At 38.0% G+C, this 1,121,218-nt stretch overlaps 8 protein-coding genes, 1 long non-coding RNA gene, 1 other non-coding gene and 5 pseudogenes across 19 annotated transcripts; 6 read left to right on the forward strand and 9 right to left on the reverse strand.

Moving 5' to 3' along the window:
• The first annotated feature begins 72,404 nt into the window (after positions 1 to 72,404).
• PPP2R3A (protein phosphatase 2 regulatory subunit B''alpha) lies at positions 72,405 to 290,306 on the forward strand. 3 transcript variants are annotated; one of them, XM_030330466.1, is made up of 15 exons: positions 72,405 to 72,490; positions 102,998 to 103,151; positions 117,466 to 119,889; positions 155,551 to 155,817; positions 162,565 to 162,668; positions 169,751 to 169,853; positions 212,466 to 212,540; positions 220,968 to 221,054; positions 225,070 to 225,226; positions 227,930 to 227,978; positions 228,451 to 228,540; positions 263,390 to 263,565; positions 263,957 to 264,075; positions 266,627 to 266,733; positions 290,174 to 290,306. In XM_030330466.1, exons 3-15 carry the CDS (start codon positions 117,904 to 117,906, stop codon positions 290,304 to 290,306), a joined length of 3,453 nt encoding a protein of 1,150 aa, XP_030186326.1. In that variant the 5' UTR covers positions 72,405 to 72,490; positions 102,998 to 103,151; positions 117,466 to 117,903. The 3 variants fall into 3 exon arrangements, with proteins under 3 accessions (XP_030186326.1, XP_030186328.1, XP_030186330.1); XM_030330468.1 differs by lacking the exon at positions 72,405 to 72,490 and having other exon boundaries at positions 102,992 to 103,151; XM_030330470.1 differs by lacking the exons at positions 72,405 to 72,490; positions 102,998 to 103,151; positions 117,466 to 119,889 and adding an exon at positions 151,727 to 151,969.
• A 4,163-nt stretch (positions 290,307 to 294,469) lies between these two features.
• On the reverse strand, positions 294,470 to 329,802 carry MSL2 (MSL complex subunit 2). 3 transcript variants are annotated; one of them, XM_030330472.1, is made up of 3 exons: positions 328,409 to 328,491; positions 297,664 to 297,837; positions 294,470 to 297,552 (listed from the first exon to the last, which is right to left on the reverse strand). In XM_030330472.1, the coding sequence occupies exon 3, from the start codon at positions 297,470 to 297,472 to the stop codon at positions 295,961 to 295,963; it is 1,512 nt and encodes a 503-aa protein (XP_030186332.1). In that variant the 5' UTR covers positions 297,473 to 297,552; positions 297,664 to 297,837; positions 328,409 to 328,491; the 3' UTR covers positions 294,470 to 295,960. The 3 variants fall into 3 exon arrangements, with proteins under 3 accessions (XP_030186332.1, XP_030186333.1, XP_030186331.1); XM_030330473.1 differs by lacking the exons at positions 297,664 to 297,837; positions 328,409 to 328,491 and adding an exon at positions 329,643 to 329,802; XM_030330471.1 differs by lacking the exon at positions 297,664 to 297,837 and having other exon boundaries at positions 328,409 to 329,224.
• A 25,956-nt stretch (positions 329,803 to 355,758) lies between these two features.
• PCCB (propionyl-CoA carboxylase subunit beta) lies at positions 355,759 to 451,882 on the forward strand. 3 transcript variants are annotated; one of them, XM_030330453.1, is made up of 15 exons: positions 355,759 to 355,974; positions 358,361 to 358,480; positions 359,480 to 359,548; positions 362,678 to 362,734; positions 365,483 to 365,596; positions 390,379 to 390,489; positions 409,809 to 409,917; positions 412,983 to 413,103; positions 415,387 to 415,468; positions 434,762 to 434,885; positions 448,567 to 448,674; positions 448,927 to 449,027; positions 449,458 to 449,556; positions 450,338 to 450,437; positions 451,565 to 451,882. In XM_030330453.1, the coding sequence occupies exons 1-15, from the start codon at positions 355,792 to 355,794 to the stop codon at positions 451,684 to 451,686; spliced, it is 1,620 nt and encodes a 539-aa protein (XP_030186313.1). In that variant the 5' UTR covers positions 355,759 to 355,791; the 3' UTR covers positions 451,687 to 451,882. The 3 variants fall into 3 exon arrangements, with proteins under 3 accessions (XP_030186313.1, XP_030186314.1, XP_030186315.1); XM_030330455.1 differs by lacking the exon at positions 355,759 to 355,974 and adding an exon at positions 356,379 to 356,411; XM_030330454.1 differs by lacking the exon at positions 365,483 to 365,596.
• On the reverse strand, positions 367,566 to 367,668 carry LOC115524402 (annotated as a pseudogene).
• LOC115524108 lies at positions 381,973 to 382,433 on the reverse strand (annotated as a pseudogene).
• LOC115524107 lies at positions 439,400 to 439,911 on the reverse strand (annotated as a pseudogene).
• A 4,758-nt stretch (positions 451,883 to 456,640) lies between the features above and the next one.
• Positions 456,641 to 858,956, reverse strand: STAG1 (stromal antigen 1). The gene is made up of 34 exons (XM_030330452.2): positions 858,738 to 858,956; positions 742,074 to 742,184; positions 732,387 to 732,489; positions 719,089 to 719,253; positions 682,727 to 682,823; positions 639,305 to 639,381; positions 622,231 to 622,435; positions 601,929 to 602,080; positions 599,885 to 599,958; positions 581,631 to 581,754; positions 566,078 to 566,176; positions 565,482 to 565,561; positions 553,223 to 553,330; positions 550,163 to 550,277; positions 542,154 to 542,271; positions 534,281 to 534,384; positions 526,544 to 526,636; positions 526,349 to 526,438; positions 526,002 to 526,205; positions 524,738 to 524,808; positions 522,890 to 522,977; positions 504,973 to 505,053; positions 490,726 to 490,818; positions 488,242 to 488,416; positions 486,203 to 486,342; positions 483,435 to 483,536; positions 479,575 to 479,723; positions 478,693 to 478,821; positions 467,140 to 467,345; positions 463,586 to 463,760; positions 461,363 to 461,473; positions 460,685 to 460,799; positions 458,761 to 458,841; positions 456,641 to 458,678 (listed from the first exon to the last, which is right to left on the reverse strand). Exons 2-34 carry the CDS (start codon positions 742,100 to 742,102, stop codon positions 458,655 to 458,657), a joined length of 3,777 nt encoding a protein of 1,258 aa, XP_030186312.1. The 5' UTR covers positions 742,103 to 742,184; positions 858,738 to 858,956; the 3' UTR covers positions 456,641 to 458,654.
• Positions 527,607 to 533,612, reverse strand: LOC115523775 (annotated as a pseudogene).
• On the forward strand, positions 687,783 to 687,889 carry LOC115524304. The gene has a single exon (XR_003972017.1). It is a non-coding gene; the product is annotated as a U6 spliceosomal RNA (small nuclear RNA).
• Positions 858,957 to 923,125: 64,169 nt separating the features above from the next.
• On the forward strand, positions 923,126 to 969,759 carry SLC35G2 (solute carrier family 35 member G2). Its single transcript, XM_030329634.1, has 2 exons — positions 923,126 to 923,215; positions 968,311 to 969,759. Exon 2 carries the CDS (start codon positions 968,329 to 968,331, stop codon positions 969,565 to 969,567), a length of 1,239 nt encoding a protein of 412 aa, XP_030185494.1. The 5' UTR covers positions 923,126 to 923,215; positions 968,311 to 968,328; the 3' UTR covers positions 969,568 to 969,759.
• Positions 969,760 to 975,210: 5,451 nt separating this feature from the next.
• Positions 975,211 to 1,062,418, forward strand: NCK1 (NCK adaptor protein 1). Of its 2 annotated transcripts, none has more exons than XM_030328849.2 (4): positions 975,211 to 975,311; positions 1,041,286 to 1,041,529; positions 1,058,165 to 1,058,877; positions 1,060,861 to 1,062,418. In XM_030328849.2, the coding sequence occupies exons 2-4, from the start codon at positions 1,041,304 to 1,041,306 to the stop codon at positions 1,061,053 to 1,061,055; spliced, it is 1,134 nt and encodes a 377-aa protein (XP_030184709.1). In that variant the 5' UTR covers positions 975,211 to 975,311; positions 1,041,286 to 1,041,303; the 3' UTR covers positions 1,061,056 to 1,062,418. The 2 variants fall into 2 exon arrangements, with proteins under 2 accessions (XP_030184709.1, XP_030184707.1); XM_030328847.1 differs by having other exon boundaries at positions 975,224 to 975,346.
• LOC115523143 (tripartite motif-containing protein 77-like) lies at positions 1,010,412 to 1,011,762 on the reverse strand. Its single transcript, XM_030328846.1, is given in 3 exon segments — positions 1,010,412 to 1,010,995; positions 1,010,998 to 1,011,189; positions 1,011,192 to 1,011,762. Coding segments are annotated over 3 exon segments (1,347 nt in total).
• Positions 1,019,667 to 1,020,161, reverse strand: LOC115523146 (annotated as a pseudogene).
• A 2,137-nt stretch (positions 1,062,419 to 1,064,555) lies between the features above and the next one.
• Positions 1,064,556 to 1,076,349, reverse strand: LOC115523147. Its single transcript, XR_003971655.1, has 3 exons — positions 1,076,143 to 1,076,349; positions 1,070,516 to 1,070,520; positions 1,064,556 to 1,064,580 (listed from the first exon to the last, which is right to left on the reverse strand). It is a non-coding gene; the product is annotated as an uncharacterized LOC115523147 (long non-coding RNA).
• On the forward strand, positions 1,071,714 to 1,106,067 carry IL20RB (interleukin 20 receptor subunit beta). Of its 3 annotated transcripts, none has more exons than XM_030328850.1 (7): positions 1,071,714 to 1,072,438; positions 1,085,780 to 1,085,906; positions 1,087,384 to 1,087,574; positions 1,091,610 to 1,091,734; positions 1,093,493 to 1,093,643; positions 1,097,633 to 1,097,775; positions 1,104,333 to 1,106,067. In XM_030328850.1, exons 1-7 carry the CDS (start codon positions 1,072,399 to 1,072,401, stop codon positions 1,104,438 to 1,104,440), a joined length of 885 nt encoding a protein of 294 aa, XP_030184710.1. In that variant the 5' UTR covers positions 1,071,714 to 1,072,398; the 3' UTR covers positions 1,104,441 to 1,106,067. The 3 variants fall into 3 exon arrangements, with proteins under 3 accessions (XP_030184710.1, XP_030184712.1, XP_030184711.1); XM_030328852.1 differs by lacking the exon at positions 1,104,333 to 1,106,067 and adding an exon at positions 1,097,235 to 1,097,332 and having other exon boundaries at positions 1,097,633 to 1,097,767; XM_030328851.1 differs by lacking the exons at positions 1,097,633 to 1,097,775; positions 1,104,333 to 1,106,067 and adding an exon at positions 1,097,235 to 1,097,618.
• The last annotated feature ends 15,151 nt before the right edge of the window (positions 1,106,068 to 1,121,218 follow it).

The raw sequence follows: 1,121,218 nt of genomic DNA on the forward strand, positions 1-1,121,218 counted from the left end.
TTTCAGAAGTTGTTTGAGCAATGAGTATTACGTTGAATGCCCCATAACTATGAACGTTCTAAAAGCCTGATTTCTGACTACAGATCTCAAATAAGAACTCAAACCTTAGCATTCCCCTCAGAGGACTTGCATTCTGCAAGTTCACATGTAGGGGAAATCCTTTAAGGGACAAAACTGAGAAATCTCTGAAAATCAGGCTTTCTTTGTCAAATTTCAAGCAGCCACTGTAATTAGGGAAAAACAAATTTTACATCTAAAAATTTAAGTAATAAATATGTCTAGCAGGTAAAAATATAGGAAATTAACTAAAACTTTCACTTCATCGAGATCAATCACATCATAGACACATTGGCTTGGCTCAGCTAACTGTAGTAGGAGGGGGACCTCCGGTTCCTATTTTGGGTTTAGTTTCCAGAGCCTCTGCTCTGCTCAACCTGCTAGGGCTATTGATGAAAATGTAAGGCAGTGATTCCCAAAGTATGGTCCCTGGACCAGCAGCATCAGCATTGTTTGGGAACCTGAGATACAGATCTTCAGGCTCCAGCCCAGACCTACTGAATCAAAAACTCTGGGAGTGGAGCTCAATAGCTTCTGTTCAACAAGCCCTCCAGGAAATTTTGATGCGTCTTCAAGTTTTAGAACCACTGATTCTTAACCTTGGCTGCACATTAGTATCACCTGGGAAATTTTTCTTAAAAAACTGATGGCAAGGTTCTGTCACCCAGAGATTCTCATCAAATAGGTTTGTGGTGAAACCAGTGCACTGATATGTTTTAAAAGTTACCCCAGATGATGGGGCGCCTGGATGGCTCAGTTGGTTGAGCATCTGATTTCGGCTCAGGTCATGATCTCGCAGTCCATCAGTTGGAGCTCCGCCTCAAGCTCTGTGCTAACACCTTGGAGCCTGGAGCCTACTTCAGATTCTGTGTCTCCCTCTCTCTCTCTCTGACCCTTGCCCATTCATGCTGTCTCTCTCTGTCTCAAAAATAAACAAATATTAAAAAAAATTTTTTTAATAAAATAAGAGTTACCCCAGATGATTCTAAAGTGCAGCCCAGGTTGAGGATTTGATTTCAGGCTCTGATTTCTTACTCTGGTGATGGCAACAACCTCAGAAAAGAGCTTTAGGCTCCCTCCTTCCATCCCTCCCACACCCCTACCCAGAAATGTATCTCAAATCCAACAGTTCTCAAACTTTACTATGCATCAGAACCACTCAGGGGGATTGTTAGAAACAGTTTTCTGGGCCCCAACTTTAGAGTTTCTGATTCGGTAGGTCTGAAGGCCTAAGAATTTGCCTTTCTAGAAAGTTCCCAGGTAATACTGAAACTGCTGGTTGGGCTTCTAACCCATGTATTCTCCAGTCACTCTGGCCTTGGTGATGAGGGAAAAGTTCTTACCAGAATGAACTTACCCTGTAGAACCTCCAGCCTCTTGCAGATCCCCCAGCCTGTTCCATGGAGTTTCCTACTCCTTACCAGAAGGCAGTGCAGGGTCATAGTCCAGAGTGCAACCTCAGGGTCCAGACTGCAGTATTTAATCCCATAAACTCTCCGTGCCTCAATACCCTATAATAAAAAGGGGGATAATATAGGACCTACCTGAAGGGGTGGCTGTGAGGATTACATGCATTAATACATGCTGTATGCATAAAAAGTGCCTATATTTTAAGTGCTCAAAAATATTGTCATTAGTTACAAACATAAAGTTATAATTAGTTATAACTTCTAAGTAGTCATAATTAAAGGTAAAGATAGCTCTTTCTAATTATTGTATAGCCCCTCCCTCTCTAGAGTATAGAGACTAATGCCTGGGTGGTTCATGTACACCAATGAATCAAAAGGACACATATCTTGCCATCCATACTCAGAATCATTTGTACCACTCCACAAAAAAAATGGAAGGGCTGTTAATGGACTGCTAGGAGCCTGAAAAGGGTTCTCTCTAGAGAGGCTCCACCCATCAGTCATGCCAAGCACTGCAGCATCTCTTGGAAGCAAGTGAACAGAGCCCCTAAACAAGTTGAAGAACCTTTACTACAGTTCAAAAGGTGAATATGCCCAAAACTATTCCATGATTTCCCACTGTCTTAGGAATAAAGGTCAAGTTTTTTACCATTACTTAATGGGTCCTGGCCCCTTCCCAGCTTCTCATCCTATAACAAACCACTTGGACTTTTCTAAAAACACCCTGCCCCATGAAGTCACTGTGCCTTTGCTCTTGCTATTTCCTCAGCTGCATGCCCTTCTCCCTCCTTGCATTCCTTACATATAAATTTGCTGCTTTATATTTCTTTTTCATGTTCCCTCAAAGTCACCTCTGCCCTAAAACCTCCCTGACCCACTATGCCCCACTTCCCCGTAGGAAGAGATGATCATCTCCTTTCCAGGATCACCTCCCTGTCCTATACAATCCCCTATGAGTGCCTGGGCTGCCACTAGTTATTTACAGCCTCTCTCCACTGCTAGACTGTGAGCCAAACCAAAGAAGCAGCCATGTTCTTCTGGTCATCCTTGACCCCCCCACCAAGCGTAATCACTAGCCTGTATTAGGTGCTTCATTATTGAGTGAGTGTATGAAATATCCAATCAATTCTATATAAACTAAAGTCAATTCCTGGATAGTTAAAGGACATCAAGAGAGAAGAGATCAGAAGGGGTACAGAAAGAGGAAAGTGTGGTGACGACCCGAGGTGACACCAAAAATCATAGGTGCGTGGGACATAGAGCTGCTCATCAAGAGGAAGGTTCAAATGACCTTTAGTTAGGGCAATGGTTCTCCAACATCTTTTACTCCTTTATACCCTTAAAAGTTATTGACAACACCAAAGTGTTTTTGTGTAAATGGTTACATCCTCCCATTTTTAACATTAGAAATTAAAATGGAGAAATTATTTTAATGTTTCTTCATTAGCTTGTTTAAAAATAATAAGCATGTAAACATAAATATTTTTTTAAAAAGCTATATTTTCAAAAAAAAAAACTTTTATTGACAAGAGTGGCATTGTTTTCTTACCCTTGAAAACCTCTTTAATATCTGGCTTATGTTAGTATATCCAGCTTCTGCATTCAACCTGGTATGATATTGCTCATCATGTAGCCTCTGGAAAACTCAGCTATATGTTTGTGAAAGAACGAGTGAAAAAGGCAAATAAAGTTTCAGTACTGTTATGAAAATAGCTCTAACCTTGTGAGCCTCATGAAAGAGTCTCAGAGATCACCCCCATGGGTTCCGGGACTACACTTTGAGAACCACTGAATTAAGATGTAGGTCATCTGTGGTTGCAGAGAATGAAATAATAGTGACTTGGAAAAGATCAACATATATTTCTATCTTGCCTAAACTTCCAGATGTAAGCAGTCTCTATCAATCATGGCACTCTTTCTGGTTGCCGTGCCATCTCTGGTCTAAAATGGCTCCCCAGGACCCCCTCTACAATCCAGCCGGCAAGGAGGGAAGAGCATGCCCTCTTCCTCTGAGTACATGTTCCAGAAGTTGCATATATCACTCCCCCTCATATTCCATCAGCCCGACCTTGGACAAAGAGTCTATTACTGAGCTTCACAGAAGACTGAGAAATGTCTCTAATCTCACTGGCCATATATTCTATCACTATAGATAAAGGTGAGAACAGATATGGGGATAAGTCTCAGTCTTTGCTACTTTGACCTTTCTCCCTAGGGTCAGTTGGGCACAGTCCCAGAAAGGAGCTTAGACAAGCCAGGACTTACTTCACCCCTGCCCAGAAGGTCAAGGAAGCTGGTCCTGACAATGAGCAGAACTCACACAGCAAGATCTCTTTGCCTGTGCATCTGTCGCACAAAAACAAGGAAGTCTCAAAGCAGTTGGGCCTTCAGATAGGAAGCAGGAGCTCACATAAACAGCAGCAGACGGGAGCTAGAGATCAGTCACAATGGAAACTTACTAGTTAAGAGGAAAACCCCGTGCATCCACCATAAAAGAGACTCTGGTTAGGATAAAGGCCAAAATCATCAACATAGCTCACAAGGCCCTGCATGATCTCAACCACTTTACCCCAAACCTTATCCCCAGCTACAGTTCATGCCAGTCTCTCCCTCACCTTCCACATTTTGGTCATGTTCAATTCTCCAGTTTAAAGAGTATACCTTAATCTTTCCTGTCTGAGGGACTTTGCAAGTGCTGTTCCTCTCCTGGAATACTCTTTTCCCCATGACTGCCTGGCCCACACATGTTCATTCTTCATTGAGGTTTGTGGAATAAACAAAGACCCACCAAATGAGAACCAGCAAAGGCTATTTATTCAGAGCTTGCTATATCAAGGGAGTCAACCACTATCACTTGGGTGATACCCAAGTGATATCACTTGGGAGATATAACTTGGGTGATATCACTTTGGCAGACTCAAAAGCAGGCAGAGGAGTGGGACAGTCTTTTTTTTTTTTTTTAATGTTTATTTATTTTTGAGAGAGAAAGAGACAGAGTGCTAGCAGGGGAGGGTCAGAGAGAGAGGGAGACATAGAATCTGAAGCTGGCTCCAGGCTCTGAGCTGTCAGCACAGAGCTCGATGTGGGGCTCGAACCCAGGAACTGAGAGATCATGACCTGAGCCCAAGTCAGATGCTTAACTGACTGAGCCACCCAGACACCCCAGGAAAGTCTTATAATGCAAAAAGAGAAGGCTTCAGGTGTGCCCTGACTGGAAGCTATTGGTATGAGAAACCAATAGTAGGCAGGATAACTAGAGTGGAACATCCTATGTGATTGGTTAAGTGTACATATTTGGCTTTCTCTGGTTGATCCTAAGTTGGAAGTCAGGACAGAAATTAGGGAAACTGTTTGTTATTAATCAAGTCCCAGCCATTTGTTACAGGGATTATTGTGTGGCTTTCTGGAGCTGGTTGCTAGAGATGGTGGTCTTTCTATAGCCTGACTTACAGATAGCAGGCTGGTTGCCTAAGTTGGTTGCTGTAGATGATGGGTTGGCTTGCTGGGCTAGTTGCTACAGATTATGGGTCAGAGTTCTATTTTATATTTGGTCTGACCATTGTCCATTGGGATATTCAGTCTCTCAGGTCTCAGCTGATAGCATATGCTCCTGGAAACCCTCCCCAGCCCCAGAAAAGAGTAGGCCCACCTGTAATATGCTCCTGAAGCTCCCTGAACCCCTCTTTGTGAACTTCCAGTAAACTTGTAATTACTTGACCAATAGGCTATAAGTTCCACAAGTGTAGGAACTCTATTTTTATTATCCATTCCTCTATGCTCAGCACCAGATGAAGTGCTTAGCCTGTAGTAAGTGTTCAATAAAAAATTATTATATGGATGGACAAGTGAATGGTCAGGTGTATGTCAAACCTTTGCAGAGCTAAAGGCAGTGTCCTGCTGCTTTTCAACTGACAAATTTCCAGGACCCTCTGGAAACAGTAGCTGAAGACATGAGTTCCGTATTAGTTTTGCACCATGAGCCATTATGGCATTTCAACAGAGTCACCTACCAGACAGCATAAGGTCTCATTCCATATTGAACCACGAAAAGTGTGAGCTGTTTCAAATTTAACCAATTCTCCAACCATGGGTCCAATCTGTCTGAGATCTAACATCTACCTTGGGGTCTCCATCCTAGACTATGTTTCTTCCTAAGCATGGATCACTGACAATACCCTACAAAACATTATCTTGGGTCTTGGTGTTGCCCATCTCATGAGAAGATTACTTGTCCTGAAGTTCTAGCATAAACCTGCCAGCTGTAACATATCTTGCTGGTCTGACCCGATGGTGACCCACGGTGCTCTGTGTATGGGCTGTTTTCTTTTATTTTCCATCCTCTGAAGATTGTCAGAATTCTGCCTGTCTAAGCAATAAATCCATCTTTTCAGGGATCAATTGCCGTGGCTGGCTGCAATGCCTGGAAATCCAATTAACTGAAAAATAAATAAAAAATGAAAAATACACTGAAGCTGTGGCATAAATCAGCTAGAAAATGTTCTGCACATTAAAATAAACAAGGAGAAATTTCAACTTCATTTGTCTTCTTTTCCTTTTTTTAAACCCTGTTATTGATAAATTTAGCCTTGGTTCCAATTTTGTCTTAGCCACGATTTGCTCAAGTATAGATCTGTTGGGATGGCTATCTCCGTTCTAATTATACCCTGCAGGCACTCTCCTTAGAGAAGCCAACTCGGCTAGGATTACCTTGTGCCATATGTAAAACTTTAGGCCCTCTCTCCCTTCATCTTTTTACACCACATGTGTTCTTAAAGGGGCATAAATCTGCTCTAACATTGTGTGGGAAATAGGAGTTATTTTGGCTTTCTGGGACATTTTGAAAAGGACAGAGTTTTCATCAGTTGGCTGAGTGAAAGGCCTTATGCCTCACTGCTACTGGGTCTACTGGGCTGGAGCCATGACACGCAGAGCCCATGGGCACTGGACTACCTTCCTGGCATGCCTCACGGCAGTGAACCTCACTCCCAGCTGCATCGCCGGGCTTCCTGTCAATGCCCTGGAAAAGGCCCCACTGGGGCCCAAGGAACCAGGCAACCTGCAAAGCCCACTTGGGAGAGAACTGACCAACAAAGACATAGAGGGATATGGCTGCTTGAGCTCCCCATCTGTAACTGGAACAATATTTGTTTCCTGTGGGTGTCACTGTAGAGGACAGATCCTTATTCACAATCATGGCTAGGGTCCAGAGTGGGAGGACTCTGCCACTCACTCGCCATATGACTTCAGACAGTCATGAGCTGCTCTGGATGTTTCCTTGCATGTAAAATGAGCAGATTGAAAAAGATTCCCAAGGTCCCTCCAGGTCCCACTGGCCATGATTCCAGGTCTGGTGAATAAAAGCACATTTTTTATTTAAGAAACATTTGATGAACTATAAACTAGTTCTTACATCCTTCCTTTTTTTCCTGATACCCTACCACTGTTGTCACTGAATTTGTCACCTCTGGGTTATGAGCATTACACAGACTACAAGAGTTGGTCAGTTGATGTCACCACAGAAAACAAGAAAACAAGAAATCGACTCTTTCTCAACATTTCTCATCAGGAAAGCAAAATGACACAACATTGTTCCCTCAAAAAGCATACTTTCACTTCATCCTACCTCCAAACACTCCCTGGATTAAACAAATGATATCAACAAATGTGAGAAGAAACCTCTCTCTGGCTTCAAAATGTGCCCATGTGGCAATTTTCAATTCAAACCACAAATTTTCTGTTATCTTTAGGTGGTTATTGATTTGGTTTTACTAAAAAATATTGCTTTATCTTCTAAACTTATTTCAAAATCCTACTTACCCAAAAACAAAACCAAAAGGAGACAAATTGGATGACAAAAAGTCATAATCATTGGAGACATAGTCATGACTACCTAGAGGTAGTTCCATGATCATAAAACTACATTTGCTGCCACAAAGAATAAAAAACACATAGGGATTAAGGTCTATCCTTAAGTCAAGCTGAAGAGATCAGACTTATGCAAGGAAATTACTGGAAAACAGTCCCAATATAACAGAGGGATAAATTTACCCTCTTAGTGCCAAGCCTGATCGCTATAGTATTTATTCAATCATTTATTCTACAAATGTTTCCTGGACACTAACTCTATGCCAGGCACTGTGCTTAGCAGTGAACACAACAGTCAGAGCCTGCCTTCTTGGAAGTTTACAGGGGGTGCTGTATATATCCAGGGGTCATGGAAACAATGGGTCAATTTTAGGGGAAACAACCAGTTATTTAGCATGGTGGAGACACAGTATTGTTTTGTTAACTTATGGCTGCATTTTTCTAGTGGTGTTGGCATCAAAAAGGCAGCAGGAGCCTGAGGCTCTTATCTTTCCAATCCCTCTTTCTTCTCCAAGGCAGGTAGTTACAAGTACCAAATAAGTTTCTATTCTCACTGTGGGGTTTTTTGGTTTAAAACTGTTTATTGATCAATAAAAAAGTAGAAAATCACAAAGTCATTGCCTGGGGAAACTGTACTAGTAATTTTACAGCAGGCTAGATAGTAAGGAAAGATTACAAATGTTAGTAGGCAGGAGACCCAGCTCCTGCTGAAAACAAGTCAATTCTTAGAAATATCCAACCACCTTAGCGACCTTGGAGAGCCTGCACAAGGTCAATAGCAGAGTGAATATGATCATCCTGGTCCTGTTCCCAGTATGTTTACTAGCTCTAGAAAAAAGTGGACAGGCATCATATGTACTCCCATATGCTTAAAAGTAATAAACATTGTAAATAACAGACTCAAGTCCTCAAAGGAATGCAAAAGAGAACATACATAGAATTTAGAACAACATTTTAAAATAGATTTTAAAGCTAATCTTTAAAATAGGACTGTCACTGGGACATATTGTTGCCACTGTAACTATTTATATTAATAACTCTGACTCACCCAATGAGTCTTTGTAAGCTCTGAGTATACTGGCAGTATTCATTCATTCTTTCAGTCATCTCTTCTTCCATCTGCTCAACGAGGACTGCTATGGGTGTGAGCATCCAGAGCTTCCACAGGAATACCATTGCCCTTGTTCTTATTTCTAACAGTGGTCTTAAACTTGGCTCCTTTATGGAGAACATTCATTCCAACCCACTCAGTACCTTTCCCTCGACCCACTTGCCTTACTTCTTAAGCTTCTCTGTGCCCATAACCCAGATATTCCTAAAATAACTGGGGTCAAATATTTCCAATGCTCTCCTATGTCTGTTTGTATCCTCACCTACTTCTCCTTCCTCCATGGCTTCCATAGGTCACCATGTTAAGTATCTTATATGTATTTTCAACTCCTCTGTTGCCTACTTAATGAATCCCCAGACTTAATTTCTTCTCTCAGCCTTCCTTACTCTAACAGATAGACAATGGTGCCTTTTCAGAGAGATAGCATGTTCTGGGTCTAAACAGTCATCCAACCATAAGTTTTGTTTATTAAGATCCCTGGAGGATGGTGAAGAGGTAAGTGAAGGATTGTCTGTTGATTGTCTCAACAGGCAGGGGCCCCATCCATTCCCAGGTGAGCCATCATTTTCATATTCATGGTAAGGCTTCAGTCCTGAAACCCAAATGTGAGTATCACCTGCCAGTTCTGACCATATTCCATCAGGAACAGCCAACTGAAGAGATAGGACAAAGTTACTATCATTATTGAACATCTCAGCCAAAAGTGGTTCATCTTTTCCAGAAAAGGCCAGATCTTGATGGAATGGAACCCTGAACAGGTAAAATTTGGTGAGGAACAAAGAAAGAGGATAGGCTCACAACACAGGGCTGTCCATGGCTCATACCAGGTCAGGCAGCACCATCAAGAGTCTTGGAAGACAGGTGGAGCTTAGGGATACAACACCCCTCCAGTAACAGGCATTGAAGGATTGTAGAAGCAGGAAAAAAAATGACAGCCTCATAATAAAAGGCAAGTTCTCCACTTTTCACTTTGGTCAAAGGGAGCCTATCTTGTTTTATGGGAGAGCAGCAAGGCCACAGAACTGGGGACCTCCTTCCTCCTCTTCCATAATAGGATATCTTACACTGTGAGGTACAGTGAGGTAACTTAGGGTTCTCCCTTCTGATGTGGACCACATATCAGGAGCTTGTACTTCAGCTTTGACTCCATATCTAGAATTCATGGGGGTGAAGACTTCAGCTTGAGCCTTAAGACTCAAACCTAACTGATATAGTCATGTGGAGAACTAAGGACCCTCTAGAATAATCTCTATGCTGAGAAAAGAGACAAAGGAGGTGCAGAAGTGTGATTCAAGAGTAATGGATTGCAATCAGATGTGACACATTCAATGGTCCTCAATTCCAGGCTTAGGGACCTACAGCAAGACCTAGAGCAGCAGTGACAAGAGTCGGCATCCTATTAGAGCTAGAGAGAGACTGCAGGAAAAGCACCAAATGCCTATGTACTGATAAGATCTGAGGTTCCCCCAGGAACCCCCCAGAGCCATTTTGGGGGTCACGGCATAGAGTCAGAGTGAGAATGCTGGCTTGTTGTCATCACAGGTATGGAAGAAACATGGAGGGGGACTGCCAGGCAAAGAGCCCCAGGTTTTCAGCTCAGTGCATCTTTTCACACAGACACTAGAGAGAGCCCTGGTTGGGATTGTGGATAATGAGTGTCAAGAAGTCCTCCCAGAAAGGAAATGTGTGACAAGTGAGTTCTCCCCACAAATGCAGGCCCTCACCTTACACCCCCCACTCCATAGATGCAGCAAAAGATGGCACCACCTGTTTCAAAGGGGCACATGCACCCCCATGTTTATAGCAGCACTATCAACAATAGCCAAAGTATGGAAAGAGCCCAAATGTCCATCAATGGATGAATGAATAAAGAAGATGTGGTATATATATATATATATATATATATATATATATATACACAATGGAATATTACTCGGCAATCAAAAAGAATGAAAGCTTGCCATTTGCAACTACGTGGATGGAACTAGAGGTTATTATGATAAACAAAATTAGTCAGATAAATACAAATATCATATGACTTCACTCACATGAGGACTTTAAGATACAAAACAGAAGAACACAAGGGAAGGGAAGCAAAAATAATATAAAAACAGGGAGGAAGACAAAACAGAAGAGACTCATAAATATGGAGAACAAACTGAGGGTTACAGGAGGTGTTGTGGGAGGGGGAATGGGCTAAATGGGCAAGGGGCATTAAGAAATCTCCTGAAATCATTGTTGCACTATAAGCTAACTAACTTGGATGTAAATTTAAAAAATTTTGGGGGCGCCTGGGTGGCTCAGTTGGTTAAGCGGCCGACTTCGTCTCAGGTCATGATCTCACGGTCCATGAGTTTGAGCCCCGCGTCGGGCTCTGTGCTGACAGCTCAGAGCCTGGAGCCTGTTTCGGATTCTGTGTCTCCCTCTCTCTGACCCTCCCCCATTCATGCTCTGTCTCTCTCTGTCTCAAAAATAAACGTTAAAAAAAATTTTTTTTAATAAATAAATAAATAAATAAATAATTTTTAAGTCAAAAAATAAAAAAAGATGGCATCACTCCCATAATGGCTTCTTTGGCTAAAATTACTGTTGATGAACTCTGGTCAAAAAAACAAAAAGGCCAAGGGGCCTGGTGAGAAACCAGAAAGACCCATATGACTGAGTTGATTTGATGTAGTTAATTAAGGAAAAGAGCAAACATCAAACTCCATCAGACTCTCATTTTCCATACAATTCTGGCCCGAATGGCTTAAGCTTGGGACTGAAGTCAGGACCACAGTTCTCCATTCTCCTCTGAAAAGTGACAAGGTCACCTGTGCCTGCCACTTAACCTCACTGACTCTCCATAACTTCAACTACAATAAGAAGAAACTGATACCTGTGAATTTCAGAAGGGGTTTCGAGGACTGATGGCATTCTCCAAATTAACTGGGGGTTAGAGGAGTAGGTATTTTCTGAGTCCCAGGTATTATTACAGCAGGATTTAGCCTTCTTAGACCTAGAAATGTTCCTTTCTCTTTACAGATCCTAGGAAACGGACACTTAGAGCAGGAAAGTGACTTCTGTGAGGTCACATAGCCAGTCAGTGGCAGTCTCAGAACAAGCAGCCAGATTGCCTGATGCATTTCTTCTACTATTCAGCTGGGGCAACCAGATTGACCTGGTGGATTTGGGGGCAAAGAACAAACACACAAACAGCAAACACAACCTGATCCATTCATTGTGCCTGAAGAATGCAGCTTTCCAGAAAAAAAGCACCTTCTCAGAGCCCTCTCAACTTTGGCTTTCCTAGCCTTACTGCTACTAAAACTTCTTCAGATAGGCCCATGCCATTTCTTTGGTCTTTTTTCCCAAAGGAATAACCACTCCTCTCTTCTAATTTCTACTTAATAATGTTGCAATAGTGAACTTTTCCTTCCATACTTCCTCATTAAAGTAATGCTGGGTTGGTTCAGAGGAAAGATGATTTGAGGTCCTCACCTTTGTAACCAAGCCCTGGTCTCTAATGGGATCTCCTTGGCAGTATCCCTGTCGCCTGCGGCAGGAAGACTTCTTCAGCTGGGTTATGAATTCTGATGTTTTTATCTTAAGTCTCAAGGACTTCCTACAAATAAAATTTTAATATAATTGGTTTTGGTGCATCTAGGAGCCTTTTAATTACCCTCTGAAAGATGCTTAGGCAACAGCTTGCTATTAGATTAAACAGTGTCAGCATCTGTATTGTAAACACGAACAGGTTTGTTACATTTTGCAAATCAACATTTGCCTTCTATTTTTTTTATCTCTAAGAGACTCCTTTGGGGGTACAGCTCCAATCCAATGGACAAAGTGGACACCATGTCAATTGGAACACCATCTTTTCTCTTTACTACCCTCAACGTTGGAACCTGGATATTTCAGACACCTTCATAAAACCGTGGGGCACCTTGTAATAATTCAGGAGCCGATTACCCAGCAGGGCAGCTCCACAGGCAGGCCCTCCTCTGCTCTGGCGTTGTGCGCCTGGCTATTTCACTGCTCATTAGCCCCTTTTCCAGAGAGTGAGCAGAGAAAACAAGAAGAGATGAAATTCAAACCCATCCGTTTACCTCCTATTAGCTGCTCTGGTTAAAAGTTTAGTGGAGAAGCAGGCTGGAGTGATTAATTTATATATTAAGTTTGAGGAGTATCTCTAAAGCTCATTTTTTTAAGATCTTCTTCTTCCTGAACCATCTATGTAGTGCACAATGTACTGGCCACAGGACCAGGCTGAGGCAGTGACTGTGACCTTGTTGGCCAGAGGGAAGATGATCACGGCCAAGCGGCTGAAGAAAGAAAACCGACATCTGACTTTCTTTCTAACAAATCCAAAACTTTGTTATTGCATACAACCTTTTTGAGTTTTTTAATTAAATCCTAGAATAGACTATCCTGTGGCTAGTAAAAACCAAAATAATTGCTTCTTTCTTTGTCTATTCCATCTTTAGAAATCTTACTACAGAGAAATTCATACTTTCAGAAATAATAAATCTTAATAATGCCATCAGGAAACTGACATTTAGTGATAAAGAATTTACACAAGATACTAAGCAAACATTGCAGCAAGTTAATCTAGGCTTAAATAAACAATTAATAGTGATCATGCAAGATAAGCCCTTCAAAAAGTAGAAATAAAGGTTTGTGCTTTTCAAAAGGAATATTTACATGTGGATAGAGAGAAATACATATTAAATTTAAAGAAATAGACAAGCTATATCTTCCATTAAACAAAAAAGATTGTTGTCTCACACTTTAATATTTGTTGGTTTATTCTGAACAGTATTTTAATATTTCATCAGAAAATTCTTTTCCCTCTAAGCATGTGTTTTTTTCTATTATATCCAAAAGTATACCCAAACCTGAAAGGTTTTACAAAAGGAATACATCTCTAATCTTTGAAAGACATGATAAAATATATGACTTTGTGAAATTCACTTTATTATCAAATTTGCAAGAATATATCCAAGGCATGCAATGAGGTTTTCCTGCACATGTGATATAGGCTCTAGTTCCCAAGTTATCTTATCTGAAACTCAAGGACAAATCACCCATAGAGCATAGAGAAATTGAGAGACTGAACTGGAATAGAAGTCAGCTGGGGTCTAGCCCTGCTTTGTCTCCCACTGGCTGTGGAAACTTGGACCAACCTCTTCTCTCCCTGAGTCTTGACGTGTCCTATAACTCAAAAATTTTGTGTTCTCTGAGAGGATCACATCAGAAGAAAGCCCAGCTGAATCACAGAAGTGCAAATTCAAGGTTCAGCTAAGGATATAAATGATACTACATGACAGGTTCAGAGCTGGAAACCTCTAATTAACTGGAAATGATAAGGGTGGGGTAGGGACAGCATTCTCAGTCCAGAGTCCGAAGCTCAGCACTGGAGTTTTATGAATTTTATTAACTCACTTAGATATAATCAGACTCTCAAAACTCTTTTGCAAGGGGTAGGGAGTATTTATAAGCCATAATGCCAATCTATTAACCTACCAATGGGGATAGATATTTATAGTGACTGAAATACTCCTCATAGCTATTTAGAGTGACTGTTCCTGTTATTAAGGTAACTAGAGCCCTGAACCAGTCATCAAAACATTACCCAACAAGTACAGAATTAGTTAGAGCTGAGCTGGTGCTGAGAGAGGAAGGAACAGCATATGGAACTTCTAAGGTCAGATTAAAGAAAGTGTTCATAACCAAGGGTCTCAGACCTAGGTCTGGGCTTTGAGAGATCTGTGACCCTGCAGAAACAGTATGCAAAACTGCTTATGAACGGGGCCATGTGCATTTTTCTAAGTGTCCATAGCATTCATCAGCTTTTCAAAGTGGCCTGTGATCTCTTAAAGTTCATGAACTATTGGGAAACACAGAAGAATACACTCAAGATAGACAGAGAGGAGTCTGAAGCAGCTCTAAGGAGTCTGAAACTAGGAGCCAGAGAGGAGTGACAGGGTGAGGATTCTCAGAGAAAGGTCAGGTCAGGAAGGTGGGGTCAAGCAGAGGCCTGGTCCAGGCCAGATGGGATGCTCCAGCACCAACTATAGGGAACCCACAAGAAACCTCACTTATAGGTAAAGCTGCAAGGCCCAGATCACCAAAGCAGGACTTCTGTACATCCTGCTGAACAGTGCAGCCAATTCTACAGGATTACTCATAAAGAGATAGGAGGCATCAGACTGGTTCCCATTTACCCCCACTTCAGTCTAACTCACACCAACCCCCTCTAACCAAGCACTGCCCCTCTAGCCCATGTCTTTCTTCTTCCCCTAAGTCCATCCTTTGATTTCTCTATGGGCAAAGGGGACACCTTAGGAAGAAAAGATAGGTCTAACCCCATGGACGCCAGTGCAACACACAAGTATTACTTCTCACGAGAGCTTTTGTCAGAGTAGATGGTTGACTCATTGGACCAAGGTAGCCATTCAAATGTAAAGTTTAATTAAAATTAAATACAATTAAAAATTAACTTCTTCAATCACACTAGCCACATTTCAAATGGTCAATAGCTACATATACTCAGTGGCTACTGTTATTGGACAACACATCTATAGGACATTTCCATCATCAGAGAAATTTCTTTTCTATATAATCCAGCACTAAACTCTATGACACAAACAGTAATTCCAATAATGATTCAAAGAAAGGTAGAGCCTGAAATGAGCAGAAATAGCTAAAATGCTTCAAGGAGGAAATTAGACTTTCATTGAGCCTCTGAGGATGAAATGAAAGCAAGGGAAGGGACATTCGTTCAGAAACATGCTGAGAACAAAGGTGAGAAGAAGAAGAAATGGGTATAGGCCTGGCTAGAGTCTGGAGCATGTTCATGATGAATATATACTATAGGGATGAAGGAATGAGTGAGTGGCAGGAAACAAGATAAGTAGGCAGGGCGGAGGCAGACTGAATAGGAATTTCAATATCAGGCACTGTAATTTAGGCCTGACCTTAATAGTTACCAACACGGCTACCACTTACTTAATGCTTACTGTGTTTCAAGCTTCATTCCAAGAGATATAGATAAATTATTGGTAAATTATTAAAATTTATTATAATTTTATATTATTTATTATAGATAATATTTAATATATGTTAAATTAATGTATTAGTATATAACAATTATACATAAATTTATTAAAATATTAGTAAATTATTAAGTTTACTCCTCACAACACCAAGAAGTAAGTACTTTGAACTCCTATGACGGGAATGACAAAACTGATGTTCAAGGAGTCTAGGTCACTAATACCAAGAACAAGCAACTTGGAAATGGGGGTTGTGATTCACACCCTATGCTCTTGTTGCCAGTGCATTTACCCTATACTTTCATGCCCCTGCCTGTCCTCCAAACATTTCTCTTTTTAATTAGGAAGAAGTTTTGCCTTCACCGTTTGCAGTGTATATCAAGTTTCCAAGGCATCTCTTCTGGAAATCACTTTCTCATTTTCTGACACTAACGAGAAAACTCTCTTTACAGGGCCCCTGTCCTTAATTGTTTAGACCATGTGACATCACCAAAAGCAGGAACATGACAGAAGGAGTTTGGAACTGGAAGAGTTTAGTCCTGCCATGTGGATAAGAAATATCTAGACAAAGAGGCTGGGATATTTGAGGCCTCAACAACTTTTCCATTGATGTCTAGGCCAAAAGTCACCTCCCTGACTCCAGAACTCCATCTGCCTATCAGGGATGCAGGACAGGATTCCTGGCTCTGCGGGATCCTGGCACCTTTGTGGCCCCTTTCATTATCTCTCATTCCTCAGAAAAACCTGCTTGCTACCTTCTTTTGCAGGTTTGGGTTTTGGAGTTTGCACATATCGACTCTTCCCCCTCATAATTATAACTACCAGTTTTGCTGGCTGTTCCTGGAGCATACCTGGCCTTGGATTGTGACTGTAGGTTGGAACAAAAGGTTTCCCACAGGAGAAAGAGAAGTTAACATGTTTTTCCATGCCTCCGTGCTTTTTCTATAGAAATAGAATACTTCGTTAAGTTAACAAAGCATAACAATTCATCTCAAATTATTATAGATAAAAATTGATTACAGCATTTAGAGCAAGATTTACACAAATACATACACCTCGTTGCTACCTTCAGCAGTCTTCATTCACTGCGTGATCTAATCTTGGCACTTGCTCAAAGCTTAAACTAGAACTCACCCTGTATCGTTCCTTGGGGTTTAAATCCTGTTTGGGATTGACACTTGGCTCTTTTTCATTTGGGGTATTAGAGATTTTGGTACCAAAAATATTCCACATGGTTTCTCTCCAGCTTTACACAATTTTAGCTACCTTCACACAGCTTATCAGTAAGAAGGTGCCCTGCTACAGAATAGCATTCTAATTAACAGTCTTGCTGTCTAATCGCTCTGTTCTCCTCATGACAGGCTGACCTTCTACTCCACACCATTTGCCAACAGCCAAGAAGAGAAATTAGAGTCAAGCCACATAGTATATATGGTGTGGAACACACACACACACACACACACACACACAGTGGCTTTTCTCCTTTTCACGTAAGAAGGAGGTGATTTGACACAAAGAGGAAGACCTTCTTCAACCAGCCTTTCTGTCCACAGTAGTCAACTGTTTATTATTTTCTTACTTGGCTGCTAATTAATAAGGGCTAAAGACCTCCAACTCATTCACAACCCTCGTTCTACCTACATAATATTTCAACAAAGTATAATATTTTTGAGCCAAGATTAAGAAAATTTTTTCTGCAATCTTATTTTAGTAGGTTGTCAGATATAAGGGTAAAACATCCCTATTCCTGTGCACAAAAATAGAATTCAAATTTGTACATAATGGGAATCAGTTCTTTCTGAGTTCTATGAGGAAAGTTGCTCTTATAACAGAATCAAAATTACAGGGAACACCAAATGCCAACTGGTAAATGTGGGGATTTACAGGAGTTGAGAAATCACTTTGTAACCAGCAGGGCAAAGATTGGTTCAAGCAAGAATCATCAAAGGTTGCTAAATCTGGAGAGGAATCCTGATGAGGAGCACAATATCTGCATGGTTTTAAAGGGTCTCCTTAAAGGTGGGTGAACAAAATTAGCATCACCAAAGAGAGGCAGTCAGACTATACATGCCTCTGGACGTGGCACCATCTGAAAGTTATGCCTGGAATGCATAACCTGAACCTAACTATTGGAAAACATCAGACAAACCCAAAATGAAAAATATTCTTTTTTAAAAAAATACTGAATTCTTCAAAAATACCAATGTCTTCAGAGAAAAATAATGGCTATAGTCATGTTCCAAATTAAAAGTGACTAAAGGGACATCTGGGTGGCTCAGGCAGTTAAACATCCAACTCCTGATTTCGGGTCAGGTCATGATCTCACAAGTTCATGAGATGGAGCCCGACTTGTCAGGCTCTGCAGTAACAACGTGGGCCCTGCTTGGGATTCTCTCTCTCTCAAAATAAATCAATAAACATTTTTGTAAAGTGACTAAAACAGCGTAACAATTAAATGCAATGCCTGATCCTAGACTGGACCCATTACTAGAAGAGGGGAAACGCTATAAAGAACACTACTGGGTCAACTGAAAAAAAAAGGAATATAGAAGCTAGATTAGATCAAAGTATTGCATTAATGTTGAATTAATTGTGTCGCGCATTGTATTGTAATGCAAATCAATTGTATTATGGTCAAGAGGCTATTTTAGTCTGAGAAAATACACACTGAGGTAGTTAAAGGTAAAGGCAGTGATGTCTACAACCTTCATTCAAATGGTTCAGAAAAAATTATGCATGTGTATGTATGTGTTAGTGCACAAGCACACACAAATGATAAAGCAAATCCAGCAAAATGTTAACAATAGGTGAATACAGGGAAAGAGTACATGGGCATTCCATGTTCTATTCTTATTCTTGGAACTGTACTATAGGTTTAAAATTATTTCCAAATCAAAAGTTAACAACCACACACACACACACACACACACACACACACACACAAACACACACACCCCAAGCACACACAGAAATTTGTGAAGGAAAATTCCAGGAGAACCAACCGTCTCCATCCTTAATGCTCCCCCAGGAAGGACACCTGTCTTCACTTATCTCAGCACCTCACTTCTCTAAGAGAGATGATCTCTGCCAGCATCACAATTGCTTTCGTTGGCATTTATTCTTCCTACCTATCTTGGCTTAAATTATAATAAGCATCTTTTTTCTCTTGGTCCAACTGAGATAAAGTGAAAATTTTTTTCCAGTTTTTGTCTTTAAAAATTCTTCTGGAAGGGGTGTCTGGGTGGCTCAGTCAGTTAAGCTGACTCTTGATTTCGGCTCAGGTCATGATCTCACTGTTAATGAGTTTGAGCCACACAGAGAGTTCCATGCTAATAGTGCAGAGTCTGCTTGGGATTCTCTCTCCCTCTCTCTCTCTGTCCCTCTCCTCGTGTGCTCTCTCTCTCTCTCTCTCTCTCAAAAAATAAACTTTAAAATAAACTTTAAAAATAAAAATAAAAATTTTTTAGGGGAAAAGAAATAAAAGGAATAGAAAACACAAGTACAAATACAGGTGAGGTTACAGGCAGATTTCTCATCTTTAAATTGCCAAATCATTTGACAAAATTTGGCCAGCACCATTTATTGCACTCACCTAAATTCACCACATCTCTTACTTATTTAACTTACCCAAAGTTAGTGCCTTCATCTACTTTTCTCAGCAAAGTTTGGGCCAGATTCACTAGTGACCATGGGACTTTATGGCCAGTGCCATCATTCCAGAATTCTCTTTGCCTCATACAAATGACCTCTCCTTCCATTAACAGTTAGAGTGCTCACTAGTGATCAGAAATGAGGTGTAGCTCTTCATTCCGTGTCCTCAGAGCTCTGTAGGCATCTCAATGTCTCAATGTAATATAGTGTAAGTTGATGGGAGTTTTGCCCTAACCCATGAATTGGTGAGAATGAACCATTAAGTTTGATTGATTGTGGCTAGATTTTGATGAGGTGAATTTGAAGATTGAATGCCATTTACAGTGCCTAATAAAGATTTTCATTCTTTTAGTTAAAAAAAAAGAAGTCAGTGTTCTATTGAACCAATAAGTTCCTGTTTATGGTCTGTGGAGAGGTCTGCAGCTCATGGGCAGAAGAGAGATGATAGAAATGCGCAGAGCCCAGTGGCCCTACCTGGATCAGGCACCATCTCTGCCCACTTGTCCTTGTGCTCCTGAAGACACATTCAGGAGTCATTCCATGCCCCATTACCGCTACCATACTTTACTTCACCACCACCCCCACACCACTCCTTCACCTCCACTGCCAAGGGCACAGCAAAGATGAAAGCCTCTTTTCCCATACAATATCAATGCATATAACCAGAGAGGGAAAGCCATTTGATATAAACCTCCCCAGTCCAGATGCCTCTTTCTTAGATCCCCATCTAACCTTGTTCTCTACTTTTGTTTGTTTTTTTTTAAAGGAGACTCCACCCTCAGCACAGAGCCCAGTGTAGAGCCTGAACTCACAACCATGAGATGAGCTGAGCTGAGATCAAGAGTCAGAAGCTTAACTGACTGAGCCACCAAGGCAACCCCTTACCTTGTTCTCCATCCTAGTTTCCTTTGGTCTGGTGTTCCAAGTAGTTTATTTTTTGTCTTTCTGTCCAAGTTGAATTTATATTAGTTACAGTAGGCTAAATTGCTGTAACAAACTTATTCACAAATAGAATAGCTCAAACACAAAAAGAAATATTAATTTTCCCACATAATTATATGAGGCAAGCATTTCTGAATTAGCAGAAAGCTCTTTTTTTAAAGGTGACTTATTCACTATCCTTTTTTTTTATGTTCCTTTGTTTTGTTTTTTTTTTGAGGTAGAAAGAGCAAGCAGGGGAGGGGCAAAGAGAGAGGGAAACAGAGGATATGAAGCAGGCTCTGCCCTGACAGCAGAGAGACCGACATGAGGCTCAAACTCATGAACCATGAGATCATGACCAGAGCTGAAGTCAGACGCTTAACTGACTGAGCCACCCAAGTGCCCCAGGAAGCTCTTCATCACATACTGATTCAAGGACCCTGTCTCCTTCCAATTTGTGGCTACACTGTCCTCTAGAGCCCCATCATCCTCTGCAGTCTCTGCAGGAAAAGAGTTGGAAAAGGTCCACCTGCCTCTTAAAAGCCACAGCTTAAAAGTGGTACACATCACCTCTTCATATTCCATTGGTTAAAACTGGTCACATGGACCCAGCTACTGCAACAGAATTTGAGAAAATGTAGTCTGAGTCTGAGCAGTTCTTCCTATTACTAAATTGGAAAAGAGAGGAGATTTTTGGTGGGCAGCCAGCAGACCTGGCCACAGACCTTAAACAAAGAAAGGGGGAAGGTTTGGTTAATGGAAATCACATAGAAAAACAAAAGAAGGACTCTGATTACTTTGATTTCTGCTTATTTATTTTTAAGGAAATCTATTCCTTAAAATTATGTTCATATAATTATTTGTATTCTTTATTCTTAATTTGTTTACTAAAAGTTTTGAGGCAAGTGCTAGATTCAAAGAAGGAGAATAAATGGTATTGACTTTTGAAAATTTTTTTTAATGTTTACTTATTTTTGACAGAGAGAGCGTGAGTGGAGGAGGGGCAGAGAGAGAGGGAGACACAGAATCTGAAGCAGGCTCCAGGTTCCGACCTGTCAGCCCAGAGCCCGATGTGGGGCTCAAACTCACGAACCACAGGATCATGACCTGAGCGGGAGTCGGACACCCAACTGAGCCCCCCAGACACCCCTGGTATTGACTTTTGTTTAAGGCCAATGCAAATATTGTAGGTCAAAATGCTTTCCCAGGCAAAAGATGAGAAAACTCTTGGGCAGTTTGGTTTTGCCAGCGGTCTAGTCCCTGACTACCTCTCCAACATTATTTTCCACCCAACTTCCCCTCGTGCATCAAACTCTAGCTTCACTGCCTTGTTTACTCTTCTGAGAAGAATCCAAGCACACTCTTGCTCCATGAAATTTACATTTTCCCTTCCTTCTGCCTGGAACATGTCCTCCAGATATTTCCATGGCTTGCCCCCTTACTTAATTCAAGTCACCAAACAGAGGTGGCCACTTTCAAGAGGCATTCCCTGACTTCCCTACACAATATAAAATAGTATTCTCTCCCCAAATCCCACATAACTTCTACCCTCTTACTCTGCTTTATCTTCAAAATACCTATCACTACTACTGTATATTAAATATTTATTCATTTATTTGCTTACATTCATCTTCCTCATTTGCTCATAAGCTACATATAAGCAAAGAATTTGCTTTTATTTATTGCCATATCACCAGCAACTTAGACATGCTTGGCACAAAGGAGATGCTCTGTAAGTATGTATAGGATGAATGAGTGTATTTGATAGTTATGAGCAAAGCCACAGAAAGAAACAGTATCCAAACCACATTAATATTCAAAAAACTCCCAGAAAAGGAAGTTTTGGTGGCTCTAATTTTCTTTTTCTTTATTTACCATTTTTAAAAGTAAATGGGTGATGACTGGATATCCACATGCCAAAGAATGAAGTTAGACCCCTTCCTTACACCATACACAAAAATTAACTTCAAATGGATCATAGGCATAAACATAAGAGCTAAAACTATAAAACTCTTAGAAGAAAACACAGAAGTCAATCTTTGTGACACTGGATTAAGCATTGGTTTCTTAGATGTGACACCAAAAGCAAATTGATAAAATTAAAAATGGGTAAATCAAATTTACTTCATCAAAATTTAAAAACCTTCATTCTTCAAAAGACACCAACAAGAAAGTGAAAAGACAACCCACACATAATGAAAGAAATGTTTTCAAGTCATATCTGTGATAAAGAACTTATATCTAGGATATAAAGAAATCCTACAAGTCAATAATAAAAAAGCTAATAACCCAATTTTAAAATGGTCTAAGGATAAGAATATACATCTCTCCAAAGAATATATACAAATATCTAATAAGCACATGAAAAGATTCTCAACATTATTAGCCATCAGAGAAATACAAATCAAAACAACATGAGATATCACTTAAGGCCCACTAGAATAGCTATAATCAAAAGATAAGGGTTGGCAAGGATATGGAAAAACTGGACCCTCACTGCTGATGGACATGTAAAGTGTAAAATTTTAGCCACTTTGGAAAATAATTTGGAAATCCCTCAAAATGCTAAATACAGAGTTATCATATAACCCAGCAAATCCATTTCTAGCTATATACCTAAGAAAGATGAAATTACATGTCCACACAAAAACTTGTACATGAATGTTCATAGCAGCATTATTCATAATAGCCAAAAGATAGAAACAATCCAAATATCAATCAACTAATGAATGAATAAATAAAATATGGTTTATATACATACAGTGAAATATTACTAGGCAATATAAAGGAATGAAATATTGGTGCATGCTACTACATGGATGAACTTTGAAAACAGTATACTAGGTGAAAGGAGCCAGTAGCAGAAGACCACATATTGTGTGATTCCATTCACATGAAATGTCCAGAATAGACAAATCTATAAAGACAGAAAATGTTCAGTGGTTTCCTGTGGCTGAAAAAGGTGGGGAAGAATGAGGTATGGTTGCTAATAAGTACAGGGTTCCGTTTGGGGTGATGAAAGTTAACTAACAGAGGTACGCACACTGTGAACATACTAAAAACCATTGAATTATGTACTTTAAATGGGGGAATTGTATAATAAGTGAATCATAAATTTTTCTAAGTAATAAACCCTTTGTTAGATTTCTGATTCAAGGACAGAATTAAATCCATATCACACTCACATTGTTGGTACTTTACCTAAACCACTTACCATGCTCTAGAGCCATGGTTTCCAAAGCACAGTCCCTGAACCAGAGACATCAGTATCCCCAGTAATTTGTTAGCAAATTCTTTGGCCCCACTCCATCCCTACCAAATGAGAAACTGTGGGGTGGTACCCAGCAACTTGTGTTTCCATAAGCCCTCTAGGTAATTGTGATGCTCACTAAAGTACTAAATCCACTTCTTAGGAGGAACCTAAGATCTCTTTGCCTAGGACAAGTTTTGACTGTACAAAATTCCTACACCACCCTCACCCTCAAGACATTGAATGGACCACTGTTGTTGTTGTTGTTGTTGTTGTTTTAATAATTAGGTGGGGCTACTCTGTTCTTTTCCTTTCTACTTTCTCCACATGCTCTCCACTACAGCATGCTACATTGTGTCATATTGGGTATTTGATACCCACCTTATTATTGTTCCCAACTAATATTGTATACAGCTCCCCTGAAACTCTGTTGGGAGAAGAGGTGTTTATCAAGCCAAGGCTCCTAGCTGAATGACCTTATAATAATACAAAAATTTCACTTTTAGTCCCAAGTACACACCACCATGACATTTACCATATCTCTAGGACATGTACTACATTCACCCTGCTTACTAACACCTAACCCTCTTATATCAGCCTACTTTGTTTACCCACACTTCCACCTACATGATGAGCATAGTCAGTGAACAGCCATGTATAATTACCTTTACATGCTCACTGAGGCTTGGTGGGAAACTTACGGGCAAGTGTAGTTGGTATAGGGTCTCTGAGAGTCAGTGGCAGAACCCAGTGGTCTTAGGCAACCTAGCTCCAGGCCTACCCACTACAAAAAAGTTAACCCAGGGGCGCCTGGGTGGCTCAGTTGGTTAAGCATCCGACTTCAGCTCAGATCATGATCTCAGGATCTGTGGGTTCAAGCCCCACGTCAGGATCTGTGCTGACAGCTCAGAACCTGGAGTCTGCTTGGGATTCTGTGTATCCCTGTCTCTCTGCCCCTCCCCTGCTCATGCTCTGTCCCTCTCTGTCTCTCAAAAATAAATAAAAACGTTAAAAATTAAAAAAAAAAAGTAAACCCTTGTCTAAGCGATAAATATAGGTCACTTGCCCTCTCATGGGCCATACCACGGGTAAGGGTGACTTCTATCAACCATGCTAAATGTACACACATAGGTGTGTATATAATATCCAGAGATATGGAAATAAACCCCTCACCAGTTCTTTCTGCAACAGAAAACAGAAACAGAGAAAAATTTAACAACTGTAAATCCAGAGCTAAGTTATCAGAAACCAAATTAAAGCTGTTGGTATTTTTATCGAAACATCTCTACCTCTGAAATCTAATTTCTTGCAACTTTCCATATAGGATCCTGTGTTGTATTATTTATAAGAAAATTATAAGAACCATTTCACAATATATGTAAATGAAGCCATCATGCTGTATGCTTTAAACTTATATGTCAATTATTTCTCAATAAAACTGGAGGGAAAAAAAAGAAAATAATATTCTGTTCTCCCTTGACAGCATTTTCTGGCTGCAGAAACCACTGCAGCCATGAAGTAACAGAATGATTTCAGTAATGTTTCCATAGCTACCTTGCTTCGAAGTGAGGTTTATTCTGTTTTAAAGTCTATTGACCTATTCACTTTCTTATTTGAAGTAGTTTCAATCTAATTTCTTGTCTGCCTATTATTGTCTTGTGATTCCTATATTTAAGGAGGTCCTGAATGCATAAATATATAGTAAGCAGGCTTTCCAGTTAGACATAAAGCGTGATGGATTTTTTTTTTTTTTCTTTTTCTCTGTTCCTTTCCGATCTGGTGAGTGTTCTTGGTGTCCTGCCCTTGCAACGCAAAGAAACGTTCCCGAGGTTTTTGAAGGTAAAGTCTGTTTAAGGTGCGCTGGTGCCCTCTTGTGGTCACTCTGACCCTGTGGGTCGTTCCCAGAAGCCTCTTCTACACATAGACAACTGTCTTGAAAGAAGCTAATGAGAAAGGATCACTCAAAATGCCACTGCTAATTGTCCTTCTGTCCATGTTTTTTGCCCCCTGAAGGCATAAGGTCTGTCTAGAAGGATAGGCAGCCTTTCCTGGGTGGTAGTATAACCCTAAGGGTTACAGGACTCTGTTCTTTCCTCCAAGGCCTAGGCCTCATTATTAATGAATGCTGTTCAAGGGTTAAGCCGTGGAAAGTGACCCACACCCCATCTCAGAGGAAGATGGTACACCAAACAACTCAGAAAGGCTCTGGAATGGAGGCAACCCACAGAAAGGGGAGACAGGATTTTGTTTCAACAGAACATAGCCCATCCTCAGAGGAAAAAGCAAACCTTTTTAAAAGCTGAAAATATAAAGCTCCAGTGCTGGGTGGAAAATCAGTACAAAATAACCAATAAAATTCCAATTGATTCAATGCAACTAATTTTTTTTTTTAATGAACATGAGAGTGAGTCAATGATATATGGTCCCATCACTGTCCAATAGAGCTTCCTGTGATGGTGGAAGGTCCTCTAACTGTGCTGTCCAATACAGTAATCCCTAGCTACATGGGCTACTGAGTACTAGTGAAACTGAGGAACTGAATTTTGTATTTCATTTCATTTTAATTAATTTAAATACCACATGTGGCTAGTGGCCATGATTTTAGATGACACAGGTTGAGGGGAACATGGACAACTACAATATAAGCAGAGTTTATGGTATAAGAAAGTACAAAGAAAGATCCATGGTGAGAAGGATGAGTTGAGATGGTCAGAGAAGATTCCTAAAATATGAGGCATTTGAGCTACACCTTGAAAAATGGGTTTATCTCATTAGGCAGAGATGGTAAGGAAAGCATTCCAGCTAGCAGGAATGGCATGTGCAAGGTCACATAGGTGAGAAACTGTAAGTAAATGTCCAAGGAAAAGAGGTGTAGAATGTGAGGTACATGTGGCTAGAAAGAATACTGGAAACATCCATAGAAACAAGGAAATATGAAGCCTAGACTGCCTTGAATGGTATTTCAGTTAAAATCAATAGTCAGTGGAAATTGTAATAATCTCCACAGAGGGTAGGAGGGGAAATGAGAGCCTGTTCTAACACTAGGGCTCTGTGGCAGAAGTCACTGAAGGTTAGCTATTGTTACCAGAGGTCTAGTTTAGGCTAATTAGCCTAGTGGCTGTGTGTGAAGGGATAACAGCACCAGGGCCTCAAGACAACGTATCAGCAGGGAACCATTGCAACAGTTGGCCCAGGGACAAACAGGAAGGGTTGGGCTCTGGGTCCCCCAGTTTCCAGCATATGATATATCAGAACTACCATGCTACTGGAAAACCCAAAAGATTCCACCTAAAAACTGCTGGAACTGATACATGAATTCAGCGAAGTCACAGGATATAAAATCAATATGCAGAAATCGGCTGCATTTCTATATACTAATAATGAAGAAGCAGAAAGAGAAATCAAGGAATTGATTCCATTTACACTTGCACCAAGAGCCATTAGATACCTAGGAATAAACCTAACCAAACAGGTAAAAGATCTGTATGCTGAAAACTATAGAAAGCTTATGAAAGAAATTGAGGAAGAAACAAAGAAATGGAAAAACATCCCATGCTCATGGATTAGAAGAACAAATATTGTTAAAATATCTATATTACCCAAAGCAATCAACACATTTAATGCAATCCCTATCAAAATAATATCAGCATCGTTCACAGAGGTAGAACAAACAATTTAAAATTTGTATGGAACCAGAAAAGACCCCAAACAGCCAAAGTAATGTTAAAAAAGAAAAGCAAAGCTGGAGGCATCACAATCCCGGACTTCAAGCTGTATAACAAAGCTGTAATCATCAAGATAGTATGGTACTGGCACAAAAACAGACACACGGATGAATGGAACAGAATAAAAACCCAGAAATAGACCCACAAATGTATGGCAATTAACTTTTGACAAAGCAGGAAAGAATAGCCAATGGAAAAAGAAGACAGTCTCTTCAACAAATTGTGTTGGGAAACTGTATAGCAACATGCAGAAAAATGAAACTGAACCATTTTCTTATGCCATACACAAAAATAAATTCAAAATGGATTAAATACCTAAACGTAAGAAAGGAAACCATCAAAATCCTAGAGGAGAAAATGCAGCAAGTTCAGCCACAGCAACTTCTTACTAGAAATATTTCCAGAAGTAAGGGAAACAGAAGCAAAAAATGAACTATTGGGACCTCATCAAGATAAAAGGCTTCTGCACAGTAAAGGAAATAAGCAACAAAACTAAAAGGCAACTGACAGAATGGGAGAAGATATTTGCAAATGACATATCTGATAAAGGGTTAGTATCCAAAATATATAAAGAACTTATCAAACTTAACACCTCCCACAAAAAAAAAAACAAATAATTCAGCAAAGAAATGTGCAAAAGACATGAATAGATACTTTTCCAAAGAAGACATCCAGATGGCAAACAGACACATGAAAAGATGCTCAACATCACTCATCATCAGGAAAATACAAAATCAAAACCACAATGAGATACTACTTCACACCTGTTAGAATGGCTAAAATGAACAACCGAGGCAACAACAGATGTTGGTAAGGATGCAGAGAAAGAGGAACTCTTTTGCACTGCTGGTGGGAATGCAAACTGGTACACCCACTGTGGAAAACAGTATGGAGGTTCCTCAAAAAATTAAAAATAGAACTACCCTATGACCCAGCAATTGCACTACTAGGTATTTATCCAAAGGATACAAAAATGCTGATTCGAAGGGGCACATGCATCCCAATGTTTATAGCAGCATAATCGACAATAGCCAAAGTATGGAAAGAGCCCAAATGTCCATCAACTGATGAATGGATAAAGAAGCTATGGTATGTATGTATATATACATGCATATACATATATGTATGTGTATACACACACACACATAATGGAATATTAGCGCTGAAAAAGAATGAAATCTTGCCATTTGCAACAACATGGATGGAACTAGAGTATATTATGCTAAGTGAAATAAGTCAGTCAAAAAAGACAAATATCCTATGATTTCACTCATATGTGGAATTTAAGAAACAAAGCAGATGAACATAGGGGAGGGGAAGGAAAAAAAAGATAAAAACAGAGAGAGAGAGAGAGACAAACCATATGAGACTCTTAAATACAGAAATAAGCTGAGGGTTGCTGGTAGGGTGTTAGGTGGGGGGATGGGCTAAATGGGTGAAGGGCATTAAGGATGGCACATGTTGGGATGTGCATTGGGAGTTATATGTAAGTGATGAGTCATTAAATTCTATTCCTGAAATCATTATTACACTCTATTCTAACTTGGATTTAAATTTTTTAAAAAGATGAAATTAATACACACACAAAAAAATGCTGGTTCGAAGGGGCACATGCACCCCGATGTTTATGACAGCACTATCAACAATAGCCAAATTATAGAAAGAGCCCAAATGTCTATGGACTGACAAGTGGATAAAGAAAATGTGGTATGTATATACAATGGGAATACTATCGGCGATGAAAAAGAATAACATCTTGCCATATGCAATAATGTGGATGGAACCAAAGGGTGTTATGCTAAGTGAAATAAGTCAGTCAGAGAAAGACAAATATCCTATGATTTCATTCATATGTGAAAATTAGAAAACAAAACAGATGAACATAGGGAAAGGGAAGGAAAAATAAAATAAGATAAAAAGAGAGGGAGGCAAACCATAAGAGACTCTTAAATATGGAGAACAAACTGAGGGTTGCTGGAGGGGAGGTTGTTGAGGGGATGGACTAAATGGGTGATGGGCATTAAGGAGAGCACTTACTGGGATGAGCACTGGGTGTTACATGTAAGTGATGAATCACTGGATTCTACTTCCGGAAACCAATACTACACTGTATGTTAACTAACCTGAATTTAAATTAAAAAACAAAACTACCATGCTACTATAACCATAGTGAACCCAAAGCTCAGAACAGCTTCACACCCTAAGATAATGCCATCTAGCAATCAAAAATTAATTTCAAAATAACTTGAGTTCTGGGGGTGCCTGGGTGACTCAGTCAGTTGAGTGTGTGCTTCTTGATTTTGGCTCAGGTCATGATCCCAGGGTTGTGGGATTGAGCCCCACATCTGGCTCCATGCTGAGCATGGACGCTGTTTAAGATTCTCTCTCTCTCCCCCCCCCCTCTGCCCCTCTCCCCCACTCGTTCTCTCTCTCTCTCTCTCTCTCAAAAAATGTTTTTTAATTAAAAAACATTACTTGAGTTCTTTCTCACATTTCTCAGACACCTTTGCACTGCCTCTGTTCATACCCTGGCTCCCTGATAGCCACGGCACGCAAATAAATTCTCTCTCTACTCCCATCTACTTCCCTCATTCCCCACAGCTGCCCTGACACTTCCCCCAAAAACTATCTGGAAAACTCTTCCATCACTAGGCCCTGAGCCTCCTGTGCTTCCTTCCTCTACTTTTCCTCTGAGCTCTCCAGCTCTCTCTCTATCCCCTAGTCTCCATTTTCTGCCCCTGTAAACTTTAAGGAACTAGTTTCCTCATTGTGTAGGGGAGAGCAAAAAGCAGACTGTGCAAAGCCCAAACAATACACACACACACACACACACACACTCACTCACTCACACACAAACACAAGGCTATCCCAGACACAAATGAACATCCTAGAGATTCTGGTAGTTCACTGTCTCCACGCCCCATCTCCCTGCTTTTTTTCATCTTTTTCTGGAGTAACTTCAAAGTGGAGCCTCAGACCAGCAGCACTGCATCAGCTGGGAGTTCATCAAAAATGTAAATTCGTGTGCCCTAGTCCAAACTACCTAATTACAATCTCTGGGGAAAGGGCCCAGGAAACTGTTTTAATGTGCCTGCAAGGAGATCTTATCACATTAAATTTTAAGAATCACTGGCCTAACAGATTTGAAAGTCATGACTCTCTTGTACCTGCAGAGATGCTGCCGAGTGAACTTGACTAGATCTATCTGCCCCCTCTAATAAATCTTGGGTCTAGGTAATGAGAAGTTTCCCAGACAGAGACATGTCCATATTCACACTTAATCCTTCCTCCCTACAAAAGTCTTGGCTAGGGCAGTGTTTCATGACATCTTGTACATCATGGCTAATGAGGAAAATGAGAGGATTTGGAGGCACACAAGTAAATACAATATCCACCAGAGGTGTGTAGCTCTGGACTATGAGGAAGACTATGTACCTGAGAGTAAGCTGTCACAAGATTTCCCTGTCTGCCTTAAAGGAGGCAAATGTGAGACCATCTCCTAACACTCAAATGCTGGGTTCTATCTCACCCATACTGGGGTCTTGAAACACCATGAGTGGAAGCCTAAATAGCTGCCACAGTCCTGTTGATGGCCCATTCTGCCACATAAGAAGCACATTAGAGGGATGCAGTTTCTAGTTCAGACCCTAAGCTGCCTCTGAGGTGGGAGAGGAGTCCTTGACTATGGATACTATAATCTACTTCTTTCCCTCAAATGTGAGCTCATTTGAAGATTTCCTTTGGGTTGTGGATGAGCCATACCCTTATCACTTTCTGCTTCCAAATCCAGCCCTAGGATCTCAGGTCTGTACTTGGTTACTTAATCCTGTTCCATGTTAGCTACTAGGCTAGCCTCCCTTTCTCTTAAAAGAGAAACCAACAAGAAGAACTGGGATGAGTTTTCAAGGTGGTGATGAAGTCCTGTATTGTTATCCTGACTAAACCCTGGCCCTTGGTTCTCCTTCCTCTTAGCAGACTACCTGCTGCAGTACTTATTCTAGTAATAACACAGGCAGGACACACTTCTTAATTACTGGCGCATGTGTATGAATCCAGCATGGAAATTATAGTTTTGGTCCACCTTACCACACATCCACTCCTGGGTGTCAGGCAGTCCTGCTCCATCTTTAGTGAGTAAAGTCCATCTTTAGTGAGTCTATATTTATCCTCGCTTCCTCATTAAGTTGTCAATTTCAAACCACTGCTCTTCATCTCTATGATTTCTTCCTCCCCTCTCTTTTTTCCCTCAGTGATTCTCCCCTTCCATTTTTCCTCTGCTTTCATATTTTTCCCAGGAGGGAAAAAAAAGGTCCACTACATTAGCTGATGTGTACTGGAAAGAGCACTGAACTTGGAATACAGTTCCCTAGATTGAAATGTCAACTCTTTAATGATATAAGATGTAGATAATGCTTTTTCTCAGAGTTCATAAAGAGTTACTAAATAGCTACAATGCACCGAGCACTGTGCTAGGTATTGGGGGGTGTATTAGTGATCACTAACAATTGTATGCCAACAATTGTGAGAGGTGCTCTGGGAGATGATACAGAGTACCATCACAACATCTAGCATGAAGGTCTGCCCTTTTCAGAAGGAAGCCACAAATGTATGAAAGAACATTGTAAGCTGTAAAATCAGATGGAAATGCAAATTATAATAATTTATATTCTGATCTATTTCTCCTCTTTCTCTCTTTTCCTCATTCCTTTTCCTTCTCTTCTTTCTTTTTTTGGTTCCCTCAAATCAACTCTAGATTCTCAAGCAAGATTAAGAACTGCCAAGTACCCAAACTCATCTATAGATTCAATGCAATCCCTGTCAAAATTCAAACTGCATTTTTTTTAAGAAATAGAAAAAATGACTCTAAAAGTTTGTATGGAATCACACACACACACACACACACACACACAAAAAAACCTAAATAGCAAAAGCAATCTTCAGAAGAACAAAGCTGGAAGTATCACACTTCCTGATTTCAAACTATACTACAAAGCTATAGTCAGCCATTAAAATAGTGTGGCTCTAGCACAAAATTAGACACATAGACCAATACAACAGAATTGAGATCCCAGAGATAAACCCATGCGTGTTCAATGAACTAATATTTGACAAGGGAGCCAAGAATACTCAATGGGAAAAATATAGCCTCTCCAATAAATTGCTCTAGGAAAACTGGACAATCACATTCAAAAGAAAGAAACTAGACCCCTATCTTACTCTGCTGGCAAAAATTAATTCAAAATGGATTAGAGACTTAAATGTAAGACATGAGACCATATAACTCCTAGAAGAAAACAAAAGGAAAAATTCCCTGACATTGGTTTCAGCAATAATTTTTTGCATATGATGTGTAAAACACAAGCAATAAAAGTAGAAATAAACAAGAGGAAATAAACAAGTAGAAATAAACTACATCAAACTAAAAATCTTCTGCAGGGGTGTCTGAGTGGCTCAGTCAGTTGAGCGTCTGACTTCAGCTCAGGCCATGATCTCATGGCTTGTGAGTTCGAGCCCTGCATCAGGCTCTGTGTTGACAGCTCAGAGCCTGGAGCCTGCTTCGGATTCTGTGTCTCGCTCTCTCTGCTCATCCCCTGCTCACTCTCTGTCTCTCTTTCCTTCAAAAATAAATAAACATTAAAAAAAATTTTAAGCTTCTTCAGAGAGAAAGAAATGGTTGATCAACATAATGAAAAGGCAACCCACAGAATGGGAGAAAATAATTGCATATCATGTATCTGATAAAGGATTAATATCTAAGATATATAAGGAACTCCTACAACTCAATGGCAAAATAATAATAATAAAATAATGATAATAATACAATTTTAAAATGGGCAAAGGACCCAAATAGACAGTTTTCCAAACAAGACATACAGATGGCCAGCAGGTACCTGAAAATGTGCTCAACATCACTAATCATCAGAGAAATGCAAATTAAACCCACAATAAGATGTCATCTCACACCTATTAGAAGGGCTATCATCAAAAAGACAAGGAATAACAAGTGTTGGCAGAAATGTGGAGAAAAGATAACCTTGTGCATTGTTGGTGGAATATAAACTTGTATAGCCACTATGGAAAACAGTATAGAGGTTGCTCAAAAACTGTGAATAGAACTACCATATGATCCAGCAATCCAACTTCTGGGTATATATCTGAAGGAAATTAAATCACTATCTCAAAGAGATATCTGCACTCTCATGTTCATTGCATTATTTACAATACCCAAGAAATGGAAACAACCTAAAGGTCCACTGATAGATGAATAAAGAAAATGTAGTATGTATATACAATGGAATATTATTCGACCATAAAAAAGAAATCCCCGTCTTTTGCAACAACATGGATGAAACTTCAGGGCTTTGTACTAAGTGAAATAAGTCAGACAGAGAAAGACAAATATGGCATGATCTCACTTATATGTGAAATCCAGAAAAGCTGAACTCATAGAAACAGAGAATAGAATAGTGGTTGTCAGTGCTGCAGGGGTTAGAGGAAATAGAGAGGTGATGGTCAAAGGGTAAAAGCTTCCAGTTATATGATGAATAAGTCCTGGGCACCTGGGTGGCTCAGTCAGTTAAGTGTCCAACTCTTAATTTCTGCTCAGGTCGTGCTAACAGCATGGAGCCTGCTTTGGATTCTCTCCCTCCCCCTCTCTCTCTCTGCCCTTAACCCACTTGCACTCATGCTCACTCGCTTGCTTTCTCTCTAAGGCACTTGTTGGGATGAGCACTGGGTGTTATATGTAAGTGATGAATCACTGGGTTCTTCCTGAAACCAATACTACACTGTATGTTAACTAACTTGAATTTAAATAAATAAATAAATTTTTAATTAATTAATTTTAAAACTTTAAAAAAATAAGACCAATAAGCCCTGAGGATCTAATGTATAGCTTAGCAACTATAATTAAAAATGTACCATATACTTGAAAGTTGGTAAGAAAGTAGATCTTAAAAGTTCTCACCACACACACATGTAAAAGGTATCTATGTGAAGTGATAGATGTGTTAACTAACCTTATTGTGGTAACCATTTCACAATATATGTGTATCAAATCATCATGCTGTACACCTTAAACTTACACAATGTTATATGTCAATTATATCTCAAAGCTGCAAAAATAAGGTAAAATAAAATAAATAGAACTGCTAGATCTTTCTATAATCAGAAAAATATATATTTATAGGGAGAATGGGATGGAGAACAGGGTATAGAAATACAAGATGAGGGGCGCCTGGGTGACTCAATTCCTTGAGCATCCAACTTCGGCTCAGTCATGATCTTATGGGTTGTGAGTTTGAGCCCCATACTGAGCTCTGTGCTGGCAACTCAGAGCTTGGAGCCTGCTTCAGGTTATGTGTCTCCCTCCCTCCCTCTCTCTCTCTCTCTCTCTCTCTCTCTCTCCCCTCCCCTGCTCTCTCACTCTCTCTCTCTCTCTCTCAAAAATAAATAAGCATTTAAAAAATTAGAAATAAAGATGAATCTTCAAGGATTTTTTAAATAAGGTAAGCATTTATTCAGCATCTATTGAATATCCATGTCTGCCAGCTGCAGTGTCAGACACTGAAGACAGAGTTAAAAAAAAAGACATGTGCCTACCCTCAGAGAGCTCACATCTGGAGAGGAGACAGTCGAGCACACAGCACAATGTGACAAATGCTTTGACATGGGAAGGACTTCAGGGGAGTACAGAGGTGAGGCTCCTTAACCTGCCTGGAATGTCAAAGGAAGCTTTGCAGAGGATACAAGGTCCGAACCGGGTCTAGAAGAGTAAGTAGGAGTTAGCCAGCTGCTCAGACCAAGGGAAATACATATCACCTCAAAGCAAACATAAAAATAGCCACAGGGCAGTAAAAGTCTTTAGAGGAATATTTAGAGAGAGCATTTCAAATATTCCAAGGACCAGAAAGTCCTCTCTCCCTAGAAAAGCCACCGAGGGAGAACACAAGATGGCAGTGGCGCGATGGGATTGCACAAAGCAGGGAGGCCTTGAAGCATCAGACAGAAAATGCAAATCTAATAGAAGTTGACAAGACATGGGCACTCACTTGCCCCTTGGGGTGGGGGGTGGGGGGAGGGAGGTAACACAACCTTCCTGGAGGACAAGGCATTATGTATTGAAAGCCTCAAAAATGTCCATGGTCTTTGACCTAGTTATTCAACCTTTAGAAAACAATCCTAAGTGAAGATTTTCACACAAGGATGTTTATAATGGCATTATTTTCAATTATTTTCCTCGGCATTTATTTACAATGCCGAGGAACTGGAAACAAGCCAAGTAATGGTTAGATGAACTGTGGCACAGTAAAATAACAGATGGCAATTATAATCGTGCTCTTAAACAGCACTTAATGATAAGGGAAATGCTCAGGATATGATTTCAAGTGCAAAAAGTAGGATACAAAACTGCATTACAGCATGGTTCATAGTTTACTAAAAATTTATCTATGTATGTATGTGTGTGTATGCAAAGAAAAAAGACTGGAAGGAAAACATGAAAATATCAGCAGTGGTGGAATCACAAGTTGTTTTTATTTTATTCAAGCTTTTCTTTTTATTCCAAACTTTTATCCTATATATGCCCTGCTATTATCAGAGAAAAATAATAAACATTATAAAAGAAAATGTTAACAGAGGCTATCTCTAGAAAACGGGGTTAAAGTTAATTTTTTAAATTCTTCGTGCTATCCAAAATATTTTCCCAGCGTTTCATACTAGGACAGTTATGACTCTTTAAAAGAAACCATTGAAGAGCCTTTTTTACTAGGAACCCAGAATGCTTAGGGAACAAGCTGCTATTTTAAGAGATTAGTGATTAACTCACCTGCTGAGAACAGGTGTCAGCTTAGCAGAGAATGACATGGTCGTTCCCTCCCCTACCCCCAGCACCAGAGGACCTCCTATTGCCCTTCTACCTTTTCTGCCCCATGCACCTACCTTTGAGAATGAGAAGCCAGCAGGGCTTTTGGCCTTGTTCTGTAATATGCTGGTTTAACTCTCTCAGGCCTTTTCTCTGTAACCTGGCATTAAGACGATTTGCAGGTGGCGGGGCAAGGCCAGCCTGTTAAGCGTGGCAGATACTCTCCCATGAGTGCTGGGGAAGGATAGCCCACATAAAGGGGATCCTCTAAAATAAGTACTCAAATCCCTTTGTGTAAATATCTCTTGTCTCCTGGCCATACTTCATTTTTTCACCCAATTAACTAACAAAAATTTTTTAGCAAGCACATCCCTGACGAGCAAGTATTAGGAGGCTGGACCACTTCCCCTACCTTTCCTTCTCCTCTGTATATTAGTTGGGCTCTATGGAGCTTGAAAAGCACTCTCTTGTTGGAGGGCACAGAAACAACACTCGGTGTCATTCTCCCTCGGTCTTTATCATCTGCAAACATTGCACTAAATTCCCAAACAGCAGGCCTACACCTACCATGCTCTACTTCCCCAAACATAGTTTTTTAAAACTCTTTTTCTTGTCTTTACCTTTTTTTTTTTTTAACTACAAGTTTTGGCTTGTTCTGAGCTTTAGTCTTGCTGACACTCTTCTCACAGGTATGACAGGCCTGGGCCAGCCATTGGTTCCCATTGCACCTCGTCTCCATGGGATTATGTTCACCTCACTGTGTAAAAATGTTGAATTCATTTTGTTTCTCAGGTTCTGTACCTGATCTATAGTGCACAGATCTCAAAGCCCAAGGACACTGCTTCTAACCCATTTACTGGATGCTTCCACCTGAAATATCTCTGTTTTCATATTCCTTTTGTGCTATAGTGGTTATCTTCCCTGAAACCTGGCTTCATGGTTTTATTTCTCCCCACTCGTTCCAATTTGGGGTGGAATCTCTCAATTAGGTAGGTGTTTCCTGTCAGACAAGTCTTCCCAGATTTAGTGCAGAGCACTCAGTAATCTCTGCCAGAAGGGCTGGTATCAAAAGCCACCATCTAAAACCCAAAGCCTGCTAGTTAACAGTGGGAGTAGCCAATATGTCAATTTTCATTCCTCATTGCTCTTCACAAGCGGCAACCTTTAAAATTGACGGTGACACGTTTATGGCTTCTGCCCACCTCTACCCTTAGCCTTCCATAGAGTTTATAAGGGCCTTCAAAGCCAATAAACATATATATATATACATATATATACATACATACATATATATGCATACATACATATACATACACACACATATATATACATACATATATATATATATGTGGCAGGGCTCTTCTACCACCAGTGCTCCCTCCTTCATATATAAAGCTGTAGGTGTGACTGTCGATCAATAGGGTTGATATATACTGGTGGGCATCAGCTACATCCTGCTTGCCTGTGTGCTCCAGCCTGACAATTCACCCCTGCTCTCTGTGTCAGCCCACGGGGTTCCCCCGAAGGGAGTTGGTCACCAACCGCCATGACTCACCTCTTCCTCACTGGGCAGGAACAGCCTTGCTGGCTCCAGCTCCTGCCAGCACCCGTCACTGCCATGCTCTCTGGCTGTTGATGAGAGTGGGGCTGCTGAGCAGAGCACAAAGCTGCCCTCTTGGCACTAGATCTCCTCTGCAGGGCTGGGGGAGACCCCAACCAAGGCTTTCACTGTTTCTGCAGCCAGGGAGAACCCAAGGTGCCTGCAGGATGTACTGCTTGCTTATGCGGGAAGCTAAACATGGCATACCCCGCAACAATTCTCTTGGCTTTCAGACTTTCTTCGTCCTTTGTGGCTCTCCCTGTTTAAATGTGCTTGTTCACCAGTTCATCCTCTAGAAAATCCTTTCATAGTTCTCTTAAGAAAACAGCTCTTGGGGTGCCTGGGTGGCTGAGTCAGTTAAGTATCCAACACTTGATTTTGGCTCAGGTCATGATCTCATGGTTCAAGAGTTCAAGTCCTGCGTCAGACTCCACACTGACAGCATGGGGCCTGCTTGGGATTCTCTCTCTCTCTCCCTCTCTCTCTCTCTCTCTGTCCTCTCCACCACTTGCTCTCTCTCTCTCTCAAAATTAAATAAAATTTTAAAAAAAGAGCTCTTATTGTATGTCAACTATACTACAACAATTTTTTTTAAAAAACAGCTCTTAAATCAGCTTAATCAGAGAAAATCAATTGCCTCTCACTGTTAATAATTACTCTAGCAAGTTCTCAACTTGATTTTTTTTAATTTTTTTTTAACGTTTATTCATTTTTGAGAGACAGAGACAGAGCATGAGCGGAAGGGTCAGAGAGGGAGACACAGAATCTGAAGCAGGCTCCAGGCTCTGAGCTGTCAGCACAGAGCCCGATGTGGGGCTTGAACTCACAAACTGCGAGATCATGACCTGAGCCGAAGTCAGGTGTTCAACCGACTGAGCCACCCAGATGCCACGCAAGTTCTCAACTTTAAATGTTTAAGAAGCAACAAACTGAAAACACAGGGACAGCTTAAACACACAATGGTTTCCTCACACCTCTTCCCACTCATGCTCATTTCCTGGGTCTCCTGTAACCAGACATTCAATAGGGGTTTCTTAAATGCCCCCACTCCCACCTAGTCCATGTATTCCTTTTCCTTCAAGAGCCTCAAGCCTCATCCCTACAGCTACAGATTTGTTCATATAGAAGAGACCTCCGAGATAATCTCATCAGTCCCATCTTTTTCTGTAGCAGGTACAAATTTTCACTCACAGACTCAGATGTGAAAAATATGACTTTCTTACACTATAACTGAACTAAGTGCTTAAGTCTTCATTTTTGCTTAATCTTGCCAATGCAGAGTAATTCAGTCACCTTCAGGTTTTTTCTCTTGGGTCCTTTTGGGTTAATACTCAACCAGTTCAGGATTCTCTCTCTGCTCTCATCCCCCAACACCCACACACAATCTAAGGTCAAGTGGGGTGTGAGGTACAGTTAATGTTCCATCCTGGCAACTGGAATGAGGAAATGCAGTGTCATAATCCTCTCTCCATGCTAGTCTCTGCCAAGATAACCAGCTTCTCCTTTGATCCTTATTGCCAGGCACTGGTATCCACTGCTGCTGTTAGGGTTCCTCCAAATTCAATGGGCTGCATTCTCCTTAACTAGGCATACCAAATTTAGCAAATAAAAATATAGGGGGCAGAAAAAAATTTATACATATATATATGTATATATATATATATATATATATGCACTCTGTGTGTGTGTGTGTGTGTGTGTGTGTGTGTGTGAGTGAGGTGGGTTAAATTTGAATTTCAGATAAACAACAAACAATTATTTTTTTGTCTAACCTACCACCAGCCCTCTCTTTCAGTACTTTCTTATAAAAAAGAAGTGGAGGGACCAAGACTTCCAGGCCTCCCCGACAGAGCCAGGCCTTGACCCAAGTCATTCCTCCTGCTACTATGTGGGTGGAAAGAAAAGCCAGAGAGAAAGCCACCCTATGTGTCTGACATTCAAACACCCTGTGACCTCCTATAGGAAGCAAGAGCCCATACTCTAGACAGCCCAATTAAAAATCCCTCTTTGGGGCACCTGGGTGGCTCAGTTTGAAGTGGCAACTCTGGGTTTCGGTTCAGGTCATGATCTCATGGCTTTGTGGATTCGAGCCCTGCTTGGGTTCTGCGCTGACAGTGAGGAGCCTGTTGGGATTCTCCCTCTCTCTTTCTCTCTCTGACCCTCCCCACTTGCACTGTCTCTATCTCTCTCAAAATAAATAAATAAGCTTTTTTTTTTTAAAAAGTCCCTCTTCATGTTTAGTAGATACGGAGTTTCACTCTGGGATGATGAAAAACTTCTAGAGATGAATAGTGGTAATGGTTGCACAACGATGCAAATGTACTTAATGCTACTGAACTGTACACGTAAAACAGTTAAAATAAAACAGGTGAATTTTTATGTTGTGTATATTTTACAATTATTCTTAGAAGTAACTCTTCATGGAGACAAGGGTAGTAGGGAAAGGACAAACACTAACGTCCCAAATTATGGATTAAAAAGCAGGGATGCATTCCCCTCCTCTGTCCTCCAACAATGCCCTCCTCTATGTTTTGGTTTACTCCTCAGCTGGAGGCAAGTTTGCTGCTACCAGCCTGGCCCTGCAACCATATGAAACAATAGCTGTCAGAGGACAGCACCAGCGGCTGCCAGGAGCTCTCCTAGAAATTGAAGAAGTCCCTCCCCCAAGTCTCAGCAAACCTCTCCTCACATCTCATTGGCTCAAACTGGGTCACGTGCCCATTCCTTTCCCAGTCTCTGACAAAGGGGTTGAAAGTCCATTGGACCAATCAGGCCCAGACTTGGAGCCAAAGCAGGAATCAACTTCCCTTCTGCAGTAGATTGTGGGAGAGTAGGCGAGGAAAGGTGGCCTGTTGGGAAGGGGGAAAGGGGAAATGGGTAGACAACCCACTACGGGGGGACTAGGTACAGTGGAATTTCACTGTCTGGTACTTATTAGGGTATTCTGAAAGCTTCGAGAGGCAAGAAGCTGAGAGGCAGAAGCCAATTATTCTATTCTGTGACACCTCTCATGCCCACCCTCCCTACCCCCACCAAAGATAAAAATCTTGAGTAAATTCTGTTCAAGTAATTGTTGTGAGCTCTGCATGGCTGAATCTTCAGGTGCTCTAGCCCTGCTCATTGTACCCCATCCCTACCCCAGCCACCATGGAGCCTGTTTTGCTCAGGGATCCCCATTATTCCCTGATGATATGCCCTGAAGGACTGATGCCTTCTGTGTCTTCAAACCAGAACAGGTGTGAAACCAGTAGGCTAGTAAAGAAAGCTCTTTTTAACTCTAATAATGTAAACATGCAATTAGATTGATTCGATAGTGACTAAACTTTTGGAATGAGACATGAGATAAAATTAACATGGGTTTGGGAGACCTGAAATGAATGTAGGAAACCCAAATGTTATGACCCACTAATAGCAGTAGAATCACCTGAAAATGAAAGTAGAATTCAGTATAGTATTATTTCAGGTCTGGGGACCCAGAAGAAAGAACTTTTGTAAGAAGTTTTGAAAAACCAGAGAAAATTGTAGAAGCTCATCTAATCCAACAGAGATTCTTTCTAAAATAAGAAGTGAAAAGGGTGGCTTCCCTAGGGGAAGGATGGAACCTTTCTAATAATATTTGAGTTTAAGTTCACAGGTGCAGAAATGGAGGGGGGGGTCTGAAAAAGGTAGTTAAAATTGACATTCTGTGCAACAAACAAAACAGATATGAAGGAACATTCGCCTGAGGACTTTGTGCCCTACCCCCTCCAGTAAATATGCCACACATCATTTGAATACTTTTTAATGTTTAAAAATCTATAATTTTTAGAAAGTGCCTCTTTGGCATGGTAATGCAGACTTATTTGTTTGAGAAAGTGCATTAAGGACTTATTCCACAAATATTTCCTAAGCACCTACTGTGTACTAGGGACTGCCTTGATGTGTGTGTCTTGCATATAAATATGGTATTATAAATGTTTAAGAACCATCTGCAGTGAAAATGTTTTTTCCACATTCTTTAAATATGTTTATACCAAGACATTTTGATTAGCTTTACCTGCTTGTTTCTCTATTTGTGCATTGAAAAATTGGACATCAACTTGTTTCTAAATTAATTTCAAGGTTTGTAGCAAAATTATAGCTTTTAAAGACATCAAAGCAATAGCTCAGAGCTATTGTAAAATAAAAATCAATACACTAAACTAGGAAAAGAATGCCATTTTTAATTGAGTTTTCCTGTTCATTATTAAATATCAGAAAAGGATAAATAATATAAATTCTTACATCACACATTTTTACTTATGAAAATAATTATTGTGATCATCTTCAGGTCTGTCATTGATCAGTTTGATAATCTGGTGCTTTATTATCTTATTACTTGTACTAAGAATTTCTGCGTGAACTTAATAGGTATTCCTTGAAAGAAGATCTACAAAAAGTCAACAGGTACATGAAAAGATGTTCAATTAGGGGCACTTGTACCCCAATGTTTATAGCAGCACTCTCAACAATAGCCAAATTATGGAAAGAGCCTAAATGTCCATCAACTGATGAATGGATAAAGAAATTGTGGTTTATATACACAATGGAGTACTACGTGGCAATGAGAAAGAATGAAATATGGCCCTTTGTAGCAATGTGGATGGAACTGGAGAGTGTTATGCTAAGTGAAATAAGCCATACAGAGAAAGACAGATACCATATGTTTTCACTCTTATGTGGATCCTGAGAAACTTAACAGAAACCCATGGGGGAGGGGAAGAAAAAAGAAAAAAAGAGGTTAGAGTGGGAAAGAGCCAAAGCATAAGAGACTCTTAAAAACTGAGAACAAACTGAGGGTTGATGGGGGGGGGAGGGAGGGGAGGGTGGGTGATGGGTATTGAGGAGGGCACCTTTTGGGATGAGCACTGGGTGTTGTATGGAAACCAATTTGACAATAAATTTCATATATTGGAAAAAAATATAAATAAATAAATAAATAAATAAATAAAACATGGGGAAAAAAAAGATGCTCAATATCACTAGTCATTTCAGAAATACAAATTAAAACCACAGTGAGATATTTTACCTCACACCTGTTAGAATGGCCATCATCAGTAAGGGGCATTAAGGAATCTACTCCTGAAATCATTGTTGCACTATATGCTAACTAACTTGGATGTAAGTTTAAAAATAAACTATTTAAAAAATAAAAGATAAAAGATAAAAAAAAATGGCCATCATCAAAAAGACAAGAGATAACAAACGTTGGTGTGGATGTGGAGAAAAGGGAACCCTTGTGGACTGCTGGTGGGAAAGTAAATTGATATAGTCACTATGAAAACAGTATGGAGGATTCTCGAAGGATGAAAAATAAAACTGCCATATGATCCAGTAATTTCATTTCAGAGAGTATATCCAAATCAAATGAAAAAACTGATTCAAAAATATACACCCCATATACACTGCAGCTTATTCACAATAGCCAAGCCATGGAAACAACCTAACTGTACATTGCTGAATGAATGGATAAAGAAGTGGTGATATATATACATACAAAGGAATATTATTCAGCCACAAAAAAAGAAAAACCAGGAAATCCTACCATTTGTAACAACATGGATGAAACTTCAGGGCATTGTGCTAAGTAAAATAAGTCAGACAGAGAAAGGCAAACACTGTATGAGTTTATTTACATGTGGAATCTAAAACAAAACAAAACAAAATAAACTCATAGAAAAAGAGATCAGACTTGTGGTTACCAGAGGCAGAGGATGGGTGGAGGGGAAAATGGAGGAAGGTGATCAAAAGATACAAACTTCCAGTTGTAAAATAAATAATTACTAGGGATGTAAAATGTATATCATGATTATAGCTAATGCTGCTGTAGGATGTATAGGAAAGTTAAGAGTAAATCCAAAGAGTTCTCATCACAAGGAGAATTTTTTTTCTTTTTTCTTTTCTTCCTATTGTATCTATATGAGAAGATGGATATTAACTCTACTTATTGCAGTAATCATTTCACAATATATGTAAATCAAGCCATCACATTGTATGCCTTAAACTTATACAGTGATATATGTCAATTATTTTTCAATAAAACCAGAAAAAAGTAATTTCTTTACAAACAATGTAAGCCAATTTTCATGTGCTATCTGATATATACTTATAAATAGAAATTTGCTACATTTTACTGTGCTTGGTAACCTTTCATAAATTGGATTTTTCATTTTCAAATTTAATCAATTCAAATTATTTATGGCTATAATTGTGTTGAGTAAGAAAGTAATTGAAGTTAAGATTTTGAAAAGCTGGCCATAAATTGAGCAACATTAGTTTTAAATGGAACTATTCCATTGTGGATTTTATTATTCAGCCATATGAATGTAATGATAGAAATTATCCATGGTGAGCATAATCGTTTTTATTTAATTGAGTTTTACCTTTGTCAATACACACTCCTGTTAAATATAATACACCTATAAAAAAAATACTATTCTTTGAATGGCTGTGGTGCAATCGTGCAATCTTTATGCAATGTCAAGGCAGGAAAAACAGTGTGGAGTATTTAATGCATAGAATTTGGGTTGGTACTTTGCAACCCAAATAAAATTGTGCTTACTGGGGTCTTGTGGGAAACAAATTTCACTGCTACACCTACATCTTTAAATGTAGTTCTGAGACTATATCACTGGGTCTGGAAATGTGGTCTAGCAGAAAGCCAAAGACAGAACAAGAGCCCCAACCTCAGTATCCTTGGAGAAGAAAACATCGCAATCTTATGGAGCCTGTGGTTGGATTACTTAAGGATTCAGTTTTCATCCTCATTTTGACATGTGATTAGTAAGTGATGAAAGGAGATCAACAAAGATCTGTCTAATGTAAAAGGTCTGTGCACTTCCACCATTCGCTGCCTTGGCTTTGTGTGACCAGGAATTCAGTACAGGTCACAGGCAATACGGATTTGGGGTTCACCCTTCCTACTGGCCAGTGATCTTAGACCCAATTTTGGACATTGTGTGTAGATAAGTGTCATTTCCATCTTATATACATAAGATGGAACATATACATATATGTATACACACACATTAATATATATCCCTCCTACTCTCCATATCTTTCAAATCACCCTCACCTGCCTCACTCCTCTAATTATGTCTAATTCATTTGGAAAGTTAACCCTTCTCAGTTAACATTTCATCAGCAGTGGGGTATGATAGAAAGAGTACCAAATTTGGCTTTTTATCATCAGATATCTGAATTTGGACTTCAGTGCATCCCACTTGATTTTGGGCAACTCTAACTCCCTAATTTACTCATTGACAAAATGGAGATGATGATGATGATGGTGATGATGATGACTATGATGATAAATGGGAATAATAATATCACCAGCCTGTAGTATAAAGGAGACCCCATATTCCAGTAACATTGACTTTTGCCCCTACTCTATGATACTGAGTTCCTGTGTCACCAGATGAAACAGGGAGACTTCTTCGGTTTATTGCTCACCTCATAAGTTTGTATATGGTGATATATGATACATAGTTTTTTTAATATAAAAAATGAAACCAGAAAAATACAAATATTTAATGGATTTCAGAATTAGGAAGCCTTTTCAAAGTTTAAAAGCATCGGAAGGAACAAAAAGGAAATTGCTTTTATATAATCCCTGCCTTAGTAAAGCTAATATTCTAGCTATTCTCATCTCTGTATTCTTCGAAGTAAACTCTAGAATAATTTTGTTATCATCCTCCCTAATAATCCCATCAATACTTTGACCAGGATCATGTTAAACATAAGTAGCACTGAGATCCAAGCTGAAGCCAACACCTCTTATCAAGAAAGCAAAGGTTTTCTAAGAACCCCTAGCAATTTCTGCTCACATAGCAGAACCCAAAACTGTCACAGAAATGACTACCTTTTTTGGTAAAGGAGGTTACAAAAAGGTGGTTAGCCTCCAGCTTCTAGAATGGAGGTGGGAGAAAAGAGATGAGAATGAATGTTGAGTGACTCGCCCGCAGGTGTGTCTGCCACAAAGTCACCATGGAAGAGAAGCTGCAGGAGCTATTTCCATGAGCACCTGTACAAGATCAGACACAAGGACTGTTGCTGTGGGATGCAGGCAACATGGCGCACATTGCTGAGAAGGCCACTCTGCCCCTTTTTGCTGTGGGCAGCCAAATAGCTTTGATACTCTGAGGGCTAGGAACAGCCACTCAGGAGAGTATCTGTGACTTACAAACCAAAAAAAGTCCGGAGCAGCCAGCAGAGTGGTGGTCTTGTAAGAGGCGTCTCTCAAATACCTGTGGTATTGCATCTTTGGGCAAATTTTGCTGGCTGCCTACCCAACACCCTTTTCCCCTTCTTCATTGCTAATGGAACCACAGTTTTGTTCTGGCAGCCATGTTCCCAGCCATGGATGAATCATGTTTGATCAAAACCCATCATGCAATTGCAGTCCACCTTGGCCTGATTGGTCTAGAGGTGGGCAATATAACACAGCTTTGGACAAGAAGATATAAAGAGAAGTCTGCTGGGAGTGGTTCTAGAAAGATTTGTCTTGCCTGATTAAAAAAAAAAAAATACACCATCTTGTGCGAAGAAATCCTTTTCGTCCCTGTTCCCTTCTTCCTGCCTTGAATGTGGTTATATGTAAACATTATGCTTGGAGCTATGGTTCTTCTGACTTACATCCACAAGGCAACAGTCTGAGAACAAGAGAAATTTTCCCAGGTTGGCAAAAGTGGAAACACAGAGCCTAGGTCCTTAGTGATTTTGAGAAAGCCAGTGTGCATCACTCCTAGAACTACCTACCACTGCAAAGATGATGGGGAACAATTAAGTGTCTTTATTACTTAAATCACTGATGGTGGAGTTGTTCTATTACTTGAAACTGACAGGATTTCTGTTCCAGCCCTACAAAAAGGAGAGCAGAGTAGAGCATAGTGAGTTGGCTTGTTCTTGAATAAAGACCTGAGAGGCAGATGTCAAAAGAAGCAAATGAGCTAGCAAAATCTAGGTATTAATATGAACATGACTTCTGCCTGATACCCACAGGCAGTGAGTCAGCTTATACCCAAAAAGTAATTTGAGAAGAAATGACATTTTTATACAATACAGACTTCCATTTTAGGAAGATTAATGTATTTCTCAATTATGTGAATCTTTCTTTCTCTAAGTTACACATTTTTGCCATGTGTTCCCCACCTATGTCTTGCTAGGTTTATCCCTAGATATTTTATGTTTGGGGATGTTGTCTCTCTCGAGATGATGGGGTTCCCTAGGGATCTGTCTTCTGCCCTCTTTCCACCCCACAATTACCTTGGATGATACCTCCTCTCCTGGCTCTCCCCTAACTACTACTTCAAGCTGTTCCTTCTCCCTTCTGGGTAAGTATCCTTAACCCCCTAGGTACACAGACTTTTGACTGGGTTGCTTTTTGGAGGTCATCCAACCCTGATTGACAGGAAAAGGTAACATTTGGAATCCAGTGAGCTTGAGGTTAAAACGTGTCATGTCAGCAATTGCTAAACAACAGTACATCAGATTAGGTCAAGAATTTGTGAAATGTTTGTGCCAAGTGAAATGTCAAAGCACAAAGTGTGTGAAAGAAAAAAATCTCTGTGCCAGTCAAATGTCATTCTGTCTTCCAACAAGTAATTTATTCCTTTCTGTCTTTATCGCTGTTCTTGTTTCACATGAATTAATGTTGCCTGTAAGTAATTGAAATTAATAGTGGCATTATCAGTGGGTAAGGGCAAAAACTAAAGAGCTAATTTAGAATCACTCAGTCAATTTGGGTTCATTTTGAAAATGAAATTTGTTAACCCAACCTTAAAAAGGAGCCCTTACCTGATTGTCCAGAGCATTCACACTGCAGCCATTATTTGTTCTGTTAATTTTGGTAACGTGTAAAAACAAGGCACAGAAAATAGTAAAGAATAAGCATTTTTTAAATGCTGTATCTGAAAACTTGCAAACACAGTAGAAATGCTATAAATATGATCACTAGATCAGGTAGCCCCCAACAAATGGAATGCCAGTAGCTTGTTGAGTTGATCATGAAGCAAAGCTCTATAATGTTCGTCACCATTTTCCTACCAGTTTTAATTCTAAATTGGCAGAGCTTCCCAGAAAATGGCTTCTCTCCATCCCATTTGCTTTCTCTGAGAGCAGCTTTCTGTTGCACAGTCCTGGCCAAACAGTGGGAAACAGGTCCTGCTCTTAATGCTACAGCTGCCTGGTTAATAAATTTTTTTAAACATTTATTTATTATTGAGAGACACAGAGAGACAGAGCATGAGCATGGGAGGGGCAGAGAGAGAGGAGGAGACACAGAATCTAAAGCAGGCTCCAGGCTCTGAGCTGTCAGCACAGAGCCAGAGGCAGGGCTGGAACTCACAAACCATGAGATCATGACCTGAGCTGAAGTCAGACGCTTAACTGACTGAGCCACTCAGGCTCAGCCCCATACAGCTGCCTGGTTAATGAACCGAACTGCTTCTCTGTAGGCATCAGGGGCAGACGAGGGCAAGACGATCGAGGTGCTCAGAGCACAGCACTTCAGGAGGCCCTCATCCTCAGGTGCCACCCTGCACTTCTATGGCACTGAGGTGAATGCTTCCTTAAATGTGTGCCTTGGGCACCGCACTTGCCTCACCCCTGTCCTGGCCCTGGTAGGCATTATTGTTGCCTTTGGGATTGAAGAAAAGGACCTGGGAGTAAAGAAGAACCCTGTAAGTCTTCTGACAATGATAACTGAGTTCCTACCCAATTATATTAATTCCACATATTAGAAATTTAACAATGATGAATTTGAAGAGTCATAAGAAGCCCATATTGCTAAGATGAGAGAAATTTCTCAAAAAAAAGTCCAACTAATGGCTCAGAATGGGTCCAAGAGAGTGAAAGGACTGTGTGGGACCACCATGTTCCAGAGTTTGGGCCTCAAGTTTTCAGATTTGGAGCTCAACTTTATCAGCACAAAGATAGATGGGCAGATTGAGGAAAACTAACAAGAGAATTACAAATATTCCAGAACTTCAGTTCACTAAGTTAGAGCTGTAGCTATTTTCCAGTGGCAATATCCTAGTGTTCAATGTTCAGGACACCCCTCCCTAGAGTCAGGGGATGTGGAACAAAGTGTTAATCATCAGGAAACTGCAAATGAGCATGGAAAGAGAACAGAGCAGGGGAGGGGGGCTGTCAATGACAGGAATAATTCATCCAGTCCAAGAAAAAGTCCTGCCTCAATCCAGAGTACTCTGTGTATCCATTCACTCAACAAATACATATTGTGCACCTACCATGTGCTCAGCAAACCCTGTCACCTCTACCTTCAAAATGAATTCTAAATCCAGTACGTCCTGCCATCTCCACAGTAACCATTGAAATTGGTTTTTTGTGGGGAGTGCAATTGTTGAAATGACTGGGTTGGGGGTATGGCCCTAGGAACGCTGAGTGAGGTAGGAATGGAGACAAGACCACACCTGTGACTGGCCAGGGTATCAGACAGATGATCTTTCTTGATATACCCTGGGGCTGACACATGTGTGAGTGACAACATTAGCTACTATTCCCTGAGAAATTCGAGTGTGCCAGATGATCTGTGCTTTCCTCTCCTTTAATCCTCACAACAACCCTACAACAAGCCCAAGAATCAGAGATTGTTATCCTCCAGTTGTTTTCACAAATGAAAAAAAAAAAAAAATGAGGCTCATAAAGGTTCATTAACTAGCTCAGGGTAACACAACAATATGGATGCAGCATTCAAACTTGGGTCTTCTAACCCCCAGAGCCACACTCTTTCCTGTGTCCGTGCCATACCTCTTCAACCTGCAAGCTTTAGTCCGCAACCACAAGTTATAAGTGAGTTTGATCAGGAAGTCTTATGGCTCAAGTTTTGTTGTTTAAGCCTGAGGCAGAAGTCTGATCTGAAAGCTAGATGCTTCAGTCTCCTGAGAGAATAAGCCTCTTTTCTCCCTTATAGGTTAGTGTCACTTTGGAGCCTTGAAAAACAACATAAAGAGGCAAGTCTAGGGGTGCCTGGGTGGCTCAGTCAGTTGAGCTTCTGACTTCAGCTCATGTCATGAACTCACGGTTTGTGAGTTCGAGTCCCACATGAGGCTCTGTGCTGACAGCACAGAGCATGGAACCTACTTCGAGTTCTGCGTCTCCCACTCTCTCTGTCCCTCCCCTGCCAGCACTCTGTCCCTCTCTCTCTGTCTCTCAAAAATAAATAAACACTTTTAAAAATAAAATAAAGGAGGCAAGTCTAACAGCTATAGCCTGTTAGGGTTTGTTTGCTTCATGGGTAACCTTAGTGGCCTGCCCCAGCAGCTACCTTTGTCTCAGTGTAGCAGGATACCCTTGGAGAATCCTGTAGCAAGAGCCAGGGTACTTCTTGGCCATTTATCACATTGTAACCCCTCCTTCATCTGGAAGAATGTGAGGCCTGATACCCTGTCCCTGGTATTCCCAGAGCATTCAACTGCAAGTCCAGGGTTTTCTATCCCCAGGAAGTAATTTCTGCAAGTGATAAAGAAAGAAAGTAGAGACATGAAAGTTTTCACAAAATTCATTTCTTGCTTCAGACAGGAGAAATTTGCATGCATTCTGCTTTGTAATAGTTCTACTAGAGAGCAGAGAAATCCTACCTCTCAGTGTTCCAAATGCGAAAATTGCAGTCGAATGTCATCACTGTGACTCATCTAGACCAGAACCATCCAATAGAAGTTTCTGCAATAAAGGAAATATTCTGTCTGTGCTTTCCAATTCGGTAGCCATTAGTCACATATGAATATTAAATACTTAAAATGTAGCTAATACAATTGAGGAACAGAGTTTTAAATTTTATTTCATTTCAATTCATTTAAATTTCAATTTAAGCCATCTGTGGCTAGTGACTACTATATTGAACTGCGCAGATCTAGATTATAAAACAAGAGGCCAAGCCACTTTACCCCTTGCACACAGTGACCGAGTTCGCCCACAGAACCTTGCCATGAAGACCCTTGCTTAGTTAGTTCTTCTCAACAAGGGAAGGTCTTCACTGCTCACCCCTTCTGAACAAAAGACAGAAAGCCCACGTAACCATATTCTATTACTGCCATAAATTACCATAAGCTTTGAAAATTGGATCAATCCATATTTACTGTCTCACAGTTTATGTAGGTCAAAAGTCCAGGTACACGTGGGTTGACTGGATTCTCTGTTTAGGGTCTCACAAGGCCCAAGTCTAAGTGTTGGCAAGGCTGCATTCCTTTCTGTAGGCTCTGGGGAAGAATCTACTTCCAAGTTCATTCAGATTATTGGCAAAATTCAGTTCCTTGCTGTTATAGGACTGCTTGCTTGCTGATTGTCCTCTGGGGGCTGTCCTTAGCTCCAAGAGGCCTCTCCCTGGTTCTTGCATGTGCCCCCCCATCTCAGATCCAGCAATAGTACATCAAATTCTTCTCCTATGCAGAATCTCTCTGCTTCTTCCTCTGCTCTCAGCTTTGAAGAGCTCACGTAATTACATTGGATTCACTCACATAATCTCCCTATTTTATGGTCAATTGGTTAGTAACCTCAATTACATCTACAAAGCCTCTTTTTCCAATTAATACAGCATAAGCACAGGAGTATTATCAGGGAGCAAAAATCTTGGGACCCAAATTCTGCCTATCACAATCAGATAGCAGAGAAAACAGCAAGGCAATAGCTAGCAATTATTCAGTGTTTTCTTGCATAGACAATAAAAAGGACTTGCTGGAAAAAAATAATTTAAAAAATACTCTTTTGACTATTTTCTCTCAGAATCCTGAGTCATTTGTCTCACTTCATCATTACAAAAAATAGGCAAAGTGGTAGCTATCCCTGATCTCTGTCGAGGATCCCCAAACATCTCAGGTTATACTCCTTGGAGGGTCCAGATCTTCAGAATGGCTTCCAGCAGAGAAAACAGAGCTGCTACACCACATTGGAGGTCATGTCCCATCACAGCAGAACCTACCAGCAATTTTGAGCCCTCTTTCTGGTTTAGCCAGTGTTCAGTTAGATATTAAGTCTTGATAAGAACTGGATGCTGTTAATTAATGAACAAACCTTACATACAAACTAAGCTACTCAGCTCCAGTTAGCAAATTCCAGTAAGAAAGTGAAGTGAATGGAAAAATACTTCCTTCCAATTAGCTGAAAAGAGACACTGAGTTTTCAAGTCCTAAACAAAGAGCTGCTTTGTGTTTGCCCTCTCCTGCAGAGAAGGGAGAAAGATATCTTTGAGCTAGGAGTTCAGAAAGAGAGAGAGAGCTGCCAGGGAGGACCAGTCTGCCACCTGAAAGAGAGCAAATGAAGGACGAGCTGCTGCGTTTTCCAAGAGTAAGCCACTGGGTCTGGGGAGTTCCCATGAGAATTTGTTCAGGGGGCCACAATGTTGAGAACATGTAAGAACCGAGGCCTGGGCAGAGAGGTCACCAGGACAGTTCCAAGCTGTCTACTTGGTACTCACCCCAAGTCTACCAATTCTACCTTCCTTACATGAGGCTGGCCCATGCTAAAGCACAAAATAACCTTACAGCCATGTTCTATCCCTTTGGAGCTTCAGAAAAAGGCATCTGGTTGATGACTAGACCCTGACAGTGGGCAGCACCTAGCCTTGGACACCACCTGACACCCTCTCTGCAGGGGCTTAGAAATCCCTTATGCTGGAAGCCCACACAGACTCTCCAGTCTAGTTAATGCTGTCTTACTCTCCACCACCGGCACAGTTTACCTCCACCCTAAATGCCAGCCCCTCTGATGGCCTGTCTTCCTGGTACTGTCACCTCCATCTTCCCCCTTGGCTCGGCCTCTTACATTTCCCTTCCCATAAACCAACCCTTTCTGCTGGCCTTCTGGAGCCCTCATCCGTTGGTAAGCTCCCTTGCTTACAATGTTAAATGTTCCTGCTGGGCTCCTTTCTCCTCCTGCCTTAACTGAAACATGACCCATGTTGAAGGACCCTGCCTTTCGCCTGGGACTGAGGATGCTTATTCTTCCATCCCTCACACACCCCAGGTGTATGATTTGGGAAAGGGTGTAGGTACTCTTCTGGCTCCACATTACCACGTGCAAACCCTTATTCTTCATTCAGTTGTAAAAACTCTCCACCCTTCATTGTGACCATGGTTTTCATCTGTCCTTCTCTCGGTCCCTTGCTCCACATTCACTGGACCTCAGTGAAACTCTCCTTACACGTGTAGGTTGCATGTGACCTCTGCCTCCTCTCCCCTTTACCAGCCACTCCTGTGGCTTCACCCTGAATGCGATCATTACCCACAACTGTTTCAACTCTGCCCACTTAAACTCTCATACCCCATAGAAAACCATTATCACACCATTTTCCAGTTCTCTCTTTTAAGGAAAACAAACAAAACCAACTACTGTTTGGCCTCATTTAAAGTGTTATCCCATGAGTTCCTCAATTCTATTCTAATCTATCTCCCATCTGCTCTCACCATCTCACCTACTTATTCACCTACTTATAAAATAAATATTAATAAAATAATACTTCTACTAGTGTTCACATTATCCAGATAATCTTAAGATTTGCACAGGTGCTAGCTAATATTTAATGACTACCAAGTCTGAACAAAAGCACATCAGATGCCTATAGTTAAACTCTACTTGGATTTTGATAGAGTCATAGATGTCACCATCACCTCCCAATTAGATTTTGAGCAGTGTTGGAGCAGTAGAACTTAGAAGATCCTAGCCAGGAATAATTTAAAACTTTATTATCCAACAAATATATTTTCTGTCAGCCCTATCCTGATGCCTTCTCTTCTTAAAGAATGGTCATAATGTCTTCAGGGAATTATCTCCATCTCAACCTAACTCTCCATCCATCTTATATCACTTTTTTCTTTTACCATAACATAGAAATATATCTTAACATCAAATTATAAAGTCATTTATAGCCAATATTCTTGCCAAAATGTATTAATGCTAACCTTCAAATAAAATCTCTGGCCATAACAGGCAGGCCTTGCTGTTCAGATGTCAAGCACCATTTTCCTCTTCCTTCTTCCCTTTGAGCCATGGCTCTCTAAAGCTGATAACAAGAACTGTATAACCATGACTGTCAAAGTTTGTATCCAGTAAAGAGTTAGGCAAATGGTTGCTAGGAGATTGTAAAAAAGAATAGGAATGGAGGGCAATAAATCTAGAGATGAGGGAAAAGGGGATCGACAACAAAAGACAAAAATCTGGGCCAAATGTAACAGACCAGGGGTTGTGATGGGGGCGGGGGCATGGGAATCATAGGAAAAGCCCACTCAAAAAACTGGATCAACAGAGTGAGGGGCTCTGGGTCAAAGAGATTCATTGAGGCCTTTCGTTCACTGAGGCACAAGGGCCCAGTCTCAGGAAACAGATTGGCAGGATCAAGGTACGAAGCAGTCCCCATCCACCTGGCTGACACACAAGGACAAGGCTTTCTACCACCACATACCACTTGGGATGCCAATGATCTGGGCACCCAGGCACAAGAGAACTTGGAAGGAATTACCACCTCACTGATGGAAGATGACTGCAGAGAGCCTGACACCTCTGCCTGCAGGTTTAAAAGAGCCAAAATGTGGTGAGACAAAAACTATTGGTCTGCCAGTCTCTTTTTGAAAGGGATGGCACTCAAACAGTTCTGATGATTCATTTGGGTAAAGGCTAATAATTCTTCATTTATGGATTATTTACTGAAAACCCAATACATACTAAATGCAGAGCTAGGTGCTAAGGAAACAAATATGACAAAGACAAAAATATAAATGTATAGATATTCACAGCCTCCTCCTCTCCTTATAGCCACACCCTTAGCCCCTGTAAGGAGCCCACATACTAAACTTCTGGAGCCTTGTTGTGCTGATCAAGAGAATGGGTAGAAGAGATAATTAGAAGAAGTCAAAGGAGACTGTATAATAAAGACTTGAGCCACAGATGACTGGAGGAGTGGAGAGCAAAGATCGGAGGAGAGGGGAATGGAGGGAGAACACATGAGTGAGGCTGGAGTTGAGGTGGTGAGAAAATTGGGAGCATGTGGGTCAATGAATGGACTTGTGAAGACGGATCATTGAAGGCCAGAATAGCGAGGAGAGTGTGTGGGGTGTGTGTGTGTGTGTGTGTCTGTTTGTAATTTCTGCCCACAGTCTCTTGGAGAGTTTATGAACTTCTTTGTGATTGGAACTGTGTTTTACTCTTGGATGCCACACAATGATAAAGCTGCTAACAAGGTGACCTAACTTTTGAGAGATTATAAAATAAGACATGGCCTCTTCCCTCCAAGTGCTCAAACATTTAACAGGGGAGAACAGCCATTTAACAGGGGTACCTGAGGGGCTCAGCCAGTGAAGCATCCTACTCTTGACTTTGGCTCAGGTCATGATCTCACGGTTTGTGATTTCGAGCCCCGCATCAGGCTTTGTACAGCCTGCTTGAGAATCTCTCTCCCTCCCTCTGTCTCTGTTCCTTCCCCACTTGTGTTCTCTCTCTCTCAAAATAAATAAATAAACTTAAAAAAATGCAGGAGAACAGACATTTAACATAAAATAACACAAAACCTTGCAAGTGGTATGTCACACATCTATATAGGGCATGGGGTGGCAAATGAGGGAGAGGCCACCTAATTTACCTCTAGCTCAAGGAGAGCCAGATGTTCTCTCCACCGGAGCTTAGGAGGGGATTTTTTTTAGCTCCCAAATCAATTACCAAGAGCAACCTATGCCTCGGTGCTAGACAAGAAGAAACAGAAAATCCAAACTGCCTCCTTGAACTGATCAGAATTCTATCACCTCTAAGGCTCACCTGGCTATCAGGCAGCAGCCCACTATGGCTAATTGATGGCTTCCTTTCCTTTTTGACTAAGAGCTCCTTGGGCTGGACATATCTTCTTTTCCACTCCAGCATTACCTAAACAAAGAAAAACATGTGTAGACGGAGGTGTTAGCATGAGAGAACTCAGTACCAAACCTTGTAAGCATGGAAGGGGAAAAGGGGTGAATGCTAAATGAAGCCTGAAATTCTATAAGTGAAACACAAAGTCAGCCCCAGAGCTGCCACAGTATTATAGCTGAGGTTTGCATTGAGTCTGCTACCCCCAGGCAAAGGGAGGATTTAGAGTTTCCAAGCAGAGCTGAAGCAATCACTTTGCTGGTTTGTGCCAGCCAAGTGACTCACTCTCAAACCTGTTTAATATGAAACAGCATTAGGAGACTGGATATAGCCTCAGGGAGATCAGCTGCTAACCAGCTCAGATTATAGCTGCAATCCCTCAAACACGGCCACTTAAAGTGTCTCCACATGTCTTCAGTGGCACACAACACCGTGCAGGAAAGAGACTGTCCTTGAAGTAGAAAGATCAACGTTCTGGTTTCTATTCTGTAGAAAATTTGTCATGTGACTTGGGCCAGCCTCGTATGAAAAAATGAAGCTAATGCCTAATACATAAAATGCGGCAATACCTTCGCTGCCCACTCCCTGTGGTAGTTTTGAGAACTGAATGAGAAATATGAAAATTAAGTGAGATGATAAAAATGGTAGAGCGCTATATACCAGGTATTATTATCACACACAAGTATCATAAATCTCCTTTTACACTTTCATTGGTACTAGAGGGAATTTCCTTAAATGGCAGGAATGAGGAAATAAACACAACAAGAATTTTGCTTCGTGCTTTAATATCAACAGCACTGAAAGCACCAATTTAGCCAGTTATTGTGGACTTTTGTCATCCAGGCAATAAATTGGGAGTCTTCACAAGATTAGAGCTCCCCTCTTCAGTGTTATCTGAAGCTATCAATTAGACCATATCTGATATTTTCCAGCAAGAACTTTAAAGAGATCCCTTTTAGGGAAATTTGTCAAACTATTTCTCCCATTTACGATTACAAGGACAAGAAAATAAACAAAAGGATCTTTCTTTGTTTTCTTTCTTTTCTTCTTCTTCTCCTCCTCCTTCTCCTTCTTGTTCTTTTTTTTTTTTTTCCACTAACCCCCCCATCCCTATCTCCCCAAGGATAGAAGTGATGTGGGTGAAGTGAGTGAGGCACTTGCCTCAGATGAAAATTTTAATTGAGCAACAAAAAAATTCAAAAAACAAGATAAATATATTTTAATGAATATTTTTAAAACAAAATTAATGCCAAAAAGCCATGATGAGCAAAATATCAAAATTAAAAAAAAATAATCAGTGGCAATGCCATGCCAAGACATATGGAAGCCCCAGGCAAAAGGAAAAATCAGTGATACTGATCCAGTTTTTATTTAAAATTTGCTTTTTTCTTCATCATGGATTTTTGCCTTAATTTTGATGTGTCACAGATAGCAATTTTTTTCTTTCCTGATAGCATCTAAAATTATAATTTGCCTTAGTCTGGATGGCATCTTAAGTTTGGTTAAATGCTTTCCACATGGTATGTAGAACAAGCAAGACTCCTGGCAGTCAAACTCCACTTGGCTTTGTCTCCCGCCATTTCTAAACATGAATTCAGTAGAAGTCACCTTCCCTGCTCCTAAATGAAAACTCTGTGTGTCCCATGGCTCTTCCACTCACCCTTAAATAACAGACAAGTCCCACACTCATTTTAAATCACAAACACAGTCTCAGTTTAGTAATTCATAATCCCTGAGATCATCAAAACTTACAACTTTACTTAGTGGTAGATCTCCCCCTCCCCCAGCCTGGGCCTGGCAGCCCTCGGCAGGAAAAGGAAGTAGGGCTTTGTGCTCTCTGCTCTCTCTACCTGTCTTCCCGTCCCACTTGATACCTCCCCTTTTACTCTCCCCCCACCAAGTAGGGACTTGTCAGTGAAGAAAGGAAGGAGATACACCAGTTCTGACTTGACTGGTGGCTTCACATTCTCTGCACCAGGAGGATGGTTCAATGGGGACTCTCTCCTTGGGCCTTCTTCACTGGCTCATCAGCACTTCCTTCTACCTTCAGGTATCTGGAGTGTGTGTGTCATTTGGATGGTGGGTACTTGGATGTTTATTACATCATTAACTCTACTTTTTCTTTTTAATTTTTTTTAATGTTTTTTTATTTATTTTTGGGACAGAGAGAGACAGAGCACGAATGGGGGAGGGGCAGAGAGAGAGGGAGACACAGAATCGGAAGCAGGCTCCAGGCTCTGAGCCATCAGCCCAGAGCCTGACGCGGGGCTCGAACTCACGAACCGTGAGATCGTGACCTGAGCTGAAGTCGGACGCTCAACCAACTGAGCCACCCAGGCTCCCCTATTAACTCTATTTTTATGTATGCTTATATAGTCTAAAATTTCTTGAATTTTTTTTAAAGAACTGTGAGAGAAAATAAAAGGGGGAGAATCCTAACTCTACATGAAAACCATCTTTGCTAGATAGAAACTTCTCTCTCTGTCTCTCACTCTCTCTCTGTCTCTCTCTCTCTCTCTCTCTCATTTTACTACCAGCCATTCTTGCTCTCCTGGCCTTCATTTTTATCACCTCTATAGACCTATAAAATAAAAGTTTGTCTAGATGAAGATAAACTTCCATGCCCTGTCACATGCTAGTTTATTTCTCACTCCTTCTGAATAAGCAGAGCAATCCCCCACTGGTTTCTAATTTCTTCAAGAATAAATGGTGCTGGCCAGAATCCAGGCCACTCCTAGTCCCCTGGGAACTCATCAAGAGAACTAGAACGTCTCTGCCCTCAACCTCTAAGGCAGAAATCAACAAGAGTCCCACAGCAAGAAAGGCACTGTAAAAACAGTAGTGTCACCAAAGGCAGAAAACACTTCTTGTACTTGTGCACCACTGACAGTCCCACTGTACTGCCTGTCTCCAGGCACTGGAACTGAAGACAGAAGAATGTTGCAGAGGCTACACCCTTGTCCCCACTGTAGGAAAATAATTGCCTTCATTGTTTAACTTCACAGTGCTGGTGATATATTGTTTATATCCTTGAGCACTCATTTTCCATACCAAGTCTTCAATATTTTGCTTTATTGGTAATATTTAAATATGTGGTTCTACTTTGCCTTCAAGGAACTATGGAGATTGGAACTGGAAAACAATGTGAATTCTCACACATTCCAAAAGGCCTGCCCAGATTCAGGATGTCTGAAGCAAAACCCTTTTCCAGCATGACAAGTTTCAGGATCATAAGGAAGAAAAAACAGCTAGCTGTGGGCACATCTTACAGATAAATCCACAAAACCAATTCAGAGTCCCAGAGGGGCTATGGCTGTTTTTCACAGTTGGGGAGATGCTTGCAAACAGCTGGCTGGGCCAAGGAGGCAGAACACTGAGTGTGGGAGTAACAGAAAGGTTGGGAGGGGTGGGGGAGAATGACAGACATCCATTCCAGGAACCAAGTCTGCACTCACCTATCTCCTTCACTCCTTCAATCTCCTTCTAATACTCATTCCAGAGGAATTAATAAAAATTAACAGAAAATAGTAATAGGAGAGACAAATTTGAAAATGTGGAAAATGTGGAAGAATTTCAGAGAACAGAAACAGAATTCCATTATGCCATAAACTCAAATGGAGAAAAAAAAAATCACATCTTTATTTTCACTAACCTGTGATTGAAAATGTAGCATTCCCTTTGATTATGAATAGAGGCAGTGGGCCAGCCACAGCTGTGTTAGTACTGATGGCTTTGTCGCTGATAGAATTTATAGATATTTTCAATTAATAATCTGTATTATTATATTTCAATATAATAATCTGTATGTACTGCAAATATCTTGAAACATCATTTTTATTCATCATTACTGTGAAATTATGATAGTAATTAAGTTTGTCATGAGATCTTGATATTTAATAGACAGAAACAAGCATATATAAATGTACCACACATTTGTTTTAATATTTTGCTAACTATATTTCAGTAATTGGTTTCCTTTGTGATCCTATGTGTTTTATGGAATAGATTTTAGAACATTAGTATAAGAAGAGATCCATAGGTTTCACCAGACTGCCAAAGTGGTCTGTAGGGGCAAAACTGTTAAGAACTCTTTCATTAGGCAGTTGCAGACTAGCAGCATTTGGGGAAGGGGGTGCAGAATCCTATCAACCCAAATCCAAAAATGTTTGAAAAAAGGTTTTGGGGGTGGGGGGGGAAAGTGTTCAAAATATAATTTTAGGTATGTCTAGGGAACTGTGCAATTCACTAGGTTATGCTGAAAGGCATGTACTTAGGGATTCTCTTGGTTAAAAAGTCCAGCTATATAAGAAGGGATCTGACTTGTCAAGGTGTGGTTCAGGAGGAATAATTCTGGATGGCGAACCTAGATCCAGGGCCCGGGGCCCTAACCTTTGACAAGTAACTCAAATCTATAGGTAGATAATAGTCTCACATCTTCTCCAAGTAAATAATGTTATCTCAATCGGGTACACATCCTTTCCACTCTGGGATGGAATCTAGAAATAAAAATAATAGCAGCCTTTATAACCAATTTTCACGTAAATTATTAAGTTAACTAACATTCTCCATTCCTTCTATAAAAACTACCAACTGGTCCTAAGGCATAATGGGCACTCACAGCCAGTGGGCTTCTCTCTAGTATGTTGGCACATTCTCAAAGCTCAATAATAAGAAAATACTCAATTAAAAATGGGCAAAACCCACCCAATTCTTAAGGCCTACTAGATAGCTATCCCTCTGACAATACCACACAGTAATCAACACAGTGTGTTATTGGCAAACAAATAGCCAAATGGATCAATGGAACAGAGTAGAGAACCCAGAACCAGAACCACACAAATATGCCAAAATGATTTTTAAAAATACGTTATTTTTAAATGCAGTTTTTGATTTACAGAGAAATTAAGCAGATAGCACAAAAAGTTCCCATATAGTGCACCCAGTATCCCTCATTGTTAACATCTTATACTAGTATAGTACATCAGTTACAATTAAGCAACAAATATTGATACATTATTATTAACTAATAGTCACTGTGTATTCAGATTCCCTCTATTTTTAGTTGTCATGTCTCCATAGGTTCCTCTTGTCTGTGACAATTTCTCAGATTTCCCTGTTTTTCATGACGTTGACAGCTTTGAAGAATATTTGTCATATATTTTGTAGGATGCTCCACTATTGGAATGTCTCTGATGTTTTTCTCATGGTAAGACTAGAGTGATGGGTTGTGGGAAGAAAGATTACAGAAGCAAAGTGCCATTTTTATCACATCATATTAAGAGTAAGTGTTTATCAACATGATTTATGATTTTGATATTGAGTTGGGCTGAGGTAATGTTTATCAGATTTTTCTACTTTGAAGTTACTTTTCCCCTATTTTCAGACTATAGTCTTTGGAAGAAGTCACTATGCATAGCCCATACCTAAGGAGTGGGGATTTATGTTCCTCTCCTTGAGGACAAAGTATCAGCATCAATCATTTGGAATTCTGAGTGACATATTTGTCTATTCTCTCCCATATATTTATTATTCAATCATTTGTTTCAGTATGGATTCATGGGTATTTGGGCTCTAATCCAATTCTACTTTGTTTTTTGCTCAAATTGTTCTAACCTGGGTCATTAGGAGCTCTTCTAGTCATGTTCTGTCCACCTTTGACATACCCCATGCATGTGTTTCTGGTTCCTTACTTTCTAATACTACAAAATGCAACTGTATTATCTTATATATATTCTTCCCTAGTTCTAGAATAAACCATTTCTCTAAGGAGCCATATTCCTTTTACTAGAAAATGGAATTAGAAACCACAATGTGGGCTCTTGGGATGCCCAATTGATTTTTTAATGTTTGTTTATTCTGAGAGAGAGAGAGAGTATGACCAGGGGAAGGGCAGAGAGAGAGGGAGAGACAGAATCCTAAGCAGTCTCCACTCCATCAGTGCAGAGCCCGATGTGGGGCTCGAACCTGCAAAACTGCAAGATCATGACCTGAGTCAAAATCAAGTCGGACACTCAACTGAGTCACCCAGGTGCCCCTTAACTGATTTTTGACAAACATTCAAAAGCTAGTCAATGAAGAAAGGATAGCCACTTCAACAAATGGTACTGTAGTAAGTGGACATTCAAAGGCAAAGAAAGAAAAGGAAAAAAGGAAGGAAGGAAGGAAGGAAGGAAGGAAGGAAGGAAGGAAGGAAGGAAGGAAGGGAGGGAGGGAAACCTCACGTATTTGTGTAAAAAAGTAACTCACATGAATCATGGATGTAGTATAAAATGTAAAACTAAAACATTTATTTAAAAAATAGTAGAAAATCTTTAGGATCTAAGGCTAGGCAAATAGTTCTTTGACTTAACATGAAAACATGATCCATAAAAAGAAAAATTGAGGGGCGCCTGGGTGGCGCAGTCGGTTAAGCGTCCGACTTCAGCCAGGTCACGATCTCGCAGTCCGGGAGTTCGAGCCCCGCGTCAGGCTCTGGGCTGATGGCTCAGAGCCTGGAGCCTGTTTCCGATTCTGTGTCTCCCTTTCTCTCTGCCCCTCCCCCGTTCATGCTCTGTCTCTCTCTGTCCCAAAAATAAATAAACGTTGAAAAAAAAAAAAAAAGAATTGGCTAAGACTATGTTTAAAAAAAAAAAAGAAAAAGAAAAATTGATAAATTGGACCTCATCAAAATTAGAAACTTGCTTTGCAAAAACTCTATTAAAAGAATGAAAAGACAAACTACTACAGACTGGGAGAAAATACTTGCAAACCACATATCTGATAAAAGACTAGTATCTAGAATAAAGAAACCTCAAACTCAGCAGTGAAAAAACAGAGAATCTAATTAGAAAATGGGCCAAAGATAAACAGACATTTCACCAAACATAATATACAGGTGATAAATAAGTACATAAAAGAATGTTATTAACCATTAGAGAAATGAAAATTTAAACAACAATGGCATATCACTTTCAGATAAATGAAAACTATGCTCATACAAAAAAACCTGTATGCAAATGCTTCTAGTAGCTTTTTTCCATAATAGCCTCAAACTGGATGGAAACAATCTAGATGTCTTTCAATAGGTGAATATTCAGATAAACTGTGGTACATCCATAACATGGGATAGTACTCAGTAATAAAAAGGAATAGATTAATGATACACACAACTTGGAAGAATCTCCAGAGAATTATACCAAGATCAGTGGCTACCAGGAGCTGGGTCTAGGGGGCAGGGGAAGGGAAGATGTGGAGAGATTGAATACAAAGGAGTGGCACAAAGGAATTTTGGGGGCTGACAGAAATATTGTCTATTTTGATCATGGTAGTGATCTATGTTCTATTTTTGCAAGTGTTTGTCAAAACTCATAGGATTGTTCACTCAAAAGGATACATTTTATTGTACGTAAATTGTAACTTTTAAAATTATGAAAAACAAAGATTTTTAAGCCAACTTTCACTCAGCTCAATCACTAGATTAACCAGCATTCTCCATTCCTTCTGTAAATATATCAGTTGGTGCCCAGGAACCTCATAGCTAAGCACTTACAGCTAGTCCTTTTCTTTCTTTTTTTTTTTTTTTTTTTTTTTTTTAGATCGTGACCTGGCTGAAGTCGGACGCTTAACCGACTGCGCCACCCAGGCGCCCCAGTCCTTTTCTAGTATACTGATGTTTTCTGCTCCCATTACTTGAGCACAACACATACCAAGAATCAGGGGCATTTGTTTCCAGATCTACAGATGTTAATTGTGCTTACTACTATAAATATCTAATTTAATGAAATATGACAAAGGACCATAAAATCTAAGTATGGAAAAAGGGTTGTTGTTTCTATGAAAATTAGGATGAATGCTTTGGAAAGACTAACTAATGGCAACTTACTAAAAAAATTCTTAAATCAAAAGTGGACAAGACAGTTAAAGAAAGATTGCAAGGAAATTTAAAAATTGAAAAATCAATCCACATTTATATTGCTTTGCAAGTAACTTAAACTTTTTGCTCTGTTTTAACATAATCCCAAAATTTTGGAAATCCCGAGATAACGGAGGATACTACATGAGAGTGGTTTATGCAGCAAAGATGTCTTGGAACTCCAGTTAACAGACTACTCAAAGAAAGGGTATGGAAAATGAAGTGAATTTACATGTTCTACACTAAACATTTATATGTTCTAAGGATTTAATTTAAAATGTCAAACTATGTATGAACTATTATATATGATTCCTCACTTTTGCTGAATTTTTTCTAGCCAACCTTACGGTCTCCAAATAAGAGTGAAAAAGTGACTCAAACCTAAGATTTAACACCTTTTGTGTTGAATTCAAGAATAGCTTATTCTTTAATCCCCTTGGAAATATGAATGTATTTTATATTACAGGTGGGGTACTTGAAATGTTGAGTTTAGACTTGTGATTTTAATTTTAAATGTTTAAAGGGAATTAATTTATAGTAGATTGGGGATTTTAACTTGAGATATGTAAAAGTTGAATTGATTATGATTGGATTTTTCAGAGAATCTGAGGTACTAAATCTATAACTTCAGAGTTATTAGGTTTGTAGATAGAGTTTAAGTGCTTAGGAATATTGGTTTATTAGAATTGTAAGCTTGCTTAGTGAATGTTTGAAGTGCTTTAAATAATCAAATATATTACATTTGTAGTTATAGTTTGAAAAATCTAAGAATCTAATTGAGTTGATAATAAATGTTTAGGTAACTTAATCTACCATATTTATAAACTAATTTTAAATTATAAGAGAATACATTTATAAATAAAATTATAAAATTTTAAGTTACACTAAAGGTCTAAGAAAAACTAGATTTCAAAACTGGATACCTTTGATAAATTTGACATTTATTAAACAAAAGTAGCTATACATGTTTTCAGGTTTTTTTCCTTTCTGTATACAAAAGTTTGCCATGTACATTAAAAAATTCAAATGATGGGGTTCCTGGGTGGCTCAGTCGGTTGAGGGTCCGACTTCAGCTCAGGTCATGTTCTCACGGTTCGTGGTTCAAGCCCCGCGTCGGGCTCTGTGCTGACAGCTCATAGCCTGGAGCCTGCTTCGGATTCTGTGTCTCCCTCTCTCTGGCCCTCCCCCGTGCATGCTCTGTCTCACTCTCTCTCAAAAATAAACATTAAAAAATTAAAAAAAAAAAAACTCAAATGATGAAATAAAAAATCAACTTCTCCCACATTCTGGTTCTCACAAAAACCATTCCATTAACATTCAAGCAAAGAAAATCAAACACTTTAAACACAGAGTTACCATATGACCCACAAAACCCACTGCTAGATATATAACCAAGAGAGATAAAGGCATGTGTCCATACAAAGGCTAATACATGGATGTTCATAGTAGCCTTATTTGAGAGAGCTAAAAACTGGAAGCAATGTAGATGGCCATTTACAGGTGAATGAATAAATGAACTATAGTATGGCTATACAATAGAATATTATTCAGCAATAAAAAGGAATAAATTACTGATACATGGTTCAGTAAAACATGGATGAACCCTGAAAATATTATGCCACATATATGAGAGAAGCCAGAAACAAAAGTCACATGTCATATGATTCTATTTATGTGAAATGTCCAGAATACTTATCAATATAAAAAGTACATGAGTGGTTGCCTATGGCTAGGAGGGAGGATGAGTGAAAATGAGAGTGGCTTAACAGTATGGAGTTTCTTTGGGGTTAGTGAAATGTTCTAAAATCAATTTTGATGATGATTGTACGTACATCTCTGTGAATATACCAAAAACCATTGAATTTTATATTTTAAATGGGTGAATTATACGCTATGTGACTTAGGTCTTTAAAAAGCTGTTATAAGAAGAAAGGAAGGAAGGAAGGAAGGAGAAAACGAAAAGAAAGAAAATCAAACACAAACTTCAGACTTTTTGGATTTCCCAGAGTAACCACATTACCACATAAGGAAACAACATCTCTGGATTCTCTTGCAAATATATCCAATGACTTTATTGTGTTGTGTGGATGGCCTGCTTCTTCACATTGTGACTTTTTTTTTAAGTTCATTTATTTATTTTGAGAGAGAAAGCATGTGTGTGTTTATGGGGGAGGAGTAGAGAGGTTGGGAGAAAAAATCCCAAACGGGCCCCTCACCCAGTGTGGAGCCTGATGTAGGGCTTGATCTGATGACCATGAGACCGTGGCCTGAGATGAAATCAAGAGTTGGAAGCTTAACTGAGTCACCCAGGTGCCCCTCACATTGTGCTCTTCTTAATTATAATCTTATGTGGTACATTTGAGTAAGCCCTTGATCACCATCCTCTAGCTGCAAAGGATGTGGGGAAAGTGAGTTCTGGATCCCACCTTAAGAGTCAGGGCTCCTAACAGTAGAGATTCCCCAAATAAAGGAAAGCTATATGACAGGTGCTGGGAAGCTATAAGAATGTGAGACTGTGCACTGTTCAGCCACATGTGGAGAGTGAGTTAAAAGAGGGCAAGATGGAGGGCAGAGAGACCAGTTAGGTGGCTAGTACATGCCCACAAAGAGACATGGCGATGACCTGATCCACTGATCACAGAGGAAGCAGTAATAGAGGCAGAGAGGAGCAAACAGATTTGAGAAACGATTTGAAAGAAAAGTCAAAATTTAGATATTTGTCCTATAAGAAAGATGAGGGAGCAAGAGGAGTTAAGAATTTCTTCTAAGTGACTGAGTGGACAGTGAGATCTTGACCTAAGACAGGAAAGGAACACGTAAGAAGGAACAGGTTGGGGAATTAGGGGAAGGAGAAGGAAATACACTGAATTCTAGACATGTTATTGGTTTCTAATATAATTCCATTGTGGTCAGAGACCACACTTTGTATGACTTGAATTCTTTTAAATTTATTTAAATTTGTTTTATGGCACAAAATCTGGTCTATCTTGGTAAATATTTTGTGTGCAATGGGAAAGTATGTGAATTCTTTTATTGGATGGAGTGTCCTACAAATATAAATTAGGAAAGCTGCTTGATAGTGTTATTCAAGTCTTCTATATCCTTGCTGATTTTCTGTCAATTTGCCCTATCAATTACTGGGAAGAAGGTATTGAAATCTACAAAGATTGATTGTGGATTTGTCTATTTCTCCTTGCTCCTATCTATATTTGCTTCATGAATTTTGACTATCTATTATTAAATGCATAAACATGTACAATTTTTATGTCCTCTTGATGAATTGATCCCTTCATAATTTGAAATGAAATTATTTACTCCTAGCGATATTCTTTATGTGAAATATTTTCTTTTGGCTAGTATTCTTATGTTTGCATGGTAAATCTCTTTCTATTCTTTTACTTTTAACCTGTTTGTGTCTATGCATTTAAAGTGTATTCCTTGTAAACAGCATCTTGTTGTATTTCCTTTTAAACCAAATTTCTGCCTTTTAATTGGGAGTATTTAGTCCATTTACATTTACTGTGATTATTGGTATGATCCGGTTTAAGTCTATCATCTTAACTATTTTTTATATTTCCAATCTCTTCTCTGTTGCTTTTTCCTCTTTTTTAGATCTTCTTTTGGATTAGTTGAATTTTTTTATGTTCATATTTTAACTCCTTTGTTGTTTTATTATTGCCTTCTTATTTCAGTAGTTGCTTTAGGGTTGATAGTATAATTCTTTAACTTATCAAAATCTACCTTCAAGTGAAATTATACCACTTCAGGTATAAGTATAGTGTAAGAAACTTATACTATTATGCTTTTATTTCTGGCCTTTTTGCTGTTTTTTGTCATATATTTTAGTTATTTATGTTATAAACTTCAAAATTAGGGCTGCCAGATCTAGCAAATAAAAATACAGGACACCCAGTGAAGTCTACATTTCACATAAATAATGAATAACTTTAAAAAATAAGTGTGTTTCATGTAATATTTAGAGATAATTATACTAAAAAAGTAACATCTATCTGAAATTCAAATTTAACTTGGTATCCTATCCTTTATCTGGCAATCATATTCATAATACATTGTTGTTATTTTTGTTTAAGTAGTCATTTTGTTTTAATGAGATTTTAATGTCTTTAAAATAATTTTATTTTTTTATGTTTTTATTCATGGCAGTTACTATTTTTGTATTCACCCTTCTTTTTTGTAGATCCATAATTCCATCTAGTTTCATTTTCCTCGGGCATGGAGGACTTTCTTTAGCATTTATTGTAGTGCAGGTTTGCTGTGATGAATTAGTTTAGTTTTTGTTTGTCTGAAAAAGTCTTTATTTTGTCTTCACTTTTAAGAGATATTCTAGATGACACCAGAATTCTAAATTGATAGTTTCTTTTCCAGTACTCTAAAGATGTTGCTCTACTATCTTCTTGCTTGTATTGTGTCTGACAAGAGATCTGCTGTCATCCTTTCTTTGTTCCTTTGTGCATAATACTTACTTTTTTCTCTTTGCTACTGATGTTGAGCAATTTGATTATGATATGCCTTCATGTGGTTTTCTTTATGTTTCTTGTGTTTAGGGTATGTTGAAATTCTTAGATCTGTGAGTATGTAGTTTTTAAAAATTTTGAAAATTTGGGGGAGGGCAGGATGGGTGAAGTAGGTGATGGGTATTTAGGAGTGCATTTGTTATAATGTGAAGCAGGTAATGAAAATAAAAAAAAAAACATTTTTAGAAAATTTTGACCATTATTTATCCAAATATTTTTTGTCCCATCTCTCTCCTTTGGAGATTCCATTTACATATATATTAGGCCACTTGAAATTGTCCCACAGCTCACTAATGCTCTTTTCATTTTTTAAAAAATCTTTTCCCCCCTACATATGTTTAATTTTGGATAATTTATATTGGTATGACTTCGAGTTCACTAATCTTTTCTCTGGCAATGTCTAACTCACCATCAATCCTATCCAGTGCATTTTTATTCAGACATTATAGTCTTCATCTCTAGAATTACAATTTGGCTCTTTTTAAAGATCTTTCATGTCTCTGTTTAACTTTTTAAACGTTTGGAATACAGTTACAGTAACTGTTTTCATGTACTTGTCTGCCAATTCTAATACCCATGACAGTTCTGGGTCTGATTTTGAACAATTGACTTTTCTAACTTAATCATGGATTGTATTTTATTAAATATGATCAAGTCTTTAGTTCTATTATCAGTTTATGAGAAGAAAAGAGGTAGAGAAACATGTTAACACCACAGAGGTGAAATCAGCAGAGTACAGAATGTGGGGAACTCCACAGGATAAGCAATCAATTTCTCCAACATATAAAGTGCAAGGAAAGAAAAGGGTTTAAGAGATTTTAACCAAATGCAATGTGAAGAACTTGTTTAGATCCTGACTTGAAGCAATAAACTAAATAAAACATTTTATAAGAAAACTGGACAACTATATGGCCAACTAATCCTCAACAAAGCAGGAAAGAATACCCAATGGAAAAACAGACAGTATCTTCAACAAATGGTGTTGGGAACATTGGACAGCAACATGCAGAAGAATGAAACCAGACCACTTTCTTATACCACACACTAAAATAAATTCAAAATGGATGAAAAACCTAAATGTGAGACAGAAAACCATCAAAATCCTAGAGGAGAACACAGGCAGCAACCTCTTTGACCTTGGCAATAGCAACTTCTTCCTAGAAACATCACTGAAGGCAAAAGAAACAAAAGCAAAAGTTAAATATTGGGATCTCATCAAGATAAAAAGCTTCTGCCTGGTGAAGGAAACAATCAACAAATCTAAAAGGTAGCCTATGGAATTGGAGAAGATATTTGTAAATGACAAGTCTGATAAAGGGTTAGTATCCAAAATCTATAAAGAACTTATCAAACTCAACACCCCAGAAACAAATAACCCAGTTAAAAAATGGGCAGAAGACATTTGGCAGAAGAAATGGGCAGAATACACAATTTTCCAAAGAAGACATCCAGATGGCAAACACATGAAAAGATGCTCAACATCACTCATCATCAGGGAAATACAAATCAAAACCACAGTGAGATACCACCTCACACCTGTCAGAATGGCTAAAATTAACAACACAAGAAACAACAGGTGTTGGCAAGGGGTGTAGAAAGGAGAACCCTCTTGCACCTGTTGGTGGGAATGAAAATTGGTGTAGCCACTCTGGAGAACAGTACAGAGGTTCCTCAAATAAGTTATAAATAGAACTACCCTATAATCCAGCAATGGCATTACTAGGTATTTACCCAAAGTATATAAAAATACAGATCGAAAGGGTACATGCACCTCAGTATTTACAACAGCATTATCAACAATAGCCAAACTATGGAGAAAGCTCAAATGTCCATCAACTGATGAATGGGTAAAGAAAGATGTGGGGTGTGTGCATATATATATATATATATATATACACATATATATACATATACATATATATGTATATGTATATATATATAATGTGTGTGTGTATATATATAGTGGAATATTACTTAGCCATCAAAAAGAATGAAATCTTGTCATTTGCAATGATGTTGATGAAGCTAGAATGTATTATGATAATCCAAATAAGTAAGTCAGGGAAAGACAAATATATGATCACACTCATATGTGGAATTTAAGAAACAAAACAGATGAATATATTGGAAAAGGGGGAAAAAGAAGAGAGGAAAGCAAATCACAAGACACTCTTAATGATAGAGAACAAACTGAAGGTTGATAGTGGGATGGGTGATGAGTATTGAGGGCATGTGTTGTGATGAGCACTGGGTGTTGAATGTAAGTGATGAATCACTGAATTCTACTCCTGAAACCAACATTGCACTGTAAGTTAACTAAAATTTAAATTAAAAAAAAAAAAAGAAAACCGGGGACACCTGGGTGGCTCAGTCGGTTAAGCGCCTGACTTCTGTTCAGGTCATCATCTCACAGTTGGTGGATTTGAGCCCCGCGTTGGTTCTGTGCTGACAGCTCAGAGCCTGGAGCTTGCTTTGGATTCTGTGTCTCCTTCTCTGCTCTTCCCCGACTTGTGTTCTGTCTCTCTCTCTCTCTCAAGAATGAATAAACACAGAAAAAAAAATTAAAAAAAAAAACTGGGAAATTTTGAACACTGACTAGATGTTAAGAAATTTTTAATTTTTAAAGACATTGTAATGGTTTTGTGGTTGTTATCAAAAATATACTGTATTGTTTAGGGATGCATAGTAAAGTATTTATGAGTAAAATAATCCGCTGCTTATGATTTGCTTCAAAATAATCCAAGGAGAGAAAGAAAAGGTGAGGTTCAGAAAGAACAAATTGGCCAAGGGCTGATAATTGTTGAAACTGAGTAATGAATATGTAATAGTTCATTATATTATTCTCTTTACTTTTGCAATATTTGACATTTTCTCACAATTTAAACAAATCTGATGTTCTCTTGTCTGAGAAGTCTTGCCCTACCGTCCTAATAGAATAGGACACCTAATAGAATTAATTGTGCTCAGGACTGTTCCCATCCAAATAAATTAAACCCTCACTTATCTCCAAATCTTTCTCCCTCATTGGCTATAATCCCTGGAGAGCAAATATTGTGTCTTATTTATTTTATATTCTTTGTATTCCCACCACCAATCACAGAGCCAGGGTGCTCAATTAATGGTAGCAAACTGATAGCTCTCTAGCCCATTTACCAAGGTGCCCATGACAGAAAGACTGACTCCATCCTATTAAATCAAATTTCCAGTTAGGTATTCTGTCCTTTATAAATTCAAGTCATATTGCATATAAATGTATGGCAAAGGAACCAAAAGAGTCCTTATGTAAAAACTCAGGCACTAAAACTGTCAAGGCAAATCAGGAATCCAGTAGGGATTGGCAGGGTCAGCAATACTGAAACTGTTTTATAGTTTGCTATGTACTTCTTCTTCTTACAGGTATGCATTGCACTGTGACCTTTGCAAAACCCTTCTGTCCTGCCCTGCCTTTCTCACAGGACTGCTCTAAATCTAAAATATGATACCATAATTTAAAGGGGCTTCTTTAAAACTGGAAAGCAGTATAAAGTTTAAATCATTATGGCTTCTTCCCAAGGCATCAAGATATCTCACAGAGGACATCATTTTAGCAATTCGAAAAACTGACCTTAGGTGAAATTTTCAATAGGCAAATCTTTGCGAAATAAGTACACAGCACCTATTTCATGCCTGGTGTTGTATTAAGCGCCAGTAACACAGAGTGAGGACAGCCTAGGTGCCCAGAACCTAATCTTTGGCTCCTAGATGTTTCTTACTCATGCTTTTTTGATTGATATTTGTAACTGAGAATTTTACAAATACATCCTAATTGGAGGTTTCTAATTCTGGGGAAATTTCCATTTGTTCTTGGAGAGGTTATGATTATGGGCAGATGGCCTTTGATTTCCTGTGGTAGTTACCAGGAGGAGAATCTTGGGAGGCCCTTCCAAGGCTATGTCTTCCCTGATATGGATGAACTTTTGTTTTTACCCATTTCACATAGCGTTAAATCTGGGGTGTGATTATAAGGGTGTGTATCGCATAATTATTTCATTAAGGTGTGCTTTAGGTTTACATGGCTTTCTGCATTTGTGTAAAATTTCACAATAGTTAAAAATAAATCTTCCTTCAAAATTCACACAGGTTGTACTCCTCACAAGGAAATATGGCACAGGTGCGGGCCACAGGGAGTATCAGAGCGACCAGGGGCGTCGGTCGGTAGCAAGGACTGCATGTCCGCCATCTCTGGCCTCCCTGGAACCATCCCGTCGCCTCCAGGAGGGTAAAAGAACCAATGAAGATAACAATAACAACGACTATAAAATGATAATCGCAATAAAATCACAGTAGTAACAAATCTGAGAGAGATATTCGCATCTGACAGATAGTAGTAAGAACGACAAATCGCGTCCCCGCGGAGCCGCCGTACCAAAAGACCACTGGCTGCGGATACCGCGGCTCTCGCGGCGCCCCTGGCGGGCCCCTTCCCCGCTCCGGTCGGCGGGGTGGGCGGAGCGTGGTGGGCGGGCGGGGAGGGGCGGGGCGTCAAGCCCGCGGCGGAGGGTGGGCACAAGGGGGAGGAGGGAACGGGCGGGCGGCTGGGCGGGGCGCGATCGGGCCTCTGCTCCTCACACGCCGCACTCGCAGCCGAGATCCCGCGCCGCCGAGAGTCCTGGCGGCAAGCGCCGTCTTCGAGCCGAGGCAGCAGCCGGAGGAGGAGCCGCGGGCGCTGAGGTAAGCGCGGGGACGTCCGCCGCGTGGCCTGGAGCCTCGGCGCCCCCGGCCCTGCCCGAGGGTTGTGGTGAGGCCGAGGGGCGGTGCGCGGAGGCCTGAGCGGGCGGGGCCGGGGCCTGGGGGCGGGGACGGCCTGGCTGGCGGGGCCGGAGGGGCCGCGCGGCGCTGGGCCGGCGGGCAGAGCCTTGGGAGTCGGGGTTTGAGGCGGCACGGGCGCCTGTGCACACCCAGCTCTGTCCCGGGCCGTGGCAGACCGGGAGGTGTGGAAACCGCCTGCCTCGGGGGCGCCCACAGAGGAGGGAAGGCGGGGGACGGCCTTGTCCCTCCCACTTTCGGGGCTCCCAGGCCAGTTCGCCCGCACAGCCCTCGGGAACTTGTTAACAGGAAAGCTTGGCAGGAAAACAAATGCCAACGTTTTGGAAGAACTGAGAGTCACGTCGTTAGGCGCTGAGGCTTTATTTTCCTTCCCCGCCCCCTCCCAACCTCAACCCGACTTGGCCAAAGAAGGATGTGTCACCAGCTCGGGGCCTCGGGCGGGATCCCCGGCCCGGCTGGAAGCAGGAGTACCTGAGACAAAGGTAAACGGAGGCCCGGCATACCCCGACCCTGCCCTGCGGCCGCCCTCGAACCGCCCCAGTGGGTCTCTCCCGCGCCGACCCTGGCCGCCGCCTCAGAGGGGCTTTCTCCCGGGGGACCTCTCGATGGAAACCAGCTGGCGGGGCTCGGAGTTGATGTTGCATCTGAACTCTCTTGTGCTCACATTATTCCCAATCCCCCAACTCTGGTAAAGCTTAAGGAAATTTTACCCGGTTTTAGTGGTCAGTAAATGTAAGGGAGGATAAATTGCTGTTTGTAAATTATAAGGTATTTTCTTGTTAGCAAATGGTCTGAAACATGAAATAAAAAATCTTAACACGTAAGCAAAAAAGAGCGATTTCTAGTGCTTTCCAAAATCTGAAGAAATGTTCCTCCTCAAATCACTCATGTAGAAAACATCCCCCCAAACCTTTGGTGCCAGGCATTTTTCTTTGTTCTTTATTAGTCTCAGGCCTCAGTTTCTTGTAAACAGAGCACCCAGAGCTGAGACCCTAAGAATTGCCATACTAGGTCAGAGCATGTGCATCCTGCTCAGTAGGCAGCAGGCTTGTGTTGTAAAACACGGTTTGCTTTCTTAGTGATACCGTTAAAATTATCGTAGTTTCATTCCTTTCAGAAATATTCATGACTTTTACTGAAAGCCTTTTAAAAATCTGTAGACCACTCCTAATTTATCCATAAAATGTATTCACATTTATTGCATCCAAATGGCTCTCCTATCGTTTCTGACAGAACTTGAGATACTGTGGAGGAAACTCGGATCTTTTATAAAACTGGGAGCTCAGAGATTGAGGACAGGGGGAACAAAGTAGTTTTTTAAAATAGAAAGCTTTGAAGAAGTCTTTACCAGAATCAACCTGGCTGATGAGTTCAAAAATAGTTTTATCCAGGAACAGCCTGAACATTAATCAGTTGAAGGTTTATTTGTATTCATAAGTATTTGCATATTTTTAAATGCAGCTAACATTCTGGAGAGTGAAGGGGCTATCTGACTATATCTTAGTCTGAATTAATTTGAGCTTAATGTTTTAGCTGAAACCAGCTGCCCTAAGAGAATGAAAGTTTTGTTTCAGCAAGAAGGGAATAAAAGAGATGAGTAATTTTGGAGTATGGATTACTTGAGGGGGGCTCCCGTTCAAACCATAACTTTACTTTTAAACTCTTCATAGACCCCTCATTACCTCTAGCAAACATAGTCTCCACTGTTATAGCCACAGTCACTTTTCAACACACAACCAAAACTTTTCTTAACATTTACCCGCCACTGCTCATCCCCCAAAAAACCTTACCACCTGGAGTAGTTAATTGCCCTTTTGTGCACTACCATTGTCTAAATTAGAGGTTTTAATTCATGATACTGTTGATAATTTGGACTAGATAATGCTTTTTTAAATATTTTAAATTTTTATTCTCAAGCTGGTTAACATACAGTGTAGTTTTGGCTTCATAAGTAGAACCCATTGATTCATCACTTACATATAACATCCAGTGCTCATCCCAACAAGTGCCCTTCTTAATGCCCATCACCCATTTACCCCTTCCCCATCAACCCTCAGTTCTCTGTATTTAAGAGTCTCATGGTTTGCCTCCTTCTGTTTTTATCTTATTTTACCTTCCTTTCCTCTATGATCGATCATCTGTTAAGTTTCTCAAATTCCACATATGAGTGAAATCATATAATATCTGTCTTTCTCTAACTTATTTCACTTAGCATAATACCCTCCAGTTCCATCCACGTTGCTGCAAATGGCAAGATTTCATGCTTTTTTCATCACTGAGTAGTATTCCAGTGTATGTGTGTATATATACATATATATTGTTGATAGCACTGCTATAAACATTGGTGTGCATGTGCCCCTTTGGATCAACATTTTTGTATCCTTTGGATAAATTCCTAGTAGTGCAATTGCTGGGTCGTAGTGTAGTTCTATTTTTAATTTTTGGAGGAACCTCCACACTGTTTTCCAGAGTAGCTGCACCAGTTTGCATTCCCACCAACAGAGCAAGAGGATTCCCCTTTCTCCACATACTTGCCAACACCTGTTGTTTCCTGAGTTGTTAATTTAGCCATACTGACAGGTGTGAGGTGGTATCTCATTGTGGTTTTGATTTGTATTTCCCTGATGATGAGTGATGTTGAACATCTTTTCATGTGTCTGTTGGCCGTCTGGATGTCTTCTTTGGAAAAGTGTCTATTCATGTCTTTTGCCCATTTCTTGACTGGATTATTTGTTTTGGGGGTGTTGAGTTTGGTAAGTTCTTTATATATTTTGGATACTAACCCCTTATCCAATATGTCATTTGCAAATATCTTCTCCCATTCTAACGGGTGCCTTTTGGTTTTGTTGATTGTTTCTTTGCAGTGCAGAAGCTTTTTGTTTTGATGAGGTCCCAGTAGTTCACTTTTGCTTTTATTTCTCTTGCCTTTGGTGACATGTCAAGTGAGAAGTTGCTGCGGCCGAGGTCAAAGAAGCTCCTGCCTGTTTTTTTTCTGTTGGATTTTGATGGTTTTCTGTCCCACATTTAGGTCTCATCAGTTTTGAATTTTTTTTTGTATATGGTGTAAGAAAGTTTGGACCAGATGATTCATTGTTGTGAAGGGCCATCCTTTGCATTTTAGGGCTGCATTTAGCAGCGTTCCTGATCTCTACTAAATAGATACCAGTAGTACCTCCCCCCCCACACAATTATAACAGTCACACAACCCACACAGTTATGACAATCAAAAATGCCTCCAGATATTGCCACACGTCCTCTGAGAGAACCCCAAATCACCCCCAGTTGAGAACCACTATTCTAAACAGACTGTTGCCTTAACACTAGTGACCCTGTATTGTTTTCATTTGCTTGTGTGTTGATTTTCTACTGTCCTAAACTTGAGGGCAGAGCAGTCATTCATTTATTTACCAAATATCTGAGGAAAGGCCTACTTTGCCAGCCAGATGCTAGTTTAGGTCTGGCAGTATAGTGGTAAAAGCGACTGCTGTAGTCTTTGTACTCCTGGACATTACAGATGCACCCATGTGTAATGATACAAATACCTCATAAAATTGTGATAAGTTCTGGGAGAAGTACAGGGTGCTCTGAGTACATAAAATAAGGGTCCTGACCTAGTTTGGAAACTAGGGGAAGTTTCCTGGGGAAATGACCTTTAAGTTGAGGTAGACATTAAAGGAAGAATAGAAGTTATAGGGGCACCTGGGTGGCTCAGTCAGTTAAGCATCCAACTCTTGGTTTTAGCTCAGGTCATGATTTCATGGTTTTGGGAGTTCGAGCCCCACATCAGTCTCTGTGCTGGCAGCACAAAGCCTGCTTAGGATTCTCTCTCTCCCTCTCTTTCTTCCCCTCCCCAGCTCACACTGTCTCTGTCTCTCTCAAAACTAAATACTTAAAAAAAAAAAAAAGTTATAAAGTGAATTTTAGGGGGACAGTATTCCAGGCAGAAAGAATAGGGCCTTTCCTGGGACCTCAGAGGCCACTGTGGCTGGAGCAAGGAGAATGATAAGGGCAGGATGATACAAAATGAGTCTGGGAAAGTAGGTAAAGGACTTTTTTGAGCAGAAGTTCTCAGTCCAGCCTGTTCATCAGAATCAAAAGAGGCACTTAATACAGTAGTAGCGCCTGGGCCATGCTCCAGGCCCAGTAAATCAGAATGTCTGCAGTGGGTCCTACTTCCTTCCCCAGCTGCCGTTTTCCCTACACCTTCCAAAGGGATGACCACTGGTACTAGTTTTGTGTATTGTTCTAGACATTTTTTGTGGGCATTCAAGCAAATGCATATTATTCATTCCTCCTGTTATTTACACATATGGTAGCATACTGTACATACTATTATGCTTGTTTTCAACAATGTCTTGGAAGTCTTTCGATTTTAATATATAGTTTCCTTACTCTTTAATGACTGTATAGTATTCCATTGTTTGGCTATACCACAGATTATTTAACCATTCTTTTATTGATGGACAGTTAAATTGTTTCTAGTAATTTACTATAAATAATAATACATGCATATACCAGTTCACATGTCACTGGGATAAATTTATTTTTAGGATAAATTTATTTATAGGATATTTATAGGATAAATTCCTAGAAGTGGAATTGTTGGGTCAAATATGTACATACACACGTGTAAATATTTGTGTGTAAAAGATCAGTCTGATCATATTGGAGAGAATGGTTTGGAACGAAATAAGTGCTTATGGGAGATAACTGAGCCTAATTAAGGTTATTTTGTGCTATAGAATGAATTTTGTCTCCCTAAAATTAAATTTTGAAGTCCTAGCCACTATGTGACTATATTTGGAGATAGAATCTTTGGGAGGTAATTAGGGTTAAACAGGGTCAAAGGGGTGGGGCCCTAATTCAGTAAAATTAGTGGCCTTATAAGAAAAGGAGGTAGGAAAAGCCATGTGAGCACACAGTGAGAAGGTGGTTGTCTGCAAGCAAGAAAAAGAAAACTGACTTTGCCAGACCTTGATCAGGACTTCTGCCCTCCAGAACTATGAGAAATTCATTTCTTTTGTTTAAGTAATCCAGGCTATGGTATTTTATTATGGCAGCCTGAGCTAAGACACTGTGGAGAGGTGGGAAAGAAAAGATGGTAACTGGGACCATGGTAGTCACACAGAAAATGGAAAGCGGTAGATGGATACAGGAGATATATTTAATAAGCATAACTGATAGGACTTAATAATATGCTATAAACAGTAAGAGGGAGAAATAGGTGGGTAGGATGACTCCCAGGGTTTTGGCTTGCCCAACCAGGTAAATGATGGGGCTGTTACCTGAGGTAGAGAACACTAGAAGAATGAATAGTTTTGAAGTGGGTTTATTTTTATTTTTTATTTTTTTTTCAACGTTTATTTATTTTTGGGACAGAGAGAGACAGAGCATGAACGGGGGAGGAGCAGAGAGAGAGGGAGACACAGAATCGGAAACAGGCTCCAGGCTCTGAGCCATCAGCCCAGAGCCTGACACGGGGCTCGAACTCACGGACCGCGAGATCGTGACCTGGCTGAAGTCGGACGCTTAACCGACTGCGCCACCCAGGCGCCCCTTGAAGTGGGTTTAAATCACAGTTCACTTTGGGACTGGTGAGACCTCTAAATGGAGATTGCACATAAACTTTAGATAATTCAAGTCCAGAGCTTGGAGGAGTGGGCTGAACTGGGGACACAGATATTTAGGTGTAAATTGAAGGGTGTGGATGGAATTGCCAAGAGCAGAAGTTGTGAATCCAAAGCCCACAGCTGAATTTGGCTTACAGATGTATTTTGTTTTTCGCATAGAGTAGTTTTTGTTGTTTAATTTTGAGTTAGTTGCCAATAATTTAAAATCTAAAGATTTCCCATGAAAATCTAGATTTGGGGCTTTTCTTTAAAAGTAGGAAGATGTAGCACTACTGAGCTGGCTTTTCCACATGGGAACAATTGATTGGAGCTAAGTCACCACTGATCCCAGCTGCTTTCTGTTTACCAGCGAGCCCTCAGCTCCTTAAAATTTATGCCTGGCCTACTTTGTTTATTTACTTGTCAGACCCTGTAGGCACTTAAGTGTGTAATCCCTGCTTTAGGAAGACAGTATAGAATAGTGATTCTTATCTTGGCTGCACATTGGAAATATGGGATAATTTTAAAACACTGATGCTGATAACCCACACCAGAAATTTCTGTTTTTGTTTACTTGGTCAGAATTGCAGCCTTGTGGGCTCCTGGGTGGCTCAGTGGGTGAAGTGACCAACTCTTGGTTTTGGCTCAGGTCATGATCTCACAGTGCATGAGTTCGAGCCCCACACTGAGCTCCTCGTTGACAGCATGGAGCCTGCTTGTGATTCTCTCTACTTTGCCCCTCTGCCCCTCTGCCCCTCTCCACTTGCTTTCACTGTCTCTCCTGAAAAAAAAATTAAAATTAAAAAAAAATTGCTGCCTGGGATTTTTAAAAGCTCTTCAGGTGATTCCACTGAGCAGTAGAAGCTGAGAACCATTGACAGAGGTTAAGAAGAGAGCTCACGCCCAGTGTTTCACAGTTGGGTAAAGGAGGGTAGCTCCAGGAAAGGTATGAGAAGTGGCCAGAGAGATAAGTGGAATGGGATCTTGCAGGTAAGGTATGCAAACTTAATCCAATACACTTGAAGATGTTTTTAATTAGATGAGAGAGAATGAAGTTTATTTTGCATGTATACTTAACTGTTTGTCTTGTATGTCCTGTATTATATATGCTGTTCATTACTGCGTAGAGTTTATGTACACACAAAAAAATAGCTATACTTTATCTAATGGGCCATTTAGAGGATTTCAAGAGTAATTTAAACTATGCTTGATTTTTGTCTTAGGGATTTACTTTAGAATCTAATTCCAGTTTAAGATGTATCATAAAAGGCAAGGGAAGAGTGTATTTAAAAAAGAGAGAAGTTATCAGGTAAAGATGTAGATTGAAAATGACCTATTGAGTATAGCCAGATGGAGTCTTTGACCTCAGTGAAACCATTTTAGATTGGAAGAGGCAGAAACCAGATTGAAGTAGGTAGAAAGTAAAGAAATGGAAAGAATGAATGTTGGGGAAATCTTTTGAGTTGACCCGAGAAGGGAGGTGATGAGGGAAGGTCAGGTGTCTTATATGTCTGTATGGCAGGTGTTCAGTCTGTGTTGGTTACCTAAATGCATCTAACTCTTGAGGGAGGTAACTCATTGGTACCTGATTACCCTTCTCCCCATTTTAGAGGTGTCTTGCTTGTATTTGTTTTGGAGACATTGTGCTTTACGCTGAGGAGATAATTTTGCCAGGACATTAGAGACTCAGATGTTAGTGATTAGGCCCTTAGTCTCTTTCTTATCTGAAAAGCCACAGGGCTCCTAAAGGCCAGCAGGGCTCCAGTGACTCTGACATCATCCTCCCATTGAACTGATGAACAAATATCAGATTGTTGGCTTGTTGAAAATGGAATACTCGGCTATGTCAGGGAATATGTATTTAGCTTTCATATTCCCAGGAGCAATGTGCAGCTGTACTTTATCCATTTAACGTGATATTATAGCTGGTTTTCCAGTTGCATATATGTAAAATTTCTCATACTTTGAAATAAGTTGGAAGAGGCCCTCATTGAGCTCAAAGAGAAGAGAGCACTGAATAAACTGGTTTCCAAAAGGTTGTGTGAATGCTGGAATGCAGTTACCTTGAAGACCTTGGGTTAAAGTGGCTGTCTAGAGTGGGTTGTCATGCACATGGCCACTACTGATCTGTCTCTTAAACATCTCTGCCTCATTGGCAACTTTAACCTGGCATAGGAGGTTTAAAGAGTTTTGATCTACCAGCAGAACAGAAACCAGAACAGAACAGAACAGAACCAGCAGAACAGAAACCAGAGCGGTTGGGAAATGCCAGGGATTATTAGTGAAGAATGATGTTGATTAGTTGAAGACATAAGCCCCATTGCTATACTCTTTTTGCAAAGAGTGTCATTCTGTGAGGGATTAGTCTTCACAGCTACTATTATTTGATGTGTTAGGTGGATGTGATGGTTGACTTCTGAATAAAGGATGTCTTTATGACATGAATAGCAGACCTCAGTCTACAAAAGTTTATATTGGGCATCTATGATAAGAAAATATTTTGTTTAGAAACTTGTATGTGCTTGGGCAATTGTAGGAATTCTACTGTCATAAATATAGTTAGGTACTGTGCCTGGATGGTGGTAAAGGGGAAAGGTCATTGCCAACGTGGTCCAGAGCTTCTTTGGTTTGCAGAGGAAATAGGATGGTTGAGTGGATAGAGGGTTTGGAGTCTGTTCTTGCATGTGAAGCCATGATCTGTCAGGTGTCAGCTGTGTGATTTTTGTGTGTGTGATTTTTTTTTTTTTGAGTTAAAGTTCACATAAAACTAACCAAGTTAACCATTTTAAAGTATACAATGCAGTGACCCTCAGTACATGCACAATATTATGGAACCATCACCATTAATTTCAGAACATTTTTAACACCTCAGAGGGAAACCCTTTACCCATTAAGCATTCACTCCCCATTCCTGTCTCTCAGTATTCCCTGGAAACCACTGATCTGCTTCTTTCTCTATGGAGTTGCCTATTCTGGACATTTCATATAAATGAAATCATACAAATGTGAATTATTGTGATTGGCTTCTTTCATTTAGCATAATTTTTTAAAGGTTTATTCATATTGTAGCATGTATTCCTTTCCTTTAATAATCATTGCTTCCTTTGAATAATTCAGTTATATAGATGTACTATATTTTATTTATCCATTTATCAGTTGATGGATATTTGGTTTGTTTATACCTTTTGACTATTGTAAATAGTGCTAGGAACATTTATGTACAAGTTTTTGCTTGAATACCTGCTTCAGTTCTTTTGTGTACACACAAAGGAGCAGAATTGCTGGGTCATATGGTAATTCGATGTTTAACTTTTTGAGGCAGCATCAAAATGTTTTCCATGACAGCTGTACCATTTTACATTTCTACTAGCAATGTTCTGAAGTTCCAGTTTCCCCATATCCTTGTCAATACTTTTTATTTTTAAAGTTTTTAATTCCAGTTAATAAACAGCGTAATAATAGTTTCAGATGTGCAGTATAGGAATTCGACGAGTCTATACATCAGTGCACTCCTTAATTCCCATCACCTATTTAACCCAACCCCCCACCCTCTGTTTTTTTGTTTGTTTGTTTTGTTTTGTTGGTTATAGCTATCCTGGTGGGTGTGAAGTTGTATCTCGTTATTTTGATTTGTGTTCTCTTAATGACTAATGATGCTGAACACCTTTCATGTGCTTGTTGGCCACCTGTATATCTTTGGAAAGATGTGTATTGAAGTTCTTTGTCCATTTTTTCATTGGATTGTTTGTCTCGTTGGTGTTGAGTAGTTGTTAAGAGTTCTTTATATATTCTGGATACTAGACCCTTGTCAGATGTATTATTTGCAAATATTTTTTCCTGTATTGTAGGCTGCTTTTTCATTTTCTTGATAGTAGTTTGCATATAAGCATTTAATTCTGATGAAGTCAAATTTATGTCCTTTTTCCTTTTGTTGCTTATACTTTTTTTTAACGTTTATTTATTTTTGAGAAAGAGCAAGCACATAGGCACGTGCAAGAGAAGGGGGGAGGGGGAGAGGGAGGGGTGGAGTGAGGGGGGGAAGAACAGAGAGAGGGAGACAGAAGATCCAAAGTGGGCTCAGCGCTGAGAGCACAGAGCCTGATGTGGGGCTCAAACTCACGTGAAATCATAACCTGAGCCACCCAGGTGCCGCTGTTTCTTATACTTTTGGTATCACATCTAAGAATCCATTGCCAAATCCAGGGTCATGTCAGTTTACCTCTATTTTTCTTAAGAGTCTGTAGTTTTAGTTCTTACATTTAGGTCTTTGATCTATTTTGAGTTAAATTTTATATATGAGGTAGGGTCCAACTCCATTCCTCTGCATGGATATCCAGTTGTCCCAGCACCATTTGTTGAAGGGGCGTGTGTTCTCAACCCTGCATTTTTCATTTGTGAAATGAAAGTGATAAAAAACACTTGTGTCACAAAGTTGTTGTAACATTAAAAAGAGAGGGTGTATATTGAACAGTAAAAAAGTCACTAAAATACTTGTGACTGTTATTGTTCTTCCACATACATATCTCACTTGCACAAGGCCTCTATAAGTTAGTGTCCTTCATCAACCACCAGAAGTCGTCCATGTAGTGCATAGTGAGTCATGACATAGAGGACTGGGGATCATGTTGTACCCGGAATGCAAAGTCACAGGGTCGCTGATGCAGGAGGTAGTTGGAGAGATTGAACCTATCCAAAATTGAAAATCTCTTTCCTTGTAGAGTATTTGTCAAATTCTGTTGCTGTTCCTCTCAAATTTAGGTGTCCTGGGTGTGTAAGCATAGTTTTTAAAACTAAAGAGTTTTTAGGCATCGTAGAAGAATAAAGGCAGTTATTTTTACTGGACCAGGAATCCTCACATTTCACTGTATCAGCTCTTAAATGGCTAGAACTGAGACTTTCCTGATTCAGTGGCTAGTAATCTCGGTTCAGTCAACAAATATTTCTTGAGTTACCATTATGTGCTAGGCACTGTACTAAATAATAGAGATATAATGCCTTATCATACAAGACCAGACTCTCTTGACCCTGCATCCCTCTTTAAATCTGTTCCTTTCTACAGTTGTCTAACTTGCTGAGTCTAATTGCTTTCTTTCTCCTAGTCCCTCTTGAGTACCTGCTAATCACATCTTTACCTCCCCTCCCCAACCAAGCCTTCCACATTGTAACTCTATCCAGTGAGTCAGTTCTCAGTCTTTTACTTGATCTTTCAGCAGCATTTTACACAGTTAAGATTGTTCTTCTTTCATTTAGCTTCCAGAACAGTGCTTTCTCTGGATTTCCTCCCACCTTACTAGAGGGTTTTTTCTCAGTCTTTTTGCTAGTTCCTAATCATCTTCCTGATTACTAAAAGTTGGGAGTGCTGTTTACTCCTCAAACCTCTGTTCTTCGTTATCAACCCGATTTCCTTGCATTTCACTTGGCCTCATGACTTTAAATACCATCTATACGTCATCAGCCACATTCCAATGACTATGAGATTTTATCTCCAAGTTAGACCTCTCCTCTGAATCTTATAGTCTGATATTAAAGTGCCTGCTTGATATGTCCATTTGGATATCTAATAGACCTCTCAAAACTGAACTGATTTTCCCCTCCAAAGCCCACTCTTCCTGTAGTCTGTCCCATCTCGTAAATAGCAGCTCCCTTCTAGTAGCCCAGACCAAAACCCTTGAGTCATCCTTGGTTGTTGTCTTTCTCTTTCTTCCCACATTCAGTCTGTCAGCAAACTCTGTTGGCTCTACTTTCAGAATGTATCTAGAATTGGTCATATATCACTATCTCTCCTGCTTCCACCTTTTCCAAGCCATCGTATCTCACCTGAATAATTGCCATAGCCTAATTCTTTTTTCCCTGCTTTTGTCTTTGCTCTCCTACAGCCTGTTCTCAACACAGCAGCTTGAGGGACCCTATTAAAAGTAAGTTCTTCACTCAGAGGCTTTATGCTTACCTACAAGACCCTACAGAATCTAAACCCCCACTTACCTCTCTGGCTTCATCTCCTGTTCTCCACTGTGCTTACTTTGTCCGAGTCACAAATGGCACCTTGCTCTTCTTCCAACAAACCAGTTATGTTCCTGCCTCAGGGACTTTGCTTTCCCCTCATATCTACAAAGCTTTCTCCCTCACTTCCCTCAGGTCTTTGCTAAAGTTCACTTTCTCCAGTACTCCCTATCTCCTTCCCTTTCAAACTCTGCTTCCCAGAGCTCTCCTTAGTCTGGGTGCTCCTCTTACCCCACCCCCTGAGACTGAGCACTAAAGCTATTCCTCTCCCTCCTGTTTGTCTTTAAGTTTATAGTTGAAGAGTCTCTTCAGTTAAAAAAGCAATTTGAAAACTGCTCGTCTGTGAGGTTAGAAATAAAAAGCAGAGATGAGCGGCCATGAATGGAGAGGGACTTAGCAAGGGCACACTTATCCTTTCCATTTTGTGGATCAAAGGCATGGTCCCTATTTTACAGTCTTGGAGATGGATACTGTAATACTGTTCTGATGAACACAATGCTCCTATTGTATCAAGCCTTCCCCGCAAGTACTGTGGCTCAGGTGTCAGTATTTTGTCTTCCTTCCACATAGTACGTCTTGGTATTCTGGCAGTTCTGTTGGGACCTCTTCCCCATGGTAGGCCCTGCTCAGTGAGTGGAAGAGGCTCAACTGGTACTGGTAGCAGTATTGGGATCTATGTATTAAAGGCAGTTAAGAGTTACATATAATGGAGAGGGAGTGTTGATTCTACTGTGAGATGTCCAGACCCTAAAGAAAAGGGCAAACAGATCACATCTAGTGCCAGTCTCCCTTGATAGCAAGTTCAGAGGCTTCATCAGTTTTTCACCCTGTCTGCATTATCATGGGTTATTGTTAGTATAGCCTGGAAGTATAGCTTGTTTTGATATGCCGTTTTTAAAACACAGTGCATTATTTCTAATGAATTTTTAACCAGCAGGTATTATATAAGTATATTCTTCTTGCCTTGGCTCTTTTCCTAGATAAGCTGATTTTCTTTTTTTTAAATTTTTTTAAATGTTTGTTTATTTTTGAGAGAGAGACAGAATGCGAGTGGGTTGGGGCAGAGAGAGAGGGAGGCACAGAATCTGCAGCAGGCTCCAGGCTCCAAGCTGTCAGCACAGAGCCTGACACAGAGCTTGAACTCACGAGCTGTGAGATCATGACCTGAGCCAAAGTCGGACACTCAACCGACTGAGCCACCCAGGTGCCCCTAGATGAGCTGATTTTTCTAAATGACAAATGAATAGATAAATTATACAATTTCAGGTAGTGGCAATAGTGCTATGAAGAATATTAATGTCCCGTAATAACAAACACTTGGATCATTTCCGATTTTTCTCTCTTAAACAATACTGCGATGAACAAACAGCTTTGTACTTATGCAGATGTGTGATGTTTGTATTGCATAGATCTGAAAGATGGAGTTGCTGGATCATCTAATCATATAATCAAAATTTTAAAAAATACTGCCAAATTGGTCCCCAAAGTGTCCATACTAATATTATAAACATAATTAAAAACAGTAATGTGTTTCAGTTTTTCAGTAATATTTCCTTTATTTTTCAGTCACAGTAGCAGTATTGAGTACATTTCTTTATTTAAAAAAATTAACATAAATCTAAAAATCCTCATGCCTTCACTAATTAACAAATTTTTGCCTCTCTTAAAAGTTTTAAAACCTCATGCCCCCTTGTTTTCACTTTTATTTCCCTGTGGTTGAATATCTTTTCTCGAGGTTTTGACCATTTATATTTCTTTTTCTGTTTTTTTTTTTTTGGATAGCACAACAAAGACTGTTAGTTACCTTTTATGATCCGTTCTTCCTTCATCTTCAGTAGTGGGAACCCCAGCTTTTAGCCAAGCCCATTGATGCCCATCTAGAAGACTACATTCCTTGGTCTCCTAAGAGCTAAGTACAACCATGTGAGTTTTAGCTGATGGTACACAAGCAGAAGTGTTTGGTGTGATTTTCTGAAATCTCCTTAAAGGGAGAAGGCACTCTCTTCCTCATTCCTCATACATCCTGTATTGGAACACAGATACAGTGATGGAGCTCTACCGGCCGGCTGTCCTAGGAAAGCAGAACTATCTTTGTAGCTCAGTGAGCCAGAAAACCTGGGCCTCTGACCATTTGTTGGAGTCACTGTACCAACTTTTAACTTCTTTTGCATGAGAGAGAAGTTTAACTTCTATCTTGTTTAATCACTCTTATTTTTGGTTTTTCTGTTATATGTGGCGTAACAAATACTTGTCTTATTTATTTGTAGGAGTTCGTTGTGTTGCAGATACTCATCTTTCATATAAAAATGGCACACATTTTTCTCCAGTCTGTTCAAGTTCTCTCCCTTTGTTTGTAATAGTTTTTAATTTTGATCTCAAATTTACCTGTCTTTGCTTTTGTGACTTTTGATTTTGCTTTTTTTTTTTTTTTACTATTTAATGGACATTTTTCCTGCCCTGAAGATCTAAACATAGAATCTTATATTTTCTTATACTCTTATAGAAAATTTTAAGTCTTTAATTATATTGAATTTATTTTTATGCATAGTGGAAGGAGGAATCTTGTTCAGTTGGCCATTCATAACAAGTAGCATGTCAAATTATTAATAAATTCTCATATGCATAGATTGATTTTAGAACTCTGTTTAGTTTCATTGATCTTTGGTTCTTTGCCAATAATATACCTTTAGTTACTGTAGCTTTATAATGTGATTTTTGGTGAGGCAAGGTCTTCTTTCTTTGTTCTTTTTTAGAAATTAAAGGTTAAATGGCTGTAGCACAATATTTGGAAAACATGTATAAGGTGAAGAGTATAACAATACAAATGAACATTTGCTCAGTACCCATTGCTCAGTTTAAGGGACATATATTGCTATTACTTTGTCTTTGTCCCCCTACCCTAAAATTGTCTTGACTCTTGCACATTTTCTCTTCCATGCAAAATTTTAGAGTTAGATTATAAGTTGATCTTAGAATTAATTCATACCAGTGAAGGCAGTAATAGTGTCTTTATTAATAACTGCTTTCTGAAAAACAATAAACTAATTATTTAAATGCTTTTACTATTTAAAAACAATTTGATGTGATGTGAACAGTGGTTACGAGATACTAGTTGAATGTGATTATGAGCTCTAGTAGTTGTCAATTGAGCATTTGTTTTGGTGGCTTTTGACCATTACACTGTTTTTATTGTTTTATTGAGATATAATTGACATATAACACCATATTAGTTTCAGGTGTACAACAGAATGACTCAATGTACATATATATTGTGAAATGATCGCCACAATGTCTAGTTAGCATCCGTTGCCACACAGTTACAATTTTTTTCTTGTGATAAGAACTTTTAAGATTTAGTCTCATCAACTTTCAAATATACAATAGAATATTATTAACTGTAGTCACTGTACTGTACATTATATCCCCAAGACTTACTTATTTTATGGCTAGAAGTCTGTACCTTTTGACTACCTTCACCCATTTTGTTCACCCCCTACTCTCCACCTCTGTCAACCACCAGTCTGTTCTTTGTATCTGTGAGTTTGGGTTTTGTTTTCTTGGGAGGTTTTTTAGATCTCACATAAGTGAGATGACACAGTATTTGTCTTTCTAACTTATTTCATTTAGCATAATGCCCTTAAGGACCATCCATATTGTCACAAATGGCAGGATTTCTTCTTTTTATGACCGAATAATATTCTCGTGTGTGTGTGTATGTGTGTGTGTGTGTGTGTCTGTGTACCACATTTTCTGTATCCATTTATCCGTTAATTGACACGTAGGTTGTTTCCATGTCTTCGTTTTTGTAAATAATGCTGCAGTGAACATGAGGGTGTAGATACCTTTTGGAGTTAGTGTTTTTGTTTCCTTCAGGTGAATACCCAGAAGTGGTCTTGTGGGGTCGTAAGTAGTTATGTTTGTAAATTTTTGAAGAACCTCTGTACTGTTTTTCATAGCGGCTATACCAATTTACTTTCCCACCAACAGTGCACAAGTGTTCCCTTTTCTCCAGTCCTCACCAGAAGTTGTTATTAGTTGTGTTTTGATAATAGCTACCCTAACAGGTGTGAAGTGATAACTCATTGTGATTTTGATTTGCATTCTCCTGATAATTAGTGATGTTTAGCACCTTTTCATGTACCTGTTATCAAAGAACTTGTTGCCTGTGTTTTCTTCTAGGAGTTTTATGGTTTCAGGTCTTACATTCAATCTTTAAAACATTTTGAGTTGATTTTTGCATATGGTGTAAGATATTGATCCAGTTTCACTCTTTGTGTATGGTTATTGACTTTTCCCATCACCATTTATTGAAGAGATCATTGTTTCCCCCATTGTTTATTCTTGACTCTTTTGTCTAAATTAATTGACCATATGTGGGTTTGTTTCTGGACTCTATTCTGTTCCATTAATTTATGTGTCTGTTTTTATTCTAATTCCACACTATTTTGATTACTGTAGCTTTGTAATATAATTTGAAATCAGGGAGTAATGCCTCCTGATTTTTCTTGTTGCTCAAGGTTGTTTTGGCTGTTCATGGTCTTTTGTGGTTCCATGCAAATTTTGGAATTGAAAAATGCCATTGGAATTTTGATAGGGATTGCATTGAGTCTGTAGGTTGCGTAGTTATGGACATTTTGACAATGTTAAGTCTTCCAATATATGAGCATAGAATATATATACATTTATTTATTTGTGTCTTCAATTTCTTTCATCAGTATCTTTCAGTTTACAGTGTACAGGTCTTTCACCTCCTTGGTTAAATTAATTCCTAGGTATTTTATTCTTTTTTTTTTTTTTTAAGAGAAAGTAGCTGTAAATGGTTCTTTTTTTTTTTTTAAGTTTATTTGAGAGAGTGCACGCACACGCGGGAGGGGCAGAGAGAGAGGGAATCTCAGGCAGGCTCCACATGGAGCCCGATGTGGGGCTTGAACTCACAAACTGTGAGATCATGATCTGAGCTGAGACCAAGAGTCAGTCGTTTAATCGACTGAGCCACCCAGGCACCCCGGGATTCTTTTCTTAATTTCTAATAGTTTATTATTAGTGTATAGAAACACAACTGAGTTTTCTCAGTTGATTTTTGTATCGTGCAACTTTACAGAGTTCATTTATTATATGAGTTTTTTGGTGGCGTTTTAGAGTTTTTTTTATATATGTAGTATGTCATTTGCAAACAGAGACAGTTTCACTTCTTTCTTATTTGGAAGCCTTTTATAAAATTTCTTTTTCTTACCTAATTGCTCTGGCCAGGATTTCCAATACTGTGAGAAATGAATGTGGCAAGAGTGGGCATCCTTGTCTTGTTTCTGTTTTTAAAGGAAAAACTTTCAACTTTTTAACCACTTAGTATGTTGCTAGCCATGGGCTTGTCATACATGGGCTTTCTTTGTTGAGGTACATTCCCCTCTATACCCACTTTGTTGAGAGTTTTTATTGTGAATGGATGTTGTATTTTGTCAAATACTTTTTCTGCATCTTGAGATGCATTATAAGATGCAGATGATTTTAAGTTTTTATCCTTTATTTTGTTAATACGGTATTTCACAGTGGTTGATTTGTGGATGTTGAACCATCCTTGCATCCTTGGAAAAGATCCCACTTAATCATGGTAGATGATCCTTTCGTTGTATTGTTGAGTTTGGTTTGCTAATATTTTGTTGAGGAATTTTTGCATCTATATTTATCAGGGATATTGGCCTATAATTTTCTTTTCTTGTAAGGTCCTTGTCTGGTTTTGGTGTCCAGGTAATGCTTGCCTTGTAAAATGAATTTAGAAGCCTTTCTTCCTCTTGTTGTTTTTTTGGAAGATTTTCAGAAGGACCATTAGGCTGTTTTTAATTGTTGTTTCTTAGTCATAAGTATAGTTTAATTTGTACTCATAACTGGCTATTGCTTAAAAGTGGAACATGTGTGAAACAGATGTCAAAACGTCATAAATTAATGAGCATAAAAAATGATAATTCTGAAAAACTATTTCAAGATGTCCTTTATGGAATACATAAGCTGCATTCATCTGATGAAAATTTTTATGAAACATCAAGATGTCTCTAATACTAAACAAGCTACATGATTACAGGAAGCTGGATAAAGGATATAAGGGAATTCTCTGTTCTATCTTTTCAGTTCTTGAAATCTGTATTTCAAAATAAATGGGTTTTTTTAAATCATTATAATGTAGAAACATTAGCTAGGCATGCCTTATGTTTACAGTTATACATGTATTCATACATGTGTATAACTGGCATTTGCTATTGCCTATTCTTAAAGTCACTCTAGAGAAAATAATTTTGGATCGGTTCACTAAATATAAATAGCAAAGTAAAGACATGCTATTGAATCTCATGAAATATAGAAGGGGCCTAATCAAATTAAGATGGATTGTCAATTGAAAGACTCCATGTTGTATTAAATAAGGAAGAGGTTTGCTTTAAAATTTATCAACTTAACTATACAGTGGTATTGTAGACAGCTGGATGTTTATTTTATTGTAATTGATCTTCCTCTGCTTAGGTATTTAAAATTCTAAAAAGAAAAACTTAAGCAATTGAAAATGTGAAAAAGGAAAAAATATGGGGTTATTCAATCCAATTTGGCTTTTCATTTATTGGTAAGAAAAATCTACAATGTACTGTTTGCTGAGAATTTCTCTCAAAGTGTAGCATAAAGCCATCTCTCCTATGTTGACATTTTAAAACAACTAGGAGAGCCTTGGTAGCTCAGTTGGTTGAGCATGACTCTTGATTTCAGCTCAGGTCATGATTCCAGGGTCATGGGATTGAGCATGGAACCTGCTTGAGATTCTCTGCCTCTCCCTCTGCCCCTTTCACCTGCTTGTACTCTCTGTCTCTCTCTAAAATTAATTAATTAACTAATTAATTAATTTAAAAACTAACCTTCGACTTACAGTAGAATCTCAAGTATCAGTTTTAAAAATCAGTTTGTTGGGGCGCCTGGGTGGCTCAGTCGGTTAAGTGCCAGACTTCAGCTCAGGTCATGATCTCACGGTTTGTGTGTTTGAGCCCCACATCGGGCTTTGTGCTCACAGCTCAGAGCCTGGAGCCTGCTTCAGATTCTGTGCCTCCCTCTCTCTCTGCCCCTCCCTGGCTTGCGTTCTGTCTCTCTCTCAAATAAACATTAAAAAAAAAAAATCAGTTTGTTTATTTTGGATGCTATAATACAAATGAAATTTCAGCCTACATTTCAGTATACTTTTGGTGCTAAGTCCCCATCTTTTAATTTAATACATTTGGTTAAAAATCCATCTTTCAGTTTCTTGATAATTTCACTGGACAACATATGATTTTCTTTACATGATAAAACAGTTCATCGGTGAGTAGAAGTCAAAACTTGTCCTTAGATATTATCAGCATAAAGACTTTACCATGTGAACCTTGTAACAAATCTTTAATAATATGTTGACCTAAAATAGAAAATTTTACTTAAATTTGTTTTATCATGTGTCATACAAAACTTTTTAAATTCCTAAGGAGATTTCCAATATTACTTTAAAAAAAAAGGGTTTTTTTAATGTTTATTTTTAAGAGAGAGACAGAGTGCAAGGGGTGGGGGCAGAGAGAGAGAGAGGGAGACAGAGTCCCAAGCAGGCTCCAGGCCCTGAGCTGTCAGCACAGAGCCCGATGCGGGGCTCAAACTCACAAACCATGAGATCAGGACCTGTGCCTAAGTTGGATGCTTAACCGACTGAGCTACCCGGATGCCCCTGCAATATTACTTTTTAAAGCTCATTGGTCAAAAAAGGTTGAGAAACTCTGATCTGCACTGAAATTGTGCTATTTGATGTCAGCTTGGGCCTGCCTGGATCCAGAATGGCCAGACTGGAAAAGACATGTACTATCATCACAATGTAGGGATATGAAGTATCCTATGATGAGGCCCTTTAACTGAAGAGTACAACATTGCTACTCACTTTCAAGAGGGTAATAATTTCCCCCTTTCAATCCATTTTCAAGAGTGGACAGATAGATGGGCATGTGTATTGCTCAGCTCCCTTCATTATAATCAAAGATTAGAATGTTCAAAAGACTCTTGGCAGCTAAAAACCATGGTAAGTATTCACTTACATATGATGGGTTTTTTGGTTACAGATTTAATGAAGAGAAAGACCAAGTGAAGGAAGGAAGTAGAGTATTATGAAAGCAAGAGCTTAAAGAAAAATAGAGGATGAAATTGTATGAGTAGAATCAAGGAAGAATCATGTATGTTTGCATGTCAGAGAAATTGGTTTTAAAGAATAAATACCCAGTTAAAGATATGATATCCAGTTAAGATATCCAGTTAAAGATATGATATCCATATAAAGATATGATAAATATCCAGTTAAAAAGCCTGTTTATAATAAAAATACATAGGACATATGTCAGTTTGCTCTAATTTTATTAAGTACAGCCAGCTATTATGGAAATGAAACGTGCTTCTTTCTCTCTGTATTATGTCTGCTCTACTTAATACCAGCTTCTCCTGCCATGTTGCTTATAATGGATGCCCCCAAACAGTGGCCTTAGTCATCAAATCTGAAGGACCTTTAAGATCTAGAACTCTCAGCTTATTACAGTGTTTCAGTGCTTCAGTTCCAAGTAGCCAGGAGAGAAAATGTAATTGGCCTGCCTTAAGTCATAGGCTCAATGGGGCAGTTCTGTGCATCACATACTTTCCAGTTCCTGGTTACTTTCCTGCTACCACTTCTTGTATGCTTGGCCTAGACTAGGAAAAAAGTCCTCTTTTATAACCAGTTGTGCTCTCTGTCTCTGATTGGTTATAAAGTTGCCTCTCAGTACTAGGGCATTTGTAATGGGGGCCAGGGGTGCTGGTCTTAGGTTCAAAGCATATACTAAACCTTTTCATCAGGTAAGACACAAGATTAAGCTGAGCAGTTATCAGAAATGTCCAAGAGGACCCCTTCATCCTAGATAGCATCAATCAATTCCTCCTTAAATTGATGATAAAAGATGACTTTTTAACTAGTCTAGGTCTTGGCCAAGGAAACAGAATAAATAGCATATTAGCAAATTGCCTACCTCCTTCTTCCTTCTCTTTCTCATTAAGTGCTTCCTCTGTGCCAGGCACTGAGAGACAGTGGTGAACAGGCAACAAGTTCCTTGCTTTTGTGGAGTGGACATTGTGTTGTAGGGATAATACAGTATGTGTAAACAATAAATAAAACAGTTCCAGGTAATGATAAGTGCTATATACAGACAGTAAACTGGATAGTGGAGTACAGAGTAATGAGATGAACTTGGTCAGGAGAGAGGAACAGGCTGTTGGAGGAACTGAAAAAAGGCCAAGGAGAAAGCAGTGCAAGGTGAAGTGGGAGAAATGGTAGGCAGATTCTGGAGCTATATTAGGTTGTGGTAGAAGAGTTTAGATTTGTTCAAAATGGAGCATTTGAAACAGGAGAGCAATTCACCGTGTTATCACTTTTGTGCTGTGTGGAGAATAACTGGAGTATGGAAAGGCAAGAGTGGAAGCAGAGGCCAGGTAGAAGGCTGTGACAGTAGTGCAGGTGAGAGATGATCATTTGGGCCAGCTTCTAGCAATGAGAAAGTCAAAACTGAGAGATTTTGGAGGTAGGGTTGACCTTACTGAGTAAGTTTATATTCCAGAGATGGCCTATATTTATGGCAGATAGCCATTCCACTTTTATGGACTTCTGAACACCTACCAAGGTACCGGTAAAATGCCCTCAATAACATATTCTGATTGTGTATGTACTGGACTATGAGGTGGTCTGTCTATCCAATAAGTAATTAATAGTAAACCCTTGCTAGGCCTCATCTGCAGAATAAGGAATCCCTCAGTCCCACATGTAGAATGTCAGCTGAATAAAGAACTTTAGGAATGTCTCAGGGGTCTCAGGGTACCTGAAACGAAATGACAAGTCAATGAGGTAGGTTTGGTGGCTTCTCTGACCCTAGACTTGGACTTGTCATTTCAGTCTGACATGTCACATGTATGATCAGCCAATAAAGTCATGAATAAACTTACTTGCTCTATTACAGCAGTTAGCTCTTTATTCTCAACACTCCTGCTGTCAAATTTCTGACTCTGTGCTCAGCCTCCATACCTGCTTTTGGGCTTTTGGTTTGGACTTCTATCATGTCTCTTTTGGGCTTCTTGCAGTTGAGCCTTGCTCTCAGTTCTGCCTTCCTGTCTGATCTCAGTATCCACTTCCCCAGCTCCCCCACTGCCACCCCAACAACACTCCTTTCATATATATTGAATGAAAAAAATTTTGTGCTGAAATCATAACTACAGAACCCCACCAGAGGTAGTGATTCAGACTTGTGCCTCACGGGTGTTTTATTTAGGGACTCCTCTTGAGCCCACAGGACTACAGCCTTTTTCTTTTGCCTGAAGCTGTTTTGTAGGCAGACAGTGCTTCAGGAGCTCTTCAGTGGGCAAGCTCAGAGACTTACTGGATCAATGCAAAAATAAATTATCTTATTTGTGATAAGACTTAAGATATGTCAGGATTGATTATTTAGAGGGGATCAGTGGAGCTACAAAATAAAATCCTGAGCTGTATCCAGGGCAAAACATGAGAAGTGGGGAAGCAGTGGGTTCTGTTGAAGGACACATGTGAGACCTAAAGGGACACATCTAAAAATTGTGAAAGTTGTCAGCTCAAAAGAATCTGTATATCCTTTTTACCTGGAGATATTTCCTTTGGGCTTTTGCCCTGTTCCCCTGCCCCATTTGACGTTTGGGGTACTCCACAGCATCTGACAGTTCATACATGAAGAAAATATTGTTGGGGTGCCAGTGGCTCAGTTGGTTAAGCATCCATCTCTTGATTTCAGCTCAGGTCATGATCTCAGGGTCATGAAATTCTGGTTCCATGCTGGGCTTGGAGCCTGTGTAAGATTCTCTCTCTCCCTCTCCCTCAGCCACTGTCCCACTTGCGCTTGTGGTGTTCTCTCTCTCTCTCTCTCTCTCTCTCTCGTTCTCTCTTAAAAAAAAAAAACAAAAAACCAAAAAAGCAAAAAAGAAAATATTGTTGCATCCTCTTTTATGCTGTGTGCTGGCTACATGTTGGGGAGATGAAGATGTATAAATTGCAGTGGCTTTCTAACCCATCTCTGCTTCATCCCTGATTTATCACACTGCCACCTGAATCCTTTCATCTTCCTGAGAAATGATAGCAGTGCTATAAATGCCTAATAAATACTTTGTGAATAAATGGAAATTACTTCCAAGTTTTTTCTTCTGTCCAGAGAATCTTTGCACTGTGCCTTTGTATTTATGTGTCTTCTCCAAACCAAATCTCTTATTTCACTGTTGTGTTACATTTTTTTTCTTGCCCTGATAATTGCAGTTCTTCCACATTTAAAGTCTTCTGCATTTTCCATTTCTCTCCTGTTGATTTAATCTCACGGGTCACTTGTTCTGAAAAATTATGCTTTATTTGTGGCATTATGGCATGTCTTATATATAATTCTATTTCTGGATATGATCCCTTTTGTGAATATGCTTTTAATTGTGTCTGAGTCAATTTTATTGTTGAACAAGCTCATTTTCTTAATTATGATTATAAAGTTTGGTAATAATAGGAATATACTTATAGTCTGGTAATACAGTCTGAAGTTCAGATAGGTAGCATTAATATTATTCATTGGTTTTATGAATCTGACTTTAAATTTTACTCCATTAACTATATCTGTTATGGTTTTCTTTTATATGTCTATTTCATGTGTCACAATTTTATCACTCACTAATAAATTTATTAGGTTTTCGAGCTTTCTAAAAAATAAAATTGGGGCTAAAAAAACCTTGTTTTTGTAATTCAGGTTACTACAATAACTTCAGTGTTCTATATATTTATCTCCTTCCTTCCATTCTTCCTGTCTTCTTTTTTTTTAATTTTTTTTAAAATGTTTTTATTTATTTTTGAGACAGAGAGAGACAGAGCATGAGCAGGGGAGGGGCAGAGAGAGAGAGGGAGACACAGAATATGAAGCAGGCTCCTCCAGGCTCTGAGCTGTCAGCACAGAGCCCGATGGCGGTACTCGAACTCACAGAGTGTTAGATCATGACCTGAGCTGAAGTCAGATGCTCAACTGACTGAGCCACCCAGGTGCCCCCTTCCTGTCTTCTTAATGTCTACCAAGATTTCAAGACCATTCTTTTCCTAGAAATTGGGAAATCTGGGAGTATGGCAGGGACCACGTACTGACTACCCCAGCTCCACTAGTCTTAATATGGATATGCTATAGGACAGAGGGGGCTTTGATGTTCGAGAAACCTGGGCCTAGATCAGTATTTCCATTTCAATTTCTCTTAGCCTCTGTTTCTTCATCTGTGGAATGGAGATAATGTTAATCTCAACTTTGGCATAAGAACATTAGATAATACCTTTAACTGCTCAGCACAATACTTGGCGTTATGCATACTTTAAAATGATGATGTAATAATGGTAATCTTCCCTTTGAGAGCCCAGTATAAGAAGGGTCAGTAGGCATAGCAGCATGCCTCTGCCTCTACCCCAACCCTTCACATATACCTCTTCCTCTCATCTAAGGAATACAAGCCCAAGATGAAAGGCCAAAAAGAGGAAGCATACCTAGTTCTTCCTTTCTTGCACTCCTTGTTCTCTGTTGTTAATGGCAGCAGAATTGCTGTAGAGGTGGTCTTATGTCTGATGTATATCCATTCCTTTGATTCCTCCAGTGGGGGCCTACAGAGGGATGGTCTTACTCTGAACTCACCAGTAAATTTTTCTTCAGGTATATGGGTATTAAAAGATACTTTTAGATGTTCTAAAAGCTTAAGGTATGACCATGAGAAAAAGTGGCTGAGACATGGTAGAAAACAATATCAACAAAATTATCATTGTGGAGATAAGGTCAAGAAACTAAGAGGCCAGGATATCAGATGGATTATCTATTTGGTGTTGAAATCAATTAGAGTGTAACAAATAGTGTTGGAGTGACAGTGAACCGAAAGCTAAACTCATCAAGGAATGAAAGGGAAACTTAAATACCATAATAAGGAAGGCTAGTGGGTGGTAGAATCTAGTGATACGTAACTCTGAGCAGGGGATTTGGGGAGAGGGATTTGGACTGGAAGTTGCAATGAGGAACAAGAAAGGCATTTACCAGGCCTTGTGTTTGAATGGCATGGAAGAGAAAAAGAGTCATCATCTAAGAGGGCTACAAGGAAAGCAGTGTCCTCAGGGGGAAAGCCCAGAGCCCAGTTTCAGTTTAAATAAGAAGGCAAAGGAAGCTGAAGAAAGCTTCTGAGAAGAGGTCCAGGATATGGGGATTTTGCTGGTATGTCCCTATGAGTCCCACAGGGGTCAGTGGAAGGATTTCAGGAGATAGGAAAGAGGCTTAGATTCCATCATCAGTATTATCATCTGTTCCTTTCAAACATCCTTAATCCCTTTGCACTTCTCTCACTTCAGCAGTCTTGCTTGGCTAAACTACAGTGCTGATTAAATCTAATTCTTTGCCTGTTCCTTGCCTGTAAAACCATGCTGCTGAGCTTGCATTAAATTAATGATCATAACTTCAAGTGGACCCATGACGTTTGCTGGAAGTCATACTAGATTTCCAGTCATTTTCTGTTTCATCTCCTCCTAAATGACTATTGCATATCTTCAATCTCATCATGTCTTCACTATCTCCTCACCACTCTTCAGTTTCAACTGATGACCATGCTTCCTATTTCAGAAAAGAAACAGGAAAAAAAGAGCTTTTACAAGCTTTTACCACCACAGATACCTAGTACCTGCAGCGGTATTCATATACCCTACTTTCTCTCCCATTGCTGTGAAAGAACCAGCCTAGCTAAGGTCTTCATAATTCTTTCATATCAATTTACCCCCTTCTTAATCATTGTCTTACACATGAAAAAATAGGCTTTTATTGCTCGCATCTTCAAAATAATCCTTCTTGACACCTCTTTCTCCTCTATTGTCTTATTTCACTTGAACTTCACAGTAAAAGTTGAAAAAGAAATGTCTACATTTTGTTGCTAGTTTTTCTTCTCCCATTTCTTTTTTTTTTTTTACCCAAGCCAAACAGATTTCTGCCCCACAATTCCATCAAAACTGCTCTTATCAATATTGCACTGTATGTTAACTAACCAAAATTCAAATTAAAAAAAAAAGTTCTTATCAGTTACTAGTGATGTCCATATCTGTCATTTCTCAATAATTATCTGACTTAACATTCAGGAGCAGAGTTATCACTCCCCTCCTTGAAACACCTTCTACACTTGGCTTCTAATATCATATCATATCGCTGTTAAGAGCATGCCTTGCTTGTAATGTATGCAGAAACATGAGAGACCTGTGGAGAATTGTCTCACAAGCCCTATCTCTCTGGCCACTTCTTTTCAGACTTCTCCCCTGACTCCTTGTCACTTCTTCAAACTAGAGCTGCACTTTCCAGTACTGTAGCCACTAGATACATGTAGCTATTTAAAATAAATTTTCAGTTATTCAGTTGCCTAGCCATATTTCAAGTGCTCAATAGCCACATGTGGATGGTGGCTACCTATTGAATGGAACATATATATAAATATGTCATCATCACAGAAAGTTCCTTTGGATAGTACTGCTCTGTGTATTTGAGTACCAGAGGCCCAGCCTTTGGATGTTTCTTCTAACAGAAATTTATAGAATCTTGTAGAATATGATATATTATAGGATAAACATTTCTATATATTTCTTTCTCTTTTCTTTCTATATTCCCTCCCTTTATCATCTCCTCTAGTCTCAAGGCTTTAAATGTGACTCAAATTTGGATCAGCCCAAATCTCTCCCCTAAAATCTACACTTGATTCTCCAGCAGCATTCTGCATATCTGTACCTGAGTGTCCACAGGTATCTCAAAAGTAACATCCCAAACTGAACTAGTAACCTTCCTTGCCACCACTACCTCTCCTACTGACAGTTCTGTTCTTCCTGCGGTCTTTTTAGTCTCAAAATGCCCGTTCTCTTCTTGCAGTTGTTCAAGCAAAACAAAAAAGTAACAGTTTTTAAAAATCAACCCGTAAATTCATCTTGACCTCCCTCTTTTCCACAAAGCTCACACATCTGTTCCGTTGACTCTTGTTTCAGATTCTATTTAGAATCTGACTACTACTCATGCTTCCCCTGCTACCAACTGGTCCGAACTAGCATCATGTTTTGCCTGGATTATTCCAGGCGTATTTGGCGCCTTTTTGGAGTCCCTGCTTTCTCTCTTGTCTCCTGTAGTCAACTCTTTTTTTTTAATTTTTTTTCAACGTTTATTTATTTTTGGGACAGAGAGAGACAGAGCATGAATGGGGGAGGCGCAGAGAGAGAGGGAGACACAGAATTGGAAGCAGGCTCCAGGCTCTGAGCCACCAGCCCAGAGCCTGACGCGGGGCTCGAACTCACGGACCGCGAGATCGTGACCTGGCTGAAGTCGGACGCTTAACCGACTGCACCACCCAGGCGCCCCTGTAGTCAACTCTTATCACAGCAACTAGAATGGTCTTGTTAAAAAGTAATTCAGATCGTGTCATTTTTCTGCTCAGAGTTCTTCAGTAGCTCTGCATCTCACCCAGCAAGAGTCCGAGTCTAGTCACAGTGGCATTCTCATTCTTGTTGAAACAGTTAAGATGTGCTCCCACCTCAGAACACAGAGCCGTTGTAGTTGGTTTTCCTCGACCTCCTTTCCCCCCAGCTCATCTCCACACATGTACTTCTTCCCTCATGGTACTGGACTATTGAACAGACCAGGCCAACTGTCTTATAAAATGATCCATACCTTGAATTTCTCTTGTTTCCTTATGGTAGTAACATATTTTGCTACTGCCCACATTTCCTATAACTGGACATTAGATCTCCAAAGTTGGCTAAAGCTAAATATTTTTGGCAAGAGAACTTTGTAAGTAATACTTTGATTTTCACATTGCATCATATTGAGAGAGGTACATACTATCTGATTGTCCCACAGCTAGTGATGCTGTGTTTAACTAGGGTGTTAGACGGTAACTTTCACATCCCTCCGTTATTAATTTACGTTTTTATATTTATTAACACAATCTGAAGGGTGAACGTTATGTTTCTTTAATCCTGTGTGATTTTAAGTGTATAGTTTAGCTGTGGAACTTTTTTTTTTCAAATGAAATATTTTTTGGAGATCCAATATATAAAACAGATGAAAGCAGAGCTATTCTGGTTGCAGTGGGAAATGCCTAGTATTGGCAGCTTCCAAGGGAACTCTGACCAGCATACTTTGCAACTCACAGAGCCTGCCTAAACACGAGGAAACGGAGGTGGTCTTAAGTCTACCTAGCATCTCACCAGAAAGGCTTAATATACTGTCAGAGCACAATTTGGGGGGCTCTGTCACTTCCTTGGAAAGCTGTGGTTGTGGATGACCGCTAGAATGGCACTTGGATTTTCCCTGGCAGTCCACCCACTGTTTTTAGTTGTCTGAGTGCTTGCTTTGACATTCTATCTGTTCTGCAGATGTGAAGATTTGAAATTACTTCATTTTTAGTGTGTGCTGGGTTGCAGTCTCTTTTTTTGTTGTTGTTGTTTCCCTTTTGGAAAGTTTTTATCCACAAAGAATTTCAGATTCAGACATTATTCATCTTATGTCTGGAACACTAAAATCTCATGAGCTCCCATATGTCTTATCTCTTTCCACCTTTAGAATATTCAGAATGCTGCCACAGCTAAAGTCAGTTTTATCATTTTCTTGGTGCTTGCTTCATTTCTATGCCTTACTTATTGTACAGGATAATGTGCCTTAGTAGAGAATTCAGTAAGTAAATTTGGTATATAAGATGTATGATGTACATTTTTATTTTCATGGAAAGATGTTTCCCTATATTAAGTGGAAAAAGCAAGTAATAAACTATAATTCTTATTTTTGTTTTTAAAAAAATCATATTCATGGGGCGCCTGGGTAGCTCAGTCAGTTGAGCATCCAGTTTTGACTCAGGTCATGATCTCAAGGGTTTGTGGGTTCAAGCCCCATGTCAGGCCTTGTGCTGAAAGCTTGGAGCCTGCTTCGGATTCTCTGTCTCCCTCTCTTTCTGCCTCTCTCCCACTTGCGTGCATGTGCTCTCTCTCTCAAAAATAACCATTAAAACAAAAAACACATTCATAAAAATCCTCATATCTGTTTATGTTGTGTATATATGCATAAAGCCAAAAAATGACATTTACAAAAATGTTCACATTGATACTCTCTCTAGGTGTGTGTTGTTTTTTTTTTTTTTTACTCTTTGTGTTAATCGCATGTGTGTACTCTCTTTTTTTGCGGGAGGTAAGTTTTATTTCTATAGTTATTACTTTTATGAAGATTAAAACTGTTATTTAAAAAGTAGGCAACAGAGGTACCTGGGTGGCTCAGTCAGTTAAGCACCTGACTCTTGTTTTTGGCTCAGGTCATGATCTCACAGTTTGTGGGATCAAGCCCACATCAGGCCCTGCACTGACAGTGCAGAGTCTGCTTGGGATTTTCTCTCTCTGCCCCCCTTTCTCTTTCTCGCTTGCTCTCTCTAAGTAAGCTTAAAAAAAAAAAAAAAGTAAGCAACAATTTTGATCTGTCAAATCCAAATTGCATTGAAGTCAATTCTAAGCCCCCTCCCTGGCTTTCTTACAGCCATGCCATACTTTGGGATTTTCCCCTATTCTCTTACCATCCTATTAAAGCAGTTGTTTCTATTTATTTTACTCCAGGTTCCTGGTCATCTTCTAGAATTGCCCACTTGGCTCTGACAAGCATCTCTGCTCACTTGTACCAAATTTAACTTGGCAGGAAGGGAAAGGATGATGTAAAAATTATGTTCTAACAGGAACTATCCCTAGAATGTGATCTTCATCAGGGACCAGGAGACCCTCAATAAATACCTATTGAATAAGTTGATGTATTCTTTTTGTTTCATTTCTTTTATCCCATAAGTTCCTACAAGACAAGAGCTTTGTTTTCTGTAGTGTCCTGAACATTTTGGGTACTTAATATGCATTAGTGAATAAAATCTCTTAAGATTCATAATTTACTTAATAAAAATGAAATTAAAATCTGTTGTCAACTTTGACCAGAACTTGCCTCGAAGCCTGTCTTCATATTTGATCCTGGAATAATACCAAACTCCTGGTAGCTCCTCACACATCTCATGCCACTTCCTGCCTTGCTTTCTTTGTCCACAAGGCATTTTTCCCTTTCTTCCTGTAGCCAGCTACTTCTACTCTACCCTAGGACTAGACTTTGCAGTCCTCCTTTCTGGGATGCCTTCCTTCATATGAAGGTTAGTTGTCTTCTTTCTCTGCCTACTCGTGTTGTAAGCTGTTTGAGGCAAAAATCACTGAATTCGTGTTTTCCTCATCTTGAAGAGTACCTGGCCCTCAAGTGTTTTTTACATTGTGTTGAATATGTTATTCCAAAGTGTCAAATTATTTTTATCAATAGAATATGATTTTATTTTTATATGATCGCCTCCAAAATAAGAAAAAGACTTAGAAAAGGAAAATATTTAAATAAAAGTAACGTGAAATACTACTGGCAGAAAGAACTATTGTTGAGTTTTTGAATATATAATAATTTTTAAAAATTATAGAATAGTAGAACTTTAACCTGTAAATTTTCCTTTCAGAGCCACTAAAGGATATCAGTAGCTTCTCAATTTACATGCGTTAAAAATTAATAGCCAGTTCATTATACATTTTTCTACATCAAATAATAAAAAAAGTTTTTTAGCAAAATACAGCTATTTCCTAATTCAAAACAGGAAAAAAAAATTTGTCTTTCCTCATGTTCCCTAGACCCCAGAGCCATCTTCTGTCTTGTTTTCCCAGAAGAGAACATCAAATGCCATTGAAGGAAACGACTTGACCAACTTACTGAGATGGTCAGTACAGAAGCTAAGCTGGGATGAGAAGCTCCTGATCACTGACCTGGCACTTTTCCCCTCAGCCATATTTCCTTTTCTCCACTGGAGTAAAAATAAAGGTAAATTTTTAAACACTTTCTAATTCCCATATGCTCAAAGTAGGCCTGCTGCTGAGATACTCTTATTTTACCTTTAGTCTTATTATTAAGACATTAGCCCTAAACCTAAAGCTTTAATTGTCTTTCATATTCATGTATTCAGTTTCTTGGAGCATCAGAAAAATCTTGCCTTCTAAGAGATTTCCTAATTTACTTTCTCACCTATTTTTGAAGTGAACATAACAAATAAAATACTCAGGTCTCCTTTTTTTATCTTCCAAGTAGTTCAATGGTATATGTTTTTGTATTCCTCTAAATTGTTCTCTTGGGATCAGTTTCCATACTGAGTCATCCACCAAATAGTGCCTGTGTTTTCTAGGCAGACTGATAGTTTTATTATTTCTAAATGACTCATTACTTCTGAATCATCGCACCTTGTGTATTCTGTTAAATAAAAAATTTTTAGGTATTTTTCTATAATTTTTTTTCCCTTTTGCATCTTCACGTGTCCCATCTAAATGACGTGGCTATATTAGCCAATTTTCTTTTGTGTCTGTAATTTCTGTTGATCATTTTCTTCCTGAACCCTTTCAGCAGTTGGGATAAGCAGTGGAAGTTCTGTACCTCATACTCTCAGCTGCAGATGTTTCCTGAAATAGAACACATAAATAGCAACATAAAAAATATGTGTAACACCAATCTCTGTTTTCCATCATTACATTTATTTTGTTTAAGGTTTTAATGTCCTAGATTTTTCCATGAAATTAGGGAGAAACACCTATAAAAGAGAAGCTTTGTTTGCACGCAAAATCTTTGTAATTCAGCATGTTGAAAGAATGAAATACTTTTCTCCCTTGACTTCTGTGTTTTCTAGGCTGGTTTTCTTCCTGCCCTCTAAAAATTCATTCTCTGTCTCCTTCCTTGCATCTTTTTCGTCCCCCTGTACGTGGCAGCCTCCCTCAGATTTTTGCCTTTGACCCTTTTCTCCATGGGTGCCTGGTCAGTGTTGTCCATGTTGTGGCTTTAAAACCACAAAGTCTGGTGCTTATCCCAAATCTTTATTTCAACTCCTGTCTCTTCACTGCCAAGTATATCCTTCTGCATGAGAAATGTCTTCTGGATACTCCACCCAAACCACCATGCCTGAAGCTGCATTCATCTCCCCTGTACCCTTACACACACCCACCTCACCCACCTCATGTTCACATCTCTCTAAAACTCATTTGTAATTATAAAAATTTATTATCAAATATTATATATTATTTCTCATATTAAAGTATCAGCACTTAAAAGACTTAAATATCAGTTTCTACTCCCAAGTTGGCCCACTCCTCAGAGATAACCACTGTGGATTTGTTCTCAACTATTTCTTTTATTATTTGCCTCCATATTTATAAATGCATATATTGCAAATTTGTCATTCATTTATTTTAAACATCAGGTCTTGCCTTCCTAATATAAATTTCAGTTCTCTTTCCCCTTTTTCATCACATTAACAAAATAAAAGGTAAAAATTATGATCATCTCAATAAATGCAGAATAATGAGTATTTGCCAAAATTAAATAACCATGTGAGATTTTTTAAAAACTCAACAAATTAAAACTAGAAGAGAACTTTCTCAATCTGATAGAATACCTATCAAAAAATCTGCAGCTATCATACTTAATAGGTGAAAGATAGTATACTTTTCCCTAAGATCAGGTATAAGGCAAGGATTTCTGAACCAACCACTTCTATTCAATATTGTTCTAGAGATCCTAGCCAGTATAGTAGGCAGTAAGACAGTATGTATTGTAAAGGAAAAAATAAAACAATCTCTATTGTCAGACAGCATGATTGTCTACATAGAGCATCCCAGGGTATTTACCCAAGAAATACTGTAATAAATGGATTTAATGAAGTGGCAAGTGACAAGATCAATATACATAAATCAACTATGTTTCTACCTACCAGCAATAAACAAATGGAAAATGAAATTAAAATAATAGTATCATTTGCATTAGCATCAAAAAATATGAACTACTTGGGAATAAATTTAATAAAAGGCCCATAAACATTGCTGAAGGAAATTAAAGAGCATCTAAAATCAATGGAGAGCTATGTTGTGTTCATGGATTATATAGATTGGAGACTTGATATTAAGATCTCTGTTGTCAACACATGGAGATTTAGAGTCAATGAAATTTCAATCAGAATCCTAGCAGGTTTTCTTTGTGAAGATTGGCTAGTTGATTCCAAGATTGATATGAAAGTACAAAGGACCTAGAATAGCCAAAACAATTTTGAAAAAAAAAAAATGAGGATTTACATTACTACGGTTGACCCTAGAAACCACATGGGAGTTAGGGGCACCAACCCTCCATGCAGTTGAAAATCTGAGTGTAACTTTTGATTCTCCAAAAACTTAACTACTAATAGCAGTCACTTTTTACTACGGTATGCAATTTACTGGAGAGAAGAACTACTTTCATGGAGATGATTAGTGTCATATGGCCTTTCAAGTAAATGCTTCTAACACTTGAGCTCATGGCAATAGCAACAGGAGATGGCTACAAAATTATTACAGTAATACAGTATGTACTGTAGTTAATTTTATGCAATTATGATTTAATATTGCATCTTTTGTTTGTTTTTCTTGACTGGGAATGGTGCCATGTATGGTTTGTGTTTGTGTATGTTTTGATAAATTTTAACTTTTCTTAATTGATTTGCATATATTTTATGGTAGTAAATGATAAAGTAGACTATCTACATATATTTTATGCATTCGTGACATACCTAGCTTTTTCTTAGTTTTTTCAATATTTCTAGGATATGGGGTTCATCTGTGAGGTTTTTCAAAGTATAATAATTAAGACAAAATGGAATTGGAGTATATAAAGACAAGAGAGTTAAAGAATCCAGAAATAAACCTATGTGTATGACTATTTTTCAACAAAGACTCCAACATGGGGATAGGCTTTGGTGGGGACAGGATAGTCTTTTGAACAAATGGCTACTGGGTGATCTTCAAACACAACCTATTAACTACAAAAGAGAAATTGATTCATCGGATTATTAGAAATTAGTAGGATTAAGACCTCCTTTTCAAAAGCTTCTGCTAAGAAACTGAAAGCCAAAGATCAGAAGATAATACTCATAGCTAAAATATACAAATGTACTTCTAGAACTCAATAATCAAAGACAACCTAAAAGAGTTGAATAAACACTTCATGAAAGAATATATATCTAAATTGTTAATAAGCATATGAAAAAATGCTTAGTATCATTAGTCACCAGAGAAATGCAAATTAAATCCATAGTGAGATACCACTTCATATCCACTAAAATGGATAAAAGTAAAGTAACCGATAAGTATCCAAAAGGATATAGAGACACTACAGCTCCCAAATGTTGCTGATGAAAATGTGAAATGGTAGAACCACTTTGGGAAACAGTTCTACATGCTTATATAAAATTAAATGTACACATGTCATGACTCAGTAATTCCACTGTTAATTACCCAGAAAAAATGAATGTATATCCACAAAGACTTTTACTTGAATGTTCATAGCAGCTTTAATTCATGCTAACCCAAACCAGAAATGACTCAAAGGTCCATCAACTGGTGAGTAGAGAAGACAAATTTTGATACATTCATATAGTAAAATATCTACTAAGCAGTAAAAAGGAATATACAACTGATGCATGCGGTAACATGCCTGAATCTCAAAACCATTGTGTTAAGTGAGAGAAACCAAACTAAAAAGTATGTGTATTGCATGATTACATTTGTATGAAGACCTAGAATCAGATCAGTGATTGTCAGATACTGCAGATCAGGGGAAATGATTGGCACAGGGATATTTTTAGGATGGCGTAAATGTTTTGTCTTTTTTTACAGCAGTGGTTACATGGTCCTTGTTAAATCTTATTGTACACTTAATATGTACATTTTTATTGTATGTAAATTATACATCAGTAAAGTTGATTTAAAATGAGAGTGAGGCTCCAGAAAGCTGAGAGGAGGCTCTCTGTGGGTAACATTTGTCAATTAATAGACTTCACTGTAACGTGATGTGGTTAGATGGGATTTCTAATCTCTAGTAAAGGATTCTTTAATCCACATTGGTGGATAGGAGGTAGAGGTAATCAGCCTGGTTTCTAGGGACCTAGACTTGGGCAGGGGAAAGTGGGCTTATTCAGAATGTAGACTTACTCAAATTCCAGTCCTTTACCATCCTCTCTGTCTGCCCCTGAGGTTGGTGCTTTCCTGGTTCAAGTTTTTTTTCACCAGCAAATAAACGTTCTCTCTTCAAAAGGGTGAAGGGGTGATTTTATGAGTTTGTGGAGTGAGACTGGGAAGGTCTATTCCTTTGTGGACTTTCAAACAGTCCCCCTATGTGCAGCCCTCTATCCTAGCCCATTTCTTTTTTCTTTTTTTTTAATTTTTTTTTAATGTTTGTTTATTTTTGAGAGACAGAGACAGAGTGCAAGCGGGGGAGGGGTAGATAGGGAAACAATCCGTAGCAGGCTTCAGGCTCCGAGCTGCCAGTACAGAGCCCGACCCGGGGCTCAGACTCGCGAACCGTGAGGTCATGACCTGAGCCAAAGTTGGATGTTTAACCAAGGGAGCCACCCAGGCGCCCCTATTCTAGCCCATTTCTAAACCTAGACCTTTTTTGTGCTGTTCAGGGTGAATTGGTTTGCTTGACATTAGTATGCCTTCCTCCCCTACTCTGCTAAGTCATTTACTAATCATTCCTGCTTCTGTTTTCTATCTTCAAATGTAGTGATTTGGGGTTACAGGAGTCAGGGTCTTTGAATATGGAATTTACATTCCTGTTTTTATTCTTACTGGTTAGAGGATACCTTAAAACTGAAAATCTATGCTGTACATTTTTAATTTCAGCAATGTCAAACTCATTATAATTCTCCAAACACACAAGGCCTTTTGATATCTCTGTGCCTTTATAGAATTCCTTTTTGAATATAAGGTCTAGTTTAATCCCTTCTTCATTGTAAGCTCTTATCTTTCAAAATCCAGTTCTCTCCCTTCTAACTTTTGTCTGCAGCTTCTGTACCTTTGTTTCACAACAAATCCACTTCATCAGAAATAGCCATATAGCAGTTTTCTATGGAAGAATACATGGAGCCACTGGAAGGTACTTGTGAGACTAATTGTAAACAACTTAAAGTGGAAGAACTAATAAGTGCTGAATGAACTCTGAAGTTGGATATGAACCACTTAGGCAGTTTGTTGGTACTAAAGAACCAGGAGAGACAAAAGGCTTGGGAGGTGGGTGAGCAACACACAGACACAGCAAGACCTGAGGTGGAATCAATGTAAATATGCAGAATAATTAACTAAGTTCCTGAGACATCTGTATTCTGTTCTCTACTTTCGATACAACACATGTTCAGACTGAAAAATTGTGCTGTATATTTCGAGTCAAAGATTGTTTGAAACACTAATTTCATGTGCTATTAAGACAAAAAATTCATGGGTGCCTGGGTGACTCAGTTGGTTAAGCATCCAACCCTTGATTTGATTTTGGCTCAGGTCATGATCTCATGGTTCATGAAATCAAGCCCTATGTCTGGCTCTGTGCTGACAGTGCAGAGCTTTCTTGGAATCTCTCCCTCTCTCTCTGCACCGCCCCCCCAAAATAAATAAACATTTTTTTAAAGAAAAAATTCAAAACTATGATACAATGCTTTCTTATCATTTAGAACTTTTTACTTATTGAAAGAGTTTTTTGGACTTATGTTGACAGGTGTTTGTATTTATCACTCTTGTGCATACATTGTCTTTGGGACTATCCCATAGTCTGGAATTTCTTTGAAATCCCACTTGCTAAGGTTACCAGTGACCTTCACATTGGCAAATCCAGTGGGTAATTTTTGTTTTGCTTTCACGTCTCAGCAGCATCCAATACGAGTGACCTCCATTTTGAGTCTCTCCTTCAGCCTCCGTGAGACTGCTTTCACCTGGTTTCTGTGTTACTTATTGGCTCTTCCTTCTTATGTTTCCTCTAAAAATTCTGTTCCTCTGTTTAACCCAGAAATGCCAGTGATCCCAGTTCTGTCCTTAGCCCAGAACTCTTCTCACTGTATGCACTCACCCTGAGTAACCTCTCAGGACTGCATTGCCAACCCAGTTCTTTCTGCTGTCCTCCAGATTTTTTTTTTTTCAACATTTTTTTATTTATTTTTGGGACAGAGAGAGACAGAGCATGAACGGGGGAGGGGCAGAGAGAGAGGGAGACACAGAATCGGAAGCAGGCTCCAGGCTCTGAGCCATCAGCCCAGAGCCTGACGCGGGGCTCGAACTCCCGGACTGCGAGATCGTGACCTGGCTGAAGTCGGACTCTTAACCGACTGCGCCACCCAGGCGCCCCTATCCTCCAGATTTTTTTATTCACATGTCAGCACATTCGCCACTTACATATGCCACGGGTACCTCTTCACGCAACACATTCAGAAAAACACTCTATTTTTCTATGGTCACCCTCCCTTAAAACAAAAGCAAAAAGTCTGTGTTGGGAGTAGCAACACTAGTCCCCTAAAACCCAAGCCTTAAACACAAGATTCCTCCCTCTCATTTTCTCCTCCTCTTCTGTGAATTCTTCTTCTTTGACTATCTAATCACTGCCCTCCTCTTTGTTAACTACTGCCACCTACTTGGTTTTGATTCTCACCACTTCTTGCATGGATTATTACAATAGTTTCCTAATTGATTTCCGTGTCTCCATTCAGCTGCTAGAATGATCTTTCTAAAATATAAATTTGATCCTGTTACTCCCCAGCCTAAAAGGTCTTTTACTTATGATTTTCAGAATTAAGTTCAGGCTCTTCATTTATCACACAAACCAGTCTATGGTCTAGTTCCTGCTGCTCTCCTGGTTTCCTCCCCTCTTGCTTGTCTGCACACTCCCCCGCAGTGAAATCAGCTGGAACTACTTGTAGTTCCAAACTCAACTGTGCCCTGTTAGGCCTCTGAGCTTTCACAAATATGTTTTCCTTTGTCTAGAGTATTCTTCTTTCCTTTTTGTCTAATTTTCGTTGATCCTTCAAAACTAGGTACATCCTTCCCTTACTTTGGGAAGTCTTGCCTGACTCTTCAGTCTAATTTGGATGCTCTCTTTCAAAATAGACAAGAAGACATAAAGAAAGGCTTCACAAATGAACACAAAATACAGAATGTGAGTTAAAGGGTGTTCAGGCACAATTTAAAACAATGCGCTTCCATTTTTTCATCTGTCAAGTTAGCAAAGATTTAAAGAGTGATGTCTCTCAAGGAAAACATGGGGAAATGGGTCCAATCCTACCCTGATATTGGAAGTATTAATTTGTCATTTTTCTGGAGGAAAAATTGACCTTGTATATCTAAGAATCTTTAAGATGTGTACACATACATACACAACACTGCTTTTGACTCGGCATTCTACTTAGAATATATCTTAAGAAAATAGGGGTGCCTGGATGGTTCAGTTGGTCAAGCATCCGACTTTGGCTCAGGTCATGATCTCACAATTTGTGGGTTCAAGCCCCTCATCAGGCTCTGTGCTGACAGGTCAGGGCCTGGAGCCTGCTTCAGATTCTCTCTCTCTCTCTCTCTCTCTCTCTCTCTCTCTCTCTGCCCCGCTCATGCTCTGTCTCTCTCTCTCTCTCAAAAACAAATAAACATTAAAAAAAAAGGGGGGGCACCTGGGTGGCTCAATCAGTTAAGCATCTGACTTCAGTGCAGGTCATGATCTCACAGCTCATGAGTTCAAGCCCTGGGTTGGGTTCTGTGCTGAAAGCTCAGAGCCTGGAGCCTGCTTTGGATTTTGTGTCTCCCTTGCTCTCTGCCCCTCCCCCACTTGCACTCTCTCTGTGTCTCTCAAAAACAAATAAGTGTTTTAAAAAATTTTTTTAAAAGAATAGACAACTATGTAAAGTGTATGTATAGAATGTCGTTATTTATTTAAAACAAAAAATAGTAAATAACCCAAAAGTATAGCAGTGGTAGATAGCTAAATTATTGTATCCATATGGTAGAATATTATATATCCATTAAAATGATCTAGATCTGTTTTCACATGGAAGTATATTCATGAGATATTGCTAACTTGAAGTAAGTTTTAAAGTACATAGTATTGTCAAATTTTTGTACAAAATACACATTTATAAATTTTCATAAGAAAATGTCAGTATATCTATCCATAAAAATATTAACTGGTTATTTCTGAATGGTGTTATGGGTAATTATGTTTTTTGCTTATGAACATTTTCTATCTTTTCTGACAAGAAAAGGTATTAATTGTGAGAGCAAATGGGGGAAAACAGAAGCCCAACCCTATTGCTCCTGATTCCCACTGTGCTTGATTCTCTCATTGCCCTCAAACAGTAAGTACACTCAGGGCCACTGTAATGAATTATCCTGGGCCTGACTCAGAGTAGGAAATGTTTGATGAGTGAACTAACTATACCAACAACAGCTAACAGTGATGGAGCATTTCTTTTGTCTTAGGCATTGTTCTAAGCGTTTGACATGTTCACTTAGGCCTCATGTTATGGGTACTGTTATTATCTCTGTTTTGAGGGTGAAACAGCTGACAAAAATTAACCAGCTTATGTAAGGCCGTTAGTGGCAGGGTGGGGATTCAAACCCATGTAGCCTGACTTTCACTTAGAGACATAAGATAGCATGGGGGTTCTGAATTAGAAAGATTATGATCTCTCTGATTGAGACTGGTTGGATTAGATTCCATGTCTAGGATTCCAGCTGAACAATTGGGCATCAGTTAATCATGGTCTGAATACAAGGGCAGAATTTGACACCCACAGATCTGAACTAAATACCAGGGAAGTAATCTTGGTTTCTTTAGCATTTTATATAAAAAAAAAAAACACTCAAATTATTTTAGACTGTAAACTTCTCATTCAAATTGGTGCCACCCCTTGGGGTTTGGCTTTGTTACATGCTTCCTCCCTCTTCCAATTATGTCCCTTCCAAACTTTAACTTAGAGAACTAAATTTGCAATTAGTTCTTTAACTCTTCTTCCCACTTTTTTTCTCAGTGAAATTACCTATGGCAACTTCATCAAATTGCATTTTTAAAACCTATCAATCTTCTTTTTGCCGTATATTTTTTTTCTTCATGCTTTTCTTTTATTTTTTTAATATGAAATTTATTGTCAAATTGGTTTCATACAATACCCAGTGCTCATCCCAACAGGTGCCCTCCTCAATGCCCATCACCCACTTTCCCGTCTCCCCCACCTTCATCAACCCTCAGTTTATTCTCAGTTTTTAAGAGTCTGTTATGATTTGGCTCCCTCTGTCCCCCTTCTTTTTTTCCTTCCCCTCCCCCATGGTCTTCTGTAAAGTTTCTCAGGATCCACATAAGAGTGAAAACATATGGTATCTGTCTTTCTCTGTATGACTTATTTCACTTAGCATAACACTGTCCAATTCCATCCTTTTGTTGCTACAAAAGGCCATATTTCATTCTTTCTCATTGCCAAGTAGTATTCCATTGTGTATATAAACCACAATTTCTTTATCCATTCATCAGTTGATGGACATTTAGGCTCTTTCCATAATTTGGCTATTGTTGAGAGTGCTGCTATAAACATTGGGGTATAAGTGCCCCTATGTATCAGTACTCCTGTATCCCTTGGATAAATTCCTAGCAGTGCTATTGCTGGGTCATAGGGTAGATCTATTTTTAATTTTTTGAGGAACTTCCACACTGATTTCCAGAGCGGCTGCACCAGTTTGCATTCCCACCAACAGTGCAAGAGGGTTCCCGTTTCTCCACATCCTCTCCAGCATCTATAGTCTCCTGATTTGTTCATTTTAGCCACTCTGACTGGTGTGAGGTGGTATCTCAGTGTGGTTTTGATTTGTATTTCCCTGATGAGGAGTGACGTTGAGCATCTTTTCACATGCCTGTTGGCCATCTGGATATCTTCTTTAGAGAAGTGTCTATTCATGTTTTCTGCCCATTTCTTCACTGGATTATTTGTGTTTTGAGTGTGGAGTTTGGTGAGTTCTTTATAGATTTTGGATACTATTTGGATACTATAGATTTTTGGATACTAGCCCTATGTCATTTGCAAGTATCTTTTCCCATTCCGTTGGTTGCCTTTTAGTTTTGTTGGCTGTTTCCTTTGCAGTGCAGAAGCTTTTTATCTTCATGAGGTCCCAGTAGTTCATTTTTGCTTTTAATTCCCTTGCCTTTGGAGATGTGTCAAGTAAGAAATTGCCGCAGCTGAGGTCAGAGAGGTTTTTAATGGTTTCTCCTCTAGGGTTTTGATGGTTTCCTGTCTCACATTCAGGTCCTGTATCCATTTTGAGTTCATTTTTGTGAGTGGTGTAGGAAAGTGATCTAGTTTCATTTCTTCTGCATGTTGCTGTCCAGTTCTCCCAGCACCATTTGTTAAAGAGACTGTCTTTTTTCCATTGGATATTCTTTCCTGCTTTGTCAAAGATGAGTTGACCATACTTTTGTGGGTCCAATTCTGGAGTCTCTATTCTATTCCATTGGTCTTTGTGTCTGTTTTTGTCATGCTTTTCTTTTAAAGTCTTAGAATCTCTGAAAGCTACATTCCTATTCTGTATAATATGGTGGCTACTTCTTTGTGAGTCTAAAATAATTTCAAAATTAAAAATTTTTTAATAAAATTAAAATTCAGCTCTTCAGTTACACTAGCCACATTTAAAGTGCCCAATAACTCCTCCATGTGGCTAATGGGATTTACATCAGAACAGATAAAGAATATTTCCATCAGCACAGAATGTCTTATTGGGCAATGCTGGTCTAAAAGCACATGTCTGTCTTAAGCCAGTGTTCTCTCTTCCTTAACTATTTCAAATTCTAATACCACATGAATACTTGTGTTTTCTGTCATGTTACCTTATCAACTGGTTGGTTATATCAAAGGTTAGAGAAATACTTTTTTAATTTCTCAAATTTCAGAGAAATAGTCTTTATGTTAATTTAGGAATTTATCACATATTCATAGGTTTCTGGATATTTAAATTTTCTAACACTCATGTATTTTGCCTCTGAACCAGTTTTATCACCTATATTATCAACTGTATTAGGATATAGTCCTAATATCTCTTACAAAATTATCCAAATATACTTTCTTAGTAATATCCCTTGTTTTCCTTTCCTTTCATCCCTTATCATTACCCAAAAGCTCTTGAAAAATTTTGGATTTCTAAAAGATGCATAGGTTTTCACGTTTGGTGTTATTTCTTCCCCTCTTTTGTGCATCTCTCGGAAAGGTAATTCCTTCTATTGCCATGTTCTAGTATTTTGTCCCCAAACACCTCTTGGCTTCTTTGCATTTTCAGTTAAGAATTACTGGCCACTTCCTTTACTATGGAACTTCTTTCTGCTTCAGCTTCATCCTTCATGAGATCTAGTTCTATAGTTTTATATAAGCCACCATTCTCAGATTGGAAGGCAAGGAAGTAGAGGAAAACGCAGTAACTCAAGATCTATTCACATAGCAACAAAGTTAAGACACTGAAGGATAAGAATGGGATGGGTGTGGGGGGGTGACACACCTGAGGAAAACCACAAAGACAGAACTAAAGGAATATTGGAATTAAGATTTAGATCTTCCTGGGTAGAAAATCTGAATATTAATAGTGATGTCAGTGTTTCTTCAAAATAATTCATAAGTTTATTGCAATTGTAATGAAATTGCAATAGCATTTTTTCTTAAAACTTGACAACTCAAGGGGCGCCCGGGTGGCTCAGTCGGTTAAGCGTCCGACTTCAGCTCAGGTCACGATCTCGCGGTCCATGAGTTTGAGCCCCGCGTCGGGCTCTGGGCTGATGGCTCAGAGCCTGGGGCCTGCTTCAGATTCTGTGTCTCCCTCTCTCTCTGCCCCTCCCCCGTTCATGCTCTGTCTCTCTCTCTGTCTCAAAAATAAATAAAAAAAAACGTTAAAAAAAAACAAAAAACTTGACAACTCAAAAAATACATCTGGAAGACCATCAAAGAATATTTGGAGTATAAAAAAGACAGTGGGGCACCTAAGTGGCTCAGTTGCTTAAGCATCTGAGTCTTGATTTTGACTCTTGATTTCATGAACTCATGGTTTGTGAGTTTGAGCCCTGCATTGGGTTCCATGCTGACAGTGTGGAGCCTACTTCTCTCCCTCTCCCTCTCTCTCTGCCCCTCACCCCCTTCAATAAATAAATAAATAAACTTTAAAAAATCATAATTAGGGATATGGGAAGCAAAAACAGTAAAACTTAAAACAACCGCAATTACAATAGGGTAGGACTGGCGTAAAAACAGAGTAATCATTGAATCCAGAGAGCCAGGAAATGTACTCTAGCATAAGAATTCAACAAAATAAAAGGTTCTTCATAAGTTAATTGTATGTGTATTCACTAAGTCTCTAATACCTAAATGACCAAAAGATATGAAGAGACAATTTACCAAAGAAGAAATGTAATAAGCAAAAAAGAGTTTTCTAGGATTGAAGAAATAAAAATGAAATTAAACTTCTTTTTCTCATTAAGTGGATAAAGATTGTCATTGTTAAAATGCCACTGCTTTTGATAGTGTAGTGAAATTGATGCTGTCCTTCATTTCCATCATCATCTCTTGGTTTAGTAATACTGCACATCCATCCTTTGCAAATCCTATTTGGCTCTACCTTTGATATAGATACAGCATCTAAACTTCTCTACTATTACTCTCCTGCTCCAAGCCCCCAAGCCTTCTTGTCCATTTTATTGCAGTAGCCTCTAATTTGTTTCTCTGCTGTTTGTCTTGCTCCTTCACAGTTTCTTCTGAATATAGCAGCCAGAATTACCAATTTAAAATGTAAGTCTGATCATGTAATTCCTCTGCTCAGTAGCCATCAGTTGTTTCCCAGCTTGCTCAGGATAAAGCCAAATTCATCATAAGAATCTACATATTCTGCATGATTTAGACTCCCACCTTTCCTTTCTGACCTTACCTTCCACACTACCTCACTTGCATTCTCCGTCCAAGTCACTTTAACCTCCTTGTCATTCTTTTAGTAAATCAAGCATACTCTCACCTCAGGGCCTTTGCACCTATAGTTAACTCTGTCTGAGATGATTTAGCCCAAAATACCTCTTCAGTGTGTTCTCTCTTTTCTTTCAGGTCTTGGTTCAGATGTCCGTGACGTCTTCCCTGACTGCGCATTATAACCCTTCTCATTCTTTCTGAACCCCTGCCCTTCTTCATTTTTCTCCATAGCACATGTCACCATGTTTAAGTTACATGTTTACATACATGTTGTTTTTCTTTTTCCAACTAGATTATTAACTCCATAAGAATAGGGACTTTATTTTATTCACTGCTGTATCCCTAATACTTAACAAGTGCCTGGCACATAGTAGGCACTCAGTATGTATGTATATATTTATTTTTATGTTTATTTTTGAGAGAGAAAATGAGCAGGGAAGCGGCAGGGAGAGAGAGAGAGAGAGAGAGAGAGAGAGAGAGAGAATCTGAAGCAGGCTCCATGCTGTCAACGCACAGCCCAACACGGGGCTTGAACTCACCAACCGTGAGATCGTGACCTGAGCTGAAGTCAGCCCCTCAACCCACTGAGCCACCCAGGCACCCCAGGCACTCAGTATTTATTGAGCAAGTAAATTGAACCTTTTTAGAAAGTATCCACAGCATGGTTTAAAAGCCTTTTTTTTTTTTTTTTAGTCAGGATGATTAAGTAAACTCTGTCCATTTGGTAATAAGAGATCTGCATGTGGCAGGGTCTGAGAGGATAGGATCAAGAGCAGTGATGAAGGCTCTTTCTTAGGTGGTAAGAAAAGAGAAGATGATGAAAGAATAATTTCCAAGTATAGAGGAAGTTATAGAATCAAGGACAAGCACTGTGTGTTGGCAGTCTTTGAGAAGATTAGGTTGATGGAAGCAAAAGGTTGGTTCAGGGCCATAGCAGAAAATAAAGTTATAGGTGGATGGGAACAGATGTTGAAAGTCTTGAAAATAAGTCAAATCGAAGTAGGATGCATGATGGAGATGAGGAGTGTGAATTCTTGAACGGTGAGAGATAAAAAAGCCATCTAAATCTAAGCTTATTGGTGTTGTGTAAGGTGGCAAGGAGGGTAGGGTAAGAAATATCAACTGGAAGGCAGTTGTAACAAGGCAGAGTTGAGGTAGTAATACTCTCATAGTAAGGAGTACAGGGTGTGATGAAACAAAGACATGAATCAAAGATAAGCAGTGATATGGCAAAGAATAAGGCTTGGTGATTAACTGCAGTGGGGGGGCAAAAGAGGAAATAAAAGAACTCTCAGTATTAAGAAATCGTATTTTTAAAATTCTTTTCTTTTTTTTTAGGTTTGTCACTCAAAAAAAAATGGATCATTTAAATCTTTGGAGGACTGAGTTATCACAATACTTCTGTACTTCCAACTAAGATTTATGACAGTAAATTTATGACAATAAGTTTCTGCATCATAGAACTGCTGAAGAACTAAAAGACGATTTTATAAACTTACAGTATTATGAGATTACTAAATCAAACTAAAGAACACAATTATTAAATTATTAGACTTGCTAATAATACAAGCACATATGTGCAGTAGCTACTGTATCCTGACAGTTACCAAACCTCAAATTTAGATGTTTTTTTCTTTGTGGGAAAGGTCATTTTATTTGCAAGAAACCACTGAACATTGTCATCAAGTATATTTTCACCTGAGTGTAAGTTAAGAGGATTTACTTGAAATAAGTTCTAGAAAATTCCAACTCGCATCACTGAGTGGATTCGATATTATGGCAGCAACTTACAGACTTGTAGTCAGTACTGTGAACCACTACAGCAGTGTGGTGATAGACCGACGTTTCGAGCAAGCTATACATTATTGCACTGGAACCTGCCACACCTTTACACATGGAGTTGATTGCATTGTGGTACATCATAGTGTTTGTGCAGACCTCTTGCACATCCCTGTGTCTCAGTTCAAAGATGCAGATCTGAACTCTATGTTTCTACCCCACGAAAATGGGTTTTCCTCAGCTGAGGGTGACTATCACCAGCAGGCCCTAACAGGCATACCCAGGGTCAAGAAAGGATCTACATTTCAGAACACCTGTAACTTAAAAGACATTGCAGGAGAAGCAATCAGTTTTGCTAGCGGGAAAATAAAAGAATTTTCCTTTGAAAAGCTCAAAAACTCTAACCATGCAGCTTACAAAAAGGGAAGAAAAGTTAAGTCTGACTCATTTAATAGGAGGTCAGTTGATTTTGACTTGCTCTGTGGCCATTATAACAATGATGGGAACTCCCCATCCTTTGGTTTACTCCGGAGTTCCTCAGTTGAGGAAAAATCTTTGTCCCATAGAAACTCACTTGATGCAAACTTGACATCAGTGCTTCTTCACAACTTCTCTGAAGAAGACCTGGTTACTCAGATTTTGGAAAAACATAAAATAGATAATTTTTCTTCTGGAACAGACATAAAGATGTGCTTGGACATCTTGCTGAAATGCTCTGAGGATTTGAAAAAATGCACAGATATCATAAAACAATGCATAAAGAAAAAGTCAGGGAGTAGCATCAATGAAGGAAATGGTAATGATGCAATTTCTAGCTCTGAAACTGTCTATATGAATGTAATGACCAGGTTAGCATCCTATCTGAAAAAGCTACCATTTGAATTCATGCAGCCTGGGAATAATGATGCTATAGATTTAACAGAACTCGTCAGTAATATGCCCAGTTTACAACTGACTCCCTTTTCCCCAGTATTTGGCACTGAACAACCCCCTAAATATGAAGATGTTGTCCAGCTCTCAGCCCCTGACTCTGGACAGTTTCAAACTATAGAACTGCAAGATGACAAACACAGTTCTAGGAAAACAGACACTGTAAGTTCCATTCCAAATAACTCTACAAATCCCTTATATAACTCTGAAGTAAATGATCCCAGAACCCTAAAAGATACCCAGCTTCAATCACAGTCGTTAACCATGAACCCTTTAGAAAATGTTTCTTCTAATGACCTAATGGAAACCCTTTATATTGAAGAAGAGTCTGATGGAAAGAAAGCATCAGATAAAGGACAAAGGGCAGAGAATGGACCTGGTCAGTTGTTAAATGAAGATAAAGCAGCATTTTCAAACCGTGTTACTCATCTTAAAAAATGTCCTGCCTCTGTGCAAAATGAAAGTGGTAAGATATTTGAGAAACCAGTTGTTAATCTACCTGAGGAGGATTTTAAATCAAAAGTTCCTAAAGTTGAAGAGGGAGGCCACAGAGATTTTATGAATCTTAACAGCCAGGAGGAGATAGATAAATTGTTAATGGATTTGGAATCATTTTCACAGAAAATGGAGACCTCTCTAAGAGAGCCACTTGCCAAAGGTAAAAGCTCTAACTCTCTAAGTAGTCCTAGTCCATTAACTAGTCAGCTTCCTATAGATCTTGAACCTAAATCTAAAGTCTCTGCAGCCACCGAGAAAGTCTCGCCTTCCTGTCTAACAAGGATTATTGAAACCAATGGACACAAAATAGAGGAGGAGGATCGAGTCCTCTTACTACGAATTCTAGAAAGCATTGAAGACTTTGCTCAAGAACTAGTTGAATGCAAATCGGGCAGAGGCAGCCTATCACAAGAAAAGGAAATGATGCAGATTCTACAGGAAACCTTGACCACTTCCTCCCAGGCCAATTTATCAGTCTGTAGAAGTCCTGTTGGTGATAAAGCTAAAGAAAGTACTTCAGTGGTTTTGATTCAGCAGACCCCAGAGGTGATCAAGGTAAGATCCAACAATCTGGAGTCCTGACAAGTATCCACAGAAATGTTTTAATGTGTGCAGAACTTGTGAATAAATACTATTTGTGTTAGCCATTTCATATTCTACTAAAGTTCCTGCCTTACAGTAGGCATGGTCTCATTCAGTTCGTTAAAAAAAGAACTAAAAAGCAAGGGCTTTAGAGTTAGGCAGACATTTCAATTGCCCTGCTCACACCTTCCATCTCTCTAGCTCTGTGACCAAAGGAAAGTTACTTAGCCTTAATATCCTCATCTGTGTAATGGAAATAATAAGGATCAAGATAACTTAGGTGAAATACAAGCAAGGTGCCTTACACAAATTAGGCATTTAATATTAATCCTTATACTTCCAGTCAGCCATGCATCAATATATGCATGTGTAGACTATAAAGTGCAGTGTGGGGTACCAAAAAAGAGAGGACATGATTCCTTAAAGACTTTAACATCTAGTTGAGAAAATGAAACTGACATACCGGAAACAGTTCATGAACATGTAGGCCCTTGTCTGAAAAGGTTGTTAGTAAAATAGGCTCTTCAAAGAAGGTAAAGACTAGAGTGTATGAGATTTGCTTCTTCATGCAAGTGGGAATAAATACCATTCTAGGGTCACAGGATAGTAGTGTTTTCAAAAGGCTTTGAATCTACCCTGCTACTGGTAGTATAGCTTTAATAATTCCTGAAAGGCAGTTATCTTCCCCCTTGGGTGTATGTGTGTATGTCTTAGCACAACAGTTATTTCTTTTTTGTTTTCTATGTCTAACATGGGTTGGCAGTAGGTTCTGCTCCACCTCACTCAGGGACCCAGGGTGATAGATGCTCTGTGTTCCTATAGCTGCCCCATTGTCCCATCTGGAATACATGACTTATAAGTTCACAGAGGATGGGGAAGAAAGAGATGTTGCTTTTTACTGCCTTATTCCCACATGTGACACACTTCCCATCCACTCACAGTCCAGTGATTTCAGCCCAAAAGCTAAGAAACACAGGGAAGCACATAGAATATACCTAGTGAGCATTGTCTCTACCACGTGAATGTATGACATATGGCACATATATCCAAATTAACAAAATAAATTGTAAAATAATGATGTGAATTATTTAGAGGTTATGTCATTGTACAAAAACTATGAAGAAATACTTGGACACACCAAATACAGTGTTCAGAACAATGATTAATCTCTGGGGAAAGAAGAGAGATGGAACTGAGGAAGGATGTCCAGGGGACCTCAGTAGTGTTAGTAATTTCATAATCTGGTGGTGAATCATTAGTACTTTTTTATATTATTTTTATGCCATTTTGTGTGTCTTTATAGTAAATTTAAAAAAGAATAATTGGATATTAGAGGTGGCATATATATGACCAAGTTAAAAAGTTAATGTTAATTTTAACATTCTCATTAATATTTTCATTTAAGTAGGAAAAAATATTGTGATCAGGTGAATAATTTTTACATTGTATTTATTTTGTGGCTGTGCTATGCACATTTGTAGTTATCAGCGACACTAAAATTTAAAGCTATACGTACATACTTAAGGTTATGAAATGATTTGGGTCTAGATATTCTCAAACATTCACTGAGCATTTCTGTGAAATCTGTGAGTCTCCTCATTCATTGATTTACAACTGGTAATATCTTTAGTGAAGTTGGTCTATGCTGGGAGGAGAAAATGGAAATTAGTTACAAAAATAAGAGGAAAATGCTTTCAATGTACATAGGCAATAGTGATTTGCTTAAAATATTTTATAAAGAAAAGAAAATACCTATATAGAAATCTCAGAATGGTAATAACATAAGAGCTAACAGTTCTTGTAAGCTAAGGCATGCTAAGATATTTAGATATATTATCTCACTATTTCCCCCTCAGTAACCTGTCTGCTCATTAAAAAAAAAAAAAAAAAAAAAATTCACCTTCTCCACTGACCTATTCCAACATCTCACAACCATTATAACCAGAAACTTACCTTAATACAGTGTTTTGAATTTTATTTAACCCTTCTCCCCCATTATCTTCTGTGAGAAAAGAAAAAATTATCTGAAAAGAAAGTAGAAAATGTGAACCTGAGGCCAAGAATAAGTCCCATGTAATACCTCTCCTATGTTCCTGGCTGACGGCTCATGAGCAGGTCCCCTCTGACCCTCCCAATCTAAGCACACCTAACTAAAAATCCCACACTGGGCTGTAAATGAGCTTTCCAATTTTTGAACAAGAATGGACTAAGATCAAATCTTATTAAAAGAGTCTCCCATCACTCTTTTAAATAAGTCCCATTACCATAAGACAGAATAAAATTTGATGAAATTTCTTGATAAAAGTTGAAAAAGTAATTCATAAAAAGCTAATTTAAAGAGAAAGGTGATATAAAATGTTTAACTCCTGAAGATACTTAACACAAGAAAATAAAACCATTCTTCCTTGACTCAGTTGCCTTCCTACTTGTTCTCTTTTTTTTAAATCTTTCTTTGCTTCCTATGAATAATAATAATAATTTGCACATTTCAATTAAAATGAAATGACTAGTATTTTAATTATAATAATAATTATTATTACTATTGTTGTTGTTGTTGTTATTATTTTAGAGAGAATCCTAAGCAGGCTCCATGCTCAGCACAGAGCCTGATGCAGGGTTCAAACTCAGGATCATGATCCCAGCTGAAATCAAGAGTTGGATGCTCAACCAACTGAGCCACCCAGGTGGCTCTTATGAATTATTTTAAACCAGGGTTGGTAAATATTTTCTACAAAGGGTCAGATATAAATATCTAAGGCTTTGTAGGTCACAAGGCTTCTGTCACTTAGACTTCTTTGTTTTTTTTTTTTTTATTTATTTTTGGGACAGAGAGAGACAGAGCATGAACGGGGGAGGGGCAGAGAGAGAGGGAGACACAGAATCGGAAACAGGCTCCAGGCTCTGAGCCATCAGCCCAGAGCCCGACGCGGGGCTCGAACTCACGGACCGCGAGATCGTGACCTGGCTGAAGTCGGACGCTTAACCGACTGCGCCACCCAGGCGCCCCAGACTTCTTTGTTTTTTTTAAACAACCCTTTAATAATGTAAAACTGTTCTTAGCTCTAAGCCTTAAAAGACAGGCAGTGGGCCAGATTTGGCCCACAAGAGTGTATGTTGTCAATGCCTATTTTATTTTATTTTATTTCATTTTATTTAATTTAATGTTTATTTTTGAGAGGGAGAGAGAGAAAGCGAGAGCAGGGGAGGGGCAGAGAGAGAGGGAGGCACAGAATCCAAAGCAGGTTCCAGGCTTTGAGCTGTCAGCACAGAGCCTGATGCAGGGCTCGAACCCAGGAGCCGCTAGATCACACTGAGCCGAAGTCGGACGCTCAGCCGAGCCACCCAGGTGCCCCTGTCAATGCCTATTTTAAACAAATAGAAAAGTATAGTGAATGATAGAAAAAACACTCCTTATTATCACTTATTTTGTCAAATCTTAACATTTTATCATATTTGCTTCAGATCTTTGTTTATTAATATTTGTATTATCATCATCATTGTTTAAAACAAAAATCATTTCAGATATAGTTGAAATCCTAGAGGTCCCCTCCCTAGTTTCCACATCCCGTTCCAGAAATAACCACTACCCTGAAGTTAGTGTTTTATCTCCTGTAAGTTTTTACAGAGTTATTTGTCATGTTTTTTATTCTTGAAGAGCATGAGCAAACAGTAATAGGAAATAAAATCAGAGAGGTAGGTTGGGGCCAATTTATGAATGACCTGTGTGCTATGCTAAACTCTTAAGAGTGGGGAGCTAAAGAAGGCTTTTGTTTTTGTTATGTTTTTTTTTTAATGTTTTTTTTTAATTTATTTTTTTTTATTTTTTTTTTTTATGAAATTTATTGACAAATTGGTTTCCATACAACACCCAGTGCTCATCCCAAAAGGTGCCCTCCTCAATACCCATCACCCACCCTCCCCTCCCTCCCACCCCCCATCAACCCTCAGTTTGTTCTCAGTTTTTAACAGTCTCTTATGCTTTGGCTCTCTCCCACTCTAACCTCTTTTTTTTTTTTTTCCTTCCCCTCCCCCATGGGTTCCTGTTAAGTTTCTCAGGATCCACATAAGAGTGAAACCATATGGTATCTGTCTTTCTCTGTATGGCTTATTTCACTTAGCATTACACTCTCCAGTTCCATCCACGTTGCTACAAAGAGCCATATTTCATTTTTTCTCATTGCCACATAGTACTCCATTGTGTATATATACCACAATTTCTTTATCCATTCATCAGTTGATGGACATTTAGGCTCTTTCCATAATTTGGCTATTGTTGAGAGTGCTGCTATGAACATTGGGGTACAAGTGCCCCTATGCATCAGTACTCCTGTATCCCTTGGATAAATTCCTAGCAGTGCTATTGCTGGGTCATAGGGTAGGTCTATTTTTAATTTTCTGAGGAACCTCCACACTGCTTTCCAGAGCGGCTGCACCAATTTGCATTCCCACCAACAGTGCAAGAGGGTTCCCGTTTCTCCACATCCTCTCCAGCATCTATAGTCTCCTGATTTGCTCATTTTGGCCACTCTGACTGGCGTGAGGTGATACCTGAGTGTGGTTTTGATTTGTATTTCCCTGATAAGGAGCGACGCTGAACATCTTTTCATGTGCCTGTTGGCCATCTGGATGTCTTCTTTAGAGAAGTGTCTATTCATGTTTTCTGCCCATTTCTTCACTGGGTTATTTGTTTTTCGGGTGTGGAGTTTGGTGAGCTCTTTATAGATTTTAGATACTAGCCCTTTGTCCGATATGTCATTTGCAAATATCTTTTCCCATTCCGTTGGTTGCCTTTTAGTTTTGTTGGTTGTTTCCTTTGCTGTGCAGAAGCTTTTTATCTTCATAAGGTCCCAGTAATTCACTTTTGCTTTTAATTCCCTTGCCTTTGGGGATGTGTCGAGTAAGAGATTGCTACGGCTGAGGTCAGAGAGGTCTTTTCCTGCTTTCTCCTCTAAGGTTCTGATGGTTTCCTGTCTCACATTTAGGTCCTTTATCCATTTTGAGTTTATTTTTGTAAATGGTGTGAGAAAGTGGTCTAGTTTCAACCTTCTGCATGTTGCTGTCCAGTTCTCCCAGCACCATTTGTTAAAGAGGCTGTCTTTTTTCCATTGGATGTTCTTTCCTGCTTTGTCAAAGATGAGTTGGCCATACGTTTGTGGGTCTAGTTCTGGGGTTTCTATTCTATTCCATTGGTCTGTGTGTCTGTTTTTGTGCCAATACCATGCTGTCTTGATGATGACAGCTTTGTAGTAGAGGCTAAAGTCTGGGATTGTGATGCCTCCTGCTTTGGTCTTCTTCTTCAAAATTCCTTTGGCTATTCGGGGCCTTTTGTGGTTCCATATGAATTTTAGGATTGCTTGTTCTAATTTCGAGAAGAATGCTGGTGCAATTTTGATTGGGATTGCATTGAATGTGTAGATAGCTTTGGGTAGTATTGACATTTTGACAATATTTATTTTTCCAATCCATGAGCAGGGAATGTCTTTCCATTTCTTTAAGTCTTCTTCAATTACCTTCATAAGCTTTCTATAGTTTTCAGCATACAGATCCTTTACATCTTTGGTTAGATTTATTCCTAGGTATTTTATGCTTCTTGGTGCAATTGTGAATGGGATCATTTTCTTTATTTGTCTTTCTGTTGCTTCATTGTTAGTGTATAAGAATGCAACTGATTTCTGGACATTGATTTTGTATCCTGCAACTTTGCTGAATTCATGTATCAGTTCTAGCAGACTTTTGGTGGAGTCTATCGGATTTTCCATGTATAATATCATGTCATCTGCAAAAAGCGAAAGCTTGACTTCATCTTTGCCAATTTTGATGCCTTTGATTTCCTTTTGTTGTCTGATTGCTGATGCTAGAACTTCCAGCACTATGTTAAACAACAGCGGTGAGAGTGGGCATCCCTGTCGTGTTCCTGATCTCAGGGAAAAAGCTCTCAGTTTTTCCCCGTTGAGGATGATGTTAGCTGTGGGCTTTTCATAAATGGCTTTTATGATCTTTAAGTATGTTCCTTCTATCCCGACTTTCTCAAGGGTTTTTATTAAGAAAGGGTGCTGGATTTTGTCAAAGGCCTTTTCTGCATCGATTGACAGGATCATATGGTTCTTCTCTTTTTTTTTGTTAATGTGATGTATCACGTTGATTGATTTGCGAATGTTGAACCAGCCCTGCATCCCAGGAATGAATCCCACTTGATCATGGTGAATAATTCTTTTTATATGCTGTTGAATTCGATTTGCTAGTATCTTATTGAGAATTTTTGCATCCATATTCATCAGGGATATTGGCCTGTAGTTCTCTTTTTTTACTGGGTCTCTGTCTGGTTTAGGAATCAAAGTAATACTGGCTTCATAGAATGAGTCTGGAAGTTTTCCTTCCCTTTCTATTTCTTGGAATAGCTTGAGAAGGATAGGTATTATCTCTGCTTTAAATGTCTGGTAGAACTCCCCTGGGAAGCCATCTGGTCCTGGACTCTTATTTGTTGGGAGATTTTTGATAACCGATTCAATTTCTTCTCTGGTTATGGGTCTGTTCAAGTTTTCTATTTCCTCCTGATTGAGTTTTGGAAGAGTGTGGGTGTTCAGGAATGTGTCCATTTCTTCCAGGTTGTCCAATTTGTTGGCATATAATTTTTCATAGTATTCCCTGATAATTGTTTGTATCTCTGAGGGATTGGTTGTCATAATTCCATTTTCATTCATGATTTTATCTATTTGGGTCATCTCCCTTTTCTTTTTGAGAAGCCTGGCTAGAGGTTTGTCAATTTTGTTTATTTTTTCAAAAAACCAACTCTTGGTTTCGTTGATCTGCTCGACAGTTTTTTTAGATTCTATATTGTTTATTTCTGCTCTGATCTTTATTATTTCTCTTCTTCTGCTGGGTTTAGGCTGCCTTTGCTGTTCTGCTTCTATTTCCTTTAGGTGTGCTGTTAGATTTTGTATTTGGGATTTTTCTTGTTTCTTGAGATAGGCCTGGATGGCAATGTATTTTCCTCTCAGGACTGCCTTCGCTGCGTCCCAAAGCGTTTGGATTGTTGTATTTTCATTTTCGTTTGTTTCCATATATTTTTTGATTTCTTCTCTAATTGCCTGGTTGACCCACTCATTCGTTAGTAGGGTGTTCTTTAACCTCCACGCTTTTGGAGGTTTTCCAGACTTTTTCCTGTGGTTGATTTCAAGCTTCATAGCATTGTGGTCTGAAAGTATGCATGGTATAATTTCAATTCTTGTAAACTTATGAAGGGCTGTTTTGTGACCCAGTATATGATCTATCTTGGAGAATGTTCCATGTGCACTCGAGAAGAAAGTATATTCTGTTGCTTTGGGATGCAGAGTTCTAAATATATCTGTCAAGTCCATCTGATCCAATGTCTCATTCAGGGCCCTTGTTTCTTTATTGACTGTGTGTCTAGATGATCTATCCATTTCTGTAAGTGGGGTGTTAAAGTCCCCTGCAATTACCACATTCTTATCAATAAGGTTGCTTCTGTTTATGAGTAATTGTTTTATATACTTGGGGGCTCCGGTATTCGGCGCATAGACATTTATAATTGTTAGCTCTTCCTGATGGATAGACCCTGTAACTATTATATAATGTCCTTCTTCATCTCTTGTTACAGCCTTTAATTTAAAGTCTAGTTTGTCTGATATAAGTATGGCTACTCCAGCTTTCTTTTGGCTTCCAGTAGCATGATAAATAGTTCTCCATCCCCTCACTCTGAATCTAAAGGTGTCCTCAGGTCTAAAATGAGTCTCTTGTAGACAGCAAATAGATGGGTCTTGTTTTTTTATCCATTCTGATACCCTATGTCTTTTTGTTGGCGCATTTAATCCGTTTACATTCAGTGTTATTATAGAAAGATATGGGTTTAGAGTCATTGTGATGTCTGTATGTTTTATGCTTGTAGTGATGTCTCTGGTACTTTGTCTCACAGGGTCCCCCTTAGGATCTCTTGTAGGGCTGGTTTAGTGGTGACAAATTCCTTCAGTTTTTGTTTGTTTGGGAAGACCTTTATCTCTCCTTCTATTCTAAATGACAGACTTGCTGGATAAAGGATTCTCGGCTGCATATTTTTGCTGTCTAGCACCCTGAAAATCTCGTGCCAATTCTTTCTGGCCTGCCAAGTTTCAAAAGAGAGATCAGTCACGAGTCTTATAGGTCTCCCTTTATATGTGAGGGCACGTTTACCCCTTGCTGCTTTCAGAATTTTCTCTTTATCCTTGTATTTTGCCAGTTTCACTATGATATGTCGTGCAGAAGATCGATTCAAGTTACGTCTGAAGGGAGTTCTCTGTGCCTCTTGGATTTCAATGCCTTTTTCCTTCCCCAGTTCAGGGAAGTTCTCAGCTATTATTTCTTCAAGTACCCCTTCAGCACCTTTCCCTCTCTCTTCCTCCTCTGGAATACCAATTATGCGTATATTATTTCTTTTTAGTGTATCACTTAGTTCTCTAATTTTCCCCTCATACTCCTGGATTTTTTTCTCTCTCTTTTTCTCAGCTTCCTCTTTTTCCATAACTTTATCTTCTAGTTCACCTATTCTCTCCTCTGCCTCTTCCATCCGAGCCGTGGTGGTTTGCATTTTGTTTTGCATTTCCTTTAAAGCGTTTTTCAGCTCCTCGTGACTGTTCCTTAGTCCCTTGATCTCTGTAGCAAGAGATTCTCTGCTGTCCTGTATACTGTTTTCCAGCCCAGCGATTAATTTTATGACTATTATTCTAAATTCACTTTCTGTTATATTATTTAAATCCTTTTTGATCAGCTCATTAGCTGTTGTTATTTCCTGGAGATTCTTCTGAGGGGAATTCTTCCGCTTGGTCATTTTGGATAGTCCCTGGTGTGGTGAGGACCTGCAGGGCACTTCCCCTGTGCTGTGGTGTATAACTGGAGTTGGTGGGCGGGGCCGCAGTCAGACCTGATGTCTGCCCCCAGCCCACCGCTGGGGCCACAGTCAGACTGGTGTGTGCCTTCTCTTCCCCTCTCCTAGGGGTGGGATTCACTGTGGGGTGGCGTGGCCCGTCCGGGCTACTTGCACACTGCCAGGCTTGTGATGCTGGGGATCTGGGGTATTAGCTGGGGTGGGAAGGCAAGGTGCACGGCGGGAGGGGGGGCAGGCTTAGCTCGCTTCTCCTTAGGTGATCCACTTCAGGAGGGGCCCTGTGGCAGCCGGAGGGAGTCAGATCCGCTGCCGGAGGTTTGGCTCCGCAGAAGCACAGAGTTGGGTGTTTGCGCGGAGCGAGCAATTTCCCTGGCCGGAACCGGTTCCCTTTGGGATTTTGGCTGGGGGATGGGCGGGGGAGATGGCGCTGGCGAGCGCCTTTGTTCCCCGCCAAACTGAGCTCTGTCGTCCGGGGGCTCCGCAGCTCACCCTCCCTTTGTCCTCCAGCCTTCCCGCTTTCCGAGCAGAGCTGTTAACTTATGACCTCCCAGATGCTAAGTCGCGCTTGCTGTCGGAACACAGTCCGTCAGGCCCCTCCGCTTTTGCAAGCCGGACTCGAGGGCTCTGCTTGGCTGGCGAGCCGCCCCTCCGCCCCGGCTCCCTCCCGCCAGTCCGTGGAGCGCGCACCGCCTCGCCGCCCTTCCTACCCTCTTCCGTGGGCCTCTCGTCTGCACTTGGGTCCGGTGACTCCGTTCTGCTAATCCTCTGGCGGTTTTCTGGGTTATTTAGGCAGGTGTAGGTGGAATCTAAGTGATCAGCAGGACGCGCGGTGAGCCCAGCGTCCTCCTACGCCGCCATCTTCCTGCGCCTCTCTTTTAATTTATTTTTGAGACAGAGACAGAGCATGAGCAGGGGAGGGACAGAGAGAGGGGGAAGACACAGAATCTGAAGCAGGCTCCGGCTCTGAGCTGTCAGCGCAGAGCCCGACGTGGGGCTTGAACTCACGGAGTGTGAGATCATGACCCGAGGTGAATTCGGATGCTCAACTGAGTGAGCCACCCAGAGCCACTCCAAGAAAGCTTTTGTTTTTAATGTTTATTTATTTGTTTTGTGAGAGAGCACAAGCAGGGGAGGGGCAGAGAGAGGGCGAGAGAGAATTCCAAGCAGGCTCCCCGCTGAGAGTGCAGTGGATATTTAGACATGGGTCTCAAGCTCACGAACCATGATCATGACCTGGGCCAAAATCCAGAGTTAGCTGCTTAACTGATTGAGCCACCCAATGTCCCAAGAAGGCTTTTAAGTAGAGGAGTCCCACAGTATTTTTTTAAAGAATAAAACTTTTTTTTTAAGAGTAAAAAATGTTAAATTAGGCTCTTATTTTTTTTTTAACTTTTGACAGCAAAAATTTACCAATTGTTCAAAACATTTCAATTAAAAGCTTTATGTAATGGGGCATATAGGAGGTGTGTTGGTGACTATCCCTGAGAAGAAAGATTGACTTGATGATATTATATATAGGTCATTAGTATTTTAACATGTGTTTCAAAATAATTTCTCAAGAGGAAGCAGTATTTATTGTCCAAGTATTTTTTTGTCTAGAAATCTAATTCAAACCTGTATTGGGAGAGATAATCAAATAGAAAATACTAATACGATACTGAGGGATTGATAAAGAGGTATCTAGATACTGGTCTAGATCAGGAGTCAGCAATCTGTGGTCCAAGGGCTAAATCTGACCTACGGCCTATGTTTGTAAATAGTTTTATTGGAACACAGCCACACCCATTTGTTTACAGATGATCTGACTGCTTTTCTCCTCCACCTACTAAGTTAAGTAGTTAGAGACCTTAAAGCTTGAAATGTCTACTATCTGGACATTCATAGAAAAAGTTTGCTGACTCCTCATCTAGATATATTTGATCAAAAGATTTCTTTTTTAGTGAATCAATATGTATTTTAACAAGATCCCCAGATATTCACATTTAATATATACATGAAAATTTAAGACATACTATTTCCACCATATCAGACCATTCTTGATGTGATATTTTGTTAAAGGCATTGGAAGTCTTGAAAACATCATTAAATATCAATAACAAAAACTAGTTATCGATGATAGTCAGATAGTATACCAGTAGAAATAGCAAAATAAGCCCAGAGTTTCAAAATTCTTCATCATGTGTTCTCATCGTGTGTTTTGGTCTACATAGCGTTTCTCCCCTTTCCTCCCTAGTCATGATCTGTCTCTGACTTTCCCACTTAAAACAGTTTCCTTTTCATCTCTTTCTCACTGTTAAATTATTGATATCATTGATATATTGATACAATTGATACATTGATATTATTGATATATTGAATGAAGGTTTAATACATGCTTTCTTCACAAAGCCTTTAACTGACAGGAAACAACCCTGTAGGTTCTAGAATAGCTGAGGTGTGAAGATGGGCCTAAAATGAGTTGAACAAGAATAACAGAACACCCTATAGAGGAAGGAAAGGGGGATGTGCCTGAGCTCTCAGAGGGTTTCATTATTTTGGATTAGTGAATTACTGAGGACATGTTTTGACATAAAGGTAATATAATTTTTTAAAAAACACTTAGAAACTGTACTGCTTTGGTAATTCACATAATAAATGATACCTTAATTCTGTGTTTTATTACCACCAGCAGATGTTATTACAGTCATCTTGGGTCTGTTTTTAGCTGTATGGAGCAATAGCCTGTTAGCGGTTATTCACAAGTTAAAATAATAAAACCTAGTCTCCCTTGAAAATTATCTTTACTTAATTTTAGTAAAAAAAAAAAAAAAAATCCAGGAAAAAATTTCTATTATTGTTTGCCTCAATTAAAAGAATGGAGGGAATGAGGCAGGATTCATCAGTGAAAGAGGAAGAATTTTTTTTAAAACTCCACTATAATATTTAAGTCTAGTGAAACCTTACAAATTTCAACTAATTGTGGGGAAAACTGTCTGAATTACTAAAAAAGTACAAATTAAAAATTTCAGTGTTTTTAAGAAATAACTTTATTAATTTCAAGAGTAAAGAGTAAAACTACCATCAAAGAATTGCAAGCGTGAACGTTAGCTGGACCTATTTCAATAATGAAGATCAGGGTGCCTGGGTGGCTCAGTAGGTTAAGCGTCTTTGGCTCAGGTCATGATCTCGTGGTCTGTGAGTTTGAGCCCCGCATCGGGCTCTATGCTGACACCTCAGAGCCTGGAGCCTGCTTCTGATTCTGTGCCTCCCTCTCTCTCTGCCCCACCCCTGCTCATGCTCTGTCTCTCAAAAATAAACATTCAAAAAAAATTTTTTTAATTAAAAAAAAAAAAGAGGATGTTATAGGGGAATAAAGAACAAGAGCCAAATGGAAAACATCTGATTGGCGAGGGCCACACAATCAACCTTGTCTAGGTTGAGAAGGCCCACAGTTGGCTTGGCGTTGAAGACTTGACTGTGTGCGTATACTACATTTCTGGTCAGGTAGAGCTTTTACAGGGACACGAGTTATCTAAGTTTTGCTTTGCCAGGTGGCATTCCTGGCAGGAACAGCTCCATCTTGGGCTTAAAAATTTATTTCCAAAGTTCTCCATTTGATCATCCTCTTGACCATTCTAGAGGCTTCATCAAAAATATCAGTCTTGGGGCACCTGGGTGGCGCAGTCGGTTAAGCGTCCGACTTCAGCCAGGTCACGATCTCGCGGTCCGTGAGTTCGAGCCCCGCGTCAGGCTCTGGGCTGATGGCTCAGAGCCTGGAGCCTGTTTCCGATTCTGTGTCTCCCTCTCTCTCTGCCCCTCCCCTGTTCATGCTCTGTCTCTCTCTGTCCCAAAAATAAATAAACGTTGAAAAAAAAATTAAAAAAAAAAAATACAAGTCTTAGCATGACTCTGAGTTACCATCGCCTCTTGAGGTCTCCATGTAGTTTTCACAAGAGATGATGTCAGGCTTTTATTCTAGGAGCTGGTTATGTTCTTCTGTTCTCTTTTGTCATTCCAGTCTGAGAGAGACCATCTGTCAGCTGGTCAGTGGCTCTCCACATGTATTTAAACTTTGGAGAATATGCAGTATATTAGGGAGATAATTATTATAATATATGAATGTAATATAGTAATAATAATAATTAGCAACAAAACAATCCCATGGTTTGGACAGCACAAATGAGCCAGGGTACCCACAATGCAAACCAGCTAATATCAAATGAGTCAAGAAATGATCCCCAAAGTGGAGATACTTCTTTAAGCCAGTTAACCTGTTTATGTATTTTGTGTAACTGTGTCTCCACTTCCCCAGAGATGTTTATCCAGTGAGCTTGTTTCAGAAAAACTGAGGCACTGGAAATCAGGGAGCAAACTGTAATGGACAGAGAGAACTACAGGATCACCAGCATCTTTGCAAATTCAACAGGTGGGTGGAGGTTGGATTACCACTTAGCAGTGGCCTGAAATACGTGAACATGGCATTATCTTTTCAGGTTTAGACAAGGACAAGGTTGGGCAAAGAATCACCCTTGTGAGATTTAGGCAAAAGATGATCAAAGAGAGAAGGAAGAAACATTCTTGATCTGATGTCTTGGGAGGAAGCAGTCTAACTCCATGTCAGCTATTTCCTAGTCAGTTGGATTTTGAGGTCTCTGGCATTTGCATAGGACCAGATGTTGGGTAGATTTTTCTCAGTTGTGAAGTAGTCACCCAAGGTTTGATACCTTGTAATTTGGCGGTGGTGTTGGTGGTTGAGAGTACTTGGTAAGGCCCTTTCCATGAATCTCACCTTTGCAAAAGCATCAGAGTAAAACAATAACTATCCGTAAATTACAAAAGACTTAAAAAATGCCCATGATTAAAGATCTGATGAGAATCCTTTATACTAGAATTGACCAGGAAATTTGATTATTTCTGTGACATACAACATTCTAAGGTAACTGGAATTATGACTGGTAATATTATACCAGGACATATCAGATTTTTAGGAATTTAATAAAATCTAGAACACTTACATTAATAGCATGCAACCATACAAATACAACCTAAGAAGGTTTATTATTACCACATTTGAAAATGTTTCCTGTGTGATTTAACATACCAAATAAACCCAATTAATTTAACATCTCTTTTTTACAAGGTAAGAGACAAGTCCCTTTAGATTTTCCAGGGCCTTTGGCAAATCTTACAGTCATTTTGAGGTTAAAACAAAACAAAACAAAAAAAACTCCATTTAGAATTTGATTTTGGAAAGTTTTCAAAATGTCATAAGGTTTGAACATTAAAATAAGTAAGATCACAGTTCATTATGAAATAATACTTGTCTGTTTAAGCAAAGTGACAATAGAAAAATTTAAAGATAAATACATAAGGTTACACAGTTGTGAACAAAACTTGGCCCTTTTAATATTGAGAAGATTGGGTTTTCTTAAGTAATCAAAGACCTGATAAAGACAGTGTGAAACATAGTAAATTATTTTGGTAAGACAAAAAATCTTTGCTGACAAGGTAGATTACTTAAAAAGGAAAGAAAAACCCTTGTTTACAATTTTTTTTTTATTAAGAGCAGACTGTTAATCTAAGAAAACACTTTGTTCTTTTAACAGAGAGAAAACCAAAATCTAATTTGCATCAGTGCATCAAAGATATTAAGACTCTTTTTTTTTTTAAACTCACTTTTTTAACTTAAATCCATTCCAATCTTAGCCAGCTTAACCACATGTAAAGTTCTTTTCTCAGGATTCCTTTCCACACACTTTCCATGACTTTTTTTTTATATCCATTCAGATTTTGTCCTATTTTTTTTTTCTTATTCTGGAACAGTTATTTTACTTTTGAACAAAATTACTTTTTTTCTCTTGCCAAAAAAGCAAAAAACAAAAATTCATGTCCTTCATACCCTATCTAAACACTTTCTACTTTCCTTACCAGTTTTTAATATACAATTGTTTTTCTTTTACCCTTATATTTCAGTAGTTCTCATTGTGTTTATTAATTAAAATTCTTAACCTTTAGAACCCTTAATTGCTAGTGAAAACTAAGAAGCAAGCAGTAATGGACTATGGACTAGCAAATTTATAAAAACATTTCAAAATTTCTAGAAGTATATGCTTCCTCCTAGTAAAATTTCAGTGTGGCACAAAATGTGTTTACTAACAAACCCAATTATTTTAGTTACTGTGTAAAAGGAAGCTAAAAGTAGATAAACTTGTGTTCAGTAATTGATGTTTCATTAATTTATCTTACTTGGAAATGATCTCCATATTCAATGAATAGCCATAATTTAACTTAATTCAGTATAATTTTAAAGTTTCAAGTTACCAAAAATATTTTGGACACTGTTTTTAAGTAGGCATACTATAGAGCATAATTATTGCTGTAAAGTCCATTTATAAACTTTTGCTTACATCTGTTTAACTTGTTCTTAACAATTATGTTAAGATTACATGACCCTTTAATGAGGCATTAAACATTTAACCATCATCTTAAGTTGTCTTTCTTGCTGACAGATTCTGCAACAGAGATAACATGAGCTCTTTTGACTTTTAGTAAACTTAGGAAGAATAAAAGTTGTATGACTGCATTATATTTAATATTAATAGTCCTAAAGACAAGCCTGTTTCAGTTAAACCAACAAACTTAAATTAGTTTTTCTTCCCAGAGATTATCCTGGATTACGTGAACTTGAAAAACATTTGGGTTAGTTTCTGTATTTCTGAGAATATATACTTGATTCATATAAACACTTAAAAAATTTTAAGCCAGTAGAGCTTCTTTACAAATTAATTTTGGCAGTACTATCTGGAGGTAGAAAAATATCAACCATCTATAACATATAACCATAGACATACGTAAACATATAAATAGACACAAATAGAGATCTTACAGGTTTTGCTTTAAAATTTTAGCCATGAAGGGGCGCCTGGGTGGCGCAGTCGGTTAAGCGTCCGACTTCAGCCAGGTCACGATCTCGCGGTCCGGGAGTTCGAGCCCCGCGTCAGGCTCTGGGCTGATGGCTCAGAGCCTGGAGCCTGTTTCCGATTCTGTGTCTCCCTCTCTCTCTGCCCCTCCCCCGTTCATGCTCTGTCTCTCTCTGTCTTAAAAATAAATAAACGTTGGAAAAAAAAATTTAAAAAAAAAATAAAATTTTAGCCATGAGACAGGGATGATAATGCAAAACTCACTAGTTTATAAAAGAACAATTGGATCCAATTGTGTTTCTGGCAGAAGGGATAAGTTTTAAGGTTTTCTGCACAGATAGCTTACTAATATTTATGGAGAAGACTTGTAAGATTTTTCATCCACCTAGTTTCTAAATAGCCCTTCCTCTTTTTTTCTTTCCTTCTGTTAAGAATTACCTTGGCTCCTAGAGAAGACCAGGTAGAACATATATTTTTCAAAGGCACAGAAAAAGAATGCAAGTTCCTACAAGAAGGACTTCTGGTTCCTAAGGCCAGAATTTTTACAGTACACTCAAGCCTTTTGAGATGAATATGGGAGGTTTGAAGATTGGTTTAAAAAAAAAAAAAAAGAGGGGCACCTGGGTGGCTCAGTTGGTTGAGCATCCCACTTCAGCTCAGGCCATGATCTCATGGTTCATGGGGTAGAGCCCCACATTGGGCTCTGTGCTGACAGCTCTGAGCCTGGAGCCTGCTTCAGATTCTGTGTCTCCCTTTCTCTCTGCCCCTTCCCCACTTGCTCACTTGCTTGCTTGCTCTCAAAATTAAATAAAAACATTTAAAATTAAAAAAAAAAAAAGATAGGTGGACTTTTTCTGTTGTTAAAAAGATTTCATTTGTAGGACAGTTGCCTTCTTCAATCTTTAAAGGAAGCAGGTTGTAACCCAGATGATGTTAATGTGTTGACCTACCCATCCAACTATGTTATCGTCATTTTGCTACTTTGTATTAGGGACATCTTCAACTAAGCTACAAATCAAAAGATTTCTGTGTTCTAGATTTAGAGCTGTTTTCCTCTTTGGAATGTTTTCCTTCCCTTCCGGATACATAGTTTCATTTAGCCTAGGGGAGAAGATCTAAAGAAAAAGTTCTATCTGGCTCTAAATATCAGCTTCCAATTTGGCCAGCCTCTTTTTTTTTTTTTTTTTTTTTTTTTTTTTGTTCATTTTTGAGAGAGAGAGAGAGAGAAACAGAGTGTGAGCAGGGGAGGGGCAGGGGTAGAGAGAGAGGGAGACACAGAATCTGAAGCGTGATCCAGGCTCTGTGCTGACAGAGCCCAATGTGGGAGTCAAACTCCCACACCACGAGAACATGACCTGAGCTGAAGTCAGACACTTGACCAAGCCACCCAGGTGCCCCTCAATTTGGCCCACTTCTGACCATAGAACTACTTAAAAAATCTTTTCAAATATCTTATCAGGTTTCATCTGGGACAAACAGTAAATATTTCTGGTTGTACTAAACAACCCCTTGGATGCGAGACACATCCCCGAGAGGGTGCAAAAGATAGTACCCTCCCAAGATCCAGAGCCACTTCCAAAGATAACCAAAAGAAAGACAGTTCCCCCTAAGAGCTGGCAGCAGTTGGTAGGACCCTAGCCGCAAATGGCGTGCAACCCATATTTTTTACAGCCATTCATTGGGCTTCCAATCTGACGATTGACCTGCCTGCATACACAATAACAGATAACCTCTGTGTGCAAGGCAGGCAGAAAGCTAAGCCAAGTTCTGAAGACAACAAGACAAGAAGGAAATAGCTGTCCCTGGGAGAGAAGGGATCAATAACCAACGGATACCCCAAAACCAAATTCACAAGAGTATGCATTTAGAAAGGAGGGGACAGAGTAAAATTTGACCTTCTTTTCTTGACTGAGCACTACAGAGATCCAGAACTGACTATGGTAAGAATTCTCACCGTTTGCTGGCTTCTGCCAGTTTTCCTAAGATCTTTCTTATCTGCAGGCTCAAGAGCAAATGGGGTTTAAAGTTGAGTGTAGTCCTGGTATCTACTAGAATTTGGCAAGTTTTTTCTTTAATTTTAGTTTCCCCTTAGAGGCTTAAGGGAATAATTGGTGGCAGTTTACCAGAGGATCCCTCAGAGTCCCATTAACTCTGGGAGGGGCCTATATGGGAATTCTCTTTCAGCAGCAGATATGGAGGCATTTGAATTGGTGTGGAAAATTTGACAAGACCTCTGAAAACTGTCTTTTTTCCCATTCCCATTGATTGCAAATGAGACATCAATTTCTGGGCCACTGTTTTCATGATGGATCCCTATAAGGATATAATGGGAGAGGCCCAAACTTTTAGGTTTCTGGCCTTGGATCCATTGCAGTTTTAAGGCCACTAATTTGGGGAACTTTTGTTTACCCTCTTATATTCTCTCCAGAGTGCAAAGACCATCCAGACACAGGAATACCAGAAAGTTTTCAAATAAAGGATAGAGGGGAGCAGTAGGAGTTACTTCAGTCTTCTAGCGTTTAGGTACTTCTCGTGTCTTTGATTTTCATTAGCCTTTTGCAGTGAACCTTTTGGTGGAGCTGTTTTGGAATTTTGAAGTCTTTTGGAGGCTCTCACTTGAAATAGGTATCCCCTTCTGTTTGTTTGATTTGAGAACCCTTGTTTTTAAGTGAACTTCTTAAATGAATGATTGTCTAATTGGAATGCCTCCCATAATGGCCAGTGTAATTCTAGGTTGTCTTTGTAAGATGTTGCCAGTTTTGTAAATACCTGCAGCTTCTATGATCACAGTTCTTAGACATAAAATAAGCAGGTGTGTTGAAAGGTTGCATGCTTAATTCTTTGAAACTTGAGGATCCCATTTATTTCGCTAATCTTGGGTCTCTTGGTGCCAAATTAGTACCTAAGAGGGATGTGCTGCTGGATTGGGTACTTTTTGGTGTTTTACAGTATACCTTGTTGCACAGTTTTCTTGAGGTTGGCAGGTGACCTAATGTCAATCTAACCTTTGCCATGACCAACTTCTCCTAGCACAAGAGTCTTAGAGTTAAGTGATGCGTGCTCTGACAGGTTTTAAGTGCTTGCCCTGTGCCCACCAGTTTTGTGGGTTTAGTTTCTGAGATTCACATTGGCAGTAGATTGAGTGTTCCTTTCACCAGAAGATTTCTTCATATTGGTGGACACCCTGATGACTCTTAATGGTCTGACTTGTGTCTACTTAGATTTTTATTTTGATGATCAAAACAGAATTTCTTCTCTTATTTTCCCAAGTCCCCCAGCAGCTTATGCTGTGAACTTGCCTCAAAGCTTTGTGAGTCCCCTAACAGCTGCCACCCATTGTGGACTCCTAATATAACTACCCCAAAACCTTTTCCAGAAACAATATAAACATATATACTTTTTAAATAAAGTTTGTTTGGACCAGAGAGATGGACACAAGGGAGTGGAGCTCAAATCTGAGTGACTTACCCCAGCTCACAGTAATGATGAGAGGAACAGTAAACTCAAAGCATTCAGCAGGTGCCTTGCCAGTATGACTTGTGCCATAGACAGATAGCAGTCAACTTCAGATCTCATTCCTTGTCACCAAAAACTGTTAAAAAATTATTAAAGAAGATGATTTAGGTAATACAAACAAACTTACACACTTTGTGAAGTGGACAGTCTCCTTTTGGAGAACTGCAAAATGGGACATAAGGCAAAAAGCTTTTTATAGAATAAAGAACAAGGAAGAGGCAAGTAGAAAACATCTGATTGACTGGGGCCACATAGTCAATTTGTCTGGGGTGAGGAGGCCCAGAGGTGGCTTAGCTTTGGAGGAATGGCAGTGTGAATATACTGTGTTTCTGGTCAAACAGAGCATTTACAGGGATATGTTATCTAAGTTTTAGTTTGCTTACATGGCACCCAGGCAGGAGTGGCTCTGTCTTGGGCCAGAAATTTATTTCAACATAGTTAATACAGAATTGATATGCAAAATGGAGGTTGCTAAAATACTTTAAAATGCTAAAAATAGCATAAGTATGTACAGCACACAGTAGGAGATAAAAATGAATCAGACAGGACAAGCCTTTGTGGAGCCCACAATCTAATAGGGGAGGTGAGCTATTTACTGTGAGGCAAAGTAGAAAGAATAGATTACATAAGAGACAAATGAAGTACTATAGGAACTCCCAGGAGGGAGAGATAGATCCCACTTGTGGAATTCAAGGAAGTTTCCCTGGAAGAGATTGGATTTGGATATGAATACCTTACTCTTATTCAACTAATTTACTTAAGGTCCTAGTTCTTGGTGTATTACAGTGTCCATGATACTAAGATTAGAGGTCTATTTCTCATAGTGACTTAGACCAGTTCCATTCTATTCCATTCCATTCTAAGATATCAAAACGTACCTTAATCCTTTCCATCTGTCTTACATATGTAAGCATTTGGTCTCAAGGAAGACTAGATGGGTAAATCATGAAGCCATTATTTCTGTCAAACCTAAGCTCTGTAGTAGCCTAATCTTGATCAAGGGTGACCAAAATTGGTTTATCAAAACTTCCTTCTGAGAGAGTATGAAGGGAAATATCAGGTTGGTCTGCTTATATTATTTTGAATTCCCAGTTAGTAGAATCCACACTAATAAGATAAAGGGTAAGAGGGTGGGACCTGTTTCCTATCAGGTTTCCAGTTTTAGAGGCAGAATTTAAGCAAGTAATCTATCTGACAATTCATACATTGCCTTCTCTTTTTCCACTTCAGCCTCCAAAAATGTGATCTCCAGCTCCCAAATGTACACCTAATAAAAATTGAATATTAAAATAGGAATTTTCAGAGAGATTTGAGATTTGTGATTCCCCCTCAGGTTTTTGTGTTTGAGCCACTAGCTTCTGTTTGCCTTTATTTAACAAATAGTAGCATTACATAACTATTTGTTGAATGAATAAATAAGTGAATGAATAATCAAATTGAATTATTGCTTGCCTGCTTTGCCTCCTGCTCAAAAGGACACTGCCCTCTTGCCTGAATGCCAGCTCTTTCTCTGTCCTTTGATTCCCAAGGAGGGATGCAAGAGGACCTGAGGTCAGGTCCTAGTATCATCCTAGGACATGAGGACAGTACCTCAGCAAGGCTCAATATCTCATTCAGCCTCTGGCCTCTTTAATTTCTCTAGCTTTTAACACCTAAAAATCTGTAGTGTTTTGGGGAAGGTCCCATCACCTTTCCTGGCAATAGGGGAAAATCCCATAAGAGTATAGGCCATTTCCCTTTACTGCAGGTTGGAAATCTCTTGATTATAGACTGTAGGCATATTGAGGAGAGAGTGCTTTCTTGTTCACCATTGCACCGCCAGGCTCTATTTTAGAACCTCCATACTAGCTGTTTAAATTCCAAAAGTTTATCCTTGCTCTTTAAGCAATACTTACACGTCTCATTGTCCTTTTCCCATTCTTATTTCCCATTCCCATCTTCTTCTCCCTGAATTTAGGTTGGGAAATAATTTTTCAGGCCATTTCGTTTATCAGTACGAGTGGGTTTTTTTGTTGTTGGTTTGTTTTGTTTTTGATGGGATGCCCAAGAAGGTCAGAGAAAGTTGGGCAGGATTTGTGCTGTTACTAGAACTCTGCTCTCTTCTGACCCTGATCAGGAATTTGTTTCTGAGATATTGTTCCGGAAGAATTAAAGGGCCTTCCTAGGGTAATGATCTAACATTTTGGTTTTCTCAAAGTTTAGATATTGTGTAATTTTGTATATATATTTAAATGCATAATAATTATGAAAATAAACTTAAAAATATAGCAAAGCTTACTTTGGGAACCTTACTAAAAGTTTATTCTGGAGCATTTAGAATAAATGCTTCCCTCTCTTTACTTTCCAGGTTGATATCCATGCCTCCATTGAGATTAACCAGTCGTATCATTGAGGGAAAATGTGTCTTCTCCCCTAGCTTTATAGGTACTAATGGTTTCTTTGGTTCAGCGTTTGGATAGAAGTAAAAACACTCAGGGGTGCCTGGGTGGCTCAGTCGGTTGAGCGTCCGACTCAGCTCAGGTCATGATCTCACAGTTGGTGAGTTCGAGCCCTACATCAGTCTCTGTGCTGACAGCTCAGAGCCTGGAGCCTGCTTCAGATTCTGTGTCTCCCTCTCTCTGCCCCTTCCCCACTCATGCTCTGTCTCTCAAAAATGAATAAACGTTAAAAAAAAAAAAATTTTTTTAAGAAGAAATAAAAACACTCAGCAATACAGTTGGAAACCATCTTCCCTCCTATTTCATTTAATTACAGTATAGATTAATAAAAGTAATGGGATCTGGCCAGTGGCAAATACAAATTTGCAGAATGAGTTCAACCTGTATTTCCCACTCCACCTTTAGTGGCTTTTGAGGTCAGGTCGTCTTGAATCTCCATTTTTTCTAACTAATCAACATCAGCTGTCTTGGATATGTCCCCACCTGTATCCAAAAAAAAAAAAAAAATGGTAGATACATATATACTGATGTAGAAAAATGGTCAAGATAAAATAGATGATTAAAAATGTGTAAATTGTAGGGGCACCTGGGTGGCTTAGTCAGTTAAGTATCCCAACCCTTGATCTCAGCTCAGGTCTTGATCTCAGGGTCATGAGTTCAAGCCCTGCTGGAACTTAAAAAAAAAGGTAAATTGCAAGACAGATGTATCAGTGTGAGCCCTTTTTATTAATATGTTTGTGTGCACACAAAAAAGTTGGGAGTAAACGTGCTTCAAATTATGCATGTTCCCCTAGAATTCTAGTAAAATTTGAGAGTCAGATATCCAGGTGCTCCTGATGAGTGTAGTCCCTCCACAACCTCCACACCACCCTTGGCAGGAGTGAACAGGAGCTTCCAGGACTCAGCTTGCTCCTGTTAAGCCCTCATGCCTCCCTCACAGGTCTGCCCAACACTCAACAGCTTCACTCCTCTCTAAGACCATCAGGGCTAATCTGATAGGTTCTTCATCCCTGTTTACACCAGTTACCAGAAGAAGTCGAGGAATCCAGATTGTCACTCTCCTCCTCACTCTCTTCTTGTACACCCTCTTTTCTCAGTCCATGTCCAACCCTCCCAGCTCATGAAATCTTTTCCCCATTCCCTCTTGAACTCATTCACTGGCAGAATCTCTTATGCCATCAAACTCTTTCTAAACATTCCCTTTACCTCCTTGTTTTAACTGACATCCATCTCTCCCCAAGGATAGCCATGTGAAATGTTGGTATTTTTTCTTTCCCAGTTCACCACCCCTCCATTGGGTCTGGAGGGGCAGTGAATGTTCTTGCCTTTTATTGCTGCTTCTGGACTATTCTTTTTTCTAACTCCCTGAAACTGTCCCCTCCAACTTTGAACTAATGTCATCAGACTCACCCCCCACTACCCCTCCTGATTGCAGTCATCTTCTACTCCTAGGACATTTCCCTTATTTCTTGAAGATTTTCTGTCTTGGCTCTATGACACTTTGCAATACTATTTTTGCTGCAATCGTTGTGAGTTTTCAGTAGATAAAGCATCCAATACATACAAACTTTTCAGTTCCTTGATCTCTCCAGTGAGCTTGTCCTGTCCTTCACCTACTCATTCTCTGCTTCTGTGTTTATGTCAGTGGTTTAAAAAGAATGACTCCCATCAAAGAGCATCAGCATCACATCAAATCTGATGGAAATGCAGATTTTCAGGCCCCAGCCCTAAATTGAAACTCTGAGGATGGGGCCCAACAATCGTGGTTTAACAAGCCCTTCAGGTAATTCTGGTGCATGATCTTGTTTGAGAGCTACTGCCATAGTTCATCATTAAAATCACTCTGCTGAATATACTGTCTACTTCTTTGCCTTACCCTCATTTCATGGTACTCACCTGGGAAACTACAGCTTGGGTTAAGTTGTGTTCTCTATTTTGAGCTTTTATTTGTGCAGCTAACCTTGGCTTGAGAAAAGTCACACAATAAAACCGAGTGGTCTTTGCATTAAATTCATGGCCACAAACCTCCAACAGGCCTTTAGTACTGTCTAGCAGTCCTACTACAGCTCCCTAATCCCTCACTTTACCACTCTGTAAATGACTCATACCTTCTCTCTTTTTGAACATCTCTTCTTCCATTCTTGCCCTTAGTTAATGACCTTATTTTCTATTTTACTAAGAAAACTGGAGCAATCAGAGGGGAGAACTTTAGCCAGCTACCTAGCCATATCAGTACCCATATACTCTCTCCCTTTCTTTCTGTTACTATACGTGAATGATCTGAGCACCTATGTAAGACCAACCTCTGTACTTGTGCTATAGGTCCATCCTCTCCTATTAACTGAGGGACTCTCCTCCTTGATTGGTCCTTTTTTTCCCTCCTGCATTCATCAATTTTTCCCCTTTACTAGGTCTTCGCATAAGCAGATAAACATGCTGCAATTCTCCCATCTTTAAAACAAGACATCTAAAAGGCACTGTGGCATCCAAGAAGCAACAGCTCCATCAGCTGTTATATTTGCAATATAATACTCAACACTAGAGTTTTGACCATCAGTGATAGCCTTCTCATTTGACATGTGCGAATTCAGCCTTCACCCAAAATTACTGAGAAGTCTCCCCCTACCCCACCCCACTCTCTCTCACACACACACCCACCCCAAAGACACTGGGGCAAGGTATTTTATAGTTCTGTCACTCTGTGTTCATTGACAGGTAACATGGTAGTGTCAGTGGATTGCAGACCTTCTATTCCTTCTAACTTCAGTTTTCTAATATAGGCTAAAATGAATTCTTGTGCTTTATAATAAGCAATCTAATTGAAGTAATTCCTGAAAGAGGGAAAGAAGAAAAGCAGACGAAGGAGGACAGAGAACTCTAGGAACTAGAAATTCTAGTGATCCAAGAATTATTATGCCTAATAATTTTAGACTCTTAATTATCTCTCCTTGCCCCAGATCCTAGAAGAACATCTGCCCCCAAGTATTAGGAATACCAAGAGGCAGAATATTAGATTTGTAGGTTCTTTCTGTTATTAGTCATGAAATATGTTCCTGTCATTTGGAGTCAACTGAAAGAAGACACAAAATGCTTACTAGATCTCCTAGTTTGCTGCATCCTATAAAGGCTCAAGGATCAGGCCAGTAGCAAAGATGCCATAGATACTGCCACCAACCTTCTTTCCCCACTTTAGTGTCCATTCTTTAAGAGTAAAATAACATTACTAACACGAAACAAGCTATTAAACGATGAGAAATCACCAAGTTAGAGCCTAAAGGAGAAGGACATAAAAATTTAAGATTAAGAGTAATTAACTAATTAGCTTATAATCAATTTCTTCTTTTAAAGCTTATTTGCAATGGTATTTTAAACAAAGTCTATGATTCCAAGTTATTACCTCTTTTAACTAGTCTGCCAATTAGAGCCAAGTTGAGGAACTCTTTTTTCAAGATATAATTCACATAGTATAAAATTCACCCTTTTAAAGTGCATAATTCAGTAGGTTTTAATATATTCAACAAGACTGTGCAACCATCAGCACTAATTCCAGAACATTTTCATCACCTCCCAAAAACCTGTATTCATTAGTAGTTAGTCCTCATTCCCTCCTCCCCTCAGCCTCTGACAGCCACTAATCTACTTTGTGTCTCTCTTGATTTGTCTATTCTGGACATTTCACGTAAATGGAATCTTACGCTATATGCATGGTCTTTTGTATCTGGCTTTTTCACTTAGCATTATGTTTTCAAGGTTCATCATGTAGCATGTGTCAATGCTTCATTCCTTTTAATGGTTAAATAATATTCCACGGTATGAGTATACCACATTTTGTTTATCCCTTCATCAGCTAATGGACATTTAGGTTGTTTTCCACTTTTTTGGCTATTATGAATAACTCTGCTGTGAACATTTATGTACAAGTTTTTGTGTGGACAGAGAAAAAAAGTCTTTTGACTTAGTATTTTAAAATTTTTCAAAAACAGTCAGCTAGCTTCCTTTTTTGAATCAGAAGTACCCTCCTGATGAAGCAAAACTTTCTGTTTAATATGTAACTTTTTTTTTCCTATAGTATCTTCTGAGCAGAATCTTTGGTGTCACTTCAAAGTGACTCTGCTGTATTTCTCAACCTTATTCTATTACTCAGCACAACTGAGCTTACTTCCCAGGCTTGCTGTGCTATGTATTTCTGTCACTCAGATTTTCCCAGCTTTGCTGCCTGGTTTACCCCACAGGCCTTCTTCACTCTTGGTTGATGGTATCATCTCAGTCTTCATAGCCATGTTCAGCTGAGGCTGGTGAATGACTTTACAACTTTGTTTATAAAATAGAGACTAGACTTATTTTGGCACAATACACTGTATTAACTGTTTAGCAGTTTTATACAAGTCAAAATAAGTGATTTGCTTCTTCAGGAAATTGTTCAAATTTGTCACTGTCCTGTTTAATCCACCCATTTTTTTTAAACATCCCTTAGAGCTGATTCTTTCCAGAGAGAGAATTAATATTATATACCACTATTGTCTTCACTAAAAAGGGAAGGGCAGGAATTAGAATTCAGAAAGCTCTAGAAAACCAATCCTGAGTTTCAGATTAAGCGTCAAAGAATGAATTCTACAAAAATGTAATGTGTTGGGTGTCACACACAGCTTTATTCTTCTCTGTCCTTCCCAGTCTCCCCTTCCTTGAGGGCACAGGCTCTTTCAAGACTGACTTCTCAATTCTGTAGGTCCTTTCAGAACATCGTAAGGGAGTACCTTTTCTTGATTTTCTTAGAAGGCTATTCTTTAAAACAAAACAAAACAAAACAAAAAAACCCTTCGCTTTTTAGGGTGTTAGCAGAGGCCAGCCTCTTCCATCTAACCCTGCCAGGGAACTTGTAAAACCCTGTAGCCAGGAACCCACCCCAGCTGGTTCTCCTTGAGAAAGATTTTCATCCTTGCTCAATCACGTTTGCTCTGGGGGAACAAATATAAAGGCAAGAAAGGAACCCCAGCCTAGATGCTGGATTTTGAGGTATCAAGTGATGGATCCCAGTCATCCCCACAAGAGAGTATGAGTCTTTTTCATGCTCTGGTCAAGCTTTCTTAACATAGTGGCCTTGAAGACCCAGCTTGAGCACATTGTCCAGTCAGGACAAACCTTTATCTTCAGACAGGGTATGTTCATGAATAGTCTACAGGTCAAGAAGAGATTCAGGTAACTGTTTAGGAAACACCTACTGTTAGCTAGGTATCTTGTTCGGATGGACTTCATATATGCTGCAGAAGGCAGGAGAAAAGATCTCCTGATTTATTCCAGAAGGACATTGGGAAGACCATTACAGTTGACTCTTTCCATTATAATTGCCCACAGTTCCAACCTTGCTGTGGTTTCAAACTGGATTTGTAAACTACATATTAATAGTTTTCTATTCTTCTTCATTCTGGTTAGTCCCTCCAAGGGAAACCTCTCACCCAGAAACACCCAGCCCCATGGATTGTACTTTTCCTATGATCAAGGTAGAGAAGATAGAGTAGATCATAAGCCTTGTTTTGTAGTGAAATTCCTGATACTTGATCATTTCCCAGTAAAGAAGAGGTCACTCTAAAAACCATGTTCTTCGCAACTGTTTTCCGATTATATACTTGTCAAAACTAAGAAGTTTTAAGACTAACACATTCTGAGATCCTTTCTAGAATCAAGCACGTATACTTCCATACAAACACAAATACTTCATGGTAGTCTTTTTCCATCAATAACTCCTTGATACAGACCAGTTCTTTCCTAAGCCCTTTGAAGGGCCTGGTCTTTTCTCCCTCTGATTTCTTTGTAAAGCAGTTGAGTAAATAAAAACAGGAGAGCTCATTTCATCAAAAGATATGGAGAAATGTTTTCTTACTTAAGAGTGTAGCAGAGGGGCACCTGGGTGGCTCAGTTGGTTGAGCATCCAACTTCGCCTTAGGTCATGATCTCACAGTTCATGGGCTCGAGCCCCACATTGGGCTCTGTGCTGACAGTTCAGTGCCTGGAGCCTGCTTTGTATTCTATGTCTCCCTCTCTCTCTGCCCCTCCCTTGCTCATTCTGTGTCTCTCTCTCTCAAAAGTAAAGAAACATTAAAAAAAATTTAAAACAAGAGGTACCTGGGTGGCTCAGTTGGTTAAGCATCCAACTCTTGGTTTCAGCTCAGGTCGTGATCTCATGGTTCATGAGTTCAAGCCCCACATCGGGCTCTGCGCTGACAGCATGGAACCTGCCTGGGATTCTTTCTCTCCCTCTCTCTCTGCCCCTCCTCTGCTCTCTCTGTTAAAATAAATAAACTTAAAAAAATTTTTTTTAATTAAAAAAAATTTTTAGAAAATGTCACAGAGCAGGCTTTTAACCACTGTTCTGACTTTGAAACTTCAGAGATTTATGGGAAGTGAATGAAATGAAAATATTTGTTGTCCTTTGCTCCAAACCAGCATTGTACTAGGTATGGTAAGGAAAAGAAGAGACCATTTATTTATTATCTCCATACTCTCAGTACCCAGCAAAGTGTCTGCGTATAATAAATGGCTAGAAAAATATTTGTTGAGTGACTATAAAATTGACCTTACCCTCAAGAGTTTACATTCTTTGGAAAATAATTCTCAGATTATAAAATACTGCAATAGAAGCACTTTTTACCTGAACATTATTGGGATTGATAGTTACTCAGTAGAGTATCACACATTCTATGTGTATGTACTATAAAGCATGTATATATTAAACATTTTTTTAACTCAAAACAATTTATTCACATCTTTTGATAGAGGGCCAAAGCCTTTTCTTTGAGTGTTATGATTGGAAGTTGAAGTTCCATGACCTCTTTCTTTAATAAATCACACTCAGTACATTTATTGATTGATTTTCAGCTTCAGCTTCTTTAAAGTGACGAAGGAACTTAAGTTAGTAGTGAAGCAATTCCAATATGGACTCCTTCTCAATTTTAATGATTTTGTTCTTTATCTCACCTCCACCTAATTTTACAGCAAAAAAATTTTACTGATAGTTTGCCTTTACTGAATCTATAAAACAGTTCAACTTAGAGGTTTTATTTTCAATTTTAGAAATTTTAGAAACAACTTTTTTTTACACAGTCACATTTCATTAATTTATGTAACATGTAATTGAATTGAATAATTACTGTAAAAATTACAACCAGTATAAACAAATGGGTACAAGCACAACCAACTCTTAATAAGCATACAACTCAACTACTGCGATAAGATATATGAGAGCATAACAGAAACTGTTAGCCATGAATCAGTGTGTTCCAGGTGTTGGGTTCTCCCTTTTAAAGGAGAAATGGGGGCGCCTGGGTGGCTCAGTAGATTAAGTGTCTGACTTCAGCTCAGGTCATGATCTCATGGTTCCTGAATTTGAGCCCTGCGTTGGGCTCTGTGCTGACAGTTTAGAGCCTGGAGCCTGCTTTGGATTCTCTGTCTCTGTCTCTCTCTCTCTCTTTCTGCCCCTCCCCCACTCTTGCTCTGTTTCTCTCTCTCAAAAATAAACATTAAAAATAATAATAATAAAGGAGAAATGGAGATCATTGACTAACCCAGAGAATAGGTTAAGTGGAGGTCATTTAAGGGTAACGCTATTTCATTAAGAGAATTGTAGTAAGAGGGCTTACATAGTCAGGGAAGCTTTCATGAAATAGGTAAAATTTGAATTGGATTTTGAAGGGTGGTTAGAGTATATATCATTTGAGGAGGAGCATTCTCAGGAAAGGGATGAAAAGCCACCCCTCTAAGGCCACACATTGCTGCTGGGAAGAACAGAGGGAATGTAATTTAAGATATGGTTATTTGAAAAAGTGTTAAATCATAAGTCCAAGACCTAGTGCCATTCACAACACACTTTTTTTGATGTTTTAATTTAGAGGTAAATAATGAAGGAAAAGATCATTCTAGGCAAGAGTATAGGAAAAAAAATCACAGAACACTGGAGAGCTCAGAGTTAACATGTAAGCCCAGTGATAGGAAACGGGGGGGGGGGGGGGGGGGGGGGGAGAAGGAAGGGCCCAAGTTAAAGCATTAGACTAATGATTTCAGTTGTAATCTTCTGTCAGCCATACTATATATTGAAAGCTTTCATGTATGGTTTTGTATGAGTGGAGGATTCCCACAGCTTGAAAGAAAAAAATTTGAAAACCACAGGTTTAGACTTTTAAGCCCAATGTACACATTATCGAGTATTGTCAGAATGTCTTGGAAGGAAATCAAGAAAAAAGATAAGTTGTAGGAAACAGTGGAAATCCAAAGAATTTAATTCCCACTAAATTAGACAAAAGTTTAGGAGAAGACAGTTGTGAGCTCTGTGAGCTATTTTTGGTTTAGGGGGTTATTTGGTGATATTTGGTTTATATTTTCTAGAAATAGAAAATAAATATTGATTGAACAATGTGAATGAAAATAAATATTGAAGAGGATATTTGAAGATTTATTTGTAAATGACTAAGGCAGATATTTAGTATATAATAAAATAATAGAATATTTTAAAAATTTGCGATTTCTTTAAAGGTCCTTGAAAAAGAATGTCTCACAAATTCAAGACATATGTCATTGCCATTTGATCATTTTTTGTACCTTTATCATAGCTAGGTTTCACTCACATGTATCTAAAGCTGCTTTCTTATGGCATGCAATTGTTCTATTTTTTAAAAAAATTTTTTTAATGTTTATGAGAGAGAGGAAGAGACAGAGTGTGAGTGTGGGAGGGGCAGAGGGAGAGGGAGACACAGATTCCGAAGCAGGCTCCAGGCTCCAAGCTGTCAGCACAAAGCCCCGTGTGGGGCTTGAACCCCTGAACAGCAAGATCATGACCTGAGCTGAAGTCGGATGCTTAACCGACTGAGCCACTCAGGCGCTCCCACTTTTTTTTTTAATGTTTATTTCTTTATTTTGAGAGAGAGAGAAGGAGCCGGGGTTGGGGGGGGGGGGTCGGGTGGGGAGGAGAGAGAGAGAATGAGAATCCCAAACAGGCTCCTCGCTTTCAGCGCAAAGCCCAATGGAGGTCTCAAGTCATGAACCCATGAGATCATGACCTGGGTCAAAATCAAGAGTCAGATGCTTAACTGACTAAGCCAGCCAGGAGCCCTTCAGTTGTTCCACTTTCTTAACCAATACTTTTTTTTTTTTTTTTAATTTTTTTTTCAACGTTTTTATTTATTTTTGGGACAGAGAGAGACAGAGCATGAACGGGGGAGGGGCAGAGAGAGAGGGAGACACAGAATCGGAAACAGGCTCCAGGCTCCGAGCCATCAGCCCAGAGCCCGACGCGGGGCTCGAACTCACGGACCGCGAGATCGTGACCTGGCTGAAGTCGGACGCTTAACCGACTGCGCCACCCAGGCGCCCCTCTTAACCAATACTTTGACAATAAATTTCAAATGTGCCCAGATCCAGAATCACTTCCAAAAAAGTATATTAGATAACTAAGATAGTTTTCTACACACAAGCCAGGAAAAAATGATTTAATTTTAAAATACAAGACCAACAGATCTTTCTGTATTAACATTTCAGGATGGAAGTTTGTTTTTCTCCATATTTTAACTGGATATACCTAAGAGGGTTTGGGATATTTGCTTCCCTTCAAATAAGAAATAAAAAACTATTCTTAAAATTATAGATTCAAATTTGAAGTGCAGCTTGTTCTTTTTTCAAAAAATGCCAAATAGCAAAACCAAAAAAGCTTTACATGTTCTTTTTCTAATAGTTTGAAGAGAAACTGATTTACATGGATTGACACCTCATATACTCTGAGTTTAAGAAGTTAGCATTATCTGAGAAGTCGCTATTTTTAGGTCCAACTGTAATGTTTCTAACTTTGGTGCTAGAGTAGTGGGTGCTTGCTTCCTTTCCCAGAAGGCTCTGTATTCTCAACATGTGCAGGTCAGTTTGACACAAAGCTATCCACAAGGAGCAACAAGCCCATTGCAGGCGTGTTTCTAACTTGAAAATTATGAGCAGGTATTGGGAGCCACTGGCTATATTTGGGAACCAGCTGCATGTCAGTACAAGCATGGATTGTGGTCCCTGGAGACTGGGAGAGCACAATGCTTGAACTTAATTTCTTTTGGAGATAAGAAGAAAATACCTTTCTACCTGACGAGATTGACAACTTACTAAATCTGACTATCTTCAGAAGTGTGCTGGACAGTTGCTAAGTAAACATCCACTTTTCAAAGATGATGATCAAGGAAACATCTCTACGAAGGGACCCGGATTTAAGGGGAGAGTTAGCTTTCCTGGCAAGGGGCTGTGATTTTGTTCTCCCATCAAGGTTTAAGAAGCGGCTGAAGTCATTTCAGCAGACACAGGTTTGGAACTTAGGTGTTTCTTTTAAAATATTTTTATTACTAATAAAACCACCCAGTGAACTAACTTACAAATAATTTTACAGCTCACTTGATATTAGAGCAAGGAATTAATCTGTGTCCTCTATTCAGCTATTTGCAGAAAGCTATTTGTAGAGAGATTCCAACAGGTTTAAAAATAGACCTTCTGGACCTGAAGTACAGTACTCACATTTTTCTCTTGTAGAGAGGGAATCTAGTTTTAGAGACAATAAATACACCTTAACAAATATTTTACAGTTTACAAATTTTAATAGAAATCTCTGAGAAATTAGAATTTCTTGTTGGCACTTAGAATCGATAAACTATGTTTGTATTAACATACTTATATCTGTAATGAATTGTTTTTAAAGTATCAGTCCTGGTTATCTCTTTTTTTTTTTTTTTTGAAGGAAGAACTAGTTATATATATAGACAGTTGTGTGGGTGTGATATAATATATGTGGGTAGCAAAGGATGGCAATTAATTTCTGGGTTGTCCTCCCTTAGCACGCTGTGATAGTAAGTCATTTCTGCCTGTGATGACAACTTTGTGGAACCCATGCTTACTTGCTTATACCCATAAGGCCGGTGTTTTACCAAACAACTTGCCTCACCTTGAATACAATACAAATCAAGGGTCATATAAGTGATAGTCACCCAGAATCCAACAAGAAACCATAGTTTTATAGTTATTCTGATCCAGGGTACTTTTAAATTGAGTGAACCATATGAAGTTGCTTTAAAAAAAAGTCAAAAATGGTCAAATATTGGAAATGCTACAATGACATAATAGTGTAAGGATATCTAAATGATACTATGTTTATAGGCTAAAACTGAAATGTAGAATTGAGATATTTTACCTAGCTAGTTCTATATTAATGCTGTTTCTAAATTTGAATGATACAGTTTAATTCAAAATGAGCAGATGCTAAACTTGCCAGTAAATCTGACAAATTTCGCATTATTGTCTTTTAATCTATAATATTTATAAAGGTCAGTTTTATTAAACTAAATTATGTGTCTTTCATTGAATTCAGTGGAAAGGAAATTGATAACACATAAAAGTACAAAATAAATGCATTCTTTTTCTTTTCCCTTTTAAATATTAACATCAATTTTATTAAATATGGATTAACCTATGAATTGATAAATACTTGCCAATCAGTGAATTGCTTCATGTTAAGAAATACAGTAAGGAGAAGAAGGTACCTTATATAATTGAATATTTCCCCTTTAAATAAAAACCGTGACAGGTAGCCAGGGTTTGTTCTCAATTGTTACTTATTTCTGTCAAAGTAAAAGTGTAGAGTTAATATAGAAGGTCTTGTTCTAAACCTTCTCCACTAGCATGTGCTCACAAAACAATTGGGCTTCATCCACACTGGCACCAGTGGTCTTAATCCTATGGCTATAACTGCCCAGGATGTCACATCATGGGAAACATTTTGGGGAAAGAAAAAAAGAATTTTCATGATTGTATACTTGTAGTCTCATAAACCTCTTTCAGCATAGAATAATAGAAAGGGAATGACAGTGATATAAATGACCTATTTATATATAAATGTAAAGCGCCCTGAAGAATTATATGCCTTCTTGTAGAAGTTTAGGAACAGTGTCTACTGTTCTTGACTCCTGGGACTGTGTAATAATATTTACAGATTTAGCATTAAAGCAGAGAGAAATGTTTACTTAGAATAGATTATCAATTTGTTAAATCAGAAGTGGCTTGTAAACTTTGAAGTGTTTTACAAATGTAAATGATTATTTTGTTTATTATTGAATCTGAAGGATCATGCTAAATTATGTTTAATCTTTTGAGAATCTCATGCTTTGGCCTTATGACTCATTTTCTTAAATAATGACATATCTATGCCTAGCACTGTTCTGGACCTTTTACCTATGTTACTTCCTGTAATTTCCTGTAATCTTCACAACAACTTCTAAGAAGTAGGGGTTATAATCTGCTTTATTACTAAAATTCTAAAAGGTAAAGTAACTTTCCTGAGGTCACAGAAGCTAAGCATCACTGTTTTCTGTTAAGCTTTTCATATTTCATGAGCCTCACTTCTCTCTGTGCCATTTCTTCCTTGACTTTGCTTTATAGGGGTGACATTCTGATACTGCAGTAAAGTCTTGGTGTGACCAACTGGACTTTAATGTCCCCAGTAGTAGTAATGTATGAGCAGACTCCATTCTATGTATTAGTGTCAGATATTAACCTGAGACGGGCCATGTATGACAAAAGCAGATTAAATCACATATTTGTGTGAATGAAGTTTATCTTCCTCTAATACTCATGCTTTTCAAGGGTAGCCAAGATTTTTATCCTGAATGTAAAGATCATGTTATGAGCCCATATGTCAAAAGGAAATATGATATTCAGATCTACTACTTCAGATAAATCATTATTCAAATTTTAGGAATGGCATTAGCACAATTTAAAGAAAATGAATATTTGAGTAATATTTTGTGTTCATGATAGTTAACAGTCATGTCCATCTCTCATACTTCATGTAGTATATAACACAATGCCATGCTCATGCGCCTTGATAGATAATTTGGTCAAAATTAAGAGAAGAAATTAAAACTCTGAAAATCTTCATGGAATCTCTTTTGCTTTTTCTGTTAGGAAGCTCAGAACTAAATTTAGTCCTCATTGGTAAAGTAGTCCTCTACCTGAATGTTAGTGTACCTCCCCTCCCCTAAATCATGGATAATCTTAATCTCCTCATTGCCCTCCTCCCTCCCCTACCTCACTTTTATGCTCTCTCCTTTCTCATGTCTCCATATGGCATAACACATCAAATCCTTTTGGGAAAAAGGAATGATATAAACTATAAGTGAGGTAATAAGCTATGAATGGGGTTTGGCCGTGATGAAATTAATGACCATGATCCTTGCCTCTTGGAGGTTACCAAAAATGAGAGTAATGTGTATCATGGAAAAAAAATGGCATGCCCCAAGGGGCAAGTAAATCAGTCTGGTGGAAGATATCCCGAAACTAAAATGCTTTAATTTTCTTCACAAGACTTTTCTCTGCGTCATGGACTGGCAGTGATTTTACCTAGACAAAGTCAAACTAGAGAGAAAAAGGTAAAAGGATACCCCCGACCAATACATTTTAGATTTATGTATTTTGAAAGAACTTATTCTGTCTGCCTGTTGAAGGAGAGGTAGAAATATGCAGAAAGGTGAAGAATAGTCTTCAAAAAGGATTTATTATTTCCTTTTCCAACAGACTAAGAATACAGCTTGAGATTCTTAATGTGTCAACTAACATTACTCTTAAATATCTGGCACATAATTGATGGGAAATGTACTGTAGGATTTTTAAAGCATAAATCTGTGTAAACTCAGGTATTGACAGATAATTAATGTATTTATTTAGTATGGATAGGCATTCCCTAGAAGCACACTTATCATCCTCTACAGTAGAGTGAGCTCTTATTGTCTCTAATTGTGGCTGCTTGTATTTATGCCCAACTTCTTGTTACTGGTGAGGACTTTCAAGAAGTATATGCTGTTTAGAATTTCTGTGTTTCATAATCACATTCTCCTTCCAGATTCAAAATAAACCAGAAAAGAAACCTGGAACACCACTTCCACCTACAGCCACCTTTCCAAGTAGTCCCCGACCTCTCTCCCCTGTTCCTCATGTGAATAATGTTGTGAATGCACCATTGTCCATAAACATTCCACGGTTCTACTTTCCTGAAGGACTCCCAGATGCCTGCAGTAACCATGAACAGACTCTAAGCAAAATTGAAACTGCTTTCATGGATATTGAAGATCAGAAAGCAGACATCTATGAAATGGGAAAAATTGCAAAGGTAATATAACTACTAAATAATGTATAATCTCTCTTTCTCTAGCAATCCCAGTCTTCCTCTCTTCACTGCCTCTTTGCTCTCCTTTTAAGCATGGCTAGGTTTTTTCCTATGTTGAAAAAATGTATTTGATCCTGATATATCATCTGTGGTCCTATTTCATGGAACTCATAAGTTTGAAAAAAATCTTAGTGGTCTTCTAGTCCATCTTCCCATTTAAGATAGGAATTCCACCCATGACATCATTAACACATAAATTCATTCTCTGCTTGAATGCTTTCAGTGACCAGAAGCTCACTATCTTGCCAAACAACCTGTTTCATTATTAAATATCCTTACTTGTTAGAAAATTGTTCCTCGTATTGAATATGAATCTTTTTTCGTTCTTACCCATTAATCATAACTCTTCCCTGAGCCAGGCAAGGAATGATTGGGCCAGCTCAACACTAATTCTACTCAGAAATAAATGGATTTTCCACCAGGAACCAAGTCTTTAATATTTTCCAGTATACCCACCTGCTTCTAATTAAGATCTTAGCCTCTCATGCTAGGACAACTGAATATCTTCAGTAAGTGGATCCTCCATCTCCAGTCTCCTAGAACAATTAATACTGGGCAGAGAATCAGATTTTATTTGATCATGCCATTCCCTAGCTCAGCAGTATTCAGGGATTCCTCCCATCTATAGCAGTACTTTGTTTTGTTTGGGTTTTATTTTTATCATGCATGTAAATTGAAGAGTCAGATCATATCTCAGGATTTAGCAGTGGTTTCAGGTGGTGCTGCAAGAGGCAGAAGGATTTAGTAGACTAAGGTTTGCATGTGGGCAAGTAGGAGACCAAGTTGAAGGTCCCAAGACCCCATGCACACTTTCACAGTTCCCCTACTTTCAGGAATAATATTTTAAGGTTTGGAAACTACTGATCTTGAAGATAAAGCCCAAACTACTATTACCTGCATGAGCCTGACCTACTTGCCCTCCCACAGGCATGCCTCTGCGTTTGGGCTCTCATACTTCTCCCTTCCAAAATGGGCTTCCACTCCTGACAACCCCCACATAACCCATCTTTTAAGACCTAACTTCTATCATGTCTTTGGAGAAGTCCCCAAATCCCTACTCCAGTCATGCCCTGTCCTTTTCTCTACCTGCTGTCAGAACATTTGCTACTACTATTAAATAATTTGTAAATAGAGTGGTTTTAGGGGAAGTGAAAAGGAATTCTTTTATTCCCCCTTTGTTCACCCCCCCATCTTAGAACTTGCTTGTTGATCCCTCAGATGTTTCTAATGAAAAGTAAACTGACATTGCAAAAATAAGAGCTCACCTATCTCTACTTATTTTAGACATGAGGAAACTAAAGTCCCATGAGTACCTGAAGTCACAGAACTAGCACATGTCAGGAGACAAGTCCTCCAACTCCTGGCGTTGTGCTGTTTATACCATATGTTATCTCCCCTGAACATATGCTCACATACCATTAGCAAACTTCCAGTCATTATCCACCCAAATAAATCACAGGTTCTTTCAGGGCACTGGCATTTTCTTACCCAAAGCTTTGAGAGATGGCAACTCTATGAGCCAAGATGGTAAATTATCTGAATGGGCTGGAACCATGAATCTAAATCCAAAAGACAGAATTCAGCAAGGCTGAATGAAATCTACATTTAGAGATAACATGTTAACTGCATAAATGCCAAACAGGGTTATTTCTAACCTGGAGACTGTGAGAGAGAAACAGGCAGTTACATGGACTGTTTCAGGCAGGCAGACAAGGAGAAACTGTCCAGATTAAGGGACATAGTAGTTCTCTGGTGCTGTGCTGGGCTCACCACATCTGGAAAGCCAATCCAGATGGCATTTAGTGCCTCACTGACAGAGACCTATAGCCTGTTCTGTTTGGAATACAAGTCCTGTAGGACTTCAGCCTTCCTCTGAATATTCCCAACCCCTGACTGAGGATCCTATTCTCCTCTGCCTTTCTGTTGCCTTGTCTCCCCACTCCTACTCTGGTCCTCCCACCCCTGTATTGTGGTAGCCCTTGCCCTGCTCCATGGTTCAGTGAGAAGAGAGCAGAAAAGCTAAGGACTCCACAGATGGTCAAGAGAGGTGTAGGAAAGAATGTAGTCCAGTCAGGGTAGGGGTCTGTGCATGCTGGGGAGTCAGAGGAAGGACTTTGTTCTTTCTAGGTAATGAGGATCAATCCGTATATGATATCAGGAAAAACTGCCAGTGTTGAAGCTGACAACATAGAGAAATTTAAAAATTGTGTTTAGCCCTGGTAATAGTAACATATAACAATGTACTGCTTACACCAAATTGTCATGTGGCACAATAACCAGTATACATGTACTGTCTGAATAACTTGTCTGAATCATACTTGATTGTAGCCCTCCATTCCCTTCATGAGTACCAGGCATTTGTGTTCATTGCTCTTAGACCTTAATTGTCAGCTCACGCAGCAGGGTAAACTGGTCATACTTCAAAAAGTTAAAACTAACATTGCATATAAAAATGAAGATGGGGGGGCGCCTGGGTGGCGCAGTCGGTTAAGCGTCCGACTTCAGCCAGGTCACGATCTCGCGGTCCGTGAGTTCGAGCCCCACGTCGGGCTCTGGGCTGATGGCTCAGAGCCTGGAGCCTGTTTCCGATTCTGTGTCTCCCTCTCTCTCTGCCCCTCGCCCGTTCATGCTCTGTCTCTCTCTGTCCCAAAAATAAATAAACGTTGAAAAAAAAAAATTAAAAAAAAAAAAAATTGAAGATGGGTACATAGTAACCTCAGTAGGTATCACAAGTGTATTGGTTTGTCTTGTTTTGTTTTGCCTTACTCTATTAGTTCATTTTATTGGATTTTGCCTCTTCATTTTTTAGATCATTTATTTTTTTATTTTTGTTATTGTTGAGGTATAGCTGCAACATAGTGTTAGATATTAGTTTCAGGTGTACAACATAGTGACTTGACAAGCCTATACATTATGCTATGCTCACCACAAGTATAGCTAAAAATCATTTATTTAAAAAGTTTAGTTAATCATTTCTTCCATTTAGCTAATCCACATTTCATCCAGCATTTAGTTGGCTGTGGCTCTTAACATGCACGAAGCAGTCCTATTTTCAGTTATTTTTTACTATGCAGATTGGTCTTCTCTGACACTAGGCAGTGGACTCTATGCCTGTAGCACCTGTGCTGCACGTGCTTGGATTCTCATGACAAGCTGGTTGTAGGTAAAGGAGAAGAAAGACAGCCTTTAAGGGACAATGAAGCAAGAGGGGGTTGGAGCAATCAGTGAACACTTCTCTGAATTCTTGTAGTCTATAAAGCTCTTTGGAAGGCCAGCTTGAGTTTGAAATCCACTCTTAGTGCCACTTAAGTGTAGCTGTAGGGACTGGGGTCTTTTTTTTTTTTTTTTTGAAGTGCAAAGAAAACGCTGTTTATGAAAGCTGCATCTGTTGGTGAAGTTTAGCTCATTCATCTTTGACCTCAAACAGCCCTAGAGAAGTTAATCGCAATTTCTGATTAAATTCTCAGTGTGTAGTTTGTACTTTTTTCCACAGCTCTAACTGATGACAGAGAAGAAATTAATCTAGAGAATGAATCTAAGAGAAAAGCAGTGTAGGAACATACATTGAAGAACAGTAAGAAACGTGCTTGTTAGAGACTGGGCCAGAAGACTTGCCATTGAGTTTTGGCCTCTAGCAGGAGGTTGAGGAAGAAGAGTGAGGCTGTCTTCTGAACCATACACTGTCAGCTCCTTTTTTCTGGCTGAGGGAGCACTGCCTTGACCTGTCATGCCTGTGTCCTGTAAGCCAACTTCTCTGTACCATTATTTCTCAGTATGGGCTGAAAATACCTGCCCTCTTCTTCGTGGGGATCATGTGATGATCGAATGAAATAACATTTTAAAATGTTAAAGAACATTGCACATGTTAGGTAATCATCTCTTCCTGTGTGACTCATTAAACAACTGCTTTCAATTCTTTATGTTGTTGGGCCATTCTTCGATCAAATTATAGATGTTCAGTTTTCCTTGCTCCAGCAACTTTGATTACCATAGACTGACTCTTGGTACCTCCCCTAAATCTGAGTTTCCTAACCCCATTTTCTGTATCTCTCCATATCCCCACTTGTCATCCATTCTTTTCCTTTGCAAAAAGTCTTGACACTGACTTGTTCTCTCCTCTGTTAAAGTCTCTGTTCTGCTGCCCTCGGATTAATATCATTTACTTTTTTGGGCTTCTTATTGATCTCCTGGCTCCCTTTATCTTAATTCTTTGATTTTTGAGCAGGTGCAGCCGGCCATACATTTTTTTAAGTAACCAAAGTGTAACATCTGCATTGCATTTTTTTCCTTTGTCATTTTCTCCAAGGACTAATACTCTCCTGCTGCCTAATACATGGCTACTTAGGGTACCCCACTATGAGAAAAATAGGCCAGCCCTTACCAGTCTATTTTAAAACATATCCATTCTATACATTATCTCTTAGAATTTTGCCTTTGATTTTGCCTTTGACATAGAAATTTATGTGTCGGTCTCTCTGTCACTTACTATTCCTTAGGAGCTGACATGTATGCATTTTAACAGAAGTCTTCTAGAGAAAAGAGTATAATTCAAGCGAAAGAAAGTTGTTTAATAGTGAAAGTAGCCCCACAGGATGTAGTCAGCACACAGCCCCAGGTAGTGTTTCAGCTAAGAATGGTAACCACTTCCTGAAGTTGAGCTAGAAGATTCCTGACCCCTTCCAATTCTAAAAAATCCATGAGTGACTATAATGGTGGGAGTTTCAAGCACTTTGGCAAGCCAGTTCCAATCTCTCCCTCTACGTACTTTCTCTGTTTGGGGCTCTACACTCTTGCCTCTATAATACAGACTATTCTTTTAAGCTTTCCTAGCAGTTGCCAGTAGCTTGTCATATCTAAGAACATTTTCTTGGCAAACTACCATTCTGCATGAAAGGGAGAATTGGAAAGTGGATTTGACAGTTTACCACCCAAAGGATATTAATTGTGAGCTTTGTACTTTGGCAATCATAATTTACACAATAAACAAAATCCATTTGGTTGCTAAGCAACACCTTTCCCTCATTCTCGACCTCATTGGTGGTATTTGACCTTTGGACTTAAGAAATCTTAAGGTCTACCCTGTTTGCAGAACATGCTTGCTTTAGTGGCCCAGGCAGGAGCAGCCTCTTAATTCTGCCCTGTACTTACCTCCTATGGCTTGAATTTCACCTTCCATATCCTCATCTCCGACATGAATCCAGCAACCTTGGGTGTTCTGTCATCATAACTCAGAGTCATTATCTCAGATGAGATACTCTTCCAGCTTCTGTGGTGATTCCACATGTACTGAGACCTCACACCAGGAACAGCTTCTCTAGAATCCAGTATGGATTCACATCTAGTGAGCCTCCAAAGGAAAAGCTTCCATTTTTAGAATGATGAAAGCTCAACAGATTCTGTGTCTAATATGAATAATAAGACTGTCTTTAATTACAAGATACACCTCTTTGAAGGGTTCCAAATTTGGGAGTATGTTTTATGTGCATATACAAAATTGAGAACATTCAGAGACTATTTCTCTGCTATTATTTAGATATTATTACTTGAAAGAATTTTCCCTCTAGGAAAAAAGTAGGTAAATTTGGTAAGAAGTCTTTCTTGTAAGAGTATAATTAATTGAAAGAAATAGCTTTTTATTGAAGAAACAAAATCAACACCTTTTAGAGTATTATAGTTTCATATTCATTCCCAGCACCTCCTAAGGCTTTTATTATATGTAGTCATTTGTGGTTGCTTCTAATATATAAATAAATGATAGCGTTTGGTTTTTATCTTTAATCTTTTACCTGAATTATAACCATTTAAAATAGATGCCTGTCTGCTTTGGATTTTCTCTCTCTCTCTCTCTCTCTTTCTCTTTCTCTCTCTACCCCTCCCCTGCTCATGTTCTGTCTCTCTCTCAAAAATAAATAAACACTAAAAAAAAAAATTGGGTGGTGGCGCGGAGTGGGGGGGAGTTGGTGCGTATGTGGCTCAGTTGGTTAAGCCTCCGACTTAGGCTCAGGTCATGATCTTGTGGTTGATGAGTTCGAGCCCCACATCAGGCTCTGTGCTGACAGTTCGGACCCTGGAGCCTCCTTCAGATAATGTATCTCCCTCTCTCTCTGCCCCTCGCCCCCTCATGCTGTCTCTCTCTCTATCTGTATCTCAAAAATAAGTAAATATTAAAAAAAAATTTTTTTTTAATTAGATGGCTATTTTCTTGAGCAATCTAGACTTTTCCAGTTCTTCCTGACCCTGGGGCTTAATAACATAATAGGCAAAGGAGAGAGGGAGATGTGTGGGAGAGTATATTAATACCAGTGACCAAGTATTAAATGTGGCTGGCTGTAGGACATATACAACCATGACATTCAGTCATTTTTCTTTTTCGAAGGTAGAAAATATATGATGTGAGAGTGGTAGGAAGGGAGACTGGTTACTTTATCAGGAAAGGGAAAGACGTATCACTGTAGATGAACTTGGAGAAAAGGTCAGATGGATTTCCATTTCCTTCATTAAACCTGGAATCTTCTTGTTTCTCCTCTGTCTCTTTCTGAATCTACCATAGCTGATGTATTTGCTTCTACCCCAGTTTGGCTCCCTCAAGGACCTGTGACACAAAGGCTAAAAGCCACAAAGGCCCATTGTTTGGCTGTGTCATCATTTCAACACCCCTTGGCTTACACTGTATTTGTGTTTTATTTGCAGCTCTGTGGCTGTCCTCTTTATTGGAAAGCCCCCATGTTCCGGGCTGCAGGGGGAGAGAGGACAGGATTTGTGTCCGCACAGTCATTCGTTGCCATGTGGAGAAAGTAAGTATACGACCAGTCACTCCAGGGCTAGGCAAAGAATTGTCTGGTTCTCACAAGGTGCTTTATAAAGGTCACTTATTTTACACATTCATTAATTTTTCTTTACCCTTTATTTCAACAAGTAAAATTCAGTGATTCACACTTATTTATAACCACACAAATTTTTTCCATAATCTTTATCTACATGTCTCTAATCAGTGAAAGAGATCTTCAAAGATACCTTTTTAGTAACTCTTTGATAGTTTCTTAGTTTTACTTGTTAAATTTGGGTCTTAGAATTTGACTCTGGTAGCAGTGGCATAAAAGTAGAGTCTCCTCAGGGCACCTGGGTGACTCAGTAGGTTAAGTGCTTGACTTGATTGCAGCTCAGGTCATGATCTCACAGTTCATGAGTTCAAGCCCCATGTCAGGCTCTATGCTGACAGTGCAGTTCCCGCTTGGAACTCACTCTGTCTTTCTCTCTCTCTGCCCCTACCCCACTCCCGTGTGTGCGCTCGCTCGCGCGCTCTCTCTCTCAAAATTAAGCTTTAAAAAAAAAGTAGACTCTCCTTTAAGGGGAGCAGACCATATGTGTCATGTGAAAAATACAGCTTCCGGGGGCGCCTGGTTGGCTCAATCAGTTAAGTGTCCCAACTCCTGATTTCAGCTCAGGTCTATGATGTCACGGATCGTCATAAGTGTACTCTTAATCCCCATCACCTGTTTCACCTCTGACAAGTTTTCTTTCATTTTAACCTTCTTTTTTTTTTTCTTCCTTCTTCTTTATAAGTTATTTCTTGATATATTTACACATTTTAAGAGAATGTCACAGCTTGCCCCTTCTACCTCTTAACTGACCGGACTTCTTTACATATGTTTATAGCCTTGTTTACATGTGTTCTGCTCACATTTTTGGGGCTAGATACCCTTCCTGGTAAACTATTGGGAAATGCCATTCACCTGTTATCCTCATTGTCGTCATCATTATTATTACTTAAAATCAACATATAATAGCAGAATTCAGCACACAGTTTCCTTCTGTTCACTTCATGCCACCTAAAAAGCCCTTAGCAGTATAATGCTTGAGAATAGTAGGTGATTGATAAGTGTATTCTTATTTTTAAAAATCTAGCAGCAAGTTGAGTTCACCAAGTTCTTTCTGCATTACATTAGAACAACAGCTATAAGAGTATATAGAACTCCTATCAGTTAATGAACTTTTTGTTAAAGAACCATACCAATGCTAAATGTTAAAATGCTTCATGTTGTCCAGGTGAATTTTAGTCATTTTGTTACAGGGAATAGTTCTAAGTTGTCTGAATACCAAGAACTAAAAGGGCCCTAGGAGAATCATTCCTCATACACTATCTACTTGACACTTCAAAGTCAGTGTCATGATCACCATTCCACGTCTCCTATAGCAAATAGAAAACTGCTGGATAAAATCTAAGAAATACCTTTTTTTTTTTTTTTCAACGTTTATTTATTTTTGGGACAGAGAGAGACAGAGCATGAACGGGGGAGGGGCAGAGAGAGAAGGAGACACAGAATCGGAAACAGGCTCCAGGCTCCGAGCCATCAGCCCAGAGCCTGATGCGGGGCTCGAACCCACGGACCGCGAGATCGTGACCTGGCTGAAGTCGGACGCTTAACCGACTGCGCCACCCAGGCGCCCCCCCTTTTTTTTTTTTTAATGTGTTGATAAGTAGTCATAAAAGTCAGGGAATTCATTAGAGGCTAGAAATAGCATAAAAGCACTAATTAACAGGAGTGAACCAGCAAAAGAATTGGCATTTCCCCTTAGGGTATTTATCATCAGTATTTCTGGCAGCCTAGAACCTACAGGAAGGAAATAGAGCCTTGGGCCTGAACAGTAGAGAAGTCAGCTTGGATTCCCTCTCATTTTCCCACCAGTAAAGCCAAGACTTTAGCTGGGTGGTCCAATTATGTGTTAATTATTATTGTTATTTTAAATTAGCATGTAACAGTAGCCGAATTAAAGAACTTGAAATGTATACATGTTCTAACTTTTGTTCAGCTAACTTCTTTCACCCTGGTAAATATCAGGCCCTGAAAAAGCCTTAGCTGGATGCAGTATGAACAAAGGGTAGAAAGAATATAGATGCTGCACAACTCTTGTCAGAGGTACCTTTAGCCATTGAGATCAGCATTGTTGGTCATCTAACAATCTGTGAAAGCGGCAAGAAGTGAGTTATAATTGTTTCAGAAAAAAACTTTGAATAAGCTGAGAGATTGAAAAAAAAAGAAGTAGTCTATTCCAGAAGAGATTAGAGCCAGAAAGAAGTAATTATTTTAGGTCATTCTGAATATTCTAGAACCCTACATTTGTGAGCCAAAGGGTGACTATAGCAAAGGAAAACTGTTAACCAACTTGAGTTACCTGTAGTTAACCACATAATCTTAATAACAGCCAGGTTTTTTGTCTTAAGACTGTGTCACTGAAAAGGTGGACATTTATGTTGGTAGGTAGAGCAGCAGCAGCAGCAGCCACAACAGCTGTGTCCTTTTTTTTTTTTTTTTAATATTTATTCATTTTTGAGAGATTGTGAGTGGGGGAGGAGCAGAGAGACAGGGAGACACAGAATCTGAAGCAGGCTCCAGGCTCTGAGCTGTCAGTGCAGAGCCCGATGCAGGGCTCGAACTCACAAACCGTGAGGTCATGACCTGAGCTGAAGTCATACGCTTACCGACTGAGCCACCCAGACGCCCCTAGCTGTGTTCTTTTATTGAGATGGATCATTTTAATTTTATCTCTAGGGAAAGGATATTTTTACAAAAGGCAAAGGGGAAAAAAGACACAAAGCACAACTCTTCATTTTAGGTAACTACAGGAGACTGTTTATGAAGTCATACAGCATGACTAACTGTCCCTGTCTTTTTTCATTTGAAAAAACATTTCTGTGACTAGATTAAGTGTATGTCTGTATATATAGTCTTATTTTATGACCCACTAAAATGGTTGCAGCGCCCTCTAGTGGGAGCTCCTTTCGGCGTTCTTAAAATGCCTTTTATTTACTTTTATTTTATTTTATTTTATTTTATTTTATTTTATTTTATTTTATTTTATGTTTTTATGTTTTTATGTTTTTATTTAAATTCCAGTTCGTTAACATACAGTGTGATAGTAGTTTCAGGTGTACAACACTACCATTCAGCATGGGCTTATCACAAAAAGTGCCCTCTTTAAACCCCCATCACCTATTTCACCCATCCCTCTACCACTGTCACCCCTGGTAACCATCAGTTTGTTCTCTGTTGTTAAGAGTCTGTATCTTGGCTTTTAAAATGCCTTTTAAGGGATGCCTTGGTGGCTCTGTTGGTTGAGTATCCAACTCTTGATTTTTGCTCAGGTCATGACCCCAGGGTTGTGGGATCCAGACCTGGGTTACCCTCTGTGCTGACCTTGGAGCCTGCTTAAGATTCTCTCTCTCCCTCTGCCCTTTTCCCCTGCTCATGCGCTCTCTCAAAATAGAATAGAATAAAATAAAATAATTAAAAATAGTAATAAAATGCCTTTTAAAAGCAGAGGTGCTTTAAGGGAGACCCAGATATGGCTATTTGGGGAGACTAAGCAGCTGAGCATGATGGTTTGAGTTATCATACTGATCTTGAAGAAGATGTGTGTTTATTTTTGCAATTTTTTTTTTTTTTTTTTTTTTTTTTTTTTTTTTTTTTTTTTTTTACCAATTTTGCCCTTTGCATAAGGTGACTTGGGCTTAAGTATAGTACATTAAAGCTTTCAACTACAAAAAAATTACTGGCAAATAATGACATAGAATTTAAACATATTGGCATATGCATACACAAGCTGACTTGCTCCCATAATAGGCTCTTTATATTCTTGAAAAGTGAAGTCACATGTAAAAGTCACAGAATAACAAGAAATAATTTCCCTGCTATCCCAGTACTCATGGGATGGAGGCTTCCTAGCCCTCCTCCTAATGTTTTGAGGATGAACACCTTAATGGGCTCTTGTTCCCCTGCCTCTGCCCTCCCTCCTTTCCCTGCCTTATTGCCCATTTCATATCTATACTCTGATATCTATTTTCTTACAGTCAGGACATTTTTACATTTTTAGGGGAAAGACATTGCTCCATGGCTTTTTTGAGTTCCTGGATTACCCGCTTTGTGGCAGAGATCCTCTCAGTCAGTCAAGTAATATTGATCCAGCTTCGTTATGCCTTATTTTCACTTACCTTTGAATGTCAGTGTATGATTTGTCTCTTAACAGTATTTTGTTTTAAGAGCTCTGGAAGATACCAGTTTAAAATAGCTATGTTTACCTTCTTTCTCCAGCTTTCACAACTTTTATTTATCTCCTTTTCTCTTCCATATAGAGTTTACCGGCCACTGTCATCAGCTGGAAATCATAATTCACCTTTTCTTTCTATTTCATGCTTCTGGTCAGAAAAAGCCATTCTTGATTTGCCTTTTTCCTCTCAGAGTATCTCTCCTCTGTGCTATCCTTTCTTTATAAAAGTGCTCCTTTACAAAGATCTCACCACCTTTTTATTGTGATCATCCCAACCATTTTCTAATCCTAGGAGGTGGTTCCCATCAGCATTTATTACATACTAATCTTTTTCTGAAATGTATACATGTTTAACTGTAGAGGCCTTGAGAATGCTAGAGAATGATAAGGAGAATTAATATACAAATTATACTATAACTTTAATAATCACAAATGAAGTCAGTTTTTAAGTATACATCCATTAGATCACAAACATTTTTTGAGAATCTTCTGTGTGAAAGTCACTGTGCTGGCTGCTAAGGAAGAAAAAAGACCTGTCTATTACTGTGTCTGCCCTTTAAGTGCCAGTGAAATAAAAACAAACTAATAGTACAATGGTAAATATAATACAATAAATTAAACAGTACAAAGATCAGTAAAGAATTTAGTTATGAGAGAAGGCTTTTTGAAAGACTTGCATTATTAGCTGAACCTTAAAGAATAGCCAGCATTCCAATAGCAAAGTCAAGGGGGATGGTATTCTAGGAGAGTAGAATCATATGAGAAATGGCAAAGAGGCAAGAATGCACATGGCACATTTAGAGAATAATGGACCAGGCCAGCTGTCTGGAGTGGAAGTTTCATTTAGCAAAGCAGTAAGGTAGATAGGTAGGCAGGCTCCCATCTAGTTACAGAGAGCCTTAAATGCTGAACTGAGGCAGTTAGACTATTCGTATAAGTGGTAGAGAGCTACTGAACATTTTTGAAAAAGAGGATTATATAATCAAAGAATGTTTCGGAATGAATTGCCTGTGTTTTAAGGTTGGATGAACACTGGAATCTGTTTTGACCCTTTTCCTTCTGTTGGTCTCAGCATGAAGTAATAAGACCCTTACTGAACTCAAAAGTACACTGGCATTAGAAAAGAGGGAATGGTTGTATAAAACATTTTGAGGAAATATTCCTAAGGACTCCTGTATTCCCATCCTGTATTCCAAACACTTAGGGATCCAAGCTGGAAACCTAGGAGTTGTTATGGACTTCCCCTTACTTTCATCCCTCTACACCAATCAACTACCCTGTCCTTCTCATTACAACCAGATTTTCCCCTTTGTCTTCATCTCCCACTGCTACTATCCATGCTCAGGCCCATAGTTGGATTTTTGCTTGATATTTTTGAAAAGCACATTTGATCTTGTCACTGTCCAAGTTAAAATTCTTCCATGGAGTAGGCCAAAGCCAAGTCTTCCTGATCTAACATAAAAAGGCCAATCTTATATGCTCATGTCCACTTTTCTTACCACCCCAGTGTTTGTAGCTGCCAAAATATTCCACACACTCTCACACCAGGCATTTGTACTTGCAGCCCTCCTGACCCACAGCATCCTTCTTTCCTACTTACCAGTTCTAGGGAATCTCACTGGCCCTCTTGTGTCCTCCCATGACACCCATGCTTATTACTTCTGTCGCATGACAGAGTATAACCTGAGTATGTAAGTATAATCTTAATGGTGTAGCACTCTCACTAGACTATAAACTGTTTACAGAGCACAGAACTGTGTCTTATTTTCTCTGAATCCCAAGTATCTTCAAGGCTAGACACAAGTGGCACACAGTTAGCATTCACTAAATGTAATGAAGAAAAACAAGAAAATGTGGAGACTAATGGGATGTGCATAAAATAAGGAAAAGAAATAAGTTTAAAATGACTTCAAATTTCAAGCCCAGATAATTTGGATATTTCCACCTTTAACAAAAATAGATGTCCAGGAAAAGGACTGGCTTTGACGGGAAGATATAAAATTTGTTTTTTGATACTTTAACTTTGTTGTCAGAGTATAGTTACTAAGTGGAAATGTCCAGTATTAGTTGGGCATGAGGAATTCATAGAGCTTAAAGACTTAAAAGGGCATTCATTCATTTTTTTTTTCTTTTTTTATTGGCCCTTCAAAGTCTAATTTCAGAAACCCCCTATCAGGTGGGCCCTGAATATGTCTGCCAAACTGGGCAAACTGTCTTACGTGGTGCATAGTAGTCCAACTGATATATTCTCTCCTGGCTGGCAGGTAGCTCTAGAGTTCTGGGTCTGGATGTCCTGTGCCAAACCTGAATGGACATTTTCCCTCCCCTGCAATTAGTTTAGTTGATCCTGTGGTCTTAGCCCCAGAAACATTTTACAAAAATAATATGCCATTTTGTTATTGAGCTTTTCTTGAGGTGTCCCTTTGACAAAATCAAGAGCATGGAGGGGCTCCTGGGTGGCTTAGTTGGTTAAGCGTCTGACTTTTTGATTTTGGCTCAGATCATGATCTCACAGTTCATGAGTTCAAGCCCAGCATTGGGCTCTGTGCTAACAGTACAGAGCCTGCTTGGGATTCTCTCTCTCCCTCTCTCTCTCTGGCCCTCCCTTCTGCTTGCTCTCTCTCATTCTCTCTCAAATAAGTAAGTAAATAAATAAATAAACTTTAAAAACTTAAAAGAACGTAGAAAAATTCCCTTTCTTAATCTTTGAAAAGAGAGAACTTGATTCTAGATCTAAATGGCCTTCAGTTGAGGCTGAAATTAGCAACTGTTGATATTGTAGACATTGTTCACAGTAGCCAGACTTCCTAAGCAGTTGTCTCTTTTGTAGGTTGCTGAATAACCATCATGATGATGCCTCTAAGTTTATCTGTCTCCTGGCAAAGCCCAGCTGCAACTCTCTAGAACAGGAGGATTTTATCCCTTTACTTCAGGTAATTTTCATTTCCTTCTAAAAATGGGTTTTATTTTTAGAGTTTCAGAGGTTTTAAATATTTTTCAGCTGTAAGATATGTCAATTGAGATATACAAATCTAGAAGTCAGATTTGTAGAAGAGTGGCTTTCAAGCTCATTTTAGCAATAAAATCCTCTTGTTAAATGAAAATTAACACAGAACCATAGTTTTAATAAAACAGATAAAACAGGGCAACTCCCACTGAAGCAGAGAAAGGGGTGCCACTCACCCTCCCCCTTGTCTAACCACAGGAAACATTGAAACATCTTCTGAAACCAGACATTTGGCCTACTTGGCCTAATTGACCTATGCCCAACAGAAAGGGCCCACTTGAGGGGTATTTACATCTAGGCCTTCCAATAAGAATCAGTTACATGCCAATATTGAATCTTTTTTTACTATAGCATTCTTCATAGCCTGATACGTTGCTTATTAATATTCTTAATTTCATGTCTAAATATTTGGCTTTCCTAAGCAGACTGCAAATTCCTTGAAGCTAAGGTCTGTCTTTTCATGTCTGTTGAATGCTTATCATTGTTTTAGTTGTTCCAGTAAATCTTTGTTGACCTGTTCATGAGGATGCCTAAAGAAGGACAGAAAAATATATTAACATAGTTCGTTTTGTTTTGTTTTGTTTTTTCAGTTGTATTCATGGCTGCCATCATTTTTTGGTAAATTTTTTGTTGAAATATAATATATACACAAAAAACATATAGATCAAAAGTGCACCCAACAATCATGTTTCACATATGAGTGAAATCGTATAATGTTTGTCTTTCTGTGATTGACTTATTTCACTTAGCATTATACCCTCTAGGTCCATTCATGTTGCAAATGGCAAGGTTTCAATTCTTTTTTATGGCTGCATAATATTTCATCGTGTGTGTGTGTGTGTGTGTGTGTGTGTGTGTGTGTGTGTACACACATACATATAAATATATACCACCTGTTCTTTATCCATTCATCAGTCAGTGGTCACTTGAGTTGCTTCCATAGTTTGGCTGTTATAAATAATGCAGCAATAAGCATAGGGATGCATGTATCTTTTCATATTAGTGTTTTCATATTCTTTGGGTAAATACCCAATAGTAGAATTACTAGGTCATATGGTAATTCTATTTTTAATTTTTTGAAGAACCTCCATACTGTTTTCCATAGTGGCTGTACAAAGTTGCGTTCCCACCAACCGTACACATGAGGCTTCCCTTTTCTCTACATCCTTACCAACACTTCTTATTTATTTTTTTTATTTTAACTGTTCTTACAGGTGTGAGGTAATACCTCACTGTGGTTTTCATTTGTATTTCCCTGATGATTGATGATGTTGAACATCTTTTCATGTGTCTGTTAGCCATCTATATGTCTCTTTAGATAAATGTCTGTTCAAAAACATTAATTTTTTTTTAATTTTTTAAATTTACATCCAAATTAGTTAGCATATGTGCAACATTGATTTCAAGAGTAGATTCCTTAATGCCCCTTACCCATTTACCCCATCCCCCCTCCCACAACCCCTCTGTAACCCTCAGTTTGCTCTCCATATTTAAGAGTCTCTTATGTTTTGTCCCCCTCCCTGTTTTAATATTATTTTTGCTTCCCTTCCCTTATGTTCATCTGTTCTATGTCTTAAAGTCCTCATACGAGTGAAATCATATCTTTGTCTTTCTCTGATGGACTAATTTTGCTTAGCATAGTACCCTCGAGTTCCATCCACGTAGTTGCACATGGCAAGATTTTATTCTTTTTGATTTCCAAGTAATCCTCCATTGTATATATATGCCACATCTTCTTTATTCATTCATCCATCGATGGACATTTGGGCTCTCTCCATACTTTGTTGTTGATAGTGCTGCTATAAACATTGGGGTGCTTGTGCCCCTTCAAAACAGCATACCTGTATCCCTTGGATAAATGCCTAGTAGTGCAATTGCTGGCTAGTAGGGTAGTTCTATTTTTAATTTTTTGAGGAACCTCCATACTGTTTTCCAGAGTGGCTGCACCAGCTTGCATTCCCACCAACAATGCAAAAGAGATCCTCTTTCTCCGCATCCTCGCCAACATCTGTTGTTGCCTGAGTTGTTAATGTTAGCCATTCTGACAGGTGTGAGGTGGTATCTCATTGTGGTTTTGATTTGTATTTCCCTGATGATGAGTGATGTGGAGCATTTTTTCATGTGTCGGTTGGCCATCTGGATGTCTTCCTTGGAGAAGTGTCTATTCATGTCTTTTCCCCATTTCTTCACTGGATTATTTGTTTTTTTGGGTGTTGACACTGATGAGTTCTTTATAGATTTTGGATACTAAACCTTTATCTGATATGTCGTTTGCAAATATCTTCTCCCATTCTGTCGGTTGCCTTTTAGTTTTGCTGATTGTTTCCTTTGCTATGCAGAAGGTTTTTATTTTGATGGGGTCCCAGTAGTTCATTTTTGCTTTTGTTTCCCTTGCCTCTGGAGACTTGTTGAGTAAGAAGTTGCTGCAGCCAAGATCAAAGAAGTTTTTGCCTGCTTTCTCCTCTAGGATTTTGATGGCTTCCTGTCTTAGCATTTAGGTCTTTCATCCATTTTGAGTTTGTTTTTGTGTCTGGTGTAAGAAAGTGGTCCAGGTTCTTTTGCATGTTGCTACCCAGTTTTCCCAGCACCACTTGCTGAAGAGACTGTCTTTATTCCATTGGATATTCTTTCCTGCTTTGTCAAAGATTAGTTGGCCATACGTTTGTGGGTCCGTTTTTGGGTTCTCTATTCTGTTCCATTAATCTGAGTGTCTGTTTTTGTGCCAGTAAAAAACATTAGGTTTTAATAACAGTTCTCTATCCACCCCTTGATCCATTCTTGACCCTGCTCTGACTCCTACAAACTACATATTTTGTGTCCTCTTCCCTGACTAGCTTATGGTTGGGTCTGCTCAGTGGATCATACTGCCAGGAATGGGCATTTCTTCCCCACTTTGTTTCAGCACAGCAACCATATCTATATGCTGCAGCTTTTGCTGAGTGGCCTCTTCTCCACAGTTCTATTGCCTACCTCACTCCTATAACTCTTTTCCTTGCCTTGTCCCTCTGGCTGTAGGGATTGTAAGGGTATCTTTCTGTTGCTTGTTCCTGGTGCCTCACCGTTCCCTTGTGTGTTCCCTTAACCTGCCCATGACTTTACACGTAGTCCCACATGGGTAAAGTCTCTTTCCTGTGGGGACCCTATCCTGACTGAGTTTTACCAGAAGTTTTAATAAGACCTCTGACAGGAGTTTAAATTAAATCCATATCAAGAGAATTACAAATAATAATAAAACTGTAATTATGCATTAGTGGACATTTATACTTCCTTTGCTTATTAGGAGAGATTTTATTTTTCTTTAACAAATGGACTTGTGGAATTTTCAGGTAAAGATGACAGACTGAATAGATACATTCTCCTTCCATCTGTCCCAAACTTCTCTGAAGTTAAAGTCTAGGAGTTTAAAAGAATAAACATATGAAAATAAATGGAATAGTAAAGAAGAATGCAGGAGAAAAAAATTACTGTCAAGAGGTTACCATATTTCTTAAGGTAGAAGGCAGAAGGGGCACCAGTCGGTTAAGTGTCTGACTTTGGCTCAGGTCATGATCTCACAGTTCATGAGTTTGAGCCCCATGTCAGGCTCTGTGCTGACAGCTTGAGCCTGGAGCCTGTTTCAGATTCTGTGTCTCCCTCTCTCTTTGCCTCTCCCCTGCTTGTGTTGTGTGTGTGTCTCTCTCAAATATAAATAAAAACATTAAAAAAAAAAAAAAGAAGGCAGAAGCAAGCTACGGAAACCACAGCCCAGAATGAGGGGCTATGTATGGGCTATAGTGGAGAAGTGAGCTGCTCTCCTTTATTCTCTCAGCAGGATCCCAAGGTAGCTATAAACTCAGGGTTGGCAGATCTGACGGGAACTATTAGAAATGGGGATTCATTGAAGGGTGGTATATAGAACAATGGACCAGTTGATTCTATATGGTTCCCAAAAGTAAAGTGCAGCCTGGCATTTTATTCACAAGCATAAACAAAATAACAAACAAGAAAGCATGCTAAGACAAATTCCAATAGACAAGTATTCTAGATAGTACCTGGCCAGCACTCCTCAGAACTGTCAAGGTCATCAAAAACAAGGAAAATTTGTAAAATTGTCACAGCCAAAGGAGCCTAAGGAGATATGACAACTAAGTGTAATAGGAGATCCTGGGTAGGATCCTGGGACAGAAAAAACATATTAGACAAAAACTAAATGTGAATAAAGTAGGGTCTCTCATAATAGTAATATAATATCAATATTATTATAATAATTGCTTATTATAATAAGTGCTAATGTAATGCAACATATATGGGAACTCTCATACTGTCTTCCAGATTTTTCTTTAAAACTGTTCTAAAAAATAAAGTCTTTTTAAACAATTACTATATTCAGAGAGATTGTCTAAAATAAGAATAGAATATTATGAAAACAGAATGCTAACCACTGGAAAGAGCTGTTAGAATTTTAAAATGTACCAAAATTTAAAATTTCATCATAAGGCCTAGAAACTAAAGTTTAGGATATCTCGCAAGGCGGGGCGGGGGGCAGGGGAGATGGAGGGAGGCGACATAAAGACAAGAATTTCAACAACTAACTGGAGTCTGGAGAAGAAAAAAGGACAAAATGTAGAGAAGGAACTCATCACAGAAATAATATAGAATGGAGGGGCGCCTGGATGGCTCAGCCGTTTGGGCATCCGACTTCGGCTCAGGTCATGATCTCGCCGTTCCTGAGTTTGAACCCCGTGTTGGGCTCTGTGCTAACAGCTCAGAGCCTGGAGCCTATTTCAGATTCTCTGTCTCCCTCTCTCTCTCTCTGCCTCTCCTCCACTCGTGTTCCTTCTCTCTCAAAAATAAATAAACATTAAAAAAAATTAAAAGAAATAATACAGAATGGAGAGAATTGGAGAGACTGGGGTGATGAGTCCAAAGAGCTGGAACCCAGTAGGATTCCTTGGGATCCCTGTTTCCCTCTTTGGGAGAAACACAACATGCTTGTGTAACTAGCATCTAATGAAAAATAGAAATTGACACTCCCACCCCAGTTTCTCTTGCTCCCTCCATTCTTGCCCACAGAATTAAAGAAATTATATAGAATACAAGTCTTTTGCTTGAAAAAAGCCAAGTACAATGAATAAAAAAAAAGAAACAGACATAAACATATCATCTTGAAATTTTAGAAAAACTGATGAAAACAAGATACTAAAAGTTTTCAGAGAGAAGAACGAGGTTCCTTTAACAGGAACAAAAATTGAGGTGCTGTTAGATTCTCCTTGGCAACTCTAGGGAAATGGATTTGAAATCAGATTTCTAATATCTGCCAAGCTATCAGTCAGATATGAGGTTTAGGATAAAGACATTTAAAATTTAAGAAAGTGGGGCACTTGGGTGGCTTAGTTGGTTAAGTGGTTAAGTGTCTGACTTCGGCTCAGGTCATGGTCTCAAGTTTCATGAGTTTGAGCCCCACATCAGGCTCTGCATTGACAGCGCAGATCTCTCTCTCAAAAATAAACAAACATGGAAAAAAAACAGCGGAAAGTTTGTCTGCCGTCTTCTTAGAGTTACTTGAATATATATACTATGTCAAATTAAGTAAACCAAGAAAGAGGAATATGTGATCCACAAAACAGTGGATTCAATCCAAAGAAGCAGTGAAGGGAAGACCTTAGATGGCAACTGAAGAGCAGCCAGTCCAGAATAGAAAAGGTGATGGGGTTTCTCTGGGAAGTTCTTAATAAAGGGGAATAGGGAGGGGAGGAGCTACTCCATGCAGTACTATTATATTTGAGAACAGAAACTAGAGGGTATGCTGACAGCACAGCATTCTGTATGAACAAGTTAAAGAAAAGCAATTCAAAACTCCCAAGAAAACTGAAAAAAACTATATAAGACAGTCATGTTTTAAGCTTGAAACAAACTGAAATATGGCATGATTATAAACAACTGATGGAGAGTAAGAAAAGAAAGTCCATTTAACTTCAGTTCTCCTTTGCCCAAGAGACATGATGTTGGACCACTAAGAAAGTAGGAAATTTCTCCTGGAATGGAAGCAGTGGCAGGCTACATTTTTCTTGCCCTCCTGCCTAGCTGGCCCAAATGTGGGTGGGTGCCAGTTCTGACACTCTGCATGTTCCTTGTTAGCACCATTTGCCCCATTCTAGCATTCCCTTGCAGACTTTCCCCAGCAGGCCCCCTCCAGAGTAGCTCCCACCCTGCCACATCCAGTAGGCACCCTAGTCTAGGAATGGCACTGCCTCCAAAGCCGTTCCCATCCCATCGTACATAGTGGGCAGCCTCAGCCAGGACCTGCACCCTCAAAAACTACTCCTACCCGGGGGAGTTGGGGACAGCCCTCCTCACAGAAGTTGTGGCCTAGCCACAAAGGGAGGGAACATGCAGGCCACACAGAGTCACCCCTGGAGATCTGGTTCTGGTGAGCAGGGAAGACTGTTTCTGGGCCCCACAGGATGCCTTCTACATAAGGCCACTCCTTCATGACCAGGAGATGTAGCTGATTTACCTAAAACATAGAAACAAGGAGAGTCAGACAATACATAGAAACAAGAAGAGTCAGACAAAATGAGGAGACAGGAATGTGTTTCAAATAAAAGAACAAGACAGAAAACAACCTCAGAAAAAGAACTTTACAAAATGGAGATAAGCAGTCTAGCTAATAGGGAGTTCAAATAATGGTCATAAAGATGCTCACTAGAACTATAGAGAAGAATGAATGAACACAGTGAAAACTTCAACAAAGAGAAAATGTTAAAGGGAACCAGTCAGGACTGAAGAACAATAATTGAAATGAAAAAATACACTAGAGGGAATCAACGGCAGTTAGAGGATGCAAAAGAATGGATCAATGATCTAGAAAGCAGAGTAGTGGAAATTATCCAAGCTGAACAGCAGAGTGAAAATTTTTAATATGAGAATAGTTTAAGGGACCTCTTAGACAACATCAGGCTTAGCAACATTTGCGTTAGAGGGATCCTAGAAGGAGAAGAGAGAAAAAGCAGAAAACATATTTGAAGAAATAATAACTGAAAAATTTTTTAACTGAGGAAGAAAACAGACATCTGGGTCCAGGAACCTCAGAGAGCCCCAAACAAGATGAACCCAAAGAGGTCCACATAAGTCACGTAATAATTGAAATGTGAAAAGTTAGAAAGAATCTTAAAAAGCAGCAAGAGAAAAGCAGCTAGCTACCCACAAGGGAACACCCATAAACGTATGAGCTAACGTTATGGCAAAATTTTTTCAGGCCAGAAGGGTGTGGAATGATATATTTAAAATGCTAAAAGGAAAAGGAAAAATGAAAAACCCCACAACCACGAGTACTCTACCTAACAAGGTTATATTTCAGAATTGAAAGAGAGAAAGTTTCTCAGACAAAAATTAAAGAAGTTTAACTTCTTTAAGTTTTTTTAAACTTTTTTGAAGTGAACCAGCCTTACAAGAATTGCTAAAAGAACTTCTTTAAGCAGAAAAAAAGGCCATAACTAGAAGTAAGAAAATTATGAAAAAAAACCCCAAAACCCTCACCAGTAAAAGCAAACATACAGTAAAGGTAGTGGCTGAACCACTTATAAAGCTAGTATGAAAGTTAAAAGACAAATAGTAAAATCGACTATATGTACAATAGTTAAGGGATGCACAAAATAAAAAGTTGTAAAATATGACATCAAATACATAAAACATCAGGGGATGTGCAGAGGATTAAAAATATGGTGCTAAAAAGAATATATTAGGACTTAAGCGACCGTTAATGTAGAATAGAAAGTCATCCAACCACCAAAAAACTACCAGAAAACAATGAACAAAATGCCAGTAAGTACATACCTGTCAATAATTTTTTTTTTAATTTTTAATGTTTATTTATTTTTGAGAGAAAGAGGGACAGAACGTGAGTGGGGGAAGCACAGAGAGAGAGGGAGACACAGAATCAGAAGCAGGCTCCAGGCTCCGAGCTGTCAGCACAGAGCCCAACACAGCCCTCAAACTCACAAACCGTGAGATCATGACCTGAGTCGAAGTCAGACACAACCAACTGAGCCACCCAGGCGCCCCCATAATTACTTTAAATGTAGATAGACTAAATGTTCCAATAAAAAAACACGGAGTGACTGAATGGATTAAAAAACAAGACCTACCGGACACAGACTGGAATATGGCAGCTTAGGAGGATGCTGGGCTCACTGCGCATCCTGCTGATCACTTAGATTCCACCTACACCTGCCTAACTAACCCAGAAAACCACCAGAAGACTAGCAGAATGGAGTCTCCGGAGCCAAGCGCAGAGGAGAGGCCCACGGAAGAGGGTAGGAAGGGGGGAGAGGCGGTGCGCACTCCACGGACTGGCGGGAGGGAGCCAGGGCGGAGGGGTGGCCCGCTGGCCAGAGACCCGGAGTCTGGCTCGCAAAAGCGGAGGGGCCGGACGAAGTGTGTTCCAAAAGCAAGCGGGACTTGCTTAGCATCTGGGAGGTCATAAGTTAACAGCTCTGCTCGGAAAGCGGGAAGCCTGGAGGACAAAGGGAGGGAGAGTTGCTGAGCCCCGGGACGACAGAGCTCAGTTTGGCGGGGAACAAAGGCACTCGCAAGCGCCATCTCCCTCGCCCATCCCCCAGCCAAAATCCCAAAGGGAACCAGTCCCTGCCAGGGAACTTGCTTGCTCCGTGCAAACACCCAACGCGGTGCTTCTGCGGAGCCACCCCTCCAGCAGCAGGTCTGACTCCCTCCAGCTGCCACAGGGCCCCTCCTGAAGTGGATCACCTAAGGAGAAGCGAGCTAAGCCTGCCCCTCCTGCCCCCCGTGCACCTTGCCTACCCACCCCAGCTAATACGCCAGATCCCCAGCTCCACAAGCCTGGCAGTGTGCAAATAGCCCAGACGGGCCACGCCACCCCACAGTGAATCCCGCCCCTAGGAGAGGGGAAGAGAAGGCACACACCAGTCTGACTGCGACTCCGCCCACCAGCTCCAGTTATACACCACAGCACAGGGGAAGTGCCCTGCAGGTCCTCACCACTCCAGGGACTATCCAAAATGACCAAACGGAAGAATTCCCCTCAGAAGAATCTCCAGGAAATAACAGCTAATGAACTGATCAAAAAGGATTTAAATAATTTAACAGAAAGTGAATTTAGAATAATAGTCATAAAATTAATCCCTGGGCTTGAAAACAGTATAGAGGACAGCAGAGAATCTCTTGCTACAGAGATCAAGGGACTAAGGAACAGTCAGGAGGAGCTGAAAAACGCTTTAAACGAAGTGCAAAACAAAATGGAAACAACGACGGCTCGGATTGAAGAGGCAGAGGAGAGAATAGGTGAACTAGAAGATAAAGTTATGGAAAAAGAGGAAGCTGAGAAAAAGATAAAAAAATCCAGGAGTATGAGGGGAAAATTAGAGAACTAAGTGACACACTAAAAAGAAATAATATACACATAATTGGTATCCCAGAGGAGGAAGAGAGAGGGAAAGGTGCTGAAGGGGTACTTGAAGAAATAATAGCTGAGAACTTCCCTGAAATGGGGAAGGAAAAAGGCATTGAAATCCAAGAGGCACAGAGAACTCCCTTCAGACGTAACTAGAATCGATCTTCTGCACAACATATCATAGTCAAACTGGCAAAATACAAGGATAAAGAGAAAATTCTGAAAGCAGCAAGGGATAAACGTGCCCTAACTTATAAAGGGAGACCTATAAGACTCGTGACTGATCTCTCTTTTGAAACGTGGCAGGCCAGAAAGGATTGGCACGAGATCTTCAATGTATTGAACAGAAAAAATATGCAGCCAAGAATCCTTTATCCAGCAAGTCTGTCATTTAGAATAGAAGGAGAGATAAAGGTCTTCCCAAACAAACAAAAACTGAAGGAATTTGTCACCACTAAACCAGCCCTACAAGAGATCCTAAGGGGGATCCTGTGAGACAGAGTACCAGAGACATCGCTACAAGCATAAAACATACATCACAATGACTCTAAGCCCGTATCTTTCTATAATAACACTGAATGTAAATGGATTAAATGCGCCAACCAAAAGACATAGGGTATCAGAATGGATAAAAACACAAGACCCATCTATTTGCTGTCTACAAGAGACTCATTTTAGATCTGAGGACACCTTTAGATTGAGAGTGAGGGGATGGAGAACTATTTATCATGCTACTGGAAGCCAAAAGAAAGCTGGAGTAGCCATACTTATATCAGACAAACTAGACTTTAAATTAAAGGCTGTAACAAGAGATGAAGAAGGGCATTATATAATAATTACAGGGTCTATCCATCAGGAAGAGCTAACAATTATAAATGTCTATGCGCCGAATACCGGAGCCCCCAAATATATAAAACAATTACTCACAAGCATAAGCAACCTTATTGATAAGAATGTGGTAATTGCAGGGGACTTTAACACTCCACTTACAGAAATGGATAGATCATCTAGACACACGGTCAATAAAGAAACAAGGGCCCTGAATGACACATTGGATCAGATGGACTTGACAGATATATTTAGAACTCTGCATCTCAAAGCAACAGAATATACTTTCTTCTCAAGTGCACATGGAACATTCTCCAAGATAGATCATATACTGGGTCACAAAACAGCCCTTCATAAGTATACAAGAATTGAAATTATACCATGCATACTTTTAGACCACAATGCCATGAAGCTTGAAATCAACCACAGGAAAAAGTCTGGAAAACCTCCAAAAGCATGGAAGTTAAAGAACACCCTACTAAAGAATGAGTGGGTCAACCAGGCAATTAGAGAAGAAATTAAAAAATATATGGAAACAAACGAAAATGAAAATACAACAATCCAAACGCTTTGGGACGCAGCGAAGGCAGTCCTGAGAGGAAAATACATTGCAATCCAGGCCTATCTCAAGAAACAAGAAAAATCACAAATACAGAATCTTAACAGCACACCTAAAGGAAATAGAAGCAGAACAGCAAAGACACCCCAAATCCAGCAGAAGAAGAGAAATAATAAAGATCAGAGCAGAAATAAACAATATAGAATCTAAAAAAACTGTAGAGCAGATCAATGAAACCAAGAGTTGGTTTTTTGAAAAAATAAACAAAATTGACAAACCTCTAGCCAGGCTTCTCAAAAAGAAAAGGGAGATGACCCAAATAGATAAAATCATGAATGAAAATGGAATTATTACAACCAGTCCCTCAGAAACACAAGCAATTATCAGGGTATACTATGAAAAATTATATGCCAACCAATTGGACAACCTGGAAGAAATGGACAAATTCCTAAGCACCCACACTCTTCCAAAACTCAATCAGGAGGAAATAGAAAGTTTGAACAGACCCATAACCAGCGAAGAAATTGAATCGGTTATCAAAAATCTCCCAACAAATAAGAGTCCAGGACCAGATGGCTTCCCAGGGGAGTTCTACCAGACGTTTAAAGCAGAGGTAATACCTATCCTTCTCAAGCTATTCCAAGAAATAGAAAGGGAAGGAAAACTTCCAGACTCATTCTATGAAGCCAGTATTACTTTGATTCCTAAACCAGACAGAGACCCAGTAAAAAAAGAGAACTACAGGCCAATATCCCTGATGAATATGGATGCAAAAATTCTCAATAAGATACTAGCAAATCGAATTCAACAGCATATAAAAAGAATTATTCACCATGATCAAGTGGGATTCATTCCTGGGCTGCAGGGCTGGTTCAACATTCGCAAATCAATCAACGTGATACATCACATTAATAAAAGAAAAGAACCATATGATCCTGTCAATCGATGCAGAAAAGGCCTTTGACAAAATCCAGCACCGTTTCTTAATAAAAACCCTTGAGAAAGTCGGGATAGAAGGAACATACTTAAACATCATAAAAGCCATTTATGAAAAGCCCACAGCTAACATCATCCTCAATGGGGAAAAACTGAGAGCTTTTTCCCTGAGATCAGGAACACGACAGGGATGCCCACTCTCACCGCTGTTGTTTAACATAGTGTTGGAAGTTCTAGCATCAGCAATCAGACAACAAAAGGAAATCAAAGGCATCCAAATTGGCAAAGATGAAGTCAAGCTTTCGCTTTTTGCAGATGACATGATATTATACATGGAAAATCCGATAGACTCCACCAAAAGTCTGCTAGAACTGATACATGAATTCAGCAAAGTTGCAGGATACAAAATCAATGTACAGAAATCAGTTGCATTCTTATACACTAACAATGAAGCAACAGAAAGACAAATAAAGAAACTGATCCCATTCACAATTGCACCAAGAAGCATAAAATACCTAGGAATAAATCTAACCAAAGATGTAAAAGATCTGTATGCTGCAAACTATAGAAAGCTTATGAAGGTAATTGAAGAAGATATAAAGAAATGGAAAGACATTCCCTGCTCATGGATTGGCAGAATAAATATTGTCAAAATGTCAATACTACCCAAAGTTATCTACACATTCAATGCAATCCCGATAAAAATTGCACCAGCATTCTTCTTGAAGCTAGAACAAGCAATTCTAAAATTCATATGGAAACACAAAAGGCCCCGAATAGCCAAAGTAATTTTGAAGAAGACGACCAAAGCAGGAGGCATCACAATCCCAGACTTTAGCCTCTACTACAAAGCTGTAATCATCAAGACAGCACGGTATTGGCACAAAAACAGACACATACACCAATGGAATAGAATAGAAACCCCAGAACTAGACCCACAAACGTATGGCCAACTCATCTTTGACAAAGCAGGAAAGAACATCCAGTGGAAAAAAGACAGTCTCTTTAACAAATGGTGCTGGGAGAACTGGACAGCAACATGCAGAAGTTTGAAACTAGACCGCTTTCTGACACCATTCACAAAAATAAACTCAAAATGGGTAAAGGACCTGAATGTGAGAGAGGAAACCATCAAAACCCTAGAGGAGAAAGCAGGAAAAGACCTCTCTGACCTCAGCCGTAGCAATCTCTTACTCGACACATCCCCAAAGCAAGAGAATTAAAAGCAAAATGAATTACTGGGACCTTATGAAGATAAAAAGCTTCTGCACAGCAAAGGAAACAACCAACAAAACTAAAAGGCAACCAACGGAATGGGAAAAGATATTTGCAAATGACATATCGGACAAAGGGCTAGTATCCAAAATCTATAAAGAGCTCACCAAACTCCACACCCGAAAAACAAATAACCCAGTGAAGAAATGGGCAGAAAACATGAATAGACACTTCTCTAAAGAAGACATCCGGATGGCCAACAGGCACATGAAAAGATGCTCAACGTCGCTCCTCATCAGGGAAATACAAATCAAAACCACACTCAGATATCACCTCACGCCAGTCAGAGTGGCCAAAATGAACAAATCAGGAGACTATAGATGCTGGCGAGGATGTGGAGAAACGGGAACCCTCTTGCACTGTTGGTGGGAATGCAAACTGGTGCAGCCACTCTGGAAGACAGTGTGGAGGTTCCTCAGAAAATTAAAAATAGACCTACCCTATGACCCAGCAATAGCACTGCTAGGAATTTAACCAAGGGATACAGGAGTGCTGATGCATAGGGGCACTTGTACCCCAATGTTTATAGCAGCACTCTCAACAATAGCCAAATTATGGAAAGAGCCTAAATGTCCATCAACTGATGAATGGATAAAGAAATGGTGGTTTATATACACAATGGAGTACTACATGGCAATGAGAAAGAACGAAATATAGCCCTTTGTAGCAACGTGGATGGAACTGGAGAGTGTGATGCTAAGTGAAATAAGCCATACAGAGAAAGACAGATACCATATGTTTTCAGTCTTATGTGGATCCTGAGAAACTTAACAGAAACCCATGGGGGAGGGGAAGAAAAAAAAAAAAGAAGTTAGAGTGGGAGAGAGCCAAAGCATAAGAGACTCTTACAAACTGAGAACAGGGGCGCCTGGGTGGCTCGGTCGGTTGGGCGTCCGACTTCGGCTCAGGTCATGATCTCGCGGTCCGTGGGTTCAAGCCCCACGTCGGGCTCTGTGCTGACAGCTCAGAGCCTGGAGCCTATTTCAGATTCTGTGTCTCCCTCCCTCTGTGACCCTCCCCCATTCATGCTCTGTCTCTCTCTGTCTCAAAAATAAATAAACGTTAAAAAAAATTTAAAAAAACTGAGAACAAACTGAGGGTTGATGGGGGGTGGGAGGGAGGGGAGGGTGGGTGATGGGTATTGAGGAGGGCACCTTTTGGGATGAGCACTGGGTGTTGTATGGAAACCAATTTGACAATAAATTTCATATATTGAAAAAAAAAAAAAAACAGACCTACCTGCACACTGCCTATATGAGATTGACTTATAAGTGAAGAGATGGAAACAGATATCCCAAGCAAATGGAAACAAAAAGCTGGAATAGCCATACTTATCATCAGACAAAATTGACTTTAAAACAAAGACTGTAACAAGAGACAAAGAAGGGCATTACATAATGATCAATCCAATAAGAATATAACAACTATAAATATCCAATTAGTCTAGTATTTAAATAAATGGAACAAATATTTACAGGCAATAAGGGAAGAATTGACAGTAATATAAAAATAGTGGGAGGGGGGTATTTTTCTTTTTAAGTTTTCATTTAAATTCCAGTTAGTTAACATACAAGATAATATTAGTTTCAGGTATACAATATAGTGATTCAGCACTTCCATACAACACCACCTGGTGCTCATCACACAACAAGTGCATGCCTTAATCCCCATCACCTATTTAACCCATCCCCTCACCCAGCTCCCTTCTGGTAACCATCAGCTTGTTCTCTACCTTTAAAAGTCTGTTTCCTGGTTTGCCACTCTCTTTATTTCCCCCTTTCCTTATTTCCCCGTTTCCTTATTTCATTGCTTAAATTCCACATATGAATGAAATCATATGGTATTTGTCTTTCTCTAACTTATATCACTTAGCATAATACTCTCTAGCTTCATCCATGTCATTGCAAATGGCAAGATGTCATTCTTTTTGATGGCTGAGTAATATTCCTCTGTGTGTGTGTGTGTGTGTGTGTGTGTGTGTGTGTGTGTATACATATAGTATATACTATACCCATCTTCTTTATCCATTCATCAGTTGATCGACAGGCTGTTTCCATAATTTGGCTATTGTAGGTAGTGCTGCTATAAAGATAGAGGTGCATATATCCCTTTGAATTAGTGTTTTTGTATTCTGTGGGTAAATACACAGTAGTGCAGTTGCTGGACTATAGGGTAGTTCTGTTTTTAACTTTCTGAGGAACCTCCATACTGTTTTCCAGAGTGGCTGCACCAGTTTGCATTCCCACCAGCAGTGCAAGAGGGCTCCCCTTTCTCCACATTCTTGCCAACATCTGTTATTTCTTGTGTTGTTGATCTTAGCCATCCTGACAGGTGTGAGGTGTTACCTCATTGTAGTTTTGATTTGCATTTCCCTGATGATGAGTGATGTTGAACATCTTTTCATGTGTCTGTTTCCCCTTTGTATATCTTCTTTGGAAAAATGTCTATTCATGTCTCCTGCCCATTTTTTAATTGGATTACTCATTTTTTGGATGTTGAGTTTTGTAGGTTCTTTTTTTTTTTTTTTAATGTTCATTTATTTTTGAGAGACAGACATAGCATGAGCGGGGGAGGAGCAGAGAGAGAGGGGAGACACAGAATCTGAAGCAGGCTCCAGGCTCTGAGCCATCAGCACAGAGCTGGATGCGGGGCTTGAACTCATGAACTTTGAGATCGTGACCTGAGCCGAAGTCGGATGCTTAACTGACTGAGCCACTCAGGCACCCCAAGTTTTTTAAGTTCTTTATGTTTTGGATACTAACCCTTTATCACATATGTTATTTGCAGATACCTTCTCCTATTCTGTAGGGTGCCTTTTTTCATTTTGTTGATTGTTTCCTTCACTGTGCAGAAGATTTTTATTTTGATGAAGTCCCAATAGTTTATTTTAGCTTTTGTTTCCCTTGCCTCCAGCGATGTTGTCTAGTAAGAAGTTGCTCCAGCCAAGGTCAAAGAGATTGCTGCCTGGTTTCTCCCCTAGGATTTTGATGGTTTTCTGTCTCATATTTAGGTTTTTCATCCGTTTTGAATTTATTCTTGTGTATGGTGTAAGAAAGTGGTCCAATTTCATTCTTCTGCATGTTGCTGTCCAGTTTTCCCAGCATTATTTGTTGGAAGAAACTGTCTTTTTTCCCATTGCATTTTCTTTCCAGCTTTGTCGAAGATTGATTGACCATATAGTTGTGGGTTCATTTCTGGATTTCTGTTCTGTTCCATTGATCTATGTGTCTGTTTTTGTACCTTTACCATACTGCTTTGGTCACTACAGCTTTTTAATATGACTTAAGGCCAGAATTGTAATGCTTCCAGCTTTGCTTTTTCAATGTTGCATTGGCTATTTGGGATCTTTTGTGGTTCCATACAAATTTTAGGATTGCTAGTTCTAGCTCTATGAAAAACGCTTGGTATTTTGATAGTGATTGCATTACATATATAGATTGCTTTCAGTAGTATAGACATTTTTATAATATTTGTTCCAACAATCAATGAGCATGGAATGTCTTTCTATTTCTTTCTGTCATCTTCAGTTGCTTTCATCAGTGTTTTATGGTTTTCAGAGTACAGATCTTTTACCAGTTTGGTATCTTATGATTTTTAGTGCAGTTATAAATGGGATCGATTCCTGATTTCTGTTCCTGCTGCTTCATTATTGGTGTATAGAAATGCAGCAGATTTTTTGTGCATTAATTTTGTATCCTGGAACTTTTGTGCATTAATTTTGTATAGTGTATATACTATATGTATATACACACACACACAAATGGTATATCATTTCTAGCAATTTTTTGGTGGAGTCTTTCTGGTTTTCTACAGAAGAGTATCATGACATCAGCAAATAGTGAAAGTTTGACTTCTTCATTGCCACTTTGGATGCCTTTTATTTATTTCTGTTGTCTGATTGCTGAAGCTAGGACTTCTAGTACTATATTAAATAACAGTGGTAAGAGTGGACATCTGTGTCTTGTTCTTGACCATAGAGGAAAAGCTCAGTTTTTCCCAGCTGAGGATATTGGCTGTGGCTTTTTTGTATATGGCCTTTATGATGTTGAGGTATGCTCCCTCTATCCCTACTTTGTTGAGGGTTTTTATCAAGAACGGATGCTGTACTTTGTCAAATGCTTTTTCTGCATCTATTGAGAGGATCATATGGTTTTTACCCTTTCTTTTAGTAATGTGTATCACGTTAATTGATTTGCAAATAATGAACCACCCCTGAAACCCAAGAATAAATCCCAGTTGGTCATGGTGAATGATTCTTTTAATGTACTATGGGATTCAATTTGCTAGTATTTTGTTGAGAATTTTTGCATCCATGTTCATCAGGGATATTGTTCTGTAGTTCTCTTTTTTAGTGAGGTCTTTGGTTTTGGAATGCTGGCATCAGAGAATGAGTTTGAAAGTTTCCCTTCCATTTCTATTTTTTGGAATAGTTTGAGAAGAATAGATATTAACTTACTTAAATTTTTGGTGGAATTTGCCTATGGGACCATCTGGCCCTGGACTTTTGTGTGTTGGGAGATTTTTTTTTTCTGATTCAATTTCTTTGCTGATTATTGGTTTGCTCAAGTTTTCCATTTCTTACTGTTTCAATTTTGGTAGTTTATATATTTCTAAGAATGTATCCATTTCTTTCAGATTGCCCAATTTGTTGGCATATAATTTTTCATAATATTTTCTTATAATTGTTTGTATTTCTGTGGTGTTGGTTGTGATTTTTTTCTCTCTCATTGGTAATTTTATTAATTTGGGTCCTTTTTCTTTTCTTTTTGATAAGTCTGCCTAGGGGTTTATTAATTTTTTCAAAAAAACCCAGCTCCTTGATGGTTTCATTGATCTGTTTTACTGGGATTTTTTGTTTCTATATTAGTTATTTCTGCTCTAATTTCTTTTATTTCACTACTTCTGCTGGCTTCATTTGTTTTTTTTCCAGCTCCTTTAGGTGTAAGGTTAGGTTGCATATTTGAGATTTTTCTTGCTTCTTGAGATAGGCCTGTGTTGCTATATACTTCCTCTTATGACTACTTTTGCTGCATCCCAAAGGTTTTGGACCATCGTGTTTTCATTTTCATTTGTTTACATGTTTTTTTTTAAATTTCTTCTTTGATTTCCTGATTGACCCATCCATTGTGTAGTAGCATGTTATTTAACCTTCGTGTATTTGTGGTCTTTCCAAAATTTTTTCCTTTATTTTTTTTTTTTATGGTTGACTTCTAGTTTCATAGTGCTGTGGTCAGAAAAGGTACATGGTATGATAACAGTCTTTTTGTATTTGTTGAGGCCTGATTTGTGACCTAATGTGTGATCTGTTCTAGAGAATGTTCCATGTGCAGTTGAAAAGAATGTGTATTCTGCTGTTTTAGGATTTGAATGTTCTGAATATATCTGTTAAATCCATTGGTCCAGTGTGTCATTCAAAGCCATTGTTTCCTTGTTTATTTTCTGTTTAGATGAGCTGTCAGTTGATGTTAGTGGGGTGTTAAAGTCCCCTACTATTCTTATGTTGTTCTAAGTTCTTTTATGTTTTTTAGTAATTGTTTTATGTATTTGAGTGCTCCCATGTTGAGTGAACAAGTACTTACAGTTGTTATATCTTCTTGTTGGGGCATCCCTTTATGATTATATAACGCCCTTCTTTGCCTCTTTTTACATCTTTGTTGTAACGTCTAATTTGTCTGATATAAATGTTGCTCCTCCAGCTTTCATTTGCATGATAAATGTTTCTCCATGCCCTCACTTTCAATCTATAGGTGTCTTTAGGTCTAACATGAGTCTTTTGTAGGCAGTGTATTATACATGGATCTTGTTTTTTTATCCATTCTGTTACCTATGTCTTGTGATTGGAGCATTTGGTCCATTAACAGTCAAAGTAATTATTGATAGATATGTATTTGTTGCCATTTTTTTACTTGTTTTGTCATTTTTCCTGGAGATTTTCTGGGACCTTTTCTTATCTTTGTCACCTTTGATCTTCTTTTAAGTCAGAGTCCCCTTTAATATTTATTACAGGGCTGGTTTAGTGGTCACAAACTCCTTTAGTGTGTGTCTAAACTCTTTATATCTCCTTCAGTTCTGAATGGTAGCCTTACTGGATAGAGTATTCTTGGCTGCGGATTTTTCCCATTTACCACTTTGAATATATCATGCTACTCCCTTCTGACTTGCTAAGTTTTTGATGAGAAACCTCCAGCTAGTCTTATGGATTTTCCCTTGTAAGTTAAGGACTTCTTATGTCTAAGTGCTTTTAAGGTTTTTTTCTTTATCTCTATATTTTGCAAATTTAATTACATTATGTCTTCGTGTTGGCCTGATTTTGATGGGAGTTCTCTGTGCCTCATGGATCTGGATGTCTGTTTCCTTCTCCAGCTTGGGGAAATTTTCTGCTATTATTTCTTGAAATAAATTTTCTGCCCCCTTTTCTCTCTCTTCTTCTAAAACTCCTATAATACAAAAGTTATTAAAACAAAAGTTTGATGGAGTCACTGAGTTCCCTAAGTCTATTCTTGTGTTGCATAATTCTTTTTCTCTTTTATTCAGCTTCATTATTTTCCATTAGTTTGTCTGCTAGGTCACTAATTCATTCCTCTGCATCTTCTAGCCTGCTGCTCATTGCATCAAGCGTGTTTCCAATCTTATTTATTGCATTCTTCATCTCTAATTATTTCTTAACTCTTTTATCTGTGTGGTAAGGATCTCACTGATGTCTTGTATTCTTTTCTCACGCCCTTATTATTGTTGCTTTAAATTCTTCATCAGTCATGTTACTTATATCTGTTTTGCTTAGATCTCTGGCCATGGCCTTATCTTGTTCTTTCATTTGGAGTAAATTCCTCCATCTTGGCATTTTGTCTAAGTCTCTGCCTTCTTCTGTGTGTTAGAAAAACCATGTATGTCTCCTGCTTCTGAAAGTAATGGCCTTATGAAGAAGAGGTCACTTAGTGCCTAGTAGATACTTCAGGGAGTATCTCCAGTGTGTGCTGCATTACTCTGCTATTGTGTGTTGTGTGTCTACTATTGGCTGCTCTGTCCTTCAGGCCAGTTACCTGCAGAGGCTCTCCTTGCCTACTGTGGGCAGTGTTTGGTGCCTGGCATGAATGTGGCAAGTTTTAACTAGGTTGCTGTGGTCTGCTTTTGCAACGAGGCCTGACACCCAACTCCATCAGAACTGAGGCTCCACAGAACTCTCTGGTTGGGAGACATGGTGTGGGCAGGGGTTTGTACTGGTCTTTTGGAGGAGGGGCCCACTGCACTGGGACTGAAGCAGCTTGACTGAGAAAGGCAGTCCTACCAGTCAAGAGCACAGGGGAGTGGAGCTTGGTGTAATCAACTTAGGAAGCCAGTGTCAGCTCTATGCTTCTTCCCACAGGTGGCTCTATGTTTATGCTGAGGGGAAGGGGAGGAAAATAGTGCCAGCTAGCTCCTTTGTTCCTGAAGAGGCATCTCCATGAACACTACCTGTCAGGTTCGCACTCTAAGAAGAGCAAATAATCTCCCCACTGTGTGCTCCAGGTGTTCTTCAAATTGCTGTTTCAATACTCTTTACCTTCAGGTTGTTTGCCTGCCTTCTCTCCAGGAGCAGCACAGTCTCTGTTGGCCTCTATCCCAAACCCTTTGGCCTCTAAAACTGCAGGCTTTAAGTCCTGCTGGTTGCAAGGACTCACAGAATTCAGCCCTCTCGTTTTCCAAGCCAATGGCTTTGGGGAAACCTTCCCCTTATACATCACCCTGTATGCTCTTCTCTCTCTCATCCTTCTCTGCAACCATGGCTCCCTCCCTTCTGCAGCACCTGCAGTCTGTTTCTCCCGTAAAGCAGGTGTGGCCTACCTTCTTCATTGTGGCCTCTCCTCTCCTTTTAGTTATGGACTTTGTTCTGTCAGTCTTCAGGTTGGCTTCTGGAGCATTTAGGATGATTTGGCAGTTGTGTTCATGTGATGAGATGAGCCTAGGGTCTTCCTACTCTGCCGCCATCTTCCTATCTTACTCCAATTTCTCTTAAAAATAGTAGGAAATTTTAACACCACACTTACATCAATGGGTAAATCATCTGCACAGAAAATCAGTAAGCAAACAAGTGAGCTTAAACAACACATTAAACCAGATGGACTTAACAGATATATATATATAGAATATTCCATCAAAAAAACAGAAGAATACACATTATTTTTCAAGTGCACACGGAACTTTCTTCAGGATAGATTGTGTTAAACCACATAACAAGTGTCAGGAAATTTAAGAAGACTGAAATCATATCAAGCATTTTTTCCAACCACAATGGTACGAAAGTAGAAATCAATTACAAGAAAAAATTACAAGACCCATCTATATGCTGCCTACAAGAGATTCACTTCAGACCTAAAGACACATTCAGACTAAAAAAAAAAAAAACAAAACAAAAAACAAACACAAACACACAAAAAAAACCCACAAAAGCTAAATAACATAATACTAAATAACCAGTGGGTCAGTGAGGAAGTCAAAGAGGCAATCAGAAAATACTTTGAGACAAATAAAAATGGAAACACAACATTCAGAAATCTATAGGACATAGCAAAAGCAGTTCTAAAATGGAAGTTTATGATGCAAGCCTGCCCTAAGAAACAAGAAAATTTTCAAATGAACATTCTAATCTTACACCTAAAGAAATTAGAAAAAGAAGAACAAAGACCCAAGTTAGGAGAAAGAAGGAAATAATAAAGATCAGAGTGGAAATAAATAAAATAGAGACCAAAAAATAGAATAAAATCAACAAAATTAAGAGTTTTTACTACATGCAATATAATGAAACTGGACTACTATCTTATACCATATACAGAAATAAACTCAAAGTGGATCAAAACCTTAATATAAGTCCTGAAGCTATAAAATTCCCAAAAGAAAACATAAGCAGTAAACTCTTAGACATAAGTTTTAGAAATACTTGTTTGGATTTGTCTCCTCAAGCAAGGGCAACAAATGCAAAAACACTTGGGGCTGCAGCAAACTAAAAAGCTTTACACTGCAAAGGAAACCATCAACAAAATGAAAAGGCAACTGTACTAAATTGGAGAAGATGTTTGCAAATGATATATCCAATAGAGGGTTAATATTTAAAATATATAAAGAACTCCTATAACTCAACACCAAAACAAACAATCCTCAACTTAAAAAATGAGCATAGGACCTGAATAGACATTTTTCCATGGCAGATGGCCAGTAGACACATGAAAAGATGCTCACCGTCATTAATCAGGAAAATGCAAATCAAAGCCATAATGAAATATCACCTCTTGCCTGGCAGAATAGCTGGTCTTCAAAAAGACCAGAAATAGCAAGTGTTGACCAGGATACGGAGAAAACAGAACTTTGTGCACTATTGGTAAATGTAAATGGTGTAACCCCTATGGAAAACACTATGGAGTTTCCTCAAGAAATTAAAAATAGAAAAATCATACAATCCAGCAATTCCACTTTTGTGTATTTTTCCAAAGAAAATGAAAACTCTTATCCAAAAAGTTATATGCACTCCTATGTTCACTGCAGCATTATATACAATAGCCAACATATGGAATGAACCTAGTGTCCATTAATAGATGAATGAGTAAAGAAGATGTGGTTTGTACACACAATTGAATATTACTCAGCCTTAAAAAGTAATGAAATCTTGCCATTTACAGCAACATGGATGGACCTAGAGGGTGAATGCCAGAGAAAAACAAATACTGTATGATTTCACTTATATGTGGAATCTAAAGCACAAAACAGAAACATACTCATAAAGACAGTGAACAGATTGGTGGTTGCCAGAGGGGAGGTGGTTGGGGAGATTGGCAAAATAGGTGAAGGGGATTAAGAGGTACAAACTTCCAGGTATAAAATAAGCAAGTCACAGGGATGTAAAGTACAGCATAGGGAATATAGTCAGTAATATATTAATCACTTTATATAGTGACAGATGGTTGCTAGATTTATCATGATCATTTATAATGTATATAAATGTTGAATCACTGTTATACACCTGAAACCAATATAATAGTGTATGTCAATTCAATTTTTAAAAAATCAGGCAAGAAATACAAAATAATGGTTTTCAAGATGCTGGATATCTAGCAACAGACGATAGTGATTGCTGAGAGACAGAAAACTGTAAACAAGGTCAGCTTTAGGATTGTCCCAGCTTACTGCCTTGAAAGAGTTTTCAGGGCACAGTGTGGGAATGGGGACTCCAGGCAGAGTCCATGGGTTTAGGAGACAGACTCCCTGGTTTTAGGAGGCAGAGGTGAGAGCTAGGAGGACCAGGGTGGTGAGAATACTTGGGACAGAGCACCAGGGAGAAAGCTCCATACATCTTTAGAAATACTCCATGAGTATTCAGCAGAGTACTGGTCAGCAGATGTATGTGTGGAAAGTAACCAAAGCTAAAGAAAGAGCTATTCACGGGCGCCTGGGTGGCTCAGTCGGTTGAGCGGCCGACTTCAGCTCAGGTCATGATCTCGCAGTCCGTGAATTCGAGCCCCACGTTGGGCTCTGTGCTGACAGCTCAGAGCCTGGAGCCTATTTCAGATTCTGTGTCTCCCTCTCTCTGACCCTCCCCCATTCATGCTCTGTCTCTCTCTGTCTCAAAAATAAATAAACGTTAAAAAAAATTTTTTTTAAAAACAGCTATTCACAATTAGAGGGAGCAGTACCATACCTTTGGGTCACACACAGAGCCAGGAATAGTATTTGTCCCTACCAGCCAGACTGGAAAACCTCATAATACACAGGACTGGGTAGAATAGTCATGGGAGTCTTGCTCCAGTAATGGAGAATAATTAGCCCTAAATTAAGCATTGCTAGGTACTGCCCAACCAATTTAGAAAGTAAGATCCACAAGAATGAAAGGATTTCAGAGTAACTTAACAGCATCCAAGAGCATAACTTGAGGGGGTGCCTGGGTGGCTCAGTCGGTTGAGCGACCGACTTCGGCTCAGGTCATGATCTCACGGTCCGTGATTTCGAGCCCTGCGTCAGGCTCTGTGCTGACAGCTCAGAGCCTGGAGCCTGCTTCTGATTCTGTGTCTCCCTCTCTCTCTGCCTCTCCCCCACTCATGCTCTGTCTCTCTCTGTCTCAGAAATAAATAAACATTTAAAAAAAATTTTTAAAAAAGAGCATAACTTGAAAATATTTATAAAAATATGTAAACATCTATCATTCAAAAAGGTAAAATTCATAATGGCTGATGTTATCAGCCATGCAAAAAAGCAGAAAAATACAATAGATAATAAGGGAAAAAAAATCATTTGAAACTGACCCAGAACTGACACAGATGTTAGAATCAGATAAGTACATTAAAACAGCTGTCATAACTGAATTCACTATATCCAGAAAGTTAGACATGGAAGATTTATATTTTAAGAGACCCAAGTTGAACTTGCAGAGATGAAAACTAAGATGTCTGGGGTGCAGAATCCACCAGATTGGTTTAATAGCAGATTAAGCATTGCAAATGATATGATTAGTAAATTTGACACAACCACTGAAAATAACAGTTACAGCTAAAAAGCAAAAACTTTTAAATAAAATGTGTTATAAAGAGTAGTCAGTAAACTCAAAAGGAGGAAGGAAAGGAAGAAAAAGGGGAACAAAGAATGAATGGGACAAAAAACAAGATGATAAACTTAAACCTAACCATATCAATATCAATAACACATTAAATATTAGTGATGTGAATACTCTCAAAAAGCAAAGATTAGACAAAAAAGCAAGACCCAAATATATGTTGCTTGAAATAAATGTACTTTAATTATAAACACAAATGGATTAAAAGTAAAAGGAGAAAAAGATATGGCATGCTAACACTAATCAAAAGGAAGCTCTTACAAATAAATGGAAAGACATACTGTGTTCATGGATTGCAAGATTTAATATTGTTAAATGCTCATTCTACTGAGAGCAGTGTATCCAGATCAGTTCAAGCTCTGTCAAAATTCCATATGTCCCCTTCCCCCACCCTCTGGCAACCACCGTTCTGTTCTCTGCTTCTATGAGTCTATTTTAGATACCTCATATAAGTAGAATCATAAAGATGTTCACTGATACAGTTTTAGTTATGCAAGACAAATTAGGTTCTAGACATCTGTACAACATAGTACGTATAGTTAACAATACTGTATTGTGCAATTTAAATTGTTAAAAGGATAGATGTTAAGTATTCTTACCAAAACAAACAGACCAAAGAGAAAAAAGCAACAGAAACTTTTGGAGGTGATGAATATGTTACTACATTACCTTAATTGTGGTGATGGTTTCCTATGATGGTTACATATGTCCAAACTCATCAAATTGTATATATTAAATATGTGCAATTTTTTGTATATCAGTTATTCCCCAGTAAAGTTTAAAAATACCAATGGCATTTTTTGCAGAAATATAAAAAACAATTCTAAAATTCGTATGAAATTTCAAAGGACCTGGAATAGCCTAAACAATCCTGAGAAAGGAGAACAAAGCTGGAAGCTTCACACTTCCAAATTTCAAAACATATTACAAAGCTATAATTCTTGCACATATAGTCAAATGATCTTCAGCATAGGTGCCAAGACTACAGTGGGGAAGGATGGTCTCTTCAACAAACAGTGTTGGGAAAACTGGATATCCACATGCAAAAGAGAGAAGTTACATTGTTATACCACGTACAAAAATTAACTCAAAATAGATTAAAGACCTAAACGTAAGACCTGAAACTATAAATCTCCTAGAAGAAAATATAGGGGGAAAACTTCATGACACTGGATTTGGCAGTGATTTAGTTGATATGACCAAAAAAGCAGAAGCAGCAAAAGCAAAACCAGACAAATGGGACTACATCAAACTAAAATTTCTGCACAGCAAAGGAAAGAATCAGCATAGTAAAAGGCAACCTATAGAGTGAAAAGAAAAAAAAAAAAAAACTTGCAAACATATCTGATAAAAGGTTAATATCCAGAATATAAAGAACTCCTACAACTCAATAGCAGCAACAATAAAAATAACTTGATTTTAAAAGAGCAAGGACTTGAATAGACATTTCTCCAAAGAAGATGAAATGTCTAACAAGCATATGAAGAGACGTTCAATAGCAGTAAATAAGCAGGGGAATGCAAATCAAAACCACGGTGAAATAACCCCTCATACCTGTTAGAATGGATACTATCCTTTTAAAAAAAACTGTTGGTAAGGATGTGGAGAAATTGGAATACTTACACACTGATGGTTAGAATGTAAAATGGTACAGTCTCTATGGAAAATAGTATCGAGGTTCCTCAAAAAATTTAAAATACAACTACTGTGTGGCTCAGCAATACCACTTTTGGGTATATATCCAAAAGAATTGGAAACAATCTCAAAGAGATCTTTGCATTCCTGTGTTCATTGTGCCTTATTCACAACAGCTAAGAGGTAGAAGCAATCTAAATGTCCATCAGATGATGAACGGACAAAGAAAATGTAGTATATACTTATAATGAAGTATTACTCAGCCTTTATTTTTTTTCTTTTTTTATTTTTTCAATTTACATCCAAGTTAGTTAGCATATAGTACAACAGTGATTTTGGGAGTAGATTCCTTAATGCTCCTTACCCATTTAGCCCATCCCCCCTCCCACAACCCCTCCAGTAACCTTCTGTTTGTTCTCCATATTTAAGAGTCTCATGTTTTGTCCCCCTCCCTGTTTTTATATTATTTTTGCTTCCCTTCCCTTGTGTTCATCTGTTCTATGTCTTAAAGTCCTCATATGAGTGAAGTCATATCATACTTGTCTTTCTCTGACTAATTTCGCTTAGCATAATATCTTCTAGTTCCATCCACGTAGTTGCAAATGGCAAGATTTCATTCTTTTTGATTGCTGTTACTCAGCCTTTAAAATGAAAATAAATTCCATCACATGCAACAACATGGATAAACTTTGAGGGCATTATGCTAAGTGAGATAAGACAGGTACAAAAAGACAGATACGGCACTACTCTGCATATTTGAGGTATCTAAAGTAGTCAGACTCCTAGGAAGAATTTCTTTCCAGAGCTTAGGGTAGGGAGGGTGTGTAGGGAGTTGTTTGGTGGGTGTAGAGTTTCATTTATGCACAATTGGAGTGGGAGGGACCTGTCGCACAACAATGGGTAAGTGGTTGACAGTATTGTACTATACAGTCAGAAATTGTTGGGAGGATGAATTTTATGTTATGTTGGGTTTTTTGCCACAAAAAGAAAAGAAGGCCGGGCAGCTGTATTAGTATCAGACAAAGTTTTAAAGTAAATACTGTTGCTAGGGAAAGATAAAGGGATCAGTTGATTCATCAGGAACGTAACAATTCATGAAGACTAAAACAAGAATGATACAGGGATCAATTCATCAAGAATATAACAATTCATATATTCAAGAATATGACAATTCAGTACAACAGCATGGTGAATCTAAATGTTTATGGACCCACCCCACTCACAGCAATGGACAGATCATCTAATCAAAAAATCAACAATAAAACAATGGCTTTGAATGACACACTGGACCAGATAGACTTAACATATATATTCAGAACATTTCATCCTAAAGCAGCAGAATATACATTCTTCTCCAGTGCACATGGCATATTCTCCAGAATAGACCACATACTGGGACACAAATCAGCCCTCAGCACATACAAAAAGATCGAGATCGTACTGTGCGTATTTTCAGACCACAACGCTATGAAACTCAATATCAATCACAAGAAAAAATTTGGAAAGGTAACAAATACTTGGAGACTGAAGATCATCGTACTAAAGCATGAATGGGCTAACCAAGAAGTTAAAGAGGAAATTAAAAAGTATATGGAAGCCCATAAAAATAATAACACCACAACCCAAAACCTCTGGGACGCAGCAAAGGTGGTCATAAGAAGAAAATGTATAGCAATCCAGGCCTTCCTAAAGAAGGAAGAAACATCTCAGATCTTACACCTTACACCTTAAAAGAGCTGGAAAAAGAACAGCAAATAAAACCCAAAACCAGCAGAAGACAGGAAATAATAAAGATTAGAACAGAAATTAATGCTATCGAAACCAAAAAAACAGTAGAACAGATCAATGAAACCAGAAGCTGGTTCCTTGAAAGAATTAACAAAATTGACAAACCACTAGCCAGTTTGATCAAAAGGAAAAAAGAAAGGACCGAAATAAATAAAACCAAGAATGAAAGATTCAAGAGCTGAAGATGCTGGCATAGGAGGACACTGGGCTCACCTCATCTTGCTGATTACTTAGATTCCACCTACATCTGCCTAAATAACCCAGAAAGCCGCCAGAAGACCAGCAGAATGGACTCTCCAGAGCCAAGCATAGACAAGAGGCCTATGGAAGAGGGTAGGAAGGGCAGAGAGGCGGTGCATGCTACACAGACTGATGGGAGGGAGCCAGGGTGTTGGAGGGGCAGCCCACCCAGCAAGGCAGAGCCCCTGAAGTCTGGCTTGCAGAAGCAGAGGGGCCAGACTCCGTGAGTTCTGACAGCCAGCGGGACTTAGCATCTGGAATGTTAAAAGTCAACAGCTCTGCTCTCAGAGAGTGGGGAGGGTGAGAGGACACCAGGAGGGAGTGTTGTTGAGCCCCGGAAGACAGAGCTCAGCTCGGTGGGGGAACAAAGGCGCTGGTAAGTGCCATTTCCCTCTCCCATCCCCCAAATGAAATTCCAGAGGGAACCAGTTCCCATCACCAAACTTGGTTGCACCATGCAAATGCCCAACACTGTGCTTCTGTGGATCCATCCCTATACCTCCTTCCGGTGCTGCAGGGCCCTTCCCACAGGGGACCACCTACAGCAAAGCGAACTAAGCCTGCTCTTCCCGCCCCTGTGCACCATGCAGATCCACGCTGGCTAATAACTCAGATCCCATCGAAGCTGCACCACAAGCCTGGCAGTGTGCAAGTAGCCCAGACAGGGGCCACACCACTCCACAGTGAGTCCTGCCCCTGGGAGAGGGGAAGATAAAGTACACACCAGTCTGACTGTGGCCCCAGCGGTGGGCTGGGGGCAGACATCAGGTCTGACTGAGGCCCTGCCACTAACACAAGTTACTCCGGACAGCACAGGGGAAGTGCCCTGTGGTTTGGAGCCACTGCAGGGACTACCCAAAATGACGAAATGGAAGAATTCTCCTCAAAAGAAACTCCAGGAAGTAGCAACCGCTAACGAATTGATCAAAAACAATTTAAGCAATATAATGGAACAAGAATTTAGAATAATAGTCATAAAATTAATCACTGGGCTTGAAGAAAGCATAGAGGACAGCAGAGAATCTATTGCTACAGAGATCAAGGGATTAAGAAATAGTCATGAGGAGCTAAAAAATGCTATAAATGAGGTGCAAAATAAAATGGAGTCGACCACAGCTCAGATTGAAGAGGCAGAGGAGAGAATAGGTGAACTAGAAGATAAAATTATGGAAAAAGAGGAAGCTGAGAAAAAGAGAGATAAAAAAAAATCCAGCAGGGGCGCCTGGGTGGCGCAGTCGGTTAAGCGTCCAACTTCAGCCAGGTCACGATCTCGCGGTCCGTGAGTTCGAGCCCCGCGTCAGGCTCTGGGCTGATGGCTCAGAGCCTGGAGCCTGTTTCCGATTCTGTGTCTCCCTCTCTCTCTGCCCCTCCCCCGTTCATGCTCTGTCTCTCTCTGTCCCAAAAATAAATAAACGTTGAAAAAAAAAAATCCAGCAGTATGAGGGGAGAATTAGAGAACTAAGTGATGCAATTAAACGGAAAAATATCCATATCATAGGAATTCCAGAAGAAGAAGACAAGAGAGAGAAAGGGGCTGAAGGTGTACTTGAACAAATCATAGCTGAGAACTTCCCTGATCTGGGGAAGGAAAAAGGCATTGAAATCCAAGAGGCACAGAGAACTCCCTTCAGACGTAACTTGAATCAATCTTCTGCATGACATATCATAGTGAAACTGGCAAAATACAAGGATAAAAAGAAAATTCTGAAAGCAGCTAGGGATAAACAGGCTCTAACTTACAAAGGTAGACATATAAGAGTAGTGGCAGACCTATCTATTGAAACTTGGCAGGCCAGAAAGGACTAGCAGGAAATCTTCAATGTGGTGAACAGAAAAAATATGCAGCCGAGAATCCTTTATCCAGCAAGTCTGTTATTCAGAATAGAAGGAGAGATAAAGGTCTTCCCAAACAAAAACTGAAGGAATTCATCACCACTAAACCAGCCCTGCAAGAGATCCTAAGTGGGATTCTGTGAGTGAAATGTTGCAAGGACCACAAAGTACCAGAGACATCACTACAAGCATGAAACCTACAGACATCACAATGACTCTAAACCCATATCTTTCAATAATAACACTGAATATAAATGGACTAAATGCTCCAACCAAAAGACATAGGGTATCAGAATGGAATAAAAAAAAAAAAAAAAAACCATCTATTTACTGTCTACAAGAGATTCACTTTAGACCTGAGGACACCTTCAGATTGAAAGTGAGGAGATGGAGAACTCTCTATCGTGCTACTGGAAGTCAAAAGAAAGCTGGAGTAGCCATACTTATATCAGACCAACTAGACTTTAAATTAAAGGCTGTAACAAGAGATGAAGAAGGGGATTATATAATAATTACAGGGTCTATCCATCAGGAAGAGCTAACAATTATAAATGCCTATGTGCCGAATACGGGAGCCCCCAAATATATAAAACAATCACAAACATAAGCAACCTTATTGATAAGAATGTGGTACTTGCAGGGGACTTTAATACCCCACCTACAACAATGGATAGGTCATCTAGACACAGGATCAATAAAGAAACAAGGGCCCTGAATGATAACATTGGATCAGATGGACTTGACATATATATTTAGAACTCTGCATCCCAAAGCAACAGAATATACTTTCTTCTCAAGTGCACATGGAACATTCTCCAAGATAGATCATATACTGGGTCACAAAACAGCCCTTCATAAGTATACAAGAATTGAAATTATACCATGCATACTTTTAGACCACAATGCCATGAAGCTTGAAATCAACCACAGGAAAAAGTCTGGAAAACCTCCAAAAGCATGGAAGTTAAAGAACACCCTACTAAAGAATGAGTGGGTCAACCAGGCAATTAGAGAAGAAATTAAAAAATATATGGAAACAAACGAAAATGAAAATACAACAATCCAAACGCTTTGGGACACAGTGAAGGCAGTCCTGAGAGGAAAATACATTGCAATCCAGGCCTATCTCAAGAAACAAGAAAAATCACAAATACAGAATCTTAACAGCACACCTAAAGGAAATAGAAGCAGAACAGCAAAGACACCCCAAATCCAGCAGAAGAAGAGAAATAATAAAGATCAGAGCAGAAATAAACAATATAGAATCTAAAAAAACTGTAGAGCAGATCAATGAAACCAAGAGTTGGTTTTTTTGAAAAAATAAAATTGATAAACCTCTAGCCAGGCTTCTCAAAAAGAAAAGGGAGATGACCCAAATAGATAAAATCATGAATGAAAATGGAATTATTACAACCAGTCCCTCAGAAACACAAGCAATTATCAGGGAATACTATGAAAAATTATATGCCAACAAACTGGACAACCTGGAAGAAATGGACAAATTCCTAAGCACCCACACACTTCCAAAACTCAAACAGGAAGAAATAGAAAACTTGAACAGACCCATAACCAGCAAAGAAATTGAATTGGTTATCAAAAATCTCCCAACAAATAAGAGTCCAGGACCAGATGGCTTCCCTGGGGAATTCTACCAGACATTTAAAGCAGAGATAATACCTATCCTTCTCAAGCTGTTCCAAAAAATAGAAAGGGAAGGAAAACTTCCAGACTCATTCTATGAAGTCAGCATTACTTTGATTCCTAAACCAGACAGAGACCTAGCAAAAAAAAGAGAACTACAGGCCAATATCCCTGATGAATATGGATGCAAAAATTCTCAATAAGATACTAGCAAATCGAATTCAACAGCATATAAAAAGAATTATTCACCATGATCAAGTGGGATTCATTCCTGGGCTGCAGGGCTGGTTCAACATTCACAAATCAATGTGATACATCACATTAAGAAAAGAAAAGAACCATATGATCCTGTCAATCGATGCAGAAAAGGCATTTGACAAAATTCAGCATTCTTTCTTAATGAAAACCCTCAAAAAAAGGCAGAGTAGAAGGAATATACTTAAACACCATTAAAGCCACTTATGAAAAGTGCACACCTAATATCATCCTCAATGGGGAAAAACTGAGAGCTTTCTCCCTGAGATCAGGAACACGACAGGGATGTCCACTCTCACCACTGTTGTTTAACATAGTGTTGGAAGTTCTAACATCAGCAATCAGACAACAAAAAGAAATCAAAGGCATCAAAATCGGCAAAGATGAAGTCAAGCTTTCACTTTTTGCAGATGAAATGATATTATACATGGAAAACCCAATAGACTCGACCAAAAGTCTGCTAGAACTGATAACATGATTCCAGCAAAGTTGCAGCATACAAAATTAACGTACAGAAATCAGTTACATTCTTATACACTAACAATGAAGCAACAAAAAGACAAATAAAGAAACTGATCCCATTCACAATTGCACCAAGAAGCATAAAATACCGAGGAATAAACCTAACCAAAGATGTAAAAGATCTGTGTGCTGAAAACTATAGAAAGCTTATGAAGGAAATTAAAGAAGATATAAAGAAATGGAAAAACATTTCGTGCTCATGGATTGGAAGAATAAATATTGTTAAAATGTCAATACTACCCAAAGCTATCTACACATTCAATGCAATCCCAATCAAAATGGCACCAGCATTCTTCTCGAAGCTAGAACAAGCAATCCTAAAATTTGTATGGAACCACAAGAGACCCCAAATAGCCAAAGTAATATTGAAGAAGAAGACCAAAACAGGAGGCATCACAATCCCAGACTTTAACCTCTCCTATAGAGCTGTAATCATCAAGACAGCACGGTATTGGCACAAAAACAGACACATAGACCAATGGAATAGAATAGAGACTCCAGAACTGGAGAGCATGGCCAAAAGTATGGCAAACTCATCTTCGACAAAGCAGGAAAGAATATCCAATGGAAAAAAGACAGTCTCTTTAAAAAATGGTGCTGGGAGAACTGGACAGCAACATGCAGAAGAATGAAACTAGACCACTTTCTTACACCACTCACAAAAATAAACTAAAAATGGGTAAAGGGCCTGAATGTGAGACTGGAAACCATCAAAACCCTAGAGGAGAAAGCAGGAAGAAACCTCTCTGACCTCAGCCGCAGCAGTTTCTTACTTGACCCATCTCCAAAAGCAAGGGAATTAAAAGCAAAAATGAACTATTGGGACCTCTTGAAGATAAAAAGCTTCTGCACTGCAAAGGAAACAATCAACAAAACTAAAAGGCAACCAACAGAATGGGAAAAGATATTTGCAAATGACATATCATATAAAGGGTTAGTATCCAAAATCTATAAAGAACTCACCAAACTCCACACCCGAAAAAACAAATAATCCAATGATGAAATGGGCAGAAAACATGAATAGACACTTCTCTAAAGAAGACATCCAGATGGCCAACAGGCACATGAAAAGATGCTCAACATCGCTCCTCATCAGGGAAATACAAATCAAAACCACACTGAGATACCACCTCATGCCAGTCAGAGTGGCTAAAATGAGCAAATCAGGGGCGCCTGGGTGGCGCAGTCGGTTAAGCGTCCGACTTCAGCCAGGTCACGATCTCGCGGTCCGTGAGTTTGAGCCCCGCGTCAGGCTCTGGGCTGATGGCTCAGAGCCTGGAGCCTGTTTCCGATTCTGTGTCTCCCTCTCTCTCTGCCCCTCCCCCGTTCATGCTCTGTCTCTCTCTGTCCCAAAAATAAATAAACGTTGGGGAAAAAAAAAATTAAAAAAAAAAAAATAAAAAAAAATAAAAAATAAAAAAAATAAAATGAACAAATCAGGAGACTATAGATGCTGGCGAGGATGTGGAGAAACGGGAACCCTCTTGCACTGTTAGTGGGAATGCAAACTGGTGCAGCCACTCTGGAAAACAGTGTGGAGGTTCCTCAGAAAATTAAAAATAGATCTACCCTATGACCCAGCAATAGCACTGCTAGGAATTTACCCATGGGATACAGGAGTGCTGATGCATAGGGGCACTTGTACCCCAATGTTTATAGCAGCACTTTCAACAATATCCAAATTATGGAAAGAGTGTAAATATCCATCAACTGATGAATGGATAAAGAAATTGTGGTTTACATACACAATGGAATACTAATTGTCAATGAGAATGAAATGTGGCCCTTTGTAGCAACGTGGATAGAAGTAGAGAGTGTTGTGCTAAGTGAAATAAGCCATACAGAGAAAGACAGATACCATATGTTTTCAGTCTTATGTGGATCCTGAGAAACTTTACAGAAGACCGTGGGGGAGGGGAAGGAAAAAAAGAAGGGGGACAGAGGGAGCCAAATCATAAGAGACTCTTAAAAACTGAGAATAAACTGAGAGTTGATGGGGGGGAGGGTGGGAGGGAGGGGAAAGTGGGTGATGGGTATTGAGGAGGGCACCTGTTGGGATGAGCACTGGGTGTTGTATGGAAACCAATTTGACAATAAATTTCATAAAAATAAATAAATAATAAAAGCTAAAAAAAAAAAAAAGAATGAAAGAGGTCCCTGATGAACATGGATGCAAAAGCCCTCAAGAAGATATTAGCCAACCAGATCCAACAATACATTAAAAAAATTATTCACCGGGGTGCCTGGGTGGCGCAGTCGGTTAAGCGTCCGACTTCAGCCAGGTCACGATCTCGCGGTCCGTGAGTTTGAGCCCCGCGTCAGGCTCTGGGCTGATGGCTCAGAGCCTGGAGCCTGTTTCCGATTCTGTGTCTCCCTCTCTCTCTGCCCCTCCCCCGTTCATGCTCTGTCTCTCTCTGTCCCAAAAATAAATAAACGTTGGGGAAAAAAAAAATTAAAAAAAAAAAATAAAAAAAAATAAAAAATAAAAAAAATAAAATGAACAAATCAGGAGACTATAGATGCTGGCGAGGATGTGGAGAAACGGGAACCCTCTTGCACTGTTAGTGGGAATGCAAACTGGTGCAGCCACTCTGGAAAACAGTGTGGAGGTTCCTCAGAAAATTAAAAATAGATCTACCCTATGACCCAGCAATAGCACTGCTAGGAATTTACCCATGGGATACAGGAGTGCTGATGCATAGGGGCACTTGTACCCCAATGTTTATAGCAGCACTTTCAACAATATCCAAATTATGGAAAGAGTGTAAATATCCATCAACTGATGAATGGATAAAGAAATTGTGGTTTACATACACAATGGAATACTAATTGTCAATGAGAATGAAATGTGGCCCTTTGTAGCAACGTGGATAGAAGTAGAGAGTGTTGTGCTAAGTGAAATAAGCCATACAGAGAAAGACAGATACCATATGTTTTCAGTCTTATGTGGATCCTGAGAAACTTTACAGAAGACCGTGGGGGAGGGGAAGGAAAAAAAGAAGGGGGACAGAGGGAGCCAAATCATAAGAGACTCTTAAAAACTGAGAATAAACTGAGAGTTGATGGGGGGGAGGGTGGGAGGGAGGGGAAAGTGGGTGATGGGTATTGAGGAGGGCACCTGTTGGGATGAGCACTGGGTGTTGTATGGAAACCAATTTGACAATAAATTTCATAAAAATAAATAAATAATAAAAGCTAAAAAAAAAAAAAAGAATGAAAGAGGTCCCTGATGAACATGGATGCAAAAGCCCTCAAGAAGATATTAGCCAACCAGATCCAACAATACATTAAAAAAATTATTCACCGGGGTGCCTGGGTGGCGCAGTCGGTTAAGCGTCCGACTTCAGCCAGGTCACGATCTCGCGGTCCATGAGTTCGAGCCCCGCGTCGGGCTCTGGGCTGATGGCTCAGAGCCTGGAGCCTGTTTCCGATTCTGTGTCTCCCTCTCTCTCTGCCCCTCCCCCGTTCATGCTCTGTCTCTCTCTGTCCCAAAAATAAATAAACGTTGAAAAAAAAATTAAAAAAAAAAAATTATTCACCATGACCAAGTGGGAATTATACCTGGGCTGCAGGGCTGGTTCAATATCCACAAAACAATTAACGTGATTCATCACATCAATAAAAGAAAGAACAAGAACCATATGATCCTCTCATTAGATGCAGAGAAAGCATTTGACAAAATACAGCATCCTTTCTTGATAAAAACCCTCAAGAAAGTAGGGATAGAAGGATCATACCTCAAGATCGTAAAAGCCATATATCAATGACCCAACGCTAATATCATCTTCAATGGGGAAAAACTGAGACCTAAAACCCTAAGGTCAGGAACAAGACAGGGATGTCCACTCTTGCCAGTGTTATTCAACATAGTGTTGGAAGTCTTAGCATCTGCAGTCAGACAACATAAAGAAATAAAAAGCATCCAAAACAGCGAGGAGGAGGTCAAACTTGCACTCTTCGCAGATGACGTGATACTCTGTAGGAAAACCCTAAAGATTCCACCAAACAGCTGCTAGAACTGATGCATGAATTCAGCAAAGTCGCAGGATATAAAATCAACGCACAGAAATAGGTTGCATTCCTATGCACCAACAATGCAGCAACAGAAAGAGAAATCAAGGAATTGATCCCATTTACAATTGCACCAAAAACCATAAAATACCTAGGAATAAATCTAACCAAAGAGGTGAAAAATCTATACACTGGAAACTATAAGAAGCTTGAAGACACAAAAAAATGGAAAAAGATTCCATGCTCCTGGATAGGAAGAACAAATATTGTTAAAATGTCAATATTACCCAAAGCAATCTACACATTCAATTGCAATCCCTATCAAAATAACACCAACATTCTTCACAGAGCTAGAACAAATAATCGTAAAATTTGTATGGAACCAGAAAAGATGACGAATAGCCAAAGCAATCTTGAAAAAGAAAACCAAAGCAGGAGGCATCACAATCCCAGACTTCAAGATAGACTACAAAGCTGTAATCATCTGGACAGTATGGTACTGGCACAAGAACAGACATTCAGATCAATGGAACAGAATAGAGAACCCAAAAATGGACCCACAAACGTATGAGTAACTAAACTTTGACAAAGCAGGAAAGAATATCCAATGGAATAAAGACAGTCTCTTCAGCAAGTGGTGCTGGGAAAACTGGACAGCGACATGCAGAAGAATGAACCTGGACCACTTTCTTACACCAGACACAAAACTAAACTCAAAATGAATGAAAGACCTAAGTGTAAGATGGGAAGCCATCAAAATCCTTGAGGAGAAAGCAGGCAGAAACCTCTTTGACCTTGGCCACAGCAACTTCTTACTCAACACGTCTCCAGAGGCAAGGGAAACAAAACAAAAATGAATGACTGGGACCTCATCAAAATAAAAACCTGCACAGCGAAGGAAATAATCAACAAAACTAAAAGGCAACCGACAGAATGGGAGAAGATATTTGCAAACGACGTATCAGATAAAGGGTTAGTATCCAAAATCTGTAAAGAACTCATCAGTGTCAACACCCAAAAAAACAAATAATTCAGTGAAGAAATGGGCAAAAGACATGAATAGATACTTATCTAAAGAAGACATCCAGATGGCCAACAAGCACATGAAAAGATGCTCCACATCACTCATCATCAGGGAAATACAAATCAAAACCACAATGAGATACCACCTCACACCTGTCAGAATGGCTAACATTAACAATTCAGGCAACAACAGATGTTGGCGAGGATGTGGAGAAAGAGGATCTCTTTTGCATTGTCGGTGGGAATGCAAGCTGGTGCAGCCACTCTGGAAAACAGTGTGGAGGTTCCTCAAAAATTAAAAATGGAACTACCCTACTAGCCAGCAATTGCACTACTAGGCATTTACCCAAAGGATATAGGTATGCTGTTTCGAAGGGGCACAAGCACCCCAATGTTTATAAGCAGTACTATTAGCAACAGCCAAAGCATGGGAAGAGCCCAAATGTCCATCGATGGATGAATGGATAAAGAAGATGTGGTAGATATATACAATGGAGTATTATTTAGCAATCAAAAAGAATGAAATCTTGTCATTTGCAACTACGTGGATGGAACTCAAGGGCATGATATTAAGTGAAATTAGTCAGAAAAAGACAAATATCATATGACTTGTATGAGGACTTTAAGAGACAAAACAGATGAACATAAGGGAAACAAAAATAATATAAAAACAGGGAGGGGGACAAAACATAAGAGACTCTTAAATATGGAAAACAGACAGGGTTACTGGAGGTGTTGTGGGAGGGGGGGATTAAGAACTCTACTCCTGAAATCATTACTGCACTATATACTAACTAATTTGGATGTAAATTAAAAAATAATAAAGTTAATAAAAACTAAAAAAATTAAAAAATATTAGGTAACAAAATTTTTAAAAATAAGATAAAAATAAATGTTTGTGGACCTTGCAACAGACCTTCAAAATGCATGAAGCAAAATCTGATAGAACTGCAAAGATACATTCACAATTATAATTGCAGATTTCCATGTGCTGCTCTCAATAATGAACAAGTTGAGAGAAATCAATAAGGATATAGAACATTTGAACAATACTATGAACCAACTTGACCTAATTGACATTTATATTACTCTTTACCAATCAGCAGTAGAATACACGTTCCTTTAACATGTACACAGAATATTTACCAAGATAGACCATATTCTGGGCCATAGAAGAAATCTCAATAAATTTTCAAAATTTAGTTCATAAACTGAATCATCACAGAATAAAGGATTTCTTTGACTTTAATGGGATTAAATTAGAAATCATGAAAGATCTTTGAAAATTCTCCAAATATTTGATAACTAGCACTTTTAAATAACCCATGAGTCGGGGCGCCTGGGTGGCGCAGTCGGTTAAGCGTCCGACTTCAGCCAGGTCATGATCTCACGGTCCGTGAGTTCGAGCCCCGCGTCAGGCTCTGGGCTGATGGCTCAGAGCCTGGAGCCTGTTTCCGATTCTGTGTCTCCCTCTCTCTCTCTGCCCCTCCCCCGTTCATGCTCTGTCTCTCTCTGTCCCCCCAAAAAATAAATAAATAAATAAATAAATAAATAACCCATGAGTCAGAGAAGAAATCAAAAGGAAAATTAAGAATTATCTTGAACTGAATGAGAACATGTCAAAGTTTGTGGGATGCTGCTAAAACTGTATTTAATAAGAGAGTTTGGAAAGTTTACAGATGACATGATCAGAATACAAAAATCAATTCTCCTTCCATATACCAGCAACAGAAATTGGAAATTGAATGCCATTTGTAATACCACCCAAAAATATTAAATACTTAGAGATGAATCTGACAAAGGTGTGCAAGACCTATACACTAAAAACAGCAAAACGTTGCTGAGAGACATGAAATAAGATTTATATAAATGGAGAGAGAGGTCTTTATGAGTGGGAGAACTTGAAATTGTTACAATGTCAATTCTATGTTAGCTTTGACTTGTAGAACCATAGCAATGTTCAAATACTCTCCCCTAAGAAATAATGAATTAAAATCAACCTGTAACTGTGGGAAGGAAACTCAGAATAAAATAATAAACAGTAGCAAATGAACTAAACTGTATTATAACCACATCAAAGAGGATGAAGGAAGAACAGGAGAGAGCTAACCTAAGTAACCCTGGAAAACAGTATTTTAATTGGATACCATATGACTAACGACAAAAAGAACTATGCACAAATACTGTACTCTCTTTAGTAAATTTGTTTCTCAGTGCAATATAGGTTGGCCGTTCTGTTAAAGTTACAAAGGAAAGAGGGAAGGTTAGAATGAACCTTGTGGTTAGAACCCATTATCTATATGATTACATAGTTTTTAGCATAAATAGATAAATATAGAAAGAAATAGAAGTGTGTATGCGTGGATTAGTATACAGGAGTTCCCCCTTTATATGCAGTTTCATTTATTCAGTTATTGAGGTAACTGCAGTCTAGAAGCAGATGATCCTCCTGACATAATGTCAGTTGGTGAGTAGTGGCCCAAGGCTACGTCACAATGCCTAAGTTAATCACTTCATTTCATCTCACCGTGAGGCATTTTATCATCTCATATCACAAGTAAAAAGGTGAGTACAGTAGTACAATGAGATATTTTGAGAGAGAAATCATATTCACATAACTTTTATTGCAGTATATTGTTATAATTATTCTATTTCATTATTGTTGTTAACCTCTTACTGGGCCTAATTTATAAATTAAACTTTATCATATGTATAGGAAAAAACATAGTATATATAGGGTTCACTACTGTTTGTAATTTCAGGCAGCCCCTGGGAGTCTTGGAACATCTCCCCAGCAGATAAGGGTAGGACTGCTGTACATACATATATTCCTAGTTCTTCCTGCTAAGAGGGTCCAGGAGCAGTGATACCCTAGAAGTAATGAGCACATCTAGCACCCAGATTTCTACATGGTTTTTAAATACCATTTCCCAGTAAAGGACCCAGGGCTATTTGGGGAAAAGAGTTGATTCCAGGATTGTAACAAGGAAAATATAATATAAGCCTGGACCATATTGTGATACCAGAAAGTATAAAAGTGCTTGCAAAAGGATGGGGCATGTCCTGATTGAGTTCCCAGTGGCCACAGCAATATCAATTTGAGCAACAAAATAAATGATAGTGTTGGATTGTAACCCATAGAATAAAGTAAATACCCATGAATCTATACTGATATGAACTGAACAAATAAATATGTGGGAGAGGAGGGATAGCTCTTCCTTACAAAAGAATTCTAGTTAATAAATGTAGAAAGAATGAGGAAAATACAAAATAAACACCACAGTATAAATGTCATAGGTTCTACAAATGACTGCTAATATCACTGGGCAAAAATTTGCAGAGAAACAGGATATTAGCAGAGTCTCCAAGTATCTCCCCCTACAAGATTTATTAACTATTGAGGGAAAATAAGATAGCAAACCCAGCAGTCACCATTTCAGCCAAATGTGATCAACATTAACTCTACAAGATATAAGACATATCTACATCATACTCTCATATGACTGAAAAGGACACAATACCACTTCTGTCATATACCTGCTGAAAATGTGTAATCTTAATCTAATCATGAGAAAACATCAGACAAAACCATGTTGAGGGACATTCTACAGAATAATTGACCAGGACTCATTAAGAATGTCAAAATCATAAAATACAAGACTGAGGAACTGTCAGAGTTCCATGAGACAATGAGACACAAGAACTAAACTAGGATCCTGGAACAGAAAAAAACACTAAGGGAAAAGCTGGTAAAATTTGAATAATGTCTGTAGTGTAGTATTGTATCGATGTTCATTTCCTAGTTTTGATCATTATACTATGGTTTGTAAGTTGTTGCCATTATGGAAAGCTGGGAGAAGGGCATAGAAATCACTAATATTTTTGTAACTTTTCCTTTGGTCTAAAATTATTTCCAAATAAAAAGTTAAATAGTAAGGTCCATTGCTTTGAGACTGTGTTGGTAGGTATGTATAGCTAACCATTCTGAAGAATCAAAGAAAAGAGATAATAATTGATGTCTGTCCATTTATAACCAATTAATAGATTATATCTATGTTGGCATTGCTGTTGCCTCTGGTTATTAAATTAACAGTAATCATCTCCAATAGGTTTTCCAGGTTTATTCAAAGTGCTTTAAAATCTAATTAGAAAATAAAAATGGTTGGGTCGCCTGGGTGGCTCAGTCGGTTAAGTGTCCAACTTCAACTCAGGTCATGATCTCGCAGTTCATGAGTCCGGGCCCTACATCAAACTCTGTGCTGACAGCCCAGAGCCTGGTGCCTCCTTCAGATTCTGTGTCTCCCTCTCTCTCTCTGCCCCTCCCCCGCTCATGCTCTGTCTCTCACTCAAAAATAAACAAACATTAAAAAGAAAAAAGAAAAGAAAAATGGTATTTCAGGGTTTTAAAATTCTAATAGTCTTCCATAAGAAAAAGCAGATTTTAAAATAAAACTAAAATCCTAAATTAAAAATAGATTTGTCCACACAGTTATTCTGATGGACATTAGCTGACCCATACAATTTAACATAGATTTCAAACTACTTGGCTACATGGCTATTTTTTTTTCCTCAGATATTTCCCATGTCTCTAGGTTAAGAACGAATCATTATAATTGGCTTGTGTCTTGTCACTTGTGTGTGTAAATTTCTCTTAACCACCCCTACCCCAGAATCTGTGTGGTGAATTTCCCTGACATGCCTTGACATGTTAGAATTACATATCTCTAAGATATTTGATTCACAAACCACCAAATATAGTTAAATTACAATTTTAATGTTTTATTGAAGTATACTAGCATATCAAAAAGCACACATAAGTATGCTTGTAATAAAATTTGTATTTAATAAAGTGTTAAATTTTAAGTGCATTGTTCAGTATTCCAAAAATAGCAGGTTTGCTCAACTGGCTACTTACTCTACAGGAAGGAAAAATTCTGTTGGCGTTTAGTTTTTTTATTTTGTTTTTTGGTGTGTTTGTTAATTTGGTTTTGGTTTTAATCTTCTTTAGGATGTGGTAGATACACACCCTGGCCTCACGTTCCTGAAAGATGCTCCAGAATTCCACTCTCGCTACATCACCACGGTAGGCTGGGTCCACTTTTGTCTCAATATAACTCTCCAAGTTTCCTTTTTATCACTGTCTACTATTCAGGCTTTCAGATCTTTATGCAAAAAGTAACATGGACTATAATGATTATTTTAAGTGGAAGAAAGGTACAGTAAAATTGGATTCATGATTTATGTCTATTTTCCTTCCTATAAGTACTAAGTGCTTAAGAGGTCTCTTGTCTACAAAATTAGAGTAATATATTCATCCTGTCTGGTCTTGTGAGGTACCTTTTTGCTTTGTTATTGTTATTGACATTTAGCATTTGCAAATAATACTGAAAAGAAATTTCATAACCCTTTCCCAGAAAAAGATATGTCTTTCCCAGAAAAAGATGTGTCTCAAAGTTAGAACCGGAAATGATAATGAGAAATAGCTACATGTAATTAGAAAACAAATCGTATAAGAATTTAACAGAACATGCTGACTAGTCATAGGCAAGGCATGAATTATGAGTCAGAGCACACAGGCCTGGAGTGCACATTGCAACCACATCGGCATCTTTGCCCAAGCTCCCAGATTATCTTTAGAGGAATTCCAAAGATGAGCCCCAGGACAAACCCCTCTGTCATAGCCACACTCAAGCGAGATAGCCCTTGTATCTGGCTTACATCCTCAAATAATATTACAAGGCAGTCACCTCTGAGGAGAACCTTCTCAGGGTACTTTTTGTTGACCATGAATATCTTGGGTTCTGTCAAGCTACAGAATACTACCATTTTTCTCCTTTAGGAACTTCATTCTTGGCTTTTACATTGGCTCTCTTCTGTTGTGAAACTTTGTAAGTCTTTCTTTGAGCCAGAAGGTGTCACTGTCTTCTAAGACTATCTCAAGATATTTTTGACTGTTAACCACACCACTGTACTAAATTCCTGCCACCACAGTCGCCCTGGTACAGTCACCCTTGTTTCTCACTTGGATTACTTCTAATTGGCCTTCCTGCTTATACCTTCGTTGCCCTAAAGTGTAGTCCCACAAAGCAGAGTAATCCTTTGAAAATGTAAAATCATGTCACTCCTCTGTTCAAACCCTCCAGTGGTTTCCATCTCAGAGTAAAAGCCAACGTTCTTCCTTGCCAACTCTCCCTAATACCCCCCCCAACCCCTGCCCCCCCCCACACACACACACCCTTACACACCCTTACAACATATGTAATCTCATCTCTCCTATTACCCTGCCCCTCCTTTACTGTGCTTTGGCCATAGTGGTGTCCTGGAACAAACCAACTCCACTGCCTCAGGTGCTTTTTTCTTACTCTTTCCTCTGCCTGAAATAGTCTTCCTACAGATTTCTGCATGACTTTGCTCCTTTACTTCATGCAGCTATATGCTCAGATATTCCCTTATTAGTGAGGCCTTTTCTTCTTCACCCTTCTTCTCCCTCTGCCCCCGCCCCTATACTCTCTCTCTATTCATTTGTTCTGCTTTATTTTTCTTCTTAGCTCATGTATCATCTGATATTTAAATTTTAAATTCTCCTTCTCTGTCGTAGAAACTCCATTAGAGCAGGGAATTTGTCTATATCTTTCACTGCAGAATCTCCAATACCTAGAATAAGGACTAGCACATATTAGATACACAGTATTTATTGAGTGAATAAATGAAATTATATATGCTTAAGAATTCTACACATTAACTCTGGCTTCAATCCCGTAGGGAATTATTGGTTCTGATTGTTGATTGTTCTATAAATCAAGGGCATATTAATAGCATAATTTAAAATCTTAAGTGCTGGAAAAGATCTTAGAGATAACCCAGCTCAACCTTCTACCAATTCAGAAAATTCTGTCTACAGAAGAACTCTTTATTGGAATTTATTCTTAGAAAAGATGTTTAAATAATAGAATTGTAAAATAGAGATAAATTTTCTTTCCCTACACCTTCTATTTGTTGAAGTATGATCCTTGGACCCATGATGGTCTGTCGTCATCTAGCAAGTGGTCTCCAGGAAGTTTTATAGTTTCAGAATAAAAAGCCATGAAACAGTTTTGTTCACATATAATTCATATTTTCCTAGAAATTCTGTCATGTTAATCATTGAACAAAGAGAACTAAATTGGTCACTTAACAGAATACAATTAATTATCTCTGCTCACACATTTTCATGGCATTTGCATATTATTTATATCTTTAAAATTTATACTCTGTTATTATTATGCTTCTTTATCCCCAATTCACAAAACTAAATCCATCATTACTCAGAAATACTGGGGCGCCTGGATGGCTCAGTCGATTCGGCTGTGCTGACAGCTCAGAGCCTGGAGCCTGCTTCAGATTCTTTGTTTCTGTCTCTCTCTCTCTCTCTCTCTCTGCCCCTCCCCTGCTCACGCTCTGTCTCTCTCTGACAAAAAATAAATTTAAAAAATAAAGAATTAAAAAAAAAAAAGAATTACAAAAGTATAAAACAATTGTGATGAAATAATAACAGGGTGATTCAAAACAGCATATCATAAATAGTAAACAAGATCCAACTGAGACTGTAGAATATGAATCTCTGTGTACTAAGATAAGTGCATCTATTGTGATAACTTCATAGTGCCATCTAAAAAAGGAAAATGCAGGGGCGCCTGGGTAGTTTAGAGCCCTGCTACAGGCTCTGCACTGACAGTGTGGAGCCTGCTTGGGATTCCCTCCCTCCCTCCCTCCCTCCCTCCCTCTCTCTCTCTCTCTCTCTCTCTCTCTCTCTCTCTCTCTCTCTCTCTCTCTGCCTCTCTGCTCTTCCCCACTCATGCTCACTCACTCACTCTCTCTCAAAATAAATAAACATTTTTAAAAATTAAATAAATAAAGAAAATGCATATAAAATGTATCACATGAATATCTGGAAACAGAATTTTATTAAAGGACTGGTTATCTATTCTCCCCAGTGCCTTTTCTATTGGGAAATCTGGTCAAATAAGGGCATGAAGTCATTGGAACTTATGCATTACTTCAGAGTACAGTGAGTTTTTCTAGAAGAAATGCAAAATAGGTTTTCTAGTATGAAATTAATGAAATGTTGTTAACGGCATAAAAGTGAATGAGAGAGGCATCATTCTCCATCCTGCTCGTAGCAAAAACTGATCAGATCATGCTATTCTAAGATACTTAGGAAGATCAAGCTTGAAATGTAAGACAGATATCTCAGAAAAATCTAAATTAATTTATTGAATGTTATATAATCTCAGTGCCATATGATGTAGAACAATTAGTATATTCTTTTGTTTGCGTGTCAGAATTATTCAGTTATTTTACTTTGTTTAGTTGGAAGAAACTGACACAAAGTATGACTCAAATATTAGCTTATGTGTGGCACTCATATGATGAGGAAAAGTTGGTCAACTTTTTATTTCTATTTATCACTAAAAACCTGTGCTGTAGGAAAAGACTTTTCATTTGTTTAGTTAATTATTTTGCCAGCTGTTTTTAGATGGAAGGAGAGAGCACCAACTATGCATACAGCAAAAAGAACATCACTACTCAAGAGAATGCACCCAAAATTACTCCGTATTCTTCTTTATTTCCAGAGACAAGTTAGCATTTGAAAAATAAGTCTCTTGAAAGTGAATGGAAATGAAAATTGGAAATACTAGCAACTTACAGTCTTGAGTTTGCAGTTTCACATGCCATGCAAAGAAATTGCCAGTGAATAAAAGATACTGCTTATCCTAACTGGCATATGCTGACTTCTGACGGAAGAGGTGCTCATAGGAGTTTTTAAAATAAGCAATGAGATTGAAAATACTTCTTTGTGATACTGGTGCTGGCAGCAAAGACATTCTCTGGCTTCCTCTGATGATGTCTTAGCGATGTATTCAATGTCTTGATTGGCCTGAAGCCATCACTTCAGACCAAAATGCCAGGATTTTAATTGCTGAGGACAATGTACTGATATTTCCTAAGATGACTAAATTGTGGTGGAGACTGCTGATTACTAACAGCTTGCCTCTTTCCCCTTGAGAACTTCTCCTCTTGACAGAGAAAGGAAGAAATGTGCATTAGATTTTTTTTAAGTACACATTCTGCAGAAGACCATGAAGAAATACTTTTCAGAGCCGTATTAACCAGAGTGGATTAAGAATCTTTTCACCACTTCCTTTCGGGTAGAAGAACCATGCTTCCAGCATTTGAGTCTGTTCATCTGCATTTAGGTTACCTACAATGAGCAATCTCTAATTTCTTTGTCTTCATCCAATCCACTTGTCAAAACCTGTCTGATAGAGCCACCACACACTTACTTGCATTCCTGGTGACCTATACTTGTAAATTAGAGGTTTCCAGCTCAATAGATACAAAGCAAAAGAAAGGAAACTGATTTAAGAGTCAAACTATCAAGTTAACTGGAGATCCCTTGGTAAAAAAAAAATTTGTCGAATTTCATTCCGCTCACTGCTAATAAACAGTTATTCTTACTATTATTAATTTTTAAATTTTGTTTACTATTTTTAAAATTGGGATTCATTTCTTTTTTATTTACCTAAGAGTTGTAGAACAAAATTAGGGGGAAAAACAAGGGTAATTGATGTAGAACCAAGCAGCTACATGTTCTCACCACTAGATGGTATCCTTACCTAAATAAGCTAAAATGCTGAATCAGTAATGTGGAAACCAATAAACGTGCTGATGAAGTGGGGCAACTGAATAAAGAGATTTAGACTATGGAAAAGGAATACATTTTTTAATATTATTAGGTAAGTAAGTTAGGGGCTAAAAATAGGAAATGCTTAACAGTCAAAACATTAATTTTAAAAATTCTTTAAAAAATGAATAATAAGCAAAAATAAATACAGGTCAAAACTTTATGATTTTAAGTGTAACACAGTACATCCCAAAATAATATATTTGAAGAGTATATAAATACGAAATACTGGTAGGAAACTCAAATGTTAAGAAAATTTATAATCAAAATCAAATAATAAGGATAAAAATATAATCAACACACAAAACTTTGGTGTAATAATATGTATTGAAATTGACTTTTACTTGAGAGAGGAGTCATGGAACTATGATAAATGGTATTCTTAATGTTTATTTTCATATATATAATTTCTGTGCTAAAAAGCCTCCATCTTTTTTATATGAACTTTTGCCAAGCTAGTGTTAGGAATGCATTGTTGAGTAAGCCACATTTTCTGCCCTGAAGCACCTCAAGTCAGATTCTGAATGATTGGAGCCAATAGAGAAATTACATACCAGCTAGTCCTAGCTTGAATCTAATGCAGGAATCCTGTTTTAAATAATTGTGGTGAGAAGAAACCTTACTACTTTATACAACCCATTGCTTCATAGGGCTAATTTTAGGAAATTCTTACTTATTTTAAAGCATTTTAGTATAAGGAGTATCCAGTAGTTTTAGTTGTGCTTCTGGTGCAACACAGAGACAAATCTCCCACCTGATAGCCATTCAGATCATGGTCACAGGTACACTCTAGTCTTACTTTTTCCTCCAGAGTAAAAATTACTAAATTAATAGTATCCTTTACAATAATTTTGAATATAGTTACCCTTCTCTGTTTTATGTTTTCTGTACACTTTATATGCCATCTATCTATCTGTAAGTCACAAACAACAGTACGGATTTATATGAAATACTAATTAGAGACCTTTCTTGGGTTGGCATCCATCTGCTACTTACAATGCTGACTAGAGTTATTCAGCTAGCTACAAATCCAACCCATATGTCTTTATCACAGGTACAATATGAAAGTCTTTGTTACACAACTCTCAAACCTCATTAATTTATCAAGCAGTTTTCTAAGGAAGACATACAGATGGCCAACAGGTACATGAAAAGGTGCTCAACAGCACTAATCATCAGGGAAATGCAAATCAAAACCACAATGAGATGTCACCTCACACCTGTTAGAATGACTAATAACAAAAAGACAGGAAAATAACAAGTGTTGGCAAGGATGTAGAAAAAAAGGAACCCTTGTGCACTGTTGGTGTGGATGTAAATTTGTTCACCCACTATGGAAGACTGTATGAGATTCTTCAAAAAATTAAAAATACAACCACTGTATGATCCAGCAATTTTACTGCAGGGTATTTATCTGAAGAAAAAAAGATACCAACTCAAAAAGATAAATGCACCCCATGTTCATTGCAACATTATTTACAGTAGCCACAATATGGAAACAACCTAAGTGTTCCTCAGTGGATGGATAAAGAAGATGAGGTATATACATACAGTTGACCCTTGAACAACATGGGTTTGAACGGCATGGGTCCATTTATATGCAGATTTTCTTTATAGCACTGTAAATATATTTTCTCTTTCTTATGATTTTCTTAATATTTTCTCTAGCTTTATTGTAAGAATACAGTTATACGGTACATATACCATGTACAGAATATATGTTAATCAGCTGTTTTTGTTATTTGTAAGGCTTCTAGTCAACAGTAAGCTATTAGTAGTTAAGTTTTGGGGGAGTCAAAAGGTATATGTGGAATTTCAACTGCACACATGGCCAGGGTTGGCACCCTTAACTCATGAAATCTTGCCATCTGCAACAACACAGATCAACTCTGAAAATATTACGCTAAGTGAAATAAGTCAGTCAGAGACAGATACTGTATGATCTCTCTTATATGTGGAATCCAAAAAAACACACAAAAAAAACAAAGTTAAGCTCATAGATATAGAAAACAGATTGGTGGTTTCCAAAGGCAGGGGGTAGGTGGGGCAAAATGGGTGAAGAGGGAGTTAAAAGGTACAAACTTCCAGTTATAGAGTAAATAAGTCATGGGAATATAAAGTACAGCATGATGACTATAGTTAATACTGTATATACTATATATAGTTAATAATATGCAGCACAAAAGTACAAATATATTGCATATTTGAAAGTTGCTAAGAGAGTAAAGAGTTCTTACCACAAGAAAAAAATTCTGTAACTATATATGGTGATCATTTTGCAGTATATAAATATATGTAATCATGTATACCTGAAACTAATGTATGTCAATTATTCCTCAAATAAAAAATGTATCAAGCAATTATTAGCTATCTGATATATGCAAAGCACCATTATCAGGCACTGGGATGCAAGTCAAGAAAGACCTGGTACTTTGGAGTTTGGAGGTGATGATAGGTGTCTGACCACACCAGTGTGTTTAGAATATAACCACAGGAAGAATGGAAGGAGACTCGCATAACAATTGGAGCACGGAAGACAGAGCTCTCTCTACCCTAGTCCCTGTTTTAGGGCTTCCTGTGGAGTTGGCAAGTTGAGCTAGATTTTGAAGGGTCAGGAGTTAGCACTGATAGCAGGAGTAGGATAAGGAAAGCTGGGCAACAGAAATTTGGGCCTTCATTCTGAGGCTGGTATTTCCCTGCTCTGTTCGAGAATCACTGTCTTTGCTAAAGAATCCAGAAGGGGAATGGTGGTGTAGTCCCCCATTATGCCTATTTGGGTAGATGTCCAAATGTCTTCCCTTTTTTGTTCTTCTTGCACCAAATAACTTTTAAAAAGGATCTAATCTTTTCCATGATAAAACCACCAATGATACAGGATTTCTGTTTTATTTGACAATCAAAATCAAAGGCAAAGTGTCAAAAACTATTCAAGTTGCTCTTGCTGCCTTTTTTTTTTTTTTTGAGAAAACAAAAAAAAAAAAGTAAAAAAAAAAAAAAAAGGTCAAAGGGAAATTAAATGGGTGGGCATAACCCCAGGTAAAATTGTTAGGAATACACTGTGGCCTCCTCCCTCCAGGATGGCAGCTTTGTCTTCCTTCTCCAGTACTCTCCTGTACCACAACACACACGTTGTCAATCTCAAACACATTTGCAATCCATTCCCTCCTCTCTCGTCCTGTCCACGGTCTTCTCCAGAGTTTCCCATCTGTTGTTAAGCTCTTTTAAAACCCTAGCTAATAACAGAATTGTTCATGGCCAAGCATGGACTTGGTAGGAGATATCCCAGATGTATTTGAGTTTCCAGAGAGAGGCTGGAAGACTGGAAGTCTTTAAGATTCTAGTGAATAAGGCTAAAATAACCAGAATAATGCCCTCTTGAATCAGACTATGTTGGGAGCCATTCTTCTGACCCACCAATTGTTAAGCCAACCCAGTGTGTATTTCCTACCTCATTTACCTTCCCAAAACATCCAGCCCAGTAAGCACTGCTTGAATCAGGCATCAATGTATAAGATGAGAGTTAAATAAAGTGACATATAGGCAGCTGGAATGCAGACTTATGAACAAAGAATATCTTTTTATTCTTCTTGGAATTATAGGGGCAGATGTAAATTACATGGTTCTAGTTTTTAAAATACAGTGTTAATTTTTATTAGAAATTACGCTTGACATAATCAGAAAACCAAAACATAGCTTTTTGTTCAAGGTACATTCATAAGACGGCTTTTGGTAAAGTAATAGTTATCTTCAATTTTTTTATTTGGTTTGTTTTCCTTTTGGAACCAGGTTATTCAGAGAATATTCTACACAGTCAACAGATCTTGGAGTGGAAAAATAACTTCGACAGAAATAAGAAAAAGCAACTTTTTGCAAGTAGGTCTCTTATTGGAATTCATGTATAAAAGCAATTAAGGGGAGCCTGGGTGACTCAGTTAAGTGTCCAAGACTGGCTCAGGTCATGATCTCACGGTCGTGGGACTGAGCCCCATGTTGAGCTCTGTGCTGAGCATGGGGCCTGCTTGGGTTTCTCTCTCTCTCGCTCTCGCTCTTGCTCTCTGTCCCCCTCTCTCCCCCACCCCGCCCTTTCCCTGCTTGCTCGCACATGCATGCTCTCTCTCTCTCAAAATAAATAAACCTAAAAAAAGAGCAGTTTAAATAATACTATTAGTTCATTTAACAAGTATTTGAGCGCTTACTGCATGCAAAGCACTTTCACTACTTTCAGTCATTAAGCATTTATCAGATAACCTGAGATGTGTTGGGGGTAACAAAGGTGAATAACCAGAGATTTTTGTATCGAGGCATGTGGAGTAAAAGAAAAGCACACAGTCACACCTGAGGAAAATTTTCACAGAAATGGATAACAAATATGCATAGAAGGCCTCACAGGACTGACATGTGATCTTGACCTTGGAGGATATTGGGAGTTTATCAAAATAAAAAATTAGAAGGGGATTCCAGATAGAGGGAGCAGTATAAGCAAAGGCCCATAAGCATGAAAGTGTCTCAAGTCTCAAACGGAACAGTCTACTGGCTGGTGGCTCTGCAGAGACTGACCAGTGATGCAGCCTGGCAGGCTGGGTTAGGAAAGACCTTGCAAAAGGAATAGAGGGATTTTAACGTGATCCTTTTGACAATGACTCTTTATCCAGCTCCTACTGGAGTGGAGAAAAATATTAAAAATTCTTTTAAGAAAGACACATTTCATTCAATTTTTTTATTTATTTTACCTACTGTGAAAGTGTTGACCACTAGTGGGAGCCTTTTACTGAGGTAATCTTCGTGCCTGACTGTGGAAGCTTCTGTTAATCTAAAGAATGGTTCATGGTTGAAAGGATATATTTTATTTTCAATGAATCATACTAAATGAAGCTTAGGGTAATAATACCACCTTATGTACTCTTTTATTTTTCCATGTCTTCATCTGAGACAAAGTAATGAAGACTTGGCAAAATGAGCAGCCCATAATACATATACACACCTTTTTTATTCTAAAATGAGTAGTAATCATCACAGTGATTGTTAATATTTATTGAACACCTGGTGCCTGCCTCTCTCAGCAGGTAATATGGGATGGGTCAAAATGGCAGTAATTCCATAAAAAAGGCTTCATACCTTGAGAATGATGATAATCCCTCACATTCCTGAAGCACATTAGAGTTTATAGTTTCTAACATTATTATAATATATTTTTTTTTTAACTGATGATAAAATTTGAGGCTCAGATACGGTTGAATGACAGGTAAGATCACACAGCAAGTAAGTGATTGAATTGGAAACGGAACTCAAATGTTCTTCCTAGAACATGGTTTAATTTTTCCCCTTCTCCCCTACCCCTCTCCTTATTCTTCCTATTAGTGCATTATTCATGAATGTATGCTCGTAATGTATATGCTCATGAAGCATTCAGGTACGTGACATATCTAGAATAACCAGCAGAAGTCACTATTTATCTCTTTACGCTGCCATTTCATTCCTTTTCCCAGACAGAACCCACATTATCTGTGGTTTTATTCCCTTGTATGTTTACATGAAGTATACAGTTTTATTTTGTATGGCTACTGTTACGAGGTTTTGTAATATATGAGATCATTATTCTGTTAATTTGTTTTTTTCCACTAACGGTATATCTTGACATTCTTTTCATTTCCATTCATATAAATCTACCTCATTTTTATGATTCTTCTGCATAATCTGTGGTATGGTTCTACCGTAACTAAATTACATACTCCCCTTTAGAAGATGTTGAAGTCATTTTCATATTTTTTCTTTGGAAAGATGCATTGAATATCCCTGTACTTTCCTCCTGTTAAGAATCTTTCTAGAATAGGGGTGCCTGAGTGGCTCAGTCGGTTAAGCATCCGACTTTGTCTCAGGTCATGATCTCATGGTTTGAGCCCCACGTTGGGCTCTGTGCTGACAGCTCAGAGCCTAGAGCCTGTTTTGGATTGTGTCTCCCTCTCTGTCTCTGCCCCTCCCCCGCTGACCCTCTGTCTCTCTCAAAAATAAACATTAAAAAATTAAATTAAAAACAAATTTTTTCTAGAATAGACTACTGGAGGGAAAATCCTGGATCAAATGGTATGTACATTTTCAGTCTGATAGATCCTGCCAAAAACCTGTACTAGTTCACACACATTCACCAACAGCAGAAGTCATCTTTTTCATTTTATGATAATCCAGTAGGTTAAAATGAGAGCTGCTTCTCAAGATTTGTTTTAATGTACATATTCTGCTTTATACATGTTAAAGAACATTTTGTAAAACAAAACATTACAAGCCTTGTTTGGAAAACAAAAAAAAATTCCTGTTTTATCACCCTAATACAACTAATAACATTTTTGTATGTGTTTTTCTTGTCTCATATATATGTGCAGATTAAATGGATTTTACATATTCTTAGTGTGTATAATTTTATATACCATATTTTGCTTTTACCATGTCATGGTTTTCCTTTGTTTCTGTGTAGACTTTATAATTTTTACTGGCAGCAGAATCTTCCATTAAGTAGTTTTAGTCTCATAATTTATGTTCTCAGCTTGTCAGGGCATATTGGTTTCCCAGTATTTACATTTTGGAACATAATTTTTTATTGAAGTAATCTATTTGCACTATGAAATATTTATCTTTGTTCCTTATAATGTTTTTCACCTTTAATTCCACTGTATTTTCTAATCATATTGACATGTTTTTTTGTTGTTGTTGCTGTTAAGATTTAGCTAGTAAATATTTGTCTTTTTTTTTTTAACTTTCCTTTTAAATTTTATTTATCTCTTATGGATAGCATATATCTAGATCTGTTTTTTTGGGGGGGGGTTGGTTTTTATACTCAATCTGAAAATGCTTTAATATGGAGACTCTATTCATTTATATTTATTGTGATTGTTGATATATCTGATCTGACTTCTGCCATCTCATTTTGTTTTTTCTATTTCCTGAGTTTCCTTATGGTTTCTTATATCTTTCTGAATTTTTCATTTCTTTTTTTTTTTTTTAACGTTTATTTATTTTTGGGACAGAGAGAAACAGAGCATGAACGGGGGAGGGGCAGAGAGAGAGAGGGAGACACAGAATCGGAAACAGGCTCCAGGCTCTGAGCCATCATCCCAGAGCCCGACGCGGGGCTCGAACTCACGGACCGCGAGATCGTGACCTGGCTGAAGTCGGATGCTTAACCGACTGCGCCACCCAGGCGCCCCTGAATTTTTCATTTCTGAAAACATCTCTATTTATCTGCCCACTTGCATGATAATTGTAAGAATTGTTAAGAAGCCTGGGTTTAGCATTATTGTTTCTGGTGTTTTCCATCAGGGTACACAGTGAATCAGGGGAGACCCCGGTTTACTTCCAGCTTAGGGCCCCACAGCTCCATCCCCCATATTTTCCACGCCAGGCCACAGCACATCAGCACAGTACCATACATAAGTCTCCTTTATAATAAACTTGATCTCATTACAAAGCCAAACCCTGTATGTAGACTTCCACTCTACATAATAGAGGAGATGCCCAGTCTTCATAATTTTGGAAAGTTAAAAGCAATGTCAGTTCATGACCATCTATTTCAGCCTCTTGTGTGTTCTGGTTTGCTAGTTTGGGGACCTCTGACAGGATATAGTCTCCTTGGTAACAGTCCTTCCCTTTCCCTGCTTTTAAATCCTCCACAGCATCTATCCCTTTGGAAAGCATAATATAGAGTTTGTAAATGTTTATAGATTGGTCAGTTTATTAAAGGTAGGATGAGGTTGCCTGTTACAGTTCCTGGTTTAGTACCAAAACCAAAAATTTTAATTAAATTTAAAATAAAACTTCATTAGACTCTATATAATGGCCAAAGCTGGTTTTCATAATTTTAAAATAAATTAATCCTTCTCTTCATACTTTATTTCAGACTCTAGCCCTTTTGGAAGAAGAGGAAGATATAAACCAAATCACAGATTACTTCTCCTATGAACATTTCTATGTTATTTATTGTAAATTCTGGGAGCTAGATAGTGATCATGACCTCTACATCAGCCAGGCTGATTTATCTCGATATAATGACCAGGGTGAGTGTTTTATAGTTGTTAAGACTTAACTATTTTGAAGAAGGCAAGAGTTGTCTGAATTGTTACATGAATGAGAAATTCCCATTTCTTAAATTCTTTATCTAATCAAGTCCTCTTTTAAAAAAAAATTTTTTTTAATTTATTTTTGAGAGCGAGTGGGGGAGGTACAAAGAGGGAGGGGATAGAGGATCCAAAGCCGGCTCCACACTGACAGCAGAGATCCCGATGTGGGGTTCGAACTCACACTCTGAGCCGAAGTCAGACACTCAACCAACTGAGCCACCTAGGTGCCCCATCAAGTCCTCTTTAAAGAGCCAAGAATTTTTAAGTGGGAATGAGTGAAGGTATTGATTTTTCATTTAGAAGGCAAGTGTAGGAGAAGGGACTTAAGGTAAATAAGCAATTAGAGTCTTTGTTTTGATTGTCTTTGATTAATTTAATTAATTAGTATGTTTATTTTAGTTTTTGGGAGAGAGAGGAGAAAAAGAGAGAACACGTGCAGGGGAGAGACAGAGGGGAGAGAGAGAATTCCAAGCAGGTTCTGCACTGTCAGTGCAGAGCCCCATGTGGGGCCCAAACTCAGGAGATTGAGATTATGACCTGAGCCTAGAGTTGGATGCTTAACCAGCTGCACCACCCAGGCACTCTGTGATGTTTATTTTCTAGTGATGAGTTGAATTAGATCCATTCCTATGTAGTTTATTTGAAAGAGAGTGTATGTATACCCTGTAAGTTTCCCATTTTACAGTATTTATAAACAGACAAGGATGAAATAATATGCCAGTGTTTTCAAGGACTAATAACAACTTACCTTTTGGGATTTAGATCCAGAATAGATATTTTCTCCGCAGATGAATTTTGTGTGTTTTCTTTTATCAGAAAACAAAAATATTAAACATCACATGATACTACTCCTTTTGCTTCATTTTTACCAGTTAGTAAACTTATAACCTATTACCTGCAAATATTCTTCCTCAAGCACCAAGATACATTGACTCATTCTTTTCTCATAAGATTGTCTCATAAGATTCTCATAAGATTGTTCTATTCTTAAATGTCTTCTCAGGCACTGCTATTTATTTTAAATCAGCCTTTAGCCCTTTAGGTGTAGCAGAGTACAAATCTTAAATACATTGAATTTCATTTCTGTTATTTGGTATCTCTGTGATTAACTGTTTGCATCTTAAGAAGAGTTTCATTCTATATGATCTTAAGTATCATAGAACTTTCCATATATAAAAAAAAGAGTCCTTCCTCTCTATTCTCAGGTGCCAACCAGGTATCAAGAGAAAATACTCAGATGTACTTATTGATGAACAAGCAGTTTAGTACTATACCTCCCTTTTTCAAGTAGTCATAATCTTGCTGTCACCAGAATAGCATAAAGATGGAGATATTCACAGGCATATCGGGTCAGCTTTATTAGCCGTGCACCTTCTAATCACCGGTGGCCAGATCATCTGTGTAACATGAGGTCATACAAACCTTATGGGCTCTAAAGCACTCTCTCCAGCTGATACAATCATAATTCTCATTAGGTTCCAAAATGTATATATACACATAACAATCCAATAAGAGGGTATATTAAAGTGATGATGTCCAAATAAGTAGGCATCTAAGCCTGCATGATGAAGAGCCCATCAAAACTACATAATTGGCAATCCATCAGCCTGTCCTAAATGGGACAACATGATCTTCAATTTTAGGGTAAACCTTCCAAATGTAAAAAAGACTTTAGCTTTGGGATTAAATGTCCATGCCTTTCCTATACAGCCCTCTGTTTGTATAGTACAAATTATTATAAACCAATGTTCACCAAAGTCTAGAGGGTCCTTATATAAGCTTTGTGGCCAGGCATGGCTCTACTGACACCCATATTCCCAACATTCTTCAGCCAAATTAATTTTACCTTTAGGTTGGCTATACCTAACTGTGTGCAGAAGAATTAGATGCTGATAGCTACTGTCTAATAACTTCATCACTTATTTGGAAATTTTAGTGTACATGCTATTGCCTGGGGCACTTCTTAAAACAACAGATTCTGTCCTCACCAAATCCCTAGGTCTGAGATCTATTGACATAGCCTTTTGGTAAAACTAAAGGCTTTGGTTATTTTGAACCAACAATGAGTACACTGCTATAGATTCTCTAGGATCTACCATCAAAAGCAACATGCTATCTTAAGATAAAATTGTATGTTATGTCCTGGACTTTTATGGAATAAGAATATATGAAAAGTATGTTTGTGGTATGTTTAGGTATCTTCTATAAAATTCTACTTGAAAGCATTCTCCATTGTTGTACTCAGAGTCCCTTATCTTAGGAGTTGCTGATCAGTTCCCCTTGAATTTAATACAAGGATAAAATTTGTCTTGTTTTAGAGGAAAATTGTCTTAGATACAAGATCAATATAAATCCTATACGTTTTTGTCTTAGTTGTTAGGATGCTCAACTATATTAATACATCACAGCTGTCAGGCATAATCATTTGCCTATTCTTTTTTTTTAATGATTGATTATGCCACTTCAAATTCTTACTTTCAAAAATATAAATTATACATAAGTAAAAATTTAAATATTCATATTCTTGTTATAGAAGATTATTATGTTTTAGCTCATAGCTACTGAAAATAAATTTGCCCAAAGTATTGCCTTTATGGAACATGTTCCTAACTAGCTTTGTACTTTCTTATTTACATTTAGCTTCATCAAACAGAATTATTGAAAGGATATTTTCTGGGGCAGTAACAAGGTAAGAAAAAGCATCTGAGTTTAAAAATGAATTACAGGTAATACTTTAACAATCTCATTTTAGCACAGCTTCATACATGTCATGTATGACATGTATGTCATGGCTTCATACAAGACAGCAGTAATTCTTTATATACAGACATTAATCCTTTACCTAAGTACAGGTAAAGGTATTTGATCCTGGTGATTATTTGCATTCAAATTAGAAACCAGACTTCTTTTTTTATACCAGCAAATGTCTTCTGGTTTCACCCTTCTAGGCCTTTGAAAACAGGATAGGTTTTGTAACCTTTGTAAGATTTCCAGCCTTCTAATTTTTTTTTTTTTACTTTTTATTTAAATTTTAGTTATAGCCTTCTAATTTTTTTAACTTAATTTCCAAAGTAGGTGTTGCTTTATTTCTTAGTCTGTCATCCTACTAAATTCATCCGAGTAATTGCTCAGGAAACTTGATAATGATATGTTTTCTTCAGGGGAAAAACAGTACAGAAAGAGGGAAGAATGAGCTATGCAGATTTTGTTTGGTTTTTGATCTCTGAGGAAGACAAAAGGAACCCAACCAGGTACGACTTCTTAAGATTCCTTTGCCAGTAACATTTAACACTTAAACAAAGCTTAAAAAATTGATGATGCATATCCATTGGATGCCATCTTGACGTAGGGGTACCAAGATGGATTAGACTTATTCTCTGCCCTCTTAGACTGAATCCATAGTCATAAAATATCAAGAGAAGTATTTTTACCCCCAGAAACAAAGGTGAAGTAACATGTGAGCTGGCTCTGAAGAATAAGTAGGACTTACTTTATACAGAATGTAGGAATATATATTGTGAATTTTGTTGTTTTATGATCTTGATGGTTCAGTAATAAATCAGAGAGAGAAAGAAGAGCAAATTGTGGATGACTGGTATAGATAAATTAGAATCATCTTTCCCTTTCCTTGGCACTCTCAAATATACCTTGATTTGTAGTTTTGAGTTTACACATGTGTTTCTTGCCACTAGTCTCATGTTTAAGCCAAAAATCTAGGCCCCTCTCTTCTTTTTATTCCCAGTTTATATAATAACACAATACCCAATACATAGTTTGTGCTTAGTACCAAGGGAGGGAGAGGCTACAGTTTTTGGTGCTCCTTGCTAGTATAACTGACTCAACTGTGTACATGTTGGTTGAAGTATTTATCTAAATATTGGATATATGGTTTAGAGCTCAGTGAAGGTAGTGGGGCACCTGGGTGGCTCAGTGGGTTAAGCATCTGACTTCTGCTCAGGTCATGATCTCTTGGTTCATGAGTTCAAGCCCCACTTCGGGCTCTCTATATTGACAGCTCAGAGTCTGGAGCCTGCTTTGGATTCTATGTTTCCCTCTCTGTCCCTCCCCCACTTGTGCTGTCTCTTTCTTTCAGAAATAAATAAACATCAAAATTTTTTTAAAAAAGAATTCAGTGAAGTAGAAATCTAAGCTATTTATTGGGCAGCCTATTAGATTATTTTTAAATAACTTTGTTTTCCATTTCAAACAATAATTTATTGTCCATTAGAGACAATTTAGAAAACATGGGTAAGCAGAAGAAAATAAATTTTAATTCTAACACTCAGAATAAGACACTATTAAAAAAGTTGGTATATATTGTATGGTCTATTTGATATATTGTTACATACATGTTAGACATTAAGATTAGCTCCATTGGATTAAGTCTTAATTACCATACACTCCAAAATTTTGATGGATTGCTTTCCAAAACAATAGTTGCAGCTAAACAGTTGTAACACTCACTACTTTTTTCATTAAAATAAATTTTCCAAGGGGTACCTGGGTGGCTCATTCACTTGAGCATCCGACTTTTGATTTCACCACAGGTCATGATCCCAGTGTTGTGGGAATGAGACCCTCATTGGGCTCCATACTGATTATGGAACCTGCTTGAGATTCATTCTCTCTCTCTCTCTCTCTCCCTCTCTCTCTCTCTCTCCCTCTCCCCCCCTCGTTCTCTCTCTCCCCCTCCCCCTCTCTCTCTCTCTCTCTCTCCCCCTCCTTCCCTCCCTCCCCCCCACCCCTCTCCCACACTCCTGCTTTCTCTCTCTAAAATAAAATTTAAAAGTTTTTTAAAAATAAGTAAATAAGTAAGTATTCCTAAATGGAAGTGTTAGGTTAAAAGGGTATAGATATTTTGGGGGGAATTTATAAAAATTATTAAGTTGGTCTTTAGAAAAGTTTTGTCACTTTATACCTTTATCAACAAGATACAGCATATTACTAACACTAGGTATTTTCCTCTTAAAAATATTTTCCAACTTGATAAGTTAAAAATTCAGTATTATGTATATTGCATTTCTTTGATTACTAATGAGGCTGAATTTTTTCATACCATTCAGCCTTTTTTATTTCATTTTAGCCAACTTGCCTTTTCATGTCTTTTGCTCATTTCTGTTTTTATTTTATAACAAATACAAAAAATATTAAAGTTTTTTATATTTAATAATGAAGCTATTAAAAAATATATAAAATAAAAATATCTAAACTACATACATTCAAAAACCTTAATATGAAATTCACTCATAATTCCATGACCCATATTTAATATTGGTACATATCCATTCACTCCTCTTTCTCCCTTTCCTTCTCTCCTGACTCTTTCTCCTCCTATTCCTCCCTGCACCAAAAGATATATTATGCTAAATGGTATCATATTATATAGATTTGTGATACACTTTTTCACCTAACAATATATTTCCATGCCAGTAAGTATGCATGGTTTTTTTCCTCTTTTTTTTAATTTAATTTTTTTAATTTACATCCAAGATAGTTAGCATATAGTGCAACAATGATTTCAGGAGTAGATTCCTTAATGCCCCTTACCCATTTAGCCCATCCCCCCTCCCACAACCCCTCCAGTAACCCTCTGTTTGTTCTTCATATTTAAGAGTCTCTTATGTTTTGTCCCCCTCCCTGTTTTTATATTATTTTTGCTTCCCTTCCATTGTGTTCATCTGTTCTGTGTCTTAAAGTCCTCATATGATATTTGTCTTTCTCTGGTGGACTAATTTCGCTTAGCATAATATCCTCGAGTTCCATCCATGTAGTTGCCAATGGCAAGATTTCATTCTTTTTGATTGCTGAGTAATACTCCTGTGTGTGTGTGTGTGTGTGTGTGTGTGTGTATACGTATATATATATATATGTATATACACACACACACACCACATCTTCTTTATCCATTCATTCATTGATGGACATTTGGGCTCTTTCCATACTTTGGCTATTGTTGATAGTGCTGCTATAAACATTGGGGTATTTCAAACAGCACACCTGTATCCCTTGGATAAATACCTAGTAGTGCAATTGCTGGGTCATAGGGTAGTTCTATTTTTAATTTTTTGAGGGACCTCCATACTGTTTTCCACAGTGGCTGCACCAGTTTGCATTCCCACCAGGAGTGCAAAAGAGATCCTCTTTCTCTGCATCCTCGCCAACATCTCTTGTTGCCTGAGTTGTTAATGTTAGCCATTCTGACAGGTGTGAGGTGGTATCTCATTGTGGTTTTGATTTGTATTTCATCATTCCCCTGATGATGAGTGATGTTGAGCATTTTTTTCGTATGTAGTATGCATGTTTATAATTTATCATTAATTTACTATTTTGAAAGCTTAGGTTGTTTCAGTTAGATCACCTAAATTTCCAAAGATTTGAAGGCTATTCTTTTTTCTAATTCTTGCCTTCTCAGTGTTCTGTTAACTCTCTCAACAACCTTTTATCTTTCATATTTCCTCAGTTATGAAAAAGCTTTTCTCAAATAATTCTCATCTATATTTTCCCATTTCTGGAAACTTATTATCCCATAAGGACAAATGAAGAGAGCTAGAAATGGTAATGAAGATTAATATAACAAACGACGAATATATAGTTCTTCAGTCTTCTCTCAGCTTCTTTAAAAAACATAAGTTACATAAAGTAATAATTAGACCAGTGTAGTTTTGGTAATATATATATAGTAATGTGTGTGTGTGTATATTAATTAATAATATATGTATTATATATTATATATATAACAATAGAAAAGTATAATTAAAAGTAATAATTAGACCAGTATAGTTTCGGTAGTATATATACTAATTAGTATATATTATATATTATAATATATAATTAATATATATCATATATTAATATAAATATAGTAATATATATAGATGTAATATGAATAACAATAGTAGCATAAAAAGAAGAAGGAAGAAGGAAGAGAGTTATATAGGAGTAACATTTCAGTATCTCACTGGAATTAAGAGTAAATCTGGGGGCGCCTGGGTGGCTCAGTCAGTTAAGCGGCTGACTTCGGCTCAGGTCATGATTTCGTGGTCCATGAGTTCGAGCCCCGCGTTGGGCTCTGTGCTGACAGCTCAGAGCCTGGAGCCTGTTTCGGATTCTGTGTCTCCCTCTCTCTGACCCTCCCCCGTTCATGCTCTGTCTGGCTCTGTCTCAAAAATAAATAAACGTTAAAAAAAAAAAAAGAAGAAATCTGAAGTAGATTATAAGATAAAAATGTATATGGCAAGCCCTTAGAGAAACCACTAGAAAATTAATTCAAAAATGTATAGTGAACAAAATCATTAAATGAATTAGAATATTACACTTAGAATCACTTAATGTAATCACCTAATCACTTAATGTAAAAGAAAGCAGTAAAGGAGAAATAGGAAAAATGCCACACAGATAGAAAACAAAAAGTAAAATGGCAGACATTATTCCAACTATATCAATAATAACAATTTATAAATGTGAATGGATTAAATATTCCATCAAAAGACAGAGGTTTTCCAGACTGGATTTAAAAACCAATATATAATTGGGGCACCTGGGTGGCTCAGTTGGTTAAACCTCTGACTTCGGCTCCAACTTTGGCTCAGGTCATGATCTCGCAGTTTGTGAGTTTGAGCCCCGCATCAGGCTCTGTGCTGACAGCTCAGAGCCTGGAGCCTGCTTGGGATTCTTTGGCTCCCTCTCTCTCTGCCCCTCCCCCACTTGTGCGTGCACGCTCTCTCCCTCTCTCTCTCTCTCTCTCAAAAATAAATGTAAAAAAAAAAAAAAACCATTATATGCTGTCTATATGAGACACAGATTTAAAGATCCAAAAGGGAGAAAAAGGAAAAGGAAATATAAAGATATGTCATGCAAGCAACAACCATAGGAAACTTAAAGTGGTTTTAGAAATATCAGAGAATGTAGACTTTAATACAAAAAGAGTTACCCGAAACAAAGAAGGACGTTTTATATGATAAAAGGGTCAGTCCAACAGAAAGACTCTACAATTAGAAACATATGCACCTTACAACATCAAACCCTAAAATACATGAAACAAAACTGACAGAATTGAAATAAACAATTCAACAATAATAGCTGAAGACCTCAATACCCCACTTTCAGTGGTGGATGAACGACCAGGAGGAAGATAAACAAGGAAATGGAAGTCATGAACAATAGTAGAAACAAAACTATAGACCAAATAGACCTAACAGATATCTATAGAATACTCCACCTAAGAACAATAGAATATATATTCTTGTCAAGTACACATGGAATATTCCCCAGGATAGAACATATGACAGGCCATAAAACAGCCTCAAATAAATATAAAAAGAAGTAAAATCATACAAAGCATAGTCTCTGACCATAATGAGATAAAATTAACAATAACTTATAGGAACTTGGGAGTTTACAAACATGTAGAAACAACACACTGCTTAAATAAATAGTGGGAAAAAAAACTAATACATCAAAAGAAATAATTTGAATCTCTTGGTAGATTTTTTTTTAATTTTTTTTTCAACGTTTATTTATTTTTGAGACACAGAGAGACAGAGCATGAACGGGGGAGGGGCAGAAAGAGAGGGAGACACAGAATTGGAAGCAGGCATCCAGGCTCTGAGCCATCAGCCCAGAGCCCGACGCGGGGCTCGAACCCACAGACCGCGAGATCGTGACCTGAGCTGAAGTCGGCCGCTTAACCGACTAAGCCACCCAGGCGCCCCATAATTTTTAATGTTTATTTTTTAGAGAGAGAGAGAGACAGATTGTGAGTGGGGGAGGGGCAGAGAGAAAGGGAGACACAGAACTCAAAGTGGGCTCCAGGCTCTTCACTGTCAGAACAGAGCCTGACACAGCGCTCGAACTCCCAAACTATGAGATCATCTCCTGAACTGAAGTTGGACGCTAAACCAACTGAGCTACCCAGGTGCCCCAAAAGGAAATAATTTGAAAGGAAGGAAAATGAAGGAAAAAGTAAAAAGCTTTGTTTAAGATGAATGAAAATGGAAACACAGTATGCCAAAACTTATGGGATGTAGCAAATGCATTACTAAGAAAAATGTGTAGCTTTAAACACGTATACTAAAATACAAGAAATGTCACAAATCAATAACCTAACTTTCTACTTCAAAGACACTGGGAAAAAAGGAGGAAATTAAGCATAGCAAACACAAGGAAAGAAGAAAGATTGAAGTGGATAAGTAGAGAATAGAAAAATAATAAAGAAAATCAATGGAACCAAAAATCAAGATTTTTTTAAAGAATTAATAAGGCCTTAGCTACAGGACACCTGAGTGGCTCAGTCGGTTAGGTGTCTGACTCTTGATCTCAGATCAGGTCTTGATCTGAGGTTTGTGGATTCAAGCCCAACATTGGACTCCAGGATGGGCGTGAAACCTACTTTATGAATGAATGAATGAATGAATGAATGAATGAATGAATGAAGCAAGCCTTAGCTACACTGATCAAGAAGAAAAGAGAACATTCAGATTATTAAGGTCAGAATAAAAGATGTAACATGAATGCTGACCTTACAGGAGTAAAAAGGATTGTCATACACACATATATAACAACTTTATACTAATAAATTAGATAACTTAGACAAAATGGGCAAATTATTGGAGGGACATAAACTGCTATACTGGTTCTAGATGAAATAACTCTGGCTAGGAAAAATAATCCCAGGCTGAGATGGCTTCACTGGAAAATGAAAGGAATTTCTTTGACCTGATTAAGAAAAACGCAAAGCTAACAACTAGTGAAAGGTGAAAGACTGAAATCTATTTCCTGTGATCAGAGAAAAGATAAGGATGTCTATTCTTTCAACATTGTACTGAAGGTTCTAGCCAGGACTATCAGACAAGCTAATGAAGTAAAAAGCATCCAAATTGGAAAGGAACAAGGAAAACTATCTATTTGAGTATAGTTTATACAGGAAATCCCAAGAAATCGACTAAAAAACTACTAGAGGGGCACCTGGGTTAAGTGTCTGACTTTGGCTCAGGTTATGATATCACAGCTCATGAGTTCAAGCCCCGCATTGGGTTCTGTGCTGACAATGCAGAGCCTAGAACTTGCTTCAGATTCTGTGTCTTCCTCTCTCTGCCCCTTTCCTGCTTGCACTGTCTTCTCTCAAAAATAAATAAACGTGAAAAAAAAAAAAAAACTGTTAGAGCTCAGTAAAGGTTAAATAAGGTTGCAGGATATAGTATCAATTTATAAAAAATCTATTTCTATTCACAAGCAATAAAAAAATTAAGGAAATAATTCCACTTATAATAGCAAAGAGAATAAAATACCTAGAAATAAACTTAATAAAAGAAGTATAAAACTTATACTGTGAAAACTATAAAACGTTGTTGAAAGAAATTAAGGAAGATCTAAATGAAATGAAGGCATCCCATGTTCATGGATCAAAAAGCTTAAAATTGTTAGAATGGCAGTACTCTGCAAATAGATTGGTAGATTCAAAGCAATTCCTAACATAATCCCAGCTACTTTTTGTTATTTGTTGTAGAAATGAAAAAGCTGATTCTTGAATTCCTATGGAACTACAAAGGGATCAGAATAACCAAAACAATCTTGAGAAAGAACAAAATCTTAGGATTCATACTTACTGATTGCAAAATATACAAAGCTGAACTAAAGAATACAGTGTGATACTGGGATACAGATTGACATGTAGATAAAGAGAATTAAGAGTCTGGGAATAAATCCTCACATTTATGACCACTTGATTTTTAACAGGGATGCCAAGATAATTCTAATGGGGAAGAAATGGTCTCCTAAGAAATGGTGTTGGGAGCTGGATACCCACATAGGAAAGAATGAATGTGAACCCTACCTCACATCATACACGAAAATTAGCTCAAGTAGATCACAAATTGAATGTGAGAACTAAAGCTATAAAACTTTTAGAAGAAAATATAAGAGTAAATTTTTGTGGCCATGGTTTCTTAGATACGACTTCAAAAGCACAAACAAAAGAAGAAATGGATGAATTGGACTTCAAAAAAATTAAAATCTTTCATGCTTCGAAAGACAACATCAAGAAAGCAAGAAGACAACCACAGCATGGGAGAAAATATTTGTAGATGATATATCTGACAAATGACTTGTATCTAGAATACATAAAAAGTACAACTCAATAATAAAAAGACATTAATTTAAAAATGAGCAAAAGATCTAAATATTTCTCCAGTGAAGGTATATATATGGCCAATAAGCCTGTAACAAGATTCTTGATATCATTAATCAGGGAAATACAAATAAAAACCATAATAAGATACCACATCATATCCACTAGGATAGCTATAATCAGTAAGTGTTGACAAGGATGTAGAAAAATCAGAACCTTCAAATGCTATTGGTAATGTAAAATGCTGCAGCCACTGTGGAAGACATTGTGACAGTTCCTCAAAGAGTTAAACATAGAGTTAACATATGACCCAGCAGTTCTACTCCTAGGAAGATACCCAAGAGAAATGAAAATATTCACACAGAAATTTATACACCCATGTTCAGAGCAGCACTATTAATAGCCAAAAGAGGGGACCTGGGTTGGCTCAGTCAGTTAAGCAAGCAGCCACCTCTTGGTTTCAGCTCAGGTCATGATCTTGTGGTTAGTGAGTTCGAGCCCTGCTTTGGGCTCTCTGCTAAGGGTGCAGAGCCTTCTTGAGATTTTCTCTCTTCCTCTCTGTCTGCCCCTACCCCACTCACTCTCTCATTCAAAAATAAATAAATGAACATTAAAAAATAATAATAATAGCCAAAAGATAGGAACAGCCCAAGTATCCATCAGCTAATGAATGGATAAACAATTGTGATATATCCATATAATGAAATATTATCCGGCAGTTGAAAAAATGTACTGATGCATACTAAAACATGGTTGAATCTTGAAAACGTTATGCAAATTAAAAGACAACAGTCACAAAATACAACATATTATATAAATACATTTACATGAGTTGTCCAAAATAGGCAAATCTACAGATATAGAAAGTAGGTTAATGGTTGCCTAGGCCATGCTATTATATAATGTGCTTATTTTAATAAAACTGTTTTAAATTCTAAAAAAAAAAAAAATGAGGGACCTAGGGGAAAATGAGGAATGAGTGCTAATGGGTATGGAGTTTCTCTTTGGAGGTGATGAACATCAATTGTAGTGATGGTTATGCAACTCTGTGGATAAACTAACAACCACTAAATTATACATTTAGTATAAATAAAGCCGTTAAAAAGAGTTGGAATAGTACAAAATATGTTACCTAACCATAATGGAATTGATATATAGATAAGAAAATAACAATAAAAATAAGAAAACGATGACTGGAAAATCTCTACCCACTTGGAAATTAACCAACACACTTTTTTTTTTTAATGTTTATATATCTTTGAGAGAGAGAGAGAGAGAGAGAATGTGAGCAGGGGAGGGGCAGAGAAAGAGGGAGACACAGAATCCAAATCAGGCTCCTGGCTCTGAGCTATCAGCACAGAGCCCGACACGGGGCTCAAACTAAAGGACCACAAGATCATGACATGAGCTAAAGTCAGGTGCCCAACCAACTGAGCCACCCAGGCGCCCCTAAACAACACACTTCTAAATAACCTGTGGCTCTAAAAATATGTCTCGAGAAATTACATAAAAGTAATGACTTAAGTGGACCAATTCCTTTAAAGTCACAAATTAGTAAAACTTATGCAGGAAAAAAAACATAACCTGAATAATCGTTAGGGATTCCACATCCTAGCTGTTAAGGAGATAAACATGCAAACATGCTATCTCATATAACAGACCATACATGATAAAGAGCCCAGGATTTGGAGTCATACAGAAAATTCATAAGTCATAATTGAATTCATAATTAACAACGTTCTGAAAAATAAATGTTGGCTTAGATAATTTCACTATTACAGTCTTCTAAACATTTGAAAATGAAATACCAAATTCTATACCACTTCTTCCAGAAAATAGAAAAAGAGGGAATAATTCCCAACTCATCTTAAGATGCCACTGTTATTTTTATACCAAAACCAAACACATGCAAAAAAATAATAAAACTACAGCCCAACATCCCTCATGAAGACAGACTCAAAATTCATTAACAAAATAATAGCAAATCAAAGCTCAGCTTCTCTAGCTCTGCAAAAAATGCTGGTGGTATTTTGATAGGGATTGCATTAAATGTGTAGATTGCTTTGGGTAGTATAGACATTTTAAGTGTTTGTTCTTCCAAGCTATGAGTATGGAATGCTTTTCCATTTCTTTGTTTTCTCTTTAATTTCTTTCATAAGTGCTCTATAGTTTTCAGAGTACCGATCTTTTACTTCTTTGGTTAGGTTTATCCCTAGGTATCTTACTGGTTTGGGTACAACCGCAAATGGGATCAATTCCTTGATTTCTTTTTCTGCTGCTTCATTATTGGTGTATAGAAATGTGAAAGGGTCACATGCAACCCAGTGTTTACAGCAGCATTATCAACAATAGCCAAAATATGAGAAGATCCCAAATGTCCATCGATGGATGAATGGATAAAGATGTGGTGTGTATGTGTGTGTGTGTATCTGTACACACACACACACACACACACACACACACACACACACACAATGGAAGATTACTCAGCCATCAAAAAGAATGAAATCTTGCCATTTGCAACTATGTGGATGGAGCTAGAATGTATAATGCTAAGCAAAATAAGTCAGGGAAAGACAAATACCATATGATTTCACTCATGTGGAATTTAAGAAACAAAACAGATGAACATATGGGAAAGTGGTGGGGGGAAGGAGTAGGGAGGGAAGGAAACCACAAGAGACTTCTTAATGATAGAAAACAAACTGAAGAATTGATGGAGGGAGGTGGGTAGGAGATGGGCTAGATGGGTGATGAGTATTAAGGAGAGCACTTGTTGCCTTGAGCACTGGCTATTGTGTGCAAGTGATGAATCACTGAATACTGCTCCTGAAACCAGTATTGCACTGTATGTTAACTAACTAGAATATAAATTAAAAAAACAAAAAAACAAAACAAAAAAAACCCTCAGCTTCTCAACCTCTCAGGCTCCCCTTCCAGAATCAGCAGATACCCCAAAGGAAAGATGGTCCCAAATACTAGGCTACTCCTCTCAGGATTTCCTTCTAGACCTGGATGCCATAATTATTCACTGCCCTGTTAATTTAGTCCACTGCCTTCAGACAGTATTTTTCCTCCAAATTTCATCAATGGGAGGGTTAATCCACAATACTTAGTTTATCATTGCTAGAAGCAGTACTCTTTTTTTTTTTAATTTTTTTTTCAATGTTTTTTTTATTTATTTTTGGGACAGAGAGAGACAGAGCATGAACGGGGGAGGGGCAGAGAGAGAGGGAGACACAGAATCGGAAACAGGCTCCAGGCTCCGAGCCATCAGCCCAGAGCCTGACACGGGGCTCGAACTCACGGACCGCGAGATTGTGACCTGGCTGAAGTCGGACGCTCAACCGACTGTGCCACCCAGGCTCCCCTAGAAGCAGTACTCTTAAGGTCATCTTGTCATATCTTGATCCATAACTGGATCTCTACTTAAAGGAATTTCACCAAAGGAAGTTTTTAGGATCAGAAACTTTTTTGTGTGCCCCTTTTCTGCCATGCCTCTTGCCTTTCTCCTGTTTAATAAGCTAACATATTGTTGAGGCTTTATTTGTTGCTAGATGACAGGTGTTTTATATGCAATGGATTATTTAATCCTCATATTGATGAGGTTTTGGGGTGATGGTGGGGTGGTCTAGAGCTAACAGCCAAGAAAGAATTGAAGATGTCTTTGGTGCAAAAAGGTGATTTCATGAAAGCATGATGACAGGACCCATGGGCAGAAAGAGCTGAGCTGGGATTGTGAAGAGTGGCTAGTTATAGACTATGAAGTTGGGGAGGTAAAGTCAAATGGGTGGCCTCCAGAGGGACTTGGATATGCTAAAGAGGACTCCTAAGATACCTGAGCATGGCTTTTGTCAAGCTAAGGTTGTTTTTCCCTCTAGCAAAGCATTAACATTAGGACAGCAAGGGGTTCCTGGAGAACCCTGGAGGGGTTACACTCTGTATTTGCCTCAAGTATTTGTCCATAGGCTGCAAGCTATAAGGAAATTTAATTTTATCTATATTTCCTTCTTGCCTTTGTTCCCCATATCACTATGGGGTGATGTTGGAGCTCCGGGGAAACTGAGTCTATAGGTTTCTGGAGACTAGGCTATTGATAAGATTGCCTTTTTCTTGTAATTTACTAAGATATTTGATAGAGACTCATGTCATGCAGGACTGTGATCTCTATCAGCTGGCCTTTGGTTTTCTTTCCTTTGCTTTGTCCTTGGGCAGCTGAGAGTGCCTGAGGAATATCACACACATCCAACCTGGTGTGGGTGAGGGAGGCTAGCTTGTGCTTTGTCCTCAGCCCGCCCCACGCTCCCTCATCAATATCACTATAAATTTAGTGATCCCATGTTACCATTGAGGAAACAAGCTCTGAAACCTTGCACAGATAATATGTGACCTAGCTTGGATTCAAATCCAGGTCTTTATGACTCCAGATCCTGGGCTCTTTATCACTATGATGTATGGTCTGTTATGAGACAGCATGTTTGCAATGTTTATCTTAACAACTAGGCTGTGGAATCCCTAATAGAGAGTTCTCTTGGTGTCCTGAAATGCTTAAGAGACTAAAAATTTGGCCAATCGTGAAGAACTCCTCTAATTTTGACTTGTTGATATGTTTCCTTGGCTTCTATTGGCACTTACTAGGCACCCAGTATGTGTATTGTTAATGCTCATGTTGCCTTACTAAAGCAGAATGTAAGCAGAAGACAATTAAGTCTCACTATTAAAAGTAACAAGGGAAATGTCTGTATCAAAACCAAACTCTTATGTAACAAAACATAATAAGCAACACTTTGCAGAAATCAAGTTTGTTCCTTATGAAAGATATGGGTGGAAAATTTAGTTTCTTGAAAAAAGTAATGCTATAAACTGTGATGAGTGCTGTGTAAAATACTACTTATAAAATTCAGATCTTGAGTCTTTCCTATGTCTGGTTCTGTCAGGGTTAGATAAGGAAATTATCTTTGGATAGATTGTTTTTTGTGAACAGGCTCTTACAACCCTTCTTTTGATGTAAACTTTAACCATCCTTCTATACTGTTTTTCATTTTTGTTTTTTTATCACATTCTGCTTATACCTTGGTTTTTTAACTAGGTGTCCTCATCAGCAACTATCTCCTTCACCTTTATGTCTGAGAGGACTAGGCCAGTGCCTTTGAAGTTATAGGCACTAAAATATTTATACTGAATATTCAAAGGAATGTATATTTAGCTAATCCCTAAGCAATAATGGAGCTTCCTATAACTTTCCTCTTCAGTGGCTTACAGGAATTATCAGGGGTAAGAAATGTTTGGTCCAGAATTTTATTTCATTCAGCCTGAGGACAGGGGCAGAAAGTAATCTTGTTTATATCTACAGTTATATAATTTGTCATATAATTATGCTTTAAAACCAAAAATCAGTGGCAAATATAGTAAAAATTTAACACTAGTTCTCTCTGGGTAGTTATTCCTTCTGTGTGCTTTTCTGTTTGCCCATTTTCCTACAATGGCTAGTCATTACTTCTAGACTCTGAGAAAATACTACCTTTAGTAGAGAGAAAAAAAAAATCTGCATTGGAAGAGAAAAAGCTTTAAAGAGTACCTGGTATTTCCGATAAGAAAATCCCCTCAGAACATGTCCTATATGGCTGGTTTAGCCAGCCAGCAGCCTCTGCTGCTAAACTTTCAGGGACAAATAACTAAGGTATGTTGTTCATTTTTCTATCTCTAAGCCTAAAAACATCTCTCTTTTGTACACTGATCCTTTTTATGCTAATATATATTTTTTAACATTTATTTTTGAGAGAGTGAGAGCATGAACCGGGGAGGGGCAAAGAGAGAGGGGTGACAGAATCCAATGCAGACTCCAAGCTCTGAGCTGTCAGCACAGAGCCTGATGAGGTGCTCAAACACATGGACCATGAGATCATGACCTGAGCCAAAGTCAGACACCCAACCAACTGAACCACCCAGGCACCCCTCTTTTTATGCTAATATTCACTGAATTATATCTTATTCATCTATCCATGATACTCTCAAACATTTAAAGGCAGCTGTCCTGTCACTTTGGTAAATATCAAGGCAATAATATATGTCTCTTTGCCTCCCAGCTTTCTTTATCTCTTACGTGTTACAAAGATTTGCTGAAGTGTCAGTTTAAGCTTTATCATGTAGACTCTTTTATCTTTGTTCTTAAAGTGCAACTGACTATAGTAGTTTATATTTCTCAGTAAAATAAGTTGCCTTTCACTGCAGTCCTATTAGGTACTTGTCAAAACTAAGAGTCTTCCTTCTGTCCTAGTTTTATTATCTTAAGATAAGTAATAAGTAATTTGAAGACTAAGAGACCTTAGAGACTGGTCAAACCCCTTTTCATACAACACAAAACATTATTTCTAAAAAAATAATGACACATGGTATAGCAACCACATATTGCCACATTTATTGTAACCCTCTGCTCATGAGATCTATCTCCTCAAGGTTTTTCTGACAATCTGGAAATATTTTAAAGTGGGGTAGTATTCTTTTGAAACTTCTAAAACTCTTAGAGTAGATGTGATATGACTGGATCTCACCACAGCCAAACTATTGCCTCATGTTCATTGTATCCAATGAATGTCCCCTCTGTTCTTTAATGGTATCATTAAACAGTCAGCTGATACAATTTTTAAAAATAGGTTTCCCAAAAGAAATTTGCAAGTATTACTTATTGCAATAGTAGAAAATTCATCTCTCTCAATAAAGGTACACATAGATTTTAGTGTGACTTACTTGAAAGTAATAGTCACAACTTAATTAATTTCACCTTACTCTCCTCAAAAGATATTTTTTAAAACCATTAAATATATCGAGGACTACAAATGAGAATTTAACCAAGAGTTTCCTAAAACCTTATCTTGAAAAGTTTTACTTTGTACCAGGAATCAGTGGTCTTTTAGAAATATTTTTCCCTGTCACCAATTAATGCTGTTGGCTTCATATTTTGTAATTAATTGATGACATGACTAAACTTGCTATTCCAAGTGATAATGCTAAATGATAGTGGCCATAATATAGCATGAATAACTTACCAAGTGAAGATAGCAGTTTAGTTATATGTAGTGCTTTTGGTTCCTCTTGAAATTCCATTAAAATGACAGTGAAGAGAATTTTTGTAAGTAATAAATTCATGGGGTGCCTGGCTGGCTAGTTGATAGAACATACAACTCTTGATGTCAGGATCATGAGTTTAAGCCCCACATTGGGTGTAGAGATTTTTTTTTTAATTTTAAGAAAAAAAGAATAAATTCATAATAACAAAGGAAAAAAGAGAAAACAAGTATTTGGAAACTGAAAGCAAATAAAGTTAGCAGACTACCTAAATCCTAAGTTAACAGAGCTAAAGACCAGGAAGCAACTGTATATACCTAGCAAAAACCTCCAAACATTCAGGACTTGGGGGACCTTGGAAGTGGATGGGTGGAATAAAGGTAAAGCCAAAAATCAGGAGAATTTAGGAAGGTTTGTTTGAACAGTTGATCTCCAGATCATCTCTGCCCAGGCAGAAGACTGGTACTTTATTCCCTGGAAAATATAAAATAGAGGGCCTCTAAACTGGGGGACACAATTGAAGGTATGAGTAACATATTGAAAACAGAATAAGTGAGTATATACATACTGAATGCTGGGATGCCCAGTCTTCATTCCTCACTCAATGTACAGAATCCAAGCAACCTGTTCTGAACCTCCATGCAGGTGACTAAAAGATGCTTTTCTGGAGAATCCAGAAACTAAGAATAAAGACCTGAAGATTTGACATTGGATCATTTCCAAGGAAAGAACCTAACCAGATTACTTTATAGTAAAGCTCAGAGTCAAGAAACCCATAGATCAGAACTTCCAATCACCTTTTTAGCATCCACCCTTTTTTAAAATTTATTTATTTTTTTATTTTTTTATTTTTATTTTTTTTATTTAAAAAATTTTTAGAGCTAGAGAGCACGAGCAGGGGAGAGGAGCAGAGAGAGAGAGAATCTTAAGCAGGCTCTATGCTCAGTGCAAAGCCTGGCATGGGGTTTGATCCCATGACCTTAGGATCATGACCTGAGCCGAAATCCAGAGTTGGACACTCAACTCAGTCAGTTGCCCCAGTGTCTATTCTTAAATATGAGCAGAGTACAAAGGTCTCTGAATATCTGAGTGAAACCTCTTACATAAAAGGTAGAGAGACTAGGGGCTCCTGGGTGACTCAGTTGGATAAGCATCTGATTTTGGCTCAGGTCATGATATCGCAGTCCATAAATTCGAGCCCCACATCAGGCTCTGTGCTGACAGCTCAGAGCCTGCCGCCTGCTTTGGATTCTGTGTCTCCCTCTCTTTCTGCCCCTCCCCCACCCACCCTCTTCTCTGTCTAAAACATAAACATTAACAAAAATAAAAGGTAGAGACCAAACAGAAGGGGTGAAAAGCGACATGGATGAAACAGACAACTTCAGGGAAAAGAAACCTACAGCAGCAATAACAAGACACTGTAATAGAAGAAATTATATTCACAGAACATGAACAGAATGATACTTTTTATAAAAGGAATATTCAAGGAACCAAAAACCGTGGAAAATCAGAACTATGATAGCAGAAATTTAAAAAAAAAAACAGAATGTTCAGTAGATAAAGCTAAATAAACCTCTCAGAACAACAACAAAGATGAAACAATAGAAAATAGAGACAAAATACAAAAATTAGAGAACCAGCCCAAAAAGTTCAAACACAACTGGAAACTGAAATATGCAAGCCATGCATGTAATTTTGAAATTTAGCTGCAAAAGATTGATGACAGCAAGATGGCCGAATAGAAGTTTCCGTTGCTTGTCTTCTCACAGAAGTATCAGTTTGAACAACTATCCATGCACAAAAATACCTTCAGAAGAGCTAAGGATTGCAGGTAAGAGATTGCAGCACCTGGATGGAACACAGAAATAACAAAAGATGAAGAGGGCAGAAAGGAAAAACCTCACATTACTTGTGTCACCCCATCTCCAAAGCCTAGGCAGCCCAGTATGAAGAGAGACATGGGGGAAGGAGTGAAGTGAGCACCCAATTTGACTGTGGACCCCAGCACTAGAACCTCCCAAATAAACAGCAACACCAGGCTAGCACCAGTGGACCCAGCCCCTATGCCCACCCCAGTGTCAGGCCAGCCCCCATGGACCCAGGCTCCAGACCCACACCTGTAGTCCCAGGCTCCAGGCTCACTCTAGCGCCAAGCCAGCCCTCACAATTCCAGGCTCCAAACAGACTACTGCAGAACCATCCACCATATTCATTCAGCACCAGGTTGGCCCTTATAGCCATAAGCTTGCCCTAGTGCCAGACCAGCCACTGGCAACCCATCCCCAAGCTCCAGCAAAATGCAGTAGACCTCAACAATGGCCAGTCCCCACAGACCCAAGCTCCAGGTCCATCACTGCAGACCTATATTTCTGACATCACAGACCCATTCCAGCAACAGGCCACTCCTTGCAGACCTAGGCTCCAGACCCACTTAACTACCAGGTCAGCCCCCATGGACCCAGGCACAGGCCTGCTCACCAGCTGGCCTGGGCCTCCTGAGGACTCCAGCCACAAACTCGCCCACAGACCCCATCAGACAGCGTGCCCAGAATTTCTGAACAAACTGCCAAAGGGCTTTCCTGCCAAAGTCAGTCTTTAAAGACTGAAAGAAGGACGCCTGGGTGGCTCAGTTGGTTAAGCATCTGACTTCAGCTCAGGTCATGATCTCATGATTCACAGGTTTGAGCCCTGTGTTGGGCTCTATGCTGACAGCTCAGAGACTGGAACCTGCTTCAGATTCTGTGTTTCCCTTTCTCTCTCTCTCCCTCCTCTGCTCTTGTGTGTGTGCACACACACTCTCTCTCATAAATAACTAAATTAAGTAAATAAATAAGATGAAGACTGGAAGAGATACCTACTTCTTCAGATACAGAGACAACAATACAGTGTCACAAGGATCATGAATAACCAAGGGAATGTGACACCACCAAAGGAACAAAATAAAGCACCAGTAACTGACCTTAAAGAAATTGAGATCTGCAAACTGCCTGACAAAGAATTGAAAATAATATCTTTTTTTTTCTTTGAGATTTATGTTGAGAGAGCAAGCAAGAGGGGAGGGGCAGAGAATGAGAGAATCCCAAGTAGGCTCCAGCATGGAGCCTGATGCTGGGATTGAACTCACAAACTGTGAGATTATAACCTGAACTGAAACCAAAAGTGGGACCTTAACTGACTGAGCAACCCAGGCGCCCCTTAAAACAGTCATCTTAAAGATTCTCAATGAACTATAAGACAAAACAGAGAACTAAGCAAAATCGGGAAAACAAAACATGATGAAAATGAGAAATCCAACAGAGAAACCATAAAATCCAGCCAAACAAATTCTGGAGCCGAAGAACACAATAACTGCACTGAAAAATTCCACAGAGTTTCAACAGCAAACTCAAGCAGAAGAAGGAATCTGTGAGCATGAAGACAAGTCAACTGAAATTACCCAAAGGAAAGAAAAGGGAAAAAAAATAATGAAAAAGAGGGCAAAAAGCTTACAAGACTTATGGGACACCATTAAAAGAAACAATAAATACATTATAGGAGTCCCAGAAGAAACAGATAAAGAAAAGAGAGAAAACATATTTAAATAAATAATGACAGAAAGCTTTACTAATCTGGAGAGGGAAATGAATATCCAGGTTCATGAAGTCCAAGGAACCCCAAACAGATAAAATATAAAGAGATCTTCACTAAGACACATTATAAGCAAATTCTGAAAAGTCAAAGACAGAATTTTGCGTGCTCTCTCTCTCTGCTCCTCCCCCCCCCAAAAAAATAAACAATTTTTAAACTTTTTTTAAAGGAGTGGAGTACACCTGGGTGGCTCAGTCAGTTAAGCATCAGACTTTGGCTCAGGTCATGATCTCAGGGTTCTTGGGTTCAAGCCCTGCATCAGGCTCTGTGCTGACACTTCAGACCTTGGAGCCTGCTTCAGATTCTGTCTGTCTGTCTGTCTCCCCCTCCCTCCCGTGCCCCTCTGTCACTCACCTGTCTCTCTCAAAAAGAAAACATTTAAAAAAATTTTAAGTCAAAAACATAATTTGAAACAGCAAGAGAAAACCAACTCATCACATACAAGGGAATCCCTAGTAGTAGATTTCTTACTTGACTACCTTGCCGACCAGGAGAATGGGATGATACATTCAAAGTGCCAAAAGAAAACACTGCCAACCAAGAACACTATAGTTGGCAAGGCTGTCCTTCGGAAATAAAGAGATAAAGGCTTTCTCAGTCAACCAAGATCTGTGGGAGTTCATCATAGTAGAGCTGCTTTACAAGAAATGCTGAAGAGAGTTCTTCAAGCTGAAAGGAAGAATGCTAACTAACATCAAAGTATGAAACTCATTGTAAGGGCAAAAATAAAGTCAAATTTACAATAATAGCATGAAAGTGCTTAAATCATTTTTAACTCTGGTTTTAAAAGACAAAAGTATCGGGGCGCCTGGGTGGCGCAGTCGGTTAAGCGTCCGACTTCAGCCAGGTCACGATCTCGCGGTCCATGAGTTCGAGCCCCGCGTCGGGCTCTGGGCTGATGGCTCAGAGCCTGGAGCCTGTTTACGATTCTGTGTTTCCCTCTCTCTCTGCCCCTCCCCCGTTTATGCTCTGTCTCTCTCTGTCCCAAAAATAAATAAACGTTGAAAAAAAAAATTTTTTTAAAAGACAAAAGTATCAAAAAAACTACAATAATTAGATACCAGATATACAATACAGAAGAAAAATAAGTTGTGACATCAATAACAAAACGTTGGAGAAGTTAAAGCATACAGATTTCATACGCAATTGAACTTGTTATTGTCAACTTAAAATAGATTGTTACAACTAGGTTTTAGGTAATCTTCATGTTAACTAAAAATAAAGTAGATACACAAACAATAAATTAGATACACAAAAGATAAAGGAACCAAAGTATACCACTACAAAAAAAATCAGTGAATGACAAAGGATCACAGCAAGAAAGGAATAAGAGAAATACACAAGAGTTGAAACCAATTAACAAAATGGCAATAGTAAGTCCTTACATAAAAATAATTACTTTAAATGTAAATGGATCAAATAGCCAATCAAAAGACACAGAGTGGCTAGATGGATTAAAGACAAGATCCCACAATAGGCTGCCTACTAAAGACTCTTATAGCTCTAAGGACACATATAGGCTAAAAGTGAAGGGATAGGAAAAAATCTTCCATGCAAATGATAACCAAAAGAGAGCAGGATGGCATTACTTAATATCAGACAAAATAGACTCCAAGTCCACAAGAGACAAAGAAAGTCAGTATATAATGATAAAGGAGTCGATTCATCAAGAGGATATGACAATTATGAATATATATGTACCCAACAACGGAGCACCTAAGTGTATAAAGTAAGTATTAACAGATTTGATGGGGAAAATAGCAATACAATAATAGGGGACCTCAGCAGCCCACTTGCAACAATGGATAGATCATCTAGACATAAAATCAGAAAACAGCAGACTTGAACAGCACTGTAGACCAAATGGACCTAACACGCATATGAAGAACATTCCATCCAACAGCAACAAGATACACATTCACAAAGAGAATTCCCCAGGACAGATCATATTTTAGTCCACAAAACAAGTCAATAAATTTAAGTATATTGAATTATAACAAGTATCTTTTCCAACCACAATGGTATGAAACTAGAAATCAGGAGCAGGAGAAAAACTGCAAATATGTGGAAAGTAAAAACACTCATGATCAATTAATCAAGAAATCAGAAGAGAAATCAAAATATCTTGAGACAAATGAAAATGGAAATAAAATATATCAAAACTAATGGAATGCATCAAAAGCAGTTCTAAGAGGGACCTTCAATAAATGCCTATAGTAAGAAAAAGATTAAACAACCTAGCTTTATACCTCAAGAAACTAGAAAAAGAACACACTAAACCCAAAATTAGCAGAAGGAAGAAAATAAGATCAGAGAAGAAATAAATAAAATAGAGACTAGGAAAAGCAGCAGAAAAAGATCAGTGAAACTAAGAGTTTTTTGAAAAGATAAAATTGACAGATTTTTAAGTAGACTAAGAGAAGACTCAAATTATAAGTGAAAGAGGAGACATTACAATCAATACCACAGAAATAAGATCACAAGCTACTATGAAGATTTATATGCCAATAAATCAAATAATGTACCAAGAATGGATAAATTCCTAGAAACCTACAATCTGCCAAGACTGAATCGCGAAGAAATGGAAAATCTGAACAGACCAGTAATGAGTAAGGAGATAGAGTCAGTAATCAAAAACCTTCCAAAACAGAAAAGCCAAAGACCTGATGGCTTCATAGGTAAATTCTACCAATTAAAGAAAAATAAAATGCAGTGCTTCCCAAAGTCTTCCCAAAAATTGAAGAGGAGGGAACACTCCCAGACTCATTTTACGAGGCCAGCAATATCCTTATACCAAAACCAGATAAGGACACTACAAAAAAAGAAAATTATAGATCAATTGCCCTGATGAACATAGATGCAGAAGTCCTCAACAAAATGTTAGCAAACCGAATTCACATTAAGAGGATCAACACCATGAGTAATTGGGGTTTATCCCTAGAATGTAAGGATGGTTCAACTACACAAATCAGTAAGTGTCATATACCACATTAACAGATATGTAAATATTGTATGATCCACTCCAAAGATGCAAAAAAGCATTTGACAAAATTCACACTATTTTCATGATTTAAACACACACACACACACACACACACACACACACACACACACACACACACTGGGTAGAGAAAGAATGTATCTCAACAAAATAAAGGTTGTGTATATGTTCACAACTACCATCATACTCAGTGGTGAAAGCTGAAAGCTTTTCCTCTAAGATCAGAAACAAGGCAAGGATGCCCACTCTTGCCACTTTGATTCAACTGGGAATTCTAACTAGAATTTTTAGGCAAGACCAAGAAAAGGCATCCAAATCAGAAAGGAAGAAGTAAAGTTTTTTCTTTTTGCAGAGGACATAATATTACACAGTTGACTCTTGAACAACATAGGGGTTAGGGGTACTGACCTCCCACAAAGTCAAAAGTCCACATTTAACTTCTGACTCCCCCAAAATTTAATTACTAATATCCTATGATTGACTAGAAGTCTTACTGATAACATAAACCATTGATTAACACATATTTTTTATGTTACATGTATATATACTACATTCTTAGAATGAGGTAAGCTAGAGGGAAAAAACTTAAGAAAATTATAAGGAAGAGAAAATACATTTACAATACTGTACTGACCAAGAAAAATCCATGTATAAGTGGACCCATGCAGTTCAACCTGATGTTGTTCAAGGGTCAATTTTATATATAAAACCCTAAAGACCACCAAAAAACTATTAGAACCAATGAACTAATTTAGTGAAGCTGTAGGATACAAAATCAACCTACAAAAATCAGTTGCATTTCTACACACTAATGATATCTGGAAAAATAAACCCATGTACAACAGCATCACATAATTTTTTTTTAATGTAGTAAGACATTTAACCAAGGAAATCAGAGATCTGTACACTGAACTCTATAAAATCTTGATGTAATAATTTGAATAGGACACAAAAAAATGGAAAGCTATCCCATCTTCATGGATTAGAAGAATTATTATAATTAACAATTGATATTATATATATAATATTATATCATTAAAATACTACCTAAAGCTATCTACAGATTCAATGCAATTTTTGTCACAATTCTAATGACATTTTTCACAAAAGTGAACAAAACAATCCTAAAGTTCATTTGGGACCACAAAAGACTGAGAAATGCAAAACCAGTCTTGAGCAACAAGAACAAAGCTAGAGGCATCACACTACCTAATTTCAAAATATACTACAAAGCTATACTATTCAAAAAAGCATGGTACTAACATAAAAATATAGACTATTGGACCAGGGTAGAGGGCCCAGAAATAGATGATAGTGGTGCCATGAACACACATGGGGATAGGGCAGTCTCTTCAATAAATTATGCTGGGAAAACTGGTTATCCACATGCAGAATGAAGCTGGACACTTGTCTCAATTTTAAAAATATCTACTCAAAATGGATTAAAGACTTAAATGTAAAGCCTGTAACTATAAAACTACTAGAAGAAAACAGAGAACAAGTTTCTTGACATTGGTGTGTGCAATTTGATTTTTTTATATGACCCAAAAGCACAGGCCAATTAATAATAATAATAATAATAATAATAATAATAATGGGATCGTATCAAACTAAAAAACTTTTAGTAGGAAACAATCAAGAGTGAAAACAACCTACAAAATGGAAGAAAATATTTGCAAGCCATATAGCTGATAAGTTAACATCCAAAATATATAAGGAATGTAAATAATTCAGCAACAAAAAAACTCAATTTAAAAATGGCCAAAGGTAAAATCAATGTACAGAAATACGTTGCATTTCTGTACAAGTATGAAGCAGCAGAAAGAGAAATCAAGGAATCAATTCCATTTACAATTCTACCCAAAACCATGAGATACTAGAATAAAACTAACCAGAGGTAAAGGATCTGTACTCTGAAAACTATTGAACACTTATGAAAGAAATTAAAGAGGACACAAAGAAATGCAAAAACATACCATGCTCATGGATTAGAAGAACAAATATTGTTAAAATGCCTATATTACCCAAAGTGATAGACACATTTAATGCCATCCCTATCAAAATACCACCAGCATTTTTCACAGAGCTAGAAACAAACAGTACTAAAATTTGTATAGAACCACAAAGACCTCAAATAGACAAAGCAATCTTGAAAAAGAAAAAGCTGGAAGCATCAGAATTCTGGACTTCAAGCTATATTACAAAGCTGTAGTGATCAAGAAAGTATGGTACTGGCACAAAAACAGACACATAGATCAGTGAAACAGAATAGAAAACCCAGAAATGAACCAACAAATGGTGTTGGGAAAACTGGACAGCAACATGCAAAAGAAAGAAGCTAGGACCACTTTCTTTTTTAAAAAAAATTTTTTTAATGTTTATTTTTGAAGGAGAAGAGAGAGCATAAGCGGGGGTAGGGGCAGAGAGATGGAGACACAGAATCTGTAGCAGGCTGCAGGCTCGGAGCTGTCAGCACAGAGCCTGACGCGGGGCTTGAACCCACGAACTGTGGGATCATGACCTGAGTCAAAGTTGGACGCTTAACTGACTGAGCCACCCAGGCGCCACACTGAGACCACTTTCTTTCACCATAAGAAGTAAACTCAAATGGATTAAAGACCCAAATGTGAAACCTGAAACCATAAAAATCCTAGAAGAGAGCACAGGCAGTAATTTCACTGACATCAGCCATAGCAACATTTTTCTAGATAGGTCTCCTAAGGCAAAGGGAAAGAAAAGCAAATATAAACTTTTGAGACTACATCAAAATAAAAAGCTGCACAGTGAAGGAAAGAATCAACAAAACTAAAAAGCAACACACAGAATGGGAGAAGATATTTAAAAATGACTTATCTGATAATGGGTGAATATCCAAAATATATAAAGAACTTCTAAAACTCAATACTGAAAAAGTAATCCAGTTTTAAAATGGGCAAAAGACAGGAATAGACATTTTTCCAAAGACCAAACAGTTGGCTAACAGACACATGAAAAGATGCTCAACATCACTCATCACTCATCATCAGAGAAATACAAATCAGACCTACAGTGATATATACCACTTCATGCCAGTCAGAATGGCTAAAATTACCAATACCAGAAACAACAGGTGTAGTTGAGGATGTGGAGAAAGGGGAACCCTCTTACACTGTTGGTGGGAATGCAAACTGAGGCAGCCACTCTGGAAAATAGTGTGGAGGTTTCTCAAAAAGTTAAAAATAGAACTACCCTAAACAACAATTTTTGTGCACTACTAGGTATTTACCCAAAGGATACAGAAATACTAATTCAAAGGGGTATATACACAACAATGTTTAGAAGAGTATTACCAACAATAGCCAAATTATGGAGAGAGCCCAAATGTCCATCGATTGATGGATAAAATGGATGTAGTATGTATATACAATGGAATAATACTTAGCTATCAAAAAGAATGAAATCTTACCATTTACAACAATGTGGATGGAGCTGGAGAGTATTATGCTGAGCAAAATAGGTCAGAGAAAGACACATACCATATGATTTCACTCATTGAATTTAAGAAACAAAATAAGTGAACAGGGAAAAAAGAGACAAAACAATAAACAGACTCTTAACGATAGAAAACTGATGGTTACTGAAGGAGAGGTGATGTGGGGGGGGGTAGATGAGTTAAATAGGTAATGGGTATCAAGGAAAGCACTTGTGATGAGCACTAGGTGTTGTAAGTAAGTGATGAATCACAAGTTCTATGCCTGAAACTAATATTTCACTGTATGTTAACTAGCTAGAATTTAAAAACTGGAGGAGGCGGGGAGGAAGAGATATATAAAAGTAAAAATGGGCAAAGGCTCTGAATAGACATTTCCCAAAAGACCTATAAATGGCCAACAGGTAAATGAAAAGATGCTCAACATCACTAAGAATTGGCAAGAATGTGGAGAAAAGGGAACCATGGTAGACTGTTGATGGGAATATAAATTGGTACACCCATTATAATAAACAGTATGGAGGTTCTTCAGAAAATTAAAAATAGAACTAAACCATATGATCCAGTAATCTCACTTCTGTATATGTATCCAAAGATGATGAAATCAGTATCTTTCTTTTCATTTACCGTCACTGTGCCAAAATGGAAAATATGCTGGTAGCAAATGGGACAATTTCTGAGGTTCAAAAAAATCTATCTTTTCTCAAATTATGACTGATTTGTAAGCAAATGTAATGGTGCTTTTAACCACAGTAAATAAGTAAAACAAATTTTTTTCTAACTTGAGGCTCTTAAAAGTACAGGCTGCAAAGACTGACCTCAGATTACTTCACTACAATTCCAACTTCTTTTCTTAAAAAATTATTTTTATATTGAGGTATAATTGACATGATAGTTTTAGATGTACAACATAATGATTGGATATTCATATATATTGCAAAATGATCACTAACGTAAGTCCACTTAACATTCACCACTATATACAGATACAAAATTTTTTTTTCTTGTGATAAAAACTTTTAAGATCTCTTAGCAACCTTCAAATATGCAGTAAAGTCACCATGCTGTACATTACATCCTCAGGACTTACCTTATAAATGTAAATTTGTACCTTTTCACCACCTTCACTCTGTTTGCCCATCCCACCCTCCACACTGGTAACCACCAATCTTTTCATTGTATATGTGACCTCAGTTTTTTTTTTATTTTTTCTTAGTTTTCAAATATAAGTGAGATCATAAGAGTATTTGTGTTTGACTTATTTCACCCAGCACAATGTCTTCAAGGTCCATCCATGTGGTCATAAATGGTAGAATTTCATTCCTTGTTTTTGTTTTTTTTTTATATTAACATATGGTGTTATATTTGTTTCAGGTATACAATATAACTATTTCACAATTCTATACATTTCTCAGTGCTCATCAAGATAAGTGTACTCTTAATTCCCTTAATTTATTTCACCTATCCTGCCAGACCCACTTCCCCTCTGGCAACCACCAGTTTGTTCTCTTTATTTATGAATCTGGGATTTTTGTTTGACTCTTTTCTCTCTGCTTGCTTGCTTTGTTTCTTAAATTTCACATGTGAGTGAAAACATACAAATTTGTCTTTCTCTGACCAACTTATTTAACATTATACTCTCTACTCCATCCATGCTGTTTACAAATGACAAGATTTCATTCTTTTTTTATAGCTGAGTAATATTTCATTGTATGTATAAACCACTTCTTCATCTATTCATCTGTCAGGGGACATGTGAGTTTCTTCCATGTCTTGGGTGTTGTAAATAACGCTGAAGTATACATGGGATACATATATCTTTTTGAATTAGTGTTGTTTTAGGTAAATACCAGTAGTGAAATTATTGGATCATATGGTAATTCTATTTTTAATTCTTTGAGGAACCTCCATACTGTTTTCCACAGTGACTGCACTAGTTTGCAGTCCCACTAACAGTGCATAAGGGTTCCTTTTTCTCCACATCCTCGCCAACACTCGTTTTTTCTTGTGTTTTAGTTTAGCTGTTCTCACAGGTGTGAGGTGATATCTCATTGTGTTTTTAGTTTGCATTTCCCTGATGATTAGTGATACAAAGCACATTTTCAGGTGTCTGTTGGCCATCTATATGTCTTCTTTAGAAAAATGTCTATTCATGGGGCGCCCGGATGGCTCAGTCAGTTAAGCATCAGACTCTTGATTTTGGCTCAGATCATGATCTCATGGTTTGTGGGATTGAGCCCTGTGTCAGGCTCTGCAGAGCCTGCTTGTGATTCTCTCCCTTTCTCTGCCCCTCACCTGCTTGTGCTTACTCTCTCAAAACAAATAAACATTTTTTTAAAAAAGTCTATTCAAGTCTTCCACCCATTTTTTAATCAGATAATTTCTTTTTTATGGCTGAATAATATTTCATTGTGTATATATACTGCATTTTCCTTCTTTATCCATCAATGGACACATAGGTTGTTTCCATATCTTAGCTGCATGGGGTTGAAAATGGGGGGTAGATATATCTTTTCAAGTTAATGTTTTCATTTTCTTCAGATAAATAACCAAAGGTAAAATTGCTGGATCATATGGAAATTCTGTTTATAATTTTTTGAGGAACCTCAATATTGTGTTCCATAGTAGCTGCATTAATTTACTTTCTCACCATGGTATACATAGGTTCCCTTTTCTCCACATTCTCCTCACCAACACTTGTTATTTCTAGTCTTTTTGTTTTTTGTTTTTTTTTTTTTTGCTCTCTGATTCATCTACTTTTTTATTCCAAACTGACCATTTCCCCCCCTCATCAGGTTTATTTTTTTATTTTTTTTTATATATATGAAATTTATTGACAAATTGGTTTCCATACAACACCCAGTGCTCATCCCAAAAGGTCCCCTCCTCAATACCCATCACCCACCCTCCCCTCCCTCCCAGTCTTTTTGATAATAGTCATGCTAACAGGTGTGAGGTAATACTTCATTATATTTTTGAATTGCATTTCCCTTATAGTCATGTAGAGCATCTCCTCATGTACCTACTAGCCATCTGGGTGTCTTTGGAAAAATGTTTATTTAGACCCTCTGCCCATTTTTTAATCAGTTTTTTTGTTTGTTTGGTTTGGTTTGGTTTTTGCTATTGAGTTGTATGACTTCTCTATATATATTTGGATATACACCCCTTACCGGATATATACTTTGCAAATATTTTCTCCCATTCAGGATTGCATTTTTATTTTGTTGATGATTTCCTTTGCTTTGGTGTTATAGCCAAAAAGTTATTGCCAACGCTGATATCAAGGAGTTTGCTGCTTATATTTTCTTCTGGAAGTTTTATACTTTTGTTATGTTTTTAATAAATTTTGAGTTGATTTTTGTGTATTGTATATGATAGTGGTCCAATTTCATTCTTTTGCATGTGGCAGTTTTTTCCAACACCATTTGTTGAAATGACCGTCCTTTCTCCATTTTATTTTTTTTAAAGTTTATTTATTTTGAGAGAGAAAAAATATGAGCGAGGGAGGTGCAGAGAGAGAGAGAACCACAAGCAGGCTGCATGCTGTCAGCTCAGAGCCTGATGCAAGGCTTGAACCCACAAAACTATGAGATCACAACCTGAGCCAAAACCAAGAGTGAGACGCTTAACCACTGAGCCACCCAGGTGCCCCTCCTTTCTGCATTTTATATCCTTGGCTCCTTTGTCATACATCAATTGACCATATATATGTGGGTTTATTTCTGGGCTCTCTATTCTGTTACATTGACCTATGTGTCTGTTATTATGCAAATAACATACTGTTTTCATTACTATAGCTTTGTAGTAGATTTTGAAATCAAGTAGTGTGAAATCTCCAGCTTTTTTCTTGTTGCTCAATACTGCTTTGGGTATTCATGGTCTTCTGTCATTCCATACAAATTTTAGGATTGTTTGTTCACTTTCTGTTTAAAAAAAAATGCCATTGGAATTTCTATAGGGATTGCACTGAATCTGTAGAATGCCTTGAGTAATATTAACAATATTCTTCCAATCCATGAACATGAACTGTCTTTGCATTTATGCAGGTCTTCAGTTTTATCAGTGTCTTAATAGTTTTCGGTGTACAAGTCTTTCACTTCCTTGGTTAAATGAATTCCCAGGTATTGTATTCTTTTGGATGCAGCTGTAAACAGGATTGTTAATTTCTTCTGCTACTTTGTATTGATTTTTGCATCCTGCAGTTTTATAGAGTTTATTACTTCTACACTTTTTTTGGTGGAGTCTTCAGGGTTTTCTGTATATGTCATCTGCAGAGTTAACAGTTTTACCTCTTCCTTGTCCAATTTGGGGAAAAAAGGGAAATCCTTCCCTTTTATTTATTTTTCTTGTTTAATTGCTCTGTCTAGGTCTTCCAGTACTATGTTGAATAAAAATGGTGAGAGTGGGTATTTTTGTCTTGTTCTAGATCTTGCAGGAAAAGCCTTCAGCTTTCTACCACTGAATATGATGTTAGCTATGGGCTTCTCATACATGACCTATTATGTGGAGATATATTCCCTCTGTCCCCACTTTGTTAAGAGCTTTTATCAGACATGGATGTTGAATTTTATCAAATGCTTTTTCTACATCTACTGACATGACCATGTAATTTTTATCCTTCATTTCATTAATTTCATCTCATTGATTGATTTGCAGATGTCGAGCCATCCTTGCAACCCCGGAATACCCACTTTGTCATGGTTTATGATCCTTTTAATGTACCGTTGAATTTCAGTTGCTAATACAAGTAAAACCTTGGTTTAAGAGCATAATTCATTCTGGAAACATGCTTGTAATCCAAGGCACTTATAGATCAAAGCAAATTTCCCCATAAGAAATAATGGAAACTTGGGGCGCCTGGGTGGCCCAGTCAGTTAGGCATCCAACTTCAGCTCAGGTCATGATCTCACAGCTTGTGGGTTTGAGCCCCATGTTGGGCTCTGTGCTGACAGCTCAGCCTGGGGCCTGCTTCTGATTCTGTCTCTCTCTCTCTCTCTCTCTGCCACCCCCGCTTTGTGCTCTGTTTCTCTCTCAAAATTAAAAAAAAAAATTTAATTTTAATAAAAAAATTGAAAACAGAAATAATTGAAATTCAGATTATTTATTCCACAACCCAAAGATACTCATATAAAAATGATTACAATACTATAATCTGATATAAAATAATAAATGTAAAGAAAAATAAGTTAACTGGCACTTACCTTTGAAAACCTTCATGGCTGGTGTTAGGAAGACAAGAGAAAGGAGGCTTATTGTATAGGATGAATTTCACTATCACTAACAGAATCACTGCTGTCTTGGCTCAGTGGAACCTTTTTCTGCATGGGAGCCATTGTATATGCTCACATGGATGCTGACTAGAGTACAGTATTAATAAATTCTTGTCATATACTATATTTAATGTAACTGGCAATAAGGCAGCAAAGGAAAGGGTCTATATCTGCAGGCAGCCTGACCTGGAATGAAGTAAAGCATTCCTAAGCTTAGTCTTGCATGGAAAAGCAAAGGACTGTCCATAGGTGCTTTGTAGTGACAAAAAATACACTAGTACCAATTGTGGGCACCTTCCAACATTCTGAAAAATCACTGATTCCTGCCAAACACCACAACCTGAGACCGAACATCCAAAAACAGGATACAATCCCACCGAGAGAGAGAGGGAGGGAGGAAAGGAGAGAGAGAGAGAGGGAGGGAGGAAAGAACCATTGGCTCAGTTGTGATCATGTGACATTCGGCATCACGTACTACTCATATTTCAAGACATTGCTCGTTTATCAAGTTAAAATTTATTAGAAATTTTGCTTGTCTTACAGAACACTCACAGAACAAGGTACTCACAATCCAAGGTTTTACTGTGTTTTGTTGAGGATTTTTGAATCTGTATTCATCAGTAATATTGGCCTGTAATTTTCTCATAGTGTCCTTGTTCTGTTATCAGGGTACTGCTGGCCTTGTAAAAGGAGTTTGGAAGTATTCCCTAATCTTCTATTTTTTTCACATTTTTCATTCTTTTTTCTTTTTGCTGCTCTGATTGAGTTCCACTGCCCTGTATTCAAGTTTACTGATCCTTTCTTCTGCTTTATCTAGTCTGGTTTCAAACTCTTCTGATGTATTTTTCAGTTAAGTTATTATATTCTTCAGCTTTATGACTTCTGTTTAGTACATTCTTATATTTTTCATCTCTGAGTTCTGTCTTCATCCATTCATCTCCCAAGTTCAGTGAGCATCTTTGTGACCATTATTTTGAACTCTTTATCAGGTAAATCACTTAACTTAGTTTTATTAAGGAATTTTTTCTGACATTTTCTCATTTTTTAATTCAGAACATATTTTTTTGTTTCCTCATTCTGCTTGACTGTGTTGATTTCTGTGCATTAGATAAAATAACCACCTCTCCAAGTCTTGAATAGTAGCCTTGTGTAGTAGGTAAACTTTATTGTTCAACCCTGTCCTAGCCCTTGTATCTTAAACCTTTTAATTGTCCAAGCATCCTCTTTTATTTTTAATGGCTCCTAATAGTCGAGGTTGTGCCAAGACCTGTCATTATCCCAGAGGGGAAGATTTCAGCACCTAGATGGAGGCTGGTTGTCATCTTTTAAAAGTATGCACATATATACAGTCCTGTGGGACCACAAACATAAGCCTCACTGGCCACCAGAGCTAGGCAATCTTAAGTATCCCCTGGGCATCAGTCTCCAAAATTGGGGTACCATACAAGTGCATAAGCTCCTTTCTAAAAGATACCAGCAGCTGGAGTGAGACAAAGGGAGAACACAAGATGGCATCCACTTGCCTCCATACCCTGAAAGCAACTCCATAAGCTCCTAGATGTGTGCTAAACCTGAAACCTACCTTTTGGGCTGAAACTCCAACACAAGCAAATAGCCCTCTTTCACAGAAAGCCTGGGAGTATGTTTCAACCTCTTGTCTGTGCAGTACCCCGGATATAGTAGCCTGCTAAGAACTAGGTCTCCTATTGTTACAGTCTCATGGGGCCCAGGAACACAAGCCCCCCTGGCCACCAGAGCCAGGCTATCGGTGAGCATCCCTGGGTGGCAGCTGCAAATACCAGGCAGGGCTCCAGACATAAAAACAGGGCACCAGATGCATGTAAAAGCTCCCCTCCAGGAGATAGTGGCACTGTGTAGTGCAGCAGAGGAGAAGAGTGAACATGGTATCCTCTAGCCTCTGTCCCCAGAGAGTACCCCAGCAGGCCCCTAGACGTGTGTTTTAAGTTAGATGCCTGCCCTTAGGCCAAGGCTTTAAGATAAGGAAATGAGTGTCTTTCACAGAAAGTCTGGGTGTCTATTGGCTGCTTCTGCACTGGTCGCTAGCATGGGTGAGTCCAAGCACATAAGCCCCTTACAAGCCATTTCTCACTTAACTGTACCCTTTTGGGTCTCATGGACACAAGCTCTGTAGAGATTTGCAAAGCTAGATGTTTTAGGGAGTCATCTTTTAGTTTCAGGTCTTAAGAGTTATGGTGCCCAGTATGAGATTCAAACCCTTCACTCCTCGGAAGAAGTTCCAGGTTTTAAGTTTCCTCTTGATTGTAGGTCACCATGACAGAGGTGGGGATTATAGTGAGATTGTGTGTCAGCCTGTCCTACCCACTTAGATGTGGGGTTTTCTTGTCTGCACAGTGTGTAGGAGTTACTCAGTTCTAAGGAGTCTTTTCAGAAGAACTTGTTCCATATATAGCTGTAGATTTGGTGTGTCTGTGGGAGAAAGTTCAGGATCTTCTTACATTACCATCTTGAATCAGAACTCTGAAATAAGTATCATTAAGAAGTACCTGCACTCCTATGTTCATTGCAGCATTATTCACAGTAGCCAAGATATGAAATCACCCTAAATGTCCCTCAGTGGATAAATGGATAAAGAAAGTGTGGGATACACACACACACACACACACACACACACTGGAATATTATTCACCCTTTAAAAATAAGGAAATTCTGTCATTTGCGACAACATGGATGATCTCAGAGTACACCATGCTAAGTGAAATAAGGCATGCACAGAGACACAAATACCACATGATCTCACTTACATGTGAAATCTAAAAACTGTCAAACACAAAGAGTCATAGAGTAGAATTTTAGTTAGCAGGAGTTGAGGGAAGAAGGAAATGGGGAAGTACTAGTCAAAGGGTACAAAGTTGCAGTTAGAATGAAACATACAACATGGTGAGTATGGTTAATAATACTGTATTAAATATTAGAAATTTGCCAAGAGTAGATTTCAGGTCTTCTCATCCCCCTCCCCCCCAAATATAACTAAGTGAGGAGATGATATATGAAATAATTTTACTGTAGTAATTATTTCACAATGTATATATTATCTCATTGTACCCCTTAAATACAGTTTTTACTAAAAATGTTTTAAAAAACTATAAAGGAAATTTAGCCACAGTAAAAATGTAGAAAAACATAAAATTAATTGTAATTAAATAGCTTATTTAATCCACTATATCTAAAATGTTATTGCAACATCTCATCAATATAAGAATATTGATGTTTTACTTTTTTTTCATATTAAGTCTTCAAAATCTGTTGTGTATTTATACTTAAAGATATCTCAAATTGGACTAGGAACATGTGGATAAGTGGCTACCATATTTGACCATGCAGATGTGAATAACAAGAGTTCCAGAAAAAAAGAATGGATAAGGGTGAAAAGAGGCAGGGAAGAAATAAAATAATTTAGAAAATTTCCGAGAACTAAAGAATACTAGCTTCCAAATTGTGTAAGCTCTCAGAAAGCCCAAGAAAGTAGATGAATTAGACCCAGACCAGGATACTTCATCATGAGATTTCAAAATACCAAGGACCCAGAGAAACCTCTATAGGCTTCAAAGGAAAAAAAAAAAGTTATTATAGTCAAAGGATCAGACATCAGCATGGCTTTAGACTTCTCAACAATAGTGGATAGATAGAAGATAGTGTAGTGAATCATTGCCTTTAAACTTCTGAAGGAAAAACACCACCAAGGTATAATTCTGTAACCAAAATATCAACCAAGTTAGGAGGTAGATAAACAGTATTTTCAACTATCTAAGATCTCAGAAAACGTATGTGCCTCACTCCCTTTTTTTAGGAAGCTGCCGAAGAATATGTTACACTAAACAAGGAAGTCAACCAAGAATGAGGAAAGTGTGAGATACAAGAAATAAGAGAAAGGTGAAAGGACTCCCTGGGATGAAACCATGAATCCAGTCTAGAGAGCAACCAGTGCAGTTAAAGTAGGTCAGAAGGAAGCAAGAAAGACTTCATCAAGAAAACCCAGTTCATAGAACCCTGATGAGAATGATTATGGATGTAGAAAACTGGCACATATGGGCACTGAATAGTAACATGTACACAGAAATCTAAGCAAATAAGAGATAAAAGAAAAAGTTGAGTAATTTATATTACGAGGTTCAGAAGGGCATGTAGGTAAAGTAGAAAGAGAGGTAGAAGAGCTAAAACCTCATTTTTCATTGTATGAAATTAATACACAGTTCTTAAAACAGAAATGTAAGGAAGGAGCAATATAGGCATCTTATGTGAAAATATAAAAACCAAAATAATCAGGTATTGAAAGTGGTTGATTCTGGGGAAGGGAAATAAAGGGAAGAAGGGGTCTGGCCAGTTTTTCTAACAAATTTTATAAAACTGTGTTCCTCTAAGTCTCAAGTATACACATATTAACTTATTTTAAAAGAAAATATACACATATTAACTTATTTTAAAAAGAAACATGGGCAGTAATAAATCTGGGTGAATAAAGGACCTTACCAGGCCATTGCTAACGAGTGTCCTTATCTTCTAGCATTGAGTATTGGTTCCGCTGCATGGATATGGATGGAGATGGTGTACTCTCCATGTATGAGCTGGAGTACTTCTATGAGGAGCAATGTGAACGGATGGAAGCCATGGGCATTGAGCCCTTGCCATTCCATGATTTGCTGTGCCAGATGCTTGACCTGGTGAAGCCAGCCAGTGATGGTAAGATTGAGTAAAAAACCATCTGCACTACTCACCTATGTAACAGAGGGGGGCCTTTAATCCTGGATTGTCCCAAATTACTGAACTTCCAGAGTCTTCCATACTGGCTGGGTGAGGAGATGGGGAAGGTCTGCTTGATGAGTACAGAGTTTCCTTTTGGAGTGAGGAAATGTTGTGGAACTCAGTAGTGGTAATGGTTGTACAACACTGTGAATGTACTAAAAGCTGCTGAATTGCACACTTTAAAATGGTAAATTTTATGTCCATTTTACCTAAAAAAATGGGATTTTATATAATAAAATTGGCATATTCATATACTCTTAAACTTCAGTAAAAGTTTTTTTCACTTGCCAAAAAGTTCTTGAAATTTACTGGATTTGTTTTTACATAGGCAAAATAACACTACGAGATCTGAAGAGATGCAGAATGGCACACATTTTTTATGATACTTTCTTTAATCTGGAGAAATACTTGGACCATGAACAGAGAGATCCTTTTGCGGTCCAGAAGGTACTGGTTTTAACTTCCCTTTGAAGGCTGCAGTATCAGGGGTTGTATGCTACAGATAAAAACGGTCTTTCCCTGTGAGAATCTTGTATTTAAAGAGGTAACATTTAAAACATTTTCTCACCTACTGAAAAGAGAGAAAAAAGGACCTAGAGCACATGTCTCTCCATAGCTAATCTTCAAGTTTAGGTAACCTGCATCTGCCTATCACTGAGTGAATTTTGTGGTCTATATACTTATATATTAGACACTAGTTACAAAAAAGTTTTGAAAAAAATTTGTCCTAACTTTTAAAAAAAATGTATCAGTAGAACCATCTGTATTAGAAAGTATATTGGGGTTAACTGTACCATTCATTTCCAGGATTACATTGTAAATAGCTCTCCCTAATGAAAACTAGACATTCTCCATAATAGACAGCCCTCAGATAACAAAACACTTTTTCAAGTGTTAATGACTATTGTGCATGACTATCAGTTTGAAGTCATTCTACACCTGAATAGAGATGAGCACCCTTACGCGTACACAAAAACCTGTGGACCCTCAAAAAGCCCTGAACGTATGGTCTATGTCAAAATAATAATAATAATAATAATAATAATAATAATAATAATATCACCACTTCCCCTTCTCTTGTTTAAAAAGTAAAAATTATGTGGGGGTTCCTAATGGCTCAGTCGAGTTGGTTAAGCATCCAGCTCTTGGTTTTGACCCAGGTCATGATCTCATGGTCCTTGAGTTCAAGCCCTGTGTGGAGCCCCACATTTGCACTGACAGTGCAGAGCCCACTTGGGATTCTCTCTCCCCTACTCCTGCCCCCTTCCTTGTGTTCTCTCTCCCTCAAAACTTTAAAAAAAAATTGTTTTTAATTCTGTTAGTAGAAAAGGACTGTTTGAGTTGAGTCCTACAGGAATACCAGAAACTTTCAGTCTTTTTCTTCTACATGTTGACCTAAATAGTAGTAAGACTACAAAGATCACCTTATTATTTTTTAAGTTTATTTGTTTTTGAGAGAGACAGAGACAGTCACAAGTGGGGTAGGGGCAGAGAGTAAGACGGAGAATCCCAAGCAGGCCCCACGCTGTCAGTGCAGAGCCGATGCAGGGCTTGAACCCACAAAACTGTGTGATCATGACCTGAGCCAACACCAACATTTAGACATTTAACCAACTGAGCCACCCAGGCACCACATACGTTATTTTTTATTTTTATTTATTTTTTTAATTTTAGAGAGCGCAAGCAGGGGAGGGGGGCAGAGGGAGACAGAATTTCAAGCAGGCTCCACACTCAGTGCGGAGCCAATGCAAAGGTCAATCCCATGACCCTGGGATCATGATCTGAGCTGAAATCAAGAATTGGACACTCAACTGACTGAGCCACCCAGACACCCCCAAAGATCACCTTCTAAAAACAAATATTCTATGCCTGATCTTGGGGCATATCAAGGCACATTATCACTAGCTTTAAAAAAAAATTTTTTTCCCAGGCACCTGGGTGGCTCAGTTGGTTAAGTGTCCACCTTCAGCTCAGGTCATATCTTGTGGTTCGTGAGTTTGAGCCCCATGTCGGGCTCTGTGCTGACAGCTCAGAGCCTGGAACCTGCTTCGAATTCTGTGTCCCCCTCTCTCTCTGCCCCTCCCCCACTCATGCTATCTCTCAAAAATAAACAAACATTAAAAAAAAATGCCAGTTATAAATCTAAGATGTAAGTTTCAAAGATGTCAAAAGGATGGAGTAGGGGTTCTTAAAATGAGTTAAGTATCATAATCATATTGTATGGTCAGTATTTAGGTATTTACATTCTTCTGGGCATGACTAACCTTACATCTGAGGGCAGTGCTAATAACTCATTTTAATCATGGAAAAGCATTTTAACCTGGAATATATAATCCAAGATACTGCCCAGATTGGAGAAGGAAAAGAAAATGTATATAGCCTTTTCCCCCTTTATAAAATTTGTAAGAGATGGCAGTATATCAAGATTTATTCTGATCTGCAGAGAACATTTTTAGTCAAAAAGTGCTCAGTAAATTCCAGTGACTGTGTTGAAGAGACATATGGTCATATAGAGATAAAAAGAAGAGCAAAAAGTAGCAATCGAGCATGTACAGTATAGCAAAGGAAATTATTTGGGGGAGAAGGGCTCTTTCTAGGAAAATAGCACAGATGACATGGTATCTGAGCTGGCTTTTACAGAAGCAATAAAAATATGCCAGGGAGGGGAGGAAGTGATGGTCTGTTTCAGGTGGGCATATGTAAACCACAAGTCACTCCAGATAGCTGGTGTGCAAAGTGCCAGGGAGAAGAGCCCAGACAAAGGTCTCTGATTATAAGGCTAAAGAATCTAGACCTAAAGAATTCACTGCTGAGGAGTTCACTATAATTTTATGATTGGAGGCATACAAATCACTTTAAGAGTGTTACTTTAGCACCTCTCTTAACATGTTAAAATGAAATATTTTTCAGGCAGGTCATCACAAATGTTCACTGAAGAAAACCAATCTCCAATTCTTTGTCTTTGATTATTTTTGTTTCCTTTCCTCTTTGCAATCAGGATGTTGAGAATGAGGGGCCTGAGCCCTCTGACTGGGACAGGTTTGCAGCTGAGGAGTATGAGACTCTTGTTGCAGAGGAATCTGCCCAAGCACAGTTCCAGGAAGGGTGAGTGAGGTCCCTGGGTCTTATAGAACTTTTTTAACAGGGGTAATCATATCAGGAATGGTAAAACCATCTTTAAAAAATCAAACTAGTAATCCTTTCTTATTTTGGGATATCCTGAGTGATTATAACCAACTTTAGTTGAAAGAATATTTTTCCAGCAATCTTCCCTTCTTCACTAATTTCCTAAAACTCTTCTCATGTCCCATTTCCTTTAATGGAGTTGTACTTTTCACTGGAAGCTAAGATCATCGTGCAGTCATTCTACTTTGTTAGTGATATCACATGCTGTAAAAACATTTAGCATTTACTAAAATGCTGTAAATACAGGATGAGACTAAAAGAACTGAAGCTCTTTTAAATAATCAAGGTGACCATGTTTAAAACAAATCTTTACCATACATGTTTTTTTGTATTCAACACTGAACAAGAATTTACTTCTACAACAAATTTGTAATAGGGTATATATAATTCCATAAAGGGATCATGGTAAGAAACTATTCAAGACTTTCATTGCTTAGATCATTTCAGCAACTTTATAATTTGTTGGCTCTTTCCACCATCTTCTAGTGATTTCTTTTGTAGTTCCTCTAAGGCTCTTAATGCTTATTAATGTAATATTTTTTGAACAGGTAATATATTCATATATTTTAATATTCAAAGAAACAAGGATAGTTTCCTACTGCCCAGTTTTCCTCCCTAGAAGCAATCACTGTGACCTTTTTTTTTTTTTTAATATTTATTTATTTGGGGGAGGGTGCAAGCAGGGGAGGAGCAGAGAGAGGGGGACAGAGGATCAGAAGCAGGCTCTGCACTGACAGCACCAAGCCCAATATGGGGCTCAAATTCACGAACCATGAGACCATGATCTGAGCCGAAGTCAGACACTCAAACCTACTGAGCCACCTAGGTTCTCCCACATTTTCTTATTACATGTCCTTCCAAAGACACCCTCCACTTTATTTCCTATAGATATATATATATACACATACATATATTCATATACGTGTGTATATATAAAAAAGCACATATACATTCTTTTATTTCTTTTTTCTGTACACATATGGTAGCATATTATATTCATTGTTTGGTACTTTGCTTTTTCCACACTTATGTAAAGTTTCTGTTATAGAAGATGAGTAAGTTCTAGAGATCTGCTATACAACTTAGTGCCCATAGTTAAAAATGTGGGTATTCTGCATTTTAAAATGTTGAGAACAAATCTCATGTCTTCCTACAAAACACACACAACAAAATACCATGAAATTTTTGGAAGTGAACAGATTTTTGGAGTACCTTGATTGTGGTATCACAGATGTATGCGTATATCCACACTGATCAAGGTGTAATTGTTAAATGCATATAATTTTTGTGTATCAAACCTAAATAAAGACAAAAACAATAACAAAGATTGGGAAGACAACTTGATGAACCAAAAACACTTGTATTTTACAATTACTGAGGTATAAATAAGGCTTCACAAATATTTTGGGGGCCTTGAGTACATGAAAAAATTTTTAAAAGCCCAACAAATGGGAGATTATTTCATGCATGTTATCTGATGAATGTTCTAAGTTTTTCTACAGCTGCACAATATTCTACTGTACAGCTATGCCAATATGACAAATAAAATGTTCTAATGAATAATCTTACATACATGTAATTTTATACATATGTAAGACAAATTTCTATAAGTATAGCAAACAGAGGAGGGTTTCAGAGAAACCAACAAGAAATAATGCAGACACCCAGAACTAGCAACAGTGGGGAGCCACTTCCATCCTTAGGTCTAAAAGGACAAGGAGATAAAACCATCATCAGAACCCAAAGAGAGTAAGTATATGGAGAGAGCTGACAGGAGTTGTGACCTTCAGTAATGGAATTTAGTCAAACTATGGCAATCTAGGTGAGAGCTGCTAGAATAAATACCCAATTTCACTTTGCTCATATCCCTTAGTATCCTGCTGGCACTTCTCATTGGTTTCCAACCAGAAACAAGAAGATAAGAGAACTGATGTAGTCTGTTTGGATCAGGCTCCTTATCCACCTAGCTAAGGGGAGAGTAGATATAGAAGGATAAACATCAAATATCCAGCTGAGTACAAATGCCAACAGAGATTCTACATTTCACACCCTTACCATTAAGTCTTCAATATCTTTTTTGAGAGTACTGAAGAAGCCATCACCAAACTACTTTCTTTAATCTTGAGATATCCTTAATATGCTTACTCACAAAACTGGGGTCTTATTTTTATGTCATGGACCCAGAAACCCAGAAAAATCATTCATCATTATTTTAAGCCTGACTGAATAAGAAGGGAAGATAGACAAGTGTATTCATAAGCATAATCTAAAATTTTTTTGGCACTGAGCTTCCTTAGTAGGAATTAGAGTAAGGTTACTTATGAAGCAGCATCACTACTGTTAAGAGCATCTGTGGTTGTTTATAATAGTGAAAAATTGGAAGGTCTGATAGGAAGATTAATAAAATTATCCTGCATATACATAGTATAATTCCATGTAAACATTACAAGTCATTTTGTGGACGTATATTTCTTGACTATTATAAAGAAAAAATTAAAATGTGGAGGAAGGCTTTGAAAGATCAAGTAAGGGGGAGCCTAGGTGGCTCTGTTGGCAAAGCATCCAAGTCTTGATTTTGGCTCAGGTCATGATTTCACAGTTCATGAGATTGAGCCCCATGTCAGGCTCTGCACTTACAATGCTGAGCCTTCTTAAGATTCTCTCTCTCCTTTTCTCTCTGCCCTTCCCCCATTCATACATGCATGTGGGCACTCTCTCTCTCTCTCTCTCAAAATAAGCAAACATTTAAAAAAGATCAAGAAGGAATAGTAAAGTGTAAGAAAGAAAATTAGGTATACATAAGGAAAACAACAGGGTTCTTAGTATGTATTAGACAACAAAGCAAATGGAACACAAAAAATTCAAAGATAATAGAAAAGCTTTTTTTTTTTTTAAATAAAGTTCCTGAAATCCAAAAGGTCAGAAGTCATACCATATCCAGGAAATACTGATAATGATTGATTCCCAATATATGTCATGAATTTGCCAGAGTTCAAAGATAATATTGGATAAAGGGTTAGCATCCAAAATCCATAAAGAATTCACCAAACTCAACATCCATAAAACAAAATCCAGTGAAGAAATGGGCAGAAGACATATAGATGGCTAACAGACACATGAAAAATCATCAGGAAAATAAAAATCAAAACCGCAATGAGATACCACCACACACCTGTCAGAATGGCTACAATCAACTTGGGGAACAACAGATGTTGGTGAGGATGTCAAGAAAGGGGGACCCTTTTGCACTGTTGGTGGGAGTGCAAACTGTTGCAGCCACTCTGGAAAACAATATGGATATTCCTCAAAAAATTAAAAATAGAACTACCCTACAACCCAGCAATTGCACTACCAGGCATTTATCCAAAGGATACAAAAATGCTGATTTGAAGGGCACTGTGCACCCCAATGTTTATAGCAGCACTATCAACAACAGCCAAAGTATGGAAAGAGCCCAAATATCCATCCACTGGAAAAAGGATAAAGAAGATGTGGGGGGTGTGTGTGTATATACATATAAACACACACACACACAGTGGAATACTAGTCGGCAATGAAAATGAAATCTTGCCATTTACAACTATGTGGATGGAACTAGAGAGTATTATGCTGAGTGAAATCAGTCAGTCAGAGAAAGATACCATACGATTTCACTCATGTGGAATTTGAGGAACTCAGCAGATAAACACAGGGGAAGGGAAGGAAAAATAAGAAAAACAGAGGGAGGCAAACCATAAGAGACTCTTCTATACAGAGAACAAACTGAGGGTTGCTGGAGGAGAGGTGGGTGAGGGGATGGGTTAAATGGGTAATGGGCATTAAGGAGGGTACTTTTTGGGATGAGCACTGAGTATCATATGTAAGAGATGAATCCCTGGGTTCTACTCCTCAAGCCAAGACTACACTATATGTTAACTAACTTGATTTTAACTTTAAGAAAGAAACTTTAATTGGGTTTCTTTTCCACTTAAAAAATTCAAGTCCTCAGACAAGGGAAAAATAAAATCACCCTCGCCTCAGATACCTCCATGGTAAAAATGAATATTAGAAGATCATAAAACAACACATACAACTTTTTCAGAGAAAAAATTTCTATAATCTCAAATTTTATACTAACCCCAGATGACATTCAAGCATGAAAACACAAGTGGGTATTTTCAACATGTAAGAACTGAAGGGAATATAGCACCCATGAGCTCTTCTATAAAAAAGACAATCACAAAACCAAGAAACAAACCAAAATAAAGAGCCTGGAAATGTAGCAACCATTGGGGAAAAGAAATAAATAGCATTCAATCCATTCAAATGTCGAAAGAATAGAGATCTGGAAAAAAGAAATGTAAAACTAGGATGTAGAGAGGAAGAGTAAATATATGTATAACATCCTAGAAATAACAATTTAAATGAAAATGGGAGGTAGAGAGGAGGAAGAAAGTATGTGTAAATTTCATTGGCAAAACCTCAGTAGATACCCTTTAAAGCTATAAGTCAAATTGAGGGTTTAGGAATACTAATTTAACACTTGAAAAACCAAAGCTAGACTATTCCAATTCAATCAGAAAATGTGTATACAGAAAAGAAAAACACAGACCACAAAGCCTGAAGATGACAGAACTAAGGCAATGAATGTAAATGGAATAAACTCACTTATTAAAAGAAAAGGATTCAATTTTGTAATAACAACAAAGGTTGCATTAAAAACGAATGAATGCTTTGGAGCAGCCACTCTGGAAAACCACATGGAGGTTCTTCAAAAATAGAACTACCCTACGACCTAGCAATGGCTCTACTATGTATTTAGTCAAAGGATACAAAAATACAGATTCGAAGGGGCACATATACCCCAATGTGTACAGCAGCGCTATCAACAATAGCCAAATTATGGAAAGAGCCCAGATGTCCGTCAACTGCAACGACGTGGATAGAACTAGAGTGTGTTAGGTGAAGCAAAACCAGTCAGAGAAAGGCAGATATCCTATGATCCCACTCATATGTGGCATGTAAGAACAGAACACATGAACATAGGGGAAGGGAAGGAAATATAAGATGAAAACAAGGAGGAAAACCATAAGACTTAACTATAGAGAACTGAGAGTTTGTGGAGGGTTGCTGGGTGGGGGGAATGGATTAAATGGGTGTTGGGCATTAAGGAGGGTACTTGTTGGGATGAGCACTGGATGTATATGTAAGTGATGAATCACTAAATTCTCCTGAAGCCAATACTACACTATATGTTAACTAACTTGAATTTAAATAAAATCTTGGAAGAAAAAAAATAGTCAAAAAAAGCTGTGCATCTGACAGCATCAGATTTTTGAAACAAAAACTCCAAAAAGAAAATAAAAGGAGAAATTGGAGCCTATTATTGCAGCCATAGTAAACTATACCCTGAAAATGGGTAAAATACCTTTGTAGGTTTTGTCCATAGACCATCTACAAAATATATATTAGGCTACAAACAAAACTTCAGTGGACCTCTAAAGAGTAACTGTAATTCAGACCGGCTTCTCATTTTAAGGAGGTAGTCTGAAAGCACACTGTAGTTTTCAGTCTCTTCACACCATTTGAAAATACAGAGCACCACTTAAGAGGAGAAACTTTCAGTGGACTAAAAGACGAAAAGGAGATGGGATCCGATTGAAGAGGCAGTCTATGCAGCAGCATGCAGAAGATAATTGCTACAAATAAAGGAAGCAGCACTTAAGGATGATCCATACCTGAATTTGGCTGAAACTCCACACAAGAAGGAGATGAGAAGCAGCAGTGTCCAGGTAGGTCAAACCTTGTATATCTCATCCTATTCCTAAAGGAAAGACAAGAGTGTGGGATCTTGGAGCAGAGAAAGCACAACCACTGAAATATCCACACCAGCAGCATGGTCCATCTAGCCCCTCATTCTCATTGAAAACACTAGCAACCTCTCATTGCCCCCTCCTAATAAGAAGCCAGTGCAAACAGAGGGAGTGGTCTGTTCCCAGCTACATAGAAAAATGGACAAATATCAAACAGTTGGAAGTAATAAAATACTCAACAAATGGAAGAACTTTCACTCTTGGAAGGCGATTTACTACAGCAGTCAGAACAAGACCTCAAGTTGAGTATTATTTACCATTTTTGGAGTGGTAAGAGAATACTGCCCTCTTGAAACAAGACTGACCAGTTTCTTGGAAATTGAAAAATTTTTAAATGAAAAACACAGTCATTGAGCTGAATAATAGAATGGACACAGATGAAAAGTTTTTGATTTGGGATATTGATTATGATACTACGGTAAGAAATCTTTATAGAAACCAGTAGAAATAACAGCCAGATAATTCCCAGAATTCTGTTTAAACAAATAAAAATATACCCAGGGGCCAGCAAATTTTTTCTGTCCAGGTAGTGAATATTTTAGGCTTCACAGTTCTGTTACAACTACTTACCTCTGACATATATATGGCTATAACAGTAGCCATAGAAAATATGTAAGCAAATGAATGTGGCTGTTTTCCAATGAAATTTTACTAATATGCCCTGAGATATAAACTTTATTTTTTCACATGTCATGAAATATTCTTGTGATTTTTTTTTTTTTTTTCAAATTTGAAAAGGTAAAAACCATTCTTAGGTCACTGGGCTATACCAAAACAAGTGGAGAGATTTGGCCCACAGACTGTAGTTTGCCAGTCCCGTACTAGAGTGAAATTTCAGAACATAAAAGATAAAGAAGAACTGAAAATCTACCAGACAGAAAAAAAACAGATTACCTACAAAGTGAATGCAAAAAGAAATGGACCAATATCATTCAATTACTGCAAAGAAAATAACTTTAAATCTAGAATTCCACTCCTATTTAAATATGAGGGCCCAATAAATACATTTTCAGACATCCAAAGATGCAAAAAGTTACCAACCACAGACTATCTCTGAAAGAAGTATTAAGGGATACTCTTCAGCAAGAAGGTAAACAGATCCTCGAGGAAACAGTGGGATGCAAGAAACAAGCATGAGCAACAAAATTAGTAAAATCTATTCTTAGAACTAAAAAATATTGATCACATACTATTAAGAGTAAAAAGAGGTCATGGAAATACACTATGAATCTTTATTAGAGAGTATTAACGCTGATGAATTTATATTTCTCTAACAATGACTAGAGAGTTAAAATATGTGTATTAAAAATTTAAGGCCAACCACTAAGAATAAAAACAAAATGGAAAACTCTAATCATTTTTTTAGAAAAAGACAATAGATTATTAAGCTGAGAAAAATTGGGTAAAGAAAACTCAATCTGCTAAACTCAAATCTACTAGAAGACAAGCGTGTTATCAGCATTGTTTTGGTGGCAAGTATCCTAACCATAAGCCAAAACAAAAAACAAAACAAAAAAAAAAAACCAGAAATACTGGCTTACAGAACTGAAAAGTCCAGGGGGTAGTACTAACTTTAGAGACTCGGATTTCATCTCTTTCATCTCTTAGATAATATTCTTCTTTCATCTTTTCACTCTTAGCAAGTTTTTCATATGTGGCAGCAAGATGATCACTTAATAGCTTCAAGTTCAAATATATGACAAAATCCCTTTCCCCTAAGTTCCAACCAAAGCCTAGGATTTGTATCCCTTTGGCTCTAATTGGCTTAGTTTAGGTCCAATTCCTCTACCAGTTCCTGAAGGAGGCCTAGAACCAAGCTTCTACAGGGGTCAGGTCTATCCAAACCATGTTTTCCAAAGGGATATCAGAAAACATGGCCATAGGGGCACCTGGGTGGCTTGGTCGGTTAAGCGTCCAACTTTGGATCAGATCATGATCTCACAGCTCATGAGCTGGAGTCCCGAGTTAGGCTCTGTGCTGACAGCTCGGAGCCTGGAGCCTGCTTCAGATTTTGTCTCTCCCTCTCTCTGCCCCTCCCCCACTCGTGCTGTATCTGTCTCTCAAAAATTAATAAAAACATTTAAAAATTTTTTAAAAAAAAATAATGGCCATAAAAAAGGAGAATACTATTCCAATAAAGGAACAATGGATGTCCACCATAGTAAGAAAGAAGAGACAAAAAGATATAGACAGTACAAAATAAATGGCCAGAATAAGTCCAAATATAGTGTCAATAACAAAATTCACATTGAATTAAAAATCAAACTGTATCCTGTTCTTTAGATCCATCCCTAACACAGAGTTAAAAGTCAAATGAATAGTAACAAGAATAAATCAGGTATGGTAACATTAATGAGACAAGTAGAATTCAAAGCTTTAAAAGAGACTTCCCCGTATTTCAACAGTTGGCATGAAAATAAATTCATGAACTTTATGCAACATAAAATATATCTGATAGAAATACAAGGAAAAATTGACATCGCAGTCTTGTAAAAACCAACAAATCAAATGGACAAGAAAGAAAGAAAGAAAGAAAGAAAGAAAGAAAGAAAGAAAGAAAGAAAGAAAGAAAATAGAAATTAGAAAGTTTTCAAAGAGGTACTCAACAGTATACCTGGTACCCAAGAAATACACATGGAGCCATCACAAAAGTGCCTATTTATTAAGGCATGAAGGAAATTGCAACAACTTAAAATGTAACCTGAAATTAACAACAAAAAGTTAAAATACACATACTAGAAAGTTAAAAATAAAGTTGAAAAATACTCTAAATATATTTCAAAATAACTGTTAAAGTGGAAGTCAAAATTCAAATTCTAGTCTTTTTAGAACTATGCATTATATATTTATTAAAACATGGGATTTGGACAAGGGGAAATTTGTAACCTGTGGACTAAAATAAATTGATTAGGTTTTACTCTCAAAATGCATGAGAAAGGATGACAGTATAGACCTAAGTACATAGAAGAAGTTAAATAATTTTATTCAAACAAAAATAAATCTATTAATTTATAAACACAAACACACACACACACACACACACACACACACACACACAGCACACTATGTACCAAGCACTAGTTTAATACTGTAATTCATTGGGTGCTCACAAACCCTTTTTTTGTAGATGCTGATATCCCATGTACATATGTGAAAACTGAACCACACAAGGTTAAATAAGTTGTCAAATCCACCAGTATATAAAAGAATACATCATAAGTGGGGTTTATGCCAAGACTGCTACAGTGGTTCAACTTTGTAAAATCTGTCATTAACAAATTAAAGAAAACAAACACAAAATATAAACTGATTCTCTGAAGGCATATGATAAAATTTAATACATTTTGTGGTTTGGAAAAAAATCTTTAAGCAGACTGGAGATGAGTACCTTGTTAATGATAAAGATGGTTAATCCCACACCCCAGAAATAACCAGTTAAAAATACAATAGGGAAAAATCCCATTCATTAGTATCAAGAAGAAAGTGACTTGGAAAATATATATGAAAAAAATATAAAATTTTACCAAAAGGTGTAAGACAATTCACCATGTTAAAATTAATTCGTTAATTTGATATATTCCCCAAAATATGTTGTGGAACTTGATAAGCTAATTCTAAATAGAACAATAAATATACAAGAATAGTAATGAGTTTAGAAAAGAAAGGTGTGGTGGACTACAGGGTGTGTGTGTATGATAAAGACAGTGTCTTAAATGTGTCATGAAAAGACTAGTCAGTAAAATGTTGCTCTCTGTGATGGGTGAAAAAAAGTGCATATGAAACTAATGTCTGCGTGTTAGGTAAATAGACTTTCAGAGCTTAAAAGTAATGGGAGAAATTTATAAGGAAATACTTTCTAGATGTGACATTTAGGAAGTGACAAATTCTGTATCACAACCAAAAGACAAACAAATTGGACTGCATCATATGATCAATAGTATTCTTTTATAAATCAGATTCTTCAAGGGGTGCCTGGGTGGCTCAGCCAGTTAAGGGTTCTACTTCGGCTCAGGTCAGGATCTAGTTTGTGGGTTCAAGTCCCATGTCGGGCTCTTTGCTGACAGCTCAGAGCCTGGAGCCTACTTTGGATTCTGTGTCTCCCTCTCTGTCTCTGCCCTTCCCCCATTCACACTCTCTCTCTCAAAAATAAATGAACATTAAAAATTATTTTAAAAATCACATTCTTCAAAATCAACAGTAAGAACATGAATATTGACCACTTCTAAAAAAGTCAGAAGACAGAAATTTCACCCAGGAAAGAAACAGGAAAATTCCTACTTCACCAACAGTTAAAATACAGTAGCCAAATTATAATAATTTTAAATGTATTTAAATATTGAACAGAATCCCCAAATTATATGAGACAAAAATTGCCAGACAAGTCAGTATAGTTGGAGATTTCAACAACTTCTCTTTCAGTAACTGACAGAACTAGATAGACAGTAAGGATACAGAAGAATTGAACAACACAATGTACTTTAATCAATATATAGAGAACCCTCCACAAAATAGCAAAATGGGCATTTTTTTCAAGTGCACATGAAACTTCTCCAGGACATACCATATGATAAGTGAGTAAAATAAGATCCAATAAATCCAAATGGATTACAGTTACATAAATTATGTTGTCTGACCATAATAGAATTAAAGTAGAAATCAATAACAGGAATCGGGGAATCCCAAAATATTTGGAAATTAAATAACACTTTTAAGGACACATGGGTCAAAGAAGAAACCAAAGGGAATCTGCAAATTACTGTGAAATGAATGAAAATAAAAGAACATATGAAAACGTATGAGGTGCAGTCGAAGCAATGCTTAGAGGAATATGTATGCCTCAAGTCTGACATCAGTAATACAAGTTTCCACCTTAAGAAACTAGAAAAAAACCAAACCAGAGCTTAAATAGAAAGAAGGAAATAATAAAAGACAAGAGTAGAAATCCATGAAATAGAAAATAGGAAAACAATATGAAAGAGTTCATGAAACCTAAAGTTGGTTCTTTGTAAAGATTTTAAGATAAATCTTTAGCTGGATTAAGGGGGAAAAAAAAGGCATACATTAACAAAATTAGGAATAGAGGAGGCATCACTACAGACACTACAGAACTTAAAAAATTACAAAGAAATATCATGAACAATTTCATCCCAATAAATTTCACACCTTAGATGAAATGGAACAAAATCCTAGAAAAAGTCAAATTACCAAGACTGATTTAAGAAGAAATGGAAAATCCGAATAGACTATATATCAACTAAAGATAATGAACTAGTTATTAAAGGTCTTCACCAAAGGTCCAGGTCCAGATGGTTTCACTGTTAAATTCTGTCAAATAGTTAAGGAGAAAAAAATATCAGTGTTTCACAAATACTTTCAGAAAATAACAGTAAAGGGGAACACTTCCAAACTTGCTTTATAAAGCCAGTACTACCCGATACCAAAGCCAAAGATACTACAAGAAATGAAAATTACAAACCAATATCCCTTAAGAGCTTCAATACAAAAATTATTTTTAAAAAAATTAGCACATCAAATCCAGCAATATATAAAAAAGATTATAGGGGCGCCTGGGTGGCGCAGTCGGTTAAGCGTCCGACTTCAGCCAGGTCACGATCTCGCGGTCCGTGGGTTCGAGCCCCGCGTCAGGCTCTGGGCTGATGGCTCAGAGCCTGGAGCCTGTTTCGGATTCTGTGTCTCCCTCTCTCTCTGCCCCTCCCCCGTTCATGCTCTGTCTCTCTGTCCCAAAAATAAATAAAAACGTTGAAAAAAAAATTTTTTTTAAAAAGATTATATACTTTAAGTGGTGTTCATCCCAGGAGCAGAAGGCTGGCTTAACACCCAAAAGTCTATTGATTTAATATACCATATTAATAAATGATAAGGATGCCTGGGTGGCTCAGTCAGTTAAGCGTCCGACTTCGGCTCAGGTCATGATCTCACCATTTGTTAGTCTGAGCCTCGAGTCAGGCTCTGCGCTGACAGCTTGGAGCCTAGAGCCTGCTTCAGATTCTGTCTCCCTCTCTCTCTGCCCCTCCCCTGCTCATGCTCACTCACTCTCTCTCTTCTCTCAAAAATAAACATTAAAAAAATTTTTTTAAATAAATAAATGACAAAAGTAATTTCCATAGACACACAAAAAAGCATTTGACAAATCAAACATCCAGTCACAATAATTCTCACTCAAGTAAGGATAGAAGGGTAGAAGTAAGGATAGAAGTAAAGATAGAAGTAAGGATAGAAGGATCCTTAACAGGATAAAAGGAATCTACAGTTAAATCATACGGTAAAAAACTGAATGCCTTCCCCCCCTAAGATCAAGAACAAAGCAGGGATGTTTCTATTCATAATTTCTACTCAGCACTGTAACTTAGGTCCTCCTATCTTCTGCAGTAAGACAAGAAAAAGACACTGAACGTGTTCAGATTGAAAAGGAAAAAGTGTAACTATTCATAGATTATGTAACCTGACAACAGTAAATACTAAGAAGTCTACCTGAAAGCTGTCAGAACTAATGAATTAGCAGTTATCAAGATCTCAGAATACAAGTTCAATATGCAAAACTTAGTCGTATTTCCATATACTAGCAGTGAATAATCCAGTAGGGAAATCCAAATAAAAATAATTCTACTCACATTTAACATCAAAAAGAACAAAATACTTAAAAATTAACATAACCAAAGAACTATAATACTTGCACACTGAAAACTGCAAAACAGTGCTGACCTAAATGGGATTAGGAAGTTAAGTATTGTTAAAATGTTGGTTCTCCCCAAATTTACAGATTTACCAAAATTCCCTATCAAAATCCCTGCAGGCTTTTGTTGTAGAAATTGGCAAACTGATCCTAAATTTTATGTAGAAGTGTAAAGTACCTAAAATAGCCAAACTCTTTTTTAAAGGAACCAACTTGAGGCACCTGGGTGGCTCAAACATCCAACTCTTGATTTCGTCTCCAGTCACAATCTCATGATCAAGCCCTGCGTTGGGCTCCATCCTGAGAGTAGGGCCTGCTTGGGATTCTCTCTCTGCCCCTCCTCTCCTGCTCACACTCTTTCTCTCTCTCAAAATAAATAAACATATTTTTAAAAATAAAAATAAATAATAAAAGAACAAAATTGAAGGACATAGTCTGATTTCAAAATTTACTATAAAGCAAACAATTGAGACACCTTAGCATATTAGCATGTATATACATAGATCAATTAAACACTCTAGAAATAAACCCTATTATGGATGGCAAATTTTTAATCAGTGGAGAAAGAATAGTCTTTCCAAAAATGATGTTGAAATAACTTGATATCCATAAAAAGAACCAAAATCCATACCTCACAGCATATGCAAAAATAACTACACGTGGATAAAAGACCTAAATGTGAGAGCAGAAACTCTAACACTTCTAGAATAAAACAGAGGAGAAAATCATTGTGACCTTGGATCAGGCAAAGAGCAATAAAAAATTACTTTTAGATTAAATGGACTTCCTTTAAAATTAGAAACTATTGCTCTTCCAAAGGCACCATTAAGAAAAGGAAAAAATTGGGAGAAAATATTCCCAAAACATCCTGATAAAGGAAGGATTCATATCCAAAATATATAAAAAGATTTCTTACAGCTCAGTAATAAAAAGACTAATAACCTAATTTTTAAACAGACAAAAGATTTGAATAAATACAATTAGAGATACAAACAGCAACTAGCTATATGAAAAGATGCTCCACATTGTTAGACATTAGAAAAATACAAATTAAACCCACAGTGAGATATACCACAGTGTAGATACACCAGCTAAAATCACTAGTTGGCAACAATGTGGAGAAGCTGGAACTTCATACATTGAACTGATGGTGATGTAAAATTATATATTCTCTTTAGAAAATTTTGGCAATTTCTTAATAAGTTAAACATACACTTATCATATGAATCAGCAGTTGCACTCCTAGGAATCTACCCAAGAAAAATGTTTACCCAAAGACTTGTCCGTGAATGTTTATAGCAGCATTATTCATAGTTGCCCAAAACTGGAAATAATCCAAATATCCATCAAACTGGTAAACTGATAAAATATATCCATAAAATGGAATGCTACTTAGCAAAAAAAAAAAAAAAAAAAAAAGGAATGAACCATTGATAAACACAGTTTGAGTGGATCTCAAAATAAGCTAAGTGAAAGAAGCTAGACAAAAAAGTATAATCCATTTGATTGCATTTATTTAAAATTCTAGAAAATGCAAATTAATCTATCATGACAACAAACTAGTGGTTAACTTGGGGGAGAGGAGCAGTGATTATATAGGGGCATGAACTTTGGTTGGGAGACAAGGGAATGGATAGTTTTGTGATCTTGAATGTTGTAATGCTTTTACAGGTATATACACAAAGTCAAAATTTATAAATATAAGTAACCCATTGTATGTCATTTATATGTCAATATAGAAGACCTAATACATGCAGTAACATGGTTGAGTCTCTCAAAAGTAACACTGTGTGAAAGAAGCCAAACACTAAAGACTACATATTATATGATTCCATTTATATGAAATTTCTAGAAAAGTCAAATTATATAGCCAGAAAGCAGATCAGTGGTTGCCTAGTTCCAGGAATGAGAGTGGAGAGTGAATCCAACAGGCACAAAGGAGAAGAGAGGCAGATGGAAGAATGAAAATTAGATTGTGGTATTGTTTGCACAATTGTAGAAATTTACTAAAACACACTGAACATTTAAGATCAGTGAATTACATATGCCATGTACGTTATATTTCAGTAAAATATTTAAAAAGCACAAGTCAAAAAGTTCTTGGCTTATTGGCAACAATCTTTTAAAAGATAATTTGTTAAAGGATAATATTAATTCAGTAAATGACTGCTGTCCTACTATATACTAAGCATTATCGGATATTGGAGAACAGACAGGATTCCTGCCTAAGCAGGGAAAACAAACAGATGCAATTAAAGTATTTTAACTGCTTCTCATAGAAGTATTTTTTTCCAGTTGTGGTTCTCAGAGTGCTTCTCATAGAAGAAGCACACCTACACTAACACCTCACTCTAGGCTCACTGTCCAGTAAGATAAGCACTTTCAGATATTGTTGGTAGAAAAATTGGCCCAACCTCCCTGGAAAGTGATTTGACAATATGTAGCAACAGCCTAAATTTATACCCTTTCACTCAGGATTCCAGTTTGGGGTATCTATTGTAAATAATCAGAAATTTGGATAGAATTGTTCTATCCAAACAACTGGCATTGGCCACTGGTCATTCTAAAACTTAAAAATCAAACTAACACAAATGTACAATAATAGAGTAGTTCAATAAATCATGGTGTCTATGTGTCATATTATGCAAACATTTAAATTTTGTGCTTACACAAAAACTAACATGGGGGGGTTAGAAAATTATAATTTCATTATTACAAATCTGTACATCTATATATACAATCTAAAAGATAAGGCTACAAAATATTAACTCTGGGCTGTGGGATTGCAAGTATTTTTTTTATACTGGTCTATAATTTATAAGTTCTTTTAACAAATATACATTACTTGAATAAATAGGAAAAAGAAGTGTTATCTGTTTACATAGGTAATATGTTTAAATATGTGATACACAGGTGATATGTATACACAGCAGAAGAGGTAGAAAATACAGATAAACAAAAAAACTTCATCTAAAATCCACCATCCAGGGATGCCTGGGTGGCTCAGTTGGTTGCGGGTCTGACTTTGGCATAAGTCATCACCTCACGGTTCATGAGTTTGAGCCCATTGGGCTTGCTGTTCTCAGCACCAAGCCCTCTTCAGATCTTCTGTCCCCCTTTCTCTTGGTCCCTCCCCTGCTCATGCTCTCTCTCAAAAATAAGTAAGACATTTAAAAAAAAATTTTTTTTAGTGATAAAATAAAACCCACCATCCAGAGATAGCATAGCCTGTCCTCCCTTCTAGACATTTCAATGCAAACAGATAATTTTACAAAAAATGTAATTTATACTACATACTGTTTTGTAACCTGCCACAAAAGGAGAAAATAGAGATAGCAGGCATCACTACTTAGAAGTTTGTTAGTCTAAAAAGAGAAACTGATGGCAGCTAGAGAGTAAATAACTGGCTCAAGCAGATGTTTTTTCCAGTTGTGGTGCTCAGAGAAGTGTGTCTGGAGGGAAGAGAGGGGAGGCATAGGGATGCAGACAGAAGTACAGGTGAGGGGTCACAAAAGGAGATGCAGGGACCAGGTGTAATGAAATTCGACCAGTGTATATGAGAGGCTTCTGCTGGACACTCCTCATGTTGTAGCAGATAAGATAAGGCCTCCATACAGCACACGTGGGTGATGAGGTCCTGCGGGCAGAGAAGGCTTACAATAGCCATACCCTGTAGAGTGAGAACTGGAATGTCAGAGGAATAGACCGGTTTACAGTTGTTAATAGCTGACTGATGTGGTTTTCAAAAGTAAGGCCAGACTCAGAATCCCAAGGTTACACCACCTTGAGATGAAGCCCTCAAGAGGAATTACGAATACATCAGGGTGAGTCTGTAAACAAAAATTACCAGACTCAAATATTAGAAATGGAGGAAGAATGGCAGTACTATGGAAAGAGCAGAGGCTTAGGAAGGAGCCAGATAGATCTGGTTCTCCCTACCACTCACCAGCTGGGCAGGTTATCTGACTCCTGAAGCTCAGTTTCCAAAGACACCAGCAACTACCTTACAAAGTGGTTGTGAGAATCTAAGATAATATATCTAAACACCTGGCACATAGTAGATACCTGATAAATAGTAGCTATTACTACTGTTACTACTCCCTGTATGGGAAGAGAGGAGATATAACATCATGGTTAAGGGCATGGAATTTGGAGTTAGACAAACCTAATAATTTCAAACCCTTGCTCTAGCACTTACTAGCTGTGTAATCCCAGGCATCCAAGCCTCAGCATCATCTATACAACGAGGATACCACCTGCCACACTGAGCTGTTTAAATTGAAGGATTAAATAAATAAGACCATGTGTAAATATCTTTATACTTTGCACTTAGGGATAGTACCTATGTAATCAATAATAAACAATGGATATTATTACTACCACCTCTGTGATCTTGGCCACATTACATAACCTCTCTGAACTAAAATTTAATCAGCTATAACATCACCATTCCACTACCCACCTTATTCCCGTCATTCCCAGGGCACACAGTTGGCACACAGTAAATATCTGTTACATAAACAATGGGACTATACTGAGGATTGGAGATAATGCATATAATGTATCCAACAATGGCATATAAATGCTGGAAAAAATGGAGTTGTTTCCCACTAGAATCTGGGCTCCTCCAGGGCAAAGAACACTGTTTCATTCATCTGTTAATAACAGCACCTAGTAAAATGTTAGGGACGTAGGAGATCCTTAGCAAATGTTTACTGAGTGACACAGAAGGCAACAATCATCCAGCAGTCACCCTCACCTCACTATAAGGATAACTGCAGGAGTCCAGACATTTTGACCCTCTAAGTACAACTTGAAATTCTCCATCTACTTTTATCATCTAACAAACACCATAAGTAGCCTTTGTGCCAGGAACCTGTACCACCTGATTCAAGGTTTGTACTTAGGTGATGCTTTCAAGAATAACCTAGTAATGACTCCAGATTTCAATGAGGTGAAAGACTGCAAACACAGAAGCTGCAAAAATTGTGAATTATCAGTTCTAACATACAACGTGATCACAGCATACAACACCATTTGTATAAATCCAAGGTAATGAATGGTCATAATAGAGGAAACCAGATAGGGTACCAGTTACATAAACCAGTTCAACTGTATGTGCCACCTATATGAAGATAATAGGTTAGGATGCCAAATTCCTTATAATTAACATTTTTATGATTTCTGCAATAAAGAAATTGCAGAAAAAACTTCAGCAATAAAACAATTATGTAAAGCAGGCAAAAGGGTCCTCCATGTTGTTATATTAGGAAACTGACACCTGTTTTGTGTTTTTATTGATTAGTAGAGAAATATAAGCTTGCTGCACAAAAATTGTAAAATATAAAGAGATTTAAATCACCCTTGGTTCAGTCATCCAGAGATAACCATTATTTACACTTTAGTATACTTCTTTTTGATGCTTAATTCTACTAGGGTGTTCAAAAATATGACTTTTAATGATTCAGAAGTGTTCTCAAGCAGTAACTCACATCCATTTCCCTATTATTGGACATTTAGAGAATTCAGAACTGTGCACTACTGAATATTTTTAAAGGTAGCTTTTCCCCTTATATTAAATATAAATATATGAATTATTCCTTTAAAGAGTTGTTACTTCCACCAGCTTTGGAAAAGAAGGTGCTGTAGGTAAAAAAGGCCAGTCCCAAACCCACCAAATCATCTTCCAGGACTGCAGCTAATAAGAGTCAAGTGTGGAGTAAGGAGTTGTGTGGAGCCTGACTGTCCTCAGCAAAGTGGGAAAATTTAAGAGGAGCAGGCATAATGGGGCAGGAGGGGGAAGGGGAGGTGACATGTATGTATATTGGGGCATGAGAAGAGAAAAAGGAATGACAGGAATTAATATTCTAAAGCATGAGTTACAGCCTTAAAAGAATAGTCTAAGTTACGTTTTATAGTGCTGATTAAACAGCACCTTTATATAGACCTGAATTTAATAATATAGTTTTAATTTTTTTCTGCATTGAACAAATCAGAGCCCAATTTTATTTCAATAGATATTCACTGGCACTTAATCAATGCCAGGCACTGTGGTTAGTAATAAAAATGAATGAACCCTATTCCTCCCTTCAAGTTCATAATTAGAATATATTTAAACCCAAATTTTTATGCTATCTACACACGAACTAAGTAAGAATAAACAACAGATGGCTTACGACCCTAGGGAACTGCAAGAGACCAAAAAGGAAGTGCGATCAACTTCTGAGGCAAGAAGAGTGGGTAGTAGTACATATTAAGAAACTTTAGCAAGAGTTGGAACAAAATTTCTAGTTACTGAATGGGTCAATAGGGAAATTCATTGATCCAAATGTCCAACTTCCCAAGTATTTCAGTTAATCCATTTTACGTAAGTGCTTTAGGATTTAAAGGTGTAAAGGTAAGATTGATCCATTCCTATTTCTAAAGCATTAGAGACTCCAAATTAAAGAACTACTTAACATTTTATTCTATGCTTATAGCCAACATGTGTCTTAAATTTCCTCAAACCCTGAATCAGATATTCTTGCCCTTTACCCCTGAAAATAGAATCCCAAAAATAGAATCAGACCACAATTCCCAAATAAACCCTGAAACCGCACAAATCCTTTTTCTGACCATATATGTGCCAATCATTATTTCTACTAATTCCAGGAATCAGCAGAACCAGCCTTAATACTTTTGTCCAGAAATTGCTCATCTGAGAGGGAAAAACTTAGGGGAACAGGTTTTTAAAGGCAACATATTGCTAGGAAAAATATATGACCATTATTTTTCCTTATACTAACAACACTGTTAATACTAGGTTAAATTTCTTCAGTTTGATACGTAGGCTTTCTAATGAACTATTTGTGAACCCAAGGAGTTCTACTTCAATCCTCTGACCCTGCTACTCATTCAAAAATAGCCAGTTAACAGAGAATATTTCATAAAATCTTCATTTGTGCCCAGAGGAATCCCAGTTACCTACAAGTAAACCTGGAAGTGGTCATTTAGAAAGAATCAGCTCGCTCTCTCAGGAATTTTTCTAGAGAACAGGATAAAGTTTAGACTCTCACAGTTCTAACTTAAGTGACTTCAAGATGACTTTTGCACTCTCACCATTTTACTGACTTCAGCCTTCCCTGACAACTCAATGTATCATTTCACAAGAGCCTTACTTAGGACATCATTTTTTAGTAATCATTTTGAGCATCTAGTGCCAGGCACTATTCTATAGCCCAAGGAAATTAGTGAGTTGGCAAATGGATATTTTATAATCAAGTGGAGAAGACAGACATTTAATTATGTAATTGTGAAGGAAACAGAGTGAGCCAATAATGGAAAGAGACTTACAATTTAGGGTGCTGAGAAAAATTCCTGAGATGATGAGAACCTACAGGTTAAGAAGGAAATCGCTCTGAAAAAAGCAGGGAGCAAAAATGTTCTAGGGAGAGGGAAAAATATATTCAGTGGCTCTGAGTCAGGAAACAAACAGTGTGTTGAGGACATTTTAAAAGGCCAGTATGACTGGAATATAATGACCAATAGGGAAATACAGCTGGAAAGATACACAGGAGCCAGATCATGCAGGGCCTCGGGAAGCTATTGAAAAAGAATTAAGAAAGTAATATAATCCCATTTCCAGTTTTTGAAGATAGTAATCTTCAAATTGCTAGTGGTACAAGAATAGAAGCAGGGAGACTAATAAGGAAGCCATTGCAAACATCTGAATAAGAGATGGTCATGGGGATTAAAGAGGGTGCTTGTGATGAGCACCAGCATTGTATGAAGTATTTAATCACTATATTGAACACCTGAAACTAATAGTACACTCTACGTTTACTGGAATTTAAACAAAAATTTAACAAAAGAGATGGTAGTTACTCAGGCACTGGGAGCCAAGAAACTTTTAAATGACCTTTCAGATTAAAAGATGAGAACAAGTTAACCAAAAGGTAAGGTCACTGCAGGCCACAGAAGAACATGTACAAGGGCATTAGGTCCCAAGACCAGAACCCATTTTGACAAGCTAAAAAGCCTGGTATGGCAATAGCAAAGGGTATGTGGCAAGAGTGAAGGCAGAAGACCAATTGTTAGAAAACTATTGCAATCCAAGCAATGAAATACAGTGCCCTGAACTAAATCAGTGGCAATGGGGAGAGAGGGGCAGGACTGTGTCCATGTATTATTCTAAGTGGTATAAGAAACTGGCTGGATTTGAAAAGGGGAAGGCAAAGGAGGGAAGAGAAACTTGGGAATCACTGGATTTCTGGCTTTAAAGGGGTAGATTATGGTGGAGCCAGGGTGTGGGAAGGAGGAGTTCAGCTTTGTATATACTGCCATAATGGAAGGGCCGTAAGAGTAGGTAGTTGGATACATGGCAGTCTCCAGCTTAGAGGCTGAGGCTGGATTTGTACATTTAGAAACTGCAGGTAAACAAGTGGTGGATAAAGCCATAAGAAAGAATGACCGTCCAGAGAAGTACAAAATAAGAAGAGCTTAGTCCAGAATTCGGGGATGCATTAACACTGAAGGGGCAAGAGTTAGAGCAGTGTTTCTCAGTGCCACTGATGTTCTAAGCTGAATAATTCACTTGTGAGGTGTTGTCTGGCACATTATAGGATGTTTAGCAGCATCTCTGAACTCTACCAACTAGATGTCAGTAGAGAACCCACCCGGTTGTGACCATCAAACATGCATCCAGACATGGCCGAATGTCCCAGAGTGGGGGGAATCGCCTCCATTTGAGAAACACTGAGGTAGAGTACGAAAAGTCTCCAGGACACTGATAAAAAAAATTCTAGGGGTGCCTGGGTGGCTCAGTCCATTAAGCATCTGATTTTGGCTCAAGTCATGATCTCACAGTTCATGAGTTCAAGCCCCTCATCGGGCTCAGTGCTGACAGTTCAGATCCTGGAGCCTGCTTTGGATTCTGTCTCTCTCTCTGCCCCTTCCCTGCTCATGTTCTAAAATAAACATCACAAAAAAAAAAGACAAAGATTCTAAATGAGCTCCCTCAATCCAGACTTGGTGCCTTGAAAGTGCAAAAGAAATGCAGGTGGCTTTCCTCTGTATGCAACCCACAGGGCATTAGGATATCTTTAGGTACTAGATTGGATCAAATCCATTGCTAGAAATCCCATTTCTGGTATGAGGCTACAATGGGAAAAAATACTTTTGTAAAAATTTGTATTCACAAATAACATACACAATGTGACCCTGACCCCTTAATAGGATTAGGTGTCACCATCCTGCTCCAGTAGTAAGCCCGAACACTTCTCTATCATGAAAATAGTAGGTCCTCTCACCCAATCTCCACTTGACCCTTATGAGGGGGTAGGAACTGCTATTACCTCATTAGTTGAGGAAACTGATGAAGAGGTGTTAACATACCCAAAATAACATTAAGTGATCAAACTGAGATTGGAACCTGACTTTTCCAAAGCCCATGCTCTAAGGCTGTAAACCACTTAACCATTATTCCAGATGGCCTCCATTATAGTACAAGCTCGGTAGGAAGGGGCTAGATATTTATTGAACGAGTCTCAGTTCAGACCTCTTGAACTTACTCCCAGATCTGCACTGAGAAGAAAATGTCTTTCACTCTTGACAGGAAATAAGCACAACATCTGACACTGCATTGCCAGAATTAGCTTTTGAGAATTTTGGTCCAGTAATGGAGGCTCAACCATCAACCCTTAAAGCGAAGTTACCCTCCCTTCTGCCGCCTTATCCAACAGATGCCAGTTACACTGAGGCCTCAAGGAGATGGGGAGAAGAGTAAAAACAAAGTATAGAATGGGGTATTTCTGCAAAATGATGTTGTAAATAATATTTGATAGGATCATGAATTGGTACTCAAGAAGTTTTCTAAACATCAGCTAGGCTTTTTGTTTGTTGGTTTAGTATTCTCTACCCTCTATTCAAAAATGTTTTAGAGTTGAATAGGTACCACCTCTACTATTGGGTATACCTGTCTCACCACAGGTTACATTAGCCAGCCTTGGTACCTTTTTGATGAAAGAACTATTATGTTCAGGAATTTCTGCACAGATACTGTGTAAAAAGTCCTTGCAAATGGTAAGGTTTTAATAAGCTTGGTGATGCCAAATACTGTAACAAACATTGGTAATAACTATCATGTATATTTCTCTGGGCCTAGATGTAGCCTCAGCATATTATTTATCAATACTTCAAGCAGCCATCATTCCCACTAGATATAATATTGTCATCCCTGCTTAAGGCCACCCTCAAGAATAGCCTGGAAAATAATGGAACTCAGGGGATTCCAAGAACTTCTAAGGGGAGTAGGCAGAGGGAATATGCTGGGGAGTTCTGTAAAGAATGGAAGGAAATCCATGAATAGGCTTTAACCTACTCTATGTACGCACTTGCACATCTAAATGTACTTCTTGGAAACCAAAGAAGCTATAAAGCAATTTGAGCTGAACATTCCCCACTCTGCATGAAAGCCACTTCAATGAAGGCAGTCATATAAAGTTGTACTTTATGGACCTCACACCCTCCCTAACCTAGTTGCCTCCATAATGCTCTCATTCATACCAGCGCTCCTAGGGAAAGCTAGATACAGCACATTTTCAACAAATCCTAACATGAACTTGGGCTTTAAGGAACACAGAAAGTATGTTTTCTATTCTAGATGAAACCATGGTCTCCTCCAGCATGGTTCAGTTGTTCACAACTGTCATTTAGCAACTGAGGGTACTTTTGCAAGCTGGTGGTTTCCAGTCTCTAGTTTGCCATATTGACTTCTACCCAAACAACGAAGTTTTTTTTTGAACAATCGGTAACTCACTTTTGTTTGTTCTTTCAGCTCCTTTGAAGATTATGAAACGGAAGAACCTGTCTCTCCCTCTGAAATTGGAAACAAAGGCAATAAAAGTCAAATAGTAACCTCAAGCCTTTCAGAGAAATGTGGAAAGCTTCAGTCAGTGGATGAAGAATAGCTGCCAAGATCTACATGAAAGAGATATGTATTTTAAATCTTTTTCTTGTGGAGATGCTCCAGTTTGCATACTGCTTTTTAAAGGCTTTGATTTCTGCAAGTGTGTATCTGCACTAGGAACTTTAAGACATTAAGCAATAGATCTGGATACACATGCTCAATTTGGGGGACTCCTCCAGTTTGCCTCGAACCCCTTACAAACCTTTTTCTCCAAACAAATACAGTGATATACATCACCTTCCAAAGTCTGTGAATCTGCACTCTTCACCCCTGAATGTACCAGCGATCTCTTGGGGACAGTGCCAAGCACAATTCTCTGCACAAAAGCAGGAGTTGCCTCTGTTGTCCAGCATCCCTGAGGTCCCTCAGGGCTCCTATGGAGCCCAGAAGAAGCCTTCACTTGCAGAAAACTTGAGTCAGAAAAACTCTGGAACTTGAGAAAGCAGTTAAAGGGCCTCCAGAAGTGACTTACCCCTGGTAATAAAAGCACTGCCAGAACATCTCAGACTTTTTAATATGTGTACTGGAGTTCAAAGATCTTGAACTTATTACTTGGTTTAACGTAATTTCACAATGACCTGCCAAACTGCTAGTCACTTTACATCCTCAGGTATTGTAACCACTGGGCCTTCCAACCTTGCTGGCAAGCTCTGCATAATCTCTCCCCATCCTGACTGTGGATCTTATATAAAATAGGATGAAAAACACTTCTAACTACAGAATTTGACTCATACTTGAAAAAATTTCCTTTTAACTTATCTAACATTTGTGGAGAATTACTGAATGACTTATTAATCCTCAAATTAGTTGATGCCCCCCCCATCTACACTTCCTATCAGAAGGCCTACTTGAAGACTTAGTGATACATGAAAATTTTTACTAGATGTATTCATCACTGAATATTACACTAAGCCAACAGTAAAGGCCTCAATCTAAACATTATCCATTCGTGTTGAAAACAAACTATTTCAAATATTCCATCACCTCAACATTTAGCACAAAAATGGAAGAAAACCATGATGCCACCCATAAAGGAAACCAGTTTCATCTTTACTATATAGTAGATGTGTTCATTACAGAATTCTACCTTTTTTTTAGCAAGCCACAATGCAGCCAAATCCTGCAATATCCTTAAAAACTGAAAATAAATTATTTAAAAGGATGGAAATTTCTAATAGCGTAAGTGAAAGAAACCCCCAAGAAACTTTTTAACAACTATCTCTGTCAAAGTCATCACCTTTTCCCTGGGTTTTCTGCTTTAACCACAGTCCTGAATGTCAGAATAGCTTCCCTTGCCACCCTGCTTTGGTTCCCCCTTACTGGTATGAAAAGTCAAACAATGAAAAAATCAAACCTTGGGCTATGGTAGGCAAAAAGTGGAGATAAGGGCAATTTAGGAAATGCACCATCAACCGAAAGTTATTTTACTGATACAGTTTGCTGTTATTTTACCTTTTATGATCAGAACTAATCTTCCATCTAACTGTTACACAAAGCATAAATATTAAAATTTGGTATCTAACAGTTCACAAAGAACTAAAAGCTTAAAAATGACTAAATTTTTAGGAAAAATTATATGCAGTAACTTAAATAGACTAGTAAATTAGGATTAAAAGTTTATGTATTTGTGATACATGAACTTTACCATCTATCTCATCCACCCTTTTACCAGGGAGAGAAAGCAATTTTATTTCACATAAAATATTAAAAATAATTTTTAATTAGCCAAGATAGGATTTAAAGGTTTTATTATCCATAATGGTCTAAAATATTTCTAAGCCTCAACAAAAAGTAAAAAAATTCAATATACATTTGATTTTTTTTTTTTTAATACTATTTGGCTTTTTACCTCTGTACCTTGTGTCTCCTTACTGAAATCCTCTTGCTTTTACTTTGGTCTGTACTTTGTTTCAAAAGTCTGTAATTATAAAAAGTAGCAGCTAACAGTATCATTCCATTTAAGATAAAGCTATTTTAATTTAGGTTACCCAAAGTATCATATTTTCAGACAGAAGCGTTTTACTGTACTCCTAAGAGCTGAATGCAAGAAATGTGAATTCTGAGAACTAGGACAGTATATATATGACTTTCTGGTAAAGATTTCACTAAATATAATCATTACTGCCCAACTGGAAATTTCAAGTTTTTACAGTATCTCTGACTCCTTGATAAAAACTGAAGGTTATCATGGTCTTAATGCTAGTCAATGAAAAATTTCATAACATTAATTGCCGAGGTAATCAAACTAATGAAATTCCGTGTATTTTCTCTGCATCTTATCTATGTCACCGTGTCAAAGTATTTATAAAATTCTAGAATCTAATGAGGTAAGGCATTTGCTCAGTTTTTGGAAATGTTAAAGTGTGTTTGGGTGGAGAAACCTGCATGACTTGTTTTTGTTTTTCCCTTTTTGCAAAACTAAATAAAGACAAGTTGTCAAATATGAACCATGTTCACGAAGATAATCACTACACACTTTTGGTTTTATTCACCCTTGCAACTCATTTTTATGTTTGAGAGAGTAACACTGTAAATTTGAGTTTCAAAGAATAACTCTTTGAACCCCTGGGGAAAACTATAAAGAAAGATTTAGAAGGATAACACCTCATAACTGAGAAGGGATTTCCTCTGGAGAGGAATAAGGAAGAGGACTAGATATTGGGAATAAGAGGTTTACAAGGATCAAAAACTTTAGCCTTGTATATAATGTATTCTTTTTAAAAAACTGTACCTAAACTTTTTTAGAAAGGAGGGAGAAAAGTTAAAATATCATCCAAGTATTAGATTCCAACACTATACTTTGAACTCAGTATTCTCTAAAGCATTTTTGTATTTGTCACCTATGATACGGGAAAGAAAATTTTATTTTTCATCTAAGACTTTTCTTCAAGGTCACCACAGAATTGTTTCAAGAATACTAAGAACAAAAAGAAATTCTTTATCCTAGATCCATATTATAGCTCTGCACAGAAATGTAGACTTAATGAAGCTAACCAAAAAGATAAATCACCAGCTATAAAAATTCTCTATCAACTAAGGTGAAAGATCATTTGATTACGTACATTAATAACAAAGACTCAAAGAACAAATGTAGATGTGTCATATTAAAAGCTGTTATTGTTTTGGTGGTTTCAAATCCTGATAAAGTAAATCCAGTTACTTCAGTAATAATTTCTTAATCATCCCTAGTTAGCCATTGGTCAGCATTCCTAAATAACTCATGGTATAAAGAAAAACAATATAAAAATCAAGGCACTGTAATTAATTATTCTTCCCCAGATGTATATAATATAGGCCATTCAGAGCATGCTATCCCAAACTCCTCAGTATTCTACAACATAGAATTAGAAAACTAACATTTATTGATAGAATTAAGGTGTAATACAGGTTTCCAAAAATGTGGCAGTGAGAATACCAGCATAAAAAAGAGAAACTTGTGCTAAAAACAACCTGAATTCATCATTGGCAATATTACATAACAATCAAGGCCCTCACATACTAATGATTTCCACTTTGTCTATATTGCCAACCTCCCATGCATCAAAAAACACAAAACTAAAATTATCAAACTTGGGAAGCAATAAAGTATTCTATGAATTTTAAGATCATAATATTAGGAAAGTTTGGGAGATTTGCAAAATATATCCTAATCATCCATGTGTACAATCTCAGTTCTAGTCATTTTTGCAGTGATCATTAGTGAATAAAGAACAGATTTACAAGTTTATATAGCAGGGCATCTGAGTTCAACACAAAACTGTTACAAACTTTAGGCAAATACATGTTGCATAAGACACTGCTAACACTTAGAGGAATTAAATAAAATTCCAAAACTTGGAAAGCAAATAAAGACAAGACAACTAAGAAGCATTTTCCACCATTTACTCTTGTTATCAAAAATAGTTCAACTCTTCTTGCAAAACAAAAACAAAATAGTACATACTGGACACATACATCACATTTTCTTCCTATGGCTTTAGCCCACCCCCACCCCCACAACAGAAACAAAAAAAAAAAAAAAAAAAAAAAAAAGGCCCAACAACAACAAAAACAACTCTACCTGACCACATTCACAGAAAATGACACCAGGATACACTACAAAACAGAAGGAGGTGTCATCTGCTCTGTGTCCAAAGGTTTCTTCTCCATGTCTTGTACTAGGTGAGTAACCATCATTGAACATGCTGTGTGCCAAATCAAAACATAACTTCAACATGTCAGATCTCATCAGAGATGGTGAACGTAGTAGAAATTTGAAATTTTCCAGCAGTATTTTTCTTTAAATAAGCACTGTCAAAGCAGCAATTCTTCTTTTAAATCATAAGGTCATTTCTTTACAACCTAGTCAGTCCTTGTTTTGTTTGGGCTGTGCTCTTTTCAAGCAACTGACTAGATTTCCCTTCAACAGAATGTTTGTACTTGTCTCCCCCATAAAAATTAAAGGGAAGACATGCATTTAAACTGAAACACAGTTTGTGCTTTACATGCAAAAGAGCATTCTAAAAAAAACAACAACCTCCTAGCTTCAAACCTACCTAAATGCACAGGCTTCATAAAAAGGCATTTTTATTTGGCCTCTATAAAGAAGCCTTCATAACAAATAGCACCGAAAGAGAGAGAAAGAAAAGAGAAGGGGCATATTCAAAATAGAGGATGAAACTATCAGAGGAACAAAAAAAAAAAAAAAAAAAAAAAAAAGAATCAAAGAAGTGGCCAATAGCAATAAATACAATGCATAAATCTGGTTAAGTTTTGGGGCATTATTCCAAAATTATTTTAAATAAATCCCAACTTCTAAATAAAAATTTTTATAATTTTTTTTAAAATTCTGTCACATTTTATAATCTAAATTACCTTCAGAATAAAACTGCTCTTCTCCACTTCATTTATCTAATCATAACATTGCTAAAAGTGAAGGAAGGATTTCAAATTTTTTCCTAGAAATGAGTCAGACGTGAACTATAAAAGGGACTCAACTCAGAAGAGTTCTATAGCATAAACAGCTAAACATCTGCAGTCTGACAGAATTTCAGTTTGTTCACTTTTTAAAAGACAGATTTCAACATTCTAATGAGGGGCAAATTTTCTTTCATAATACTGCTGATTTAACAACTGCTACATACACCAGTAGCCAATTTTCATGATCAGAAATGGTATTACATCAGCACAAAGGTTGAGCTGGACACATCAGCTTTTCAACAGGAGAAACATCAATAGCATCTGAAGGCAGCACTGAGTCTCCTGAACAAACTAATGGCTACTTTTTCACAAAATATTAGCACAATCTTTATGGACTGACTAGATACCACTTCCTTACACTTTAATCATAAACTTTGATTATGCACAAAGCATGACCATAAACAATGAGGTTAATGTTATTTTCCTTGCCAAAGTTCATTTTGTATAAATCAGTTGCATCAGCATTTGTTCTCAAACTATGAGGTTCTGTAAGAACTAAGGACATATAGTTGTAGGGTTACTCCTCCATTATCTGCAAACTATTTCCCCGACACTAACACATATAACTTAGCAATGAAAACACTTGATACAAGTGATCTATATGCAGGAGCTCCGGCAAGTTAAACCAACAAAACCATAGCTGCCGTAAAACTGTAGCTATTTCCCTACCAGAGGTAGGTTTAAAGACCCACTGATTTAACAGTCGAATCTCATGTCTATAGCTTCATCCAAACTTTTATCATCATGTGTACTGGCAGCTAAAAACGTTGTTACTGGGGACCCTGTGACATTAATTACACTGGTGCTGGTACTAGCATTGCGTACAGCAATGCTAGTCACATTAATGCCCAAAGTGAGCCTGGTCTGCTCCAAGGCCTTTTCTGGCACAGCAAATGCCTCCAGCTTCTTCTCCCCATTGGCCATATAGGAGTTTTGGCAGCCACGACATATACAATCTAAGCAGGCTTTGCGGTTAGAGTAGCAAGGGCAGCGTTGGCCGCGGCATGTAAGAACACTTGGATTTTGAGTAGCACGCCCACATTTACACCCTTTCTTTTCCTGGGGTTTTTTATACACAGTCTTGGTAGGACTTCCTGGCATAAAATGGTGACTAGGAATCTTTTCCTTTACTGTTTTGTCTTTTTTAAGAATACCTGGCTTGGTTTTAGAGTGAGATTTCTTGGATCCATGTTCATGACTCTTTTTCATGCTTTTAGTAGATAAAAGTACAGTTTTGCTGATTTTGGGTGTTGTGCCTCCATTGGGAACAGTTGCTATAGGTTGAAGAGAAATTTTGCTCTCTCGTTTCACTGTCACAGGAGCAGATGCCCCCAACGTTGGGCCTCGGATAATAGTAGAAATTGGAAGTGGCTGAACCTTCTCACTGTCACTTTCTGATCTGGATCGTTTTCTATTCAATTTTGCTACTTTCGGAGTTGCTGCCGTACATGATAACCCATGAAGTGCAGGGCTGGTGGACATAAAAACATTATGGCTAAGAGACTGGGAAGAAAGCTGCAGAAAAGGTCCATTGGATACAGTGGCTTCCAAGTTGGGCTGCAAATTAGGGCAACAAACCTCTGTATTTGAAACAGTTTCTAAGCTGCGAAGCACTTCCTCAACACTCAGTAATAAAGAATCACCAGGTTTTATATCTTCACTGAAACTGCAGATATCAATGCCTGTGGAGCATAAGTCAGTGGCTACTGTGTCACAGACAGGTGGCAAGCTGTCGGACAGATCCTCAGTTTTTATGTCAACAGTGTTACATACATCAATTGTGTTTGAATGTTCAGGTGAAGGAATATTTATACCAAATCTATCTATCGAAAGCCCATTATAAGTAGGCAAACCATTGATAACAGAACTGCCAATAGCAATGCTGAGGGTGCTTTCAGATATTGGAGATAAACTAGCTTGAGGATCAGCTGTGGGTTCTGAGGTCGAAGGTAAAGGGGAATGTGTTAAACACAAAGTAAAGGATGAATCTGAGGGTTTTTCTGTCTCCTCACAAAACAATGATCCATCATTAAGCAAAGCCAAAATATCAGAAGAACAGTCGACCGCTTCTATTATATCCCGTGCCAATGTAGTCTGTGTTATATATTCACATAGTTTTTTGTAGCAGTTCACTAGGATGCTTAACTGCTTGTTTTCCTCAAATTGCTCATAGTCTTTGCACCAGCTACATGAAGGTTTCATCATCATTTTCTTGCCTTTACAAGGTTTGCAGACATAATGTTGGCAGGTGGAGTTGGTGGGTGCAATAGGATCTTGTAGCAAATGTCCTAAGAGGGAAAAAGGAGGAAAGCAAAGATTTTAGTAAAACAAACTTATGACTTCATATACTGAAGTTAAGATGAGATTTTAAGTAATCTATTGAGATGGGTTAAACTCACCAGACCAGGTAACAAAAAACAGATCTTACAGGAAATGGAAAAATACTCAATAGTGTACTTCACTTCCATGCCATATTCCCCATTCCTTTATCTCAAACCAGAATCTTCCTTGATTCTATGTTTCTCTCCCAAACAGTATGTTCTGGTCCACTTTCTTATGCTCTTCTCCAAAGGCTATAAAGAGGTGAAGATCAGTCACCAAAAGCACAAACTAAGCTTAAAACCCTTGGAACTTCAACCTAACGCAACACAATAATGCTACAACGTACTTAACAAAATCATACTGTTTATTTTGTATTAAACATTGGGAAAGAGAGACACTTAGTCCCCACCCTCATTAAACTCTGTTGAAGGGTATTAGTCAGTACCAAGGCATCTTCACCCAAAAAAGTATAATTTCAAACCATTTTACATTATATACACTAATCATAAACTAAGAAAAGATTAAAATATAGTTAAGATGAAAAAGAACTATGTTCATGTATCAAAAGAAAAAAGGAAGTACTACACTAAACTCAAATTGTTCTCCTACAGAAAATCAAAATACAATGGACAAAAAAAAATTATGTTTAAATGTTTCAAGAGGAAAAAGGGGGCATATTACCTGACTCAAATTCTTCTGACAAAATACAAAACGATCCTAGTCATAAACCACAAATATCTGAAGTAAAGCAGTATCGTATAAAAGTGAAAGTAGTCTTCCAACCAGATATAACTCCCAAATTAAAAATGACCTGTGTAGGTTGTGTGTCAGGAAGGGGAAAGCAACTAGATTCAGTCCCTATTTCCATCCTACTCCTCAAAGAAGCAATGTGCTTGGTCCTCAATTCAGGACAAATAGTTAGCTAAAATCAAAGCAGCACCTATTTTCTCATACAAACTATGTAATTTAAGACTCAGGCATGGGAAAGAAGGTACTTTGAATTATAGGCAAGTGGAATCAGCAAACCTTCTCCCTTAAAAGCAATTATAAACCTGAAATTTTTTTTACAAAATGAGTCATTTTCATTTCCAAAGACATAAAATTATTTGAGAAGCATTTATGTTTGAAAAATGCTTGATTTTTATGCTAATATGGATGTAAATTTTAAAAAATAAAATTTAAAAAAAGTAAAAATATTAAAAAATTTTTAAAAATAAAAAATAAAATAAATAAAGTAAAATAAAATAAAAAAATAAAATAAAATAAGCTTGATTTCAACTAACAACATTGAGAATCTGTGGTGTTCTGGTCTGGGGCTGCCCAGTTCTCCCTGACCACCACCCAGTTCCATCAGTGTTACCCTATGAGGACCAGAAGCTGCTGTGATGGCAGGGGACTCACTCCATTTTTAGTGCAGAGGATAAAGCCAAGACCCAGAGACATGATCACTCAAAGTGACTTCTCGGAAGCTACTCAGCTGGAGAAGGCAAACAGCACAGTTCTTAGCAGCCTGAGGCTGCATAAGCCCAGGTTAAACACAAGATGAAAATTCACCCCGGGGCGCCTGGGTGGCTCAGATGGTTAAGCGTCTGACTTTGGCTCAGGTCATGATCTTGCCGTTTGTGGGTTTGAACCCCACGTTGGGCTCTGTGCTGACACCTCGGAGCCTGGAGCCTGCTTCAGATTCTGTGTCTCCCTCTCTCTGCCCCTCCCCTGCTCATGCTCTGTCTAGGTCTCTCAAAAATGAATAAATGTTTAAAAAAAGGTTTAAAAAAAAAAGTTAAAAAAAAAAAAAAGAAAATTCATCCCAAGTTGATCTATAAATTCAATGTAATCCTTATGAGAATCTCAGATGAGTTGTTTTGTTTTTTTTTTAATTGATAGTTTCTAAAATTCTTAGGGAATCAGAGGACCTGGGATAACCAGAACAATTTTTTAAAAGAGCAAAGTCAGAAGACTTATTCTATCAAATTCCAAAATCATCTTTAAAGCTACAGTAATCAAAACAATGTGGTAGTGCCAAAAGGATCAGCATATAAATCAATGGAAAAGAGTCCAGAATGAAAATTCTTACATTTATAGTCAAATGATTTGTGCAACGAGTGCCCAGATAATTCAAAAGGGAGAGTATTTTCCACACATCACGTGGGACAATTCAATACTCAAATGCCAAAAACAAAAACCAACAACTGTTCAGATCCTTACCTTACAACACACACAAATATTAACTCAAAATGGATCACAAACACCTAAGCGTAAGACCTAAAATTCTAGAAGAAAAACACAGGAGAAAATCATAACTTTGGGTTGGGCAAAGTGTTAGATGTGACATCAATACACAATCTTCAAAAGGGAAAAAAATATAAAATGGATTTCCACAAAATTAAAAATGTGTGCTTCAAAAGACACTATTAAGAAAATGAAAAGATAATCCACAGACTGTGAAAAAGTATTTGTAAATGTATTTGTAAATACATTTGTATTTGTATATACAAAAAAGTATTTGTAAATGTAAATTTGAAAAAGTAAATGATAAGGGGCTTATAACATATTAAAACATTTCATACAAATGAGTAAAAAGACAACTCTATTTTAAACATGGGCAAAAGATTTAAAGAAACATTTCACCAAAAAAAAATGAATGTCTAATAAGCACATGAACACATTCTCAATATCATTAAAAGTAAAACCTTACCACACTGCTACACACCTATTAGAAAGGATAAATTCAAAATGACAGAAAGTACACCAACAGTTGGCAGAGATGTGGAGACACTAGAACCCTTCTGTATTGCTGGTAAGAATGTAAAGTATAAATCACATTGAAAAACAGTCTGGCAGTTTCTTTAAAAAGTTAAACATACATTTTACCATATAAACCAGGAATTCTGCTCCTAGGAACCTTCTCAAAGAGAAAGGAAAATATACATCCATATAAATGTGAATATGCAAAGCTGCATTACTCACAATAGACAAAAACTGGAAACAATCCAAATGTCCATCAACTGGTAAGATAAACAAAATGTATATATTCATACAAGAGAATACTGTTCAGCAATTAAAAGAACCACTGGTATACATGCTACAACATGATTAACTTTAAAAACATGCTAAGTGAAAGAAGCCAGATGTAAAATAGTACATTACTGTATTATTTCATTTATATAAAATATCTAGAAATAACAGAAAAGTGGACAGTGGCTGCCTAGGGCTGGGACCAGGAACCAGGATTAACTGTAAATGGGCACAATGGAACTTTTTGGCCGTGATGAAAATGTTCTAATATCCTAGCAGGGTGATGGTTGCACAACTCTAAAATTAAAAAAACAAAAACAAAAAAAACAAAGCACCAGTAGTTATGAAATCCAACCTTCCACTCAATATAAGACTTCTTAGAATAAATACCCTTGAATTTATTTAAGGTAGGATGGGGAAGATATGAACATAGAGATATATATGTATATGCTTAAAAGAATAAGCTGTAAGGTTAAAAGAATACCCTACCTATTGGAGAGAATGAACAAAGCAAACAGGGAAAGAACTACACTATTCTGGGTTTAACCTGTTTTGTAGCTTTTAACTTACAAACCATGTAAATGTTTTACATAATTATATAACAAACTTTTTTTTGTTTATTTTTTTAATGTTTATTTATTTTCGAGAGAGAGCGGGAGACAGACTTCTTCAATGCAGGTTCTGCAATATCAGTGCAAAACCCAACATGGGTAAGAACCAATGTGGGTAAGAACCCACGAACCATGAGATCATGACCTGAGCCAAAGTCAGACACTCAACCAAGGCCACCCAGGTACCCCACAAACTAAAATTTTAAAAGAAATCCCTAAAAATGAAAAACAAGTAATTATAATTTTATACCAAATTGATGGTATAACCATTCAAAGATTAACTATTTTAAATGACTTTATAACACAGAAAACTGACTAATCCTAGCATCCTTGTTTTGTTTTTTCAGTAATCGCAATGTTGGTAAGCGTCAGTAGTTACTGTGAAAGTGTTGATGTGTAAATGTGGATGTCCTTGAAAGTCTGTTTTTTTGTGGTTTTTGTAGTAGGAAGAAGTCAGAAGATAGAAAAAGTTAAGCAGAAAATCCTGTAGTTCTGAATTTCAATTGATTTATCAGTATAAATTCATGTTTTCTTCTTAAATATGGAGATTTCCTAGCACTACACACTGAAAAGGCCTGGAAGCAAGGGACTAACCCCAGTAGCAATAAACTCAGATAATGGTACTGAAAAACAATTTCCTCTTCAAAGGAATCAGGGCTTCTTGGACAAATAACTGTTTCCAGAACTGTGACATAAATTAGACAAGATGAATTTTGATTACCTTGTTACTAGAAAGCAAGGAAATTATCAAAGATCATAACTGTGTTAAAGGGACTCAGGAGCAAACCTGAAGAGGTTCCTGCTGACCAAACATGAACAAATCTGAACATGCATAAATAAAATGGAATGAAGCATATCTAAAAAGTTCAAATCTCTGAGTTCATGGATGGATTTAAGGGAGGGAGGGAAGAAGAAAAGAAGGAAGGAAGGAAAACTCAGTTTCAGGATGCTAGTGAATCAGCTCATTACTTTCAAAAGTGGTAAATAAAGAGCAAGCATTCTTCAAGTATTCTGACTTAACTATATATCAACTACACTACCAAGTAACCCAATCATAGATGAAAAGTTTCTCTTTACAGGAATAATGCAGCTAATAAATGAAGAACACATGATATAATTTGAATGTCATCATTTTGTAACCCCTAATAATATGCAAATTGTACAAGCTAAGTGGTAAGTACTGCCTTCATTCTATCACTGATCTTTACAACAGTCACTTCAATCAAAACTCCCCCTGAAATACCAAACACCTTAAAGGATTTATACTTACACATCTTTGTATCCCTTTCTGAGGTATTAGGAGAGTATGTCTAATACTGAGAACTGAAAATAGACTAGAAAACATCCAAAAACTCTGATTCAGTATTCCACCACCACTGAGTTCTTAAGAATCTCCATTACCTGGTTTCATATTACCTACTGGATATCCAATCATTCCCCAACACAAATACTTTGATCTGTAATGTACCATTAAAGATGCCTTTAGGCAATCTTGTTTTATGCACTCAGCTAATCATCCTAACTCCCAAAAGCTTCCCAGAGGGTTCTTTACACTTCACAACAAAGGCAGCTCCAGCAATAGGAGGAAGAATTGAAAAAGATTCAGGGGGTTCTTAGAGTTAGGTAAGTGTTAGCCATATACCTATTATATGCCCCCAAGGAAACTCCTCCCCACCATCCAAAAAAAGAAATGTTAGATAACACTTCTACAACTGTAAAAATACATCTTATCATAGAAAATAAAATGGATGGGCATTATGAATCAAGGGGAAATGTTATCACTCACTGCAGACTCTACTATAAAAACTGAGGAGGAGGGACACCTGAGTGGCTCAGTTGGTTAAGGATCTGACTCTTGATGCTCAGGTCATGATCTCACGGTTCGTAGGTTTGAGCCCCACAGCGGGCTCTGCACTGACAGCACAGGGGAGCCTGCTTGGGATTCTCTCACTCTCTCTGTGCACCTCCCTGGCTCGTGCACACTTGTGCTCTTTCTCTCTCAAAATAAATAAACTTGGAGTGCCTGGGTGGCTCAGTCGGTTAAGCGTTCAACTTCGGCTCAGGTCATGATCTCATGGTTCGTGGGTTCAAGCCCTGTGTCAGGCTCTGTGCTGACAGCCCAGAACCTGGAGTCTGCTTCAGAGAGCCTCTCTCTCTTCCCCTCCCCCACTCACACTGCCTCTCTCTCAAAAATAAACAATTTTTCTTAATAAACAAAGTTAAGGGGCGCCTGGGTGGCGCAGTCGGTTAAGCGTCCGACTTCAGCCAGGTCACGATCTCGCAGTCTGTGAGTTCGAGCCCCGCGTCAGGCTCTGGGCTGATGGCTCAGAGCCTGGAGCCTGTTTCCGATTCTGTGTCTCCTTCTCTCTCTGCCCCTCCCCCGTTCATGCTCTGTCTCTCTCTGTCCCAAAAATAAATAAACGTTGAAAAAAAAAATTAAAAAAAAATAATAATAATAAACAAAGTTAAAAAATTTTTCTAAGTTAAAAAAAAACTGGGGAGAATTTGCAAAGTTTAATTTTAGCTTTGATCATATTCCACATAGTTTCACATTCAAGTGCAAAAAATAACTTGCTCAAAAAAACACATCTGATTTCAAAAAATGTATTGTTCGTGATAGAAAAATTTCTCACTGCATTGCCTTGAATCCTGAACCTGCAATATATCACAGGAAATATTTCCTTTACATAATACAAGTTGTCTAGTAACTAAATGAATTTGATAATATGTGCTCTGTTTTAAACATTAAATGATGCTATACTGACCCCAAAAGACTAACGACTCAATACTCATATTTTTACTTCTCAACTAAAAAAAGTTACTAATTGTTTATCTGTTCTCCCTCTTATTAACTGTTCCCATCCCCAAATCAGCCAATTATAATTTGAAACTAAGTCTTAGTTTTAGATCACCACAATGGCAATTCTAGGAATTTCTGGGAATACAGAACTACATGTAATTAATTTACTAGTATACGTTAATACCAGATTTTTTAATGTTCTTAATTTTGTGAAACTTTTTATTACAATAAAATTTTCAGACAAAATCAGAAAATAGTACAATTACCCCTCATATATTACCACCCAAATTTAATAATTATCCAGATTATGCTACATTTGCTTCATATACCCTTTTGTTAAGTATTTCAAACAAGTCCCAGATCGTTAATTCACTTCTCTATATATATACATCAGTATTAATCACTACAAAATACTTTTTCTTCTAAGCTGCAATAACATTATCACACCTAAATCAACAATCTAAGTAATTTTTAAGCCATACTTAGCTTTGAGAAAAAACTTTTAAAGCACTAGAAAAGGGCTTTAATTAAGCCATCAAAAACATATTTCATAGGGGCACCTGGGTGGCTCAGTCGGTTAAGCATCTGACTTCGGCTCAGGTCATAATCTCGCGGTCTTTGAGTTCAAGCCCCCCATCAGGCTCTGTGCTGACAGCTCGGAGCCTGGAGCCTGTTTCGGATTCTGTGTCTCCCTCTCTCTGACCCTCCCCCGTTCATGCTCTGTCTCTCTCTGTCTCAAAAATAAACGCTAAAAAAAATTTTTTTAACAGATTTTATAAATTATACTTTTCTCAATAAACATGCTTTTTAGCCATAAAACTTTCCCACAGATTTAACATACATCATTCAAATCATTACTTTTCAGTATTAGTATATCAAAGCTAGCATTTGGATTGGTTGCCATGCATTTTATCCCTACCACTGAAGAGAATAAATGCATCAAGATTTACAGAGCAGCCTAAGTTTGAAAGACCACCACCACCAAAATAAATAAACATTTTAACTAGGTCCCACATCAGCTTGCCCCTTCTCCATTCAAGGAAAAGGTACTCCTCCCTGGCATAAGCAAACAAGAATATCATTAATCTCTGAGCAAACTCTTCTAAACACATAAATGATCCCAATTTTTAAAAAAGCAACTAACTGGCAATTCATTCACTTCAAAATACCACTGGTAAAAGTAGCCATACTATACATTTTATGTTGACATGCAGACTACCAAGTAAATTAGGTCTTACTCAGGTACAAAAGCAAGATCTGCTTCTCCACTTTAACTGTGACAGCACTTAATTCCACTAATATTTTCACCAGATTACTGGGGAAAATTAAGTTTAGGGAGTGCAGAGAGGGGACACAAGAAAAAGAAAAACTGGTTATTGCTCAAATGTTTAGCAAAAGTTGTTAATGACTAAAAAATGATCCAGTGAACACTGGAACTGGCAATAACAATAAAATAAAACCTACAATGGCAAAAGCTACTACAGGTTAAAATGTAATATAAACAAATTAGACATGAACAGAGGGACTAAAGAATCACTGGTTCTCATTTTAGAGTTTATATGGGAAAAAAAGATCCCAATGTAAGTAATTTCTGTAAAACGAAAACTGATTTAAAAAAATGGAAAATGGTGGGGCGCCTAGGTAGCTCAGTCAGTTAAGCATCTGACTCGATTTTGGCTCAGGTCATGATCTCAACTGTTTGTGGGATTGAGCCCTGCAATGGACTCTGAGCTGTCAGTGTGGAGAGCCTGCTGGGATTTACTCTCTCTCTCTCTCTCCTCCTCCTCTCCCTCCCTCCCTCCAGCATGCACTCACTCTCTCAAAATAAATAAATAAACTTAAAAAAAACAGAAAATGGTTTAAGGAATTAATCTATCTCAATGGCTTAATTTTGGCATTTGACAAAAATGGATCATATAATTCTAAGTAAAATGGCATATGCACAAAAAGAGCATTTATCAGAACCAAAACATTCTGTATTTATCACCAACCCCTCTCCAGAACTCCTCCCAGAAATGCTTCTATGATAGCAACAAGGATTGCCTAATCAATAACCTCAAATATAATGCAAGTAATTTTATATAAATCTTACTTGTATCTGAGATGATACTTGAGGATCAGGAAAAATTAGCCAAAGACTCACATGAACAACATCCTGAAATGCCACTATCAGAAAGTGAAAAATGCACACAGGCAGGTCATGGTTAATGATTAAAACCATAATACCACTTCTCAAGAAGCATTCTTGGAAACTAGAATATTAAATACTCAAGGAATCCACAAGAAGACACAAATCTTACAATACTTATATATATGGGAAAATATCTGGGAAGAGGGGAGAAAAAGATCAATCTTTTTAAATAATACCTCAACCAGTTTTACCAAAATAATGAAAGAGAAAAATTAAAATAGTACAGAACCCATCAATTGTAAAACATGTGGCATCCTACAAAAGACAGGAAGCAGTTTTTTGTTTTTGCTGATAACGCAAGCAACATAAAACAGAAGAGATACCACAAAAGATACATTCCTATATATTAACTCAGTAAAATGTTTCCCTAACAATCTAAATTTGCTTCCCAACAAATGGACCCATATCAAAACTAATTAGAAAATAAAAAGCAACCATTGGGGCGCCTGGGTGGCGCAGTCGGTTAAGCGTCCGACTTCAGCCAGGTCACGATCTCGTGGTCCGTGAGTTCGAGCCCCGCGTCGGGCTCTGGGCTGATGGCTCGGAGCCTGGAGCCTGTTTCCGATTCTGTGTCTCCCTCTCTCTCTGCCCCTCCCCTGTTCATGCTCTGTCTCTCTCTGTCCCAAAAATAAATAAACATTGAAAAAAAAAAATTAAAAAAAAAAAGCAACCATTAACTCTTACTAAAGTTATAAAGCAAAGGGAAGAAAAGAATAAATGACAAAACTTTACTTGCTAAAATGAAATCATTATATTCCACAAGATTTTCTTAAAATCATTCCTGAAGAAACTTAAGAAAAAAATAGTACTAACTGGTTATCTTAAAATACTCAAAAAAAGTAGAGTTCTTAAATAGAAAGTTTTCCAGTTTCACGCATATTACTGAATCAAGTAATTACTTTTGAATAAGTTAAGGTACATTTCATCAGCCATTCCTTTCCAAATGGCACAGATAACTTCACTGACCACCTTGAGTATGTCTACAGTCACATAAACAAAAAGAAATACTGACAAAGAGAGGGGAGCTTTATTAAAAGGAAGAAGAATGTTGTTGCCAGCCAAATGACATTGCTCTGAAGCTTTTGGATCCAAGACAGGATGGTAACTTATAGCAATGACAAAACATTTGACTGAATGATGACAGGTGGCACACTTGATCTTGGAAAGGCACTCTCAAAATGCTGCAGGCAGAAAATCAAGTATTTTGTTTAGGAATGTAGTCTTGGATTCTGCTAGGCACATCTTTCCTCAACCATGAGGGAAAAACTTTTGTATGGACTCAATCTAACCGTATTTGTTTCAAATATACTTCATAGACTTCCATTCTCTACAGTATGACCACAAAAGAAAAATTGGCCATATTTTTAAAATTCTCAAGAAAAATCAATGAAAACATGAGTCTGATCTCAAATGGGGTGAAGGTCAACTTTCAATTTACATAGGCAATAAAAACAAGACAGCAGAAATACAAACAATGAATGATGGGAGAAGGAGGGAAAAAGCTAACTAAATGCCAAGATCTTTGTTCAACATGTTTAAGAAAGTATTCCTCTTTTTATCCCATCCTAAAACAAGTCCTAATGATTTTTTTCTGTATGTTTGGCACTATAAAATTAAATTTTTTATTACATTACTACACAATTTTATCTTTCAACATTTGCCTGGATATTTCCCAGAAACATGGAAAACTGGTAGATGTTAATCCTTTAAAGTCTGGCAAATCTGTTATAAATCAAAAGAAATTTTAAAGTTCATCAGTGTTGGAAGTCAGGTCCCTAGCCACTCAAACTCTTAAGTGTGCCAGAAGTTTCCCTGGGGCACTCAGGATTACCACTTGCAGAGAAAGGAAGGAAAAGGAAGGAGCTGACAAAGATCAAGTTAGGCTGGGATAGAATCACAACAAAGGCCTCAGATGACCCCACTGGAAGCTCTGAAACTCAGAACTAAATGGGGCTTAAGGATGCCCTACGTTGAGGCAAGGGACCCAGGTCTTTAATAGACTGGTCTTCAGACACAGGCTACTCCCAGGAAGGGGTGTGAGCTTGACTGAGAGGTTCTCTCCGTCCAAGGGCAATTTCCAGGAAGGTCTGACAGCCCCAGCAACACTCTCAGTGATTAAGAGAATGAAGTCTTTCAATCTTGAGTGGGGATTTGGGTAGTGCATATATGACATTCATTATAATTAGTTAATTCTGTTAACTGTCCAAATCTGATCAATTTTGAGTAAATATATGTAATGAATAATAATGATGTGCTTTTAAAAGAGACTTGGCCTGAGGTGCCTGGGTGGCTCAGTCAGTTGAGCATCTGACTTTGGCTCAGGTCTTGATCTCATAGTTAGTGGGTTTGAGCCCCGCTGTCAGGCTCTGTGCTGAGAGCTCAGAACCTGAAGCCTGCTTCAGATTCTGTGTCTCCCTCTCTCTCTGACCCTCCCCCGCTCCCAATTGCTCTCTCAAAAAAAAAAAAAAAAAAAATTAAGAGACTTGGTCCTCCATTTATTAAAGCTATAAAGGGACTATCTAGGTTCTTTCCAGTCCTAAAATTTCATGATTATAAGATTTTATGGCAAGATTCATAGAGTGTATCAAAAGTCTTACCGTTGGCTATCATTAATTATTGAGGTCACAGAAAGTTCTATTTGGTATGTTGAAATTTTCTATAAAAGTTTCAAAATAAAATCCAATAAATGTGCAAATTACCAGAGGCTTTACATATTTAAATATTCTCCCTCTTTCCCCACTTCCCACTGTCCTCACACCCACTCCTGTCCAACATACACACACACAAACACCCTTTTCTTCTTTCCTCCAAGATAAGTCTTCCATCCTCTACTGCTCTGGCTCCAATCCTCCCTTCATCAGTTACCCACCTAACTATTCATACCTTTTCACATTTCTACTTTCAACGTTCCTTCCCTATAGCAATTTCCCTTCCAGTTGTTCATATACTAAAGTATTTCCCTAGACTCAATCTTCTAAAGGAAGGTAAAAATTGCTGCTCTCAAACCAATGGGCATTTCTTGTTGATCATTCTTCCTTAAAAGGAAGGGTTGCTCTCCTCTGTTCTCTCCTAACACTGTCTCCTCAACGTCTTACATCTTCTTCTTCTGTTGTCTCCTTAATTTCAGTATCCCCCATGTTTCTGTATTAAGATCCATCCTTCTTACTCCATTCCAGGGTTCCACAGTAATCTTGGTTCACAGACCCCTTTGAGAATCTCATTATACACACAGGCAAAAAAACAAATTGCTGTATGGAATCTCATAGGGATCATGAATCTTTCTGAAGGAGAGATACGATACCCCAAGTTAAAAACTGCTCCACACATTCCTTCCAGAGTGATTTGCCCATAAAGCTGGTTCAATTACCATTTATAAACTGAATCTTTACCTCTGGCTCTAATCTTCTCTCCTAAGACCAGACCCATTTATCTAACTGCCTACCAGGAATCTCATCTCTCCTTTGATCACTCAAACTTAACAAGGGGAAATATAAACATACTTCCCCTAACCCCCCACCTAAAAACCTGCTCCTCCTCCTGCATCCCTTATTCTCTTGGATGCTGACATTATTCACCCAGAAATCAAACCAGATAAACTTGATACACCATCTAGTCTCTTCACCAGAATTCCACAGCTGGGCTCCAGAGTCTCACTGCATGTTTCTAAGTCTGCCAGGTCCACCCTTCAGGTTTTATCCCCATGACTACTCCTGCCTTAACTGAACCCTCATCATTTCTCACCCTGAATACTGCAAGTTTTCTAGCTTCTCTTCCTGCCTTGACTTCACCTGCTCCAGGCCACCTTCCACACTACCACCAAGTAATCTTTCTAGAACACAAGTCTGATTTTGTCTCTCTTTTCAAAACCCCTCATAAAGACATAAAAAATGTAAAACAAAAAACCTTTAACCAGCCTTTAAAACCTTTAAGCAGCCTTTAAAAATCCAAGGACCTTTCAGAATCTGGCCCCTACCAAACCTCCCCACCCAAAACTTCATACCATTAAGCTTTTTCCATCTCCATTCCATTCCATACAAACTCCATATTCCATCCTCAGCTACCACTGGACACTCCAAAACATGCCATGCTTACTCATTCCTCTGTGAACTGCTTTTCCTAGAATGTCCTTCCTTCCTTGTGAAGTAAACTATTCTTAAAAATCAACTCAAATATGACCTCCAAGAGGAAGCGTTCCTTAATTCCTACCCCGCAGCTTATTTAAAAAGCACTCTGCACAGTCGCCTATCACTTCTCACAATATACTGTCACCATTCACTTGGTTTCATTCAAGGCTAGAAACTTATTTAGCTCTCTATTTTTAAGCCCATGTTGGCACATAAGCCAGCACCTAATAAAGTACAATGAATGGATTACAAAAAGCACATTAGAGCTGGGAGCGACCTTGGAAATCAACTTGTGCCATTTTAACCCAGATGGATTTTCATAAGATTACATAGCTTGTTACTGACAATAAGAAATAGAAGCAGAATCTACTGATTCCCAACCTAGGGTTTTTTCTACTTACCCAGCATCATCCCTACTTCTGCTATTAAGTCCATGACATCCACTGAGACATTTCAGTTTCCTTCATCAAAAAGAATGATCACTGAAACTGGGCCATAGAAGAATCAATAATTAACCATAAGATGTGAAACCTTTTGAAGGGAAAGAAGAAACAGGCATGGGTACTGGCAATAATGGATAGTGGGGGGTGGGGTAGGACAGAAAAAGTGACAGTAAGGGGAGGATGGATGCTCAACAATAGTTTTGTGAGGGTCAGGAAATCCTTACTGCACAGAAACTGAGGCTACAAGGGTCCTGCCTGGATTCTCTATACACCAACTTCAATTTCTAACGAAGTTCAATTTCTTTTTTTTTTTTTTTCAACGTTTATTTATTTTTGGGACAGAGAGAGACAGAGCATGAACGGGGGAGGGGCAGAGAGAGAGGGAGACACAGAATCGGAAACAGGCTCCAGGCTCTGAGCCATCAGCCCAGAGCCCGACGCGGGGCTCGAACTCCTGGACCGCGAGATCGTGACCTGGCTGAAGTCGGACGCTCAACCGACTGCGCCACCCAGGCGCCCCTGAAGTTCAATTTCTAAAGTTAAGCTTAAATGTTCCAAGTGAACACATATGCTATATAAAGCATTGCACTATGTTCCTACAAAGAGATTCCAACAAAAAAGCTTAGTCTACGTACCAGTCTAAGAAGTTACAACATTAGAAACCTTAAATGAAGACTCTGTGTATACATTAAATGTGTACATATAACCTATCATACAAAATAAGTAAATAAGTAAATACATACGTATTTACATACATAAGTAAATACATACTATGATTAAAATGAGATAGTCCAGCCTACATTCAGTCTCCAAAAGCAGTATTAATGTACACGTAAGGAGTGGGAAAATACACTTCTAACCAGTGTCAAAAGTCTGACATAAGGTCTCAATAATCCTTCCATAATCCAACCCACTGACCTAAATATCCCCATTCTTCACCTTTGCCAAAGAGTTAACTTTTTAGGCTACCTTCATTTAAGAAAGCATTTCTCTTTCCTCAATCCATTAAACAATTTCTGAGGCCCAGCTACATGACACTTACTGTGATAGATAGAGCCTACCACTCCCCTTTAAAAAAGGATTCTATGACCTTTTTTACATCTCTGAATTACAGCACCAAAATTACACTCCAAAACTAAAGATGTAAAGAATGTTTTCAAAACAATAACTAGTAGGATATCTCCTAGAAACATACAAGGAAATAATCTCTGGATTCAGTTAAGAACAAAAATGACAACACCATAAGAAGATCATACATATCACTTAACAAATGAACACAAACGAATTAACTGTTTTGGACAATTAAAACTGTTCTTAAAGCCAGTTTTTAGTCTTGCAAAAAAAAAAAAAAAAAAAACCTGTGCCAAATATAGTTTTGCAGGCATATGTTGAAGCCTAAACCTCTTAAAAATCTTTTCATTAGGCAAAATTCATAAGCATGACTGCTACTATAAAGAATAATGAGCTCAAGTCAAAGAGAAATGAATTTCAGATCACAGAACAACTCTCCTAAGAAGACAGCACTATTTTCCTCTTGGTAGAGACTCCTGATCCAGGTCTGTTTTTCTTAAGTCTTTGACTGAAGACTGAACAGCACTTAAAAAATAGGTTCTCTTACACTTCGACACGTTTATTTTAGTAGTAAACCAAAAAGCAAATATATGCCTCAAAATATCAACAGGTTAATAAAATAACAAACTACGGTTTCAAAAAAAATATTAGTTCTCTTATTCAAGCAGCCACACCCATTAGCTCCCTAGTATGACAAAAAAATATGCATTTTAACTAAAGATAGGAAGGAAAGAATATGACACATATGCATAAATCACTAAAAATGGTGATACAGAGTAGAGTATCTTGGCCAATAATTATAAACTTGACCAATTATTATAAAGTTTATTACAACAATTATATCATTTTAAGTAAGTACTACTACAATGACACCAATGACAGCTAAACATGTATGCCAAGAAAGCAGTGGGGTGAAAAAGAAAAATCTATTTCCGGTTTGGAGAAAGGAATAAAACTAGTTTGCTGTGAAATGAAAACAGTCAAATTTTAAAAGAATGAACATTACTCAAGCCAAGCTCTTCACCAAATATCTGAGTGGTCAAACTTCAGAATTCCTTTAACTTTTATGTCTTTGGTTAACCTAAAACTATGAAAAAATACTTTCTGATACTCTTGGTGATGTCAATAGTTTTTATACAAGGTAAGCTTCACCAGCCAACTACTATCATAAACTAAAAAAAACCCAAACACACCACAGATTATTAAATGAATGATGTATAACCACTCAGACCCACAACATATTCATAAACTCAAGTTATACCTCATTTCATATTCTATTAAGATAAGTGATGTCTGACATTCTCTTTTAATTTTTAATAATTACACGAGAGATTTTTATAGTGTTTTGCAGTTACAGAGCACTCTGGTAATATTCCACTATTTTCGTATTTTAGCAAAGCAATGATGGTCTTTTATTAAATTATACCAATAAGAACACAGGCTGGTCAATTAGTCACAATTAAGTTGATCAAACATTAACCAAATTAGTCAATATAAATCTAGATCCAAATTCCTCAAACTAGTGTTCCAATGAACCAGAAGACATACAGAGGTTTATCTTAATAACCCTTGGAGAGTATTCCCAAAATATGTTAGTGTCTTAAAACTGAATACTATCAAGAAACTGGCCTAATACAGCATTATTACTTTTTTTTAAAATGCACCTATTAACTGGACATGAAGAGTATTCCAATACACACTACTGTCATCCAGGGGCTAATACTAGAATCACCTATGTGGCCTACTCCAGAATTTCTGGAGAAGCTGCCCCGGAATATACATTTTTTAAAAAAAAACGTTTATTTATTTATTTTAAGAGAGACCAAGAACACGAGCAAGAGAGGAGCAGAGAGAAGAATTCCAAACAGGCTCCACACTGTCAGCACAGAGCCCCAAGTGGGGATCGATCTCACTAACCCTGAGATCATGACCTGAGCCAAAATTGAGTCAGATGCTTAACTGACTGAGCCACCCAGGCACCCCAGGAATGTACATTTTTAAAATCTTCTCAAGTAATTTCCTGTACACAAACAGAATTGGGAACTACTAAATACTTTCACCTTTTTTGCCTTAATGCCATCTTTCACAGTAACGAGAATTTGGGAGGATTTGTTCTAATCATTTAAGTGGGAAATCTGATGAAGTAATTTGGGGGCAAAAAAGTTTTAATCAGGATTTTAGTAAAGACTATACTATGAAGTTCATTTTAAGAAAACCTACAAATTCTTAACTTCTAACAAAGGCTACATCCTGTTTTATTTAAATTGTGTTACAAAATGCATTTGGGTGGCATTTCTACTCTAAAATGATTTATCTTGTCTATAAACTCATGAATGTTGAAAACATATGTTAAAATTGAATACATTATACAAGGATAAAACTAAGAATGTGACTCAGTGTTTGGAATTCTTGTATTTTTTACTAAAAATATTTTTTAACCGTTTCTGTGTTTTGTCACTAAGTGATGAATTAAGAGTGACTTCAGATTGGTATTTGCTAACACTTCAAATAACACACTTCAAGTGTAAGTAATTCTTATTCTCTAAAAATAAAAGGCCACACTGCATATCACTACATTTTCTTTTAACATTGCTTTTTGAGTAATTACCAATACACTGTCTATATTATATGCAGGATATTAGAACACAGACAATTAAAAGAGCATGAATAATAATCATGAAGCAAATATTTAGAATCAATATTTTTATGCTCCTTACCCAGTATTTCAATACCAACTTAATTTTCTTAATGTTTCTGGTCCCTAACCAGTGGCCCATTGAACGGATATAGGAAGAATTAAAAGAACTAAAATAGTATGACTAAGAGATAACAAAATAATATGACTAACAATTTAAAATACGCATAGCAGATGAGATGGAAGGATTCCAGAGAATCGTTAACTGGTTATGGCACCACTATTTGGTCCAGTATTCACCTGGCATCTCCTCAACTGCCTTATTTTAAAGGAATAAAAACAGTTAAACCACTTCTTTTTTATTTTTTTTTTTAAGCTTTCCATTTGGAGGCAGTGATGGGTAAACCATGTAAGCACACCTTTTTTTTTTTTTTTTAAACATTTATTTATTATTGAGAGACACAGAGAGACAGAGCATGAGCAGGGGATGGGCAGAGAGGGAGAGGGAGACACAGAATCCGAAGCACGCTCCAGGCTCCAAGCTGTCAGCACAGAGCCCAATGCGGGGCTTGAGCCCACAAACAGCAAGATCATGACCTGAGCCAAAGTCGGATGCTTAACTGACTGAGCCACCCAGGCGCCCCGAAACACTTCTTTTTTAAATATCAGAAACCTTTTAATACACGAACATTGTGGAACACTTTGTTGAATCCAATTCACTAACACAGATTTGGGGAAATTGTCTATAAGCATACAGTGGTGAGCTCCAGTGATCTGTTCATAACCCCATCCAGCTAAATGTCTTAAAACCAAAACCTGAGGGGCGCCTGGGTGGCTCAGTCAGTTAAGTGTCCAACTTTGGCTCAGGTCATGACAGGTCAGAGCCTGGAGCCTGCTTCAGATTCTGTGTCTCCCTCTCTGCCCCTCCCCTGTTCAAGTTGTCTCTCTCTCAAAAATGAATAAACATTAAAAAATAAAAATAAGAAAGTAAATAAAATCTTGAAATGAAACGAGTGAAGGCACCTTTCAATGCTCATGAACAAATCCAAGTTCTCTTATTGTAATAGCACTGTCCAGTAGAACTTTTATGCAATGATAGGAAATGTTTTATATCTGCAACATTCAGTGAGGTAACCATTACCTACATGTAGCTACTGAGCACTTTAGATGTAAGCTAACTATAACTAAGAACTGCATCAACTAAATTTAATTAAAATATACACCATCACAACAGCTGGTGGCTGCTATATGGGACAGCATTAAGTTTAGAATATAATCTCTTTTCAGACAAAATGGAATATTTAGATTTATTCTTCTACCTGAAGTAACAAAAAACTGAACACAACAATGGTTTTCAGATACTGGGCAACAGAACAGTTATGATGAGAGGGTGAACAAACAAGCTGAGCCATACAACTGCCCCAGCTTGCTGCCTGGAGCACTTTCAAGCCACAGAGCAAGGAGGAAAAACCCAGACAAGTCTCATGGTCTCCCTGAAGTGAGAGAACAGAGCTGGAAGGACAAGACACCTTGACTCCTGCAGGCAGAGTACTAGAGATGAGAGATGCACAGTGAAAGAGCACTAGAGATTTATAGAAGGTCTTTCTTTTTTAAATTCCAGTTAGTTAAAATGCAGTGTAGTATTAGTTTCAGCTGTACAATACAGTGATTCAGCATTTCCATACATCACCAGGTGCTCATCACAAATCACTCCTAAATCACCATCCTTCCACTTGCCCCCCTTCTGGTAACCATCAGGTTGTTCTCTATAGATAAGAGTTATACAAGATCTCTTTCAAGTCTTCAGCTGAGTACTAATGAGCACATTTGTATGAGGAAACTACCTCAGGCTGAAGAACCCCCAGAAAGGAGCAAAGAGGACAGTGCCTATAACTCATAGGCAGCACCTATTCGCATCACCCAGAGTGAGAAAACTCATAATTCACAAGGGATCAGAGAGAGTACAGACGGTTCTTGTCTCAGTAGTATGAAAAAAAATTAACCCCCGAAGGCTGCTTAAAAACAAATCTCAAAAGGATCAAACTCTTTCCAAGTAATTTAACCTTATCCCAAGAACAAAGCTCATCCCAAGAATAAAGAACAGTTACAATAGAAAAATATCCATCAGTAAGGTAAAATTTTAACAAGGTAAAATTTGTAGTATCTGGCTTTGAATCAAAATTAACTGGGCACGCAAAAAAGTAGGAAAATATGACCCATAATGAGCAGAAAAATCAATAAACAGTAAACCTAGAAGTAACAGGTGACAGAATTAATAAAAACAGAATATTAAAAATTATATAACCATGTTCCACATATTCAAAATTGTTTTATGTACCTAAAAACAAAGTTTCAAAATACATGAAGCAAAAACTTATGAAACTCCAAACTGACAAATCCATAATTAGAGAGATTTCCAACACCTCTCAAAAACGGACAAAATACAAATCAGTAAGGATAGAGAAGATATGGACAGCACTATAACCAACTTGTGAAAATGTCTTAATTGTTCTGAAATACTATGAACCAACAAATGTCCTCTGACTGCATAAGATAAAGCAGTCTTGATTCTGATCCAGGTAAGGTTTCACAAAATAATTCAAGATCACAACATCAGAATTCAATGGCTCAAGATAGTATCTAGGGCACAATAGACCTTACAAAATCCTCCATTCCTGAGGATTAAGAATCCTAATGCCTATAGCGACAAGCATGCAAAATTTAAAAAAAAATAAATGCAACAAAGGTTAGGTGAGACCAAGGGTAAACTGGAGAGGGCAAACCTCCAACCCCCAAGACAAACCCCCTCTCAACTACAGCCAGTGATGCCATGCCACAAGGTATCCACTGCTGCCAGACTTCACAATTTTCCAGGAGATACCTAAAATTTGGGGTTTTAAGTGAACTCTAGATTTTAAAACGTTGGCCACCAACTCTATAAATTTTTAGCCAAGCTAAAAAATGTCTGGCAGCCAAGTTCACAACCAAATCTCTGCTCTACTCCAACAACTTCATCTTACAAATGAAAAAGAGAAATTAAATAATTCACCCAACAACTTCATCTTACAAATGAGAAAGAAATTAAATAATTTGTCCAAATTGTCAAAGTAGATAATGCCATCTAACCACCTCCAAAATACTATGGGCATGGACACCAAAATCCACACTTTCAGAGGAAACAGAAACCAGGATGCTTCCAGGACAGGTAATTTAGTGATGCTTTAACTTCTCAGGAAAAACATGAAAACTGTCTTCAGTCAGTTAAGCATCTGACTCTTGATTTCCGCTCAGGTCATGATCTCACGGTGAGTTTGAGCCCCACGTTAGTATGGAGTCTGCTTGGGATTCTCTCTCTCCTACTCCTCCCCCAATTGCACTCTTCTCAAAAACAAAACAAAACAAAACAAAACAAAACAAAACAAAACAAAACAAAACCATCTTCCAAACAGTTGAAGGTCAAAATTTTATCAAAGACTTCCTGAATTGTTCCAGAGAACAAAAAAAATCAGTAAGAAACAATTAAAAAAGGAGGCTTGGGAAAATGGAAGGAAGAACTTTCTAAAAAGAAAGTTCTTTTTAAAAGTTGTCAATGAGGGGCGCCTGGGTGGTGCAGTCGGTTAAGCGTCCGACTTCAGCCAGGTCACGATCTTGCCCTCTGTGAGTTCCAGCCCCGCGTCAGGCTCTGGGCTGATGGCTCAGAGCCTGGAGCCTGTTTCTGATTCTGTGTCTCCCTCTCTCTCTGCCCCTCCCCCGTTCATGCTCTGTCTCTCTCTGTCCCAAAAATAAATAAACGTTGAAAAAAAAAATTTTTTTTTAAATAAATAAATACAAGTTGTCAATGATATAGTTATTTCGTAGAACAGAATTTAATTCAGCTCCCTACCCTAGAGGTATTCAAGAAAAGCCTTGGATGAACTTTCAAGAATATTACAGAAAAGATTATTTTTTGTGAAAAAATGGCTGTATGATTTGTGGTCCTTTCTGCCTAAAGCTTTGTAAATTGTCATCATGAAAAACAACCTAGTAATATCTTCCTTGTGTGACCCATGTAAAAATTGAGCTGGTAAGCTCAATGACACCATAAAGGGATCCCTCAGACAGCCCACAGCTTCTGATGAGTAGGACATCATATGTCATACCCTGAATATGTTCAGTCACAGGCCAGACAACCAAGTGATTAACTGTAAAGGGTATTCAGAAATCACAAGGATGCCTGAATTGGAATGCTCCCTTTTAATCCTAGATTTCTATATTATATCTGGCCAGAGTCCCAAATTTCACATCAAGTAGACATTTACATTTCAAAGGAACAGCATTTAGCAAGATTGACTAGGTTATACACTAGACCACCCACCCATACTTTAGGTATGCCTTTAATGGTTATACAAAAAATTTCAAAACCACTAAGCTTTGCCAGAAAATATTATTTCCAAATTTGAGACCAGACATCATTTTAAGTGCACATTTTCTGTGTGTTTTAATAAAGAAAACGGACAAAGGCTGACAGCTAAAGTCAGCAACACAAAACACAAAAGCTAGAAAATTATATTAAAACAACTGAGGGGCGCCTGGGTGGCTCAGTTGGTTAAGCATCTGACTTTGGCTCAGGTCATGATCTCATGAGCCCTGCATCAGGCTCTGTGAGGACAGCTCAGAGCCTGAATCTTGCTTCAGATTCTGTGTCTCCCTCTCTCCCTGCCACTTGCACTCTGTCTCTCAAAAACGAATAAGCGGTAAAAAATAAAATAAAAATAAAAGACAAAAACTTGAGAAAACCAGATATTCTAACTTCAAAAATTCAAAGTATCTGGAGTAGAAAGGCAATGAATGAAAATAATTCTGCTGAAATATTATGGACTGAGAGCAAATGAAAGATAAGGTATATAGGAATTAATGTAAAATTTTATCTAAATTAATTTCCTTATATGGGAACAAAATATTAATCTTTAAAAGAGAAAAGTCAAAGGTGACAGGTGGACACGGGAAAATGAGAAACTAGAATAAAATTTTGAAATATTACTTTTTAAAATAAAAGATAAAATTAAGAAAGTACATCAAAACTCACAAAACCTCCAATTAATCATATATAAAAGTAGCCGAGTGGACTCTGAGAGAAGCCAGTATAATAAGGCATTAGCCAATTATTAAAGTCATGCTATGCAAGCACAAAGAAAACAAGGAATGCAAAAAAAAGGAGGACAGGATGTTATAATTAATCTGAGAATGACAACCAAAACCTCAAATCTCAGAAGGTATGTTGACTGTTTTACTATATCAAACATATAAAACTATTTTCAAAATCAACGTTTCCAACAAAAATAACAAAAACAGGGAGGGGGACAAAACATAAGAGACTCTTAAATATGGAGAACAGAGGGTTACTGGAGGGGTTGTGGGAGGGGGGATGGGCTAAATGGGTAAGGGGCATTAAGGAATCTACTCCTGAAATCATTATTGCGCTATATGCTAATTTGGATGTAAATTTACAAAAAAAAATTAAATTAAAAATTCTGAACAGACAAAAATCAACAAAAAAGGGCACAAAATAAAAAGATTATAAAACAAATACATTGTATTTCTATCCTTTCCTAATTTCCAATACTTCTTTATAACCCCAATCCCCAGGGACCATCATATTATTCAACAATGTCTCATCCTTCTCAGGCCCACACCTAATCCACTCTAATTCCTATCCTACCTGCAACCTCTCCCAAACACCTGACCAAAATCCTGTATCAAACTGCTAAATCCCTGAAGAATATTTTATTAGGTTGTCTTTATATTATTCCAAACCAGCCTATCTAAATACTTCATGTCCTTCCAAAATCAATGTCCTTCCTGACTTCACTTCTGGTATCTAAGCTACCTTTGCCTCCTTTAATCTTTCCCAAGCCATCTGTATTAAACTGCCAGATTTTGTCAGTTCTTCAATACAATTCAGGGCATTTTATCAGGTGTTATGTGAAAGCACTGTGCTAAACATTGTAAATTTGAGGGTGGAAAATGTACTCATTTCATCTATTCACAGTAAAATATGCCTAACCATAGCAAAGTATATAATACATACAGAACAAAGAATTCAAATGTTATGATAACCATAGCCATAATTATCTGATGTTGTTCCTTTTCCACTCCCACCACTATTCAGGCTTCTATCTAATACAAATACATCTGTTATCCTTCGTAATTGAAAGTTTCACCATACTCTAATAATCAATACCGTATTCTACCCCCAAATTAATCTTTCCTAAAACAATTTTTTTTATTGTTTGTTGATTTTTGAGGGAGACAGAGTGCAAGTGGGGCAGGGGCAGAGAGAGAGGGAGACACAGGATCTGAAGCAGGATCCAGGCTCTGAGCTGTCAGCACAGAGCCCCACGCAGGGCTCAAACCTGTGACCCTCCAAATCATGACCTGAGCTGAGGTCTGACGCTTTACGGACTGAGCCACCCAGGCACCCATCCCAAAACAGAATTTCAAACACAACACTCTCTTTTTAAAATGCCATCTCACAGGCACTTGGGTGGCTCAGTCAGTTAAGTGTCTGACTTAGCTCAGGTCATCATCTCACGGTCTGTGGGTTCGAGCCCCACGTCGGGCTCTGTCCTGACAGCTCAGAGCCTGGAGCCTGCTTCAGATCCCGTGTCTCTCTCTTCCCCTCCCCTGCTCACACCCTGTCTCTCTCTCTCAAAAATAAACATTAAAAAAACATTTTTTTTTAAATGCTGTTTCTCAAATGCTTACAATAGTGATCTGCAAAACCCCCTCCCCATATCAAGATGGTAAAGGTAAAACACAGATTACAAGAACCTGCTCACAGAGTTCCAATTCAATTAGTCTGATATGATAACTTGGAATCTGGATTTTATGGAGCCCTTTAGGTGATTTGATTTAGGTGGCACACAGAGCATATTTTGGGGGGTATCAGGGCTCATCAAACAAAGACCCCTGAGTCTCAACAAACAGGGCAAGGTCTCTCCTACAAGAATTCCAACTACAGATAAACTTGACTTTCTGCAGTCAACTGTTCTCTCCCTCTAACTTTGCTGAAAATGTCCACCAATTTCAACATTCTTCTTGGCCCATCTCAAGCTCCATGCTTTCTAGATCTCACCAAACTGAAACAATTTCTACTGCCTAATTCTACAGTACCGTACTGCTTGTCTTGAACCATTATTTAAACTAGTATTTATTAACACTTCAGGTGGTTATGTCATACGACAATGAACTGTGGATCAAACCTCTTTTCATCTCTTTCAGCATCTGGAACACACTTAGAAGGACTCAGAAGTCCTTTCCCCAAGGCAATTTCATTTTGCATAAACATACCTAAGTAGGAATGAATAAATGAACTAGTTTTTAAAATACCAAAAGGGAAAACTATAGAAAGGAGATTTTTATTAGAAAAAGAAAACAGTTAAATAAATATATCTGGAATAAAAGTATATCTATCTGCCAAGACAAATTAGTAAATATTGTTCTTCCTTATCAACCTACCAAATAAAGCTCCATAAAGAACTTAAGTCCCAAGAAAAAAAACCTGGTAAACCACATTCTGCTTAACACCTATCAGGTATGTTTAAACTCTGACCCAAACAGGTATTCAAAAAACAAGCTACATGGAGGGAAAAATTCACTTGTGATTAATTTCTGAAACTTTGACACATGCAACAAAAGCTAACTTACAAATGTTCTATTATGATGCTTGACATTTTGGCATAAGTGACTCTAGCACAACACTTCGGCAGTAATTGTTGGTCTACTCATCTGTCTTCTCCATAACAATGAGTAACATGGGTAATAACGATGTGTCTTATTCATCTTACTATTCCAGCACTTTGAACAGGTAATTAATAAAGATGTAATGAGTTATCTTTTCAAGATAAAAAATGATAGTGATTTTCCAAAAATAACACTAATGGCCCACAAGCATATCAAAGGATAATCAACATCACTAGAAAAATGGAAATCAAAACCACCACGATATCACCTCATGCCCATTAGAATGGCTACTATTAAAAAAAAAAAAAAAGTGGGGGTGCCTGGGTGGCTCAGTCAGTGTCTCATGCTCTCTCTCTCTGCCCCTCCCCCCACCTGTGTTGTCTGTCTCTCTCTCTCTCTGTAATAAATTTAAATTTTTTTTTTTTTACAAAGTGCTGGCAAGGATATGGAGAAATTGGAACCCCTGTACTATTGGTGGGATTGTAAAATGATGCAACAACTATGGAAAACAGGAGGTTCCTCAAAAATATTAAAATGGAAATACTATATACACAATCCAACCATCCCATGTCTGGGTATATACCCAAAAGAACTGAAAGCAGGGTCTTGAGAGTTGTTTGCACACCCATGTTCACAGCAACATATTCACAAGAGCCAAAAGGTGGAAACAACCCAAAAGTCCATTGACTGATGAATGGATAAACAATTGTGGTATACACATACAATGGAACATTAGTCAGCCTTAAAAAAAGGAAAATCCTTCGGGCGCCTGGATGGCTCAGTCAGTTAAGCATCAGACTTCAGCTCAGGTCTGATCTCATTCTGATCTCTGAACCATTCATGAGTTCAAGCCCAGTATCCAGCTCTGTGCTGACAGCTCACAGCCTGGAGTCTGCTTCAGATTCTGTGTCTCCCTTTCTCTCCAACCCTCCCCCATTCGCACTCTCGTGTGTGTCTCTCTCTCAAAAATAAATAAACAGGGGCGCATGGATGGCTCAGTCGGTTGAGCGTCCGACTTCAGCTCAGGTCATGATCTCGCAGTCTGTGAGTTTGAGCCCCAAGTCAGGCTCTGTGCTGACAGCTCAGAGCCTGGAGCCTGCTTCGGATTCTGTGTCTCCCTCTCTCTCTGCCCCACCCCCGTTCATTCTCTCTCTCTCTCTCTCTCTCTCTCTCAAAAACAAACAAACATTAAATAAATAAACAAACAAACATAAAAAAATCAGGGGCGCTTGGGTGGCTCAGTCGGTTAGGCGTCTAACTTCGGCTCAGGTCAGGATCTCATGGTTTGTGGGTTCGAGCCCCACATCAGGCTCTATGCTGACAGCTCAGAGACTGGAGCCTGCTTCAGATTCTGTGTCTTCCTCTCTCTCTGCCCCTCTCCCATTCATGATCTGCCTCTCAAAAATAAATAAACGTAAAAAAAAAATTTTTTTTAATTAAAAAAAGGAAAATCCTTACACATGCTGTATGATGGATTAAACTTCAGGACATTATATTAGTCAATCACAAAAAGACAAATACCTTATGATTCCATTAATATAAAGTACCTAGAGTAGCCAAATTCAGAGAGACAAAAAGTAGAACGGTGGTTACCAGGGGCTGCAGAGGAGGGTCGTTAGTTGATGAATACAGAGTTTCAGATTTGCAAGATGAAAAAGTTCTGGAATTCTGTTTCACAACAACATAAATTTACTTAGTGTTATAGAACTGTACATTTTAAAATGGTTAAGATGATAAACTTTACACATTCATTACAATCAAAAATTTTAATTACACTGACTTTAAGTACAATAAAAATAAATTCTTACGTATCAAAGAACTAATGCTTGAAAATATGTAAATATAAAACAGCATAAGATCTATGTATAATTATTCAAATGGCCTTTTAATTTAGCTTCCACCTAAGAGATAAGCAGCTTAAAAATAAAATATAAATAGCTTAAAATAAGTCACTCTGGAGGCACCCGAGTGACTCAGTCAGTTAAGCATCCAATTCTTAATTTCAGTTTAGGTCATTATCTCACAGTTCATGGGATCAAGTCCCTCGTGGGGCTCCACATTGACAGCACGGAGGCTGCTTGGGATGCTCTCTCCCCCTTTCTCTCCCCCCCTCCCCTGCTCCACTCAAAATAAATCTCTCTCCCCCAAGATAAATAAGTAAACATTAAAAAAAAAAAAAAAATCACTCCAAGCTGTATGTTCAAATTTCACTGTAGAAGATTCTTGCTAATTATAAATTGTATGCTCAGCCAAAATGTATTTCTGGTAAAAGAAGACAGTTCTGTAACTGAAAAATATTCTTGGGATCATCTACTACACTAATTATAATGTGGGTCCACAAACAATGGCAAAGGAGAATAGTAAGGAAAATTAAAAGTAGTTTTTCATAAAACTAATCTACTTAATTTTAAGGCATATACTTTATTCTGAGACCACATCTCCCCTACTCTGAAACTTTCTTTTGAATGCTAATTTCATCCATTCAACAAAAACGTGTTGAGCCAGTAACTCTCAGGTGCAATGCTGTTAAACTGAACAATAGAAGCAAGGTGCTCACCCTCAGGGAACTATCTCCTTTCTAGTGGAAAATAAGAATAGCAATTGTAAAAGATGATAGGGTTTTAAGTCTTTAACACTCAAAACAAAAACCTGGTCAGCATAAGTAACCCTATGTCAGTGGAAAACACTAATCTATAGCCCCCTTCCATTTTATAAATGAGAACCTGGATGCCCAAAAGGTTTCACAATTTCAATAAATCCAAAGCCAAAACCACCTTGTTTCTAGACTCTAAAACACCAAACTATCCATGTGAGTAGAGATTCAAACATGATTATTTACAGGACTCCAAATATCTCGGACTAATATTTTTCTACTTACTGTGTCCTTCCAATTCTAAGAGGATTTGATTCTATATACCAACCTTGTATCATTTGTGGACTTACAAGTTTAATGAAAAACTTAAAATCCCTAGGGCAGAATTTATCAAATCTCATGCCAGCAAAAGAAATTCTACTTTCTGATAAATGATAAAGCCAAGTCCAACAATGTAGAACAAGGGGAAAGAAGAGACACAAAAATAGCATCCAGAGTAATACTGTCTTGGTCACTGTTTCTTTGGCCTAGAAAGTACAGTAATTCTCTGGAGCACTGCTATCCCATTCACTAGAAGCTTCAGACAGTTTAAATACACAAAGGAACTGAAAAACAAATAGTGATAATCAGCTAATTAACATTTCAAAGTACCACAATAACAAAACTTGTAGTTTCAGTGAATAATCTAGGTTTGACGATAACTGACCTGACAATACAGTCTCTTCCCTCACCTCCTCCTACCTTTCTCTAGTTCTGTACAAGGGTGAAATACTAAGCTTATAATACGTGCCAGACAACAAGTCCATAGGTTTGTTCTCATGGGTTCAAAAAGTTTTTCTCCACTTAAAAATAAACCCATGTATAATACAAATTTGGGGGAAAAACTTGAAGGTGTAACTATCCCCTTACATAAAGGAAACTGAGCCACAAAGTTAGAGACTTCCCCACACAGTAAGTAGAAGAGCCAAGATATGAACCTAACTGCAAAGTTTGTAGGACTCTCATTTCGTTCCCGAATCTGTCATAAACACAAGTGCCTGGATAGGAGAGAGTGGATGAGGCAGGTGAAACACAAAAACGTACAAAAATAATATTTTTCCCTGAGATATCAGAAGAATTAGATACAAAAACTGCACTGGAAGAGTTCTAAGTGCTTATGACTGGAACAAAGGGTTACAGAGGTTCAAAGGACAAACGACTTTTTGCTTGCAGTGAGCAAGGAAGAATTCAGTGAAGAGGGAGGAAATTGAGGAGTTAGACCACAGAGGAAAAAAAAAAGTGTATTTTAGGCAGAAGCAACTTCAGAGAACAAAAGCGGGGTAAAGAGGAGGAAGACATAGGGCATTTATGTTTAGAAAAAGCAAAACAGCCTGGCTGAAGCACAGAAATTATGTAAGAGAGCAGTTAAATGTAAGGCTGAAAGGTAGGTCTAGGTCAGACTTCAGACAACTTGGTGAAACTCCCTATTTACAGCACCAGGATATAATTAAACTTTTACGTATTTGTTATCTTCATGAAATAATACACATGGCCTATTAACTTGAATGAATTTATGCTTTTCAGCTAAGAAAAGGAATCGAGGACAGCACCTGATACAAGATGATTAAATGCTGGATCTGAATTCAAATAACCAATTTTTTTCTTCCTATCTCCTGACAACTAGAGACTTATGGGGGGGGGGGGGGGGGCTAGAGAAGGCAGGCTGAACCTACACCCAGATTGCTGAAATTTATGGCAGCTACTCAATATAATTGGCGAAAAAATAGAACCCACAAATCTTTTCCATAGGAAAGCTTGAACAGAAAGAAATAATGACCAAAAAATCCCCCTCGTATTGACAAGACTAGCTTAAAAGAAAAATAAAGCTGCAACTGTTTTTTTTTTAAAGTAGCTTTATCTTTAATTTCATGTTTTAAAATCCAAGCTAGAATTTGGAAAAATGTTCATTTAGACCACAACTATCCTGAAGCAACTGATAAGAAATTAAAATTCCAAACACCTACTCGATTCAAAACTACCACTTCCCCCTTAAATTAGAGGGTTAAGTCCCATCCCCCTAATAAAAAGGAGACCTACTAGATCTTTAAGTGTTACCTGGATAATGATATCACTCTCTATTGCTGTTTTAACAGGCCAGGGTGGGCTACCCTTTGCCCTCTCTTTCCCATACAAGAGTAGTGAACCCCGCAAAAGAAAAGAAAGTTATAGCAGCTCTATCTCCTCAGTTCAAAAACTATCAAAAGCTGTTAAGACATAAAAAGAAGCACTCCATAGAAAGTGGAAGTGGAGTAGGGGAGTACACTGAAACCAAGCAAATTCTTATTTATAAAATTTAAGTTGAAAGGAAACTTGGAATCTAGCCCAAAGCTCTTATTTTACACGTTAAGAAACTGAGGCCCAAGGCAGTGGTGATTTGCCCAGGGCAAACGCTTCCCTATAAAGGTGTTAAGTGTCTGTTACCAGTCACAGTAGCACTTAATCACATTCTAACAGTTACTTAAATGTTTATGAGATTAAGTACCTGGGGTGCAAAAAACACAATCTTCATCTCCTCTGCACCCCCTTCAGTGCCTTGCCCCACGCCCCAGAGCTATTCAGAAAATCCTGAAGAATTCTCAAATGAATACCATGTCCTCTTTCTGATACCATAGCTACAAAATTTATTTTATCTAATATAAAGTGAAAGGCTGAAATGCTTAATCAAGTTCTGACTAAATGAGTGGATCAGCAAAACCTCAAAATTTGGGGCAGAATATGAAATGGAATATAGTACTGCTTCTTTTTTTTTCCTCTTTGATAATTGCCATTTCCCTTGTATTAATGTTTTTAGTCCAGGTTTTATGAAAAACAACTATCATAGGTGCAAAATTAATCCAAATTATCAGCGCTTTTGAGACATTTCGATTTATTAAACAACTTAGCGTATCTTCATCTCTCAAAAATAACTTGAAAATATCCTACCCAGCACAAAATAATATTTTCGGGGGGGGGGGGGACCTAAAATAACGGTCTACCAGTCCACAACGTATTAAAACCACAAAACAGAAACACTCCTGTAAAAATCCCACCAACTAAAGAGTACTATCAGTCTTCCTTGGCTCACTGCTTACCGTCAAACTGTCAAAGCATTTGTTGAAGAACACGGGGGAAAGTTCTGCACCGAGTTCACAGGCTGTGGGTGCATCAGATTATACCACCACCCACACATAACACCAGTTTGGGGAAATGCAAACACGCCACATGTACATGTTTTAACCAGGCTTAACCACGTTTAACCAAGGTAGGTATTGTCAGCTCTTGTATCAAAGGTTTAAAAAGGCAGCAATATGCAAACATACTTCAACTCATTTATATCATCACCAGAAATGGCAAGGAATTGACCCGAGACGAATTAAACAGTTCTGAACCTTAAGGCCGCCGTACAAAACAGTTTAGAAGGGCTGTCTTTCTGAAAAGTCGGGCAAAAATCCTTTGACGAGTTTGAAACTAATGACCATACGCTAATGCACAAATAACAAAAGCTTAATACAAACCACCATGCCACCAAACCGTTCTTGCTACCACTGCCCAGGTTTTCTAAAACAAGCACTGAAAGGGAACAATAAAAAGCGTCTCACCGCAAACACAGCAAGAGAGGGACTGTCGGAAGTAAGGCAAGAGCCTGTTAATCTCTGTAAACGCCTTGGGGTCTCCGGGGTCGTAGTTGAGCACTAGGCGGCTCGCGGAAATGTAGAGAGCAGTAGCATTCACGGGGTTCATTGCAGACACTTCGACACCGATGGCTCCCGGTTGAAAAAAAATTCCGGATCCAACTTTGTAAGCAGCCAGGGAACAATGGCGAATTTGCAACAATTCGGAGGAAATCAGAGAAGAACCACTGGCCAAAGTAGTAACCAAAATCCGCGCAAGTTTGTGGAGCTGAAGCAGTACTCCCACACATGGGGCCTTGGCGCCCCTCCTCCGTCCCTGAGACTTGCAGACGAAAAAAAAAAAAAGGAGAGAGAGAGAGAGAGAGAGAGAGAGAAAGCAAGGGAAACCAGCGTTCGAGTTTGTTCCAGTCAGCCTCGGGGCGAGAGAAGAATGCAGCAGCTTCGGCGCTCGGGTCAGGACTCGGCGCTCAGTCTAGCCCCGCGGCTCGGCGGGCGGCCTTCGCTGCATCTCCGGACACGGAGGCACCTCCTCAGGGCGAGCTGAGCGGGCGCGGGAGCAGGCCCCGGCCCGGTCCGAGGAGCGGGCACGCTTCTCACGCGCTGCAGGGTCCTTACTCCATCACAGCGCACGACGCAGAGGTAGGGGCGACCGCAAAGAGGACGGCTCGGGCGTCGGCTTCCTCAATCTAGTGCACCAAGCCGCGGCGGCGGCGAACGTTGCAGTTGCGGCTGGCGGAGGCCGCCGCCGCTCTCTCCATATCGGACGCGGGGCCGGACTGCGCCTGGCTCTCCGCCCCGGCGGTTACAGCCCCGCGGTTCCCTGAGGTGGCGAAGCGGGCAGGAGAGTCCCCCACCCGCTAGGGGAGGGCCGGAGAGGAAGTGCGCGGGCCGGAGAGGCCGGCGGCGGCGGCAGCGGGAGGGGGCGGGGAGCAGGCCCGGCCGGGCCGCGGCGGCGCCCCTTGCTCCTCAGTCGCTCACTCCGAGGTCACCAGGCGCAAGCGCCGCCCCCTCACTGCCCAGCCATCTTCTCCGCGCCGCGCAGACGGAGACCTCCGCCGCCAAGCACGACGGCCGCCGCCGCCCACGGCTCCCGCCCGGCCGCAACTAAGGCGAGCGCTCACACCGCCAGGCCCCGCCGCCGCCCAGAGCACACGGCAAGGCCCCGCCGCAGGCCCCTCCCCCCGTGCCTCGCCGCCCTCACCCTGACTCCACGCGCCACTCTAACTCGGTAGGGCCCAGGCTGCTGCGGCCTTAATGAATCCCGCGGGCTGTGCGGCGCCTCAGGCCCTGCCGGCGACGACGACCGTTACCCCAACGGGCAAAGCCACTGTCATCCCCGAGACTCCCCCGCCGCCGTCGTCGCTAGCGCCCGCACGCATGCGCAGAACACACTCTCACCCCTCCCCCCGCCCTTCCCTTTCCCTTCGCTTCCCTTTTCCCCTGCTTCTCCTCTAAGAGCCCCCTCCACACCCTCCCAGAGCTACCGGCTCGCTCCGCGCATGCGCATTCCACTACCCAGCTCCGCTGCCTTTCGCCCTTACGCGTGCGCTTTGACCGCCCACCCAGAAAACCGGATAAACACAGCAGCCCGCTCACGCCAGCCCCTCCTGGCTGCCAATCCACCCTCGCCTCACTGCGCATGCCTGGCTCTCCACTTACGGCTCTTAGAACTGAGCATGCCCTCTGCAAGCCGCCTGTTCTCTCCGCCCCTCCCCCAAGCGCTCTCAAATTCCCTCTTAGGCGTGTGGGCTGGGGTGAAACATTCGTTGGTTGACCCATCTTTCCACGGCGTGGACTGTAGGCTTCTCGCACTACATTGCTTCCTCGGTGCCCGCCAACGATGAGGCCGGCCTTGGTCGCGCCATGTGGCGCTCCGCCCTGACAGCCTCTCCTCGCCCTGACTGACCACTGTGTGAGGAAATAGTTCCACACTGCCCCAAGCCCCGCCCTCGCGGCCTTTCTCCTAGAACCGCGCCTGCCCTAGCACGGAAAGGGCGCTGCCCGCGTCTGTTTGCGCTCCTGGAGTAGCGTAGGCCAGCAGCAATCTGCGTGGCTGCGCGCCCAGCCGGCGTGCAAGCGACATTTGCTAGGTTAGGGTCTCGTCCTGCGTCGATGGCAGCCTGAGGTCACTAAGACCCCGACAGGCGGTCTGTAAGCGTTGGGGCTCGGACCCACCTCCCCTCTCCTGTCCATCAGAGCAGGGCTCTTCCCGCGGCCTATGGTCTTTGGAGTCGGACGGACGCTAGCGGCCCGATCTTCCGGGGACGCTGATCAGTACCTCACCGAGCTCCTACGGAAACACTGTCCGGTTCCAAAGCAAAACGAACCCCTCTTTTGGCTCCTTTAGCCGACCTAACCCTTCTTTGTGAATAGATCTCTTGAGGAAGCCACGGTCCTGCTTCAGAACAGACCCAAGTCCTTGAAAGTATTGGGTTTGTTTTAAAACAAGCTTTTGCCTGTTGTTTCTGCAGGAGACCAGGACACATATAAATAAACAAAAGCTTAACTTAACGTCGGATTCCCCTCCCCTCAAAAAGTACAAAACCGCACAGGAACCATTTTTTATCTCTGGATAACACCAAAGCTCTTCAGCATAGTTTTTTGCACAAAATAAATGTGGGTGCACACACGCTTGCAAAGCGAAATTTATGACATATCTTTTGGGGCACAAATAGTTTTAGGGACTTGCTACTTAAAGTAGAAATTGAGAAGCCATATAACTTCCGATAATTTCTAGTGCCACTTGAAGACAGTTTTATTTTAGTATATTATCTGCACTTACATATTAATAAGAATCTAACTTCCTAATTTTGTTAGGTAGCAAGCAGAAATTAAAGCTGTGCAAAGTATATTTGGTCATCTTGTATCTGGAAACCGACAAGTGTTCTCAAATTCATTCTCTTGTTTAAAAGCCCCATCTTCCTTGGGTTGGTTGGTTGATAAGTGATGTTTTCTAAGCTCACCTTCAAGTAAAACTGTTACATTATACATTTCTATTTTTATTTCAGACTCTAACTTCTTCCACAAACCACAGGTTGTTTTCCTCCAGAGGAGCAACATGGAGAGTAAAATAATCAGTACTGTTTTCCATTCAGACAACATAAATTATCAAGTGATTACTTGCAGGCCCTTAATCTTGCTGATTTTCTCATAACTGGATTTTTTTTAATCACTTGAGATGTGCACAACCCAAATTAAAATTAATTTTATTGATGGTTTGTGTGGGGGGGGACTTAAACCAGTTTTTTTTAGGGTCTGAAATTGCTTACAACTGGTGATAGTTTATGGCACTGAGAGGCAAAGCATCTCATTGAAATAGAGTACCTGGTTTAACTATTTGGTTGCTGGAGGCTTGCCTAAAAATAAAATAAATGAACTATTTATAGAAAATGAAGTGTTTGGATCAAATATTTAGGAGAAATCATATATAATGTAACTCAAATCTCAAGTTATCAATTGAATATAATTTTTTCATATTTTATGTTTAATTATTATTTGGCAGTAACAATGTTAGGGTTGCTAGATCTAAGGAATACAAGATACCAGTTTAAAAAAATTTAATAAGCTTTTTACTTGAGAACAGTTTTTAATTTTCAGAATTATTGTACAGATAGTACAGACAGTTCTCATATATTCCATTTCCCCTATTATTAACATCTTACATTAGTATGGTATATTTGTCACAATCAATTAACCAATAGTAATACATTATTATTAAACAAAATCCATATTTTATTCACGTTTCTTCAGTTTTTTCCTAAATGTCCTTTTTCTGATCCAGGATCCCTCCAGGATATCACATTACCTGTAGTAATGTCTCCTCAGGCTCCTCTTGGCACCCAGCTAAATATTCATTTCAGACAAACAACAAATACTTGTTTCCTTCTTATTGTCTGTATTTCCTACCTATTTTAAGTTAAAGCTCACCTTTTCCATCCTCCAATGTTGCCTACTCCTTGCTGCTTTTATTGCACTTCTCAAACTACATGGCAGTTGTTGGCTTCACCTTGCCTTCTCCCTATCATACTATAACTACTAGAAAGTCAAAGTTTCTCCCTCTTTGCCTTTTATCATCATTGCCTAGCATAGGGCTTGACATATAATGAGTACTCGGTAATTGTTAAAACAATGATAAATTACTAGAAATGCAGTAATGTAAGTAAACTCCCCAGTACAGTGTAAGATGCAAAATAGGCATGGACAAGTGTTTGCCTTTCCTTAGGGAGATACACAAAATGTCTTATAAATTTAGAGACAGTTCTTATCTCAGCTTGATCAATGTCGATTCTAAGATCCTTAATAAAACCAGAAGTGTGGATTGATTTGAAATACTCAGAATAATCAATCAACAAGTATTTATTGATTGTACTTAAGCACTTTGAGGACAATGAAGGAAATGCATAAGTAGTTGTAGCTATACTTTCAAAGAACAAAGATCAGGTTGGCAGTAAGTCAGAGGGACTTAATGAGTGGTTAGTCTCTTTATAAAATTATGAAATAGTTGTTTGCCTCCCTTCCCCCCCCCCACCCTCCTTTCTCTGCCCCCACCCTTTTTCTTTCTCCACCAAAAGTATCCAGAAGTTATGTTCCCTCTCTCACCTTCCCAGGTTGCATTCTCCCTGACCTCCTAGTATCTCCACTCCACTGCCTTCAGTATTATCTTCATCTCTTATGGACTGAATGTTTTTGCCCTCACCTGCTCCCCAAATTCACGTACTGAAATCCCAGCCCCTACATGATGGTATCAGAAAGTAAGGCCTTTGAGGGGCAATTAGGTCATGAGAATAGAGCCCTCATGAATGGGATTAGTGCCCTTACAAAAGACCCCAGAGAGCTCCCTCAGTCTCTCTGCTATGTGAGGATAAAATGGGAAATCAGCCTCATCTTCAACCCAGAAGAGAACACGCACCAAGTGACCATGCTGGCACCCTGATCTCACACTTCCAGCGTCCACAACTGTGAGCAGTGTTGTTGCTGTTAAAGCCACCCAGTTTATAATATTGTATTACAGCCACCCAGGTAAAACACCATCCCTACCAAATTTTAAGAAGCACTTACTGTCATTGTGGAAAGAAATCAATCTGATCAACCTCAATCTATGGGAAAGTGATAATACTTTAATCTAAACTAACAACAAATCTTCAGAGACTGGCCAGAGCAAATACCTCTTTACAGAGAGCAATAAACCAGGGGAAAGTAAATCAGGGCCTAATCCAAACCAGTCCTTTCATTTTTCCCTGACCACTGTTCTCTGTTACCAAATCTTATCTTCTCCTTAGCTGTGGTCATACATCTCCCCTCCTTGGTCTTAGAGCCCCTGAAAAGAACTGCTTCCCTTTGCATATCAACTCCTGTTGATATTTTTTCTGTGACTTTTTTCAAATCTGTACATCTATCCACTTGCTTCATCCAAAAACATTTTTTAAGCAAGTCTAGCACCCACTTTATACCTTAAATATTAAATTGCCTCCAGCATCTTCCCTACCTCTAGCCCAAACAAAGCAGTTTGCTTTACTGGTCATCTGCCTAATACAGTGCCAGACACTTATTAAGGTACCCACTAAATGTTACTGTTTTTATTCCCTAGCACACTTTCAACTCTATTCAAATGCCTATTAAATTTGTTCATTCATTTATGCAACCAACATTTATTGTCAGTTATATGCCAGGCATTCAGAACACAAAATGAATAATTCAACAGTTTCCAGCCCTCAAAGAGTTCACAGTCTAGTTGAAGTGGCAGCTACGTACATAGCTAATTTATAATTCAGAGTGGTAAGGATTTAGGGATGCACTCAATGTAAATCCAAAATGTCTTAGCAGATATTTCTGCAACATTATGGGTTAAACAAGCTTGTGTGGACTTCCCTGGGAAAATAACTGCAATTATTCATAGCATTGTTTCTAAGGGAAAATGTGTTCTGCATTCCAAACAGTCAATTTAAAATTGAATTTTTGGAACACGGCCTGTTTGTCCCTGGAGGCTATTTCTCCATTATCTAAGGTCTCTATCTGTCTTAGGACAATGTATATCTTTTTACAACTCCCACCTGTTTCCATATGGCCGGGGGGTGCTAGCTGAGGGTTGCTGGTCAACTTACTTTCCAGGGCTCAACACTGCACAACTGAGACTGCTCTGGTCAAGCAGGTTGAGTCAAGCAGGGGATCAAAGGAGGCTCAGTCTTAAATTTGTTCAACATTTTGCTCTTTTACTATTAGGGAAAGTAGGAAAAAAAGTACATTGAGTGAGTGCTGAAAGTTTGAAATTGCTGCAATATGAAATGAGAAAGGGAGCTGCTTAGGGACAGGAAAGGACCTTATCTCTATTTTAAGGAGAGAATCAAGACCTTCTCTACATCAAATGTTCCATAATTCCCCATCACTCATTCTTCCCTTTTGTTTCTGGATTCCAGAGTTTTCTTCAATGGTTTTCCCAAGGCTTACTTCTTCAGCCTGCCACCCCTCTTGCTATATATATATATATATATATATCCCCCCTTCTGCCTTGCTATGCCATATGCTTCAAAAACCATCTTTCACATATTCTCTCTTTCTCTCTAATCTGTCAAACTTTTGATAGAGCTCAACCTCATTTCCTTTCTTTCATTAACCATTAATTTCTTGACCTCTTTTAAAAAAACTTTTTTTTAGGGGCGCCTGGGTGGCTCAGTCAGTTGAGCGGCCGACTTCAGCTCAGGTCATGATCTCAAGATCCATGAGTTCAAGCCCCGCGTCGGGCTCTGTGCTGACAGCTCGGAGCCTAGAGCCTGCTTCTATTTCTGTTGTCTCCCTCGCTCTCTGCCCCTCCCCCATTCGCGCTCTGTCTCTCTCTGCCTTTCAAAAATGAATTAATGTTAAAAAAATTTTTTTAAAAACCTTTTTAAAATATTTATTTACTTTTGAGAGAAGGAGAAACAGAGACAGAGAGACAGAGTGTGAGTGGTGAGCAGGTGAGGGGCAGAGAGAGAGGGAGACACAGAATCTGAAGCAGACTCCAGGCTCTGAGCTGTCAGTACAGAACCCGACACAGGGCTCAAACCCACAAGCTGTGAGGTCATGACCTGAGCCAAAGTCAGACGTTCAACCAACCAAGCCACTGGGGGACCCCTTCTTGAACTCTTGAAGTAAGATATCTTTCTCTACCACTTTGCTGAAACTATATTCTTCAAAACCGCAGAGTGTCCCACTGTTTGACTTATTTATTGTTCAATCACTGCTTTCAAAAATGTTATATTAAAATGTCCTTTCCGGGGTTGCCTGGGTGGATCGGCCTGTTAAGTGCCTGACTCTTGATCTGGCTCAGGTCATGAACTCATGGTCCATGAGATGCAGCCCAATGTTGGGCTCTGTGTAGTCAGCCAGAGCCTGCTTGGGATTCTCTGTCTCTGTCTCTCTCTCTATCTCTCTATCTATCTCTATCTCTGTCTCTATCTCAAAATAAATAAACTTTAAAAAAAAAAAAAAAAAGAGGAAAAGGGACAAGTGCAGTAGCATTCTTAGGCCCAGACTAGAAAGGGCAGTTGTGGCAATGCCTTTCTTCCTGTCAAGTTGAGGCATCCACAGAGGAAAAGAGATTTGCCCAAGACCTGAGAAGTGGTCAAAAGACAGCAGTTGGTAATAGAGATTGGATGTTTGGGTTGAGGTGAGGCCAGTTAGTATCCTTGAAGAATGAGAAGGAGTCAAGGTAGGAAGAGAAGGGAGGTGATCCAGGATTTATGGTTGGCAGACAAATTCTGCCACATTCTGGAGTGAGACTCCGAGGATTTCAAAAATTCTAAATTCAAACCTGGCCTTTCATGTTGTTTTGAAAATATACTTGTCAGAGTAGGAGGATGAAACATACTTTATTTAAAATTTTGTTAGTTTGATTTATAACTTGTAAATTTGTACACATATGGTATGTGGGCTGCCAGTGGTACTCTTGCCCTGGGCCCTGCAAATGATCAGGTGGACCTGTACAATTGTCTGCTCAACTGAGAAGGACTGCATCTCTCACTAATGGTTGCCACTGCTTGTCTGGCTAATGTTAACTACCAACTGAAGTTCTGAGTGGCAGGCATCCAAGTTCAGAGTCTCTCTTAGGGGATGCATCTGCTTTTTTCTAGGACTACTTCTGAATGTTCACTCCCATGTACCCTCATGTGGGAGAATTATCTCTGGCTTGGCCACTTCCAGAGCCTCTTTGGTTCCCATTCCCAACACTCTATCCCATAGCCTCTTGCAGCTAGGACCGTTTTGTGGTGATAGATCCCTTAAGTGGGGTATTGCCAAAATGGTTCAATCCAAGTTACTTTCGTTAAGGCCCATCAAATAGGAAATACTCATCTTTGCTATGACAAAATGGTGGGACCTTAGACTAGACTATTCCATAGCACACCTCCAATCCCTGCTTGACATCTCTCTTCAGTTTCTTTGCCTTTGCTCAGATCGAGTCACCTGCCCAAGAATATGTTCAATCAGGAAGCAGCTTCCCCTTCCCACCCACCTCCACTCCAGCCTCACTTGATGTTGGGAATAGAGAAAAAGCATGGCTTCCCTGTGAGAGGAACCAAAAGCCTCTTGCCATAAACCCACAACCGTAAGGCTGGACTCTGACTCTCTATTTCCTCTCTCCTTTTCTGTGAAATGGGAAGAGAGAAAGGGTTGGGGTGGTGGCTGCTGGTGGCAGGGCTAGTTTTATTGTCTCTTGGTCCTGAGGAAGATGGTTGCAACGTTTGAGGTCCTCAGCTTCATTGTCCCTAGCTGCGGGCCCTAAGTTCCAATCCTGGAATAAAGGATTGGCAGCATTCAACAATATCAGCCTAATTTACCAAATCTTAACCCTTACTTTCCTTCACTGCTCTGTCTGAAAAAAAAAAATTATCATATTACATCTCCCTTCTGAAAACATTCTCCATTATTCTGTGATTTTGCACTGTTTTCCTATTTCTGTGTATTCTCTTTCTCTTTCTCATTTGCAGATTATTTCCTCCCATTTCAGTTTGATGTTTAAGATACCCCTAAATTGAAATCAGCTATTTACATCTCTGTCTCACTTATTAGACTGTATTTTGAAAGCTTGAAATATTAGTTCATTTATTTTTGAATGAATGAATGACTAGTTGAAAGAATGAATTCAGGCCACAGTCATTAGCCCTTCTTATTTCATACTCTCACTCTGGCAACTCATCCACTTAAATGGTGTAAGCTATTTCTTCTTCTTAAATAACTATTATATCAATATCTCTACTTTGATATCTCTTCTGAGCTTTAAATTCATGTCTCTAACTTCTTGCTTCCATTTTCACCTAGATATTCTGCAGTCACCTTAAAATGCATATATCCAAACCCAAATCATGATCATTTTCCCAATATCCAGAACTTACTTTACTCTTTTCTATGTCTTTTTCACTCTTTCTCTAAAGCATATAACCTTGGAGTTCCCACTTTGACCACTCCCCACAAGTCTTATCAATTCCTTTTCTTAAAAGCAACAGCAAATCACTTTATTACAATTATTATGATTCCACTTATATGAGGTATTTAAAAGACTGAAAGTATAATAGTGGTTGTCAGGAGATGAGGAGAGGGGATAATAGAGAGTTATTATCTAATAGGTATAGAGTGTCAGTTTTACAAGATGAAAAGAGTCCTGGGGATGGATGGTGGTGGTGATTGCACAACAATGTGAATGTACTTAATACCACTGAACTGGACACTTAAAAATGGTTAAGATGGTAACTATTATGTTATGTGTGTTTTACCACAATAAAAAAAAGTGAAAACAACAAACTACTTTATTATAAATGTTAACTACAAACAATTTACAAACACAAAAGAGACCTATAAACAAACCTGTTAGCAATTTGTTTGTCTTAAGAGACTTCTATTGATGTGTACATAAATACATATATTTTTCTACCAAAATGAGATCATGACTATAATTTTATTTTGGAATCTTTTTTTCAATTGACAATATGCTATAAGCATTTTTTCCATGTCGTTAAATTTTCTTCTTCAACAGTGGTTCTCAAATTGTGGTCCTTGGCAAAATCAGCATCATCTAAGTACTTGTAAATACAAATTCGTTTTTTAATATTTCTTTATTTTAAGAGAGAGGGCTTGTGAACACAAGTGGGGGAGGGGCAGGGAGAGAGAGAGAGAAATCCAAGCAAAGAGAGGACAAGTGGGGGTGGGCAGAGAGAGAGAATTCTTTGCTGTCATTGCAGATCCCGACATGGGGCTCCATCCCACAAACCATGAGATCATGACCTGAGCCGAAATCAAGAGTTGTATGCTTAACAACTGAGCCACCCAGGTACTCCAATGCAAATTCTTGCTCACTGCCCCAGACCTACTGAATCAGAAACTGCAGTAGCTCAGTAGGCTGTGTTTAAACAGATCCTTCAGTGGGGCGCCTGGGTGGCGCAGTCGGTTAAGCGTCCGACTTCAGCCATGTCACGATCTCGCGGTCCGTGAGTTCGAGCCCCGCGTCGGGCTCTGGGCTGATGGCTCAGAGCCTGGAGCCTGTTTCCGATTCTGTGTCTCCCTCTCTCTCTGCCCCTCCCCCGTTCATGCTCTGTCTCTCTCTGTCCCAAAAATAAATAAACGTTGAAAAAAAAAATTAAAAAAAAAAATAAATAAACAGATCCTTCAGGTAATTCTGATGCACTCAGAAGTGTGAAAGCCTCTGTTTTACAAATATAACTTTTTTTTAAGTTGATTTATTTATTTGAGAGAGAGAGAGAGAGAGAGAGAGAGACAAAGTGCAAGTGGGGGAGGGGCAGAGAGAGAGGGAGACACAGAATACAAAGCAGACTCCAGGCTCTAATCTGTCAGCACAGAGCCCAACATGGGGCTGGAACCCACCAACTGGGAGACCATGACCTGAGTTGAAGTCAGACTCTTAACTGACTGAGCCACCCAGGTACTCCTACAAATGTGCCTTTTTAAGAGGTGATGGCTATTCCATTGAATAACAATGCCACAATCTACTTAAATATACTGCTATTGTTGGATATTGAGGTTATTAATTTATCACTATTTAAATAATACTCTAGTGAATATTGTTTCAGGTAATTTGTTTCATCTCTACACCTAACGTGGGGCTTGAACTCACAACCCTGAGGTTAAGAGTCACTCCCTCTTCTGACTGAGCCAGCTGGGTGTCCCTGTTGCAGGTAAATTTTGAAGACATCCATGAGAGAGAAATACACTTTTATTTCATTAAAGCCATTGTATTTAGGGGTTCTTTTATACAGCAACTTAGCTTATACCTTAATACACTGTCTTTACCTCTGCCTTATAATTGACTTCTAACCAGACTCTGTCATCTAAATCTCTCTAACCTATAATTCGTTTTAACCAGTATTTACTTATTAAGTTATCTGAAACTCTATTTTGCACAAACATCACCACCCTCCTCTGCTCAAGAACTACTGATCATTCATTCATGAATTCATTATCTATGGTACTATGCTAAATATGTTTTAGTTGTTGTCCTCAGTGATAAAAAAAGAATAAAAGTATAGACACAGTGCTTGCCCTCATGTGTCTTTACAGCATAGTTAGACTAACACCACTGACATTAATCAGATATTCACACAAATAAATATAAAATGATAACTTTGATAATTACAAATAAAAAGAGCACAGTACTGAGGCATATACAGAAGATCTGATTTCGGTAAAGAAGTAGGGAAGGCTTCTGTAACAAGTGTCACACTGAAATATGAGGTGAGCCTTCCACCTAGTGAAGGCAAAGACCCTGCAGAAGGAGAAAGATGGTGATTTTGAGGAGTTGACAGAAGACCAGTGTGACTGGAACAGATATTGGGAGATGGTACTTGATGAGTCAGAGCGATCAGTAGGGTCTAGGTTGTGCAGGGTCTTACAGGCCATATTAAGAATGTTTGTCTTGGGGCGCCTGGGTGGCTCAGTCGGTTGAGCGTCCGACTTCAGCTCAGGTCATGATCTCGCGGTCCGTGAGTTTGAGCCCCGCGTCAGGCTCTGGGCTGATGGCTCAGAGCCTGGAGCCTGCTTCCGATTCTGTGTCTCCCTCTCTCTCTGTCACTCCCCTATTCATGCTCTGTCTCTCTCTGTCTCAAAAATAAATAAACGTTAAAAAAAATTAAGAAAAAAAAAAGAATGTCTTATCATATGAACATTGAGAAGCCATTAAAGAGTTCAGGTTTGAGAGTAGCATTATCATGAAATATGTGCCTGGATAGATTGATTAATGAAATAACTAATTAATTCTACCTGTAGACCTCTGCTCTACTCCATTTATATTCTCACTTGGGGAAACCACCCACTTTCAAGTCATGGGAGACTGCACAAAGGAGACTGAGAATGAGTGGCAAATGATACAGGAGGAAAGCTAGAAGTATGTTACACCAAGGAAGCCAGAGGATTTTTTTGGAAGGAGGAAGTAAAACAGGACAGAAGGATCATTAGTTTTTAGTTCTACTGAGAGGTTAGGTTAAATGTAGATCTACTGTCCATGGCTTCCCAATGCCTATAGGATGCAGTCTAAATTTCTTACCCTGGTAATCAAGGTATTCTATATTTACCTACCTCTCCAACATTTTTTCCTAAGACACTGCTAAAATGAGGCTTTTAGATAAGGTGTCCTTCAGATAAGGTGCCCTATTTATTTTATCTAGAACACAATAGTACACTCTGCCTACCTATCTATGGTCAGTGAATGTATCTTCTGCCCATCACCGCTTCACTAAATCCTACCTATTTCCTAGGCCCTGATCCTATTTTGCCTCCTCCGTGAAGATTAATGTGGTGGCCATGAGGATACACTTCTCAGATCTCTGAATGCAGTGAGCATAATTGCCTGAAGGCCTCAGCTACTACCCTCTGAAATTTGTCACTGTATTTGTGCCATGGTTCTTCTTCCTTGGGCTGCTCCCAGCCAATGACTGAGCATGGCAGATATAGTAAAACAGGCCCATTCCTGGGAGATACCAGAGTCCTCTGACGAGTGACTGAGAAATCCCAAACGATCCTGTTAACTTGCTTTAGAACTGCACTGGGATGTAAGATGCTTCCATCCAAACTTCCTTCCTTCCCTCCTCCCTTTCTTCCTGCCTTCCTTCTTTCACTCAGGAGCAGACTTGCATTGTAGTCTCTTGGCTTTCGAAGCCTCCTTTATTTGCCTCCCCATTTTCTCTTATAGGCATTTTCTCTAATGAATTTCTTGCACTGTTAATCTTTTAAAAAATTTTTGTTTATTTAAATTCAAGTTAGTTAACATAGGATGTAGCATTGGTTTCAGGAGTAGAACCCAGTGATTCATCACTTACATATAACACTTGGTGCTCAGTGCCCAGTGCATTGTTAATCTTATCTGGCATCCATTTCTTAGGGACCCAGACAAACACAAGTGGTACCGAGAGTGGTCCAAGAAAAAAGGGGTAAGATAGGAATTTGGACTCACTCACCTACTGCCCATCAGGCAAAGAGGTTGCCACCCTGGTTAGTAAATGAGACATAGGTACTTCCTGGCACAAATGGTAGCTCAACTGCTGAAGTTTTCACCAGTGTTGACCTGGGAGAATGTCCCAGTGGAGAGGAATGTTGTGGCAGATGTGATGATGCAGGCATTTGAAAAACATGGGGCAGGGGGAGGGACAATGCCTACAAAGATAGTAAAATTGGGTGATCACTGTAAGTTGTATTGACGTCTTGCAGAGAAATCATGAGGGACTGAGGGCCATTAATAAGCAGTTTTTGGTTAAGTGAAAGAGCCATAGGGCCTTTGGGAGAGCTTACAAAGAGACCTTTATCTCTGTCAGGGGAAGGGAATGCACAGCTGAGTGGCAGGATGAAGACCTAATTGTTAGAGCAGCAGAGCTCCAGAGACATTAAAATGCTCAGCCAAAGCAGGTCTAAAATGACCTAACAGCACTGAAGTACAGTACAGAGGCAGCGGTCTGGATTGAGGAGTGGGACCCTATAAGACGCAGTATATGTTTTTTTTCCAATGTTCATTTTTGACAGAGAGAGAGCGCGCGCGCGCGCGCGCGCGCGCGCGCGCATGAGTGGGGGAGGGGCAGAGAGAGGGGGAGACACAGAATTTGAAACAGGCTCCAGGCTCCGAGCTGTCAGCACAGAGCCCAACGCAGGGCTTGAACTCACGGATAGCGAGATCATGACCTGAACCAAAGTCGGACGCTCAACCGACTGAGCCACCCAGGTGCCCTGGACACAGTGTATGTTTTAAATCACAGACCTCTATATAGTGCTGTCTTCAATAGTGAGAATATGTGGGTCTAGGAACCAAGAGATAGAAGCAGGAGTGACTCTACTTACTATCACACCAAATGCCCCATGGAGGGATTTTTTTGTGCTTCCTGTCCCCACAACTCTTAACTCTGCAGGATTAGAGGTCCTAGTCCCCAAAGACAGCATACTTTTGCCAGGGGATATAGCAAAGATCCCATTGAATTACAAACCACAGCTGCTGCTGAGACACTTTGAACACCATGTGTCCAGGAACCAACAGGAGAGAAGAATTATCATCCAGCAAGGGTAATTGACCCTGATCAGCAGCGGGGGTTGGGGGAGTGCTTTTATACAATGGGGACAAGGAGGAACACATATGGAAGTCAGGTACTCCACTTTGGTGCCTCCTGGTATTCTCTTGCTTTGTTGTAACTATCAATGGACATAGGAAGCAACTCTGCCTTAAGAAAGGTGTGATTACCAACACCTCAAAAACCTTACAGAATGAAATTTTGGGTCACACTACCAGGTAAGTCACCAATACCTGCCAAGGTGTGGGGATTTGAGAATGGATAGTGAAGGACCAAGAGGATGAGTACCAGTTATGACCCTGAAGTCAACTGCAGCAACAGAATTCAACTAAGTACCTTCAGGAAGAAAGGACCACAGGAAGCATGGAGGAACTGATTCCCAAACCTGTGGGAAAGAGGTAGATCTGTGTGAAGCATAGAGTAGGCTATGATGGCCATGAGAATGTATCTCTCAGAACTCCAATTGCAAGGAGAGTAATTGACCAAGGGCCCCAGCTTCAGCCCTCTGAATTTTCATGGCTGGTTCACTCTGAGGCTACATATCTTGCAGGCTGCACCCAGGCAATGCTTGACTGTAGCAGGGAAACTGAAGCAGGCCCTTCCTGAGAGATGTGGGACTCATCTGACAGGTGATTTTGCTCAAGGATTCCCTTGATAGTCTTTTTTTTTTTTTTCAAGTTTATTTATTTTGAGAGAGAGCACATGTGCACAAGTGGGGAAGGGGCAGGAGGGAGAACCCCAAGCAGGCTCCACACTGTCAGGGCAGAGCCAGATGCAGGGCTGGAACTCACAAACCGTGAAATCATGACCTGAGCTGAAGTTGGACACTTAACGACTGAGCCACCTCCCTGCCCCTCCCTGATGGTCTCTTTCCATTTTCCTTAACCTGCTCTACAGTGTAAAATGCTTCCACCCAGCCTGACTTCTCTTCATTCCTCTCTCCTTCATTCAGGGTCAGATTTGCCTTATGTTTGCAGTCTGAAAGCTCTCCCAGACTCCCATGGCTCCCTCCCCATTTTCTCTCACAAGCACTTATCCTAATAAATTTCTTACACATTCAATCCTATCTTGGCATCAGCTTCTTGGAGGACCTGGACTAAACACATGCCCTAAGCTTCCAGCTGTCAGTGATAACTTCCCACTTTGAACCCTTAAAGTGTAGTACTTCCCACTACTTCCCAAATGCTACCCAGAAAACAAAACTTATCTTTCTATGTACGTATCTTCCCAATTAATTTAGAAGCATTCTGGAGATGGTTACCATTATGTCACCTTTGCTAATCTCTGTGCTTCACCAAGTGCCCTGTACATAGAAGGATTTCAATTCAACTGTCATGGGAAAGAAGTTGTTAAGGGTGCTGAGTTGTTCAGACAATCCTATACCCTAGAATTAATGTTCCCCACCTACTTCAACTTCTCAGCGTGTTATCCCATTTCCCACTCCCCAAATCACCTACTCAAATGGTTCCTCGTCTTCTCAGGGTCCTTTAATCCTCAATTCCCTGCCCTACTCCCTATATATTTTACCATATGCATTGACCCAGCAGAGGCTGTGGCATAGACAGCTATTCACCAACCAAAGGTTAGTGGATCCCCACCTCCCCCCACCCCCCGCCAGCCACAAACTTTCTATAGTGTGGAGTTGTTGCTGGAAAGTGGCTGGCCAGCAAGGGACTACATTCCCAAGCTTGACCCTATATCAAGTGGTAGCTAGGGTGTTTAAGAAGCAGACCTCTTCCTGGGTGCTGGGTGGCTCAGTTGACTAAGCATTTCACTCCTGATTTGGGCTTAGGTCATGATCTTGTGGTTCGTGAGTTCAAGCCCTGCACTGGGCTCTGTGCTGACAGTGCAGAGCCTTCCTGGGATTCTCTGTCCCTCCCCTTCTTGCTCTCTTTCTCTCTAAATAAACAAACAAACAAACATTTTAAATAAACATTTAAAAAAAAAAGAAGCAGTACTCTTCCTCTACCTATATCCTTCATGGTCTCCAGTTGAATACAGAGGACTCTAGGGATGGTGAGGCCACAAGATGAGAAAAGCCTGTGTCCCTGAACTCCCACATGGAGGAAAGCTGCCCACTGGAATGTTACATGAGTGAACAGTACTGCCCTACACTGGAATGTTACATGAGTGAACAGTAAGCTTCTCTTATTTACGTTAGGTCACTGAAATTTGGGGTTTTGTTGTAGTCGTTAGCATTATACTAAAGAATACAGATATCGTTGTCCTTCTTTTGGCTATTCCCATCTTTAAATTTTTCTTTAACATTTATTTATTTTTGAGAGAGACAGAGCATGAGCAGGGGAGGGGAAGAGAAAGAGGGAGACACAGAATTCAAAGCAGGCTCCAGGCTCTGAGCTGTCAGTGCAGAGCCCAATGCAGGACTTGAACCCATAGACCTCGAGATGGTGACCTGAGCCGAAGTCAGATGCTTAACCGACTGAGCCACCCAGGTGCCCCTTGGCTACTTCCATCTTAACTCCCTTTTATTTAGAAGGAGTCTCCCATTATGGGATTCTTTTTTTTTTTTTTTAATTTTTTTTTCAACGTTTTTATTTTATTATTTTTGGGACAGAGAGAGACAGAGCATGAACGGGGGAGGGGCAGAGAGAGAGGGAGACACAGAATCGGAAACAGGCTCCAGGCTCCGAGCCATCAGCCCAGAGCCTGACGCGGGGCTCGAACTCACGGACCGCGAGATTGTGACCTGGCTGAAGTCGGACGCTTAACCGACTGCGCCACCCAGGCGCCCCCCATTATGGGATTCTTGATGCCAAACGGGTTAGATCCTTCTCAGGCTGGGGTGTAGGCATGTTACTTAGTCTCTGACAATCTGATGCATTCCCAGTTAAAACTATGAATGTGGGAGTGATGCAAAAATACATGATAATATAGAAACTATTCACAGTGGTGGTATGGCCTTGAGAATCCAGGGTCAGTGGCAGCAAGGCCTGGCAACAGTGGTTTTAGGTCAGTATCCTAACCAGACTGTTCTTGTGGCATGAGCTTCTCTGTGTTTTCCTGCTTCTCAATTCACTTGATTTTTTACTTTTTTTTCCAGCTTTCTTTGACAATTTCCTCCTTCCAATAATTAATTTTCTTCTTCATATATCCAGAACCAATTTCCATCTACACTATCCGTCCCATCTATACTGTACTCTCCTCCCAAACTAGAGTCACTAGGATTACCATTTATTAAGCACCTAATACATACTTGCCACTGTGATAGGCACTTTACATATGCTATCAAACTTAATTTAATTCTTCCAAGTATTCTATAGTGTCAGTGTTATTATTGCCATTTATAAATATGACAATTATAGCTCAGAGATTGATTTTCCTGGTTACACTGCTTGTGAGTGTCACTTGGCATTCAGTTTTGATGGCATCAAGCACGTTCTTACATTGCACCAGAAATGCTTCACCAAGTTTTAAATTACTGCAGTACTTCTTTCTAGGGCTTCTTACAGCCTGTGACCATTTGATTCTGTAAGTGAAGACTACATCAGCATTTACTTAATCCCTTCCCTTTCCTCCTTCCTTGCTTTCTTTCTCTCTTACCCTCCCTCCTGTTCTCTGTCCTTCCTTCTCGACAAAATAACAAACCATGTGTGATGGCAGAGAGTACACAGTGGCAATCAGTTCTCTTGCTGACCTTCCTTAGACTGCATTGCAATCTAAGATGTTTCCTCCCAAGCTTCCTTCCTTCTTCCTCTCATTCATTCAGGGCACACTTGCATTAATTATAAGGTTGAAATCTGGGGGGAATTTGATAGTATGAACTATACCTTGATGATACTCATTACTTTTGATGTTCCCCAGTAAGCGTGCCTCAAATGTCAACAACACCTTCAGAAAACAAGGTTCCCCAAGCCCCATGAGAAAGAAGCTGCCTCTAGTGATGGAGGTGAGGGTCAGATCATTTCATTTTTCAAGAGAAACTGGAGTAGGGAGAAACACAATTCATTCAGTGATCGAATATCTTTCATATATCAGGACCCATTGGGCAGTGGAAACATAGAAATACAAATTATAAAATCCTTCCTCTAAATTTTTTTTTAACGTTTATTTATTTTTGATTTTTTTTTTCAAAGTTTATTTATTTTTGGGACAGAGAGAGACAGAGCATGAACGGGGGAGGGGCAGAGAGAGAGGGAGACACAGAATCGGAAGCAGGCTCCAGGCTCTGAGCCATCAGCCCAGAGCCCGATGCGGGGCTCGAACTCACGGACGGCAAGATCGTGACCTGAGCTGAAGTTGGACGCTTAACAGACCGAGCCACCCAGGCGCCCCTAAAATCCTTCCTCTAAAGAAGCTCATAATCCAGTAGAGCCATATCTAGTTAATTTTTCCAGTTCTAGATGTTAATTGTAATTGCTTTAGAACAGCATAATTCATACCAAGTGTTTAAAATAATCTATTGTAATAGAAATGATTGTGAAATTAGTATAATTCATAGAGACTTTTAGAATTGTAGCAGGAATTATGAAAGAAAAAGAAGTTAGGAGGCAAAGGCACTCATTAAAAGAAACATTTATTAATCTAGTATCATGACTCTTAGACTTTTTAAGTAGTTGGAAGAGGGCTAGGAAGGAGGAGGGTGAGAGAAAAAGGAAGAGTCCTTGTTGTATCATGGCTTCATTTTAGCTTAAATGCAATATACAATATCTAGAATAAAAAATCCAGTATCCAGAAATGTAGAGAATCACTAAGACTCTTTTGGTTGAGAAGAGAAAGGGCATCCTCAAGGGTGGTAGAATCACTATATTCGAAAGGCAATAATGGAACTGTCCTTGTGAGCTCAAAGACTCTTTGAATCTCCATCCCTTTTCATACCTTTAACCATTGCAGCTAGTGTACCCAGTGTTTCACTGTTCTGAACACATAAATCCAAACCTCAGGTATAGCTATAAACTATAACATGAGTGGGAAGGGTGAGGTCAGCAAAACGTGAACAATGCAACATATTAAGCAAGTACTCATAGAAGTAGGGACAAACTGTGGGAAAAAGAGAAGAGTGCACAACTTTTGTGGGATTAAAAGCTGTTGGGTATCAGAAGGAAGTGAACTAATACCTCAAGAAAAGCCAGGAAGATGAAGAGTATTCTTGGAGAAAGTGAAGGATATCTAGTGGGTCAGGTACAGAGGTTGGAGAAGACCTCCAAGGAAGTACTGAACTGGTGGAGGAGAGAATAAGGAAGCAACTGGTGGCCTAAGGGGCAGAACTATGCTTCACAGGTCTGAAAAAGGTGGGAGACTGAGAGGGGGAAGTAGAGAAGGGGCAGGTTGCTGAGCAGAGGACAGGGGAAAAGGAGAAGCTAAGAGGCAGGAATGCAAGGAACTGCTTAGGGAAGAGGAATCACTAAAGTTCTGTTGGTTGAGAAAGACAGGGACCTTTAGATAGAGGGACCAGGGCAGCATCTTCAGTGATGGCAGGAGCAACACAAATGATTCTAGCCAGACCAAAGTTTCCAAAGTGAAATTTGCCGATGGGACAGTAGGGAAGCATTTTCTGCAATCCAGGTAGCCAGAGAAAGTGTAAAGCTCTCTCATATAGATAGCACCCATACAAGGTAGAAATTGATGAGAGCCATAAATGAGCAGGGGGTGGGGTGGGGAGCAGATGTGAGTTTAGAGAAAAGAGAAGTTACTTATAATGGGAAATAGTGGAAGAGGTGATGTTTAGAATTGGATACATTAGATTTGGATACACAGAGATGGGGTTGAAGAGAACAGCAAGGAATAGCAAGAATCATCCGTGATTTAGTATAGTGTAGTGAATTGTGTCCCCCGCCCCCAGAAGACATATTTAAATCCCTAATCCCTGGTGCCTGTGAATGTGACTTAATAGGATAGAGTTTTGCACATGTCATCAAGTTAATGATCTGAAAATAAAGTCATCCTGGATTTGGGGTGGGCCCTAAATCCAATGAATGGTGTCCTAACCAGAAAAAAAAAAAAAGGAGAGGGAGATCACAGACATGGAGACAAACGTTAGAAGGGTGTGTGAAGATGGACGAGAGATTGGAGTTCCTCAGCCCCATGTTAAGGAACACCAGGAACCTCTGGAAGCTGGAAAAGGCAAGAAAGTATTCTCCTCTAGAGACTTTGAAGGGAGAGTGGCCCTGCCAACCTTTGATGTTGGATTCATGGCCTCTTTCTAGAACTGTGAGAATAAACTTCGGTTGTTTTAAGGCACCAATTTTGTGGTTATTTGTTGCAGCAGTTCTAGGAAATTAATATAACTGGTATGATTTCTGTGACTTCTGCCAGCAACCGAGGGTGTCTCTGACTAAAGTCAGAGTTATCTAAAAGAAGGGTTGGGCCTTCACATGGTGATCATGATGGAAATTCAAGGGTTTGAGAGACAGGAGTGTTAGAGTAGGCAGAGTTTAAATACTTACACAGAGGGAACCAAAGTGTTATATTGAGGGCATGGACCAGGTGCAGTGTGAAGAAAGGGTTTGGGAACAGTAGGAGGTGAGTTGAGAAAAGTGCCTGGTTCCAGCTCTTAGAAGTGGAGCAATTTTTAGGGATTACAAGGTCCAGTGTGTTGGTGGCTGAAGTGGTTGAGAAAAGTGCCTGGTTCCAGCTCTTTGAAGTGGAGCAATTTTTAGGGATTATAAGGTCCAGTGTGTTGGTGGCTGAAGTGGAACAGAGTTGAAGGCCTTTCATGTTGAGAAAGCTGAAGAATTCTGAGGCCAGGGAGCCAGGGCATATCAGCATGATGGCTGAATGGACTCTTTAAGAATGGTGGTGGACATGCATCTTTTCCTGCCCTAGGACGTCCATCCTCTAGTTCTAATACTTTCAGACTCAGATGCAGGCTTACGCCATTAACCCTCCTGCTCTCCCTTTCTCAGACCTTTGGACTCTGACTAAATTGCAACGCAGGCTTTCATAGTTCTCCATCTTTTTAAAAAAATAAAACCATCTGATCTTTAATATTCATTGATATATATGAAAAACATGCAATAAACTATAAATATTACAGAGCACTTTTTATTGAGGTATAACTGACATACTATGTTAATTTCAGGGGTACAACATAATAATTTGATATTTGTATATATTGCAAAATGATCACTATAACAAGTCTGGTCACCATACATAGTTACATTTTTTTCTTGTGATGAGATTTTTAAGCTTTACTCTCCTAGCAAGTTTCAGTAATGCAATGTGGTATTATTAACCACAGTCACCATGCTGTACATTTCATCCCCATGAGTTACTTATTTTATAACTGGAAATTTTTACCTTTTGACCCTCTTTGCCAATTTCACTGACTCCCCACCCCCCACCTCTGGCAACCACCAATCCATTCTCTGTATCTATGAGCTTGGTTTTATTCTTTCCTTTTTCTTTCTTTCTTTCTTTCTTTCTTTCTTTCTTTCTTTCTTTCTTTTCTTTCTTTCTGGATTTCACATATAAGTTAAATCACACTGTATTTGTCTTTCTCTGCTTAATTTATTTCACTTTATGCCCTAAAGATCCATCCATGTTGTCACAAATGGCAAGATTTCATTCTTTCTCATGGCTGAATAATATTTTGATATTATATCTCATAACTTCTTTAGCTATTCATCTGTCAGTGGACACTTAGGTTGTTTCCATGTCTTGGCTATTATAAATAATGCTTCAATGAACATGGGGGTGCATATGACTTCTTGAGTTAGTATTTTTATTTTCTTTGGATAAATACCCAGACATGGAATTGCTGGATCATATGGTAGATCATTTTTTAATTTTTTTTGAGGATTATCCATACTGTTTTCCATAGTGGCTGCACCAAATTACCCTCCCACCATCAGTACACAAGGGTATTTCCCATCCTTACCAACACTTGTTACCTCTTATATTTTTGAAATTAACCATTTTAACAGGTGTGAGATGATACCTCATTATGATTTTGATTTGCATTTCCCTGATAATTAGTGATGTTGAGCATCTTTTCTTATACCTTTTAGTTATCTGTTTGTCTTCTTTGGAAAAATGTCTATTCAAATCTTCTGCCCATTTTTATTTTATGTTTTTGGCAATTTTTAAATTATTTATTTGAGAGAGAGAGGGAGGGAGAGAGAAAAAGGGGTAGATGAAATCCCAGCATGGAGCTGGACATGGGACCCCATCCCATGACCCTGGGACCATCATCTGAGCTGAAATCAAGAGTTGGATGCTCAACTGACTGAGCCACCAAGGTGACCTGGTTCTGCCCATTTTTAAATAAAATTGATTTTTTTTATTGAATTGTATGAATTCTTGATATATTTTGAATATTAGCCTTTTATTAGCTATATGATTTGCAAATATTTTCTCCCACTTAGTGGGTTGCTTTTTCATTTTGTTGATGTCCTTTGCCACACAGCAGACTTTTAGTTTGATGTAGTTCCACTTACTTTTGCTTTAGTTGCCTTTACATTTGGCATCAAATCAAAAAATCATCGCCAAGGCCTATGCCAAAAGCTTACTGCTTATGTTTTTTTTCCTAGGAGTTTTATGATTTTTGGGTCTTATATTCAAGTATTTAATCCATTTTTAGTAAATTTTTGTGTATGCTATTTGGTAGTCGTCCCAGTTTCATTCTTTTGCATGTGGCTGTATAATTTTCCCAACACCATTTATTGAAGACATTGTCCTTTTACCATTGTATATTCTTGGATCCTTTGTCATAAATTAATTGATCATATGTGTGTGGGTTTACTTCTAGGCACCCTGTGTTTCTTCCAATACCATACTGTTTTGATTACTATAACTTTGTAATATAGTTTGAAATCAAGGAGTGTGATGCCTCCAGCTTTTTTCTTCTTTTCAAGAGTGCTTTGGCTACTTGGGTTTTTTCGTGGTTCTATACAAATTTCATATTTTTAAATTGTATTTCTATGAAAAATGCCATTGGAATTTTGATACAGATTGCATTGAATCTACATACTGCTTTGAGTAGTATGGACACGTTAACAGTATTAATTCTTCCAACCCATGAGCTTGGAATCTCTGTCCACTTATTATGTCTTCTCCAACCTTACATTAACCTCTTACAGTTTGAAGTACACAGGTCCTTTATCTTGGTATAAATTATTTTCAGATATTTTATTGTTTTGATGCAATTGTAAATGGGATTGTTTTCTTAGTTTCTGATAGCTCATTGTTAGTGTATAGAAACACAGTGGATGTTTGCATATTGATTTTATCCTGCAACTTTGCTGAGTTTATTAGTTCTAATGTTTTTCATTAGAGTCTTTAGGGGTTTCTCTATATAATTTCATGTCATCTGCAAATAGTGACAGTTTTATTTCTTTCTTTCCAATTTCGGTGCCTCTTGCATATTTATTTTTTTCTTGCCTACTTGCTCTGGTCCATCTTTCAGATAGAAGAATGCATGACTTCTTAGCCTCAATAACAACATGAGCCAATTCTTACAATAAATCTATTCATATATGTATCTACATATATCCTAATGGTTCTCTTTCTCTGGAGACCCCTGAATAATACAGCAGGAGAGAGGAGGAAAGTGAGCCTTATGTGGAAATCACAGGAGAAGGGAGAGGGGTGTGTGTTATGGAGGTCAGAAAATGCTGAAAGGTGGCACCAACAGATGGCAAAAACTTCAAAGAAAGAACAGCTCAACAATGGTGGAAGAATGGTCTGGAAGTGCCTCTGGGAAAAGGTACAGAAGAGCTCTGCTCATTTCCCACAGAGCTCAGGGAGTCAGAAAAGATGAGGATTTTGGTGTGTGGTGTGGGAAAACCAGTTTCCAGTTCTTAATAATTACAGTTTCTTTAAAAAAAAAAATTTAAATGTTTATTTATTTTTGAAGGAGAGAGAGACAGAGCATGAGAGGGAGAGGGGCAGAGAGAGAGGGAGCCACAGAATCCGAAGCAGGCTCCAGGCTCTGAGCTGTCAACACAGAGCCTGACGTGGGGCTTGAACCCAGAGCCGTGAGATCATGACCTGAGCCAAAGTCGGATGCCCAAACAACTGAGCCACCCAAACGCCCAATAATACAATTTTAACTGAAATTTAAAGACAGGGTTCTTATGACCCAATCTTAGCAGTCCAAGGCACACAGTCTAGAAAAAAAAAAGTAACTAAAGCATTTCATTTTTTTTCCATTAAAAAATAAAACACTAAGGAGAGAAGTACATTCATAAGGCATAAGAAACATCTTAAAAATCCTCTCTTCTCATAGGGATGGCAGCTCCTCTCCAAAATTTCCTCTCACACCCTTTTACTTTCAACCACCTCAAACTTGCTAAAGTGACAAGACACCTGGATTGCATTAAGAGTAATTGACTGATCTGAAATTAATTGCTGCATTTGTACTGAGGCCACACCTCTCATGGGCTGCTACCAGCCAAGCACGGGCAGGAATATTTTGGCTCTAGGACTCCTTGACAGCCTTGCTGAACTTTCCTTAAACGTGCACAGTAGTCTAAGGAGCTCCTAATCACCTTTTTTCCTTCCCTTTCTCCTTGGCTGGGGTTCAGACTTGTACTGCAATCTGATAGTTCTCCCAGCCTCTCCCAGCTGCTGCCCCATTTTCTCTCACAGGTCGTTCCCCTAATTGATTTCTTGCACATTTAATTCCTTTCTTGGCAGCTGCTTCTCAGAAGATCTGGGTAACACGCTCACCCAAATATGTGTGACCTTTTCCAAATTTACTCCTTCCTTCCATTTCACCCATCTTCACTGACAGTGATCACTGACTAGGATAGAACAGCTAGGTCAGGGTGACTTCTGTTTCAAAATGGAGAAATAATGCAAGCAAGGAGGACTAGGGGCAGGAAAACAGCCCGGAGTATGCTAGGATTCCAGAGGGTAATTACCAGGTAGTTCAATCCTCCTTCTACCCCACCTTCACCCATCCTAGGCTGGGAATTCCATCTGAGGTAAAGAATAACAGTATAGATCTATAGGACTGTATATATAATACCCATGGTAGGGCACTAAAACAGTGAGGAGGAAGAATGAGAGGAGGGGAAAGGGAAAGTGGAGAGAGAGGGAAAAATTGGATTCAGTCTAACAGTTATTTATGGATCCCTCCTGGGCTTTCTGTTAAGCACTGGTTATTGAAAGTTAAATAAGAAAAACTTCCTTGCTTTCCTGAGGGACTGATACTTTCCCTAATCTAGGCAGAAGGGGGATCAGAGTACTGCCTTGAGGAGATGATACATGAGCAGAGCTTGGAAGGATGCATAGGTGTAGGAGAAAACCTCTTGAGCCACATGCAATTGCCTATCTGCTAGCTCAATTCAATTCTGCAAATACATTCTGAAGGCTTCCTATGTACAGGGCCTTGTTCTAGGTGCAGGGGCTACAGTGGTGAGCAAGCCAGCCACAGTTTATGCCCTCTGACTTGGGAATCTAGCTGAGAAATGAGCTAACCAATCTTACCACAGTGTGAGATGTGCCACTGGAGAGGGATCTGCAAAGCACGTTAGAACAAGAGTCTCATGGCCCCCAGCCCAAATGAACTCCCAATTTCTGAACATGGCAAAATTCTTCATACTTTAACTCTGTTATTGCTTTGCAGTCTCATTTACCACTATTCCCAAAAAGTGGATGGTAGAACCATATGGGAATCTGAATATGCTACATGCAGTTACATTTCAGAGCTACTCTTCTTGACACATCCAACCTTGCCCAAATTCTCCCCTGTGCTACCAGGCAGATCCTTTGTCTCTCTCTCCAGGTTGATGAGGTTCTTAAAGCAGGGACCCAGATGCCGGGCCAACAACATCTACTATGGGGTCAGGCACATGCGGGTAGGCTTTGTCCAGTCACACAACCTCAGACTTTGGACCCTCAGCTTCCTTGCATGCTAGGTGAACAATTCCTACTCTAGGAAATATGAAAAACACTGGTGGTTCTTGGCACATAGTAGGTGCTCAAAAAGATTTGCTGAATTGAATTAACATCAAAGTCCCAACCCAGAATTTGGACTTTATGAAGGCTCTAGCTGTGAGCTGGAGCTTGGAGGGTTTAATGATCAATTTTAGTAGTTTTCTGTAGCTAAGAATGCAAAATAGACACCTTGCACTTTGCCTTAAAGAGCTGCTTGTTAGCTGGGGAAACAGATGGACAAGCTCCTAAGAGTTCAGTTCTAAATTCCTAGAGGAGTAGTTCTCAAAATCTAGCAAGCGTCAAAATCACCTAGAGGTCGTCTGGTGAAACAGATTGCTGGCTGCTCCCTCAGAATTTAATTCAGTTGGTCTGGGGCGGAGTATGAGAATTTGAAAGTCTGCATTTCCCACTTTTTCCCACTGCTGGGCTCACATTTTGAAAACTACCCACTAGAGGTTAAGTGACCTGTGCTCAATATGCGGCACATAGTTGGTCTGTGTGTCTGAATCCTGGTTCCACCACATCTTTAGTGTTGGCTCTTGATCAAATCACTCTACCTCTCTGTGCTTCACTTGCCTCATTTGTGAAATAAGGATAATAAGCTAATGCACGTGAGTGCTTTAAGCCACACCTGGCAGTGTTTAATACATGTTGGTTAGCTCCTATTACCTACTCATTTTCTGGAGGTGGTGGGACGACCAAATTCGAGGTCAAGGTAGCCAGAGAAGAGCAAGGATTAAGTCCATCTTCTGTGCAGCAAGGAAGGCACCAGATCTGAGGACAGTACTATCCTTCTCAGGATGATGTCCCAGAGCGGTATGGAGTCTCCAACTCTCAGGCTTTTCTTCTAAGCGCGCTGCGACGTCCAGCCCATAGGCTCTCTACGTCCCACCCATGCTGCGCAGGCGCAGAACCCGATACCCACGCTTGACGCAGAAGCGTACTCAGGCGCACCGGCTGGGAGCTCGCCGCGGAGCAAAGATGGCGGCGGCAATGCGCGTGGTGGCGGCTGGAGCAAGACTCAGCGTTGTGGTGGGCGGTCTCCGCGGTGCGGTCCGCAGCCTGTGTAGCCAGCCCGTCTCGGTTAACGAGCGCATCGAAAACAAGCGCAGCGCCGCGTTGCTGGGAGGAGGCCAGCGTCGCATCGACGCGCAGCATAAACGAGTGAGTGCTAGGGAGACCCGACCATCCCCCTGGCGTTCGCAACCTATTACAGAGTTTCCGGCTCGCGGCGCCCCAGTCCTTTCAGCCAATCCGCGCGATGCCGAGGAGGGGCGGGGACGAGAAGGTTCACCCTGAGAACCTGTAGCCTTTCACCAAATAGCAGGTAAAACGAGAATAAGTACCTTTGTGCCTCATTGCCCTGTGCTTTACTTCTGGATTTTTAGTCGCAGCTGCTCGGCCCCAGACAACTCACCATTTAACTTCTATAAACTTTTGGAGCAGTTAATCACTAGGAGTCAGTTTATTGAAAGGAGAAAATAGTATTTTCCCCCTCACAATCTTATTGGTAGAGCTACAGAAGCGATGACGGGCACTTAATAAAAAAACGAAACAAAACAAAAATTCTGCGTGTTTTTCTCATGCCCGGAGGAAGAGTGGTAGGTAGTATACGGTTCTTGCTCCATCATGGTAGCAGGAAAATCGAAGCATATGGTGGGGGAAGTAACTTGGGCAAACTCTCACATTAATCTGGGGTGGGTTGAGCTCCCGGATCTTGTGGGAACTTCTGCCTCCTCAATGCTGGCTGAACGCCTTTAGGATCTCAGCATGCATAGACATGCTGGGTAGGAAAGGCACGATGCGCGACGGAGGCAGGGAGATTTTTGAGGTGAGAATTACAGCTGGCCTTCAGAGATAAGCTGGGTGGCCATTTATCAGCAGGAGAAACTGAGGCCCAGATGGGTGACCAGGGACTTGGAAGTAGGCTCACGCGGTGCGTCACTGACATGTGTGTGAAACTGGACCTTTGTGCTGGGTGAGTTAAATAACCGGGAAGATGCAGAAGTGAAATTCTTAGCGGTGAAGGGCACCGAGGCACATGTCAAGCCTGGGGGTGGTGACTGGGGTGGAAGGCTGGGGGTCTTCAGTGAGGAAATTCGAACTAGTTCTTGATTGAATTCTAGGTGTTGATTTAGATGGAAATCCCCATTTGACAAGAGCATGAAGGTGACCTTTCCTTTTTGACAAGTTACTTAATCCTGAGGAGTCAGTTTATTCTAAACAGAAGATAGTAATAATTCTTAACTCTTGGGAGCAATATGTAAATTTGGTTGTGTGTGGTGCCAGGAGTGCTTTCCCTTCCTCCCCTGGGGTGGCTCTGTCTGGGTTGAAGGAATTTTTACATCATACTTTGGAAAGGCCTGGCAGTGCTCCTGTGCACGCTTTGTATTGGGGCCCGTTGCTGAATTCTCCCTGGAACATCACCCCACCTCTTTGCTAGGTGGACCCTACTGGGTTTTGATGCACGCTCCAGAAGCTATTTTTCTTTTGCCAGAGCTGACTTAGGAGGCTGACTTGATTTAAATCCCCCACTCCACCCCCTTTTCAACAATTTTTGGATGACTTCCATAGGATAGATTTCCAGAAATGGAATCACTGGGTCAAAAGATAGGAATATTTTGAACACTCTAATATATGTTGCTAAATTGCTTTCTGGAAAACTTACTCCACACAACAGTGTATATGTTTGTCTGTTTTAAAACAACCTCACTGGCTTTGGCTGCTTTATTATGGGGGAAAAAAAGAGCCAAACTTGAGGTTTTTCCCTGGGGTGGAGAGAGGGCAGAGGACAGTAGGCCTGGGTGTTTGGCTTAGTCTAAGGGCTTGAGAGTCCAAGCAACAGAGGCTCTTGATAAGTTGAAGGTTCCAACCTCATCTCCAAGAAGCATTTTTTCACTCCTCTCACATGAGCTCTTTACCACCCTGTTTAACTCCTTTTCATCTCAGGCACTACCTGCTGTGGGGTTGTTGCCATATTATAGTATCACTGTCAGGTGTGGGGTTTCTAAGCCGAGCCCCAATGTAGGATAGTAGGAGAAGCCATGGAAGAGGCAGAAGAACCAGGAAGTAGTCCTGAAAGTGTCTTTGGGGTTGGACACTAGTGAGGTGAGTTTGTGTGGGGTTCCCTAGAAGAAACTTGTGAATGTGGGGGTGTAGCCTTAGGCCCTTCAGTAAGCCTGATTTAGTTTTCCACCTCCTACTTTTCCATTCTTCTTTTTATTACTCCTTAGGTCTCCAGTAAATGTTTGTGGAACTAGTTATCTTGTTCCAGGGTCAGGCTCTCCTTACCCCCACTTCTCTCCATCTTTTCCTCTTCCTACTTCCTTATTTACCCTCCACAGTTGGTAGCTCCTGGAGTAGCCTGTCTGCCCTGATTTACTTACTGGCTGATATCTACTGATAACACCAGTGTTTTGGGTGGGTTGATGGAATAGAGGCTTTCATGTGAGGTGAAGGGGCAAAACCTGTCTACGTGGCCCACTCACAAGCACTCCTTGCTTACTGACCTCTATGATGACATGACTGAATGGTTTTTGTTGTATTTTAGGGAAAGCTGACTGCCAGAGAGCGGATCAGCCTCTTGCTGGACCCTGGCAGTTTTGTTGAGAGCGACATGTTTGTGGAACACAGATGTGCAGATTTTGGAATGGCTGCTGATAAGAATAAGGTATCTTTTTACAATGGTGGTGTGAGCCTTTAAGTTGCACTGTCTAGCCGTGGCCCTGCTGACTACTCATTAGCCTAATAATGAAGGCCATCTGGAACTCAAGGTACATTTAATAGTTTTCAAGTTAGAGGCCTGAAACTGTAAGAGTGCCTCTGAAGAAGTACTATTGGGCCTCCAGATTCCCCCAGTTACCTTTGCAGATGAAGGAATGGAATGGGACTGTTCATACCTTGTGCAATGTGACTATGGCCCAGTTTCCAGGTCTCTGGTTGTGGGTTTAGAGTTCTTGCAGGTATGGAGTGACAAACTTAGAAGGAAAGGCGAAAATGTCTTGGTTGTGTTCTGGTCCATCTAGGCACCAGAGACCCCTAAAGCAGGACCACTTGCCTCTTTTGACACTTTGACTTTATGGAGTTTTTAAAGTCAGAGTCACCGACACATTTTTTAATTGGATGTTCTCCATGGGTATGCAGAGTTCTCTGTATTCACTTTTGATCAGTTTTCCTCAGGTCTGTATATATGCTGTTATTCACCAAAGATTTGTGAACTTGGCATCGCATCAGCTGGCTCCGTTTGAGTCATTATGGGCTACACAGTATTCCAGGATTCCAAGCAAAATGATGGGTTTTCCCTAAGGCTTGGAGGTGGGGTGTGTGGCTTTCTAGAGTTGCGATGTGTCATTATATGCCCTTCTCCTTCCTGTGGCATTTGGTAGCAGTGGCCCTAGGGGGAGTCTTGATTATTTTACTGTTAAGAAGGAAGATGAAGCCTAACTATAGTGCCCGTTACTTCTGTTGATGAACCAGTAGCCTAGTGCTTGCTATTGCAGAGCTGAGAAGGGGAAGGGGAGATTCCTTCATGTTCTTGATTCATATTGAATTTTAAGAAATTTAGGGTGGGTTATTTTATTTTTTTGGTCTTTCATTCGGGCATAATTGTCAAATTCATTAAAAGATGTATTTGGTTTTTTTAACTTTTATTTTTCTGTTTTTCTGGTAGTTTCCTGGAGACAGTGTGGTCACTGGACGGGGCCGAATCAATGGAAGATTGGTTTATGTCTTCAGTCAGGTATTTAATAACTTGAATAGGCTGAGCTTTCCTGGAGGGCAGAGCCAGGACCAAATATGTGAGAAGAAAGTCTTGAGGAATGAAAACTTGCCTGTAGTGGGGGCAGAAGAGGGGTATACTTTGTTTTTCAGTGCATGTGTCCAGAATATTCTACCATAGTATGTGTTTTTCTCAGAATCCTGAGTCTGTTTTAGGGATAATCACAGGGCAGTAATCATGTAAAAAGTCCCAAGAACCAGGAGTTTATTCTAAGTGAATGAGATGTTTCTTGGTGGGTTGGGTGTGTGCCTGGAGGACATCCATGTCCTGGGCAATGTGTGGGCCTAAGAGAGTGCTGTGAATGCAGCCTGGGTGGAAGGGACTTGAGTCTCAGGAACATAGGCCCCTCAGTTTTGGGCTTCATGAAACTATTCAAACAAGTTTTGTTAGGCTTCATAAGGACGGATACAGTTTCTTCACACTGAAACCATAGGAAAATATAGTAGGCAGAATAGCTCCCAAAGATGTCCAACTCCTAATTCTCAAAACCTGTGACTATATTACCTTACATGGCAAAGGGGAATTAAGTTGCAGATGGAATTAGTGTCACTGATTAGCTGGCCTTAAAATAAAGTAGGCTGGGTTACCCAGGTGGACACATATAATCACAAGGGTCTTTAAAAGAAGGAGAGGCAGAAGAGGAGGTCGGAAGAATGTGCTGAGAAGGGCTTCACCTGCCATTGGTGTTTAAGAAGATGGAGGAAGGAGGTCATGAGCAAAGGAATGCATTTGGTCGCCAGAACAGGGAAAAGGCAAGAAAACAGATTCTCCCTTGGAGCCTCCAGAAAGACATCTAATCATGCTAACCTTGAGAGTAGCTCAGTGAGGCCCATGTAAGACTTCTAAATTACAGAACTGTGAAGAGAATAAATTTGTGTTGTTTTAAACCACTGAATTTGTGGTAATTGTTACAGCAGCTAATAGTAAACTAACACTATATTATTTTGGGTTTGATTACCACCCCTCTCCACCTCAAGACGTGGAAGAATTTGTATAATTCTAAATACTTAGTTCCTTTTACAGATCTAAAATTATAAAGCTTGTTAAATATTAAAATTATGGGTTCAGTATTAAATAACTGGTTAACTTTAAATGTACTTAGACAGTACTCATTCACTTAATGAATTACCTTTGACATGTTTTAAAACTGTTATAAATGGGTCTACCAACTACTTAACTAGAAGAAATTATGAGAGCTAGGCAAAAACTTGTACAGAAAGAAAGATGCAAAAACGTGTACAGAAGGAATTATTAATAAGATAGCTAGAACAAAGTAAGTTATTGTACTTTCTGGACTCAACCTTCTAACTTTTGAGCAAATACAAAATTCATTGAATTGATACTTTTGATTACTTCTTATGCCCATGGGGTAGGGTAGGATGAGGATTGGGGGCGAGGAGAGGGAGATGACTGAGCCACAGTTCCTGCCCCGAAGAACCTAATCTCATTTTGTAGATAAATTGGGGCAGAACAGGAGTTCTGTACAGATGAGGGCAAGAGTGATTCTGGGTAAGTGCTGTGGGCCCGGGACAGTGGACGATCACATTCAGCCTTGAGGAATGCTTTAGGGAAAATGGGGCATTTGAAATAAACCCTGAAGGATACTTAGGGTAGGGAGTGATGAGCCAGTTTTTTGTACTGATCCCCAAAATGTTAATATCTGCAGTTGTTTTTTCTGGGGATCTTCTGCTTTTCTGTAGAAGCAGCCTTAGTCTGTTGACTGATAATTGTTCATAGGTATGTTCTGGGGGAGGACAATCTATTCTTGTATAGGTTCCTAATCTCAGATGTTTTTAGCCTCACCTTTGCTTTCTTTTGCCACTGGTGATTGTGAATCCAGAGTCCTTCTGGTGAAATTGCTTTAGAGAATAAATGTTTCCTCTTCTCAAGGTGAAGGAGAGGCCCTGTGGGGTCCAACTGCTCCTAACCCAGAGTTTTTATCAGTCTGTTCCCCTGCCCCCCCCCCCCCCCACTTCCTATAGTTCCTGGGTTGTTCCATCCTTGTGGTTACTCCCCCTGCAGTATATAGGCTTCCATTTGCTCCAAGTCAGATATTCTTTTTGTGCTTTCAGTTCCCCTGAGTTTGTTGTTCACTCTCTCCTCTGCCATTGTTTCCTCTTCCTTTTTTGCCCTCCTGGGCTGACTGTTTTTAATTACTCGCTTTTTGAGGTGGTTTTAGAAAGGAGGTCCTTCCCACAAGAAGCCCTTTATATCAGAAGGTAATGAAATTCCATAAGCAAGAGGAAGCCGTGAGGCCTCTGATTGTCTTTTTTTTTTTTAACCTCTCGTCAAAATGACAAATATTTCTTTTTCTTTTTTTTTTTAAATTTTTTTTCAACGTTTTTTATTTATTTTTTGGGACAGAGAGAGACAGAGCATGAACGGGGGAGGGGCAGAGAGAGAGGGAGACACAGAATCGGAAACAGGCTCCAGGCTCCGAGCCATCAGCCCAGAGCCTGACGCGGGGCTCGAACTCACGGACCGCGAGATCGTGACCTGGCTGAAGTCGGACGCTTAACCGACTGCGCCATCCAGGCGCCCCTCTTTTTTTTTTTTTTTTTAACGTTTATTTTTGAGACAGAGGGAGACAGAGCATGAACGGGGGAGGGGCAGAGAGAGGGAGACACAGAATCTGAAACAGGCTTCAGGCTCTGAGCTGTCAGCACAGAGCCCAACGTGGGGCTCGAACTCAGGGACCATGAGATCATGACCTGAGCCGAAGTCGGACGCCCAACTGACTGAGCTACCCAGGCGCCCCAGAATGGCAAATATTTCTAGTAATAGAAGTGCCTGCCTGACATCTATAGAATCTGATTTTTCAGGTTAATTCTGCATGAAAAGTTTTCCTTAGAGAGCTAGGATTCATTTTTGTAGAGCAAAGACTAAGTCTTTTGCTGTTGACAATACATGAATTCCCTCTAAGGTACAAATTACTCCATAGAATAGTGAATAAAAGACCATTCCTAATTTTTTGAACTCCTGAAAATCCTTCAAAAACTTTTGACTAAGAGTTTTTCATTTCGTCTTCCTCCTGGCTTTTCATTCCTGGCTAGTGACTATATTTTATTTGTTGATTTGTTTTCTTTTTAGGATTTTACAGTTTTTGGAGGTAGTCTGTCTGGGGCACATGCCCAAAAGATCTGCAAAGTAAGTATTTAATCTTGAAAACCCAGTACTTTAATCAGTCACATAGTTCATATTAAATATTGGGGTGCAAGACAATGAGCTGTGTATGTGGGGTGGGTGCAGACCCAAACATCCCTTTAATTTTTTTTTTTTTTTTCAACGTTTATTTATTTTTGGGACAGAGAGAGACAGAGCATGAACGGGCGAGGGGCAGAGAGAGAGGGAGACACAGAATCGGAAACAGGCTCCAGGCTCTGAGCCATCAGCCCAGAGCCCGACGCGGGGCTCGAACTCACGGACCGCGAGATCGTGACCTGGCTGAAGTCGGACGCTTAACCGACTGCGCCACCCAGGCGCCCCCCAAACATCCCTTTAGTCCAAGGCAGGAATTCTTCACATTTTTTGTATCATGGATCCCTTTGGCAATCTGGTAATGATTTACATGCATAAGATATGTAGGATTACAAAGAATTAAAAAATATTAAAAAAAATTACAATTGTAATATTCATGCTTTTTATGTTTGTTTATTTTGAGAGGGAGGGAGGGAGAGAGAGAGAGAGAGAGAGAGAGAGAGAAAGAAAGAAAAAAAATCCCAAGCAGGCTCTGCACTGTCTGCACAGAGCCTGACATGGGGCTTGATCTCCCCAACTGTGAGATCATGACCTGAGCTGAAATCAAGGCTTGGATGCTTAATCAACTGAGCCACCCAGGCACTCCTATTTGTAATCTGTTTAATTTGATAAATCAAATTTATCAAATAACAAGATTTAGCTGTGCATTTAAACCTCTATAGTTTCAAAGTAGGCATGAGTGAAAATGCTACTTCAAGGGGTGCCTGGGTGGCTCAGTCGGTTGAGCGTCCGACTTCGGCTTGGGTCATGATCTCGCAGTCTGTGGGTTCGAGCCCTGCATCGGGCTCTGTGCTGACAGCTCAGAGCCTGGGGCCTGTTTCAGATTCTGTGTCTCCCTCTCTCTCTGACCCTCCCCCGTTCATGCTCTCTCTCTCTCTGTGTCAAAAATAAACGTTAAAATTAAAAAAAAAAAAAAAAAAGAAAATGCTACTTCAAGATACCTGCAACTTTAGTGTGACATAAAAATATCCATGGCTTCTTTTAATATAAAGTCACAGGTATTTCTCATAAAATAATGATTTTGTTTCCTGTGTTCATAATTAAAAGGTATGGTAAAGATCAGCTAGAGTTAATAAAGGTAAAGATTAAATTTTTTCCCATCCAAGCAATGCATGGATGAAATCTATTACAGACCCCTTGGGATTCTGAAGACTCCAGGTAAAGAGCCCATGATCTAGGTGGAGAGTCCAGGTACTAAAGGATAAAGAACAGTGCAAGGATTACATGATGGTATTTTAAAAAACACTGCTGGGGCACCTGGGTGGCTCAGTCTGTTGAGTGTCCAACTTCGGCTCAGGTCATGATCTCACAGTTTGTGGGTTCGGGCCCTGCATCAGCCTCTGTGCTGACCACTTGCTCAGAGCCTGGAGCCTGCTTCAGATTCTGTGTCTCCTTCTCTCTCTGCCCCTCCCCTGCTCATGCTTTGTCTCACTCTTTCTCAAAAATAAATAAATGTAAAAAAAATAAAAAAAATAAAAACCTAAAAAACCTCCACTGCTAGTGATGAGATGCTCTGGAGATGAGTAAAAGTATAGATCATACTTGGAGAAATGTGGAATTAAAGGTACGGTTGACTGTTAATAGTCAAGCAGTGCTTCCCTGTGTAATGGAAAACCTGGATTCTAGATGTGATCTTGTCATGTATTATTTCTGAAACCTTGGGCCAATCACTTAACTTTTAATCCTCTCTAATTTTTCTTTTCACTGCCTCTGTTATCAGGTTGAATGAGATAATGGAAGTGGAAGTACTTTGTGAACTGAAAAGGGTTCTTAGGAATGTTGCTTATTAAGCCCTCAACTACTGACCCATGAGGAAAATATGCCTTATTACAAGTGAAATCAGGCTTGGGCCTGGCTCTGGTTAACAGATGGATCTACATGTACTTTCATAAAAATACTATTTTGTTATTGTGTTTAGTGTCAGTTCTTTCAAAAGAGTAAGGGGTGCGGGGGTAGGTGGTGACGCCTGACTGGCTCAGCCAGTAGAACATGTGACTCTTGATCTCAAGGTTATGAGATCTCAAGGTCATGAGTTCTCAAGGCCATGCCCAATCCCTACATTGGGCATGCAACCTGCTTGAAAAAAAAAAGTTGGGAACAAAACTGGATACTGGAAAATATTATAGCCTGGGCCTGTGGCTCAGAAATGGTTGCTATGAGCAGTCTTATCCCCTGCTGGCGTGGAGTGCTTTGGCTCTTGGATGCCTGAAGGGCTTTAATCAGCCCTTAAAATTTTGGTTCTGTTTTCCATGGAGGTACCTAATCATCATGGGGAATGAAGCCAGTGTTAATGATTCCTGTTTTGAGAAGTGTAATTAGGGGCGCCCAAATGGCTCACTTGGTTAAACATCCAACTCTTGATTGCAGCTCAGGTCATGATCTCATGGCTCATGAGATTGAGTCCTGCATCGTGCTCTGTGCTGACAGTGTGGAGCCTACTTGGGATTCTCTCGCTTCTCTCTCTCTGCCCCTCTCCCTATTCACATGCGTGTGCTCTCCTCTCTCTCTCTCTCTCAGAATGAGCATTTAAAAAGAAAAGTGCACTTGGAACATTTTCCAGAAAACACCATGGTACTTTATAAATTGTTTTTGATAAAAGGATCAGTTGTCTCATAAAAGATTGCTTTGCTGTCTCAGATCATGGACCAGGCCATGACAGTGGGGGCTCCAGTGATTGGACTGAATGACTCTGGGGGAGCACGGATCCAAGAGGGAGTAGAGTCTTTGGCTGGCTATGCAGACATTTTTCTGGTAAGAAACCTGTTAATAGCATTTACAGAATAAAATAATACAAGGCTTAATTTCTAAGCTGTGCCCTGGTTAGAGCTTTCCCATCCCTATTCCTTGTTATCTACCTTGTGTCTGTTCTGTGGCTTCTTCCTGTGTCACTGGGGAAGGCATGGAAGGTGTACAAAAAGCAAGAGAGTAGGTGGAGAGGGTTTACTTTTTTTTTTTTTTATCACAGAGGGCAACTCTTAGGGGAAAACAAAATTAAAGACCACTTATAGGGGAAATCACCTAATTATTTTTCTCAAAAGCAAGGGACATGGAATGTTATGAAAGTTTAAAATGAATTGATTTGCTAGAATTAGGAATTAAAAAAAATATGTAGTATTTTATTTTGTTTAAAACACAATATCACCATATGAAGTTCAAGTTGTAGTACAAAGAAGAAAAATCAGCCAAATCCCACTATTCGGAAACATTTGATGAACAGTATATCAGATCTTTCTGCTTACTTACAAACTAAAATTACAAAGAAAGAAATGAAAAACACAAAAGTAGATTAGATGTATTACTTGAAGTAGGAAGTATGTTATAAGAAGGTAAAGGAGGTTGGGGTAAGGGAGAGAGATACTGCCAGATGGAAACTTGAGGAAAGGGAGAGGTCTGTATTTCTGGGGAGGGGAGGAAATAGGGAGAAGGCAGGAAAGAGACAGGCAGACATTGTTTCTAATCAGGCCAGCTGTTCTTGTCATCTCCCTGGCCTGCAGGCTTATGAATGTTTTATCCCTGGCTACTGCCCTTTGTGATCCATCAGAAAAATGTGTATTTGTGTAAGCTGCTCTGCTAGTTGTGGGAATACACATGTTCGTTGAGAAGCCACTTTGTGAACCTACTTTTTAATCTTTAATCTTGAGCTCTAGGAATAACCTACTGGGGAGAATTAGCACTTTGGGTGGCATAGTCAGAACAGTTTAGGCCTGGAAAATCTCCTTTGCCCCCTAACCTGGTAGTCATGCCTGTGTTGGAAATGAAGGAAAGAAAGCATGGCCATAAGAGAAGTGGCAGTAAATCCCCACATTTTAGAGGTTATCAGCGTTTTAGAATATCTCCTAGTCTAACCCATCTTTGTGAGTATAGGCTGCAGGTTGTGTTGTGTTTTCTTTTCAGGAGATAGGCTTCAGTGACTTTAATAAATTATTTACTAATGCTGCTTGTCATTTCTACACCTCCAGCCACTTCCTGCTACTGTACTGTTTAAATTTTTTTTTGTAATTTTGATAAAATTTCAAATTTTACATAAAAATTGCAAAAACAGTTCAAGGAACTCCCTGTATGCCCTTTACCCAGATTCACCACTTGTTTACATTTTGCCCATTTGCTCTATCATTTGTCTCCATAAGTATATATTTGCAGGTTATATTTCTCTGAAACATTTGAGAATAAACTGGAGATTGTACCTCCTTTAGCCCTTAAATCCTTCATTGTGTGTTTCCTGAGAACAAGGACATTCTGTGATAAAACGAGTACAGTAATAGAAATCAGGAAATTTAATACGAATTCATCAATATTTTTTATCTATGGCAATTCAGATTTCATCAAGTGATCCTAATAAAGCCTTTGGTAGCTGTTCTCCTGTACCCCTATGCCCCATCCAGTCCAGGATTAAGTACTGTCTTTAGTTGTCTTACCTATTTAATTTCCTTTAATTTGGGACAGTTTTAGGGGCGCCTGGGTGGCTCAGTCGGTTAAGCGTCCGACTTCAGCTCAGGTCATGATCTCATGGTCATGAGTTTGAGCCCCGCGTTGGGCTCTGTGCTGACTGCTCAGAGCCTGGAGCCTGTTTCGGATTCTGTGTCTCCCTCTTTCTCTCTGACCCTCCCCCGTTCATGCTCTGTCTCTGTCTCAAAAATAAATAAACGTTAAAAAAAAAAATTTAATTTGGGACAGTTTTTCTTTTTCCTCTATGACCTTAACATTTTTTTGGAAGTTTTATAAGAGGTATAATTTACAAACCCTAAAATCCATCCATTGTAAGAATGTAACTCTGAAAAGAACAGATACTACACTTGATCTTAGCCAAAAGGCTGAGAAGAATGTAAGCATGTAATTCAGTGACTTTTTGAATTCCAGTAAAATTAACAACAGTATTAGTTTCAGGTGTATAATGTAGTGATTTAACAGTGCCATACATTACTCAGTGCTCCTTATTGATAAGTGAACTTTTTTTTTAAGTTTATTCTGAGAGAGAGTAAAAGTGCAAGTGGGGGGGTGGAGACAGGGGGGCAGAGGATCTGAAGTGGGCTCTGCCTTGACAGCAGAAAGCCTGATGTGGGGCTCGAACTCATGAACCATGAGATCATGACCTGAGCCAAAGTCAGACACTTAACTGAGTTGAACCACCCAGCTACCCCACAACAAGTGAACTCTTAATCCCTTTCACCTATTTCACCCATCTGCCTCCCCCAGCTCCTTTCTGGTAACCATCAGTTCTGCATACTTAAGAGTCTTTTTCTTTTGTTCATTTTTATTTATCTATTTATTTATTTATTTATTTATTAAAAAAAAATTTTTTTTTAACGTGTATTTATTTTTGAGACCGAGAGAGACAGAGCATGAATGGGGGAGGGCCAGAGAGAGAGGGAGACACAGAATCTGAAGCAGGCTCCAGGCTCTGAGCTGTCAGCACAGAGCCTGATGTGGGGCTGGAACTCACAGAGCATGAAATCATGACCTGAGTCGAAGTCGGACACTTAACCGACTGAGCCACCCATGCGCCCCCATTTTTTTTTTTTTTTTAAGTTTATTTTTGAGAGAGAGAGAGAGAGACAGAGCTGAGTGGAGGAGGGACAGAGAGACAGGGAGACACAGGATCTGAAGCAGGCTACAGGCTCTGAGCTCTCAGCACAGAACCCAACACGGGGCTTGAACTCATGACCCGCAAGATCATGACCTGAGCTGAAGTCAGACACTTAACTGACTGAGTCACCCAGGCACCCTGCGTTTGTTTTGTTTCTTAAGCTCCACATATGAGTGAAATCACATGGTAGTTGTCTTTCTCTGACTTCTTTCACTTAGCATTATACTCTAGTTCCATCCATGTTGTTGCAAATGGCAAGATTTTATTCTTTTTTTATGGCTGAGTAATATTCCTGTGTGTGTGTGTGTGTGTGTGTGTGTGTGTGTGTATCACTTTTATCCGTTCATCTATTGATGGACACTTGGGTTGCTTCTCTAATATGGCTATTGTAAATAATGCTCCAGTAAACATAGAGGTGCATATATCCCTTGGAATTAGAATTAGTGTTTTGTATTCTTTGGGTAAATACCCAGCAGAGCGATTACTGGATCATAGGGTAATTTTGTTTTTAATTTTTTTTGAGGAACCTCCATACTGTCTTCCACAGCGGCTGCACAAGTTTGCATTTCCACCAGTGGTGCATGAAGGTTCTTTTCTCTTCGTGTCCTTGCCAACACTTATTGTTGTGTTTTTGATTTTTGCCACCTCACAGGTGTGAGGTGGTATATCATTATGGTTTTGATTTGCAGTTCCATGATGATAAGTGATGTTGAGCATCTTTTCATGTGCCTGTTGGCTAAGGATGTCTTCTTTAGAGAAATATCTGTTCATGTCTTCTGCCCAGTTTTTGATTGGATTATTTGTTTTTGGAATGTTGAGCTATATCAGTTCTTTATATATTTTGGGCACTAACCCTTTATCAGATACGTTATTTGCAAATATTTTCTCTCATTCAGTAGGTTGTTTATAGTTTGATTTGTTTCTTTCACTCTGCAGAAACTTTTTTATTTTGATGAAGTCCCAATAGTTTATTTTTGCTTTTGTTTCCCTTAGGAGACCTATCTAGAAGAATGTTGCTATGGTCATTATCAGAGAAATTACTGCCTGTGCTCTCTTCTAGGACTTTATCATTATTTTTTATATATTTCTTAATGTTTATTCATTATTTATTGGTGAGCAGGGAGGGGCAGAGAGAGAGGGAGACACAGAACCCTCCAGACTCTGGCTGTAAGCACAGGGCCTGACATGGGGCTCGAAATCACAAACTGTGAAATCATGACCTGAGCCAAAGTTGGACAGTTAACTGACTGAGCCACCCAGGTGCCCCCTCTTCTAGGACTTAAATGGTTTTAGGTCTTTTTTTTTTTTAATGTTTTATTTATTTTGAGAGAGCATAATCAGGGTGGGCCAGAGAGAGAGAGAGAGAGTGAGAGAGAATCCTAAGCAGACTCTGCCCTGTGAGGGTAGAGCCAGATGTGGGGCTTGATCCCATGAACCTGTGAGATCATGATCTGAGTCAAAATCAAGACTCAGACACTTAACTGACTGAGCCACCCAGGCACCCCTAATGGTATCAGGTCTTACATTTAGGTCTTTAATCCATTTTGAGTTCATTTTTTGTGTGTGGTGGAAGTGGTCCAGTTTCATTTTTTGGCATATAGCTGTCCAGTTTCCCAATACCATTTGTTGAAGAGACTTTTTCCCATTGCATATTCTTGCCCCTTTGTTGAAGATTAATTGACTATATAATTGTGGGTTGATTTCTGGAGTTTCTAATGTGTTCATTGATCTAAGTATTTTTGTGCCAGTATCCTATTGTTTTGTGTACTACAGCTTTGTAATAAAACTTGAAATCTGGGATTGTTATACCTCCAGTTTTGTTTTTCTTTTTTATTGCTTTGGTTACTCAGGATTTGAGTGGTTCCATACAATTTAGGATTATTCTAATTCTGAATTACTGTTGGTATTTTGATAGGGATTACATTAAATCTATAGACTGCTTTGGGTAGTATGGACATTTTAACAATTTTTCTCAGTCCATGAACATAGTATATATTTCCATTTGTATTGTTTTCAGTTTTTTTTTCTTTTACCAGCATTTTATAGTTTTCACAGTACAAGTGTTCCACCTCATTGCTATTTTATTCTTTTTGGTGCAATTGTAAATGTGATTATTTTCTTAATTTCTCTTTCTGTTACTTCCATTATAAGTGTATAGAAAAATGCAGTGGGTTTCTGATGCTGATTTTGTATCCTGTGACCTTATTGAGATCATTTATCAGTTCTAGTAGTTTTTTGGTGGAGTCTTTATAGGGTTTTCTGTATATAGTATCCTGTCATATGCAAGTAGTGATTTTTTCTTCTTCCTTACCAATTTGGATGCCTCATTTTTGTTGTCTGATTGCTGTGGCTGTTTTGTGTGCTGTATTGAATAAGAGGGGTGAGAGTGGACATCCTTGTCTTGTTCCTGACCTTAGGGAAAAAGCTCTCGATTTTTCATCATTGAGTATAATGTTAGTCCTGGGTTTTCATATATGTCCTTTATTATGTTGAGGTATGTTCTCTCCGACCCTATTTGTAGAGGTGTTTTTTTTTTTTAATTTTTTTTTTAATGTTTATTTTTGAGAGAGAGAGTGTGAATGGGGGAGGAGCAGAGAGAGAGGGAGGCACAGAATCCGAAGCAGGCTCCAGGCTCTGAGCTGTCAGCACAGAGCCTGATGTGGGGCTTGAACTCAAACTGCGAGATCATGACCTGAGCTGAAGTTGGACACTTACCGACTGAGCCACCCAGCCAACAAGGTGCCCCTTGTTGTTTTTAATCATGGATGGATGTTGTACTTTGTCAAATGTTTACTTCTGCATCTTTTGAAATCATGTGGTTTTTATTCTTTCTCTTACTGACCTTATGTGTATCATGTTGATTTTGCAAATACTGAATCACCCTTGCAATCCAGGAGTAAATCCCATCGATGGTGGTGAATGATTTTTTTTAAATGTATTGTTAGACTTGGTTTGCCACTATTTTGTTGAGGATTTTTGCATCTGTATTCATCAGAAATATTAGTCTGTAGTTCTTTTTGTTGTATCATCTTGGTTTTGGTATCAGGTTAACGCCTCATAGACTGATTTTTGGAAGCTTTTCTTCTATTTTTTGCAATAGTTTGAGAAGAATGGTTATTAACTCTTCTTTGAATGTTTGGCAGAATTCACCCATGAAGCAGTCTGGTGCTGGACTTTTGTTTCTTGGGAGTTTTTTGATTACTAATTTAATTGCATTGCTGGTGATTGGTCTGTGCAAATCTTCTATTTTTTCCTTGTTCAGTTTGAGAGGTTAAATTTCTAGGAATTTTCCACTTCTAGGTTGTCCAGTTGGTTGGCATATAATTTTTCATAATATTCTGTTACAATTATTTGTATATCTGTGGTGTTATTTCTCCTTTTTCATTTTTTTTATTAAAAAAATTTTTTTAATATTTATTTTTGAGAGACAGAGATAGCATGAGAGGGAGAGGGGCAGAGAGAGAGGGAGACAGAATCTGGAGCAGTCTCTAGGCTCTAGCTGTCAGCACAGAGCCTGACACGGGGCTCGAACTCACAAACTGCAAGATCATGACCTGAGCCCAAGCAAGTCACTTAAACTGACTGAGCCACCCAACCACCCCTCTCCTTTTCATCTCTGATTTTTGAGTCCTCTCTTTTTTTGATGAGTCTGGCTAAAGGTTATTAATTTTGTTGATCTTTTCAAAGAACTAGTTCCTGGTTTCATCGATCTGTTCTATTGGTTTTTTAGTTTCTATTTCACTTATTTCTGCACTACTCTTTAATTCCTTCTGCCGGTTTTGGGTTTGGTTCTTTTTATAGCTCCTTTAGGTGTAAGGTTAGGTTGCATATTGGAGATTTTTATTTTGCGGTAGGCCTCTATTGCTATAAATTTCACTATTAGAACAGCTTTTGCTGCATCCCCAAGATTTTGGACTGTTTTCATTTGCCTCCATGTTTTGTTTTTTTTTTTTATTTTGATTTCTTTGTTGACTCATTCATTGTTTAGTAGCATATTATTTAACCTCCATGCTTTGTGTTATTGACAGATTTTTTTTCTTGTGGTTGACTTCATAGTGTTGTGGTTGGAAAAGATGTATATGACTTCAGTTGTTCTGAATTTGTTGAGACTTGTTTATGGCCCAATATGTGATCTATTCATAGAATGTTAAATGTGTGCTTAAAAAGAATGTGTATTGCACTGTCTTAGGATGGAATGTTCTGGCTGTGTATTAGATCCATCTGGTTCAGTGTTTCATTCAAAACTATGGTTTCCTTGTTGATTTTCTGTTTGGATGATGTATCCATTGATGTGAGTTGGGGGTTAAAGTCCCCTGCTATTACGGTTTTACTATAGAGTATATTTGTTATTAGCTGCTTTATGTATTTAGGTGCTTTCATGTTAGATGCATAAATATTTACGATTGTTACATCGTCTTGTTGGATTGTTCTATTGATGATTGTATAGTGATGATTATATAGTGTTCAAACTTATGAACCATGAGATCATGACCTGAGCTGAAGTTGGATGCTTAACTGATTGAGCCACCCAGGCACCCTGGTCTGCATGTGTCTTTGTCTGATATGAAGGTAGCATATTGATTGGTCTTGATTTTTTATCCATCTGTCATACTATGTCTTTTAATTGGAGTGTTTAGTCCATTTACATTTAAAATAATTATTGATAGGTATATATTGCTATTTTGTTACTTGTTTTATGGTTGTTTTTGTAGTTCTTTGTTTCTTCCTTTGCTCTTTCATAGTTTGCTGGCTTTCTTTAGTGATATACTTGGATTCCTTTCTCTTTATTCTTTGCATATCTATTACTGGTTTTTGGTTTGTGGTTACCACTGGGTATATAACATCTGCATATAACAGTTTATATTAAGTTGATGATACCTTAAATTTGAACCCATTCTTTACTCCTCTGCCCCCCACGTTTTAGGTATATGGTGTCACACTTTACATCCTTTTACTTTGTGTATATCTTGACTGATTTTTTTTTATAATACACTTAATTTACTGCTTTTGTGCCCCCTACTGACTCTTATGATCTGTCCTTTCTATTCAAAGAGTCCCCTTTAATGTTCCTTGTAGGGCTAATTTAGTGGTGATGAACTCCTTTGGTTTTTGTTTGAGAAACTGTATATCTCCTATTTTGAATGATAGCTTGCTGGATAGAGTATCTTGGTTGCAGATGTTCTTTTTTTTTTTTAATTTTTTTTTTAAATGTTTGTTTATTTTTGAGAGAGAGAGAGGGACAGAGTGTGAGCAGGGGAGGGGGAGAGAGAGAGGGAGACACAGAATCCGAAGCAGGCTGCAGACTCTGAGCTGTCAGCACAGAGGCTGATGCGGGGCTCGAACTCAGAAACCATGAGATGATGACCTGAGCCCAAGCCGGATGCTCAACTGACTGAGCCACCCAGGCGTCCCACAGATGTTCTTCTTTTAGCACTTTTTATTAAAAAAAATTTTTTTTTCATGTTTGTTTAATTTTGAGAGGAGAAAAAGAGAGAGCAAGGAAGGGTCAGAGAGAGAGAGGGAGACACAGAATCTGAAGTAGGCTCCAGGCTCTGAGCTGTCAGCACAGAGCTGACATGGGGCTAAGACTCACGAACTGTGAGATCTTGACCTCAGCCGAAGTCAGACGCCCAACAGACTGAGCCACCAGATGCCCCTCTTTTAGCACTTTGAATGTATCATGCCATTACTGTCTGTCCTGTGAAGTTCCTGGTGAAAATCAGCTGATAGCCTTAAGGGGTTTCCTTTGTATCTAACTGTTCTTTTTAAATGCTTTTATTTATTTATTTTTTTTATATATATTTGAAATTTATTGACAAATTGGTTTCCATATCGACACCCAGTGCTCATCCCAAAAGGTGCCCTCCTCAATACCCTCACCCACCCTCCCCTCCCTCCCACCCCCCATCAACCCTCAGTTTGTTCTCAGTTTTTAACAGTCTCTTATGCTTTGGCTCTCTCCCACTCTAACCTCTTTTTTTTTTTTTCTTCCTTCCCCTCCCCATGGGTTCCTGTTAAGTTTCTCAGGATCCACATAAGAGTGAAACCATATGGTATCTGTCCTTCTCTGTATGGCTTATTTCACTTAGCATTACACTCTCCAGTTCCATCCACGTTGCTACAAAAGGCCATATTTCATTTTTCTCATTGCCACGTAGTATTCCATTGTGTATATATACCACAATTTCTTTATCCATTCATCAGTTGATGGACATTTAGGCTCTTTCCACAATTTGGCTATTGTTGAGAGTGCTGCTATGAACATTGGGGTACAAGTGCCCATATGCATCAGTACTCCTGTATCCCTTGGATAAATTCCTAGCAGTGCTATTGCTGGGTCATAGGGTAGGTCTATTTTTAATTTTCTGAGGAACCTCCACACTGCTTTCCAGAGCGGCTGCACCAATTTGCATTCCCACCAACAGTGCAAGAGGGTTCCCGTTTCTCCACATCCTCTCCAGCATCTATAGTCTCCTGATTTGTTCATTTTGGCCACCCTGACTGGTGTGAGGTGATACCTGAGTGTGGTTTTGATTTGTATTTCCCTGATAAGGAGCGATGCTGAACATCTTTCATGTGCCTGTTGGCCATCCGGATGTCTTCTTTAGAGAAGTGTCTATTCATGTTTTCTGCCCATTTCTTCACTGGGTTATTTGTTTTTCGGGTGTGGAGTTTGGTGAGCTCTTTATAGATTTTGGATACTAGCCCTTTGTCCGATATGTCATTTGCAAATATCTTTTCCCATTCTGTTGGTTGCCTTTTAGTTTTGTTGGTTGTTTCCTTTGTTGTGCAGAAGCTTTTTATCTTCATAAGGTCCCAGTAATTCACTTTTGCTTTTAATTCCCTTGCCTTTGGGGATGTGTCGAGTAAGAGATTGCTACGGCTGAGGTCAGAGAGGTCTTTTCCTGCTTTCTCCTCTAGGGTTTTGATGGTTTCCTGTCTCACATTCAGGTCCTTATCCATTTTGAGTTTATTTTTGTGAATGGTGTGAGAAAGTGGTCTAGTTTCAACCTTCTGCATGTTGCTGTCCAGTTCTCCCAGCACCATTTGTTAAAGAGACTGTCTTTTTTCCATTGGATGTTCTTTCCTTCTTTGTCAAAGATGAGTTGGCCATATGTTGTGGGTCTAGTTCTGGGGTTTCTATTCTATTCCATTGGTCTATGTGTCTGTTTTTGTGCCATGGTTTTCTTTTTAATGTTACTTTGGCTTTCAGGGTCTTTTGTGGTTCCACACAAATTTTAGAATTGTTCGTTATAGCTCTGTGAAGAATGCTGGTGTTTTGATAGGGATCGCATTGAATGTGTACATTGCTTTGGGTAGTATTGACATTTTAACAGTGTTTGTTTTTCCAATCTGTGAGCGTGGGATGTTTTTCCATTTCTTTGTGTCTTTAATTTCTTTCATAAGCTTTCTATAGTTTTCACCATACAGATCTTTTACCTTTTTGGTTAGGTTTATTCCTAGGTGCAATTGTAAATGGGATTGATTCCTTGATTTCTCTTTCTGCTTCATTATTGATGTATAGAAGTGCATCTGGTTTCTGTATGGTGATTTTATAGCCTGTGACTTTGCTGAATTTATGTATCTGTTTTAGCAGTTTTTTCTTGAAGTCTTTCAGGCTTTCCATGTAGAGTATCGTGTTGTCTGTGAAGGGTGGGAGTTTGACTTCTTTGACAATTAGGATGCCTTTTATTTCGTTTTGTTGTCTGATTGCTGAGGCTAGGACTTACAACACTGTGCTCAACAGTAGTGGTGAGAATGGACAACCCTTTTGTGTTCCTGACCTTAGAGGGAAAGCTCTCCATTTTTCCCCATTGAGTAGGATAGTAGCTGTGGACCTTACATATATGGCCTTTATGATCTTGAGGTATGTTCCTTCTGTCCCTACTTTCTTGAGTTTTTTTATCAAGAAAAGCTGTTGTATTTTGTTGAATGTTTTTTCTGCATCTATTAGAGGGTCATGTGGTTCTTATATTTTATTTTATTAATGTGATATACCATGTTGATTGATTTGTGGATATTGAATCACCCCTGCAGCCCAGGAATAAATCTAACTTGATCGTGGCAAATAATTCTTTAATGTATTGTTTGATTCGGTTTGCTTTCCTTGGGAGTTTTTGCATCCATTTTCATCAGTGAGATTGGTGGTAATTCTCCTTTTTAGTGGGGTCTTTGTCTGGTTTTGGAAACAAGTAGTGCTGGCCTCATAGAATGACTTTGGAAGTTTTCCTTTTATATTTTTTGGAACAAATTCTAAATAATAGGTATTAACTCTTCCTCAAATGTTTGGTAGAATTCCCAGGGAAGCCATCTGGCCCTGGACTTTTTGTTAGGAGAATTTTATTTACTAGTTGAATTTCTTTGCTGATTATGGGTCTGTTCAAATTTACTTCTTCCTATTTCAGTTTTGGTAGTTGATAGTTTCTCTTTCTCTGTCAGAGGGAGTGCTTTTCATGCATGATTTTGATGCACTGCACTCCCCCCGACCTTCTCTTTTCTCTCTGACCTTTCTCTGCAAAAAAAATGGCTCCCTACCCTCTGTCGCTCTGTGGCTTTTCTCTCACCTCTCTACAACCATGTACCTGCCAAGTTCTCGGTTCCAATTATGCATATTGTTCCATTAATCCTCAGATCAATTTCTCAGGTGTTCAAAATGGTTTGATGCAAATAAAGCTGTGTTTCAGGGATGAGACAAGCTTAGGGTCCCCGTGATGTTCTGGCATTTTTAACTCCTCTCCACTCACTGAATGTTTTTTTAGTTCTGTGTCCTCATCTCTAAAGTGAGTTTCCTGTGGAAAAATATGGAGATATTTAATTTAATTTAATTTTTAATTTTTATTCAATTTATTTAAACTTGAAAGCATCTTCCAATCGTTTCCCTGTCTTCCCCACCCCCATCTGTTCTCTGTTTCTGTAAGCTTCTAAATATATATATACATTATTTAGTTTCCACATATATCTTATTCAGTATTTGTCTGTCTTGTCTGACATTTCACTTAGCATAATGCCCTCGAGGTTCATCCATGTTGTTGCAAATGGCAAGATTTCCTATTTTATGGCAGAATAATATTCCATTGTACCTATGTACCACAATTTATCCATTTATCCATTGATGGACACTTAGGTTGTTTCCATATCTTGGCTATTGTAAACAATGCTGCAGTGAACTTAGGGGTGCAGATATCTTTTCAAATTAGTGTTTGGTTTTCTTCAGATAGATACCCAGTAGTTGAATTACTGGATCTTAGGGTAGCTCTAGTCTTAATATTGAGGAACCTCCATAGTGTTTTCCATTGTGGTTGCACCATTTACATTTCCGCCAACAGTACACAAGAGTTCCTTTCTTACACACCCTCACCAACCACTTGTTAATTCTTGTCTTTTGATAATACCCATTCTAGTAGGAGTAAAGTGACCTCTCATTGTGGTTTTGTTTCGTGTTTCTATGATGATTGGTGAAGCTGAGCATCTTGTTTTGTACCTGTTGGCCATCTGTATGTCTTTTTTGAAAATGTCTTATCAGATCTTCCCATATATAATATTATTTTTATTTTATTTATTATTTATTATATTTATTATTATTTATTTATTTATTTATTTATTTATTTTTTGAGAGAGCGAGAGCAAGTGGGGCAGGAGGCAGAGAGAGGGAGACAGAGGATCCAAGCAGGCTCTACACTGACAACAGCGAGCCTGATGCGGGCTCAAACTCATACACCGTGAGATCATGACCTGAGCTGAAGTTGGACGCTCACTGACTGAGCCACCTACTTGCCCCAGAGCTTCCCATATTTTAATTGATTTCCCATGTGTAATTTAATTCCCACGTTCTGTTGAGTTGGGTGAGTTCTTTATATATTTTGGATATTAGCCCCTTACCAGATATGATTTGCAGATCTCTTCTCCCATTCAGTAGATTGCCTTTTCATTTTGTTGAAGGTTTCCTTTGCTATGCAGAAGCCGTTTAGTTTGATTTAGTCCCACTTGTTTATTTTTGCTTTGTTATTTTACTTTTGGTGTCAGAGTAAAAAAACTATTGCTAAGACCTAGTCAAGGAGCTTATTACCTATGGTTTCTTCTGTGAGTTTTGGTTTCTGGTTTATGTTCAAGTCTTCAATTCATTTTGAGTTGATCTTTGTGCATAGTGTAAGACAGTGTCTAGTTTGAGTCTTTTGCATGTGGGTTTCCAATTTTCGCAACACTAATTACTTAGAGGCTGTCCTTTCCCCATTATATATTCTTGGCTCCTCTCTCATAGATTAATTGACCATATATGTGTGGTTTATTTCTGGGTGCTCTCTTCTGTTGGTTTGTGTCTTATCTTTAATTCAGTCCTATACTGTTTAGATTATGATTGCTTTGTAATATAGCTTGAAATACCTCCAGGTTACGTCTTTCTCCAGATTGCTTTGCCTATTTTGGATCTTTTTTTTTTTTTTTTAAGGGTTTTTTTTTTTTATGATTTTATTTATTTATTTGAGAGAAGAGAGAGCGAGCATTAGTGGGGGGACAGGCAGAGAGAGAATCCCAAGCGGGCTCCACTTTGTCAGCATGGAGTCTGATGTGGGGCTCAAACTCAGGAACCATGAGATCATGACCTGAGCCAAAGTCCAGACACTTAACTGAGGCCACCCAAGTGCCCCTGTTTTGGATCTTTTATTCATTTTTTAAATTTAATTTTTATTTATTAAAATTTACATCCAATTAGCAAATAGTGCAACAATGATTTCAGGAGTAGATTCCTTGGTGCCCCTTACCATTTAGCCCATCCCCCCTCCCACAACCCCTCCAGTAACCCTCTATTTGTTCTCCATATTTATGAGTCTTTTCTGTTTTTTACCCCTCCCTGTTTTTATATTATTTTTGTTTCCCTTCCCTTATGTTTTATGTTTTGGGTCTCCTAACCCTCATATGAGTGAAGTCATATGATATTTATCTTTCTCTGACTGACTAAATTCACTTAGCATAATACCCTCGAGTTCATCCACGTAGTTGGAAATGGCAAGATTTCATTCTTTTTGATTGCCGAGTAATACTCCATTGTGTGTGTGTGTGTGTGTGTGTGTGTGTGTGTGTGTGTGTATACTGAGCCACCTACTTGCCCCAGAGCTTCCCATATTTTAATTGATTTCCCATGTGTAATTTAATTCCCACGTTCTGTTGAGTTGGGTGAGTTCTTTATATATTTGTATATATACATATACATATATATATACATACACACACACACACACATATATATATACTTCATTGTGTGTGTGTGTGTATATACACACACACACATATATCTATCTATATATCTCACATCTTCTTTATCCATTCATCCATCGATGGACATTTGGGCTCTTTCCATGCTTTGGCTGTTGATAGTGCTGCTATAAACATTGGGGTGCATGTGTCCCTTTGAAACAGCACACATGTATCCCTTGGGTAAATACCTAGCAGTGCAATTGCTGGGTTGTAGGGTAGTTCTATTTTTAGTTTTTTGAGGAACCTCCATAGTGTTTTCCAGAGTGGCTGCACTAGCTTGCATTCCTACCAACAATGCAAAAGAGATCATCTTTCTCCACATCCTAGCCAACAACTGTTGTTGCCTGAGTTGTTAATGTTAGCCATTCAGACAGGTGTGAGGTGGTATCTCATTGTGGTTTTGATTTGTATTTCCCTGATGAGTGATGTTGAGCATTTTTTCATGTGTCGGTTGGCCATCTGGATGTCTTCCTTGGAGAAGTGTCTATTCATGTCTTTTGCCCATTTCTTCACTGGATTATCTGTTTTTTGGGTGTTGAGTTTGATAAGTTCTTTATAGATTTTGGGTACTAACCCTTTATCTGATATGTCATTTGCAAATATCTTCTCCCATTCTGTCGATTACCTTTTAGTTTTGCTGGTTGCTTTCTTGGCTGTGCAGAAGCTTTTTATTTTGATGAGGTCCCAGTCATTCATTTTTGCTTTTGTTTCCCTTGCCTCCGGAGACGTGTTGAGTAAGAAGTTGCTGCAGCCAAGGTCAAAGAGGTTTTTGCCTGCTTTCTCCTCTAGGATTTTGATGGCTTCCTGTCTTACATTTAGGTCTTTCATCCATTTTGAGTTTAGTTTTGTGTATGGTGTAAGAAAGTGGTCCGGGTTCATTCTTCTGCATGTCGCTGTCCAGTTTTCCCAGCACCACTTGCTGAAGAGACTGTCTTTATTCCATTGGATATTCTTTCCTGCCTTGTCAAAGATTAGTTGGCCATACGTTTGTGGGTCCATTTCTGGGTTCTCTATTCTGTTCCATTGATCTGAGTGTCTGTTCTTGTGTCAGTACCATACTGTCTTGATAGTTACAGCTTTGTAGTATAGCTTGAAGTCCGGGATTGTGATGCCTCCTGCTTTGGTTTTCTTTTTCAAGATTGCTTTGGCTATTCGGGGTCTTTTCTGGTTCCATACAAATTTTAGGATTATTTGTTCTAGTTCTGTGGAGAATGCTGGTTTAATTTTGATAGGGATTGCATTGAATGTGTAGATTGCTTTGGGTAGTATCGACATTTTAACAATATTTGTTCTTCCTATCCAGGAGCATGGAATATTTTTCCATTTTTTGGTGTCGTCTTCAATTTTTTCATAAGCTTCCTATAGTTTTCAGTGTGTAGATTTTTCACCTCTTTGGTTAGATTTATTCCTAGGTATTTTATGGGTTTTGGTGCCCTATTTTGGATCTTTTAAAGTTTCATAGAAATTTTAGGATTCTTTGTTTTTGTTTCTAAAGAAAGTGCCATTGGAATTTTGATAAGGGATTGCACTGAATGTACATATTGCTTTTGGGTAGTATGGACAATTTGTTCTTTCCATCTATAACTATAGAATATCTTTCCATTTGTGTTTTCATCAGTTTCTTCTGTTAATGTTCGGGGCTTCAGTATATAGGTCCTTGGTTAAATTTATTCTTGGGTATTTTATTATTTTTTTAATGTTTACTTTTGAGAGAGAGAGAGAGAGAGAGAGCATGCACACATGAGTAAGAGAGGGGCAGAGAGAAAGGGAGACACAGAATACAAAGCAGGCTCAGGCTCTGAGCTTTTAGCACAGAGTCCAACATGGGGCTTGAACTCAGGAGTCACGAGATCATGACCTGAACTGAAGTCAGGTGTTCAACCGACTGAGCCACTCAGGTGCCCAGGTATTTTATTTTTTATTGATGTAATTGTAAATGGGATTATTGTTATTTTTTCTAATACTTATTAATGTGTAGAGATGCAGCATATTTTTGTGTGCTGCAACTTTACTGAATGTATTCTAATAGTGTTTTTTGGTAGAACCTTTCAGTTTTAGGATTTATTTATTGTTTTTTTTGAAGGCCACTGATTTTATTGATTTAAAAAACTTTATAAGGACAGTGACTGTTCTGCTAAGAAAGGAGCCAAAGAACATAAAACAGACCAGAGGTGGAGGTGGGAGTGGGAGGTCTGGGAGGGGCCATGAATCCACTGGAAGAGGCTGAGAATTGTTGACATGAAACTGGCAGGGGAAGGAAAAGGGAGACTCATGCAAGAGGGAGAATTTCCGGAGGGGGAGAGAACTTCCAAAAGATTTTGAAGTACAGAAGAGGTTGAGTACAACAGAAATCTCTTCCTTTGTAGAGGACAGGGGAGGAGTCCCTACATGGCTGCAAACTCTGAGACTCAATGCTGGGCCTTGGGGCTGGGGGCTCCCCAGAGAGCCTCACAATAAGGCGTCACACCACTCTTGAAGGCACCTAAGCAGTCCTGGGACTGTCTGGCCTTGGCACTGCATGTGTCCTTTAGCCATTCCTGGAAGAGATCTTCATCTTTCTTTAGCACGAGAAACTGGCCAAGGACCACATAGGCCTTGTCAAAGCCCCTTTTCTCCAGCTTCTTGCCCAAGACTTCACCAGTCTCTGCTGGCTCCCCACTGGCTTTTCCCCCATGGGCTCTGTCACAAAGTCTCCGTGCTTTTGGGAGGTTGTCATCTTGATCAGCTTAATAGGCAACTTCAGCTTCTGTAATGGCTCCTTCTACCACTTGGCTGCTCCCACTGATACCTTGACCCACTAGAGGGTTCAATGTTTATATCTATATCTATATATCTATATCTATATAAAATATGTCATCTGCAAATAGTTTTATTTCCAATTAGGATGGTGTGTGTGTGTGTGTGTGTGTGTGTGTGTGTGTGTGTGTGTATGTGTGTATAACTACTTGCTCTGGTTAGGACTTTAGTACTATGTTGCATAAAAATGGTGAGAATGGGCATCTTTCTTGTTGCTGATCTAAGAGGAATTGATTTTAGCTTTTCATCATTCAGTATGATGTTAGCTGTTGGCTTGTTAAACGTGGCCTTTATTATGTTGAGGTATGTTCTCTGTATACCTGTTTTGTTGAGAGATTTTATCTTAAATGGATGTTGAATTTTATCAAATGTCAAAATTTTTCTGCCTCTGTTCCGATGATCATGATTTTTATTCTTCATTTTGTTAATGTGGTATATGCTGGTGACTGACTGTAGATGTTAAACCAAGCTTGCATCCCTTGAATAAATCCCACTTGATCATGGTATATATTTTTAATGTATTGTTGAATCAGGTTTGTTAATATTTTGAGTGTTTTTGCATCTGTGTTTATCAAGAGTATTGGTATGTAATTCTTTTTTTCTGTCATCTTTGGTTTTGCTATCAGGGTAATTCTGATCTTGTAAAATGAGTCTGGAAGAATTCCCCTCTCTTCTGTTTTTTTTGGAGGAGTTTGAGAAGGATTAGTAAACGTGTAAAAGCTCTCCTCCAGGGGACAGTGGTAAACTGGAGCCTGTTAGAGGTTGAGTGCAAAGATACTGCCTGCCCTTTGAGGTCTCTGGAAAGGATTACAGTTGGCCCCAAGATACATCCCTAATTAAAAAAAAGTCTGCCCTCAGACTGCAATCATGATGATGAACTAACAGTCCTTCACAGACAGTTCCTGGGCCTGTTGCTCCTTGTAGTGCATTGTAGGTTATGGCTGCTTAAGAGCTTTTTCTCCTTGGTTACAGTCCTGCAGATCCTAGGAGTCTAAGTCCTACTTGCCATCAGAGTCAGGTGATGTAGAGGTGTCCCTTAGAAACAGTCGCAGAAATTAGGGTCCTCAATGGTGTGAGCTCCTTTCTGGGTCACACCAATTATTACAGTCCCATGAGACCAGGAATGTAAGGTCCTCTGGCCTCCAGAACCAAGTAAGCAAGAGCGGTCCCCTAGATGGCCCCTGCAAAAATTGGGGCACCAGGTGTATTCAAGAGCTGCCTTCTGGGAGACGCCGGTGTTCTGGAGCATGGCAAAGAGACCACAAGGATGGTGTCCCCTCAGCCTCCATTCCTGTTGAGTGTTCAGGCAGGCTCCTAGATGTATGTGTGTGTGTGTGTGTGTGTGTGTGTGTGTGTGTGTGTACGTTTGCCTCTCAGGCTGATGCTTTTATATAAGCATGTGAGCCACCTTCACTGTAAGTCTGGGTGCAATTTGCTGCCTTTGAGTTGTGCTTTGGGGTGAGTTTGAGGGTGTGAGCCGCCCTTTAAAAATGGTTTTCCAGATAGCTTCAGTCTTGTGGGTTTCAGGACATGAGCCCTGGTAAGTTAAAAGTTAGGTGTTTTGGGGGCTTATCTCTCAGGTGTTTATCCTAAAAGTTTGGGATTCTCAATTTGAGGTTCTAACTCTTTGCTCCTGAGGGAGAAGGTCCAGGTTTTGAGTTCCTTCCTAGGTTGTGGGACACTGTGCCAGAGGTGGGGTGGAGTTTATGGTGATAGTGTGCCTCAGTCTCTCATATCTGCCTATGTGTAGTTTTCTTCTGTGTAGTTGTCACTCATTTAGCCTTTATGTTGTTTTTTTTTTTCCTTAGAGGAAATTGTTCCATATGTAGCTGTAGACTCACTGTGGTGTTGGGAGGGGGTGAGTTGAGGATTTTCCTATATTACCATCAAAAACTAGATTTTTATTTTACTTGCATTTATTTATTTTTTAAAAACTAGATTTAAATCTAATCTATATTAATAGAGGAACTTAATCCATTTACATTTAATATGATTACCAATAAAGGGTTTATTTCTGCTATTTACCTATTCTCTGTGTTACGTTCTTTTGTTCCTCAGTTCCTCTATTAATCTTTAGTGTCATTTTTTTAAGTGTGCCGTTTGGATTCACTTCTTTCATTTTCATCATTCTTCCCCTAGTAATTACCTAGGGAATTACAATTACCACCTTAAATTTACAGCAATTTTGTTTGAATAATACTAGTTTAGCTTCAATAGTGTGTGAAAGTTCTGCTTTTATACATCTCTATTCCTTCTCCATGTTGTTACCATAAGTTATATTTTTATATGTTGTGTACCCAAACAGATTTATATTTGTTTTGTGCATTTGCTTTTTAAATACCTTAGGAAGAAGGAAGATGTTACAAATCAAACCAAAGTACCAAAATAACACTGCCTTTTATGTTTACTTAGGAAATTACATTTACTAGTGTTTATTTTTTCTCATGATGTCAGGGTATTTACTGTGGTCCTTTCATTTCAGGCTGAAGGACCTGTAGCATTTCTTGTATGTCTACTGTAAACAACCTTCAGTTTTGTCTGGAAATGTCTTAATTTTTCCTTTATTCTTAAAGGATAGTTTTGCTGGATATATTTGACAGTTTTCTTTTTCCTTTTGAGACTATAATATCCCACTGGACTCTATGATTTCTTTTTTTTTTTTTAAGTTTATTTATTTTTGAGAGAGAGTGACTGAGCACAAGTAGGGAAGGGGCAGAGAGAGAGAAGGGAGAGAGAGAATCCCAAGCAGGCTCTGCACTGTCAGCATAGAGCCCAATGCGGGGCTTGAACTCATGAACTGTGAGATCATGACCTGAGCCTAAATCAAAGTTGTATGCTTAGTGACTGAGCCACTGAGGCACCCCTGGACTCTATGATTTCTGGTGAGAAGTCAACTGTTAATTTTATTGAGGATTTCTTGTATGTGACAAGTTGCTTCCTCTAGTTGCCCTCAAATTCCTCTCCTTGTGTTTAGGTTTCAGCAGTTTGAATGTAATGTGAATTTGGTGTGGATCTGAGTTCATCCTATCTGCTTGGAAATTCAGAGATTTTTGGATGTGTATATTCACATCTTTCATCAAATCTGGGAAGTTTTCAGCCATTATTTCTTGAAATCTTTTGCTTCTTCCTCTGAGATAACTGTAATGTGTATGTTGGTACATGTCATGCATCCTTACAGATTCCTTAGGCTGTTCATTATTCTTCATTGTTTGCCTAGCTGCTCCTTAGACTGAATAGTTTCAGTGTCTTCAAGTTCTCTGAATTTTTCTTTTGCTTGTTGAAGTCTGCTTTTGAACCCTTCTAGTAAGCTTTTAATTTCAGGTCTTGTCCTTTTCAGCTTCAGAATTACTGTTTGGTTTCTTTTTATTTCTGTCTCTTTACTGGCATACTCATTTTGTCATTGTTTTGCTGATTTCCCTTCCCCCCCCCCCATGATTTCCTTTAGCGCGTTGACCATTTAAGACCATTGCTGTAACATCTTTGACAGTTCCAATGTTTTAGCTTCCTCAGCAATGTTTTTTTTTTTTTTTTTTTTTTCCCCTGTGAATGGCCCATAGTAGCCTGTTTATGTGTTTGGTAATTTCTTTGTTGAGTACTGGAAATTATGTGTATTTCTGGTAATGTTGGAAATCTAATTCACTCATTAGAGACTACAGAGTTTTGCTTCTTGGGGGCTGAATCTATCCATTTGTGACTTCCTGAGCTGTTTTTGCAAAATATGTTACATGTTTAGTGTGGTCACTGAAGATTCTGGCAGCCCGTCAGTGAGCTGACAAAGATTTCCTGAAAAGTCTGGCTCCCAGAAGAGAAACTGTCTCTTTAAATCCCATCTCAGCCAGAGAGCTACTTGAATCTGTCAGGGTTCAAACAGTTGCCAGCCTCTCTGTTGGTCCCATATTGATCAAAAACCATGATCAGTAATCAGTATACATAACTCTGAGTTTTGGAGGACAGAGTTCTTATTGCTTACTCTGACACCAGCTAGCTGCAGTAGGAACATAGGAGGCTGCCAATCCCCTGGCAAGGGGTTGCAGGGATGGGGGAGGGATGGTTCCACTACACTCTAGGGTTCCAAAATAGTTGATTCAGACAGTTCCTGCTAGCTCAGTAGTGGGTTAGGGGCATAGATTCTTAGAACTTCTTGTTCTAGCATCTTCTATGATGTCACTCCAGTTCTTCCATGTTACGCACATATTTTTAGTATACCTAATTCCTCTGACTTAAAAAAAAAAACAAAACAAAATTATGTTGAGTTAATGGGTGTTTGCTCTAAGGGTTACAATATGTATCTTAATTGATCACAGTTTACTTCAAATGAAAACTGACATGGGGCGCCTGGGTGGCGCAGTCGGTTAAGCGGCTGACTTCAGCTAGGTCACGATCTCGCGGTCCGTGAGTTCGAGCCCCGCGTCAGGCTCTGGGCTGATGGCTCGGAGCCTGGAGCCTGATTCCAATTCTGTGTCTCCCTCTCTCTCTGCCCCTCCCCCGTTCATGCTCTGTCTCTCTCTGTCCCAAAAATAAATAAAACGTTGAAAAAAAAAATTAGAAAACTGACTTAATTCTGGTAAAATCTAGGATCTTTGATCTGATATAGCTCCATTTTACTCTCCTTTGTTTTCTTATTAACACTTTGCTGCTAGGTTTATAAGTTATTTAAAATTATGGCTTTATATAATCTTTTATTTATTTATTTTTTTTAATTTTTTTTTCAACATTTATTTATTTTTTGGGACAGAGAGAGACAGAGCATGAACGGGGGAGGGGCAGAGAGAGAGGGAAACACAGAATCGGAAGCAGGCTCCAGGCTCTGAGCCATCAGCCCAGAGCCCGATGCGGGGCTCGAATTCATGGACCGCGAGATCGTGACCTGGCTGAAGTCGGACGCTTAACCGACTGCGCCACCCAGGCGCCCCTAATCTTTTAAAGTATCAAGACAGAACTATATTTACAGTATTATTATTTAATCACATGATGTTACTTCTTGTGGATTTTAATTACCATCTGGTATTATTTTCTTTTACCCTGAAGGACATTGAGCTGGTTTGGGCAGTGGTAGCAGCCTGAGTTAAGAATGCTACTGCTCTTAGCTCAAGTTTAGCAGGTTTTTTTTACTTTAAATCAATAAACACTTCTCAAGTTGTTAATATTTGGTTGGGTTCCTAAGCCTTCAAATGTTTGTTTTTGATAATTCTTACCAGTTTTATAGTTGTTGTTTTGGAGGAGAGTTTTCTAAACTATTCACTCTGCCATAGCTGGAAGTTCACCTGTGTACCTTGATATTTTTTGCATAGTATAGACAACTTTTTCAACTTTTTTTATTGTTGTAAAATACACTTGAAATTTACCAATTTAACCATTATTAAGTGTACATTCAGTGGTAGTAAATACATCCATAATGTTGTGCAACTATCACCAGTATTCATCTGGGTAACTCTTTTCATCTTGCAAAACTGGAACTCTAGGAGTGCCTGGCTGGCTCAGTTGGAAGAACGTGTGATTCTTGATCCTTGGGGTTGTGAGTTCAAGCCCCACATTGGGTATAGAGATTACAAAAACAAACAAACAAAACCAAACTGGAACTCTATACCCTTTAAGCAGTTTCCCCTATTATTCCCTCCCCCAGGTCCCTGGTAATCAGTCTTCCACTTTGTCAGTATGATTTTGACTAAGTACCTTATATAAGTGAAATAATATTGTATTTATTGTGTCTTTGTGAATGGCTTATTTCATTTAGTATAATGTCCTCAATGTTTATCCATGTTGTAGCAAGTTTTTTCTTTTTAAGGCTAAATAATACTCCGTTGTATGTACATATCACATTTTGTTTATTCATTCATCCATTGATGGGCAGTGGGTTGCTTCTGTGTTTCAGTTATTGTGAGTAATACTGCTATGAATATAGGTGTACAAATATCTCTTTGAGGGGCACCTGGGTGACTCAGTCAGTTAAGCATCTCTCTTCCTTCTGGTGATGATCTCCATGCTGGGTGTGGAGCTTGTTTGAGATTCTCTCTCTCCGCTCCCTCGCTCTCCTCCCCTGCTCATGCACGTATCTCTCTCAAAAATAAAATTTGCTTCTTACATGGTTCAGTGACGGAATAAGTCTAAAAAACAAAACAAAAAAAACAGAACACAAATATGCCTTTGAGACCCTCGTTTCCATTCTTTTTGGTATATTGCTATAAGGTGGAATTTCTGGATCACATGGTAATTTTTTAAATTTTGAGGAAACCTCTGTGCTGTTTTCCACGGTGGCTGTACCATTTTACATTCCCACCACAGTTTTGCAAGGTTCCAATTCTCCAAATCCTTGCCAACATTACTTTGTTTTCTGTTTGATAGTAGCTATCCCGTGTTTCTGTTGTGGTACCTACAACACAACCTCTAAAAAAATTTTCTTTTTAATGTTTATTTTTGAGAGAGTGCATGTGAGTGAGTGGTGGGGCAGGGCAAAGAGAGGGAGAGACACAGAATCTGAAGCAGGCTCCAGGCTCCAAACTACAGCACAGAGCTCGATGCGGGGCTCGAACCCACGAACCGTGAGATCATGACCTGAGCCAAAGTTGGACACTTAACTGCCTGAACCACCCAGGTGCCCCTGTGATATGCTCATTCTAGTTATGATTTGTATTTCCCTAATGATTAGGGATGTTGAGCTAGAATGACAGGGGCTTGCAGCAATGAGGTAGGGAGGTAGAACCACAATGGCCACCGTCCTTTCTAACTACATTTGGTGTATCAGAATCTCAGCAGGGGGCAATCTGTGATATTTTGGAGGACAGAGTGCTTTTTGTCTACCTGGGCTCTTTTGAAAGCTCTGTATAAGCTGCTCCAGGAATATGTTTACCGCTGCCGGTCTTGTGGCTAAGGGGGCAGAGGATGAGTAGCTGTTGTTGTGCTAAGAGCTAAAATTGACCGAAATTAACTGCAGTTTATTCCCCAAAGTTTCCTCTGGGAGTTGGAAGCCTTCTATAGACTCTAGAGTTTCAAAAAGTTTTTTCATATAGATTATGTCAGTCCAGGTGTTGTCTAGGTGAAGACAGATTCCTGGTGCTTTCTGCTCTGCCATCTTCCCATAATCCTCTCTATTAGATGGCTTTTTGTGCTATTCTCAGCTATGTCCTCTGATTTGTAAAAATTGGGTTCAGAGCCTAGACATGGCTAAAAGTGGACATGCTTCTCTTATGCTGATGGAGCCGAGGGGAAGGAAAACAGTTGGGAGTTGGGCAAGGAGTCATTGGAGTATCATCTTGCTTGGGTCTTTCAGTCCCATTCCTTTCTTTCCCAGAGGTGGCCTGAGGCTTGGCCCTTTACATACTTTTTCCCCCATTGAAACATTCTGGCTTCAGCTGCCTCCCTTTCCCCATATACCCTGTCTAGAGGTGGGCAGACATTGAAGACAGAGAGTAAAGTTGCACCTGCTTCTTAACCTTGCCTTGTAACTGCTGGGTACCCTTTGTGGTTGGTTTGAAGGGACTCCAACTAGAGGTCATGGCTCCAGGCTAAGTGTTGGCTCTGTACATCCTGCCTAAGGCTTTCATTCATTTTTTCAGCCAGCTTTGTGAAGGTAGGGGTGCTGGGCTTGAGGTGTGTTTGGGGCTGGGGTGAAATTGATGGGAGTCACTCCGAGCTCATGTCCTGATGGAGCTGTTGGGAAACTACTGTCAGGGAGGGGAGAGAGGGTATTTGCTCCAGAAATTAATATGCCAATAATCCCACCTGTTATGTGGAGAAATTGCACGTATATAATTCTGGAAGAAACTGTACTGATTAGGTCTCTTGCCTCCAGGATAGAATTTCTGTGACTAAAGGCCAAATGTAATTTTATTATTGCCTTTATTTTTCTGCAGTTAGTGCAATGAACACCTCTGTAACAAGATGCCTTGTCTTTCTCTTTTGGCAGAGGAACGTCATGGCATCTGGAGTCGTCCCTCAGATTTCTCTCATCATGGGCCCATGTGCTGGTGGGGCCGTGTATTCCCCAGCTCTAACAGACTTTACGTTCATGGTAAAGGTAAGAAGGAAGGGCCTGTTTCTCCTGCCCTTTGAGAGTTGTTCAGTAACTCACCTGCAGTAAAAAGAATCCCTGACCTAGATCTGGGTTATCTGCATTGTCATTGGCTTTCAGCATAGTAATGATAAGATGCTAGTGGAGAGAAGGTTTTGGCATAAAATCTGTAGTTTATGGGGCTTCTGTGGCAGAATGTGTTTGTGTACTTCATTGGTGGGTGATTTTACTTGTTGATTTGAAATGCAAATGATTTCCAAGGAATCAAAGGATCCTATCTGCCCAGACAGATGATTGTTTACTGAATCCTTTTAAGAAGTTTCTCACGGTAGGCTTTCCTGTAATCTATTGGGAAGTTGTTTCTCATGTCCTACCTTTATTTTTTCAGCTTTTTACCATTTCATTACATACTGTTTATAATGATAATGGTGAATCTGATTTCTAACTTCATTTTGAGAGGTGCATATCTTTAGTACATAATTTTTATGGAATGATATTTTTAATTTTATTTTACTTATTTTTTTGAAAAAAATTTTTTAATTTTATTTTCTTAAAATTACATCCAAATTAGTTAGCATATAGTGCAACAATGATTTAGGAGTAGATTCCTTAATGCCCCTTACCCATTTAGCCCATCCCCCCTCCCACATCTCCTCCGGTAACCCTCTGTTTGTTCTCCATATTTATAAGTCGCTTCTGTTTTGTCCCCCTCCCTGTTTTTATATTACTTTTGTTTCCCTTCCATTATATTCATCTGTTTTGTCTCTTAAAGCCCTCATATGAGTAAAGTCATATGATATTTGTCTTTCTCTGATGGACTAATTTCGCTTAGCATAATGCCCTCGAGTTCCATCCACATAGTTGCAAATGGCAAGATTTCATTCTTTTTGATTGCCGAGTAATAATCCATTGTGTGTGTGTGTGTATGTGTGTGTATACATGTATATAAATATGTGGTGTGTGTGTGTATGTATATATATCACACACACACACACACACGCACCACATCTTCTTTATCCATTCATCCATCAGTGGACATCTGAGCTCTTTCCATGCTTTGGCTATTGTTGATACTGTTGCTATAAACATGGGGGTGCATGTGTCCCTTTGAAACAGCACACCTGTATCCCTTGGAAAATACCTAGTAGTGCAATTGCTGGGTCGTAAGGTAGTTCTATTTTTAGTTTTTTGAGGATCTCCATACCATTTTCCAGAGTGGCTGCACTAGCTTGCATTCCTACCAACAATGCAAAAGGGATCTCTTTCTCCACATCCTCATCAACATCTGTTGTTGCCTGAGTTGTTAATGTTAGCCATTATGTCAGGTGTGAGGTGGTATCTCATTGTGATTTTGATTTGCATTTCCCTGATGATGAGTGATGTTGAACATTTTTTCATATGTCGGCCATCTGAATGTCTTCCTTGGAGAAGTGTCTATTCATGTCTTTTGCCCATTTCTTCACTGGATTATCTGTTTTTTGGGTGTTGAGTTTGATAAGTTCTTTATAGATTTTGGGTACTAACCCTTTATCTGATATGTCATTTGCAAATATCTTCTCCCATTCTGTCGATTACCTTTTAGTTTTGCTGGTTGCTTTCTTGGCTGTGCAGAAGCTTTTTATTTTGATGAGGTCCCAGTCATTCATTTTTGCTTTTGTTTCCCTTGCCTCCGGAGACGTGTTGAGTAAGAAGTTGCTGCAGCCAAGGTCAAAGAGGTTTTTGCCTGCTTTCTCCTCTAGGATTTTGATGGCTTCCTGTCTTACATTTAGGTCTTTCATCCATTTTGAGTTTAGTTTTGTGTATGGTGTAAGAAAGTGGTCCGGGTTCATTCTTCTGCATGTCGCTGTCCAGTTTTCCCAGCACCACTTGCTGAAGAGACTGTCTTTATTCCATTGGATATTCTTTCCTGCCTTGTCAAAGATTAGTTGGCCATACGTTTGTGGGTCCATTTCTGGGTTCTCTATTCTGTTCCATTGATCTGAGTGTCTGTTCTTGTGTCAGTACCATACTGTCTTGATAGTTACAGCTTTGTAGTATAGCTTGAAGTCCGGGATTGTGATGCCTCCTGCTTTGGTTTTCTTTTCAAGATTGGTTTGGCTATTCGGGGTCTTTTCTGGTTCCATACAAATTTTAGGATTATTTGTTCTAGTTCTGTGGAGAATGCTGGTTTAATTTTGATAGGGATTGCATTGAATGTGTAGATTGCTTTGGGTAGTATCGACATTTTAACAATATTTGTTCTTCCTATCCAGGAGCATGGAATATTTTTCCATTTTTTGGTGTCGTCTTCAATTTTTTCATAAGCTTCCTATAGTTTTCAGTGTGTAGATTTTTCACCTCTTTGGTTAGATTTATTCCTAGGTATTTTATGGGTTTTGGTGCAATTGTAAATGGGATTGATTCCTTGATTTCTCTTTCTGTTGTTTCATTGTTGGTGAATAGGAATGAAACCGATTTCTGTGCATTGATTTTATATCCTGCAACTTTGCTGAATTCATGAATCAGTTCTAGCAGTTGTTTGGTGGAATCTTTAGGGTTTTCCATATACGGTATTGTGTCAAATGGGAAGAGTGAAAGTTTGACCTCCTCCTGGCTGATTTGGATGCCTTTTATTTCTTTGTGTTGTCTGATTGCAGAGGCTAAGACTTCCAATACTATGTTGAATAACAGTGGCGAGAGTAGACATCCCTGTCTTGTTCCTGACCTTAGGGGGAAAGCTCTCAGTTTTTCCTCATTGAGGATGATTTAATGTTGGGTCGTTCATATATAGCTTTTATGATCTCGAGGTATGATCCTTCTATCCCTACTTTCTTGTGGGTTTTATCAAGAAAGGATGCTGTATTTTGTCAAATGCTTTCTCTGCATCTATTGAGAGGGTCATATAGTTCTTGTCCTTTTTAATTGATGTGATGAATCATGTTAATTGTTTTGCAGATATTGAACCAGCCCTTCATTCCAGGTATAAATCCCACTTGGTCCTGGTGAATAATTTTTTTAATGTATTGTTGGAGCCATTTGGCTAATATCTTGTTGAGGATTTTTACATCCGTGTTCATCAGGGAAATTGGTCTATAGTTCTTTTTAGTGGGGTCTCTGTCTGGTTTTGGAATTAAGGTAATGCTGGCTTCATAGAAAGAATTTGGAAGTTTTCCTTCCATTTCTATTTTTTGGAACAGCTTCAAAAGAATAGATTTTAACTCTTCTTTAAATGTTTCGTAGAATTCCCCTGGAAAGCCATCGGGCCCTGGACTCTTGTTTTTTGGGACATTTTTGATTTCTAATTCAATTTCTTTACTGGTTATGGGTCTGTTCAAGTTTTCTATTTCTTCCTGTTTCACTTTTGGTAGTGTATATGTTTCTAGGAATTTGTCCATTTCTTCCAGATTGCCCATTTATTGGCATATAGTTGCTCATAGTATTCACAATAGTATTGTTTGCATATCTGCTGTGTTGGTTGTGATCTCTCCTCTTTCACTCTTGATTTTATTTATTTGGGTCCTTTCCTTTTTCTTTTTGACCAAACTGGCTAGTGGTTTATCAAGATATTTCTAATTTTAAATCAGGCCTACTTGCATTTATACAAGAACTTGCATTATACTTGAACTTGATAACATTTAAAAAAATTAGTTTTTCTTTATAAAATACATTTAACAGTAATGAGCAAAGAAATTCCAAGACTGATTGGGAGTAGGATGGGGAGAAAAGCTAGTCTTCTAGTATGAGGAGAACAATGTAAATGAGGGAATGTAAATAAGGAGCACTTTTTTTCTCAAGGGTAGTTTGGCAGTAGGAATTGACAAGTTTTGAAACTTTGATCCAGATATTCTGTTTTTCGTGATGGATTGAAAGCTATCTGTATGTTCAACAGAGGTGGTTTTAACAATGAAGATGACCACTTCTCTTCCTGAACAAAGCAGAATTCCCTATACTTTGCCCACTCAGTCAATACATACATTACCTATCTGAGCTAACCCAGCCTTCTTCTCCCTGCCAGGAACAGAGGTGTCAATTCTTTTGGCTAAGGACATTCTCTCCCGCTCTCCCTACATTCATGCACATTGTGTAATAAGACTCCTCACACTTTTTCAGTAGCCAGACTTCTGTTTGTTCTCTTTCATCTACTGTTTTCAGCCTCTCCCTTTGTACTGGATCCTCCCATCAGAACTAACCCATGTTCAGGTATTTCTTATCTCAAAAACTAACACAAAAGTCCTCCCCTAGTCTGTATCTCCCTGTGGCTATTGCCCTATTCCTATCTTCCCACTCTCCTTAACACATTCCAATTTGGCTCTGTCCCCTCACTCCACCAGACCTGTTTTTTTAAAGGTCATCAGTGATTTCTGTGTCACTGTAAGTGATCTTTAGCATGCATTTCCCTCCATGTGTTAGCAACATTCTTTCCCTTTGCTTCTACTCTGTTGTCTCTGGCCTCTCCCCTCTCTGGCTGTCTTGGTGTCCCTTGTCATCTCATGCTATTCCATTCACTGTATATGCTGGGTTTCATTCTACATGGCTTTCTCCCTCTTTCTTTGTGGTTATTTTCCAGCTTTATTGAGAGATGATTAACATATAACATTGTATAAGTTTAAGGTGTATGATGTGTTGATTTGATAAACTTATATTTTGCAAAAATAATTACCATTGTAGTGTTACTTAGCTAACACCTCCATCACCTCAAATAATTACCATTTCTTTTCTATGGTGAGAACATTTAAGATCTACTCTCCTAGCAATTATCAAGTGTATAATACAGTATTAACAGTAAGAGTCACTCTGCGTGTATGTGACATCTCCAGAACGTACTCATCTTATAACTGCAAGTTTATACCTTTCACCAGCACCTCCCTCCCCATTCCCCCAGTCACTAGCTGCTGGTAACTACCATTCTACTCTGTTTCTAAGAATCCAGATTTTTTGCTTCTTTTTAAAGAATATTTGTTTGTTTATTTATTTATTTAGAGATAGGGCACTCAGGTGAGCGAGCAGGGGAGGGGCAGAGAGAGGAAAAAGAGACAGATTCCCAAGCAGGCTCTTTGCTGTCAATGCTGAGTCCAGTGTGGGATCTCACAAACCGTGAGATCATGACCCGAGCCAAAATCAAGAGTCAGACATTTAACCAACTGAGTCACCCAGGCACCCCTAGGAGTTCAGCTTTTTAGATTCCACACATAGGTGAGATCATACATTGTCTGTCTCTTTCTGGTTTTATTTCATTTAGCATATGCATTTATACATGGCTAATAATAATAAGCCATGAGTGAAATGCTCTCAAGGTCCATCCATGTCACAGATTGGCAGGATTTCCTTTTTTCTCATGGCTGAATAATGTGCGTTTCTTATTTTCTTCATTTATCTGTTTTTGGACACTTAGGTTGTTTCTGTATCTTAGCTATTGTAGTAATGCTACAGTGAACATTGGAGTGCAAATAATATCTCTTTGAGGTGCTTATTTCATTTCCTTTTTAAAAAAAATTTTAATTCCGGGGGTACCTGGGTGGGTCAGTTGGTTAAGCATCCAACTCTTGATTTCTGTTCAGCTCATTGTCTCATCATCGTGGGATTGAGTTCCATGTTGGGCTCTGCACTGGGTGTGGAGCCTGCTTGGGATTCTCCTACACACCCCTTCCCCCCACCCATGACCCTACCCCAGGCACACACGCTCTCTCTTTCAAAATAATAAAATAAAATTTTAATTCCATTGTAGTCAACATACAGTGTTATCTTAGTTTTGAGTATACAATACAGTGATTCAGTAATTCCTTATATTACTCATTGTTCATCATGATGAGTGTACTATTAATTCCCTTCACCTATTTCACCTATCCCCCCCCCCCCCACCTTCCCCTGGTAACCATCCGTTCTTTATAGTTAAGAGGCTGTGTTTTGGTTTGTCTTTTTTTTTCTTTGTTCGTTTTGTTTCTTAAATTCCACCTGTGAGTAAAATCATATGGTGTTTGTCTTTCTCTGACTGATTTATTTCTCTTAGCATTGTACTTTCTAGCTCTTGCAAATAGTAAGATTTCATTCTTTTGATGGCTGAATAATATTTCATAGTATATATACATATACATATATATACATATACACATACATATATACACACACTACACACCATGAACGCACGCATGCACACACACACACTGCATCTTCTTATCCATTCATCAATCAGTGGACATTTGGGTTGCTTCAACAATTTGGCTATTGTAAATTATACTGCAATAAACACGGGGGTTATGTATCCCTTTGAATTAGTGTTTTCATATTCTTTCGTAGTATGATTACTGGATCATGGGGTAGTTTTTTGAAAAAATTTTTGAGTAACCTCTATACTGTTTTCCACAGTGGCTGCACCAGTTTGCATTCCCACCAACAATGCACAAGGGTTTCTTTTTCTCTACATCCTTTAATGTAAGGTCTCATTGTAGTAATTTTGATTTGCATTCCCCTGATGATGAGTGATGTTGAGCATCTTTTCATGTGTCTGTTGGTCCTCTGGATGTAGTCTTTGGAAACTATCTGTTCATGTCTCCTGCCCATCTTTTGATTGTATTGTTCTTAGGGTGTTCAGTTGTATCAGTTCTTTAGTAACCCTTTATCAGATATGTTGTTTGCAAATATCTTTTTCCATTTAGTAGGTTGTCTTGTAGTTTTGCTGATGGTTTCCTTTGGATATATACCCAAAAGTGGAAATGTTGGATCATATAATAATTGTATTTTTAATTTTTTGAGGGACCTCCCTGCTGTTTTTCCATAGTGGCTGTATCCATTTACATTCCCGCCAGCAGTGCACAAGTGTTCCCTATTCTCCACATTTTTGCCAACAGTTATTTCTTGTCTTTTCCATAATAGCCATTTTAGAACGGCTAACAGGTTGAGGCAATACCTCTTTTTGGTTTTGATTTACATTTCCCTGATGATTAGTGATGTTGGGTATCTTTTCATATGCTTGTGACCTTTTGTATGTCTTCTTTGGAAAAATGTTGAGATCTTCTGTTCATTAAAATTTTTTTCTAGCTTTATTGATACAGTTGTTATATAACACTGTAAGTTTAAAGTGTACAATGTGATAGCTTGATACATGCATATATTGTGAAGTGTTATCACAGTAAGGTTAGTTAACACATTCTTCACCTCACATAGTTTTCATTTTTCATTTTTGTTGTTTTTATTGAGTTATAGGTATTCTTTAACTGTTTTTGATATTAACCCCTTTTCACATACATGGTTTGCAAATATTTTCTCCCATTCAGTAGGTGGCCTTTTCATTTTGTTGATTTTCTTTTGCTGTGCAGAAACTTTTTAGTTTGATGTTCTGCTTGTTAATTTTTGCTTTTGTTGTTTCTGCTTTTGGTGTACTATCCATAAAATTGTTTCCAAGATCAGTATCCAGGAGCATTTTCCCTATGTTTCTTCTAAGAGTTTTATGATTTCAGGTCTTTAAGTCTTTAATCCATTTTGAGTTTTTTTGTGAGCAGTCGAATATATGGGTCTGATTGCATTCTTCTGCCTGTACTTACCCAGTATTCCCAAAATCATTTATTGAAGAAATGTCTTTTCCTCATTGAGTATTCTTGGCTCCCTTGTCAATATTAGTTGGCATTATATATGAGGATTTACTTCTGGGCTCTTGATTCTGTTCTGTTGGTCTGTATGTCTGTTTTTATGCTATTACCATATGTTTTTATTATTGTAACTTTGCATTATAGTTTGGAATCAGAAAGTATGGTGCCTCCAGGGGCGTCTGGGTGGCTCAGTCAGTTAAGTGTCCAACTTCAGCTCAAGTCAGGATCTTGTGGTTTGTGGGTTCCAGCCCCACGTCGGGCTCTGTGCTCACAGCTCAGAGCCTAGAGCCTGCTTCAGATTCTGTGTCTCCCTCTCTGTCTGTTCCTCCCCTACTTGCATCTGTCTCTCTCTCTCTCTCTAGAGCTCTTTCAAAAATAAAGATTAAAAAACAAAAAGTGTGGTGTCTCCAGCTTTATTCTTCTTTGTCAGGATTGCTTTGGCTGTTCTGGGTCTTTGGTTCCATGCAAACTTTAGATGTTTTTTTTCTATTTGTCAAAAATGTCCCTGGAATTTTCAAAGGAATTGCATTGAATCTATAGAGGGCTTTGGGTAGAATGGACATTTTAACAGTATTCTTATCCATGAACCTGAGATCTCTTCCATTTATTTGTGTTCTCTTCTGTGTCTTTCACCAAAGTCTTAGAGTTTTCAGTGTTTAGATCTTTCACTTCTGTGGTTAAATTTTCTTTCTTTTTTTTTTTTAAACATTTATTCATTTTTTGAGAGAGAGAGAGAGATGGAGTGTGAGTGGGGGAGGGGCAGAGGGAGACACATAACCTGAAGCAGGCTCCAGGCTCTGAGCTGTGAGACAGAGTCCAACGACAGGCTTGAACCCATGAACTGCGAGATCATGACCTGAGCCGGAGTCGGATGCTTAACCAGCTGAGCCACCCAAGCATCCTGGTTAAATTTATTTCCAATATTTTTTTATGTTTGATGCTATTGTGGATGTGCTAGCTTTCTTTTTCAGATATTTTATTAGTGTATAGAAATGATACTGATTTCTGGATTTTTTTGTATGCTTTCTCAGTTATGTGTTGTTATCATAAGCACTCCCATCCTCTACTTGCAGAACTTTCTTTAACGTCTGCATATTGGTGCCATCAGCCTTCTTTTGTCTTCGATAACTGATCATCTGGTCTTAACTATTCTATATGTTAAGTATGTCATGTATTTAATGCGATACAGTAAAAATGCTAACAGATTGTTTTTTTTTTTTGTTTTTTCTTTAAGGACTAGACAGTCCATGAAAGAAGTGTAATGAAAGGCTAGCCCTGCCAGGTAATAAAATATAGAGTGAAAATAACTGTTTAATCAACTTGTAAGTAAGTAGACCAGAGGAACAGATTTGAGAAATAGATCTGAGTATACTTGGATAGCTAGTTTATGATGAAATGGATATTACTCTATTCAGGGTCACCCATGATGTCAATTTTTTTGTATCAGAGACCCCAGAGATTGCTCCATTACTAAATCCATTTGACATTTCTCAGTCATCATCTTACTTGACTTTTTAGCGTTTGACCTAGCTAATCACTCCTTCCTCTGAAACATCAAAGTACCATTGTCTTTTGGTTTTCTTCCTCTGTCTCTTCTCTCATTCTCTTGGTGATCTTATCCCATCTTAAGACTTTATTTTATTTATTTTTTTCAACGTTTATTTATTTTTTTTGGGACAGAGAGAGACAGAGCATGAACGGGGGAGGGGCACAGAATCGGAAACAGGCTCCAGGCTCTGAGCCATCAGCCCAGAGCCTGACGCGGGGCTCGAACTCACGGACCGCGAGATCGTGACCTGGCTGAAGTCGGACGCTTAACCGACTGCGCCACCCAGGCGCCCCCCATCTTAAGACTTTAAATATCCATCTCTATGCTGACAACTCTCCTATCTCTGTCTTCAGGAATGAAACACTCCTGAACTCTAGAATTACATACTCAGTTGCTTACCAGTGTTTCTTTTTGGATGTTAGTGGTGTCTCAAACTTGATGGGTTTTGGTCTCTAACAAGCCTCCTCCAAAGTGTTCTCTGACAGCCTTCCTCATCTCAGTAAATGGCCTTCCACGGGCTCAGGTAAAAAAAAAAAAAACATTGCAGTATTTTAACTCCGCCTTTTCTGTCGCAAGCTAAGTTCAGTTCGAAATCATAGTCTCTCTACTTTAGGATGTAATTTAAAATCAGATTGTTGTGTACTTCTTACTATTTACACTGCTGCTGTTTAGATTCAAGCATCCCATCTGGATTATTGCAGAATCCTTCTAACTGGTCTCCCTGATTCTTCTTTGCCTCCTCACCTGTTTAATTTAAAAAATTTTGAGCATTGTTAATTGTCTCATACTTAGCGAGGTATGTGAAATATGTACAGTTCAGCAATTTCAAAGTATAAATCCACATAAATAACACTGAGATCAAGAAATGGTCGCCAGAGTCCTGCTCCCATTACCTTTACTAATCACTATTGCCTCCATTCATCCTGTCCAGAGTTATTACCTCAACTTTTATGGTAATTTTTTTATTTGCTTTGATTTACAGTTAAAAATCATGGTTTAGTGTTGCTTATTTTGACCTTCATGTAAGGTGAAAGGATATTCATTCTTTCGTTCATTCTTTTGTATATGGCTGTGACTCGTTGGCTTTAAGATTTATCCATATTCTTCGTAAATGTAGTTCATTACATTTTAATAGCTCCGTAGTATATTAACTTATTCATTCTACTACCATTTGTGTTTAAAGACTTCTGTAGTTGCCATTGATGCTGATATAAGCATTCTTATAGTTGTATCTCAATTTTAGGTTCTCAAGGGCACAGTTATGTCATAGGATGTACATACCTTCAGCTTTTTTAGGTAATGCCTGACTCTTCTGTAAAGAGGTTGCAGCAGTTTACACTTCTGTTTGTAATGTTTGAGAATTTCACTTGTTCCACATCCTTGCCAGCACCTTTATTAATATAATTATGCCAGTTTGCATGTGGTGTGATTTCCCATTGCATTTCCGTGACTAATGAGGTTTAGCACCTTCTCATGTTTTTCTTTTGTGGCATGCCTGTTCATCTATTTTGCCCATTTAAATTTTTTTAATGTTTATTTTTGAGAGAGAGAGGGAGCACACAAGCAGTTAAGGGCAGAGAGAGAGGGAGACAAGAATCTGAAGCAGGCTTCAGGCTCTGAGCCGTCAGTGGAGAGTCTGATGCGGGTCTCGAACTCACGAACTGTGAGATCATGACCTGAGCCGAAGTTGGATGCTTAACTGACTGAGCCACCCAGGCACCCCTATCTTGCCTGTTTTAAAAATTGTGGGTTTTTTTTTTTTCTTATTTTTAGGAGTACTATGTATGTTCTGGATATAAGTTCTTTATCAGTTGTGTTGTACCTGTCTTCTCCCATGCTGTGATTTTGCAATTTTCCTCCTCTTAATGTTAGCTTTTGAACAGATTTTTTGAAAAGTCTTTATTTTAAAATTCATACTTGCAGAATTCTTAACCATTTGTGTGTGTGTGTGTGTGTGTGTGTGTTTTAGAGTGTGAGTGGGGGAAGGGCAGAGGAAGAGGGTAAGAGAGAATCTTAATTAAGCAGGCTCCATGCCTAGCACGAAACCCGATGAGGGACTTGATCTCAAGACTGTGAGATTATGACCTGAGCCAAAATTCAAGAGTCAGATGCTTAACTGACTGAGCCACTCAGGTACCCTAGAATTCTTAACCATTTGTGAATGGGTGGTACATACCATGTCTCTTTACTGCTTAATGCTTTGGTATATAATTCTTAAGAATTAGGATATTTTCTTACACAACCAGTTATTCAAGGTGTTTAACACTGACACAGTACTTCAAAAGAATTGTGGTAAAATACACAAAAAAGTTTACAGTGGTAAATTTCAGTTACATTTCTGTTGCATTAGGTGCAATCACATTTTTGTTTTGTACTTACTAAACACTAGCTTACCATTACCTGCTACTCCTAGTACCATTCTGTCTCTGTGAATTTGTGGAATCATATGTCATTTGTCTGTTTGTGACTGGCTTATTTCAGTTAGCATAATGTCTTCAGAGTTCATCCATGTTGTAACATTTATCAGCCTTCCTTTTTAAAAAAATTTTTTTTTTTAATTTACATCCAAATTAGTTAGCATATAGTGCAACAATGATTTCAGGAGTAGATTCCTTAATGTTCCTTACCCATTTAGCCCATCCCCCCCCCCAATCCCTCCAGTAGCCCTCTGTTCTCCATATTTAAGAGTCTCTTATGTTTTTGTTTTTGTTTTTTTTTAATTTTTTTTTTTCAACGTTTATTTATTTTTGGGACAGAGAGAGACAGAGCATGTACGGGGGAGGGGCAGAGAGAGAGGGAGACGCAGAATCGGAAACAGGCTCCAGGCTCTGAGCCATCAGCCCAGAGCCTGACGCGGGGCTCGAACTCACGGACCGCGAGATCGTGACCTGGCTGAAGTCGGACGCTTAACCGACTGTGCCACCCAGGCGCCCCTAAGAGTCTCTTATGTTTTGTCCCCCTCCTTGTTTTTATATTATTTTTGTTTCCCTTCCCTTACGTTCATCTGTTTTGTCTCTTAAAGTCCTCATATGAGTGAAGTCATATGATTTTTGTCTTTCTCTGATTAATTTTGTTTAACATAATACCTTCTAGTTCCATCCACATAGTTGCACATGGCAAGATTTCATTCTTTTGATTGCCAAGTAATACTTCATTGTATATATATACCACATCTTCTTTATCCATTCATCCGTCAATGGACATTTGGGCTCTTTCCATACTTTGGCTATTGTTGATAGTGCTGCTATAAACATTGGAGTGCATGTGTCCCTTTGAAACAGCACACCTGTATCCCTTGGATAAATACCTAGTAGTGCAATTGCTGTGTTGTAGGGTAATTATGTTTTTAATTTTTTGAGGAACCTCCATACTGTTTTCCAGAGTGGCTACACCAGTTTGCATTTCCACCAGCAGTGCAAAAGAGATCCTCTTTCTCCACATCCTCTCCAACATCTGTTGTTGCCTGAGTTGTTAATGTTTACCATCTGACAGGTGTAAGGTGGTATCTCATTGTGGTTTTGATTTGTATTTCCCTGATGATGAGTGATGTTGAGCATTCTTTCATATGTCTGTTGGCCGTCTGTATGTCTTCTTTAGAGAAGTGTCTATTCGTGTCTTTTGCCCATTTCTTCACTGGATTATTTGTTTTTTGGGTGTTGAGTTTGCTAAGTTCTTTATAGATTTTGGATACTAACCCTTTATCTGATATGTCGCTTGGAAATATCCTCTCCCATTCTGTCGGTTGCCTTTTAGTTTTTATCAGCCTTCCTTTTTAAGGCTTATTAGTGTTCTTTTGTATGATACACCACATTTGTATATTCATTCATTGGTCAGTGAACACTTGAGCTGTTTCCGTCTTTTGACTATTGCACATAATACTGCAACAAATATTGGTGTACAAACATTTCTTTGAATCCCTGTGTTTGTTTTTTGGGGCATACACCTAGGAGTGGAATTACTGGATCAAATGTTATTTCTCTTTAATATTTTTAGGAAAAATCATGCTGTTTTACGCAGTGGCATGTCAGGAAAAAATTCTGGTCTTGTAAAATTCTTTTAAAATGTCGAGTTAGGTTTGTCATTATTTTGAGTAGTTTTGCATCAATATTTCTTTTTTTTTTTTTTTTTTTTAAATTTTTTTTCAACGTTTATTTATTTTTGGGACAGAGAGAGACAGAGCATGAACGGGGAGGGGCGGAGAGAGAGGGAGACACAGAATCGGAAACAGGCTCCAGGCTCTGAGCCATCAGCCCAGAGCCCGACGCGGGGCTCGAACTCACGGACCGCGAGATCGTGATGAAGTCCACGCTTAACCGACTGTGCCACCCAGGCGCCCCTTTGCATCAATATTTCTATGGGATGTTGATTTGTAGTTTGTTTTGTGGTGTCTTTGGCTTTGGTATTAAGGTAATGCTGGGCCTTAAGAAGTGTTCCATTTACTTTAATTATTTTGGAAGTATTTGAGAGGGATTGGTTTTAATCCTTCTTGAAATGTTTGGTAGAATTCACTAGTGAAGCCATTTGTTATTGATTTAGTCTTGGTAAGTTGTTTCCAGGAATTGTCCATTTCATCTAGGTTATCCAATGTGGTGTAGAATTGTTCATAGGGCTCTTATGTATGTATGTGTATGTATGTGTTTATTTTTATTTCTTGTAAAATTGGTAGTAACGTCCCCATTTTCATTTCACTTGATTTTTCTCTTTGACACTCTTTTTTTTAAGTTTATTTTCTTTTATTATTTTTTAATTTACATACAAGTTAGTTAGCATAAAGTGCAATAATGATTTCAGGAGTAGAATCCAGTGATTTATCACTTACATATAACACCCAGTGCTCATCCCAACAAGTGCCCTCCTCAATGCCCCCTGTCCATTTAGCCACATCCCCCCAACAAAAACCCCTCCAACAACCCTCAGTTTGTTCTGTGTATTGGAGTCTCTTAATGTTTTGTCTGCCTCCCTGTGTTTATGTTATTTTTGCTTCCCTTCCCTTATTTTCATCTGTTTAGTATCTTAAATTCCACATATGAGTGAAGTAATATAGTATTTGTCTTTCTCTGACTAATTTCACTTAGCAAAGTACACTGTAGTTCCATCCACATTGTTGCAAATGGCAAGATTTCGTTCTTTTTGATTGCTGAGTAATATTCCATTGTATGTATGTATATGTGTGTATGTATACACACACACACACATCCCACATCTTCTTCATCCATTGATCAGTTGATGGACATTTGGGCACTTTACATACTTTGGCTATTGTCAATAGTGCTGCTATAAACATTGAGGTGCATGTGCCCCTTGAAAACAGCACTCCTATATCCTTTGGATAAATACCTAGTAGTGCAATTGTTGGGTCATAGGTTAGTTCTATATCTCATTTTTGAGGAACCTCCATACTGTTTTCCAGAGTGGCTGCACCAGTTTGCGTTCCTACCAACAGTGCAATGGGTTCCTCTTTCTCTGCATCCTTGCCAACATCTGTTGTTGCCTGACTTGTTCAATTTAGCCAGGTGTGAGGTGGTATCTCATTGTGGTTTTGATTTCTGTTTCCCTAATGATGAGTGATGTTGAGCGTCTTTTCATGTGTCAGCCATCTGGTGTCTTTGGAGAAGTGTCCATTCATGTGTTTTGCCCATTTTTTCACTGGGTTTTTTTTTTGGGGGGGGGGGGGTTGAATTTGGTAAGTTCTTTATAGATTTGGGATACTCACCCTTTATTTGATATGTCATTTGCAAATATCTTCTCCCATTCCATCACCTTTTAGTTTTGCTGATTGTTTCCTTTGCCATGCAGAAAGAAGCTTTTTATCTTGATGATGTCCCAATAGTTAATTGCTTTTGTTTCCCTTGCCTCTGGAGTCATGTTGAGTGGGAAGTTGCTGCCTCTTAGGTCAAAGAGGTATTTGCTAGGATTTTGATGGTTTCCTGTCTTTCGTTTAGGTCTTTCTCTATTTTGAGTTTATTTTTGTGTATTGTGTAAGAAAGTGATCCAGGTTCATTTTTCTGCATGTCGCTGTCCAGTTTTCCCAGCACCATTTTGCTGAAGAGACTGTCTTTATTGCATTGGATCTTCTTTCCTGCTTTGTGTAGGATTAGTTGGCCATATGTTTGTGCGCACATTTCTGGGTTCTCTATTCTTTTCCATTGATCTCTGTGTCTGGTTTTGTGCCACTACCCTACTGTCTTGATTACAACTTAGTAATAGATCTTTAAGTTTGGAATTGTGATGCCTCCAGCTTTTGTTTTCTTTTTCAGGATTGCTTTGGCTGTTTGGGGTCTTCTCTGGTTCCATACAAATTTTAGGATTCTTTGTTCTAGCTCTGTGAAGAATGCTGGTGTTATTTTGATAGGGAGACACAGTGGTTTTTAAAAAGTGTGATGTTTAATTTTCACATACTTGAATTTTCCAGCTCTTCTTCTTTTTCTAATTTCATTCATTGTGATTTCAATACTAAAAACTGTTTATCATCTTAAAAACATTTTTTTTTAATGTTTGTTTATTTGGAGAGGGGGTAGGGGGAGAGAGAGAGGAAGAGATAGAATCCCAAGCAGGCTTTACGCTGTCTGTGCTGAGCCCAATGGAGGGCCTGATGTCATGTACTGTAAGATCATGACCTGAGCTGAAATCAAGAGTTAGAAGCTTAACCAAATGAGTCACCCAGACGCCCCATCTTTTTAAATTTATTAAGACTTGTTTTATCTGTGCCCAATATGTAATCTACCTTTGTAATACTTTTTGTCTACCATTCAGATTCTGGTTTGGTCAGTTGTCCCAATGATGTCCTTTATATCATTTTCTTTTTCCAGTGCAGGATCCATTTGGAGATCACATATTGCATTTAGTTGTCCTATCCTATTAATGTCCCTTAATCTGGAACATTTCTTCAGATTTTGTCATGGTGCTGACATTTTTGAAGGCTACAAAAACAAATTATTAGGTTGTTCCTCAGTTGTGTTTATCTGATGTTTCCTTATGATTAGATTCAGGTTGGGTAACCCAGTCTGTCTGCTACATAAGCAATGTATCTTGGTCAGTTGATCACATCTAGAGACAAATGATGTCTATCTTCCCCTCACTGGCAATATTAATTTGATCACTATTCATTGAAGGTGTTATTTGGTTTCTTTGGTATAGTTACTGTTTGTTTTTGGGTTTTTTTTGGTAACTAATTAATAGTCATTGGGAGATACTTTGACATCATCCAAGCATGCTATTCCACATTATACTTTCCTCCTTGATTTAGCATCTATTGAAGATACTTGTCCAAACCAATTTTCACAAAATTGATATTTATCAACTGTACCATTTGTCATCCATCTCTAAGGAAGAGCCCTATATTTTTGGGCATTTGTTTATTTCATGGATTTATTATTATTTTTTTCTTAGTGTGTGAATAAGTAGGGAAGGGACAGAGGGAGAGAGAATCTTAAGCAGGCTCCATACCCAATGCAGAGCCTGATGCAGGGCTCAAATCTTATGATCATGAGATCATGACCTGACTGGAAATCAGGAGTCGGACTCTTAACTGAGCCATCCAAGTTCCCCTCATGGATTTATTATTAATGTGGGTTCATGGATTTCCTGTTTTACTCAGTGGTTTCTAATTCATTGTTAGCATTATTTGTTTTCATGCTCAAATTGCCTTTCTCTTAGTGGGAGTCCATTTAGGTTTGCTTCTGTGTCCTTTTGATATGAGAACCAAAGTGAAATTTATACTTTATGGGTAATGTGTTTTAGTTCTTGAAGAACTTTTTTCAACCTCAAAGTCATGAAGATTGCTTATGTTTTCTAAAAGCTTATTTTGCCTTTTACATTTATGTTTAATTCTAGTTGGAATTAAAATTACGCATAGTATGAAATAGAGGCTAGTTTCATTTTATTCAGCATGGTTATCTAGAGCCTTTTATTGAAAAAAAAAAAAGTCCTTTCCTACTCCGCAGCACCACGTGTATCACGAACCAAGTGTCTGTATACAAGAGTGTTTCAGTGAGCTCTTTTGCTCTGTTTGCTTGTCCGTGTGCCAGTACCACACTGTCTTCATTACACTGGCTGCATAACAAATGCTGGCACAGCAAGTTGTCCCTCCTTATTCTTCTTCAAGTGGCATGGGATATTCTTGGCTCTTTGCATTCCCACATTTTTTGCAACTTGGAGGCATAATTTTTTTTTTAATTTTTTTTTTCAACGTTTATTTATTTTTGGGACAGAGAGAGACAGAGCATGAACGGGGGAGGGGCAGAGAGAGAGGGAGACACAGAATCGGAAACAGGCTCCAGGCTCTGAGCCATCAGCCCAGAGCCCGACGCGGGGCTCGAACTCACGCACCGCGAGATCGTGACCTGGCTGAAGTCGGACGCTTAACCGACTGCGCCACCCAGGCGCCCCTGGAGGCATAATTTTATCATGAACTGCACATATTTAAGTTGTGCAGTTTGAGTTTTGACACATGTATACAGTTGTGAAGCCATGACCACGGTCAAGATAATAAACATAGCCACCAACCCCCTAAAGTTTCCTCCTGTATTTTTGTAATCCATTTCTCCTACCTCTCAGCCCTGTCTTTAGGTAAGCATTCATTTGTTTTCTATCACAATAAACCAATTTGCATTTTCTAGAATGTTGCATAAACAGAATCATACAAAATGACATTTTCCATGTATAAAACATACAAAAACTGTATACCTTTTTTGGGGGGGGGTGGAATGGGTGGATGCTGGCTCTTTTCACTTGGGATAATTATTTTGAAATTCACCTGTTGATGGACGTTGGGTTGTTTTCCAGTTTGTGACTGTTAAAAATAATGCTTCTGTGAACATTTATTTATAAGTCTGTGTGGAATAGGGAAGAAAGACCTTTCTAGTAGCATTCCAAACCAAGGATCCATAAAATAGACTGATAAAACACACATAATAGTCTAAGGACTAATTCTTCAGTACACAAAAACAAATTTCCAATAGAAAAATGGGCAAAGAAAATGAACAGTGAGCTGAGAGAGATGACTCTAGTAAGATATTTACTGTAGAAATGCTTGTTATAGCGAAATACTGGACATATTCTAAATGACTTTTGGTAGGTGACAAATTATTATATGTATCCTACTATACTGATAGGGAATGGTTTTCAAGAAGATTCAAAACTGTGTAGAACACTGGAAAGAAAATAAAAGGACAGATTATCTATCTATCTATCTATCTATCTATCTATTATTCTTCACATATGTATGGATGTTTTGTAAGGAGAGAAACTGATAGTAGTTGCCTTTGGGGAGGGAAATTAGAGGCCTGGAAATAAGGGCTTGGATATAGACTTACATTCTACTGTTCTTCTATTCTTTTTAAGTTTTTTACACTATACCTTTATCTTAAAAGTTTTTTATTGATTATTTTTGAGAAAGACTGAGTGCGAGTAGGGGAGGAGCAGACAAAGAGGGAGAGTCTCAAGCAGGCTCTGCGCTGTCAGTGCAGAGTTGTTGTGGGGCTTGAACTCCTGAAGCTATGAGATCATGACCTGAGCTGAAATCAAGAGTCAGATGCTTAACCAACTGAGCCACTCAGGCGCCCCTCCCTTCATCTTTAAATTAGAAACTAAAAAGTCTGTCACCCTCTTGAAACACCAAAGCATTGATTATCATGGTCTTCAAATGGCTTCACTTATGATGGTTGGTTAATTTTAGGTAAACTGTATACTGTCACAGTGACTCAGTTTCCTCATTTATAAATGGGGGTGATAATAGTACCTAGACTTTAAGGACAGAATCCCATGAAGTGCTTTAGAAAAATGGTGGTGCCCAGTGATCTCTGAATAAGGCCGCCCGTTAAGGTGTTTACAGATGAATGACCCTGAAATGTTAGCCACATGGCTGATAATTTTGCTGAGACAAAACCGCGCAGTGAAGATTTTGTTAGTTGTGGTACCTGGCTGACTTAGTTGGTAGAGCATACGACTCTTGATCTCCAGGTTCTGAGTTCAAGCCCCATGTTGGATGTAGAAATTACTGAAAAATAAAATATTTGGGGGAAAAAACAATTTTGTTGGTAGTGAGACAAGGAAACTTTGAGTCTTTAGTTTGGATAGGTATCTTTGAGTGACCTCCTAATCTGGTTCTGTCCCCACATCACTAACTTCTCTGCATTTGTCTTGGCTGTGTAAATTCTAAGGCTCCATGTAGCTCTGGTGTTCTGAGACTGATTCTTTTGGAATTCTGATTTTAGGACACCTCCTACCTATTCATCACTGGCCCGGATGTTGTGAAGTCTGTCACCAATGAGGATGTTACTCAGGAGGAGCTCGGTGGTGCCAGGACCCATACCACCATGTCAGGTTAGAGGCCTTGAGGCTCACCTTACTGTTTTTAAACACTGAGAAGTGGGCACTGCCCAAGAAATAGTTATAATGTTTTATAAATATCACTTAATTGAGAATTTGAGAGGGCTGTGGTATGGTATATTTACTATAGATATAATAATAAAGATCGATTTAGTAGCTTAAATTTGTTAAAAACAGTTACTACTAAAGCTTTGATATTATTTAAAATTTTAAAAGTAACTGGAATGGTGGTTATAACATTTGATCTTTAAAAAAAATTGTGACTTTAAAAAAAAATTTTTTTTTAATGTTTATTTATTTTTGACACAGATAGAGAGAGAGAGCACGAGCAGGGGAGGGCAAGAGAGAGGGAGACACAGAATCCGAAGCAGGGTCCAGGCTCTGAGCTGTCAGCACAGAGCCTGACACGAGGCTCGAACTCAGACCATGAGATCATGACCTGAGCCGAAGTCGGACGATCAACCAACTGAGCCACCCAGGCGCCCCTAGTGTGACTTTTTTTAATCCAAAGTTGGGTATGTCTGAGATGGCAGTGTTACCAATTGCTTTTGGTCAGGTACAGTCATAATGTGATGGTCATGGCCCACATTTTCACCTCTTTGGGGTTATGTGTTACACATGCTGAATTCAAAATGTGTAAAGATTATTCTGTACGTGGGCATTGAAACAAAGGGTATTATTTATGTAGAGTGGCATAGAATTGGGTGCAGGGAATGAACCTGACATTAATGAAGACATTTGTTGTTAGAGTGATATTTGGAATTTCATATTTTCTTGGAAGAAGACACCAAATTGTGTAAGGATTGTCTATGACACCAGAAGCAGTATAACTGAAGGCAGGAGAAATTGCCTCTTGGAAAGATTTCAAAGCAGTGAGAAGCCGGTGTGACCAATTTATACATTTCCTCTCCCACCTCAGGTTGGCATCAACTTTGACTCATTCCTTTCCCTCAGCCGTCAGCTCTGTTTAGCAGTCTCCAGCACACAGCTAGAATCAGAACCTTCTCATTGCTGATTCTCCCACAGCTGGTCCTCTCACTCTTGTCTCAGGGCTTAAATGGCAGCAGTATTTTTTATTTATTTTTAGAGCGTGTGAGCGGGGGAGAGGGGCAGAGAGAGAGAAAATCTTAAGCAGGCTCCATGCTCAGTGCAGAGTCTGATGCAGGGCTTGATCTCGCGACTGTGAGATCATGACCTGAGCTGAAATCAAGAGTCGGACTCTGAACTGACTGAGCCACCCAGGCACCCCAGATGTTTTTCTTTTTCACTGGGATCTAAAATAATGTTAAGTATTGGTGACATCTGAGGTATTCACCTGTATATCTCCAGAGCAAGACCTATACATATTTTTTTTCTTTTTAAAACAGCTTGATTGAGATACAGTTTACATTTTATATTTGTGACATACTCATTTAAAGTATATAATTCAATGATTTTATATGCTTAGTGTTTTTCAGTTATCACCACAACTTTAGAACCTTTTATTGCCCCTCAAAGCCCTGCATCCATTAGCATATGCTCCCCATATTCCCCCAAATAGTCTACCTCTAGGCAGTCACTGATCTACCTTCTATTCCTTTGTCTAGGAGTCATGTGATAATGGTCTTTTGTGAGCTGTTTCTTATATTTAGCATAACATTTTTAAGGTTAATCCATGTTGCAGCATGGATCAGTACCTCATTTTTATTGCTGGATAATATTTCAGAGTAGGAATATACCACATTTTATTCATTCATCACTTAAACACTTGGATTGCTTCCACATTTTGGCTGTCGTGAACATGCTGCTGTAAACATTCATGTACAAGTTTTGTGTGACATGTTTTTGTTTCCCTTGGAGTGGAGTTTCTAGGTCAAATGGTAACTCTCCCTTTTTGAGGAACTACCATGCTGTCCTTCAAAGTGGCTGCACCAATTTATAAGTATTTCTTGAATAAAAGAATTCTGTGTTGAACACGAAACATTCATTCAGCATATATTCATTGAGTGCCTGTGTGTCAAGCATTATTCTATGTGCTAGGAATACCTTTGTGAAAGAAACAAAGATCCCTGCCCATATGGGGTTATATTCTAGTACAGGATGTAGACCATAAATAAACTTAAAATAAGGACATTGTATAGTATGGTAGAAGATAATCTGTGCTCTGGAAAAGTAGAACAGGGCCTGGGGTTGCTGTAGTTTGAAATAGGGTGGTAAGAGCAGGCCGCACTGTGAGGGTAACAGTTGAGCAGATCTGAAGGAGTTAACTGCATGAACACCAAAGGGAGAAAAGCTGCAGGCAGAGGGGATAGGCAATGCAGAGGCCCTGAGGAAGGGAAGTGGCTGGCATGTTGAGTGAACAGCAAGAGGGTGTTTGGAGACATGACATAATCTGGCTTAAAAAACCCAGTTTGGCTGCTGTGAGAAGAGATGGTAGGGGAAATGGTGGAAGCAGGGATTCTGGAGAGAGTTTCTGGCCCTACTTTGTCATGTCTGTGGCGTTATTTGGCTGTTCTGTGATTTCAGAGTATTCTTGAGGAATGATGGCTTCATTCCTCACTAGGGCAGATGGTTCCCCACCTTCCCCTCCACCGTTGCTGAGTACCATGACATTATGTGCCAGCCATTATTCTTTTATTTTTTTGTTTTTCAGCTGTATTGAAAGCTAAGTGACCTGTAGTGAGGTGTAATTCTTGATGTGGGACTATAGTGGTTTAAGATGGGCCTGTTCTCTACCCTGTTAGAGCTGATATTCTAGAGGAGATGTCATGCAGGAAACAAGGAAATGGACAGACCAGTGCTGCAGGGAAGGGTATGAAGAGAGCTCCCACAAGGATGGGGAGGCACATGAGGGCTGCAGGGAATAAAGAAAGGAGTGACCCTGCAGAGGTGTGGGTACAGAGCAGAGGGAACAGATTGCATAAATTGGAGGTCAGCCTGAAGATGTGTGGTATCCCATCCTCATAGAGGTGTTACTACGGTCTCCTGCCAACATGCCCTAGGAGTGGCAGGTGGACACGAAACAGCATCTGTGGGCTGACAGGTGTCTGGGCCTATTATAGCCCCTCTGTTTTTTTCAGGTGTTGCCCACAGAGCTTTTGAAAATGATGTTGATGCCTTGTGTAATCTCCGGGAGTTCTTCAACTATCTGCCCCTCAGCAACCAGGACCCAGCTCCCATCCGTGAATGCCATGATCCCAGGTGAGTTACAGGCCAGGGCACCAGCTCTCGTTGTGCAGGTTGGCTTACCCTTTTCTGGCTCCTCTGCCCTGGCAGCCCCTCCAGGCTCTGCCCTATTGGGCAGCTTGGAGTGGATTGTGGAGTGGAGCCAGCGAGGCTCCTAGGTGTTGGCATGGTGGTGGCATGTCTGGGTACAGGAGCAAAGAAAAGAAAAATTTTATTTGTATTCATTTTTTTTCCTCTCTGTAATATCTGAAAAATAACTTGGGAGTAAAAAGTGCCCCCACCCCCAGTTCTATAAGTCTTGATTTGTCCAGAATTGGAAATATTTTTTGTTCTGCCATGAAATGTGAAATGATGTAGACAGCATGCCCTTTTGAAAATGTGCTTATACCCATCTGCTTGTGGCCAGAGGCCCGGGCAGTCCAGGGGAAGGTGTATTGTTGGCCACCTAGTAAACACTTTCTCCTTATTATTGGGGCCACTGCCTCATGGGGTTACATCATCAAGTGAGCCAGAGGCTCATTTGGGGAACTATTGTTCCAGATCTCTGGCTGTTTTCTTCTCCATTCTGTTTCCATTCTGAGATTCAAACTTCAGACTCCAGCTACTTCAAACTCACTTGGCCTGGACTTTGTTTTGCAGAAAAAATTTAGAATTCTGTCTCCTAGTAAGAAGCCATTTTTAGACACTGTTCTGTGGAATGGACCTGAGCTTCCACATGCCTCAGCCCCACTCTTCAGGGGACCTAACCAGTGGTATATTATGTGTAGGCTTGAAAAGGAAGGTGGTTATAGGCCCAGAACGATGGACACAGCGTCCTTTTCTGAGCAACTGTACTATTTGGGATTCTTGAAAAATTTACGACATCATTTGAAGGTATTAGGGCCCAGGGGCTTAGGAATGACTGAATAGCCTGCTTAGCTCCAGTCATATCTCCTCTCCATTGATCCAAGAGTAGCTGTATGTATAAGTAGCAAATGAAAAATAAGGGAGGACTTTATCTGGTAGGGCTGTACCCAGTATCCCCCTATGTGGAGTTCTCTGGGAAGTTGGGCTTGAGGCATGTGGCTTTTACCAAAGTCAAACCTCAGCCCAGCTGTACATGTCAGGGCCAGAACAGTCCCTGCCTGCCTGCATGAGCAGGAGGGGATGAGAGCATGTGGGAGAGTGACACATTGCTGCTGAGCCCTCCTGTGGTGTGGGTGTGGGCCCTGTCAGGCTCTCTGCTCAGCCACAAAGGTGCATGAGGAAGCAGAACGCCATGAGCCTGGGTGACTAGTTAGTCCTCAGTGATTCTCCCCACCAGGGGGGCTACAGTTTTACTTTTTAATATTTAGTTTTTAAAAATTAAATGTACTGTATCTCATTTTTTTTATTGAGAGAAAGAAATATGAGCACAAGAGAAGAAGGGCAGAAAGAGAGGGAGGGAGAGAACCTTAAGCAGGCTCTGTGCTCAGAGCAGAGCCTGACATGGGACTTGGATCTCATGAGTTCATGACCTTAGCTGAAATTAAGAGTCAGATGCTTAAACGACTGAGCCACTCAGGCACCCCAGTTTTGCTTTTTTATTTTATTTTATTTTTTATTTTATTTTTTATTAAAAAAAATTTTTTTTTCAACGTTTATTTATTTTTGGGACAGAGAGAGACAGAGCATGAACGGGGGAGGGGCAGAGAGAGAGGGAGACACAGAATCCGAAACAGGCTCCAGGCTCTGAGCCATCAGCCCAGAGCCTGATGCGGGGCTCGAACTCACAGACTGCGAGATCGTGACCTGGCTGAAGTCGGACGCTTAACCGACTGCGCCACCCAGGCGCCCCCCAGTTTTGCTTTTTTAAAAAGGAGCTTTCGCAGGTTTATTTTCCAACAGGGAATATGAACCCACAATGTTGAGTAACAGAACTCTGCCTTTGCATTTCCAAGTCCTTGTTCTTTTATTTTCAGTGTCTCAGAAAGTGAGAGTAGGACTTGCTAGAACAGTGTCTTGTTCACTACAGTGTCCTGTAGTGCCCCATACTGTACCTGGAATGTAGGAGGTATTCAGAGGGGATAAATGAAGGAACCACATTGAGGAGAATAAGCTCGTTTCTTCCCTCTGAATGAAAACAAAGATCTTTTGGGTTAATATCAAACTCCTTTCAGTTTGATATGGTGGTAAGAAAGGAATGCATCTTTTGGGACTACTTTGCAAGCCCAGCAGGGACAGAATCAGCTCTGCTCCCACGTTTCTCCCATCCCCCAGCCACAGAAGGCAAATGGCTCTTCCTGTCTTGATTGTATCTGCTTCTTTTTCTGTCCAAAGTGACCGTATGGTTCCTGAGCTTGACACAATTGTCCCCTCGGAATCGACCAAAGCCTACAACATGGTGGACATCATACACTCTGTAAGTGCCACATCTGCTGGTTTTGTCTGTGCTAGCTCAGCCACATCCATGGTCCTGTGCTTTGGCATATGGAGGAAATGCCAAATCCACAGGCTTTAACATTGGGCAACAGAGGCAGAGCATGGGTTGGGCACAGAACAGGGGCCACTCGTTAGTGTGTTCTAGGAAGAAATAGTGGCGGTAGCCTTTCTACTGCTTCTCCTGGACCTGAGGGCTGGGGGTAGGAGCCACTTGGGTCAGGAGGTTTCAGGGGTCTTTAGACAGCACTGTGAGGTGCAGGGAGAAGAGTTGATGACCCCAAAGTCTGGAGTCGAAACCAGGGAGTCTTTTTGTTAGGTATCTTTGGAATCTTATGCCTAGAGGGCATTTGTTTCTCTAGAGATACACAAGGTATCCTTTGACAAGTTAGAGGGGGAATGTGTGGTTCTGAGGATGATAAGAGTCATTTGTACCACCTTTTTCTCGGTGTGGCAGATTCCCGGATCATTAAGTGAAACAGTGTTGGGGCAAGCTGGGACATGGCCATTGTCTCCTGCACATTCTTAGGTGCATGCTGTGCTCTCAGCAGTCCTTGCTTGATGTGCCCAAGAGGACATCGGTGTTCCAACCTTTCCCAGACTTAGAGTACCCTTCTCCTGTATTTTGGGGAACCAGCATGAGCCAGCAGCAGTGGCCAGATTCAACTCCTCCTCATTGCTCAGTTCTTCAGCCTGTTGAGCAACCATTTGGAGCTGTGAAAAATATACCTCGCTAGGAGCATGCCCTTCTCTGACCTCAGCCTTCAGGACTCTCCATATTCTGCATACTTGCCCCTGTCTCCCTCCCACTGCCTCTGCTCCCTGACTCTCCAGTTCCACTCTTCCCATTTCCTCTGGAGCCCCTAGTCCTCCTGGCCTCTGCCTTTTTGGTCCAGCTTGGATTCTGCCATTCTGCTGGATACTAATGACCAGGCACTGTTCTCAGTGCTGTAACTATAGGACACCATGAAGGGTAAAATCCCTGCCCTCAGGAATCCACTGTGTGATTGAGAGAGATGGAGAGCAAAAGTATACATGGCATTGGTAGTTTTAAGTCCAAGAAAGTTTTAAGTTTAAAGAAGGTAAAATAGGGGTCTCTGTCATCAGGTCCCCTGATTCTCCTTTGCTGCATCCCACTGTCCTGCCATGTCTCCCAGACTTACAGAATGAGGTTCCTCTACCTGAACTTCTGACACCATCCTTCCCCATCTGGGGTCTTGCTTGCTTGATTGATTTGTATAAATCTCTTAACTGTCTTCTCCCTTTAACTTGTCCCGCTAGCAAAACCCCCTCTTAACCCATATCTGTGTTTAATGCTGTCCAAGTCTTTTCTTCCTTTTCATTTAAACCTCTTTTGTCTCTTTTTCCTCCTCACTGGAATTTGGGCCTTTGGTTGTCTCCCTCTCTAGCTACATGCATTCAATGTGCAAATGGCAAGGTTTCATTCTTTTTCATGACTGAATAATATTCCAGTGTGTGGTGTGTGTGTGTGTGTGTGTGTGTTGGCGCGCGCGCGCCGCGCGCAATGCATGTGTGTTGTACACACACACATTTCTTTATTCATCTATCGATGGGCTGCTTCCATATCTTGGCTAATGTAAATACTGCTGTTATAAACAATAAGGGTACATGTATTCCTTTGAATAGCGTTTTATGTTTTTGGGTAAATACCCAATAGTGCGATTGCTGGATTGTAGGGTATTCTATTTTTAAACTTTTTGAGGAACCTCCATACCGTTTCCATAGTGGCCGCACTACTTTGTATTCCCACCGAGTGCACACGAGGGTTCCTTTTCTTTTTAAAAAAAAAATTTTTTTTGTAACCTTATTTATTTTTGAAGACAGAGGGAGACAGAGCATGAACGGGGGGAGGGTCAGAGAGAGGGGAGACACGGAATCTGAAACAGGCTCCAGCCTCTGAGCTGTCAGCCCAGAGCCCGACGCGGGGCTCGAACTCACGGACCGTGAGATCATGACCTGAGCCGAAGTCGGATGCTTAACCGACTGAGCCACCCAGGCGCCCCGAGGGTTCCTTTTTCTTTACATCCTCACCAACACTTGTTTCATTCTGATATCTCATTATAGTTTTGATTTGCATTTCCCTGATGATGTATGATGTTGAGCATCTTTTCTTCTGTCTGTTGGTTATCTGGATGTCTTCTTTGTGAAATGTCTATTCATGTGTTCTGCCTACTTTTTAATTGGATTATTTGTTCGGGTGTGTTGAGTTGTATAAATTCTTTACATAGTTTGGATACTTTGTTCACATGCATATGCTGATCAGCAGTCAGATTAAGATTCAAGGGGTACAACCTTAAACTTACACAGTATTATATGTCAATTATATCTCAGTACAGCTGGGAAAAGATTCAAGAGGAATCCTCTGAAGCTCTCAGGAACTCTGTTGCTCTTGCCTGTTTGGTATGCTGGGCTGCAAACTTTAGCTTTATCAGATATGTCATTTGCAAATATCTTCTATTCAGTAGGTTGCCTTTTGGTTTTGTTGATTGTTTCCTTCACTGTGAAGAAGCTTTTCATTTGAATAGTCCCAATAGTTTATTTTTGCTTTGTTTTCCCTTGCCTCAGGAGATCTATCTAGGAAAAATGTTAGTTGGTATGGCCAATGTCAGAGACACTACTGCCTGTGTTCTCTCTTAGGATTTTTAAGGTTTCTGGTCTCCTATTTAGGTTTTAATCCATTTTGAGTTTATTTTTGCGTATGGTGTAGGAAGTGGTCCACTTTCATTCTTTTGCATATAGCTGTCCTGGTTTTCCCAGTACCATTGGTTGAAGAGACTGTCTTTTTCCCATTGCATATTCATTCCTCCTTTATCGAAGATTAATTGACTATATTGTGGGTTTATTTTGGGGTTTTCTATTCTGTTCCATTGACCTATATGTCTGTTTCTATATACATATGACAACTGGTGTTACTACAACTTTGTAATTTAATGACAAGTCTGGAATGGTATCATCTCCAGTTTTTTCTTTTTCAAGATTGTTTGGCTATTTGGATATCCATACAAATTTTAGTATTGTTCTAGTGTTGGTGAAAATGCTGTTGGTATTTTGATAGGGATTGCATTAAATCTGTAGACTGCTTTGAGTAGTATAGACATTTTAGCAATATTCTTATAATCTATGAGCATGGAATGTCTTTCCATTTCTTTGTGTCCTCTTGAAATTCCTTCGGAGTACAGGTCTTTTATCTCTTTGGTTAAGTTTATTCCTAGATATTTTATTGGTTTTGGTGCAATTGTAAATGGGATTAATTTCTTAATTTCACTTTCTGCTGTGTCATTATCAGTGTATAGAAATGCATCAGATTTCTGTATGTTGGTTTTGAATCCTGTGACTTTACTGAAATTGTTTATCATTGTGGTAGATTTTGGTGGAGTCTTCAGAGTTTTCTATGTATAGTATCATGTCATCTGCAAATAGTTGAAAGTTACTTCCTTCCCAATTGGATTTTATTTATTTATTTATTTACTTACTTATTTAGATGTCTAATTGCTGTGGCTAGCACTTCCAGTACTATGTTGAATAAAAATGGTGAGAGTGGACATCCCTGTTTGTTCCTGACCTTAAGGGAAAAGCTCTCCATGTTTTCCCATTGGTATGATGTTAGCTGTGGGTTTTTATATGAGGCCTTTATTATGTTGAGGTATGTTCCCTCTGAAACTACTTTGTCAAGGGCTTTTATCATGCATGTACTTTGTCAAATGTTTTTCTGCATCTATGGATATGCTCATATGGTTTTTATCCTTTCTTTTATTGATTGTTTTACAAATGTTAAACCACTGTTGTAACCCAGGAATAATCCCACTTCATCATGGTGTTTGATTTTTTTTTTTTTTTTAATGTAATGTTGGATTCAGATTGCTAGTATTTCACTTTTTATACTTTCGAGACCTATGGTCTCTTTCCCACATCAAAGAGTCCTCTTATATTTCTTGCAGGGCTGCTTTAGTAGTCATGAACTCCTTTCGTATTTGTTTGTCTGGGAAACTCTTTATCTCTCCTTCTATTCTGATGATGGCCTTGCTGGATAGCATATTCTTGCTGCAGATTTTTCTCTTTCAGACACTTTGAATATGTCATGCCACTAGTCATTCTGGTCTGCAGTTTTTCCTATAAAAATCCACTGATGTTACGGGGTTCCCCTTAACCGTAACTATTTTTTTTTTCCTCTTGGTGCTTTTTAAAAGTTTTTTCTTTGCACTGCTTTTGCCATTTTAATTACTGTTTGTCTTGGTGTGGACTGCCTTGTGTTGATTTTGGGGGCAGGGGGTGCTTTCTGTACCTTGTTGCATCTGGATATCTGTTTCTTTCCCAAGATTAGTGATGTTTTTAGCTATTACTGTCTTCAATACAAATGTTCTTGCCTTGCTTGTCTCTTCTTGTGGATCTATAATGCAATATATAGATTATGCTTGATTGAGTCACCGAGATCTCAGACTGGTTTGCAATTTGCATAATTTTTTTCCTTCAGTTATTCAGCATGGTTACTTTCCATTACTCTGATCTTCCCATCATTAATTCGTTCCTTTATCCGTCTAGTTATTCCATCAAGTTTATTTATTTATTTTTTTATTTATTTATTTTTTAATTTTATTTCAACGTTTATGTTATTTTGGGACAGAGAGAGACAGAGCATGAGACGGGGGAGGGGGCAGAGAGAGAGGGAGATACAGAATCGGAAACAGGCTCCAGCTCTGAGCCATCAGCCCTGAGCCTGACGTGGGGGCTCGAACTCACGGACCTCGGAGATCGTGCCTGCTGGAAGTCGGACGCTTACCGACTGCGCCACCCAGGGCGCCCCAGTTTATTTTTATTTCACTTATTGTGTTCATATCTCTGATTCAGTCTTTATATCTTGTGTTTGTAAAGTTTTTAAAAATTATGTTGAGAGAGCACAAGCTGAGTGGGGGAGGGGCAGAGAGCAATGGGGAGAGAGATAAAATCCCAAGCGGCTCTGTACTGTCAGCTTAGAACCCAACGAGGGGCTCAGACTCCCAAACCATGAGTTAATAACCTGACCAAAATCAAGAGTCAGACACTTAACTGACTAAGCCACCCAGATGCCCCTAGTCCTTATCTCTTGTTAAGGGTCTGACTAATGTCCTCTACTCTTTTCTCAAGCTCAGTGAGTATCTTTATCATGACTTTATATTCTCTATCAGGCATATTAGTTATATCCATTTCACTTACGTCTCTTGGTATGGTTTTGGCCTATTCTGTCATTTGGGACATATTCCTCTGTCTCTTCATTTTATCTAACTCTGTGTCTTTTTTCTTTGTGTTAGGAGAATCAGCTACGTCTCATGTTCTTAAAGGTAATAGCCCTATGAAGAAGAGATCCTGTAGTGCCCTGCAGTGTAGTGTCCCTGTTCGCCAGAGCCTGGTGTTTTAGGGGTGTCTCCTGTTTTGTGTTGCGTATGCTCTTCTATTGAGTCTTGGTCTCTTTTTCCTTCAGTCTAGTTGTCTGCAGAGACTGACTTTGCCTATTGTGGGCACTGTTTCATCCCCAGCAGGGATGGGATGTATTTTAACCAGGTGTGTGCTGGTCTGCTTATAAAATGAGACCTGCCACTGCTGCCAGAACTGAGGTCCTGCAAAATGTACCATTTGGGAGACAAGTTGGTGTGGTTTGTGCCAGTCTTCTGGGGGACCTGAAGCAAGACTGACTGGGATGGGCAGATCCACTGAAGCACAGAGAGGGTGGGGCTTGGTGTAAGTAAGTTTGTGTCCTCACTGCAGTGATCCCCGTAGGTTGCCCTGTGTTTGTGCTGGGGAGTGTGGGGGAGAGAAATGGCACATAATAGCTCCTTTGTTCTTGGAGGGGTCTCCCTTTGATCCCTCTGTCTCTGGCCTTGCTCTGAGATGAGTAAATCACTCTCCCTCCTGTCTGCCCCAGCAGTTTTCAAACTGCTTTTTCCAGGCTGTATATCTGAGGGCTGTTGTGCTGTATTGTTAAGGGTGGGGAAATCTAATTCCTAAGCCCTCCTGGCTCTCCCAGAGCCCAGCCCTCCAATTTAAAAAATTCCAGGCTTTGGAGCACCTGGGTGGCTCAGTCAGTTAAGTGTCTGACTTAGGCTCAGGTCATGATCTCATGGTTCATGAGTTGGAGCCCCGCATGGGGCTCTCTGCTGTTAGCATGGAGCCTACTTCAGATCCTGTCTCTCCCTCTCTCTCTGCCCCTCCCTGCTTGCTTGTGTGTCCTCTCTCTCTCTCTGTGTGTCTCAAAAATAGATAAGTATTAAAAAATAATAAATAAGAATTCCATGCTTCAAGTCTTACTGGTTTTAAGAACTCACAAAATTCAGCCCTTTTCATTTAAAAAATTTTGTTTTAGTTTAGAGAGAAAGCAGGAGTACGGGAGAGGGGAAGAGGAGTAGAGAGAAAGAGAATCTTAAGCATGCTTTATACTCAGTGTAGAGCCTGACATGGGGCTCAGTCCCATGACCCTGAGATGATGACCTGAGCCAAAATCAAGAGTTGGGTGTTCACCTGTGGACTCCAGCCCTTCTCACTTACAAAGCCAACTATTATGGGGATTCATCTTCCCTGTGTGGGGCTCCTCAGTGTGAACTAGTGTTTTTTCACCCTTGTTCCAGGCCACTGGCTTCTCACCACCATGGATGGCCACAGTCCGTTTCCTTCTGACAGTGTCTTTACCCTTCCTACCTTCTTTGATGTGTCTTCTTTTTCTACCTTTAGTGTGGAGTTTTGGCCAGTCTTCAGGTGTTTTCTGGATTATTTATGCTAGTATGAATGTTACTGTGTTGTATATGTATGGGACGAGGTGAGCTTAGGGTCCTTCTACTTTGCCATCTTCTCAAATGGTAATTACATGAAATAGTTCTATCTTTCCTGGCAATTATTTTTGCCCTTTAGTTTTTATTAAGAAATTTTTTTCTTAACATTTTTATTATTTTTCGAGACAGAGCATAAGTGAGGGAGGGGCAGGGGGAGAGATGGAGACACAGAATCTGAAGCAGGCTCCAGGCTGTGAGCTGTCAGCCCCAGAGCCTGACACAAGGGCTTGAACCACCAACTGTGAGATCATGACCTGAGCTGATGTCAGATGCTCAACCAACTGAGCCACCCAGGCACCCCAATTTTGATTATTTTTTAATGTAGGCTCCATGCCCATCTTAGGGCTTGAACTCACGAACCCAAGACCAAGAGCACAAGTCACATTCTAGTGAATAGGCCAGATGTGCACCCCCATGCCCTTTCTTTGTCTTGTCCAGCTTGAGTTGTCTATAGCTCCAAAATTTTTTTTCATGTTTATTTATTCTGAGAGAGAGATTAGAGCATGAGCAGGGGAGGGGCAGAGCGGGGGAGAGAATCCCAAGCAGGCTCCACGCTGTCCGTACAGAGCCCATCAATGGTTTCAAACTCATGAATCATGAGATCATGACCTGAACTGAAATCAAGAGTCAGACGCTTAACTGACTGAGCCACCTAGTGCCCTGTAGCTCCAGATTTTATCACAGTGACGAGTAATGGTTGTGGATAGTGGGCATATTGTCTTGTTCCTAACTTCAGAGAGACTGCCATTAGTGTTTCTGATTTTATCTTTTTTTCATGTTAACAAAAGCTATGACTGGTTTCTATTTTAATTTTGTTCTTGTTTACCTGTTTTTTTCTTTTTTTTTTATAATTTTTTTTTTTCAACGTTTATTTATTTTTGGGACAGAGAGAGACAGAGGCATGAACGGGGGAGGGGCAGAGAGAGAGGGAGGACACAGAATCAGAACAGGCTCCAGGCTCTGAGCCATCAGCCCAGAGCCTGACGCGGGGCTCGAACTCCCGGGACCGCGAGATCGTGACCTGGCTGAAGTCGGACGCTTAACCGACTGCGCCACCCAGGCGCCCCTACCTGTTTTTTCTTAATCAAGGAAGTATTGATTATCTTTTAAATGCTTTCAGCATTTATGGAAATGATCTTTTTTCCCCCTAGATCTATTTATAAATTTATCTTAATAGATTTACTAATATCTAACTCTTCTACATTCCTGAGTAAAAGGAATTTGATATTTTGTTAATATCTTATTTTGGATATTTGCATCAATGTCATGTGACTATGAGCTGGATTTGCTGATTTTTTTTTTGAGGTATTTAAAAAATTTTTTTATGTTATTCATTTTTGAAAGAGAGAGACAGAGCACAAGCAGGGGTGGGGTGGAGAGAAAGGGGGATGCAGAATCTGAAGCAGGCTCCAGGCCCTGAGCTGTCAGCACCAGAGCCCGACGTGGGGCCTCAAACTCACAAACCGCGAGCTCATGACCTGAGCCAAAGTGGATGCTCAACTGACTGAGCCACCCAGGCGCCCCATTTTTTGATGTATATTAAAACTTAGGTTTTTTGGTATCCATGTGTGCTATTTCATGTATTAGTCGTTAGCGCTGCCATAACAAAATACCAGAGACTGGATTGCTTAAACAACAGAAATTAATTTTCTCATATTTCTGGACGCTAGAAATCCAAGACCAAATTAACAACAGGCTTAATTTCTGCGAGGCTTGTCTTCCTGGGGGTGTAGATGGCTTTTCTTGCTGTTTCCTGTTGTAGCCTTTCTTTTGTGTGTGCGAGGGGAAAGAACTCTCTGTGTCTCTTCTCTATAAAGACACCAGTTCTGTCATATTAGGGCACCACCCCTTATGACCTCATTTAAATAACTTTATCTCCTTAAAGGCTCTCTTACCAAATACAGTCACATTGGGGGTTAGGCTTCAACCTATGAATTTGGAATGGTGAGAACACAATTAAGTTCATTAAGTGTCCTAAAAGAATTTGCAGATTTTCTATGTTCTAATAATTTAAATGGCATTGGGATTATCTGCTCTTAAAAGATACGGTAGAGGTTCTCTTGTGAAATTGCAGGACCTAGTGTCTTTTGGTAAGGGAGGAGTGGCTTTTGATAACTTCCTCTAGTCTTTAATGTGATGGCCTCTTTAAACTTTATCTTTGGGATCAGATGAGGGTAAATTTGTAAAAAAAAAAAAATATATATTTCTTCTAGGTATTCCATTTTATCTGCATAGGGTTTTGCATTGTAGTCTCACAAGTTTAATGAAATCTATTACCAGTGGTTTTCTCTGATATTTCTTGTTTTAGCCTTTTTTTTTTTTTTAAGTGGGGTATGGTTAACACAACGTTACATTAATTTCAGGTGTAGAACATAATGAGTTGACAACTCTGCTACACTATGCTGTGCTAATAACCACATGTGTAGCTGCCATCTGTCACTATAGAATGCTGTTCCAATACCTTTGACTGTATTTCCTGTGCTGTACCTTTCATCCTCATGAATTATTCATTCCACAACTGGAAACCTATACCTCCCATTTGCCTTCACCCATTTGGCCCATTACTTACACCCCTCCCCTCTGGCAACTACCAGTTCTTTGTATTTATAGGTCTGTTTCTGATTTTGTTTGTTTTTGCTTTTTAGATTCCACATATAAATGAATCCTATGGTATTGACTTTGTCTGACTTAAGTCACTTTCTAGGTCCACCTATATTATCACAAATAGCAAGATCTCTCATTCTTTTTTTTAATATTTTGAGAGAGAGATAGAGAGATGAGGGTGGGGAGAAGAGAGGCAGAAAGAGAGAGAGAGAGAGGAGAGAGAGAGAGAGAATCTTAAGCAGGCTTTATGCTGTCAGTGAAGAGTCTGATGTGGGGCTCAGTCTCATGAACCATGAGATCACGACCTGAGCTGAAATCAAGAGTCAGATGCTTAATGACTGAGTCACCCAGGTGTCCCTGGGAACATATGGTATTTCTATTTTTAATTTTTTGAGGAACCTCTATACAGTTTTCCACAGTGGCTGCACCAGTTTACTTTTTCATCAACAGTGCAAAAGTGTTCCTTTTTCTCTGTATCCTTGCCAACACTTGTTATTTCTTGTCTTCTTGCTACTATCCATTCTAACAGATGTGAAGTGATATCTCATTGTGGAAATGATTTACATTTCCCCTGATGAGTGAAGTTGAGCATCTTTTCATGTGTCTGTTAAGTCTGTATGTCTTCCTGGAAAAATGTCTATTCAGATCTCTTTTTTAATTGGATTGATAGGTTTCTTGGTGTGGAGTCAAAGAAGTTCTTTCTACAGTTTGGATATTAACCCCTTGTTGGATATATCATTTGCAAATGTCTTTTCCCATTCAGTAGGTTGCCTTTTATTTTTGTTGATGGTTTCTCTTGCTGTGCAAAAGCTTTTTTATTTTGGTATAGTCCCAATAGTTTTATTTTTGTTTTCCTTACCTGAGGAGACATATCTAGACAAATGTTGCTAAGGCTGATGTCAAAGAAATTACTGGCTATGTTTTCTTCTAGTAGTTCCTTATTTTCAGGTCTCATATTTAGTTCTTTATTTAAGTTTATTTTTGTCTATGATGTAAAAAAGTGGTTGAGTTTCATTCTTTTGGGTGTAACCGTTCAGTTTTCCCAGTGCCATTTATTGAAGAGGACTGTCTTTTCCCCATTTATTGCATAAGTGAGAGTTATTTCTGGACTTTCTATTCTTCCATTGATCTGTTTTTGTGCCAGTACCATCCTGCTTTGCTTATTATAGTTATGTGATACAGTTTGAAATCTGGGATTGTGTTACTCCCAACTTTGTTCTTTTTTTCTCAAGATTGTTTTGGCTATGTTTAATATGAATTTCAGGATAATTTATTCTAGTATTGTGAAACATACAATTGGTATCTTTGATAGGGATTGAATTGAAACTGTAGATTGCTTTGGGTAATGTGGGTATTGTAACGATAGTAATTTTTCCAGTCCATGAGCATAGAATACATTTCTATTTGTTTGTGTCATCTTTAGTTTCTTTCATCGTGGTTTATTTATTTTGTTTATTTTTAATGTTTGTTTATTTTTGGGGAACAGAGCACAGGTGGGGGAGGGACAGAGAGAGTGAGAGAAGGCGACACAGAATCCAAAGCAGGCTCCAGACTCTGAGTTGTTAGCACAGAGCTGGACGCGGGGGTCAAACCTACAAGCCATGAGAACATTACCAGAACCTAGTTGGATGCTTAACTGACTGAGCCACCCAGGTGCCCCATCATCTTTTATCAGTGTTTTAGTTTGCAGGGTACTGGTCTTTCACCTCCTTGCTAAGTTCGTTCTTGTGTATTTTATTCTTTTTGGTGCAGTTATAATGGAATTTTTTTAATTTCTCTGCTACCTTGTTACTAGTATATGGAGATACAAGAGATTTCTTTGTATTTTGCATCCTGTGACTGCTGAATTCATTTATTCTAATAGTTTTTCAATGGAGTCTTTAGGATATTCTATGTGTAATATCATTTCAGCTGCAAATAATGACATTTCACTTCTTCCTTATAATTTTGATGCCTTTTATTTCTTGTCTGATTGCTGTGGCTAGTACTTTCAATACTATGTTGAATAAAAATGAGAGTGTAGATTTCCAACTTGTACCTAATCTTAAAAAACTCTCAGTTTTTCACCAGTGAGTATGATGTTAGCTGTGGGTTTTTCTTGTATGGGTTTTATTATGTTGAGGTATGTTCCCTCTAAACTCATTTTCTTGGGTGCCTGGGTGGCTCAGTTGGTTGGGAGGCTGACTCTTGATTTTGGCTCAGGTCATGATAGCACAGGCGTGAGTTCAAGCCCTTCAGTGGGCTTTGTGCTCACAGTGTGAAGCCCGCTTTGGATTCTCTGTCCCCCCTCTTTCTGCCCCTGCCTGGCTCATGCTCGCTTGCCCTCCCTCCCTCCTTTGCCCCCTCTCTCAAAAATAAATAAACGTTAAAATTTTTTTAAACTAATTTTCTGGAGTTAAAAATTTTTTTTTCTAATGTTTAATTTCTAGTTAGTTGACATACAGTGCAATATGGTTTCATGGGTAGAATTCAGTGATCCATCAAATATATACAACATCCAGTGCTCATCATAACAAGTACCCTCCTTAATACCCATCACCCATCTAGCCCATCCCCCATTCACCTCCCTCCATCAACCCTCGGTTTGTCTGTATTGTTAAGAGTCTTTTTTGGTTTGTTTCCCCTCTCTCTTTTCTCCCCACTCCCATGTGTTCATCTCTTTGGTTTCTTAAATTCCACATATGAGTGAAATCATATGGTATTTATCTTTCTCTGACTTATTTTGCTTAGCATAATATACTCTAGCTCCATCCATGTTGTTGCAGATGGCAAGATTTCACCCTTTGTGATGGCTGAGTAATATTCTATTGTGTATGTATACCTTATCTTCTTTATCCTTCATCAGTCTGTGGACATTTGGGCTCTCTCCATAGTTTGGCAGTTGATAATGCAGCTATAAACATTGGGGTGCATGTTATTACTCCTTTGAATCCATATTTTTATACCTTTTGGGTAAATACCTAGCAGTACAACTGCTGGATCTTAGGGTAGGTCTATTTTTAACTTTCTGAGGAACTTCCATACTGTTTTCCACAGTGGCTGCACCAGTTTGCATTCCCACTAACAGTGCAAGAGGGTTCTTGTTTCTCCACATCGTTGCCAACACCTGTTTCTTGTGTTAATTTTAACCATTCTGACAGGTGTGAGATTGATCTCATTATGGTTTTGATTTGTATTTCCTGGATTATGAATGATGTTGAGTATCTTTTCATGTGTCCATTAGCCATCTGGATGTCTTCTTTGGAGAAGTGTCTATTCATGTCTTTTGCCCATTTCTTAAGTGGGTTATTTGTTTTCTTGGGTGTTGAGTTTGATAAGTTCTTTATAGATTTTGGATACTAACGCTTTATCAGATATGTTGTTTGCAAATATCTTCTCCCATTCCATAGGCTGCCTTTTAGTTTTTGAGTTTTCATCATGAACAGATGTCTAATTTTGTCAAATAGTTTTTCTGCATCTATTGAGATGATCATATAATTTTGTCCTTCATTTTGTTAATATGATGTATCATGTTATTGATTTTGTGAATATTGAACCATTCTTGTTTCCCCAGAATAAATCTCACTTGATCGTGGTGAGTGATCTAGTTAAAATAATGTATTGTTTAATGAAGTTTCCTATTATTTTGTTGAGGATTTTTGCATTGATGTTGATCAGGGGTATTGGCCTGTGGTTTTCTTTTTTTGTGAAGTGTTTGTCTGGCTTTGGTATGACAGTATGGTATGGTATGGATCAGTATGGTAATACTGGCTGCATAAAATGTCATTTGGAAGCTTTCCTCTTTTTTTTTTTTTTTTGTACTTTGTGGAAAATAGGTATTAATTAAAACAAATTTTTTTTAATCTTTATTTTGGAGAGAGAGAGAGAGAGCGAGCGAGCACATGGGGAAGGGGCAGAGAGAAAAGGGGGACAGAAGATTCAAAGCAGGCTCCATGCTGATAGCAGCGAGCCTGATGCAGGGCTTGAACTCATGAACTGCAAGATCATGAACTGAGCTAAAGTCAGATGCTTAACTGACTGAGCCACCCAGGTGCCCCAGTATTAATTCTTTAAATGTTTGGTAGAATTCACTTGTCAATCCATTTGGTACTGGGCTTGTGTTAGGGGTTTTTTGATTATGAATTGTTTTGATACTAGTAATTGATCTGTTCAGATTCTCAATTTCTTCCTGATCCAGTTTTGAAAGGTTGTATATTTCTAGGAATTTACCCATGTTTTCTACGTTATCCAATTTGTTGGTGTATAATTTTTCCTAGTAGTCTCTTAAAATACTTTGTATTTCCATGGCATGGGTTGTTACTTATTTTTGATTTTATTTCTTTGGGTCCTCTTTTTTTCTTTTTCCTTCATGACTCTGGCTAAGGTTAACCTCTTTTATTTATTTATTTATTTATTTTTTTAAATTTTTTTTTTTTCAACGTTTTTATTTATTTTTGGGACAGACAGAGACAGAGCATGAACGGGGGGAGGGGCAGAGAGAAAGGGAGACACAGAATCGGAAAACAGGCTCCAGGCTCCGAGCCATCAGCCCAGAGCCTGACGCGGGGCTTGAACTCACAGACTGTGAGATCGTGACCTGGCTGAAGTTGGACGCTCAACCGACTGCGCCACCCAGGCGCCCCAATTAACCTCTTTTATATTTTCAAAGAACCAGTTTTTGTTTCAGTGATCTTTTCTATTTTTTTTTTAAGTCTCCATTTCTTTCTGTCCGATCTTTTATAATTTTTTTCTTTCACTTACACCACTGGAATAGATCAGACAGAAAATCAATAAGGGAACAGTAGCCTTAAATGATACATAATAATACACATATATAGTATATTTCACCCAAATACAGAATACACATGCTTTTCACGTGCACATGAAACATTCTTACCTTAAATTCTTTTTTTTTTTTTTTTTTTTTTACGTTTGTTTATTTTGAGAGAGAGCGCAAGTGAGGGAGGGGAGAGAGAGTCCCAAGCAGGCTCTGCATTGTCAGCATGGAGCCTGATGTGGGGTTCGATCTCACAAACTGTGAGATCATGACCTGAGCCAAAGTCGGATGCTTTACTGACTGAGCCACCCAGGTGCCCCCCCAAGTGCCCATGAAACATTCTTAAGGAGAGATCATATGTTAGGTCACCAAATAAATCTCAATAAATTTAACAAGACTGAAATGTCATTCATCTTTTCCAACCACCACAGTATGAAACCAGAAATCAATTACTGGGGTGAGGTGGGAGGAACAAAAACTATAAACAAATGGAGGCTAAACAACATGCTATTAAAAAAATCAGTAAGTCAACAAGAAAACCAAAGATAAAATAAAAAAATACCTTAAGAAAACTGAAAATACAATGGTCCAAAGTCTTTGTGACATAGCAAAAGCAGTTCTAAGAGGGAAATTTATAGGGATATAGTCCTACCTCAGGAATCAGAAAATGTCAAATAAACACTATAACCCTAGGCATAAAGGAGCTAAAAAAAAAAAAAAAAAATGAACAAAGCCCAAAGTTAGTAGAAGGAAAAAATGATAAAGATCAGATAGAAATAATTGGAGACTTAAAACAGAAAAGATGACTGAAAACAATAGCTGATTCTTTGAATAGATCGACAAAATAGGTAAACCTTAGCCAGAGTCATGAAAGAAAAAGAAAAGAGACAAAAAGGCCCTTACATAATGTTAAAGAGACCAATCCAACAAGAAAATGTAACAATTTTAAATATCTATGCACCCAACCCTGGAGCACCTAAATACATAAAAGCAAATGTTAACAGACATAAAGAAATTGACAGTTATGGTAATAGCAAGGAAATTTAATACCCCACTTACACCAGTGGAATACATCATCTAGGCAGAAAATCAGTAAGCAAATGTGAATATTGCCTTAAATGATATAAAAATAGACATATATAGAACATTTCATCCAAAACCAGAATACACATTTTTTTCAAGTGCACATACTGCTCCCTTCTGTCTACAAAGTTGGAATCCTACTATTTCCACTATTAACGTTTTACTAGAGATATTAGCCAATGCAATGAGACAAGAAGTGGATCACCTAAAGGCAAAAGCCTTGGAAAAGAAGCTAAGCTACATTTGTAGTTGATCTGGTATACTAAAAAATGCTATGGAATGTATGATGAAACGGAAACAATAACCAGGGAAAAAGATATAAAATTGACATATACGTATTGTCATCAACACAATAACCAATCATGGTAGCATACAAAGAAAGAAGTTTAAGTATTTAGTAGTAACCCTATGGGAGAAATTTTTAAAATTCTGAAAGATACAAAAGTAGACGAACAAATGAAGAGACATTCCTTGTTCTGGTTGTTGAGTTAACATCATAAAAACAGTTCTTCCTGAGGTAGTTTGTAAATTTAAAGCAATCTTTAAAAAGTTTTCTTAATGTTTATTTTTGAGAGAGAGAGAGTGAGCACGCATGTGAGTGCAATTGGAAGGGCTAGAGACAGAGACCCAGAATCTGAAGGGGCTTCAGGCTCCCAGCTGTCAGCACAGAGCCGGATGCAGGCCTTGAAACTCATGAACTGTGAAATCATGACCCGAGCTGAAGTCAGGTGCTTCATCAGACTGAGCCACCCAGGTGCCCCTGAAACAAAAATTTTAAAATACATCTAGACAAGTTCATAGAAAAGTTCATAGGGATTCACTTCAACTTGTTTTTAAATTAGACTGATTTAAAAAGAAGACTAAAAGGGTGCCTGGGTGGCTCAGTTGGTTGAGCATCTGACTTAGGCTCAAGTCATGATCTTGCAGTTTATGGGTTTGAGCCCCTTGTCAGGCTCTGTGCAGATAGCTCAGAGCCTGGATCCTGCTTCAGATTCTGTTTCCCTCTCTTTCTTCCCTCACCTGCTCGTGCTTGCGTGCATGCTCTCTCTCAAAAATAAATAAACATTAAAAAATTTTTTTTTAATTAACAAAAAAAAACCCTAAAGTTTCCCTTAGTTTAAGAAAAAGATGTTCATATGAATAACAATAACTAGGAATATACTACAAAAGAAAGACTATGGCCATATCCCATATTAAAGCATACTGTAATTAAAACAGTGTGGTGCTGTTCCATAAACCAGTGGGACAGAATAGAAAATCTAGAAGTACATCCAAGTACATATAGAATATAGGTAATACGGTAAGATTATCTCAAATTCTAGGAGCAAAGATTAGCTTTTTAAACTTTTTTTTTTTTTTTTTTAAGTTAGAGGAAGAGAGGAAAAAAAAAAAAAAAGAGCCAGGGAGGGGCAGAGGAGGAGAGACAGAATCCCAGGCAGGCTCCATGCCATCAGAGCAGAGCCCAATGCGGGGCTCAAAGTCACAAACCAGGAGATGATGACCTGAGAAGAGATCAAGAGTAGGACACTCAACCAACTGAGCCACCCAGGAACCCCAAAGATTAGTTTTTTAATAAATGGTGGTGAACAACTAGGTAGCTAGCTGGTTAGAAAAATATAAAATTAGATTTGTACTTTATATCATACACAAAAATGAACTACAGATAGATCAGAGAACTAAATATAATAAGTGAAATTCATGTAAGCATTAAAAGAATGTGTAGATGGATTTCCTTAACTTCAGGGGAAGGTAACGAAAGGATTTTGAATATGACTCAAAATCCAGTTTCAGTTTTGTTTAAAAAAAAAGTGGTAAGTGTGACTGTGTAAAGAATTTAAAATCTATAAAGAAAGTTAAAAGACAACCAAGTAGGAGGAAATATTTGCAGTGTACATCACAAATAAAAGATAATATCCCTAATATGTTTTTAAAAACCTCTTAAAAATTGAGGAAATAAAGACCAAAATTGATAGAAAAAAAGGCAAGAAACATGGATAGCTCACAAAAATGTATATAAAATAGACCTTAAACATATGGAAAGATTTTCAACTTGACTCATTATGTTTGAAATGAAAGCTAAAATTACATTGAGTCATCATTTCTCTCATCTGTCAGATTGGCAAAAAATAAAAAACTTAAAAACGTTTTCCATTGGTAAGTCTGGCAAAGCACCCTGTCATAAATTACTGGGAAGGGAATGTAATTGCTAAGACTAAATGGGCATATTTACATGTGAACCCCGCAGTTCCCCTTTCAGGTGTTTACACTGAACATATACTGATTCTCATCATCCAAAATTATAGATGTACAAGGTTACTACTGTTGTGTTATTTGCAATTGCAAAATATTCTAGGCATCCTGGATTTAACTTTTAAGTTGCTGTGAACAACACAAAGGAGATTGGTTGAGTAAACTTGGTACATCCACACAGTCGAGTAGTAGGCAGGAAAAAGTGAGCAAGATCTCTGTGAACTGATAGGGAGTGATTCTCGGGATATATTGTTAAGTGAGGAAACCTGAAGTGCTAAACAGTATCTGTGTGTAGTAGGTCACTTTCCATTTATGATAGAATTGGAAATTAAAATGATTTGTTTTCCAAAACAAACACAAAACGAAACAAATACATGTATTTGCTCATTTCTATATTGCACACATGAGAGATAAATCAGAAAATAATGGCAGGATGGATGGAATTAGGGTAGAAAGGATGGGGAGTGACATTAAATTATATTAATGTTTACATGTTAAAATCAAGACCGAGGGAAAACCTTTAAGATAAAAACAAATTAACCCATATTTCAAATGAATAACTTTTGAACATGGTATTTTGACTATATATCTTTAGTTCAGTAACAAATAGTTGTAAAGTACTGAATTTTAGTGTGTTTTTTTTGGCAGTCATATGGGGTAGCAGTTCTGACACCAGTTTCTCAATATTTGAGGAATCAATAAGTCCATTTGGAAGATAATGGGAGTCTGATGTCTACTGTAAGGGGGAATCTAGAATTGCGGTCATTAGTATGAACTGAGCATTTTCTTACTACTTTTAGAAATGTGTGTGTGTGTGTGTGTGTGTGTGTGTGTGTATGTATTTGTGGATTTCCTAGCTCTGTCCTCTGGGACAGCTTCTTGTTTTTGTTTTGAGAGAGAGAGGGAAGGGGAAGGGAGGGAGGAAGGGAGTGGGGAAGAGGGACAGAGGGAGAAAGAGAATCCCAAGCAGCCTTCTGGCTCAGCATGGAGCCCCACTTGGGGCTTGATCCCACGGCCCTGGGATCATGATGCTGGCCGAAGACAGAGACAGACCATTGCAAGCACATCGTGCTCTCAGGTTAGGCTCTAGAACCAGACTGTTGTTGCTGTAAAGGGTATTATTGCAATAACTGGCAAAATTTGAATAAGGTTTTGTAATAGATAGTAGTGGTGTTACTAGTTTCCTGATTTTGGCAATCTGATTGTAGTTATGAGAATGTTCTTGTTCTTGGGAGATGCATACTGAGGTATCTAGAGGTAAAGAGGCATCATGTCTATAACTTATTGTCAAATAGTTGAGAAAATTCATATATATGTACATATGTAGAGAGAGGTGTGTATATATAAATACATAGAGAAAGGGGAGGTAGGTGGGAGGGATAGGGAATGACAAAGCATATGTGGTAAAATGTTAAGAAATGGAGAATCTGGATATATACTTTTTATTTTATTTTTTTACTATTCTGGAAATTTTTATGTTAAGTTTGAAATGATTTCTAAATAAGGTGAAAGAGTAAAATAATGCCAAATTCAAATAGAACCCTTAAAAAAGGCTGTGCTGGTATATCTTCCCCAGCAGTGTGCAAGAGGGTTTCCCCTCCAGCAGGGAATGGGTGCTGCCACTGCCCCCAGTCCTTTGTACTTGGAGAAACTGTGGTGGGGTCGGGGCTATCCAGCTCGGTCGTTCTGTACTGTGTCTGTCATTCTGTAATGTTGTATCTGGCTCCTTATCATTTTGAGCTCAGGTGTAAATTTATCCCTGCAGGTTGTCGACGAGCGAGAATTTTTTGAGATCATGCCCAATTATGCCAAGAACATCATTGTTGGTTTTGCAAGAATGAACGGGAGGACTGTTGGAATTGTTGGCAACCAACCTAAGGTGGCTTCAGGTAGGTACAAGAGGCTCTCACAAACCTCAGGTGGCAGTTGGGGGCCATGGCTGCGGGGTGTGGTGTCTGCCTTCTGCCTTTTCCTCAGATGAGTCTCCATGGCCAGAGAAAAAACTCAGGGAAATGTTGTTGTAAAAGCTCTCTTCTTGGGGCGCCTGGATGGCTCAGTTGATTAAGCATCTGACTCTTAATTTCTGCTCAGGTCATGATCTCAACTGTTTGTGGGATTGAGCCCTGCTTTGAGCTCCTCTCTCTTCCTCTCTCTCTGCCCCTACCCATGCACTCTTGTGAGCACTTCTCTCTCTCTCAAAAAAAAAAAAAAAAAAAAAAAAGCTCTTTTTTATTGTTCATAACTCACAATGCTTCTCTCATAATTTTATTTTTTAAGGGTTTATAGACAACTTTCTTCAGCTTAAGATGGTTTTTACATTTTCAGAGGTCTGCTTTCTGTCTCCCCTAGTTAGATTCATGTCTCGCCCCTAAACTATGAGTTCAGTGAGGGTGGGGGTGTTGGTGTCTTATTCGTAGTTTTTAAAAATTTTTTTTTTTCAACATTTATTTATTTTTGGGACAGAGAGAGACAGAGCATGAACGGGGGAGGGGCAGAGAGAGAGGGAGACACAGAATCGGAAACAGGCTCCAGGCTCTGAGCCATCAGCCCAGAGCCTGACGCGGGGCTCGAACTCACAGACCGCGAGATCGTGACCTGGCTGAAGTCGGACGCTTAACCGACTGCGCCACCCAGGCGCCCCTTATTCGTAGTTTTAAATCCATTGTCTTCAGTGGTATCAGGTACAGCATCTTCCTGTGTCTTCCAGTGACATGGCCAGAGCTGAGCTACAGCCAGGTCAGGGGCACTCTTCTGTGGTTGTGCCCTGGGTGTGGCTGGAGGTGTGGGATGGGGACTATAGACACTGCTTTCCTCCTATTTCCTGTGTAGGTTTGTTTTGAATACTGTATAGGAGAAATATGCACTCCCTTACTGACCCAGACTTATCTTTTATGTCTGTCATGGCAATTTTTCCTTTTCTTTAGAAAAAAAGTTGTTTTTTTTTTAATTTTTTTTTATCATGGTAAAACGTGTATAACAAAGTTTGTCATTTTAACTATTTTTAAGTGTATAATGTAGTGGCCTTAATTACATTCATACCGTGTGCTGCCATTACCACTATCTTCCAAAAATTTTTCAAGTAGAAATGACTCCCTTTCCACCCTACCCCTGAGTCCTTGGTAATCTAAGTCTCCTCTCTATGAATTTACCTATTATAGATATTCCATCTAAGTGGAATAATATAGTAATTGTCCTTTAGTGTCTGGTTCTTTTTACTTAGCATATGTTTTCAAGGTTCATCTATGTTGTAGCATGTATCAGAACTTTATTTTAGGGGCGCCTGGGTGGCGCAGTCGGTTAAGCGTCCGACTTCAGCCAGGTCACGATCTCGCGGTCCGTGGGTTCGAGCCCCGCATCAGGCTCTGGGCTGATGGCTCAGAGCTTGGAGCCTGTTTCTGATTCTGTGTCTCCCTCTCTCTCTGTCCCTCCCCCGTTCATGCTCTGTCTCTCTCTGTCCCAAAAATAAATAAACGTTGAAAAAAATAAATAAAAATAAATAAATTAAAAAAAAGAACTTTATTTTAACTTTCATGGCTAAGTAATATTCCATTGTATGTATATACCACATTTTGTTTACTCATTCATCTCTGATGGACACTTGGGTTGTTTCCACCTTTTGGCTATTGTGAATAATACTGCAGTAAACATTGGTATACAAGTATCTGTTTGAATCCCCGTTTAGTTCTTTTGGGTATACACCTAGCAGTGGAATTGTTGAGTCATATGGTAATTTTATGTTTTTGTTTTTGTTTGTTTGTTTTAAGAAACATCATACTGTTTTTCACAGTGGCTGCACTGTTTTCTCAGTAGCAATGCATGAGGGTTCCACTTACTTTACACTGTCGCTTGAACTTGTTATTTTCAGGTATGTTTTGATAATAGCTATCGTAATGGGGTGTGGAATATTTTCTCATTATGGTTTTCATTTAAATTTCCCTAATAATTAGTGATGTTGAGCATCTTTTCATGTGCTTATTGGCTGTTTGTATATCTTCTTTGGAGAAATATCTATTTAAATCCTTTGTGCATTTTTAATTGTTTTTTGTTGAGTTGTATGAGTGCTTTATATTCTGGATATTTATTAGGCCTTTATCATCTATGTGATTTGCATGTATTTTTTCCCATTCTGTAGGTTGTCTTTTCACTTTCTTGATAATGTCATTTGATGCACAGAAGTTTTAAAATTTGATGAAGTCCAATATACAATTTGTTTGTGTTTGGCGGAGTACCTGTTGACAAATCCAACATCATGAAGCCCCTCCCTGTGTTTTCTTTTAGGAATTTTATGCTTTTAGTTTTTACATTTAGGTTTGACCAATTTTGAGTAAATTTTTATATATGGTGTGCATTAAGGGCTCAACTTTTGATTCTTTTGCGTGTAGAAATCTAGTTATCCCAACACCATTTGTTGAATAGATTGTTCTTTCCCTATTGAATAGACTTGGCGTCCTTCTCAAAAATCAAGGGGCTGTAGATGTATGGGTTTTTTTCTGGACTCTTAATACTATTTAAGTGGTTTGTTTATGTTTATTCACATGCTGGTTTTGATTACTGCAGCTTTGTGTAGTAAGTTATAATATCGGTAAATGTGTGTCCTCTCATGTTCCTTGTAAAGATTCTTTCGACTTTTGGGGCTCCTTGCAATTCCAAATGAATTTGAGGATTGGTGTTTCCATTTCTGCAAAAAAGGATGTTGAGGTTTTGATAGAGATTGCATAGAATCTGCAGATCACTTTAGGTATCTTTCCATTTATTTTGGTCTTTTAATTCTTTTGGCAGTGTTTTATAGTTTTTAGTGTGTAAGTCTTTCACCTCTTGGTTAAATTTACTTTTATGTATTTTATTCTTTTAGATATTATTGCAAATGGAATTGCTTTCTCAATTTTCTTTTTGGAATGTTCATTATTAGTATATGGAAAGATGACAACACAACTGATTTTTGTTTGTTGATCATGCAACCTGCAACTTTGCTGAGCTTATTAGCTTTATGAGCTTTCTTGTGGATCATGTTTTTTGCAAATAGTTTTTACTTCTTCGTCTCCAATTTGGATACTTTTTATTATTTTTTTCTTGTCTAGTTGCTTTGGCTAGAACATCTAGCACATTATTGAATAGCATTGGTGAAAGCAGGCATCCTTATTTTGTTCCTGATCTTAGGGGAAGAACTTTGTCTTTGACCACTGAATATGATGTTAGCTGTGGGTTTTTCGTAAATGCCTTCATCATGGTGAGAAAATTTCCTTCCATTCCTAGTTTTCTGAGTACTTTTTTTTATTTTTATGAAAGGTTGATAGATTTGTATACCTTTTCTGCAACATTTGAAATGATCATGTAGTTTTTGTCCTTCATTCTATTAATGTGGTGTATTGTTTGATTTTTTTCTACATTGAACCACTTTTGCTTTATTGGAGTATATCTGAGTTGGTCATGGTATATAATCCCTTTGGTAAAATAAATTTTATTTTTTGGAGCTCTTTAAGTTTCAGAGCAAAATTAAGTGAAAACTGCAGAGTTCCCATAATACTCTATCACACATACACAGCTTACTTCACTGTCAATATCCTGAACCAGAGTAGTATATTTGTTACAATTGATGAATGTACATGGACACACCATAATTACCTTAGGTCTGTATTCACGTTAGGGTTCACTCTTGGTGTTATATATTCTCTGGGTATGATAAGTGTATAGTATGTAACCCACCATTGCAGCATCATAAAAAATGGTTTCACTGCCTTAAAAGTCCTAAGCGTTCCACTTGTTCATCATTCCTTTCTCCCAACCCTGATAACCTAGTAACCCCTGGCAACTACTGATCCTTGTACCCCTCCCATAGTTTTACTTTTTCTAGAATATCATATAGTTGGAGTTAGAGTATGTAGCCCTTCCAGATCAGCTTCTTGCACTTAGTAATATGCATTTAAGCTTCCTACATGTTTTCTCATGGCTTGATAGCTCATTTCTTTTTAGTGTTGAGTAATATTCCATTGCCTGGGTATACCACACAGTTCACTTATCTGTTCACCTCCTGAAGGACATTGTGGTCGCTTCTAAGTTTTGGCAATTATGAGTAAAGCTGCTATAAATGTCTGTGTGCAGGTTTTTGTGTGGACATAAGTTTTCAGCTCATTTGGGTAAATGCCATGGAGTATGCTTGCTGGCTTGCAAAGTATGAATATGTGTAGTTTGTAAGAAACTGCCAAACTGTCTTCCAGAGTTGCTGTACCATTTTGCATTCCTGCCAGCAAGGAGTTACAGTTCCTGCTGCTCCACATCCTTGTCTGGATTTGGTGTTGTCAGTGTTCTGGATTTTGGCCATTCTAATAGGTGTGTAGTGGGATCTTTTTTTGTTTTGTTTTTCACTTCGCTTGTAAGTATTTAACGAATCTCCCTCCATGTGGCTTCAAGCTACCAGGACACAGGTGCCCTCCCCCCCCCCCCCCCCCACACACACACCCTTAACCTTCTCCTCAGCAATTCTACTGAAGAATTTGGCCCTCACGATGACAGGCTGTTTGGGGAGCTTTCCCTTTCCCAAAACTTTGTAGTAGCATGAACGCACCACATCAATGACAGGAACAAGTCCAGTCTTGTTTTTGGCAGCATTACCCGTGTCTACTGACTGACCAGGGTCCACAGTTTAATCAAGGTTGACAGTTGGGTAGAATATCTGGTTCCTTTTTAAGTAGTAATGCCTCATACCCACTTTTCCAAAGTAACCTGGATGATATTTGTCAAAGTTGATCCTGTGATGATGCATGCCACCAGCATTACCCCAGCCTCCTGGGTGCTTCCGGTGCTTGCTGATGCTGCTGTGGCCGTGGCTTACATGACCCCCAAGTTTCCAGGTCTTCCTCAGTCTGGATGGCATGTCAGCAGTCCAGACAAAAGACCTGGTACCTTCTTTTAATTTGCATTTCCCTGATGCCATATGACATGTGGTATCTTTCCATGTGTTTATTTGCCATCTGTATGTTTTCTTTGGTGAGGTGTCTGCTCAGATCTTTAGTGCCCCCCCCCTTTTAGTCTATTTTTTAATCAGATTTTTTTTCTTATAATGTTTATTGTTAGAGAGAGAGAGAGAGAGAGAGAGAGAGAGAATGTGAGTGGGGGAGGTGCAGAGAGACTGGGGGACAGAGGATCCGAAATGGGCTCCGTGCTGACAGCAGACAGCCTGACATGGGGCTTGAGCTCACAAACTGTGAGATCATGACCTGAGCTGAAGTTGGACACTCAGCCAGCTGAGCCACCCAGGTGCTCCTGTTTGTTTTCTTATTGTTGAGTTTTAAGAGTTCTTTGTATATGTTAGATAGCAGTTCCTTTATCAGATGTGTATTTTGCAAATGTTTTCTCCCAGTCTATGGTTGTCTTCTCTTTCTCTAGATAGTGCCTTTTGCAGAACAGAAGTTTTTAATTATGAGGTCAGCTTATCAATTATTTCTTTTTCATAGATCATACCTTTGGTAGTGTATCTAAAAAGTTACCACCAAATCCAAGGTTATTTGTTTTCTCCTGTGTTATCTTCTAGAAGTTTATCACTTTTGTGGTTTACATTTAGGTCTCTGGATCCATTTTGAGTTAGTTTTATGAAATGTGTAAGGTCTGTGTCTAAATTTTTTTTGCTTGTGGATGTCCAGTTGTTCCAGCACTACTTGTTGAAAAGACAATCTCTCTTCCATTGTATTGCCTTTGTTTTTTTGTCAAAGATCAGTTGGTATTTCTTGGGGTCTATTTCTGGGTTCGCTGTTCTGTTCCATTGGTCTATTTGTTTTTTTTCATCAGTACCACATGTCTTGATTACTGTAGCTTTATAGCAAGTCTCGTGGCTAGGTGTTGTCAGTCCTTCAACTTTATTTTGTCCTTCAATACTGTGTTGGCTGTTCTAGGTTTGTTTTTGTTTTTTTGTTTTTTGGGGTTTTTTTTGCATCTCCATATACACTTTAGAATCAGTTTGTCAACATCCACAAAATAACTTGTTGGGATTTTGATTGGAATTGTGTTAAATTAAGAAATCAAGTTGGAAATACCTGCCCTCTTGACAGTATTGAGTCTGCCTATCCATAAACGTGGAATATGTCCCCATTTATTTAATTCTTCCATTTTGTTCATCAGAGTTGTGTAGCATTCCTCATATAGATTTTATAATGCGTTTTGTTATTTTATGCCTGTGTATTTCTTTTTTTGAATGGCGGGTGCTAATGTAAATGGTATTGTGTTCTTTGTTTCAAATTCACTGCTGGTATATAGGAAAGTTATTAACTTTTGTGTATTAACTTTGTATTCTGCAACCTTGCTATAATTGCGTATTAGTTTCAGCAGTGTTTTTGTCAATTCTTTAGGATTTTCTACATAGATTATTATGTCATCTGTGAACAAAGACAGTTTGATTTCTTCCTTCCCAGTCTGTGTACCTTTTGTATATTTTCTTGCTTTATTGGATTAGGTATGACTCCCAGTACAGTTTTGAAAAGTGGTGAGAGGGGACATTTTTGTCCTATGCCTGATCTTAGTGGGAAAGCTTCTAGTTTTTCATCATTATGTGTGATGTTAGCTGTAGATTTTTTGTTAGATGTTCTTTATCAAGTTGAGAAAGCAGCCCTGTATTCCTAGTTTGCAGAGGGTTTTTAATCATGACTGAGTGTTGGATTTTGTGAATCCCTTTTCTGTATCTACTGATGTGTTCATGTAACTTTTCTTCTTTAGCCTGTTGATACAGTAACGTTGCTGGGTTTGATTTGCTTTTATTTTGTTAGGGATTCTTGCATCTGTGTTCATGAGAGTCATTGGTCTGTAGTTTTCTAGTAATGTGTTTGTCTGGTGTTGGTAATAGCATAATGCTGGCCTCATAGAATGAGTTAGGAAGTATTCCCTCTGGTTTTTCTGAAAGAGATGGTAGAGAATTGCTGTAATTTGTAGAATTCATCAGTGAAACTTTCTGGACTGCATTTGTTTTTTTAATCACATAAGAAATAAAAAATGGTTTTACAAATCAAAAATATCCTGTGTTTTACGTTTCCTTGTGTAGTTACCTTTACGAGAAATCTTTATTTCTTCATAATTTGTGTGGTACTGTCTAGTATTTTTTTTTTTTTTTTTCATTTCAACCTGAAGGATTCTCTTTAATATTTCTCGTAGGGTAAGCCTAGTGGTAATGAACTCTGCAGCTTTTGTTTATCTGGGAATGTCTTAATTTGTCCCTCATTTTTCAAGGACAGGTTGCCAAACAGAGTCCTTGGTTGACAGTTTTATTCTTTCAGTGGTTTACATCATTCCATTGTCTTCTGCCTCCGTGGTTTTTCTACTCAGAAATCAACTGATAATCTTATTGAGGATCTCTTGTATATGGTGAGTCACTTCTCTCTTGCTGCTTTCAAGATTCTGTCTTTACCTTTTTTTTTTTTTTTTAAGTTTATTTATTTTGAGCGAGAAAGAGCATGAGTGCAAGAGGGGCAGAGGGAGAGAATCTCCAACAGGCTTCCCACTGACAGTATGGAGGCCCACGTGGAGCTCAAACCTGAACCGTGAGATCATGACCTGAGCTGAAATCAAGAGTTGGACACTTAACTGACTGGGCCACCCAGGTGCCCCCAGATTCTGTCTTTATCTTTTAATAATTCGATGATAATCTGTTTCAGTGGGGTCTGTTTGTGTTTATTCTACTTAGTTTCTTTGATTTGTTGCTTCATGTCTTAAATTTGGGAAGTTTTTGGATGTATTCAGATAATCTCTGTCCCTTTTTCTCCTCCCTGTGGTATTGCCTTGCTGCAAATATTGGTTCAAGTGATGGTATTTCGTAGATCTGTAGTTTCTGTTCACTTCATTTTTTCTTTTCTTTTTGTTAAGACTGGGTAATAATATAAATTATCTTCAAGTTTCCCAATCGTGTCTTCTATTTTCTCAAATCTACTCTTGAACCCCTGTAGTGAATTTTTTATTTCATTTATGGTAGTTTTCAGCCACAGAATTTGTTTGGTTCCTTTTTATAATTTCTTTCTCTTTATTGGTATTCTCATTTTGTTCATACATTGTTTTCATGATTTTTAAAGTTCTTTGTTCATGTTTTTCTTTTTTCTATGACCATCTTTAAGATAGTTATTTAAAATTTTTTTTAAATAAACTTTTTGTTTTAGAGTTGTTTTAGATTTATAACAAAATTTCTAGATAGCACAGAGTTTCCATGCACTCCACACCTAGTTTTCTCTGATTCTTAACATTTTACTTTAGAGAGCACTGTTATCAGATATTTCACTCTAAAGAAAGAGACAGTGGGTGACTAACCTAGAGGGAAAACTGAGGTTAAATGGTTTTGCTGTTGGACTCAATCACTGGTTCCTTTCATTGGTTTTGTTTATCTGTCTGTTGGTTTAAGATGGAACAGACCTGATGTATAAACGATTAGAATAATTCTGAAGACAGAGGATGACGATGGCTTTGAGATGTGACTTCTTAGCTTATAACTGACATTATTGATGCTTTTAGACAAAACTGTTAAGCTATTTGATTTAAATTTTTTTTTTTTAATCTTTATTTCTTTTTGAGAGAGAGAGACAGCATGTGAGCAGGGGAGGAGCAGAGAGAGAGGGAGACATGGGATCTGAAGCAGGCTCCAGGCTCTGAGCTGTCAGCACAGAGCCCGACGTGGGGCTCGAACTCATGGACCGTGAGATCATGACCTGAGCCGAAGTCAGATGCTCAACCAAATGAGCCACCCAGGCGCCCCAAAGCTATTTGATTTAATGCACACTACACTGTCAGGAATAGTTCAGGGAAGCTCTAGTGTGACTCTCCTATTCTAAAAAAATGGACATTGGCCTTAAATCTGAAGTTATTATTACCAGCTCATGTGCACTTTGACTCTGATGGTATTTCTGTGTACCAGGCTGTACATAGAAGTTCATTTCAAATCTTTGGGTATTTTTTCATTTGTTTACTTATAAATTTAAAAAAACTTTTTTAATGTTCATTTTTGAGAGAGAGAGAGCACAAATGGGGTAGAGGCAGAGACGGAGACACAGAATCCGAAGCAGGCTCCAGGCGCTGAGCTGTCAGCACAGAGCCTGACGTGGGGCTTGAACTCACAAACCATAAGATCATGACCTGAGCCGAGATCAAGAGTTGGATGTTTAATCAACTGATTCATCCAGGCACCCCTATAAAAATCTTTATAATGTTTATCTTTGAGGGGGGAGGCAGAGAGAGAGGGAGACACAGAGTCCAAAGCAGGCTCCAGGCTCTGAGCTGTCAGCACACAGCCCGATTCAGGGCTCGAACCCACAGACTATGAGATCATGACCTGAGCCAAAGTTGGCGCTTAACCAACTGAAGCACCAAGTTGCCCCCAAGACCATTATTTTAAAGTCTTTGTCTAATAAGTTCAGTGTCTGGGCTTCCTTAGGGACAGATTCTGTCAGTTAATTTTCTTCACTTGAGTGGCTTTTTTCCTGTTTCTTTGTAAGCCTTGTTATTTTTTTGTTGAAAACTGGACATTTGAATATTATGAGGTGTTGATCCTGGAAATCATATTCTCTCCCTTTTCTAGGTTTTGTTGTTGATCACTGAATGCTGTAATAGCCATTGTCTAGTGCCATTTTCCAATTATTTTTGCAGACTATATTCCTTGCTGTAGGTGGTCATGGAAGTTTCTTTGCCTTAGCTTGTGTCCAGCTAGTGTTTTGACAGAGATATCCTTGAATACCAGCTACTAAAACAGGCAAACAAGAAAGTACCTCATCTAGTCTTTGAGAATTGGCCCTGTGCTGGGGCTCCTCTTCAACACTTGGCCAGACTTAAACTGAACTTAGGGGTCAGCCCACTGTTAAAACTTAAGGTCTTCTTAGGTTATTTGTTTTGTAAAGTATTTTCATTTTCATTCCTCTCAAGATATTTTCTAATTCCCTTTTCCTGGGTCTTTTCTGAGCATGCATCTGGTCCTAGGCATATCTGTGTCTTTCTGAAATGCCCTGTGTACACAGGTGTTCTTGAATGCCCTAATTTTCTAAAGAATCTCTCTCCCTGGTTCTTTCCTCCTAGGCCTTAGGCAGTCTCAAGCATCTGCAGGTTGTTCTTTGTTTTTGAGCAGTGTCTGCCACTTTCTGGCCTGGTGAGCTCCATGTTAGGTAAAGCAGGGATGAAAATCCCTGCAATATGTGTATCTGACAAGATAGACAAATTAGAACACACCTATGTGATAATTTGTGACTGACTCTTTATTCCCTCTAGAACTAGGGAGAGAGTGGGGCAGGTGTAATTAAGAATGTCACAAAGCTTTCCTACTATTTTTAAGTTGCCTGTTTCTTGATTTGACTTTCTCTTGGTGGTTGGTAAACCTTCACTTGTTCCAGGGTTTCTGATTCTTTTGTGATGTTTTTGTTGGAGGGTAGGAGTTTGGAGCTGACTTCCCCCCCATTTTGTTGTTGAGAAAAAGTGTTTAAAAGTCAGGAATTCACACACACTGAAAATGCATTTTGTTCCTCCAGTAAATTCTTAACTGTTGATACATCCTTTTAGTTTCTCCTTTGAGCTGTGTCAGTCACTGGCATGGACTTCACATGATTTCTTGTGTCTGCTTCAAGATCTTTCTCATCCCATGACTACCTCTGTGGGTCCTGATGGCCTGCAGCACAGGTTGACTTTGACAAGCCCACTTTTTAAGAAACTGCTTGGCTTGTCCTGGAAAGTGTATCTATAGATATCTAGGATGTCCGTCCCACTGCCCAACCTGGCTGGAGCCTGAACGCTTGATTCCATGGTGGTTCCTTGACTTCCCCTTTTCTTAGAAATTCTTTGTTATGTTTATGGAGTGGCAAGTTGTGGAAGTTCAGTAGATTACTGCTTTTTTGAAAAAAAGCTTCATGCATTTTATGGACTTAATCATTCCCTGTTAGTAAAAGACAGCTTCAGAGGCTTACATAGGGGGCTTCTGTTCTAGGTCTCATTTTTTCTTACAGGAATTAGCCAGTGCTCACTGGGCTCTCTCTGGGTACCAGGCGCTCAGTCTAGTTCTGGGACGAGGCCTCAGATGCTAAGACCTGGCCTCTGGTCCTGGAGCCCGTCCCATGGCCACTCGGGCTGCAGGTTTTCCATTCCTGTGTTGATTTCCCCAGTGATTCCATCATGTTCTGGTTGTCGGTGCCCATCTTGCTTTTCAGTTTAAGTATAGCTTCTGGATACTTTTTGCAGTTTCTTAATTTAGAATTGTTTTTATTCTGGGACTTATCACTCAGATTTTTTATTTCAGGTCATTAACATAGATTTTGAGGAGAGAGGAAAGAGGGGAGATTTAAAACATTTTTATTGAGTTACAATTTACACACAATAAAATGCACAGGTTTCAAATGCTCATTTTAATAGGTTTTGATAATTTGACAGTAGTATACAACCTTGTTATCACCATCCAAAACAAGATACGGAACATTTCTGTCCTCTCAAAAAATGCATTTAGTAAGAGGGAAGTTTTGCCAATTTTTCTTTTTGAGTTCTTTTTGTTTCTAGCATTCTTTATATATTTTGGATGGGAGTCTTGTCAGATACGCATATTGCAAATATATTTTTTTCCTGATTTGTGACTTCTTCAATAAATTGTGTCTTTTGACTCACATATTTTTAAACATGTGATGAAGTCCCATTTATCAGTGTTTTTTATTTATGATTAGAACTTTTTGTGTCCTTTCCAAACAATCTTTGCCTGTTACAATGTTGCAAACAAAGATAGTCCGATATCATTGGCTAGCTTTGTAGTTCTGGGTTTTATGTTAAGACCTATGATCTATTTTGAATTAATTTTTGTATATAGTTTATAGAGTGAAATAATCTACTTTCATGTTCCCCCTCCCCCCCATATAGACAGTTAAGTGTTCCATCACCATTTGTTAAAAAGACTTTCTTTCCACAGCGAATTGGTTTGATACCTGGTCTGAAATCAGTTGTGTGGGTCCATTTCTTCACAATGTATCCATTACCATTTTGTCTACCTTGATGCCTGTGCCATACTGTCTTGATTACTGTAGCTTTATAGTTATCAGCTTGGGGCAGTTTCAGGATCCTGGGGACACTTGACAATGTTGGAAACCGTTTTGTTTGTCACAGGTGTGGGTTGTAGGGGAGTGAGTGCTACTGGCATCTAGTGGGTGGAGGCCAGAGATGATGCTAAACATCTTCTGCACACAAGACAACCCCCCACAACAAAGAATTACCCAGCCCAAAATACAGATGGCCCTGAGGTTCAGAAATCCTGCTTTGTAAGAAAGTCTTGAAGTCAACTAGTATAAGTTTTCCAATTAAAAAAAACAAAACAAAACTGTTTATTCTGTTTCCTTTGTATTACCATATGAATTTTAGAATCTGCCTATCAGTTTCTGTAAGAGAATGCCTACGATTTTGGTAGTAATTGCTTGAAAATCTAGATCTGTTCAGTATGATAGCTTAGTAAACTTCAAGATAATTAAATAGTATAGACAATTAAAATTGAATGCAATTAGAGACTTAGTTTCTCATTTGTGCTAGCTGTTTTTCAAGTGCTTAATAGCTTTAAGTGGCTACCATGTCAAATAGCACAACCAGAGAACATTTCCATAATTATAGAAAATTCTTTTGGCCAGCACTGGTATAGATCATTTAGGAATTTATTTATTCTTATCAATGAGTGTATAAGCTTTTTTGTAGATACTCTGTCAGATTATGAAAGTTCCATTGTATTCCTAGTTTACTGCTTGTTTTGAATTATGATTGAGTATTGAATTGTCAGATGTGTTTTTTCTGTTGAGAAAGAAAAGCCTATAGGGTTTTTCTCCTCTGTTTAGTAATTTTGTTGGTTTTTTCACATATTAGATCAGCCTTGACTTCTTGGGATAAACCCCACTTAGAATGCATCAGTGTTTGATTTCATAATATCTTGGGGATTTTTGCATCTGTGTTCGTGAGGTATCTTGTTTGGTCTGCATTCTTCTTTTACGATGTCCTAATCTTGTTGTGGTATTAGGGGAATGTTGGCCTCATACAGTATGTTGGGAACTATTCTAGGAGAGGAGACATATTAGTAACTGAACTCTTACTCTGCACACATTACAGATACCACCTCCTTAAATCCTTGAAACCATGGTAGGAGGTAGTAACACCCCAACTTTGCAGGTGATGAACCTCAGGCTCAGAAAGGTAAAGTCATTTCCCAAGGGCACATAGCTAAACTGGTGAATCTGATTCCAGGCTATCGGGAGTCTCTAACAGCAGCTCTTGAATGATACCTCTCACTACTGGTTCCATGGGGGACAAGTCAGGCTGTACCCCAGGTGGGTACATAAACCTCAGTTAATGAGGCAGAGTCTAGCTGCCTGCAATAGACTGTGCTCCCGGCAAGAGAGCCTGAGGGTCCACTCTTGGACCCTCTTTGGCCACTGCCCGGTGGGTTCTCCTGTCTTTCCTGGAGTGTAAGGATTTCCCTTTACATTCCCTGGTGAGGAGACTTTGGTGCCTCCATAGAAATCAGCTCTGAATGGTTGCTGAGGGCACATTCCCGTTGGGGGTAGAGCTGGGAATTGCCCAGAAGCTCAGCATGGATAATCTCTCTCATTCTAGGATGTTTGGATATTAATTCATCTGTGAAAGGGGCTCGTTTTGTCCGATTCTGTGATGCATTCAATATTCCACTCATCACTTTTGTTGATGTTCCTGGCTTTCTGCCTGGTAAGTCATTGATAGGAGGGGGGCGAGGAGAGGTAGTTTTGCCCAGTAAGGCACCCACTTAATTTGGAGGTTTTGTAAAATTCTCTAAGGATTTGTGACTTCTCCATATTCTAGGTGTCTGGAAGATGGGGCTGTGGGGGGTGAGCGGCTCTCTCCTGGCCCTCTGGGGAGCAGGGGAAGACCTCATAGCTGAGAGTGACAGGCATACCTTGTAAGGACTTCTGTATCTCGTAACTCTTCCTCATGACATAGGCACAGCACAGGAATACGGGGGCATCATCCGGCATGGAGCCAAGCTTCTCTACGCATTTGCTGAAGCAACTGTGCCCAAAGTCACAGTCATCACCAGGAAGGTGAGAAGAGCTGGTATCAGAGGCTGTGAGCCCACGCACTTCTAGCAGCATGGCCATGGTTGGAGGTCTGGCCAAGAGTTTCAGGGGGGCTGGGAAGAGGAGTACACCTTGCTGACCCTTAAAAAGATCTTTGGAGCTCAGGCAACATTTATAGCCCTGTGGACACACCCTGCAGATATGTTGGTGGTCACATCTGGGAAATGAGAGGATCAGTGGGAAAGAGCCAGGAATGACAGTGAACATTAGTTGTGAAAGGCCTCTGGACTGTGCCTGTGTTTTCTCTGCGCTGGCTTCCCAGCCTCAGAGACACTGGGCCTTCAGTAGCTCAGGAGGGCTTTTCCTTTTGTCCTCATTTCACTTGGCTTCCTAGAGTCTTTCAGGGATATGATCTGATTCAGGCTCTAACATTCAGCATTTGGGTTTGTTCTAGGCCTATGGTGGTGCCTATGATGTCATGAGCTCCAAGCACCTTTGTGGTGACACCAACTATGCCTGGCCTACAGCGGAGATTGCAGTCATGGGAGCAAAGGTGAGGACCTCTAGCTTTCCCTTTTCCTGGATCCAGGTACTGGTCGTTTCCCAGCAGGAGCTTGTAGTTACGAAATGTGGAGAGACGCCCGGACCCCTTGGATGGGCCAGGATTCCAGGGAGTTGGGACCTAGACCTTGCCGAGTCCCCACCTTGACCCCTGGGTCAGCTCTGGCTCCTGTCCTGCACTGTCACTTTAGGCACATGCTGGTGTCTTCATGCTCAGGGGGTGGGGGTGGGGGTGGGGAGGGGGGGATGCTGAGTGGGTTTTGAGATTGTCAGTAAAGCAGAAAGGGTTGAGTCAACTGAACTAGCCTTTGGGAGGATTGGACATTCCCTGTGATCCCATTCCCATCTCCTCTCCCAGGGAGGGCCCCGGAGCCACTGAATTGTGTACTGAGGATAAGGAAGAAGGAAAACAGCATTTTACTTCACCTGATTCAGGGGACCATGGATCTAACTATGGAAAATGGGCAAAACATCTTGGCCTGAAAGAAGGATAGATGCAATTGGATGGAATAGGATGGAATTTGGGGAGACAAGTGACTGGCTTTGCCTGGGCTGCCTGTTGTTGGGGCAACACTGAACATTGGATCACAGCCCGTGGGATCGTGCTGGTTGACTCCAGCAGTGCTCACCTCTGTGCCCTGGTGCCTGGAGCCGGCATTTCTCGCCAGGGCACTGTGGCCTCGAAGTTCACAGCCACACACTGTGATAGTGGTTTGAGGGAGGTCGCCTGGGTTGGGACTGCCAGTTAAATTCATTAACTTCTCCTATGACAGGGGGCCGTGGAGATCATCTTCAAAGGGCATGAGAATGTGGAAGCAGCTCAGGCAGAGTATATTGAGAAGTTTGCCAACCCCTTTCCTGCCGCAGTGAGAGGTAGGGACTGTGGTGGGGAAGGCGGTGTTGGGCATTTGTTGGGTCACTTGCTCATCCTTTTGCTCCAGAAAGTCTCACATCACTGCCCTTTGCCCTCATTGTGGAATCTGGAGACTGGTGAGGGTTGGGGGTTGTCTCTGGACATTGTATACACTGCTTTGGTCACCAAGGACTGAAACAATATTGCTGAAATGGCTAGTGGTGTTCAGTTACCTAATATTGTGTAAAAGTCCACTCCTAAACAAAGTGGCTGACACAGCCAACTTTTTTTTTTTTTTTTTTTTTTTTTCTCATGTTTCTGAGGGTCGGCAGTCATTCACAGATAGTCAGTTGGTAATTCGGGGCCGGATAGTCCAAGATGGCTTCACTTACATGGTTGGTAATGGCAGTAGGCATTTTCTGCACAGGTTGCTTATTTTTATTTTTATTTTTATTTTTATTTTTATTTTTATTTTTATTTTTATTTTTTTTATTTTGAGACAGAGGGTACAAGTGAGCAAGGGACAGAGACAGAGAAGCAGTGCTCACCTGAGGTGGGGCTCAAACTCTCAAACTATGAGGTCATGACCTGAGCCGAAGTGAGATGCTTAACTGACTGAGCCACCCAGGTGCTCCATGGTTTCTCTTTCTGAACCTGGCCACACCATGCTTGCTGGTGTCCTGAGCACCTTGAGACCTAGATTTGGAAATTGCATAGTGTCATTTTTGCCACATTCTGTTGGCCAAAGTAAATCACAAGGACAAGTAAAATTGAATCCAGTTCTTGGTATGAGGGGTGATGAAATCACATTACAAAGGGACTTGTGTTACAGGGGTAGGAGGAAGGTGTACTGATTGTTGAAAATACAGACATATTTTCTTAATTTTATTTCCTGTTGACTTCATCTTGGCAGCAAGGGGGTCAGATTGCATTTTTTTGCCAAGTAGTCCTAGGCCAGAAGTTGAGGCCCTGCCAGAGGAACGGGGATGCTCCTGGGATGTGGGGGAGGGTTCACAGGGCCCGTGCCCTCTCATATCAAGTTGGGTCCTGCTCACACCCCAGAGATGGTGCCCAGGCTGAGCACAGATTGGGGGGTGGCCTTATTTGGGGATGCAGATGATCTACTTCCTTTTCTATGCTTCACCAGGATTTGTGGATGATATCATCCAGCCTTCCTCCACACGAGCCCGAATCTGCTCTGACCTGGATGTCTTAGCCAGCAAGAAGGTACAGCGCCCTTGGAGGAAACATGCAAATATTCCATTGTAAACCAATCAAAGGAAAATAAACCAAGAGCCAGTTACCGCCTGGCCATTTGCACCCATCTCTGCCTTTTGCAATCATGAAACCTGGAAATCTAAATATCAGTAATAACTTGAAATGGCTGTTTATTAAATCCTAGGAAGATTTCATTTGTGCCTTACTGTAAAATTAATTGCTTTATTAAAAATTTGTTTAACTGGTATTTTTTGAGCACAAATTTCATTTTTTACGGTATAAATCTGAAAAATCTAGAAAACAGTGTATTGTCACTTAGAGCTGACCCTTATTTGACACCTCTGTGTATTTTCCTTTTCCCCCAAGATGTTTTTCTCTGTAGGTGAGATAATAAGCTTTTAGGGCAACATATTTACCTGGTTAGCCTTCATTCCGCACCCCCCCCCCCTTTTTTTAAATGCTTATTTGAGAGAGAGCGAGAGAGAGAGAGAGAGTGAGTGTACAGGCAGGGGGAGGGGCAGAGAGAGAATCCCAAGCAGGCTCCTTGCTATCAGTGCAGAGCCTGACGTGGGGCTCAATCCCATGAACCGTGGGATCATGACCAGAGCTGAAATCAAGAGTTGGATTCTTAACCGACTGAGCCACCCAGGCGCCCCTATTTCCTTATTTTTTATTTTATTTTATTTTAATTTTATTTTTTTAATGTTTGCTTATTTTTGAGAGAGAGAGAGAGAGAGTGAGTGAGAGTGAGAGCAGGGGAGGGGCAGAGAGAGAGAGAGAGAGGGAGACACAGAATCCCAAAGCAGGCTCCAGGCTCTGAGCTGTCAGCACGGGGCCCGATGTGGGGCTCAAACTCACGGACCGCGAGATCATGACCTGAGCCAAAGTTGGACACATAACTGACTGAGCCACCCAGGCAGCCCATAAATAATATTTAATAACATGCCCTCAATTCCTCTAGGAATCGTTGAGGATGTTTGTAGTTGTATCTGGCAGAATAGATGCTCAGTCATATGGGATATAGTACCCTATATTAAATGCTTTTCAGAAATGTGTTGTCACATTTTAGAAAACTTAGTTTGGAAAATTTCAGACCTGTAGAAATGTTGCAGGAGTGGTATTTGTATATCTTTCACTGAGGGTATCCACTTAATTTTCTACGTTTACTATATGTATAATAGCATATGCTATTATGTATGGTATATAGAATGTAGTATATAGAATACTATGTATTCTCTTCCATAAATACATAATTATTATTTTTATTGACCCATTTAAGTAAGTTGTAGAACCATGACCCTTTGTCCCCCACCCTGCCAAATGTATTTATTTCCTAGGAAACAAGGCTCATTGCCTTACAGTCTTTCATTACATTGACAATTTGGAAGAATGGTTGCCAGTTATTTTGTAGAATGTCCCTCAATTTGGGTTTGTCTGATTGTTTCCAGATGTTCAGACCAGGTAAGAATGTTCTTTCTATGTATCACATAAGAAGCACATGATGCTAGTTTTTTCCATTATTGATGAAATTGACTCATCACTTGGTTAAGGTGGTGGCTGCAAAGGTTACCATTTTTTCTTTGTAATTAATAGCTGATCTGGGCGCATTCTTTAAGCCCGTCAACAAATTTTCATCCTGTACTTTTAGTACCTATTGATGGTTCTTGCCTCTCAATCAGCCATACTGTAGAATCTGTTGATTCTAAAATGTTGGCATTTGTTCGTTTGTTACTGTGCCAGAAGAGGTTTCTTTTCTGTTTTTAAGTATTTGTTAGACTCATGGATTCTTTTTTTTTTTTTTAAACATTTTTTCCTGAAATAATTTTTTTTCTTACCATGCTATCACCCTGTCAAATTTTCAAACACTAAGTACTTTTGCAGGTGTCCTTACTGGTGTTTCTCTGTGGCCTACCCTTCAAGTTAGAAATCTTGTTCCAAGTTAATACACTAATTTCAGGTCTGGATTTTGTTGCATTCTTCTGCTCTAGCACTTCCAGTGCATAGGGCCTTTCACTCTGGTCATTAGCCCACAGCCCTGTCACCTCCCCCTTGGGACATCCTTTTGCTAAATAGCTCCAGTTTGCTCATGCTCAAGGACCTTAGTTCCTCTCAACCTGTGAGCTAGAACTGATTTTGCTTATTGCAGGTTTTTGTTTTTTTTTTTAAAGCATCTGAGTGTGCATTTTTTTTTCTCTGTATATTTTTATCTTTCTAAGTAGATGGTGAGTTCCAAGGGGGCAGAGACTGGACACAAGTTCTTTATGTTCCTCTTTGGCACCAGCAGAAAGGTTATAAACTGTGGGAAAGGAGTTGGCTGATTCTTGGGCTTTTAGAGGTCTCCTAAGAAGCCATGCAGGTTGGTTAGCATGTGGCTCAATTGCTTAAAATTGATTAGCGAATCCAATTTCTGGGGTCAGCTAACCTAGGATTTGGACTGCTTGGAGGATGACTGTGCTATCATCTATATGAAAATAATACATACAAGTTTGTGGGGTTTTTTTTGTTTTTCCTTTTTGAGGAAGGGGTGCAAGATGTGTTTTACTAGGTTGTGAAATCTGGATGCTGAGAAGGGCTTGTTCCTGGGCCTAAGAGATAGAGGAACCAGCCTAATAAAACACTTGGGCAAGAGACTTCTGGGAAGCCTTGGAATGGAGATGGTTAATAACCAATAAACAAAGCTGGTGGCCAAGGAAACAAAAAGCTGCAAGACCTTGCAAGTAGACCAGCCTCTGTGGATGACAGAATGCCATGAGAATGGTGGCAGAGTATTTTCAGTGGCTGTTGTTTAGGAATGCCTTTCCCAGGTGGTATTCGGTCTTTAAGGGGAAAAAGAAAACTGTGGGCTTTAACCAGAGGACTTGGGTTTACTGAGCAGAGCAGTGGCAAGTGTCTCTCTTTAGACTGAGAGCAGGTAATATGGTGAGAATGGAGATGGAGTTTAAGAGGTACGGAGGGTCCTGTTGCACCTGCCCCAGCTCCTCTTGCCTTAAGTAAACCAGTTTATCCTGAGCCACGAAGCTAGGGTGGTGAAGCTGCGATTTGAACCCAGCCAGATTTGTCTCAACTCCACATGTCTCTATAACCAGTCAGAACACTGCTTTCCAACTGATGTAGTAGGTGGGATGAACTCCTAAGAGGGGAGTGAGAAAGGTGGTGGCTCGCTCCACTGGAATTGTCTCACCCTGAAGAGCTATTAAATTTAGAAAGCTTTCCTACCTTATGCATGATGGCCTGTCAGTCCTTACTTGATTTGCTCGAATAGGGAGTAAATTCACAATGCAGACTTCCAGTTGCTTGTGTTTGCAGAAAGTTCTCCTAGCTTCTCTTCTGATGTTTTGTCTCCTTACTGAGTCCTCTGCCTGTGGGTTCACTGATGCTTTTGGCTGCTTCGGGGTGTTTTAGATACGGTCTACCTAGAGAAGACCGTGAAGGACACTCATCCATATATTAACACTTTAGAGCAAGCAAGTACGGGGAGAGAGTCAGGGAGAGCGGGAGAGAATCTTAAGCAGGGCTTAAGCAGGGCTCCATGCCTAGTGTGGAGCCCAAAGTGGGTCTGGATCCCACAACTCTTGGGATCACCTGAGCTGGCATCAAGAGTCGGACATTCAACGGAGTCACCCAGGCGCCCGAGTTAACACTTCTGATGTAGTTGAAGCAACCTAGACTTAACCTGTTTGACAGATATGAATATTTTATGTCTTTCTTGTTCTAAAGGATTTCTAGACAGCTGTGGCTAGAAACTACTGGTTCTCATGCTGTTGCACCTCTGTGGGTGTGGGATCTCCACCACAGGACCTATGGCCACTTTAATGGGCAGAGCCTCAGTTTGGGGCTCCTATGGAGTCTAGCCAGAACATTTGGGTAGATGTAGCAGTCTTAGTAGGGAAGTTCTGACCATGTCCACACTCTCCTAGGTGGTGAGTAAAAAACCTCCTTTACATGTCCTTGGGAGCAGAAAGCCGTCCTTCAAAAACTGATGTGTAATAAAGACCCCGATAGAGCAAGGCACTTAGGAGGGCAGGGCTGGAACCTTACTGGAGCTTGGTCTGCTATGAAAAACCTAAGGGGGAGGCACTAAGCCTTTATTTTACATGAAGACACCGTTCGTTTGATGGATTCTTTTCTGGAAGCAGGGCCAAAAGAGTGAGTTAAGTCACATCTGGGAGGTTTCCAAGTTTGTCCCAAGGTAGAGCTGCACTGAGTAAAGCCCTGGTCTAGTCTCATAAGCTTGTAAAGATGAGAGCTGCCGGAGACCCATCCTTATTATTTTCCTCCTGTGCCCAGAGAGCTCACCTGCTGATTTAGCCCTTATATCCCTGCTTTTCCTGCAGACATTTTAGGCCATCTAACAAACACAGCCCGAAGAACATGGCCAGGCCCATGAAGTGTAGGGCATGACTTTTTTTTTTTAGTTTATTTTTGAGAGATCAAGAGAATGGCAACTGGGGGAGGGGCAGAGAGAGAGAGGGAGAGGATTCTAAGCAGGCTCCATACTATTAGTGCAGAGCCTGACACAGGGGCTCAGTCTCACAAATGGGGAGATTAGGACCTGACCTGAAATTAAGAGTCCAATGCTTAACTAAGTCACCCAGGTGCCCCAGGGCATGACCTTTGTAAGAGTGATGTCTGGCACCAGTATCAAGAAACTCTCACATGGCCCTATAGAATCCAAGTAATCTTTAAAAGGCCACTGTTTGTTAGGGGGAACCATGCATAAGCCTCGGTGCTGGATATGTGGCCAGGGCAGGATCCAGGCTACAAACTCTGAATGCCTCCTTCAGAATTCAGCCTGCAAGAGACCTCCTCTTGAATCATAGACAACTCGGCCTACCCACTTTCTCCAGGGAAATCCAATTAAAGATAATGAACTAGTCCTAAATTTCTTTCCTTTAAAAACAAAACTGATACAGTTAAATGATTAGAGTGAGCAAACTCTCAAGAGCATTGGGACATAAAATCATCTCTGAAGCTTTACATAGTAAGAACAATAGGATGACAAGCCTGATTTTGGATAGTTTATTAAAGGAAAGGTGAAGCATCAGTTTCAAATTGTACAAAAGGAAAAAAACCTCATATTGCAAATGTACAATTTACAGAATTACTAGCAAAACCAATCAAGGAGACACTGAAAATACAAAAATTCGATTGACTTCAAACTGAACTGCAAACCCATTTGAGTAGATATTAAGCCTTTTTTTTTTCTTTTTTTTCTTTTTTTTGTTGCATGTAGTCTACAATTCTAAGTCAGCATCTGATTTCCACATGAAACTGTCAAGCAAAGGATCAATCTGTGCATGTGCCAAGGCACCTCCCAGCTTCCTCCCTGGCCAGAACCACAGGCAGGGGGGACGCTGGTGGACGGTCCAGTTATTCCTGCCCCTTCATGTCCAGTGAGGTCCACATTTCTGGAAGAAAGTGAGACCCCAACCCCTCAAACTGGAGCCCAGGAATTACTAAATTAGCAGATAAAATATTTTTGGTGACCAGGTTTTTTTCAGAACTGTACAAATATTGAGAAAAATCTGTTTTGTGTTTACTAAAAGAATGAATAGAATAATCCATTTCCTTTCCCAACAAAAGATAATCAATTATTGGGTGCACAGATTAGTAAAAAAAAAAAAAAAATCTTTTCATTTTTGGTAAGAAGGGAAAGCCTCATGATTCCATTGCAGCTACTTTAAAAACCAGCCCAGAAACAGCTGTGGATGGATTGGTTTGGAATTGAGGCTTACTTTTAAAAATCAGAAAGAAACTAAGTGGGCTTTTTAAAACAATAGCAGCAAGTCATAAAAGTCTAAGCAGAATGTAACTCTAAACCATTGAAGGCTGTCCTGAAGATTCATAATTTCTTTCCCCAAAATAATTAATATGCACATTTAACACTGAAATGTAGCTGTATTTCAAGGTAAGCTTAGGAACTTCACCCTCTAAGCACAGACTTCTATGCAGCACATACTTCTATAATTGGTAAACTTAATTCACAAAATTAGCGCATAAGGTATTAAGTGCATGGGAAGTAGACACAGTTATGTTACACTTAAAATTACTTTTGAATGGCAAAGAAGTTCTTCATGATTATCTTTTTAAGAAAACGGAAGTTTATGTAACTTGAATTTGGCAGGGCATGAAATAAGTAGTAAAAACAGCAAACTGATAACTTGAGAACCATTTTTGTTTTTCTGAGAATACTTTATTTGCTGGTAGAAGTTGCTAAAAATGCACAGAACAAATACCAATAGAAAATGTACTGTATTTGAATCTCCCTATTCTATATAAAATGAATGGTGCACAGCATCTGTTGGAAAATGGCTGCGTGGACATTTCTTATTTTATGCCCCCTTATAAATAAAAATAAACCTTTTTATTCAAGAGTATATAAAATCTGGGAATCCATATCCACAGAGGGTGTGTGGTTTTTGGCAGAGATGCACTGTCAGAATTTCATCTTAGCTTGTCGATATTCTGCTCCTCCGCATTTCTGTATTCCACAAGGTCAACCAAATCCAGTGAGCTCCAAACACTCTTCGGCAATTAGGATGAGCTGCTTACTCATAGGTTTAATAAAAATGGTTAGCTTTTAAAACATAAAAAGGCAAAATGTTAAAACGGTTTTTAAATTGTACAACAGGAAAATAAAGTTAAAAATATTTTTTTTTACTCAATGCTGAGTTTCATAAAACAGGTGTATAACAGTGTTTATCTTGACAGTTGTTTTAAAAATTTAAAATTTTTTCCTCCCTCCAGAAAAACACACACATCTGTATTGGGATAAGTCCAATATTAGGACACAAATGATTTTTCAGGTCAGTCTTTCTGAGGTGACATTCACCAACATTCCCTTGGGTAATTTACATGCTCCTCTTCTGTCACTGCAAAAAGGGATTGACCTCAATCATTTGATTAAAAAACAAATCAGATCACATCAAAAGTGTTTTTTCCCCCATACAAGCTATCACAGTATATAGGCCTCTAGCTCTAAATAATAGAGTTCCAGATTTGTAAATTTTCTTCAGACTTCAGAACATAGGCATTCCAAATCCCTAGAAAAATGAAAAACACAATTAATTTCATGCATACGCAAGACCTAGAAACCATAAATAAAAGTAATAATTTAACATTTACTGAATCGTCTTCTATGATAGCTGCAGAATCAAAGAAATCTGGCCTCAGCTCAGCTCTCTCTCGCCGATTTCTTGATGGGGGCTAGAAAAAGAAGCCAAAATGTTTTCCTGAGATATAGTAAGACAATGAACTGTGATAATAAGCAGCTAATATTTCTGATGGTATCACAGAATAGAGCTACTAAAGATATAATTTTGAAATGAAAAGAATGTGGCTTTTACATGGAGCCCACCTTAAAAAAACAGGATTTCAAATTACAATGAATAAGCTGAACATGTAAATGCATGTAATTTGGGGGCCTACAAACATACAACATGCCTTTGAATCGTAGAATGATTATAAAAATTGATCCCTAAATTCCCCAAAGCAGGTAGATGGAAAGCTACTGATGGGAGGGGAGAGACTGGAGGCATATGATCTCCTTTACATTTCTTAGAAAAATTTTTCATTATGGAACATTCAAAACCTGTAAAGAATGTTACAGGCTAAATTATGTCCCCCCCCCCCCCCCGCCCCTGGCAAATTCATATATTGAAGAGGTACCCCCAGTACCTCAGAATGTGACTGTTATTTGGACAGAGGACCTATAGAGAGGCTATTAAGGTAAAATGAGGTCATATGGGTGGATTCTAATTTTTAACAAAATTTATGGGCACCTGGGTGGTTCACTCAGTTAAGCATCTGATTTTGGTTCAGGTCCTGAGTTCACAGTTCGTGGATTCGAGCCCCGCTTTGGGCTCTCTGCTGACCACTCAGAGTCTGGAGCCTGCTTCGGATTCTGTGTCTCTCTCTGCCCCTCCCCTGCTCACACTCTGTCCTCTCTTTCTCAAAAATGAATAAAACAAAAAATTTTTAACTTTTAAGTTTATTTTACTTATTTTGAGAGAGATCATGGGTAGGGAGTCAGAGAGAGGGAGAGAGAATCCTACTCAGGCTCTGCATTGTCAGCATGGAGCCCGATGTGGGGGCTCACACACACAAACTGTGACATCATGACCTGAGCTGAAATCAAAAGTCGGTTGCTCAACCAACTGAACCCCCCAGGCGCCCCAATTCTAATCTGATTCACATCCTTATAAGGAGACAGAGGAAAGATCACATGAAGATAAAGGGAGAAGATGGCCATTTACAAATCAAGGGAAAGAAGCCTGAGAATGAAATAAATCTTGCTGACACCATGATCTCAGACTTGTGGCCTTCAGAGCTGTGAGAAAATTTCTATTGTTTAAGCCACCTAGTCAATGGCATTTGTTATAGCAGCCCTAAATACATAAAGTGGTATGATAAACTACCATGTACTCATCACCTAGCTTCATCAACTGTCAAATCTTTGACCAATCTGTTTCATTGAGTCTCCTCACGGTTTTTTTTTTCTTTTCTATGTCATTTCATCTATAACTACCTTCAATATGAATCTCTGATGGAAATTAAAAAAAAAAAAAACATAACCACCATGCATTACTATTCCTGACAAAGTCAATAATTTCTTAATATCACCTACACCTAGTCCATATTCAGGTTTCCTTGCTTCAAAGATGTTTTTTCCACACTGAACAAATATGGTCCATATTCTGTGTTTGGTTGCTGTGCTGGAACACACTCTATATATCATCAGACTCCAAGTTAGTTTAAGAGACCAGATGTACACTATACTGAAAGGCAGATCTAGTGAGAGCCCCTTCTCAAGAAGGTAAGGAACCAGTTTCCATTACTGCCAGAAATTTACAATCTGACTGCTTAGAAAGTAAGCTTGAGAAACACAGCTCATCCAAATGCCCTAATAAGTGTGACATTGGTCCTGCCTGCTGCTATTCTATGTTACCACCTCCACACCTCTCTCCTCGGGCTTCTGCAAACAAGAGCATCATCTTACACCGATGCCTTCACATATTTTAAAAGAAGAAAATGTACTGAGTTTCTTTACCAGATCAATAACCATGGTGTCTTCAAATTCTTCATTCATATCTTCTAACTGGCTCCGGGATGACATCATCACATCTTCAAAGATGGGCTCAGCATCTTCCTCCATTAGGCCCCGACTGATAAGGAAAAACCATTGTCAGAAGATTGTTCAGACTCATAGAATGTGGAGTCCTGGCTCTTATATTAGGTCTTATAATCAATGAAAAGCACATCTTCCAGTTAAAATCCATGGGCTGCACAAACTATGATCCTGAACTATTAAGATAATTAAGGATCATTCATTTGTTTCATTCAAGATTTCATCTCAACTCCTCAAAAGGAAGTATAATTTAAATGCAATAACAACAAAAGAAGTTAACATTTATTTAGCTATGTGTCAATTCCCACAAAACTATGTGATTGGTAGTATTATCCCATGTTTACAAATGGAGAATCTGAGGCACAGAGGTTTCAGACTTTGCCCAATGCCACATAGCTGGCAAGTGGCAGCACTAGGATTTAAATGCTGAAAGCTTCAGAAGCCCACACCCTCCATTCCTATTCTACACTGCATAGGAGATCCTGAATTATGATCTTAACTCCTTTTCTAAGACCAAATGTCAAAGGAAACCAGTCATTCCACAAAATGACCAGCATCACATAGTCATTATGTTTTTGCAATACTTGATGTAACACTTACACGGCATGCCTTACTCCAGTTCTCACTTTCATGTAGTTCATTCCTGTTCTGTCCTTCCGATTTAAGTCTTCTAATTTCGGCTGGCCTAACCAAGAGATCTGCATCTGAGGACTAAGGGAATAGGAATACATTATTCATTTATGGCAGAAGATGAATTTCGCTCATCAGTCCCATGCTAAGAAAGCCACCGTTGGCTTGACTAATCCCCGAGTATGGGGAGTTAGCTGGATTTACTTGAGTCAAGGGTGAGACAGACCATTACTGAAGGATCTACCTTTGCAGAAATGGCATTTAGTTGCTCAGAGATGCCTAAGTCTCTAAGAGAAGCTGGCTGTGGCCAGTTGTTAGCTGTAAAGGAAACCAAAGTATGTCACCCCAAAATACTACTTCTGAGATAAAAGTTATTTTGAGCTGAAGGCAATTAAGAAGTGGTAAACACAGAAAAAGCTCCTTTTCTGCTTAAAGGCAGAATTCTTGTTTTATGGGAGACAGACTCTTATCAACTCAGAGATGGTACCAGAGCAATCTGCAAACAAACCTTCCTACTAGTTAAACTAACCCTTACCTTCCTAGTTGAGGAAAATGTAGACTACATAGTCTCAGTTAAACTATTCCTAGTACAAAACCCTTTGTCTTGTCAATTCTTCAGGCCTTCATTCTCTGCTGAAAGCTCCCCTGGACATGTAAAACACTCAATAAAATGTGTATCCTTTTCTGTTGATCTGTCCATTTAATTTTCAGACCCAGTTAGGGGTCCTAAGAGGATTGGATAAAACCTTTCCCTCCCCTACAGGTGCTTAATTTATCAGCTTTGTTCCCCAAATCTCTGCCAAACAAGAGACTGCTTCTGAGACCTCTGTATCCAGCTACTGCCCTGGAACAAGTGTTCCTGCTTGGACAGCCAGTCCCCTAAGGGACAGAAAGGATGCTGGCCTTGTGGGAGGAGCTCTTCAGAGTTGAACAAGGAAAGGTATTAACACATTTTTTTCTCAGTCCTTCTGAAAAAATTTGGAGTCAGGTGCATGCTGGGTCAGATTTTCACCTGTCCTCTATACTTACTGGTACATGGACACTTGTATAAAACATGCCTCCTGGGAATTTTACAGGATGTAAACCTTAATGATTTTTAGTAGATAACATCTGTCACATGAGCAGCTGTCTTTATATCATATAGTGTTACCACCTTGATTAAACCTATAAACAAACCTACAGCAGGGAAAGGAAAGTAGACCACAGAGGGGAGGAATTGACAAGTGGTAAAGTCAGGGAAGTAAGACAGGCTGCTCAAATAAGGAAGAATCCACCCTCTGAGAAGCAGGGTGAGAATGCTGGTCATAAGGCAAACTACCCTCTAAGAATGCTGTTACGCAGTGGCTGTCTGACAATGATTATCCTTTTAGCTTTGAAGAAAGGCAGATCCTCTGAGCAAAGAGGCTTTCTGAAAACCCAGGATCTGAAAAATTCTAACATTTCCTCTTTCCATTTCCAACCTGCTAAATTTGTTGATTTTAACTGAGAATTCTCTTTTCCATCAGAGTAAATCACAGTATTTTACCCCAATGAGTAGAAACACAAGAAACTAGAAGAATTACAGAGTTGGATAGAAAACAACAAAGAAAAAGTTCTTTTATAGCAAAAGTCGTACCATTATCTTGCCTTTTCCAAAATTTTTGGGGCCATGGTACTAGAAAACATACTAATTACTACTAGCATGGAAAAAGATAAGACTTTGATTCTCTCTTAGAGAAAAGGCAACTGTTCTCAGAATTTATCAAATATCTTGACAAATACCTTAATCCCTAACAGTTTAAGTTTAAAATATAAACTTGACCAAGACAAAATGCTATTAATGAATGAAAAAGGAATAGTCTATTTGTTCAGACTAGTACAACCTTAGCAGAGACTCTTATAGGCTTTCTTTCCAAGGAAGTAACTTGCATGTCTTCTTTGCAAGTCCCTGAGAAAAAACAGACCTGCCCAATGATAATCTGTAAACTCCAACTGAAATCAGCACTTAGTGATGCACCATGCTTTAAAGGTCTTTGGGCTTTGAGTAACTGATATCCACAACTGTTGGCAGACTTATGTATCTTCTAATACAAATTATTTAGCCTCTGCTTGTGGTTTTTCCTCATGAACTGACCGATAACATGCTTTAAGAAGGTTTTTCTTTTTTTAACAATTAAAGGTTTTATACCAAGAAAATAAATTTTTACTACTTACTTGTGTAAAAAGTCAGGTTCAGAACCATGTTCAGACTCAGGTTCCTGAATCTGTTCTCCCACGGGCCTACTATTCTCCCGCAGTACAGTGGAAGTGAGCTGTGGTGCTGGCAGGGGCCCAGGAGTCTGAATCATGGTGTCAGTCCTGTTTAGCCATGTATTATCCAGACTTTCATCTGTAAAATTCCAGTTAGAGTCACAACATATCATTAGTGGAATGAACTCTGGTAGAAGTTCTAGAACAGACTAGAAGAGCGTGGCTTCTGGGTTAAACTGTCTAGTTTGAATTCCAGTTATACCACTCGCCTGTGTAACTTTCTGTAAGTTACTAAACTTCCAAAACTCCGTTTTCTTATATATTCTTACATTATCCTCTCTTCTGAATCCCTCCATCTATAAGGATTAATTCAACCACAGGAAGGGAAGAATGGGGCCAGCCAGAGATCCCTCTAACCTTGCTTTACTCAAGCAATAAAGGGCCTATTTGCTGGGTCTTAGAGGGGCCCCAGGTAGCAGCACTTAAAGTCTGGTGGGCCTTTACTGACAAATCAGCAAACCCCACTGCACAACTGGGATATTGGAGAAATAACTTTTTTCCAGGCAATTCAATATGGGGATGGGTTAAGAGGCTCACTGTTTTCATGCTTCTAAGTTCTACCTCTTTAGGGAAGCCCTCCTCATTCATCCTACCCAGCCTCCACTTCCCATTCTCCTTTAACTTCTAGAGGAAATAGAATCATTCCTACTTACTAAGGATTTAATTATACACTGGCCTGTGTTGGCAGGTCATCTGTCAACTGTATAGGTTATCTCTTTAATTAAAATTAAATTTTGTCAAGGGACCAGGAAGTGTTTCTTCCTTTTTCTGAAGATCATTCATGAAGATCTGAACAGATTAAAGCATTATTTGCATATGTAAACTATAGCCTGATATAATGTTACATAATTATAAAGTTTCTACTACAAACATTCTAAGTTATTTTCCTAATATGGGAAGACTTAAAAGTATTACTGCTATGCTTTCCCTTCTGAAGAATTAAAAAAAAATTTCAATCACAAAGTACACAGTATGAATCTTACTGTTTTTCTTCCTCCATTAAGTCTCAGAGATGTGTGCATGTTAGGTTCTGTATTTGCTATCAAGCATCCCACCTCTCAGTGTTTCAACAATTGTCAGACATATGTATATGTTCTGGATCAGCTTCTCAGTTCCTGAAAATACTTACCTATTGTCTTGTTAATGTCATTCCAGTGATCTGAAACTCACTATTGAATCTTTAATCAGCAAAAAGAGGTTTCATCTTCTTTTATTCATACCACTTTTGTTTCAGCATTTAATTCCTAACTTTTATCTTCTGCTGCACTTAGAATTTTGTAAAAATGGTACCATTTAGGTTCTTAACCTGGTAAACCCATGTTTCAGCTCTACTACATACCGTATTTTACAGAAAATCTTTCCTGATTCATTAAGAGTTCGATCACTACCTGTATGTACCCAGAAAATCTTTTTGACCCATCAGAGCACTTCCCTTGCTGAATTAAAATTGCCTGCTTCTGTCTTCCCATCTGTACTATGAGCCTTTTTTAAAGTAAGTTTCATGCCTAGCACAGAGCCCAAAATGGGGCTTGAACTCATGACCCTGAGATCAACAGTTAGATGTTTGACTGAGGTGCCCATGCACCCCTGAGCATTTTTATTAATACTTAATCTCCAGCATTTTGCAGGTCTTTGAAAGGTGCTTGGTAAAGACTTGATGAATGAATGACTAACTTCAGGAAGAACTCACTCTTCTTGAGGAGATCCTGCTAACCCCTAAGGGTTCCTCAATGAAAACATTTCTTACAAGGCTTTCTCATCTTTATTCCAAACAGATGAAACTGCTGCCTAAGGATTCTGGGCACATGACCTATGTTAGTCACTTGGTAAATTTCAAACTGACATACAGCAAGTTTTCTTTTTTTCAGTCATTATTTAGAGAGAAGTTTAGGATTCTACACTACAGAGAGGGTTTAGTATTTTCATTCTCTGAACCAAAAGATTTTAAATCCCAAAGACAAAACTTGACACAAAATCTTTAACATTAATTCTGTAAATATTTTTTTCTTTTTTAATTTATATCCAAGTTAGTTAGCATATAGTGCAATAATGATTTCAGGAGTAGAATCCAGTGATTCATCCCCTATGTATAACACCCAGTGCTCATCATAACAAGCGTCCTCCTTAATGCCCATCACCCATTTAGGCGATCCCCCACCCACCACCCCTCCAGCAACCCTTAGTTTGTTCCCTGTATTTAAGACTCTCTTATGTTTCCCCCCTCCCTGTTTTTGTATTATTTTTGCTTCCCTTTCCCTATGTTCATCTGTTTGTATCTTAAATTCCACATGTGAGTGAAGTCATATGATATTTGTCTTCCTCTAATTTTGCTTAGCATAATACCCTCTTGTTCTATCCATGTTGTTGCAAATGGCAAGATTTCATTCTTTTTGATTGCCAAGTAATAGTCCATTGTGTGTGTGTGTGTATGTGTGTGTATGTATATGTATATATATATACACACATACCACATCATCTTTATCCATTCATCAGTCGATGGACATTTGGACTCTTTCTATACTTGGTCTATTGTCGACAGCGCTGCTATAAACATTGGGGTGCATATGCCCCTTTGAAATAGCACACCTATATCCTTTGTATAAATACTTAGTAGTGTAATTGCTGGGCTGTAGGGCAGTTCTATTTTTTTTAATGTTTATTTATTTTTGATAGACAGAGTGTGGGCAGGGGCAGAAGCAGAGAGAGAAGGGGGCAGAGAGAGAGAGGGAGACACAGAATCCGAAGCAGGCTCCAGGCTCTGAGCTGTCAGCACAGAGCCCAACACGGGGCTTGAACTCATGAACCATGAGATCATGACTGGAGTCAAAGTCAAATGTTTAAGTGACTGAGCCACCAGGTGCTCTGAGTTTTCTTAGTTTAAGAGTAATGCTCTAATAAAGCAATTTTTAGTCTTTTTGAATATATGAATAATTACGCATTTTCACATTTTCATGACAATTCAACTCCTTGTTTCCCACAGTCCATGAGGTATGTTATAAAACCAGAGTCAGCTATCATTATTTTAATGCACAAGAATAAATTATATTCCTGGGGTAGAAATCGAAAGTTGTTTTGGTCATGTTCAATTTGCTGCACAGGTCTACCCTTAGCTTATCAGAATCTCTTCTATATTAGGATGAATTTTGATAATTAATAACTACACCTTATTTTAAATTTTAATGTATTAGAGGGTCTATGATATGGAGATCAATTTTATAAACCTTTGTAACTGTTTTCTCTTTTTCTCTGTACCTATCTTTCTCTGTGTTTCATGCTCTTCTAACTTCTTTCTCCTTGACCCTTTTCTGTTCCACTTTGTTCTAACCTTTGAGTATGTGTCAAATATACAAGGAAATAATATGCTTAACAGTATTACCTTGCTTCAACAGATCTGTCACTTTATTTACCTTTGCAATAGTAAACAAACTACTTGTCTCATAGGTTAAAGGCAGACTTACCTTCTACTCGTTTTTTGTGAAGTGGGGGTCGTCCTTTCTTATTCCTTACTGAGGAGGTTTTGCTGCTGCTACTTCCACTGTTAACAGACATCCTATCATCTTCACCTCCAGTGACTAATGAATTTCTATAGGAGATAAGTGGAAGCCACACATCTTCTCTCCTTTCCATCATCTGCTCCGTAAGGAATTTTTCTAGGTATGAATGACTAGAAACACAACAAAGGAAACAGTGATTTTCATAGAAGCACTTCATGTATCACTTATTTAATTTTTTCATAGACTGAGGCTGTCTCTCTGCAAGTTCTGAAGAATCCCTAAGGGTACATATTACATTGTTAACAGTGGTTACCTTTGGAAAAGAGGGATGAGAATGTAAGGTTTTGCTGCACATATTCCTGGAATGCTTTTATTGTTCCAATTTTAGTACATGTGCTGAAGTGAGCACTGGAATGCTTTTAAATAGGTGAATGTATTACTAAGGCTGTGTGTGTGTGTGGGTGTGTGTGTGTGTGTGTGTGTGTGTAGTCCTTCCTAGGCCAATGTTCAAAAAAATCAGAAGTTTAGCTCAATAGGCTATTGAATTTTTTCTTAAACTGTTTAAACCAGGGCAGGATTTCTATAATGGTGGAGAGAGGAACTAGGCATATCCTCTTCCCAGCAAAACAATTTTTTAACTGGTGAAAATGATAAAAGACAATCATTTAAAGTCTTTAGAAACTGTCCTAAGGGCACATAGCAAATGGAGAAACATTTATTCAAGAAAATTCCTAAATCTCAGTAAAAACAGAGTTTGTTGCATTTGCATCATAACCTGTTCCCCTCCTTTGTCCCCTCTTCTCCACCACTGTCCTGTGCTATGAAGGCATTACTCCAGGAGCTCTACTCTGGGTAGACATGGATAAGAAGACAGGGTTTCCCTCTTTCTTTCACTTCTCATCCGGAGCTGCCCTGGAAGAAACACTATTCTGGACAGCAGCTGGGAGGAAGGAGGCTTCCTTCTTCCCCATCCTCTACTTGTCAAGTAGTGACTCTCTCTTAGGCACAGCAGGCAGAGACCACCTGGAGGGACAAGCTGACAATGAGGGGTTACCCCTGGTCCCCTGCTCACAGAATAGAGGTGTTATTCTGGGAGAAGAGGGATGCTGTCCCACCCCCAGTTCCTGTTCAATGGCATAAAAGTTCTGCCCAGCAACCAAAGAGAGTAGATAAGCCAGAAATTTAAGAGAGAAAACGAGAGAAAAGCTAGCCAAGAAGAGCCCTCCTGGAATCACAGACAATCTTGGAAGTTGGGACGGCTCTGCACATATGCTTGAGCTGCACCTACTCATGGGCAAAAAGAACAGGGAATGAGGGCAGTGTTGAAATCATTCCCCAGGCCCCACACTGACCTATCAACACAGGGAAGAAGCCTCACTGGTACCAGGGGCTTAAGCACAACTGCTAACCAAATACTAGTTGAACAATAAGCTGCTCTGACCCAAGAGCAACTCTTAGAAAGCCAGACTTAAAGATAAAATCATAGTAGACTATTTTCCAGTTCTGCATATAAGGAGTTTCAAAGTTGTCACTGCATCCTAACAAGTAAAAAGCTCAACAGACTAAAAAATCAGCAACTTCCTGGATCCATAAGAGAGGAAAATAGCTGTCCCCAAGATTGGGAGATATATGTGAATACAGGAGGCAACAGCTTATTGGAACAAACTCACTAGTGGAAACTAACTTGAGAACCAGTGCTGGAGTAGGAAAACCTGAGCTGTAATTCACAAACTGGGGGTGCCTGGGTGGCTCAGTCCGTTAAGCATCTAACTTCGGCTCAGGTCATGATATCACTGCTCTGAGTTTGAGTGCCCCATCAGGCTCTGTGCTTGATAGCTCAGGGCCTGGAGCCTGCTTCAGATTCTGTGTCTCCCTCTCTCTCTGCCCCTCCCCCATTCATGTTCTGTCTCTTCTTCAAAAATAAACAAACATTAAAAAATTTTTAATTCACAAATTGTTGGAGGTTCACTGTGGACAAGTCTGAGAGTTCAAAATTCCAGGAGGACCCAGTCCAGGGGGACCTCCCCATAATATGAGATTTACCTCCAGAAGTTCAACCAGGTTTCCACAGTAAACATTAGAGCAAACTCCTCTGTGCTTCCAGCAAGGGGAGAGGAAAAGGATATCATTTTGAAATCTGCCAGAGTATATTGTTTTTAACAAAGCCTCTCCTCAGGGGAAACTGGTAAAGCAGAGCACAACTTACTGGGATATTAGTGGATGTTAACCAATCTGGGGGAAGGGAAATACCAACTCCAGCCCACTCCACCCATTATGTCCCAACTATGGGTTAAGAAAAAAGTGAGAAATACTTGAGGAGTTCACAGTCCAGAGGCACAGGCTCACTAAGACACAAACCTATAATCTGAGATTATAGATTGCTTCCCCTCCTCCCATACCTCATTACCATATTACTAAAGGTATATTTATAGCAGTTCCTTCTACCCAGTACATCACGTCTGCTAATCAAGAAAAATTATAAGGCATACCAAAAGGCAAAATTACGATTCAAAGGACAGAGCAAACATCAGAATCAGACATGGTAGAAATATGAGAATTATCAGACTGGCAATTTAAAACAACTATGATCAATATGCTAAGGGCTCTAATGGGAAAAGTAGACAGCATGCAAGAACAGATGAGCAACAAAAGCAGACAGATGGAAATCCTAAGAACCAAAAGAAATGCTAGAGATAAAAACTGTAAAAGAAACAAAGAATGCCTCTGATCGGTTTATCAGTAGACTGGACACAGCTGAGGGAAAAGCCTCTGCTCTAGGGGACACAACAACATAATCTTTGAAAACTGAAAGCAAAGAGAATGATGATGGAGGAAAATAGAATATCCAACTATAATACAACTACAAAAGGTGTTAACATATTGAGAATGTCAAGGGAAAGCAAGAAAAGAACAACAGCAACAATAATTGAAAACAGAAATGGCAGGGGTGCCTGGGTGGCTCAGTCTGTTAAGTCATCCAGCTTCGGCTCAGGTCATGATTTCATAGTTTATGAGTTCGAGCCCTGCGTTGGGCTCCTTACTGACAGCTCAGAACCTGGAGTCTGCTTTGGATTCTATGTCTCCTTCTCTCTCTGCCTCTCCCCCGTTCATGCTCTCTCCTTCAAAAATAAACATTAGACAAAAATTAAAAAAACAAACAAACCCCGAAATGGCAGAGAATTTTCCCAAATTAATGTCAGATACCAAGCCACAGATCCAGGAAACTCAAGAGAATACCAAGCAGGATAAAATGACAGAAGAACTATATCTAAGCATACTGTTTTCAAACTATAGAAAATCCAAGGCAAAGGAAAAATCCTGACAGAAGCCAGAGGAAAAAAAATGCTTCATACACAGGGGAATAATGATATGAATTATACCTAACTTCTCAGAAACCATGCAAGCAAGAAAAGAGTGGAGTAAAGTGTTAAGAGAAAAACCCCACCAAACTAAAATTCTGTGCCCTACAAAACTCTCCTTCAAAGTGAAGGAAAAATTAAGACTTTCTCAGGCAAATAAAAATTGAGAGAATTTGTTGCCAGTAGACCTGCTTTCCAAAATTTGTTAAAATAAGTGCGTTAGAGTGAAGGAAAGTAATATAGGTCACATACATGAATCTATATAAAGTAAGGAAGAACAATGAAGAAGGAATAAGTGAAGGTAAAATAAAAACTTAAAATTTTAAAAAATATTTATTTATTTTTGTGACAGAGAGACAGAGAGAGAGGGAGTGAGCATGCAGGGAGGGACAGAGAGAGAGGGAGACACAGAATCTGAAAAAAGGCTCCAGGCTTTGAGCTGTCAGCACATAGCCCGGCGTGGGGGTTAAATTCATGACCCATGAGATTGTGACCTGACCTGAGCCGAAGTCTGAGGCTTAACTGAGCCACCCAGGTACCCCTAAAATAAAAACTTTTATTTTTCTTAACTGATCTAACAAAGGAAATTTTTGTTCAAAATAACACCAACAATGTATTTGATTATGTATGCTTATGTATATATCACGTATATGCATAGATATATATGATTACATATGCTTATATATTAAATGAAAAGAATGACAGCAATGATACAAGGGAGAGGAGGGAGAAATTAGGATTATTTTGTTATTATAAGGTACTCATACTACTCATGAAGTGATAGAGTACTATTTAAAAGTGGATTTGGATTAATTGTAAATGCACATTGCAAATTTTAGGGCAACCACTTAAAAAAAAGTATCAATATGCTAAGAAAGTAGAACAAATGGTATCATAAAATGCTTAATTAAAACTTTTTACAAACAGCAGAAAAAGAGTGGAAGACAAAAAATAAGAGCAACAAACAGAAATAGTAAGGAATATGGTAGGTATTAATCCAACTGTATTAATAATCAATCTGAACATCAATGGTATAAAAGTGCACCAAGTAAAAGATTGCCAGAGTGGATCAAAAAACATGACCTAAGTATAGGCTGTCTACAAGAAATCCACTTTAAATGTAAAGACATATAAAATAAAAGTAAGTAAATGGATGGAAAAAGTTATACCATGCAAACACTAATCAAAAGAAACCAAGAGTAGTTATATTAATTTCAGAGCAGACTTCAAAGTACAGAAAGTTATCAGGGATAAAGAAGGGTATTACATAATGATAAAGGAGTCAGTTCTTCAAAAAAGGTAATAATTCTTACCATGTATGTGCCTTAAAACAGAGCATCAAACTATGTGAGGCAAAACTAATTGTAAAGAGAAACTGCAATTAGAAATACATGAATCCACTATCACAGTTGGAGACTTAATCCTCTATCAGAAATGGACAGATTCAGTAGCCAGAAAAATCAGTAAGGACATAGTAGAAATCAAATACACCATCAGTCAAGTGGATATAATTAACATCTACAGACTAATCCCATCCAAAAGCAGAATACGTATTTTTTTCAAATTCACCTGTAACATTCACCAAGAGATCACATTTTAGGTCATGAAACACATCTTTTTTTTTTTTTTTTAATGTTTTTATTTATTTATTTTGCAAGCGAGGGAAGGAGGGAGAGAAAGCGAGCCCATGCACTCAAGCAGGGGAGGGGCAGAGAGAGAATCCCGAGAAGGCTCTGAGGTGTCAGTGCAGAACCCAATGCAGGGTTTTGATCTCAGGAACTGTTATATCATGACTTGAGCCGAAATCAAGAGTTGGACGCTCAACAAACTGAGCCACCAAGGCACCCCAGTCACAAAACACATCTTAACAAATTTAAAAGAACAGAAATCATACAATGTCTGCTCTTAGATCACAATGGAATTAAACTAGAAATCAGTATCAGAAAGATACATGGAGATTAAAGAATATACTTTAACACATGATACAAAGAAGAAATCCCAAGGGAAATTTTAAATGAAAATGAAATGAAATGAAAATAATAGCACTTCAAAATTTGTGTAATGCAGTGAAAGCAATGGTTAGAGGGAAATTACAGCACTGAACGCACATATCAGAAAAGAAAAATCCAAAATCAATAATCTAGAAGCTTCTACCATAGAAAACTAGAAAAAGATGGCCAAATTGAATCCAAAGTGAAAGAAAAGAAACACTAAAAATCAGAGTAGAAATCAATGAAATTAAAAACATAAAGCAATACATAATATCAGCGAAATCAAAAGCTGGTTCTTTGAAAAGATCAATAAAATTGATTAGTCAGCCAAAAAGAGTTGGGGGGAAGAGAAGCTACAAATTATTAATACCAGAAATTAAAGAGAAAACATCATTACAGATCCTATGGACATTAACAGGAGAATAAAGGAATACTATAAACAAATCTGTGCCTGCATATTTGATAATCCAGATGAAACAGACCAATTCCTTGAAACACACAACTTGCCAATTTCACACAAGAAGAAATGGACAATCTGAAAAGGCCTATATCTATTAAATAAATTGATTCAATAACTAATAACTTTCCAAAGCAGGAAGCACCAAGCTCAAATGAGTTAACTGGTGATTCTACCAAATGTTTAAGGAATAAACCTACCAATTCTCTACAGTCTCTTTCGGATGACAAAAGCAGAAGCAGTACTTTCTACCTCATTCTACGAGGCCAGCATTATCCTAATACCAAAATCAGACAAAGATATTACAAGAAAACTACAGACTAGTATCTTCATGAATATAAAGCAAAAATCCTCATCAAAATATGAGTAAACTGAATCCAACACTGTACTGAAAAATAAATATATACACTATGATCAAGTGGGATGTAACCCAGGTATGCAAAGCTGGTTCAACACTTGAAAATCAATTAATATATTCCATCACATCAACAGGCTAAAGAAGAAAAATCAGTATCTTATCAATAAATATAGAAAAAGAATTTGACAAAACCCAACAGCAATCCTTGATAAAAACTCTCACTAAATCAGGAATAAAAGGGGATTTTCTCAATTTGATAAATACAATCTACAAAAAACCGTATAGCTAACATGCTTAATGGTGAAAAACTTGAAGATTTCCCAGTAAATCAGGTATAAGACAAGAATGTCCCTGCTCACCAACCCTTTTCAACACTGTACTGGAAATTCTAGTTAATTCAATAAGACAAAAAAGGAAATATAAAGTATACAGAGTAGAAAGGAAGAAATCAGTTATTATTTGCAGATGACACGACTGTCTATGTACAAAATCCTAAAGAACTGACAGAAAATCCGTCCTGGAACTAATATGCAATTGCAGCAAGGTTGCAGGATACAAAGTTACAAGTGGAATTTGAAATTAAAAACATAATGCCATTTACATCTGCACCCCTGAAAATGAATTAAGATATAAATCTAACAAAAAATATACAATACCTATATGAGGAAAACTACAAAACTGATGAAATGAAAGAATTAAATATATGGAGACACGTTCCATGTTCATGCCTACAAAGACAAAGTACTAAGTTCTTTGTAACTTGATCTATATAGTCCATGCAGTTCCAACCAAAATCTCAGCAAGTTATTTTGTGGATATTGACAAGTGGATTCTAAGTTTTATATCGAGAGGCAAAAGACCCAGGATAGCCAGTACTGATGGAGAACAACTAAGTTCGAAGACTGACACGATACAATTGTAAAACTTACTATAAAGCTACAGTAAAATCATTTTGCAAAATATAAGTATACCATCATCACACTGTATACCTTAAACTTATACAAGGCTATATGTCAAATTTATCTCAATAAGGCTGGAAAAATGAGAAAAAATATCTATAGTAACTAAGAGAGTGTGGTACTGGCCAATGAATAGACATATAGATCAAAGGAACAGAAAAGAGAACCCAGAAACAGGCCCACATAAATATAATCAACTGATCTTTGTGACAAAGGAGCAAAGGTAATAAAATGGAGTAAAAGCAGTCTCTTCAATAAATGAACTGGATGTGCAAAGCAAATAAATGAGTTGAGACACAGAGCTTACGTTGTTCACAAAAACCAATTCAAAATGGATTATAAACCATTTTGTAAATGTAAAATTTATAAATGTAAAATGTAAGACTATAAAACTCCTACAAAATAATATAGGAGAAAACCTAGATAACCCAGGGTATGGCAATGACTTTTTACAACACCAAAGGCAGGGTCTCTGGAATAATAATTGATAAGGCAGAGTTAATTAAAATTAAAAACTTCTGTTCTGCAAAAGACACTGTCTAGAGAAAGAGAAGACAACCACAGACTGGGAGAAAATATTTGCAAAATACATATCTGATAAAGGAATTGCTATCTAACATATAGAAACAACTCTTAAAACTCAACAATAAGAAAACAAACAACCTAATTTAAAAATGGGCTACACATCTGAACAGATACCTCACCAAAGAAAATATACAGATGGCAAATTAAGCACATTAAAAGTTGCTCCACATCATATGTCATCAAGGAAATGCAAAATTAAAATAAGACACAACTAGGGGCACCTGGGTGGTTCAGTGGGTCAAGCGTCTGACTTCAGCTTAGGTCATGATCTCAGTTTGTGAGGTCAAGCCCCGTGTCGGGCTCTGTGCTGACTGCTTGGGGCCTGGAGCCAGCTTCTGATTCTGCGTCTCCCTCTCTCTCTGCCCCTCCACCACTCACGCTCTGTCTCTCTCAAAAATAAACATTAAAAAAATTTTTTTTAAAAATAAGACACCTATTAGAATGGCCAAAATCTGAAACAATGACAACACCGAATCCTGGTGAGGATGTGGAACAAAAGAAACTCTCATACATTGCTGATAGGAATAGAAAATGGTACAGCAACTTTGGAAGATAGTTTTGCAGTTTCTTATAAAACTAAACACACTCTAACCATGTGATCCAGCAATCACAAGCCTTAGTATTTACCCAAAAGACTTAAAAATTTAAGTCCTTACAATTACCTACACAGGGATGTTTATATCAGTTTCATTCATAATTGCAAAAATTTGGAAGCAACCAAGATGTCCTTCAGTAGGTAAATGGCTAAATCAATTGTGGTATTTCTAGACAATGGTATAATTCTCAACATGAAAAAGAAATGACCTTATCAAGCCATGAAAGGACATGGAGGAACTTTACATGCATATTACACTAAGTGAAAGAAGCTTATGTGAAAAGGCTACATACTTTGTGATTCCAACCATATAACATTCTGGAAAAGGCAAAACTATGGAAACAGTAAAATCATCAGTGGTTGCTAGGGTTTGGGGGATGAGAGGAAAGATGAACAAGCACAGCACAGAGGATTTTTAGGGAAGTGAATAAAATACTCTGTATGATTCCATAATGATGGATGCATGTCATTATACATTTGTCTAAACCCACAGAATGTACATCAAGAATGAACTATAATGTAACCAATCATGAACTTTGGTGATTATGATATGTCAAGGTAGGTTTATCAATTATAACAAGTGTATCATCTTGGTGGTAGATGCTGATAATGGGGAGACTATGCATGTGTAAGGGCAGAGTGATACATGGGAATTCTCCTTCCCTTCCCCTCAATTTTGCTGTGAACCTAAAACTTCTCTAAAAATTAAGCTAAATCAAATCAAATCAAATCAAATCAAATAGTTCTCTGTTAGTTTGGAAGACTGCACATACCCAAGGCTGCTCCTTCTCAGGAGCAATGAGAGAGGGAACTTCCAAGCTGCTAGTCTGCTGGCTGACTGTGGAGCAAAGTAACACCCCTGAATTGTGACAGCAGTCTCAAGCGACACACACAACAAAGAGTAAAAAGTAAAAATCTAAATGGCCAAGGAGGTTTAAGCACAACCTTTGATTAATGAGTCTAATGCTGACATAGGCTTGACTCCTAGGAATTCAAGCCAAATGATAAAAAACAAACAAACAAACAAACAAAAAAAAAAAAAAACAAGGGGAAAAATCTGAGTAGGGATAGCAGAGGCTGCACACTGTAAGAGAAATAGACTTCATAGTTTGTTCATCCAAATCTCTTAACAAATGACCAAGCAAACAACATCAATCTCTAGGGGTGCAGTGAATTGGTATGAAGTGTACCTAAATTATTTCACAACGTATCATGTATGCAACATATTATCTAAATTGTTCAGTTTTAAACAAAAAATTATGAGACATGCAAAGTAATAGGGAAATATGACCTACATGTAGCAGTAAAAAAGTGAGCAATAAAAACAGTGGCCCATAAAGATTGCAAAGCAATATTTTAAATATGTTCAAAGAACTAAAAAAATATATACATAAGGAATGAAAAATATGTCACTATCTCATTAAATAGAGAATAAGAAGAATAAAAAGAAATGATAAAAAGAGAACAAATGGAAATTTTGCAGTTGCAAATTACAATAACAAATTAAGAATTCTAGGGGCGCCTGGGTGGCGCAGTCGGTTAAGCGTCCGACTTCAGCCAGGTCACGATCTCGCGGTCCGTGAGTTCGAGCCCCGCATCAGGCTCTGGGCTGATGGCTCAGAGCCTGGAGCCTGTTTCCGATTCTGTGTCTCCCTCTCACTCTGCCCCTCCCCCGTTCATGCTCTGTCTCTCTCTGTCCCAAAAATAAATAAACGTTAAAAAAAAAAAATTTTTTTTTAAAAAAAAGAATACATCACAAAGAAAATGAGAAAGTCACGGAGATGAATGAAAATATAAATGCAACATATCAGAATCTGTAAGATGCAACTAAAGTAATGCTCAGAAGAAAATGTATACCTGTAAATGCCTAGAATAAATAAGTTTTCAAACTAACCACCCCCCTGTCCCCCCCCCCCCCACAAATACCCAACATCACTCATTCTCTATCATATTATTCTATTTCAGTGCCTGAGACTCTTGTTCCTATGTTATGTTGTGTCCCCCTTACATTAGAAACTTTGTATTGTTCGCTGTCTGGCCATACTAGAATAACAGTTATACAACAGTACCTGACCATATTGTTTAATAAATCTTTTTTGACCAAATGAAGTCGGCATCTCTCCTTAGAATTATCACTCATATTCATATGATTTTTAACTGTCTCTCCAAATTTCTGTTCATTTAACATTATTACAACTGATATACCTTTCTACCAAATTCATAAAATTCAGTATCCCATCAATATTTTTTATGAAAACTGCACATACTACTTCTTTAAACTATTATCAGTTATCAAAAATAAAAAATAGAAAAAGAAATCAATCTTCTTGGACCAAATCAAATAAAAAATTCAGTTTACCTTTGAACATGGATTTGAATTGTGCACGTCCACTTAAATGTGGATTTTTTTTCAATAAATACACTACATACCATAAATATATTTTCTCTTATGACTTTAACATTTTCTTTTCCCTAGCTTACTTTATTATAAGAAAGCATAAAATATATATAACATATGAAAGATGTTAACTATTATCGGTAAGGCTTCTAGTCATTAATAGGCTACAAATAGTTAAGTTTTTGGGAAGTCAAAAGTTACACAGTACAGCATAGAGGGTATAGTCAATAATACTGTAATAATGTTGTATGATGACAGTTACTAAATTTACCATGGTGAGCACTGTTATGTATAGAATTCCTGAGTCACTATATTATATACCTGAAACTAACATAATATCATATGTCGACTATACTTAAGTAATAAAAAATAACATTAAAAAAGTGTGAAATTTAAAATTTAATAAATACCCTTTTATTTTAAATTAAAAAAAAGTTAAAACACGATTTTTGATTGTGAGGAGGTCTGCACCCCTAACCCATGTTGTTCAAGAGTCAACTGTAAAACTAAAATATAATTAATGTAAGAGGGAAAAAAGAAAGGGTTACACAATGGGTAAGCCAATGTTCCTACTTCTTTGAATTGTGGAATAAGAAAAGAAATCATTGCCCACTTACTCAATTTAATCTTGCAAATTCTAGAGTACTAAAGGTGAACAGTGAAAGAACAATTATATAGATGCTTGAAAGAAAACTATGGTTCCTTAAAACAATCAGAGCATATGTTATCAACAGTAATTATATCTAGATGACTAACATTTTTCCAAAAAATAAAACATTTAAAATTACAAGGGTATCATGATGAAAGTAACTTACACAGTCTTTTTGTCCTGTCGAAGAAGTTTAGAAGAAAATTCACTTAATACTTCCAGGAAAGCCAGATTAGGAGGGGGATATTCTTGTCCTTTCTGATTTTGGTATTTAAAGGCAAACTCTATGCCATCCCTGAAGTAAAAGAAAATAACTTCTTATTTTTCCAGATAAGTAGGGTTAGAATTTCAAAGTAGTTGAAAAGGCAGGAAAATTCTCAATGGGTTAGAATTTCAAAGTAGTTGAAAAGGCAGGAAAATCATCACTGAAGGAAGTAAAATCCGATAAATTTGAAGGGCAAAACAATGTTAACTTGTATGACATATATACCTATTAGTATTCTATTATTTACAGTAGAAAAGTATGAGTTGTAGCAAATAATATAAAAAATAGCTGAATAACCACAAAGCTAAATTCCTGTATGTATCTTATAGGGGTAACACAATACCCTGGAAAGGGCATTAGACTGTCAGAAACTTTGGTTCTCAGAGTTGGGTCACGGGACCAAGCAGCTATATGAGGTATTTAAACGTAAGGTATTTAACATTTTCTGTCATTCAGTTTTTAGTTATGAAATAAGGTTGACCAAATTAGTACAGTGTTTTTAAACCCATGTCTCCTATAACATTTTCTCACTGACTGACCAGATATTTTGTTAAATTTTACTTTCTATTCTTTATAAATGAAAAAATAGACAGTTGAAGTATTTTTCAAATTCAAAAGGCCCTCCTAGTTGAGAATAACTAGATGACACAACCTCTGAAGTTATTGTAACTTAAAAATTCTATCATTTGTCACTTTAAAAATGGGTCAAATAACATTTATTTCAGTTAAATTCCAGTAAAACTAAAATCTTTGTAACGTAAAGGGTTTATTCAGCTCACTCACTTGTGAAGTGTGGCAACTGCTTCTCGTGTCTTGATCTGATCCAGTCCGAACGTAAGGGCAAAACGACGTGCCAGTTCTTTAATGCCACTGACATGGGCAGATGTCCTATCTAGATTGGGACCTTGCTCTTGGACAAGTTCATTAAACAACTGGTTGAAAGAAAAAAAGAGGAAAAAATCTACAGCTAAGAAATATTTATTTCATTTATTATTAGAATAGGTAATATAATTTAAAAATATTTAAAAGGCGCATGGTAAAATTTCCCTCCTTATATTTAACCGTAGTCACACTGTTCCCCTTCTCCAAGTCATCTACCATTACTAATTTCTTGAGCTCATTTTCATGCTACTTGTGTGATTAAATGTGAACAGGAATTTCTTTTTTTTTTTTTAAGTTTATTTATTTATTTTGCAAGAGACAGAGACAGCACGTGTGGGGAAGGGGCAGAGACAGAGAAACCCACACAGGCTCATACAGCCCATGCTGCCAGAGCAGAGCTTGACGTGAGGCTTGAACTCATGAAACTGGGAGGTCATGACCTGAGCCAAAAGCAAGAGTTGACACTTAACCGACTGAGCCACCCAGGTGCCCTAGGAATTTATTTCTTTTTAACAAAAAAATAATATATTTTAGTCTGGGGGAAAATAAATATGTTTATAGAAATATACTTTATATTCATAAACATTTACGTGTTCTTTTTGTTGTTTCATAAGGATGGCAATATACGATATATAGGGTTCAGAACATTGGTTTTTTTCACTGATTGTATCTTTAGACAAGAACACTATGTAAAAAAAAGACATTTGGATATATGGGGTGATTTTTCCTACCCACCAACAAAATATACAAAAAGGTTCTTAAGCTGGGTGGAGGGATTTTATAAATTACACATAGATTGCACATATTGTATCAAAATAACAACAACGAAATAAATCTGGAGTACTAAAGAATATAAAAGCTATCATTGTTCTACCACCAAGGTCAGACACTTAAATTTATCTATACATATCTGTCTTCCCTACAAGATATGAATAGTCCAGGCTTTCATCTAAAGCCACTCCCTACTTATTTACTAGATCTCACTCCATTTTACCTATTTAGCAATTTTGCTCTCATGCTTACTGCTCTGTCCTGCATCCTTAACTATTCCCTCTCTACTACCTGCATGCATCTTAAAAAGAAACCAACATAAAAAAACAAACAAACAAAAAAACCCCATAACTTAACTCTATCTCCTATGTCAGCTAGTAACACATCGTTTTGATTCTCTTTATGGCAAAGATCCTAAAAAGGATTGTTTACACTGTTTTTCTTCACTTCCTCACTCCCAATCTCTCAGTTCACTCTAATCATACCATTCCATTGAAATGGCTCTTCTAGTAATTATGTTGTCCACCTTCTCATTTTCTTCACCAACAGAGTGCCATGACTAGAAACAGCAGGTCTTCAAAAGATTTTCAAATTTATTTACAGATAATTACTTATAAATTTTTAAACTTCAAAATGTTTTCAGAAATGGTTGTACACGATAGCCTTAAATTTTAAAATGTATACTTAAAATGAATACAAAAAATATATCTCTTTGTGCAAAATTCAAGTAATATAAAAATAAAAGTTCTCCTTCCTCTGTCCCATTAAATATCATTCTTCTCTCCAAAGGTAATTTATGTGAAAGTTTCAAGGTTTTCTAGACTAGTTTAGACACACCAATATATCACATACACAAAACTTCTAATATAAATGGTACTATTCTATATATTTTGTCCTGAAACTTGCTCCGTTTTTTCCTGCTTTTTCAAGTTTTTATTTAAATTCCAGTTAGCTAACAGAGGGTGTAATATTAATTTTAGGTGTAGAATTTAGGGATTCATCACTTACATACAACACCCAGTGCCCATCACAACGAGTGCCCTCCTTACTACCCATCACCCATTTAAGCCATCCCCCCACCTACCTCCCCTCCATCAACCCTCAGTTTGTTCTCTGTTAAGAATCTGTTTTGTTTCTTAAATTCCACATGAGAGAAATCATATGGGGTGTCTCTCTGACTTGTTTCGCTTAGCATGATGGTCTCTAGCTCCAACCACACTGCTGCAAATGACAAGATTTCACTCTTTTTTATGGCTAAGGAATATTCCATTGTATATTTTTGTGTGTGTGTGTACCTCTTTGAATGTGCATGTCTCTTTCAATTAGTATTTTTGTATTCTTTGGGTAAATACCTAGTAGTGCAATTGCTGGGTATTGGACAGTTTTATTTTTAACTTTTTGAGGAACCTCCATACTGTTTTCCAGAGTGGCTGTACCAGTTTGGATTTCCACCAACAGTGCATGAAGCTTCCCCTTTCTCCAAAACTTGCTATTTTTCACTTAATATTTTGTCTTAAAACTTTTAGCTACTTCAGAGTTTCACACTTTAACCATTCTTCTGCTGAATCTCCAATCTTTCAATATTATAGACTGCTACAATAAAACATATTTTACATACATACCTTTGTGTGCACCTGCATGTACCTCTATAGATACCTAGCAGCAAAAAGTGACTTTTAAAAGGAGTATTTATCTTCAAGTTTGATATATTCTGCAAAATTGTATTTCAAGAAGGCAATAGAATTTTCTTAAAAAAAAATTTTTTTTTTTTAAGTTTACTTCATTTATTTTTAGAGAGAGACAGAGAGAGAGCACGGGAGGGGCAGAGAGAGAGAATCCCAAGCGGGCTCTATGCTGACAGTCATGTGGGGCTCAAACTCACGAATTGTGAAATCATGACCTGGACTGAAATCAAGAGTCGGACACTTAACTGACAACTGAGCCACCCAGGTGTCCTGGCAATAGCAATTTCTTTCACAAAAGACCCTTTTTCTCTACATCTTTATCAACTGTTGGTATTAACAATGATTTAAATTCATGCTAATCTGTTCATCAGTGATAAATATCTCTTTGTTTCAATTCGTATTTCATCAATTATTTAAAAATTTTTTTTTAATGTTTTATTTATTTTTGAGAGACAGAGACAAAGCGTGAATGTGGGGGAGACACAGAATCTGAAGCAGGCTCCAGGCCCTGGGCTGTCAGCACAGAGCCCATCACGGGGCTCAAACCCACAGAACACGAGATCATGACCTGAGCCAAAGTCAGACACTTAACCAACTGAGCCACCCAGGCATCCCTTTATTAATTATTAATGAAGTTATGCCTCTTTTCTTAGGGTTATTGTTTTATAAGATTTCTCTTCTGAAAAGTAACTTTTCATATCCCTTGCTCACTTTTCTAAGGAATGTGTTTTTGTTATTGATTTGTAGGATTTATTATGTATGATTGAAAATATTTCCCCCAACCTGTCATTTGTTTTTTAACTTTGTTCATAGGGCTGGTTGACATATAAATGTATTTAAGTTTACATACACAAACCTAAGGCCCCACCTACCCCCTGAAATCTCTGTATTAATTCATGAGGCATTTATTAGGGACTCTGATTTATATATGTGACCTATTTCATTATTTGAATACTATTCTTGCCCTTTCTTCATTAAATATGTTAAAAAAATATTTATGTATTTTTCTTTTTAGATGAGTACTTTTTAAAATATCCATTTGCATTTCATCTGGTCCAAGAGTAGATCACTTTAGGATTTCATTATTTGAAATGTGTACTATAAGACTATCTTCCAAAAGAAAAGACAGATAACACATGTTTTTGTACCAGAAAGTATCCATAGTAATGTATTGATTACTACTTATTATTACTTAAACAATGACCTAGTTTAAGTGAGGTAAAATATACCTAGTACATACTAAGCACATAAAAGTGCTCAGTAACATTAATTCTAACCTTTAGCTCTTTCCTTTAGATTTCTTACCTGCTGTAAACTGAGAATGAGGGTCTTGGCACACTGAATTTTATCAATCTGTCTGGTTTTACTCAGTGTTTCCTTAATAATATCACCATAGTCATTGTAATACTATGAGAAAAAGAAAGAAAATACAGTTTTAAAATTATTGAAATTTCATGAGACAAAGTAGATTGGTGAAAAAAATGGAAGGGGGAGTTCAGAGGTGTTTAATTTCTTCATCTTAAACATAATGAGAGACAAAAGATATTGTCTAAAGTTAAAGGAATACACATTTGATATTTAAGATTAAGAAACAGTGAAAGTTAACGATAAAACTGAAAACCGGGAATTGTAGAAGAGGAAGATAGGTAAACAAAATTCCTTATTCTCTGTAATACAGATTCAATAGACATCACTTAAAAGGTAACAAATCAACAAACAGAACTTTGGTAGAAACTTAGCAAAGAACTAAACCAGAACAATTAAAACTGCTTACCTCTGGGGAGTGAGCCTAAATAAGTGGGAAGGGCAGATTAGGGTCACAGACTTAACTTTAAATACTTTTGTGTTGTATCTCATTCCCTGTCACCACCACATGTGTGTATGTTACTATTATAAAAAATAAAAACAATGACTTGTTCGGTAGTGACTGAGAAAAATCTAACTAATTTCTTTATAATTCAGTTTTTTGATATAGGATTTAAAAAATTTTCCTTGTGAGTAAATAATTTAAAAAACCCTTATTTAAAGCCATTAAATCTGGATGTTATTTCCAAGTGAAAGCTTAAAAACCTACAACTTATGTGAAAAAGTAATATATTAGCTTAGTAATTGGATTTTTATAATTTACAAAAAAGATGGCTATGCGTCCATGATATAAGGTGCAAAAAAAGAGAAAGATACAATAATACACTAAAGTGGTTAAACAGGGAGATCTCTAATAAATTCAGATTTGTAATGGTCATACAGAGAACTGGGGCAAAAAGCTATATATACATACCTAAGGGTATATAACAAAGACTAGCAAATAACTATCAGAATACTCTCAAAAAGATTACAGCTTTTAATGAGAAGCACAACAATTGCTAAGGATGATAATAAATTTTGGATAAGGCTCATTTCTTGAAATCAATACAGTATTATAAAGGGATGAAAAGGAAAAACCATGGTATACTCATATTTATCCATCCAAACATAATGTTTAGATATTATGCTAGGAAGCCATCTCAGACTCCTTTCACTTAGGTCTCTCTCTATATCCTGTGTTTGCTTTGTAATTTGTACATCTACCACTACAATAATTGTGCTGAGGTTTTATGGTCTAGTGGGAAGAGCTAAGCTTGGAAGCTAGACAAACCTAGAATCAAATTCCAGTTTTTGCTATTTATAATAGTTATGTGACCATGTAAAGTTACTTAACCTCTTTGAGCCTTAATTTCCTTATCTATAAATGACAGGATTACTGTAAACAACAAACATTATGAAAGAGCCTCAGAACAGTATCTCATATATAAATTGCACAGAACAAAGGCAGCCACTCATTATTACCATGTTACATTATATTATGCTTGTATTTCAGTTTCCCTATTAACCTGTAAGCTCCTTAGTGCAGAAATCATGTTTTATTTAAATCTCTGGCTATCAACACAGTGTTGGTCACACGGCAGTTGTTCAGCAAAATATGATGAATTAATTACTATTTATCCTACCTAGAAATGGACCATACATAACCAAACATGGATAAAGATGCAAGTGGATCAATGGCACACACAATATTCTGAACATGCGCAAAACAAAACACTATCTGTGTCAGGAGAACAAGGTAAAAACACATAAACTGAGAAGTCTGCCTGTCATAAAGATTTCTGAGCAATGCTTTTTTAGAGGGTCGGGAACAAAATGGAGCTTAAGGAAAGCAAATAGCCAGGAAGGTGAGTACCTACCAAAATCCTATCATATGAAGAATGGTTTAAAACCCTTCAGCATTTCCTTACCACCCTGAGGAAAAAAATTCAAGCTTCTCACACAGCATATAGTCACTAATGACACCTTCTTTAAATCTTATCTTTTGCTCCACTTTCATAAGCAATCTATGTTGTCACATCAAATTACTTGCACTTCCCACAAAGAATTCACATTCCTTTGTCTGTACATGAAGTTCAATCTGCCCACAAGTCCTCCCACTACTTCTTTGCTTACTAATTTATGCTTAGTGTCTTAGACTTAGTTCCGAAGTCACCTCTAAGCAATTTCCATTAACCCTTATATTTCTTTAGAATATATAAAGAAACATATATTGTCTGTTTTATATATTTCCAGGAACCCCTATACATACCTTGGTTATACTATATAATGCAACTGTCTAATTGTTGAGTCTTTTTGCCTTTAGACTACTTTAGAATGGAATTAAAGAAAATCTTTATAACTTCAGTGCCTGGCAGGCAGCATGGTATATAGTAGGCATACTTATAAAAATGTCTTGAAGAGATGTCATAAGGAAGAGAGATTAGGTTTCTTCCATGTTATCAAGAGAGTCTATAAAGCTTCATGGAAACAAAAAGGTGTTCTTCCAATAAATGTGAAGATGTCCCACATTATGGGGTTGATATAATGGAACAGATTGACAAAAAGCTTATACTTCTATAAAAGAGAGAAACTTTAAATATATCAGAAAATCATCAACAATACATAGGTAAAAGCTGTGAATTTTAGCTTCTGTTCTCATCTTTTCATTTTAATTGCAAATTTCTCTGCCACTGAGATGGAAGGAGAAAAATAAGGATATGAAACTATACCTTCATGTAGTGTTTAAAGATGTCTGCAGCTGCATGCATGTCAACAATATCATAAATGATAAGTTTGCTGAAGGCAGCAAGTAGATTCCTTCTTTTATGTAAGGCCTCAATTTTATTAGCTTCATCTTCTTCATCACCCTCTAACCACAGAAAATAAATTCGTTATGAACTTTGGCCCTTTATACAAGGTAAAACAAAATAGACAATCTGTATAATGAAACACTGGCTTATAACTTTACAAGTAGTACCATTCAGTTTTAGATAAGATAAAAATTGTGATTATTTTAGGGTGGTATATTTAGTTGCACTGATTATACATTTAGTAGGTACCAAGGTTCCTACTTCCAAGAGACTGTCACAGCAAAGACTGCGTAAGATAAGCAAATCATATATAAATTCTTTTTCTGATATTTTTATCCTAATAATACTGTTGTCTGTCAATCTTGAAGATGCTATCTTTTCTAATTTCAATTACATGCTATTAGCTATATTTTAACAGAGAAGAAATTTCTGGAAATGTTTAAGACATAGAGAAAAAGTTTTCTTTTAGAAAGAAATATGCGGGGAGTAATGGAAATATATGGAGGTGTTAGTTTTCAGTGCTTGTCCTAAACATGGTTACATTATACATTTTGCATAACATTTATGCATATATACATTTTTTAAAACAAAGCTTACTATCAAATACTTTCCAAATGAGAAGTGTTTCTTCCTCAGTTTTTTAATTCTCAGGTCCCACTGGCTTGTCTATCTTTGATCCCTGAAAAAATTTCTTTATAAGGCTCCAGATGTTCACATGTTAATGTTTGTTTTAGGCTCTGTACTGACGCTCCCATGTCTTGGCCTGCCCATACTTGGAGAGTGTTCTTTCTTTCCTTCTTCACATGTATATATTCAGAAAAGAACTTACTCAACTTTTCTCTTCCCTTTCCATTAATTACTCCTGCTGTGAAGCACCAAGGCTTCGAGAAGTTGGAAATCTTTTTGCTTAAAACAAGTAGTAGGTAAATTTTATCTCCTGTGATTAAAATGGACTCTAGAGATTTTGTTTCACAATTTAGTATTTTCTAAAATGTTCTGTTAAGTAAAGAACACTCTAATAGCACCAGACAGATCTGCAGATTAGATATACAGATCTTAAACAGCTGAAATAATCTATTTCACAAATATCCTATATAACATTTATTTATAGTCAGCCTAATTATGCTATGTTATCATTATGCAGGTTTAGCATAATTTTGACTGGTAAGGTTTGATAACAGTCTTTTAGCACTTAATACCTTTACAGTTACATTTTGTTAAGAAATATATGGTGATTCTCAGGAATAGAAAGGAACTTGGATGCTTTCCTTTAGAGAAATTGTGAACCTGGACATAGTTCAATTAGGAACATATCTATCCTATATATACATTTTGCACATGTGGGAAATGACAAATGTACACATTTACTGTAGTATAATTTATAATAAGCAGAAGATTGAAAACTAGGGGTGCCTGGGTGGCTCAGTCTGTTAAGTGTCCAACTTTAGCTCAAGTCATGATCTCGCAGTTAGTGACTTTGAGCCCCATGTTGGGCTCTGTGCTGACAGTTCAGAGCCTGGAGCCTGCTTCAGATTCTGTCTCCCTCTCTCTGCCCCTCCTCCGCTCACACGCTCATGCACACTCTCTCCCTCTCAAAAAATGAATAAACATTAGAAAAAAAAGATTGGAAAGTAGCCTAACATCAATCAATAGGAGACAGATGACATAAATTATGCTATAACGAATAATTATGCTATAGCTGTTGGAAAAAGAATAAAGAAGCTCTGTATGTAGTGACAGGGAAAGACCTCTGGGGTACTATTCTAAAGAAGGGAGACTTTCACTGTGTACATTTTTATTCTTGTTGGTTCCTGAACCACATGAATGTATTAACTCTTTTTTAAAAGAGAGAAATGCTAGTACTTTTTAGGACTGAATTTGAATTTTTTCCTAGTATCTTTTGTGATCGGTTAAAAAAAAAATCAATATTATATTGATGAGATAATAACTACAAATACCCATGCTCTGGTTCTCTTCGTCTTGGTCAATGAAAACATGATCCATCACAAAACTGAGGAGTTCAGACTGGAGTCCAGTATCTGGATTAAACACCAAAGGCTGGAGGCCTTCCCTGCCACCTGTCATTAACTGGTGGCTAAATATCATCAGAAGATCACAGAGTAACATGAATGCCTAGAATGCAAAGGGAATTAATTCATCAGTAATGTAATATATAAATATAACTATAACTAGAGATCAATGTTAATGAAAACATACTAAATTAAATGCACTTCATTAACAATACCATGACAGAAACTGAGTAGTTTTAATTTCCAAACTTATTCAATATACTTTTTCTCATTAAATACTAGTCCCATTTAAGACTTTTCCTCCCTAAACATAATCTATTTCTTTTACATGGCTCTATTAACTCAAAACAGTTAAGAGATTTTGACCTGAAGTTAAGAAAAATGACTTAAAGCTAATTGTGGAAATATAAAATGAACAGAATAAATTATGACAGAGGACAGAAATCAATCATACACTTCTTAATCAAATAATAAGCATAAATCTTAAGACAAACTGTATTATTCAACAAATTACAATGCAGTACTCTAAATCTTAAAGCTACTATTTAAGGATTCTGCTTTAAAAAAATCTAACGTGGGGGTGCCTGGGTGGCTCAGTTGGTTAAGTGTCTGACTTCAGCTCAGGTCATGATCTCATGGTTCATGGGTCTGAGCCCTGCATCAGGCTCTGCTGACAGCTCAGAGCCTGGAGCCTGCTTCACATTCTGTGTCTCCCTCTCTCTCTGCCCCTCCTCAGCTTGTGCTCTTTCTCTCTCTCTCAAAAATAAACTTAAAAAAAAAAATCTTTCAGTAGGTTTAAAATTGAATTTAAGACCATTCACATAAAAATCACTATATGAAAGCTTGCCACAAGTTTAATCACACAAGGGAATTTTCAATACATTTCCTAAAGAAACAGTATGATAATGTTGTCAAATTTGCCCTATTTAATGGATGGTATGAAATGAGTCTGTGTTATCAGTTTACTGTAACTGAATGATTTTGTTGTAGGATAATTGAGGGCTCTGGTAACTCAAAACAATTCACTTACCCTGTTCTAAATATTGATTTCTATGGGAAAACACAATTTTGGTATGTATTTGGAGATGAGTGCACACTTGGCTGTCTACCTCCAGCAAGAATCATGGCAGTTCATGCTCTGACTACACCACCATGAACTACTAAATGTCTAAAGATATTCAGAAAGAGCCACTTGAAAAGGGGAGCATGAAGAGAATCCAGGGGGATGGATATATATATAGAGAGAAAGAGAGAGGGAGAGGGAGAGGGAGAATCCAGGGGGAGGGAGGGGGGAGGGAGAGGGTGAGGGCAAGGCAGAGGGCAGAGGGCAGGGGCAGAGGCAGAGGGAGAGGCAGAGGGAGAGGCAGGCCACAGTTTTGGACATCACCAGTGATGATGCACAAACAATGAATTTTTGGTTTAAATGTCCTAAGCTAGGTAGTTTTAGACAGCACTCACTGATGGGGTTCAGCAGGTTTAGAGAGTAAGGTTTAGAGTAGACCATCTCTGTTCCCATTTAAGTTAGATGCTGATAACTTAATAGATAACTAATAGATGTGATAACCTACTTAGAACGGATAGCAAAATGTGAGTACTACAGTATTCTAATTAACTAGACATTTTCTAGTCCAACAATACGATGAAAAGAACAATATGGAAAAAAGTATTCTTTTATATAAAACAGTATATAGAAGTTTTTATATAAAACAGTATATAAAAGTACTTACCAGAAGAATAGTATAATTAAACAGTTTTTAAAAATCGCTTCATGGAAACAGTACTGCCTCAGGCTCTGCTTTGACCCTCTTTGGGCTGTGCTGCCCTTCCCAAGGATTGAGGAGTCTGCTAAACCAGTGGGATATATCCACCTGCACTCCTACTATCCAAGTACAGGGACTCAGGGATTCCTTGCCCTAAGAGACCTGATTCTGCTATCAAAGCCTGCACAGCCCTCTTCTCTGGGGAGACTATATCATTTGTGTGTGTACTCCAGGTCTCAGGGTGGCTGTTTGAGGGGATAATGTTGACAGTTTGGATTTATGGGCTGAAGTGTTTACATGCATGTGTGAGAAGTTCTTCCTGGTGTGATGAGAAGAGGGTAAGGTCAGAGGAGGGTGGACCACAGGCCAGCTTCAACCCTCCCAGTTTTGGGATAGAAGTCCCAGGAATCAGGAATTATGGAACCAGGTCATTATGATAGTGTATTTGTCTAGATAAAAAGACATAAAACAAATCTGTTAGCTTGCTTTGTTAAGTTAAATATTCAGACATCCATATTTTTGTCCCAGGTTCCATAAATGTTAGGGATAGATCTGTATGTTAAGAACTGTCATAAAAAATTTACATTCTTCTTACTGTTCTTCAATGAATTTAGTTATTTTTATTGAGAGCTCTTAACTGATAATTTCTTACCTGTTCCTTCACTGGAGTATTAACATTAGATAGGCACTGTTGGCAAACAGCCAAAAAGGATTTCACTGTTTTCCTCAATACCAACAAATCCTCCTGTAAGACATTCAAATTTGCAAACATGAATTACAATATCCTATAAACCTGATCCGTAAGAAATAATAAATGGAAATAGCCAATTGACTTACTGTTAAGGAAATTCATAAAACCAAATTTATTGTTGGGAACCAAATCATATAGTTATTTCCTAGTTATCCTAATGGAAGGGGCATAATCCCAAACACTCAATTCTATTTAGCTATGGAATGCTCAGTATGATTTCCTCCAACATGTTTTCCTTTATAAATATGGTTTACTTGGGTTAATATTAAAATTGTTAGACATTCCAAAATACATACTAGTTGGTAGTAAGGTGAGGGGGCAGAGCAGCACACTGAAAAAAAATCATTAAGCAACAAATGTGCACTTAATTTCCCCCATATTCTCAGCACTCTGCAAAATGTCAAGGGAAGAAAACTAAATGTTTTTTGAGAAAAAATAATTTTAAAACAGTGTCCTTGCCCTCAAGGGGTTAACATCCTAGCAGGGAATTAGGCTAATCACAGAGTAATTAAATGTTCAATTTTTTTTTTTTTTTTTTTGTACTACCTCTAACTGTAGCAGAGAGAGCTGAGCTGGAGGGACTTTTATAAAAGGATGGGCTTTAATTTAAAATTGAATGAGTGAACAGGATTTAATTAGATGGCCATATAATATTCAATGTGAAACATTTAAAAAGTATAAAAGGAAATTTAAATTTATCAAGCACCTAAATGTGTCAGGCACTGGTTTGAGGGCTTAGTGTTACATAATCTAACATTTATATTGATTAGTAGTAGTCATTATTAGCAAGAGTTTGAAGCCAGGATTGTCTGATATCAGAGCTCATATTCTCACTAATGAGGAAGACACATGAGATAATTCAGTATTACATCGATATTTAAAATAGTAATGAAGAGTAATTAAATTAGGCTGATGTAGAAATCACTTCTAAAAAGTATTCTGTTACTAAAGTTCTTAAAGCTACTCTTTGTGCAGATGACAGTACTAATTCCTTTTGGGGATCTTCACATCCCAAATAAAGATACTTAAAAAATTATACACATTTCCTTTTGCTATCATGAGTATAGTATTTGGAAGAAGGAATAAGCTCATTTTGTGCAGAATAGTAAAAAAAAAAAAAAAAAAAAAAAATGCTGTCTTAAAAACTTTTCATGTTCCTGCAGATGAACACCCAATAACCAAAACTCAACATTCTTTGACCTTCTCTAATTTCAAAGATTCATTATACATTAGGGGAAACAGACAAGAGAACAGTCAGCTGCAACAGAATGTAAGAAATACTATGTTGGAAAGCCTAATCCAGAGTCAAAAGTAGTCACAGAAGGGCTCCCAAAGAAGGTAACATGTAAGCTGAGCTCTGAACAACTAAAAATTATCCAGCTATATAGAAAAAGGTATCCCAGAGGGCACAAAATGTTCAAAAGCCTGAACATGCTTGTGAGAGGCTGTTAATTTATTGTGGCTGGGACACAAATACGGAGGTGAGTGGCAAGAGAGAAAGCTGAAGAGGAAAACAGGATTTATTTCCATTTAAACAGGAGATCACTTAAAATTCCGTGTTAAATCATCTGGTTATTATCCTACTAGCAATAACGAACTACTGTAGAAGAATCTTTATTATGAGAGTGCTACAATTTTGTTTTAAAGAATAATATTATAAGCAGAATGGAGAATGATATGGAATAGGGAGGCTAGTTAATAAGAAATACAATCTTCTGCTGAGTGCTAATTAGGTACTAAGTACTGTGTTCTACGGGCCATAAATTTAAATCTCACAATCACCATATGAAGTAAGTGTTAATATTCCTTTTATACCCATGAGGAAACAACTTCAGAACACCCATGGATTCTAAGTGATAGGGTAAGGATCCAAATGTAGGATTATCTTATTCTTGTGACTCTAAAGTAGTCCATGCTCTTAATCATTATTCTTTGGTTCCCTTACATATTAACAAAGGCCATAGGAATAATTTAGAATGAGGGTCTGAAAATAAAATGTTGGCAGTGAAGATGTGAATAGACTGAAAAGAAATTATAAAGCAGCAGCATAGAATTTAGGAACTAATCAGAATGGGGCTGTTGATGAGTCCTAAATTTCCAGGTAGTCACCTATTAGGTGGATTATGGTGTTTATCACTGAAATAGTTAATGTAATAGTTCACAAAAATGCTAACATAATAGTTCAATTTTAGAGATGATGATCTGAGATTCCTGAAAAATATCCTACTAATGTTTAGTAGGCCATTGAATATAAGAGTTCAAAGGCCATGGGAAAGAATTTAAGCAAGAATAAAGATTTGGCAGTCCTCGGCATTTAAATGGCAACAGACATGATGGAAGAAGATGAGATCACTCAATGAGAATATGTAGAGAAGGTGGACAAAAGTATCTTGGGGAACACCAACATTTAACAGATGGATAAGAAAGAAGAGCATATGAAGAAATCTAAGAAACGGTATGAGTAGGAATAAAAACCAGAAGAATATGGTATATTCTGGAAAGAAAACATTAAAAAATGGTTTTCTAAAATATGTTTATTTACTTATTAAAGTTTACTTATTAAGAGAGAAACCAAGAGCAGGGGAGGAGCAGAGAGAGAGAATCTCAACTTGACTCCAAGGATCGAATTCACAAACCATGAGATCATGACCTGAACCAAAATCAACAGAGGCTTAACCAACTGAGCCCCTCAGCTGCACCTAGATGTTTATTTTGAGAGAAAGGGTATGCACACATGTGAGTGGATGGGAGAGGCGGAGAGAGAGAGGTAGAGAGATAATCCAAGCAGGCTCCATGCTGTCAGCACAGAGCTAGATGTGGGGCTCAATCTCACAAACCATCAGCTCATGTCCTGAGCTGAAATCAACAGTTGGATGCTTAACCAACTGAGCCATCCAGGTGCCCCAGAAAATGTTTTTAAGGAAAAAAAAAAAAAACATTAAAAAATGGAGATAGTAATTTAATAGTGACAAATGCCATAACAGAAAAGACAAGCTAAGGATTAGAAAGTATCCCATAAAACAATGATGAGGTTGTGAGTGATCTTGGGGAGAAAACTTTTAATGGAATTAAAAGGGCTGAAGTCAGACTGCAGTGGAAATCTTCCATTTTCTTGAATGGAAGAAAAAGAAGGCAACTCTTTGCTGAATAAGTAACTGAAAGAAAAAAAGCAAGCCATGCTACTGACTAGCTCTATGATCTTAGTCAATTATTTTATGTCTCAGAATTACAGAGTTTAAAAATCTATAAACAAGACAGCTGAACTATGAGATTCTATGGTACCCTGTGATTCTGCTGAATTCACTCATAGGCACTCAAACGACAACAAGACAGGTGCTAAGTGATAATAAACCTCCCACTATTCAAAGAATGAATGTTCACTGTTCCATTGTTAGTACCTAGAATAGTGCTTGGCACACGGCAGGTGTTTAATAAATACTTACTGAATGAAATGCAAGTATACGTAATACAGATAATATCACAATCCTAGGGTCAATGTGTAATATCTTCATTTTATCAAACTCTAAACAGAGTTTGAAAAAATGGTGCTAGGAGGTATTAATGCTCCTTTATTTCCTTAAATTTCTCAGCGTGCAAAGAAGCAGTCTAGGGAATCAGCTATCTTTGGAGTTGAAACCAAATATTCCTTTAAAGGTCGATCATAAAGCAGATGTGTCTTATGTAAAATGGTAACTTGCCAATTCTTTTGAAGAATTATAAATTTAACATCGCAACTAAGTAAGCAGCCTACCAATGACTAATCAGTAGAAGTATTTTAAGAAGAAACTGGAAATGGGAAGCAACCAAGAAAATAGAAGCTAAAGGCCTTTAGCAGTAAAGTTTGCACTAGATTTGGATGCAACTTAAATAGTATCTGAGTGCTCAAGAAAATTAATTTAATTATAGTCAGTTCGATTCCATTAAGAGAAATATAAAACTAATAGTTTTAGGTAAATGGGCAGAGATACTATATATTTTAACTAAATCTTATATGGTAAAGCCCTTTAAACAGCTGGGAAGAGACAGGTTCTTGTAGATTTCAGAATACAGTGCTTTTATTCACTTTACAATATTTCATTTGATTAAAATAGTTGGAATGATGACTCCCAAGGCTGTGATTGTGCTAAGTTAAGGCAGGCAACCACTTCTGGGATATGTGGTAATAAATATCTTGAGAAATTTTCAGGATGTTCAATCAAAACTTTAAAAGAGGTTCAGGGTTTGCCAGCTTAAAGCTCAAGTAGTAAGGTAAGTTTCACAGAATGGGCTTTATTCTTAATGTCTCTTAAAAAACAAGAATAAGGATAAGAAAAAATAAAAACATAAAAAGATTCTAAATAGGGCCAATAATAAGAGCTTAGTTTTAAAAGCACAAAAATTAGTAATTTACTTGAACTCCTTTAAAATATAAACCACTGAGGGGCACCTGGGTGGCTCAGTTGGTTTCAGTATCCGACTCTTGGTTTCTGCTCAGGCCATGATCTTACAGTTCGTGAATTCAAGCCCCATGCTGGGCTCTTGCTGACAGTGCAGAAGCTGCTTGGGATTCTCTTACCCACAAGCCCTCCCTCCCCCACTTTCTGCCCCTCTCTGGCGCACTCTCTCTCTCTCAAAATAAAGAAATAAACTTAAAAAATTTAAATATAAGCCACTGGCTATTTTAAAATTTGAGAAAAGTTATTACATTCCACATATTCTGGAATGAAATACTTTCTCTCCTGTTGTAATAGTTGCAAAGTCATTGTGAAAAAAATTAAATATGTTCAACTTACACTGAATAAACAAGAGCATTTTGTATGCGGTATTTTTCTGGGCTAGAATTCAATAGTAATAAAGTTAACATTTACTGGCACTTACTGTGTACCAGGCACTAATCTTAGCTTTTCATGAATTAAATTCAACTAATCCTCATAACTGTGATGGGTACTGATATTATTATCACTCCCATTTTATATATGAAGAAACAGGCACAAAGATGTTAAATGCAGGCCCAAAGACCAAAGCAGTGTGCCTCTAGTCTGTGCTCTTAACCATTTTGCTATAATGACTTTTTTCTATAAATTGAGAAAATTACTATGTTGAGGAAACAGGCATTATGGAGGTAAGATATTTGAAACTCAAATTACTCAAGTATATTTACATATAAACAAAACAGCCAGTCAACCTGATGGACTCTGAAAAACAATACCCAAGAACAGGATATGCTGATTATCCAGACTGCAATTTTAAGAAACTAGAATATTTAGGGAGTACCTCTACAACTTTTAATAGGATGGTACTTTACTTATAAATTCCCTTACAAGCCAGAGTACCTGAATTACAGAGGTGAGAACTAAACACAGCGAACAGAAGAGTAATCTGCCACTTAGTCCAGGATAAGCTATATATAAACTAAGTATACGGTACTTCTTTTCAAACACTTTTTCCTAAATGAAACAGTATTGTCTCTTATTTTCAGAAAGCAGCTTGGCATCATGAACACTTTTCCCTAAAGTAGCTATGGAAAGGAATTCAAATGGGTCAGGTGATAAGACTATACTGAGACTTAAGTTATATCTTGGGGCTAGATTCTTTCATATCCATTTTGCAAGCTGCTTAACTAGCCTGGCTGAAGTTTTTCATTTTTTGGTTTTTTCTTCCTGGTAGTACTGAAACCAAAATTTCAAGGAATTAAGATGTTTTACACCCTGGTCGGCAAAATCTCAACAATGAAAAATTTTCAACAAGGCTGGCATAATTAAGATGGTGAATTTATCATATAAGCCATATTAGAAAGAAGTTTTCTCAAAGGCACAAAGGCTCAAAGTTGACTTACTCTAACATCTTGAGAAGAAAAACAGATCTTAAATGTAGACTGTGCCTTAAGAACCAAGTATCTCAACATGATTATAGTCAGTGGAGAAAGGTCAGAGTTTAGTTCCTACACACACGAATATGTAGCTACTGTAGATCTGACATGCAGCATGGTAGATTTTGTCCTTCATCTGCATTTTGGAATAATGTTGGAAGTTAAATTTGTCCCTTTGGTCCTAACAGTCACTATTTTGCCCCTATAACTCTGACTTCTCCTTTAGCTTTCTTCATTTTTGTGATTCCTTTTTATTATGTATCACAACTTTACATGTCGAGAGAAAGACTAAATTTAGTTGTCCTTTTATCTACAGCTATGAAATACCCTTAAGATAACCACAGCCAGAAACTGAAGCCACAGAAAAACTAGTAGTACATCCATAAAACTCATTCAGTATTACCTGCCAAATACACATTTTTAGAATGGGCATAAATAGAAAAGTTGTAAAATAAGGACCAAGACCAGGTCAAAGATGTCAGGATATGAAAATAAAGCCTGTAAAGAATTTGGTGATCAGTGTTCATGACAAAAAAGGGGCACAAGACTAGTTACCCAGAAAAGACAAATAGGGTTATTGACAAACAAGACCATGGGGTTACCTTACGAAGCCAGGGATTGGCAAACTTTTTGTGTAAAGGGTCAGATAGTAATATTTTAGGCTCCATCAGCCATGCAGTGTCTGTCCCAACCACTTAACTCTGACACTTAATATAAAAGCAGCCCTATATAGCACATAAATTATTGAGCATGGCTGTGTTCCATTAAAACTTTATTATAAAAACAGGGGACAGGCCACATTTGGCCCATGGCCTGTAGTATGTCCTGTCTGTACTGGGCTATAAAGCTCTTTGAAGTATAAACTGTGTTATGTTTACCTGTATTTAGCACCCTTACTAACACATAGTGAGGCTCATTATTTTTCAGCCCAGTAAGTGATTATTCACATTAAATATGATAAAAACAAATGAAACTATATTCATTCACTTGGGATACATCAGTGAGCAAGAGACATAGTAAAAAGTGTCACCACTGTAGTGGGGTACACACTATGTTTAAAACTGCTTTCGTATGTTTCAACCCCATGTTTAAAAACCCTTTAAAACTGCTTTCTTGCATGAATAGCTGCTACTAGCTTCTCTTTTGGGGGATGGGGACAGGGTGCGCCCCTTCTGTGAATACACAGTAAATTAACTACTGAATATTTAACCCCCAAATGTAATACCTAGTTTTCAGTGTTGTTGCTGTTCTTGGTAATTTGAATCCCCACTTGCTGACTCTTGCCATTGCCTCAGATTAATCCATTTATGATCCAGGTACCCTTAAACTGCCTACTGTAGTTCCAAAACATCTTCTGACTTCCTTCCTATAGTGTACCAAGATGAAGGAAGCTAAAGGAGGAATCAGAGGGGCAGGGGAAAAGTAGCGACTGTTAGGACCAAAGTGAGAGACCTGAATCCCCAAATCATTCCAAGATACAGATGGAGAACAAACAACTACCATGTTTTCTCTACACTAGCTACTGGGCATGTTTACCCACTTACACAGCCTAAGATAATAGTTCATTTAGCACCCATTCTTGGTCGTGAAAGGGGAGACTAGGAAAGCATAGACAAGGACTCAGTTTAATGCCATCAAAACAAAGTTATTGTTTGCTGAAACACTTTTTTCAATTCAATCTTCCCAACAACCATATCCAACAGTGATTGATCACATACCCATTAGGAAACTCAGGTTCAAAGGTGAAGTAACTTGCTTATCTTTGCCACAGGAGGTAAAAAATGGCACCAAAATTCAAACTTACATTTAACTCCAAAGATAATGCTCCGACACAAAAAATTCTGGAAATATACCTTATTTACAAAGTAGGAGCTTCTTATATATATATGAATTGGGTATGTGACAAGAAATCATATAACAAATACCTAGAAATTTTAGAATGGCTGCTGGAAAAAACATTTTAAAAACAAAAAACCTATTGTAGGAAGGAAAAGGCATTATGATATCAGAGGATATTAAGTAGAATATAAAACACACATTTCCTTTCTATTCTAAATGGACAGAGGAAAACAAACTTCTTTTATCACTTATTCTGGTGAGGCAAATCTCCAATCTCTGTACAAGAAAGTGGGAAATGTTATGTTTTATTTAAACATTCTTAAAACTGCTTTAGACCTCAGATAAGCTCTGTTAAAACATACTTTTACATTATAATAACTGTTACTTAGAACAGATCTTCTCAGTCCTGGCTTACTACTTATATGAAAGGCATTACATATGTGAAGGAGTTTCAGTGTTTATAAATTAGGTGCTTTAAAGACCACTGTTCCCGTGTAAGTAGAAACAGCACCTGACTGGACAAGCTAGTAAAGCTTGAGGAAGACTTACATGGTCTTTCCCCACCAGACAGCAATCTTCAAAACTGGAGGCCCAGGAGGAATAGGGTTGCAAACAGCATGTAATTCTTAATGGAATGTTAGAATCATGGCTTGTAAGTTCTTTTCTAAGTTGAACATATTTACTTCTGATTTCAGAGATTTTTAGAATGTTATATAAAATTTTGGAGAAGTTTGGAATCTGGTATAAACAGTCATCTACTTCAGTATTCCAGACTTTTTATTTTTCCTTCAAAGAACATTCTGAGAGCTGAACAAGAAAAGGGTATTAAACAAGATCTGGATCCTTTTCCCCTAACTTTCCTAGACCAGCCATAAGGCACCTGAGATAGGACTTAATATTAATAGAAACATAACTATCAAAGAATGACTATGAAGTCTTGGAACAATCAAAAGGAAAGGCTTTAAATTAACTAGATACTTACTGAGGATGGAATTCTCATGAAATAAAAGGTAAGGGTTAAAGATTTAAGAAGAAAAGAATGAAGTAAAATGGTTATATGCTACTAAAAATTTGTTCCTAGAGAGACAACTATTACTTCCCGTTCTTGGACCCATTCCTTCCCCATACAAAGCAGTTAACTCTGCAGATGGAGAGGTATTTTATGATTCTAGGAATCTGGAGCAAGGTCCCAGGTGAGCTCTCTTATTTTTGTTATTTTAAAGGACTAGGAAGGGAAAAGAAAGAGGTGTAGAAAGCCGCCTGTAGATTTTTACACATTTTAAGACTATTTCTAGTACATTTCTAAAAATGTATGTTTGTATAAAAATAGCAAGGTTAAACATGTCTCCTCACTGAGGTTGGCCATCTTCAGGTCCCACCTTCACCCTAACTCTTCCCTTCCTCAGTCTGTTTGGAGGTAAACAAGTTGGACTCTGCAGAGGAGACTCTTCAGTGAAGAAGGTAATGGAGGAATAAATTTTGCAGCTAAATACCTCAATAATAATGTGACTTACAGTTACCTGAGGGATGCTGATTTTCTTTAACTTAAAAGATTAGGGAATAGGGCCAGGGTCCAAAAGGCAGGGATGTCTGCCCCAGGCCCTGTCTACCACTGTCTTAGGAACATGCAGGGTAAGGGAGAGAGCTACAAATTTAAGATTAGAGAGACTAGGACAGCTCCTCCCAGGAGGGAAAAAAATACTTAGGGTAAATTCTAGATCCCCAGGCCAAAAAAGGCAATAGGGACATTATATTAGCCCTAACTCTTATTTACCTGGCTCTTTAAATGTCTTTGTATATGTCCAGAAGGAGCTGAAGGAAGAAGGATGTTTTCTGTTAGAGAAGAGAAACTGAAGGCTGCTTCTACAGGACCAGCACTAGGGGGCACCGGAGCAAAGTATACTGAGCATGACCTGTGTGACTGCCAAAGAGCTTCAACTCTGGAAATTAGGGGAACAGAGGAAATACCCATTGGTGAAACCCAATGCACTTCCAGTTCAAATAAAGATCTAATCCTGTTCTTGATATAGTCTTCTCACATACTTAATTTTATAAAAGTGTTCACTGTCGTGTTGAATTTAAACTTCAAATATAACTACCATTCATAAATTTCTGAATGACCATGTTCATGACAACAGAAAAGAAAAATAAATTTTAGAAAGTACTCTCTGAAAGGCAATTTGGCAATATAAATCAAGCCTTAAAAGTATGTACCATCTTTGACCCAGCAGTTCCATTTCTAAGAATATAATACAGGAGGAAACAATGTAAAACACAGAACAAACTTTTGTACCAGAATGTCCATCATGGCATTAATTTTATTTCTTAACACGCTTAAACAACCTAAATATCCAAGAGATAAGAGTGGTAAAATAAATTATGGTAGAGCTATACAATGGACTATCATGCATACATTAAATATATTATCTATAAACACTTAATAACTGAAGGAAATGTTGATTGTAGAGGAGACACAAAATTTTGGAAACTGCAAACACATTATGATTTCAATAAGACTGAAATATGTTAGAAAAAGTATTGAAGGAAAATACACCAAAATATCAACAGTGGTTATCCATAGGTGGTAAGATTCAGAAATTTTATTTATATATTTTTTACAATGAACAAGTACTCCAATAATAGAGGCCAAATTTATGAAAACCTTTCTGCTTTATATTATACACCAAACACTAATAAACAATTTATTAATCAAAAACATAAGTTGACCTCATAACTGTATACTTAAACTGTAACCCACTGGGCATTACAAACTGAGGCATTTAAAATCACAGTCACTTCTCATTTAAATGTATCCTCTTCAGGGATACAGAATGATGAAAAGTGGCTATATAACATAACTTCAGTATCCAACTGATTAACACACATTGTTAGCTTGTGTTCAGCAAGTAGTCAACCAATGTGTCCTTAGAAAATTTGTTTAACAACAACAACGACAACAACAAAACTCTCTAGAGCTAGTTGTATTAAAATCTCAATAACGGAAGAATTTAAAAAGTGCTAACAGAAGAACCACTCGATTGAGATTCAAAAGAATTGTGCTCTAAGTTTCCGATCTTAGTCAAGTCCCAATGTTTCTAAGTATCAGGTTCCTTATCAGTACAATGGGGTTATCATAACATCCACTTTAGAATTATTAGGAAGACTTAATTAAAGCATTTAATTCAAGTGATTTACAAAATCACTTGATGTAAAACATCAACAAATATTAACAGCAATGTCCTCTTCTAGGCCTTATCTACAACAGGTTCCATCAAATCACTTCCAAACTTCCTTATAGCTTTAATATCACATTTATAAACAATAGAATAATGTTGCTACAACAAATAAGATACAGGACACATTAGGCATTTTTCTAGTATTCATCCAAGTTTAACAACTCTGTGAGTTATATATGATAAGTCAAAACGTAAGATTCGGATGGAGAATCAAGATGTTTTTGTACTAGTAGTTTTTGAAAGTTGTTGTGATAAAATTATCACTGTTAGATATCATCAATAAAAACAATCCCTCAAACAGTATCAAAAGGTATAAAGCAAAAAGTAAATTTATCTCCTTATGCCTGCCCCCAAAGAATTTCTATTTCCTAGAGCCAATCACTGTTGAGATTCTTATATATCTACCAGACATCTGCAGTTAAGGAAGTTATTAACCTTAGCAGATTGAAGAATTTTAGAGCTAGAAAAAATTGGCCCAATGTAACTTTCAATTTTATAAATAAGTAACCTGACACACGTGATTATTTTAGTTGTTATTAATATCTGGAACGCAATTCACAATAGATAAAATGCTATGACATAAATTACTGGTTTTAAAATTATCCAAGTGATTTGCCTCAAGGTTATTTACACAACAAGCTAATGATGTGGCTGGAACTACAGTTAGGAAGCTGATAACAAATGGGATAGTAATAATATATATTAAATGCATACAAAGCTTACGTTTTTAAAGTTTCAAAGATCTTAAAGTTTCAAAGATATTCTACATCATACAGCGGATTAGAAAGTTTGGCAATTCATGAACTAGTTATTACTATGCATAAAAATCAATACAACTGTTTTATAAGGAGAAATCTTAGCAATGAGAGACTTTTAAAGTTTGCCTGTGTTTTGAATATTCACGCTTTTCAACATTATCACTTAGAGAATTACTTTTAAATTATAGATATAAACAACACACAATGATTAATCACTGAATACACTTTGGTTAAAAAAAAAACCCAACAACTTCAAAATGAGAAGAAATAATGTGAGAGAGACACTTAAAGTAAGGAGAATTTCATATATGATATGAATGCACACAAGACTATAAACAGAAATCAACTGAATAATAAAGCACCTAAAAGATCCTTCAGCATTCTTTCTAACATAAAGAAAATCAGTGTTGACCACAAAAGCTGCATTGCCACTGTGGCAATGACAACTACAAAATCTGTATTATGACTAATGACAAAAAAGGAAGATATCTTTTATTAGAAGAATGTGTGAGAAATTAAACAGAAAGGTAAGGAATCTCAAAATAATTCTACCGTAACAGGATTTAAAAAAACAGAAAACAGGGTGTTGTATGGAAACCAATTTGTCAATAAATTTCATATATATATATAAAAAAAAAAAAAAACAGAAAACATTCAGAGAAGTGGGTTCAAGAATAAGTCTCACTCCAATTATGGAATATAGTTATAAAAGAACAAAACTGAAATTAAACTTAATAGAGGAATTAACCATTAATTATGCTAAATTTTTAACAAGTATATATTCCAATTAACTTAAATACAAGTATCAATATCCAGCCAAATTATAAAGAGCTCAGATAACCTAAATAATCTAAGTGGAAAAAAAACGAATGCCAAAATCAGATGGAAAAATCAAAGTAAAAATTAAGTAATTGTGTGTAATATACACACTCTTGCTATCAAATTTTAACTTACATATATTCAAGCTCCTTTAATTTTGCCATATTAAAGAACATTTCAAAGACATGAAAATGTAATACACCTTTAAATGACTTTTGTTACTAACAAAAGGTTAACTCTGATTTTTGCTTTTTAAGACTAACATTGTCAATAAAATAGAAAAATGAGGCGGCTAACCAATATATTACTGTTGTTCTAACTGAAAATAAATAAAACCCCAAGTATTTTCTAAAGGCAGAAAAATCCTCAAATTATTAACAGGAAAGAAAAGAATGCTCCATATCAAGTTGTTGGTTCTATGATGTATTATTAGCCTTCTTTACTGGTTGAATAGCACCTGTTTTATTAAGAGGAGGATATGTAAACATAATATTTTTATTTGGTTCTTTATCAAGTATTTGTTTTTACTCCTATGTTCAAGCCTTTCTCATTTCATGAGACAACTGAAATATATTTATATTTGTATCAGACAGTTCTAATATATAAATAGTATTTTTTTGGTCTGATTCTCTTCATGGTTCTGTTCATGGTTTCTCATTTTCTTTTTAGTTGAGTAGTCTTTACTATAAGCTCATTTTTCTTTAAATTTTCTTTGCCTCTTAGAGGCAAATTCCTTCAAAAAGGAATTACATTTGATTCTATTAGGTGCTTGAAGATATCACTACCACAAATATTTTAAATCAAAATCTTAATTTGCTTTGAAAATTTTTTTTTAATGGAGCACTGAAGTAGTATGAATTTAGGGTGGGAACCTATATGAAAACTTGCTCATGGCTATCAACTTTCATGAAAGACGTATTTTCTCCCATTTAATCAATGACAAATTTTAAGACAGGCTATTTTCCTTACATCCCCCCATGAATGGAGCTGGTGTGGGCTTATTTCTAATTTACCCTTGTGTGGGAAGTACTCTTTAGGATCCCAAGTTTATCAGGGAGATGTGCTACCCATTAGATATTCCACCTTGGAAGGGCCTTGGGATTTGTCTAGATTAGACAATATCCTCAAGGTTAACTAGGCTTTAGGCTCTGATTTGATTCTCTTAGATCCTAGTTTCATTTTAATCTCTGATTTGTATTTCCTTTATTTCGAATGGCTATGCATAGATTAAAATTTTAAAAAATTTATCTAACAATTTGTTTTTAACAAGAATGTTGTTTAGTTTGGGCCCCAAGGGGCCATAATTCAATAACTAAGAGCTACACAGTATTACCTTCAATATTTTTCTTTTAAATAGCATGCCATTTATCAGAGCTCTTGTGGTTTCCACTACAATTATTCCTTATAAGACTTTTAACTTGGTGTATCTATACAACTCTGCATCTGTTGAAGAACTGGTTATCTTCCAAAGAGGTAAAATATACTTACTCATAGGATAAAGCAAAATTGATAACAATAATTATTATATATTTTATTAAAAATTATAATTTATTATAATAACTGGTAACAATAAATTATTAAATAATGATTTAAACAAGGTTATTTTGTTTTAGTAATAACCCTTCTGCCTTCAGAAACTCTTACTTACTTTGGAAGGAGAACCATCAGTAATTTTCACCAACTGCCAAAGAATCGAGTAATGGGAACACTGCAGTGCCTGTACGACTATCTGTATCAAATAAAAAAATTCAAACAAATGAGACATAATTTATGTTTGTACAGTATTAACAATGTTTATCATAGTTTTTTTCTTATAATAAGGTTTCAAGTCCAAATTTTTGTAGAATTAATGGAATGTGTAAAATAATATTTGGTTAAAAAAAAGACAAACCAACATATCAATCTAGAGAATAAAGATATAACATGCCTTGATAAATATGGACCCAAATAACACTATGTTTTAAACAAAAATCTACTGTTATGAATAGTTTGCACAGATTTTTAAAGGGAGACTGAAGAAATAAGTTTTATCCAAATTTTATAATGATTACTTTTGTTTTAAAGCATTTTTACTATGAAATAGAACACTTATACAGAAATATACATAAAACATTTAATAACTTAATATAAAGAAAGTTATCTATGTAACCACCACCCAGATCAAGAAACAGAACATTGCCAGCAATTTCTCCCAATATTTTTCTTCCCTCTAAGGAAGGGTAATAGTCATTTTGACTTATCAGGCAGTCAGTACATTTTATCTACCTAAGTCTCCATCTCTAAATACTGAGTGTATTATGTCTAGTTGTGAATATTATATAAATGGAATCATGTAATATGTATTACTTTGATTCTGATTTCTTTCATTTTAACATTTATAGTTAGGATTCATACACATTGCTGCATATAGCTATAGTTCATTATTTCTTTATACTATATTTAGAATATCCTCCTATTTATTCATTCATTCCATTGTTGCTGAGCTTTTACAGTGCTTATAGTTTGAGGCCATCATGAATAATGCTGCTATGAACATTCTTATTCTATGTCTCCTGGTACCCATACATGCATTTGTCTAGCTAAGAGGTTCTTGAAGTTTTTAGTTCTCAGGACCTTTCTACACTCTTAAAAATTACTAAAAAATTCCTTTCAAAGAAACCTAAATTGCTTTTGTTTATGTGAATTATATAACACATTTATCATATTAGAAATTATAAGTAATGTTTCAAATACACATTAATTCATTTAAAAATTAATAGAGGTGCCTGGGTGTCCCAGTTTGTTATGTCTGACTCTTGTTACCGGCTCAGGTCATGATCTCACAGTCTGTGAGTTCAAGTCCATGTTGGGCTCTGCACTGATGGCATGCAGTCTGCTTGGCATTTGGTCTCTCCTTCCCTCTGCCCCTCCCCCACTTATGTGCTCTCTGTCTCTCTTGCTCTCACAATAAATAAGTAAACTTAAAAAAATTAAAATGAACAAATTATATAATAAAGAATACATATTTCTGAAAAAGCACTAAATTTTCTAAAATGAAAATCATTTAGTGGGAAGAATGGCACTGTTTCACAGTTTTGCAAATCTCTTTAATGTCCAGCTTAATAGAAAACAGGGTTTCAAATCTGCTTCTGCATTTTATTAAAATATGCTGTTTTGATTGAAGTATGTGAAGAAATTCCAGTGTCACAGATTGCTGGAAAAAGAATTACATTTTAGTAGTCTTTATAGATAAATGTGGATATTCTTTGACATGACACCAATACTTCAATGTACATTTGTGAGATAATAAAAGCAAATAATATCTTCCTCTTATCATAAAAATAGTTTGATCTCAAAGACCTGTCCTGGAAACTAACAGGGCTCTCCAAACTACACTTTGAGGGCCACTGTTGTACGAATAGGATTGCTGGATTATATAGTGTGTGCATGTTTAACTTTATGGTAGATAGTACCAAGAGTACTATCTTAATGTAGTATTAACTTACATTTCTCTAAATACTAATGGACATAGGCACATTTTCATTTTCTATTGGCACTGAATTCTTGTTCTATGAAATATCTGCCCCTATTTTCAGAGACAAAAATAACAGAATTCAGGAAGATAAAACTGGTTAAGAATCATAACTATAGAATAATTTCATTTTGGATAGGGCTTTTACTACATTTTTGTTTGAGTACATGATATATTTTTATTGCAATAAAGCATTATCTAATAATATATTCCATCATTATAGTATCTCTATTATCTTTCCCACTTGATAAACTAAAAATTATAAGAAGAGATATATGTAGATAATAAATCAAAATAGAAATCAGTAAGTAGAATGTGAAGAAAGTGGTTAAAATTTTAGCTGGTTGAACTTCAAAAATTTTAGGATCCAGATCACATAAGCAAAACATATCTCCAATACACCTATTCACCACTGAAAATAACTCATCAGAATTAGAGGGATAAGTAGTGCTGCCTTTGATGTAACATCAGTAAGATGATGTCAGGATCTTATCAAACATAGTAATAATTAAATGACTGACTCATGTCAGAAACAAGACTACTGAAACACTGTCAAGTTATGAACATTAATGCTAAAGAAATCACCTCATTATACTCAGGAAATGCTCAATATGCGTACATATACTGGTTGAGACATACTGTGATAACCTCTAATTTAGAATACAGGTACACTGGTAATGTGATTTGTGTGGAAGGAAAAGAGAATATTAAAAAAATTCTTATTTGAAACAACCTGAATTGTTAAACTACTGGAAAAGTAATATACAAATAACATTATCAGTAGGAAATTAAGATATAGAAAAAAGTAATGTTGAAGAATAGCTTAATTTTACCATTTCTCCTAATCATCACAAATATAATTTCCTTTCCTTCTACATTTCTATTGACCTATATACTAGGAAATTATGCAAACTGTTCCAAAGTTTTGCAGAAGTATCTTAGAAATGGTTATGAGGGAAGCAGACACTTGTCCACTCCAATATCTATTTCAAATACAGCATCCCCATTTTATTTTTTCATAGGTCAGTATTCATCATGAGTTTACTTCAAAAAGGCTCTATTGCGTTATTTTAAAATAAAAAGCTCACTTTCACTGACTAGGAAGCATTCTGTCTTCTCACAGGTATAATTATATAACAATATACCTGATCCCATTTCAAAAGAAAATTTAGAATGCTTTCTTCCTGGCTTTACATCATTATCCTCCATACTAGTGATGTTATACTAACTTGTCCAGACATCATTTATTCAGCAACTTAATTTTTCTGTAGTAGAGACAGATAGATGAAACAAGAAGGACAAACAACAAAAAACAGAAAAAGCCAAAAGAGATTGTTTTAACTGGTGAGGACCACAGTCCTTCTCCCTTTCCTTGACTCCCTGGAGAGGGTCTTCCAATAATATATCAAGTATAAGGCTGATGACAAAGAATTTCTTCCAAACCTACCCCTCTGTCCTCCTGTTTCCAAGAGCTAACACTGTTCCTGGGAGAACACAGTAATGTATACTGCACACTTCTGGGCAAAAGTAGTTAAGAAGCAGGAGTGCCTATTCTATCTTCTACTCTCCTATCTGCCAGCAGGATACCAATGACCCAGGAGACCTTGGGACACCCCACTTCCCTTAATTGCACTTTATAAGAGTGAGAATAAATTTCTATTGTGTTAAGCCACTGAGATATTGAGATTAATCTATTATAGCAGTTAGCATTACCATAATCAACATAAAATTATTTATTAGCCCTTTTCCTTAATAATTACTTTTACCTATTTAAAGGAACCACAGCTCAGATTGAATTAATGAGAGTCAATCAACTTCTGGCTAATGATATCACATATCCTAAAGATGAACTGTAGGATTATATGTAAATAAAGAAAGATGGTGGGGAGGTGCCTGAGTGACTCAGCTAGTTAAGTGTCCAACTCTTGGTTTTTGCTCAGGTCATGATCTCATGGTTTGTGAGTTTGAGCCCCATGTCAGATTCTGTGCTGAGTGCAGAGCCTGCTTGGGATTCCCTCTTTCCTTCTCTGCCCCTTCCCTGCTTTCTCTAAGTAAATTATTTTAAAAAATAATTAAAAAATGAAGACTAAATGACAAGCTCCTAGAATGTTTATGTTTTGAAAAACTGAATTTTTATGGAAAATACAATATGACTATAGAATAATAAGAAAAATGATTATGCATACGTAATATATACATGTGTAGATATATATTAACTACATGCATAGGGCATGTTTAAAATACTGAAAATCCACATAATGACTGTGGGATAAATTGGGGTTGTTTCACTTTTCTGTTTGCAAGAGACTTTAAGGGTTGGAGGATCGATTTTTTTTAGTGGCTACATGCATGACAAGAGAGTAAATTCAACCTCATACTAGTCTGCTTTTCATATCCAATACTGGTTTTTCTATCATATTCAGAGTAGGTTAATGTGCGTGACAATATCCCCTTAAAAAAAAGTCTTTAGATGCAAATTGATAATCAACATGGCTTTACCAAGAAGAATGTAAGGCTGGCAAATAAGCACATGAAAAGATGTTTAACATCATTAGCATTAAGGAAATGTACATTAATTAAAAGCACAATGAGATACCACTACATACCTACAAGGAGGGCTAAAGTAAAAACTAATCAAGCGCTGCTAAGGATGCGGAACAAATGGGACTTTCGTGTTGCTGGAAGGAATGCAGAATGGTGCAGACACTCTGGAAAATGGTGTGGCAGTTTCTAATAAAGTCAAACACACACTCATACCCTAATACCTGCAACTATGCTCTTGGGCATTTACTTTAGAGAAGTGAAAACTTATGTTCATATAAAAAGCTGTACACATATGTTCACTTTAGTTGTGACAGCGAAAAGATGGAAACAACCCAAATGCCTTTCAACAGGTGAATGAATAAAACAAACGGCTACACAATGGAGTAGAATTGAACCAACGATTAATTAAAAAATGAACCAACTACTGATTCAAACAATTTGGATTAATCTCAAAGGCATTATGGTCAGTGAAGACATTATGCTCACTGAAAGATTTTATGTTCTAAAGGGTTACAACACTTTATGATTTCATTTATTTGGAAACCTTAAGAAGACAAATCCATAGTGATGGAAAACAGAGCAGTGGTTTGCAGGAGTTGTAGGTAGGGCAAGCATCTAATTATAAAGGGATTGAATGAAGAAAAAAGTAGATATGTGATATCCCTTGTGATGGTGATTATATAAATCTATGCACATGTTAAAATTCATAACTTTACATAAAAGAAAAAAAGGTCAGTTTTACCATATAATAATTAAAAATAATAGTCAATATGGCGAAGAGTTTGCAGTAATAATTTTCTTGAGAAAATGCTAACAAAAGCAAAAACATTAAGGCAAGTCATAGTGATAAGTAACAAATAATTCTTTAATAGAGAAGAAAGATTCCTAAGTTCTACATGTGCTTTGAGAATGAAGAATCATCCCATGCATTGTATTACCAGTGGCCGTAGTATACTATACATTAAAAAAAAAAATCATCGTAAGGGTAAAAAACAGAGTTAAAAATACAAATAGTAAAAGATTAACTTCTGCAACTAAGAAATTAAAAGACTTCTCAAGGAATGGATTACACAGCAGGCTAATGCATATTAATCCTTGACAGTTTTGGACCCTGGAATTATGCTGTCAAGCTTTCTCATAAGTTCCAAGTAGTATTTAAAACAAGGAAGAGTGGGGCGCCTGCGTGGCTCGGTCGGTTAAGTGTCTGACTTCGGCTCAGGTCATGATCTCGCAGTCCGTGAGTTCGAGCCCCACGTCGGGCTCTGTGCTCACAGCTCAGAGCCTGGAGCCTGTTTCAGATTCTGTGTCTCTCTCTCTCTGACCCTCCCCCGTTCGTGCTCTGTCTCTCTCTGTCTCAAAAATAAATAAACGTTAAAAAAAATTTTTTTAAAACAAGGAAGAGTATGAAGAAAAATGTGATATGTCAATGATAAGGTCCAGTGTGGAATATTATAATCTCTTTTAGTGAGATTTCTTCATAGTGATCTCCAAAAGAGGGTTTGGCATATAGTGAAAAGGACACTGCCCAGGCATTCACATCATACAACCTTAGGCCTACTCTTAAACAGTTTGTGTGTACTAGCCTTTTCTTCCCAAACAATGTAGGCTTTAACATCAAAAAAGATCTTGCCACTTTTCATGTCATTGATCAGCTTGAAAGATCCAATGAGCAATTTCTGCTGCTGACCTTGAAATTCTCTAGTAATACAAGCAAACAATTGTCCAAACAACATATACAACATCTCAACCATTCCTAAACCATTAAGAAACCATAACATAATACTTAGTGGAGACAGGATTTTGGTCCACATAAAATGGTGAAAGTAGGGAACATTCATAATTCCAAGAGAAGAATAGTCACTTAAAGACATATTCAAAGTAAAATGAATAATTTATGCAAATAGATTCCAAACATTTTTTTTTTAAAGTTTATTTATATTGAGAGAAAGAGAAAATGCAAGTGGGGCGGGGGCAGAGAGAAAGAGAGACAGAATCTCTCTTTTCGTGGGATTTGATCTCACAAACCGTGAGATCATGACCTGAGCTGAAACCAAGAGTCAGATGCTTAACCGAATGAGCCACACAGGTGCCCCCACTAAACATTATAAAAAATAACACTATTAAAACACAAGAAAAAAAAGAAGTGAATATTTAAATGACTTAGAAATGTGTGGGAAGGCTTTCCAAGTAAGACATCAAACAAAAAACTGATAATTCTGATTATATAAAGAATATTTATATACCAGACAAGATATAATAAAATTAAAAATTCCCATTGGTAAATTACTGCAACAAATGACATAAGCTTAAGAACATTAATATAAAGAACTTAAAAAGTAAAATGAAACTGGAGATCTGCCATACAACATTGTACCTATAGTTAACAATACTGTACTAGAGACTTAAAAATTTGTTGAGAGTAGACTTCATGTTATGTGTTTTTTACTATAAAAACAAAAAAAAATTAACACAACAAAAAGATGGGGAAACATAAAGAAAGGTTATTTTAGAGAGGCATATAAAAACTAATCAGAGATATAATTGTACGGCAATTTAAAAATGTAATCTGAAAAAAAAGAGCTCTGTTTTTCTAACAGATGTTTTACTCAGTATCCAAGTCTTCTGCTAGACTAGGAGCTTAAAACAAATATATTACCTGATCTTAGAGAATAATCTAGATGGAAAATAAGTTTCAACTGTAACAATTTAGTAACTGGTGTGACTAAGTGTACACATGCAGGGTCAGGTGTTAAGGGGCAAGAAGAAGGACTCCTGTCTTAGCCAGGAAGAGTAATATGGTTAGGAAAAACTTTCTATAGAAGCAAAAGTGTATACTAAATCTTTAAAGAAAGATGTAAGATTTAACCTGGCAACAAAGGGGCAATGTAAGTTGAAGAAAAAGCAATTTCAAAAAAAAGCCTCACCAATAAACTGTGAACAGTCTGATACAGAGTAAGTATAAGCATATACTGAGGCTAGATCAGCAAAAACCAAATCACAGAGGGCCTTATAAAAGAGTGACTATATATCCTGGTTTATACCTATGTCTTGGAATAATTATTAACAGTACTCCTTTTCACTTTCAAAAGTACACTTGTTTGGACAACAACATGGTCACCTCAGTATGACAAAAAAATCTGGGTGTTATCCTAAGAATGCTAGGTAATGCACAGATAGTAACATGTTCATATCTGAACAGAAGAGTAACATGATCAGGTGTTTCAAAAATATCCCACTAGCAAGAACAAAGAAAAGTGCTTCCATTTGTTCTTTGTTAAGATATTTTAATGTAATATTTGATACTTCAAAATAGTTGTATTATAAAGCATAATAATAAAATTAACCTATGAACAGACTACCAAATTTAAGAACTACTATGATATCAATAATTTGGTATCCATCTATGATCTCTTCCCCTATTCCTTAAGATTGGCAAACCATTCTACTAAATTTCATATATATCATGTCCTGGCTCTTAAAAAAATAGTTTTATCACATATACATATCATTGGAAAATACACTGTTTGATTTTTCTAGTTTTTCAACTTTTAAAACATGGTATAACACTATATGTTGTCTTCTAAGAGAGCAGATGTACCTCACTCTAGCCATGCTTCTGAAGGATCTATGAAGATTAAAAAATAGAAATTTTCATGTTACACCCCTGAGGATTTAGAGTCAACAAAAACAGTCCAATAATCGCTTTAAACAACTAATTTTAATTTAAATAATAGCGGCAGCCATTATATATAACTTTGCTAGAGAGCTGAAAAATAAGAATGAAGGTTATATCAAACTTTTCTACCTAAGGCTCTTGGTTCTGAAATTTCCACCATGTGATAAATGTTTTCTTTTGTTCTTATGGTTGCGTTTTGGTCCGGGGCTTTCTAAACTTCAAAACATACATTGGTCAGGCTTTGAAATGGACTTCATTAAGTATGAGCAATAATTACTCTTATTTTTGTCCTTGTGCATTAAAAAATTTAAGATATAATTTATATACAAAGAAAAATTTACTGTTTTCAACATACAGTTCTGCAGTTTTGACAAATGTATCATCAGGTAGTCATCAAAACAATCAAGAAATAGAACAGTTCATCATCCTTCAAATTCCCCCATACCCTTCTGTAGTCAGCTCCCTGCACCATTCTGGATTTCTGTTTTCTGACTCTAAGTTTTGCTTCTTCCAAAATGTATAATAAAATTGTACAGCACATAGCTTTGTGCATCTGGTTTCTTTGACTCTGTATGTTACTGAGACTCATCCATGTTGTTGCATGACAGTGGTTCAGTGGTACCTTCCATTTTATTGCTGAGAAGTATTCTACTGTATGGATGATAATATAATTTGTTTTTATACCTTCACCACTTGATGGACATTTGAGTTGTTGGCAGTTTGGGGCAATTATGAATACAGCTGCTATACACATTCCAGTATAGGTTTTTATGTGAAAAAAAAGTTTTTATGTGAAAACTTAAGTTTTCATTTCTCTTGGATAAATACTCAGGAGATGGACTGCTGGGCCAGATGGTAAGTGTGTATTTAACTTTATAAGAAATTGCCAAATTGCTTTCTGAAGTGAATGTACCATTGTGCATTCCTTCCAGCAACATACAAGTTCCACTGCTTTCTAAATCTCATCATGCTTTTAATCTGCATTTCTCTAATGACTAATGAGATAAGCTGCTTTTCATGTGTTTTTCATCTATCTTCTATGGTGAATTATCTGTTGTTTTTACCACTGAATTTTGAGAGATCTTTATCATTTTGAGTACAAGTCTGTTATCAGATATGTGATTTGTAAATATCTTTTGGTCTTATATGCTTGTATTTTCAATTCTCTTAACACGATCTTTCAAGAGCAGAAGTGCTTAATTTTGCTGAATGTGTATTTTTGAAATTTTTAAATTATGGATCATGCTTCTGATGTTGTATGTAAGAAATCTTTGATTAACTTAAAGGTCACAAAGATTTTCTCCTGTGTGTACTTTCAGATGTTTTATACTTGCAGGTGGTGCATTTAGTTTTATGGTCTAAAGGTCTATTTTGAGTTAATTTTGTAGATGGTATGAAGTGTGAACTGAGATTCTTTTTTCTCCCCATATATATATATTCATTTTAGAACCATTTGTTAAAAAGGTTATCCCTTCTCCAAAGAAATGCCCTAGCACCTCTGTCAAAAATCAACTTACCACATATATGTGAATGTATTTCTGGATTCTCTATACTGCTCCTTTGATCTATGTCTAGCCTTTCTTGAGTACCACACTGTCAAAGTTACTGTTTAGTCTTTAAGATAGTGTGAATATTCTACCTTTGTTCTTTTTAAAAATTATTTTGCCCTTCAATATAATTTTTTTTTTTTACATTTATTTATTAATGAGAGACAGAGAGACACAGAGTGTGAGCAGGGGACAGGTAAAGAGAGGGGAGACATAGAATCCAAAGTAGGCTCCGGGCTCTGAGCCGTCAGCACAGAGCCCAACGCGGGGCTCCAACTCACAAACTGTGAGATCATGACCTGAGCCGAAGTTGGTTGCTTAACCAACTGAGCCACCCAGGCACCCCTGCCCTTCAATATAAATTGTATGAATCAAGTTGTCAGTTTCTACAAAAAATCCTGCAGAGATTTTAAATGGAATTGTGTTAGTCAACCTAAGATCAGTTTGGGGAAAAGTGACATCTTAACAATATTAAGTCTTCTAATTCATGAACATGATATAATCTTCATTTATTAAAATCTTTGATTTCTTTCATTAGTGTTTTGTAGTTTTCAGCATACAGATCTTGCACACATTTTGTTGATTTATGCCAAAGTTATTTCATGTTTTTTGGTGCTATTATAAACCATACATAGTTTTTAATTTTTTTAATGTTTATTTATTTTTGACAGAGAGAGACAGAGCATGAGCGGGGGAGGGGCAGAGAGAGGGAGACAGAATCTGAAGCAGGCTCCAGACTCTGAGCTGTTAGCACAGAGCCCGACACAGGGCTCAAACTCACAGACTGCGAGATCATGACCTGAGCCTAAGTTGGGACGCTCAGCCAACTGAGCCACCCAGGCGCCCCTAAACCGTACACAGTTTTCAAATGTCAATTTTGAGTTATTCGTTATTCAACAACAGATTTTTAAATTTAAAAAGCAATTGATGTACATAGGGAAATATCCAACAGTATAATGGTGTACAATTCAAACTAAGTTTCTTGAACACTACAGATCTCTAGTTTTCCATTAAGAAAGCCATTGTTCGGGGCGCCTGGGTGGCGCAGTCGGTTAAGCGTCCGACTTCAGCCAGGTCACGATCTCGTGGTCCGTGAGTTCGAGCCCCGCGTCAGGCTCTGGGCTGATGGCTCGGAGCCTGGAGCCTGTTTCCGATTCTGTGTCTCCCTCTCTCTCTGCCCCTCCCCCGTTCATGCTCTGTCTCTCTCTGTCCCAAAAATAAAAGAAAAAAAAAAGAAAAAAAAAAGAAAAAAAAAAAAAAGAAAGCCATTGTTCAACAGTTCCTTATGTATCATCCCAGATACAATCTGTCAATTAACAGGTGTCTGTATATTGAAATCTTTAAATTTATATAACCTCTTTAAATTTATATAACCATTCTACTCCTTGCCTTTTGCATTAAATTTTCTCACATAGAATACTTAACATAAATAATATTAACACTTTAAAATTTACAGTGACCTAGCACTGCATAGAATCAAAACTATCCTACCAAAGCTAACTGGTTCTCTCCTGATCAAAATTTAGATTATTTCAAGTTGTAATTTTTTATAAATAATGCTACGATGAATGTCTTTGTACCTACGTCTTTTTACACATCTCCAAGTATATATCTGTAGTCTAAATTCCTAAAATATAAATGTCAATCAAGGTATATCTGCTTTTAATTTTGATAAGAATTTGACAAGTAACTTTCTAAAGTGATTACACCAATTTAGTCTACAATGGTATTTGAAAGTATGTGAGTATTTAAAAACAAAAAATAAAACATCCAACAACTCCATAAGGTTTTCTGATACATACATACAGTTGAGAATTACTAGAACAGAGCCTAGATTAGAAAAAGGTTAAAACTAAGGTTACTAAGACAAAATAGGTAACTACTACTGTGATTCACAAGAGAAAATATGAAGGATTAAACTAAGAAAATGATAGTAGGGCTAAAAGAATGGTGGCAAAAGAGATATTGAGGAGGTAGAATTTTTTAAAAGATAAAAATCTCTTGAGATTAAGGATGCTTCTAATATTCCCTCCCTTAGGATCTGACACTCAAACACATTTTTGATCAATAATAAAAAGGTAGGTGGTAATCTGGATATATGTGGGGGTGGTAGCCAAATTTTGATATAACATGCCCAAGGAATAGTCAGAAGTAACTGAAATAATTTCTAAGTTCAGTCAAGGAAAAAAGTGTGTAGTCTTCTAAGGAACATATCAGCATTCTTCTAAAGACAGTATGACTGCATTATTTACACAGAAAGTCATAATCTATCCAACATCAATAATGTTACTGAAGTTAAACTCAACCTATGTTCATTCTAAAGAAATGTGTTGATTACGAGTTCATGATGGTAAAGTACAAGCATTTAATCTCTCCCCACAATTCCCACTGAAAAAATACAAAAGATGTTTAGACAAAATAAAAAGATTAAAAAAAAAAAAGAGTTTGACACGGGGCAAACATCAGAAGGGATGCGATAGCAAACAGCAGCAGCAAATTAGTAGCAAGAAATGTGAAGAGACACTGAAAAGAATTTAAAAGCTTGGTTTGAGTGGATATGCAACAGCTATGTAACATTAGGCAAGTTATTTAATATCTCGATGTTTCAGTTTCATCATCAATAAAAATAGTATAAGCATACATATCCCATAGGGTTGTCATAAGGCTTAAACAAATGTATACATGTAAAGACTTAAAATATTACTATATGTGAAAAGTACAAAAAAAATTTTCTATTATTGATGCCTTGAGAAGCCCAGAGTTAGTGACCTGTGATTATATTCCCTTCCTCTTTATGGGTTTACTCTCACTATCTTGTTATATAGCAAATATTTACCAAAACAATTCACAAATGTTCTTTATTGGCTTTCAATTTGTAGGATCAATTCAGACAATTCTGGCAACTATATATTAAAGCAGAAGTTTAATATTTTATTTTTGATAGATGTTATCTAAAAACAAGGTATAAACTTACAAGGACACCAACAGGCAATAGGCATAAAATCACAAAACAAAATAGGGAGAATTTAAATATTTCTTGCCTTTATTTTACAAAAAATTATATGAAGAAATACTACAAATTGGGGCACCTGGGTAGCTCAGTCAGTTAAGTGTCCAACTACTGACTTCGACTCAGGTCATGATCTCACTCCTCGTGGGATTGAGCCCTGCGTCAGGTTCTGCGCGGTCAGTAGAGCCTGCTTGGGATTCTCTTTCCCTCTCTTCTCTCTGCCCTTTCCCTGCTGGTGTTCTCTCTCTCAAAATAAATAAACTTAAAAAAAAAAAAAAGAAAAGAAAAACTACAATAAATTCTGAAATGTGGATTGTTTACTGTGTTATAGAACTGTAATAATTTTTAATACTTTTTGTAGGTTAAAAACTCATTAGAATAGGGGAGGACACAAACAGATGCCAGATGCCATATTCTTGCTCCGAAGTGTTCAAAAAAATATTTAAAAGCACACAGGAGGAGGAGGTATCAAAGCAACTCCCTCTAATTCTACAACAATTTGAACACCAAAATAAATTAACAATAGAACTCAATTTTAACCAGCTGGACAGAATAGGAATAAAGTAGTAATCCACGAGTCTATATGAATTTTAAAAAATGAACAAATGAATGAAGAAGGGCAAGTTCTTCTTTATAGCAGAGGGTCAACAAATAAATGACATAAATAAATGACATAAATAAATGATGGAAAGTCACTATTTACTTCATTTGTGACCATGAGAGAAATAAATGACTGAGGCAAGAATCATAAATGGATGCTAACATTATATCAAAGTTTGACAAGAAACAGGAATATTCTTAAGGAATCTTTCCACATTAAAAAAGAAAATGGAAACTCTACACAGGATAGACTTGGCAGAGCCTACCTTATTAAAGTGATCAAAGTTAATATCACAATAGGAAACAAAATGACATCATGTGCCTCCTGATGTGATGCACTGAGGGCAGAATATCATTTATTGTAGCATTCTACCGAGAATGCATTATATGAATGAATCTAAACATGTCGATTAGACAAAACTAAGTTGAGGAGATTCTTTTATTATTTTTTTAAATATTTACTAATTTGAGACAGGGAGAGTGTGTGTAAGCCAGGGAGAAGGAAAGAGGAAGAGAGAGACTCTTAAGCCCCAAAGTGGGGTTTGATCTCACGACCCTGAGATCACAACCTGAGCCAAAAACCAAGAGTCAGACGCTCAACCAACTGAGCCACCCAGGCACCCCAGTTGAGTACATTCTATAAAATAATTAGCCTGTATCTTCAAAGTGTCAATGTCATGAAACACAAAGAACAAGAAAGCATTCCAGATTAAAAGACCAAAAAAAAAAAAAAAAAAAAAAAGACATTAAAAACTGGATGCAATGTATTATTATTGCTTGGATTCTGGGCTGGGGGAAAACTGCTATGAAGAATATCATTAGGGGTGTCTGGAGGCTCATCAGTTGGGCTTCTGAGTTTGGCTTAGGTCATGGTCTCACAGCTTGTGAGTTCAAGCTCCGCGTTGGGCTCTGTGCTGATTAACTCAGAGCCTGGAGCCTACTTCAGATTCTATGTCTCCCTCTCTCTCTCCCCCTACCCTGCTTGTGCACTGTCTCTCTCTCTCTCTCAAAAATAAAATAAAACATTAAAAAAGAATATTACTGTTTTACATATGCATATTTATATGAAAATAAAATATATATATAGAGAGAGAAAGTGAGAAAGCTTGCGAGTATGCAACTGTGGAAAACTTGTGACAATAGATGAATCAGATGAAGGAAATAAGAGTTTATTTTTCTATATAACTCTTCTATAATTTGAGTTAAAAGATTATTATACACAGGTAAATTCTTCTAAACTTCAGTCTCACATATTCTAAACCTGTAATAGTTAAAACAGTATTGGCATGAGAAAAGAGATCACTGGAAGAGGAAAGAAAAAAAAAATAACTCAGAAGACTAGGAAACTTCTAGTTAAAACGGTTACCATGGAAAACAAACAGTCAAGCATATGGACAATACAATTGCCCAAAACTGCTAGACGATTAATTTTAAATTATCTTCAGAATATTAAGCATAACTAAAGGCAAGCAATCACAAACATTCTGGTAGTTATTTGTTATCTTTACTCAAAAAGGGTATTTTCTCCGAATTTTAAAGTACAGAGTGGCAATCTACAAAAGTAAGCCTGTATGGTCTTTTGAAGGACTGGTTGAATTCTGTATACTTTTCAGATTTTCAATTGTAGGTATCTAAAGACATGTTTCTAAGAGCTGCTGACTGCTAAATAGTTTCTATTGCTAAAACAAACAAGAGCACAATCTAGTAGTGATGCACTAAAACTTCATATACATGATTAAAGTTTTAAGGACATGTCTAACGACACAAATAGAAATATATTCCATGATTGTGGATTGGAAGAACCAATATTGTTAAAATGTCCATACTACCCAAAGCAAACTACAGATTCAATGCAATCCTTATCAAAATACCGACAGCATTTTTCACAGATCTAGAAAAAACAATCCTAAAATTGTGACAGAAGATCCTGAACAGCCAAAACAATCTTGAAAAAAAAAAAGAACAAAACTGAAGGGATCACAATCCCAGATTTTGACATAAACTACAAAGTTGTAGTAATCAAAGCAGTAGGGTCCTGGCACAAAAACAGACATATAGATTAGTGGAACAGAAGGGAGAGCACCAAAATAAACCCATGATTATATGGTCAATTAATCTTTACAAAGGAGGCAAGAATATGCAATGGGAAAAAGTCTCTTCAACAAATGGTGCTGGGGAAACTGGACAACATGCAAAAGAAAGAGGCTGGGACCATTTTCTTTCACCATACCCAAAAATAAACTCAAATGGATTAAAGATCCAAATGTGAGACCTGAAACCATAAAAATCCTAGAAGAGAGACCAGGCAGTAATTTCGCTGATGTCAGCCACAGCAACATTTTTTTAGACAGGTTTCCTGAGGCAAGGGAAAGAAAAGCAAAAATAAACTATTGAGACTGTATCAAAATAAAAAGCTTCTACACAGCGAAGGAAACAATCAAGAAAACTAAAAGACAACCTACGGAATGGGAGAAGATATTTGCAAATGACATATCTGATAAAGAAAGGGTTAGTATCCAAAATGTATGAAGAACTTACACAACTCAACACCACAAAAACAAATAATACAATTAAAAAATGGGAAGAAGACAGAAACAGACATTTCTCCAAAGGAAACACACAGATGACCAACAGACACATGAAAAGATTTTCATCATCACTTATCACTAGGGAAACGCAAATCAAAACTTCAATGAAATATCACCTCACACTTGTTAGAATGGTTAAAATCAAACAGGAAACAACAAGTGCAAACATGGATGTAGAGAAAAAGAAACATCTGTGCACTGCTGGTGGGAATGCAAACTGGTGCAGCATTCCTCAAAAAAATAAAAATGATCCAGTAATTCTCCTACTGGGTATTTACCCAAAGAATACAAAAATACTAACTTGAAACATTTGCACCCCTATGTTTACTGCAGCATTATTTACAATAGTCAAATTATGGAAGCAGCCCAAGCATCCATCAACTAAATAAATGGATAAAGAAGATGTGGTATGTATGTATGCATGTATATGCATGTGTGTTTACACACACACACACACACACACACACACCAGTGGAATATTATGGTTCATAAAAAAGAATGAAATCTTGACATTTGCAACAGCATGGATGGAGCGAGAGGATGTAATACTAAGAGAAATAAGTCAGTCAGAAAAAGACAAATACTATATGATTTCACTCATAAGTGGAATTTAAGAAACAAAACACAGAAACACAAAACAAAAAAAGAGGCAAATAAAAAAACAGACTCTTCACCTTAGAGAACAAACTGATGGTTCCCAGAGGGGAGGTGAGTGGGGGATGGGTGAAGGAGGTGAAGGGGATTAAGAGTACACTTTTGATGAGCATTGAGTAATGTACAGAACTATCAAATCACTATATTGTACACCTGAAACTAATATAACACTCTGTTAACTATACTTGAATTAAAAAAAAGAAAGTATGTGTTAAGATTAACAAAGTATAAGCAAATGTCACATGTATGTGTTCTCTTACTCTAAGAAATTAAAAATGGAAGAAATAAGAAAATAAGTAAGAGAAAACCAAGATAATCAAAGACGACAACCAAAGAAGTCACAAGTCAGTTCTACAACAATAAATGATGGTATAGTGAATTAAAAATAAATTTTGACATAATTATAATACCCAGATGAAACAGAGTTGTGCTATTCTCATTATCTTCTTGAGGAAAATGAGGAAACCAAAACAAGGAATACCTCAACTCTATCCCTTTCAACTTTAAAGAACAGCTTGAGAATATAAACAGAGCAATGAGAAAGTATACTTCTGTGATTAACTTTTAATATGAAATCATAATTGTTACACCTGCTGAAATTCTTACTGCTTTAGTATTTAAGCATTCATTACCAAATGGAAATACATGAGACCACCCCTAAACACCACCTATACTTCACTATTGGTTGATATTTTGGTCTAATGAATGAGTATATACAGTATACAAAACAACTCTTAATTCTTACAACAGATTGTTATTGCTAAGTAACAATAACTATATGTAATTGTCAATTAAAATTAACTACATTACATGTAACCATTAACAACTGTAATAACTGTAACTGTTAATTAACAATTAACAACTTAATTCTCATATAGAATTGACTATTTTAAGTGTCTTCCAGACTAGAGAAATTTGGTGAATTCCTGCCCTTTCCATTCCAACTTACATATGAAGGCAAAAAGGTCTAAAATCTAAATAGAGGCTCCAAGTTTACTTAGCTATGGTTCTACTATAAAAAGTAAGCCGTACCTCAGGCTTACCATTATCAATATCTAGAACAGTATCTACAATATAGCCATAATGAGGAATTTTCATCAAACTGAATCAAGTTTTGAAGTTACTACTATGGAAATTAATGGGATTTTTCCTAAAAGAACAATAATGTTTACTTTAGTATTAAATTTTTAAAATACATTATGAAAAAGTTTCTCTACTTTTTTCTGTTCAAACCTGAAGATATATTACACCTACCAGTAACATCCAATCATGAACACCTACCAGTAATATTCAATTACTATAGCAATAATTCTCAAAAGAGGCATCTGCATTTAAGGATTATACTTTCTATGTAAGGCTTTTAATAATCCTGTGTGATCTCAGAGAAGCTTCGTCTTCTAAAATGGACAAAGAAGGAATATCAACAAACTCCTACCTGTTCTGGCATAGCTCCATGTTCAATTCCAGTCTTCAATAATCTGTAGCAATTACCAAATAGATCCCATTTTGTGAGATCATGAGCACTAAAATAAACAAAAATGCATTAACTTTATTCTAGAGTAGAAGAAAATTGAAATTTGAACTCAGTTTGAGTAGGTAGAAGTATAAACTTCATTTTCTTATAGAATCAAAAAAGATGGATAAAAAATGTTCAAGTACTCAGAAAGAAAGGAAGAAGTAAAGAGGATGGAAGTAGAGAAAAAAGGAAGGAAGGAAAGAAAAAGGAAGAAAAAGGGAAAAGGGAAAGAGGGACAAGGACGATGAAGGGGGAGAGGAGACAAAATATATAAGCTGATATTAGGAATTAATTAAAAGAAACTAACAATAAAAATTCGCACCTTTCAATGAAGGTTACTACTACATAGTCAACCTAAGCTTGTATTCCATTTCATTCTTCCTAGTATATTTTAAAACACATTTTAACAAATCCATTCATAATTTCAAAATATAAAAATACATATGTATTTTTTTTAATTTTTTTTTTAACGTTTATTTATTTTTGAGACAGAGACAGAGCATGAACGGGGGATGGTCAGAGAGAGGGAGACACAGAATCTGAAACAGGCTCCAGGCTCTGAGCTGTCAGCACAGAGCCCGACGCGGGGCTTGAACTCACTGACCGCGAGATCATGACCTGAGCCGAAGTGGGCCGCTTAACCGACTGAGCCACCCAGGCGCCCCCATATGTATTTTTAAAAGAAATTTGTATTCATAAAATAGAGATAAAGAAAGACAGAAATAGGGGAAAGGAAATATGGCAAAGCTCAAAATTTAGTGTGGCTATAGGCTTCTTAATTGAAATAATGCTGACATTTTATTTTCTCATGAGTTCTACTACTAAAAATAGATCAGTGAATGTTAACTTTCATTTTGAAATGTCAAAATATTTTTTAAAATAGGAGTTTTGACATTAGTTGTCAATTATTATTTTGAAATGTCAAAATATTTTTAAAACCAAGAGTTTATTTCTCCATAGAAGTCTAAAAAATGTACTTGTGTAAGAAGAAAATCTAAAAGTCTTAGATTTTAGACACTGCTTTTGAAATCTGAAGTGTTCATTAATGTAAGGGCTACACTTAAACATTCTTTAGACAACAAAGATCTTTATTTTCCTTTCTTTATGGAGCAAACACACTTCATTAACAAGGGACATGTAAATTACAATTTGAAAATGACACTTAGATGAACTTTCATGGCTTCCTCCCAAATTTTTTTCTTATTAAGATTTCTAAAAGCTATCAATTGAAAATTATACCTATAAAACTCTATCTAGCTTATGGGGCGCCTGGGTGGCTCAGCTGGTTAAGTGTCCGACTTCGGCTCAGGTCATAATCTCAAGGTTTATGAGTTTGAGCTCCATATTGGGCTCTGGGCTGACACTCAAGCCTGGAGCCTGCTTCAGATTCTGTGTCTCTGTCTCTCTGCCCCTCCCTCACTCATACTCTGTCTCTGTCTTTCAAAAATGAATATTAAAAAATTAAAAAAAACAACAACTCTAGCTTATAGAGTAAGCCCATCTAATGTGTTAATAATATTGATTAACAAACTTTTACAGTGTACAGTGTACATTTGTTACACTTGAATGATAAATCTTACTCCTTAAATAATCAAATAATAAAAACCAATAATTTATAGAGAGAAAATCTGAATAGTAAAAAAATCATAACATCTCTATATTTGTCTAAAATTTTCCATTGTTATACAGACGTCAAATATTATCAAAACAGTCTATTTTACGTTGGCTAATATATGTTATTAACCAAATCTAAATAAAATGACGTACTTATGAAAAGAGGTTAACCGCTTTAATGTAGAAAGAACATTGTAAATATCATCATCATCAGCTTCTTCTCCCTATAAATAAAAAAAAGACATCACTTCATTACCATAACTTTACTTACCCTCAAATTCACACGAAAGTCTGTTAATGCTTACTGCCTAAAAGAATTCTTTTTTATTATATAAAGAGTACATATTCACTGTTGGTAAGAAACAAGGTACAAATAAGCAAAAAAATAAAAAATAACAGCCATAATTGTAATACCCAGAGATAACCATTTTTGCATTTTAAACAATGTCATAAATGTTAACTTTGTACATTTTTTTTGATTAATACTTTAGCATAAATTCACTGAAACTGCTGAGTGAAAAGGTACGTGCTTTAAAGATTTTAATGGTTACTTCAAAGATTTTACTGTCAGTTCCTTTGGTAGCTCAAAATCACAATGAAAAATAAAAAATGGTTGATAAAACTCAGAAGTTAAAATTAAAAATTAGAAGTTGGAAAAATTGGTTATATAGATTAAAAAGAAAATCCTATCAGTCTGGCCATCAGAGCACAGAAATCTGTGGGGGTTCCAAATTGCCTTACAATGATTGGAGGAAGAGGGCAAGAAATGGGAATCACAAAAGTAATTATAAAAATAACCAGCTGGAGAAGTGCCTGGGTGGCTCAGTTGAATAAGTGTGTGACTCCTGATTTTAACACAGGTCATGATCTCACAGTTTGTGGGTTCGAGCCCCATGTTGGGGCTTCAGATCCCCTGTCTCCCTCTTTCTCTCTGCCCCTCCTCTGGTCATGCTCACTCTCTCTCCTTCAAAAATAAAATAAACATTAAACAAACAAACAAACCAGTTGGGAGAGGTCTGCTGCTATCCTGGGCACACCACTGGTGAGTGGCTGTTCCTTATAAGTACACTTAATTTTTATGTTGTATTCATTAGCACATTATAGGAGTTGAATAATATTAAAATATAATTTAGGTTCCAGGAATAAAAAATGAAAAAATGAATTAAGAAAAGCCAGACCTTAAAAAGGTATTTCTTAAAAGAGAAAAGATTTAGCTTTTATGAAATAGGTGTTTAAAATAAAGTATAACCAAGGCTAATCTTTACAGGATGAACAGTTGCAATAATGCTAAGATCTGAAAGAGGTAGGGAATTCTACTAGATTTTACTTTAAAATGGAAACAATTTACACATTGAACAACTCTGAATAACTATTAGCCAAAATTATCACATATATACACATTAACTTTAAAACAGACCTCTTGCAGTAGATCTTCCACAGAATGATTGAATCGATCTACAAACTCGTCAATTAGCTGACTTCGAGCTATGTCAACTCTGTTCTGGATGGTATACTCTTCACTGCATAATATGCTATAGGTTTTACTGCAGGCTTCTAGAACATCTGATTCTACATGTTTCTCCACAACAAATTTAATCTGTTTTAATAAAGCATCCAGATGCTGAGGAGGAAAAAAAAAAACTATGATATTTAGATTAATAAAAATAAGCATCTGTCAAGTTATAAGCCTATAGATTACATGAAATGAAATAATCTAGTTAATTAAACTGACTATAATAGAATTTCAATTTCACAGTGTCTTACCTTTTCCATTCTACCTGTGCTATAAATTTCTAGATCAAAATACTGTGGGATTTGTAGCAAGTTTGCTACCTTCTCTGCATCTGCAGAATACTAGAAGGAAGAGAAGCAAAGAAAAAAGAAGTGACTACTTTAATAGTTCAGTGTAATAAGCAAACTCAGTGGCATATTAGCACAGAAATGTAAATGAAACTATACCTTTGATAGCAACATAGGAAGTGTGATAATAAAATGCTCAGTCAATTTGTTTCTATCATCAATTTGAGTTTTTCTCTCTTTGGCAGTTAGCACCTAGAAATAAATTTAAATGGGCAAAGAACATAATGTCACATACTAATTTATAAATCTAGAATGTTACACAGAACAATGAAGCACTGGCAGATAACGTACCCGAGAATTTTCAGAGGAGCTTAACAAACTAATTACTAAAACAAATATCTCTAGTTTTATGCTTATTTCTAGTTAACATGCAGTATTACTTTATGAAATAACTACTTATTTAAGAATCACCCAAATTTAGATAAATTACTACTTTTTTAGGTTAAATAAAACAAAAACAAACACTTCTATAAAACCAATTATCAACATAAAAATATTAGAACTAATGGTGAAACAATTTTTCCAGGGTTTTAACCTCAATATGTTAACAGTAATCTCCCCTATGTTAAATACACTTTTCTGAAAATACTTTAGAAAGTAATGCTTTTATATTATCAGCAGCTAATAAATTTTCACTTATTTTTTGACGCATATACTAACAATATCTCTGCACTCAAGATAATCATTTCCCCAAAATATTCTGCATTTTGTATTTATCTTGAAGGAACTTAGGATCATAATGTTGAATGGTATTACAAAACAGAAACATTCCAATATAAATTACCACTTTATAAATGTAAACCCTCATTTAAAAAAAAATCAATACAGCTTTTATTGTATCTTTAAAACACCACAAATAAGTCTGAGAAATCATTTGGCACCTTGCTGTTTCTGTAGCTGGGACATCTTTTCTATTGTCTGAGAGTGAGAGAGTGCGGGGAGGTGCAGAGGGAGAAGGAGACAGAGAATCTTAAGCATTAAGTTAGATGCCTGGAATGCCTAGGTGGATCAGTAAATTAACTGTACTTAAGCATTCAGGCTCAAGTCATGATCTCATGGTTCTTGAGATCAAGCCCTGCGTCAGGCTCTACACTGACACTGGGATTATCTCTTTCCCTCTCTCTGCCCCTCCTCTGCTCACACTGGTGTGCGCACGCTCTCTCTCTCAAAACAAACTAGAAAAAAAAAAAGAGCTGACTTTTAACCGACTGAATCACCCAGGCACCCCTGGAAAACTTAGATCTTATTCATCAGGCTGCTGAACTGTTTTTTTTTTTTTTTTTTTTTTTTTTTTTTTTTTTTTCACAGATACCATCCCAACATTTTCTGATATTCTTGTTTTTAACTGTTGTGGCTTTCTGAATCAAAGCAGCTGAATCTGACACAAGTTCACTGTCATTTCCTTAACGAATTAACTCATCTTTCTGGGCCTGAGATACTCAACAAGCAACACCTTGGCCTCATCCGAAGCTTGCAGATGTATTTTTCACTCAAGAAATTTCAGACTTCAACAAGAGAACCACTGTCCCGAATAACAATGTTGTTGGGGAAGCGAGCATACAAAGACCCTCCCTTGTAATGGAAGCCCAGTGTAACGCCCTTGATCATGTTCTGTACATGACTACAGATAATGCGAACCAGAGCCATTTCTTTTCTATTTGCCCACCATTTGTCAACTTGGAGCCTCTTCTTTTTCTTTCCAAGGAGACTGAGTCTCTTTGCAGGGTTTGTCTGGCATCCTTCACAATAGTAGTGCATCCCTTCAGAGCGATGTCAACATTTTTTGGAATGTTGATAGTTTGCTGAGAATGGTCTTCATTCTCACAGATGTTTGAGAATGTGAAAGAATAGGGCCTCCTATCTGATTCTTCTTCCAGGAACTTAATATTGTTTTTCTACCTCTTAAAATACAAAATAATCACTCTGGAATGATTTACCAAGTATTGTATTCAGTTCTGCACAAAGTAATAAAAAGGACTACATATAAAGTGGAATATACATCTAGGAATGTATTCAGGGTATTGAGAAGTCTTGAAATTCATTTGATAATGTATGAAAGGTCTAAGAATATTGATTTTAGGGAAAAAGCTGTCTTTGATTGAGTGATCATGTTAGGCAGTCTACATGCACGAACTCAGTTAATCCTCACAGTATCTCTGATGGGATGGTAAAAATGGAATACCATGTATGAAGGGAGACTTTGCCAGTATCTAACAAAACTGTATACATATCTTTGCTCTGATCTAATGATCTCACTTTGAAGCAATCTACCCCACCAACACACATGGTACAAGTATGAAATGACACAAGATTATTCACTACACATTATTTCTAATAGTAAAAGACTGGCAACAACCCAAAAGACTCTCAGTAGTGTACCCACATAATGGATATTATGCAGCCATAAAAAAATAAAGATCTCCAAATACAGTTATGGAGTGATATCTAGGATATACTGTTAAATAAAAAATTTAAGGTACAGACACTGTACAAAATATACTATCTTTTGAGGGTGAGAGAAAGGAGGATGGAGTACATGCATTTACCTATACTTGTAAAATGAAACACTGAAAGGATAATCTGAAAACAAATAAAAATGGTTACTGGTAGGAGGGAGAAACGTGTATCAAAGACTTCTCTGAATGTTTTTTTATTTAAAAAATTTTTAAATTTATATCCAAGTTAGTTAGCATATAGTGCAATAAAGTTTTCAGGAGTAGATTCCAGTGATTCATCCCCTATGTATAACACCCAGTGCTCATCCCAACAAGTGTCTTCCTTAATGCTTCTTACCCATTTAGCCAGCCCATTCCCCCACCCACAAGCCCACCAGCAACCCTCAGTTTGTTCTCTATAGTTAAGAGTCTCTTATGTTTTGTCCCCTCTCTGTTTTTATATTATTTTTGCTTCCCTTCCCTTACGTTCATCTGTTTTGTATCTTAAATTCCATGTATGAGTGAAGTCATATGATATTTGTCTTTCTCTAATTTCACTTAGCATAATACCCTATAGTTCCATCCATGTTGTTGCAAATGGCAAGATTTCATTCTTTCTGATTGCCGAGTAATACTCCTCCGAATGTATATTTTTACATGTTTTTCACCTTTTAACTACATAAATGTTTTACGTATTTCCAAAAAATAAAAGAAAAAACATACAAAATCAAAGAGGGAAAAACCTTGTTATGCTAAATTTAAGTCATAAATATCAACATAAATGTGTAATTTAGTATATATGGATATATACAGAGAAATATATACATATATATTTTTAGCTCTGTATACTCAAAATGCCTATCAGAAATAATAATCAATTGACAGTGAGTACTCTTAGGTACAAGATTTTAACTTTAAATACTACTCTATTAAAAGGAACCAGGGTTTCTTGGAGATTCCTATGCTAGGGTAATGTAAGAATCAGCCGTCAAGTGACACCCAGTAACTCCTTCCTGGTATTCATGCCCTTGTAGTCTCTTCCCACAGTGACTAAGGCTGACATGTGTAATCAATAGGAGATTGTGGAAATGATGTTGTGTGACTTTTGAGAACTAGATCATAAAAGACACAGAAGTCTACCTTACTTTCCTTTGGTTCATTCATTCTGCTTTATTCTCACTTTGATCATTCACTCTGGGAGCAGGGGGAGGGGGTAGCAACCATGTCCTGAAAGCACTCAAACAGTCCTACTGAGATGTCCACATGGTGAGGATCTAAAGCCTCCCACTAACAATCAACACTAACTCGCCAGTCATGTAAGTTAAGCCATTTATAGAAGCAGTAAAATAACAATAAAATCTTCAGAGGCTAAAGCCCTGACTAACATCTTAAATGCAAACCTATAAGAAACCTTAAGCCAAAAGAACAGCTAAGGCACTCCCAAGTTTCTGACCCACAGAAACTGTATGAGACTATAAAGCCTTATTGTTTTAAGTCTCTAAGTTTTAAAGTAATTTTTTTACATAGCAATAGAAAACTAATATAAACAGTAAAGGTAGAAAGTGAACTTGTTGAGAAAGCAAGAAGGTGCTTAAAAAATGATTAACACAAGTCAAAAGGGTAAGAAATGTTTAGCCTGAAAGGGCTCAGTTAAAGTTGGAACAACACATAAAGTTTTTAAAACTTTTATTTTGGAAAAATTTAAAAAGTACTCATTCTGTCACTATTACTTCATTAATTTCCTAAAGACTTTAATTTCCTGTAGCATTTTAAGGCAAATTCTTGGTATATCATTTCACTTCACCCATAAATATTTCACTGTATGTTTTTAACAGATGAAGACTTAAGAATAAAACTTGCCATCTCCAACAAAATTAAACAATAACTCCTTACTATCTTTCCATAGCCAGTCCATAGTTTTTTCTATTTTTATTTTTTGGATTTCTGTACATTCATATTTAATGTAAGCTTTGATATGGTTGCATTTATGTCAGCCATTTTGTTATCTATACATCTCATCTTTTTTTTGTGCATTCCTTCTTTACTATGTTTTTTGGAGTTAAACATTTTTTAGTATACTATTATAATTTATTTGTTGATTTTGCTTTCATTTTCTTTAGGTATCAGTAGTTGCTCTAGGGATTATAATATACTTCTTTAGTTTACTATAATCAACTTTAGATTAATATTGAGTTACAGCAAAATACAACAATTTTGCTCCGATATAATTCCATTTCCTTTACCCTTATTTTATTATGTGTGTTATTATATATGTGTTATTGCTGTAACATATATCTGCATATCTTATAATCTTAATGCTTTAGTGCTATAATTATTGCTTTTATTAATCTTATGTCCCTTTAAAGAAGAGGAAAAAGAGATATATTAATATACATGGCCTTTTATAGCCACCCACATAGTTACTATTTCTGGTGCTCTTCATTCTTTCCTATGAATTAGAATTAACATCCAGTATTACTCTTCATAGCTTAAAGGACTTCTTTCAGTATTTCTTCTGAGGCAGGTCTTCCAGCAACATATCTCTAAATTCTCGTTTATCTGGGGATGTTTTTAATTCACCTTCATATTTGAAAGGTAATTTTACTGGATTTAGAATTCTTGGTTGGCAATTTTCTTTTCTTTCCGTGAATATTTCATTCTGTCAGTCTTCTGGCCTCTACTGTTTTATAAAAAATTAATTAGTAATCTTATTACAATTGTCCTCTACATGACATGTTTTTCTTCTTGCTGCTTTCAAGATGTTTTCGTCTTTGGCTTTCAACAGTGACTATCCTGTCCAGAGATGAATCTTTTGTGTTTACACTACTTGAGTTTTGTGAAGCTTCTTTATCTGTGGATTATGTTTTTCACCAAATTTGGGAAGTTTCTGGCAATTATTTCTTCAAGTGTTTTTCTTTCCTCTTTCTCTCCTTTCCTTCTGGCACTCTCATTATACAAATTTGATGCACTTAATATTGTTTCACATATTTCTCAGGCTCTGTTCATTTTTTTTCAGTCTTCTTTACTCTCTGTTCTTCAGAATGATTTTTATTAATCTAGGTTCATGTAGGATGTTTCTTGTCATCTCAAATGTGCTGTTAAACCCAAATAATGAATTTGAAATGTCATTGTACTTTTCAACTCTAGAATTTCCATTAAGTTTTTTCATTATTAAGATTCCTTATTTCTGTTATATTTTCCTGTAATTCTTTGAACATATTTTCCTTTAATTCTTTCAACATATTTTCTGAAGTATTTGCTAAATCCAATAATTAGGCCTATTGAAAAGCCATTTCTATCGTCTGCTTTTTTCACCCAGAGTATGGTCACATTTTACTGTTTCTTTGCATGGCTGTAATTTTTCTGGAAGAGTCAACATTTTTAGGTAATACGGTGAAGCAATTATGGATTTTTAACTGATTTTTCTGAGTTTCATTACTTAAAAAAGTAATCTTAAACCTGAAATGTATATATAATCTGTCTCTCTCATGATGTATGTGGCCTCTGCTTAGAATTTTCATTATTTTTGTTTTAAAGCCTGTTTCCTAAGAGTTTTCAGTATTTCAATAGATTCCTGGTCAATCAATGATTTGGGCAGAGTTGGTGCTTAAATACTTCCAACATATAAGGCTTCTCCCCTCTGAGACCTGGGTTAGAAAGTATATTCAAAGATCAGCCACTTCTTCAAGAAACAACAAGTGTTGGCGAGGATGTGGAGAAAAAGGAACACTCATGCACTGTTGGTAGGAATGCAAACTGGTGCAGCCACTGTGGCAAACAGTATGGACATTCCTCAAAAAGTTAAAAATAGAACTGTTCCACAATCTACTAATTGCAATACTGGGTAAAATGCAAAAAACACAAAAACACAAACTGAAAGGGATACATGCAACTCTATGTTTATTGGAGCATTATTAAAATAGTCAAATTATGGAAGCAGCCCAATGTCCACTGGTAGATGAATTGATAAAGAAGATACTGTATACATACACAATGGAATATTATGCAGCCATAAAAAGGAATGAAATCTTGCCATTTGCAATGACATGCATGGAGCCAGAGAGTATAATTAATGCTAAGTGAAATAAGTCAAGACAAAGATAAATAGCATATGATCCTACTCATAGGTAGTATTTAAGAAACAAAACAAACGAGCAAAGGAAAATAAAAAGAGACACACACAAACCAAGAAACAAACTCTTAACTATAGAGAAGGAACTGATGGTTACCGGAGGGGAGGTGGGTGGGGCATCCGGGGATTAAAGAGTACACTTATCATCATGAGCACTGAGTAATGTACAGAATTCCTGAATCACTATATTGTACATATGAAACTAATATAACACTGTATTTTAACTGTACTGGAATTAAAATAAAAAACAATAAAAAAAAAAAGTCCAGCTAATACCTAAGTTTGCTTTGACTTTTATTTTCCATTGGGTTTTCTCAGGTTTCTCAGTCAGCCAGTGATGTATGGAGAGCTCATCTCATCCTTTTATGGCTTTTTCATTTCCAGGATTTTTTAGATTCTTGGCTGGTCCACTGTTCTTCCCATCTGGGACCACAACCTCTGAATATCACAGCTGTGGGTTTTCCTTGTTTGTTTCTACCATGTTTGCCATTTTTAGTTCACAAAGCTCTGGACTTTTGCCATTTGTGCCATATTGAGTCTGCCCCCTCTGCGAGCAAAGCTGCTGTTTTTTGCAGACAGTACCACTCTGGTAACACGACATCAACTTTGTGGATGGGTGTGTGTGCATCATAATCCCAGGCAGAAGGCAGCAGACTCCTGTTGCTTTTACCTGAAGCTTTAGCAGCTTTTCAAAAACAAATCCTTCAATTTGTTTTTTTATCTCTGGTGAACTTCCAGAGCTCTTTGATAAGTTTTTTTTAACAAATTTTGCAGTTTCATTTTTCTTTTTTTGTAGAGAGAAATTACCTACCTCTGCACACCACCAGAGCTGGTCTTTCCATCAATGACTATCTCAATTCATCTTTATAACCAATAAAACTTGCATTATTAGCCCCATATTACAAATAAGAGAATTAACACACAAAGAAAATAATCAACTATCTGAAGATTAAATAGTTGCTAAATGGAAGAGTAAAGTTAGGCAGTTTGCTTTCAGAGCCTTTCTGCATTTTTAACAGATATGAATGTGAAAATTATTAAAGTACTAGAACAGAAGCAGGTACAGGTGCTTTGGGAACATGGAAGAAAAGAATCTATTTTTGAAACCTAAGTGCAGTAGACAGTATATAATGACAAAGCACCACAGCATGTATCCTTTACAGAAATTCCATGTTTTTATGCATACATATACCATCAAAATTTTCAAATATTTAAGACAGTTAATTACATTAAAAGTCTTTTGGTAGATTTCTCACTAATTTAACTTACTCTCTTGCCAGTACCCCTTCCCACTGGAGGATGTGCCTCAGCAGCTTGACGAATTGTACAAACCATTAGCTCTATAAGAGCACTCTCTTGACGGTCAGACATTGCTAAAGTGAAACAAAACGCATTAGTATGAGTAGACAGTTTTATAATAACCATGTATTAAAGAGAACACACAGTTATAAAAAACTGCAAACATATTCTATTACTGGTTATTTTAAAGACCGAAGTTAAGCTCGCTTATCCTAAGTCAAACATGAAAGAGAATTAGAAAGTAAAGAAAAAGAGGACACTGGTTTCTTCTAATATCCAGCCTAAGACCATATTTCTGAATTAGGCAATACCAAAATTTTACCATATTTCCTTCTCATCATTTAAAGCTCATACAATAAGATATCTTTTTCTAAATAAAAAGTGAGCTCTACATATTTTTAAAAAATAACAATAGATTTTGAATATCTTTCAAGTCACTATGTACACATTATGAATAATTTCTTAAATAATTATAAGTTATTACATAAGTGTTCCACAATTCAGTCAATCTTCTTCTACCTTTTACTCAAATTGTTTCCAAATTTTTGTCACTATAAACAATGCAGTAACAAATATCATTAACACACATATATTTATGTAACTGATACTTATGTTTCTGTAGAATAACTTCTGAGACAGGGTAATGGGTCAAAGGTTAAAATAAATATAAGGTTATTTATGGAAATTCAAACCTCCAACTGCAATGATGTTTGGTTCCTCATATCCCTAGCCAGCACTAAATGTCACAAATCCCTTTAATTTCTGCCAATTTGAAAAATGGTTATTTCGTTATTTTGCTTCTTCCTTTGTACTAATCAGTGAAATGTATTTACTTGTTTTATTGGCTTAGAACTTTTTTCTGAGATTTTTATATTTATTCTTTGCCCATTTTTCTACTGCTATTCACCTTTCTTGAATTCCTGCGTATAAGGAGTAGTTAACTTTGTCTTTTGAATGAGGCAAATATTTTCTCCTAGTTTGTCCTTTTGATGCCAGAATCTTCAGGGTATCTTTTGTTAGACTTTTTTTTTTACAGAAATTGTTAATTTTTACAAAGTTACATCTGTACTGTTTCATGGCTTCTGGCTTTTTTTTTTTAATCTTTCTAGTTTTAATGAGATATAATTGACATATAACACTGTACAAGTTGTACAGCATAATGATCTGACTTACATATATTGTGAAATTATCACAAAGTTAACGAACATCTATTATCTCATACAGATACAAAAAGGCTCCTGGGTTTCTTGCATTGCTTTCAAAGATCTCCTTGTCCTAGAGATTATAGGAATATATTTTCTTTAATTAAAAAAAAGTTTATTTTTGAGGGAAAGAGAGAGCAAGCAAGGCGGGGGGTGGGGAGGAGGGACGGACAGAGAGGGGGACACAGAATCCAAAGCAGGCTCCAGGCTCCGAGAGATTAGCACAGAACCTGAAGTGGGGCTTGAATGCGTGACCTGCAAGATCGTGACCTGAGTTGAGGTCAGATGCTCAACCGAGTTGAGCCATCCAGGGGTCCCTAAAAATATATTTTCTAATTCATTTTCTTCTCTCTCTCTAGCTTTTATAAATTTATTCTGTCTGAAATTTATTTCTGCTGGTTGCATGAATATGGCCTATTTATTCCTACACCAGATGAACAGCCAATTATGCCTCCACCATTGTTAAGTAAACCAGCTTTCCCTGCATTTAAATGTCCCACTTAAACATTTAAAAAATGTTTTAGGCTCTCATATATGGTTAGATGATTTCTGGATTCTTTAGGTTCACTAATCTATTTGTCTATTTCTATTACAACGCCATCCTATTTTGATGATAGCTGCTTTATAATGTGTTACACCTTAATATATAACTTAATTCAACTAATCTGAACATTTAGTTGAACAAGATTCCCTTACCCAGGCCTTTTTCTAAATATTTTCTAATTTCTATAATGTTAATAGCAAACAATTAATTAAGCACTGAAAAAAAAAATTTTAATGTTTATTTTTTAGAGAGAAAGACAAGAGCATGAGTGGGGGAGGGGCAAAGAGAGGGAGGGAGACACAGAATCCGAAGCAGGCTCCAGGCTCTGAGCTATGAGCAGAGAGCCTGAAGCAGTGCTCTGTGAACTGCGAGATCATGACCTGAGCTGAAGTTGGACACTTAACTGACTGAGCCACCCACACACTCCTAATTAAGCACTTATTATGAGTAAGGCACTGTTGTAAGTGATTTGTATGTTAACTTGTTTTATCTTCAACACAATTCCAAGAGATAGAACTAATATCTTCACACTTTACAGATGGGGAAAATGAGCCACAGAGTTAAGTAACTTTCAAAGTACTCAGGTAGTAGTGGAGTCAAGACATGGACTCAGGTAGTCTGATTCCTGGGTCTGTGCTCTTAAGCACTATCCTTTTAAACAAAAGAAAACATTTTATATGAAATCATTTTGCTTAGTTCCTCCTCTCATCTCATCTTGAAGAACTTGCAGAAACCCACTGGAATTCAAACTGGTATTTTATTTTATTTTCTTATTTGAGAGACAGAGAGAGAGAGAGAGAGAGAGAGCGAGAGAGCATGAGTGGGGCAGAGGGAGAGAGAATCCCAAGTATGCTCCATGCTCAGTGTGGAGCCTGACGCGTGGTTTGGCCCCAAGACCCCAGGGTCATGACCAGAGGCAGAATCCAGAGTTGAGTGCTCAACTGACTGAGCCACTTAGGCACTTCTTGCATTGGTATTGAAAAAAAAAAATTATATACTACACGGAAAGAATGGACATTTTTGTAATATTTTCAGTCAGGTACATAGCATAGCTCTATTTTTGAGATCTTATCTGATGTCAAATTAACAAAATGCTATGGTTTTCTTCACACTGATTTGGTACTTTTCTTATCGAATTCATTCCTATATATTTTTAAAGATAGAAATTTGACACTGATTTGAATAGCTTAATTCTATCTGTCTGCCTCTCTCCCCCTTTCTCTGTATACTTATTTATGTTAAAGGCTAAAAGATACGGGGATTATAGAGACAGACTTAGGTATAAATTAAAAGAGATTAAGCTTTAGAAGTTATATTGATTATTAAAAAAATGGGCAATATCAATGAGAAGGAAAAGACATAATAAAATCCTGTCCTTTTTATTCTGTACTAAAATCATCCTGTATAATATGATGTATGGATATCTTAATGCAATCATTTTTTGGTTTTAACATTTTAATTGTCTTAGGAAAAACACATGAAGTTCAGCCTGTTTTAGGAAAGCCACATGAAATAGCTTCAGCTCTTCCATTTATACTCCTTGATCCAAATAAAAGGAAAAAAGCTTCCCACTCAATAAAACAACTAAGTTTCTATTTTTATGATTCTAGAATTTTATAGTTTTTCACATTTGATAAAAGGAATGACAAGTTTGTCTATGAACTAAATGTATTTTCTTTTACTTATGAAGAAAATTTAGTTGTGTAGAAAATGAGGAGAGAGAACTTATCAAGTACAGAAACATTCCCCTACTCTGTATAAAAATCCTTAGTGTTGAAGAATAACCCAACCTTACAGTGTCCAATGACATTAATTTTGTTAGTTTATAATTTTGGATCATCTATTTAGACATGGTAAACTCAAAACAGTTAAAATTTAATTGAAATTCCCTTTGAGATATGACAGCCAAGCCAAATAATAAAATTTGAAAGCATAACAAGCCAGAAGTCACAGACAAGAGCCAAACAGCCACAGTGAGGGTAAGAAATGGGTAGCTGTTTGCACTATGAATTAGCAGGTAACTATACAACTTTCTAAAGCTTCGGAAACCTCTTTGTACATTATCTCCATTTCCTCACTAATGTTTTATTCACATCACCTTGAACTGTGGCTTCTTTCCCTGACTACGATTGAAAAGAAATGCTTAAAAGTCACCAACAACCTAAATCACCACTAAAACTAATAATCTTTGTAGTTTTTCTTCTTCTCTGTAATATATGTTATTAACCCCAGGTCTCTTGAACATCCTCTTTACTGAGCTTCTATAGGGTATAATAATTTCTTACTACCTTTTTTATATAGCTTGCTAGATGCTCTTAGTCTCTCTTGCCCTTCCTGCTTTTGTCCCCTAGCCACAATCTTTAAAACTCAGCCATGGGCTCTTTTTTTTTTTCTTTATAATTCATCTTCCTCTTCTATATTTTTATTATCATTTCCCATACAGACCATCACGGCAGTTTCCGAACTGGTCTTCTGTCTATTCCAAATGATGTTTGCAAATATCACTTTTCTTAAAATATGAATTGGACCATATCACTCCCATGTTTAAAATCTTTGTATGCCTATTACTTAGAATGAACTAAATAAATCTCCTTACAAGCTAAAATGTTCTACATTATCTGGCTTCTGCCTGTATCTCATCTTGTGCCATTGGTTCACTACACTCTAGCTACTGCAGCTCCTGCAACATAATATCATTCACGCTTCAGATCCTCTATAATTGCTATCTACCCTACCTAGGAGGCTCTCTTTTGACACTTCCCATGGCTAGCCTCCTCATCCTTCAGATTTTTTTTTTTTTAATGTTTATTTGTGTGTGTGTGTGTGTGTGTGTGTGTGTGTGTGAGAGAGAGAGAGAGAGAGAGAGAGAGAGAGAGAGAGAGAGAGAGAAAATGAGCAGGGGAGGGGCAGAGAGAAAGGGAGACACAGAATCAATTCAAAGCAAGCTCCAGGCTCCGAGCTGTCAGCACAGAGCCCGATGTGGGGCTTAAACCCATGAACTGCGAGATCATGACCTAAGCGAAAGTCAGGTGCCTGACTGACTGAGCCACCCAGGTGCCCCCTCATCCTTCAGTTTCTTGACTCACAGGTGGCCTCCTCAGCGAATTCTTCCTTTAGGGATTCAGTCTAAAGATAGACCCCTCATAATATTATCATCCATCACACTTATTAATTCCTAAATTATTCTTTTACTTGGTTTTGATCTGCCTTCGTTAAGAGAATGTAAACTTCTTATTGGCAGTGAGCTGACCTCGCTCAGGAATTCACCCTGAGTGCTTAGTGTTACAGTTAGAATACAGAAGGTGGTTAATAAATATTTTAAAATTGTAAATAAATTAATGATTCCTGCTTTGAAGAATTCCATTTGCCCATATATACTTTATCCAGTACCTAGATACTAGAATTCTACTAGCAGAAATGACCACAGAAGATTATCTACACTAGATTTTTTGGGATTTTCTTTTTAACAGATGAAGAAGCAGAAAACCACATAAGTCAAATGACTTAGTTATGGTTTTGTTACCTGGCTACCTGTTACCCAGGCCCTCATATTATACTAAAAATTTATCCAGTAATTTGATTCTGCTAAGGCGCGCGCGCGCGCGCGCGCACACACACACACACACACACACACACACACATCAACAAAACACCACCACCACCATCACCACCACAACTTGACCCTTAAAAACACCATGAGGCATTCTTTAGGATATGATGATTTAAACTGCTATTGTAAATCTTTAACAATGTGTCTGTTTCCCCAAATTTCAGTCCTCTGTCTCCAACTGTTAACTGAACTTTCATCCACTGTCATACTCCACCTACCTAAAACATAACTTAATTTCTAATCACTCTCAAAAATAAAGGTTACTAGTGGTATTTTGTTACCAGAAAATACAGCTAAATACTAGCAAAGAAGATTGCTTTGGATGCCATTCCATGCCTGAGCTAGTATGTGGTACAGCATTAATGTGAACAAATGTGTGAAAGAAGTGGGGTCATGATATAGATACAGTTTTGTGCTTGTTATTCATAATCTCTTCAGCCTTGCCTTCATATCCTAAAACTTTGGTTCACTTAAAAACTTTTTTCCCATTTTATAACTCACTTTTCTAGCTAAAATCAAAGTAAACAAACCTATGTCACGCCAAACCAAACTAACTTCTTGACTGAAGTTAAACCCAATGTCTTAACTAAACTTAAATCACAAAACATCTAAGAGTACGTAGTTATTTCAACAAGATAAATCCATGCAAAACACCTTGACAACTGACATAGTAATTACTATTTACTGACTGACATATCTTATTTAAATGAGTAAAAGGTTAAAAGTACCAAAGCATAGCACTTTGTCTATTCTTTCCGTAATTTATATTCCCCTGCCTCCCTTCTTCTCCTTGGAAATAACCTTATAGAGCATGGGATGACAAAAAGAAAAAACAACAAGTTCTAACCCACTCTGATAATATGCTGATTCTATGGAAACAGTCAAGGGTAAAAAAATGAATGGAACATACTACTATATACTATGGCAGGCACTTTGCTCAAGTGTTGACTGGACTGTATTTATTAGAGAAAATGGTAAGATTCACTAGAAACAGAATGCATAAAGTCAGTGAATGTAGCAGGAACCCGTGTAAGTAAAATAAAGAGAAAATTTTGGAGTAATGTTGAGAGTTTGACCTAGTGAAACTAGTTGGACCATCAATTTTGAAATAGGGCCATCTTCTTAACAAGGATATCCAGGGAGAAAAACACATGAGAATAAAGTAAATTATAAAGTAGGGTCAAATATACTATAATTACCTGCACCTTAAAAGAAGGTCTGGGAAAATTTGGGGAAGGATTTTTGTTACAGATTAAGAATGAGGTTGTGAGGCAAATATTTGTTTAAACGAGGCAATGTGAGCCACTTTACTGGAGTGTATTTGTATATGATGCATACCTGTTGTTTCTCTCACTGAATTTGTTAAAGTCAGAGTAGATAATGCCAATTAGCATCACTGCTTAGAAAGAACACTAGGGGATGATCACTTTCCTAGTGACCTGTTCAGGTAGTCTATTGCAGGAGATGGCTCATTTTATTCTTATATCCCAGAGGGCTGAACCACACAGAAAAAAAAAAAATAGGGAAACAGAAGAGGAAATCAAAAGTATACTATCTTATTTAATCCTCACAAAACCCACATAAGATATGTAAAGAAAATAACCTCTGTATTATGAAGAAAAAGAAGCTAACAATCAGAAAAAAATGAGAATTCTAGTGACAAAAGATAAGAGTTAAAAATCTGAATGTATTTCTTTTGATTCTGAAGTCCATGTTTGGTTCACCCCAAGTGTCACTTATATCAAAGTGTCCACATTTCAGGTCTGTTGTATGGATTAAGTAAAACAGCAGTTCTTTAAAGTATTATCATGGGTTAGTTTGAAAAACAAACCATTTGCAGGAAAAAGCATTTCTAGTTTTAAGGAGCTCATATTCATATAAGCTTTTAGAATTAGAATATAAATACTTTATTAAATATACATATCCATTTTGCTGTTCATATTAATTATGTAACGTAGTAAGATACATACTTCAGAAATTTTCATATAACAATTATTTCTATTTCTTGGAACTAGGTAAATGACTTTTTATTTCCTGGTTTTAATATTTAAGAAAATATAACAAAAGGGGATGGCTCTGGTCTAATTAAATCCTTATGTGTCAAAGCCTTTTCCAAATTCACACATAAATACAGTAAAATTCTAGGGGCACATTTTTTTTTTTTTTAAATGAAGTACATCAGTATTTTGTGTCTTAAATCAGCATAAAGAAAACTTTTTTGAGTATTACACAACACATGGATTTTTAAAAACTGTGCAGCATGGTAGCAGTCTTAATCTAGAACGATGTTATAAACTCTAAAAACTATACAGATGTTATAAACTATAGAGACATTCTTACTTGTTACAGGAAACAAATTGTTCTCTTTGCAAAAAGACACAGAGTGTGCTTACATATATTTAATTTTAAGAAGTGACCTATATAGGATGGTATGATTATTCACGAAAACCCAAACACCATGTAAATCAACTTGTCAAAATACTATACCTTCCTCTCCTTGAACAGGTTCTTCTAATAGCAACTCTGTCATACATTCCCAGTCTTTCAATAGTTCTTGAGAGCTCTCCCACAAACTGTCCACCAAGTAGGCTGCATGTTCATGTAACTAAAAATAACAAATCAACTGTGACTGAAGAACATTTAATGAAGAAACTACTAATAATATTTCAATTTGATAAACCATTTTCTTCATAATTGAAATGGCTTGGTCACAATATTTCCAAGAGCCATTTAGAAAACAATAAACATATTTGTATGTCATTGTAAATAATGGGGATGCAGTATGAAGACTTGATAATTTTTTGTTTTTTCCAGTAGTAAGGTTAAGGATCTATCTCCTAGTCCAACGGCATCATTTATAGATGAGGAAACTGAAAGTATAACTAGTTAACAGAATTCCTGAAATTATAAATTAGATCAAGGTCACTTTTCATTATTCTTGATTTGTTTCTAGAACTAGCTTTTTTTAAAAAAGGACATATATTCCTTTCTCCCAGAATTCCATTTGAAAATTTGGTGTCAGAATTACTTACTTTACATCTCTCATCTTGGTCAAGGTCAAAATGTTATGTTAAGCTACTGTATTTCTTTCCTTTCATATTGTAATTTCCATTTAACTCAATGCATTCCCATCTCACCCCAAACCAATTTTTTGCTGCTCGTTACTCTTGACAATCTTCTTTGGAATCTATGTTTCCACAGTAACAAACACTCTCATGTTCCTCATCAAACACTTCACAGTATACTCTCTACCACTTGTTAGTTATTACACCATGAAGAATATTACTCAAAAAGCTCCTCAGAGAAGGTAAGTAGAGATGTTGGTGTTGTTCTGATTTCTGCTACTACAACTAACTTCTCCACCCTTATTGTAAAAAAGTTCTTCCACCCTTGAGGCTCATGACACCCAGCGAAGCCCAAACTAGTTTCTTGTTAAAACTAATTTAATACATTGAGACCAATATTAAAAAAAAAAAATAGAAAAGAGTATATATATAGCACATATAAAGTTTAAGTACTATTTCATACAATTCTTACTTCAGTTTTATGTGCTTGTACTAGTGAGAGACAATAGTTTTCACATCACGAATACTGGTCCCAAAATGTATGAAAGTGTCCTTTCTAGACGTACTGGTTGTTTGCTGATATACTGGCATAACTGAGAAGTGAGCTGGTTTTCATCCTCACTCCTAATTCTATCATTAATTCTTCTATGTGCATTTTGATGATATATTTAAAGTTCTGCTTCATTTGCACTCCTTAATTCTATACTTCATTTCCATCGTATTTCAAATCTTCCATTCCTCAAATGCCTCAGGAAAGCCACACATACATATGCACATGCATATGCACACACAGTTTTCCAATGATTTTCTCCAGAGTAGATAATACTTATTACCATCTCTGCTTAGAAAGAACACAGGCAAAAGTTTACAGCAAGATACATTCAAACTTTCCAAATTTACATATCTTAGAAAACTATTCCTAGGCCATCAGTAATATCATTCCAACAATGACAGGTACAAGTGGTGTACAACCTGGTTTCAAAAATGAAAATTAGCAGCAGAAAACAGAAAAATCAATCATTTTCAAGTTGTAGCTATTAAAACCTATGCTGGAATGGAGTTATTATTTAAGGGTACAGAGTTTCAGTTCAGGAAGATTTTTAAAAAGTTCTAGAGATGGACGGCATTGATAGTTGCACAGTCATGTAACTGTACTTAATGCCAATGAACTATACACTTCAAAATAGTTAAAAAAATAGATTTTATTGTCTACTTCATCACAATTAACTCCTCCCCCATGTTCAATAAACTTGCTTTTATGCCTATGTGCATGTTACATATGTCTGTAAAACAGGTGTAAAAAAGATTCACAATTATATTTTTGGTGGATTAGACCTTCAATACATATAAAACCTCCTTTATCTTAATATATTTGGTTCTCAATTCTGGCTTATCTTATATGATACTGTCTCCCCAGCCTTCTTTAAGCATTTGTTAATTATATCTAGCCTTTATTCAGCTTGTTTACTTCCTGTGTTAATGTTTTAAAAACAATACTTTTCATTTTATTTCACCCTAAATGACAATCTGCCTTTTATAAAGCATGTTAATCCAATTATACATTTACTGAGATAACTGATATTGGAAATTCTCCTGGCAACTGATTCCCTGTGCTCTACTGATGACATTTTCTTGTCTTATCTGTGCTTTTTTCAGTTTATTTTCTAACATCTATTTTCCATCACTAAGGTCGCTAACACATTTATTTACTTCTCTTCATTTAAGTTTACATTACACTCCCACATTTTAAGAATAATTTTCGGTATTTGCCTTAAGTTTCACTACCATATATTTAGGTTTAGTTTTAGTTTTTTTCAGATTTATTTGCTCACCAATGTTACTGACATGTCTTATTTTCCTTTTAGTGTATTTGTTTTTTATTTTTCTAGAAAACATCCTCAAGTAATACTCTGTATATAGGGTACATGGGTAGTAAACATTTTAACTGCCTGTCCTTAGATTAGTTCCTCTTCTCTATTCTCTCCACAGAACTCCTAACTAGATGATAAAACTTAATCTGTACTACCTGTCTTTTAATTTCCTTCTCACAATTCTTTTGTTCCATCTTCTGGAAAAACCCCATGGTTTAATCTATAGTCAATCTTTGACTAGGTTCATGTGGGCCATTTAATGAGCTGCTTCACCTCTAAATTTTGGAAATCATGTTTTTAAGTTCTATGAACTCCCCTCCTCTTTCATAATAACCTCTTACATTCAGGGGAATTAATCAAAAATTTTCATCAATATGTTGGGTTTTATGCTTGCTCAAGTTTCAGTGATTCTTGGTTGCTAGTTCATGTAATGTTAATACTCCAGATTCAAGAATACTGGTAGCTAGAATCCCTTTCTTAAGTCTGATTGCAAGGTCCTGGGTTCCTTGGTTGTACAGGGGAAGTGAAAAGAGAGAATCTAGAATCTATAATCGGGCAGCCTTTTCCCTCTAACCTGTAGGTATGCAATGTCTTTTGAATGCCAAAGTTCCCTGTTCCTCCTGGTGGCTATAAATTATCTGGGGCATACATCAGCTCCTTTGTTCTCAGACCAAGGTCCACATCCCAAATATACTTGTAAAGTGAAGAATAAGCTCAACTAAAGGCAGCCACTTAATTACTACCTATAGCTTAATCCTTTTACTAGCCTGTTCTGCTCTGACCTTTGCTTTATTTCAGATATCTACCAGGAAATCTCTAAAAATTTCCCTCTATTTTTGTGCCTTGTATGGGACTCCGGGTTATTTAACTCTAATAGAATTCATAATAACGTACTTTATAGCTTCCACAAATTCCTCACAGTTCTTTCATCTTGAGATATTCAGCATGAAGTTTTCAGGTGAATGAGTTGTTGGCACAATTCAAGGCTTTTAATAGTATAATTCTATTACCATTGGCATTTTAAAAAATGATTTCTCTATGCCTTGAACCACAGCATATTAAAACTTAGCTCAGGTATGTATGTTGTCATTGTTCCAGAAATTTTTTTGTATGTGATAGCCAATACTCTCAATGTAGTTGCTAACTTCTTTGACAACTTCCTTATCTTTTTGATTAGTTAAGATGGTGGCTTAGTAGAACCCTTCTGTTAACACCAGTAACCACTTCTTGCAAACTGAATGTGTATACTAGAAGGACATGACAATGTGTTGGCCCATTTTCTGATTATGAGTTTCAAATTCACCAATATTAGCAACAATAATTAGCATAACATGATCAGTCAGGAATTAGTTTGACATAATGTTCATGATACAGTCTCTCTATCTTGGGGCATCTGTGAAGACCACATAACTTGCTAGTTTCAAATCTCCTCAAGAATACCACGTAAGTCCATGTCTGATAAAAAAAAATTCTAACATGGCCAGTAAAAGCTTGTAATCATCTTTCAGACACTTTATACCAAGGATCTATTGGTAGTGAAAGATAAAGCTATCGAAAGGAAGGCCTTGAAGCGTTCTCAGTGGCTATAAAAAATCCTGGGAATAAAAAGCATGTGGAGCACTAACAATGAAACAAAAATAAATTTTCTAAAAATAGTTTCTGGTATCATAATTTTATAAAAACAGCATGAAAATCAAGTATCTGGAAGCATACTTCAGGAAGCATTCTTCAGGAATTAGATTTAAAAAACAGTAACTCTATAAAGAGTCATTGTGTATCAAAATAATTAAAATTACATTTAAATTTATTTATAAATTATATGTAACATATAAATTAAGATTATATATAAAATTATATCTATATCAAGGTGGATTTTACTCTTCTATATCTGAGTGTAATTTATTTCATAGGTTCTCCTTTAAACCTATATGTAAGACAAATTAATCTCATTTCCCTGGTGAGTAATTACAATTTTCTGGGTACATTCTGATTCATCTTTAATTGGCTTCAAAATTACTCATAATATTTTAACTGAAATTTTCTCTGCCTGCTGACTTTTCTGCCAAGTAGTTAAATACAATAAGGAGTTCACTGTATAATGGAACCTTATTTTGATTCTTTTTATGAAAAATCATTCACAGTGCAAATAATTATCCCAAGTTACTAAGCTTAAAATTCTAAATACTCTTATATGGGGTTTTATTCTCTGCTGAAATAGAGCCAGTTATTGTTGTATCTTGAATACATAAAAAAAAAAGTTATCATTCATATACTATCATTCATGATCACTCTGTAGAGATTTCTTGGATGTCAATAAATCTGTTAATTTTCTGTCTTAAATGACTGATATAATTAACTTCATCATTTCATATGCTTAGAAGGAGGGTGACCATACTTCTGTATATTATCTAGCAATGTCTTAGGCTATGCTAGTTGCTGTGGGATAATTATTAATAACATTTTTGTCACTCTGAAAAGCCTCAGTTTCTATAGTAAGTTCTATGGTCACATTAGGAACCTGGACTTACCACATTCAAGTACTGATTGTCATACATCTAAAATATACAAGGTATTTTATCGTTGAAATCACTGAATGCTATAAAGGTTGTATTGGCTTTAAAATGTTACTTTCTGATACAAAAAGAAAAGAAAATTAACAACTAGTTTAGACCTATCTCTTAATCTCCATTATTTCACCTGTAATTCATGGAAGCTACTCCATGGACTATAAACTTCTTTTAATTCAGTATTTTAGAATTCTATTACTAAAATGTCACTCTTGTCATCCAGTAAAAAAAAAAGGAAAGCAGTAGGATAATCCTTCCAGTTAATCCTAGTTAATTGACTAGTTAACTCATTTATAAGTTAGACTCATTCTTTTTTAAAATTTTTTAAATGTTTATTTATTTTTAAGTGGGGGTCGAAGGGCAGAGAGAGAGGGGGACAAAGGATCTGAAGCAGGCTCTGCACTGACAGCAGAGTGCCCAATGCGGGGCTTGAACTCATGAACTGAACTGTGAGATCATGACCTGAAACAAAGTTGGACGCTAACTGACTGAGCCACCCAGGTGCCCCTAAGTTGGATTCATTCTATGTTATGACTTCTAGGGTCTCTTGCAACTCCACTTTATATAAGTCTATTACTAAAATATTACTAATTAATGTGTTGTAGTAAAACAAAGAATAATTCAGAGTAGGACACCATCAGAATCCCACCCTAAGAGTATGGCTTTAACAAGCATCCGGCTCCAGGTGTACACTAGTTTTATAGGGCAAGAAGGAAGATTTTAACAAACAATGTTTCTTATGAAACAGAGGAGGGCATAAAGAGCATATTATGATTATGAACCAACTAAAAAATAAATATGATTTGCAGTCGTTCTGCAACTGAAAAGAATGCCATAGAGGAGTGGGAAATATATTTTAATCTTCTTATAACATTTCAGTAAACAGCGGCAAACATAGGAATACAGTAATGCCACCTGAAAATAGAACAGTAATATACATTATAAATTACTGCTTTAATTAAAAAAATGAAACTATAGGGGCGCCTGGGTGGCGCAGTCGGTTAAGCGTCCGACTTCAGCCAGGTCACGATCTCGCGGTCCGTGAGTTCGAGCCCCGCGTCGGGCTCTGGGCTGATGGCTCGGAGCCTGGAGCCTGTTTCCGATTCTGTGTCTCCCTCTCTCTCTGCCCCTCCCCCGTTCATGCTCTGTCTCTCTCTGTCCCAAAAATAAATAAACATTGAAAAAAAAAATTTAATAAAAAAAAAAAAAATGAAACTATAAAACTAAGTACTTATACCTTTTAAAATATCAAAAAGTCCTTGAGCTTTCAGAGATTTGAAAATTTTTCCTTCAATTAATAATCAAGATCAGTTAGTCCAAATTATCATATATTCCTTAAACTTTTCAACAAATAGTTTAAATAGTATTTGCATAGGGGTGCCTGTGTGGCTCAGTTGGTTAAGTGTTCAACTCCTGACTTTGGCTCAGGTCATGATCTCATGGTTCCTGAGACTGAGCCCTGAGTCGGGCTCTGCATTGACAATGCAGAGCCTGCTTGAGATTCTCTCTCTCCCCCAACCTATAAATAAATAAACATTAAAAAAATATCATTTGCATATCTCATCCCTATCAATTTTTGAAACTATTGTTGTTATTAAAGTCAAATTTTCATACAGAACCTGATTTTCTGTAATACTTTTAATCATGCTCCTTTAAAACCTATATGGCTAAAGGTATAACTTGAAATGGCCTATCACAAGGGTGATATTTACTGAATATTTAGTGTTTTATCTTAAACCTTACAAGTATTTTGTATTTTACACCATTCTATATCTACACTTGCTTTGTTAAGAAAATGTTTTAAACCCTTACAACATAAAGTGAAGTCAGTCTCTGGACCAGAGGCATAAACAACATAAATATGCATCTAAAAATATTTAGAATATGCTACACCACATCCCAAAGCTACTGAACAGAACTGGTATGCTATTTAACAAGATCCCCATGTAATTTCTATATGTATTTAAAACACTATTCCAAAAACATCCTTTACTCGAATGTAACTCTCCAGACGTTTTGTTTCTTTATTCATTTTCTGTTCATTCCAATTTGCTTAAAAAATATCAGTAACTCTTCTGCCCTGTTTTGCCCTAACTCCACTCATTCCATTGACACAGTTCCTAATTCTCTCTGATCTCAATTTTCATATAAGCTGCCTGTTTGTCTATTTCTCATTCCTACAGTTTCTTCAGTACTTTCAAATTTGAATAAGAATCTTTGAAGTATCTTACCTTCCTGGACATTCGACACAAACCAAAAATATTTTTCCAAGTAAAATTCAGGGTCCAAGATTTCTAGATTTTCTCCATTTTAATTCTGTTCCCACTCATTTCTAAGACAAGTAGTTTATTCATTCAGGGACTCTCTTTAGGTTTAGTTTACCATTCCCTCAGTGTCATACTAGCAGTAGGAAATATAGTTCTAATACCAAAGAGCATTTTAGTGGGCAAACCAAAGTTCACTTGTGGAAGCAGATTCTGATTGACACTACATTATGAATGTTAATTACAAAATTATTTAAGGATAACTGACATCAAAATGTCACATGGAAATACTGCTAATGGAGATTATAATCTTTCAATTAAAACATTTAAATTCATATTTTTATTTGTCTTTAAAAAATGTAATTTTCAAACAAATTAGAACTAATTTACAACCTGACAATTTTCACAGGCTCTTTATATAATTTAAAAGCTACAGGCAGAAATTCAAGAAAAACAAAGAGGAACAACAAACAGGTATGCAGTACTATATTATAAAAGTTTAAAAACTGTTAGCCTCTATTCAGTGTTGACCCACACCTACATATGTACTCCTACAAAAGGCAGAATAGAGATTCTATAATCAGGAAATCCATGCAGGCAATTCTGGAAGAAACAGGCTTATTTTCATAGGATTGAAAAATAGCAATTAATTGCAATGAATTAAATGACAATTTTATTTAAAATTTAATCTAATACAAAAATAAAACAAAGAGCTATGTTAAAATTTACCTCACTTTCAAGAAAGAAAAGAACCAGCATTCTAATGAGGTTCCCATTTGGACTATTCCTTCCCCTCCTCTTTGCTAATGCTTCTTCTGCTTGTGGATCATGTCTGCTAAACAGCCTAGAAATAAGTAACAAAACAAAGAGTGTTACAAACCTGCATAGATATGCATTTTAGTCTTTTCCTTCACTGTGCAAATTATTTCAGTGTTAAAAAAACAAACTATCAGAGATCAGGTTACTGATTTATTTCAAACCATGTAACTGATATTTTTATAGGCTAAAAAATGGTTAGATCTAAAGAATTTTGTACAATTCAATCATATATACACTGTAAAAGGAAGCTTTTTAACTTACCGGTATTCAAGTATTTATGAAAAATATAAACTGTTTTATCCTATATGATACTAGAATATATAATTTTAAATAGTCCTATTTTCTTAAATATTAATTTCAGAGTCAAGTTATTAAAGAATTTAACCAAATGTTCTATCAACAATTATAAAAATTCACACTTGTAACAACTGTTTCTAGCATTCTTTTCAGCTCATTACCTAAAAACAGTACTAACTACAGAATAAAATGACATAAACTGGAAATTTTAAAAAATATCACTTAGTGACAAAACTTCTAAAATATGATGAAGATATGACTTGAAATTTTTCATTGGCTAATAAGATTTATTCTAAAAAAAACCTTAAGGACTGCTATAGGTGCCTTATTCCCAGGCATTGCTCCAGCTAAATGGGATATAACAGTGAACAAAGACAAACTTCCTATTCTCACTGAGCTCTCACTCTAATGGATAGAAATAAATAGTAGGTAAATATATGCTATCTCAGGTGTTATAAGGAAAAACAAAACAGTAGAAATAGTGATATAGTATATGATGGTTTAATTATGGAAATTACAGTGGGCCTTTCAGATGAGAGGCTAAATAATTGAATAAAGAGAATAATTTCATATAACATAAAAATAAACCAATCTCAAGCAGAAAATGAGTACAGAGAAATTGAGTTTTGGGGGAGAAGGGAAGGGGAAGCTATATGGCAGGGGGAAAAGATTAGAGCATTACTTTGAAGCTACATCAGCATAGCTATCAGACTGGTTTAAGAGAAAGTTCTGTTTGCTTGGGTGGCTTTCAGAGGAAAGAATAAATGGGAAAAAAATGAGGGTCCTTTATAACTAAAATGTACAAAATTAGATAATTATATCAGGTACTGAGGAATTAACCTAATTTTTCTAAAACTAAATTATAGACTTTTGATGACATTAAAGTACTCATTTCAGATATGTTTTACTAATTTATGGATGTATGGTTAACCTTGTGTATAAGCTTATAAACTAAGCTGCTAAACAGACTAAATGTGTATGTGCATGCATGCATATTTTCTTCTAAACTTAATCATAGAACTCCTGGGGCTATTCTACAGCTTACTTGTTAAGATTTTAAAGATCACAATATTAAATGATGGGAGAATGCTCAAAGACATCATTAAGAATCAAAAGTTCTCAAACTGTATCTCAAGGGCAAGGGCATAGAACAAGCTTATTGAGTGAACCTTCCATTTGAATAGGAATTGGCTTCATTTTCACAAAGAAATAAGAAACAACAAAGGCTTATTACACTTGTGGCTTTTAATGTAGAACATTCCAATTTTAAACTTTTTAGCAAGTATTTCAAACTTAGCAAAATACAATGTAGATAAAATAAGATATATCAAAGGGTCTTTCTGACACAAGTGCTGCCAGTTTATGGCCTCTATTCTGTAGAGAACCAACCAACCTCTATAATCTATTTTTTCACAGAAACTATAATAGCAATAAATTCTAAAAACACAAAGCTTTTTGAAAAGTAAAGTAGAGAACAGACGCTAATGAGAATATAACAATCCTGGAAAAGGAAGAAAAGTTAAGACTATAGTACACCCTTGATATTTGTGACAGACAACACCTCAAGATAAATATGGAAAGAGAACGGTTCTATTAGCCATAGATGTCACAGTCAGTGGCAAATTCAATATATTACTTTAAAAAAAGTCATGCTTGAAAAATCTGGACATTCTTCCTTACTTTCATTACCAGCATGTACTAGTAGCCAACTTCTGTCTTAAAGAAAGATTTTTCACATAGAAATAACTTTTCCCACTTTGAGAGGTACCAGTGAGTACACAACAGTTTGTTGCTGCAGCACTGAGATGCAGATGCTGAATGGAGGGCTAGGCCTGCTCATTATGAAAGTTAATCACGCATGCACAACAGATGCCTGGTGCATGATTTATATCTGTGCTTAGCATAGTCACAAATTACTACATGTAGTAGACTTTTGGGGTTCACCTGCCAATGATCAAAGTCACTAAGTTAAATCTATAAACGAAAAAACAAAAACAAAGTAAAACACACCCCCCTCCCAAATACGTTTATACTTTAAGAATGATTTACTAATAAATTATAGAACATACAGTAGGCCACCATCAAAATGTACTGCATAAGAACAATTATACTCATAAAATCTCATTAGCTCAAGCCTTTTCAGTAACAAGATAAAAGTTTTGCTTTTTAATTAAACCGCAACTGTATAGCTTTCAGAATCACTATAAATTACTGGTCAAAATAATCTTCACCCCCATAGAAAGAGTGAAAAAAAAACATGAAAAGTTGGAAGGCATTTTGAAGGTGATTTTAGATTACAAATGTTGAGAAGGTGATGAGAACTAAGAATTTTAAGAGAGGGGAAAAAAACCCTGGTGAAATGAAATATAAATTATAAACTTCATGTGGAGCTTTTATAAACTTCATGCACTTCCCCAATCTCCACTCACACCTCTAGCTGAGAACCATCCTTTTAGATTTCAGGGAAAAGGAGTATGTCACAAGGGACATCATTCTTATGCGGATCTGATTCGTGATATGCACATAAGGTTGTAAGAAAATTATAGTCCCCAGAATTTGAAGTGGCCACTTGTAGCACTGTTTTTAGTCACTATTACTTTCTTCCACTAACTCTAAAACAACAACAAAACAAAATGCAAAATTAGAAACTGTTTTCAAAGATCATTAACTCACTTTTTGTGAAGGAATTCTCCAGCTGCCACAGCAACAGGGCGATGTGCTGAGTACACCAAGTGGTAAACATTTTCACAGTCTTCATTGGAAAGAGCTTCTTCACTTCCACTGAAAAATTCAGAAAGCAACATCTGAGCCAAAATAAATGTTTACTTTCAGTTCTATCTCTATTTAAATTTTGTAAAGTTCATAAAAGCTCAAGGCATACTGACTTTATTTTTGTCTCTTTTAATCTTACTTTGAAAGTATATTTCTCTTTCATTATAAAATATACCTAATCATCATTATGTAAAATTCAGAAAATACAGATAAAATAAGAAAATAAAATGTCCACGTTTCTTTCCACACATAGACACCCATGGTACGTACACCTTGGGATATAGCACCCCAAATTAGCTAAATTTCTTTAAATGTGCCTAACATTTTTGTTGACAGGCACTAGGAATATATCTGTACATTTCACAGTTAAATTATTATTATAGTAGGTAACTCTTCTTTCCAGAACTGTCTTTCTTTTTTTTCTTACTTCCTTGCTCCCTCTCTCTTTCTTTTTAAGTAATAAGCTCTACGTTCAATATGGGGCCTGAACTAACGAACTCAAGATCAAGAGTTACATGATCCACTGACTGAACCAGCCAGGTGTCCCAGAAAAATGTCCATTTTAAATTATATTTTATCACTATATTTACAATACCACTTTGTCTTCTTTCTATATAAAGTGGATTCAGTAGTCAAAACCATTCCTTCACTTACACAAATTCCTCATCTTTCTATTCATGTATTCTTAAAGTAGGAGCCATTTCAGCAATGTGTTTTTAATTTTTTTTCCAAAAAAGGAACATCCATTTCCTGACTATTAACATGTTTAAAAAGGTCTGATACAATTAAAGATGAACAATGAATAAAGTACAGAATTCTCAGGCTGTACAGGTACTTGACAAGATGTAGGGGTATAAGTTCATTCCTCAGAATTCAATCCTAGATATGCCTCAGAAGAGGAAGTTGAAGGAACTGTCAAAAAACCAGAAAATCAGAGTAACCTTTGCAGCAAAAGGTAGTTGCATCACAGTATAAGAGGCTGTAGTTCTGAATGAAAAAGGGCTGCGTATCAAGGATGGCAAACAGGTTAGAGCATTTTTTTTTTTAAAGTATATTTTTCCCCCTCTCATCAATGCCTGTTCTAATTCCACTGTGAAGCAAAAACAGTAGCCAAATATAGCATGAGAGGGTTACAATAGGGTTATGTTGGAACCAAGAGGCACTGAAAAATTAACAGTATGTTTAGGCAGACTGGCTAGCCCATGACCTAAACGTCCCTGTATTTCCCTTCCATACTCTGAGAGTCATGAGATTACCACTGAAGGAGACAGTTTTAACACTGTCAAGGAGAAGTTACAAATTATAACCAGAGGTTTTCTGTCTTGAAGCAGAAATGTTTTGCCCATGTCCAACTCATACCCCTAAATTATGAGGAGAGGTACAAGGCTAAGGCCTAAGTTTTATTCCTTCCCCCAATTATATGATGACATCAGCTAAATTAGCTAATACCTTTACGAGAAAGTTAAACTCACAGGAAACAAAATTTAATGAGATAACTCAGGAACCCAAATTTATAAGTGAAAAGAAAATAATCTATACCCAAAGAAGGAAAATTAACAGATAGAAAAAGAATTTAAAGGAGATATAACAGGATTACATGTGACTTTACATGTTATTTTGATAGAGATCCCATAAGCCAAGAGAAATAAGGCCAGATCATTTCATACAAACGCTGTCAAAGACTAGAAAGCTGGTTTTGTGATCCTCAGCTCATTACTCACAAAAATAATATACAAATAGAAATCAGGGGATTGAGCAATACAATGGATAGAGAGTATTTCTTTCAAGAGAAAATGTCAGAGTATTGTGTAATTCCAAAACCTCCCCCAGAGAAATTAGAGCCAAAGTTTCAGAGAACCACTATAAAAATTTTATAAACATCCCTTACAATTGTGAGGAGGTTTAAGGAAATGGTACCAGGTGTAGAACTTAAAAAAGTGTAAATGTGAAAAGCTGACTGGAGCAACACATGGTAGTAAATTAAGATGAGAAGGGGTAAAAGGGGACCATTCATAAATGGCTGTGTTACCTGTAGGCTGGATACGGAATACTTAAAGGGAGCCAGTCTGAATAGTTTTAAAAGACTTTGCACAACAAGACTACCTATAGGGCAAGCAACTCCAACAGAGGAAATATGAAAGTCAGGGGCTGAGACTCAAAAGTAAATAGCCAGAGGAGGTACCATCTACTCGGGAAATTGAAGTCACAAATACCTAGAGTGGGGAGAGATCTCTGAGGAATCCCTAAAAGGACCAATGTACCTAATGAATCAGGATATCTGATAGAGCTGGAGGGCCATAACTGTACCTTTTAAAGAAGGTTGTACCCAAATCTCCTCCAATGAAAATGGAGAAAAGAACCTTAAAACTAGACTTTTGAAACCAGCCAAACCATTTTCTGAAGTGTGAAGAAAGTAGGATTTTTTAGCCAACAAGGTCTCAGATGATTTGAAACATTCTTCAAGAAATAAACCAGCAGGAGAAATAATCTTGGAGAAGTCTACGAAATAATTACTCTTCCACAGAAACAAAGGAGGAAGAAATATCAAAGAGAAGTTTACTCTTGTCTAAATGAGCAAGTATTGAAATTAGATAAAGGACACACAAGGATGGATGGACACACACACACACACACACACACACACACCCTTAACAATACATATCTTAAACTCCAGATAATTCCAACAAAACAGACAGGTGAATGTCAAGTATTTTTTTATTTGAGGGAAAGATACTGGTAAGTTTGTGAAATTTACAAGGAAACAATAACTAGGGTGTCAAATATTTTAAAATAGACTTGAAAAGGAAAAAAGTTCAAAGATATAGGTAATTTAAATAAATTCAAAGTAATGAATATAAATACATAACTGTACACGCAGTTAGTTGTTTTTAAAACATATTTAGAAAATACAGAAAAATGACCAAACCACTCAGAACACATTCTCAGATAATAGAATAAAATAAAAAAGGACAACTTAAGACAATCTGATTTGGAAGGAACAGAAACCTACCACTGAATAATCCATAATTAAATCAGTAATCATAAAAATAATCAAAATATTTTTCACTAAATGTATATACAAACACTTTATGTCCAATTTTTTTGAAAAGTAGTAAAAGAGTACTTAAAAGCGTATTTATTACTTTAAGTATAATTACTAGAAAACATGAAACAAATGACTTAAAGAAGCTAGTTCATTAAGAAGAAGGTAAGATAGGGGTGCCTGGGAACTCAGGCAGTTAAGCATCTGACTCTTGATTTTGGCTAAGGTCATGATCCAATGGTCATGATATTGAGCTCTGTGTTAGGCTCTGTACTGAGCATGGAACCTGCTTAAGATTCTCTCTCCTTCTGGCCCCTCCCCTGCTCAAGTTCTCGGTCTCTCAAAAACAAAAATAGTAAGACAGACATGACTGATCAACAAAAAGAGGATACAAATAAAATAGATGAAAAAAAGAAATAGCACAGTTTTATGAAGTAATAAAAATATCAACTGTAATATTTAAAAACTGTGATGAAACTGATATATAAAAAATGTTTCTAAAAGCCAAAATTAGAACAATAAGAAATAAAAGTTAATTTAGACAGATAACCAATGAAGAAGTAAAAATGGGAATCAAAGACTTTTTTTCCTCAAATTCAAAAGTAACATGGCCTTGATAAGAGTATACTCTCAAAATTGCAAGGAAGTATTAATCTGTCACAGAACATTTGTTTCAGAAAGGGAAGGCAAGAAATTACTGAAGATAATGTTACAAAGAGGATAAAACCTAGATTTCAAAATTGGATAAAGGACAAAAAAATTCTGTCAAATTTAGACATAAACACAGATGTGAAAATCCCAAGATATTAAATATGACACTGTATTCAAGCAAAGCACAATAAAACCAAATATATTCTGTTCAAATATGATTTATTCTAGAAATGCCAAGGTGATTTACCACCAAATTATTAATTTCATTCAGTCTCATCAATACATGAAAGGAACCGAGGAGTAAGCTGGGAAGATGGCGGTGTAGGAGGACGCTGGGCTTACCGCGCGTCCTGCTGATCACTTAGATTCCACCTACACCTGCCTAAATAACCCAGAAAACCGCCAGAGGATTAGCAGAACGGAGTCACCAGACCCAAGCGCAGACGAGAGGCCCACGGAAGAGGGTAGGAAGGGCGGCGAGGCGGTGCGCGCTCCACGGACTGGCGGGAGGGAGCCGGGGCGGAGGGGCGGCTCGCCAGCCAAGCAGAGCCCCCGAGTCCGGCTTGCAAAAGCGGAGGGGCCTGATGGACTGTGTTCCGACAGCAAGCACGACTTAGCGTCTGGGAGGTCATAAGTTAACAGCTCTGCTCGGAAAGCGGGAAGGCTGGAGGACAAAGGGAGGGTGAGCTGCGGAGCCCCCGGACGACAGAGCTCAGTTTGGCGGGGAACAAAGGCGCTCGCCAGCGCCATCTCCCCCGCCCATCCCCCAGCCAAAATCCCAAAGGGAACCGGTTCCGGCCAGGGAAATTGCTCGCTCCGCGCAAACACCCAACTCTGTGCTTCTGCGGAGCCAAACCTCCGGCAGCGGATCTGACTCCCTCCAGCTGCCACAGGGCCCCTCCTGAAGTGGATCACCTAAGGAGAAGCGAGCTAAGCCTGCCCCCCCTCCCGCCGTGCACCTTGCCTTCCCACCCCAGCTAATACCCCAGATCCCCAGCATCACAAGCCTGGCAGTGTGCAAGTAGCCCAGACGGGCCACACCACCCCACAGTGAATCCCGCCCCTAGGAGAGGGGCAGAGAAGGCACACACCAGTCTGACTGTGGCCCCAGCGGTGGGCTGGGGGCAGACATCAGGACGGACTCCGGCCCCGCCCACCATCTCCAGTTATACACCACAGCACAGGGGAAGTGCCCTGCAGGTCCTCACCACACCAGGGACTATCCAAAATGACCAAGCGGAAGAATTCCCCTCAGAAGAATCTCCAGGAAATAACAACAGCTAATGAGCTGATCAAAAAGGATTTAAATAATATAACAGAAAGTGAATTTAGAATAATAGTCATAAAATTAATCGCTGGGCTGGAAAACAGTATACAGGACAGCAGAGAATCTCTTGCTACAGAGATCAAGGGACTAAGGAACAGTCACGAGGAGCTGAAAAACGCTTTAAAGGAAATGCAAAACAAAATTCAAACCACCACGTCTCGGATGGAAGAGGCAGAGGAGAGAATACGTGAACTAGAAGATAAAGTTATGGAAAAAGAGGAAGCTGAGAAAAAGAGAGATAAAAAAATCCAGGAGTATGAGGGGAAAATTAGAGAACTAAGTGATACACTAAAAAGAAATAATATACGCATAATTGGTATCCCAGAGGAGGAAGAGAGAGGGAAAGGTGCTGAAGGGGTACTTGAAGAAATTATAGCTGAGAACTTCCCTGAACTGGGGAAGGAAAAAGGCATTGAAATCCAAGAGGCACAGAGAACTCCCTTCAGACGTAACTTGAATCGATCTTCTGCACGACATATCATAGTGAAACTGGCAAAATACAAGGATAAAGAGAAAATTCTGAAAGCAGCAAGGGGTAAACGTGCCCTCACATATAAAGGGAGACCTATAAGACTCGTGACTGATCTCTCTTTTGAAACTTGGCAGGCCAGAAAGAATTGGCACGAGATTTTCAGGGTGCTAGACAGCAAAAATATGCAGCCGAGAATCCTTTATCCAGCAAGTCTGTCATTTAGAATAGAAGGAGAGATAAAGGTCTTCCCAAACAAACAAAAACTGAAGGAATTTGTCACCACTAAACCAGCCCTACAAGAGATCCTAAGGGGGACCCTGTGAGACAAAGTACCAGAGACATCACTACAAGCATAAAACATACAGACATCACAATGACTCTAAACCCGTATCTTTCTATAATAACACTGAATGTAAACGGATTAAATGCGCCAACCAAAAGACATAGGGTATCAGAATGGATAAAAAAACAAGACCCATCTATTTGCTGTCTACAAGAGACTCATTTTAGACCTGAGGACACCTTTAGATTCAGAGTGAGGGGATGGAGAACTATTTATCATGCTACTGGAAGCCAAAAGAAAGCTGGAGTAGCCATACTTATATCAGACAAACTAGACTTTAAATTAAAGGCTGTAACAAGAGATGAAGAAGGACATTATATAATAGTTACAGGGTCTATCCATCAGGAAGAGCTAACAATTATAAATGTCTATGCGCCGAATACCGGAGCCCCCAAATATATAAAACAATTACTCATAAACAGAAGCAACCTTATTGATAAGAATGTGGTAATTGCTGGGGACTTTAACACCCCACTTACAGAAATGGACAGATCATCTAGACACACGGTCAACAAAGAAACAAGGGCCCTGAATGAGACATTGGATCAGATGGACTTGACAGATATATTTAGAACTCTGCATCCCAAAGCAACAGAATATACTTTCTTCTCGAGTGCACATGGAACATTCTCCAAGATAGATCATATACTGGGTCACAAAACAGCCCTTCATAAGTTTACAAGAATTGAAATTATACCATGCATACTTTCAGACCACAATGCCATGAAGCTTGAAATCAACCACAGGAAAAAGTCTGGAAAACCTCCAAAAGCATGGAGGTTAAAGAACACCCTACTAACGAATGAGTGGGTCAACCAGGCAATTAGAGAAGAAATTAAAAAATATATGGAAACAAACGAAAATGAAAATACAACAATCCAAACGCTTTGGGACGCAGCGAAGGCAGTCCTGAGAGGAAAAGACATTGCAGTCCAGGCCTATCTCAAGAAACAAGAAAAATCCCAAATACAAAATCTAACAGCACACCTAAAGGAAATAGAAGCAGAACAGCAAAGGCAGCCTAAACCCAGCAGAAGAGAAATAATAAAGATCAGAGCAGAAATAAACAATATAGAATCTAAAAAAACTGTAGAGCAGATCAACGAAACCAAGAGTTGGTTTTTTGAAAAAATAAACAAAATTGACAAACCTCTAGCCAGGCTTCTCAAAAAGAAAAGGGAGATGACCCAAATAGATAAAATCATGAATGAAAATGGAATTATGACAACCAATCCCTCAGAGATACAAACAATTATCAGGGAATACTATGAAAAATTATATGCCAACAAATTGGACAACCTGGAAGAAATGGACAAATTCCTGAACACCCACACTCTTCCAAAACTCAATCAGGAGGAAATAGAAAGCTTGAACAGACCCATAACCAGCGAAGAAATTGAATCGGTTATCAAAAATCTCCCAACAAATAAGAGTCCAGGACCAGATGGCTTCCCAGGGGAGTTCTACCAGACGTTTAAAGCAGAGATAATACCTATCCTTCTCAAGCTATTCCAAGAAATAGAAAGGGAAGGAAAACTTCCAGACTCATTCTATGAAGCCAGTATTACTTTGATTCCTAAACCAGACAGAGACCCAGTAAAAAAAGAGAACTACAGGCCAATATCCCTGATGAATATGGATGCAAAAATTCTCAATAAGATACTAGCAAATCGAATTCAACAGCATATAAAAAGAATTATTCACCATGATCAAGTGGGATTCATTCCTGGGATGCAGGGCTGGTTCAACATTCGCAAATCAATCAACGTGATACATCACATTAACAAAAAAAAAGAGAAGAACCATATGATCCTGTCAATCGATGCAGAAAAGGCCTTTGACAAAATCCAGCACCCTTTCTTAATAAAAACCCTTGAGAAAGTCGGGATAGAAGGAACATACTTAAAGATCATAAAAGCCATTTATGAAAAGCCCACAGCTAACATCATCCTCAACGGGGAAAAACTGAGAGCTTTTTCCCTGAGATCAGGAACACGACAGGGATGCCCACTCTCACCGCTGTTGTTTAACATAGTGCTGGAAGTTCTAGCATCAGCAATCAGACAACAAAAGGAAATCAAAGGCATCAAAATTGGCAAAGATGAAGTCAAGCTTTCGCTTTTTGCAGACGACATGATATTATACATGGAAAATCCGATAGACTCCACCAAAAGTCTGCTAGAACTGATACATGAATTCAGCAAAGTTGCAGGATACAAAATCAATGTACAGAAATCAGTTGCATTCTTATACACTAACAATGAAGCAACAGAAAGACAAATAAAGAAAATGATCCCATTCACAATTGCACCAAGAAGCATAAAATACCTAGGAATAAATGTAACCAAAGATGTAAAGGATCTGTATGCTGAAAACTATAGAAAGCTTATGAAGGTAATTGAAGAAGATTTAAAGAAATGGAAAGACATTCCCTGCTCATGGATTGGAAAAATAAATATTGTCAAAATGTCAATACTACCCAAAGCTATCTACACATTCAATGCAATCCCAATCAAAATTGCACCAGCATTCTTCTCGAAATTAGAACAAGCAATCCTAAAATTCATATGGAACCACAAAAGGCCCCGAATAGCCAAAGGAATTTTGAAGAAGAAGACCAAAGCAGGAGGCATCACAATCCCAGACTTTAGCCTCTACTACAAAGCTGTCATCATCAAGACAGCATGGTATTGGCACAAAAACAGACACACAGACCAATGGAATAGAATAGAAACCCCAGAACTAGACCCACAAATGTACGGCCAACTCATCTTTGACAAAGCAGGAAAGAACATCCAATGGAAAAAAGACAGCCTCTTTAACAAATGGTGCTGGGAGAACTGGACAGCAACATGCAGAAGGTTGAAACTAGACCACTTTCTCACACCATTTACAAAAATAAACTCAAAATGGATAAAGGACCTAAATGTGAGACAGGAAACCATCAGAACCTTAGAGGAGAAAGCAGGAAAAGACCTCTCTGACCTCAGCCGTAGCAATCTCTTACTCGACACATCCCCAAAGGCAAGGGAATTAAAAGCAAAAGTGAATTACTGGGACCTTATGAAGATAAAAAGCTTCTGCACAGCAAAGGAAACAACCAACAAAACTAAAAGGCAACCAACGGAATGGGAAAAGATATTTGCAAATGACATATCGGACAAAGGGCTAGTATCCAAAATCTATAAAGAGCTCACCAAACTCCATACCCGAAAAACAAATAACCCAGTGAAGAAATGGGCAGAAAACATGAATAGACACTTCTCTAAAGAAGACATCCAGATGGCCAATAGGCACATGAAAAGATGTTCAGCGTCGCTCCTTATCAGGGAAATACAAATCAAAACCACACTCAGGTATCACCTCACGCCAGTCAGAGTGGCCAAAATGAACCAATCAGGAGACTATAGATGCTGGAGAGGATGTGGAGAAACGGGAACCCTCTTGCACTGTTGGTGGGAATGCAAATTGGTGCAGCCGCTCTGGAAAGCAGTGTGGAGGTTCCTCAGAAAATTAAAAATAGACCTACCCTATGACCCAGCAATAGCACTGCTAGGAATTTATCCAAGGGATACAGGAGTACTGATGCATAGGGGCACTTGTACCCCAATGTTCATAGCAGCACTCTCAACAATAGCCAAATTATGGAAAGAGCCTAAATGTCCATCAACTGATGAATGGATAAAGAAATTGTGGTATATATACACAATGGAGTACTATGTGGCAATGAGAAAAAATGAAATATGGCCCTTTGTAGCAACGTGGATGGAACTGGAGAGTGTAATGCTAAGTGAAATAAGCCATACAGAGAAAGACAGATACCATATGGTTTCACTCTTATGTGGATCCTAAGAAACTTAACAGGAACCCATGGGGGAGGGTAGGGAAAAAAAAAAAAAAAAGAGGTTAGAGTGGGAGAGAGCCAAAGCATAAGAGACTGTTAAAAACTGAGAACAAACTGAGGGTTGATGGGGGGTGGGAGGGAGGGGAGGGTGGGTGATGGGTATTGAGGAGGGCACCTTTTGGGATGAGCACTGGGTGTTGTATGGAAACCAATTTGTCATAAATTTCATATAAAAAAAATACATGAAAGGAACCTCCCAGAAAACTTATAATACAAAGGGATTTCTATCATATATCAAAAACCTATCTTAGAAATCACAGCAACAAGAACTTTAGATGCCATCCTAGAACAAGAACAAAAAGATTCACTCTCAGTGATACATTACAGTGCTCAAAGTCCTGCCTAATGCAATTAGCACGAGAATGAAGCCAAAGTTTTAAGGGGAGGAAATGAGACAAAACTGAAATTGTTTGCAGGTGATATATAATCATCTACATAGTAACTCTAAAGAATCGACAATTCATCAGAATACATGAGAGTTCTAACAGGTTGCACGTATAAGACTAACATAAAAATTAAACATTTCTGTGTCTCAGCAATAATCAGGTAGAAAATATCATTAACACTAAATACTAATCATATAACAACAAAACCATAAAATATTTCAGAATTGACCTAAGAAATACTTTTATGAAAAAATTAAACCTTATGTAGAATATCTAATGAGATTTGAATAGAGAAATGCATCATTTTAATGCATAAATGACACAAAATTGTAAAAAACTGAATTCTCTCCTAAATCTATCATAAAATTCAATGTGTTAGCCAGCCCTTTTCCTCAACCACAGACCTCAATAGTTAAAACCAAAAACAGACAAAACAGCTTAACTCTCACCAAACATGTTCTAACCAAACCCATTGTGATGATTTCCTATCACAGCTTCTTGAGGCACCACTGCTAAAGGTGTTTTGCAATGAATGGAACATCCTTACTGCCAGACCAGAAAAGCCCTGATAGTAACAGAATGCCTGGGAAGACCACACCCCACACATCCCTTCCCTGTCCATGATGGTGGGCTGAACACATACTGATCCTCGTCCACGATGATGCGCTATTTGCCTGCTCTCTTGTACGTACCCCCCCAGAGCCTCTCCCTATAAAACTCTAGGTGTCCATCTTGATGATGGAGAAGTCAGTTGGTAAGACCTGAGCTTGCCATGTCCCTCGGCTGCCAGCACCCCGAATAAACTTCTCCCTTTCTCTTTTCCAAGCCCTCATCTCTTGAGTACTGGCTTCTCTTACAATGAGTTTCTCTGAGTTCGTTTGGCAACAGTGTTGGCAAATCTAGACAGGAGCTATGCTTTCGATTTGTCCAGTTGCTTCATTATTCCTCGGGAAGAAGTATGACTGCAGCAGAACACTAAGGTTTACTCATTTGGCTTCCCGAGTGAGCAGTTAGGAATGAAAGATTGTTCGGTAACAAATGCAGTTCTAATATTTAAAAAAAAAATTTTTTTTAACATTTATTCATTTTTGAGACAGAGTGTGAGTGGGGCAGGGGCAGAGAGAGGGAGACACAAAACCTGAAGCAGGTTCCAGGCTCTGAGCTATCAGCACAGAGCCTAACGTGGGGCTTGAACCCATGGACCGCAAGATTGTCATGACCTGAGCCGAAGTCAGATACTTAACCAACCGAGCCACCCAGGCACCCCAAATGCAATTCTAATATTTAAAATGCCGAAGTTTTTGAGGAATTACACAAATGTACTTAAAAAAATCATACAGAAGAAAAATAATCCACAGGTAGCTAGTGGTTTTAAAAAGAAAGGCAAAGAAAAAGGAATCAACCAAAAAGGGGAGGTCTTGCTTATAACATATATCATAAAGCTACAATGATAAAGAATATGGTACTAGAGCATAAAGGGGTAAAAAAGATCAAAACAGTAGACATGGTACAGATGGTACATGGTGTATGATAGAAACAATGTAACAAACTGGGAGAAGGATTTGTAATGATTTTGCTAAGACATGCATTCTCTCACATGCATTCTTCCCAGTTTTTAGTCAAAGCTCTATAGATTAAAAACTACTGCTATTAAAAAAATCTCTATCATACGAATGACACAATTTAAATAGCTTATTTCCCTTCCCCTACTTCTATACCATTCCAAAGAAGCCTATTTGAAAAACCTATCCCTTTGGATACCTTCTCTTTCTTGCTCTCTTTTTAAAAATAGAAAGGTATTTACTTTGCTGATATTTCCTCTGGACTGCAAAAGAAAACTTTTACATTGAAGAAACAAACAAAGTCAAAATAAAAAACAAAAAGAGAGAAAAACAGAAAACATTTCCTTAAAATGTAAAAGTAGAATCTAATGTGATAACAATATATATTAGGGTTATGTATGTGAAGTACATCAATAAAGCTGGGAAAAAGACATTAAAATATCAAGATTAAATTATTAACAAATATACTTACTGAAGTATCAGAGTAACCAATCGAATAGCTTCCACAGCAACATCATATTCCTTATCAAGTGTCATTGATACAATGCGATCCTGAAAAAAAAGTTAAAAATCAAATGAAACATGAGCAGAAAATAAATTGGGACTGACCCAAGAGAATATCTTTGGGAAGTATATGCAAGATTAATGGCAGATTAAATAGAAAGCTTTACTCTTAAAACCATATTATCATAGTCTTACACATATAAAGGAGGTGGTTAGTATAAATGTTCATAATCTAAAATCTGTCTCATCAACTGGCATTCCCTAACACCGAGACTAGTAACACTTCATGTACAAAATTAATATAATTATAAAAAGTTGTATATAAAGAAAATATTATTTTAAAGCAGGAGAGCCTTCTGCTGAAGGCAATACATAAGAACTCATGTTGGTAATATCTTTTGTAAAGCAGAGATTCATTAATCTATTTAATACAGGCTTATTTAAAAAATATGTAGAAAAGAATATGAGCTAAACACTTGTTATGGTAAGGTTATTTGCTAAACTAGCTAGAACTAGCATGTTAAAAGTAAAAAACAAAATAAGCTAAGCATTTTTGATGCTTACCTTGAATCGGTTAGTGAATAACTCCAATTTGGGGAATAATTCTCTATTGGTATATAGACTTTGTAGAGCTTTCAAACATTTCAGTCTGACTTCTCCTTGCTTCAGAAATACAAATAAAAACACAACAGAAGAAGTCAATTCCACACCACAAAAGTTGAAAAGATTTAAGTCTATGTGAAGACTAAAGTAATTTTCAGCTTAACTATTCAATTTACATAATAATGTAACTCAACATAGGGTAGAACTGAACAATTGTATAGTCTGTGTTGCACTTCTATTTAATTAAAAATGCACTGAAAATCCCTTAGTTGCTTGAGAGTAAGCTACACCTTTTTCAAACATTTATCAACTCTGATTCAACATAGAGTATTTCTCACACAGTACTGTGGCATTTTGGGAAAATGTTTAACCTATGATTTTAATTAGAGCAGGGTATGCTAATTTGCCCTTTATGTAACTATTAAATAATCCCGTAGAAAAAACTAATTTCATATTATAGGGTCATCATTTTTTCATTTAACAAATATTTTCTGGGTGCATTTTACATTCCACAAAGAGGAGTTAGGAAAGAAAACAGGTAAAGAGAAGAATGCTTAAAACAGAAACAAACTGATAAAGTGAAATGTCCTGAGGCTGCTATTTACTAGAGGAGTATCTTCAATAAAGCCATTAACTTGGAATAGAAAATGTTTGTGATCAAAGTATATTGACGATCACCTAGAAATTTAGCCAACTCTCTCAAAGGATTCAAAAAAGAAAGCAATGTGCTATAACAGAAGTCCACATTCTAGAATCAAACAAAACTAGATTTAATTTCGAATTCTATAGCTTATTAGCAACATGAGAGAAGGCAAGTATATTAATCACTCTGATCCTCAGTTTTCTCATTTATTAAATGGTGAAACCAACTTCATACGGTTGTAGCAAGGATTAAATACAGGTGTATGCTGGTCAAAGTTTGAACAACCAGTTCTGGGGGATGGGGCCCTGAACTGTTGCATTTGCAGATTTCTGTGATGTAAATACTCCATCTACAGCCAGTTTCAAGCTACCAACAACAGATGTTATGGAACTCGTATTTGCAAGGGGATGTGCATAATATCTTGTAACCTGATTCAAGTTATCTCTAGCATATCACTGAATGAGATGATGTTTGTTGGTAAAGTCTCGACCACATGGGAGGAACTTGAGACACCTGTAGTAGATGCTGTTGATGCCCCACCCAGATCCCCATATCCTAATATACAAGGCTAATCTTCCTACTTGCTCCTGTGTTGACTGCTAATGGTTCATAGCTGCACCTCTCTCTGGAGAAATGACCATGCTTGAAAGGAATCACCTGGCACAAAGATTCCTGGGAGGTTATGCTCCACAGTGCCCTCCTGTCTAAACCCTTTCCCTCCTCCATGATAAGGCCTACAGCCAGTGGAGAATGATACAGGATAAAACAGCCCAATCTCCTTGCTCCAGGGCAGGACGACCTCCAAGATGACCCTTTAATATGAAATTAGTAACTCAATATATGCTACAGAGTGCTATAGGAAGGGGGCAACTTGAACCAGCAAGAACCAGGAGAATATGTCGGTGGTTGCTGAGGGTGTGGGAACAGAAAACAGAATGTGGGAGAGTTTTTGGATAAAGGGCAGTCTCCTTTGAAAGAGGATGTAAGGCCCTGTAAGGGCCTTTGGAAATGGCCTAACACATTGCTGGATAGCTCTAGGAAAAAGCAATGGTGAATATTAAATGAAACAGAGATGCCAGAATCACTGTGGCACAATGAGAAAGGAAGAAATTTAAAGACAAAGAAAAGCATGCCGGATAGGATCTATTATATAAGCTCAGAAGACCTACCAGTTGAATATGTTCCTCCTAAGGGCCCAGAGAATACTCTGTTTACCAAGGCAATAAGGAAAATACTGGTGATGGGTGCACAGACATTACTGAGAAGATCCAGAGTGATAGTGTTCTGTAGACTAGGGCTGACAGGAGACACTCAAAATTTAGCTTCTGGTAGCGATGCAGGTAAGAGCACAGAATAGCAGAGACAAGGTAGAATTACGTAACCATTAGACGCAAGGGAGGCATAAATATGTTAATGAGCAGCAAAGTCAAAGGGCAGTCCAGAGATTCATGGAGATGGCTCAAAGGAGATGGTCTTCCTGGAGGCAAGATAGGGAGAAACCCAAAAAGAGTATTATGTGATATATTTACTCCCAAGAAATCAACAATGGATGAGCCAAAGACTAAGGAGAGCTGTCCCAGAATAAAATCACAACCCCAGATCTAAGATAGCATATAGGTAGTTTCCTCACTTCTTTCCAATTATAGATTTGAAAATAGGCCATCAGGGCGTCTGCGTGGCTCAGCAGGTTAAGCATTTGACTTAGGCTGAGGTCATGATCTTGTGGCTCATGGATTCAAGCCTTGCATCAGGTTCTGTGCTGTCAGCTTGGAGCCTGGAACCTGCTTCAGATTCTATATCTCCCTCTCTGCCCTATCCCAGCTCGCGCTCTGTCTCTCTCAAAAATAAACATTAAAAAAATAAAAGAAAAAAAAAAAGAAGAAAGCCATCAAAGATGAAATGACTATCCAAGTTCCACAGCCAAATATAGGTAGAGCAAAGACACTAACTGAATCGTACTTCACTTTATCCAGTCATGCCTCTCAACTGACTGCCTCTCTTCCTAAGTCTTGGTTCTTTACCTATAACATGCCCTGCCCACAATGCAGGAACTTAATTAAATAAGATGGTACCCATGACAGCACTTTAGAAACTATAAAATAACTTAGATGAAAACTCCAGTTGCCTTTTTGGTAATGGATCTATTTTGGGTTTCTACTATACTCTGAAGCTTATTTCTATTATACTATCTAAAAGCATTGTTGTCTTCCATTACACAAAATTCTATTCAAATGTGAATACTGTTTAACACAGTGCCTAATACATAGTTGCTTCTCAATAAATAATTTTGAATGAATAAATATACAAATATATGAAAACAGAAAAGAAACACAGATGAAATGATTTGCTGAACGAAGAGGCTGGGCATATTTGTCAGACGCTCTAACTAATCAACATTTTTGCAAAATTCCTTTTGAAAGAAAATGTTAAGAGCTGTAAAAATTATTGTGTAGCATGATATCATAATGAGTTGTGTTTTTAAGGGATAATAATTCATGCTTCTAGAAGAAATGCTAATTTTTACTAAAATGCATTTGTGTTATATGAATACTCCCAATAGGAATACAGTGAAAGAGTTAAAATGAACCAAATGCAGGTGGCCTGTCAAGAAGAGGATGTGTTTGCAGCAGAAATACAAACAATAATAAGACATTATTATGAGCAATTATATGCCAATAAAATGGGCAATCTGGAAGGAATGGGTCAATTGCTAGAAACATATACACTACCAAAACTGAAACAGGAAGAAATAGAAAATTTGAACAGACCCATAACCAGTAAAAAAATCAAATAATAAAAAAATCTTCCAAAAAACAAGAGTCCAGGGCCAGATGGCTTTCCAGGGGAATTCTACCAAACATATAAGTAGGAGTTGACACCTGTTGTCTTGAAACTGTTCCAAAAAATAGGAATGAAAGGAAAACTTCCAAACTCTATGAAGCCAGCATTACCTTGATCCAAAACCACACAAAGACCCCACTAAAAAGGAGAACTATAGACCAATTTCCCTGATGAACATGGATGCAAAAATCCTCAACAAGATATTAGCCAACTGGATCCAACAATACATTAAAAAAATTATTCACCATCACCAAGTAGGATTTATACCTGGGATGCAGGGCTGGTTCAATATCCACAAAACAATAAATGTCATTCATCACATCAATAGAAGAAAGGACAAGAGCCACATGATCTTCTCAAAAGATGCAGAGAAAGCATTTGACAAAATACAGCATTCTTTCTTGATAAAAACCCTCAAGAAAGTAGGGATAGAAGGATCATAGCCTGAGATAATAAAGCCACATATGAAAGATCCAACATTAATATCATCCTCAATGGGGAAAAACTGAGAGCTTTCCCCGCTAAGATCAGGAACAAGACAGGGATGTCCACTCTCGCCACTGTTTTTTAACCTAGTATTGGAAGTCTTAGCTTCAGCAATCAGACAACACAAAGAAGTAAAAAGCATCCAAATCAGGCAGGAGGAGTTCAAACTTTCACTCTTCACAGATGACATGATACTCTACATGGAAAACCCCAAAGATTCCATCAAAAAACTGCTAGAACTGATCAATGAATTCAGCAGTCACAGGATATAAAATCAATGCATAGAAATCAGTTGCATTCCTATACACCAAGAATGAAGCAACAGAAAGAGAAATCAAGGAATTGGTCCCATTTACAATTACACCAAAACCCATAAAATACCTAGGAATAAATCTAACCAAAGAGGTGAAAAATCTATATATACTGAAAACTATAGAAAGCTTATGAAAGAAATTGAAGAAGACACAAAAAACTGGGAAAAGATTCCATGCTCCTAGATAGGAAGAATATTGTTAAAATGTCAATATTACCCAAAGCAATCTACATACTCAATGCAATACCTACCAAATAACACCATCATTCTTCACAGAGCTAGAACAAACAATCCTAAGATTTGTATGGAACCAGAAAAGATCCCGAATAGCCAAAGCAACCTTGAAAAAGAAAACCAAAGCAGGAGGCATCACAATCCCGGACTTCAACCTATATTACAAAGCTGTAATCATCTGAACAGTATGGTACTGGCACAAGAACAGACACTCAGATCAATGGAACGGAATAGAGAACCCAGAAATGAACCCACAAACATATGGTCAACTAATCTTTGACAAAGCAGAAAACAATATCCAATGGAATAAAGACAGTCTCTTCAGCAAATGGTGCTGGGAAAACTGGACAGCGACATGCAGAAGAATGAACCCGGACCACTTTCTTACACCATACACAAAAATAAACTCAAAATGGATGAAAGACCTAAACATAGGACAGGAAGCCATCAAAATCCTCGAGGAGAAAGCAGGCAAAAACCTCTTTGACCTTGGCTGCAGCAACTTCTTACTCAACACGTCTCTGGAGGCAAGGGAAACAAAAGCAAAACAATTGCTGGGACCTCATCAAAATAAAAAGCTTCTGCACAGGGAAGGAAACAATCAGCAAAACTAGAAGGCAACTGGCAGAATGGAAGAAGATATTTGCAAATGACATACCAGATAAAGGGCTGGTATCCAAAATCTATAGAGAACTTATCAAACTCAACAGCCAAAAAACAAATAATCCTGTAAAGAAATGGGCAAACGACAGGAATAGACACTTCTCCAAAGAAGACATCCAGATGGCCAACCGACATGTGAAAAAATGCTCAACATCACTCATCATCAGGGAAATACAAATCAAAACCACACTGAGATACTACCACACACCGTCAGAATGGCTAACATTAACAACTCAGGCAACAACAGATGTTGAGGATGTGGAGAAAAAGGGTCTCTTTTGGGGGTGCCTGGGTGGCTCAGTCGGTTAAGCGGCCGACTTCGGCTCAGGTCATAATCTCATGGTCCGTGAGTTCGAGCCCCACATCAGGCTCTGTGCTGACAGCTCAGAACCTGGAGCCTGCTTCAGGTTCTGTGTCTCCCTCTCTCTCTCTAGCCCTCCCCCCTTTGTGCTCTCTCTTTCAAAAATGAATAAGTGTTTAAAAAAAAAAGAGGATCTCTTTTGCACTGCTGGTGGGAATCCAAACTGGTGCAGCCACTCTGGAAAACAGTATGGAGATTCCTCAAAAAATTAAAAATAGAACTACCCTACAACCCAGCTATTGAACTACTAGGTATTTATTCAAGGGATACAGGTACGCTGTTTCTAACGGACACATGCACCCGAATGTTTATAGCAGCACTATCAACAGCAGTCAAAGAGTTGAAATGTCCACTGATGGATGAATGAATGGATCAAAAAGATGTGGTGTATTTATATACAATGGAGTATTATGCGGCAATCAAAAAGAATAAAATCTTGCCACTTGCAACTACGTGGATGGAATAAGAGGGTATTATGCTAAGCGAAATTAGTCAGAGAAAGACAAAAATCATACGACTTCACTCATATGAGGACTTTAAGATACAAAACATGAACATAGGGAAGGGAAGCAAAAATAATATAAAAATACGAAGGGGGACAAAACATAAGAGACTCAAATATAGAGAACAAACAGAGGGTTGCTGAAGGGGTTGTGGAGGGGGATGGGCTAAACGGGAAAGGGGCTTAAGGAATCTACTTATGAAATTGTTCCACCATGTGCTAACTTGGATGTAAATTATAAAAAATACGTAAATTGTATAAAAAAAGAAGATGTGTTTGTATGCAGCAAGTGGAAGAGAGTAGAGAGAAGGAAGTCTTTTTTATTTTTAAGAATTTTAGTAAGACATAACAGATACACAAGGAAAAAATTCATGTTTGTTTGATGAATCTGGACATATGTGTACATGCATGATATTACAATCAAGGCAATAACATATATCCATCACTTCCAAAAGTTTCCTTGTATGCATTTTTTTCCTTTTTCTTTTTTTTAATTTGGTAAGAAGAGAGGAAGTAATATTGAAAGGGACTTGTTATGTACCCTTGGGTAAGGCAGTCTTATGCATGCCGTCTTTAGATCCTCAACTTGGTAAAGACCCCCAACTTAGCTGCATAAGAATGGGCCTTGGGCCTGGAACACTTCCTTACCAAGAGATCCAGAGCTGCTAATAAAACACCATGAAATGGTGGACACAAAAGGGCTAGCCCCACTGAAAAGACTTGCCAGTTCTGTAGATGGGGTAGTAGTGATGGGCTGACTGAACTACTGGTCTCTCCCTCTGGACATATGATGACAAATGGGATGTGGATTATCTAACAACAAGGATGAGCTGGTGCAATGGATGAGGGTGGAAATGTGAGGTGGGTTCTCAAAAGAGTATGGAAACTATATTCTGGCTTTTGACTGCCATCCTGCTCTCATGCCAACTCCCAACTCACATGGTGTCTTAGGGGTCACAAGTGATCTCTGAGAGAAGTAAAGGGGTCCCATGTAGGAAATGTCTCCTGATCCTGGCTTCCTACACACATCAAATAAGATGAGTTTTCACTTAGTGTGAAACCACTGATGGCATTGCTGAAAACAAAACTGTTGAAATGAAGTCCTTCTCTGTAAGTGGAGGACAGATGTGGATGGACCCAGGGGAGCCTCATGCACCCTGGCTGGTGCACGTTTGATGATGGGGCATAGTAGACACAAATGTCTACAGCACAGTTAGGGATGGGGCCAAGGTCTCTGAGTCCCTACCTGAAACTAGAGGCCCTATGCCCCTGTCAGGACAGAATGAAAGGTGGAGGTGGAATTCAGACTTTTATGGGAGCCCTTGGGTACTGGTACTCCAATGGCAATAATTTTAGGTCCTCGTAGGAGTAGCTTTTGGTGGTTGAGGATGGTGTAGTTACCCACGATGGATAAGTCCACGTGTGTTTGTGGATAGGGTCCTCTGGACCATTTTGTGTGCTGATGATTATAGTCCCCACCACTAAGTATATAATTAGGTTATTAACATTCTGACTATGTGTAGTATTGAATGCCATCGCCACCTCAAGGGGTATGCACCACAACAAGGACAGACTCAAGCATAATGGGCCAGGTACATTCCTTGCAAACTACAGAGTTGCCCAAACCACTGCATACTGTTCAACAAAAATACTGAATCCATGATGGGGAAAAGGACACTATTCTGTTAATTCAAGACAAGATAAGCAGAGGAGCTGATAGCCATCCTGCCATAATATAATAGCCCTGTCTGGCTAGTTAGGAAAGCCTCAGAGCATGGAGGTTGATAGATTTTCACAGGTTAAATGGAGAAGTTCCAGCTTTGGCCCCTGATATTGTCATCAGTACACAATGGTGGCAACCCATAGGGAAAACTTGTACACTGTTACTGATCTGGCTAATGACTTTTACTCAGTCTCTTTGCATGAAGAGGATTAGGACCAATTAGCATTCACACAAAACACCCTGCATACACTTTTACTCTATTTCTTGTAATATGTCATTATTGACTAGGGCTTGATCTTCAATAAGCCCAAGTCCTCATTGACATTTTAGTCATCCATTACATTAATAACATTCTGACAGTAGGGCTAACTGAAAAACATGTGGCTGCAGTGCTATACTTAAGTCACTGATGAAATGATTACTGCCAATGTGACTATAAAACTAGATGAAGTCCAGGGCCTGGCGTATCAGGTGCAATTATTAGGGGGCACTTAGGTGGGAAACTAAAGAAGTATCCCAGAGACAATCAAACAAAAATATAGGCCTCGGCAGCACCCATTAATAAAAAGGAATCCCAACAGCAGTGGGCCTCTTTGAGTAATTAAAGAGCATGTGTCCCACCAGGGTGCTTTCTTGGCTCCTTTAATTGAGATGAACCACAAAGCAGCCAATTTTATTTATTTTGAGAGAAAAACAGAGCGCGCGCGCGCGCACACACACACATACACACACACACACACACACACACACACACACACACACACACACACACACGAATGGGGGAGGGGCAAAAGGGAGAGAGAGAATCTCAAGCAGGCTCCACCATCCAGTACAGAGTCTGATACAGGGCTCAATGTCTTGACTGTGAGATCATGACCTGACCTGAAATCAAGAGTCAGACGCAACCCACTGAGTCACCCAGGTACCCCTTAAAGCACCAATTTTAAATGAAGTCTTTTGCTGCAGCAGGCCTTGGAAGCTATTCAACAAGCCATGGCCCAGACACAGCTTTGGGGACCTTTGAAACTTGCTAAGCTGATGGAACTGCAGGTTTCCACACACCCCTAACATACTGATTGGTCTGTGGCAGCAGGAAATTGCCACTGTGGTGCCCTGGCTTCTTGGACTCTGGATCTGCAAAATTCCAGAAGCTACCATCCAATACACCCCTTTTGAATGACATTTCCTTGCTTGCTATTGGGCACTAATAGAGATGGAGCATCTTACATCCAGAGTGCTATACACAAACACTACAACTTGAACTATTTTCACTTGGGTAATTACAAAGCCTACCAATAAAATTAGAAAGGTTCATACCAAAGTTCAATCATAAAATGGAAATGGTACACCCAATATAAGGCCTGGACAGAATCCCAAGGGACTAGCAGGCTCCATAAGCAAATAGCCAGCTTACCAGAAAGGCACAAAGAACCTATAGGGGATGCTCTGGCCTCTCCTAAGGCTACCTAGGGCACAAGATTTTAAAATGTGCCTGGTGACTGTAAGCCATGGTTTACTGACTGCCCTGTGGAACTTAAAGCAGATAGGGTCTGCTGGGTTGCAGTTGCCACCTGGCCAAGAGATGGCCATCTTTCGACTGAGACAAGATGTGGATGTTCTATCCAATGGGCCAAGCTCTGTGTTTTGGTGATAGCTGTACAGGCCACCCCTACCACCATGCCATGATACATTTTTACCAACTCACAGGCTCTCGTCAATGGTCAGGAGAATGGCAACTAAAAAGACTAGACTGTTAAGGGATGTCCCATATGGGAAAAAGAACCAAGGCAGCAGCTTACTGTCTATAAAGAAAAAAATATGTCACTCATGTGGATAGTCAAAAGACTTTTTAAAATAAAAGCATAAGTAGCACTCTTATGCCAATCCACCCTGTGCCTTGCAGGCTGCAACAATCTCTCACTGGGTGTATCTATGAACTGGACATGGGAGTCCACTGCATATGTGAAAAATGCGGCAAAGCCCAAGGGATAACCCTGGAAGACACCAAGACTAAGGATGCAGTGCAATCTTATGATTCTTCTCAATATACTCAAATCATCTAGAGAGAACTGGGACACATTAACCAAGGACTGGGACCCACCTGGGTCTAGTAGATTGATCACACTGTATCCCCAACCCATAGCCATGAGCACAGATGCTGCCTCACTGCCATTAACACCTACTCAGACTATGGTATTCCTATTTCAGTCTGACATTTGGACGCTGACTGAAACTATCATAGCTGTCCTTGAACAAACCTTATGTCATATTTTTGGATGCCCTAAAAGATTTCACTCTGACCAAGGAATATCCTTCATTGCCCAAGCAAGACAACAATGGGTATATATTCTCATGGAATATGAACTTTTTATGCATATTATCACTTTCATGCCAATGGAGCCACTAAATGAATGAATGGGTGACTTACACAGCAACTAAAGAAAGAATACCAAGACAGCCTGCTAATGAATTGGTACCCCCATCTGACTAGGGCTGTATGGCTACTAAACAGTACACGGCAGTACAAGGGGAAAATGGCACTATGATGCATGCTGGGAAATACTGAGGTTAGACGCAGTGGAGGGCAGGGAGTAGGCAGCCATGTGTTTAGGCTATGCCTGCAAAATACCAATCTCAGTATAGCAGTCATTCTTTTTTCCCCTTGGTGTACTGGTTTGCAGTTCTGGCTGCCACAGCACACCGGACGTGGCCCCCTGACCCTACTCTGGATGTGATGCTTCCGTTGGGCACCTCCCTTCTATGAGAAACCATAAGGGTAGGAGACAAAACCAAGAAGTACCACAGTGCTAGTGTCCTTCAGATCGGGTGGGTGATGTTACTGGAATGTCAAGTATGTGCAGCACATGACCTCCCTTTCTGGATTGGCCAATTAAGGCCAAAAAGTATGGATCAAGCAACAATGACACTGGGTGCTCAAAAAGATAGTAGCATCAGGATTGGGGCAGATAGCCTGGGTTGCAACACCTAAGTAATTAGCACCACAAGTAGTAGACCGGAGCATCTTTGGCCTTAGGAGGTTCATGGAGTAGAAGACAGGGAGGAACATTACTCTTTCTTCTCATTCCTACAGAATCCTCTGCTACAGAATGCCTGGTAAAACAACAACTTGATAAAAATCTGTACAGCCACAGTAAGAGAAGGGAAACTTAACCAATGCTGGATTTGTCATTCTGGAATAAAGTCCCTCTTGCCCTGCATTCCCACTATAATGTCCTGGGCAATTACAACTATTCAGACCTTCCTTAGTTATCAATGGGTCAAATCACTGGGTGAGTCCTTCAATACAGTCCAGATGCAAGCATACTCTGGAGTCTCCTGCTTTACTTTTTTTATTTTTGTTGTTAATTTTTTTTAACGTTTATTTATTTTTGAGACAGAGAGAGACAGAGCATGAACGGGGGAGGGGCAGAGAGAGAGGGAAACACAGAAATGGAAGCAGGCTCCAGGCTCTGAGCCATCAGCCCAGACGCAGGGCTCGAACTCACGGACCGCAAGATAGTGACCTGGGCTGAAGTCGGACGTTTAACAGACTGAGCCACCCAGGCGCCCCTGGAGTCTCCTGCTTTAATATCATCTATGATGTGACAGAAAAAAGACCCCTGTACTAGAATGGTTATTACTAATCTTTATTGAAATTCTGGATGTGGACACCCAATATGTAACTTTTCTTTCTTGGTAACCACATGGCAAAAGCAGGCTGAGACGAGTCAGCATTTTGAGAACAAATCCCTGGTGGATGTCACCCACACTCTTGTATTACGTATTTCTCTGTGGACTCCAATGGACAACAGAATGTATGCCTCCAAGGGAAAGATTTTATTGCCTCACTGTCCATGTCAGGAACTGCAGAGAGGGCTGGAAAGGACATGCTTTGCTGACACACCACAGAGTGGTGCACAGTTCCCTCCTGGGAAGACAAATTAACCACCGGTTTCATTCAATTATCCAAATTCTAATACTGGGTATAGGTATGTAGCCCTAGAAAAAATGGTATACAACCTGTCCTTAACCATGGCAGAAATAGTTAATGCTACTGTGTAAGCCATTCAAGATCAACAAGACTCAATGAACTCACTAGCCAGTGTGGTGACAGCCCTCGATCATCTGGTGTAGAAAAGTGTGGCATGTGTGTACATATGTCAATAATTCAAGTTAAAAACTGAGCTGGTGAATATCCACATTCAGATGGGATGGTTATTAGCTGTATATTCACAGGCCCTCAGACTTAGTTTTTAACCTCTTTAGTTGGCTTAATCTAGGCACTTGGGGTTTCTAGTTGAGCACCATCCTCCAGGGAAGCCTGATCATTCTCCTGGGTCTGGCTCTCTTAAGCACCCTGGTAAGTGCCATCTCCAAATGACAGGGAAGCTGTATGAGCAATCCACATCCATATAGGTCAAGGACCCTATCAGACCTAATTCTGTCTTCGGGTTTGGAGCGGGCAATGGTCCTACAGGATATGATTTGCTTTATCTGCCACTTTGATGACCAAGCAGGGGTGAGGTGTGGACTGCTGGGAAAGGTAGTCTTCTGCATGCATTCTTTTGACCCTTACTTGGCTGCATAAGAATGGGCCGGGGGTCTGGAACATTTCCTTATCAAGGGATGAGTCTTTGCAACCTGTGCTGGGATAACTGCCTTTTGTGGAAATATCGTTCCTATTTCAGACTCATTGTAGGTCCCCATGGTCTTCTTAACCATGTGAGTCACAAGGCACCTGGCCAAACTCACTACTAAAACTATCTCTTCAGGGGAGAGGACAGGGTCCTTAGTTTTGTGGCATAAGAGAGGTACATGCAGGGCAACTGCCCCATGCTGATTGCTGGTTGGAACCTGCTGGCCATGGAGGACCAAGGCCCACTAGTGAAGTCGATATTGTTCTGTCCCCTCTTATGTGAGTAAAACATTGCTCCATCCAGTGCTTGACTGTGTTGTCTTTTCCTTGGCAAACCTGATTTCAAGATGCAGTGGGCATAAGTGTTTGAACTTCTACCCTGGTGATAGGCGTCAAGTATCATTCTGCTTGACATATAAAGAGCTAAAAAGGCTTTAGATGAACTTAAAGAGGATATGGGATGAGTCAACACAGAGAAGAAGAAATGGGGTGGAACAAGAGAAAATAGGTTCCACCCAGGCACTACAGAGATTCTGATATGAGGTATCAAGCATAGGCAAGAAAGAAGAATTTTACAGAGCGCCAGAAGCAAAAACAATAAAGAGCAATACAGACAAACCGTAAAGGAAAGTGAAAGGTAATCTAGTGTCATGAGCATAAATGTAAAGAGACTAGGATATTTAGTCTAGAACACAGAGATTACCACAGCTGAATTTAAATTAGACCTATTTTGTGTCACCATCAATGAGAGAACTAAAAAAACCAACGAGTAGAGAAATTAGAAATAAGTTTTGGTCAATAGAAAGACGAACTGAATCTCTAATAAATAACTCCTTTAGTTAGAGACTGCTTGTCTTTCTATTGACCAAAACTTATACAACAAAATTTAAATGAACTTGCAGTATTAAGAAAAAAGTTTGTCTTATTGAGGAATGTGGACTGATATTCTGAAATCAAGACATAGGAATATCAAATCTTTATGTTGTACACCTTAAACTAATACAATGTTATGTCAATTATATCTCAATAAAACAAAAAATGCAATTTATAATTAAAATGTAATCTTAAAAAAAGACAGGAATTTTATCAGCTCATTTGAAAAGGCACAGGACAGGTTGGAAGGCAGAGGCCACAGCCTATAGAATAAGCACTTTCAAACAGATGATTAAAAGGAGATAAAGAAGGGCGCCTGGGTGACTCAGTTGGCTAAGTGTTGGACTCTTGATTTCGGTTCAGGTCATGATCTTGCAGTTCGTGAGTGACAGCCCTGTGTCAGACTCTGCTGACAGTGTGAAGCCTACTTGGGGTTTTCGCTCTCTTCCTCTCTCTCTGCCCCTCCCCTGCTTGTGCACATGAGCTCTCTCAAAACAAATAAACACATTAAAACAAATTGTTTTAAAAAGGAGAGAAAGCAAATGACTACAGTCCTCATATGGAAAAAAGTGCAACATTTCAGTGATATTAGAGTGACAAAAAGGAAAGCTTAGAAGGGATTACTTACTACTGACACTCTTTTCTAAATAAAGTAATTGTAAAAGAGGTTTATAAAAATGTTCTACTGAAAATAGTATTCTCATATCCTTTTATCAACAATGTACAAAACCTCCCTCCCTCTTCCTTTATCTGGACAGAAAACTTCTATAAACATGGTTTTGGGATTTATTTTAAAGTAATGGTGGTTTGTATTTGGTAAGTCCCAACAAATATGTCTTCCCCAGAATTTGCAGCCCTACATAAATTCTGTTAAAACTGGCAATTTTACTGTTACTTAAATTTAGTAGGATACTCTATTAGGGAGATAGGAGGAGGGAGGAGAAGAAGGAAAACTGGTATGGTAGTGGTGAGGAATAAAAATACAAGACTTTAAATTTATTCCTACTAAAAAGTTTGTCTTGTTGGATTTAGCCATGCGTGTATGCTTGTGAGGACACACTGTATAATTCTTTCTCTCAAAATGCATAAAATTTAATTGGATAAACCTGAGATGAGGCTTAGCTGTGAAAGTCCTGAATTCCACATGAGGATTAGAAGAAAGAAAACATAGGATGAAGTTTGGGATTTATTAGTGTAGACAAAAGGATTCTGAATTGCAGCAAAGATAAATATTCAGGAAAAAATTCACTGTGTACTAACCGGATATTCCTTCAAATAAGGTAGGGGATAAGAACCCCTTATAATCATCAATTAAACATTAGTAATTGTGGGGTTGAACAACCAACGGGTGATGATCTCCCTATACTCTGAACTATTACTTATAGCAAAAGTGGTCTGTAAAATCCCCTGGGCTGTTTTATTATAATATATGAAATTTTATGGTTTTCAAATTATCTTTGGTAATATTTAGCATGCTTTTATTTAAAAAGTAAATGCCCTACAGGCTGATAATGGTAAATACATAAAAAATAAATCTTAGAGTATTACCAAAATTGTCTTAAAAGTCTAATAATATAATTGCATTTAAAAATTTAAGATAAATTGTAAGGTTTCTCTATTCGTGAATATCTGGCAATTTAAGTTATAGAATATCAGGTCATTCAATATAAAAATTCCAATAATTTGTCACTCCTCCCCTTGGTTATTTTGAGGATTACTTATTCAGCATTTGATAATGTGGGATTCCTTTCAAAATGAGCGCCTTTTCTAGGGGCACAGAAATAAAAATGGATTTTTAGATCAAATATTCTAAAATCCAACAAATCTACTCAACTCTTATAAAATACTCTACTGTCATATGGCTTTAACAAATTCAAAACAAGAAGGTTTTGTTGTTGTTGTTGTATATTAAGAGAAACAAGGAATCTCTTTTGATTCCAAGCTAGAAAAAGATAATTAGCTTCTTGGGATGGTATATTCTCTTAAAACCTTAGATGTACTAGGTTGTCAACTTGGTTTAAGATGGTATTACAGTAAATTAAGACAGAATTTCCACACAGGCCAATGTCTCAAGTTTTGTCATGGCTATCAAATGAACAATTTATTTAGGTGTATCATCTTAAATTTTCATATTATTACAACTCTTAAAAACAAAAACTCAACTAATGCCATCATAATTCCTAGCATTCTAGTATTGAGACAAGCATATCTTCTATCAAAGTCTGAAACAGTAACTTACCCTATCATGAAGAGTCCAGCCAACATATTTTAGGTAACTGTCATTTAGGAAGGCATCACTATACATTTTCATCCATACTCCAATTTCTTCAATACAAATGGCTCTAATCTCAGCAATAGCATCACTAGAGAAGAAAACCAGACAAACCTCAGATTAACATCCAAAGCTAGAATGTACTTCATACTCATTTGCAGCAAGTAAATATTAACATTTTTCCTAATACTGTATTTATATCTGCACTCTAAAAAATCCTCCAGTTTTAGTATATTCTGTTTTTTAGATGTCTTCTATAAAATAAAAATTACCAGTACCAAACTGAAAAAAAATATGCTTCTGGAAATCATCTAATTTTGATTTTACTTTCATTGGACTAGGAAACCTGGGAGCTTTCTGAAAGCCTCACAACTATTATGGAGTCAAGAAACATGTTAAGTCTGAGGAAACCAGCATACCATCATCTAAACACAGAATAATATGGAACTCAAAAATTGTTTCTCTAAATAATTATGAATCTTTTAAGCTAGCACACATCTACTGAATTAAGAGAAAATAAACATGACCAAAACACAAACTAGTATCTTTAAGGGAAAATGATGGAAGCATATATTATTTGAAAATGTACAATAGTTTAAAAACCAAAACCTTGAAGTAACTGCTCTAATAATTCACAGTCAAAATGGGAACAATCCTGGTGACTACACTGTGAAGTGTACCAAAAGTCAGGTTTCTGGCACCGTGCCCAGATGGCTTTTCATCTCACTTTAAGCATCTAATATAACACTCCTGGGATGATTTTCATACTGTAAGATTTGTGAACCACGAACAAATACAATTTTAATATTTTTACTTTATCTTTTAACAGGTTATTAGTTATAGCTTTAAAAAATCATATTAAAGATCATAAGATAAATCTTAACTTTGTTTTGTAGCTCAATCTTCGAGGTTTCTGATTTACCATATATAGGTAAGTTAAAATTTTAGGTAATTTTAATTCTCCAATTTAAAAAAGACAATCAATCGTCTGTTAATTAATTGCTAATCTGGCAATAATTCAGCTAGAATTTTACTGTTAATTCGGAAGCTTTTCTTAGTTTCTCTTTTATGACAAAAGAGAATTCAGAATACAGAATTCTGGTATTTGATTCTCTGTTTTAATAAATCTCAATTCCTTCTAAGTCCCCTTGTTCAAGAATAAAAATGTGAGAAATTTTCTTTCTTTTTAAAAATTTTTTAACGTTTATTTATTATTGAGAGACAGAGCATGAGCATGTGAGGGACAGAGAGAGGAGGAGACGCAGAATCTGAAGCAGGCTCCAGGCTCTGAGCTGTTAGCACAGAGCCTGATGCAGGGCTCGAATTCCCAAACTGCAAGATCATGACCTCAGCCAAAGTCGGACACTCAACCGACTAAGGCACCCAGGAGCCCTGATATTTTCTCTTTCAAAGCCATTCTACTAAATTACAATCTTTAGTTTTCCTACATATTTTCAATGCCTTTTTCTTATGGAAAGATCCTATTGCATAGGCTAATGGTACAGACTCTGGAGCATGACATACTAAGTTCAAATCCTAACTCCACTATTTACTAGCTATGTAGCTTTAGGCAAGTTACTTCCCTCTTAGATTTTCTCAATTGTAAAATAGTTATAATAACTGTACCTAGCTTAGGGCTCAGAGTTACTGTGAGAATGAACACACCTGGCACCTACTAAACCTTCCATAAATGCTCCCTTCTGTATCTTTATGCTTTAAGTTCATATATATAGCTTTACAGATTTTAAAGCTTTACACAAATAGTATCTTGTAGGTATCCTCTCCAAAAATGATGTTCAGTTCTCCTTTCTGCATATAGAGAAATTATTATAAATTATTTATACATTTTCTCATTGGCAGACATTTAGGCTGTTTCCAAGTTTTTGCTTTTATTAACAATGAATGCCATAAACATTCTTGTATATGCCTTCTTGTGCACACATCTGAAAGTTTACGTAGGGTAGTGTTTTCAAACAGTATATGACTACCTATCAGCACATTATGAAATACATTTATTTAGTGAAAAACAAAGGATTTAGGATAGAAAATATGAAAAAGTGTCACATGAGGTAAGCCAAGTGAATATTTTTTTTGAACTACTGTGTATCTGATGTTAGGATATGGTCAACTGAGTCTGTAACACACTTTTTATACCTAGAAGTGAAATTTCTGGAAAAGGAGTAATATACATCTTCTGCATTATTAGATATTAACAATCTTTTCCATAAATTAGCGTTTCATATCCTTACCCAACTTGGTATTATTCTACTATTTAATATATATTTCCATCTCTGTGAACTACAATTTCATGTATTTTGTCTTCCACTGGGTTGACCAAATGAAAACAATAACAGCATAATTAAAACACCCAAATCTTATCACTTTACTCTCCCAAAGGTATGTTACACTTATTCTCTACTGTATTACCCTTGTAAAAATCAATCCTAAAAAACAAACAAAAAAAACCAAAAAACCACCCAAAATCCAGAAAGTTAAAAAACAGGCTAAGTTTTTGTTTGTTTGTTTATTACACAATACTATGAAAGCAGCCTGAAGACAAAATGAATGGGTATAGTACGTTGATGAAAAATTACAAAGACTGTGGGCTCCTGGGTAGCTCAGTTGGTTGAGCATCAGACTTTTGATAGTCCAACTCTTCTTTTTTTCTTAAAATTTTTTTTAACATTTATTCATTTTTGAGAGACAGCGAGCGAGCAAGCAGGCAGAGAGAGGGAAACAGAATCTGAAGCAGGCTCCAGGCTCTGAGCTGTCATCACAGAGCACAATGAAGGGCCCAAACTCGTGAACTGGGAGATCGTGACCTGAGCGGAAGTCTGATGTTCAACTGACCAAGCCACCCAGGCGCCCCTTAATAGTCCAACTCTAGATATCATTCCAGGTCATGGTCTCATTGTCAGTGCTTGACACTCCCTTAGTATGGCTCTGCACAGAGCTATGTGGAGCCTGCCTGGTATTCTCTCTCTCTGGCTCTATGCCCCTCCCTCTCCCTCTCAAAATAAATAAACTAAAAAGAAAAAACAAAACCTACAAAGACTACTAAGTATGGTAACTGCACATATACACAGTTCAAACATTCTTCCATTCATTGCCACTGGTATTACCAATACGAATACCATTACTATTGGTATTAACATCATGAGTGTATTGGTATTAAGATCTAGAAATGACAAAGGCTTATAGCTTTCAGGAGAGAAATCTTGTTCAAAATATTTTTATAACCATCTTTATGTCTAAGTCTAATTTCTAATGATTATTAGTCTTACCATTCTCCTAAAAGCTTATGTTCTTGGAAATAGATCTTCTCTGCATGCACTGTCAACATTTTGATACAACTCGTCTTCTTGGAATCCCAATCCTTGTCTATTTCAGATGCCAGTCTGACCCCTTCCCCCCTTAACTAAAGAATTTTTAATATCCAGAGCTCCTGGGTGGCTCAGTTGGTTGAGCATCTGACTTCAGCTCAGGTCATGATCTCATGGTTTACGAGTCTGAGCGCGTGTCGGGCTCTGCGCTGATAGCTCAGAGCCAGGAGCCTGCTTCAGATTCCGTGTGCTCTCTCTCTCTGCTCCTCCCCTGCTCGTGCGCTGTCTCTGTCTCTCAAAAATGAATAAACATTAAAAAAAATTTTCTTAATATCCTTTCTAGACTTACAATTTGACTATGTGTGGTCAGAAAGCACATTCTGCTACTATTAAAAGTCCCGAGGCAATTTGTTTCCTGTCCAGGTTTTGAAATTCCAATCCACTTTGCCTGCTGATACCATCCTGTTAGACTAATCATTCTCTATAGGTAATTATATTATGTAATCACAGATTATACATAAAATTAGAACTCCTTTGTGGTAGTTTTTAAATATGTCCACAAATTCCTTGTTAATTGTTTTTTGTAGAGATACATTCTTATTTTTTTAAATGTGGGTATACTTAGTAATTTGTTTCTAACAAATACAGTGTGGTAGAAATGATGGATTTTGACTCGAGGTTAGGTCATAAAAGAGATCGTGACTTCTGCTTTGTGACTTCACTTTCCTGGATCACTCTCTCTGAGTCATGTCCTGAGGTCATTCTAGCTGCCCTACAGAGAACTCCACATGGTGAGTAACTGGGCTCTTTCTGCCACCAGCCACCTAAGTAAGCCATATTAGAATCAACCACATGGAGTGGTTTGTTACATGACAAAATATATCATTACTTTCTACTATTATCGAAGACCCATACCAATAACCAATCTTCTAGTCTGGTCCATGAGTGAGTGCTTCCTTAGTCCAAATAGCTTAAGTGCATCAGTATCTACATGTCTGTGGTCATCTCTATGCTTACAATGCCTTCATTTTACTCTAAATAACAACACTGATTGTTCTTTCAAGCTCCTGTGATGTTAGTTCTGTCATATCCTCTTATTACCAGATATAGCTTTCTTGCCCTCTATGAACATTTTGAGCAAAGTATACAATAAAAATGCAGTATGTTTTTGAAATATTCCACTAACCCTTGATTTTCATATTAAATTTCTTTTTAACACCTTAATATCTATTTCCAACACCCTCAGTCCATTTGGAAAAGTAATGTTTAGCGGTGCCCAGGTGCTTTAGTTGGTCAGGCATCTGACTTCAGCTCAGGTCATGATCTCACGGCTCATGAGCTCCAGGCCCACACTGGGCTTTGTGCTGACAGCTCAGAGCCTGGAGCCTGCTTCAGATTCTGTGTCTCCCTTTTCCCCATTTGTGCTCTGTCTCCCTCTCAAAAATAAACATTAAGAAAATTAAAAAAAAATAGTAATGTTTACGTGATATTTGGGAATTTCCAAAGCAAAGATTAAAGGGGGTAAAAAAGTTAGTACAACAGGGGAAGGTGTAAAGGCAATCATAAGATTAACTAATTTTCATACTTGTGGTATTGCAGCCTTGAAATGAACAACTAAAACTGAAGTCAGGGGCTCCTGGGTGGCGCAGTCGGTTAAGCGTCCGACTTCAGCCAGGTCACGATCTCGCGGTCCGGGAGTTCGAGCCCCGCGTCGGGCTCTGGGCTGATGGCTCAGAGCCTGGAGCCTGTTTCCGATTCTGTGTCTCCCTCTCTCTCTGCCCCTCCCCCGTTCATGCTCTGTCTCTCTCTGTCCCAAAAATAAATAAACGTTGAAAAAAAAAAATTAAAAAAAAAAAAAATAAAACTGAAGTCAGGTTCACTTTACTTTTGAACTCAAAAAGAAAAAAAAAACCTAGAAAATAATAATTCTGTGGTGATCAATCCTTTGTTGTAACTCTATGTCACAGCACAAAAAAATTATGTTCATTTCTATGAAAAACTTATCTAATTGACTGACCTTCACAGTTAGTGTGCGTTTATGGGAGATGTGGCTCTTTATTTATTATTTATTTTTTCCAACGTTTATTTATTTTATTTTTGGGACAGAGAGAGACAGAGCATGAACGGGGGAGGGGCAGAGAGAGAGGGAGACACAGAATCGGAAACAGGCTCCAGGCTCTGAGCCATCAGCCCAGAGCCTGACGCGGGGCTCGAACTCACGGACCGCGAGATCGTGACCTGGCTGAAGTCGGACGCTTAACCGACTGCGCCACCCAGGCGCCCCAAGATGTGGCTCTTTAATATACAGACTTTAAAGTTTTCATTTTGAATTGCTTTCTTGGCAGATGGAATTCAAATTATTTTCTGCTTACAACAAAATAAATTTTAACTCCAGTGTATTTTAATGAAATGTTTCTTGTACTACTCTTACAGATGCTTTCCCAGTAAGGAAGTAGACTAAATTAAAATGACGGCAATACAAATTTTGGAGAATAACTCTTGGCTAATATGGGCATTTTGACACTTACAATTATCTCTCATGTACAAGGAATCTCATGAGAGCTCTAGAGTGAGAAATAATTACAAGTGCCAAGAAGGCTGCTATCTAAATTGTAGCACAAAATGAATTCATGTCTCAACCAATTTTGTCACTAATATTTGGCTAAAAAAATTACATTTTCTAAACTAGAACTTAAAGAATTAAAAAAAAAAAATAGCCCAAAAGCGAAAGGAACAGCTAAAGAATTACTGAAAAGTCATATTGTATCCTTTATTAGACTGAGAACAAGAACTTAATAAAGACCTTAACTTACAGAAAGATGCAGAAAAATAATAAAATAAATTGTCTAAGCAAATGATAAATGTTAGTAAAGGGCAGTACAGGGAACACAGAGGCATAGAAAAATGTTAGAGGGGTGAAGATGGGGTCAAGGAAGGATTCTGTGAAGCAGTAATGTTTAAAAGCAGACCTGAAGAGCTGCAACTCTCCTTTCTGTTAGTTAAATCCAGATTTTTCATTTAATTATTTCAGGATAATCAAATAACGATCAACCTGGATTATCCAGGATGATTAAAATGCATTAGAAATACAATAGTTTAATAAATTACAAATATTTTTCACCTCATTTTTATTCCATTATCCTTTAGTGAAAATAGTGACAAAATGAAAGGCACTACATCACTGAGAGTTTCATACAGAGCAGGTGACATGGCTATCTGCTATCCTGCATTACTATTTTACTATTAACAAAAGTTTAAGGCATAAGATTAAAAGTTGAATGTGAAGAATACATTAACTTTTAAAGAACATTATCTTTAATTTATATTCACATTTGAACTATCAACCTGACACACAGGTTAAGTAAAAAATGAAAAATATTAGGGGTCATGGGTGGCTCAGTTGGTTAAGCATCGGACTTCAGCTCAGGTCATGATCTTGCGGTTCATGGGTCTGAGTCCTGCATGGGGCCCTGTGCTGACAGCTTAAAGCCTGGAGCCAGCTTTCAATGTGCATCTCCCCTCTCTCTGCCTCTCCCCCATTCGTGCTCTGTCTCTCTCCCTCTCAAAAATAAATGTTAGAAAGAAATTTAAAAAAAATATTAGGAAGATGACTAAAATTTTAAAAAGATGGCAATTTGCTCAGAATAAATCATAACACAGTATTGTATAAGAATAACTCTGAAAACATTATTACAAAATGTTTCACTATAGTATAAAAAACTAAAAGAGAACAAAAGACATCCATTTTTTGTCCTCTCAAATTATTGCAATCTTTCCTCTGTTACCTCCTCTTCCATTGTTTGTTCTTACGGTGTGTTCCACCACTGAAATAACAGTCTTTTTTTTGGTTGCTTTTAAGATTTTCTCATAATGTTTCATGTTACGCACTTTTACTATGGCATGATTAAAAGTGAAATATTTTCTTAACCTACTCAATACTCAAGTCTTTCCAATCTGACAATTCTATTTTAACCGATTTTATAAAATTTCAGCTTTCTCATTAATAGTACTTCTTTCCAATACCTTTCTCTTCTTTTGGAATCCTATGTAAAGGACTTATGAAGCCTCTCAAACAATCCCGCATGCATTAGAAATGTTATTCCATATCTACTTTGCTGGGGTTAAATCCTCAGTATTATATTCTAATTCACTAATTGTCCCTTCAACAGTCTAGAGTGTATTTTGTTCACTAAATATCTATCTATATCATAAATATATTTTTCATATCCAATATTTTATATTGTGTTTTTATACCTACTTGTTCTTATTATATGCCATTTATTTGTTGAAGGAAATGGGTCAATTTGGTCTGTATAATTCATTACATTCTGGGCTAAAATGATACCATGAAGACGGAGTCATACAAAAGCCTCTTCTATTTTCCATTATCTCCTATAAATTGGTAGTTAGATCTACCAGCATATAGATTAATATTCAATATTTTTATTTTATAATTTTTTTAACATTTATTTATTTTTGAGAGACAGAGACAGAGCGTGTGAGCAGGGGAGGGGCAGAGAGAGAGAGGGAGACACAGATCTGAAGCAGGCCCCAGGCTCTGAGCTGTCAGCACAGAGCCTGATGCGAGACTCGAACTCACAGACTGCGAGATCATGACCTGAGCCAAAGTCAGACATTTAACCGACTGAACCACTCCAATATTCAATATTTGTCTGACATTAAAGTAGCATGTGAGACTCAAGGCATTAAAGTGCCATCACTGCACAGCACCTTCTATTTCTAGTACGTACATGCAGTAACATCACCCCTTTACAGAGTAAGTAATACTTCTGGAAAAATCAATGATTGGTACCTCTAACTGATAACTTTGGAAGGCAGGTCACATTCTCAACTGTTTGTAATTCTGGTTCACACAGCTAAAATTTTAATGTATCAAAAGTAAGCTGTGACAGATGAATACTAGTTTATTTAAGGCCTCATTAAATAAAAATCAATAAGGTAACAGAAAATTAAAGAATTGTTGTTTTTATGAGAATGATTGGTTGAAGCTTTGGCAAGATTCAATAAGGGTGAAACTCTAAAATAAAAATTACGTAATGTTAGCATTGAAGACTAAGGTAAAATAATGAAAAATAATATGGATTCTGTACTTAAGATTGCATGGCTGAGTCACGATGGACAGGATTTATATACCCACTTGAAAAAACTAAAAACCTGAGTAAGATATATAAAATAATGACTTTTAGATGTTGGCTATTAGGCAGAGCAGGACAGTAATCTTTGAGAGAGGGTAACAAATAAGGTAATTCAGAATGCACCAGATTGGTGCCTGCCAGGTAGCAGTATTGGCAGAGGAACCAAGACAGAGCCTGGGTATATCCCTGAGTTGAGGAGAAAGAGTTGGGACTCTAGAGTACAAAGTGGCTAGATTTTTACAAGGCATAGTATCAGAGGGGAGAGATGTACATAGACAGTAACCTCTGAAGATCTGCACAAAGACTGTATCACCTCATCAGCTGAATACTAAAAAGCACACACACACACGAATGAACCACCTAAAGCTGGGGAAAGAATGGGGAGAGGAGATAGCACATGCAGAGCTGGGAGTATTTTGTGTCCCAATGAGCCAGAGCAGAAAAACCTTGTAATTCACAGGGCTAGAGTTCAGAGTAGAGTTCAGTTCAGAAAATGCTATTATCTTAGTATTGGGAGGAAATTAGTCTTAGACAAAATACTGCTCTGGTCCATATAACAAACCTTAAAAATAAGGATTACACATAATCATGTCTAAGAAAAAAGTAGATGAATATTTATAAAAACATTCAAACAGTTGTTATAACAAGTATGTATGTTTGAGGAGAGCATGGAAGAGATGAAAGAAACATTAAGAAAATGGCAGCAAAGAACAGTGTAACAGAATAGGTTAACAGCATTGGTTATCTCTACTAGCTGTAGCGATAAAACTTTTAAACGCTATCACAGCAAAAAAATAAACTATAAAATATGTAAGAAAAGAATGACAGATTTCTTTCTAGTTGGAAACAAGGGAAACCAAAGAGAGTGGATCAATTCCTTTCAAGTGCTAAAAAAATCCCAAAATGTCAACCTAGAATTCCATAACAAGAGAGAATATCTTTTAAAAATGAATGTGAGGCAATAGGAGAGTGAAGTGGTTGGGAAATGTTTTCTCCCAAAAAAGAACTATGAAGACAAAAACAATCATTTCAGCTTCCTGGAAATCAACCAAAAGAACTGAGAAGCATTTATTCAAAAAAGTTGTCAACCTTTGGGTTAAAACAGCAGAAACCTATGGCATTTTGGCATGGAACTATTTTTTTTTTTCAATAATTCAAAAGGACAGGGAAAAAACAAGTCCCATTAAATGTAAAATGATTGAAATCCCTTAAAGTATGTTTAATAACCACAACAAAGTTAAATTAGAAATTAATAATAGAAATTAATGGAAGATCTCCAAATATTTAAAAATTAAACAAAAGACTTAATAACCCATGAGTCAAAGAAGAAATCTCAATACAGAAATAAGGAAATGATTTGTATGGAATAAAAATTAAAATATATCATTATCAAAAATCCTGCTATGTCACTAAAGCAGTGCTTTGTGGGAAATTTATAGCTTAAAAGGCTAGATAAGAAAGGAAGAGGGATATAAGATCAGTAACCTCAGTTTCTACCTTAAGAAACTAGAAAGAGATGAATAAATTAAAATGAAAGCAATCAGACAGAAAGGAAATAAGGAATAAAGCAAAAATCAGTGAAATAAAAAATACATAAATAATGTCAATGAAACCAAAAGTTCAATCTTTGAAAAGATCAGTAAAATGGATAAACCTTTAGCTAGACTAAGACAAAAAGGAAAGAAGATACAAAAACAAACAAAAATCAAATAGGCATCACTGCCAATCCTACAGAAATAAAAAGGATTCCAAGGAAATATCTATCAAAAGCCACACTATGCCATCAAATCTGCAATATACATGAAATGGACATACTGTCTGAAAGACAAAAATTACTATAATGAATCAATAAACAGAAAAACCAGAGGCACCTGGGTGGTTCAGTCGGCTGAGCCTCTGACTTTGGCTTAGGTCATGATCTCATAGTTTGTAAGTTTGAGCCCCGCATCGGGCTCTGTGATGACAGCTTAGAGCCTGGAGCCTGCTTTGGATTCTGTGTCTCCCTCTTTCTCTGCCCTCCCCCACTCGCACTCTCTCAAAAATGAATGAATGTTAAAAAAAAAACAAACAGGAAAAATGTGTAACAAGATATTTAATCAGTAAATGAAAATCATCATCCAAAAATACCAGCTAGGCTTAAAGGGCTTCACTGGTGAAATCTATCAAATTAATAAAAAAGAAATAATACTAATCTTTCATAAACTCTTTCAGAAAACAGAGCAGAAGGGAAGACTTCCCAGATATTCTATGAGGCCAGTTAGCAGATTAATGCCCCGCTATGAGAGGAGACACAAAAATCCTTAACAAAATATTAGCAAACTGAATCCAGCAGCATGTAAAAGGATTATGTATCAGGATGATGTAGAATTTTTACCAGAATGCAAAATTGGTCTAATACCTGGAAATCAATTAATATAATTAATATAATGCACTATCTTAGCAGAATAAAGGAAAAAGTCTGTATTTTCATCTTAACTGAAACAGAAAAAAAAAATCAATCATGATAAAAACAACATATGAAATAAAGTTACAAGGGAATTTCCTCATCTGACTAAAGGGTATCAATATAAAACTTAATAGCTACTGACATTAAAGGCTGTTTTTCCCTTAAGATTAGGAAAAAAGGAAAGCTATCCTCTCTTACCACTTTTACCCAGTTTTGTAGTGAAGTTATATAGCCAGTGCAATAAAGTTAAAAAAAAAAATTAAAGACACAGAAATAGAAAATGTTTAGACTTAGATAGAAAGTAGGAATTAAAACGGTCTTTATTCACATATGACATGACATGTTATGTAGAAAATCCTAAATAATCTACAAAAACAAACAAAATCTCAAGACTATAGAACAATGAAAGTATCTTGTAATTCTGAAGGAATAAAAAAAAAATCACCTGTATTTTTTATACATTAGTAAGGAAGACTCTAGAATAGAAATTAAGAGAACAATTTCATTTACAATAGAATAAAAAATGAAAACACTTAAACTAAATTTAATGAAAGTAGTAGTGTAAGATTTGTACTTGAAAAATCATGAAAAACAGCCAAGAGAAATTAAAGAATATCTAAACAAGTGGAGATAACAATCTATATTCATAGATTGGAAGATTCAAAATGTGAAAAATGCAATTCTCTCTGCATTGGTCTATAGAGTCATATTCTCCATCAGAATTCCAGCAGGCTTTTATGTAAAAATTGACAAGCTGGGGGCACCTAGCTGGCTCAGTTGGTTAAGCATCCGACTCTTGGTTTTGGCTCAGGTCATGATCTCACAGTTCATGAGATCAAGCCCCGTGTTGGGATCTGTGCTGACAGCGTAGAGGCTGCTTGGATTCTCTCTCTTGCTCTCCTTTTGTCACACCCCTGCTTGCACTGTCTCTTTCTCTCTCTCTCTCAAAATTAAGAAATACAAATTTTTTAAAAATTGACATGTTGACTCTAAAATTTACACAGAAATACAAAAATCTATAATTGTCACAACAATTTTGAAAAAGAACAAAGTAGGAGGATTTAACACAACCTAATTTTTTAAAGGTACTCTAAAAAAAGACAAGTAAGCATGGAATCTTATACATGGAATCTAAATAAGCCAAACTCAAAGAAATAGAGTAGAATGGTGGTTGCTGGAGGCCGGGGAATGACAGAAATGGAGATATGTTGGTCAAAGAGTACAAACTTCCAGTTATAAGATGAGTAAGTTCTAGAGATCTAATGTACAGCATTGTGACTATAGTTAACAAAGCTGTATTTATTACATACTTGGAAGTTGCTAAGAGAGTAAATCTTAAATGTAATCACCACCACACAAAGAAGGTGCTTACATGAGACAAGTGAGGTGTTAAGTAACCTTACTGTGGTAATCACTTCACATCATATATGTGAATCAAATCATCACATTGTACAACTTAAACTTACAGGTCCTACATCAATTATGTCTCAAAGCTTTAATCAATACAGATGGTATGGGTGTAAGGACAGATTAGAAAAATCCATAAATTAATCTTTGCATTCATGTTCATTTAGTTTTCAAGAAAAGCTCCAAGGAGGGGTACCTGGCTGGTTTAGTCAGTAGAGTATGGGACTCTTAACCTAATCTGGGGGGTCATGAGTTGGAGCCCCACATTGGTTGTACAGATTACTTAAAAAAAGAAAAAAAGCTCCAAGGCAATTCAATTGGAGGAGGGTAGTATTTCACCAAATGGTGCTTGGACAAATGAATATCTATACGTAAAAAGTGGACTTATACCCTTATATCCAAAAAATACACTAATAGTTAACTGTATATATATTTTAACTTATAAGATTAAGTTATTGAATTTCTAGAATAAAACACAGAAAAAAATTTGGGGTTAGGAAAAATGTTCACAGATATCAAAAGCATGTACACAGAAGAAAAGTGAGTAAATTACTTCATTCAAATGGAATACTTTTGCTCTTCAAAAGGTAAGGTATCATTAAGAAAATGAAAACAAAGCCACAGGCAAGAAAAAAAATTGCAAACCATTTATGTGATAAGGGACTTGAATCAAGAATACAAAAGTACTTCTACAAAAACCCTCTCAATATTGGTTAGAATAAACAGACAGAAAATCAGTAAGGATAGAAATTACTTGAACAACACTAACAGATTTTGACCTAAAAACAAAAGCACAGTATGTAATTTTTCCTGAGTAAATAGAACGTTTCTTAAGATAGACCATATTGTGGGTCATAAAACACAACTCAATAAATTTGAAAGCATTCAAATTACACAAAGTATGTTCTCTGACTACAATGGAATTAAATTAGAAATCAATAACAGAAAGTTCTCAGATGTTTGTAAACTAAATACTTTCTTCTTGTCAAGGAAACAAGTCAAAAAGGAAATTAGAAAGTATTTGAGCTGAATGAAAATGGAAACACAACATATCCAAATTTAGGGGATACAGCTAAAGCAATACTAAGAGAGATTTATAGCAGTAAACTCTACTGTTAGAAAACAGGCCTCAAATCAATTACCCCACTTTCCACCTTGTGAAGCTAAAAAGCAGAGTAAATGAAACCCAAAGTAAGCAGAAAAAGGAAATAAATAAAATTGCAGAAATCAATGTGATAGAAAATAGAAAAATAATAGAGTTCAATGTAACCAAAATCTTATTTTTTAAGAAAAATAAATACAATCGGTATGAGAGATGTGAAACCAATGATATTTTATGAACAACTTTATGCTGATAATTGTTGAATATAATTCAACAACGCAGATCAACGTATCATTTTCTTGATACTGAAAAGACTTATATCTATTAAAGAAATTTAATTTGCAATTAAAGACATCCCTACAAAGAAAACACTCAGTCCCAATGGTATAATGCCTATGTGAAAAAAAAATATATTATTAAACTCTTCCAGATGATTAAAAAGGAGATAACACATTGCAACTCATTCAACAAAGCCAGCATTTCCACAGTACCAAAAGCAGTCAGAGACATTCAATAAAATTAAAAGTTAAGAGATACACATCTCTCTTGGGGAGCCTGGGTGGCTTAGTTGGTTGAGTGTCTGACTTTTGATTTTGGCTCAGATCATGATCCCAGGGTTGTGGGATCAAGCGCTGTGTCAGGCTCTGTGCTGAGCGTGGAGCCTACTTGGTATTCTCTCTCTCCTTCTGCCCCTATGCCCCTCCCCCTTGTTGATGCACATGCTCTCTTCTCTCTCTCAAATTTAAAAAGAAAAAAAATTTAAAAAAAGATCTATATAGATCTCTCTTGAACACAGAACTATAATTCTTAGGAAAATTTTAGCAAATTTATTTAGAAAGAAAAATTTATCATGACTGTGGGTTTTAGCCAAAGAATTTAAGGCTAAGATTATAAAATCAACCAATTTAGTTCACATTAACAGTCTTAAAAAAGAAAAACCATATATACCAACCTCCACAGATGTAGAAAAGTATTTGACAAAATCCAAGATTCATTTCTAATAAAAAGTCTCAGAAAACTAGGAACAGAAGGGATATTTCCTCAATCTGATAAAAGGCATATGTGAAAAACTTATTAAAACTCATGAAACTTATGAACACTAACTAGGCTTAGTGAAAAAAGTCAGATGAAAACAACAACAAAAATCAGGAATACATACTGTATAATTCCATTCCTATGAAATCCTAAAAAAGGTAAACAGTTAGCAAACTGATAATTGATTGATTCTGGGGAGCAGGGGAAGACTGGAAGAAAGGGAGGTAGGGAGGAATTACAAAGTGGCAAGAGAAAATTTTTGAGGATGATGGATATATTCCATTATCTTGCTTGTGGTAGTTGTACAGGTGTATATATGTCAAAACTTAGGCACTTAACTGTGTCTGACACCAACTCTTTTTGGGTTCCTGGACCCAATTTGAATTTGGGGCATGGGTTTTTGCCTGCACGCACTCACACACCAACAATACCTACTGGTTTCTGAGAATTCGGCTCAATTCTGACACTATCTACCTGGACACAGCATCAGACTCTACAGGTTAAGAGCTCAGTCCTTCAAGATTGTCCTCTATCCTCCACTTCAAATGCCAATCATAAGCCCTAGGCTTTTTGTTACCTGTGCTTGTGACCCATGGGCTATTAGACTGGAGGTTCCAACCACATCCTCTTTATATTCTTTTAATATGCAAGAGCAGCTCATAAAACTCAGGGGAACAATTACGTTAACCAATTAACTAAAGGATATGATAAAGGATTTGAATCAAGAGCCAGATGAAGATATACACGGGGCAAGGTATGGAGAAAGGGCACATAGCTTTCATGCCCATTCTAGGTGTGTTACTTTGTTTGTGTTCACCAAGCTCTCTGAACCAGTCCTTTGGATTTTTATGGAGGTTTCACTGAATATTCATGACTGACTAAGCCACTGCCATCAGCTGATTCAACCTTCAGTCCCCCAGCCCTCCAGTGGTTGGCAGGTATGACTAAAAGTTCCAAAGGACCAAATATATAGGTCTTATAAAAAATTATATAACATGTAATTTGTTTTACATTAATTATACCTTTATAAAGTTATAATAGAAAAAGACTACATGGCAAATATATGGAAATTCTTGTTTTTTAAAAATTTTTTAATGTTTATTTTTGAGAGAAAGAGTGACAGAGCATGAGTGGAAGAGGGGCAGAGAAAGAGGGAGACAGAATTTGAAGCAGGCTCCAGGCTCTAAGCTGTCAGTTCAGAGCTCAATGCGGGGCTTGAACCTACGAATTGTGAGATCATGACCTGAGCCTAAGTCAGACACATAACGGACTGAGCCACCCAGGCGCCCCTGGAAATTCTGGCTTTTTAAAAAATTAACTTTTCCATAACTTACTACATGTGTAGTTTATGAACAAAAGAGAATATGAAATTATAATCAAATATTCCATACTGAAATTAAAGGCCTTGGTCCTATTTTTTTTTTTTTTTTGGTGAAATAAAGAGTTTTTCATATAAAAAAATAAAACAGGCAGAAGTAAAGCAATAACAGAGAAACTCAGGAATGAGGAGAGCTGGAAATGGTAAATTTGTGAGTAAATATAAATAATTTTGTTTTCTTATTCTTAAGTTTATTTAAAAGACAGGTGGCTTTTTTCCTTTTCTTTTTTTTTTTTTAATCGATTGGTTTAGTTCCCCAAATCCCAAACATCTCCAACTTCAGGATGTGTGTCCCTATCAGGCTATACAGTCTCTCTCAGTATCTTTTTTTAATCAGCTATTAAACACATTTTCCCAGTGCGTTAAAGAAAAAAAAAAAAAAAAGGTTTATTTATTTTGAGACAGCATGAGCAGAGAAGAGGCAGAGAGAGAGGGAGAGAGAGAATCCCAAGCAGGCTCTGTGCTATCAGCACAGAGCCTGACACAAGGCTCGATCTCATGAATCATGAGATCATGACTTGAGCAGAAATCAAGTCAGACACTTAACTGACTGAGCACCCCAGATACCCCTTCCCAGTGCATTGTAATCTTCCAGGTTTCTTCTAAAAGTTCTATTATTCATTCAAGAAGTTAGGTGCGAATTTATTAAACTTGCCTAAATTTCCTAATACTACAGCAGATAGTCACAAATTACTAGATAACAGCAAGCTAACTTCTGGTGCTGTTCAGTAGTTCATCTTTTTTTATCCTTTTTACTTTTTGACCCCCTTCACCCATTTTCCCCATCCACCCATTGGCAACCACCAATCTGTTTTCTGTATCTATGAGTTTGTCGTTGTTTTTAGATTCCACATATAATCCACAGTATTTGTCCTTCTCTGCTTGAGTTATTTCACTCAGCATAATGTTCTTGAGGTCCATCCATGTTGTTGCAAATTACAAGATTTCATTATTTTTTAATGGCTGAAAATATTCCATTGTATATATAAAATTTCTTTATCCATTCATCAACCTATAGGTTATTTTCATATCTTGGTTATTATAAATAATGCTGTAATTAACATGGGAGTGCATATCTTTTCAAGTTAGTGTTTTCTTTTTCTTTGTATAAATATCAAGAAGATTTAAAAAAAAGGTAGGGGGTGTGTGGGTGGCTCAGTCCGTTGAGTGACCAACCCTGGATTTCAGCTTAGGTCATGATCTCATGGTTTGTGGGATTAAGCCTCACATCAGGCTCCATGCTATGCATGGGTTTCTCTCTTTCCCTCTCTCTGCCCCTCTCCCACTCACGTGGCGTGTTCTCTCTCAAAATAAATAAGCATTAAAAAAATTACCAAGAAGATCAAACGTCTTTTTCATACTCTGAATTAAAACAAGACGTTTAAGTTAAAATATCAAACTACATTTCTTTTTTTTTAATGGATTTCCCTGTTTTAACTAACTTTTTAAATTAACTGGCCAATTAAAAGTCTCAAATCTATCTAAAAACAGTGCTTCTATTATCTGTGTCTATCTACCTAAACATACATCATGCCTAACTAAAAGAACGTAGCAAGTTAATGTAGATGATTCATTAATTCTCTGTGAAATATGCTACTTAATAATGTAGTCAACAATTAAAAACTTCACAGAAAGACTAAACTGGCTTGCAATGGAGCATGACAAAAATACTTTGGTTCTATTTTCATGTGTATAGATGAAGGTAAAGAAGAGTTGTTGATTATTTACAGAGGTGCCCTTTTTTTGTCAACTTTTCTCCCATCTTCAAAGATGTATTTTTAAAACACTCCTGGTTAATTTGACCGTGAAACAAGATGAGTATCACAGGACAGGAAGCAGGGCATTGAATTTTTTCAAATATCAAGACAATCACATCTTATTAAGGCCACATTAATTTAATGATATCCTATTAATAAATACTCCATCAGTATAAATCCAAATATACTGAATGCTTCTAACAATATATGATCTGAATTTAAAAGAGTATGGCAGTGTTACAATTTCTTCCACAACAGGGGTGCCTGGGTGGCTCAGTTGGTGCAGCATCTGACTCTTGGTTACGACTCAAGTCATGATCTCATGGTTTGTGGGTTTGAGCCGCACATTAGGCTCCATGCTGACAGTGCAGAGCCTGCTTTAGATTCACTCTCTCCCTGCCCCTTCCCCACTTGTGCTCTTTTTCTAATAAACTTAAAAACAAAAAACAATTTCTTCCACAACAGTAGTATGACATTTATTTAGCTTTTAGAGCCAAAGCTGTTTCCCAAAGAACAAAACAAATAGAGAGTTTCCTATTTTTATAATTACCTAGGACTACAAAAAAAGCAATAAATTATTTAAGTTAAAAATCTAAGTGATTTTTAAAATTCCTTACCGGTATCTATGAACAAATATACCCTTAAAAATAGAATTCATCATATTTTCAATTTCATCCTGGTTTTCCTGTAGCTGAAATGAAAAAACAAAAAAAGTTAAATCCTGATCATCTTATTTGAAATGAACAGTTCCAGTTATTTTTAATTCCCAGTTATTCCCATTCTGAATAATAATCAATCCTGTTTTTCACTTATTGTGCATCACTTGTTTGAAATTACCAGTACTACTGCATTACTTCAAGAGCTTTACTAAACTGACTTCAGAACTCTTTGTCTCTCTTTACACATACATACACACAGTAACTAACAAAAGTGTGATGTGGCTAAATGTGGCCAGATTCCAATATCCAAAATACTACCTGCTTTGAGAAGAAGCCTCAATTTCTGTCTTTCTGTCTTTCTTTCTTTCTTCCTTTCTTTCTTTCTTTCTTTTTAAGAAGTCTCAATTTCTATACCTCTTCCAACACAGTCAGGCCCCTGGCTTGTTTTGCCTCTCTTGGTAACAGGCCATCCTTGATCATATTTGCCACTGTAAAAGAAACTTACTATTTGACCTAAAGTATCCAAATATTACTCTGCATCTGTTTAGCCCATAACTGAGGCTAGGCCAAGTTCCCAATACAGAAGGCATAATTGAAGATAGAAGCAATCCTCGCCATTAGTCATAGAATGCAGCAACAAAATAAAATAGTCTAGTAATGATATAAAATTCAGGAAATACTACTGATCATAGTTAAAGTTTGAGCTTATTTACTGCTCAAGAGGAACAAAAGCACTTATACAAAATTACATTCCAAGTGATATTTCTTATTATAATCTCTTGTGTAGTAATACTCAGTGAAATAATTTGCTTTTATTACATATAAGAGTGTGAGAATAAAATTCCTTCAGACTTACTCTTTTGCTGTATGCTTTATTTCAGTTTTACTGAAATAATTTTTTTATTTTATGTTTTATTATATAAAAATATAATTTATAAGAGGCATACAGTTTGGTTAATAGTACTTACTGACGCACAGTTCCAAAATTTACTTTCACAAAATTTCAAATATTATATATGATTGTAACTGTGTTCCTCAGAAATTCATATGCTGAAGTCCTAATGCCCCAGTACCTCAAACCTTATTTGGAAATAGGATTGTGTCAGATGTAATTAGTTAAGATGGGGTCATTCTAGAGTAAGGTGGGCCCTGAATCCATTATTATTGGTGTCTTTATAGAAAGCAGAAATTTAGAGACAAACACACACACGGAAGTCATGGAGAAACTAGAGTCATCTTCAACTTGAAGCCACTTAGTCTGTGTTGGTATCTGTTATAGCAGCCCCAGCTAGCACCCTAATACAGCATGGGTAATAATTTAAAATTAGTTTGCGTTTCGTGTTGCCTGTTATAACCCATTATTCATCAGTAATTTATTTGTAGCAATGTGATATTATTCTGTTTTCAAGTTAAAATACTGTATATTTAAAATTTGATTTCCTATTGGGCAAATAAAAATATTACCTACTAAAAACCCAGTTTAAAACACTTTCAAGATATATATATATATATATATATATATATATATATATATACACACATACATGAAAATTGCAGTGTAAAACTGAGACCAATCTTATTTATAGGAATGCCTTATTCATCAGCTAATAAGTAGTCTTTGGCTTCCTTCTAGAAGGGCAGCTTTGCTAGCACCCAGCTGTGACCATACTATTTATTATGCTTTCTGAATTCACAGCCTGATGATAATCTTTCTGAGTTACCTGACCCCTAGATTACCTTCTTTCAAACATAGGATTGTTTTATGATTCTCTTCAGCCATCAGACAGCACTCAGATAATCAATGGCTAAACATTCCAGTTTAATTTGAAACCTTGAGATCACACATCTGACTTAAATAAATAATTTAAAAAACATACAACACACTTGCTCCCTCCCTCTGTCCCTCTGTCTCTCTCTCACACACATAGCCACACGCAGCCCCATCAAAAACAAACAAACAAAAAACAAAATCACACATACCTTAAGATAGTATGAAACTTACCTCTTTGCGTTTCTGAAGAAGTAACTCCAACCTTTCATTGGCTCTCTTCCCAATCATTTTATTTCTCTCAGCTTCATATTGTCTTTGTGTGTTATCCTGATGAATACTGAGGTTTAAGGCAACATTCACCAACGCAGTCATGAGCTTCATGGCTATGAAATAAAGGAAGATTACGGTTTTCACCTATTAATCAGATTTTCATCCGTAAGATAACAAATGTATAATGGAAATGGGTGAAGGAAACAAACTAGTCAGTTTCTATGTTTTTACAACTCCGGCATAACAAATTAAAAAAAGAAAACTTAACTTTATAGAAATAAAGTCACGGTCTTAGGCTGCAACATAATTTGCTGTGCCTTAGTGTCTCTATAGCTTAGTTCACAACATTTTCCTCCTTAAAATCAGCTCCATCCTAATTAGCAGCAGGAAGAATTTAACACCCCCTCTTCCCAACCTTCAAACATGCATGTTAGGTTTTTCTCCTGCCCATGAGTTCTGTGTATACAATTGCATCTTTAATACCTTTAGACACTTCAAAGATGGCTTAGATATTTACAATCAATTCACGGCCCTTACCCACAAAGATGGTTTGTTCTCAGTGAATAGCCTAGCTCCCAAACCCTGAAATACAGATCCTACCAAACTCATTAATCAAAAATGTACCCCATGAACTTCTGATTGACCTATTTTCCTCACAGTGTTAATGTACTTTTAAATGTTCACTTGGATTTGCAAATCTTTAAATATTTTCAAACTTGTGTTTCAAGTCATCTGAAAAACAGGTATAACACAAACCTTAAACTTTTCTCTACTCATATTTATTTTCATTATTGATAGTGTAGAAAAATACTGACAAAGGACTAAGAATTTGTGCTGGTAAAAAAAAACTTCCTTTTTTTTCTTTCTAGGTTATTTATTCATCTGCAAGTATGAACGAATGTGCAGTTTTAAAAAATGAACTGATCAATGTTTTGGAATACTGATCCACTTATCGGCAAACATCCATAACTATATAGGAGCATGCATGTCTCTTAAAACTTATGATTTCCCTTTAAACACATCTATTATCTATATGCACGCGTGCGCGCGCGCGCGCGCACACACACACACACACACACACTATATATATAATGTTAACCTGAAACTCTGTCTGCTTTTTGGCAACTCCATGTTAATAGTGATTGCTGCCTTTAAGCTAAAATATAAGACAAGATGTAAACAAATATATTTAAGTTAGTGACTACTTAGAAATACATTTAATTAAAATACTTTTTCCTAAGATACAGTGTCTCACAATCGTAAGTTGAGAAATATTCTCATGTTTCAAAATACAGGCTAGTGATTTTACAATATTTTACACACTGTCAGGGTATCTGATGATACTGTGAAAGTTAAAAGTACTTTTTTTTTTTAAGTTTATTTATTTTTGAAAGAGAGAAAGAGAGACAGAGCACAAGCGGGGAGAGGAAGAGAGAGAGGGAGACAGAATCCAAAGCAGGCTGCAGGCTCCTAGCTGTCAGCACAGAGCCAGAGGTGGGGCTCTAACTCATGAAGTGCAAGATTATGACCTGAGCCGAAGTTGGATGCTTAACCGACTAAGCCACCCAGGCACCCCTAAAAGTACTTTTTAAATTAATCTGTATAAAAAAGGAGAATAGCTCAAAGAAAAGGGGGATCTGGGGCATTCACACTGCCCAAAGTCATGGAAAATAGTGTAATAAGAGTTTGTCCTGAGCATACAAAATCATACCCTTTGGAGTTTTAATTCAGGATATACCTCCAGGTCCCCAAAACAAAATGACTTATATGTCAAGGAGTTAAAAAGCTTTAAAATTAACACCAACCCTGGATGGAATTCCTTAGTGGAAGCTGAGACATAAATTTTCTTCAATTTAATGATTTTTGCTTTTAGCTACATATCTCCTTATGAACCCAGATCCCACACGCCAACTGCCACTGTGTAATGACCCTCTTCCCATCCTAGACATATAAACATAATGCAAAATGGTCACTATGTTTTCACAAAAAGACAGGATATAACAGTATTTACTGAGATAAAATGCTTATTCATCTGTAAAACAAATTTCAACTGAAATTTTCATTTCATTTACCAACAATTAGCAAATAAATGGCTACTGAGAGACTGCTAATTTAATGACACATACATAACATGGGGACTGTGATGTCTGAGTCCAGGGAAAAACACTCATTCCTACATAGAGTGAGCACTAATTAAATTTCACTGGTATTACTAAAGGAATTATTTTATAAATTAATAATCCTACAGGAATTCAGCCTGGTTCTGTGACACTGGCTATGAAGTAGTTTCTCCTTGTTTACCGAAGAGAAGAATACTTCATTTAGCCTTCAAATTTTAACTACTGGGTATAGAAGGGCAAACCTGTTTTAATGCTGTGCTACTCATAGTATGGTCTGCAAATAGGTGCTGACCACAAATGGTTTATTCACAGTTGATTATCAGTACAATTCGAAAGTAAGTTTTTAGAAATTTTCTTAACAATCTGACAATGATTGTATGTCTACTGACTAATAATATGACACTAAGAAACATATAATTCATTTGCTTGCATTTTACAGAAGTATTAGCTTGTGAAAGACTGGTAATTAAAAAACTAGCCTTAATACCACAGAGTTTAATAAAAACTTATTTAGTGCTTCCTCATTCACCTATCAATCCAGTATGTACGTAACCACTATTCTACTACAAACTAGAAGTACAGAAGTGAATTAGAGTATCTATCTTCATGGTTATTACATTCTTTTTTTTTTTTTAATTTTTTTTCAACGTTTATTTATTTTTGGGACAGAGAGAGACAGAGCATGAATGGGGGAGGCGCAGAGAGAGAGGGAGACACAGAATCGGAAGCAGGCTCCAGGCTCTGAGCCATCAGCCCAGAGCCTGACGCGGGGCTCGAACTCACGGACCGCGAGATCGTGACCTGGCTGAAGTCGGACGCTTAACCGACTGCGCCACCCAGGCGCCCCTATTACATTCTAAGTTAGTGAACATAATAAACTAATACAGAATATACAAACGAAAAAAGTATGCCAGTTAATAAAAAATCTATAATGAAAAATACAGAATTTTTTTAAAAAGTATGGTAAAAAGGGTAGTCACAGGCAAGAAGGCCTCTCTGCAGAGTTCACATTTGACCATTAAGTGAAGGGATGAGTATATGATTATATGACAGAACATTGTTCCAGGGAAAAGGAGTCCAAAGGTTATAAGATAAATTGTTATGAAGAGGGCACTCATAAAAGAGCAAGGTATTTAATGTGGCTGAAGCACAGAAACAGAGGCAAGAGATGAGAGTAAGAAAGAAATCAAGAGACCAGTTTACAAGAGTTCTACTAGAATCTAGTCAGAACTCAGGAATTAAATCTAAAGCAGATAAGACCCACCAGAAAATATGGTATGGGTGAGAAATAGTTTGATTTGCATTTAAAACCGCTGTGCCAACAGATTATAGAAGAGTAAAAGTGGAAGAAGGAAGACTAAATAGGAGAACACTAGGAGCTGAAAATATTTTGCCAAAAGTTTGGAATAATGATTCTCAAGTTGTTGGCTTTCAGCAACTCAGTACAACAATGGTGGCGTGAAGTAAAGTGTTAACCAATAGGTAGAGAGGTTCTGAAGATTTAGCTAAAAAAAAAATTATAGATTATAATGTAGGAAAATAAGATCAAAAGAAAAGACAAGGGTAATTAGAAAGCTTTGATTTTATTAGGTATCTAAGTGGAAATATCCAGTAGATATATATTTGAAGTCATCATCAAAGACATTATTTAGAGCAAATAAAACAACACATCATCCAATGAAAAATGAGGCATGATTTATGTGCTGAAAAAAAAAGCTTATCAAGACATTTGTTGATGGGGGAAAAAAAAGCAAGAAGCTTGTGAGTATGTATACAATGCTATCATTTATGAAAAAAAGGAATGTTATTTATTTTTATGTGCCACTCTTGTAAGCACTTTACACATACTTAGTCATTTATACCTCATAACTCAAACAAGTAAGTATATTAAAACTATTCTTTTTGTACATAGGAGAAAATTGAGACCAAGATCAGCTAAGAGACTTGAAAGTTACACAGCCAGCAACGGGGCAGAGACAGAATTTGATTACAGGGAGTTATGCTCCACAGTCCAAGTTCTTAAGCACTATATCACATACTGCCTCTCAATCAATATGTATGTGCTATTATATTCATAATCTTTGGAAAAAAATTTATGAGACTGCCAAATTTGGTTGCCTTCAAGAAGATAATTTGATAGCTCAGAGCCATGGGTGAATGACATTTTACCATATATATAAATCATATGACTATATTACCTCTTCCACCATCATTATTTTCTAACAAAAATAATAAAATTATGGAATTGGTTTTCACTTTATTCACCAAAGAGTGAATAAAGACAGGAAAGACAAAAAGGTCTGAAGACTGAGTTCTGAGATAATTCAGTATTTACAGTTTAGCTTTTTAAGATCCATTATGACAGTGTGTATTCCAGAGAACAAGTTCAGACAGTGACTTAAGAAGGAAGAAGTAGCTATGTCTACTGAGAGAGAAACATAATACCTGGGAGCTTCCCTGTGATTTGGACAATAAAGAGGTAACTGCTGACTAAGAACAGAAACACTGAAGTGGCAGAAACAGATATCTGACTGGAGTGTGTTTAAAGAGAATTAAGAAGACAAGACAAAAAGGAGTGAACATAAATAATTGAGATTTGCCGCGAAGAAAAGGAGAGTATTAGGACTGTAGGAAGAAAGGCATGAGGAAACAAGGGAGAATGTAATGGTCAGTCTTATGTATCAACCTGGCTAGGCTACAGTATCTAGTTATTGAATCAAATACTAATCCAGGTGTTACTGTGAAGGTATTTCATAGATATAGTTAACAGTGACATCAGCCAGTTTTAAGTAGAGGAGATACCCTCAATAAGGTGGTGGGTTTCATGTAGTCAGTTGAATACCTTAAGAAGAAAAAACTAAGGTTTCCTGGAGAAGGAAATTCTGCATCAGGGCTGTACAACTCCAACCTCCCTCTAGCTTGCTGTCCTACACAGATTTCAAATTTGCCAGTTCCCACAATTGTGTCAGCCAACTTACTGAAATACATCTCCCTGGCACAGACCCCTCGCACGCACCAAGTCTACTGATCATAGAGTGTTGGAAAGCTTCAGTTTGAGGGGAAACAGGATCTATCTTCATTCTTTTTTCACCCTTGGATCTAGCTTCTTTGAACAAACAAACCAAAACACACCTAGAATCTAGCTTCCTTTTCTGGGGGCTGGTGGGGGGGGAACCTCGTCTTAATATAGCCATTACTTGGAAGAGTACAACGGTCTTTCCTAACAATCAAATGCAGAAAGTAACCCAGACAAAATGAGAAGACAGGGGAATTAACCCCAAAAGAAAGAACAGAGAAGTCACAAGGATTTAATCAATGCAGATAAAAGTAAGATGTCTGAACCAGAATTTAAAACAGTAATCATGAGGAAACTAGCTGGGTTTGAGATAAGCACAGAAGACACTATAGAATCCTTTACTGTAGAGATTAAACAACTAAAAACTAGTCAGGCAGAAATAAAAAAATGCTATAACCAAGATGCAAAGCCAAATGAATGCAATGCTAATGAAGATGGATGAAGCAGAATAGCAAATCAGCGATACAAAAGATAAAAACTATGGAAAATAATGAAGATGAAAAAGAAGGAAAGAAAGGTATTGGATCACAAATGTAGACTCAGGGAACTCAGTGACTCCTTAAAGCATTATAATGTTTGTATCACAGGAGTCCCAGAAAATGAAGAGAAAAAAAAAGGACCAGAAGGTTTATTTAAGCAAACTATAGCTGAAAATCTCACTAATCTGGGGAAGGAAACAGACATCAAAAAACAAGAAGCATAGAGACCTCCCATTAAATTCAACAAAAGCTGCCATCACTAAGACATATCACAGTGAAGTTCAAAAATACACAGTCAAGGAAAGAATCCTGAATGAGGAAAGGGAAAAAAAAAGTTGTTAACATACAAGGGAAGACAGATCAGGTTCGCAGCAGATCTGTCCACAGAAAACTGACAGGCCAGAAGGGAGTAGTATGATATAGTCAACATGCTAAATGGGAAAAGTACGCAGCCAAGAATACTTTATCCAGCAAGGCAATCAGAGTAAAAGGAGAGTTTCCCAGACAAAAAATGAAGGAATTCATGACCAGTAAACAGACCTTCAAGAAATATTAAAGGGAACTCCCTTGAGTTGGGGGAAAAAAAAGACCAAAAAAGCAACAAAGACTAGAAAGGAACAGAGAACATCATCAGAAACACCAACCTTATAGGTAGCATAATGGCACTAAATTCATACCTTTCAATGATTACTCTGAATGTAAATGGACAAAATACTCCAATCAAAACACAGAGTATTAAAATGGATAAAAAAAAGAAGACCCTTCTATATGCTGCCTATAAGAGACTCATTTTAGACCTAAAGACATCTGCAGATTGAAAGTGATGAGATGAAAAACCATATATAATGCTAATGAATGCCAAAAGAAAGCCTGAGCAGCCATACCTATATGAGACAAACAAGATTTTAAACCAAAGAATATAGCAGATGAAGAAGAGTATTATACCATAATTAAGGAGTCTATCCAACAAGGAGATTTAACAATTATAAATATTTATGACCTCAACATGGAAGCACTCAAATACATAAATCAATTATTAACAAATACAAAGTAACTCAATGGTAATAATACAATAATATTAGGGGACTTTAACACACCACCTACAACAATGGACAGATCATCAAAACATAAATCAACAAGGAAACAACAGCTCTGAATGACACTGATGGACTTAACAGATATATTCAGAACATTTCATCCTACAGCAGCAAATGCACATTCTTTTCGAGTGCACATGGAACATTCTACAGAGCAGATCACATACTGGGTCACAAATCAGCCCTCAACAAGTAAAAAGACTGAGATCAAACCATGCATATCTTCAGAACATAAAGCTTTGAAACTTGAAGTCAATCACAAAAAACATTTGGGAAGACCACAAATACATGTAGATTAAAGACCATCCTACTAAAGAATAAATGAGTTAACCATGAAATTGAAGAAGAAATTAAAAAATACATGGAAGCAAATGAAAATGAAAACACAAAAGTGCAAAACCTTTGGGCTGCAGCAAAGTCAGTCTTAAAGGGAAGTATATTGTAATATAGGCCTATCTGAAGAAGCAAGAAAAGTCTCAAATACACAACCTAACCTTATACCTTAAAGGATCTAGAAAAGGAAAAGCAAGGGGTACCTGGGTGGCTCAGTTGGTTAAGCATCTGACTTTGGCTCAGGTCATAATCTCACAGTTTTGTGAGTATGAGCCCTGCCTTGGGCTCTGCACTGGCAGTGTGGAGCCTGGTTAGGATTGATTCTCTTTCTCTCTCTGTGTCTGCCCCTCCTCCTCTTGCACGTGTACATGCACGCTCTCTCGCTCTCTGTCTCTCAGACTAAATAACCTTAAAAAAAAGGGAACAGCAAATGAAGCCTAAAGCCAGCAGAAGAAGGGAAGTGATAAAATCAGAGCATAAATAAATATAGAAATGAAAAAATCATATCAATGAAAATAAGAACTGTTTCCTTGAAGTGATAAACCAGTAGACTAGACTTACCATAAAGAAAAAAAAAGAACCCATATAAATGAAATCACAAATGAAAGGGGAAAGATCATAACCAATATCATAGAAATACAAACATTTATAAGAGAACGTTATTAATAATTATATGCAAAAAAAACTAGGCAATCTGGAAGATATGAGCAAATTCCTAGAAACATACAAATTACCAAAACTGAAACAGGAAGAAATAGAAAATTTGAACAGACCCATAACCAGCAAAAAAATTGAGTCTGTAATCAAAAAACTCTCAACAAATAAGAGTCCAGGGCCAGATGACTTCCTAGGGGAATTCTACCAGTGTTTTAAAGAGTTAATACCTATTCTTCTCAAAATGTTCCAAAAAATAGAAAAATAAGGAAAAACTGCAAACTCATTCTACAAGGCTAGCATTACCTTGATTTCAAAACCAGACAAAGATCCCACTAAAACAGAGAATTACAGGCCAGTATCCTTGATGAACATGGATGCAGAAATTGTGAACAAAATTCTCACAAATGAAATCTACAGTACGTTAAAAGAATTATTCACTATGATCAAGTGGGATTTATTCTTGAGCTGCAGGGGTGGTACACTATTCACAAATCAATCATCATGATACACCACATTACAAAAAGGATAAGAACCATATGATCCTCTCAATAGATGCAGAAAAAACATTTGACAAAGTATAGCATCCATTCCTGATAAAAACCTTCAATCAAGCGGGGATAGAGAGAACATACTTTAACATCATAAAGACCATATATAAAAGACCCACAGCTAATATCATCCTCAATTAAAAACTGAGAGCTTTTCTTCTATGGTCAGGAACAAGTCGGGGATGTCCATTCTCACCATTGCTATTTAACACAGTACTGGAAGTATGAGCCACAGCAATCAGACAATAGAAAGAAATAAAAAGCATACAAATTGGCAAGGAAGAAGTCAAACTTTCACTATTTCACAGATGAGATGGTACTCTATGTAGAAAGCCCAAAAGATTCAACCAAGAAATTGCTGGAAGCGATACATGAATTCAGTAAAGTTGCAGGATATAAAATCAACATACATAAATAATTTGCATTTCTAAAGACCAATAATGAAGAAGCAGAAAGAGAAATCAAGGAATCTATCCCATCTGCAACTACACCAAAACCTGTAGGATACCCAGGAGTAAACCTAACCAAAGAGGTAAGAAGTAAAGGTCAAAAATCTATACTGTGAAAACTATAAGCACTTATGAAAGAAACTGAAGAAGACACAACTAAATGGAATAACATTCCATGCTCATGGATTGGAAGAACAAACATTGTTAAAATGTCTATATTAATCAAAGCAACCTTCACATTTAATGCAATCCCCATCAAAATACCATGAGCATTTTTCACAGAGCTAAAACAAACAATCCTAAAATTTGTGTGGAACCACAAAAGACCCTGATTAGCCAATGCAATCCTGAAAAAGAAAAGCAAAGCTGGAAGCATCATGATTCTAGACTCCAAGTGTATTACAAAGCTGTAGTCATCAAGACAATAAAGTACTGTCACAAAAACAGACACATATAGATCAATGGAACAGAATACAGAACCCAGAAGTGGACCCATAACTACATAGTCAACTAATTTTCGACAAAGCAAGAAAGAATATCCAATGGAAAAAAAAAGACAGTCTCTCCAACAAATGATGTTGGGAAAACTGGACAGCAACATGCAGAAGAATGAACCAGGACCGCTTTCGTACACCAAACACAAAAATAACTTCAAGATGGATAGAAGACCTAAATGTGAGATAGGAAACCATCAAAATCCCAGAGGAGACCACAGGCAGCAACCTCTCTGACTTCATTGGAGCAACTTCTTAATAGACACATCTCTGGAAGGGAAACATAAGCAAACATGAACTATTGGGACTTCATCAAGATAAAAAGCTTCTGCACAGCAAAGGAAATAATAAAACTAAAAGGTGGCCTATTGAATGGGAAAAGATATCTACAAATGACGTATCTGATAAAGGGTTAGTATCCAAAATCTATGAAGAACTTATCAAACTCAACGCCCCAAAAATAAATAATCCAGTGAAGAAATGGGCAGAAGACATGAATAAACATTTCTCCAAAGAAGACATCCAGCCAGACAGCTAACAAACACATAAAAAGATGCTCAGTATCACTCACCAACAGGGAAATACAAATCAAAACCACAATGAGATACCACCTCACACCTGTCAGAATGGATAAAATTAACAACACAGGAAACAACAGATGTTGGTGAGGATGTGGAGAAAGGGGAACCCCCTTCTATTGTTGGTGGGAATGCAAACTGGTGCAGCCTCTAAGGAGAACCATATGGAGGTTCCTCAAAAAATTAAAAAAAAGAACTACCCTATGATCCAGCCATTGCACTAACCAGGTATTTATCTAAAGGATACAAAAATACAGATCTGAAAGGATACATGCACCCCGATGTTTACAGCAGCAATATCAACAACAGTCAAACTATGGAAACAGCCCAAGTGTCCATTGACTGATGAATGTGTACACGTACACGCACACACACATCCATCCATATCCAATGGAATAGTAGCCATTAAAAAGAATGAAATCTTGCCATTTGCAATGATGTGGATGGAGCTATACTGTATAAGAGAAATAGTGCCAAGAGAAATAAATCAGTCAAAGAAAGGCAAATAACACATGATTTCACTCATATGTGGAATTTAGGGAACCAAACAGACAAACATATGGGAAGGGAAAGAAAAAAAAAAGAGAGGGAAGCAAATCATAAAAGACTCTTAACAACAGAGAACAAACTGAGGGTTGAAGGAAAGATGTTGGTGGTAGATGGGCTAAAACCCAGTGATGGGTATTAAGGAGGTATGATGAGCACTGGGAGTCATATGTAAGTGATGAAATCACTAAATTCTATTCTTGAAACCAATACTACACCATAAAATTTTGGAAAAAAAGAATTTCATTATTAAAACATTTGTCTTCTGAGAAAAAAAATAATTAAAAATAAACTTAAAAAACCCCTCCCCCTCCTCAATATATATGTGTGTGTGGGTATGTATGTATGTATGTATGTATCAGTAAGTACATCTTCTCTTGGTTCTGTGTCTCTAGAGAGCCTTAACTGAGAATGTTTCTAAGAGATAAGAGCAACTACGGCATATTAGTATAATGATAAGAATTATCTAATAAAAGGGGGGAACTGAAGCCAGTAGAGAGAAAAGAGCAAAGTTCTTGAGGGAGAGAACAGGGCTCAGATCTACTGAACAAAGGCAAGGACTGACCTTAGAAGTAACTGTAGTAAGAGAAAAAGTAGAGAATATGGGTATAGCTGCACCTAGATTAGTAGGTTTAATCCTTGAAGAATTCTCTGTTGACTCTATTAAGCAATTAAACTAATCAGCTAAGTGTGAAAAAAAGATAATAGGAGATATTACAGGTCTGAGGAGAAGGTATGAAATAATCCTGTAAGAAAGTAGGAATAATATGGAGTAGAATGCTGTAATGGGATTTCTAGGCAACATTAAAGGTCCACTTGTGAGAAAAATCTAAAGCCTAGCCATTACAAGTGTATGTTTTTCTTCAGCCACTTTCAAGCGCTCTGGTACAGGTACGGAGCAGGTGGTAATATAGGGTTTTCAAAGGAGGCATGATGGAAACAGAGGCAAGGATGTTGAGGATATGAAGACAGACAGGATTATAATAAATCTAGTTGAAAATGATCTATGCTAGGAAAACTGAGGAAATGAGGAAATGGTGTGAAGAACACTAAAAATATGGCATCAAAGGATCTGAAGTCCCAATGAAAGAAAAACAATACTGGAATTGGGAACACAGAGGAAAAACACTGAAACAAAAAGAAGTGGTTATTGGCAAATGGGATGGTTGAAATTAAGACTGTAGACATCGACTCTTTCAATCAATATCCAACAATTTATATTTATGTGTTCCTAAACATAAAAACAAAATCTAAAAACTGCATTTATATTTAATGATCTATTTCTGAAATACACTTTTTAAAAATTTTTTTTTAATGTTTAATATTTTTGAGACAGAGCATGAACAGGGGAGGGTCAGAGAGAGGGAGACACAGAATCTGAAACAGGCTCCAGGCTCTGAGCTGTCAGGACAGAGCCTGACGCAGGGCTCGAACTCACGGACCGCAAGATTATGACCTGAGCCAAAGTCGGCCGCTTAACCAACTGAGCCACCCAGACGCCCCTGAAATACACTTTTGAAAACTAATACTGTATACCAAAGAAATATGTTTGATAATGGGACAAACTATATTTTTAAAAGAGGGATGATTATATTCCTTTAGTTTTAAAAAGCTTATTTTAACAAACAAAAAAGCTTACAAAAAGCTTCCACTCTACAAATAAGTTTGTTTTTAATTTTTCATTTAATTTTATTTTTAAGCAAACTCTATGCCAAACATAGGCCTCGAACTCATGACCCTGAGATTAAGAGTTGCATGCTCTACTGACTAAACCAGCCAGGCACCCCCATAAGATAGAGATTTAACCATTCCCTTTATCTCTTAAAACCCAACCAAAATAATGAGAAAACAAATTTCACCTTCAATAAATTAAGAAAAATACTGGTAAACCCAAACCATAATATATGTATGTATGTGTACATGGAAAGCAGGAAAGTAAGCAGAGAGCATACAAATCACACCAAGTGGTCAAAAAAGGAAATACAACTAGGTATATCTAAAAGAAGATAAAAAAGAAAAAAACACACAAACAAACATTTCATTCTGCAGAACCCAGAAGCATTCAGGAATTAGAAATACCAGGTTCCATAGAAGAAGGAGGGAAGTAAGGTCTAAAGTCAAAGTTTATAAAATAAGTAATTAAATCCCTAAGGCTCTACTCCAACAACCTAGAGCAGTCAAGCAATTTTTCCCCCACACACCCATCTTGAAAGTCCAGAAAGTTTATTCTCTCAACAAAATTAGCGAGAGATTTGGAATCATCAAACAAATCAGAGGGATATAAGTGAAATCCAGATTGCCCTGGATGCTGCTTCACCCTGCCAAACTCCCAAATGGTAGACAGCAACTAAACTTAAGTAGATTGAAAGATCCTCCTGCAAAGAAGCTGAACTTTCCCAGGGAAAATAATGATCAACAGTTTAGGGTCTACAATGAAAATGCCAGGTGACCACATAACCATCCTACAGTGATGCTCACCAAAGAAGACAAAGCCACTGCCTTACCCTGTCAAATACAACACATTCACAGAGACACACACAGCCCCTCTGTTAACTGCCTTTGTAATGCCATATTCTAAGCAACAGAATACCAAGAAATAGCTATTTGAGGAAAGGTTCCAACATGAAAGAGAGTGATTGGAGCAGAGAATCAGAAGAAAAGAGTAGGGAGCAGAAAAAACTTCAGAGTAATAATAATGAACAGTATCAAAGATATAAGAGAAGATATTACATCCATGAACTAATACTTAAAAAAAAAAAAACCTGGAGAAAGAACTCTTAGGAAACTTATATGATGGTCAAAATTAAGTTCAATAAATTTGAGGAAGTATAAGAAAAATGTAAAAAAGCACTAAGAAATGGAAAATGGAAGAGAAATAATAAGACACTGAGGATTGATTAAAGAGATTAATATCTAAGCAATAGGTATTCAAAAAAGAGTACCAAGAATAATGAAAGGGAAAAAATAAATACACATCAGAGTGTATCACCATGCTATCTCAGAACACGAGGAATAAAGAGAAAAATCTAAAAGCTTCCAAAGAAACAGGATCAGAATCAGAAGCTGAAACAGCACTGGACTTCTGACTTGTTAAGAAATGATAATCAGCAACAATGGAAGCTAGAGGAAAAATTCTGAAGATAATTTTCAATGATGAATTCTATATTGGGTCAGAGAATTAAACATGAGTATATGATATACTTTTCAGGCATGTAAAATCTCAAATATATACTTCCCCAATACCTCTTTTCAAAGCTATCAAAAAATAAGCTAACCAAAAAGAAGAGAATAAATTAAGAAAGAAAGCAAAAGATGATAGGGAAAGATGGAAAAGTGGTCTCAGTATGCTGGGTAGCCAGTCTTGACCGCTGGTTAACAGGTCACTCTCTTTTCCAAAAATAGGTCACCATCTTTTCCAAAAAAAAAGATGAAGGACTCAAATAATAGCAGAAAAGTTAAGAAACTTAAAGGACACCAAGATTTTAGAAAATGAGCCTGCCTTATCATACATGATTATAAAAATTAAAAGCACAGAAAATACATGCTATAAAATTGATACTATTATTTGCTTAAAAATGAAACAAAAAACCCTCAAAACTATGCTTATGAGGAAAAAAACTAAAGGAAATACAAACATTCTGGGCACAATGATAAGTAGAACTATGGGTAATTTTTATTTTTGTACTTTTTTCCTTTTCTGAATATATCACTATAGTAATTTTATATGCACAGAAAACATTTAAATGTACAATATGGAAATGTTAATTAAATATATACAAAAAATTTTCTCAATTTCTCTGCCCTCTTTAGAACTAAGCCAAGTAAGCTCTGTCATTCTGTTGTAGTTATAGTATCAATTTTACTGGGTGACTTTTATATGTTAAACATTTAACACGAATTCATTTAAGCCTTTCATTCCTACAAGATGGGACTATTAGTATTAACAGTATACAGATGAGGAAAGTGAGGCACAGAAGTGATTTGTCTAAGGTCACCAAGCTAATAGATAATGATAAGCAATGTTTGTAAAGTGACTTTAAAACCATGATTTCTTTATAAAAGCTGGCCCCCAAAAGAAAGCTAATTTTCATATCTGATGAAAAAGATAAACCTAAGAAAATGATAGTTAACTAGAAAACTTAACACATTACTATAGATACCTATATTTACATATTTGAAGTAAATATTTATATCACTGCATTTTTAAAGTTTACTGTATTTTACAGATACAGCTAGAGATATAGTGGCATTCACAAATTTGGTCAATTATTGAGAACACTTAAGGTCTATTCACAAACTCTGGAAAACTGGGAACTGTTATCTTTAGGGGAGAGGTTAATAAAAACAAACAAAGGTTATGAAGTAAAAAAACAAAACAAAAAATACAACGGTAAAAGTACAAAGCAATGAGAAAGTAGGACTTTAGAAGAATAAAAAAATGAACATAAGAAAAAATGAAGAGATTATTTATACTCTATAGTCTGCTTTTTGATGATGTCAGACCTAAAATTTTCAAGCCCTAACCATAGAAACAAAAAATATTCTGTCTAGTTAAGAATTCCAAAACACTTAACTGAATGTAATAAAGAGAATTTGTGACAAAATTAAAATAAAAGATAAAATAAAATAAAAGACGAGACAAAAAATAAAAATGCATGCTATTAGTTTTGTTTTTATTTTTTTTTAATTATTTTTTTCTTAACAGGAGTTTTTGAAAGATCTAATTTGTTTCTGATTTCCTCATTGGCAATGTCTTTTATTACTAAGAGTAGGTGTTCAATATATTCTGAATAAAAACATGAATGAAGTGAAACACTGCCAACACTATTAGCTCTTCTTGTCATTACAGAATAATAGGAACAGCTTATTAAATGTCAGGCACTGGTCTGTGCTCTCCTAATTTCTTTCTTTTAATCTTTTTTATTTATTTTGAGAGAGAGCAAGTGTGCCTGAGCAGGAGAGGGGCAGAGAGAATCCCAAACGGCTCGATGCTCAGCATAGAGCATGACAGGGGCTCAATTCCACAAACCGTGAGATCATGACCTGAGCTGAAAAGAGTCAGATGCTTAACCAACTAAGTCACCTAGGCCCCCGACTCTCCTAATTTCTCTTAATGAGATCACTATTATGATATTCCTCACTTTGCACGTGAAGAAAGTGAGGCCAGGAAAGTTAAAGATTTGTCCAAGTTACCAAACCAGTAAAAGGCAGTGAGGGATGTGGATCCAGACAGTCTGGTGTGAACCACTATATTATATGGTTTCAGCAACTGAAAGTGAAAGAAAAGATGCCAATTTACTGATGCAAAGTGATTTTCAGTCTATGACTGGAGAGCAAAGCAATTTCATATATTGTATATTTCTTCAGAGTAGAAGTCCAGAGACTGTGACTTCGTAAGAAATGATAATCAGCAATGAATCATACGTCAATATAAAATTAACTATATGTAAACATAATAATGTTAAACAATAAGGTATAAAGAAATGTTTATTCCCCCAAGGGTCTGAGAGTGACCGATTAACTTCACCAGTGGTCAAGTCTGGCTACCCAGCATACTGAGACCACTTGACTCTCATATGATGATCTTAACCACATTTTCTAATTTTCCCAGAATTCATCTCAGAAAAAAGTAGAATAAATCACCATGCTATTATTAATATAATTTTGTGTTCTTAATCCTCTTTGTCCAAATTAGCATTTTCACCTTAGTAGTGAGTGGTAGCCAATATTAATCTATTTGTAATATAATAGAAAATCATATAGGTGAGAAAACAGAAAAAAAAATAACATTACATCAACATTACTTATCCTACAAATTACCACCTAACAAAAATTAGAGATAAACACTTTATGAAGTATTGGCATACATTTTTAAAGCAAATGTCTAAAAATAATGTAACTATAGATCTGAAAAAGATTCTTTGAGAGTAGAATTATCTTCATAACACCAAACAACAAAGCTATTTTTTTTTGACCTTCGAGGAAAAAAGACAGATTATTACCTCATGAAAAGTTCATCAAATTGAGGAATAAATAAATGTGCCCAGTCTCAGATTCTAAATCCACCAAAATAAGGACAAAATGTTATTTAAATTACATCCACAAACTATGTTCCAATATGTGCAACTGAGGAAGCTATTTAGAACAGAAATAAGGGCACTTAATTCTAAAGACTAATAGTTAATGAAAACTGTACTGCAACCTGAAGTACTACCTCAAACAAATTGGAGAGCATGTTTTAAAATTCCAATTAAGAGAACAGAAAAAATAATAAGGAAAATAGAAAATGTAATAGCTAACAGTGTGTTCAAATTTAACAGCAAAAAGAATTTCAATAAAGAGGAAACATAGTTTACCTCCAATGGAAAAACGAGACTACTGTAACTGTAGAATAAACAGACCTAAAGAACTACAGAATGATGAAAATTTTCAATAAAAATATGGTAAAAAGTATACAATTAAATGCAATGCATAAACACTGACAATACGGGACACATTATTTAACTGAATAAGAAAATGAGTTATCTGGAAAATCAATTAAAAGTGCTACTGATAAGATCACTCTGATGACTTATCAAGCTCTGCAACTCATCACATCTGTACCCTACAGAACAACTAACCTGATTGTCTCTCTTCTCAGCTAAGATATAAGCAATGTCAAGGAGCATTTTATTCCAAAGCCGATAATCATATCTGGCCATAACTGCCTTGTAACTGTCCATGCACATAGTCTTTGAAGCAGAGGATTAAATGTTCCTGCCCATTTTATCTAGTCCCCAAGACTCGTCCTGCAAAGTGAATAAAAATGATTATCTTTTAATCTGCCCCTTGCATACACACCATAAAAAAAAAAAAGAGAGAGAGAGAGAGAGAGAGAGAGAGAGGAGGGCAAAGATGAGAAAAAAAAATTCTTGAAAATATGGATAATTATTATCTAGTCTGGAATTAAGTCCTCAGTAAGATCTCTGTGCTTTGTTGAAGGGTGGGTGATTGATATGTCCCACATTTTATGAAACTGGGCCTTGGGAGATACAATCATTAATTAGTCATATAGTAATATTTTGAAGTAAATTTGAAAATGACTTGAAAATTAAGTTTCTACTTTTGAAAAATCAGTAGAAATATAATGTTGATCTCCTTCCATTTTTCTTATCATATTTTTAAAAATAATTTCAAATTGAAATAGGCTAGATCATGATATACAAAGAGCTTAGGTAAAAACAAAATGGCATTTATCAAGCAGTTTCAAAAGCTATCATGATCACGGGTAAACTGTGGGAAAAGAAAGACAGAAAGGCACTGGAAGGAGGAGGAAGCTACTCAACTCAAAAGGAAGAGAAGAGCCATAATTAAAATATATTTAAGAATATTTAAAATTAACACATATATAGGTCATGAAAAGGATAAAAATAGGGAAAACAATAATAAAAGTCACTAAAAACAGGCCAATGGAAAGGAGGTGGAATGGACCATTATAAAGTCAGTAAAAGAATGTAATACTTTGTTTACACTGTAGTGGAGAACAAATGCAAATGAAAATTAAGTGCATTTTTCAGGAAACTGAGACATTTTAAAAGTCAAAATATTCTATATTATTCTCTTATGTTCTTAAATACAGTATGTGGCATATATTTAATCTTTTATACAGAATACACACAGGTTTCTGGATTAAAGAGAAGTACCTTGCCCCTACAGAAAAGCTCCAGGTTATTCTCTCTCTCAATATCTGTAAGCAAAATCTTTTGTTTTCTTTTTAGTATAAATTATTACTTCATAGTTCTATCAGCAGGACAGCATTTAACATTTGCCCTCCATTGAGCATTCCTTCATTCCTCCATTGTTGGTTCTCCTTTCTCTCCTGGTCTTATGAGATGAAAATATAAACTTTTTATGAGAGCAACTTGGACTATTTAGAAGCAATTTCTATTTTATGTTTAGTTCCATTTATTTCAAACTGCTGCATTTACCATGCATCTGACAACCAGCTAAATGGGCATTACTGCATAGGAGGAAGTAAGATGAAAACTAAATAGAACATATAAAGAAAAAAAGAGCAAACTAAAATGCAGAAGATAGCAAAAATCATGAAATTAGAAAGGAAAGTGTATAACATCAGATAATTTAAAAATAATAGTGTATTTACAGTATCTTTAAAGGATCTTGGGTATAAGATCTCCTTTTCTTCCTAATAATGAGGAAGAAAATACTCTTAAAACACAGAATTTAAGGTATCTGATGTGTGTCCTGTACAGAAATTATTTTCAGCAATATAACTGTATTTTTATTTTACCTTTTTAAAAAAAATTGGGTAGATATTCCTCTTTTCCTAATAATAAGAAAAATATTACTCTCAAAAGCAAATATAGTAAAACCTTGGTTTGCAAGCATAATTCATTCCAGAAACATGCTTGTAGTCCAAAGCGCTTGTATATCAAAGCAAATTTCAAGAACCACTGGCTCGGTCGTGATCATGTGACATTCGGGGTCACATACTGATGCCGTATTGCAAGACACTATATTGCAAGACACCGTTCATTTATCAAGTTAAAATGTATTAGAAATGTTTGCTTGTCTCAGGGAACACTCACAAACAAGTTACTTGCAATCCAAGGTTTTACTAAACTGTTTCATGTTTCATGTAACTAAAAGAATAATGGATACTAATATGGATTAATCACATTAAAATAAGAAAAAAAAGAGAAATGAAAAAAGAGAAATGGACAAAAACATGGATGACCCAAGGTAATATACAGCTTTAGGCAACTGATTACGCCAGAATATGACAAAATTTTAAACCAGGTGTTTGCAATGTGTATTCCCCAAAGTATTAGCATCAGTATAACCTAAAGTTAAACTCTGGGGGTAAGTCCATGCAATCTGTTTTAATAAGCTCCACAGATGATTCTGATGCATGCAAAAGTTTGAGAACCAATGTTTCAAACATATTTGATAAATGAGAAATACAATGTAAATGCAAGATGAAATGTAATTAACAAAATTAAATTTGGCGTTTTTTATGATAATGTGTAAGATGAATATAAAGTCACTGCTACTAAAAAGGATGTAATCTGGGAGTATTTACACATAGGTGCAAGTACACACACACGTGTGTATACTCGACATCACAGATCAAAAAGAACAGTCATTTTAGGTAAGCAGTGTTAAAGTAGTTGAGGGAAAATAGAACAATTGCTAAATTAATAAAATTGCCTTGTTATGGAAAGAAACAAGGAAAAAATGAATATACTTAGCTGAGAACTCTCTAGATATTCTAAAATGAAAATAAAAGTGAAAACTAATCTGTCAATTCCTCAGATTATCTATAGCTGACCTAAATGAACTGACTGCAGAGACATTACAGTTAGATACAATCAAGTTATTACAGCAGGAGAAGAATGCTGGCTGTGCAGTGATTGCAATTAGATGGAATTGTTTCAAATATAAAAACAAATAAAAATTTATACACTTAGGTATAATAATGAGCAATAAAGCAATGTAATTAAGTAAAACAAAAAGACTGAATCTCAAACTTCAACTACTAATTTTGGGGATTATCAAAGAATATGGCCTAATGAACTCCTAAAATATCCTGAATTATGAAATAATGATATATGAAAGTAATTAAATGTTGAGAGACAAATTTGCTGAAATTTGCCAGAAATTTTCCATTTTCATTCTCAAGGCAATCAAATGCCAGTTATCAAAATCAGCATATATCTTACCTAAACAGATAACATAAGCCATTCAGATGAATTTGGGGGAGGGGAGAGATGGTATTTTTCAGGAGCACAGCAATTAATTTAAATACTTAATCTAAATAAATTTTAACTGGAATAGAATATTTAACAAATCTAATTGAAGAAGAAATAAAATGTTGGTTACTTACCAGCAAGGGTACTTGTATGCCTAAAAGCTCTGACCTGGGAGTCTGACAAACCAGTCAAAAGGGAAATTACTGTGTCCATCATATACTCATCATAAATTATGCTATACTGACATTGTCGAATCAGGACTCCAATAAATTCACAAAAGTTTGAACGAAATTTTTTCCATTGAGGTCCAGGCATGGTAAGGGGATAATCACCACTGTCCTAAAAAGGATAAAAAGGACATTATTAAATTTGACATATGATATCAATTTGATCAAAGTTTTTTTCCTATGTATAAACCAACATTTTTTTCTCAAAAGTAGATGTGGACAGAAATTGCAGGTACACTGAAGACTTTGTATTTATTGTTTGTTTTGATCTCCCACAACTAAATAATTCATAAAGTATCCAAAATTGTTACTGAGAACCAGAATTTAATTCATTATTCTAAGCCAACATTAAAAAAAAAAAGTGATTCCAATTTGTATCCTAGTTGAGATAATTTGAAGTAGGAAACAAAAAATATTAAAGAAGTTTAGACTAGAAAGGATATCTGCTACTGAATTCAGGTCAAACTAATCATGATTCCTGTAGCATATAGCATCTTTCAGTTATTTTAAATAGAATTTTTAAGAATTGAGAGATTCAAAAGTATAAGCATTTCATTAAGAAGTCCAAACCTAATTTTTCACATCCGAAACTGCAACCTTATCTCTTCCAGTTTTACAATATACGGGTTCTATAACTCTATTTTACAGAGCAGATTTATCAACTTTTCAAAGAATAAAAATCTAATATGGGCTCTTGATATTACCAGATTGTGTCATCTTGTTTAAAACACGAACTTGACAATGAACCCAATTAGAGGTTTCCTACTCTAGCCTAAAACATTTTGGTAGAGAAATGTAAATTCACAAGGCAAAGAATGAGAAATTCTGTGAACATGGTGCCTGAATATTCTCATTTTACAGCTATTTGGTTTTTTCTAGGCCAAACTCTGCTAGAAAATTAGTTATGAGTGAAGTTATTAGCTGCATATATTTAATATTTTCTTTTTTTAATTTAAATATTTCTTTAGAAAGTTTTTTTCATGTTTATTTTGAGAGAGAGAGACAGAGCATGAGCAGGAGAGGGGCAGAGAGGGGAGAGAGAATCCCAAGCAGGCTCCATACTGTCAGCAAGCACAGAGCCCAACACAGGGCTCAAACCTATGAATTGTGAGATCATGACCTGAGTTAAAATCAAGAGTCACTCAACTGACTGAACCATCCAGGTACTCCAAATACTTTTTTTAAGTTTATTTACTTATTTTGAGAGGGACAGAGATAGCGTGAATGAGGAAGGGGTAGAGAGAGGGAGGGAGGGAGGGAGAATCCCAAGCAGGCTCCCTGCTGCTAGCACAGAGCCTGACATAGGGCTCAAACTCACCAACCATGAGATCATGACCTGAGCTGAAATCAAGAGTCAGATGCTCAATGGACTGAGCCACCCAGAGACCTCTAATATTTTCTACCTTAATTAAACAATTCAGGGGCGCCTGGGTGGCTCAGTCGGTTAAGCGTCTGACTTCAGCTCAGGTCACGATCTCGCAGTCCGTGGGTTCGAGCCCCGCGTCGGGCTCTGTGCTGACGGCTCAGAGTCTGGAGCCTGCTTCCGATTCTGTGTCTCCCTCTCTCTCTGCCCCTCCCCGTTCATGCTCTGTCTCTCTCTGTCTCAAAAATAAATAAAAACGTTAAAAAAAAATTAAAAAAAAAAAAACAATTCAGCTAATGAATCGAAGGAAAGAATAGTCCTACTAATGATAGGAGATTCGTTAGTGGTCTGGAAAATAATGTGCAAGAAATATCTGAGGAAAAAACATGTATTTGGTTAGGTGGGGCTTCTGGAAAAGCCTTTAACATGACCAGACTAGGTAAGTATGACATCTTCAGTCCTTTGTCCCTTCCCCTCTCAGTGATCTAAAACTCATATGTAATGCTGGATGTTCAACAGTGATTTTCCAACCATCAAGGGGACAAGTATGGAGATAAAAATGACAGAAGGAGACGGAAAAACTCTAGGTCTCTGCACTGCTGAGATGCAGTACAATAATGTTTTACCTACTCCCAGATTTATTTTGCATAAGACAAATATACTCCTGTGAATTCAAGCCATTGTTGGTCAAATTTTCTACTACTTACAGGCATCAATCCTACTGTTATGGTAGAATTATAAATAGTGGGGAAAGATGAATTTTTCAGTGAGTGATTTTGGTGCATTTGGCTTTTCATTACAAAGAAAATTAGACAGATATTGCACCTTACACCAAAATTAATTCCTAAATGAATCAAAACACCTAAAACCAGTAAAAAAGAAAAAAAAGGAAAAAAGAAAAGAAAAATAAATGGCAGACAACATGGGAGAATATTCTCAGGGTGAGGAAGTCTTTTACTAAACACAATACAAAAATTATAAGTCATAAAAGACCAATAGGTTCAACCACATAACATTAATTTTTGTATTTAAAAAAAACCATTAAAAGCAAATCCAAAAGCATAACAATAGGGTTTGGCTTTCACTTAGAATGTGGAAATCTACCAACAATGAGAATAAGCTGAATCAACAACAACAACAAAAGTTTTCTTGAGCCCATCTTGAACTGAAGTAATTATCATTCCAAAGAATAAGCCCCTCCAAGAAGAGATCAAACAAACAAGCTCTATCATGTATGGCACAGCCTAAGAAGAAAAGGTGGTCTCCACAAAAATGAGTAAGAAGATATGAGCCTAAAATTTTAAGGAACTATCAAAGATGAAGTGTGAGCTAGTTTGTCACAGTGGTACAACAAGGAGTTTACACTCACTCAAAAGCTCTTTTCCATAGGTCTCAAGTGGGTACTTAAAAACAAATTCTGAGACAGAGCAGAACAGAGAGCACCTCTCTTGGTGCAGACTTGCAGGTGATGATCTTCAATTGCTGGGGGAAAGGTAAGAAGCCTAGCTCACATCTCCAGGCTTTTCGTCCCCTGCAAACTAAAAGACAATCTGATGGAGGTGAGTCCGCAAACTGAATCACCACCATAGCCAGGCAAAGAATCACTGCAGCTAGGAGAAGGTAAAAGAAGAAATCTTCCATCTGGGGGAGAGAATAAGACAAAACACTGGCCTGGACCCTGAATCCTAATACCAATATCAAACCAGAGGTTTGATAGCATTGGGAAGGGGACAGGAAACCACCTGAGGCCTGTCACAGAAATAATGGCCAGGAAAGCTGAGAGGGTCCCTCAAGGGCTCCAGGCACAAAAGGCATGATTAAGACTCAGCACTAGGGGTACCTGGGTGACTCAGTCAGTTAAGCGTCCAACTTTGGTTCAGGTCATGATCTCATGGTTTGTGAGTTCGAGCCCTCCCTGCATCAGGCTGTGTGCTGACAGCTTGGAGCCTGGAGCCTGCTTCAGATTCTGTATCTCCCTCTCTCTCTGCTCCTCCCCCACTCATGCTCTATCTCTCTCAAAAATAAATAAACATTAAAAAAAAAAAAAAAGACTTAGCACTAGGACAATAAAGAGTCCCCATGCCCTCATTATAATAGAAGGCAATAAAGCAACACCAGTCTACCACTAGATGGAGGGGCAAGAGTGTGGGGTAGGAGTGCTCTGTGCCACAAGAGAACAAGAGAGCTGAAAGCTGAGGGTAGAGCATGAATACTGAGAAAACCCCCTTTGGGTATCCTATGAACAAGGCAACAGCAGTTACTGTTAAAATCTGAAAAACAGAGAAATATGAAGATTATGGCACACTAAAGACGGTATCAACAGCAGAACACAAAACTAGCTCAATTCCTAACTAAACTGACAATGTATACTATTATATCCTTTTTAAATTTTTGTATCGTGCAAAAAGTTATTAAAATGAAAAACATTTTTAAAAGAGAAAGAAAAATCTGTATCTACTTCAAAAGACAGTTTCTTGCTTTACTCTAATACCAGTTATAAATTTCTCTTTGTTAGACACATTTATACATGCCATGTAAAAATAACTGTCTAGGGGCACCACGGTGGCTCACTCAGTTGTGCATCAGACACAACTTGATTTCGCCTCAGATCGTGGTCTCATGGTTTGTGGGGTCAAGCCCTGCACTGGGCTCCACGTTGTCAGCACAGAGCCTACTTGGGATTCTCTCTCTCCCCCTCTCTGCCCCTCCCCAACAAACGCACACCCATGCACACACAAATGCTGTCTCTCAAAATAAATAAATAAACTTAAAAAAAAAAAAAAAGAACTGTCTAGAATTGAAGGGCAGAGGTATACTGAAAACTAACTTCCTTCACAAGGCAATAATTTCTTTTTTTAGCAAAGCTAAGAAAACAAAATAATAATAGCAAAATAAAGATAATAATCAAGTAGCCTAAATACCTTATCCACAAGTAGTATTTAAATTCTTTGAGTGCAGTTTTACTATGATGCTCTGCACAAGGAAATTATTGAATAAACTAATGAAAAGTAAGCAATATCAAATACGAGACAAGTATAGAAAGGAAGAAAGATGCTCATGGTGCAAGAGTATCAGGCAGAAATCTGCAAGAAGGGTAATACAGAGCAAACCAAAAAGGTCCAGTAAGAAAGCAGTTTCTCCAAATACATTTAGATGACTATAAGGGGAGAAATTTCCATGTACAAAACCTAACATAGCTAGGATTTATATTGTATGCACTTTTCACATCTGTAATTTTGTATTATCAGTATACTGTGGTAAACACTAGTATATATAAAGATAAGAGAAATAAGATCTTAAGTTGTCCTAGGTAACAGACATACAGGGTTCTAGTTCTGGGACTGTGAAGTCCACGTATTCTTAACTCTACAATGGAGCTTCATCTAGTTTACTATAGGAACCTTGGAGGACATAAGGATTATCTAGTAATTGCTCTTCCAAGGAAGAACATTAGAGTTCTGCTAACAAATGGACACACAAGCAACTAATGGAAAAGTTTATTTTGGAAGTTTTGGGGACAATGATGGGGGAAAGAAGTAAAAGGATACCAACCCTCAGAGATAAGAGCCAGCAACAAAAAGTACAAAATTTAGAGCCCCTGAGATGAGAGCAACAATCTTAAGAGAGGTCCACTGCAAGGTAGAGCTCATTCAGCTGACAGAGTTGGAAGGTTAACTACCTAATCCCTAAGCATTTGATATTTGGGAACCCAATCTGGTCACAAACTATAGATAGCTGAAGAGATAAAATACTCTTTTAAGAGTAAATCCAAGAGAAGAGCAGCTGGGTGGCTCAGTGAGCTAAACATCTGACACTGGATCATACCATGATCTCATGGTTCAGGAGTTTGAGCCCCCACACTGGGCTCTCTGTCAGCATAGAGCCTACTTCGGATCTCTGCCCCTCCCCTGCTCAATCTCTCTCTCAGAAATAAACATTAAAAAAATAAAAATAAGCCAAACAAAAACAAAAAGAATTGTTTAACTCAGCTGATGGACAATCTCTCTCTCTCTCTCTCTCTCTCTCTCTCTCTCTCACACACACACACACACACACACACACACACACACACACACACAAAATCACCGGTTTTTGGTGAAACTGGCTTTTGGTTACCTAATTTCAACATACTTACCCAAAGACATATTACTATGACTGCTTAAAATGGTGATGTGTAAACACTTACTTGGAGAAAGTATCCATCCACCCAACTGTCCATCTACTCAGGTATTTACTAAGCAATAAATATGCTCCAGGCCCTATGCCAAGTTCTTAACATACAAAGATGAACGCAACTAGGATCTTCTCCTAAGAACTTCTACTTTATTTTTTTCCAGCCTTACTGAGATTTAATTGATATATAACACTGTTAAGTTTAAGGTATAAAAGAAGCTGATTTGATACATTTATACACTGCAAAATGATTAACACCATAGCAATAGCACAACACATCCTATCACATTACATTACTCACTTCTTATTTTTTGGTGAGATCATTTAAGATTTCTTAACAACTTTCATGTATATAACATAGTACTATTAACTATAATCACCATGCTGTATATTAGATCCTCAGAACTTATTCAACTTATACACCTGGAAGATTATACTCTTGGCTAACTTCTTCCCATTTCCCCCCATACTCCAAAGAACTTCTACTTTAGTTGAAAAGAAGGACACATAAAAAATAAACAAGTAAATTAAGTACAATGATAGGAACGTTATAAGGGTACACAGTACTACTTAGGAAGGAATGTCAATTCTCTGCAGAGGCAACTGGGCAGGGGAAACAGGGTCAACAGCATTCTAAGCAATAACATTAGCAAGTGCCTATAAAACAAAGCTAAGCTATGACAATGAGATTACAGAACTACTTTAAGTTTGGCAACCTAAGCCAGATTTTGTGGTGGTAACCAAGAGAAAAGATGGGGCCAAGTCACAGGGAGCCCCTTCCTCCTATAAAGTCTTCATTAAAATAAAGCCAAGCTTTATTCTGGAGATAATGGGTGGCCACTGAAAAATTTTGGGCAAATAAGTATCATGAACAGATGTGAGCTTTAAAAAATATTTCTGGTTCCACTGTGGAGAGTAACTGGAAGTAAAGGTGAAGGAAATGGAGCAAGGAGACTGCTGCCAAGAGATCCAAAAACGAAGGAGGCGGGACAGAGAGCGCCTAACTAAGGTAGTAATGATGATGATGGACCAAATAGGAGAGATGTGATATATACTCAAATACTAATAAAATAAAATCTACTGAAGTAAATGACTATTGGACAAAAATGACTTATTTCTGGTTTGATTAACTGTTGGGTTTATTCACAACTGGAAACAAAAATGAATTGTTTGCTCCTGACTCCCTGCAGGAAGAATAACTCTTTTGTTTAGGGATGCCTAATTACTAAGTCCCATAAGAGACCAATACCCTTTAATAAACAACTGATACAGAATATCCTATTCCCAGACTTTAGGACACACTGGTTTCTACATTCAAAATAAATAAAAAATTTCAGAAACAGATCGATGGATATTAAAACCACTGAGTGGCAAGTTGAGTGGCATAAGCGTAACAGAGTACTAATATTTGATAGTTGCAAATGTAAAGCATTTTTACAAAAAGATTCAATGGTGATCACAGTAAACAAGTGACCAATTGTAGCACCTACCTGAACAACCCGATATTGCATATACTATCTACAGTGACCTAACATGCAGTACACAGCATCATCTATGAAATTTCCTTGCAAAAAAATCTAATGAAGTCATTAGACCTAACTTTCAATTATAAAATACAAGAGATTTAGGAACAAGTTAAATGAAACCATGAGGAAAAAATTAGAGGAACAAAAATGTGGGATACTTTACAAAACTACATTGTGGTCAATTAAAAGTTAATGCCATTCAAAGAAAAAAAATGTGAAGGAACTGTTTTATATCTTGGAAAAGTACTGACAACAAAGCAATCAAATGCAACATATAAAACAGTGCACTCTAGCCGCACTGGCTTCTTTGTTGTCTCTAATACCCTAGGTATATATATATTTCTGCCTCAGGGCCATTTGTGCATTTGAAATTTTCTCTTCCCCTAGACATACCCATGGTTGCTCGATTATCTCCTTCAAGTCTTTACTTAAGGTCACATTCTTAGGTTTTCCTGACTATCCTATTTAAATTCATTCTTCCACTCCCAATCTCTTCGCCCTTCTCTGCTTTATTTTTCTGCATAGCATTTTCTATCATTTGTCATACTATAATATTTTGCCGATGTATTTTATTCACTGGCTGATTCTCTACTCATCCATAGATCTTCACAAACATTTTGTTAAAGGTAATAAATGATCTATCAAAAAGAAAAATAAAACTTTATAAAATTCAAGATTTTGATTACCTCCAGAAGCACTGGAATGGGAGAATGGAGGAGCACAAAGATATTTGGGTAGTATTAGCAGTATTTCAGTTAGGTTGGGGGTGGCAGATTTATATACATATATATATATATATATATATATATATATATATATATATATATTACATATATTCTTTTGGGTATATCAAATGACACATGATTTCTTTTTTTTTTTTAATTTTTTTTTTCAACGTTTATTTATTTTTGGGACAGAGAGAGACAGAGCATGAACGGGCGAGGGGCAGAGAGAGAGGGAGACACAGAATCAGAAACAGGCTCCAGGCTCTGAGCCATCAGCCCAGAGCCCGACGCGGGGCTCGAACTCACGGGCCGCAAGATCGTGACCTGGCTGAAGTCGGACGCTCAACCGACTGCGCCACCCAGGCGCCCCACATGATTTCTTTAAATGAGTACATTAAAACGTGTTTGAAACTATCCACATTAACATCCATGAGAATACCATTTCCTGAAATTACTAGGAGAAATTCCAAATTCTGGAGTACCATTATCTAAATTATCACAATGTTACAGTCAGTATTTAAGATGCAAAATCACCTGTGAATTTACATATCACAGAGACTGGATGAGTTTTTCACTTTTGCTTTCCCTCAAAAAGTTAGAATGCATAAAAACTGTGTGTCAAGGGAACAAAAAAAAAGACATATTACTTACCCTTGGAAAGATCCAGTGTATTTTTTTTTTTTTAATTTTTTTTTCAACGTTGATTTTATTTTTGGGACAGAGAGAGACAGAGCATGAACGGGGGAGGGGCAGAGAGAGAGGGAGACACAGAATCGGAAACAGGCTCCAGGCTCTGAGCCATCAGCCCAGAGCCCGACGCGGGGCTCGAACTCACGGACCGCGAGATCGTGACCTGGCTGAAGTCGGACGCTTAACCGACTGCGCCACCCAGGCGCCCCGATCCAGTGTATTTTTATAAAACAAAATTCTGAGTGGCCTAAATAAAATTGGTTATTAAATATATTGTTTGAGCTTTTGTTTTTAAGTTAAATAGCCATAAAGATTAATTATTTAGACAGATTATTTTGGCTGACTGCCATAATGCAATTAAAGAGAAAATGTTCTTTACTATCAGACCTCTGCTAATTAAACCTAAGATAACTCTTCCAATTCTGGCAAACCTCAGCCTTAAAGTATCAAGAAATTCAACTGGTATATATACACCAATTAAAGAAATAATGCAAAAATACATTTGGAAAGAAAAATTCTACAAGTCAATGCTATAAAAATTTTGTTGTAATTTTCAAACCTCTATCTTATCTCTGTAAGTCCAGCATTTATCTAAGACATTGTCTAGTGTGCTCAGGAGCACAAAAATGTTTTGGGGATGGCTTATTTGTAAGTATTAAATACAATAGGGGCACCTGGCTGGCTCACTCGATGGAATGTGAGACTCTGAATCTTGCGGTTGTAGGTTCAAGCCCAACGATGGTCATGAGATTACTTTAAAAAATCAAGTAAAATCTTAAAAAAATATTACAGTTACCATAATCTATATTTTCCAGTTTCATATCTGTTTCCTCCTACACATCCAAACTATGTCTTTCTGATAAGCTCCTTCCTGGTTTTTCTGGTGAACTTCTATTGATCTTTCAAACCTAGTTTTAGGGCTAAGTAACTTGTGATGCTCCCACATCTCAGAAAATTTAATTCACCCTATGGGTTCTCACGGGGTGTTATATTTCTCAACTACTGAATGTGTCAAGGTATTACTGCTATTAGTTTACAATGCTTTCCCCCCATTTAAACATGAACTCATTTTCTAGAGCTATAACCTTGTTAATCTCTAAATATACAGTTCCTAAGACAAATGTTATGTTCAATGGATGTTTACTGAAGTGAATAAAGTGAATATTAAAAAATAAACCCTGTATAAATAAGTCTGAAAGACTAAATAGTTCATTTAGCAGCTGTTAAAATAAAAAGTTATACAAAATCAATAAAAGATATAGAGCTTTTACAAAATGTTTATTTATTTTGAGAGAGTGCACTTGAGAGGGGGAGGGGCAGAGAAAGAGGGAGATAAAATCCCAAGCAGGTTCCATGCTCAGCACGGAGCCCAACTTGGGGCTTGATCTCACAACCATGAGATCATGACCTGAGTCTAAATCAAGAGTCGGATGCTTAACCAACTGCACCACCCAGGTGCCCCAAGAAATAGAATTTTTAATACCTAGCTTTAGCTAGATAATTTAAAAGGTGTCCATAATGATTAGCAAATATAAATGTGGTTCCTTTATATCGCTGTAAAATCATGTTTTATAGACATATTTTATTTATTTATTTTTTTTTTAATTATTTTTTTTTTTTATTTTTTTTTTTTAAGAGAAACAGTGAGCAGGGGAGAGAGCCAGAGGGAGAGAAAGTGTTAATCCTAAGAAGGCTTCATGCTCAGCACAGAGTCAGACGCAGGGTTGGATCCCACGGCCCTGGGATCATGACCTGAGGCAAAATCAAGAGTCAGATGCTCAACCAACTGAGCCATCCAGGCACCCCTCTAGAGATATTTTAAAACTGAAAAATAAAAATCTTGAAATGTCCAGGGTGTAATTACAATCTCAATACATAGTTCATCATGACTAATCACAATCAGATGTGGATTTAAGCCAGTACCCACTGACACAAATGTTATTGTTGGCTTATGATTACTTCATTTAAGCATTTCTCATAATGAGAGTTGATGTTTCAAACAATATAATGGAATGGCATAACTCCAAAAAGATTTAACATATATCAATAGAATATAACTGGTCCTTTCAAAAAGATACTAATTTAATTCCATAACTTATTTGGTCAGTCATAAGACATCTGGTAATAAAAACAGCTGGAAATTTATTATATGACTGAAGGTGTCTAAGTGGAGAGAGCAAAATTTGTTGTTACTTGAGTGACCCTTTCTCCAGCTACTTCAGGTTACATACTTGCAGTTGTATACTAGGCAGAATAGGGTAGTGGTTATAAGTATGAATTCAGGAGCTAGATGGTTTGAGTTTAATTCATTTACTAAGTGGTGGGACCTCAGGCCAAGTTTCTTAACCCCTTTTGCCTCAGTTTTCTCATCTGTAAAATGGAGATAGTAATGATATACAAGACCTATCTCATAAAATGTATATTATTAGATATATGTAAAGAATATACAACAGTGCCTGGCACAGAGTAAGCATAAGTATTTACTATTACTTTCATTCAACATGTTTCCTCTGGTCTCCAACCTATTTTGTACCTTTTCACCGTACAAAAGATTACAATTTCTTGGATCTTCATGAGTTTTTCTATGTGATTATTCCTTTTCTGGGCACTTCTCACCTCCAACTTTGCTTCCTTTCTTTAATATTCTGTTTACCTTCCTCAATGTGAAACAGACTCCAAAGTGATATGTACAACACAAACTGAGTGGTGTACTGCAAGAAAATATTAAAACTGCTCTTTAGTTTTAATTAAATTAAGATATCAATTATTACTAATATTTAATATATAGAATAAGCTTTGTATGCCCTCACTAGGTCCATATTTTTTTTTTTAAAAAAATTTTTTTTTTTTTTTCAACGTTTATTTATTTTTGGGACAGAGAGAGACAGAGCATGAACGGGGGAGGGGCAGAGAGAGAGGGAGACACAGAATCGGAAACAGGCTCCAGGCTCTGAGCCATCAGCCCAGAGCCCGACGCGGGGCTCGAACTCACGGAGCGCGAGATCGTGACCTGGCTGAAGTCGGACGCTTAACCGACTGCGCCACCCAGGCGCCCCAGTAGGTCCATATTTTAAACTGGTTAGTGTCACAAAGGTATCTGAGGTAGCCCAAGAGAAAAGAATAAGAAGAGTTCAATGCTCAAGGGGGTTAGTATTATAACACTTACGTTAGTATTATGACGCTCTTTCCTGGTTTATTCATTTTGTAAGTTGCATATGACCAATGCAATGGATATAAATATATTTTAAAATATTTATTTTAACTCTTCAGAAAATGGAAACAGATTTCGGGAAAAAAAACAGAAACAAAAAGAAAAATCTGAGTACGTAGTAACAAGTGAATTACAAAAAATATGAAGGCACTAACATTGTTTTTTATAAGCTCATCTTACACCACTATTAAAGTTAAAGCCACGATGATCTGATAACGTCTGATAAGAAACTGACCTAGCAATGTATGCATTTAATTCTATAAACAAACATATGCTGCAAACCACACTGTAATATAAGAAATGAGGTCTATATACTCAGGCTTCTGATTACCAAAGATAGAAGGAAAAAAACCTTTTGTCTATTTTTATCAGATATTTAGAAAATAAGGTTTAGTTCAGAACTAAGGTAGTTACCAAGTAGTTACGTCTGTTTTATAAAGCTAGACTGAGACTTTTAATTTGCAACAGAAACACTTAAGAATAACAGACAATATCCATTTTAAGGTGAGTTAACCAACATAATTTTATTAGATATTCAATTTCATCTTTTAAAAATTTTTTACTGATCCATTTCCTCTTTCTATCATGATTTGGATTTCCTTATAGATATGAGTTAGGATTGACCATTTATACTCTTTACAACTATTTTCATTGTAATCTATCTTTCTAAATTACTAAACTAGCATTCTATTTCTGTATTGACTTTCTGAATGGGTTGAACACAGGAGATATGCTGACTATGAAATCACATACTCATACATTCTGGTATATAAGAGCTATTTTAGAAAGTTACTTCTAATTAATACATTGGAATGCTGTTGATATAAATAACTCCTACAAGCAAGATTTAGGTTTATATCAGGTAGTTACTTCTTAAGTACTCTCCCTACAAAATAAGAACTCTACCCTTTTGAGAAGAAGCATGGAGTAGAGGGAGAAGAGGGGAGACTAATAATTTAGTTTTATCATAGGTATTCACTATTTTAAAAAAAAATTTTTTTTTTAACGTTTATTTATTTTTGAGACAGAGAGAGACAGAGCATGAACGGGGGAGGGTCAGAGAGAGAGGGAGACACAGAATCTGAAACAGGCTCCAGGCTCTGAGCAGTCAGCACAGAGCCCGACGCGGGGCTCGAACTCACATACCGCGAGATCGTGACCTGAGCCGAAGTTGGACGCTTAACCGACTGAGCCACCCAGGCGCCCCAGGTATTCACTATTAAGACAACAGACTAAAAAATATTTTATTGATGGAGTATAAAATAAAAAATTAGACTTTAATTTGGGACTGGAGATAATATCTTTGGCATTTCCTTTTTATTTTCTCAGTTTGTATAATATTTAACCATTTTTACATTTCTTAAAATTTTTAATCCTTTGATTAGTAAATGCTCAAATGGATAAACAAATGAAGAGTTCTATACTTAAGTTTAAATAAACAAATCCATAGAAGCACACAAGATTAGAAACAAGAGGAGAAAAAACAAGACTCTGGATAAGTTGGACTCATTACACAAGGGCACAATATATAAAACTCTGTGAGCAATATAACACAAAATAACACAGACAAGAATTTAAGGCACTAAGTAAGTAATATATTGTGTTGCAAAGTTTCCCTACACATAGATGCCACACTTCCATATATGAAAACTATGCAAATTGGCCTTTGGAACACATAACTTAAGTGTTTACATTTGCAGATGTGACTCTAATAATCTAATAATAATAGCAGTAATACTATTACATTTTGCTTTATGTGTTGGGCTCCAACAGGAACTAAATGTATCTACCAACTCTAAAGAGCTACAGACTGCTCCAGCAATTAATATATTTCTAAATTAGGTTGCCATTACAATTACAAAGCATTTTGGCTATGTGCAGGTTTGTAAGCCTTAAAAAAAAGTAATAAACATTAGAATAGAATCAGTTTGTAATAAGGAATAGTAGCTACACTATACTTTCTCAGGCAGTAACATACTCTTGGACCACCTTACCCAAATATAAACACCTTCAACTGAAACTATTTCTAATTTATCTAATCTTTATTTTGCTATAATATAATATATAGATTTATGCAACAAAATTTCAATGGCTACTCCCTATGAAGCAGACATTGCTCTAAGCTCTCAGGATCCAGTGGATCTTATTATCAGATCTTTCTGAATTTTACTAAAAAATACAAATTACCAGGGTACCTGGTGGCTCAGTCAGTTGAGTGTCCCACTGAATTCAGCTCAGGTTATGATCTCACAGTTCATGAGTTTGAGCGCCCTATCTTGGACTCTCTGCTGTCAGTACGGAGCCTGCTTCAGATCCTCTGTCTCCCTCTCTCTCTGCCCCTCCCCACACACTCACTCTCACTCTCTATCTCTCAAAAATAAACACTGGGCCGCCTGGGTGGCTCAGGAGGTTAAGTGTCCGACGTCACTTTGGCTCAGGTCATGATCTCACAGTTTGTGAGTTCAAATCCCGCACTGGGCTCAACTCAGAGCCTAGAGCCTGCTTTGGATTCTGTGTCCCATTCTCTCTCTGCCCATCCCCCACTTGTGCTCTGTCTCTGTCTCTCAAAAATAAATAAATGTAAAAAAAAAAATTAAAAAATAAAATAACCATTAAAAAAAAAATACACTTCACCAAAACTAACCTCCTTCCACTCCCAAGGGACTAAATGACCTATACAGTATTCTGAAGAAACAAAAACAATAAAATACTGTATATTTAACAATATGTAAGCATTTAAACGCAGTTTCTTGCTAAAATGCTTAGTGATAAAATGAATAGCCTTAGAAAATAATTAATATATAATTCTTCTTTAAATGAATATATTCTAATAAAACTGTGTTAACTGTACTGTCAAACAGGACACAAAATAATTTTTTTAAAGAATCTTTCCTATTTTCATTCATTGATTTATATATTTTTATTGAAGTATAGTTGACAATGTTACCTTAGTTTCAGGTGTACAATATAGTGATAAAACAACTTCATATGTTATGCTATGCTCACCACACGTGTAGCTACCACTGTCACCATACAACCCTATTACAGTATCATTCACTATATTCCCTATGCTGTCTGTATCCCTTTAACCTCATGAATTATTCATAAAATGGTGGTTTTTAAAAAATTCTTTTTTGATTTAGTCACTATTCTCAAATATTGGGAGAAAAATATTTAACCATATGAACACTTTTTGAGTAATTTCATTTGCTGCATTTAACTATCAGTTTTGATAACAGTTTACTATTCTTCCAATACCTGAGTATTTGACACTATTCACAGGAATATTTTCTTGGGTACATCATGATCTTCATTTTGCTGAATTCCTCATCTTCCCCTACTTATCTCAATATCTTAATACAAAGCAATGATAATCTTGTTTTGAATTTTCAGTGTATTTTCTCTCATACTATTTTCCTATATGAAGTGTTTTATAACTTAAATCTCAGTTTTTTCTCAAAATCTCTCCCGAACTTTGCTGTGCATTGGAGTCAGCTGGTGACCTTTTAAAAATCCCTATGCCCTGGATGCATGCCTTAAAATTTAAATAAGAAGGTCTGGGGATAAGGGAGAGAGTCAGGCATCAGTTTCCAAATATACCCAGGTGTTATTAATCTGCAGCAAACTTTGGGAACTACTGTCTTAAACTCTTATATAGTGCCTGAAGGTCCAATATGCATACTATTTAATCTGTGACCTCAATCACTTGTGTTGCAAGCCTGGCATGGTAGTTAGTACAGTAGTTGGTGAGTAAACCTACTACTTGCACCTTAATCTGGCTTGGTTATCTTCTATTTGCCACATATAAACTCACAAAGTTACAATAAAAACCTTAGTTTTAAATGAAAAGTAATTTCAAGAATTATTTCAGAATCCAGAAATTTTTGAATTTGAGAAGTTAACATAATGCATCTATTTTAATTCCATCACAACCCAAGAGAATTTGGGGCAGCCCCCTGTAATCGAGAACCTTAATATTTCACCAGGAATAAATATAAATATTCACGCTGACTGAGGTAATAAAAATTGTAATGAATAGCCTCAGGTAAGTTGGGGCTAGGTTTTGCCACCATTAAATTGCGGAAGAAAGTCCTTTGGAATTTCAGAACGTTTTGGATTGCAGAAATGAAGACAAGTGATTATGGACATACAGACATAGGTCACAAAGTAAGGTCTCCCCTCCCTCCCAGAGAATGTGACTAAACAGCATGAAAGTCACTGACAGAATGTTTCTGTAAAGATGCACACGACAATGTTTTGGTGTGTATCACTAGAATAAAGGTGAACACCTGATGAGAAAGATATGTATTGTGTGACATGTGTTTGTTTTACCATGCATGTGTAACACTTTTGTCAATTAAATATAAATATTCCTACTAAAAAAAAAAAAAAAAAAAGCCTGAGCCCACCTCACTGACAGAGTGGATCTGGAAAAAAAAAAAATCTTTGTTATTAGTTTTAAAGTTAAGAAAAGGGAACACCTACAAAAAATAGAAATCTTATTTAAATCAAAAGGCAGAATGTTAAAACTAGAATTAATGGTGGCATAGAGCATGACATGAAATGAGTTCACCATAAACAAACAAAATCGTGAAAGTGTTTACACATTTCATTAGTGTAAAGCTGATTAATCTGTGAAGACTAGCAAAGAAAACACATACATTTTTTTCTTTTAAGAAAATACGTATTCTAAGTGGAAATCAGAATATTTTAAAGTAGACTGCCCCAAACAGAAACTTAAGTTTTACAGGAACACAGAAAAAGGGAGTGAGGGGTGGGGAAGTAAGGAGAGATGCACATCATTTTAGGAATTCTGGATTACATGAAGTTAAGCAGGCTATTTTTCCATCAGGATTTCTAAGAACCTTAAATAATGTGCTTTGACAATCTCTAAACAGGTATAACATGCAGGCTATTAACACTTATTTGACCTCTAAATCCTTTTTTCTTTAAAGCATTTAATATGACTAATTCCACAGAACATAAAACTATTGGAGATGTATTTATAAATTTAGGAATTTTAGATGGTCTTCAAGAATGAATGTCCAGAACCAACTTCTACTTCACACCACTAATTTTATTATCCTTATCAGTTACCAGTCATTAAGTGATACCTCCATACAATGCAATGAAATCCCCAAAGATCGTTAACTATGGAATTAGTACCACGGATTATTACATAAATGAGAACAGAGTATCTTCTCTTAAACACCGAATCAAAATAAAACTTAAAATATATTCACCATTTTAAAAGTGTAAGTTGGCAATTTGTATAAATATTGAAATGCTATACCTCATCAAATTCTTCAGTCATTTTTCTGATGATTTCTGCATTCTGCATATTTCGAAACATCTCTATTCTCACAGTACCTGTGGAACAACAGATTTTACAGTTAATCCTTTTCTATCCCATGCTAAACATTAAATTTAATCTGACCAATGTTTGAAAAATTTTATTTGAAAGTTTTTGGGGTTTTCTCCTCCCCCAAACTCCTACCTAAAGGAATCCCTTCTTTAAGAGCTTCAAAGTTCTTTAGACATTTTTAAAAATCCCTGAATATTCTGCGAATTAAGTATGAGGGGGGAAAAACTGACAGGAGTGTTGGGGCAGGAAAAGACAAAAAAACAATATATTTATATAAGGATTGACTGGTGCTATCCAGACATATAGCTGATATTCTTTATCATCAGAATATTCTTCTATAAATTAAAACTAAGTGTTCCTTAATCTAATTAATACATGTCAGCTAAATCTGTTTTCTGTTAACATGAAAAATAGCTCAGTAACTTCAACCTAAGTATCAAACCAACAAAAAACAAAGTTAACCCCTTTCTCTCTCATTCTTTAGTATTACCTTTACGTTAGCTATATAATTTTTATCTCAAGTATGGCTATATAAATATTACCACTCTTAAAATAGTAAGAGTGGTTTATATCAAAGACTTGTGTTAAAAATTAACATAATTTAAATAAAATAAAATAAGGTTCAAAATCTACCTTGAGTACAGAGAATATTGAACTAATAATTACATAAGGTTCAGTTTCAACTCTATACATGTCAATATTCAAGATAAAAATCACAGGAATAAGACTCAATGAATCAATAAGAAAATACTTTATACCCTCTGACAGATTCCTTGCCAATGATTAGCAGCTCCAATTCAAATCACATTTAAGAATGTAAGAAGGAAAAGTCTCTAAAGTGTACTGTACTTTTACAAGAAAGAGCATGGAACAACTGACAGCCACTAAAAGTCATCAAAGTGTGCTCTTCATTTAGAGTCCCAATAAAAGACTACAGTGGCACATTTCGCATATCAAACTTAATTTGACTTTTTATTAATCTGTAAAATGAAAAAAACGAGATCTTTCTCATCATTTTAATTACAACCATTTCTAACCATGTTTTAGTTACTTGATATATAGCTCTTTTGTTCATTTTCAGTATAATGAATTAAGTACTACCAACAGGTATCCCTACACCAAGCTGTAGAGATGACAAGTAAATCTACTCTCATAAAGTACTAAGCAAGCAAAAGAAATAAAATGAGATTTTTAAGTTATTAAACATGAGAAGAATTAGTTGTTCTTGGAGAGATGGAAATATTTTATGTTTTGGAGTGTCATTAAATAGCTATATGCATTTCTCAAAGTCATCTATCTGTACACTTAAAATGTGCAACTTTTAATGTATGGAAATTATAACTTGGTAACACTGATTTTTTTTAGTTTTTTAATTTTTTTTAAATTTACATCCAAGTTAGTTAGCATATAGTGCAACAATGATTTCAGGAGTAGATTCCTTAATGCCCCTTACCCATTTAGCCCATCCCCCCTCCCACAACCCCTCCAGTAACCCTCCATTCGTTTTCCATATTTAAGAGTCTCTTATGTTTTGTCCCCCTCCTTGTTTTTATATTATTTTTGCTTCCCTTCCCTTATGTTCATCTGTTCTGTGTCTTAAAGTCCTCATATGAGTGAAGTCATATGATACTTATCTTTCTCCGACTATTTTCGTTTAGCATAACACCCTCTAGTTCCATCCACATAGTTGCAAATGGCAAGATTTCATTCTTTTTGATTGCCAAGTAATACTCCATTGTATATATACACCACATCTTCTTTATCCATTCATCCGTTGATGGACATTTGGGTTCTTTCCATACTTTGGCTATTGTTGATAGTGCTGCTATTTAACATTGGGGTGCATGTGTCTGTTCGAAACAGCATACCTGTATCCCTTGGATAAATACCTAGTAGTGCAATTGCTGGGTTGTAGGGTAGCTCTATTTTTAATTTTTTCAGGAACCTCCATACTGTTTTTCAGAGTGGTTGTACCAGTTTGCATTCCCAGGTAATACTGATTTTTTAAAGAACTCAAGAAAAAGGACAACACTAATCATACCAGTTCACTAAAAAGTGACACGTTATTGTTAATTATTAAACAATGTTCTATTTTATTTCCATGACTGATATGGCAGTTTTCATATACAGTGGAGTCTTAACTATAATTACAATGGACTACCAAGTTAGTTCATAAAGGGAGGAATATTTTGCTGCATTAATTTAATACTGTAAAGTGAAAGGCAACAAAACAACAACTAGCATTAGAAACAACATAAAAACCAGTCTCATGCTTAGCATCTTTAAAAATGACTACCATATTTAGGGGCACCTGGTGGCTCTGTCGGTTAAGCATGTAACTCTTGATTTCAACTCAGGTCATGATCTCATGGGTCATGGGCTCAATCACTGCTTGGGATTTTCTCTTTCTTTCTCCCTCTGCCCCTTCTCTACTCCCTCTCTCTCTCTCAAAATAAATAAATAAACTTCTAAAAAAATTGACTACCATATATAAGTAACAATTACTAATAAAGTAAAATCAGATGTTTAAAGCTGTAATTTTGAAAATGAACAGAGCCTGTCACTGAAAATTTTTTAAAGAAGAAAATCCTGCTGCTGTCACAATGACTTTTGATACATAGGCCTATTTACTTACTACGTTCTACCTGTTCATTCTTCTTCCATTAGGTCCAACAACTCTACTGAAACTGCTTCCTCACACCTATTATCTGCTAATTGTTACATCAAGCAGTCTTTCTTTAGTAACACCCTACATATTCTATTGAAAACATTTGCCCATTATATTGGTTTCTATTAACACTATATCCTTGTACTGTATTCTCTAATGGCTTACTTTCATTTCTTTCACTTTTACTTACCTGAATACAGGTTATTTCCAAAGTTCTGTCCTACACATTTTTTTTGTCCTTTTCTACATTTTCTAACCTGGAAATGGCCCACATCTAGCTTACCCACCAGAGAAAAGTATGGCAGAATACTACTTATTAATCTTTGTATTCTCTATAGTTCCTTGAAATATGCCTAACATCTTAAGTCTTCTCTCTACTATTTTAAGCTTTGACAATGGATAGCTATTAAAAGTAAATTAAAGGGGCGCCTGGGTGGCTCAGTCAGTTAAGCGGCCGACTTCGGCTCAGGTCATGATCTCACAGTCCGTGAGTTCGAGCCCCGCGTCGGGCTCTGTGCTGACAGCTCAGAGCCTGGAGCCTGTTTCAGATTCTGTGTCTCCCTCTCTCTGACCCTCCCCCGTTCATGCTCTGTCTCTCTCTGTCTCAAAAATAAATAAACATTAAAAAAAAAAATTAAAAAAAAGTAAATTAAAGATCTGAAATAATTCAGATTCAGAGAAACAAATATTTGAAAATAAGGAATGAAAAAAAAAATAGATTATCTTCCACTCTCTAAAACACTATCTGCAAGAATCTTCAAATAATCTACCAACATACGTATCTTACATTAAAAAATAAAAGATCGTTTGATCAAGCCCTACTGACAGGATTATACCTCTAATGAAGATAAAGGAAGAACTTTCAAAAGTGTCATTTTTTTTTTAATTTTTTTTTCAACGTTTATTTATTTTTGGGACAGAGAGAGACAGAGCATGAACGGGGGAGGGGCAGAGAGAGAGGGAGACACAGAATCTGAAACAGGATCCAGGCTCTGAGCCATCAGCCCAGAGCCTGACGTGGGGCTCGAACTCCCGGACCGCGAGATCGTGACCTGGCTGAAGTCGGACGCTTAACCGACTGCGCCACCCAGGCGCCCCAAAAGTGTCATTTTTAACTATCAATAATTCCAGAAATAGAATAACATCAAAAAACTACCATCAAGTTACTGATCACTTAAATTTTATCAAACTGCTGGAGAGAACATAACTTGATACAATCCCTATGGTATGCAATTTGGCAAATATTACCGAAATTACAAATTTACATACTCCTTGGCCTGGATATTGTACTTGTTGCGAAAAATCCATAAACTCACACACATATGAAATAACGAAGGTACAAGGTTATTCCCTGAAACACTGTTTGTGATAGCAAAAGGAAAAATGCATATACCCATAATAACTGCAAGTGTTGATGATAATGACGATGGTGGTGGCAGCTAACACTTGGGTGCTCACTATCTGCCAGGCGTTGTTCTAATAAATATGCCCTATTAAATAAGTTAAAACATTTACTTTTCACAACAATAGAAGAATGTACTACTTTTCTCTCATTTTATAGAAGAGAAAATTGAGGCACCTAGAGATTTAGCAACTTGCAAATAGGGTTTCCCAGTAGCAGATTCGTGGTCTATACGCAGACAGTCTGGCTACAGGGTCCATGACTAACCACTACTTTTAACTGACTAAAATCAATGGAATCCATGCAGCTGTCAAAAACAATAAAGTGGTCTATGCTTGATATGGAAAGATCTGTAGGATATATTCATAAATGAAAAAGGAATATTTATGCATTTGATAATATATGATTTAAAATATTTCTATAAAGATACACAAATATCTGGCACAAGTGGTTGCCTCAGGGAAAGAGAAATATGTGGTTGAGGTTTAGGGATATAATGGAGGTATTATATTGCATACCCTTTGCATTTCCTGAAATTTGAACTATATAAATGTATTACTCAAAATAAGGAATGAATACATTTCAAATAAAAAATAAAATGTTAAAAAACTAAACCGAAGGACAGACTGCTATTAATCTTTTCCTGTCAAGCATTTGTGTAGTCACTACCAATATGCACTCATTAGAGGGTAGGCTAAGAATGCTCCATTTAAGTTTGCCAGAAATGTGAAATTTTATGTTTTACTTACCAGGCTATTATAGAACACAAAAAATGAAATTGAAAAGCAATATGAAAATGAGGCTGGAGAACATATCCTTGGCAAAATTAGTGACATGGACAACAATGAAAAGAAACTTTAACTGTGGTTATAGCAACCACAACATTTAGCAGAACCCTCAAGAAGTCATCGTAGGGTCATTTGAAATCTTTGGCATTAGACACAGTAGGGTTTAAGTCTCAGCTCCCCCAGTTACTAAGCTATAGGAGACTGAAAAAATCAATTGTTTTCTATAAAACTCAGATTTCTAATCTTTAAAGTGGTGAGAATACCAATGCAGGGATTTTTTTTGTTCAATGCTGTAATTCCTAGTACATAAGCAGCACTGAAAAAAAATGTGGAACAAATGACTAAGGATGATATGAGAACAAAATAAGAAAACAAGTATAAAGAATTTAGTATTGTGCTTATAGCACGTTAAGATGCAAGATGCATGTAAGATGCTCACCTACTTTGAGCATTCCTTTTTTGAAAGATTATCCTGCCCATTTAGAGGAAAGCTAAAAGCTCGAGTTTTTGGGCTCTACTGAAAGCCAGATCCCTAATAGTGCATGTTGTCAGATTATTGCCACTTGAAGAATGAGACCAGTCATCTCTTTTATTCCAGAACTAAGCAAAGTCAGCAGTTTTCTAAGCACCCAGACCAAAGCTTTTACTTCCAGACACTAACCATCTCTTTCCAAAATGTCTAGAATCCACCATAACAATGAGTTAAGGTGATAAAGAAGTCAATGCCGAAGAAGCAGGAACCCACAAATTCTTATCCCCATTTACACGAACCCCATGGTTTAGAACACGGTCTCATCTCATCCTCTTCATTTTGAATTTTACCCTTACTCTATTCTTTGATGAGATCCAAAGCCAGAACTCTAGCCTTGTTTGTATCCTTCCAACTAGGTACAGAAGCAGACAGAAGAGAAGACTGAAAGCAGAGAGAACTTTCTTTAAAAAAAATAAAAAAATAAAAAAAAAATAAAAATATTTTTTAATGTTTATTTATTTTTGACAGAGAGAGAGAGGCAGAGAGACAGAGTATGAGCGGGGGAGGGGCAGAGAGAGAGGGAGACACAGAATCTGAAGCAGCTCCAGGCTCTGAGCTGTCAGCACAGAGACTGATACCGGGCTCAAACTCACAGACTGCGAGATCGTAACCTGAGCCAAAGTTGGACGCTCAACCGACTGAGCCACCCAGGCACCCCACATACAGAACTTTTTGAGCAGCAAATCAACTTACCCAAACACAACAAAAGGCCCTTCTGGGTTTATACCTTTTATGACACTAACATTCTGGTTCCCTCAAATTACTGAACCTGGCTCCCTTAAATTACTAAACCAAACCAATTACTGGTGTTATATACTAACACTGCCTAAGAGTGTTTAACAGAGAGCCTTCCTAAGAGCTTTCTTACTAATTGTACCATGTATGAAACAGCTTTCTATTTTAAAGCTTTTATTGTAAAGACTGGATTATAAAGTATTAATTTAAAAACCTAATCTGGTGATGGACCAGAGATAATTCATACATATAACAGGAAAATTTTTGGTAGTCTCATCTTCTGCTTCATTTTTACTGTAAGTAACAGTACATTATACATCAAAATAAAGTGGAGAAAGACTGAAAAAAGTATGGATAAATTACAAGACAAAATCTAAGTCAAAAAGGAGAAGAAATGCTGAGGCTACTAAAACTGAGAAGTATTTACTAAAGAAACACTGCATACCAGAATATAGAATTTAACAGTTACCTAAGATTGCAGTGACTGTTGAGGAAAGGGAATGGGGAAAGATAAAGAGACAGATACTTTGGTTGCTTTTTAATGATCATTTCAAGCTTAATACTGGAGCTTGGTTTAGCCATGTTAGTATAGCCCAGGAACAAAAGCAAGCATTGTCTTATAACGGTGATGTTTCAAACTACTTTCACCAAATCTTCCAACAACTATTAAAATATCCTCAAGGGACGCCTGGATGGTTAAGCGCCTGACTTCGGCTTGGGTCATGACCTCATGGTCTGTGCCCACATCGGGCTCTGTGCTGACGGCTCAGAGCCTGGAGCCTGCTTCAGATTCTCTGCCTCCTTTCTCTCTTTACCCCTCCCCTGCTTGTGTTCTGTCTGTCTCTCTCTCTCAAAAATAAAATAAATAAACATTAAAGAGAATTTTTTTTTACTATCTTCATCTTCAGTCCACATAAGAATTAAAGGAAACGGCAATGAAAAAAATAAACATACTTTTTAAAATGTCCATCTGCTACCTCAGGCATTACTACTAATATTAACATGATTCAAGAGAAGCAGGACTTCTTAATCTATGGCACATGGATTCCTAAATATCTATGGACCTTTTGTATGAAAATTTAGGTCTATGCAACTTTTGTGGAGAAAGACCCAAATTTTCAGGTTATTATTAAAGGAATTGGAGAACTCAAAAAGGTAACAATAGCACATTAGAAGAAAAATATCAGCCAAAGATTTTTAGTCTTAGGGAACTGAAGACAAAAATTAAATTGTGGCAGTAAAGAATAGCTCTAAAGAAGAATTCCTCTTCATAGCATGGTATGGAAAAGCAAAAACTAGGGACTGAGAGATGCAGGGGGAAAAATGCTGAATTATGTTTCTTTCTCATAAATTAGACCATGAGTGCAATGGTTATCATCTAAGTAGAACCAGGTTTCATCTCCAAGTAGCAAAGGAAAAAGAGCACAAGAGAACTTCCCCATAACGTTGTAAGAATCCATAAATTAAAGAGTGAACATTTTTATTTATAAGTACCTTGTTTAGAGCCAACACTACATATCTGACTTCAGTTACATAATATATATAAGGTAAGTTAGGATTTAAATGTGTGAGATAATTTAGGATTACTTTGTATTTTCCTATCAAAGTGCATATAAATGATCAAGTCATACTCTTTAAGCTGTACTTCAAAGGTGTGTCACTACAAGGTCCCATGATTAAAAAGGGGAAAAAAAAAAACTAGGTGGTTGGGCTTAATAAGAGTCTCAAAGAATTTTCCTTAAACTGAATTCCACAATGTTTTAAAAAATACATACTTTTTATTTTAGAATAGTTTTAGACTAACATAAAAATTACACAGTGCAAAATGTTTCCATAAACACCAAAACCAGTTTCTCTTATTGTTAGTATCTCATATTAATATTGTATATTTGTCACAGCTAATGAGCAGATATTAATAACATTTTTGTTCTTCCCCTAGCTTCACTGAGAAATAATTGACATACATCACTACAAGTTTAAGGTGCACCGCATCATGGTTTGATTTACATATATTGGAAATGATTATCACAACAGGTTTAGTTAATATCCATCATTTCTTATAGATAAAATTAGAAAAGTAATTTTTCCTTGTGTAGAGAATTCTGAGGATCGACTCTCTTAACAACTTTCCTATGTATCATACAGCAGTATTAACAGTAGTCATTCACTTACACTACATCCCTAGTACTTATTTATCTAGTAACTAGGAAGTTTGTACCTTTTGATCGTCTTTCTCAAATTCTTTCTCCCCTCAACCTGATAATATTAACTAAAAGTCATATTCAGATGTTCTTACTTTTAACCTAATATCCTTTTTCTGTTCCAGGATCTCATCCAGAATACCACAAAAGGTGGTAGTTGTCGTGTCTCCTTAGGGTACTCTACACTGTGACAGTTTCTAACTTATTTTTGATCATCATAATGGTGTTACGGAGCAGTCAGGCAGTTTACAGAATGTCAATTTGGGTTTGTGTGATGGTTTTCTTATGGTTAAATACGGTTTTTGGTTTTTGAGAGAAAGATCAAAGAAAAAGTGCCATTGTAATTGTATCAAAACAAAAGTATTTTTTAATCATGTGCTTATTAATCATGATCGTCTAACTGAGGTAGAATTTGTCAAGTTTCTCCAAGGTACGTTATATTTTTCCCCTTTTTCCATACTATATTCTTTGGAAAGAAGTCACTATGTACAGCCCACACCTAAGCGTGTAAGAAATTATGCTTCTTTAAGTTTATATATGTATCTATATAAATTACATTGAATTCTTCTACATGAAAGATTTGTCTATTACCCATTTGTTCCATTTTCAATCATTTATTTATAACATGGACTCATGAATATTTTATAGTTTACATTATAAGCCAATTCTACAGTATTTTGTTGCTCAAATTGTTCCACTTTTGGCTACTGAGTAGGGTTCTTTTCAGTTGGTTCCTATGTCCTTTTGACAAACCCTCACTGTTGTTTTGTTTTCACTGAGCACTTATTTACTTTCAGAAACTATGAAATGCTTCAGGTTCACCTTGTATATTCCCTGTCCCAGTCTTAGAATCTAATATTGCTGTAAGGATCCCTGACTTCCTCAACTGGAGAATGGAATAAGAAGCCAAGATTTATATGCTAAGTGTGTTCCTTGCTACCGGCTCATTGTTAGTGCAATGTCATTTCTTTTAGGCCCTCTCGGCTTAAAGAGCAAGGAAATATATATGTATGTAATTACTTCTGTATGTAGCCATATGTATGTATATTAAGCTATATATGAGTTATACTAATATCTTCAACTCCATGACCACACACACCACACGGAATATTCCAGAGTTCTCCCCTTGCTTTTATCTGATTTCCTACAGTGAAATCTCAAACAGTGAAAACTCTGGTTCCCACCATCAACTATCTACTTACTTAATTTTTTTAATTCCAGTTATACATATGTATGGTGATTTCAAAATGGTATACACATGTATAGTGACTTCCATACCACAATGGAAAATAACTGCCAACCAGAGTACCATCCTTACATACAGTTCCTTTTGCCTTTAGTCTTATAATCTCTACTCTTAAGTATTTAGGACAGTACTTTTATCCCAAACCCCTGCAGTGAGGTTATTTCATGTGTTTGTAATACAGTTTGATTCTTTTGTTAGTCTGACTTCAACTGGGATGACCTCGTTAAGTGGTTTTTTTTTTTTAATTTGTATACATCAATGTTTACTTTTTGTTCTAGCAGTTCTATGGGTTTTGAGAAATGCACTGATCATGTATCTACCGTTACAGCATGATACAGAATAGTTTCACCACCCTAACCCCTTATGATTCACCTATTCAACCCTTCTTCCTCCCCAAAGCCCTGGCAAACATGGATCTATTTACCATCTCTATAGTTTTCCCTTTTCCAGAATGTAACAGAAACTGGAATCATAGTATGTAGCCTTTTTAGACTGGCTTCTTTCACTCCACAATACCTACTGAAGACTCATCTATGCTTTTTGCATGGTTTGAGAACTAATTCCTTCCTATAACCGAATAATATTCCATTTCATGGATGTACCACTGTTTATCCCTTTCATCTACTAAAGGACACCTTGATTGCTTCCGATTTTTGGTAATTAATGAATATAATTACATTAAACACATGCAGGTTTTTGGGTGGGCATGTTTCAGATGAGTTGGGTAAATACCTAAGAGCACAATTACTAGATTTTACAGTAAGGTTATGTTTAGTTTTGTAAGAAACTGTTACACTGTCTTCCAATACGGCTACACCATTTTGCATTCCCATCAACAATGATTTCCTGTGCCTTCACATCTTGACAGTGATCAATACTGCCAGTTTTTTGGACTTTAGCCATTCCAATAGCTGTGTAGTGATATCTTTTTGTTGTTTCAATTCACATTGCCCTTATGACAAATGATGTTGAGCATCTTTTTGCATGTTTAATTGCCATCTGTGAAATGTCTTATTCAGTGAAATGTCTATTCGGGTGTTTGCCCACTTTTTATTGGGCTGTTTATTTTCTTATCACTGAATTTTTAGAGCTCCTTGTATATTTTAATTACAAGTCCTTTACCATATATGTGTCTTGCAAATATGTTCTCTCAGTCTGTGATTTAATTTTCTCAATAATGTCTTTTGCAGAGCAGAAAAATTTTAATAAGGTCCAACTTGTCAATTGTTTCTTCCATGGGCTTCCATGTACTCTTGGTTGTTACAGCTAAAAACCTCAAAACCTCATCACTAAACCTAAGGTCATGTAGTCTTTCTCTTACGTTTTATTTTAGAAATTTTGAGTTTTACATTTCACTTAAGAAAGGGGTAAGATCTTTAAGTTCATTTTCTCCCCATGGATATCCAATAGTTCATGTACCATTTGTTGAAAAGATGATTATTTCTCCATTTTAATTGCCTTTATATCTTCAAATAAAAAAATCAGTTGACTATATTTGTGTGATTCTTATAATATTTTTAAAGAATAATTTAAGGCACAAAAATTTGATATGTATACAACCCTTTAGAAACCCATGGGGCCTAGAAAAATGAGGCTAAAATATACCAAAATATTTCTCGTTCCATTCTCCTATTTTAATAATTCTTATTCTGTACTCTGTATAACCAACAGCTTTTCCTAAATAATAAACTCATCAGGATTATCTGTGGTTTTCATTGCACAATTCCTAAAACAATATCTGAATATGTCTACATTTGGAAGTTCTTCCAAAAACATAAGAATGAGAAATTAAGACTTTAAATAGTGCCAAGAGACTAGAGTCCATGAAAGTAGAAATTGCAACAATATAAAAGATAAATATATGAAATATGTCCAAAGCGTGGAAAGTTCAAAATTATGGCCTACATTTACACATACACAATTATCCAAGGGAACAAATATGTTAAGTTGGTATATAAAAGTTTTGATTATGGTAGTACTATACACAATATTATTTATATAAACAGTTTTCCTGAAATGCTAATAAAAACATGAAAAACATTTTGAAAAACATCTAAAACCTTGAGGATAAAGACAAACTAAAAGCAGAAAGCAAGATACAGAAAGAGTGCTAAAATCACTTTTTCTCTGATAATATTTATTGAGCCTATAATGCACAAGCTGGGACTTCTCAGGTGAAGGGTCTAAAAGAAACAACTTTTTTATGAAGTGGGGCTCAAAGGATTTCATTTGTAAGATAAAGTTAAACCAGCAGTAAATCTAATACCTCATACTTTGGGATCCATAAAGAAAGCTTTAAAAAAAAAAAGTTTATGTATTTATTTTGAGAGAGAGAGAGAGAGAGAGAGAGCACACAAGAGCAGAAGAGGGGCAGAGAGAGAGGGAGAAAGGAGAGAGAATTCCAAGCAGGCTCCGCATTGTCAGTACAAGCCTGACACATGGCTCAATCCCACAAACCATGAGATCATGACCTGCCCTGAAATTAACAGACTTACCCAAATGACCCACCCAGGTGCCCCAAGAAACCTTTTTATAATACAGATACCTGGGAGATAGAAGTCAAACACTGGTGCTCTCACAAATATCCTAAATTCACTTAATCTAATCCAGAAAACTGCAAACTTGACTTAGGTGTAAATAGTCGTCGATTTGTAGTACCCTTGGACACCTGTCAAGCAAATGCTAAATCTTCTCTAGAGGAATGTGCCTTACTTAGGTTTCTAATAAGTTGGAGAGAAAATGTGGAGCTTGGAATAAAAAGTAACTAAACATTCCAAGAAAAAAGGAATGCAAAGGATATGCAAAGGAATAAGCAAAAATGACTGTATAAACAGACTCACAAAGACTTCAAGTATTAGAATTATCAGATATAGACTGTAAAAAATTCACCATATTAAAAAAGGAAAATACAAGACCAAATGAATAGCCACAGGGAACAATTCCATGGACTTCTTTTCCTATAAAAGAGAGTCACATAACTCTAACTTCTAGAAATGACCAATACAGTAACTGAAACAGACTGGCATGGATGAAAAAAAAGTAAGTGAACTGGAAGACAGGGGAAATATTACACAGAAAGGAATATAAGAATTCAAAAATGCAAAAAGGTACAAAGAAAACAATAGGCAAAGTTTAAACAAAGTTACTGAGGGAGAAGAGAAATAAAATGAGAAGCAGCAATATTTTAAAAGATAACTGAGGAAAGACACCAATCTAAAGAAATATGTTCTATACCTAGAACATAATAGTCAGACTGCAGAATACCAGAATACAAAGAGAAACGTTAAGCTTTGGGAAAAACAAGTATTGAAAGAAAGGAAAATTATTATTCCTAGTTCTCAACAACAATCTAAGCCAGAAAACAGTAAAATGTCTTCAATATGAAGACGGCCAATGTTATATGATCTATCTATCAAAATATACTTTCATAAATAAAGACAAGTTAAATAAATCTTTAAAAAAAAGTCCAACAGAGCCTATACAATCCCTGATAGAAGATCAATGGAAGTTCTAAACGATGCATTTTAGGCAGAAGTGATCTCAGATATAAATGACATTAAAAAAAGAACAAATACAATGGTACGTATAACAGTAAAACTAAAAAAAAAAAATTACCTTATTTCTTTAAATAATAATGACTAAAGGGAAAACTAAATAGATTTAAATTACAACACAAGGAAGGAAGTAAATAGAATTATTACTTTAGGTCCTTGTACTTTCTAGGAAAAGGGTAAAAGTGGTAATTACATTTTAGATTTTGTTACATTAATTATGATTTTTATAATCTCTAGGGTAACCATTAAATGCATGCAAAGAGTACAAAGTGTCCAAAAAAGTAGGGGGGGGGGGATGAATTCTTTTGAATTCAAAGAATCTAAAGGCAAGAAAGAAAAAGCAAAATAAAAAAATACATAGAGCAGTCAGGACAGAGAACAAACACTGGTTTGATATAAATCCAAACATCCACTGTTTACATTAAATGTAAAAAGGATTAAGTGATACAGTTAAAAGAAAAATAGTTTTCTGACTGAATAAAAAAATACCATCCGTCTATTTGCTGTTTACAAAATGCATCTAAGTAGTAAGGATAGAAGAACAATGAAAGGAAAAAACCAGAAAAAGTTGGGCCAGAAAAAAGCCATAAAAGGAGGTATGCTTTATTAATATTCAAATAAATGAAATACGAGAAAAAAGCACTACCAGAGATAAAGAGGATCATTAAATAAATGTAAAACATTTGAGTTATAGAAAATATTAGAGTATTTCTAGGCACCTAATAACAAAGCAGGTGATGGGAGAGGACATGAAAAAGAGAATGATGGAAGGGGAAGGCCTTCAAGGAGAAATCAAGAAGAAATACATAAACCTACAATCATGATTCTAAAATACGTCCCTGAGTAACTGCTAGAAAAGTAAATAGGTTAAAAGGATATGAAATATGTCAACACAATTATTGAACAATCTTAACCTAATGGACACAACTGCACTTAAAATATGCATAAGGGATGCCTGGATGGCTCAGTCAGTTGAGCATCAACTTCAGCTCAGGTCGTGATTTCAAGGTTCGTGGGTTTGAGCCCCACATAGGGCTCTGTGCTGACAGCTCAGAGCCTGGAGCCTGCTTCGGATTCTGTGTCTCCTTCTCTCTCAGTCCCTCCCCCGTTTGTGTGCACTGTCTCTCAAAAGTAAATAAAAGTTAAAAAAAAATTTTTTTTTAATGCATAATACAGACAGATTTCAAACACATGTGAAACATTTGCAAAAACTGACCAGAGGACCTTAAAACAAGTCTACACAAACTAAAAAGGATGAAAACCACACAGATCATTTTCTCTGGCCTCAAATTCAATTAAGCTAGGAAGAAATCAGTAACAAAAGTTAACTAGAAAATTCCGTGTTTGGAAGTTAAGGAATATGCTTTTAAAATAATCCATGAATCAAAGAAAAAAACAATTAGAAAACATTTTGCATTGAACTAATGAAAAGGAATATCACAAGAAGATATACACACTATAAAAAGAGAAGGGGCTATTACACCTATTACAAATAACAATATTAAATAAGTTTGCAAATTCAAAAAGAATGGATAATTTCCTAGAAAATATAGCTTGTCAAAAACAAACAAATCTGAATATTGCTAAATCAGTTTAAAAAATTGAATCAGTAATTTAAAATCTTCCAACAAAAACAAAAAAATTCAGACCCATATGGTTTCAATAGCAAATTCTACCAAATGTTCTGGAAACAATTCCAATCTCAAATACTCTTCCAGAAAACAAACAAAAAAAAGATGATATTCTCCACAACTCACTTCATAAAGTTAGCAAAGCCTTGATAATAAAATCTGAGATGGAAAGAATGAAAAATGAAAACTGCAGGCCAATCTCATCAATGAATACAAATATAAAAATCCCTAAACAAGACATTAGCAAACCAAACCAAGCAATAATTTAAAAGATATAACACATCATGATTAAGGTGAATTCATTTTAGAAAGGCAGTTAGACTTAGCATTATGAAATAATGTGGTACTCATCGCTCAGTCAGTTAAGCATCTCTTGGCTTCAGCTCAGGTCATGATCTCCCTGTTTGTGAGTTCAAGCCCTGTGTCGGGCTCTGTGCTCTTGATGCAGAGCCTGCTTTGGATCCTCTGTCTACCTCTCTCTCTGCCCTCCCTCACTTGCACTCTCAAAAATCACTAAACATTAAGAAAAAGAAAAGGTGGGGGGGGGGGGTTACTCAGGAATGAGGGGCGGGGAACTGTGAGTGGAAAGAGATATCCAGAAGAAAACAGTGGAGCTTTTTAGAGCAATTGAAACTATTGACTTTGATACTAGAATAATGGATATATAACATTATACATTTGTACAAATCCACAGAACTTTGAAGCACAAAGAGAGAACCCTAATGTAAACTATGAACTGTAGTTAATAATGTACCACTGGTTTATCAATTGTAACAAATGTACCAAACTAATGCAAACATGTTAATAATAGGAGAAACTTGAAGGTTAGAGAGGAAAGGAGAGGAAGTGGGAATTTTCCATAATTTGGGGTTATTTTTTTTTGTAAATCTAAAACTCATCTAAAAAATAAAGTCTACTTTAAAAAAAGACACTATTGGGACGCCTGGGTGGCGCAGTCGGTTGGGCGTCCAACTTCAGCCAGGTCACGATCTCGCGGTCCGTGAGTTCGAGCCCCGCGTCCCGCTCTGTGCTGATGGCTCAGAGCCTGGAGCCTGTTTCCGATTCTGTGTCTCCCTCTCTCTCTCTCTGCCCCTCCCCCGTTCATGCTCTGTCTCTCTCTGTCCCAAAATAAATAAAAACGTTGGAAAAAAAATTAAAAAAAAAATAAAAAAATAAAAAAAATAAAAAAAGACACTATTTATAATAATTTTTTAAATGTTTAAATCCAAAAATACAGATTTTAGTAACAGATGTATGAAACCTTTTCACTCATACGCAAAAATACCCTCTAAAAGACTGAAAACATAAAGATGTAAATGGAGAAATATACGCAAAGATCATGAATTTGAAAACTTCATTTTATAAAGGTGTAAATTCACCCCTCCTTATTTATACAGCAGTAGTTCTCAACCTTTGCTTCTCACTCCCCACAGATAGGAACAACTGAAGGTTGGGGTAGGGTGCTACTGACATTTAGAAGTAGAGGTCAGAGATGCTGCTAAATATTCTACAATGCAGGAAAGCTCCCCATAACAAATAATTAGGCAGCCCCAAATGTCAACAATTATGGAGAATGAGAAGTTTGTTATACTGTACAAATTAAATATAATTTTATTCAAAACTCAACAGTTTTTTTTATGGAATTTGACAATCTAATTCTAAAATTAATACATGTGAAGATACAAAAAGACAAGGTATTTCTACAATCACTTCAGAGAACAGTCTGGCATTACCTGGAAAAGCCACATCTCTTATATCCCAGTAATTTCACTTCTCAGTATACAAACTATAGCATCTTATATATATGGACACTGCATTAATATGTACCAAAGACAGCTAGCTTATAGTAGCACTGTAGATCCTATCCAAAAGCTGGGAACAACCCAATTACCTTCAAGCATGGGAAATTAAATAAAGCAGTATATTCATATACTAAATACTTTAGGGCAGTTCTCACATTATGGCAATTTTGCCCCTCAGGGGACTTTTAACATTGTCTGCAGACATTTTTGATTGTCAAGAGGAGAAAGGGCTGTGGAAGGAGAGACAGGAATGTGTAACTGGCATCTAATGGGTAGAGGCCAGAGATGCTCCTAAACATTCTACAATACAGAGAAAAGCCCACCAGACCAAAGAATTGTTTGCTTTATATCAATGAAAATAAGTGAAATATGGTACAGGAAACATAAATGAATCTCATAAATAGAACAAATATATGAGTGGGAAAAGACAAAGAGTAGGTACAGTTAATTATGTACAAAAGAGAACATACAGTTAATTATCTAAAGAAGAAAGAAAGGCAAAACTAAACTGTTTTAAGGATAAATCCACTCATGGTAAAACTATAAAGAAAAGCAAGGAAATAATTATCACAAAATAAAAGTAGTATTTATCTCTGTGGAAAATGGAGGTGGTTTGATAGAGGAGGAGCACACAAGACGTAAGAGAAGGAGTCTTCTGAAGGAAGTCCTGACAATGTTATTTTCCTTGAGCGGAGTACTGATTACACTGGGATTCAGAAAATAAATACTCTGTAAGAAGTATATCTATAGTTTATTTAGTCTTCTGTGTAAATAAGATGACACAATTAAAAAGGATTTAAGAAAAATAATATTGATCTATATATACTGTGCATGCAAAGAATTCATTAAAGTAGACTTTGAAACAGCATATGTATTGATATGTAATAAACCATAACAAACACCTGCGTCTATCTCCCAAAGAGACTGAGACTATTAAGATACCAGTAAAAGTAATTTATTTGGGGGAAGATCCCATATAGTACTGGTAATGGATTCGGGAAATGAAACAAGTTGAGAAAGGCAGACAATAACAAGTGCATTATCTAGCCAATCACTGCCATGGATAACTGGAGCCTAATTAAACTCCTTGGGAAACTGAAAATCTGAGTAGGTCATGGACTTCACAGTTATCTTACCTGAAGGGCAGAGGAATTGGGGTATTGTCAATCACTGGTTAAACTGTGAACTGAGATGACCTTGGCTACCGGAGCAAACTCATACGGCAATTGTGAGGTATTTTAAATTTTCAAAGAGAAACACAGGAAAATCAAACATTTGTCAAGCACAACAGGAGCTATTAGCATGAGGTAATTTCCAGTTTCAAAATCAGATCATACCTTATTCGTTTTGATTATATTCTATCATTGAGTTCTCATAAATACTGCTGGAAAACCAATACAGAACAGGAAAGGAGAGTGTTTCTAAAGTTTAATAAGTTGTACAGTACCCAATGGGTACATATATCCATTAGTAACTAATTATGGTTATTTAAGAATAGCATACAATTTTTATTTTCATTTCAATTGTGTTTATTTTCCCAAAAAACTCCTAAGTTGTTAGGGCACAAATAAATACGCTGGAACTAACTACCTCAAAAAGGAAGTGGCTACAAACACACCATGAAAATATTACTGAAACGCTAACTGGCCTACAAAATGGGAAAGTTCAGGACACGTTAGGAGTTAAGTAAGTGTTCCTTAGAAGGAGATCCCTAATAATTCTCTAGCAAACCTGCACTTCTAGAAGACCCTCATGAATCTAGAAGTCCAATGTTAGGCACAAACACTGCATAACGGAGCCATTACTTGTTATAACCAATTAAGAAACAAGTTACTTATAACCTACAAATCACAAGTTTCATAAACACACCCTTTATTAAGTAAAAACCAGCACATTTGTCAATGAAAACTCTTTATCAATACTCCTAATATATATTTCTGAAATGTATTATATACTGGTATTAGCATATACCCAAATACATATGCCTATATCATGGGTGTATTAAGCAATAATAATATTTAAATACAGGTAAAACCTATCTTTATTTTGGTATGCATAGTATCATAAATATATCCCATCAATCTATGTTGTCTTCGTTGCTTCCTAAAAATTTGTTCCTATGAACTTCTATAAAGGTCTATAGCCTTAAAGTGCAATTATAAGTCAAATCAACATTTCCTTTCCCATCCTTCCTACTCCACTGATATTAGATACATTCTATTATTACACACTTAATCAGTCACTATACTCTAAGAATTCCTAGCAATAAATGCAATTCACTCCAAATGATTCAAATGAAGAGGTTTTAATGAGGACACTACAGATGTGTGGGCAGACTTAAGGAAACAAACAGGGGTGATGATGCAACTTAAGATAGCTAAAGTAGGAAACCAATAATATCCACTAGACTCCAGAGTAAAGATGAGAAAGTGGTGAAACTAGAGCCACAAAGAAGAAGGGCTGCCCAGAGTGGAGAGAAATGGAGAGAGAGAATCCCATGCAGGCTCTGCGCTGTCGCCATGAAGCCAGGCATAGGGCTCCATCTCACAAACTGTGAGATCATGACCTGAGCCAAAAATCAAGAGTCAGATGCTTAACTAACTGAGCCACTCAGGTGCCCCTTCCTTATTTTTATCTTAAAAAGGGAGTCTTTTACCTATATGCTGAAAAAATTAAACACTGATGAAACAAAACTCAAGATGACATAAACAAATGTAAAGACATTCCAAGCTCATGGAATAAAAGTAAAAATATTATTTAAAATGTCTATACTACCAGGGGTGCCTGGGTGGCTCAGTTGGTTAAGCGTCTGACTTCGGCTCAGGTCATGATCTCACGGTTCATGAGTTCGAGCCCCGCATCTGGCTCTGTGCTGACAGCTCAGAGCCTGGAACCTGCTTCAGATTCTGTGTCTCCCTGCCTCTCTGCCCTGCCCCTGCTGGCATTCTGTCTCTCTCAAAAATAAATAAACATTTAAAAAAGTATGTTTAAAAATGTCTATACAACCCAAAGCAATCTACACATTTAATGCAATCTCTATCAAAATATCATCAGCATTTTTCACAGAACTAAAACAGACAAACCTACAATCTGTATGGAGCCACAAAAGACCACAAATATCCAAAGGAACCTATTTTTTTTTTAAGTTTATTTTTATTTACCTTGAGAGAAAGAGAGAGAGCGATGGGGGAGGGAGAGAGAATCCCAAGGAGGCTCCACACTATCAGCACAAAGCCAAATGTGGGGCTCCAACTCATGAACCAGAGTTCATAACCTGAGCCAAAATCAAAAGTTGGACGCTCAACAGACTGAGCCACCCAGGCGTCCCCAGCCAAAGCAATCTTGAAACAGAAAAACAAAGCTGGAGGCATCACAATTCCAGACTTTAACCTATATCACAAACCTGGAGTTATCGAGACAGTAGAGTGCTGGCACTAAAACAGATGCACAGATCAACAGAAGAGAAAACCCAGAAATGAGCCCACAATAGTACAGTCAATTAATCTTCGACAAAGCAGGAAAGAATATGCAATGGAAAAAAAAACAGTCTCTTAAAAAAAATGCTGTTGGGGAAACCAGACAGCCACATGCAAAAGAATGAAACTGACCATTTTCTTACAATATGCATAAAAACAAATTCAAAATGATGAAAGATCTAAATGTGAGACAGGAAACCATCAAATCCTAGGGGAGAACACAGGCAATAACCTCTTTGACATCTGCTAGAGCAACTTCTTTCTAGATAGTTTCCTGAGGTTAATAAAACAAAAGCAAAAATAACCTTCATCAAAATAACAAGATGCACAGTGAAGGGAACAATTAATAAAGCTAATCTGGCAACCTACAGAATGGGAGAAAATATTTGCTAATGACATATCTGATAAAGGGTTAGTATCCAAAATCTATCTAGAACATTTAAACTCAACACCCCCCCAAACAAATAATCCAATTAAAAATGGGCAGAACATATGAATAGACATTTTCCCAAATAAGACATACAGATGGCCAAGAGACACATAAAAATATGCTCAACATCACTCAAAATCAGAGAAATACACATCAAAACTACAATGAGATTATCACTTCACACCATCAGAATGGTTAAAATCAACAACACAAGAAACAATAGGTGTTGGTGAGGATGTGGAGAAAGAACACTCTTGCACTGCTGATGGGAATACAAACTGGTGCAGCTACTCTGGAAAACAGTATGGAGGTTCTTCAAAAAGTTAAAAATAGAACTACTGTATGATCCAGTAATTGCATTACTAGGTATTTATTCAAAGAATATAAGGGGCACCTGTGTGGCTCAGTTGGTTGGGCATCTGACTTTGGCTCAGGTCATGATCTCACAGTCCCTGGGTTTGAGCCCCACGTTGGGCTCTGAGTTGATAGCTCTGAGCTTGGAGCCTGCTTCTATTTCTGTCTCCCTCTCTCTGTCCCTGCTCCACTTGCACTCTGTCACCATCTCTCTCTCAAAAATAAACATTAAAGTTAAAAAAAATACAAAAATATGAATTCAAAGGTATACATGCACTCCTATGTTTATAGCACCATTATCTATAATGGCCAAAATATGGAAACAGCCTAAGTGTCCATCAAATGATGAATAGATAAAGAAGATGTGGTACATATATATATAATGGAATATTATTCAGCAATAAAAAAGAATGAAATCTTGCCATATGCAACAACATGGATGGAGTTAGAGAGTAATAAGCAAAATAAGTCAGACAAAGACAAATACCATATAATTTCACTCATGTGCACTTTAAGAAACAAAACAAGTGAGCAGAGAGAAAGAAAGAGAGAGAGAGAGACAAACCAAGAAACAGACACTTTAGAGAACAAAGTGATGGTTACCAGAGAGGTGGTGGGTAGTGGAGATGGGTGAAATACGTTATGGGGATTAAGGAGTGCACTTGTGATAAGCACCAGGTGTTATATCAAAGTGCTGAATCACTATACTGTACACTAAAAACTAACATTACACTGTATGTTAACTAACTGGAATTTTAATAAAAACCTAAAAAGGGAGGGGGAGGGATTTCTATTTAATTCCATTATCTCTTCTAACTGGCTATTCTTATATAAACAAAACATTTTAATTGATCTATATTGACTCTACAAGCCCAATAATTTACTGAATTATTTTACTCATTGTATTAATACTGCAAATTCTGTTAAACTTTCTAAATATTCAACAGTATTTTGAATTAGGTATCATACTTACTTCATTTTATTGAAATGTGTTGACTTGTATCACCAATGTAATGCTAAAGAGTTGTGAGAGTGGGTGTCCTTGCTTGTCTGACTGTGAAAATGACTCTACTAGTTTCCCTTGAGCATGATGTTAGCTTTACGATTTAAAATTTTTTTCCTTTCTTCTTTTTAACTTTGACTTTCAGACATTACAAAAAAAGTTGTAAGAAAGGTCCAAAGAATTTCTCAATACTCATCACCAAATACCCAGAAGTAAATACTTTACATTTGTTTTATCCCTCTTTCACTCTTCACATATCACTTTATTCTTTAATACTTCAGTAGTATATTTACCCCAACCAAAACAATCTATTTTACAACCACAGCATAATCACCTGAACCATGAAATTGATGACACAGTACGTATTATGTTCTAATGCACAGAACTAATTCAAATTGCAGTATAGGTATTTGTCTCAATAATGTCCTTTATGTCAAAAGAAAAAATCTAAAATTATACACTGCACTGATTTGTCATGTTTCTTTAGTCTTTAACCTGGAATAGTTCAGAGTAATTAAGTTGTATTTCACAACATGACTTTTTGAGGAGTATAGAGTATTCATTTTTAACAATACCTCAATTTGAGCTTGCCTGATGTTTCCTCATGAGTAGATTCAGGCTTTGCACTTTGGGCAAGAAAACTACAGGAGCAAGGTTGAGTTCATTTTAAAAAAAAAAATTTTTTTTGTTTTGGCATTTGTTTTTTGAGAGACAGAGCGTGAGTGGGGGAGAGACGGAGTGAGAGGGAGTGAGATTCCTAAGTAGGCTCTAGGCTCTGAGCTGTCAGCACAGACCCAGACTGAGGGCTCAAACTCATGAACCAGGAGATGATGGCCTGAGCTGAAGTCAGATGCTTAACTGACTAAGCCACCTGGCTGCCCCAAAGTTGAGTTCTCCTAATGCATTCTAGGAAGCACATGCTATCGACTAGTTAAATAACTGGAAATATCTGCTTTCATCATTTGGTTATGGTGGTATCTATTGCTTATACACTGTAAGATTATTATTTTACCCATTGTAAATAATAGGTATCTTGCAAGAAGACATTTTGAGACTAGGCAAACTAGTCTGTTTTCCTTAAACATTATCCTACTAGTTTGAAAGCCTAAAAACCGAATTCTAAAGTTACTTTACCTTAGTACTTTTTACACTATAAAGTGTGGCTGTTATTTATGGTATGGCCAGGTATATGGTTTCTCTTTTCATTTGCATACAACTTAGGACTTTCCTTACATCTTTGGTTGGTTTGTTTGTTTTTTGTTTGTTTGTTTTGAATATGTGAAACATTAAGATCAAACCAACCAAAGATGATGATGATACTCCCAACTCACTCTGAAAATGACCTGAAGCCTGAACAGCTCTTCCACAGCTAACAATATAAAGAAAAAGCCACCTGGAGAAGGGTAGGAAGGGCAGGGCCCAATCAGAAACAAATGATAGCAACCACCAAAACAAATCCACAAAAAAGCAAAAAACAGTGCAACAGCCCAACAAGCAAAAGGGTTATCACACACACAGAGAAATAAGAGGGTCAAATCCCACATCAGTCAATACCGACACCCTGTCGATCTGTATCACGAAGATGAGCCCCATAAAGTCTGTCTTTGAAAATCAGTAGAGCTTAACTTTGGAAGAGCAAGACGACTATAGGAAACTGAGAATATTCTTAATGGGCTAGTACACACTATCATTCATTCTGAGATCCAGCATTGAGATAGCAGTGTGCAAAGCACCTGCACTGCAAAGATTTATTGACTAATTTTAGAGCAGGTGCCAGAACAGCAGGGATCTGTAGGAACTTCCTCCAGGAGCGGAAGTGCTGGCAGGCACCATTTTTCCTGCTCTCCTTCAGCGTAGGTGGACCAATGAGATGACAAGTGCCAGTTCTAACACTCTCCATCTTGTTGGCACCCCTTGTCATGCCCTGGTGATTCCATGGGGACAAGCACCATCTGGCACACACCGAAGCGGCTCTTGCTCAGTCATACCCAGAAGGTAACCTGAGTTGAAGCCAGTGTCCCCACAAAGTGACTACTGCCCTGTCACACCGGCAAGTAGCCCTGGTCAGGACTGGGATCCTTGCAAAGCAACTCCTGCCCTGGTAAGGGGGAAAAACCCTCACCACCAGCATTAAGATAGCTGCAGCTAGGCCTCTCAGCCAGCTGTGGCTGGGGGCTAATCACATCCAAAAGAACAACGGCAGAAGCTGCAGACAGAACAGTGAGCCAGTTCAGGAGATGTTCCTCTCCACTAGTGTGCTTACAGTAGATAAAAAAACTAATTGCAGCTGGCTGGGCTAGAGGCCAGCCACACCACAAAGCACAACCACAGCAGATACAGCACAGTCACAAGAGAAGGCACATGCAGCCCACACAGGGGAAACCCCTGAAGTGCCTAGTTTTGGTGACCTCGGGAGATTGAGTTAAGGGGCCCCACAGAATGCTTTCTACATAAGGCCACTACTTTCAAGACCAGGAGATGTACTTGACTACCTGATATATAGAAATATACACAGAGACTAACACATAATGAAGAGACAGAAAAATGAAAAAACAAGACATCTTAGAAAAAGAACTAAATGAAATAGTGATAAACAATCTACCTGATAAAGAATTCAAAATAATGGTCATGAAGAGGCTCACCAGAAATAAGACAGGAGTGGATAAACTAAGTGAGAACAAAGGATAGAAAATATAAAAAAGAACTAATCAAAGCTGAAGAATAACTGATATGCAACAGACAACAGAGGGAATCAGCAGCAGATTAGAAGATGCAGAATGGATCAGTGATCTGGAAGACATCCAGGCTGAAACGAAAAAAGAAAAAAAGAATTTAAAAAATGAGAAGAAGTTAAGGGAACTCTGCTTAAACATCAAGAGTATCAGTATTTACATTGTAAAGATCCCAAAAAAGAAGACAGAAAAGGATAAAAAACTAATTTGAAAAAAATAGCTGAAAATTTCTCAAAGCTAGGCAAGGAAACCAACATCCAGGTACAGACAGAAGAGTCCCAAACAAGATGCACCCCAAGGAGACCCACAGGAAGACAAATAACTAAAATGCAAAATTTAAAGATAAAAAGAGGAGTTTTAGGCGGTAAACAGGGTGAAGAAGTAGGGGGACCCAGAGTTCCTTCGGTCCTCAAACACAGTAGTGTTGAGGCCAGAGGACTTGGAATTCCAAGTCTGGGCGGCAGAGTGACAGAGACATCTCCAGGAGCCCACAGGAAACTTGGCAGGCCATAGGTGCATAATTGTTAACTGGGAGAGATAAAACGGGCAGCATAAGAATGGAGGGGAGAGATCACCTTCTGCAGAGAGGCAAAAGGAAGAGAAAGACAGTCTGTGGAAGTAGAGGATTGTATTTGGACAAGAGAAAAAAACACGGATGGGGAACAGAAAAATGGGAGAAAGAACCAATTTCTAAGTGGTGCTTTCTCCAGACTGGGGCTGGCTGCCCTGTTGGAGAGCCTGGGGAGGAGGGGAGCTAGCCACAGGCTGGGTAACTAGCTCAAAAATGCAGTCTGCAGTCAGAGAAAGCAATCCCCTCCAGTGAGTGCTGTGGGAAGAAGGCAAAGAGCTGTTCCAAGGACAAAAGACCCTGCTTGTGCCTGCCAGCCAGAGGTCTTTTGTTGGCTGGCTGGGCACAGTGGCACTACCCCAGAACTGTGCGGGGCAGTATCCTTTAAGATATGGGGGTCTGAAACCCAGTCGAGTGTCTGGGAGGCACTGAAGATGGTGGAGCGGAAGAAACCAGCCTGCTGGCGCCTGGCACAGCACTGTGAAAACAACTTGAACAGAGTGGTTAGGGACACCTGGTCTGGGGAAGAGAGACTGGGGTGTCGCCATTCTTCTCCCCATCACCGACAAGGTGGGGCTTCAGACAATGCACAAGGGATCCACAGTGCAGGTGCACCAGCCTACACCAAACCATGACTCTCGGCGCCTGTTAACTGTGTATCTACTGGAGCAAGATTGACACTGACCACACCAGACAGCCCCTCCTCCAGACCAGTGCAACCACTGGTTCGAAGGCACCAGTGGTTCTGCATTTTCTGATTTAATTCTTGGTGAATTCTTATTTTATATATATATTTTTTATGTATTTATTACTTTATATTTTTTTATTATTATATACTTTATATATTTATATTTATTTTATATATATATACACACACACACACACACACACACACACACACACACACACATACATATATGTTGTTTTTTTCTCCTTCCTTTTCTTCCTCTTATTTCTTCCCTTCTCTAGTCTGGTTATTCTGGTTGTTGGTTTGTTTAAGCAGACATACTTAATCTATTCTTTTTATACTTGTACTGTATCTCCTTTTTATTTTCCTCTCTCTCTCTCTCTGGATTAAGCCATATAGTTTCTCTGCCTCGTTAATCTTTTCTTTTTCTCTGCCTCTGTCACTTCTCTTCTTGTATGGAACAAGACTTCTTCCACCATCCCCTCCCTTTGTAAAAAAATTTTTTTCCAGGGTTACTTCAATGAACATATCAAAGCACACCTGGTGGAAGGTCCAAACCATGCCTATAAGTAGGGAGATAAAGCAACCAGAGTTGCAACAATACAGAGCACATAATACATTCCAAAAACACCTCCTGAACAGCCAGTCCCGGGATAGTTTATGACCACTTTTTAATACACTAGTGCTCGCAGGTGCAGGACACATAACAAGCTATTACAACACCTAAGGAACAGAAAACTAGCCAAAATAACAAAACGGAAGAACTCTCCTCAAAAGAAATTTCAGGAAGAAATGACAGACAATTGCTAAAAAAAGATATAAACAATGTATATGATCAAGAATTTAGAATACTAGTCACAATATTAATCACTGGGCTTGAAAAAGCATAGAAGACAAAAGATAATCATCTATTGTTGCAGAGATCAAGGAACTAAAAAATAGTCACAACGAATTAAGAAATGTAAATGAGGTGCAAAATAAACTAGGTGCAGTGACAGCAAGGATGGAAGAAAGAGACAGGAACATAAGTGAAAAAGAAGATAAAATTATGGAAAATGATGAAAGAGAGAAAAAGATATATAAGAAAATACTAGGGGCACCTGGGTGGCTCAGTCGGTTGGGCGGCCGACTGCGGCTCAGGTCTTTGAGTTCGAGCCCCGCATCAGGCTCTGTGCTGAGCGCTCAGAGCCTGAAGGCTGCTTCTGATTCTGTGTCTCCCTCTCTCTGCCCCTTCCCTGTGTGCATGTGCGCGCTCTCTCTCTCTCTCTCTCTCAAAAATAATAAACATTAAAAAAAAAATTTAAAAAAAAAAAGAAAAAGAAAATACTAGACCATGAGGGGAGAATTAGAGAACTAAGTGATTCAATGAAATGTAATAATATCCGTATCATAAGAGTTCCAGAAGAAGAGAGAGACAAAGGGGCAGAAGGTTTACTTGAACAAATTGAGCTATAATCTGGGGAAGGAAGCAGACATCCAAATCCAGGAGACACAGAGAAATCCCTTCAGATTTACCAAGAACAGGTCTTCTCAACAACATATCATTATGAAACTGGCAAAATACAAAGATAAAGAGAGAATTCTGAAAGCAGCAAGGGACAAATGGGACTTAACCTACAAGGGAAGACACGTAAGGGTAGCAGCAGACCTGTCCACTGAAACTTGGCAGGCCAGAAGAGAGTGACAGGAAATATTCAATGTGCTGAATAGGAAAAATATGTAGCCAAGAATCCTTTATCCAGCAAGGCTGTTATTAAGAACAGAAGCAGAGATCAAGGCTTTCCCAGACAAAAACTGAAGGAATTCACGACCATGAAACCAGCCCTGCAAGAGATCCGAAAGGGGACTTTGTGAGTGGAATGTTGCAAGGACTACAGAGGACCAGACATAACCACAAGCATGAAACCTACAAATAACACAATGACACTAAATCCGTATCTTTCAATAATAATGCTGAATGTATAGGGACTTAATGCTCCAATCAAAACACACAGGATATCAGAGTGGATAAAAAAACAAGATCCACCTATATGCTATCTACAAGAGATCCATTTTAGACCTGAGGACACCTTCAGATTCAAAGCGAGGGGATGGAGAACTATCTATCATGCTACTGGAAGTAAAAAGAAAGCTCGAGTAACCATACTTCTATCAGACAAACTAGATTTTAAACTAAAGGCTGTAACAAGAGATGAAGAAGGACATTATATCATAAGTACAGGGTCCAACCATCAAGAAGAGCTAACAATTATAAATGTTTATGCTCCCAACTTGACAGCACCCAAATATATAAATCAATTAATCACAAACATAAGCAATCTTATTAATAAGAATACAGTAACTACAGATGACATTATACCCCACTTACAACAATGGACAGATTATCTAGGCAGAAAATCAATAAAGAAACAATAGCCCTCAATGATACACTGGACCAGATGGACTTGACAGATATATTCAGAACTTTCTATCCAGAAGCAGCAGAATACACATTCTTCTCCAGTGCACATGGAATAGTCTCCAAAATAGATCACATACTGGGTCACAGAATAGCCCTCAAAAATACAAAAGAGTTGAGAACATGCCATGCATATTTTTAGATCACAATGCTATGAATCTTGAAATCAACAAGAAAAAATCTGGAAAGCCTCCAAATGCATGGAGGTTAAAGAATATCCTACTAAAGAATGAATGGGTCAACCAGGCAATTAAAGAAGAAATTGAAAAATATATGGAAGCAAATGCAAATGAAAACACAACAGTCCAAACCCTTTGGGATTCAGCAAAGGCAGTCCTAAGAAAATACATTGCAATCCAGTTTCAAACATTGCAAACCAATTTCTTGTTTCTCAAGAAACAAGAAAAATCCCAATACAAAATCTAACAGCACACTTAAAGGAACTAGAAGCAGAAAAGAGCAAAGAAACTCTAAGGCTATCAGAAGAAGAGAAAATAAAGATTACAGCAGAAATAAACAATATGGAATCCAAAAAAAACAAAACAAAACAAGATCGGTAGAAAAAAAATCAATGAATCTAAGAGTTGGTTACTGGAAAAAAATAAAATTGATAAGCCCCTAGCCAGACTTCTCAAAAAGAAAAGAGAGAGGACACAAATAGATAAAATCATGAATTAAAAAGGACAGATCATAACCAACACCAGAGAAATAAAAAAAATTATCAGAGAATACTATGAAAAATTATATGTCAGCAAACTGGACAACCTGGAAGAAATGGAAAAACTCCTAGATTCCCACACATTACCAAAACTCAAACAAGAAGAAATAGAAAATCTGAACAGACCTATAACCACTGAATAAATTGAATCAGTTATCAAAAATCTCCCAACAAATAAGAGTCCTTGGCCAGATGGCTTCCCAGGGGAATTCTACCATACATTTAAAGCACAGTTAATACCTATCCTTCTCAAGCCATTCTAAGAAAACAGTAACAGAAGGAAAGCTTCGGACTCATTCTATGAATCAAGTATTACCTTGACTCCCAAAATAGAGGCCCCACAAAAAAAAGAGAATTATAGGCCCATATCCCTCATGAACACAGATGGAAAATTCTCAACAAGATACTAGCAGCAAATCAAATTCAATAGTATATTAAAAGAATTATTCATCATGATCAGGTGGAATTCATTCCTGGACTGCAGAATTGGTTCAATATTGACAAATCAATCAATGTGACACATCACATTAATAGAAGAAGGGATAAGAACTGTATGATCCTGTCAATGGATGTAGAAAAAGCATTTAACAAAATACAGCATCCTTTCTTCATAAAAACCCTCAAGAAAGACAGGATAAAAGGAACATACCTTAACATCATAAAAGCCATATATGAAAATCCCACAACTAATATCATCCTCAATGGAGAAAAACTGAGTGCTTTCTCCCTGAGATCAGGAACAAGACAAGGGTGTCCACTTTCACCACTGTTGTTTAACATAGTATTGGAAGTTCTAGCCTCAGCATTGAGACAACAAAACGAAATAAATGACAAATTGGCAAAGTTCTTAAGTCAAACTTTCACTTTTTGCAGATGACATGATATTCTACATGGAAAACCCAAAAGACCAGCAAAAAGCTGCTAGAACTAATACATGAATTCAGCAAAGTTGCAGGATACAAAATCAATGTACAGAAATCAGTTACATTTCTATACACCAATAATGAAGTAACAGAAAGAGAAATCAAGAAATCGTTCCCATTTACAATCACACCAAGAACCATAAAATACCTAGGAATAAACCTAACCAAAATGTTAAAGATCTGTATGCTGAAAACTATAGAAAGCTTATGAAGGAAACTGAAGAAGACATGAAGAAATGGAAAAACATCCCATGCTCGTGGATTAGAAGAACAAATATTGTTAAAATGTTGATACTACCCAAAGCAATCTACACTTTCATGCAATCCCAATCAAAATTGCACCGGCATTCTTCTCAAAGATAGAACAAAAAATCCTAAAATTTGTATGGAACCATAAAAGACCCTGAATAGCCAAAGTAATGGTGCAAAAGAAAATCAAAGCAGAGGGATCACAATCCCGGACTTTAGCCTCTACTACAAAGCTGTAATCATCAAGACAGCATGGTATTAGCACAAAAACCGACACACAGGACCTATGGAATAGAATAGAGAACCCAGAATTGGACCCACAAATGTATGGCAACTAATGTTTGACAAAGCAGGAAAGACGATTCAATGGAAAAAAGACAGTCTCTTTAGCAAATGGTGCTGGAAAACTGGACAGCAACATGCAGAAGAATGAAACAATACCACTTTTTTACACCATACAGAATAATAACCTCAAAATGGATAAAAGACCTAAATGTAAGACAGGAAACCATCAAAACCCTAGAGGAGAAAAGAGGCATCAACCTCTTTGACTTCAGCTGCAATTTCTTGCTTGACACCTCTCCAAAAGCAAGGGCAATAAAAGCAAAAGGACTAATTGGGACCTCATCAAGATAAAAAAGCTTCTGCACTGCAAAGGAAACAATCAACAAAACTAAAAGGTAACTGACAGAATGGGACAAGATATTTGCAAATGACGTATTGGATAAAGGGTTAGTATCCAAAATCTATAAAGAACTTACCAAACTCCACATCCGAGAAACAAATAATCCAGTGAAGAAATAGGCAGAAGACATGAATAGATACTTTTCCAAAAAAGACATCCAGATGGCCAACAGACACATGAGAAGATGCTCAATGTCACTCATCATCAGGGAAATACAAATCAAAACCACTGAGATACCACCTCACACTGGTCAGAGTGGCTAAAATGAACAATTCAGGAAACAACAAATGTAGGCGAGGATGTAGAGAAACAGGAACCCTCTTGCACTGTTGGTGGGAATGCAAACTGGTGCAGCCACTCTGGAAAACAATGTGGAGGTTCCTCAAAAAATTGAAAATACAACTACCCTACGACCCAGCAACAGCGCTACTAAAAATTTACCCAAAGGATACAGGAGTACTGATTCACAGGGGCACATGTACCCCAATGTTTACAGCAGCACTTTCAACAATAGCCAAATTATAGAAAGAGCCCAACTGTCCATCAACTGATGAATGGATAAAAAAGATATGGTTTATATATATATACAATGGAATACTACTTGGTAATGAGAAAGAATGAAATCTTGCCATGTGCAACAACATGGATGGAACTAGAGGGTATTATGCTAAGTGAAATAAGTCTGTCAGAGAAAAGACAGATATCATGTTTTCACTTATACGTGGAACCTGAGAAACTTAACAGAAGACCATGTGGGAAGACAAGGGGGGAAAAAGTTTCAACCAGTGAGGGAGACAAACCATAAGAGACTCTTAATACAGAGACAAACTGAGGGATGATGGGGGAGGAGTGGAGGAAAGGGGGAGAAAACAGGGGATGGGCATTGAGGAGGGCACTTGTTGGGATGAGCCCTGGGTGTTGTATGTAAGTGATGAATCATGGGAATCAACCTCCAAAACCAAGAGCACATTGTATACACTGTATGTTAGCTAAATTGACAATAAATTATATTTTAAAAATATTTTATATTTTTAAAAAATCATATTTTAAAAAATAAATTTAAAAAAATATATAAAGACAAAAAGAAAACTCCTAAAAGGAATAAGAGAAAAGCAATTAGCTACATACAAGAACACCAGCATAAGACCATAAACTGAGTTTTCAAGAAAAACTTTTCAAGCCAAAAGAAGTTGCATGATACATTCAAAGCGCTGAAAGGAAAAAACCTACATCCAAGAATACTCTACCTGGCAAGGATATCATTCAGAATTAAAGGAAAGATAAAAAGTTCCCCAGGCAAAAGTTAAAGGAGTTCATCATCACTTAAAATTCTAAAGGGACTTCATTAAATGAAAAGAATCATTACTAGAAGCACAAAAATTATGAAAATAAAAGATCTCACTGGTAAAAGTAAACATACAGTAAATGAAGTAGATCACTTATAAAGCTAGTATAAAGGTTAAAAGACAAAAACACTAAAATCCATTTTACCTACAATAATTCATTAAGGAATACACAAAATACAAAGATGTAAAATATGATATCATTTACATAAAAACATGGAAGGGGAAATAAAAGGTAATCTTTTACAATGTGTTTATACTTAAGCAACCATCACCTTAAAATAGTTACACATAAAATGTTATATATGAACTTCATGATAACCACAAACCAAACCTACAACAGACATAAAAAATTAAAGAGAAAGAAAAAAGCATATACTAAAAGTCATCAAATCAAAGGGAAGAGAGTAAAGATAGGAACAGGGTAGAACTACAAAAATTACCAAAAATAGTTAACAAAACAGCATTAACTACATACCTATAATTAACCCCTTCAAATGTAAATGGAATAAAATGATGTAATCAAGAGACAGGGCAACTGTGTATATAAAAAAGACCCATCTGGGGATGCCGGGGTGACTCAGTCCATTAAACATCTGACTCTTGATTATGGCTCAGGTCATGATCTCACAGTTTGTGGGAATGAGCCCTGTGTCAGGCTCTGTGCTGATAGCATATAGCTTGCTTGGGATTCTCTCTCTACCTCCCCCCCCAAAATAAATAAACTTAAAAAAATAAAAAAAATAAAAAGATCCATCTATATGTTGACTACAAGAGATTCACTTCAGATTTCAGAACACCTACAGACTGAAAGTAAATAGACAAAGATATTCTATGCAAATAGAAACAAAAAAAAATCTTAAAAAGCTGTGGCAGCAATTATTTAGATCAAACAAAATAGACTTCAAAACGAAGACTGAAACAACACAGAAAGGCAATACCTAATGATAAAGCAACGTATCTAGCAAGAAAATGTAACTATTTTAATTATCTATGTACCAAACATAGGAACACCTACATATATTAAATATTTAGAGACATAAAGGAGAACTGACATTAGTACAGTTACAGCAGAAGTCTTTACCAGCTCACTTACACCCTGGATGAACCATTCAGCCAGAAACTCAGCAGCTAGTAGAAACACTGGCTTTGAACAACACAATAGATGAGACAGGCTTAACAGATATATACAGAACATTCCATCAAAACTCATGAGAATACAGTTTTCAAGGGTATTTAGAACACTGTCCAGGATAGATCACTTGTTAGGTCACAAAAAAAACCCTCAGTAAATATAAGCAGACTGAGATCATATCAAGCATCTTTTCCAACCACAACACTATGAAACTAATGATCAATTATAAACCAAAAACTTGAAAAAACCCACAAATACATGGAGGCTAAAGAACATTGTACTAAACAACCAATGCATCAATAAAGATCAAACAATACATCAGAAAATACCCGAGTCAAATGAAAATGGAAACACAGCAGTTCAAAATATTTGGGACACAACAAAGTCAGTTGTAAAAGGAAGTTTATAGTGATACAAACCTACCTCAAGAAACAAAATAAAAGCTCAAATAAACAAATGTAACTTCACACCTAAAGGAAACACAAAAAGAAAAACAAAGCATAAAGTCAGTAAAAAGAAGGAAATAATGACAAGAGAGTGGAAAAAATTACTGAGTAAAGAAAAGATCAAACTAAGATCTGATTCTTTTCAAAGAATCAAGTAAATTGATAAATTTTAAGTCACACTATAAAAGAAAGAGAAAGGACTTAAAAAAAAATCAGAGATGGAAGACAAATTACAACCAACACCATAGAAATACAAAGGATAAGAGACTCCCACAAAAAATTAAACACCAACAAACTGGACAACCTAGAAGCAATGGATAAATTCCTAGAAACAATCTTTCAAGAATGACTCAGGAAGAAAAAAGAAAATCTGGACAGATTACCTGTAATGAAACCAAATGAGTAGCCAAAAACTCCTAACAAACCAAAATCCAGAATCAGACGGCTTCAGAGGTGAACTCCACTAAACCTCTTAAAAAGAGTTAATATCTGAGGCACCTGGGTGGCTCAGTTGGTTAAAGTCCCTGATTTCAGCTCAGGTCATGATATCTCACAGTTGATGGGTTGATTCCCACATTGGGCTCTGGGCTGACATCTCAGAGCCTGGAGCTTGCTTCAGATTCTGTGTCTCCCTCTCTCTCTGCCCCCTCCCCTGCTCCTTCTCTCTCTCCCCTCTCTCTCACAAATAAATAAACATTAAAAAAAATTTAAACACTTAATACCTATCCTTCAGAAACTATTCCAAAATATTCAAATGGAAAAAATGTTTCTAAATTCATTCTCCAAGACCAGGATTACAAATATACCAAAAGCAGACAAAGACACTAAAGAAAATGGCAGGCCAATATCCTTGATGGAAATATATGCAAAAATCCTAAACAAAACATTAGCGAACTGAATAAAACAATATATTAAAGGCCCATTAACTATAATCAAGTGGAATTTATTTCATGGATGCAAGCATGGCTCAATATCTGCAATCTGCAATCAATCAACCCATGTAATAGACCACATTAACAAAATAAAACATAAACATAAAACAGTGTGCCTAGGTGGCTTAGTTGGTTGAGCGTCCAACTCTTGATTTCAACGCAGGTCATGATCCCAGGGTCATGGGATCAAGCACAGAGCCTGCTTAATTAAGATTCTCTTTCTCTCCCTCTTCTCCTCTCCCTGGCTCACCCTCTCTAAAAAAAATAAATAAAAATAAAAAATAAAGGATAAAAATCCTATGATCATCTCAAGAGATGCAGAAATAGCATTTGGCAAAATTCAACATGCATTCATGATAAAAACTCTGAACAGGATATAGAAGAAACACATTTCAACATACTAAAGGCGATATACAACAAATTGGTTAACATCACAATGGTCAAACAGCTAAAAGCTTTTTCTTCAAGATCAGGAAATAAACAAAGATGTCCATGCTCACCATCTTTATTCATTATAGACTAGAAGTCCAAGTCACAGCAATCAGGCAAGAAAAAGAAAGAAAATTCATCCAAATTGGTAAGGATGGAGTTAAACTGTCAGTATCTGCAGATGACATGACACTATATATAAAAGATCCTAAAGACTCCACCAAGAAACTATTAGACCTAATAAACAAATTCAGTAAAATAGCAGGATAAAAAATTAATATGAAGAAATCTGTTATGTTTGTATATACTAATAAGTAACTAGCAAAAAGAAAAATTTGTAACTGCATCAAAAAGGACAAAATACCTAGGAATAAATTTAACTAAAGAGGTGAAAGACCTATACTCTGAAACTATTAAGATATTGATAAAGGAAACTGAAGACAACACAAATAAATGAAAAGTTATGCCATGCTCAATGACTGAAAGAAGTAATACTGTTAAAATGTCTATACTACCCAAAGCAATACACAGATCCTACACAATCCCTACCAAAATACAAACAGCATTTTTTTACAGAACTAGAAGAAATAATCTCAAATTCAAATGGAACCACAAATGACCCCAAATAGTCAAAGAAACTTAAGAAAGAGGAACAAAGCTGGAGGTAACACACTTTCGGATTTCAAACTATATTACAAAGCTATAATAATCAAAACAGTATTGTAATGGCACAAAAACAGACACATAGATCAATATAATAGAGTCCATTATAAACCCATATATATATGGTCAATTAATCTCTGACAAAGGAAGGAAGAATATACAACAGTGAAAAGACAGTCTTCAATAAATGATGCAGGGAAAACTGGGCAGCTACACATAAAAGAATAGAACTGGACCACTTTCTTATACCATATACAAAAATAAACTCAAAATGGAGTAAGGAACTAAATGTAATACCTGAAAACATAAAACTCCTAAAAGAAAACATAGGCAGTAAACCTCTGAACAGTCTTATCAGTATTTTTTGGGTTCTACCTCCTCAAGAAAGGGCAACAAGGGGCATAATAAACAACTGGGACTATATCAAACTAAAATTCATTTGCCCAGTGAAGCAAACCATCAATAAAACAAAAAGGTAACCCACCAAATAGGAGAAAATATTTGCAATCATGGTCCTTTGGATTAATGTCCAAAATACATAAAGAACTCATAAAATTCAACTCCCAAGGAACAAATAATCAGATTTTAAAATGGGGAGACAGGGGGCCAGGTGGCTCAGTTGGTTGAGTGTCCAACTCTTGGTTGAGTGTCCAATTCTTGATTTCAGCTCAGGTCGTGATCCCAGGGTCGTGGGAATGAGCCAAACATCAGCTCCATGCTGAATGGGGAGCCTGCCTGAGATTCTCTCTCTTCTCCTCTGCACCTCTCCCCTGCTTGCACTCTCTCTCTCAAAATAATCAATCAATCAATATTTTAAAAATGGGCAGAGAACCTAAATAGAATTTTTCCTAATAATACATAAAGATGACCAAAAGACACATAAAAAGAGGATCAACATCACAAATCACCAGGGAAATGCAAATCAGAACCACAATGAGATATTACATCACACCAGTCAGAAGGGCGAGTATTAAAAAGACCAGAAATAAAAACTGCTGGCAAAAATGTGGAGAAAAGGGAACCCCTTTGCGTTGTTAGTGAAAATACAAATTGGTGAGCCACTAAGGAAAACAATGTGGAGGTTCCTCAAAAGATTAATGATAGAAATATCTTATTATCCAATAATTCTACTTCCGGGTATTTACCTGAAGAAAATGAAAATACTAATTTGAAAAGATATGTGCTTGCCTATGTTTACTGCAGCATTATTTACAATAGCCAAGACACAGAAGCAACCTAAATGTCCATCGACAGATGAATGGATAAAGAAAAAAATGTGTGTATGTACACACGTGCAATAGAATATTACTCAGCCATAAAAAAGAATGAAATTTTGCCATCAGCATGGTAAATGGATGGAAATCCATTATGACAGGGATAGACCTAGAGGGTATAATGTTATATGAAACAAGTCAGACAAGGAGAGATACCACATTTTCACATATACATGGACCCTAAAAAACTAATCAAATGAACAAAGAAAATAGAAATAGCCTCACAAATACAGAGAACTGATGGTTGCCAGAGGGGTGGAGGAAGGAAGTGGGGGAATGCGTGAAATAGGTGAAGGGGATTAACAGATAAAAATTTCCAGTTATAAAATAAGCCACAGGAATGTAAAGTACAGCATAGAAAATACAGTCAATAATATTGTAATAACTTTGTATAGGTGAGAGATGGGAACTATACTTATTGAGGTGAACAGTGCATAATGTATGTAAATGTGAAGCCATTATGTTGTTATACCTGAAACTAGTACAATATTATATGTCAACTATACTTCAATTTAAAAGAAGGGATTTCAAATTTAAGTATCATCCTTTCACCCCAGTTCCCTCTAGGCTTTCCACTTCATCTATATATATACACACACCCTGCAGGTAGCCAGTCAATATTCTTTTTTGCCTTTCCTCTGTTTCTTTTTGCTCAAAAGAAAAGATACACGTTTATATTCCATTTTTCCCTTCCCAAGAAAGTTGCATTCTTTAGACACTCTTTGGCACTTTGTATTTCATCCTTAAAAATGTATCCTGAGAGTCTCCCTGCATCAGTCCAGAGATCTTCGTCATTCTTTTTGACAATTTACTTAGTCACTCTCCTATATATGAGCATTTAGGTTGTTTCCAATATTTTGAAAGGACAAATAATAATGTATTGAGTAACCCTGTGCATTTATTTTCTTAATTCTAGAGTTATATCTTCATGGCAAATTTACATTAGTAGGGTGGCTGGATAAAAAACAAATGTAGTTTTGATAGATATTGCCAAATCTCTTTCTATCAGAGATGTATCAATTTTTATTCCAGGAAGCAGTATAACAGTGACTATTTTCTAACAGCCTAACCAAAATGTCATTGTAATTTTTAAAGTTACCAACCTGAGAGGTGAAAAATAACATCTCAGTGTAGATGTAATTTGCCATTCTCTTCTTTCATATGTTTTCAGATATACTTACTAAAATTTCATTAGTACTTGGGTATATTTCTGGATTTTTATTATATTCCACTGATGCGAAAACAGTGTGCTGTCTTTGTTAATCACAACAAGAAAAGATCTTCCTAGGAGCACCTGGGTGGCCCAGTCAGTTACGTATCTGACTCGATTTAGGTTTAGGTCATATCTCACAGTTTGAGGGATTGAGCCCCACACTAGGCTCTGCACTGACAGAGCAGAGCCTGCTTGAGATTCTCTCTTTCCCCTGTCTCTGCCTCTCCCTTGCTCGTGCAAGTGTACACACACATGCTCTCACTCTCTCTCAAAAATAAACATTTAAGGAAGCACCTGGGTGGCTTAGTCGGTTAAGCATCTGACTCTTAGTTTAGGCTCAGGTCAAGATCTCACATTTTGTGAGTTCAAGCCCTGTGTCAGGCTCCATGCTGACACTGCAGAGCCTGCTTGGGATTCTCTCTCCCTCTCTCTCTGTCCATTTCCTGCTCACATGCGTGCAAGCTCTCTCTCTCTCAAAATAAACTAAAAAAGGTTAAAAAATAAACATTTAGAAATGAGAAAAGATTGTTCTGTGACTCATACCAAAATATTTTAAAATCCATTTTTTAAGATGCCTCTTCAGAAACTAAGAGGACACCAGAAAAGAAAATTGGCAAAGGACAGAAACAGAAAATTCAAAGAAAAAGTAATAGAAATAGCTCTCAAGCCTCACTCAGATGAGAAATACAAGTTAAAACCATCCATATAAAAAATTACCCAAGATCAACAACCTAATTAAAAGGCTGAAATTATAAAACCACAGATCTTCCTTCACTTATTATGGGGTTACATCCTGATAAACTCATCGAATGTAAGTTGAAACTATTGTTAAGTCAATAATGTACTTACTATATCCAAACCACCAAATATCACAGCCTACCTTAAATGTGCTCAGAACACTTCATTAGCCTACAGATGGGCAAAATCACCTAAGACAAAGCCTATTTTATAATATAGTGTTGAATTTCCCATGTAATTTATTGAATACTGTACAGAAAGTGAAAAGCAGAATGATTGTAGAGGTAAAGAATGGCTGTAAGTGTATTGGTTGTTTACCCTCATTATTGTGGGGCTAACTGGGAGGTGTGGGTCACTGTTTCTGCCCAGGATCAGGAGAGAGTATCCTATCATGTATCTCTAAGGCAAGAAAAAGGTCAAAATTAAAAATTAAAAGTACAGTTTCTATTAAATACATATTATTTTACACCATCATAAAGTTAAAAAATCATAAGTTGAACTATAATAAGTTGGGGACTGTCTGTATCTGAAAAATATATAGGGATAAATCTTCATGCCCTTTTATTTAGCAATGGACTCTTAGATTTGACATTACAAGCATGAGTAAAAATAAATAATAGATAAAATGAACTAAATTAAAATTTAAATGTTTTAAGTATGAAAGGACAGCCTTCAGAAAGTGAAAAGACAAGCTACAGAATGGGAAGGAAATTGTTCCAAGTTATATATCCGATAAGGGTTTAGTATTCAGAATATATACAGAACTCTTACAATGCACAACAAAAAAGAAACCATCTAAGTTAGAAATGAACACAGGGCTTGAAAACACATTTCTTTAAAGACATATAATGGCCAAAAAGCACATGAAAATATGTTCAAGATCATTGATGAGATACCAATGAGATACCACGTCACACCCACTAGGACAGTTAAAATTTAAAAATTAGAAAATACCAAGAGTTGGCAAGGAAGTAGAGAAAAGGGAATCCTAGTACACTCCTGGTGGGAATGTAAACTAGCGCAGCCACTAAGGAAAACAGTATGGAGAGGATCTGAAGAAATAAGAGTTTTCATACATGTTTTTGAGGAATATAAAATGTTGTAGATGCTGTAGAAAATAATTTGATGGTTCCCTAAAAAGAAAAAGCAGAATCACCATATGATCTGGCAACCCCCAAGTACTCAAACAGAATTTGTTCATAAATCTTTATAGGAGTAGTATTCATAATAGCCAAATGGTAGAAATAACCCAAATGCCCACTAACAGATAAATTAAAAAATTGTGATCTACACTACCAAGTTATTCAGCCATAAAAAGGAATGAATTATAGATACATGCGACTACCTCAATAAACCTCGAAGGCATTATGGCTAAGTGAAAGAAATCAGACACAAAAGGTCATATATTGGACAACTACTTTAATATAAAATGACCCAAACAGTCAAATCTACAGGAACAGAAAGCAGATTAGTATTTGCCAAGCATTAAAGGAGGGAGGACAGACGAATGCGGAATGATTACTTAATGAATATGAAGTATCCTCCTGCAATACTAGAGAGTGATGAAAAAGTTGCAATACTAGAGAGAAGTGATGAAAAAGTTGCAATACTAGAGAGAAGTAGTTCAACACTGTAAACATGCTAAAAGCTACTGAACTGTACAATTTAAGATGGTTAATTGTGGTGCCCCCAGGTGTCTCAGTTGGTTAAGCGTCTGACTCTTGGTTTTGGCTCAGGTCATGATCCCACAGTTGAGGAGTTTTACCCCTGCATCAGGCTCTGTGCTGATTGCAGAGCCTGCTTGGGATTCTCTATCTCTCCTTCTTTCTCTGCCTCTCTCTCTCAAAATAAGTAAATAAGCTTAAATTTTTTTTTCATTAAATGGTTAATTATAAGAATAAAAATAAAACTAGATAGATCAACAAAATGGTTGATTGTATATTAAGTGAATTTCAACTCAATTAAAAAAAATCACACTGGTACATCATTTTTCAATCATTTATAAGACCAACTCCAAAATCTGATAAGAACACTTTGTTGAAAAAACTGAAAAGAAACAAACATTCTCATGTATTACTAATGGGAATAAAAATAGGTACAATCCTAGAGCAGGAGTTTGGCAAGATCAAACAAAATTTACAAATATATTTTCCCACAGACATCCTTCCACAAAGAGCAAATAAGGTATACACAACATAACTCATTACAGTACTGTTTGTAATAGAAGAAGACTACAAATAATGAAAGGGCCTGTTAATAGAAGACCAGTTAAACTAAATTATCATACATAAAAGGAGTGCTATGATCCTGGATTGAAAAAGCTCCCAATATACCACTATCCTTTGTGTAAGAGTAGTGGGGAAGGAAAGAATATATATTCCTACTTACATGTATGGAAATTAGATAAATAATGCAGACAGACAGGCAGACAGATGATATACAACAAAACAGTTAAAAGCAGTTAACTCTGGAGTAGATGGGAAGGCAGGAAATGGTAAAGACTTTTTGCTTCATATCTTTTAAAGCTTTTTGGTTTTTTGATTCCTGGGAATTACAAAAGGAAAAAATTCAGAAACTACCAACTGTTTTAAAACCGAAACCGAAACCAGCGTGCCTGGGTGGCTCAGTCAGTTAATCGACCACTTCTTCATTTCAGCTCAGGTCATGATCTTGCATGGTGGGACTCAGCCCCACATCTGGCTCTGTGCTCAGCATGGAGCCTGCTTGGGATTCTCTCTCTTCCTCTCTCTCTGCCCCTCCCCCACCCATGCTCTCTTGATCTCTCAAAATAAATAAATTTTTAAATCAAAACACAATCCAACAGAACACTTACATAGATTAGATAGTTCACTTAAAGTATGTCACTCGTGCTTTGACGTACCAATTTTAAGACTGCAAAATTAACAGTCTTTTCCCTCCCAACAGCATGATCTCCTGCCACTCTTCATCAACTTCAATGCTCTAAGATTCAGGTTCAAACTCTATGTCCAAGAGAGTACCCCCTGCTTTCTTGTCTTGAGGCATTTATACCCAATCTGTTAACTTTGGCCTTTCTTGGCCCTCTTAACTTTCTTTTACACAGTCTCAGTCTCACCACAGAGATTTTGCTCTAAGATGCTTTTCTTACAAATACTCCCACATTCACACATACATAAAGATACAAAGCCTAGGCTAGATCAGAAGCCCTTCCTTGGTATTCCCACAGTATCCTGTCCTCAGGGACACAGACTCCAGATTGAGACAAGCCTGACTCCGAAACTTGAGTTTGGCACTTAAACTAACTGTATGATGTCCAAAAATTTCTATAAAATCATATCTGCCTGATAGAACTGTTAACCAATATGTTAAATGAGTTAACGTATGTAAAGCACAAAGCATGACACATTAAATTGTCATTAAATAGTAACCAGTGTTATTACTCTTTAGGTGGCACTGAGCACTTTATACTAACTACTGGAATAATTTCCCTCTTTGCTCCTTATAATAAAGCCTCCTTTGAAAACTATACATACTCTAATACTGACTGGGGCAGAGACTATCTTCATAACATTAGGTATATTCTGGAACAGTGCTTAGTACAAGATAGAGGTGTTCTGTAAACATTTGATAAACAACTTGTGTCAATACTGTGAGTGACAAACAAAAATAAGAAAGTCTTCAAGAAATCAACTGAATCAGTGATCTCAATAAAAGATCACTGTACTTTCTGCACTGGAAAGCAAAGAATGCTGATTCCCAATCCCCCCTCTCATGTAACACAGAATAATCTGTTTGGATTTATCTATTCTTGAGAAGAAAAATATCAGTTATCTATTAATACGATAAAAATAAAATTACATTTTATTTTAAAAAACTATAGATATCAAACAGATGATAAACTTAAGAAACCAGATTCTGGTGCTTATATTACCTTAAGCAAATTATTTAAGGTCCACGTACTTAATCTATGCAATGAGGACCAATATACATACTGACAAGAAAAAAAATAATGAATACTAGGAACTACCAAAATTCCTAATACGAAGCACAAACAGAAATACTATCAATCAGTAAATATTAATTATAAAAATTTATGATATAAAAAGTCAATTCAAATTCTTCAAATGAATTTTAGATTTCCTTGAAAATGTCATAAAATTTTATAGATCTGTTCTTTCGTAGCAAAACTGAACCAAAAAAAATGAAACAGCTTTAAATAACAATAATTTTCTTTATGAGAAAAAGATCAGCACATTGTACTAGGATGGATTATATATAATGAATGAAAGGTGAAATAATTTGACACTGCTGGACTGACAGACTCAATGTACATTATTTATTCCATCATTATGTACCTCGACATCCTGAACACTGGATAAAAAAGTTGATCAAATCCAGAAGTGCGATGTCCCTGTCTTGTTTATATGATTCAATCCAGTCATCCACCACAGACTGTAGGGAAAAAATACATAAAAATGAAAACAAAAAAATTTGTATTACAACCAATAAATTTTTTAAAGTTTGTGATTTTATCTGTGTGTGGTCTATTTAAAATACTTACCCGAAATCATTTCTCTGTAGCCAAATAAAAGTAAAGATTCCTTTATTTTTCAAGAAAATTAAAAGATGAGTTACTAGGTTTCAAAAACTTGTTTAAACTGGAACACAATACAAAACTGACTAGTTCAATAATTATTAAGCAACTATAGATACCAATATTCAAACCACATTGTGAAAATACAAAAGCTAAACTAAATACACTTACACATAGAAACTGTTCATATATCAAAAAACCTATTTCATTAGTAGTGCATAAAAAGAATACACACCTTATATAAAATGCATTTTTGTCAGGAATGAAAAAATGAGTTAATATTAGGAAATCAAATAATTCAATTATAAAGGAGAAAAAATTAAATGAAATTACTAGATCTCAAAATGGTATCTGACAAATAAGTACAGCCAAGCTTAATAAACAACTTCCAGAAAAAGTAAAGTTAGATGAAATATATACAAACAAGATACAAAGACTAAAATGTATTTATTGTTGAAATGCTCAAGACATTTCAACTCAAAATGGAACAAGGCAAGGATGTATCCTTAATTATTTGACACAGGTTTTAAGTTTTTAGTAAAACCAAAAATTAGTTAAATGATAAAGAGAATTCTCCCTTTCCAAAAGTTGAAAAAAATACCTAATAGTCTCTAGTAAAGGGACTCAAAAGATTCCTACTGGAAAAAAATTGATTAAGACAGATGACAAAAGATAAATGTGCAAAATAACTTTTAGATATTGCAAACGTATAAGAAACATAAATGGATGAACAATCTGTTCACACCTAATTATAAGTTCAAGAAAGGTATGTTGATGAGGAAAATTATAAAAACTAGAGGATATAGAAAATCACCTAAATAAGTTTTATGTATTGAGTTAAAATTAAAAAAACGCTTCGAGTTCTATCAATAAAGTCTTTCCAGATTGTTAGCCAATTTAATGTGATTCCATGCAGCCTACTTGTAGGCTACATTGTTTGAGGTTTGTTTGGGTGGAGGAAGGATATTACAGAAAACGTATGAAAATAATTTTAAATACTTTTAAAATCAATTTTTACTTTTGTATGTAAGTACAGTTATACACAGTAAGAATATAGGAAACTTAAGTTACATCTTGATGAAATTTTACAAATATATACACATCTGTGTAATCATAACCAGTATGAAAATATAAAACCTTTCCAAAACTGAAATGGCTCCCTAATGCTCTCTTCTAATCAGTAACCATTCCAAGCCCAGAGGGTTTAACCACTATTCCTTAACAGTGGACATGTTTTTGAAACTCATATAAATAGTATTATCTTTTATGTCTGACTTCTTTTTTTTTTTTTTCAACATTTTAATTTATTTTTGGGACAGAGAGACAGAGCATGAACGGGGGAGGGGCAGAGAGAGAGGGAGACACAGAATCGGAAACAGGCTCCAGGCTCTGAGCCATCAGCCCAGAGCCCGACGCGGGGCTCGAACTCACGGACCGCGAGATCTTGACCTGGCTGAAGTCGGACGCTTAACCGACTGCGCCACCCAGGCGCCCCATATGTCTGACTTCTTTCAATCAAAGTTGTATCAGCTGTTATGTGTACCACTACTTCCTTTTTTTGAATTTCCAGATAGCATCTGATTATTTAACATACCACAATTTATTACCCATTGAACTGGTAAAGGACATGACTGCTCTTTCCATTTTAAAGCTATCATGAATAAAATTGCTGTAAATATGACTGTACACATATTTTGATGGACATCAACCCTTGTTTCTGTTGTATATATACCCAGTAGCCAAACTATTAACACATGAACACATGTATGTAGATAGTTAATAGACAATGCCAATGTTCTAAAACAGGTGTATTAAATTATACATCCACCAACAATCTATGAGATCTACCAATGTATGAGACTGGGTGTTCCACATCCTCATCAATACTATGTATTATCAGTCCTATTAATTTAACCATTCTGATTGAGCACATACCTTCTTTAACAACCTCTTCTAGTGAAGAGCAACCACATTCCCTTCTTCCATGTGAAAAGAGAGAACTTTTTAAAACTGCTCATGAACACTATGTATCTCTATTTCTTCACATTGATGTCTGGGAGGATTTACTTTAAAAGTAAACAGAAAATTAGAAAGAATACATGGTTGTAGAAGAGGGTTAAAAAAAAAAAAAAGAAAGGATATCATAGTATCTGTTGAAAGTTAAGCTCGGCAGAATAATGTGTCAAGGATGTGATTGACTAAGAATGGTGGTGAAGACAAAGAATGGATAAAGCAGGTCAAGTGATTTTTAAATTGATGACCCAAGCAGAAATGCTTTCTGAACAAAGTAAGGAAGTATGGCACAAAGCTAAAGAGGAACCATTTCTCCACTTCTACATGGGGCCCAGCATTGTGAAAACACTCTGAAGATGGTGAGTACATTTTCTTCAATTCCCAAAGTGAAAGTGTCAATTTATAATCCCACCAGTTATATGTGAGGAGCCCAGAAACATTCTGAATAAAACTAGTGAACAGGGAATTGCATAAATATCAAAATTTAACACAAAGACACTGAAAACAATATAGACTGAAAATAACACAGAACTAGAAAAGTAATGTAAGAAAATAGAGTGCAGAAATAAATCCAGGTATATTATATATAGAACTTAAGCTGTGACAAAGGGGATACTTAAGTTTTTGAGGGAAAGGGTGGTAAATTTAATAAATGATTCTTGTGTAATTGGTTATTCATCTTAAAGGACAAAAATTATACCTTTTAAAAGAGTGGGGTGGAGGCAAAAGAATCTAAAGAACTGAATTCCAGAGAGATAAATCCTTCTTGGATTGGCAGACACTGGTGATTGTTAGAGGCACTGCCAAGTATGGGCATAGGTGAGTGGATTATACAGTATTTCATAATATATAAGGCCTTGGGTTGTGAGACAGGATAAAACAGAAAACTTACATAAGGCACATCAAAATTAAATTACGGGAATCTTCAATAGAGAAAAATTTTTAAGTAGCCATAGGGTAAGGATAAGGGGACCAAAGGATAAGAATATGGTACACATCTCATCAAAAAGAATGAAAGCCAGGGGATTAAGGAAAGACATATTTAAAGTGCTGAAAGAAAAAAAACTGCCCATCAGTTGGCAAAAAAACCTAGCTTCCTTCCCTATGATCCCACAAAGATCAACAACTGGACAGCAATACACAAACAGTCCCAGGAGACCACTAGAGTCCACACAGAATGTTTTAACAATAAGTTAAAATAATCACAGAAGAGAAGGAAGGCAACTTCATCTTGCCTGCACAATCCCATCCCCCAACCTAACACAGTTCACAATGCTCAGAAGAAATCTCCCAGCCACCTGAGTGGCTCAGTCGGTTAAGCGTCCAACTTCAGCTTAGATCATGATCTCATGGCTCATGAGTTCAAGCCTCACATCAGATTCTGTGCTGACAGCTCAGAGCCTGGAGCCTGCTTCAGATTCTTGCCTCACTCTCTCATAGATGTACTGAGCCAGCTAGGAACAATGAATAAAAGCAGAAGCAATTAATAGCAGACAAGCACCAGGAGCCATCAAGGTTCACAGAGACCTGCTCTGCAGACAAACTCAGTATATTTCACAAGTGACAAAGCCAAAGGCTAGCACAGCCACTGTGGACTCCCACAGATATTGCCAGCTTCCCACCCTTGGGTAGTTTTGTTAGCTGAAACCAGCTGCATGAGTCCTTTTCTAAAACCTTCCCCTGCCACAACCAGATCTGTACCACAGCCATGCAGGATTTCTATGGCTGCATAAGTATAAGAAGCCAGTCACCTAAGTCCTTCCTCAGCCACACAGGAGCCAAGGGGCTGCACATGCAGCCAACTTGAGCTTCTACAGCTAGATGAGTATAAGACACCAGCCTAGTGCACCCCCCATCTCTGAACACTGTTGCTCATGCTCAGAGCTAGCCCCTCTAGCTGTGCACCACTGTCCTAACACCCATCACTGTCCTGCACTGCAGCATGCACGCACAAGGTGGGGGAAACATACAGCCACTGGTGAATATACAGAAAGCCATGAAACCCTGCAGCTCATATCAGGTCCTGCCTTCTGTCACTGTCCAGTACCACCTTGCCCACCTGTACCTAGCTCCTCCAGGCTGCATATCTATACTCCCTCACTCAAGCTCCCTTCCATGGTCTCCACTGCAGAGTGCATGCCTGGAGGGAGAGTGTGCAACCACAGGAGGGGCATTGTCAACCAGGGCCTCCACAGTTGCCAGGGAGCCCATAACTGGCTTTAGGCCTTGCTACCTGCACTGATACTCACCACTAAAACTGTGTCTGAGACAGGTCTCCTCCACCATACAGATACCTGAAGCTGCCCACCACAGCTCAGTGTGTGCACACCACTGGCTCTGGCTACCACCACTGCTTGCTTTGGTCCCTAGCTACCAAACCTGGAAGTGTTGCTTAGGACCCCAACAGCTCTCACAGGCACTGCAGATCTTTCACAGTGCTCACCAAAGATCAATCGGTTCAATGCAGAGGAACCTGGTGGCCTGAGCATGAAAGACATCATGCCTTCCTGAACCCAGTGCCACCATACGCCACATTTCTCACCCTACAACACTAGACCCAGGGTCAGTGCATGATTAAGTGTGCCTTCACACAAAGGTGAAAGGTTCCCCATATGGAAATTCCTCTTTTGTCTGGAAGAGGTAACTGCTCCTTCAAATACATAGACATGAAAACATGATTCTTCATGATTATGAAGAATCAGGGAAATATGTCTCCACCAAAGGAATACCGTATACCTCTAGTAACTGGCCCAAAAAAATGCATATCCAGAAAATGCTGAATAAAGAACTCAAAACAGTTTCTCATGCTCACTGCTGCAGCACATACACTAAAACTGGAACGATACAGAAAAGATTAGCATGGCCCTTGTGCAAGGATGACATGCAAACTCATAACACGTTCCATATTAAAAAAAAATTCTATAGCTAGTCAGAAAGCTACAAGAGAACACAGATAAGCAATTAATAATATCAGAAAAAAATATATAATAACAAAATGAGAAGTTCAACAAAGAAAGAAAACATAAGAAAGCACAGAACAGAAATTCTAGACCTGAAGAATACAAAGACTATAATGAAGAATTCAATAGACAGTTTCAACAGTGAGCTTGAAGAAGCTAAAGGGAAAATCAGTAAGCTACAACACAGATCAAGTAGAATTATCTAAATGCAGGAGCAAAGAGAACAGTGAAAAGGAATGAAGGAAGCTTATGGGAATTATGGCATACTGACAAAAGAAATAACATATGCATCACTGGAGTCCCAAAGAGAAATGAGAGAAGGAAAATGTAGAAAGCTAGTTTTAAAAAATAATGGGTCAAATTATTTTTTAAGTTCTCTTTTGATTTTTTGACACATCTGATTGTTCAATAGCATGTTGTTTAATCTCCACATATTTATGAATTTTCCAGTTTTCTTTGTGTAACTAATTTCTAGTAATTCACACTACTGTGGACATAAAATATATAACTTGGTATAATTTTGATTCTTATTAAGACTTGTTTTCTGGACTAACATATGATCTTGGAAAATAGTTCTATGTGACTTGAGAAGAATGTGTATTCTGTTCTTTCAGACATAATGTCCTGCAAATCTGTTAGGACCATTTGGTCTAACCTGTCATTTAAGGTTTCCTTATTGATTTTCTGCATAAATGATTTGTGAATTGATATAAGTGGAGTATTAAAGCCCCCACTAATACTGTATTGCTGAACATTTCTCCCTGTAGGTTTCTTAATATTTTCTTTACATCTTTAGGTGTTTCTATGTTGGGGGCACAAATATTTACAAATGCTATATCTTCTTACTGGATTAACTCCTTCATCATTATGTAACATGACTCAATGTCTCTTATTATAATCTTTATTATAAAATCCATTTTGACAGGTATAGTTATAGCTAATCCACCTTTCTTTTAGTTTCCATTAGCATGGGATATCTTTATCCATCCCTTTGATTTGTGGCCCTGTGTGTCCTTGTATCTAAGGTAAGTCTCTTACAGCAACAAGTAGATGGGTCTTTTTTTTTTTTTTTTTTAAATCCATTCAGCCACTCCTTGTCTTTTGATTGGCAAATTTATCATTTACATTTAAAGTAATTATTGGGGCGCCTGGGTGGCGCAGTCGGTTAAGCGTCCGACTTCAGCCGGGTCACGATCTCGCGGTCCGTGAGTTCGAGCCCCACGTCAGACTCTGGGCTGATGGCTCAGAGCCTGGAGCCTGCTTCCGATTCTGTGTCTCCCTCTCTCTCTGCCCCTCCCCCGTTCATGCTCTGTCTCTCTCTGTCCCAAAAATAAATAAACGTTGAAAAAAAAAAATTTAAAGTAATTACTGATAAGTATGGGCTAATTGCATTTTGTTAGTGGTTTTCTAGCTATCTTTGTAGTTCTTCTCTATTCCTTTCTTCTTCCCTTGAGACACAGGAAAATGGAAAGGTAACACCAAAATGTATGGGATGCAACAAAAGCAGTTCTAAGAGTGAAGTTTTCAGTGATAAATACTTACACCAAGAAACAAGAAAAACCTCAAATAAGCAAACTAACTTTACACCTAAAGGAACTAGAAAAAAAAAAAAAAAAGAACAAATAAAGCCCAAAGTTAGAAGAAAGGAAATAACAAAGATTAGAGCTGAAATAAAGACTAAAAAGATAACACAAAAGATCAATGAAACTAAGAGCTGCTTCTCTGAAAAGATAAACAAAATTGACAAACCTTTAGTTATTCATCTAGAAGAAAAGAAAGATGACTCAAAATCAGAAATAAAAGGAGATGTTATAACTGATACCATAGAAATAAAAGGATTATAAGATATTACTATGAACAATTATATGCTAACAAATTGAACAACCTGGAAGAAATGGATAAATTCTTAGGAAAGAAACCTCCCAGATAGAACCATGATCTAACAGATAATCTGAACAGACCACTTACTAGTAAAGGAGACTGAATAAGTAATCAAAAGCATCCTAAAAAACTGGTCCAGGACCAGTCAGCTTCACTGGTGAATTCTAGCAAACATTCAAAGAAGAATTAATATATAATCCTTTCTAATAGAAGAGGAGGGAACTTTTCCAAACTTACTTATAAGGTGAACATTACCCTGATACCAAAACATGACAATAATGCCAAAAGAAAATAAAATTACAGGCCAATATCCCTCAATCCCTCATGAACATAGATGCAAACTGACTAAGAAAATATGAGCAAACTGAATTTAACAATATATCAAAAATACCATACACAATGATTAAGTCGAGTTTATTTCAGGGATGCGAAGATGGTTGAACATTCACAAATTGTCAATGTGGTATACCATATGAACAAAATGAAGAATGGAAATCCTATGATTTTCTCAACAGATGCAGAAAAAGCATTTGAAAAAATTCAATATCCATTTATAATAAAAACTATCAACAAAGCAGGACAAAGAAAATGTACCTCAACATAATAAAAGCCATATATGACAAGCCCACAGCTAATAACATACTAAATGGTAAAAAGATGAAAGCTTTTCCTCTAAGATCATGAACAAGACAAGGATGCCCACTATCATCACTTTTATTCAATACAGTAGGGGAGGTCCTAGCCAGACCAATTAGGCAAGAAAAAGAAGTAAAAGGCATACAAATCAGTAAGGAAGAAAGAAGTAAAACTTTCACTATTTGCAGATAATATATACAGAAAACCTTAAAGACTGCATCAGAAAATTGTTAAAACTAATAAACTCAGTAAGGTTGTAGTATATAAAATCAATATGCAAAAATCTGTTGGTTTTATACACTAATAATGAACAATCAGAAAAAGAAATTAAGAAAATAATCCCATTTATAATTACATCAAAAATAAAATATGTATAAAAAAATAATGGCAAAGAACTTCTCAAACATGGTAGAGATCTGGACATCCAAGTTCATGAAGCTAAAAATTCATCTCAAAATTTCAACTGAAAAGTCTTCTCCAAGTCACATAATAATAAAAGTGTCTAAAACTGTAGAGAGAGAAGTTTAAAATAGCAAGAGAAAAAAGTAATTCTCTCATAAAACAAAACCCCAATAAGATTTCTCAGCAGATATCTTACAGGCCAGGAGAAACTATAATGATATATTCAAAGTGCTAACAAGAAACTGTCAACCAAGAATACTTTACCTAACAAAACTGTCCTTCAAAACTGAAGGTGAAATAAAGCCCTTTCCTAAACAAAAGTTGAAAGAATTCATCACCACTAAACCTATATTACAAGAAATGCTGAAAAGAGATCTCCGAGCTGAAACAAAAGGACACTAATTAGTAACATGAAAACGTGTGGCAATATACAACACACTATAAAGGTAAGGAGATAGTTAGATTCAAACCCCCTAATATTGTAATAGGATAGAGTGTTGACTATTTTAGTATAAAGATTAAAGGACAAAAATATTATAAATAGCTATAGTTTTAAATTTAATGAATACACATAAAAATGCAAATGTGACATCAAAAACAAACATAAAACAGAGGGATCTTGTAGAGATATCTGCACTCTAATGTACACCGCACCATTTTTCACAGTGGCCAAAATATGTAAACAACCTAAGTGCCCATCAACAGATGAATGAATAAGGAAAATGTGGTATCTAAACAACAATAAACAAAAACAAACAAAAAACAAAAATGGAAAATGTGGTTATCTATACACTGGAATACTTTTCAGCCAAGACAAAGAAGGAAATCCTGTCACTTGTGACAACCCAGATGAACCTTCAAGTCATAATGCTAAGTGAAATAAGTCACAGAGAGAAAAATATACACTGTCTGATATCACTTATTCCATAGGAATCTAAAAAGAAGCCAAACAGAAAAACAGACATAGAGTGGTGGTTACAAAGGACTGGGAAATAGAGAAAATGGGAAGGAATCAGTCAAAGGGTACAAACTTCCAATTAGAAGATTAACAAGTTCGGAGGCAACATAGAGAATGGTGATTATAGCTAGTAATACTGTATTCTATAATCTTAAATGTTCTCACCACAAAAAAATGACTGGAAATAATACAAGGGAATGGGGGTGTTAGCTAAACTATAGTAGTAATCTTTTGTAATATACAAATATATCAAGTCACAATGTTGTACGTCAATTGTATCTCAATAAAGTAAGGAAAAAAGGAAAAAAATGCAGAATTTTTACCTAGCAAAAAATATCTTTCAAATAAAAGCAAAATAAAACCTTCTCAGACTAACAAAACTAAAAACCAAGCAAATGGACTGAACATTCCCTCTAAAAAACAGACACCACCCAGACTGTATAAAATGACCTAATCACATATATCTACAAGACACACTTTAAATATAGAAACACAGACAGGTTATACTGAAAGAATGAAAAAATATATATCCTGCAAACTTTAACTATAAAAAAGCTGTTACAACCATTTTTATATCACAGTAGAAACCAAGACAAGGAGTAGTGTAAGTATTAAAAGACAGATTTTATAATAATAAAGTGGTAAATTCATCATGATGATATAACAGCTCTGAAGTTTTATACACCAAATAAAAAGATTCTTAAAATACATAAAACAAAAACTGAACTTAAATATGCAAATTCATAATCATGTTTCATATTTTAAATCTATCTCTCAGTAACTGTTAGAATGAACATAAAAATAGTAAATATATAGAAGATTTGAAAAGAACTAATAATATATCTATAAAACACAACACGAACAATTGTAGAATACATATTGTCTTTAAATACATTTTTGAACACTTACCAAAAGACCAAAGAGCAAGTCTCTATGAGTTTTTAAGGACTAAAAAAAATACAGAGCACATACTTTGACCATAATGGATTTAAGTAAGACATCAGTCTTACTGATGTCACAGTAAGAACACATCTAAAATATCCTCAAATGTTTGGTAATTAAAAAATGTTTTGAGCTGAATGATAATGAAACACATTATCAAAATTTGTAGAATGCAGCTAAAACAATGCTTAGTGGGAAATATACAGCTTCAAATACTTACAAAAGAGAGGTCTAATTCAATGATTTAAGCTTCCACCTTAAGAAACTATTACATTTTCTTATATAAGTTGTCCTCATTTAGGGAGTAGGGAAAGATAAGCAGTATAATTTCAAGATTCTCAGGAAGAATACTTCATTTTCTTTTTTTCTAAATAATCTCTATGTAGACCCAACATGGAGCTGGATCTTACAACCCTGAGATCAAGAGTCCCATGCTCCCCATTCCCCATGTCCCTCCTCTGAAAAAAAATTTTTTAAAAAGGAGTCACATGCTCTACCAGCTGAGTCAGCCAGACACCCCACAATGATAATATACCTACAGTCTCTCAAAGAGAAGGTCTAGACAGAATATCTATATTACTAGTTATAGCTACACAATCATTCCAGCACCCAAGCTGACAGATGCTCTGTTATTCTCTATAAGAGGCTTCCAAGGTTGACCCTGAGAAATCAGTATCTAGCTGATGGAAAACAAAAACACAGAAAAGCATGGCAAATGTTTATAATTCAGGCTTAGCAGTCATACATATCACATTGGGTAATACTTCATTGGCAAGAACTTGTTAACTAGCCACATTGCAAAGGAAGGGGAGTGGAGACACTGAGTCTCCATTTGCCAATACCCTCCTTGAACTTATTCCACTATGAAAAGGGAAAAATAAAACTTTGGTAAGTGGACAGTAACGTCTGCCAAAAGCTGCCCCTCTGGCTACAAATATTCATATGCAGGCTTCTTCCCTCACAGAAAAAATACTTGCATGAATACTGTAGTACTATTTACTGGAGCAAAACAGCTTAGCAATCTATCTAGAAAGGAATGTTTCACTAAATTATGATATATACATACAGCAAAATGAAATATAACTATTAATACAAATGAGCTATACCTATGGTAGCACTAATTCCATAAAAGGTTGTTTATGACATACTAAGTGAAAAAAGAAATATATATGATTCTACATTTAAAATAACATCACATACACATACATATAAAGTAACATGGAAAAAGGTATGAAAAAATTCAAACTGTGACACTGATAGGCTTGCCCTCACTTCATTCCAAAACGTTCAAGTCTGAGACTTTACTATAAAGAAAATCTCTAAGAACTTAGCCACATATTCTCATGAAAACCATAAGCAGCATTTGAATCACAGATTACAGTAAAATGAGAAAAATAATTACATTTGCTGTAACAGTTTTCTCATATTCTATTAGAGGAGAGTATAATAAATAATTTTAGGCAGTTAGAAAAATAACATTCTAAAAACTGGGAAAGAACTAAAGAGAAAACAACAAAAACAAATCAGGGTTTCAAAGAGAAAATACAAATATGTGGCACAGAATAAGTCAATGTTGTAGTTAAAAATGAGTTTTAAATTTTCTTCTAAGGTTTTAATAAGCTAAACTTAAAGGAAGGCTCAATCAATTCAATCTGGATCTCTACACAGTACAGTGAGTGCATATTCTTCAAACTCTAGTAGATAAATGTAGTTCTTTCAACAGGCTATTTGATAAGACCTTGGTTAAGCAGACAAGGACACAAAGAATTAGTATTCTATACTCTTGCTTAAGAGTAAATTCATTTGCTTTGGAGAAACAAAAGCAGATGGCACAGATAACATGCTACATTGTAAACTAAAGGCCCTAACTAGAAATCTTAAATAAATAACTGTATAATAATTACTATTTCAATGATTTTTTTCCATGTAGCTTTTAGCAATATGGAGTACATGCTTTCCATAAATGTAAATGTAAATACTGCACAGGCAGACTACAGTTATTACTCCAGGAGACTAGACTGTTATTTTACCCTCAGGTATAAGCTAAAATGTTCTGGTTTTCAGAGCTCTCCAAGGACTGTTTTTTTCCTGTTGTTGACTCTTTTTTGTTTTGGTTTTTTGTTGTTGTTTTGGTTTTTTAAGTTAACACTTCAAGGGAAAAACGGATTGATCCTCCACATGTAACGCTATTTCTTTCATTCCCACTCCTTTTCCTCCCATATTAACTGCAGTTTCTGGCCAATGTGATCCCATCACTGCCTTTCTACTTAACTATATTACTGCATAAATTAAGAAAAATTTGATTTTAAGCTCAGGTAAATGCTGTGACCCTTGAAGTGGCAGGACAGATTTTATTCCATAGTTAGGAAGGGAATCACAGGTTACAACAGCATTTCAATACCATTTTTCAGACAAATAAACATAATGTCCCATACACAGCAAATTTCATACTTCCACTTGATACTAGTTTTGTCTTTTGTTTTATATTATCTGATTTGAAACAGAAAGACATTATCAACAAGTATACTTTTCACTTTAATTTGGTAACCTACCTAGGTTTAAGCCTGAGTACTGTAATAGTGTATCTAAATAAAATGGTACAGGAATGGTACATAAAAATTAAAATAACACATTAAGTATCATTGCTCTTAATGTCAAGATTTTATAATATCTCTCCAGTTCATAACATGTCTTTACATTTGTGATATTTATCTTGCAGAAGCTCTCATCTGAGAAATTTTGGCAAATAAGGGCCTGAATGTAAGTTGATGCACTCTCCCTCTCCATCACACTTCCATTCAGGACAGAACTGCTAGGGCAAGCAAGGTAGCAAAGCCTTCAGGGTGCAAGCAAGTCTATGGATTCTTTTAGGGGTTGTCAGAGAAAAGTAACAGCACAAAATTAAGTTACTTTTTGAGCTAAACATGAGATCAGTAGATACCAGCCCAAAGGGTTTCAGGAAAAAAAAACCTAGAAAGATTGCAACTTCTTGTTCCTTCAAAAACTGGAGGCTTTAGAGATTACTTAATCTTCCTTGGGACAGTAGAAACCCTGTGGTATATGGTCCTAGGAGGGCCTCCTATAAACTCTTGGCCTCAGGAGCATCTAGATGACTCAGTCCACTGAGTCCACTGAAACCACTCTTGGCTTCGGCTCAGGTCATGATCTCACAGTTTGTGGGATCAAGCCCTGTGTCAGGCTCTGCACTGTCAGCGCAGAGCCTGTTTGGGATTCTCTCCTCTCTCTCTGCCCCTCTCCCTGCTCACTCTCTCTCTTAAAATAAATAAATAAACATTAAAAAAAATAAATTATTGGCCTCAGAAGAACCGCAAGGGATCACTTTAATAAGATGAGTTACCTCCTAGTCTTAAGGCTGGGAAAGTACTATCCAATTAGCAGAACTGTTGTTTAATGTGATACTCATAGGAATGAAGACTACGACAGTATTTATATGTGAATTTGTGCCAAAGGAGGGATCCTAATAATTTGACGTAACCACCCAAACTGAAAAAGCCTTAAGAAGTCAAAGCAAAGGGCACCTGGGTGGATCAGTCAGTTGACTGCCAGACTCTTGATAGCAGCTGAGGTTATGGGGCTGAGCCCCCTGTGGGACTGGCTTCATGCTGAGCTTGGAGCCTGCTTGGGATTCTCTCTGTGAAATATTCTCTCTCTACTGGCGCTCTCTGTGTGTGTGTCTCTCTCTCTCCCGAAATAAATATTTAAAAAAAATAGAAGTCAAAGCAAGGGGCGCCTGGGTGGCGCAGTCGGTTGAGCGTCCGACTTCAGCCAGGTCACGATCTCGCGGTCCGGGAGTTCGAGCCCCGCGTCAGGCTCTGGGCTGATGGGCTCAGAGCCTGGAGCCTGTTTCCAATTCTGTGTCTCCCTCTCTCTCTCTGCCCCTCCCCCGTTCGTGCTCTGTCTCTCTCTGTCCCAAAAATAAATAAATGTTGAAAAAAACAAACAAAAAAAAAAAAAACAAAAAACAAAAAACAAAAAAAAAAAAAAGAAGTCAAAGCAAAATAATATGCCTAAAAGACTTACCAAACACGAAGGAGAAAAAAACATTATACTAGGTATGTTTGAAACAGATGGAAACTTTAAAGAGCAGAAACAACGTTCTAAAAGTTAAAAAAAAAAAAAAAATCAAATTTAAATACTCATCAGCTGAATGAAAGAATAATCACTGGAGGAACCTGGCTGGCTCAAATCAGTAGAGCATGTGACTCTTAGTCTGAGGGTTGTGAGTTTCAAGCCCCACATTGGGCATGGAGCCTACTTAAAAAAGAAAAAAAGGAAAAATGAATTTAATGGAAAATGAATTTAGTGTCCTAGAAGTTCAGTGGGGGGAAAAGTCTCAACATAAAAGAAAAATACACAAAAGGAATTCACAAGGAAAGGAGTAAAATACTTGGCAAACGTATATAGGAGATCTAACATATATAAGTGTTTAAGAAGGAAAGACAAGGAAGAAACACAATTAAGCTGATCATTTTAAGAGGAAAATCTACCTTATCAATAAAAGATTTAAATCTGAACATTAACATGGCTTATCTAGTTTCTGTCAGAATTAATGGGAAAATGACACATATAAGCATAGGTAAAATTTATGAATTCCAAGGAAAAAGATAAAATCTTACAAATATCAGCACCAATAATTAAACACAACATATACAAATTCTACCTCCACATAGAGCATCCATCTACATTCAATGCCTCTCTTTTAAGATATGCAAATAGGGGCGCCTGGGTGGCTCAGTCGGTTGGGCTTCCGACTTCGGCTCAGGTCATGATCTTGCGGTTTGTGGGTTCAGGCCCCATGTCAGGCTCTGTGCTGACAGCTCAGAGCCTGGAGCCTGTTTCGGATTCTGTGTTTCCCTCTCTCTCTCTGACCCTCCCCCATTCATGTTCTGTCTCTGTCTCAAAAATAAATAAACATTAAAAAAAAAAAAAGATATGCAAATAGCTGCTACCACCAGACACTTGAGGAAAACCAATTTATTGTGCCTCAGCACCAAAATTACCCCAGCAGTATCTGCTCTGTAATAATGGACTAGACTTTACAAGCACTTCTGCTTCACAGTAAGCACTATGTTAAGCTTTAGTAGCACAGAGCTCTGGAAGGACAGTCCAGGAGGAAGGGGGACTTCTTTTCCTGGTTTCAAAATGTTAAGAGTTTTGTGTTTTTATTCTTGCTGCAAAGTCCAACGGTGGTGGTCTGTCTCTTCTTCATGCTAAGAGTGTGCAGTTCTTTGGAATTTTTGTGCCCCAGATTAGGATTGGGTGATTATCCTCTTGATGCAGCCCTCCTAACACTGACAATGGCCTGCTCAAAGTTTCATCTGACAGCAGTACCTCAACTTCCATTGTAGTACTGTCCACCACAACCAACACAACTGTATCTCAGAATGTTGTTTCCTGCTGCCTAGCAAATGTAAACCAGCTCTGGCTAAGGCATAAGGCAATCCAGTGAACTCTGTCAGTCAATAGGCTGCAAACCCACCTTCTCCAACAAGGTCCAAACCCAAGCCTGAGGAAGGGGACCCCCACGAATCCAAGTTTTTCTCTCCTTGAGAAATTTCTTTAAGCCCTAGGGTCTCATTCAGATTATCCTTACATCTTTAGGGGCGCCTGGGTGGCTCAGTTGGTTGAGCGTCCAACTTCAGCTCAGGTCATGATCTCGCGGTTTGTGGGTTCCAGCCCCGCGTCGGGCTCTGTGCTGACAGCTCAAAGCCTGGGGCCTGCTTTGAATTCTGTCTCCCCCTCTCTCTCTGCCCCTGCCCTGCTCACACTCTGTGAATCTCTCTCTCAAAAATAAATAAAACATTTTTAAAAAATTAGAGTTATCCTTACATCTTTATAGTTATTCCTTTATCATAGTTTACTAATTATATATAATTATACCAATTCAAGAAACTGTGTGGTTTCTGACTTCTGATTCAATCCAGAAAGGTTCAGAACCAGGAGTGGTTCTAGAATATAAGCCAGTAAAGATTAGATTTGGGGACTGGTTTGGTCATGTGTTTAGGATTAAGCATAGGGCTGAGCTCTTTGCCAAGGAAATGGGATGATCGTAATCTATGGCATGCAGTAGTTTCAGAAAACCAATCAAGCTATCACCTATGGTACACTGTGATGAAGCACCAACTCAAGCACATTCTTTGAAAGCTTAAGTGGCCACTATATTTGCCATTATGGCAGTAATGATGACTATGGACAGGAGTACAAGTTGTTGAAGTTAAAATTGTTTCACAATTGTTAAACAAGTTGTTACAAGTTAAAATTGTTTCATTATATTACTCTTTATATTTAATTCTTTACTACATCTAGACTTTGGTGTATGGTATGAGGTAACAAATCTATCCTTCTGTGTATACCTGAGAACTTAGAAAATGACAGGTTCAAGTCCACTAACTCTCACGCTTAAGTGACAATGAAAGAGCCAGAGAGCTTCTAAGATTCCCCTGAAAGAATTATCTTCTTTCTTGTAGGTATGGGACTGATAATGCTGAAAATCAAGGCAAAAATTTGTGTAGGTTGCTGAGTTACAACAACAGTTGAATTTCAGTCTCATCAAGTTTCTCATTTGAAAATTAGGACCTGGATCAGGAATAAATGAGATTCTGAAACTGAGAACAGAGATATCTGGTTTGTCCTAGATGAAACTTAATTTTGAATCTGTCCTCATTCCCAATTCCTGTAAACTGCACTCATAATTGGAAGACTCCAATACCAGTAAAAGTAGTTTGCTTTCCCAGTGTCTGAGAACACTAGCTTTCCTTGGCTTGAAAAATCTGATTATTTCACATAAGCAGATGCCTTGAAGGGGGATGCTCATTCTTTAAGACCCACAACCAGCCCCATTACCACTATATCCATAACTAGGGTCAAATCTCAGTATGCTCCAGGAATACATGTACACACAACGACACAGCAGGAAATAGCTTACATACTCAACAGAAACTCAAGGGCCACATGTGGGAGTGGATTCTAGAAGCATTTGACCAAGGAGGATGGAATATAATGCTACATCAGGCCAAACTAATGGATATGGGTGCACTTACTGGAGACTCCAAATTTAATGTGTTAGTTCACGTAGCTAGAAATGACTGGTTGGTGAGCTAAAAGTAGCCTTTAAAGGTTGAGGGACAGAGCTTCCCCGGCACTGATATGGAAGGAGTAAAGAATCCAATGATTTAGGGATTTAGGAATATGGGACTGGAATTATGTAAGAATTTCATACCCCTACTCTTCCTCAACTGTGCTCCACAAGAGAGCCTAGATGGCAGTGAGAACCACATTAGTAAAAGGTGGATCTATACCCTTTTAAAGGTCTGTGGTTAGTCTCCTATGTAAGCCAGGTATAAGTATAGGGGATGCAGCCATTAAGAAAACCTCTCAGGTTTCAGTGGAGATGATGGGATCCAAGGTAACACAGCCCAAGTGGCCACACTTAATCATTAAAGATAAGGTAGGAATGTAATGCTGTTAAGAGCAGCAGGAACATAGTGGTAATCAGAATGTCCTGATCTACAGAGATCTTTGGCAACAGATGATGACTGGAGTACACCTAGGAACAAAACTATGAACAAAACAGGCCAAAGGCCTCCATAATACTATTTGATACATACAACAGAAAAAATTCTAGATCCAGTAGCCAGAAGTCCAATTTGTATTAACCAACACAGTGGAGAATTATAACTTTCTCACCACTTGTCAATTATGGGTTAGCTCACAGATCCAGAATACACTAAATGAGATGGAGACCAGGTCCCTTGAAGAAAAATCTTGCATAACTATTACATGCACACACCACACATCCTCTAATCCTTCCCCAGAGACTTGCAACCATTAATTAAAGGTACTGAGCATTGTTAAAAGGAAACATCTACACATTTCATGTATAAATAAACAAAGTCTCTCAAATGACCTTAAATTCCTGGGGATTCAAAATGCAACCGTGGTCTACTAGTTAAATTAGGGGCTTATGGTGGTCAGGTGATACATGGGGATGTAAATCAAGTCTGGATGCTAGCATAAATTGTCCAATGACCCATCCTATGGTTATTTCCTTGGTTTCTAAATATTTACTTGGAACAGACATACTTGGCAACTGGAAGAACCCCAACATGGACTTTACCCATTAGGTAAGGGGTATAATGGTAGGAATGTCTGAAGTTGACAGAACTTCCCTCTATTACCAAAACAATAAAACAGAAGCAATACTATATCCCTGGAGTGAGTGCAAGGTTTCATCGAAGACTTCAGAGAAACAAAGGTGGTGAAAACTATCACATCCCTGTTAAACTCACCAGTTAGGCATACATAAGAGTCAGACAGATCATAGAGAACAACTGTGGATTATCATAAACTTAATCAGGTGGTGACTTTCACTGTAACTGCAATCCCTAGCATTTGATATGCACCTACTATAACCAAGCTAATGCCTTTTTCTCCAATTAAAAAGGACCAAAGTAAGTCATTACGTAATGCCTAGAATAGATGAAAGGATACCTTCTCAGTGTTGCTTCTGTGCTATGTTAATTTTCCTGCTCTCTGTGTAGTTGTCTTGGCCATCTATTGTCTCACAATTTCTGTGATTCAGAGTCTAGACCCAACTCACCCAAATCTTCTGGTTAGGGTCTCACATTGCTGCAATCAAGGTGTTTACTATTCTACATTCTTATTTGGAGGCTCAAATGGGGAAGAATCCATTTCTAAGCTTGTTTACATTGTTGAAAAAATTTATTTCCTTGTACCTGACCTTCTGCTGGTGACTGGACACAACTCTCCAAGCCAAGAAGATACCCATAGTTCCTTGTACATGGGCTTCCCCAACATATCAGTTTGTCAAACCAAGAAGGAAAATCCCTAGAGCAAGTGTGCTGGCAAGACAGCATCTTATATAACATAACGTAATCAGAGTCGTCCTCCTCTTATCTTTGCTAGAATTGATGGTTAGAAGCAAGCCACAGGTCTCAATGCAAAGGAAGGGGTAAAGAGCATGAATAATACCAAGAGAAAGGAGTCATGAGGGTCACAGTTGAGTCTGTCCACCACAACAGTCTACAGATACCTTCATCATCTTTACATTACACAAAATTATCATGCTACTTCACTACTTTTATGACATATCCCCAACCATGGAATGGCAAGATACTTCACTGAGATAGCCACTGGCCTCTACGTTATTTAGGGGGTTATCTCCCAACCTCTATTTTACATATGTCTTACTAAGGCTTTAAATGTATTTGCTACTTCCTGATCATCCTATTCACTTAATACAAGGTTGTCAAAATTAAAATTATGTGGAATAAATACCAGAAAAAAAATGAAAAGAAATGAAAACTTTAAGGAGCATGACTGGGGGTGGGCAGGAAAAGAGAGAGGATTGCTATGTGGGTCACTGTGCCATTTGACTTTTCTTTTAAATCATGTACATGTATTGCTTAATAATAAAGTTCGGTTTATAAAAAGAAAATAAAGATGTAGATAAAAAATAAATAGAAACAGAAAGACTGAAATGGCAAAATTAACACCAAACTGACATTAAAGATTAGAAGCACTAAACAAAAATAAGTATTATATAATGGTAAGAAGCTAAGTATTGAAGGTATTTAAATAAGTAAAATATTTACTTCGTTTGCTTTTGTAGCCTTATAAGCCTTAAATCCAGTTTTTCATCTAAATTTTTTTCTAAATTTTTTAAAATTTTTTGCTCTGAAGTATGTTATTGGAATCCTTTTGACAAAACCAAGTATTCGTTTATGATAAAGAAGTCAAAGTGTTCTAAATGATATGTAACAGTCTCAAAATTTCTAGGCAGTTTTTCCCCTCCAGTAAGGTGACAGCTGCTCACAGGCTAATGCAGTAAAGCTAGATGAAGTTCCTAGAATTTGCCAAACACCAGATAGGAGACATCCTCTGTGTTAGCAAAATGCAGAGTAGCCACAGAGAAAGGATATGGCTCTTCACTTCTCATCACAGCCTGTAGATTAAAGTGGCAGGAGCCATTATGTAGGCATCCCAGACATCTCAACAGCACTTCTCCAAGAGGGTAAATCCCCAATTTCAGCCCTTCAGTCACCAGATTACTGCCTAACCTGTGAAAAGGTACTGCCCCACCTAGGCTTCAGAATAACCATACTTTATTCAGAGGTAACATGATGGACATCTTAAAACACCTGAGTTCATCATCACCCCCATGTTCTGTCAGGGCCACCATCTGCCACTCCATCTCACACAATCCACTCACCACCGTGGCACTGTGGACCAGCCTGCAAAGACCAGGGACATGCAGGAAGCAGTGCAAAGACAGAGCAGAAGGCCAAGGCTGCTGCCTCCAGGAGTTGTAGGGGAGGGAGCCATTGCACCCCCCCAGGCACAATGCAGCATGTACACATCCTCCAGCAAGGCATTCATCGCAGAGAGAGCGTTTAAAATTGCCTCATTATATTACTCTTTATATTTCTTTACTACATCTAGGCTTTGGTGTATGGTATGATGTAACAAATCTATTTTTTTCAAGTTGTTAATCAGTTATCAACTACAAAGAGAAAGGAACAGATGGAACACAATTTTTAATTATTATATATACTTAGGTCTGCTTGTGTTCAACTGATTCATCTGCCAGTTGTTGAACCAATGACTTAATACTAATATTTTTTGTAGTTTTATGATACAGTCTACTAATTAGCAGAGTGAGCTCATTAGTCATTTTCAGAATTTTTTGGCTAATTAACTTTAACTTATAAGTCTCAATCCAAAAATAATCCCTAAAGTTTTTATTGGTTCTGCATTATATAAATTTTTTAAAACTTTTAAAGGAAACATAATTGGACAATAAATATTTCAGAAAATATTTCTTTTAATCCAAGAAACAAATTTCTGATAATCTGAACTGCCACCATTTTTCTCTCAAAATGACAAATACTATGTTAAAATGATGAGTCTTAGTGTTACCAAGGTTTTGGAAAATGAATTTTTAATTCAAGTACAATTAATATTCAGTGTCATATTTGCTTGAGGTGTACAACGATTCAACAATTCTATACATTTTTCAATGTTCATCAAAATAAGTGTACACTTAATCCCTTTTATCTATTTCACACCCTTGACCCAAACCGACTCCCCTCTGGAAACCACCAATTTGTTCCCTGTGTTTAAGAGTCTGTTTTATTTTACTTTTTAGCCATTCTTTGTTTACTTGTTTTGTTTCTTAAATACTTTATGAGATCATACAGTATTTGTTTTTCCCTGTATTTCATGTAGCGTTATACCCTAGGTCCATCCATGTTGTTGCAAATGGCAAGATCTCACTCTTTTTAAATGCCTGTGTAAAATTGTGTGTATGTGTATGTGTGTACCACATCTTCTTCATCCATTCATCTATCTATGGACACTTGGGTTATTTCCATAACTTGGCTATTATAAACAATGCTGCAATAAACATAGGGACATACGTACCTTTTCAAATTAGTGTTTTCATTTCCTTTGGGCAAATGCTCACAAGTGGAATTACTAGATCATATGGTAGTTCTATTTTTAATACTGTTTTCCATAGTGGTTACACCAATTTACATTCCTACCAATAGTGGATAGGGGTTCCTTTTTCTCCACATCCTTGTCAACACTTGTTATTTCTTGTATTTTTAATTTTAGTCATCCTGACAAGTATAAATGTTGGTATTTTGATAGGAACTGCATTACATCTGTAGATTGCTTTGGGTAGTACAGATATTTTAACAATATTGGTTCTTCCAATCCATGAGCATAGACTATCTTTCCATGGGTTTGTGTCACGTTCAATTTCTTTCATCAATATTAAGTAGATTTCAGGTCAGGATACAGGTCTTTCACCTCCTGGTTATAGTTATTCTTAAGTATTTTATTCTTTTTGTTGCAATTGTAAATGGGATTGTTTTCTTAATTTCTATTTCTGCTACTCCATTATTAGTGTATAGATTTGCAACAGATTCCTGTATGTAAATTTTTTATTCTATGACTTTACTGAATTCACTTATCACTTCTGGTAGTTTTTGGTTGGAATCTTTATAAAGTTCTCTCTATATATAGTATCAGGTCACCTGCAAATACTCAGTTTTACTTCTTTACCAGTTTGGATGACTTTTATTTCTTTTTCTCCATTGACTGCTTTGGGTAGGACTTCCAATGCTATGTTGAATAAATATGGTAAGAGTGGACATTCTTATCTCTGATCTTAAAAGCAAGGGGCTCAGTTTTCACCATTGAGTATAATGTTTGCTGTGGGTTTTTCATATATAGGCTTTATTATGTTCAGGTATGTTCCCTCTAAACCTACTTTGCTGAGGGTTTTTATCATGAAGGGATGTTGTACTTTCTCAAATGCTTTTTTCTGCATCTGAGATATGTTTTTTATCCTCCTCTTATTATAAATGTAATGTATCACTCACTGATTTGTGAATACTGACCCACTCTTTGCATCCCTGGAATAAATCCCACTTGTTGATGGTGAATGATTTTTATAATGTATTGTTGGATTCAGCTTGTTAATTATTTTGTTAAGGATTTTTACATCTATGTCCATCAGAGATACCGGGATGTAGTTTTCCTCTTTGGTAGTATCTTTACCTGATTTGGGAATCAGAGTAAAGCTAGCCTCATTGAATGAATTTGGAAGCCTTCCTTCCTCGTATTTTTTGGAATAGTTTGAGAAGTATAGTTATTAACTCTTTAAATGTTTGGTAGAATTCACCTGAGAAACCATCTGGTTCAGGACTTTTTGTTGTTGTTGGGAGTTGTTTTTCTTTTTTTTAATTACTGATTCAGTTTTATTGCTAGTAATCAGTCTGTTCACATTTTATTTCTTCCTGAGTCAGTTTTCAGGTTTTTATGTTTCTAGAAATTTCTTCTTTTTTTCTAGGTTGTCCAATTTGTTGGCATTGCAAATTATGTATTTTTTTTTCTAAATGTTTATTTGAGAGAGAGAGAGTACGTGAGAGCAAGGGAGGGGCAGAGAGAGAGAGGGAAGAGAGAATCTCAAGCAGACTCCACACTGTCAGCAGCAGAGCCCAATGCAGGACTCAGTCCCACAAACCATGAGATAATGACCTGAGCCAGAATCAAAGGTCAGATCCTAACCTACTGGCCACCCAGGTGCCCCCAAGATAGATATTTTCAATGCTGATAGGATTAAGGGGCTATTTGGAAATATTTCTGCAAAACCTTTAAAATAATGTATTTTGATCCAGTAGTACTAGTTATATGAATCACTTATAAAGAAAATGATATGGGCATCAAGATTTCTAAATGTCTAATTTTATTTAAAATGAAAGTTACAGGGGCGCCTGGGTGGCTCAGTCGGTTAGGCGGCCGACTTCGGCCCAGGTCATGATCTCGCGGTCCGTGAGTTTGAGCCCCGCGTCAGGCTCTGTGCTGACAGCTCAGAGCCTGGAGCCTGTTTCAGACTCTGTGTCTCCCTCTCTCTGACCCTCCCCCGTTCATGCTTTGTCTCTCTCTGTCTCAAAAATAAATAAACGCTAAAAAAAAAAAAAAAAAAAAAAAAAAAATTTAAATGAAAGTTACAAAACAATCAAAATAGAAACACAAATTATGAAACACTGTGTGGTGAAAAGCCCTGTATTCAAAAAATACCAAAATAAAATAAAATACCAATAGGGAAAGAATCATTCTACTTTGATACAACAAGTATAATTTTAATATAAGTCTAGAACAAACACATAGAAATACACCAAAATATTATTTTTTAAAATTTTATTTATTTATTTTTAGAAAGCAAGCGTGAGCAGGGGAAAGGGGCAAAGGGAGACAAGGAGAATCTTAAGCAGGTTCCATGCTCAGCACAGAGTCCGACACAGGGCTCAATCCCACGACACCAGGATCATGACCCGGGGATCATAACCCATGTGAAATCAGGAGTCAGAGGCTTACTGACTGAGCCACCCAGGTGCCCCTAAAGATTTTATTTTTAAGTAATCTCTACATCCAACGTGGAGCTTGAACTCACAACCCTAAGATCAATAGTCATGTGTTCTTCTGACTGAACCAGTCAGAAGCACCTATACCAAAATATCAAAAATTAGGATTATGGGTAGTACTTTTCTTCCTCTAAAATTTTTTCCTCGCTTTTTGATAAGAGTTTAATGCACGATAAATAAAAAAAGTAGTAATATTTTAAAATTACACATCAAAAAAACTCTGTCAACAATTTACTAGGTGCTGACTATATACATTTTACTATGGAAGGTGATATGATGAATACAAAAAGTGCTTACAATATTTCCTGATAATCAAAAACAATCTAGGGGGAGTAAGGAGGCATCCAAAGTATGTACCTAGTGTCTGGTATAAGAGAAGTTCATGCATTAAACTAGACTGGAGAAGGCCCCCCACGCTTTGAGCAAAGCTAAGGGAGTTTGCCTCATATTGAATAAGAGGCTTCTCAAATAATAGTTAACTTTTACCCCCTATTTCTCAGTATGCCATCAGCAGGAGCTGTTAATGAAAAATAAAAGCAAATGTTCTCTGCTACTTGCTAATGGTATGATATTAGACTTTAAGTTTGGATTCTATAATTTAATAATTCAAGATGTTAATATTTCATGAACGAGCAAATCTCAAAATATAATTTGAGAGATCAGAATGGGATGCCAACAATTTAATAGTAAGAAAAAAGGGGAAAAAGGAGGAAGAGACACTCATTATTACATGCCTATATTTTTCTCTTTTGTTTGAATTAGTATCAAAGAATTTGTGGAACCATTCTCAATTTGCTATGCTTCTTTATACAGTCACATCCCTTCTTTAATATAAAAGATAATGGTATCAAAAGAAATCAACTAAAAATGTCCAAATGAGTTATTTTTATTAAACTAAGCATCTTATTCTAAGCAGCACTTTCTTAGGTAAGTTTTCTAATACATGTATTAAAAGAACATGATTAATTTGGGGTAAGGGACATTACATATGTTTGGCAAGGCCTTTCCTGGATCAAAGCATGACTTCTCAGACTCCTTCTCCTTGTATCTCTTCCCCAGCCTTAACCTAAATTTTAACATAACATATTCTAGAACTCAATAAAATATCTATTTTTATTTATAAAATATCTTCAATATAAAATACCTTCAGAATCAGAACCACATTAAGCCACTGAAAAGCAAGCTCTAAATTTCATAATATAATTTGTCACACAAACAGGACGCTTACTAAAAGATGAAGGATGGTGCTATTAATAATTATGCTACAAAAAGCCTATCCTAAATCCTACAATATGTCTTTTCAATCTCTTAAATTACTTCCAACTGCTGTGTGTTCAGGCTAGCTTCAACCACCAATAGAACGTTATCCTGGAACTTCTGCTCAAGTAGCCGAAAACCTGGAGTTTAAGTTAACCTAGCTATATTTTTTCTCTTCCATCTTAATCTGGGATTCCTTCTGGAATCCTTCTGGAATTTATGAAGAGACTAAATACCAGAAAAACAAACAGATTTAAAAGGATTTTTAAAATAACATCTTAAAAAAAGATATCCTGCCAGTGTTTAATAACTGAAGAATAATCGGCTGTTGTATATAGTATGGGGTGAAGGTGTGAAATGCCTAGTTCTGAATGATAAGGAAGTGATATAGCAGATAAATCTAAGAAATATGGATGGATATGATGGAATGCAAAGCCTAGCAAATATATAGTAAGGAATTACCTCAACATATATATAATATATAATTTTCTTCAGTTTAAAAAGAATTTGTAAAGTGTTTTGGTGGGTAGGGGAAAGAGATCTGCACTATATATGATTAAAGTTAGTACACAGCATAATAAATGGTACAAGCACACTCAATTATTACTGAAAGTATAAGTATAAGTATTTTAGCCAGAAGCATTAAAATAAGTTAAGTCCCCCTCTTTGATAACAAAACTAGTAGAAATTACCACATTTCATGTATTATTTCTTATATTAACATATTTCTTATATTAATAATAATACAAATACTTGTAAGAATGTACATAAAGGCATTTTTCCTAAAAATGACTTCATAAAATAAAACCATTATATTGATATAAATATATATAGATACAGATAGTAACAGTCATATCTTTACTTACTTGTCCAGCCTTTGAACATCTGCATAAAAGATGACATAAATGTGGATGATGCCTTTGGAAGATTAGGGGATATCATGAAGAGAATTAATAATACCTGGAACACCCAGGTTTAAGGCACAGCTTGACATAAGTACTGGAACAATACAGCAATGTACTTACCAAAGCTAAACATGTGAAAACTGGTAGGTACCTTTGGATGTAACTGAATAGAGGCTATGAAAATTCTTAGAGTTCCTAGCTTTTAGGACTTAAGTTCTAAATAACTCATACACAATTAATGCTCTTATCCTAGCACTAACCAGCTTTTACAATGTACTCTCTTCTGAAAAAAATAAAATATTTACTGCATATCTTTCACTCTAATTATCTAAAAGTAACTGTGGCATGCAGATTTGTGTTCTCCTTTCCAGATTGTGTACAAAAATGGGAAAGCAAGTACCTAGCCATGAATTACATTACCCAGATCACCATCACCTTCATAGCCAAAAGCTTCTAAGAAGTAGGTACTACTCCATTCTCTCTATCCTTCCACCCACTGAATGCAAACAACATTGCGGCTCTAGAGGAAAGAGGGACCAAAAAATGGAAGGAGCATGATCCCTGAATCACTATATGAAAGAAAGATGTCTACCACTAATTCTGGTACAGAATGGTTAGAGAATGAGAAATTATGTGTATCATGCATTTGAATTTTAACTTTTATAGCATGTAAAATTACTCTTATATAGCTGCTAAATTGTTAAGAACAGGTTAAAATACCACAAAGTTAATTTCAGAGAGACATTCTAATTATGTGTAAAAAAACCAAACAAACCCAAAACCCTACTTTTAAGTAAAAACCCTACTTTTAAGTGAATATCAACCTATCATTTGAGGATTTTCAAATGGTTATGAAATAAAATAAGCAGTTTACATTTACTGCCCTAAAACATTCTGTATATATTACTTTTCATTCTAAGAAAGTAGGGGAAATCAAGACTAAAGTGCTTTGAAAAAACAACTAATTAAAATACTATGTAACAAAACACACACAAAAACTGGAGACAAAGTTTATGTTTAGAACTTCCTTACTCTTCTTCTCAAACAACCTAAGAGTTTTAAGGCTCTAAATTGTGAAATATCCTGACCAGTTCTTATCCTTGTAGAAATTACGAGCAGGGGACATCCATGGAAGTGTATATTGAGACTGCTTTCTATTGGGAGAGTAATTCATCCCTGGCCCTCTTCTCAAAATAGGCAGAGCTAGCAATGTCCATCTCATCAAGGATCTTAACACTTACTGAAACTTTCAAGCTTTGCAATGAACATTTAGAAACTCAAACGTTATTATATTAACACTTTTATCCATTTTAGTAATTACTCAGTGGTGCATGCAATTTCCATGAAATCATTACATAACTTAGCAATTCAAACACAAGTTAACAGGTAAGATTTAATAAATAAACTCAAAGGTGCTTTTTCGCATTCTTTGGTGTAGTCACAGAGCAAAATGCACTCAGCCAAATCTTGGGGAAGAATTCCTCTGCATTTTATATGTTGAGATTTGGCAACAACTCCATTTGTAAATTAGAGACTAGGAAAAAATCAATGTCCTTTAAAAGTCCAAGTTTTCTTTACATCAGAACAAAGCTCCCTCTTTGACAGACTATTCTCTAAGACACCCATATCTCTTTCCAATTATATTTCTTTTTAAGTTATTTATTTATTTATTTATTTATTTATTTATTTATTTATTTTAAGAGAGGAAGTGAGTGGTGGAGGGGCAAAAAGAATCCCAAGCAGGCTCCGTGCTCATCACACAGGGCTCAATCCCACAAACCATGAGATCATGACCTAAGCCAAAATCAAGAGTCGGCTATTCAACCAAGTGAGCCACCCAGACACATGGCAGTCATATTTAAATGGATAAAACCAGTATTCCTTTCAGAGTCAGAGAAAGATACCATACGTTTTCACTCATATGTGGATCTTGAGAAACTTAACAGAAGACCATGGGGGAGGAGAAAGGGGAAAAAAGTTACAGAGAGAAAGAGGTAAACAATAAGAGACTCTTGAATAATGAGAACAAACTGAGGGTTGATGGGGGGGGGGGGGGGAGTGGGTGATGGGCATTAAGGAGGGCACTTGTTGGGATGAGCACTGAGTGTTGTATGGAAACCAATTTGACAATAAATCATATTTTTAAAAAAAGCAAAGAGAAGACTAAACTGTGTCATTATGTACATTTGATTTACAGTCTGACTCCAATTTCTTATTTATAGAAGTTATTATTAGTACACTAAGATGATTACTATTAATCTATAGTTTCTCATGACATATTACCAGATCATTTGATTAGTAGAATGGATTTCCTTTCCCTTGTATGATTAGAAAATCTATGAAGGCAAGGATCGGGCAAGTTTAGTTCATTTATATCTCTAGCACCTAACCCAATGCCTGAAAATAATCGGCTTTTGGTGAATTTTTGTTGAATGAATAAAATGTAAATCCAACGTTTTTAGTTGACATCTGAAGGTACAAAATTCAAATGCCAATGGATTATAGACACTCATTTAAATGCTAAGCTCATAACTACTACAATGACAAATATCCATTACATTAAGTAGCATGAATGCTCCAAAATTCAACATGTGTTTCAAAGTCAAAATGCCCAAACCAAATTATTCCCATACCTATCCTCCAACACCTCTCCTCATGCAAATTTTCTTTCAGTGAACACCACCAAGTCAAACAACTAGAAATTATCTTAGATTCCTTCCTTTTTCTCATCTTTCAGAATCATTCCAAAGCCTTAATATTTATAGAATCTGTCAGTTCCTCTTCATCCTCACTGATACTCTATATAAATTTGAACTTGCATTTCTTTCTAATCGGATCAGTAAAAAAACTAGATTAGTAAGAAAAAAAGTCTGATTCAAGCCCTACACCCTCCAAATCATTATCTAATCTGCATCCAGAAAAGTATTTCTAAAAATGCTAATACGATGAAGTCTTTTTCGTTGTAAAATGCCATCAATTTCATAAAAAGTCAAAACACTCAATGTTCATAATCTAACCTCTCTCAGCTCTATTTTTACTAGAATATCTTATGCCATCTGTGGTAAGAGGTATAGATCTCATCTTGTCCTGTTTCTACTGTAAGAAATACTCTCTGCCACTGCATAGCTAATTCCTACTCCTGTGTCAAGTCTCAGTTCAAGTTTTATCTATTCAGGCAAGGCCTTCCATGACCCTGTTTCTAGACAGGCCTAAGTGAACTTTTAGTGTTTTCAACCCACCCTGTATATCCCTTTCACTAAAGCATTCTATTACATCTTTTCCCTATGAGAATATATTCCATGAGGATGAAAGTGTGGTTTTAGTTCTGAATATAAAGCCTTGGATTATAGGAGGTACACAAGTCTCTATTTAGCTAGTGAAATGGATTCTTTACAATTCTGATCGGGAGAAAAGATAAGACGACAGTAAAGTCATAAATAGTTGTAGGAATCAAGGATGCTGAATAAACAAAAGAAATCAGGTCCTTTAATACAAATTTTACCAAAGCCTTCACATTTTGTACCTCTCCAAAGGGGAAGGGATATGGTCCTTTTCCAAACACACTGAATACAGAAGTCCTCCTTTGGGGAAGCATTTCAAAAACACCTATTTTTATTTCAGATAATAAACAAGAAAGGAAGGTAAAGAGCACTCAGATTCAAAAACACTTAACATTTTACAACCACACTTGTTTCTTTTTGTTTCTCTTTCAGTTTCAGTTGTAGCACCCCACATACAACTCTCTAATCCCATTCTCTTTATCCTATCTTCTCCATAAGTAACCAGTATCAACAACTTGATTTTAAATAATCACATTTTACGTAAGTGGAACAATGTATTATGTATCATTCTGTAGCTTGCTTTCTCCTTTAAAAACACACTTCAAAGGTAAGAGAATTAAAAGCAAAAATGAAGTATTGGGACCTCATCAAGATAAAAAGCTTCTACACTGCAAAGGAAACAATCAACAAAACTAAAAGGCAACTGACGGAATGGGAAAAGATATCTGTAAATGACATACCGGATAAAGGGCTAGTATCCAAAATCTATAAAGAACTCACCGAACTCCACACTCGAAAAACAAATAATCCAGTGAAGAAATGGGCAGAACACATGAATAGACACTTCTCTAAAGAAGACATCCGGATGGCCAACAGGCACATGAAAAGATGCTCAACGTCACTCCTTATCAGGGAAATACAAATCAAAACCACACTGAGATACCACCTCATCCAGTCAGAGTGGCTAAAATGAACAAATCAGGAGGCTATAGATGCTGGAGAGAATGTGGAGAAATGGGAACCCTCTTGCACTGTTGGTGGGAATGCAAACTGGTGCAGCCACTCTGGAAATCGGTGTGGAGGTTCCTCAAAAAATTCAAAATAGACCCACCCTATGACCCAGCAATAACACTGCTAGGAATTTACCTAAGGGATACAGGAGTGCTGATACATAGAGGCACTTGTACCCCAATGTTTATAGCAGCACTTTCAACAATAGCCAAATTATGGAAAGAGCCTAAATGTCCATCAACTGATGAATGGATAAAGAAGTTGTGGTTTATATATACAAGGGAATATTACTTGGCAATGAGAAAGAATGGAATATGGCCTTTTGTAGCAACATGGATGCAACTGGAGAGTGTCATGCTAAGTCATACAGAGAAAGAGAGATACCATATGTTTTCACTCTTATGTGCATCCTGAGAAACTTAACAGAAGACCATGGGGGAGGGGATGGGGGGAAAAAAGTTACAGAGAGGGAAGGAGGCAAACCATTAAGATAAACTGAGGGTTGATGGGGGGTGGGAGGGAGGGAGGAGAAAGTGGGTGATGGGCATTGAGGAAGGCACCTGTTGGGATGAGCACTGAGTGTTGTATGGAAACCAATTTGATAATAAATTTCGTATTAAAAAAATAAAATAAAAAAAAAGAAAATGCATTTCTGAAATATATCCATAATGGTGCCTAGAGCTCTAGTTCAATCACTATAGAGAATTTATGTGTTCCAATATACCACATTTTATTTATCAATTGTCCTTTTCATAAACATTTAGGGTTTTTTAAAATTTTTTGCTGTTACAAACAAAACAGCAATAAAATTCTGCATTTGCCTCCTTTATATATACCAAATTTCTCTAGAGGTTACATCTAGGAATTGAATTGCTTTTCTTCAAAGTAATTTTTTTCTTCAAAAAAAAAAAATAAAGAAAAAAAAGTGGCTTCCACAGTGTAGGTACTCCTTATATATTTACCAAATGAATGCAAAATGAATAGGTCATTCAACTTTTCTTAATACTGTCAAATTTTTCTCCAAAGGGGTTATTTCATATTTATACTCAGAACAGTTGGCACTCTAGTGCCTTACTGACTCTTAGCATCTTCCATCCTTTTAATGTTACTCAATCTGATGAGTGTGACACAGTGTTTTACACTGTTACAGCCAAAATTTTATTCTCTCATCCTCAGTACTTTATTTGAATGGGCTCTTATTTCCTATCACATGTTCTAATTGATTATTACTGCTATACAGAAGGCTGATTTTTTTTTTTAATGTTTATTTTCTCTCTAGGAATTGTGCCCAATGAACACTTTCATTAGTTCTAATGGTCTACAAAGACCATTTATCCCAAAATTTCTACAAAGACAATTATGTATTCTGTGAATATAAATAATATTATATCTCCCTTACCTACATAAGGAACTTCTCTCTTGTTCCTAATTCACCAAGAGTTATTGTTCATCACAAGCATCACCTAAATTTTATCAAATGCTTTTTCTAAACATTTCGCATCAGTTCAGATAAGGCTCAGTTCCCGCTTCCATTTGGTATATTATAGTAAAAGATTTGCTAATACTAAACTATCCTTGCATTTGTAAGATAAAACGTCTAGGTCTTAAAAATGTATTGACCTCAAATTGTTAATATTTTTATTTAATTTTCTACTACTTTTTCTATTTAATTTCCATTTCGACTTTAATTATCTTTCTTCCTAAGTACTTTTAGATTTGCTGTTTCTTCTAGTTTCTACTGCTTTTGCTAATATTAATACATTTAAGACAGTATATTTATTTAAGTAGTACTTTAGCTGGTCCCACTATTTTTACTAGCAGTACTTTCACTAACATTCACTCAACTCTGTATATTTCCTCTTTATCACATGAATTACTTAAAAGTACCTTTTTACATTTGTAAGTATAATTTAGAAGGGGAATTTATTTTTTGTATTTCAATATTACATGTACTGGAGTCAGACAAAAGGATCAAGTATTCCTTGATGAAGTAGTTCAAGATTTTCTTTTAATCCTCCCTGTTCTGCGGTTTTACTATACTATTAAGAGCTATGTAATTATTTTCACTTACCTTGCTCACTTCTGAGAACAAACTCTAGATCTGAGGAAATATGTCAAAGAAATTTTTCCAAAATTATCTCTTCAAAAAACAATGTCTTTTCTATTCCCTTTGACTTCCTCCTCTGGCATATTCTGGAACCCTTCACAGCTGCTGTTTCCTATTTACTTCTCTGGGCTACATTATAAATGAATGCCTAATGAAGGTCAATTCCTGAATTCTACATTTGATGGCATCCATTTCCTTCAGCAAAACTAATTTACTAAATTTACCCCCTTTTTGTGTTACATACAATTTCTTCTTTCATCTCTCCAGTATCTTAAATATACTTATTTATTTCTTTTACTACTCATCCCTCTCCATCTAAAGTTTTTGTGATCATCTCTGCTCATTGTGGTCACTCCACTGCAGAACTAGATCATATAATGTGGGCTTAGAACTTCCTGCTCTAGGGTAATATTGTGAATTTTTAAAGACCCAGTCACCGTAAGTGAAGCAGACATTTCAATCCAGGTCCTGGTTTTAAGAACTGTCTGCCTTCTCCCTTTCTTTAGCCCTTGATTTCCCATTAATGAGGTTTTAGAGCAAGTTATTATCCAAATGAAGACCCTCCTGAGTATTAAAAAGGTCTCTACTATAAATAACTACATAGACAATAAGCATAAACTAGGGGTTTGAAAGGTATCCTGAGATATATGATCACCCTAAACAGAAGCTTTAGCTTATGTGGCAGTTATCAGTGGCTTTCTTTAGACTCCTTTGCAAGTGTAGACACTCATGTTAGGCCCTGGCTTCACGTAATTAGCCTGACTCTATTCCTCTATGTTTCATGAAACATTTTTATTCCTTTTAACACACAAGAACCAAACTCTTGGCTACAAGTACCTGCTTCTCTACACTAAACCCAATATTATTTATCATTATATGTTATCTTCTACGTTAAGCTCAGAAACATTTAGTTTCTAAACTCATTAATGTCTGCATTCTTTTTTTAAAATTTTATCTATCATTACTTTCTGTTTGAAATGAGGTAATAAACAGCAAGATTAGTGTGCTACTTTCAACAAAAGAATCTTATCAATTTTTTAAACATGTATTCCCTTTATTCAGCAACTACTTTCAGTAATTTGTTACAAAAACACTCCCACATATAGATTTCAGGAGGATATAGGAGGATTCAAAGAAGTACTATTTTTAATAGAATAAAACTATTCTAGTTTATATGGATAGTAAATTAGTTTTAGTAGTGTAGTTTGTATGTTACTTCTTTTTTAAGAATAAAGCAACCCAAATAAAAACTGTTTAAATAAATCATGGCCAAGCCATGTTAAGAAACAGTATACAAACATTAAAAATTACAAAGTAAATTCACAGAGGAAAAAAAATCCCACAATAGAATGCTGAATGAAAAATAAAAATCACAGAAGTTTGTAGATTAATTTGAACATAGCTAGGCAACAAAAATATAATATGAATAATAAAAAATTATACCAAAGTAAAAAATGTTTGAGGCAGAGGTCAAGGAAGAATAGAGACAAAAAGTTGAAAAGGTGGGTTAAAACCAAATTATGGAAAGCATTAGTGTCTGAACTACTTATCTTTACCTTTCACAAAATGTGGGTTCAAAAGAATTTAAGCAAAGATTGTTAGTATGAAGTAGCATTAGGGAAGAGTAATAAGAATAAAAAATATAGAACTCTGGACAAAAATGAAAAATTTGTTTTAGTTCCTGTTTTGTTTCAAATACTAGGCCAGATTTTATTGACATTAAATTTCAAGGATTTTGGGGGCGCATGGTTGGCTCAGTCGGTTAAGCATCCAACTTCGGCTCAGGTCATAATCTCACGGTCTGTGGGTTCCAGTACTGCACTGCACTCTGTGCTGACAGCTCAGAGCCTGGAACCTGCTTCAGATTTTGTGTCTCCTTCTCTCTGTCTGCCCCTCCCCCTGCTTGTGCTCATTGTCTCTCAAAAATAAACATTTAAATATTAAAGATGTTTTCATATTTTTAAAAAGCTGGTATTGACCTTTAATACTATATACATTAAAAGTATCTTTATATATACAAATATCTTGCAAAATAAAGTTTTACGTGAAAAAAATGAAAGCAAAGTACAGAAATGCAATGTTTAAATTTACACATAAAAATAAACTTCCTTCATTTTTCTACTTGTGTTTCCACCTAAAGGTGGAAAGCCCTAAGGCAGATCTCAAAAATAAAACATCTATTATTTTTAAATCTTATTTATGTAACTTATAGTTTGTTCATTCCTTCAGATAACTGGAAGTTCAGTGTTTCTTTTACCATTAGCATCATCACACTATTCCACCTCCCTCCCTTCCCACACAAATTCCAAGACTCCTGATCATATCAATCTGGTAACATACATAAAAAGCAGTAAAGACTAAACTCCCTTAACGCAAAAGGATATACAGGGAGAAAATAAAAAGTATACTAAATAAAAAGTTGTAAGAGTAAATCTGTTTCATAAATTACCTAATTTAAAAAGAAATTTTAATGTTTATTTTTGAGAGAGAGTGTGAGCTAGGGAGGAACAGAGAGAGAGGGAGACACAGAATCTGAAGCAGGCTCCAGGCTCTGAGCTGTGAGCACAGAGCCCAACACAGGGCTCGAACTCATGAACCGTGAGATTATGACCTGAGCCAAAGTCAGACACTAAACCGACTGAGTCACTCGGGCACCCCCATAAATTACCTAATTTTAAAGAAATTAAAAATGAAGTATCAAAAATGAGCAAATAGTGAATAAAAATATATAACTTTTATCAATCACTGGTGATCAAAGAAATGCAAATTATTCTGGATTACAATTTTCACGTATGTTATCAAATAATGCCTAAATTTAAGTGTTGCTAGGCACACTTCTGGTGAAAGATACACCAGTAAAATTTTGAGGGGAGTAATATGATATTTATCACACAGTTAAGAAATACCCTTTCACCAAATTACTTTACCTCTAGTGTTTTAAAATGAAAAAAAGAGGGGCTCCTGGGTGGCTCAGTTGGGTAAGCGTCTGACTTCGGCTCAGGTCATGATGTCTCAGTTTATGAGTTCGAGTCCCACATTGGGCTTTGTGCTCACAGCTCAGAGCCTGGAGCCTGCTTCAGATTCTGTGTCTCCCTCTCTCTCTGCCCCTCCCCTGGCTTGCACTCTGTGTCTCTCTCTCTCTCTCTCTCTCTCAAAAATAAACCTTAAAAATATTTTTTTAAGTAAATAAATAAAATGAAAAAAGATCTGAAGACATAAATACGAACAATGAATAAATTCTGTAACAGTAAAAAAAAATGTAAGGACGTACTAAAAGAATAGTAAAATAAGGTTTATCCTTATAATGAATTAGTTAGAAGTCAATAAATAAGGGCTTTTGCAGAATATTTAATATTTGTTAATGAGAGAGGAGAGAGTAAGAAGGTTATAAAATCACATACACACATAAAATAATCATGAACTATTAATTGTGGTTATTCCTAGTTCACTACATAGGAATTCTATTTTATAGCCTTTTTTCTTTTAAATATTGTTCAATACACATATGTTACTTATATTAAGTGAAATTCTAAAAAATAGACTACAGCAATAAATCTTCTCTTAGGCAGCTATCACATGCAAGTCATTTTACTCAGTACACTGTAATCGAAAGTGCGTCTTACCATTAAACAAAATGCCTTTCTGACAGTGTTTACAAAACAAGTAAAACAAAGACAAACTTAAACTTCTTAATTATACCATCAGCAGGAATATATAAAACATCACTTAACAGGTTCCACATAGATTACTGACTATATTGCTTTGTAAATAAAACAAAAATACTTAAAATTTACCTGCATTGCACTTTTCCCCAATTTCACCACTTCAAATAGTGTGACAGGCTCCCCTTCACCATTCTGTTGAGGGTGCCCATTAGCTCTTCCACGGCCTGTTCCTCTAACAGTAGCTTCAATTCTACTCTTCTCTCCTGGAGATTTTCGAGGTTTCTTGTTTGTAGACTGAATAAAAGATGAGGAAAAAATTCAATTAAATACAGGTACACTTTGCTTTTATGCAAAGTACCAGTGAAAGGTACTAAGAACTACTACACATAAGAGACTTAATTCCTGACCAAAGGAAGCTTTACAATTTGTTTTCCGTAAATTAAAGTGCAAATGGTAGTTTAAGCTATATAAGACAGGAAAATTTATAAAAAGATTTAGTGTTTTACAGAACAATAATGCCAATGCTGAAGATTTTAATCACGCCCTCTTTTGACATCTCCCTCTTTATACTTTCAATTCTTTCCTATTTCTTCAGAAACTTTATTCAATAAAACATTGCTTGGAAATACTGTATATTCAACTTCTCTCTCTACAGAGGTCCTCAAATATTTCTTATCTAGTCATGTAACAAATATATAGTGAACATACTTATAACTATTCTAGGTACTAGAAATTCAACAATAAATTAAACAAATATTCCTGCCTGACAGAATTTACTCTTCAATAAACATCACATCCCATCCCATGTTCCCATGCCCCAATTTTTCAAAAAAAAGTCAACATCAGCTATACCCACCTTATCTATGTCACACCTTTCAGCCAAGGGTAATTTGAGATAACTGGCCACAGTCACTAGTATCATTCCCATAAATTTCATTCATATATAAACTCATCACAGTTGCTGCTTCACCAAACTTACCAATGAAAATAGTGTTGCTAAATGTAACAGACATGTCTTGAAACTCTTTCAACAAGCCACATGATTTCATCCTCTCCTTTCAGATATCTTTTCCCTCCCTATCTCTCTTACCTGTTAGGGTTACCTTGGGTCTCTATTTAACACCTTTTTTCTCAATCTTTATACTCATTTTTGAGGGACTTAATTCATTCTCACAATAGCCGGTTTCAGTTATCAAATTATCAATTTATCCCTCATCTCCAAATCTACCCTTATTTGTCCCACATTGTGATCCTGGAGCTGGACCCTGTAAACATTTTTCTTATCTGCTGCAGTGTTTGGCTTTGTAACTAGAGGGCATTGGAGGAACACTACAAAGTACGGCATGTAGAGACTTCCCTCCCTACTTAAAGTATGTGCTCCCTTCACTTTCTATTCTTGTATTCTTCATAGTACTCTTTTAACTTCTCTTAGTTAACAGTCTTACAGCCATTTTTGTGTGTGGATTAATACACAATAAATTTACTATTTATTTTTAAGTATATCATTTTAGAACAGTTTTAGATTTACAAAAAAAACTGAAGACAGTACAGAACATTTCCAAATACATCATATCCACTTACCCTTATTATTACCTCCTTACCACTTGTATGGTACATCTGATACAGATAGTGAATAAATACTGATAGATTAACAAAAGTCCATACTTAGTTCAGATTTTCTTAGGTTTTTGCCTTATGACCTTTTTATGTTCCAGAATTGCATCCAGGATACCGTATTACATTTATGTCATGTCTCCCTAAGCTCCTGTTGGCTTTGACAGGCTCTCCCTGGTTTTATGGTGACTTTGACAGTTTTGAGGATTACTGGTCAGGTGTTTAAACAACGTTCCTCAACTAGGTTTTGTCTGATGTTTTTCTCATCACTACATTGGGCTTAAGGGTTTTAAGAGGAAGATGTAAGAGATAAAGTGTTATTTTTATGACCTCGTATCAAAGGTATATACTACCATAATGATTTCTTACTGTAAATGTTGACCTTAATCATTTGACTGAGGCGATATTTGTTAGATTTCCCCACTGTAAAGTTACTTTCCCTCCTTTTTCCAGTGTACCTTTGGAAGAAAGACAGTATGTGCATCCCACATTTAAGGGGCAGGGAGTTATACTCCACCTTCTTGGGTGGGGGGGAGGGTAGTATTTACACAAATTACTTAGGAATTTTTAGTATGGGATTTTTGTTCTCACTCATTTATTCAATTATTTAAAGTAATGGACTCATCAAAATTTATTTTATACTTTGGGGTATACTTCAACACTTTTATTCTGTTGCTCAGCCTGTTTCAGCTCTGACCACTGGGAAATCTTTCATGGATCCTGCATTCATTTCACATATTCTCATCTATGTGTGTCTTACTGTTTACCTTCTGGCAGCACAATATTCTGCAGGCTCATCTTGTATATCCCCTTCCTCAATTTTAGAACCAACCAATATTCCAAGGAGCTCTGGTTCCTTTTACTGGAGAATGACATTAGAGATGAAGATCTGGGCTAGGTTTTGCTCCTTGATACTGTGTCCTTCTTCTAGGCTCTTAAGCAGACAAAGAAATACATGTTCCACAGACATACACATAACTATAAATATCTCTGTATGTAATGATATATTATCTATGTTAAGCTAAATATAAATTCATATTGGTATGTCCACCTCTAATCCATTACCATATGTACGCATCTTCTGCATTACTAATCAATATGGTCCCGCCTGAACAGTGAGAAACCTGGTGCCCACTGGTATACAAATGTAATAGTATTAGAGCTGTTAAATCATACCCCAACAGAAACAATTTTATTAACTAGATTACATTGCTTATATATACAATATAGTTTCTTTGATTTTAGTCTTACAGATTCATTTCAAAAGTTACTTAAGTCAGCAACTTCCTGCCCAACTTCCCTCAGTGACATTGTTTCAAATACTTCAAACAGCATTAGAATGCTTTATCATATTCTACATTCCATCCTAGTATCCACTTAAACTCCTAAGTGACTTTTTAAAATCTGTATTCATAAAATTCACTTTTTCTGTAAAGTTTAATGAGTTTTAACAAATGCATAGTGCCATGTATGTACAATATGGTATCGCAGGGAAGCGTTTCACCACCTTAAAAAATCCCTGTGCTTCTCCCATTCAATCCTCCCACTTCTCTTTGGCAAACAATGAATTCTTTTACCTAACTATAGGTTTGGCTTTTATAGAAAGTCATATAATTAAATCATATATTATGTAGCCTCTTCAGACTGGTATCTTTCCCTTTAACAATATGTATTTAAGGTTTATGAATGTTTTTTAGTGGCTAAATAGCTAAATTTTTAATTCCTAAATAATATTCCATTGTCTGAATGTACACATTCTGTCACCCATTTACTCAATGATGGACATCCTGGTCACCATTTCTTGACAATTAGGAATAAAGCTGCTATATGTATTCACGTGCAGGATTTTGTGCAGACATAATTTTCAAATGAGTTATGTAAGCATCTAGAAGCATGATTATTGAATCATATGATAAAACCACGTTTAGCTTTGTAAAAAACTGCCAAACTGTTTTCCAAAGTAGCTGTAACATTTTGCATTGCCACCAGCAATGAATGAGAGTTCTTGATGCTTTGTAACCTTGACAGCTTTGTACCTTTGTCAGGTTTTTGGATTTCAGCCATTATAATAGGTATAAAGTTGTTGTCTCATTGTTGTCTTAATTTGCAACTCCAGAATGACAAATGATTAAGGACTTTTTAATAATTAATCATTCTTGACATTAAATTTTTCTGTTCCAATTACTGGAACAGATACTGTCTTCTAACTACACTCTGATTCTGTATACTTGTACTCTCTAACATGGTAACCACTACTCTCATGTAGCAAATTGAGCACTTGAAATATAACTAGTCAAAAACGAAATGTGCAGTTAAGTATAAAATATCCTCAAGATTGTAAAGATTTATGAAAAATCACATGAAATCTCATTTATAATGCTATATTGATTACATGATGAAATAACATATTATACTGATCAAATTAATTGCATTACCCATTTTTTTGTAACTCACTAGAAAATATTAAGTTGCAGATGCAGCTCATATTCTATTTCTGCTGAATAATTCCACACTATTCTAATACTATAAACACATTAATTCTTGTAATACAAACCTAATCCCATCACTTCCCTGTTTATTTCTCTGCTCTTTAGTCACCCTCATAACCAGCAATCAATAAAAAATCCAAACTCCTCAGCATGGCAAATAAAGTTATCATTTACTACCTGTTCAGTCATCTACCATATCAGCTCCCTCTTTACAGGATGATAAATTTTAAGTTGCCTAAATCCAGCATTATTTCACACATTCATTCTTTTTAGCTGGACTCTAGATTTTGGCTCCTCCTAATAAGTCTTGTTTCTGTGCTCACTCTTTAGAGTGATAGGATTTTCCCAGTATTGTGTATGCACACAAGTGTGTGTGTGCACGTATGTGTAGGCACATGTGTGTGTGTGTGATGAGAGCAAGGGGGAAATGTTATTTTTCCTCATTAAATAATACATTCACATGGCCCAAAATTTAAAAGGTGATTAAACTTTTACAATGAAAACATGCCCACTCCTGCCCTCAAGCCACCATCTACTTTCCTAAGAGGCAAACAATACTATTCATTTCTTAGACATCATCTGAACAAACTGCATGTGAAACTAAAGAATAAATAAATGGAGGGGCGCCTGGGTGGCGCAGTCGGTTAAGCGTCCGACTTCAGCCAGGTCACGATCTCGCGGTCCGTGAGTTCGAGCCCCGCGTCGGGTTCTGGGCTGATGGCTCAGAGCCTGGAGCCTGTTTCCAATTCTGTGTCTCCCTCTCTCTCTGCCCCTCCCCCGTTCATGCTCTGTCTCTCTCTGTCCCAAAAATAAATAAACGTTGGAAAAAAAAAAAAAAAGAATAAATAAATGGAAACCCATTCTATGTTCAGGTACTTGAAGAGTTAATATTAAGATGTCAATACTCCCTAAAGCAACCAACATACAGATTTAATGCAATCTCTACCAAAATCCTAATGACCTTTTTTGCAGAAACAGAAAAAACCCATTCTATAATTCAAAGAGAATCTCAAAGGATCTCAAATGACCAATTCTGAAAAAGAAACCAACACTGGAAGATACATACTTCCTGATTTCAAAATTTACTACAAAGCTACACTATCAAAACAGTGTGGTGCTGGCATAAAAGCAAACATACAAACCAGTGGAATAGAATAGCCTATATATGTGAAACAAACCCTCACATATATGTTTTAATAATTTTCGACAAGGGTGCCAAAACCATCCAGTGGGTAAAGAGCAGAAGGCAACCCACAGAATGAGAGAAAATATTTGCAAATCATATATCTGATAATGGATTAATATCCAGAATATATAAAGAACTACTAAAACTCAACAAGACAAGGAACCTGATTTGAAAATTGGCAAAGAATTTGAATAGACATTTCTCCAAAGAGGATATCCAAAGCCCATTAAACACAAGAAAAAATGCTCAATATCACTAATCATTAGAGAAATGCAAATCAAAACTACAATGAAATGGAACCTCACACCTAGTGATAAAAAGAGAAAAAACTTCTTAGAGGGGATGTGGAGAAATTAGAACTCTTGCACTGTTAATGGGAATGTAAAATGGTATGGCCATTGTGGGAAACAGTACATCAATTCCTCAAAAAATTAAAAATAGAATCACCATATAATCGACCAATAACTCAAATAAATATATACCAAAAAGAACTGAAGGCAGGGACTCAAAAAGTTATTAGTACACTCATTGTCACAGCAACATCATTCACAGTAGTTCAAGCTTGGAAACAACCCAAGTGTCCATTTGATGCCATGAATGGATAAGCAAATGTGGTATATACACACAATGAAATATTTTTCAGCCTTAAAAAAGAAGGGAATTCTGGCATAATCTATAACATGGATAAACCCGAAGGACATGATGCTAAACGAAAGAAGCGAGTCATAAAAGCCAAATATTTGTATGATTCTACTTATATGATGTACTTAGTAAAACAATCACAGTAACAAAAAGTAAAATGGTGACTGCTGGGGGATAAGGAAAGCAGGAATAGGGAGTTACTGTTTAATGGGTATAGAGATTTACATTTTTGTTTTCACTGAAGTGTAGCAATATTATATTAGTTTCAGGTGTACTACAAAGTGAGTCAATATTTATATATAATACAAAGTGATCTGGGCGCCTGGGTGGCTTAGTTGGTTGAATGTCCAACTTCAGCTGAGGTCATGAGCTCATCAATCCTGGGTTCAAGCCTGACATCAGGCTCTGTGCTGACAGCTCAGAACCTGGAACCTGCTTTGGATTTTGTGTCTCCCTCCCTCTCTGCCTCTCCCCAGCTGACTCTGTCTCTTTCTCAAAAATAAATAAACCTTTAAAAAAAAAAAAAAAAAGTAAGGGGCATCTGGGTGGCTCAGTTAAGCATCCGACTTTGGCTCAGGTCATGATCTAGCAGTTCATGAGTTCGAGCCCCATGTCAGGCTCTGTGCTGACAGATCAGAGCCTGGAGCCTGCTTAAGATTCTGTGTCTCCCTCTCTCTCTGCCCCTCCCCTGCTCACGTGCTGTCTCTCCCTCTCTCAAAAATAAACATTTAACAAAAATTTTTTTAAAGTAATCATTACAATAAATCTAGCTAGCAAAGTTCTTACAATACTACTATTTCCTATGCTATACATTGCATCCCTATGTCTTATTTATTTTATTAGAGTTACAGTTTTAAAAAATGAAGAAAGTTCTGGAGGTGGTGGTGATGACTGTACAATATTATGAATATATTTAATACAACTGAGGGTACATGTTAAAATGGTTAAATTGGCATTTCTGGTGTATTTCACCAGAAAAAAAAATTGGAAAAAACCCAAATGCATATATGTATTTCCAAAGACCTATTATATTTTAAGTTATTTATGCACAGCTCTGCATCATTCTATTTTCACAATTTTTAATCTACAGTATGTCCTAGAAAATATTTTTTTCATAAGTTTTTCATTTTGGGGGAGGGGATGAAGGGCAGAGAGAGAGAGAGAGGGAGGGAGGGAGGGAGGGAGGGAGGGAAGGAGGGAGGGAAGGAATCCCAAGCAGGCTCCATGCTGTCAGTACAGAGCCTCTTGTGGGGCTTAATCCCACAAACCATGAGATCATGACCTGAGCTGAAATCAAGAGTCAGACACTTAATCGACTGAGCCACCTAGGTGCTCCTGTCCTAGAGAATATCTTAATTCCTTTTCAAAAGCTGCAGTGTTCCATTGCACAGATGTACATAAATTTTTTTTAGCCATTAACCCACTGACAATCAACATTTCTTTCTTCTGGATCTTTTACAATTACAAATAACATTCTATTACAAGTAAGCTTGTATATGTGTAGAAATGTTTGTGTGAGTTACACACATGTACATTATTATACATATATAAGTAGTATGAACTAAGCTCCATAAATACGGGAAATAAACCACAATTCTCACACCAGGAAACCTTTACCATTGGTTATAAAGGAGGTAGGGAGTAAGAACATAAAAAATCCATTTGATCTTATCTAAGGTCTATCTATTTTATCCTCATTATCCCCAGAGTGATTTTCCCATGACAAACCCAGATAATAATTTAAAGAAGTTCAGAAAGATTGCCCCTAATAAAAATAAGAGGGAAGATAATGACATATAATTAAAAGAAAACCAGAAACACAAATAACTGTAAAATAATATAGTAAAATATAGTATGTAAAAAAATATTTTTCACAAAAATGTGGTTTAAGTGATAGAAGGGTTCTATTAAGAGACAGATAATTTCTAGTAACAGATAAATAACCAGAGGAAGTTTCACAGAAGAGATGAGCCCCATTAAATATCTAAATGAAGATGATCAACAAACATGTGGATAACTTTGGAGTCTAAGTCCAGCCTGGAGACATAAATCTGAGAGACATAAACTTAGACATGGTACTTAAAGTCATGAGATTGGATGTGATCACCAAGGGAGTAGTGTGTGTAGACCAAATAATGTCTAGCATTTGTTAATACAATCACAGGGTTAGTATAAACATGACACAATGTTTGCTAGAGATTGTTAATCATTTGGGTAGAGAGCTACAATAACAAACATCAATCAGGACAACTACAAAATAAGAGTAGTTGTTTAATAATAAACATAAGTCTCTGAAATAATTGTATACCAAAAAGAAATACCAATAATGAGATGCCCCCTAAGAATATGGAAATGAAAACAATACTACCTATAACAGAAAGTCCTTATACTATTTGTTTTCATATGGCTGAGTAAACAAAACCAGAGATCATGAAGTCTTCTCAAATATAAACAGTATTAAAACGGCTAAACAAAGCATGTATCAATTGAAACTCTGAATTGTCAAATGTGGAGCCAGCTGACTGAAAATGTTTAAGCAATCTTCGTAACAGGTACTGGAGCAAATGTGTCAAATCTGATCATACTAACAATCAGATCTCTCAATATAAATTAACAGCTTGGTAGTTCAGCATTCTTTTTTAAAAAATGTTTATTGGAGGGGGGAGAGAGAAAGAGGGAGGGAGGGAGAGAGAGGGAGAGGGAGAGGGAGGGAAAGCGCGCACACAAACAAGCTGGCGGCTGGGGGGGGGAAGGAGGGGGAGGGTAATCCCAAGCAGGCTCCATGCTGTCAGCATAGAGCCCAACACTGGGCTTGATCTCACAAACTGTGATTAAGACCTAAGCTGAAATCAAGAGTTCAACACTCAACTAAGTCACCCAGGTGCCCCTGGCCTTCTTGAGATAAGGACTTTCAGAAGTTTAAGATGTGAGTTCAAAACTTAGCTTTGCCATTTGTATGCTATGTGTGACCTTGGGCAAACTACCACTTCCTATTTTTGTTTTCTACATTGTAGATCACTTATAACACAGTTTCATAGTATTGATGTTACAGTTAAATGACATAAACAGCATCAGCTTAGTGCAAAGCCAGAGTAGAAATTCAGCAAGCTGCGTTGTTTCAAACATTAAGAAATGGGGTTGAGGTAGGTGGGAGTATAGATGTCCATGTGAATTAATAAGTGTGAAAATATGGACGAAAGTCTAACTAACACAAGTCTCTAGAATGTACCATCCTATCCTGGTAAAATCCTTTTCAATTTTATAAATATGGGATGAACGTATACTATTTACCTATTAGATTATGGGGTAGTAATTTTAGTAAAAAATCATACTTCTACCCATAAAACAGCTAAATTAGGATATGCATACTCCTTTTCAACAAGGAAAGCAAAAATATTACAGGAATGCAGTTACTGACATATCAAAATTAGAGAGGTTCTAAAGAATAACACAATAGCCTGCTGAAGGGGTGAGAAATTCTTTTAGAAAAAAAAAAAAAAGGTTTTCTTGAAGAAGGCAGCACTAAAGCACAATCTTATGAAGTAAAGAATTTCAATTGGAGGAGAACAAATTCAAGTAAGCAACCATATAGACAGTTTATTCTCCTACCTTCAATCACATTTAGTCTTATTTCCCATTGGCACCTATAAACCCACAAATCCTAGTGAAAACAATGTAACTTGCCACAGCCTCAGAAAAATCATATAGTGGTAGTAAGGGGAACTAGAATAGTCTCCAGCTTCTAAGTGTAAAACTTTCATTTTTCCCAAAATGCTTTTGTAAGGAATATTCTACCAAATATTCTAACAGAATTAAGAGGTATTATAAAGAGTGATTTTAATGTATGTCTTTTCCTCCACAATTTTTTCCCTCTAAATAAAGGTGGAGGACAAAAGCAAGTATAGAGAAAAATGGTAGAAGTTATCTTTTCATCCTTTCTTTTAATTTAAGACTTTGCTCAAAAATTAAAGGTTATGGAGTTTCACTGAAGCAAATTAAAAACTAAGGCAAACAGGGGCGCCTGGGTGGCGCAGTCGGTTAAGCGTCCGACTTCAGCCAGGTCACGATCTCGCGGTCCGGGAGTTCGAGCCCCGCGTCAGGCTCTGGGCTGATGGCTCAGAGCCTGGAGCCTGTTTCCGATTCTGTGTCTCCCTCTCTCTCTGCCCCTCCCCCGTTCATGCTCTGTCTCTCTCTGTCCCAAAAATAAATAAACGTTGAAAAAAAAAAAAATTTAAAAAAACTAAGGCAAACACGGACAGAACAGCAATAACATAAAAAAAAAAGTCTTAAGTCACAAGGACATATATACAATAATTGGTTGACATAATCATCAATTGCAACAAGTGGATCTTATCTGCATCATGATTCAAACCAACAAACTGTACTTTAAAAATTGGGGTGCCGGGGTGGCTCAGTCAGCTAAGCATCTGACTCTTGGTTTTGACTCAGGTCAAGACCTCACATTCTGTGAGTTTGAGTCCTGCATGGGGCTCTGTGCTGACTGTGAAGCCTGCTTGAGATACTCTCTCTCTTCTTCTCTCTGCCTGTCTCCTGTTCTCTCTTTCAAAAATAAATAAACATTAAAAAAGAAAAAAATAAGTAAAAATGATAATATTTATGAAATGATTATAAACTTTAAACTGATTATTTGGTGCTGCTAATATTGTTATCTTGAGATATGATAATGATACTTATCATTTAATAAAAAAAATTAATCATGCCCCGGGCAGAGACCTAAATAAACATTTTTCCTAAGAAGACATACAGATGACCAACAGACACACGAAAAGATGCTAAACATAGGCGCGCCTGGGTGGGTCAGTCGGTTAAGCATCCAATTTCACTCTGGTCATGATCTCCTGGGTCCATGGGTTTGAGCCCCGTGTCAGGCTCTGTACTGACAGTTCAGAGCCTGGAGCCTGTTTCGGTTTCTGAGTTTCCCTCTCTCTCTGCTCCTCCCCAACTCGCATTCTGTCTCTCTCTCAAATATAAATAAACACTTAAAAAAAAAAAGATGCTGAACATTAATAATTGTTAAGACAATGCAAATCAAAACCACAATAAGGTATCACATCACACCAGTCAGTATATCTAATATTAAAAACAAACAAACAGAACAAAACAAAACAAAAAGAAAAACCAAGAAATAATAAGTGCTAGTAAGGATGTGGAAAAAGGGAATTTTCATGCACTGTTAGTGGGAATGTTTTTGGTACAGCCACTATGAAAACCAGTATGGAAGTTCCTCAAAAAAATTAAAAATAGGGGCACTTGGGTGGCTCAGTTGGTTAAGTGTCCGACTTCAGCTCAGGTCATGATCTCACAGTTTGAGTTCAAGCCCTGCATCAGGCTCTATGCTGACAGCTCAGAGCCTGGAGGCTGCTTTAGATTCTGTGTCTCCCTCTCTCTCTACCCTTCCCCTGCTTGCACTCTTTCTCTCTCTCTCAAAAATAAATACACATTAAAACAAATTTATTAAAAAAAAAAATTAAGAATAGCAATGCCGGGGCACCTGGGTGGCTTAGTCAGTTGAGCTTCCGACTTCGGCTCAGGTCATGATCTCGCAGTTTATGAGTTCGAGCCCTGCATTGGGCTCTGTGCTGACAGCTCAAAGCCTGGAGCTTGCTTCAGATTCTGTGTCCCCCCTCTCTCTCCGCCCCCCACCCCTCACTTGTGCTCTGTCTCCCTCTGTCTTTCAAAAATGAATAAACATAAAAAAAATTAAACAAAAATAGAAATGCGAAATGACATTCCACTACTGGTAATTCCACTACTGGGTAGTTACCCAAAGAAAATGAAAACACTAATTCAAAAAGATATATGCATCCCAATGTTTATTGCAGCATTATTTATAATAGCTAAGATTTAGGGGCGCCTGGGTGGCTCAGTTGGTTAAGCGTCCGACTTCGGCTCAGGTCATGATCTCGCGGTCTGTGAGTTCAAGCCCCGCATCGGGCTCTGTGCTGACAGCTCAGAGCCTGGAGCCTGTTTCAGATTCTGTGTCTCCCTCTCTCTCTGACCTTCCCCCATTCATGCTCTGTCTCTGTCTCGAAAATAAATAAACATTAAAAAAAAATTTTTTTTAATAGCTAAGATTTAGAAAAAAAAACTCAATTGCCCATTGAAAGATGAATAAAGGTGAGACACACACACACAGGAATATTACTCAGCCATAACAAAAACTGAAATCTTTCTATCTGTATAGCAAATGAATAAACATCCATCCCACATGGATTGATCTACAGGGTAGTATGCTAACTAAATCAGATGGAGAAAGACAAATACCCTATGATTTCACATACATGTGGAATCTAAAAAACAAAACAAAGAAGACAGAAAGAGACTCATAAATACAGAGAATAAAAGTAATGGTTGCCAGAGGGGAAAGATTGGCAGGGTGGGGAAGGGGTGTGTGTGAGCAAAATAGGTAAAGGGATTAAGAGGTACAAACTTCCAGTTATAAACTAATCACAATAATAGAAAATATAGCATAGGGAATACAGTCAATAATGCTGTAGGTACACTGTATAGTGATAGGTAGTAATTACATTTATTGTAGTAAGCACTGAATCACGTATAGAACTGTCAAATCACTATGTGATACACCAGAAACCCAAAAACATTCTATGTCAACTATACTTCAATAAAAAAATTTTTAAAGAAAAAGGAAGCTCCTATCTTTTAGAGATACATTCTGAAATATTCACAGATGCAATGAGGTCTGCATGACCTTGAAAATAACATGGGAAGGAAATAAGGGATGGAGAGATAAAACATGATTAGCCATGACTTGATAGCTGTGGTAGCTGGGTAATAGTTATATGGAGAGTTCATTGTAGTATGCCTCTCACAAAAGGAGAGTGAAATTTTCCATAACAAAAACTTTCATGAATAGAAAAAAAATTGTGAAGACCAAATCAGATTGTAAAATTGAGTGCGAAATAGTACAAACCTTAACCCCTGACACAGTGAATGATACTACGATCTCTGAGACCTTATGCTACCTTAAATTAAATAATAACCAGTGTACTCACAATACATAAAGATACCCCCACAAAGTAAGGACACCCAGAGTTCTTCTAAACTTCTCAGTCATGTATCAGTAAGAATATATTCTGAGACTGGGTCCAAATCTCAAACTAATACTACCAAAATGCACACTTAGGAGCTCACAACAAATCAGAGTTCCATCTAAAAAGCAGGAAAGTCATAACTAACTACATCTCATTTCATGTTAATCTAATCATCTTCTCCACATCTTCACATGGATCACAATTTATTTACAAGGGAAGCATGGAGAGCAGAAATGATACTAAAATCAAATTCCTTTTTCAGATCATTGTCAATCCAAGTCATGAAGCAAAGTTTTCAAGAATCTCTAATATGCTGCTGAAATTTTAAAAGATGTATTAACAGAACTAGAATTAACAGAAAGCTTATATCAAGCTCCTTTACTCAGTAACCATTACAAGAACAAAGGCAAGCATAATACATACTGGAGGCCGACCAGGACGACCCCTTTTTCTTTTTCCTTTGATCTCAGTTTCTTCAAGTTCGCTGCCAGCATCAGAATGGGCAGTAGTTTCATTAGTTGAATCCCTAGAAAATGTGATATATTATTTTAGTGAACAAAATTAATTCATATATACAATACAGTTCTATTCCACTACTTTCCTTACTTCCTGGTATACAGCTGATAAGAAGGGTTTTTCTTCCGTTTGCAGAAAAAATCTTTAGGAAAAGGAAAATATTACCCTTCCTGCCAATATCACATAATATTGAGTGACATGAATCCCCATATCGATACGGAAACAAAGAGGAGGAAATCATTGTGGAAATGGCAGCTGCTATACAAAATATAAATGAAAATTCAGTTATGAAAGATGAATTATTCAATAGAAAAAACAAGTCTTGGGAGGAATTTTATTTTATAAAATCATGAATAGTTAGTAGCGTGCTAGTAAAAGTTTAACAAATGGCTCCTCAAAAAAATTATGCACGTTAACGATTAGAAATTTTACTGAAATAATGGTTCTATAAAACGAATTTACTGACAATAAAATACACAATATTCTTTTGGTTTTTTTTAAGTTTATTTATTTATTTTGAGAGAGAGGGAGAGAGAGCTCCAATGGGGTAGGGGCAGAGAGAGGAGACAGAATTCTAAGCAAGCTCCGCACTGTCAGCACAAAGCTCAACATGTGGCTCGAACTCACAAACTGTGACATCATGATCTGAGCAAGATCAAGAATCGGATGCCCAACCAACTGAGCCACCCAAGCACCCCACATAATATTATAAATCCCATACAACTAATTGATTCACATAAAACAATAATTTTGTCACAGATGTATCTATAGCTAACCTTTGATTGTAACTGATGAACAAACAGGATCCCGATATGAACAATCACGGATATCTTTGTTCACTTAATGAATAGGATACAGGTGATATGACAAAGACATTTGTTAGAACTTCACTCACTGGTCAATGTTGTGGACAATGTCTTTACTGAATCAGGTTAACAGTTCTCAAATAGTGGAAGGATACTTCCTCAATTATTTTTTCTATCATATTGTAATGGATATAAACTGATACACCTTTCCATTTAATCTGCATTATTAACAGTATCTCCATAACTTAATAAAGTTTATAGACAAATGAAAGAACAATAAATTGAGCCCTGATGTGTAGTGTTTGCTGATTTTCATAATGTAAATATTACCACAGCCAATTTCAAACTGACAAAGTGATATCAACAGAGTTGAGAATAAACAGCAGTAGTACACACTAAATAAAATAGGTGTATACAAATACACACATACATACAATAGGTGTAAATAAAAACTTCCAGAGCGTAGAAAACAGTAACATAAAATAACCAGGAAGTGATGAGTTTTGAGGATTTATTACTTTTACTTTTATTTTTAATATGATTTATTTAGTTTTAAGGTTATATAATTTAACTTTTTATAAAGACATTGTTATTTTAGTAGGGTCACAAAATTCCTGGAAATTTACTTTTCAGCTCTCCAGGACAATACAAGATGGCTCCAGCATACCACTGCAATAGTATTAACAACTTCTTTGATAGAATTTATACTACTAACAGTATAAAAGATCTATAAAACTGCAAACACAATGAAGGGAACACAGCAAATAGTGAGTCCAACACACAACCTATTATTTCTTCATCTGCTTCAACAAATGCTCTCAGTTCCATTTCCTTTTTGTATTGATTCGTTAAAGCTCAAGTCTGTAATGTCTACCACTCCTCCCTTCATACCACGTTCTCTGGAAGATCTCATCCACTTGATGTATAGCTTCTATTCAAATAACTTCAATATATTATCAATGGGCCTGATCATCTATAATTGAAGATTTTTAACTTCACATGTTAATAGCTTCTTTGAATGCCTATCAAATTCACCAAATACCACATACAAAATTAAGTCCAACACTAACTTATCTCTAGCTCTCTGCTCATGGCAATACAATTAACAAACTGATTTAATTAATGCAGGAGTGTACTTTAACTTGTATGCAAATTTATTATGGTCACTGCTATCCTGTCTTATATTCTTAGAATCGTATCAATCTTCCTCTTGTGCCATCAGCTAACAAGGGCAATCATGTTACCTTCCATATAATAATTCTCCAAATTCTTTCCATGATTATTACCATAATCACCACTCCCTGTATTAATCTCAACTCATCTATTTCTATCTCCCTCGTCCAGGACATTCTACACATAATGCCAGTAACATTCTTGTATCGTGATACCTCCCTACTTGCAAATCTTCAAAGATGACCTGGTATTTAAAACTGTGCACAGAAAAAAGAACTGAGACTTCTGGGAAAGATGGAGGAGTAGGAAGAGCTCACCTCAACCTCTAGATACATGCAAATAATACCCACATCAGCATATATAACCCAGAAAACTACCTGAAGACTGTCAAAACAGACTCTCTATAGGTAAATATAGAGAAGAGGCCATATCCAAAAAGGTAAGAAGGGCAAAGAACTAACTGGGAGCCAAATGGACCCACAGGAATGTCCATGGAAGGAAGGGATGCTATAGGCACAGAGAGGATATTGGACACCACACTAGGAACACCAGGCACCCAGAACAGGGGACCTGCATTAGCAAGACTAATCAACATAACGTTTGGCTTTGAAAATCCGAGAGGCTCAACTTTGTAAGTTCTTACAATCACCAGGGATTAATACCAGGAACTTTAAAAATCATCAGGCTGGCACTGGGAAGGCTAGAGGGCAATAAGATACTAGGTCCCCACCCTTTAAAAAAAAAAAAAAGCATCAAACAGCCGTGTGGAGATATAACACAGAAACAGTAGGTTCAAAAATGACTTGGGTGTATGAGAGGGAGATTTGTTTACTAATCTCAAAGCATTTGCTGGAGAGGTATGGATCTCTGGGAGATTTCTCCAAGAACAAAACTGCTGGCAGACACCATTTCCCTCACCATCACTCAGCCTAGATACATAGACACTTGCATAACCAGTGCAAACACACTCTCCTTCTAGCTTACTAACAGCACCTTCAAGTCTAAGATCTCTTGTGGACCCACCCCCTCCAACCCAGCCTCCACAGGAGTCTATCCAAAGCAGTATCACAAGCATAGCAGTGTGCAAGCAACCCCAATAGGGACAGAAACACCTCAAAGTGACTCCTGCCCTGGGCAAAGGGGGAAGAAAATGACCCACACCAGTATGACTCAGGCCCTGGCAGTGAGCAGGGGGTAGACAGCTGGTCTGACTGCAGGCCTTGCCCACTGATGAAAGCTTCTCAGGGAACAGCAAAGGTAGAGTGCCCTGCAGTTCGCTGTCACTACAGCTCTGGCAAATGCCCAGTCTGACCCAACTCAATCCCAAGGCCACCCCAGACAGGCCCACTAATGACAGAGAAACCAAAACCTGCACATAAAAAGACAAGGAGAGCCACTACAGATGACCAAACTGCAGGCAAATACAGCTCAGCCACAAAAGTAAGGCAATACAATACACAAACGAGACACCACTGAATGAAAGGTTCAGGTGAACAGGGAACACGGCACTGTACGGCACTACAGGACCTCTTCTTCATAAGGCCACTACTTTCAACAGGATATGTAGCTGCCTTTCCTAAAACACAGAAACAGACATGAACCATTAGAAAAGGTGAGAGAAAAGAGGAATGTGTCTCAAAAAAAAAAAAAAAAAAGACAAAATCACAGCAAGAGATCTAAACAAACAGAAAAAATATGCCTGAGAAAGAATTTAAAGTACTAGTCATAAAGATACTCACTGGACTTTAGAAAAGACTAGCAGACCTCAGAGAGAGCTTTAACAAGGAGATAGAAAATATGAAAAAGAACCAATCAGAAACGAAGAACTCAATAACTGGAATTAAGAATATACTAAGGGAATAAATAGACTAGAAGAAGGAGAAGAATGGATCAGCGACCTGGAGGACAGAGTAATGAAAAGGAATGAAGCTGAACAGGACAAAAAATAATAATAGTAATAATACATGAAAAGAGACTTGAACTTAATGACACCATTGAGCATAATAACATTTGCATTAGGGATCTCAGAAAAAGAAGAGAGAAAAAAGGGGGCATAACATTTATTTGAAGAAATAATACCTGAAAATTTCCTGAATCTGGGGAAGGAAACAGAAATCCACATCCAAGAGGCACAGAGAGCCTCCAACAAAACAAACCCAAAGAGGTGCATACCAAGACACCTAGTAATTAAAATGGTAAAAACTAGTGATGAAGAGAAAATTATAAAAGCAGCAAAGAAAACAGTTACATAAAAGGAAAACCCCATAAGGTTATCTGCTGATTTTTCAGTAGAAACTTTGCAAGACCGAAGGGAGTGGCAAAATATATTAAGAACACCGAAAGAAAAAAACCTGCAACCAAGAATTATTCTATCCAGGAAGGCCATCATTCAAAATAAAAGGAGAACTAAAGAGTTTTCCAGAAACTCTCTGAATGGAAAGGAAATACCCTAAAGCAAGAGTAAGCAAGAGTAAGAAATGTAGGAAGCAGTAAAAATAAGGTCTATAAAAATCAAAGGATTCACAAAAGCAGTGAATATTATATTTTACACCTGAAACTAATATAACAATGTATGTTAATTATACTGGAATGGAAGTTTTTGAAAAACTTTTTAAAAATAAACATAAAATTATAAATAGGGGCACCTGGGTGACTCAGTCAGTTAAGCATCCGACTCTTGATTTCAGCTCAGGTCATGATCCCAGGGTTGTGAGATTGAGTCCCACATCAGGCTCTGTGCTGAGAATGCAACCTACTTAAGATACATTCTGTTTATCATTCTCTTTCTCTTTCTCTCTCTCTCTCTCTCTCTCTCTCTCTCTCTCTCTCTCTCTCTCCCCACCCCCACCACCCCTCTCCCCTGCTCACGCTCTCTCTCTTTCTGAAAATAAAATCTTTAGTATTCATAAAGGCAGGTGTCTGCACAATTAGCAGTAGTTGATTCCTGATCTAGCTGATCTTACTCATCTCTACTAAAGAGTAATAAATCAGGATAGTTGGGTGGTTCAATGAGTTGAGCATCCAACTCTTGCTTTAGGCTCAGGTCAAAATGTCCTGATTCATGGGATCGAGCCCCATATTGGTCTGCGATGACAGCATAGATCCTGCTTGAGATTCTGTCTCTGTCCCTTTATCTCTGTCCCTCCCCCAGTCACATGTGCACAGGTTCTGGCTCTCTCTCTCTCTCTCAAAATAAATAAATTAAAAAAAAAAAAACAATAAGTCATACTGCTTTTTCCTCAATATGCACCAAATAGTTTATGTTTACATATATGTACTGTGTGCTTGTTTCTATACATGATCTAGAATAAACATGCACAAAAACCTTGTAAGAAAACACAACTGTATCAATTACAAAAATAAATGAAAGATCTGAAAACATGATAATCTTGTCCATAGTCATACACCTAGTAAGCACCACAGTCCACTTAGATCTCAAGGTAAACCTGAATTCTCTATCTCCATGTCAGGACACTAGAATGCAAATATTATGTTTTCTATTTATCTTGTGTGGATAGAATCTACTAGTGCTTTTGATGCTTGCAATCACTAAGCAACTACAGGAACAGGTTTGTTCCACCACAGAATATGTGACTCATTAGTGAAAATAATTTATCCTTGAGCACTACACGTTACTCATAGAAGAGTAAGGTACAACTTATTTTCTAATTCTGACAACTGCAGTGAGTTTAAAAGGTGATGACTATTACCAACAAATAACTACTACATTCCAATTAGTATACACATGTGTATGCATGTTTATTAGAATATATGATACATATTTTTTAATTTCAAGCAATAGAGAGAATATAAGAGTTTCACATCACCACACCCTAACTCTGATTCTCAATGTGCAGACTAACATTACTGATGGTTTAGATCAAGACCTAATTTTTTTTTTTTTATATTTGAGAGAGAACATGCATGCATAGTGGAGAAGAGGGCACAGGGAGAAAGAGAGAGAGAGAGAGAGAGAGAGAGAGAGAGAGAGAGAGAGAGAGAGAATCTTAAGCAGGCTCTATGTTTGTGGAGTCTGACACGGGGCTCAATCCCAAGACTCCGGGATCATGACCTGAGCCGTAATCAGCAATCCAACACTCAACTGACTGAGCCACCCAGGTGCCCCTTAAATTTTTTAATTAACAGGAATCTTCATACAAATACACAGAATTTCTGAATAGTATCCCATAATATATGTGAAATTTATTTAATTACTTCCCTGCCAATGAGCACTTAGATTGTCTCTAGCTTTACAGTATTACAGAACTAAAACAACTGTCTTTGTACACTACCTCTAATTACACAGCAACAAATTACTCTCTAGGATAGACAAAGAATACTTGATCAAGGGTAGGCAAACTCAAACTTTGACTAACTGCTATAAAAGCCTACAAAAACCCTGCCAATCTCTAATGTTCGCATTTATAGACATAAATTAAAAGAAAGAAAAAATCAGATGAAATCTTCTAAGAATGAATTTTTATCCCCTAAAACTCTCTAAATTCTGTCTATCTCTATTTGCACTGTAATCACTTCAGTTCAAGTTATCAACATATCTGGCCTGCATACTACAATATCCTCCTAATAGGTGTCCTTGCTTCTATTCTTGCCCCTCCCAAATAATCACTATACTGCATGAAGGGTGATTTTCTGAATCTCTCCCATGCATCTCTTCCATGCTTAAAATCCGACAGTGACTTCCTACTGCTCCTAAGAAGAAAAACTCAAAATTCTTGCCATCATTTAAGCAAGTCCCTGTACGATACAGCCCCACTCTGCTCCTAAGCCTTAATCTCATGCCACTCTCTATCACCAACCCTGAAAAAAGAAAAAGTACAGTTTTATTTCACTTTATCAAATATACCATGATTCCTCCTAACTCAAGGTCTCTGTACATACCATATTCCTTCAGTCTGGAATTAACACCATTATTCCTTCTTCTTCCCCCACAGTGTTCCTTCAGTTCAGAGTTAAGCTCAATTGTCTTTTCCAGAGAAAAGAACACTAAATGAAGGCATGTGGTAAAATTCTCACAAAATTCTCTAATTTAACTTCCTAGCACCCATAATAGCAGCTCTATATATCTGCGATTATTTCATTAACATATACTTATTATACAAGCTTCACGACAGTATGGACTGAATCTCTACTATATGCTTTCTCCTCCAGAACTTAACATACTTCCAAGAACTGTATTATGTAGTAGAATATAAAAATATATGGTAACTGATAATATTTGACAATGCTTAATAGTAAATAGCACTAAGGTCACAAATTTATCAGTGATAATAATATCTAAGTGAAACAAGAAATAACAAGGTCATTCACTGGAATTACCTTTCTCATGTCTACATTAAAAATCATTCTAAATGTTATTTATTCTGAAAGAAAGAGAGCATGAGCAGGGGAGGGGCAGAGAGAGAGAGGGAGAGAGAGGATGTCAAGTAGGCTCCATGCTGTGAGTATGGAGCCCAATATGGGGGCTCAATCTCACAAACTGTGAGATCATGACCCAAGCTGAAGTCAAGAGTCAGACGCTTAACTGCCCCAGAAAAATCATTCTTGAAATAAACATTAAGAATTGCCGGATCAAAATATTTTTGTTTGTTTTTGAGGAGACTGTAGAGATCAGTTTCTAATAAACTGTCTTCACTTTACAAATGATAGAAACTCAAGTTTACAAATACTAAGAGACATATTTCCTTTCACTTACAAAGCAAACATGACACTGCTGGCTGGATGGATTAAACAAGATTATATATGTTGCTAAAATATGTCAAAATCCTCAGAAAACTTTATGGCCTCAATAAATGTCTCTCAGATCTCAACTCGACCAAGAGTACTATCTCCCACTGACGGACTGAAAGCAAAGTTCATTCACCCACCTCACAGATTACCACTATCCACTACCCATAATCATAATACAGGTTTTCATTTCTATGAAAAAAAATCAGTTATACACAAAAAACAATGTGAAATACCACTGTGTCAATACAATTTCTCTTTAAATACAACAGTTATTGAAATACAATCTCTGTGCCATATTTAATCAGAGATACTTACTAAGGGCCTGCCTAATATACAATAGTATGAGATAAAAAAGTGGGGGCACCTGGGTGGCTCAGTCATTTAAGTGTTTGACTCTTGATTCTGGCTCAGGTCATGATCTCATGGTCTTGAGATTAAGCTCCACACTGGGCTCTGTGCTAGGCATGAAACCTGCCTAGGATTCTCTTTCTCCCTCTCACTCTGCCCCTTCCCCACCCACCCTCACCCTCCCTCTCTCTCTCTCTCTCTCTCTCTCAAAAAAAAAAAAAAATTAACAAGATGAAAAGGTGCAGTTCAGGCAGAAACAACAAGAGTTATAAAACATTAGGTTAAGTATGGTGCTGGAGGAAAAAGCAAAGAACATTACAGGAGCACAAAAGGAAACCTACCCCAACTTTGAGAGGGAAAAAAAGCTTTTCTGGTGGCATAATACATCAGCTAAGACTTACAGGATTAGTGGGTTGGCCAGGTAAGAGCACAGGTGAGTACGCACTGCAGGCAGGACAAAGATTTTAAAGAAGAAAGAAAATACTATGTGAGGACCTCCAAACTTGGTAATACATTTAAGTTAGGGAGTAATAAAGACACAGGAGTTAAGTAATTAGAAAGGGCTTAAATTTAATCTCCTATATTTGGGAGAAAGAAGGAGGATAGGTATTGATGGCTTTCCAAGCAGTAAAGAAATCTAGACAGCCTTTTTTGTCTTAGATACCTGGAGGAAAAACACAAGGCCAGGAAACCAATTAAAAGGTGCCTACAATCTCTTGGGGAAAGAGGTATATAAATGAACAGGGGCATTAAAAATTATAAATAAACAAACTGTTGATCACTTTCATTGTATCTAAACCACTGTTCTCATACAGGATCACAGTATGCAGACTCCTAATTTGTATCTTGATGAAACCTCTAAAAGGAAAAGTATCTGCTACTACATTGATCATATTTCCCAAAGAAAACAAAATAAGACCCAATTCTAGATCTGTCCTACAACTCCAACAAATCTAATGAGATGCCATCAGAAATGCCAACTTGGTATATCCTTAATATTACTTCTGGCAGCCAGAATGGTCCAATGATCTGAATCTCAGGGAAAATAAGGTGGGGAGAGGTGGGAGGGTATGTGTTGGAGAAACCGTAGGATATAGGATAGGAGTTTATAAACTATTGTAAATGGTCCAACAAAATATTTACACTTTGCAGGCAATTCATTCTCTATCACAACTTGTAGCACTAAAGCTGTCAAACAATGTGTAAAGGAATGAGCATGGTTCTGTACCAGTAACACTTTATTTATAAAAATAGGCAGCATGCCAGATTTGGTCCAGGGATCATAGTGTGCTGACCCCTGAGAAGAAGAGTAACCTCTTCTTTGCTCAATACCACAAAAATACTCCTATAACAATAGTAAGAGCCCTGGATGGATATGGTAATTGTACAGTCTAACTGCTGTTTGACTTCAGACATATTGCTCAACTATGAGAGAACCTATTTGATGTGATGACAGAAGTATTTCATGCACAAAAGTGTCATGTATTTTTTTTAAATAGAGGAAAAGTATAATACTTACTGTAATACTGGTAACTCTGAAGTAATCATTGCTGAAGAGGTCTTTCCACAATGTAGCAAAAGAATCAAGTGCTGTACAACTCAAACTTTTTAAATAACTTCAAAGTCAATCCTGTTAATTAAAAAAAAATAAGATAATTATTTTATTTCCAATTTTACTGAGGTATAATTGACAAATAAAATTGTATGATATTTAAACCACATGTGATGATTTGATATACGTACACATTGTGAAGGTCTTCTACCCCCCCCCCAAGTTAATCAACATATCTATCACCTCACATACTGACCTTTTATGTGTAAAAACATTTAAATTCTACTCTCTTAGCAAATTTTGATTATACACTTCAGTGTTATCAACTATATATTACCATATTACACAAGGTAATGTTACACATTAGACTTCAGACCATATTCATCTATAACTGAAAGCTGTACCCTTTCACCAACCTCTTACTACCTCCCCCACCCCCTAACCCCTGGCAATGACATTTCTACTCTGTTTCTATGAAATCAACTTGTATATGTGATGCCATGTGACATTTGTCTTTCTCTCACTTCTTTCACTTAGCATAATGCCTCTAAGTCCATCCATGTTGTCACAAATGACAGGATTTCCTTTAAGACTGAATACTGTTCCTATACACAAATAATGTACCAGGTTTTCTTTATTCATTCATCAACAAACAGGTTTTCAATACAGTGGCTACTGTAATGTTGCTATGAACATTTGAGTACAGATACGTCAGGATAATAATTCCATTTCCTTTAGAAATACACTCAGAAGTAAGACTGTTAGATCATATGGTAGTTTTAATTATTCACAGAACCTCCACACTGTTTCCCATAGAAACTGTGTTAGTTTACATTCTCATTAGCAGTATAAAAGGTTCCCTTTCCACCACCTCACCACTATTAACCTCCTGTCTTTTTGATAAGAGATATCCTAACAGCTGTGAGGTGATATTTCATTGTAGTTTTGATTTGCATTACTCTGATGATTAGTGATATTCAGCACCTTTTCATGTACCCACTGGTTATCCGTATTTCCTCTTAGGGAAAAAATATATTTAAATCCTTTGAAAAAGAAAATTATTTTAAAGTGAAATGAATATGCTAGAATATTTAGACTATATCAATCAGTACTATCAAACACAGTCATTGATATTTATCAAATAAATTAAAAACTTATGTCCACACAAAAGCTTACACAAGGATATTTATAGCAGCTTTATTTAAAGTTGTCCAAACATGGAAGCAACCAAGATGTTCATCAGGAGGTGAATGGATAAACAAACTGTGGTACAGTTAGAAAATGGAATATTATTTGGCACTAAAAAGAAATGAGCTAGCAAGCCTTGAAAAGACATGGAGAACGTTCAAATGCTTATTACTAAGTGAAAGAAGCCAATATGAAAGATTTACATACTGCATAATTCCAACAACATGGCATTCTGGAAAAGACAAAACTGTGGAAATGATAAAATGATGAGTGGTTGCCAGAAGTAAAAAGTACATAGGGAATAAATAGGCAGATACAAAGGACTTCTAGGGCAGTGAAACTATTTTGTATGACACCATTAAGGTGGCTGCATGTAATTTTTATACGTTTATCAAAACCCATAGAATATATAACACCCAAAGTGCACCTAATGTAAGCTATGAACTTTGGATGATAATGACACGTCAATGTAGGTTCATTGATTGTAACAGATGTACCAGGCTGGTGTGAAAACCTGAAAGTCAGAGAGGCTTGATCCATGTGAGAACTAGGGTATAAGAGAAATCTCTCTACCATCTGTTCAATTCTGCTGTTAACATAAAACTTCTCTAAAAAATAAAATCTATTAAGGGGAAAAAAAAAAAGGGCAGGGAAAGTGGGAGAAAACAGAGCATTCAAGACAGACCATGACACAGTATCAAGGGAATCACATAAGTATATAAAACTGGAACTCCATATTTCTCAAAATAATGTAAGATACTAAAACACAAATAGAGGATCAGGGAATTCCCAATTAGAATAAATACTATAAAATATATATACTGCTAAAAACCAAAGGTTAAGGAAACAAAAAGGAAGTTAAAGGGACACCTGGGTGATTTACTCAGTTAAGCGTCTGACTCGACTTCAGCTCAGGTCATGATCTCACGATTTGTGAGTTCAAGCCTCATGTCAGGCTCTGCACTTACAGAGCAGAGCCTGCTTGAGATTCTTTCTCCCTCTCTCTCTGCCCCTCCCCTGCATACTCCCTATCTCTCTCTCTCTAATAAAAATAAACTTTAGGAAAAAAGGAAGCAAAGAAATAGGTTTTCTCACACACTGAAACACAAAGATAAGAATTTTATCAGACTTTTTGTTGAAAACTATATAAGCTGAAAGTCAGTGGAAGGACATCTTTGAAGTGCTGAGAGAAAAAAATAAACATTTGATTTATATACTCAGTGACAGTCTTTGCAAATCAAAAGGACAGACTGATCTCATGGAAAATGAAGGAGTAGAAAGCTCCATGAACCAGCCCTTCCAGTAAAGCAAGTCTTAGGTTTGTGAAACTGACAAAATCAAATTTTACAGACATCTGAAATTTAAAACAAAGTATAACAGAGAAAAGAGGACCTAACAAAGAGCCTGCTAAAATGTGGTAAGGAAAAGCACTATGCGGGCATCTGAGTGGCTCAGTCAGCTAAGCGTCTGACTCTTGATATCAGCTCAGATCATATCTCATGGTTCGTTAGACCAAGCCCTGCATCGGGATCTGTGCTAACAGCAGAAAGCCTACTTGGAATTCTCTCTCTCTCCCTCTTTCTATGCCCCTCCCCTGCTTGAGCATTCATGCATGTGTGCTTTCTCTCTCAAACTCGTTTTTGTTTTTTTTAAAGAAAGCACTGTAGAATTTTGTTTTTCTACCAACTCCCCTCCCCCACAATCAACAATCAACAGTATCCATAGGGATGACAGACCAATTTCCTGGTGCATCTTTCTGGTAGCAAAAATAAGAACATGGATCTTGTTCTCAAAAACTGTGGTTGTGTGTTTTGAAGGGATTCTGGACTACCATCTTTCCAAGGAAGCTGAAATCATACACTACAAACAGGTGAGGCAAGACACAGTGGATGTGACAAAGAGCAGACAATCTGAAAAGCTTCAGAATAAGGAGGCTAAGGAAGAAGATATTCTGGGGATCAAGGGCTTTAAAGAGTTAATCACATATACCAAGAAACCCAAAGTGCTACATACATGCCCAGGGCCAGAAGCATATTTGCAGAAGACATGAGAGGACACAGGCTTGCAACTCTAGCTAATCTTTGGGTTCTGTGCAAGCACAAAGTGAAGACTAAGGCAGAGCAGTAAGCAACCTGGCTAACCTTTGAAGGAATACCTCAGCTACAGATAAATAGCCAAGACCAAAAGACTGCTTTTCTTCCTTTTGATTCCCATTGGCTCAAAATATCTGTAAGTTAACTGCTGCCTACGGATATTATAAAATTTCATTAACCATACATGACAATGAGTACAGTAATTGAAAACAATACTTTAGAAAAGTCACTACACACATGGCTGTAGCCCTGAAGAGGCAATAAACCTCAGGAAAAAGGAATCTAGTGTCTAGAGTTATCATATTACGATACTGAAAAAAAAATTTTTTTTTGAGAGAGAGAAAGACCATGCACAAGCAGGGAAGGGGCAAAGAGAAGGAGACACAGAATCCCAAGCAGGCTCCTCACCATCAGTGCACAGCCTGACACGGGGCTCAAACTCATGAACACACGAGATCATGGCCTGAGCTGAGGTCAAGAGTCAGATACTTAACCAACTGCGCCACCCAGGCACCCTGAAAATGTCCAGTTTTTAACATGAACAATCACAAGGCATACAAAGAAAAAAAAATACGGCCCATTAATAGGAAAAGAGGTTGACAGAAATCATCTTTGACTAAAACAAAACTTAGGCTTAGACTTTCAGAGGACAAACTATCAGAAGAATATAGACTATCTGAAAACGTGCTGATGAAAAACTTTCCAATTTTTATACAAACAGAAATCTACAAATTCAACAAGGTCAAACAACTCTAGATAGGACAAACTCAAAAGAGATTCACAGATACAAATTACAATCAAATAATGAAAGCCAAAGACAATGAGAAAACACTGAAAAGAAGTAAAACAGAAATGACCCATAACATACAACTAACTAATCCTCCTTAAGAATAACAGCCAACTTCTCATCAAAAACTATGCAAGGTAGAAGGCAGTAGGATGGCATATCTAAATTGTCGGGAAAAAACTGCCATACAAAAAAAAATTTGTTTTAATGTTTATTTATTTTTGAGGGAGTAGCAGCTGATGAGGGGCAGAGAGAGGGGGACAGAGGATCCAAAGCAGGCTCTTCACTGACAGCAGCAAGCCCGATGTGGAGCTCGAACTTACAAACCACGAGATTGTGACGTGAGCCAAAGTCAGATGCTCAACCAACTGCACCACCCAGATGCCCCGCAAACAAAAATTCTATATCCAACAAACTATCACACAAAAATGGAAAAACTTAAGACATTCCTAGGAAAAAAAAATGGAGGAGACTTGTTACTAGAACTCACCTACCATACAAGAAATGGTAAAGAAGTCCTTAACAGACAATAAACCCACAATAACTTGAAGCCATACAAAGATTAAAGAATACTAATGGGGCGCCTGGGTGGCTCAGTCGGTTGAGCATCCGACTTCGGCTCAGGTCACAATCTCGCGGTTCGTGAGTTCGAGCCCCGCGTCAGGCTCTGGACTGATGGCTCAGAGCCTGGAGCCTGCTTCCGATTCTGTGTCTCCCTCTCTCTCTGCCCCTCCCCCGTTCATGCTCTGTCTCTCTCTGTCCCAAAAATAAATAAACGTTAAAAAAAAAAAAAAAAAGAATACTGGCAAAAGTAACTACAGAAGAAAATGCAGAAAAAAATATTTATAGAAGAAAATATTTTTTGCCTGTAACTTATATTTTTGTTTCCTGTAGGATTTAAAAGACAAACTTTTAAGACAATAACTATATAACTACTATGTTGTTGGACACACATGTATAAAGATATCGTTTATACTTTTGGGAAAACTGGACAGCTACATGCAAAAGAATGAAACTTGACCACTTTCTTATACCATACACAAAAATAAACTCAAAGATTAAGGACCCAAATGTGAGGCCTGAAATTTAAAAATATCCTAGAAGAGAAAGATAGGCAGTAATTTCTCTGATACCAGCTGTAACAACATTTTCCTAGATATGTCACCTGAGGCAAGGGAAATAAAAGCAAAAATAAACTTATTGGGACTATATTGAAATAAAAAGCTTCTGCACAGTGACAGACTAAAAGACCTCTTATTGAATGTGAGAGGATATTTTCAAGTGACATATCTGTTAAAGGGTTAGCACCCAAGATATATAAAGAACTTAGACAACTCAACACCCCAAGTCCCAAATAATCCAATTAAAAATGGACAGAATAGATGAACAAACATTTCTCCAAAGAAGACATGAGGAGGGCCAAAAGACACATGAAATGATGGCTCAACATCACTCATTGTCAGAGAAATGCATTTCAAAACCACAATGAGATACCACTTCACACCTCCTAAAATGGTTAAACTCAAAAACACAAAGAAACAAGTGTTGATGAAGATGTGGAGAAAAAGAAACCCTCATACACTGTTGGTGGGAATGCAAACTGGTGCAGCTACTATAGAAAACAGTATGGAGGTTCCACAAAAAATAAAAAATGAAACTACCACATGATCCAGAAATTCCACTAATGCATATGTATCCAAAGAATATGGGAACGCTATTTCAAAAGGATATGTGCACTTCTACATTTATTGTGGCATTATTTACAAAAGCTGAATTATGGAAGTAGCCCAAGTATCCACCAGTAAATAAATGCATGAAGTATAGGTGATATGCATAATCAAGTATTGAGCCATAAAAAGGAATGAAATCTTGCCATTTGCTACAACATGAATAGACCTAGAGAGTATAATGCTAAGTGACATAAGTCACTCAGAGAAAGACAAATACCGTATGATTCCACTCATATGTGGAAATTTAAGAAACAAAACAAACAAGCAAAGAAAAAAAAGCAACAAACCAAAAATGTACACTCTAAACTAAAGAAGTAATGGTTACCAAAGGGAAGGTGAGTTGGGGTGGATAAAATAGGTGAAGGGGATTAAATGTATCCTTATCACGATGAGCACTAAAAATGTAGGGAATACTGAATTACTATATCGTACACTTGAAACTAATATACACAGTATGTTAATGATATGTGAATTCAAAAAAATTTTAAGATATAATTTATAACAATAACATAAGGAAAAGGGATAGAGATAGTATCAGAAATTTACAAGCTATTAAAGCTAAGCTACTTTCAATTCAAACTACTGGTGTATAAATTTGGAATGTTAATTATGATTACCAGGATAATTACTAAAAAAATACTTTTAAAATATAGAGAAAATGAAAATGGTATACTAGGAAAAGATCTAACACAAAAGACAGCAGTTTTGGATAAACTGAGCAACAAAGAAGATGTAAGACATAGAATACAAACAGTAAAACAGCAAAAATCCTTTCTTACCAGTGATCACTTTAAATATATTTGTGAAATTAATAAAAGGAAACAACACTGGAGGGGCACCTGGGTGGGTCAGTCGGTTAATGGTCCAACTTCCGCTCAGGTGATTATCTCACAGTTCCTGAGTTCAAGTCCTAAATAGAGGTCTCTGCTGTCCGCATAGAGTTGGCTTCAGATCCTTTGTCCCCCTAGCGCTCTGCCCGCCCCTCCCCAACTTGTGCTCTTTGTCAAAAATAAACATTTAAAAAGTTTTTAAAAAGGAAATATCATTTAGAATGGTTTTGGGAGCCCAGCAAAAAAGAACACTCTCACAACCAGTACCCAACATTAATTGCAGATCCAGCAAGAAGAGATGGACATCGCATTACTACTTTACTATCTTAGCAGAATGGAAAGTTTCTTCCTCCACCTGCAACAGACTAGCCAATCAGAGACACTCACAACTCAGCCAATAAGAAGCCATTATACTTAGAACTCTGAGTTTACACCAATGGAGTTTTTAACAGCCCTCCCACTATCTCCAACTCCTTTCCTTTGTTTTCTCAACTTCCGTATAGTTTTGCCATAACTTCTTGTCTCAGATTGCAATTCTCTGTTATTCCCAAATAAACCTCTAACTTTTGCTGGTAAAATAACTGACAGTTTTACTTTTAAGGTTAACATATCAAACTCATCAGCATTAAGAGACAGAACAGAATATGGATTTTTAAAAATTGATCCAATTACATGCTGTCTACAACAGATTCATTTTAGACTTGGATACACAAAGAAATTGAAAATAAGAACATGCAAAAAATATATATTCTAGGGGCGCCTGGGTGGCTCAGTTGGTTAAGCATCTGATTTGGGCTCAGGTCATGATCTCATAGTTTGTGGGTTAGAGCCCCGCCTCGGGCCCTGTGCTGACAGCTCAGAGCCTGGAGCCTGCTTCAGATTCTGTGTCTCCCTCTCTCTCTCTGCCCCTTCCCAGCTGGTGCTCTGTCTCAGGCTCTTAAAAATAAATATTAAAACAAAGTTTTTTTTTAATGTTCTATTCAAAGACTAAACAAAAGAAAAGCTGGAGTGGTTGTGCCAATATGAGACAAAATAAATTTTAAGTCCAAACTTTTTATGAGAGACAAAGAACAACATAAATGGGCAGAATTCATCAGAAAGATATTACAATCATAAACATACATTTACACCAAACAGCACAGTTCCAAAATATAAGAAACACAGAACTGGAGGGAGAAATAGTACTATAATAATGGTGATTTCAATACACTACTTTTAATAAAACACAGAATTAGATCAATGAGGAAACAGAGAACTTGAACAGCACCATTAACCCACCGGACCTAACAAATATATATATAACACTCAACCCCAAAAGAGAATACATACTCTTCTCAAGTACAAATAAACATTCTCCAGGATAGCTAATTAGGCCACAGAAAGTCTCAATGTCAAAATAGGAGATGCAAAAGCAGTGCTCTGAGGGAAATATTAGGTGTAAACATGTGCATTTTTTAAAAAAATTTCAACTCAGTAACCTAACTCAGTTGAAGAAATGAGGAAAAGAAGAGCAAGCTAAACCTAAAGGCTAGAAAAAGAAATAATAAAAATTAAAACAAATAAACAAAATGGAGACTAGAAAAATAGATAATTAATGAGATAAAACTGGTTCTTTGAAATGATCAACAAATCTGAAAGACTTTAAATACCAAAGACAAGATGTAAATAACTATAATCACAAATGAAGGTAGGAATATTGCTATCAACCTTACAGAAATAAAAAAAAATTACTAGAATGGACAGTTTTATACCAACAAATTACACAACCTATTATTAAATGGACAAATTCCTAGAAACACACAAACTGCCAAAACTGGCTCAACAAAAAATAGAAAATCTGAACAGATTATACTGATGTAAAAATTCTGGGGCAGGGTGGGGGTGGGGAGACAAGCAAACAGAATACAACTACAAATTAAATGTAAAATATATCATGGGCAAGTGTGATTTATTCCAGGAATGCAAGAGTGGTTCAACTTAGAAAAATCGGTGGATTTAACACATCAATAGAAAGAAAGAAAAGTGAACTATATGATCATCTCAAATTATGACAGAAAGTATCTGGCAAAATCCCAAGGGAAACCAAAAAGCCAAAACACTCTTCCATGATAAAAGTATTTTAAAAACTAAAAAGGGAACTTTCTTAATATGATAAAGGGCACTTATGAAAAATATATAGGGGGGTGCCTGGGTGGCTGAGTCGGTTGAGCGTCTGACTTCCGCTCAGGTCATGATCTCAGAGTTTGTGAGTCCGAGCCCCGCATCGAGCTCTGTGCTGGCAGCTCAGAACCTGGAGCCTGCTTTGGATTCCGTGTCTCCCTCTCTCTCTGCTCCTCCCCCACTCATGCTCTCTCTCTCTTTCCAAAATAAATAAAAACATTAAAAAAAATTTTTTTAAAAAGAAAAATATATAGGTGGCTTCATATTCAAAGGTGAAAGACTAAAATAAAAGCTTTCCCCCTAAAATCAGGAAGAAAACAGTAATGTCCATTTTCACCAAAGCTTTAAAAATGTACCACTATATGTCCTAGCAAAAAAGAGACTAGAGACAATTAGGCAAGAAAGAGACATAACTGAATCCAAACAGAAACAGAATTAAATTACCTCCATTCAAAGATGCCATAATATTTTATATACAGAAAATCTCAAAGAACCAAAAACAAAATACCAGTAAATTAAAACTGCAGAGTGCAAATAACACAAAAATTGTTTATTAACTAACAAATTTATCACTGTTACATGATACAAATATTAACATGCAAAAATTGGTTTTGTTTTTGTACACTAACAACGAACAAGTCAAGAAGGAAATATAGGAAAAAATTCCATTTACTACAGCATCAGAAAGAATAAAATAATTAAAAATAAACAACCAAGGTGAAAGACGTGTACACTGAAAACTACAAAACACTGCTGAAAGAAATGAAAGAATATACCAATAAATGAAAAGATACTCTGTTCATGAATGGAAAAACTTAATATTGTTAAGAGGTCCACACTGCCCAAACAATCTACAGATTTGATGCACCTGATATCCATATACCAATTACTTTTCTGCAGAAATAGAAAATTCCATCCAAAATTCGAGTGGAATCTCAAAGGAGAGACTCTTAAAAACCAAAACAATATTGAAAAAGAGGACCAAAGTTGGAGGTCTCACACTTCGTGATTTCAAAACCTACTACAAAGTGACAATATTCAAGACTGTGTTTCTGGGATAAAGACAAACAACAATGGAATAGAGAGCCCAGAAATAAACCCTCACATAAACCGTCAAATGAATTTTTATAAGGGGGTCAAGATCATGCAATACGCAAAGGACAATCTTTTCAATAAATGGCACCTTCGATACTCCCATACAAAAGAATGAAGGTGTACCCTGACCATACACCATATACAAAAATTAACTCAAAATGGATCAAAATCTAAATGTAAGAGCTAAAACTATAAAACTCTTTTTTCAGAAAACATAGGGCAAAAGTTTCATGACACTGTATTTGGCATTAATTTCTTACGTATGACACCAAAAGCACAGGCAGCAAGACAAAAAGTGGACGAGCTGGACTTCATCAAAATCAGAAATTTCTGTGCATCAAAGGACACTATCAACAGACTGAAAAGGAGAGCCAAGGAATGGGGGAAAAATATGTGCAAATCATGTATCTGATAAGAATCTAGTATCCAAAATACATATTCTTACAACCTACCAAGGAAAAAAATCCAATAAAAAATGATCAAAGGATGTAAGTAGACACTTCTCCAAAGAAAATATATAACTGGCCAACAAGCACATTAAAAGAGGCTCAACATCCTTAGTCCCTAGAGAAATACACATCAAAACCACAATGTAATACCATTTTGCACCTATCGGAGTGGCTATAATCACAAAACTGGAAGATAAAAAAGTATGAGAATAGCTTTGTCATCTTGGGTTAGGTAAAGAGTTCTTATATATGACACCGAAAACCATCCATCAAAAAATATATACATATGACTTGGACTTCATCTTTTCTCTCTGCAAAAGACACTGTTAAGAGAATGCAAAGACAAGTCATAGACTGGGAGAACACACCTGCAAATCATGTATCTGACAAACAGCTTATAAAAATATATAAAGACCTCTCAAAGTCAAAAATTAAAAAAAAATTCCCAACATATTTTAATGAGTATAAGATTTAAAAAAATTTTTTTTCAACGTTTATTTATTTTTGGGACAGAGAGAGACAGAGCATGAACGGGGGAGGGGCAGAGAGAGAGGGAGACACAGAATCGGAAACAGGCTCCAGGCTCTGAGCCATCAGCCCAGAGCCCGACGCGGGGCTCGAACTCACGGAACGCAAGATCGTGACCTGGCTGAAGTCGGACACTTAACCGACTGCGCCACCCAGGCGCCCCAAATGAGTATAAGATTTAAACAGACATTTCACCAAAGAAGATAAATGGATGACAAATATTAAGATGGATGCTATTTACTTACCATTAGGGAAATGGATATCCAAACTACGATGAAATAATACTACAAACATTTATTACGATGACTAAAATTAAAAAGATAGAACATTTCAAACATTCGTAAGGAGACAGAACAATGGAAACTTTCACATATGGCTAAAGATAATAAAAAATAGTATAAACCCTTTGAAAAGAAGGTTGGCAGCTCCTTAAAAAACTATATACACATTAACCATATGACTAAAGAATGCCTCTGCTAGGTATTTATCCAAGTGAAAAAAAAAGCCTACATTCATACACAAACATATATTCATATGTTTATAGCAGCTTTATTCCTAATTACCAAAAACTGAAAACATCCCCCAAGATGTCCTGAAACAAATGATTGGATATATGATAAGGTACATTCATAAGGTGAAATATTATTCAACAATTAAAAGGAAAAGACTACTGATTAATACATGCCACAATATTAATGAATCACAAGTGCAGAGACTATATACATACTATTTACTTCCATTTATAAGATAATGTGGGAAACTACAGAAACAAAGAACAGATCAGTGGTTGTTAGAGGCTGGGAGACAAGAGGACGGACTAAAAAGAGACCGCATAATAGAAACAGAGGGTAAATGTTGCATGCAAATTAACTTTTCTTTTCAATCCAACTAGGATTTTTTGTAGAAATTATTGAGATTATTCCCAAATAAATAGGAAAAGAAAAAGGAACTACAAGAACCAAAACAATCTGGAAAAAGAACAAAGTCAGAAGATTCCTATTACCTGATTCCTATAAACATACAAGCTTACACAACTTTATATAAAATTGAATGCTTTACATATTTCTATGCAATTTGCATTTTACACTCAGAAAAGTATTGTGGACATTCTACCTCATTTGTTTTCTTTGTTAATACTTATACACTTTAAAATGGTCTCTTAAAAAATTGAAAACATTCCTTAGTGAAAATTTAGCATGACTCTAATTTTTTACTACTGTAAACAATGCTGTCATCTATCCTTCCTCAATTGCACAAACATATTCATAGGACATATTCCTTGTGTTGAACATGTATAAAAATTCATACAATTTTTTACTGCCAAATTTCTCTCTAAAAATACCGTACCAATATACACTCATTTTACCAGTATACGTTGAATTAGTTAAATAAAAAAGTATACTCCCTATATATTTAAGCTTACTTAAACTAGTATGGTTTCAGTTTTACACCAATATACCTTTAGAAGGTAGCACACATCAGTTCACCTTTCCTGCTCTAGCCTGTAATCACCTTGCTTTGAAAATAAAGTGCACACCAGGCTTTTAGATCATACATCAACCAGGCTTTTAGATCATACAACAAGATGTCTAATGATGATTTCAGGACATTTGCAAGATTTCAAAAATCTCAATTAATGGATATTTTACTTAAGAAAAATAATCTGGTGCATTCTTATTCCCTACTCACTCTTTTCATTGAGTGTCTTATGTTATTGAGCACACCCAACATTATCTTAGAAATCTATATATTTTGACTCATGTACTTTGCACGGCTTTAAAAATATTTCCTTAGTGGAGAAGATGTAAATACATGATAAATTCCAGTCTTTCACTTTACATTATGCCAACACTTACCTAATTATTTTGTTCTAATCATAGCTTTAAAAGCCTTGTTTGTATTGAATATATTTTTCATAAGTCATCCTAACATTACTGCTATAGTTCTATCAATTTTATAAATCATCCTTAATCACATACAAATCCATTCCATTTTATAAGTTGTCTTCCTTAAACTGGTATTGCTCTGTAACCATTTGGATTTCCTTTTATTCCTTAATATTGCGAACACTCAATATTCATTAAATAAGTATCTACTGAGTACTGCCCACATGCTAGGCACTGTGTTAATTTTGATTTTCAAGAATGAAAATTCCCCATTTTTTTTCACAGTTAGCTTGGTTTTGAAGATACTCTACATAAAAAAAAAAGTCTCTTCCTCCCTCTCCTCACTCCCATCTCTCTCTGGAAGTTTTTCTAATATCTAAAGTACATTTCTCATCATCAGGAATGTTGTCCTCCATCCAGATGGCCAACCGACACATGAAAAAATGCTCAATGTCACTCATCATCTGGGAAATACAAATCAAATACACAATGAGATAACCATCTCACACCTGTCAGAATGGCTAACATTAACAACTCAGGCAACAATAGATGTTGGCGAGGATGTGGAGAAAGAGGATCACACACACACACACACACACACACACACACACACACACACACTGGAGTATTACTTGGCAATCAAAAAGAATGGAATCTTGCCATTCCCAACTACATGGATGGAACTAGAGAGTATTACGCTACGCAAAATTAGTAAGAGAAAGACAAATATCATATGATTTCACTCATATGAGGACTTTAAGACACAGAACAGATGAACACAAGGGAAGGGAAGCCAAAATAATATAAAAACAGGGAGGGGGACAAAACATAAGAGACTCTTTTTTTTTTTTTTTTTTCTTTTCAACGTTTTTATTTTATTTTTGGGACAGAGAGAGACAGAGCATGAACGGGGGAGGGGCAGAGAGAGAGGGAGACACAGAATCGGAAACAGGCTCCAGGCTCTGGGCCATCAGCTCAGAGCCTGACGCGGGGCTCGAACTCCCGGACCGCGAGATCGTGACCTGGCTGAAGTCGGACGCTTAACCGACTGCACCACCCAGGCGCCCCAAGAGACTCTTAAATATGGAGAACAAACAGAGGGTTCCTGGGGGGGGGGGTGCTGAAGAGGTAAGGGGCATTAAGAAATCTACTCCTGAAATCATTGTGGCACTACATGCTAACTAACTTGGATATAAATTTTTAAAAAAAGAGGAATGTTGTCCGCTAGGCTGACCTGATTACCACTTCAAAAGGTTCATCATGACCCTTCTGTTTCTCCAGTCAGTTCTCACCCTCAAAATAAGTGCAAAAGAGTTGTTTCCCTCATTCTGTCAAATTTCTAAGAAATGTCAACAATAGGAAACAGCAGGTAGAAAATCACTAAGGACACAGGTAAACACAGTAACTTCACCAATCAACTGGATATAACTAACGTCTATGGACTACTTCATCCATTAATTCACATTCTTCTCAACCTCACTTAGAACAGTCATCAGACGGACCACATTATAAGCCATTAAATACACATTAAGAAACTTGAAAGAATAAAAACCATACAGTGTACACTTCACACTATAATGAAATTAAATTAGAAATCACTACCAGAAAGATAGCTGAAAAATCACAACACACTTGGAGATTAAACAACACACTTAACACTAGTCAAAGAAATCTCAATGGAAATTTTAAAATACTTTGAGCTAGGGGCATTTGGGTGGCTCAGTCAGTTAAGTGTCTGACTCTTGATTTGGGCTCAGGTCATGATATCTCATGGTTCGGGATATCTAGACCTGCTTTTTGTTCTGGGATTTTCTCTCTCTCTCTCTCTCTCTCTCTGCGCCCCTCCCCCACATGCATGCATGCACACACACACTCTTTCTCAAAATAAATTTAAAAACTTAAAAAAAAATAAAATATTTTGACCTAAATGAGTATGAAAATACAACTCGAAAAATTTATAGATGCAGCCAAACGCAGTGCTTAAGAGAAATTTATAGCACTAAATACATACATTACAAAAAAATCATCTAGAATCAATCATTTAAGCTTTCATCTTAGGAAACTAGAAGGAGAGCAAAAGCAAGCAGAGGAAAAATAATAAAAATTAGGGCAGAAAAATCAAAGAAGTTGAAAACAGTGAATGAACAATGAAAATAACTAAAACCAAAGCTGTTTCTGAGATCGATAAAATCAATAACCTCTAACCAGGCTAGTTAAGAAAAAAAGAGATAAAGACACAAATTACTAAAATCCAAAATGAAAGAGGAAATATCAGTACAAAATCCCATGACAGTAAAAGGATAATAAAGGAAAACCGTGAACTATTCCCACAAATTTGATAACTTAGATGAAATAAACCAATTCCTTGAAAGACACTACCTGCAAAAAATATGAATAGGCCTATTCTATTAAAAAAACTGAATCAATGATTAATAACCTTGCAACACAAAAAATACCACATTCACTAGGTTCACCAGGTTCATCAGTAAATTCTACCAAACATTTATGGAAGAAATTACCCCAATTCTATACAATGTCTTTTAGAGATATAGAGGAAATACTTTCTAAGTCATTCTATGAGAACATTACCCTAATACCAAAACCAGACAAAGTCATTACAAAAAAAACTATAGAGCAGTATCTCTCCTGAACACAGATGTAAAAATCCTCAACAAAATATTAGCAAATTAAGAATTTTAAATGTATTAAAAGAATTATTCACTACAACTAAGTGGGATTTACCCTAGGTATACAAGACTAGTTAACTTTGAAAATCAAATAACGTAACCTACCACACATCAATAATAAAAGAAAAAAAAATCACACGGTGATATCAATAGGTGAATGAAAAGCATTCTGACAAAATCCAATAGCTATCCGTGATTTTAAAAACAAACAAAACCTCTCAGCAAGTAAAATAGAAATCTTCCTCAACTTTATAAAGAACATCTACAAAAATCCTACAGCTGACAACCTACATAATAGTGAAAAACTAGAAACTTTCCCGCTGAGAATAGGAACAAAACAAGGATAACTCCTCTTACCATTCCTTTTTACCAAAGGTCTAACCAGATGCATTTAAACAAGAAAAGGAAATAAAAGGTATACAGAGTGGGAAGGAAGAAATCAAACTTTCTTCTCTATGGGAGTCTGTGTAGAAAATCTGAAAGAATAAATAAATAAAAAACCCTCCTGGAACTAATAGCAATTACAGTAGGGCTGCAGGACATAAGGCTTATGTATAAAAGTCAATAACTTTCATATAAGCAAACAATGAATAATTGAAATTTGAAATTAAAAACACAATACCATTTATGTTAGCACCAAAAAACAAGAGAAAACAGGTATAAATCCAACAAAGTATGGATAAGACCTATATAAGGAAAACTATAAAACTCTGATGAACAAAATCCAAGTACTAAGTAAATGGAGAGCTATTTCATCCCAGATAGGAAGACTCAATATTGTCAAGACATCAATCCTTCCCAACTTGATCTATAGATTCAACACAATTCCAATCAAAATCCCAGCATATTATTTTGTGTATACCACAAACTGATACAGGCAAAAAGACCCAGAATAGTCAACACAATATAAAGGGAGAAGAACAAAGTTAGAAGAGTAACACTACCCAACTTACTATAAAACTATAGTAAACACAACTGTGTGACATTACCAAAAAACCAAACAAGCAGATCAACAGAAGAAAGGACCCAGAAATAGATTCACACAAACACAGTAAGCTGATCTTTGACAAAGGAGCAAAGGTGATAAAATGGATAAAAGACAGTCTTTTCAACATATGGAACTAGGTATCAACATACAAACAAAAACAAAAACCTTAAACACAGATCATACATTCTGCACAAAGTTAACTCAAAATGGGTCAAAGACCTAAATGCAAATTCAAGAGTATAAAACCCTTAGAAGATAACATAGGAGAAAATCTAGATCCCTTGAGTATGATGATGACTTTTTAGATACAACACCAAAGGCAAAGCTATGAAAAAATTTTCTGATAAAGTGGACTTCAACAGAATTTAAAATTTTTGCTCTGCAGAAGACACTGTCATGAACATGAGAAGACAACTCCCAAACTGGTAAATAGTATTGCAAAAACATTTTTGTTCTTTAAATTTCTTAAGTGTCATTCAAAATATACAAAGAGTTCTTAAACCTCCACAAGAAAACAACCTATTTAAAATACAGGCATAATATATGAACCAAGACCTCAATGAAGAAGATACACAGATGGCAGTTAAACATATGAAAAGATACTCAAATATGTCACTAAGGAACTGCAAATTAAAAAAAAAAAAAAAAAACAAAACAGTGAGATACCCCTAAACACCTACTAGAATGACAAAAATCCAGAATTACGACAAAATCAAAGGCTGACTGACAAAGATGAGAAGCAAAAGAAATGTAAAGTGATACAGCAAGTTTGGAAGAGAGCTTGGCAGTTTCTTTCAAATTACACTCTTGGAGCACCTGGGTGGCTCAGTCAATTAAGCATCCAACTCTTGATTTCAGCTCAGGCCAGCCAGGATCCCAGGGTCCCGGGTTTGAGCCCTGCATAGGAGCCTGCATAGGATTCTCTCTCTCCCTCACTCTCTATCCCTTCCCCACTCACCTGTTTTCTCCCTTTCTCTCTCTCAAAATAAATAAACTTAAAAAAAAAAACAAACAAACTGGGGCACCTGCATGTCTCAGTCAGTTGTGCGTCCAACTTTTGATCAGGTCATAATCAGGTCAGTTTGTGAGTTTGTGCCCCGCATCAGGCTCTCTGCTGTCAGTGTGGGGCCCACTTCAGATCCTCTGTCCTCCTCTCTCTATGCCTCTCCCCTACTCACTTTCTTTCTCTCTCTCTCAAAAATAAAAACATTAAAAAAATAAAAATTAAATATACTCTTAAAATATGATCCAGTAATCATACTCCTAAGGTAGTTTATTCATCCAAAGGAAGTGAAAACATCTCCATACAAAAACCTGCACACAGATGCTTTCAGCAGCTTTATTAATAACTGCCAAAGCATGGAAGCAACCAAGCTGTCCTTCAGGAGGTGAATAAATAAACTGTGGTAGATGTACACAATGGAATATTACTCAGTCCTAAAACGAAATGGGCTATCAAGTCGTGAAAAGCCATGGAGGAATAGCCAATGTATGTCAGTAACTGAAAGAACCCAATCTGAAACTGCTACATACTATACGATTTCAACTACACAGCATTCTGGAAAAGGCAAGACTAAAAAAACAGTAAAAAGATTAGTGTTTGCCAGCAGTTAGGGGGCAGGAGGAATGAACAGGCAGGGCACAGAGGAATTTTAGGTCAATGAAATTTCTCTATATCGTATTATAAAGATGGAAGTGTCGTTATACATTCACCAAAACCCAAAGAATATATAACACCAGCAGTGAACCCTAATTTAAACTATGAACTTAGGGGGATAATGATGTGCCAATATAGGTACACTGACTGAACAGTTGTACCATTCTGCTGTAAGATATTGAGAGTGGGGAAGGCTGTATTTATGTGGGGGCAAGTGGTATATAGGAAGCCCCTGAATCTTCTGCTCAATTTTGCTGTGATCCTATAAATGCTCTTAAAAATAAAGTCTCTTTTAAAAAGAATTAATTAATTAACTTATTAGTAGCTTAATGTTTTCAACAGATGCTAATTTGTTTTTATACCTTAACATTACTTTTCCCTGGACAATCTCATATTTTATGTGGACTTAAAAAAGTACACATCCATAGGGCACCTGAGTGGCTGAGTTAAGCATCCAACTTCAGCTCAGATTGTGTGATCTCGTGGTTCATGGGTTCAAGCCCTCCATCAAGCGCTGTGTGGACAGCTCAGATCCTGGAGCCTGCTTCGTATTCTTTCTCCCTGCCCCTCCCCCACTCATGCTGTGTGTCTCTCACTCTCTCAAAAAATGAATAAACATTAAAACAATTTTCTTAAATAAATAAAGCACATGTATGCAAGAGTACATGTGTATTCAGATACAGAGGCACAATGCCCTTTCTACTTAAACATTCAGTATCTCCGTTTGTCATGAACTCACTGCCACAAATGAGGAGAGAAGAAAGATGCAGAATATAATTCCTAGTCTGTTCATTTCCGAGTATAAAACTGTTTTATAAATTCTTATTACCTGAATTAAGAACAAAGTTTAAAGAGCAATATCAGCAATATCTGAAGTATAGTTTATTTCTAATTAGATGCATTTTCACCTGTACAAGATCCTATTCATTAATCAGAGGAATTCACTCTGTAGGCAAAGACACAGAATACAATCTAATTCAGACCCCTCTTTTATCATTCCTAATTTTTTAACCTAAGTTGTCTTAAAGAATGTATTAGCAGCAAATCTGTATGTACATGCATACACAGATAGACGCACACACAGACACACACACACACACACACACACACACACACACACACACCCAGGTAGTGGTGGTGTACCACATGATTTATAAGGCAATGATTAAACTGGTATTATTATTTCTAAAACTGCTTTTCAACAATTTGAGTAAGTACTACACTGTGCCAACAAAGAAGGAATATGTTCACTTACTACTTTTACTAGAATTAGGATTCTGTTACCTGTTTATGATATCAAATTAAAGATGTTAACAAAAATTTTTGTCCAGTACAACACCCTTGAATATATACTTCATATTATAAAGAACTTAACTACAATTTAATCAAGAAAATAAAATCTGAATCTCTCTTCCCAGTAAAATTTAGCCCATACAGTTGACCCTTGAACACAGGTATGAATTGCACAGGTCCACTTACACATGGATTTTTTTTCAATAAACACAGCACAGTACTATAAATGTATCTTCTCTTCCTTATGATTTTCCTAATAACATTTTCTTTTCTCTAGCTTACTTTACTGTAAGAACACAGTACAGAAAACATGTAACATACAAAATATGTGTTAACAGACTGCCTATGTTACCAGTAAGGCTTATGATAAACAGTAGGCTATTAGTAGTTATGTTTCAGGGCAGTCAAAACTTATACGGAGAATTTCAACTACAAGAGGGATTGCTAACTCCCTAACTCCCATGTTGTTCAAAGGTCAATTATAAATGAGAAAATTTTCTAGCTCTTTTACTGAATAAAAAGAATGCCAAAATAGAACGGATCCTCCAAGGTACTTAGCAATTCATATTACAAGATGGCCCAAATAGGAAATAGTCAACATTAAGATACAAGAAACGGGGGGGGTAGTAAACTTTTGAAAATATTAATCTAAAAAATCTCAAATATTAGACAGAAGGATAATTTACAACAAAACTGAATTATGTGCTCAACAGGACAGAGATAAAAGGTTCATCAGTAATACCAAGTTGATTTGTTAGAGTGCTTTCTCTTCTAATTACGTATTACAAAAAGGTATCCTTCTTAGCATTTCTGAGTAACATAACCTTAAATATCAAAAGAAATATAGCAGAGTGGTTTCAGCGTTTATCCAGGCTCTTAAAACAGATATGCTTTCTAACTGAACTTACTATGCCTCAGTATTCTCATCTCTCAAAGAGGAATAATAAAAGAAGCAAACTTCAAATGGTTATTGAGAGTATTTCTAAGAGTGCCCATAAATAAGTATTAACTCCTAGCTATAGGAGGAAGGAGCAGACAAAAATGTAAAGGAATGTCAGCTCTAGGAGGGCAACTATTTTTTTTTCTTTTTCATTCACTGCCATATTCTTAAACCCTGAAGCTTAGTAAATTTTTGTCAAATAAACAAGATTTGCATGCATGCATATACATATGAATATATTTTTTTAAAGCAGAGAATGAAAAATTGAACATGAGGAGAGCCCCCAGAGTTAACAAACTAACCAAAGATAGGAGCTTTTTCTTTAAATAAAAAAAAACAAAAAGAGGTAAGATTTGAATTCTCAGTTAACTCATTTAGCAGTGACACCTAAAGCTGGTGAAGTGGGAAGATGGAAGCCAAGCAGGGGCTAGAGGATGAGACCAAAGAGTAGGGTACATCAGAATGGAAGACAATTAAGTGTGATAAAGTCCCCACAAATAACCTTATACACATACAATATACACAACTCAGATGAACTAATGGAAAATGCCAAGCTTTTAATTTTTTCTGTATTAACCAGTCTCTCCCAAAAGCTTTCCACATTAAGCTCTGAAAATTCCATGATAAACATATTAAATTTCATTCCCAAAATCCTGCCTCCACATCTTCTCTTTATCTACTCATATGTTTTTCTTTTACTTTGAATATTCCCCCAACATTATCTTCTTACATTCCAACACCATGTAATTGCACCAAGAACCTTAACACTCTCCTACAATCTCAACTTCAGTGCTCCTCTCCCATTACTCTAGTCTTAATTCCAAAGTGCTTATTATTTCTCTTACAAAACCACTTCTTTTGCTTCTGCGTATGTGCACATACTACCTCATGCTACATAACCTATTCTTCCTGAAGCAAACTGGGAAGCTCTAATATTGAAACCTAGGCAGAGTTAGGTCTCACAATTAAAAGCTTTCACGCCACATTGTACATATGACTGAGGCACTTTTTGCCACACATTCTGTCTGTGTGTAAATGTATTATTTTGTAATTAGGAGTGTTACAAATTTCATTCAGTTCCTTACTTTTATTACTCCATGTTAGTCTTTTTTTAATTAACAAACTTTATATTTTTTGGAGTAGTTTAAGTTCACAGCAATTTGCCACATATTTAATTGGCATTTCTAGCTCTTCAGGAGATTTATGATCTTTTAGAAAGAACTGTCCTCTCTTTCTGCTTCTAAAGAATTGTATAGTACCTGGCACCCAGAAAAGGGGCTTATTAATTAGCAACTGCAAAACATAAAGATGTACCATGCCATTAGGATGTAATAATAAAGTGGTAAATAAACAACTAATTAAGTAAGCTTGTTCTTAATTCTATTATGCATCAGGTCTTTTTTCATTATGATTTCTAACTGCTTACATAGCTATTATATAATTTACCTTTTAATTTAACTGCATTTCTGATTTCTGGACATCTATTGAACACTGGGGCCACAAAAGGAAGTCAGATCATGGCAAGCTCCACATCTGGTTCCTCTCTATGGAATAACGCATCCAGGCCAAAGTAATGCGTTGGGTTTCAGGAATACAACTAAGGCAAGTATAATAAGTGAAAAGGCAGAAAAACCTAAGAGCACCAATTGGATAGATCCAAACTCGAGTTTTGATGAAGGATAAGAAGTTACAAAATAACAAACCTAACAAACAGGAGTCAAATTATAAAAACAAAGAGGAAGCAAGAGAAAAGAATCAAATATAAAATACTGTACCAAACACCAGAGCACGTTGGAAACAAAGTTCAAAGATTACAGGAGCTTAAAAGATAGATATGTGGCAGACATTCACTCATATCTCTAGTATTAATACAACTCAATCAAAATTTAAGAAACCACTGTAAATACATGATCATTAGCATCTTTAAAAGAAAATTTTTAACTTAAATGTATGTAAATACTAAGGTTTCCAAAGTTACCTACGTCATGTAAAGGATACAAATAATTGATCACAAATAGACATGTTATTGATTGGTTGCTCTAAATTTAAAAGAACATTAAAAATGCCATCAGCCTTTTTCTTTAAAGAGAAGGGAGGATGATGGCAGAGTAAGAGAACTCTACGGTCACTAGTCCAACGAATACAATTAAATAACTATCAAATCATCCTAAATAACCCAGGAATCAATCTGAAGAATGGCAGAAGAAACACCACAACTAAAGGTAGAGAAGAGGCTACACCAAAGAAGGTAGGAAGTGAAGACACACAGCTTGGGAGAGAAATGGACTATGGCTGCTGCAGGGAGCCACGGTTGTGAAGAAGGAAGAGAGACAAACTAGCACACAGGGGAGCACATGGGGGAAAACGAATCCCCATAGCAACTGGCTTGGAAGGTGAGAGGGCCCAAAAATCGTGAGTTTCTACAGCCAGTGGGGCTTAAGGACTGGAGTAGTAAAGGTCACTAGGTTTGGCTCTCAAAGACTTCCAAGGGCAGTGCACGACACCTGGAGAAAAGGCAGGGGTAAACAGTCTGTGGACTTACAGCATAGAAACAGCATTATGAAGAGTGCCTCAGGCACACAGTGAGGAGGCTAGCTGTTCATCTCAAAGTGTGTCCCTGAGAAGCGTTTACAGGGAGAATCCTCCAGGAAAAAAAGAACTGGCAAGGGCCATTTCCCTCCCCCTGCCCCTCAGCATAAATACAGAGCCATGAGCAGGAACCAAAGCAACATGAACACGTGATACCTAACTGGCTTACAACAAGCCCCACCCCACAGCACTCCAGGAGAATTGCTATTCCCAGGCACACCTGCCTCAGTCCCAAAGTGGTGGGCCCCCTCCACAGGAAGACTGGTCAAAACCCCTGCCACCACCAGGTCTCCCCATCCATTTCTGTCAAGTCACCATTTTGGTGGCAGCAAAAGGTCTCATTTCACAAACAGACCAGAGTACACCTACTTAAAACAAACCACATTTAGGCCAAGAACCAAACACTGCCAACAACAGGCAAAGAGAACCTCTGCAGACGACTAGCCTCAAGGATAAAATGGCCAGAACACAAGAGTAGAGTGCACAAAGCACACAATGGAGATACTCCTGGAAGCGCCAGGTCCTGGAGAACAGCAGACACTATACTGCAGGGCACTACAGGACTGCTTTTTCATAAGGCCATTATGCTCAAGAAGAGCAGACACAGGAGACCTTCCTAACACACAGAAACAGGAACAGAGACTTAGACAAAATGAGAAGACAGAGGAACTTCTCCCAAATGAAAGAACAAGACAAGGCCATGTCCAGAGATCTAAGCAAAACAGATCTAAGTAACATACCTAATGGAGAATTTAAAGCAATAACCATAATACTCACTGGGCTTGAGAATAGAGTAGAAGACATCAGTGAAACCATTAACACAGAGATAAGAAATAACATAGCAGAGATAAAGGGCTCAAAAACAAAATGAGAAACACACTTGATATAATGAACAACAAGCCAGAAGAAGCAGAGGAATGAATTAATAACCTAGAAGACAGAGTAATGGAAAGTAATCAAGCTGAACAAAAAAGAGAAAAAAAGAATTATGCAACAGGAGAATAAACTTAGGGAACTCAGTGACTCCATCAAACCTAATAACATTTGTATTACAGGAGTCTCAGAAGAGAGAGAGGAAAGGGGACAGAAATTTTATTCGAAAAAATAATAGCTGAAAAAATCCTTAATCTGGGGAAGGAAGAAGATATCCAGACCAAGTAGGCACAGAGATCTGCCAACAAAATCAACAAAAGCAAATCTACACCAAGACATATTGCAAATTACTAAGAAGAATATATTGGGGAGCCTGGGTGGCTCAGTTGGTTAAACATCCAACTCTTGATCTCAAGAGTCATGAGTTCAAGCCTCACATTAGGCTCTATGCTGCATATGAAGCCTACCTGAAAAAAAGGGGGTGGGTGGAAATATACAAAGAAAAAATATTAAAAGCATTAAAAAAAAGAGTAAAAAAAAAAAAAAAAGACAGTTACCTATAAAGGAAACCAGCAGAAGGAAATCAGCAGATTTTTTTAGCATGATCTTTCTAAGTCGGAAAACAGTAGCATGAAAAATTCAAAGTGCAGAATGGGAAAAACCAACAAGAATACTCTATCCAACAAGCTATGATTCAGAATAGAAGGAGTAATAAAGAGTTTCCCAGATAGGTAATAACTAAAGGGGGTTCATGAACATTAAACCAGCCCTGAAAGAAATATTACAAGGGACTCTTTGAATTTTTTTTTTCAACGTTTATTTTTTTTTTTTATTTTTGGGACAGAGAGAGACAGAGCATGAACGGGGGAGGGGCAGAGAGAGAGGGAGACACAGAATCGGAAACAGGCTCCAGGCTCTGAGCCATCAGCCCAGAGCCTGACGCGGGGCTCGAACTCCCGGACCGCGAGATCGTGACCTGGCTGAAGTCGGACGCGTAACCGACGGCGCCACCCAGGCGCCCCTACAAGGGACTCTTTCAGTTGAAAGGAAAGACCAAAAATGACAGTATGGAGGTAGGAAACAAAAAAAGCAATAAAATTAATTATTTCTGTAAAACAAACAAACAAAACTCAACATGGATGAAAGACCTAAACATGAGACAGGAAGCCATCAAAATCCTAGAGGAGAAAACAGGCAAAAACATCTCTGATTTTAGCCATAGCAACTTCTTACTCAACATATCTCCAGAGGCAAGGGAAACAAAAGCAAAAATGAACTATTGGGACCTCATCAAGATAAATAACTTATGCACTGCAAAGGAAACAATCAATAAAACTAAAAGGCAACCAACAGAATGGAAAAAGATATTTGTAAATGACATACCGGATAAAGGGCTAGTATCCAAAATCTATAAAGAACTCACTGAACTCCACACTTGAAAAACAAATAATCCAGTGAAGAAATGGGCAGAACACATGAATAGACACTTCTCTAAAGAAGATATCCAGATGGCCAACAGGCACGTGAAAAGATGCTCAATGTCACTCCTCATCAGGGAAATACAAATCAAAACCACACTGAGATACCACCTCACACCAGTCAGAGTGGCTAAAATGAACAAATCAGGAGACTATAGATGCTGGAGAGGATGTGGAGAAACGGAAACTGTCTTGCACTGTTGGTGGGAATGCAAACTGGTACAGCCACTCTGGAAATCAGTGTGGAGGTTCTTCAAAAAATTCAAAATAGATCTACCCTATGACCCAGCAGTAGCACTGCTAGGAATTTACCCAAGGGATATAGGAATGCTGATGCATAGAGGCACGTGTACCCCAATGTTTATAGCAGCACTTTCAACAATAGCCAAATTATGGAAAGAGCCTAAATGTCCATCAACTGATGAATGGATAAAGATATGGTTTATATATACAAGGGAATACTACTTGGCAATGAGAAAGAATGAAATTTGGCCATTTGTAGCAATGTGGATGGAACTGGAGGGTATTATGCTAAGTGAAATAAGCCAGGCAGAGAAAGACTGATACCATATGTTTTCACTCTTATGTGGATCCTGAGAAACTTAACAGAAGACTGGGGGGGGGGGGGGGGGGGGGGGGTAGTTACAGAAAGGGAAAGAAGCAAACCATAAGAGACTCTTAAATACTGAGAACAAAACTGAGGGTTGATGCTGGGGGAGGGGAGAGGAAAAAGTGGGTGATGGGCATTGAGGAGGCACCTGCTGGGATGAGCACTGGGCGTTGTATGGAAACCAATTTGACAGTAAATTATATTTAATAAGAAAAAAAGAAAAAAGAAAAAAATTCACAGCTAACATTAGTAGGGAAAAACAGAGTCTTTCCCCTAAGGTCAGGTATAAGACCAGGATGTCCACTCTCACCATTTTCATTCAACATAAAGTCCCAGCCACAGCAGTTAGACAACAAAAATAAAAAGAGTAAAAGGCATCTAAATCAGTAGGTAAGTAAAACTTTCACTACTTGCAGATGACATGATACTAAAATAAAAAATCTGAAAGACTCCACCAAAAAACTGCTAGAATTCATAAACAAATTCAGTAAAGCCACAGGATATAAAATCAATCTATAGAAATGTTTCATTTATATACAACAATAATGAAGCAGCAGAAAGAGTAACTAAGAAAACAATTTCATTTACTACTGCACCAAATATAGTAAGAAAGCTAGGAATAAACCTAACCAAAGAAAGATCTGTACTCTGAAAACTATAAAACACTAGTGAAAATAACTGAAGATGACACAAAGAAATTGAAAGACATTCCATTCTCATGAATTGGAAGAACAAATATTATTAAAATGTCTTTACTACTCAAAGCAATCTACATATTCAATGCAATCCCTATCAAAATACCATCTGCACTTCTCACAGAACTAGAACAATCCTAAAATTTGTATGGAACCACAAAAGAAGCTGAATAGCCAAAGCAATCTTGAAAAAGAAAATCAGAGCTGGAGGCTTCACAATTCCAGACATCAAATTATATTACAAAGCTGTAGTGATCAAAACAGGATGGTACTGGCACAAAAACAGACACATGTTTCAATAGAACAGAACAGAAAATCTAGAAATAAACCCACAATTATATGGTCAATTAATCTTTGACAAAACAGGAATGAATATCCAGTAAGAAAAAGAGTCTCTTCAACAAATGGTGTTGGGAAAACTGTACAGCAACATGTAGAAGAATGAAACGGGACCACTTTCTTATACCATATACAAAAAAAAAATCTAAAATGGATTAAAGGCTTAAATGTGAGACCTGAAAGCATAAAACTCCTAGAAGAGAGCACAAGCAGTAATTTTTCTGACATCAGCTGTAGCAACTTCTTTCTAGAGGTCCGCTCAGGCAAGAGAAACATAAGGAAAAATAAACTATTGGGACTACATCAAAATAAAAACCTTCTGCACAGAGAAGTGAACAATCAACAAAACTAAAACCTACAAAATGGGACAGGATATTTGCAAATAACATAACCGACAAAGGATCAGTATCCAAAATCTATAAAGAATTATACAACTCAACACCCAAAAACGAATAATCCAATTAAAAATGGGCAGAAGCCCATTGAACAGACATTTCTCCAAAGATGACATCCAGATGGCCAACTGACACAAGAAAAAATGCTCAACATCACTCATCATCAGAGAAATGCCAATCAAAACTATGAGATATCATCTCATACCTGTCAGAACAGCTAAAGTCAAAAACACAAGAAACAACAGGTGTTGGCAAGGATATGGAGACAAAGAACCCTCATGCACTATTGGGAATTCAAACTGGTACAGTCATTGTGGAAAACTGTATGAAAGTTCCTTAAAAAGTTAAAAATAGAACCCTAAAATCCACTGATGGTATTACTGGGTATTTACCCAAAGAATACAAGGACACTAATTCAAAGGGATACATAGCAGTTTATAGCAGCATTATTTACAACAGCCAAGATATGGAAGCAGCCCAAATATCCATGAATTAATAAATGAATAAAGAGTATGCATTATATATACACAATATTGACTGAATATTATTCAGTCATAAAAAAGAATGAAATCTTGCCATGTGCAAGATGGAGCTATAAAGTATAATGCTAAGTAAAATATATCAGTCAGACTAAGATAAATACTATATGATTTCACTCATATGGAATTTAAGAAACAAAACTAATGAGCCAAAAAAAACCAAAAAAAAAAAAACCAAAATACAAAAAACAGAAAGTGAGAGAAAGAGACAAACCAAGAAACAGACTCTTAACTACAGGGAACAAACTAATGGTTACCAAAGGGGAGGTAGGCAGGGAGGGGGTTAAATAGACAATGGGGATTAAAAAGTGCACCTGTAGTGATAAGCACCGTGTGATTAAAACAAAAACTTAAAAAAAAAATAATAATCCATCAGCTAGCAAGAAAAAGGAACCCCAAGAAAAAAAAAGTTGCCTTACATGAAATCACACTGTACTACAATATGTAAGAAAAAAATGCGTGCAAACAGAAAACTGACAGACGTTTGTCAAAACTGGAACTCATGTTTATATTTCCGTGTGCTTTATATGAAAACTGCATTATGATCCTTTAAAATTACAGTTTGACCAAAATTAAAATACCACCACCATTTAAATTTTCCTCACCTAAAATTTACATTCATAAATATTTTCCTAATGGAAATACTGACTCATACAAATAAGAGTTGTCTGACAACTAACAACTTCATTATGAAAAACAGTATATATCACCAATTTAGTGACTACAGATGGGGAACAATAAAAATATTCCAAATATGTTCTCTGTCTAAAACAAATATCTACTGTTAAAAGAATTTCTGCAAAAATAAAAATACTTATGGGAAAATGACTTTGTAAAAAAAAAACATCAAAATAAGCTGTATAGCCCCATGATTTTCATATAAAAATTATTTCAAGTGTGGAAACAACCATCACCTGACTAAGGAAAAAAGTATAAAATTTTTAAATAAACACAAATGGTAATTATTTTTAATCTGGTGAAGAAAACATCACTAAAGGCAAACCTTTTTTTTTTCCACTTACCCTCAAAATATGTGTGAGTATATTAATCCAGTAAATAAAACTTTGCATAAACAAAAGCTAAAAATTAAAATTTGAATGGGGCGCCTGGGTGGCTCAGGCCATTAAGCATTCGACCTCGGCTCAGTTCATGATCTCATGGTTCATAAATTCAAGCCCCGTGTAGGGCTCTGTGCTGACAGCTCAGAGCCAGGAGCCTGCTTCAGATTCTGTGTCTCCCTCTCTCTCTGCCCCTCCCCCACTTGTACTCTGTGTCTCTTCTCAAAAACAAACATTTAAAAAATTTTTTAATTAAAATTTGAACCATAATTTATAGATCAAGTCAATACCTTATATAATCCACTCTGTTTCCATATAATCACTATCTCCATCTTTTATTAACTCAGTTTGTACAGCATTAATTTGCAAAACTGGCTCTATGTCACTAATTCTAATTTTGAAACAAAAACAACATAATAAACCTTTCCCACTGCAACGAGCACATTTCTGTTTTCTGGGCTAAATATGAACATGTAGTCTTCAGGAGACATTCTCCAATAGTTTTCTATATGCTTAGTTTCAATGGGAAAAAACACCCACAAACTTAAAAATGTCTAAATTATGGCACCTGCTCTTAAGAACTTAAAATTCAGAAAGACAGAAAAAATACAAAGAGACCATGATAGGTAGATTCTAAATTTCTTGGAGAAAGAATATATGCTTATTAAGTTTGATGAAGCAGCAGAAAAACAAATTCTGTGGGAACATGATTAGGAAGAAATAGGTTCTTAATTAATTATTAAACTAAACGAACTTTAAAGAGTGAGGTCCAAACCATATAAAAAATATAAAATTTTAGTGGTTCATTACTTTGTGGCTTGGTTTGGAAACCTCTTTTACAATTGGAAATACAGTAACCAAATGCTGGTGATTGAATTAAAGTATATAATTGTGTGTTGTTACTTTAAATCTAGGGAGAGCTATGTGTAAGTTCTCTTCACATCTATTGATCCAGGGCGCCTGGGTGGCTCAGTCAGTTGGACTTCTGACTTCGGCTCAGGTCATGATCTCACAGTTCTTCAGTTTGAGCCCCTTGTCGGGCTCTGTGATGACAGCTTGGAGCCTGGAACCTGCTTTGGATTCTGTGTCTCCTCTCTTTCTGACCCTCCCCCACTTGCACTCTGTCTCTCTAAAATAAAAATAAAATGTTAAAAAAAAAATCTATTGATCCACCATCAGGTAACATTTTATCTTAAATTCTGAAACATCTTTGTACACGGGTATTAGAAAAACCTGACCAATAATGGAATAGAACCAGAGAGGGGCGCCTGGGTGGCGCAGTCGGTTAAGCGTCCGACTTCAGCCAGGTCACGATCTCGCGGTCCGTGAGTTCGAGCCCCGCGTCGGGTTCTGGGCTGATGGCTCAGAGCCTGGAGCCTGTTTCCAATTCTGTGTCTCCCTCTCTCTCTGCCCCTCCCCCGTTCATGCTCTGTCTCTCTCTGTCCCAAAAATAAATAAACGTTGGAATAGAACCAGAGAATAGGACCATTATCTAAGATTCCATAATGATGTAAATAAGAAATTATATGAAAAATTACACGGGGGGGGGGAAAGAGAAAGTTTTTTTTTTACGGTAGCAAAAGTAAATGTAGAAGGCATGATAGAAATAGAAAAATCATCATTTGATAAACATAATTTCTTTCAGACAACAATCATTAGATACTAAAACTGGTAGGCAAAAGTGTAGTAAGAAACTTACACACTATCCCAAAGTATCTCCCTACAAGAGATTAATTATTAGAAAGAAGAAAATAGTAATATTACAGTGGAAAAACCTGGCAACCCCCTCCTTAACCAAGGGATCATAGTTAACACCACGAACATTGAGATATATCAGCAGGGGCCTCCCACCAATACAATGAACAAAGAAGGGAACCTTCAGTTCCACGGTCTTCTTGCCAAAAAGAAAAAACTTGAATGTAATCACAGGATAACCCAACCTGAGGGAGATACTACAAAATAATGAGCCAGTACTCTCCTCAAGTGTCAAGGTCATGAAAGACTTAGAACCGTGCTATGTTAGAGAAGAAACATGACAACTAAATGCAATTTGTGACCCCAGTTTGGATTCTGAATCAGAAAATGTACATCAATTGGACAACTGATAAAATATGAATAAGGTCTGCATGTTAGTTAATAGTATGGTATCAGTTAACTTTCTGGTTTTGATGATTATGTTGTGGTTATGGAAGACAGTGGCAGATGGAGAAGCCATGTGAAGGGTACAGAAGAGAAACTTTTTTTTGCAACTTAAAGACTAAATTATTTCTGGAGGGAAGGAGAAGAATCCAAACTGCCCAACTGTACACTAACGTACAATACAACACGTGAAAACATCCCAGAACATGAAGAAAACCAGGTAACATATTGTACCAAATTGATATTCCCACTTTCTCCCCAGGTTCAAAACATGTGTTTATACTTAGTAATTTTACTAAGTATTCTTAGTAAAAGCTGGGCATCTGTGCTATGCAGGTTCCCCTTCCCCTCCCTTACTCAATATGGTCTCTATCTCCTGAAGATTGAGACTATGATAACTATTTTAACTAAGTATAATCAAATTGCACATAAACAAAACTATTTTCCTATCCCATAGAGTTCTATGAGACTGTTAACGTGGAACAAATAAAATTTCAATAAATCCTTGCAGAGGTTTAAAAAAAAAACTATCTATTAAAACCAATGATATTTTTACATGCCTCAAAATATCAAAAATGTTCAAACTCAGGGGCGCCTGGGTGGCTCAGTCAGTTAAGCATCCAACTTCAGCTCAGGTCTCATGGCTTGTGGGTTCAAGCCCCGCATCAGGCTCTGTGCTTTCAGTACAGAGCCTGTTTTGGATCCTCTGTCTCCCTTTCTCTCTGCCCCTATACCCTGCTCACGTGATTTTTCAAAACAGTAACATTAAAAAAAAAAAAAGATGGTATTTCTAGTTCATAGAATCAGACAATAAATAAAAGGATAAACATGACAATTTCAGATTGTGAGAAGTACTTTAAAAGGAGAGTCTTAGACTTTCTAAAGCAATCCCTAACAAAATAACACCCATTTTTTCACAGAGCTAGAACAAACAATTCTAAAATTTGTATGGAACCACAAAAGGCCCGAATAGCCAAAGTAATGCTGAAAAAGAAAAGCAGGGGTGCCTGGATGGCTCAGTCAGTTAAGCATCCAACTCTTGATTTCAGCTCAAGTCGTGATGTCACATTTCATGAGACAGAGCAGAGGAGAGCTGCTTAGGACTCATTCTCTCTCTCTCTCTCTCTCTCTCTCTCTCTCTCTCTCTGCCCCTCCCCTGCTCATGCGCACACTCTCTCAAAAAAAGAAACAAACGTTAAAAAAAAAAGAAAAGAAAAACAGTGCGGGAGGCATCACAATTCTGGACTTCAAACTATGTTACAAAGTTGTAATCAAGACAGTATGGTACTGGCACAAAAACAGACACACAGATGAATGGAACAGAATAGAGAACCCAGAAATGGACCCACAACTATATAGTCAACTAATCTTGACAAAGCAGGAAAGAATATCCAATGGAAAAAAGTCTCTTCAACAAATGGTGTAGGGAAAACTGGACAGCAACATGCAGAAGGATGAAACTGGACCACTTTCTTACACGATACACAAAAATAAATTCAAAATGGATTAAAGACCTAAATATGAGATAAGAAACCATCAAAATCCTAGAGGAGAAAATAGGCAGCAATCTCTTCGACCTCGGCTGCAGCAAGTTCTTACTAGACATGTCACTGAAGGCAAGGGAAACAAAAGTAACAATGAACTATTAGGATTTTATCAAGATAAAATGCTTCTGCACAGTGAAATCAACAAAACTAAAAGGCAACCAACAGAACAGGAGAAGATATCTGCAAATGACATATCTGATTAAGGGCTGGTATCCAAAATCTATAAAGAACTTATCAAACTCAACACCCAAAAAATAAATAATCCAATCAAAAAAACAGGCAGAAGACATGAACACACATTTCTTAAAAGAAAACATACAAATGGCTAACAGATACATGAATAACTGTTCAACCTATAATCAATGAAATACAAATGAAAACCACAGTGAGATACAACCTCAAACATGTCAGAATGGTTAAAAATTAACAACTCAGGAAACAACAAATGTTGGGGAGGATGTGGAGAAAGAGAAACACTTTTGCCCTGTTACTAGGAATGCAAAGTGGTGCAGCCACTCTGGAAAACAGTATGGAGGTTCCTCAAAAAATTAAAAATAGAACTACCCTCCAACCCAGCAATTGCCCTACTAGGTACTTATCCAAAGGATACAAAAATGCTGATTAGAAGGGGCACATGCACCCCAATATTTATAGCAGCACTATCAACAATAGCCAAAGTATGGAAAGAGCCCAAATGTCCATCAAATGATGAATGGATAAAGAAGTCGTATATATACACAATGGAATATTACTCCACCATCAAAAAGAATGAATTCTTCCATTTGTAACAACGTGGATGGAACTAGAGTGTATTATGCTAAATGAAGTAAGTCGGTCAGGAAAGACAAATGCTGTATGATTTCACTCATATGTAAAATTTATGAAACAAAACAGATGAACGTAGGGGAAGGGAAGGAAAAACAAAAGTAAAATAAAAACAGAGGGGGAGGCAAACCATAAGAGACTCTTAACTGTAGAGAACAAACTGAGGGCTGCTGGAGGGAGGTGGGTGTAGAGATGGGCTAAATGGGTGATGGACATAAAGAAAGGGCACTTGTGGGGCACCCGGGTGGCTCAGTTGGTTGAGCGTCCAACTTTGGCTCAGGTCATGATCTCATAGTTTGTGGGTTAGAGCCTGGAGCCTGCTTTGGATTCTGTGTTTCCCTCTTTCTCTGCCCCTCCCCCTCTCACTCACGCACGCACGCGCACGCACGCACTCTCTCTCTCTCAAAAATAAGTAAATGTAAAAAAAAAAATTTTTTTTTGAAAAGAGCACTTGTAACAGGCGCTAAGTGTTATATGTAAGTGATGAATCACTAAATTCTACACCTGAAACTAGTATTACACTATATGTAAACTAACTTGAATTTAAATAAAATCTTGGAAGGGGGCACCTGGGTGGCTCAGTAGGTTAAGCATCCGCCTCTAGCTCAGTCAAGATCTCAAGGCTTCTGAGTTCAAGCCCCTCATTCCAGCCTGCTTCAGATTCTGTCTCAGTCTCCCTCTGCCTCTCTCCCTCCCGTGCATTGTCTCTCGCTCTCTCTCTCAAACAAACATTTAAAAAACATAAAAATAAATAAAATCTTGGAAAAAAAGACTTCCTAAGGGAGTAATATTGGAGCTACAACTTAAAGAATGTACAAGTGTAATGGCCAAGGTAAAAGGCTGGAGCATTTTTCTTGACAATGGAGGTATTTGTTTACTTAAATAATATGGCCATGTGGCAATGGTAGAGACAGCGGACAATTTAACAGGCCTAACTTTGAACTACGTGATTCTTTTTTTTATTTAAACTTTTTATGTTTTATTTATTTTTGAGAGAGAGCACGCACAGGAGGGACAGAGAGAGAGAGAGGGAGACACAGAATCCGAAGCAGGCTCCAGGCTCCGAGCTGTCAGCCAGAGCCCGACGTGGGGCTCAAACTCACAAGCTGTGAGATCATGACCTGAGCTGAAGTTGGACGCTCTACCGACTGGGCCACCCAGGCGCCCGTAAACTACGTGATTCTTAACTCTTTTTTACTTTAAGAGAATCTTCTCAGATTTTGCACACCAAAATGTTAGACACTTAATTTTTATATTATGCTATTTCATTATGGATAATTAACATTTTTATAGCCCATGATCACACCATGAGATTTGGCTGATCACAAACCATGAGTTCCAAAGGACACTAATTTAGTCACTGCAAGCTAAGTCAAAATAATGTATTGTTATGATATTAAACTGTAGATTATAAATTGTAATATTTACTGATAAGTAAATAGTATGCTCACAACTAGGAGAAAATTAATTTGAGGAGAAAAAAAAACTTTTAAGAAGAGGTATTCCAATAGAAAGCTTCTCAGAATCCCAGGGACTATAAAATTGAGGGTGCAGAAGAAAGTTAGGTGAAGTGTATGTAGCAAAATCTCAGAACAATCATAACCATACGCTTTGATCACTACTCACAGGAGCACCGTGCCTGCCAGCTGCCCCAGGCAATCATCTTGATTAAATATACTCCAGGGACGACTCTGGTCAGATTCCTTTATTTCTCTAGCATTCCCCACTGCCAAGCTTACTACCATCAATGATAGTGATTCAGGGAGTTAGTGAAGATACAAAAACTATTGTACTAAGTACAAAATTCTAGGATACTGTCATTGTTGTAGCTTAATATAGTTTAACACGATGATCAAGTTAATGCAGCCTGATACATTTAATTACCAGTCTACTACAATCATCTGTATCAGTTCCTACACACATGAAATATTTCAGTCATGTGCTTATATTAACCATTAGGTATTCCAGAGACTACAGCAAAACCTCCACTAACCAGAATCTGTAGATTGTAAATGATTCCATGTTATAAATGTCTAGGAAAACTGATGTTTTACATTAAGTCCCAAAACACTTACGCATATTGAATGGCAAACCAAATTATATACTAAAGTCTCCCTTCATTTCACTTCTTAGAGCTACAATGCTGTATCTCCCCATCACCAAAAGGGTTTATAAGGGATATTCTTTTATGGGAAAAGCAAGGTTTTACTTAGGAAAATGTAGCGAAAAGGCTAAACATAAGGTAAGTTTTTTTGGTGCTAAAACTTACTACCTTTCTTCTCCAACGACCCCCTACCCACATGCTCAATAATATGTAAAATGTTAAGTTTTGTGGTCTTCCGCCCCAATTGCCTGTGCTCATGCCATTCCCCGCCTCCATATCAACTATACCACCACCACATTTCCCTCTTCTTCCATATTTCTGTATCTCTTGAACATTTCAAATGTTACATTAGCAGAATCAAGTGATAAATCGCCAAGATTCCTAGAATTTTACAGACCATGGCATTCAGGGGACCTATTTACAAAATTGCCCTGTTTTATACTTATACATGACTATGTTCAGCTTTATGGGAACAAACAAGGTCTCAGACGTTTTCATGTAGAAACATCTTAGTTATCTGGAACACAGATGAAAACTAGAACAAATATTATCCCACACTCTGAATTCTCTTGGTTACCCACTGTCTCTCCTAAATCATTATCATTCCCACCCTCCACAGGGATACCACCTTCTAATCTTATTCACCACTATCATCTACTCACTTCCTGACCACCTAGCACCGCTCTTCATGTTTGTTGAAGATGTTCGCATGTGGGTCAGATTTCTGTCCTACCGTATGTCCTACCACCATGGGCAACATTTATCTAGAGCTCAAGTCTTGAGATTCCTGAACCTTATCAATTCCAAAGACCTTCACACAGCCTTTGGACTTCATTTATCAACTTTCACAGCCATACACTTTACCAATCTGACTCCATCTTCCAGTATTTACAGCTTCTTTGTGTCAGCTCAATTTCATACACACAGCCTAGCACTTACTCCTTACAGTTTACTTGTCCCTTTGTCACGTCCTTTCCTGAGTAAGCATATACATGAATGTTCCTCTAAACCACTTCCTCACAAACACATTTTGTCCCTGGGTTCTTCCATAGGACTTGTAATATAAAAGTCTAAGCCTAAAATAATCCCACACACTATCTTCTCTTAAACAACCAAGCAATTTTGTGGTGTTGGGAAAAGGATCACAGAGACATGAAAGTTTGTACTACTCTAAATTTTGATTTCTAATTTCAGGTGGAATCTTAATCCCACTAAAGCAATCTTTTTATTTGTCTATGATGGATTCCCTCTCCCATTCTCTTCAACAACTATTCCAAATTCTCACTCTTCTTAAGATCCTTTCCTATAGCCAACCTCCACCCTCCCTGAAGTTCATTAAAAAAAAAAAAAAAAAAAAAAAGAGGTCAATTAGTATGAACTATCTGCTCAACTTTTTGCCTCTTCTTCACTTATTCTCTGTCCTTGAAATGTTATCACAGTAAATAAGATATCCTTCCTCCTGCTCCTGTTCCATCCCCCCATGTCAATATTGCATTCTCCACTCTTCCCCCAAGCCTACAAACCACTCAAGTGTCCCCATCACTTAAAACAAAGACTATAACTCCCTATCCTTCTTAAGTACCATACTCCTTGTTTTCCTTCCTAGAAAAGCAGCTTTGATTTTCTCATTCCCTCCCCTTGTTTAAAATTTTTATTTTACTTCTAATTCTCTGCTGAAACTATGTTTTCAAATCACGAGGAAATATTTTATGATATTATAAAATGATTACTGATGCTTTTAATGTTTCTTGAAGTTACTATCTTTAATAGACACCAACTAAATTATTTACAGATGAAATGATACAATGTCAAGGATTTGCCTCAAATGAATAAAGAATCAAAAGTTTACACATGAAACAATACTGAGTTTATTAATGTTGAAGCTGGGTAATAGCTACAAAGTGATTCACTATACAATTCATCTACTTTTGCAAATGCTTGAAATTACCCTTAATAAAAAGCTCATAATAAAAAAAAAATACCCACATCATAGTATCCCTTTCAACTAGACCATGGTTTGTTTTTTTTTAACTTGTAAGATATTTTTATTGAATTATGATTGATATACAATGTTATATTAGTTTCAAGTGTGCAGCATATTGACTCACCAATTTTATACATTATTCAATGCTCACTACAATAAGTGCAGTCGCCATAAAATGTTATTACAATATTGACTTTTTATCTCCATAACTCATATATTTTATGACTGGAATTTTATGCCTCTTAATCCCCTTTACCTATTTCACTCATTTCCCCACCCACCTCCCTTCTAGCAACCATAAGTTCTCTATATTTAAGAGTCTGTTTGTTCATAGACCATGGTTTTCAACCACCACTAAAGTCACTAAGTCACCTAGGTTGGGAGAGCATGCCCCTCTTCCAACCTCCCAAAACATTCCCCAACTCTTGCCCTGCCAACATTAAACTGTTTAACCTATGGGATATGGACATGATGAATCCTTTAAGTATGTTAGGCAGTTAAAAAGGCTGTAAATGCAGGCTGTAAATGCAGGGGGCCTGGCTGGCTCAGTTGGTGGAGCATACCACTCTTATTCTTGGGGTAATGAGTTTGAGCCCCACACTGGATGTAGATATTACTTTAAAAAAAGGGGGGGGGATGTTAACGCTAATTTTTAAAAGTATCTAAATGACCACAAAATATTTCAGATCTGATTTTACCATTGCCTCATATACACATTTTGTTAGCCGCAAAATTAAGACTTTTAACATGACATGCCATAAATTGAGCTTTTCTTCTCAAGAATACACCACCTCCCTTTCAAAAAAATAATAATTTAATAAATTAAATTTTAAAATTATGTTTTCCCTGGGTGCCTGGGTGGCTCACTCGGTTAAGCGTCGGACTCCTGATTTTGGCTCAGGTCATGATCTCACAGTTCATGGATTTGAGTCCCACATGGGGCTCCACGCTGACAGTATGGAGGCTGCATGGAATTCTCTCTCTGCCCTTCCTGGCCACATGCACACATGTGCACCCTCTCAAAATGAACAAACTTTAAAAAAATAAAATAAATTATATTTTTCCTTATAATTATTCAGCTCATCATCTTGTCACACAAGCTAAAAATTCAGAAACCCTGAGATCAGGGTGAACTCCCTTGAATCTTGCCCATTTTACCAGTAAAATGTATCTTAAATCTATCCCTTCGTCTCTAATCCTATTCACACTGCGTTAATAAAGGCTCCCAGTGTCCCCATGAATATTTCAATAGTCTCCTAACTCTTCTTGTTTCCCACAATTCAATCCTCCATCCTATACCCAGACGGGATTATTTGAAATATTAGTTTAATCACACCAGATTCCTGTTTAAAAATATTCCAAATATATATCATTTGTAGAATAAAATTCAAGTTCCTAAACACAGCAAGCCAAAATCTTAAGAATCTGGCTCTTCCTAGCCTTAATTCCAACATTTCAAATTAACATTTTAATTTATGTCTCCGGTAATACCCAACTACTTGTAGTTCACTGTAAGCACCTGTTTCACACCTTCATGCCTTTGCTCATATTATTTTGTACCTGAAACATTCTATTCAACATTGTTTGTTAAATTGAAAGATTCCAGTTAGAATTAATAAGGACTTCAGTAAGAGAGCTAATAAAATATAGAAAAATGCATAAATTTCTATAGAAAGAAAATAAAAATAATAGAAAATAAAGATTCCAAAGTTCATAACAACACAAAACTTAAAAGTTATGTACAAACTAAACAAAACACGCATAGGATAAATATGAAAAAAAAAAAAGTCAGCTCTTTTGTAGTTCATTTTTAAAAGACCTTACTAATAGGGCACCTGGTTAAGCATCTGACTTCAGCTCGGGTTATGATCTCACAGTTTGTGGGCTCGAGCCCCACATTGGGCTCTGTGCTGACAGCTCAGAGCCTGGAGCCTGCTTTGGATTCTGTGTCTCCCTCTCTCTCCACCTCTTCCCTGCTCACACTCTCATTCTCTCTCAAAAAAATAACCTTAAAAAAAAAAAAAAAAAGACGTGACTAATGATTATCTCTGAATAGTAAAATTGGACATTTATTCCTTGCTTTTGCTTCTCTGTACTTACTGTAAATAAATATTACATGTAATAAGAATAAAATGTAAGATTTTTAAAAAAGATCTATCAAAACCTGAATGTAACTTGTTAGGAATACATTACTATATTACGTATACATACACTTACATATACACACCTCCCAGAGCCTAGCCAAATTGTGAAAGGCCCTCAATGGCAGTTCAGGAAACTTAAGACTTTTGTCCAATGAAGCTATATTTTATAAATATTAATTTTACGCAGGATATAGGAAAGACCAGAGGGATTAAAGCCTAGATACAAGAAAACCAATTATAAGGTAATTATAGTACTGGCAGGAGATGTGAAGAAACGCAACCATGGTGCTAGCAGCAGACAGAGAGAGAAGTTCAAGAAACCATATGAAGGCAAAACTGGTAACTCTTAGCAGTAAACTGGATGAGATGGATCAAAAAGTGCCACTGAAAGCAATTCATTTCTAATTTTACACATTAGAGAATGGTGGATGAACACAAAAGACAAAAAAAGGAAGCTGAATAAAGAATTGAGGAAGGAAGCACTCTCCCAGGAGAAACAGTAAAGGTAATAGGCTCAGTTTTAGAAGTGAAAGTTAATAGTGGATCATTCAGTCAGAAATGTAAAAACAAAAATAATCTGGGTAGGAAGTCTAGATCCCTGTACACTTATCAAGCCTGAACTTCAGTGCCATATCACCAATGGCCCCTAAGGTACCTCCATAAAATCCTGAGCTCTCTGTAAACCAATGGGCAGAGGGCAAGGGAACAAAGTGGATAAACAAGGTTATATTATCAATCTACCACTTCAGGAAAAAAAGTAAAACCCGAAGTGAGGTGGGTGATTTAGAACAAAGGGAAAAAAATTGGTAAGCATAGCCTTGTTTAACCAGGAAAATGTTACTGACAGAAGAAAGGTTTAAGAAATTAAGAATCTTCTTGTGCCTAAAAGCAATAAAAGATCTTACCAAGGATAAGATTAGACTTCATTAAAAATTATATTTCTGGGGGCGCCTGGGTGGCGCAGTCGGTTAAGTGTCCGACTTCAGCCAGGTCACGATCTCGCGGTCCGTGAGTTCGAGGCCCGCGTCGGGCTCTGGGCTGATGGCTCGGAGCCTGGAGCCTGTTTCCGATTCTGTGTCTCCCTCTCTCTCTGCCCCTCCCCTGTTCATGCTCTGTCTCTCTCTGTCCCAAAAATAAATAAACGTTGAAAAAAAAAAATTTAAAAAAAAAAAATTATATTTCTGCACATCAAAACAAATAAGCAAGCTAAGGAAACAACCAACCACAAAAAACAGCCAATGTGTTAACATTTCAGTAAGTCTTAATTTATAAAAACACAGAAACAAACTAAAAAACTGGTTAAAGACAAAAATACAGAGGAAACATGACCAAAGCACTTGTAGAAATATTCTTAATATCACTAGTGCAATACAAAATATCATTTCATTATTGCTTTATTGTTATATCTTTGTTCAATAATGAAGTTAAGCATTCTTTCCTCAAGAACACATCTTTAGTGGTAATAATAATGGCAAAGTAAAATGAGACTGATACCCTTACATTTTTGGTGTTACTTGATGTTAAGAAATTTTAAACTCTTTCCATAAAGCTGGGAACACGACAAGTATACCCACTCTCACTGCTACCATTTAATAGCAAAGGTCTTTGACAGTACTATAAGAGAAAGAGAGATGGAGGGGACGCCTAGGTGGCTCAGTCAGTTATGCGTCCCACTCTTGACTTTGGCAGAAGTCATGATCTCAAGGTTCATGGGATCAAGCCCTGAGACGGACTCTACACAGACTGTGCCAAACTGCTCTCTCTCCCCCTCTCTCTGCCCCTCCTCCACTCACGTGTGTGCTCACTCTCTCAAAATAAAGATTAAAAAAAAAAAAAAAAGGCGATGGGGCACCTGGGTGGCTCAGTTGGTTAAGAGTCTGACTGCAGCTCAGGTCATAGTTTCACGGTTCGTGAGTTTGAGCCCCACACTCGGTTCTGTGCTGACAGCTTGAGTTGGCTTCAGATTCTGAGCCTAGAGTTGGCTTCAGATTCTGTGTCTCCCTCTCTCTCTGCCCCTCCCCTGCTCACGCTCCCTCTCTCAAAAATAAATAAACATTATGGCACAAAAACAGACACTCAGATCAATGGGACAGAAGAGAGAACCCAGAAATGGACCCACAAACATATGGCCAACTAATCTTTGACAAAGCAGGAAAGAATATCCAATGGAATAAAGACAGTCTCTTCAGCAAATGATGCTGGGAAAACTGGACACTGACATGCAGAAGAATGAACCTGGACCACTTTTTTTACACCATACACAAAAATAAACTCAAAATGGATGAAAGACCTAAATGTTAAGACAGGAAGCCATCAAAATCCTCAAGGAGAAAGCAGGCAAAAACCTCTTTGATCTTGGCCATAGCAACTTCTTACTCAACACGTCTCCAGAGGCAAGGGAAACAAAAGCAAAAATGAACTATTGGGACCTCATCAAAATAAAAACCTTCTGCACAGCAAAGGAAACAATCAGCAAAACTAAAAGGCAACCAACGGAATGGGAGAAGATATTTGCAAATGACATATCAGATCCAAAATCTATAAAGAACTTATCAAACTCAACAACCCAAAAAACAAATAATCCAGTGAAGAAATGGGCAAAAGACATGAATAGACACTTCTCCAAAGAAGACATCTGGATGGCCAACCGACACATGAAAAAATGCTCAACATCACTCATCATCAGGGAAATACAAATCAAAACCACAATGAGATACCACCTCACACCTGTCAGAATGGCTAACATTAACAACTCAGGCAACAACAGATGTTGGCGAGGATGTGGAGAAAGGGGATCTCTTTTGCACTGCTGGTGGGAATGCAAGCTGGTGCAGCCACTCTGGAAAACAGTATGGAGGTTCCTCAAAAAACTAAAAATAGAACTACCTTACAACCCAGCAACTGCACTACTAGGCATTTATGCAAGGGATACAGGTATGCTGTTTCAAAGGGACACATGCACCCCAATGTTTATAGCAGCACTATCGACAATAGCCAAAGTATGGAAAGACCCCAAATGTCCATCGACGGATGAATGGATAAAGAAGATATGGTACTTATGTATATATATAATGGAGTATTACTCGGCAATCAAAAAGAATGAAATCTTACCATTCCCAACTACATGGATGGAACTAGAGGGTATTATGCTAAGTGAAATCAGTCAGTCGGAGAAAGATAAATATCATATGACTTCACTCATATGAGGACTTTAAGACACAGAACCCAGGAACACAAGGGAAGGGAAGCAAAAATAATATAAAAACAGGGAGGGGGACAAAACATAAGAGACTCTTAAATATGGAGAACAAACAGAGGGTTACTGGAGGGGTTGTAGGAGGGGGAGGATGGGCTAAACAGGTAAGGGGCATTAAGGAATCTACTCCTGAAATCATTGCTGCACTATATGCTAACTAATTTGGATGTAAATTAAAAAAAATAAATAAATAAAAAAAATCTAAAGAATGAAAAGCAGCAACATTTGTTAGAAACTAAATTCCATCTTTTTATTAGTGTATTTTAAAATATATATTCAACTGCATATATTAAGTAAATTATATTAACAATGTTATATTAACTATATTAAACTAAATACATTATATTAAATATAGTGAATACATATAATGTAATAATATGGAATAAAATATTGAAATATAATACATAATGAAAATGAAAAATAAACATTAAAACAAAAAGATGAAGGAGAGAAAGGAAAGAAAAAAGAGAAATTAGAAGGAGAGCAGAGCATCTACATAGAAAACTTATCAGAATCTACAGACGAGAAAAAATTCAGCTGGATTGCCAGATACAAGGTAACAGAAAAATCTGTAACATTTCCCTCAAAAAGCAATAACCAATTAGAGAATAAAAATAAACACCATTCACATCATATCTAAACAGAGTTTCTTAACCTCAGCATTATTACATACTGAGCTGATAACTGGGGTCTAGCCTGTGCTCTATAGGATGTTTAGCAGTATCCCTGGCTTCTACCCAATAGATGCAGTAGCATCTCCCAAGCTGTGACAACCAAAAATATCTCCAGATAATATAAAATCTAAAATATCAAATTTTGTGCCCCCACAAACAAAATTAAGAGCTAGTGATCAAGAACAGTAAGTACCATGGGGGCATATGGATGGCTCAGTCAGTTAAGCATCTGATTCTTGATTTTTGGCTCAGTTCATGATCTCACGGTTGATAGGATCAAGCCCGGCATCAGCACAGAGCCTCCTTGGGATTCTCTGTCTCCCTCCCTTTGTGCCCCTACCATGTGCCACGTGCATACTAGCTCTCTCAAAATAAATTAAAACTTAAAAAAAAAAAAAAAAAAGAGTAAGTATCATGAAGAAACAAAAGACAATCTGATCTCATTAAAATACATAGAAAGTTTTGATCACTGGAGAGCTATTCCATGCACTTGGATAGGGCAAATTATGATGTGATTTCTCCCTCAAATGTATCAATTCAATGCAATTCCATTCTAAATCTCAGCTGGATTTTTTAAACTTTGGTAGCATTTACTGTGTGCCCAGCCACTATTCTAACATTATACATGTATTCACAAAGGCAGAAAACTTCCCCTAAGTTCATTTTACAAATCACAAAACTGAAGCAACCCTATACAAAGTGCAGGGTCACCCAATTACTAAACAACAGAGCCAGGATTCAACTCCAAACTGACTGGATCCAGAGTATATGCTCTTAACCACTTCACTATTCTACTTGGCAAAAACACTGCAATGATACCAACCTGGAAAGACTGAAGAGAAGTTACTAGAAAACAATTACACTTCTGCAACCTGGAGGTAAGTAGCTAGATTAAAAAAATTATGCCTACCTTTCCTACTAATTTTGATAGGACTCACCGCACTGGTATTGGGATTTATCTATAGTAGAAATATAGGAATCCTCATATACCCCTACTGCAAGTAAAGACTGGTACAATTACTCAGAGGAGAAATCTGGCAGTATTTAGTGAAACTGGGTATGTATACATCTAATCCAGTTGAATAATACATATCCATAAGGGGATTATGTATAAAGATGCTCTTTTTCAGAAATGTCTGCAATAGCAGAGAGCTGGAGGAATCACAGTGTTCATCACCACACTGGGGTAATGCAAACATGGCAGATGCACACCAAGGAATACTAATGCACACTATGGAAGCCATTAGATTCAATGAAACAAGACAGGCAAAGTGCAACATGAATAGTACTTTAAAACACAATGCTGCGTGGGGTGGGGGGAGAGTAAATAATAAAAGGATGCCAATTCTACTCTACATTTGAAATTGAAAAAACCCACACAACATGTTTTATAAGAATGCATACCAATAAACGTATGTATGTAGGTATGTATGTATGTGTGTGTATATGTATACAGAACACACATATATATGTATATTATATACATATATATATACACACATACACACACACACACCTCAAGCATATTAAATGGATGCCTATGACAGGAGAAGAAAAAGAGCGGATAATGCAGATAAAAGGAAATAAAATGAAATCAACCCCTTGAACTAGCCAAGAATTACCATGTGTTATGAACAGAGAACAAAATTGATTCAACCCTCTGCAATTGAGGTCCACCAAGTACATTTTTTAAATTTCCAAATCAAAAATACTATAAGTTCTTCTAAAAAGCAACTAATACATATTGAAACGTTTGTAATTCAATAATCTTTTATTCTGTGATTCCTATTCTATCATTCTATGCTAAAATAAAAAGAAAAGTAAACATATTTACTTGGAGAAAAGCTGTTTATCTGTGCTGAACTAGCAAAACAAAATAAAACACCTGAAAGAACCTAAGCGCTACAAATGGAGAGCATTTACTTGTGAAATATTTTTATGTATCATTAAAAATATTTCTAGAAAATTAAACATGAAGTGTTTATGATATATTACAGAAGGAAAATACACAAAGGATGGTCTCCACTATATGTTTTATATACATTTGTGCACAGAAAGACTGAAAAGGAAATGCACTAAAATGTTGACAGTGGCTACCCATGAGTTACAGATTTATACGTGACTTCATTTACTTTTCCTTATATTTCCTGATAAAATGGGAGCACTATCAATAATTATATTAGGTAACAGCATAATCCACTACTACCAGAAGTGCCAAGGCAGACCTGGACCTATAGTCACCAGGCATTTAAAAACAAAATGAGGGGCGCCTGGGTGGCGCAGTCGGTTAAGCGTCCGACTTCAGCCAGGTCACGATCTCGCGGTCCGTGAGTTCGAGCCCCGCGTCGGGCTCTGGGCTGATGGCTCGGAGCCTGGAGCCTGTTTCCGATTCTGTGTCTCCCTCTCTCTCTGCCCCTCCCTCGTTCATGCTCTGTCTCTCTCTGTCCCAAAAATAAATAAAAAACGTTGAAAAAAAAAAATTTAAAAACAAAATGAGCCTGGGTGGCTCAGTCAGTTAAGCATCTGACTTCGGCTCAGGTTTTGATCTCAGGGTTCATGAGTTCGAGTGCCGCGTCAGGCTCTGCGCTCACAATTCAGACCCTGGAACCTGCTTCGGATTCTGTATCTCCCTCTCTCTCTGCCCCTCCCCCACTCATGCTCTGTCTCTCTGTGTCTCTCAAAAATAAATAAATGTTAAAAAAAATTTTTTTAATTATTTTTTAAAATATTTCCAGAGGTCATAGTGATGATGAACTTGCAGATTTTGGAGTTTAAGTGTTTACTGAACCTCTAAAGTGTTTTATCAAAACTCTATACATATATGTAGTCTATTATGAAAAGTGTTTAATATCCCAAAGTATTTCCTTAATAAAGGAAATAATAAACTAAACATAATTTAGGGTCTGAATAAGTGCTGATTAATTTTTTAATCACCAGGTTTTTTTGCAAGCAAAATTAGAAAATCTAATCTAATCCATACCAACAGTTATAATTTATTTAATGTATCAATGTCAACACTACCACCATAATCAATTTTTAAAAACCCTAATATAAAATAGAAACAGCAGATACTTAAAATAAGCTACATGTCCTAGTCCTATTTCCTATACTTGCTGAACTAGCCAGTTGACATGGGTTTTACAAAGTAAAAGTACTCTAAAATGATGTTAACTTAGTATTTTAATGCATTTAATCTAAGTTTTAAATTACACAATGTAGTTTAATTACACTTGATATTATGTAACTGCCAAAATTGGTAAAACTGTCTTCATTCTAGCACCACAGTTACAAAGGAGGTGGGTGGTAGGTAGATGCTGATGAAAACTCCATCATTTAACAAGACAGGTATTACTGTGTCATTTGCGTGACTCTATTAATTTTACTATGGCAGTTCTCAATTAGACTTCTTTCTACTTACTTTATAGGCCTCAAAACCCCAAAGTACATACCACCACTTCCCTTTTCACACCATTCACATACCCCTAAGAGAGAGGCAGGTTCATAGGACTACCTTAAGAATTCAAGTCAGATCAGACTCTAACTCATATGACCAGAGTAAATTTAGACATGATTCCTGATACTACCATTCTTTCTGACCCAGCACAATTAACAACCTTCTCATGACTCAAGCTAATTAACGCCTCTGAGGTAGGTGCTACAAAGGGTAGAATACAAAATGTAACTGATAGCTGTGAAGAGTGTTTCTTTAAACAATAGTAAAATGAAAAAAGGTGACAGGAGAAGCTTTCAACATTCTTCAAAGGGTTTGGAAAATTGTTTTTTTCCAAAAATTCGTCCTGTCTCACCTTCGTTATTCATAAAACTACTTCCAGTACAATTATATAACAGTAATACAAGTGTTAAATTTTCATGCGCTGTTCAGTTAAACTTCAAGAGGTTTAAGAGGATTCCTTCAAAACCCTCTTTCATTTGCTCAATTCTCTTCTCAAGCATATTAGACTCCATTAACAGCCAATCATGTAAGCTGAGCTGCAAGTGACCCGAGAGTTGCCATAGCAACAGCTGCTTTCCGAAATACGTGTTATGCATTTTAAAAGCTCTCGCAGAGAGGATACCACATCTATCAATTAACAACTAAAGCTCAACATAGCATATTACCCAAATGAAACAAAAAACTCAACTACCTTAACAGAGCAACTACTTCACTGCAAAAGAGATACTTGATATTCTTGAACCAAATGCTACTGTAGTTATAAATTTCAAAATCAAGCCTATAATTAATAACACAGAACGAATGAATACCATGCTTAGTAATGTACAAAACTGATAAAGAATGATCAGAACTACATTCAGCAATGGATCATCAAGAGTAACGAATGAACGAACATGTGCTCTAATAAACTGCCAAATTTTCATGCAATTTTACTAATGAAAGTGTTGGCCTTAAATGTGGTAGACCAAAACGTTTTTCAACATCCATATGGCGTGTGTGTGCATGCATGTATGTCACATGCATGTATTAGATGCAAAAGAAATATCTACCGTTTTCCAGAAAAATCATTCTTTTAGCAATCTTCTTCAGAGTATCCCGGGGAAATTCCCTCTCATAAAGAGATGGCACAGTTAGCCAGAGTTAACCAGCAAAGTCATTTAAACAGTGTGCAATTCTGTAATAAAAAAACCTTCCAAAAAAACTTGTCTCTGCAAAGTAACTTCAAAATTGATACTAAATGAACGTTCATAATTAAAGAGAAAAATAGTAAACAAAACTTAGATTTATTGAGAAATCTATTTCCAAAACTATACTCAAACATCTAATTTATGTCAGTAAACAGAATAATAAAAAGTATTACTCAAAGTGTTAGGTAATTAGGAAAAAATTGCTACGAATAGGATTATTAGATAAAAACATACCGGAATGTCTAATAACTTCACTCTAATACTCAAAAACTGGAGAGGAAATATTCTGAGTAATAAACTCTACAAAGAAACTATAAACTATAAAATGATATAAGGTTCTGTTTCTTACATATTTTAAACTTTAAATTTTGTACAATTTCAAAGGAAGGATTTAAAAATTTTTCTTTTCACCGTTTATTTATTTTTGGGACAGAGAGAGACAGAGCATGAACGGGGGAGGGGCAGAGAGAGGGAGACACAGAATCGGAAACAGGCTCCAGGCTCCAGGCTCCGAGCCATCAGCCCAGAGCCCGACGCGGGGCTCGAACTCACGGACCGCAAGATCGTGACCTGGCTGAAGTCGGACGCTTAACCGACTGCGCCACCCAGGCGCCCCTTCAAATGAAGGATTTTAAAAACTCAGTACTAACTGGCTAGCTGTTGAAAGAAATAGCAACAAAATACCTTAGCAATGACTAGGTGTGGCTCCTAAGACCCTCCAGGAACAACCTTAGGCCCAATGACTGAAGTACTGCTGTTTTAATGTAGTATTTACTAACCTAGATAATTCCTTTGTCCTAAATGCTATTCCATCTTTAAAGAATGGAAACAGTACATTTCTCTTTTCAATATAAAAATCTCACCCTTTATTTCAACCCTGCATTCCTAATGCTTACACAAACTCTGAACAAGAGACCAAACCCTAAATTCAAAATCCTAGGAAAATATTAACACTACTAACAACTAAATACATCTAAGCAATTTTGTATGTGTTAATTCATGGGATATTCACAATATCCCTTATTATCTCCACTTTACAGATAGTCAAACTGAGGCACAGAAAACTTAAGTAACTTACCCAAGGACATATAGCCAGTATGTTGCAGGATCAATATTCTAACCCACTCTGTTTCTATATCCCTTACCTTTATTATCCATGTAGCCCATGTAAGTGAATATGGTTGGCAATCTCCAACCCTTCATCCTAACAAACTGATGTTTCTCTAGTCACATTTCACCTTTCTCTCCTTGACTCAGCTCATTCTTAGTTATGCCAATATCCCACCTAAAAATTCCAGCAAAACAAAAATGAATTAGGCTTTTTTTAATGAAAATGAAGTAGGCTGAAAACAAAGGAACAACTGGCTCAACTATGAAGCCTAGATAAAAGGCATTCAAGAAGATAAAATATACGTTATTTTCTTTTTAAGAAAGAGAATATATATGTGTGGATGAGTATGGTTATGATGATGATATAAACAAATAACATTAAATTCTTACTACATGACAGGCACTGTCCTAAGAGCTTTGTTCACATGCCTTAACATTTAATTATCACAACAATCCTATGAAGTAGATACTGTTATCCTTGCTTTAGAGTAAGAAAACAGGTACAGCAAATTAGGTAATTTGCCTAAAGGCAAAGAGCTAATAAGTGGCAAAACTGGAATTCAAAAACCTCTGACACTTCACCAGAAACAGCCTCACTTAACCATGACCCAACAAATTAGTACTAATGAAAGGGGGAATTAAAGATTTTACAGGTCACACAAGTATATATGTCACATGGGTAGTCAACATATTAAAATAATTCCTAAAAATAATCATGGCTATGCATACAGTTTAGCAATAATGAGCTTTTAGAAAAACTGGATAACACCAAAATATAGAACACATGCAAACTGTTAAATAAACTACAGGACTTCCAATTCAAGATGGCAGACTGAGCTGAGCACAAAAAATGTGTCTTTTCTCCCACTCCTGGTTTTCAGGTAGACAGGAAGTTGTTTTGTTCTATTTTTAAACAAACTCAAAGAAAATAAATCAAATTATAAATGTATGGGAGAAAAAGCATTCTGTCAACAGGTCAAAAATTCTGGGTAACACCTTGAAAATACAGAACAAATGAGATCAGATTAAGAAAAAGTGAGCAGGGCACCTGGGTGGCTCAGTCAGTCAAGCATCCCACTCTTGATTTTGGCTCAGGTCATGATCTCAGGGTTTACGAATTGGAGCCCCACATAGGGTTCTATGCTGACAGTGCCAAGCCTGCTTGGGACTCTCTCTCTGCCCTTCCCCCCTCCCCCCCCCCCCCCCCCCCCCCCAGCACTCTCTCTCAGAAAGAGAAAGAAAGAGTGGAAGAGTGGAAGAAAAGGAGGGGACGGTGGGGGGGAGGGGCGGGGAGAGGAAAGGAGAGGTTAAAATATAACCAGCAAGAGGTAGGGGTGGGATTTCATCAAGGATACAACTAAGTAAATCAGTAATTAAAGAACTGTATTCCAAATGATTTAGTCAACTTGGCCTCTCCTCTCCCTGCTTAAAGAGAAAGAGCTGAGAGCAACAGCTATCAGCCTCAGGATTAAGTCCAAGTAAAGTGTTCTTCAAACTACAGGTGCGAAATAATTTTGGTGGGTTACAAGTAGCAATTTTTAATGATCTAAAATAGAACAGAAAATACAGGCGTGCCCGGGGTGGCTCAGTCGGTTGGGCAGCCAGCCTCAGCTCAGGTCATGATCTAGAGGTTCCAGTTCAGAGCCTGGAGCCTGCTTAGGATTCTGTGTCTCCCTCCTTCTCTGCCCCTCCCGCGCGCGCGCGCTCTTTCTCTCTCTCTCAAAAAAATAAACATTAAAAAAAAGTGTTTTAAATGTGAGAAAATACAATGTCAGGTATGTACAGTTTCATAAAACTTTTGCTCAGTTATGTATTTATAAATTTGTAAATACATGTGTATACTAAGTTACAGTATAAAACATTTTATACTATGGATCACAAAAAAAGAAAACTAATTCTTTAAATACAGTGTGCACTTCAGTGGAGGGCTCCTAGGGTGGATGTTGAGGCCTGAAAGAAAAGCAGAGCAGCACTTGAGCCACTAAAGCACTCCATTCTCCCAAATAAGCTATGATTAGTTTCACAATTGTAGGTACATAACAGTCTGCCTCCTCCTCAATCATGTAAGTACTATTTTTCCACATTTCTTTCCATTATTGACCTTCAAGGAGTTTTTTTTTTCTTAGATATTTACCCCCAACCATACCCTCCAAGAAATTTTAGTACCACATATGTACTGCATGTTTGTATACTGTATGTGTATCTGTGGCTTATCCATAAAAAATTTTTTTACTCTCCCAATTGATATGATATCCCTTTGAGAATGCATGTCTTAGAATAAATAAAGAACCCTACTACATGCCAGAGTCTAGAGACAAACACATGACTGAAAAAACCTGCAGCAGAGAAACTCGCTCCAGTTACGCTAAACCGACCAACTTAACCTTTCTTTCATGAGTATGCACAGACAACCAAGATTTAGCAAATCTGAGGAAGAAAAGATGGAAAACCTACAAAAGTAACCAGAGAGGGTAAGCCCAGAAGGTAAAGCTGCAAAATACAAAGATTTATTCCCAGGCCTTGAAATCTAGTGGTGTTTCCTAGCTGGCTTTTGAAATTACTAAAGACTTGACTCCTATTTTCTATTTTCTCCCTTTTTGAACTAAACTGTCTATAACTGTCATCCTAAAGCTGTACCACCATTGTATTTTTGGATGAAATTATTTGTTTTAGTTTCACAGGTAGGTCCACAGATAGAAAGTCTCCTTCATATCTGATTTAGATGCAAGACTTGGGACTTAGGAGCTGATGAGATTTAGCTGAGATTTTAAACTTTGAATTGATACTGTAATAGGATGAGACCCTTGGAGACCGTGAGATGAGGTGAATGTGTTTTTTATGAGATGGATATGGATCACAGAGGCCTAAAGGAGCATCACGGTTAGGCAACATTCTGGCCCCACCGTTATCTTTACTCTCTGCTGTTACTCCTGTGTATGTCTCACTACACAGCAAAAGAGTTAGGAAGTTAAAAATAGGGAGATTATCAGAGATTACACAAGTAAACCTAAATGTACTCACGTGAGTCCTTTTTTAAAAGTAAAAGAGGAAGGCAGAAGATCAAAGATCAGCAGAAGCAGCAGGAGAAATTTGAAGCTCAAGAGGAACTCAACCCTGCATTGTTGTTTCTCAGCTGAAGGGGACCATAAACCAAGGAATGTGAGTGAACTCTAGAAGCTGAGAATGACAACAGTCATTCTCAGGTCAACAGTCAAAAAAGAAACTGGAGTTCAGCCCTACAACTTCTTAGACATCAATTCTGCCAACAATCTAAATGATCAAGAAACAGTTTCTCTCCGAAAGATTCCAAAAAGGAACCAGTCCTACCCACAGATTTGGTCCTTGTGTAAGACTTTACAGATACTCAACCTGACCCACTGAATTTCTCAAATATGAATACTATAAGTTGTTACATTGTTGTAATTTGTTACAATGGCAATAGAAAACTAATATAAGAACTGTTATGCCAATTTTGCAATTCAGAGAGCTTAACTTGTTCAAGATCACATAACCAGTAACTGCTGAAGCTGGGATTCAACCCCAAGTAGTATGGCTTATGTTCTTAACCATTAAAGAGGACAACATGAACAAAAGGAACAGACATAGTTGATCATCTAGAATAAAATTTGAAGATTTTCCTTGGCAGAGCTAATGGAATTACATTCCTCCCTTATATTTCAATCAAATCAGCTGGTTCAGGACTAAATTATATTTAACTAATTATAATATGGTAAATACTATTACTGATCTTCAATCTTTAAGATCAATTTATAGTCAAAGCAAAGTCCAAATTATAGATACAGTTAAGTGAAAACAAAGCCTTGACAAGGTAAAAATAACATCACTAGTTAAAAATTAAAAGATGGGGAGGAAAGTAAAAGAAATTTTAAATACACTAATTCCCTTATATTTCACAAGAGTAAGATAATAGATAGTACCTAAAGTTGATAAATCAGGAAATCATTATATTAGTGAGAATATGACATAGGTATAAAAATAAGGATTGCAGGGGGAGGCGCCTGGGTGGCTCAGTCAGTTAAGCATCAGACTTTGGCTCAGGTCATGATCTCACGGTTCTGTAGTTCAAGCCAGCTGTGCTGACAGCTCAGAGCCTGGAGCCTGTTTTGGAGTCTGTCTCCCTCTCTCTCTGCCCCTCCTGCCACCTCCCAAAAATAAATAAACAGAAAAAAAAATTTTTAATGAGGGTTGGGAGGAGGGGGGGTATTTTAATTTTAATTTTGAACATTTCTCTGCTTTTTTAAAACCATGAACACTATTATCTACAACTCTTAAAAATACTTATTTAAGGGGCACCTGGGAGTCCCACACTGGGTAAGCATGAACCCTGCTTCTCTCTCTCTCTCTCTCTCTGTGTGTGTGCCCCATATGGGATTCTCTCTCTCTCTCCCTCTCTCTTTCTGCCTTTTGCTCACTTGCACCCTCTCTCTCAAATATATGTATACCTGTACATATATATGTATATTTATTAAAAAAAAAACACACACATACACCTGAATGCGTGTCATATTAAGTTGTCTGGTGAGAAGAACCAAGATGGAGTTAAAAATTAAGAAATTCATTGGTAGAAATGCCTACGAAGAATGAAAGGGAGAAGGAAAAGTTGAGCAAGCAGAGAAAGCCTTCTGGCTGTGATGCAGGTCTGATGACTATGTTCAGTCTCAGATCCCTGCAGCTCCTCTGCCAGCCCAATAAGCAACTCAGATGCAAAGACTGACCATAAAGTCCCAAGTTCAGATGAAATGGCTACACCCTCAGTTTGTTATGCTCAGTTACTGGCAAGGAGCTGCCCAGGTAGAATGTGGCCATGGCTCACTGCCACAACAAATCCCAAAAGTCTCTGTAGCTGGAGTCCGTCAGCTAACAACATTACTCCAGGCAGGTTTCTTTCAAGAACACAGCTAAGCAGAACACCTACAAGACCATCACAGATGCCATAGAAGGAAATACTCTGCAGCCATTAAAAATATTTAGCAAGGCGCACATGGGTGGCTCAGCTCAGTTGGTTAAGTGACCAACACTTGATTTCAGCTGAGGTCATGATCTTACAGTTCCTGAGTTTGAACCCGTCGGACTCGCGTGGACATCGTGGAGTCTGATTGGGATTCTTTCCCTCTCCCCCTCTCTCTCTGCCCCTCCCTCATTTGCGTGCATGTGTGCACTGCACATACACTCTCTCTAAATAAATAAATAAACTTAAAAAAATATTTAGTAGAGATTTTCAACTATGCATCCTATACGAAGGCATAGAGTTCTTCAAAGGTACCTCTAAGACAGACTGTCTGGGCTAGTAAAGAAAGCCAAACACTGAAGCTTTGAATTTCCATCCTACCTTCAACCAGAGCAACTCCACATTTATCTGTTTTATTTACCATATTTCTCCCTAAGATGTGTTTGAACTAAGAACGGCAATGCTAAAAGGAATCCAAAAATCATCTGTCACAAAAAGTAACTTTTAAATGAAAAAAGTAATAAACATATTTAGAATTAACTTTTGTGTTTGTGTATAAGCCTGATCCTGCAACACATATAAAGATTGGAAGGATAAACATCAAAATGTTTTAACAGTGTTTGGTAAGAGTATAACTTTTTTTCTTTTTGCTACTTATATTTTCTAGACTGTTTACAATTCATATTAGGAGATTTTGGTAAGTAGGAAAAATAAATTCTTTCAAAATTTTACATTAATATGGGGCGCCTGGGTGGCGCAGTCGGTTAAGCGTCCGACTTCAGCCAGGTCACGATCTCGCGGTGCGTGAGTTCGAGCCCCGCGTCAGGCTCTGGGCTGATGGCTCAGAGCCTGGAGCCTGTTTCCGATTCTGTGTCTCCCTCTCTCTCTGCCCCTCCCCCGTTCATGCTCTGTCTCTCTCTGTCCCAAAAATAAATAAACGTTGAAAAAAAAAATTTTTTTTTTTAAATTTTACATTAATAAAAAGGTCCTGAACTAACAAACTGATTCTTCTCAAAACTTCAGAGCCATATTACTACATAAAATTATTTAGTTTCTTATTAACAAGAAAAAAATCATTTAAATTCTAACATCCGCTACAAATAACACTCTCTCTGTTAAAACATAATATATGCCTTTAATTATTCCAGATAACATCTTTACATTTGACTAGTGGAATCATGGCACTTAGCACAAAAGTAACTAAAACATATATAATTTTCAGGAAACTTTCAATGATCTCTCTATATAAACGTCAGCAATAATTTACAGTCAAGTTATTCAGTACTCACTTCAATTTTATAGAATCATTCAAAATAACCAGCAACATCTGTGGCTAAAAGCACATAATTACACATTATCTCTTGGTTTTCTGAACCCTGTAGCCAAGAAAACCCCTAGTACTACCATTTAATAAATGCACAATTTGATGTATGAGGTCAAGGTCACCAAGCAAATAAGTGGCAAAGCCAGGGAAAAACACTGATTCATAATTAAGTGATTTTTAGACTGCACTGCAGTATTCACACATTCTACCAAGATCCTAATTCACCACAACAAAAATATATTCAATTTGAAGAGCTTAAAAAAAAAAACCCGTTTTTTTAATCAACCTGTATTTTCAATAAGAATTATGTATCCTAACACATGTTGCCATGTATGTTAATTGACCCATAGTGAGGGGTTTCAATAATGGATGGATTTTCCTCTTCTTGGTGGATTTTGTATGTTTTTCTTTTACATCTACAAAAACTGTGCCAGAACCACACAAAAATAAGCTCTTAATTTTTAAATGAGATTTTTTTATCTTTAAAATAAACTGCAAAATAATGTATATATATATATAAAATATATTTCCTATCTTTTCTCTTCTAGATGCTTTATAAATCTATGACAAGCACTAGTACTCTATTTGTTTCTCAATACCACCTACTATCTTCACAAATGCAGAGAGATATAAAATAAAGGCTCAAAGTCAGTACCTGGACCCAATGTATCTCTAGATAACTCCTTTGAAAGGATTAAGAAAAATGTAAAGATAAAATGGAAAGTCTCAAAAAAAAAAAAAAGAAGGGCTTTTAAGAAGGATTTTAATGAGAAAGTAATATACTGAAATGATGAGCAGATACAAATGAACATATATAAATGAACTCACTGATTTAAGAACCAAAGAAATAAAGGAATAAATTAACGTTCTCACTTGAGTGACTTCCAAGGTGCTAATAAGTTGAGATGCTGAAACATGAGCTGACTCACATAACCCACTCACCAATAAAACACTTTTCTAGAGTTTCACTCAAATGAATATTCAGAAACACTTCTCTACTTTTTTGTTGTTGTTAAACTCCTTACCAAAGCAAGGATTTCCTTGACCTGCAACTGGCATTTGTAAACAACACGTATGTGCCCAACTAGAATAACAGAAATGTCATGAGAATTCAGACTAGCTCACAAAAGTAAAACCTACGAAATGAAAATTTCTGCTCCTGCTATAATGCATCAGTTAAGGTGGAAACAGCATTTTATATATTTTTTAAATACATTATTATTGTTTTTTAGAGAGTGCACCAGCAGGGGAGAGGGGCAGAGGGGGAGAGAGAGAGAGAGAGAGAGATAGAGAGAGAGAGAGAGAGAGAGAAAGAATGAGAATGAGAGTGAGAGTGAGAGTGAGAATGAATCTTAAACAGGACCCATGCTCAGCATGCAGCCCTATGCAGGGCTCAATCCCATAATCCTGGGATGATGACCTGAGCCAAAGAGTCAGGCGCTCAACAGATTGAAGCACCCAGGCACTCCAGAAACCTCATTTTAAATGGGTGTGTGTGCACACACAGATATGCGTGTTCTGACATGACAAAAAAAATCTTAAATTGGGGGAATGGAGGTGAGAAGGTAAATAAGGATACACAATATAAAGTAAGACTTTTACAATCCATGACCCCAGAGGTAACTGGACTCACTGTGACCAATTTGTATCTTTCCAGACTTACTATATGCCTAAACAGGTATATATGTATATATTGAATGTTTTTTTAAACAATGCAATTCAGAGAAAGAAAAAGACTATAACAAAATCTTGCTATTTTGTATTTTTGACATCCACACATATCCACTGAAAGTTTACAATGAAACACAGAAATTAACATGTTGTCATCATGATGTAAAAATCAAAAACTAGAGAACCTGGAACAAAGTAAGCATTTAGCAAATGTACCAACCCCTCCATTCCAACCCCAACACACACATACACACACGCAAACGCACAGGCCATGTGCGCATACATGCACCCACAAGTTAGTCACAGGAAGATACAAAGAAATTAGTACAGCAAATAAACTTCAGATTTTGAAATACAAGTGTATTGTTAGACAAAGGCCACAGTAAAGAGGAGACCTAAACTGGTAATTCAACATGAGCATACCAACATGGAGTATTCAAGCTCATTAGCCCAGAGGAAGATGGAAGAACACCCGATTCCCAAAACCAAAGTGTGATGTTAGCTACTCCTATAGTGGCTTTACCACTGTCATTACACTTTTAGCAAGATCCTAATAGATTGTACATCCGATGGAGATAGCTACTTTCCACCAAATTGGAAAGTGAAATAAGGAAGATAACAAAATACAGAGCAACCCTACAGAGGGTGAACCAGTTTACTCTTAAATTTCTAGGAACAGCAAAATTAGATGTAAACCAATTAAAGCTGCATAACTGGGTTGTCAGAAATGGGGGGAAAAATCTCAAGAGTATCAAAAGGTTAGAAATAAACAGATAAATGCAACAATTCCAATAAATACACTGCATTTATGTATGTATCTATGTATTTTTGTAATTAACTGCAATAAATGCAAAACGAGGGGCACCTGAGTGGCTCTGTCAGTTGAGCTGCCGACTTCGGCTCAGGTCATAATCACAGTTTGTGAGTTCAAGCCCTGCTATCAGGCTCACTGCTGTCAGCGATGAACCCGCTTCGAATCATCTGTCCCTCTCTCTCTGCCCTTCCCCTGCTCAAGCACGCACGCTCTCTCTCTCAAAAAAATAAAAAAAAAAAATAAGTAAATAAACAAAACATAAAAAAACATAAATGCAGAAACATAAGATATAACAAAGCTAGTACTAGCTTTCAAACATACTAAATGACTGTGTTTACTGGAGATTCTTAGTTATAACTAGTTTTTACCTTAAAATCTCTTTACCCTGTGATAAAGCTGAGTATGCACTGAGCCCAGGAGGAATACATATTTCCTTTCTTAGTTTATTTTGAAGAGGAAAAAGGGGTACTAATTTTAATACAAGTAGGACATATGAGTGGTTAAGATCTAAAAAAAAATTGAAGGTTATACCAAGATGAATTTTAGGTCATCAGAAATGACTGCTTGATATAAAGTTTAGAAAACTGTGTGGGGTACCTGGGTGGCTCAGTCAGTTGAGTGTTCCACTCTTGATTTCGGCTCAGGTCATGATCCCAAGGTCGTGGGATCGAGCCCCACATCAGGCTCCACACTGAGCATGGAGCCTGCTCTTTCCCTCTGTCCCTCTCCCCCACTCACACTCATGCTCTCACTCTCTAAAAAAAAAAGTAATATAATTGGACCCAAAGACCTATAGTATGCTGTATGTATATGCTATAATGTCACTACCTTAATATTTCAATCTTTTATCATAACCAATATCTAAGAAGAGAAAAAAGTTTTCATTTGAAAGCCTATTCATTGAATGACACTGCTTCTTGGTCTCCAATTTTGTTGTCTCCGTGCATAAAAAAGAAACCCACTGGCTAAATTTCGAACAATGTTAACACTGAAAGTAATAACTATAATTGATTACAGAAAATATAAAAAAACATAAATCCACAAAGGTACTCAAAAAAGACAAAGAGAAACTGAATTGCTACAATAAGAATGTACATAAGAAAAACTCCTTATTCTGAATAAACTATTAATTAAAGGTAAAGAAATAACCATTTTCCCTGCATTTTTAGACAGAGCTATCATTCATCCCTGGTTGTAGAGGGAAAATTATTTTTAATAAAAAATGCCAGCAAATAAATGTAGATGAAACAGAAAAATTAGCAAATTACCATTTTACATTCCCTAATGTAATAACTGATTCAAGTAAAGATCATCCATAAATCTGACACCATTACATGAAAGATATAGTCAGTAGTGATATCACTTTACAAACTGCAAAGGGAAAGATCTGGCAAATATTACCATCATATTAAATAAATGAGCAGATTCATTATCATAGTGGGAAAATACTGACATTATGTTCCCCTGAAGTGATGAAATATAAGTTACACAACATCATCCATAAACTACCTCTGCAACGATAACAACAAAAAAAGTTTGACCATAAATTAATCAAGGGCTTAGGCTGAATTTTCAGTTCACAAGAAATACAGAGATAAAGTAACAAGCTAAAGAACACCTCTAAAACATTTAGAGAAAAAAATTAAAAACAAGTTAGGACATTTAAAAAATAAGCAGCCTTGTCTATTTAAAACGTCAATATCTTAGGAGAGAGTAATTTATTGTACATTAAAAGAAAACAAAGACACAACAACCAAGGGCCTTGACACAGTCCATTAACCACACACACAAAGAGGGAAGGGCACTATGAAAGACTTCCAGAATCAACTGAGTAAACATGAATACAGAGTAAATTATTATAGTAAAACATTACGGTGATGTTCCTTAGAGTAATAATGGTAATATAGTCATACAGACATATCAGTAATGTAGACTAATGTTATTTAGGGAAATGACAACTTACAACCACACAGACTTGTACACAATTGTTCAAGAAGAGATTTATTCATAATTTCCTCAAACTGATAACAACCTAAATGTCCAACAGGTAAATGAATAAACACAATGGAATGCTGTGTACTAATAAAAAAAGAATGAACTACTGAAAAATGCAATATGCATAATTCTTAAAAGACACTGCCTCACCAAAAGAAGCCAAAAGAAAAACAGTAATGTACACAATATGATTCTATATACCTACATGGAATTCTATTTAAACCTGGAGCCTACTTCAGATTCTGTGTCTCCCTCTCTCTCTCTGCCCCTCCTCCACTCTCTCTCAAAAATAAGTAAACATTAAAAAAAAAAAAAATCTGTCCCACATAATGAAAGAATGTAAACCTGTGGATGCTTAAGAGAAGAGTAGTAATGGGGTAAAGGACTGGGAAAGGGCATAAGAAAACTTTCTAGAGTGCTAGAAATAGTTTTCATTTTACCTAGCAGTGGTGGTTACAAACATGTATACATCTGTCAAAAGTGAAACTACTACCTGTACACCTGGAACTAATGTAACATTGTGTGTCAAATATACTTAAAAAAAATACACTTAAAAAATCACACATTGTATAAACACTATTTCCCCAGTAAAGCTGACTGTAACAAGTTATCAAAAAAAGAATCCAGGGATGCCTGGGTGGCTCACTCAGCTAAGTGTCCAACTTTGGCTCAGGTCACAATCTCGCGACCCGTGAGTTCGAGCCCTGCGTTGGGCTCTGTGCTGACAGCTCAGAGCCTGGAACCTGCTTTGGATTCTGTGTCTTCCTCTCTCTCTGCCCCTCCACCACCCATGTTCTGCCTCTGTCTCTCAAAAACGAATAAACATTTTTAAAAAAATTTTTTTAGTTTTAAAAAAAGAGGACACTAATATTTTAAAAAGCATCTTGATTGAGGTGGCTGATATTTCCATAGGTGTACACTTATGTCAAAACCTAATAAATTGTACACTGTAAATATGTACACTTTATTGTATGTCAATTCTAATTCAAAAAAGCTCTTTAAAAACATAAAGCTAAATGGAGTCTTGAGTAATTAGTTCCTTCTTTCCCTTTAAAAGGGACTTTGAAAAAAGAAAAAAACTGAGTTAACTAGGAAAACTTCTTAAATATAAATGAGACTATGAAACCAACAACAAATGTCCTTTTCAACTGTGAAACATTAAATAACTTCAGTCAAAATAAGGATCTAGACAGGAAAGCTCAGGGTCAGGAAGTTTCAGATCTAAATCTCATTCCCCACTATCTTTTCCCCAAACAACTTCCAGCCACAAGTGGCCATTTAACATGGTCCAGACACGGAGACATGAAGACTCCTTTGGAGTTCCTGGTACAGTCATTGTTGCTTCTTCTCCTCTATAATCCAGTCCCTGAAGCCATAACAGCCATATGCAAACATGAAAGAGAGGCCAAGAATTAATCATGGAAACATCTATTATAATATCATTGTAATAATGAATCAACAGTAACAAGTATGTAAGAAAGATAAAATCTATTTTATCAAGCCAATGAGGTCTGGTTTTCTGTTATCTAATACCAAATTCAACCCTAAGATACAATTACATTCGCTGCTACTTTCTAAAAACTGAGATATAATTCACATACCACAAAGTCCTTTTAAAGTATACAATTCAGTTTTTAGTTTATTCACAAGGTTGTATAATCATCACCAATTCCAGAATATTTTCATCATACCAAATCACTAATCTACTAATCTTTTAATCACTAATCTACTTTTCATCTCTCTGCGTTTACTTACTCTCAACATCTATATAAATGGAATTATATACTACATGAACTCTTGGGTTTGGCTTCTTTCACTAGGCATAAAGGTTTCAAGGTTCATCCATGTTACAGCAAGAAACAGAATTCATTCCTTTTTATGAGTAAATTATATTTCATCACATGAATATACCACATCCTGTTTATCCATTCACCAGTTGAAGGCTGGAGAAAAGAGCAATACACAAAATCAATTGCTTTTATACTGGAGAAACAACAATCACAGAAATTGAAGTGACATTAAAATATTCTCACTACAACAGCAACAAGACCTGTATAATACTTGTGAATAATAAAATAATTTGGCACTAATACACAGAAATGATACACTCTTATTTAAATGCATCAACACTATGATATATTTGGAAAGCACTATCATAGAAATGTCAGTTGTCCCCTGTATTTGTAAATTCCATGTAACTCAAATTAGAATCCAAATAAAGCGTTTTATTTTGTTTTTATAAGGAAGAAATTATCACATTTATATATAAGAACTAATGCTGCAGACCAGCCAAAGATGAAAAAGAAGTTGAACCTGATTTAAGTATCAAAACAGATCATCAAAGAAAACAACTCAATACAGTATTGATATACAAACCAACTATTATCAATAAGGGCAATCACTCATCAGTAGAAAATGAATGACCTAATTTTTTTTTAAAGTGCTAGTAAGCTTCCAGGAAAAAATGGAGTGCCCTAACGTTGTAAGACTTACAAAAATAAACTCAAGATGAACGTGAATTGTGAAGAAAAGACAATAAAATCTGTGGGAAAAGAGTCTGGGCAACATCATATTCACAACTCAAAACTAAAAAGTATAAGGGATTTATATAAAAATTAAAAGTTTTTGTAAATGGGGAAAATAAAAGCATACACAGGTAACAGGGTATAAATGTTTTAACATACGGTGAGCTACTATAATTTTTAAAAAACAGACAACAGAATTTGGGCAAAGGATATGAAAAGAATGATTCACTAAAGAATGTAAGCAAATGTTCACAAACACAAGATGCTCAAAATCATTAACACTCAAGAAAATTCATATTAAAAGTATAACATCACCCTATTAGACCTATATAAGTATAACATTACACCTAAAATCTATAGCCCAATTTCTGGCAGAGACATACAGAAAAAAGGATTCTCACACATTTCTACTAGCAAAATTTGTGGAAAGCTATTTGGTAAAACTTGCCTTCAACCCAGCAATTGTACTTCTGTAAATCTATCCCACAGAATTATAAGCATCTGGAAGTAAGGACATATATTCAAAGAGGCAACCTTGATTAATATACCGAAAAGCGGGAAACAGAATATTCTCATAAATGTGGGAATGGTTAAATAAATTTTACACAACACACCATAAAGCCTTCATTATGGCGTCAAAAATAATGAATCAGAGTTATGCATTAGATGGACAGTAGAATTATACCTTAGATGTGGGATTTCTCTGAGACATCAGTGAAAACAGAAAGGTGTAGACAATTATATATAATGATCCATTTATTTATTTATTTATTTATTTATTTATTTATTTATTTACTTACTTACTTACTTATTTAAGAGTGCAAGCCGGTAAAAGGGGCAGAGGGAGAGAATTTCACGCAGGCACCACAGTCAATGCAGAGCCTGACAGAGGTCTCAATCCCACGACCTTGGGATCATGATCTGAGCCAAAATCAAGAGTTGGACACTCAACCAACTGAGCAATTCAAGAGCTCCTTGATCCCATTTTTTTAAATTCATCATGACAACAATTGGGAATATAAAATCTGCCTAAGATTATATGAACACATAGATGATATATGGGGCAATATAGAATACTATGCTATTTATACAAATTTAGTCTGAGGTGAGTGTAGATTTGACACAATAGGAAGCAAAAGTTGAGAGCCAAGCCAAAAGAATGGCACAGGGGATAAATTCTTATTTATGTCTTTATGTAAAATGATAAACTAATACTTTTTCGTCTTAAGCAGATACGTCAAGATATAAATTTTGCCAAATATAAAGGTGAAAGAAATACACTTACATATAATTTAAAAAAAAAAACACTAAACATTGGTTGTTGCAGCATACACACAAAAACTTTAGTGTTAAGAATACATAAATATGAAAAATGAAGTATCAACCAATTATACTGAGGAAAAAAATCATTTAAAATTGTAATATATTAGACTAAAATTATATTAATCTAAGAATTATAATTCAGAATGTTATAAATGACAACTTACCTATGTACTACTTGCAGAATATGCATCTTTCATGCTAGAACTGAAAACTGTATCAAACTCACCAACATTTCATTATGATTTAAGTGAGCATATGTGAAATTAATCCCTGCTGTTCATGTGAAATTAAGCCATTCAATTATATTATGGATCTGCCTACAAGGCATATAATCCAAATAAGGCAGTATATAGGCATGAAGTCAAAATTAAGAAATACCAGGCAATACAAACTCATTTAAAAAAATGAGGGGCACCTGGGTGGCGCAGTCGGTTAAGCGTCCGACTTCAGCCAGGTCACGATCTCGCGGTCCGGGAGTTCGAGCCCCACGTCAGGCTCTGGGCTGACGGCTCAGAGCCTGGAGCCTGTTTCCGATTCTGTGTCTCCCTCTCTCTCTGCCCCTCCCCCGTTCATGCTCTGTCTCTCTCTGTCCCAAAAATAAACGTTGAAAAAAAAAAATTAAAAAAATGAACATAGCCCTTGGCATTTACTAAGACTAGAGTATATAAACAAAAATAACCTTTTTTTAATGTTTCAAGACTCAACTGAACACTAACAAACTCAAGAGCATATTAGGACTGTATACCATAACGAAATGAGATTTATTCTTGGAAAGTAAAGATAGTTCAACACATGAAAATCAATGTAAGGCACCACACTAACTGAATATAATCTCTGCACTCAATGTGGGGCTCAAGCTCACCATCCAGGGATCAAGACTCACATACTCTACCAACTAAGCCAGCCAGGTGCCACTCTACAATACCAAAATGAAAGAAAAATATTACATGACCATATCAACTGATGCAGTTAAAGCATTTTTAAAAATTCAACACCAGGGGTACCTGGGTGGCTCAGTCTATTGAGTGTCTGACTTTGACTCATGTCATGATTTCATGGGTCATGAGTCTGAGCCCCACGTTAGGCTCTATGCAGGTAGCTCAGAGCCTGGAGCTTACTTCATATTCTGCGTCTCCCTCTCTCTCTGCCCCTCCCCCATTGGTGCTCTGTCTCTCACTCTCTCTCAAAAATAAATATAAAAAATTAATGTCTTTTAATAAAAATAAAAAATTCAACACCATGGGGCACCTAGGTAGCTCAGTCAGTTAAGTGTTCAACTCTTGATTTCAGCGCAGCTCATGATCTCACGGTTTGGGAGTTTGAGACCTGCATCAGGTTCTGCATAGTGTGGACCCTGCTTGGGATTCATCCTCTATCCCCCCCCCTCCCTCTCCTTCTTGCGCTCTCTCTCTCTCTCTCCCTCTCTCTCTCTCTCTCCCCCCGCCCCCCCTCCGGTGCTCACACTCTCTCTCTCAAAATAAATAAACATTTTATTAAAAAATCAACACCCTTTCATGATTTAAAACATTCAACAAGGGGCGCCTGGGTGGCGCAGTCGGTTAAGCGTCCGACTTCAGCCAGGTCACGATCTCGCGGTCCGTGAGTTCGAGCCCCGCATCAGGCTCTGGGCTGATGGCTCAGAGCCTGGAGCCTGTTTCCGGTTCTGTGTCTCCCTCTCTCTCTGCCCCTCCCCCGTTCATGCTCTGTCTCTCTCTGTCCCAAAAATAAATAAAAACGTTGAAAAAAAAAAAAAAAACATTCAACAAATGAGGAATAGAAGGAACTACATTAACATAATAAAGACCATGTATGAAAAACCCATAGCTAACATCACACTCAGTAGCGAAAAGCTGCAAGTTTTTCTCTAAAATCTAGAAGGGGTTATGGATGCCTACTTTCACCACTTCTATTCAAAACAGTGGTATAGAAGTAGAAGCCACAGCTAGTAGGCAAGAAAAAGAAATAAATGGCATCCAAATTGGAAAAGAATTAAAACGGTCTTTGTAGATAACATATTAAATGTAGAGAATCCTAAAGATTCCACACAAAAAACTTTTTAGCATTAATAAAAAGAATTAGTAAAGCTGTATGATACAAAATCGATGCAGAAATATCACCTGTTTCCATACACCATATGTGAGTCACTTGAAATTAAACTAGGAAAACAATTTCATTTATAATATCAAAAGAATAAAATACTTAAGAATAAATGTAATGGAGGCAAAAGCCTTATACACTAAAAACTACAAAATGCTGCTGAAAGAAATTAAAGAGGGCATAAATTATCCAGCAATTCCACTTTTGAGTATATACCCAAAGAACTGAAAGCAGGGTAAGAAAGAGGTATCTGTAACCCCACATTCAGAGGGGCATTATTCACAACAGCAAAATTTGGAAGCAAACCAAATGGATGGATGAATCGATAATAATGTTGGTGTTGGTGTTGGTGGGGTGTGTGTGTGTGTGTGTGTGTGTGGTGTGTGTACACACATGTATAGTGGGGTATTATTCAACCTTAAAAAGGAATGAAATACAGTTGCTACATCATAGACGAACTTTAAGGATTGTACTAGGTGAAATAAATCAATCTCAAAAAGATAACTATTCTATGATTCCCCTTATATAAAGTTCCTGGACTAGTCAAATTCATAGAGGCAGATAGGAGGATGGCTGCCAAGGTCTATGGGGAGGAGAAAACAGGGAGTTGTTTAATGGGTATGGTTTCAATTTTTCAACTTGAAAAGAATTCTAAGATTGGTTGTACAACAATGTGAAAAATACCAAACACTACTGCAACATACACTTAAAAATTCAGATGATAAATTTTTTGTTATATATATTTTAACACAATTAAAAAAAAAAAACCTACAGCTAAACTCATACTTAATGGTGACAAACCAGAAATTCTGCTAAAATAAGGACAAGGCAAGGATATCCCTTCTCATCCCTCTTTTTCAACACTGTAGTAGAAGTCCTGGCTAATGCAGTTAGAAAAACAAGGAAATTAAAGATCTACAGAATGGCAAAATAAACAAACAAATGCCTTTATCAGCAGATGTCATGATTGTCTATGTAGAAAACTGAAAAAACAGAAAAACTCCCACATTAATAAGCTATTATAGCAAGGTTGCAGGATACAAGGTTAATATTCAAAAGCCAATCACTTTCCCATATCCCGGCAATGAACAAGTGGAATGTGAAATCAAAAACACAATACCATTTATACTACTACCAAAACAAAACAACAACAACAAAAATACTTAGATATAAATCTTAAAAACTACAGACAAGATCTATAGGAGGAAAACCACAAAGCTCTGAAGAAAGAAATTCCAGAACCAAATAAATGAAGAGCTATTCCATGTACATGGAAAGGAAATCTCAATATTTTCATGTTGTCAGTACTTCCCAAATGATCTGTAGATTCAACACAATCCCAATCAAAATCCCAGCAAGTAATTCAGCAAGTATACCACAAACTGGTTCTAAATCTTGAATGGGGAAGCAAAATACCCTGAATAGCTAATATTAAAAAAAGAACGAACTCAGAAGAATGACATTATCACTAAAATTTAATATAAATCTACAATAACCAAGACAGTATGACACTGGCAAAAAAGCAGTCAACTAGATCAATAAAACATTATACAGAACCCAGAAATAGACCCACAAATATAGTCAAGCCATCTTTGACAAAGGAGTACAGATGATACAATGGAGAAAACATGAATCTTTTCAACAAATGGTACTGATACAAATTAACACAGACACATGCGTACAAAGAATCTAGACACACATCTTATAGCCTTTGTGCAAATTAACTCAAAATAGATCACAAACCTAAATAAAATTCTCAGAAGATAACACAGGAGAAAATGCAGGTGACTTTGGGTTTGGAGACAACATTTTATTTATTTTTTTTTTTCAACGTTTATTTTTTTTATTTTTTTTGGGACAGAGAGAGACAGAGCATGGAGACAACATTTTAAATACAACACCAAAGGCACAATTGAGGAAAGAAACAACGATAAATTGGGACTTTGTTCAATTAAACACTTCCACTTTGCATAAGACACTGTCAAGGGAATAATAAGCAAAGCCACAGACTGGGAGAAAATATTTACAAACAATATATCTGACATAGGACTGTATCCAAAATATACAAAGACTTCCTAAAACTCAACAGTAAGAAAAATGAACAATCCAATTAAAAAATGTGGAGAAGATTTGATTAGATACCTCGTAAAAGATACACAGGTGGCATATAAGCATATGAAAAGGCACTAAACATCAATAAAACAAGATACCACTAACACATTTATTAGAAGAGCCAAAATCTGGCTGCTTTCACTCTCCCACAGTACTTCACACTTTCTTTCCAACCAGGGCCTGTCAGAATAGCTCCCACAAGGAAAGTGGCAAGGAGAAGAAGGGCCTTTCTGCCATCAACAAGGTATGACCTGAGAATACACCATCAACATTTACAAGTGCATCCGTGGAGTAGATTTGAAGAAGCATGCAACCTCAGGGCACTCAAAGAGATACAGAAATTGGCCATGAAAAGGATGGGAACTCCAGATGTGTACACTGACACCAGGCTCAACAAAGCTGTCTGGGCCAAAGGAAAAAGGAAGGTTCGACACCATATCTGGGTGCAGTTGTCCAGGATAAAGGATGAAGATTCACCAAATAAGCTCTATACACAGGGAGCCTATGTACCTGTCACCAAGTTAAAAAATCTATAGTTAAATGTGGACTAATCACTGATTGCCAAGTAAAGATATAAAACTGAAAAAAAAAATCTGTAACACTGAAAATATCAAACGCTGACAAGAATGCAGATCAACAAGAACTCTCTTACACTGGCTGGCAGGACAGCCACCTGGAAGACAATTTGGCAGTTTCTTACAAAACTAAACATACTCTCACCATACAATCCAACAACTGAAAGTTACTCAAATGAACTGAAAACTCATATTCACACAAAACCCTTCACATGGATGTATATAGCAGCTTTATTCATAACCGCTAAAATTTGTAAGTAACCAAGATGTCCTTCAGCAGGTGAATAAACTGAGGTATTATTCAACAATTTTAAAAAATGAGTTACCAAGTCATGAAAAGATAAGAAGAAGCTTAAATGAATATTACTAAGAGAAAAAAAGCCAATCTGTATGATTCCAACTATATGACATCCTGATAAAGGCAAATCTATGGAGGACATTAAAAGTTAAGTGGTTGCCAAAGATTGAAGGAGTGGAAAGGATGCACAGGAAAAGCACAGATTTTTAGGATAGTGAAATTATTATTAATGATACTATAATGGTGGATTCATGCCATTATACTTTTATCAAAACTCATAGGGGCACCTGGGTGGCTCCGTCGGTTGAGCATCCAACTTCGGCTCAGGTCATGATCTCACGGTTTGTGGGATCAAGCCCCGCGTCAGGCTCTGTGCTGACAGTTCAGAGCCTAGAGCCTGCTTCAGATTCTGTGTCTCCCTCTCTCTCTGCCCCCACCCCCTAACTCACACTCTCTCTCTCCTTCAAAAATAAATAAACATTAAAAAAAAAAAAACCCTCACAGAATGTTCAATAGCAAGAATGAACTAGGATTCATCCTAATGTAAACCACTAACTCTGGGTGAAAATGACATGTCAGGCTGATTAGAAACAATAAGCCACTATTGCTAGTGAGAAGGGTGTGTATGTATGAAGGTAGGGGCTCTGTGTAAAGTCTGCACTTTCACCTCAATTTTGCTGTGAACCTAAAGCGCTGTGGAAGGAAGGAAGGGAGGAAGGAAAAGGAAAGAGAATGAAGGGAAAGAGGGAGGATGGACTGATAAACACAGCAACATGAATGAATCTTAAATGAATTACACTTAGTGAAATGTAAGAAACTAGAGTGAAAAGGTTATACACTAGATAATTCTGTTTATAGGACATTCTGGAAGAGGAAGAGCTGTGAGGTGAGAAAAGAAACCAGACACTGCCAGAAAGTGAGGTTGGAGCAACAGCTGACCACACAGGGACATAACAGATTGTTAGAACTCCTACATTTTGATTCTGCTGATGGTTGCACAACTAATCCATTGGTCAAAACTCATGAAAGAGTAAATTTTACTGTAATTTACCTCAGTAACCCTGACAGAGAAAGAGAGATAACATCTGTTTTCTTTAACATCTATGGAGAATCTTTTTGTTAAGTTACTATCTATAATATTTGGGATTTTTTCATTATAAATGAACTTTTAAGATTTAACACTCCGGGAAACAGTATGCACGTTCCTCAAAAAGTTAAAAATAAAATTACCCTATGACCCAGCAATTGCACTACCAGGGTTTAATGCAAGGGATATGGGTATGCTGTTTTGTAGGGGCACATGCACCCCAATGTATACAGCAGCACTATCAACAATAGCCAAAGTATGGAAAGAGCCCAAATGTCCATCAATGAATGAATGGATAAAGATGTCGTGTGTGTGTGTATACAATATACAACACACACACACACACACACACACACACACACACACACACACAATGGAGTATTATGCAGCAATCAAAAAGAATAAAATCTTGCCATTTGCAACTATGTGGATGGAACTAAAGGGTATTATGCTAAGCGAAATTAGTCAGAGAAAGACAAATATCATGTCTTCACTCATATGAGGACTTTAAGATACAAAACAGATGAATATAATGGAAGTTAAACTGAAATAATATAAAAACAGGGAGGGGGACAAAAACATAAGAGTCTTAAATATGGAGAACAAACGGAGGGTTACTGGAGGGACTGTGAGAAGGAGAATGGGCTAAATGGGCAAGGGGCACTAAGGAATCTACTCCTGAAATCATTGTTGCACTATATGCTAACTTGGATGTAAATTAAAAAAATAAATTAAATAAAAATTTAAAAATAAATAAATTTTTGGGGCGCCTGGGTGGTGCAGTCGATTAAGTGTCCGACTTCAGCCAGGTCACGATCTCGCAGTCCGTGAGTTCGAGCCCCGCGTCAGGCTCTGGGCTGATGGCTCAGAGCCTGGAGCCTGTTTCCGATTCTGTGTCTCCCTCTCTCTCTGCCCCTCCCCCGTTCATGCTCTGTCTCTCTCTCTGTCCCAAAAATAAATAAACGTTGAAAAAAAAAATTTAAAAAAAAAAATAATAAATAAATAAATTTTTAAAAAGCCATGGAATGAATCAAATCCTTAGTATCAGAAGGAATAGCTTATACAGGAGTTTCTTACCTAATTCATTACTTAATTTCAAAGTGGATACCAAGTGGCAATTCAATTCAATATGCCTATTTTCTGTTAAATCTATTATTATAGACAAACGCAATAAGCCCTTCTTCCTCAATTATCTTCATTTAAAAACATCCAAGATGCCCCTGAATATATTGTTAATTCAGACCATCATGATGATTTCTTTTACTTTCACAAAATACAGGATTTTTATTATGAAAGGTCGCTGTCATGGTTTACATCCATACTTTCACTGATAAACTAAGCCATAATTTTCCGAAAGAAAACATAAAAGATGATTTCCCAACATTGTGAGAAAAAGATAAAAGGTATCTTTCAGGCATTAAATCTACACACACATAAAAGAGTGGAGTTTTAAATTAAAAAAATAAAAAAAGGAGGGGGGAGTAAGAAAATTAGAAATCTAGACAGAGGGTTCAAAGAGTGGTGTGACAAGTCATATCTAGAACTCAAAGTTTTAAGCGGTAAGAGCTGCATTTCATACCAAAAGTGGTTTTCTAATGGTCACAAAGTACCAGTTTTCTGTGAGTTAAACTGTTTTATCACTGCAAGACTACTTGATATTTTAAGTTTGGTAAGTCAAACTACATTGACAAGTTCTACTTTTGACCTCAAAGATTACAAAGCCCTTTTTTTTTTAAAAAAGCATTTTATATTAGGGTAGGCTTATTCTGTCATTTGATTAAACTAATAAAGGAAGATTAACTGTTAACTGCAAAGAAAAGAAGGTTATGCACGTCTCTTAAAAATACACTTAAAGTCTGGGCACCTGGGTGGCTCAGTCAGTTAAGCATCCAATTCCTGATTTCAGCTCAGGTCATGATCTCACGATTTGTGAGATTGAGCCCCGTGTCAGGCTCTGCACCCACAGCACAGAGCTGCTTAGGATCCTCTCACTCCCTCTCTCTCAAAATAAATAAACATTTAAAAACTACACTTATAAAGTCTATTAAATAATTGATACTTTCTTTTAAACAATCAGCTTCATTTTTAGGAACCTTTACAGTCAAAAGCGTGACAAAATATTTAATTTCATTAGCAATTAGAGAAAAGCTAAAGAAAACAGTAATATACTATTTTTTATCCATCAGATAAATTAAAGATTCTAATATTCAGTGTTGACAACACTCAAACTAAAGGTGGGAATATAAATTAAAAGTCTTTTATGAGGGCATATTTCGCAGATCTAGGAATTAGACAAATATACTTGAGCAACAAAGATCTAAAACCAAAATTCTTTATTGAAGGATCAGAAATTAGAAATAAACCAAGTGTCCATGCTGCACAATGCATGGGCATGTCATACATAATAGATCCATCCTACCAATATACAATGTAATTATTATAAAAGAACAAAACTTATCCTACACAGTAACATGAAAAGTACTCAAGATAAAAAAATTAAAAGTTGTAGAAAGAAGTGTATAGTACAAGCCTGTATTAGTTCTGTAGGACTGCTATAACAAATAATCACAAATTTGGTGGTTTAAAATAACAGAAATTTACTCTTCACAGTTCTGGAGACCAGAAGTACAAAAACAAGGAGTAGGCAGGGCCCTGCTACCTCCAAAGGCTCTAGAAGAAAATTCTTCCTTGCCTCTTCCAAGTGTTCCTTTTACTTGTGGCTTGCTTGATTTCAATCTCTGCTTTCATCTTCATATCATCTTCTTCCCATGTTCACTATGATCACATGGTCTGCTTCTCTGTGTCTTCTCTTCTAAGGAAGATTCGGTGCCACCCTAATCCAAGATAACCTTATCCTGAGAGCCTTAAAATTATATTTGCAAAGACTCCTCCTCCAAAAGGCACATTCACAGGTTCCAGTAGTTAGGGCTTGAACATATTCAACCCTACAGAGCCTAGTTATATTTTATTTTTAATTGTATGAATATACAAGCACATATTCATAAGTAGGTACAAAAAACAGGATGTAAGGACACAGACAAAACCATCAATAGTAGTTACCTCTTCAGAAGGTAAGTAGATAATAAAGTGAATAAAGTGGATCTCATATTCTATTTTATATACCTCTGAAAAAATAATGAACATCTACTTTCCCATTGTCCTGGACAACCATTTCACCCACATTAAATCTCCCTTCAATCCTACAATAAATGTTCTCCCATCTTTGCTTAGCTCCCTACTTCACAGAGAAAACTGAAAGCATTATAAAAGTTCCACAAATTAAAAACCCCGTATCTACCCACACACAAGCAGCTACACTTAGATCCTTTGCCCCCACTTCCAGTTACCTTGGAAAGATGTGTCCCCACAATTTCTCAACCTTTTTCCTACATCAGTTTTTCACTCACTACTCAATAATTAACCTCAGCATAGAAACACATTTTCAATTTCTTTTAAAAACCTTCTCTGGAGTCCACTATTTATACTTGCTATTTCCAACATCTGTTGTCTCATTACCACCTAATCCCACTACTATAAACCTAGCTGAAATCACCATTAACTTCTTGTTGCTAAACCCAATGGTCAATATTCAGTCCTCATTTTAACTTGACCTATCAGCTATATAGTCAAAAATGAAAATATCTGTTGGCTTCCATGTCTTCTAACTGTGCTCCTTTGCTGGTAGCAACTTTACTGGATCTTCCTCTCTCCTCCCCAACCACTTAAGATTGGAGTACATATCCCAGCACCAAATAAAAACCATCTATACTCACTGCCTACAGATAACCCCATCTGGTCTTATAGTTTTCAATATCATCTAAACGGATTATCTCAATTTTATATCTCTAACCTACAAATCTTTCTTAAAACTCTTGATTTGTATTATGCAACCTCCTACACTGACATCACCACCAGATAATCTGAAAAGCTCTTTCTCCACCAACAGATATCTACATCAGATATTTACTCCTTTGGGTCTTTGGTTCAGTAAGTTTATTCTTACCGCTGTAATAAAATTTGCAACCTTTTACCACCCAGCAACACTCTCAATTCCCTTACCTTGTTCTACCTTTTCTTTTACAAGAGTATCAATTCTCAGTTTAGTTACGCTTACCTATTGTTTATACTGTGCCCTCCTCCCCAAACTGAAATTTAACTTCCATTAGGACAGGTATCTTTGCCTTCTTTGTTCACAGATTTACCTACAATAGAGCCTGTCACCTAGTAAACATATTTGAATTATTTTTTAATTAAAACAATTTTTTAAATATAAAGGCCATTTCTCATTCTATCATTTGTAGTTCATTTGCTACTAAAATTTCACTTCTGTGTACCTGTAAAATTCACTACTTCTATTTTTTTTTTCTTAAACATAATTGGATAAATCCTCCTCCCCAATACATCATTCTGTGTCACATCTCCTCTCCAAAACAATCTGTTTCCGTCTTAAGTAAACATATTTTAAAGTTCCTATCCTTCATCGTTATTTTAAAGCTTTCTTGCTCAGACTCCAGCCAAATTACTTTTCTCTATTTGACAGATATTTTTATATCAAATACTTTAATGAAGTGAGTATATCAAGTAACTTAATTTTTTGAATGAATTATACTTGACACACAATGTTACATTAATTTCAGGAATACAACAGAGTGATTTGACAACTCTATACATTATGCTATGCTCACTAAAAGTGTAGTCACTATCTGTCACCATTCAATGCTATTATAATACCATTGACTATATTCCTTAAGCTACATCTTTGACTTATTCATGCTATATATAACATGACTTATTCATTCCATTACTGGAAGCCTGTATTTCGACTCCCCTTCACCCATTTTGCCCATCTCCCCACTCCCTTCCCATCTGGCAACTATCAGTTTGTTCTCTGTATTTATAGACCTGTTTCAGCTTTTTGTTTGTCTGTTTGCTTTTTAACATAAGATTTTAGTTTGATTTATTCATTTTCTTTTTTAACTCCTTTTTTGGTAAGCAGGTAATGAACTGATGCAGAGCAAGTCCCCGGGGTAGTTTTTTCCAAAATACAAGTAGCATCTTCCTCTCTACTCTGACTCTACACATTTACGTATTCTGATTTATCAGAAGAAGACATAAATGGGTATATGGTTTTCAAAAACCCTCCCTAGAACATTTTGATGTACTACAATCACTAGATTGATGGCCACTGAATTAAAATATACAAAATGACAACTACAGCTTGTGATTCATAATCTGTAAGTCTCTACATCCAGGCTTTTCTAAATGAAAAATATTTTCAGAGGAACCAAGAAGTTAACAGCAAACAGGTTTGATTAATCCTAAGAAATAAGTAGTGACGGCATGTCTACCTATAACCACCTTCAAAATTCTATGCTTGTTACCATGTTACATCCTTTTCCAGTCTTCCTCTTACCTGCTAATGCCTATAAATTTATAATATTCAAAACTGCACTGTTGTTGAAAAGGAATAATTTCTTCTTCCCTTTCTCTGATATGCTATGTTCTTCTATATGTCTATAATATGACAATGTCCTTCTAGGTCCTCTCGTTTTTGGCATACTTCCCAAATTGTTTTTTTTTTCCTCTGTCTAGAAAGCTTCGACTAGAATTGTTAAAGAAAACAATTTCTGGATACTCACACTAGCCTCCATTCCTAATCTTGAGCAATTTAGAAGACTTAAGAAAAAGGATCACTAGAGAGTGGGTTTCTAACCTCAGTAACTCAAACTCAGTTTTCTCCTCCATTAAATGGGTATATAGAACTAAATTATCTCAAAAGTCTCTTCCAGCTCTAGAATATATGAACCAATTATTCTGTTATTTATAATGGGATTACTAGCAAGAAATTGGAAACAAGGTCCCTCAAGAACCATTTAAAAAAATAATAAATGTGCTATCTCAAATATTTTAACTAAACATAATCCTTATCTTGAGTGGCTACATCTTTAAAAAGGTTTAAGTATATTCTATTTTTAAAATACCCAATTTATCTGGAAAATATATTGAACTTTTTATAAAAATGGATTTTTATCTTTTAACTGTTTGATTCCTGATTAAATCCTAACCCCTAGTTGACATAACACCACCAGTAGTCTATCCTCAACTGTCTATGTGTGTATACACACACAGTTGACCCTTGAACAATGCAAGAGTTAAAGGAAGCACACCCTGAATCCCTCTCACACAGTAAAAAATCCATACATACCCTACTGAACTGGTGAAGTCAAGTTTTACTGATGACATGAAGAGTTGATTAACACATATTTTCTATGAGGTATATATTACATACTGTATTCTTATAATAAAGCTAGAAAAAAGAAAATGTTATTAAGAAAATCATAAAGAGGAAATACATTTACAGCACTTTGCTGTATTCATCAATACTGTAAGTTTACCTCGTCCATTTATAAGATGAATCGTCTGTCAGTACCTAAATCCGTACTGTCTTATATGATACAAAACACTGTAGATGTTATACATATTAACACTAGATATCAAAAATGAAAAGATAATACAAAACAGAAATTCATAGTTATTTACAAATATAACAATTCATCATTGATAGCAAAGAAATAATATGATTTCTTTATGGTAGCCTAGATAATCAGTGCAACTGCTTCATGGTAGCCTAGCCTAGACACTAAAGAATGAGTCATTATAAATCTGTTACGACATACAATATTGGAGTCATGTTCATAACACAGCATTAAAAACATTGCTACTTTCAGGGGGTGGGGACACCTGCGTGCCTCAGTTGGTTAAGCGTCCAACTTCAGCTCAGGTCATGATCTCACTGTTTCTGGGTTTGAGCCAGGGTCAGACTCTGTGCTGACAGCTCAGAGCCTGGAGTGTGCTTCTGTTTCTGTGTCTCCCTCTCCCTCTCCCTCTCCCTCTCCCTCTCCCTCTCCCTCCCTCCCTCCCTCTCTCTCTGCCCCTCTCCCACTCGTGCTCTATCTCTCTTAAAAATAATTAACACTTGGGGCGCCTGGGTGGCGCAGTCGGTTAAGCGTCCGACTTCAGCCAGGTCACGATCTCACGGTCCGTGAGTTCGAGCCCCGCGTCGGGCTCTGGGCTGATGGCTCGGAGCCTGGAGCCTGTTTCTGATTCTGTGTCTCCCTCTCTCTCTGCCCCTCCCCCGTTCATGCTCTGTCTCTGTCTGTCCCAAAAATAAATAAAAACGTTGAAAAAAAAAAATTAAAAAAAAAAATAATTAACACTTAAAAAAATTATTTTTAAAGAAACATTGCTACTTAAAAAAAAAAAAAAAACACTTTCCTGTGATGACAGGCTGATACACAGTTTCTCCAATTGTGAGAGAGAGACATATTGTACAGTAATGTAATTCTCTGAAAGCAAAATTTTAAAACAGTGGGAAAACTAAAACATTATTAATATGATATTAAATATCACTCACCTTATTGATTCCTATGTAAGGACAGGCTATCCATTTCCATACAAGTCTTGCACACAATGTCCTACATAATAAATACTTAGGCAACAATGATGATGACACAAAAGCATCTCATACAATTCTTGCCATCCATTTTTTAAAATTTTTTTAATGTTTGTTTACTCTTGAGAGAGAGACAGAGTGCAAGCAGGGGAGAGGCAGAGACAGAGGGAAACACAAAATCCAAAGTAGGCTCAGGCTCTGAGCTGTCAGCACAGAGCCCAATGCGGGGCTCAAACTCACGAACCACAAGATCATGACCTGAGCCCAAAGTCGGACGCTTAACCGACTAAGCCACTCAGGCACCCCTCTTGCCATCCATTTTCAATGGCGTAATCTTTCCAGACTTTCATGTTCTCTCTTTCGGGGTTTTCTTCCACAATGTTAATGATTCTTTCCATCACGTACCATGTAAAATAAGCTTTAAAGGTCCTTTTGACCCCCAGATTTACAGGATGAATTAGAAATGTGTTTGGGGACAAACAGACCACTCCAACGCCACTGGTGTTCAACTCATGGTGTTATGGGTGGCCACAAGCATTGTCTGATATCAAAAGAACTTTATTTAAAAGGCAATCCCTTCTGGCAAAGGTACTTCCTGACTTCAGGGACAAAGCACCAATGAAACCAATCCAAAAAAGGGTTCTCACCGTCCAGGCCTTCTTGCTATACAACCAAAAGACTGGCAGCTGTTGGCTGTCCTTTTCCTTCAAGGTTTGGGTGTTAGTGGCTTTACAGATAAGGATAGTCCTGATCAGTTAAGTTAGCCTATCCATCCCAGCCTTAAATCCTGGTGCTCGCTGCTTTCCTTACTAATAAATGTCCTTTGTGGTTTCACCCCCTCCCTCTAGAATAAGGATTTTCTGTCTGTATTAAAAACCTGTTCAGGCAGATATCCCTTCAATGATTTTCTTAATTCCAACTGGGAACTTGTCTTCTGTCCTTGGTCAACAGAAGCAGCTTATCCTGTTCTCTTTGACATTTTTTAAGGCAAACCACTTTCTAAAATTGTCAAACCAACCTTTGCTGGCACTAAATTCTCCAATTTCAGGTCCTTAACCTTCCTTTTGTTTAAGGATGTCATATAACGACTTCCCTTTTTCTCAAGTCATATTAGAGTCTATATAGGTACACCTTTCTTACAGAAATCACGCATCCTCATAAAAGCTGCATTTTCAATAAAAAATAAGGTATTTTTGCAAAAAGTGCAAGGTTTTCATGCCTACTGGTGTAACTGCAGCAACAACTTCATGAATTTTCTTTTTTCTTAACAATGGTCCTTACACTAGAATCATTTATATTGAAACGGTAGGCAACCCAGCTACAGACCTCAATCTACAGTACATATCAAGCAATTCAAATATTTTTTATAAAATAATGACTCTTCTCTGTTTCTTGGAAGCACTTCCAACATCACTAGTGGCACTTCATATGGGTCCCATGATGTTATTCAAAGTTTATGGCATTGTGCTAAACATGATGAAAAATAACACAAGAACCACAAGAGATCACTTTTTACTGTGATATGCAATTTACTGGAAAGACGAACTGTTCATGCAGAGATGATTAACATCACCTGGTGTTTTAAGTAGATACTTCCAACACTTGAGTTCACCAGAACAGCAATATGAGGTCATTATGAAATTATCACAATAGTACCATTGGTACCACAGTTAATTTTATGCAGTTACGATTTAATGCTGCATTTTTATATTTATTTACATTTCTTTTGACTCCAAATGGTACCACGTATGATCTATAAATATTTGTGTGCCTAAGTTTTGACAAATTTTAACTTTTTATAATAGAATTCTACACATCTTATGGTAGCAAATGATAAAATAAACAACTACTTAAGGATATTTTACGCATTCGTGACATGCCTAACATTTTCCTAACTTTTTCAATAATTATAGGGGCACCTGGGTGGCTCAGTAGGTTAAGTGTCCGACTTCAGCTCAGGTCATGATCTTGCGGTCCGTGAGTTCAAGCCCCGCGTCGGGCTCTGTGCTGACAGCTCAGAGCCTGGAGCCTGTTTCAGATTCTGTGTCTCCCTCTTTCTCTGACCCTCCCCTGTTCATGCTCTCTCTGTCTCAAAAATAAATAAACGTTAAAAAATAAAATTAAAAAAAAAATAATTATAGACTACGTGGTTTGTGAGCAAGTTTTTTTAAACTGTCACAAATCTCTAAAAAAGCTTCCACTATCTTTATTGGAAAAAAGTCAGCATATACAAGTGAGCCTACATAGTTCCAACCTATGTTGTTCAAAGGTCAACTAGTGAAAAATCTTTTTAAAAAAGAATCTTTACTTCAGTGAAAACATCAGTACCCATTATCTCATTATAGGAAAATTGTCCTACAGAATAAGTAGTTCTCATTCTACCCTTTCAGATAAGTTCTAAGTCATTTCATGCCATTATCTAAAGCAGCTCAAAAAAGTACAAACAGCTACAAAACTTGTACTTGTTTCCTACCTCTGTGACTGAACACCTGGTATGCTGCTCCCTCCCTCTCCGCAACCAAATAAATACACTTACCTGCCTGAGCATCAACTGGAAAGATAAAATGACTATCTTGTAGGGATGATATGAGGATAAAAACAGATCTAATACATCTTTTGGTGTCCTGAGAATATAGTAGTCACTCAATAAAAGCTAGCTAAAATCATTTTACAAATCCATTCTTTTTACCCATTGAAACTTCAAATGAAGTCCACCAATTAATATAAGATATGAAGAAATATTTCTTTGCCCTCATAATTTTACTATATAAGTTAAATTTTGATTGATTCAAACCTAATATGGCTATTGTTTTACATTTATTTTTTAAAATAAAAATCACTAACAGGTGGCGCCTTGGTGGCTCAGTCAGTTAAGCGTCGTCTGACTTTAGCTCAGGTCATGATCTTGCGGTTCATGAGTTCAAGACCCGCGCCAGGCTCTGTGCTGACAGTTCAGAGCTGGAGCTCCTTCAGATTCTGTCTCTCTCTCTCTCTCTCTCTCTCTCTCTGCCTCTCCCTGTTCATTCTCTGCCTCTCTCTCTCAAAAATAAATAAAACATTAAAAAAATTTTTTTTGAAAATCACTAATAGCTAAAATGACCAACCAATATTGGTCAATATTAAATTAAGTGATTAAATTAAATCAGCGAATATGACTTTATAAATTGTTACATGTTTGCTTATAATTAAACTTAAAATTCACTTCAATTATCCAGGTTCATTCACAGATTTTAGGCCAGCAAATTGTTTAGATAAAATATCAACAAGGTTGACCCTTGAACAACAAAGGGGTTGGGGCAATGACCTGTGCAGTCAGAAAAATCCACATATAATTTTGACTCCCCAAACCTTAACTACTAACAGCCTACTATTGACCAGAAGCCTTACCAATAATATAATAGTCAACTAACACATATTTTGCATCTTGTATTACATACCATATTCTTACAATAAAAGCTAGAAAAAAGGAAATGTTAAGAGAATCATATTTTAAAAATCAAAGTAAATACTTTATAGTACTGTACTGTATTTATCCAAGAAAGTCCACGTATAAGTGCACCACACAATTTAAACTCATACTGCTCAAGGGTCAACTGCATATAAAAAGTAAAGGCTAAGGTGACATCACAGAAGATGGTAGAGAAAGAATCTCCAAGAATCAGAACCAGCACTGAAACAATATTGAGCTGGCAAGAACTATGAGAATCAACTATTACACAGGCGCCTGGGTGGTTCAGTCTGTTAAGCTTCCAACTTTGGCTCAGGTCACAATCTCATGGTTAGGAAGTTTGAACCCTGCATAGGGCTCTCTCCCCCCTTTCTCTCTGCCCCTCCTCTGTTCATTTTGTCTCTCTCTCAAAAATAAATAAACTTTAAAAAAATCTTAAAAGAATGAATTATTTTGGAACTCTGGACTCTAGTCAAATGATTGCAATAAAGCAAGAGTTCTTTATAAGAAAGAGACTGGTAAACCTTGGTTAATTTCTGCATTTTGTGTAGCAGCCACCATCCCCTCATCTACCAGCATGGAAGCAAACACCTTGTACGTATGGCAGCTTAGGTTCCTGCTGAAGCTTTCTGTGCTAGGGTGGGCAGTAAGGACTTACTCTCTCCAAAAAATGGGGTTATGTGTTTTGATCTGCCTGCCAGGTAACTGTAAGACTAGCACAGAGGCTGGCCATTATTTCAATTCCACGGGGCTAAAGTGGCTTCCTGGACAGCATTTATCAAAGAAATGTAAGACTTTTTTCCCCCCTTTCATTACCAGATCAAAGCTCAAGGAACTATCAGGTCACTGCCTGACCATGAAGATAATAAAACAGAGACTTCAATGACCACATATAAATAGCAAAGTGGTGGTAGTTCTTACCAGTAAATACTATAAATGTAAAAGGCTTAAACGCATCAATTAAAAGACAGAGATCAGTGGGGTGCATGGGTGGCTCAGTAAGTTAAGCATCTGACTCTTGGTATTGGTCAGGTCCTGCATCAGCTCCAGACTAGGCATGGAGTCTGCTTAAAATTCTCTCACTCTCTTTCCCTCTGCCTCTTCCCCCCTCCCTTGTGTTCTCTCTCTCTCTCTCTCTCTCTCTCAAAAAAAAAAAAAAAAAAGACATAGATTGGCAAAACGTGTTTAAAGCTATGATCCCACAATATACTCCTTATAAGAGACTCACTATAGACCCAAAGACACAAATAGTTTGAAAGTAAAAAAAATGAAAAAAGATCTTTCATGCAAATAGTAACCAAAAGAGAGCTGGTGTATCAATATTAATAGCAAACAAAACAGATTGTAAGCCAAAAATTGTTACCAACGACAAAGAAAAATATTACATATTGATAAAAGGATTAATTTGACAAGAAAATAACAATTATAAGCAAGGGAAAAGCCCCAAAACAATAAGAACTGAAAGGAGAAACAGGTAGTTGAATAAGTAATACCTGGGAGATTCAAAAGGCCCACTCTCAGAAACAGCTGAAACATCTAGACAGAAGATCAATAAAGAAACCAAGGACCTGAACAATATTATAAATCAACTAGATACTACAGACATGTATTCAACATCCCCCTGCCCAACAGGAGCAGAACACATATTCTTAAGTCTACATGGAACATTCTCCAGGACTCTATGTTAGGCAACAAAACAATCCTCATAAATTTAAATTCACTGAAACCTACAAAGTATTTTCTCCAACCACAATGGAATGAAACTAGAAATCAATAACAGAAAAAAAAACTGGAAAATTAGCAATATGAATCCACTCTTAATAAATACTTCAAAGAATAAATCACAAGGAAAATTAGAAAATAACTTGAGGTTAATAGAAATGAAAATAGAAATGTTACCCAAACATTAGGATACAACAAAAGCAGTACTCAGAAAGTAACTTACAGCTTTAAAGGCCTACATTGAAAATGAAGAACTATCTCAAATCAAACTAAATTTATACCTTAAGAAACTAGAAAAATGGCAAACTAAGCCCAAAGCCAGCGTAAAGAAGGAAACAATAAAAACTAAAGCAAAGATTAACAGAGAACAGGAAAACAATGGAGAATCAATGAAACTAAAAATTAGGCTTTTTAAAAGATCAACATAATTGACAAATCCTTAACTAGACTATGAATAAAATAGACAAAATACAAATAAATAAGATCAGAAATGAAAGGACACTGTAATAGTACCCCCCAGCCCCTACACCCTTATTGCTTTCTGCTATTTCAATTACCTGTGGTCAGTCATGGTCCAAAAGCAGGTGATCCTCCTTCTGACTTATCAGAAGATAAATAGTAGCCTAATGCTACGTCACAATACCTATGTCATTCACCTCACTTCTCTCATCACAGAAGCATTTTATCATCTCATCATGTAGGCATTTTATCATCTCACATCATCACAAGCAAAAGGGTAAGCACAGTACAATAATATATTTTGAGAAAACATTCTTATACCTTTTATTACAGTAAACTGGCTCTTATTCTATTGTACTTTTAGTTATTATTAATCTCTTACTTTCTTCAGTGATGGTCAAGGAGCTTTTGAGTAAGAGTAATCTCTTACTCTCTTGCCTAATTTATAAACTAAATATATCATAGCTGTGTTTGTATAAGGAAAAACACTATATGTAGGGTGGGGTACTACATGTAATTTCATGCAGTCACTGGGGGTCTGGGAATGTATCCCCCTGGATAAGAAGGAACAAAGGACTACTTAATTTCACAGAATATAAAAGGACTGTAAGAGACCACTATGAACAATTACACACTTATAAATTAGATAATCTAAATGAAAAGGACAAATCTGTAAAAACATGGAAATTACCAAAACTATCTCAAAGAGAAAAAAAAACCTCAACATGCCTGTAACAGGAAAGTGAATACTCAAAAACTCCCAAAGAAAAGCACAAGTCTAGATGGCTTCACTGGTGAACTCTACCAAACATTTTAAAAAGAACATTGGAGGTGGTTCAAGATGGCAATGTGGGAAGATCGTGAACTCACCACCTCCCACAGACACAAAAAACCTACAGCTACATATAAAATTACCTCTGAAAAAGATATGAAAACTAGCTGAACAGCTCCTCCAAAACAAAGGATAAAAGTGCTACATTAAGACATGAAAGATAGGGAGAGTCTCCTCAACAATCCTCTCTCACCCTCCTTCACCCTCAACAATCCAACTCCCACCCCCCTTCACCCCAGCATTACAACCCACAATCAGGAAGGATCTCACAACTACAGAGTTTCTCTCTGAGAAGCAAAGGGGTGTGCTCCACACCAGACACCTCAACCCTTGGGACCTTCACCAGAGAGATAAGCCCCCAACACGTCAATCTTTGAAAACCAATGAGGCTTATGGTCCCAGAGGACCACAGGACTAGAGGATTACAGGAACAGAGATTTCACTATTAAAGGGCTCACATAAAAACTCAACTGCCCTGGGGGCCAGCACAAAATGGATAGTTTGAAAAGCTCCTTGACCATCACTGAAGAAGATTCATTTGCTAATATTAAAAGCATCAACCATACTGGCACAAAAACAGACACTCAGATCTATGGAACAGAATAAAGAACCCAGAAATGAACCCACAAATGTATGGCCAACTAATCTTTGACAAAACAGGAAAGAATATCCAATGGAATAAAGACAGTCTCTTCAGCAAGTGGTTCTGGGAAAACTGGAGAGCAACATGCAGAAGAATGAACCTGGACCACTTTTTTTTTACACCATACACAAAAATAAACTCAAAATGGATGAAAGACCTAAATGTTAAGACAGGAAGCCATCAAAATCCTCAAGGAGAAAGCAGGCAAAAACCTCTTTGACCTCGGCAGCAGCAACTTCTTACTCATCTCCAGAAGCAAAGGAAACAAAAGAAAAAATGAACTACTGGGACCTCACCAAAACAAAAGGCTTCTGCACAGGGAAGGAAACAATCAGCAAAACTAAAAGGCAACCAACAGAACAGGAGAAGACATTTGCAAATGACATTATCAGATAAAGGGTTAGTGTTCAAAATCTACAGAGAACTTACCAAACTCAACCCCAAAAAAACAAAGAATCCAGTGAAGAAATGGGCAAAAAACATGAATAGACACTTCTCCAAAGAAAACATCCAGATGGCCAACTGACACATGAAAAAATGCTCAACATCACTCATCATCTGGGAAACACAAATCAAAACCACACTGAGATACCACCTCACACCTGTCAGAATTGCTAACATTAACAACTCAGGCAACAACAGATGTTGGCGAGGATGTGGAGAAAGAGGATCTCTTTTGCACTGCTGGTGGGAATCCAAACTGGTGCAGCCACTCTGGAAAACAGTATGGAGGTTCCTCAAAAAATTAAAAACAGGGGCGCCTGGGTGGCGCAGTCGGTTAAGCGTCCGACTTCAGCCAGGTCACGATCTCGCGGTCCGTGAGTTCGAGCCCCGCGTCGGGCTCTGGGCTGATGGCTCAGAGCCTGGAGCCTGCTTCCGATTCTGTGTCTCCCTCTCTCTCTGCCCCTCCCCTGTTCATGCTCTGTCTCTCTCTGTCCCAAAAATAAATAAACGTTGAAAAAAAAAATTAAAAAAAAAAAAAATTAAAAACAGAACTACCTTATGACCCAGCAATTGCACTACTAGGTATTTATCCAAGGGATACAGGTATGCTGTTTTGAAGGGACACATGCACCCCAATGTTTATCAACAATAGCCAAAGTATGGAAAGACCCCAAATGTCCATCGATGGATGAATGGATAAAGAAGATGTGGTGTGTGTGTGTGTGTGTGTGTGTGTGCGTGTATATATATATATACGCACACACACACACACACACACACACACACATACATACAATGGAGTATTATGCAGCAATCAAAAAAGAATATCTGGCCATTTGCAACTACATGCATGGAACAAGAGAATATTATGCTAAGCAAAATTAGTCAGAGAAAGACAAGTATCATATGACTTCACTCATATGAGGACTTTAAGATACAAAACAGATGAACATAATGCAAGGGAAGCAAAAATAATATAAAAACAGGGAGGGGGACAAAACATAAGAGACTCTTAAATATAGAGAGCAGAGGGTTGCTGGAGGGGTTGTGGGAGGGGGGATGGGCTAAGTGGGTAAGGGGCTTAAGGAATCTACTCCTGAAATCATTCTTGCACCATGTACTAACTTGTATGTAAATTATAAAAAATGAATATAGAAAGTAAAAAAATAATAAAACTAACTTCATATCTGTTACCAAAAAAAACAAAGCATTAGCCTGAGGTACAGGAGACTATTAGAACTCCCTCCAAGGACAGAGGCATTGACAGATACCATATTTGCATACTCTTCCTACCCTGCCAGCGCCAGTGCTGGCAGGAGCCATATCTGTACTCTCCCTCTAACCTGCTAACACTTCCAAGTGTGCTCTGCTCCCATATGACCTCCACTATCCTGCCAAAGCCAGAGGCTGTGTGTAGGCAGGGTACACCCTTTAATGCCTAGCCCTGATGTCCAGAGAAGACTGTGCTTCTGGGGTCCATGGATCTGAACCAGAGAGACAGTTCTTGGCAGTCTACCACTCCCAGGGCACTGCATAGACAGCAGACTGAAACACATCCCAGTCTTTCTGTGCAAAGGTCTATTTACTTGTACTGAAGCTTCAGCCTAAAGAGAATAATTCAGAATTGCCACTCACAAAGAGGCTACAAATGTGCTCTTGGGGAATGTAGGTCAGTGGACACCATCTTTGTGTTCTCCCTTGGCCTTGCTACAGCTTGCCGTTATCTAACACAAGATATCATACTCTCCAAGAGCCCCAATTTTTGCAACTGTCACCAGGAGGACACCTCTAGATTGCCTGGTCTGGAGTCCAGCATGATTTATGACTGCCATCCCACTGGACTGTGTATATCTCTGAGAAATTAAAAGCCTCTCCCCACAGGTCTAGCTTCTAATTAGCCTGAAACCAGAGGTGGACTAAGATCCCTCCCTCTGGAATACTCACAGATCTTGGCACTTCCTCAACAATTGGACTTATAAAGAATAAATTAGGCTGCTTAGACAATTACAAAGGCTAAAGAGAAAGCCAAGAGCTAGGGTAAGTTTGTTTAAAGGATAAGGTTTATCTCCTACACAAGGCCACTCCTTCAGGACTGGGAGAGATAGCTGTTTTGCTTAATACCCAGACAAAAACATGGAGAGTCGGGCAACAAAAGGGACAGAGGAAAATGCTCCAACCAAAACAAGATAAAACCCTGCAGAAAAACATTAATGAAATGGAGTTAAGTAAATTTACCTGATTAAGAGTCCAAAGTAATGGTCATAAAGATGCTCACTGAACTCAGGAAAAGAAATCAATGAACACAGCAAGAACTTCAGCAAGAGACAGAAAATATAAGGAAGTACCAAAGAGAATTCCCAAATCTGAAAAATACAATAACTAAACTGAAAACTATAGTAGAGAGGTTCAACAATACGCTAGATGAAGCAGAAGAAACAATCAGTGATCTGGAAGACATGGCAGTGGAACTCAACAAAACAGAAAATAAATATAAAAATAATCATCATGATCATCATCACTATTATTAGTGATAATAGTGATTATTATTATTTGAAAAAGCAAATCAAGCTTAAGGAACCTACAGAACATTAAGCAGAATAACATTCACATTATAAGGGTTCCAGAAAGAAAAGAAAGGGACAGAAAACTTAATTTTAAGAAATGGCTAAAAACTTCCCTAACCTCTGGAAAGAAACAGACACCCAAATCCAGGAATCCCAGAAGATTCCAAACAAGATAAACCCAAAGAGACCCACATCAAGACACATTATAATTAAAATGCCAAAAGTGAAACAAAGAATCTTAAAAGCAGCAAAGACAACAACTTCTTATATATAAGAGAACCTGTATAAAGCTATTAGCACATTTCTCTGAAAAATCTTTGCATACAAAAAGGAAGATACAAAATATACTGAAAGTGCTGAAGGGAAAAAACTTCCAACAAGAATATTCTCCCAGCAAAGCTATCATTCAGAACTGAAGGAGAGAGAACAGTCTGTTCAGACAAAAAACAAAAAAAAGGCTGAGTCCATTGCAACTAAATCAGCCCTACAAGAAATGTTAAAGGTTGTTCTTCAAGCTGAAAAGACATTAATTATAAGGGAAAACACACACACACACACACACACACACACACACACACACACACGAAAGTAAAAATCTCACTGGTAAAGGTACATATAGGATAAACTAGTAGGTTCATCACTTATAAAGCTAATATGTAGGTTAAAAGGTAGAAGTGGTAAAAATAAACAATTACAATCATTAAGATATGTACAAAATTTTAAAAAGTAAAATGTCACATTAAAAACATTAAAAGGGGAGGCAGTAAAAACACAGTTTCAGAATGCATTCAAACTTAACTATCATTGAAAGTAGGAAGTTAACCTGCTATCCTTAAACAGAAAGTCATCAAACCAAAAGGGAAAAAGCAAGAGAAGAAGAAAGGTATAGAGATGAACTACAAAACAGAAAACAATGAACAAAATGACATTAAGTACATACCTACTAATTAGTTTAAATGTAATGGAAGTAAATATTTTAAAAGACACAAAATGCCTGAATAGATTTAAAACAACAAGGGGCACCTGGGTGACTCAGTCAGCTAAGCAACCAATTCTTGATCTTGGCTCAGGTCATGATCTCAGGGTTCATGAGATGAAGCCCCACATCCAGCTCTGCACTAGTAACGCAGAGCTTGCTCGGGATTCTCTCTCTCTCTCTCTCTCTCTCTCTCTCTCTCTGCCCCTCCCCTACTCATATGTGCACTCTCTACTCTCTATCTCAAAATAAATAAAGAACAACAACAAAAAGGGGCTCCTGGGTGGCTCAGTTAGTTAAGCATCTAGGCTCCAAACCGGGCATGGAACCTGCTTAAGATTCTGTCTCTCTCCCTTCCCCTCTGCCCTTCCCCTGCTCAAGCTCTCACTCTTATATACATATAAGAAATGGAAATGGAAACATATATATAGTATATATATATATATATATATATAGTATATATATACTATATATATAGTATAGTATAGTAGTATAGTATACTAGTATAGTATAGTATATATATACTATATATATATAGTACATACACATATACTACATATATATAGTACATACACATATACTACATATATATAGTACATACACATATACTACATATATATAGTACATACACATATACTACATATATATAGTACATACACATATACTACATATATATAGTATATATATACACTATATATATATATAAAGAAAGTGAAGAAATGGAAAAGGATACAGGCTGAAAGTAAAGAAATGGAGGTTTCATGCAAATGGAAACCAAAAGAAAGATGGGGTACTTACTGCTTTTGCCAGACAAAATAAACTTTAAAACAAAGACTGTAATAAGACAAAGATGGGCATTACATAATGACAACAGGGTCAATCCCCAGTAACAAGATACAACAGTTCTAAATATTCATAAACACAACACAGGAACACCTTAATGTATAGAGCAAATATTAGCATATCTGAATGGAGTAATTGATAGCAATGCAATAATAGTAGGGGGATTTAATACCCCACCACTCACATCAATGTAACCATCCTGTCAAAAATCTATGTAGTCAAAGTTGAAGAGTCAATGTAATTATCTAGTTAAAAAAAAAAAAGGAAACAACAGCCTTAACATATCAGTTCCATAAAAACTTAACAAACATATACAGAAAATTCCATACAACAGCAGAATATAGTTTTTCTCAAGTGCACATGGAGTATTCTCCAGGATAAGTCATATACTAGACCACAAAAACAAGTCTCGATAAATTTAAGAAGACTGAAATGTATCAAGCATCTTTTCCTATCTCAATGATCAGAAACTAGAAATCAACTGCAAGAAAAAAAATTAGAAAAATCACAAATAGGGGCACCTGGGTGGCTCAATTGGTTAAGTGTGTGACTCCTGATCTCGGCTCAGGTCATGATCTCACAGTTTATGGGTTCGAGCCCTGTGTTGGCTCCACACTGTCAGCAGATTCTCTCTCTCTCCGTAACCCCTCCCCCCACTCAAGTTTTCACGCACGCACGCTCTCTCTCTCTCAAAAATAAACTTAAAAAAAAAAAGACTACCTAAAAACTGTTAGAATAAATGAACTCAGTAATGTCGCAGGGTACACATATGCTGCATTTTTATAATCACTTACTTTTAATGTTTATTTACTTTTGAAAGAGAAAACATGTGCAAGAGCAGGGAAGGGGCAGAGAGAGAATCCCAAGCAGATTCTGCCTCCTGAGCATAGAGCCTGATGCGGGGCTTGAACTCACAAACCGTGAGATTATGACGGGAGCCAAAACCAAGAGTCTGATGCTTAATCGACTGAGGTACCCAGGCGCCCTGGATCATAGTTTACTTCTTAATACCACTTTAATAATGGAAACAAACATTAACTTCACCCTTACTTACTCATGACCCTGAGATCATGACCTGAGCCAGAATTAAGACTCTGAGGGTTAACTGACTAAGCCACCCATGTGTGGCTTATCATTAAGCTCAATTAATAAGGCAAGGATAAACAGACTAATTTAACAGGATGGAGGATCAGAGACAGACCACGCATATATGGATATGTATTACAAAAAGATGACACTGCAGAGCAATGGGACAGCTTTGTGACACTGTGTCTCATTATTTATAAATGGTGCTGGAACAACTGGATATCCATCTATATGAAGAAAAAAAAAAAGTTAAAACCTGACCTAACACTATACATACACAAAAATCATTTCCAGATGAAGTACATCCCTAAATGGGAAAGGTAAATATTTCTTGGTGATATAGGAGAATAACTTCATAATTTCCAAGTAGGGAAAACAATTTTTACACAGGGCAAAAAAGCACTAAGCATAAAGGAAAAGACTGAAAAATGTAAATATATAAGAACTTCTCTGCACCAAAAGTTAGCATTTAAGCACCTCACCCAACTACAGAATGGAAGATATTAGTAATCTATTGAAACTGACAAAATGCTCCTATTCAGATTATATAAAGAGCCCCTATGAATCAAAATACAGACAATCCAAAAGAAAAATGGACAAGTGACAACAATCACTTTACAAAACAGCGTATCAAAAAGGCCAAAGTTGAGGTGCTCAACATCAATAATAGCCAGTAAAAATACAAATAAAAATGCTCAAAAATGGCTAAAACTTTAAAAGGCTGGCAACAAGTGCTCAGGAGAAAATTAAGGAAAGGCAATTCTAATATACTGCTGGCAAATTTAAAGTCTGGTAGAACCACCTTGGAAGCAACCTGTCATTTTCTAACCTGGTCTACCTTAGGACCAAGAGATTTTATTCCTAGACATGGATCCAAAAGAAATGGCTACACATGTGCATTAAAAAGATACAAAGCAGTGTTTTAAGAAGCATTATTTGTAATGGCCCCAAACTGAAAATTATCTCATGCACATCAAGAGTAAAATGGATAGGGGCGCCTGGGTGGCGCAGTCGGTTAAGCGTCCGACTTCAGCTCAGGTCACGATCTCGCGGTCCGTGAGTTCGAGCCCCGCGTCGGGCTCTAGGCTGATTCCGATTCTGTGTCTGGAGCCTGGAGCCTGCTTCCGATTCTGTGTCTCCCTCTCTCTCTGCCCCTCCCCCGTTCATGCTCTGTCTCTCTCTGTCTCAAAAATAAATAAACGTGAAAAAAAATTTTAAAAAAAAAAAGTAAAATGGATAAACTGTGGTATAATCACACAATTGAATACTAAAGTAATAAAAATGAACTACAGATCCACACAACATGGATAAATCTCAAAAATGTGCTACTGAGTGAATGAAACAATACTTAAAACATACAGCGTGATTATGTCTACATGAGATCCAAAACCAGACAAAGCAGAACTATATAGCATTTAGAGATACAGACTTAGGTAGAAACGTTTTTTTTAAACAAGAAAATTATAAACATAAAAGTCAGGCTAATGGTTCATTTAGGGGAAAGAGGTAGAGCTTTAATGCAAATAGGCATGCCATGGAGGAGTTTCTTCAGTGCTGACAATGTTCTAGTCCTTGACCAAGTAAGAATTTCATAATGTTTACTTTATAATTATTTAAATAGTACATTTATGTTTGATGCACTTTATGTGCTTTATTTCACAATTAAAAGTTCTCAAAAGGCTTATTAATGTGAAAAGTCTACTAGACATTTCAGACAATTACTGTAGCTAAAAAAGATATATATCAAAGGTGTGTGTGTGTATATATATATATATATTGACATGAATAACTTATAATGGTTCCCATCACTTAGATAAAGACATCACTTTTGGTCTGATTACAAATGGTTTCTGCTCTGGCCTTGCTCTTGCTTAGTAATGATGAAGTATAGAAGCAGAAAAATGTTTACCTTTAGCCTGTAAGGCTGACCTACGGCATGCAAGTTTCGATAAGAATCAAATACGTGCTGGTTACTACATCCTTAAAGGGTCTCATGACTGCCTGCATATCTCACCAATAGTTAATATCAAACTGAATGATAAGCACCAGAGAAATAATGCTAAAGTAGTTTTATGAGTAGAAAATCAAAGAAACATTTATGATCTAATACTCCCTGCACATCCCCTCTCCCTTGAGCACTAAGCAAATAACCACCAGCCTCATACAGCACAAAGGGCAGTCCTTTCTGCCCATGAGTCCTGTCTCCATCCTTCTTAAATAAACTTACTAAATTGCACCATACGTCTCAAGAATTCTTGACCATCGCGCTTCACAACCCTACTCCAATACAAATGCTTGCACTTTCCTTCGATAAATCTTTACCAGCTTGTTTTATCTTGGAAAAAGATAAAATCCTTAGGGTCAAATCTTCCAAATAAGAGTTTTCCAATGAGCGGTAATGCAAACCACTAGTATCTAAGTAGTTTTGGGTGCTATGCTAACCAAGTTTTTAAAGTTATACTTGTTTACTGATTTTAAGTTATTTTTTATTTATGGCAAGTGACATTAATTTCCCACTCACTATAATAAATATATATTCGTTTCCTTTTGAAATGAATTCAGAGAAAAACAACAATTTTAAAAACACACTAAGTAAATAACAGCAATGGTAGTAAATACCTATTGCAAAATTGATGACGTTTGTACCTGAATAACTGAAGTTCTGCAAATACTACTATGATCCATAACTTCGACCATGTGCTTCTATGATGCTTATCCTACAAACCCAATTTAGCCATGTAGACAAGAAAACATGACTCAAACAAGTTCTCTTCTGTAAAAACAAAATAAATTACTGACTAAACCCACAAATATGGCTATATTACAACTACCTTCTAATTAGCTAACTGCCCAAAGCAGCTTTTAACATTTCAGTGCTTGGGGGGGGGGGGGGGGGGGGGGTGGAGTAAAAACATCTGTTAATTCTCTCCCTCGTATACAACGGTCCATAGTAGAAAGAAGCATAAACTTTTAAATTAAAGCTGTCCTGGGCTCCAATGCTGACAGTAACTAGTTGTAAGCTGACTTTCTCCAAATTATTACACTTCTCCAAGCCTTAGTTTTCTCATATATTATAGTGAGGAAACAATATATCCCTTCTGCAAATTATTTCACATTTCTGAACCCTGGTTTGGAAAGAAGATAACAATACATCACTTCCAGCATTGTCCTATGGATTAAGTTGGAATTTATTTAAATGGCTCATCACAATTGTACTTAACAGGCACTTAATAAATAGTTGCACTCTGTCTCTCGTCTGGTCTTTGCTTTTCTTTATAAATGCATAGAGCATAAAGCCACACAGTATTGGTAACCCTGTCCCAACACCTATACCCAAAAAATAATCCACATGCACTTATTTAACTTCTTCATTTTGTCCTCTGGACAATCATGAGTGAACTAAGAACAGATATTATAATATCTCCACGTCACAAGTCAACTGAGGCTCAAAAAAAGCAGAGTACCCATATAGGTCAGTAGAACTAAAATGAAAGCCCTACATTTACCATAAATAGGTACCATTGATTTTGATGTTATAGGCATTTTAGTCCTAATAGACTAAATATAGTCCTACATATCAGGAAAAGAAAACCTATAGTGTTTTGAGAAAACAAACAAAACAGACCATGGATCTGAGATCTGAGAGTATCCACGGACTCTATAATCCAAACCAGGAATCACATTATGGAAAGTAACACTTAAAACTTTAATTTTTAACGCAAGTGAATTCTGAATGTAAATGAATCATTTTCCTAAAACAGTAATAAATTCCAACTAGAATTGGCAGATTCCAGGGGACCTGGCTGGCTCAGTGGGTAAAGCATGTGACTCGATCTCAGGGTCGGAAGTGAGTTCAAGATGCGCGCTGCGCATGGAGCATACTTTAGAAAAAAAAAAAAAGTGGCAAACTCCTAACCTCACTCCGTGTTCCAAACATACTTATTCTCATGTAAATGGCCCAAATGGTAATACAACCCAGCCTCCCTCAAAACTTCAAGATTTTTTTCCCCTGGAGGTGGAGAGGAAAATATACAATCTAAAAATTCTAAAAAAGGAAGAGATTTCTTAACAAACAAAAACAAACTCATATGTTTATATAAAAGCATTCCAGGGGCGCCTGGGTGGCTCAGTCGGTTAAGCGGCAGACTTCGCCTCAGGTCATGATCTCGCGGTCCGTGAGTTCGAGCCCCGCGTCGGGCTCTGTGCTGACACCTCAGAGCCTGGAGCCTGTTTCAGATTCTGTGTCTCCCTCTCTCTGACCCTCCCCCGTTCATGCTTTGTCTCTCTCTGTCTCAAAAATAAATAAACGTTAAAAAAAAAAAATTTTAAAGCATTCCAATTCCTCAGATTAGAGATCTGTTTTCAGTATTTACATTTTTAAATAAAGATAGACATACTTCAACTTTTCTTTCTGCATCTCATTCTTCAAAAGTAACAAATTATTAGTAGTAAAGAATTACTATGATCAGCTGTAGGTAGGACAATGGCATTGTTTATCTTTAAGATGTCTAGAATTTGCTTCAAAATAATATGGGGGAGAGGGTTGCTAATATGGGTATAGATGAAACAAGACTGGGCATGACAACAAATTTGAAGCTGGGTGATGAGTATGCAAGGATTCACTAAACTTTTCTATCTTCATCTGCAGATTTTAAGTTATCTAAAATTAAAAGTTAAAAAAAAAAGTTATTTTTAACAAAGTGATAAATTTTGACCACTGTTCTATGGAGTCCTTTGACCTACTGTATTGAAATTTTTCTTTTTGTACTGAAATTTTTCAAATAATCACATTCACCTAGCAGAAAATCTGGGTTTTTAAATATTCAGCATTGTATTTTTGCATTTAAGTGGAATTTTAGTATTTTTTTTCCCAGCTGGAGTAGTAAAATCATGAGATGCTAGGATTTTTGTTTGCTGACAGCAGTTAATGTCATGTGATATTGTAATCAAATACACATCCTAAATATTCTGATAAAAAATAGGCGGGCAAGCTGAAACTCTCATACACTGGTAAGCAGAAACATAAAGTGGTACAACGATTTTAAAAAGAGTTTGGCAATTTCTTAAAAGTTATACATAAATTTACTAGATGATCCATCAATTCCTTCCACTCCTAGGTATCACCGGAAGAAAAATGAAGTATGTCCACACCAAGATTTTTACACAAATGGTCATAGCAGCATTACTTACAACAGCCAATTGATAAATGGATAAACAAATGGAATACTCTTCAGCAATAAAAAGCAAAGTACTGAAACATGCTATAACATGTATCATCCTCAAAAACATTGTTAAATTTGGGGCACCTGGGTGGTTCAGTCGGTTAAGCCTCTGACTCTTGATTTCAGCTCAGGTCACAACCTCACTGTTGTGAGACTGAACCCCGCGTCAGGCTCCATGGTGAGGAGCCTGTCTGGGATTTTCTCTCTTTCTCTCTCTCTCTCTCTCTCTCTCTCTCTCTCTCTCTCTCCTCCCCCCCTTTCTGCCCCTCCACTGCTCACACGCACACACATGCTCAATTGTTCTCCCCTTTTCTCTCTCTAAAACTAAAGGAAAATAAAGTAAAACTGAAGAATAACTTTTAAAAAATTAAAAACAAACCCACATTGCTAAATGAAAGAAGCACAACAACAAAATATCACATATTGCGTGATGCCATTTATATGAAATGTCCCAAGAAGGCAAACGTATACATACAAAAAATTGTTTAGTAGGAAAGTGACTGCAAATGGTGTAGTTTCCCTTCGGAGTGATGGAAATATTATAAAATTAGATTGTGCTGATGACTGCATAGTTTTGCAAATTAACTAAAAATCCCTGAATTATATACTTAAAAATGAGAGTATTTCATGTTGTAAATTACATAAGTGTGATGGAGAAGGGGAAGTGGAAAGGAGGAGGAGGATTATAGTGCCTCTGGGATAAAAGATAAGTAGATACATGGATCTTAAAGAAGTTAACTTGGGGGCACCTGGGTGGCTCGACTGGTTAAGCGTTTGACTCCTGGTTTCAGCTCAGGTCATGATCTCACAATTCATGAGTTCAAGCCCTGCATCAGTGTGGAGCCTGCTGTGGATTCTCTCCCTCTCTCCCTCTCCCTCTTTCAATAAATAAGTAAATAAGGGGCACCTGGGTGGTTCAGTTGGTTGAGCATCCAACTCTTGATTTCAGCCCACGTCATGATCCCAGGGTTGTAGGAGCTAGTCCCACATCAGGCTCCGCACTGAGCATGGATCCTGCTTAAGATTCTGTCTCGCCCTCTGCCCCTACCCCTCTCTGTCTCTCACTAAAAAAATAATAAAATAAAATAAAATACTGGGGGAAAATAAATAAACCAACAAAACTTTGAGAATCAAATTAGGAAGAATCAAACATAAGATAAATCATCTGTAGAATGAAGTAAATACACAAAATCCAAACAAGGTGGCACAGAAGGCAGAAGCCAAATCTTGCCCACTAGATGAAAGCTGAAACCAAATAAACTGAATAGTGAGGAGTGTTCAAACAAATTAAATTTGGCAGTTTGTCTCCAACACTGTCCCTGGATAGAGTGTACTGACCCAGATCTGCTACAGTGCAGACAGATTTGTCAGGCTATCACAGCTCAGTAACACTGACAACTAAAATGATCCAACTCGCTTTGGATTCATTCCAGGTTTCCTGGTCAATCTTCAGATTATAATCTGTGTCTGATACAGGTCTTCCTACAAGAGAAGGCACTGTTGGTGAGCACAGTCTATTTCATTTGAAGTTACATTTCTCAATGTATATCAATAATGTGATACTCCAGACTTGAAAACACCTGAAACCTGTATCACTCCAAGATGTAAATAAAGTGAACTTCTAAACATATCAATTCTGAGACCAGAGTCTGATACATAGTTCATCAGTACCTGTCACGCTTAAGAACTGACTCATCAGGCAGTCAGCCTTCCCTAGAGACACACTACTGCCCTGCTGCATGATTCTGAAAACTGCAACTTGTATTTTGTTTTACAAACTGGATGAAGGCTGCTTACAAATCTGCAAACGTACAAAAGGTCACCCAAAAAAGACAACTGCTTATATTCATGTTTCATAGTTTACAGAGCACTGTTACATTAGCTCATTTACTAGCCAACACCCTCTGAAATGACCAGGATTACATGTTTATTTCCAATACAAGTGAGGGAGTAAGGTAAAAATAATTTACAAAAGGGCACAGTGCTAATAAACATACTGACCTGGATTAAAATCCAGGTCTTTAGTCTCTGAATCCAGTACTTCTTCTACTTTATTTACTGCAGTCTCTAAAAGGCCAACCCAATAAAACCAAGGCAGCCTATGTTTCTGCCAGGAAAACCAATGATTATTTTCTGCAGTCTTATGAGCAATCAGAGAAATTCTCTAATAAAGAAGATAATCTTACTGGGATCAGAACAGACTACAACAGAGGAAAATGTTCAAATGTGAATAAAGGAATAAAATATTTATAAACAATACTGAAGGAAGTACTAACAGAAACAAGTAGTTTAATTTGGATCAAATGAAGAATTCTAATTTCACATGTAAATGAAAACAAAAAAGTGCCTTCTTTTAGACTCTTGCTACAAAATCTAGTTAATGCTCTCTTTGTATTTTTTTATCCTTTATCAAAAGGAATGACACTGCTTATAGATAAGTAAGGGTGAAGTTAATGTTTGTTTGCATTATAAAAGTGGTATTAAGAAGTATACTGTGATCCAGGCCTCCTGGGTGCCTCAGTCAGTTAAGTATCAGACTCTTGGTTTTGGCTCAGATCATGATCTCACAGTTCATGAGTTTGAGCCCCACATGGGGCTCGGTGCTGAGAGCGCAGAGTCTGCCTGGGATTCTCTCTCTCCCTCTCTCTCTGCCCCTCCTACTCTCTGTCTCTTAAACTTTAAAAAAAAAAGTATACTACGATCCAGCATTCCACTGTAGATATAATCACCCAAAAGAAATGAGAGTTTATGTTCACCACGAAACTTGTATAAGAATGTTCACAACAGCTTTATCACAATACCCAAAAAATGAAAACAGCCCAAATGTTCATGCACAAAAATTCACACTACCATAGCAATAAAAAAGAATTGCTGATACATGCCATTATATGGATGAATCTCACAAAAATCATGTTAATAAGTAAAAGAAGCCAGACAAAGTATAAATTTAACTGGTGGCTACAAAAGTTGGAACACACGTGGGAATGGGAGAGTGAGAACTGAGAAAAGATAGAGAAAACTTTCTGGAATGCCAGAAATGTTTTATAAACTGATGTAGGAGATTGCATAGGTAAAAATTCATCAAGCTTATAAACAGTGTACTTTATGTACTAATATGTTATACTGCAATTTTAAAAAATTGGCATAAGACATTTATTTGGAACCTTTTATATAATATAGAAGAACTTCCTTTAATCTTCAATTTCAAAACACAAAACTACTCTGAGAATATAACTGTAATTGAGAAAAAAGTGATTTTATACTAAAATTAGTTCACAGTAGAGTTAACCAAAATTACCCCGAAGATACATATTTCAAATTCTGTTCTAAAATGTGTATCTTAGCGTCCTATCGAGGTTGCCAAAAAAATAAATTAAATTAAATTAAAATATCTTAGTTTATTGCATGCCTCCACAGGATGGGCACAGCAAATGTCAGGGTAATCTCTATCCAGCCTCATTTCAATCATTTCAGCATCTTCCAGAACTAAAATAATTAAATCTAAGTTTCTCAATGAATAGATGAGATCATCTACTGACAGAGATGAAGGGTGCTATAAGAAGAGTAGAAATTTTTAAATAACTTCTATAAGAAATGAGAAAGAACTAACTAGGAAAAAAAAGGATTACTGGGTAATGATGAGGGTCCAATTAAGATCGGAGAGCTGGATATTTAGAGAGCTGGCTCCAGTCTGCAAAGTTGTGATTTTCTCCAGATGTGCTTAGTAGCCAGGCATATAGAAACAAAAAGATTAACTGATCTATGGTTGAGTGTTGGACAAATACAATAAAGAGACAAAAGTACACTGCAGCTCAACATATCTCAAAAGTTAAGGTGCCAGGCTAGCTAAGAAAATTAAGGCAGAAGGGAGAGAAAAGCTATCAAAGGACTAAAAGACTCTTTAAGACTGAAAACAAACTATTGCTATGTAAAAAAATAAAATAAAAAAGTTCAACAACATACAAAAATTAATGAATAGGTCTTTTATAGCAAAGTACTATTTATTATTTTAGAAACTGGAATGCTCCTCGCAATTCTACTTTCCTTTTTTAAGAGAACTAGAAAGGTTCCAAATGCAAACATCCAAATGTTTAAAGTATTCTAATTGCAAATCTATTTGTTCCTCAACGTTTCTATGTAAATCCAATGATACTTTCAATCAACAAAGGAACCTTCCAAATATCTTGGTGCATCAGTGAACCTTTACCAAAAATATTAATTGTAATCAAGCTAGTCACCCAACACATCAATACGATACCTTTCAATAGACAAGAATTTGTGCGTGTTTGTATCCGCTTAAAATGAGGTCAAATGTCAAAAGAATTACTTCCTATTTCCAAGTTCTGTCTAGCTTGACCTTAGAATGAAACTGGCCAGTAATAGCGTGTAGTAAATGAATGAATAAAGTAAGCAGGAAAAGGTGGCTAAAAAGATTTAGAAACAAATAGCACAATAACAGAATCTGACGAAAGAATATTATCAGCATATATAACGTAAAAATCACTAATTAAAAGGCTTAAAGTAGACCAACCAAGCATAGTCTATGGTAGAAATCAAATTGCTCAATTTGGTTGAACATAAGTACTATTTATTGAATACCTATTACTTTACCCAGCACTCTGCTATGTATGTGTGCTATGGAGCACACAAAACCACATCTCTTCCCTAAAGACACGTAATAGTACAGAAAGGAAAACCACACCTGAATTATCAGTTTCTCACAATACAAACCATACTTAAGTGCCAAACAAGTAAAACAATGTCATAGTAGGGTATTTGCAACCTAACCAATGAATTATTTTTCTCTGAAAAGGTAATCTCAAAAAAAAAAAAAAAAAAAAAAAAAGACTATGATTTGGGCGAAATTAATTAGAAAAAGTGTCACTATCAGACCTGAGAGGAGTATCTGATGTTTCTGTGATGTCTGGCTATGGCTTGAACTAAACCGTCACAGCTGTGTTCCTGCTGAAAGGTGGTGGTAGTAAGAGATTTGGGTTTTGTACATCGAAGAAATTATATTCACATACACATGCATATATGCGCCATTTATACATACAGGAACTCTGCTTTGGTTAATAAAATTTCAGTATATCTGTTTTAGGTGACAGTTACCATCCTTTTAACATAACACAGCAAAACTATTAGCAAACTGGTTTTTCAAAGCTATGTAAATTAAACTAGAACTTACAGTGTAATGTGAAAAAAATGGCAGTTAGGTTGTCTGGCCAAAATTAAGATATATTTGCCTACAACTTTACTCTGTACTAACTGTGCTGCTAGTACTGGCATACACCCTCAAAACACACATGTACACAATTTCATCACTTTTATTTCATCACTTAGCTTATATAATATTGCCTAAGAACTATTTCTTAACTTGTTGCCTCTTTACCCATTCAACAAATTCTAACACTAGGTAAACAGCTCACTGCAAATGCAAATTTTCACCTCCCACTGATTTCCTTAAAAGGTAAGCTTCCATAACACAAAACCATTCCTACTGTGAACACTAGTACCATTATTACCCCTATTCCCAAGGAACTATCATACTAATACAACCTAACCCTCCCCTCCTCCATTCCACCCCCATTGAAAATATTCACACAGCAGGTGAAGTGTAAGTTCTCCACCTTGGCACTATCAACATTTTGGGGTAATAACTCCTTGTTGTAGGGGGCCATCCTGTGCAGTGAATGTTTAGCAGCATCCCTGGCCTCTACTCACTGATGCCAGTAGCATATACCATCAGCCCCAGTTGTATCGACCAAAACTGTCTGCAGACACTGCCAAATGCCCCCTGGGAAGAAGCAAAATAACTTGTTGAGAACCACTGAATTAGAGGGATGTTTTTAAATAATAAAATGCACACTCATTAGAGCCCTTACTAACCTACATATACCCTACATAATCCCAACTCTGGCCTACCTCTCTAACCTCATGTAATACCACTAACACTCTTCCTGCATTATGCTCCCTCTATAGTCACTATGACCTTCTCTCACTTCCTAAAATACCACAGCCATTTCTGGTATAGAAATTTTGCTTTTGCTCTTCCTTGTGCTTGATTCTCGCCCAGGTTCTGTGCATGTCCCAGCTTAAATTTCATGCCCTGGAAAATGCCTTTCCTGACTGTATATATGTATATATCTCATTATTACCCATTACAGTAACTAATTTATTCCCTTTATAGCATTCATCAGTACGTGCATCAAGATAGCATAATCACTACACGATTATTATGTTTACCTGATTCTTGACTGTCTCTCACATGAGGACATATCTCGTCTGTCTTATTTCTAGTAAGTAGCCAAAATGAAATGAACAAACATATAACTGGAGAATCTTAAGTACTAGATGAACTGGCATCAATGATAACCTCAACACAACCCCCACTGCATTCCCCACCTGTATTTACCATCATTCCCCCTTGAAGTGGAGGGGAGGAAAATGCAAGAAAGAGGAAGAGCCAACAATGCTCGTTTGTAAAATATCTTTGCCAACATCATATTCTCTAAGGGCTGTGTAGAATGCCATATGTAATGAACCTAAAGCACTGGAAAGGTGTGATAAAGAGCCTGTATTCAATAAATGATGGCTATGTATGTAAAGCACTAAGCACCATACCAAGCAGATAAATGAAAAACACCACTTTCTCTTTTTTTTTTTTTTTAAAAGTAGGCTCCATGCCCAATGTATGGCTTGAACTCACAACCCTGAGATCAAGAGTCACATACTCTGAACCAGCCAGGCGCCGCGAAAAATGCCACCTCTCTTGCCCCTTTTTATTTTTTAATTTTTTTAACATTTTTATTTATTTTTGAGAAACATAAAGAGAGCACCAGCAGGGGAGGAACAGAGAGAGAGGGAGACACAGAATACAAAGCAGGCTCCAGGCTCCAAGCTGTCAGCACAGAGCCCAACGCGAGCCCAAACCCAGAAACCGTGAGATCATGACCTGAGCCGAAGTCGGACGCTCAACCGACTGAGCCACCCAGGCGCCCCCCATCTCTTGCCCCTTTTAATCTCACTCTACCACAAGCTTGCTCTGAATATGGTTAAGAATAGAACTCCGTCCCCAAAAGATATTTCCCTTTCTGCACCTCCAAGAACATACTGGGTGTAACGTAGATTAGTTATTCATATACACTGACTAGGGAAAGCCAAATATCCATTAACCAAAACCAATTCATCACAAAATGAGCTCAGAAGTACATTGCAATTAATGTCAGTAAACAAAATAATCATATTAAATATTCAGTTTTTGGACCCAGCTTTAAATTAACCTTGGGTGGGGAGGGGGGATCAAAATTGCTGTTTAATAATATCAGTGTTGGTTACTAAAAATACCTACTACATCTAATACAAGTCTACTTATAGGAAATAAAATAGTAAACTGAGTTCATGATTAGACTCAAATAACAACAAAGGGCAAAATACTATAAAGTATTACATAATATTTAGTTAATAATTAGAACAAAATTATTTCTCTTAAATTACCTTTAATATACTATTTCTAACAGCATTCTGTAATGCATTTGGGGGTTTGAGGAAAGTGGTATTACAAAGGGAACATAAAGGAAGCCAAATAGCCAGTCTGAATCCTCGTCCTGCTAATTACTAGTTATGTGACCTTTGGAAAATCACTTAACTTCACTGGGTCTCAGTTTCCTCATCTAGAAACTGAGACTTAACCATAGTACCCACCTCACAGAGTTGTAAGAATTACGTAACATATTAAAATGCTCAGAACAGTGTTTGATGTATAAGAAATCCTATTAGCAATATTATACGATATTATTATATTGCTGTTAACTACTATGATATAATTTTGTTTCTTAAACATGTGCATCACTGCAGTAAGTTCTATTGAACAACACTGTATCAGACCACAGGGTAGTTATAATGCCTGGTGATATAATGCGTATCTTTTTCTTCTCTAAGTGTTTTAGGAAGAGCTTAGAAGAAAAAGCACTCTAAACCCAAAGCATTTTTTTTAATCTAGTAACTTTCACATGTAACAAAGAATTTGGGTTTCAGTCCTATTTAACAAGTCAAAGAAGAGTGGGGAAGAAAAGAGACTATCTCTAAGGATCTCTTTTCTGAGAGATAACCAAATAAATGGACTTTTTCATTCCCTGTCCACCCTATACATCAAGCTATCCACTAAACTCAGCAAATGGTACCATGCTTACTTAAGGAATTACCTATTATATTCAAATATAATTGTTAACAAACTAAAAAAGCAAATTTGTGATGTAGTAATATAAGCTTCTCTGACACAGTAAATAAAAGATCTAAAGTTGCATCTAACAATTAGCCTGATTTTTAAAGTACACATTATGATAAATGGTTTTTAGGACAACTGCAATATCTGCAACTTAAAAATACTTGATTTCTATTGGTAACAAAACCACAAGTATTGCTAGTGCATCTGTGATTTGCTGCCCACATTCGAAATCAAAGAAAATGCCAAATCTTGCCTATAGGTTAATGAAGATAAACACGTGATTATGTTCTAATCAAAGTTCATGAGCCCTGGTTTAAAAAGATTGCTTTAAGGGGCGCCTGGGTGGCTCAGTTGGTTAGGCATCTGACTTCAGCTCAGGTCATGATCGTGGATCCGAGGCCCACATCAGGCTCTAAACTGACAGCTCAGGGCCTGGAGCCTGCTTCGGATTCTGCATCTCCCTCTGTCTCTCTGCTACTCCCCCACTGGTACTGTCTCTCTCAAAAATAAACAAACATTACAAAAAAAAAAAAGGGTTGCTTTCAGAGATTAGAGTCACAAAACCCTGTATTCAAACTCACCACTTCCTAGCTAGGTAATACTGGGAAAAGGTACTTAACCTCTCTACCTAACCTGTGAAATGGGAATAATACCAACATAAGACTTCTGTGCTATCTAGGGGCACCTGGGGGTGTCTCAGTTGGTTGAGCATCCTACTCTTGATTTTGGCTCAGGTCATGTTCCCAGAGTTGTGGGATCTTAAGTCTCTCTCTTTCTCCCTCTGTCCTTTCCCCACCTTGCGCTCTCTTTAAAAAGAAAAAAAAAGAAAAAAAAAAAGATTGCTGTGGCATTTCATTACTATTATGCTACTAGATACAGTATTTAACACACCTTCAAAAAACATATATACTATTATAATCAGTAACCAAGGTCTAACAATTATATAGTTCATAACCCTCACTGTGCATCAGAAACTCAGATTTGTGGAAGTTGATCTGAGGTAGATCCCAATCACTGGTATATTTTTAGAGCTCCTACATGATTCTAATGTGCAGCCACTGGCCTAAAGACAAAGTTCAAACTCTTTAGTTTGGCACACTAAGAATTCTTATCACTACTTACAGCTCTATATTTTAATCACTCCTCCACAGGTAACCAATACTCTGAACACACACTGAACTAACACTTCCTCAACAAGTGGACTATAGTAGTACCTCTCAAACTTCAGCGTGTATCAGAGACATCAGAAAGACCTGTTATAAATTGTTGATGTCTCTCTGCAAAATTTCTAACTTAGGTGGACTTGGGAAAGGTCCAAGAAGATGTATTTCTTAACAAGCTCCCAGATAATATTGACACTGCTGCTGCATGGACCACACTTTGAGAACCACCAGGCAACCCTAGATCACAACCCTGTCCCTTTATATTCACCTAAAATGGCATTCCTATCTCCACCATTCCACTCTTGACTGGCTATCACTTTTCTTTCAAAACTTACTTAAGAATTCACTTTCAGGAAGCAATTGCTCATTTCATCAAATCACCTCAAGACACTTATCACATACTATAAAACTTGACTAGGAAAAAAAACCACTATAGAATGTTCTTAATGGTACACTAATGCTAGCATATGCGACTACAAAAGTTAGGTAAAGAGGCCTCCTTTGGATAAATTTTAAAAAGGTGAAAAAGGCAAATGGACAGTCTGTCAAACAGAATGAAATCTGGATTTCAGCCCCCACCTACTCCCTTGGCCAGACACCTTTATGCAGAGCACCAATTCTACAATCAGTCATGACAGCCCTGGCATAGCATTACTACTAAAACACAAAGGAAGTACACCTAGACCAACCCCAGATATGAGGAAAGGAGGGAGAGAAGGAGCAATAAGGCTATCAGGAAAGGATGGGGAAGGTATCAGTTAAGTACTAAGTCATGAGTTATTTTCTCTGTACATAGAACAACAAGAACTGTTTTAATGTCTTTATACCCACAGTGTATGGCTCACTGTAAATTTCAATAAATGCATGAATGACTTACAATGAATAAAACTGTATGAAAACAGTTGCTAATATAGCTCTTTCTCACCAAATAAAGAAGCAAACACACACCCATAGCTGGCACCAAAAGCTATAAATAACTATCTAAATAATAACGTTTTGGTCTGTACACTTATCAGCTAGAAGAAAGCACAAATTTTTCTAATAACCAGATGGGAGATCAGAAGGCATAAGGAGCCTGCAGAAAATACACTTAGGTATTTCAAAATTAAAGACTTTCAAATCAAAACCTATGCGTTACCTGCTTCAGAGTTGATTTCCTGAGTATTTTTCAGTAGACACTAAAAAATGTACAGGAATCTTGGAAACTAGGTCCAAGACACTAATTTCACAATGAAGAAACTGAGACCCAGAGAAGTAATGATTCAAAAACACATAGCTAATTAGTGGCAGAGCTGTAATTAAAACTCAGGTCTCTACCCCTTCGCTAGTTTTCTAATACCATGCTGCCTTTACATTTATAAAATAAAATACTAAATATTCATAACTTAAAAACTTGAGGGTTTTGTTCCTTGTATCTCATTTTTATGAAAGGACAAAGCAGTCACTCACCATCTTATTTTGTCTAAGAATTTTCTCAAAGATGTAACTTTGAACATAAGTTCTGCTCTCGGTAAAATGCATTCCTAATCTTTTTGTATGCAAAATTACACATGCAAAACTATTATTTGTAAATAATAATCCTGGTACTACAACCATCAAAATTTCTCAATTACCAAGAAAGGATTACAATACCTTTACAGGAAGCAGTACATTCTTAAGAAAGAAAAAAGATAGGGGAGGGTGGGTGATGGGTATCAAGGAGGGCACCTTTTGGGATGAGCACTGGGTGTTGTATGGAAACCAACTTGACAATAAATTTCATATATTGGAAAAAAAAAGAAAAAAAAAAGAGCCTAATTTTTGAAATATGTTTAACAATAAGCAGAAAATTCTGGCTATAAACCTCATCTTAGTTAACCAGAATATCTCATCCTCTAACCACTCTTATTAATAGTTTTAATCTAATACTACTTCTATGTGCTGATAAGACAAAATTAATTAAAATTCTTTGCTTCTGGAAAGTAACCTCATCATTTATCTATAATTTTATTCACCTTTTAAATGCAAAATTAATGTCCTTTGAATTTATGGGCAAAGCAATACAGTCTAACAGTTAAAAGCTAACTTTTTAACTTCTACAGCAACCCATGACAGAGGTATGTTTCGGTTTTTGGGTTTTTTTAAATACTTATTTTTGAGAGAGAGACAGAGCACGAGGAGGAAAGGGACAGAGAGAGACAGAGACACAGAATTCATAGAAGGCTCCAGGCTCTGAGCTGTCAGCACAGAGCCTGACACAGGGCTGGAAGTCACTAGCTGTGAGATCATGACTGAGGCGAAGTCGCACAACTTCACCCACTGAGCCACCTAGGTGCCTCCAGAGGTATGCTTTTATTCCCGTTTTAGAGATGAGAAAACTGAGGGTTAGAGAAGTTAAAGAACTCACCAAGTTTACATACCTAGGAAAGGGCTGCATTACAATTTAAGAGAGGTGGGGTGCCTGGGTGGTTCCGTCAGACTCCTGATTTCAGCTCAGGTCATGACTTAGCAGTTTGTGAAATCAAGCCCCTTGCTGGGCTTTGCATGGATAGTGTGTAGCCTGCTTGGGATTCTCTCTCTCCCTCTCTGCCTGTCCCCTGCTTGTGCACATGCTCTCTCTCTCTCAAAATAAATAATTAAGCATTAAAAAAAAAAAAGATTTTAATACAGGCAGTGTGACTCAGGTGCTAGCAGTTCCCTTAGACAATGGCTTTCTTGGCCATTTATCATGGGATAGTGCTTCCTTCACCTGTAAACATACAAACTTTGTGACTATCCCTAACAATGTAAGACACACAGAAATGCATTTTCCTCCCAAAATGGAATTTAAGCTCTAATAATAAAGTAGAACACAACTTAAGATATTTTTAAGCTTTTATATCCTGCATTATGTCATAGAAATTTCTGCACATTTGCTACTTTATACTATCTCTACTAGAGAACAGAGGACACCTACCTCTCAGTGCTATACGTGAGACAGAAAAAATAATAACCTGATATAATCAGGGTCAACAGAGCTTTGAGAGTAAGAGGTAATCAGGTACCTCAAAAGAGACAACCAGGTCATGTTCATGCTTGACTATGTATAAAGCCCATTTTGTCTGCCTCTCTAAGATTGAGAAGATAGGCAATGATCTCTCAAATCTCTACCTGGACCTTTAAACCAATTCAACAACCAGAAGAGAAATTTTGTCAGAGAGCCTAAAAACAGTACCAGTAATATTTAATTATTAATGTCACCATGAATAGAAAAGAAAGGGACTCTGCTGAAAAACTCTTTTGACTCTTGTTTGTGGCTTCCATTTACTATTTCGGGGGGGGGGGGGGGGGGCCAGCTCCCCATAATTCTGCATTTTATGCTTCCAAAGTATCTTGAACCTAACCCCCTCCACAACATTTCATGTATTATTCCTGTTGGTTTCTTTTACTGCTTTGGGGTTTTTGTTTTAGTTTTTAATCTCTCCTAATAGAACAGAAACTTAAGAGCAAAACCTATGTATTTATGAACTTTATATACTCACTACTCATCATGGAGTCGACCCTCAAAAATATTTATCGAAAAAAATCTTAATTGGATTCCCATCATAGAGATAAGACAACGAAGACCTCCAGAAATTAAATGTTCCACCCAAGACCACACAACCATTATATGGTGGAACAGGGAAGAAAACTAAATCTCTATAAAATAAACTTCAAAATGCAAAGGATTTCAACATGCAGAAATGAGGCTGAGAGAAAAATGACCTTTTAAGAGATTTAGAGTCTGGATTCAGAAAGTAAGCCTGGGCTGGCTTAAATACTGGCTGTATCATTTATTAGCTGTACAGTCTTGGGACAATCAATGTACAATACTACACAGGATACTGTGCCTCACGAAGACTACCACTTATCAGACCTTGTGATGCCAACAATAAATGCAATAAAACAACTGGAACAAATGAAAATATATAGAGGATGATAAGTGCTGGCGAAGTTATCAGGAAAGATTTTACACAGACAGATACTACAACTCAGTATTTACTTTTTATTTTTTTCTTTGTGAGCTGTATCAATTATGCAGCACAATACATAAAATCTCAATAACAGTTTAAAGAACTGTTTGCTTTATAAGCAAACACCCCACATACCCCCTACTAAGGTCAACAAACAATACTCCAAAGATTTCTTTACATTGTGCCCCTCTCCCATCACAAACTTGGGAAGTTTAATCTAATTAATATTAAATTTAATCTAACCTATAAAATGGATAATATAACAATAACTACCTCATCAGCTTACTGCAAAACATTTATTGATACATAGTAAATGCTCAATACACATATAAAACAGAACAAAGATGGGAAGATAGGCTAGGATACAGGTATGTTAATCCAATTTGCGGAAAGCAAAAACTCAAAGATAAGCATAGTACAGAGATAGAGCTGAAAGGCTAGGTTGTAGCCATATGAGAAATACAAGGAAAACTAAATCACAAATAACATAGGGAAAACTAAGAAAATTCACTGGGAAGTTTTGGGAGACAATCCTCCATGGGTCTCTCACTTTTCTGCATATCTTCAAAACCGAGGCACTGAATGCCCATGTCCCAATCTTTTCAAGAATATTAGTATAGTGAACAATCTTGGAAAGACAAACAGCATCTCCTTCAAAGAAAATGGGAAGCATGCTTACCATTTATCATAAGTTCAAGTTTCCCCACTGCATATACAGATCTTAACACTACCATAGTGCATAAAAACTGGGGCTCAGAGATCTGATGCAAATGCTGATTCTGTCATTAACTAGCTGTATGGACTTGGAAAAATTAGTATACAACACTACCCAGGATACTGTGCTTTATAAACACTGCCACTTACCACTAATGGTATTGCTGTAATGCATTGTTCTTTACCTCTGATCAAGGAGCCCCATGGCTCCTACCAGCATCCATTAAACTGTGGCAGGTTAACTTGTTAGCCCTCAAGTAGCGTAAAATCTCAGGCCTTTCACCATTCATGACATTACCACATAATCAATGTCTATTGTAAGTGAAAGATTCCACTTCCATATTATCAGAAAGAAGAAAAAAGCAGAACAACTACATGCTGCCTTCAAGAGGTATATGTAAAATACAAAGAAAAAAAGTTTTTTAAGTAAATCAGTAAAAAAGATATACAATGAAAAGAGTAAGCTCGAGAAAGTTGAAGTGGCTATATTAACATCACATAAAGTAGACTTGAAAAGTATTACCACGAATAAATAAAAATATTTCTTAATGGTAAAAAGATCAATTCATCAGGAAGACATATTATAAACTGTATGTGCCTAAAAACAGTTTCAAAATACATAAAACAAAAATTGACAAAATTAAAGGAGAAATAGATAACTGTAAGAAATAGGCAATTATGACTAAAGTCATAGTTGTATATTTTAACCTCCCTCTCAGCAACTAAAAGAACTAGACCTCTCTCCAAAATTAAAAAACAAACAAAAATAACAGCAAATACACAAATGACTTGAAAATGCTACACCTTAATCTAATTGATATTTACAGAATACTACACTCAACAACTGCAGAATACACATTGTTTTCAAGTGTGAAAGATACATTTACCAAGACAGACCATGAAACAAGGTTCAATAAATTTAAAGGAATTAAAATCATACAGTATATTCTCTGACCTCAAAATGAAATTAAGTTAGAAATCAATAACAAGATCTCTAAAATCATCCCAAATGTTTGAAAATTGAACACATTTTTAAGTAATCCACATATCAAAGAAATTACAAAGCAAATAAACTATTTCAAGCTGAGTAACAAAAATACAACATATCAAAATCTGCGGAATACAGCAGTGTTTATAGAAAAATCGATAGTTTTCAATGTTCATATTAGAAAACAAGAAATGTCTATGGAGCACCTGGGTGGTTCAATCAGTTAAGTGTCAGACTTCAGCTCAGGTCATGGTCTCACAGTTCATGAGTTCAAGCGTAAAGCTCTGTGCAGACAGCTCAGAGCCTACAGCCTGCTTCATATTCTGTGCCTGCCTCTCTCTCTTCCCTCCCCCCACTCACACTCTCTTTCTTCCTCAAAATAAACATTAAAAAGAAGAAGGAAAGAAGGAAGGGAGGAAGGGAGGAAGGGAGGAAGGAAAGAAAACAAGAAATGTCTAAAATTTATGACCTAAGGTTCCACTTTAAGAAGCTAGAAAAAAGAGATGGGGCACTTGGGTGGAGCAGTCTGTTGAGCAGCTGACTCTCGATTTCAGCTCAGGTCATGATCTCACAGTTCGTGGGACTGAGCCTCTCATCAGGCTCTGCACTGAACATGGAGCCTGCTTGGGATTCTCTCTCTCCCTCTCTTTACCCCTCACCCATCTTTTCCCTCTCTCTCTCTCTCTCAAAATAAATATTTTAAAAAGAAACTAGAGAAAAAAGAGCAAATATGTCGAAGAAAAAAATTATAAGGAAAAGAAAAAAATGAGATAGGGAAGATGAATGGAGAAAAGTAGCAATGTTATTACCTGAAAAGACAGTAATGCTGGTAAACCAAGAATGAAAACTGGTCAAGAAAAAAAGAAAGAACATACACCACCAGAAATTAAAGAGAAGATACCACTACAGATCCTACAGACATTAGAAGGATAACAAGGGAATCTTGTAAACAATTTATATCAATAAATCAAATGAGATGAACAAATGTCGTTTAAATACAATTTATCAAAACTGACATGATGAAAAAAAATCTAAACAGCCATGTCTACTAACAAAACTAAATTTGCATGTTATCAAAAACCTTCCCCCCCCCCACAAAAAAAATCCGTATCTAGGCGGTACCATTGGTGAATTCTAGTAAACACTCAATTCGGAATGAATATCAATGCTAGACAAATTATTTCAGTAAACAGACCTATTTTATGAGGCTATCATAACCATATACTGAAACCTGACAAAGACATTACCACCAAAGAAAACTACAAAGCAATATCCCTTATGAATATCTCCAAACCCCTAAACAAAACATTAAATATGAAACATGAAATACTCCGACCAAGTGAAAATTATCCTAGAAATCAAGGATAAAACAAATTCTTCTGCAAAATAACTGTGTCAATTTATACCACTGCCAAAAGCAGGAGTATAATTTCTTCACATTCTCACCAACACTTGATATTATCAGAATGTTTAATGTTTGCCAATTTGACAGAAGCAAAATGGTTTCCTCTTACGGTTTTACTTGGCACCCTCCTGATTACCAAGGTATAATTCACTGCTCTCCAGTTCGAAGTCACGGTATCACTTAGGTGAGATGCAACCAACATTCTTTATTTAAAAAACAAAATCTGAAAATATCTGAGAGCACAACATAAAGGCTAAATACTATTTCATGAAACTTTTATTTCCTGTGTGTGTGTGTGTGTGTGTGTGTGTGTGTGTTTGTATTGGGTCACAACATAAAATTTTTTTGCTACCTGTGAGCTTCTAGCAAGTTAAAAGCTATTACTGTAGCTGTTTAATTATAGCAAAACTCTATGAGATATTTGGGCAACTTAATAGTGCACCCTTTCTGCCCATAGCACAAAGGAATGTATTTTATAAAAAAAAAAAAAGTAGGATTTAAGATGTCCTTCAAGCACAAACTGGCAAAAACAGAATTAAAAGAGGAGGAGGAAAAACCTAAGGGAAGCAATAAGGGATGAATTATATGGAGAAAAGATTCTATAAAACCAACTGGTCTATGACCTACTTAAAGTTCACTTTAAAAGAATCACATTTCTCAATAAAACAGGGTTTCTCTCAGCACTAAGGTAGGAAGCTAGGATCCTATCCTCTTAACTATTGAAATGACAGAAAGCTAACCCCTCCTTCTCTGCAGGCATTCCCCTAATTCCCATCTCAAGATTCATCTCATCCTGGGGCTTAAGTAAGAATATTCTTTTAGGTCTCTACTTCCTGCTTTAGGTAGAAATACCTTAATTCTAAAAATTTATATGCTTATTCAGCTAACAAAGATTTACCAAGCCCCTATTATATCACCTCTCTATTAAGAAATCAAATTGTATCCCCCTAACAATTTTAACTCTTTATATTGAAGAGCTATACTCTTTAAATTCTTTATATATTCTTTAAAGCTTGATATCCTTAACTATAATTCTCCTAATTGCCTCCTCTTGAAAATATTTTGCTTCTTGGACTCAAACCATCCCACATACCACCTTCTGCTACCTTCTTTGTTCCACGAACAATATCTCTGACCCTTACAAATAACTATTTTCGTAAGAACAACTTCTTTACAATCTGCAGACCAATCAAGCCACAGCAATTGCCTGCTGCAATCTATGTGAATCTACCTGTCACTTAATGGCTTAAGCATTAAAATCTCTTACCTTATTAGAGTCAATCTTATCTCTAAAATGGGTAAAACAATAGGTATGAAGGAATAACGATAATTAATTTCCTATTGCCTTATTACCTGAAGTTTTTTAATTCTAGTTTTTAATTTCTTTTAAATGCAATAAAATATTTTTATAGAGGGAGGTACTTAAAATGAGGTACGAGGAAATAACGGGAAAGTAAAAGGTTTAACGACAAGTAAGTATGAGTAAATTTATCAAGTGGGTTATTGCTCTCCCTCTGTGCTCTCCTTATATGTCTGGATTCTAAAGACGCAAACATAAAGATACCCCTTTCCCAATGGCAGGCAAAATTCTAAGAACCCTCAATGACGCACATCCTATAAATTACCTTCCCTTTGAGTGTAGGGGACCTGTAAACATAATGGGATATCATTCCAGTGGTGGTTACATGGCAAACAGATTTTGCATATGTATTTAAGGTCCCTAATCAGTTGGGTGTGCCAAAAAGGAAATTATCTTGGGTGGGTCTGGCCTAAGGAGATGAGCTTTAAAAAGGGGTCTTAAAGGGGAGTCTAAAGGTCAAAAGAAAATGAACATACTCCGGGGCGCCTGGGTGGCTCAGTTGGTTGAGTGCCCAACTTCCACTCAGGTCATGATCTCACTGTTCATGGGTTTGAGCTCTGTGTCGGGCTCTGTGCTGACAGTTCAGAGCCTGGAGCCTGCTTCAGATTCTGTGTCTCCCTCTCTCTCTGCCCCTCCCCGCTCGCGCTGTCAAAAAAGAACAAATGTTAAAAACTAAAAAAAAAAAAAAAAAAAGAAAAGAAAAGAAAGAAAGGATGAAAATGAACATACTCCTTTACTATAGGATTAAGCAGCAAAGAAAAAAGGGGAAAAATCGAAGAAGAGAACTTCCAACTACCTCCATTTTGACATCAGTCTGTACTTTCTAACTGATTAAACCCCTCTTTCCAGCTCCTCTCTTAAATCAGGCAAAACACCCAAAAGGCAAAGCATCCCCTGATGGGAACAAAAGTACACCCACAAGCAATAAAGACTGCACTGAGCCAGTAAGACCCATTGTGACTGATGCCTGGAGCCAGGTGCTCTTGTACCCATGCACTCATGCTGCAAAAAAGATGTATCTTTTTCCCCAGTACACTATATGCAACTGCACTGATTATGAAGATACACAGATCCAGAATCAAAGGGAAAAGCTAAAATTGTATAAAATGTTTAAGCTTTGTTAAACTACCCTATACTTTATAATCTTCCATTTTAGTGATGAGAAAAGTAAGGCTCAGAGAGTGATATCCCAAAGACAATAAACCTGGGGAATGTTCAAAGTAACTTCCAGAGCTCTTTCCCCTACACCACACCCCCCTTAAAGCTTTAAAAACGCCATTGAAATCAACAGTTAATTTTATTACTGTCTTCAAAGGAAACAATCCTAGTAACATAATTTCCCACCTTTCACATCTACTTCAGTAACTCAGCTTTGTCAGAACATCAAAACTAAAGTGGATACTGAGAAATTTCCACTCAAAAGTAGTCTGGCTGTAAAAATGACCATCGGTAAACTGCTTGAATAAATTTAAAATACATTTATTATAAATGTGAAGAAAAAAAATTAGCAAAACACCTGTAGGTTTCCCAGAACTTTATTTAGAAAGCAAACAATCAGTGTTACGTGTTCACAAAAATCAAAAGCAAGTAGACACCCTTTCCATATCTGTCAGTATTTCTCCCCTTGTGCAATTTTTTAAATCTGAAATCATCACTGTAAATATGAGAACATGGCACAATATTTCGTACAATAAATAAGTCCTTTTATGTTCACTGTTGTGTATATTTCACCATAAAAATTTGCAATTTTCTTAAAACACATATGGAAAACTAAAAGGTAGAGTCGTATTCGAATCCCACAAGTTACAAATCACACAACTTTCTTTATACTAATTCAAATACTTTCACAAACACTGTATTTCCTAGGAAGATGAAAAATATAGTCCTTTCTAGTCACGACCACGCGAAGGAATAAACTATATTCATCACCTTAACAAGAACTTTAACAGCAAATAATTCGCTACCGTCTCATACAAACAGCATTGTTTTGAGTCTATAAGCTTCCAAAACCATCCCATGATTTATACGCCCCGGGCACGATTCTCTGCAATGTGAAGAGAATCGATAACATTTCAAATGTGGGTAGAAAGGGTGACGTGACAATCCTAAGACCTGAAAATTTTTTAAGTCCCTAGAGCACACAAGAAGCACCCTGTTCAGACACTCCAATCGAGGCCCAGGTCCAACTCCAGGCACTCCAGTTTCCCAGCTCTTCACCCCGCCCCCACCCCGAGAAAGGAGGGAAAACAACTTTTATTGGCCTCTTCTGCCGGGGAATTGGCAAACTAGCGGGGCAGTGCTCCGGTCTGGACACGTTTTACAGTGAGGCCTCCGTCGGGGGCGGGGAGGGCAGATAGCGGGAAAGCCTGGCTTCGAAGCCCCCTCTCCCCCAGTCGCAAGCCCCCTGCCCCACCCCACCAAGAAGAGGCCCCGGCCGGCCGCCACGCCGAGCGACCCCCAGGCCCCTCCGCTGAGGCGAGCTTGTTGTCATGTGACGACGCCGCCGCTAAAACACCGCAGAAACGCAGGGCGGCGGGCGGCGAAAGGCATTCGCACCAGCCCGCCTCGGCCCGGCCCCGCCGGGCGCGGGCGAGTCCCGAGAGTCCGGGCGGGGGGGGCGGAGGGCGGAGGGCGGGCTTGGCGGCGGGCCCGAGCGCGCCACAAAGGCTCCCGCGCCCGTCGCTGTAGTGCCCGAGCGGGCGGGGGCACGATTTTCAGGCCCGCGGGAGGGGTGGGGAGGGACGAGGGCTCTGGGGTGCCCGCCGCGCCCACAGCCGCCCCCTGGGCGCCCGGACGGCCAGCGACCGCCGCGCCCCGCACAGGCCCACGCGGCCTCCCTCCCCCGCGCGGGGCCCGCGCCCGGCCCGCCCGCCCGCTCCTCGCTCGCGCTCTCTCGCTCTCTCGCTCTCGCCCGGCCTCCATCTTGGATCCGCGCTTCCAGCCCCCGCGCCGCTGCCGCCGCATTCCCCCTTTCCCGCCCCCCGCCGCCGTCGCCGCCGCCCGCACTCACCTCAGCTGCCCATCCGGGCGCCGCCGGCCGTCGACCTAGTTTCCCCCCAAAAGTCTCCGGTGTGTTATTCCCGATGTGGGGGGGTTGTTACAGGGTGGTCGCCGGGGGTTCGGGAGCGGGGGCCGCGCCTTCAACGGAGCTGCAATCCTAACCCGCCATCTGGTGGCATTTTCCACACGCCAATGGCGCCGCTGCAGACTTGGGTCCGGACCGCCCTCTGCTGGCCGCGGCGCTTACTGCCTAGCTGACGGGACGGGCCTGCCCGGAAAGGGGAGGGAGCTGAGGCGCGAGCTGGGGACCGCAGCGGGGACGCGCGCAAACGCTTTCCTGTGGGGATTGCGCGCACGCGCACCAGCGGGGCGGGAAACGTGGCCGCTGCGTGGAGACCCCGCCCCCACACGGAGCCGTAGCCTAGCTCAGCCAATCGCAATCGGCGGATACCTCTTGGTAGGGCGCTGTGGACGGTTCTTGGGCCGCCTGAGGCTGGCAGAAAGACGGCCACGGTGGCGCCTGCGCGCCCTGGTAGCCGAGTTGCCGCCCGCCATTTTCGGAGCTTTTCCGAGACCTGGGAGGGAGGCCCGCCCCCGGCCGGTTCACTGAAGCCCCTCCCCAGGTCGCGAGACTGGCGCTTCCCTGCAGCCTCGTCTGACTTGTGCTGCCTCCACCCCACGTCCGGGAAGCGCTCTGCGGAAATAGGAGGGAGTGAAGGTGCCAAGCTCTTCATCCAACTCTCCTGGGTCTAACGAGGGCCTCTGAGCTTAGCATTGTATTAGCTACCTTTTGTTGACTGTTGGGAAGACGGTTTTGCGAGCGAGGGTGAAAAGGTTTCGAGAACTGTTTAGGCCCTCCCTTGCCGACCTAGACGCTACAGTGCCTGCCCCAGGCCGATTGGCGTCGTCCCTGCCTCTGTAAAGCAGATCCTCCGTAGTGCCGGCTTTGCATAAGGCGGCAGCATTGGCTAGTTAGTGAAAAAGGAATGTAGCTGCACTGGGAAAATACAGCCTCAGCTTTGAGAGTTCTCTTCCCACAGCGTAGGACAACTCTCAGTGGCTCTGAAATGAACGTATTGACTAACGTGAAATGTAACCAAAATATGTCCTTGAACGTCGCCTCTTCTACCCGCCTTTCTGTGGCAGTGGCTCCTACATTTCACCTGCTCACAACTTTTCAATACAAAAGTGAATCCTTAATCTACCTGGTCAGCAGCCCCATTCATGAAAATTCTTTATTGCTAGAGCCAGCTCTGTTTTAATATTGCCTTAGAATCCCTCAAATCCTTTAGTCTTCAGACCCAATTTCCAATAAATTACCCCTATTACCTGTTTCTTTCCCAAAGGTCACAAAGTGTGTGGCTGTTTCACTGGAGGAAGTCACAGTCGACCTAGTCGGGTATGAATTCGTGACTGGCCTCCCATCTATAATTTTTTTTTTTTAACTAATCTCTGGTTGACTTCTCATGTTTTCCTCAAAGGCTTTACAGCTTTCCTTATTAAAGGTTCCAGTCCCAATCCATACTAATAGGTAACTTCATTTAGTTTCCTGGAATCTAAGCTCTGGAATTCCCAATTCTGGTTTGATATTCTCTCCATCTTAAAATATCTGTAGTCACATTCTGTTCATGATCTCAAAAATTCTCATCAAATTAGCCTGTTCTCCCCTTCTCTCCAAAGCCAGTCCTCCCTGCAGTATGAATGCCATCCCTTCCCACTTCCTTCCACCACTACTTTCTTAAGGTCTTGTATCTTCTTGTCCTTATCCGTCAGTTTCTTTTCTGCTTTTCAACACACAGTTTCCATTGTCTTTTTAAAATTTCAGTGCTACTATTCTCTTGAGTAACGATACTATCAACCTTCCTTTCACTGTCACATTTCTGACAGGGTGTAATCACCACCTCCATTTACACTTTATTCCTTAGCGTGTATTAATCAGACTTTATAACAGCAAAATGAAATTACACTTTAAGGTCAACAGAGTTCTAATTTCCAGCCATTCTTTCATTCCTCATTTTCTTGGCATACCAACCCCTATCCTCTCTTTAAAGCCCTATTTCCCTTTATTGTAAGACAATTCCTATTATCTACAACCCACCTGGTTTACTGGTCTTATTCCTTTGCTAGCTCCTCCTCTTTCTTCCATCCAATAATTCAACTCCTAGCTCTCTGTTCTTCTCCACTATATTCTTTCACTTAGGAAGTCTCCCAAAATAGGGGTGCCTGGATGGCTCTGTAGGTTAAGAGGCCCACTCTTGACTTCAGCTCAGGTCATGATCTCACGGTTTGTGGGTTTGAGCCCCACATAGGGGCAGGCTCTGCACTGACGGCACGGGGCCTGCTTGGGATTCTCTCTCCCTCTCTCTGCCCCTCCCCTGTTCTCTCTCTCTCAAAATAAATAATCTTTAAAAAAAAATTTTAAGTCTCCCAAAATTACTGTTTCTGATTTTTCCTTAACTAAGATTCCTCATGTTCAGCTTACTTGCCAGGAAGCTCCAGCTCAAAATTTAAACATTTAAAATAAAGCATTTGGGGGGCACCTGGGTGGCTCAGTGGGTTGGACGTCCAACTTCGGCTCAGGTCATAATCTCACAGTTTGTGGGTTTGAGGCCCACATCAAGCTTTGTGCTGACAGCTCAGAGCCTGGAGCCTGCTCCAGAGTCTGTGTCTCCCTGTTTCTCCTATTTCTCTGCCCTTCCCCTGCTCATGCTGTCTCTCTCTCTCTCTCTCTCTCTCTCTCTCTCTCTCTCTCATTCTGTCTCAAAAATAAACATTTTTAAATTTTTTTAAATAATGCCCTTTTCTTATTCAATAATAGCATTGTAATCTCAGGACTCGGGAACCATACTGCTCTGGAAAGCTGTGTGATCCTGGACAAATCTCTTTGTGGCTTAGTTTCCCTGATTGTTGGAAATAACAGTAGTACCTATCTTATAGATTTGCTATGAGTATTAAACAAATTAACATTTATAGAAATGCCATTGGTATTGTTGCAGTGTTGTTTTTATCTTGCTAAGAACTTTTTAGCAATTTTTTTTTTAATATCCAAGAGCATGGGTAATCAACTTTCTGAGTTTAGAGAAATCTAAAATTTTCGTTATTTTGCCCTCTCACTTAACTCAATAGTTAAGCTGGAGTTTGTAAATAATTACCTAGTTTCCTATGTTCTGAATTGTAGAGCTAGTCTTGACTCTTTTCCTTCAAAATAGCCAAACTCCCATGATATTGTTATTCAGATTCCTGGCTTTTTCTCCCACTGCTTTTATCCTTATTCAAGGCTGGCCCTCCTCACAAACTCCCATTGTCTTACACATAAGAATCATGATAGCATTCTAAACAGTCAATGTCTTTCATTCATCACCCTTTAAAAAAATGGGCAAAAGTTTTCTATGATTCCTGGTTTATAAAATATAATTGAAAATACTTAATGATATTCAAGAAATGCCTTGATCCTTTTCCAGATTCTATTTTCTTATAAATTCTTCAAATTAGTGGATTTATTCTGAAAAATCATAAATGTAAACAAAGGGTAGATACATTTAAAGTTTAGCTATTTGGTAAAATAAAGTAATAGGTATCATAATGAGTTGACTTTGTTACAGAATCACACATTTCCCATGAGCCTTTGCTTTTGTGAAATTCTTAATCAAGATTCCAAAGTTCTTGGCAAAGATTTTCAAATACCACAATTTTCATGAACAGCTTCAAACCATTTTGTATGAACAAAATATCAAAAAAGGATATCTGACACTAGTGTGAGGAGGAACTAAGGATTCTTATCTATATCTTTATGTGTGTGTGAGAGAGACAGAGAGCCAGGAGCAGAGAGAGAGAGAGAGAGGAAGAGAGAGAATCTTAAGCAGGCTCCACGCCCAGCGCTGAGCCTTACATGGGGCTCCATCCCACCACCCTGGGATCATGACCTGGGCCGAAATCCAGAGTCAGATGCTTAAACAACTGAGCCACCCAGGTTTCCCAGGAGCTAAAGATTCTTAAATATTATTTAGAGTAGGAAATAAAGTATCAGTACAACAACCATTTGCTTAGTCCACATTTCTTGGAAATCTACCTCATTGCTCATTTCCACTGATCTGAGATGAGCCCTGACCACTTTGAAGATTCACCTTTATAGGTTAGATGTCTAGAGAAGAACACACATACCCATTACACTTTTTTTTTTCATGTTTATTTCTTTTGAGAGAGAGAGAGCCCACACATGTATGTCGGGGAGGGGCAGAGAGAGAGGGAAAGAGAGAAAGAGAGGGAGAGAGAAAGAATTCCAAGCAGGCTCCTCACTGTCAGCACAGAGCCCAATTCGGGGCTTGATCTGTCACCAACTGTGACATCATGACCTGAACCAAAATCAAGAGTTGATGTTCAACCTACTGAGCCACCCAGGTGCCCTTTTGCACCCATTACACTTTTATTTCAAATCAATTTCTTGGTCTTCCTGGTACAAAAATAGACATTTAAAGGACACCTGGGTGGTTCAGTTGGTTAAGTGTCCAACTCTTGGTTTCGGCTCAGGTCATGATCTCACAGTTTCATGGGTTCAAGCCCTGTGTAGGGCTCCATGCTGATAGTGTGAAACCTGCTTGGGATTCTCTGTCTCCCTTGCTTTATGCCCCTCCCCCACTCATGCTGTCTCTGTCTCTCTCAAAATAAATGAATAAACTTAAAAAATTTTTTTCACCTAAAAAAAAGATATCTAATATTATATATTTGAAAATTGCATTTATAGAGTTATACATCAGTGTATTATAAGTGTAATGTAAATATAATATAAATGCATTGCAGAATAAATGGTTAACATTTATTAACAAGTAACATGAACTTTCCCTTATAACACAAAGAGTCAGTTTGTGACTATTTAGATGGCAGAGTAACTTTAAAATTATCTGTTTTTTCCCTCTCTGAATAATTTTAGCATGAGGAAGATTTGAAATTATTCCATTGACCTTAGAGTTCTGCTTAAAGTGAGAGATGTTCAGCCAACTTGTTTTCATAACGATAAGGATGGTATTCCTTTCACAGAAACCTTTTTTTATTTTAATCACTTTGTGTTTTTAGATCAGTTTTAGGCACAACAAAATCTAGAGGAAGATACGGAGATTTCCCATATACTCCTGCCCACACAGGCATTGCCTCCTTCCCTATTATCAACATTACTCACCAGAATGATACATTTGTTACCAAAGATGAACCTATATTGACACATCATAATCACCCAAAGTCCATAATTTACTTTAGGGTTCACTCTTGGTGTTGTATATTCTTTGGGTTTGGACAAATGTATAATGATATATATCCATCATTATAATAACATACTAGTATTTTCATTATCCAGAAATATTCTGTATAATATTCTGTATAATTCTATATTCATCCCTCCTTCTCCCTTACCCCTGACAACTACTAATATTTTTATTGTTCCCATAGTTGCGGTTCTCCCAGAATGTCATGTAATTGTAATCACAGTATGCAGCCTTTCAGATTTGCTTCTTTCACTTGGTAATATGCATTTAAGCTTCTTCTATGCTTTTTCATGGCTTGATACTTCATGTTTTTTAGTGGTGAATAATAATCCATTGTCTTGATATACTACAGTTCATTCATTCATGTACTGAGGGACATCTTGGTTGCCTCTAAATTTTGGAAATTATGAATAAAGCTGCTATAAGCATTCCTATGCAGGTTTTTTGTGAACATGTTTTCAACTCATTTGGATAAGTACCAAGGAGTGTGATTGCTGGATCATATGGTAAGAGTATATTTTGTTTTGTAAGAAACTGCCAAATTGTCTTCCAAAGTGGCTAAACCATTTTACATTCCCAACAGCATTGTAAAAGAGTTCCTGTTGCTCCACATCCTTGTCAGCGTTTGGTGTTGTCAGTGTTCCAGATGTTGGCCATTCCAATGGGTGTGTAGTGGGATCTTTCTGTTGTTTCAATTTGCTTTTCCCTGATGACATGTAGTAGAGCTTCTTTTCATATGCTTATTTGCCACCTTATATCTTCTTTGGTGAGATATCTGTGAAGATCTTTGGCCCATTTTTTAATTTGGGTTGTTTGTTTTCTTACTGTTGTATTTTAAGAATTCTTTGTAGGAGCACCTGAGTGGCTGTCAGTTTGGCTCTTGATTTCAGCTCAGGTCATGATCTAATGGTTCCTGAGTTTGAGCCCCATGTCAGGCTCCACACTGACAGTGTAGAGTCTGCTTGGGATTCCGTCTCCATCTCTCCCTCTGCCCCTATCCCACTTGCTCGCTCTCTCTCTCTCTCTCTCTCTCAAAATAAATAAACTTTAAAATTTTTTTTTGATTTTTTAAAAGACTTTTTTGTATATTTTGGATAACAGTTCTTTATTGGATATGTCTTTTGCAAATATTTTTTCACAGTCTGTGGCTTGTCTTCGAAATCTTTTTACATTGTCTTTTGCAGAGCAGAAGTTTGTAATCTTAATGAAGTCCAACTTATTGATAATTTTTTTCATGGATTATATTTTTGGTGTTGTATCTAAAAAGACATCACCATACCCAAGGTCATCTAGATTTTCTCCTATGTTATCATCCAGGAGTTTTATAATTTTTCATTTTACATTTAGGTCTGTGATCCATTTTAAGTTAATTTTTTGTGAAGGATGTAAGATCTATGCCTAGATTTTTATTTATTTATTGCCTGTGGATGTCCATTTCTTCCAGCATCATTTATTGAAAAAACTACCTTTTCTCTATTTTGCCACCTCTGTTCCCTTGTCAAAGACCAGTTGACTATATTTAGGGGGTTTATTTCTGGACTTTCTATTCTGTTCCATTGATCTATTTCCATTGATCTATTCTTTTGCCAATATCACACTGTCTTGACTACTGTAGCTTAATAGTAAGTCTTGAAGTCAGATAGCTGCAGTCCTTCAGCTTTGTTCTCCTCCTTTAATATTGTGCTGCCTCTTCTGCATCTTTTGTTTCTCCATGTAAACTTTATTCTTTTTTTTTTTATTGAAGTATAAAACATACAGTGTTATATTACTTTCAGGTGTACAATACAATGGCTCAACAATTCTATACATTACTCAGTGCTTATCAAGATAAGTGTACTCGATGCCCTTTATCTATTTCACCCTTCCCCCCACCCTGCTTCTCCATATAAAATTTAGAATAGTTTGTTGATATCCATAAAATAACTTTCTGAGATTTTAATTGAATTGCATCGATCTATAGGTCAAGTTGGGAAGAACTGATATCTTGATATTGGTTTTTCCTATCCATTAACATGGACTATCTCTCCATTTATGTAGTTCTTCTCTGATTGCATTCATCAGAGTTTTGTAGTTTTCCTCATATAGATCTTATAAGAAAGACTTTTCAAAGTAACATTTTACTCATGATTTTTCCCTTCCCTGCCCCCTTTACAGAGTTCTAGGTGCAGCTACTAGATATTTAGACCAAAGAGAGGTCTCCTGATTATGCTTTCTCACTCTTCACTTTCATTACTTCTACAAAGCCTGCGAATATCTGTAACATAGTATTTTAGGGATTATGACCACTGTCTCATTTTACTCTCCCAAAATAAAGTATTCTTCCTTTGCATTTTTGCTTGGTTATAGGACAATTGTTATTGCTTGTATTGCTACACCTTTGCAAAAATCAGAAACAGTTTCCCTTTCTTTCCTACTCTTGCAAATAAGGTGTGCTGCCAACTCTTGGTAATAATGTGTCATGCCTAACTATCAGAATAACCCATGGTTTTTCCATTCCTTTTTTAATACTAGAAACACTATTCCTTCTAAACATGAACAATCAATTACCAAGGTTGGTAATAAGAAGGATGAAAATACTTCCTTTTTCAGAATCAGTAACCTGGTTGCAGGCAAAACCCTATCCCCCAAAAATGGAGGACCAGAACTTCTCAGAAAGAAATCTCATAAGCAGATGGCTAAAACTAGTGTGGATAGAAGCTAAGGGTTCTTATATATTCCTTAGAGTAGGTAATAAAATATTAGTAGAACAACCACTTGCTTACTCCAAGTTTCTGTGTGTCCTTGGAATTTCCACCTTATTGCTTATTTTAAAAGATCTGGAATGAAGCTTGACCCACTTTAGGGAGTCATCCTTGATAGGATAGATATCTAAAATACTGTTTCCATGGGCACCTGGGTGGCTTAACCAGAAGAATGTGTGACTTTTGATCTAGTGAGTTTGAGCCCCACATTGGATATAGAAATTACCTAAATAAATAAAACTTTAAAAAATATATTGTTTCCATATAAACAAACAAACAAAAAAAACAGCATCTATTTTTTTTTTCTAGTCAAGGAAATGCACACATGGCAACAAATAGAAGGAAACAAATTAAATTGTAATGGATCAAATAACACAAAAGAATTTATTATGAAAAGCAACAAACATCATAACGCTTTCTACTTCTAGAATCAATCTCTGGGGCCAACCTCTTTTACATGTTTTCGTTTGTGATTACTTAAGTATTTCTAAATATGCTCATATCAGCTATAGAATATCTAATGACTTCCTGGCATAAAAGGTAAGAATTATGCTAACATCCACTTCTCCAACATTTAACAGTTACATTAATTTTACCTTTTTTTTATTGGTTATCTTTGCAACTTTTAATGATATACTATAAAACTCTAAATAATATTTCAACCTGAGGTAGATACTATTTCCACACTCCAATTTTAATATTGCCATTCTTCCTTCTCACCTTTCACTCACCTCCCTTGAATATAGTCAATAAGTCTTTTGTATTCTGTCCATAGGTTGACTCATCAAAGTTAACAGCCAACTTCAAGGCTAAGGAGAATGCCAAGATTGCATTTTCTGCTCCACAAGACTTCTGTCAGAACCACTAGAAAGTCACTCAAAGGAAAATGTGCAGAACATCAACATCAAATGGATTCTCTTCCCTTACTATCAATTGCATAAGTATTTATGCTTCATATTTGGGCCACAAACTCTTATATGGCTTTGTTTTTCCTAGAGTTTCAAATTGCCTTTTTCCCCTCACTGTGTATTTTACCTAATTTGTCATATCAAGTTTTTTCATTTTCCCTACTCTTTTACAGAGATATTCTCTTTCTTTGGCCCCCTGGTAATTGCCCCTAATCAGCTAATGAAACTTTGGCTTTCTGTCCACTTAATCTAATTGTTCTTTAACCCTGCTACCCACCTGAGAACTTCCCTTCACTCTGCTCCGAGGTTGGAGCCACTCTTTTCTAGAATCCATGTTTACTTTTTTGGTTTATCTTCTTGGTTTTTTAGAGAACATCCTTGCTAACTACTTATGAAAGAATGGGAAAGAAACTTTCGGTTTTTTAATGTTTGCAAACATTTTCATTCTGCTGGGTCAGTAGATCTGATTTACTTTCCCTCAGAACTCTAAAGGCATTATCTGCTGTCTTCCAGTATTCAGTGATACCGATAAATTGGATGGAAGTGTGGTCTTATTCTTAATAAATGACTAGTTTCTTAATTTGCTCATCACCACCAGAAGCTTATACACTTTTAATTTACTTTATTTGCTATAAATCATCTCTGGGTTAAATTATTTTATGAGGACACCTGGGTGGCTCAGTCAGTTGAGTGTCCGACTCATGATTTTGGCTCAGATCATGATCCCAGGGTCATAGGACTGAGCCCTGTGTTGGGCTCTACTCTGGCTGTGGAGCCTGCTTGAGATTCTCTCTCTCTTTCTCTCTCTCTCTCTCTCTCTCTCTCTCTCTCTCTCCCTTCCTTTCCCTCCCTCCCTTTGCCGCTCCCCTGCTCTCTCTCTCAATAAAATAAAATATTTTATGAAAACCTATTCAAATCACTTCCTATAATCTTTTAGTGCATGTTTTTTGTAATCAAGTTATTTCTAAAAAAGAACTTTTTAATATAAATATCATATGCATGAAAACTAATTAAAAAAGTGGAAGTTACTTGCCTTTCCTTTTCCCTTGACATCTTAGTTCTCCTTTCCAGAGGCAGCCACTATTATCCATTTCCAGAAGGTTTTAGACTATCTCTTTAATCTGAGTGTTATAACATTCCTAGGGATAAAAATTTAATAGTAAGCAATCAAGATCAGAAATGCAGATTTTTGTTTCTGAATCAACAAGAGTATAAATATCTTCTGTCAGTAACATCTATGTAGAAATTTATTAAGCACCTACTAGTATAAATGGCAGATACTTGGTGTGTGTGGTTTTTGTTTTTGTTTCGAGTTTTTTGTTTGGTTAGAGCTTTATTAAGGTGTGATTGACATATAGTAAACTGTACATGTTCAAAGTATGTGATGTAATGAGCTCTGACATATATATAAACCTATAGAACCATCACCACAGTCAGGATAATAAATATACTCATCAACTCCAAAAGTTGTAATTCATCTCCCCCTGCCTCACTTATTCATCCCATCCCCAGGCAGCCACAGCTCTGCTTTCTGACTACTGGTCACTATAGGTTAATTGCATTTCCTAGACTTTTATATAAATGGAATAATACCATATGTACTTTTTTTGGTCTTATTTCTTTACTCAGCATAATTGAGATTCGACCATGTTGATGTATACATCAATCATTCATTTCTTTTTAGTGCTGCTGTAGGTATTGTATTGTATGATTATACTACAGTTTATCCATTTACCTGCTGGTGGATATTTTGTACTTTTTTTTTTTTTTGTCTTATAGTAAAGCTGCTGGATGCTCAGACACTGTGATTATGTTTCACTGAATTTGGTCGTTAGGTAGACTATAAAAAGCCTGTCTTTAGAGCAAGGGCCAATAATTCAAATGCCTACAGGAGCCAGACAGATAACATAGGTAAGTAGAGGGAAGGGGGGAAACTCAGTGTAATAAAAGCAAGAATTTAGGCCTTATGGTGGATGACAAACTGACAGTTGGCCTCTGTGTGGGGAGGGGTAGAGATTATGACTTATGGGGGAGCTCATACTCAGTCTAAAAGAGGTACCTGCTTCTCAGAGCCAGCTGGTTGTTGCTATGTTGTCCACTGTTGCCAGGTTTTCTTTTTTTCTTGTCCCTAGGGGCAGTCACAAATCCAAATTTTATGTAAAGCTTCTTGATTTTTTTTTTAATCTTTAAAATGGCACTACTATTTTATTCCCATTCCAAGTATGGAAACAAATGGGAAATAAGATTCAGCAGTCAGACAGAAGAAAATTAAAATATTGACTTGAATAAAAAATCCAGACGTTTGTTTAATTGGATGTTTGTTTAATTGTTGAATATATTCTCACTCATTATATTATTCTCTCTCCTTTTGGTCATGTTTGAAATTTTCATAATAAATGCAATTTCTAAAAATTAGCTTGGATAAAGTCAATTAGAGAAAGAGGTTTGGTTTGGCAAATGGGTTTGCTATTGGTCTCCTCACTGTGACCCACAACTGAATACATCACCTTGTCATAGGCAGAGCTGGACAAACTCAGGTGTTCCCATGGGATTCAGGCCTGCCTCATAACACAGAAAAGCAAAAAATTTCTTGAATCCTACTGACAAGCCAGGTAAAAAGAAAGCCAGAGAGAAGGGGAGTGAGACAAAGACAGAGACAGAGAAAGCCCAGAAAGTGTTTAGTCTTTCAAGCTTGACTCCTTTTCATAATCTCACCTATCAGAGAAATCATTCCTACTTCCCTGGGGAGAGAGACACTGAAGAGTACTTCTCATTCTTTTTCCTCAAGGAGAATGGAAATTCTCTCCCCTCTATGGAAACAGAAGGAGTGAGACATTTAAATGCTTCACCCCTGTGATGAACATTGTGATCCACTGCCCAGATCCCCCTACAATAAGGACTTGTCCCAGAAACTGGGTGTACTGTTAACAGAGCCTTTGGTATCTTCAGGATTGCTACAATTGCATAAAGCTACATTGCTGGAGTTTAGGCCCCCTCCCATGTTGTCCCACATTCAATTACTGAACAAAGTTGGGACATAAGAACCTGACTCTCTTAGCCAACCTGAGACAACTCTGAAGGTCAGTTCTTTTCTCCTGAGTTCCCTATGGAGCATGCAACTCAGTTTCTCCCTCTGCTCAATCTTGCTTCTTTCCCCTCCCTTCTACAACTATTAATCCTAAGGGCACTCCTTAATAAATATCCAGCCTTTTAAATTCTGTCTCATAATCTTGTTCCCTGAGAACCCAACCTATGACAGTAGGTGCCAGGACTGAGATCTGAGAAAACAGGCACAAAGATGGGGTTTTGGAGCTTGAGCATTAGCTGCCTACCTACCTGACAATAAGGACCCCTATCACAAGATTACCATCCAGTTGTTGAAACTTTCATGGGCGCTGAATCAGGTTGGTATACCAGCGGAAAGGTATGTATTAACTGCTGTGATGTATCAAGTATTTCAGAAATATGGGGAAAATAGTAACTATAAAGACAGTGAAATTGAGTGGTACTATGGATTCCCCAAAATTCACATGTTGAAATCTGAATCCCCAGTGTAGTTGTATTTAGAGAGAGAGCTTTTAAGAGGTAATTAAGGTTAAATGAAGTCATATGAGTAGGAGCCTGATCTGATAGGATTAATGATCTTATAAGAAGAGAAACAGAGATCTCTTTCTCTCCCTCTCCCTCCCTTCTTCCTCTCCCCCCTCCTCTCTCTCTCTTTTCCTCTCGCTACGCCTCCCACACTCTCTCCCTCACTCTCCATGCATGCCAGAGAAAGGCCATGTGAGCACATGTGAGAAGGCAGCTGTCTGCCTGCCAGGAAGAGAGTTCTGAGAACCAAACTGACCAGCAGGTACCTTGATCTCAGACTTTCCAGAACTATAAGAAATAAATTTGTTCAAGCCCCTCAGTCTAATGGTATTTTGTTATAGTAGTCTGAGCTGACTAAAAGAGGTAGCTATTTCTTAGATTGATGTGCTAGAAAAAGATAATGAAAAGCTAAGAGTGATTAATCATCAATTGAAAGCTAAAAGTAAAGACTACAAAGTCTTTTCAGGAGCATGTAAAGTGGCTCTCATCTCTTGCAGTGGGAGACTAAAGTGAGCTAAAGAATAACTCAGTCATGGTGAACTATGCTCCAAAAATTAAATTTGTAATCAAATAAGTACGCTAAGCCAAGGTCAAGGCTTTGGGTGGGAAAGAATGGGACTTAACACAATAGATGAGGATATTCCCAGGAGTGACCCAAAACTTCCCTATTAAGACCTATCTCTTCCTCATTGTTCAGAGATGATGAAAGACCTCTTCCTATCAAGACAACTAATGACCTCCCTCTCAAGTTTTGCTCCTAGGATGTCTCCTGTCCAGTAGGCCTTAATGATGTTAAGTCTCCATATGCTGGAAATGATAATGGAGAAAAGGAACTATACCCCAAAGGAACTTGAATAGCTAGTCAACATAAACTGAGATTGTATGTATAGAACTGAATTTTGAGGGCGCTTTATGAAAAGAAAAGGAACATAAGGTGGAAAACAGAGAAGTAAGATTTGGGAGCACTTTCCCCATACTCAAGATTTAACATTATAATGAGAATCCCAGGAGACAGTGTGAATTTGCTATTAGGACAGTTTCTAGAAGCATGGAAAAAGTGATGGTCCCATACTAAATGAGGTTAAAATGTTATAGTTGCCATGACAGACACTGGAAGAAAGAATTTAAAAGACCAGACAACTGGTTATGCTGGAGACCATGTACTATGTAATGATGAAAACCCCACCAGATAATTCATTTACAGAAGGTCAGGAGGCTGCACCATATATCAAGGACATAAGAAATGTACTGTTGTGAGGGGCACCAGTCTCATTAAAAGGCTCAGTTGTGACTTTTTATAAGCCAGATCAGATGGTAAAGGAAGCCATTAAAGAACTGGGTTTACTGATAGCAATAGAGATAATAAGACCCCCAAATTATAGAGGCTAGGTTGTGGTGTTTAGTGTACAATTATTGTAATATAAAGTCAGAAGAACAGTCAGAGGGAAGTGATCCACAAAGAATTATGGAGATAATTAATATAACATGGTGTCCTGAGGGGAAAAATAGATGGGTAGCCTATGAGGGTACTACTCAATTGGTATTATCAGATGAATTAAAAAATATATAGCCAGGAGACTGAGTCAGTCACCCCAATTAACATCATGATTCCTTACCAAGTTTCAAAATGTGAATCTGTTTTTAGACCTGGAGCCTATTAACTGAAAAGACTGTGTCCCCGTGAGGAAGGAACCTGCAACACTATGGCAAATGTACACAGTAATGATTTCTCAGTCTTTCCCCCCAAATTGTTCCAAAACCTTTGTACCTAAGGCCATTTACTCAGGCAACTGTACATTGGGAAAGTAGGAACATGTAAATATTTCAAGGACTGTGATCACAGAGTCTGAATTGACACTGATACTTGGAGACCCAAAGACTCGTCATGGTCCCCTTGTGAGAGTAGGTGCATATGGGGGTCAGGTAATAAATGAAGTCTTATCCAAGTCTAGGTTACAGTCAGGTCACTGGTTATAGACCCACATGTTACTTATTTCCTCAGTCATCAAATACATAATCAGAACCTATATACTTCATAGGTGGTACAAACCCCTCTGAGTCCTTGGCCTATGAAGTAACAGCTATCATAATGGGGAAGACCAACTGGAAGCTTCTGAAACTGCCCCCTCTCCTAGCCAAGATACAAATAAAAAACAATATTGCTGGGGGGAATGGTGGAAAATAGTGCTACGTTTAAAGAGCTAAAGGATGCAAAGGTGGTGAATCCCTATCATTTTTTTAAAAGTTTATTTTGAGAGAGAGAGTGAGTGTGCATGCATATGCCTGAGCGGGGGAGGCAGAGAGTGGGGGAGAGAGGGAATCCCAAGCAGGTTCTGAGCCATCAACGTGAAGCCCCATGTAGCACTCATTCTCACAACCGTGAGATCGTGACCTTAGCCAATAACAATAATCGGACACTTACCCAACTGAGCCACCCAGGCACCCCAAGAATCCTTATCATTTTTATTCACTGGTCTGACACTGCAAAAACCATTGACTCTGGAGAAAGATACATCTTGTACAGAGTCCATGGACTCTGTACTTTTACAGAGTAACATGGACACAGGTATATGCTATGTGATCTTTTAACTGACAAGTATATTCTTTTCCATCTATCTCAGAAAGGAGAAACAGTTTTCATTGATAAGGAATGGATAATAGTATGTATTTACATTTATGCTCCAGGGCTATGTTAATTCTTTCACCCTTAGTAATAAATAGTTGTCAAGAACTGTGAAAGGTCTGAGATTTTACCCTATTTGCAAGCTAACAAGCTAGTCTGCCACTCCTATGAATGGTGGCAGAAGACATGAGACTCCTGGGTCAGAAACTGGAGATTTTATTGCTCACAGCACAGCAAGCATCATGAAACTTATGTTTGCATTGGTTTTCTTTGTTCCCCAAGTACCATGAGGAAGATGTGGAATAACCTAGATAGACCCTGTGCATGCACTGGATTTACATCATGGCTGAGGTACTCTGATCTTTTATCAAACAATCTTCCCAGTGTTTCCCCAGAGGGAGACATGATCTTTATTATCCTGGACAGTAAATAAAGCTGTCTTTTGTTCTGAAGAAAGAAGCCACCTCCACCTCTATCTTCTAAGGCTGTTCAGTATACCAACATCCTTGAAAAGATAGCTCAGAACTAAAGCTGTTGGTGTCTTCTTGCAAGATGTGCAGAAATGTAAGAGATCCATGGTAAATTGTCTCTCAACTCTGAGATCTGCAGGATTGGAGTTACAGGTCTCCAAAAGGAGCACAATTTTACCAAGGAACACAGTAAGACTTCCACTGAACTACAAGGTATGGCTGCCAAACCGAGCTCTTTGTGTTCTTTGAGTCCAGAGACCAGCAGGCAAGAAGAGGAGTTAACATTTTGGCATAAGAAGGTTATATACAGAGGCATGGAGGAATATGTTTGGCATTCAGATAACACAACTGAATACCTCTTGGTGATGTACCCTTGTCCAATTTTGACCATGAATGGACAGGTATGGCACTATCAGCCCAAGACAAGCATAGTGACTAGGAGTTTGTACCCTTGAAGGATGAGGGTCTAGGTCATGTCACCAGGTAAGCCACTGAGACCAGAAAGAGTGACAGCTGAGGGTAAGGGGAATCTAGAATGGACAGACCAAGAGGGAGATAATGAGTATCAGTTGTAGCCCTAAGACTAGCTGCTAGGCCAGGAATTATAGATTGTTTCGTCAACCTTCTTCTTTTTTTTTTTAAGTTTCTCAAAGAAAAAGTGGCCCACCCTAACCGTAGTGTTGCTGTTCCCAGAACATGTATGAAGAAATATATCTGGATAGAACAAAGGGTAGACTGGTGGATATTGACCATCATATACAGCCCACATCCCTCTTTTCCTTTTTTTAAAAATGTTTATTGATTTATTTTGAGAAACAGAGAGAGAGTGTGCATGGCATATGTATGTGGGGGAGAGGCAGAGAGAGAGAGGGAGAGAATCTCAAGCAGAGCCTGACAGTGCCTGACTGAGGGCTGGATCTCATGAACCATGAGATCATGATCTGACCTGAAATCAAGAGTCAAATGCTTAACCAACTGAGCCACCCAGGCACCCCTGCCCACATACCTCTTGAGTGAATAATTTGTTACCCTAACTCTCTAGGAATGCTGCTAGCTGCTTCAGGGATTGCCTCAGCTACAGGGAAGCATGTGCCTTTCTGGGATGGCCCATATCCATGACTGATCATTGCCAGGCTATAAAAAGGCCTGTTCATCTCTGCCCAATTTGGGATAAATCTGAGAGGCTAGTCCAGCACCAGAACTTCTTATGAGGTCATCTGAGGCTCTTTAGTTGGCTTGCATCCCATTTTAACTTCTCCCCCTGTTCAATTCTGCTTCCTTTGCCTCCCTTTCACAGATGTTGCTATGAAGGGCACTCCTTAATAAATGTCTTGCATGTTAAAATTTATCTCAGAGTCTGCTTCTCAGGGGACACAATCTGAGACAGCCATTTATAGTATATCCTTATACTAGATTACTGTGTACCTATTAAAAAGATACTATATCCCCATATTATCTATTGGCTTGGAAAGAACTATTAAGCTAAACAAAATCAGGTTACTGTATATAAAGAAAAAGTCTGGATATATATTTTTGGTGTTAACAGTAAGTATCTACGGAGAGTGATTTTTCTTTTTCTTTTTACAATTTACTGTTTCTGAATTTATATATTTAATGTATATTAACTTTATAATCAAAAAGTATAACAAAGGTATTTTCATTTTTGGAAAATCAACTTTATAGTAAATACACAATCTCTTCCACACCTGGGATGGTGGAATTAATCTGGAAAATAACTTAACATTATATATAAAGACTCTTAATTGTCAATAATTCTACTTTGCGTAATTTATACTAAGAAATTTTAAAATGGAATTAAATAAATTACTAGAATCAATTATGTATAAAGATATTTATTATAGTTTACTTATTTAGTCAAAAAGAAAAGATGAACAAGATAAATGATTCACACATATACACAGACATGTGTGTAAACATTTTTATAAAAATTCAAATATTCTTTGTTTTCCAATAATACTGACATAAAAAATATAATAATAGTAAATGGTAGAAGTTAGTATACAAGATTAAAGATACAGTTTGATACCAATTTTGACACTATTTTGGGATTGTTTCTTATCAGCACATATACATGGCTGGCTATGTATATATCCACACATACCTATATATACACACATAAAGGAAAGGACTGGGAGAAAATATGTCAAAATGTTAACAGTGGATATTACTGAATATTAGAATTGCAGGGTCCTTCTAAACATCAAGAATTGGGGATCATTAAGGCCATCCCAGAAGTCTGCCTACCACAATGGGACAGGAGAGATGTTTTCACAATGGCCAGAGAGCAGAAATGAAAAGAAAGCTGAGGCAAGTGGATAGCTTGTGGTTCCCACATGTCTGGAAACAAGAGGTCAAAAGTCCAGCATGTAGAAACTTACAGTAGATTGCTGAACAAGACCAAGCAGCAGAAAGTTCTGTAGTAAAATATAGCACAAAATTCATTTTTGTTTGCTATAAGGTTTCTTGTCAGTAGAAATATTGGCTTCCAGTTATATTTATATTGCATTTTCACAGGGAAACAGAGTTTACATGTCACTAAAACTCAAAAGCATTTCTCAGTTTTTCTTGACTTGCTGACCATTGCTTTTCTCTTCCCTTCAAGAGCCTTACTTTCAATTGGCCACTTCTTTTTTTTAAATTTTTTTTTCAACTTTTTTAATTTATTTTTGGGACAGAGAGAGACAGAGCATGAACGGGGGAGGGGCAGAGAGAGAGGGAGACACAGAATCGGAAACAGGCTCCAGGCTCTGAGCCATCAGCCCAGAGCCTGACGCGGGGCTCGAACTCACAGACCGCGAGATCGTGACCTGGCTGAAGTCGGACGCTTAACCGACTGTGCCACCCAGGCGCCCCTCAATTGGCCACTTCTGAAATGTAGGTGTTGTGCTCTTTTTTCCTTTCTCTCATGAGAAATGAGAAAAGAGCAAATGAGAATTGTGCTCTTTTTTCCTTTCTCTCATTTCTCTCCCTCACAGTTCTTTCAATTTCACACCATTAACAATGCAGGAAGAAAAATTCCAGATCTACCTCATTAGCTCTCACTTCTCCAACTGCCTATTTAAAATATCCAGCTGTTTCTTGGAACATTGCCACCATCATAATCCTCAACTTAATGTGTCTCAAGCCAGAGTCATCATCTTTCCCTTAAAACCAATCCTTCAAATAAACACACGGAGGAAATCACTAACCATGTTTAACTGAATAACTACGGGGTAAGGGATTGGGGCTTCAGAGTGGGGGAGCTTCTTACTTTTCATATTAAACCTATCTATGCTATTTTTACTTTTCACACAAAGCACATTTAATATCAAAAGAAAATAATTAAAAAGAGATCATATTTTAAACCCAGCCAGCTTTTCCTTCTGATTTAAGCTGTTGTGTTTCTAGTCATTGTTTCCCATCCCTGGTGACCTAGACTCTATCTTCTCTGTGATTCTCTCTCTTTCAGGTTCTATGCAAGTGTCTAAAGTTATGAACACCGGTGTCACTTCCTACAGTGACAATAGTGAGGGGCGATCAAAATGCAAACTAGAGACTCAGGAAAAAAACATAAACCTAATCAGAACAGGCTTTGGGCATGGATACAGGACAGAAGCTCTTGAAGTATGCATTATTTTGATATTGTTATGGTGAAATTTTGTGCTAATCTGAGAGGGAAAAGACCAGCAAATTAGGAAGGCAGTAAGAGTGGGTAGGTCAGAGGACTATGTGGTGAGTTCCTGAGATCAGCATTAGGGTCAAGGCCAAATCTGCAAAGGCAGATTTATCATGAAATCATTAGAGCTTAAGCTTCAGGCACCCTGACATGTACAGACCTTTTCCAGAGTTCTGGGAAGGACCCTAGTAGTATGTTTTTATGGAGATATATTTTTGTAAACCATACAAAAATAAGGGAATGATTTTCCATTTTTGATTCTCCTATGTTATACTTCTTGAATTGTTTAGTGTTGGAATAGTCATGAGCATGTTGGGGATCTGGTTAAGAGGAAGTTGATTTGGAGAAACACGTAGTTTGAATTTTTAGTGAAGTGTATTTATATGCTCATCAGTCAATTTCATATGTAGCAATTTATTATTTGTTGTCTTGGTTAGAAGTGGTTCCCTAAAATCTCCTATTGCCCAAAATGCTGACTCACTTGGCTTCATGATATGAAGGCACTGGGTTAGAGGGCTGATTACCATATGAAGTTGTCTACAGAACCTGGCAATAGAAGTGTGTGGGTAGTGGAAAGATGATTTGAAATATATAGATCTGTATGTTAGTCTGTGGAATATTTTAGCAATAATTACACATGAACAATTGTAAGCAGATAATTCTATTGTCATCCATGGATTTGGGGAAAATACTTAGTAACACAACATTTATTTCTTTTTTATGGAATCTCTATGAACTAGAATTTGTCAGAATTTCTGTATTTAACTTTCTGGCTGATTGAATGTCAGATATCGATATACACAAAGACAATATAAGATGCAAAATATACCACACTACAACTGGAACATTGATAACATACCAATGAGTGAGTGTCTTCAGTTTAAAAGGTATTTAAGATTAGCCCCTGTGTTAGTTTACTAGGGCTTGCCATAATGAAGTACCACAAACTGAGTGGTTTAAACACCAGAAATTTATTTTCTCACAGTTTTGGTGGCTAGAAATCCAAGATCAAGGTGTCAGCAAAGTTTTGTTTGTTTTTTTCCCCCAAGGTCCATTTCTTTGGCTTGTAGATGGGCATAAATGGAGAAAAAGCATATGACCAAATACCAGTTCATGATTAAAAAATTCTCAGCACATTAGGAATAGAAGGAAAACTTCCTTAATTTGATAAAGAACATCTATAAAAAACCTACACAGGATAATATACTTAGAGGAAACTCAAAGCTTTCCCACTAAGATCAGGAAAAAAGCAAAGATATTCCCTTTCATCACTGGTTTTTGAAATCATATTGGAAGTCTAGCTAATGCAATAAGACAAGAAAAGGAAATAAAAGACATATATCTTGGGAAGGAAGAAATAAAACTTTGTTCAGAGATGACATGATTATCTATGTAGAAAATATGAAAGAGTCAACAACAACAAAAATCCTCCTGGAACCAAGCAGCAATTACAACAAGTTTGTGGGATACATGGTTAACACACAAAAGTCCATTTCTTTCCTACATGTCAGTGATGAACAAGTAGAATTTGAAATTAAAGACACAATACCATTTACATTAGCACCCCAAAAATGAAATAATTAAGCATAAATCTAACAAAACATGAATAATATCTACACAAGAAAAACTGCAAAACTCTGATGAAAAAAATCCAAAAAGAGGGGCAGGCACCTCAGTGGCTCAGTCAGTTAAGTATCCGACTCTTGATTTCCGCTCAGGTCATGATCTCATGGTTCATAAGTTCAAGCCCCATATTGAGTTTTGCAGTGACAGCATGTAGCCTGCTTGAGATTCTCTGTCTCCCTGTCTCTCTCTGCGCCTCTGTCTCTCAGAAATAAATAAGTAAACATTAAAAAAAAAAGAAATCCAAAAGAACGAAGTAAATTAAGAGCTAGTTCATGTTCATGGATAGGAAGACAATATTGTCAAAGTGTCAGTTCTTCCCAACTTGCTATATAGATTCAACACAATCCCAATAAAAATTCCAGCAAGTTATTTTGTAGATACTGACAAATTGATTCTAAATTTTATAAGGGTGATGTCATCAAGGTAACAGTGTAGAAAATCCCAGTATTGAACCCCTCCCAATCAACAATTAGACAAGTGTCTACAGACAAAAATAACTCTGGGAGAGCTCAGGAGTCCACTTAAGAAACCTCAGCAAAAGGGGTGCCTGGATGGCTCTGTTGGTTAAGCATTTGAATTTAACTCAGGTCTGTGGGTTCAAGCCCCACATTAGGCTCTGTGTTGACAGCTCAGAGCCTGGATCCTGCTTCAGATTCTGTGTCTCCCTCTTGCTCTCCCTGTCCCTCCCCTGCTCACACTGTCTCTCTCTCTCTCAAAAATAAACATCAAATTTTTTTTTTAAAAAGAAACTTAAGCAAGATTGGAACAAAAAACCTGAGAACAACTACACAAAAAGAGAAGAAAGAACAGATTCATTTTGCCTACATTATCCCATCCTCCAGACCAGCACTGCTCAGTGCCAAATGAGAACTCTCCAGCTAGAAAGAGTTTTTCTCCAGTAAAGGGAGAGTGGGATGAACAACCAGCATCCCCAGCATTTTGGGGCAATACATAAAGGACCCATTTCAGTTTCACCCCACTGTCAAAGTTGAAACATACAGAGATGGCTAGGAATAAAGAAGAGCAAGGGCTACCAGTAACAGCCATACAGTGGGAGACACTGTGATTCCCAGTGACCTGCTCTGCAGAGGACCCCAGCAGCTTATGTGACTGAAGAAACCAATGGCCAGAACAGCCACTGAGAATGTCTTGCAGATTTTAGTGGTTTTTGCCCCACAGATTTTCACATTCAAAGACATCAACTGCCTGAATACCTCCTCACTCCTTCCCCTGACCCCCTACCTGAACCCTCCCAGCCCAAGATCCACACTGGTAGTCAACCCCTATTTCTGCAGCTCCATGAGTGTAAGATGCAAGCCTAGACCCTAGGGTTGACCTCCACCACTGTGCATTTGCTTGTGGCAAACTCCTATAGCCACAGTAGTATATGCTGACAGCCAAGGCCCCCAAAGCTGCTTGTGGACCCAGACCTGGCCCTATCTCCTGTCACTGGCCTGTGTTGCTGGATTCATCTGCAGCTGGCCCCTCCAGCTATGTACTTGCCCCTCCTGGTCTGTGTCCTGTCACTAGCCTCCACTGCCATGCATCTGTGGCAAGACTCTGCAGCTGTTGGAGTCCAGGTCAACAACCAGAGTCCCCACAGCTGCTTGTTGACTCAGATCAAACCCTGTCTCCTGCCACTGGCCTGAACTGTTGGAATCATCTGCAGCTAGCTCCTCCAGCTGTGCAATTGTACATCACTGGCCCAACTCCTGTCACTGGCATCCACTGTTGTGTAATGCCTGTGGTGAGTCCCTGTGGTCACAGAAGTGCACGCTGACAGCTGCTATATACCTGAAGTTGGCTCTAGTCCTTGCTGCTGGCTCTGGCCCTTGCCACTATAAGTGTGTCTGCAACCAGCCCCTGACACCACATAGACACCTATAGCTGGCCCAGACAGGCAAGTGCACACCCCTGGCTGTAGCCATCCCCAGTGCCTGCTCTGATCTTAAACTGCTGGACCTAGAAGTACCCAACAGTCCTTACAGGCATTGTGGACTCCCCACAGCATTCACCAAAGACCACACAGTTGTTGATGCTGTGGACCTCAGCTGCCTGAGCCATTATCATCATGCCACCCTGGGCCTGGAGCTGCCACATGCCCCCATACCCTTCACAACTAAACCTGCAATCACAGCATGCTCCAGTGTGCCTCTGTCACAGTGAAGGTCTTTTTTTTCCAAAGTCCATCCAGAAATTCTAGAAGAGGCGACTGCTTCTTCAAATGTGCAGACATGTATGCAAGGTTATGAATGAAGATCATGAAGAATCAGGGACACATGACACCACAAAAGAAACAATAAACTTCTAGTGACTGACCACAAAGGAATGGAGATATATGAATTGCCTGACAAATAATTCAAAATAATTGTTCTAAAGATGCTCAGAGAGCTACAAGAGAACATAAATAAACAATTTAATGAAATCTGGAGAACAGTATAAGAACAAAATAAGGGGGCACCTGGGTGGCTCAGTCAGTTGAGCGTCCAACTTCGGCTCAGGTTATGATCTCATGGTTTGTGAGTTCCAGCCCCGTGTTGGGCTCTGTGCTGACAGCTGGGAGCCTGGAGCCTGCTTCGGATTCTGTGTCTCCCTCTCTGCCCCTCCCACTCTCATGCTCTTGTCTCGCTCTTGTCTCTGTCTCTCAAAAATGAATAAACGTAAAAAAAAATTTTTTAAAAAGAACAAAATAAGAAGTTTAGCAAATAGATAGAAAACATAAAAAACTCCCACAAATTTTGGAGTTGGAGAAAACAATTACCTAACTGAAAAATTTAATAGAAAGCTTCAACAGAAGACTGGACCAAGCAGAAGAAAAAAAATCAATGACTCAAAGACTGATCATTTGAAATTATCCAGTTAAAAAGACAACAACAATAAAAAAAGGTGGGGGAGGATGAAGAAAGTCTATGGGACATCATTAAGATAAACAATCTATGCATTGTTGAAGCTCCAGAAGGAGACGAGAAAGAGTAAAGGATAGAAAGCTTAGTCAAAGAAATCATGGCTGAGAACTTCCCACAACCTGGAGAGAAATTTGGACATCCAAGTTTATGAAGCTAATGGGTCACCCCAAAATTTCAATCCAAAACAAACTTCTCAAAGATGCATTTTAATAAAACTGTTTAAAATCAAAGACAAAGAAAAGATTTTTACTTTTTTAATTTAAAAAAAAATGTTTATTTATTTATTTTGAGAGAGATAGAGAATGCGAGCAAGGGAGGGGCAGAGAGAAAGAAAAAGAGAATCTGAAGCAGGCGTGGCACTGTCAGCCTGGAGCTTGACTTGGGGCTGAATCTCATGAACCAGGAGATCATGACCTGAGCCAAAATCAAGACTCAGATGCTTAACCAACTGAGCCACCCAGGCACCCCAAAGAAAATATTTTTAAAGCAGCAAGAGGAAAAAGAATTCTCTCATATAAGAGAAATCCCCATAAAGTGATAAATGGGTTTATTAGCAGAAACCTTGCAGGAGAGCAGGATGATATATTCAAAGTGCTGGGAAAACAAAAAATAAAAAACAAAAAACTTGCTACCAAGAATGCTTTACCGGGCAAAGTTGTCCTTCAGAAACGAAAGCAAGATGGGGCACCTGGGTGGGTCAGTTGGTTAAGTTCCAACTCTTGATCTCAGCTCAGGTCCTGATCTCAGGGTTGTGAGTTCAAGTGCCATGTTGGGCTCCATGTTGGGTGTGAAGTCTACTTAAGTAAAAAGAGAGAGAGAGAGAGAAAGAGAGAGAGAGAGAGAGAAATAAAAGGAAGATAAATACTTACCCCAACAAAACTAAGGATGTTCATCACCACTAGACCTGCCACGCAAGAAGTGATTAAAAGAGTTGTTCAAACTGAAAACAAAAGGATGCTAATTAGTAACAGGAAAATATACAACATTGGCAAAGGTAAGTGTATAATCAGATTCAGAATACTCTAATACTGTACTATGGTGGTGTGTTAACTATTTAACTCTAGAATGAAGGCGAGAGAAAAAAAGTATTAGAAATAGCTATAGCTACAATAATTTATTAATAGAGACACAATGTAAAAAGATATAAATTGTGACATCAAAATCATAAAATGGAGGGGGTAGTAAAAAGGTAGAGATTTTGTATATGATTGAAGTTGTTATCAGCTTAAATAGTTTATTATAGATACAAAATATATCAAGTAAGCTTCAGAGTACCCATGAAACAAAAACCTATAGTAGGTACACACGAGATAAACACAAGGGAATCAAAGTATACCACTATCAAAAATCATCAATTCACAAAAAAGTCTGCAAGAAAGGAAGAAAGAACAAAGGAACTACAAAAAAACAACTAATAAGATTGGAATACTACATCCTTACCTATCAATAACTACTTTAAATAGATATAAATAAAATTCTCTAATCAAAAGGCATGGAATGGCTGAACAGACTTTTATTTTTTATTTTTTTTAATATGAAATTTATTGTCCAAATGGTTTCCATACAACACCCAGTGCTCATCCCAACAGGTGCCCTCCTCAATACCCATCACCCACCTCCCTTCCCTCCCACCCCCCATCAACCCTCAGTTTGTTCCCAGTTTTTAAGAGTCTCTTATGTTTTGGCTCCCTCCCTCTCTAACCTTTTTTTTTTTTTTATTCCTTCCCCTCCCCCTTGGTCTTCTGTTAAGTTTCTCAGGATCCACATAAGAATGAAACATATGATATCTGTGTTTCTCTGTATGACTTATTTCACTTAGCCACTCTGGAAAACAGTGTGGAGGTTCCTCAAAAAATTAAAAATAGATCTACCCTATGACCCAGCAATAGCACTGCTAGGAATTTACCCGAGGGATACAGGAGTGAATAGACTTTTAAAAACCAACTAAATGCAGCCTACAAAAGACTCATTTCAGCTTCAAGGTCACACATAAGCTCAAAGTTAAGGGTTGGAAAAAGATGTTCCATGCAAATGGAAACCAAAAGAAAGCAGGGATAGCTGTACTTATTTCAGACAAAACAGACTGTAAATAAAAAACTAGAGACAAAGGAGGTCATTATATAATGATAAAGAGATGAATTCATCAAAACTATATAACAATTATATATGTATCCAACATTGGAGTACCTAAATATATAAAAAAAAAATTGCTAACAGATCGGAAGGAAGAAACAGATTATATAATAGTGATAGGGAATTTCAATACCACTTAACCAATGGAAAGATAATCTAAAAAGAAAAATAATAATAAGGAAACACTGGACTTGAGCTATAATTTAAAACAAATAGATCTAACACATGTATATTAAAACATACATCTAAGAGCAGTAGAATACACATTCTCCTCAAGAGCATATAGAATATTTTCCAGGAGAGATTGTATGTTAGGTCATAAAACAAGTTTTAGCAAATTTAAAAAGACTGAAATCATACCAAGTATCTTTTCTTTTTTTTTTAAAAAAAGACACATTTAGTCAGCGTCATGATCAGACTATTACATTTAACAATCAACAGCATGGGTGCAAAAAAAAACCTACATTAAAACTATGTGTTGCAATGTTTTACACTTTCCACAGAACAGAAATTAAAATAGCCTGTTATACAATTAGTACAAATACGGTCCTTGAGTTTTTTGCCCATACATATGAGTATTGTCTAAAATATGTCTTCTTTGTGGCAGTGAGGCCCCGCCACCACTGTGCTTGGCTGGGTTCACAAATCTGTTGTAGCCTGTAGCTTCCCTGTCACTTCTCTAGCTCTCCTCTCCTGCTAAGCTTTGTTTCCTGGCAGTAATTAAAACCTTCTGCCACTGCCATAGCTACTGCTGCTCCTGGAACCACCATACCCACCTTGGTTTCATGGTTTGCCAAAACATTGGCCTCTACCACCATAGAGGACAGTTTCTGCCTCTGAAATTTTCTTCTTTCATGGGCCCAATATTTGAAGATTGATTGTTGTAATTGCCAAAATAATTATAGCTTCCACCACCTCCAAAGTTGCTTCCATCATTACCATATCTATTATAGCCATCCCCACTGCCACCATATCCACCACCACACTGACTGCCACCAAAGCCACCTTGCCCTCTAAAGTTTCCTCTACGACCAAAGTTGTCATTTGCACCAAAACCACCTCCACGACCACCACCAAAGTTTCCAGAACCACTTCAACATCTTTGCTTGAAGCACTAGCCATCTGTTGCTTAGATAGAGCTCTGCTTACTTCACAGTATGACAATCTTGTCCAAAGTCATGTTCATCAAGTGTTATAAAAGCAAGCCCTCTCTTTTTGCCACTGCCTCAGTCTGTCATGATTTCAATCACTTCAATTTTCCCATAATGTTCAAAATATTCTCTTAGATGATGTTCTTCAGTACCTTCTTTAATGCCACCAACAAAACTCTTTTTCACAGTTAAGTGGGCACCATGTCTTTGAGAATCTTCTCTTGAAACAGCCCTCTTTGGTGCCACAATTCTTCCATCCACCTTGTGTGGCCTTGCATTCATGGCTGCATCCATCTCTTCCACAGTGGCATTCGTGACAAACCTAAAACCTCTGGAGAGCTTGGTGTTTGGATCTCATTACCACACAGTCTGTGAGTGTTGCCCATTTCTCAAAATGGCTCCTCAGACCCTCATTGGTTGTTTCAAGGCTCAAACCTCCAATGAAAATCTTCCACAGTTGTTCAGGCTCTTTGGGAGACTCTGACTTAGACATGAGCGGGTGGGAGGGGAGGCTTTAACAATGCTTACTTGGCGGTATCCATGGGCAGAAAGAGTCAAGTATATTTTCTGATCACAATGGTATGAAACTAGAAATCAATAACAAGAGGAAAACTGGAAAATTCACAAATATGTGAAAATTAAACAACACACTCTTGAGCAGCTAATGGGTCAAAGATGAAATCCAAAGGGAAATAAAAAAATACCTGAGACAAATGAAAAGGGAAACTCAACGTACCAAAACTTATGGTATATAGCAAAAGCTGTGATAAGAAAGAAGTTTACAGTGATAAATATCTACATTAAGAAGAAAAAAAATGAGGAGGAGGAGGAGGAGTTAAGATGGTAGAGAAGTAGGGGGACTGGGATTTCCCTGGCCCTCAAACGCAGCTGTATTGAGGCAAGAACACTTGGAACACCCAGGAAATCAATCTGTGGAGTTACAGAAAATCTCCAAAGGTGGAGAGAGACAGCTTGGCAGGACAGAGGTTCATGTACGTGAATTGGGGGAGATAAAACAGCATAGGCACAGAGGGGAAGGACAAAAGGGATAGCAAAACAGAGAGGCGGTGGACTGCGGTATTGTGTTAGTACAAGAGAAAAACCTCTCCAGGCCATGGACTGGGGAAGGAGAAATACGGAGAGCGTCACTTTCTACTTTGCAAACAGCCTTACGGGCTGAATATCAGAGTTTTTAGGGGTGCGCGACTTTCTCCAGACCGAGGCCGCCACCATGTGCATGCTCCTGGTGGGTAGGCAGCCAGCTCTGGGGTGGGGTAGTGATCTCAGAGGTGCACCGAGAGAGAACAGTGCCTTCCTCCAGTACTGTGGGAAAAGGGTTTATTGCCCCCTCCCCAAGGACAAAAGACCCTGAAGGTGCCAGCCAAAGGCCCTTTATCGGCTGGGTGAAGTGGTGCTACACCAGAACAGAATCCATGCAGTCATGCAGTGCAAGGCCCCTTAAGACTTGGGGATTTAAATCCCCGACGCGTTGGAGGCGCAGGAGATGTGGAGCAGGGCAAGCTGACCGCTGGTGCTCCTGTGTGAGGGCTGCCAGAACAGCATGGTTTGATCCACCCGGTCCAGAGAAGAGAGATTGGGGTGTCGCCATTTTTTTCCCTATCCCCAACACTGTGGGGCTTCAGGGAATAGGATAGTGGCCCTGCCAATGGAGGTGGGACCGCTTATACCAAAGCCCGCCCCTCCATTCCTGGCAACTGCTTATCTACTGGAGAGGGACTGACACTGAGTGAACCAGAGGGCCAACACAGTGACAGGTCCCAGGCACCAACAGACAACTGTCCTGTGGTTGTGTATGTTAATCTGTTTCTTTCTTGTTTTTCTTTCTTTTCTTTTCTTTTCTTTTCTTCTTCTCTTTTCTTCTCTTTCCTTTCCTTTTCTCTTCTTCTCTTTCTTTTCCTTTCCTTTTCTTCTCTTTTCTTTTTCTTTCTACCCTCTTCTTTTTTTTTTCCTTTGGAATCAGGTTCATACTTTCTGATTTGATTTTTGGTCAATTCTCATTATATATGTATTTTTTTTCTTTCTCTGTTTTCTTTGTTTAATCAGACATTTTTACTCTATTCTTTTTATACCCTTTCTATATCTTCTTTTTCTTTATTTTCTTTTCTCTCTTCCTGGATTAAGCCTTATAGTTTCTTTGATTCTCTGCTTAGTATCCCCCCCCCCCCATTTCATTTTTCTCTTTGTATGGAATCAGGTTCCCTGCCCTTTCCTTTTTTCCAGGGTTACTTCAATGAACAAATCCAAGCACACCTGGTAGAAGATCCAAACAATCCACAACAATGAGCAAGGAGGAGCTTTGTAGAGGACCGACCAGTGGGATAGAGCAGCCAAATACACAACAACAGAGGGCACACAACACACTCCAAAAACACTTTCTGAAGAGTCATGCCCTGGGCAGTGTATGACCCCTTTTTAATATTGTAGTACTCACAGGTGCAAGACACCTTTAAAACACGTAAAAGACAGAAACTTAGCCACAATGATGAAATGGAAGAATTCTCCTCAAAAAAAAAAAAAAAAAAGAAAAAGACATCCAGGAAGCAATGACAGTCAGAGAATTGCTCAAAACAAATATAAACAATATATCTGAATAAGAATTTAGAATAACAGTCCTAAGACTAATAGTTGGGCTTACAAAAAGCATAGAAGACAGCAGAGAATCTATTGCTACAGATATCAAAGACTGAAGAAATTGTCATGATGAATTAAGAAATGCTATAAATGAGATGCAAAATAAACTAGATACAGTGACAGTGAGGATGGAAGAAGCAGAGGAGGGAATAGGTGAAATAAAAGATAAAATTATGGAAAATGATGAAGCTGAAAAAAGAGGGAAAGGAAATTACTAGACCATGAGGGGAGGATTTAAGACCTAAGTGATTCAATGAAATGAAATAATATCCATATCATAGGAATTCCAGAAGAAGAAGAAGAGAGAGAAAGGGGCAGAAGGCTTATTTAAACAAATTATAGCTGAGAATTTCCCTATCTGGGGAAGGAAACAGGTATCCAAGTCCAAGAGGACCAGAGAACTCCCTTCAAAATCAACAAAAACAGGTCCACACCACAACATATCATAGTGAAACTGCAAAATACAAAATTAAGGAGAGAATTCTGAAAGCAGCTAGGGACAGACAGGTCTTAACCTACAAGGGTATACACATAAGGGTAGTAGCAGACCTGTTCACTGAAACTCGGCAAGCCAGAAGAGAGTGGCAGGAAATATTCAATGCGACGAATAGGAAAAATATGCAGCCAAGAATCCTTTATCCAGCAAGGCTGTCATTCAGACCAGAAGGAGAGATAAAGACTTTCCCAAACAAAAACTAAAGGAGTTCATGACCACTAAACTAGCCCTACAGAGGATCCTATGGGGGACTCTGTGAGTGGAAAGTAGCAAAGACTACAAAGGACCAGAGACATCACAAGCATGAAACCCACAGATAACACAGTGACACAAAATCCATATCTTTAAAAGATGAACCACTCTGAAGTAAATGGACTGACTAAATGCCCCAATAAAAAGACATAGGCTATCAGAATGGATTAAAAAACAATATCCATCTATATGCTGCCTACAAGAGACTCCTTTTAGACCTGAGGACACCTGCAGATTGAAAGTGAAGGGATGGAGAACCATCTATCATGCTACTGGACATCAAAAGAAAGCCAGAGTAGCCATACTTGTATCGGACAAATAGAATTTAAAACGAAAACTGTAACAAGAAATGAAGAAGGGCATTATATCATAATTAAGGGGTCTATCCATCAAGAAGAGCTAACAATATTGTTTATGCCCCTAATGTGGAAAACCTAAATATATAAATCAATTAATCACAAACATTAAAAAATATATAGATAATAACACCATGATTGTAGGAGACTTAATACTCCAGTTACAACAATGTACAAATCATCTAGGCAGAAAATCAATATGGAAACAAGGTTATGAATGACACATGGGACCAGATGGATTTAACAGTATATTCAGAACCTTTAATCCAAAAGTAACTGAATACACATTTTTCTTGAGTGCACATAGAACATTCTCCAAAATAGATCACATACTGGGTCACAAAACAGCCCTCAACAAGGCCTCAAAAAGGATTGAGATCCTACCATGCATATTTTCAGATCACAATGCTATGAAACTTGAAATCAACCACAAGAAAAGATTTGGAAAGCCCCCAAATACATGGAGGTTAAAAAAAATCCTACTAAAGACTGAATGGATCAAACAGGAAATTAAAGAAGAAATTTTAAAATATATGGAAGCAAATGAAAATGAAAACAAGACAGTCCAAACCAGCACACCACATTAATAGCATGAAAGACAATAATTTTACAATTATCTCAATAGATGCAGAAAAAGCACTTGGCACAATTCGACATACTTTTATGATAAAAAAAAAAACTCTCAGAAAATTGGGTATAGAAGCAACACATCTCAACACAGTAAAGCTTGTATATGACAAATCTACAGTTAACATCATACTCAATGGTAAAAGGTTAAAGCTTTCTTTCTAAGATCAGGAACAAGACAAGGGTGCCCACTCTTACCATTCTTATTCAACATAATATTGGAAGTCCTAGCCAGAGCAATCAAGCAAGGAAAAGAAACAAAAGGAATCCAAATTGGAAGGGAAGGAGTAAACTTGTCTTTATTTGCTGATGACATAATCTTATATATAGAAAACCTTAAAGAGTCCGCCAAAACCTATTAGAGCTAATAAACCAATTCAATAAAATCTAAAGTCAACATATAAAAATCAGTTGCATTTCTATACACTAACAATGAACTATCTGAAAAAAATAAAGAAAGAAAACAATCCTATTTACAATAACATCAAAAGCAATAAACTACTTAAGAATAAATATAACCAAGGGGGCACCTGGGTGGCTTAGTTGGTTAAGCCTCAGACTTCAGTTCAGGTCATGAACTCATGGTTCATGAGTTCAGGTCCTGCATTGGGTGAGCTTGAGCACTGCTTTGGGTGAGCCCTGCCTCTCTTTCTCTCCCTCTCTGTCTCCCTCTGTCTCTCTCCCTCTCTCTGCCCCTCGCTCACTTGTGCCCCCTCTCTCTCTCAAAAAAAGAGAATAAATTTAACCACGGAAATAAGAGTTCTATATACCAAAAACTATAAGATACTGATAAAAGAAATTGAAGAAGGTACAAATAAAAGGAAAGATTTCTTATGTTCGTACATTGAAAAAGTTAATATTATTAAGATGTCCATACTAGGGCCACCTGGGTGGCTCAGTTGGTTAAGTGTCTGACTTCGGCTCAAGTCACGATCTCACTGTCCTGAGTTTCGGCCCCACGTCAGGCTCTGTGCTGACAGCTCAGAACCTGGAGCCTGTTTCGGATTCTGCGTCTTCCTCTCTGTCTCTGCCCCTCCTCTGCTCTTGCTCTGTCTTTCTCTCTCTCAAAAATAAATAAATAAACATTAAAAAAATTTAAAAAAAAAGATGTCCATACTATCCAAAACCATCTATAGATTCAAAGCAAAAATCCCTATTAAAATTCCAATGATATTTTCACAGAAATAGAAAAAGCAATCCTAAATTCATCCCTAACAGCCAAGTCAATCCTGAGAAAGAAAAAAGACTGAAGTATCACAATTCCTGATTTCAAACTATAATATAAAGCTATAGTAATCAAAACAATATGGTCCTGGCATAGAAGCAGACACATAGACCAATGGAACAGAATTGAGAGTCCAGAAATAAATCCACACATATACTTTCAATTACTATTTGAAAAGAGAGCCAAGAATATGCAATAGGGAAAGGATACTGTCTTCAATAAAAGATGTTAAGAAAACTGGATATTTACAAAGAAAGGAATGAAATTGGATATCTATCTTAAACCACTCACAAAAACTACTTTACAATGGATTAAAGACATACACACCAGCCTTGAAACCATAAAACTCTTAGAAGAACTCGTAGAACATATAGAAAAAGCTTGGCATCAGGCTTGGCAATGATTTTTTGAATCTGACAAAAGCAAAAGGAACAAAAGCAAAAATAAACAAGTGGGACTACATCAAACTAAAAAGCTTCTGCACAGCAGAAGAATCAATCAATAAAATGAAAAGGTAACCTAAAAAATGGAGGAAATATTTGTAAACTATATATCTGATAAGGGGTTAATATCTAAAATATACAACTCAAGAATAAAAAGCCTCCAAATAATCCAATTAAAAAATGGGCAAGGAAATGAAATCACTATCTTGAGAAGATATCTGCTTTCTTATGTTTGTTGCAGCATTATTCACAGCAGCCAAGACACGGAAGCAACCTAAGTGTTCATCAATATATGAATGAATAAAGAAAATGTGTGTGGCACAGGTATATACACATGTACACATATATAAAATATTATTCAGCAATAAAAAAATTCTGCCATTTGCAACAATATAGATGAATACTTAGTGAAATAAGTCAGATGAATACTGTGTGATCTCACTTATATGTGAAATCTAAAAACATCAATATCAGGGCACCTAGGTGGCTCAGTTGGTTGAGCATCCAACTTCAACTCTGGTCATAATCTCACGGTTCATGGGTTCAAGTCCCATGTCGGGGTTTGCACTGACAGCTCAGAGCTGGCTCCGGATTCTGTCTCCCTCTCTCTCAGCCCCTCCCCCACTTTCAAAAATAAATAAACATTAAAAAAATAAAATAAATAAAAACATCAATGTCATATAAATAAAGAATAGATTGATGGTTGCCAGGAGCTGGGCTGAGGGAGGCATGCAGAAATATTGGTCAAAGTGTACAAACGTATATGAATTAGTTCCAGGAATCTAATGGACAGTGTGATCATTGTTAACAATATTGTATTGTATACTTGAAAGCTGCAGTTAAGACTAAATCTTAAATGTTCTCATCATAAGAACCACAACAATAAGACCATAGAGAACAATGAAAAGTCAACCTGCTGAATGGGAGAAGATAGTTGCAAATGATATATCCATAAGGGGTTAACAACCAAAACATATAATATATTATATATCTACATCTCTATCTTTATCTCTATCTCTATCTGTCTATCTATCTATCTATCATCTATCTATATCAAAACCACAATGAAATATCACCTGTCAGAATGGCTAGAATAAAAAAGACAAAAGGGGTGCCAGGGTGGCTCAACTGGTTAAAGTGTTTGACTCTTGATTTCTGCTCAGGTCATGATTTCATCATTGGTAAGTTCCAGCCTTGAATTGGGTTCTGCATTGACAGTGTGGAACCTAGATTCTGTCTCCCCCTTTCTCTCTGCCCCTCCCCGATTCATGTGCACACACGTGTGTGTGTGTGTGTGTGTGTGTGTGTGTGTGTGTCAAAAATAAATAAGTAAACTTTAAAAAAAGACAAGAAATAACAAGTGTTGGTGAGGATGTGGAGAAAAGGAACCTTCATGCACTCTTGGTGGGAATGTAAATTGGTACAACCACTGTGAAAACCAGTATGGAGGTTCCTCAAACATTAAAAATAGAAATATCATATGATCCAGTAATTCCACTACTGGGTATTTACCCAAAGAAAACAAAAATACTAATTAAAAAAGATATATGCACCCCTATGTTTATTGCAGCATTATTTAGAATAGCCAAGATATGGAAGCAACCCAAGTGTCCATCAATAGATGGATGGATAAAGAAAATGTCACACACACACACACACACACACACACACACACAGACACCGGAATATTACTCAGCCATAAAAAGGATGAGATCTTGCCGTATGTGACACCACGGATGGATCTAGACAGTATTATGCTAAGTGAAATAAGTCAGACAGAGAAAAATACCATATGATTTCACTTATATATGAATCTAAAAAAACAAAGCAAAGGAATAAACAAACAAAAGCAGAAACAGACCCTTAAACACAGAGAACAAACTGAGGTTGCCAGAGGGTAGGAAGTTGGGCAAAATGGGTGAAGGAGAGTGGGAGATACAGGCTATCAATTATGGAATGGATAAATCATGGGAATAAAGGTACAGCATAGGAAATATAGTCAATTATATTGTAATAGGACTGTAGGGTGACAAATGGTAGCTACACTTGTAGTGAACATAGCATAATGTATAAACTTGTCAAATCACTATGTTGTATACCTTAAATTAATATAATGTGTGTCAAATATATTCCAACAAACAACAAATAACAAAAATGGTAATTATGTGAGGCAAAGGATGTATTAACTAACCTTATTGCAGCACATACTTTGCAATGTATATGTCTATCAAATCATCAAATTGTACATCTGGAACTTATACAATGTTTTATATCAGTTATATCTCAATAAAGCTGGAAAAAATACATTTAAATTTAAAACCATAAACAAACAGTTTATATGGAAAGGCAAAAACCCAGAGTAGCCAATACAATATTGAAGGAGTAGAAAAAAGAAGGACTGACATTACCCAAGCTCAAGATTTAACAGTAAAGCTACAATAATCAAGACAGTGCAATATTGGCAAAAGAATAGACAAATTGATCAGAATAGAGAGGCCAGAAACAGACTTTCATATAGTCAACTGATCTTTGACATGAAGCAAAGGTGGTACAATAAACAAAAGATAGTCTTTTCAACAAATGGTTCTGGAACAACTGGATATCCACAGGCAAAAAACAAAAAACAAAAAACAAAAAACCTAGATCTTATATCCTTTACAAAATATTAACTCACAATGGACCAGACCTAAATATAAAATGCAAAATTATAAAACTCCTAGCTGATAACAGAGGAGAAAACCTTTGACCTTGGGTATGGTGATATCTTTTTAGATACAACACAAAAAGATATAATCTGTGAAAGAAATAATCAATAAACTGGATTTCATTAAGATTAAAAACTTCTGGGGCGCCTGGGTGGCGCAGTCGGTTAAGCGTCCGACTTCAGCCAGGTCACGATCTCGCGGTCCGTGAGTTCGAGCCCCACGTCAGGCTCTGGGCTGATGGCTCAGAGCCTGGAGCCTGTTTCCGATTCTGTGTCTCCCTCTCTCTCTGCCCCTCGCCCGTTCATGCTCTGTCTCTCTCTCTGTCCCAAAAATAAATAAACGTTGAAAAAAAAAAATTTAAAAAAAAAAAAAAAAAAGATTAAAAACTTCTGCTCTGCAAAAGACAATGTCAAAAGAATTAGAAGACAAGTCACATTGTGAGAAAATATTTGCAAAAGACACATCTGACAAAGGACTGTTATCCAAAATAGACAAAGAATTCTTAAAATGCAAGATGTATGAAAATTCTTAAATGTAATTTAAATTACATTTAAATTTAATTCTTAAGAATAAGTAAACAACCCAAATTAAGAAAAATGTAAGAAAACAAACAACCCAGGTTAAAAAACAGGTCAAAGATCTTAACAGATATCTCACCAAAGAAGATATACAGTGGCAAATAAGCATATGAAAAGATGCTGTACATCATGTCATCAGGGAAAAGCCAATTTAAACAACAGAAAGATCCCACTACACACCCATTGGAATGGCCAACATCTGGAACACTGACAACACCAAACGCTGACAAGGATGTGGAGCAACAGGAACTCTTTTACAATGCTGTTGGGAATGTAAAATGGTTTAGCCACTTTGGAAGACAATTTGGCAGTTTCTTACAAAACAAAATATACTCTTACCATATGATCTAGCAATCACACTCCTTGGTATTTATCCAAATGAGTTGAAAACTTATGTTCACAAAAAACCTGCATAGGAATGCTTATAGCAGCTTTATTCATAATTTCCAAAACTTGGAAGCAATCAAGATGCCCCTCAGTAGATGAATGAACAAGTGAGATTTGTATATCCCGACAATGGACTATTATTTAGGACTAAAAAGAAATGTGCTATCAAGCCATGAAAAGATATCGAGGAAGCTTAAAGCATATTATCAAGCGAAAGAGGCAATCTGAAAAGCCTACATACTGCATGATTCCAACTGTATGACATTATGGAAAAGGCAAACTATGGGGACAGTAAAATATCAGTAGTTGCCAGGGATAAAGGATGGAGGGAGGGATGAATTGGCAGAGCACAAAGGCTTTTTAAGGCAATAAAACTGCTTTGTAGGACACTATAATTATGGATACATTTGTCAAAACCTATATAACCCCGATATAAACTAAGGACTTTGAGTGATAATAATATGTCAATGCAGGTTTATCATTTGCAGCAAATGAACCATGATGGTGTGGGATTTTGATAATGGGTGGGGGAGATTTTGATATGTGTGTGGTGGGCTGAGAGTATATAGGAAATTCCTGTTCCTTCTGCTTAATTTTACTGTGAATCTAAACCTGCTGTAAAAAAAAAAATGTCTATTTAAAAGTCTATTTAAAAGAAAAAATATGGGAACAGTTTACTATCTCAAATTATATTTTCTTTTTATATATATATATATATATATATATGAAATTTATTGACAAATTGGTTTCCATACAACACCCAGTGCTCATCCCAAAAGGTGCCCTCCTCAATACCCATCACCCACCCTCCCCTCCCTCCCACCCCCCATCAACCCTCAGTTTGTTCTCAGTTTTTAACAGTGTCTTATGCTTTGGCTCTCTCCCACTCTAACCTCTTTTTTTTTTTTTTCCTTCCCCTCCCCCATGGGTTCCTGTTAAGTTTCTCAGGATCCACATAAGAGTGAAACCATATGGTATCTGTCCTTCTCTGTATGGCTTATTTCACTTAGCATTACACTCTCCAGTTCCATCCATGTTGCTACAAAAGGCCATAATTCATTTTTTCTCATTGCCACGTAGTATTCCATTGTGTATATATAACACAATTTCTTTATCCATTCATCAGTTGATGGACATTTAGGCTCTTTCCATAATTTGGCTATTGTTGAGAGTGCTGCTATGAACATTGGGGTACAAGTGCCCCTATGCATCAGTACTCCTGTATCCCTTGGATAAATTCCTAGCAGTGCTATTGCTGGGTCATAGGGTAGGTCTATTTTTAATTTTCTGAGGAACCTCCACACTGCTTTCCAGAGCGGCTGCACCAATTTGCATTCCCACCAACAGTGCAAGAGGGTTCCCATTTCTCCACATCCTCTCCAGCATCTATAGTCTCCTGATTGGTTCATTTTGGCCACTCTGACTGGCGTGAGGTGATACCTGAGTGTGGTTTTGATTTGTATTTCCCTGATAAGGAGCGATGCTGAACATCTTTTCATGTGCCTGTTGGCCATCTGGATGTCTTCTTTAGAGAAGTGTCTATTCATGTTTTCTGCCCATTTCTTCACTGGGTTATTTGTTTTTCGGGTATGGAGTTTGGTGAGCTCTTTATAGATTTTAGATACTAGCCCTTTGTCCGATATGTCATTTGCAAATATCTTTTCCCATTCCGTTGGTTGCCTTTTAGTTTTGTTGGTTGTTTCCTTTGCTGTGCAGAAGCTTTTTATCTTCATAAGGTCCCAGTAGTTCACTTTTGCTTTTAATTCCCTTGCCTTTGGGGATGTGTCGAGTAAGAGATTGCTACGGCTGAGGTCAGAGAGGTCTTTTCCTGCTTTCTCCTCTAAGGTTCTGATGGTTTCCTGTCTCACATTTAGGTCCTTTATCCATTTTGAGTTTATTTTTGTAAATGGTGTGAGAAAGTGGTCTAGTTTCAACCTTCTGCATGTTGCTGTCCAGTTCTCCCAGCACCATTTGTTAAAGAGGCTGTCTTTTTTCCATTGGATGTTCTTTCCTGCTTTGTCAAAGATGAGTTGGCCATACGTTTGTGGGTCTAGTTCTGGGGTTTCTATTCTATTCCATTGGTCTGTGTGTCTGTTTTTGTGCCATCAAATTATATTTTCTAGGAAGCAGATCTGAGGGGGAGGTTAGTGTGCTGGCTGTTTACTGGGAAGTGCCCTTGGGATCAATTCCTGCTGAAGGAATAGGAAGGAAGCAGGAGCTGACAGGGAGAAATCAAAGTATGTTGCAAGCCCAGCAGTAGCCTTGGCTCCTTCAAAGAGAGTTTCAGAGTGAGGATGGCCTTTCAGAATTTTCCAAAGTTAAGCTTAAGTGGCCAGAATTTTATTTCCTGCATCTTTATTTACTGGGCATGGCCAGCCCTGAAGAACTGACCTTGGTTGAGGCTAATCTCTACAGATGAGACAATTCCTGAAGGGACTGATGGCTAAAGACTGTTTGCCAACAGCACTTCAAGCAGTTGGGTCAACAATCCTGCATTGAAGGGGATCTTAGTAGTATTCACCATGGCATACCATGACATTCACAAAGGAGAAACTCACCAGAGCTGAATGGCCCAGCTGTCTGGATGGAAGGGGGTAGCCTTTGACATTGTATTTAAGAAAAGTAAAAATACAGTTGGAGAGGGTCGCCTGGGTGGTTCAGTCAGTTGAGCATCTGACTTTGGCTCAGGTCATGATCTCATGTCTCATGGGTTTGAGCACCATATCTGGCTCTGGTGCTGACAGCTCAGAGCCTGGAGCCTGCTTCAGATTCTGTGTCTCACTCTCTGTCTCTGCCCCTCCCCTGCTCACACTCTGTCTCTCATTCTCTCTCAAAAATAAAATAAACATTAAAAAAATAAAAATAAGTTAAAAAATATAGTTGGTGAATCCTAATTTCAATTATTTGCTAATTAATAATAATAATTAATTATAATAATTAATAGTGGGCTCCAATCCCAGCATGGGGTTTGAACTCAACTCTGAGATCAAGGCCTGAGCTGAGATCAAGAGTTATCTCTTATCAGCTTAACTGACTGAGCCATTCAGGCACCATCTAACTTCAATTTTTTAAAGTTTTATTCGAATTTCTTATGCATCACTAACTAGTGTTGAAAAAATATTGCTAATACTTGGAGGATATGTCTCAAAAGTAACATTTTCAAACTTTGGGGTATGAAGAAGGGAGAGAGAAGTCATTGCTAGGTAACCAGTTGGCCAACAGCTTGAAACTCTATAGTCTCTTCAAGTTTGGATATTATAATTTTTTTTAATTGGAGTTTTCTTTTGCACTCTTGATTCTGGCACTATCCTTGTTCACTTCCAGAAATTCACTTATGGTTAATTCTTCGGTCTTCTTGACAGCAACAAAGGAGCAGTGAAGCATATGTTTCATATTTCTTAATGGGATCTTCTTCTGGCCCTCAGCCTACTGGCAGCTCCTTGAAATGCAAGAAATACAGAGCCAACAGAGGCTGAGTGAGTGCAGCTACAGCCTCTGAGAAGGGCCTCTCTCTGCTTACATACAGAGGCAGAACTGACAGGTCAGCACAGAAGATTGCCCTCATCCTGTCTCAATTCTGTTTTGAATAGGACACAGAATCACTCCAAGAGTCAAGGGAGAATTGGCAGAGGGCACAGGAATTGGTGATCTCCAGGGCTGGTGGGAGCCTCAAAGGATATCTTCAATGCACAAATGCTCCATAAACTGGGATATACTGGACAATCACCAGGAGATTTTTGTGTTTCTCTTACAGTGTGGCTGCCCTTGTTAAATAAATACTCTTTCCTTGGCAAAAGAATTTTAGTCCCTTCTAAGAGCTGGGGGTAGCCTGGTGCCCTGAACGTGTCCTCAATTTCAGTCATGAGGTTTGGATTCTAATCCCCAGTCTCTTCCACCTTAATCTCACTTAATTTTTCCTCTGAAGTGAGAAAATCAGAGTCCATGACTACAGGGTCCCTTCCTAGCTAGGTTAAGCTGATGTGTACCGAAGGGCACTGGACACATTGGGATTTAGGATATATGCAGAGGAAAGAACACCAACTAGAATATGGAAGACTTAGTCCTGATTCATTCTTCCATTAACCAGCTGGATGACCTTGGGCACACCACTCAAGCTCTCTCAATATCAAATTGGAAAATAGAGGTAATATAACAGATTTGATGATTTATTATGAGGATTAAATAAAGTAATTTATGTAAATTAGCTATCAGTGCCTGGTTGCCTTCTTAACTATCTCTTGGCCTAGCTGTGGCAGAAAGAAGGTAGCTGGCACTGCTTTGCGGTTAGGCTCCAAAATTCGGCACCTGCTATAGATAAGCTCCACCAACCTTGTTAGGGTTGAGCCATGAGATTGAAGAATGATGTTTTTAGAGTGAGCAGCAGAACTAAAGTTCATGTGTCCAGTGGAATTTTGTGACAGCTGGGATATTATGAGGCCTGATGCACAAAGCTGGGCCCACCACACAGGTCCCCTGTGAACTGAGTGGAAGACCAAGGAAATGTCAGTAAGTGTAGGAAAGGTACAATAGCATTATTGGGCTGAAATGTTCCAGGAATTGTCAGTGTACCTGCCAGTGAGCTACAGTCACAATAATTCTTTGCGGCAACTCATCCCAAATTCATTTATTCTTGCTTGTGTGTCTGGGAGTTGACTGATCTAGACTGGATTTAGCTGGCTTCCTCTGCTTCAAGCTGTGGGTTCACCTGTGCTTATCTGCTCATTAAGAGTAGGGCTCAGATATGCTCCATATGTGTTCACTCTGGGGCTCAGGCTGATAAGCCAACCACTCTGGGGACAGTTTTTCTCATGGTGATGGCAGAGGTACAAGAGAGCAGGCCCAACTGCATAAGCATATTTTAAGCTTCTGCTTGCATAATGTCTGCTAATATCCTTTTGACCAAAGGAAGTCAAGAGGCATTTCACACAGTAAGGAGAAACACATTCTGCCTCTAATGAGAGGAACTTTGAAGTCATATGGCAAGGGGTGTGGATGCAGGTACAGGTGAAGGCTTGGTGCCAATAAATCAATCTATGATACAGTCTAAATGTAATACACCTCCATTTAATGGGCTACATAGTTGTGATAAGCATTCTGTCACATATTTCAGACAGGACTCATAATAGAAGAGGTCACTTGAGTTCGCTTATATGAAGGATGCATTATTGTAAGAGGTCAATGGACAATGTCCTGAGCATCTGGGGGCAGGAAATGAGGCTGTACTTGTGACACAGGATTGAAAACAGAAAGTCAGGACCTGAAGCTACCCTTCTAGTTTTCATGAAGTTGCATGACTCTTAGTATCTGCTTTTTTTGTATTTGCTCTATTAACCTGTTTCTCTGTGAGGACTAGTTTCTTCTGTCTTTCCAAGGTGCCTCTTCTCCCACTATTTTACCTTTCTACTGGTTGTGGTGCTGGTTTGTCCCTGTGCTGATTTTGGTCTACACTCTATGGCTTTTTAAATTAAAGTGTCCATCAGAGACAATCACTGGACTTCTCAGCTTAAATTACCAGGGAATTTGGTTGCCTTTAGGTCATTTTCATTGGTTCTAAGAAAATGTGACCAGAGGAAGTGGGATTACAGGAGGAGTAGGAGCTAAACAAGGCATCAAAATCTCTAAGAAGGAAGGATTGTCTTGGAGGCAAAAATAAACATGTCCATTTCACAGTTCCAAAAGATCTGGAGAAAGGGGAAATGTGCCACCCTGAAATATTTCAGAAAACTAATTCCCCAAAGGAATTTACGCAAGCCTTACTGACATAAGCTCAAAACCTCTTCTTATATTTGGCTCTTACTTCTCTGGCCTCCCAACATCTTCCATAAGTGCTCCTTCTTGGCTCTTCCTTCAAATATTTGTGCTCCTGGGACTCCTGCCTAACTGGACATCACCTGCAGTCAAGGCCATCTGCCTGATTGTACAGCTGGTTGTGAGGTTCAAACAATGTTTTCAGAATTCTGTCTTTATTTCTCTAAGCTTGTTTCCTCTCAGTTGACTCTTTGTGGGCTTAAGCAGTTGCAGGCATGCAGCCTACTAATTTCACAATGAGCGAAAGGAGAGATTATTTTCCCAATGGTTCCAAAAAAACTTTCAGAGTAGACTCTCACTGTCTAAGATTAGCCTGGTTGGAACAATATAGTAGTAGATGATTTTGGCGCTCCACCCAGATCCATTCTGTCAGCTGGTATACCCCTTTCCTTCCTTACCTCTCTTCCTACCACCTATAGCTGTTTCAGAGCTGTGGCTAACAGCTTAAACCTGTGACCTTGACTTAATGAGAGTTGCCCTTGGCTGATAAGAACCTCTTAGCCCAAAGATGCCTGGAAGGTTACACAGCCTCTCTCTAGACCAATGACTGACGGATAAGAAGTTACAAAAGGGCAGCCAGCCTTGACTCACGGCAGAAACAACTCTGTAGTACAATTTGTGTTCCAGAGGCAAGCTTCCCCTTCCACATACAAAATCAGGCCAAATATCAGGCCTGAATGTTCAGGCTTTATCTGAAACTACTTCTCTGCTTGGGTTCTTTCTCTTCTCTGTCTTGCTTCCCTCACTCCCTTGCATGTTTCTCCTGAGAGCACTCCCTGTCTTTCTTACCTCTGAATCCTTGCTTCAAGCTCTGCTAGGACACTTGCATATTTCTGAGCCAGTTATTAAATGTGTACTTAAGGGGATAGATTATATTAAGGGATAATCCAGATCATATGCCCACCTATACCACATAAACCTGAATTCCTGAATGTTTCATCAAGGACTTTGATTTGTTCACTGCTATAAGACCCTATGTCCAGAATCGCACAGAGTAGACATTTAATAAGCCTATAAATAAATTGAGTGGGCTGGGTGTATATTTATTATTTCCCAAGAAAGCTGGAGAGTGGGGAAGGTTGGTGGTAACTGTCACCAGAGGAAAGGGGATTGAGTGTAGGAATGTGAAATGATAGATATGTACTACAGAGATGAACAAACAAGCAGAACTTGACTTCAAAACCAAAATCTCTTTCTTTCTGCCAAAGGCCAATTTCCTCTCAATGACAAAATGTGCCAAGCACTTGTGATCCTAAGCAGTGTTTTCATTTTAGGATTTAAAACACATTCTAAGGAATGTGTTTGTTGCTTTTTTGCCATCTGGTGAGTAGTGGAATTACTTCAAGTGGATAATGAGAATCTGCTTTTTTATTTAATATGGGAATTATAGAGAACAGTAACTAAAATCCAGGAAACACATTTCTTGCTGAGTCATTCACCCTTGCTCAAGACAAGCTTTCCTTTTCCATTGAATTTTAATGTGATGTTTCTTCATTGTCTCCTACCCCTCTCTTACTGTCAGTAATTTCTCTGGGGCTGGCGTGACATTGCCCTTCCAAAAGGATCAGGCAAACTCTGCTGAGACACTTTCAGGGATCCTCATGCCTTTTCACTTCCAAGTGCATATTCATGATTTCTCCCCCAAGAGAGAAAGACCTCATTGCAATACAAACTATGCATCTGGAAGAAAAATCCACTTGTTTTCTCAAAATACATTAATTGTACCAAGCATGCTAGCACAATTCCAGCCCAAAGTAAAGCAGGTTTAATTTACTTGCCCTGAGTAAATGTATGCTTCCCATCAAGCTTTATGACATAATGAAAATTTTGGGAGTCACTGAATATCCTTATTCCAGGGAGATGTATTTGCAAAGATTATACTGGGTTGGATGGGAGCAAAGTCAAGTCAGGAATAACCACCAAAAGACTTTTGGTAGTCCAAGAGAGAGGTTGTTAACTTTTTTTTTGAGAGAGGGAGAGAGGAAGTGTGGGTGTGGGTGATCAAGGAAGGGGCAGAGAAAGAGGGAGAGAGAGAATCTGTTTTTTTTTTTTTAATATGAAAGTTATTGTCAAATTGGTTCCCATACAACACCCCATGCTCATCCCAATAGGTGCCCTCCTCAATGCCCATCACCCACTTTCCCCTCCCTCCCTCCCCTCATCAACCCTCAGTTTATTCTCAGTTTCTAAGAGTCTTTCATGGTTTGTGGGAGAGAAAGAATCTTAAGCAGGCTCTATATTCAGCACAGAGCCCAACACAGGGCTGGATCTCACGACCGTGAGATCATAACCTGAGTCAAAATCAAGAGTTGGGCCCTTGACCAACTGAGCCACCCTGGCGCCTGATGTTAATTAAAAAAAATTTTTTTTTAAATCTTTATTTATTTTTTAGAGAGAAAGAGAGAGAGAGAGAGAGAGAGAGAGAGAGAGACAACAGAGTGCAAGTGGGGGAGGCAGAGAGGGAGACAGAATCCAAAGCAGGCTCCAGGCTCCAAGCAGCAGAGAGCCTGACGTGGAGCTTGACCCCAGGACCGTGAGATCATGACCTGAGCAGAAGTCAGACGCTTGACCGCATGAACAACCCAGGTGTCCTTCGTGCTGTGCTAATTTTTTAAAAATTGTCAAAAATGCTCCTTGGAGTAAAATTGACCACCTCCAAGAATCTGTCTTGACTGTACTATATGGGGGGACCATATATGGGAGACTGGAACTAACAAGACTCTCTGAGCCACTATACTCACCATTTCACCTGAATAATCTCTGTAGCTGTCACCAGGTGGCAGAGGTTGGGAACCTGGGTCCTACATGTAACATTTGTGGTTAGGTGCTCAAAGCCAAGGACAAGTGAAAGAAGTTCAGTCCATATGATTTGGTTCTTAAATACAAAACTTATCAGGGTGCCTGGGTAGCTCAGTCAGTTAAGCATCAAACTCGTGACTGACAGTGCAGAGCCTGCTTGGGAGTCTCTCTCTCTCTCTCTCTCTGTCTCTCTCTCTCTCTGTCTCTCTCTCTGTCTCTCCCCCTCTCTCTGCCCCTCTCCTACTCTTGTGCACGTGCTCTTTCTCTCTCTCAAAATAAATAAACTTTAAAATTTTTTTCAAAAACAAAAATATAAAGCTTATCATTGATATGAATTAGTCAACTACTTGCTACTTGCCATGACTTTCATGGGCCCTGGGCACTTTTGAATTTTGGGGCCCCTTCCCCCATAAAAAAATTTTAAAAATTATATTTTAAGACTGTTGTCAAACCAACCAACCAACAAACAAACAGAAAGATACACAAGTACAAACTAGTGGTTGCCAGAGGGAAGGGGGAGATACAGGCTTTCAGTTATGGAATGAATAAGTCGCAGAGATGAAAGGTACAGAATAGAAGAGTCAATGGTATTATAATACTAACATATGGTAACAGACGGTAGCTACACTTGGGGTGAGCATAGCATAACATGTAAAATTGTTTAATCACTATGTTGTACTGAAACTACATCTGACACACACCTGTGTGTCAACTCTCTCTCAATTAAAAAAAAAAAGACTGTGTTGGAATAAAGGTTAATATAATGCAGGCTGGATTTACTTTTTTTGTTGTGGTAAAATATACATAATATTAAATTTACCATTTTAGTCATTTTTAAGTTTACAATTCAATGGCATTATGCATATTTATGTATTTGTTATTACTATATTTTATTTTTATTTTAAAAGATAATTAAAATTAAAATTTTCATGGACCCTTAAAAGTATCATGGATCCTATAGGCTTTACTTGCTCTGTCTAATGGGTATGTTGGCCTTACTATAAGATGGCAAAAAAGGGCAAAAAAGAGCAAAATTGAAATGCTCTCAAATTCACTTTATGGTTCACACACACAAAATGACATTCAAATTTACCTTTTCTTTCTGCAGGGAAATACTAATCCTGGGAAGTCACGTGTCTGAGTGGATGGAGGCAGACTGAGATCAAGCCCTATTTGTAGCCCTTACTAGCTGTATATCACAGCCAGCACAGCGGGGGCTAGAGACAGGCCCAGTGAGAAGCCTTGGGAACAGGTGGGGATTGAGGGGGACAGTGCCAGCAGGCTCAGAAGTAGTGCCAGCTCCTGGCCAAGAAGTCTGTGCAGAGACTCCAGATGAAGCCCGGGACAGTCCCCAGGATTCCAATGGGGGAGAATCCAGAGTTCAGTGGAGGACATAAGTATCAGTCACAGTTGCAAACTGGAGGACAGAAACATACAGGCAAAAGGGAGACCTAGGGGAGAGGAGAAAATGCCAGCTAGTCCACTGCTGAGTACTGCTTTTCAAGAGCCTGCTTTTCAAGAGTCTCCTTGTTCTTGCTGCAAGTGCCACCTGTTGCCTGAAACTGTGTGCTCGTGGGCACTTCTCTTCTCAAGCCTCAGTTTCCCCATCTGTGCAATTAGAAATCAGACTAATGACCCCTAAGTCTGATGAGCCATTTGCCTATTCCCAGTTTCCTAATAGCTCCAAAACTTTTTTTTTCCTGTTTAGAGTTTGTTGAAACTCAGAGCTTAATGTCCGTCCAAGTTCCTTAGCTAGCAGAGGTTGCAAATTGTTAGCTGCTGGGCCAAATCTATCCCATAAGTGGGCTTTGTTTGGCCTGCTCAATGTTTTTAAACTTTGGCTTAAATGCCAGCACCCCTGAATCAGGAGATGCTTCATAGAACTCTGAACTTCTGCCTTCTCTTGAAAAGTTGGCAGTGTTCCCTTGCCACTCACTACCAAGCCTTGATTCTCTGGTCTTTCTGCCACCTGCGTGTCATTAGGGGAGGCTGGTGTACCATGTTTACTTAACAGAGGTGGAGAGATAGAGAAGAAGAGAAGGCAATTTGATCTGCATCCTGCTAGTAGAATCCAGTATCTTTTTCTGTATCCGAATAATTCAGAATCAAGGAAGCTTACAAAAAGCTTTCCAGGGAGTGGACTACACTCACTCATGCTGCTTCTCCCCTCCCCCACTGCTTGGCCCCTTCCGTCCTTTGTGTGAGCTTCAGCTGCAGCACATGGCACACTAGTATGCCAAATTTTTTCAGTTCCAAAAAGCTATAGATTGTAAGATGTTTTTTAACCTATTAAATTAATAATAGATATCTAGGTCAGAGGACCCCAGGACATTAAATGAACTCATCCATCAACACATGATTTCAGAAGCGTTAAGGTGTAAAGGGAAAAAAAAGCATTTTTAAATCAAGGAAAATAAGGTAATGATTATTTTATACTCTTTCTCTCCAACAGACTTGTGAACTTGGTTGGGTCAGGGACAGCACCTTTTTGGCCCTCTCCCTTTCCTGCTCCTGCCATGCCTATTGATGCCCTGAATGAATGTTTCATTTGGAGAATTTTCTAGATGCTCCCTTAGTTACCATGGTAATCCAAAATTGGTTTCACAGTCCTGTGCACCAAGGGGAGCCCTGCTGAGGAGGGCTGCCTGCTGACCTGGACCCTGAACCGTGTTGCATATGCTGGCTTTCCTTCCTGGGCAAGCAGAACATTGACGGAAATCAAACACTTGCAATGAAAATTTCAGGGATAGCCTTGTGAATATAAAACAATTTATTTAAAATAATTCTGTTGTCAATTGTCAGATTTTATATCAATGCAAAAAAAAAAAACACACCAAAAAACACAAAAACAAAACTGTCCTTTCAAAGTGGTTTCTCAGTGAGCCTTAAATAATTTGAACAAAAGACTCTCAGTGGAGAGTTGGAAAATCTATTCTCACGGTTCAGCAATTTGTTGAACTTCTGTTGAATCCAGTTATTCTAAGAAAGAATGCCTATAAATACAACAATACCTTCCATTTCCTAGGTGCCTGTTAATGTTCCAGGCACTTTGCATACACTTACTTGACAAGCACTAATGCATTAATTCCTATGTGCCAGGAACTGTTCTAAGCACTTTGCACATAGTAATTCATTTAATTCTCATAATGAGCCTATGAAGAAGCTTCTATTGTTATCCCCATTTCACAGATAAAGAAATTGAGGTATAAATAGGTTAAGTGACTTGCCTAAGGTCACATAACTAGTAAGCTATAAATACAAAATTCAAACCCTGGTTGCCTAGCTCCAGAATCTGTGCTCCTAATCAAGTTGTTACACTACCTCTCTTAATCCTTTCAATAATTCAATAAAATAGGTGTTACTATGGTTACTGTACAGATTGGATACTGAGGCAGTTAGGTAGTATGTCTCTATGGCTTCTCTCTTCCTGACCACATTCTGATCTGGGGAAATTCTGGAAACTCTCCTAAGGGTTAGACTCAACCCTCCATCTTCCACCTCCCCCAAACACATCTTCATACATTCACAGAAAATTTATAATGCTTCTCTCAAACTTATTTTTAGGAGATTAGGAGCCCGATCTTTGTAGACAAATTATTTTGAAGTGATGATCTAAGGCATGCACTGGTAGGAACTGAATATGCAAATTTAATGAGTTTAATTAATTAGAAGAGAGTGTTTCTTTTAAGATCACAAAATAACTGCTTTTTGAAGTGAGAGCTGGGCACTGGGTGTTGTATGGAAACCAATTTGACAATAAATTTCATATGAAAAGAAATGCAGTGAGAGCTGGTAATTGGGAATATAGTAACTTAAATGCTTAAAGCATCTGAATTGTATTATCCTAGGAAAGTGCTCTTGGAATATGGAAGAGTGATTGTCTTCCACAGGTGAGAAATCTGTCAGAAGGGAGAAAACATAAATTAACAACCTAAAGTTAGGGTCACTTTTCTGAGACAAATTGTGAGTCCCTTGAACATGTAATAACAGAGGGGCCAACCAGGATGGAACTGTCTTGATTTTAGCACTGAAAGTCCCTCATTCCAAGGAAATCTCTCAGTCCTAGGAAAACTGGATGGTTGGTCACCCTAAATTAAGGTCAGTTATGGATGACAATTTATGGGAGAAATTCACTGTTGGATAGAGAAGAGGAACTGAAGGGAGAGGGGAATGGCATCTTGGGCAGAGAGAGCAGCTTGAACAAAGGCCAGAGGAATGAAATGGAGGTTTTGGGGAATTGCAAGGATCTTGTATAGCTCTAGTTTGGAGTTGACAGAAGAGGCAGAGTGGAAAGTAAGGGGAAGAGAGGTGGCTGGCCAAATATCAAGTGATGGAATGTGAAATGGGCAGATAGAATTCTATGAGCTTGGCTCAATGCTGAGAAGCTTATCCTTGGTACTAACAAGCAGTTATCAGGACCAGGAGCCCTTTTATGGTGGTGGTTTTGGGTCTTGGGTCTTAATTTAAGACGAAACAAAATAGAAATTGGCTTGGCTTGCAGAATCTTAACTCAGTGGTAGTCAAACAATTTTATTCCTAAGTTCCCTAAAAGAATTTGAAAACTATGCATTCCTTTGCGTATTTTTAAGTTGATCTTTAAAATGTTTATCAAAAGTTTAATCATTCCATAGGATATACTTTCTGGTACTTTATGAATATTGGAATTTTAAAATGAATGGTTATATAATTTTTTAAAATGAATCCAATGCAATCTAAATACCAAAGCAACTAGGTACCCTGCTTCAACTAATATCTGCTTCAGACATATATGATTAACCTCTTTATCAAGGGGAAATTTTAAATCATTCTTTTTTACCTCCTTTTTTTCAAAGTTTATTTATTTATTTTGAGAGAGAGATAAGGGGAGGAGCAGAGAGAGAGGGGAGAGAGAGAGAGAATCCCAAGCAGGCTCTGTACTGTCAGTGTGGAGTCCAAGGAAGGGCTCGAACCAACAAACCGTGAGTTCATGACCTGAGATAAAACCAAGACCTGGCTGCTTAACTAACTGAGCCACCCAGTGCCCCCCCTTTTTTCCTCCTTTAACTTATATTTCCATTTTACTTTTTACACAGAATTTCATCCTAATATATCTTTATACTTGAAAGGCTTTTATTGATTACAATATTGTACTTCTTCATGACAAAAATTATGTATATAAGTGGAAGTTGAATTTAAAAATATTTGCTATGACCATTAGACTTTAATTATTTAAACATTGCTTCTGGATTGAATCATCATTACAATTACTATAAGCACATAATCAAATCAAAAAAATATCACAAACTTTGATAAATAATATTAAACATAAAAATAAAAATTTATCAGAATAAGTCTATTATAATGAGGTGAAGGGCTATTTAAAAACTTGGTTCATGGGGGTGCCTGGGTAGCTCAGTCGGTTAAGCCTTCAACTCTTGATGTCAGCTCAGGTCTTGATCTTAGGGTTGTGAGTTCAAGCCTTGTGTTGGGCTTCATGCTGGGCGTGGAGTCTGTTTAAAAAAAAATTAAAAATTGGTTCATGAATGCATGGCTGGAAATTACTTATTGCTTGAATGAGACAGCATTCAGCATCAATCACATTTTTTGTTTATATATAAACCTTGAGAAATCTTTTTTTTTTTAAAGATTTTCTTTTTAAGTAATCCCTACACCCAACATGGGGCTCAAATTCACAACCCTGAAATCAAGAGTCACACGTTCCACTGATTGAAACAGCCAGGTGCCCCAAGCCTTGGGAAATCTTATTTGTGTAAATAAGATGATGGAGGGGCACCTGGGTGGCTCAGTCAGGAGGGGCACCTGGGTGGCTCAGTCAGTTGAGCTTTTGACTCTTGATTTCAGCTCAGGTCATGGTCCCAGGATCATAAGATTGAACCCTGAGTGGGGCTTCTTGTTGACTACAGAGCCTGCTTAAGATTCTCTCTACCTCCCTCTGCTCCTCTCCCAACATCACGTGCACATATTCTCTCTCTTCTCTCTAAAAGGTAAAATAAAATAAGTTGATGGAAACGGAAGGCATTTTGTTATTAACAAATGTCACTGAATGCTTCAAACTCCTCTTAAATTGTATGCCCCAAACTAGCCATATGATATAAAAAATTATTTTTGTTGAGATATCAGCTGATAACTTTGATTAAATCCTTCAATTTTGTTGAAGAAAGGATAGGAAACAACTGGCTCACAGAAAGCTTTTATCCAATGGTTCACTTTCTCAGCACCAACACCAAAAAATCAAATCCTAAGAGAGCCAAAGCATAAGAGACTCTTAAAAACTGAGGGTTGATGGGGGGTGGGAGGGAGGGGAGGGTAGGTGATGGGCATTGAAGAGGGCATCTTTTGGGATGAGTATGGAAACTAATTTGACAATAAATTTCATATAAAAAATAAAATAAAATAAAATAAATAAAAAATCAAATTCTTCACAACACAGCACATGCATACTTTTTTGGGGGGAACCACAGTGAGATTCAGGATGGGTGAGGAGTATGCCTTTCTTTTATAAAGAGGGAGAAGAATAAATATAAAATAGTAGGTAGGAAAGGAGAACGTGCAGGATATTAAACCACAGCAAACATTTAGAACAAAAGAAGACAGTTGAGGATCTGAAAATTCTTCTCTTAGAATCATCTTGCCTTTGAACCCCTTGGAAAGTCTTCATGGGCCTCTAGGGCAGCACGTGCCTCCAGTTGAAGACCACTGTCTCAGGAGATGTTATTGCTGACCTGTGTGGGAGCTGGGATGGGAATGTCTGCCTCCCCAGTCCAGAGCAAACTTTGTAAATAAGAATTTCCTAAGAGAAAGAAATCCTTTTCTTGTGTCTTGCCATGTTGGCCTTTGCCTTATACTCGAAGATGTTTGTCTTAGAAGGGTTCCTATACCTTGAGCTTTCTGTGTCTGTATCATGACCCTCATTCAGCTCTACTTCTTAATCTTGGGCCCTCTGCTGGGTGGCTGTTACCAATAGATGCAAAATACCAGGGTATGTCTTTCCTATCTCTACCCTGATTCACAGGGGCTAACCCCAGGAAAAGATTCCAATGGAGTCATTATCTTTGGTGATCATGGGCAGATTCTTATTTTGAATCTACTGAAAGGGAAATGCAAATGGACCCAGAAGTCTGATATTTTTCAGGCTGTGTCCTTAGCACAATTTTCCCCAACTCTGACCATGAACACCTCTCATCCATCTAAAGATCACTCTCTCTCTCTCTCTCTCTCTCTCTCTGTCACACACACACACACACACACACACACACACACACACACACACCAACACTAAAAGCAATGAGACAGTGAGACTACTTAGGAGACCATTATGGTCCATGCAAGAGATGATAATGGCCTGAACTCAGGCAGGAACAGTAGAGATGGAAGGAATCAGTAGTCTTGGGAGATGTTGAAGAAAAGGAAAGGACTTATTCAACTTAATGACCGATTTGACTGATCAGAGACAGAGCGGGGTTCATGATAAGTCCCACTTTTCTGATATAAGTAACTAGATAAAAGGTAGTACATCCACCAATGAAATACAAGTAAAAAATGATTTGAAGGGAAGATGGCAAGTTCAATTTTTGCGTGATTAATTTGAGGTGTCTTCTGGATAGATAGGAATAATTTTTTTCATTTTTTTAATGTATATTTGTTTTTGAGAGAGAGAGACAGAGCACATGTGGGGGAGGGGCAGAGAGAGAGAGAGGGAGAAGGAAACACAGACTCTGAAGCAAGCTCCAGGCTCCAAGATGTCAGCACAGAGCCCGACATGGGGCTCAAATCCATGAACCTTGAGATCATGATCTGAGCCGAAGTGAGATGTTCAACCAACTGAGCCACCCAGGTGCCCAATAGGAATAATTTTAAAGTAAGCTGTTAAGTACATGGGTCTGGAGCCCAGGAAAGGGGTCTGGGTTAAAGATAAAAGTTTAGGAAATCAATACTCTATAGGTGGATGTTCAAGTCATAGAAGAGGATTAAATTACCAGACAGAGGATGTAGAAAGAGATGAGGAGAGTACCAGGTGCAGAATCCTTAGAAAAACAAACACTTAAATCTGGGCAAAGAAGAAGAGGAGCTAGCCAGAGATGATAAAAACAGAAGAAAGGTGGAAAGTGAACCTAGAAAGGGAGGGGAGCTTCCAGAAAGACATAAATGGTCCCAGAGTTTAATGTTTAAAAAATATGCTTTGGATCTCTCCTAGATAGATGCAAACACATTTTCCCCCCAATCCCATTGCTCCATTAATAATTCCTCCATTTCCTTCCCTTGTCTAAATGCTAAAATTCTGGAAGGAGTTGTTTTCTATTTTTGTCTCCAATTCCTCATTTCCAGCCATCCCCTTAGAATCCAGCAGTATGGCTTCTGTCTATTGTATTCTACTGATCTTGATCTTTCAAGGACCTTCATGCTGTTTTATCAATGGCCGTTTCTTATTTCAGTCATGTGGAGATGATGCCAGGAAGTACCAGTAGAAGTGTAGGGAAGTGAGAAAGGAAAAGGAAGGAAGCCAAAATAAATGGTGCTCTATCAAGTCAGTAACCACTGTGAGTAACTAAAACTAAATCTTGCCTGGGCACTCTAAGAATTGGCATAGAGCATAAGCCCAAAGTTATCGTAAGAGATGTGGGATCTGGGGTGTTTATACATCTACTCTAGTAAGTCATTGGTTGAGAGTTGCTGTATTGGAATGAGGACAGAGAAGCATCAATTCCCCCAGTGTTTCTGGCTTGATACTGATGGCTCAGAGTGGTTTCCAGCAGCCAAAGGCCCTTAGACAATTGGAATCAGGAGTCCTATCATGTAACTATAAGACCTGAAACTATCTGGATAGGGCACTGACTAGGTCTGATACATCCCTTCTTGGTCTTCTCAGCATATTTTATTCTGCCCACTACTGTTTCTTCAGGTAATCTCTTTAATTTCTGTCCTGGTAAGCTAACCAGGTTCTTATTCCCATCTTTGCCCCCTCTCTTTCTGTGGATGGTTATTTCCTCCTTCTGTCTCAAACAAGAGCAAATTGGAAGGTGAAACTCTAGTCCTCAGCTCTCTTGTTTCTGCACACACATACTTGATATTTTTTCTGTCCTCATTACTTCAACCCTTGCTTCTATGCAGATTACTCCCAGTGTGTTGCATATAATTATGTTCAATGACTTAACTGTTGAGATAAAAATTTATTTAAAGGTCTTCAGGAAAAAAAAAGACTTTGGGTGTCTTTTATAACTCAACAGACTGAAAAATCTATAAATGTCTGCTGGGAGTCATTCAGGAATTACACTTCCCGCTGACAGTGTGAGAAGCAGGCTCAATATATGACTCAGCTTGCAATCAATGGAGCATTATGCTTCAAGGAAATGGGAAAGTCTTATACCAATTTAGAATTTGTCACTAAATCTAGCCTGATTCTTTGTCCACAAAGAAGTGCAGCTCCCTGCTGTCAAGGCCTGAGCTCTTGGGATCTTTGCCTATTTCCTTGGCAGAGCCATAATTAACAATGTTTGCTATCAAGAAAAGTAGCATGATTGAAGCCCTCAAGTCAAGGCAGTGTGACACACACACACAGAGAGAGAGAGAGAGAGAGAGAGAGAGAGAGAGAGAGAGAGAGAGAGAGAATGGGGCAATGAGTGCAGAAGAGTGGTTATTGCAGAGGTGGAGCCTAAGGGAAGAGTAAGGGGAAGGCTTCCAGGCAGGTTTTTGGCTCTTGCTCCATCCATCCCTGTGGCTTCTCAGGGAGTAGTGGAGAGGAGAGGGAGTTTTAGACTTTTAGACTGGACTCAGTCTTCTGCTATCATCATTTACAGTTTTCCTTTGGCTTCTGTCTTTAACTCACATCTGTGTTTTTAACTATTTAAGAGTGGAGCACTGAAAATTTGGTTGGAATCTCTGAGCACATCACAGGGGCTTTGTTAAGAAGCCCAAGAATTCTGATTCCTGATTTTTTTTTTTAATATGGCCTATTTAAAATTTTTTGTTTATTTTCTTTCTAGAAGATACAAGATGTTCTGTTTGTTCCCAGAGTTCTGAAATTTCACTAAGATATGCCTTGATGTGGGTCTATTTTAGAGTACTGTGCTGGGTACTTTATAGGCCCTTTCACTTTGTAAAGTAGGATATTATCCTGAATTATTTCAAGAATTATTTCCTTCCCAGGGTGCCTGGAGGAGGAGGGCTCAGTCAGTTAAGTATCTGACTCTTAATTTCAGCTCAGATCATGATCTCATGGTTCATGAGATCAAGCCCTGGGGTCAGGCTCCTTGTTGACAACACGGAGTCTGCTTGGGAGCCTCTCTCCCTCTCTCTCTCTGCCCCTTCCCCATTGACTCACATGTCACACACTCTCTCTCTCTCTCAGAATAAATAAACTTAAAAAAAAAAGAATTATTTCCTTCTCTCTGTGTTCTCTGTTCTCTCTTTCTGGACTCTTTATTTGGATGTTGGACTTCCTGAGCAGGTATTTTAATCTTCTTACCTTTTCAGGTTTTTTGACCTTCTAATTTTCTTATCTTTTCTTACCAACATTCCATCTTACTGTCCTTTTGCTTCCATATCATGGGAGACTGGCTCTTTCAATCTTTTTATTAAGTTTTTAAAACATTTGTACTATCGCATTTAAAATTTTAAGGCTCCTTCAAAGCATAACACACTGTTAAAAACTGAGAACAAACTGAGGGTTGATGGGGGGTGGGAGGGAGGGGAGGGTGGGTGATGTGTATTGAGGAGGGCACCTTTTGGGATGAGCACTGGGTGTTGTATGGAAACCAATTTGACAATAAATTTCATATATTAAAAAAAAAATTTTAAGGCTCCTTTTCTACAAATACACCCTTTACCTTTTTGTAAATACTTCCTTTCCGGGGCATCTAGGTGGCTCGGTTGGTGGAGTGTCTGACTCTTGGTTTCAGCTCAGATCGTGATCTTGGGTTCATGGGATTGAGCCCCATGTGGGAATCCACACCCAGCATGGACCCTGCTTTGGATTGTCTCTCTCCCTCTACCACTCGTGCTCTCTCTCTCTTTCTCTCTCTCAAAAATAAAAAAGCTTATAAATATATCTTTTTCTTATTTTAATGATGTAATATATCCATCTGAGAAATTTGATAATCAAAAACTTTTTTCTTTCTTCCCTGGATAGGCTCTGTTTCCTCTAAGTTATCTTTATGTGTTTGTTTCTTTTGATCCAGCTGAGGCTTTCCTTAGATGTGTGGTGATCTTTGGCTACCACTCATATTTAAGGATGGGCCATAAAAAGCTGACTGGAAACTCTAAGAACATGAATTGGGGCTTGTCAGTTGTGGATTTCACTGTACAGTGGTCTAGTAGGGCCAACTGATTGCAAATCCCTATGTCAGAATTTGAAGTCTTTCTCTTGAGCTTGTCAGAATAATCAGAGAAAGATCTTCTAGTCTCCGGGACAGTACAGACCTGGCTCCCAGTCTTCTGGGGGCTGAGAGGGAGAAGAGGGCGGGTGGTTTCAATATTCACTGTGTAAACATTCACATCCTTCTGTTTTCCATACGGATCTCCCTATCCTCAGCTGTGCCTGATGTCCCCCAGAGTAGACCTTCAGATTTGTCTTCTTCAGGGAACATTCCTCTTTATTCTCAGAGGAAAGGTCTCCAGCCTCCCTCTAGGGTTGGAACCTGTGATTTTTAATTTTTTGTTTGGCATTAAGTATACTTACATTGTTGTGCAATCATCAACACTCTATTTCCAGAACTTTTTACCTTTCCCAACTGAAATTCTATACCCATTAAATATTAAGTCCCAATTTTCCCATCCATCCTGCCCCTGATGCTGCCATTCTGAAATAGTGTCTATGAATTTGACTAAGGACCTTATGTAAGTAGATTCATGCAATATTTGTCCTTTGTGAGGCACCTGGATGGCTCAGTCAGTTAAGTGCCTGACTCTTGGTTTCTGCTCATGATTTCATGGTTCATGGGTTTGAGCCCTGCATTGGGCTCTGCACTGATAGTGCAGAGAGCCTGCCTAGGAATCTCTTTCTCCCTCTCTCTTTCTCCCCCTTCCCTGCTTACTCACTCTCTCTCTCTCAAAATAAATAAACATTTTTTAAAAATTTGTCCTTTGTGACTGGTTTATTTTACTTAGCCTAATGTCCTTAGAGTTCATCCATGTTGTTGCATGGGTCAGAATTTCCTTCCTTTTTAGGGCTGAACAATATTCCATTATATGTATGGATCACATTTGGTCGATTCATTCATCTGTCACTACATATTTGCTTCTACCTTTTGGCTATTGTGAATAGTGCTGCTATGAACATAAGGGTATAAATATTTGTTCAGGTCCCTGCTTTCATTTCTTTTGGGTATGTACCAACAAGTAGAATTGCTGGATCATATGGTAATTCATTTTTAATTTTTTGGGTAATTGCCACACTACTTTCCATAGTGGCTGTTCCACTTTACATTCCTACTAGCAATGCACAAGGGTTTCAATTTCTCCACATCCTTGGCAATACTGGCTATTTTCTTTTGTATGTTTGTTTTGTTTTTTATAACTAATTGTTGTGAAGTGGTATCTCATTATGGTTTTGATTTGCATTTTCTTAATGATTAGTGATACTGAACATTTTTCCATGTGCATATTGGCCATTTGTATACCTTCTTTGAAAAAGCATCTACTCGAGTCTTTTGATAATTTTTTTATCAGTTTTTTTTAGCTGTTGTTGAATTAAAAACCTTTCTCAGATAAATTATTTGTAAATATTTTCTTCCATTCCATGTGTTGTTTTGGTTCACTCTATTGACAGTTTATTTTGATGCATAAAAGACACTTAATTTTGATTTGTTTCTTTGGTCATCTAAGAAATCAATGCCAAATCCAATGTGATAAAGTTTTTGCCCTATGTTTTCTTCTAAGAGTTTTGGCTCTTATATTCAGGTCTTTGACCAATTTTGAGTTAATTTTGCACATGGTTTAATGTCATTTATTTGCTAGTGGATATCCAGTTTTCTCAACATCATTTGTTAAAAAGATGTCCTTTCCCCATTGCATGGTCTTGGCACTGTTTTCTTGACCATGTACGTAAGAGTTTATTTCTGGGCTCTCTATCTTACTCTATTGGTTTGTAGGTCTCCCTTATGCTACTACCACACTGTTTTGGTTACTGTAGCTTTGTGGTAAGTTTTGAAATTAGGATATGTGAGATTTCCAATTTTGTTCTTCTTTTTCAAGATTGTTTTGGTTATTCAGGATATCTTAAGTTTCCATATGAATTTTAGGATGGAATTTTCTGTTTCTGCAAAAACATCTTTGGGATTTTGATAGGGATTGCATTGAATTTGTAGATCACTTTGGGTTGTACTGACATCTTACTAATTTAAGTCTTATAGTCTGTGAACATGGGATGTATTTCCACTTATTTTTGTCTGTAATTTCTTTTAGTGATGTTTTATAATTTTCAGTGTACAAGTTTTTTGTCTCTGTTGTTAAGTTTATTCTTAAGCATTTCATTCTTTTTTTTAAATTTTTTTTTAATATTTATTTTTTTTTGAGACAGAGAGAGACAGAGCACGAATGGGGGAGGGTCAGAGAGAGAGGGAGACACAGAATCCGAAACAGGCTCCAGGCTCTGAGCGGTCAGCACAGAGCCCGATGAGGGGCTTGAACTCACAGACCGGACCATGAGATCATGACCTGAGCTGAAGTCAGAAGCTTAACGGACTGAGCCACCCAGGCGCCCCAAGCATTTCATTCTTTTTGATGTTATTGTAAATATAATTATTTCTTAATTTCCTTTTTAGATTGTTCATTGTTAGTATATAGAAATGCAACTGATTGTTAAGCATTGGTTTTGTGTCCTTCAATTTTGCTGAATGCATTTATTAGTTCTAACAGTTTCCTTTGGTAGAATATTTAGGGTTTTATACATAGAAACTCATGTTGTCTATGAACAGAGATAATTTTATTTCTTCCTTTCCAATTTGGATGCTGTTTCTTTTTCTTGCCTAATTGCTCTGGCTAAAACTTGTAGTATTATGTTGAATAGAAGAGGTAACAGTGGGCATTCTTGTCTTATTCCTGAGGAAAAGTCTTTCACCATTGAGTATAATGTTAACTTTGGGTTTTTCATATATGGTCCTTATTATGTTCAGATAGTTCTTCCTATTCCTAGTTTATTGGGTGTTTTTATCATGAATGTATTTGCATTTTTAATAATCAGAAATTTTCACACACAAAAAATCAAGGTTTCTACCCCTTTTTAAAAAAATCTCAAAATCTTTTAACACTGAATTTACATTTCATTATGGTTTCTGAAGCTGAATTAGCAACTACTCTCTTTATACAGCATGTTCTTTAGACATAATCTCCATCTAAACTTTTCCACTCATTTTACATATCTAGAGGGATTTACTTTTTGGCATCTGTTATCATAATAGCAAACATTTACTTAGTGCTTATTGGTGCCAGATACTGTCCTAAGTCTTTTGCATATATGAGTTTAATCTACACAATACCCCCATGTGGTAATTGCTATTATCCCCCTTACCTGATAAAGAATCTAAAGCACAGATCTAATAAGTGGTAAAGTGAACAAATATGGTAGTAGATTAGTAAATGATAATGAAGAAAGAATTGATTGGGGAGAACAGATATGTATTATTTTATACATAATTTTTTAAAGTTTATTTATTTATTTTGAGAGAGAGACAGCACACACGAGCAGGGTGGGGGCAGAGAGAGAGAAGGAGAGAGAGAATCCCAAACAGGCTCCGCACTCTGAGCACAGAGTCTGACATGGGGCTCGAACCCACAAACTGTGAGATCATGACCTGAGCCCAAGTCAAAAGCCAGACACTTAACCAAATGAGCCACTCAGGTGCCCTAATTTTATATATAAATTAAAGACTAAGGCAAGCGCTTATACGTTGTGACAGTTAAGTTGCCTCACTTATTTCAAGATGTGTGGTTATGTGCCAGGTACTTGAGGCTGATAAAAGTCTGAATGCACCTTAAATGTGGTGTTACTGTGTGCCTTCCTGCGTGGGTATACAAACCAAATCTTAGTTGTTTAGCCCAGAGTGCTATAAGTACTGAGATTTGTGTCTGATTGCAAGATTGAAGTAGTGGTGCTGATGGGAGAAGCAAGTATTTCTACAACAGTAATCAGAAACTCTAGAAACTTCTTTGGACTTTGAGGGATCTGAATTGTTTCTGGGACTAGAAAATGGACCTCTTCACTTGTTTTATTTTACTATCTTTAAAAATGCTTATTTATTTATTTATTTTTTTTAATTTTTTTTTCAACGTTTTTTATTTATTTTTGGGACAGAGAGAGACAGAGCATGAACGGGGGAGGGGCAGAGAGAGAGGGAGACACAGAATCGGAAGCAGGCTCCAGGCTCTGAGCCATCAGCCCAGAGCCTGACGCGGGGCTCGAACTCACGGACCACGAGATCGTGACCTGGCTGAAGTCGGACGCTTAACCGACTGCGCCACCCAGGCGCCCCTAAAAATGCTTATTTATTTATTTTGAGAGGGAATGAGAGAGAGCATGAAGGAGGAACAGAGAGAAAGGGAGAGGGAGAGTATCCCAAGCAGGCTCTGCGCTGTCAGCACAGAGCCGTACACAGGGCTCAATACCACAAACCATGAGATCATAACCTGAGCCAAAATCAAGAGTCAGATGCCAACCTATTGAGCCATCCGGGCACTGTGACCTCTGTACTTAAATAAAGGCTATGTGTGTATGGAAACTCAGAACAAAATACATTAAAAAAAATCTTTTCTGGTACCTCTTTGTATAGGAATGGCAAGACATTTCACTTTATTTTTTAGGTCAAAAGAACATTTAAGCTGATTTGCTGCTCATGTCAACATGTTTCTCTTCAAAAGAAACACTAGTCCGGTATAAAAAAAAATTGAAAAGTAATATAGATCTTAACTGAAGTTTCTTTGAGAAATACCTGTAGTAAACATGTCCTTTTTCACCTGCCCGTCACTATATGATTTCTTCTGATAACAGAACCTTGATTTTCCTTTGGAGAATGAGCTCTCCTCCATTCTTTGTGCTCAGACTAAGGCATATGGTTGGGTATATGATCCAGAATGCTAATGAGACATAATTCCAAGACTTTGTTGGAATTACTCAGAGGTAAATGCTCTGTTTCTACTTGAATTGTTATCTATAAGGATGGCATAAATTGAACACTGGGGAAAGGTGGGAAGGTGGGAAGAAATCACTAAATGTGAATAAACTCTTTGAAGTCAAAGAGAATAGAGACCATATCCTGATGACATTGTTTGCACTCTGGTTCTGGCCATACCTGAAGCTATCTATACAGATATGTAATTTTCAAATATTAAGCTACAAATATTCCTTTTCTTAAGTCAGTTTGAGTTTGAGTTTTTGACACTTGCAAGAAAAATCCCTCAATGCAAAAAAGAAATCAATTTGTTACATATAAAGAAACATCTAAAAATCCTTTCCCTTGTTTCTCAGTATCTTTCAGCGTCATTCAGAAAGGCAGCTATTTTAAATACCTAGTTTTACCCTCTCAAATCTCTCAGAAATCTTCTCTCCTAAACTTGGCTCACTCTACATCCTCGTTTTTCTCACTCCAAGACTCAAAACTTTCCTGGCTCTTTTCCTCCCTTCCCCTTCTTCCAAGAGAAACATAAAATCTAGCTGAGTTTTGTAGACTGGTCTAGCCTTCTGAGGCTTCTTTGCTTTTGTACTTCTTCTCCTTATCTAGATCAGTGCAATTAATGTCCAAGCTGTTTTCTGAACAACAAAGGATCCTTTCTCTTTGAAAGGGTGAAAGGCTGAAAATACATGTTAAATTTTCTATTCTGGTGTCATCTATATTCAGTACAAATAGTGTGTTTACTTGGGTGTTAATTATGTTTGCAAACAGCTACTCCTGGGGTTCTTTCTCTTTGGGTAAGTTTTGCAACAATAGTGCCTTTTTTGTTTTGTCTGTGTTTTTTGAAGGGGAGTGGGGGAAAGAAACTAGTTAAACCAATTTGATTGCTTTTAAAAGCCAGAGAAATGATCAGGCCCTGGATTTAGACCAACCTGATATGGAGTGCTAGGGGCAATGTAATGACTGTTACTCTATTGTTTTTTATTTCTCCCCTCTTTGGGAGCATTCTTTGGGTTTTCTACAGAAACAGCCAGATACTCTCATTGACAATTGCCTCACTCAGCAGCTCCTTCATAAACACATTTTTCAGACACTGTGCCCAGGACTCTTTTAAGTGTCCTAAGAATATTGACTCATTCAAAAGCAACTCAGCTGCAGTTGGGAGAGCACCAGCACTTGCTCCATAAAGATCTGGATTGTCTCTTCACATCAAGAGGCATCCAAAAGTTCTATTATGCTGGACAGTCAGATGATCCCCAGCTTCTTCATGAACACATTGGTTATGAGTGGTCTGAATTCCTTTCTTGGGTCTAGTCAAATTGTCTTTAGTGCTCTCACACTGGGGGACCCACTGGGGAGACCACCTAGCATGATGGCTGCCTGGAGCCCAAAAAACTGTCAAGATGACTGTGGGAGACATCTCACCTTTTAAAAAACACGTTTTTCTTTAACATTTTTTTGTTTTTGTTTTGTTTTGTTTTCTCATGAATCTTCCCAACCACAGTGAAGTATAAAATCAATTATAGTGCCCTGGAATGGTAAGAAAAAGATGTCATGCCACACCCATGGGTAGTTGAGAATTTAAGGAAGGGACTTTAAAAATTTTTTTTAACGTTTATTTATTATTGAGAGACAGACACAGAGCGTGAGCAGGGGAGGGGTAGAAAGAGGGGGAGTACAGAGTCTGAAGTAGGCTCCAGGCTCTGAGCTGTCAGCACAGAGACCGACACAGGACTCAAACTCACAAACTGCGAGATCATGACCTGAGCCTAAATCGGTCGCTTAACCAACTGAGCCACCCAGACGCCCCTAAGGAAGGGACTTTTAAAGGTGTGGGAAAGGTTAAAGGAAATCTCTGTGAGCTATTACTAGCCCCATTCCTGAAGGGGCAGGGGCAGTGAGTGATAACTAGATCCAGAGAGAACTGTAGGAGAGGGCCACAGGGTTGGAGTAATGGCTTTCAGATAAAGAATACAGCCACTGCTAACAGAAGGGCCCTCTGGGGAAATGGGGAGCTGTCCTGAATACTATCCTGCCCTGTGATGTCCCGCAGATGCCTCCCATTGGCCAAGACCAAGTGAAAGCTATTGAACAACAACTGATGTAGTTCATAAAGGTTAGCCCTGAGTCACAGAGCAGGATGGAGAGTGGATCTGGGGAGACAGAAGAAAAACCAGCAGTCACGTTCTGTGTTTTCCCACAGCTAGCACCTTGGTTCAGTCCACATTCTTTGTTGCCTGGCCTAGGGTAGTAACGGCCTTCCTGCCTGTCCTCTTGACCCATCTAGACCATTGCTTTTATGACTAGGTCTGTTTCCAAGAGACTATATTCATTTCGCACGGGATGGGGTGTATAAACGTGAGTCCAGGAACCAGCTCAGCAGTGTCAAGACCCTTATGTCAGAGATCTCGTCGGTAGAATGCCAGGTGGACTCAGGGATGCCCAAAGCCCTTTCCCGACCACGATTTACCGATGCTAGACATATTTTTAAATACCGAGGCATCGACTAGCTACTTTTAAACACAAACAGATGGGTGGAAATGGACCGAGGCTGCCTCCCTGCCCCCTTCCAGAAGACCACGTCATCCCAGCTGACGAGCGATCGCTTCAATCCTGCCGTCTCCAAGGGCGTGGGCTAAAGGGGTCCGGGGCAGGCAGTTTCCCGGCGCCTTGGACCCTCCCATCGCGCGGGTAGGGGAAGTCGCGCAGCTCAGGCACAAATCCTGGGCGTCCCGGCGGTCTTCAGCTCGGGCCCTGGCCGCGTTGGGGGCGGGGGAGTGGGCAGCAGAGAGCGCAGGCGCAGTGTCCGCACCGCGGCGCCCCTCTCCACGCCCCGCCTGGCGGCCTCAGCGGCCCTGGCCACGTTTTTTCCTGGCGAAGCGCGCGGCGGACACAGCCGTCCTAGAGGCTGGACTAGGCGCGCGGTAGCGGGCATCCCGGGCCGGAGCGCCGCGCGCCCCTTCTTCGCAGTGAAACGAAGGTAACCGGGCCCGGAGCCAGGCGGCAGCGGCAGATTTGCACCTTGACGCTGCCTGCCAGGCCGCCCCACCCGAAAGGAGTGAGAGCCGACCCCGAACCCCATACACCCACTTTTAGCCATGGTACCTAGGGGGCAGAGCCCCTCTTTTGGGGTTGGGCGGGGCCCAGGGCGAGGCACCCCGCCCTCCTTCACAACCTTCGTATGGGGCTCTGTTGGACGTCAGAAAGGCCGCGGTCCCCTCACTGCTCTCCTGGAGAACCGGGACACCGGGTCAGCCGGGGTCAGCGTCAGCTAGGGCCCCTGAGCCCCCCGTGTTCTGCCACCGTCGCACCTATTGGGCCCTTCCCCAACCCCCATGATAAAGGCTAGGGTAGTTGCTTTCCTCTGGCCCAGGAGCCCACCCAAGTGAGTCCCTGTGGCGTCATGAGATCAGTTTCAAACCCAAACTTTAAAAAATGCTGAATGGTTTTAGAAACAGCCAAGAATTGGGAGTTTTCTTTCTTCTCTTATGTGTGTGATTCTGGAATGCCAGTCCATATGGGTTGAAATTTTCGTGGAGAATAGATGGCTTGTAGAAATTTTTCCACAACGAAAGGCAAAGGCACGGAGTAGTTGGAGGAAGGGCGGGCTATGGCCAGGTGTGCTGGCTAGAGGAGCAGGGCAAGTCCATTCAGCTTCCTCAGCTCCGGGGAGGGAACCACGAACCCTCCCTGACCGGCCTCTGGGCGCTGAAGAATTTCCACACTGCGCCCGTTTGGCCTCTTTTGAGAGGAGGAAGAGGATGGAAGGGTCGCGCGGTCCAGCCGGAAGGAGACTCGTGTTGGGGCGAGTGGGGCCCTGCATCTCCATCCAGGCTTTCGCGGGGTTTGGCGAAGAGCGAGACGGAAAGACTGCCTCCGGGTGACGATTGAGGGTCCGGAGATAGTGACGCACTGGGCGGAGTGGGCTGGGGGCGACTGGAGAGAGGCGGTTTCCGCTGGCAATTCTGCCTTAAAGGACTTTGATTGGCGTTGCCCGTGTCCTTGGTGCTGAAGTAAGTGCCTCAAGCGCCTTCGTTGGCTCACTTCTCGGGCTAGGGCTTCCTGTACCCTTGTACTCTGCACCTTTGCCAAAAATAGCCCATCTCCAAAGCAGGTGCCAGAGTGGAGCCTGGCCGACACTGAATCCCTTTGTAGATGGGTTAAATGCTGGTTTCCTGAAGATAAGGTGAAGGCAAATGTAGCTCCCTTTTGTGGATGCAGATAAAGCATTTGTGTAACAGGTTTGATTACTTACATGCAAGTACTCACGGCGACCTTAAACATGAACTCTCACGTATGCATCTGTAGGATTCAAGTATGTGTATATGCACGCAAATACAATGCACATGTAAATACACTTACTGTTTTCAATGCCATCGCACGCTGCAAGTTACACTTTTTTTTCCAGAGCTTTTTTGTAATCCGTCTTTATTTTCTGACACCTCTGGTGTTTCTCAACTCTGCAGAACCATTTTCATAATCATCTGTTCCAAAGTACAGAGCCTGTGGATTAAAGTGTTTGGTATTATGCTGAGCAATTAAGTGTTTATCCATATTTTAATTTGAAACAAAGATAGTCTAAAAAGATGTAAAGTTGATATACAAAAAATGTTCTTAAGGGAAGTTTAAAAAAAGAATTAATGAAAAATTTAATAGAGAACAATAGCTAGATAACATCTTACGGAAAGCTGTAATCTGAAGAAAATATGACTAAGATGTGTCATAATGCTGACAATTTCAAATATACTCGTGGTATATACTTTGTGGACTCAATAAAGATTATATAATGTATTTTTTAAAACATCAATATCTATGATTTTTCTCTCATAAAATGTATGCTTATTGTAAGATATTTAGGTAGTAAAGGAATGCATAAAACCAGAGAAACCAGAGAAAACCATTGTAAACAGATTTTCTTTTAGGTGAACATACATGCATTTTAAATGGATCAATCTTCTTTTGGTTGCATTTGCGTTATAAAATTTATCACCACTATCTTTCAAAACAATACATATAAAAACTAGGTCATCATTCTTAAGGGTTGCATAATATTGCACTATGTGGATAGAACATAATTTATTGATTTAAACAATGCCACAATTATGAATATTTATGTATTTCCAGTTTTCTGCTATTACAGACAGCTCTGCAAATAACATATTTGTCTTTCTTTCTTTCTTTCTTTCTTTCTTTCTTTCTTTCTTTCTTTAGAGAGAGAAAGCACAAGCGGGGAGAAGTACAGGGAGAGGGAGAGAAAGAATCTTAGGCAGGCACCAGGCCCAGCACAGAGCCCCCACTGGGCTGGACTATGATGAGATCATGACCCGAGCCAAAATCAAGAGTCAGATGCTTAACTGACTGAGCTACTCAGGCACCTCTGCAAATAACATATTTGGTCAAACATTTGTGCACTTGTTTTGTTCTACTCTTAGAACAAATTCCTAGAAGTGAAATTGTCAGTTCAATGGGTAGGTACATTTTAAACACATTGATTTGTTCATTTATTTGTTCAGTAATTTCCTGTCTCCTCTTTTGTCTGTTTCATTCTTTATCATGTTCTCAGCATCTACAATGTTAGATATATAAGTATTCATGAAATATGTATTGGAAGAACACTATTTCCAGATTGTGCTACAGAAAGTGTGTATTAGTGTATATCACTATAAATACTGAATTAGAATGTTGGTATCCTCACACTATCACCAAAATTAGGTTATTAGGTTTTATCAATCTTTTAAAAGTATTTTCCAATTGGATAGGCCAAAAAGAACATATTTTCCATATGTTTGTATAGGTCATGCTTATTGTTTCTTCTGTGAGTTTCCAGCCTTATTTTTCTATTGGTGTGCTTGTATTTTTTCTTGTTTGTAGGAGCTCTTTGTATAATGAGGACTTTGTTACATATGTTGCAATTTTTTCTTGATTTTTTATTTTTAAACTTTGTTTATGGTATTTAAGCTGCCATAGAAAATTTTAATTTTTATGTAGTCATATATGTATACACTATATATACACTATATATATATTATTTTCTTTTAATTTCTGGCATTTATATCAGTATTTCACTTTTCTGTATTAAAAGATAATCTGCCATATTTTATGGTTTTATAAAAGATTATATTTTAGACTCTAGGTTATACTTCCTTTTTAGTAAATTCATTGCTAAATGTAAAATTCTATTGACGATTGCTTTGTAAGAAGTAGTTCTGGGGCGCCTGGGTGGCTCAGTCGGTTAAGCGGCCGACTTCGGCCCAGGTCATGATCTCGCGGTCCGTGAGTTCGAGCCCCGCGTCGGGCTCTGTGCTGACAGCTCAGAGCCTGGAGCCTGTTTCAGATTCTGTGTCTCCCTCTCTTGTCTCTCTCTGTCTCAAAAATAAATAAACGCTAAAAAAAAAAAAAAGTAAAAAAAAAAAGTAGTTCTTTATTTTTAACTCACATATGCACATGTCCTCTATGAGGAGTAACATATTACTCAGTTTGAGCTCTTTAACATGATGTATTTAATTTCTAGATACTTAATGAAAGTGTTTTTCCTTAAAATGCTTTTTAGTCTGTATGATTATTATTATTATTATTATTATTATTATTATTATTATTATTTGAGAGAGAGAGAGACCGAGAGAGCAAGCCAGGGAGAGGGCCAAAGGGGGAAGAGAGAGAGAGAATCTTTTCTTTTTTTTTTTTTTAAGTTTATTTATTTTGAGAGGGGCAGGGTTGCAGATAGAGGGAGAGAGAGAATCCCAAACAGGCTGTCAGCACAGAGTCCAATTCGGGGCTCATACTAATGAACCATGAAATCATGACCTAAGCCGAAATCAACAGACGCTTAACCAGCTGAGCCACCCAGGGGCCCTATGAGAGAGAATCCCACAACCCTGGGATCATGACCTGAGCTGAATGAAATCAAGAGTCAGACACTTCTGCCCCTAGTCTGTAGTATTTAAAAACATTTTTTTTTAATGTTTATTTATTTTTTAGGGGGCGCCTGGGTGGCTCAGTTGGTTAAGTGTCCAACTTCGGCTCAGGTCATGATCTCACAGCTTGTGAGTTCGAGCCCCGCGTCAGGCTCTGTGCTAACAGCTCAGAAACTGGAGCCTGCTTCGGACTCTGTGTGTCCCTCTCTCTCTGTCCCTCCCCTGCTTATGCTCTCTCTGTCTCTTTCTCTCTCTCTCAAGAATAAACATTAAAATAAAAATAGGGGCGCCTGGGTGGCGCAGTCGGTTAAGCGTCCGACTTCAGCCAGGTCATGATCTCGCGGTCCGTGAGTTCGAGCCCCGCGTCAGGCTCTGGGCTGATGGCTCAGAGCCTGGAGCCTGTTTCCGATTCTGTGTCTCCCTCTCTCTCTGCCCCTCCCCCGTTCATGCTCTGTCTCTCTCTGTCCCAAAAAAAAAAAAAAAAAAAAAAAAAAGAAAACGTTGAAAAAAAAGAAAAAAAAAGAAAATAAAAATATATAAATAAATAAATAAATAAATAAATAAATAAATAGATGTTTATTTATTTTTGAGAGACAGACAAAGATAGAGCACTAGTGGGTGAGGAGGAGAGAGACACAGAATCCAAAGCAGACTGCAGGCTCTGAGCTGTCAGCACAGAACTCACAAACCATGAGATCATGACCTGACCCAAAGTCTGATGCTTAACTGACTGAACCCCCCCAGGCGCCCCTGTAGTATTTTTAAACTGTTAGTATGCAATCTTTTTAAAAAGGAGCTATTCTTTTTGTATTTTGTTATTTGTATAAGAAGGAAAATATGACAAAGTCTACTTTTTAGCCAAATTAAGAATTGATGTCATTGAAATTCATAAGAATGTGCACACATAAGTTTGGTCAAATACCTTAAAAAATTTTTTAAAAATACTATTTTTTGGTATCTGTCATGGATCAAAATAACTTTTTCCAAAAAACAAAAGATTGGTTATTGGAGCATTGATGAGCTATTCTGTGTTATTTTTTTCCTGGGATTTAAAAACCTTTTAGAACAGCAAAATGGGAATAATTTTATTGTTATTATGGAATAAATCCTAAGATGTAGCTGATTATAAAAAATGAGATCAACATCAGAATAGAAAATAAAACCCTCTAGTAAGACATTCTCCACAGGTAACTATGCATATTGGTTTGGAATAAAGACTTCCAGATTATTAAATTTATAAATAATGATACATTTCATCGAATGTAAGATGTTGTCAATTGTTTTTTTTAATTACAGTTATTTTGAATGTTTATTTATTTTTGAGAGAGAGAGACAGAGTTTGAGCAGGGGAGGGACAGAGAGAGGGAGACACAGAATCCGAAGTAGGATCTAGGCTTTCAGCTGTCAGCACAGAGCCCGACGCGGGGCTCGAACTCACGAGCTGTGAGATCAGACCTGAGCCAAAGTTGGACACCTAACCAACTGAGCCACCCAGGTGCCCTAATGTTTATTTGTCTTTGAGAAAGAGAGAGAGAGAGAGAGATAGAGCATGAGTGGGGGAGGGGCAGAGAGAGAGGGAGACACAGAATCCAAAGCATGCTTCAGGCTCTGTGCTGTCGATACAGAGCCTGACGCAGGGCTTGAACTCATGAACCGGGAGATCATGACCTAGGCGAAGTCAGACGCTTAAACCACTGAACCACTCAGGCGCCCCAAGATGCTGTCAATTGTAAGATGCATTTTAATTTTACGAATGTGAAAAAATGTGCATGTTAAATTTGGTGTATCATAAATAGAATCATACTGTATCTATTTTTCTGGTATTTTTTCCACACAGCTATAGATATGTTCTTATCTGATACATGTAAGTATTGAATTAATCAACATCCTATTTAAGTTCAGATTATTTACAACTTTTGCATAATATAAACAATGCCATATTGAATATTCTTTTAATATACATCTGTGTAATGATATTCCTTCCTTAGGATAAATTCTTAAATGAAATTTATAGGCTAGAGAATTAATACTTTTGGTGCAAAATTAACATTTTGGTGCATATTGTCTATTCTCCAAAATTCTTATAACAATTTGCCCTGCAAAAAATAGTGCATGATGTTCTAGATTCTTCATTCACGCCAGAGATAATCAGCTTTTCCTATTTTCCTCACCTAAGAGGCAAAACAGGTATCTCACTCTTTTTTAAATTCTTGTTTTTCTTTTATAGAAATGTGCATATATGCATCTTTCCATATGTCTATTGGTTATGTGTATTTTTTTGTGTGAATTGCCTATTCATGGGCTTTGTGCAATTTTTTTTGAGTTTTTTTTTTTTTTTCAACGTTTATTCACTTTTGGGACAGAGAGAGGCAGAGCATGAACGGGGGAGGGGCAGAGAGAGAGGGAGACACAGAATCGGAAACAGGCTCCAGGCTCCGAGCCATCAGCCCAGAGCCCGACGCGGGGCTCGAACCCACGGACCGCGAGATCGCGACCTGGCTGAAGTCGGACGCTTAACCGACTGCGCCACCCAGGCGCCCCTTTTTTGAGTTTTTAAGAGCCCATCTTGTATGAAAGATGTTAATCCTTTGTTGCTATTGTTGTTTTTAATTAGTCATTTAAATTTTTTTATGGTTTTTTTTTTCATAGATGATTTAAATTTTCATGGAGTCAAACCAGTCCATTTTTTCTTTGTGATTTTTCACCTTGGTGTTACACTGAGAACACTATTCTAGTTCCCCAACCCAAGATTATAAAAATATTCTCTGGTGAGGGAAAGAGCACAATTAAATTTTCAAAGAAGTAGAACTTAGAACCATATTATATTTAGATATCACCAATTCTGTTTCTAAATAGGATTTATTAAGTTTTGTTTATTTGTGTTGGTAGATCTATCAATTGGCTGCAGCCAAGAGGTGGGTAGTTGTAAGTAGAGGGGCCAAACGACCTGAAGAGGGGCAATGGTCACACACTGGTTTCATTTAACTAATATGGTTAACATTTTTGCTTTACCTAATAGAAATGGGAGTTAGTGAATTCAGTCACAAGAGAAAATAGTATTTGGGAGACTGGCAGGGAGATTGATTAATCATACCTTTTTCCATATTTTTACATAAATTAGAGTCTTTTCAAAGACACAAAATTAATGAGAAAATGTAAAGATGTAAATAATTCAATTATTAAATTTAAGTTTGATTGGAGTTTTTGTAAGGTTCACAATATTTTAATTCAGGTGTGAACAGCTGAATTCTCCAGTACCTTTTAACTTGGATAGCTTTGCTATCCATGCTTCAGACCTAGCTAATCTCAGCAGTTGTTGACCTATCTAGCAATCTGACAGTTTGTGGTTATCATGAGGATTAGACACACCTCCCACCCCTGATTATTAGATGCTTGAAGAGTCTTTGCCTCCTGGTGACCTGAGTAGAAATATAATTTTCCAGTTTGGCATTGGAATTTGTTGGTGAGGAAAAGATGATATCATTAATCATACTCTAACTAACCAAGCCTTTTATTCTGAACACTTTTTTTAAGCTTATTTTTTTATAATACATTTTTAATTTTTTATTAAAAGTTTTTTAATGTTTTTATTTATTTTTTGAGAGACAGAGTGTGAGTGGGGGAGGGGCAGAGAGAGAGGGAGACACAGAATCCAAAGCAGGCTCCAGGGTCTGAGCTGTCGGCACAGAGCCTGACTTAGGGCTCAAACTCAGGAGCTATGAGATCATGAACTGAGCTGAAGTTGGACACTTAACTGACTGAGCCACCCAGGCACCCCTTTTCACGTTTATTTTATTTATTTATTTATTCATTCATTCATTCATTCATTCGTTCATTTATTTATTTTGAGAGAGACAGAGAGAGCCCGAGCAGGGGAGAGGCAGATAAAGAAGGAGAATCCCAAACAGGATCCAGGCTCAAACCCATGAAACTGTGAGATCATAACCCAAGCCAAAGGAAATCAAGAGTTGGACGCTGAACTGACTGAACCACACAGGTGCCCCTGAATGCTTTTAAGCACTTCATTGGCAATGAGAGTCTTGTTTCATCTTCCTTGCTGAGGCCACCTTGCACTATGGATGGTATTTCTTAAACACTCTGATAAATCATAGTTCCAGGATGTTATGGGCCACTACTATATCTTCCTTCTTATTTCATGTTTCTCCTGCATTATTTTGATTGTAAAATCAGGCAAAGTACCCTTATTATCACCACACATATTTTTTTTTCCATCCTGCCCTTAGTAATGATTCTCCAAGTAACTAAAGTGTTACATCAACAGTCACTGTCTGCTGGCTCCTGGCTTAGGTATGGAAAGGAAAATGATGATCACTCTAGTATCTCTCCTTTCTTACTTTTCATCCATCTACCTTCTAGTCTAGACACAGGAAATGGCCTTCTATTTGGTAGGAAATGTCAGAGATAAGTTGAGGTCACAGTTTTTTTTTTTTTCTTCTGAGGACCAAAAGTTTATTTTGCCCTATAAATTTTAATATACATATATAGTTTTAAAATTTTGGCTTATATACCATTACACATGTTAGATTGTTTATTAATTCTGGTTTCTCTTAGAGTCATTGCTGTAATAGAATTGTATGTGATCAATGGGCACTTAACACTATTTCATAGTTAAAATTATATAGGAACTTAATTCATATACCTGTCATCTTTACTAAAGTTCATTTAATCATTTTCTGACTGTATCAAAATCACTTGGTTTGTATCTCTTTACTTTTATCTAAGATCCCAAAGTATTAGCAGGTTTACTGAACTTTGACTTTAACTTTAAGAACTTGATGAAGGAACGAAGAAATATTAGGTAATTTCCCATTTATTTTGCCCTGGTCTCTATGTAACTCTAGCTGAGCCATTGTTCTAAATGGGAGTGAGAATCCCAATGGTAAGGCTTCTGAGGGTGGTGGTGAACCAAAGCCAGATACTCACATTACTTCTTGGATTCCCTTAAATTAGGGTTAGGAGATAGAAGATAGAGTCAGGTTGCAGGAGTATGATTACCCAAGCTCAGCGCCACAACTAATCAGATCCAGTATTAGAAGTCTCTGTTAAGAGGGTGACTTTCTGCAAAGCAGGCCAGCTATGCCAGAGGACTCCCAACATTTGTTGAGTTCTTGGAACAGTAACACTTTATTGGTGATTATATAATTCATAAGTTATATATGCAACTCACAGCAATACCATACGGCAAGGACTCTAACAGAGTCCTGTAGAAAGTGTGTTTTCTTTTTAATTTTTTTTTTTTGAGAGAGAGAGAGAGTGTGAGCAAGGGAGAGGGGCAGAGGGGAGAGAGAGAGGGGGAATCCCAAGCAGGGTCCATGCTGAGCATGGAGCCCAACACGGAGTTTGATCCCATGACTATGGGACCATGGACCTGAGCCCAAACCAAGAATTGGATACTCAACCAACTGAGCTGCCCAGGTGCCCCCAGTAGAAAGTGTTTTTTTTTTAATTTTTTTAATGTTTATTAATTTTTGAGAGAGAGAACGCGCAAGCAGGGGAGGGACAAAGAGAGAAGGAGACAGAATCCACAGCAGGCTCCAGACTCTGAGCTGGCAGCACAGAGCCCGACATGGGGCACGAACCCACAAACCGTGAGATCATGACCTGAGCCGAAGTCAGACACCTAACCGACTGAGCTACCCAGGTGCACCTAAAGTGTTCTTAAACACAGGGAGGAACAATTGGTTACTGAGAGGCTTCTCCAATTAACTCACCAGGAGCATTGTGAGGTTGTGTTTAGAGATTTGCCAGAGATTGCTTTGTGGGGTTGATGGCCTCAAGTTGGGCTGGAAGCTGAGGGTTTGGATGTGAGGCCTGGCTGTCATGTTTAGCACCTTTGGAAGCTTGGGCAAGTCATTGTACCTGGCTGAGGTTCACTTAATTTTTTTTTTTAAGAGCAAATAATATTAGTGCCTACCTTGTTAGGGTTCTTGTGGGATTAAGTAAAACATTACATGTAAAGCACTTGGTATAAGCCTGTAGTAGTCTAGTTTATTTGTTTATTTTGCCTTTATAGAGCTGCATGTAAATCACTCTGGACAAATGATTTTTGATTCTTTTGTCAGAGTTTTCAATGGCAAAATGGACTATATAAACTCTTTGTGTCTTCTGGATCTGTATGATAATTCTCTTAATTTGGAATTTTCTCTTTTAATGTAGCTTAAACCCCAACCTTCTGCTTTTTATCAATTCTCTTACTATCCCAAAACAAAATAGGCCTAGTGTGGCATTGTCATGACTTTAGCGTTGTCCTTTAGTACTCTGATGTTAGACTCTGGTCTAACTCTGATGTTCCTTCCTTTTACTGTATATAGAAGTTTCTGTGTCTGTTTTGTGGCATTTGTAACTATATATTGTTTCTCCCAAACTAACGTGCATTTTTAAGAGAAAGCTTATGTCTTCCTAATCTTATCTCTCATAATGTCTTAGACTAGTGCCTTCCACGTCATAGGCACTCAGTAAATATTGACTGAATGAAGGAATAAATGTGAATGCATGAGGCTGCCAGAATACCTGGTGTGATCTCAGGCTGCCCCCCTGTTTCTATAACAGAGTCTCCTGAATAGGAGAGATTATAAAAACCTGGTGTATGTTCAGAGAAGAGTGGTTAAGATGGTGAGAGGACTGAAAACCATGGTTACACATGAAATAATTGAAAAAAAAAAAGAGGTTTTTAGTTTGGAGAAAACTCATAATGGGGGACTTGCAATAGGGAAGGTAGAAGGCAGGAAATAGTTTCTGATATTGAAATGTTGTCATGTGGAAGATGGAATCAATCAGTGACCCCAGAGGAAATACATAGGAACAGCCTCTGGAAATTATATGGAGAAAGATTCTGACACAATGTTAAAAAAATAATTTTCTAGCAATCAGTATGACTCCCAGGTGGCTGCCTTGGGAAGGAGTGAGCTTCCTGTCATTGTAGGTGTTCAAACAGCGTCAATGCTGTCTGTCCACTGGAGATGCAGTAGAGGATATACAGATGGTCCCTGACTTAAAAATGATTTCACTTATAATTTTTCAACTGTATGATGGTGCAAAAGCCCTATGCATTCAGTAGAAACAGTACTTGCAATTTTTATTTTTATTTATTTATTTATTTATTTATTTATTTATTTATTTATTTATTTATTTTTTAAGTAGGCTTCATGCCCAGTGTGGAGCCCAATGCAGGGCTTGAACTCACTACCCTGAGATCAAGACCTGAGCTGAAATCAAGAGTCAGTTGCTTAACTGGCTGAGCCACCCAGGCGCCCCTCCAACATTTATTTTTTATTCATTAGTTGATATTTTATTATATAAGGAAGAGTTTTCTCTTCTTCCTTTTTATTTATTTATTAATTCACTTATTTACACCAGCATGATTTGTAGATTTCTGTTTTACTCAATGGGTTATAACAGACTGTCATTATTGATTTCAATGCTAAAATAAATGGTCAGAGATTTGGCCATTCAAATCTCACTCAAGCTGCTTCTTGGGTTCTTTTGACATCTCTTATTTTAATCTTGGAGTACTTTCTGGTGTAAGATGTTTCAGGCTTATCTTGTACTTTTCTTACCCATCCATTGCAGTCATTTCAAAAGCTATTTCTTCAGGAAGCCATGGTTCCTTTTAGTAGACAATGCAAGACCTAGGTGCTAGGTGTGGTTATGCTGGGGTGTCATCACTTTTAGACCATCCTAGCAGACAGAGCCAGGAAACTTACAAACACATAAACACATGCATCTATATCTATTTCTATATCTCTTCATCTACTTATATTAAAACCCATGAGTTTAGTCTAATATCTCCAACTCCACTGAATACCACAGGCTTCATTCCAGTCTATTTGTAATTTCCTTTCTGATGATGAGAAATTTGGCCCCCATTATCCTCAATATTTAATTATTGGTTCATTCTCCTGTTATATAACCAATACCCTGGCCTCATGGGCCACCTCCTTGGCCCCAACTCCTCCTCAGACTCTTTCCTGCTGGCCCCACCAGCCTCCTCACAGCCTTAAGTCACAAAGCTGGAAAGTGGTAGAGCAGGAAAAAAACCCCAAAAACTCTGACACGCTGCTAATTACTTGACAGAGAGTCCTTTTTTGAGTCTCCAAGGGCATCTATTTGTGAAAATGCTCCTGTGAAGATGTTGTAAGGAAAAAGGGCCCTTTAGCTAATGAGATGAAGATTTAAGCAGGTAGAGTGGCAGTCCTCAGGATGCCCCTTCTGTGAGAAACTTGGAAAATGAAGGGTGGAGACAGCCAAATGCTACCACCGGCCAAAAACCACAATGAAGGAATTCTCCAAAATTGGTTTGGTTCAGGGTTCAGTCAACCACTATCTCCAGTGCCACTAATCTCTCACTATGTTTTGTTACTATGTCAAGAACACATTCCATTAAGACAGAAACTTATCACTTTCTAAAGAGGAAAATATTGCTTTTATTAGGAGCTTCTTAAATTGAAATTGAAATTGAATTTAGGAGGTGGATGATAGTGTCTGTTGTTTTAGTGCTGACTTCATTTCCTGGTCCAGAAGATCAGAAATCTGTTTATGTTTTAGAAAACAGCATGAGGTCCATCTGTTCAGGTCAGATTTCCCCAACACAAAGACTTATGGAGTGGTAACTTATGTAAAAAAAAAAAAAACAAACCAATGGTAGTTATATTATTTGTTGCCATTTGGAATCATCATTATTTTTTGTTAGCCATGAAAATATGGTAATAGACACACAAATGTGCACAATGAATTACTTTCAAACACTATGTATGATAAAGGCATCCTCCTAAGTTTATGTAGTGTTTCACTTCTGTTTTGGTTTGTATTCTAGACACCATCCATTCAAATTCTGTGATACTGTTTATCCACAGTTTTGCTTCCAACAGAAGGTACAGACAGACACACAAGAGCTACATTTGGCTTTCTCGGTGACTATTCTGGTCTGACTGAAATATAGAATAATGATTTTTTTTTTTCCTCTGATGAAAATAACTTGATCCCCCTACACCCCGGTTTTGAAGTAAACACATACTTAGAAAATTTTTTAAAAAGTATTAAGTACCAAAAAATTGAAGTTCTACCATCCACAGTATAAATTGTTTTATATTTTAAAAAATCATACTATGAATAGTTTTTTATGCCTTTTTTTTTTTTACTAGCAATGTGACATGATGTTTTTTTTTATGTCATCAGGTATGCATATATTCTCTTTTTGGATGATTGCATAATATTGCATTGATGTTTTCATTTAGCCAGTCCCCCATTAAAGGTTAATGAGGCTATTTTCAATTTTTTTTATTGTGTAAAGAAAGCCATGATGAATATCCTTGCATGCCATCTTTATATATTTCACTAGTTATCTCCTTAGGATATATTCCTATAAATGGCATTCCTGGGTCAAAGAGTACACACATTTAAAATTTTGATACATGTTGCTGGTAAAAGTAACTCTTACTGAGATAGATTATACTACGCTTGTCCTTCATATACAGTGTCTCTGCTAATGATGAGACTTTGCAAAGTCTCTTTTCAACTTTGCAGTAGTATTATAAATATGTGTGTGTGTTCTCTAATAGACATTTAAGGGAGTGATTTTAATAAATCTAGGTATGCAGCTTAACCAACCAGGTGTTGTCAGGTTTCACTCAAAATATGATTTTTGGTTCGGTTTGGAGCAAGATGACATTTGGTCACCCTTTCTTTTTCTTTTTTAAAGTAATCTCTACACCCAATGTGGGGCTCAGACTCATGACCCCGAGATCAAGAATCACACACTCTTCTGAGTGAGCCAGCCAGGCACCCCTGGTCCCATTTCTTAATTGTTTTTTCTTATTTGAGTTTAATGAATTATAGTATATGGTATATATGACTGATGTAATTTCATGGAGTGATGTCTATAGTGTGCAGAATCAGATATGATTAAATGAAACCAAATTTGTGAAATTTTGATCTGATTCATTTGGCATTTTCATATGTCTTAGCCTCAAGAGGGATTTCAGGCTTGGCTTTCTCGTGGATAAACAGCAGTAAGAACAGGGCAAATGTGACCAGGTAGTGTATGTAGCATTTGAGGGATTTGAGAGTAGACTCTGTTGATCCTTGGTGTTCCTTTTTTTTTTTTTTTTTTTTGTTCAGGGACTGGTGCAAGTCCTGTGGTGGTGGGGGGTGGGGGGGGGGGCGGGGTTGGTAGGCTTCTTTGAACTCACCTGGACTGTTTGATACTTTCTCATGAGAATTAGGTGAAGGATAAGCAAGCAATCATACTTCAAGAAGCAAATCAGAACAGCCCTAAAATCTGTTTTACATTTAATTAGCATCTAATGTAATTGGTGGTTTAACCACTTAGGCACGTACAAAAATAGAAAAGGATCATTTTATTCCTGCCCCTCCCCCTTCTAAGGATGGCTCCCTGCCACTCTTAACAGATTTACTCAGCACAAGTGATTTTTAAAGGTGCTGATTCACTGCAGACCGATGCTGCTTTTTTTTTTTAAAGACAGTAGAAAAGTAAGTGGTAGAGGATAAATTCATCTTTCAAATTCACAGTGTTCAAATTCTCAGTGTTCACTGAGAATGTCATAGTTTATGCAAATTGATAGGTCCACTGCTTCAGAGATTAGAAAAGCTCTTTCCTGGAAAGGGAAGTGTCGATTATAAATGGGGAAAGACTCTTACATTCCAGCAAGTTCTTAGCTGCCAGCCGACATATTCATCAGAGTGTGCCAGACTGGATTTTAAAACGGTACAACATAAATTGCTCTGCTCCAAATCAGGCATCATTGCCTTCACACAAGCCAAATCAACCTGCTTGTTTGAAAACTGCCAAATAAGGCCTTCTTTCAATCTCAGTTAACTTTTTCCTTTCTTGGTGTGCATAGTTCATTACAGCCTGCTAAAGTCATCAACCACAATTGAGTATAGAGGAACCAGGCTCCTCACCTTGATTTTGCCTACACAGCAACAGGTGCAGTTGCTTCCAAGCTGATGGCAGGAGAGAATGTTTAGCTTAGCTCTCACCAGATTGATAACTCCCTTCCCTACTTCCCCTTTTCCACCCCTTTTCCCCTCCACTTTCTGCTCTTATTTAGTTCTTTTCTTTTTCTCACTTGTTCCTCCCAGAGCTAGCTGTTGATTCCTAGCAGCTCTTGCACAGTTGATAATCCCCGAGTATCCCTTCAGTAACTTTCTGCCCTAGAACTGTCCACTGAGTCTTCAGCTCAAACTTGGGCTAAGCCTCCTGTTTGGTGCATCTCTCCCATTTCTCCTTTCTATCTCCCGCCCCGACTCCACACCCATCCCATCAAATCTGTCTCTTTACCTGACCTTATCTCCAAGTCTCTTAGCTGTAATTTTCTCCTCTCCAGGAAAAAAACTGTCTAGGATATATATCCTAGACTGACATAGCCCAGAAAAATCCTCAGGTCTCTCTCCTATGTTCTCATATCCCACATCTTAGCTCACTTCCTCCCAGCTCCCTTGCTCCTCCCAGTTGGGCCCCCTTTGGAATCCAGTGTCCACTGCCTTTCCTAGTTCAATTAAGCAGCCTTCATCCCCAGCCCATCCTGCTATACCCCTGGCTTCAGCCTGGCTTAGCCCTATCAAAGCAGCCTTAACCCACACCCTCTTGGGCAGCTTCTGCTTTTCAGTGCAGAATAAGGTTTCTTTCATGCCTAAGTATCTTTGTTGAGCTTATGTTAGCTAACATGCTGAAGAGCTTATCGTTGAGTCTGTGTGCCTCAAATCTATTTCTAGCCTGGAATGGGTGAGCTGTCATGCAATTTTGGTGCTGTTGTGCATTTATTAGCACTGCAGGGAATGAACCTCACAGGAATTGTCACCTCATTGACCTGTCACCAGCAAAGTATGGTGGTGACAGGGCAATTGGATTTATTCTTCCACATTCATCCCTTGATTTTTCTTTCTTTCTGTTTTTTAATGTTTATTTACTTATTTTGAGGGGAAGGGGAGGAGCAGAGAGCTAGGAGAGAGAGAATCCCAAGCAGGCTGTGGACTGTCAGTGCACAGCCTGACGTTGGGCTTGGTCTCACAAGCCACAAGATCATGACCTGAGCTGAAATCAAGAGTCGGACAATTAACTGAGCCACCCAGATTTTCTTCCTTTGATTTTTCTCATCAAGAAGATGCATTTGTAAGATGGTTATCAGGGTCAGGAGGTGCAGTCAGTGGCTATAGAAACAAAAGCTAGCTATTGCTCCAGTAGTACAGAACTGAGCCTTATCTAAGGGCTGGGCTGTCAAGGTGAGAGAACTAATACCAGATTCCAGAATGCAACAAATTTGCCATTCCTCAGACTCTAAAAGTAAATTATTTTCCCTCAAGAACAAGACGCTTATGTGTAGCATGAAAGACTTTCATATCCTACTAATTTTTGAGCCAAGATGTTTCTTACTGGTAAATAACGTGAACATAAAGACCAGAATTCATCCCCAGCAACCCCCCAAATAATATTTTTAGGGTACCTAAAGAGTTTCCACCATATAGTCATGTCTACAAATCATATGGGAAATACTCAAGTTTATAGCCAATTTAAAGTCCATTCTAAAATTAGAACAGAGTTGCTGGATGGGAGGATAGTGGGGGGTGGGTGGACTAAATGGGTGATGGGTACTAAGGAGGGCACTTGTGACAAGCACTGGGTGTTGTATGTAAGTGATGGATCACTAAATTCTACTGAAATGAATATACTATGTGTTAAGTAAATAAAATTTAAATAAAAACTTTGAAACATTAAAAAAATGTATCTTTTTACTCCAAAAAATCTAAAATGTGGAAGGTAATCACTTCTGGCTAGTATAAATGAAAAGTACTAATTAAGCAATCATATTTAACACAGAGTTTAATAAAATGTCATAAAACTTCTGGTAAATATTTAGATGATGACTGACGTGTTTTGAAATAAAGGAAGATACTACCCTTATTTCATAAAGCTATGTCTAATATGTTAATACTTGTTGCCCTTAAGGGAATTCAAAGTATAGCTTATTCTAGCCACCAAAACATTTTGAAAATGGAAAAAATAGTAACACCAATAATTTTTTGGTCTTTTATATTCCAAATACTTAATGCCAGTCTTTCCATGAATATGCTTACTCCACTCATTCAATCTGATCTTATTGCCATTTCCTTATTTCTTCCTTGCTGGATAGTTCAGGATCAGCTTCAAATGACAAGGAGATATGAAAAATGAGGTTCAAGGGCTTTCCTATTTTTAGATTGAAAACTCTTCAATGAGATAGCACAAATGAAAGTTCTCTCAAACCAAGAACTCTGCAGAGACGTTGTCCCTTCTCCCAGGTGAATCCTTGCTGGGTTCTTCTGACAATTCTGGGCCAGCATGGGGCCAACATAGACTCAAGGGCAACCCAGACCAGGAAGGATTCCTCAGCTATGTGGAGCCAGTGTCCCAACACAGAGAGTCAAAATTGCAGCTAAATGACAAAGATAACAGTGTGAGGACGATCTCAAAAGTAAAATCAGGACAGAAGTAGAATGAGCAGCAGACCTGTGAGACTGTGAGAACTGATAGCAAGATGGGACAGAGTTCTAGGAGCAGTGGTAGAATGCAGTTCAGGACTGACCTTTTTTTTTCCCCCTATGAGCATTTATTAAATGTGTTATGTGTGCTAGGAACATAAATATTAATGAGAACTCTCCCTCTCTTATTCATGGAACTCCCAGGCCACAAAGGAGATACTGACTTTGGCATGCTCCCTTTAGATGGACCTGAATCTGTTGAGGGAGTGGATGCAGCAGATTAAAGGAGCCACCTTAGGCTGTGCACAATCCAGAACACTTGGGATGTGTTGACAAGTTCTGCCCAGCATGAGTGTGGGAGGAGGTGGAGTCATACAATGGCAGCTTCTAACTTTTCTGTGGCTCTGAGCCTTTTCAGAAAGAGCACTTTAAAAATCAGAGGTCTGGGGCACCTGGGTGGTGCAGTCGGTTAAGCGTCCGACTTCAGCCAGGTCACGATCTCGCAGTCCGTGAGTTCGAGCCCCGCGTCAGGCTCTGGGCCGATGGCTCAGAGCCTGGAGCCTGTTTCCGATTCTGTGTCTCCCTCTCTCTCTGCCCCTCCCCCGTTCATGCTCTGTCTCTCTCTGTCCCACAAATAAATAAACGTTGAAAAAAAAATTAAAAAAAAAAATCAGAGGTCTGGGGGCACCTGAGTGGTTCAGTCAGTTAAGTGTCCAACTTTGACTCAGGTCATGATCTCACAGTTTGTGAGTTCAAGCCCCACTTAGGGCTTTGTGCTGACAGCTCAGAGCCTGGAGCCCGCTTTGGATCCTGTGTCTCCCTCTCTCTTTGGCCTTCCCCTGCTCACGTTCTGTCTCTCTCTAGCTCAAAAATAAAATAAACATTAAAAAATTAAAAAATAAATAAATAAATAAAAATCAGAGGTCTGGGTACCTGGGTAGCTCATTTGGTTAAGCATCTGACTTCAGCTGAGGTCATGATCTCACTGTTCATGAGTTCACGCCCCACAATGGGCTCTCTGCTGTCAGCACAGAGCCCTTCACCTGCTTGTGCTGTCTCTCTCTCTCTGTCAAAAATAAATAAACATTGAAAAAAAAAATCAGAGGTCTGAGTGAATTTTTTTTTAATGTTTTTATTTTTGACAGAGAGAGAGAGAGAGACAGAGCATGAGCGGGGGAGGGGCAGAGAGAGAGGGAGACACAGAATCCGAAGCAGGGTCCAGGCTCTGAACTGACAGCACAGAGCCCAATGCGGGGCTTGAACTCATGGACGATGAGATCATGACCTGAGCCGAAGTCGGACGCTCAACCGACTGAGCCACCCAGGCGCACCCTGAGTGAATTTTAATATTTGCCCCTTGGCATGGAATTTGCTAGGTGGGCCTAGATGAAGATTTGAGTAGAAATGCTTAGGGGAGGGGCACCTGGGTGGTTCAGTTGGTTAAGCATTTGACTCTTGATCCCAGGGCTTGATGTCAGGGTTGTGAGTTCAAGTCCTGCATTGGGCTCCATGCTGGGTGTGGAGCCTACTTAAAAAAAAAAAAAAAAAAAAGTGTTTGAGAGAGTAGATAGAGTGTGCAAGGGAGTTAAAAGAAATCAAATTATCTTGATAACTGCATTTCCAGAGAACTATCTAACTAATCACATAAAATTTAAAAGGTTCCCAATAGAAAATGGCTTGAAGGAGTTATTCAGATTCTGTCCTGTAATTAGCAGCCCTAAGTCCTTATTTACCATAATTGACATGTATTTCTTCAGTATCAGCTCAAAGTGCTGTCTACCCATCTTCAAGGAAACCTTATTATTATGCCAGACTGCCAACCAATTCTGGTTGATTCTTTCAAATATCTACTCTAGCTTTCTTGGTAAATTGTAGGCTATTTTCCCCAAACAATAACCACATGAGGATCAAAATGTAGACAAATTGTCTGCTATGAATTACTGTTATATATCATCCTATGCCATCAAGAAAATAATTTAAGGCATTATCTTCAGTGTTTGATTCATTAGACCACCATTATGTGTGAATGAATACTTTTCCATAAATTTCAAAATATTAATGCTTTATTAGCATCTGTATTAAAGTAAGTATTGTTAAGAGCAGAATAGGCAGAAAAGGTTCCTTGATTGATGGGATTCAATTTTAAACATTACATGGTATGCTAATGTATATGCGTATGAGACAGGGTTTAGTTATAAGTAACAGAAGTTCTTTAAATCAGAAAGATATAATACAAGGAATCTGAAGTTTCTGAAATCTGTAGAAGGGCTGGAGGAGCAGATTTCTTTAAAAAAAAATTTTTTTTTTAACGTTTATTTATTTTTGGGACAGAGAGAGACAGAGCATGAACGGGAGAGGGGCAGAGAGAGAGGGAGACACAGAATCGGAAGCAGGCTCCAGGCTCTGAGCCATCAGCCCAGAGCCCCACGCGGGGCTCAAACTCACGAACCGCGAGATCGTGACCTGAGCTGAAGTCGGACGCTTAACCGATTGAGCCACCCAGGCGCCCCAGGAGGAACAGATTTCAAGCTGGGCCTCCAGGCATACTTCCCTGAATGCATGATTTTATCCTTAAAAAATTCTTAATCTAGCAATTCATAACCTGTATATAATAACCTTCTTGCTATAGAAACAGCAGAGAGGAAAATAAGCCTCTCTTCTATGCTAATGTCAAAATCTTCATAGTATTTGACAAATAGGAAGCAAGAAAGCTAGTATTTATTGAGCACCTGTTATGTGCCAGGAACTGTTCTAGATGCTTTTCATCTATATTTTCATTAAATCCTTATTAATAATCTTTTCAAGTCGGTAATATCAACCAATCTTACAGATGGGGAAACTGAGGTTTAGAAAGATTAGGTGATGTATGCACAGGTAAAAAATGATAGAGGCATAATTCAAACGCAGATTTGCTGCCTCCAGAATTGGTTAGACTTGTTTTCCAATATTGGTTATTAATCTAAAATCCTATTTGATGGCATCCAACCAAAGTTTTGATTCAACATTTAATAATTACATCCAGCAGGCCAGTTAGCTCAACCATTAAGAGATGTTTTATAATTGGGGCACCTGGGCGGCTTATTCAGTTAAGCATCCAACTTTGGCTCAGGCCATGATCTTACAGTTTGTGAGTTCGAGCCCTGCATTGGGCTCTATGCTGACAGCTCAGATCCTGGAACCTGCTTTGGATTCTGTGTCTCCCTCTCTCTCTGTTCCTCCCCTGCTCACACTCTGTGTGCCTCTCTCTCTTTCACAAAAATAAAGATTTTTTAAAAATTTAAAAAAAGAGATGTTTTATAATTCACTTTTCTAATATTTATTTATTTATTTATTTTTAATTTTTTTTAATGTTTACTTATTTCTGAGACAGGGAGAGACAGAGCATGAACAGGGGAGGGTCAGAGAAAGAGGGAGACACAGAATCAGGAGGCTTCAGGCCCCGAGCTGTCAGCACAGAGCCTGACGCGGGGCTCGAACTCACAAACCGTGAGATCATGACCTGAGCCGAAGTCGGACGCTCAACTGACTGAGCCACCCAGGCGCCCCAATTCACTCTTTTTTAGATGATCCATGTGAATGTGGTTCTTTTTTTTTAAGTTTATTTATTTATTTAAGTTTATTTATTTATTTTAAGTTTGTTTATTTATTTATTTATTTATTTATTTATTTATTTATTTATGTAAGTTGGGGAGGGGCAGAGAGAAAGAGAGAGGGAGAGAGAGAATCCCAAGCAGTCTCCGTCCTGTCAGTGCAGAGCCCAACATGGGGCTCCATCCCATGAACTGTGAGATCATGACCTGAGCCAAAATCAAGAGTCAGATGCTTAAACCAACTGAGCCACCCAGGTGCCCTGAGGATGTGGTTCTTAAAAACAAGACATTTCAGACAGTATTTCAGGGGGCAAGTAAGCAGCAAGTAGTTTCTATCTTAGGCCAAAATAATCTTGTCCATGTCACTTGACCTAGAACTTTGTAGTCTTATCCAACATTTTTGTAGATCTTAAGAAGATCAGAAATTATTTTGTAGGAAAATTCATGGGTTTACATGCAGGCAATTTTTTTGTTCACATTTGTACTAAATGTGTGGGTCTTCTACTAAGAATACAATTGGATCTTTAGACACTCACAGAATGATGGTTGTATGAGTTTTGTTTGCTGCTATAACAAATTACCACAAACTTGGTGGCTTAAAACTACAGGAATATTATGTTACAGTTTTGTAAGTCAGCGGTCTAGTATGGATATCACTGGACTAAAACCATGGTGTTGGCAGCGTGTATTCCTTACTGGAGGATCTAGGGAAGGATCCATTTCCTTGCTTTTCAGAGGCTGTCCACATTCCTGGGCTTATGACCCCCTTCTGTCTTCAGTACCAGCAACAGCAGGCTGAGTTCTCACATTGCATCACTCTGACCTTGCTTCTGTTGTCACATCTCTGATTTTTCTGTCTCTGTCTTCCACTTTTAATCACTTGTGATTACATTAGGCCCAATCAGATAATCCAGGCTAGTCTCCCTATTTTAAACTCAGTTGATTAAAAGCTTAATTCCATTTGCAACCTTAATTCCCCTTTGTCATATAAGGTAATGTATTCACAGCTTCTGGGAATTAGGATGTGGACATTTTGGTGGGGATGTGAGTGGGGCATTATTCTGCCCACCATGGATGGTTACTTTGCAGAGTAGTACAGAAGAAAGGGCTTGGGAAGGCAGATCTGGATCTGAATTTTGTCCATATCATTAACTGGTTATGTCACTCACTAACTGGCAAGTCACCCAAACTTTCTGAACCCATTTTTTCATATGTAGAATGGAAATTATAATACCTACTTCATAGAGTTGTTTTTTACCTTTAATTGAGAAATAAAGTTCTTAGCACATGCCTAGCACAGAGATAGGGCTAAATAAACATAGCTATCATTATAGTTAGAGAATCTAGAGCCATATTCAGGACCAAACAATCCAAAAGAGTGCATCCCAGGTGTATGGAAGTGTCTCTGCTTGATATTTCCTGTGGTTTTATTTTTCCTTTAACCCTCATTGAATGATTACTGCAAATCCTTTCAAAACCAGTGTGTTGATCCTAAATAAACACACAAAATATGAATGAAGACACACTTTATTTTACTTTTAGTCTCAGCTAGTTTCTCTCCATAGATGATGTTGTGAATGGAGACCAAAGAAGCAAACATGAATAATCTTGATTTATCTCCTGTTTGTTCTTTCACAATTTTCCCCTAGCCACCAAAACCTATTTCTTCATTTACATTCAGTGGGAAAACTTCACAATTTTTTCTGTTCATTTTCACGTATGTGGCTTTTCCCATGATGGTTATGGATGTATCCCTGCACAAAGAATCAGTGACAGTGGTCATCCCATTTGCCTTTTAGCTCTCAGAAAGCTAATGAGTGACTTATTATGTTCAAAGCCCTTGTTAACTAGCCATTAAAAATGATATTATAGAATATTTAGTGACATGGAAAAATATTTACAATGTATTGATAAGTAGAATGGGGGAAGTTATACACTGGGATATAGTGTTTGATGCCTTTTTTTTTTTTTTTTTTTTTTTTTTTTTGGAAAAAAAAATTGTTCACAAATAGAAAAAGGCCTGGAAGGACCAGTGATTATCTCTGGGCGATTACAAATGGTTTTATTTTATTTGTTTGCTTTTCCACATTTCTGAATTTTGTACAATAAAAATATATTGCTTTTATAATAAAAATACAATTTTTTTTTTTAATGTAGAGATCTGATGGTGATAAATAGCTTCTGAGTCAGAAGCTTGTTTTGACAGGCCCAGGAAAGCCTGATGAGGGACTGCAGTGACTTTGTGGTGGTGGGACTTACCTGACTGGGCCAAGCTGTGAGGTGTGCACTGGGAAGCAGGGACATAGCAGCTAAGTTCAGCCTGGAAATGCTGAGAGACATGTTTCTTCAGCACCCTTCCTCAGTGATTGAAAATGGTTTATTTAAGAAAAGGAGATACACATTACTTAAAGAACACCTCCAGTTATGCCTGGGAAATTTAATATTAAAGAAATATGGGAGACATATCAGCAGAAACAGAGCCAGAGGTAGAGAAGCTAAATAAACAAATTATCTTAATAGCCAAACTGCACACTGTAATGTGTATTCTTGAAATATTATTAAGGACTGTAAAGTGTTTTAGTGGATACGGTTCCTTACTTGAGTTACATGAGCCATTTAAATCCATTTAAATATGTTACTTAACTTTGTTCTTAACAAAATTTGCTTCATTAAAAAAAATAGTCCATTAATTCATTCAACAGCACTTACTGAACACCTGTCTGTTGCCAAGCACTGTGCTAGGTGCTGAAAATATAAAAATTAGAAATGCCTAATTTTAATACCTGTGGGGTTAAAACTCTCATGGGTCTAGTGGAAGAGAAAGACAAAAACATATTGTAATTCAGTGCAGTAAATTCTATTATTGAAGGTATAATGAAAAAATGAGGGTGTGGGCACATAACGTAGACGGAGGTAAGAGGTAGGCCAGAGAATTTTGCAGAGAAGGTGGTATTTCATCTGAGCCTTGAAGAATAAGCAGGAATTTACAAGGTAAAAAAGCAGGAAAAAAGTATTCCCTAAAGGAGGAATAGCATATGTAAAAATCCAGAGGTATGAAATAGCATGACATTTTGAAAGAGTTTCCTGTAGTTTGAAATAGCCAGAATTTTTGTGCATGTGGAGGACAACCAGAGGATGAGGCTGTGATAATTTTATGTGTCAACTTGGTAGGCTAAAGACTATTCTACATGTTTCTGTGAAGGTGTCTTTGGATGAAATTTACGCTTAAATCTGTGGGATTGTGGGGTGCCTGGGTGGCTCAGTCAGTTAAGTGTCTGACTCTTGATCTCAGCTCAGGTCTTTTTCTTCTTTTTCCAGCTCAGGTCTTGATCTCAGGGTCATGAGTTCAAGCCCTGTGCTGGGCTCCACGCTGGGCTCTGCCCTAGGTGTGAAGTCTACTTAAAAAAACAAATGAAAGAAAACATTAAAAAAAAATCATTGGAATTGAGTAGATTGCCTGCCATGATGTGGGTGGCCCTCATCCAATCAGTTGAAGTCCGTAAAAGAAAAGACTACTATCCCCTGAAAAGAAGGGACTTCTGCCAGCAGACCATTTGGACTTGAACTGCAACTCTTCCCTGGGTTTCCAGTCTGCTGGCCAACCCTGAAGATACTGGTCTTGTCAGGCACCACAATCACATGAGCCAATTCCTTAAAATAAATCTCTCATACATATATGAGCATGCCTAATTTATTGCACATTTCTTTATTGTGCATTTTTTACAGATTGAAATCTTGTGGCAACCCTGTGTCTACTGGTATTATTTTTCCCACAATATTTGCTCATTTAATGTCTGTGTCACATTTTGGTAATTTTCACAATATTTCAAACTTTTTCATTATTGTTATATTTGTTATGGTGAACTGTGATCAGTGATCTTTTATGTTATTATTGTAATTGTTTTGAGGTGCCATGAACTGTGTCCATATAAGATGGCAAATTTAACAAATGTTATATGTATTCTGACTGTTCCACTGACTAGCTGTTCCCCCACATCTCCTCAGGCCTTCCTGTTCCCTGAGGTATAGTATTAAAATTAGGTTAATTAATAACCCTACAATGGCCTGTAAGTATTCATGTGAAAGGAAGAGTTGCACATCTCTCACTTTAAAACAAAGGCTCGAGGGGTGCCTGGGTAGCCCAGTTGGTTAAGCACCCAACTTCAGCTCAGGTCATGATCTCATGGTTTATGAATTCAAGTCCCATGTTAGACTCTGTGCAGACAGCTCAGAGCCTAGAGCCTACTTAGGATTCTGTCTCCCTCTCTCTCTGTCTCTCCCCCATTTGTGCTCTGTCTCTGTCTCTCTCTCAAAAATAAATAAACATTAATAACAATTAAAACAAAGGCTTGAAGTGATTAAGCTTAGTGAAGAAGGCATGTTGAAAGCCAAGATAAGCTGTAAGGTAGACCTCTTGTGCCAAAGTTAGCCAAGTGGTGAATACAGAGGCAAAGTTCTTGAAGGAAATTAAAAGAGCTACTTCAGTGAACACACAAATGTTAAGGCAAAGCAGCCTCATTGTTGATATGAAGAAAGTTTGAGTAGTCTGGATAGAAGATCAAACCAGCCATGGGGTGTCTGGGTGGCTCAGTCGGTTAAGCATCTGACTTCGACTCAGGTCAAGATGTCATTGTTCATGGGTTTGAGCCCTGCGTCAGGCTCTGTCCTGACAGCTCAGAGCCTGGAGCCTGGTTCGGATTCTGTGTCTCCCTCTCTCTCTGCCACTTCCCTGCTCACACTCTTTCTCAGAAATAAATAAAAAATAAAAATGTTAAAAACCAAAAAGATCAAACTAGCCATAACATTCCCTTAAGCCAAAGCCTAGTCCAGAGCAAAGCCCTGACTCTCCTCAGTTCGTTGAAGGCTGAGAAAGATGAGGAAGCTATTCTCAAAAGAATATCTTGAAACTAGCAGAGGTTGGTTCATAAGGTTTAAAGAAAAAAGCCATCTCCATAACATAAAAGTGCAAGGCAAAGCAGCAAGTACTGATATAGAACCTGCAGCAAATTATCCAGAAGATCTAGTTAATTAATTAAGTTAATTAATGAAGGTGGCTGCACTAAACAATAGATTTTCATTGTAGATGAAAACAGCCTTTTATTGGAAGAAGTTGCCATCTAAGGCTTTTATAGCTAGAGAGGAGATGTCAATGTCTGACTTCAGAGCTTCAAAGGACAGACTGATCCTCTTGTTAGGGGCCAATGCAGCTGGTGACTCTAAGTTGAAGCCAGTGCTCATTTACCATTCCGAAAAACCTAGAGAGCTTAAGAATTATGCTTATTTACTCTGCCTGTGTTCTCTAAATGGAATAGCAAAGCCTGGACAACAGTACGCTTGTTCATACAATGGCTTACTGAATATTTTAAGCCCACTATTAAGAGCTACTGCTAAGAAAAAAAGATTCCTTTCAAAACATTACTGCTCATTGACAATGCACCTTGTCACCTAAGAGCTCTGATGGAGGATAATACAACGAGATTAATGTTGTTTTTCATGCCTGCTAACACAACATCCACTTTTTTTTTTTTTTTTTTAGTTTATTTTTTCTTAATTTTATTTTTATTTTTTAAAACTTACATCCAGGGGCGCCTGGGTGGCGCAGTCGGTTAAGCGTCCGACTTCAGCTAGGTCACGATCTCACGGTCCGTGAGTTCGAGCCCCGCGTCGGGCTCTGGGCTGATGGCTCAGTGCCTGGAGCCTGTTTCCGATTCTGTGTCTCCCTCTCTCTCTGCCCCTCCCCCGTTCATGCTCTGTCTCTCTCTGTCCCAAAAATAAATAAACGTGGAAAAAAAAAAAAAACAAAAAAAAAAAAAAAAAAAAAACTTACATCCAAATTAGTTAGCATATAGTGCAACAATGATTTCAGGAGTAGATTCCTTAATGCCCCTTACCTGTTTAGCCCATTCCCCCCCCCCCCACAACCCCTCCAGTAACCCTCTGTTTGTTCTCCATATTTAAGAATGTCTTATGTTTTGTCCCCCTCCCTGTTTTTATATTATTTTTGTTTCCCTTACCTTATGTTCATCTGTTTTGTATCTTTAAGTCCTCATAGGAGTGAAGTCATATGATATTCATCTTTCTCTGACTAAATTCACTTAGCATAATACCCTCCAGTTCCATCCATGTAGTTGCAAATGGCAAGATTTCATTCTTTTTGATTGCTGAGTAATACTCCATTGTATATATATATACCACATCTTCTTTATCCATTCATCTGTGGATGGACATTTGGGGTCTTTCCATACTTTGGCTATTGTTGATAGTGCTGCTATAAACATGGGGGTGCGGGGCGCCTGGGTGGCGCAGTCGGTTAAGCGTCCGACTTCAGCCAGGTCACGATCTCGCGGCCTGTGAGTTCGAGCCCCGCGTCAGGCTCTGGGCTGATGGCTCAGAGCCTGGAGCCTGTTTCCGATTCTGTGTTTCCTTCTCTCTCTGCCCCTCCCCCGTTCATGCTCTGTCTCTCTCTGTCCCAAAAATAAATAAACGTTGAAAAAAAAATTAAAAAAAAAAAAATAAACATGGGGGTGCATGTGTTCCTTCAAATCATCACACCTGTATCCCGTGGATAAATACCTAGTAGTGCAATTGCTGGTCGTAGGGTAGTTCTATTTTTAGTTTTTTGAGGAACCTCCATACTGTTTTCCAGAGTGGCTGCACCAGCTTGCATTCCCACCAACAATGCAAAAGAGATCCTCTTTCTCCATATCCTCGCCAACGTCTGTTGTTGCCTGAGTTGTTAATGTTAGCCATTCTGACAGGTGTGAGGTGGCATCCCATTGTGGTTTTGATTTGTATTTCCCTGATGATGAGTGATGTTAAGCATTTTTTCATGTGTCGGTTGGCCATCTGGATGTCTTCCTTGGAGAAGTGTCCATTCATGTCTTTTGCCCATTTCTTCACTAGATTCTTTGTTTTTCCGGTGTTGAGTTTGATAAGTTCTTTATAGATTTTGGATACTAACTCTTTATCTGATATGTTGTTTGCAAATATCTTCTCCCATTCTGTCGGTTGCTTTTAGTTTTGCTGGTTGTTTCCTTTGCTATGCAGAAGCTTTTTATTTTGATGAGGTCCCAGTAGTTCATTTTTGCTTTTGTTTCCCTTGCCTCAAGAGACATGTTGAGTAAGAAGTTGCTGTGGGCAAGGTCAGAGAGGTTTGTGCCTGCTTTCTCCTGGAGGATTTTGATGGCTTCCTGTCTTACATTGAGGTCTTTCATCCATTTTGAGTTTATTTTTGTGTACGGTGAAAGAAAGCACAACATCCACTTTGAACCCCGTGGATCAAGGAGTAATTTTTACTTTCAAGTCTTATTATTTAAGGAATACATTTCATAAGGTTATAGATGACATACATAGAGATTTCTCTGGTGGATCTGGGCAAAGTAAATTGAAATCCTTCTGGAAAAGATTTGCCAAAGCGGGGTACATGCTCACCGGATGTGGGACTTGAACTCACAAATGGTGAGATCATGACCTGAGGCAAAGTCAGATGCTTAATGACTAAGCCACCCAGACGCCCCAAAGATTTGCCATTTTAGATACCATTAAGAACATTCATTAAATAAATTTAAAAATATTTTTTTAATTTTATTTTTTTAAATTTACATCCAAATTAGTTAGCATATAGTGCAACAATGATTTCAGGAGTAGATTCCTTAATGCCCCTTGCCCATTTAGCCTATCCCCCCTCCCACAACCCCTCCAGTAACCCTCTGTTAGTTCTCCATATTTAAGAGTCTCTTATGTTTTGCCCCCCTCCCTGTTTTTATATTATTTTTGCTTCCCTTCCCTTATGTTAATCTGTTCTGTGTCTTAAAGTTCTCATTGAGTGAAGTCATATGATATTTGTCTTTCTCTGACTGACCAATTTCGCTTAGCATAATACCCTCTAGTTCCATCCATGCAGCTGCAAATGGCAAGATCTCATTCTCTTTGATTGCTGAGTAATACTCCATTGTAAACATATAGCACATCCTCTTTGTCCATTCATCCATTGATGGACACCTGGGCTCTTTCCATACTTTGGCTATTGTTGATAGTGCTGCTATAAACTTTGGGGTGAATGTGTCCCTTCGAAACAGCATCCTGTATCCCTTGGATAAATACCTAGTAGTGCATTTGCTGGGTCGTAGGGTAGTTCTATTTTTAATTTTTTGAGGAACCTCCATACTGTTTTCCAGAGTGGCTGCACCAGCTTGCATTCCCACCAACAATGCAAAAGAGATCCCCTTTCTTCGCATCGTTGCCAACATCTGTTGTTGCCTGAGTTGTTAATGTTAGCCATTCTGACAGGTGTGAGGTGGCATCCCATTGTGGTTTTGATTTGTATTTCCCTGATGATGAGTGATGTTAAGCATTTTTTCATGTGTCGGTTGGCCATCTGGATGTCTTCCTTGGAGAAGTGTCCATTCATGTCTTTTGCCCATTTCTTCATTCTTTGTTTTTCCGGTGTTGAGTTTGATAAGTTCTCTATAGATTTTGGATACTAACCCTTTATCTGATATGTTGTTTGCAAATATCTTCTCCCATTCTGTCAGTTGCCTTTTAGTTTTGCTGGTTGTTTCCTTTGCTGTGCAGAAGCTTTTTATTTTGATGAGGTCCCAATAGTTTATTTTTGCTTTTGTTACCCTTGCCTCTGGAGACATGTTGAGTAAGAAGTTGCTGCGGCCAAGATCAAAGAGGTCTTTACCCGCTTTCTCCTGGAGGATTTTGATGGCTTCCTGTCTTACATTTAGGTCTTTCACCCATTTTGAGTTTATTTTTGTGTATGGTGTAAGAAAGTGGTCCGGGTTCATTCTTCTGCATGTCGCTGTCCAGGTTTCCCAGCACCACTTGCTGAAGAGACTGTCTTTATTCCATTGGATATTCTTTCCTGTTTTGTCAAAGATTAGTTGGCCATACGTTTGTGGGTCCATTTCTGGGTTCTCTATTCTGTTCCATCGATCTGAGTGTCTGTTTTGGTGCCAGTACCATACTGTCTTGATGATTACAGCTTTGTAGTATAGCTTGAAGTCCGGGATTGTGATACCTCCTGCTTTGGTTTTCTTTTTCAAGATTACTTTGGCTATTCAGCATCTCTTCTGGTTCCATACAAATTTTAGGATTATTTGTTCTAGCTTTGAGAAGAATGCTGGTGCAAGTTTGATTGGGATTGCATTGAATATGTGGATTGCTTTGGGTAGTATTGACATTTGTTCTTCCTATCCAGGAGTATGGAATCTTTTTCCATTTTTTTGTGTCTTCTTCAATTTCTTTCATAAGCTTCCTATAGTTTTCAGTGTATAGATTTTTCACCTCTTTGGTTAGATTTATTCCTAGGTATTTTATGGTTTTTTGTGCAACTGTAAATGGGATTGATTCCTTAATTTCTCTTTCTGTTGCTTCATTGTTGGTGTTAAAAATATTTTTTTAAATTAGTGTCTGGGTGGCTCAGTTGGTTAAGCGTCTGACTCCTGGTTTTGGCTCAGGTCATGATCTTACGATTTTGTGAGTTCGAGCCCCACATACAGCTTCATGCTGACAGTGCAGAGCCTGCTTGGGATTCTGTCTCTTCTCTGTGCTCCTCCCCCACTCATGCTGTCTCTCTCTCTCTCAAAAATAAATAAATAAACTAAAAATAAAAAAGAAGAACATTGGTGATTCATGGGAAGAGGTCAAAATAACATTAACAGGAGTTTGGAAGAAGTTGATTCTAACCCTTGTGGATGACTTTGAGGGTTTCAAGACTTTAGTGGAGGAAGTTGATCACAGATGTGGTAGAAATAGCAAGACAACTAGAAGTGGAGCCTGAAGATGGGATTGCGTTGCTGCAATCTCATGATAAAACTTGAATGGCTAAGGAGTTGCTTCTTATAGATGAGCAGAGGAGTGGTTTCTTTTTATTTTTTTTTTTTTAAATTTTTTTTTTTTCAACGTTTATTTATTTTTGGGACAGAGAGAGACAGAGCATGAACGGGGGAGGGGCAGAGAGAGAGGGAGACACAGAATCGGAAACAAGCTCCAGGCTCTGAGCCATCAGCCCAGAGCCCGACGCGGGGCTCGAACTCCCGGACCGCGAGACCGTGACCTGGCTGAAGTCGGACGCCTAACCGACTGCGCCACCCAGGCGCCCCGAGGAGTGGTTTCTTAAGATGGTATCTACTCCTGGTGAAGATGTCATGAAAATTGTTGAAATGACAACAGAGGATTTGGAATATCACATGAACTTAGTCTCTGGATCATTTGAGGGGATGACTCCAATTTTGAAAGAAGTTCTGCTGTGGGTAAAATGCTATCAAACAGCATCACGTGCTACAGAGATCTTGTTAAATGAGAGTTAACAGATGCAGCAAACTTCATTGTCTTATTTTAAGAAATTGCACCAGACACCCCAAACTTCAGCAATCACCATCTGATCTGTCAGCAGCCATCAACACTGAGACAAGTCCCTCCCCTGCTCACTCTCTCTCTCTTTCAAATAAACATTTTTTAAAAATGTGAGATCATGACCATGAAGTAATGACCTGAGCCAAAATCAAGAGTTGGGCACTTAACAGACTGAACCGCCAGGGTGCCTGTAAACATTAGTTTTATACACATGGGAAAACCAAAAAATTTGTTTGATTTGCTTTATAGCAGTATTTGCTTTATTGGGATGGTCTGGAACCGAACCTTCAATTTCTCCAACATATGGCTGTATATGCACATCCTATTGATTCTGTTTCTGTGGAGAACCCTCACTAATACAGAGGGTAAAGGCAGAAAATAGGGAAAATTTCTGTAGTGTTATCAAGGGAAGCAAGGCTTTCAGTCACCCAAGACTATTAATGATTGAGTGGATATCTGGGCCTACGAGATCCTATAGAGATGTCAGTAGTCTTTTTTCCTTTATCTTTTTTATTGAAGTATATCTGACATATAATATTCTACTAGTTTCAAGTATACACCATAGCAGTTTGGTATTTTTAAACATTACAAGTTGATCCTCACAATAAGTCTAGCCACCATCTGTCACCATACAAAGTTATTATAATATTATTGACTATATTCCCTATGCTGTATTTTTCATCCTCATGACTTATTTATTTTATAAATAAAATAGTTTGTTTCTCTTAATACTCTTTACCTATTTTACCACCCCGAACTCCTCCCCTCTCTGGTAGCCAACAGTTTGTTTCTTGTATCTATGAATCTGTTTGTTTTGTTCTTTAGATTTGTGAAATCATATCATATTTGTCTTTCTCTATCTGACTTATTTCAGTTAACATAATACCCTCTAGGTCCAGTCTTACAAATGGTAAGATTCCATTCTTTTTGAATGGCTGAGTCATATTCTGTGGTATATATATATATATATATACACCATATATATATATATATACACATATACATATACTATATATATATATATATGGTATATATATATATATATATATATATATATATACCACATCTTTAGCCATTCATCTATCAATGGGCACTTAGGTTACTTCCATATTTTGGCTATTGTACATAATGCTGCAGTGAACATAGATTGGTGTTTTTGTTTTCTACAGATAAATACCCAGAAGTGGGATTGCTGGGTTGTATGGTAGTTATATTTTTAATTTTTTGAGGAATCTTCATACCGTTTTTCCATAGTGGTGGCACCAATTTACATTCCCAACAGTGTTCGAGGGTTCCCTTTTCTCCACATTCTCACCAACACTTACTGTTTTTTGCATTCCTGATAATAGCCAACCTGATTATATGTGGGTTGTATGAGTGATATCTCATTATGGTTTTGATTTGCATTTCACTGATGATTAGTGATGTTGAGCATTTTTTCATGTGCCTGTTTTCTATCTGTATGTCTTCTTTGGAAAAATGTCTACTCAAGTCCTGTGCCCATTTTTCAACCTATTTTTTTAAATATTAAGTTGCATAAGTTCTTTATATATTTTGGATTTTAACCCCTTATAGGTTGTATGATTTGTAAATGTCTTCTCTGAATCAGGAGTTTGCCATTTTGTTTTGTTAATGCTTTCCTTTGCTGTACAAAGGCTTTTTAGCTTGATGTAATTCCCTTTATTTTAGCTTTTGTTGCCCTTGCCTAAGAAGACTAGCCCCAAAAGATATTTCTAAGACCAGTGTCAAAGAGTTTACTGCCTATGGTTTCTTCTGGGAATTTTATGGTTTCAGGTCTTACATTCAAGTCTTTAATCCATTTTGAATTTGGTTTTGTATATGGTGCAAGACAGTGGTCCAGTTTCATTCTTTTGCATGTAGCTGTCCAATTTTCCCATTACCATTTATTGAAGACACTGCCTTTCCCCCTTGTATACCCTTGTGTCCTTTGTTATAGATTAATTGGCCATATATGTGTGGACTTATTTTTGGGATCTCTTTTCTATTCCATTGATATATGGGTCTTGATTACTGTAGCTTTGTACTGTAGTTTGAAATCTGAGAGCATGACATCTCCGGCTTTGTTCTTCTTTCTCAAGTTCGCTTTTGCTATTTGAGATGTCAGTAGTCTTAACATCATTCCCTATTCTTTTCCATGTCTCCCTCTTGGTTTTCAAATCCATTTCATTCCAGCCAACAAATATTTACTGAGTGCCAGGATGTGCCAGCTACTGTGTTAGGAGCTGAGGATAAAATGGCATGAAAGTCTGCTATCCAGAAGTGTACCATCTGGTGGGAAAGATAGGATAGAAACAAATGAATGTAGGGATAGTGAGGGCACAAAGGTGGGAGAGGTCAAGGAAGACTGCAAAGGAGGAAGTAACACTTGGGCAAACCACTAAAGCACAGATGTGAACTCAATAGATAGACAAGGACAAAAAGGAGGACCAGATCATTCCAGGCAGATAGAATAATGTGAAAGAAAAACTAAAATTAATTGAGCACTTGCTCAATGTCAGATACCAAGTTTTTGTATTAACCGATTTAATATTCAGTCTACCCTATGAGGTAATATTATTATCGCAATTTTACAGAAGAAATAGGCAAAGAGGTTAAAACAAGTTGCTGAAAGTCATAATTTTAATAAGTTCTGTAGCTAAGATTCAAATCCAGGCAGTCTGGCTTCACTATCTGTTTTGTTTTGATTTGTTGTAACTTTCTAGCCCTGTGCTACTGTCTTCTTCAGTTATGCAGTAACACATTCGTTAAATCTTAAAACCAGAAGGGCCCTTGGATAATTTATTCAGGTGGTTCTTGCACAAGGAAATTATACATTCGGATAACTAGGGAGGTTTTAAAAAATACCAGTGCCTAGCACTGCCTCCCCCCTCACCTCCAAGCCACACAGGAGGAACCACAACTCCCTCACACACCGCCCCACCCCCGCCTTTTTAAATTATAAATTAAAAAAATTTTTAATGCTTTTATTTATTTTTGAGAAAGAGAGAGACAGAGACAGAGAGAGACAGAGTGCAAACGGGGGAGGGGCAAAGAGAGGGAGACACAGAATCTGAAGCAGGCTCCAGGTTCTGAGCTGTCAGCACAGAGCCCAATGCTGGGCTCGATCTCATGAACTGCTAGATCATGACCTGAGCCGTAGTCTGCTCAACCAGCTGAGCTACCCAGGTGCCCATGCCTTTTCTAATTTTAAAACTTGTGGTCAAATATGCATAACACAAAAATTACCATATTTGCCATGTTTAAGTGTATATAATTCAATGCCATTAGTTACATTCTCAATATTGTGCAATTGTCACTATTTCCAAACCATTTTCCTTATCCCAAACAGAAACTCTGTAACTATTAAGCATAATTCCCCATTTCCCATCCTCCCAGGCCCTGGTAACTTCTAATCTATTTCCTGTTTTTAACAATTTGTCTATTCTAAATACCTCATTTAAGTGAAATTATACAACAGCTATCCTTTTATGTCTGGCTTGTTTCAATTAAGATAATGTCTTCAAGGTTTGTCCATGTTGTAGTATTTGTTAGAACTTCATTCCTTTTTATGGCTGAATAATATTCAATTGTATGAATATATCACATTTTCTTTAGCCATTCATCTGTTCGGGCACATAGGTTGTCCTCTCCTACTCCCAACCCTGCCCACCAAATACACATGGGGGAACCACTACTTTTTATTTTTATTTTATTTTAGTTTTTTAACTTTTTAAATGTTTATTTATTTTGAGAGAGAGAGAAAGAAAGAGAGGGGGGTGGGCAGAGGGAGAGGGAGACACAGAATCCAAAGCAGGTTCCAGGCTCAAAACTGTCAGCACAGAGCCTGACACGGGGCTTGAACTCATGCACCATGAGGTCATGACCTGAACTGAAGTCGGATGCTTAACCGACTGAGCCACCCAGATGCCCCAGGAACCACTACCTTTTAAAACTTAACATTGTCATACACAAAGAGAACAAAATGACAAAAGGAGGCAGAGGCTGAGTGGCACAGGGAAAAGGCCCAAAGGAGTGAAAATGTGTACAACTAGTTTGGATGGCAAGAAGCCAGGTTTTCGGGTGGGATTCTCTGTGGCAGAAGTGGTCTTGTGATTGAGATTTTTCTCCTACTTTCCATACAGATATTTTGTCATCATCACTCCTATTACCTATCAGAAAACTTATGATTTTTGGAAAATAAAAATAGTTTTGTCTACTATGAAAGCAGAATGTGATCCTGATGGTGATAATACTTTGTCATTAAGGCAATGAGATAAATATTTTTCTTGAGATTATTTGCATGAAAACAGCTACTTCCAGGCTAGAATGTCAGACAGGGCTCCTGTGGGAGACAGGAGTCAAACTGAGAATGTAAAGTAGGGGAAGAGGGAGGGAATTGGGAAGAGGAAAGGAGAGCAGAATAGGGAGGAGAGACTAATTTTGGGTACTGTGTGAAAAAGTTCTAAACAACCCTCTGGCACAAATTCTTTTCAACAATAGAACCTACTGACCTGCTCTGTGCCACATAGCCTACCTGGTGTCTTTCACATGGAGTGTGTTCAGTAATGTCTACCAAATTAGTTTCTTTTACCTCCTTTTAAGTTCTTTCAGTTCAAAGTGAGGTAGGCCATTAGCTTTCTCCAAATTTTTAATTGTTTCTTCAATGCTTCCCTACTCCTAAACCTCCTAAGGTTTCACTTCCTCTCAAAGCTGAGTTAACCCATGTTTAGTGCTTAGCACGGTATCTATACAAATGTAAATATCAGTATACCTGCCTATTGATGTTATTACTGTTACTGACTTCTTCCACCTTTCCTTCTTCCTTCTGTTTTCCTAGATTTTAGAGCCATTAGTTTTGCCTTTCTTTATTCTATTTGATTTTCCATTCTTGCTTTTATCCTATTTTGATTGTTTCTGTTAGAGTGCTGAAAATATTGTTGTGGTGTCTGGCTAGATCAAGGTTTTCTTTGTCTTCTTAGTCTCTTTCTGATAGCTCATTGCAAGGATGCTTTAATCCAAGTATTACAAAAGGGGAAATGATTATTTGCCTTATATTTTGTTTTCCTAAGCGAGAGGTCGATGGACTTTTTTTTGTCAAGCAATAAACTGTTGCAATATGAGTGATATTTTTATTACAAGTTCTGCCACTACATATAGTATATATGTCCTAAGTAATACATCTGATTTTCAGAATTTGCTCCAGAAATTTCCTTTTATATTTTTATAGAGGTAATATTCAGTTGGTTCACCATAGGAGACTACTATATGACTGTAGTATATGTCTATACTATAGGAGACTATATGTCTCCTCTTTTATTATTTATTCTTCTGTCAAATTTGCCTATGGTGGGCTCCTATATAACCTGAGTATTTGATTGAAGTCTTATACAATTAACTTTTCCTGTAGGCCCTCTTTTACATCTTCATAAACTGTTCAGTTTCATGATTTGATTTTATTATTTGCTACTTACATGCAACATGAATATTATCACACCTTATAAGAAAGGCAATTACTTCTGATAAATTCTTCACTTCCTAAGTGTGCCTGATGCAAGAAAAGGCATGTCCTTTATCTTCTACTCTGTTATTTCGTACTTATTATCAATATTCTTGTCTCTCAAACTCTATTAGTTTAAGAAGTGATTTTCTAGTTTGAGAGATGGGAGTTTAGAAGCAAGTTCTTTTTTCTCTAAAGCAGTGTGCCTTTGCACACAAAGGTGCAGGCTCAAGGAGTATTAATAAATTACAAGCAAACTTAAATGCTGCCTCTAGCCACCCTGACTTTAGGAATTGCAGTGGGGAAGGGAGAAGAATCCTTATTCAAAGAGGGGTGTTAAGAGTTATGCCAGCCAGGGTTCAGCCTAAGGATGGGTAGAATCGTGCTGACAGCCTTTGGGGCCTCAGAACATGGGCCCCCATCATCATTTTGGAGGGAGGAATGGCTTCTCTCAGGAGGTACATTTAACAGCACAGAACCTGTGCATGTCCTAATGTCTCACGATATCCTGGAAAGGTAGTTGTTGTGTCCTCCCTTTTAGGTGATCGGTTAGGTGATCATTTTCACTCAGGGGCAAGACTGTCAAAGCAAATTGGGTTAATAAGCTATTGTAGGGCGAGGCTGCTCAGGTTTAAGGTACTAACCTATTAGTTCTTTTTGTTTATTTAAAAGCCAATTTTATTCATATGTGTCAAATGTTACATTAGTACCTACATTTAAACCACTAATATTATAATCAAATTGTAGTTGCCAGTTTTATAGCTAATACTTTTTACCACTGTAGGGATCAGTCTGGTCACTAAAGAAAGAAACTCTCACTACCAAGTAGCATTTGCTTAAAGTATAATAAGGGTATTGACCCAAGGATTCCTACCAAGACAGTAGGGATGTCAGTGTTAATTTTCTCAACCTTGGGAGAGAATTAATCATGGGCCTTATGTTGCGGAATGTAGCTTAGGAAACAGAACCTCTTTTGGAAAAAAATATTGGTTTCAGGCTGACCACACTGATTTGTCCCCATTGTTCAAGCAGACACCAAACTGTGCATCCTTTTAATCCATTTGTGTCAAGCATTTTAGCCTTGTGTCAGGCTCTGCACTAACAGCACAGAGCCTGCTTGGGATTGTCTGTCTTTCTCTCTGTCAATCAATCAATCAATCAATCAATAAACATTTAAAAAAAACACAAACTGATTTTAAAGAGAGTTGAATCAAAAGATCCCAATGAATACCATCTAAAGCTCTTTCTCTTGAAATAGAAAAATTATTACTTTAGTTGGTGGCAGAGCCAGAACTAAAAACCAACTTTTCTGACTTTTAAATTTCTTATCTCTAGAAAAAAATTTTTTTCTCCTCCTTTTTACTTGACGAATTGTCACATATGCATAAAGTCCCAATTCAGGTATCCTTTTCACCTGGAAACTTGCTAAGATTCCCCTTTATCTGGGTTAGATGCCCTTTGTATGTGCTCCAGCCTCTCCCTGAACTTCATATAGTTGCTTGCATTATTAACTTATTAAAATAATAAATTTGACTTTACTTGTCTCTTCCACTAGTCTATGAGCTCTCTGAGTGCAGGAACCATGCCTATTTTATCTTTATATTTATAGAGCCTAGCATGATGCTGAGTTTATGGTACCTCAATTAATATTGATTGAAGTGAATACATGTTGACTTACATGTGCAAAAATGTAAGAACTAGTCAGGATTTCAGGTTCTTTTCAAGAACTGTTTTTTATGAAAACTATAATTAAATCAAAACTAGAGAGACTGAAGAAGATTATTATGTATCTCTTTAGTATAAGATTGCTTTTGTATTTTTTTAAAAACTGTTTATTTATTTTGAGACAGAAAGGAAGAGAGAGAGAGAGAGAGAGAGAGAGAGAGAGAGCTCCCATGCACCCAGGGGATAGGCAGAGAGAGAAGGAGAAAGAGAATCCCAGGCAGGCTCCGCGCTGTCAGTGTGGGGCTCAATCCCATGAGCTGTGAGATCATGACCTGAGCCAAAATCAAGTCGGACACTTAACTGACTGAGCCACCCAGGCACCCCTATAAGATGGTTTTTGAATCAGTGGGACACAATATAAATTTAATAGTGTTGACAGATACCAGTAATATATCTGTCATAAACTAATTCATGAATAGAAATGAACAAAAATTTCACCATGCGAATAATAGTTTAAAGTATGCAGGTGGACTAAGGTTAAATACACTAATGTATGCCTAATAGGGTGTAGAATAAAACTTTTATCTTGGAATTAGTGTCCATGATCTTACAATGGAGGGCAAAATGCTCCACTTTTGAAAGTCCATCAGTTAGGGCCAGATATAAGAGGCCTTTCCTTTAATTATCACTGAGATCCCTACTCCTTCCCATTCCTTAAAATACTGGGGAAGGCACTGGATAACTGGTGTTCCAGGTATCTACCACAGGTAACAAATCACTCCAAAGCTGAGTAACTTAAACAACAATCATTTTATTATCTGTCATAGTTTCTGTAGATCAGGAATTTGGAAAGGACTTGGCAGGGAGATTCTGACTCAGGGTCTCTTATATACTTGAAATCAGATGGGTGGCTACAGTTGGAACAGCAAGGGGTTAGAGCAGCTGGGGGCTGGGGCGTGGCCAGGCATTTCTCTCTCTTTATATAGTTTCAGAACCATTCTATGTGGTTTCTCTACATGGGCTAGTTTGAGCATCCTCACACCTTGGTAGCCTCAGAGCTACCAGAGGAAGGCATAGCGGTTTCACTTTTTATGACCTCACCTCAGAAGTCACAATATGCCACTTGTGCCATACTCTATTGGTTGAAACAGTCACGGAAGCCTACCTACTTTTAATGGGAGGGGATATAGACCCTACCTCTCTATTTAATAATGTCAAATTCACATTTAACAAAACAAAACACAATCAAACATGTAGTATAGGAGATATTAGATTTGTGGTTCTCTTTGAAAAATATTATCTGTCACAGGGATCATATTATCTTTATGGTCTTTGGTTTAAGAAAAACGTTATGCTTTTTCCTAATGGGAGAAAGGAGAGGCAAGTCCCCTCTTATAGCTGACTGAGGGTAAAGGTTACCAGATCGTTATGTGTGATGATTGAGTGTGCCTTCTCATTCTCCATTTCTAAGTCTGCTTAGATAGCACATTTTAATTTGCCCTTTGCTTGTTTGAATGAAGAGAAATAAAGTTGGAGAGAAGGGGACAGCGGCACACTCCACTGAGTGATAAGGGTATGTGTTTCCGGTAAATACTGTTGGTGCCTGCCCAAGAGAGATGTCCTCCAGGGAAGAGGACCTAGCAGCAAAAATCTGTGGGCCATAAGCCCTAGGGGAGGAGGTGCTGTCACATCAGGGATTTATGCACTGGGGAGGCCCTACAAAATTTCCCCAAGATAGCCTGAATTTGGATACCTACAACCTAGAAAGTATCAGTGACCTATCAGAGCTAACAGAGAAACAAAGACAACAATCAAAGAATGAATTCCAACATGTTGTCAGAATCAGGGTTCAACCTGAGACTCAGAATCAGTAAGAGATTTATTACGAGGAATTGGCTAATATAATTGTGGGGACTGGATAAACAAGTCTGAAGTCTGTAGGGCAGGCAGTCAGGAAGAGAAGATCAAGAACATGTTGGAATCCCATGAGCACAGGCTGAAGCTTTGCCCACTGGCAATGAGGAAAGAAGATGGAGAGTAGGCTGTAACCCTAAGGGAGTTAAATATTTGGAATATCCAAACCCAAGAAAAGCCTAAGCCCTCTTTTAAAGGGCTCACCCAATCAGGTCAGGCCCATACAGAGTACACTTTCTTTTGATTAGCTTAAAGTCACTGATTAGGGATTTTTCTCACATCTGCAAAATACCTTCACAGCAACACCCAGATTAGTTTCGATTAAATAACTAGGGAATGTAGTTCGGCACAGCCAAGTTTATACATCAAAAAGCCACGTAACTGGAGCCAATATAAAACATGTGTTCTTTTCCTTTTCCTTTCTCCCTGTGCCAATATACCAGGGGAGCTAGAGCCTAGAATACGGAAATGGAAGAGGTGTCCCAGAGGCAGAGTCACCACCGTCCCACAGACTCCAAAGGGAGGGAATGGGAGAAGGAGCAAAATGGCAGAATACATTCTCTCCCTGTCCGTGCCCCTGGAGCTATAAATCTGGCCTGCAATGGGAAGGAGAAAGCTTTTAATGGATATAAGACAAAACTTTAACAATGGGTAGCACATGAGAAGTTATGCGTTCTAACGGAGATGTCATCAAGATACTTGCTGACTAGCAAGGAAAGGAGATTAAAAAAAATTTTCTTGGGGCGCCTGGGTGGCGCAGTCGGTTAAGCGTCCGACTTCAGCCAGGTCACGATCTCGCGGTCCGTGAGTTCGAGCCCCGCGTCGGGCTCTGGGCTGATGGCTCGGAGCCTGGAGCCTGTTTCCGATTCTGTGTCTCCCTCTCTCTCTGCCCCTCCCCCGTTCATGCTCTGTCTCTCTCTGTCCCAAAAATAAATAAAAACGTTGAAAAAAAAAATTTAAAAAAAAAAAAAAATTTTCTTTTATCTTTATTTTTGACAGAGTGCGTGTGGGAAGGAACAGAGAGGGAGACACAGAATCCGAACCAGGCTCCTCTCTCTGAGCTGTCAGCACAGAGCCTGACACAGAGCTCGAACTCACAAACTGTGAGATCATGACCTGAGCCGAAGTTGGACGCTTAACCTACTGAGTCACCCAGGTGCCCCGCAAGGAAAGGAGATTTTAAGATAGAAATTTGAGTACAGTAGCTGGAGATGAAATGCCACCGACCTGAGACAACTGAATAATAAAATGATTAGATTACAAAAATTAGAAGAACTACTGCAGATGTTAAACAAGAAAGGAAAAAAATAAGAGGCTAGAGTGACCAGGGAAGGCTTGTTTCTAAAAGGCAAAATTTGGACTGGCCCTTCTTAAAAAATGAGCAGTGTTTAGAAAGTTGGAACAGAGGAAACTCATGAGTATAAAGACTTAGACATGTACATGTAGGGAGTGAGGTCAGGGAGGGCACTGGACTGATCACAGCAGTATGTGTGTTAAGGAGTCAAGTACTGATAGGGGCTAGATGAGGTAGGGTCTGGAGAGCCAAGCAAAAGAGTTGAGATTCAGTGAGGTAGCCAGGAAAAAAAAAAAATCACTGTAGGTTCTTAAGTGGGGAAAGCTTAAGGGAAATTTTTGTTTTGTTTTGACTCTTTTAAAGACAGACTAAAGTGGCAGTGGTGTAATATAGACGGATTTTAAGGGAGAAGGGTTAGGATTTAAGGGGTCTAGTTAGGATGCTGTTGCAATATTCTAGATAGGAATTCACAATAACCTGATCCAGAATCACAAAGGTAAAATGGAATTGGAGAAGAAAGGAAAAATCAGAAATATTTCAAAGACAAGAACAGTAAGATTGATGACCAAATGGAAGTATAACAGCAAAAAGGATAATTGAGAGTATTCCCTGGTTTCTAGTTTGGGGAACTGGAGAAATGGTGGTATCGCAAACAAAAATGAGGAGGTTAGGGAAGGAAAATCTATGTGGGAGATGAAGACTATTCAATTTGGGATTATTGAAGCTGAAGTCACAACATGATAAAAGTTGGAAGAAAAAAGGAATACCTGGGTGGCTCAGTTGGTTAAGCGTCTGGCTCTTCACTTTGGTTTGGGTCATGATCTCACAATTCATGAGTTCGAGCCCCACGTTGGTCTCTGCGCTGGCAGTGTGGAGCCTGCTTGGGATTCTCTCTCCCTCCCTCTCTCTCTCTGCCCCTCCCCCACTTGTGTGTGCTCTCTCTCTCTCTCTCTCAAAATAAATTTTTTTTTTTAAATTTTTTTTCAACGTTTTTTATTTATTTTTGGGACAGAGAGAGGCAGAGCATGAACAGGGGAGGGGCAGAGAGAGAGGGAGACACAGAATCGGAAACAGGCTCCAGGCTCTGAGCCATCAGCCCAGAGCCTGACGCGGGGCTCGAACTCAAGGACCGCGAGATCGTGACCTGGCTGAAGTCGGATGCTTAACCGACTGCACCACCCAGGCGCCCCTCTCTCAAAATAAATTTTAAAAAAAGTTGGAAGAAAAGAACATCATATTGGCTTGATAGCAATATGCAGGAATGACTGTAAGTAGGAGGTCCAGGCTAGGAAAGTGAAAAACTTGGATGTACAGGTGGTGTTTTTTAAAATGACTTCTTCCAACTGAAGATGGTGTTGTTTAGAAGAGAAAAGAGTAAAGAGGAATGAAACAGTTGGCTACCCAGATGGTGTCAAAGAACAAAATAGGATTTGATTTCTAGACCATGGTTTAAGATCCTGGAACTGGTGAGTTTTTGGCAAGGACAGGGAGTATGTTATAAGGACAAAAAAATAAAAAGGTTTCCTTCTTTTTTTTTTTTTTTAGAAGGGAGAAATCATTGGGAAGGAAATAGGAAACTGTTCTTAGAAAAAGAGAGAGAATGAACAGAAAACAGAACTGAGTGAACAGATACAAGTCTTGAAGAAAGAAACAATGTAGAAGATACCTAGTGTTTTAAGAGAGTTAATTATAAGTAAAAGGAATCTGAATTCTTGCCAACATTTACTGAGGATTCATGATGTGCCTGCACTGTGCCAAATTTTTTATATGCGTTATCTCATTTAATCCTTACAACAAGCTTTTTTCCTACTCAACAAAATGTCATGGACATCTTTCAGTGTCAATAAAGATCTGTCTTGTTTTTAATGGATGTATAGCATAGTATTTTAATTTATGAAGGGACATTGGGGTAAGCTACAATGAACCCTCCTATTCATACATTTTTTTTCCATAATTTTTTGTATGCTCTTTTTCTAAAATAGCAGAACATTTTGTTTTAGTTTATAATCTAATTTTTTGAACAATATTGTGATTCAAAAATAAAAATACAAAAAAGTATACAGTAAAAATGTTTTCCTCCATTCTTGTTCCTTGTTCTACCCTAATAATTGTTAGTTTACTTTGTATCTTTCCATAATTTCTATATGTTATATAAGCACATATAAAAATGTATTATTTTTCCTTTTTTTAAACACATAAGATAAAAAGCATCTTGTGGTCAATTCTTCAGGATAAAATCTTAGAAGTGATATTGCTGAGGGGGTGCCTGGGTGGCTCAGTTGGTTAAGTGTCTAACTTTGACTCAGGTCGTGATCTCACAGTTCATGGGTTCAAGCCCCATATTGGGCTCTATGCTGACAGCTCAGAGCCTGGAGCCTGCTTCAGATTCTCTGTCTTCCTTTCTCTCTCTGCCCCTCTCCCCACTTGTGCTCTCTCAAAAATAAATAAATAAACAGTGAACAACAACAACAACAAAAAACCTTGAAGCTCCTTTAAAAAAAAAAAGAAGTGATATTGCTGAGTTAAAGAGTAGTTTCAGTCAAAATCTTAAAACATATTAACCAATTGCTCATCAGAGATGTAATACACACCATCAATGCATGACTGTCACTAAATCCACTTATTTATTTGTTTGTTTGTTTATTTATTTATTATTTTTTAAGTAGCCTCCACACCTAGCACGGAGCCCATCGTGGGGCTTGAACTCATAACCCCTAGATCAAGATCTGAGCTGAGGTCAAGAGTCAGATGTTTAACTGACCAAGCCACCCAGGCACCCCATTTTATTTATTTTCTAATTTTTGTCTATCTAAATATGTATGGGGAGCCCAGAATAAATGTTTAAAAGACAATAATTAGTAATATAGAGCTAAATGTGATATTATACAGAAGGGATTATTCAAAAAACATTGGACTTATCCATTTAAAATTTATAATAGACAAGGAACACAGTAGAAAGGAAAGATTTTATCTAAGTTGTTACTTACTTTTCTGTGTTTTTCTTATTGGATGAGTGGAGAAACACGTAGGAATGAAAAGATGGGAAAATATCAGTTGTTTGAGGTGTAAACATAAGCAATGGGGCTGCACGAGACAAAGAATAAGCAGAATGAGAAATAGGGGCAGACATAGAATAAAAGTGAAAAAAGTGCAGACAATTTTCTTGGGCCTCCTACATCTGATAAGGCACAGCCAGATCTTCTCTTCCTATTACTTTTTTTAAAAACTCCTGTTACAACCTCTACTTTCTATTATTAAATTGGTGTGTATGATTATAATAGAAATTAAAACTAAATTTCCACTGAATGAATGTGTACACTTGTCTTTTTTTTTCTTAAATAGAATTGCTTATCTGAAGAAATGGATACCTCTCCCTCCAAAAAACATCCAGTTAAAAAACGGGTGAAAATACATCCCAACACTGTGATGGTGAAATATACTTCTCATTATCCCCAGCCTGGGGATGATGGATATGAAGAAATTAATGAAGACTATGGAAATTTTTTGGAAGAAAATCCAAAGAAAGGCCTACTGAGTGAAATGAAAAGAAAAGGAAGAACTTTCTTTGGAACCATGGATACTCGACCTCCACCAACGGAAGACCCAATGACGGATGATATTGGACAATTCCAGAGCTTTGCAGAAAAAAACATTTTTCAATCCAGAAAAATGTGGATAGTGCTGTTTGGATCTGCTTTGGCTCATGGATGTGTAGCTCTTATCACTAGGCTTGTTTCTGACCGTTCTAAAGTTCCATCTCTAGAACTGATTTTTATCCGTTCTGTCTTGCAGGTCTTGTCTGTGTTAGTTGTGTGTTACTACCAGGAGGCGCCCTTTGGACCCAGTGGATACAGATTACGACTCTTCTTTTATGGTGTATGCAATGTCATTTCTATCACCTGTGCTTATACATCATTTTCAATAGTTCCTCCCAGCAATGGGACCACTATGTGGAGAGCCACAACCACAGTCTTCAGTGCCATTCTGGCTTTTTTACTTGTGGATGAGAAAATGGCTTATGTTGACATGGCTACTGTTGTTTGCAGCATCTTAGGTGTTTGTCTTGTCATGATCCCCAACATTGTTGATGAAGACAATTCTTTGTTAAATGCCTGGAAAGAAGCCTTTGGGTATACTATGACTGTGATGGCTGGACTGACCACTGCTCTTTCCATGATAGTATACAGATCCATTAAAGAGAAGATTAGCATGTGGACTGCACTATTTACCTTTGGTTGGACTGGGACAATCTGGGGAATATCTACTATGTTTGTTCTTCAAGAACCCATCATCCCATTAGATGGAGAAACCTGGAGTTATCTCATTGCCATATGTGTCTGTTCTACTGCAGCATTCTTAGGAGTTTATTATGCCTTGGACAAATTCCATCCAGCTTTGGTCAGCACAGTGCAACACCTGGAGATTGTAGTAGCTATGGTCTTGCAGCTTCTAGTGTTACACATATTTCCTAGTGTCTATGATGTTTTTGGAGGGGTAATCATTATGATTAGTGTTTTTGTCCTTGCTGGTTATAAACTTTATTGGAGGAATTTAAGAAGGCAGGATTATCAGGAAATCCTAGACTCTCCCATCAAGTGAAGACTTGATTATTATTTTGTTAACATTCACTTATTCATAGGTACACTGCCATTTTAATGTTTACCTATAAATGTTTTGTGTTGTATAAGTGACAGAATGCTATATAATATATAATTAATATATGCAGATGTAGAAAGTTCTAGTCTAATATATTCAAAAACAAATAGTAATAAATATGTGAAACATCATGAACCCAGTGTCTTTACTGTTATTAACAAAAGGTAATTGTGGTAGGAGAATGTTAACTTTCATCACTAAAGAACATAAGACTTGAGGAAATGACCCCTTTTGAATGGAACGTCTGTTGTCCTAAAAAAATGTTCATGCCCAATGTTCTACAAGTGTTCAACAAAAATCCTTCAATATTCAAAAATATTCATTTTTGAAAAGTACACAATAAGGTAAAATGCTTAATACCAAGCCCTGTTTTGTCACCTATTTATATTAGAAAACTAGAGGTGAGGGGTGCCTGGGTGGCTCTGTTGGTTGAGTGTCTGACTTTGGCTCAGGTCATGATCTCATGGTTTGTGGCTTTGAGCCCCACATCAGACTCACCACTGTCAGCACAGTCTGCTTCAGATCTTCTGTCTCCCTCTCTCTGCCCTTCCCCTGCTTGAGATCTCTCAAAAATAAATATACATTTGGAAAAAAAAAAAACATTTAAAGAAAAAAGAAAACTAGGGGTGATTGGGTTGGGTAAGGAAGCTTGAGTTGAGGCAAGAAAGAAGGAACAAAGGAATAGTGTTGCTTTTTCAGTGACCATAGTGGTTGTCCTACTTTCAAATAGGAAATTTGTCTTCTCTTTGCTAAGGCTACATTAAGTAACGCATACAAAAGGGAAGTAGGGAGAAGACTGGATTCTTGACAGCTCTACTTGGTCTATGCCTTTTTGTGCCTAATTGTGGGAGATGTAATGTGGGGGCAGGGTCTATTTATCCTCAGTTTTACAAATCTTTTCCAAAACTGTCCTTGTTTATGATTTTGTAGCAAGTACATATGTGAGCTGCCGTAAAGGTACTCTTTACTAAAGACAGTAACAGGAATCACAGTATAGCAGAAAATTGTTATAACATGGTAACTTGAAATTCTTTTCAGAGGGGCATACAAGTCTGTAAAAGCATATAAGCATACCAGTATAAAAGCATACAAGTCTGTAAAAGTATTAATTTGGGTCTAATTTGGGCAATTTTTACTAATTTAGCACAACAAATGTTAATATGGTTATTAAGGTACTGTTATTGAGGTATCTTAGCTCCAAATTCACCCTTCTGTACTTTCCTCTGTGATGCAATGGCTCAGACCCTGCAAAGAACATTTTTCCTGTGCCAGCTGGTGTCTCACTAGGTCCCACCAATAAAAGCCATTAGAGGGAGACTGGAGGACAGAAGGGGAGAAAGGATTTCCACCTTTCTATTTGTTTGCAGTTTCTGTCATTGTTACCCAGCGGTAAGCAATAGTCCTTTGCTTCAGCAGCAGCAATTGATCTCAGCCTTGAGCTTCTTTTGGCACTCCTCCATCCCCAACCAGCTTCATCTTATCCCTCTCAGTGGTTGGAGGACCAGTTAAACAGCATCCTTTCAGGGAACTGAGCTACTGCTCAGCTGGGTCATTCCTCTGAGTGTCTGAGACCTTATAGTCCAGCCTTGACCCTTCTTTTTCAGTTGCCCTACTGGTTATAGCTGCTCTGTACAGTTATCCTTCTGGTCTACTGCAGCGCTCCCTTTTTGCTTTTTCAGTCCTTCAGTACCCAATATCAGATTCTCTCTGTTGTAATATCTTGTGATTTCTGTCTTCTTGACTAATATGTCTCTAAACTTTCCTCAAAGGAACCCGCAGTCATTAATAGGGTCACTGTGCTTTTGGGAAAATGTTAATGTTCAGATTTTCAGGAATTACCAGACACTGGATCTCAATTATCTAAATTGAAGAAATTATCCAAATTGAAGCACAGAAGAAAAAAGATTTGAAAAAAAAAAATGAACAAAGCCTAGAATGACTGGTACTAAGGACAAAGAAGTCTAGCATAAATGTAGATGTCTCAGAAAAGAGAGGGAAAGGGGCAGAAAGAAATATTGGCCAAAAGTTTTCTAAATTTGATAAAAGGAAACAGCAACAACAAACAGCAATCCACAGATCTAGAGAAATAGGTGAACTCTAAGCTGCATAAATACAAAGAAAACCAGCCACACCTAGAAACATAGTGCAAGTGCTGAAAAACCTAGAAACAAAACTTTAAAAGCAGCCAGGGTGGGGGTGGGGGGGGGGAAGACATACATACAGGAAAACAATGAAACTTACGGCTAGTTTTTCATCAGAAACAATGGAGGCCAGAAAACAACAGAATGAAATTTTAAAGTGCTGAAAACAATCACAAACAAAAAAAACCCTTCGATGGCTTCCTATCATCTATAGAATCAAGTCCTTAATTTCTATAACCTGCCAGTGCTTACATTTCTAGTCATCTTCAGCTCCAGCAATATTGTGTAATACCTTTTTGATTGTGTAATACCTTTTTCAGTGCAGGCCCCTCTATGTGGAAAACCCTTCTCTTCTTTGCCTTCTTATTTGCCTGACTAGCCTGACCACACAACTCTCCCTGTGGCTTAATGCTCCCCTGTACGTATCTATAGCTGTATTAACTATATTAATAATAAATATATTTAAAGCTCATTCTCTGACACTGGATTGAGCTCCTTTCAGTTTAAGACTGATCTTCAGATCTCTAGCACCTATTGTAGTGCCTACCACAGAGAGGACTCAATAAATTTTTGTTGAAGTTAATTCCCGTAAAGGCATAACAATACTCAGTCCAGATATTAAATTTAGTTACCAGGGTCCCCTAATTTCTATACTTCACAGTCAAGCTTGTGATTAGTTACTTCTTGTTGATTAGCAGGTAGGACTTTTTTTTCATTGTTGTTGTCCTAAACTGTCCTACCCAGCAGTGATGCTGAAGCAGATCATTGTCTCATCATTTCTAACTATAAGCTATCAAGTCTCCTGGGAAAAGTCTTGAGATATGGAGGCTTGATTTTCCCTTCCTTGTCTTCCCAAATCCTTTCCTTTGGGATTAATGAAGTGAGCTGCCTGCATGTTTTTATCCTAGACCTGCTATTGCTTACATTTCCAAAGCCCCATTTCCAGTCCAGAGGTCATATGTTTTGGCCCAAATTTTATTGTCATCTGATTCTGGCTAGTGCCTGGTCCACTCAGCACTAATTAGCAGGGGTGATTCCCATTTTTGGTTTGAGTTCCGCTAAAAGAGAGGAAGAAGAAGCCATGAGCATGTTTATGTTTGGAAGTTGGGGAAAGAGAGTGTGTGAAAGGAAGTCTCTGGGACAACTCCCACCCCATGACAACATGTACTCCATTCCTTCTAAGTCACCATAATGCAATTTCATACATGATTTTTGCCTATCTACCCTTTTCCAATGCTTTTTTGTTTCATCATTATTTTTGTTTCATCATTATTTTTATTCAACTTTTTCTCCTTTTCATATTTTTTTGAACTTTTCTTTTTTTTTTTTTTTAAGATGTCCTGGTAAGAATGGGTGATGAGGAAACTTGAAGAAGGACCACTAAAAGGAAAAAACAAAACAAAACAAACATGTTTATAGGGAACTAAAAGCCTTTTTAAAAAACTCTTTCTCTTACTTCTTCTATTGTTTAAATAGGTGACACACAGAACTCAAGACATACATATTCCCTTACACAATAAAATCTAAACTTATGACTTCAGCATATTTTTCTGGGTTTATTTTCCCTACTTAAGGCAGTGGTTAAGACAGAGCTACCTGATGGCAAGAACCACTTTACCTGTAGTATTTGTATTAACACCTCCAACCGCATCACATGTCAAATATGTAAGTAGATTTGAACTGAGCCACATTTTGCTAATAGTTTGTTGTATGATTTTGGAGAAACAGCTTTAACCTTTGAACAATCCTTTCTCCAGCTTCAAAAATGAGTATAATAGTATCTCAATCCATAACTTTATAAGATGTATCAACAAATAAAACTATTGTGTTAGCTTGGGTTCCAATAACAAAATACCAACAACTAGAAGCTGAAGTCCCACATCAGGATGCCAGCATGGTCAATTACAGGGGAGAGCTGTCTTCCAGGCTTGCACATGGCCCCCTTGCCACTGTCCTTTCATGGTGGAGATAGCAAGCTCTCTGTTATCTCTTTCTATAGGAACACTAATCCTATAGGATTGGGTCCCCACTCTTATCATCTCAAAAAGTCTTAAGTACTTCCTTAAAGGCCCTATATTCAAATACAATCACATTGGAGGTTAGGGATTCAACATACAAATTTTGGGAGGGGATATAACTGCAACAGCCACTATAAAATATGCAAAGGTATTTAGACCCTTAGAATAAATTTAAAATTCACTTCCATTATTCATTTTGGATGCTAATAATGGGATATAGACATAGAATAGCTGTTGTCAAGAGTTTCATGGTTTATACTTGCTGGAGCCAACTTGAAGCCAGGAAGGGGTCAATAGGTGATTTGTGCTTGACCTTGTGATCCTAAATAATAGCAACCAAACCATACATATCAGCACTCAAATGAATAATTTTGAAGTTAAATGCAGAAAAGTGTGAACTCTTGGGAGTTACGGTCAGGGCCAGGATTAAAGAAGGGATAGGAAAATGTATTAATTTTTACTTAAACTATATTTACTTAACGATCTATCAAGTACTAGGCAGTGGAGAAAAACAATACTGACATGGTTCCTGACTTTATAGAGTTTACCATCTAGGTACGGATACGGACAAGCTCTTTTAACAGCTTGGGTGGGGAAAATACCAGTGCTTCATGAAAGGTACCTAACACAGCAAGCTTCCTTGAGGAGGCAAGGAAGCGGAGCCACAGAGTTGGTTCGGGAGGAATAATGCCCGCTGAGGGCGAGGGGCTGTAGTACCGGCGTGGGGAGAACCAACTTATTGATGACCCGGCAGGTGGCTGGGGCTGGGTCCCCAAGAATGGGCACACCTGGCACCGAAGGTCATTGTCCTCCTCACAGAATGGCTACCACAGAGACTGGAAAGCTATCCACGCACCAGGGCACTTACAAGGCCCTCAGACTCAGCTTATTTCGGTTTATGGCTCAAATTAACCATACGTCTTCTATTTTTCTCTCAAGTCGTCATTTCAGGCCGTTTGGTTTGTTTTTCGTTTTTGCTCCCCGCCCTTAAAAATCTGCAGGCAAGACCCTCTTTCAGGTGCCGAAACCAGAAGGGAATTCCCAGAACAGTTGGGGCTTAACTTGGGAAGCAATAATTTCTGCTATGGAGTCCCTAACGTGGCACTGAGGAAGACAGGCCCAAAGTAATCAGCCAGAGCAACCGAAGAGGCAAAAGCGAAAAGAGTCAGGGTCAGGCCAAGCGCTTCCCAACCTCTCGCTCTCTCTCCGCGGAGCTGCTTCAGCTAGCCCCACGCCCTACACACCGCTTGATTGACATGCGGACACGAGCAATCCGAGCGCGGCGCAGACAGCCCTCGCTTCAGGGATAGGAGGGAAGGGAGCGACTGAGCCTATCGGATTGTGCCGGGAGGGGGTTTCCTGCCCGCGCGGATCCGCCCGCCGCCTCCCGGCCAGTCGGTGCTGGAGCCCCGCCCGCTCGCCGCGCGCCTCCCGCCCCTCTCCCGAGAGCTACGCGGCGGCAGAGCGGAGGCCTCGTGCCGTAACGGCCATCGCGGCGGCCGCGGCGGCGTCCCGGTGCCTTCCTCAGGTGAGCTGGGGCCGCACGGACCCGGCAGAGGGAAGGTGAGACAGTCCTGCCGACAGGCAGACGGCAGACAGCGGTTCCTTCCCCCGTACGTCCACACAGCCTGTTACTCGCTGCGTCGCTTCCTCTTCTCCGGCGAAGTTAGCTCCCCGGGCGCCGTCTGCCGGCCCGGAGCTGAGCCGGAGGGGGCGGGGAGGCCGCTCGGCCGGGCCTGGGCGTTTGCACCGCGGCTCCGCGCGACCCTCTGGTCAGTGCCCCGGGTGGCGCAGCCCCAGGCCTCGCTCTGGCCGGCCGCTCTTGCGAGGCTGGGAGGTCGAGTGTACGGCGTGCGCGCTCCCCCGGTTCTTTTTCCTCCCTAAAAAGTCCTGTTGGCTGTTGTGGCGTAATCCGAGGCCGGGAAGGTAGGGACCTGGTAGAGGAGGGAAGGGGCACGCTCATCTCCAGCGCTAGAGAAGGGGAAGGAGCCGCAACCTGTGTTGAGGGTGGACATCCTTGGGATGCGCCCTGTGCCCCTCCCCTCCCCCCCCCGCCGTTTCCCTCGTTCTCGGGAAATCTGGGTTATTTTAACTGTGTGGTCCTGCTGTATATACGTACGTTTGCTTGTTGCTTGCGCTGTGAGCTTTTGACTTTAAGTGTAATATACCCGGTAAAAGAAAGAAATCTCAATAGTTGGTTTTGTACTGTTTTCTTAGGCGCTTCCATAAAAGTTAAATTTGCAGTTAGAAGCTTGGGAAGCTGGATTTTTTTTAGGGCTGAGAACTGTAACATTATAGGAGCTAAAGTTAATGTCGAACGGATGAGCTGGTCACCTAAAAATAATTTTACCCGTTAGATTTGGTAAGAAACCGTAGGAGTTAGGAAAGAATGAAGTTGAGAATTTCTAATCCCATCTTGGATGGTGAGTGAAGAAGATCACTGTCTGATCAAAACGGGTAAATGTTGCAAGAGGTATTCATTTTTAGAAGGCCTACTTTGGTAAATTTATGAAAAACCAACCATACAATTTGTTAAGCATTTGGAAAGCACTTTTTTTAGAATCTCAGTCTTCATCGAGGTCACAAAGTAAATGGAGAAATAAGCCAAGAAGGTTTTGTTTGTTTGATAATTGTCAGTAATGTTCAGTTCTTAAATAGGCTCCCATTCACAGTTTGATAGTAACTCAAGAACTAAGCATTGGTTGTTTAATAGTAGTTTTATTCCATCTTGATCACAGACTCGAATTTTCTTTTTTGGGAAAATTGTGATCTGGAGGAAATAGTTATAATACCTGTAAACACTATTTGCAGAGTACTCAAGACTTAGCTGTCCTTGTTCACGTATTACATTTTAAATTTCCGCTTTATTTTTCTGCACATTCTCTTAATCCAGGCTTCACCAGTGCTTTCAGGTCCATGTAAATAAAATTTCACACATACACAGAATGTTTTGTTAGATACAGAATGATACTTTATGCCTATGGGTTTATTTTCTTTTGGACCTTTGAGAGCTTTCTTGCCAAAAAGCTCAAGGTAGATTTGATGTGATTATTGTTATAAATCACTTGTTGGAAAGGCCTGGGTGGCTCAGGTCACGATATCACGGTTCATGAGTTCGAGCCCCACATCTGGCTCACTGCTGTCAGTGCAGAGCCTGCTTCTGATCCTCAGTCCCCCTCTCTTTCTCCTCTCTCTCTTTCTTTCTGTCAAAAAGAATAAATATTAAAAAATAAATACAGGATACAGTCCATTTTTTCCTATCGTAGTATCACAGTTTAACAAGTTTCACAGTTTACTTACCTTTATAATATGGAAAGATACCAAATGTTCTCTACCTACATCAGGAGATTAAATGATTATTTAGTTGCTAAGTAAAATTGGAGGAAACTCCGTGAAATCACTAAGCATTTAACAGATTCCTTGTAAGTACTTGGCTGTGCTGTTTTAGGAAGACAACTGATGTTTAAAGATTGTTTAAGGCAATGATTCTATCTGGATGATCCTCATTTTACTGATTCCATATATGCTTTGTTTTGGTATACCATACTTTCAGCTCTCCAGACACAAACCTTGTGTCTTTGACATCTTTCATTAATATAACATTGGCAAATTTTCATCCACCATTTTTTTGGAAATTTCTTTCGTATATCTTTTCCTTTAGCTTTTAACTAGGTTTTCTGCCTACCTTTTCTCTCTATTCAGTATGTTCTGCCTTCTGCCTTAATCTTAAAATAATGCTTCCAGCACTTCCGTCACTGTGAAACCAGCAATAGCTCCCTGTTACCTACAGAGTATACTTCAGAATTCCTCATCTTCTGATAGTCTGCTCAAAGCCTACTTTTTTTCATATGACAGTGGTATTTCTCTATGGGAGCTGTCCATCCTATCTAAACCAATCTCTCATTCTCATTTAGACTTTGTGTTTGTCTACCTTCGTATCTGTTGAAAATTTGATTGCCTATCCATAGCCCTCTTATTCTTTAAAAGAAATCCCCTCAAACCCCCCCAGATTATTACCAAAGTAGCAAATGAAATCCTATTTTGTTGAAATTTAATTTTTAGTCCTGAAGTCAGTGCAGCCTTCCAGAACTTTCTGTTCCCTGTGTTGTTGCTTTCCTTTTAACCCATAGCCTTACTGTTTTATCATTCCTTTTTTTTTTTTTTTTAATCTTATGTGGGCTTGTGTCATGATATGAAGCAATATGGCAGGAACATTGGAATTCCAACCATTTGATTTATAGGTAAGGAAAATGAAATCCATACAGAATAACTACACTAAAATTCACACATCTAGTGATGATGGCAGAGCTGAAACCCAAACATTGATTTCCTAAGTCAACTTCTGTGTATTTGTTTTTTTTTTATTCAATTTTAATTTTTTTTAATGTTTATTTTTGAGAGAGAGAGTGCATGCATGCACGTGCCAGCAGGGGAGAGGCAGAGAGATAGAGGGACAAAGGATCTGAAGTGGGCTCCGTTCTGACAGCACAAGCCCAGAGCCCAATTCGGGGCAGAACTCAGAAACCAGGAGATCATGACCTGAGCCAAAGCCGGATGCTTAACTGACTGAGCCACCCAAGTGCTCTTTTTTTTTTTTAAAGTTTATTTAGAAAGAGCGCGAGAAGGGGAGGGGTGGAGAGAAACAATCACACAGTCTTAGTGCAGAGCCTGATGTGGGGCTTGAGCCCAGGAACTGTGAGATGATGTCCTGGGGCAAAATCAGAGCCGTTAAGCTTAACTACTGAGCCACCCAGGTGCCCCAAGTTCTTTGTATTCTTTAAAAATTTTTTTCCTTTGAATTTTTTTTAATGTTTATTTATTTTTGAGAGGGGGGAGGGAGAGAAGGAACAAGTGGGGGAGGGACCAAGGGAGAGGGAGACTGGATCCAAAGCGGGCTCTGTGATGCCGGCACAGAGCTGGATGGGGGCTGGAACTCATGAACTCACAAACCTCAAAATCATGACCTAAGCCAAAGTTGGACACTTAATCACTGAGGTGCTCTTCTGTGAATTTCTTATGAAGTTATACTACTTCTCATATTTTGCAATGTAGTTTTGTATTATTTGCTTCACATTACTTTGCACTTTGTGTTTTTATGCCTTCTCATTTAGATTCAAAACCTGTATGTAAGGGCAGTGGAGTCTTTATGACTTGGATTGTTTAATCATTAAAACTGATTTAAAGTCTTTTTTCTATGCTTGTTAGCTGTATTAACAGCATTAACAAAAATAATATTGTCATCTCTATAGTTGAGTCCATGATTCATTAAAAAGTGAGTGGATCTCTTAGAACTATTACTACTGAAGGTTAGTTTGCTTGACTCTCTTGACTCAAAGAGACTGAATGTTTGGGTGTCTTCAGAGTAAATGTGAACATTGCAATGGTTTGGAGGAAATCTGCAGGGTTGATCACATAACTATATTTAATGATCTAGCTAAATGTTCTTTTTCTCTTTTAGATTCTTAGAACAGCAACACTTTTACATTTTTCTACTTTGTCATCTTGTTCATCTGTCAGGAAGCAGATTATTGAGCAATCTGCTTATTGAGCAAAGTATTCTGCAAACATTTCCATTTCGGGAGTCAAAGCTTTTTTATATTTGTTCTTGACATTTTTTTCTCCTTTTGGCTCTAAAGTTTCTGTTAATAGCATCAGCATAGGGTTGCCTTGGTATTTTTTTTTTTTACATTTATGTAGTAAGAGTTAAATGGTGTAACGTACAACAGAAAACTGTCAGGTGAAATATCTCTGGAGGGAATGTTTTCCTCTTTTGGTTTGAAACAGGTTAGAAGCTGTTTTTCTTTTATTTCCTGGTTTACAATTGTTTTCTAAATTATTTTTTATTAAAAAAAAATTTTTTTAGTGTTTATTCATTTTTGAGAGAGAGAGAGAGAGAAAGAGACAGAGTGTGAACAGGGGAGGAGCAGAGAGAGAGGGAGACACAGAAACCAAAGTAGGCTCCATGCACTGAGCTGTCAGCCCAGAACCCAACATGGGGCTCGAACTCATGAACCATGAGATCATGACCTGAGCTGAAGTCAGACACTTAACCAACTGAGCCACCCAGGTGCCCGTATAATTGCATGTTTTTTATTTGTTTAAATAAATTATCTGCTGTGGGGTGCCTGGGTGGCTCAGTTGGTTAAGCATCCACCTCTTGATTTCAGCTCAAGTCATGGTGTCATGGTCCTGGGATCGAGCCCCATGTCAGATTCTGCGCAGATAGCAGGGAGTCTCTCTCTCTTTCTCTGCCCCTCCCCCCTCAAAATAAATAAATAAACATTTAAAAATAAATAATCTGCTAAAATAAACTGTTGAAATACTATCTTGTTCTGTATTCCTGAAATTGTATTTAAGGATTGCTGAATTGGATGGAAGTATGGTATGAATAATTTCTGCTTTTCCTCAAACAGACCAATTGAATAAAGCAGTGAGAATATGGCTTTTAAAAAATGGATATGTCTAAAAAGGTTTTTAGTTATTGTTGTTGTTTTAAGAATTGGCCTTCCAAAAATTTCAGTACATACTTCCAAATCATGTTACATTTAGATCAACTCAAATAATTGATATAACAAAGAATTAATATGCCCTGTATTTTGAGTATTCTAGCAAAATAAAAATTTATATTTACAACAGAAATATTCTATTAATTAAACAAGGCATTGGAAAAATTTCCTTAGAAATTTTTGATTGCTTACAGGTACTACATGTTCTTGATAACATTTTTTATTTTTAGAAACATTTAGAATACTTTGTGTACAGTCCCATTCGCTCCCCCCCACCCCCAATTGTGCTGCCCAGGGAAGTCACTTTAATTTTTCTGTGTTTTTTTTTTATTTCCCATTTCCTTTTCATATTCTTTTTTTTTTTCTTTTTAAAGATTTTAAGTAATCTCTGCACCCATTGTGGGGTTCGAACTCACAACCCCATAATCCAGAGTCGCATGCTCCACTGACTGAGCCCGCCAGGTGCCCTTCTGTATTCTTAAAAAGGCCTATAAGGCCTTCCATTATTTGGCTTTTGCCCACATTTTCCCTTTCCTTTAGGCTGCTCTTTGGGCCTTCTATTGCCAGGCTGGGTTTGTTGTTTTTTTTTTTTTTTTTTTTTTTTTTGTTTTGGAACCTGTGAACATGCTCTTCCCTATGGGCAGATGGCTCCCTTAGGTCAATTAGTATTAAATTTGGCTGCTGCTAATAGAAAGAGGCCAAATAATTTCTCTCTCACACCAGAGAGGTCCAGCATTTGTGTGGCACTCATTTACTAAATGTTATTTCCAGGTGTTTTTTTCCGTAGTGTAAATAATTGTGAAATACAGATCTTTGTGTATAAAGCCTTAATTTTTTCCCCCTTTTGATTAATTCCTGTTACGGGATGCAATTGAAAAATGTCATTAATTTCCTTAAAAACTTTTTAGAGAAAATATGGTTAAATTTTTTAAAATAGCAAAGTACACAAATTTCATTGTATAACTCAATGAGTTTTTATATTTGTAGACATACATCCATCACCCAGGTCAAGTATAGAACATTTCCAGTGCTCCAGAAGGCTCTGTCATATGTCCTCCCTATCATTATTTCTTGTCCCCAAAAGTTAATTACTGTTCTGACCTGTATCATTACAGGTTATTTTCCCCTGATTTTGAATTTAATATATCAATAGAACCATACACTATACATGTTTTGTGGGTGACTACTTCTGCTTAATATTGTGCTTATGAGATTCATTTATGAAGTTGGATGTAGCAGTAGTGGGGTCTTTCTTACCAAGGGTAGTATTCTGTTGATGAAATCTACAATTAAAAATTCACCATTAATGGACACTTTGTTCCTAGTTTTTTTTTAGCTATTATGAATAAAGTTGCTATATACATTTACTTACAAGTCTTTCAGTGGACATACACACTCATTTCTTTTGTGTATGTATCTGGGAGTAGAATTATTTTCTTGTCTACCAGTTTTTGAACGTGCTCGGAGCAGCTTTCTGTCTTGTCCATGGCAGTTTTGGTGATTTCTCTCTCTGCCATAAGGCTAGTGATCCCCCTTGCCTTTCTCCTATGTTAAATCTCTTAATTCCTGTGAATCATGTCGCTTTGACCCCACAGTAGATTGCTGTTAAAGGCTGAGATCTCGCATGAATGAATGCAAGATCTTTTTTTTTTTTTTTTTGGTCTTCCCACGTGATTTTGGTGAGTGATGAATTTAGGTTGGAAATAATTTACTTTCAGAATTCTGAAGACCTCACCATTGTTTTTGGCTTGTGATCCTTTTGAGAATTTCGAGGATATTCTGATTCCTGATCCTAATGTTTTTTGCTTTTTTTGGAATTTTGTATCTCTTGTATTCTGAAATTTCATGAGGGTGTGACTTGGTGTACATGTATTTTTGTGCGTTTTCCTGGACATTCATTGTTCCAGCCAGATCTGCAAAATTATGTTTGTTAGTTATGGGAAATTCTTTTGAATTATTTCATTGATCGTTATATTAGTCTGCTAGGGCTACCATAAAAAAATACCAGAGGCTGGGTGGTTTAAACAACAGAAATTTATTTTCTCACAGTTCTGAAGCGTAAGAAGTCCAAGATCCAGGTGCTATCAAGGTTGGCTTCTGATGAGATTTCTTCCTGGCTTGTAGACCGGCCTTTTCACTATGTCCTTACAAGGCTTTTCTGTAAGGAGAGTAGTCTATCTCCTCCTGCTCCGCTTCTGAGGACATCAGTCCAATTGGATTAAGGCCCCACTCTTATGACACCTCCTAAAAGCCCTTTCTCCAAATTCAGTCACATTGGGAGTTAGAGCTTCAAGATGGATGTGGAGAGGGGGAAACAATTTATTCTATAACAGTGGTTTCCTCTCCTTCCTTTTTCTTTCTGAAAATTTTATTTCTGCTAGTCTATTTGTGTATCAGACTACTCCTTCAGTATTTGTTTTTCTCCTTTATTTTTCATTTCCTACTCTGTTTGCTCTATATGAGTGGTTTACTTTATTTCCTGAGCCTTCTGTTGAATTTTTCATTTTGGCAAGCAAGATTTTGATTTCCCAAGAACTCTTTGTTCTCTTAAAAATTTTTTTTAATAAGGAGCATTCTGTGTTAGTTTCATAGATACATTTTCTTCTCTAATTTCTGAGACTATAAAATGTCTTTTTGTTTTGTTTTTTTTGTCTTTTTTTTTTTTCCCCTTGTTTCTTGTTTGTTCTTGGAGACTCTCTTCTAAATTGGTCTAAGTTTTATGTTGGAGGTTTGCTTCAGGTGTCAGTAATCCTTGGATGTTATCGTGAGATTGAAAGCTTGAATTAATGGGGACTTAAAGACTTTGAACTTTATTGCATGGTGGTCCAAGTGAGCCTTTTTTTTTTTGAGAAAACCCTGAAGGTGTTTTTTTCTTAAGGGAAAACACAGTTCTGTTTGAAGGCTAAAGTTTTGACTGCCTTTTTTTTTTTTTTTTTGGTGTAAGGGACTGGTTTCTCATTCCCCACATTTGGTAGGGTACACAGATCTTTTTTTTTTTTTTAAATTTTTTTTTTTTCAACGTTTATTTATTTTTGGGACAGAGAGAGACAGAGCATGAACGGGGGAGGGGCAGAGAGAGAAGGAGACACAGAATCGGAAACAGGCTCCAGGCTCTGAGCCATCAGCCCAGAGCCTGACGCGGGGCTCGAACTCACAGACCGCGAGATCGTGACCTGGCTGAAGTCGGACGCTTAACCGACTGCGCCACCCAGGCGCCCCCACAGATCTTTAATTATATCTGGTGATCCTCCAGTTCAGAGTTAGGTAGCCAACCATCAGGTAGATTTGGGGAGGAAACTTCTAAGTTTTTAACCACTTCTTAGCTTTCACCCAGTCTTTCTTACTTAACTCCCTCTTTTCTTAGTTTAAGCAGTAGCAGGTGCTGCTAGTTCCTGACTCCTTTGAGGTTTCCAAGGTATAAATTGGGTTTTTCAATTACTGGGTTAGGCTTCACCTTTCTGGAATTTGCTGAGGTAGTTACCAGTTGTCTCTTTTTGGTTACAAAAATTTGTTGCTATTGTTTGTTTTCCTGTATGTTTTGCCTTCTGTGTTAATTTTCTTCAAAAAAAAATTAAGTGTTAAATCCACTATTTTGATTGAAACCTCTCAAAAACCTTATTTGTACTGTCCTAAGCTAAGAATGATTTTACATTTTTAAAGGGTTATAAGAAAAAAATATGTGACAGAGACTGTGGCTCACACAGCACAAAATATTTACTATCTGGTCCTTTAGAGAAAAGTTGGCTTACCCTGTCCCTTGTTATAGTTTCTGATTTCCTTTAATAAAGCTGTTTCTAGACTACTGCTTTACTCCCACTCAAGCTTAAGTTTACAATTTTGGAACTTCCTGAAGCTGTTTATTTTAATTTAGTCTAGTGCACATCATGGAAGTTATGACTAAGAATTGGTAGGTTGTACTCAATTATCAGAGATGTGGGATAATTGTAATGTAAAATCTCAAGGAGTAGGATAGCAAAATATTGAAGAAATAAGTCATGGAACATGCAATATATACATAGATACATTGTTCTTTGTCTTTGTCACTTAAGTGCAGAATTTAGGCACCAGTACTTTTAGTAATGGGAAGAGGGACAGTTGTCATAATGACAATAGGCTCAAGTCTTATTTTAACGTTTTTTTTTTTTTTTTTTTTATTTTATTTTTGGGACAGAGAGAGACAGAGCATGAACGGGGGAGGGGCAGAGAGAGAGGGAGACACAGAATCGGAAACAGGCCCCAGGCTCTGAGCCATCAGCCCAGAGCCTGACGCGGGGCTCGAACTCACGGACCGCGAGATCGTGACCTGGCTGAAGTCGGACGCTTAACCGACTGCGCCACCCAGGCGCCCCTCAAGTCTTATTTTAAATGAGCCCTGTTCGGGGCGCCTGGGTGGCTCAGTCGGTTAAGCCGCCGACTTCAGCTCAGGTCATGATCTCGCGGTCCGTGAGTTCAAGTCCCACGTTGGGCTCTGTGCTAACAGCTCAGAGCCTGGAGCCTGTTTCAGATTCTGTATCTCCCTCTCTCTGACCCTCCCCTGTTCATGCTGTGTCTCTCTCTGTCTCAAAAATAAATAAACGTTAAAAAAAAATTAAAAAAAAAATGAGCCCTGTTCATCAGCCCTCTCTAGTTGGTAAATCATAACTGGCAGAATAGTTTTGGCTCTAGGCAAGAGGCTGTTCTAGGCAGTAATATATATACACATATAAGTGTGTGTGTGTATATATATATATATATGTATACATACATATATATATGTATTTTTCTACCTGATGCCAGAAATGAGAGGGAGACTTCATTTGAGCCACATGTCAAAATGGGAGGAACAGGATTACATTGTTGTAGGAAAAAAAAAGTTTTTTTCTTTAAGTTCCACTGCCAAAAAACTCAATTATGTTTAGTCTTAATTGGTTTTTATATTTTAAAATTTTAACATTTATTTTTTGAGAGACGGAGAGAGCGAGAGACAGTGAGAGAGCAAGCGTGGGGGAGGGGCAGAGAGAGAAGGAGACACAGAATTGGAAGCAGGCTCCAGGCTTCAGGCTGTCAGCGCAGAGCCCAGTGTGGGGCTTGAACTCACCAACTGTGAGATCATGACCTGAGCTGAAGTCAGACGCTTAACCTACTGAGCCACCTGGTGCCCCTGTTTAGTCTTAATTGTATGAGCAGTCTCATCACAGATTGCTTGTATAATTATCTTTAATTCCTATAAATGGTATCTTGTTTTAGTATTTATCACTGTTATTTTTTGTATGTTCCAGAATTATTTCTGTGAATATACAAACTCATGCTCACTTTTAAAAAATACGCTCATATTCTACATCTCATTTCTCCAGAGATTCTGGAGTCAGCCTAAATTCCACTGTAGGCTTCATCACTGTTTGTTTGGGGTTAGACCTCTATAAGCCTCATTTTTTTCTCCTCTGTAATACGGGATGATACCTAATCAAAGGATTATTATAAGGATTATTATAAATGCAAATTCATTTCCAGGTTCCACTTGATTGCTAAGTAGTGTTTTGTGCGACTGCTCAAGGGTATGGGTTTCTTTCTGGTGGGGTAAAAATGTTCTAAAATTTATTGTGTTGATGGTTGCACAACTCTGAATATATTAAAAACCATTAAATTGTACACTTTAAATGGGTTATTGTATAGTATGTGAGTTATATCTCAGTAAGGTATTACCAAAAAAAGGAAAAAAAGCTGCTCAAACCTAGATCGCTTCATCAGTTTGTATAGCTAAGTGCCTGTCCTCTTCCTGCTTCAGCAGGAGATTGAAGATTTATCCTCTGTAAAGGACAAAATAGTGTCTCTGAGAGAGGGGTGGGCACTAGACATAATTGAAGATGAGGTGTCCCATGGAAAACACCTGAATTACCTGAAGTAAATGTACTCAATGTTGGGACCCTTATTAAGGCCTTTTCTCCTTTTTGGCTCCCAGAATTCTGGCTATCAGGTAGGAACTTGCAGGATGCTTCTTTTAACTAGCCCCAGAGGAAAAACTGTAAGTAATTCACAATCAGCTTTTAGGGTCTTACTATTATTTTATTTTACTTTACTATATATACACATATATATACATATAATAAACATATTGAACAAGCACCAAATGTAAACTCTATGCTAAATGCTCTGTGGGATGTCAAAGAAATAGAAGACTCATGATTTGTAAGAGTTCATAATCTAGCTTTAATTAAAGAACAGTCCTAAGAAATACATTGACAAAGACAAGTTTAAGAAACATCTTACCAGAAGTTCTCAGTAAATAATTGGGGTTGATGGAAGGCAAGTGAGGCCAAATCAGTCAGGTAAGTATAATCAATAAAGGAATGATGTTCCGTATATTAATAAATTTTCTCTTAAACACCTGCTGAATATCTAGGCTGGTGATACCCATATGTACAATGAGGACTTCTGCATTTTCCATGAATTTTTTATCTTGGAAGTTAACAAATCTTTCATTACCCGGGGGGTCATCCCTGCCAATTTATCACTTAAAATACATGACTCAAGCACTCCAAAAACACTCCTTGACCCCTGAATTCTATTTGTCTTACATCTGGCTAAATAAACGATCCTTCTGCTGTAGTAGCAAGCAATAATCAACTATGACAGGCATCCTGTCCTGAAAATGCTGCTCCATCACTTAGATTTTTCCCTGGTCTGGACACTCTTTCAGAGCTCTTTCTACATAGTGGGATAGATTTCTACCATCTTATCTGGAACAATAGCCTTTCACTTACTGGTATCCCCTGATAATCCCACAACTCTTTTCGTTTTCCTTCACAGAAAGACCATGCAAGAGCTTAAGACTTCTGTAAGACAGTCTTGTTTCAGGAGATGACCCAGTCTCTCCAGCTTATCGTCACATAAACAGATTTTGTCTCCAAATGAAAGATTTGACCACCATAGCTACTGGTAGATTGATAACAAGCTTTCTCCAACCAAAGCCAGTGCCTGGCTGACATTTCCTGTGGTAGCTGGTGATTTGAAATGGCTGCTGTTAACAGACCAACTGAACTTTTGAGATCTCCACTGTTTCCAATTCCTCTTGAGTCTGCTGGTCAATCAACTTGTCTGTTCAACTTGTCTGTTAAGAGTACAGCTGTGCATGAATTTATCCAAGTAAGGTTGATGAAATCATAGTATAGGTGAAGATTTTTTTTGCTTATTAGTAACATATCTTGCTCCAGTTTCATCTCTTAACCAATAGAAAATGAACAACATCTCTTCTGCAGAAGGCAAGCATTGGATTCACATAATTATGCACTGCCACAAAATGTCAGGCCAGCTATGGAACACTGGAAGAATACATCCATCCATAAGGAAAAGTCATCCACACTTTCAGGGATTGTTTCAATCCAATGACCAGTATCTTTGTTAAGAATGCCATGGCCATGGGGCACATGGGTGGCTTAGTCAGTTGAACGTCCAACTTCAGCTCAGGTCATGATCGCATGGTTTGAAAGTTCGAGCCCTGTGTCGGGCTCTGTGCTGACAGCTTAGAGCCTGGAGACTGCTTTGCATTCTGTGTCTCCCTCTTTCTCTGTCCCTCCCTGCTTGTGCTCTCTTTCAAAAGTAAATAAACATTAAAAAATTTTTTTAAGACAAGAATGCCATGGCCGATAAGGAAAAAACTGTGAGATGAGCTGGATCTTTCAACTTAGGCTTAGAATGGAGAGGCTCAATTCACCCTTGGAACCACTTAAAAGACACCTAGACTCACATGTTCTTTTTCCCATTGCTCTTTAATGTCAATGCAAAAACAGCCTCTGCTGTCATTATAGATTGCAAGAGTTGGATCATCTATAAACTTAATATGCAATATTGCTATTCCTGGAGGATGAACATCTGTTATTGATCTTAGAAATTTTCCATTGGCCAAATCCCACGTCATGGTAGGTCCTTTAGCAAAGCCACAGAGAAGTCTTGAGTAATCGTTGTTGATACTGAGGGCAGAGATGGTTCCATACTGTCCTAAAACACTAGTGCTTCCTAGTTGCAAAGCTTGATTCTGATCACATATTAAGCCAATTCATGAGATGTGCTGCTATTAGATTGGACACTAATTGCTGTAGGCAAGCCAGCATCCACTTTGTTAGCTACAGACCCTATCTGGGCAGAAATTCCCTTCAGTAGTGAATGTTGCCTAATCCAAGGAGTGAAAAAGAATCAGGTAATTTCTTCTTCATTTTTAAGTTTGTCTTGTCACCACTATCTGAACTTGCTACAGATGAAGTATCATAGGAGTGAGAATCAGTAGTATCAATGTTTAACAATGTAAGATCCTCAAGAATAAGACTCCTCTTCATCATCAGTCTTACTGATTATGCTTTCCAATGTTGGAGGAGTATCAGCTGTAAGGGATATCAAACTCCTTGTCATCAATCAGATTATTTTTTTTAAGTTTATTTATTTTGGGGGAGAGAGAATGTACTTGTAAGTGGGGGAGGGGTAGAGAGAGAATCCCAAGCAGGGATTCACTGTCAGCATGGACTCTCATGCAGGGCTCAGTCTCATGTACCATGAGATCATGACCTGAGTCGAAATCAAGAGTTGGATGCCTGACTGAGCCACCAGCTGCCCCAGTCACATCATTTTTAAACTCCAGTTCCTTGTCTAGATCCATGTAAGAGAATTTTGAAACTGAAGGTTCAAGATTGAAAGACTTATTCAGCTCTTCTTCAGTAGTCTTGGCACAGAGGCTCTGTTAGACATTTTTGTGGTCTGGTTCATTTTCCATATTTACTCTTTTTTTTCTTTAAACGAGAACAGATCTACGCCTTTATTTTTTGGTAAATGTAAATCCTTGAGGGGTATAGTATCATTTGGATCCTGTGGCCAATGGCTTTAGCAGGAAGGTTGCTTCAGAATTTGACATGAACCATGCCAGTGTTGCTGTGAGCACGTTATTTTTCCACAGATTACTCTGGTTTTGTTCAGTTTGCCATTAAGAGTCACTGTGTTTTTTACTTTGTACATTAAGCACATCTCTTGCCTAGATAGAATTCAGTTTCATCTCGAGCATAAACACCTTCAATTTTAAGAAGAGCTGTGTGTTCCCTCTGCTTTCAGAGAACCTGCTTATGGCCAGCAAAAATGGCCTTAGACCACAGCCTTCCAGATATATTTGTCGTTTTAGGAGTCCCGTTCCCAGCAGGCCTCCACAGGTTCTAAAATGATGGAAAGAGCCCATTATTAACTTTTAATAATTATAATTCACTCAACCCAGGCAAATTTTTACTTGGTTTTGTTTTGATTTTTGGCTTTAGATCATGATGACCTGAATGATGATCTCTACTTGCAACCATTCCAGCCCAGGACCTTTTATTTATTTATTTATTTATTTATTTATTTATTTATTTATTTATTTAATTTATTCACTTATTCATTTCTTTTAAAGTAATTTCTATGCTAAACATAGGGCTCAAACTCACCATCCTGAGATCAGAAGTCACATGCTTTACTGACTGAGCCAGCCAGGCTGCCTCTAGGGCCCTACTTTTAAATATGAGCAGACAATCAAGGATCACCAGGTGCATGAAGTAAGCTTTTAACATGAGATCAATTACAAAAAAAAATTTTTTTTTGCAACAGTCAGAACAAAAAATAATTCTTTAAAATTAGAGCATAATAGTAAGAAAAAACAGTAGAAGAAAGGAAGTTGAAGTAGAGATCTTTAATAAAGTAGAGGAAAATATGGAAAATAGGTTATAAAAAGAAAAAAGGTCAGTCCAGGAGGTGAATTTCCGTATAACAGAAATGCCAGAGAGAAAAGAGTGGAGAAAAATTATCAGTGAAATAATGAAGAAAAATCCCCAGAGTTGAGGAACCTCATTTTACAAATTGAGAGGCCTTTTGGTACTCAGGAAAATGGATGAAAATAAATGCATACCTTCAATCTGGGACTAGTCAGGAAAATGGAGACCATATTACTTATTATAACAGAATTTAAAGAGTTGTTTAGCTATATTATGGGTTGAATAGTGTCACCTCAAAAAGATATGTTGAAGTCCTAGTCCTTCAGCATCCCAGAATGTGACCTTATTTGGAAATACAGACTTTACAGAGGTAAATCAAGTTAAAATGAGGTGAGTGGAGTGTGCCCTAATCCAATATGATTGGCATTCTTTAATAACAGTGGAGGAATTTAGACAAATTTGGATGAAGACAGGCATAGAGAGAACATGGCCATCTACAGGCCAAGGAATGCTTGAGGCTACCACAAGCTAGGAGAGAGTCCTAGAACAAATCCTTACCTAGTTACCTAGAACATTGCCAGTACCTTGATTTTGGACTTCTGGCCTCCACAACTGTGAGATGGATATTTGTGTAAGCCAACCTAGTTTGTGTTTCTTTGTTATAGCAGCCCTCAAAAACCAATACACTAGATAACTGTAGAACTGAAAAGACACTAAGGGAATACTCAGGTATCATACAGATAGTAACTATAAGAAGTAAATTACTAGCTTCTAGGGCTGGAAGAAGATCTTGGGATTATTAGAATTTAGAAGCATGAAGAGTGGTCTGGAGGAGCCGAAACTGAAACTTCTGAGGAGTTGCTACCTGCTCAGAAAGTAAAGGTATTTTAGGGTGGTCTGTGAATGGCAGGAAAAGCACAAAAGCAAAAAAAAATTGCTAACTGGAGCCAGTTGCTGCTGCTGGAATCATTGCTGTTGCCAGAGTGAAGTTTGTTGGTTGATGGTTGTTGGTTGATGCTGACCTGAAGGAGTATCTCCTTGTTCCCTCCTTTAGTCTTCTAGTGTCTTTCTTGTATGGAGAATACAGAGTCTGATAGGGAGTCAGCTAACAAAGGAGATATGTGATTTATAGGGTTCCAGCCTCCCAACATTACAGAGTAGAGAACTAGGTTTGAAGCCAGGAGCAATAACTAACTAGTACACACAGACACTGAGGTATGTCCTCATGAAAGTTTGAAGTACATAGAACAAAGAACATCCAGAGGTAGGGGAAATGAGTCATTACAGAGATTCAGTATTCTCAACTGCAGACTCACAAGCCAGAAGGTAGTGAGCAATGCTCTCAAAATCTGAGGAAATGATTTCCAAGTTAGAATTGTATTCCCAGTCAAATTAAGCATAAGTTTAGAGTGTAGACATTTTCAGACATGCAAGGTCTCCACAAATTTCTCTTCCCTACTTCCTTTCTCAGAAAGCTAATGTGTGATTTGTTCTACCCACCAAAAGGAAGGAGAAAACCTCCATAAAAGAGAAGGTGAAAGATACAGGAAACAGGAAATCAGATTTTAGAGAGACAAAGGGAATCCTAAGGTGATAGTAAAGAGGATTCCCTGAATGCTGATTATCTAATAAAAGAGCAGTAAGTCCAGATTGTACCAGGTAAGAAGGCATTGGTAGCTGTATGACAGTGAAATTAATAGAATACCTGATGTCTGCATATTTAATTTAGGAAATTTGCAAGGAATTTGGAGTTGAATAAGTGATATCTTTCCTTTGCTTAGTTTTTTATATTGGAATTTTAGAACTTTGTTCTGGAATTACTTCCCTCTTATACTCAGTCCTGTGTCTTTTAAGTAGTATCAATAGGTGGATGCTTTACAAATTTATATCTCTAGGAAAGATCTCTACCATTTTACATTCCCACCAACAGTGCACATTTTACATTTCCATCAACAGTGCCCAAAGATTCCAATTTCTCCAGATCCTTACCAATCCCTTGTTATTTTCTTTCTTTCTTTTTTCTGATAGTAACCATCTTAATGGGTATAGGGTTTTAGCTCATTGTGGTTTCTGTTTGCATTTTCCTAATGATAAGCAGTGTTGAGCATCCTCTACTATGTTTATTGGCCATTTATATATCTTTGGAGAAATGTCTAAGTTCTTTGTTTTTTCATTGGGTGGTTGTTGAGTCTTGACAGAAATGTATCAGTTGTGGTTTTTCTTTCCTTTTAACTCATTCTTGATAGAGCAGGCAGAGAAATGTTTTTAAGATTTCTGTATTAGTCATGGTATGCTAACAGCCCTAGTAAGCAACAAATCTTTGTGGCTTAACACAGTGGAGGTTTCTATTACTTTCTCACATTACAGTCTAGTGTATATGTGTAATGGAGTAGGAGTTGGGATACCTCTGTTCCATGCAGTCATTCAGGGAAAGAGGCTCCTATATCTTTTTAAGTCATCACTGTTACCACCATGAGGCTTTTGGGGTTGTTTTGAAAAGAGAAGGGAGTATAGAAGAAGCTTTTAGTCCCCATATTGGAAGTGGCATATATCACTTTCACCCAGATTCCATTAGTCAGAACTGAGTCACATGATCCCACCTAACTACAGGGGTGACTGGGAAATGTAGTATAGCAATGTGCTAATGAAGGAAAGGAGAACACAGATCTTAATGAGCACTAGCAGTCTCTGTCACAGTGTATACTAGATTAGAACTTCTTGCTTAAAACTCTTTAAGAACTTTATTTAAAAAAATTTATTTTTAAGGTTCATTTTTGAGAGAGACAGAAGGAGTGAGTAGGGAACGGGCAGAGAGAGAGGGAGAGAATCCCAAGCAGGCAACGCACTGTCAGCACAAAGCCTGATGTGGGGCTTGAACTCACGAATTGTGTGAGATCATGACCCGAGCCGAAACCAAGAGTCGGGTGCTTAGCTGACTGAGGGAGCCACCTAGGTACCCCTAAGGACTTTTTTTAATGCATAGAACAAAACTGGCCTATGTCTGTTTCATCCTTACTTTGTATCACTTTTTCCTTTATTATTCTCAAGCCACATTAGACTAGGTCATTTCTCAAAACACGCCAGGCTTTTTCCCTCCTAGAACCTATGTGTTTTGTGGTTTCCTTTGCTTAGAGAACTCTAAATATTTACATGACTGTCTCCTTTTCATCTTAAAATGTCAGCTAAATTCCATCTCTAACTAAATTTCTGAAGTAGCCCTTCTAGTTCTGTCCCTTACGAAAGCAATGTGTTTGTATGTATCATAGCATTTGTCACAATCTATAATTTTTTATGTGAACATTTTGTTTGCTTTTCCTGTGTCCTCTGCTAGAAAGAGATGTCTTTTTTTCTCACTGTTCAATTTCTGCTGCCCAGCCAGTACTTAGCATATGCTAGTCATTTCATAAGTGTGTTGTATGAATGAAAGACTATTTATTATACACAAACCTAAGTGGAGAGACTAGAGTGAATAATAACCAAGAGCTCATGATAATTTAGATGAATTGCTGAGGACTTGGGTTTTAGTGGAGTCTGTATCAGTGGAACCAAAAAGGATGAATGAAGGACATTTCAAAGGAAAACACAACAGAAATTGCCGTGTGACTTAAGGGGGGAGTCTGGGTGAATGGGATGACGATGCTTTGTGATTACCAGAGGTGAGTAAGAAGGTTAGAAAAGTTGGCTTTTTGGAGATTATAACTGGTTAGGATTGTTGCATGTTGAATTTGAGGTATTGAAAGAAGAAATGAGGAATAGTAGTTTGGATTAGAGAACACAATTGGAACTACAGACTTGGGAGTCAACCGGCCAATAGTGATAAGATGAAGCCATAAAAATGGATGATCTGGGGCACCTGGGTGGCTTAATCAGTTAAGCGTCTGACTCTTGGTTTTGGCTCAGGTCATGATCCCAGGGTTGTGGGATTGAGCCTGTGTCAGGCTCTGCACTAAGTGTGAAGCCTGCTTGAGAGTCTCTCTCAACCTCCCCCCTCCCCGTTTTTCCACCCTCCCCCCCCTTCATGCTTGCCCGTTCTGTGCGCGCGCGCGCGCGCGCGCGCGCGCACACACACACACACACACACACACACACACAAATGGAAGATCTGTTGGGAGAGAGGGTATACACTGAGAAGAGCAAATGACTCAAGGGGAGAAAAAAGAGGAGCCACAAATAGAGACCAGGAGGAGTAGGTGGAGGGGGAGGAAGAGAACCGATTTAGTATAGGGTTAAGGAAACCAGAAAAGAGTTTCAGGAAAGAGTGATGGTTAGCTTGGGTGCTTCTAGTATGGCTATTCCTTGTGATACGTATTTGAAGGTTCTAAAGTGTTACCTTTCATTAAGGTTATAAAATGGTGATATTAATATCTGCTTCTTAAGATTGTTGTGAGGATTATTAATATGTTGTATTAAAAACAATATACTTAATTCATGCACCATGTCCAATAAACATTTTGAAGTAAAATACAATGGGACAGTACAGTTAGGGATTAAGGAGTTTGCAGAGGGAGAAAAAAGTACTGGGCTTCTGTAGCAACTTTAGAGTTATATTCTTAAATGTTATAGTAAGTTAAAATTGTACTAAAAGCTTATATAGAGATACCACTTAAGAATTTTTGTTGAAATGTTTTTAGTAGGAATTGTGTCATCACAATGGTTATTGTTCTTAACCATATAGGTTTACTCAGTCTTATTCTGGAAGCATTTATAATGCACATGCCCCTTGGAAAGTCATTGTCCTTTAAGATAGTTTGAATAAATTATTATTTAACATTTAAATGGAGGTATATTTAAATAAAGAGTAGAGTATATTTAAATTGGAAGCATAGTTTAATATGTCAAATTGCACTAATACCAGCTTAAAGCATCTGACTCTTTTTGGTGGTGGAACTTCACTTGTGGATAGTATGGAGAAATTCCAATTGTTGCAGGATTCTATCTCCAGCTGAACAAGTATGAGAGTCATTAACACAAGGGAAGATGGAAGCTTTCTTGCATTCCTTTTTATTCTCATCTTTTAAAGTTTGTTCATCTTTTTGTTTAGGGTACTTGGGTGGGTTAGCTGATTAGAGTTTGGTACTATATCATATCTTGTATCATCAGTCATATACGAAATATATTCATATCTTAACATCTATTATAATGGAAAAAAGTAAGATGTTGCCTTTCTCATGATCAGTAGCAGTCTAAGAATAAAACTTTGGAATAAAGGGTAAGGTAAAAGGCAAATAGGTAAAGAAAGAAGACACAAGGGGAGACAAAAAGAAGTTGAGAGATAATTGGTGAAAAGAGCTGTTTAAATTTATCTTTCCTTTGCATTGGGTTTTAACTTGCTGTGAATTAGCAGTTGAGAATTGCTTTGTCATGTAAGTGTCCATTGGCTGATGAATGGATAAAGATGTGGTATATAGATAGAATAGAATATTATTCAGCCATTACAAAGAAGGAAATCTTGCCATTTGCAATGACATGGATGGAGCTAGAAAGCATTAATGCAAAGTGAAAAAAAGTCAGAGAAAGATAAATACCAGATGATTTCACTTACATGTAGAATTTAAGAACCAAAACAAATGAGGGAAGCCTGGGTGACTTGGTTGGTTAAGCATCTGACTTTGGCAGGTATGATCTCATGGTTCATGAGTTCGAGTCCCTTGGGCTCTGTGCTGACAGCTCAGAGCCTGGAGCCTTCCTTGGATTCTGAGTCTCCTCTCTCTGCCCTTCTCCCACTTGTGCTCTCTCTTTCTCTCAAAAATAAATAAACGTTAAAAAAAAAAAAAAAAAGAACCAGAGCAAGGGGAAAAAAATAGACAAGCCAAGAAACAGACTCTTAACTATAGAGAACATACTGATGGTTAACAGAAGGGAGGTGAGTAGGGGGATCCGTGAAATAGGTGATGGGGATTAAGGAGTGCACTTGTAATGAGCACTGGGTGATGTATGGAATTGTTGAAACACTATATTGTATGCCTGAAATTAATATACTATATGTTAACAATATTGGAATTAAAATAAAATAAAATAGCTTTGCCATGAAAATATAATTGGTGACTTTTAGGTTATTTGCTACCCAGAGGAGACATGGCTTCCTAATTGTAAAATTCACATATAAGTATCATTGAGTTTATATCCATACAATTGGTGGTGGAATTTTTAGCATTAGGTAGGAGGACAAGGGAGGGAAGGACAGCCATATAGCAGTTACTATACTAAGTGTTTTATGTATTTTGTTTAGTTTTCATAGCCACCCATAGGTAGATGTTACTGAAGGTCAGAGAGTTTAGGTAACTTGCTCAGTGTCACACAGATAATAAATGGCAGAGCAAGAATTTAAACTCTGGTGTTTCTGTCCTCTCTTAGTTATCTTTTATTTATCCCTTTGCTTCATTTTACAATTCCATTCAGTCACTTGTTGGTCTATTGGCTTAAAGGAAAAAAAAAGCTCTTTTGAGATACAATTCACCCATTTAAAGTGTATGATTCAGTGGCTTTTAGTATTTTCAGAGTTTTGCAACCATCACCACAATTTAGAACATTTGCATCATCCCTTAAAGAAACCACATTCCTATTAGTCATCACTCTTTAACTTTCCCTACTCCCAGCCCTAGGCAACCATTAATCTGCTTTCTGTCTTTATGGATTTGTTCATTCTGGACATTTCATGTAAATGGAATCATACAATATGTAGTCCTTTGTGACTGGCTTCTGTCACTTACCATAATGTTTTTAAGATTCATCCATGTTAAAACATGTATCAAAACTTCATTCCTTGTTATTGCTAAATAATATTCCATTGTATAGATATACCACTTTTTAAAAGTTTATTTATTTATTTTGAGAGAGAGACAGCTCTAGTGGGGGAGAGCCCGAGAGAGAGGGAGGGAGGGAGGGTGGGGGAGAGAGATAAACAATATGTATTCTGGATATTAATCTCCTATCATATGTACGACTTGCAATATTATTTCCCATTACATGATACACAAAAGAGTATAATTTTGATGATGTCCAGTTTATTTTTTTTGTTGCCCGTTCTTTTGGAGTCAGATCCAAGAAATTACTGCCAAATTCAGTGTTGTGATACTTTTGCCTTGTTTTCTTCTAAGAGATTTATGCTTGCAGCTTATTTGTGTCTTTGATGCATTTTGAGTTCTTCTTGTTTATAGTGTAAGGTAAGGGTCCAACTTCATTTTATAAGTGTTTATGTGAATATATGTTTTCATTTATCTTGGCCATATAACTAGGAATGGAATTCCTAGGCTAAAGGTTAAACTATGTTTAGACTTTGAGGAACTGCTGAACTGTTTTCCAAAGTGGCTGTACCATTTTACATTCCCACTAGCAGTATATGAAGGTTCTGGTTTCTCTGTTGCTTTTCAAATCCAAACCACATTACCTTCTGACTGGCTTATTTCAAAAATTTCCTTGGAAGGCCTCTTTGGTGATAATCTCACAACTCTGTCTTTCTCTTGTCCTCTTTAAGCAATCTTAATGCTGTACATTGTATCATAAAAAATTGGAGGTGAAATGAACTATAATCATAGAAGTTAAACTATTTGTTTTTCAATTGATAAATAAAATTTGGGGAAGAGATTTGACTCCATTTTAGAATGATAGTATCAAGACTAGATCCCTTACTTTGCATATAGCTTTCATTTATTTATTTATCAATTAAATTTTAAAAAATCTTTATTTATTTTTGAGAGAAGGGGAGACAGAGCACAAGCAGGGGAGGAACAGAGAGAGAAGGAGACACAGAATCCGAAGCAGGCTCCAGGCTCCAGGCTCCAGGCTCCAAGCTGTCAGCACAGAGCCCGACACGGGGCTCATACTCACGAACAGTGAGATCATGACCTGAGCCAAAGTTGGACTCTCAACCGACTGAGCCACCCAGGCGCCTCTATAACTTTCATTTTATTAAATCATTGTGTTTCCCATCGATGTGTCTAAAACTCTTTACCTAACTGTGTTCACTAGTTTTCCTCCCCACCATCTCCCCTAAAGTAATCTAAAAGCAAGGAGTTATGTGCAGGTAATTTATTTGACAGGTGATCCTAGGGAACAAGAATAAAGGACCAGGGTAAATAAGAGGGAAAGCTAGTACAAGAATGTATTATTGAATTACTCACTGCTGTGGCAACTAGGGCTCAGTTGTAGTGGAAACTTCTGAGAATATAGGTGCTTCTCAAATTGTCTCCTCATGGATGGACAGGAGTAAACTGTTGCCTGCTTTTGTTCTCCATTAGTTGGCAGTTGCCCTGGGGTAGTATAAAATCTTTTGCCTTCCCTTCATCACTTTAAGATTCCACACAAGAGCCAGCCAAGTGGGTTGGTTCCTTGTGCTATCTCACTTCATGGCCTCAAAAGAGCCCCAGAGCAGAAAGCAAACGAATCCCAGTGTGTTCTGTGTGGGGAATAAGTCAAAACTTACCTGGAACCATTAGCCTGAGCTTATGACAGGTGTGGTGGTCAGAATAATGATCTCCCAAAGATGTCTATATCCTAATCCTCTAAACCCGTGAATATGTCACAAAAGAGACTTTGTAGATAGTGAGATTTTCCTGAATTATCTGGGTGGGCCCAGTGTAATCACAAAGAGCTTTGTTTTATAAGAGGGAGGCAAGAATGTCAGTCTAAGAAAGAGATATGATAATGGAAGCAGAGATTTGTCATGAGGTGTCTGAGAGCCAAGGAATACAGGCAGTTTCTAGAGTTTGGTATAGAGAAGGAATGAATTTTCTCCTAGAGTTCCTGAAAGAATGCAGGCTTTGATTGTAGTTCTGTGAAACCTGTTTTGAAATTCTTATCTTTAGAACTTTAAGATAACAAATTTGTGTTCTAAGCCACTAAATATATGGCAATTTGTTACACAGCAGTAGGAGACTACTGTTAGAGCTAGCATCAAAGGAGAGACTGACAGCATGAAGGTGAATATGCCATGGTCATATGCTTCACCATTAAATAGATCTTTTGGTTTGGGGTGATGTTGAGATGGATTTTGATAAAGCAAGCATTTTGAAGCCATTGGATGATGGTTCTGGGCAGAGGTACTGTTGAGGGACACTTTGGATAGGGAAGGCAATATCATTTAAGTAAGTGTAAATTCTGCTGCCTTCCACAGTTCTAGAGTCCCAACCCCATTACGCCACCTGATCAGCTTTATGTCTGGTAAGTTGCTGTGTGTATTCTGCAGTGATCCTAATCCTACTAGAATTTTTTCAGTTTTAGTAAGCTTTTTTATTATATTTTTCAAAAAGTAAATTGATGTTTTTGATAACAAGGATCTGAGGAACGTGAGTTTTAAATTTTAATATGGTCACTTGTATGATTTTATTTATAAGGAATTCAAGAAAAGGCAAACTATAGTGACAGAAGGCCCATCAGTAGTTGCTAGGGGGAGAGGATTGACTATAAAGGGGCACAAGGGAACTTTTTGAGCGATAAAAATGTTTTAGAGCTTCATTGTGGTATAAGTTACACAAATGTAACACAAAATGTATTTTGTACATTTATTAAGATTCATTAGATCTTTCAGCGACTGCGAAGCTGGGAAGATCTGCCTGGGCCAGGGACATAACGATCTCCTTGTCCTCCTCCCCTTGAACCTTTCTCCAAAGTTCCTCAATAAAATGGTTTGATCACCCCCCCCCCCCCACTCCAGAAAAAGACTCATTAAACTCTATACTGTTTTTAAAAAAATTATTTTTAAAAATATTTATTTTTGAGAGAGAGTGTGAGTGGGGAAGAGTCAGAGAGAGAGGGAGACACAGAACTCCAAGCAGGCTCCAGGCTCTGCTCTGTCAGCACAGAGCCTGACATGGGGCTTGGGCTCACAAACTGTGAGATTATGACCTGAGCTGAAGTCGGATGTTTAACTGACTGAGCCACCCGGGCGCCCCTTATTAAACTCTGCACTTAAAATCAGTGTAGATTAAGTCTCTCAACTTATTTGAAGGAAAGAAGAGGATTTAATGTACTCCTTTTTCAATCTTTTCCATATTTATTTATTTCCTTTTAGGTAATAAGTTTTGATTCTTAGGTTTGAGAAATTCTTCCCTTCTCTGGGATTTTTTTTTTCTTCTGATTTTCCCATTTTATTAATTTCTGTTCTTTGTTTCCTTTTATTATCTTGAAATATAACCAGGATGTTTTAATCAGGTAGAGTAAGAGCCACAGAATAGAAATGACTGTCAGAAGGAAGAAGGTTTTACTCAGTTTCCTAGCAACTGGAGGCACAGCATTCCATGCCACATCATGGTGCCACATGGAGAAGCACCAAGGTTGGTCAGGATGCAGAAGGAGCAAGGGGAAAGCATGTCCAGAGCCTTTATTGTGGTTAAGTGGGAAGAATGGATGAGGCAGGGTAGGCAAGCCTGAGCAAGTTGAGGTTTGGATAATTTGAATAATTTATAGCTCTGGGTGATAGGATTTGTCTCTAGCTGTCTAGTACCTGGCCCCAGGGTGAGTTAGAACAGTGGGAATACAGGTTTAGTATGTGAGAATTTTTGAAAGGAGATGATAGGTAGGGGGTATAGGCTTTGGATTACTTGGTTATGTTTCAGAAATGTGCTCTCAGGCAAATTGTCATCTAGGCATTAGGTAAACCTGGGAGGGAGAGTCCCTCTCTGGGTCCAAAGGACCCTGCTATGTCAGACCATCATAAATATAGAAAAAAAAAAAACATGACTAATACACTTCTGCTTTCTTTTGATTTACTTAGTTGTCTTTTTCTAGTTTCTTGATTTAAAATGTATTAGTTAAGCGGTGCCTGGGTGGCTCAGTTGGTTAGGCGTCAGACTTCAGCTCAGGTCATGATCTCATGGTTCATGAGTTCGAGCCCCACCTTGGGTTCTCTCCTGTCAGTGGGGACCTGCTTCAGATCATCTGTCCCCCTCTCTGCCCCTTTTCCACTCTCAAAAATAAATATTTTTTAAAAATGTCTTAAGCATATTCATTCATGCTGTTTAGTTACATGTACAAGAAGGCTATAATTTGAGTTGAATTACACATTTTGATAATGTAGTACTTTTATTGTTGCTCAGTTCTTATTTTATCATTTCTAGTGTGGTTTTCTTTTTTTGTTTTTGGTTTGTTTAGGAGTCCCTTTTTAAGTTTCCAAACATTTAAAAATGTTTTATTGGCAATATCAATATTATATTATGGGTGGAGAGTATAGTCTTAGGTATAAGTTCTTTGAAATTATTTTGTGTCTTTGTGACTCTTAATGCATGATCAATTTTTGAAAATGTTCTTAGTTTGCTTGAACATAATTATATCCTTATTTTTTTGTTTGCTGAAAGATTCTCTATACAGCTGTCAAATTAAATTTACTCATTTTACTAGTCAAGTATTCTATATCCTTATTTATTTTTTGACTTCTTGTCTATCAGTTTTTAATATAACAAAATTAGAGACTCATGCAGTGGTGGAAGATTAATTTTTTTCTTGCAATTCTGGGAATTGTATGGAATCTTTAGATTGCTTTGGATAGTATTGACTGACATCTTAACATGTTAACATCTTAACAGTTTTAAGTCTTCCAATCTATAAACATGGATGTTTTTCCACTTAGTTATGTCTTCTTTTTTCCTCTTTTTAAAAAATGTTTATTCATTTTTGAGAGAGAGAGAGAGCGTGAGCAGGGGAGGGGCAGAGAGAGGGGGAGACAGAGGATCCAAAGTGGGTTCTGGCTGACAACAGCAAGCGTAGAGTGGGGCTCGAACTCACGAACTGTGAGATCATGACGTGAGCCGAAGTTGGATGCTCAACTGACTGACCACCCAGGTGCCTCTTACGCTTTTTTAAATTTTAATTTAATTTAATTTTTTTAATTTAATTTTTTTATTTTTTAAAGTTTATGTCCAAATTAGTTAGCATATAGTGCAAAAATGATTTCAGGAGTAGATTCCTTAGTGCCCCTTACCCATTTAGCCTATCTCCCCTCCCACAACCCCTCCAGTAACTCTCAGCTTGTTCTCCATGAGTCTCTTCTGTTTTGTCCCCCTCCCTGTTTTTATATTATTTTTGTTTCCCTTCCCTTACGTTCATCTGTTTTGTTCCTTAAAGTTCTCATATGAGTGAAGTCATGATTTTTGTCTTTCTCTAATTTCACTTAGCATAATACCTTCCAGTTCCATCCACGTAGTTGGAAATGGCAAGATTTCATTCCTTTTTGATTGCCGAGTAATACTCCATTGTATATGTATACCATATCTTCTTTATCCATTCATCTGTGGATGGACATTTGGGGTCTTTCCATACTTTGGCTATTGTTGATAGTGCTGCTATAAACATTGGGGAGCATGTGTCCCTTCGAAACAGCACACCTGTATCCCGTGGATAAATGCCTAGTAGTGCAATTGCTGGGTCGTACGGTACTATTTTTAGTTTTTTGAGGAACCTCCATACCATTTTCCAGAGTGGCTGCACCAGCTTGCATTCCCACCAACAATGCAAAAGAGATCCTCTTTCTCTGCATCCTCACCGACATCTGTTGTTGCCTGAGTTGTTAATATTAGCCATTCTGACAGGTGTAAGGTGGTATCTCATTGTGGTTTTGGTTTGTATTTCCCTGATGATGAGTGATGTTAAGCATTTTTTCATGTGTCAGTTGGCCATCTGGATGTCTTCCTTGGAGAAGTGTCCATTCATGTCTTTTGCCCATTTCTTCACTAGATTCTTTGTTTTTCGGGTGTTGAGTTTGATAAGTTCTTAATAGATTTTGGATACTAACCCTTTATCTGATATGTCATTTGCAAATAGCTTCTCCCATTCTGTCAGTTGCCTTTTAGTTTTGCTAATTGTTTCCTTTGTTGTGTAGAAGGTTTTTATTTTGATGAGGTCCCAATAGTTCATTTTTGCTTTTGTTTCCCTTGCCTCTGGAGACGTGTTGAGTAAGAAGTTGCTGCCAAGGTCAAAGAGGTTTTTGTCTGCTTTCTTCTCGAGGATTTTGATGGCTTCCTGTCTTATATTTAGATCTTTCATCCATTTTGAGTTTGTTTTTGTGTCTGGTGTAAGAAAGTTGTCCAGGTGCATTCTTCTGCATGTCGCTGCCAGTTTTCCCAGCACCCCTTGCTGAAGAGACTGTTTTTATTCCATTGGATTTTCTTTCCTGTTTTGTCAAAGATTAGTTGGCCATATGTTTGTGGATCCATTTCTGGATTCTCTGTTCTGTTCCATTGATCTGAGTGTCTGTTCTTATGACAGTACCGTACTGTCTTGATGATTACAGCTTTGTAGTATAGCTTGAAGTCTGGGATTGTGATGCCTCCTGCTTTGGTTTTCTTTTTCAAGATCACTTTTGCTAGTCGGGGTCTTTTCTGGTTCCATACAAATTTTAGGATTATTTATTCTAACTCTGAAGAATGCTGATGTTACTTTGATAGGGATAGCATTGAATATGTAGATTGCTTTGGGTAGTATTGACATTTTAACAATATTTGTTCTTCCTATCCAGGAGCATGGAATCTTTTTCCATTTTTTTGTGTCGTCTTCAGTTTCTTTCATAAGCTTTCTATGGTTTTTAGTGTATAGATTTTTTACTTCTTTGGTTAGACTTATTCCTAGGTATTTTCTGTTTTTTTGTGCAACTGTAAATGGGATCGATTCCTTGATTTCTCTTTCTGTCGCTTCATTCTTGGCGTATAGGAATGCAACTGATTTCTGTGCGTTGATTTTGTATTCTGCAACTTTGCTGAATTCATGAATCAGTTCTAGAAGTTGTTTGGTGGAATCTTTAGGGTGTTCCATATAGAGTATCATGTCATCTGCGAAGGGTGAAAGTTTGACCTCCTCCTGGCTGATTTGGATGCCTTTTATTTCTTTGTGTTGTCTGATTGCAGAGGCTAAGACTTCCAATACTATGTTGAATAACAGTGGCGAGAGTGGACATCCCTGTCTTGTTCCTGACCGTAAGGGGAAAGCTCTCAGTTTTTCCCCATTGAGGATGATATTAGCGCTGGGTCGTTCATATATGGCTTTTATGATCTCGAGGTATGCTCCTTCTATCCCTACTTTCTTGAGGGCTTTTATCAAGAAAGGATGCTGTATTTTGTCAAATGCTTTCTCTGCATCTATTGAGAGGATTATATGGTTCTTGTCCTTTTCTTTTATTGATGTGATGAATCACATTAATTGTTTTGTGGATATTGAAATAGCCCTGCATTCCAGGTATAAATCCCACTTGCTCATGGTGAATAATTTTTTTTTTTTTTAAATTTTTTTTTTTTCCACGTTTATTTATTTTTGGGACAGAGAGAGACAGAGCATGAACGGGGGAGGGGCAGAGAGAGAGGGAGACACAGAATCGGAAACAGGCTCCAGGCTCTGAGCCATCAGCCCAGAGCCCGACGCGGGGCTCGAACTCACGGACCGTGAGATCGTGACCTGGCTGAAGTCGGACGCTTAACCGACTGCGCCACCCAGGCGCCCCATTTTTTTTAATGTATTGTTGGAGCCGGTTGGCTAATATCTTGTTGAGGATTTTTGTGTCCATGTTCATCAGGGAAATTGGTCTATAGTTCTTCTTAGTGGGGTCTCTGGTTTTACAATCAAGGTAATGCTGGCTTCATAGAAAGAGTTTGGAAGTTTTCCTTCCCTTTCTATTTTTTGGAACAGCTTCAAGAGAATAGGTGTTAACTGTTCCTTAAATATTTGGTAGAATTCCCCCGGAAAGCCATCTGGCCCTGGACTCTTGTTTTTTGGGAGATTTTGATTACTAATTTGATTTCCTTACTGGTTATGGGTCTGTTCAAGTTTTCTTTTTCTTCCTCTTTCAGTTTTGGTAGTGTATATGTTTCTAGGAATTTGTCCATTTCTTCCAGATTGTCCATTTTATTGGCATATAAGTGCTCATAATATTCTCTTATTATTGTTTTTATTTCTACTGTGTTGGTTGTGATCTCCTTTCATTCTTGGTTTTATTTTTTTGGGTCCTTTCTTTTTTTTTTTTTTATCAAACTGGTTAGTGGTTTATCAATGTTAATTCTTTCAAAGAACCAGCTTCTGTTTTCATTGATCTGTTCTACTGTTGTTTTTTGTTTGTTTGTTTGTTTGTTTTGATAGCATTACTTTCTGCTCTAATCTTTATTTTTTCCTGTCTTCTGCTGGTGTTGGGTTTTATTTGCTGTTCTTTTTCCAGCTCCTTAAGGCGTAAGGTTAGGTTGTGTATCTGAGATCTTTCTTCCTACTTTAGGAAGGCCTGGATTGCTATATACTTCCCTCTTATGACCACCTTTGCTGCGTCCCAGAGGTTTTAGGTTGTGGAGTTATCATTTTCATTGACTTCCATATACTTTTTAATTTCCTCTCTAAATTCTTGGTTAGCCCATTCATTCTTTAGTAGGATGTTCTTCAGTCTCCAATATTTGTTACCTTTCCAACTTTTTTCTTGTGGTTGATTTCGAGTTTCTTAGTGTTGTGGGCTGAAAATATGCACAGTATGATCTCGATCTTTTTGTACTTACTTAGGGCTGATTTGTGTCCCAGTATGTGCTCTTCTCTGGAGAATGTTTTATGTGTACTCGTGAAGAATGTGCATTCTGCTGCTTTAGGATGAAATGTTCTGAATATATCTGTTAAGTCCATCTGGTCCAGTGTATCATTCCAAGCCATTGTTTCCTTGTGGATTTTTTGATTAGATGATCTTTCCATTGCTGTGAGTGGGGTGTTGAAGTCTCCTACTATTATGGTATTACTATCCATGAGTTTCTTTATGTTTGTGATTGATTTATATATTTGGGTGCTCGCACATTTGGCGCATAAATGTGTACAATAGTTAGGTCTTCTTGGTGGATAGACCCCTTGATTATGATATAATGCCCTTCTGCATCTCTTGATGCAGTTTTTATTTAATGTCTAGATTGTCTGATATAAGTATGGCTACTCCAGCTTTCTTTTGTTGACCATTAGCATGATAGATGGTTCTCCATCCCCTTACTTTCAATCTGAAGGTGTCTTTAGGTCTAAAGTGGGTCTCTCGTAAACAGCATCTAGATGGATCTTGTTTTCTTATCCATTCTGTTACCCTTTGTCTTTTGATTGGAGCATTGAGTCCATTGACGTTTAGAATGAGTACTGAAAGATGAATTTATTGCCATTATGATGCTTGTAGAGTTGGAGTTTCTGGTGGTGTTCTCTGGTCCTTTGTAATGTTTGTTGCTTTTGATACATCTATCTATCTATCTATCTATCTACCGATAGATAGATAGATAGATAGATAGATATGTATATATATATTTTTTCATCTTCTCTCCCCTCAGAGAGTCCCCCTTAAAATTTCTTGCAGGGCTGGTTTAGTGGTCACAGACTCCTTTAATTTTTGTTTGTCTGGGAAACTTTTTCTCTTTCCTCCTATTCTGAATGACAGCCTTGCTGGATTAAGAATTCTTGGCTGCATATTTTTCTGATTCAGCACACTAAATACATCCTGCCACTCCTTTCTGACCTGCCAGGTTTCTGTGGATAGGTCTGCTGCAAACCTGATGTGTCTTCTCTTGTAGGTTAGGGACTTTTTTTCCCTTGCTGCTTTCTTGATTCTCTCCTTGCCTGAGTATTTTGTGAATTTGAGTATGATATGCCTTGTTGATGGTTGTTTTTTGTTGAATCTAATGAGGGTCCTCTGTGCTTCCTTGATTTTGATGTCTGTGTCTTTCTCCAGGTTAGGAAAGTTTTCCGCTATGATTTGCTCACATAACCCTTCTACCCCTGTTTCTCTCTCTTCCTCTTTTGGGACCCCTATGATTCTGATGTTCCTTTTTAATGAGTCACTGATTTCTCTAATTCTTAAATCGTGCTCTTTTGCCTTAATCTCCCTCTTCTTTTCTGCTTCATTATTCCCTATAAGTTTGTCTTCTGTATCACTGATTATCTCTTCTGCCTCATCCATCCTTGCCGCCGCTGCATTCTTCTGTGATTGGAGCTCAGTTATCGCATTTTTAATTTCATTCTGACTGTTTTTTACTTCTTTTATCTCTGCAGAAAGGGATTCTGATCTATTTTCGACTCCAGCTCGTATTCTTATTATCATGATTCCAAATTCTGGTTCAGACGTCTTGCTTGTATCTTTGTTGGTTAAATCCCTGGCTGTCGTTTCTTCGTGCTCTTTTGGGGTGAATTCCTTCATTTTTGTAATTTTGAAGGAAGAAAAGAAATTAATGAGGTAGAAAAATTTTAATTAAAATTAAAATATTAAAAACACACACGCACACACAGAAATCGAATAAATGATGCTAGATCCTAGGTGTGTTTTGATCTGGGTGTTGAAAGTGGTTTGACAGATTAGAGGGAAAAATGGGGGGTGGAAGGAAGTCATTTGAGAATCTGAAAAAATGAATACACTGAAGTACACTAAAATGAGATGATGGGAGTAAAATAGAATTTGAAAAAATGTACACAAAGGGAAGAATGTAGTAGAAAAAAATAAAAATATTTTTAATAAAAATTAAAAATAAAAATGAATTTTTCTTTTTCTGTATTCAAGAAAAAGAAAAGAAACGAAAAAGAGAAAAAAGGACAAAATAGAAAAAAAAGGAAGTCGTTTGAAAATTTGAAAAGTTGAATACACTGAAGTAGACTAACATAAAATGATGGAAGTAAAATAGAATTTGAAAAAATTTACACAAAAATAAAAATATAGTAATAAAAATTAAAGAAAAATATTTTTGATAAAAATTGAAAATAAAAATGAATTTTTTCTCTTTGTGTATTCAAGAAAAAGAAGTGTAAAAGAGAAAAAAAAATTGAATAGATGAACCTGGTAACAGATTGAAGTATGACCGAAATTATTTCGTTTTCCCTTAGAGGTCAGACTGTGTAGCGCTTTATAGTCCATAAACTAGGCAGGCAGTGAGACTTGTGTTCTTGAAGAGCGAAGTTGGCCCAGTTGGGCGGGGCTCAGTTTAACAGCTCCGCTCTCCACTAGATGGTGCTGCTAGCCTACTGGGGTAGAGTGTTGCGGTGCTGTAGGTGCGTATGCGCATGTGCGGGAGCAGTGAAAATGGCACCACCCAGCTGCCCAGTCTCTAGCTTTGGAACTCTGTTCTCCCGGATCATTAGTTGTACACTCATCCGCTGTCTTCACCTTTCGTCCACTCCCGCTTTTTCACTGTCTGTGACCAGGCGCCAGGCAGTACCTCTCTCCTGAGTTTCGTCTCAGATGCGGCTGTTTTCCCCGGCCCCTTACTTCTGAAGGACTGTGGCTTTGACCCATTCTGCCCCTCTGAGGGAAGGGTCTCACCGAGCAATGGCCGAATGAGCAATGGTTGAATGTTGGGTGCACCCAGGAACGCTTGCTGGACCCTGCTGCTGCCAGTGCCATGAGACTGTGGCCAGGTGCCAGCCCGCCCCAGAAAAAGTTCGCTAGATAGTGTAGCAGCAGCGTTTCAGGGATTATGGAAAATCACAACACACATCTGGCACCAGGCTTCACCCTTAACGACCTTGTTCCAGCACCAGCGAATGTGGCCGTTTTCTGGGGTCTGCTGGGATCAGGTGGCTTCAACAGTCTCTACCAAATGTCCTTCCAGCAGTGGAACTGCTTTTCCCTGTGTGGCCTGAGAACCTCCCGGACCCCACTCTGTTCCTGGGGATTCGCCTTTCCCACCAGAGCACCGCCAGGTATCAAGCTGTGGAATTGCAGCCTTTGCGCTCCCCTTGTTTACAGTCTTAATGGAATTTAAACCGTCTCCTTTCTCCTTTCTCCCTTTTTAGTTTAGCCCCTGCGGCTGTTTCCAGTTTTCCACTTTCTCTCCAGCTGCTTTTGGGGAGAGGTGCTTTTCCCATATTCTCTGCCCTCCCCCCCCCCACCCCGCCAGTCTCCGTCCTCTCTCCACTCGCAAAAGCACCTCCCTTCCTGCTCCTCACTCCCCAAGTTCACCTCTGCACCGCATACCTGCTGAATTCTGTGGTTCAGGTTGTGCAGATTGTTGTGTTAATCCTCCAATCAGTTTTCTAGGTGTGTAGATGGTTTAGTGTTGGTCTGGCTGTATTTCATGTACACGAGACACACAAAAAACTTCCATGCTGTTCTGCCATCTTGGCTCCTCCCTCTACTCTTTTTTTTAAATTGAGGTTTGTGGGTGTTTTTTTTTTAAGAACAGTTTTAGGTTTACAGCAATATTGAGGGGAAGATACCAAGATTTCCCGTATACTCCCTACCTCATACGTGCATAGCTTCTTCTATTATCAGCATTCCCCACCAGCGTGGTACAGTTGTTACAATTGGTGAACCTACATTAACACATCATAATACCCAGAGTCCATAGTTTACATTATGGTTAACTGTTTGTATTGTGTACTTATGTCTTGTTTAATTTCTTTCATTACATTTCACAATGTAGTTTTCATTGTAGAAGTCTTTCCCATCCTTAATTAAGTTTATTACTATAGATTTTATTCTTTTTGATGCTCTTGTAAATGGTAAATAGTTTTGTTAATTTCCTTTTCAGATTGTTCATTGACAGTGTTTACTAACATTGTTAGTGTTAGAAATGCAGCTGATTTTTGTGTTGATTTTATATCCTGTTACTTTTGCTGAATTTACATCAGCTTAACTTTGATAACAGAAAAACTTTGCTATTATAAGCTTCATTCTCATCCCCTTCCATTCATTGATGAAATGATATACATCTTTAAACATTGTGTATCGAAACAATTATTATTGCAAATGGCAGAAATTGGGTTTTAATGCATTAGTCTCATATATTCTCTAGAAAGGAAAAATGTAGAGTTACAAACCAACGTTACAATAATAGTAATTTAGACTAGTGTTTTTAAAAATTGTTTATTAGTGTCTTAAATCTTACCAAAAACAAAAAATAGAGTTGCAGACTGTATTTTCAATAATTCCATCTTTAAAATTTTTTTTTAATCTTTATTTTTGAGAAAAAGAGACAGAGTGCCTGCAGGGGAGGAACAAAGAGAGAAGGAGACACAGAATCCAAAGCTGGCTGTAGGCTGTGAACTGTCAGCACAGAGCCTGATGTGGGGCTCGAACCCATGAACCGTGAGACCATGACCTGAGCTGAAGTCGGATGCTTAACTGGCTGAGCCACCCAGGCTCCCTTCAATAATTCCATCTTTTGTGATTGCTCATGTATTTACCTTTATTGAGATCTTTATTTCTTAATATGACTTGAATTATTGTTTAGTATTATCTGGGAATGTCTTAATTTCTCCCTCACTTTTGAAGGACAGTGTCTTTTTTTTTTTTAAAGCGATTACTTTTATTTCAATAAAATAGAAAAGACAAATGTACATCCTTCACAGTGTCACCACTTTAAAAAATAATACAGCAAATGTATCTCCTGAAGGTAAAATGAAGTTCAAGACCATGAGGTATCAGTGATTTTCCCCACTCAAGAAGTCACCAGGATAGAACCCTCCCCAGCTATTAAAATTGCTAAGACCTTGGTCAGGTTTGTGAGCTGTTCCTGATCATTTGGTTACATAATAAATGAAAGGTCTGAGAGGGAAGGAGAAGGAACAGGAAAGGAAATTACAAATGAGGGAACTTTTGGCAACATTAACAAAGCTTACTATATCAAATTCATAATCTAAAAACACCCCTACCAAGCCCTGGGGTCTTGGAATGTAGTGGCACAGTGGCGGGGAGGCAGAGAAGAGACGGCAGTGGTTATCCACGTTGACACACAGAAGTAGAAAGATACCCTCAGAGTTGAGCAGCAAGTCATGGTGTTTTGTCCAGGATTCCCTGCAAAGTCCTTTAATCCAATTCTGAGAGTTTCCCACATCCACCTCCCAGTAATATTTGCCAGAGGTGAAGGCAGCCTGAGCTGCCCAGGAAGGCTTATACTGTGAACTCGCTGGACTGCGGGGCAGGTCTTGATGGTCGGGACGGCACTGCAAACATCTCAGGTCTTCAGACAGAGGCACACAGTAATTCCTTATGTTATCACCAAATATAATATACACTCGGAAGTTGTTAAGCCTTTCAGACATCCCGGTGATTGTCCCCTCACTGGGCTGTGGGTCCACAGGCTGGGGCAAGTGCGCCTGCACTGACTCCTTTTCATGATGTCTTCCAAATCCTGGAGCAGGTGCACATCTGCTTTGAGGCACATTTCCTTCAGCTCCTCATAGATTCTTTTCAGGAGTTTCCCCATTTGAAGCATTCTAGCTACATTTCTCCAGAGTCGATGAAAAATTTTCTTGCCTTCAATTGCCAGGCTCTCTAAATGTTTTTGCTTTTCTTGTGGAGGTATTGGTACACCTTAGGATATTCAGCCTTGATCATCACCATCCTTAGATTTACAAAACCCTGCCATACTCTAAGTAAGTTGTACTCTTTGTTTATATTTCTCTGATTTCTCTGCCTGTTTTTCCAAATAGATTTCATTTGCATCAGAAGTTTCTCCCTGCAGTTCTCAGCGACCTGTGAAAGTGGACAGTGTATGTGAGTGGTATGCCCTGGCGAATGAGAGCTTTGCAAACACAGCAGGCTCTTGTCAGTTGGACAGAAGATATTCTTTAGTGCTTGGTGTATCCAACACACCTGCCTGGCAGACCTCGGTAACTGCTTGGCAACTGATTCTTTTTTAGCACGAGCTTGTCCCTCAGCAGAAATAATGCTTTTGAAGTCCATGCATGGAGATACTGCCCTGCATACAGGGCAACAGGTAGGATGCTGGGCATCTTCCCACAGGAGGCAGAGACACAGAGTACAAAAGCTGTGTCCACAGTTAATGGTGACAGGGTCTGTGAAATAGTCCTTGCAGATGGAACAGATAAGCAGACTGGGGGCGCAGCACGCAAAAGTAGAATCCATGTTTCTTCCTGTCAGTCTTTTCCTCCGGGAAGCTCTCTTGCCTGTTCCTGTCTGCCCCCACCACCCAGAACCCATGTTCTGTATCTCTACCTAAATTGTCCAGGTTCAGGAAGAGGAGGATTTGGGTGGGAGAGGGCAAGAGAAGCTTCCCTTCTCATCTGTGCTGTTTCCTTTCTGAGCAAGAACTTGAAGGACAGTTTTGTCGAACATTGGATTTTAGTTGACAGTTTTTTATTTCAGTATTTTGAATATGTCAGTCTACGGTTGACCTTTGAACAACATGGATTTGAACTGTGTAAGTAAACTTATATGCAGATTTGTTACTTTTTAATTTTAATTTTAATTTAATTTCTATTTATTTTTAAATTTACATCTAAGTTGGTTAGCATATAGTGCAATAATGATTTCAGGAGTAGATTCCAGTGATTCATCCCCTATGTATAACACCCAGTGCTCATCCCAACGAGTGTCCTCCTTAATGCCCCTTACCCATTTAGCCCATCTCCCTACCCACAGCCCCTCCAGCAACCCTCAGTTTGTCCTCTGTATTTAAGAGTCTCTTATGTTTTGTTCTCCTTGTTTTTATATTATTATTACTTCCCTTATGTTCATCATCTTAAATTCCTCATATGAGTGAAGTCATATGATATTTGTCTTTCTTGGACTAATTTCACTTAGCATAATACTCCCTAGTTCCATCCACATAGTTGCAAATGGCAAGATTTCTTTTTGATTGCTGAGTATTACTCCATTGTAAATATATACCACATCTTCTTTATCCATTCATCTGTTGATGGACATCTGGACTCTTTCCATACTTTGGCTATTGTCAATAGCAGTGCTGTAAACATCGGGGTGCATGTGCCCCTTTGAAACAGCACACCTATATCCCTTAGATAAATATCTAGTAGTGCATTGCTGGGTTATAGGGTAGTTCTGTTTTTAATTTTTTGAGGAACTTCCATATCGTTTTCCAGAGTGGCTGCACTAGTTTGCATTTCCACCAGCAGTGCAAAAGAGATCCTCTTTCTCCGCATCCTTGCCAACATTTGTTGTTGCCTGAGATGTTCATTTTAGCCATTCTGACAGGTGTAAGGTAGTATCTCATTGTGGTTTTGATTTGTATTTCCCTGATGATGAGTGATATTGAGCATTTTTTCATGTGTCTGTTAGCCATCTGGATGTCTTCTTTGGAGAAGTGTCCATTCATGTCTTTTGCCCATTTCTTCACTGGATTATTTGTTTTTTGGGTATTGAGTTTGATAAATTCTTTATAGATTTTGGATACTAGCTCTTTATCTGATATGTCATTTGGAAATATCTTCTCCCATTCTGTTGGTTTCCTTTTAGTTTTGCTGATTGTTTCCTTTGCTTTTTGTGCAGATTTTTAAAAATTTATTTTTAATGTTTTATTTTTTGAGAGACAGAGTGCAAGCAGGGGAGGGGCAGAGAGAGAGAGAGACAGAGAGAGAGACAGAGAGACACACACACACAGTTTGAAGCAGGCTCCAGGCTGCAAGCTGTCCATGTGGAGCCCATTGCTGGGCTTGAACCCACAAATGTGAGATCACGACCTGAGCCGAAGTGGGACACTTAACTGACTGAGCCACCCAGGCTCCCTATTATGCAGATTTTTTATACTACAGGACTGTAAATGTGTTTTCTCTTATGATTTTCTTATTTTCTTATCATTTTCTTTCATCTAGCTTACTTTATTATAAGAATACCGTATATAATGCATATAATATACAACATATGTGTTAATCAACTGTTTATGTTATTAGTAAGGTTTCTTGTTCAGCAGAAGGCTATTAGTTGTTAAGTTTTGGGGAAGCCAGAATACATGGGTTTTTGACTGCGAAAGGGTCCCAACCCTTGCATTATTCAAGGGTCAACTCTACTTACCCTCTTCTCTCCTCCAATGTTTCTTTTTTTGTATTATTATTTTTTAAAATGTTTTTATTTATATTTGAGAGAGAGAAGACAGAGCATGAGTGGGGGAAGGGTGCAGAGAGTGGGAGGCATAGAATCCGAAGCAAGCTCCAGGCTCTGAGCTGTCAGGGCCTGATATGATCCGTGAGATCATAACCTGAGCCAAAGTCAGACACTTAACCAACTGAGCCACTGAGGTGCCCTGCATCCTCCAAAGTTTCTAATGAGAAATCTATTGGTGATCTTATTGAGGATCCCTTTTATGTGATCATTCACTTCTTGTGTTGCTTTCAAGATTCTCTCTTTTAATATTTTCATTTATAGTATGTCTCAGTATAGATTTCTTGCGTTTATCCTACTTGGAGTTTGTTGAGCTTCTTGGATGTTTTTTTTTTTTTTTTTTTTTAATTTTTTTTTTTCAACGTTTATTTATTTTTGGGACAGAGAGAGACAGAGCATGAATGGGGGAGGGGCAGAGAGAGAGGGAGACACAGAATCGGAAGCAGGCTCCAGGCTCTGAGCCATCAGCCCAGAGCCTGACGCGGGGCTCGAACTCACGGACCGCGAGATCGTGACCTGGCTGAAGTCGGACGCTTAACCGACTGCGCCACCCAGGCGCCCCAAGCTTCTTGGATGTTTAAATTCATGTCCGTTACCGAATTTGGGACATTTTCAGCCATTATTTCTTCTTTTTTTTTTTTTTTTTTTTTTTTTAATCTTCTTAATGTTTATTTCTGAGACAGAGAGAGACAGAGCATGAGTGGGGAAGGGGCAGAGAGAGAGGGAGACACAGAATCCGAAGCAGGCTCTAGGCTCCTAGCTGTCAGCACAGAACCTGACGCGGGGCTTGAACTCACAAACCATGAGATCATGACCTGAGCCGAAGTCAGTCGCTCAACCGACTGAGCCACCCAGGCGCCCCAGCCATTATTTCTTCAAATAATCTCTTTTCCCCTTAGTGTCCCTCTTTGCCTTTTGGCACTCTCACAATGCATCTGTTGGTTCTTTTCCTGGTGTCCCACAGATCCTTTATTCTCTCATTTGTGTGTGTGTGTGTGTGTGTGTGTGTGTGTGTGTGTGTGTGTTCGTGTGTGTGTTCCTCAGGCTTGCTAATTTCAATTGACTTGTCTCCGTGCTCACTGATACTTTCTTTTACCTGTTCAAATCTGTCTTTAAATCCCTTTGGTGAACTTTTCCTTTTTGTAATTGTACTTTCCAGCTGGAGAATTTCTTAGGTTTTCTATTTCTTTGGATACTATTATTTTGTTCACACATCATTTTCTTTACTTTCTTTAGTTAGTTAAGCATCTTTAAGATATTTGTTTAAAGTCTTTGTCTGCTGAGTTTGTCAGCTGATTTTTCTCCAGGATGGTTACTATTGGTTTTTCCCTTTGAATGGATCATACTTGCATGTTTCTTTGTATCCCTTGTGATACATTGGTTGTTGAAAACTGAATGTGTGAATTTAATAATGTGGTAAGTCTGAAAATCAGATCATCTCTTCCCCAGGGTTTCCTGGGTTTTTGTTTTTATTGTCGTAAACTTTCTCTGTGCCAGGAACCACTTTGAATTATAAACTTAAGCTTTCCTCAGGTCTTCACTGAGCTTGTGCCTTTTTCTGGATATATGTGGTGACTTTCTTAATACCCCTATTACTAGTTCTTTAGTGTCCGGCTCCTGAAAGGAGAAGGTTAAAAAAGACTCCAGCCCTGTAGATTAGATTTTCTTCAGCCTGAGGGAAAAGGGTTTACATAATTGGCGTGTGTGTGTGTGTGTGTGCGCGCGCGTGCACGCATATGCCTCTGTCAGCACCTCAGTGATCAGAAGCATCGTTCAACTGTCAGAACACAGATCCCTGATATATGGATGACAGGATCCTTATTGCTCATTTTGACTCTTGAAAGCTGCTCTTGGAACTAATGTACAGCTACGTGGCATGGGCCTGGGGAGTGGAAGATGCTACTACTAGCCATTGCTGAGCTAACTGAAATTAACCAAAGTTAATAGTCCAAGACTTCCTCTGGAAGTTTCAAGCCTTGGGGTAGTCTCCAAAATTGTAAAATAGTTCAGTTAGACAGATTCTGCTAGTACAATTGTTGTCTAGGTGGAGAGACCAAATTTGGAGGGCTTCTTATGCCACCGTCTTCCCAGAATCTTCTCATAACTTTACAAAAGGGAGTTTCATTATAGTTTCAGAGTTCTTAGTCTTTTGTCCCTTGTTTTTCAGATTATACTTCAAAATAAACACATATGAGACCTTTTACTTAGTTTTTAAGTCTAGATAGCGGATACATAAAAGAAGGAATTTTTGTTTTCTGATACTTTTTTTTTCCTAAGAAGAAAACCAAATGCTTCCAACTGGAAGCGGATAAGACTGGAAAGCAAGAGACACCTTAAGGAGGCAAATGCCTTCATTACTACTAAGGTGATGGTAGTGAGAATGGAGATAACATGGAATCATTTGAGTCCTATGAAGGAGGTAAAAAGGACAAGAATTGAGATGCAGGGATTGACTGAATAGGGTTTCATTAATCCAGATAACTAGATTGATAGTGTTACTGTTTACTGAATTATAGAGCACAGAAGCAGAAACTTTGTAGGGATAAATGTGAGGTGCCCACGGAGTAGAAAAGTACTGTACTTTAGAAAGCATTTTCACACCTAGTTATTTTTTTTTAATGTTTATTTATCTTGAGAGAGCATGCATGCAAGCGAGCACAAGCTGGTGAGGAGCGGGGAAAGAGGGAGAGAATCCCAAGCAGGCCCTGTGCTTCCAGCACAGAGCCCAGCTTGGGGCTCCATTTTAACGACCATGAGATCATGACCTGAGCAGAAATAAAGAGTCAGATGCTCAACTGACTGAGCCACCCAGGCTCCACCACCCCTAGGAATTTTAAGTGATAGTGTACTGGTTCTCTGTAACTCTCTGGTAGGTCCTATTGCATGCATAAGCCAAAAGATAAAGATATAAGCCAATTTTTTTTTTTTTAATTTTTTTTTTTTCAACATTTATTTATTTTTGGGACAGAGAGAGACAGAGCATGAACGGGGGAGGGGCAGAGAGAGAGGGAGACACAGAATGGGAAACAGGCTCCAGGCTCTGAGCCATCAGCCCAGAGCCTGACGCGGGGCTCGAACTCCCAGACCGCGAGATCGTGACCTGGCTGAAGTCGGACGCTTAACCGACTGCGCCACCCAGGCGCCCCAAGCCAATTTTAATAGTAAGACTTAGGTGGTAAAGCCCTGAAAATATTTTTGAATACAAATTACATAAGCACATGGAGAACATGAGGGAGAATTAGAATTAAGTATAGCAGTTCATGTGAAAATACTCATATTATGATTAATTGCATGTTAAATATGTCCTGAATTTCACGTTACATACAAGTTTTAGTATATGTTAGGAGAATATGGTTCCTAAATGTGATGGTATAATCTAAACCTTATTTGTACTATATAGCATGGGGAAATGATAGTTTCACTGTCCCCTGTGCTGTGTGTATTCTTTTGGAAATATGTACAACTTTGGAAACATGACTTGGAATGACACTTAAAAGAGATTTGGTAATTAAGAGTATATTAAAGAGTAAAGACTAGAATACCAAGGGGCTAAGATGATGAAAACATTAGAAAACACAATACAGATCTGGTTTTATTTAGTCCAGATAATTTAAGGAGAAATTTAGTTAATAGTTTTGATATGATCATAGTTTTGATATAACTCAGGAGACTTTTTGATACAATCTGATTCAGTTCTCTTATTTTACCAATAAGAAAATGGAGTTTCAAGGAAGTTAATATGACATTCCTTGACTCATAATTAATGGCAAGGCAGTTTAATGGCAACTCTTGTTTGTTAAGCTTGTTTTATTTCTAGGAGCAGTAGAGCAGAGCTGAGACTAGAGCAAGGCAAGCAAGTTGCCTAGGGTACAAAGTTGAAGGAGGCAGTCACTTTCAGGTGCAGATCCTGGACTTGGAAGATCCTTATTTATCAAAATAGTATTTGAATAGTCCTAGGACACAACTCCCAGCCCTGCAGATTAGGGATAGCCTGAGGAAGCTAGATGGCTCACTGATGGTGGAAGAGAATTAACCCTCAAGACCTAGGCCTTTGTATGTGGTGATCTAACAGTTTGCAAGTACCTGTGGAGTATTACTTCACTTAATGTGAGAGTGGTGTGGGGTTTTCTGTTCTCAGGCCTGGATTGGTTCCTATACTCCTTTTTTCTTTGAATCAGATCTCAGAGGCTGTAGTTTCTTTTGTTCTTTTAATAATTTAAAAAAAATGTTTATTTATTTTTGGGGTGCCTGGGTGGCTCGGTTGAGCATCTGACTTTGGCTCAGGTCATGATCTTATGGCTCATGGGTTCAAGCCCCGTGTCAGGCTCTGTGGTGACAGCTCAGAGCCTGGAGTCTCCAGCCTGCTTCAAATTCTGTGTCTCCCTCTTTCTGTCCCATCCCTGCTTGTGCTCTCTCTCTCTCAAAAATAAATAAACATTTAAAAGAATTTTTTTTAGTGTTTATTTTTGAGAGAGCTAGAGAGTGCAAGTGGGAAGAACAGAGTGGGGGAGAGTGGGGACAGAGGCAGTAGGTTCTGCGCAGACAGCAGCAAGCCTGACGTGGGGCCCAAACTCCTGAACTGTAAGATCATGACCTGAGCTGAAGTAGATGCCCAACGAACATGCGCCGCCCCCCCCCCCCCACCCCGCCAAAGCTGTTTTCACCCAAAACCTGTTGGGGGTTCTGTCAACTTGGCTGGTGAGGTAGAAAATCTAGACATACCTCTCATTCCTTTTCTTTTACAGCCCACATAGCCAAATATGGAATCAATTTAGAGGTAATAGTGACAAAGATGTAAGAGATTAACCTAAATCTACTTTTATTATCATGACCTTTGTTCTCTAGTTTCTGACTGCCATTTTATTTTTGAGGGTGCAGTCACCTAGTGGAGCTCCATTCCCCTTAGGTAAAGGACAGGTTTGTTTATGAGGGTCTTTCTTCCCAGCACTTAGAGGTTAGAGGCAGTCTAGACTGAATGAAATCCCTACTTCGGTGTCTCAGGAAGATTATTTGTTTTTCACAGAACCTCCACAGTTGATGGCACAAGTGAGTAGAAAAACCGTTCTCCAAATATTTAAAAAAAAAATTTTTTTTTAACGTTTATTTATTTTATTTTTGAGACAGAGAGGGACAGAGCATGAAGGGGGGAGGGGCAGAGAGAGAAGGAGACACAGAATCGGAAGCAGGCTCCAGGCTCTGAGCCATCAGCCCAGAGCCTGACGCGGGGCTCGAACTCATGGACCGCAAGATCGTGACCTGAGCTGAAGTCGGACGCTTAACCCACTGCGCCACCCAGGCGCCCCCGTTCTCCAAATATTAGTGGCTCCCTTTTTGGCATTAACTTATGGGAAGAGAATAAAACCAGAATGCACGGCTTTTGTCTTAGAACTAGTGGGTATAAAGTTGTTATGCTGCTTCTCTGGATCTGTCTTTTTTATACTGGTACCTAGCTTGCCTCCTTAGGACCATTATACTTTTTGTTCTTAAGGCCTTTGGAGTTAAAGGCAGACCATTTGTTTTTATATTACACTTTAAAATTGGTGGAATCTGGAAACCAGAAGTGAAGACAGGTGGTTTTACTGGCTTAGTCAAAGGTGTATCTAAATGTATATAAACATTCGCAGTACATTAGACCCAGTTTACAAATGCAATTGGCATAGTTTGTGATGCTCATGTGAGCAGAATAAGTTTAATGTAAGTCAGCATTACAGATGAAGTAATATTGGCAAGAAATAGAACTTTTTCCACTAGCTTGTAAGCTCTTTCAGGACAGACTTATCTTTGTAAGCTGGATAGCTCATACTGTGTCTTGCACATAGTAGAGCCTTAAAAAGATAAATAATAGACAGGTGAAAGCTTGGTTAAGTCAGGGGTTTGGTTGTTCATAAGATCCACATCGTTTTCAGTGTTAGTTTTTTTTTCTAGTTAGACAATGATTTTATTGCGTGAGTACATAGTCAAATTTATGCAACCAGGGCAGAGGCTGTGGGTGACTCATATTTCCAATTGCGGGGAGAGGACTCCTTTGGTCTTATAATATATCAAGCCAACTAGTGAAGACAGCTCTCGATCAGAATCAGTGGGGATTTAACATCCTTTTCTGTTCCTCTCAAGATTCTTTCGAACAACTTTCTTAATCAAATGGTCGAGATCCTCAGGAACATCAGGAGCAAGTCCTTTGGACTTCAGAATTCTCAAAATTTTATTGCTTGTCACAAAATGTACTTGTGCAACACCATATGAGTCTCTCTCAGGATTACACTGATTTATGAGGGAGTCAGGACCTTCTTGGCCAGTTTGTAGATCTGTTCCTTCACGTCGGCAGACATCAACTTCAGCCAGGTGGGGACGCTGTGGCGATAAGGCAGAGCCAACTGGGACAGGCCCTTTCTGGGAGCATGCATGCGAGCTATGAGGCAGCAATCAGGCAATGAAAGAGTCCAGTGTTAGCCTTCATTAAACCTGGTCCAGAGTGTTTACACGTAACACACACACAGAGTTGTTAAATTTGGGAATGTCTGTACTTGCTATGAGGGTTTTCTTAATCTCCATTTAGTTTATTTTATCCTTGCTTTTGCATTTTTCTTACTTCTGAAGTCTTTCTTACAGAGTGTGCTTTTTTTCCTTTAAATTTGACACTCTAGGGATGCCGGTCTGGCTCAGTTGAAAGCATGCTGTCTTGATCTTGGGGTTGTGAGTCATGCCCCTCGCTGGGTGTAGAGATTATGTAAACAAACAAACTTCAAAAAACCAAATTTGATACTCTATTTTTTCTTTCAGTTCAGGTGCTCGTTATCGTATATTGGCCCTATTTGTTTGTTTTAACAGAAAAGTAATTTTGGTTTATGAAGTGAAATATCCAGGGATAGATTCTGGGTTGAGGAATAATTAGAATTGGAGGCTCAAAAAATAGAATCTAATCTCTGTGCACCTCTCAGCTTCATTGTCGGGTTCTGTATAGTGACATTTACTCTGCTTTCAGGTTTAAGTCTGTTGGGAAAAGAGAGAGTGCTTTCCCAGTAACCTATGTAGACATCCTAAGAAATTTTCTGAATCAACAACTTGTTTTAAGCCCATTCTTCACTAGTCACAGGAAATAAGGGGATTTAATATTCTGATTAGCTGTGCTTGATTGCATATACTACCCCTGGGTTGGAACTCCACCTAAAGAATGTCAATATAGAATTGGTGGATGGGGGCAGGGATGGAGAGGATAGGGTCTGAGAAGGAAGCTGAAACACTACTATGAAAAGAAGAGAAAATGGATGCTCATACAGCTTGAATGTCAGCTAGCTAGCTATTCACCATTTTGGTTGACTTAAGTTTGATTTTTTAACGGATCAGTGAGGTTTTCTAATTTTTTCTTAATTATCAAAGTAATATATGAACATAGATGAAAATGTCAGACAATGCTGGGGCACCTGGGTGGCTCAGTCGGTTAAGCATCTGACTTCGGCTCAGGTCATGATCTCTCATTCATGGGTTTGAGTCCCGTGTCGGTCTCTGTGCCGACAGCTCAGAGACTAGATAGAGCCTGCTTTGGATTCTGTGTCTCCCTCTCTCTGCTCCTCCCCCACCTTGCACTTCTCTCTCTCTCTCTCTCTCTCTCTCTCTCTCAAATGAGTAAACATTGGGGTGCCTGGGTGGCTCAGTCGGTTAAGTGTCCGACTTCAGCTCAGGTCATGATCTCACAGTTCGTGAGTTCGAGCCCCCCATCAGGTTCTGTGCTGATAGCCAAGAGCCTGGAGTCTGCTTCAGATTCTGTGTCCCCTTCTCTGTCTGCGCCACCCCTGTTTGCACTGTCTCTCACGGTCTTTCAAAAATGAATAAACATTAAAAAATTTTTTTAAATGAATAAATATAAAAAAAATTAAAATGTCAAATAGTGCTAAAAGGCCTAATAACAAAAATAGCAGACCTTTGCTCTCCTTTTTCTACCCCCTTGCCTCAAGAAATAATCACTTTAAAATTTTTTGAGCTCTTTTAGAAGCAACAGCGTAAAAAGTTGAAAGTGATGACTTCTTGAGACCAGCAGGAGGAAAAAGGAGGAGGAGAACAAAGGACTGTTAACTTTTGTTAGAGGCCTTATAGTACTATTTGACATTTTAAACTATATTCATTTATTACTTTGATAAATAAAAACATGTAATTGTTTTATCTCCTGATGGATTAATTTTAGACACCTACTGATTTTCTGTTAAGGTTAATGAGGTTATTTCTTTATTTATTTAGCAATCTCTGTACCCAGCTAGGGCTCGAAATCACAATTTTGAGATCATGAGTCCCATGCTGTACCTACTGAGCCAGCCAGGTGCCCCCATTTATTTTCTTAACCTTTCTTAGCCTTATTGTCTTAGTTAAAATTGTATATTCATATTCGGGATTTTCATCATTATGACTATATAAAACACATACATATTGTTTATAGCTGACCCATCTACTATGATTAAATTTTACTTCTTGTGTAATTTTTTTAATTTATAAGAAATTTATATGGTTTACATTTAAAATTTTCTTTGTTGTCTTTGAACTTATAGCTAAGCCTTCCCATATTCCAACAGTTCTATAAATAGCCTAATCTGTCAGATAATTTTACCAGTTTTTTTTCTTTTTTTGGAATCCTCCAATTTGGACTGTTTATTCTAGATCTGCTTCTGATCTTAATTTACTTTTGCTAGCATTTTGGAAATTCCTTTTGCCTTTATTCATTGCTTTTCCTGCTTCCTAGATTCTGTGTCTTTTTTCTTGCTTTACTCCTTTGTTTTGCTGGAACATATTGTCTGGTTGTTTCCTAAGTCAGTGTAAATTGGAATTAAATTTTATGAGAATGGTTGTCTGAAAATGACTGTTATTCTTACACTTAATTTTACTTGGTAGTTTGGCTGTATGGGGAGTTATGATTTAAAGTATATAGAATTTCAGTTTTGCAAGATCAAAATTGTTCTTGAGATGGATAGTGGTGATAATTGTGCAACATGATGAACGTACTTAATGCCACTGAACTGGACAATTAAAAATGGTTCAGATGATAAATTTTATGTGTATTGTATCAGTTAGCTAGGGCTGCCCTTCAGAGTATCACAGATTGGTGGCTTAACAGAAGTTTATTGTCTCAAAATTCTGGATGCTAGAGTCTAAGATCAAGTTGTCATCAGGATTGGTTTCTTCTGAGGGCCTCTCTCTGGCTTGTAGATGGTTGTCTTCTTTGTGTCTTCATATGGTCTTTGCATAGTGTGTGTCCTAATCAGCTCTTCTTAAAAAAAATTTTTTTTTTACATTTATTCATTTTTGGGAGACAGAGACAGAGCACAAGTGGCGGAAGGGCAGAGAGAGCGAGAGGGAGACACAGAATCCAAAGCGGACTCCAGGCTCCGAGCTGTCAGCACAGAGCCCGACGTGGGGCTGGAACTCATGAACCTTGAGATCATGACCTAAGCCAGAGTCGGATGCTCAACCGACTGAGCCACCCAGGTGTCCTGGTAATCAGCTCTTCTTATAATGACACCAGTCCTACTGGATTAGGAGCTACACTAATGACCTCGTTTTACCTTAATTACCTCTTTAAAGACCTTATCTCCAAATACAGTCACATTCTGAGGTACTAGAGGATAGGATTTCAGCATCTGAATTTTGGAGGGGAAAAAATTCAGCCCATCATATGTATCACAGTTTAAAAAATGCATATTAAAAACATGAGTATAGTTGATTATCAACCCATTTAGGTTTAATTGCCATGTAGTACAATAAGGATTAAATCAGTTAATGTGTTTACATTTGTTGTATTAATTATGCCAGTAAATTCTTCATTATGTTACTTTTTTTCATAATTGGTGATTTATACCACAATTACTTATCATTTAGTAATATTAGCAAGATTATTCCTTTTACTTTAGTGGTAATGTAAGGTTAATGTAATGGTTTCTTCTTTAGATTATATAAAATGTAATATTCTTCAGAGTGTAAAATGGTGATATGTTCTTAAGGTGATCTTGATACAGCTTATAATTCAGAGTAATAAGTAAAATTTTGTGATAGCTGACAAAATAATCATATAGGGAGTAGTAAAGCATTAATTAAATAAGTTGTTGAAAAATAGAATTACAGTTGATTATTTTGAGAACATGTTTTGCTTGATATACCTTTCTTTACTCTCAGGCCTTATTAGCTCAGGGTACTGTTAGTCTGTAAAAACTACTTAGTAAATATTTGTTGAATTAATTTTGGTATGCACAGAACTATTGCCTGTGGTTTTTTTTTTTGTTTGTTTGCTTCTATTGGGGATATGTTCAAAGTGATATTTGCAAAACTAAATACAATAAGGTGGCATTTTATTTGACCTGTTTAAAAAGAAAAAGTCCTGATTTTTTTTTTTTTAAGAGCCTTTATTTCAGACTAGCCTATAATCTTTTATTTTCCCCATGATGGGATTCTTACCTGTGTTGTTTCATTTTAAGAGTGTTTAACAATCAAAATTACTTGACAAGATAGTAGGGCTTAAAACATTGAATAGAATAAAATCATTTTATGAATTGCTTTGTCTTTTTGCATTACTTACAGCATATTGAAGTTAGGTATTTGGGGATTTTTTTTCCCCCTTCATTGTTTACTGAAAGATCTGTAACCCAACCAAACTTCCGGAGTTAGTCACTTGGGTATTGTCACTCTGCTGATTTTTATCAGAAACAGGAAATTGTCAAGTTATGTGTTAAACTATAAGAGAGTCTAAAATTGCATTTGTATTAGCATGAGAGATTTCTTTTTAGAATTTTTTTCTATCACTTGCTAATTCCATACTTCTCAGAATGTAACAATTGCCTTGCCAAAAATGGTCATATTTATCATGGCCTATATACATAGCAAACTGTACTCTTCCTCATAGTTTACATATCACACACAATATGATTGGTAACATGATTTGACAGACTTAGTGTCATTAATATATAAATATACCCAATAAATGTATAAAATATAAAAGTAGGTTGGGGAAGAATATATTTTTAGGTGTTTGGCCTGATGTTATTATTACTATATTTAGATTAGCAATTCTCTAGAGGTTCCTAACATACCTTTTAAAGAGTCTACAAGACCAGACTATTTTCATTATACAGAGATGTTAATTTCCATTTTTACTCTGGAGATTCTAGAGGCTGTATGAATGCAATGATATTTTATAATAAAATGTCAACATTTGAAGATCTGCAAAACTTAGTGAATGTATATTGCATGATGATACAGAATCATATGTGAATATAAACAAGTCCATTTAAAGTATCAGACTGAGCAGTGAATATTTTCTGCCAAATATTTTAGTTTACATTCAGGAAGATTCACACTTTTTAGAGTGTGGTTGAGATTTGACACAGTTATATAATCACTGCCACAATCCAAATACAGAACAGTTTTTCACCCCCTCATGCTTTTTTTTGTTAATATATTTAAAATTTTTTTTAACATGTATTTTTGAGAGACAGAGAAAGAGACCGAACAGGGGAGGGGCAGAGAAAGAGGGAGACACAGAATCTGAAGCAGGCTCCAGGCTCTGAATTGTCAGCACAAAGCCTTGTTCAGTGCGGGGCCTGAACCCAGGAACCATGAGATCATGACCTGAGCTGAAGTCAGAAGCTTAACCGACTGAGCCACCCAGGCGCCCCACCCCCTCACGCTTTGTAGTCCAGGATGTCATAAGTAGCCTTTTGAGTCTGTTTCAAGGACATTGTATATGGTTAATCTATGTTTAACTTTATAAGAAGCTGCCAAACTGTTACCCTTTAGGTGGCTATACTGTTTTGCATCCCCACAAGCGCAATGTGTGAGTTCCCATTGCTCTGCATCCTTATTGACACCTGGTACTGTTGTATTTCCTCTCCTCTCCTCTCCCCTCTCCCCTCTCCCCTCTCCCCTCTCCCCTCCCCCCACCACCCCTCCTTCTGTATGTCCCCTCCTTCCCTTCCCCTCTCTTCCTTTCCTGTTACCTCCCTTATCTTTTTAAGCCATTTAATTTGCTGTGTCATGATATCATTTTGTGGTTTTAATTTGCATTTCTGTAATGACTAATGATGCAGAGGATCTTCATATGAGTTTATATGTCATCCTTGTACACTATCCCCTCTTTCCAAAAGTTCACATTATGCCACTTAAAGACCTACGTCAGTATGGTAATGACTTTTTGTAAAAGCGAAAATCCTCTTTGGATTTCTTTCGGTTGTCAAAAACAGGTGCTTAGTACGTGAGATATTCTTTAGTAAAAGGAAAATGGTGTGACTTGAACTTTCAGAAAGAAGGGGATACATTGTATGTCATTTTTGCTTGTGAAAGGTTTCATAGGAATGCTGTACTTTCAGGTAGTGGGGCAAACCTCTGTCTTCTTTGGTGAAGTATCTGTTCAAATATTTTCACCATTAAAAATGTTAAATTTTTAAATATTTTTGTCCATGGCTTTTCTGGGCACAGCCTGAGGCACAGTGCTCCTTAAGGAATAACATGCCAGTGGCTCTGCTGGCCTGGCCTCCATGACTTCGGGCTGGCAGTCTTCCAGCCTGTTGAAACCCAGGTAATGGCCTTCTTTTTTGAGATGGGGGAGGTGGCCTTAATGATCTCTGAATCACCTTTTGGGTCCTTCTTCCCTTGTCTTGAAGAGTATCTCACATTTGCAGTGGCATATCTGTATGTTGCATCCTATTAAATCTAAGAACACTGACAGTCTTTTTTCATCTTTGTCTCCTTCCAGTTCATATTGGCTATTTCCTGCTGGGGTGGCTGATTGAATCCCATGTTCACACCTTTACAAATCCCTATCAAAGAATCTCTTGCCACACTCGTAGTGTTCTGTTCTGAATGTGTTTTCTCTCTCTCGCTCGTTCTCTTCTTTTTTTTTTTTTTTTTTTTTAGCAGTACAGCAGGCTGAGAATTTCTGCCTTTTAAATTAACTTCCCTTTTGATTAACAATTATATCTTTAAGATATTTTTCTTCTCATGTTTTACTGTAAGCACTCAAGTGAAACCAAGCCACAATTTCAACACTTTGCATAGAAGGCCTCAGTCACATAGCCAGTTTCATCCTCACAAGTTCTACCCTTCCACAAAACACTAGGATGTGAATACAGTTCAGCCAAGCGCTTTACCATCTTCTAACAAAGATCACCTTTCCTCCAGTTTCCAATAACATTTACCTTATTTCTGTCTGAGATGTTACAGATTGGCCTTTACTGTTGTTAAAAAAACAAATTCAACTGGGTAAATGTAAAGATATTACTGACTTTATTTGATGATGCATGAATTGGGCAGCATCTCATCTAGCAGATAGAAAGGAACTCCAAAGAGCTGTACAAAATTAAAGCCTTTTATTGGTAGAGAAAGGCAGGAAAAGGACGTTTCTAGCAAAGAGGCCACCTTCCTGTGGAGGATGGAAAGGTGCTGGGTAGGGTGGAGGATGGAAGGGTACCTCACTGGTGCTGACCAGGTAATTTCAGATCGACTGGTTAAAGGTTAAATTTCTGGGAGAGACTGAAACTGCAATTATGCTAGGTATTGAGTCTTAGTTTTCTGACAAGGGGCTTAGTATGAGGGACTCCATTTTCGGTCTATTGTCTCCCTCTTTTTTTTTTTTTTTTTTTTTTTAATGTTTATTCTTTTTTGAGAGACAGAGAGAGACAGAGCATGAGCTGGGAAGGGGCAGAGGGAGGGAGACACAGAATCTGAAGCAGGCTCTAGGCTCTGAGCTGTCAGCGCAGAGCCCTATGCGGGGCTTGAACTCATGAACTGCGAGATCATAACCTGAGCTGAAGTCAGATGCTCAACCAACTGAGCCACCCAGGTGCCCCCGTTGTCTCTTTTTTAACATTGTATTTCAGTCAACATTCTGTTCATGACCACTTAGGGATTCTCTTAAAAGGATTGAGGCTTTCCCTACATGTCTCCCACTTCTGAGCCTTCGGAAGAATTTACCCTTAATGGTCTGTTCATGGCAATGTAGAATTTTTCTAGCCTGTACTTCCAGTTTCTGTCCATTATCCAGTTTGAAAGCCACTCCCACATCTTTAAGTATTTGTTACAGCTGTACCCTCAATTCTTGGTACCAGTTTCTGTATCATTATGTTTGGGCTGATAATAACAAAATACGGTAGGCCGGGTGGCTTATAAACAGCAGAAACTTACTGCTTGCAGGTCTGGAAGCTGGAAGTCTGAGATCAGGGTGCCAGCATGGTCAGGTGAGTCCCTCCTCCATGTTGCAAGCTTCTTGTAGCCTCACATGGTAGAAGGGGTTAGGGAGTTGTATTGGATTTCTTTTATAAAAGTACTAATCCCATTCGTGAGAGCTCTATCCTTAGGGCCTAATCACCTCCCAAAGGCCCTGCTTCATAGTAACTATCACCTTATGGAGGTTAAGATTTCAACATTAATTTTGGGGAGACACAAACATTCAGACCATAGCAACAGTATTTCATTATGTTTTTAGTTTTAGGTTTCTTTCATTTATGTTTCATTACATTGGTAATTTGTCTTTTTGGTGATTCTTGCTAGAGAGTTATCAATTTTGTTGATGTTTTCAGAGAACATCTTTTGGTTTCAATGGTTTTTCTCTAGTTTCTATTTCAGTCTCACTGATTTCTGGTCTTTATTATGTCCTTTTGTTTCCTCTGGGTTTAACATGCTCTTTTTCTAGTTTTTTAAGGCAGAAACTTACATTATTGATTGGGGACTTGTTTTCTAACATTTTATTAATGACAATACTATAACTTTCTTTGTAAGTACTTTATTAGCTGCATCTAAAAAAAATTTATATGTTGTGTTTTCAGTTTTATTTAGTTCAAAATATTTACTAATTTCCTTTGAGTTTTCCTCTTTGATAACATGAATTGTTTAGAAGTGTAGTGTTTAATTTCCAAATACTTAGAGATTTTCCAGTTATCTTTCTGTCACTGGTTTCTAGTTTAATTCTGTCATGGTCATAGAATGTATGCTGTACAATATCAATTCTTTTTACAATCATTAAGGTTTATTTTAGTGTCCAGAATATGATCTGTCTTGGTGAATATTCCATGTGCCCTTGAAAAGATGTTTATGTTGCTGTTAAGTATAGTGTTATGTAAGTCAGTTAGATTCTCTTTGTTGATGATATTGTTTAAATCTTTTTTTTTTTTGCTGCTTTTATACATGTTCGGTGAATTACTGAGAGTAGTTGTAGTTTCCAAGAATAGTGGATTTGTTTACTTCTTTCAGTTTGAGTAATTTTTGCTTTATGTATTTTGCAATTCTGTTAAGTATATATACATTTAAAATTGTTGTGTCATTTTGGTGAATTGACCTTTTTCTCATTATCTCTTGTTTCTATACCCAGTAATTTTTCTTGTTCAGAAATCTACTTTGTCAGATATTTATATAGCAGCTTTACCTTTCTTTTGATTCCTGTTTGCATGATCTTTTACTTTTATGCTATCATATTTAAAATGGGGTTCTAATAGTCTTTTATTAATTGAATCTAACTACCTCTCTAGTGTAAGACCATTTAGTGTAATTATTGATATATTTGTGTTTAATTATTTGTTTACTGTGGAGGTTTTTCTTGTCTTCTTTTGGATTATTTGAATACTTTCTTAGTATCCATTTTATTGTATCTATTGGTTTTTGGTTATATCTTTGTCCAATTTTTTTAGTGATTGCCCTAAAGATTATAATATTCTATGTATACTTGACTTTTCATATTATATCTAGAATTTATATTTTGCCACTTCAAATAGAACATAAGACCTCACTGGGTGATGGGTATTGAGGAGGGCACCCTTTGGGATGAGCACTGGGTGTTGTATGGAAACCAGTTTGACAATAAATCTCATATATTGAAAAATAAAAATAAAAATAAAAAGCAAAATGTTCCCTGGGGAGGGAAAAAAAAAAAAGACCATAAGACCTTACAACCAAATAGGTCCCGTTGCCCTTCCCACTTTATATAATAATTATCATATGAATTATACATATGAACCCCCATGATGGTATTATAATATTCCTTCTCAAGAGCCATGCATGTTTTAAAGAATTTAGAAGATAAAAAATAATCTTACTATATTCACCCACGTATTTACTTAAAAAATTTTTTTTTAATGTTTATTTTTAACAGAGAGAGAGAGAGACAGAGCATGAGTGGGGGAGGGACAGAGAGAGAGCGGGAGACACAGAATCTGAAACAAGCTCCAGGCTCCAAGCTGTCAGCACAGAGCCCAATGTGGGACTTGAACTCACAGACAGCGAGATCATGATCTGAGCCAAAGACGGATGCTCAACCGACTGAGCCACCCAGGTGCTCCTACTATTTTTTTTTTTTAAGTTTATTTATTTATTTTGAGAGAGCACGTGTGAGCGGGGGGGGGGGGGGGGGCAGAAAGAGAATCCCACACAGGCTCTGCATTGTCAGCACAGAGCCTGACACAGGGCTGGATCCCATGAACTGTGAGCTCATGCCCTGAGCCGAAATTAGTAAGAGTTAGTGCCCAAGCCAACTTCAGGTGCCCCACGAAAGGCCTCTAATTGAGAAACAGCCTCTTCTCCAGTGAAACATTTAGTTTGGTAAATGTGGTTTGTGAATTTACTCCCTGTTTTCACATTATATTCAATTTATATGATTTGAACTAAGCTTGGCTAAAAGAGATCAAGAGAGAAATGGCTGTTAAAATAGTGCAAATGTTTCTACCCATTCTACTCTTAGTTTATGCCTCAGGGTACACATGAGATAGGAAGCATTACTTTGCTTTTTCAGTTGGCCTCAATAGCTATCCCGATGTTTTGTCATATTTAAAGATACATCGTTTTTCCTACTGTCTGGATTCTAAATTCAAATTAACTCTTACCTAACTGAAGAAATGATCTTCAGAGGAAATTTAACTTATTAGTGGTTTTTTTTTGTTTGTTTTTGTCTTTTCTTTTTTTGTTTTTGTTTTATTTTGCTTTATGTTATAATTATTTAGGTGTTAGTTGTGGTTCTACTATAAAGCAAATTTACTTCATACCCTTATTTCTCTTACATTTCTTTTTCTGTCATACTTTTCCCAATTTTCCTCACCCCTACTTTGTGTTTTCGCTGCCAGTTCCTATTAGCTAGTTTTCCATTAGTTTTATCTTTTATAGTACATTAAAAAATAAATAAATAAAGTAGGAGTGCCTGGGTGGCTCAGTTGGTTGAGCCTCCGACTTTGGTTCAGGTCATAATCTCACGGCTTGAGAGTTTGAGCCCCACATCAGGCTTGCTGCTGTCAGCACAGAGCCTGTTTTGGATCCTCTGTCCCCATGTCTCTCTGCCCCTCCCCCGCTTGCACTCTCTCCTTTAAAAATAAATAAAACATGAAAAAATAAAGTAATATGTATTCAAACCACACAGATCTGTGGCGTACGGACTAAGTTTTACCCACCTTACCATTCACTGATTGAGGCTATCACTTTTACAGCTTGCAATATATCCTCCCAGAACTTTTGTTTTTTGTTTATTTTTGAGAGAGAGAGAGGAAGAGAGAGAGCACACAGGCTCATGAGCAGGGGAGGGGCAGAGAGAGGGGACGTAGGATCTGGAACAGGCTCTAAACTGACAGCAGAGAGCCCGATGTAGGGCTCAAATTTACAAACAGCGAGATCATGACCTGAGCCAAAATGCTCAACTGACTAAGGGCATCCAGGCCTCCTCCTCCCAGAACTTTTTAATGCCTATACAAACATCTGTAATTGGAATTTTTTTCAAAGTAGAATTATAATCCTCTTATTTTGGAATTTGCATTTTTACTTAATATTTATTGGCCATTTTACCATACCAGTACTTTATAATTTAGACACTCTTGGTGTGCATTTCTTTTTTTTTTTAAGGTTTTATTTTATTTTATTTTATTTTATTATTTTTTTAATTTTTTAAATTTTTTTTCAACGTTTTTTATTTATTTTTGGGACAGAGAGAGACAGAGCATGAACGGGGGGGAGGGGCAGAGAGAGAGGGAGACACAGAATCGGAAACAGGCTCCAGGCTCCGAGCCATCAGCCCAGAGCCCGACGCGGGGCTCGAACTCCCGGACGGCGAGATCGTGACCTGGCTGAAGTCGGACGCTTAACCGACTGCGCCACCCAGGCGCCCCTTTTTTTTTTTTTTTAATTTTTTAAAATGTTTTTATATATTTTTGAGAGAGCGTGAGTGGGGGAGGGGCAGAGAGAGAGGGAGACAGAATCTGAAGCAGGCTCCAGACTCAGACCTGTCAGCACCACCCCATGCGGGGCTCGAACTCAAGGACTGTGAGATCATGACCTGAGCCGAAGTCAGATACCCAACCAACTGAGCCAGCCAGGCTCCCCTAAAGATTTTATCCTTAAGCAATCTCTACACATAACATGAGGCTCAAATTTACAATTCCAGGATCCAGAGTTGCATGCTTTTCTGACTGAGCCAGCCAGGTGCCCCTTGGTGTACATTTCATTCCTTATTTTTCATAGCAGTGAAACAGCAAACATTCTACATAACTTTAAATACTTGCATTATTTTTTCCTGTAGTATGTAGGTTGCTGATTCAAAGAAATGTGCATTTAAAATTTTGACAATTATTGTGAAGTTTTTCTTGAAAACTTTTGTACCTAAAATGTAATAACCAAGTTAAAAAGATACATGACTGGAAAGATTTATGTCAAAGACAAAGGGCAGATATTCCTGCTATATCCAGTTGGTGTTCTAACCACACAGAAGCATATATTCTGTCTTTCCTGTTAGGGTCTGTGTATTAGCGTAATCATAAATGTTCTTAGTAAAACGTTCACAGTTTCCTAAAGCAGGTTGAGCTAGCAAATCATCATTTTGGAGATAGTAGATCTGGGCAGTGATCATCAATGGCTGATAAAACCATTAGGTGAAGGTTTGATGGGGAGCTTGATGATAGGTGAATCAGTTTGATATTATGAATCCACCATTCATTTTAAACATCAGCCAGATATAGGGTGCCTCCAGTTTTATGCCAATAAGTACACATGAGTATCTCTGAAGTATTCCTACAAAAACAATAATAGAACCTGGGGTGGGTCAGGGGAGTAAAGCCTCTAGATAAAATTACCAATTTATAGGAGATAGGGAAGATAAAGGAACACCATGAGGATGCACCTCAGTCAAATCCACAATGTGGGAAGTGCTCTAGAACAAATGAAGCCAGGTTCTTCAACAAATAAATGGCATGGAAATAGTGGGGAAAGAGAACTGTGTTATATAGATTAAGGAGATTTAAAACATTAACCAAAGTGCAGTATACAGACTTAGTTTAGATCCTGGTTCAAACCAACTATAAATTTTTTTTTTTATTTAAATGCACTTAGCAAAACTGAATGAAATGAAAGAATTGTTGGAGGTGCTTTTAAACTTAATAAAGAAGCACTTATATTTTTAACGGCACAAGTTTTAAAAAAAATATGTTGATAGCTGAATTTCAATATAGTTTATTGTATTTGCAATCTTCTGTATTTTTATGCATTTAAAACCTTATTCTGAGTAGGAGTAATAGGTTTTACTAGACTTAACTTTCTTTTTGCTATGGGGTGAAGGCCCATGGCAGAAAAGGTAAAAGCCCCTTGATTAGTTGCTAATTTTCATGGGGTATGTGTTATCTCTTAGTACTTATAGGTGAGATCATAGGATTTCCACACTCCCACCAAAAATTGGGGGGATAAATAAACCACAAAGGCAGAATGTTGATAATTGAAGTTGGGTGATAGGTGGGGGGTTCGTTATACTATTCCTTACTATGTATGTATTGAAAATGTCCATAATTAAAAGATACAACCTTTATATCAATTTTTAGTTACAATTCCAGTAAGTAGTAGAAGGCATATTTTGTACATTCGGGGGAGCTTTGAATAAACTTGGGCTATTTTCTGTTACTCTGATAGGTAAAGACTAATGCCTCAATTTTAGTTTTCATTTCTTTATATAAGGACATTCAAGTGGATCTTTTACAGTACTTTTTGACTCCTTTCTTTTCCATAATTGCTTTTTTGTTCTTTGCCAGTTAAAAAAAATTGTTTATTTTTGAGAGAGAGAGACAGAGTATGAGTGGTGGAGGAGCAGGGGCAGAGAGAGAGGGGGAAACACAGAATCCAAAGTAGGCTTCAGGCTCTGTGCTGACAGCTCAGAGCCTGATGCGGGGCTCGAACTCACAAACTGTGAGATCATGACCTGAGCTGAAGTCAGATGCTTAACCAACTGAGCCACCCAGGCGCCCCTGTTCTTTGCCAGTTTTTAAACTTAGTTTCTTAACTTTGTTTTTTGATGTTGGTGGTAGGTAGAATAAAGGCTCCTGAAAGATGTACACATTCTAATGTCCAGAACCTGCGAATATGTCACCTTATATAGTTAAAGAGACTTTGCATATGTTAAGGATTTTGAGATGGGGAGATTATTTTGGATTACCTTTATGGGGCCACTGTAAATTATAAAGGTCTTTATGAGAGGGAGGCAGAAAGGTTAAAGTGAGCAAAATAGATGTGAGGATCACACTAAAGATCAGAGTGGTGCAGTCATGAGCCAAGGAATGCAGGCAGCTTCTAGAAGCTGGAAATGGCAAGGAGTAGATTTTCCCCTGCAGCCACCAGAAAGAACACAACTCTGCTGACACTTTGATTTTAGCTCATAAGACCCATTTCATACTTCTGACCTCCAGAGCTGTAAGGTAATTTAAGTCACTAAGTTTGTGATAATCTGTTACAGCAGCAGTAGGTACTGTCCTTTGCTGTAAAAAAGTTTAAATTTTGTTTTGTAGTTTCTAATACTGGAATCATGGTAATAAAAGACTTCCTTACATCAGGAGTGTGAAAATATTATTTCTATATTTTTTGTTTTGCTTTTTTATCTCTAATCAACGTATTTTATTTTTAACTTTTAATTTTGAGATAATTATAGATCCATATGCAGTCATAAGAAATCTTACAACTTACTGAGAGATCCAGTGTCTCCTTTATTTAGTTTCTCCCAATGGTGACATCTGGCAAAAGTATAGTACAGTATAACATTCAAGATATGAATATTTATATAGTCAAGATACACATTTTCATCACAAGAATCCCTGATGTTGCTCTTTTGAAACCACCCCCACTTCCCTCCCAATTCCCATTCCCTTCTTAACCCTAGGCAATCATTAATCTCTTCACCATTGCTATAGATTTGTCATTTCAAGAATATCCTATAAGTGGAGTTACACAGTGTGTAACTTTGGGATTGGTGTTTTTTGGTTTTTGGTTTTTGTTAATTTGGGGGTTTTTTTGGTCACTCAGCATAATTCCCTGGAGTTACATTCAGGTTATTGCATATATCAGTTATTTTTTTCCCCCTTTTTATTGCTGAATTATATTCCATGGTATGGAATGTACCACAGTTTATTTAACCATTCTCTTGTTGAAGGACATCTGAGTGGTTTACCATTTGGGGCTATTATAAATAAAGTTGTTTTGTATTTAGGTAAAAGTTTTTGTGTGAATGTAAGACTTCATTTCTTTGGGATAAATGCCCTGGAGTACAGTTGCTTGGTTGTGTGGTAGTTGCATGTTTTATTTTACAAGAAGCTGCCAAGCTGTTTTTCAGAGCATCTATATCATTTAACATATTCTCATCAGCAGTGTATGAGTGATTCAGTTTCAACATATCTTTATCAACATTTGGTATTGTTACTGTTCTAATTTAGCCATTCTGGTAGGTGTGTGTGACATTTCAATGTGGTTTTAATTTGCATTTTCTTAAGAGCTAATGATGATGAACATCTTTTTATGTCCTTATTTGCCATCTATATATCTTCTTCAGTGAATGTCTCTTCATGTCTTTTGTTCATTTTCTACCTCTGTTTTTCTATTATTGAGTTTTTCCTTCTATGGATCTTGCTTGTGGTGTCAAGTCTAAGAACTCTTTGCCTAGCTCTGTATCCTGATATATTTTTCTTAAAATTTCATAGTTTTACATCTAAGGTTGTCATTCATTTTGAGTTAGTGTTTGTATAAAATGTGAGATTAGGTGTTGTACTTTTTTGCCAGGGGTTGGGTGGTGGCTATTAATGTCCTTTTGCTTAGCAACATTTGTTGAGAAAACCCCATTCCCAGCCAGTGAATTACTTTTTATACCTGATCAAAATCCAATTGGGCGTATTTGTTATGGGTCTGTTTCTGGGCTCTCTTTTCCATTGTTATACGTGTCTATTTCTTTGCTGATATTATACAACTTGACTATTATATCTATATAATAAGTTTCCCCAAATCATTTTATATTGACTTAAAGAAATGTTTTAGCTTATTCTAGTTATTTTGCCCTTCCATCCAAATTATAGAATAATACTGTGTATATAAGCAAAAAAATTTTGCTGGGTCTTTGATAAGAATTATGTAAACCTGTGTATCAATTTGGGAAAAATTAGTGTCCTTACTGTGTGTCTTCCATTTCAAAAACACTTTTAGATTTTCTTTAATTTCTTTCATCTGCATTTTGTAGTTTTCAACATATAGTCTCCTTCATGTTTTATTAGCTTTGTACCGCTTTCATTTTTTCCCATTTTTAGTAATTATAAATGGTATCACATTAAAATTTTTTTTTTTTAATTTTTTTTTTCAACGTTTATTTATTTTTGGGACAGAGAGAGACAGAGCATGAACGGGGGAGGGGCAGAGAGAGAGGGAGACACAGAATCGGAAACAGGCTCCAGGCTCCGAGCCATCAGCCCAGAGCCCGACGCGGGGCTCGAACTCACGGACCGCGAGATCGTGACCTGGCTGAAGTCGGATGCTTAACTGACTGCGCCACCCAGGCGCCCCTAAAATTTTTTTTTTAATGTTTATTTATTTTTGAGACAGAGACAGAGCATAAATGGGGCAGGTTCAGAGAGAGAGGGGGAGACAGAATCTGAAGCAGGCTTCAGGCTCTGAGCTGTCAGCACAGAGCCCAACGCGGGGCTCAAACTCACAGACCGTGAGATCATGACCTGAGCCGAAATCTGAAGCTCAACTGACTGAGCCACCCAGGCGCCCCAGTGGTATTGCATTTTTAATTTTGGTGTCCATGTGTTCCTTCATAGAATATAGAAATACAGTTGATTTTTGCATGTTGATCTTGTGTCCTGTGACCTTGCTGAATTCACTAGTTAGTACTGGAATGGAGTTTTTTTGTTTTTGTTTTTTTGGGGTTTTTTTGGTAGCTTTCTTAGAATCTGTGTTATCAGTCATGTCCTCTGCAGATAAGGAGAGTTTTATTTCTTCTTTTCTGATCTGTGTGTTGTTTATATCCTTTACTTGCCTTGCTGAACTGGCTAAAACTTGCAACACTTTGTTGAATAAGAGTAGTGAGAGTGGATATCTTTACCTTGTTATTGATTGTAGGAGGAAGGTATCTGTCTTTAACCATTAAGTATGTTGTTAGCTGTAGGTTTTTTGTAGATCCCATTTATCAAGTTGAGGAAGTTCCCTTCTATTTCTGTTTTTCTGAGAACTTTTATCATGGGTATTGAATTCGTCAGATGCTTTTTCTGCATTGAGTAATAAGCTCATATGATTTTTCTTGGCTTGTTAATGTGAATTATACTGTTTAATATTTGAATATTGAACCAGCTTTGTATCCTTGGAAAAAACCCTACTGGATCATGGCATATTAATTCTTTTTATATACTGCTGAATTCCACTTGCTTATATATTTTTTAAGGATATTTGCATCTATATTAATGAGGGATATTGGTGGTCATTTTTTCATACTGTTGTTGTCTAGTTTTGACATCAGGGTAATACCAACTTCAAAGATAAATTGGGAAATATTTCTCCCTCTACTATTTCCTAGAAGAGATAATGTAGAACTGGTGTAAGTTTTTTAAATAATTGGTAGATTTCTTGAGTGAAGTCATCTGGACCTGAAGATTTCTTTTGGGGGGTAAAGTTTTTATATTATGAATTTAATTTCCTGAATAGTTATGGGGCTATTCAAATTATATAGTTCATAATGAGTGTGTTTTGATAATTTGTATTTTTTGAAGAATTGGTCCATTTCCTCTAAGTTGTCAAATTTATGTGTGTGGAGTGTTTATAGAATTCCCTTATTATTATCCTTTTGATGGGAAGGAATGACTTTGATTAACCCAAATACAGCTTTGAAGCTAGAGTCAGTCCTCCCCAATTGCATGGCTAAAACAATAATAGTGAGGTGACAATTAGAAGGATAATTGAGATATTGTGAGGAAATGAGAAAGTTCTGGGTATACAACCTACAGCGCCATCACACCAAATCTTAAATTTAATAAAATATCATTTGCCGGTTTTATATGATTACTCTTCTAAGTAAATTTTAAACTTGGTTTGTCACATTTCAAAATAAATTCCACTGGGACCTACAATTAAATTTCATTAAATTTATAGATTAATTATAAGGGTGTGTGTATGTGTGTGTGTGCGCGCGTGCGTGCGCACATGCAAGTTCCCACAGGGAAGGAATCAGAGTCAGTGCTTAAGTATGCCCGAAAAAAAAAATCCTCTGCTTTTTATTGCCTCAGAAAATTTATCACTCATTGCTGTATATTTTTGCATCATGTGCTAGTAATTATTTAGACTTGGTTGTAACTTATTTGGAAGTGAAGTAATTTCATACAGAAAAGTTGCAGGAATACAAATTGATTTTTCTGATTTCTCCCTGTTCATTGTTTTTTTAATACTACATCATCCTCTTATTTTAGCATTATTAGTTATTTCACTGCTTTACATACTTGAGTCATTCTTTCCAAAGAGTATATGGTAGGTTTTGAGGCCTTGCATTGCCCCCCAAAAGTATCTACCTTATAAACACAAAACTATCTACACTTGAATGCTAGTGAATGTTGAATTCTAGATTAAAATGCATTTCTTTTTTTTTTTTTTTTTCAACGTTTATTTATTTTTGGGACAGAGAGAGACAGAGCATGAACGGGGGAGGGGCAGAGAGAGAGGGAGACACAGAATCGGAAACAGGCTCCAGGCTCTGAGCCATCATCCCAGAGCCTGACGCGGGGATCAAACTCACGGACCGCGAGATCGTGACCTGGCTGAAGTCGGACGCTAACCGACTGCGCCACCCAGGCGCCCCTAAAATGCATTTTTTTGAGAACATTGAACAACTTGCTTCCTTGTTGAGAAAGGAGAATGCTATTCAATATCCAAACCCAAAAGCTGAATTTATTTGCTTGCTAAGCCAGAGATAGCTTTTTATGTATGATGATCTCTCTGAAGAAAGTAGGGAGCTGAACTAGTAAGTTCAAGAGTGAGTTAGACTTGTAAATTTCCTTTCTTTTTTCTGAAAGAGTTTGTGTAAATTGGAATTACAATTCCTTGTATTTTAATAGAACTTGCCTATAAAACTGTGTGGTTTTAATGAACATCAGGATGTTCATTATGGGAAGGTTTCTTAATGACTAAGATTGAATGCTAGTACCTTTTTAGTTTTTATTTTTCTATAAATTTGCACATTTTAGTTTTCAGATTTATTAATAAAGTTGCTTATAGTATTGCCAGGTGTTTTGAATGTCTGAAGCATCCATAATTAGGACTCCCTTTTCATTCTTGGTATTTGGGTATGTTTTTCCTTTATTCATTTATCAGTCTTGCCAAACTATGTCCATTTTTAGTCATGGCAAAGAACTACCTTTGTATTCTATTGAGCCTTTCTCCTATATCATTGTTTTCTGTTTCATTAAATTCTACTTTTATTTGTATTACTTCATTTTTTCTACTTTATATTTTACTTTTTTAACTGCTTAAGACAGATGCTCAGTTCATTAATTTAAGGTTTTCTGATTTTTCTGATGTAACTATTTACAACTAGGATTTCTCTATATATAGTCCTTTTGCTGCATCCCACAGATTGGCTATATAGTCTTTTTATTACTTTACTTCTCTAAATATTTTCACAATTCTATTATAATTTCTTCTTTGACTCATAAAGTTTTAGAAGTTTCCAAACAGGAGGTTTTTATTTTTTTTTATTTTTTATTTTTTTAGCTTTATTTATTTATTTTATTTTTTTTTCAATATATGAAATTTATTGTCAAATTGGTTTCCATACAACACCCAGTGCTCATCCCAAAAGGTGCCCTCCTCAATACCCATCACCCACCCTCCCCTCCCTCCCACCCCCCATCAACCCTCAGTTTGTTCTCAGTTTTTAACAGTCTCTTATGCTTTGGCTCTCTCCCACTCTAACCTCTTTTTTTTTTCCCTTCCCCTCCCCCATGGGTTTCTGTTAAGTTTCTCAGGATCCACATAAGAGTGAAACCATATGGTATCTGTCTTTCTCTGTATGGCTTATTTCACTTAGCATCACACTCTCCAGTTCCATCCACGTTGGCTACAAAAGGCCATATTTCATTCTTTCTCATTGCCACGTAGTATTCCATTGTGTATATAAACCACAATTTCTTTATCCATTCATCAGTTGATGGACATTTAGGCTCTTTCCATACTTTGGCTATTGTTGAGAGTGCTGCTGTAAACATTGGGGTACAAGTGCCCCTATGCATCAGTACTCCTGTATCCCTTGGGTAAATTCCTAGCAGTGCTATTGCTGGGTCATAGGGTAGGTCTATTTTTAATTTTCTGAGGAACCTCCACACTGCTTTCCAGAGCGGCTGCACCAATTTGCATTCCCACCAACAGTGCAAGAGTGTTCCCGCCAAACAGGAGGTTTTTAAAAAGCTCTTTTTGTTATGGTTTTCAGAGAATATGGTTGTAGGATACCAAGTACTCGAAAGTTACTGGGACTTTCTCTATTGCCTAACATTTGATCAATTTGTATGTTTATTCCATTTGTATTATCTTTGGAAGTAATATATGTGTATGTTTATTAGATCAGATTAATGGTTTTGCTGTCAGTTCTTTTTTTTTTTTTTAAGTTTATTTATTTTGAGAGAGAGAGAGACAGTGCACATGTACAAGCAGGGAAGAGGCAGAGGGAGAGAGAGAATAGGAAGCAGGCCCTGCGCTATCAAGCATGGATCCCCTCACGGGGTTCCATCCCACAAGCTGTGAGATTGTGACCTGAGCTGAAATCAAGAGTCTGGTGCTTAACCACTGAGCCACCCAGCCACCCCTTGATGTCAGTTCTTACCTAGCCTTACTAATTTTTTTTGTCTCCTTGATTTATACTGAGATAAGTATGTTAAAAATTGTCCTCTGTGATAATGGAGTTGTCTACTTTTCCTGTGGTTCTATCAATCTATTTTGGAACTATGTTAATAGGTACATATAAGTTTAGCTGTTAAATATATTTCATAACATCTTCTATTATGTATTGAACTAGTTTTTGTAGTGAACTTCTTTATTACTGGTAATGGTTTGCCTTAAAGTCCTTTTGTGTGTTATTAATATAGCTACACTAGTTTTGTTTTGATTAGTATTAGTATTGCCTGTTTTTTTTGTGTTTTTTCGTATTTTTCCTTTAATCCTTTCAGGGCTCTTAGGGTTTTGGTGTATCTCATTTGAAAAGCATGTATACTACTACTAATTAATTAAACCTCATAAAAAATGTTTTCTATGTGGTTACAGTGCTGAAGCTGCTGAAAGATGGCAGAAGAAGTGGTGGTAATAGCCAAATTTGATTATGTGGCCCAACAAGAACAAGAGCTGGACATTAAGAAGAATGAGAGATTATGGCTTCTGGATGACTCTAAATCCTGGTGGCGAGTTCGAAACTCCATGAATAAAACGGGTTTTGTGCCTTCTAACTATGTGGAAAGGAAAAACAGTGCTCGGAAAGCATCTATTGTAAAAAACCTAAAGGATACCTTAGGTAAGTTATTTTGTATTAAAACACCAACAATACTTTTTTTTTTTAATAGTTTCTTTTAATTTGTATTTATTTTTGAGAGAGAGACAAGAGCATGAACGGGGGAGGGACAGAGAGAGAGGGAGACACAGAATCTGAAGCAGGCTCCAGGCTCCGAACTGTCAGCACAGAGCCCAACGCGAGGCTTGAACTCACAAACCATGAGTGAGATCATGACATGAGCCTAAGTCGGATGCTTAACTGACTGAGCCACCCAGGCACCCCAACAATACTTTCTTTTAAATGGATGCTAGAGCTTGGTTTTTTGTACAGAATTTTGGCAGCATTGGGCAGAATTGACCAGAGAAGACCAGGACTAGAATTTCAGGTAGGCCAGGTAAGTTTGGCTTGTAGCAGGTATTCAAGTCAGAAGACTGTTAAAGGTCATAAGTGTTAGTGGGTATTTTCTATAAATCTAGCTGATGTTCAAGGGCCAAACCAGAGTGGTGCTAAATAGCAGAACTGACTTCTAGCCTGTACTCCTTGAACCATGAGTGCCTGTTGGAGTGTAGGTAGATTGTGCATTTAAGTGAGACAAGGATAAATGAGGGAGATTTAGAATTGCTTACATGGTGTTAAGGCAACTTATTTAACTTGGCATATTGCTGTATTTTAACCTTTAATAGCTTACATTTCGAATTTTGCTCTCAAAAACAAACCATCATTTTATTCTTCCATTTGATGAGAGTTTTAAATTGTGAATCATTACTGTAGATTAGCATATACCAAACTGATGTCTTTCCTATTTTGTTTTTCTTTTTTGCCTCTAACTGTAGTTTGTTTTTACTAGCCCTCCATTAGGACCAGAGATAATGGAACCCATTTCACACTGGGCTTGGCTGAGCTGATAGGAAGGAAATATGCACAGATGAGGACTGGCCTCTTTTTTCTTTTAATTTAAACTCTCCTTGGCTGACAGGAAGGAATTGGGAGGGACAGAATTTCATTTTTGGTATTCAGGCAAACATGCTGTTACTTAGTGGTTCTTTGTCTATATGTAGAAGAGAAAGTAAAATTTTTCCTTGCAGAGATACTTTGGGAATAATGTGGCATGATTAACAAATATGAAATATTATTGACTAACTGCTTTGTATTTTATTTCTTGTTAAACATTGTTATTCTAGACTAGAGTGTTCTTTCAGTTATCAGCAATAGAAGACAAATAGCAAAAACTAAAATATAGTATAACTCAAAGTAAATATAAAATGTTAGAATATTGGTTTGTGTGGTAATAACATTTCCAGTATTCTAAAGGTAGTTTAATAACGAGTTATTAATCTGAATTTTCACCGTAACTTTTAACTGTGTATCTGAGGTTACCTTTTATTATGATTTTAAGGTTTTACAAATGAGACCATTATTATTAGTTTTTTTTTAAATTAAGGGTTTTTTTTAATTTTAGAGAGCACAAGCAGGGGCGGGGAGTGAGAGAGAGGGGCGGGGAGGAGTCAGTCTCAAGCAGGCTCCACACTCTGTGCAGAGCCCAGTACAGGGCTTGATCCCATGTGCAGAGCCCCATGTGGGGCTGGAACTCAGGAACCATGAGATCATGATTTGAGCAGAAATCAAGAGTCGGACACTCAACTGACTGAGCCACCCAGGCACCCTTATTAGTTTTTAGTATTCGTTTTTTAAGTGGAAGACAAATCAGAAGACTTTCCTTGACTAGCTGAAGACACCAGAGTTAGAATCAGGAATACTTCTGATTTTGTAAATATTGGACACTTACTTAAAGCATGTAGATCAGAAGTATTGGGGAAAATTAAGGTAACTTCTATCAAGAAAGTATGCCTCATAGTGATGAAGACACAGAAAGGACTAGGGCTACACCTAAATAGACTTTTTTGTTCCTTTTGAAAGGATACTGGTATCCTGGGACTAGAGCAAATGTGTAAACAAAAGATTGCGAAAAACCTTAATATCATAGAGCAAAGAAGAAAAATATCCCACTTTTAGATACTATTGCATATAAATTTATAAAGCCCAACTAGATAGGGGCACCTGGGTGGCTCAGTCTGTTGAGTGTCCGATTCTTGATTTCAGTTCAGATCATGATCTCCTGTTTCATGAGTTCCAGTCCTGCATGGGGCTCTGTGCTGACAGTGTGGAGCTTGCATGGGATTCTCTCTCTTCCTCTCTCTCTGCCCCTTCCCTGCTCATGCTCTCTCTCTCTCAATAAATAGACATTAAAAAAAAAAACAAAACAATTTTATATATGTATATAAAAAGCCTAACTAGATAGAATTTTTATTATTTGTTAACACTCCTGGGAAACCTTGTATACTATTTTCTGATATTATTAAGATAATTTTGGCAAGACTTTAAGTTCTAGGATATCTCTGTTAACTTTATTACTATATTACATTTATTGCTGCCTATATTGCAGGGTACTTGAAAGCATTTGTTTTATTGTAATGATTTTTAGTTCTCCTATATAATGATGTATATCCACCTTTTGTATCAGATTGCCTTCTCTTTGTATTTCTAACCCCCTTTTTGGTAACTTAAATGTCCCATGTAGTTAATGGTTTTGTTTGACAATGATTATGCTGGTGGAGACTTTGTTTGAAAGTTAAGAAAGAAAAGGAGAAAACAAAGGAAAGCGTGAATGCATGAATATATTTTCAACTACTGAAAATACATGCTTTAAACCTTCTTCCAAAATAAGGCTGAATAATGAGGTAACATTTGTGGCCATGATGATATACTTGTTTTACAGGTTCTGTTTTAGTTCAGAGGGGAAAGAGTTTTGGAAGGAGAGAAGCCTCAGAAAGGCTTTCTATTCCCTGGGTGTGGGCCAAGTCACATGGATTGGGTGTGGGGAGTTTCAGTGTTGCAGAACAGACCAGGAAGCTCACTGAAATTATCCTGAGCTGTGTTAACAGACTGACAAAAGAGAACACGGGATTTTTATTCAAAATGGATTGGTTAAACGTCTTTAAAGATTTTTTCAGTAAGTTCATCTGTTTATTAAATCCATACTTTTCTTGTAGTTTTTGAGTTAGATATTTCACTTTAGTGAATTTAAAGAAAAACTGTATGGAGAGAACCAGGTGCATTTATATAATAGGCTGGTGCTTTGTATTGTCTATGATACATAAGCTAAATGGTGATACTTCATAAAATACTAGTTTTGACTTGATAAGTAAAATAGTTTTAAAATGCTTTAGTTCCAATGTTTAAATAATAAGTAGGAAAAGGATATAAATGAGTTTGCAGTTTTAATTTGGTAACTTTGAACTTAGCATAGACATTTGAAGTGTTAAATTGTAAACATATTAAAAATGTGAAGAAAAGAACGGATTAGGTGAGCAAGTTCCTTCAGCCTCAATATTTGAATTAACATAATATTGTTTTAGTACTTTTTACCTAGATTTTAGAGAAACAGTGTAGAAAATAATATTGAATAAAGCAGCAGTAAAAGGAATGTTTTTATTTAATCAATGTAAGATTGCTAGAAGCTGCTATTTTGGTAAATGTGAGATTTTATATTTTGAAATGAGTTGGAGAGCAGCTGCATCCAAAGAAAATGAAAATACTGAAAAGCATGGTGAATTCTTGGGATTGTTTTTGAGTTCATTTTATAAAGTAATACTAATACTAACTTATAAGAGCCTAATGTGTATATTTGCTGATGGCCTTTTTATGATCTTACGATAGTGAACTTGATTTGATCTCTTTGAACATTTGCTTGGTGTTTCTAGAAAAATGAACAGAGGAGTTGTTGTAGAAGTTTCTTATGCATAAGGAATCTAGGGAAACAAAGAGTAACCTGTTGAGAGATTTCAGGGAAAGGGCAAAATGGAAAAGGAGCAAGTACTTTGTTGAAAAGAATACTGTAATTGTACTATTAAGACTCATTTGTTTCTTCAGTTAACTTTGGTGGCCAAGTGAATCCTTCTGGAATAGGTCTCCTTTGTTTACTTTTTGGGAAGTTAATACATTTTTAGATCCACTTTTTGGATTAGTTTTCCTTTTAGAAAGCTTATTAATTTATTCATTCATTTATCAACATATTTTTCTTGAGAGCCAACTGCAAGCCAGATAAAAATTATAGAATGAAAAACTAGTACTAACTCTCATGGAACTTACATGGTGAGGAGGTAGATGGTAGTGGTTATTTAATATTGATAATACAGTGGATTTCATGTCTCAGTTTGGTTGTAAATGATGTTGACCATAAATCAACTATAGAAATGGTATAAAAAGAATATATTGTATCATTAAGATGGTGATTCATTATATACCATCAATTCAATAATAACATTATCATTTACTCTTTTATCTTAGAAAGTTGATAATCTTAAATATGTTTGTAGACTGAGGGTCAGGGTTTATAACCAAGGTATTCCTTTTCTCATTACCTGCAGCAAGCCAAAGCTTGAATTTATTTTGCTTTGCAGTAGAAGATACAGTGTATCTTTGTGTGGTGGCTAGAATAAAAAAAGAGGGCTCAGGATTTTAGGTAAAACAGAATAATCAAAAACAATAATTTATTTTATTTCATATAGATGAAATGAACAGATAAAAATACAAAAATTTAAATAAAAACCTTTAATGGGAAAAGTGCTTGGGCAGCTCAGTTGGTTAAGCATCGGACTCTTGATTTAAGCTCAGGTCATGATCTCACAGTTCATGGGATTGAGCCCCAAGTTCGGTTTTGTACTGATAGTGTGGAGCCTGCTTGGGATTCTCTCTCTCTCTCTCTCTCTCTCTCTCTCTCTCTCTCTCTCTCTGTCTCTCAGTCTCTTTCTCAATCTCTCTCTCTCCTTCTCTCCGTCTCTCTCTGTCCCTTCCCTGCTCATGGGCACATGCACTTTTTTCTCTCTCTCTGTCAGATAAACTTGTAATGAAAAGAACACCATTTATATGTATTTAGAATTCCCTAGTTGTGCTCCCAGATGTACCCCTTACTTAGCCATGTGGTTGAAGGTATATAACTAAACTTCCCTGATTTCTTATTCCTTATTTGTGAAGGAGAGAGTTAGGCAAGACTAGATGATCCTGGGAAGTCCCTTCTAATTCCGAAAGTCTTATAATCCTGGTAAACCACTGATGAGTTTTACGTGTGATAGAAATCAGGGGAAAATCCATGAGGGAAAGAGAACTAGTTTTGAAGAAGTAGGAACATAAGAACAGAACTATATAGTTCCTTAAAGAATTAGAAGGATCAGTAGTACTTTCTTCAGCTTCCTTTTATTGAACATTTATTTAGTCAGTGATTTAGATGGAGGAAAAGTGACATGCTTAAAATAAAGAAGAGCTAATGCTGGAAAAATAATACATTGGGTTCAGATATATGTTTGAAAGGTAAAAACTGAGAAATAAACAAGGTGAATCGGGACAGACATTAATGTAAAATTCTAATTAATTTAAAATTTTTAGTTACTTAAAATTGTTTTTAATGTTTATTTTTGAGAGAGAGACAGACAGTGCATGAACGGGACAGGGGCAGAGAGAGACGGAGACCCAGAATTCGAAGCAAGCTCTAGGCTCTAAGCTGTCAACACAGAGCCTGACACGGGGCTCAAACCCATAAGCTCGTGAGATCATGATCCGAAGTTGGATGCCCAACTTGACTGAGCCACCCAGGCTCCCCAATGTAAAAATTTTAAAGGGAATTAAAAAGATTGCTGAGAACCTGGCTTGGCAGGATTTTATATTAGTAAAAGACACATCAAGAGCTGCTGTGATAATGTGGGTGCTAAAGAATTTCAATGCAGTTCATGATAACATTAATTCAGATCTTTGCAGTTCAAGTGAAAGGATGCAAATAGCTACTTCATGTGTGTGTGTGCTGGCCAAATAAAACATGTGACATAGTTGTCCACTTTGGATAGATAAATACTTGAACTGTGGTATTGAGAAAACTTAGATGCTTCCAAATACTGGCATCCAGTATTGCAGTATCAAGGATCTGCAAACCAGGTTACATAAACGTAGTTATGGTACAAAGATTTGCCTTAGGAAGAGGACAGTTGTCATGTCACTGGAATATTCACAATGCTCAACTAGATTCTTAAAAATTAGATTCTTAAAAACTTTGTTAATAATACATTGTTTTGGTCAAGAAACAGTACTATAGGAGGAAAGAAGTAAGACCAGTGGGTAAGAGTGGGGGGAAGATTGGAAGCTATACTAATACTTTTGTTTTTATTTTTAAAAAAGCTAATGATAAAAATTGATAAAGTTTTGGAGTGGTGGCAGGGTTTGGAGCTGATGGCCAAGAAAGTACTCTTGAAGATGTCTTTAGTGCAAAAAGGTGGTCTTATTAAAGCACGGGGACTGGACCTGTGGGCAGAAAGAGCTGCCCTAGGACCGTGACTGGTTATATACTTGGGAGTTGGGGGAGGTAAAGTCAAAAGGGCGTTTCCAAAGAGATTTTCTTCTGCTAAAGAAGACTCAAAGGATACTGGAGGCCTAGGGGTTTTTTTTTGTTGTTGTTGTTTGTTTTGTTTTGTTTTTTTTGTCAAGCTAGCATTGTTCTTTTCTTTAGCAAAGCATTAACGTTAAGATAGTAGGGAGTTCCTGGAGAAATGTTTTTTTACTCTGCCAGCCTCAAGTATTTGTCAGTAGGCTGCAGGTTATAAGGAAATTTAATTTTATCTGCCATTTCCTTCTGCCTTTGTTTCCCACATCAAAAATGACTGCCTCAGAATTGTGCACATCCTCAGTGCTGAGACCTGAGCATTCCCTTCCAACTCTGGCCAGGTCTAGCTATAAAATGCAATAATAAATATATAAGTGTTCTCTCTGTCCCAAAAATAAAAAAAAAACGTTGAAAAAAAAAAAAAGGGGCGCCTGGGTGGCGCAGTCGGTTAAGCATCCGACTTCAGCCAGGTCACGATCTCGCGGTCCGTGAGTTCGAGCCCCGCGTCAGGCTCTGGGCTGATGGCTCGGAGCCTGGAGCCTGTTTCCGATTCTGTGTCTCCCTCTCTCTCTGCCCCTCCCCCGTTCATGCTCTGTCTCTCTCTGTCCCAAAAATAAATAAAAAACGTTGAAAAAATATATATATAAGTGTTTTTGAAAAATTAAGTGCCAGAAGCACTAGGAGTAATAACTACTGTTGATTAATGGAGTGCCTGCTATGTGCTATGCACTATGCTGAGTGCTTTACATATAAACTTAAAAAAAAATTTTTTTTTTAAATTTATGCAGTAGGTATTTACCACACACCACCATTTCACAAGCCAGGAAACTGGAGTTTAAAGAAAATTAAATAACTTGACCAAGATCAAATTGACCAGTAAATAGCAGGACTAAAATTTAAATTTAGGGTTTCATTAGACTTTTCCTGGTTGTACCCATTATGACTAAAGAGTAGAGGAAGAATTAGAGTCAGATAAGCAATGGATTAGTAGGATTTGACACAAAAGAGACTAAGATTAGGAGGATTGTGGAGGACTAACTATGAAGTTGAGAAGAATTTAGAAAAGGTAATACTTTGATCTGAGGGAGCTTGCTTATTGTGGAATGATCTCATTATTGCTGATTATAACATAGTTGAGAAATTAAGAGAAACTGATATTTTACGTTTGTATAATTTTGTAAAGTACTTTTCCATGCATTTTCTCATTGTTAACAAGAAATTGGAAGGACCATTTTTTAGCAAATAGAGAGAGAGAGCAATAATAAACAGGTTCTTCCCAAAGAGTTGGAAGCAGAGGGGGGAAAAGGCAAGCTTTCGATTATACATACATTTGTCAGTCATTCCCATGATGAACATTAATGGAACACTTAATATGGGCCACACAGTGGAAATAGGTGATTAAAAACATGGTGTTTGATCTCAAAGAAATAAATATGGGTATACAGAGGGTTGAACATTGTGGTAAAAATATTTACAAAGAGCAGTAATGCCACAAAGGAGAAATATATCTGTTCTGTTTTGGGGAGAGAGGGAAAATCTCCAGTGAGAAGAAGATACCTTGTTTGAGTCTTGAGGAATGAGGGTGGCAAGTGTTTGAAATAAAATACATTGTGGGCAAAGGCTCAGAGTCTTTCAAGAGCATGAGTTTTTTTGGGTACTGAGGAGCTTATATGCCTGTAGCATTAGTGTGAGGTTGAAGAAATGCTCACAGGAGAGACAGAGGGTTTTGTGTTGCATAGAAAAACAAATATTCTAAGCTTATGTTTTTTTCCCTGAAATATTTCTGGCCTCTGAGATTAAAATAGGTTGTTTTCAGTGTTTTCCATGAGTCTGTCCAAAAATTCTTCATTCTTTTTTTGACAGTGTATCATTAGTCTTAGACATCTTTTTCAGAATTAAAAAAAAATCATTTTGAAACTAACCTTTAGCTTCAAGTTTAAAATTTGGATTTATATCACTCTTCAGTTTTAATCAATGTAGCAAACGTTTATTGAGTATCTGGTATGCACACAGTTCTAAATAGCATAGGAAATGCAGAAGATTAGTGAGACATGGAATGCTCCTTTCCGGAAGTGATGACTCTAGTAGATGAGCTTAAAAGACTTGTATGCTGTCATACAAGTACCTCAGAAGTACAGGGTGCTGGGTGCTTTAAAAAGGAGAGCTTACATCATTGGCGGATGATGGTGGGAAATGAAGTATGTTGGAAAACATAACATGGGAAATGAATAAAATAATTTGAAATGGCACTTCTTGAATGGGTAAGTTTTTGATAGGGAGATGTTTTAATAAGGTTTTGGGAAGAAACTAGCAAATAAGGCAAAGGAAGATTGAAATGTTATTTATTCAGGGGACTTAAGTGACCCATTTTTTATTAAGATTTAGGATAGTTTATCAAAGCTAGAACAAACATTCCTAAAATTCATATGGAACCACAAAAGACCCCGAATAGCCAAAGTAATACTGAAAAAGAAAACCAAAGCAGCAGCATCACAATCCCAGACTTTAGCCTTTACTACACAAAGCTGTAATCATCAAGACAGTATGGTATTGGCACAAAAACAGACACATAGACCAGTGGAACAGAATAGAGAACCCAGAATTGGACCTACAAATGAATGGCCAACTGATCTTTGACAAAGCAGGAAAGAGGATCCAGTGGAAAAAAGACCGTCTCTTTAGCAAATGGTGCTGGGAGAACTGGGTAGAGAAGAAAGATACAGGATAATTGCAGGGCATTATGGGAAGAATCTTCTGTTTAACATTTATATCTGTACTGTGCTCTTACTTTACCTTATTTTATTCACTTCTTACAACACTATCATGGTAAGTAGTGTTTTCTCCATTTCTAAACTCAGAAAAATGAAATCATTTGCTCAAGTTTCCACAGTAAGTGGTATAGCTGGGATTTGAACCCAAAGGCTCATATAAAGTCGATGCTGTTTTCATTACTCTACCATAAGCCTAGAAAGGAAGGGTGAGGACATTCTGGAGAGGGCTATAGATTCTAGGAAGAGTTTTTCTCTTAATTTGATAGGTATGAAGAGCCACTGTTGGCTTTTGAGCAATAATATCATCTGATTGCAACTATATTTACAGTTATATGGATGATGGGTAGAAGTGGGACAGATTGGATTAGTAAGAAAACTAGTTTAGAGGGTATTGAAGACTCAAGCACAACAAAATGGGCCTGAAATAGTGTGCAAATAGTGGGAATAGAAAGTGTTGGCAGAGGGGCGCCTGGGTGGCGCAGTCGGTTAAGCGTCCGACTTCAGCCAGGTCACGATCTCGCGGTCCGTGAGTTCGAGCCCCGCGTCGGGCTCTGGGCTGATGGCTCAGAGCCTGGAGCCTGTTTCCGATTCTGTGTCTCCCTCTCTCTCTGCCCCTCCCCCGTTCATGCTCTGTCTCTCTCTGTCGCAAAAATAAATAAAACGTTGAAAAAAAAAATTAAAAAAAAAAAAAGAAAGTGTTGGCAGAAAGGGAATAAGGATTTGATGCAGGAATCTTTTTAAGAAAGAAAATTTGTATGAGGTATAAATCATATAACAAAATGAGTCTTTTTAAAGTGTGTTGTGCAACCATCATATCTAGTTCCAAACCATTTTTATGACCCTCCCCCCCCCAAAAAAAAAACCCATTCCCATTAAGCGGTCACTACCCATTACCCTATCTCTTTATCCCATGGTAATTGATAATCTGCTTGCTGTCTATCTGGATTTACATTCTGGCTATTTCATGTAAATGGAATCATAAAATATGTTATCTTGTGTCTAGTTTCTTTCACTTGGCCTTCTGTTTTTGAGGTTTATCTGTTGTAGCATATATCAGTGCTTCATTCCTTTTATGGCTGAATAATATTTCATTAAATGGGTATGTACTGTGTTTTGTTTATCCATTAATCTGTTGATGGACACTTGGATTGTTTCTACCTTTGGGTTATTGTGTATAGGGAAGCTATGAACATTTGCGTACAAGTATTGGAATATCTGTTTTCAGTTCTTTTGAGTATATACCTAGGAGTGGAATTACTGAATCATATGGTAATTATGTTTTTAACATTGTGAAGAACCATTACGTTGTTTTCCACAGCAGTTGTAACATTTTACACTTTGATCAACAGTGTAAGAAGGGTTCCAGTTTTCCCATATCCTCACCAACACTTGTTATTTTCCTTTTTTTTTTGGTTTGGTTTGGTTATAGCTATCCTAATAGGTGTGAAGTGGTATTTCATTTTGGTTTTGATTTGTATTTCCCTAATGACTAATGATGTTGAACATCTTTTCATGTGCTTTTTGGGCATTTGTATATCTTTGTTGGGGAAATGTTTGTTCAAGTGTTTTGTCCATTGTCGAAATAGGTTCTTTTTGTTGCTAGGTTCTAAGTTCTTTAGATGTTCTGGATATAGACTGTAATATTTATTTATTTATTTGTTTATTTAAGAAAGAGAGCACAAGTGAGCAAGGGGCAGAGAGAGAGAGAAATGGGGCTCACCTGGGGCTCATGCTTTACCCAAAGCGGAGCTCATGCTCACCCGATGTGAAACTCGAACTCATGAACTGTGAGATCATGACCTGAGCTGAAGTAGGATGCTTAACAACTGGGCCACCCAGATGCCCTATTTATTTATTTTTTATTGCTTATGCTTTTGGGTCAAATCTAAGAATTCATTGCTAATACACAGGTCATGAAGATTTTCCTCTGTGTTTTCTTTGGAGGATTTTAAAGTTTTAAGTCTTATATTTGAGTATTTTATCCATTTTGAGTTAATTTTTGTTTGTGAAAGAGGAGTCTAACTTCATTCTTTAGCATGTAGATATCCGTTTCTCCTTGTACTATTTGTTAAAGAGACTATTCTTTCCCCCATAAATGGTCTTGGCACCCTTGTTGAAAATCAGTTGACCACAGATGTAGGAATTTATCTCAGGACTCTCAGCTCTATTCTGTTGGTCTATATGTCTGTCCTTTTGTGCCAGTACCATACTGTTTTGAATACTTTGGCTGAGTAGTAAGTTTTGAAATTGGGAAGTGTGAATCCTTCTGTTTTATTTTCATTTTTAAAGATTGTTTTGGTTATTTGGTGTCCCTTGCAATTCCATATGAATTTTAGAATCAGCATTTTCATTTCTGTAAAAAGTATTGGAACTTTGGTAAGAATTACATGGAAGCTGTGGATCACTTTGGTTAGTTATTGCCATGTAAAACTATTAAGCCTTCAAGTCCATAATACAGAATGTCTTACCATTTATTTAGTCTACTTTAATTTCTTTCAGCAGTACTTTGTAGTGTTCAGTATACTGGTCTTGCATCTCCTTGATTAATAAATTTAACCTATGTATTTTATTCTTAATGCTATTATAAATGGAATTGTTTCCTCAATTTCCTCTTCAGATTGTTCACTGCTGCTGTACAGAAATACAACTGGTTTTTGTGTGTTGATTTTGTATCTTGCAACTCTGCTAAATTTGTTTAATGTAACATTTTTTGTGTGTGGATTTTTTTAGGATATTCTCTGTATATGGTTATGTCATCTGCAAATAAAGATGATTTTACTTCTTCCTTTCTGGTTTGGATGTCTTTTATTTCATTCTCTTGCCTAATTGCCCTGGCTAGCACTTCTAGTACAGTGTTGAATAGAGGTGGGTGAAAGGGCATCCATGTCTTGTTCTTGATCTTAGCTTTCAGTCTTTTACCATTTAGTGTGTTGTTAACTGTAGGTTTTTTTAAATAGATGCCCTTTATGATGTTGAGGAAATTGCCTTATATTCCTAGTTTGCTGATACTCTTTATCATGAAAGGATGTTAGATTTTATCCATTGCTTTTTCTGTATCAGTTGAGATGATCATGTGGGTTTTTTCCCTCTGTTGTATTAATGTAGTATATAATGTTGATTTTCATATGTTGAACTACTCTTATATTCCTGGGACAAATCACCCTTTATCATGATGTACACTTCTGTTAATATGCTGCTATATTGTTTGCTAGTATAGATTAACCCTGTTTTTGCAAATTCCATATTTGTGAATTGGGCTCCTTGTTAAAACTTATTTATAAGCCCTCAAATCGATAGTTGTGATGCCTTTATGGACTTGTGCAGAGTGGCAGAAATTTTGAGTTGCCTGATGCACATGTTGTCAGCTGAGGTTGAACAAGGTGATGCTCTGCCTTTTTTGTTTCAGCTCTCATATTGTAAATAAGTGTCCTTTATGCAGTCGGTTTAGTGCCATGATTTTTGCATTCTTGTGCTTTTAAAAAAGTCTCTATATTGTAGAACTGTCAGTTTCTTTCTTTAATTCTGTCAGTTTTTGCTTTATATGTCTTGGGGTTCTCTTGTTAGGCATGTATAATATTTGTAATTACTATGTTTTCTTCATGGATTGACCCTTTTATCAATATATAATGTCCGTCTTCATCTTCTGTAACAACTTTTGTCTTGAAGTCTGTGTTGTCTGATACTAACAGACAGCTGTGCCACCCCAGCTCTCTTTTGGTTACCATTGTCATGGACCATCTTTTTCCATCCTTTCGTTTTCCAACCTGTCTGTATCTCTGGATCTAAAGTGAGTGCTTATAGATAGCATAGAGTTGGATCTTATTTTTAAATCCATTCTGCCAGTGTCTGTCCCTTTAATCCAGTATTTTAATTCATTTATGTTTAAAGTAATTACCCATAAGGAAGGCCTTCTGCTGTTTTGCTCTTTATTTTCTACAGGTCTTAAGCCTTTTCTCTCCTCATTTCCTGTATTACTGTCTTGTTTTGTAATTGATTTTTTTTTCTGATGTACCATTTTCCCTTCTCATTTCTTTTCTATGTATGTTTTAGTATTTCCTTAGTGATTACCGTGAGGATTACCATTAACATCTTAACTTTTTAGCAGTCAAGTTTGAATTAATGGAAATTTAGCTGGTATGCAAAACTATTCCTTTGTAGTTCCATTTTTATACATTGGGTGCCCATTTACCTAGATTTGAAATAACTGTTTTCTACATTTGTATCTTACATCATATAGGAAAAAAGGATGTACAAGTCAAAAGTCTAATACTACTGGCTTTTATATTTATGAATGGAGCTACCTTTACTGTTGTTCTTTATTTCCTCATATGGCTTCAGGTTACTTTTCAGTGTCTTTTCATTTTAGCCTGGAGGACTTTATTTAACATTTCTTGTAGCACAAGTCTAGTGTAACAAACTCCTTCAATTTTTGTTTATGTAGGAGTGTCTTAATTTCTCCTTCATTTCTAAAGGGCAGTTTTGCTAATTATAGAATTCTTGGTTGACAGTTTTCTAGTATCAGATTCTACCCCCTTCCTAAGGTTTGATGTTGCTTCTAATTGTGCATTGTTGTTTGCTTGTTTAGTGACTTCCCTAAACTGTTTTTGTAAACTCTGTATTCTTTGTCGTGTGTGGCCTCTGAAGGTGCTGTTCTGTCTTTTCCTTCCTTCAGTCTGTCTGTTCCTTATCCTGGTCGTTGTCCCTTACCCCAACGTGCTGCATCAATTAAATGATTTCAGTAAAAGAATGGGAATGTTCCAGGTCCAGTGAAACCAAGGCAAGCCATTGTGCCAGTCCTTCACGTGGCTGCCAGACAGGTTGAAACTCACAATCACAATTCTTTGAGAATAAGCTCCCTCTGGCATTAGAAGTGCCAGTTGCTGTCCTCAAAGCCATTGTGGGCAGGCAGTTTGAAATGCCACAGCATTCTCTTACTTCAGAGCAGCAGCTTTTTTCACTATGCCTTGCCCTAGTTTTTGTAAGGTTTTTCTAAGTTTTTTTTTTTTTACTAGATTCCAGAGTGCTGCAAAAGTTTATTCTGACAGTATCTGCCAGCTCATTAATTAGTTTTTTGGATGGATGGAGCCCTAGAATTAATTCGCTATTCTGTCAGAAATCTCTGATGTGAGGATTTTTCAGGATGATATCATGAATACCACAAGTAAGGAAGTTGGGAGGGAGGGAGTTGATTTATGGTTATGGTAGAGGCTAGTTTCATTTGGAAAAGAGTGTTGTACTTGAGGTGCTAAGAGTACAATCTGGTAGATGTATAGCAATGTCTGAATTGTAGTGCTTGAATTCCAGAAAGAGCTTAAAACTGCAAAGAGACCTTGGAGCTTTCTATATAGAAGTTATGGAAGATGAAAGTATAAGATTTCTTTGAAGTAGAGCGGAAGTCCAGGCACTGTATCTTGGGAAACACTTTTCAACTATAAGGAATCATTCACTTTTTCATTCAGCAAACATTCACTTTGTTCCTATTTCTAGTGTGGGCACTGGAGATACAAAGGTACTAAGATCTAGTTTTCTAGTTTTCTGTCTTCAAGAAACAAGTATGATGCAATTTTACAACAAGGTTTAGAGGAGCCCAGACAGATGCACACAAGAATATTTAGTCACTAGGGAATGCAGGAGGCTTTTAGGGAAGTTAAAAGAGACAACAGTAGAGAGAGTAATCTGTGATCTTGGTTGCCACATAAAGAGTTTGAAAAGAATGAGGACTCTAAAAGGTACTGATTTGGCAGTAAAGAAATGACACAGTTTTTCTAAGAATGGTTTAATGAGTGGATTTTGTAGAATGGTAAAGATTAAAGGACCAGATCATAAGGAGTTAGAGAATGAGTGCTTGAGTGGTAAAGAAGTTGAAGGAGGGGCACCTGGGTGGCTCAGTCAGTTAAGCATCCGACTTCAGCTCAGGTCATGATCTCATGGTTCCTGGGATCGAGCCCTGTGTCAGTCCTGTGCTGACAGCTCAAAGTCTGGAGCCTGCTTTGGATTCTGTGTCTCCCTGCCTCTCTCTGCCCTTCCCCTGCTTGTGTTCTGTCTCTGTCTCAAAAATAAACATTAAAAAAATTTTTTTTAAGTTGAAGGAAAAAACACCTTTTTAACAGTTTTTTTAAATGTTTCTTTCTTTTTTGAGAGAGAGACAGAGTGCGAGCAGGGGCAGGGGCAGAGAGAGAGGGAGACACAGAATCTGAAGCAGGTTCTAGGCTCTGAGCTGTCAGCACAGAGCCCGACATGGGGCTCGAATCCACGAATGGCGAAATCATGACCTGAACTGAAGTCGTGGCGCTTATCTAACTGCGCTATCCGGGCACCCCAGGGAGACACCTCTTTAAAGAATGGTGTAGTTCAAGAGGAGTAGCAGAGTTGAAGTAACTTTATTTTGGAATAGAAGTGGTCTGAGTTTGATTTTAGACAGTAGAAGGGAATAAGAAGGAGGAAAGCAAGGATGGTCAAGAGTCCCAAAAGCAGCAGGAACAATGGTATTTAAGAACCCAGAAGGATCGGAGGTTGAAAACTTGCATGAAGAAAAAGAGGGTAATAAAGAGTTCTAAGATAGAAGGTTTGAGAAACTTTTTAAATGCCTCAGTTCTGTCAGTAAAAACACAACACAAAATTATGTGTAAGAAATGATCAGCAGTGAAAATGCATGACCAAAGTTGATGTAGCATATATTTAGGGAGATAATATTCTTTGGTGCTTTTCCCACTTCTTTCAACAAATACATATTAGGCATCTACCATGTACTAAACATTTTCTAAGATTCTTGGTGTGATATTTGTGAACAAATTAAAAAAAAAAAATCCTGTCCTTGAGGAGCATACTTGTGAATAGTGTGAGGGAAACAAACAAGTAAATAATATATTATTTTAAAATAAACATAATGAGGTAAATAGGGAAACATGGATCTGGGAACTAAGAAAGCAAATGGAAGGAGTACCCAGACATAACTACAATTTTATATTGCATATCAAGTTGTAATTTGTTGTTCTATTTCAGTACAGCTAATTGTAGAATCAAGGTTAATAAAATAAAACAATAATATGGGTTTGGTGGAGCCTTCATTACTTATGTTGTAGATGTGAGAGAAATAGTCTATATTTACATTTGGAAGAATTCTTGTTAATTTAGGAAAACTGTCATTATGTTACACAATTATTTCAGCACCTTTGGTGAGAGAAAAGATGAGAAGGTAAACTGTCATACAATAACTGCATTTACATGTTTGGTTATGAAAAGAGAATTTATGAAGGAAGTCAAAAGGTACAAACCTCCAGTTATAAACAAGTCATGGAGATGTAAAAAGAAAGGGGAAAAAAAGAAGAAAGAAATTTGTTATCTAACTTAAAAGGCTTAAAAGAACTACAGAGTTGAGGATATTTTTTAATGAATGAATTGGGTTTTTCGGTTATCATTGTCTTATAATCTCTTATTACTCTTTTTTTATATCAACAGGCATTGGAAAAGTGAAAAGAAAACCTAGTGTGCCAGATTCTGCATCTCCTGCTGATGAAAGCTTTGTTGACCCAGGGGAACGCCTCTATGACCTCAATATGCCTGCTTATGTGAAATTTAACTACATGGCAGAGAGAGAAGATGAATTATCATTGATAAAAGGGACAAAGGTTATTGTCATGGAGAAATGCAGTGATGGGTGGTGGCGGGGTAGCTACAATGGACAAGTTGGATGGTTCCCTTCAAACTATGTAACTGAGGAAGGCGACAGTCCTTTGGGTGACCATGTGGGTTCCCTGTCAGAGAAATTAGCAGCAGTTGTCAATAACCTAAATACTGGGCAAGTGTTGCATGTGGTACAGGCTCTTTACCCATTCAGTTCGTCCAATGATGAAGAACTTAATTTTGAGAAAGGAGATGTAATGGATGTTATTGAAAAACCTGAAAATGACCCTGAATGGTGGAAATGCAGGAAGATCAATGGAATGGTTGGTCTGGTGCCAAAAAACTATGTTACCATTATGCAGAATAATCCATTAACCTCAGGTTTGGAACCATCACCTCCGCAATGTGATTACATTAGGCCTTCACTCACTGGAAAATTTGCTGGCAATCCATGGTATTATGGGAAGGTCACCAGGCATCAAGCAGAAATGGCATTAAATGAAAGAGGGCATGAAGGTGATTTCCTCATTCGTGATAGTGAATCTTCGGTAAGTTGGTTTTCAAAGGTAAATGGAAATAGAGCTCTGAGTAGTAAAAAATAAATAAATAGAAAATTGGAGAGGTTCAGTTGCTTCCCTAAAATTAGCCAGGCAGTAAGTTGGGACATAAACTTAACATGTTCCAAAGCTAAAGTCAGTGTTGTTTCCAACCTTATTTTGAATAAAATATACCCCAGCAGTGATACCTCACTGGATTATTCGGCCTTATTTAAGTCTGTTGGTCTTGCATTTCTGAAATACCTTCTGTCGCATTAAACTGAAAAATGGAGAAAGTTGAACCCTGGATTCTTCATTCAGAGTAAAGCAATGCAGTAGACTAAACTGGGAAAACATGTCTTAAATTGCATATTGGATGCACTGTCATCCTTCTAGTAAAGAAAATCCATAAATTAAAACAATTGAGATTTAAGTTTCTTCATAAATTGGTTGTTTGGAAGTTGGAATACACTTATTATTTACCTGAAAAACCTATTTTAATACTCCATGTATTTGAAATGCATTTGCAATAAAAGATATTTTTATTCTAGCACTAGTAAAACAGTAAAACTATAAAACCACAAAAATTGAAAGAAAATAGCTATATGGGCACTTGGTTAGGGTATTAGAAATTTGATGATACTTATTTCCGTTTAAAATGGTCTTTATTTTTCCTTTTAAAAGGATACCACTACTTTTCCACTTTTCAAATCATTAGTATTGGCTTTGTTTCTGTGTATCTTGTACAGAGGTGAAGGTGTGATTGTGCAAAAGACTGAATGAAAGTCAGAAGAAAACCTGTCTGGTGTGAGTGTGTGCACACTCATATGATGTGTCTATATTTAAGAGGGAGGGAGGAAAGAAGAGGGAGAAATCAAGGCTAATTGAACTGCTTGATACAAAGTTCAGGAAATGTAACCCCTCAGGAAGAGCAGGATTGATGATAGGGAAGAGTGGTGGGATTTGTTTTCTGTTAGATGCCTGACCTGGTCCTGCTTTCTAGGACAAGCAGTGGGTAATAGGGGTTAGGAAGGGAGTGACCCTAGAGCAGGTAGTAAGAGTAACTATACGAATAGGGTATTTCCAGGAAGCCCACTGTTCGAAACTTTGGCAGTAACTATATAAATGGAGGCTTTTAGACTGTTCAGGAAAGTGTTAGGTTAAAAAAACCAAACAAACAAAAAAACTCAGAAAGTAGCTTGATTGCAGAATACTATGTATTTTCTTGTGGTGGGTAATTGAGCATGGATATTAGCCAAAATACACCATTTTACCAGTAGAATTTTTAAAGTAAAGGTCTCAAACAGGCATATTTTCTTTGACCTGAGCAATATTTTTAAATACTTGAATTTGTATTTAAATATTGAGATTTATTATAAAAATTCAGATGACAGACTTCCTTTTGAAATTGGAGGGCCTGCCAACATTGCCTATATTCCTATAAAGCAGCAATCACAGCTAAGTGGATTGGCCTTTGGATTGGCCATGGACTGTTGTTCCTCCTTGTCTGTCCACTCTGACTTGTTTACATGTCTTTTTCCCCTTGTAGGCATTTGAGTTTATGATTTCTCATTAGTGTCTTACTGTCTGAGAATTCAGAGCATTATCTCAGTCTGTAGGATAGCTACTATTAGCCCACGTTTTCTCATGTGTTGCTCCAATAGTCTGATAGGAGAAAAGCTAGCTCTTGTGTCCCAGATGTTAAACTAAAGGATTTGCTGGTGGGTGTTAGAGCATATTATTTAAGAGACTTTGGAGTCTGCTTGAGTTTGAATCCTGCTCTCTTATTAACTAGATAGATGATTTTTAGTTTCTCTTGGCCTCAATTTTGTCATCTCTAAAATAGGTTTGTTAGAAGTTGTAAAGGAGATAATCTATGTAAATAATTTAATTAGAGCCTTAGTAAGTGCTCAGATTTTAGCTATTATTAGTTTAATATAAAAATGGTAATAGATGTCTTTCATAATGTTTACCCTACCTGTTTTTTTCTTTTAGCCAAATGATTTCTCTGTATCACTAAAAGCACAAGGGAAAAACAAGCATTTTAAAGTTCAACTAAAAGAGACTGTCTACTGTATTGGGCAGCGTAAATTCAGCACCATGGAAGAACTTGTAGAACATTACAAAAAGGCACCAATTTTTACAAGTGAACAAGGAGAAAAACTGTATCTTATCAAGCATTTGTCATGATAATACTGACCAGAAGTGACTGCTACACAGCTATAATTCGTCACGTAATTGAAGACTGAGAAAATGTCAGTCCAGTCATGCTTGATTGGAAATTGCTTTCTAACTACATGAGAATGACTATAATACATAAGTATTTTTATTATAACTCAGCCCATACATATATACTACATATGCAAAGCATCTGCACAAAGCAATTCCTTATCCTTGGTCTTCTTTTTTATTGTTTTCTTTGCTGTTTTTCTTTTTGCTTCTAATATTAAGGTTTTATATTTTGAGAAAATGATGCAGATCAGAAGTCTTTATATGGAAGAATTTATTGGGTTTTTTTTTTTCCTTTATTTCCCTGTAAGGGACCATGTTAGTCATTTCCGCAGTGGTTTCTCTTCATATAAAATTATTATATCATTATATGGCATATGCTAAAATAAATTTCATGGAAATGTTGATCTTTTCTGTGACTAAATAGCAATAATAAATGGAAAATTAGAAATTATTTTCAGGTATTTGTTGTAAGCCATTGTAAATATCAAGTATGTTGTGTCTCCCATTTTAAAACAATTATTGTCTTCATTGTAAAGCAAAACAAATGGGATATAGGTTAGAAACTGTGTCTTGTATACTTTTAATTTACAGCTATTGGAAACAAAAATCTCTGAATTTCTAAGATTTTTTGAGGGGGTGCTTCTTTCTTAACTGGTTATTCAGGAGAATAAAACAGTGTCTGAGATATTTAGCTTTTCAAACTCTAAGTGGATGCTTTAGTGTTATATTATTCTTTCTCTGTTGTTATTTTACCAAGGCATCTTGTTTTGGGGTATGTTGATATCTGTGTCAGTGTGAAAAAAAGCTGTGGCCAAATGTTGGGAAAATAGGAGGCAGTGAGTTACTTGGTTTCTTCCCACCTCAACATCAGTAATTACCAGGCATGGTATTTCTACTATTTTCATTTCCTCCTTTTAGCTTTGAGTTTTGTCGACTGAGATACTAAAATTGATTATACCTGAGGAAAAAATGGAATGTGCCAAATGGTTAGAGAAAGTTATTTTTTTTAATTCTTACTTTTGCAGGGGTTTCTATTAGGTTTTTGTTTACTAACAAGCAGAAGTTTTGGGAGACTACTCTGGAGTATTGAATATACTTCTGCAGGTCACAGAAGAAAGAAAACAGCTGTATTTTGTGGTCTTAGCTCCCCAACCCCGCATTATTAATTCTGGAATTTAAATTTAAGCAAAGTAACCTTCAATATTTTAATTAAAATGCTTACTAAAGCCATATAACTTACTAGGAAATCATACGATATTTTCAAAAACTCCCCAGTGCTGCCTAAGCAAATAAATGTTTCTGTTCTTCAGTATGTTCTAGATAAGCATTTCATACAACAAAATTACTGATGTTAAAATTGAAGTTGTCCAATTCATGAGGTTTCTGGTTTTGTGTTTTTAAAATTATTTTAAATATTTTTTATTCTTTAATTCTTAAAATCATTTAAAGACTTACATTGCCACTGGGTGGCAGCCCTGGCTTTTCCCACTAAGAAACAGGAGTCTGCAAATATAATTAAGACATCGATGTACAATATTTCATTTTCATCACATCTGCTTTTAAAAGCTTTTCAGTTCAGGGCGCCTGGGTGGCGCAGTCGGTTAAGCGTCCGACTTCAGCCAGGTCACGATCTCGCGGTCTGTGAGTTCGAGCCCCGCGTCAGGCTCTGGGCTGATGGCTCAGAGCCTGGAGCCTGTTTCCGATTCTGTGTCTCCCTCTCTCTCTGCCCCTCCCCCATTCATGCTCTGTCTCTCTCTGTCCCAAAAATAAATAAACGTTGAAAAAAAAAATTAAAAAAAAAAAAAAGCTTTTCAGTTCATATTTCATTATCTTTGTCAGTCTCCCTTTTTTATTAAGATTATTAGTGGACAAGTGTAATGGAAATAAAAGTCATGTATACATACCTTTTTTGCTATAAAATCACTTGAAGTTGAGAATAGTTTTAAAGTGGTTATAAATATGACTAGGTAGTAAACAACTTTTTATTTAATTTTAAACATTTGACAATGCTTTCTTTTTCTCCATTTTCCCCCAGTCTTTTTTTTTTTTTTAAATCAATTAATACTTTGTATCACAGTCACGAACTATTTATAGCAAACTCTGCTGAGCTTATGTTAAGGATTTTGAGAAAGCAGCTAGGAATGGAGTAACAGTGGAAGTAGATTGCACATTTCTGTGCCACAGTTAGATTTATAATAACTAGAGAGTTCCCAGATAGCCCCTATGACCATGTTAACAAGCACTGCGTTTACTCATCTTCAGCTCATCAGAGTTGGGCATCTGATTGTTCAACAAAACAGAGCTTGAACAGCATCCAGTAGGTGAGGCAGGCAGAGCAGGCTGTATAACTCTTCCCATTTGTCAAAGCAGACAAGAGAAAACCTATTCCACACAGATATAAAAGGTATCATCATTCATCTTTTTCTGTTGCCACATTTTTCTTCTTTCAAGTCCTATAGTTTCTCAAGACCAGGTGGATTTGCACCAGGTGGCCTGCAAATGCCAGGGAGATGATGAGCCAATAATATCTATTGTGTGCTCTTGTTATTATGGGATGAAAACCTCACTGGGAACTGTGGAATTTTGTACTTAAATGTTTTATCAGTTTTTTAAAAGTCTTAAACCGGTCTTTACATCAATGGCTATTTTTATAAGCATGAATTTTATTTGGAGCAATTTTAAGAAGAAGGAAAAAAACCTTAGAAAACATGTACATAGCTAGCTAGTAGCAGGACTTTATTGGAAACCAGGTTTCCTTATTCCCAGCCTGGTACATCCTGTATCATACCACACTGCCCTCTGTGTGCTTGCTTTAGACTAAGGAGAGTTCTGGGAAGAGCAGTATTACAGAAATTTTCTTCCACATAGGAGACACTTGGCCATCAATTTAAACACAGATAACACACACACATAACCCTGCCCAACCCACTTCTATAAATAACTTCTCCAAAATCTTGGAAGAACTTATTTCAGAACTTTATATAAGTTCAATAATGAATAGCTTTTTGCAGTAGCTGTTAATTGGTCATAAGTTGTTAGGATTCAGCTGGATATATATGAACACATATAATGTATCTTTTGCTATGAACAGTAACACAGGTGCGTAGCGTAATTCAAGACAGTGTCACAGGTATATCACTGAAAACAGGAAGACTAATCCATTGCTATTGCTGGAAGAAGAAAAAGGCCTAGTGGATGAGTAACTTGGGTTGTTAGGAAAAGACCATCCTTATAGATCTGTGGCACATAAATTATCTCCAGCTTTAAAAATTTTTTTTTCAACGTTTTTATTTATTTTTGGGACAGAGAGAGACAGAGCATGAACGGGGGAGGGGCAGAGAGAGAGGGAGACACAGAATCGGAAACAGGCTCCAGGCTCTGAGCCATCAGCCCAGAGCCCGACGCGGGGCTCGAACTCACGGACCGCGAGATCGTGACCTGGCTGAAGTCGGATGCTTAACCGACTGCGCCACCCAGGCGCCCCTATTATCTCCAGCTTTAATGCTCTCATTCTGTCATCTAATCCAGAGATTGCAAAGAAGTAGGGGCACTACTGTCAGCTTAAGTACTTTTGTGAGAATTAGGAAACCTCTTTCCCCTGCCCCTCAATGCAAGCCCAGCCTTTTTCCTTGTTGAAAAGTCCCAAATTTCATCACTACCCCTTTCCCACATCTTGGGCAGGTGCCCTGTTCAGGGTACAGCCAAATAGGAATACAGCCCACACAGTGCTTTAAAAAGTCATTGTTAGCATTTAAAAATTGGGGAATTTCACATAAAATTCAGAATTCTGGTTTACCTTGAATAATAAGCTGGCAATCCTAGAGTTGAATTCCCACAAGGTGACTATTGGATAGAACCTAATGTGAATGGTCCCCTTATGTTTACTGATGTACATGGTAAAAAAACAAACCCCCCCCAAAAAACTCTAATAATCTACTTCCCAACCTTTACCCCCCCCCCCCGTTCATGTTTCCAAATGTAGTTTTTGTTAGACCCTATCTTTCCTGTAACATGGATTTTTTTGGTTTAGAATCTGGAAACTAACATTTTCCAGAAACACCTCAGATGCAATGTCCAAATCAACAAATTAGAAATGTAGTATTACAACATGCTTTAACTTACTCATCTTTAATATCATGGTTTTAAAACTGTAGTCATTTCTTCCTTAAAGGACATTTGATACAAGAGAAATGACATCTTCATTTTATGTTCTGAAGAGCATCCAGTGGACTTTTTAAAAAAATAACAACATTACTGCTAGGGAAAACCATTATTTGATTCTACTCTGGGCAAGTAGGAAGCTTCTGTGTTCTCATAAGCTGGTTCTATTGGTTCAGCAAGTTTATCTGATTCAACTCTCTCATCTTCTAAACACGTGCAGACCAGTATGCTATGCATATTCCACACCCTAATTTCTTGTTGTTACAGGACCTAAACCAAGTGACCAAGGAACCGAAATACATTTTTCTAGTTTACTAACAAGATGTTCTTTTGATCTGAAAGTGTACACCGTTTGCCAAGACTTTTTTGTTTAAGGAGTAGAACCTAAAATGAAATTGTGAGATTTTGAAGGACAGAAGGAGTTTCAATTATAATTGGCCGTGTTCATAGAGGTAAATGTTTTAAGCCAAAGTGCCCTTTTAAAAATATGTTTGTTGGCCAGAACACTTTCATTATCAAATATTTCAGAATTGGCCTGTTGCCTACAGTGGCATAGCACATTTAATTTACCTACTGGTCTGACTTGTTTTTAAATGTTTCTCTCAAATTACTTTTTAAGCTGTTTTTAAAACTAGGTAAAGCTGGACTCAGCATTTTGTAATGTTGCTAATTTTATTTGTAGTTACAACCACAGAAGATAAAAAGAGTAGCCAATTTCCTTTATTTCATGTTTTCTGGTACCTTTTGGAATCATAATGACTGAAGTAGGAAAACATAAATAGACAAAATGGACATCTAAGGTAAAGATACCTAGTTGGTTTAAATAAATTTCTGGGCTGGCTCTACAAAAATTTGTATCTGGAAAAGTTGCAGATAGCCTTTGGGAAATTATGGGGACGGGTGGGTTCCAGAATAAGACTGACGTGTTCTCTATTTTGAAGGAATGATTATTAATTGATTTTCTTGAATTCTTTGGAAGAAATTTGTAATCCCTGAATATTCAAGCCTGTTGTTTCTAGGAGAGTGTAATGCCAAGTTTTACTTGTTTTGATATGTTTTCTAGATTATAGATAACGAGGATGTTACAGAAAACAAATACTGATTTCCTTGGGGCATATGCTAATCACTTGGTGCCAAGATGAAACAAATAATTTTTGAACCGTTACATCTGTGTATGATTGTGTGTCAGTGTTTAGCTTTTGGAGATATTTATCCATCCATCTAACCAACTCACCACAAATATTTGAATGCTTAAGTATCAAGAGTTCTGAGCTAGCAATGTTATAGTTGTCATTAAAACTTACCTTTCTAGTGATGCCTGATGGAGAAGTGCTCTAAAGAAAGAATAGATCATCAGGTTGTGGGGGTTGAGAGTAAGAGTGAGGTGTTAATTTACATAGGGTGATTAAAGGAAGCCTCTAATAAAAAAAAAAATTGACCTTTAGGGCACCTGGATGGCTAAATTGGTTGAATGTCCGACTTCAGCTCTAGTCACGATTTCACCGTTCATGAGTTTGAGCCTTGCATCAGGCTCTGCGCAGAGCCCGCTTCGGATCCTTTGTCCCCCTTTCTCTCTGCCCCTCCTCCACTCATGCTTGCGCTTTCTCTTAAAAATAAACATTTTTTAAAAAAATTGAGCTTCGAGCATAGTGTGCTCCACTTAACAGAATCATTGACAACTCACTGGGGTTATACCAGTGGTTGAGTGAAAATACAGTAACCATAATCATTTGAAAATTGTATTACGATGCTCACTTTTTTTTTTTTTGTAAAATTTTTAATGTGTAATTTTGAGAGAGACAGGGAGACACAGAATCCGAAGTAGGCTCCAGGCTTGGAGCTGTCCGCACAGAGCCTGACGGGCTCGAACTCACACATCGTGAGATCATGACCTGACCGAAGTCAGATGCCTAACCGACTGAGCCGCCCACGTGCCCCACGATCTCACTATTCTTGAGTTCGAATCCCACAGCAGGCTCCACACTGACAGTGCAGAGCCTGCTTGGGATTTTCTCTTTCTCTCACACTCTGCCTTTCTCCCGCTCTTTCTCTCAAAAATAAATAAACTTAAAAAAATTGAGACTGGATTAGAACTAAACGTTAGATGTACTAAAAATACAGGACTTAGATACTTAGAAATCCCGGAAAAGGGAAGGGAACTACTCTGTGCCAAGAAGGTCAAGGAATGGTTTTTGGAATGAAGTAATTGATCATGCAGTCTATGCCAGGGCACCAGGACCTATCTTGCACAACCTTAACAGTGAGTGCTTCAAATTTTGCACCCTGCTGCCCCTTGCTTCATTCTAGTCCCTGCCCTACAGGACTCAGAGGGCTTTTTAGGGATCTCTTCTTTGACCATCAACCTCCTAATCCCTACCCACTGCCTCTCTACCTTTCCATAAAAACTTATCTCCTTTCCTTTTCTTCCATAATTAAATATCAAATAGTTGAGTGGCAAATAGTGTAACAAAAAAATTCCTATTTCTAGACTGTACTTGCTTATGGTAGGAAATAGTTTTGTTTTTCCAGAAGTTCGTTTTCAGACCTAGATGATCCTTCAACTCTGGAAAGCAGTAGACATTAACCTGAGAAGTGCAGGAAACAGGTTAAAGGATAGTTTGGCTTGGGCATGTTGCATAGACAAGAGACCACAACCAGCTAATGAGAAGGAATAGAAGTACCTCAAAGTCTGAAGAGGAAAGGCAAGATCAGAGTGGGGATATCTAGTCTAGGCTAGGATAAGAACTAGGTGAAGCACAGCCCTCCAGAAGTCCTCGCTAATGGCAGGCCCAAGCAGAGGTGGATGGTCTGAGTTCCTTGAGTCCTGAACCAGTCCTGACAAGAGACTGTCATTCAAAAGCTGCGGCAGGCAGGTAGCATTAGCCCTCAGTGTCCCTTGAGTGTGCTGAGCCCAAGACAGAGACTCTCCTTGCAGTGGCTTGTGAAGGATTTGTAGGCAATACTGCCTTGTCAGCATGGCAGACAGGCATCTTAACAGGGACTCATAGTGCTTAACTATCCTAAGACCCAAAGTCTGATGAATAACTCTCCTTCCCCCACAGCATAAGTAAATAAGTGTTTTTCTGTCTCATTTTCTGTTTACTTACCTTTTCCTTTCCATTCTTCTGTATTCCCTGCAACTTTTCAATCCCTGGGCCTGGCTCATGCCATTCTCCCAGCTGGAATGCTAAACTGAATGCATCTCTCTGACCCAAATCTAAATTGGTAGATCCTTAGGATTCCCTATTGAGATTTGTCTATTCCCTAGAACCATTGCTAATCTCTGGGATCACTCACCACACTGTGCTCCTCAAACACATTACAGGACAGTAAGGTGAATGACGAGGACGTGGAGTTATGCAAACCTTGGTTGGAATTCCTGTCTCCATCCCTGACAGGCTCTCTGATATACAGTAAATAAATTTCTCTGAGCCCTCTGTCCTAATCTGAAAAGTTGGAAATCAAATCTTACCTCGCAAGTCTGTTGTATAAAACATGGAAATGTTTATGGTTGTGGAAAGTCTTTAAGACAATTCCCAGCACATAGTAGATACCCAGTACACGTTGACTTTTATTGTTAGCTTTTAACACATGGAGATTGTGGGCAGAAGGGGATTTAGGATAGAGGAATTAGGAAACCAGGACTGGGAGAACAAAGATAAAACTGGGGACAGGTGGTGAGGCCAGCATATATGAAGCAGACCCAAAGGCAAAGGGAACCAGTTTCAGATGCCAGGAGAGCAGTGAGAGACTGTACAATCAGCTGGTGACCAGAGGTCAGGACACAGATGTGGCCACTGACTCACATTGCTGGGATCGAGGAGAGTATCCACCAAGTGTTCTTGACCATGATGTAGTAAAATACATATATATATAGCTAATATTTACTGTAGACTTACTTTGCTATACTCCATTCTAAGTGTACCATCTCACTTAGTCCTCACAACAGTGCTAGGAATTAGGTACTATTATAATTGAGGACGCTAAAACAGACTGTTTAGATGACTTGCCTAAAAAACAGCTAGTAAGTGGCAGATCCCAGATGCCAATTGATTGTGTCTCTAGAGCCCATTCTTTTAACTACTACCCTCTAATAAGAGATCTTGAACTGGAAGCCTTTCTTTGCTGATCCAGGGGCCAAACCATAAGATGGGGAGCTGGAAAGGGCTAGCTAGCAGAGCTAACCAAAGGGCTAGTTTAATTAGAGTAAACTATTTACTGTATTTTTTTAAAGATTTTATTTTTAAGTAATCACCCAATGTGGGGCTCGAACCAACAACCCTGAGATCAAGAGTCACATCTGCCACTGACTAAGCCAGCCAGCCACCCCTGTGTTTATTGTTAACATTATTAATACTACAAATGGTTAATACAGCTTTGTGAAGACTACTGATTTCCTGGCACTGGGCTAATTTGTTTTGTCTGTATTCTTTAATCCCACAACTACTATGTAAAATATTGTCTATTGTGTTAATGAAAACATGAGGCTTATGGAGTTGCTTTCTTCCCCTTCACATCAAAGGAGTACTACTTTTCCCATCCACTTCTCAACCTACAACTATCTTCTGATCCAGGCTCTCCACTGAAACTCCTCTTAGTGAGATTACAATGGCCTTCCTGGTGCTAAATCCAGGGGACATTTTTCAACGATCAATTCAGTGACACTTCTGCACTCCCCCTTGATTTCTCCATCCTTCATCATTTCCAGGACCATAGTTTGTTCCAGGGCTATTTCTGTGACCTATTTTTTCTCCCTGTTTCTTTTTTCTTGTGCTGGTTCTTATATGTGAGTCTTCTCCAGGAGCACATCCACATGTCTCCTTAATCTACATACTCTCCTTGAATGTTCTCACCCACTTCCTGGTCTCAGCTACCACTGGAATGCTGAAGGTAGGGGAAATGGCGCCATACCCTTGACACCCCCATAGACTTGAGACAAAGATCGTTAACATACTTAGACTTCAGCTGCCCCATAAGCATCTCAAGTTGCAGTGTATCAAGCTTAACACATGCAACCTTTTACTGTACCACCCTCAACCCTGCCTGGCTTTAAACCACCTCTCCCTCCTCCTTTCCATTATTTCAATTGAGGTGCTGTCATCCACCCAGTTACTCAAACCTAGAACTTGAAAGTCATGTTCTCCCTCTCCACCCTCCTAATCCATTCTAAATCTAAGAGCTGTCAGTTCTACCTCCTTCATCTTTTGAATTTAGTCACTTCTGTCTACAGACCTAGGAAAACCTAATGGAAGCCAACAACATCTCTCATCTCATTGACCAACATAGTTTACTCCTTGTCCTCTTGCCTCCAGTTTGGCCCCTTCTATTGTTTGTTTTCTCCACTCCAGTCATAAACTTTTTAAAGCTCAAATGCAGGGAATAACATGGTCAGATTTGAGCTTTTAATCCCTCCTTTGACCTTCATTGCTCTCAGAATGAAATCTAACCTTTCAACAAGGCATTCAAAGCTGTCTGGAATCCTGGTTCTGTCTGTCTTTGAGCCCCATTACCCAGCCTTGCTGCTCTCCATTTGAATGAAACTTCTTGTAGTTTCCTAAGTACACCATGCCTCACTAATTTTTTTCAGCATTTATTACTCGGCTTAAAAGTCACTTCCTTCAGGATGACTTCTCTAATCCCCCAGGCTAGGTTAGATATTTTACCTTAATGCTCCTATATTTCTGTCACTTCATCTTCAATATTGATTTATTATTTGTTCCATACCTATCTTCCTCACTAGTTTGTAAGCTTTTGGTTTAGGGCAGGAACTATTGAATTCCCAGATCTAGTATACAGTAGGCCCTGAGTGAATGTTTGTTGAAAGAATAAGTGATTAACTTTCTTAAGGTTATATTGCAAATAAGTTCTGAAACTGGAAACAAAATCTGCGGCACTCTAAAACCCATGTTCTCCCACTAATGTATACATCACACAGTATAAAAAGATACAGCACCCAGAAGAATTGAAAGCAGGGTCTCAAAGAGACGTTTCTATACCCATATTCATAACAGCGTATTCACAATAGCTAAAAGGTGGAAGCAACTCAAATGTCCACTGATGGGTGAATGAATGCATAAGCAAACTGTGGTATATACATACAATGGAATATGATTTAGCCTTAAAAAAGAAGGAAATTCTGCAATATGCTACAATATGGGTGAACCTAGATGACATTATGCTAAGTGAAGTAAGTCAGTTACAGAAAGACAAGTCATTGCATGATTCTATTTATATGAGATACTTAGTGTAGTCAAAATCATAAAGGCAGAAAGTATAGTGGTGGTGGCCAGAGGCTAAGGGGAAGGAAGATACAGAGTTTCAGTTTTACAAGATGAAAAGATTTATGGGGACAAATGGTGGTGATGGTTGCACAATTTGAATTAATATCACTGAACTGTACATTTAAAAATGATCAAGAAGGTAAATTTTATGTTACATGTATTTTACCACAATAAAAAATTTCCAAGGAAAGCCCCCAAACACACAAAATATATTGCAAGGAGTCAGTCCCATTTTTCTCCTACATCTTCCCGATTCCCTCTCTCTCTGCCCCAAGGTAACCAATCTTGTTAGTTTCTGTATCTCCTTCCAGGTTTTCTTTTTGCCAGTAGAAGCAAATATAAAGCTATATTCTTTACCTTCTGACCTTTTAAAAATTTTATATTAGAAAGAAAAAATTTTAACTACTTTTTCTGAAGTATGTAGCACAAGGAGCTAATAAGTACTCAGCTTGAATGAACTCACAAGATGGAGACTTGGAAGAGGATAGCTATTTGATGAGAGGGTAAAATAATCTTGCTGGCTCACCACCAGTGGGGCCTCTATGGAAGCTCCTCAGAGTTATTATCTTTTCTCTGGAGCTCTCCTAGACCACTCCCTCTGATGCAATATATGGGTTTGGACAGAAAGGAGGGTGCTGCACAGCCCGCCCCTTCTGAGCTGTCTGGGCTGGCTCCTCCTAGAACAATTCAGGCTTCACAGCAATTCAGACCTCAGCTCCAACATCTACATTCTGAAGCAAGGATGGCTGAGATGGACAGAATGCTTCATTCTGGAAAGAAACGGTGTTCCGGGTCAAGCTGAGTTGGCCAAATACAGACCCCCTCTACGGTTCTAGAAGAAATTTTGGCAAGTCTTATCATGTGGTTTTTCTACACCTTGATTCCATGTTTGCTCGTTGGTAAGTACGAATTAGAATATAGCCAATAGCTTGGGATTCAAATATAGGTTAAGAAGGTGAAAAATAACTTCAGCAGAATTTGGAGTTGTAACATATGTGTAGAACATCTTATGTCTGTTTCTATAAAAAGGTTTCTCACTTCCTAAACCTTCATCCCCATATCACAAAGCAAAAGCCAGCATTCTAGTTGGAAATCTCTTTCCGAATGGTCACAGAACAATCTAGAAAAATAAAATGTCAGAACAAATAGTTTAAAGGTTAGCAAATCTCCATGCATTTTATTATTTATCTCATCTGGTTTTAAAAGGCACAACATGGTCATCTCAGTCTTTGTGTGCTTTGGAGATGTTATCTGTAAGGACAGGTTAAAGTAAGATAAAGATTCTAACAAAATACACATGAATAAAAAGGCTTACTTTGCAACCTTGATATCGGGTATAAGACTTACAAAAATTGGACTTCTTTCCTGATCACTGCAGAAAGAGTAGCAGTTGGATATTCCATAGCACTTTAAAAAATTTGGTTTGGGGCATTTTCCCTACCAGTCAGTTTACATAATTTTCTCTGCTCCACCCCTGGCTGCTTGTACCTACATGCTTTATTGTTCCAAAATTGAAGCTCTTTAGTCTTTGATGTTTCTTCATGTCAAAACACCTTTAACAGAAATTTCTAATTTTAATGCTCCAAGGTACTGGGCACTTTGCAGTGTTGGTAGGAGCCTTGAGTACTTCCTGTCTTGTCTTTTTTTTTTTTTAACTGAGAACTAATTGTTTTAGTTTCAATTCGGCAACAACTTACTGCTAAAGTGATTTGCAAATGTTTAGAATCGGCTTTAACATCAGATTTATGGTGTCCCAGTTGCTCAACACATGGTGTTCGAATCTGCTGTTTATTTCGTGACCCAGCATATTCAGGCCTCAAGTCTATTTCTCACTATTCCTTGACAACAAATACAAACTACAGGCAGCTGCTGTCTTCACACTGACATGTAACACCCTCATTTCCTCCTCCTGGCTTTTATGATGCTTCCCACCAGAAACACCATCTCCGGCCCAACCTCCTATCATCTTTCTGGATGGGTCGCTCTTCTTTCAGACTCTTGCTGGACTGCTCTCTCCTTTGACCCTTGACCCCACATACTCTACTTGGGTGGGCTACTTCTGTTAATTGCACTGACCTGAGGGAAGGGCCTGGGCATCTTTTCTGGTGTCCTCGCAGCTCCTAGCATAGGCTAAACATGTTGGTTAATTGGTCGGTTAGCTGATTGATCAGTTGGTGGAACAAGCTGCCAGAAAAACACTCCCTGCACTAAGCCAGAGGGAGAAGATGGGAAGGCCGAATGAGAAGGGGAAAGCTCAGCATTTTCCCCCCCAGGTTCTTTTCCCTTTATTGAGGTATCTTGACAGATAACATTATATTACTTTCAGGTATACAAAATAATGATTTGGTACTTGTACATATTGCAGAATGATCGCCATAATAAATCTAGTTAACATCCATCACCATACATAGTTATGTAACTGAACCCATGTGAGTTCGCTTCTTGAGGAGTCAGAAACTGCACCGGCTTCATTTGTTGCACAAAGAAAACTTGTATTTGCAGCAGATAAGGAGATCATGGGGGAATGGCTTCAAAAGCAGTAACTCCCAAGGGTGAATGGGTTCCTTTTATTTAGGGTTAGGATGAATATTCAGATAGGGAGGCCTTGTCATGGTATATAGAGGTGGGCATAAGGTCACACATGCACCTTAAGGCAACATGCCTGTACATACAGTGTATGTTAGGTAAATGGACCGTGTGCTCCTCCTTGGGTGGAGATTTTATTATTATAATGAGGTAAAGGTAATTGCTGGTCTTTCCAGAGGTCACTCTGTGGTTTATCTGCACAAGCACAAGTCAGGGGTTTAGCACAAACAGTCTATTCACCATCCTCCTCCTCCTCCTCCTCCTCCTCCTCGTCCTCGTCCTCCTCCTCGTCCTCGTCCTCCTCCTCCTCGTCCTCCTCCTCCTCCTCCTCGTCCTCGTCCTCCTCCTCCTCGTCCTCGTCCTCCTCGTCCTCCTCTTCCTTGTCCTCCTCCTCATCCTCCTCGTCCTCCTCCTCATCCTCCTCGTCCTCCTCCTCCTCCTCCTCGTCCTCCTCCTCCTCGTCCTCGTCCTCCTCCTCCTCGTCCTTGTCCTCGTCCTCCTCGTCCTCGTCCTCCTCTTCCTAGTCTTCCTCCTCCTCCTCCTCCTCCTCCATCTCCTCCTCCTCCTCCTCCTCCTTGTCCTCGTCCTCATCCTCCTCCTCCTCATCCTCATTGTCCTCCTCCTCATCCTCATCCTCCTCCTCCTCGTCCTCCTCCTTGTCCCCCTCCTCCTCCCCCTCCTCCCCTTCCTTCTCCTCCTCCCCTTCCTTCTCCTCCTCCCCTTCCTTCTCCTCCTCCTCCCTCTCCCCCTCCTCCCCCTCCTCCTCCCCCTCCCACTACTACCACCACCACTACTACTACTCCCATACTACTACTGCTGCTACTGCTGCTGTTACTACTACTACCACCAACAGCAACAACAATAATAATGGCCACAACAATCACACTGGCCGTTTCTGAGCACACACTGTGCTCCAGATTAGCAAAAATGTTCTCTTGACTTCTCACATCAATCTTATCAGGTAGGTGGTGTTATCCCCATGTTACATCCTAGGAAACAGAGATTCAAAGAGGTTCAGTGATTTGCCCAAGTTTATGCATCTCGTAAGTGGGAGAATTGGAATTTGACTCTGGTTTGGTTGATTCCAGAGCCTGTGCCCTTTGCACTTCTCTGCAGAAGCAGCTGAGACACTGAAGCACACCAGGAAAAGGGAGGACAAAATACAGGGAATAAAGGAATGGTACTACCTTTTCTGAGCATTTGCCATAAAGACCGTTGGAGGTGAAAGTGGCAGAAAGGAACCCAAATGAGGGGAGCTGACAGCAGACCCAGTGGGAGGAAGCCAGCATGGCATCAATTGTAGGGAGGAGAAACAAGGATTTCTGCCTGGAAACTTTGCCCAGGGGCTTTGCAGTGGGCAGCCTTTACTTAGCAGCAAAAATATCCAAAGCAACATAGGGGATTAGGAAAAAGGAAGTCAGGCTGAGGCTAATTTCATGAAGGGAGCCAAGCCTTGCTTCACTTACTTAGCTTTCATCACTTGGCACTTCTGGTACCCACTATGTGCTGGGTTCTGGGCAAGGCGCTGATTATAGATGGACAAATTGGGAGTCTCTTGTCTTTAGGAAACCTAAAGACCTGCTGGGAAATACATTTAAGTCTTTGGCGTTTGGGACTTCACTATTATAGTTTCAACTACTCTTTGGCAACGGGGTGGGGGGGGTGGGGGGGTGGTAAGGTCTGGATTAGTGGTACTCAAATGCACATTGCAATCACCTGGAGAGCTCTTAAGTGCCTGGGTTTCACAGCCAGAGATTCTGACTTAATTAATCTAGGGTGCTTCCTGGCCATTGGGATGTTTCAAAACTCCCTGGGTGGGCCTTCTGAGAGAAATGGTTTGTTCCAGGACTGGGCAGAGAAAATACAAGTCTAGAACATTTGTGGTAAGAAAGTGCTCCAAAAAGGATGGAGGCCTAAATGAAATGAGTATCGTTCATTAAATCCTGGATTGGAAAAAGAACATTAGTGGAAAACCAGGCAAAATTTAAATAAGTGTGTTTAGTTAGTAGTAATGCACCAATGTTGGTTTCTTAGTTTTGACATATATATCATGGCTATGTAAGATGATAGTATTGGGGGAAGCTGGGTGAAGAATATATAGAAACTCTGTGTACTGTCTGCAGTTTTTTCTGTAAATCTAAAATAATTCCAAAAATAAAAATTCTATTAATAAAAATAACATGAAAAAAGAGAGTGAGGAGTGGGAGTAAGTCAAAAGGACGCAGGAACCTATCTCAAAGAGCTCCCAATGGCCAAAGCTGGAATTATTTGAGTAACAAAGTAAGTAACAATAGAATAAAATAAATATTCATGAGTCCATACTAATATAAGTAGTTGAACGAAGGAATAAATGAATAAATAAATAGAGGAGAAGGAACAGCTCTTCCTTACAGAATTCTCATTAATAAATGGAAAAATCACTGTTAACTAGAACATCCCAGCAGTAATTGTTGCAAATACTAGCCATTAGTAAGCGCTAAAATTAATGGATGAAAGTTTGAGGAGAAGCAGAATATTCATAGTGTCACAGTATCTCCCCTAAGTTATTAATTACAAAGGGGGAAATGGTACTTTTTACATTAGAGACGCCTAACACCACCAGGAATAAGACATACTAACATCATGTACTCCCTGTGAATACATGTCAAAAAGTATTACCTCAGTCAAATTATGGGAAAACATCAGAAAAACCCAAAATGAGGAATATTCTACAAAACAACTGAGTAGTACTCTTTAAAAAAGGGAATGTCATAAAGATAAAGACCAAGAACAGACTGGAGGAGACTAACTAGATATGTGGTAACTAAATGTGGGATCCTGGATTGGTTCCTGGGAAAAAAGAAAGGACGTTAGGGGAAAAACTGGTGGCATTTAAATAAAACCTGAAGCTTGATCAATGATATTGTATCAATGTTAATATCTTGATTTTCATAATTGTACTATGCTTATGTACATATGGATGGCTGAAGTAGAAGGGTATATGAAGTAGAGGGTATATGGGAGCTCTCTGTACTATATTTTGCAACTCTTCTCTAAGTCTGAAATTATTTTAAAACAAAACTTAACCAAACAAAATCAAACCATCTCCCTCATGATTCTAATGGGGCAGCCATGGTTGAGAATAGCCTCTAGACCCATGTTTCTCAAACTTTAATATGCGTATGAATTACCTGGGGATCTTGTTAAAATGCAGATTCCGGTTCAATAAAATGTAGGTTGTAGCCTGAAGTCTGCATTTCTAATAAGCTTCTGGGTAATGTGATGCTGCTGATCCAAAGACCATACTTTAAGACTATGAATTAATCTGTCACTTTCCTGAGGCATGAATTTGTTTGCGTACCTTTTAAAGCTGGGTTGTAGGCACCAGTTTCTGCAGCAGCGAGTGATGCCAGCAGCCTGCTCAGCAGCCATGTCCTCGCTCAGCCTTGGCCTTTTCTTCTTCTGCTCATATACAGAGTAATTTTCTTACAATAATTGACTGTATTTGAGGGAGGAATTTTAGGGCATAGTGTCGTTTATAGAGCCAATATCCTCTGTAGTGTAAGCCCCATGTCATAAGCAGAAAAATGGTCCTCCAAAGATGTACATGCTCTAATCCCTGGAACCTGCGGTAGGTTACCCTCCATGGAATAAGGAATTTTAAAGATGTGATTAATATTATGGAACCTTGAGACTGGGAGATTATCCTGGATTATCAGAGAGGGCCCAATCTAATACATGAAAAATTGAGAACCTTTTCTGGGTGCAGTGAGAGAGAGATGGGAAGACAGAAGAGAAGGAAGGAGAAATTTGAAGCATGAAAGGGAATCAATCAGCCATTGTTGGCTTTGAAGATGGAAGAAGGGGGCCATGAGCAGGAATGTAGGCAGCCTCTAGAAGCTGGAAGAGCAAAGAAATAGATTCTCCTCTGGAGTATCTAGAAAGAATGCAGTCCTGCCAACTCATAGGCCTAGTGAGACCTGTGTAAGACTCCTGACTTACAGAACTGTAACATAATAAACGTGTGTTGTTTTAAGATGCTAAATTTCTTTATGCAAAAAAAGCATAAATATTTACAAGGAACCAAAAGATTATACAGAGGGTTCCAGGATCTCTCTCCAACTCTGGCACGAATTCCTATCCAGCATGGCTAGAGATAGAATTCTTTCAGACTTTGCACCCTCCTCAATGTGGCTAATCTCTGTCCTGTCCACACTTCCAAGTTTACTCTTACTTTCCCCTTGACTATACAGTTGAGCCTTGAACAACATACCAATCCCAGTGCAATAGAAAATCCACATATAACTTCTGACTCTCCAAAACTTGACTACTAATAGGCTACTAATGACCAGAAGCCTTACCAATAACATAAATAGTCGATTAACACATTTCATATAATACATGTATTATATACTGTATTCTTATAATAAAGTAAGCTAGAAAAAGAAATGCCATTAAGAAAATCATAAGGATAAGAAAATACACTTATAGTACTGTACTGTATTTATCAAAAAAGATCTGTGTATGAGGGGACCTGCACAGTTCAATCCCTTGTTGTTTGAGGGTCAACTGTATTCTTTGTTTTTGCACTTGCACAGTTACATCAGGTAGAGTCTTTTTTAACTGGTTTCTTCAGAGACTTGACTTCAATACACATGACTGAGGACACTTCTTATAAAGGAGAATGCTGTGTGGATAACAAAGTTTTCTTTTTCTCCCCTTAACTGTGTTCTCAAGACCATATTCTGTAACAGTTGGAGAGGATTTTTTTTTTTTTTTTTAACACTTTGAAGGTGGGAAGAATCACTTTTGGCTTGAGTTTCCATCTCATTGAGTCATTTCCTATTTCCTGGTTAGTGTCCTAGCAGAAAAGGAATCATTCTTCATGCAGTGCCATTGTACTTTCTATGTAACTCTATTAAATGTTGCCTGGCCTCAGTAGTTCATGGGCATTACTGTTTTTCCATCTCACACCCAGTGTACATGTGTTATATAAACCCGGGCAAAACAAAGATGATATTTGGAATACACTCTACAAATAGCATAAGGATATTAAAGACGTTACCTTTAGGGCTCAAAAAGAAGCAGCAGTTTTCATTTTGATAAAGGAATGAGACTGAGTATTTTGCCCACAATGGATTTGTGAATGGATTCTGTGAAGTTCCACAGGTAGAAGAGAGTCACACAAGTGCAAATTATTGCATTAACACAATGGAACCACCTAAAGGTTGGGACATCTCTTGCTGTTTTCCTGCCCTAGGTGCCTTCTTATGAAGAAAGACATACTGCGTAATTCAACCTCAGAGTGTGTTGCTTAAATCCTTAAGTGACCTAATCATCAGGTTACCCTCCCTAAACAGGTCTCCCTCACTGATTTAATTGACTGGACCTAATTATAGAACTTCACATTTTTCCTAGGTGCATTTCATTTTGAGTTTATCCCATCATGATCTTTTAAACTCTCTTTTTAATGTTTATTTTATTTTTGAGAGAGACAGAGCGTGAGGAGGGGAGGTGCAGAAAGAGAGAGGGAGGCACAGAATCTGAAGCAGGTTCTCTCTGAGCTGTCAGCACAGAGTCCGATGCGGGGCTCAAACCCACAAACTGTGAGATCATGATCTGAGCTGAAGTCCGATGCTTAACTGACTGAGCCACCCAGGCGCCCATCATGATCTTTTAAAATATATCCTGTCATTCACATAATCAGAATTAATACCATTAATATGTCATGATATTATGGTTGTATTTTTTAATTGAAATTGTGTTGAGGAAATTCTAGATTCACATTCAGTTTTAAGAAATAATATAGGGATTGGGGCACCTGGGTAGCTCAGTCAGTTGAGTGTCAGACTCTTGATTTCGGCTCAGGTCATGATCTCACAGTCGTGAGGTGGAGCCTGTGTTGGGCTCTGCACTGACAACTCGGCCTGCTTTGGATTTTCTCTCTTCCTCTAGCTCTGCCCATCCCCCGCTCACGTGAGAATGCACACATGTGTTCTCTCTCTCTCTCAAAATAAATAAATAAACTTAAAAAAAAAAGAAATAATACAGGGACCCCAGGTTCCCCCAGTGGTATTTTGGAGAACGGTAGCATAATATCACAACCAGTATGTTGACATCATTGATACAATTCTGTCTTGTTCTGATTTCTCCAGTTTTACTTGTACACATTAGTTTATGTGTGTGTGCACAAGTGTGTGTATACGTTTGTGAGTTTGCCACCACAGTCAGCATACTGAACAGTTCAGACATCACAGTGATACCTCCTGTTGCCTTTTTATAACTATACCCACCTCCCTCTTACCACCCTCACTTCCCCACTGTTTCTAACCTCTGGCAACCACTAATCTGTTCTCCATTTCTAAAATTTTATAATTTCAAAATGTTATATAAATAGAATCATACAGTATGTAACTTTTTGGGATTGGCTTTTTTTATTCAGCAAAGTTCCCTGGAGATTCCTAAGTTGTTTTGTGTGTCACTAATTGGTTCCTTTTAGTATTCCATGGATGGATATTCTATAATTTGTTTAACCATTCAGCTCTTGAAGGACATATAGGTCGATTCCAGTTTGTCTATGGACATTGTGTATAGATCTTTTGTGATAGAAGTTTTAATTTCTTTGGGATAAATGCCCAAGAGTACAATTGCTGGGTTGTATAGTAATTATAAGTTTAGTTTTACAAGAAACTGCTAATGTATTTTCCAGAATGGCAAATACCATTTTACATTACCACCAGCAATATATGAGTGATCCACTTTCTCTGCATCCTCACCAGGATTTGGTTTTGTCTTTTTTTTTAAATTATTTATTTCATTTTAGCCACCTGGATAACTGTGTGTTGCTATTTCATTGTGGTTTTAACTTGCGTTCTCCTAATAGCAAATGGTGTTGAACATCTGTTCATGTACATATTTTCCATCTGTACGTTCTCTTCAGTGACATGTCTCTTCATGTCTTTTGCCTATTTTCTAATTATTGTTTGCTTTTCTACTGTTGATTTTTAATAGTTCTTTACATGTTCTAGACATGAGTCCCTTGTGAGATAGGTAGTTTTCTAATATTTTCTCCCATTCTGTAGCTTGTCTTCTCCTTCTCTTAATAGGTTCTTTTGCAGAGCAAAAGATTTTAATCTTGGGGCCTCGGTGGCTCGGTTGGTTAAGTGTCTGACTTTCACTCAAGTCATGATTTCATGAGTTCTTGAGTTCATGCCCTGCATTGGGCTCTCTGCTGTCAGCACAGAGCCTGCTTCAGATCCTCTGTCCCCCACCCCGCCCCTGCCCTGCCTCTCTCCTGCTCATTCTTGCTCTCTCTCTCTCAAAATCAGTCAATAAATAAATAAACCAAAAAAAAAGATTTTAATTTCGATGATGCTCAATTATAAATTTTTCCTTTTATGAACCTAGTTTTTGGTGTCAAGAATAAGAACTCTTTGCCTAGCCCTGAAAATTTTCTCCTTTGTTTTTTCTTAAAAGTTTTAGAGTCTACATTTTACATTCAGTCTATCCTTTTTTTTTGAGAGAGTGCATGTACATGCGTGTGTGAGAGGGGGAGGGGCAGAGGGAGAGGGAGAGGAAAATATTCAACAGGCTCCAATCCCAGCACAGAGCCCTACAGGTTCAATCTCACCATCTGTGAGATCATGACCTGAGCCGAAATCAAGAGTCTGATGCTCAACCAACTGAGCCACCCAGGTACCCCTCTATGGTCCATCTGAGTTCATTTTAAAATAAGGTGCAGGGTTTAGGTTGAGATGTATTATTATTATTTGCCTTGCAGATGTCCTATTGCTTTAGTATTATTTGCTGAAATGGCTATTCATCTTCTATTGAATTACTTTTGTGCCTTTGCCAAAAATCAGTTGAGTATATTTGTGGGTCTATTTCTGGGATCTCTATTTTGTTTCATTGGTCTATGTGTCTTTTTTTTTTTTTTTTTTTGGCTAATACCACACAGTCTCAATTACTATAAGTCTTAAAATTGGGTAGATTTATTCCTCTCATTTTATTCTTCTTCAAAATTGTTTTCTTATACATTTGAGATAAAGCTTATCTATATCTACAAAATCCTTGATGGGCTTTGATAGGAATTACATTAAATCTGTGTATGAACTTGGGGAAAATTACCATTTTAATTATGTTGAATTGTCCAGTGCATTAACACAGTATGTGTCTCCATTTATTTAGTTTGGCCTTGAAATCCTTGACCAGCATTGTGGAGTTTTCTCTCTACAGATCCTAGATATGTTCTATACCTAAGATTTATTACTATTTCATTTTTTTGAGTGATTGTAAATAGCATTTTTAATTTTGGTATATAAGTGTTCATTGCTAATATATAGAAATGCAATTAATTTTTAATGTTTATCTTGTATCCTATAATAATACTTGTTGAACTCAGTTATTAGTTGTAAGAGGTTTTTGTTTTTGTTTTTGCAGATTCTGTGGGATCTTTTCTTTTTTTAAGATTTTATTTTATTTTTATTTTTTTTCAAGTGTATTTATTTTGAGAGAGAGAGAGTGCACAAGTGGGGGAGGGACAGATTGAGAGAGAGAGAGAGAAAGAGAATCCCAAGCAGGCTCGGTAGTGTCAGCACAGAGCCCAGTGTGGGGCTTGAAGCCACAAACTGCAAGATCACGACCTGAGCCAAAGTCAGATGCTTAACCAACTGAGTCACCAAGGCGCCCCTTTATTTTTTTAAAGTATTCTCTACACCCAATGTGGGGCTCACCCTCACAATCCTGAGATCAAGAGTCGCATGCTCTACTGACTGATCCAGCCAGACACCCTCATTCCATGGGAATTTCTACATAGCCTATCATGTCATCTGCAAACAGGGAGAGTTTTATTACTTCCTTTCCAATCTGTAATGCCTTTTACTTCTTTTGTTTGATTCATGACAGTTGCTAGAACTTTCAGTATTATGTTAAATAAAAGTGGTGATTTCAACTACATGGTTGGAACTCGAGGATATTATGCTAAGTGAAATTAGTCAGAGAAAGACAAATATCATATGACTTCACTCATATGAAGACTTTAAGACACAGAAAAGATGAGCATAAGGGAAGGGAAGCAAAAATAATATAAAAACAGGGAGGGGGACAAAACATAAGAGGCTCTTAAATATGGAGAACAAACAAAGGATTACTAGAGGGGTTGAGGATGGGAGGATGGGCTAAATGGGTAAGGGGCATTAAGGAATCTACTCCTGAAATCATTATTGCACTATATGCTAACTAACTTGGATGTAAATTAAAAAAAAAAAAAAAGGGGCGCCTGGGTGGCGCAGTCGGTTAAGCGTCCGACTTCAGCCAGGTCACGATCTCGCGGTCCCTGAGTTCGAGCCCCGCGTCAGGCTCTGGGCTGATGGCTCAGAGCCTGGAGCCTGTTTCCGGTTCTGTGTCTCCCTCTCTCTCTGCCCCTCCCCCGTTCATGCTCTGTCTCTCTCTGTCCCAAAAATAAATAAACGTTGAAAAAAAAAAAAAAAGTGGTGAGAATGAACATCCTTGCCTTGTTCTTGATTTTAGGGGGAAAACATTGAAGTCTTTCACCATTAAGTAAGGTATTATGAGTAGGTTTTTTGTAGATGGTCTTTATCAAATTGAGATAACTCCCTGCTGTTCTTTTTTTTTTTTTAAACGTTTTTAAATTTATTTTTGAGAGAGAGAGAGACAGAGCATGAGTGGGGGAGGGGCAGAGAAAGAGGAAGACACAGAAGCCTAAGCAGCTTCCAGGCTCTAAGCTGACAGCACAGAGCCTGATGTGGGGCTTGAACTCACGAACTGCAAGATTATGACTTGAGATCATGACTTGAGCCAAAGTTGGATGATTGAGCCACCCAGGCGCCCCTTCCTGCTGTTCTTAACATGAAGAGAGATGTCTTCTTTTTAAAATCATGAATGAGTGTTAGATATTATGAGTACTTTTTCTGTGTCAATTGATATGACTGTAGGATTTTTCTTCTTTAGCTTTTTGATATGGTGGATTACATTAATTGATTTTCAAATGTTGAACTAGCCTTGCATACCTGGAATAAATTCCACTTTGTTATGGTGTATAATCTTTTTTATACATTATTGAGTTGGGATTGCTAGTATTTTGTTCAAGATTTTTGCATCTAAGTGCATGAGATATATTGTTCTGTTGGTTTTTGTTTTTGTTTTTAAAATATATACTATCTTTGATTTTGGTTTCAGGGTAATACTGGCTTCATAAAATAAGTTGGAAAGTTCTTTTATTTTGTGGGAAGAGGTTGTATAAAATTGGTGTTAATTAAAAAAAAAAATTTGGTAGTGTTCTCCAGGGAAACCATTGCCTGGAGATTTCAGTTTTGAGAGTCTTAAAGTTATGAATTATAGCTGTATATTTACATAGCTATGTGATACCCATATATCTGACTAGAGAAATATTTTGAATACTTTAGCAGAGGAAGGATGTCAGAGAGAACCATGCCCCACCCTCTTGTGCCACCCCACTGCAGCTGGCTCTTTTCCTTTTCATCCCTGGGGTGATTGCAAAATTGAGTGGGGAGGGTAAGAGGCCTTCCTGTGGGTACCCCAGGTGTTTCCTTGTAGGGCAGGTCGTGGATGCCAAGAGTAGGATGGAGGTGTATCACTGGGGTCCTACATTAGAGAAGCAAGGGCATCAGCCCCCCATCCCCTCATGGTCACAGGGCTTGATAATGAACAACAGGTGCCAATCTGGACACAGGCACAGAGATGAAAAGGCCCCTGGTGAGGGCCCCAGTTCCCCCCACACTGTGCTACTGATGTTATCACTGTGGTTGTAACAGCAAAGGGAGGCAGGTGTTAGGGACTAAAAGAGAGGTGTGTCAAAGTGGGAGGAGAAGAACCACAGCAGAAGATCCAGACTGCACCCTTGGCTGCATGCAGGGATGAATCCCAGGACTGCCCACCTCCTTAGGAGTGCAGCTTCAGTTTCACAGGTCTCTTTGATTCTGTGTGAAAACCATAGGCCCACTGTGTGCACACCCTGGGCACACCACACACCTGTGTGAGCAGATGATTGTGTCCCAGCTGCCTCAGGGGCCTGCAGTCTGCCTGGAGTGGAGTCTACCATCTGGCTTGGTGCCCTTCTGGATTGGACTCCTTCCACAGCAGACCTGAGCCTGTATTTCCCAGCTGGCAGCTGGCTCCCCATTTGACTTTTGGGGGATGTGAAGGGATGTGCTTTGGTACCCGAGTGGAAATAGTGGAAGGAGGTAATGAGAAAGGGGCCGGAACCTGCATGGGTTTAGTCACATGGTCAGTGGCAGAGTCAAGGCCTGCATCTAGGTGGATCTGACATAAGAGTTGTAAATGTGCTTTAGTTTTCTCATTTATACAGTGGAGAAACCAATGGTCCTTACTTCACAGTATGATCATGAGGATTAAGTGAGATAATCATGTAACAATGTAACACATGGCCTAGATAGAACATGGTAAGTGCTTAATAATATCAGCCATTATTATTACTAATGTTAATATGCCATTTATCACCAAAGGCAGAATTACAATGACGATAGCAACAATTTAGCATTAACGCAAGTATGATAAAATTAGAATTGTTTCAGTTTTATTAACATGTGAGGCCTTTCATTAGAAACTAATTTGAAGCTGTGACATTCCCCTGATATGAGTTCAAGTGTCAGCCTGTCTAACTACCTCAATCCCAGATGGAGTGGCCATCCTGCCTGCCCCTCAGAACCTCTCTGTACAATCAACCAACATGAAGCATCTCTTGACGTGGAGCCCAGTGATGGTGCCTGGAGAAATAATATACTATTTCGTTGAGTACCAGGGGTGAGTTTGATTTGTTTTGTTTTGTTTTTAATTTTTCTCCCTTAAAGAGTAGTTGATTCCTGGAGATACAGTCGTCATGCCAGAGCTGAAGGAGGCTTGGTGAGCCCAGGGATAGATTATTTTCCACGATCTGCCTCCTCTGTTTGCATGGGCATTGGGACAGTTGAAGAAGCAAGGGAAATTGTGCTGTAGATTTTACAGTGAGCTCTCTGGGAATACAAGTGTATATAAACACATTCTGGTAGAGCTTCTTTTCAACAGTGAGCCAACTGTCCAATGCTAAAGAAAATCTTAAGAAATGATTTTGGCTCTGACTTGAGGTGGATAAATCATTGGAGTCACAGATCTTTTGGAGGTGGGGGAGGCCTCAGTTTTCCTGACTATGATCTTGCCTATAGGAGCCAAAACAAATCATGATCCTAAAGATTAGCAGGACCTGGGGTTAGGCAGGATCTACTCTTCTTCAGGTGCCCAGGCTCTGAGAACTCTTGAGAAGAGACAGGGACACAGAAGGCTCTCAATATGTTTCATTAACAGTAAATACACACTGAACACCTATGTGTGTAGACATTGCTCTAGGCTCAGGGGTACAGATGACAAGATTTCTAGGTATAGGGAGCTTCCATTTAGAAGAGGAGACAGACAGTAAAATGGTAAAGAATCAAATACACTAGGTCTACACTGTCCAGTGTGGTAGCACTAGACACAGATTGCTACTTAAATTTAAATCAGTTAAAATCACATTGAAGCATCTGTTTTTCAGTCATACGAGTCACATCGCAAGTTCTTAATAGCCACATGTGGCTAGTGACTACCATATTGAACAACACCGATATGGAAAATGTTCTATTGGGCCGCACTGCTCTAGGCGGTTTCAGATATGTTTAAGCCGGTATCTGAAGGACAGGAGAAGCATTGTGAACAGCAGGGATGGAACATTTGAGCCACAGTGAACAGGTAGTCACAGGTCCTAAGGTAATAAGAGCTCAGCATGGGAGGAATGGCAAGGAGGCCAGTGTAGAGGGAACATCATGTTTAGGGGCAGTGAAGGCCAGAGGGTGTTGCAGGTCCCAGGGAAGAGTTTGGATTCTGTTCTAAGTGCTTTGGAAGCCATTAAGAAGAGAAATGTCACGATCTGTTGAGTGATGAATGGTTTGAAGAACACCAGAAGTGGAAGCTGAGTCAGGAGACCACAGCAAAGCCAGGGATGAAAATAGCCAAGATTCAGGGGGTGCTGTGGAGATGGAGAGGCCAGGACAGATTGGGGTTTATGCCTAGGTTTCCCTTGTCCCGTGATAAAAGGAGTAAGAAAGTATGGATGGTGGGTGAAGGAGGTGGATGGAGGAACTGGAGAAAGGAGCAAATGCTTCTTTTGCTGATCCATAAAAAGCAGGTCAATGAGGCAGTTACTTGCACCCATCATTGAGCCTAGGTAGAAGGGGCTGGTATGACACGATGTCCTCTTCTCCTTGGCCAGAGAGTATGAGAGCCTGTACATGAGCCACGTCTGGATCCCCAGCAGCTGGTGCTCACCTACCAAAGGTCCTGAGTGTGACATCACTGATGACATCACTGCCACTGTGCCGTACAATCTCCGTGTCAGGGCCACCCAGGGCTCAGAGACCTCAGCCTGGAGCACTCTGAAGCCTCCCTTCAATCGAAATTCAAGTAAGTCACTTCTCTTCTTACTCCCCCATCCCCATTGGCCTCCCCTTCAGGAACCAAATTCACTGAGAGTTTCAGAATTCTTGTTAGCATCAAATTAGCCTTGAACACAAACAGTCCTAACTGGTCCATTTATTTATTTGTTGTAAATGTTTATTTATATTGAGAGAGTGGGTGTGCATGTGTGGGTGGGGGAGGGGCCAGAGAGAGAGGGAGAAAGAGAATCTCAAGCTGATAGCCAAGAGGCCGATGCAGGGCTCCATCATGACCTGAGATGACATTGAGAGTCAGATGCTTAACCGACTGAGCCACCCAAATGCCCCCTAACTGGTCCATTAAAAAAAATTTTCAACCGCTAAAATTAAATAAATAAATAAATAAATAAATAAATAAAAATTGCCACTGCTTCCCACATGCCCTCTCATTTTGGAAGAGACTTTGGAAGTCATTCCTGGCTGTCTCTGTCAGGGTCTGCAGGTGGTGGGGAACATGGAAGGATTGGGTAGAAATCAGAACATGAGGGAGGCCAAGGTAGAAGGGGCTGAGGAAGGTGAAGACAGATTTGAAGGGGAAGTTGACCCTCTAGAGTCAGAGTGGTATGATTCAAATCCTAGCTCAGCCACTTGATAGCTGGCTCCCTGCCTTCTCACCCATAAGAAGGGCAACAGTTTGCCTCACTGGGTAGTTGTGGGGACCATATAAGGTGTACTATGTAAGTGTTCTGGGCAGTGCTGTCCTATCATAGCACTCAGCTACTGGTAACTGTTATTATTATTATTACCTCGGGGATGCCCAGAGTCAAGAGCCAGAGAGCCGAGAAGGGAAGAGGTGGGGGCAGGAGTGAGACCCCCAGAATGGGATATCAATAGGAATTTTGGTGCAAAATGTGGGCTTCTCTGCCCAGGCCTCTTTCCCCAGGCACTGAGAGCAGATACCGTGGCGGCAGTGGGATCCCAATATGAGGCACTGGCGGAGGCTGAGGGTCACTGGAGGGTGCAGTGCCCAGGCAGCACCCAGCACCACCTCTCTCCAGCTCCTAGAATCCTGGGACTATAGCCAAGACCATCGCTGGGGACTGGCAGCTATTGTTGGAAAGGAAGGCATAGGTCAGATGGAGATAAGAAAATGCTTATAAAACTATGTGGGCAATGGTGTGCAGTAACAACTTGTGCTTGAGAAGCCCTGTGTAAACAGGAAAAGGTCTTACTGCAGGAGCAGCTGAGGAACAGGAAGGAGCCTCTATACCTGCACCAGAAGGTAGAAGATGTCATCCTCTGTGATCGCTGCGTAGGTGGAGTTAGCTACAGATTTAGGATGGAATCATGACTCCGAAAGGGGTATTAAATCTGTTCTTTTGCCTTTGAAAAGGGCCACCCTAACTTCTCCCCAGGCATGTGAAAAATCTTGTTTTAAGGCTCTTCTGAAAAAGCTCTCTTACTCTTAAGGGGAAGCCTTATTTAAAAAAATTTTTTTTTCATTGATTATTTATTTTTGAGAAAGAGAGACAGACAGAGTGTGAGCGGGGGAGGGGAAGAAAGAGAGAGGGAGACACAGAAGCAGAAGCAGACTCCAGGCTGTGAGCTCTCAGCACAGAGCCTGACGCAGGGCCCAAACCTATGAACGGTGAGATCATGACTTGAACTGAAGTTGGATGCTTAACCGACTAAGCCACCCAGGCGCCCCAGTTAAGAGGAAGCTTTGTTGAGAGTAGAGGTTCTTAACCTTGATTGCACATTCCAGTCACAGCAGAGCTTTAGAACCACATGTCTGGGGCCCATCCCCAGAGAGTCTGATTTAAATAATCAGTGTGCATTTTGTTCACTGGGAGTTTGTAACTTCCTCAGGTTGTTCTCATATATAGCTAGTTTTGAGATCAACTCATACAGAAACTAAATATCCCCACACAAGAGTCTAGAAATATGGAAAGGCATGGTCTCAAATTCCGGCCACTAACTATGTAATTCTGGGCAAGTCATATAACTTCTCTGACTTCTCAATTACGTCACCTGTACCACCTTCCTAAGCTTGCTGGATGGATGAAATGAGATAAGTATGTAGAATGTACAGGACAGAGGTTCCTGCCCCAACACTGTCAAAAAATTCTCCTCTGAACTGAAATGACTTTAGGTCATTTTCTCTAATTCTATTCTCAATAAATTTGGAGAAGAGAGGGTCCAATATTAATCATGTTTACTTAAAACTGAAGCTTCTGAACTGGTTATGTTTTGCAGTTGGTCCCTGACTTCCCGGTTCTCCTGTCCACTATCCAGGCAGCTCTTCAAATGTCAGGAAATGCTTTGCTCTCCAAAAACTCCCTCTAGGAACTGCCTTTCCTCTGAGTATCCATTGACCTCAGTGCAGGGGGATTTAGCCCAGAACACACACCACTGTACTTCCCAAGCCAAAGCCAACCATTGGGATGGCCCTTCTGGTCATGCAGTGTCTAGATTTGATAGGCAAGTATGGACCCGTCATCAGTGGCCAGGGACAGGAGGCTGCCTATGTGCACCCTTCTGTCCTCGGTCTGCTGATGGGTAAGAATCCACAGAGGCTGCTCCTGCCCTGTTTGGGATCCAGCCATATGAAAGATGGGAGTTTGTGCTTAAGCTATAATTTCTGGAGTTGATTACTGGAATTTGTAAAGCCCTCTGACTTTCCAGCATCCCTAGTAAGAATACGAGATGAAGAATTCTTGGACCAAGAATAGAATGGCCAACCCGTCCACAGGTTGCTGATTTCCTGATGCTTAAAGGCATCAGCAGCCAGTATATATCACTGATTTATTTGAGTTACAGTGATACACATGTCCCTGCCGGGTATGTTCATTCCAGGGGCGCAAAGAATGGACCCAACTGTTCAGTATGGAACTGAATTCATGCAGGTGTTTGGCAAGCATTATGAAATAGCATCTGCTCACTTAGATGAGTCAAGGTGAGGAGAAATTTCTGCCAAAAAAGTAAAAAGAAGAACATGGATTATAAAATTTTAAAACAGAGGGGTGACTGGGTGGCTCAGTTGGTTAAGCGTCCAACTTCAGCTCAGGTCATGAGCTCATTGTTTGTGAGTTCGAACCCTGTTTTGGGCTCTGTGCTGACAGCTCAGAGCCTGGAGCCTGCTTCAGATTTTGTATCTTCTTCTTTCTCTGTTCCTCCCCCGCTCACACTCTGTCTCTTTCTCTCTCTCTCTCAAAAGTAAATAAAGATTTAAAAAAATAAAATTTTAAAACAGAAAGAAGTGTTTATCTGAGTACTGAGTCACTTTTCTTGAGTATGTATGCCTCCGAAGAACACAGCAGAGGACTTTATTATGGTCAAGAAGAGTGAAAAAGAGAATTATAGTAAGTCTTTGTCATTAAACAATTTTATTTTGCTCATTATTCAAAAAGCATTTACTGAGCACCTGCTGAGTACAAGAGAGTATTGGTATACAGAGGTCCCCCTAATTTTCAGGGGATATGTTCCAAGCCCCCCAGTGGTTGCCTGAAACTGAGAATAGTATCAAATTCTATATATACTATGTTTTTTCCTATATGTGCATACTTATGGTAAAGTTTAATTTTTAAATTAGGCACAGTAAGAGATTAATAGCAATAACTAATAACAGAAGAACAATTACAACAATATGCTGTAATAAAAGTTCTGTGTATGGGGTCTCTCCTCTCTTAAAGCACCTTAATGTGCCATACTGGCCCTCCTTCTTCTTGTAGTGATATGAGATGATATAATGCCTAAGGGATGAGATGGAATGAGGTGCATGACATGGACACTGTGATGTAGCGTTAACTACTGACCTTCTCATTGTATATCAAAAGGAGGATCATCTGCTTCCCTCCCCACCACAAGTACCGGAAACCATGGCAAGCAAAATCTCAGACACGGCAGATGATGGTACAGTTTCTGTGTGCTGGGAAGTGACATCACAGCCCTCCCTTCCCTACAACCCTAGCATGTTTCTACTGATGACTTGGTTCTGATCTCTCAGGACAGAAATCAGTCCTGTCTGGGGCTGGCTCTGATTCTCCCCCTGTCTTGCCAACAGCCATCCTTACCCCACCTGGGATGGATGTCACCAAGGACGGCTTCCATCTGGTTATTAAGCTGGAAGACCTGGGGTCCCAGTTTGAGTTCCTTGTGGCTTACTGGAGGAGGGAGCCTGGTGCCAAGGTGAGACTTCCAGCCTTGGCCTTGGAGTCGGGCCTCAGGGATGGAGTCACAGACCTCTGAGAGGTGGGCGAGGAAAGCCGGCCCCTAAAGTGCTCACTGTCTGGGGGTGGCCCGAGCATGAACAGGCCTAGGTGGAGGATGGGAAAGGAGAGATGGGAGTAGACTGACAATCCTAGAGCCTCCTCTTGAAAGAATTGCTTTGGTCCACCCCACGCTTTGGCTTGGAGCCTTCTCGGGCCAGATTTGCTGAGGTGTGAGGGTTGCCTCTTTGCCCTAAACTCTAACATAGTACGATCCATAATATCTTTCAGTGCCTTTCTCATTCCTCATCAGCCTGTCTCCTCAGCCATTCTCCCTAAAGTATGTTTAGGTACAGCAGACCAGAGTGTTCTAGATTATATAGATGATTTAAAAAGCATATGAGACTGGCACAATCCTCTTAAGGGCGTGTATCTGGGTAGGGTGCAGAAGTTGGGGCAGAGAGCCAGGAACTGGCTTGTGAATAAACCTGTCTAATTAGTGACCAGTTGGCCACCCAGAATGCCTAGATGGGGCACTGCCCCATCATACTGTGGGATAGTTGCTGCAGACTGGGTTGGGTGGGATGTTGGCACTCCCAGAGTGAATGGCCAAACAAACAGAAACAGCAGAAGGGCTGGAGCTCGGGTGGGAACTAAGGGATAGCCAGACCCACCAGAGACCCCACCCAAGATGACTTACAAAGGCTACTGTAGGCAGCATGAGGGAAACAGCCTTCATTATAAATCTGGATAGGAGGCAGCAGAGAGCTTTCACAGAATCTATGAACAGAGCTGTCCGAGGGTGCCCCTGACCTCACAGCAGTATCTGGGGGGCCAGGCACATGCCCTACGATCTACTCAACAGGGGCTGTAATTTGGGTTTTTTCCCCTGAAAAGTGACATGTGTAGGTGGGGCAGGCAATAACAATGGTTTCCAGTATTTACTTGTGCTGGGTCAGGGCCCAGTGGTAGGACATGGCATTGCCAGCCAGGCAGAGGGAGTAGTATGGGGATAGATCAGGGCCTAGGCAGGAGGGAGCATGCAGCTCCCTCAGATTCTTTGGGATGGAGCCCATTCCCCACCCTTGGAAACTGGCAGGGCCAGTGCTGAGAGAGGAGCATGTACTCTGAGTCATTGGGGCTTGGCCCAGACAAGCCTCTACAGGTACAAGTGTGGAGCACAGGCCTCACCAGGTGGGTGGAGGTAGAGGGGTATACAGATGGGTGGACAGATGGGTAAATAGATGGATGGGTGAGGAAGCATATCCTACTGGCTCCATTGCTCTTGTGAACTGATCACTTTGGCTACACTGGCCATGCCAAGTCCCTCGGCTCAGTCAGATTTCTGAACTTGAGGTGTTTGCACAAATGTTACCCTGTCAGAAAGAACTTCCCTAACCACTCTGTTTAGTCCCTTCTCATAATTCTACCTCCTTGCCCTACTTCCTTTTTCTTCACAGCTCTATCACCACCTGCCATGTGGCCTATAATTGTCTCTGTCCCCCATGTAAGCTCCATGAGTGCAGGGACTTTATTTTGTTCAATGCTATGCCTACAATAGTACCTGGCACATAGTAGGTACTTAATAAATACATGAGAATGAATGAATGAATAAATGAGAGGGAACATTTTATATGCATCTCAGAAAGGAAATATCTAGAACTTTACTTCCTTGGCTCTTCTTGCCTTGTCCTGTCCTGCTTCCCTGAGGGTGTAACTGTTTTCTGGTCTCCTAAAGGAACATGTCAAAGTGGTGAGGAGCAGGGGCATTCCGGTGCACCTGGAAACCATGGAACCAGGGGCTGCATACTGTGTGAAGGTCCAGACATTCGTGAAGGCCATCGGGAGACACAGCCCTTTCAGCCAGCCAGAATGTGTCAAGGTGCAAGGTACGGATGGCTTGCCCGTTTCCTGGAGTCCTACATAGGTGAAGGCCCCTCCTGGTGGATGCTGGGTTGTCTGCTGGGTTCCTTTAGTTCTGAGTTTGCCCTAGGTTTCACTGACCTGCCCCCGAGCTGGGTGGGTTTCTGTGATGAAAGTGTACTTTCCTGTAATTCTCTTAGAAGCAAGATTTCACCTTGGGGCTTGTTGGGGTCACTTGAGCAGCTGTCTAGAACACTTTCCTCCTGAAAGCTCTCTAGGCCTGAGGCCAGATGTTGCAAGCACTTGTGAACCAGGGTGGGCTGAGGGTGCCAGAGAGGTATGAGAGTCAGACCTTGCAAAGAGGCACCCCACTGTATATCACCGCTACTTTCAGCTGGAAGGGACTTGATGGAAAGTCTACAGAATCCTCTGGTTTGACCTAACTTTTTTCCCTTGACTTTTTTATGGTCTAAAACTTACAGTGTTAAAAAAAAAATCCTTTGAAAAGAAACAAAACAATACCCCATATCCCACGATTCTGCCACTCAAGCACCACGAATGACATTTTTGTGTAACATTTTCATCTTTAAATAATTATTTTAAAAATTTAGTACTTTCATATGATTCAAAAAATATAAGATACATGTGGAAACTCTCCTTTCTACTTCTCTTCCCCATCCTTGCAATTCCATCCTCTCCCCTATAGGTATTCATTTCTTGTATACCCTTCTAAAGACTTTTAAATACATATACAAGTAAATGAAAATCAAAACCACACTCGGATATCACCTGACGCCAGTCAGAGTGGCCAAAATGAACAAATCAGGAGACTATAGATGCTGGCGAGGATGTGGAGAAACGGGAACCCTCTTGCACTGTTGGTGGGAATGCAAATTGGTGCAGCCACTCTGGAAAACAGTGTGGAGGTTCCTCAAAAAATTAAAAATAGACCTACCCTATGACCCAGCAAGAGCACTGCTAGGAATTTACCCAAGGGATACAGGAGTACTGATGCATAGGGGCACTTGTACCCCAATGTTTATAGCAGCACTCTCAACAATAGCCAAAGTATGGAAAGAACCTAAATGTCCATGAACTGATGAATGGATAAAGAAATTATGGTTTATATACACAATGGAGTACTACGTGGCAATGAGAAAGAATGAAATATGGCCCTTTGTAGCAACATGGATGGAACTGGAGAGTGTTATGCTAAGTGAAATAAGCCATACAGAGAAAGACAGATACCATATGGTTTCACTCTTATGTGGATCCTGAGAAACTTAACAGAAACCCATGGGGGGAGGGGAAGGAAAAAAAAAAAGAGGTTAGAGTGGAAGAGAGCCAAAGCATAAGAGACTCTTAAAAACTGAGAACAAACTGAGGGTTTATGGTGGGTGGGAGGGAGGGGAGGGTGGGTGATGGGTATTGAGGAGGGCACCTTTTGGGATGAGCACTGGGTGTTGTATGGAAACCAATTTGACAATAAACTTCATATGTTGAAAAAATATACATATACAAGTAAATGAGAATATATATATATATCCCTTTATTTTAGCACAAATGGTAGCATACTTGATGCACTGTTCTGGATCTTGTCTTTTTCACATTATATATCTTATAGATTTTTCCACATCAATGAAGAACTTTTTCATCCTTCTTTACAGCCTCACAGTATATAGTTGTGTGTATATGTGACTAATTTAACTAGTCCTTCATTGATGGACATTTAGGTTTTTTTCCCAATATTTTTCTCTTCTAGCCAATGCTTTAATTAATTACATCATACGCAGATCAGCTTGCTGGTTTGTGTATATTTGAAGATGAATTCCTGGAAGTAGAGCTGCTTGGTCAGAGGCATCCATATTTGAGTTTTGACCACTGTTCCCAAATTGCTCTGCATGGTGGTATGATCATTCCACCATTGTCCACGTGTAGACACTTGTGCATACACTCTGTGCTCACTTTTACACAGATACAACATTCATAACATTTTCCACGTGGATTTCCTGGTTACTATTTTATACTCCTTTTTAAAATCATGTAAGTCAAGTTTGGTGAAGAATCCAAACAACAAAGAAGTGTATAAAGTGAGAGGTACATGTTCTCCATTCTCCCCCACACCACTCAGGTTTGCTTTGGCAAGTTTGACGTTGAATCTTCCAGTCATTGTGTGATGCCAATACTCATAGGCAAAAATGGGACTGTACTGTGCTTACCATTCTGTACCTTACTTGTCTTCACTTAGAAGTATATTGTGAACATCTTTTCATGTCAGTACATGTGGACAGGCCTCATTTTTTAAAGATTATTTATTTATTTTGAGAGAGAGAGAGTGAGCACAAGCAAAGGAGGGACAGAGAAAAGGCTCTGCATCAGTGCAGAGCCCGACGTGTGGCTCGAACTCATGAACTGTGAGATCATGACCTGAGCTGAGATCAAGAGTTGGACACTTAATCGACTGAGCCACCCAGGCATCCGGACCTACCTCATTTTTAAAGAAGATGTATAATAAGTGAATTAATCAATGTGCCAAAATATATATAACAATATATATAATATATATGATATTATAATGTATATTATATATTCTGTGCTTTCCAGTCTTGCCATTAGAAATCAGGCTGTAGTGAACAAATTTGTGTATATCCCAATTCCCATTTTAATAGCTGAATTCCTAAGCTACCATGCCAATGTCACATAATATATTAACTTGTCTCCTATTTTGGGGTATTTAGATCTATTTCTGTGTTTTAGGTGATTTCCATTTGCTTTTGATGATGATGTTCATTGATTGATTGATTGATTGATTCATTCATTCATTCAGTGACTACTTACTGAGCATTGACTATGTGCCAAATACTGGCCTAGTCACTGGGATACAGCAGGGAAGCCCCTGCCCTCATGGGAGCTTATTCTCTAGTTGGGGAGACAGGCTACAAACAAGTAAACAAATGAGATAGTTTCACTTGGTGGTATGTGCTATGAACAAAACACACCAGAGCATACATGGAGGTGGTGGGAGGTGCGGAGGGAGACTGGTTATGGGGCTGTTTGCCCCAGTCCAGATGTCGCCACGAACCACTTTCTGCGTATAATTGTTTCCTTCCTTGAAATTATTTTTTGGAATCCACTCAGAGGAGTAAATGAAAGGGTATGAACATTCGTTTATTTCTTGACGTGTACTGCCGAAGTATTTTACAAAATCACTGAAACAGAGCACAGTGCCCCTAGCCATATACCTGATACCACAGCCTTCCCTGTGGCCTCGCTGGCTGTGCCACCCTTCACACCATGGGTGAGGGGTCTGACCTAGAGGGGCCCAGTGAGTTGCTCCACGTCACGCGGAACAGAAAGGTGGGAACATAACCGATCACCCCTTCTGCATCTGCAGATGCTCACACTTGGCACTTTCTGATGCATGTACTGAGCATGCTCAGTACAATGACTCTGGGCTTCGGAGCCAGCCCTAGCTGTGTGACCAGGGGTAAGTCACTTAACGATAGCAGGGGCTCGATATATCGTAGTTATAATGTGACTGTTTTCTGAGGTCAGTATTTCCCTCCATAATGTAAGTCAATGCCAAGAGCAAATTGTGAAACACATTTTGTTTTCAGTTACCACCAGCTCCCTTCTGTGCTGTTCTCTCTCGGCACCTCCCCCTCATCCTGCCGGTGTCCTGGCACTCTGCCCTCCTCCCGGCAGCTGCGCCGAGGTACGTGTTAACACAGCTAGTGGCCTAACACATGATGCTCCTCCCTTTCCCTTCCCAAGAAAAAGATTTTAATCTTCCCTGGGGCTTTCTGAAAACAACGCCTTAATCTGGATTCTAAGAAAAATGGTTTTAATGGTGGTAATTTTAGTCACTAAGGCAGACGTCAAATCTCAGGATGTTGGCATCTGCCGTCCTGGCCGATGTGCAAAGCCAACTCCAGGAAAAAGCGAGGGAGGCCAGGGTGGGGGACTTCACCTTCTCTGTTGTCTCCTAAGCCTGTTCTTATCTTTTCATTTCCAGGAGAGACCCTCCCCCTGGCGCTGGCCCTGTTTGGGTTTGTTGGCTTCATGCTGATCCTCGTGGTTGTGCCCCTTTCCATCTGGAAAATGGGCCGGCTGCTCCGGCACTCCTGTTGCCCCGTGGTGGTGCTTCCCGACACCTTGGTAATGATATTCTTTTTTCCTTTCAGCATGACGCTTACCAGATGGAGTTTGATGAGTCTGGCATGGGCACACATTCTGTGGCTTTACAAGCATTTGCACAAAGAGGAGAGAAGAGGATTTATAGGAATTCACTTCTTTTTTTAAAATGTTTATTTTCAAGAGAGAGAGCATGCAAGAGTGGGGGCAGGCAGAGAGAGAGAGAGAGGGGTACAGAGGATCTGAGCTCTGTGCTGACAGCAGAGAGCCTGATGTGGGGCTCGAACTCACAAACTATGAGATCATGACCTGAGTGGAAGTCGGACACTTAACCAACTGAGCCACCCAGGTGAATTAGAATTCACTTCTAATTAGAGGGGCTGAGAGAGAACCTTCTTCTCTGGGGAGTGGTGGCCTTCCTCAGGCTCCCATCAGGCCACTGCTTCCTGCCCTCAGGACCTGGCACAGCCAAGAGAGCAGGTGTGTTACACCATTCAGGATGCTCGGCATTTCAAGAGTCATGCACAATCTTACACTTCTGTACTGACCTGCGAGCATTCTTGGTCCCTTGCCATAATTAAAACAGCAGCTACATCCATTCATGTTCCAACCCAACATATTCAACTCATATGCCAAGAGCCTCATTGGTTCTCAGGGCATAGTGCATGTGTGTGAAGCATGGACCATGCTTTGCCTTTGGCTGGGGGCTGGGGCACAGTCTGGGCCTGGCCAGTGACTACCCACGGTTAGGGGTCCCCACCTGTTTTCTCATCTCCTTGCCAAGGCAGGTTTGAGTCTCCAATGAGGGTAGGTCCTATGCCCATGCCAGGGTGGGAGGAAAGCAAAAGCAGGCCTCCAGTATTTCCCTATGTGCCATTTTGCTAACTCCTGTGCCCCCCCCATGCCACCTAGACCTTGACACTTAAAGCAGCACAAAACAAAACAAAGCAACAACAAACAAAAACAAACCCATCCCTGTCACCTCAGGGATTTCTCACAGATCTCTCCTGGCAGGAGGGAGTTAGCAGTCAGCTTCTCAGAGGCAACTAGAATCAGAAGTGCCTATGGTTCTTTATTAGCCTGGAGTCACTCTGGAAGGAGTTACTCTTATGATATCTGCATGACCCTGCGAGCACAGGCCATGCTCTCCCTGCACGTGGAAGTAATCCTCCCTGTGACCCAGTCTCCACCACACCCTCCACCCTGTCATCCTCACACCAGCTCTTTCTCTTTCTAGCGCTTCTACGTAGACCTAACTTTAGCTGACACTAGTGCAGAGTTAAGTGCCAGACACTGTTCTAAGTCTTTAAATATATTGACTCATTTCATTTTCCCTTTTCCATCATTGCTTACCAATGTGCGTTTCATCAGCGCCCCACCAGCCCACTCTGAATGACTAAATGGTTCACTGCCAAACAGGAAGGCACCGTGGTATAGCAAACACAGGGGGGCAGGGCTGGCCTATTCCCCTTCAGCAAGAACCCTAGGGGCTCAAAGTTGTGGGACCATTAAAGGATGTGTATTCTGGGGGTGCCTGGGTGCTGCAGTCGGGTAAGCGTCTGACTCTTCATCTCAGCTCAGGTCATGATCTCACAGTTCCTGAGCACAAGCCCCGCATCAGGTCTCTGCAGGAATGGTGTGGAGCCTGCTTGGGATTCTGTCTCTCCTTCTCTCTGACCCTCCCCCTGCTCGTGCTCGTTCATTCTCTCTCTGTCCCTCTCTCTCAAAAAAATAAAGATGTGTCTTCTGCAGTTGTTGGAGTAGTGTTTTATAAATATCAATTGGGTCAAAATATTTGATCATACTGTTCAGATATTTTGGTATAGTTCTATTAGTTATTGAGACAACAAAATCTCCAACTAGGAGAGTAGATGTGTCTATGTTTGTCAATTTTTCCTTCATGTATTTTGATGCTCTGTTTTGGGTGCATGCATATTTATAATTGTCATGTCTTCCTTAATAGAGACTTTTAGGGGCACCTGGGTGGCTCAGTCGGTTAAGTATCTGACTTAGGCTCAGGTCATGGTCTCATGGTTCGTGGGTTTGAACCCTGCGTTGGGCTCTGTGCTGACAACTCAGAGCCTGGACCCTGCTTCGGATTCTATGTCTCCCTCTCTCTCTGCCCCTTCCCTGCTCATGCTCTGTCTCTGTCTCAAAAATGAATTTTAAAAAATGTATAAACAATAATTGAGACTTTTATTATCATAAAGTGTCCTGCTTTATCTCTGGCAATATTCCTTATCCTGATATCAGTATAACTCTTTGTTATTTACTGTTCGAACAGCCTATCTTCTATCCATTTTACTTTATACTTATCCATATCCTCATATTTAAAGTGTGTCTCTTGTAGCAGCATATGTTGGTCTTAAAATTTTATTTTTTTAATAAATCCATTCCAAAAATCTCTGCCATTTAGCTGGAATGTTCAGTCCATTAACACTGAACTCTGGTCCTCTCACCATCTAACTTTTGTGTTTGCATCCATATCTGTCACTGTTCATGGCACCAAGAGAGACTTGCCCTCAGTCGGGGAACTGTAAAAAATGTGAAACTCACCCAGTGATGTTATCTTCTTTCAAGTGTCAACTGTTCGTTGCTCTCCAGTGACCTAAGGAAGTTGATTTTATATTTTGATCAGTTTTTTTTTAAGTTTATGTATCTTGAGAGAGACAGAGGCAGCATGCGTGAGGGAGGGGCAGAGAAACAGGGAGAATCCTAAGTAGGCCCTGTGCTGTGAGTGCAGAGCCTGATGCAAGGCTTGAATCCATGAAACCATGAGGTCATAACCTGAGCCGAAACCAAGAGTCAGATGTTTAACTGACTGAGCTATCGAGATGCCCCATGTTTTGACCAATTTTTAAAGTTGTTATCTGTAGGAGGATTGGTCTGATCAGTGCTCCTCCACCGTAAGTGGAGTGAAAGAGAAGGTGCTGGACCAATCCAAAATGATAACGGTAGGATAGCATCCCTGTCTGAGGCAGGTCATAGCTCTTCTTTTCCACATGTGGTAAAAAATTTAGCCTTCCTCGGCTGGACTCCATCAAACCATCTTTTGTGGTTTTCCTCTCAACTCTGTTACTCATGCTCACCCTCTACTCACAGGGTATTCCATTCCTAACACTCTCTCTCATTTTTCTTCTTCCAGTCTACATTCAGCAGCCCAGCAGAGGTCCCTCCTTACTGCAGGATGAGGGACATAGGATCCTTCCAAGACCCAAAGTGAGTGACAGAGCAAAGGGCCAGGAAAGAACCATGTAAAGGGTCAGTTGCTTATAGAATTTCAGGTACACAGGAAGAGCCCTCAAATGGCAAGAAGTCCTAGGAATTCTAATGCATTAAGAGCCACACTCTAGGAGTGCCTGGGTGGCTCAGTTGGTTAAGTGACTGACTTTGGCTCAGGTCATGATCTCACAGTCTGTGAGTTTGAGCCCCGCATTGGGCTCTGTGCTGTCAGTTCAGAGCCTGGAGCCTACTTTGGATCCTGTGTCTCCCTCTCTCTCTGCCCCTCCCCTACTCATGCTCTGTCTCTCAAAAAAAAAAAAAAAAAAAAAAAAAAGAAAGAATAAATGTTAAAAAAAAATTTTTTTTAAATAGCGTTTGGAGAAAACCAAACAACTTTAGAGGAGACCAGAAATAAGGATATTCTATGAGAATATGACCACTTTTATCCATGGGAGATAGATACCACTATCCTTGCCTACCTTTCCCTTCTCTGTTCTTAACCATCCTCCCTACATCATTCTGGTGTCTGTTCCTGTGCACATTCCTTTCCATAAGGTTTTTAATTGTTATTCTTTTTCTCCCTAGATGTTTTCAGTGAACAATTTCTCTGAGTATATGTATATTTCCCATAGTGCTGTATGAGAACTCAATCACTAGTGTTCATTAAATCCCAAACAGATTCTGGAGTTGTATGTCACCACCACCCTCTCTCCTACTGCAGCCTTGACTTTAGTACAGCCTAGCTGTACTTCAACATTTGCCTTAGTGATAATCTTCTAAAGTACTAAAAAGCAACTTCCAGCCATCTTTGCAAAACCCACACATCTTTCTAATCAAACTTTGGAAAATTACCAAGTGGAAATCCTTGACAATTCTTCAAAAAGCCCTATGGAGTTTGTAAGTGTTTAATTTATCTGTTTGGATTAAACACTTCATGTCTACATCTATAATTTCACGGTTGGTGATGGTTGAATTCTAAAATACACCATTAAGATTTTCTTTCCATTCAAATTTATATCAACAAGTAACAGTCTAAAACAAAAATATATATGCAAAGAGAATTATATCAAGAATGCTCAGGGGCGCCTGGGTGGCTCAATGGGTTGAACGTCTGACTTTGGCTCAGGTCATGATCTCAGAGCTCATGAGTTCAAGCCCCGTGTCAGGCTCTGTGCTGACAGCTCAGAGCCTGGAGCCTGCTTTGGATTCTATATCTCCCTTTCTCTCTGCCTCTCCCCCACTCACACTCTGTCTCTCTCAAAATAAATAAATATTAAAAAATTTTTAAAAATCGGGTGCCTGGGTGGCTTAGTCGGTTAAGCGTCCAACTTCAGCTCAGGTCATGATCTCACAGTTTGTGGGTTCGAGCCCCATGTCAGGCTCTGTGCTGACAGCTCAGAGCCTGAAGCCTGTTTTGGATCCTGTGTCTCCCTCTCTCTCTGCCCCTCCCCTGCTCATGCTCTGTTTCTCTCTCTCTCAAAAATAAATAAACATTAAAAATTTTTTAAAAGAAATTAAAAAAAAAGAATGCTCAGTGTATAGTCCCTATTTTAAAGTATTATTTCTTTTCCTTGTCTTTCATCCATAATTGCTTCATAGGGATGGAGACTTTGGTGCGAAAGAGTCTTCCTTTTCTTTCTATGACTGACTTTATTCTTTCTCTTCTTGCTGTCCCATTCCACAGGAATATGGGTATGCATAAAGGTGGCCCCAAGGTAGTCATTCTTCAGTGGGCCATCCTAAGTTTGGCTTAGTGTGCTTTGTAGAAAGTGGAGTTTATGTGTTCAGATGCCTCTGGGGCCCAGACAGGTACAAAAAAAAAAAAAAAAAAAGTGCACTGCAGTGAACATAATTCGACAGAGAGAGATGGTGGGGACCATGGCAAACATGTCCCAGCTAAAGAAGGCAGCTGTTTTTCAGCTCTGGCATGTTGTTGCTGAGAGGGAATGTGAACCAGTGCTATTGGATCTCCAAGTTTTAAATGAGGAACCAGAACTCTAAATGTTTATGGGAAATCTGATTTTTAAATGTGGAAAACTAATCCAGATTAAAAAACAAATCAACTGAGCCTTGCTTGAAAGTCTGTTCTAGCCTACAGGACGAGAGTTTCATACCTTCTGAACTTCTGAGATTGTGCTGTTTTACTTTCGTGTTCTAGAACTACACTTTCCAACATGGTGGCCGCAATCCATGTGTGACTCTTAAGCCCTTGAAATGTGGCTAGTCCAAATTGAGATGTACTGTAAATATAAAATATGTAATAGACTTTGAAAACTCATTTCATTAATATTTTTATATAGATCATAAATTAATATTTTATTTTAAAAAGAACGTACATTATTAACATTAATTTCACCTGTTCCTTTTTTACTTTTTAAAATGTGCCACTAGAGAATTTTAAGGTGTCTATATAGCTCAAATTATGTTTCCATTGGACAGTGCTGCTCTAGAGTTAAATAATCAAATATAATCGCTGCAGATTTAGGTAGCTAGTATCCTAAGGATCTGACTGGACCAGCAGCAGGGAATTGGTGGTGGGCTCCACACAGCACTCCCCCCTCGGTGAACCCTGTACGTTGTCCTTCCCCGTTGCATGCCTGTGAACACTAGGACTGAGCCCTGCAGCCGCCTCTTTGCAAACAAGGATCAAGGGCACCTGGCTCCCTGAAGCTGATTCTCCTGGGCACTGAGGTGGAGGAACCCCTTGCTTACTTGCTGTGCCCATGTGCTCCTCCTTGGAGTGATGACAGGAAGGGTCGTGGGAGACAACTGTAGAAGAACCTAGTGAATTTGGTGGAGCAGTGGGGAGAGTCCCTCTGAAATGCTGACACCTGCACTTTTACAGCCAGTTAGGAATACGTATTGGAGCGCTGGGAGAAGATGGTAGCAACACGAATATGAGTGGGAAGGGACTCCCATTTATGGAGCGCCCCCTCTGGACTGGGCACGCTGCCACATGCTGTAAGTCGAGCATCTCACAAGGTCATTATTTTCAGAGCTCTCTGGTGGAAGGAGGTTAGACTTTTTGACCAGAGTTACATTCTGGGCTTTCGTGGGGCAGTGTCCCAGAGAGATGAGCACGGACATAGCAGGGCCCCAAGACATCTGCTGGTCTGTGAACTGGAGGATGATCTCAGTAAATATTGGAAATCCCTGATCCCAGGGTTAAAATTATCTTTGGGTTTTTTTTTTTTCCTGCTTGAAAGTTAATTAATCAAATAGCTGAGATTTCTGCAATATTCTCTATGATTGTGACTACTACTTTATTGCTACGATAATGTAGCAGTAGTATAATATTCTACCATAATGAATATTATGACATGATAATGAATGAATATTAATGAAAATTATTTTTTCAGAAAATAACCAATTCACCCCAGAAGTTAATCAGCTGCAGGAGGGAAGAGGTGGAAGCCTGTGCCACTGCTATGCTGTCTTCGGAGGAGCCCTTCAGGACCTGGATCTAGGCAGGCTTTGGAAGGGCCCAGTTGAAACTGAGAAGCTGGTTGGCATGGCACAGAAATAAGGAAGGGAAAGGCTGTGGACCAGTTTTCCTCCATGGACAAAGGACAAGAAAAGCAAGAAGAGCCTGCTGGGTCCATGTCTAGAAGCGACTGTCAGAAGCAGAGTGGTTTGGCAGACAGAGCACTGAGTTGGGGTGAGAAGACGTGGCCTCTTAGAACTGGATCTGTCTGCCATTCACTGACCGAATGACCTGGAGAAAGTGACTTGAAATGGGGGAATTCACTGTACAACCGTTAAACCACTATATATATATATATATATATATATATATATATATATGTATATGTATATCCAGCACTTGCAGAGCTTTGGGAAACTGGCAACACTGTACATTGTGATTGTTTCACCTTCTCTGCAGAATATAACAAGAGTGTAACAAGAATGATAAAAACTCTTCACACCGGCTGGCTTGGAGATCCCACTTTCCTAGAGGAAACCTTGAAGAGGAAAGGAAGGATGGGCACAACAGTGTTGACTTCGCTTCCAGCCAAATGCCTGTGCGGAGGTGAATGGCTCAGCCAGCTCTACAATACATGACCTAGAGGGAGGCCCCAGGCCCATGGAAAATGGGATGCTGTGGATTCATGAGATACTGTAAAGAGTAAATAATGTGTGCATACTAAAGGCAGGTAAAATGTACGTGTACGAGGAGAGGAGAATGCAGGAGGATGTCAATAATGTGTGATGTTTGCTGTGTTCCCTTTACCTGTAGAGTTGTTAAAGTATAGAATTAAAAATAAAAAAAGGGTTACCTTGGTAATCTTTTTGGCTTCTTACAAAAAAGTGGTCTTTGGGGTTCTAGTTACATTATCGACCTTGTGTCCAGAGAGGCTCCTGAAGACCACCGTTGGTCAGGAGTTGTGGGGGTGACCTCAGGTAGGGGATGGGACAGGGAAGGAGAGCAGGCAGCTTCTGGCTTCATGAGAACCCTGACTGATGCAGCCGGCCACAGCTTTACCTGGTCAGGGTGATCCTGGATCTTCCTGGAGGCCTTGCTCTACAGGAAATCCCTTTGGGTACCTCTCCTGCCTAAGACAGCTTCACTCAAGGTGTCCTCAGCCCCTTCCAGCATGTTCATCCATGACTCACCTCTGGAAGCCTCTTCCTGCCCTTCTCCCTACCAGGTGAGGAAAAGAGTCAGGGTTAGAGAAGGAATAAAGAGGGAAGTTTCTTGAGAAGTAAAAGGTTTGATGGGCAAGACCTGTGCCTCCCTTCTTAGCCCCCACACCCTCCCAGCTTTGGAGCCTCAGAGCTGGTTTGTCTCCATGCCAAATTCTTGGGCGCCTTCCAGCCAGCCCAGAGGTGGGGAAAATCTAACTGTTTCAACCAGATAGCTTCCCCTACAAGATAGAGGCCTACAACCCCCTCTCCACCCGATGGGGTCTCAAGTAGCCAGAGGTGGACTCTCCAGAAAGATGACATTACAGAAGATCTTTTCCTTTGTACCATTTATATGCTTCTGTGTTGTTTGACTCTTTCATGAAGAGTATGTGTTGATTTTATATTTAGCCTAAATTGGAGACATATTTTCAGTTTGTAAAAATAAAGGCCATCTTACTCTATTGGTCATCACTCTCCCTCCTCCTGCTTCCACCCTGGGGCTGCTGTCCCTCTGTCACCTGTCCAGGACTAGAATCCAGAAATCACCTAAGATTTCCCTCTGCTCGAGTCCCTCTCACAATTTGTCCCAGTGCGTATCCATTCCTGCTGGCACGTATATGTATAGAGAATTTTCTCCCGATTATTCTGTTGTCTTTCCAGTTCCCAAACATGCACCCCCTGAGGTCATTGCAATCATGCACCAGACATTGAGCTAGTTCCCAATAGGAGAGGGCTTGCCTCCTCTGTAGCTGGTCATTCCCTCTCCCTGGAGTGCTTATATCCTGACTCCTGAGGCCTCCTCTCCTCCCCTCCAATCCATTTACCCCCATCACCTGGTTCTTTGAACTGTGACACTTTAAGGAGTGAAAAGAGGGGCACCTGGCTGGCTGAGTCGGTAGAGCCTGCGACTCTTGATCTCTGTGCTGTAAGTTTGAGCCCTGCATTGGGTATAGAGATTACTTAAAAAAAAAAAAAAATCTTCGGGCCTGCCTGTGTGGCTCAGTGGGTTGAGCAACAGACTCTTGATTTCAGCTCCAATCATGATCCCAGGGTCATGGAATCAAGTGCTGCATTGGGCTCTGCGCTGAGAGTGGTGGAACTCTCAATCTCTCTCTCTCTCTTTCTCTCTCTCTCTTTGGGGCCCCTGGGTGGCTCAGTTGGTTAAGCATCTGACTCTTGATTTGGGCTCAGTGCATGATCTCATGGTTCATGAGTTCAAGCCCATGTCAGGCTCTGTGACGACAGTACAGAGCCTGCTTGAGATGTTCTCTCCTTCTCTCTACTCTTTCCCACTATGCATGCTTGCACTCTCTCTCTCTCAAAATAAATAAACTTATTATATTAAAATTATTATTATATTATATTAAATTTTATTGTATTAAAGATTTTTTAACATTTTTTCATTTTTGAGAGAGAGAGAGAGAGAGAGACAGAGCATGAGTGGGGGAGGGGCAGAGAGAGAGGGAGACACAGGATCCAAAACAGGCTCCAGGCTCTGAGCTGTCAGCACAGAGCCAGACGCAGGGCTCACAGACCACGAGATCATGACCTGAGCTGAAGTCGGATGCTTAACCGACTGAGTCACCCAAGCGCCCCAACTTAAAAAAAATATTTAAAAACTTAAAAAAAATTAAAAAAAATTTTAAAATAAAAAGATTCTTGGGGCAGGCTGGGTGGCTCAGTTGGTTAAGTGTCTGACTTCGTTCAGCTCACAGACTTTGGCTCAGCTCATGATCTCACGGTTAGTGAGTATGAGCCCTGCGTCGGGCTCTGTGCTGACAGCTCAGAGCCTGGAACCTGCTTCGGATTCTGTGTCTCCCTCTCTCTCTCTGCCCCTCCCCCACTCACGCTCTGTCTCTCCTTCAAAAATAAACATTAAAAAAATTTTTTTTAAACAAGATTCTCTCTCCTTCTGTCCCTCTCCCCTGCTTACTCTCTCTCTTTCCCTTTAAAATTAAAAAAAAAAAATCTTTAAGGAGTGAAAAGGGCACAGTTAATAACTACAACAGAACAGGAAGACTGACCATCTGCAATTTCTCAACCCCATGGAATGCCCCTATCCCCAGAATCAAGCCCAGCTTTCTTTCTTTTTTTTTCTTTTAAATGTTTATTTATGTTTGAGAGAGAGGGCACGCTCCAGCGGGCTCTGACAGCAGAAAGCCCGACTTGGGGCTCAAACTCACAAACTGAGATCATGACCTGAGCCGAAGTCAGACAATTAACCGACTGAGCCACCCACGTGCCCCCAAACCCAGCTTTCTTACCCTGCCCTCAGGGAACTGCCAGTCCAGTGAACAAAACCCACCACTCCATGAAGTTTACATTTCCACAGGGGAAGGGGGAAAGACAAATAATAAGATAATATAAAATCAAATAAGGATAGTAATTATTATTTTTAAGTGACTTATCTGGCATATTGGGGGTGTGGAAGTCTAATGAAAAATGAAAAGGTAGAGCAGAAAATGGGGATGGGGGCAAGTTGCAGCCTCCTCTAAATCAAAGTGAATGGAAACAACTGAACCACAACTGTTAGTTACATCCTTACATAGCCAGGGGTGGGGGGTGGGCAGGGGAGGGAGATTACCATTAGTTCTAGAACGGAGTAATTTGGGAAGAAGTCTTGAGGAGTATGCTCTCCAAAACAAAAACTTTATTTAGTATTTGTACTGTTTGTATTGATAGTGTTTTTTTTTTTTTTTTGGTTTGTTTTTGGAGATATTCTCTTAAGTTGTCAGATACAGCAAGTAGATAGTTATATTTATTTTGATAGGAACCTAGATTTCAGGATTGGTGAAAGAGAAAGCCAATTGTAGACTCAAAAATTTGAGTAGGAGCAATGTATTGTTAGAACTGAATTGAACATATCAATACACAGTCATGCCTTTGTAAAACAATTAAAAATATATTTCTCTTTTTGTAAGTTTTTATCTTGAGAGAGTGCACACATGCGTGCACATGTGCAAGAGCAGGGGGAGGGGCAGAGAGAGGGAGAGAGAGAATCCCAAGCAGGCTCTGGGCTGTCAGCATGACACCTGATGTGAGCTTGAGCCCACAAACTGTGAGATCTTGATCTGAGCCCAAATCAAGGGTAGGATGCTTAACTGACTGAGCCGGCAGGGGCCCCCAAATTTCTTTCTTTTCTGGCTTTTTTCCCATCAAAATGGCCCAGTAGCAATGTTACCCCATAATGCACACTAATGCCTGCATTATGGTTTTTAATGCTATTTTTCTCCCCAAAGGAGACAGGGTTTCTTGGAACAATGTCTAATTTTATGTCTGGTCAGGGGCAGAAGAGTATGAGGCAATCTCAGAACACTTATCACCTTGTTGGGCCAGATTTCTTCTGGCTTTAAGTAACTAGGTCGTTTGAAATCTAAAAGGGCCCCACCAGCCAAAGTTGGGACAGTGTGAGCATCAGAATGAGAATATTGGCTGACATCAGTTGGCAGAGTTGAAATGTCATGAGTCCATAATAACACATAAAAAAAGCAAAGCTAATACAGTGAATTCTCAAAAAAAGGTGAATAGAATGCATTTCAGTGAGTCTTGTTATATAGTCATGTTGGGCTTATTGACTCACCATATCAATGAAGAATAGCAGTAAATGTAAATACCTCAGTCAGAAGGCATTTTTCTCCAACACCACCAATCCCTGGCCCAAGCCACAACTCTCTTCTGCCTGGACATGTGCAACAGCCTCTTTACTGGCTGCTCTCCATTTCCAGTCCTTCCATCTTGCCTGTTTCCTGTCCTGCCAGGGATTCCCAGTGACATGCCTTTATTTTCCTTTTACAGAGGCTTTGTAGATTCAGTTTGTCTGCCTCTTCCCTATCTTTTATATGTGTTATGTATATATATAATATACATATTTTCTATGTATAATATATATGTGTATACTTTTTCTTATTTTCTATATGCCCCATTTTATTCTTAGGCTCTCTGTGGGTGCAGAGCTCTTAGTTTCCTTTGAATCTGGTCTGAATTGATTGATCCCTTCCAGGAACTTTTGCAAAGCTTCTGGAGCCCTCTTGGAAGGGGACCTCATTAAGTTCACGGGTGTCTGGCGCCACCTTGTGTGGAGTGCTGGAAAAATTTCTTCTTGTGTTCCCACTCAGCCAACTGCCTAGAGTTTCCTGGATTGAGAAAGGAAAACTCAGGAAAGTTTCCCAGAATGAGAACTCAATTACAAAACTTCATGGGCTTGGCCTCTAACAAACCTCCACTGTCATTAGTTGATTCAGAATATAGTGGACGCCATCTCCTCACTGGGGCTCTGTCTCCAGCATGTCATTAGGGGATTCTCTCTGCCCATGTGGCATTCCCTTCCCTACTTGGGTGTCCCTCTTTCTTCTATGCTGTCCTTCCCTATCTCTTAAAAAAAAAGAGATTTTGTTTTGTTTTGTTTTGTTTTGTTTTTGTTTCTTCTTGTGTGTGTCCTGTTTCTAGCCTATCCCTAGATTAGACTGACTTTCTGAAGTGTTCCTCAGGCCATTGTTCATGAGCTCATGTTATTTTTAAAATGTTTTAATGTTAATTTTGTATTGACAGAGAAAGAGAAAGAGAGAGAGAGACAGAGTGCGAGTAGGGGAAGGGCAGAGAGAAAGGGAGACACAGAATCTGAAGCAGGCTCCAGGCTCCGAGTTGACAGCACAGAGCCCGACACTGAACTCATGGACTGTGAGGTCATGACCTGAGCCGAAGTTGGACGCTTAACCCATTGAGCAGCCCAGGCGCCCCGGTGAGGCCATGTTAAACTACTGTGACACCTAGTCTGTGAAATTTGAAACTGGCATACAAGAATTGACCCCAAATTACAGTTTGTCTTGTGGGTTCCAGGGACCTTCAGGTCCTGGAAAACCCACTCTTGCCTGAACTGGGAGCATGCACATGTGAGAACAGGACGCTCCCAAAAGGAAGATGCAGGCTTTCCTGCCTCCCTGTGAGAGGTTGCAAGCCCAGGAGAGGTTGTAAAACCCGGTTAAGGACCGTGGAGGAAAAACTGAGCAGGAGCCTTCTTGGGTACCTGCAAAAAAGTCCCAAGAGCAAAAACACAAATCCTCTTACTGTGGAGGAGATATTTGTCCCTGGTCCCTCCATTGGACTCCCTTGGGGAAATTTATAATGACTACTTTAAAAATCCTGGCACAAACCTCAATAATGTCTACATTTTGCTCCTGTCCTTTAAACCAGTCATCTATGAAGTGGCCCCAAGTCTCCACATTTCCTGGAGATGCCTCAGTGTAAGATTAAGTCTACAACCATCATCTTTGGTTTCTAGCCTTAGGAAATCATCCCCCAGAACTAGGACCCTCTGAGGTCATCCCACCTACATTAACAAGGCTGAAGGGCCTTCCCAGGTGAGACTCATGTCATGAAGTTAACTCTCCATCTCCACTCTCTGACCTTCATGTCTGAGTTTTGCAATTGGAAATAGATCAAAATGGAATAGCGCCCTCTCCTCAGATTAAGCCTAGATTGTGGAGGATTGCCAATGGGGTGAAGAATTATTGTATTTTAAGTGAAGAGATTTAAGTTAGCAGATAGATGGCAGCAAGTAGATGCTATAAATTTAAATATGGGTGACTGTAAGCAGTTCAGTTTTAAATTATGAGATAAGCTGTTTGTCAGATATAAGGATTTGCCTCCTTTCTTCCTTTCCCTCCTCCTCATCTTTTTCCTTCTTCCTTTCCTCCCTCTTTCCCTCCTTCCCTTTCTTTCTTTTATTCCTTTTTCTAACAAAGTTTTAAACTCTGCAGAAGAAGCTTAATTTTGGGTTGGCAAAGACAAGCTGCAAATTGAAGAACTGATAGGCAGCAGCTGGATCTGAGGGATGGTTCTAACCCTGCTGCCTAAAAGCAAAAAGCCCAGGTTCTAGAGACATGTATGGTATCAGCAGGGTGTATGCCAGAAGTGGGGCCGGTTCTTTCCTTTGGCTAATGATTCATTTAAAAAAATCACCCCTCCCCCCCCCAAAAAAACCACATTTATTCCAAAATTATTTTTTTAATTAAATACCGTTCAAAACTTGAAAGAGGCATCGACAATATTGATAACTGAAACCAGATAATCTATCTTTTTATCCTAAATTCAAAGAATTTGTGATTCACTTGAGGTCCCTCCTACAGATTACAAAGTCAGGAATCTGGGACATGACATATTTGATTCTGGGCAGAATTTTGATGTCTCCTCTAACATTAACTAGTTAATGTCCTATGAAGCAGTGTGCTATAATTTCTTTTTTTAATGATTTTAATTTTATTTGTTTAGAGACAGCATGCAAGTGGGGGAGAGGGGAACAGGGGGAGAGGATGAGAGAATCTTAAGTAGGCTCCACAGGGCCTGATGAGGGGCTCCATCCTGGGGTCATGACCTGAGCCGAAATCAAGAGTAGAATACTCAACCAGCTGAGCCATGCAGGTGCCCCTGTGGTATCATTTCTAAACAGTGGTATCTTTTATGAATGGGTTCTATGAGAATCTACACAATCTGGAAATTTTATTAATTTGTAAAAAGTTTCCACTTAAACTTTCTGAGAATGGTTTAAAGGTGAAATAATCTGTTGTTTCAGTCATCAAAAAATTGTGATATAATTTGATATATCTGGCTATGTATTTTTTAATTGAAACTTTATTGAACTGTATCTGGTTGTATTTCATGACGTTCTTATTTGGCTTTGGCAAATTTGGATTTTGTATAGAATGAAGGTAATTGGTAACTGTGTTTTCCAAAGACTTTGGAGAATTTGGAGTTCTACTCTATGTTGATCAATAATTCAAATAAGGACAATAATGATGTATATGAAATAAAGTCTGAATTTTGATCGATAAGTCAAAAAGGATTTCAGGTAAAATCTCAAGATTCTGCATTTACAGGTACTGTTCTTGGATTATCATAAAGAATTCGATCCTTTTGTGAGAAAATTAAAAGCTTTGACTAGTTCTGGGCTTAAGACACCACTAATTGGTTTTGATTCTTCACTGCAAACCTTGAGGTAACAATACATAACACCGTGTATTAGGTTGGTAAGGGAATGTTGAACATTATAAAAGAAGTGAGAGCTTGGAGCTCATAAAAGGAGCAAGATAAATCAAAAAGCTTAGGAGATTAGAACAGGACTTTACAAGAAAAGAAAAAAAAAACAACAGAATGTTTGAAAATAATGTAGATTGGATAGGTTTGTTAACAGGAGGCAGAATTGGTTCTTTCAGCCAGAAATCATGTGTACCAGTCTTGATATTATCCCTATGGGGTAAGCCATTGTAGATGGACAGATAATGGTGAAATGCAATCATTGTGCAGAATTCTGGCCACTACACTGCTAGAGGTGTCTCCATCATCTTGTGTTACAGAGGACATTCTTTCTCCTTGTGGCTACCAGTCTGCACCTACTAAGAGCTTTGGTCTGTGGGCTAATCTAATGCTAGGGCTCTCAGATTGAAAATGAAGGAAAATGGGGGCGCCTGGGTGGCCCATTTGGTTGGGTGTCTGACTTCAGCTTGGGTCATGGTCTCGCGGTTCATGGGTTCGAGCCCCACGTCAGCCTCTGTGCTGGCAGCTTGGAGCCTGAAGCCTTCTTCGGATTCTGTGTCTCCTTCTGTTTCTGCCCCTCCCCTGCTCGTGCTCGGTCTCTCTCTCTCTCTCTCTCAAAAATAAATAAACATTAAAAAAAAAGAGAGAGAGAAAATGAAGGAAAATGGTTGCATCAAAGCTCTATGCCAGGACTCACAAAGCCAAATAGAGTGAGAGATTATAAATGACTCTAAAGCAAACATTTTTTTGTTTTTTGCAAATCTTTAGTGGAATGTGGCCTAAAAACAAGCAAAAAAATAAGCATCAGAAAAATTGAACTTTATTAGGTAATTTGATAATTTACATTAATTTACATTAATGTTGTAAAGTTATTTTAGAGTTATTTTCTTTTCAAAGAAAATAAGCAACTATATTAATTTTTTTAGGAATCTAGACTTTTTTTTAGCATAAAAGAAAGGATATACAATTGTAGAATAAAGGATTTGAGTAGGAATACTTTATTGTTAGAACTGAACTGGAAAAATCAATACGAATTCATGCTTTTAAAAGAACAAAAATAGTAAACTAAAAATACATCCTTTTGTCTCTTTGTCTGCTGAAGTGGCCAGGGAGACATGTCACCCAACAATGCATCTCAGCTTCCACATTCTGGTCTATAGTTCTCTTTTCCCTCCAAAACACCTTGGGAGAAATGCAGATTCTGTACTTCGAAAGTTCAAGGTGAACTTGAACAACTGAACAACAAGACCAGGAAGCAGGAGAGTTTAAATAAATTAATGGAATCAAAAGGACATTGGAGCCTAAAAGGGGCTTCCACTGGCAAAGTTAAGACAACTTGAACATCAGAAATAAGAGTGTCAGCTTACTGTCATAGAGCAAGCCAAGTTGACATAGGGTAAATCTGAGAAGTCATGAGTCTAAAATGGTATGCATAGTGCATTTAAATAATGGAGTCTAAGAGAAGATTTAAAAAGTGTATTATGTTGGTATTACTGTCTTCTCTATTGCATAGATGAAGTAAACAGAAACGCATACACAAGAATACCTCAGTTAGAAAGAATTTTATGTTTCAAGGACAACATAAGTGGATTGACCCTGCCACTTGAAACCCTGAGTCAGACAAGGCCACATAAAATATCAAACTCCAATTAAAGTATCTTTGATTATACTCATGTATTAAAAAGACCCATAAGATTAATGCTTTTAGGAGCTGAGGTTTAATGGATCCTGTCCTTCCAAACTTCCTGAGTCTGCCTTTTCTGGCCAGCTCCTGGCACTGTCTGGGGACAAGCCAGGAAAGAGGAATTGTGTCATTTCGGTGATTCCATGCAAGAGGTAAATGCTCTGGTATTTGCGATGTAAAAATGAACAGTAAAATTTGCTTAATATTTAAAAATTATTATATTTTTTTTACTTAGAACACATTAAACAGCAAATAAAAACCACTAGGACAAGCATAGAAAAATATCACAGAAGAAAGTAAAAAGCTTCTTATGTGCCTTTAATGACTTTTTTTCTGCTTCATGCACCAGGAGACCCACAAACTATGTATTTGGTCCTACTTATAGTCAATGGGCTTAGCCAATGAAAGAGACAGAGGAAGGAAGAATAATTATGTGAGTCCAGGGTCTAAGAAACTGGAAGAATGACAGACTGGGAAGGTGGAATGGCCTGTGCTTGGGGCAAGGATGATGAGTTTGTTTTGGGATGAGGTTTAGGGTGCCACGTGTCCAGGAGGCAGTGAGAGCAGCACTCACAGGACACAGAGCCCATCCCTGCAGCGGGAGGGGCTGGCTGTGTACAGGGAGGTTAAGAGGTGTGAGCAGAGAACTGAGGTGGTCAGTTCGTTCTATCTTTGTAGTTTTCTAGAACTTGAGGGAGGTGAACTGTAAGGAGAGGGTGGTTGTCAGCATCCTGTGCTGTGGAGAGAAGAGACCAATGGGTCTGGCAGGAGGGCTGTGTTAAATGTGGGGGCTGAAGGCCCCACTGCCTAGAACTCTGAAGGGAGCTAGAAAGAGTAGAAGAGGCAGCCCATTCCTTCCAAAAGCATGGGTACAGGAGGAAAGAATCAAGGAGAGCAAGAATGGCTGGAGTAGCAGATCCCAGAATGCTAGAGTCACTTGGGGGAATGTTAAAAAGGACAGATGCGTGGTCCTTGGATGACTTGAAGAAGGATTTCCTGGGGAAGGTTGGAGGGGTGGGGGAGGAGGGGAGGTTGCTAATCCGCTGTTCAGTAAACAGGCAAACAACAACAAAGTAAAGGGAAAACAAAAGACTGTAACTATTGAGAAGGTGCCTAGGATTCAGAAACACTAAACTGGAGCCTGCTCCTGTTTAGAGATACATTTTTGTCCTGATGTAGCTGGTTCCTTGCTGTATGACCTTGGACACAGGGGTTTGGGGATTGGCCTAGTGTTACAGGCCTGGAGTGCCCAGACTACCCAAAGCTGATGGGATTGAAATGAGTATGCCAGGCCTTGCAGGTCAGGGGAGCCAAGCATCTGGAATAGGGCAGCTGTAGGGAAAGGCCAGATCACAGGAGCAGGTGCTTGGGGGTATGTGACATCTACCTTATTCCAAGCCTTAACCTACACAAATGTGCATATATCCCCTGAAGGCAGAGCTGGAGGCATCTGGACTGCTTGCCAGGGTGGTGGCTGTTCTGGACAGTTGGGGTACCCTCCAATAAGACATATCTGGGAGCCTTGATTGTGGCCAAACTCCTAGACTCCATCAGGCAGTCCAAATGGGTCAGACTGTTGCAAGTTTAAGGCAGCTGCCTCTGATAGATGTTCGGGGGTGGGATCCCTCCACGCAGGAGTCTGCGCAGGTGGTTTGGGGCTTGTCTGGGCTCCATACGCCTGGAGGGTCCTGGCTGCGCTGGGTGGGCGGATGGGGTGTGTACTGCGCATGCGGGAGCCGCACAGGTCCGGGAAGGCAGGCACCGGAAACAGGGCAGCTGTAGAGAGAAGCTGAGTTACCTGATGGAGCTACTGGGGTTACCTGGCATCTGCCTAATTCCAAGCCTTAGCCTACAGAAATGCACATATTCCCCTGAAAGAGAAGCTGGAGGAGGCTAGAGTGCTTGACCAGGCTGCCCGAGGTACCATTCCCTAAAAGACATCTGGGAGCCTTGATGACTGGTAAGCCGGGGACCCTAGCAGGCAGCCAGTCCAAATGGGGACTGGCTGTTGTTCCTTTAAAGCAGCTGCCTCAGAGAAGTTTTGCGGAGTTGGGCTCCCTTTACCCTGGTTTAGGACCGACCTCAGCTCCACAGGACTGGAGGGGCGGGCCTGCTCTGGGCAAGCTGACCGGTGCTTACTGGGCATGTGTGAGCCGTGCGCGTCCGGGGAGCCAGGTTCCTGGTACAGGGCAAGTGTCGCGCAGGGCCAGTCAAGGTTGCTGGGGGCTGTGGAGGGTACAAGGCTCCAAGCTCCCCTGGGAACAGAGCTGGAGGCTTGTGGGCTGCCTTGCCACGGTGGGGCCACGTGGGAAGGTCAGATTAATCTTCAATAAGAGACACTTGGGGGGCCTTAAATGCCGGAAGAACCGAGGACACCGTCAGGCAGCTGGTCCAAGCAGGGACTGACCGTCCTCAGTTTCAAATGGCGCCTCAGAAATATCTTCAGGCTGTGGGCTGTCTATACCCTGAAGCCATTTAGTTGGTGGGGTCCTGCTGGAGACCCACGGGTCTAGGGGTGCCCCCTTCAAGTGCCGGGTCTGCTAACAAGGTGCCGTTTGTGGTCTGTGATTGTGCATGCGCGGACAGGACGCGGGAGCCAGGTCCTGGGACAGAACAACGTTAGGTGAGGCTGGCTTACAGGAAAGGATTTGGGGGACTACTTGGCATCTGCCAAATTCCAGGCCTTCACCTGCACAAATGTGCATAATTCCCCCCTGGGGGTGGAGCTGGAGGCATGTGGATTGTTTTGCCCGGCGGGGGGGGGGGGGGCGCACATGGGCTGCTCGGGTACCCTCCGGTGACAGATACCTGCTTGCTGGAGAAACCCAGAACAACATCAGGTAGCCATTCCAAGTGGGGACTGACTGTCACTGGTATAAAGCTACCACCTAGGAAAGATTTTCAGGGAGTGTGCACTCTCCACATCAGGGGCCATGTAGGTTTTTGGGACTGGGCTGAACCCAAAAGGTCCGGAGTGCCCTTGTGGGCAAAGGCTGCCTGGCACAATGCAGGCTGTGCATTTGCCAGCAGTGCAGGTCAGAGAAGCCAGGGACCTGCAACCAGGCAGCTATGGGAAAGACTGGGTCACAGAAGCAGGCCACTGGGGTTACCTGGCATCTTGCCTAATTCCAAGCCCTAAATGGCAAAAATGCCCATATTCCCCCTGAAGGCAGAGCTGGGGGCATCTGGACTGCCTTGCAAGGGTAGGGCTGCACTGGACCTTTGGGGTGCCCTCCAACATGAGACACCTGGGAGTCTTGATTGCAGGTGAACCTTGGGACCCCAGGGTAAATGGGATCCTTGGGGGTCCTATTGCTCTGACTCTGTTGGAGAATGTCTCTGACGGTTGGAGAATGTCTCTCGCTTTCCATGGTGCAGCCTTCCTTTACTCCCTATTGCCTAGACAGAGGCCCAGTGTCTTCTTGTCCCTCCCAGAGGAGCAGACACCTCTCCATGAGAACTGATGTGGGGTGCACTAGCTCAACATCCTGGAGAACCCCACTGCCAGAGGCAGTGAGAGCAGAGGGACCAATAGCACTGCTTTGGCTTCAGACTCCTTGGGTTTGAATTATGACTCTTATCACTTAATAGCTGTGTGATCTTGGGCAAGTTACTTAACCTCTCTGAGCTTCAGTTACTCATCTGGAAAATGGAGCTAACATTACCTCCTCAATCATGGTGGGTAGATAGTAAATGAGAAAATATATGTAAAATTTTTAGTGCAATGTCTGGTGGATAGTTGGTACTCCGTGATTCCAGTCAGCTGAACTTCTTGCTGATTGGCCAGTTGCTCTGCTCTCAAGGAAGGTGTGTATGGCTGCTGAGGCCTGAGGGGTGTGACTTCATGGGCTGCTTTTATGTCAAGCAGATGTGGTTCCTGAGGCATGTTGCCTCTCTGGGTCTGGACTCTCTACCTTCCCCAGTGGGAGTGCTCAGGCCCCTCTTGTCTTTCTTACCCTGTTTGTTGGAGCTTCAAGGCTTGGGCTGATCAGCCAGGCTGAGCCAGGCTGGGCTGATGGTGCAGCTGCAGGAAAGAATAGGAGCCTGGTGAGAGCATTGAAGGCTCAGAGCCTTCCGAGCTTGTTGGAGTAGCCAGCCGACCTATGTGGTATCAGCGTCTGCATCTGAGATTTTACCTGAAAGTTCTGAGTCACCTCTGAAGTTCCTTATTGTGAGTGGGAGGGCTTGGGGGAGCTTCTGGCACTGTGTTTCTCCAGAATGTGGAACAGTCTGTCCTATATCAGCTGTCATGGAGAGGCGTCCACTCTTCTGAGCAGGCAGGACAAGAGAGGGAGGGATTTCTGCCAAAGCCAGTAATAAGCAAGTGCCTCCCATCACTAAGGGAAAATGTAGTTACTTGTAGAAATGGGCTTGTCTGCTCTGTTGCTGAACTGAGGTGACTTGGGCCTGGGATATACAACCTGCTTGTCTAGTAGCTCAGCAGTGTCTGAGGCATGACTTGAAGAAATATGATCAAGTTGGCAGAGTGAGCACACAAACCCTCTCTGTAACCTCCTCCAAACACAGAGGACTCTATCTTTCTCTGTCTCTCTGTCTCTCTCTCACACACACACACACACATGCATGCATGCACGCACACACGAGGTCTTTGTGGACCAATAGTGAAGAATAAATCTATGGAGTAAGCTGATGAAGTGTAGCCCAAGTGTATAAGGAACTGGGTATACATAGGTTAGGCTTCAAAGCTCATGTGGGAATGGAAATGAATGTACCTCACACTTGGCAGGAGAGTGGACCCATGCTCACTGCATGAAGCTGGGGCTGGGGCTGGGGCTGGTTGTCTTGTCTACTTAGTGAATGGTGACTGAAAACACTCCAGAAATGTGCTATTGCCCAGGGTGCAGGAAGAAAAAGGGACATCTTTGTTAAAAAATGGGAACTGGCTGGTTCTGCACAGGAGTGTGGCACCAGGAATTTTGTTGGCTGAGAGCAAACACTTGAAACTCCAGAACATAAGACCTGTTGCCAGGTGTGCAAACTGAGAAGAATGGGCTAAGGCAGCTGCAGAAGTACCTACCGTGGAACGACTTGTTCGAGGAAAACACTCCCATGCAGAATGAGCTATAAAAGAAAAATGACAAAGGACATGATGGAATCCATTATGATTTTCCATTATATTTCACTTCCATTATATTTCCATTATATTTCACAGACTCAGCAAACAGAAAAATTCATAACACAAGAGATGGAAGTAATCGCTTTGAAAATCTACTGACTCATGGAGTGTCCCCCACCCTCTTTTAAAATTTATCTAGTGGGGGCAGTTTTTTTCCTTGTCAATCGATGACATTTTTGGTCACTCTTCGGTGATAGAAAGCTCTATCGTTACTTTAATTCAATCACTTTAATTCAGTTCATAACTAAAATCACCTATTCCCAGACAGTAAAACTTTGAACATTTATGAGGGTGAAACCTTCTTTTGTCTTTAGCAGGTGGGGTTCCTTACTTCAGGGAAGTATGTGGTCTGTTTCCATCTCTCTTTTTTTACTTCTTCCTCCTTCTCATGCTGCCATTGTGGGCCTGTCTGATACTGGATTTCAAGAAGGGGCTCAGGGAGGGGCTTACGTGATTGGAACAGTTGAAAGCTGGGTTTGGATTCCCTGGGACTGGCTGAGGTTTAAAGCTAACTTCTTTCTCTATGGGCACTTTTGTGAGCTCTTTGTAAGCTTTTCTGTTTAAGTTTTCAGATTGTAACTCCATGATGTAGGCAATTAATTTTATTTTTCCAGCTTTAGATGGTTACTTTTATATGTCAACTTGACTGGGCCATGGGAGTGCCCAGATATTTGGATAGGCATTATTCTGGGTGTGTCCGTGAAGGTTTTTCTGAGATTAACATTTGAATTGGTAGACTGAGTAAAGCGGATTGGCATCCCCAATGTGGGTGAGCCTCATCCAATCCAGTGAAGGCCTAAATAGAATAAGAAGGCTGAGTAAGAAAGAATTCTCTCTCTGCCTGTTTTCAAGCAGAGATAACAGTTTTCTCTTGCCTTCATACTCAGACTGGAATTTACACCAGTGCTGTCCTGGGTGTCCAGTTTGCCAAGTACAGATCTTGGGACTTCTTAGTTTCCATAATCACATGAGCCAATTCCTTATTGTGTATCTATTCACCCGTCTATCTCCCAGACCAATACAGATTTTGATAGAGTGGTTCTAGAAGAAAAGAATTTTAAGGATGAGTTTTCTGAATTAGTTCTGGGGTTTCTGGAATTGGTTCTCTAATCTGATTAGATTTAAAGATGCTAATGACTTTATTTCCTCTAGTAAAGAGAACACTGATAATTCATGGCATAGTTTGGCAATAAAGATGTACCAAATATCTTTATTGGATACTCTTAATCATCCACTAATCAAGGAACTGGGTAACTGTGTATATAATACTTTCTAACATTTTTTGAAAAATAACAAATCTAATGAGATTGGCTGGTTGCTTCTAATGTTGCTGGACAAAGTGGCAAAAGAAAAGGATGAACTCAGGGATTTGAATTCCCAGCTCAAATGCCACGTAAATCACCTGAAAGCTTCTATGTGTGCCCTGAAGGAGACTCTTATCTACTATAGCTGAAGAGTTGAAATTGCTGAAAATCAAATGCAGAATCTTACCCTGCAATTGGCTGAATTATAATGTAAATTGAACTCCCAGCCTTGCAGGGTATTAAAGTGAGGGCATACTGGGAAAGAATGGGATCCTGTAAGTTGGGTTGGAGGTGTGTGGGATGAAGTCCCTGATGAAGCTGGGGAATTTGAGCCCCTAAATTATTTTTTGAAAAATTTAAAAAAATGTTTATTTATTTTTGAGAGAGAGAGAGAGAGACAGAGCTTGAGAGCGAGCGAGCAGGTGCGCACGCACAGGGAGGGGCAGAGAGAGAGGGAGACACCGA

This window comes from Lynx canadensis, chromosome C2 (genome assembly GCF_007474595.2).
Source record: "Lynx canadensis isolate LIC74 chromosome C2, mLynCan4.pri.v2, whole genome shotgun sequence".
Taxonomy (NCBI): domain Eukaryota; kingdom Metazoa; phylum Chordata; class Mammalia; order Carnivora; family Felidae; genus Lynx; species Lynx canadensis.

Excerpts from the sequence above, each read along its gene's own strand:
- STAG1 (XM_030330452.2), bottom strand. The coding sequence starts at position 742,102 with ATGATTACTTCAGAGTTACCAGTATTACA. Across the intron at positions 581,755-599,884 it reads ATATTTGTTCATAGATACCG|TGATGCTATTGCTGAGATTA; the intron begins GTAAGGAATTTT and ends TTTCTTCTCTAG. Across the intron at positions 526,206-526,348 it reads GCACAGGTAGAATGGAAAAG|CATCTGGATGCTTTATTAAA; the intron begins GTAAGACACTGT and ends TTTCCTCCTCAG.
- MSL2 (XM_030330471.1), bottom strand. The coding sequence starts at position 328,550 with ATGAACCCCGTGAATGCTACTGCTCTCTACATTTCCGCGAGCCGCCTA. Across the intron at positions 297,553-328,408 it reads CCTCTCTTGCTGTGTTTGCG|GACATTTGCTACAAGATCCT; the intron begins GTGAGACGCTTT and ends TTTCCCTCTTAG.
- PCCB (XM_030330453.1), top strand. The coding sequence starts at position 355,792 with ATGGCGGCGGCAATGCGCGTGGTGGCGGCTGGAGCAAGACTCAGCGTT. Across the intron at positions 355,975-358,360 it reads TCGACGCGCAGCATAAACGA|GGAAAGCTGACTGCCAGAGA; the intron begins GTGAGTGCTAGG and ends GTTGTATTTTAG. Across the intron at positions 415,469-434,761 it reads TGGTGGACATCATACACTCT|GTTGTCGACGAGCGAGAATT; the intron begins GTAAGTGCCACA and ends TTATCCCTGCAG.
- PPP2R3A (XM_030330466.1), top strand. The coding sequence starts at position 117,904 with ATGGCAGCAACTTACAGACTTGTAGTCAGTACTGTGAACCACTACAGC. Across the intron at positions 162,669-169,750 it reads TTCGTTGCCATGTGGAGAAA|GTTGCTGAATAACCATCATG; the intron begins GTAAGTATACGA and ends TCTCTTTTGTAG. Across the intron at positions 227,979-228,450 it reads TTTTCTGGGGCAGTAACAAG|GGGAAAAACAGTACAGAAAG; the intron begins GTAAGAAAAAGC and ends TGTTTTCTTCAG.
- IL20RB (XM_030328850.1), top strand. The coding sequence starts at position 1,072,399 with ATGTGGTTTTTCTACACCTTGATTCCATGTTTGCTCGTTG. Across the intron at positions 1,085,907-1,087,383 it reads TATTTCGTTGAGTACCAGGG|AGAGTATGAGAGCCTGTACA; the intron begins GTGAGTTTGATT and ends CTCCTTGGCCAG. Across the intron at positions 1,091,735-1,093,492 it reads GGAGGGAGCCTGGTGCCAAG|GAACATGTCAAAGTGGTGAG; the intron begins GTGAGACTTCCA and ends GGTCTCCTAAAG.
- NCK1 (XM_030328849.2), top strand. The coding sequence starts at position 1,041,304 with ATGGCAGAAGAAGTGGTGGTAATAGCCAAATTTGATTATGTGGCCCAA. Across the intron at positions 1,041,530-1,058,164 it reads AAACCTAAAGGATACCTTAG|GCATTGGAAAAGTGAAAAGA; the intron begins GTAAGTTATTTT and ends TTATATCAACAG. Across the intron at positions 1,058,878-1,060,860 it reads TTCGTGATAGTGAATCTTCG|CCAAATGATTTCTCTGTATC; the intron begins GTAAGTTGGTTT and ends TTTTTCTTTTAG.
- SLC35G2 (XM_030329634.1), top strand. The coding sequence starts at position 968,329 with ATGGATACCTCTCCCTCCAAAAAACATCCAGTTAAAAAACGGGTGAAA.